This window comes from Urocitellus parryii, chromosome 10 (genome assembly GCF_045843805.1).
Source record: "Urocitellus parryii isolate mUroPar1 chromosome 10, mUroPar1.hap1, whole genome shotgun sequence".
Lineage (NCBI taxonomy): Eukaryota > Metazoa > Chordata > Mammalia > Rodentia > Sciuridae > Urocitellus > Urocitellus parryii.
Genome location: NC_135540.1, coordinates 80,740,678 through 81,831,149, shown reverse-complemented (window position 1 = coordinate 81,831,149; position 1,090,472 = coordinate 80,740,678). Strand labels below are relative to the sequence as shown.

The 1,090,472-nt window shown below is 35.9% G+C and overlaps 5 protein-coding genes and 1 pseudogene across 8 annotated transcripts; 4 read left to right on the top strand and 2 right to left on the bottom strand.

The window, feature by feature from the left end:
- Positions 1–114,310: 114,310 nt before the first annotated feature.
- Positions 114,311–117,723, top strand: Prdm8 (PR/SET domain 8). Its single transcript, XM_077803591.1, has 3 exons — positions 114,311–114,529; positions 115,491–115,722; positions 116,096–117,723. The coding sequence occupies exons 1-3, from the start codon at positions 114,311–114,313 to the stop codon at positions 117,721–117,723; spliced, it is 2,079 nt and encodes a 692-aa protein (XP_077659717.1).
- Positions 117,724–176,216: 58,493 nt separating this feature from the next.
- On the top strand, positions 176,217–195,140 carry Fgf5 (fibroblast growth factor 5). The gene is made up of 3 exons (XM_077803536.1): positions 176,217–176,580; positions 184,172–184,275; positions 194,793–195,140. Exons 1-3 carry the CDS (start codon positions 176,217–176,219, stop codon positions 195,138–195,140), a joined length of 816 nt encoding a protein of 271 aa, XP_077659662.1.
- A 46,998-nt stretch (positions 195,141–242,138) lies between these two features.
- On the top strand, positions 242,139–857,600 carry Cfap299 (cilia and flagella associated protein 299). 3 transcript variants are annotated; one of them, XM_077803586.1, is made up of 7 exons: positions 242,139–242,249; positions 257,503–257,633; positions 465,867–465,957; positions 501,830–501,880; positions 759,008–759,150; positions 841,305–841,434; positions 857,456–857,551. In XM_077803586.1, exons 1-7 carry the CDS (start codon positions 242,139–242,141, stop codon positions 857,549–857,551), a joined length of 753 nt encoding a protein of 250 aa, XP_077659712.1. The 3 variants fall into 3 exon arrangements, with proteins under 3 accessions (XP_077659712.1, XP_077659713.1, XP_077659714.1); XM_077803587.1 differs by lacking the exon at positions 501,830–501,880; XM_077803588.1 differs by lacking the exons at positions 501,830–501,880; positions 841,305–841,434 and having other exon boundaries at positions 857,456–857,600.
- Positions 808,525–823,090, bottom strand: LOC144257306 (eukaryotic translation initiation factor 5B-like; annotated as a pseudogene).
- A 69,917-nt stretch (positions 857,601–927,517) lies between the features above and the next one.
- Positions 927,518–950,884, top strand: Bmp3 (bone morphogenetic protein 3). Its single transcript, XM_077803590.1, has 3 exons — positions 927,518–927,842; positions 943,311–944,221; positions 950,693–950,884. The coding sequence occupies exons 1-3, from the start codon at positions 927,518–927,520 to the stop codon at positions 950,882–950,884; spliced, it is 1,428 nt and encodes a 475-aa protein (XP_077659716.1).
- Positions 950,885–989,987: 39,103 nt separating this feature from the next.
- Positions 989,988–1,079,189, bottom strand: Prkg2 (protein kinase cGMP-dependent 2). 2 transcript variants are annotated; one of them, XM_077803447.1, is made up of 18 exons: positions 1,078,729–1,079,189; positions 1,060,402–1,060,568; positions 1,057,164–1,057,277; positions 1,055,657–1,055,762; positions 1,052,021–1,052,084; positions 1,044,728–1,044,805; positions 1,042,807–1,042,901; positions 1,040,057–1,040,125; positions 1,035,911–1,036,009; positions 1,034,157–1,034,310; positions 1,032,169–1,032,305; positions 1,030,538–1,030,627; positions 1,028,369–1,028,510; positions 1,010,459–1,010,622; positions 1,006,148–1,006,270; positions 1,005,164–1,005,226; positions 991,793–991,859; positions 989,988–990,090 (listed from the first exon to the last, which is right to left on the bottom strand). In XM_077803447.1, exons 1-18 carry the CDS (start codon positions 1,079,187–1,079,189, stop codon positions 989,995–989,997), a joined length of 2,289 nt encoding a protein of 762 aa, XP_077659573.1. In that variant the 3' UTR covers positions 989,988–989,994. The 2 variants fall into 2 exon arrangements, with proteins under 2 accessions (XP_077659573.1, XP_077659574.1); XM_077803448.1 differs by having other exon boundaries at positions 1,034,244–1,034,310.
- Between the last annotated feature and the right edge of the window lie 11,283 nt (positions 1,079,190–1,090,472).

Here is a 1,090,472-nt window from a genome sequence, read left to right as displayed (position 1 = left end):
GCGGCTACTTGCTAAATTGGTGCAAGGGAATGTCTTTGGGGTCCCAGAGATAATAAATGAAGAGATTTCTGACTGTTGGAGCAGTTCAAATTCAGATAATAGATCCTTTCTAAAGATGGCTCCTGGCTACAGCACCCTGGGGGTTCTCCAGGAGATAAAGTAAATTCCTTTTCCAAAGTCAGGCCTCTGTGCAGTTAGATTGAAAGTCTGGAAGGATTGTGAAACTTTTCAGTAACTAGGATTACCAGACTCCATGATGATAGTTTTCTGGATGGGATTCTTCTTTACCTTTACTCCCAAGGAGGGAAGACTCCTTCTCTCCCAGGTGTTAGGATAGGGTAGGGGCAGGGACTGGGATATTTTGTTTCTCTTGCTATGCTGCTATCCAAGATCTCTTAATTTAAGCATTCTGGGGGTTTTGTTTTGGGGGGTTTTCTTTTTCCTATTGCTTTTTACTGCTCTTTCACAGTCACTTATCTCAATATGCAGCTATGCAACATTTCCTGGGAAAGTACACCCTCAGTAACAGTAGAGGGAAAAAACACAATACCTGCTGCCATCCCACCTGTGCAAGTCTTGTCAGTCACCCTTGCATCTTTTCTTGATCACACATTACTGACAAGATTGGGTGTAAGCTTCACAATGCTATGGTTCCCGACCCCACCTCTGCCTGTGAAGCACCTAGACCCACACCAGTGTCTAGTCAGAGGACAAGTACCTCAAGCCCTGTTATGGTTTAGATGTGATCTCCCTCAAAATCTCACATATGAGACTGTTGAGAGCCACAGCCGAAGGGGCCCCAGCAAACTTTCAGACTGCCAGCTGATGACTGGCTCACAGCGTCCCCAGCAACTTCTAGCTCATTGGCTCCTCTGCGGTGATGCTCACTGGGCTGTTTCCCTGCACTTTCAGACCACCAAGCTGCTCATTGGGGGGCTTTTTGGCTCCGCCCACACGACCCAGCCAATCGGCCTCAAGAGCAGGAGGATTGTGGGAAGTGGAGAGGCTTGTGGTTGTGAGAGAGTCATGTGGGAAGCTGGTGGTGGCAGTTGGGCTCTGAAGGTTTTCCTGAGGAGCTGTTTTGTTTGGCTTGTGTGGTTCTAAAAATAAAGTTCATTTCTTTTGACAAGTGGCTCCTGAATTGTGCCCAGCCAGACTGTGGCATGAGACAATGCAAGAAGGTTCAGAAGAGAAGTGATTGAATTGTGAGAGTCTTAACCCAATCAGTAAGTTAATCTCCTGAGAAGGATTAACCCCACACACTCTGCTGTCTACACCTGTCTGAACTGATAAAGGGGCCCCACTCTCACATGATCCACATAGACAGTGGGTCTCTGATTCTCAGGTAAGATGCACTGTGCCCAAACTCACTAATCACAGCATAACAAGGTACAGGGAAGATATATGAAGTAAACTCAATATTGCATAACAAACCAATATCCCATGAAACATCTTTGAGAGAAAGTCACTAAGAATGCCATCCCATAACAGTGGTAGAAACATCCATTCCACCACATGCATAAACCTTGACATAGTAACAAAAGAAATATAAAGTAAAAAGAACAGTTAATATGATACCTCCTAAAATTCAGAACTATCTTGTACCAGATTCCAAAGATATAAAAGTGGTTAAAATGCCTGATAAATAATTCAAAAGAATAATTTTTAAAAATCTCAGTAAAGTCCAAGAAAATACAGATAAAGTTAAATGAAATTAGAAAGACAATGAAGAATCTGAACAAAAAATTCAGCAGAGAAAGAAACCTTGAAAAAAAAATCAGAAATCTTTCAAATAAAGAGTTCTATAAATCAAATTTTAAAAATTAGTTAAACCAGGCATGGTGGCACACACCTGTAATCCCAGCCACTCAGGCTGAGGCAGGAGGATCACGAATTCAATGTCAGACTCAACAACTTAGCAAGACACTAAGCAACTTAAGGAGATCCTATCTCAATATAAAATGTAAAACGGGCTGAGGGGGTGGCTCAGTGGTTGAGTGCCTCTGAATTCAATCCCTGGTACAAAAAACTAAAAGAAAAAAGAAAAAAAATCAGTTGAAATTCTCAACAACAAACTAGATCAAGCCAACTAAAAGGATAAAGAATATCAGAACATAAAGACCTATCTTTCATAATATCATATTCAGACCAAAAGAAATTTTAAAGAAGAAAGATTGGAGGGCACTTTTCTTTGGGACATCACTAAAAGATAAAATGTGCCCACTATTGGCATATCTGAAGAGCAAGAAATAAAAGTTAAGGGTATAGAAAATCTATTCAATAAAATAATAGCAAAAACTTCCTTACTCCTGGGAAAGACCTGGACATTCAGGTACAGGAGGATTATAGAATCCCAAATAGATCTGACCAGAAAAAATCCAGACTACATTTGATAATCAATGTGTCAAAAGCATGAAATAAAGAAAGACTTTTAAAATTTGCAAGTTCTAAGTCATATTTAAGGGCAAACTAATTAGACTAATAGTAGATTTCTCAGGATAAATCCAATGGGTTAGTGCAAGAAATGGTGCATTTCAAATCCTGAAAGAAAATACATGCCAACCAAGATTACCATACCCACCAAGTTACCCTTCAGAAGTAAAAAAGAAATAAATACTATCTAAGATAAAGAAAATCTGAGAGTATTTGACTGCCAGACCAGCCTTACAAGAGATACTTAAGGTAGTCCTACACCCAGAAGTAGAAAAATGATAATTGCCATCATGATAGCATATGAAAGCATTAATCCCACTAGAAGAGTTGGTGCACAAAAGACAAATAGAAAATAATTTAACAGCAACATTTCTATACCCCAATAATGAATTTTCTGAGAAAGAAATCAGAAAACAAACTCATTCACAATCGACACACCCACCCACACACACACACACACACACACAACACCTAGGAAAAAAAGTTAAGCAAGGAAGTGAAAGATTTCAACAATAAAAATTACAAAACACTGAAAAAGAAAACTGAAGAAGATAGTAAAAATTAGCTAGGCTTCCCATGTTCATGGATAAGAAGAACTAACGTTGTTAAAATGTCCATACTACTAAGAGTGATCTCCAGATTCAATGCAATCTCCATCAAAATACCAATGACATTCTTCACAGAAGCAGGAAAAAAAAATTCTAAAGTTCATATGGAATCACAAATAGCTAAAACAATCCTGAACAAAAATAACAAAGCTGAAGGCATCACAATACTAGATTTCAAGACATACTACAGAGCCATAGTAAAAAAATACAGCATGATATTGGCATAAAAACAGACAAATGCACCAGTGGAACAAAACAGAAAACCAAAAAGAAACCCAAGATCTAAGAAACCCAAAACATACATTGGAAAAAGGACAGCCTCTTTAATAAATGGTGCTGGGAATACCGGATATCCACATACATAAAATTGAAACTTGACATCTATCTCTCATCCTGTGCAAGAAATCAGCTCAGAATGGATTGAACACCTTAATCCTAAAACTCTGAAACTACCCAAGGAAAATACAGGGCAATCATTTCAAGATATTGGTACAAGCAATGTTTTTCTCCAAAAGCACTGGAAACAAAAGCAAAAAAGAGAAATGAGATTACATCAAAATAAAAAGCTTCTGTACAGCAAAAGAGAAAACTTACAGAATGGGAGAAAATATTTTGTAATTATTCATCTGATAGAGTGTTAACATCTGGAATACATAAAGAACCCAAAAGATTTAACAAAAAAATATCCAATTTAAAAAATGAGTAAATGATTTGAATAGACTTTTCCAAAAAGAATAAAAACAAATTAATGGTAAATACTTGAAAAAAATGTTCAATATCATCAGTAATAAGAGAAGTGCAAATCAAATTTACAATGAGATGCCATCTCACTCCAGTTAGAATGGCTACCATATATATTTTTTAAAAAAAAAAACTAAAACTAACAAAGCTGTAAAGGATGTGAATAAAAATAGGTCCTACTACACTGTTGGTGGGAATGTAAATTAGTACAGCCACTATGGAAAACAGTAAAGCAGATCCTCAAAAAACTAAAACTAGAATGACAATATGATCCAGCTATCTCACTCCTAGGTCTGTATCCAAAAGAAATGAAGTCAGCAAACAAAAGAAATACCTGCATATCCAGATTTATTGTGGCACTATTCACAATAGTTAAGATATTGTTATGACTAAGATCTGAAATATCTCCTCCAAAACTCATGCATTCAAAGCATGGTCCCCAATGTAGCAAGGCTCAGATGTGAGATGGGACTTTTAAGTAGTGATTGGATCATGAGAGGTCTGAGACCATTAGTGGATTAATCCAATTAGTTCATCATGTGAGTTAATTCATTGATAGTTGATTGGACTGCTAGGAGGTGGGACTCAGTTGGAGAAAGTGGGTCAAGTTTTCCTCATAAAGAGAAAACAATCTTATTTTTTTAAAAAAAACTCAGGCTGTGGTTGTGGCTCAGAGGTAGAATGCTCACATACCATGTGTGAGGCACTGGGTTAGATCCTCAGCACCACATAAAAATAAAATAAAGATATTGCATCAACCTATAATTTAAAAAATAAATATTATATATATATGTACACAATCACATAAGGTGTAGTGGTGCACACCTGCAATCCCAGTGACACAGAATGACACAGGAGGATTCCAAGTTTGAAGCCAGCCTAAGCAATTTAGTGAAACTCTCAGAAACTTAATGAGATCCCATCTCAAAATTTAAAAGAGGGCAGGGGGCAGAGGATATAGCTCAATGGTAAAGCACCCCTAGGTTCAGTCCCCAGTGTTAAAAAAATCACACTAATATAGGCATGATGTGCTTAATTTACTACCATTCTTTCTATTCCTTTCCTGAATAATCAACAGTATTTGTGTTTGCATTAATCCCAAAGAATAAATATCTAATGGCAGAAAGCCAGCCCATTGCCTGGGGAGGTTTAGGGTCAGATATTTTTTGGCCATGTGGGATCAAAGGTCTGTAGTTAAGGAGAGGAATTGTTGGCTATCGCTAAATTTCAAAGCTATTTTATGGCACCTAACTCATTCTCTTTTCTACTTTGAATTTTGTAGGTGATAAAAGCATTTAATAAAGGGATAGATGATATATCAATACTAAACCTGAATAGAAGAGTGTGTTTTGTATTGTTCTTTTATGATATACATGATAGTAGAATATATTTTGATATATCATACATACATAGAGTACAATTTCCCATTCTTCTAGTTGCACATGATGGAGAATTACATTGGTAGTGTATTCAGATATTAACCTAAGAAAGTAATGTCCAATTCATTCTACTATCTTTCCTATTCTCATTCCCACTCCCTTCCCTTCATCCCCTTTGTCTAATCCAAAGTATTTCTATTCTCCCCTATCTACCCCCTTATTGTGAGTTAGCATTTGCATATCAGAGAGGATATTCAGTCTTTGGTTTGGGGGGATTGACTTATTTCACTTAGCAAGGTAGTCTCTACATCCATTACATCCATTCACCAGCAAATGACATAATTTCATGTCTCTATGGCTGAGCTAAATATTCCATTGTGTATATATACCTAATTTTCTTTATTCATTCATCTGTTGAAGGACACCTAGGCTAATTCCACAGTTTAGCTATTGTGATTTGAGCTGCTGTGAACATTGATGTGGCCATGTCGCTATAGTATGCTGACTTTAAGTCCTTTGGGCATAAACCAAGGAGTGGGATAACTGCATCAAATGGTGGTTCAATTCCAAGTTTATTGAGAAATCTTCATACTGCTTTCCAGAGTGGTTGCATGAATTTGCAGACCCACCAGCAATGCACGAGTGTGCCCTTTTCCCACATCCTCATCAACATTTATTGTTGCTTGTATTCTTTTTTTTTTCCCCTCGGTACTGGGGATTGAACTCAGAGGCACTTGACCACTGATCCACACCCCCAGCTCTATTTTCTATTTTATTTAGAGACGGGGTCTCACTGAGTTGCTTAGTGTCTTGCTTTTACTGAGACTGGCTTTGAACTCTCCATCCTCTTGCCTCAGCCTCCTGAGCCACTGGGATGACAGTGAGATTACAGGAGGGCGCCTGTGTGTCCAGCCTAATTGCTTGTATTCTTGATTGTTGCCATTCTGATGGGAGTGACATGAAATCTCAGTGGAGATTTAATTTGCATTTCTATGATTGCTAAGGATGTTGAAACTTTTTTTTGTATACTTGTTGATCAGTCATATTTCTTCTTCTGTGAAGTGCACATTCAGTTCCTTTGCCCATGTATTGATTGGGTTTTTTTTTTTTAATATAGTGCACCAGGATCAGGTGGGGTTCATCCCAGGGATGCCAGGTTTATTCAACATATGGAAATCAATAAACATAATTCATCACATCTATAGTCTTGAAGACAAGAATCATATGATAATCTCAATAGGTGCAGAAAAAGCATTTCACAAAATCCTGCATCCATTCATGTTCAAAACATTAGAAAAACTAGGATAGCAGGAACATACCTCAACATTGTAAAAGCTAACTATGGTATGCCCCAGGCCAATATCATTCTAAGTGGAGAAAAAATAAAAGCATTCCCTCTAAAAGATGAAACAAGACAAGGATGCCCTCTTTCACCACTTCTTTTTAACATAGTTCTTGAAACTCTAGACAGAGAAATCAGAAGAGAGAAATTAAAGGGAGACAAATAGGAAAAGGAAAACTCATACTATCACTATTTGCTGATGATATGATTCTATATTTAGAAGACCCAAAAACTCCACCAGAAAACTTATAAATGTCATAAATGAATTCAACAAAGTATCAGGATATAAAATTAACACACATAAATCAATTGCATTCCTATGTATCAGTGATGAATCAACTGAAAGAGAAATTAAGAAAACTATCCCATTACAGTAGCAAAAAAAAATCAAATATTTGGGAATCAATCTAACAAAAGAGATGAAAGGCTTCTACAATGAAAACTACAGAACACTAAAGATAGAAATTGAAGAAGACTTTAAAAGATGGAAAATTCCTGGATAGGCAGAATTAATATTGTCCAAATGGCCTTACTACCAAAAATGCTATACAGATTTAATGCAACGCCTACTAAAATTCCAATGACATTCTTCATAGAAATAGAAAAAGCAGTCATGAAATTCATTTAGAAATATAAGAGACCCAAAATAGCCAAAGCAATGCTTAGCAAGAAAAGTGAAGCAGGAGGCATCACAATACCAGACTTTAAATTATACTTCAGAGCTATACTAACAAAAACAGCACGAAATTGGCACCAAAACAGACCTGTAAACCAACAGAAGAGAAGGCAGAGAAAAACCCACATAAATACAGTTATCTCATACTAGACAAAGGCACCAAAAACGTATATTGGAAAAAAGGTAACCTCTTCAACAAATGGTGTTGGTAAAACTGGAAATCCATATATAGCAAAATGAAATTAAACTCCTCTCTCTCACCCTGCACAAAACTCTATTCTAAGTGGATCAAAGACTTAGGCACTGGAACAGAGACCCTGCACCTAAATAGAAGAAAAAGTATGCCCAAGTCTACACCATGTCAGCTAAGGATCTGACTTCCTTAACAAGATTCCTCAAGCACAAGAAGTAAAATCAAGATTCAACAAATGGGATGGTATCAAACTAAAAAGCTTCTTCACAGCAAAGGAAACAATCAAGAATGTGATGTGAGAGCCTAGAAAATGGGAGAAAAATCTTTGCCACCTACAACTCAGATAGAGAATTAATCTCCGGTATATATAAAGAACTCAAAAAACTTAACACCAAAAAAAAAAAAAAAGATGGAATGCTTCAGAAAAAAAGAACATCCTATATAGAATGCTTTTGTATGGTCTCCAACCCTAAGCTCATGGGAAATTTGCTTAAAAAAAATTCAGTGAGATACTGTGGCCATATTTTTCAGTAAACTTGTTCTTTGTTACTCCATGTAACTCTTCATTCTTTTCTTATTTAATATGCATGAGGCCTTATTTCAACTAAATAAAATAGGAATTTAAAAATACAACAGTATAAAAATTTTCTATGAACTTTTTTTTTAAGTAGACACATTAGAGGACTGAAGACTGGGTTGTCTGTACATTATCAAATAATAACCCAAATAAAAATATGCTTCCAGACATGTACAGATGGCTGTTTTATAATCACTGAAACTTAAGAAACGATGAAATATGGCTGGCCTTTAGGTTTCCTGGATGAAGTCTATTACAGAATAATTTAGCATCTGAGGATCCAGAGGATGTATAACAAGTGTTATCACCAAAATAATGTTGGATAAAGTCTTCAGCCAAGCAGAAGTAAGAAAGCAGCCTGGGGCCTTGGGAACCTTCTGTCTGGACTGTGGCACCGTTATCTGCCACAGTATCTAGTCTGTACAGAAACCTTATTTTAATTTCACTTGGGATCCATATGTTTCTGCTGACCTTTCCTTGCAGAGATGACTCTTTTCCCACATTTTGCTATTTTCTGCTTTCTAAGCATGTGGATTTTTTTTTAATTCTTTTGGTTTTGTTGAAGTGACATTTCACTAGCTAAGACAAACAAAGCTTCTAACATAAGGGTAGTGATTAAAAGAGTTTGATATCATCTTAAATGTGCCCACAACATCATAAAGAACACCACAGACTGTGCATTCTATATTCTGACACTAGCACCTATGCTGCTCATTGCCATATTTGTTTAATCCAATAGATTAATCATTTTTAGCTTTGTTCTTATCAAAATGTAGTCAAGTTCATCTTAGTCAATTATTGGAGGTTTTTAAAATGTACTTCTAAGTATATTAGAAAACCATATGGATACATTACTCACTTTTAATCCCTGCAGAAATTGAGTTTTCAGATTTTTCATATAAAATATGTAATAGTCATCAAGAAGGCATTCCTGGAATGTGATATAAGAGAAGGCTTTAACCCAACCACTTGTATTGAAATATAGCTGAAGAATAAGTATCAGCAGATGGTCTGCATGAAGCCGAAGAACAGATTTCTGTCAGTGCAGCTTCAGCATCACCCAGGGATAAAGGTGTCTCACCCAGCTGACCTGGGCATTCTGGCTGGTTGGTGAGGACAGCTTTAGAGTGTGCTGAGGGACATTGTGTGCCATAATTGGATGATATCAGCCATTAAGTTCATCCCATAACTGTGTTCTGATTGCATTCCTACTAACCAATTTTAATTTCCCTGGAAACTTTTTAAATTTGTCTTTTACAGTGGAGACAATGTATAAAGTAGGTGATGTCAGTATTTTCGTTGACTTGGCACTTAGACTTCTCACTGAGAATGAACAAAACAGTCTCGCACTGATCATGAGAATAGTCACCTATAACCAAGCTACCATCTCTGCCTTGCTTCTGTAGCTATGCCAATGCTGAGGAGACTTTCATTGTTTCCTTTTCTCTCTGTTTTGTTTGTTTGTTTGTTTTGTGGTATCAGGGATCAAATCCAGGGCCTTCATATCCTAGGCAAGCACCTTCCACCTAGCCACATCCCCAGCTCTTTCTTCCTTTCCTTTCTGCCACTCTTCCTCATTTCTTACTCCTAACAAAACCGAATGTCAAATGTAATCCTACCATTTTTCAGAACAATTATGAAAACCATATGGAAGAACACATGTGAATGTGCTTTCATTAAATATAACAATCATGTAATTTTATAATCAAACCTAGTATCTAGCTAAGGCATTACACATTGTTAGGTACCCAGTGAATGCTTTGGATTTATTTATATGATTTCTTGTTTCATAGAGGAGTTAAAGTGAGACTACAAAAGATTATTTAGTAAATGTATGTCTTCTCTCTCCCTAGAATTGGCATGCTTTCTTTTGAGTTGTTTCCTTTGACTTAAAGGACATATATATAACTGTGTTTTAGAAACTTTACTGCACCTCCTTCTCACTCACCTCCCCTTCTGTCTTTGTGCTGTGAATGTGTGTATCTGCTAAAAGCCAAATGTTTATTCCTCGCCTTGATCCAAGTTGATTTTATTTCCCAATCATTCTAAAAGTATTAACATATTAGGTGTTGGAATGCAGCTCAGTGGTCGGGCAATTGACTGGCATGTGCAAGACTGTGGTTTCAAACTTCAGCACAAGGAAAAAAAGAAGGAAAAGGAGAGGAGAGGAGGAGAATAAGAAGAGGAGGGAAGAAAGGCAAAAGAAAAGAAGGAAGAAAGGAAAGTTTTGCCATAGTCATCAAAAGTGTTCCTTAAGCTGTATTGACTACTATACTGTGTTAGCCTCTGTTCTGCTGTTATAACAAATACCTAAGATAATAAACTCATGAAGAAAAAACGTTTATCTTCGCTTACAATTTTGAAGTTTCCAGTCCATGGTCAGGTAGGCTACTGCTTTTAGACTTCTGGTGGTAGAAGGAACACACCATGGCAGGAGCATTTGGCAGAGCAAAATGACTCATCACATGAAAGGAAATAAAAGAGAAGTAAAGGAAGGGGCTGGATCCACTATCCCCTCCAAGGGCATGCTCCCAATGACCTCAAGACCTCCTACTAGGCTCTATCTCTTAAAGGTTTCACCACTTCCCATAGCACCACATGGGGACCAGGCCTTTGCTACATGGCACCTTCAGGGGCTCCTTAAGATTCAAACTATAAACCAGGCATGGTGTTGCATGCCTGTAATTCCAGTCATTTGGGAAGCTGAAGCAGGAGGATCACAAGTTCAAAGTCAGCATCGGCAACTTAGCAAGGCACTAAGCAATTTAGTGAGACACTGTGTCAAAATAAAAAAAAAATAATAACAATAATAATAAATAAAAAGGGCTGGTGATGTTGCTCAGTGGTTAAGTAACCCTGAGTTCAATCCCTGGTATCAAAAAAAAAAATCGAAACTATAGCATATACTAAGTACCTAAATACATTATCTCATTTAATAATAAAAATAACCTTAAGCCCAAAGACTTTGGGGACTTTTGAAGATGAACTGTATATACTTTACACTGTGAGATGGACATGAGGATGTAGATGTGCTTGATTTCTCCAGGAATAGGACTTTTTGGGTTCAAGCATAAACTCCAGGCTTTTGCTTGAGAAGGAGAATAAGGAGGAATTGGAATTCTTCCTTATAACACTATCCTGCTTTTGACCTGCTTTCACACCTTCAGAAGCACTCCATTCTCTCAATTCCTGAGCATTTCTAAAGCTCAGCAGTTTTATTAAGTTTATTGGTTGCTGAAGGTTTCAGCTTTCCTAGATCTGCTAAGAAAGTTACCATTTATCCATCTGCTTGACAGCTTCCAAAATTATCAGTTGTTCCCAAAATGTACTGGAATGTTAAGTAAATAATTGAGAGGTGAGGTCTTACACTTTGAATTAGCAAGCCAGATCAACTGATAAGAACACACTTGCTCACAGTCTTCTCAATATGCTGGCCCTCTTCAAAGCTATTTAGGGAATGAGACTGTTGGTTGAGAAAAGAAGTTACAGATTATCCCATTTCCACATAAATCTATAGTTAAATAACTTCAAGGTAAAACCTTGAAAACCTATTATAGTTAAAAAACTTCAAGGAAATTACAGTTTATCCTATTTCCACATAAATCTATAGTTAAATAACTTCAAGGGAAAACCACCTTTAGAACTACTCTCCCATCACATTAATCTACATAGAACCTTAACTTGCTCTGACAAACCATCTTCTGTCTCCCTGGCTCATATGTTGTTTGTAAGTATACTCCCGTGCCAGGCCCATAATTGGTGCTCAGTAAATGTTTATTGAAAGAATGAGCACAAGATATATCCCTCAGTGAGAGGCTTAGTTCAGTTCAACAAGAAAAATCAAAGTTTATTTTCATTGCTATTTTTAAATACAGCTGTGTTGCACCAATATTGGCACAACAATTATAAAGAACAGCAACAAAATCCTCGTGAGAAATTACCTTGTACTTCTTTTTCACAAGTATCACAAAATATGAATCTTTCTTAAGATAGTCTATCTAAAACTACTGTCTCAGTTCACTTGGTTACTATAACAGAATATCATAGACATAACAATTCCAGTCCACCCTGTGACTATCCATTCCTGTTTTTAGTATGCATCTACAATTAGAGGCCCCCTTGGATGAGAAGATGTATATGTATATTTGGGGAAGCAGTGGAGGGAAGACAGGTGGAATTTGGTCTTCAGTGTCATCTGTCCTTGTGGCATGTGCCAACCAGCTTAAGTCTGCCAGGGGTAAGTGGTGGAAGGTAAATTTATGAGGAAGGACTGTGGGAACGGAAAAGCTTGATTAATCTCTCAAAAATATGAGCCTGCATTTTCTAATTGGAAACTTATATTCAAGTTTTCATTTGATCAAATCCTGACCCAAACTTCTTTTCTCTGTCTTTTCACAAGCTCTCTGTTCCCCCTTCCGGTATCCCCTGGGGGCTTACTTTGCCTGGCCCAGGCTGTTTGTTTGTGTCTCACAGTTGTCTTGCTGCCAATAGGGTGGGATGACCAGGCTGAGCCAAGCATCCAGATAATGTCATTCCTGGCAGGAAGAGAGATTTGCAACAGTAACACACATTGCGACTTCCTCACATTCCGGACACTCCCAGGAATCATGTGGGGCCCACTTATACAAAATTGGCTCTCTGCTTCATTCATCTGGCAGCCAAGACCCATAAACTCAACCTGGTTTCCAGCAACAGTGGTGGTAACATCAATATCAGAACTGTTTTGTTCCATTCTACAAATGTAAACATTTTGCTTTTATTTGCTTTGACAAGTACTCCTGCAAGCAGTGTTTCTGGAGACCATTCCAACCATAATTTTTACTGAGAATCTAACTTTTTATGAATCATAATAATAACAACTGACATATAGTAAGCACTTTTCTGGGCTTAGGCTAAACATTCTACATGCAGTGTCACTGTAAATCCTCATTACAAACTTATCTCCATTTTACCAAATAGGAATAGGATTAGAGAAAGTAGATGTATTACTTGGCTAAGGTTGCATAAGGTATTTAATAATAAAGTTGCACAAGTTATTTTTATATTATTTATAATTTTCTTCTGCTGGCTCTTGGATATGTAGTGTAATGGAAATGTACATTTATTTATCCTCATGTTATGAAAAAAAACAGCCTGATATAATTGAACCACCACAAAATCAACCACTAAACAGCTGTGAGAACTTAATAGATGAATTGCTTAATGTCTCATAATCATAAAAGTTCTTGCAAAATAAAAGGACTGGACTTAAGAAACGTGCAAGTTATTTCCAGCTAGAAAATTCTGTTACTTCAGTTATGGAACTCAAATTGCCAATACTCCTTTTCTGAACTAACAGTTCTGAAGCTCTTGAAAAAGAAAACGGTACCAGGAAATTAAAAATTAATTAGAAACCTATCATTACAGACACAGGCCAAAGTTTGACATTTCTAAGAGAGAAGTAATCCTACTCTCTCAATTGTTTATATCACATAACACTAGTTGAAAATAACCATAAGAGAAGTTTTATAACATAAGGGAATTTTTATCTTAAATACTTCTCCATCTTTCTTTCTTTATACTTATTATTCTCTGCTCTCATCTTAAATTCAATTTACTTCTCAAAGTTTTTTTTCTGATTTCCTCTGGAGGAAGATAAAAGCATCTGGTATGCATTCAATATATTACTCTATTTATTTCTTTCCTAATAAAGATTTTTTTATCATTTATTATAGTTTATTATGAATTGACTCTTCTCCCAATGATTCCAACTGAGATTCTATTTCTTTTTCTTCCTAGCACCTTCAAACAGTTCCTGGAACATGATAATTGCTCAATAAATGTTGACTTAAGTATTCTCTAATCGAGTTTCCTTGATTTACATTTAAAATCTGGACCCCTAGACACACAATGTTAAACACCCAGTAAAGAGTTCTTTCTAACACACAACACCTCAAACATTGAAGTGTTATGTTGTATATTTTCAGAGTAACTTTAAGTAGAGCTAAGGATGATAATAATTATAAGATACAAATATGATAAGGGGCATGGAGTTTAAAATAGTCTTGCCCTAGTTAAATGCAAGCAGAAAAAAAATTGCTGACTGATTGTGAGATGGATATGATCAAAGAAGTTGCTGACTGTTGCTCAGTTTTTAAATTAAATCACAGCTGTGAGCCAAAAGGACATAATATAGGTGTTTATTCCCAGGACATAGGGAAAAAAAAGAAAGAAAGAAAAGAAAAAGAAAGAAAGAAAGAAAGAAAAAATGAGGGAAAACTTAATTATCACCCGGATAAAGAAAGAGAAAATATAAAACTTTTTACATCTGGTTGATAGATGGATACAAATGATTTGTAAACACACATGACACCACACACAACTATGTAAGTATTTTAGAAATATCCACAGTTGTATAGGTGCTTCATACAAAAAATATTCTGTCTAAATAAAATCTAAAGCTATAAAATTATCATTGAATGAGTCTTCAGAACAGCATGGCTCTGAGTCAAACATGGTATGCATGATTTTATTCTCAAATGATTCTGACTCCTTGGATCATTTTGAGTCCTTAACTTCCCAAACTCTTCGGCAGGCATAATAAAAGAATCCACTGATCCATTTATTGACATGAAGTCATGATTAGCTCGCCTGAAAACTGAAGAGAGAAGAAGCCTGGAGTTGAATTGAGGAAGTAAGACAGATACCAAGGGGAAGAGTTCAAGAAAGCAGAAATGGGTCTTCAACATAGGGGGCCACCAAACGGCCCAATTCTTCTGCTTTACCTTGGATGCTGTAATTTAGCAACCATGCAGCCCCAAGAGTCCATAAGGATATAGCATGAGAACAAAAGCCAATTCTCTAAGGATATCAAAATGAAAACAGGAAATGGGGTCTCTCTTATATATTCTTAGAAGAGATTCTTATCATTCATTATGGTTTACATAACAAAAGAATTCATTGAAAAGAAGTGATATCATACTGTGAAGTTAAACTATGTAAAGTCCACTAAAACATTATAGCACCTTGCACAGGCATCCCACTTACAATCTAGCATTCACATATATGTAAAGTTAATAGCATACAATTGACAACTACCAATAATCTATATTAATAATTTCTATATTAATGAAAGTCAGGATGGAGGCTATGATCAAAGGAGATTTCTCATCTGTTTCTTTTTTAGACTCCCTTCTCTTTCCTCATGTGCAAATCATTGACAAGTTGCCTCTTTCTAATGCTTTTGGAAAGAAAATGAACATACTTACTATCAAATTATTTGGTTATGACAATGTATCCCACACCACTCTCAAGATACACATGTCCCAAGGATATATCATCAAAAGTCAACATCAAAAGCACATAGTTCATATTCAAATAGAAAAAAAAAATATGCCTTCCACATTGGATATTTCCCTTATAAATATTTAGAATAGTATCAAATATTTTATCTATTGTGATTTACATGTTAGTCAAACCTATAATCCTAAAAATAGTACACATGGGCACATTCATAAGCAAAACAGTGCTTTGAAAATGGAGAAGATGCATGTTTTTATTAGATTGAATTTTTAATGTAAAATATGCATCATTTTAAAATACATTGTAGTTTCAATGATGTAAAATACAACATCAAAACCAAAAAAAAAAAAAAAAAGATCTTTAGATCATTTTAAGAAAAGGGAGTCCAACAAAATCATTATGACTAAAAGTAAAAGAACACCTCAACCACTGCTTTTGTAAAGGACTTTTTAATCTTTAATAAGTTACAGATATGTGCATAACCACTTCTCACCTAATTTGACTTTCTGTGTTTATCAATCTCAAACCCTGAGTGGATTCCCTCTCTGACTTCTCTCTTTTTGTCTGCTTTGCCTTACCCACAGCTGGGTTTGCCGTAACATTTTTTTTTTCTTTTTTTGTTGGAAAACATACCAAAGAGTATAATGGAAAAATACTGCTTCCATCTCATTGCCATTTTATAAAACTCTCAGGTTCCCAGACTTTCCTCTATACATCTCTTAAAGAAAGAGAAATCCTTAGAATACAAGTGATCATTCCTTCACCAGGAGTATGGATGGGAAGAAATAATAACCCAAGGGAGAAAAAGTGATAAAAAACAACTGCTTATAGTGGTGTTTGGAGAAAATTATGTAAATATTTATGCAAAGACAGCTTTGCAGAACACATCGAGCTGCATCAGAACTGCTCCTGCCAGTGTGCACAGGCAGCCTCACAGTTGGATCAACAGCCTGAAAAGCAGATGTGCCAATTTCCTGTATTTGATTATGATGATTCCTAATTATGCCAAAGCTGTGGCAATGTCCTTCCCTAGAATGACTCTTAATTTTGTTTTGCTAAACCACACACGCAACCTGTTTTGGACGTGTAATTCATTGTCATGTTAAGTCTATGAAATACTCATTTGTTTGCTTAATAGTTTTGAGGACAATGGCTCACATGGATGCTGTTTTCTTTTTTAATTTGATATTCTCAAGCACACAGGGGAAAAAAAGAAAGAAAATACACACAGTGATATTGCCATGCTGTCTGACGTCCGTGAGACATAGGTTTTCCTACCACTGTCTACAAATGGAAAGAATACAGTTAAATCGATTCTCTTGAAAGGCCCACTTTCTTGTTTTACATGTGTTTACATTTACAGTCTCATTAACCAAAAGCTCGTCACCATTTATGATTAATTATAGGCTGCAAGCTATAGAACATCTATAAGACCCACATTGGATGTTAAAATTGACAAAATATTTCATGATTTGGGTACTTTTACCTTAACTGTATGATAGCTAGATCAGGGGAAGCAAAATCGGATGGACTCAATACAGTTATAAACCTCCATATAAATCTTGCACACGCCTGAAAGAGAATGTTCTAACCAGAACTTTAACTGATACCCTCTGCATCCCTTCAGACCCACTACTGAAACTCATATTTGCTTTACAATTTAAAATGTGCCTCTCACTTATAATTCCTCATTTTTACTGCACAGTCATCCTAGGAGACAAATGTTGTTATTTTCCTCATGTAGAGATATAGAAATGAATATAAAGATGCTAAATTACATGCTGAAATAAAGCAGAAGAACCAGGACTTGAACTCCAACCTATCCATAAATCAACAATTATTTATTAAGTACCTATTTATTAAGTAGGCTTGATCTTTATGAAAAATAACGACATAGGTCAAGCTTGAGTTTGACCCCTCCAAGCATCAACTCTTTTTTATTTATTTTTTTATTTAATTGGACACATTTATGGAGTACATTGTCATAATTCAATACTTACATACAGGATATAATGAAGAAATCAGGGTAGCTAACATTTCCCTCTTCTTAAACATTGATCTGATTAAGAGATAATAATTGTACTTATTTATGCAGTACCATCTCCAGCTTTTGACATACTGTAACTATGTCTCTTCCTTCCTGGCTTCCTGCTGCTCTTCATATGAGGAACCAAGACAGGCCCTTCTACCTCACCAAGTGACCCATGCTCTAGCTCTGTCTCTCTAGTCTTTTTTCTAATCCCAGCTACTCTGCCTATTCACAAGCTAACACATAGTGAGCTTCCCTCACTATGGAAAATGTCGAGGACTTCATTGTGACTTGAAAATATTGTAAGCTTCACAAGGGAAGACTCTTTGCTTATTTCCCCCATTCTTAAATTTTTAGCACAACCTCAAATATAGGCCTGTAGATATGGTAGGCTGAGTAAATGTTTCCTACATCAATTTAGTTGTTCATCTTAAACTCAAAAAACAGGTACCTACTTGTCTTCATTTGGATCTCTAAAAAGCAGAGCCTGAGATAAGGACTTAATTGAGGTGGTTTAGATGGAAGATGATCTCTGGAAGAAGGAATGAAAAAGCGTGAGGAGAAGAAAAGGCCTATATAAAGTATCATAATCTAGGGTGCTGATGTAGCTAATAGGAGCTCAACTCCCCATCAGTTCTTAGCAGTGTGCATCACCACATCCTGAAGCACAGGAGACTGGAGAATTGATGTGTGAGATCCCTGACTGAGGCTCCCCTTGGAGGTACAAACACCTCCACACTTTCAAGAAGCCCACAAGTAGGTTCCCATAGCTTTCTAGAAAGACCCGAGGAAGAAAGCAGAAAGACATAGGGCAGTGAATGCTATTAACATGAGATAAGCCCAAACTTACATGGTAGCAACAGCTGAAGTTAGAGGTAGGCGAAGAGAATGTGACAAAAACCAATGATATCAACTCCACCATCACAAAGAAAATCAAGAGATATTAGTGTTTTGATCCTTCTAATTACTAAACATCCTTGCCAGCATTTGAGGTTGTCAGTGTTCCAGATTTGGGGCACTCTGATAGGTGTGTAATGGTATCTCAGTGTTCTTTTCATTCACATTTCCCTGATGACATGTGATGTGGAGCATCTGTTCCTATGCTTATGTGCCATCTGCATCTTTTCTTTGGTGATATGTCTGTTAAGGTGTTCGGCCTATTTTTCAAATTTTCCTGATTTCTTATTGATGTTTTAAGAGTTATTTGTATATTTTGGATAATAGTCCTTTATTAGATATGCCTTTTACAAATCCCAGTCTGTGGTTTTTCCATTCACATTTTTGATGGTGTCTTTTTCAGGGCAGAATTTTTTTTTTTTTTAAGAGCATCTCAGCTTTTCAATTCTTCCTTTTCATGGGTCATCCCTTTGGTATTGTATTTTTTAAAAGTTACTGTCATATCAAGGACATCTATGTTTTCTCCCATGTTATCTTATAGGAGTTTGCAGTTTTTTGAGTTTTACATTTCAGTCTGGGATCCACTTTGAGTCAATTTTTTACAAAGGGTGTGTGAAGTATGTCTGGATTCATTTTTTTTTTACATGTAGATATTCAGTTATGTTAACACTTTGTGTTGAATAGCTTCATATTCATTTTCCTTCCCCCATAACCTCTTTTTTGGGGGGCAATATTTGGGGAAGAAAGGAAAGGTCCAAGATGGATACAAGTCATTCTTTATGAGGTATAAAGATCTAGGTAGAGGAAAATGGGAAATGATAGTGAATAAACCACACCATCAATTCTTTTGGAAAAAATGAATTCCCAAAAAAAATATTTAAAAAACCCATGGCAATAATAAAAATTTTTAAATGATTTATAAAGAAAATGGGGTATTATGGAAGTAGTTCATTGGAAACATTTGTCCAGTCTTTTTGAATTGGACAAAAATAAAGACATATATTATGTAGAAACATGATGGTAAGGTAATCAGAAAAGCCTATTTCCTAGACATGTATTGAATTAGTTCACTTTTCTCCATCTTGGTCCAAACCACCATAATCTCTCATCTGGAAAATTAAATAGCTTCTTGATTTCTCCCTTTCTATTCTTGGCAGTTTTTAAAGCTCATTTAACATGGCAGTTAGATTAATTTTATAAGCCACAAACCTAATAATGTCACTCCCTTGCCTAAAACTCTTCAGTGGTTTCTTATTCCATTTGGAATGAAATCCACATCCTTGATGTGATGGCACTGCCCACAACCCCAACCACATCTTGGGCCACTCTCTCTTATATTTTATGCTCTGGTCATATTGGCCTCCTTCCCACTTTTCCCCTCCTCAAGATCTTTGAACATGATACCAAGCAATTCTTTCTGAAATATGCTTTGCCCCTGCCCACCCTCACCTGGTTAATTCTTAAATATCACTCAGAAATAGACTCCACTCCACAAATCTTCATCAAGTCTATGCAGTTTGAATTCTGTGAGAATCAGATGTGGAAGTGAAGTTAGTAGTCCAGTTGTTTGTTTGTTTAGGAGACAGCATATGTGCAGAAGTCAAGGAAGCAGGACCAGTCAGGGCCATCTTCAGATCATGATGCTGACTTGACCAAGACTCTGCCAACCCAATCAAGAGACTAGAACAAAGATTGCCCATTAGAGTATCCTCAATTATACAGCAATGGCCAGGTCCTTGTACTACTGCCTTTCTCAATCATTATCTGTAGTCCATCTATTTAAAGCTAAAGGTAACCATGTAGCCAATTGCCTTGACCATGAGCAGCGAGTTCTTTCTAAGATGATCTGAGGAGCTCATCTTCTTGTCTAGCACAATATCTCACTCTCTTCTCCTTAAAGTTGCTTTCCCTTCATTTCTCTATAATTTTAAACTCCTTCTTATGTGCATTTGTCTGTTCAATTGTTACCTCCTCCTTCAGATAGCAAACTCCATGAGAGTAGGGTTATATTTAATTTTCTACTCACCATATTTCCAGAACCTAGCACAATGGTTGACACATTCCAAGAGCACACATGTTGAAGAATGAGTGAATGAATATTGTTGACTCTTTAGGATATCTCACCTTTAGGTTATTTGTAATTGGAATCCTGAACAGTCAACATATTCAAACCACCCCATATAATCCAAGCCTCTGCAAGGATTCAGAGAATTCTGTTGTCTCTGCCAGAGCCACTGCTTTTTTCAATGGATAAGCCTTAGTCTGGAGTGTCAAGTTTAAATTCTGACTCTTCTGCTCTGACCCACCTTGTTTCCACAGCCAGCATAACATATTGCCTTTCACCTTTACTCTGCTGGGCCTTTGGGAATAAAGGTCTTAATCCTTTGCACTGAGTAAAGCCATGGAGATCTAACTTAGGTGGAAGTCATGGTGACATCATAACAATATCCATTACCAGCTACTGTTTACCACACCCTAAAGTCTAGGTTTTCTTCTCTCTTGATTTTTGAAACTTATATTTTTAACATCTTTTCTTTCCAAACAATGCCTCAGAATTCTGTTATATTTCACTGGGTCATTTTGCCTACTCTCCAGCTAAGAAATTGTCCTGACCCTTAGCTCACAGTCCTCATTCAGGCATTGAAAATACATGTCCATAAAGTAGAAGGGAGGGGTGACAGCCATTAGGGCTGTTAAAATATTACAATTTTAATGTCTCAATAAAAATATTACAATTTTAATGTTGGGAAATTTTGACATAGCTAATCTCTGACCTAGGCTTAACTTCATAAAATTCATATGCACAATAGAAAAAGCAAAACCTTCCTCTACTTATTAAAACAATTTCTTTAAAACTAATCTTGTTCTGTTACATTCTCTTCCTTTTTTGTTTTCAAACAAGTTTGGGGAGAGGTCCAGATCATTTAGATGATAGTTGTTAAATGGCAAGTAAAAGTTTGGAGATCCAAGATATGGTCAGTTGATGCCTTGACAGAGGGATGGCCTCACCTCGAATGATTATTAGGAAGGTTTCTTCAATCTCCTCAGTCAGGTGGTTGAAGAGAGGATCTCTGGTTCAAACCTGGCTCTGTCATGGACTAGCTGCACCATGCTGAGACTGATTGACTTCTTGATGCCTACTTTTCACAGACAAAGAGATAAAACAAAAGCATCCACCTACAGGGCATTCATGAGGATTTAATAAGATAGTATATGCCAATTGTCTACAAACATTTTGGCACAGAAAAGAATACTCAAGACATGATTTTATCAATTATTGTTATCTTTAAAAGCATATTTTTTTGTTCAATTGTCATTATTTCTCCTCTTCTTTTCCTTTCTACTCATGCTAACTCTCTCATTTTTTTCTCAGAGCTCTTCCATGAGCAGGAAATAGAAGGTCCTTATTTATTCATACCTTCCCTGAGACATTAGTCATTTATTGACAGTGAGAGGTGACATTGCAAAGAGGCTGGGCTGTGGGGCTTTGGAGGCTGATGGCTCTGTCATATCTTTGTTGTGTGTTCCTTGGCAGGATATGAAACTTCTTAGTTTTCATAGGTAAAAAATGCAGGTAATATTTGTGTCTGCTTCATGGGGTTATCATGAAGAGAAAGTATATAAAGTACCTGGTGTATAGATGTTCTGAGTGAATATTAGCTGTGGAGATTTTTGTTTGTTTGTTTTTTGTTATTTTAAAACAGGGAAGAGAATTGCTAACAAACGTCTGGCATAAATAGGAAAGCTGTTTGGAGGCAGATGGACTCTCTGTGTCATGACTACATCAAACCTCCAAGGTGCCCTGTCTTTTGAAGACCTTGCTTTAATGACTCTCCCAGTAGCCAACTGTCTTTCAATGGGTTTTTTTGTTTTTGTTTTTCCTTCGTTCATGGGAAATTTTCCCCAGGTTGCCAGTCAGTGAGTCACTTCTTACTCCCAGTTTTGTTCACATTTTTAACCTCCTGACAGTTGGTGAATCACCTCTCTAGTCTGCCTTATCATTTGCTTCCCTGCCCCCAGTTTCCCCTAAAGAAACAAAACAGGGAAGAGAAAGACATCTGTGACCAAAATACTGAATACCCATGGAAACTCAATACCTTAAGTTCCTTTGGATAAAGCCTTAATGCAAATGCCAATAAAATAATTTTTCTCATTTCTTCCAATGTTAGAACTTATAATTCTAAACCGGTGCTCTTCTTCAAAGTCTCTAATTAAAAACTTGGATACAGCCTGGCATGGTGGTAGCACATGCCTGTAACCCCAGCCATTTGAAAGGCTGAGGCCAGAGGGTCACAAGCTTAAGGCCAATCTGAAGGTCTGGAGATACAGTCCAGTGGTAGAACACTCCTAGATTAAATCTCCAGTAACAGGAAAACAACAACAAAGAGAAAAAAAAAAAAACCACCACCTTGGGTACAAACACTCAGGTCTGTTAATGAGACATTTTCCACATTGAGAAGACATTTGGAAAAAGTAACCCTAAACAGAAGAGGTAGGTGAAGAGAAAACCAGAGAGAAAAAGAAGGTGAGGATGAAAAGCAAGGGATACCAGTAAAAAGAAGGAAAAGGGATAGAGATAGCATAGTTTAGAAAGAGGAAGAAACAGAAAGGATTTGAGGAGACTGATGAAAAAAGAAAAACAAAAAAATAAAGACTAAAGAAAATGGAATAGTGTTTAGAATACTGATTGGAGAGAGAGAGTGATACAGCTCACGTTACGGCTTTACCATGCACTATGTAACCTAGAGAAAGGTAGTTCCTCAGTCTCCTCATCTTCAAAATCAGAGTAATAATATTACCTACTGCACAAGGTTGTTGAGTTGAGTGAGGTAATGCATACAAAGCACTTTGAACCATTTCTGGAACATAAGTGCTCAATGAGTGTAGCTATAGTCATTATTAGCTGGAATATTTCTTCTTAAAATTGGGGTAATTTTAAAATTTATTGCCTTCTTTCAATTATCAGTATTTACAGTTTCTGCCAATTCCTGAATATATACAGATCCAATAATTAGAAAAAAAAATTCTTACTAAAGATTTCCAATAGATTTGTCAGTGATACTGAATGTTACTATCTCACTAAGAATGTGCTAAAGAAAATTCAGCTAAACAAGTTTTTTAACAACTTGCACAAATGTGCTGCAAACACCCAGAGGGGGAAAAACTGAAATGCATTTTGTACTGGATGTAGTGTATCTATTTTAGAATATCTAGGTACCATCCAAGAGGCAGGACCTACCGTTTTAAATACTGGTGTCTAAAAGAGAAGCCTGTGCCTTAAATGTGTTTTCCTACATTTCACAGGGAGCTCACCCCACATCTCAGCATGTGTGTGTGACTGTCTCAGCTACCTGATGGTAAACAAAGTGGATAACTACTCCTGACTATTGAACCAACAAAAAAGTTCTAATCAAAAGGATCTTCTCATCAGATGTTCACATATTCAAAAGTTTACCGCATCCCATAATGTGTTGACATGTTTACGGTGATTCGCTAAGAGGCAGGAGAGACTTTCTTCCACTTAACAGGAGGCTTTTACAATCAGGCTCCTGGAGGGTTTTAGCAGTTCAAGCAGGTGAGTGACAGACGTGATTACAATCCACAAGAAATGGAAGCTAGATCGTCTGCATCTTCTCTTCCCACCCCTCCCCTATAAAAATATCTCACATTAAACTGACAAAATAATAAACTTCAGAAAATACTCACAGCTCAGTGACACTCACATATTCAAGCTGTTATTAACAACTAGTCAGACACCTAATATTGCCTTGCTTCGTGTGACTTGAAGACTGATGATCCTTTCCACCATCATCTGATACTGTCGTTTTATAACAGAGCAGGACAGAAGAAGAAAAGACATGAACTGCAGTTTAGAGGCCTTGGTTAACCAGTAGTCATGGATTTGCCAATGATAAATGAAAATAATGGTCTTACATATGAGTAGTATTTTCCAGGAATTTTTCACATGCATGACCTCTTCAATTTTCTCCATGATCTTAAGGACATTTAATCTCTAAGATTTAAGTTCTATGAAATAAACTAGAGCTTACATTCTTGATGCTAACAACGAAGATACTAAAAGCTTGTGGAAAAATATTTGTGGCAAAATACATAGACTTTGGCAAGCCTGGTAACTGCATTACCTTTGTTATTGTGTCTTTATTTTCCTTCTCTTTCCCTAAGGAGTAGGAAGCTTTCAGGCAACAAGAGTCACCTTTGTTAAAACACAGCTATTTTGTTTTTCTCTATATGATTTTCTCTTGGTTCTCAAGTTTATTCTAATGGAAAATTTGATCTTGCTAATTCAAGGTATCTCAGTCAGATCTAGATATACCTCATTTTCTCCAGTTCTAAAACTCCGTTATGATGTTCTTTTTCCTTTTCTCATCTCCCTAAGGATAATCCAGATTCTGGGAGGCTCAGTCTCTGGTACCAGTCAGGCCACAGTTCTATATGAAGTATGTAATTGTTCATCTGTAATGGTCAATGCTGAGTGTTTTGTTCACTTGACCTTGTGGTACCATCTGTCTCTTGATACCTGTCCTCACCTGAAGGCCATATCCCATCATGGTCTGCAGTACCCAATAGTGTAAATCACTAAACCTCCTTTGGGATTCCAGGCCTACATTTAACTCTTGCTGCTAGGGTGCATGAGGGTTTGAGAGTCTTTCCTTATATCTGTTCAGAAACCTCCTACTGTGATAGTCTGTCTCCAGCTCAGCCATGATGAAGGGCTTAGGACTTCTCTGCGGTTGAAATGAAGCTGGCATGGAGCTCCACCATGGCTCCATCAGCTCAGGGACCCCCAGCACTTAAACAGGCTTTCCTTTGCCCTCTCACCGGGGTTTAGATGCCAAGGAATGGAGGAAAGACCCTTTCTGGCATCCACTAATGTCCAGTCAGTCCCTCTCAGATTTTTTTCTTCCTATAAACTGATCAGATTTTCATGTCTTTTAAGTGACAAAAAAAAGCCCTGATTGTAAATCATCTTGCATTTTTGCCAACTCTATAACTGATAGGATAAATCACATATTCTGCACCCTCTTTATGCTCAAAACCCAACTTTTAAAATTTCAAGAAGAAACTATAGTCTTTCAAAAAAGCTCAGACAAATAAAAACACTGACTTTTGAATTACTTATGGTTTCTGGTTCAGATTAGTAATAGTCTCCTTAGTCTCTCTTAGAATTAGTAATATATAATGGTTAGACACTTGGTCTCAAGAGCAGGAATACTTAGATTCAAATATTTTACCAATTATCTGACATTACTTGTATCAATCTCTCTGTAGTATATTTTTTCATCTAGAAAGATAGGTAGAACAAAGGTTCCTGCCTCAAAGGGTTCCTGTGATTAAATAAATTAAGCCCTTAGAACAGTGTCTGGCATTTAGTAAGCAGTTATCTTTACTGTTAAAGTGCATCTGGCAAAAATCATAAACACTTATCTTTACCATTAAAATTCTTATTACTTAAGATCTAAAATATCAATAATTTGACTTAGGTCCTATTAGGTTCTCTTGTGTTTCTTATATTAAGGCAGTAATCTCAGCCTACTTAAAGAAACATTCAAGCATATTATCCAGCTGTAATGAATAAAATCAAGTACCTTTTTAACCAAAATTATATACCACTTAGATATGCAGAACATAATTCATGTTGTTTTATGGATAAGATGGACCCAGTAATAGAGAACAGGCTTCACTTTTTTCAAATGTACCTAGATTTATCTACATTTACATTCTGTGAATCTAAAAGAATTCATCTCAAAGCTCAATCTACTCCATGAGGTCTTCTCTGATTAATACCTTGTACCTTCCTGTAGATTTCTAATACCCTTCTACCACATGTCCAAATTAAAAAAAAAAAAAAAAGACCATGATCTCTCTTCTTTGAATTCCTCACAACTGTTTCTATCCCTTATGTGGTACTTAACTTATTGCATATTGCATAATTATGATCTTTTTATTTGTGTATTCTTCCCAACTGGATTATTTACCCCCATTGCTTTTTTTTTCTTATAATGTCTACTGTAATATTTCATAATAAGGAGATTATAAATAAATGCAATTGAATTCAATTTAGAAAACCATCTCTCAGAGAGGTAGCTAAGTTGCAGAGAAAAGATTGTTAAGAAATGCTGGATGAGATAAATGTAATGTAGCATCTTGGTTAACAGCATCTACATCAGGTAAAACTGCAACAGGTTTAAATCATAGTCCCAGATAGTTATGGGGATTAAAGATGTGTGCAAAGTGCTTAGCACAGCATCTGGCACAAAGTTACTCCTAATTAATTGCAGCTACTAAGTCTAGGGAGGTGATGCAAAATATCTTGCATGAACCTCAGAATTCCAGCTAAATTCTGATTTAAATTGAGTAGAAGTTTAGAAGCTGTGATAGGCTAAAAAATGGCCAATCTAGATACCTATGTCCTAATTTCCAAAACTTGTGACTATTACCTTATATGTAAAAATGGACTCTATAGATAGGATTAAGATAAGGATCTTGACATAAGAGATGCTATTTTTAGATCAGAAAAGTCCCCCAAAACTTGTGTATTGACAGCTTGGTCCCTGAAGTAGCTGTGTACAGTGGTGAGGTTTGGGGAAGTGATTAGGTGAGAAGGGCTCTGACCTCATCAATGAATTAATGCATTGATAAATTTATAATTTAATGGGCTATTGGGGGTGGAAACTTGAGGAGTTGATGCCTAGTTGGAGGAAGTAGGTCATAGGGGACATGACCTTAAAGGGGATATTGGAACCCTGCGCCCTTCTTTTTTCTTTCTGCTTCCTAGCCATCATGAGGTGAGCAGCCTTGTTCTGCCATTTGCTCCCCACCATTTGCCTTGCTATGGGCCCATAGCAATGGAGCCAAGTGCCCATGGACTAAAACCTCTGGACCCATGGACCAAAATAAGTCTTTTCTCCTTTTAAGTTGTTTTTTCTCAAATATTTTGTCATGAAGATAGAAAGGTGACTAACAAAAGAGACTTTCTTGGATTAAGCATATAATCATAGGGGTCTCAGGTAATCATAAGAAGGAGGTAGGAGAGGAAAGAGACAATAGGCAATATAAAGTCAGAAGCAACTAATTGTGATCATGAACCAAGGGATAAGGGCAGCCATTAGAAACTGAAAAAGGTAAGATTTGTCCCTCATAGACTCCATAGAAACCAGACCTTATCGACACCTTGAATTCAGCCTCAGAAGACTCCTTTTGTATTTCTGACCTCCAGATGATAAGTGTGTATTATTTTAAACCACTGAATGTATAGTAGTTTGTGTAGTGATGTTAATACAGAGGACATAAAACAAAAATCAGGATATAACTACTTCAAAAAATGATTTGGGAATTTATTATAAACTCACATTTACTACATGACCAAACAATTGCATTCCTAAGTACGTCCCCAGGAAAAATGGAGTTTTGTATTAAAGTATTCATAGTAGTTTTATTCATAATAACTCAAAATTTGTAACAACATATATGTCCAATAGATAAATGAACAAACAGAATTTTATATATTGGAATACAAAAACATAGCAATAGAAAGAAGCTATGATGTAATAACATGGACATACCACAAAATATTATGCTAGCTGAAGTCAGGAACAAAAATGTACACATTGTGTCATTCCATTTTACAAGTTCTAAAAAAGACAAAATTAATCTATCCTGACAGAAACCAGGTTAGTGATTACCTAGAAATATGAAAACTTTGGTTTTAGGGAGCAAAATATAGGATAAAGGAAACATTTTACATTTTAATTATGGTACTAAATATGTGCAAATATAACAAAACTCGTTAAATTGTCCTGGCATTATTAAAGATCTTAAAGATGTTGAGGACAGAAGCCTACACTAGACTCTTAAATTCATGTGAAATCCAAATTTTCCACCTATTTCCAGAAAGCAGTACTGGGAAATTGTATGAACAAATATTTATTTGTATAATTGAAAATCTTAAAATGCTATTCCAAATATAGAAAACTTAAAGAATTGATTTTTTTTATTTTTTAGGGTATCCTTTAAGGGGGACATGTTGTCCCTCTGAGTAAGCCATATGATTTAAATTGAACCACATTAAATTACCCTCTGTGTAGGTAAAAAAAAATCACATATCAGCAATTCTATATGATTAGAAATAGTGAAAAATCAATTTTCAACTAGTTCCAAGTATTTAAACATAAATGATTTACTCTTACAAAGTAAAAAAATTAATATATCATTGAATGAAAATTCTTTTCCTATGTATGTGAATATCCTTTTCCAATGTACACTTTAAAATTTAGAGTAAAATTATTGTTATTATTTTATTCCATCAATTGAATTTCAAAGAGAGTATATATTTTTAAAGTATTTTTACATACAAAATGCTGTCGGTTTAAAACACCCTGCATATATTTACATTCTAAATCAGTGTCACTTTCATCATATGTTACCATAGTAGAGTGTTTCTTCTGTAGTGAATTTTAAAAAAGAGCAAAAACAGGGTATTCTTAAGCAAGCAGACTTTGACAAGCTGCTCTGCACAGCTTAAGTGCATGTTTTTGATTAATTCAGGTATCTATAATTATCTAAAAAGCAATCTAGATATAACCAATTTCAATCCAATTCAGGTCATTCCTTCAATCTTCATGCCGCTAGTTACCGGTTAAAATGATGGTTTGGGCATGTTTAGAAACCACTGCTTCTCTGTGGACTGGGATAACTGATGAGGGCCTACTATAAAAAATAAAATTAAAAGGTCAAAGCATCTACCTATTCTATTTCTATTTGGTGGTAGCAGCTGTAATTGATCTGGGGAAAAGAAAGTCCTGGAGGCAACCTATAACACTTATGTTTCTTTCTTGGTTCATCTCAATTGGGTTAAAAATAAAGGCATTTAGATGGACTATTTTAGCCCTTATGGAAGTATGCATACTGAAGGCATAGTCCTAGAAATCTTGTTTCTTTGGCTAGAAGGGACTTTAATTAAGTTTGGATTCAGAAAAGGAAAGATAATTCTGTAAAAGAAGAATACATAGCAATTTTTCTTATTAAGATGAGAGATTTGGGGCCTGGAAGAAGTGCTTCATAAATCCTATTTTTAATTATGAAATAATACCTAAATTATTGAAAATAAAGCAAAAAGAGATAGTTCTACCACCATAACAGTAGTTTTCTACTTCCCAGGTTTTTAGAAAGTATCAAAAACACATTCTTTGTATTCTTTTTTTTTATATTTTTTTATTAATTGTTGATGAACCTTTATTTTATTTACTTATTTATATGTGGTGCTGGTAACTGAACTCAGTGCCTCACACATGCTAGGGAAGCACTCTACCACTGAGCCCAGCTCCACATTCTTTCTATTCTTAAAATAATAAAGTAATATAGATTAAAATGGGGTTGGGGCCCAGCGGTAGAGCGCTCTCTCTAGCATGTGCAAGGTGCTGGGTTCAATTCTCAACACCACATAAAAATAAATAAATAAAATAAAGATATCGTGTCCAACTATAACTAAATTTTAAAAAAACACATTAAAATGTCATTAATGTTTTGTTCTTAATATTTTCAGAAAATATGTTCTCCTTTTTTGAATTGTAGAACATATTTCATAGAATTTTCAAAATGATTCGTGTCAAAGCAATAAATACCTTTCTCCTATCAGACTACAGCAGTTCTATTTGTTCCCAAGATCTAATTGTCCTTCCTTTCTGAGTGGGTCCAATCTTCAGAATCCACTAAAATTGCAAATTAGCAAAGAAGATAATTCTTAAGCATGGTTTTATACTTTTGCTGGCATAGCCACGTCTACATAAACTCCAGTGACTGAAAATAACTGTATTTGGGGGTAGGAAGACATATTTTAAATACCTTCTTTTTGAGATGAAAATAAAACTCCCTTGTTTGTTTCTCCTTCGACAGTCCTACTTTTAACCTTCTGTTTGTCAGATGGTGGAACTGAATATCCTTAACATGAATGTGGTACCTGGGTAGGATAGTATGAGTCATAACAGGAAGAAAAATAGGAATGTATTTTCTCTATATTTTTTTAAAGTATGCTTTTTATTTTCTCCTCATTTGTCTGACTCTGAGGCAATGAATACTGATTATAAAAGACACATTGGTGCACCCAACTTCAGTCCGTTTTATCCATCTGGGTAGAGAAAGTTTGACAGGCGTGCGTGGGTGTGCATGTGTGTTGTGAGAATGTATAAGCAGGAACACAGGCTTGAGAGAGCGAGAAAGTGAGAGCGAGAAAATGGACTGTGAAAATGTAAGTCTACCCCAAATCCTGATTAACAAGTCTGTTATTATCTTAACTCATTTTGTAATCAGGGCACACGGGCATCATTTTTTCAAGGAAGCTTTCTCTGATTAGAAATGCAGAACCAATAGAACCGAGGGCTATTATCTGAAATGCTTCCCTCGACCTTGTCTTCAGATGTCTGTCAGTGAGGACAGATACAATTGGTAAGCTCTCAAGTGGAATAACTAAAGGAAAATATAGGAGGTTAAAGTGGTCCCCACAGTAATGGAGACAGACAAACCCAGACCTGCAAACTTCCTATTACCAATTTGCCTGTAGGCCTCAATACCTTAAACTAGACCTACTTTCATTAATTTGGCTTTGTTGTTTGTCCTCCTAAACTACCATTGTTGGCTCTGTTTTAGTTTTGTTCTTGGATTTATCTTTCATCTTCCATTCTTTTAATTTCTCATTCTTTTCTTCTTGAATTCCTGTTATCATTTATATCAGCTACTGCAACTTCTCTTATTTTCTTCTTTTTATCTATTTTAGGATTTATTTTCCTCTATAAATGTGCATTTCTTAAAACCTTATGATTAATGAGTAATTTAATTCTTTTAGTGAAGTAGATTGTACTGCCAGATCCTAGTTGGATTAATTTTCTTCTCATTTAGGGAAAGAGCACTGATCTAATTAGCCTGTGAAGATGTTCATGGAGAAGATGGCACATGTCAACAATTGACCCAGCGTAGTGATAGCATGGGTGATATTTACAAAATTCTTCTTACTGATATTCTTTAATTTTCACAACTAATTATTATTTATGTTCTATTTATGAAGAAAGAAACACGACTTAGAATAAATTAAGCCCGTTGCTCAAGGTCACACAGCAAATGGAAGAACAGAACAGAAGCTCAGGTCAACTGATTACAAAGATCATTATCTTTTTAATATGTAACCTTGGGCAGAGAAGAATATCTTAAAAGTAAAAGCCTATCTTAAAACTATACAGGATTTTTATGAAATATAAGCTTGAATTTAATGTCTTTACTTTGGAAAGCTTATGTAAACTAAGTCTGATTCCTATCAGTCTCCTTTAGATTAGATGTTGGCTAATTTTGTAAATTAGTGTCTGTTTTTGTAAAAAAAAAAAAAAGTTTTATTGAGATAAACAGCCACACCTAGTTACTTATGTATTCTATCTGGCTGCTTTCACACTGTGATGGCAGAGCTATGTAGTTATAACAGGGATCATAGATTGCTGAAAGCTGAAAATATTTATTATTTGGATCAACCTTGCATCATCCTTGCCTTAAATAATTTTTTGGGGGGGTGGGGGGGCGGTGGGGGCAATTGTCCATCCTTAAACATCCACTGAGACTAGATTGTAACTAGAAAAGTATAATTTCCTTAGAAGTGAACTGTGTCTGTGCATGGTTACCAAATTAAACATTTTCAGTTTATTTTTTAATAACATTACATTCCAGTCACTCTCTGGTTGGCAGATTCTACTCCAGGTATTTATTATTGAAAATCAGTACTACTGACATAATTCAATTGTGGTTCAATACTTTTAAACACATAAACTCAAATTATAAAAAAATTTCTGAGTTTCCAGGTTGTTCTCAGCAGGGCTTTTGCTGATATTGGCTAGTCTCCCCTAGACAAGAATTAATTGATTTGCTTAAGAAAGAAAAATATTGAGAAATGTTTCTGTGTTTTGCAGAGATTAAATCTGTTGGATGTTCACTGCCTTGTCTCAATAGTCACTAAACAATATGATGTGACAGATGTTTGAGAAACTTCATGTTCTAATTATACATCTCCATTTTTAACTTCTCAACTAATGAGAGTATTGGTCTCATAGAGTTGTTTGTTTTTTACCTATCTCTAATGAAAACCAAAGGATAAGTAATAAGAGTGCACATATAATATATATTTTATTCATCGATACGATGGTTTGAATGTATTCCCCACAAAGTTCATGTATTGGAAACTCAGTCTCCAATGCAAAAAGGTTGGGAGATGAGAACTTTCAAGAGATGATGAGGTCATGAGGCACGGCCCTCATCAAGATTCATGTCCTAATCTCAGCAGCAGTTTGGTTATCTCAAAAGCAGACTTGTGATAAAAGCAAGTTCAGCTCCCTCTTGCTTGCTGCCTCTTGTCTCTCCACCTTCTGTCATGAGATGACACAGTAAAAAGACCTTGCCAGATGCTGGTACCTTGATATTCTGGCCTCCTGAACTATGAAAAGCAAGCTTCTCTCTTATAAATTAGTCTGTGGTATTCTGTTGTAGCAATACAAAATGGACTAAGACAACTGATATTCAGTACCAAAGGCTAAAAGTAAATGTACAAACATTATTTTCCCCTTAAATAAAAATTTAAATACAGAATTCATAAAATTTTCTGGAAATTCTACTTTCAGGAACTATCCGTCTAAAAAATGAATTTCATAATGCCACTCTATGCCACATTAAAATTTCCTTTTGTTTTGTCTTTGTTTTACTTTTTTAAAAATAATTTCTTAGTTTTGTATACAAAACAAAATCTTCATTGCTTTTGAAGGCTTGAGTTCTATTTCTTCTCAACCTTTGTCATTCCATATTGGACTTTAAATCTTCTTAGTCTAAATGTATGTATGTGGCAATATTGCCATTTTTCTTGGTTGTTTCAGATTTTTTACTCTTCATTTTCATTGTGTTTTTTTGTACATTACAATTACATATAATAGTGGAATTCAGTGGGCCATATTCATACACACATATAGCATAATTATTGACTATAATGATCAGTCTATAATTATACCATGATTTTCTTCTGTTTCTTTCTTTTTTCTTTCTTTCTTTTTTTTTTTTTTTGTAGTTCTAGATGGACAGAAGGCCTTTATTTTATTTTTATGTGGTGCTGAGGATCGAACCCAATGCCTCATGCATGCTTGGCAAGTGCTTTGCACTGAGCTACAGCTCCAAAATTCTGTTTCTATTTTGCTTCCTGATGATTTGTCAGAATTTCATCAGCATTGAATGTATGCAGCATTCTCCTCAGAGAAGAGTCCACAATGATCCCTGAATTGTAATGAAGAGTGTTGTAGTCAATTTTTTCACTGCTGTGATCACAAGACCTGACAAGAACAGTCAGAGTAGGAAGTTTATCTGGGGGGTCTCACTGTTTCAGAGGGCTCAGTCCATAGACAGCCAACTTCATTGCTCTAAGAAAAACACCATGGCAAAGCGTGTAACAAAGGAAAACAACTCAGGACATTACAATCAGGAAGTAGAAAGCACCCCTCACCATGGACAAAATGTAAACCCCTAGAGCATGCCCTGGGCAACCTACCTCCTCCAGCCACACCTACCTGCCTACAGTTACCACCGAGTTACTTCCTATCAATGGATTAATGCAGAGTTTAGGTTAAGATTCTCATAACTCAATCATTTCACTTCTAAACTTTCTTGCATTTTCTCATGAATGAGCTTCTTAGGCACACTTCATGTCTACACCATACCAGATAGTTCCAAGTCCATTACACTACAGGTATAGTTTGGATTATTTTCCTTCTAAATGCATTGGCTCACAATCTTATCTTTGTCCTTCTAAGGCTCATTTTTTTTCCCATTAATGCAGTTCCATGAGGTCTTCCTACAGTCTATCTCCATCAGATTGGCATTTCTTCAGCCAAAAATCTTAGCATCATTGGCAAACTTCGGAGTTTGATTGTGACCACTTTCTTTTCCACATAGTTAATAAGATCAGCCTCTGAAACAATCCCTGATACTAAATAATTGGATAGATCACTAAAATAAAACAATTTATGAACAATAATTAAATCTTACATTTTTATGTCCATGCCTAAGAGTTTTGAATCAAATTTGGAAAAGAGATGAATTAATTTGGTTGTTGTAGAAGGTAAAGCAATAGTTAAATGGACCCTTGAATATTCAGTGAGTGTAGGGAACTACTATCATTCTTAACAAAAGGCAAAGAATAAATATCTCTACAGGGTGAATTTGAGATTCCTCTTGAAAAATTCCCTTACTTAGAAGCCACTTCCAGGATAGACCTTGTATGTGCTATTGTCCTTTAATACTAAGGACCAATTATGAACAAGTCTTTCACTTCATATCCATGAGTGTGACAGAGAATAAACTAAAAGTTTCTCTTCAGCTTCTACCATTTTATGACCTAGGCTTTCACACTTAGCTTCCTTCTTAGGGTTTCCACTCAAAGTCAGTGTACTACAAAGGAAATCTTGACTGGATCAGTAAAAAGTACAGACACAGATGTACAGATATGTTAGACAGTTCTGAAATTTGAAAGATGCCCAGTAATTTAACTTTGCTTTGTGAAAAAGCAAACAATTATTAAGCCATAGAGGTCAACAGGTAAAGCAATTATTAATTGTGTGAATGTAGCAAGTGGTTGTTCTCTTTTTTCTGGATAATACTTGTAGCAGATGTTTTTTGAGGCCTAAGCCACATCTTCTCAGTTCCTCTTGGGTTTCAGCTGCAGCTGTGGGATAAATCCTGTGCCAGCTGCAGGCATCCCCACACCCCTCAAGCTTCTGCTCTAACACCCCATCTTTCTTTATTCTGTTTCCACAAAGAGCAATCCAGTCAACTCTCCCAAAGACAACCCTCCTCAAGTTGAGGAGAATCAGTAGCAAATGACTGGACTCTTGGCCTTCCAGTGTCCTAGTACTTTGGTGGGGAGGATCATTCTGAGTGCATTCTATTTAGTTTCTAAGAGAGTCAGCATATGTAGTGGCACAGCAATGAATTTCATGTGTATATACCAACTCACTAACACAATTTATTGACTTTCTATGCTTCCTTGTTTCACCTTCCTCCTTTCTAGCCAACTTAAGGGAGAAAGGATTTATTTTGGCTGTTTTAGAGGTTTTAGTCCATAATCAGCTGGCTCCATTGCTCTGGTCCCGAGGTGAGGCAGGGATGAGACAAAGCAAACCTGTTTACCTGATGGCAGGACATGGAGGGAGAGAGAGAGGAAGGAGTCAAGGACAAGATACAGTCCTCAAGAGCACCCCCACAAGGACCCACTCTCTTCAACTAGGTCCCACTTCCTATGTTTCACCACCTCCCAAGAGTTCACTCAAATTATTAATCCATCAACAAATTAATCCACTGAGGAGGTTAGAACCCTCATGACCCAGTCATTTCCTAAAAGCTCCACATCTGAAAATTTCTCCATTAGGGACCAAGCCTTCAACACATGAAACTTTGGGGAACATTCCAGATCCAAAAATAACATCAGGCATTCTATTTTACTACTTGAAAAAAAAATGGCAAATTATAGTAACAGTATTTAGCAATGGTAACTATGGGCATCATGAATGCTATTAACAAATATGATAGAGAATTTTTGCTCATGAAGAATGATTTGATGAGGAAGTAAAATCATGGAAGAATGAGGAAAAGCACATCATATTTCTATGAACGTTGTGGAAATTTAAACCAGTGTGGTAAAAAAAAAAATGCAAACTCTAACTCTAGATGTGAATTTTGTGGAAGAGGAACTGTATTCCTGAAAAGAAGTCACATAACATTATAATTGTCATTTCTAACTGTATTCAAAACATAAAAGTATGTCAGTAAATTTTCTTTATATGATATAAAGGTAGAGCAATGTTAGGGTTGAAATAATAAATAACATCTTCCCTTCATAACCTCATATTGGACTAATTAAGAGGAAAACAGGAAGCTGAGCATGGTGGCACACGCATATAATCCCAGCGGCTGGGAGGCTAAGACAGGAGGATTGTGAGTTTGTCAAAGCCAGCCTCAGCAAAAGCAATACACTAAGCAACTCAGTGAGACCCTGTCTCTAAATAAAATACAAAATAGGGGTGGGGTAGGGGTGTGTGTGTCTCAGTGGTTGAGTGCCTCTGAATTCATTCCCTGGCATCAAAAGAAAACAAAGGGGGCGGATTAAAGAGACAGATACAAACACTGGCTACTGGTTACGGGTTAGACTGGCTTACAGGCCAGGACCTTTCTCATGCTTGTTCATTCAGTCACAGGAAACAATGTCCTCTCCCCCCACCACCAGGCATTCCTGAGTGGAGGGCCTCTTCCCGAAAAACATAAAAGAGGAGAAGCCAACCTGTGTGTCTGCGTGTACTTTTTCTGCATGGCTAGATCCCAAGAAAAATCAAAGTTGAGAGGACTGTAATATACCTGCCCAGTTTCTCCTTCCAAACTCCATGATCAAATATAACTCTTCACTCTGTAGGAAAGGAATACGGACATGGAGACCATAAATGTTACACTAGTTAAACATACTATGTGGAATGAGACTCAGGACTGGGGAAAAACAAGACACATATGTACTCCCAACAGATTGAGCACAAGTTGCTGAACACAAGTTGCTGAGGATCTGTCATCATCTGAAATATCACAGTCTCCTACAACTCTTGCCATTTTCTGCTTCTAGTTTCTATTAGATAATCAAATATTTGTTTGTTAAGGTGCATTTGAGAATGACATGACTAGATTCCAAAATAAGTACAGACCATTATTATCTATTTAAAATGTACTCAAGAATCAATTATTCTGAATTCTTTCATTCATATTAGAGTTCTTGTGCACAGGGAAGCCAGCTGAGAAATACAAGGATGCTGGAAGGCAACCGTCAACCAATAAGAAAGAATCATGAAATAAAAGCTTTGGCTTCTTCTACTTTGGACAGAAAAGTTCAAGTGCATTCTACATCAGTCTGCAAAGGATCTCCAGTGGGTTTGAGTTCAGTCACCCATAGCAGTAATCAGTTCAAAAATACAATCAATATAAGAAACTCACCAGTGGGCTGGGGCTGGGGCTCAGCGGTAGAGCACTTGCCTAGCATGTGTGAGGCACTGGGTTCGCTTCTCAGCACCACATATAAATAAAGTCCATTGACAATTAAAAATATTTTTTTTAAAAAAAGAAACTCACCTTTGACTTTTGTTTGTTTGTTTTAATGCTGGGGATTGAAACCAGAGTGCTTTACCACTGACCTCCATCCCAAGCCCCATTTATTTTTTGTTTTTGAGACAGGGTCTCACTAACTTTCTTAAGGACCTCACAAGGTGGCTAAGGTTGGCCTCAAATTTGCAATCCTCCAGCCTCAGTGTCCAAGACTACAGGCATGTGCCACCAGGCCCATTTCACCATTGATTTTTAACCAGTATTTAATATTATCTAGTTTCAATAGTTGCTATTAAAAGATAATCCAGTGTCACGTTTTTCTGTCTTCCTCTCTCTCTCTCTCTCTCTCTCTCTCTCTCTCACACACACACACACACACACACACACACACACGTACACACATACACAGGAAAGTCATTAGAAATCAATCTAATGACTTTACAAGTTACAAGAGGCCTGGACAGTTTAGATGCATTTAAAATTTTAGAAGTCCCTCATAGTTAATAGCCAATGTTGATAGACTCTTTAATGTGCAAGAAGCTTTAGTGTGTCAAGAATATTATCCCTAATGCCTAATTTATTTACCTAATAAAATCATTAAATATATAATAGTACTTCAAGCATTAAAAGTTAACATTCCTATAAATATCTACACTGTACCTCATAATTAAGAAATCAATATTTCTCCAAACATTTGAACATTGACTACAAACTTATTTATTTGAATTACCCTACAATTCAATTTAAATCACAAACCTGCTATCTCATAATCTAATGTTCTAAAGCTTTAAACTCTTTAAGTAGTAGGACAAACACGTGGATTAAATGATAATAATATGAATTTATTATTGCACTTTCAGTGAAATCAGTTAAATTTTTCTGGAATTTAAAACCATATATTTATATTCTTTTTTTATTAACTTCCTTCATAACCTGTGGCATGTTCTTATTCTTTTATATGAGTTACAGTGAGTTTAGCATAGGTATCTTCCTAGCAACAACCTTCATAGTCAAAAATGAAAAAGTTTCATTTCTAGTTTAGGAGATAGATTATGGATTATCTGGCACAGATTCCTGATTGGGATGTGTGACAAAGATGTACCTGCACTTTATTTTCTCAACAATCATTATTGATGTATTATTATTATTACTTCTGCTTAAAAAATTATTCTGAAACAATAGCTTAAAACAAAACTATCCATTACCTCATCACTTCTATGGGTCAGAATCTGGGCACTGCTCATTCCGAGGCTCAGGGCTTCTCTCAAGATGACATTCAGAGATGCAAATCAAAACCACTCTAAGATTTAATCTGACTCCAGTCAGAATGGCAGCTATTATGCATACAAACAACAATAAATGTTGGCGAGGATGTGGGGGAAAAGGTGCACTCAGCTGGTGGGACTGCAAATTGGTGCAGCCAATATGGAAAGCAGTATGGAGATTTCTTGTAAAATTGGGACTAGAACCACCATTTAACCCAGCTATCTCACTCCTCAGTCTATACCCAAAGGATTTAAAAACAGCATACTACAGGGATACAGCCACATCAGTGTTCATAGCTGCACAATTCACAATAGCTAAACTGTGGAACCAACCTAGATGCCCTTTGATAGATGAATGGATAAAAAAATATATAGCATGTATACATAATGGAATATTACTCAGCAATAAAAGAAAATAAAATCATGGTATTTGCAGGTAAATGAATGGAGTTAGAGAAGATAATGCCTAGTGAAGTTAGCCAATCCCAAAAAACCAAATGCCGAATGTTTTCTTTGCTAAAAGAAGGCTGATTCATAGTGGGATATGGAGAGGGAGCATGGGAGGAATAGACAAACTCTAGATAGGGCAGGGGTATTGGAGGGGAAGGGAGGGGCCTGGGGTAATTAATGATGGTGGAATATGATGGACATCATTGTCCAAAGTACATGTATGAAGACACAAATTGGTGTGAATATATTATGTATACATCCAGAGATATGAAAAATTGTGCTCTGTATATATAATAAGAATTGTAATGCATTCTGCTGTCATATATAAATTAAAAAAATTTTAAATGTTTTTGAGGAAAAAAAACAAAAGATGACATTCAGAGATAAGCCATTTACAAGGCTCAACTGAATGAGTTTCCAAGCTTATTCATTTGGCTGTGTGCAAAATTCAATTCCTCCTGGGCATTTCTTCACTTCCTGTTGACTAGAACTACCCTCAGTTCCTTGTTGCTTGGGCTTCTCCATAGCGCAGCTCACAACATGGCAGTTGGCTCCACCAGAGCAAAAGAACCAACAAAGCTCAAGAGACAGTCAAGGATGACTGTGGTGCAGATGACGGGCAATCACCCATACTGATCAGTGCTTTTGGTATTTATCTACTTTTTCATGAGCCTTTTGTTTTAGTCACTCTTCTCTGTGTTACTCCTCTATATTTAACCAGAGAGAAACAAACAAACATACAAACAAAAACTATAACTTGTCAAGTTCATATGCACAAGAGAAGGAGCAAAACTTTGTCTATTTATTAGAAGAATTTCTTTAAAAGTAATCCTATTCTATTATATGCTCTTCCTTTATTATGTTCAAACTTTTCACACTTGTAAATTTTTTCTCTTTGATGTGTCATTCTGAATTCATGGACTTTCACACATTCAGTTATGTCAAATTAACAACAATTATCATTGTTTTAATGCTCAAATTTTCATAACTTGAACAGTTGATCTTTCCTTAGATGGGTCCTTTATCTTTTCAGGTCTTTCCTCAACACTGTCAAAAACATCTTTCCTCTCTTGTTGAAAACTGCATGTTTCAGATCTATTGCTTTAAATCTTAACTTTTTCCTGCTTTAAAACAATGAAACCATTACCCTCTAATAAGTCATGATTCTCTTTAGTGGAAAACGGTATATCAGGAAGGGGAAAAAAACCCTCTGGGTATTAGGAGTACACATATTTGCACTGTTGTAAGAGAGTGCTAATATTTGCTAAATTGCAGAAAAAGATATGGAATAAGTTTTTCTTCTTAAGGTCAAGTTTGATTTTTCTAATCTAACATTATATTTAGCATTCTGTTGTTTGTCCTATGTATTTAAAAAATTTACAAACTACTAACAATTTTTACTACTCAAAATGCAAATCTGGTGAGTAAGATTCACAGTATGTAGTTTCCCAACAAGGAAGTAAAGAACTTCCTGAATTAGTCCAAGCAACTCACGTCAACCGAACCCTAAAACTCACTTCAAGTTAATAACCATTATTGAGCAATCTTCTTACTCACCCTCTCAGTTTCTCATAATGTTGAGTATTCATTCCTGTGACTTCTTTTTCTCTGTGATTTAACAGCTTCTCAGTGATCGACTATGCAAAGTCTTTGCACTTATTCAAATAGAACTGCTTTTAAGTGAAGAAAGAAAGGTCTATATGGAACTTCTGCAACACCATGAACAAATGTTAATATTGGAAAGTATACCACCAACTCCAAATCTTCTCCTAAATATAGACAAATATTCCAATTTTCATAACTTTACCATCTCCTTCAACAACCACCCTTCCATCCATTACTACTTCTGTACTTGAAAAGGTGACCATTATTATATTTACAGAAACTAAAATAAAATACACATGCACACAATGAAGGTAATTTTTTTACTGGTACATAATAATTACACAGAATACTGGACTTCATTATGGTATTTTCATGCGTATAGCATAATCTGATCAATTTCAATCTCTAATTTTTTTACATGCTTTCTGCAGCAAACATTGCTGTTTGATTGAGCTAATATTCCCCTCTGTCCCACTCCTTTCTTGCTGTCTCCAATTATAGCAGGTAAGAAACTAAGTTCTCACTTGAATGGTCAACAATGCAATTACCATGTGACTATTCCAAGGAATGGGATAGGAGCTGTTAAATCTACCTGCAATTTAATCCTTATGTCACAGTATTCTTCTAGAGAAACCCAAACTAAGACAGCATTGGGAGGAGTAATTCTTATAATACTATAGCAACCCAATGTCTTACCACTGGTGAACTGAGTCAGACTACAAGGGGAAGAGGATAAACAGCATATACAACATCTCTCAGATTTGAGAGACAGAAGGACTGTAAAGATAATAAGACCTGGGAGGTATTTGGGTGTTGTGCAATTGATATGATAAAGGAAGAAAATTGAAAAGTCAGATCAAGCAACCACCAACTCAGAAAAGAATGAGAAAGTAATTGGTCTGTGATGTCAGTATTTAAAGAGATCCTAAGCACAGGACAGACTGTGTTAAAACCAGTATATGTGGTATTTACTATTTTCCACTAACTCTCTTTCATTAAATGGTTTATTTAGAGTCTTATCATTACTTTGTTTCTCCAAAGCTGAGACCACAATTTTGAAGAATCAGTAATATTACAGAGTAAACTCATCACAGGTCATGAGTGCATCTAAATGGTGCCAGGAGTAGACTGTGGCAGACGCTGTTGATGCTCCAGCCATATCCCCTCAGCCCTGACCATCTGTTCATGCCAGCCTGGCTCCCCACTGAAGCACCTTCATCTCTTTGCCTGATGGCTTTCTCTGGTCACTAAAGTCTGCTCTGCCTCTACACAGAATAGACAGGGAGTTCTTGAAAACAAATGCCTTACAAGATCAACCCTCAACCAAGGACCACTGGGCATGGTATATAAACAGTCCATCTCCCTCCTACTTTGGGCAGGATAACCCCAAGGCTTTGGCTCTACTCCATTTCATTCCACATTACAAGTTACTCGATAATACACTGTTTATTGGTTTTCTTCCCTTTCATTTCTCACTTCCCCACTCTTCCACTAGCATTTCCACAGATTCTTTCCCAGATATGCTATTTGTATTCAAGTGTTCGTTTGTGGGGAGGAATGCACATTCAGCTCTATAAGTAAGCAGAAAAGGAAACACAAGATTTCTTCCCTTTCATATTTAGGATTCTGGAAGATCACCTCAGTTTCACATCACAACCAAGGATGTCTGATGATATTAACATTTATCATATGTTCTTTAGACACAAAGCCAATAAGATATTTAGATATCCTCATGTGGAAATGCGTCAAAAACCAAAAGGCTGGCTAGGAATGATAAATGAGGTGACATCATTATTGAAGCTGCTGAGGATCAGCAGTAATGCCAAGATTTAAAGTGGGGCCAGTTCTGTAAGTGGAGGATCACTGTGCCCTGGCCATGCCAAGAGACCCAGACACACATTTTATCAGATGCAGATTTTTGCAGGTGATTCCAGAAGGCTGCCTAGTGGTTATGAGGGACAAAAGAACTTACCCAGAATCCAAGAAGAACTTAAAGCCTCATGAAGCTCAACCTTCATTTCTCCCAGAACCATGAAGACAGGTGTGTTTCCTTGACCCCAGATGTCATCTTTCAAGTAGGATAGGAGAAAAGGAGTCCTCCAATAGCTGAACTTCGAAATATCTGAAAGCTTATGTAAAGTTAAATTCTTTTAAATCAGAAGAGACTGTGATAATTTTAACTGGCAAGTTTAAATTCTGCCACAACACAGCTTACATCATCCAGCCAAAGGGGCTCAAGAAGTCTTAAGTGAATGTCACTACATAGAGATTTAATATCTTCAAAGAATATCTGAATCAACACTTCCCCTCACTTGTTTAGGGAAAATGTTTTTGATATATAATGTTTATAAAATGCAGCCCTAGCAACATCACAAAGGATACATGTATATTTGCACTTTCCTGATTCGTAGAGAAAGAGAAAGGCAAATGTGTTGGCACTGCAGGCTGCACAGACAGGAGAGCTAGTGGGATGCAGTCAGCAGCATTGACCTGAGACAAGGAACAAGGTGAGGCCACAGGCTGGAAGATTCTGGGCCTCAGGGAACCTGAAAGAAGGCCAAATAGCAAATAATAACCTTCCTTGTCCCATCACCTTCTCTCTAGAAACTCTTGACCCCCTACTCACTCCTCCATTGTCTGTCCAGTCTTCTCTTAACCATTCAGCCACTCTGAACCAAAATGCTATTAAGAAAGATTATCCCACATCAAGGGAATCTCTTTCTACTTTACACCTAAAGAAATCTGTTCAGAAGAAAGAAGTATTTGCATATTAAAATCTTCTTTTTGAACTATGAAATGGGTCCTAACACAGAAACTGGAGAAAGAGAAATATCGAGATCTCAGAGGTTTCTTACTCACACAAATGTTAGCCTGAGCTCCAAATCCACTTTGATAATAAACAAAATACCTTCAAGCATGACTACACAGAATGCTTTTCAAGGTGCTATGTAGAAAAGGGTGCAGTTACTAGAAATCTAAAATGGAAAAGATAATACCACATACAAAATTTTCTTTACTGACTCAATCTAATAATTAGCAAGGGGGAAGGTAAAAGTGAGGATTAGATCTTCCGTATGGCTGGGAAGTAGAGGAAATGATGAAGATAAGGGAATCAGGGGTGTCACTAAGCATGCTGTCAATGAGGGCAGCAAAATAAAGTAATTAAAGCCCAGGTTTGCTACCAGATGGGCTTGGATTTTAATCCTGGCTCTGCCACCTGTTACCTGTGTGATCTTAGCAACTTATTTAACCTTTCTGAGAATTAACTAAATGTTGTGCAGATCAACTGAGATTATATAAAATCTCAGGAACATCAAAGATGCCCAATAAATATTAATCTTCTCACCCCATTCAAACCTACTTCCCACCTCTAGGAGAGAGAGGAGTGGAACCTAAGGTAAATAAGACTGAACTTACAGAAAAAAAGAAAAGGTAGAGATTCAAGGAAGTGCAGAAAGAACAAAATACTTTTTGGAAGATTCCTTGGTTTTCTAGCACATGTATTCAAATAACTCAGAGTAATTTCCATGTCTAGGCTGAGCAGCCAAATATTTATATCAGCTTGACACCTACTAGCCAGCTGCAGCCTCCTCAAGAGCCTTTGGAGTCCACCTAAGATCAAGTCCAATCTGGAAAATCAGCTAAAATGATTACTCACAGGCCTTTTCCCAGAGGCTCTGATTCAAAACGTCCTACTTCATTTTCACAAAGGAAGCTATCATTTTGAGACAAATAAGTGTTTCCTCTCCATTTATCACTCCTATTGTTAAGTTTTCTTGTTTCTCTTCTGTTCAGTCAAAAACACCATTACCTTGGGACAAAAAAGAAGAACAAGAATCTAATGATGAGTTTTCAATAGACCTTTAAATTCCACAGAGCCCATAGTTTTAATGGAGTTGGGGGGACTTATTTTGAACTGAAAAAAAACAAAGATTATACCATAAACAATAGATTTGGGAAAGGGACAAATAATGCCTCATTCCCCTTCTACCCTGTTCCCAAGATGCGATGCCCAACTGAAGGAAAGGAAGTGTTGCAGAAGGAGAGTAGAATTAGGTGTGAATATGGAATTCTTGACTAGCAAAGATCAAGAAGCTTCAAGGACCGTTTAGACTAAACTCCTGATGATGTAGAACCATTACAAAAGACAATACCTGGGTCTTAGATTCAACCTCCTAAAATGAGAGTGAAGTAGAACTCTGAATAAATTTAAAGCTACAATGACAAAATAATCCATAAATTCCTGGACTTAACTAAATGTCTGTAGATTCATTTTTCTGTCATCAATTGGGAACAATGGATCTAGGCAGAAATTAAATCCAATCATGTGAAAGCTTTATAAAAGTTATCTCTCTATGTACCTTGGATGCAGGTGGCCAGCAAACCACACTAAGAAATGTTGTATACTCTACTGAGTAGTTCTAGATCTTCCCCTATTCAGACCTTGAGCATCTCTTGTAAAAATGAAATAATAATAATAATAATAATAATAATAATGATAATAATAATAATATTCACTATACAAAGTTAGGGTAAAGATTTAATAAAGTAGAATACTATGCATATATTAAAAATAATATTGTATGCAGTGGTATGCAACTGTAAATCCAGTGATTCTGAAGGCTGAGGCTGGAGGATTGCAAAGCCAGCCTCAGAAACTTAGCAAGACTCTTAGCAAGACTTTGTCTCAAAATAAAAACATAAAAAGGATCAGGGTTGTACCTTAGTGATAAAATTCCCCTGGGCTCAATCCCCAATCAAATGTGCATCATGTTAGTAATGGGACTAAATTATTTCTACATCAACAAAAAAATTAATAATAATATTATAGACTTCAAATTCTGACCAAGTTAAATAAACTGGATTTATCCTCTCACTTTAAACAACTACAAACATGAATAAATATATGAAGAAACAATGTTCAAACATGGGACAACAGGCAGAGCAGGACTGTGACCTACGAGAGATGGAAAACAAACCAGTTGAGACCTACACTTGCAAAAGCTTACTGCTTGGAGACAGTTTCCTGTCACCAGGAGAGGAAGGAAGAACCCTAACATAGACCATCTTATAACTTTCTTGAGGAGATACAGATTGGAATTCAAAGCAGCTGTAATACAGAGGGCTAAGTAATGAAAAGAAAGAAGCTCCATAGAGAACATCATAGGTGTGTTGATTAATCCTATTGAGTCTTTGGCTGAACACTGATTTATAAATATATAAGGAGAAAGTGTGTAGAATTAGGGAATAGTACACCAAAAAGGAATCAGCAAAATAATTCTAGACTCATAGAAGGCTGGAAATAGTTTGTCCTCCCACCAGCTATGGTGGAAAGAGCTGAAAATACATGATCATCAAACATCTCAAATGTGCATCATGTTAGTATTGGGACTAAATTATTCCTACACCAAAGGGTTCTCTACACCTACAAAGCTTAAAACTGTGAAAGGTTGCAACTAATTAACTGTTCCTAGACAAAATCCAGCACTACTTAAAACAGTAAGTCAAAATCTATAAGTCAACAACATAAATTCACAATATATGATATCTGATAAAATTTATAAGGCATACCCTTAAACAAGAAAATGTGAACATAGCCATGAAAAAATCATACTTTAGAAATATATGCAGAAAGGCATAAAGATAAAACTAGCAGAAAAGGATGTTCAAACAGTTCATGTAAAAGAGTCCATATATTTAAAAGAGTGGAGGAACACATAACCATGATAAAAAGAAAAGTGGAAAATATATTTTTTAAAATATACTTCCAGAGATGAAAAAGTACTAAATCTGAAATGAAAAAGGAAATAAATAAAATATGGTCAACAAAAACTAGTTGTTGGAGAAGAAAGTATTAGTGAACTTGAAGAAGACAAAACAATATAAAATTCTGAAAATGTTAAAAAAAAATAAAGGAACAATATACTGAAAGACAACTGAGAAGAACCTCAGTACTCCGGTCTAACACAGAAGTGATTAGAGATTGAGAAAGAAATAAGGGAGTAGAGAAATAAAACAATTTGAAAAAATAACATAAAATCCTCAAATTAGATGAAAATTCTTAAGTCCAAATATCCAACTAACTCAATGACCCAAAATAGGACAAACTTGAGGAAATTCATGGCAAGGCACATAAAAACCAAATTACTGAAATGATTGTTTTAATTGGTACAAAAAAATTGTTTGATCAATTCAACACCCCTTTAAGAAAAAGCTTTCAATAATCCACAAATAGAGACATCAGCCTGAAAAGAATATCTATGAAAAACCTATCACCAAGGTCACATTTACTGTGGATTTAGAATAAAATAAAAAAGAACATCTCAGCACTCTTTCCTCAACATTGTCCTGATGATCTTAGCCTGTAATCTAAGGCAACAAAAATCAATAAAATCATGTGGTTTGGAAAGGAAAAGAATTTTTAAGTTTCTTTTTTTCATAGAGGATACATAGCTCATATAGGAAATTTCAAGGAATCTACAGAAAATCTACTAGTACTGCCAAGTGAACTGAGAGAGGCAAAGTCACAGGATTCAAGGTTAATAGACAAATATCAATTCTATTTCTATATTCTAGCAACAAAAATTTTTAGAAATTGAAATTTTAAAAAATATATTATTTACATTCACATCCAGAAATAAGAAATACTCAGAGTTAGATCTGATCAAAACAATATGTAAACCAGGCATGGAGGTGCATGCCTGTAATCCCAGCAGCTCGGGAGGTTGAGACCAAAGGATGACAAGTTCAAAGCCAACCTTAGCAATAGCAAGGCGCTGAGCAACTAAGTGAGACCCTGACTCTAAGTAAAATACAAAATAGGGCTAGGGATATGGCTAAGTGGTTGAATGCCCCTGAATTTAAAAATTTAAACCCTGGCACGCACACACACACACACACACACACACACACACACAAATATATATATTTGTGTGTGTGTGTGTGTGTGTTTAATACACAGAAAACACAAAACATTTCTTAATGTTCAATACTTAAATAATTGACGGGAGGCGAACCTGCAACCCACGGGCGGACTGGTCAGGCCCAGCAACCAGTCAAGTGACAGAGCAGCTACACGCGCCTGCGGGGAACGCGGACCGGACCCACTAGGACAGGTCCGGCGGCCGGCTGAGGGGCAGGCCCATCCTCTCCCCCAGTGTCTGCAAGGTAGGCGGGACTGTGAACACGGGCAGATCGGGCCCAGCGGCCTGCTGAGGGACGGAACCGGCCCCTCCCTCAGTGCCTGCAAGCTAGGGGAACCTGCGACCCATCGGGAGGTTAGGCCCAGCAACCTGCGGAGTGACACAGGTGCCCCTGGCGCCTGCTGGGTAGGCGGACCTTTGACCGACCAGCAAAGCAGACCTAGGGCCTGCCAGCATGGTAGACGGATCACACTAATTGGAGGAGGATCACAGCCACTACCTGCCCTGCAAGGGTGATTTTTCAACTATACAAGAGCAATATAAATAAATAGAGGGAAAATATCAAAGACACAACAATTTCACCAAGCAGAAAGAAACGACAGCAGTATGAAACGACAAGGAAAGAAAGGACCACAGGCAATGCAGGTCAACTCAACTTTAGAAGAGGTAATAGCTGCAACAGATGGAATGTCAGATAGAGAGCTCAGGACATACATGCTTCAGATGATCTGGAGTCTCAAGGAAGACATGAGACAGCAAAATCAGACAATGAAAGATCACATTGACAAACAAATCCAGGAAGTAAAAGATCAATTTCACAGGGAGATAGAGGTAATAAAAAACAAACAAATAGAAATCCTAGAAATGCAGGAAACAATAAACCAACTTAAAAACTCAATTGAGAATACTACCAGCAGAGTGGATCACTTAGAAGATAGAACATCAGACAATGAAGACAGAGTATTTCAACTTGAAAAGAACATAGACAGCTCAGCAAGTCTACTAAGAAACCATGAGCAGAACATTCAAGAACTATGGGATAATATCAAAAGACCAAACTTAAGAGTCATTGGGATACAGGAAGGCACAGAGCTCCAAACCAAAGGATTAAGCAATCTATTCAGTGAAATAATACAAGAAAATTTCCCAGACTTGAAGAATGAGACAGAATCCCAAATCCTAGAAGCCTACAGGACGCCGAATGTGCAAAATCATAAGAGATCCACACCTAGACACATTATAATGAAGATGTCCAACATACAGAATAAGGAGAGAATTTTAAAAGCTACAAGAGAAAGGAAGCAGATTACATTTAGGGGTAAACCAATCAGGATAACAGCTGATCTCTCAACACAGACTCTAAAAGCTAGAAGATCCTGGAATAACATATTTCAAACGCTAAAAGAAAATGGGTTCCAACCAAGAATCGTGTATCCCGAGAAATTAAGCTTCAGGATGGAAGATGAAATTAAAACATTCCACGACAAACAAAAGTTAAAAGAATTTGCAGCTAGAAAACAAGCTCTTCAAAAAATCCTTGGCAAAACACTACAGGAAGAGGAAATGGAAAACAACAATGAAAACCATCAGTGGGAGGTAGGATAGTAAAGGGGGGAAAATAATCAAAGAGGAAAACAAATCAGGTTTAATAGCATTAATAAACAAACTATGGCTGGAAGAACAAACCATATCTCAATAATAACCCTAAATGTTAATGGCTTAAACTCACCAATTAAGAGACACAGGCTAGTTGAATGGATCACAAAACAAGACCCAACAATATGCTGCCTGCAGGAGACGCATTTGATAGGAAAAGATATACATAGACTGAAGGTGAAAGGTTGGGAAAAATCATATCACTCATATGGACTGCGGAAACAAGCAGGAGTGTCCATACTCATATCAAATAAAATAGATTTCAAGCCAAAGTTAATCAAAAGGGATAAAGAGGGACACTACATACTGCTCAAGGGAACCATACACCAACAATACATAACAATCATAAATATATATGCCCCAAACAACGGGGCTGCTATGTTCATCAAGCAAACTCTTCTCAAGTTCAAGAATCTAATAGACCACCATACAATAATCATGGGAGACTTTAACACACCTCTCTCACCACTGGACAGATCTTCCAAACAAAAGTTGAATAAGGAAACTATAGAACTCAATAATACAATTAACAACCTAGACTTAATTGACATATATAGAATATACCACCCAACATCAAGCAGCTACACTTTTTTCTCAGCAGCACATGGATCCTTCTCAAAAATAGATCATATATTATGTCACAGGGAAACTCTTAGTCAATATAAAGGAGTAGAGATAATACCATGCATCTTATCTGATCACAATGGAATGAAACTGAAAATCAACGATAAAAGAAGGAAGGAAAAATCATGCATCACTTGGAGAATGAACAATAGGTTACTGAATGATCAATGGGTTTTAGAAGACATCAAGGAGGAAATTTAAAAATTCTTAGAGTTAAATGAAAACACAGACACAACATATCGGAATCTATGGGACACATTGAAAGCAGTTCTAAGAGGAAAATTCATTGCTTGGAGTGCATTCCTTAAAAAAAGAAAAAAACAACAAATAAATGATCTCATACTTCATCTCAAAATCCTAGAAAAAGAAGAGCAAAACAACAGCAAAAGAAGTAGAAGGCAAGAAATAATTAAAATCAGAGCTGAAATTAATGAAATCGAAACAAAAGAAACAATTGAAAAAATTGACACAACTAAAAGTTGGTTCTTTGAAAAAATAAATAAAATTGACAGACCCTTAGCCATGCTAACGAAGAGAAGAAGAGAGGGAACTCAAATTACAAGCACATGGGATGAAAGAGGCAATATCACAACAGACACTTCGGAAATACAGAAGATAATCAGAAATTATTTTGAATCCTTATACTCCAATAAAATAGAAGATAGTGAAGGCATTGATAAATTTCTTAAGTCATATAATCTGCCCAGATTGAGTCAGGAGGATATAGACAACCTAAACAGACCAATATCAATTGAGGATATAGAAGAAACCATCAAAAGATTACCATCTAAGAAAAGCCCAGGACTGGACGGGTATACAGCAGAGTTTTACAAAACCTTTAAAGAGGAACTAATACCAATACTTTTCAAGCTATTTCAGGAAATAGAAAAAGAGGGAGAACTACCAAATTCATTCTAGGAGGCTAACATCACCCTGATTCTGAAACCAGACAAAGACACTTCAAAGAAAGAAAACTACAGACCAATATCTCTAAGGAACCTAGATGCAAAAATCCTCAATAAAATTCTGGCGAATCGGATACAAAAACATATCAAAAAAATTGTGCACCATGATCAAGTAGGATTCATCCCTGGGATGCAAGGATGTTTCAATATACGTAAATCAATAAATATTATTCACCACATCAATAGACTTAAAGATAAGAACCATATGATCATCTCGATAGATGCAGAAAAAGCATTCAACAAAGTACAGCATCCCTTTATGTTCAAAACTCTTGAAAAACTAGGGATAACAGGAACATACCTCAACATTGTAAAAGCAATTTATGCTAAGCCTCAGGCTAGCATCATTCTGAATGGAGAAAAATTGAAGGCATTCCCTCTAAGATCTGGAACAAGACAGGGATGCCCTCTTTCACCACTTCTGTTCAACATAGTCCTCGAAACACTGGCCAGAGCAATTAGACAGATGAAAGAAATTAAAGGCATAAAAATAGGAAAAGAAGAACTTAAATTATCACTATTTGCAGATGACATGATTCTATACCTAGCAGACCCAAAAAGGTCTACAAAGAAACTATTAGAGATAATAAATGAATTCAGCAAAGTGGCAGGTTATAAAATCAACACACATAAATCAAAGGCATTCCTGTATATCAGTGACAAATCCTCTTAAATGGAAAGGAGGACAATCACACCGTTCACAATATCCTCAAAAAGAATAAAATACTTGGGAATCAACCTAACAAAAGAGGTGAAAGACTTATACAATGAAAACTACAGAACCCTAAAAAGAGAAATTGAAGAAGACCTTAGAAGATGGAAAAACATACCCTGTTCATGGATAGGCAGAACTAACATCATCAAAATGGCGATATTACCAAAAGTTCTCTATAGGTTTAATGCAATGCCAATCAAAATCCCAACGGCATTTCTTGTAGAAATGGAGAAAGCAATCATGAAATTCATATGGAAGAATAAAAGACCCAGAATAGCAAAGACAATACTAAGCAGGAAGTGTGAATCAGGTGGTATAGCGATTCCAGATCTCAAACTATACTACAGAGCAATAGTAACAAAAACAGCATGGTACTGGTACCAAAACAGGCGGGTGGACCAATGGTACAGAATAGAGGACACAGAAACCAACCCACAAAACTACAACTTTCTTATATTTGATAAAGGGGCTAAAAGCATGCAATGGAGGAAGGATAGCATCTTCAACAAATGGTGCTGGGAAAACTGGAAATCCATATGCAACAAAATGAATCTGAATCCCTTTCTCTCGCCAAGCACAAAAGTTAACTCAAAATGGATCAAGGAGCTTGATATCAAATCAGAGACATGGCATCTGATAGAAGAAAAAGTTGGCTACGACCTACATGCTGTGGGGTCGGGCTCCAAATTCCTCAATAGGACACCCATAGCACAAGAGTTAACATCTAGAATCAACAAATGGGACTTACTCAAACTAAAAAGTTTTTTCTCAGCAAAAGAAACAATAAGAGAGGTAAATAGGGAGCCTACATCATGGGAACAAATCTTTACTCCTCACACTTCAGATAGAGCCCTAATATCCAGAATATATAAAGAACTCAGAAAATTAGACAATAAGATAACAAGTAACCCAATCAACAAATGGGCCAAGGACTTGAATAGACACTTCTCAGAGGAGGACATACAATCAATCAATAAGTACATGAAAAAATGCTCACCATCACTAGCAGTCAGAGAAATGCAAATCAAAACCACCCTAAGAAACCATCTCACTCCAGTAAGATTGGCAGCCATTATGAAGTCGAACAACAATAAGTGCTGGCGAGGTTGTTGGCAAAAGGGTACACTTGTACATTGTTGGTGGGACTGCAAATTGGTGCAGCCAATTTGGAAAGCGGTATGGAGATTTCTTGCAAAGCTGGGAATGGAACCACCATTTGACCCAGCCATTCCCCTTCTCGGTCTATTCCCTAAAGACCTAAAAAGAGCATGCTACAGGGACACTGCTACATAGATGTTCATAGCAGCACAATTCACAATAGCAAGACTGTGGAATCAACCTAGATGCCCTTCAATAGACGAATGGATAAAAAAAATGTGGCATTTATACACAATGGAGTATTACTCTGCAGTAAAAAATGACAAAATCATAGAATTTGGTGGGAAATGGATGGCATTAGAGCAGATTATGCTAAGCGAAGCTAGCCAAGCCCTAAAAAACTAATGCCAAATGTCTCCTTTGATATAAGGAGAGTAACTAAGAACAGACTAGGGAAGAAGAGCACGAGAGGAAGACCAACATTAAACAAGGATGAGAGGTGGGAGGGAAAGGGAGAGAGAAGGGAAATTGCATGGAAATGGAAGGAGACCCTCAGGGTTATACAAAATTACATACAAGAGGAAGTGAGGGGAAAGGGAAAAACAGTACAAGGGGGAGGAATGAATTACAGTAGTGGGGGTAGAGAGAGAAGATGGGAGGGGAGGGGAGGGGGGATAGTAGAGGATAGGAAAGGCAGCAGAATACAACAGACATGAGTATATCAATATGTAAAGCAATGAAGTGTAACTGATGTGATTCTGCAAGCTGTATACAGGGTAAAATGGGAGTTCATAACCCGCTTGAATCAAAATGTGAAATATGATATGTCAAGAACTATGTAATGTTTTGAACAACCAACATTAAAAAAAATAAATAAAAAATAATAATAATTGACGGGATATATCTTAATTGTGGACTAGACATTTAAGTAATGTTCATTTGTCAATTCTTCACAAATTGATCTATGTATATAATTCAAACTCAACAAATGTCCTAGCAGTCTTCTCTGTTTAAATTGATCATTTCTATTCTAATATTTATGTGACCATACAAAGGACTTAGAATAACCCCCCCAAAAAAATAATTTAAAGCTAGCAATTCTTTCAAAATCATAACCAACTTCAAAATTCTATATAAAATTATACTAATACAGGGGTAATGGTAAAGATATAGATCAGTTAAACACAACAGAGCTCAGAAATACAAACAAAAATATTAAGTTCACAATACTAAAGCAGTAATTCTCAAAAGAAATTATTTTGCATCCCCCCAACCCCCCCAAAGAACATTTGCAAATGTCTGGAGACAATTTGGTTGGTTGAAATGGGGAGGTACTATTGTCACTTAATGGCTAAAAGCCAGAGATGCTGCTGACCATCCTACAATACACAGAATAGCTCCCCACAAAAAAAGAATTACATGACCCAAAGTATACATAGTAGGGAGACTGGGAAACACTGAGCTAAGGCAGTTTAATGGGTAGAAGATAGCCTTTTTAACAAGTATAGCTAAAACCATTAAAAATTTACATACAAAAAAAAGAATCTTGACCTATTCATCTTTTGGGGGGGTGGTGTACCAGAGATTGAATGAACCAAGGGTACTTAACCACTGAGTCACATCCTCTGTCTAATTTTTCATTTTTTTTTTTTTATTTTGAGATAGGGCCAACTAAGTTGCTTAGGACCTCACTAAGTTGCTGAGTCTGTCTTTGAATTTGGGATCCTCCTGGCTCCACCTGCTATCTGCTAGAATCACAGGCATTCGACACTGTGCCCAGCCTATTCATCTTAATGAATACAAAAATTAACTTGAAATGAATTTTTGACTGAAATATAAGAACAAAAACTATAAAACTTCTGAAACCTGTGATAGCTGTATTAGGCAGATTTAGTAGAGACACAAAAAGTACAATTAAAAATGATTACTCTAGGGGCTGGAGCTGGAGCTCAGTGGCAAAGCGCTCAACTAGGCCCTGGGTTCGATCCTCAGCACCACATAGAAACAAATAAATAAATAAAGATATTGTGCGCAACTAAAAAATAAATATACATTAAAAAAAATAATTACTCTAGCCTGCTGCAGTAGCACATGCCTGTAATCCCAGCAGTTTGGAAAGCTGAGGCAGGAGGATTGGAAGTTCAAAATCAGCCTCAGCAGTGTAGTGAGGCATTCAGCAACTCAGCAAGACCCTGTCTCTAAATATAATATTTTAAAAAGGGCTGGGGATATGGTTCAGTGGTTAATCCCCCTGGATTCAAACCTTGATACCAAAAAATAATTTTTTTTAATCAATTACTCAAACATCAATATTAAGACACTCATTTTTGTGTTTATTTGTTTGTTTATTTTAGGTGCCCGGGATTGAACACAAGGGTGCTTAGCCACATCCCTACCCCTTTTTATGTTTTATTTTTAGACATGCTCCTGCTAAGTTGCTTAAGCCCTAGCTAAATTGCTGAGGCTGGCTTTGAACTTGGAATCCTCCTACTCCTCTTCCCTAGCTGCCACCATGTGCCACCATGCCCTGTTTAAAACTCTTTGGACACTATTGTATATGAATATGAGTTAAAAGTTCCTTCAGCCACATTCCCTCCTTGAGAATGAAGTGACAAAAAGCTGAAAAAATATGTCAGATAAATGGAACCATAGATGTTGCCTCAGGTGTTACTTCTAAATTTATCATTTCATAAACAAAAAATTTTTTGATGTTTTAAGCCAATTTAAAATGTTCTGTTTCTTGCAACCACAGTCTTCCTAATCAAAGCAGGTATAAACCAAAATGTTAGCAGTTCTTTGTAGTGATAGGATAACCAATGGTTTCTAGTTTTCTTTTTGTGGTTTATTGATGTACATTTTCTGCAATAATGGTGATGACAGCTGACATTTATTAATCTTTCACTCTGAGAAATGCACACTTTACATATATAACCTCATTTTAGTCCTCTCAACCAGTCTATGATATAAATGTTATTATGTTCCCCATTTTAAGATGAGGAAACCAGGCATCAGTAAGTACCTTGTAAAGAAAAAGAATAATCTGCCCGAGCAAATAGCTAAAGAAGAATTAATTCCATACAATTTTACCACAGATCCTGTTCTCTTAATAATAATACAAAGCAGTAAATATAAATTCTCTTATAATACAAAAGCACTATTTTAAAAATTATAAATGCATGCTCGAATATTAAGAAATTCTGGAATGCATAAACTGAACAATGCTCAGTTCCAGGTACCAGCATTTCTGATCAAGTCAGTACCAATGGGGAGTTATGTGTTTCCTGGATTAGAATGATGAACACATGATGAACAATCACTAAAAAGAACTTTCAATCCTTGTCAGAAGTTTCTCTCCCAGATCCTTACCAAGTCTTATGGAGCAGTCTCTCCCTTTGCTACACAGACTTCCTTTTTACCATTTGCTTCTAAACAAAATTCAAAAACTCAGTATTGATCTATATATGCTCTTAACTAAAAAAAAAAAAGCTACATTTTTCAAAAACCATTTTATTTCTTTTTGACATTCAAAGGTAAAATTGAACCAAAGCATATTCACTACCAGTCATGAAATTTCTGAAAATATCCCATTGAATTGGAAAGTTTGAGACAAAAGTTTCCCCTTAAGAATACATCTCATAAGTAGGGTCTCTTTCTATCAGCTAAGATGTAGCTCTTATAACAGATAAACTTAAAATCTCAATGACTAACTGTTGAGAGCCACAGCCCAAGGGGCCCCAGCAAACTTTCAGACTGCCAGCTGATGATTGGCTCACAGCAGCCCCAGCAACTTCTAGCTCATTGGCTCCTCTGTGGTGATGCTCATTGGGCTGTTTCCCTGCCCTTTCAGACTACGGAGCTGCTCATTGGGGGACTTTTTTGGCTCTGTCCATGCGACCCAGCCAATCGGCCTCAAGAGCAGGAGGATTGTGGGAGGTGGAGAGGCTTGTGGTTTTGGGAGAGGCTTGTGGGAAGCCGGTGGTGGCAGTTGGGCTCTGAGGGTTTTTCCTGAGGAGCTGTTTTGTTTGGCGTGTGTGGTTCTAAAAATAAAGTTTGTTTCTTTTGACAAGTGACTCCTGATTGTGCCCAGCCAGACTGTGGCAACTAACACAAACTAAGTTTATTTCCAATTCAAATAAAATCCATTCAGGTCAGACAGGACTTTCTTCATGTAATCAGGCTGATAGAGTTTCAGCAATCTTCCAATGATGACACCATTAATAATCGTAGGCCATGACATATAGCCAGCAACCAGCAAAGACAAAGAGTAGCAGATAATATAAAATGATTTTATGGTCTAGAAAAAGAAATAATATTTATCACTTCTATGTACTGTCCTTTGGGCAAAACTCAATCCCATGTGTCCACCATGATAATGGGACAACTGAGAAATGGTAGCCTATGGATGAACAGCTGCTTCTCAGCAACAGCAACCAAGGAAAGTATATGGGTCAGTCATAAACACCAAACTCATGATAGATTATCCAACAGGAATTAAATACAAGCAATTATTTAGAAGGAGTGAGAAGAGCTGGGAAAAAAAAAGGTTAAGAATAGGCAATTCTGAGAATAGCAACCACACAAAAGTGCAAGTACTTCTACACCCCTGAAGCTGAAGGAACAAAGGAAGGAAGCAGTGTTGTTGATGTCCAGGAGGCAGAGCTCTCTGTAAAAGCTGGAAACTTGGTTAATCTGTCCAATACATGCTGCAAGTCCTTGAGACTCACCCAAAGAAAATAGAGAACAGCAGAACTATCTTAGCTTTCCTTCTTGCCACCTTCCATTCCCTGCTTACAGCCTGTGCTTCCCCTTGGTCAAGTTTAGCTATAAATCGGTTGGTAAGAAATGAGCCCCCTGCATTGTAGATCATAGTAGCAACAAAGAAATAAATAATCAACACTAAAAGGAGCATGCATCTTTAGTGACTTTTAAGTCACATTACTTATATGAAGTAAACAGACAACATTCTGATAGACTTAGTAAATAAAGAATCTTTCCTATCACAGTAGAAGGAGAATACAGTGAAACATCTATATAACCAGTGATACCCCAAATCACTCAAAGAACGAGTAGCCCTTTTCTAAGTGTAACAAAAGCAGATGTAGACTTGTGATTAAGCTAAGGAATATCAAATTTCAAGACCTCTTACTTACATGAGAGGTCCAAGTACCATTGGAAGGTATAGAAAATATATATATATATATATATATATATATATATATATTGACATATTTTTGTTAAATTTGTGAAAAGAAGATATTTTAAATACTTCTGCATCTTTTCACTCCAAACCTTCCATAAAATTTCCCTGGTTGATAGTGTCCATAAAGTTTTTGAAATCTGACTAAGAGAAAGTTGAACAAGGATAGATTTAGTTTGGCTTTTGTAAGATTTATTAATGTTCAGAGTCACTGCCGGGTTTAATAAATTACTAACCCTCCCCTTGTATGCTTTACCATTAATACCACACCCCAGTGTGCTGACTTGAGATCGCAACGTGAAAGCCCAGATCAGTAAATGAGAATGCCCTGCAGTATTTGGCACCACAAGTAGAAGAATAGCAGAAGAAAAATAAGAGCAAAAGATGTTGACTAAGAAGTTAGTCTGTGGAAATATCCACTACACATCAGCTATGTAATACCAGAAACAGAGGAGTAACAAACTAAACTCATCAATAAACTAAATAAAATTATCCTCATTGACATATGTATTCAACAATGAAATTCATACAATTATAAATTCACCATATCTCTTTTTTATTTTTTATTTTATTTTTTTTTGATTTTAATTTAAAGCATATGTCTTAGGATTCTTCAGACTGCTTTTTTTTTTTAATTTTAAAGAAGCAAGAATATATATATTACATTTACATGAAACCAGTGTATTAATATTCATTGCAAAAGAAGCCTTATTGCAGAATATTATGATTAAAAATGTTCTTTAAATTTAACATACATAGTGTATTGTTTTTTTTTTGTTTTGTTTTGTTTTTGTTTTTTTATTTTATTTTTTTTTATTGGTCATTCATAACACTATATGGTTCTTAATACATCATATTACACGGTTTGATTCAAGTGGATTATGAACTCCCGCTTTTACCCTATATACAGATTGCTGTATCACACCAGTTTCCCTTCCATTAATTGACATATTGCCTTTCTAGTGTCTGATGTATTCTGCTGTCTGTCCTATTCTCTACTGTCCCCCCTCCCCTCCCCTCCCCTCCCCTCCCCTTTTCTCTCTCTACCCCTTCTACTGTACATCCTTTCTTCCATTTGTATTATCTTGTCTTACCCCTCCTTTCCTCTTATATGACATTTTGTATAACCCTGAGGATCGCCTTCCATTTCCATGCAATTTCCCTTCTCACTCCCTTTCCCTCCCACCTCTTATCCCTGTTTAATGTAAATCTTCTTCTCAAGCTCTTCGTCCCTACCCTGTCCTTGTTTACTCCCCTTATATCAAAGGAGTCATTTGGTATTTGTTTTTTAAAGATTGACTAGCTTCACTTAGCATAATCTGCTCTAATGCCATCCATTTCCCTCCAAACTCTATGATTTTGTCATTTTTTAATGCAGAATAATACTCCATAGTATATAAATGCCACATTTTTTTTATCCATTCATCTATTGAAGGGCATCTAGGCTGGTTCCACAGTCTTGCTATTGTGAATTGAGCTGCTATGAACATCGATGTAGCAGTGTCCCTGTAGCATGCTCTTGTTAGGGCTTTAGGGAATAGACCGAGAAGGGGAATAGCTGGGTCGAATGGCGGTTCCATTCCCAGCTTTCCGAGAAATCTCCATACTGCTTTCCAAATTGGCTGCACCAATTTGCAGTCCCACGAGCAATGAACAAGAGTGCCCTTTTCCCCGCATCCTCTCCAGCACTTACTGTTGTTTGACTTCCTAATGGCTGCCAGTCTTACTGGAGTGAGATGGTATCTTAGGGTAGTTTTGATTTGCATTTCTCTGACTGCTAGTGATGGTGAGCATTTTTTCATGTACTTGTTGATTGATTGTATGTCCTCCTCTGAGAAGTATCTGTGCAGGTCCTTGGCCCATTTATTGATTGGGTTATTTGTTATCTTATTGTCTAATTTTTTGAGTTCTTTGTATATTCTGGTAATTAGGGCTCTATCTGAAGTGTGTGGAGTAAAGATTTGTTCCCAGGATGTAGGCTCCCTGTTTATCTCTCTTATTGTTTCTTTTGCTGAGAAAAAACTTTTTAGTTTGAGTAAGTCCCATTTGTTGATTCTGTTTGTTAACTCTAGCGCTATGGGTGTCCTATTGAGGAATTTGGAGCCCGATCCCACAGCGTGCAGATCATAACCAACTTTTTCTTCTATCAGATGCCATGTCTCTGGTTTAATATCAAGCTCCTTGATCCATTTTGAGTTAACTTTTGTGCATGGCGAGAGATAGGGATTCAGATTCATTTTGGTGCAAATGGATTTCCAGTTTTCCCAGCACCATTTGTTGAAGATGCTATCCTTCCTCCATTGCATGCTTTTAGCCCCTTTATCAAAAATAAGATAGTTGTAGTTTTGTGGATTGGTTACTGTGTCCTCTATTCTGTACCATTGGTCCACCCGCCTGTTTTGGTACCAGTACCATGCTGTTTTAGTTACTATTGCTCTGTAGTATAGTTTGAAGTCTGGTATCGCTATACCGCCTGATTCACACTTCCTGCTTAGTATTGTTTTTGCTATTCTGGGTCTTTTATTATTCCATATGAATTTCATGATTCTTTTATCGATTTCTACAAGATATGCTGTTGGGATTTTGATTGGCATTGCATTGAACTTATATAGGACTTTTGGTAATATCGCCATTTTGATGATGTTGGTTCTGCCTATCCATGAGCAGGGTATATTTTTCCATCTTCTAAGGTCTTCTTCTATGTCTTTCTTTAGGGTTCTGTAATTTTCATTGTATAAATCTTTCACCTCTTTAGTTAGGCTGATTCCCAAGTATTTTATTTTTTGGGGGGATATTGTGAATGGAGTAGTTGTCCTCATTTCCGTTTCAGAGGATTTGTCGCTGATATACAGGAATGCCTTTGATTTATGCGTGTTGATCTTATATCCTGCCACTTTGCTGAATTCATTTATTAGCTCTAATAGCTTCTTTGTAGACCCTTTTGGGTCTGCTAGGTATAGGATCATATCATCTGCAAATAGTGATAATTTAAGTTCTTCTTTTCCTATTTTTATGCCTTTAATTTCTTTCGTCTGCCTAATTGCTCTGGCCAGTGTCTCGAGGACTATGTTGAACAGAAGTGGTGAGAGAGGGCATCCCTGTCTTGTACCAGATCTTAGAGGGAATGCCTTCAATTTTTCTCCATTCAGAATGATGCTGGCCTGTGGCTTATCATAGATTGCTTTTACAATGTTGAGGTATGATCCAGTTATCCCTAATTTTTCCAGAGTTTTGAACATAAAGGGATGCTGTACTTTGTCGAATGCTTTTTCTGCATCTATCGAGATGAACATATGGTTCTTAATTTTAAGTCTATTGATGTGGTGGATAACATTTATTGATTTCCGTATATTGAACCAACCTTGCATACCAGGGATGAATCCTACTTGATCATGGTGTATAATTTTTTTGATATGTATTTGAATCCGATTCGCCAGAATTTTATTGAGGATTTTTGCATCAAGGTTCATTAGAGATATTGGTCTGTAGTTTTCTTTCTTTGAAGTATCTTTGTCTGGTTTCGGAATCAGGGTGATGTTGGCCTCGTAGAATGAATTTGGAAGTTCTCCCTCTTTTTCTATTTCCTGAAATAGCTTGAAAAGTATTGGTGTTAGTTCCTCTTTAAAGGTTTTGTAAAACTCTGCTGTATACCCATCCGGTCCTGGGCTTTTCTTAGTTGGTAGTCTTTTGATGGTTTCTTCTATTTCCTCTATTGTTATTGGTCTGTTTAGGTTGTCTATATCCTCCTGGCTCAATCTGGGCAGATCATAAGACTCAAGGAATTTATCTATGCCTTCACTATCTTCTATTTTATTGGAGTATAAGGATTCAAAGTAATTTCTGATTATCTTCTGTATTTCTGAAGTGTCTGTTGTGATATTGCCTTTTTCATCCCGTATGCTAGTAATTTGGGTTCTCTCTCTTCTTCTCTTCGTTAGTATGGCTAAGGGTCTGTCAATTTTATTTATTTTTTCAAAGAACCAGCTTTTAGTTTTGTCAATTTTTTCAATAGTTCTTTTGTTTCAATTTCATTAATTTCAGCTCTGATTTTAATTATTTCTTGCCTTCTACTTCTTTTGCTGTTGTTTTGCTCTTCTTTTTCTAGGATTTTGAGATGAAGTATGAGATCATTTATTTGTTGGTTTTTTCTTTTTTTGAGGAATGAACTCCAAGCAATGAATTTTCCTCTTAGAACTGCTTTCAATGTGTCCCATAGATTCCGATATGTTGTGTCTGTGTTTTCATTTAACTCTAGGAATTTTTTAATTTCCTCCTTGATGTCTTCTAAAACCCATTGATCACTCAGCAACCTGTTGTTCATTCTCCAGGTGATGCTTGATTTTTCCTTTCTTCTTTTATCATTGATTTTCAGTTTCATTCCATTATGATCAGATAAGATGCATGGTATTATCTCTACCCCTTTGTATTGTCTAAGAGTTGCCCTGTGACATAGTATATGGTCTATTTTTGAGAAGGTTCCATGTGCTGCTGAGAAAAAAGTGTAGCTACTTGAAGTTGGGTGGTATAGTCTATATATGTCAATTAAGTCTAGGTTGTTAATTGTGTTATTGAGTTCTATAGTTTCCTTATTTAACTTTTGTTTGGAAGATCTGTCCAGTGGTGAGAGAGGTGTGTTGAAGTCTCCCATGATTATTGTATGGTGGTCTATTAGACTCTTGAACTTGAGAAGAGTTTGCTTGATGAACACGGCTGCACCATTATTTGGGGCATATATATTTATGATTGTTATGTCTTGTTGGTGTATGGTTCCCTTGAGCAGTATGAAGTGTCCTTCTTTATCCCTTTTGATTGTCTTTGGCTTGAAATCTATTTTATTAGATATGAGTATGGACACTCCTGCTTGTTTCCGCGGTCCATATGAGTGATATGCTTTTTCCCAACCTTTCACCTTCAGTCTATGTATATCTTTTCCTATCAAATGCGTCTCCTGTAGACAGCATATTGTTGGGTCTTGTTTTGTGATCCATTCTACTAGCCTGTGTCTCTTAATTGGTGAGTTTAAGCCATTAACATTTAGGGTTATTATTGAGATGTGGTTTGTTCTTCTATCCATATTTGTTTATTGATGTTACTAAACCTGATTTGTTATCCTCTTTGACTACTTTCCCCCCTTTACTGTCCTACCTCCCATTGTTGGTTATCAATGTTATTTTCCATTTCCTCTTCCTGTAATGTTTTGCCAAGGATTTTTTGAAGAGATGGTTTTCTAGCTGCGAATTCTTTTAACTTTTGTTTATCGTGGAAGGTTTTAATTTCATCTTCTAACCAGAAGCTTAATTTCGCCGGATACACGATTCTTGGTTGGAGCCCATTGTCTTTCAGTGTTTGAAATATGTTATTCCAGGATCTTCTAGCTTTCAGAGTCTGTGTTGAGAGATCAGCTGTTATCCTGATTGGTTTACCCCTAAATGAAATCTGCTTTCTTTCTCCTGCAGCTTTGAAAATTCTCTCCTTATTCTGTATGTTGGACATCTTCATTATAATGTGTCTAGGTGTGGATCTCTTATGATTTTGCACATTCGGCGTCCTGTAGGCTTCTAGGATTTGGGATTCTGTCTCAATCTTCAATTCTGGGAAGTTTTCTCATATTATTTCACTGAATAGACTGTTTATTCCTTTGGCATGGAGCTCTGTGCCTTCCTGTATCCCAATGACTCTTAAATTTGGTCTTTTGATATTGTCCCATAATTCTTGGATGTTCTGCTCATGGTTTCTTAGCAGACTTGCTGAGCTGTCTATGTTCTTTTCCAGCTGAAATACTTTGTCTTCATTGTCTGATGTTCTCTCTTCTAAGTGATCTACTCTGCTGGTAGTATTCTCAATTGAGTTTTTAAGTTGGTTTATTGTTTCCTGCATTTCTAGAATTTCTATTTGTTTGTTTTTTATTACTTCTATCTCCCTGTGAAATTGATCTTTTACTTCCTGGATTTGTTTGTCAATGTGATCTTTCATTGTCTGATTTTGCTGTCTCATGTCTTCCTTGAGACTCCAGATCATCTGAAGCATATATATCCTGAACTCTTTATCTGATATTCCATCTGTTGCAGCTATTACCTCTTCTAAAGTTGAGTTGACCTGCATTGCTTGTGGTCCTTTCTTTCCTTGTCTTTTCATACTGCTCGCATTTCTTTCTGCTTGGTGCAACTGTTGTGTTTTTGAAATTTACCCCCTATTTGTTTATGTTGCTCTTGTATAGTTGGAAAGTCTCCCTTGCAGGGTGGGTAGTGGCTGTGCTCCTCCTCTAATTATGGTGGTCTGTCTATCACGCTGATCGGTCACAGGTCTGCCCCCCCTGCGGGCACAGGAGGCGGCTTTGCTCTGCCCCCACTCCAATTGTGGTAACGTAACTACCACGCCCTGGGGTCGTAGGTCCTGATCTGGATGTGGGTGGCGGCTCTGCTGGGTCCCCACTCCAATTGGTGTGACGAGTCTACCACGCTGGCATACCTCTAGGCCGGTGGGTCACAGTTCTGCACAGCCCCCACTCCCAATGGGAGTACCTGACTACCTCTCCAACGGGTCGCTGGGCCCCCTCCGGACCCGGGCGGCGACCCTGCTCCGCCCCCACTCCAACCAGTGTGACGCAACTGCCTCGGTGTTACGTGTCCACCACTCTGGCAAGCTACTTGGCCTGTCTTGCCAGTGGGCCGCAGGTCTGCCTGCCCGCTCTGCACAGCCCCTACTCCAAATGAGGTTACTTGGCTACCGCTTCGCGGGGTCGCTGGTCCTATTCTAGGCGTGGGCGGCTACTCTCTTCAGACCCAGCTGCGTTTGGGGTGTCATGCTACCACGCCGGCGGGTCACTTGGCCTGCTCTGGGTGCAGGTGGAAGCTCCACTCTGCCCCCACAGCACCCAACAGGACCCTGACTGAGAAGCAGACACCGCTGGTTCCCTAGCCTTGGGTCAAAGCAGCTTTGGTAGCCAGAACCCCGCCTCTCCTATCTCGATACACTCTCCGCTGGGAGCTGGCTCCAGTGAGCGACCCCCACGGGTTCCCTAGCCCCAGGCCAAAACTGTTCCGGGAGTCAGAACCCAGTCGCCCCTAGCTCAGCGCACGCTCCACTTGGAGCTGGCCTCCACCGGCAGTCTCCGCAGTTTCCTCAGACCTGGGCCAGGTTAGCCCCGGGAACCAGAATCCAGCTGCTCAGTGCCCGGTACACGCCTTGCCAGGCATGAGCCTCTAGGAGTATTCTCCACAAGATCCCCAGTCCCGAGCCTGAGCAAGAAATCTGTCTGCTAGACGCAGGCAACTACCAGCCTGAAATCACCTGTTCCGTCGCTGGATGAGCTGAGATCAATAGAACATGGGGATGATTACATCATCTCTCCGAAATGGCGGCTGCTGTCCTCCTCTGTGGTCCGACCGGTGTCTGGAACCCAACTGGACCGCTTCTCTCCTTTGTCTCAAAGCTGGAACTCAGCACTAAGCGCTGCCAAACCGCTAGAGGCAGTTCACAGACTCAGGCCTGCGGAGCCTGGTCTGGCCGCCTCCGAGCCGGCTGGGGGTGGGGTGGGGTGGTAGGAATGTGGATCCTATGGCTGGACCGCCGGAGGCCGTTCACAGACTCAAGCCTGTGGGGCCCAGTCTGGCCGCCGCCCGTGGTTGGCCGGCGGGGTTGTGTCCCTGGTCCGCTTTGCTCCGAACTGGCTGGGGGTGGGGTGGGGTGTTAGGAGTGTGGATCCTAACACCAAGCCGCTAGAGTCAGTTCAGGGACTCAGGCCTGCGGGGCCCAGTAGGATCCTATGTTCGCTGCAGTTCAGCGGCGGCCAGCGGGATTGTGTCCCTGATCTGCGTTGCACCGAGCCGGCTGGGGGTGGGGTGGTAGGAATGTGGATCCTATCGCTGGACCGCCAGAGGCCGTTCACAGACTCAAGCCTGCGGGGCCCAGTCTGGCCGCCGCCCGTGGCCGGCCGGCGGGGTTGTGTCCCTGGTCCGCTTTGCTCCGAACTGGCTGGGGGTGGGGTGGGGTGTTAGGAGTGTGGATCCTAGCACCAAGCCGCTAGAGTCAGTTCACAGACTCAGGCCTGCGGGGCCCAGTAGGTTCCTATGTTCGCTGCAGTTCAGCGGTGGCCGGCGGGATTGTGTCCCTGATCCGCGTTGCGGAGATTCACTCACCTGGGACCAACTGACCCCTCCCACAGACTTACTAGTTATCGGCAGGTCTCCTTTCAGTGGAAAATTGTTAGAAGTTCCTCAGCATGTCCCATGCAAGTGTATTTATGTGTCTCTCTGATCCCGTTACTGCGGAGGTATAGAAAATGCTGCCTGCTCGCCGGCCGCCATGTTGGATCTACCTCTTTTTTATTTTTAATTAAATTGTACTTCATAGAATGTGTAGAAATTCATGTATTTGAGAGGCAAAAATCTGTAGCAGTACTGCAGATAGCAAGTACGGCTATGTGGAATTAGAGATTAATATTTATGCACCTACTTGCTAGTAATAAAAATCAAATTTCAGCTCTGGGGCTGTAGCTCAGTGGTAGAGCACTTGCCTAGCATGTGTGAGGCATTGGGTTCCATTTTCAGCATCACATATAAATAAATAAAATAAAGGTCCATCAACAATTAGAAAAAAAATATTTTTTAAAAAAATTTCAATCAGTTATGCAAAAGAAAATTCTATTCTCTTTATTTAAAGTGACCCCACATTATTTTTGTCATAAAAGAGACAAAGTGTTAACACAAAAAAAGAAAATAATATATGTCAGCTATTGCTTTTAAAAATCATATTATTTATATTTTCCTGTATTTTGTGATTTTTGTGATATTTGTCAATTTTTCAATTTTTTGGTTTTGCAATCTCCTCTCTCCTTCTAAATAAATATTCACTATTGCACCTATTTTTCTATTCATTTTATATGCTTTTTCTTAATGAAGATTTCTAAAATCTAAAAGCTTCAGACATATTTACTGGATCCTTCCCAAACACAAATTTTAGGGTCTATTTCAAATAATGTCTATTGTGTGCAATTGAAATGTGAAGCACGTTAGGAGATAGTTAAATATATTAATGTAACATTATGTATGCTTCCTTCCAACAGAATAGTTCTGAATTATCAATGAGATCTTTCATGGGAAAGCACTCTGAAAAGTAATAAGTGCTCTATCAATACAAACTACTGTCTTGATTATCCTTTTAAATACAAGCATCTGGAGCTCTCAACATTTGTTTGGGAACTATTTAGTGATCTTCCACTAAGTGCATGGCACTCCTGGGGTGTAGAGGGTATGAAGAGGAAGCACATTCACACTTGCCCTCAGGGAGTTCACAGTCTCACTTGAGAAAAATGTACTGAATATAAAATTAAGAGAAAATTCCCTGTTAGTAAATTTCAATGTTGTTTTTATTACAATCTACATTTTAAAGTGGAGATGGTAATCACACACACACACACACACACACACACAAAAGAGAAGGTTTCACAGAGAACAATACTTATATATACTACATGCTATACTTATTTATAGTTTTCTCTTATATTTAATTTTATTTTTTAAATTCTGATTTTATTACCTCCTAATAAATTTAATTGATTTTATTACCTCCTAATGGATCACACTTTACCATTTGAAAAATACTGTTCTATATGATTGTCTTGTTCTATGGGTTCTAGACTTAAAAATCCACAAACATAAATTGAACAAAAATCCCCACTAGTTGTAACAAAATTTTAACTCTATTGAGTAAATTGAAATCCTAACAGACCCCTTTTTCCAATTATTCATATATATGTATGTTTATGTATATATGTATGTATACGTATATATATTAAATTATCTCAAAGACATCAGCTGTCTTCCTATACACACACATAAACATTCACACACCTTCATTTTCTGTGTCTATATGTTAATTTTGATTGCTTTTTCTCAGTGACAACTGTAGAGAAAGCTCCCTGCAGAGAATCATAGGAGTCGGAGTGAAAGGGTTATTTTAGGGGTTCTTTACCATCCAAGAATTGCACTAAGCCACAAGAGCTTTCTGACAGGACTTGGCAAGCTTTGCATTATAGTCAAGATTGTTTATTCTGTTGGCAAATTTGTCATAAAAAGGTTTGGCTCTTTTCTAAAGTATTTGTGAATATGTGTGCACATATATGTGTATGTATGTATTTATAAATATTCTACAGAATATATAGATATAGATAGATACATAGAGATACTTTTAAAAATCTTTACTGGTAACATGTGTGCCTGAGTTTTTATGCATATGTCATTATAATTATAAATAATTATTTACTTAGAAAATGCATCACAGTGATGGAATAGTGCTAAAATCCTCCTTCCTCACCATAGAATTTCTCTATATTTAAAATGAGCTCCCCATTAATTCTACATGTCTCAGAATATGATGATATACAAGAATAGGAGCAGTCATAGTGGGAAAGAGAAAATATGTTTCAAAATTCAAGAGTATTAATAACTTCCTACTCTCATTGATGAACAAATGTTGTACTCAATTCATTTCTCTCTTGCAACTGAAGAAGAATTGATGCTCTTGCCTTTCTTAATATTTTTCTCTTGACCAGAATTCACCAGGAGATTCTCTCCTTTGGCCATTTCAAGAATGAACATAATCAGGCTGGAATAAGAACCTCATCAAGCAACTTTGGGGCATCTAGAACATGCCACTGGTGTATTCCTTGGAGTGGTGCACAGTACAATGTGATTAAGTTAGTTGATTTTCAACTCCTGGCTGGTTTAACTCTGTCACAGTGGCATATAGACAAGTTTGGTAGGCATTTAGTGAGGTGAGGATCTGAAGATAAAAGGAATGGGGGGATAAGAGAGAAATTCAGAATTACAAGTATATGCTAACCAGTTACCATTTGGAAATGAGCCCAATTTTTGCTTTTAAGCAAATTTGTGCTTTGCATTTATTAGCTGAAAGAGCACAAATATTGGATCACCAATAATTTTCTTGTTCTTTTAATTAATAATGAAATTTAGTAACTGCAATTCTCTGTCTCCAAAATCTCCAATTTTTACTTCATCTTACAGGATCATATTTACTGCAACCCATCTTTTCCATAAATGCCAAATTTGTATGCCCTCCTCTTTCTAATATGACTCAAGCCTTTTTTTTTTATTGGTCGTTCATAACATTACATAGTTCTTAATACATCATATTACACGGTTGATTCACGTGGATTATGAACTCCCGCTTTTACCCCGTATACAAATTGCTGTATCACATCAGTTTCCCTTCCATTGATTGACATATTGCCTTTCTAGTGTCTGATGTATTCTGCTGTCTGTCCCATTCTCTACTATCCCCCCTCCCCTCCCCTCCCCTCCCCTTTTCTCTCTCTACCCTTTCTACTGTAAATCATTTCTTCCATTTGTATTATCTTGTCTTGCCCCTCCTTTCCTCTTATATGACATTTTGTATAACCCTGAGGATCGCCTTCCATTTCCATGCAATTTCCCTTCTCACTCCCTTTCCCTCCCACCTCTCATCCCTGTTTAATGTAAATCTTCTTCTCAAGCTCTTCATCCCTACCCTGTCCTTGTTTACTCCCCTTATATCAAAGGAGTCATTTGGTATTTGTTTTTTAAAGATTGACTAGTTTCACTTAGCATAATCTGCTCTAATGCCATCCATTTCCCTCCAAATTCTATGATTTTGTCATTTTTTAATACAGAGTAATACTCCATAGTATATAAATGCCACATTTTTTTTATCCATTCATCTATTGAAGGGCATCTAGGCTGGTTCCACAGTCTTGCTATCGTGAATTGAGCTGCTATGAACATCGATGTAGCAGTGTCCCTGTAGCATGCTCTTGTTAGGGCTTTAGGGAATAGACCGAGAAGGGGAATAGCTGGGTCAAATGGTGGTTCCATTCCCAGCTTTCCAAAAAATCTCCATACTGCTTTCCAAATTGGCTGCACCAATTTGCAGTCCCACCAGCAATGAACAAGAGTGCACTTTTCCCCTCATCCTCTCCAGCACTTATTGTTGTTTGACTTCCTAATGGCTGCCAATCTTACTGGAGTGAGATGGTATCTTAGGGTAGTTTTGATTTGCATTTCTCTGACTGCTAGCGATGGTGAGCATTTTTTCATGTACTTGTTGATTGATTGTATGTCCTCCTCTGAGAAGTGTCTGTTCAGGTCCTTGGACCATTTATTGATTGGGTTATTTGTTATTGTCTAATTTTTTGAGTTCTTTGTATATTCTGGTTATTAGGGCTCTATCTGAAGTGTGTGGAGTAAAGATTTGTTCCCAGGATGTAGGCTCCCTGTTTATCTCTCTTATTGTTTCTTTTGCTGAGAAAAAACTTTTTAGTTTGAGTAAGTCCCATTTGTTGATTCTATTTGTTAACTCTAATGCTATGGGTGTCCTATTGAGGAATTTGGAGCCCGATCCCACAGCGTGTAGATCATAACCAACTTTTTCTTCTATCAGATGCCATGTCTCTGATTTAATATCAAGCTCCTTGATCCATTTTGAGTTAACTTTTGTGCACGGCGAGAGATAGGGATTCAGATTCATTTTGGTGCAAATGGATTTCCAGTTTTCCCAGCACCATTTGTTGAAGATGCTATCCTTCCTCCATTGCATGCTTTTAGCCCCTTTATCAAAAATAAGATAGTTGTAGTTTTGTGGATTGGTTACTGTGTCCTCTATTCTGTACCATTTGTCCACCCGCCTGTTTTGGTACCAGTACCATGCTGTTTTTGTTACTATTGCTCTGTAGTATAGTTTGAAGTCTGGTATCGCTATACCGCCTGATTCACACTTCCTGCTTAGTATTGTTTTTGGATTCTGGGTCTTTTATTATTCCATATGAATTTCATGATTCTTTTATCGATTTCTACAAGATATGCTGTTGGGATTTTGATTGGCATTGCATTGAACTTATATAGGACTTTTGGTAATATCGCCATTTTGATGATGTTAGATCTGCCTATCCATGAGCAGGGTATATTTTTCCATCTTCTAAGGTCTTCTTCTATGTCTTTCTTTAGGGTTCTGTAATTTTCATTGTATAAATCTTTCACCTCTTTTGTTAGGTTGATTCCCAAGTATTTTATTTTTGGGGGGGATATTGTGAATGGAGTAGTTGTCCTCATTTCCGTTTCAGAGGATTTGTCGCTGATATACAGGAATGCCTTTGATTTATGCGTGTTGATCTTATAACCTACCACTTTGCTGAATTCATTTATTAGCTCTAATAGCTTCTTTGTAGACCCTTTTGGGTCTGCTAGGTATAGAATCATATCATCTGCAAATAGTGATAATTTAAGTTCTTCTTTTCCTATTTTTATGCCTTTAATTTCTTTCGTCTGCCTAATTGCTCTGGCCAGTGTTTCGAGGACTATGTTGAACAGAAGTGGTGAGAGAGGGCATCCCTGTCTTGTACCAGATCTTAGAGGGAATGCCCTCAATTTTTCTCCATTAAGAATGATGCTGGCCTGTGGCTTATCATAGATTGCTTTTACAATGTTGAGGTATGATCCAGTTATCCCTAATTTTTCTAGAGTTTTGAACATAAAGGGATGCTGTACTTTGTTAAAAGCTTTTTCTGCATCTATCGAGATGATCACATGGTTCTTATTTTTAAGTCTATTGATGTGGTGGATAACATTTATTGATTTCCGTATATTGAACCAACCTTGCATACCAGGGATGAATCCTACTTGATCATGGTGTATAATTTTTTTGATATGTATTTGAATCCGATTCGCCAGAATTTTATTGAGGATTTTTGCATCAAGGTTCATTAGAGATATTGGTCTGTAGTTTTCTTTCTTTGAAGTGTCTTTGTCTGGTTTCGGAATCAGGGTGATGTTGGCCTTGTAGAACGAATTTGGAAGTTCTCCCTCTCTTTCTATTTCCTGAAATAGCTTGAAAAGTATTGGTGTTAGTTCCTCTTTAAAGGTTTTGTAAAACTCTGCTGTATACCCATCCGGTCCTGGGCTTTTCTTAGTTGGTAGTCTTTTGATGGTTTCTTCTATTTCCTCAATTGATATTGGTCTGTTTAGGTTGTCTATATCCTCCTGGCTCAATCTGGGCAGATCATAAGACTCAAGGAATTTATCTATGCCTTCACTATCTTCTATTTTATTGGAGTATAAGGATTCAAAGTAATTTCTGATTATCTTCTGTATTTCTGAAGTGTCTGTTGTGATATTGCCTTTTTCATCCTGTATGCTAGTAATTTGGGTTCTCTCTCTTCTTCTCTTCGTTAGCATGGCTAAGGGTCTGTCAATTTTATTTATTTTTTCAAAGAACCAACTTTTAGTTTTGTCAATTTTTTCAATTGTTTATTTTGTTTCAATTTCATTAATTTCAGCTCTGATTTTAATTATTTCTTGCCTTCTACTTCTTTTGCTGTTGTTTTGCTCTTCTTTTTTTTTTTTTTTTTTTTTAAAGAGAGAGTGAGAGAGGAGAGAGAGAGAGAGAGAGAGAGAGAGAGAGAATTTTTTAATATTTATTTTTTTAGTTCTCGGCGGACACAACATCTTTGTTGGTATGTGGTGCTGAGGATCGAACCCGGGCCGCACGCATGCCAGGCGAGCGCGCTACCGCTGAGCCACATCTCCAGCCCCTGTTTTGCTCTTCTTTTTCTAGGATTTTGAGATGAAGTATGAGATCATTTATTTGTTGGTTTTTTTCTTTTTTTGAGGAATGAACTCCAAGCAATGAATTTTCCTCTTAGAACTGCTTTCAATGTGTCCCATAGATTCCGATATGTTGTGTCTGTGTTTTCATTTAACTCTAGGAATTTTTTAATTTCCTCCTTGATGTCTTCTAAAACCCATTGATCACTCAGCAACCTATTGTTCATTCTCCAGGTGATGTTTGATTTTTCCTTTCTTCTTTTATCATTGATTTTCAGTTTCATTCCATTATGATCAGATAAGATGCATGGTATTATCTCTACCCCTTTGTATTGTCTAAGAGTTGCCCTGTGACATAGTATATGGTCTATTTTTGAGAAGGTTCCATGTGCTGCTGAGAAAAAAGTGTAGCTACTTGATGTTGGGTGGTATAGTCTATATATATCAATTAAGTCTAGGTTGTTAATTGTGTTATTGAGTTCTATAGTTTCCTTATTTAACTTTTGTTTGGAAGATCTGTCCAGTGGTGAGAGAGGTGTGTTGAAGTCTCCCATGATTATTGTATGGTGGTCTATTAGACTCTTGAACTTGAGAAGAGTTTGCTTGATGAACACAGCTGCACCATTATTTGGGGCATATATATTTATGATTGTTATGTCTTGTTGGTGTATGGTTCCCTTGAGCAGTATGAAGTTTCCTTCTTTGTCCCTTTTGATTAGCTTTGGCTTGAAATCTATTTTATTAGATATGAGTATGGACACTCCTGCTTGTTTCCGCAGTCCATATGAGTGATATGATTTTTCCCAACCTTTCACCTTCAGTCTATGTATATCTTTTCCTATCAAATGCGTCTCCTGTAGACAGCATATTGTTGGGTCTTGTTTTTTGATCCATTCTACTAGCCTGTGTCTCTTAATTGGTGAGTTTAAGCCATTAACATTTTGGGTTATTATTGAGATATGGTTTGTTCTTCTATCCATATTTGTTTATTGATGTTACTAAACCTGATTTGTTATCCTCTTTGACTATTTTCCCCCCTTTACTGTCCTACCTCCCATTGTTGGTTTTCAATGTTATTTTCCATTTCCTCTTCCTGTAATGTTTTGCCAAGGATTTTTTGAAGAGATGGTTTTCTAGCTGCAAATTCTTTTAACTTTTGTTTATCGTGGAAGGTTTTAATTTCATCTTCTAACCTGAAGCTTAATTTCGCTGGATACAAGATTCTTGGTTGGAATCCATTTTCTTTAAGCGTTTGAAATATGTTATTCCAGGATCTTCTAGCTTTTAGAGTCTGTGTTGAGAGATCAGCTGTTATTCTGATTGGTTTACCCCTAAATGTAATCTGCTTCCTTTCTCTTGTAGCTTTTAAAATTCTCTCCTTATTCTGTATGTTGGACATCTTCATTATAATGTGTCTAGGTGTGGATCTCTTATGATTTTGCACATTCGGCGTCCTGTAGGCTTCTAGGATTTGGGATTCTGTCTCATTCTTCAAGTCTGGGAAGTTTTCTTGTATTATTTCACTGAATAGATTGCTTAATCCTTTGGTTTGGAGCTCTGTGCCTTCCTGTATCCCAATGACTCTTAAGTTTGGTCTTTTGATATTATCCCATAGCTCTTGAATGTTCTGCTCATGGTTTCTTAGTAGACTTGCTGAGCTATCTATGTTCTTTTCAAGTTGAAATACTCTGTCTTCATTGTCTGATGTTCTATCTTCTAAGTGATCCACTCTGCTGGTAGTATTCTTAATTGAGTTTTTAAGTTGGTTTATTGTTTCCTGCATTTCTAGGATTTCTATTTGTTTGTTTTTTATTACCTCTATCTCCCTGTGAAATTGATCTTTTACTTCCTGGATTTGTTTGTCAATGTGATCTTTCATTGTCTGATTTTGCTGTCTTATGTCTTCCTTGAGACTCCAGATCATCTGAAGCATGTATGTCCTGAGCTCTCTATCTGACATTCCATCTGTTGCAGCTATTACCTCTTCTAAAGTTGAGTTGACCTGCATTGCCTGTGGTCCTTTCTTTCCTTGTCGTTTCATACTGCTGGCGTTTCTTTCTGCTTGGTGAAATTGTTGTGTCTTTGATATTTTCCCCCTCTATTTATTTATATTGCTCTTGTATAGTTGAAAAATCACCCTTGCAGGGCAGGTAGTGGCTGTGATCCTCCTCCAATTAGTGTGATCTGTCTACCATGCTGTCAGGCCCTAGGTCTGCTTTGCTGGTCGGTCAAAGGTCCACCTACCCAGCAGGCGCCAGGGGCACCTGTGTCACTCCATAGGTTGTTGGGCCTAACCTCCCGATGGGTTGCAGGTTGGCCTAGCTTGCAGGCACTGGGGGAGGGGCCGGTTCCGCCCCTCAGCAGGCTTTGGACCCGCTCTGCTGGTGTTCACAGTCCCCTGCCTACCTGCAGACACTGGGGGAGGGGACGGGCCTAGCCCTCAGCCGTCCGCCAGACCTGTCCTTGTGGGTCCGGTCTGCGTTCCCCACCGGCGGGTGTAGCTGCTGTCACTTGGCTGGTTGCTGCTCCTGACCCGCCCGCCCGTGGCTTGCAGGTTCGCCTCGCTTGCAGGCACTACTCAAGCCTTTTAAGACCACTAAACACTGTGTCCTTTGACTGCAGTGTCTATTTTCCCTTTCCAATCTGACATCTGTCAAGATCAAGGGTGGATAATTCTTCTGTGAAGCCTTCTCTGACAAACACAAATAGAGTGAATTGCTTTATCTCATACCATGAATAACTCTTACCTAGTTTTTTTTTTTTTTTTGGTCTTTCTCTTTTTCCTCCTCTATGCTGTATCATATTTATATTCTATTTTCTGTGCCTTTTATGGAAATTGATTCTGGGGTGTTAATAGGTTAATCAATTTATTAATCCATTAATCAATGTGACTGTCCTGGATTCTTGACTGTTCTTGGGAGCCCTATTTTATTCTGTCATTTCAGAACTTCCAAAATATATTTATTAGAAGTTGATGAGTATAGTTTGCACTTCTTTGAAGTCTGTCTTCAAAGGTATTGGGGTCACATCTCATATCCATTGGTAATGAATCTGTCTTGATAGTGATTATATCTCGAGTATGTCTTCATTATTTTGGTTCCTTCTAAATCAGAGACAAGTTATTTTGAAAATTTACACTGCTACTCTTCTTTTATGTATGACTAAAGAACTTCTTTAGTAGAACAGATAATCTAACCGGATCCAAGTCAATAATAAAATCAGAATAGAAATTTATTGCTGTTTCTATTGCATCTGAGGATGCTTTCCTCTCTAAACCAGACATTTGTTTGAAGATGAAAAAAATAATAATTTTTAGTGGTCCCTAAATCAGCATTATTTCCATAAGTGGGGCCCAATGGTAGAGGATTGCTCATTCTTTTTTTGGTGGGATGGGGGAATTACTGGGGGTTGAATTGGGGGGCAATCGACAACTGAGTCACATCCCCAGTCCTATTTTGTATTTTTTTATTTAGAGACAGGGTCTCACTGAGGTGCTTAGCACCTCGCTTTTTGCTGAGGCTGGCATTGAACTTGAGATCCTCCTGAGCCACTGGGATTACAGGCATGCACCACTGCACCCTGCAAGGATTGCTCATCTTTAATTGCTGGATGTTTGAAGTTTTGTTAGATCTATCATACCCGAAATAAGAGAAATTATTGTTATATGTATTTTTTTTCAGGAACATTTGGAGCTGTTTTACCCATGCTGCAACTCAATTGTAACTTCTTTTTGTCTTGCTGGAATTCAGAGATATTTTTTCTCTATTTCATATGTGGATCTAAACAAATCAAAATGCTAATAAAACATAATTGCTAAGCCAAAGAAAATTGTAAATAGATTTTATTCACTTTTTTCCTTTTAATTCAGTGATAGAACTTTACAGAAAAGAGCTCAGTAACCTAGGCCATCTTAAGAAAAATAAAATTTATCAGTCTTACCTGTAGCCATGGGAAGAAAAAATTATTATTACGTGGTAGCAGTCCAGAGATCTCATAATTTAACTCCATCTATTAGACAGTCCAAGTCCTCAAGTGTCCCAAGGAATCAATCCTTCCAGACAGTTTTCACTCACAGGTAAGAAGAAGTTTGTCCCCCAACTCCAGTGACTGACAACACGACTATAGTGGGCAATTTGAATAGCAGCTCTAATGAAAGTTCTGTTATCTTATACTAGAGCTCCCTAATTTTTTTAAATCATAATTCAGTTTATCCTCCCAACCTTCTCTTAATGTCTTTAGTATCTGTTCTAGGTCATATCTTGGATCTCAGAATAAACCTGGAAAAAGTTTTCTGACCCTGCAGAACACATTCCCATTTCCCTTCCCAGTGCTCTCAAATGATCATTGCTGCTACCTAGGAGAGTTATTAAGTTGTGTATTAGCTGAAAAATATTTCAATGATCTCAGAAAGAAATGAATGCCTAGACTGAGGCAGTGACAGTAGAATTGAAAAGTTCACATTTGAGAAACTCTTCAAGATTACAATCAAGATAATTTGGTAACCATTGGTGTGAAGGAAAGGAAAGAAGCTAGTTAGCAGAAATGAAAGTCAGACTGCTCTGGTAGTTACAGTACCTGGAAAAGAAAAGGTGCATCAGGGAGATGAATCCATTAAACGGCTAAGGAAAACCAAATGGGATGTTCTTACAGTACCTGGAAAAGAAAAGGTGCATCAGGGAGATGAATCCATTAAACGGCTAAGGAAAACCAAATGGGATGTTCTTACAGTACCTGGAAAAGAAAAGGTGCATCAGGGAGATGAATCCATTAAACGGCTAAGGAAAACCAAATGGGATGTTCTTACAGTAGCCCATTTTCAACATATAAAAAATGGCAATTTTATTTGATTCAATCAAAAAGAATTAAACCAAAAGGGAGTAGTTATCATTGACCATCTCATCGGTACATTCACAATTTTCCATTTCCCAGGATTCCACCTAGGTTTTTGTGCACACAGAAAAATACTCAGTGATAAGTAGTACAAGGTCTCTAAACTACCAGGAAATCTAAAAATGCTTCCTTTTTAATAATAATAATGCTAGATAAGTATACTTTTACAAAGATTATGGCATATTATCCTCACAGTAATATCCCCATGGAAGATATTATCCTCATCCTACATATGGAAACAAGCTCAAAGAGGTTCAACGGCTTGTGATGACATGTGGAAAATAAATGACCTCTTAGTACAGCAGCGAGGTTGCTGCCTGGTGTGGACTGCCCGTCCATGAAACAGAAAGAGAAGCTTAGCTCTCTTGCCCTTCAGCTGTGTCCAACTCATCAGGAAAATAAATAAATGAATAGGGTCCATTTTTATTCTCTGGATTGTGATTATCTCAACATTGTGTATATGTGTATACAGGTTTGAATCCTTAAATCCTTAGAGCTATTAAAATTGTTACTATTTCCCTTTTCAAAGCAGTTTTTCCCACACACCTGTTCTTACATTACATCCTATAAACTTCAGTGTTGGGAAGACCCCTGGACAGCCTGACAGTGAAGTCACTTTTCTTGTTCTTCTACCTAAATTTGTATTTCCTGGTGTTACCTGCTTTTGCCTTAAGACAGTCATCTAGAGAACATGCCCAGTACATTTTCTTTGTTTCACAGAAGAAGCTGGCAGAAGAGTTTGGATTTTAATTTGAAAAAATAAATAGATGCCCTTGAGAAAGGATGAATGAATATATTCCCCTAAGCCTCTTTCATTAATATGAGCCTCATGAAACAGAGTTCAGGAGTGAGATTCAAGGTTAGAGGTAGAAGACCACACAAACTTGGAGAAGCCTTAAAATATAAGAGAGGAAAATGTGGTTTATTAGTTATACTAGTTACAGAATGAACAGCATATTGTATGTGCTGTGTTAGAGGTATGTTATGAATAACAAAAGCCCTGGAGCATTTACATATTTGTTTTCAGCAATCCTGGCAGTTGGATTTCACCATTCTATGCCTCTTTGCCAGAATCACTAAACACTGGTACATATGGCATCTGAAGTACCATATGCCATAGAAAATGTTAGCTGATGCCTATACTTCTATATTATATTTTTATTTCAGATTTTTGCAGTTTGAACAAAGAATAGTAGAAAAAACAAAATATTGGACAAGCAGTAAACAGTAAAGTGAAAAAAAATGCCTTCAGAGAAAGCAAATAAAGGAAATGAATCTACCATGAGTTAACATGGCTATATGATAATGAATCAGATATGAGAAGTAATTGTTTTGCATAAACAAATTTACATAGCCTTTCATTCTATTATTTTGGATCTTACACTGCAACATGAAGAGTAGAGGTTGACATATTTTCATACTTTATTTTTTTGACATTTCTTGCTAAAATCATAGTCTTCTTTTGATTGAAGCTAATTAGCAAGAGGGCTCTAATCAGCAACATCCAAAATGCAGGGTAAAAACAGAAGAATGCAAGTATCAGGATTGGTTTTTGCAATACTTATTCAAGTTTTTAACCAAGATTTTCAGTTAACATCTAAGTTTTTTGTTTTTGTTTTTCCTAATAAGCAGTAAGACTCTAAAATTATAAATTGACATGATTAAATAGTTAGCCTTCTCAAAACAAGAAAACAAGCAAAACATCCCAGTCCAATTTTTTTCCCCAATAAGAAAAACATCAAAATAACTGGATAGGTCTGGTATGTAACAGGTCACCCCAATGGGATTGACTTGGTGAATATGTTAATCTCAGCAAAAAAAAAAAAAGGCTTATTCACAATTTTCCAAATGCAGTTTATTTTTTTTAAATGGTGTCCAAAACCGGACACCACTACTTAGCCTAAATCTGGATGGTGGCTGGGAATAGGTAAGTAAACCAACACTGTGGAAATCAATAATGTGTTAGGACAACTGACTCTGTGGTTGAATGAGTAAGCCTAGACAAAATAGGAGAGGAAGAAACATATCTATGTAATACAAACACATTGTCATATTCCATCTTAAAATCATCTAACCCTATTAATAGATCTAAAGTTCACTTTTGTAGAGCTTTATAGATTTAAAAGCATGTTCAAAGTCTTCCTCACATAAAATAAACAATTCTATAAGTTGGACATTAATGATTTCCCAAGTCACAGAGGACAAAACTAGCTCAGAAAGGTTGCCTTTTTGTCCTTATGTCCTACCCATATATCCAAATTGCATTACCCGATTAAAGTAATCCTGCCACAAACTGGAGATTAAAAACAATACAAGTATCAATTTCCCAATGAGTATCTGTTGCCAAAATTGTATATGAGGCACAATCTGAAGTTTTTCCTAAGAATTTGCTGCTCACAGGTGCTATCAAGAAGGCTGGGTAACTTAGGGCTATATTTTCCCTGCCTCATTCATTCCAGAACCAAGAATCCCAGGCTCCCAAAGGTTCACAAATAAACCAAGTGTATGTCAGTGCTCCTCCATAATGCTGGTGTTATCCTCCCTATCAAAATTCTAAACCTAAAGAATAACAAGGTAGATGCATTTCTTTCCTATGGGGTACCATAAAAATTATCTCAAACTTTGTAGCTGAAAACACCAGAAATAAGTTATCTCATAATTCTGAACACCAAAAGTCCAAAACCAAAGTGCTGTCTCCCTAAAGGTCCTAGTGGAGAGTCCTTCCCTACTTCTCCCTGGTGGCTCCATGTGTTCCTTGGCTTGTGGCTGCATAACTCCACCGTGCCTTTGTCTTTCTGAAGCTTTCTCCTCAACTTACTATGTGCCACTCGTGTGTGTGTGTGTGTGTGTGTGTGTGCCTGTGTGTTTTAGAACACTTATCATTGATTTTAGTGTCTGTTCACACAATCCAGGCTGATCTCATCTTGAAATCCTTAATTTAGTTGCATCAGCAAATATCCTTTTTCCAAATCAGGTAACACAGGTTCTAGAGATTAAGATGTGAAAATACCTTTTAAGGGTAGCACCCTCAACCCACTACAGTCCATCCTCTGCCCCTCCCCAAATTCATCAGTTACACATGTAAAATGCATCCACACCATCCCAATGTTTCCCAAAGTCTCAACGCATTATAGCATGGACTCTAGGTACAAAGACTTAATTAAATTCATCAGCTCTAAAGTCCCAAGTTCATCATCTAAATCAGGCATGGGCTAGACTCTGGGTTTGATACCTTTGGGGACAAAATTGTTCCCCATAAGTGGACATACAAATTAAGAAAACAAATTATCTGCTTCTAAAATACAGTGAATACAATGGGGATAAAATATAAACATTAGATATGACAGGATAGAAGGGAATAAAGGAGTCACCAATTCCAAGTAAGTTTGAAATGCATAAAGGAAAATTCCATTAGGTTTCAAGGCCTGTGAATAACATTCTATCTTAAGATTGTGCCATCTGAGAATGTAGTAGCCCAAAGCCTCTACCCCAGCTGCAGGGGCTCCACTTTGGAGACATTGTTGCTTATTCTTAAAAGAATGACACTTTCAATTTCCTGCCAGTATAATTTTGGAAACTCAATTTTTTTCTCTCATGTTCTTCTTTCTCCTTCCCTTTTTGTTTAAACTAATAGAATCTCTGCTGATACAACATTATTTAAAAAAACTTGTCTCTCACATATGTCACAAGGGGCCATGGCATTAGATAAGAAAGTAAGTCCCTCACAGATCTTTCCTGGATTACCTCATCTCTGTTCCTGGTATCTTCTGAGATGAAAAGTGGATCCATATGTTACATGCCTAATTGTTTCAGCAAAAGTTTATCCAGCTATACCCTTGGGTTTCTCTCCAGAGAACAGTCTCTAATAGTGAATCTTCTCATTTTAGCATGATTTACCATCTGGATAAGCCAAGATAGGCCTCTCAAATCATCAAGCTCTGATTCATTTTTGCTTACCAGTTCCTTCCTTAAATTATTACCTTCTCACTGAATTTTACCAAGCAGAAAGGAAAAATCAGACCACACCTTCAATGCTTTACCTGGAAATCTCTGAAGCTACATATCCATTTTTGTCACTTTTTCTGTTTTCCCCACTACTGAAAAATATAATTCAGTCCAGCTTTCTTTCATTACATAAGAATTCCGGTTATATGTAAAATTCCTCCAGTGTCCAATAACATGTTCATCACACCTTTCTGCTCATAGTCTCTTCAAGTCAACAGGGTTTTTCTATTACATACTCAGATTTCTTCCAGCCTTTACTTGGGTAAAGGTACCCACGTGTCACAAAATTAACCACAGGTGGCCTCTATCTACTGTCCTTAAGTTGTTTACTTCATAGCAGGTTAAGATCCATTCATTAAAAAGCCTGAGAGCTCCAAACTAATATTTTAACATACCCAATTGTTTTAAATATACTATAAATGAGCAGATTTTTACCTATTTAGAGGCTGCCTGCTTTGTAGAGCCCATCATCTTTGCACAAAACATCTGCTAGCCACAGAAAAGATAAACTCCACACCTGTGAAGACCCCAAACTGCTGCTGCCTTCTAGAATCCTCTGACTTGGAGAAACCTCCATTGGACAGCTGAGGGACATCACCTAAACACGCACGTTTCCTCTCCCAAGCTCTCTGCCTCAAGACTTCCCTTGCCCTCCTCTCTTTCTGAGTGGAGTTCCCCCACACCACAACCTCTGAACAGGGTTATGCCGGGGAAACACTTCCACTACTAAGCAAATATGTCCCAGTGGAGTCCTACACTGCATGTGCTACTGCCATCTCATGGTCATAACTTTTCCTTGATTGGCCCCTAAATACCTCCAGCCCCTTCCAAGTAGTGATAAGGATGGTGTAGCCACATCCATATTTTTAGGGGCTTGTTATGATAGTTCTCCGCTCTCCTGTACTATAACCTTATCCTTTTAAACATGTCATATAAATAAAATAAAACTATATAACTTTTTTAGATAATCTTTTTACACTCTGCTTAATGCCTTTGAAATTCACACTTTTGTTTTGTATTATCTCATTAGTTCATTCCTTTTTCTTACACTTGATCTTAGCCAAAAGGCCGAGAAGCGATCATTCCTTTTTCTTGCTGAGTAGTATTCCATTGTATATATTTATCAAATGTATCACCTATCAAAGATAAATTGGTTGTATTCAGTTTAGGGCAATTATGATTAGAACTATGAATATTGGTGATAAGATTTTGTGAATATGTAGTATTACTCTAGGGTAAGTACCCGAAATATGGTTATAAAGTATATACTTAACTTTATTCTAATAATAATGCCAAATTATCCCATAGTGGATAAACCATTTCACATTCCCACCAGCAAAGTGTGAGAGTTGCAATTCCTCTGCATCCTCATCAGCACTTAGTATTTTCAGTATCTTTAATTTTAACTACTTTGCATTGAAAATCATTGTGGTTTTAATTTTCGTATTCATAAAGACTAAAGATGTTGAACATTATTTCATGTGCTTCTTTGGCAAACATACATCCTTATAGTAAGAATCTGCTCAAATTATTTACCCACATCATAATTGAGCTCTTAATTTGCTTACTGTTGAGTTTTGAGAGTTCTTTTTCTATTTTAGTTACAAGTCCTGTGTTAAATATGAAACTGGCAAATATTTTCTTCTGGCTTGTCTTTTCATCCTGTCACCAGTGTCCTATGGCTTAGAAGTAAGTTTTAATTTTTTGTAAAATTCCATTTATCACTTTTCAGTGAATCGTTCTTTTGGTGTCATGTCTGAGAACCCTTTGACATCTTGCCTGAACTCAGGTCATGAAGATTTGCTCCTACATTTCCTTCTGAAAGTCTTACTTTAAGTTTTACATTTAAATTTGTGATTTATTTTGTTACTGCTGGTATAAAATGTGAACTTTACTGTCTTGTTTTGTTTGCATCTGGATGTCCAACGGTCCAATAACACTTACTGAAAAAATCACTAATTTTTCTCCATTTAATTATTTCATAACTTTGTCAAGAATCAAATGGCTATATTTTTATTGATCTATTTCTGGAATTTCTATCCTTTCTTCCAAACTGCTGTAGACTGTTTTATGAGTTTATCTGTTTGCCAGTATCAAACAATCTTGAACATAATAGTTTTATAGTAGGACTGGAAGTGAGGTGCTACTAACTCTCTAAGTTTATTTTTCTTTTTCAAGATTTTAATAGCTATTCTAGTTCATTTGCCTTTTGATATAAATTTGGGAATCATCTTTTCTATGTTTACAAAAATGCTAAATTTTCATTATAATTGTATTAAATCTTTGAACTAATTTGGGAAGAACTGACAACTTTCTTTTATTGGATATTGTAATCCATAAACAAAGAGTATCTCTTCATTATGTAAATCTTTTTTTGATTTTCTTTGTCAGCATTTTGTAGTTTGCATTGCATAGATACTGCAATGTGGTTAGGTTTATTCTTTGATATTCATCTTTTTTGTTGGGAGCTTTTCTAATTTTTTAAACAAAATTTTGATATCAAATTATTCATTGCTAGAATGAAGAATAATTATTGTTTTGTGTGTTGATCTTGTGAATCTGTGTTCACTGACTTTCTTTCACTCATGTTTCTCCTTGGATTTTAAAAATAAGCTCCTGAGAATGTTTTATATTGGAAATCCTGTCATCTTTGAATAAGCAGAGTTTATTTTCTCCTTTCCACCCTGTAAACATTGTATTCATTTTTATTGATTTATTGCAATTGATAGGGCTTCCAGGATGATGCTCAATAATAATGAGTGAGAGTGAAATTTTTGCTTTTTTCTAGTCATAAGGAAGAAACTCAGTTTATCATCAGTAAGTACAATGTAGCTGCAGATTGTAGATGTTCTTAATTAGGTCAAAGAAGTTACCCTCTATTCCAAGTTTGCTAGACATTTTTATCAAGAAAGCAAAATGAAATTGGACCTTTACCTCACCTCATATATATAAAAATCAACTCAAAAAGGTCTAAGAGCTTAAAAGTAAGTCTTAGTAAAACTACCAAGAGAAAACATAGGAAAAGATCTTGACATTGATCTCAACAAAGATTTTTGAATATGAACCTAAAAACACAGACAGAGAAAGCAAAAATAGACAAATGGGATCCTGTCAAACTAAAAAGGTTCTGCATAACAAAGGAAATAGTCAACAACCTGAAGAGATAACCTATGAAATGGGAAAAAAATTGCAAATCATACATCGGATAAAGGGTTAATATCCAGAATATATAAGGAACTCAAATTAACTGAATAACAAGAAAACAAATAACCCTATTAAAACGAACACAGGATCTGTATAGATATTTTTCAAAAGACATTCAAACAGCCAACTGTTACATGAAAAAGTACTTAACATAATCATCATGGAAATGGAAATTAAAATCACAACATCACCTCACATCTGTTAGACGGTTTTTATCAAGAAGATAAGAAAAAAAGTTTTGCATGGTTGAAAATGTGAAGAAAAGGAAACACTTGTACACTGTTGGTAGGTATGTAAATTAGTACAGTAATCATGGAAAACAATATGGAGTTCTGTTAAAAAGTGTAAAATAGAACTACCATATGTTCCAGCAATTCCACTTTTGAATATATATCCAAAGGGAAAGAACTCAGTTCATGGAAGGAATCTTTGTACTTCCACTTTGATTGCAGCATTATTTACAATAACTAATATATGGAATCAGTCTAAGTGTCTGTCAACAGATGAATGGATAAAGAAAATGGGCTACATATACATAATAGAATACTACTCTATTATGAAGGAAATTCTGACATTTCCAACAACATGGATGAGCCTGGAGAACCTTGTGCTAAGTGAAATAAACCAAACACAAACAGACAATACTGCCTGATCGTATTTACATATGGAAATTAAAAGGATAAACTAAAAGGAATACTTGTTACCAAGGGTTGGTTAGGGATAGAGGAGATATAGAGCACTGTTAGTCAAAGCGAATTCGTTCACTTAGAAGCAAGCATAAATTCTGCTATCTATTATCCAGCAAGGTGAGCATAGTTAGCAAAAGTATACTTTGTATTTCAATTTTCGATACAAATTCTGTTTTTAAATATTCTTGTCACAAAGATAATTATGTGATGTTACGTATATATTAATTAACTTTATTAATCATTGCACAACGTATACATTTATCAAACATTGTGTCATACTCCATAAATAAATATAATAAAAAATTAAATAATATATTTGAATTTTGTTAAATGCCATTTCAAAATCAACTGATGTGGGGTTTTTTTTGTGTGTGTGTGTGTGCATCAGTAATTTATTTTTGTTTTGATTAATACTATATTAGATTAAATGTTTTTTTAACTTGTTCTTTTTAGATATGCATAACAGTATAGAGTGTGTTTTGACACATTGTACATATACTTATTTTAAGTAGGATCCCATTCTTTTTAAAATATTTTTTAGTTGTAATTGGACACAATACCTTTATTTTATTTATTTATTTTTATGTGGCACTGAGGATCCAACCTAGCACCTCACACATGCTAGGCAAGCACTCTACCGCTGAGCCCCAGCCCCAGCCCCTAGGATTGTGATTATATATGATGTGGTGTTTCTGTGATGGTGCATTCATACATGAACATAAGAAAGTTATATCTGATTTATTCGACTGTCTTTCCAATTTCTACACCCCTCCCCATGTGGGGTTTTTCTTCTTTAGAATGTTAATATTATCTGTTACAAACTAATTTCCAAATTAACTCATTCCTTGCATAAACTCTATTTCTCTTAGTTTTTTCATTTTATGTTGTCCTAGATTCAATTTATTAATATTTTTCTGGGGACTTTGTATCCACATCCATGAAAGATGTTTGTTTGTGGGATTTTTTTTTGGTATTTCTCTGAATTTCATATATGACCTCATAACATGAATTAAGAAATATCTCCTTCCCTTCTAATTTATGAGAGAAATAGTATAGAATTGGTATTATTTTTTAAAAAACATTTAGTAGAATTCACCAATAAGGCCATATCAACATAGAGATTTCTTTTTCAGAAAGTTGTTGATTTTTAACTGTGAATTCATTTTTTGTCTTCTTTCTTTTCATTTTTAAGTCTTGCTAGAAGTTTGCCAATTTTATGAATCCTTTAAAAGAACCAGATTGTGTTTTCATTGATTTTCTTTATTACATTTATTTTTCCATTTACTTGATTTTTATTCTTATCTTTAGTGTTTCTTCTGTTTCTTGTAGGTTTATTTTTCCTTTTTTTTTTCCTAGTCTAAGATGGAAACTTAGACTGTTGATTTGAGATCTTCCATCTTATTTAATATAAGCATCCCAATGTTATTAATTTCCAACTAAGCATTGTCTTCATAGCATTCAAAACTTTTATGTATTTTTATTTTCCTTCATTTCAAAACTGTTTTTAACTTCTCTTGAGATCTCCTCTTTGACACATGATATTTAGACACATATTGTTTAACTTGTAAATAGAGATTTTCCTGCGAAATTGCCAGTATTTTTTCTTGTTTAATATCTACTGTGGTTAGAGAGTATAATCCATATTTTTTGAGTATGTTGAATTTGTTAGTTTTGTTTTAGGTTCCTGGATAGGATGTATCTAGGTAAGTGTTCCGTGAGCAACTGGAAAGACTACAAAATCTGTTGTTGTTTGGTGGAGATTTTACTCTTTTATATTCTTGTTAATTTTCCGTCCACGTGTTCTCCTATTACTGAGAGGAGTAATTGTAACTCCAATTACTTTTGTATAATAATCTATTTCTCCTTTTACTTCTGTCAGTTTTTGTTTTCTTTAATTTAAAGGCTATCATTAGGTGCATATAGATTTAAGATGGTTATGTCACAGTGATACTTTGACACCATTATTATTATACACTGATCTTTTTATGCCTGGTATTTTTTAAACTATAAAGTCTATGTCTGCTATTAAAAGAAAAAAATCTATTGCTTTCTTAGGTATCCATTTTTTATCTTTCTATTATTAATATTTCTCTATCATTACATATGAAATTACTGACTTTTAGACACCATAAATTTGATTTGTAGTGTTTTTTCCATTAATGCATCCTGACCTTTTGTCTTTTCTATTGGTATTTGTAGAACCTTTGAACATAATATAATCATTATGTTTTCACTTGGAGCTAATTTTTTATAGCACATCTAGTTTTTGTTCTTCTTTTTTTCCCTGTCCTCACTTACTGAGTATTTTTAAAATATTTTTAGTATGCCAGATCATATAGTAAGCATTCACTTTTTGAGGAACACATCCTTGTTTCCACCTGTTACTGCCTTCTTTCTTACAATCATATTGGAATTTTGAAATGGTATCTCATGATTTTGACTCATCCATTTTTTTACCACTTACCTGTATAGTTTTTAGTTGATTTCTCTAGAGATTATAAGATAACTTGTGAACTTTGCAGTCTACTTAGAATTAATATTTCACCACTTTATAGGATAGATATGTTATCATCATGTGTGTCTTCACTCTCTCTACATTGAAAACCCCATCAGAAAATACATCTTTACTTTCATTGTTTCAGTTTGTAATAAAATAAACATAACATAAAATTTAACATTTCAGCTTTTTAAAAAATTCTGTGTGGTTCATTGGCATTAAGTACATTCACGTTGTTAGGCAAACTTCACAATTATCTATCCCTGGAACTTTTTCATCACCTCAAATTGAAACTCTGTACCCATTAAACCATATCTCTCTTCCTCTTCCTCTTCCTCTTCCTCTTCCTCTTCCTCTTCCTCCACTACTCTACTATTCTAAGTCAAATAAGTAGAGTTGCACAATATTTGTCCTTCTGTGTCTGGCTTACTTCCCTCTGCACAAAGTTTCAAGGTTCATCTTTTTGCAGCATGTGTCAGTACATCATTGCTTTTATCTGGCTACATATTTTTTCATAATATGAATATAAGATATGCTGTTTATCCATTCATCAGTTGATGGATGCCTGGGTTATTTCCACAGTTTAGCAATTGTGAATAGTGCTGCAATGAACATATTTGTATAAGTTTTTGTGTGGATATATCTTTTTAATTCTCTTGAATATACATCTTAAGACTGGAATTGCTGAACCATATGGCAACTCTGTTTAGCTTTTAAAGAACTGCCATGTCCTTGTCAATATTTGTTATGACCATCTTTTTTATTCTAACCATCCTAGCATGCATGAAGTGTTATCTCATTGTGGTTTTGACTTGCATTTCCCTAACAACCAATGATATAGAGCATCTTCTCATGTGCCTACAGATCATTTTGCTATCTTCTTTAAAAAACTGTTCAAATCCCTTGCTTACTATTTGAGTATTTTTTATTATTATTATTATTATAGAGTAGTACAAGATATGTATCTAGAGTATATGATTTGAAAATTCTTGACTTATCTTTTTTTCTTTGTTGCTCATGATTTGGGTGTCATGTCATATAATCTTTTGCTAAATCTGAAGTCATAAAGATTCTACCCCTGTATTTACACCTAATAATGTTACAGTTTTTAGTTCTTTTGATCCATTTTGTATTAACTTCTGTATGTGGTGTGATGCAAGGGTCTAACCTCATTCTTTATGTATTTAGAAATATGTGGTTATGGGGGGTAGGGTTGTTTCACAGTGGTAGAGCGCTTGCCTAGCATGTGTGAGGCACTGCGTTCGATCCCCAGCACCATGTAAACAAATTAAATAAAGAAAATAAAGGTATTATGTCCATCTACAACTAAAAAACATCAAAAAAAGAGAAAAGAACAAAAAAGAAATATGTGTTTATGGTTTGGATCTTTGTCTATTTAGTTATGGAGAAGACTATTCCTTCTTCATTGTATGGTCTGGAAACCCTTGTGGAAAATAAGTTAACTAGAGATTGGTGGGATTATTGTGTAATTTTCAATCTTATTGCATTGTGTTAAGGAATGAGTTGTGTCCCCTGCTTCCCCGAATACATATGTTGAAGTCCTAACTTCCAATAAGACTATGTTTGGAGACAGAGCTTTTAAGAAGGTAATTAAGGTTAAATGAAGCCATAAAGGGGAGAATCTAATCTAATAGGATTTGTGTCCTTAGAAAAATAGTAAGAGACACCAGGAATACATGCATGCATAGAAAAAGAAGGCTTGAGTAAGGACACAGTGAGAAGACAGCAATCTGATACACACACACACACACACACACACACACACACACACACACACACCAGGGAAGCCACTAAAACTCTATTAGAACTAGTAACTGAATTCAACAGTTTGCAGGACACAAAATCACTATGCAAGAGAGTCTGCACCAAGGGAGGGGGCAAGGGAGTAGGAAGGATGGTGGAACAAGTTAGACATCATTACCCTAAGTACATGTATGAAGACACAAATGGTGTGAAAATACTTTGTGTACAACCAGTGACTTGAAAAAATGTGCTCTATATGTATGAGATGAATTGCATTCTGCCATCATGTATTACAAATCAGAATAAATAAATAAATAAATATTTAAAAAAAGAGAGTCTGCACCAGAAATAATCCTTGATGGCACTTTTATCTACCAGCCTCCAGAACTGTAATAAAATATATTTCTGTTGTTTAAGCCATCAGTCTAAAATATTCTGTTATGGCAACTGAGCAGACTAATACACATTAATGTACATCTATCATGCCAGTGCCACTCTGCCTTGATTACTATTGCTTTTTAGTAAGTCTTGAAATCAAGACTGTAAGTCCTACTAATTTATTCTTTTTCAGGTTTGTTTTCTGGATCCCTTGAAATTCTGAATGAATTTTAGAATTAGCTATCAATTTCTACAAAAATGTCAACTTTTATTTTAATGTTAATTGTACTGAATCTGTAGATTAGGCGGAGGCATATTTGCAGCTAAACAAAATTAAGTCCCACGATCCATGAACATGGAATGGTTTTCCATTTATTTCATCTTCTGTGATTTCTTTCAACAATGATTTGTAGTTTGCAGAGTATACATTTTGAACTTATCAAATTTTTCCTATTTGATTCTTTTTGATGCTATTATAAATGGAATTATTTTCTGAATTTCAGTGTCAGATTGTTTATTGCAGGTTCATAGAAGTAAGACTTATTCTTTCATAGTGATTTTGTGTCCTTCAAATTGTTGAATTTAGTTATTAGTTCCGATAGTTTTCGTGGCTTCTCTGGGTTTTCTATATACAAGATTGTGTCTTCTGCAAATACTGATAGCTTAACCTCTTTCTTGCCAATCTCAAAGACTTTTGTTCCTATTTTGTACCACTTTTGTATCACTTCAAGCAAAAACAGCACAAGTGGACATCTTTGCATTGTTCCTGATTGGCAGGAAAGCATCTGGATTTCATCATGGAGTTTGATGATGATCAAGCCTTCAACATATGTCCTTTATGGGACTTCTAAGATCCAAATCATAACCATGTTATTTCTAGGAATATGCCCATTTTATCTAAATTATCTAATTTGCTGGCACACAATTATTTAGAGTTTTTCTTCGTAATCTTTTTCATTTTTATAAAGTCACTGGTATTGTCTTTTCTTTCATGTCTGTTTCTAGAAATTTGAGATTTCATTTTTTTTCCTTAGTCAAATATGCTGAAGATTTATCAGTTTTGTGGATCTTTTCAACAACCAGGGTTTTGTTTCATTAATGTATTTATTTTCTATTTTATTATTTTCTGTTCTAATCTTTACTATCTCCTTTCCACTTGTTATCTAATTAGCTTATAGCACTGTTCAAATCTGCCGTTTTCCTGTTGATCTTCTACCTAGTTTTTCTATCCAATATTCAAATTGGAATATTGAATGCTCCAAAAATTACTGGTGAATTATTTATTTCTTCCCTCATTTCTATAATTTTTTGCTTCTCATAATATGGTGGTCAAGTATAGATACATATATATATTTATAATTGCTATATCTTCCTAAAGGATTGACCCTTTTGTTATTTTTAAGTTTCCCTCTTTTTCTCTCTAAATACATTTGTTATTGTTGTGTTAAAGACTATGATGCTTTTTCTTGTGGTTGCTGGTTAATTTTTCTCCCTTTTACTTTCAAACTGTCTCTCTTTTAGACAGCATATAGTTAGGTCACTTTTTTGAACCCAGCCTGAAAATCTTTGCATTTTTACATTTTTAATTTATTCTCACATGAAGTTTTTATTGCTTGCCTTTATCCAATATATGGGTCATATTTTCCTTTTCCTTTGCATACTTCATAATTTTTTGCTGGAAATTGGATGTATTAGATAATACATCATAGCAGTTCTGGGAACTTCTTCCTCCCTTCCTCAGTCTTGTTTTTCATTGTCTTCTTGTTTATTTCTTACTTATTTGGACTGTTGGTCATTTTAATGAAGTTCATTGCCCACTCCCTCCCCATCTCTCTCACACAGCATGAGAAACACACTAACCTGTCCAAACCCAAAGAGAATGGATTAAGAACCAAGGCATAGCAACAAACAAGGTTTTACTTAAAGATTGGTGTCTTGCAAGATTGAGGGGAGCAGGCACCCCCAGATTGGATACAACCAGCATTTTATCCCCTAGAGCACAAGCCCCCTCCCCCACACTCCATTCCTCATTGGCTGAGTACTATGGGGTGCACAATCTTCCTGAATGTTTCACTGTCTTCTATTGGATTATTTAAAGGAAGGTACCTTTAGTTGTCCTCACCTCCCTTTGTTCTCTAGTGGTGGGACAGTGTCCTTGGATTAAGTGCCTTTTGGCATGAATAGTTTATCTCTGTTGGTGAGGTGAAAGGAGGGGGTCTTCTTTCTCCCCTCTTGTTTGTCAAGGGGCTGTGAAGTTTTACACTTGGTGTTAATTGCTTGTAACTTTTCATTCAGCTGCCTTTCTTACATCCCAAATAGTTTTACGTTTAAAGCTAAATACTGTATTTTGAAAATGGATCACTGAATTTTCTATTTCTCATAATAATGGTAAGCCTCTAATACTCTCTGATCAGGCAGGTACAGTTTTGAGTCTATGCTGCAGTTCCCTTGGGATGACAGTAATACTAGTGGGATTCTCTTCCAACCTTCCCCTGCCTACATACAGCTGTTAATCTCCATTAGTTTCTGGCCTATGAGTCTATTGTTTTTAACAGTACCCTGGAGCACAAATTCCTCCACAGTCTAATTCAATCAAATTGTCTCTCTTTGGAGGAAATACTTTCTGAGGTCAGTGCTGATGTTTGTGTTAACCCTGGGAGGGCTCTTCCCACCTGTTTATTCCCAGAGTCACACCTACAAACTAGCAAACCTACCACCTAGGCTGTATCTTCCTGCAATTCCCCAATCTTCTCTCAATTGCCTCTCATCATAGTCTTTATGATTCTGGAGAGTGCACCTGAGTTTAAACTTATGTACATTTGACTTCAAATAACGTCAGCTGTTTTGGAGGAGATTCGGAGTTATGTGCTTCAAGGCCTGATTTTTCCCCCATATAACATTTCTAAGCCAGAGCTCTAGAGCTGGGGGCAGAGACAATAACAAACGTTTTTCCAAGTGACACCTAACTAGGAGTTGAGTGCTTCATGGGCAAGGTGGGAGAAGGGTGTGGAGGGCAGAAGCCTGCAGTCCTCTTAGCTTTCTTCTCCTCTCATGGAATCTTCATTTCAAGGGCCAAGGGAAGGGATATCAGGGACCCAGTATTCTCACTATTGCACACCCACGACAGATTCTCTCATTCTTGTCTATCCAGGCAGCTGGGGGCAGGATGAGAAAAGCTGAAGCCCTGCTCCTCCTGCACTGAAAGCCCTCTAGCTAAGACCAAGGGATAAAAATAGCTGAGATCTTGGCAGCAGCAATCTGGGGTACAGTATTGGCCTTGCTGACCTAGGAATAGCAAGGAAGGGAGTGGTCTTGGTACAAATATCACAGACTCCCCTTTCTTATCAAATGTTCATAGATTTCCTTGAACAGATACTTCTTCATTTGCCATTTGCCCTTAGGACCATTTATTTCCAGGTGATTTCAATGGTTGCTCCTTTGGATGTGATTTTTCACTAGTGCTCCCCACGCTGTCTTTCCAAAAGACACTTATATTCATTAATTACATGTGGAATTTCCAGGAGAACAAATCTTTGCTTTTCACTTCTTGTGATTAATTTTTCTGTACTTCCTTTGTTTGTTTCCATTAAAACAATGACTGCCAACCTTATACAAGTTCTTTCCAATTTTCAACTCCAAGTTCCTAGAAGATTCAGAAATGAGGCTTTTGCACAAACATCTAGAGCGAACATTCAAGACTCTGACATTGGCTATAATTTTTTATACCTTTATTTTTATGTGGTGCCTGGAATCAAACCCAGTGCCCCACATGTGCCAGGTGAGTGCTCTACCATGGAGCAGAGCCATAACCCCATCCCCAACTGGCTATAATTTTTATCTAAGGTTTCAGGAAAGAGAACATGCTTCTCCACCACCGCCCTTTTCCATCATTTTGCCTTTGGATTAGTTTTAGATTCAAGAGGAAAAGATAGGAATGGCGAAGTTGAAAAGAGGAAAAGTTTTTACAATATGAAGTCCTCACAGGCTCTGAACTTAAGGGAAGCCATTGGCAGGACTTCCTGTTGCTGTGGGCTCGATTTGTTATGAGGTAGTCATCTTTTGCTGAAGCCTGTCTAGCTTCCTTGAAAATAACAGTCAGCAAGTGACTAACCATGCACAGCAAGACTGGTTGTGACACAGGAAGCCACAAAATGATGAGAGACCTGGGTATGCCCAAAGGAAGGAAGTCAATAAGGGCGTGCCCCAAAATTCTTCCAGGTCTTGGCTTAGGAAGCCTTGTAAGACTTCTGGAAATCTTTCATGAGAGCTAATAGAAAACAGTTCAGCCTAAAGGCTCTTTAAAACTTTGGATGCTTAAGTTTACAAAGCCCATTAAATTTGAACTTCCAATTGGAATTGTATACAAAAGAAACATTTGTAGGAGGCATTTTCAGAGAATTTTATTTGTGGATAATAATAGTATTGTGCTGGTTAGTCTTCATTTGTCTGTTCAAGATCCATTCTCCATCCTCCTGTGCCAGGCTCTGTCTTCCCCAGAAGCTGACCAATGCAGATTCACTGCATGCCCCATCACCTTGCTATTCAGTTTCTAGTTGGGTTTGGACAGTTGTTTCCAACATTAACATGAAATTGGAGCATGTGAGAAAATAAAGATATTCCCTGATCCTTCCTTGCTATACCACTCCCTCTCTGACAGTAGCTGTGTCTCTATATATTCTCACTGGGGTCCTCCTTCAAGGTCCTGGTCCTTACCAAACTCTAGAAATACTAATTACTATATTAAGAGCTTCTTGCTATGCTAGTTTCTGTGTGCCTCACTAGTCCATTTTCTATATAACAAAGTACTTGATACTGGTAAATTTTTAAGGGAAAGAGGTTTGATTTAGCTCCTGGTTCTTAAGGCTGAGAAAATCCAAGAGCAGGGTGCTGACACCTGGCTAGGGCCTGAAACTGCGTTGTAACATGGTGGAAAAACAGAAAGGCAAGCAGGCCTGAACAGGAGAGGAGCAAGAGAGGCTTGGCCTGCTGTATAACAATACACTCTGGTGAGTTTGAGCCCATTCCCCTAAAGTAGCATTCATGAATGTGGTGTCCCACCCCCCCACCCCACCCCCACTTATCTAACAACTTTGAAAAGGTCCTATCACCTCTCAATACCATTAGATTAGGAATTAAATTTCTACAGGAGTTTCAGATGGGACACACAATAGCACTCACCATCTCATTTGTTCTCATAACCCTGCTATGCTTTGTAAGTAGTATCAGTATGCTGCAGGAGGGCTGAATTCTGTTTCCTGCTGGGTTTCTGGGAGTTAGCATATTTTAAAATCTTCAATGTGTGTCATAATCTTGAAAACCCATGATAACTCTTCAAGGCATTAACATTACTAACCCATTTTACAGATGAAGAAAATGTTTTAAACAAGTAAAATACCCAAAGTCACATACCTAGTGACACAGAATTGGAATTGAACTCAAGTATTTCTAACAAGAGCTGTTTTCTTTATTTCATTTAAGTTTTTTCTAACAACTTTTATTTATATTTTATTGCAAAGATTAATTTTATTTAAATATAAGTCAATTTTTTAGCTTTTTAATGAATGTATTGATTAAGCCCAAGTCCTTATTTTGAAATACAATTTGATGAAATTCATGATATCTAAATTCAAGGGGCTGGGATTGTGACTCTGTGGTAGAGTGCTCGCCTAGCATGCATGAGGTACTGGGTTCCTTCCTCAGAACCACATAAATGTAAAATATTGTGTCCACCTAAAACTGAAAACTAAATATTTTTTAAAAATAAATTCAAGTACAGTAACCCTTTAATGACTATAAGGAAAAACACAAGACTTAATTTAAAAAAAAATAACTTTGAGACTTTTACTTGTAATAAAGCTTGATAATCAACTCTTGTTTTGTGCAAACATTAATTTTCCTTTCCCTTCAGATTTTTTTTTTTTTTATAAATACCATTGGTTGTAACCCAACAACCCTTCCCAGTCCTCCCTATCCTTTTACACTTTCAAGGCTACTTTGAAGGTAGCAATGGCCAGATGACTCAGGTCCTGCTAATGAAAAGTGAAAGTATCCCTTTTGCTGATAAAAGATAACAATCACAGCTCTTTGTCCCATCCCTTTCTTTATGCTTAAAACTATGATGTGATGCCTGGAATCATTGCAGTTTTACTGTGACATATTCAAAGTGGTTAGATAAATGTAAAGGTTACTAGGTAGCAAACAAATATATAGGATGCTCGTTAAATTTGAATTTCAGGTAAATTATGAATAAATTTGTAGCATATGCCCCAAATATTTTATAGCATATATTTAAAATGCATAATTTTATATATAATACACACATGCCTATACGGTTATATTATGACCATGAGCCAATGCATTCAAAGTTACTAAATATGTAAAATAAAAAGCTGTTAGCTTATATTCAACTTATATATTGAGTCCCACAAATTCTAAAAAGTGAGTTTTGTTGCTGTTGTTTTATTAAATATTGAATGGATAAAAAGAATATATATAACGGGTATGGCAAAAGGAAAGCAATACACCAATGCCAGTTTAATCACCACTCAGTCTAAGATAACCTCTAGCCTAGATTCTGAATTTAATTTTCCTTTGCCTTTTAAACAATGTGTTTGTTTGTTTTTTCATCTTCATCACCTTTGAATGGCTAGGAACTGAAAAAAGGTGTTTTCCTTTTCAAGTACAGTAAAGATAACCCAGCATCCTCCTCTCCAAACATAAATTACATGTCCAAGAGAATGCTGCAAAGTGTTCAAAACAGGTAGGCACTTTTTATCTTGGTCATCCGAAAGCTATGACAACCGTAGAGGTGTTGATCTTTTCAGAGTCCTGTAGGTTTCTAAGAGACAAACCAAGGAGAGAGAGAAGAAAGTCTTGCAGCTAGGGGGTTTGGAGTTGGCTTTCAGAGAAACAACCTCAACTTCCGGATATCTAAAGGGTTCCCCTGCCTTCCTAGGAAGGCAGACCCCTGCCCAAGCCTCCCTCCTGAGATCCTCCATATGCTTTCTTGCTAAATGACTCTTCACTCCGTTATCTCCTCACGGGATACATCTGTTGGGTGTTTCGCATCCTCAGCTCTCCGCTTTCATCTTTTTCATATCTCAACACATTGTTTCCTCCAGTCCGGGTGCCAGAGTGGAAGGGAGCCATCCCGCCCGACCGCGCTCTGGGATTGGCAGCGAATGAATGATTGGCAGCGGGCATCTCTGTCAGAGCTTTGGCATGCCGCAGAGTAGAAGCCCCGTGCTAATGAATGCCATCTACACCTACCAGATGTGCCACTGGGTGACATGCCAGATCTTTTACATAATGCCATTCTGCCGGACATGAGACAGCTGGGGGTGGGGGTGTCTCTTAATGCCTTCGGGTAAGAGTGAGTCTGCCTCTTCTGTGATTCATTCATTCATTCATTCATTCATTCATTCATTCATTGTACTCAGATCACTCGCCACTGTCCATATGCCCAACCAGCTCTCCTTACACCTAGGAGGATGTCTCCCTCAGAGATAGCATAGAAACTGGAGTCCCTGAGTTCCCAAAGCATCTCCCCTAGCCTCCTCCACACTCTTCCACGAGTTTGCTCCCCACCCCCACCCAGACTCAAGAAAGGAATTTGTTTAAAAGGTTAAAGAAATAAAAACACTGAAAGGACCTGAAATTGAAGGAGGGGTAGATAGATACCACACTTCCCATCTCCCCCCACCCCACCCATTACTCTCTTCTTCCAAGCTAACCTGCTGCCCACACCCCACTCCCTTTGGCAGCATCCCTTGTTCTTTCTTTTTCCACAGTCCACTGGAAACTGGACAGTATTTATCCCCAAGGGTGATATTCTGTCAGTGCCTGTCCCACGTCCTGGCTGAAGTAGTTTTCTTAGGTTGGAGGTGTCCAAAAATCCTTGCCGTTTGGAAAGGAATGTTTCCTGGAGTGGGATGGACAAGGTGGGAGGAAAGGGAAATGAGAAAACCGCTTCTGACCGACCAGGCGTGCTTGCGCCTGTAGGAGTGTTTCGGTTCTCCTCTCCCAGCGAGATCGCCAATCCCAGAAAGAGATTAGCTGGGGACCCGGGGGAGGATGCCAAGCTGGTCTCCCGCACTTTCTCTCAACCTGGGAGTTGGGGCTCTCCAGGAATCCGGGGCCCTTGCGAGAGGCAGGCCTCTGCTCCTCCTCCGCAGGGGCCATACCCCTCACACACGCCCTCCCACGACACACACGCCATCAATCTAGCCTATAGGCGCCGCTCCCACGCGCACACCCCTGCCCCTCGCACGAGGGGGCCCTGTCGCCAGGCCCCTTCCCTGGCACTCCCACCCCCGCCCGCTGCTGAGGCTCCAGATGGCGGCTTCTTGCGCTCGGCTCGCGGGCCCCCAGACGCCGCCCGGCAGCAGCCGGCGGTCGCTCCCTCCCTCCCAGCTGCTGCCGCGAAGAGCCGGACCGCTTTGCAAGGCAGACGGGCTCCTCCGCAAGCGCGCATTGGGGAGGGAGTGTGGCCGCGGGTGGCGCGGGGATGCCGAGGGACCCGCGGGAGCTTCGCTCTGGGTAAAGGAGCCCTGCGGCCGCAGGTAAGGAAGCCGCAGAGAGCTGCTCAGGGAATAGATGGGGAAGCCTGACACTGGGGAATACCCCCACCTACCCCCACTGTCTCCCTTGTCCTTTTTTTCCCCAGTCCCAACCACTGAGCCAGGGTCAATTGCTGGACCAGAGCACCCACGCGACAGCAGGGAGCGGCTTCGCGGAAGCCAGAAGGGGGCGCCCAGCACCCCAAAACCCGGGCAGGAGGCGGCCTCTGCCTGGGCGTCCCGCCCAGCCCAGCCGAAGGCTGCTTGGATCGGAAAGGTGCCCCCTTCTGCCTGAGAGCAGTAATGCCTACCGCCAGCCACGACCACCTACTTGCCCATTTTTCTCCTCTCATCTCACTGCTCGCACTACCACCCTCGCGCTCGCTCTTTTTCAGAGTCTCTCTCTCTCTCTCTCTCTCTCCTCTCCTCTCCTCTCCTCTCCTCTCCTCTCCTCTCCTCTCCTCTCCTCTCCCTACCCTCATTCTTTCCTGGTTTTCTTCCTTCTCTCCGATTCCCTCCTTGTATATTGTGTTTCCCCCTTGGGTTCATACACCGATTCTGTGAGGTTTTATGTGCCCCTAAAAGGTGGCGTGGAGGTCATGTGTTTCAGGCTCCTCTCCCTAGGTGCCTCCCTGGGTGGCCCCGAAAGCAGCCCTGAGGAAGGCAACTATTGGAGGTTGACGTCATTCTGTTCCAGGGATAGGAGACAGCAACAGTTTGCTATGTGAGTGAGTGATATGTTGGGGTGCGGCGCTTCCCCCAAAATACAGATCTATGGTCCCCCTTATTGGACGGATGCATGAAGTTCAATAGCTTGGTACTCAGCCCTTACCTCCCATCAAAGTCAGGACACACGAGGGTATCCCTTTACACACATCCCAAAAGACCTAAGGTCAGCCTCCCCTATAGTCCTTAGTTTTCCTCCGAAGCAGCTACTCTCGGGGTTGGGAAGATGAAGAAAGGGACACTAAAAGGTTCCTCATATCTCCGCACGCATCTGACGCTGCCTCTAATCTGCCAGCGTGCTGTCGCGTGCCCACTGTGCCCTCAGACAGGCTCCTGCTACGCGGCTATGGGGCTTTAGACCCCGCCAGCACGTTCCATAAGCTCCCAGAATAAATCCCCTCGGAAACATTAATCACAAGGACCAGAGGATGCAAAATGTGTGCCTGTGCGGTGTCAGCCTTTTAATCCCAAACGTAATTCTGGAAAGCAGCATCAGACAAGGGCTCTATTAATCCCTTACAGGAGTCAATGCCATCACTGACCTACTAGACTTGTTTTCCTGCAATTTCACAGAGTTAGCCTCTGTTAGAGGAAAGTGACAGGACAGGAGGAAACAGTGAGGAAACTCCTGGTACATTCGCTTAATAATAGAGTAGGGCACTCCTTACATGGCTTGGGCTCCTTAGTCAAATTCGTGCGGTCGCGGGCGCTACTGCAGAGGTGGGGAGATTAGCTGGGCGTTAGACGCTGAGTGGGGTTGAGAGCAGAGTTGGAAAGGCGTTTTCTCCCTGTTCTAAGGCTTGGGACTGTCCCTTTGGGATGATGTTAGGGCCAGAGGAGAGGCTCACCCGCAACACCGATGAATCAGTTTGCCATCCCCCCTCCCCGACCTGTTCCTCGCACTTGAGATTTCACTATCATGTCATTCAATTAATCATATTTCGCTTCTCCCATTTTATTCAAAACCGTCTTCCAGTTCCCTCATAATCGTAATTTGCGCCATTGCCTTTTATCTTTGATTAATTAAGAAGCTGAAAATGATAATGGAGGGTCGGGCCAATAAATTAGCTTTAGGAACAGACAGACCGACGCCCAGAGCTGCCGCGTGGGTGGGCACTGCCCTACCAGGCTGGGGTGAGGGTGGGGGTGGGGTCCCCCGCCGGCCGCAGCACAGGGAGGGGTGAAGGATGAGGCGGGCCTTGCGAACTCAGTGGAGATACCCGCACTGAAGTAAATCCCAAAGGCGCAAGTAAAGACCTCTCTATGCACCAAGTGGAAGGATTGTTGGGATGCTTAGCTTTTCCGGTTTGAGTCTAGAAATAAAAAGAATTGGGGCGGGGTTGAGGGTACTCTTGTTTATTTTCAAAAAGGCCTCGCTATACTAAGTGGATGATTAGGTTTAAAGTGTGGGCCTTTACAAGGATTTGGATCCTTTTCCACCCCCAGATCTAGTAAGTTAGATTTATTTATTTATTTATTTATTTATTTATTTATTTATTCATTCATTTTCTCCCTCCTCTACTTGCCTACTGGTTTGAAAGAGGGAGGAAGGAAAGGAGGAAAAGAGGGAGAATGTGTTTGAGAGATCCTAAGATCACATCAGTGGCCAAAGAGGAAAGCCCAATGGCGGGGCGGTTCAGGGGTTCCTCTTTTCTCCCTCCATGAAATCGATCATGCCTCCAGACGGCTGAAGGAGAGCACTTTGCCACTCTTCACAGCTTCCCTCCAGCCTCTTTAGCTTTCAATTGAAAACCAATTAAAGGTTTCTATAAATCTGTTAGAGCCCCTTTTATCTGGGGACCCCTGATGCATGCGATATTGCCCTTTAGATGCCTCTTCCGTGTTTTGTTTTACAATTGTTGTATCAATATAATGCGGCCTTTCTTTTCCTGTCTCTATAGATACAGATACACAAGGAAAACCAAAGCTATTCAGGCTCCTCATTTGTCCAGCAGCCTAACAGTGGTGCCCTTTCTGTGCGGCTGCTTTCCCTGCTTCAGGAGCAGCAGTTATGGTAGAAGCAGATGGCTACTGATTGGGGGAGCTTTGTGGCTCTAATGCTGAATACTTTATGGAAAAGGACTTTATCATGCTTCGTTGGGCAGAGGAACAAGGGGATGAGATTTATGGCCAGGAAAAATAAATCTTTTTCCAAGTTGTGGCTCCTTCTCACCAGTGTCTCCTTTGCCCTGGGGGTCAAACGCTGAGGAATTGGTTTTTATTTTATTTTATTCTTCTTTCTGTAACAGCACATTTTAGTCAGGGTCTGAAGGTAGAGCAGACTAAAAGCCAGAAGTTTTTAGAACAGCCTCGGTGGTTGTTGCATCAGCATTCTCTGCCCTCAGGAAAAGAGCAGAAGGGTATGGTCTTAAATGCTCTTTGGGGCCATATTTTCCTGGACCTCTTGTTAGTTGCTGGGTAAAACATCGTCATCCATTATCCTATTATCAGTAAAGGGGAAAAAGGATGTTAAATGCTCCTATTCAAAAAATTAGAGGAGGATACTGATGCTGAAGGAGAGGGGAAATGATGGGGCATATGGTGAAGCAGGCATGCTTCCCACTCTGAAAGCTGGGACCTCTGAGATGATTGAGGGATGCTTGTGAGCCTAACATGCTGAACCCCAAATTGAATTTTCAACTTATGGAGGATATACAAAATCCAACCCTCTGTTGGAGGCCTAATCTCCCCCAAGATATGTCCATATCTTTTCCTCTCACCTGAGTTTCACTTCTCTTGTGTGAAGGTGTGCTCTGTCTACTGCTGAGATGTGTCTCTTCTCCATACACCCCTTCTCCTGCCCTCAGAACCTGTCCCCTTGAGGTCTTCCTCTCCCAGAGGCCATAATGTCATACAGAAGAGTTCCTAGCAGAGAGACCCACATGCCTACTGGCAGCTTGGCACCAAGAGGTGGCAGCCAATTCCAACTCTGGCTTTCCCTTCCCACTCCAGACTCCTTGTCTCCTTGATTTTTGAAATGCCATTTTCAATCAAGAAACATTTGCTGAGCACCTTCCTATTCCAAGCCCCTCTCCCCTGACTTTCCAATTCTTTTACCTTGCCCCTAGAAACTGAAGAGGAAACGCCAGGTTGACAGCTTCCCAAAAGGTCACCTAGTTTTCTGCCACAAAGAGCTTCCTCCCAACTCTTCAAACACTACCACCTCAAATTCCAACATGCACCTTTGTATCTTGTTTCTCTCTAAAGAAGAGAAAAGGTGTAACAGGGGAGATAAGCCTTAAAAAATAAAAGGCAGGCATTCAGGGGCTTTAAATGACTAACTTTGGGCTCTTCCTATGTGCTAGGCCAAATGCTGTGCCAGCCTTATAGCACTTCAGTCTTCTAATGACCATTTGACTTAAGTGCTACTATCATCACAAAGCCCTCTGCTTCACAGGAAAAGCAGTCCAGAGATGCTAACTAGAGTAAGTCACCCAGCTGGCACCTGAATCAAGGATTACTCCTGCAATATTCACTCTATGAGTTAGATGCTTTTACTAAGGACTTTACAAAAGAAGAAAACAAGTTCGGAGGGGTAAGTGATTAACTCAAAAGACTCACAGCTTGTAGACTTCAGACCCGGAGTTCAAATGTTAACTGTTCAGAACCCCAAATTTCGCGTTCTAATATTACTGCTTCTTGGATCCTTTACTGGGAACCCACATCAGACAGTTTGTGACCGGGTCACGGGGCAGGGCTGGAGATTTCACGGAGTCTGAGAATGGGGCGTGGGGGCTAAAGCAACTGGTCTGTTCCGGGCTGCGCCTGCACAGAAAAAGCGTGGGATTGGAAGACGCGGCTCTGCCAGGCTCACGGGACTCTACTAGTCTAGGTCCGTGGATTCTGCTGCAGTGTTGCCAGTGTGGCCCGCGAGCTGGCGCGGGGAGCGGAGCCTGAGAGCGGCCTTGCGAAAAAGTAGCCCTACTCGGGATTGAGTGAGAACCACGTGGCTGGTGAGCTAGGCCCCACTGCGGTCCCCTGCAGGTCCCCCTGTGTAGGGGAGGGCCGGAGCCGCCCACCCGGACCACAGGCCCGCTCCTTTGTGAGCTTCTGTTCTGAACAGCATCTTTCGCAGTCCCTGACTTTTGGCCACTGAGCTTGAGTTAACCAAGGTGGCGTTCACAAATTTTTCATTCCACAAAGTCGCCCTGCATCAGACCTTGCCATCCTGAGTTTCCAAAGCTGCAAATCGGGCACCTCAAGGAGGCCTAAAGAAAGGACTCTAGAATGGGCATTGGGGGTATGTTTGGGGAGAGAAGCCCTACCTCTATCTGCCAGGCCAGACCTTCAGAGCAAATTGGTTGCTCTTTCTTTAAGCCAGTGTGGGGTGGAGCGAGGCGCAAGATAATGGCTAACTGCTTATTGGAACTTTGAGGTCTTTCAGAGGTAGTAGAGATCCTGAACAGATTCCACCTGCCTACTTATCCACTAGTACCTCGATCCGATCTCCTAGCAACAAGGAGAACTCCTCAGCCTTCATTCGGTGAAGCTTTAAAAAGCTTCAATAAGCTTCCCCAATTTTCTAGTGGAAAAAAAAAAAAGTAAAGAAGTGAAGGCAGTGAAGGTCTCTGTGCTTGCTAAATTGCAACTCAGCCCTCACAATAACTTTATGAAATGGTTTCCTTTATTGCCTTCAGTCCACATGTACAGCATACGTCAGTTAATTTCCCGATAGGGGGTCTCCAGTCTAACCCAGGCAGTCCGGTTCCCTTGGTGGGGTTGTGGGGTGGCCTGCCGGAGCCTGAGTTGCTGGTCCTTTGGTCAGTACCCTAGACTTCTAACCAAGGAGAATGTTCGTTAACAAAGGTATTGAGGCCTCCCCGGGATGTACAAGACTGAAATGAAAGTAACCCTGGCTCTTGGAAGTAATCCCTTACCATCTGCTCAGCAACTGGCTTTCCAAAACGCTCTCGCCCTGGTTGCCTTACTGAGTCCTCACTGCGATGCTGGAGGCAGCGCTTGCCAACCTTAGTTCAACTGGAGGGAAACCAAGGCTGAGCTAGGTCACCCGCAGCCTAGCTAATAAGAGTCGGGACCAGGGACTAACGCTCTGCGAGAGGGACGTGGGTGACCAACCGTGGAAAGTCATGGGCAGGGGCAGGTAAAGGGTAGTATTGGGGTGAAAGGCATTGCTGTTCTCTCAGACCCTGCCCTAGGAACGTCTTTCTTCGCGAAAAGTGATCGCCAAGGGGAGGCAAGTGTTGGCACCCTAAGGAAGAGATTAGAGAGTGTGGGAAACACGGCTGGCCCTTGGGGACTGAACTTCCTTCTTGCTTTGCATCTGGAATGCACTGCTTGCACCTCGTGGCCTTCACCTGCCTTGAGTTCACGGTTTGCCCAGTCTCTTTCTGTAAGGTGAGCCCCACAGCTGATGGGGGCTAGTCCAGCCTGGGTCACATTCCAAATCAGTGCTCTGCATTCTTGGACAAATGAACGCCAATGTAGTGGAAGTGATGTGTGCCCTTCAAGGTACTGCCAGATGCCTTGTCTCTCTTAGAGAGACCTGTTTGCCTACTTTGAAGCCCGGCATTTGGCCATGCATTCTTAGTTCTGTCGCAGGGCATTTTACTGAGACATAGGCACCATGGAATTCAGGCATCAGAAATTGCCCAGTCTAGCAGTTCTTGTCTTGCTACCCAAACTTTGGGCTCCACTCAGCTGTTAGGGGTCTTGGAGACAGAGCAGTTAATTCAGTCCCCCAGACAAGAAGTGGAACCCGCTGCACTCTGAGAGCAGTCGCTTTTTCTCTGGGATATTTTCACAAGTTCAGGGGAACTCCAGCCTCTTATCTGGAAAGATTAATTTCCTAAGGCCTAGGTAAACTCTAGATTATGCTTGAGGGGTATCTGTTCATACACACATAAGGTGTTAGTAAAATTATACTCAATGTATTCTTTATACTCTATCCACTTGCCTTTCCAGGACCCATTGCTCTACCATGTTACTTCACACAAACTAGTTTCTCAAAACCATCTCACATGAAAACAGGAGCACTAGCTAGTTTTTGAACATGCAGCCAAGGAAAATTACAGTCCTGAAATTTCTTTTTCTTTAGAACTACCTTTGACAATATTTACCTCTAGATGTCTTAAACACAGACATGCTCATGTGAACACACAAGACTATATCTTCTCAAGTACAATGCTATTTGTATTTAAATTGAGTTCTAGGCCTAGAAAATATCAATATCCTGGTCACTATATTTAGTGTGTTTATTCTTAGGAATTTATGAAGGATTTATTTGAAAATTCTGGATAGTATTCATTTTTAAATCATAGGTTTTTCTTAAAATATTAGAGATTATGAATGATATCTTAGTTATGTTATTATATATTATATTATATACAACAGTGTGGTAAGTAGCTTTTCACTCAAGTTCAAGAGAACAAATATAAGTTTTGATCCTTCCTGTCAATTAGTTCCTCCCCTTGGTAATGTACGTCCAGTATTGTTTATAGACTTTATGATGTTACTATTGTTTGTGACAAGATCTTTGAATTCTTTAGAAGACTACTTCTCCAAGTATTAGCAATGAAAAAAGACTCACACTGGTAGTTTTAAGTGCTTTTGAAAAATCTGATGAAATAAAGTAAAAAATTTGTAAGTCAAACCATGAAAGTACAGCATGGAGATAATTATTCTCATCAGGACAGCACTTTGGAGTATTCAAGCAAGGCAAGAAGAGTCCTATCAACTTCAGATGGCAAAGGAGACTCTATAGGGTTGGAGGTTCAATCCACTCTCAGCTTTTCTAATCCTCCTGTATGTCCATCTCCAATTCTTATGGCCCTATGCTTTCCCATTCAGTGTCATACCTTGAACACAGGAATCTGATAAAGCTGGCATTTCAACTGATACTGTACTAGACAACCCCAGAATTTAAATTTAAGTTAGATTTTAAGCATTCTCAGCACTGATTTTAGGGTCTGTCAGCCCTGATGCATAATAAATAAGATATTCTTTAAGAATAAAAAAAAAAGAAAAATCTGATGAAAGCAGTAGGCTTTCTATATAATGTTTAGGAAGAGATTCTCTACTGATGCTAACTTATGAAATACCCACAATTCATTTGAATTGAAATTATGAAAAATGGTCTTCATTCAAATAGATTAATTGGCATTATAAACAGGGAAGCAATTTGGGTGTCTGGATATTTACAAAGCAATGTAAATTATCATAGTTGTGGTTACTAGTTCATATCACTTTCTGTCTCCTCAGGTCTCAGGGAAGTACGGCATGAGTACATCCAAGCCCAAAAGGCCTGAGCATGTGTTCCCTTTGCCTAGACCCCTTCCCCAGGAGAGCAAAGCTTTCTGCCCTCTCATTGCCAGCAACCTGATTTCTCACAGTCAAAGTGCACAACTTAGAAGGCCAGTTGGAATATAATGCTAGGGAAGAGTCTGCCCAGGAAGTACACACTGCCTGTAAATAAATCAGTGCCTCCCTTATTAACTCAGGAATTATACCAAACCTAAATTGGAGAAGAAAAGGGATGAAACTCAAGTGCTGAATTTGGGGATAATGTTCTTTCTTCCTGGTTGAGTGAAGAAATTTAATGTATAGCCTCTCATGTTGGTGTCATTCCCAAGGCCTATGGTCAGTCTTCTCAAAAATCTCATTTGATATTTCTAGACACCCACAGGATCCCTTTGTATGGAAAACCTGGACCAGAGAGTGAGGAGGCTTGATGTGACTGATTGACAGACTGACTGACTGACCCACTATGAGACTATGACTTGGCTCTATTTCCTCCCCATAACCCTATTCTGAGATCTGCTCAATGTCTGTGGTGTCTGAGTCTGAGAAGAGTTTTTGAATGTGTGAGACTGACAGAAAACCAGCTGTTCCTTGCTATATCTCTAGACATTTATCTTAGGGAGGGGCATAACAGCTAGGATACTCTAGCAGATCAAGATATTTGATTTGGTTCCGAAATCACACATAGATGAGCATGAGGCATTGATTTCAGATCTGTAGTAGATCACTTTAGTTTGTTAGCTCTTCTGAAAGTCATACACTGAAGCCATTGAGCCAGTTGACTACAAGTCAGATCCAGTAGAATTTAACAGGAGAGGGCAACACAAAACTTGCAATGATGAACTCCAAAAGAAGTGTAAATGGAATTATCATTCCTCACAGAGAAAGATTTTAAACTTGAGAAAGGGAGATTTTTAATCATGATGATAATACTAGTGGTATCATCATCAGCATTAAAACAGTAGTGTTTATTGAGAAGCAGACAAAAGTGAATCCAGAATCATGATTTCTACAGTCAGAATTGAAGATCTTCTTCAAGGCTACAGAATTATCCACTCCTGAGTCTCTGGCTTTCTCAGGACCAGCCTGGGTAACATCCACTCATTTATCACCCAGTGAACCAACCCAAATACTTGGTGTAATGACCAGACCTAAACAGAGCTTGTCATGTATACTTATAAAAATATAGGGTGCCCCCCTCATTCCCTATAAGCCCTTCTGCAGTTCAGCAGCAGCTCTTCTTTACTCATCAAGATATAATAAAGAAATAATCAGATTAAGATTCTCTCTCTCTCTCTCTCTCTCTCTCTCTCTCTCTCTCTCTCTCTCTCTCTCTTTTGTGTGTGGTGCTGGGGATTGAACCCAAGGCCTTGTGCATGCAAGGCAAGCTATATCCCCAGCTCCCCTCTTTCCCTTCTTAAACTCCCAATTATCATTCTCCTGACAAAAGGCAAAAGAAATTAGTTAACAATCCTCTGAACAACACTTTTGGCACAAGACTGGTGGTTTTTCCCTACCCACCAAACCATTATTTCTGTTTCTCCTTCATGTACAAGTAATCAGTCAAGTTTATCCCTTAGAAAGTTCCTTATTCTGGATGTCAGGGTTGGTAATACAATACTTCTCCATGAAGTTCCATTCTCTGTCTCCCACAACTCCCAATAGCCCCATGCACAGACCTCTCTGTGGGAAATTAATAAACTTAGGGAAGAGCTGCCACCGTCTGCTTCATCTGCTTCATTGGCATCCTCTTGTCTTCAAGTGCAATTTTCTTTTCACTATGAATTGCCACACTTTTGACAAGCAAACCTTTGCTGGTATATTGCTTTGGAAAAATAATTAGAAGGGATGAACTGGGACCTGGAATAGGAAAACAATGTGTTTTCATTCTTATAGGATAACAATCTTCAAAGTAAGATTATTTGCAGGGTTATTTTTACTTGTTTCCTATTGCAGAAGTTAAGATATTTTCTGGACCCTGGAAGAGAAAGAGCATTCTTCTTCTGATATTCACTGAGAATCAGATTTCCTTTCTCACTCATTCTCCACCCTCTCACTTAGGTCATAAAAGGCATCACTTCAGAATCATTCATCAACTTCTCTCCAGACTTCTCTTCCCAACAACACTGCAGTTGTCTACATGTGTATTTTTACCATGATTACAAGAAGTCTTGCTAAAGCAGAATAAGGTGAGCATACTCTTCATTGTCATTCTTCTAACCAGTTAATTGGAAATAAAATCCCAGGGAAAAGAGCTCCAAATGTATGCATAAACCCATCATTCCGTGTCAATTACATAAAACTATTGACTGAGGTATATTTTTATAGTACTGTCTGAGACTGAATAAATTCCTCAACCCTTCATTTAGTATCACTGTATTCCAGTAAGTGATTTCAAAGTAGTTTATGCACCATTCTAACCTGTTCTAACCTGTGAAGTTCTAGAGAAATAAAAATAATTTGTGATTTTTTTAAATCTACTATTAATGATTGTCATTTACACCATTTATATTACCATGTAAAATGTGTACTACTTAAAATACTGGAAAACTCTCCAAGCATGAATTTCTTACCCATATTTGATTTTTATTGCTGTTGTTAAGTTAGTCATTTGGTCCATAAAACAAAGAGTTGGTTGGATCCATATAATGTGAGGATTTTTTTAAAAAGCAGGAGAAGGAATCTAATTTAGGCAAAAAAAAAAAAAAAGAAAGAAAGAAAGAAAGAAAGAGAAAAAGAAAGAAAGAGAAAAAGAAAAAGAAACTGAGATGAAACATCTGAAGGCCAGATTCTCAATAAACCTCTCCTTTCTCTGATGTATACAATTGTAGTCCTTTTCTAGCTTGAGATTTAAAGGTCAAGTTTACCCACCCCCATTTTAAGTACCAGAAACACTCTTTGTATTATACAAACTGGAGACAAGGTCTCATATGTAAAAGAGACATAGTATAAAGTAGAAAGGAGAAATTCTCTGTACTTAAGAAAAAAAGCAAGGCACAAGAAAAATGTCTTCCATTTAGAGCTTCTTTTCTAAATGCCCATCTTCTGGAGTGGATGCTTTTACATTTACTGTGTGTGATAGGATTACAAAAGTGGCTTGCATGGACAGATGACTTTTTTTCTGAAAAAGACAAACTGTGTGTTTTCTAAAGAATAGCTAAAACAGGCACAAAGAAGTGTTCTATTCCTCAGATTAATGGAATTAAATTCCTGAACACCACCCTCACACCACCCCAGCACACGCTGTATCTTGCTGTGATTTCTGCAGGACTGCACTTCTGTTTTGGCTACTTTTGAGTCTTAACTTGCTGTCCTTTTTCTCCTGTTCTTTCTTTTTCTTCTCTTCTCTCATTTCACTTAAGAATCTTGCCATTATTCTTCAGTCTTGAGTGTTTTTTCCCCAGATGTTTGAAGCAATCTTTTCAACATTTGTAACTCTCCCACCGGTCCTTTAAAGAAATGATTGGGATGGAGAGAGGACAGTTGAATATGAGACATGATGGAGCAGCCATCAAGATAACTAAATACAGCTGCAGATTTTCATATGCAGACATGCTAGCCTTCATTGTACTGAGCCTCTGTTATTAGGGGTCACTCAGGCAAACTACTTAAAACTGCATATATTTGCATAAGAGAAATGACACCTTAAGATGAAAAAAAAAAAAAACCCTGCAGTTCTAGAAGCTTTCTTTGAACAATCAGTAGCTAACCTGCAAGTGAAGGGAAAATTCTGCCCTTTCTCCCATATATGGAGATTTTTGTAGCCCTTTCCTTATTGGGTCCCACCTTAATCTAGGTAGAGGCTCTGTCTGATCTGAAGGACTGCAAACTTGTGTGGGGTGCTGACCAGGTAAGATAAACTGGGAGAAGAGACCCTATGGAAATGAACTCATTGGGAAATTACCCTACATTTCACTTCTGCTTTGCAAGATCCTTCCATCTCCTGCCTCCATGGAGGGCAGGCGCCTGCAAGGAAAGACATTCAATGCCTTGTTGACCCCTGGGTTATAGGGAGAGGTCTCAGAGCTGTGAATGGATCCAACTAACACAGTAAGAGGCTTTTTGCCAACCCCTATTATACTCACCTTATTTCAACCCTGGGGGTGGGAGCCTGACCGAGATTGTCTCCTCTTCAAATCGTGGTTCTGCCTCTTGCCCTTTAGCCGGCTACACAATCCGATTTATCCTAAAGCTGACAGATTGCCCACTTCAATGTAGTGATAGTGTGGGTGGGAATTGAGGGATCAGCTATACCACCCAAAGGTCTTTCTTCCCTTAGGAGTAGAGAGCTGAACAGTGAAAAGGAGCCCCGAAGGCCCCTGCGAAATTGTCAACTTTCAGGCTGTTAAAGACCTCAAGTCATTAACATCAGCTGCTGCACTAAAGGGTAAGTGGAGCCTCTAAGTAGCTTAGAGCACAAACGAGGCTCCGGAGACGGCCTGGGCAACTCCATCCACTCCTCCATCACCGACTGGACGTGAAAAAGCTCTTTGGAGTCCATCTCGGTAATAATTTTTACTCTAAATCATTCCCACACCGACGTCTTACAGTACTGGCTACTCCCACTATGGGACCCCTCGGGGACTACTCAGAACCCATAACACAGAGGGTGTAAATGCAGAAACATCTTGTCCGGTAACTTGGGCTCTTCCCTTGAATGTCCTCCCGTCCCTGCCCAGGTACCAGTGTACTGGGACCCGAAGACCAGTATAAGTACCCTTTGGAGGTCTGGCGACAACTCCACTTTATCCCCTTACCCATCTCCTGGGCCACGGGAAGCTTAAGCCAAGTTTTCACCCAAGTACGGCCCCTTCCAATTTTGCGGGGGAGGGATTAGTAGTGTGAGCACTTGTAAAGACAGCTCCCACCCCACCCCCACCCCCATTTTATCACCCCCCCCCCCCCAGGCAATAGTTTCGCAAATCAGCGGCAGCTCAGTGGCCCAGAATCCCTCCTGAATAATCCCACAACTCTCCCTGGTCCACAGAACTCAAACTCTGGAAATACATGCGCGGGGTCCACGCACATGCTACATGTCCAGCTCTCTGACCTAGGTCCTCCAAACTCCCAGCAAAACGGAAAAAGCCCGTCTACAGTCTTTTGGATACCTTTCTTTCCGATCCTGAAACTGATTTCCCCCTCCTAGCAGTACCAGAGGGCCCAAGCTTTTAGGTAGAGTTGGACCGGCCGCTCTTGAAGAAGCGTTGCCACTCGGGAAGGTGCTCTGGATTCTTGAGGCACGGGGCAGACTCGGGAGAAGGCTTCCAGCAGGCCAGGGAGAAGGCTTCCAGGCAGGCGGCGCCGGAGGGAGCGCCCAGCCCAGCAAAGAGTTAAAGGGAGGGGACGTGGGCTGTCACGCGTCATTGGGCAGATTATGTGCAGCAAACAAAAAGTGTGTGTCTGCGTGCCAGTCAGTCACTGCATCGGGTCCATCTGTACAACTCTCTCCGTTTCTCTCTCTCTCTCTCTCTCTCTCTCTCTCTCTCTCTCTCTCTCTCTCTTACCCTCCCCTCATCTTTCTCTCCCCATCTCTCCATCTCTCCTCTCTTTAGGAAGAGCCTACAAGACAGCAACACCAACACCTCTTGACATGGAAATACACTGATACAATAGGCAAAAAGAAACACTCGATTGCATCTTCCCGGTCCAGGTGGCCTTATTTGGGCGATTAGATTCTGACCTTATTCCTGGTAAGTCTATTTACATTGATGTGGGAGGGGGATGGGAGAAGGCAGGTTTGGTGGGAAGAGTGGAAATTTTTGTCCTCTTCTCCTGGTTTTCTAGAAGAGCAGGGGAAAATGATTATTAAGGGGATCTCTACTGCCAATAAGATTATACAAAAGGAGGAGCTGTTGGGGAGCACTTTGCCCGAGAAGCAAGGGACTGGGCAGAGCGCAGCAGCCAGACAATGCCTGCCTAGAGGGGAGGGCGAGCGACCGGCAGCAGCGACCAGCTTTCAGCTAGTCCCGTCGGCTCTGGGGAGGATCCCCCTGGTGGATGAGAACCCTGGGCCTAGAGCAGGACGCAGAGCTGTGAGAGGTTGGGTCGCAAAGGCGACTGCGCGCGGGTTAGCGAGCCCAGGCTCTTGCCCACGGGTTATTGTGACCGGCTTGAGGCTCGTGGCGGCTGCGGTGGCTAAGCTGACGGCTATTAGCGCGGCATAGCGAGGACCTTTTCACCGTATTGTTAGGTAGAACTGCATTTTAATGACTGCGTCCCTTCTGTTGCCCGAAGTGGCGGGCGACCTCCAGGCACAATGAAACGCTTGTGTGAAAGAGACTTTTAAAAGAAGAGAAAAATTAGAACATAAAACGCTAAACTAGAGGAAATTGAGAAAGGGAAAATAGGATTCGCTTGAAAAGATGATAAGTCCTTTTTAAAAAAATGCATTTTAATTTGCAATTGGACATGAGGAAGGCTACCTCGTGTGGGCTTAAAAATGCACAGGGATAAATTGTGTAGCACAATAAAATTTGTACTTTATGGGTATTTTCTTTATTTCTGCTGTCTGGTAGATACAGACCAGCACTTGTCATTTGGGGAATACGGGAAAAGGCTGACCAAAGTTTTAGGCTCCGCTAGCTGAAAAGGAAGACGATGAAAAAGACACTACTTTGTCATCACATTTGAAAGACTAATTGGTTAATAGACATTAAGATAAAAATAGACTTTGCTAATATTATTACCTAATGTATAGCTTTGCAGGAAAAGAATGAGGTCTACTCTTTCCCGCTACTTAAATTATACAAAATATAAAGAGATCATTGCCAAGGGTGGGGAAAAACTACCTTTAGATTAGGAGAAAACCAACTTGGAGAAATATTTTGATTAGTCATAAAGAGCAAACAATGCAGCTACTTCAGAATTAGTCTAAAATTTTTAAATATCTGGAGTTTTTTTTTTTTTTCTTTTAAGTGATAAGCCTTGTAGGGGGTGTCCAGTGACAGAGGAAGGGAAATGTCCCTTTATGACAGCTTAATAGAGAACCTTCCATTGGGGCTTTACTTTCTAAACTGCTGCGGATTAAACAGCTGGAGAGCCCACTGAGGACTATTCAAGCAGGGCTGCCCCCTCTTGCCCAAACAGGGTCGTATCTGGGGAAAAAAGAATTCACCAGTCATTACACACGGTATTTCAGACAGGGGACACCTCAGACTTGCCCTGTACCTCCTCACTTCATGGGCCACAGGAAACTCAATACACCCTCTTGTATAACAAGGTAACTGGGATTCACCCTCATCCATAAATAAGCATGTCGAGAAAAAAAATAATTACCTCTGCTTGCTGCTTTTAATTAAAGCCTCGGAGGGACAGTGTTGGATTATGGTAATGAGCAGACATACGTCCCTTCTTGTAGGCTGCAGAGAAAGGTTAGCTGACACGGAATTAGTGGCCCTGACACTCCACTTGAAATCCATTCGCCATGCTCCGCTGTCTCTGCCTGCTTGCTAATGCTGCTTCCCTCTTTGGAAGAAAAGGAAAAAAACAGCTCTTAGACACTCAGTTCAATATATAGAAAGATAAGATCTTTTCTTCAAGGGTTAAGTTTCTTTCACTTAAGAAATTTGATATAGGTTGGTTTTAAAAAATGTTTTTCTTTCCTTATCTTCACCCCAAACTCCATCTATTGCCAAAGTACTGCACAAATAAATGATCTAGTCTTTCCTAGCTCTTTCTTTTCTTTTCTGAATCTCCTATCATTCTGATTATTAAATTTAAGAAGAAGAAGAAGAGGAAACTACTTCTTAGTTGGCATTTTTTATATATGCCAGATTAATCTGCTTTATTTTAAACATATGAGCTAGGAAAAAAAATCAGGCAAGTACAAGAAAAAATCTGTCTAGTAGTGGAAGTGCTCTGCCTGGGTTCAAAGCAGGAAAAGCAATAATGTATCTCACTTCCCTATCTTGTGTATCTTTCTCTAGTGATGGAGGATTCAGGCATCCAGCGGGGCATCTGGGATGGAGATGCCAAGGCTGTCCAACAATGTCTGACAGATATTTTTACCAGCGTTTATACAACCTGCGACATCCCTGAGAATGCTATATTCGGTCCCTGTGTTCTGAGCCATACTTCCCTGTATGACAGCATAGCTTTCATAGCTCTCAAGTCCACTGATAAGAGAACAGTACCTTATATCTTTCGGGTAAGTCTCCATTGGTACTGTGTAGGTGTATGAGGATAAAGTCCTATTGAAAATGGATTCTTAGTCATTTTAATGACAAGTAGAGACAGGTTTTAAATGTAGAAAATGCAATAATGCAAGCAATATTGGTTTACACACCTAAAATTAGAGAAGAAAAATTAAACTCAAATTGTTGTCAACTGCTTTTCTGGAATACATGACAAAATTTGATAGGGAATGCTAGAAATGTCTGAATCAGTATCTCAGTTCTGGGTTTTCCTCTTGATGAATGTGACTTCCTAAACTCTCTGGGAGATTTCACTGGGACTGAAGCTATTTGCATACTAAGTACTTTCTGTGAGTACTTTTACTTTCCAACCTAGGAGGCCTCCCCATCTCTTAAGTATTACATTCTTTTGATAACATTAGCTAGTGACCAGAGTTTGTATTTAGGTAAAAATGTTAATTGTTTTGACAGCATAGCATCAGTCCATATGTTTGAATTTGATCAGGCCTCTCACTTCCTATTCTGCCTTTACAAAGAAAAGCCATTAATTGTCCATGCCAAAATTAGGAAGATGAGTGCCACAGAATAATTTCTAAGATCTAAGTTTGCCTTTTACTTCCCCAAACAAAATTCTCCAGATTTTAGTAATGTAAGATAATTTGGAAATAAATTCTGAAGAGAGGAACACTAATTCATATTGTAAAAAGGAATTTCCTCATCTAGTATTCAACCAATATGTGGAAATGATCACTTAAATAATCTATATGATTGATGTAAAATTTCAAAGGATGGTTTTCCTGTCTACTGGTTAAAAACATAGGCATGTATTCCAACTTAGTCAAGTTTTGGAAGCTTGGTCTCAGATGATTCTTTGGAAAAGACATAGGAAATTATCCTAGTTTCTCTGGTTTCTTTCTCTTATTGGGTATCCTTCTCCCCTCCCTCTTGTCTTCTTTCTTCTATTTTGAACTGTAGGTAGACACTTCAGCGGCAAATGGTTCCTCAGAAGGTCTCATGTGGCTGCGGCTGGTCCAATCAGCCAGAGATAAAGAAGAACAGAACCTTGAAGCCTATATAAAAAACGGACAGCTGTTTTACCGCTCTCTCCGCAGGATTGCCAAAGATGAGGAATTACTAGTTTGGTACGGGAAAGAACTGACTGAGTTACTCTTACTCTGCCCCTCTAGATCCCACAACAAAATGAATGGTAGGTTGGTTTTGCGACCTGCATGAGGGCCCCTCGCTAGCTGGGGAGAGGTGCTGGGAACAGCGGGGTCTCACCCGGGCGCCTTGGTGCGCCCTTTCTACCTTTGCGACTCTTACCGGGAGCTTCTGAGGGGTAGTACAGAATGAAACTGGGACAGACAGGCGAGGATAGGTAGGGGCACACGTGTTTGATTACTGTACTCCCCCAAAGCAGGAAGCAAAGTTAGTTAAGGTCAGATGGTGTATTCTTTTTCTCGGGCACTCAGACCCTGAAAGATAAAAGTGGATTTGTGAAGGGGATGATGGCAAAGTGGCCTGCGAGAGATGCTGAGTAATCATGTGCTGTGCGTGTGTGGTGTTTGCTCACTAAGCAGGGTCGTCCCCTTACACATGCCTGGAATGCAGCCAACGTTTCCAGTTTGAGTTCCCCTACGTAGCGCATCTGCGTTTCCGCTGCCCCAAGAGACTTCACAGCGCTGATCTGAGTCCCCACGACGAACAAAGCGGCGGTGTGGGCACCAAAGACCACGGGGGCGGAGGAGGCGGTAAAGACCACCACCAGCAGCAGCAACAGGAGACGCCATTGGGTCCGGGTCCCAAATTCTGCAAGGCTGGCCCCATCCATCATTACCCGGCCCCCTCTCCGGACAGCAGCAACCCACCCGCCGCCGCCGGCGGCAGCAGCGCAAAGCCATCCACAGACTTTCACAACCTGGCCCGGGAACTGGAAAATTCCCGGGGAGGCAGCAGCTGCTCCCCGGCCCAAAGTCTCAGCAGCAGCAGCAGCAGCAGCAGCAGCGGCAGTGCAGGCCACCAGGAGGCGGAGCTGAGTCCCGACGGCATCGCCACCGGCGTCTGCAAAGGGAAGAGGAAATTCCCGGAGGAGGCTGTGGAGGGCGGCGGAGGCGGTGGGGCCGGGTTGGTGGGGGGCCGGGCGCGCTTCGCCGAGCGGCCCCTGCCAGCCTCCAAGGAGGATTTGGTCTGCACGCCGCAGCAGTACCGCGCTTCTGGCAGCTACTTCAGCCTGGAAGAAAACGGCCGCCTCTTCGCGCCACCCAGCCCCGAGACCGGCGAGGCGAAGCGCAGCGCCTTCGTGGAGGTGAAGAAGGCTGGCCGCGGGGCCGGCCTGCAGGAGGAGGCGACTGTGGATGGTGGGAGCACCACTGCCGAGGATCACGACGCAGGTGGTGGCGGTGGCTCTTCCACGCCAGCGGCTGCGTCTCCGGCAGGCGCGGAGAAGCTGCTGGCCCCGCGGCCTGGGGGCCCGTTGCCCAGCAGGCTGGAGGGCGGTAGTCCCGCGCGGGGCAGCGCCTTCACTTCGGTGCCACAGCTGGGCGCCTCCGGAGGCAACGGCGCAGGGGGCGGCGCTGGGTCAGCAGGTTCAGGTAGTGCGGGCGGTGGCCAGGGCGCAGCATCCGACGAACGCAAAAGCGCCTTCTCGCAGCCGGCGCGCTCCTTCTCACAGCTGTCCCCGCTGGTGCTGGGCCAGAAGTTGGGCGCGCTCGAGCCCTGCCATCCCGGCGATGGCGTGGGTCCCACCAGACTCTACCCGGCCGCTGCTGACCCTCTGGCAGTGAAGCTCCAGGGGGCCGCGGACCTGAACGGAGGTTGCGGGGCCCTGCAGAGTGGCGGTGGCAGCCTGCCCAAGCAGAGCCCCTTCCTCTATGCCACAGCCTTCTGGCCCAAGAGCTCGGCGGCGGCTGCAGCTGCGGCTGCCGCGGCCGCTGGGCCCCTGCAATTGCAGCTGCCGTCGGCGCTCACACTGCTGCCGCCCTCCTTCACCTCGCTGTGTCTGCCCGCGCAGAACTGGTGCGCCAAGTGCAACGCCTCTTTCCGCATGACCTCCGACCTAGTGTACCACATGAGGTCGCACCACAAAAAGGAGTATGCGATGGAGCCCTTGGTGAAGCGGCGGCGGGAGGAGAAACTCAAGTGCCCCATTTGCAATGAGTCCTTCAGGGAGCGCCACCACCTGTCTAGGCACATGACCTCGCACAATTGACACGGAAAGGACCTCAGCTTTCCCGGCGCTGGCTAGCAGTCTAGCCACCTGCGGGAGTACACGCGAGGACATCCACCACTTCCTTGTGCCCCCAAACACTGCACCAACATACAAGGGCACACACAAACGTGCCCCAACCCCAGGAGCCTTCTTATTCAGTGTTTACCCGAGACACACCACACACACACACACACACACACACACACACACACACACATGATGGTGGATTTTTGATGGAGGGGTTTTTCTTTTGAATGCACGCATTTTCACTTTCCCAAAAACAAAAGTACATTTTAAAAAATGTCATATATTGCAACATATTGATGCATTTGTCATACGTTTCTACTTAAATTATTAAGCACTTACGGTTTAGATGTAATAATTATATGTAAGGGCAAAATTTATTTTATATATAAAGTAATGGAGGAGGATGAAATGCTTTCTGCATTTCTTGATGACAGCTTGTGTTCTTACAAAAGTAAACAAAATGCATAAAAAGGGGGTCACCATTCAATTTAAGTTTCCAGGGGAAAGTGCATGTATCATGAAATGATTATGGGCTTCAATGAAGAATGTCATCAATTATGTAAATATGTATTTCCTTTTAATACAAAGTGTAATTTTGTGCCAGTGAAATGAAGTCTGAATAGTTATGTGTTTCTTTTATCCCTGAAAAGATTTATTAAACTTTATAGTTTATCCGGGTATGTTGGATGCTTTGACAATAAATGACTATTTTCTTCAAAGCAACTATTTGGAAAGTTTTTAACATTCTTTAGTAGTTAAGTACTATGCTTTTGAATAAATGCCATTTATTTTCATTGACTGAAAAGAGGGAAAGAGGTAGCAGAAGAGAGGGATAATAGCCTTTTCCCATTTGAATTTATTTATTTTAAGTCGAGTCTAAAAGAAGATGAGTTATGATTATCACTTGGGAAATATTTAGCTGCAAAGTTTTGGGCTTCTTGAGCAAAGAACTCATTTAGACAAAATGCCCTATGCAACTAACCTGTCACTGGGATGTCTGCATTCTTTTCATGGCAGGGTAAAGAGCATCTTTATAAATGCTGGGAGATAATTTTCAGATCTGTATGTGGGAAAACAGATGAAAGGCCCACTTTAGGTTCTAGTAGTGATTCCTACGTGGAAGAGTATGGTATATTCCAAAACCCTTCAATCCTTTGTTATCTATTAAGAGGCCCTGGTAGAGAGTTTCTCAAGAAATCACGATGAAAAGATACTGGTTTGAGTCCATGTATTGCAGGACCCAGTTTTCCTTCTAAAGACTTCACCATCCACACAGCTTATGGAAACAACAAGCAAACAAAAAACTGGTCCTGAAACATTCTCATACAGAAGAAATGATAACACTCCTCCTTTTCCTGTATGAAAAGTTCCTCTGCACTCTTATGCTGACAATATTCTTAGTTAAATGGAAACGTATTTGTGTGAGTGGTATATCCAGTAACTATTAGACACAAAACCAAATGAACAATGATCCCTTAGGTCTTTCTTATGGTAGTTTGCTCATAATCTATTGGCATCTCCAAAGACTCTATGTATGTTCTAGAAATAGTGCACTGCTTTAGCTGTCATAGGTGCCAGCTCTCCTATTTTTCCCCTCCTTATTTCACATCCTGCCTACCTCCCCCTATGTCTGAGAGACATTTTTGAAAAAGTCTGAATCCAGAAATTACACAAGGTCCCTACAGACTTTTCAATAGCTTTTCCTTAAAGTATTTTAAAACCTTCATTTTCTTAACGCCACCACAAAACAAGTTATGATTTAGAGTAAGGGGCAGGTAGAGATGAGGTGTGGGGCATAGATATATATTTACAGGGTGTTTGACCATCTTGGTTAAAAAGCATTGGCTTCCTTGGGATCATCCAAATACATTTTTTGGGGTGCTATGTTTCTTTGAGTCCTGCTTTCACTTTTCCTAATCAACAGTTTGATGATCTGTTACATTCATTCCCATCAAGGTGTGGTGAGAAGAACAGTTCTATTTCTATCTCTTGACTAGTGTGACCCTGCATCTTGGTTGACACATCATATGATCTCCCCCAGCTTGGTTCTCTCACCTATAAAATGAGTGAGGTATGTTCTATGATCTTTAAATTACTTTTAGCCCTGAAGAATTGTTTTTTTTTTCTAATAAGCTAACCAATTGAACCTAAAGGGAGCTTTCTAAAGAAAGACCAAGATTGGTCGTGAAGAAAATTGGATGACAAGAAGTGAGAAAAATATCTGAAGATGAACGAAAAATGGGCCTCAAGAGAGTCATAAATCATAATACCCAACAGGCAGACTACATTGTCCACACTATCAGGTCTCTGGAGCAAAAAAATCCATTAAAAACAAAGAAGCGTGTGCTGTCCTGCCTGGGGCCTAACTTTCAAAAAACCTGGAAATCCTTTTTCTTTTCCATCTGGCTCTTCTGGAATCTCTTTCAGCAAGGCAATTTCATTATCTGCTAGGAATTCAGATAGGAATGAAATGGGTTCTGGACAAAGGTAGACAAATATTGCTTTTTGTCAAGGATTTCCTCATGGTCTGGAATCACGTTTTCTGAAGGATGAATGAATGCAGACACTCAGAGCAGCCCCTGTGTTTTCTTTTGTGTGGTTCTTCACAGGCTCATGTTCTAGAACCAGCTGGACTTCTTCTTTAGTGTCTCCTGATTTTCCTTCCCTCAGCTCCTCACTTGTAGTCTTTCTCTTAATCCCTTCTGGAGCACTTTGTTCCTTCCCATCGTTTAATCATACAACCAGAAAGGATGCAGAGCTTTGGCTAAGCTATTGCCCAGGAGATCCTGGTAGGTGTGTTCCTGGCAGACACTTTAGGGCTTGGTAGGTGTGCTGCTCAATCGGCCCACAAGACCATTTTAGTGGGAAGTAGGGGTAAAGGTTTTCCAAGACTAGTTTTTCCTTTAGCCAAGGCAAACTCAGAAATGTTTTATTTTAATGCTGCATTTTCAAGCCTTCAGATGTATAGTAATCCTCTCCTCTATTTCGACCTTCTCAGAAGGAAGTTTCTCGTATTTTATGATCCCGCCTATCTTGGGAGTTCGTTGGGGTCACTGGCTGCAGCTGTGAAGGTAAATGTCTTCACACAGCTGCTGGAGAAGCAAGGTTACAGGGTCATGTAGGCGTGGAGTCAAGCTAATCCCAAAAGTCCGCGCCAGGTGGCCCGAGCATGAAGTGCCAGAACCGCGGGTCCTAAAGCCAGCCAATTGCATCACCCGCATTATTGTGTCCCAATCAGTGGAAGAATACCTAGGATTGACCCGGCGCTTAGAATCTGCGAACTCCAGGTGTACAGTCAAGCAGATTCCTAGTTCTTCTCTTCATTTGTCTGTGCTTCTCTGAGGCGTTCGTGGGCAGAGTCATTAGTATTTTCCAGGATGTGCTTGCGGGGTACAGCTTATGCCCACAGGCCTGCGAAAACCAGAGGGTCTGGGAAGGGACGTACAGACATTTCTGAGTTCGCCGGCACTGGAGAGACAAATCCATTTCCCCATGAGAAAGTTCTCAAGGACCCAGCAACGCATTCCTAGATTCCGTGGTGCGACAATATCCAGAGCCTAGAGGTTGCAGTCGCAGCCCAGCCGCTAAGACTAGTTGCAAGTGCGTGTGGCCCAGGGTTGACACTGCGAAGGGGCAGAAAATCCCGCCCGAGTTCGATGATGTGGGGCTCCCAGCTCCGGCCCTCCCGAACCACGTGGCTTGTTCCCTATTAAAATTCCTTGCCCGCAGCATGTTTCTTTGGGTGCCCTGCCCGATGAACGTGACCTCCAAGGGGGAAATCTTGAACAACCAGGACCAGAAACACCCAGAAAAAGGGGCCAGGAAATGCCATCTCCCCCAGTTACACCCCCACACACACTCCCCCCCCCCCCGCCCCGCTCTTCCTAGTGCTGGAGTCCGTGAGCAGCCTTGCTTCAGGGGTCCAGCGCTTTTCTTCTGTCTCCCAAGTCTCAGTCTGTCCGGACTCTCCCAACCCCACGCCCTGCCAGCCCGAGCCGTGCTGCAGGCTCAGGTGGAGAAGAACACCCGGCCAGCGTCAATCCTGGAGCCCCAGCACAGACGCTGCCCGAGCGCCTGCACTGCAAATGCAATGTTAGCATCCACCAAGAGGTTTTAGGTTTTCTCTTTCTTCTTGTTCGAGAACCAGCTAGGCGTCTTCTCTAGTATCTCCTGGAGTTTTTTCTTCCCTCAGCTCCTTGTTTGTAGTCTTTCTGTCTCTTAATTCCTTCTGGAACACTTTGTTCCTTCCCGTCGTTTAATAAGTCCCCTTGGTGACTCTCCACTATCCAGACAACTGACTTATATGGTGACTACACCTGCCTAGCAGGAGATACATTGTCATTTTGTCATTTACCGGGCATTAAGGACTACTGCAGCACCCTGATACTAGAAGAGATGGGCAAATGCCAGCCACCCCCAAACACACACACACACACACACACACACACACAAACACACACACACACACAAACGTCCCTCCCTATTAGCTTAGAAATTCCCCCAAATTCCTTAGGGAACAAGGTGAAACAGATGGTATAGAAAACTGAGAACTGAGCCTGAACAAGAAGTGACCTGGAAACAGGTCAAGAAGTTGAGCCACTTCCCTTTCCTTCTCAGAAAGCATTTTAGTTGATAGGAGTGTCCTGTGGCCCCAAAGTTGAGAAAGAAACACATGGTGGGCCTGCAGAATGCCCCTGGCTGCGTAACCTAGGTAGGTGCTGGGCTGGGATGGGGAAGTTCTTTGTAACTCTACTTCACAGATCATATTCCTAAAGTAACTTCTCCTTTTCCCACTTTAGATTGGATATTTGGGACTTTATTTTTTAAATACACGTTTATTTTATTACTTTATTTTTTTTATGTGGTGCTGAGGACAGAACCCAGGGCCTCGAATGTGCTAGGCCACCACTTTACCACTGAGCCACAATCCCAGCCTCCACTCCCACCCCCAGACTAAAGAAACACATTTATTCTCCAGGACTAGATGAAGAAACTGAAGAAAACTTCTTTTTATTTTGGGATCTCTAAGGTTAGAGGACTGATACAGGTGTCCTACTAGCCTGTTTGTGCTAATTATTAGTCACTTTTCCCTTTTCAAGGCGTGTATGTGTTTGTGTGTACTAGAATATTTATGCAAGTCTGTGCATGTCCATATATAAAAAATCTGTGTATGATACACACACTCAAGCACATAACTGGAAAGCTTTATCCTAAGTGCTTTTCCTATGTTGACTTCGTTTAATTCTCATAACTTACTTGAAAGGATGGTTACTAGGGATCTCACTCCATCATGTTTTAGCATTGTGTGGTTAGTATGACTGTCACCCTAGTACAGAAAGGTAAGAAAATAACAAAGTGCAATGGAAAGTTTATTGGCTCTTAAGTAAGAAGATGTGCTCCAAATTTTGTGGCTTTCTAGTTCTTTTTTGTTTTGTTTTTGTTGTTTGTTTCCTTTACTTGAACATGTGAATAATATCACCTGTGGACTTATGGCCTAGCAGTGTCCTGAAAAGCAAATAAAGTTATATGTACAGAATATTTCATATTATTATACAAGGTTGACTTCCCTCTTGGTGAAAGTGATATGATTTTGGTCTCAACTTATCTTTCTCAGGTGGTCAGGATGCTCTAGTGCTGCCATAAGAAATTTTGTGGCCTGGTTTTCTTTAATGATCTTTGCTGGCTTTTAACTATAGCTGGTTCAATTTTGTGTATGTGTATGTAGCTTCTTGAGAATTCTCCCAGTGTTTAAAACTTTCATGAGGATCACTGAAAAATACTTCAGTCATAAAATTAAACAAGTCTATAGATATGTGTGTGTGTGTGTGTGTGTGTGTGTAAATGTGTGTAGTAGTGGTTGTTTTGAAGTGCTGAGGATTGAACACAGGGCCTCATGCATACTAGGCAAGCCCTGTACCCCTAATCTATACCCTCAATCCTATATGTAGTTTTAACCTGCTTAGCTGTAATAATCCTAAATTATAAGTACAGCTGCGTTTCCAGTGCTTAAAAATTATAAAAGAGTGTGATGCCAAAATAAAAAGGCCCCAAATAAGAGTCTTCCCTATAATATGCCCTGCTGCAGAAGGGATGATCAACAAAGAATAGTAACTCATTTCTCAAACAGCACCATGGTACCTTGCTTAGAAAGCTATGCTGTGATCAGTGGTTGACGATGACAGTGTTCCCTCTGCAGATCATGGTGATCCATGGTTAATACTCATCACTGGTTAATATCATCCAAAGGGACTTCTGACTTTAACTAAAGCACTGTAATGTTTTATAATAAACTTTGAACTACAGTGCACTGTTTTATCATAAGTATCTCTATATTACTCTTCTAAAGTAGAAATTTGAGGAATGTATATTACATCTTCTTCTCCTTCCCAAATTATTTAGGAAAAAAAATTAGGGGGGAATATAAGATCCTTTGTAAGTGGAGAAACAGCATGCACACCTAAAAAGAATGAGATTTGTCAGGAAAAAAAAATCATGGGATAAAAGTAAGTATTACTTCTTTGTCCCCTCACTTCTCTTTCCAGAAATGTCCAGCCAGCTATTCTGAATTCTTCCCAACCCCCTTTTGCATTTTCTCCAGAGAAAGACATCACTGTGGCTTTTAAGAGAGAGATGCAGAAATGACTTCTTACCTTTGGTCAAGATCTCTGTACACAACTGCTTCCAGAATTTTTTACAAAAACACATTTCATAACTTTTTTTCCTGCCAAACAAATGAATTAAGATGTTTTCCCCTCTGGCAAGATTTTCATTGGGACTTTGAGAAAGACAAACATAGCCAAACAGCCACACTCAGCCCAGAAGTCCATGTAAGTCATACAATTAGAAAAATCTTAGTATCCATAAAACTCATTTCTTCTCTAGGATCAAGGGTTCAGCATAGCAGCCAAATAAAGTTAGAAGAAAGAAAATAAAGGGAATATTAGGGCAGGGTCTCTCCTAGAAAGATAAAAGCATTCTAGAAGGGGTAATTAACTTTTCCATTAAATGCTTTCAGAGAGAGTGCAAGTTAAACTATTTGCTTTAGGACGGCCTGTAGAGATAAACAGTGAATGTCAAGAAGCTTATCTTCAGGAACTCATTTCTACTTTTAGGCATTCTTAGATCATCCTTAGTCCTTTCCCCTCTAGCAAAGAGGTAGAATCCAAAATCCTCACCTGTGTGAATAAATAAAAATGTTTGAATTTACATGAAGATAATTTTTCCTTCATTGCTTTTTTTTTTTTTTTGGTCTTAATTTCTAATTTTGGAACAGTTTAACTAAAAATGAAGCATTGGTATGCAGAATTACTTCTCCACCCTAGGTGATAATGCCTAAAACTGCTTCCAAATTAGAAGCCCTTGATTTGGGGGCTGTGGTTTATTAAGCTTCCAAACATGTCTAAACTTAAAACCAGGAGAGATGTTTAGAAAACTTAGCCTTCAAAAATCTAATTCCATGCTTCATGGAGATAATAGCAGGGTAAAACAAGTCTCATCAAGCTATATGATTGCCAGCAGCTCAGATCTGAATTTCTTAAATCCTTTAAATATTCAAAATACATTTATTTATAATGACTCAGAAATAAAGACTTGGGGTTTCATATATCTATTTGTCAGCATAAATATAAATATCTTACTTTTTTTCTTCTCTGGAAAAAGGGCCTCCCTTTGAACACTTTTCAGAAAAGAAATTTAAAGTGCAATATGTACAGTTTCTAAGCCCCTCTCACACTAGCTTTTTACAACAGCCTGCTCGAGAGCTCAGGAGTATAGTCAACTGGAAAATCAAATGAGGATGCTGATAGAGGGAACCTTTGATAATGACTTCAAGTGCTTATTGACTCAATAAGGAAAAGACTCAAAAAGGAGATAATTTTCCCCAAGACTCTCATTCTCAGAAATTTTTATTTGAGTAAGAGCTATTAGCTCACAAAGGAAAGAAAAAGTAATCATATGTATAAGACATTATAGAGATTCTAGAGGAAGAGACTCCCCCTCCCCCCCCCCCCCCCCCCCCCCCCCGCCACCCAAATCACCGGGATAGCTATTACAAATGCAGATTCCTAAAGGTACCATCAGAATTTGAGGACTCAGAATCTTGCATTTCCAGCACTCCTCCCTAGGCTATTCTGGAGTAGGTGGTTCTTGATGCACACTTTGAGAAACACTGAGTGGTTAGAATTAGACTTAAAATGTAGGAGTTTATCAGAAATTAAGGATAAGTTGAACTATATGCTATAAATATAGATGGGGGGTACTGGTGATTGAACCCAGGGGTACTTTGTCACTGAGCCACATCGCCAGTCCTTTTTATTTTTAAAGACAGGGTCTCACTAAGTTACTTAGGACCTCACTAAGTTGCTGAGGCTGACCTCAGACTTTTGGTGCTCCTCTTGAGTTGCTGGGATTCCAGGTGTGTGCCACCACTGCCCACTTGGATTCATTTTAAAAATCTTCGGTGATGTTCTATCTTTGCTTTAGATTGACTTTCACATTTTACCCTTCCTTTCCCACTGAAGTCTGAGTCATTACTATGAATAATAAAAATTGTAAATATATGAGAAAGCCCCTATTTAAAGAAAGTTTTAAACTACATCTTTATGGGAAAATTTTAAACCATTCATGTATCATTACCCTCTTAGGAATTTCCTTTTTATCACTGGGTTTTGATACATGATCCTTTCTAAAATTATCTAAAAATTATTTGTATGCATTGTTTATGACCTTCACCAATCCAGGCTTTGATTCCAAGCTTCCAGGAGCCATGTTTCCCAGCCCATGGTTTTTGGATGGCTAATAGCAGCAGAATAAGAAATGTCTTGAGCTCCAGTTTGCTCTCAGCACCAGGCCACCAGTTAACCACTTCTGCTTCTCTGTCAGCTGTGATTCCTGCACAGAGGCTGCCACTCTGTGATGATGAGTGGTTCTAAGTCTTTGTTGATTCAGAAGCCATCAACATCTGCTGCAGAAGCTCCTAGTGCCAGGGAAGCAAGTCTCTATTCACTTCATGTACTCAAGGCTTTATTGCAGTCTCCTTCCATGAAGGACTCAGGCCTGAGTCTGGGGAGGGAGGGCCAGAAGAACCAAGCAACACTGAGGCTAATGCAATACAGCCTGCACAATTCCCATCAATTCCGAGTAATGTTGCCCGTTACTTTCTAACACTATAGGCCCCTGAAATGCATCTTTTATATCAACAGAGCTATGATAATCCTGCCACCCTAGGCTTCTGGTTATGTCAGAACACGCCTAAATGAAAAGATAGGTGCAATCTAATACTGGGATCATAGCTGTGAGTTCATTTTAAAGTCCCCACAGTTCTTTATAAGCATAGAGAATTCTGAAAAAAGAACAAATGAAGTCACATCAGATGTCAGGAGATCTAATATCCAGTCTCATTGTGCCTCTACCATTTACTACTTGTGTGACCTTAAAAGAACTAACTTCTCTAAGCTTCAGATTTCTCACCTGTAAAATAAGAACATGAGATCAGAGCGTCTCAGGTTTCCGGGTTCATAACAACTACTAGCAAGCTAGATAAATGTGTTTTTTTTTTTTTCTCTTTTTTGGAGATTCAGATATAAGAATGACATTGGCTGGGGTATTGGTATTTAGATTTTAGTAAATGCTCTGGGTGATACTCTAACCATGTTTAAGAAATCTTTCTATCAATGGTTCTCTATTTAATCTTGTATTAGGAACACACAGAAAGTTAAAAAAAAAAAGTACTTTGGTTCCACTGAAAATAAACACATAAGACTCTCTGGGAGTGAGGCTAGGGCCTTGGTATATTTCAAAAGTTCTTTTCTGCAGCAAGGGTTGAGAATGGATTAATAATCTCTAAGAAGTTTCCTAATCTTTCGAAGTCCAATTTTTAACCTAGGTTTTAGACCATAGTACCTCAGTTTATAAATAGGAGGTGTGTTGTATATGCAGATTTATTAATTGCTTTGAGCTAAATTGTGTCCCCTCCCTAAATTTGTCTCTAGTGGTCCTAATTTCTAGAACCTTGGATTATGACTCATTTGGAGATAGGGCCTTTGAGGTGATTACTATAAAATGAGGTCCTTGAAGTAAGTCTTAATTCAATATGACTAATGTCCTTACAAGATAGGTAAATTAGGACACAACTAACACAGACAAAGAGGTGAATAGAATACAGAGGTGCAAGAATACAGTGAGAAGAATACAGTGGGATTCACTCACCTGTGAGTCCAGGAGAGAGGCCTCAGGAGAAAGTGAACCTGCCAACACTTTGCCAACACTTTAAACTTCTAGCCTCCAGAACTGGGAGAAAATACATTTCTTTTGTTTAAACTACACCATTTATGCTTTTTTGTTGTAGCAGCTCTAGCAAACTTTTTTTGTTATAGCAGCTCTAGCAAAGTCAAATAGTTTACTGAAACTCATTGGACTTTAAAGAAAATAATGTTCATTTTATTCAGAAACAACATATTTCTAAATATGAACACAAAAAAGAAAAATAAATAAACTATACAAAAATAAAGAATGTGATTTAATAGGGCTCCCCCTGCCACAAGTCATACTAAAAACATGCTGTGGAAATAAGTAAATCATTTTCAAATATTATGGCTTTTTCTTATTTATTTATTTTCTATTATTTTGTGGTACAGGAAATTGAACCTAGGGGCATTATACCACTGAACTACGTCCCCAGCCCTATTTATATTTTATTATGAGACAAGGTCTCACTAAGTTGAAGAGACTAGCCTTGAATTTACCATCCTCCTTTCTCAGATCCTCAAGTCTCTGGGGTTACGGGCATGAGCCACAATACCTGGCTTATTATGACCTATTTTTAAGTAATAGTACTAAAGAAGAGCAGGCCTAAGAAATTTTTGGTGAGTTTTGTTACCAATGATAATAACAAATCTAATTTCAACTAAAACAATCACTATCAATTTTTTAATATAATCACCTAAGATTTAACATAAATTTTAATTATGAGCATACATGAAGAATTAATTATTTTAGTTTTGATACTGGGTTTTATAAGATATTTCTATTCCCAGGCCTCATATATCCCTAATTTCCAATGTCCCTTTGTTAAGATTTTCTTAATCTTAATTTTTAATTTTGGTCTACTCAGGGAAAAAATACTAAATAGGTCTTTTCATCATACCCTCAGGAAAAATCATTGATTGCAAAGAAAAAGATATATTGCCACCTAGTGGAAAATACGCAGAATCTTCTGGTTGTAATTCAAGTTTTAAACCACAAAATGGGTAGAGCAAAAAAATGTTTTAAATGGTTTTTGATTGTAAACAATGATGCTTTGTTGATTAAAGGATGTGGTCCACATTTAACTTCTCTGTCACCGTTGACTTTTGAGTAATTTATTTAACAAATTTTTTAACCTCAGATGCATGTGCTACTGCTACATGTTGAGTGATAAAGTCAAACATAGTATTTCTCAAAGACATTTAGCTAAAATTACAAAGTAATTTATAGGGAAATTCAAAAAGTGTTTACCACCCACAGAAGGTAAATAGTATAGTAAACAGCCACTATAAATATAGTTGACTGAGCTTGGGCAAGTCACATCTCTGGACATATTTCCTCATCTGAAAAAATAATGTTTGACCGAATCATTTATATTTGCAGTTTTAATATGATTAGATAATATATTTATACTATATGCTTACATTTTTAAGCTCAAGATCTTTTTTAGTAATTAGGTGAGTACCTAGACTTGGTTTAGCAACTAGTGTTGATGAGTTAATATGTGTATATCTTTGGAATAACATTTCAGCACAGAACTAAAAGCAGCTTATTAATGGGAAGGAAGTTCATATCTATTTATTTGGTTGCCAGGTTTCCAGCGGTTTTTTTCCATAAGAGTAAGGTGACCTGGCTAATTTTAACTTCGGCAATTACATTCTGTCCAGCTAAGTTATCGTTGCAACTTCTATTTGGATATAGCATCCTTTATTGTTTCCTGTCCTAAAGTTTTAGGAAGTTGTTATTAACTGATTTACTGTTCCTGACCTTTAACAAGCAAGGAGGGTGATACTAACTCCTTGGTAATTCTATAAGAGCCTTTCTTACCGTAGTTCAAGGAAGGAAAAGAGAATTTAAAAATACTTCCCTTTTAGTAGTCCTTGGTATGTCCCAAGAATGTCACAATCCTTAATTAGTTAACAATACTATGTGGATGCCCTCTGAGAGGTCTTATTTCAGATGATGTAACACTGGAAGCTTAAGTTATCAAATTGTTTTGGATCAAATTGTTGGATAAAATATCCCTTGTACATCAAGATAGAATTATCACTACAAGGCTTCCCTTTCAAACAGGAGAGACTTAGTGTGAAAATAAGAACAAATCTATGGGAAATAAGAATGTATGCTAAATTAGCAGAAGTCATGAAATACTAAAGATAGTTAGTTGGATACAATCACTTAAGTTCTAAATAATTTGTGAGAACCTGCATATTGCATGACCATTAATAAAATAGGGACATGAAAAAGACTGATGTTCTACTATTTTTGATAACTTACTTCCCCTTTCTTCTATCCAATTACCATGAAACTGAGGGGTGAGTGAGGGAGGGAATAAAGGAGGGAAGAAAGAGAAAAAAAAGTCAGGAGGAGGAGGACAAAGAAAAAGAGAGAGAAAAATGGTAAATTTTCTAGATATTATTCACTTTGAATAAAGTCCGGAAATATTTCTTCTGAAAAAGAAGACAGAAAGGGTCTCACTTTTTCCTGTAAACTATTTTTGTGTGTTCTTTTAGTAATAATTGATTCTTAGGTGCATGTCTATAGTATTTATTGCCTGTTTTACCTATTCTTTCTTCAAACTGACAGAATACCAGAAAAAAGTTAAGTTCCAAATATAAGGCTAAAAACTACCTACCAGCCTTCTTAGAATGTCTGTTTCTCCCCTATTGCGTTATATATATCTTAGTTTTAGGTGGATACAATATCTCTATTTTATTTTTATGTGGTGCTGAAAATTGAACCCAGTGTCTCAGGCAAGCACTCTAACACTTGAACCACAAACCCAGCCCTCCTCTATTATGTTTTCTTTGCAAATACGTTAGCAACCATATTCACCTAGTTTCAGAGGTTGAAGTTTTAGTTTACAATGTTAAATTTTCTCTATTTTATCAGCTTCTATGGTTGCTTCATATCACTTTCATTATCAATGTCACCAGCCAATTACATATTGTCTAATTTCTCAATTAGGCAGGTAGCTTCAGCAATAAAACATGGCAGAGGGATACTACATGCCTGAAACAACAGTTGGAGGTGACAAGGACAAATTAAAGGTCATGACACATGTCATTAGGGAAACAATTTCTATAGGTTTGAAAAAAACAACCTCTCAGATTGATCTATGACTTAAATTTCAACATGATTTAATATATCTGTTCCTTGAACAGATACATCTGTCAACTGATTACCATTATTATTCTCCTAAGATGGCATTTCCCTCTGCATTGTAGCAGAGCGGTACTCAATAAACACAATGAGGAGATGATGCCTATCCAGTAACCTTCCATCACAACATTCTGTCTTAAAGAAGACATGTTAAATGCAGATCCCTGCAATGGATGCTTGAAAAGGTAACTTTGTTTTGACTGTATTATTTATTTTTCTTTTTATTATCCACATTTGTTTGATAAGCATTTCAAGGAAGCTGCACTTAGAAAGTTAAAGGTGGTTTTCATAATAAATGAGAAAAGATTTCTAAAGTCATAAATGTTCAATTCCAGGCGTTTTCTATGGCTTAATAGAAGTTTTAGTATAATGAAGCACTTCGAAATGCTGCAGGCACTCGGAATTTGGAAAACATTAAGATGGAAAAATGTTGGGGAAACATCCACAAACTGACACTGGTTCTTTCTGTTAAAATATTGGTCTGTTTAGGTATAAAATGTTTTCTTAACCTTCATTTCTATTGTAGTCAATTGTACATACGCATGATAATAAGCTTATTTATATTCAACCAAACATTCATTTGGCAAGCAGCCTAGAATATTCTAGTGTTCTAAGAGTCAAACAAATGCCTCAGAGATTCAAAGTCTTTGTTTCTTTTTCAATATTGCAACGCATAACAATTCTTTGTCCTCTTGTTGCTGCATTCTATAAAGTATAGTAATTGGCAAGTAATACAAGCTACCTCGTTGATTTCCATATCTACCTTGAAGGTAGAGATTTCACTTGGGAATTAGACCTGATATCTTTAATAACTTTGTGTACTTGAGTGGATATATTTGACTTATAGATAGCTGGAAAAAAGTCACAAGTCATAGTGTTGATTTAATTTAATTTAAATTTTTTTTAGTACATTGGGATAAAACTTTAGTCAGAGTTCCAAATTATTGGTTAAGCAGTTAATGAGAATGACTATTCAGTTACTGAGATTCCTGATACTTAAGGAGGAACCATGACCTTCCTTTCTTGCCCTGCTAGCCTATGTTAGGAGGCAGAGTAGAAGCAGGTACTGGAGACAGATCCTGGCACTACCACTCAGTGGTTCTGTTTTGCTACAATGTGTACTACTGGCAAGTCCCTTTACTTTTCTGAGTCTCCTTTTGCTCCCCTGTAACCTGGAATATTAGAAACCATATATGATTGGAGATAAACTATGGAAGTTTAAGTCACATTGTAGGCACTAGATATATTAAAAATTATTATTTTCACAATCCCCCTTTGCAGGGTTTTGTGAATTTTCCATTACCTGCATACTTTTCAAATTTAGAGGTAAAAACACTTTTCTTCCAGTTGTAAATGAAGAGAGGCATTTCTGGTGTTCTCACTATACAAGAAAGAGGCTGCTGCTGGAAAACTGTGAAAAATGTTCAAGGATACACACTGTTCTTTTTCTTGAGAATGGTAGATGGGAAATTAACTAAGACAAAGTCTTCTCTGAACCTGAACTCTTCCACCGCTGCCCCCCCCCCCCAGTAGATTCTTTATCCTCCCTAAACATCTTGGGTAAAGATCCTGGTTTGGAGGCTCAGTACTCCCTAGCTCCCTTCCCTGGTGGTCTGTTGGAGCCCAGGAATGCTGGCCTTTAGGGCACAAGGCCAGACCTGTTTGCTCACTCATGCTTGGAGCGAGCAGCATGGGAGGTCCTGATAAGCTGGCTACTTACTTACGGGTGTAAGATGCTTTCTGAACATTTGTGTACAGTGGTAAGACAAGTTGTCAAATGGCCCTTGAGAAGTCTGTATCCTAAAAAAAAATTATTAATAATAAAAGCATGAATTTTATTAGCATATTACCCTATGAAAGCCCTAAAATGATTCTTTATAAAATATTTTTAAAAGTCTATGTGGCTTTGGAAATTAATCACCCAATCCTTTAAAATCGCCCTTCAGATTTCCTCTTTTCTAAATTACCAAGGTGCTAGAAGAATCTCAACCAAAGAAGCTGTTTATAATAATGAAAAACTCATGGCATAAAAGGGAGTGGAGTATAAGAAAAAATAAATCACAGAGGAGAGGGGAATGTTCTATGTCTGTTTAATTCAGTCTTAGCCTGAATGAAGTTTTAAAGGACATGTGAAAAGCAGACAAAAATAGCACTAAGCTTGCCCCCATCCCACGTTCATACTTCCCTAGATAGAGTGGTGTTGAACTAGCAGCTGAAGTTTCATTAGTCCTATAAAGGCTTTGTATTAGTTTGGGGAAGACCTGTAGGAGTTTGGCTTCTAAAAATTCCTTAACTCAACAAAACTACTGATGGGACAATTTTCCTGGGTTAGAAAAAAGTAAGCCTATCAGAGTATTTTCCTATGCCCTTTGGAACGTGTGCAGCATTTGTAGGCTTGCAAAGAAACAGTTTCTGAATACATTTCCCTTTTTATTCAATAGATTTCATCTTAGAATTTTTTTTAACCTTTGGGGAAAAGCAACTATCCTTTTAAAAGACAGTATTCTTTATGGTTTCTTTCAGAAAAATTAGACTTTTAACTTGGTGAGAGTGTCTTCTACTTCCACTATTTCATTATACAGCCATAAATCAACATCTTGTTTACCATGTTTACTTTTTAAATGAATTTCTTTCACCACTTGAAGTCAGAAAACAAATGGTGCTGGGTCAAGGCACTAGTTCACCAGGGGATCTGGGCCACTGCCAGAAATTAGCCTTATTTTATTTTATTTTTATTTTTTTTTTTTTTATTGGTCGTTCATAACATTACATAGTTCTTAGAAACCATCGTGTTCTGTCTGGTCAATTTTGGAAAGGTGTGCTCTAGACCAGCTATGTGGGAGGTAAAAGAAATGAAGCATCAGTCGGAGCAAATGCATGTGCTGATGAGAAGCCCATCATTCATTTCTCATGAATCAAAATTGTATCTGTCATAGGTTGACTAGGCATGCACTTTTGACCAATAAACACCATGTTATGTGTGAAAAGTTCTTATTAAAGTTCACCTTGTCTTAAAAATTAGATTACCTCAAGAGGATTTGTGAAATCATTTTGAAATAATGATTTTTAAATATTGAAAACCAGCAAAATAAATGTTACTGTGTTTTTTTAATGTTATACATATTCTATGCCCTTGTTGATTTATATTTATAATTTAAAAACTTTTTTTTTTCCCAAAGTGAAAAGAACCAACTTTATGAGCGAAGCTAAGAGCCCACTAGAGGTCACTTTCTCAACTTATTTCCCTTAATAACTGGAAAATTCGGCTTTGATTCTTGTCACTGAATCTTTCTTACATGTCCTGTTGGATTTAGCATTCATGTTAGAACTTTTGTTTCCTCCCAGAAAAAAAACTTCTGCTGTTTCTCCAAACTACTCTCAATTATTCCCTCGTATCACATATTCTTATTTTTCAAGTACAACTTCTGTAGTGACTTTTTAAAATGATTCTTGTGTATATTTCTGATTATTAAAATGCTATTATTTGAATGTAAAATGTGTCTATTTCCTAAAGTTGTAATGAACTTTATAATGCTGTGTTAGCATAAAAGAAAATGTACAGCCTTCTTAATTTCTGCCTCATGTAACAAATACCAGTGGTGCTGCAAAATAGTCAACATCAACACCTGTTGAAATGAATCTCTGCAATTCATCATTCTTGATTTAATTTCCCTAGTGACCCATCAAACTACTTTATAAACTACTTAAAAAAATGTTACCCTAGGATGTGAATGCCTGATGTACTTGATTGGACTGAAGGGCTTCTTATTATTTTTTTCTTAAACTTGGACTTGATATGTTCACAAGCTGTTATTAATTGTTAGTTTCACTCCTTGAGTATAAAAATTAGCATGACAACATAATTTTGTGTGTTTTCTATTAGGCCATTAGGCATAAGATTACAATTCCCTGGCTTCTTAAATGCCCATTATATCTGTCCTATATCCATAACCATATTGATCTTAAAACATTTTCTTAGCTACCTCTTAAAATTCAACTAAAATCAGCAATCTTTTAAACTCAGAAATAGTTTAATATCTCATTTTCCTACAAGTGGAAGCATTCATAAGAGAATCACATGCAGAAATTTATTTTTCCTTCCAAAAAATGTCTGTATCTTTATGTTATTTATCTACTGCTCACCTAAATGTCCTATATCATATCAACAAAATTTCTATCATTTTTGGAAAGATGTTATTGAAAGAAATATTTAATTTTGTATCTGAAAATAAATAAGAGAGTTAAAATATCAGGTGTGCTTTAAACTATTATACATATAATATCTAACTTTAACAGTATTACTTGTTATAATTATTTTCAGATAAAATACTGAAGTATATAGTCTCTGCTTTCTACTAGCCCTAACCTCCATATCTTCCCAAAGGTAATTCTATTTGTATATTCTCCCAGATCTTTTGACAAATGTTTATATTCAAATGTATATATATCTCAAATATATGCCATACTATTTTGTTGTTTTATATACACTTGAGTTTTAAATAAATGTTATATAACACTGAACAAGTTCTTCCTTGTGCTTAATTTTTTATTCAATAATTGATGTTGGAGATATTTACATGATGTTGCTCTCAAATCTCTCTCCTTTTAACTACATATAGTGTCACTGAGAAGGAACACACCCACAATTTACTCATTTTACTTGTGAACAACATTCAGTTTGTTTCTGTCTTTCCCCTTCTACAGTGTAGCTGTCTACACATCCTTGTGTGCATCGTCCAGCATCACTGTACAGGAGCACTGAGATAGGATTGCTAGAACATAGAGAAGAGGCACTTAACATCCTAACAGAAGCCAGCTACAGCTCCCAGAGTGGTGCACAATGTCTTCTCCATCAGAAATGGTTGAAGAGTACCAGATTCCTACACCCTTGCCAGCATTCACTCTCAAACTTCACATTTATTGTCATTTCTGTGGCACCTCATATTGAAACTTTTCTAGTTATTAGTACTAGTTAGAGTCATCATCTTTTCCTACATTTAATAGTTGTATTTTCTGTTCTGTGGATTGCTTATTCATATTTCCCCATTTTTTTCTATTGTACCATTTTCTTTTTCTTAATCTCTAGTTTTAAAATAATTGGAATACAAATTCTTGTTTGCTACACTCATGTAAATATATTTTCCAGTCCACCTTTTGATTTTTCACTTTGGTCATGATTTCTCTGCTCTAAAGAAGTTGTTATTTTAATGCTGCTGAATTTATCAATTCTTCCTCTTATGAATTTGCTTTTAGTGTTTTGCTTCAGAAGACCGTCTCTATTCTCAAAACAAAATATATGTTTTTTTTTATTTCCTTGTAGTTAAAAATAGTTTTATTGTTATTTTTATTGCTTAGATCTCCATATTTTCTAAGGATTATTTTCATGTGTGATACATGCATCTAATTTCATTCTTTTTTCCAAATGGATAACAAATATCCTTGACATTGATGAATAGGCCATATTTCTTACGGATTTAAAATTTTACTTTTATTATAATGGGAATTTTCTTATGTTCACAGGGTTCCTTTTGGGTATATTTTATTTTTATAAATGTATACAATTTTCTACATTTAATTTATTATTATTATTTTTATTACTACTACTATCATTATTATTCAGGTATCCCTGTGTAATACTATATTTTCAAAATTAGTACATATTTTGCTAACTGGTAGATCCAGCACTTTCTTCTGAATTTTTGTCAAAATCTTTTCCATGGAATCAGCAATTCTACTGAAGGTATAAATTGCACTGAATTCACATATTAATCGGGAAAAGGTGGCATAGATAGTCTCTCACCAATAAATATAGTATATCTTAGAAGTTATATGTCATAAACATTCTTCAGTTAACTTTTTTTTCCTAATAGACTGGTGTTTTTTTTTTTTTTAAATCCAGTCCTGCTGTGTAAGTCATATTACTGTGAATGGAATCTTTTATCCTTTTTCCATTTCTGATTATTGCTGGGGTAAAGAAAGCCATAGATGTTTTTATTTATTTATATATTTTTGCCTTTTATTATGGTGCTGGGGATTGAACCCATGGCCTTCTATATGCAAGGCAAGCACCTCTACCAACTGAGCTATATCCCCAGCCCCCCATAGATGTTTTTAAAAATGATATTTTATATGTCTACCTGAAAGGATTAATTTCAAGTATTAATTTTGAGAGCTTGTCAGGTGATCCTCTTGGACAGTTTTTATTTCAATGATCATATCATCACCAAATAATGATACTTTTGTTTCTTCCTAAAATATGAAATTCTTGATTATTTTTCTGGTTTACTGCATGAATAGATCTTAAAAGTGTTGAGTAGAAGGATTATTGGACTTCCTGTCTTTTATTGACTTTAATGAAAAAATTTTAATCTCATTATTATGATTTCACTGAAGCTTTTTTTTTTTTGACAGCCACCCTTTATTAAGTTAGGGAACACTGTGTTAATTTTAAATTTACTTATAACAATAAAATATCATTCTTGTCAAACAGGATAATTACTATTTTGAAAGTGTTGAGCTATAATGGATTATTTTGTTACTCAGTACTCCAAATAAATTACACACAACATAAATTATTCTGTTAGACATGTAATGTGAGTGAAGCTGGGGCTAATCCTCAAAAATATTCAGAGGAGATAAAACAACAAACCTGTAGATCCTCTCTTAATTGAAATTCAATTTTGTAAGACCACTTGTCAGTGAAAACCGTTGCTAGAAATATAAAGGATATATCACTGTTGTTACTAAAATACCAAATAAAGTATACTTCCAAATAAATACTTCAAGTTTTTCTAAGAAAAGCAGTGTTTAAAACTTACCAACTAGTTTATTAAAAATTCAACTAAATATGCTGCCCAATATTGATATTTCTATAATGAATTCTTATAAAAAATAACAATATAGGGAGTGTGTGGTTCATTCAACAAACATTTAAAAAATGATTATTTTGTGCTAAGCACAGAAAACAGGTACTGAAGGTTGGAGGGAAGGTATGAGTCTGAAAAGGTAAGAAATTCATTCAGTGGTCATTGCCCTATTCTAGAAGTAGACACAGACATTTGTTTTACCAACTGGAAAAATCCTAACCAGGTTAAGTTCAGTGCCTCACTTATTGCATATCAGTACATACGTATACAACCAAACAAGTCTGGGAAAAAATACACAATCATGCTGACTGGTTTCACTTTAATTTTAGGTGCTCTGATCTCCGGCGGTCTAAGTGCTGTCTTGCAATCCTGTTTTACTTCTGCTATTTGAATTCATACGTACATTGTCTCACACAAACTATCTGCATCTGTGCTCACCTATCCTGCCTTGTAGCTGTTCCTTTTGATGAATAATCTATACAACTATCTGATGATAAACTCTCTAGTGGGTCTCATTCTCTTTTATCTATTCATGTACTTGCTACTGAAATTGTTCTATTGCTCTCTAATCATCAGATTTTCTTCCATTCCTAGATCATTCTCTTCAATAAACAAAAATGTGTCAATATATCTCTTAAAAAATTCTCTCTTAGTCCATATTCCTTTTTAATCTCCACCTCATACTTCTGCTCTCTTACAACAAAGCTCCTTGAAATACTAGTTTTTGCTCTTCCTCTTCTCACATGATTTCTTGACTCCAGTCCATAAGGCTTTCTTCCACACCACTTCCCTGACACAGCTCTTGGCAAGGACACTAACAAACACCACATTGCAAAATCCAATGGTTATTTCTCAGTTTTTAATTAACTTAAACTATTGACACTGTTTATATACTACTTTTTTCATGAGACATTTTCTTCTTTTTTTTTCTATTAATAAATAATTGTTTTTCTTTGATTTTTCAGTACAAATTAACAAATCTATGTATTAAAACCTTTCAGCTGCTTCCGTAGTTTAAATCCCCAGCAGAGTATGGGTGCTCATCATGAGTGGCTCTTGGAAGGTCATTTATAAGCTGCAATTCCTCTTCCATTAAAGAAAGCATCTCTCGTGAAGTGTTTTCTTCATTTGCCTTCTGGAACGCCCATCTCTGAGAACTCCCCTGCCTTCACTGGTTGCAGCTTTTCAGTTTCCTTTATTCTTTCTTTTTATCTCCCTTTAACTTTGAAATGTTCCAGGGCTCAGTCCTTACACCACTTTCTCATCTAGTTCTATTTCCACTTTCTAATCTAGTTCTATACATTGAAACATCATTCACAGACTGGTAACTCACAGATGGTTAAACCAGCTTGGACCAATGTCCTAAAGTCCAGATACATCTACGTCCAACTCTTATTTGACATCTTACTTGGTTGTGTCATAGACAATTAAAAATTTACATGACCTAGACACAGTTATAGTTCTATTAAATCTTTTAAAATATACAAGTTCCCTTTTACTTTTTCCCTTACGATTAATTCATGAAGAAACTGGAAAATTTGTCTTATAAAATATCTGACATTCTATATTCTCCTTATTGCATTACTGTGGTATCAATAAATCATGGCTAATAAAACACCATTATTTTCTGTAATCTGGCAGTTAGATCTCTAGGGACTTGATAAGAATTTTTCATAGGTGGTATTGTGAACACCCCTGAGTGTGGTTGTCTCCTTTAAGAATAACAGTGATATCTATGGTCACTGTTGTGACCCACTATTTCCTTAGATGTTAAAAAAATGGTTATAGCTCTTATTCTAATATTTCTTCTTCTTCTTCAGTTAGCTGGAATATTTCTATCTATTCTGCATTTACTCCAAGGTGTAGAGCTTGAGTCAAAGGTGTAAATGCAGAAAATTTATAGATAGTTGTTCTGGGAAACAGGATTGGGAAGAATTAAAAAAGGAAGAAGAAAAAGTCAATACAATGGTGTGTTGAATTGCTCACCCACTGTAGGCAATTAAGATTACAATAACACTGGGATTTCCTGAGTAGCTGGGTATAATGTGCTTCACAAATTTTTTTTTGTCAAGCACAGGACAGGCAAATCTGTCCCCTAGTTCAGGTCTCTCACTAGCTCATTGCTGATCCATGGAGTATTAACTGCTTTCCATTTCTAGGGCGTATACTCAATGTACTGAATAAGTTTCATCGAGTGGTCCACACTAAAATGACTGAAGCCCCTCAGAGCAGAAAGAATAAGACACTCTGGGCACAGTGGCACACACCTGTACTCACAATGGTTCAGAAGGCCGAGGCAGGAGGATCACAAGTTTGAGGGCAGCCTCAGCAACTTATCGAGGCCCTAAGCAATTTAGTCAGAACCTGTCGCAAAATTAAAAAAAAATTGAGGGGGGAAAAGGATGGGGATATGTCCCAGTGGTTAAGCACCCCTGGGTTCAATCCCTAATACAAAAAAAAAAAAAAAAAAGGAAGAAAGAGTCAAGAATGAGTTCTGTGTTTGGCTGGAGCAATGTGTTTTCAGGTTATAGCTGCTTGGTGCAATCCTAAGTAATGGCTAGAAAGACAATACAGTAAGAGGTTATGAGGCAGTACGAAAAAATTATACAAAAAGGAAATTTTCCTATTTGATCACCTGAAGGTACAACGAAAGTACCTTCAGGTGCTTTCAAAATAACGAGTTGTTTCATTAACCTTTAAAGATGATTCAGGTGTGTTAGCCTGTGTGTGTGTGTGTGTGTGTGTGTGTGTATACGCACTTTTAAATATATATATATATATATATATATATATATATATATATATATTTTAACGTATCACAATGAATTGTTAATATAAGCATATTTGATAGATAAAACATTTTGACAGCTAGCCAGGCTGGTTACCTACCTGAGCTGGGTTCACAAGAGCTGGCTACATCAATAACTCAGAAAACAGGGAAGGAAGCACACAACACACAGAAATAATTTTTGCTTGCAGGAATCAGGGCCGGCTCTCTATCTTCAGGGTCCATTGGAGAGACAGAGAGAGAGAGAGAGAGAGAGAGAGAGAGAGAGAGAGAGAGAGAGAGAGAATATGCCTGAAACCCTATCTATTGAAGGGAAGACACTCAAGAAAGTTCCACCCAAATGAGTCAAGAGATAGGGCTTCATGGGGTTGTAGCCCAGTCTCATTGGGTGACACCCACTCCCAGAATTTCACTCCCCTGCCAAGCAGAGGTGAGGTCCACCTGCTTTCGGCAGCAGCAGAAGCCAGTTCCACACCTCCGTCACTCAAGGCTAAGGGTGCTCAGCTCCTGTGTGGCAGCTCCTGTTTGTCATGGCCCCAGACAAAACATCATGTTTTTATAATTTCTATTGATGAGATATTGCTATAAATTTGACTAATGATCACTTCTTCAAGTGGGCTCCTGAGTCTTTGATGGTCTTTGATAGCTGCCTTACACTCAGGTTTAACGAGAGAGCAGAATTTCTGCTCTAGACCTGGGATCAGCCAGATCTCTAAGAAGCACAAGTTCTTCTAATAAGGGTATTTAGAGATTACTTTTTGGCTACTAGCTATGGATATGTTTTGAAGGCAGAAGCAATAGGACTGGCTGTGGAGCACAAATGAAAAGAATTGTAATAAGATGTTTGGTTTGTTCAGCTAGAGAATTTGAATCTCCAAGTGAGATGGGAAAGGCTGCAGGCCATGCAGGTCTAGGAAGTGAAGCTGGAACTAGATGGGGACATGGTGAGTTTGCAATTCTATTAGAAACTTAAATGTGAATATGTAATTGGATGTAGGAACCTGGATCAAATTCCTGGGCATATGTATAGTATTGAGAATCATGAAAATGTTTTAGCTCATTAACAAAGAAAATATAATTAGAGGAGAGAGAAAGACCAGTGATTGAGTTCCCACCCCACACAGTTCTTACTCAAAAATAAGAGGTTGGTGAAAGGAGTTGGAACCAGAAAAAAAGGGCCCAGAGGGAGTGTTTCCTAGCAGAGCAATGTAATATTCTAGAGGGTAGATGAGGAAAGTGCTTCACCTTGGAGGTGGTGACTAATTGTGTTAAGTGTTACAACAAGGGAGGGTGCTGTGGTGCATATCTTTAATCCCAGGGGCTCAGGAAGCTGAGGCAGGAGGAATGTTCAGAGCCAGCCTCAGCAAAAGCGAGGAGCTAAGCAACTCAGTGAGACCCTGTCTGTAAATAAAATACAAAATAAGCCTGGGGATGTAGCTCAGTGCTCGAGTGCCCCTGAGTTTAAACCCCAGTACCCTCCACCAAAACAAAAAAAGTGTTGCAGAAGAGGCAAGAAAGATCAGAACTTGAGAATTGTGTGCTATTTTTAGCAACTTGACATCAGTAGTGATCTTAAAAGAAGTGGTATGTTGGGAATAAGCATAAAACTGGATCGTGTATATGTATGACCATTCTATTTCAGTGATTCATTTATCTATGCATGGGCTTGTACTGCAGAGTCTTAAATACTATAACTTAATAATAAATCTTATTATCTAATAAAGCAATTTCCTCCTCCTCACTTTTCAGAGCATCTCGACTATTCTTGGTCCTTTACTGAACTATAAATACTTGTATAAAAATGGTTGGATTTCAGAGCAAGATATAGAAAGTCAGTTGTACTCTTATATACCACATACTGCAGGCAAGAGTCAGAAAATGTAATTAACAAAAACACATTTTTACAAATATCAAATATCTGTGAATAAAAAATTGTGCAAGACCTTTAAGAGAAAAAAAATATCAAAATGTATTGAGAGTGGGGCTGGAGTAGTGGCTCCGTGGTAGAATGCTTGCCTGGCATGTGTGAGGCCCTGAGTTCAATCCTCAGCACAGCATATAAATAAACAAACAAACAAATAAGTAAAATAAAAGTATTGTGTCCATTTATGAATCAAAAAAAATTTTTTTTAAAGTTTGTGACTCAATGGTTTTAAAAAACGTATTAAGAAATGTAAGAGAAAAATAAATGAAGAAATACACCATGCTAATACAACAGAAGATTCACTATTATAAAGAAGTCCATTATTCTCACCATATTATAACATTATTAGTGAAGAAGACTGAGGGAGAGCCTTAGGGAACATTTGCACTTGGGAGTGGGAAGAAGCGGGCAAGTTGAAATACAACTCCTACATGATGCAAAGAGTATTTTACTAAGAGTGCCATGGGAGAATATGTTGGCAAACAAGGCTGGAGAACATTTGGAGGGCCGGATAACTACTATAACCTGGTAATACCAAGGCTGGATTAAAAAATAATATTTAAATTTGGAGGTCATCGCTGTGTTTTTAGAGGTACAAGGAGAGGTATAAATGGGAACCTGAGAAGGGGAGATGGTGGAGTCAAAAGATGGAAGAAAGAAAGGACCACAGAGGTGCTAGTTTAAGGTCAATTGATTTTTTAGGTAAAGGTATTTCTAGAATGGGCGATCTTAGGTTAATATTTAAACAGAGAAAGAACATAAAATAATAGAGACTATTTCATGACCACAAGAAAATAATACAATAGAATGTCTACCCAAATTGTTTTTTTCTGAAAGCTGTCAGAAATACCAAATTTCACTTCATTTCTGTAAACCAATAGAAACTTTATAGTTTCTAGAAGCCTCATAATTTCAAATGTAACTATAAGCTTTGTAATTTTGTTGATTTTCCATGATTTTTTTAAATTGAAATGATCCTTTTAGATTTCAAATTTCTTCCTCACACACAGCAAGCTGGTTTGTTTAAGTAGCATTGACCTATATTATGAGTGAAGAACTAAAAAATATTTGCCTTTCATAATTTTAAACATTTAACTATCATAAACTGGGAGTAAACTAAGGCTGTTTGACTTAGCCATAAATAACTATGATGTTGCCAGTATTCCCAGTTGTGTTGCTGTGGACACGAGGAATGAGTGAGTCAAAGGATATGTATGTGCAACATCACTTAATCATCCTTGCTAATTTGGCACACCTGAATATTCTGAATGTCAACTGGTCAGGATTGGGCCACAGGATATATAGCTGGGGTAGGAATGAGCAAGCAGAAATAACTATCAGAGTGTGTAATACAAGAAATATAAAACTTGGATGTTTGTTCCTGGTTTGACTTGAGGATTTAGGCAAGAAGTTCTCTCTGTCTTAATTTTTCATGAAGAAATTATGGCTATCTTAAAAATGAGAGTTTAGGGCTGGGGATATAGCTCAGTTGGTAGATGGCTTGCCTCAAATGAACAAGACACAGGATTCAATCCCGAGCACCACAAAACACAAATAACAACAACAACAACAAAGATAGTTTAACTTTTTAGTTATATTTTTTGCTGAGAATATGATTCAAAAACTAGAAGGAAACCCAGTTGCCAGCATGCTAAGGCAATCAGTCTGGGAAATTCACATAATAAATTTGGGCTGGTTTAGAAAGGGCTGATTTTAGAAATATAAAAGGAATTGGTTTAATTTTAGAAAAGAGTTACCACTTACACTCATACATTGCTGGTGGGACTGCATATTAGTGCAGCCAATGTGGAAAGCAGTATGGAGATTCCTTGAAAAACTGGGACTGGAATCACCATTTGACTCAGCTATCCCTCTCCTGGGTCTGTACTCAAAGGACTTAGAGTATGGTCTGCATCAGCACCCAAAACCTATGTTTAAAATTCTACATTTTACTAACAGCATGGCTTCAGAAAATTCATTCAACCTCCAAGTTTATTTTTCTTCATTTTTATTTTCTTTTATTATTTTTTCTTTTTCTTTATTTTTAAAATGACAGTTATGTGCATACTCCATGGGCTTGTTATGGGATGTTAAAGGAATAAAATGAAAAGTATTTAGCAAGAGTGTTTTACACCATAGGTAGGTTTTTCTATTCCCTGTTTACTTCTTCCTTAGACTTCTTCTTGAGAATTTTATTCACAGAAGTGGTTCTGCAGAAAATGAAGCAGCTCATTTTTGCATCCCAATTCCTTCACCTTTGAGGTATCAATGACTTTTTCTGTAATATTATGAAAATCTGTGTAGTTCTGTAATTAAGCCATTTACATATGCTTAGTGTGGATTTAATTACACTTTCTTTTGAGCTTGAAGGATTATCTATCTACAGATAGATGATCGAGTCATTTTACAGTGAGAAAATTTAACAGTCAGAAAATGTAAATAATTTCCCCCAATGCACATGGTTACAGGGCTGGGACTCAATCCCTCTTCCTGAAGTCAAGTCCACTGTCTTCTTTTTGCATTTTCAATTGTCAAAGGACCAGCTGTATTGTTATGTTAACAGAACTTGAGGCCCCAGTAAAAATGTGTGGAAGGGGATTTGGGTTCCAGTTGGGAGGTGGTATATACATACATCTTGAACAGATCTGGTTACATAATTTACAAGGTCTAGTGCAAGAGGGAGTGTTCAAAATTCAGGATGAGTGCTACTAAAGGTGATCAAATTAAGGTTTTTCTTTTTCTTTTCCCTTGCTTCTCCCTCTCAATGTGTCATGCTGCTTTTACATTAACTATTTTTTAAATTAAATTATTTATTTATTCTAATTTGGTATACATGATGGCAGAATGCATTTTATTTCTTATTACACATATAGAGCACAATTTATTAAGTCACTGATTGTACACAAAGTATTTTCACACCATTCGTGTCTTCTTACATGTACTTAGGGTAATGATGTCTAACTCATTCCACCATCATTCCTACCCCCTTGGCCCCTCCCTTTCCATCCCTTTTACATTAACTATTTAATGCTGTTTTAACTAAAGAAAAATTAAAGTTTTAAATTATTATTATATATTTTACTGTTTGTCTTCACATCATACAAAAAAATGCTAGTTTTAGCCATAAATGTAAGAGCATTTAACTAGTTTATAGAATCATTGAAATAGCACAATTATCTTTTCTACCTGGTACATATTTTGCCCTTACAAGAACAGTGGAAATCTCACAAAATTAACCTTTATTGAGACACACAAATTTCAATATCATCTTCTTTTTGCTTACTAATAAGTAAGGAAAGAAAGGGAAAGGAACTGTAAGTTGTTCTATCTTTCCCTTTTCTTCCATGTCTTAAACTTTCAGTTTAAGTGATTGGCAGACCCAGGAAAGTAGCTCAGTACCATTGCCCTCTTTCTGCACTCAAAGCAAGTTATGATTCCACCTGAAAGCATGGCCTCCCATGTCTGTCAGGAAGTCAGGAATCCCCCCTCCACATTTATTCAGTTTTAGAAAAAGGAAACTGACCTTCTTTGACTTTGAGTCTCACTGAATTCCTACACCTTGTGTGTCCACTAGAATTCTATGCTCCTGAGGCATCACAAACACTACATATGAAGGGGCAGCCACTAACAGTGAAAGATGCTTACATTGCACAGGTCTCCGTTGCTCACTCATATGCTCCATGTCCCATCAGAATTCATTTCCAAAGCATGATTTGATGATAAAAATTATTGAGAATTTCAAGATAGCAACAGCAGAACATTAAACTGAACATGGGATCTTTCCAAATCTAGGACCCTATGAACTGCACAGGTTGTATGTCTATGAAACCCTACTTCAGATGCTCCTGAAATCAGTCAGGCAGATACCTGGCTTTCCTATGCAGTGGGACAAAGCTATCTGGCTTCCCTTCTTCCCTCTTTTCTTCAAGAAGCTTTTATCCAAAGAAACTTTCTTCATATCTTATACTCATCTTCCACAGAGTTTCTGCTGCATGCTAACCTTTTATGTTTTATTTTATCTTTAGGATCATTATTTACTAGTCATAAATTATCTGAAGCCCCCTCTTTACTGAACTTGTCCATCTTTTCATAATCATTTAATAGTATTGAATATTATAACAATATTCTTGTTTTGCCTATTTTTAATGTTTTTCCTGAAATGTGTCTTACAAATACAGGCTTCATCTATACAATTTTTTTTCTCATAAGTAAACCTAATAAATTTCAATGTTGGAAGAACAATTGCAATAAATACTTTGCATCTTGGAAGTTTGGTCAACATTCCTTGTTTCTTCTCTTTAAATATTTGTAGTGTCTTCTAAATGTGTCTTTCCTCTCTAAATATGCAAGAATGCATTGTTTTTCTTTAGATGTATTTTATCACTTACTATTCCTGTTTACTTAAATTATCAGTAATGCACATTTATGGTGACTCTGATTTCAGGAAAATATTAATAATAATGGAGCTTAAATTATCTTAAGGTCTCATAGTTATCAGAACATTTCACATACATTTTCTCACTTGATCTTCATGGTGGCCTTAATAATGACCCACAAATTTTTTTTTCAGTCTTCAAATCAATAAATAAGGCCTAAATAGCATATTAACACATTTATTTCTTTCATCCTAAGGTTTAAAGTTTTATAAGAACTTCTTTGGAAATTATACATTGCCTTCCCACCTCTAACAGGCTTTTGTGGGCAACAAATAAAATAGTTATTTTGGGTTCACTATAGCCAGTTAGGTTGGTAGCATACTTCACTCGGTCACAGTCTATAATCACAATTGAATGCCTTTAAAACAAACGATTTCTTCCTTAATGCATGTTTAATTTTCCCTGTGTTATTTCCTCAGTTAAATAGAGAGCACAGTAAAAGAGGAGGCAGAGTAAATTAGGCCTTGCCCATTCATTAAGGCCTCTGGGTTAAGTGGAATTTAGCATTTTACAGTTGCAAAACATAGGTACAAAAAAAATCCTAAAACTAAACTCAAGCCACCCATTTCCTTGAAAATATTTCACATATTATGTTTCTCCAAATTTTAAATTATATATTCTCTTTCTTATATCAGAATTTTTTGCAAACTATTCTTTGTTACTATGATAACATCCAAAAAAAATTTGGAGAACTGCTCAACTTTAACAAATCAATGTTTCTCATTACCGTGCAACACAGTAGAATCCTAAACATGGTCCTATCCTTACTTTATCACCTGTTTTAAATTTATTAGAAAGTATTTTTATGTAATGCATTATATTTACAATTACATGACACCAAACATAATGTATAAATATCCCTTTGCAATTATATTTAAAGTAATTTGACAGATTCTCTTGCCTATCTGTTCCTAAGGAAGTTTTAACAAAGATTTAACTGCTTGCTGTCTTCTTTAAATTTTATTCCGATGACCTATTTCTATTTTGAATTCAGATTCTTTTCCTTTGCTAGCTTTCCATGCTTCCATGGACACGTCCATACTTGGAATACCTTTTCACACTCATACTTCCTCTCTCTGTGGTTTCACTTTCCTTCCTTTTCCTTTCAGGTGTTCAGTTTCTCTATTCTCAGGTTCTTCCATACCCCCTCCTCCCTGTCCCTTCTTTCTAGTTGGTATAGCTGCTAGGAAGACATCAGATTCCAAAAAGGGGAACAAGAAGGCATATTCATATCTATACTTTATGGCTGTTCTTCTGCTGTTCTCCTTCAGTCTCCAGGCCATTCCCTAAGCCACCACTTTTCCACCTCCACAAAACTCCACCTTCCTCTCTGGCTGCTAATTCCTTTTCTAGTATAGTCTATTTCTTCTTCCTTTCATAATTTATTGTAACTACAACTGGAATTACTGCAATCAATACTTACTTTCCCTTGTCCTTTATATGATGGTCACCATGTTACAGTTTTAGGGATAAAAAGATACAATTATTGTTAAAAAGAAACATGAGACACTGAAGTCACTGGGTAAGGGTCCTGCTGACAGTTACTATCGCAGCCTAGGGTGGAGACTGGCAACCACCTTCCCAAACAGTTCTAGGACCCATACTTCTTGAATATTAAGCCTCATTATGGTGGACCCTGACTTGCCACTGTCAAAATCTACACTAGAAGGGAGTACCCTGTTTTTGGCATGAAAATAATATTATATAAGAATAATCTGAATTTATAGTAGAAGAAATAGAATTTTTCTTCTCTCTTGTTCATTATTTGTGGATATTGTCAATGTCTTAAAAAGTATATCTACTGAGCATTAAAAAAATCCTTGAGGATATATATTCTTGATTCAATTCACACATAGAAAAAAACACTTACACTTTATTCTCCAGGGCTCCCATGAAAATGATCCACAAGAAACATCCACAGTCTGGCATCAGGAATTATTCACTCAAAGCCAGAAGAACTGAAGGCATGCATGGTCTTCAAGTGGCTGATGTGCTATTCAATGACATAGCAACTAAATAAATAATTACATTTATTTCCTGAGGATGTCAATTGGATCAAAAGCAGAATATTTTTTACTGCTATAAAGAAAGTAAGGAGCCAGGTAGCACCTGTAATCCCAGCTACTATGGATGGAGAGTTTGAGGCCAGCCTGGGCAACATAGCAAAACCTGGTGGAAATCTTCCGCCAAATTATACATTTTCTTCTTTATTCAGATTATATCCTTATTCTATGGCTCAGCTACATCAGGTGAAAGGGGGATGTTCTCTGTCCTTCAGTCCTGGCTTGATATTTTAACTAGAACTTAAATTTATTAAATCTTCAGCAACAGGGGTCCTCAACTAGGGATGATATCGTTCCCCAGGAGACACTTTCCAGAACTGGGATACATTTTTTGACGTCACCATGTGGGGTGATGTGCTGCTAGGCAGATACCAGAGATGCTGCTAAATAAACATCCTACAATACACAGGACAGTTCTCCATGACAAAAATCATTCCTTCCCAAGTTTCAAAAGTGCTGAGGACAAGAAACCCTGGGCCATCAAGACAGTAGCCTGATTTACAAAGCTAACCTTAATTGCCCCTGCTGCTGAATCCTGTTTTGCATGTCAGAAGCCAAACATTACTTCCTTCTTTCTCTTCATGTTTTCTGTCAAATATTTGTCATCCTTTCCTTCCCAGACAGTTGGATATTGGGAGCAAGCTTGATGAAGGTCATTTATCAGAAAGATGAAAGAGAAATCTATGTTTCCAATTTTTAAAATTTGATTTTTGTTAGAAGTTAGAAGTATTTTTTACCATGAATAGTCATAAATTACTTTCTAATATGATTGAGTAATAGTTTGAGCTATTAATTTAAATTATTTTATCTTTGTATTGCCTTTCCCCTGATCTCCGGCCAAGTAGGTGGCTGATTATACTTCACTGAGCTAGAGGACTAAATACATACCATACAATATGCAAACACTTGGGAGAGCTCAGAGGATTTGGATAAAGATAAAATAATACAGTGAATTCTCAGGTACTGTTATGGTTTGGGTCTGGAATCTCTCCCCTAATGGCCCAAGTGTTGAAGGTTTTTTTTTTTTTTTTTTTTAACTGCCCTTTTTCATCCTTTTCCACTGCTGCAACCAAGAGACCCGACAAGAACAATTTTAGGGGAGGAAAAGTTTATTTGGGGGCTCATGGATTCAGAGGTCTCTGTTCATACCCAGCCCACTCCATTCCTTGAGCACAGCAGGTGAGAAGGCACGTCATGGCAGAAGAGTGTGGCAGGGAAAGCAGCTGGGAACGTGGTGCCAGAGAGCAGACCGAGAATCCACTCCCCAGATACAAAATAAATATCCCAAAGGCACACCCCCAGAGACTTGCCTCCTCCAGCCACACTCTACCTGCCTATAATTACCACCCAGTTAATCCCTAACAGGGGATTAATTCACTGATTTGGTTAAGGCTTTAATAGCCCAATCATTTCACCTCTAAACCTTCTTGTATTGTTTCATACTGTAGAAGTTGGGCCTAGTCTGAGGAAGTAGGTCATTAGCTGTGCTCCTTGGAAAGGTATATCTTGCTATGGCTCCTTCTTCTAGTTCTCCCTCTCCCCTGCCCCCTGCTCCTTGGCTATCATGAAGTGAGCAGCTTTCATCTGCTGCACCCTTCTGCCATGGTGTTTCTGTCTTGGAGCCAGCCAACCAAGGATTGAAATCTCTGAAACTGAGCCCAAATGGATCTTTTCTCCTTTGAGTTGTTTTTCTAAAGTATTTTGTCACAGCAGCAGAAAGTTGAGGACACAGGTAATAACAGGGTATCTAGAGACTCAAGGGCAGAAGTAGATCCCTCCCTCCCAGAGATTAAAAAGACAGCCTTCAATTTTGTAGGAGAGGGCAATCTGCAGACAGATATATGAGAATAAAGATATCTCGGAGCTGAGAGGCACTGGTTGTATTAGAACTTAGAGGAAAATGTCTAGTGAATCCATATGCAGAAGCAGAACACACATAGTTTAATAATCTCAAAGGGAAGCAATGGTCATTCTGTTGGTATGTTATGTTAATGAAGAGCTAATAACCAAGGTCTCCTAGCTTACTCTGACCTTGCTCTAAATATGGTGCCAGGAATGGAGAGCCCAATAAAAATGTTAATATTTTGCCAAGCTGATATGTTAGTAACTAAGGGATATAAATTCAATGGTTGCATAAAATTTTAAAAATTACTTTTCTTGCACTTGTGAAGTTAGATATTCATATTCATTATGAGAGGGTGGTACTTCAATCCTCACTACTGAACAGTGTTTAGGAAAAAACTGCTCTTCAAGACCATTTACAATCTCAACTCCACACAATCTAATGCAGCATTTTTCAAACATGCTCAGTATGGTCTATTAGTGGGTTGTGAAATCAAAATAGTAAGTCACAACATTTTAAAAAGAACAGTGCAGATAATAAAAAGAAAGAATACACAGAATACATCACACATGGTTAGCTTAAGCATTAACTTGGTAAAAGTGTGTGCCAATGCTGCATAAAATGTACTCAATACAGAATGCTTTAAAGACACTGTTCCAAGACAACATTCAGACATATCCCATCGTGCCCTACATTCCAGCCTACTGCATCATCATAGGAAAACTCTCATCTCTATACAACTCCATACACTCCTTCATCTCACCTACTATTCTCTTTCTTCTTCGTAAATACTTCCTACAGTGCCATCTGGAGCTCACATTGTACCGGGAGGAAATTCCATTATATCTTCAACTGCATTTTAAAATGCTCCTTTCATCTTCCTGTTCTAACTCAATCTTCACTCTCCTCTGAAGACTTGCTTCCTCTATAGCTCTCTCAAGTCACAGCTGTTACTCTCATGCTCCTTGTGCTGTTTGGGCCAGAACTAGAGTAAGTGTTCCTCCAGATCATTGCCCTTCACTTCTTCCTAACACCCCCAGCTTTGCTGCTCATGATCAGATCACACATCTTGCTGCCCTCCTTGTTGGAGATACCTACAGATGCCCATTTCTCCAGATCTCTTGAAGATATTATCTCCTGGTTCACCCCTCCATGTTATTTCTCTCCTTTCTCTTATTAATTATTTCCACATCCATATTATATATCTTTCAATATCCTTGCCCCTCAGTTACTTGATCTCTTTTCCTCTGATGAGCTTCTACTCCATTCACAAACAGTCTTAATGCCTTAACCACACCAATTGGTTTTGCTTTAAATACATTACCAGTATCTTTAGTACTCTCTGATGACCAAACTATACTCCCCTAGATGGCTCTCCGGGGTGCTGCTTCTCTCTGCTCCAATCTCCAATGCATTCTTTCCTCTTCCCACTCTCAGATGCAACAGAATCCATTGGAAGTAATTCCACACAACATTCCCAGAATCCCATCTTTAAGATTGACTGTATCTATAATCATTTACTCTGTCTTTCCTCCTGAACAAGAAGATGAAACACCTGTCCATTTATCTAAGACCAGGTCCTACACAAATGGTTCTCAACCAGGAGTGGTTTTGACAAAGTCAAGGACAATTTTTGTTGTCACAACTTAACTGTGCAGAAGCGGGTGCTTCTGGCTCCTGATGCATAGAAGCCCTGGGTGTAGCTAAACACACTACAGTATGCAGGACACTCCCCACAACAAAGAATTGATGCCTATAGTACTGAGGTTGAGAAGCCCTGCCCCATACTGGTACTCCGAATCCCCCTTTCATCATCTCTTCCTATCTCTTCCACATCAATTTTTTTCCTTACTGTATCATTCCTATTCTGATACAGGCATACTGCTAATATCTCCAATTAAAAAAAAATCTTTGTTCTTGTCCCTACAGTCCCTTCTCACCACCTTCCTGTTTCTCTGATTCCCTTAAACAACAATATTTACAAATGAGGGTGAGTTTTCTGCTCTAAATACCTCTAAATCTTTTTTTTTCTCTCTCTCAAGTTCATTGCAATCAAATTTTCTTTCTCACCATTCACAACAGTAGAGTATTGTGTCAAATTTAATGGCCAATTCTTAGTTGCCATCTGATTTGACTACCAGCATCTAATATAATTTATCCCTTTTTGCCTCTTGAAATAATTATTTCCCTTGATTTCTGGCCACCTTTCTTTCACTTTTGCTTCTACCTCACTGGCTGGTGATTTTCAGTGCCATTTGCTTTCATTTTATTCATAGCTTAACTTTGAAGTCTTTAGATCTCTTTTCAATTTACACTAGTTTACCTGAGTGACCTCTTCTAGTCTCATAGCTTTAAATTTCATTTCTATGCTGATGTATTTCTGCATTTTTATCCCTAGAACCAATTTCTCTTTAACTCCAGACTTTTTGTAATAATACTTATTCAACATTTTTTCACATGGTCATCTAATAGGTAGACAAAATAGGACTGCCCATTTTTTTCCCAGACCCACTCTTCCAGCAGTCTTTCCTATTTAAATTAGAGAGATATTCATTCTGTCAGTTGCTTAGCTCAAAAAACTGGGTGCTATTTCTAGCTTCCTCTGTTTCCCTTGTATCCATTCTATCCATCATCTATTTCTTGTGATTTATAATCAAAATGTATCCAGCGCCCAACATCTTCACTTCCCTATAATGCAGATATAATAGCCTAAACCACATCATTTCAGAAATTCTAGCTTGGACACCTGTGTTCCTCACAATTGAAGTCTATTCTTTATCCAAGAGTGATTCTTTTGAAAATTAAACCAGACCACATTGTTAGAGTCTGTAAACAAGTCAGGATGGCACCTGGCAAATGTTAGAGTCTGTAAACAAGTCAGGATGGCACCTGACAAATGTTAGAGTCTGTAAACAAGTCTGGATGGCGCCTGGCATTTTTGCCAGAGGGAGTGGTTTGTGAAGTAACGACAGCGAGCCATTAAGTGTGGAGATTCCTTATTGGTTGACTGCTGTATCTAGTTTATGCTAATTAAGATAAGCTGTATGTAACGTATAAATACCTCTGTTGTCCTACAATAAACGGCTCCCGCTCCTGCTGTATCAATCTACAAAAGTTGCTGTCACCCCCGGGGTTAGTTTGCTGTAGCCGGACTGCGGCACCACATAAGTTTGCTCAGACCCCTTCAATGATTTCCCTTATCTCTCAGAATAAAATCTGCAATCTTGCCATCATCATTAAGGTCACACATCATAAGCATCCACTTCACTTTGACCTCTTCTCTGAAAATTCTCTCTCACGCTATTCAATCACATTGGCCTCTTGTTCTTCCTGGATCACACCGAGCATTTTCTCTCCAGAACATTCTGCACAGCTTGCTTCCCCCATTTTCATGTCTCTGTCCAATGGCAACTTACCAAAAAGTCCTCCTTTCATCACTCCATATAAAGTAGTAACTTTCTGTCTTCCTGCCTGATATCTCTTTCTACTTATTATGTTCGTATTTTATTTTTTAGTGTTTATTTATCATTTGCTTCCTTTCATTGGAATGAAAGTTACATAAAGGTCAGGGTTCTTTCACTGTTGTTTATTATCATATTACTAGAACCCAGAATAGCATCTAGTGCAAAGCAAACACCAAAAGTAAATATTTTAAAAAATGAATAAATTAGTTTTGCCTTAACCACACATTTACATTCTAAAACATCATCTTTGAAATTATCATTAAGTATACCACAAAATATAATCTGTATCATAAGGTACATACTGTAATATATTGAAATCCAACTCTGCTTTGCAAGTCAACTCTCCCCTGAGCAGCATTGACATTTTTGGAATACTATCCTCCTAGAGGAATACCTCCTGTACGAGACAATTTGTCAAGGCAAACATGATAAAATATTGATGGAATGCTATCACATTGAATTAAAATGTCTTCACACCATAGTGTCAAGGCAGTATCAAAATCCAGCATACAGCAGTCCTCGGTGACTCACTGTCTTTTAGAACTTATGCAGCAATCTGGCATCAGTAAATATTTACTCTATTGAATCATATGAGAGAAGAATTTTACAATCATCCTTAATTAGCCATCTTGGTATAGGGTCTTAACATGGCTATAGAGCTGCTAAAATCAGGCTTTAACAAGATGTGCAATCTCTGATTCACAGCCTAAGAACTCTGGGTTTTCAGATTATATGCCTCCTCATGTAATGCTCCTCTCCGATTGTTGTTCTTGAGTTAAAAAAAGAAAAGCATCCACAATAAATGAAAAATAAATATCACTAAGGTTCATTTCTCTCTGCTTTCTCCTCCCCATGGTGGCTGTCGCCTATCAACTGCCTTCTGGCAGTTAAGCTCTGGGCAACTCTCAGGTCTGCTGGAGTTCCGCAGGCTTCCCTGTCATCATGGTGTGATCCTCCCAAGCCACTTTGGGGCTGCAGGCCACCACTTCCACTCTCATCACGTTCCCTGTTTGTGCGTGTTCAGGGGGGACCTGTCATCCTGCTATGACAGTCTGTTCTGCCTTGCTCTTCTGTCCCTGTCCCACCATCTCTGTAATTTCTCTGCAATCAGTAGTTCCTGAACTCTGGTTCCGACAGCTTGCCAACAGCACACTCGGTGCCCTTGTCATCTCTAGCCTATCACACCTGCTGCTGCCACCTGTTCCGGTACCTTGCCAACATCTCCCCCACTGCCTTCAGTGCTGGCCATGCTCCTTCAGGAGGAGGAAGGACTTTTTTCTTTTTTTTTTTTTTTCCTAATCAGTGGCTGCTGCTGGACAGTGACACAACTAAATAGTGACATCTGGGAAATATCAAGTCATCTGTCCTTGAGATGGTGTATTTCTCTCATTGTTGCCAAGACATTTAACCACAAATTCTGGAGTCTGTGTGTGGTATTTTCTGTTCTAAGAATATTTTCTACTCCTGGATTTCTAAGATGTAACCCCTCCCCCAATAAATTCTAACCCTTAGTTAAAACTACTTCAGTAAGTGTTTAAAAATATTTAAAGATTGCTCCTTTGATTCTCCCATAAAAATTTAGTTATTGGGAAAAAGAGAGAGGTATGTGCTAGACAAACATTTTGTTCCAGGATCACTGACATTAGCAATGATCAGAGAAATAAGTATAAAACAAAAAGTCCTGTTCTATTTACTTGCAGGTCTGAAACAAACATTGAGGTTTTAAAGTGAATATTAAATTAGTAAATTATCTGTAAAATATAATGAACTAGGATATTGGTAAGAAAACCATACACTCCTGGATGAATGGTATGTTCCATAATATTGCTTTTCTCTAACATGTCAAAGAGGTACTGGGGAGAGAGAAGAGGAGAGAGAAAGAGGGAAAATCAGAAACTAAATTTGAAAATAATATGAATTCTTACTTATATCAATAAAAACTAAAATAAGATCATTTCAAAAGGGACCCCCTTCTGCATAATAGATTAATAAAGACCCAAAGGTTAATGGAAATCAAAACTTATGAATGTGCTATATAAGCAATAAGTTATTATGCAAATATGAGGATTATTTTTAGGAAGGTTGTTTCCACACTTTTTGTTTTTGGTGGTGGTGGTGGGGATTGAACCCAGGACCTCATATATGCTAGAAAAATGTCCTACCACTGAGCTACATCCCCAGAAGGAAGGTTATTTCCAAAGCATAGCTTCCAGAAACAGTAAACTCACCTCTTCTTAAGGCAATGTGCTCCATTTATGAGTAGCTCTAATTGCTAGAAAAAGAATACTAAGCAAAAGGCTACTTTCATTTATATTAATTCTAAGTTTTATATGACAAAGGAGTCTCATTTCTTTCACAAATCTCTATTTAAGTAGTTGAAAACCCTTTATAAAGTTGTAGACTTCCGAATTGCCATGTTCCTGTAGAAGAATCGAGAGTTTCATGCATCGCTGGAGGAGTCTGTACAGTACTGCAAAGCTTTTTGAAAATTGATCTGGCAGTTCACATTGAAATAAAAAATACACATGATCTTTGACTCAGTTATCTTAGTTTGAGGAACTTATGTCAAAAACAAATTTATTGGTATGTTTGAAGGTTTATTAGTGCATCAAAAGTAAAGGGTAAAAAAAGGAAAGAACTTGAATAACTATGAAAGAATATGCATTTATTGTATGTTATTCTATGTACCAGAATTCTTTTTTTTTTACAAAGAAAATATTTAAGAAAAGTAATTAGATACATATTAACCTAGTTCAACAGGGCTATCCTTAGTATATTTTTATGTGAGGAAAGCACAATTTGTGTGTTATTTGATACTATTTCTTAAACTTAACAAAAATGACACAAATATTTATGGGGGGGTAGATGTTTGTCAAAACATAGAAAAAGGCATCAAAAAATATGAAACATATTACAGACTGTTAACACTAATTATATTTTTAAAATATATACTTATTTTGTTTGAATGATTTCATTTCCTTATTTATTTATTTTTTATTCTAATTTGTTATATATTCAGCAGAATGCATTACAATTCATATTACACATATAGAGCACAATTTTTCATATCTCTGGTTGTATACACAGAATATTCACACCATTTGTGTCCTCATACATGTACTTAGGGTAATGATGTCCATCTCATTTCACCATTTTTTCTACCCCCATGCCCCCTCCTTTTCCCTCCCAGTCCTCTGCCCTATCTAGAGTTCTCTAATCCTCTCATGCTCCCCTCCCAACCCCCTAATGAATTAGCCTCCTTATATCAGAGAAAACTGAATGCTTTCATTTCTTTAAAGTTAAATTTTGAATACCTAAAACATGGCATGTATTTTTAAGTGTAAGCTCAATCTATGATGTTTTATGACTATGTAACATTATAGTTGCCTCAAAGATTTCTTTTGGTTTGAAAATTATGTGCTTATTTTCCCAGTCACGATGACATATTTACACCTAAGGGACCCTTGATTTATTTATTTCATATATAAATCATTCAGGATCTTGTCAATAGTTGTTCAGTTTTAATAGCTTTATGGCACTAAGGTCTCTGTCACTTTTGAAGTACACACTTTTATATTTGAGTTAAAATTAGGAGTTTATCCAAGCAAATGTTGTCAAACAAAGTTAACTCTAAAAACAGGTATAACCCCCCAGTTCTTCTGTTTTCTGTGATAAACTTGCTCAGATATTTCAACAATTCAATAATACTCTCAGATATTTTATAGCATGTTGGTTGTCATTCTGTAGTTCTATTATAAGATGTGTTATTCTTTGAAATATTTATACCTTTTAAAAAAAGAAATATCCAATATTGTAGAAATATTGTCTTTATTGATGTTTATATTGAGAGTGTGGTAAGTATGTATTGTGGTGTATTTGCAAATATTTCTACCCAAAATTTATTAGATCCTCTATATCTATATTGTATTCGAGCAGCTTAATGTTTCTTCACATAAATGCAGGACTTTTCCATTATCCTTTATGAATTTAGTTACTTTCACCATGTTACAATAAAAAAAGGAACTGTATTTTACATGTCGATTAGTTACACCTATACAAAAAATATACCTACTTGTTGAAATAAATAAATCAGAACAAAATGATTCACTGTGAGTAAGGTTATGTATTAGAACCACAGGAGTCGGGGCTGGGGATGTGGCTCAAGCGGTAGCGCACTCGCCTGGCATGTGTGCGGCCCGGGTTCGATCCTCAGCACCACATACCAACAAAGATGTTGTGTCCGCCGAGAACTAAAAAAAAAAAAAAAAAAAAAAAAAAAAAAAAAAAAGAACCACAGGAGTAAGGTTATGTATTAGAACCACAGGTAATTTGTTCTGCCCTCCTTTTGGTGGTTTCCTAATTTTCTTAAATGATATTTTAATGATAAATTAAATATCATATTATTTGCAATAAAATTTTTAAATGACCTTTATCTTGTTTGTTTCAACAAACTATTCTCAACTTACTTCTTCTTTGGTCTGCAATAGGTGTCAATGAATAATGCCAACTATCTTTTTGAGCTTTGGATCACTCAGAAATACTGTCAGTATGGCACCAAGCAATTAATGAAGCGATTGCTGAGCTGAAGTGATGAGCAATGTAAAGCCAAGCACAGAGACATATATTTGTGTTCTATCTTGGATACAAATGTATTATGAAAAACCTTGGTTAACAGCTCATTGCACTCAAGTTTCAACCCACAGACTCTCTGAAAACCCTTGACACCTACTTTAGAATTCCTGGACATCAGTGGGAGTCACTTCACTTTAAGGAGTGTCTTCTCTCAAGAGGGAAACATGCAATAAACACATAATTACCAGACAGTGTGACAGTGTGGCAGATGGTGGAGTGGCACATACCCAAACTAGGAAGACAGAAAGACTAGAAAATGCTTCTGGGAGAAACAGACAACCAGTAGAAATCCTGAAAGAAGAGAAAGAGTGGAGAGGCAAAGGGGTCTGAGAAAGGTGTAAGCAAAGGGAGCAAGTAGAGGAAGTGAGACAGGAAGTGCCCTGGAATTTAGGATAGCATGCAGAGCTCATTATGAAAGAAACAATGAGACTGCACAGATAAGCAAGGACCAGCTTGTGAATGGCTCTTCATTTTAACTGGAAGAAGTGCTGGACTCTATCCTGAAGACCCTGGGAAATCACTGAAAGACTTTAAGTAGAGAAATGACACAATCAGATCTGTAATTTGATATCTCTGCTTTTTGTCGACCTGACAAGAGCAACTTAGAGGAGGGAAAGTTGGCTCCCAGATTCAGAAGTCTCAGTCTGTAGATGGCCAACTCCATAGCTTTGGGCCCGAGGTGAGGTAGAACATCAGGGCAAAAGGCCGTGGTGGAGGAAAGCAGCTCAGAACATGAGAACCAGGAAAGAGAGAACTCTGCTCACCTGGGACAAAACATAAGCCCCAAAGGCTCACTACCAGTGGCCTTATTGCTCCAATCATACCCTACTGCCTACAATTATCACCCAAGTGGTCTATACCAGTGGATTAATCCACTGCTTAGATCACACCTCTCATAATGGAATCATTCCACTTCTGAACATTTGTGAAGTGCCTCATACATGAGTTTTTGGGGGACTTCTCTCTCACAATGGTACACTTTTTTTTTTCTTTCCAGTGCTGGAGATTGAACCTAAACTAGGCAAGCACTCTATCAACTGAGTCACATCCCCCAGCTAGGACATCTCATATCTAAATCATAACACCCTGATAACACTGTGGCAAAAGACTGTTCTTTCTGTCACTTGTGGGTTTTTTGTTTGTTTGTTTGTTTGTTTTTTACCCCTTGAGGTGCTGGGGATTGAACCCATGGCCTTAGGTGTATGAGGCAAGCACTCTACCAACTGAGCTATATTCCCAGCTCTCTGTCACTCATTTTTGGTTGTCATTATTACTGGGCCCTTTGTACTATTTTACTGTTTAAGTCTGAGACCTTAAGAAAGTTTAATAGACAGAAATTTAATATTTTCTTTCTCAGATTCTTTGTGACTGTAAATAGCTCTAGTTTCTTTTTCAGAGTCTTCTGTCCCTTTTGACTTTCTCAATCTAGTTGCTTTGAATAATTGAATCTTCTCCACCTTTATTTCATCAAATACAAAATAGTATTCTTTAAATAGAATGTGAAAGAACATAATAAAAAGTATTTTGACTAGGCCCAGTCTTGCCAGTCTAAGAGAGGTTTGCTCTTGTAACAAATAGGTGGGTTTTTCTTGCTTTCTTTTTAATTTTTAAAATACCTCTAGGAACCCATCCTGTCCAGGTGACATATCCTGTTTGTTGCACAGTGTCAGAAATGTGATTGAAATCTGAAAAAAAATTTCCAAAGGCTAAAAGAAATCCTCCAGAATAGAAAGCTATTTGTGTCTTGAAAGAAGTAAAAGCGTTCAGCTTGAATCAAAATTCCTTTCTTAAAGAGAAAAAAAATGACAAGTTTGAAAGATGACATGAGAATTGATCTACTCCTGTAAGTTAGGGTACTCTTCCTCTATGTATGACAAAGAATGCTGTGATCATGCTTCCTTATATGAATGTTTACACAAGCACCACGACCCCATCTCCTGGATATTATTTTCTCCTATACTTTGTTTCTCCCAGTTGTATACTTACTCTCCATTGTCTTTTTTTCAGAAATAACTTTTCCCTATGGATTTTAACCTGTTTATCCACTTCAAAGACTTGTTAATTTGACTTAAATTTAAAGAGTATTATTGGAAACTTGATAATTGAAAACACATCAATTTATGGATTTTGATTAAAAAAAACACAACTTTAAAGAAAACATGTAAAAAAATCTAGAATAATCGCATGTTGATGCTGGAGTACTAAAACATACTCTATCATTTAATGTAGTTTGATTGAAGCAGGTTAAAATATTGCAATAAAGCCCAAGATTGAGTACTCTTAAATTACTTTTTCTTGTTGATCCGACATTTATGATATCTGTTCAGTTTTTTCTATGTACATTAGTGATCATCTAATGTAATCATCCTTATGGACTTTACATTTTACATGAAAAAGACAAGTAACTTACCTGATTAAATGATTAATAACTGACAGAGCCAGAACCATTCATTCATTTACTCACCCATGCAGTAGATGCTTTCTCTGTGCATTTTCTACTGCAAGAATCATGCTGAGTGTGGGGAATTTGATTCATTAGGGACCAAAAGTAGGCAGAGTTCTCCATTCCCATGAAGTTCTTCCTAGGCCATGGAAGAACTACTGTATATCCCGTGATGACATAAGAAAGGGAACTTGGGAAAAGCAAGAATTCCTAGTATGTAAAATCTTGAGCAGTAATGTGGTCCTCCCCACTAGCCTGAAAGTATAAAAGAAGTTAGCCTACTCTTTTGGGTCCTCTTACCTGGTGGATTCTTTGAAAATTGGAGTAAGCCTGCATACTTTGCATGCACAAGTCTGAGGAATTAGGAAGCACCTGTACTCTCTGGCCACCTCTTGTGGTACAGCCCCTTTGCTCTCTTTGCTTGCTGGTTCTGTAGTAAAGTGAAGACAAACTTTGTGAGTGCCAGGCTTGGGTTCATGCAAGTTTTGAAACTCAGATCCACTTTGTGGACCAGCCTCGTTTAGAGCTTATTGTCCAATAGAAACTACCATGAATTGTAGCTCACAATGGAGTCTTGCCCTGGGCAGAGTGAGACTGGCATCAGGTCTTGTGTCATTTGTTGTTTGGGAAATAAGCTAAAAAAAAAAAAAAAAAAGCTTCCACATTTAACTTCCTTATGTACTGCATAAATCAGACTGGCAATTTTTGTTTGGACACACTGACTCTTACTTCACATAGCTTTTGTCTAATCATTAGAGATATGTTGGTATGTTATGGCTAAGAATTTAATTAAAAAATTGGGCTTATTTTAATCTAGTGTCTGAGAAAAAAAATGTTGAAACAAGTGTGGGTTTTGGGAAAGACACACAGACCAATCACACACTCAACTTTTTCTTAGCATAGGCAGTGTGGAGACAAATTAGCCAATAAAAAGTTTTGTAGAAAAAATACTATATAGATACCATTGTGGTAAGTAGAGACACATTAAAAAGAGTGAAATACTTTGAAAGCCAATCATGATTTAGGGTGGGAGATAAGTTGGGGAAAGTTCTTTTGAGAAAGCAGATTTTAAGCTGAGATATTAGAAAAATAAATAAGTAAAAGAGAATTTGTGGGGAGTGGAAGATTCATTTTAGAAGACAGAAATGCAGGGATCATTCCTCTAATATTTTCCCTAGTGTTTTATGTTCTCCACTTAAAGGATGAAATTTTATTCACTTATTCATTTAAAAGTTGCATTACGTCTTTCCCAGGGCCAACTAAAACCAAATTAAAATTTTTAATAAGTTACATGACCATGCATTCGGTCAAAATTCAAATAAATACATCAAAAAGAATGAATTTTACTGTATGTAAATTTAAAAAATACAAATTAAGTATATCATTGACTACTGTTGTCCAGTTGCTCTTTCAACTTCGAGTTGAAAAGTAACAGGTAATGTGTAAGTGCCACGGGATTATGTGTGCTTCCGGGAAACTCGAATCTTTCCCTGGTGAATGGACTGTTTGCTCCTGTTTTTGTTTGTCTGATTGTTTTATGTTTCTAACTCAAGAATATGGCTTTAATATATAGACTGGCTAGGGAAATGCCCAGAAGAAAAATGTGTTTTGTGATATACTGATTTGACAAATGGGGTGTCACTTCATGACAGGTGCCTTTGTTATCTAGCAGAGATATGACTGCACTCACTGGAAGAACACATGATATAGGTGTCTGGATGTCATCGCTCCAGCAACAAGAAGACATGAGAGATCATTATTTCATAACCTGTTAAAACTCATGTACTATTGTTGTTAAATTGGAGGACTGTCATGTCTCTGCATGTCATCTGATGGCATTCTCTCTGGTATTTATGACAAAAGAAATCATTTGTGATTTTCACTACTTAGTTTAAATACATTTTCTTTACTTTTTAAAGAAGAAATCTGACTTAGAGAAGTCAATTTTGATGTATTTGTTATCTTGAATATGAAACTTCCTCTCCTCTAAAATGATTTCTTGCAAAATCTATTAGTTGGGTAAAGGAACTGAATTTTGGTGGGCAATGATATTAAGACTTACATTGTGCCAGGAATGGACAATACTGATTCATTTATGTGCATTAACTTCTTAATAATGAAACAGCATAATGAGGCAGAAGTTATTGCTGTCTCCATTTTACAAATGAGGCAATCATGGCTCAGAGAGGTTAATAATAAATGTGGCCCAGATTGCAGAGCCTAGAATTTAGAGACAACGTTGCCTCTTAGAGGGTTGTATGCTGTATGTTCTCATGTCAGGTGTGCTGGTGGAGAGGGACCAGACTGGGTAGCTCACCCAAGCAGCTTCTAATGCTGATGCTTAGTTATAATACTGATTTCTTCCTGTTAGATGTGTCAGTTCATATTAAGATCTCAGAATTTCTGGTTCCCAGTATTTACATAGACAGCAGCTTCCTGTGATCCCTTTTAAGAAGCTATAACCAAAGAGTCCCCTGAGTTTGTTAAGTATCTTGCTTTCAGTGGTAATATATTATCTACAAAACAATTGCAAAGGGACAGTGCAAAAGTTTTCCACTCCTTATTAATAAATAAAAGGGCAATAAAGATTCTTAATAATAATTTCAAATGTTAGTAACAAGCCAATGACAAAGTTTAACCTTGAAATGAACAATTACTTTATGATTATTTTTTGTCTTTAAACACATTGACCTTTTAAACTATTTTCTTTAATGTGATCAAAACTTTCACTAATGTGACCTGGTCCTGTTGTGCATCTTTCTCCAAACAAATCAAACACCAAACACAATGCAAACCACATTATAGACCAAACAATCCAATGAGAGGCCCTAAAAGACTTTTTAAAAACTTTATTAATTAATCATATGTGAGGGCAACTTTTAAAGTTTTAAGTTAGTTTCTTGGTTCTTCTAAGAACAAGACAGGTGAAAATGAGTTATAGTTCGCTCTTTTCTAGCAACACACCCTCTGTTGATGTAGGCAGACAACAGAGGTTGTCTGTTTTATTTTAAGACACATAGCTTTAACTATCATGACACAAGCATGGTTACTACAAAGATATTATGACATGGAAACCTGAAGCAAAGTCATTTTCTTTTAAAGAGTGGACAAGTTATCTCCCTAGATCCACAGGCCCTGCAAATTGCTGCACCTGCTGAAGGCCTGAGAGTGAGAAAAGATGATACACCAGTGATTCTTGCTGCCTTTATATAGTACAAACATGATCACTATCTGAAGATGGTTCAAAATACAGATGGGTTTCTATGCTTCATTGACCTTCCTTTCCTTTAGTGCTGTTCTTCAGAATAAGGCAGATATGTCTCCAGCATTCTGTAAACCATCAATGTTCACTACAATTGTCTTTCAGCTGCTTAAATACCTGGAGATGCATAATCCAACATTGTAAAAAGCTACTGGACTAAACTCTTCCTGACACAAATTATGGCATAAAAGATCATTAATTTTATTTGTTTTACTGTCTGCATTTCTTTAAGGCAAAATGAACTGATTAAAATTTTTATACAAAATACATGTATGAAGATGTGAGGAAAAAAAAAGAACAGCATTACCCTAGATTAGATAGAGAGAAGTGATGGGAGGGGACGGAAGGGGGTGGGGAGATAGGAAGGATAGTAGAAAGAAACAGACATTATTATTACTGTGTGTATATATGTGACCGCATGACCAATGTGATTCTGCAACCTGCATACTCAGAAAAATGAGAAATTATATCCCATCTGATTCAAATGTATGATATGTCAAGATCATTGTACTGTCATGTGTAACTAAGTAAAACAAATAAAAATAAATAAAATACTTTTATACTTGTACACTAGTTAGACTTTTTATATAATGGGAAAATACATGATTTTTACATAATTAATAGTAAAATTACATTTGTGTAATTATTTTACATTCACAGTAACACCTGTGCTAGCTTTCTTCTAAAAGCAAAGGACATCAGAAGAGAACCTATTACCCTCATTTTTATAGATGTAAGGATAAGGCTTTGAGGTTTGACAGAGGTGCACGTGCATAAACATGCTTGCATATTTATACGAGGAAGTGGTCTGTAGAATTCGAATTCATGCTCAGGGGTTTTTATTAGGATATCTTTTCCACTGTTACCCTCTGCTGTGTTTAAAAACTAAATTTTGAATGAAGCAGTGTGGGCTTCTACTCTGCTGATTTTAAAGAGATCACGAATATTGTTTTCTTTTGAAAGAGTCAGCTACAATCCTATCACACAGTCCCTATCTTCTGGCTCCAAATTCCTCTCTGTGCATGTCATTACTATGAAATTTACACAGGAAGTAGGGTTTCATGGGCTAAGTGGTGTTTGGTATGAATGCCCAAGAACAAGAGCGAACACCTCTCGCCCCACCTGCCCTTTCCTTCCTGGGTTCCTCTCAAATTTGCCTTCTCCATTTACAGGGTAGAAAGAGTCAGACAGTTATAAAGGAACTTAACAAAAACAGAGAGGAATCAAATCAGCATCTCTGGGGCAGTTTCACACATTCAAAAATTATAGTGTGCAATAATATTTAGATTTATCATTTCATCAAAATGCCATTTCTCCCTATTTCAATTTGCTTGAAGTTTCATAGAGTATACACTGAGGTACCTGGGAAGTGGATGTTTTGGCCATGAGCCTGAAATGATATATCTCAAGCTGGGGAAGAGACTCTTCATTATCAAGTTCATTTATTCACTCAACAAATCATTGGGAACCAGCAATGTATGGAGCTGAATCACTGCAGCAGTTTGGTAAATACTGTGAACAGAGGAAAGATTCTTACTCCCATTGAGTTTAAATGCTGGTGGAGTAAAACAGACAACAGTGCTCACAATACAGAACTATATCCTATAGTAGGTTAGGAGTTAATAAAGTGCACTGAAGTTGCAAGAGTATTGCTCCTCAAGCTGAGTCTGAACCTCAGCTCCACCACTTCCTATTTCTGTGACTTTAATAAGTTACTTTACCTCTCTGTGCCTCATTTTCAAATGATCTGAAAGCAACAATAGTGCCTATTTCCTATTTCTTTCTTTTTTTAAAGGGAATTCTAGATTTATTTATTTATTTATTTATTTTTTAAATTGATTTTTTATTTATATGTGACAGCAGGATGCATTACAATTCATATTACACACATAGAGCACAATTTTTCATGTCTCTGGTTGTATACAAAGTATATTCACTCCAATTCATGTCTTCATACATGTACTTTGGATAATGATGTCCATCACATTCCTCCATCATTTCTAACCCCATGCCCCCTCTCTTCCCCTCCCACCCCTCTGCTCTATCTAGAGTTCGTCTTTTCCTCCCATGCTCCCTCTCCCTACCCCACTATGAACTAGCCTCCTTATATCAGAGAAAACATTTGGCATTTGGTATTTCTTATCGGCTGGATATTCACCCATAAAAGTGTTCATATCTGTTAAAGAGCATTAAATAAACTCATACCTGGCCTGAATTCCTGGTTTGCAATAGGGGCTCTGTAACTATTGATTAAAAAAATAATCATTGCAGAAAAATAATTTTTTAAAAATGTAGCATGGATATAAGGATTTGTAAGGATTGTATTGAAGGTGTAGTTCTATAGAGCATGCTCGGGTGACATTTGAGAAGAAAGCGTTTGAATGGAGACTTAAAGGAGGTGAAGAAGTCAGTCAAATATATTGAGGAAGAGCAGAGGAAGTGGCCTCTGTGAACACTGGAGATGAGTGTGGCTGCTGAGCTGGAAGAACGGCAGGGAAGCCAGCATGGCTTGGAGGGAGTGAGTCTGAGACCAGGTAGGGGCTTGAAGGTCACTGGGAAAATTCTCGCTTTTATTTTGAGTGAAATGAGAAGTGATGGATGATTTTAAGGAGTGGTATAAACGGACTTTTATCTTTTAAAAAAGATGATTCTGACTGCTGTGTTGAGAATAAATTGTAAGAGGCCAAGGCCAAAAGCAAGGAGATATGTAATTGCAGTTACCCACATGAGAGGTGAGGGTGTCTTAAACCCGAGTGATTTCAGTGGAGATGGTAAAAAAGGGTCTGTATCCTGGATATATTTGGAAGATAAAGCCGAAAGGAGTTCCTCATGAATTGCATATAGGAGTACAGAAAAAAGAAAATCGAGGATGAGTCCAAGATTAAAAGTTCCCTTAATAATTTCTCCTCTCTGTTCTTCTTCCTGCTAATATTTATTTTCCTCATCCATCCCCATTTCCCATCTGCCTCCAATGCTAAGAGTATCCCCAAACAGGAAAAATCATAATATCAGGAAGGGAGAATGGTACTATGAGAGATAATGGTGCAGAAGAGAGCAGCAGCATCCATCCTGAGGAAGAAGGCAGGCTGGCAGGTCCTCCCACAGAGTACCATGAGAGCAGTTCCAACTGGAAAGAGATACAGATGGATCCTTATGGTACCCAGCTCAGTGGGTAATCTTTCACAAGATAAGGCAGGTTCCAGAAGTTTCCCTGAGTGTGTATGAATTTCTATATATCATGAGCCTGGGGAATAACAGGTTAGGGTAACTAAAAATAATTGGTGGTGCTAAAATCTATCTTTGAAAAAAAAATATGAGCTTCTTATTTTTGCTCTTTATCCTTCCCAAGACTATTTTTCCATTTTGTTCTCTTCCTTCTCCATATGTGGGTATAAGCCATATCCAAATATCTAAGCTGTCAAAGAAAAACTAATTACTTCAGGAATTGATTCTGACTTTTCCAGTGAGGTCTACTAAACTGAATCTACCTGTCTCTATGCAGTGCCATTACCACCAATGCACTTGAATGGTTATTTTCTGAAATTATCATATGGAAATATACTTCTTTATCTCATTTTTTATGTCAGCATTTCTTTGCTTCCTCTCCTTTTTCTTGTGCCCTCTCCTCCACTCATATCTGTTAAACTACTGTTTCTTTTAAAAAACAATTTTCCTGGAATCTGACCACATTTATTCACTCATTAACAGATGTTGCAGCCCCAGGCTGCATTTCTCTGGAGTAGGCAGAGGAAGGAGAACGGATTCATCGACATCTTCTGTCAGAAGTCAGTAAGCTGTCATTTGTCCCTCCTGGGCCCTAGGCAGGTGCTCTTCCTTTCTTCTGACAATGGCAAAGGTTCCCAAGACCCGGATGACAGCCCCTATGTCAGAACTTAGTGGCTCCACTGACAGGTGTTTCTCTGTATAACCAGACAACAGGTGTTTGCCCAGCACAGCCTGCCAAAAACCAGGGATCTGGAGTAGAAAACAAAGCCCGTTTACAAAAATGATTACTGTAATTAAGAGCTATGGAAATGCAAACATTGAAAATACAAACACACAAGCACACATTCTGGAATCCTCTGGCCCCTTGATTGAGAAAATGACAGACAACAAATCAGCTAGCACTGCAACATAACTTTTCAAGGTTAAACTTCTCACTTCTTTTGGGGAGATATTTAAATAACTATTAAGCATCTTTTGAAGCCATTCCTAATAAAGATCTTCATCAAGGATTTGCATAATTGTGCATTAGGAAATTATAATGCAGCACATGCTGAAAAAGATTGCCTTTGAGGATCCTATGGTTTATTTGAGACCATATACATCCATGAGAAACAATTTAGCAACTAAGCAATAATCATATCACAATACTACATTCGTTGATGACCCTATGATTGTGTCTCATGGCGTGCCTCTGTGGCTGTCTGCAGGAAATCACTTCATTTACAACCAAAAAAAGTCTTAATTATATGTTGCATGTTTCTCAATCCTTCCCTTAAGGATTGCACAGGAGCTTCAAGAGTAGGGCAGGTAGCAAGATGATTTGCATTAGGTAATTCTTCCTTAAAAAAAAAAAAATCTGGAAATGTGTACTATCCCCACCCATGTTTAAATCAAGAGCTAAGTGAAGTTCTTCATGTTGCTCTGATCTGAGTCAGTTACTGGAGTTAAAAACAAATATAGGAAGTCATAAACTTTATCCACATTATTTTCAGATTATGTATATAAGATCAAAATAAGTTACATGTGTTAGGTCCCTGTGTTTATTTTGTGTGTATTTGTGTGGGAGTAGGAGTGGTGGCATTTTGGAAAAGTTCAATTCTAGTTGCTACATACTATGATTTATCAAACATTTTTGTATTACTACTGAATGAACAGTCCAAGATATTTTTGAGCTAATTGTGAAAGGGGAAAAATTGAAAGAATCAAAAAGGACTGTTCACAGATTATTCTCTTCCTAGAGGCCACAGTAAGGCATGCTTTCTTTTTTTTTTATTTCTTTTCTTAAGGATATTCATACCCTATTTGAATCAAATGTATGATATGTCAAGATCCAAATGTATGATATGTCAAGATCATCGTATTATCTTGAGCGACTAATAAAAATAAATAAATAAAGGAATTTGCAGTAAAAAAAAAAAAGAACATTTGGTTTAGCCAAAAACACTTTTTTGACTTCCCAGAAAATGTATACAAGGAATATACCTCTAGAATGTGACATCTATACTTTCCTTGGGGGAGGCGGGGGTTGGGAAGCTAAACCAAAGCAAATATTAATGTGCTGTTGTTGAAGACATTTTTCAAGTTTTGTGCATTCCCTGACCTAACAGTTGCATCTCCAAGTTTTGGTTCTTCCATTTTAACACTGTTTAACACTGAAGAAAAATAAGTACCTTGCCATGGGAAAAAATAAAACATGGTTTGTGTGTACAGGCTCTCAGACTGTCTGAGTAGTCAGCTTTGATCAAATTATTTTCTGAACAAATGGCTTTTGAATGGGTTGGTGAATAGAGAGTACATGTACTACTATTTCAGCAGCTTCCTATCTGTTTATTGCTGGTACCAGTCTTGGTCTCGCTTCTGTTTTCTTCCCGCCTTTCCTATTTGGCATAAAACTGATGCCTAGAGGAGGACATTGTGTTTCCTTTCTCCTTATCCTCCACCCACATTTTTCTTGAATGAATGCCTGCTTGCTTGCTTATAGCCTGTCTCTCTGGATACAAACCAAACATCCAGATGCTAAAGCAATTTGATTAATAGACCCTCTCCTCTTCTTTTTTCTCCTTCTTGTTACCTCCCAATGCACTCTGTTTATAGGGTATTAGGACTGACATACAGCATTTCTCATATACCCAGAATACTCATATTCATATTATTAGAAACAGACTATGCCAGTGGCAAAACCTATTACAAAAGGTAGAGTGGGCTCTGGGGGAGGACTGGTGGCATGATCTTGATCATGACTTTTGCACCTCTGTGTAACAAGCACAGGGAGCTCTATCTTCTATGGTTGGCTGTGTCGTCAGTAGGCTAGTTGGAAAGCACAGGAGCTGAGATTTCGGGGGACAAATAATTGATTTCATTGAATTCATTCAGGTCATAAAGATCTCTTTTTGCAAAAAATAGCAAAGGCTATTTTATTTTCTGACTCCACAGATGTAGAAGAGAGAAATTACTGGTGGCTATTTCCAAATAGCTCCCTCTTCAGGGGAAAGTAATAGAACCTGGAGAAAGTGAAAGAGTCCTAAGCTCAGGATGTGCCCTTTTAACCACACCATAATCACCTGCATGTGTCCTCTCCTGCCCCTCTTAGTCTGATTTCTTTTCACACAGCAGGCCCTTCCCACCCTTCCCACCCTCTCAACCTGCTCAGCCTGCTCCGTTAGCCACAGGCTATTTGCTCTTGTAGTTGCTGCCAACTGGGCTGGTGGAATGCCAGGCCTGGAGGAAGTAGAGGGTCCTGGCACGAGCATGGACTGTGCATCCCACAGGTCAGCTCCTGCTCCTCCCACAAGGCTACAGGTTTTTGTCTTAGGCAGCTCAGGTTGCTGTAACAAGAACGCCATAGATTGGGTGCTTAAAAAAACAGATGGATACCTCACGGTTCTGGAGGCTGGCAAGCCTGAGACAAGGCACTAGCACAGACAGGCTCTGATGAGAGTCTTCTTTCTGATTTCCTCCCATGGAGTGGGGGAGGGGTGGGCGAAGCCAGCTCTTTCCTATCTCTTCTTATAAGACATTAATTTCATTATGAGGACTCCACACTTTTGACCTAATCACCTCCCAAACTTGTATCTCTACATACCATCACACAGGAGACTGGAGTTTCAACACGGTTTTTGGAAAACACAACATGTATTCCATAACAACCTCCATTAAAAGTGGTATGACATTAGAGGTCACTGTGGGTCTGCCAGGTACCTGGTTAGCAAAAGGTGGTACATATTGTGACCTGGGCACGGCCTCCCATATGGTAGAAAGGTGGCAGGGAAGGAAATGGAAGGCCACAGAGTCCTTTAAAACTAGGTTTGAAGCAGCTTGTTCAGAACATTCTGAAAACCTCTGGGCTTTTGCTTACTTGGATCAAAGGAAGAAAACCAGGTCTTGCCTTACAACTGTACAACATGACAAACCTTGAGATAGACAAATCTCATAGTGATTGTATCTCCAGGAGCAAAGAGGCCTGATTGAGGCTTTCAAGCAGAAGCCTATGCAAGATCCACCGGACAGGGCAGCAGCCTGCTTCACAGGCTGCAGAGTCTCCCAGGATTGGCTTCACTATACAGGGTTGCCATTCCTACCCGAGAATGGACCTCTTGGCTTCCTCTTGATCTCAGCATGATGTACTATAGGATGTAGAAGCCCTGGCCTGACCTTCAGAGCCCTGGTTTAAGCTTAAGTCCAAAGGAAGGTTGTAGAGAGTGAGCTTGTCCTTTAGGTGAAGGGAAGCATGGGCACTGACTCCCTGACACTGACCTCTCTCTTCTTAGGTTTTTAGGTTCCAGCCTGAGGATATGGCAATTCTGTCTTCCTTTGAGTTGATTCCTGTTGCTAGTGACCCCATCACTGTTGTAGCTACAGAAAAGGTAAGGGGAATTCATGGCTATGTTTTTCTCACAGAATTAGGAAAGGCCTTATAGGGAGGAAAAAGCTCAGATGCTGGGGTCTAGGAAAGATGAACCTGAGGTGGTGGGGCTAGGGAATGTGAAGCCAGGGTGTCACGTAGCTGACACAGGTGAGCCCTAGGGGATGAAACTGTGGACGTTAAACCTGAGATAATAGGGGCCAAACTGACTTGAGCACAGAGGCTGGTGCCTAGAAGACAGGTGAAACCCATTATTCTCTCTGTTAGTTTGGGGATAGCCTGTTAGGTGTGATGTGTGCACACTTGTCTTTGAGAATCTTTAGCTTCACCTCTGCAGCTAGCAAGGAGCAAACATGTACCTTCTCCGTGACCTTTCTCCCCGGGCTGGCAGAGTGGGAACCAGGAAACAGCGCTGAGCACTTGCCCTATGGGTGTGAATCCTATAAGTCTTGTGGACATTGACCAGGCTCTGCGACTTGTAAATGGACTACCCGAATGTCCCCAGTAGGGGGCTTTGAATGATTTCCCTTTCGGAAAGTCACCAAAGAAAATGTGGCACAGGTTTGCGCTCTCTTGGGTGGAACTTACGGGAGTAAAGCCTGGAAAAGACGAGACAGTGAAATAAGATCGCCCACACACATACCCCACTACAGACTGGCTGTGAATGCAGGTTGGGCGGAGACTAGCTACAGAAGTTAGGCAGGTTGCAGGCCAGAAGTGAAAGCTCGGGAATGCAGGGGCGACTGCTTCCTATCTCAGCGGAGCTGTAGAAGGAGGGGATGGGCAGCTCAGATCACCAACAGGCACGCTGTTGTCTTCTCATTTCCACTATTCAGCTTTTGCAGGGCTTTTATATGACTCCAATTCATGTTCTTCCTGTTCATCCTCTTGCTATAACAAGAGTAAGATATGCAAAACCCATCGGACTAACTTGCTTACTTATTTCTTGGGACGAATCAGATAAATTAGAGCAGTGATTTACAAACGTTTGCATTACACTCACAGTAAGAAATTTTGAAAGTTGAATGGCATTCATTCTACCTGCTTATGGACATGATGAGGTTCACTTCTAAGCATATGTGGAAGAATTGAGTGTTTAAGTCTGGTTTGCCAAATTTAATCCCTGCCCACAACTGCTACCCCTTCCCATCCGCTGCTCCTCTTCTTACATCCTGGGTTCCAGAGAGCGTATCTTTCACCTTTCATACTGAGGTAGACTACAGCCTCAGTAGGTGTCTTGACCTTCCTGGGTTATGAGACAAGGTCTTTGTTTTTGTTTTCCGTGCTGGAGATGGAACCTAGGAACTTGGCAAGCTATACTTCCAGCTCCAGACAAGAATTTGCTCCTACAGACAGCAGAATACATCAGACACTAGAAAGGCAATATGTCAATCAATGGAAGGGTAACTGATGTGATACAGCAATTTGTATACGGGGTAAAAGCGGGAGTTCATAATCCACTTGAATCAAACCGTGTAATATGATGTATTAAGAACTATGTAATGTTATGAACGACCAATAAAAAAAAAAAAAAAAAGAATTTGCTCCTAAACTTGGCTTTTGCAGGGTAACAGACTGATACAAAGACTGCTGTTTCAGTGCAGGTGAGGTTCAAGAAGCTAAGAGAAAGGAGAAAAGAGAAGAGATCAATCAGCTCTGGAAACCAGGACCCCCCAGAGTTCTCTTGTCCCACTATTCCACTCTACTTTTAGAGAAGGGATTGATCCAGTATTTGGGACAGAAACTCATTCAGCAGGAGGAAGGGGAGAAACAAGAGACCAAATTTACTCTGGAAAATCTTTGCCACTTTAGGCAAGTGCAGTAGACTGTGACATAGGAGGGGACTTAGTGATGGCTCTCAGAAGCACTAACATGCCTTAAACCTTGATAACTTTATCACAGACACAAGGGCATCATTTTAGAATGCATAGCACCCAAGTCTGGCATCCTATGATCTATCCTTCATCCTGGAAAGAGTCACTTCAGTCAAGTGGACCATCCTCAGGGATCATATTACTGTTCTCAGTTCACTTTAGGTTTGCCTTGAAGGATCTACCTACAGTGGTTAAGCCAGAAACATACAGCTTGCACTTGAAACAGTAGTAAGAATGTTCAGCCTTGGACAGAATTTATAATAGCATGCGAGGGGTACTGTACCCCATGTTATGTACCTATGTATGTGATGTGCCCGTTCTTCCCCACAGTGGCTTCCCTGTGGTCTGTTTTGCAGCTTCCTTGATATTAAGTACTCTGAACATGGAAAATTTCCAATTCTTAAAAAATCTACATATGTTTGATATGCTTTTCATTATTGAGACAGGAAATCTTAAGTGGATGCTCAATAATGGATAAGGCCATATCTTAGCATCAACCTTGGCTTATGCGAATTGACATTATCGGTCAGTATCACAGCCTTTTCATTAAAATGATCAATGAATAATGTATCAACTTAGTTTAAAGCTTCAGATATATTTTCAGACAGAAATATTCCAAGAATGCAAGTCAGGTATATTTCTCAGATAAATAAAAGTCGGGGCATTGCGTACAGGGAAATTCCCTGTTCTCAGGTTTCCTGAGGTTGAAATCCAGCGCCCGCGTCATTAATCATTCATTGGGGTCGGTCCTTCAGTCAATGGCAGCTCTGAGTAAGCTGAAGCAAGCCTTTAGTTAATCCTTCCTGCCAAGAGAATCTTGGGGCGAGAGAGGACAACTGGGCAGCCAGTCACTTGTATTGGTGCCCAAATCCAACACCCCTACCCTGGGTCTGAGGGCTCGCCCTCGCGAGCGCGTGTGTAACAGCACAACTACCCATCAGAACACAGTCCCAGAAGTAAAAACAAATTAAGCATAATGTTCAGCTGCGATCAAGAGTTTGTAACCGGAAAGCAGCTCAAGTCCTAGCTTAATGATCCAGGGTGGCTTTTCAAATGCTGAATCAACCCATTCCTTAGCTCTTTAATGAATTAGTAACCAGAATTTTCTCCCAACCGCGCCACACTAAAAGCCTTTCCAAGTTGTGCTGCGAATCCCTGTTGGGTTCCCGCGGAAATCACTTGAAGCTGTCCGAAGGGTCCCCGGGGGAGGGGCAATCTATGGGGGTCTGCTAGGCAAAGGCGAGAAACCTGAAATTCGGGTTGCGGGTAGGCAAGAGTGTCTTGCTGGGACCCGAGTGCGCTAGAGACGTGGAAGAGGACGAAAACCCATTTCCACGTTTCGACCCTTGGCTCCCGTCGATATCCCCGAAGGACTCAACTGCTGGCGCGAAGCTGAATCCTGCGCGGCATTGGCCCCAGTTGCGGGGGGGGGGGGGTGGTGGTGGCTGTGAGGCGCGTGAGAACTGCTGGGGTTCTCGGCCCTGGTGTGGGCGCACCCAGCGTCCGGGGTGCAGCTTCTCTCAGCCCGGCTTCTCCTCCCACTCACTCTCTCCCGTCTCCTCCCTCCTTCAACCCCCCGCCCCCGGGACGGCTAGGCTCCCTCCCGGCACCGGCCAGTGAGTACACAAAGCGGCGGGTGAGGGGAAGCTTCGCAGGCGTGCACAGAGCAGTGAGATCACTGGCGTTATAAATATCCCGGTGCCAGCGCCGAGATCCGCTCCGGTGGCCTCTCTCTCTCCCCCACTCCCTCTCTCTTCCCCGAGGCTATGTCCACCCGGTGCGGCGAGGGGGGCAGCGCCAGAGGCACGCAGCCGCGCGGGGGCTACAGAGCCCAGGAGCAACCCAACAAGATGCACTTAGGACCCCCGCGACTGGAAGAATGAGCTTGTCCTTCCTCTTCCTCCTCTTCCTCAGCCACCTGATCCTCAGCGCTTGGGCTCACGGGGAGAAGCATCTTGCCCCCAAAGGGCAATCCGGACCCGCTGCCACTGATAGGAACCCGGGAGACTCCGGCAGCCGCCAGAGCACTAGTGGCACGACATCTTCCAGGTCTTTTCCTGCCTCTTCTTCCTCCCCCGCGGCTTCTCTGGGCAACCAAGGAAGCGGCTTGGAGCAGAGCAGTTTCCAGTGGAGCCCCTCGGGGCGCCGGACTGGCAGTCTCTACTGCAGAGTGGGCATTGGTTTTCATCTGCAGATCTACCCGGATGGCAAAGTCAATGGCTCCCACGAAGCCAATATGTTAAGTAAGTTGCTTGATCGCCTACAGCACATGTCCTAGGCAGGCTATGGGAGGTTCCAGAGGGACAGCCAGTATTCTTTGGGCTAAAGGAGCACCTTCTGGAGCCCCATCGCCTGGGACGCAGCTGGTCCTGAGAACAGCCGGGCGGGTTGGGTGTACGTGCATCTACAAGGCACATTCATACGCACTCCTCTCCTGGGCTGGGCATGAGGAATGGCGATTCCTGAGGTGAAGGTTACCCAGAGACGGGTGCCCAGACAGGCACCTTGTTTCCAGGATGCTGGGCCCCCAAGATGATCCTCCGGCCATGCCTTCATAAAATCCCCCCAAATTTCTTACTTTTCCGTGTTCAATTTCTCTTTACTTTCTGCTTATGAACTATGTTGGTATTTTTCATTAGGCATCAAAGTGCATTCCTTTTCCCTGTACATAGCTGAATTTCATTTTTTTTTTACAGGAATCAAATCTCAAATACTTCCCTTCTCCAACCATAACCATAAATCCCGAATTAATATAGTATATGTTTATATTGCACATATGTATATACATAGGTACCTGTATATGTGCATAGAAATATATATGGAAAGAGGCAGGGGGAGGGCAGAGATTTTGCCTGAAGAAGGCGGCTATCTGGAAAACTGGACACGTTTGGAGAGGGAGATGTGATGGACATTGCAAGTATTAACTCCAGTGATGTTTAACAGTTTCGTGTCTTGGGACCATGACAATATCTCTTTAGAAGTGCGGACATCCTTGGTCTTGAAGGACAATTAGAGGAAAGTATTTTAAAAGAAACAGAGAGGTTCCATTTGTTGTGGGTACGAATTGTGCAGGATTTTTTTAAAAATCAAGTTCTTAATTTTCTTTATGAGTTTTTTTCATTAGCATTTTCTTTCTTCCTTCTTTCTTATCTATTCTTCCCTTCCACTTCATCTGAGTTTCCAGACCATCACAGCCACTCCACGTATTCCCCTCCCTGCTTCTAGGCAACTAAGAGGTGATTTGGGGCTGTGCGGGGTAGGGGGGGGGGTGGATTAGAGCAATCCTCTGCGAGGCTTTTCCATGGTTGGTTCCAATCGCTTTTCCAGAAGGGGTTTGTTCAGCAGATAAATCCATTACCGTGGCCTCTGAGATATGCAGGAAGAGCTGAAAAGTGACCAGGAGATAGCGCTGCCTAGTCACCTGGAGTCAGTCGGTTACTCTCAGGTGTATCTGACTTGTTCTGCCTCAGACCTAAGACCCCACAGGCCAGTAGACTCCTCAGGCTGTGGAGGAGCGCAAGCTTCTCAACCGGGCTGACAATCTGGAAGGGGCCTGTGTAGCAGGATTGGAAGCGCACACATCGGCGGGTGGCTGGTTGAAAAGCCTCCTCCGGTGGGTTTTAGAGGGCCTGGTGTAAAACCTGGAGGTTTACTCCAGGACAGGAGCGGTTCCACGCTTGACTCCTGAGCCTCTTTAATCTTTTGGGGTGGACTCCAGCTGACTGCAGGGCACGTGGTGAGATGTCTGGAGCACCTAGTCCAGAGGGCTCTACCCACACACCTCAGGGAATCCAGCACGCTTCTCAGAGGAGCCTATGTTCATATTTTAGAGATCATTTTACTCTGATCAAATAACTTCCACTTTTGGTGATAAAGGGCACTGTCTGTTGGGGTGAAGAGCAAATTTTCTGAAATTTCAGGGGCAGCCGGAGTTATACCTGTTTTAGTATTTTTATTTATCCTTTTCATTTGGTCCAATTTGACTGTTTCATCAGACATCAGAGCTTATTCTCCACTTCCAGCAATCTTCCCTCCTCTTATTTATTTATTTTTTTAAACAGGAAAACTTTCTGTATTCCATTCTTCTTTCAGGTTATCCAGAAAATCAGCATCAACAGGATAATCTTTGTGTGCTCAAGGGAAGACCTCCCCACCCCCCAAATTAGTAGGCAGTAAGCAATAAATTGGAGCCAGGGAGCTTAAAAAAAATGTGTCTAGGGTGGATTTTGGTGTGCTAGGGATCTCTGAGAGTAATATTCATTCCCTAGATAATCACCCTATTCTCCTCAGAGACAAGACAGGAGTCAAAGATTTTTTGCAGTTTAGGCCTTGCTAGTAGAGGAAAGTTGTGGGAAGAGAAATGAGAACAGATCAACAAAGGTAAGAAATCACCACTACCTGTAGTTTCCAAGGTATAATTCATTTTAAAATCCATGTCAAAAGTTACCTACAAAAGAGCAGGAATGTTTACTAAACAGTGCCTAAATAAAACTTTAGATAACAATTCCTAATTTATGCCAGTTTTAAACAGTCTTTCACAGTTTTAATCTATATCTTTCATATGACTTAGTTTCATTCACTTATTCATTCATTTATGCGCCCAATATAGTATGCCTACCTCACTAAGCAGGATATTTTGGTTACTTATGTGCAGTTTTGTTTTTATTGTTTTGTTTTGCCTTCCATAGATTCTTCTCACAGAGAAAAGCACAACTTATACATTCATGTCCTAGTGATTGGCTGCTTTGTCATGGCAGGAATGTTAATCCTACTTTGTAAAATTTGCTACCATTGTTCAACTAAGAAAGTATATAGGATGTCTCATGTTTTGTAGAATGGCAGGTAATTTGGAAATTTAAAGTGGGTCTCTGCCCTTACATAGCTGTGAAAGAGAAACAGCATCTTGCTAACTGCTGTTGATCATTTACCTCTTTGAAGGTAGGCACTTGGTGGTTTCCTGATATTTATGTAAACTCAGGTGGTTGGTCCTGAACTATTGTTTAGAACATAGGAAGAAACATTTGTCTAAGTCTCATAAGAGAGACTAAGCTGGGTCAAGGGCATATGGGGTACATCACTTTTCTTTATCATCTAATTCTATTGTCTGTGAGTTGGCAGTGACAGAAAAACATATTCTTTTTGCTATAAACCAGTTACTTCAGAAAAAGGACAAAGTTTTAACATGAAACTTCATTTAACTGATTCTTTTAAATATAATAAGATTTGTTAGATGGAACATATGTTTCACAATTTTCATTTGATAATGAATACTTTTGCAAATTGTAAATATTTCCTAGTTTAACTATCAGAAGCACTCTGTGGTCATAGATTTTGAAACATAATTTCTTTAGATGTATCAATTAATACAGTCTTAGTTTCTCTTATAAGATGAAAATTCCAAGTTTTGAAGACAGGAAGTGGAATCAAACTTACTGTATAGAAACATTATTATAAGGAAATAATGGGAAAAGATGAAGAAACACAAGACAAATGATAAGATGATGCAACCATTACACAGAAACACAAGGTTTGCTTTAATTTATATGTTTTCAAATTTAGTTTTAATACAGTGCTTCTGTTGACTTCTCCTAGGTCACTGAAGAATCAATACAGAAAGGAAAAGTTTAAAGCTGGAGCCACACAAAACCAAAGCAATCACATAAAATATGAAAATTATAATAACATATTTTGACTAATTGAACCCTCAATTTTACTGACTTTTTAAAAAATCTGAATTTACTATCAATTTTGGTGTTATGTAGAGTCATACAAACTAGAGGGTCAGTCAAGCCTAGATAAACCAGAATCTATATTATCTGTGCAGAAAAACTCAAGTAGAGATTTTGTTACAAATTTAATCAATAAAGACTACTAAATTGAATATTTCAAGATTCACATTGATAACTTTGCACAAAATATCTGTTGCTGTATGGATACAAGTAGAGAAACTTCAGTTTTAAATATTTTTCCTTGGGAATTTTCTGATGGATTGTTGAAAGCTTCTGAATACATGGGTTGAGATACCTAAGTTTTTCTATATTTATTCATCAACTCTAATACTTGTATCTGCTCAATAGAGCACTATTATATTAAAAAATCTATAGAGGACTAAGTTTAAAAACCTATATAGGTGCTTTCTTATTGAAGTAAACTTACTTCTTTAGGAATAACTATCCCTGTAGGTAAGTGGATTAAACTGTGAGCATCACCTGAGAGATACCAAGAAATTCTTGCTTCCTTCAACCTGGATGTCAACCATGAAATTCTACCAAGAGAGACTATCTCCTTCTTTTAAGCATTGCCCTCTTCTTTTAATATACTTAAATAGGAACATCATAGTATAAAAATATAAAATAACACACCATCTACTAATACTTTAATTGAGATAATTTATATTGAGCATCTCCCCACACCATAGGAGTGGGCTACAATAACAGAAGAGTGAGTACTAAAACATGTGCCCCTCCATGAGCACAAAGGGAGTTCTATCAAAAGAAAAAGAGAGGTAGCCAGTGGTCAAAGAAGACAATTCAATGTAGCAGACATTCATTGACTATCTGTGATCTGTGACACAAGCTTTGTTTCCCACAATTTTGTGTAAGGATAAAGTTTTGGCATCCATAAGTTTCCATCAAATTTATGATCACAAACTCCCAATGACAAGGGTCTGGAAATCACTGAAATATTTTTTTAAAAGGTCAATGTTAGAGAAATGTTTCCTGGGATTTACCTACATGTGATTTAATGCAGATGGCTATAAAATATGTAGAATTCTTTAGTAAGTTACTGAGATTTGGCATAGTAAAATAGATAAAATAGGCCTGTGACCTCTTGGGGTAGGGGAGCAAGAATTTAAGATGTATGTGATGCCTGTAGAATTTGTTCCAGTGTTCAAGAAAATAAGGCATTGTAAACTCACTGCTGACATTAATGTGGAAATTTTAATCTTAATATGTCCCCAACGTTAGTCCTTAATTACACTGAAATTTAAAAGTTCAAAACCGAAGTTGCCTGTTTGAAAAACAATTCTTTCATCTAATTTCATCTTTTCTCTTTCCTTTCTTCTTCATTATATTGAATAGAATGGTATATGTGAAGGTGAAAATATAATTTTCTTTTTTTAAAATATTATTTTAGTTGTGGATGGATACAATATCTTTATTTTATTTATTTATTTTTATGTGGTGCTGAGGATTGAACCCAGTGCCTCACACATACGAGGTAAGCGCTCTACCATTGAGCCACAGCCCTCACCCCTAAATATAATTTTCTTAAAATCATAAAATCTTTCCATTCTTATGTAACACCTCATTTTGTAAGAAAATAAACTGTGCAATATGTAATAAAATAATAAATTTCACAAATTTATCTTCCCCATATTTAAAATTCATTGCATTGCAAAATGTGCATAACATGCATACAGAATGTATTCTGTGTTGAGATACAAGTTAAATGAGTCAAAATGGATCTTTCTTAAATAATAGAATATACTAGCTGTCAGAAAGCAATAATTTACTTAGGCAAAGCAGTGGTATTTTTATTCAGTAAATATTTATAAAGTTCTTTTATCTCAACATCTTTAAAGTTAGGCTTCAAACTCATATTGTACTGAAAATTTTATCTTTAATACTAACATACATTTGTTATTAATATACAATCAGTTTGCATTTAACAAACCAGGTAATGTCACAGAGAATGGAATCAAGAACATCTAACACTCCAAAACCTTGAGTAAATTGGGAGAAACACAACCAAGTCTCTTTCTCTAGCAACTCCAAATTGTCTCTTTTGTATTTATCACCCTACATATTTGATTTCTCATGTTTTTCCTTTCTTGTTTTATTTGAACATAGTACTCACAAGCAGGTCCCCAACAATAACTAATGCATTAATGATGTTTTTTAATATCATTCTGTAATTCTGATAGAAATAAAACTTTATATGATGTGTTTCAGTTACATTTTAGTAATAATATTATTAAAACATATTGCATCTCTGTAATTTAACTCTGTAAAGTTAAAAATACTACTTTTGCACTACATGTTTACTAAAGCAGTGTATATATTTATGTATACTGCTATCTACGTAGTGTATTTACTTTTATCAAGCATTTTCTGTGCTTTGCTACTATTCAATAAATTGACAATGTTTCTAAACCTTTGAGTATGTAGTTCAGTCCAATAGTTTTTATAGAAAAATCTATTATAAATAGATGAAAACATTTTGAAGGAAAGAATGTATGGGAAAAAAGTTTCTTTAATGGTTTCTTTCTAAAAGCAAAAGTACTTCCTTCAAAACAGTTTTGTGTTTTTCTATTTGTATATATTAAAAGAAACACTAATACATCAGCAGCTTCAGTTTTTCTGAGCTGTGTTTTATTTCCTTTGGTCTAAAAATGTTTATAACAAAAATAGTTTTTCAGGTATTCCCTTTTCCTGATGAGCTTTCTAATCAAATATTTTAAAGAAACCAAATTGAATAAATAAGCAGCAGTATTTATTACAGTTAGAGGTGCTCAGCTTCCAATGTGCAATGTATTTGCTCAATATTTTTTTTCATATGAATGTGCTTATTTTCCTTCTTATAAATTCAATAATTTTACATGTACTTCAAGTACTCCAGAGAAAGACTGCTATTGCAAGAAATCAGGTAAACTTTTCTACTGAGCAGAGTTTTATGGTTATCCTAAATAAATATGTATGCTTGGAACAGTACAGACTGGAGTGTTGAGGTGTTGTTTCCTCTCGTCTTCCTTGCTTCATTCTTTTTTTTCTTTTTCCTTTGTTCTTCTCTAGGATAGATCTTTTTCTAGCTCTAGTGGACTATATCATTTCAGTCTTTTTTGTTTCTCTGAAATTTGATGTAGGTAACCAATAAAAACATTATGTTTTTCTCATCTCTGTAATACATTATATGTGAGTTTATGATAAACAGGTAGCCTTTTCAATTGTATGCAGATTATAGGTTTCATCTTTTGAAAATACTCTGTGAACTGTGATGAGCAATTCTTTTGACTCAGTGAGTGTGGACTTAGAAAGTATTGTAGCAGAGAGAGTGACACTGACTTGATAATGCTAGATATGAAATACAAAATATAAATAATAATGTAATAAAATATCTCATTAATTTCTTTCAGGAAATGATTCAAGTACAAGATGTTTAAAAACATAGTCCATAAAACATGTGTTAAGCCAATGTTATTCATAACGTTTTCAGTATCTTGTTATGTGTAGTCTTTAAATGAGCTACTTGCTAAATAATTGAATACTGTATATATTTATTTACACTCAAATTGCGATGATCAGAGAAGAAGGATTTATTTTTTTATAAATATTGTTTTCCAGGCTTTCCAACGGTTTATATTAATTTTGAGAGCACTCTATGACTTTAATGTTAAAAACAGCATGTTATCTTTGATGGAAAAATAATGGATGGGAATTATTTTTTAAAATATTTACCAAACGTGCCTTTCTGATTCTTTTAGAACCTGAAAAGATTCTATTGCCAAACATAGTCTACTAAAAGCAGTTTTCATTTGAAAAAAAAAAAGGATTACTGATGATGCAAAATCAGATTTTTTGAATCTCGAAATTAATTATTTAAACGAATACTTGAATGATAGCTGTTTTTTCCATATTTTTATTGGTGCATGATAATCATAAACTAGCTGTTTTTTTCAACAAAGTGAATGTCACAAAAATAAGAATGTTAAATACTAAATTCCTTTTTTTAACAACAGTAATAAAGAATGGCAAGAATCTATGTAGAAATTTAATTCTTCGCAGTGATATATAGAAGAGTCTGTGTTTTATTTTGGGATTTCTGTCATCCTAGGTATTTTGGAAATATTTGCTGTGTCTCAGGGGATTGTAGGAATACGAGGAGTTTTCAGCAACAAATTTTTAGCGATGTCAAAAAAAGGAAAACTCCATGCAAGTGTAAGTAGAACCACTTTATACTTGTTCAAGGTGTTATGGAGATTTTACATTTGTAACAAAGAATCAATTGATCTTCCAAATTGGTAGAAAAGATAAATGCCTTGCTTAGAGAATTTGTTTTTGGTAAAATTCTACGTACATAAAACCAAGAGAATTCTATGTGGGTTTCTAAGCATTTACTATTTTTTTGACTTGAAAAGGTATTAGAGTCTATAAAAAGTTTTCAAGGTGAATGTATTTGCAAATAACTTTTTCAAAGTGGTTGCCATCTTTTATTTCTTAGAAGGGCCCAAATGTGGAGCAGTATTACAATACTGCACAACATTTAAAATTTTCATGTTTGTGGAGATGGTGTATGTTCAGTAAATGAATTTCTTGTTTAATTTTAAAAACTATTTACAATGTTAAAAAATCGAATCTAAGTAGCATAACATATTTTCACATTAACAAGCAAGAAGGGAAGAAGCCGGTAATAAGAAGTCTTTAAACTTCCATGAAAATTTTTTATTTGATGAATTTGAGGAGTTTTTCCCCTGTATTTTGTCACATCAAATATAATGACTTCTTAATGCTATCAAGACTAATTTTGCACTTTAAAAATTGCTTCACATCACTTACAAGGTTTGGCATCAATTTATAAATTATTTATTTTTTTGCTTTGTTATTAAAACACCCTTCACATGGGAAATATTAAAACATTTTAAAGGTAATAAAATACATGTAGCTTAGCTTTCCCACTCTGATTCTGTTTATTTATATTACTATGTACACATGGCACTTAAAAATGATTTATGTTTTCTCTGTGGTATACTAACTTTCTTCACATTAAATAATTTAAAAAATTATTCTTTGAAATTAGTTCTTTAGCTTATATTCTTTTTAATTCTTAATAAATGAATTGTTGAAATATTACCTTTCCTATTTTCAAAGTGTATGGAACTTTTAGTTGAATGCAGCTAATTGAAAGTTACTATTTATTATTTTTATTTTATGTAGACTTTTGAGAGTTGCACTTTGTTAAATGTGTAAGACCTTTATAATTTTTCTTTCCTTTAGATAAAGGTGATTTGTTAATAATTTTGAAGGATTCTCTAGAGTTGGAGCAATTTCTATAGTCACTTCAGGATTAAATGAGATAATACATATAAAGTACTTAGAACAGTGTTTGTATATTGGTATTATTGTGTTGAATAAACACTACCTATTAGTATATGTAATAAAATAAAAGTAGTATAAATATAATAAACTACTAGAATCTCAGTTTATTAAGATACATAGAAAACCCCTTTGTTTTAAACTTTTTAATAATTAATTGCAAGAATTATAAAATTATTTGCCTATTTTATATTCTGAACTCATTATTATGCTCTAGCAAGCTATAATATAGTATTTATAAAATAATTGTTCTGATGGAGCAATTAAAAATCTTTGATTTTTTTATTTATGTATTTTAAGGGACAAAATTCTGCATTACTGTGGAAAAAGACAAACATTTCATTTTATTAAAAAATAACATTTGATTTTTTAAAATCCACATACATATTTTGAAAATAATGATTAAATGCCTCAGGACAGAGTAACTTTTCCCCAGACTACTTTAAGGTTGTAAAAGATTGAAACACCTTCAAAATCTAAGCATCAGAATAATGTATGATGTACATAAGGAAATTTTCTCTCATTGGTTTGTTGGTTATGCATGAAAATTTTAACTTTGAAAACATTCTGATTTATGCACATTTATACATGCAAAAAATAGATTCAACTTGGACCAGCTTAAGGATAATTGCCACAGAAAGCAAAGTATTATAAATGGATGCCAATTAGAAAGGTCAAACTGAGAGGTTAGGATACATGATTCCTCTGTCAAATGCAAGTAACAAATTTCTAGAAATTTGACCCAAATGTCTAAGGATGACTGGTGGAAATAATGCAGATAATGCAAAAACAGCATCTGTTATTCTTTTTCATCTTGGCAGGCTAAAGTTATTTCATGGAATAATGACTTTTAAACAGTACAAAGCAAGTCTTGCTCTTGTCACTCACTGAAGCTCTTTGATATAAAAGTCATTCTGATGACTTTGAGCTGAATTGTAGATAAAAAAATTAAGCCCTGTGATTATGTGGATTCTTTTAAAACCAATTGTTCAATCCCACTTTCTCTTATCTGAGCTTTTATTAGCACTTTCTCTCTATATGGAAACCTAATTAAATTATAAAGTGATTTATTTTTAAAGAAGTTGAATTCAGAAATAGCATTAATCCTAGCAATTATCACTTTTATGCCCAGCTTTCCTGTATTCAGCTTCTAGGTAAACATGTTTTAAAAATTGTTTTCATAACTTAAATATGATTATTTGATGGAGTTTTGATTTTTATAAAATCACACCGTCATCCTAAAGGCCAACAACTCATACTTTTAGGATTAGAAGTATAATTTGTGAGTTACTTTAAACTAATAATTGTGCAGAAGTATTTTAAGAGTTACCTTTAAATTTCTATCCACAAAGTAAATGTAAAGAATAAGTGTAGAAATGTAAAATATTCATTTAATCCTGGGGAAAGTAGTCCCCCACTGCACTGGGAAATATTCATGGATAGTTGTAGGTTTTCAACTTGGTTTTTATAGTAACAGAGTATTAAAAATTAGTTACCAGGCAGGGATAATGGACTTTCAGAGTCCTGTAAAAGCTCTTTCACTCACATTATCTCATTAGATAATGAGGTGAGGAAAGAACCTGAGATGTTAAATTATTTTCCTAAGGTCACACAGTTAACAAGTTATTAAACCAGAACTATATCCTCTTACAAAGTTCTGTCTCTTTTTAAAACACTGTAGTGCTTGGAATATAAAAGTTAGCTTGAAATAAGACATGGCATTTTGGAACCAATTGCATTGTTTTCATGTATTTACAAGGATTAGTAAGTGCATGGCTTAATAAAATTTTCACATAACCTATAACAAATGAATACTTTGGCATATCCTTGGAATATTTATAGTATTTTTAAAATACCTAAACAAGTGAATAATTTTGGATATGTAAAGTTGCACATTTCCTTCTAGCGCTCTCTCTTTCTGATTCCAAACACTTTTATTGTACTCACTCCCCTCCATCCCTGCCCCCTTTACATCTATCTTCCAGAGAGGAAGAGATGTGTCTGCCACAGAACCTATCAGAGACTTTTACAAATGTCGGTTATCCAATGTGATGATGTGTGGCTTAGGGGAACCCTCTCCGTTTGAACTTTCAAAACAGAAAAGATCAGTTTTGTCCACAGAAATCTTTTAGTAAGTGCTTCATCTATCATCAGTGGACCCAAAGATGTCCAATTGAAATAGCCCAGAGTGAGTAGATTTAGGCAACATGGATGTGGATTTCATTTTTATGCTGAGTTTTTAAATTCTGTAAGAGAAATTTCATTTGAACTTTAGTTGTTGTAAATACGCTGGGCTCGCTGTTCTTTCGAGTCTCTCATTCACATCTAACTTTCCTTAAAACTTTTGGTTTACTCTAAATATACAACACAGTCAAATTCCTACCATGCAGGTTTTTTCAGCATTCTTTACAGGATGAAGGTGTATGGTCTTCACCTTGTCAAAATGCGTCAGGAGTCATGGCGAGTAGGAGGAGATAATTGCTTCCCAGAGAGCCATGAGGGTTAGTCAGAGCCCTTGCTGTGGCCTCTGCTCTTTGTCTCAACACTTTCTTATGCTGAGGCACTTTCTGAGTCTGAGTGTCATTCTCTGTTTCTGCTGTCCCTCAGGTTTGGGATATTTACCGAAAGACCCCTTAGAGAGTCTTTCTAGATTCTTCTGAGAATGTGGTTAGATCACCAAGGCTGAACCCTGCTCCACTCTTACTGTGTCCTTGTGCTTATTCTTTCTATTGTTGGCTTTATCAACCAATAATGGTAGGAAAATTACAGTAGCAATCTATGGGATGATTAAGTGAAATGAGATAATACATATAGAATGCTGAGAGTAGTGCTGGACAAGTGTTCAGGGCTTAAAAGTTTAAATGGATCTTCCTGGCAGCTGGTGGACGATCTTCAGTCTCTTTCTTTCGGATTTTGAGGTCAGTTATTTAGAGAAGACCCCAGTCCTATTTGTCATGGAAGTTATTCCCCTTGTATCTAGACTTTTTGTGCACACAGTGAATCCTTATCTATCTACTGAGTTTTCCTTTTTCCAAGGAACCTAATTTGAAAGCAAATTCCCCAGTTTCTGCTCTTAAAAGGTGAGGATTTCCTAGGGTCATAATCTTGTAATTCTTAGTGTCCATCTTTTCTCCCCCACCCCTGGCCCCTGCCAAAATGAAATCCTATGAAAGGTGGTTATTATGTATTCTTTAGCATTTTCGTAAATTATGTGTGATAGCTCACTGTCTATTGGGGGAAAACATGTCAGCTTATTTTAAAGATCCAGAGAGAAGCATGTGTTGGAATTATTTTTGTTTCGTAGGGTTTTAGGGGATCATGTTTGGAAGGAAAGCTAATTGCAGAGTTTACGAAACAGGCATGGAATGTATGCTTGATCAGCCCTGAGCAAGGACTAGAACATCCTCCTTTCCTGGTTTCAGAGGGTGCCAGCTGGCTTGCTAGGATGAGAATCTGGGCTGGACTTCCTGTGCTGGGGGCAGAGTGAGGAGGAGTCAGCAGCCCCTAAAGTTGGGCACATTCACTGGAAGGGGAAATGGAGGCTTGAGCAATACTTATCTTCATCCTTAAAAAAATAACCTAATAAGCTTCTCTCTTCCAGTCAAGACCATGAGCTTTATCAAGACCTTTGCCTGTGGGCTGGGGTTGTAGCTCAGTGATAGAACACTTGTCTCATATGCATGAGGCACTGGGTTCAATCCTCAGCAACACATAAAATAAATAAACTAAAAAAATAAAGATATTGTGTCCATCTACAACTAAATGTGGGTATATACATATATACACATATGTGTGTATGTGTGTGTGTGTGTGTATATCTTCGTTTCCTTTAAATTTGCCCTGTGTAAGTCTGGCAAGAGAGCCTACTTTACTGAGGAAGTTTGCCTAAAGCAAGGGATGGTGTTACATTTCTCTGATGGTTTGGGAAATGGCACTTGTTATTTATCATTGTTTTAACATGAAACAACTTCAGAGCCAATAAGATCCCATAAAAGCTGGGGTGACAACCTTGGTTTGAATAGTGTTATAAAAAGAGGTTTAGTCTAGGAATTAAAAGATGAAACCTAATTCACAGGCCCAATCTGACACTGGATAAATGTGGACTTTAAGTGAACTGTTTTCTCTGACTGACAATCACATAATAGTATTTTAATAGTCATGAATTATTAGAAGAGGTAAGTAATACAGGTAAGCCGTGAGACACACAGTAGCCTTCAATAGCCGGGTTTATAGAGCTATTAAAGACATCAGGAAGAAAGGTCCCATCTTCTACCATGTTTCTCTTGATGTGGTCCTTACCTCACCTGCGTCAAAATCAGCTTGGATGCTGGTTGACCATAAAAGCCCAGGCTCTCACCTCACACTTACTAAAACATAGTGTCTGGAGATAACTCTAGGATCTGCATTTTGAACTGGATTCTTTAATAATTTTAGTAATTCACGAAGTTCAGAAGGAAGATCCTGTGGTTGGTATTCCTCATTGTATTACTATATTGGTTGTGATTAAAACCAGGTCTATATTTCTTTGGCTAATAGGAAGAACTGAGATATAGAATGGGTAGATGTCTAATGTCAAGCAGGAATTATGGCCTTGCTCTGGAGATATCATGGTAGGATAGGGCTACAACTGACCCATGTGGGGCTTAGGTGGTTAAGAGTGAAAAGCAGCCCTCAGGGTGCAAAACCCTCAGAGCAAAACCATACAAAATGGAGTGGGCTTTGGGTACCTGTTCAGGGCAACCTCATTGGTGGGGTTAGGGATAGAAATCAAGGAGCAATGAATGTAAATATAAAAACCAGAACTAGTAATGCATGCTGCAAGAAAACTTTGCTTAGAGAACAATGATCATTTTTATTGCACTCTATAATAACATTTGAATTGGTAAATGATGTTAGTTCTTAACACTTTAATTATTTAGATTTAGCTGATTATTTCTTCATTTTATAAGTTCTTTCAAGAGAAAGAGACAAATCAAAAGAAAAAAATAGTGAAATAGAAAACTTCACAGTCTATGACTTATACAGGCATTAATGCAAATTCACTCCTATCTCCATACCACTTTCATATACTTCCTGTTTACTTCTATAGTTGCACATAAATAAGAATTGGCATTTGCAGAGCCTCAATTCATTCATTGTAAGATTCTCAATCATCATAGAACATGGTATTTACTAAGGAACAAAACTATATTAAGGCTTTAGGGAGTTTTTTTAAAACAATGTTGTTTTAGAGAGATTTTCTACTTGGATTAATTGATCCTCTGTTTAATTCCAATTTTGTAGAACTAGTCTTTTCTGAAATATCCTAGGTAATCTTAAATTTTGCTTTCTTTAAAATGAATTTGAACTTTTAAAAAAACATTAATTGTTTAAAATATGTTCTTCATTGTGAAGAGATAAGTAGAATCAAGAAAGTGATTCTTAGTTTGGACACAGTGGTACATGACTGTAATCCCAAAGGTGGAAGCCAGAGGATCACAAGTTTGAGGCCAGCTTTAGCAACAGTGTGATCCTGTGTCAAAGTAAAAATTAGAAAGGGCTGGAGATGTAGGTAGAGCACCCCTGGGGGTTCAATCCCCAGTAGCACCAAAAGAAAAAAGAAAAAAAAGGAAAAGACAGTATCTTCTGATGAAAAAGTTCTTGTTTCCCTTAGCAGTGTGCTTCCCTACCTTGAAGTAATTTGGTTATTCCAGGAAACATAGTTTAATGTGTTTAAGTTTTATTTGTTTTGATAATTTGGAGTATAGGAAACTACCTAAAATTCATTGATTTCAACATTTTGTTTTAATTTTATAAGCATGGCTTGTTGAAGGTAATTTGAGAGATGAAGGAAAAATTAAAGACAAAATACAGATCATTTAAATCATCAAAGAACCTGGGAAGGACCATACCTCTATAAAGATAGAAACCACCATAGTGCTTAGGTGTTACATAGTCAATAAATATCTATTATATTTATTATTAAAACTTATTCAAATTATATTTGAAATAAAGCTAGTTTTTTGTTTTTTGTTTTAAACAAACATTCTAATGATTGTTTCTGTTGTAGTGGCTGATGGTAGTAGGGCAGTGAAATGATGGGAGTTGTGGTTTCAGTAGCTTATTTGAAATTTGATCACCTCCCTACTTTACATCTTAACTACAGAAAAAGTCTGTATGCCATCCTTATTTTTCTATGGAAATAATGCATCTCTATTATTTTAAAGTGTATGGTTTATTAAAGAAATTTATAAAAGTCAAAGGACAATTTAAATATGAGAAGTAGCCTGGAAATTTTATTATGCAAAATTATCTAGTGGTAAATGTATATATTTTAATACTTACACCTAATACCTATGCTTTTTGGTGATCTTTGCAATAAAGATGCTCCTGGCATGACATTACATGCAAAGATGTACTGCTGAGGGTCACAATCTTATTGGAGCAAGACTGCAAATGCTGACAAGAACAGTCAATCCTTCAAGAAGAAACTAGATCTCCTGGTGAAAAAAAAAAATAGCTGAAGTATTTTTCTCAAATGGTTCTGTTCTGTCAGAGCTGGAAGACTTTTTCAGACAAAACATTAAATTAGAAGCCAATTAAGAAAGCCAAAACAGTCTGACTGCTTTACTCTTGTTTTCATGTAGGCTTTGGGGTGCCTGAAGGGCTGTGAGTGTGTGGGTCCTTAGCACTATGAATATATCTCTACTCTGTGGGACAATTAGATAACCCTTGAAAAATTGATAGTCTGACCAGCCAACTCCTAAAAAGGCTCCTTCTAAGAAAGAACTTAAAAATAACAATCTTGAGGAAAAAAGGAGAATATTTTTTAGATAGAGCAATTTTAATGGGTGGGGTAGCTAAATTTTTCACTATTCTGAGACACTTTAAGATGGAATTGACATTTTTTGAAGATATGTGATGGTGTGTGTGTGTGTGTGTGTGTGTGTGTGTGTGTGTGTGACCATCAGCCACATTAACTGAAAAATTACATGTTCTTTAACATAAGGATAAACAAGGTTAAATAATGTAATACCTTTAAAAATCTGTCAACATTGGATAAAGCAATTACTGTTATTTTTATAAAACAGAGGTAAAAGTCAAGTTATAATGTTGTATATATACATAGTACATAATATAATGCATTATCTATACATATTCAAAAAAGTTATACAGCTATCTTTTAAGAAAAACTCTCCACCTCCGTCCCTTTAACCACTAAGCTATGGGCCCAGCCCTTGTTCTCTTTTTAACGAAATGCTCTTTGCCTTTCTAAAATGCTTGTCCTGTTATGGAGCCAGAAATATTCCAGATGGCTACAATTTTTATTTTAAAATAAAACTTTAAGATTATCTAATTAAATGGAAGAGACGTTTTAAGAGCTAAGCAGCAGCTATAGACAGATACATATATTTAACTTGTAAGAAGATCTTTTAAATAAAAAATGAGAACAATAACTATGATTTCTAAAGTGACATCATCATTGCACTCTTGGCCTAGGCATAGGCTAGTGTGGTGTAAGGCAGAAAGAGAGAAATGCCACACGTTGAGGTGGTTCTTTTAACACACCTGCTCCTAGCCTGCTGGAGATCAAATCCAGGACATTGACCAGAAGACTTGGGGAAGACCTAGGTATATAGCTTCATAGCCCCGAAATAAGGAGCTGTATTGCACTTAAATGTAAATAACTCTGGTGAAGTATTGTACATAAGATAAATGTGCTGTTGTAAATGCCCTGATCCAGGTTGTCTTCTGTAATTGTCAGTACAAGTCCAAAAGTCCATGGGTACTTCAACGGTGTGTCTAGTAAATTGCTTTGCATTATCCGGACTTTTGGGTTATGGTGTTATGATCTACATTGCAAAGTTTGACATTACTAGAAAAAGCAAGAGCAAAGGACACTTTTTTTCCAGCATAGAACATCTTGCCTGAAATAGAAATGCACGGCTTTTAGTGTTTTTATATATGGGGGACAAAATATTTGGTATTTCTAACCCCAGTATTCTATGCCATGGAGCTCCATGAACCATAAAATGTAGGAATTTAGACTGGTAGACACACTCTTAATTCCTTGAAGGTTATGGACTCTTGAGTTTGATGAAAGGTAAAGATCCCTTTCCTACTAAAATATTTCTATTTTCACAGTAACCCTGTGGGGTAAGGCTTGTGGACAAGGGACCTAAGGCTAGGAGCTCCAGTGGCAGAATTGGTATTTGGTAGCATGTCTGGCCCTACGCTCACACTCTTTCCCCTACCATACTCCTTCCAACCCTAGTTCAGCAAACCAGGCCCTTTCTGGTCTGGTATTGATCTACTTTGTCATCCTTGTCTGTTGTTTTTTCCCTCAAGCCTCCCACACGGAAGTCACCAAACTGCTTAATAGGTATTCAAACTGTGACGCTGACCCTTGAACATACTGTTCCTGCTCCCGGGAAATTCTTTCTCATTTCACCTGCCTCCGTGACATCGGCTCAAATGTCAGCTTTTCAGGAAGACTTTCTGCCCTCTTCCCTTCACCTCTGCCCTCTTAGATGCCTTTCCTCTAAGTTGTCATTGTAACCTCTGAAGACTTTCTACTCATAATTCCACTTATTAAGCTGCACCATGATGATGTCTGTCTGTTTGCTTTTCCACTATTGTGTGAACATTTCAAGGTCAGAGTGTGTGTGTGTGAGAGAGAGAGAGAGAGATATAGCTAAGGTGTTAATACTGACTCCAGTATGTTTTTCTTTCTACACTCTCTCGTATCACATGTTTAAAGCTATATTTTTCCGAAAGATCTCTTAACACATGCAATATTAATAGGGCCATATGCTACTCCTCTCTCAGCAGCATGAATTACACTGATAACATTGAAAATGGATGCTTGTTTCAAAGGAACAGTTTGACCCCATTTCTCCAAACACAAATTTATGTTTTACTAGGCAATTGTTTCTTAGTAGTATAGTTCTATTTATTTTCTTGGTGACCTAGAGGGGGGAAAATCCTATCTACAGATTTTTATCTATATGATTTTAAAAAAATCAACTATAAATGTCAAAGTTTTATTTAAATAGTAACAATGTTTTAATATATTAGGAGTTCTTAATGTTTAAATGAGGAGTTCAAATTATCATTAGAATACATATATTAACATTGTGTCACCAAGTACATTGTGAACAGAAATCATAGTTACAAAGATGAAAAAAGAAGAAATATGTAAATAAAAGCAGGAATTTTAAAGCAACTTAAAAAGAAGCAAATATGTTTTTATAAAAGGGAATAAAGTAGGAGAGCGAGGGATCAATAGAATTCTTGGTTTTTCTTTTGTTGGTCTGAGACATCATATTTCATTACATGCTGAAAATATTACAAGTTAAATTTTCTCTTTTTCCCCCATTTAGGCCAAATTTACAGATGACTGCAAGTTCAGGGAGCGATTTCAAGAAAACAGCTATAATACCTATGCTTCGGCAACCCACAGAACTGAAAGGACAGGGCGGGAGTGGTACGTGGCCCTGAATAAACGAGGGAAAGCTAAACGGGGTTGCAGTCCTCGGGTCAAACCCCAACACATCTCCACCCACTTTCTACCAAGATTCAAGCAGTCTGAGCAGCCGGAACTTTCTTTCACTGTTACTGTTCCTGAAAAGAAAAAGCCACCTACCCCTGTCAAGCCAAAGGTTCCACTCTCTACACCTCGCAAAAGTCCCAAGACAGTGAAATACAGACTCAAGTTTCGCTTTGGATAACTCTGATCTAGGCCTTGCCAGAAAGCATTCTTTTCCCTCAGGAGATTCTACAGGTGTCTTTGGAGCTCTGGAGAAAAACCTTCAGTCACAGCTTCGGCTGGACTCACTCTGTATGGAAAGTCAGGTCATTTGTTTCAGTTTGAAGCAAATACGTTTTTTTGATAGAAATGGAACTGGAATTCTTTGTACTTGTAGGAGGAGCACAGCACTTCCGTTCAGAAAGCCTTTTGCTTTATACTTAGGGGATATTTAGAATTCCACATTTTCAGCAAGTCAAATAGCCTGGACTATGTATTTTTCTGACTTTTACAGCTCAACCTGAAAGAACATACATGATACATTTTTTTTTATTTTTGGTTTCCAAAGAATATTTTGATGCAGATAAAATATTTTATTAACTTTTATTTTTGTTTTTTTAAATTACCTCTGCATTGTTCATATTTTCTTACTTTTGTTATTTTAACTAATATGACATAAGCAATCGTTTTAATACTGTTTATGAATTATAAATGTGTTTAGAGCTTATTTGTAACGTGGATTTCTTTTGCAATTTTCTATTCACTGCACTATTTTTATTTTATTTTTATTTTTTAGCCATACCTCAGTTAATGTAAATTTAGTTTGATGTTTTAAAATGTTTAAATTCTCTTCCACAGCATCAAAGGCTCAGCTTGGATTTATGTGTATGTGTGTGTAAATTTATGACATTATGTGAAAACTTACCCCTTTAACGGCTGGTTAGAAATTAAGGAGGAAAAAAAAAGAGTATTTTAATGAAACTAACAGTTGTAGGTAAGGAAAAGAATTAGAGGTAAAAGTACTCTAAGTTTGTAGCATTTATTGAGATCTAATTCTGTCTTGCCTTTGCTTCTCCTATTATCTTACCCCCTGCCCTCATTCTGGAACAGCTGAAGGAATACATTTTATTCTGTCCATCAAGCATACACTATGAAATTGGAGTGCTTAAAAATACTTCTGTGACCCAATGCAATGTTTGTTGTATAGATCCACAGGGAGTAACCACTTAGAGGGAAACGATGGAGTACTGAAGGAGATGAATCGCTGAACAGTTATCCATGTCAAGTCTGGTTGTCAAAAAATGTTCTTATTATTCAGTCAAACATGCTTTGAGCTTTGTATCCTAAAAGTAATCATTCCAGTGAATAGATCTGCCATTTTACAAGGAAATTTTATGATACATATATATATAGATAGTTATAGTATGTATATCTATCTATCTATCTATATATATATCTGACATACATATATAGATACATATACATTATATGTATATATATATATATATATATATCTGATATAAATAGATATTTAATCTCATCTTGTGATATGGGAGACCTGGGAATTTGATGAGTTGAAATGGCACTTCATTCTCAACCCAAATACTGAATGCTGAATATAAATCGCAGAAAATATAACTCATGAAATTTATTTTCTTGGATAATCATTTTTATTGAGTTCTATAAAATACAAATGTCCATCTTACATTTGGAAATGTTGTAATAAAAAAAGAATAGCTAATGGTTAGAAACATGTCTTTCATAGTAAGAGCCAAATAGTTCATAGAAAGTTGGTAGTGTGCACTGAAGTATGTTTACAGAATATTGATAAGACTGGGGGTATAGTTAGTGATAGAGTGCTTGCTTGCCTACCGTTAACAAGGCCTTGGGTTTGTTTCCCAGTATGCACATCATAATCATAATAATGTTAAACTTATTTTCCTAAAACAAATTTCAGCTTATTATGGTGCATAAATAGGGTGAACTTACCAATATTGAATTTAGTACCATACACACAGATTGCCTTATTTATGTGTATATTATATGTAGCATATGAAAATCTACCCATGAATTAAAACATCATGCATGTACTTTTACATATACTTTAATCACTTATTATAAAGCCAACAATCTGTTTATTGCTCCTTGTTTTAATGCATGATTTTTTAAAATAGAAAATTAAAAGCTACAAAAATTTTAATTAGTTTAGACTTTAGAATACCCCTAAGTTAAATAATGTTTTGCAAATAAAGATATGCCCAACTGCTTTTCAAGTGGCATATCATCTTAGGCATGCAGTATAAAGCTCTAAATACTATTCTAGTTTACTTTATTCTGTGGTTAAATTTTGTACACTGAATATCAAATTCTTACTTAGGATGCATGGAGAATTTAGATTGTAAAACAGGAGACTTGTAAACATGTTTAAATGAGCAAGGAAAAGATAATTATAATGATGATTAAGAGCAAACTAAATTAAACTAATGCATGCATAAGGCTAAATGATATTCACAGTTTACATTAAGTTAAAAAAATATTAGCTTATCTGGTCCTCCTTGTTTGATTTGATTAGCATCTGAGGGTTAAAATAGGCTACCAAATATATATTATGCAAGTGAGGACTAAGTAATTTTAAAATTTAAAGCCAGACTAAAGTTTAAAAAAATAAATTACACTTAAGTTTACTGGTCATATTCAATTATATTTAATTAATACTCAGTGAAGCATAAAGTCACCTAAATTAATTAATTAAATGAACTCATGCACAGGTAGCATGTACAAATATAATGCCTTACATAACTTTCTAAAAGTTCATGGTTATGTGGTTTTTGATGATTTTTAAGTAACTAGATCTAACCAAACTCAAATAAAGTTTTAGTCAATATGTTAATATAAAAATATCAATGAATTTTACACTAATATTTAAGAACCTAATTTGTTTCAAAGACAGATGACAAACATTTTCAGACTGATATTTCAGATTTATTAATTATATTATATATAATTTTTAATTTAAGATGTTCTTTATCAGGAACATCTATAGAGATAAACAGAGGTTTCCAATGTAAGAACACTGTGGATTTTACTTTCTTCTAAAGAAACTAATTTGTGAGTATGGTATATATAAAATTATCTGAGTTCTTTTAGCTTAGTTATAGTAATCTAGCAGTTTGATCTAATAAGGAATACAGGCCAAAGTTATTTCCACATGCTATGTGTGTATATAAATATATATTAATAAATATATAAATGTATACACTATGTTAAATAAACATATAAGATAAGTATGTATATGTTTATATATGTATGTATATATTTATAAAACATAACTTATTGCCACATAATGTATATGTATATAAAGGTATATATACATATATATTATAAATACATTTATAAAACACTATAAATTACATAGGTAAATCTACCATAAAATTGATTTTAAAAGACTGATAAATACATTTATAAAACACTATAAATTACATAGGTAAATCTACCATAAAATTGATTTTAAAAGACTGAATGATTTTCTTACCATTAATATTTCTCTTTTTTTTAAAGAGAGAGAGAGAGAGAGAGAGAGAGAGAGAGAGAGAGAGAGAGGGAGAGAATTTTTTAATATTTATTTTTTAGTTTTCAGTGGACACAACATCTTTATTTTATTTTTATGTGGTGCTGAGGATCAAACCCAGCACCCTGTGCATGCCAGGCGAGCATGCTACCACTTGAGCCACATCCCCAGCCCACCATTAATATTTCTACCTTTCAAAAGGAGGAAAAGACAAAGCCACGACTTTAATAATAAAATGAAAGTATGGCACTGACCAAAAACTCAAATTCTGGCATGATTTTTATAGTTGCAACAAATTGTCTATAGGCTAATTTTAATAATAAAAAGAATGCTGTAGACATAGCTGCAATGGGAAGCAAATAAAAATGACTTATCAATGGAATTATAGACCTCCTTTAAGATTTACTTGCAGCATCTAAATTCTTATCATGTAAATATTTATTTATTTATTTATTTATTTTTAATTGGTTGTTCAAAACATTACAAAGCTCATGATATATCATCTTTCATACATTTGACTCAATTGGGTTATGAACTCCCATTTTTACCCCAAATACAAATTGCAGAATCATATCGGTTACACACTCACATTTTTACATAACGGCATATTAGTGACTGTTGTATTCTGCTATTGATTTTTAAGTCAATGATTTTTTAAAACAAGTTTTAAAACACAGGAACTTTTAGATAAATGAATATTGCTCACTTATTTCAGTTGTACTGGCCAGTTTCTGAAATAAGGTTTTCATGTGATGAATCATTCACAGAGAAAAAAGTTACCTTATTTGTCACACTCTTTGTTCTATTTGAAAGTCTCAGGAGAGAGAAGCCATCAAAGTCAGTAGAGGCCTTTCACAACCAAGAATCACACAAAGCATGAGATCAGTCAAGTGAGCTATGAGTCATCAAACAGCATTTAAGCAATTTTAAGTTTAAAAAATGCATATGTATCTTAGTTAGAAATCAAGGGCTCATATATTTTTAATTTAATAAATTATATATATTTTCTGTCTTGACTCTGCCATAGATATCACAAGTCACTCTCTAGCCCTAATTTTGGACTCTATCATTTGATCTCTAGCATCATTTCCAGTTTTACCATCAGTTATTGAGTTTTAATATATTGACAGTTATTAATGTCCAAAATAGGGACAAGGTTCTTCCCCAGATGAAACTAATATTCTATGTCCAGATGAAACCGGACAACCACATGAAATAAGCTTCCAATGAGTAATACAGGTATTTTAAAAAGATGTTTGTCTTAGTTAGAATGACAACAGGATCAGAGCCAGGATCCAGCTCAGTGGTTGAGCATTTACTTAGCACAATGTGCGGACTTGAACCCCAGCAAAGAAATAACTGAGTAAGTGTAAGGTTGGATCAAATTGAGATCAATCCTGAGCATAGCATTTTATAAAGGACATCACAAATTTGAATTAATCCAGAAAGAGTATTTGAATTAATCCAGAAAGAGTCAGCAGAGTATCGCTGCATGTAACAAATAGATCTAGAACCTTAATTAAACATGTACTTTTTGAACACCTCTTTTGTGATTAAAATTCTAGAAGCCTTCCAGAAATTTATGAAGAATTATGATAAATTTCTTTTTGATACCACTCCTCCAAATAAGGATAATTCATGACACAACTTTCTATTGCCTTTCTCTTACATTCCTAATAATTCAGAAAAGTTTTTTCTTTTTCTTAATCTTTTTTTGGGGGGTGGGGGGTGAAGGGGGGTACCAGGAATTGAACTCAGGAGCACTCAACCAGTGAGCCACATCCCCAGCCCTATTTTATATTTTATTTAGAGACAGTGTCTCACTGAGTTGCTTAGGACCTTGCAGTTGCTGAGGCTGGAGTTGAACTGGCCATCCTCCTGTCTCAGCCCCATGAGCCACTAGGATTGCAGGCATGTGCCACTGCACCTGGCTCCGAAAGTTTTTTCTTTTTTTAAGACCCTGCCAGGCACAAGGCACACAACTAGTGAGGCATCTTTTATTTGCTTGATATTTGCTCAGTATGTTCTTTATAATGTTTACATTAATGTACTCTCATATTTTGAATTTCTGGAGGGAGTATATCCACTTAAAAATTGCCGTTTGCCCAACCTAATATCAGGATTACCCATGCTCTTAATTGATAGCCCTTTTGAATTATGTGTCCCTCTGATTTAAACACTTTCTAGAGGCTATTGGTTATTCCACTTGTTCATAGAATTTAGTGTATGCTTATATTTCTATGTCCCTGGTGTACTTCAGTTGCTCAAAAATGCTTTTAGGATGGATATAACTGCTGAATAAGATTTATTTGATGAATATGACAGATGACAGGAAGAGAATTTCATGTTAGGCATGAGATAGCTCCTACCATAAGAATATCCACTGCCCCTCTCATTATACTTGGATTTCTTAAACACAAATTCTGAGTTCAAACCAAAAAATATGAGACACTTGCAAGCTGCATTTATGTATCAGTAAATTAGTCATCTTATAATACTCAGATTTCATTGGCAGTCATAAAAATAGGTTACTATGCAAATCCTTATGGTTTTGCTATTTGTAGGCCAAACAAGTAGTCCAGTGGGATGTCAGTAGGTGTCAGTGGGAGAGTGAAGACATTTCTTTTTGGTAATTTATTTCTAGATGTGTTTTTTTCCCTTTTCTCAGATAAACTCTCTCAGGGAAGATGGACTTTTTCTGTACCCTACAGAGAGATTAGTGAATGTATAATCACACTGTGACAGGTCCCGTTCCAATGTGTTTCTCATTAAATTCTCTGTCGTCCCCTCTGTGGGAAACTGGAAAATTTATCAGATTTTCATATGGGGAGGTGAATTTCTGCTGAGGAGGCAAGACAATGTCTTTTACTCTCCAGAGAGCAATTATGGCTGTGCTTCCAACAGCAGTACTTCATTTTATGATAGGGTCGTCTTTGTAGGATGTGTGCATTCCATAGCCTGTTTCCATACTCTGACCCAAGTTATATATTTACATTTCTAAAAGTTTGCTAGTTGTCCTACATTTGCCTCAGTAGAATGCCCCTGAGAGTACGTGTATCTGTAGACTAGCATATTAAATGTATAAGGAGAATATACAATGACTACCATAGCAGTCCCCATCCTAAAAGAGCATTTGAGAAAATGAGTTTAAATTTTGGAAAGGAAAAGAAGCATAAAAGTAGCAGGCTCTCAGTCAATTCTTTTCCTTTTTTTTTTTTGCATAAAAGATCATTAAAAAGGGCTGAGAGCATGTTTCTGTTTAAATAGTGAAAGAACAATATTTATCACAATGACTATTATAAAATCCTTCTGAGGCCTGGATTTCCTGCAAAAGATGATTAGGAGGGAAAGTCGTGCTCATTTAAGTTCTGACATTAGTTGTTTTGCTGTGTATAAAATTGGGTCAGTCTGAGATCGTTTGTTTCCACCTTAGAAATCACGTTGTCTAGGATTCTTGGCCTTTCCTGACTGGAGAACAAGAGAGTAAATGAGAGAAATACATACATCCCACCTTGCTGGTGCAGTGCACAGAAAACAAGATTTATCTATTAGTCCAAGGAGTCTAATGTTTAATGATGTGAAATCAACTGGGTCTAGCAAAACTCTGAGGTCCCAAGGAGTCAACTTAAACTAAAAGAATAATGATTTCTTGGTCACTAGTAATACATGACAAAAAACTACTAATACATTTCTAATAAACATATTCAGTTCATTTAGCTCCTTATGCCTGGCATTGTGCTAGGGTTCTGGGATTAGAATTAAATATAATACCACCCCCTACACACACATACTACCCTCAGTCCTGGGAATTGAACCCAGGGCTTCAGGCATGCTACACAAGTGCTTTACCACTGAGCTACATCCCCAGCCTTTTTAATTCTATTTTGAGATAGCGTCTCACTAAGTTGCTCAAACAGTCCTCAAACTTGAGATCCTCTTGCCTCAGCCTCCTGGGACACTGGGATTATAGATATGTGTTTCTACACCTTGCTATCATATCTGTTTTGAGGGAAATTTATAATCTTGCTTATATTATCAAGCCAGTGAATCATATCATTGAATGTTACATCCAGTTCTCAGTAGGTCAAAATGACACTTATTCTTGTCAAAGAAATTTATTATGTTAGGACACTGTTTACCATAATAGACCCTAAAAATTATGTTGTAGGTTACTTTACATATATTGGTACTAATTCACAAGTTCCTTTGGTGCTCCCTTTGGGAATTTATAGTATGTTTTCCATGCTTATTGACATACAGGGTGTTGTCAAGTGTTCAAGATTTTTTCCCCTGTGTTCATTTAAAGATAACTAAGGATCCATCAGAGTATAGGAAAATCGTATGTAGGTTTTTAAAGGAGACCTCAAACCATCTGTTATAAACAACATTGACCTGTTAGCTAGAAATGGTAAATCAATGACCATAGGATTTCTCAGAAACTGGAAAAACTGACCTGTGCTTTCCAGACTCTGATTTATTTTCCAAAACAAGGATGCCTATAGCACAGAAACAGTGAATTTAAAAAATCAAGGCATGAATGTGGCCCTGTGTCTGACTTAACTTTTCAGCTCTTTTTTTACCTGATTGCTGAAAGCAAGAAAATTTTTAACAATTTAGAACATTTTTTTTTAATAAAACATCACCTCTCAGTGTTGGTCTTAAACAAAGGATTAGATTTCAGACTCCCTTTGAGAACAGCTGCTGCTCTTTGGACTGGTAGGATTAGTGCAAAGCAATTCTCCCCCAGGACGTTTGAGGGGCTGGCAAATGTTGCTGTGTCTACCTTGCATGTTAGAGGCACCCTTGCAGTGCTTTCAGCCAGCGTTCCTGTAACTTTGGCCTACAGTCAATAAATATTTCACGTCTCTTTCCCTGAGGGTGTGCTCAGAGGACCACCCTGCAAGTGTCTGCCTCTGTGGTCACAGCTTCAGGCTGTGGGCGTAAAGGTGGGTGTGGAGCCAGAGGCAGGATGTGCGGGCAGGATCTAGTGTGGTTAAAATTCGGGATCACTGGTCTGGCTTTAGGGAATCTGGAGCCTACTTCATGTCAACACTCATTCTGGGTAGAGAAGCATGTCCACCAGAGGATTATCATCAAGCATCAGCGTGACTCACTCAAGGGTTAATGCAAGGAAACATTCATAAGAGGTGAGGTTGCAGGGTGAGAGAAAAATAGAGGCCTCTTGTACTTCTCACCAGGCAGTGCTGAATGTCTTCTTCCCTTTAGGAAGGAGATTCTCAAAGTTTCCAAAAGCTTTCAAAAGGGCTCCAAGTGACCCCTTTCTTTTTAACTCTTTAAAACATGTCATTGAAAACAAGTCATGATTCATCCATCAAAACAATAATGCATTAAATGAACATCTAAGGAACTGAATGATTCAGGGACTGGTCAAGAATCTAATTGTCTAGTAAAGAAACTCAGAGGCTGAGGAGAATAGAGCCAGTTTTGTATCACTTAAGAAAATAAGAGGAAAAATGAAAATCATGTCTCATATTGATTTGGGGGCCTCGTATCAGCTCCCCACCATTCTCAAAAAGGGCAGATTTAGCTGTTGTCAATTATAGTTTGGATGGCTTCCTTATTTATTCCCTGTTTGTTTTCCATAGACATGGGTTGAATCCTTATTATATGTCAAATACAGAATTAAATATTGAATACACAGAGATAAATGAGACATGACTTCTTCCCTCAAGAAGCTTAAGGAACATGGACAATGATACAAGTAAGCTCTATTCTATAGTGGAGGGGTTGGGATTTATAGACAGTAAAACTAGTATTAGTAACTTGACTACTATAATTATGACTACTTTACATTTGGACTGTCCTTTAAAGTTTGGCACTTTTAGGTTTCTGAATATAGATAGCATCTCTTATTTAATTAGATGTAGAAGTAAGTCATCTGAGAGGAAGTGGATAGTTTTTAAGGTGTTGGCACTCAAACCTGAGATACTTTGGAGCTTGGTCCAAATTCCCTCTTCAAAGTGTGACACTCCATCCCCACTTGCTGAAAACACAGCTACTGAAGGTTGTGCTTCTTCTTCTTGGGGAATTGCTGTGGGTACGTTTACACCCACACCACAGGCAATGAGGTCATTGGCTGATTCAGAGATACAGTGGCCTGGCTTTATGATCACACTTTTCAATAAATATGAAGGACTATCCCAGCTTTAAACTCCACTAGGAGAAGCCAAGATCTCCCTTGCAACCATGCAAAATCACCTTCCTCCTCTGCCCTGTCCTTTTCCCTTCCTTATGGGTAGTGACACAGGTAGACTCCAATACTCCCGTTTAAATTTGAACACCAGATAAATGATTAATAATTTTACAGCCTAAGCATATTCTAAATATTGCATAAGCAGCCTCTATTTTTATTTGCTGAGTCTGACAACCCTTGTTATAAGTATCACTCTTCAGAGTACTCCCCAGAAAACCTCACTGGGCTACTTTCAGCCTCATGTTTCTAGGGAATCTGTTCATATAGGCATCATATGGTCAGTGAAAACAAGGGGCTACCCTGGACTGACAACTTCAAGCAGAGTAAGAAAAGGACCCTATATTTATATTTGGAGGGGGGACATGGTTCAACATTCTTGTGAGCATAGAGAATTTTTACGCAACATCAAATTTAAAAATTCAGTGGCTACAACAAACTGTAAAATACAATGCTATCTATCCAAAGCAAGATTTTGAAGCATTAACTCCTTGTCCCATCTCCCCAAACAATAGGTGGAAATATGTGTTCATATTGGCACACATGGAGTTTATTTTCCTCAAATATACAAGGCATGTCACCAATCTGTGACTTATTGCCAATGTTTCTGAAAATCTCTGAAAACGTGACTCACTCTGTCCTTCATGAAACACAACTTTTACTTGTTTTCCAAAAAAAGGCCCATGCCTTTCAGCTACCGGCTCCTTCCTTATCTGTTTGGCTAATGCCTCTTCTACCTGACCTCTAACCCTGGGACCCCAGGGTTCAGTTTTTGCTGCTTTTCTATTCACTCCCTAGACTCACTTCCCTGTGATCACATCTTCACTTTAAATACCACGTGTGGGCTGATGACTCCCATGTTCAAATCTCTAGTTTCAGCCTCTCCCTGTGCTCCAGGTCCACATCATCAACTGCCTGCTCTGAACTGCTGCTTAGATGTCTAACGGGAATCTCAAACCTAGCATGTCTCTATCTCAACTCTTGTTCCCAAACTGGTTAAGCTTCCAGCCTTCAGCAGTTGAATAAACAGCATAATGATTTATTCAGCCACTTGAGCCAAACATCTAGGAATCATCCTTGCGTCTTCTCTTTTTCTCATAACCCTCATCCAATCTACCACAACTCCCAAAATAAAGTCTGAGTCTTATCACTTCTCTCTCTCAGTACTGTAACCTTAGTCCAAATCACCCTCATCTTTAGCTTGGTCTATTTAAATAGCTTCCCTTATTCTCATTGTGGTGAATTTTACAGAGAATTCAGAATGAAATTCTGAAAAGACAAATCTCATCATTTTCCTGCTTAGAACCCTTAAGTGGCTTGCCCACTGGAATGGATCTGATTCTTTCCTCATTCTTCTGTTAACATCTCCTACTCTCTGCAGCCTCAGGAACTCTGTTCTACCTTTCCTGGTTCTTCACCAACTGCTCAGAGAAGCCTTCTCTGGTAAGGGTCTGAAGTGTCTTTTCCATATTTTCATCAGAGCCTTTTTTGTGCTTCCTAATCAATCTTACATACTTCTGTGTTCACTGGTTCCCCCAGGGCAGGGCATGTAAATGGTCTGTTTCCCCCCAATAAAATGGACAAACTTTGTTTGCCTGATTAACTACAGTATCTCTGGTGCATGCCACAAAGAAGACACCCCAAAGTTTTTGATTGAAAGAATGAGAACACTCAGTCTGGTTACAACACTTTTTTGACAACACTAATGTCTTCCAACACATTTGATAAACTAGGGAGCAGTTTGAGTGTAATGTGAATTTTGTGTTGGCTTATATGCAATTTCATCTGTGAGAAACACTATTTCTGCTGGACTGAGCTGTCTATGAATTCACAGAATACAAACACACACCTCCCAGGATCAGTGAGCCACAGTTGACTGCACCTGGTGTTATAACTTCCCACCTGCTTTCAGGTAACTCTCCTTTAGCCATGTTATGGGGTGAATTTTGTCTCCCTCTAAAATTCATATGTTGAAGCCCTAACCCCCAATGTAACTGTATTTGGAGATACAGGCTTTACAGATGTAATTAAGGTTAAATGATGTCATAAGACTGTCCAACAGTCCCTAAAAGTGGAGGAAGAGACACCAGAGCTCTTTTTATGCCCATGTGCAGAAGAAAGGCAAAGGAAAGACAAAGCCAGTTTGCAGACCAAGAAGAGAACCTTATCAGAAACCGCCTCTGCTGGCAAGTTGATCTGGGACTTCCAGTCACCAGAACTGTGAGAGAAGAAACTAGATGCTTAACCCACCCAGATGGTGGAATTTTGTTATGGCAGCTCAAACGGGCGAATGAAAAACAATTGAGAACATCTCACAGGCGACAGCCCTGTTTCCAGCGCCACCCTGGACTTGTGGCCCAACACCTTCCCACCTTTTAATTTTCCCCTCTTTCAATCTATTTGAATCTTTCTATTCTCTGCTCTCTCACTCTCTTTTCCCCTATAATAAAAAGTTTTAATCTCCCTTCTATGTTTTCTTCTCTTCATCTTTTACCCAGAATACACTAAAGCTTAAATGCAAGCAAACTTCAGCCCTTTTTAAAGGCAAGACCTCATACTTACCATACTATTCATATATTTCTTAACCATTTAACATGTGCGAAACTGTGCTGGTATTTTTGTTGGGTTCCAATCCTTTTTATCTGAATGTTATTCGATTAACCTAATTTCCCCATGGGTCCCATAGCTTTTATTAAGCAATTTTACATACAGTAGTGACATTTAGAAATGAGTGTATTGGGCTATAGCAGAAATGACTGCTATGTTCTTTTATTCTTACAAAAATTCAGTGAGCTAGATTTATTCTTATTTTATAGATGAAGCAGAAGATTGAAGTATTAGGTATAAGCCACCATGTGTTCCTTACTGCGCCAAATATACTTCTGTGGTGCATCTTCTGATGTTAATTCTTATTTTTAAATGCTACCAGTTTTAATCTGATCATACTCAAAGTAAATTTCTCTTTGTGTTATATTTACCTTGGCAAAAGGAAATGAAGATAAGTCTTATATCACTTAGGTCTAAAGTCTATGATTAACAATACATTCTAGATTGAATTTTTAAATGATATATCATTGTTACTGGGCTCAATAAGTTGAGTTGACAATTGCTTGTTGCATGCCTCATTTTATTTTTAGGTCATATATACATTAATTATTAAATAATATCAGTTGCAAGTCACATAGGTCAGCAGCATTTTAAAATAAAGTCCATTAATATATAAATAACCATTTTAAATATAACTTTAAGAAGCCATACATTTTTTATCAGATACTATTTATCAAATTTACTATATACAGATATTTAAAAATGATGACTTATTCTTCATGTATATTTGTGTCACCTCGTTGGTCATATAAGTTCTATAAAGGGGAGCCATTTCAATGCCCTCTCTATATTGGCGAAAGCTAACTGGCAAATAGAAGTCTGTATCTGGACTTAGCCTGGCTATGAATTAGCTGGAAGGCCTTAGAAATCTTATTGGGATTTAGCCTCATAACTTGTAAAATTCCCCAGCAATGTGATCTGGGTCTGCGGTTTCCCCTTCAGCCAGTTTCCAAATTGTATGCATGTAGGGATACAAAGAGTTCTCCAAGGTGTGGATGAACTCTATGCTCCCCCACCATAACTCTGCTGTGGCTGCAGGCTCCCTTCAGAAAGACCCTATGGATAGACATGAATAAGGGAAAGCCTTCTCTTATAATACCCAGACCCTGAATGTTCTGCAGTCAGAAAAGGTCTATTTAACAATTACAGATTACTACTACTGAGGGGAAGGGTCGGATGCCAATAAAACATGGCTACTGTGATCAATGTAGTTAAATGAATGGTTGAGAAGATCAACAAACACTTCATCTCTTCTGCTAGTGTACATTAGTTCTCAAAGGTGTTTTAACATCATTCCAAATGATGTCCAGGTGGGGACAACCAATGATTCCCTCTTAGAGGTAACCAAAGCCTTTCATTGTTCTTACTAAATTTAACATTTGGCTCAACTTGACTCTCCTAAGATAGATCGTTCTTCCTAGTGTGGCTCCCATTAATTTCTGATACAGAAGCTCAGTTCTCTTCTAAAACTCTTTCTTTCTCAGAGAGAATTCTTTCCAAATGAAAAGAAGGGAGAGGGGAAAAAATATAATAGTTATAAATATGACAAAAACCAAGGCAAAGACATAAAGACGCACACAATGAAGATGGAAGTTGAACTAAATTGCTGCTAAGGCACTATCCCAATCTTAGCTTTTAAAAGAACACATAAAATGTACTCCCTAGGTCATAAACATGTTGATTGACCAGCTGCTACCTTAATTATAAGTCATTTGATCAAGAGCATATTGAAGTGGAATACCATAGTAATAGCACTTAGAACCTTAACAATGTGCTTCAATATTTTGGTGATATGCCACACATTCAATAATAAGGTACTCATTTATTCAGAAAGTTTATGATCTTGTCTCTCAGGGGTTTGATAAGACTTATTTCCCACATATCTTGAGGAGGAGAAATGAGAACACCATCATCAATAACAACCAAACAAGCAGATTTCTGAGTTCTACAAAAGATGATTTGTTTTGTCTTCAAAATACCATCAATGGCAAAAGAAAGGGCACTGGAAAAATGACGTGTATTTTTAGCAGAAGTTATGACCACTCATATGATTCAGTGTAAAATGTGTCACTTCTACATAATAGGCTCATACTCCCTATTGTGCTAATTGAACTATGTACTTTTGATGCATTCCCTATTCATGTTGAAGCGTGGGGAACAAATGATACAAGTCAACAGTCATGGCAATTGGACACACTGGATATCTTTCTTCTTTGACTCTGAGTCAGTCTCCTCAGTGGATTACTAAACACATTCCAGAAATCTCATAAGTTACTACTGGTCTAAAAATGGATATAATTAACCATGAGTAAACCTACCGCAGTGCTTGATGTAATCTTTAAGCTAATTAACACAAGCTATTTACAACAGACTTATTCCACATTTCTAAAGGTTGCACATACCTTACTACAAGTTCATAGACATTGCCATTACTGCTCCCCAACATATTTGGACAAAGACAGGAGATAGCTGCATTGTAACAGATCTGGAGGAATAACTATGTTAACTGTGATCAGAGCCAGCCCAAGATGTGGGAATCCTAGATGAAGTTCATTATTTTAAGGATTCACCAGTATATACCTCTGGGTGTGGCCTTGCTATGATCTGGAGCAATCCGATGCCTGAGATCTGATTGCTGCAACTCAGTTGTTTTTATTGCTACACTACCAGCTGCTTTCCTTGGTGGAGAGAGAGATGATTCATTCCTAAAATTCTCCTTCTCTTCAGGTCTGACAATGCTATTAAATTCTAGAAAATAAGGCTCCTTTTTTCCCTGTCTCCTAACGTGCTCCTAGCTCAAACACTATTTTCCATGGGAAAACCTTTAATTCTCTGAGGACTTACTAAAAGACACATGGGTCAGGGTAGAACATTTTTGCAAAATTTGTAATCTTTTCATTCATGTTCAATCAAAATTTCTTTTCTTTATTTTTTGTTTCATTCCTTATTTTATAGCTAAAATACATGCTATTCTTTATGTTTGATAGTTTTTGAAATCCAACAATGATATGGATCAATCTTAATACTTTTTTCTTTTTAGTGCATTATAGCTGTACGTAATAGTTTGGTTCATTTTGACATAATCATACATGCCTGGAATTGAATTTACTCCATTTTATTCCTGTCAACCAGTATTTTTTGTGGGCCAGATACTGTGCCTCCACTCACTTTGACCTCATCTCGTCAATCTTCACAACTACTGCACGTATATAGTAATTTCCCCTTTTTTAGGATGAGGAAACTGAGGCATTGTATAAACCTCACAGGATTGCAAGGCAGAGCTGAGAGTCAAACTCAGCTTAAAAACTTAGCCAGACTAAGTTTTAATTTCTACATTGTGTTAATCCTTGAAACTATATTACATAGTTCAAAACATAATTTTTCCCTCTTTTTTTTGAGACAGCTATGGGGGTGCTTTAGGGTTTAGAAAAGAAAACTAAATGGTCAGATGTAAATTTGGTTTGCTGAGCCTAGACATGGAAAATGAATGGTTTGCGCACTAGCATATATGAGACATGCACCCAGCACGGAGGAATAATGATTAAATGAGAGGCTGGAAATGGGTTATAGACATTAAAGTCGATCTGCTTTAGTTCCCCTGTGCTTCCAAAGGTGCCTACTGATGTTTTGGTACATTGATTCATTTTAATTCATTCTGATTTTTGAAAAATAACAGAATTTTCTTTCCAAAGTTATACCTAGAGCTATGCCTAGATGTGTTTTCATATCACAGAATAAAATTACCTTTTTTTTTTCTTTTGACATCAAAGATCCAGAAAATAAATTACAGGAATCAATCACCACAAAACCCAAGACCCAAATACTATCTTTGAGATACCTTGGCCTCATTATAATTTGACCTGATCTTATTTAGGAGTAGTTGAGAATATTTCCCTTTTTCTTAGCTGTCAAGATTCAGTTGATACATCACAGATCCCTAAAGCTATGTAGGGAACTCTCCCCTTAATTCCATCAGCTTCATTTCTAAGCATCTGTAATAGTCACGGCTGGGTTCAGTGAGAGTTCTGCTTGCTCTGAGCGTGAGATCATGCCCTAAGTAATTACAGTGAGCGTGCAGTGAAAATATGTGGTGAATATAATGTCAGGAAATCATGCAAATTTTATTATCGTCAGTGAAGTGGTGGCTGGTGGAGAACTTGTCAGTATTTGCAACTTGAAGCCTAATTACCTTGATTTACTTGTAGTACCATTCATAACCTTGCTGCCGTGCTGTTCCTGACAGCACTTCAGCATTTTACAAGAAAGGAATAATGCCATGTAAATAATTTAGAAACAATAAATCATTTAGAGTGGCTTTAAACCAAAACCTAATGCAGTAGCTGGCTGAGTACTTGCTGCACTTGACAGGTAGCTGGCATGCAGACTTCATCCATGTCTAAGAGGTATTTACTCTTAAAATCCACAAATCCCAAACAGGCAGATAGGGAAAAAAAGAGACCGAAAGCCTCTTCTGACTTGACTAGAACTTTTGTCCTTTTTTAGGTGACATAGAAAATAAGGAAATTAAAATCTACATAGGAAACTTCTACTTCAAACACAGAATTGCTGAGTTATGCTAGGTAAATGACTAATTAAGGCTGATTCTCCAAGCAAAGCTGACTGAATGTTGGAGGGGTACTTAACATGCCTGGGGCGGCACCCCTATCTTCAGCCACCCCCACAGAGCTGGAGGGAAAAACCTGAAAGGTGGGGAGTAGGATGAAGGCACCAGGCTGACAGTCACCAACACTCGGAGGGCAACAACTCTTCTCTCTGGTCAGTTCTATTCACACAGAGCAGATAATGAAAAGCAAAAACTCAGCAGAAAAAGCTTCTACTTAAGGAAAAAAAGGTAGGATGGCTTCCATTATGCCGGAGGGAGAGCTGGGGCTGCCAGCTGCTTTTGGACAATTGCGTTCCTACTGGGTGCCAAGCATGTCATTATCTCTTTTAATCCTCACAACAATTCTCTGAGGTAGGTATGATTATCCCCTTTTATAGATAAGGACAAAACCTGAGTTAGATTAAGTAATTTGCCTGAGATCACCAGCTAGGAAGTGACTATCAGGATTAAGTCTGAATCTGTCTGACTCAGGCTTCTCCTGCTGTATTCCCTTCCCCCTACAGAAATGAGTTCTTCCTTAACTTTATCTACCAATTCACTTACATTTTGAGGTAATACCAGAAACATTTAGAATAGTGGAACTCCTGTGGTGAAAGAGATCCTAAAGTCACAGTCAGGCTGTGTCTGAAAACCCCACCTCCACCTCCCTGAAGGAATCTCCTGGCTTATTCTGCCTGGACAAGCCCATGGTAGGGTATTTGTACATGTGCAGCGTGCCTGATACAGGGGCCAGTTCCATGTCTTCTTGGGCATTGTTCCCATCCCCTAGGGTTATTCTCTTCCCCCAAGTTCCCAGTCAGCTTGCTTCCCTTACTGTGTACTTCTCATTCAGGAAAGATTTCACCAGCTCAGTTAAAAATCCAGTGTCTGTTTATTTTTTCCTTCGGAAACATCAACATTTGAATACGTCCTTTCTTAGAACAGTGATTCTCAAACTCTGGTCTGCTAAGAATCATCAGGAGGGCTTGAGAGAACACAGATCACTGTCTTGTGAATTAAAAATTCACAGTGTAATTCTTTGACTCACGGTAGGAATTCAGTAAATGTTAGTTCCCTTTTTACTGTAAATCTCGAATGTTCCAAGTACTTTCCTGATTGTAGCTTATCCTGGTGTTTCCCCAACTTTGGGCTTCAGTTTCCATTTTCCAGCTGCTAGCAGTTCCCTTGAATTAATGAATTCAGAAAGAAGAAAGTCAGGGGTTGTTTTTACCCATTTATTTATTCCGTGTGAAGAAGCAAAACATAACGTGCTTGTGCCCACCCATGTGCATATAGCACAGCGAAAAGATACTGTAGTGTAAAAATAGTGGTGTTACATATGTAGAAAATAGTATGCCTTTAGAAAATCATTCATTTCAAATGCATTTGAGATATTTTGAGGAAAAGACGTTTATTCTCAAGCAACTAAGAGCAAATGGCAGAGTCTAACCAGTATGGTCTGAGAGCTTATTGATGTTTTGATAGGTGGGTCCATTTGCTGGAGTTTGGGCACCAACGAGGAGGGAAGTATACAGGGTTTGGGAGTGTTAGTTATCAGAGTCTTGCCTTCCATTGGAAAAAATCATTATGGAAGAAGGAACCTGGTGAGCTTTTATCAAATGTTCAGAGTTCTCAAATTGCCATACCCGAATCAGCAGCTGTAGCACCTGGGATCTTGTCAGAAATGCAAATTCTCTGGTCTCATCCCAGGTTTACTGAATCAGAACGTTTGGGCAGCAGGCCCAGAAATCTGTTTTAGCAAGTCCACCAGTGGATTCTGATGAACAGAAAAGTTGGAGAATCTGAGCTCAGAGTAACTTTTACAGAAAGTATCAAAAAGGTTAGAAAGGGCATTGACTTAAGACTTTAGCTGTAACTCTACCACCCCCAGTAGAGTCTTTTATAAGAACATTTAAACAAGCAGAAGGGCAAAAAGAAAACTCCAAACAACTTTCTTCTGGAAAGTGGTAACACTTGACCTTAACTGCACAGTAGAATCACATGGAGATGCTTTTAAAAACACCATTCTGGTGAGTTTCTTTTTCTTTTCTTTTTAACTACAATAGTAAATATAGGTATGCAACACTTAACAACACGGATACTGTTGGTTCTGAAAAACGTGTCATTCGACAATTTTGTCAATATGTGAACATCATAGAGTATACTCACACAAACCTAGACTGGAGAGCCCACTACACACCCAGACTATATGGTATGTGTGTGTGCACGTGTGTGTGCCTGTACATGTGTTTGAGAGAGAGACACTTGTTGCTTTTAGGGCCATGATGAGCAAGTCAGCATGAGATTAAATCAAGCTAAAGAGAAAGAAAATGACTCCACCAAGAGATGAAATAAATAGAATATGTGTGAGGCTGCAGTTAGCATCACACGGCAGGCTGCTTTATGGAGAACTTATAAGTAGGAGTATATTCTAAAATGAGAATAAGATTCTAGTAAACACATAAAACAGGAACAGTTGTTTAGTACCATTCTCCAGTGCCATGCACTGTACACAATGGTATATACTCTACCTTTATACAAGTGGCAGTGCCATATGTTTGTTTACCCCAGCACTCATAAACATGAGTTATGTGTTGTGCTTTGACTTTACTATGATGTCACCAGGTGACAGGAGCATTGTAGCTTCATCATGACCTTAGAGTACCACCATTGTATATTTGGTCTGTTGCTGACCAGAATGTTAATCATGTGACACATCACTGTACCATTCCAGGCCACCTCCTAGAAATTCTTTTACTGTTCTGAGATGGAATTGTAAATAAAGTAGAATTGCCCACAGGTTTCCATGTATGTAGGAGTTCCTCAACTGACTTTAATGTGACCTGGGCTGAGAATCACTGTTGTAGGGACTTAAGGCTTGGAATACCATAAAATTTAAACTACCATAAAAAAATGATGTTTCCTTAAAGCACAATTTAATTAAGTACTAGATGACCACAGCTTCTATTCAGCAGGGTAATCAGAGCTCCTGTCACAATGAGGGGACCCTTCAGACTACAAGGCCACTGCCATTGCTCCTAGTAGGACCTAGTATAGACTTGATAGGGCTTTTGGGCCCACACATAAGTAGAGATGGCCATCCTACAACCAAGCCCAGTATCCCCATTTGCTACTCTTCTCTGTGTGAAGGGAAACCAGTAAAGTGCAGGGAAGAGCTTTGGTTTCAGTGAGGAAATCGACATTGAAGTACTTTCCTTGCCATTAATAAGCCATTATTGGGTCTTTAAATTTAAATGCTTCTGCACCTGTTTCCTCATCTATACCGCCCAGTAAACTTCCTTTAGCTCTGAATTAAAAGCTGCACACCTAGATTTTTTTTTGTTTCATGCAAAGTGACCATTTTTTGTATATATTTTATTATGAGATCACATAGTCAATTGCACCACAAATCTTGATCCTTGAGCCTCATTCCTTTAGCCTTTTCATTTATTATAGTTAACCTACCACTTTTCAATAAATTAAGACTGATGTTCTAAGGGAAATGCAGACATTGCCAGAATTATGTCCAAATGTGAACCGAGAGGATCCACTTTATGTCTTCCAATTGTAAAAATCATAAAAGAGGAGAAACCCATTAAGTTACCTCTAAAATCAAGTTTTTGTGAAAGCAGTGGAATTGCCCACAGAAAGCAAGACTCTGTTCAAGTTGCATTTTGAGACTACTGTTAGAGTGCTTGCATTTTATTTCATGACTCTTTTTTATTGTGAAGCAAACTTAGAAGCAGAGACTGGGAGGAGCTTGACAGCAGCACATTCCTTTCCTCTCATAAATGATGCTCCAGATAGTATGTGATTCTGAAAGGTACCATATGAAGCGTATCACACAATTATTACACTCCATTCATCATGGTTCGTTTCAACTGCTGGGTTTGGAAGGATCAGATTCTAAATGGAGTACTTAGGAAGGAGACAGATATAGCCTCTATCTTTATTATCCCTCTATCTCTCTTGTGTTTCATGTTGTAAATATTCCTTCTGCCGCAGCATAAAAGATCTTTTTCTTTTTCCATCTTTCTCTTCCCCTTCCTTCTTTAATATATTTCCAACCATTAAACTAAAACTCATTTTGGAGTTTCTTGTAAACTCTTATTTTTGTTGAAGCACAGATCAATCAACAAATGCCCATTTTCATTCACGTGGTTTGGATGAACTTTGATACACACACACATATCTATATCTATATTATCTATCTATCTATCTATCTATCTATCTATCTATATATATATGCTTATATACATATGTGGATGTACCATGTACGTATTTGCAGCCTCCTTAGTAAACCGTTTTCTTCTCTTTAACTAAAAGATGGCCATGGAGGTAATCACATGACCCACTACTAGAGGGAGAACTGAAAAGTACTGCACCAGAGGAAAGAAAGACTGCATTACATAAAGATGCACACAACCTTCTATTAAGCATGAGATAATAACTATTTTCAGGGAAGACAGAAATTTATTTTCTGGATATCAAAAAAATTACATAGTTGGCAGATGAGAGGAAAAATGGTATTACAATTTAGTAAGCAGAACCTACATTACACTGATCTCATTTAGACCTTTGCGGCTTGTAAATAATATTTTTTTCTGTTATAACAGTTATTTAAAACAACATATTGAGCCTGAGTGTGGTGGTGCACACTTGTAATCCCAGCATTTTGGGAGGTTGAGGCAATAGGATCTTAAGTTTGAGGCTAGTCTGGGCAACTCTGTAAAAGCTTTTTTAAAAAAGAGAAAAGCTCTGGTGATATAGCTCAGGGGTAAAATGCCTCTGGTTCTAACCTCAGTACCTCAAAATAAATACTGAAACATCTAAATTTACAAATATAGCTTTAACTTGTTATACTACTTAGGGTTAAATCAAGAGTAAAAAGTCATATTTCTCTCCATAAAATATTAATATAATTAGAGCAAAATTATCTCAACTCAATAACTAGCAACAATTTTTTAAAACATTTGTCTTATCTTTTTCAATTTACATCTCATGTATATTTACAACACATTACATGAAATATATGATACATATATTGCTTATACATTGACATTTTATGTTTGTAAAGGAAGACCACCTTTCCTGGCGATGACCTAAGACAGAATTTAGTAACAAAAGAAGATCCTAAGTGGATGAGTTACAATATTGGGACAATCCATGTGAAAAGGCAGCTGTATTCCTTTCCTTAAAAAACAACTAACGAAATCTAAAAGTAATAAACACCTCTACAAATTTTATTGAGAATTTAATGAAGTGATGATTGCTTTTATCAAAAAAAGAGAGATGTAAACTGCATATCAAGTTCTCCAACTATGAGTTTTGAAGGACTTCAAATAAAATAGAATTTAACAAACAGTTACTTTGATGAAATAATTTGTGTGGTATTTATGGAACTTGGGAAATTGGATACCTAAGAGACTCTCACAATCTATTTTATGTCCACTGATCATCACTAATTCTCCTGTGTGCCTTTCTTCCATTATATCTAGTTAACAGAACTTTCAAGCTGAAAAAAAAGAAAAGATGAATTGATCAATAGATCAGTGGGCAGAGGGTTGGGAAATATTTTAGCACATTTCTCCCCACTCCCTGAGTGAGTCTTCATACCTTTTAAAGTTAATCCTATTAATACAAAGTTATTTGGGTCCACATCCCAACTTTATATATTCATTTATAAATTATATGTAAATACCACCATAGCAATATGTAATTATCAGAAAAATATATTAGAACAATGTACAACATTTCATATTGCCTTACAGCATGTCTAAGGGCATATTTCCCTTGTGATAGTCAGCTTTGTAATCTACCTACTCTTCTTTCATCAGGAGATGTAAGTCTTGATCACTGACCACTTTTTGAATTCTTACTGTGTCCTAGTTACTATGCTAGATGATAAATTAAGTAGGATTGTCATATGTCATTTTGTGTGTGCCAAGTGCCTCTGAAAAAGACACAGCCTAGACATAATAGCAGCTGTTAAATTAATGTGGGCATATGGTTCAATGTAGGCTGTTTATTATCTTCTTGTCCTCCATCCAGAGAGTACCATCTTCCTAGAAGTAAAGGGGGAAATAAACCAAATGCTATGTTAGAAAAGATTGAAGATCATATATATGTATAGAGACACACATATATACACACATACATATGTGTGTGCAGATATATTTATATAATAATTAAAGTGTTTCATTGATATCACTAGTAGGTATTGTCAATGGAAAATGAGGCAATTATAGTATAATCCTATTAGATTTCAATTATAATTAAAATTAATGAGAACAATATATATATATATATATATATATATATATATATATAAATTATCAGTTAATATTTTCAGGTAAGTAGAATTCAGAATTTACTTGAGAACTTATTATGTACCAAGCACTATGCTCAATTTTGTATGTTCAGTTTCTCATTTAACCTCTAAAACATATTCTAAGTTAGGTACTTTTATTTTCCCAGTTTACAAAAAAGATAACAGACTCGGGAAATTTTGTGCTTTGCCCAGTATGACACAGCTGTAGAATTGTAGATCTAACATTTAAATCCAGATCATCCCAGTTAATAGGTTTGGAAGTCATTGATTTTCCTAACTGTACTAATATGAATGTTGCAGTGCTTCATTGAGATTAAAATCATTGAGATTAAAATCAGAAGTATTTAAGTACCATTTAACTGGGCATGTTAGGATAAGTCACTTGCAAAAAAAAATTCTTGTGGTTTGCCTTATTATGAATTAATGATAACTTAGGCTATCAACTCTGCCAAATTTTAATATACATTCAATAACTGTTTTTATAACAGTTAAAAAGTTAGTCTTAAAAATATGCATGAGTGGGTAACTCTTAAAAATATGAAATGCCAGGCTAGAAGACTGGCTTCATTTTTCCCATGATTCCACACATTTCCTTTATAGTAGCACATACTGCCAACTGTCTAGAAAGAGAGCTAAAGCTGTATCATTGACTAATCCATTTATTTTGGTGAAAGGCTCAACATTTTCCTAAGAGTAGCACCTCTTTTGGTCTCTTTTTGTCTTCCTTTCTTCGTCAGTGATAAAACCCGGTAAAAGAGACAATATTTTGACAGAGAAACTTAATGGCCATACTCCATGTAGCATGCCCTGGGTTCTGGAGGCTATGGTCTGAGGTCAAGAGGTTGCCCCTGCACTCAGTCCCCTCTGTGGTAAAACACTAGCCCGTCAGCTGAGCTGCTTAATGAATGCCTCAGAAACACAACTCCAATGCAGTCAACCATATGTGGTTGATAGATGGATGTTGGATAGAAACAAAAAGATATGTCGAAATCTTCATGGTGCTCCCAGAATCATTATATAATTATTGACTAATTTTTTATTACTTTGCTATCAGACTTACACCAGATGCTGGTAATGTTTTTTAAATTTTGTTTTAAATTTAATGTGTTACAAAGTGATTTTGAGAGCAGTTTTCTATGTAGAGGAGAAAAGTAGCCATACATGGCAAGTATTTACATTCTATGCTGTGGGCACATATACATTAAGGATTTGATTGGTCTTTGAAGACAGATGTTCTATGGTATTATTTACATAACTACAAACTTTCTGCCATCGGGATGTCACAATGCTTTTCTGTACTTTGCCATGTAAAATGATCTTATAAAGAAATTTGTCTTATTTTATCGAATCAAAGACTACTGACTCTATGATTTGTTAGATAATATACTTTTAAACATCGTAAGCAGAAAAGTAGCATTTTCACTGTGGGAAAGTAAAGTAGAAATAATTGTGAAAGCAATTTATATTAAAGAACAGAAAACAAAAAGAAGGGAGAAAAGGCATGCTTTGTCATAGGTAATCAGATAATAATAAAAATTAGATTTTCATAAAGATGAAAAAAATCCGGATAAATGTTTTAACTTCTCACATCTGAATATCATACACTTAACTGTTTCATTTAAAGCTAGAGTCTTATAAATTATTGTTTTTTTAAAAGCATTACTAAGAAGTAAAGCTCTCTCTATTTGAGATGATTTGGTTGTACAGCTGGACAATCCTAAGGAACCCAAGGAAAAACTATTAGAACAACAACTACAGCAGATTGTGGCATGCAAAATCAAACTATAAATCAATCCTATTTCTACACACTTGCAACAAATAGTCCAAAAAACATTGAGAAAGTCTCATTCAGAATAACATCACAGTGAATAAATGCTTTCTTTGTTAAAGGAAGCACAAAATTAATACTTGGAAAACTACACATTGTTGAGAGAAAGTAAATATTTGTATATATAAAAAATATATCCTGTGCTTATGGATACGAAGACTTAATCTTTTTAAAATGACAAGTATTGTTTGTATTGTTAAAATTGATGTAGAGATTCAACACCATTCCTACCAGCAGCCCAGCTGGCTTTTTAATAGGTATGAATGGTAAAATGCATAGAGATGGAGACATATGGACCAGCCAAAGCAATTTCTAAGTAGAACAAAGTAGGAGGACTAGTGCTCCCCAATTTCCAAACTTAATACAAAACAATAATAATCACGACAATGTGGTACTGGCATAGATATACAGAATAACCTTCAGAGTTTAGAACAAACCCATATGATGTGACCAGCTGATTTCCAATAAGAATATCAAAACCATTGAAAGACGAGAGAAATCTTTTTAATAAATAGTTCTAGGATAACTGGAAAGCCACAGGAAAAAGAAAGCAGCTTTGTACCCCACATGAAAATTAACTCAGAATTTATCAAGGAATTAAGTATAAAAGATAAAACTATACAACTCTTAGAAGAAAACACAAAGGTAAGTCTTCATGACCTCAGATTTGTCAATGGTTTCCTAGATACATTACCAAAAGTATTAACATCAGAAAAAAAAATATAGGTTAAATGGATTTGATCAAAATTTAAAATTTTGTGCTTCAGATGATACTGTCAAAGAAATCAAAAGATGACACTCAGAATGAGAAAAATTATTAGAAAACCATATATCCAATAAGGAGAGTATTTCTAGAATATAGAAAAACTTCTACAATTCAATAATAAAATAACCCAGGTAAAAATGGACAAAGGCTATTAAGACATATTTCTCAAAAAAAAGACATACTAACAGACATACAAAACAAATCTAATATTTTTTACCTTTTTTGAGGGGTTGTACAAAATTGATTATATTAATTGATTGCCTAAGTCTGTGAATGCACTAAAAGCATTATACATTGAAATTATATAAAATTGGAATTATACATTCCAAATTTGTGAATTGCATAAATGTGCATTATATTTTAATAAAGCTATTGCCAGTAAAAGTATTTTTTTCTGTGCAAAGGTTGCACACTTTTTTAAAAAAATAAATTTATTTTTTATGTTGCACACTTTTAATTTCAATTATCCAACCCTTTCATCATGTGGTTTCCAGTTACACCTGAGCAAAGTTGGGTGCAATTGTAGACTATATTTTGAAGAGAACTGAACTGTATTTGGCTGGGTGAATAAATATCCAGTAAACTTCCAAAATCCAGATTCGTGTAAACTTGATTTGCCACTTATAAGTATTGTGAAATGAATGGTTGAAAAGGTCGAGAGATGTGAAATAGAATAAATTCTCTAGACTTTTTTTCTTTTTAAAACAGGTACACTCTTGCCCGAGAAACAGTTGGTATAACCCTTAGATCTGTTTTTTGGTTGTTGATATCTCAATAGAAAATGCTATTTTCACAAAGTGTTTTCTTGCCAGTGAATTATACATTTACAACCTATTCTTCTTATCTACCTATGAAAATAATTGTAGGGCATCATACCAGAATCCTGAAGAGCTGGCGTGAGAGCCAATTCTGCTTGCTTCTTGTTTCTCTTTTGCCTCTGAGCCTTTCTACTTACATCTGAAAAATGTATTAGTCACAGTGGTTTGGATTCTGTTTTCCTAAAGCTGTTGCACTTCTGAACTAAAATTTTCCTGCTCTTTGCCATCTTTCACCCTGTGATTTTCCAGACCTAAAATGTCAAAGTACCAGGCAGATGGAATTACATTTGGAGCACTGGTTTGGTAGGGAATGATTCTATGCTTTCAGCAGCTCTGCAGTTCTATTATTTAGGGGAAAAAAAATGAGCTTTTAATAAAAGATTCATTGAATCCAGTTCCTGATCTCAATTAACTACTGTATTTAGATAAAATATTTGATAGTATAAAATAAAATCAGCATAGACCATTTGCTAAGGTGTCTAGATAGTTTTAATATTCCAGATTATTTAGCTATTTTTTAGAGGAGAAAGATTTTAGGTGCACTTACATATACTTTAGTACCTTTTTATTTGGTACAGGGGTGCATCTGGGCTAAAGTGGCTGAAATACTTCCTCTGACCCTGTTTAAGCAAAAGGTAAGGTGTCTAGATAGTTTTAATATTCCAGATTATTTAGCTATTTTTTAGAGGAGAAAGATTTTAGGTGCACTTACACATACTTTAGTACCTTTTTATTTGGTACAGGGGTGCATCTGGGCTAAAGTGGCTGAAATACTTCCTCTGACCCTGTTTAAGCAAAAGGTAAGAATGACTTCCTGTTTGCCAGGGTTTTGTGCCCAAGCAATATTAAGCAAGGACATTATGTATGCCCATTAAAAGAACTAGCATTGTAGTTATCTTAACTAGAAATGCACAGAGACACATTCCTGTGATTGGCAGTTCATTCTTTGGGCTTTTCCCACTCCTTTCACAGACTGAATTGTGGACCCACATGACCTACATGAATTATGTCTCCATATATTACTGAACATGCTTAGGGAAAATGTACAATAAGTAATGGAAAAGCAACTGGTCAAGAATCCTTCTGGCTTCTGCCTCTGCCTCTTCCACTAGCTCTGACCTTGAATACTAGTTCCTTCATTTGACAAATATTTTTAAGCACATACCAAATGCGAGCTATTGTCCAGAGATCTAAACTCATTTTATCCCAGTTTCCTCATCTGTAAAGTGAAACATGAATGAGGCTCTAAACATGACTGTTTGGCTATGATCCACAGAACAGAGGTTAACACATTCGACTGACCTTTCTCCAAAGAAATCAAAATTTTCAACCATATTTGCATCTTTCAGTACAATCCTTTCTTAATGAGATATCCCATTTTTGTAAGCAGTGTGGTGTTAATAGAGTCTCATAACATCTTAAACTAAATCTGAAATAATTTTGAGCATGAAAATTGTGTGGGTGAGTATAGCACTATACAAGGTCACCAACTGAGTTCTGACATTGGGCAATTTATCATATGGTGTCATGATTCTAAAATGGCTGGGAAATTCATTCTCATTTAATAAAAGGTAGATGAGTTATTTTGGTAGTTTTGAAAGATGGTTATATTTGATCCCCCCTACTCTACTACATTTCTCCCCCTTTTGAAGATAAAACAAACAACAACAACAACAACAACAAAAAAAACACATGCAGATGAGGAACAGTGTGTTGGTAGCCCAGTAATCAATGGCTACAACCACATGTTGTGATGTGATTGAAATGTAGGAATGTTCTTGTTGTAGATACAGACAAATCATGGTGATATGAACAATTTTATAAAGTGCTCTTCAACATCGGTTGTGGGTACTGTGACCTTGTCAATGTGTTTCTTCACTGTGTGGGAGATAGAGATGAGGAGTAACTCTGGCCCCTCCTTCCCCTGTCCTGTCCTTCCCAATGAGAGGAGTTCACATGGCCAAAGGACCTGTCCTCCTCGGTCCAGATCTTTCTCTACTAGCTTTTGAGAACACAAGGTTCCAAAGTTCTCTGTCAACAGTGCCTCTATGAGGCTGCAAGTGTATGAACTCTGCCTGAGGGGTGCTCAGGACAAGGTTGGAAAAGGGAGAGTGAGCTCTAAGCCAGGCAAATATTGAGGACGATCAGGAAGTAGATATTAACTATGTCATGCGAACGTCCTCCTATCATGTATGTTTCCATGATTGCCCCCTCTGTTCTGCAAGGAGCATGGATACTTATTTCAGAGCAATTTAACTGTAAACCCAAGGCAAAATGGTTTAAGTAAAAAATGGTAAAAGTGTTTGAGATCACACTTTGGTCTTTTGTGTCTTCCTTTATACATTCTTCACTCTTGTTGGAATTTTCTTCTTAATACCCTAAACAATCATACCATATTCTCATGTTTGCCCTTGATTGCTCTTAGTCCCTGACTACAACAGGTTTTCTCACCTGGACTGTGCTCTGTAGTTGGATTCTTTTCTTCTTACTCCGAATCACCCTGGATTCCATTTGTTCCAGGAAATGCTATACTGTTACAAGTGGTTTGATCAATTAACTAAATGAAGCTTTGATGATCTATTTACTAATTCATTTGTTCTTTCTTGTAGGCAATTAAAGGCTTAATCTTGTTTAAATCCAAGTTGCTAATAAGTCATTTAGCAGGAGAATAGCCTCTACAGTAAAGAAGAAACTCAGAATATCCTAGCTTTTAGGGAGAAGAATTATCTGGTAAGATCTGCTTGATACTGTCCCTTTGTGTCTGCTTGGGTTTTTCTCATTTCAATTACAGTTGTCATTGTTTCTGCTACCATCACCCCTGAGAGTGTATGATCCTTTCCTCTTAGCAAGGAAGCCAAAATTTTAAAATGTTTTTTTCCCCACCTAAACACTAAAGTAGAATACAAGGGAGGTAAACAGGTTACAAGAAGCACAAAATCTTTGCTTACCAAGTACTGTCTGTTTTGCTGTCATCCAATTGTTGAAATCTTAAGATACCTTGAATTTTCAGTAATCATGTAAGAAAACAATTATTTCAGTGGGAGAAGGTGGGAGTGGGGGCCAGAAGGGTTCAGATTCAAAACAACAAAGTTATTTTAAGAAGCAACACTAATGATCCTTGGCTGGAATTTCAGGTAAGCTGGCGGGGGAGTTTTTGGCTGGCAGGCCTGATGCCCTTCAAACCATAGCACATTATGCCTCTTTCACCTGTGGGAAAAGCTAATCCTGCAGGGCATCCTGGACAGAGAAGCAGCAACTGGATCCTGCTTTTGGGCAGGGGAGACTCAGGCAGGAGCGCCACCCACAGGAAGTTGGGCTAAATGCATTACTCAGAAAAAGTTAAGCAATATACAGTACAGAAGAAAAAATACATCCCTAGGCCAGAAGTAACAGTCAAGGTCATAGCTGGGAAGGGAGAGTACAACATGGTGCAAAACACCAATTTCAGACCGTAAATGTAAGAATTACAGAATTTATCAGGAATAGAAAGGTTGAAAACTGGCTGGACCACATTGTATAGATCAGGCCAGTTGGTTCTGGACCAGGATCCTGAACAGCATGACTGAAAGGTGGCTGCTTTGGAATATTTTGGGTGCAGACCTATTGAATCAAGAACCACATGACTTCAAAGAAAAAGCAGTTAACATGATCTCTGTTTTGTGTAGCTAATTTCTTCCAGTTAACTTCACTGTTTAACTGTAACTTGAAGGAAGCTATAATTCATTATCACAGTTTCTCAATAAAGATACAAAGGGGTTATAGAATTTGCCCTGGTTCCCAACTAAATAAATGTAAGAACTAAAATTAGGCCTTGATTTTCTAAAATCTAAATGCACACTATTTATCTATTAAATGTTTGCTTCTCGAAAAAATTGTCTTGAATATTTTTTTCTTGACCTAAACAAAAGATTTAATTACTTTTATTTCTGTTAGTATCCAGAGACCTACATAAAAGTCACATTAGCTTAGAAAAGCAATTAATTAACATTAACACGTGGAGGAACAAATTAGTTATGTAATCACATATAATATAATGGTCAATAAATTATATAGGCCTATAATGGAAAGTGTGCAAATATTTTTAAAAAATCATTCTTCATTCTTGAATAATTATATAGCTCAAATTTCTAGAAATCAGTAGTTTAAGTTTATTTTTAAATTATATTTTAAGTTTGTTTTAAATTAACAAGTAAATTTTCCCCTGTGTATCAGTAATTGTTTGAAACCTTTAAGTGATTTAGGTTGATTGGAATGATTATCACTAGTCAGTTGTTCTTGATAGCTTCTATTGCAACAATGCTTCAAGGTGAGTACCAAATTTTTAACTGAAGTAAAGGGTGATATTATTAAACTACATTTTAAAAAAATCCCCAAACTGGCTTTATACTACATATGCTCTTTCTGGAATATATAATCTACAGGGAAACATTATGAAAGGACATGAGGTAAATAACTGTTTTGCTTTCCAGAATGGTTCTCATGAAAGGCTCTCAAAGCACTCTGCAATCAATTTTTATTATCGGCCTTTTACAAAAACCCTCAAAGTTCAATAATTAGCTCATAAAACCAAATAGTAAAAGGAAAGGGGAAAAATTAAGAAGCATGATACATTATACATGGTATCATAAACAGAGGCCTAATTCATCATTACTAATGCATTTAGTTATTGATAAACTTGCATTCAGAATCACATTTTAAAACTTCAGTTTTAATTTTTTTTTTCAGACTCACTAATAGCTAATTCAGTTGTGTGGCTGCTATCATCTCATTCTGTCTCAGTGTTCAATCATGGAAATTCAGGAACACTAACACTGATATGCCTTGGGAGAAAGCCAGTTTTGAACAAATGAGAAAATCTGGGAGTAGTTACAATTAAAAAAGAAGAAGAAGAAGAAAAGGATGTGGGTTAGCAATTATATATTGGAATATTCACATGACAGTAGATGTTTTAATGGATGTGGAAAAGGGCCCATTTTGGGGAAAAGGTAAAAAAAAATGTAAAAACAAAAGTGTTAATGAAATAGTGACAGTAAAGGAAACAATTGGGCATTATTTAACATTGTCACATAGGTACAAATTTATTTAAAATAACGTGTCATGTCCATTAAAATAAATTTTAGTCAAAGTACTTACTGTTGAAACATAGTGATAACAAGAAATACTCACTCTTGGTCTTCGTTTTGGGTATAATTTCTGTTTTATTGCCTAGAATAAGAACCCCCTAGGTTCTTTTCTTCAGTCCTTAAGGTTTCAGTTCCTGACAGGCTTTGATAGAGGTCGTGGGGTCAGTGCTAGTAGGCCTAAATCAGGGTGGACATGTTGGATACTTTCTGGCTGCACAAAATCCAATTGTTGACTATCTTCATGTGAATGGCACACTCTTTCAGCAATGAAGCTTCACACACAGACTGGGAAGTATGTCTGACACTAACTTCAGACATGCCTCCAAAGGCTATGTCCTCTACTGTGTTAAATAAGGAACTTCTTTTCTTTTTCCTTCCCTCCCTCCCTTTTTTTCCTTTCCGACCTCCCTCTGCCCTCCATCTCTCTCTCTCTCTCTCTCTCTCTCTCTCTCTCTCTCTCTCTGTTCTGGGAATTGAACTCTACCTCTGAACCACATCCCCAGTCTTTTATTTTTTATTTTGAGACAGGGTACAGCCAAAATGCCCAGCCTGCCCTCAAACTTGTTATCTTCCTTCTTTAGCTTCCCAGGTAGCTGGAATTATAGGTGTGTGACACCTTGCTCAGTTCAATGAGGAATTTCTTTTTTTTCTTTAATTTTCTACATTTTTTATTGGTGCCTTAAGTTGTACATAATGGTGGAATTTATTGTTACATATTTGTGCATGCACACCATATAATAATATAATTTCTTTAATATAAATAACTCCCCCATATTTCCTCCTCTCTCCCTAACCCTGGACTGTTTCCTCTATTCTACTAATCCCTCTGATTTTCATGAGATTTAATCCCCTCTTCCTTTCTTTTCCTCTAGCTTCCATATGTGAGTAAGAAATACAACCCTTGACCTTCTGAGTTTGGTTTATTTTGCTTAACATAATGGTCTCAAGTTCCAACCATTTTTCCTGCAAATGACAGCATTTCATTTTTCTTTCTGGTTGAATAAAACTCCATTGTGTATATATACCACATTTTCTTTATCCATTCATCCACTGATGGATACCTAGGCTGGTTCCACAGTTTGGCTATTGTGAACTATGCTGCTATAAACATGAGTATGCATGCACCAATATATTCAGTGGTTAATCCAAATTGTCAACTTAGTAAATGATTAAAGACTTCTGGTTTTCTCTGTGAGGATATTTCTAGGAATGATTGGCATGTGGGACAGCAAACTGTAGCAGAGATCCACCTTAAGTGCTTCTGTTGGTTCTGCTCCTCCTGAGAATCTTGACTCATACACTATAGTATGCTAACTTTAATTCTGTAGGATAAATCCTGAGGAGTAGTATAGCCACATCATTTGTTTCCATTCCTAGTCTTTTGAGGAACCTCCATACTGATTCCCATAGTAGTTGTACAAATTTAGAATCCTACCAACATGTAAAAGTGTTATTTTTTCTCCACATCCTCCCTCTTCAGCATTTATTATTTTTGTATTCTTGATGGCTGTCATTCTGAATGGAATGAGAAGAAATCTCAATGAGGAATTTCACAGTGGCCTTGTCCTTTGATAGACATCAAGCACTAATCCTGCAGCAAAGAGACTGCATGTGACCAGGACCCTTTTAGATTTGACAATTGTCCTTCTTTTCTTCTCCTCTCCTCTCCTCTCCTCTCCTCTCCTCTCCTCTCCTCTCCTCTCCTCTCCTCTCCTCTCCTCTCCTCTCTTCTCTTCTCTTCTCTTCTCTCTCTCTCTCTCTCTCTCTCTCTCTCTCTCTTTCTCTCTTTCCATTTCTCTTATTCCCCTATTTTTCTATCTTTTTGAGTGACAGAATGGTTATTGAAATCAATATTTTTGTGTTAATTTGGTTAATGTCAAACACATCATTTTGGCTTATGAACTTATAAAAGCTTTTCATTTTTATCCACAAATACATTCTAAGGTATCATCAGTTTGTTTGGTGTTAAGATTTTTTAACTAGTGTTACCATTAGTCATGTCTGAATTTTCCTAAAAATAATATCCATTTTATCTGTTTTTGCATTTGAAAATTAAGCTGAAGATGTTAAATATTTTTTTTTCTTGCAATGACTACTATTAATGACCTTCTAAGGTAATATTTGAAAGGCCTTCTCTATTTTGATAAAGTAACATCTTTGGTCCAAATTAACCTCTTAAATTCCTCTGCCACATTGTTTCTCAGAAGTCATACCATGTTGCTGGAAAATTTAATTACCCTTTTTATGTGACTGGCTGCCCATCTGGACATATATTGTTGAGGAATGCTTTAATAATGCTATCCCTGACAGTCAGAGTATAGAAAATAGCCCTATTTCCCAAGCCTATGTGGATGCAGAAGAGAGTATCTTCTTACATTATCTTGTAGGGCCCTCCACCTTAAATGGAGATGTTTCAAAAAGTAAAAGAAAGTCAGCTGCAGTCTCAAAATTGTGAGAAGTGGGAGACAAAGATTGATGTGATAATTCTCTAGACTCCTACCTATAGGCTAAAATCTATTCAAGCAATTTTACAGGGTAGTTTTCTTCAAAAATGATCATTCTATTTATCTCTAGTATTTCCATTCCTATTTATTTTAATTAACTGCATATAAAGATGTCCCTTATGAAACTCTCATTAGCAGATCTTGGGAGGTTATTCATTCTCTCATTAGTTTTTCTTATCTTCCATCTTATCAAGATAATGTGTCCCTGTATTCCTGAATAATGTCCCTTGAACTGTATACTTGCATTTATTTTTGTATCTCTGTGGTAATGTAGAGTGTGTGTGTGTGTGTGTGTGTGTGTGTGTGTCCTATGATGTAGGAGTGTAATGGATAATTTGAATTGTCAACTTGAATGGATTAAGAGATACCAAAGATTAATGGGCTTCTGGGTGTGTCAGTGAGGGTGTGTCTAAGAATGATTGGCATGTGGGATAGTGAATTGAAGTGGAGACCTTCCCTAAACATGGGCAGCACCACCCAATAGGCTAGAGGCTTGGATGGATTTAAAGTTGGAAGAACAAGGAAGCAGCAGCAGGTCCAAGCTCTATTCTTCTTACTTGCTGCTGCAATCACCTAAGGATATCAGACTCTTGCTCCTTCACTCTTCCAAAGTGGACTTGACCATATTCTCCAGGGAGTTTCCAGAATCCTTTAGTCCTGGGGTAGCATCATTGATCCCTCTTGTTCTGAGGTGTCAGGATCTTGGACTACACAGCATCTTGGACTACATAGCTACTGGTTCCTCCAGTTCTTCAGCCTGCAGACAGCCACTGTGGACTGTCCAGCTTCTGGTTGTATAAACCAATCTAATAAATTTCCTTTTTATAATACTTCCTGTTGATTCTAGATAACCTCTAGATAACCTTAATACAAAGAGCCTTGTCTGTCTATATCAAATCCTTGAGAAGTTTGAAAAAACAAGAAAATGAAGGAGGTAAATGGGGGAAAGGGTGATAGGAAAGACTAGGAAGTAAAGTTTCAACTATGGATTCACAGATGAGATGCATGGATTCATCATGCATTCTAATGAGCTGGGCCATAGTGTTTACTGTTATATGATGCTTGCCAAGTACTTGGGAGTAGAAGAGATGATAACAAGCCACTCAAGATTCTTCTATCAGGATGACCAATCACAATAGAAAGCACTTTCAAAATACAGCTAGCCTAGCCTGTGGTCCCTTCTGACTACTTTCTGTAGTTTTTCTGAGGAACTAAGTGCTCTCTTATGGGTTTCAGTGGATTCAGTGAGGCCCATTGGAAAAGAATGCATGTGTGCTCAGTGTTTGGTTTCAATCACATTCTCTTTGATTTTAAATTCCTTTTCTTAGCCTTTTACAAATATTAAATGATTAATTTAATAAAATTGTGATTTTTATGAAACTTTCATTATTTGTATCATCAAATCTTTACTGAGTACCTACCTAGTAGGCTCCAGGCATTGTTACTCATGCTGAGAATATAGTGGTAAAGTCTGGGAAGACAATATCTTTCCTACACAGAATATATGTTACAAAAATAAACATAAAAATGTGTAAATGATTAGTACTAGTCATAGAATCAGATAATGCGATCTGATGAACTTGGTTACTTTGGACTGGGAATTTAGTATATGCCTTGATGTATATCTGATAATCTGATCAGAATGGTGAAAAGGATCTGATTGTGCAATAACTGGGGAGAGGAGGAAAAGATGACCTTCTGGATCAAGGGAACATGCCAGAGCATAATAGATTTGGGGAACAGAAAGAAAACTGGAGTGGCTATCAAGTAATGAGGGATTGATAGAGACGGAAGTAAGATATAAGACCAGAAAAATGGCAGAGGGATATCTAGTGCTCTGTACACATCTGGGAAAAGGGTTTTACATGTATTTTTTCATAAGTTTAATGGAAATTATTGAGGGCTTTTAAGCAGGGGTGGGACATCATCTGATGTTCCCTGACTCCCACCCTCATACTGAGGATTGAACCTAGGAGCACTTTACCACTGAGCTACAACTCCAGACCTTTTAATTTTGAGACAGTTCTCACTGAATTGTCAAAATTGGCCTCAAACTTGTGATCCTCAGACTCCTGAGTAGCTGGGATTACAGGCATGTGCCACTGAACCCAGCCTGCTATGCATTTTTAAACAAAATCTTCTACTATATGGAATCTAGACTAAGAAAGAAATCAAAAAGGAAAGAAAAGAGGTCACTTAAAAAGCTATTATACTTTTCCAGGAAATACTGATGTTGGCTTGCATTATGATGAAAGTATTGAAGTGGTGAAGCTGAAAAGAAATTAATAGATTAGAAATTATATATATTGGCAGTATACACAGTTAAACTTGCTTATAGATTAGATGTTGGGTGTAGGACAAAAGAATCAAGTTAACTTCTAAATTCTTGACCTGAACAACGGTGTGAATGGTGTTGCTCTTTGTTGAGATGAGGGATTGGGGTGTGTACATAAGTCAGTATGTTTGGCCATGTTAACTCTGAGATGCCTAATAGATATTCAAGTAGAAATGTCAGGTAACAGATGTATGAGTCTGCAATTTTGGCAAGAGATCAAGATTAGTGATACACATATGAGAGTCTCTAATACAGAGAAATTATTTAAAGCCATGGGATTGGATAAGATAACTTATAAATAGAAGAGATAGGGGCCCAATATTAAGCTCTAGAATATCCAAATGTGTGGAGTTTTAACCAAGATGGTAGAATTCACAAGGTATACTAAGAAGAAATGGGCAGTGTGGTATGAGTGCAGAGCTATGGAAGTTAAGATGAGAAAGTACTTCACAACTGACAGAGCAGTCAGCTGGGAGAGGTCAAGTATGTTAGAAGCAGAGCACATCCTCAGATCTGACTGCAAGGAAGAAAATGGTGACCTTGAAGAGAGCAGTCTTAGCTAAGTGGTGGGGAAGAAGTCTGGAGAAATCTCAGGAGAGGTGAAGGAATACTGATGGTAATTATAGACTAGCATTTCAAGTAGATTTTTTCCCCCTGAACAAAAAGGTCAGTAACTGAAAATATGAAGGAACTGGCTTCTTTTAAAGATCTGGGATCTTATAAACTGTTTATATACTGTCAGGGATGACTCACAGACTGAGAGAAATGAACTAAGCCAGGAAGAAAGTGCCTAATGGCAGGATGAAGATTTTGAGGGTATGAGAGGGGATGGTATCCAGAGCATTAAAAGATAAGGCTAGCATTTCATAGGAGCAGTGTATCCACCATAAAGGAAAAGAAGGCAGGGGGCATTATCACAGGTATGGTAAGGGGTAGATTGGTTTGTGGGAGGATGGCTGGTATGTCTGGATTTCATGTGGGCAAAATTATCGCATAGGAATAACTGTAGATAAGGATGTATTGGGTAGATAGAAAGCAGTGTAGAGTGGTGTGGATGGTGGTGTAGAGGAAGGGGAAAGGAAGGCAACTATTTTAAAGAGGTGTAAAGATGTGTGGGATGGTTAATCTAACTGGACTGAGAGATGCCTAAGAAATTAGTAAAGCACACTTCTGGGTGTGTCTGTGAAGGTATTTTCAAAAACAATTTGTATGTGGATCAGTGAATTCAGGAGGAAGACCCAACCAAATGGGTGCCTGGGTGGCACCATCCAATAGACTTGGGGCCCAAATGGAACAAAAAGTGAAGAAGAAGGAAGCCTACCCATATGTGCAAGTTGGATTCTTGAGCAGGTGCATTTTTTTTTTTTTTTTTTGCTGCTTCCATCACCTGTGGACATCAGACTCCAGCTTCTTCCTCCTTCCAATGAGGACTCACACCTGTGACTCTTTGGGGACCTTCCAGGACTTTAGCCTTTGACTGGGGTGGCATCATTGTTCTTCTTGTTCTGAGGCTCCAGCTTCTTGGACTGAGTAGCTACTGATTCTCTGGCTGTCCAGCCTGGGACAGCCACTGTGGAACTATCCAGCCTCTGATTTTGTAAACTAACCAAATAAATCTCCTTTTATAATTATATATACGTTCTGTTCTGTTGGTTCTATTCCTCCAGAGAACCCTGGCTAATGCAATGTGAAACAAACATCTTTGAAATAAGAAAGCAAGCACACTAAAAGAGTATAGCAGTATTCCCAAGCATGTAGAGATTTGTGGTCCTGAAACACTTCAGTAAAATTCAGTGCTTTCTTTCAGCAAAGCACACTATAGAAGAACAATCGCACTTTGTTCCTTTCTTCTGAGACATTTTCTTTACAAAAAAAAAAAAAAAAACCCAAAACTAGGCACTTGGTGAATGTATAATTTAGAAGATTGTCACAGATTTCTGAAATTAGATGTGACATCAGAAACTACGCAGTCTTCTATATTTCTTACTGATTTCTTGAAAATACATCATTCTTATATTTCCTAGTAATCTATCTTTCACACATAGAATCAGTTTTCTCACATACATTCCATTCTGAACACCATATGTAGTTTATGTCATAGTTCTTATAAATTTTTATTTATTTCAGTTAGTTGCCAATTTGTTCCCCCACACCTGCTTAGGCCATTTTCTTTTCCTTTGTTCAACCAACTACTAGTATTAGCCCTCTTTCTTACATCCCTAAATTGGAATATCCCTGAAGATAAGAAGGTGTTGTTTTTCCTGTCACTCTTCACTCTCAGGGCCTGGCATGGTGCATGACTCTGGTGACTTTAAATGATTGAAGTGAATACATTTGGCCTTTGCTTTATGTTGAAGTCAGGTTTTCTTTTTTTTTTTTCTACTGTGACTTAAAGACCTCAGAAAAACACTTTTAAGGAGGAAAAGTTTATTTGAGGGCTCACAGTTTTAGTGGTCTCAGTCCATAGATAGTTGGCTCCATTCCTTGAGGTTGGAGGTGAGACTGAATATCATGGTGGAAGAGTATGGTAGAGGGAAGCAGCTCACATGATAATCAGTAAGAAGAGAGAGAGAGAGGGAGACTCCATTCACCAGATAAAAACATAGATATTAAAAATATAAATAACCCCAAAGGCATACTCACAATGATCCACCTCCTCCAGCCATACCCTATCTGCCTTCAGTTACCATTCAGCTAATTTTTATCAGGGAATTTATTCACTGATTGGATTAAGGCTCTTATAACCCAATCATTTCTCTTCTAAACATTCGTGCATTGTCTCATACAGGAGCTTTTGGGGGACACCTCACATCAAAACTATAACACTTAGGTAAGTTAGAGTCAGTAAGGAAAGATAGATCCAAAACACCTTTATTGTTATCAGTTCTTCTGCAGTTAGAGAGTTTCTGTCGTCCTGGAGAAGTAGAGCTGAGTCTTGTGAGTGGAATCCGCTCTTAATGGAATTGGCACCACTTCCTGTAATGAGGCTTTTAGAAGTCTAGTGGTCTTATTTTTTCCCCTTTCTGTATTGGATTAGTTGTTACTGGGGTTAGATTATTACCATGGCTGCAATAGTACTTGAGTACCTGATGAGCTCTGACATTATACTCAGGAGCCAAAAAGAAGATGCTAGTCTAAAATAGATCAAGCCTCTCCTCTTAGGAATTCTATAGAGGTCACTGTGTATTTTAGAGGGTCTAAATATACTCCTCAGAGAGGCATCCTCTTTCCACCTTGTCTCTGGGGTTTAAAGATGTCACTTTTTATTTTCTCCTGAAACTTCATCTGAATTTCCTTTTCACCCTCAAGACAGTGCCTCATTATTTGAGTTAAGTACCAGCAAGTTCTCATAAAAACCAAACACACCATTGTATTTCTTATTTTGAGCAGGCAAAAGTTTGAAATGAAAATCTGATCCTTGCTTAAGGGTAAAATGTATACTCAACTTGAAATTGGTCTCTTGTCTATAAAATTCCTGCCCCTAAGTTTTTTTGAATCCATCTCCCCTGCAGTTATTCTCAGACTCCCCTTCCTCTGTCTTCTGACCTAAGAGTGTTTGTGCCTCCTCTCCAGCCATTTATTGCTGTTGAGAACATTTTTTAAGCTACAGTTGTGATGATTTCTTTCCCCAAGCAAGTCCTTTGACTCTCTTTTGTGGGGGAAAATATAGTGAAATCTTCTTAAATGGGCAGACTGTAGCATGGTCTGCTTCTGATTTACCATTTCATTTTTCTTCCTTTTGCACACACCATGCACTATCATCAAATTTACCCAATCACTCCTCCTTGAACATCTTTTTTTTTTGGACCTTGAAACTTGAGTGCATGTGATTTTTTTTATAAGGGCATTTATTCATAGTCCTAGTTGCCCTTTTCCATACTTCAAGCTTAGCACAAAGGCCATGTCACCCTTTAAATTTTCCTTGATTCCCTCCAGTTGGAAGTATTTTTTACTTCTCTGAATTTTTAAAAAAATTTAATATTTATTTTTTAGTTTTCTGCGGACACAACATCTTTATTTGTATGTGGTGCTGAGAATCGAACCCAGCACCCCATGCACACCAGGCGAGCACGCCACTGCTTGAGCCACATCCCCAGCCCATCTGAATTTTTTAATTGTATTTATTTTGAAGTCAGGTAATATAATGTCTCCTGCATTGTTCCTTTTGCTCAACATTTCTCTGAATGTGCAAGCACTTCAAAAATAGCTGTCTTGTCTTATAACACTGGTAATATTAAGTACCTTTTCAAAACTTAGGAGCTAAAATTCAGATTGTTAATCTTTATGTTCCCCACACTGAGTATAGAATCTTTTACCTAGTAGTCTCTAAGACAGATGAATAAAACCTATAAGAAAACTTTCCTTTAGCAAAAATTTTGAGGAACCATGTCAGATGCTAGGAACATAGTGACGAAGAGTGTTGATCTAGTCTTTGCTTTCATGGACATAGATTCTAATGAGTGTAGCTATTTTAAATATTTTATTATACACAAGATATTAATGACAAATAGTGGATGTGTGGGTTATCAAAAGCACTCATATATATATGTATGTGTATACACATATACTAACTTCTATGTCTCCCTCTTCCTCTCTCTACTTCTATGTATAATAGGGAACTAATAGGTGAACAGAAAAAATATGTACTGTGAAAGAATATTCTCGATAGAGGGAACTGCATGACAGCATTTTTGAGATCTGGTTACAAAAATAGGTGGCTTCTCTGGAAACTGAAAGGCATCTGGTGAGACCAGAAAGTACTAGATGAAAGCCAAAATGCAGAAGGTCATGAAAACCATGTTATAAACCAAATCAAACCAAACCAAACCAAATTAAATAATACTTTATCCTAAGGGAAATAGAAAGCCAACGAAGGGTTCTAAGAGGGACAAGATAAGATCATATTAGTATTTTTTAAGCAATCATTCTGACATCATCATGAAGAGTGGGCTGAAGAGAGGGCCAAAGAGATAACAGGAAACCAGAAAAGATGCTGTTCTTGGAGTTAAGGTATCAGAATTTAGTTCAGGCCAGAAAACAATGTCAATGAGTTTGGAAAGAAATTAAAGCCTTCAAAAGATGTACTTGGGTGAGCAAAATATAGGTCTTATATTTCAGCCATGAGGGAGAGACAAGGATCAAGACTGCCTTGGAGGTTTATTTCATGAACCATTGAGAGGAGAGGAGCCAGGATGTTGAAGGAGGGAAGACTGGGAGAGGAAAACTGCAGGCTAATATGTCTTATACATCAAAGTGTGTCTGCTAGGCAGTTGGTTTGACACTTAGGAGAGTGGCCTGGCTAGTTACAGATCAGGGAACCATATGCACATAGGATCTAAGTAAAGCAATGGATGTGAGTTCTTCAAGTAAGGAGAATGAAGAGCAGAAAAGGACCTAGGCTAAGAAAGAACACTGAGATTCTCCAAGTTTTGAAAAGCATGGTAAGGGGAAGAGAATCCAGAAAGAAAACCAAGAAGAGACAGTTAATGGAATACCAACCAACCTCAGGGAAAATAATTTGCTGCAAGTCAGAGAGAATTTTGAAGAGAGTAGTCACTTGGGTCAAATGCTGTTGAGTGTCAAGTATTATGCGGACAGAAAAATGGCTAAGCTGTTATGGCAAAGACATCCAAAGTGATTTTGGCAAAAGTGATTTCAGTGGCCAGAGTGTATGGAACCAATAGAAATGAGTTGAGCAGGAAGTGAGGACGGTGATCATAGATAACTCTTTTTAGAAGCTTTGTTGTGAAGTGCTGGGGAGCACATAGCCTACAGTTGTTCTTGGATTTATTAGCTTGCTTGCTTATTTATTTATTTAAACAGGAAAGGAGCTAGAGGAGAGAAACGGGGGTGTGGGGTGGTGCGGGGCAGAGAGGAGATGAATAACAACATGTGAGAGAGAAGATAATCAAAATGAGGAATTCTGAGAAGGAAGGAGGAGATAGAGTCAGTGTGGAGTGAAGGTATAGGAGGACATAAATCCTTCTTTTGAACACAAGGGGGAAGCAAAATGTTGGTAGGACAGTGAGTAAGCTTATATGTTGGAGAGCAGGAAATTCACCTCTGGTAACTTTTACTTTTTTTTGGAGTAGGAGTAAAGTTTATCTGCTTTGAGACAGGAGAGTATAAGATCAAAGAGAGAAGAGAAACTACTGTAGAAAATAAGAGAAAAGGCATAGATTGTAGGAAGTGCTGAGCATCCTCTGGACATTGGCAGCTCTGTGTTAATCATGGTGGCTATCTATTCACTTGTGATGTTTTCTAAGTGTTTGGCCACTCAGGGGAGTGGTATTTTAGGGTCCAGTCTGATTTCCAGGTACACAAAGAAATTGAGGGAATTTTTAGTAAGGTTGTTAGGAGTGCCTCACAGAACCACTGAAATTTTCTCTTTTACAAAGACCGGGTTGTGGCAATCATACCCATCATCTAGCCCAAAGCACAGTATTTGTTCACTACTACTACTACTACTACTACTACTCTTCTTCTTCTTCTTCTTCTTCTTCTTCTTCTTCTTCTTCTTCTTCTTCTTCTTCTTCTTCTTCTTCTTCTTCTTCTTCTTCTTCTTCTTCTTTCTCTTCCTCTTCCTCTTCTTATTCTCCTCCCCCTCCTCCTTCTTTTTCTTCTTCAGCTGCTGACACCTGTCAACTTCACTCCTTGGAGCAATTCCATCTTAAATTGTATTTCTTCTGGTCTCTTCCTTTCACTAAGTCAAGGAAGGAGAAAATTTATGAATTATGACATTTGAATGCACTGTGTCTTCATCAGTGAGAAGCAGTGGAACCAGAACTCCAGCATATTAGGATAACTGAGACTGTGTGGAAGCCCAGTGATCTCATCACAAGAAAGAGCTTAAGTAAATTCAGTGTCATCATTATTACAAAGTGCTAAGGATCTCTCCTTGACTCAGGATTAAGCAATAGCCCTCTGCAATCATGGACACTTCATAAGCAGTTGGGTAACATTAGACATGAATCTCTTATCTTACTGCAGTGAGCATATGTTTTTCTTTCCTATAATATGGTAATGTAGTAAGTCCCTGGTAATAGAGCCTCAAGTTCTTACTCAGAAGGTTTAGCATCTTATTTACATAATAAGCAAGGAATTCTCCTTCATATCATGTCAACATATTAATGTATGTTTTTGTCACTTTATCAACTATCATATGATATTGCTAAATACTTAGGAATAGAAATACAGAGCTTAATTTGAAATTATTTTATGTCTTTCCACCAGGTAAGTATTTACCAAAGCCTGTTTATTTCAAAGAGATACTTGTGCTTTGTTTTGCCTATGATCTTTATTTTTACATTGTGCCTTTTAAAAAAACTCAGTAACTAAGCTAAATATGGCATATATTTTGTTATTTCTTCCATAGCATATGTTTTCTCTCTCTCACATCTTGGGGTTTTGTTGTGAATATACATGATCTTTGCTTGTCTCTTGGCAAAGATTAGAATATCTGGGATTGGTGCTAAATTCCAGGATTCAATATTTTAAGATCTTGGACTTGAAGTAGGAATGCATGCTATCCAAAATAAAGTATTTTCTGATCATAACAAAAGCCTCAGAATAGGAAAGAGAGAATTGTTGTGGCTCATTAATTTCTTTGTTGTCACTCTTCCATGTAATTTCTTAGGCACAGGTCTGAAAGTGTTTTTTAATTTAAATCAATAGTTTTAAAAAAAGACAATTGTGTTAGACTTTCTATAATTCTAGCCTTCCTGTGTAGCACAAGGCTAAATTTATAATTTTTTTTCTTTCAATATTGTGAAGATGATTTGCTGGAAGATGTCATTGGACTCATTGACTGAAAATATTTTCGTAATTGTTTAAATGTAGGTGCTTTAGGGATTACTCCAACAAAGAGCTTTTGACCATGTGGTTAATTTAATTAGGTTTCCCTGAAAATTCACAATCAAAATGGATCATATTAGATGGATGGATCTTACTAGAAGGATGTATAGATAAATAATGACCTTGCATTTTATTAATATAGAGATATGATCTTGGAATCAAAGTGCTACAGATTTCTGAACTCAAACATCCCCTAGATGCTTTGCTGTGTCTTGAAAGTGATGAAATCTTGATGTAGGAGGACTTCAGAACAGGAGGCTTGAGCTCTATTCAGTAGTATGCACTCAGCAACCAAAGTCATTTTCCTTGGGTCCTCTCTTGCTCAAGGACATGGCTGCTGCATTTTGTATCTCCTCAACCTACCACTCAAAGTTTTGCTTCCTGTTCCCCCTCTCTCTAGTGGGCTTCCTTCCCTCTGCTGTCCTTGCTGGCCTCACACAACTGTGAAGACCATTGACTGCTTTGTCCTTTATAGAATCTGATCTTTCTTACCTGCCCAACTCCAAACACGCCATTCCTTTTGTTCTTTATGTTTGAATCAATCCATCATCCCGGTCACAAGGCAACTTGTCTTTTTATGTAAGAAATAAACAGGCTGGGTGTGGTGGTGAATACCTGTAATCCCAGTGGCTCTGGAGGCTAAAGAAGGAGGATCGCAAGTTCAAAGACAGCCTCAGCAATGGTGAGGTACTAAGCAACTCAGTGAGACCTTGTCTTTAAATAAAATACAAAAAATGGGACTAGGAATGTGGTTCAGTGGTTGAGTGATCCTGAGTTCAATCCCCAGTATCCTGGCCCCACCTGCACCACCCCACCCCCCAAAAAAAATCCCTGCTTCTGTAATTAGTTCTATGGGGCTCTTCAAAACCTCTCTGTACCTCTGCCTTTTCTTTTTGTGAAACTGGAAATAATGGATTGTGTGTGTGTGTGTGTGTGTGTGTGTGTGTGTGTTGTCTTTAGAACTTTGATGACTTTAGCTAAGTCATTTAAATTCATTCTGCTTCTATTTTGAGAAAAATACTAGTGTTATATCCCCAGTGAGTGTATCATGAAGATTAAATGAGATAATGCATATAAAATGTCTTAAACAGGGCTGCCACATTGATAAGGTTGTATAAAATATTTTTGGACTAAAGGAAATATTTATATTCTCTGTACATAAGTGGCTGGATCTTTTTAAAGCTTTTCCTTGTGCTCAGTTCACTCAGAATATAAATCTTTTAGGAAGGACTTATAGAACCCTCTAGATAATAGAGAATAATGAAAACTTTGTCATCCATTAGAATCTTTTAAGGAACATGGATTTCATCTCCATTCTTGGCTTTTCAAAGTTCTATATCTTTTCAGATATGAGATGCTATCAAATTGTTGGTGGTTGTTGCTGTTAATGTAAATACCAGCTAAGTACAATGATTTTTGACACTTAGTGCCCGGCATGCAGTGAGCCTGGCACGCAGTGAGCACTCAACAAATATTGTTGTTACTATTTTTATTACAGCTGTTGTGTTATGTGTGATGTTTCTCTTTCCCCAAATTTAATGATTAAAATGCACTTAAAAATAAGGTACCAAATACCTTTTAAAACATTTTAGGATACAATTATTAACTAAAGGTCAGTAATATTATAGAGATCCTTGTGTCTGTGTCACTTAAAATTTACACTTTCATAGACATCTTGATATTTGAGATGAACTTTTAAAATTGTATAAGCTAACCAAAAGTGAAATAACCTTCTGAGATTTTTTACTAAAATATTTTTTAGCACATCTGTGAACATTTTCTAAATCAATTACATAAATATTTAGAAAGAAAATTCTATGTGTTAAATTCTCAAGAATAATTTGAAAAACATTAAAAACCATAATAAGTTCTGAAAAAGTTTTGACAGCTACTTGTTGGATTCCTTTATATTTATATTTTAAAAATGAAAAACTTTATTCTAAAGGAAAAAAGAAAATCTTGAGTAAAACCCTTGACCTTTTAAGTTTCCACAGGTATTTATTAAAAAAAGGCCGGTTCTGCAGAGCAAGGTTTTTCATTGTGTGCTTATTGAAATTTACAGTAAAAAAACTAAAATGTATTAAGTTGGGGCTCAAAGATATTATTGCTAAGATTCCTTCATTTGGGAAATTCGTAAATGGGTCTTTGCACTCGATATTGATAACTGAGATTTGAGTTACAATTAAAAAAAAAAATAATTCAAAAAGGTCATTAATGTGGCCTTGGTCACAAGACCATTTTCCTAGACTTTTGAGATACTCTTCCTCCTTGAAAAATACTTTTATATTTTTGTACTGCTTAAGGTGGTTTTAGACTATGATTGGAAGAATTTATTCATAACGATTTGTATAAACATCCTGGCAGCGTCATACTCTCTAACTTGGCTTGTCATTTGCATCTCTCCCCTTGTTCCACATTTCCCCAAGGTGTGAGTCAGTGGACTGATACCGCCCCTGAATTTGGAGTGGGTAATTTAACATAGTTCCCAGGAGTTAGGCGGGAACCTGAAACCCAGTAGTAAAACATGGGGGCGGGATGAACGCTCAGAGCTCAACCCCCCTCCAACTGATTGGATGGGGCCAAGTGGGTGGAACTTCCAGATCCTGCCCTCGAGATTCTGTCGCTAGGGACGCTTTGGCCAAGGCAACCGCGATGGATCAGGACGAGGCGTTGATGGCCGTGGACAATATTGTCACTCAGTTCAACACTTACGAAGATTTCCTAGACTCGCAGATCACTACCGTGGACTTGTACTACCTGGAGGTAAGGGCAGCGGCGCGGCAGAGTCCGCCGCCTTCGCGTCCCTAGGTCCCTCGGCGATCGGACGCGTCGTGGGGTGTTCGCCCCCTGGCGGTGGACCGCGCAAACGTCAGGCTCGGCGGCCGCGGGGTAGCCGCGGAGAACACCTGCCGAGGTGAGTCACAGATCCTGCCTGCCCTGCAGTGCCCTGTCCTGGCGGAACTTGGGCCTCTGGAGTCACCCAGCGCAGAGACTCGCGCGTGCACGTACGCATGCAGGGGACTCTTGAATTTCTGCATCTCGGCTTTCTGCCTCCTCCTGACCCAGTCCCGTTCCAAAGTTACTTTGAGAAAGGTGGGTTGCCGAGTGTTTTAACTCAGAACAACGTTTCGCTTTCCTTTGTTAAAGGAGCAGAAGACAGTATGTTTCCAGGACAACTGGCAACACCAACCTATTGCATTTGATATTATTTTGGGTGTTTGGGTCCTTGAAACACCTGCTCCCCGTCTTACAGTCATCCCTACTAATCGCTGGTAGTTGTGCCGGTATATTCCTGTCTCTGTGTTATACAGTTGATAATCGCGATTAATGCTGATAGTAAAAATGCCAGGGGAAAAAAAGTGCGAAGCCGGACTTAATGGGTTACACTCTTCTGCCCAGCATCCCATCCACTCCCGCTAAAGGGAGGGTGGTGCAGGATACAGTTCCTGTCCCGAGCGAAGAAAACCCGGATGGGCGGGAAAATCATGGGCTGCACTAGGTCTTGTGAAGCTGGGAGGTGGCCAGTGAGTTCCTCAAACCCTAATCTATTCCTAGCCAGTCTTCCCCAACCCAACAGATTAAACGGGTAGTAAGGGGATTCGGCTGTCCTGGAAGTGATGCAGAACCGCCACCTCCCAATTAATGGCAGAGAGAACAAGCGCCACTATGTGGCGCCAAAGCACATCAAGTCTGGAAAAAACTTGACCCCTGTAACCAACTCTCCACATTTCTAATCTGGAATAAGGTAATTTTGCGCATTGAAATTTTTGGACTCTCCAATTCGGATGGGTGGAGTTTCACTTAAATGTGGACTACAGATTTGAAAAGTGCTTATCCTTCAAAACACATTCATTTGGTAGATATGAAAATAATTTTAAGGGAACAGAAACATCTAATTCTAGTACCTGTGCCCCGAACAAGTTGTGGGACACCTTGAACAAGTGATTTGTTCTTCCTGAAATTGTCTGTTTTAAAAATAAATGTAGGTGGGATTTCCAACACAACTCTTGGATTCATCAACAACTTTAAAATATTTTATATAGATAATATTTTAAAGTCTTGAAAGTCAGTTTTATGCCTTGCATCTGAGACACTGAAATGAAGGGCAAAAGAAATGCTTCTAAACAACGTCTGAATTCAAATTTTTGAATGTTTAAATAAACAAAAGTGAAATGTACACAATAATCAACTTGATAGAAAAAATCATCTTTGTAGCATGTGTGGAACATTACTACACTTAAGCCTACTATCATTGAGAAATGTTTCAGTGTTTTTTTTTTAAACTGTTACAGTTTTTCATGAGAGCAAGAAACTAAAAATATTGTTATTTGGAGGGGAGAAATTAATACTTTGTGTTTCATCAGTCAGAACTTTAAAAGTCTCCAAAATGGAGGATGGTAACTTGATTTGAGGAGAATGATAAATTTATTTTTGAGTTGGTATTGGTTAGTCATATGCTTATTGTACTTTTATAAAAAGCGAGATGAAGATTTAGTTGAACAGTGATACTAAGGCAGGAATATATGTATTAATTACAACTTTTAAAGTGCTATTAGCTCTATTTAAATTCTCAAATACTTTTTGTGGATGCAAGTTAATTGCCTTCTTAGAACACACAGAAACAAGTGGACTCCTCAGAATTCCTTCAACTGTATGGCGAGCATGTGTCATGAGTTATGGATTATGCTTTGTGAGGTAATCCTTGTCTCCCTCCCTCGTCAGCAATTGACTTTGGTTTAATGGGACAATTTTGAAAAACAATTTTTTTAAAAAAATCAACAAATGAAATTATATGTACTTATCATGTACAACGTGTTGTTCTGAACTATGTAGATGTCATAAAATAGCTAGAGCTAATTAACAAGTATTACCTCACATAATTATTATTTTTTGTGATTAAAGCACTTAAAATCAACTTTCTTAGCATTTTTCAAGAATACAGTTAGTACTATCTACTCCTTTATTGAGTAGTATATTCTCCCATTGCCAAATTTTCAGTTAGTTGCCATAAAAATTAGTAGCAATGATTCATTTAAAATTGCCATGTTATCTGTGCTGGATCCTGTGTCTGTGTTCCTGACAGCTGATGTTGGTGGACATTAATCAGGCCCTTTGGCTTTAGGTAGGTTTCAGACAGCAGGAGATACCAGTAGGAGATCAGAGGCTGGGTGAGAGTGGTTAGAGGATTTATTCCCTGCCACCTCCCTATTGGCTGTGGTTTGGAATTGGCTGCATTCCTTATGTTTGGCCAGCCTCTCATTCCATCAGCTCCAGCACTCTTTCCAGGGTCTGGCAGCACTCCCCTGTTCTAGATATTGCTTCCTCTCCCATCTTCTTTTTTGCCTAGTGGTGTTAATGGCTTCCCACTGTTGCTAACCCAAGGATGCTTTCTCAGTCCATGCTGATTTTTATGAATTCTGTTCATCTTTTTGTAAATAAATTCTTTTATTTTTTAAAATTTTCCCCTTTCAGTTTGCCAGCTCTTTGCTGCTGTGAACCTGACCTCTTTGTAATCATTTAACTTCTCAGACAATGATAAGTATACAAATACACTTATCATTGTGAATATAATAAGTACTATGTGTTTTTTTTTTAGCGAGAGATAGAATTTTTTAAATATTTATTTTTTTTAGTTTTTGGTGGACACAACACCTTTATTTTATTTTTATGTGGTGCTGAGGATCGAACCCAGTGCTCCGCGCATGCCAGGCGAGCGTGCTACTGCTTGGGCCACATCCTCAGCCCCAAGTACTATGTTTTTAATATGATACTTGGTCAGAAAAAAATCAGGGGGAAAATACAGACTGACACAGGTTGATTATGTGATGAGCTGGAGGATGGGAAAGGAGGTTCAGGAGGATAAAAGAAGCTCTTTATTTAATGCAGACCACGCTTTGCTTATTTTACTAGATAGCAATAAAACATTCAAAGAACTTTATCACAATATCAGCAATTAGGCTTATCTTTGCTAACCCAAATAACAATATTTGTTCTGGAAATTACTATTATCTAACCCAATTAAACTAATCCCTTAAATCAATATACAAATAGTTGAAAAGCTTTGGCAAAATTATTATATTACAATTTTCCAAGTTCTTTCTTGGTAATCTTTCCATTTGACTAAACATAGTCCCTTCATTTCAGTGGCTGCCTCTGACCACTGGAAAAATATTAGTCCTAGGTGAATTTCTTTTCTCAGGTAAGGGATTCAGGGATGTTATAGAATTATTTTAAAATTTCCCAGACAATTGGTTTCCACTCATGATTAAATCATTTACTGTTTTAGTTAAAGCATTATCTTTTAATTATTTAGAAAATAAAATCTTTTGTATATAACCTTAAAATTATTTAGCAGATATTGATTAGGCAAAACTCTAAGGAAAATACAGTAACATAATTTATCATGATTATATGATAAGTCAAACTAACAATCATCCATTGTATTTTTCCATTTTTATTGCACCAAAATACTGTTCCCTATGAAAAATCTTAATTCATATATATTTAGAATCATGTACAGTCTTTTGTTTATCCACTGGGGAAAAACTGGGATTTACATTAGCTTCTCTCAATTTAAGAGAAATCTTAAATTTTTCCTTCAGTAAGTTCATAGCAGTACTTTCCTCTGTGTAAAAATATCTAATTTCCTCATGCATATGAGTTCTTTTGATTAGAGGCGAAGTAACCAAGAATACTGTATTCTTAATACTTCTAAAACCTTATCATAATGGTAAAGTTAAAATATGAAGAACCTGATGACCTCCTCAGTGTCTCAGTTTGTATCGCAAACAGTTCCCTAACATCTATATTCTGTGTATTTACAGCAAGTTCTATTCAACTTTTATTTACATTGACTTCAGAAGCTACAGGTAGGATGAGTGGAAGTAGGAAGGATTCACAAGTAGAGTATGCAGAGTGAGACAAGAATGGGGCTTATGACAAAATGTGGAAGAACAACTATTATTTGAGGCATGAACATGGAAATGGCATGCACAAAGGAGAAGGAGAAGGAGGGGGTCAGAAAAGTGGGAGAAAATCAAGGAGAACAGGATGATCCAGAAGCCAAGAGCAGTTGGAGAGCAAAATTTACACAAAAATAAGGGAGTGTTAGTCCTGAGAATCTGAACATAAAGGCAGATGGAAACAACCCTCCACAGCTATAACAACTGGAAGGCATCAGCATCCATGCAGGAGAAAAGCCAAACCAAACAATGGGAATCTAAAGGGTCCCAAACCAAGAAAGCTGCTAAAAGGACAATAAGGATTCAGTGGAAGGACAGTGGTACAGTTTGAGAAGAGCAGCTGACTCTGAAGGGGCTTTGGCCATTCCATCAATAGATGAGTGCAGAGTTTGCCAGATGCATATAAACAAGATGGATAGTCTGCTGCCCTGGGAGCTTTTGAAACTACCTCCCCTTTTGGTTGGTGCTCTACAGTGCTGAAGGGCTGCTAGAAGTGGAATCAATATTGAGAAGGATACGGATAGTAGAAAACTTGAAAGAGGAGGCTGAAGTAAAAGTGAGATAATAAAAGAATTTTAAAAAGAAAAGAAAATATCAGAAAGCAAGTGCCATATTTTGAAGGAATATATTGAAACAAAATGAAAGCAAAGTTCTGTGAGCCATATCTTCTGAAAGTTCAGTGAAACTGGAAATGATCTATAAAGAAGCATTGAGGTCAAAGCTCATTTAAAATTACTGTGAGAATGAGAAGCAGAATAACATCCTCTAGACAAAAGAAGCAGATCATAAAGACCCGTGTACAAAGCTGTGACTTTTATTTCAAATCAAACTAAAGGCATTGAGAAAATGATATACGTAGAAAAACTTCAAAAGTAATGTGACAATTCAGGAAAGAATTAGGAGCCAAAGGAAGTCTTTAGAAGTGAAAACTAAACTAAAAGAAACTGAAGAATTGATAAACCCCACAGGAGATATCATAAGGAAATAGAAGGTGGAAAGGAGGAAATTTTAAAAATATTAAAAATATGAAGAAAGAGATAAAGGATTTAAGCAAAACTAATAATTATTGAAGACAGAAGATCATGTACCTGTTAATAGATGTCCTTGAAGAAGTACTTCAAATTTGAGCAAGGAAATAGAACAATATGAAAAGTATAATTCAAGAAAAACATTTTGAAATGAACAATGTAAGAGATTTAAAAACTACACCTTGGGGGCTGGGATTGTAGCTCAGTGGTAGAGCGCTTGCCTAGCACATGTGAAGCACTGGGTTTGATCCTCAGTGCCACATTAAAATAAATTAATTAATTAATAAATAAAACGAAGTTACTTAAAAAAATCTCTACATTGTCTTAACACTTAGTATCTGACAATTTTAACCCAGAACGACCAATGCCAAGACACATATTCTAGTAAAATTATTTGAACTACATAGAAAAAAAGTCATGTAGATATCTAGGTATAACTAGCAAGTGACTTATAAGGCAAGGCAAATGAAATAATCAGACTTTTAACTAGCAAAGGTTTTATACCCATGCAAATTGTAATCACTTGTTTAAGATACTCAAGGAAAGAAAATGTGACTAAGGGATTTTATGTCCAGCAAACCTGACTTTCAGCTATGAAGGAAATAAATTGTTATCAATATGTGAGAACTCAGTTTGATCATGGGTTCTTGTTAGGTAATGTGAATGAGCTTCAGACAACCAGTCTGACTAAGAGGTACCAACATAAGGACTGGTAACATTGAGCATTCACAACTGCTAATGTTACACAAAGGGACACATTGGAGATTTTAGTGCATGAAGGAATAAAACACCATTAACAAATTTTCTAAAGACATCAGAACTAAATCCAATCTTGTCCTTGTGTCCAGTTGCTAATTTTCAAGACATTTAGCAAGACTGAGAAACACACTGACCTGTACTATGAGTAGGAATTCAGCAAAACCCAGAGGGTGGGAAACACTACTGAAGGAACTGTACAGTTCTTCACTGGCTAGGAAATGAATAGGAACAGTGAGAGAGGCAAATTAAAACAAATATTTATGAATATAATGTGGAAAAATCAAATTAATCAAATTAACATAACTATTACCTCAAATATTTTTATGGTGACATTTGAAATTTTGTCTTAATAACTTTGAATTGTATAATATATTGTGTACTGTATTCACCCACTATAAAATATATCTTAAAAAATATTTGCTTCTGTCTAATTCAAGCTTTGTACTCTTTGACAACCATCTCCTTACTCTCTCCTCCATCCCAGGCCTCCCAGCTTCTGGTAACCATCATTCTCTTTTTTTCTGAGAGTCTGGCTTTAAATTCCACATGGAAGAGTAAACAAATGATACTTGTCTTTCTGTGCATGGCTTATTTCATTTAGCATGATGTTCATCAGTTCTTCCATGCTGTTACAAATGACAAGGTTTTTCTTGTACAGGTGAGTAGTATTCCGTTGTGTATATATACCACATATTTTTATTCGTTCTTTGATAAATGCTTAGGTGGTGGATTCCCTAACCTGGATATTATGAATACCAGCAATGAACATTTGAATGTAGACCTCTCTTTGACATAGTGATTTCAAATCTTTCGATTAAATAAGAAGAAGTTGAATAGCTGGATCATACAGTGGCTCAAGTTTTAGTATTTTGAGGAACCTCTGTGTAGTTTTCTCATAATGGCTACACTAAATTCATTCCAACCAAGTAAGTGGAGGTATACATTTTTGCACATCCTTGGCAGCATATATCTTTTGTTATTTTTATAATAGTAATTCTGACAGATGTGAGGCGATATCTCATTGTGTTTTCAGTTTCCATTTCCATAATGATTAGATCTTGTAAGTGGGAATTTGTTGCTTTAATATTCCTTTTCACCTTTTCTTTTACTGGTTCCCATAGTTTTTGATATGTTGTGTTTCCATTTGGTCTAGAGTAGAATCCAAGTCCAGTGTTTTATTATTTATTTTCTGTGTGGATGAACTGTTCATTATTGAAGAGGGGGTATTTAAGTCTGCTACTTTTATTTTATTGCAATCTAACTTTCCTTTAAAAACTTTTAATATTTGCTTTATATACTTAGGTGCTTCAATATATATATATAATATATAGTACTTATACTTATGATTATTATATCTGCCTGATGAATTGATCCCTTTATATCATGCTCCTTTTTTCTCATTTTATAGTTTTTGACTTAAAGCTGTTTTTCTTTTTTCATATACAGAAGAAAAGCTACTCTTGCTCTCTTTTAGTTTTCAGTTGCATGGCATATCTTTCCTAGCTAGTTGTATTTCTTAGCCAGTTGGTAATTCATCAGTTGGACAATGTTTTGCGAGAGGCTCTTTGGTTAGATGGAATAGCTGATCTGGATGGTTGGGAACAGCTGCCATGTTCAGTAGAAATACAAGGTTGTGGTTTGTCTTTCTTCTTATATAGGTCCTTGTGATGGGCTTTGGGGCTTGCCTGATCACTACTTAAACTCCTGGGTGTTGCAGATGTAACCCTTACTCTTTGCTGAAATTTGCTATGGCTTGTGTCTGTCTTTCTGAATTTACCTTGGGATACAGTCTAAGCCTGGTTTAGAGACTAGTTATCCAAGGATTTAAGCCAGGTAAACTTACCATCACTTCTGGGAGTGACCAGCCCAGTCTCACATGTTGATTGTGCTATTAGCCTACCACTGTGAACTATATGCTGCTTACTGTGGGCTCATACTCAAGCCATATCAATCTCACAGAACTTGCATATTGATTCAGAAAAAGATAACACAAAGTAGAAAACAAAAGACTAATTTTACTTATGAACTGAATGAAAAAATTTAAAATGAATTCAGAAATGTATTGTATTAGTCAGCTTTTTGTCATTGTGATCAAAATACCTGACAAGAACAAGGAGCAAAGATTTATTTTGGCTCATTGTTTCAGAGGTCTCAGTCCATGGTTGGTTGGCTCCAAGGCAGAAGCATCATGGTGGAAAGGTGTGGTGGAGGAAAGCTGATCAGCTCTTGGTAGCAAGGAGGAAAGAAGGGAAGGAGGGAGGGAGAAAGAAGGAGGTGGGGGGGGGATAAAAAGAAAAAAAGGGGGGAAGGGGCTAGGGAGAAGATGAAGCATTCCAGCATATGACCTCAATGACCTACTTCCTCAAACTTCCCACCTCCCAGTAGTCCATTCAGCTATGAATGGATTAATTCACTTGTATTCTTCTTGACTTCTGACCAGTGCAATTTAAGGGAAGTGCTATAAATATTTGGAAGAAGTCAGACTGTTGTTTATAAAAAGTAATATGATTATCTACAGTGAAAATGCAAGAAAAATTAGCTGAAGTCCTATAATAACAAATAAATGAATTTAGTAAAGAAATCTAGGATTGAGCTAAAACAACTCAGCAATAAACAATGTAATAAAAATAAAAGACATAAGCTAAACAAAAATGAACAGAGCCTCAGGCATATGGGCTAATATCAGACGCTAATAATATGCATGCAAACAGAGTCCAAAAGGAACAGAGGGAAGGATGGAATAAAATATACTTGAAAGATGATGCCCAAAAGATCTCCAAGCTTTATGAAAAATAAAAACCAAGTTTATTGAATTCCAGGCAAAATAAGCACAAAGAAAACCACATCAAGAAATATCTTAATAAAATCATGAAAACCAGTGATAAAATCTTAAAAGTAACCAAAATAAAATGACACATTATAGAAAAAAATAAAGACAGAAATTACTGGACACTTCTCAAAAACACTGCAAATCGTAAGACGACAGAATGGCATCTTGGAAGTACTAAAAGACTAAGAAAGAAAGGAAAGAGAAAGAAAGAGATAAAGAGGTCAACCTAGAACATTATACCTCAGCAAAAAAAGTAAAAATTAAGATGAGATAAATAGTTTCAAAACAAAAGCCAGGGAAATTTATTATTTTAAGTCTATACTACAAGGAACATTAAAGTTCTTCAGGTGGAAGGAATAGCATCTATTAACAGGAAACTTGGATCTATACAAAGGAATGAAAAGCATTGGAAAGGCTAAAGGTGAATAAAAATGTTTTATTTCTTAATTTTAAATTTCTTTTGAGATTATTAACTATTTAAAGAAAAAATAATGACGTATTCTGTGGCTTATCATATGGACGTAAAATACTCTCCATATCTGCAGGATCTGCCATCCACAGATTCAACCAATAATGGATTGAAAATATTCAAAAGCATTTAATCTGTATTGAATTTGCAAGGCTTTTTCTTTTTTCTCCTTTTCTCTTCTTCTTTTTTTGGTTCTGGAAATTGAACCTGGGCCTCATATATGCTAAACAGCACACATTCTATCCCCCAGCATCAGACCTTTTTTAAAAAAATCATTATTCCCTGAACGTTACAGTATAATGACTATTTACAGAGCATTTACATTTTATTAATATTATAAGAAAACTAGAGATAAGTTAGGGTACATGGGAAGATATGTGTATATGCAATACTACGCCATTTTACGTAAGGAACTTGAGCAACATGGATTTTGATATTTGCAAGGGGTCCTGGAACCAATCTATCATGGATACCAAAGGATAACTGTGTGAGACAACAATAGCATGTAGGATGGGAGAGGGTAATGTTGTAGTGGGTTCTTATATATGTAATGGTATAATATTATTGAAGGTAGAATGCAATATGCTAATAATTCCTATTGTAAATTTTAGAGCAGTTACTGAAAAATAAAACAGACATAACGAATAATCCCATAATGGAGATACATGGAATACTTAAAGAAAAGACTCATTCCAGTAGAAAGACCTCCTCCTCAAATCAAAGCAAATAAAGCCAATAAAAAAATAACAAAGTAAGTAGGTAAAGACCCATCCACACTGGAAATTAAAGTAAATGTGATTCAAAGGCTCAGTTAGAAGACAGAGGTTATGAGAATAGCTAAAAGTTTCAGATCTATATATGCTGCACCCTTTAAAGGTAAACAACACAATTTAATATAAACATCTTGATAGATTAAATAGATTCAAAGTAAAAGGATAGAAAAATATGTTCTATAAAAATACATATTAAAAGAAACTTGGAATGACAGTGCTTTAGTGTAATGTGCTTCACTACAGATCTTCAAAATGCATAAAGCAAAATTGGTTAAGAATGAAAAGAAATAGTTATATCCCCAATTGTAACTGGAGGTGTCAGTGTTCCTTTTTTTGGTAATTGATCAGACCAAACTAGAAGATAGAAAATCTGCAGTGACATGAAAGCCTGGAGAGGACTAGCAATTGCCTTGATTCAATTAGCATTTATAGACTAGTACACATAAAATCAACAGAATGCATATTCTTTTCAAATACACATGGGGCCTATACTGTGTCATAAAACAAAAGAAATATATTTTAAAATATTGAAATCATAAGTCTGTTCTCTAATAACATAATGAAAAATAGAAATCAATTATAGAAATAAACCTGGAAAATTTTCAGATATTTGGGTGTTAAGCATTTAGTTATAAATAATTCATGATCAAAGAAGAGATTACAAAAAGAAAAATAGGAGAGATTTTCATTTGAATAAAATGGAAATGAAATGTATTAGGTTTGTTGGATATACCTTAAGGAGTTCTAGTGAAGACTTTAGAGATTGAAAAACTTACAGTGAAAAAGAAGAAAAATCTAATAATGTTCTTAGTGTCTACTTTGACAGGCTAGAAAAAAGGGTAAATTAAGCCCAAATAAATAAATAGAAGAAAAAACAGCAGAAATCAATGAAATGGAAAGGAAAAAATAATGAGATGATCAAAGACATAAAAAGTTGCTTCACTGACTATCAATAAAATTGACAAAACTTCTAACTAGACTGATTAGATGACTATTCATCTAAAACATTCACCTTTTCCAAAGTCATACCTTTTCTTAGGGCAGTTCTTATCTAAATTACTGTTTATTATGAGGTTATAAAGGTCTGGTTTGGTCACCTTACATCAATTTAGGAAAACTCTGCAGGGCCAGCCCATCTCCAGAGCTGCTGAGGCCTTGCTGTGAATCATCCCACTGCCCAATCCTGCTTCTTTCAACCTCACAGAATGGCAAATTCCAAGAAACTCTCCAGTAGACCTTTTGCATATAAATCTACATTCCCAAATCTGTTTTCTAGAGAACCTACCTCCAACAGGTTTATTCAAAAAATGTTATATATATTTTTTAATAGCAGGATGCCTGCTGTTTCAAATTATCTAGATTTCCACAATCAATATAAAATGCTAGTTGAATATGTCTTGTTTTCTAACACTCTCTGACCTTGCTGAGTCAAGAGGTTCCTCATAAAAAGCTCAGGGAAGGTAAGACTTGAAATATGTTAAGACAGTGTTGTGGTAGAGTGTTATCCATGGGCAGGTAGAGCAGTATCTGTATTACATTTGTAATAGATGAGAGAGCAGAGAGACCAGTCAATACAGTGGGACCAGAATCCAGAAACAGACCTTCATGTATTTGAGATGTAAGTACACAAAAATGTATAATTTCAAGTTAGCAGAGAAAGGAAGCAGTCTTCAACAATTAATGTCACAGCTGTCTTTTCTAGAATAAAGAAATTTGAATAAAAATAGAAGCATCAGGCACCACAATATATTTCAAATGCTCTAAACATCTAGGTATAAACACAAAGCTGTATAAAGTTACAGGAAAACATTGACCTAGAAAAAATATTTGCAGATATTTTGCATGCATTTAGTTAATACGTTTAATATATGTCCAAAGTAGTTACAAATTAAGAATAAATGACCAAAGGGTTCATTTAACAATTCAAAACAGATAATTCAAATAGAAGAAATATACATGACCAATAACATCTGTAAGAACATATGGTGAACCTCACTGGTAATTAAAGCAATACAAAATCAAAATGAAGATTCAATCATTTTAACTGTCAGATGAAGGCAAGGAGCTAAAGCCACAGTAGTGAACTACACACAATACTTGTGCACATAGAGTCTATGAAATGTGTATTAGCTGAAATTTTATTTTATTGTTATTGAATGAAAAGGTGTTCAAGATGCATTATTAAATGTCAAATCAGTAGGCCATGAGAATTTTTGCACAGCACGATTTTGTTCAAAGAAATCTAGCATAACCAATACATACATTAAGAGGAAGGATTGAAAGATGATACCCCAAGATGTCAGTGATCATCTCTGGAAAGATAATGGATGACATATCAATGTGTGATATGTTTGTGGTATTGAAACTAGAGTTTTGAGATAAAAAAAACTCCATTTTTTTTTTTGCTTTTGTTGGCAGGTGGGGTCTGTGTAAGGCTGCAGGCCTCTGCAGCCAAGAGGTGTTGCAGCTCTTAATGGCAGGCCATGCCCTCCCGTGTTGCAGCAGACCCCAGCAGTTCACCCTCACTGTCTCATGAATTGGAAGAATGAAACCCACAGACCAGGATGAGTGAATATAAGAGTGGGATTCATTGAAGAATAGAAATGGGAACAGACTTTTGCAGTGCAAGAGGGGTCAACATGCCAGTTCAGGAATTGTCTGAGTATGCTAGTCCAGGAACTTACATGGACTTGGGTCACTGCAATTTACATGGACTTGGGTCCAAATTTATGCTAATTAGAGTTTGGAAATGTACTAATGCTATTGGCAACTCCAGAGTCTCAACTTCATTCTTCAGGTCTGCCCCACTTCCATTTTCTCACCTTGGATCACAAAGTAGGAGGTTGAGGTTATGGGCTGGTCTCTTTCTGCAGGATGTGGGCTGCAGTGCTGTGTGGATTGGGCTTCCCCAGCAGGTAACCATACCATGCCCAGGCCTAGCCGCTAAAGGGTGACAGGCACTCCCAGATCCTTAGGACTGCCACATCTACATGGCCATCACTGGTGCTTGCCCAGAGAGCTCCAACCCACTAGGGCTGACATTCTGCTGTTCCACCAATCCACTGCTGCTTCTTGGAAGGGAACAGTAAGTCAGCTGTGGGCTTGGTGGCCAGAGAGCTGTGTCAGTATGCCTTAGAGTTTTCTACAATAATCTTATTACTTTCATAAAAAGGGCAAGATAGAATGAAACCAATAGCACCCATTTTGTTTCGAGGTGGGTGGCTGGCAATTAGCATTCTGTCATAGATTTTGTTTTTCTGAATCCCAGGACAGAAAGTGGAGAAAGAATGTACTGAATTTTAAAACTTTCAATGAACCTTCTGATTTTATCTTCTGTTTCAAGTAAATCCACCTTATAAGAGGCAGAAAATTCTTCTTGATACTGGTTATAGGGGAACTGTTGGCATTAAATGAGACTTTCTTCGTACTCCTAGAAGACATTATTTTGAGGGTTGGGGAAAAAAGTTGGGTTAGAATTTTCAAGTCAAGATTCACTTTTAAACCAAATTTCACCCCTTTCCCAAAGGAGCATATCCCTGGGATAATCTTAAGCATTGTGCTTCTTTTGAGCTGGTAGTTTTGCTTTTGACTAGCTTGCAAGAAGTGTTGTCATGGTGGAGGGATGCATAGTGATTCAACCAGTTAGAGCATGATAATGGTGTACAAAGCCACCAAGGCTGACTTTCTGCCTGTTTTCTCAATATATTTTTGCCCATTTGTTAGCAGGGATTAATTCTTCTGGTTACAAAACAATCCAAATGAGTTTGTGTGATCCAGGTAAGGCACATAAGGATATCAAATTTATTTCAGCTACACAATAAATACAGCAACTTTAATGGTCTCTATTACAGAAACTTTTATATTGAATTTGAGGAATTTATATTCCCATGGAAGAATCCTACAGTATTGATGAACTGAATCCTTTCTATAAGCTTATTAGTAAAATATTTAAGAAAATTTAAAAAATTAATTCAAATAAAGAAAACCATTCACTTTTGTAAAGCAAAACCCAATCTGCATTGTGTTTTCTGTTGAAGGTTAGTTCCACTAGGTGGAGGCATTTGCTCAGTTTTGTGGTTCACACTAACACATATTGCATATTAAGCAGAATATTTCAGAAACAAGCCAAAAGGTCTGGTGGTTTGCATTGTAATAGCTTGGCAATGTACACACATTGCTACGTGGATGCTCATAAAGCAAAGTAGCTGGTTTCTAGTATCTATTTTTTTGGGTTTTGTTTAACAGTTATAACCTGAAAAAAGCCATTATAGGTTGAATACAATTGTAAACCAAGCCTCTTAAGTGTCTCATTTATTTGTTAGACACTTTATGCATTCAATAGTGATATATTAATAAAAGGTCTATGTTCTGCTTTAATTATTATTTTAAATATATTTTATTTAAGATGATGATGAGTATTAGATAAATATTTTTTATATATAATGCTTTATGGCAGTAACTTCATGTAAAATGATACCTCTTCAAATAATAGGAAAACAAATATTCTCTTTGAATATGCCATACAAGTGACAAAAATATATGAGATAATTCTTCAAGTAACTGAAATATAAAAGGCCTAAAAATATTATGGGGAAAAATTTTTCTTTTCAACTTGAAGCTTTTTGTGGTTATCTTCTTGGGTGTCTACTTTACTGTTTTTATTGTTACCAACATTATATGGAAACAATATCTTTATAGTTAAGTAGGAAATTCATCTGTTCCTCTTTAGCTGTATTTGAAATTATAATATTCTGTCATCAGTTAATTGACTTCAAGGAAGTAAGTCTGAAAAATTGAATGTTGTGAAAACAACCCTATTCTCTTTTTGTGCAATTGATTTTTAGTCTTCTATGAGCACTATTGTTTCTAATTTTATTGTTTTAAAGATACTGTATTAATTGTCTACTGTTGGTCTCATAAATTGATTAAAGACCTACAGACTTTTGTCTTCCAACCCTTTAAAGAAAATTTAGTGGTTAACATTGTTTCATGTTTTTTAGTCTCATATACATGGTCAAGGGCAGACGGAATCAGATGTGTATAAATGCATTGTTAGAAAGCTAGCTTTTCATATCTAATAGCTGTGTCTCATTTTAAGACAAAACATTTAATTTGTCATTTAAAACAACTCCTTGGTATATCCTGGAGAAAATATCTCACTTGCTCACATATCTATTAATTGATTTTCTCCTTAGGATGAAAGCCTGGCCCGACAGTTGGTGGAGCTTGGCTACCGAGGGACTGGAGAGATAATTAAAAGGGCAGATTTTGAAGCAAGGAAGGCAGCTATAGAGATTGCAAGGCTGGCTGAAAGAACTCAGAAAAAGTAAGTGCTCATTTCCAAATCCAGATTTTGTTATATTCTAGAGTCTCTGGAAAAATCCCTCCTCTCCTTTTTTTTTTTTTTTTTCCTTTTGGCTTTACTGTAATTCAGAAAAGTTGGCTGGAGCAGGTTAAACTTGGAATGCCCTAAAGCATGTGTTTTGCAGATCAGGAACTGGAGGAGCTGTAACTTCTTGCAATAAAGTTACATGCAACTTTGAGCTAGTAATTTAAGAAATATAAATACCAAAATGTGATCATCATACCAATAAAGTCCTGTTAAAAAGTAACTCAATATTATTGGTTTTATGCTTGTATATACTAAAAATATAGGTGACTTTTGCCTTAGCACTGTTTGTACTTTTGAGGCCTGTAAACATTGACATCATTTATATTCCAATATTTTTCTAAATATTGATTCTTTTACCTATATTAATAATAGTCTTGTTAATGTGACTAATAAAAAGTTATAATAAACATGACTCTAATAACATACATTAAGTATATAATGAATGAGAGGTATTCCTAATGTGAACTACACCAGACTGGTAAAACAAGTTCAAGAAGACTTGACAAGGTGATCATCTATTTGAACTATTAAATTGTTAATGTTGAAATGGATACTTATGTAGATATCATTATATTAGTCTTAGAAAGCATCTTTAAAAGTACCTGGTAATTATAACTAGAAATGTCCCCTTTACTCATTATAAATGATAACATTTGATGGATGTGAATTGGTCCTGGGAATGTGGAATTTGAAGTATTTCAGTGATTATTGTGTTTCAGAACCATAGACTATTGTAATTTAGCATACTGACATTTGAGAATGTATTAGTTTTCTATTGCTGCCATAACAATCACTACAAAGTTAGTGGCTTAAAATGACGCAAATTTATTTATTCCCAGTTCTATACATACACTATGGTTTAGCTGGATCTTCTCTTCAGTATTTCACAAGACTGAAATCTGCTGTCAGCTGGACTGAGTTCTTGTCTGGAGGCTCTGAGACTGACCTGTTTTCACACTTATCCAGAGGGTAGGCCAAGTTCAGTTTCTTGTAGTGGTAGGGCTGAGGTCCCCATTTCCTTACCAGCTGTGGTTCTGGTTGTCATTTGAGGGCTGATCTTTGTTCCTAGGGGCTGCCCACATTCCTTCTCATGCTTTCCATCTCCCCTTCCTCTTCAGCAATAGTGGGTTTAAGACTCTCTTACCCTTAAGATATCTTCAGGTTCCCCATTGGAAGCATCTTTAAGGGATCATGTACTGGACCCATTAAAATGATTCAGAATTATCTCTCCATTTTAAGGTTTAAGACTTTCATTAAATCTTTTGGCATATAATCTAACATACTCTTTAGTTCTTAGGATTGGGGAATGGATATCCTTAAAGGAGCATTCTGCTTATCACAGGAAATTTATATAAAACTTCAATAACTTATTGAACATAGTTACTCTTTTATTCTTAACAAAATTATACAAATTATATGGGTATAATTATATGTCTCATATGAAAAACAGAGGTAGTTCTATTTTTCTGTGAGGATCAATACATGCCTGTCAGGAATAGAAATGCAAAGATTTTTGTGTGATTTTGTCTGGAATTTATGCATATTCATATATGATTCTATAAGAGATATAACCAGTTTAAATCAAGAGTAGTCAGTCATATTTAAATTATAAGTTCTATCCTTGTCATAAGTCCATTTTGTGTTTAAGGATCAAAGTGGGTATTTCTTCTATGTGATGGTCTTTTTAACTGGCCAGAGCTGGAAGTCATCAGGCTACTTAAGTGCCAGTCATGGGAGGCTAATCCTTACCCAGTGCTTCTAGGATCGGAAGGCTCTTTCATCTGCAGATCTTCTCTGGCTGCCTTTGCAATGGGATGGGTCCCATATGTTGCTTTTTTCTGCTGTGGGAGTCATTTGCTATTCTTTGTCAAGTGTTGTTGACAGCATGGCCAGCAGAGGGTGTCCTAGAGCCAAGTATGTCCTGTGCTTATATTCATTGGAGGATAACTGAAAATATGCGTGGGTATCTGACTATATGTGTATTGATACCAACTTAGAAACACTTTATTCTACTCCCAGATTACCTTCCATTAACTGCATATGATAAACTTCAAGTAGATCACAATCTTTTCTTAATCACAGAGCACACATTTCAAGAAGTGCTAGTATCCAGAAGTATGTTCCTTCCAGCAGCTTTATAAGAGAATCTGGAGGGAGGAAAGCTAACAATACTGGAGGGAGATATTTTAATGAGTGGAGGTCTCAGAAGAAGACAAAAAGTAAAAAAAGTTAGGTTTTATTCTATTATTCACATAGTGCATTGGGATTATGCTAGTAGGTTGTGAGGATATAATAGAACATGATTCTGCCCTAAGAAGTTTGAGTGCTGGATAAGTAAGGGAAATTATATTGTAGGTGGGAATGGGAAATGGAAAACAGTTTTGCAGTTATTCAAAAAGTTAAAAAAGAGTTACCATATGACCCAGCAATTTCAAAAATGTACATAAGAATTCACCTAAGAATGTACCAAAGGGTTCACTTAAGTACTCAAACCTGAGTGTTCATAGCAGCATTATTCATAGGAGCAAAAATGTGAAAACATCTCAGAAGCGCATCAACTGACAGATGGATAAAAAGCCTGGTATATAAATATAACGGAATCATAAAAGGCATGAAGTAGTGTTATATGCTATACTGTGTATAAACTTTGAAAACAGTAGGTTAAGTGAAAGGAGCTAGATTTCATTTATATAAAATGTCCTAAGGAGGTAAATTCATAAATGCAAGTAGTTTCATGGTTACCAAGGGTGGGAAGTAAGGGGGTTAGAATGATGCTATTGTATATGGGGTTTCTTTGGGGGGTGATAAAATATGTAATTAGATATTATTGATGATTGTTTAACTTTGTAAATATACTAAAAACCATTGAATTGTATACCTCAAAAGGGCAAATTTTATATTATGTTATTTATATTTCAATAAAAAAGTCAATTACAACAGAAGATAAGAAATGCAATCATATGTACTATGACAGCACCCTGAAGTAACACTAAGTCAGGGTTTAGGGAGGATGTTGAAGAATAGGGAAAGCTTTTCCTAAGGTACAACTGCTAAAGTGAACTCATAGGATGAAAGATAATCAGGTAAAGAAGGATGTTTTTTATTAGCAAATCACTATGCCTCGATTTGCTAATAAAAAACAACTCTTTACAAATCCTGGTTTCTGTCTTAATTTGTAATCCCTTTGCTAAGGCATTTCCTCCCTGAAAGCAGTACTGTTAGAGAGCACTCATTTCAACATTTGTTGGGTGATGTTGTTATTGGTAGTATGGGGTGGGGATGCTTTGAAGTTCCACTATTATGTGAACATATCTCATTTCTTCTCTACTTAGATTCATGCTATCTTTTTCTATTAATCACAAGACAGAAACTACCAAGTGTGGAAAGACGAATGGTAGTTGTTTAGTTGAGGCCCTTTTGCCAGGTCAGAGTTATTCTCTGTCCCAGGGGCTGGCTAAGGTAGCTGTCAAGCAGAAGCTTCAGAGAATTTCCATTTGCAGTGAGAAGTTCAGCTGATCTCTATAATGCAGAAGAGATGGACCTTGACAGCTACACCAGCTGAATATTGGTAATATAATAAAATTACAAATATTCTTCTAATTTGTAATTTCAACTGTGTCATCCCTCAGGCGGTACACTTTTCTGGGTGAACTTGTAAGACCATCAGTGTTCTCACTTGAAGTCAGTTTATCTTATTAGGAAATGAATTCATCCCTCTTAGAATTATCTCTGGGATAATGATCATATTTTACTAAAGTATGACATCCGAAACAGATGGTAGGAATATGTGGTAGTCCTGATAAGGTCCTAATTAAACTGGAAGGCTATTGCCATCTTCTCAGAAGACTTTATGATTAACCTTTGGGATTTACTGTAAGAAATACCCTTATATAAATTTTGAATTCAAATATGCAGGGATCTGTGTGATCTTTTGTACTGAATGAAGAGGATCTGTATGGTTATTTAGTGTAAGGTTCTTGTGCCCTTTATCCTAGGGGATCCTAGTAAATGTAAAAGCTGGACAAGTCCCCAGACTTTCTGGTAGTATTCAATCTAATCAATTTATCATCTGTTAACTTGCACTTTCTGGTATGATTTGTATTTTATTCCCTCCATTTGGAAATGGAAATGGAAATACCTATTAATTGACAAAATGTTCTTTTTATTTTATGGAGATGAAGTTGGAAAAAAGGTCAAAATGGGTTTCATGTAATATGGCTTTATCCCATCTAGTAGTTTTATCTTTGCTTAATGGTTTTATAATAAAAAACAACCACATACTTAAGAATTAAATGAGAAATTTTATATAAGTGTTCTGTGAAATGATTTCAATTTTTTGCTTAGTTTTGGATATCAGATTTCTTAAAAGTTGTATGTTAAAAGTTATTCTCTTTTAAAATCCAGATGATGCAGTTGTGATTTGTTGCAGATTAACATCTCCAGGAAGGTGACAGTAAGAGTGAAAAGTGCACAAGTTTTGCTTTGCCCCCCCAAATCTTAGGTTGTATCTGCTCTCTTGTGGGAGTGCACATGTCTTATAGAGCCATATACCATTCATCTCTTGTTCTTCCTTTCCAAGCTAGGTGACAGCACTGATGGAATTAATCATTGTGAAGTTCTGTGGGGTGTCCATTATAATGGGACAGGAGAGTTATACAGCCCTGAGGATGACTGCTAGTGAATATTATGCTCTCTTTTGTGTGGATTCAAACTGATTTTGACAATTTCTGATTGGGATAGGAAAGAAGTTATGTACCAAATCAAGAGCCACATCACATCTACTGGAAGCCACATAAATCTGTTCTTTCAAGTGGTGCTGCAGCTGCAATCAGGACTACATGAGCTTGGGGAAGTCTACAGTCATTCTCCAGAACTCAGTAGGGGGATTGTGTCAATGGCCAAGCATGACAATCTGAATTAGACATTCAGGTCAGTGATGCCTGAGTGATCCTTGGACATCGAGGTCCTACTACAATGGGCTAACCCTTGGCCAGGAGTCCATTTGTTATCTGATCCCTTATGTGTTGTTTGGGCTTTCTGTATCCTGCTTGTTCATTTTGGACATTACTTCGTGATGAAAGTTGTAATGGATTTATCTATTTTGTTTTATCTATTTTGATTTATGTATTTTGATGTTAGATGCATCTACTTTATGATTTTATTTCTTTTTAAAATAAAATGGACTTCTATACCATTGTTTTATAAAATCTTTATTATCATTGCTTTATGAAACCTTTATTCCTGGTAAAATTTCTTTTACTGAAATTTACTTTTTCTTTGATAGCCCCTCAACTTTTAAAGAGTCTTCATATATTTTTCCCCATCATTTTTACTTCTAATTTACCTATTCTTATATGCTTAGAATGGATTTCTTATGGATGGTATATATTTGAATCTTGCTTTTAAACATTTAATATGCCTATCCTTGTCTTTAATGGTATATTTAGGCCATTTATCTGTATTTTTGCAATCACAGATGTGTTTGGATTTAAATCTACCATCTTTCTAGCTGTTTTCTATTTGTCAAATCTGGTCTTTGTTTCTTTATTCCTCTTGTCTTCTTTTGAATTTAGACTTTAAAAAGACATGTTAATAATAATCTTCAACAATAACTTATGATTTATACATTTACAAACTTTTTGTTAGTGGTTATTTTTTTAAATTGGTGATTGCTAAAGAGTTTATAAACATTCATCTTTAACTTAAATATAACAGTCTATTTTCAAATAATATTAACCTCTTCATGAATTTAAGAATCTTACTATAGTTCCAGTTATTCTTCCCACATTTTGTACTGTCTTGCCACCTTTTTAAAAAAATTCTAAATATTTATAAATCCTGTAAGACATTCTTAGTACTTTCACAAAAGACAGTTATTTTAAAAGTAATTAAAAATAAAAAATTATAATCCTAATTTTTCCCCATCCCTGATAAGTTCCAATTTCTTTGTGTGGATCTTTTATTTGGTATTGTATTCCTTTTAAATGTGTGTGTGTGTGTGTGTGTGTGTGTGTGTGTGTGTGTATGAACTGATCTTCTAGTAATGAATTTTCTCACCTACAACTTGTCTATAAGAGTATTTTGCTTTAAATTTTGAAAGTTGATTTGCTGGATCTTGAGCTGAGGTTCCAGCAATCCCTGAATACCTGTGTCTTGGTAGTGGGGATGGGCATCTCTCACTCTTTGTTCTTGCTCTGGTCTGTCTCTTGTCGGTTCTATGGTTGAAATTCAATGTTTGATAGATTGTTTTCTTAATTTTTGTTCTAGAAGTTGCCATTTTCTGCTGTGTGAGCTTTATCAAGATGATTGTCTTCTAAGCTTTCATTTAAAAGGATAAATCATTTCTACTTCATGGATTTGTGGGGAGTTAAGTACCACAAGTGAGCTCTGTTACTCTAGGCAATATAAAGTATAGTTTAATTAGCTTGCTATTTCTAAGAAGTATGTTCCAATCTCTCATTAAATTCCCATATCTGATTAAGTAAGCATGAGTATTGTCAGTGGAGATTCTTTTTTTGTATCTAAGTTCTTTCTATTTTATTTATTATTTATTAGATGTAACTTACTTTATTAGAGTTATAACTCTTTTCAATAAATGTTAATGTGTACTTGTTACTGAAAAAGTATTTCAAATGCAACCTTTTCCTAATAAGATATATGCACAGCTATACTGGATGAACTCTTGACTCATTGAGAGCTTTTCCCATGTAATTAAAGGTAGGACTACATTAAAAATAGTTCAGATATAAGTATATCTGATTCCCCAAATCATATGACAGTTAATGTTCATTATTAACTAGTTGGATTTTGTAACACCACTGAGAACACACCCTGAATTTCTTCCCTTTTCCCTCCTTTCTCCCTTGTTTTCACTCTTTTCTTTTTAATTTTTTTTGTTCTCTCTGTTCTTTGTCTCTCTTCCTCCCTTCCTCCCTCCTTCTTTCTCTTTCTCTTTACACACACACACACACACACACACACACACACACGTGCATGCACACAAAACCTGTATGTATTTAACAACAAGAAGTGATTGTTAATGATATTTGATAATGTTGATATTTTCCTTGAAAATATCTATCCATGCATCTATCCTCTATCCAGCAAAAAGCAATTTTATATCATATTTCCTTTGCTGAGTACTTATTTGAACATGTTCATCTATGCAGTTAATTCTAATTCAAGAGACCAAGTGTATACATGACCTACATAATAGTTGACACATTGTCACCATAATCACATGTAGTTTTAGGTCTTAGTCTTTTTTTTTTTTTAATTTTGATACAGGAGCTCATTAAGTAGCCCAGGCTGGCCTCCCTGCTGAGTAGCTGGGATTACAAGCAAGCATCAACATTCCCAACTTCAGATTTTAGCCTGTTCTAGATTAGAATAAACTTAAAGAGAAAATAACATAGATGAAATTAAAAAAAGATGATAGTTCTGCTAACAATTAATCAAAGCACAAATAAAATTCAGGTTTTTGAAAAGTTATGCCATTTTCTTCAGAATATTACTTAGGTTCTGCCTTTCAATTTTATTCTTAATTTAGTTCTCTACCTAAATTTTGTTTATTCATTAAATAGTTATTCATAATCCCTTCATAGGCAAATTTGAGGATCTCTTCTCAAATTCACCCCATATGCCTGACCTCTGCTGCTGTCTTTAATAGCAATGAGGGGTCATCTACTTCTTAAAATGTTCCCTTCTTTGCATTTATATTAACTTATAACTTCTCATTTGTCTTCCACACTTGAAGATGTCTGCCATCTTTTCTGTAACTTCTCTCTTCTTACTAACTTGAATCACCCACAAAGGATGAATTTTTGGTTTTTGTACTGCTTGTGTATTCTACTACTACTTTCATATCCTGCCCACTTTTATGTTTTCAGTTAACCTGGGTGAAGAAGCAAGCTTGACTGCTCTTCTGGATTTCCAACGCCATGTCTGTTATTTATTGCTATTTGTCAAACAGTAACAAAATACCTTAAAAAAATTCTCATTATTGTCCTTTTACTGAATTTTGCTTCTCAGACAAAAATGCTGATTTTTGTGCTGGCAATACCTTTTTTTTTTAAAAAAAAAAATCTAACTTAAATTTTTTAAAAAATTTGCTTGTTTTTAGTTTTGCATGACAGAATGCATTGTGATATATCATACATACATGGAGTATAACTTTACATTTTTGTAGTTGTACGTAATATGGAGTTATACTGGTTATGTATTCATATATGAACATAAGAAATTTATGTCCAATTAATTCTACTGTCTTTCCCATTCCCATATCCCCTCCCTTCCCTTCATTCCCCTTTGTCTAAGCCAGTGAATTTCTATTCTTCCCTCCCTGATACTTATTGTGAGTTAGCATCTGCATATCAGAGAGAACATTCGGCCTCTGTTTTTTGGGATTGGTTTATTTCAAATTTAGCATAATAGTCTTGGATTACATCCATTTACTGGCAAATGCCATAATTTCATTCTTCTTTATGGCTATGTAATATTCTATCATGTATATGTACCACATTTTCTTTATCCATTCATCTATTGGTTTCATAACTTAGATACTATGAATTGAGCTGCTATGAACATTGATGTGGCTGTGTCACTATAGTTTGCTGATTTTAAGTCCTTTGGGTATATGCTGAGGACTGGGATAAATGGGTTAAATTGTGGTTCCATTCTAAGTTATCTGAGGAATTTTCATACTGCTTTGCATAGTGATTGGACCAATTTGCAGTTCCACCAGTAATGTATGAGTGTACCTTTTCCCCCACATTCTCCTCAACATTTATTGTTACTTGTTATTCATGATTGTTGCCATTCTGATTGGAGTGAAATGGAATCTCAGTGTAGTTTTAATTTGTATTTCTCTAATTGCTAGAGATGTTGAACATGTTTTTATATATTTGTTGACTGATTGTATTTCTTATTCTGTGAAGTGTCTGTTTAGTTCCTTTGCCCATTTATTTATTGGGTTATTTGTTTATTTTGATGTTAAGTTTTTTGAGTTCTTTATATTTCTCGAGTATTAATGCTCTATCTGAGGTACACGTAGCAAAGATTTTCTCCCATTCTGTAGGCTCTCTCTTCATGTTCCATCCACATATACAGTGAATAATGTTTAAATTAGGTTAATTATATCTATCTCCTCAAACATTTATCATTTTCTTATGTGTAAGAAATTCTAAATCCTTTCTTCTAGTTTTTATTTTAAAATACACAGTACATTATTGGTATCTGTCATAGTACTTTTTTTGCATAACGTTAATATTTGAAAACCAATCTTTTTAAAATTGCCTGGCATTGAATTAGTAATGTTTCATTCATTACCTGTGAATGAAACTGCCAAATTATACTGTTGGTGCTACAAAATTAATTTTGTGTGCACTTTTAACTACTGTGATCTCCTAGGAGCTGGGGTGAGTTTAAAAGAAATGTGCTGGCTGTAGAACCCATTTTCAGAGATGAGAGGAAAAATATCTATATAGTGATCAAGCAGGGTAAAAAGTTTCACACATGACTTAGAAGATGTGAATGGAGGGAGGAAAGGATATTGTTTAGAAAAATTAGCACATGAACCAAAAACTTTGAAGGCTTTATTATATTTGTTTCAGGAAGCAAAGTCAATGCCAGGGCCCCGACTCCCTTCTTAAATAAGTACCACAGGCACATAGAATTGAGTCAGAACGATAACCATGAGTCCTACTGAGCGTCTCTTTGAACTATAAAATTAAAAGTTTTTTCCTTCCATAGCCCTCATTTTCTTATTTATTTAAGTCAATGAGTGAAAAATTGTGTATTTATAGTATACAATGTAATATTTTGTATAATATATAATGTTTGCATAAAATATGTGCACATTGTGTAATATTTACATATTTACATATTGTGTAATATCACATATTAGTCACTTTACATTCTTGTCTTTTGTGATGAGAACATTTACTTTTTATTTTTAGCAATTTTGAGTTTTCAATACATCATTATTAACTGAATTCACTTTGCTGTATAACAGATCTTCAAACCTTATCTCTCCTAACTGAATTTTTTACCTTTGACTAGAAGCTTCCCATTTTCTCTCCTACTTCAGCCCCTGGCAACCATTTCCTTCCTTCCATTTTTAATTAATTTCTTTGATATATACCTACTTTAAAATATTTAACTTAGTTACTTTGCTTGCTTTATTTCACACATTTATTTAAATATATGCTTTTTTAGAAAAAAATTTGATTAAAATTTTACATAAAATTTATGTGAATTTTATTATATATTACATTTCTTATAATTTTTCCGTAGATTCTGGTGGGGGATAGTTTTGATTGTTTTGTTCAAGATTGCTTTATTTGGATCATTTTGTGGTTCTATATGAAGTTTAAGATTGTGTCTGTATTTCTGTGAAAAATGCCATTGGAATTTTTAGAGGAACTGCACTGAATCTGTAGATCACTTGAAATGGTCTGGATATTTTGAGAGTATTAATTCTTCCAATCCATGAACATTTGGTATCTTCCCATTTACTTGTGTCTTCCCCAATCTTTCACTAATATTTTATAGTTTTTAGTATATAGATATTTTACTCACTTGGTAAAATTTGTTACCAAGTTTTAAAAAAAATATAGTAAATGGGATTTTAAAAATTTTGGATAATTTATTGTTAGTCTATACAAATACAATTGATTTTTATGTATTGATTTTTGTATCCTGAAAATTTAATGATTTTTTTTATTCTAAGCATTTCTTGATGGAATTTTTAGTTTTTTTTAATGTGGAAAATAATGTCTGTAAACAGATAATTTTCTTCTTCAGATAGATTCAAATGTCTTTTATTTCTTTTTCTTGACTAACTCTTCTATATTGAAAATATTTAGCAAGGAGGGCAATTCTGGTCTTATTCTTGATATTAAAAGGAAGCAATCATCATTGAATATGATGTTAATTGTGGACTTATCACATATGTTCTTTATTATATGCGATATATTCTATATCTAATTTGTTGAGAGCTTTTTATCAGAAAAAGATTTAAAAATATTTTCCAAGGATCATGCCTTAAAGTAGAAACCTTCAGTTTATGTTTGATTGATACTAGTTAAAAGGTTTTGGTATTAGATAAAAGATTTTGATATTAGATAAAAGATTTTATAAAAGAAATGTAGTGATTTAAATAAACCTGGGGCAAATAACTTCTTGCTGTTTTTACCAATTTGAATAAAGTTCTAAAACTAAATTTAAGACCATCAAAACCCCTTCATTGTTATTGTCATTGAATTAATCTTTTGTCACTATAGATAGATGTTGTTCACAATCTAATGATTCCTTTAACTCTGTTACTCTATTCATTGCACTAATACAGCATAGTGAATGAAATATGATTGAGCCTCAAGAACCTAAAACATTTTTTTATATTCTACACAAACACACACACACACACACACACACACACACACAATGTGTTTCTATTTTATCTTTCCTTCTTTTAAAATGTTTAGAGTCACTACTTATGGAAAACAAGTAAATAGAGTAGCAGAAGTCTTCCACCACACAACACACTCCTCTCAAATTTGTCAACATTTTCAATACGCTTAGTTGATGAATTATTTTTCTTGTTCGTTTTTATTTTTATTTAGTGGGAATGTTCTTTAAAATGTAAACACATATTTGTCATAAGGATGGAAAAACCCCATTATTATAGTACTTTGCTTCATTTAGAGTTAGAGATGGTAATTTTCAGTACTCAATGTGTAATATGGAGAGCATCAGAGATGGATCAACAGGATTTCTTCTAGTTTTTTATGAGTGAAATCAGCACAATATAACCTTATACATCCCTGTTTTGCCTGAAACAAAAATTTGTAAACATTCATTGAGAAAATAGTATGTGTGTAATATATATTTTACATTTATAACATTCAGTAATTGAATTTTAAAAATCATGTAAGCATTATCCTAGGATCAGCATTATTTTTTATGATGGGTAGTATGTAATTAATTCTTTTTAGTATACCTAAACCACCTGCTAGTAGAATTATTCTAACCAAGATGATTATATTCAACCTAATTAGTATGATTTCTTTTAAATTTTGTTTATGATGTTAAAAGAATGTGAGGTATATCCCTGAAATGAATTAACATTACAGAAATGCTAGACATTGAAAATTGAATTTTAATCCCTATTTTGTTGGATTATTTTTATCAACTTGCAAATTTTATGACTTTTTCAATTTATACTTTATTTATATATTTTTCTTTATGTGCTATTTACTTTATAATGTATACATTTCTTTATGTGTCTGTTAATACATAAGTAATTGGTTACAATAACTTTAGTGAGTGTGAAATTCAGACATCAGAATGATGTGGGTGTTTTGTGAATGACTTAATAACAAATAGTAACATTATAACTATCATTTGCTGATATATGTCAGGAACTGGAGAGTGCTGTACATGTTGTAACTTGTTCAATACTCATAGCCATCTTGGTGCATGTAAGTACTGTCTCCATTTCATAGATGGGGAAACTGAGCACATAGAGTTTGTAACTAATTTATACAACTCTAAGAGGCAGAAGCAAGAAGAGAACTCAAGCAGTGGTATTAAAGTCTGGGTTCTTAACAACTATATTCTCTTACCTCGTGTAAGAAAATATGGTTTTCGATGCTATATCTTCCAAATGTAGAGTCTTCCTTAGACATTATTTAATTTATTCTTAATTATTTAAGTCATCGGATCAAACCAATATTCAGGTACTTCCTGACAATATTGGTTTTGGAAAGGGTACCATGAAATTCTATTTATCAGAATCCAAGTAGCCTATTTAATTTACTTTAAAAAGCAGATTGGGCAATGGAGCTTTTTGATGACTAAACATTCATGTCCTTAATATGTTTACTTTAACACAATATTAAATCAATTTTGAAAAGGTGCAGGTGTGTTTGGGGAGCTTTTCTCTCTAAGTAGTGAATTTGTAACATTAGCAAAAATGTTTTTGCACCTGGATTTGGATAGTGATAACAAACTTTCTTGGTCTAAGACTAAATTGGGACTACCATTTAATTTTTTTCTGTAATTTAAAAATACTTGAATTCTAAACAGTGTTGGAAAATCCCACAAAAATAAATAAATAAAAGTTGTTTACATAGGTGCTGCAAAACATTTCTTTTTAATAGAGATTGTTACTATTTACAAGTTAAAGATTTTTAATGAAAGATACTAGAGTATAGTAAATAATTTGTGGATTCCAAGGCTATTATAAATAGGTATAAAATGATTCTGTTGTTTTGAATCCTTGTCCTCTTTCCTCCTTCAGTATTAACTGATCTTTCTGATTTTTCTCCTTTGTGAACATGAAGGTTGTTCCTAACTTAGATTCTTAGCATTGGCTATTCTTTCTGCTTGGAAAGTTCTTCTGCTGACCATCATTCTATAGCTGGCTCCTTCTTGTTATTCTGATCCTAGTCTACTTGTCACTTCTCAGTAGAGGTGTCCCCAGACTGCCCATCTAAACTAGTCAACCAAACATTTGCTAATTGTTCTATTTTATTTTTCTAAGAGGTCTCATTACCTGTTGTATTTTTGTTTATATCAATATATTTAATGTTTTCTCCTTTAATACCGGTGAACTATATATATGGGCAGTTATCTGTATTTTCTCTTGCTCATCACTGTCTCATCAGTCAGTCATAATGCCTGGTAAATATTAAGTTGTCAATTTCTAGTTGAATAAATGGCATTTTAAGTCAGGCTTGAGATGTTAGTTGCTGCTTATATTATGAACAATGTAGCAGTAAGATGAGCTGTCATTCTGTTTGTAGCATGAATGTTTATCCAGTGTCAGTTATAGGTGTCTAGTTTGGTACTCATGGCCTGGCCCAAGAAGTGGGTGATTTAACTCATGCAGTTTGAATCAATGTTATTTCAGAGTCACAGTGCAAAAATCTACACCTAATATATCTTTCAAAAACTTCATTTCTATTGTGTAATTATGTATTAGGGAAATTGCTCCTGAGATTCCTGGGTGAATGATTATGTAACAAATGTATATATTTTATGGATAAGTAGGTATGCATATGTGTGTGTGTGTGTGTGTGTGTGTGTGTGTATAAAATTAGGGCTATTTTTGCAATCACAATTTAACCAATATCCTCAGTTCTGTGCTCATCATCCTCTTGCTTGTCTTTTCATATAATTTCATTGTGTGTATATATATATAATATATATATATATATATATATTCCCTAAGAGTATATTTTCAATTTTAATTGTTTTCATTTCACAAAGAATATTGATAGGCATCATCTTTTTTATCTTTTATTTATTTATTATTATTAGTTATACATGACAGTAGAATGTACTTTGACACATCATATATAGATGGAGTATAATTTCTAATTCTTCTGGTTGTACATGATATAGAATCCCACTGCTCATATAGTTATATATGTACATAGGGTAATAATGTGTGATTCATTCTACTAACCTTCCCACCCCCATACCCCCTACCCTCCCTCCACTTTCCTCTATCTAATCTAAAGTAACTCTATTCTTCCCTAGCCCTCCCCATTATTGTGAATTAGTATCTGCACATCAGAGAAAACATTCGGCCTTTGGTGTTTTGGGTTTGCCTTGTTCTACTCAGCATGATATTCTCCATCTCCATCCATTTACTGGCAGATGTCGTAATTTTATTCTTCTTTAAGACTAAGTAATGTTCCATCACACACACACACACACACACACACACACACACATACACACACACACACATATATATATATATATATATTTATCTTACATTTTCTTTATCCATTCATGTGTTGAAACGCACTAGGTTGGTTCCATAGTTAAGCTATTGCGAGTTGAGTTGCTATAAACATTGATGTGGCAGCATCACTGTAATGTGCTGATTTAAGTCCTTTGGGTATAAACTAAGGAGTGAGAGAGTTGTGTCAAAGGTGGTTTCATTCCAAGTTTTCTGAGGAACCTCCATACTGCTTTTCATAATGGTTGCCCCAATTTGCATTCCCACCAACAATCTATGAGTGTGTAATATTTTATTAGTAAGAATCATTCATGCTGTATATGCTGCTAGAGTTCATTTGTTTTTGTTGTCTGCATAGCATTCTATTGAATGTATCACCATGGAGTCTCACACATTCTTGATGTGTAAAAGGGTTTGGATTGCTTATAGGTTTTGCTGTGGTGAAGAGAACTGCTGTGAACATGTCTCCTAATGCATAGAAGCTTTCTCTTAGGCATGTATTATACACTGGATATGTCAGTTGTGGGGTTTATGAATGTTTAAGCTTACCTCACAGTAGCTAAAGCAGGTTTTATCCTACTACTAATTAACAAATATTAATAAAGTATCTTTCAACTCTACATCCTATTCAAAACTTGTCATAATTTGTTTTATTTTTGCCACATAACTATTTTAAAAGGAGTTTCTCACTGTAATACTGATTTATGTTCTATATTCTCTAAAGATACTGAATTGAAATTTCTTTGTTTATTTGACATTTGTGTTTCTCTTTTATGAAAAGCCTGTTCATGTCTTTTGCCCATTTTTTTCTTACTGGGTTATTTATGCTTTTCATATTTATTTGTAGGAAACAGTATGCTTAGTGTATATTATTGTAAATTTAAATATAAAACTCCAATCAGATTTAAAAATCTGGAACCCAACATTTTCACAAACTTATTGATTTAACTTTTAATTTGTTTTGTTGTTCTTTGTTTATAAGACACTCCTACAGAGTTTGTTAGATTATATCATCCTTGAAGTAGAAGTAGATGAATTTTTATGTACAAATCATGAAAAAAATCATGGTTTTTTGTATGCCATCAAGATGTAAATGTGGATGGTTATTTCATGGATTGCATGAATTTTGATTTTGTTTTCACAGCTTTTCTACTTTAGCTTTTATATAAGGTAGAAAATGTTCTGAAGCAGCTTGCTTCTATATTTGGTCCTTACTGACAGGAATTATTTGAAGAACCTGAAATCTGATATGAGCCTTGGAGAAAGGTACCACAAGATGATAGCATACATGATTATAAAGCAAAGAGGCTTAGAAAGAGCAATATATTTTTGGAAAAAAGGGCAAGTACACCACTTGGAATGTTTTATCAAGAGAGGGATACAGAAGTGAAAAGTAATCCTTCTGCTTTATTTGGCATTATTGCTGTGTTCGATTTCGGTCTTTGCATCTGGCAAAGAATATGGAGACTCTGGAGCACGTCCAGCGAAGATCAGCAAAAGTGATGTAAGGAATGGGGACTTGGTCCTAAGAGAGGGCTCAGTGGGATCAGGACTGTTTAACTTGGAGGAGGGAAGACTAAGGGGTGATTTAACTGTCTTCAAGTATTTGAAAGGTTATTATATGGAAGATGCAGAACAGATGTTCTTTACTTTCACAGGAGACCAAATAAAAGGAAATACTTTTAAATTGTAGCAAGAGAAAAAGTTGAGTTGAACATAAAGATGGACATAAGTAGAAAGAAGGGATTAAGCATTGAGACAGGTAACCAAGGTATTTGGGGGAAGTTCAGTCCTTAGAGATCTTTAAAACTAGGAATAGATAGCCATCTGCCTTGGATGATTTAAGCATTCTCCCACCTCAGTACAGGGGGCTACCCTATGTCTCCTTCTGAAACTCTTCCAATTCTGAGATTCTATGCATGTTTTTTTCTCTCTTGTGGAGTTATCTGAAAGACAGGCACATATATCCAAGGATAGCAAGGATAGAAGCTAGAATTCAGCAGAGGCAGAGATCAAAGGGCTGCCTGGTGTTTTTGAGGGTGTCTCTGATTTCCTTTTAACTCTATAGGTCTTAGTGATTGGATCTGAGAGGAGAAAGTGTTTCTTGCCTGTCTATCTGTATATGTGGCCCGTTCCACTGATCTTTATAGATCTGTAATGATAATGTCGTGAATTATAATAGGTACTTTTCTATTGAAGATCAGACATTGCATTAAATTATCTCACTTTATAATTGGGAGGTGGTATATTTTCCATGTTCTCAGATGAAAAACTGAAACTTAGGAGAATTTAGTTAGTAAGTCATTCAACAGGTTAATGCAGAATTCAAACTTTGGCCTGCCTGTTTCTTTTTCCTATTCTAGGGAAAAGTTGTACACACTTAAAAGCATCCTCTATCGATATTGGCAGCTTTTGTAAATATTAGGAATTAGAATGAGGTCCAAAAAGTAATAAGCTACATTAGGAGAACATAAAGAAATATGTGCTGAATGAATGAGGACTAAAATTAAAGTTTGAGTTTAAGTTTGGTAATGTATTATGATATATGTATCATAATTAAGTTGCTCCCTCAACCAAAGCAGCACTGTATATAACCAAGGATATTTATTTCCTTTGGCTAATTTACCCATACTTGCAATAATTGAATTGTGATCTCTCGAATCAAAAGTTTTACAATTCAGGTAATCTCTGGAGTTTGAGCATGTAGGCTTCCAGAGGTATGAACAATATGGGATATTGAAAACTTCCATGGTTAAGTTAGACCCAAAAGGATGATATATCTATTTTAGAGAAAACTTAAAGAAATTTAACAATTCATATGTATATCTTGGTACTTCATTCACTGATCTTTAACTGTTCTTACTCATTACTTCATTTCTTTTTATCACTGCCTAAGGTTTATTTAGAGTTAGATTAATCTGAGTCTTTGCATTTCAAGTAAAAAATATTTCTGGGAAAAATCCAGATGGATAAAAGGAATATGAACAATATAATTTAAATTGAAAACTAGCAATTGACATTCTATAACATTTATCTTGCTTTTTAAAAAGTGTTATCTCTTTTATTTATTTGTTCAATAAATAACTTTTGAAATCCCGGGACTATTAATTATGTACCCTTGATTTTGGGATAGTAAAAATGTGAATTTTTCATTTTTGTTACTATTTTGTTATGATATCAAAGTCTGATTCTTGGAAAACTTATGAGACAAATAGACATTAAGAGCCCTTGAATATTATTTTCTCAAATAAGTTTTCTCTTTACTCAAAATTCCTATTTTGCATTTCATAATTTAGGCTTCGAGACAATAGTTACATGCATGTGTTACTCCTTTCTCAGAACTGTAAGCTCTTTAATGAAAGGCTCTGTTTCTTACTTAACTTCATATGCCATATGTTCATGTCATAGTAATAGATAACATTACTCTCAGTACCTCCAGAGGTCATCTTCTAAGATGTTTCTCTACAGGGACTTCCTTTTTTGCTCCAAATCCTTATAATCATTCTGTGAACTGAGGATTTTATTAGTCCCCTTGCATAGAATAATAAACTGAGTCATAGAAGGGTTAAGTGTGGATAACTCAGCTAGTAAATGGAATAGGATTTATATCCAGGCAACTTAGTGATTGATCATACATTATCTTGCATAGTATTTTACCTCTCTGTTTGTGGCCACTTGCCTGTGCAAAATCTCATAAGGGTCATTTCAACTGTTCTATGCTTCTATACATATTTCTGGTCCACAGTCTGAATCAATGTATAGTTCTTAATTTTTTGCTCATTAAACATTATGCATAAAAGCTTTACAATTCAAATAAGTATAATTTTAGTACAAACTACTACTAAATGAATGATTTTCAGAACACATTTTGGCATATGAAGTTAAGTAAGAAACAGTGCCTTTCATTAAAGAGCTTACAGTTCTGAGAGAGGAGTAACACATGCATTCAACTAAATATATCTCAAAGCAGAATGTACTAACTGGTAAGAGAGAAACATAAACAACATACTCCAGAAACACAGAGGAGGGAGAGATTCTTTCTCACTTGGCAAGTGGAGGGCCATGGACTTTGCCTCAGGGAGAAGGAGATGAAGGATTTGTAGGAAGCAGGATAACTATGAGACATGTGGGCATAGATATTGTGCAGTTTGGAAAAAGGGACATTCTTTCCAGTAGCTTCAGTTTGTGGAGGCTTCTGAGGAATGCAGTAACATGATGTGTCTCATTTAATGGGTGGACTATGAACACCAGGAATGACACTTTGAAACGTATCTATCCACTTTTCTGTTCTGTCACCAACTCTCTGGTTAAAGTAATATCAGTTCCTAGGGATGGAGATATCTTCCTTAATGGCTGTACATTTTTTGGCTTCAAGAAGATTTAGAATATAGCATAAAAGTGTTCAATACTCAGAATTATGGCATTCATATTTGTGTTAAGGAAGGCTTTGTTTATATTTATTTTATATGCTTCAAAGAAGTAAAGATTTTGGCCATTTGGAATGGCAGTATAGTAACTTAAAAATGTGCAGTTGAGTAATTGATTTCAACTTTTGATTTTCAATATAAATGTTTCTAAGTTTATATCTTGTATTGGAACATTGGAAAGAAGATCTTAAATAAGTTTTATCAGCATGATTTAATAGGATAGAGAAGAACATAGTTTGAATCTGAATAAACTTCTTTGCACCTCAAAGCCACCTGGGCAATGACAAATACAGTATGGGTAAAAGTTTAATTGGAGTGAGTTTAAGAGAGAATGGGAGGAGTAGAATTGTACAGACCTAGACATTGATGTCATTACATGGGTGTTGACTGTGGTGCTGACTGTGACCTTTAGGTGATTGAGAAGGACCAGAGTGGAAGATGATAACAATACCATGTGAATTCACCTGTGGCACCTTTTAGGGTGGGAACTAGGCACTGGAGGTATTTACAGCTCTGGAGAGAGGGGTAGCTTTCATGAATGTGGTTACTTACCTTTAATGAAACTCTGCTTTTACCTACAGTCTTTTAAAGCTGACAATTATTCTATATTAGAAAAAAAGGAAGGAAAATCTGACAGTGAAATTACCAAGAAAATGGAGGAACTGTGGATAATGGATTATTACTGATTCCAGATGAAAGAAAGAGAATCCATTTTATATCTGAGTCTCATGAGACACCAGAGCCGAGGAACTCAGAATCAGAAATAAAGTTGACTTTCTCCTTCTCTCCAGAGCCTCAGGGTCACTCCTTTCTGCCCTTGTCTGCATGTCTGTGTCATTCCTTCCTGTCTTTTGCTGTAAACCTGCTTCTCTATTTCTCAGTGTTTATGCCATAAAGTGATTCTTGCAGTCTTATATGTCTGTCTGAGCACTCAGAAACTGATAAAAGTGGTGAGTCATAATTGCACATTTCTAGGAGAAAAAAAATATGACTGACCCAAGTCCAGACTCTTCTGACGAAGAGGGCAGGGTCATCTTAACAAGCACACATATCATCCCTGAAATGGACACACAATTGTCTTCTTGGAGAGGGGTGTGAGGGGCATGCAGGAAGTGGGTGGGCATCTCTGGTGTAGCGGGACATGTCTGGAAAATGCAACTAGAGAAGAATATGATTCCAAATCCAATCTTTAAATAGAAAACAGTTTAAACTTTTTTTTTTTTTTTTTTTTTTTTTTACCCAGAACATCAAAGGATTTTTTACACAGTTCTAGCTTTTCATCAAGTTTAAGAAATAAAATGAAGCTCAGTAATTAGGTCAGTGATTTTCAAAGCTTTTCCTTTTGTTCCTTCAACAGAATCTTTTTTTTTTTTTTCCAAATGAAATTTCACATGTAACTTTGCAAGATAAAACAGATGTGGGTGAAATGCAGTGGTTAAAGTATTGTCATGGGCCCGGAACCTATACTGCTCATCCTCCAAAGGATATGTATTATATTTCATAGGCTCCATTTTCCACTTCTGTTTCTAACACCTCTGCACCCACAGCATCCATATGAAACTACACTTGTGTTTCCTTAGGGGACTTTTATCTTTCATGACATATTCAGCAATTTGTACTCTTATTTTTGGCACATATATTTTATGTGAGAGTTTTGTGCATATGTGTGTTAAGTACCATGAAGGACAGGGACTTTGATTTTTGGTTCAGCACTATGACCCTGCCTATCCACTGCCTGAAACAGGCGCTGAAGGAGTAGTGTATTGAGTGAATTGGGATAAGTACAGAGACAGCAACATGTCACACCTTTAAAAAGATTCTCCTAACCAAAGTCTAGTGGTTGTCCAACAAACATTTGGTGAATTGAATCAACTTAAAAATGAAAATGTGACCTTTATCAATAACTTGATAATATTAGAGTTGTGGCTGAGGCATCTAATGAAAACTTGGCAGTCTTTGTAGATTAGCTAATATATGATTCAGGCCTGAGAAATTATTTGTGAGCTTAGAAGCTGCTAATAATAATAATAATTCTTTTTGATTCTGAGTTTTCCCACAAATAAACCTATGTTGCAAATGAGATCGAGTAAAAATTACTCTTGTAAACATTTACCATTTGCATAAAAATTAACTGCCTCTTGTATAGTGGATTATTAATTTGTGCATGATTCTATCTCAGGATATTTAGTCTAAGTGAAATGAATTGAATTTTGTTTTTCACATTTTAAAAAATTGCTAACATAGCTTTATTTTATAAAATCATTAATTTTGACATGAGAAATACTGTTTCACTTTTCAACATATCATTGTGAAAAGTTTAAGCATGTTAATGCCATAGATGTTTGTTACATTTACTATGATTTAATTAGTAGATAAAAATTCAATGAAAATTCAAACATCATAAATGGAGATTTGTAAAATAATTTTGAACATAAATGAACTAAAATTCCCAAGTAAAGGTTAGACTTCTTAGGATGCATTGTATTATAGGAATATTTCTCCACTGATAAGATTTGTAGCAGGTAAGTCTGGCCCTTTAAATCTCATAAAAATTGTGAAAAGCTAATTTCAAAAACCTGAAGTACTATTAGGTGGTTTTTAGGTTGAAATTGGCTAGTTTGTTTTATTTAATTTTTTATAGAGTTCATTGCAGAACTATACTGAGCAGTAGAGTGAGTTAGGTATTATACTCTATAGGCAGGATTGAGTCATGCAATTTCTGGAGAAATAGACAATAAGAAAGCAAATAGAAGGAACTGCTTTTTGAAAAGCATCCTTTCATGGAAAAGTTTTTGAAAGTAAGTACAAATTATAAGTATAAATGCAAGTAAACCAGTTGATAACTATCCTCTTTAAACCCTGGCACCTCAGGGTTGTTAAAAAGTAGGATTATATTGGAAAAAAATCTTGATTTTAGCATGTATTTATGATGGTTCCCTTGACATTGTACTTTTGTTATGTAACAAACTTGTTATGAATTCATGTCCTGATTATGATTTACCTATTGTATATTTTATATATTTTTTAGATTATTTCATTTAATTTTTGGTAGGTTTTGACAGTGAACCTATTGTCTTTACTTTGAAGTTTATAATTTAGAACATAGCTGAAAATGTGTTAAAAGCAAACATAGATAATATAGACTCTTATCTTGGTGTAAAAAGTAGGCCTACTTATTTGTTTGAGCTTGTATATCTATATATTTCTTCTCATGAGGAATAAAATCAACAAGTTTTTCTGACATTTCAAGATCTTTTTTTCTTTCTCTTTTTCTTTTCTTTTCTTTTTCTTTCTTTTTTTTTTTTTTTTGGTACCAGGGATTGAACATAGAGGTGCCTAACCACTGAGTCACATCCCCAGCCCTTTTTATGTTTTTTATTTTGAGATAATCTTGCCAAGTTGCGTAAGGCCTAAGTTGCTGAGGCTGGTGTCTAACTTGTGATCCTCCTGCCTCAGCATTCTGAGTTTTGGGGAGTACAGGCATGCTCCTCCATACCCAACTCAAAATCTTTCCATGAACTTAATCTATACCAGTTACTGATTTTAGTCAAATGAGGACATCTCTGAAAAAGATGCTAGTATAATGAGCAAGCCAGATAATAAATGGATATTCTATGAATTGCATCTTTGTATTATAACTATTGACTTGAAGATGCATTTATGTTTCTTTGCATGTAAATGTTGGAGCCTGGGGATTTGGGAAGGCCCATGACATTGTTATTCTGAAAATGAAGGCGCTAGGGCAGGAGGTCTACCACAGCAGCTCACCATGAGTAAAATAGTCCCATATGTGGTCATGAGAACAAACATGAGTGCTCTGACATGCTTGTGGTGGCTCTTTCCTGGAAGTGCTTACTCAAATGTCTTCTCAGTTTCTGATTTGAGGATAATTAGCCATTTTTACTGTGACAGAAGAATTAGCTCCAAGACAATTGTTTCACCGTGGAGTGTCAGTTTGAAATACAGTCATATTTCCTATTCCAGTACATTTAGGAGTATTTCAGTGCTTTTTACTTGAGATTCAGGGTGACACATTGTGCTTTGAGTAGGTTTTGGGAGGGAGTGGTTGAGATGTGCTCCACCAGTCTGTGGCTCCCCGGGCCCAGCTCTGCCCTTCAATTTTATATCCTATTCTGTTCCTACTGAAACACAGCTAAGGTTTTGCTGCACAGTAGTTCCAAACCCTTTAACAGTCCCCCCAACTTCCCCATCTAGGGCTTTAGTCCACTGTTCCCATTTATCTCCCCATGGCTCCCCTTCCTATTTACTTTCACCAAAGCCAACTGCTCACTGTGCCTCATGAAGGCCTTTAGCTGCCCTGCTTCTTACCTTTTCTTGCTCCTTTGCTTGTTCATTCATGGAATAACAATATATTTGGGCCTACTCTGTGCCAGACACTACTTCATTCTCTTCACCAAGAATAACCCCTTTTTATAAAAAAATGTTCTTATTCTTATGTATTATCTTATTCTTCATGCATAGCCAGGCTGGAATACTTTGAGAAGCCTTCCTTGATGGACCTGATAGCCTTACTACTCTATTCTTCTTCTGGGATCTCATGACATATTACCACATGATCTGTATTTTTCATAAGATGAGTCACATTCTGCTTTGCATTATTATTACTCATGCAAGGCTTTTAGTGCATTTATTAGGTCATAGTCTCCTTGAGAACATAGACTGTGTTAAAATTCCTCTGCTTTCCCCATAATACCCAGTATGCTACTTTGCAGGTATTCATAAACGCTTGTGAAATAAATAAGTAAAATCAGTTTAGTGCAGGCTGATTTCTATGGTGAGAAATTAGGAAACCAATGAGTTTACTTTATGATGTTTTGTGGTCTTTGTACAGAAGCTTTCTAAATAATTAGCGCTTAATTGCCTATCTTGTAGTCCCATGAATTTTTATTTCCCTCTGGTTTTTCCTTATTTAAAATGTTTAGATAAAAGGAAAGAATAAGGACAAATACAAGAGAACATAATTTAATGTAGATCAAATCAGTTTTTGAACTTGAGTTATCCAGACATCTTGGAAGTGGCTGAGACGGAGGGATAGGATAGAAGAGATAAGGACAGGCATGAAGGAAACAAGTGGGACAACACAAGAGTGGCCACAATTTAAAGTCCAGATCTAAAAGTCACTTTCACACACTTGGATCACAAAGAGCACTATTAAATAAATTATTAGGCCTTATCTACACATGCACCATATAGTTTAATTTCACAAAAAGCATATGGTTTTTTAAAATCCACAAAGCAGAATGCATCAAAAGCAGGGAAGAGAAATTGATCCTGTCCTGGTAATGGTCAACATGTCAGAAAATGACCCCTTTCCTGTGAATGGTCAGCATGTCCAGTTTTGAACATAAAGGAGAATTAAAGATACCCTTTTAGATCCTGCCTCTGAATTATTATATTTTACATGTATATATATATATGCCTAGCTAAGATGTACCATTCCTCTCCAATGTCTGTATCCTACCCTTTCAGAGTATATGCTTTTTTTTTTCTTTCAATTAAGTCAGTCTAGGTCTCATTTTGACCCTTCTTTAAATTCCTTTCTGAGGTGATGTCTGGGATCCTCTAGGCCTGAGTGGAAGTCTACCTCCCTTTTGGGGGACCTCTTTAGAAGCCCTGTTGCAGTGAAATCACCAGTGCTGTGCTTTGGAGCAGCACCTGGCTGAGATCTGAGCTATGTGGGTTTCAGTCCTATGTCTCCAGCTGGAGGAGCTCTCTAACCTTCTACTGTGCTCAGGGAGCCAAATAGATTTCCCCAGGACTAGTACTGGAACCTGTGGGGTGGCCTCTGCTCACAGAAGGGACATATATACAGGGGTCATTATGCTGAGCATATTCTGGCTGGCACAGTATTTCTTTCCTGAATCTTGCACAAGATTGGTCCACCAGAGTGGTGTTGATGCACTGATTATGACTGACTTATCTACCATTGTAGAGGGAAATGAGGGTCAGGATACTGAGACTGGGAAGCAACACATTATTAGAGGTGCCATGACCCAGAGGAATAATTCCCAAAGTCTGAGTCCCGAACACAGAAGGGCTTTTACTTCTATATAAGCAAGTTTGAGATAATCAAGAAATGGAGTTGGTACAATTTTATTAGAGGGTGCATTTTACATTCCTTATATGGGTACAAACTTGTCAACAGTCGAGGGATTCTTAGCTCATACAGCTTAGGGGCTTTTAATGCACTCAGCCTAAAGGGGGATTATTTTTTCCCTGCTACTTTGTTTACTGCTTCTGCTACTGTGGCTATCTTGTTACAGGTACCTGTTAACTGCTGCAGGCCTCTAAGGTTAAATGTCAACAAGCAGAGCTGCTGTGTGTTAGCATGCAAAACTACAGTCTGTCAGCTCTTAAAACTGCTAAAATTTCCATTCTGTTCTACAATGCCATAGGACCAATAGATGAATGCAGGGTTCTGGGAGATGGAACCTTGAGTTTAAGCTGCTTGTAGGAATCACATTATTGCCCATGTGTTCCAATGGTAGAGCTCTCTCTAGTCTACTGCACCAGAGAGATAGGTTATGTCCCCATGCTGGCAGACAGGGAAGCCATCCACCCTTCTGCAGGTGGTCACATCCCAGGCCCTTTGAGAACTTTAGAGACAGTGGCTCTGTAACATCATTGGGCCCTCCTTATTAATATTCTCTCTTACCCCTAATCTATGTGGATGCATGTCCTCTCAGTCAGTTTTAAGTCATATTATAAGAGAGATATATCTTTCTCAAATGGAACTCTTTCTCTGACCCAGCTCATCTCATTAACTTCCATTTTTGGTGGTGTGTCAAGGGCAGTGTTGTAGTTTCTAATTCACGATAAGGCAGGGGGCACTAGAGAAGAACAGCATTATCTTAGATTAGGTAGAGGGAAGTGAAAGGAGGGGATAGGAAAGATAGTAGAATGAAACAGATATTATTTTGTGTATATGTGTGACTGCATGACCAATATGATTCTACAACATGTATACTCAGAAAAATGAGAAATTATATCCCATCTATGTATGATATTCCAAAATGCATAAATGCTTTCTACTGTCATGTATAACTAATTAAAACAAATTAAAAATTAATAAAAAATAGAAAGAGATCATATCCTAGGAATCCAATGATTATGAACTGAGGAGTTCAAGAGACATTGTTGGAAGATGTTTGTTCTATGTTATAAAATTTCAAAAGGTACATTTTAGCATAACCAAAAAAGGGGAATTATCATTCATAGTTTCCTGCATGTTCTGAATAAGACTTGCTTTTGTGGTCATCATTAATAAAGTACAGTGTTATCTCTTGATAGTCACTGGCAGCCAGGACAGTATCAGGGATGAAGCAGCTTCCTAAGGAAGGATGTAACTGGCATGAAAAAGTTAGCATTGAAGAATAACAGAGGCAAAAAGATGTATATTATATGAATGGAAATGGAGGATATAATGCTAAGTGAAATTAGCCAGACACAGAAGAACTGTAGACTCTCTAATGTATGGAAACTTGAAAAAATGAAAAGGGGAAAAAAAGTAGAACTGAAAGTCTAAGTGTAATAATTGGGAAGGGTGCAGGGTAAAGGGAGCAAGGATAGAAGAAGGGTATGTGGACATAATTAATGATCAGTGAACCATATTTATATATGTGTGTGTATGGAAATATCATTGTGTACCCCATTAATTTGCATAATCCATATGTATTAATAATAATAAAAAAGATTTATATTGTTTCAGTATAAACAAATTTCAATTTTGTTCTTGGAACAAACAATTTCAAGTTCTAAGCCGTGAAATTACAAGTAACAACAGTTTTGCTACCTTTTCCTTGCTGAGAGTGAGAATTAATTAGGAACAGCACATAACAATAAAGGACATGAAAAGACAGTTCCTAGACTCATTCTGTTAAAGATGGTAGGCACCAAGATATTAGGAGGAATCTTCACATTCACCAGTTAAGCAACTTAAAAAAATACTTAATTACCTGTTCTCTATTCATTTTATTAAATTGTCATCAATAATTAGACATCATGTATTATGGATTTTTAGTTCATTGTTAAATCAAATTGTTTATATGTACAGGGGTCCTGCACACTCTAGTGAGCTGAGTCAGAACCAGCCCACAGCCCAAGGCTAGTCCAGAAGTAATGGTGTCCATCTCTTTCAGGAGGCCATTCAGTGCTTATCTACTTGTGGAGGGATGCCATCTTTTTTAATGATCTGAGAATTTATAAGCCCTACCCAGGTTGTGGCCATTTCAATGGTTTGAATGTCTCGACCTCAAAAAGTGTGTGAGGGAAACATAATTTTCAAAGCAATGGTGTTGGCAGCTAAGGCCTAATGAAAGCCGATTGTGTCATGATGGGGAGGGGTTTCTTATAGGATGAACTTTTGTCTCTCTCTTATCCTGTGTTTGCTCTTCCACATAGCAAGAAGGCCCTTGTCATCTGCAGGCACCTTGATCTTGGACTTCCTAGCTTTTGTAACTGTGAGCTCCAATACATTTTTATTTATTATAAATTACCCCATGTCAGGTATTCTTTTAAAGTAGAACAAAAAATTAAGATAGCCATGGACACCTAAAGAGTGACAGAAGAAATGTCCTTTTCTCTGTGTAGAAGTAAAAAAGCAAAACAAAAACAAAGCAAAACCAAAGAAATAAAAAAGTAAATTAAATTCTATAACAAAGTCCATATAGAAAATGAGATTAAATTAAGCTAATTAACAGGAAGATAGCATTTATATAGCATAAAAATTTTATTTTAATATTTTCATGTGTGATAATTGTATTATGTGTGTGTGTACATACATGTGGTCAAGATTGGAGCTGTTGGTGATAAATTAAAAATAATAAGATAATACAACAATTACTAATAGGGCATTATGTAAAATTGTGGATGTGTAACCGACGTGATTCTGCAATCTGCATTTGGGGTAAAATTGGGAGTTCATAACCCACTTCAATCTAATGTATGAAATATGATATGTCAAGAGCTTTGTAATGTTGTGAACAACCAATAAAAAAAATAAAATACAAAAAAAAATAATAAGATATGTGGAATTGCCTTTAAAATACTTGAGTGCTAGGTAAGAATGTGAGATGATTGATAAGATTGTTGGAATATTCATAATTGTGGACACTGGGTGGTGTGTAATTGGTAAACAATATACTACTCCCCTTGTATATTAAATTTATAAATTAAAAAAAATGATGCAAGCAAGTCAGTTGACATATAATACTCTAAGGCCTATCAGGCACAGGGAATCCTTACTGAATCAATTTGCCTGTCCTTCTTCTCCTCTCCTGAATTCTCCTCTCTCTCTGTATGGCTGGACACCTGGTGGTTAGCACGCTTTTTGGTAGTGACTGGATTGTATGTGTTGCTAATTAGTATGTCTGTTTATTAGTCATTTTCTTTATCTTTTCCTAGGCTTACACTGTAATCTCTACATGATTCTTTTTTCATATTGTATGCTCAGCACAATATCTTACTGTCAATAAATATGTGTGTAATGTACAATAGATGTTTAGCACACACTTGTTGAATTGAAAGCCATTACTACAAAGCAAAGTGACATGGAGCAAATTCTTTGCTTTTGCTCCTGGTAACTATTATGCTATTGGGGCTGGTAAAAAATATTTCCCCCTTATGTAACACACATAAGTACACATGAATTTCTAAGAACACAAGTAGCTTTGGGGATGTCTCTGTTAGATGAAGGATTATTCTCCCTTTTTCTTGGGGAAGGTGTGAGTTGGGCTTCTGTGAAGATAGTGTTTAGTGTTGTTTTCTTGTTTCATTGTCTCTGCCCCTAGGTTGGTTCACTTGGAATCTTTGTAAATGCAGGTGTATAAATAGAATTGTTTTCCTTTAAAGGGAACCTTGCCCTTAGCAAGCCTCAAAACAGTTGTGCTCTGCACCTGCAGCAATAAAATCTGAGAGAGATAATGTGCTGAATTTTAATCACTTGTTGCCTTGTTACATATTCACTGTTTTAAAAACACTTCCTTTATTGTGGAGTTGTTAGTGAAAGGGCGGTGATGCCATTTAAGCCCCTGAATGGCTCAGGGAGTGATTTTACACTGGGGAACGATTATGGTCTTGTGTAAAAATAGCAGAATCTTAGGTTAAAGTAAGAAAGTCTGGTAAACAAGCTCGATGAAAGCTGATCTCTCCAGAAATGCTTTAGACGTGTGTGTCTGTGAGTCTAAATTTGTGGATGAAATTGGGTTTTTGCTCAAGTACATAAAGGAAGGGATCATTTAGTCAACAACTATGTATATTAAAAATTTGGTCACATCATTATAGTTCATTAAATTTATGAAGAAATATAGCTTGATGGAGGTCTCAGAGCTTTTAGCTTTTTTTTTTTAATTTAATTTTTCAGAAACACAAGCCTGACATTTAACATGCTTACCATTTCTACATTTATTTACCTGGACATGGTCATTACTTAAATAATTATCAATATAATATTTATAATATACATACTATATTATATAATATTATATATTATATTTAGTATAATTATTAATATAACATTGTTACTATTATAATTAATAGAGATAGAGATTATATCAGTTTTTTTAATATTTTAGTGCATTAAACATAATAGGAGGTTCATTTTAACATATTCAATAAATGCATATAACATTTTAGTACCCAGCACTACTTCCTTTCTCAGTTAATTTTTAAGGGAATTATGAAAATGATAAAAGATGTTATATTTATTAGTTATTGACTTTTATTATATAGGTTCACATATTATTGCATTATATTTTGCTGTGATTTCTAGAAGGCTGTCGATACAGTCTTTATGTTGGGACATGGGTCTTCTAACAGTTTCTAAAAAAAAAAAAAGATAAAAGAGTGTCTGCTCTTCTTCATCCTCAGGAAAAAAAGTGAATCTAAAAGCTAGACTGTAGATTAAGGTTACACAATGGGTTAGAATTTTCAGAGATTCAGTATAGCATACTTGGGATTTCCCAACTTTGCCAAATCATAAAGATCTGGTGGGCCAGATTGGTTTCTTGGTTCCCCTCAGCCCCACTGAATCAGAGTCTGTAAGCTTAAGAAGTGCTTCAGGTGATTCCTAAGTTCAAGCAAATTCAACAATCACTGGGTAGTGGTTAAGACCAGGTGTTTCAGACCAGAATATTGATGTATAGTCTTGTTTTCATCACTTCTCAATAAGGTTCTGTGGTGGGGAAAGTTTGACAGGTGTAGGCCTCAGTTTTCTAGTACAAAATGGTGAAACCTATTCAGGAGCTGAGTGGCTTAAAGGAGATGAAAGACGGTCAAGTATTTTATATAATACCTGGAGCAAGGTAAACATTCAATCAATATTAGCTATTCTTTAGTATTAGTGTAAATTTTAATACACATTCAAATAAATTTTAAATTATAAAAGTCACTAGTTTAAATAGATTGGATATTACTTAATGTGGAAATCAAATGAAGGAACATGCTATCTTTCAGCTTTATGATGTTAATTCAGTCTTTTGGGAGCTTTTTCCTGAAGAAAAGTCCTATTTATACCACATATACTTCAGCATTTAGAAAATTAATTTTTTAAATGGAATAGCATTGCAATGTGATTTTAAAAATATCATCAATAAGTTACTTTAAATACTTATACATAAAAGTGTGTGTTATTTATGTGTAAATTAGTTTTAATTTACTCCTTGGGTATGTTAACATTTAAAATGATTAAACAGGAATCCATAGTCTAGGGAAAGTTGGCATTTGGAAGAGAGACACTTATCTGCATGTGAAGTTTATCAATTACTGTAAATAACATGAAACATAATTTATTATTGATGCAACTAGGATTTTCAAGACTTGTGAAATGGGTAGAAATTATATTGGCACTACCACTTTTGCATTGTTGGAGTAGAAAAATTAAAAGCACTAGGCAGCTTAATCCTTTTAGGTAACACAGATATAGAAACTTCACTTCTTTATTCTACCCCTTATAGCAGGTGCCATTGCTTGATTCAGTTTGGCTCTTGGTTCAGCTAATTCTGCCTCCAGAAAGCTGTTTTTGTCTCCAGATCTTTTAGTATATGAGAAATTTGGTGAAGAATCCAAGGGCAAGTGAGAATTTCACCAAGTTTTCAGAATCAAGTTTGTGCTGTTGAGGAGGAAATACTAACTTTCTTCACCCATCTTTATGTTTCCTAGGTTCATGACTGAGGTACCTATAATAAAAGACATATTAACAAGAGAAAAGCATAAAAATATACTCAATGTAAGTTTTATGTGAATCAGGAGCCTTCAAAATTGAAGACTCAAAAAAAGGGTGAACTTGTGTATTTTCATGCTTAGTTTTGATGAAGAGGTGGATGGATAATGGTGAGGTACGACAGGACACAGAGAAGTCTGATTTAATGGTAATTAATTGGCTGGAGTGGGGAGGTGCTTAGCAAGGACTGTATACTAATGGTAGGACATTTACACGCATTCAATCATTAGTGGCTACTTAGAAAGATCTTGAGGGACCAGTTTATTTCTATTTTTGAAACCTTGTTTCACCATAAGTTTTCAGACTCTTTGGTCAAAATCTTATGGAGGTTAGTACTTCTTTTTTTTCAGTGTTCGGTTATCATATTTGGTGGTATGTTCAAATGGGTTCCCTCAATGACAGAAGCCAAATGTATGTATCCCACCTCAAGTTTTTTTTTGATAGCTTGAGATAGAACACGGCAGGACTATTCACAAGTTGAAACTGTCAAGTGGTACACTCTTCCCCAGCCCCACCCTAGCTGATGGTTAAATATGTACTGGTGTACCTCTGTACATTTTTTTTCTGGGAATGTCTTCTTTTTTCATGGTCTAGTATCTATTCTTTTGACCCTTTGGTTTAAAAAAAATATTTAGAATAGCACCCTCACAGAAGACAAAAGTTGGCAAATACTTAAAATGCATATACGCTTCTTATCTTCTGGGAACCCAGTACACTGTTGGAAAAAGTTACAGCCTGTGGAATACCATGCACAAGCTGTAAGTAAAAGCATGGAGCTGATCTTGGCCTTTACCAGAAGAGGCTGAGACAAAACTCAGAGTTGAAACCCAGATAGAACTGAGACGGGTGATGGACTGACCATAGAAACTAAGTTCCCCATGTTTATTTCCACAAGCATCTCTTAATTTTCTGTTGATTATAAAGGCTGGTAATATCTCTTCTATTTTTATATAACAACATAATTTGACCAATATCATTCCCCTCTAGTTCCTCTTTTCCTATTTCCTTCTTCACCCTGCTCTCTTTCCTCTACTGATCTCCCTTCCATCTTCATGAGATCTCATGCTACTATGTTTCTTGTCTTTTTTCTTCTCTACTTTGCCTACATGAGAGAAAACATGACCCTGTATTTTCTTGAGTTTGGTTTATTTCACTTAACATAATGTTCTCAAGTTTCATCCATTTTCCTGAAAATGACACAATTTAATTCTACTTTATGGATGAAAAAAACTCCATTGTGTATACATACCTCATTTTCTTTATCCATTCATCCATTGATGGACACCTAGGCTGGTTCCATAGTTTGGCTATCGTGAATTGCGCTGCTCTAAACATGGATATGTTAGTATTGCTATAGTATACTGACATTAATTCTTTAGGATAAATACTAAGGAGCAGTATACCTGAGTCACACAGTTGTTCCCTGACTAGTCTTTTGAGGAACTTCCATACTGATTTCCATAGTGGTTGAAGTAATTTACAATTTCACTAACCATGTAAAAGTGTCCCTTTTTCTCCACATCCTCTGTAGCATTTATTTATCATATTTGTATTCTTGATGGCTACCATTCTAACTGGAATGAGATGAAATCTAAGTGTAATTTTAATTTGCATTTCACTTGTTGCTAATAATGTTAAAATACTTTTTTTTACATTTGTTGGTCATTTCTTCTTTTGAGAAGTTTCTGTTTAGTTCATTTGCCAATTTATTAATTGGATTATTATTATTTTTTGCTGTAAAGTTTTTGGAGTTCTTTATATATTTTGGATTCTATTTCTCTGTCAGAAGAGCAGTCTCTCATTCTGTGGGTTCTCCCTTCACATTCTTGTTTTTTTTGTTGTTGTTGTTATGCAGAAGCTTTTAAATTTGATGACATCCTATTGATTAACTCTTGGTATTATTTCCTGAGTTTTAGGAGTCCTATTTAGAAAGTCTTTGGTTGCACCAATATGTAGCAGTGTTGACTCTTCATTTTATCCTAGGAGTTGCATATCTTGTCTAATTGTTAGGTTTTTCTTTTTTTTAATCAATTGTTAGGTTTTGAGTTGGCTTTTCTGCAGGGTCAGAGATAAGGATCTACTCTCATTTTCCTATATATAGATAACCAGTTTTACACACATCATTTGTTAAAAATGGCTGTCTTTTCTCCAGTGTAGTTTTTGCTATCTTTTTTAAGGATCAGATGACAGTATTTCTGTGGGTTTGTCTGTGTCTTCTATTTTATAACATTGGTCTATGTGTCTTTTTTAATGTCAGTACTGTGCAGTTTTTGTTACTATAGCTCTGTGGTATAATTTTAAATCAGGTATTGTGATACCTCCAGCATTGCTTTTTGGGATTAGAATTGCATTGGCTCTTTTAGATCTTTTATTATTTTAACACTGTTTTTTTCTAGTTTGTGAAGAATATCATTAATATTTTGATGGGAATGTCACCAATCCATGAATATGGGAGGTCTTACCACCTTCTTTTGTCTTCTTCAATGTTCTATGGTTTCCGTTGTAGAGGTCTTTCACCTTCTTGGTTAGATTTATTTCTAGACTTTTTTTTTTGAGGATATTGTGAATGGAATTGTTTTCCAGATTCATTTCTCAGAGGATTCATTATTGGTGTACAGGAAAGCTATTGATTTTTGTATGTTAATTTTATAACCTGCTGTATTGCCAAATTTGTTTCTTAGCTCTAGCAGTCTTTTAGTGGCACTTTTAGATCTTTAAGTATAGAATTATATCATTTGCAAACAATGATGATTTCTAGTAGTATATTGAATAGGAATGGTGAGAATGAACATTCTTGTCACATTCCAGATTTTAAAGGAAATGCTTTCAGGTTTTTCCTATTCACCATGTTGATTCATGGCTTCGGTTTTCTTGTACACAGCCTTTATGATATTGAGGCAAGTTCCTTCTGCCCTTAATTTCTTCAGCATTTTTATCATAAGTGGATGCTGAATTTTGTGAAAGGATTTCTCTACATTTATTGAAATAACTGCATGATTTTTATTCTTAATTCTATATGTGTGGTGAATTGCATTTATTGATTTGCATGTATTAAACTATCCTTGCTATGCAGGATAGAACCAACTTGGTCATAATATGTAAATCTTCTCAATATGTTATTGAATATAATTTGCTAATATTTTATTAAGTACTTTTGCATCTTATGTTCATCAGGTTTATAGTTTTCTTTCCTTGATGTGTCCTTATCTGATATGAGGTGATACTGGCTTCATAGAATGAAATCATTAATGTTCCACCACTTTGTATTTCATGGAATAATTTGAGGAGCATTGGTATTTGTTGTTCTCTAAAGGACTGGTGGATTACAGTCAAGAATTCATTTGGTCATGGGTTTTCTTTGTTGGAAGGCTTTATGTTACTCTTTCTATCTCATTACTAGTTATTGGTCTATTTAGGTTTTGTATGTCCTCTTGATTCAACTTTGGCAGGATGTGTGTGTCCAGAAATGTACCCATTTCTTTTTTTTCTGATTAATTAGAGTATAAGCTTCAAGAATCCGCAATAATCCTTTAGATTTCTGTAGTGATTTCTTTTTTTTTTCACATGTAATTTTATTAATTTGGGTCTCCTTTCTTTTTATTTTTGTTAGTTTGGCTTGTTTATCTTTTCAAAGAACCAACTTTTTATTTCTTTGATCTTTTGTATTATTATTTTATTTTCAATTTCATTGATTTTTGTTTCTAATCTTAATTATTTTCTTCCTTCTACTGGTTTTAGAATTGGTTTGCTCTTCTTTTTCCAGGGCCTTAAAATGCATTATTAAGTTGTTTATCTGGATTCTTTCTGGTTTTCTTATGTAGGCACTCATAGCTATAAACTTTCCTCTTAGAACTGCCTTCATAATCATTCAGAGGTTCTGGTATGTTGTATCATTATTCTTGTAGGATTCTAAGAATTTTTAAATTTCTCCCTTGATTTCTTCTATTGCTCTTTCATTATTCAAAAGTGTATTGTACAATCTCCATGTGTTTATATAGTTTCTATAGGGATTTTTTGTGTTGATTTCTACTTTATTTTCATTATAATCAGATGAGATGCAAGGGATTATATATCTTTGTATTTGTTAGGAGGAACTTTGTGGTCTATTTCACAAAATGTTCTATGAACTTTTGAGGAGAAAGTATATTCAACTGTTGTTGGTTGAAATATTCTATAGATATCTGTTAAGTTCATTTGATTTATAACATTTTTTATGTGTATAGAGTTTTTACTAAGTTTGGATGACCTATCTATTTATAAAGAATCTGTGTTGAAATCATCCAGTATTATTTTATTCAATTCTATTTGCATATTTAATTAGAATAGCATTTGTTTTATGTAATTAGGTGTACCAATATTTGGCACATACATAGTTACTATTGTTATGTCTTCTTGTTGGGTTGTTCCCCTTAGTAGTATACAGTGACCTTCTTTGTTTTTTTTCTGGATGATTTTGACATGAAATCTGCTTTGTTGATTGTGAGAGTAGCTACTCCTGCTTGTACTGGGGCTTCACTCACATGGTATAAAACTTTCTATCCTTTCATTTTTAGCCTGTGACTATTGATGCCTGTGGTGAGTCTCCTGAGAACAACATGTAGTTGGGTCTTGTTTTTTAATTCATTCTGCCAGTGTATGTGATTTAATTGGAGAGTTGAGACCACTTATATATTGAGATGTTTATTAATTCCTGCCATCTTGATTTATTTCTAATGTTTAATTTGGTTCCAATTCTCATTTGTTTAGCTACTCTTCAAAATGACATATGTCCATTCATGAGCTCTGGGGTTTGTTTTTGATTTCTTCTTATGTGAAGTACTTTTCTAAGTATTTTCTGCAGTCTGACTTAGTAGTAAGGAATATTTTTAGTGTCTGCTTATCTTGGAAGGTTTTTTATTTCTTCTTTCATTCTGAAGGATAGCTTTGTGAGGTATAGCAAACCTGTTGACAGTTATTTTCTTTCATGGCTTGGAACACATAATTCAAAGGCCACTTCCAAGATTTTAGAGTTTGTGCTGAGAAATTAGAAGTAATTCTGTTCTGAATGCCTCCTGTATCTGAATATCCATCTGATTTTCAAGATTTGGTAAATTTTCTCTTATTACTTCCCTGAAGAAGTTATCCATGCCATTAGGCAGCATCTCACAACCTTCTTCAATCCCAGTGATCCCTTAATGTGTCCTCTTAGTGTTTTCCCAGAGTTCTTGTATATTCTGGTCATCCTTGCTTATTTTCTTTAACACCATCTAAATGGTTAAGGCTGGCCACTTTGTCTTCCAGCACTGAGATTATGTCTTCAGCATGGCTTACTCTCTTATAGAACTTTTGAACTGAACATTTTGTTTAATTTATTGGGTCTTTCATTTCCATGATTTCTATTTGGTTCATTTTCAGTGTCTCTCTCCTTATTGAATTTGTCATTCATATCCCATACTGACTTACTTAATTCATTTACTTGTTTTTCTATGTTCTCTTGAAATTCATTGATCATTTTAATAATCATTATTTTGAAATTTTTATCAGACATTTCATTCACTTTAGTATCTTTGGGATCAGTTACATATGAATTATGAACTTCACGATGTGTTATCTTGTTTTTTTCATAGTTTTTGTATTACCCTGTTGGGTTTCATTTATCTGAGATAAATTTCTCTTCCACTTTTACATGTGGTCTTTTTTAGGGAACAGTCTTCTCTTGCCAATATGTCTTTAATTGGTCTAGATTGAGACCCATCATAGGGATAGTATTCACAGCCTTTGTGTTAATTCTGTTTTTATTGTAGAAGGGGGTTCTGTGAGCTCCCCCTCCCCCAGCCATTTCTCTTTGGGACCTGGTCATTAGTTCTGAATTTTTAATCTCTTCTGTTTTCTGTATTTAAGTATTGCTGATGAGCCTGTTTAATTTCTATGTGGAGTAAGTTGTGCTGTTGATTAGTTGGGCTTAGTTCAGCAGCAGAGTCTCTGACCTGTGAATTGCAGTGTCCCTGTGGATTCCCAGCACCTCAGAGAAAAGTGGGGGTGGGGGAATAATAGGAACAACCTAAGCAAAAAATATACTGTATGAAAATAAATATCCAGTCACTATTCTGACATCTATATCACCAATTACCACAAAGATAGAAATGGTGGGGCCAGGAGTTGCCAACAGCAAAAGCAATAAATAGCCATGAACTAGATCTGATATTAATAGTAGGTGTCGACTATGCTATTCAGAATACTAACAACCGCATAAATCATGGGGGAAGGAGGTATATAAACAAATTGTTCTAAAATATGGTAAAAATATAGTTCATTAAGAAGATAAAGTTTAGTCAGCTGGGTGCAGTGGCTAACACCTATAATCCCAGTGGCTTGGGAGACTGAGGTGGGAGAATCCTGAGTTCAAAGCCAGCCTCAGCAAAAGTGAAGTGCTAAGCAACTTGGTGAGACCCTGTCTCTAAACAAAAAATGCAAAATAGGGCTGGGGATGTGGCTCAGTGGTTGAGTGCCCCTGAGTTCAATCCCTGGCACCAGAAATAAACAAACAAGCAAAACAACAACAACAACGAACCAACCAAACAACAAACAAAAAAATCAGTTTAGAATGTTCAAGATGTGAACAGAGAGGACACGGAAGAGATGGCTCTAAAGGAGGAGGAAAAAATAGAAAAAACAAAGTGAAGGGAAAGAGAAAGATAGAAAAAGAGACTTTGGCTGTCATAGAACACAAAAAGAGAAAACAAGAAACAATGGAAACAAAACAAAATCCCTAATCCTCAAAAGACAAGAAAAAGTAACAATCATATAAAAATGAGAAAAGAACACACACATACACAAAAGGAAAAATTATTTTTACTGGAAGATGAAAGAGTTGTCTCCCATGAGGTGGTCAAAGCTGTTGACAAGGATGGATGGCCACTACCTGTGCCTGACTGTCCTTCTTTCTCTTTCTTCTTGGGCTTTGTACTGACAGAGATCAAGGGCTGTGATTTACTAACCCATTCCTCATTTTGTGTTGCTTCCAACACTGACATCATCAGTGGCCTAAATCAAGTTGTTTGAAATGAATCTCAATTTCCTTTTTCACAAGTATTAGGTAGAATAGGATGGGAAGAACTGGTGATTGAAATTTTGTCTGGAGACACCAGATTGATGCACTGTCAGGATGGGCCTGCAACAGAGTTCTAAAAGGGGAGTTCTGGTGGTTGGGGCTAGGTTCATAAGTGTGATACCATCTAGGTTTCATACCACCTTAGTGTGGAGTCTGCTCTGAAGAAATTAGATCAACACACCCCTAAGGCCAGGCAGATGATGATCTCAGCTGGGGGCCTGGATCTCACTAGTCTCCCAAGAATTCTACTCAGTGGGCAGGACAGCCAATCCCCCATGGATCTCACACACTCTGCTATCACAAATATGGCCTTCCCAGGCTTATTCCTTGAGTATATTCACACCTGTCTGTTCAGTTTCCTGACCCTCTTCAGCTGATCCTCAAAGGGAAAGCAACTTGTACCTCCTTGGTATTTTTGACTTGAATCCCTCTGGGTGCAATCTTCTTTGTGCCTATTTCACTCACATTCTGCTAAATACACTCTAGGGCACATGGTAGGTGTTGCTAGGACAATATGGCAATATTTGCTGTGATCCTCAGGTTCCCACAGCAGTACCCTGCAGCATGGCCTCCTCAAGGTGGCTCCCACCTAAGCTCTCTGCTTGCCAGTTGAGAAATACAGAACATGTTCCAGACACCAGTTTATTATACAGCCTCTGGATCATGTAAGTTCAGACTGCTCTTCTGATCTACAGGGTTTTGTGTGCTAAATTTATTGTTTTTCTCTGTCTATATTTTTCCTCCCAACTATGGAAATCCAGAGCTGCTGCCAGTGCTGCCACAACTAGCGTGGCTTCAGTGTACTCTTTCTTGTTCATTGCTCTATGTACCTGGATTTCTGAGTTTCTAAGAGACTCTGAGTATTTGATGTTGAATTTCAGTGAATGCTCTTTCACCCACTTCTTTGGGAACCAGTATTCCTGCTGCTTGAATCCAGAGTCATGGATCAACTAGAAATGAGACCTTCTTCTAATTCACTATCTTGAATTTTCTCCTGTATATCCTTTTCTTGGACATCTTTTCATGTCTTCTGCTCAGTTGTCAATTGGATTTTCCCCCCCACTCTTGAGAGTATTTATTTATTTTTGTAGAGGGGATTAAACCTAGGAGAGCTTAACTACTGAGCTGCATTCCTAGCCAAACGCCCCCCATCCCCCCGCTTTTTTTTTTTTTTTAATTTTGAGAAAGTGTCTTGCTAAGTTGCTGAGGCCTTGCTAAGTTGCTGAGGCTGACTTTGCATTTGTGATCCTCCTGCCTCAGCTGGGATTACAGGCATGTGCCTCCATGCTAGGTACTCTTGAGAGTTTTGAGAGTTCTTTGTATAGTCTAGATAAATCAGTCTGTTATGAATCATGATTTATAAATATTTTCTCCTGGGCTGTAGCTTGTCCTTTTATGATTATAATGTGATCTTTTTCAGAGCCAAAGTTTTAAATTTTGACAAGTTCCAATTTATTATTTTTCCTCTTATGAATTATGCTTTTACTGTCAAGTCTAAGAACACTAGAAATCCTAGATTTCCAAGTTTTTGTCTTCTTTTCCTAAAAATTTTATAGTTTTACCTTTGTATTATAATCTGTGATCCATTTTGCTCGAATACTTTTATAATAAGTGAAGCTTAGGTCACCTTTCCTTTTTTCTTTCTTTTTGTTCATGGACCTCTAATTATCTAGCACAAAGCTTACTTTTTTTTCTTCTTTGAATTGCATGTGCACTTTTGTCCAAAATGAAGTGGACATATTTGTGTTGTTCCATATCTTGGTCTGTATTCCATTCCATGGACTTATGTGTACTTTCTTCCAACAGTATCACACAGTCTTTAAAAAAATTTTTTATTAGAGCTTTGTGGTAATTCATAGTAGTTGGATTCATCCTGACATACTCATTCATAGATAGAAATCATTTTCAGTTCATGATTCCTTCTTCTCCCTCTCCTTTTCCCCACCCATCCTTCCCCCATCTTCTCCTTTCTCTAGTCTACTGGACTTCCTTTCTGTCATCTATTAATTTTTGTTTCATTGGATCCTTATGCAATCTTATCCTTCCCTCTCCCTTTTCTTTATTTTACTCTAGCTTTCACATATGATACAAAACATTTGACTTTTGAGTTTCTGAGTTTGGCAAATATCACTTAGCATGATGTTCTCCATTTTCACCCATTTCCTGGCAAATGTCATGATTTCATTCATTTTAATGACTCAGTAGAACTCCATTGTGTGTGTGTCACAATTTCTTAATCCATTCATCTATTGATGGACATCTGTGTTGCTTTCATAATTTAGCTATTGTAAATTGTGCTGCTATAAACATCAATATGGCTGTGTTGCTAAACTATGCTGATTTTAGAACTTCTAGGAAAATACCCAAGAGTGGGATAGCTGGATCATATGGTGTTTCCATCCCTAGTTTTTTGAAGAATCTCCAAACTACTTTCTAGAGTAGTACCACATGGTATTGATGATTCCTTTCACTTTCTTTTAAAAAATGGTTATACTTTTTATATTGCCTTTGCCTTATAAGTTTTAGAATAATGTTGTATATATCTACAAGTACCTTGGTAGGATTTTGATAAAATTGTGTAAAATCCGTATATCTATTTGATGGAAATTGACATCTTTAATATGCTGAGTCTTCCAGTCTATACTATGATACATATCTCTTTCATTTAGATTTTTGATTTTTCTTCAGTGCTATGTAGTTTTCAGAATACAAGTTTTAAGGATCTTTGACTAGATTTACATTAATTTTACTTTGAGCATTATTAAGTGCTATTGTGCTTCATTGCACTAATTAGATCCTCCATCACTAAATTAAACAAGAGTGGTTAGAGTGGTTGGAGAGTACCCCTGCCTCCTTCCTGATCTTTGGAGAAAAGTGTTGAGTCTTTTATCAGCAAGGATGCTGTTAGCTGTAGATTTTTAGATTACTCTTTATCAAGGAAGTTTCTCTGTATTCCTATGTTTTTGAGGGCTTGATATTAGAAAAGGGTGTTGAAATTCTTTTTTTTTTTTTTTTTTTTTGGTACCTGGGATTGAACTCAGGGGCACTTGCCACTGAGCCACATCTCAGCCCTCTTTTGTATTTTATTTAAAGACAGGGTCTCACTGAATTGCTAGTGCCTTGATACTGATGAGGCTGGTTTTGAACTTGTAATCCACCTGCTTCAGTCTCAGTCTCCCAAGCTGCTGGGATTACAAGTATTCACTACTGTGCCCAGGGGGTATTGAATTTTTGTCCTTGATTTGCAACATGAATTGACATGATCATATAGTTTTTTTCCCTGTAGTTTGTTAACATGGTATATTACTTGTTTGGCTTTTGAATATTGGCCCATCCTTGCATCCCTAGAATAAACTCCACTTGGTTATAGTGTACTTTTAAAAATATGTTTTAGAATTCCATTTGCATTTTTTTGTATTTAAGCATACCTTTTTGCATGGCTTTTTAAGTGATATACATGATATCTTATGGTAATGTAGTGATGTAATCAGTTTTCCAATTTAAAGTGTAGAAGTGTTTTCTCCCCTTGTATCGTTTTATTTTCCTTTGGTTATAATGTGATTGTCTTAAATTTATTCCTCTATATACATTTAGAAACACACCATATTAAAACTTTTGCTTAAATCATCATATATCCATGTGCTTTTTATGTTTTCCTGTTTAATCTGGCTTCACTACTGCTAAACTACCCCACTTCATCCTTATAAAGTATAAGTCAGATATAAAAAGTTATAAATGATATAATACCCATACACAGAGGAGGACTCAATAAATATAAAATCATTACCATTCTCAATAGGGCTGGGGTAGGGGGAATAGAGTCAAGTTCAATGAGGAGGAGAGCAATATTTAAAATCCTATCAATTGTTTTTCACCAAGTTTCTTATTTTGTTGAGGTTATGAGATGGAAGAGAGTCTTCTTCTTCTTTTTTTTTTTTTTTTTTTTTTTTTTTTGGTTAAAAGACCTTTCCCCACTTATTCAAAGAGGGGAAAAATTTATTCCAACAACAAACATGACATTCTAAAACGTTAGTTTCTGTTTTTTCAATAATTTCACCTTTCTTTTAGGGCTGCATGCAAATACACATAATCTGGGAAAATTAGGGGAAAATGTCCTCATCAGGCAAAGAATTGCAAAAATGGACCCATTTCTCATAGCTGTATATGTAGATTGGATTTTTTAAACTTCTCAGCAGAGCCTGTTTCTGCTGGGCTCAAATTGCCTCACTATTATCTGGGACCCTGTCTTGCTCCTCTTATTTCTTGAAGGTAATTAATTCAGAGGTAACATTAATGGTGTATCAATATGAAAAAATATTTTTGTTAATGGTGTATCAATATGAAAAATATTTTTTGTTAAAAGACCTTTCTAAGGAATCTACTCAGATATAATTTTTACTTCATACAGATATCTAGGTGTCTTTCAAGAGGGACAAAAATGTATATTTTCATTCAAAATTGAATATTAATTAAAGCAGTCATATCTCTTGTCACATCCTCACAAGTACAATAATTTCCAACTACAGTTGATGTTTGGTCAAAATAAGTCAAGGAAATGCTACAGGCTCTGTCCCTTTTTTATATATATTTAGATAGCAACGACTCCAAAAAGTTGTATATTAAATACCTGTTTAATTTTGTTTACTTCAACATTTCCCAAGCTTATTTAACCATGCAGTTCCTTTTTACAAACATTTTATTTCACTCAGCATATCACCAACTAACAACTTTCAGAATATTAATACTTAATAAAAACCAATATCTAATGCTTAGAATTTGTATGAAAAGGCAGGGAAAAACACTATCTTTGTTATTAGATATTTAATAATAGGTTTAGGCTTTATTTTTCTTTACTGTTTCAGATTTTCAATGTGTCAGTTTTTATCTATTAATATTGTTTTTTAAGTGGTCAAATTAAATTGCTACTATGTTTCACATATTAGATGTTGTAAAAAGAAATAATAAGAACCAGGAGATGATTTTAAGGAATAACTCTTAATTTGAACTGTTTCATTTCTTAGGAGATAAGTAAAAAGTGAACTTGTCAGACAGCAATCCATTGCAGGAACCAATGCCCATCGAATGTAACAAGACTCAAAGGGATGAGTTTTGAGCAGAGTTTGTGGAGTGGTTCTACATCTTTCCCAGGCCCCTATATTTCTTCTGGCATCAATTTGGATGCTATATCTTCTTTCTGTTATTATAATTCTTCTCATTCAATGACTGTCCTTTTCTTTCTAGTTTAATTCTGAATTCTATAAAGGTTCTGCATTAATTCTGTTACTACTGGTATCCATCCAATATCTTCTGATAAGCCCATTGTAAAGTGAAAACAGGCAGTGGGTATTCTTTATCTGTATCACATAGAGTGATATGGGCAGAATTTAGACATAGCATGTAATGAGAATTATTTAAGGAATCAACTTGTGAGTGGGAGGCTGTGACTGGGGTGCAGAATCTGAATCCTAGATCTTAGTGGCATCGTGCTTTAACCTGACAAATTAATTACTCTAGGGAAATAATGCATAAATATAGTAACATGTGAAGAAAATGTTTTCTTGGGAGAAAAATGAAATATAATTATAGTAAAAATATTTCAGCAAAAACAGCATTCTTTGCAAGTGAAATCATGAGTAGAGGTAAACTAATATTTCCCGAATTATTGACACTCTATACACAATGTGTGTGTTTTTCTTGGCTGCAAACTTTTTTTCCACTAAATCAGATTCATTCTGTTTGGCAAGATTTTCAGAAAGAGCATGAGGTTATTTGTGGGATGAGTGTTTGACAAGTTCATACAATGTACAGTTCAGAGTTCAAAGTTGAAATCACAGTGCTGTTTTTCTTGACGAAGCGCTCTCTGGCAAATCGCCTAGGAAAATTCTGGTAGGTTTCCATATATTCCACCCTATATTCAACTAATATTATCAGTCATCAACTGGGACCAACTAGTTTCTCTAGAGTTATTTATCTGAATAAGATGACTTTGAGTTTTGTTTAAACAATATAGGCACATAATTAAAAGTATGTACTATTTTGTCTAAATAGATGGAGAGAATACATTTTAGACTTTTATTTTTGAGATTATGAAATATATTAGAAAATTATATTATTTGTAAATTGTAGGAATACGTATATGTCAGTAGAAAATCTAATCAGGAACTTCACAGATATATTTCTGCTTGAACTTCATTTAATGACATGCTTCTCTTGCATTCTTACTGGGCCATCAACGTTCTTCCCTAGTAATTTATTTTGCTTGGTATGGTGTTGAAATTTTATATAATTTTGAACTATAAACACAGCTTTATTGAAATTTTATACAACATTTGGACAGTGTAGACTCAGATTGGTTTTTATGGCATGATCATAAAATCTGAGTTTAAGAATGTGAGCATGCTATGAAATATTGAGAAATATGATTCTTGTGGAGTTCTTTAACACTTTTTAAATAGAGCTAAATATTCCTTTTTGAAAGAAGTTGATTTGAGATTAAAAATTATAATTTGTAGTTTGTCATTGTAAGTTTTTGTAAAATGGCTATGTTTGTAAATGTGCAGGGCTAGGTATAATAATGTGGATGCACACAACATTAAGAATGCATTTTTTTTGTTTTATTTCCAAGTTTTCTATATATTGAAAATTCTGAGTATATTCGAATTTGTGCCATCTAGAACATGATGTTTTATAGCAATTTTCTACATTTTTTATCTATCAATATTTATAAGCATTTAACCATTATAAAATATTTTCCATCTTATTTTAGATTTCTATGTCTGTATTCATAAATTCATTCATTTATAAATATATTTTAATTGACATGAATTATACAGCAGGAATTGTTCTAGTCCTTGAGAATTCATCAATGGCTAAGACCAAAACCAAACCAAACAAAACAAAATTGCTGCAATAGAGTTTACAATGAGATTGAAGACAATAAACAAAACAAGTCCAGTGGTCAAATCTTAGTTCTCATCTTATTTGATTCACCAGAAGCACTTGATATAGCTGATATTTTTTCTAACTTGCAACCCTTTTTTCCACTTAGCTTTGAGATTTTCCCAGGTTTTCTTCTTGAGCTGTTCATTCTCAGTGTCCTTTGCTGGTTCCTCTTGGTCTTCCCAGCTGCCTGATATTGAATCACTCAGTGGTTCAGTTCTTGAACTTCTCCTGCTTGTCTTCATGGCATCCTTGATGATTTAGATCACAAAAATATATAATAATTATGTATTTATTAGCATGACTTTAAATACACTAAGAACTGCCTACTTGCTAGTCTCCACTTGACCTCTCTGATCTCCAGACTCTTTACAATAGTTTACTCCATATATATATATATCTCTTCTTGACTCTTGAGTACATATGAACTCCTGAGAGTCTCTCCCAAATATGTTTATCCTGCAGGTTTTCTGTTTAAGTGACTGGAAATCCCAGCTACACATCTAGGAATCATTCCCTTCTTTTTCTCTCCCTACACGTGCCTAATTCATTGCCTTTGGACCTCATTAGCTCTTGTTTTCTGGACTCTAGCCATTCTAGCCTCTGTACTGTTCCTCTAGCACTTTAGATATTGTCTAGCCTCAGAGACTTTTGTCTGGAATTCTTTTCTCCCAGATAATGTCATGATGGCTTACTCCTCAAATCCTAAAGGTTTGTTTCTCAATTCATGTCAGTGGGACCTTCCCTGACCAATTCATTTAAAAACTTCATTGCCCATCCTTGACAGTAGCTGCCTCTTCCTCTTCTGTATAATTCCAGAAGTTTTTCTTTATTGTATTTATCCCTAAAATACTATATATTGTTCTTATTTGTAGTTCTTGGTAGATCCTATCCCATTAGAATGGGAGTTTATGGGCAAGAATTTTTATCTGCTTTTTTCAGGATTTGGAATAGTATCTAGCATGCAGTCTGTTCTCAAGGGAATGTGGGGCTCCAGTAGCAAAGGAGCCACATTTCTGTAGGGTCTTCCAACCTGCCTTCTACCAGCCTTCTTTGCTTCACTCTCTGCCTGACTCCCTTACTCCATTTCCCTTACTCCATTTCTCCATTTCTGTCTTCCTCCCCTTTTTCTTAATTCTTCTTCCTCCTCCTGATCCTCCTCCTCCTCTTCCCATTCCCTTTGGCCCTTCCCCTTTCTTCTTCTTTTATCTTTCAGGACAGGCTTGGAGAAGTTGAGTTAGGGACAGTTCTCTAGTTCCACCTATCTGTTTGGATTGGCAACCATGTAGTTATGTGGAAGAGTTGTGTCTAGTCTCCCGGAGGTGTTGGCTGCCTGGGGCATCTAGAGTCCCTGCCTATTGATCCCACTATTTGAATTCTGTTCCTGGCTCAGGAATGCCATTGATATGTAGCTCTGAAGTCACTCTATTTTGAGAGTGGCTTGTTCTTGTAGTGAGTGTCTGAGCTGCTGTAAACCAGCATGATTTCTGATAGCTCTCCTCTACATCCTGTGATACTGTGCTCTATTCACAGGACAGTTTATTGTTCTTTATGCTAATACATTTTGAACTGTAAGATGATAGGACCATTTCCTGAATATTAAGGCAAAGAACAGTGATTAGTTTACACACACACACACACAACTACTTTTTGAATGAATGCTATATCCGAATCTCACGTATATATACGAATATCTGAGATAAAATACAAATAAAAACTATTTTATGTTGATAAAATGTTGGAAGTCAGCACTTAGTTCTTCCTTTTTTTTGCTTTATTTATTCTCTTTCTAAAAGAAAGTCTGTATTTTTTGGTACAAGATTTCTAGTTCTTATACAACTTATTCCCTGTTTTTTAGTATACTTTTGGGCATGTTGAGAGGGACTTGGAGTTGAAAGTAGGGGAATAAGTGTTCTTAGGTTGACATTTTTCCCGGAATATTTTCATCGGTATTTTTAAAGAAAATAATACTTCCCACCTTATTTACTCATCCTGTTTTCTAGATAGAGCACTGAATGTCTTTTTCTACTCTGAAGGAACAAAAACATACCCTCATCAAGGGGACTTTAAGGAAGTAATTCTTGATGTGGCATAGCAAGTATAAAGCAGTTGTTTTCTCACACCCATTATCCTATATCTTGTTCATCTGTTAATTCTGAAATAGGCAAAGCTAAGAGGGACAAAAAAGACTAATAGTAACTAAAAGTTGTGGGATTTCTCCTAAGGAGTTACATCTTGGAAGCAATGAATGTACCATGTACTTGAGAAATTAAAACAAGCACTTTACATGTATGCATAGATGATTCATCTTTCATATGTAAAGTGCTTGTTTTATTCTTCTTAATGTATTTACAGCCTTATAAATAATATATCTCAGCATCTATAGCTACATGTTTCTGAAAATTATCTGATGATGGATAATTTCTGCTTTTCATAATAAAAAGAAAAGAGAAATATAGAAAACTGAGAGAATACTGTACCTTAAAAAAGTAATGCTCCTTGGCCTGGGGGTGTAGCTCAGTGGTAGAGCTCTTGCCTTGCACATGTGAGGCACTGGGTTCGATCCCCAGCACCACATAAAAATAAATAAATAAAATAAAGATATTATATCCATCTACAACTAAAAAAAAATTAAAAAATAATTCCCCAAGTTCTGCTTTTCTCAAACTATAAATGAATCATTTTATTCAAATAAAAGCATAAATGACTTTGATGGTTATAGTCAAATAGTTCATGTGTTTGTCATTAATTTAAATTACTTGAAAAAATATTCCAACTAAGCAAATAATTACATGCCACAATTTCACATAACATGTAATTTTTCACTAAAATATTAAATAAAGAGTATTTGGTTACCAAGTTATTATGATATAAAGATTATATAAATAAATACCAATTAATTAATTTACTTCTGGAGTAAGTTTCTTATTCAATCAAGTTAAAAATGGAATGGTTAATTTTTGTATTTAACTTAAATTAAATACTTCTTAAAATATATTTCATAATTTGGAAAGACTTTATTTTCTGTAGTAACTTTGGGAATTTTGTTGAAAAAATTTCTTTCTTAGAAGTCTCTGTTTCATCTTTTATTGTAGTAAATAACATTAATTGTACAAATTAGTGGAATTTACTGCAATATTTTCATATGTATTAACATCATACATTCATCATGCCCATCTACTCTTTTTCTACCCTGACTTTTCCTACTTTCTCCCCTCTACCTAATACCCTTTCCACTCTCTAGTAATCCTTCCTTTACTTTGAGATAGTTTATTTTTATTTTTATTTTTTTTAGGTTTCCACATATGAGAAAGAACATATGATACTGTCTTTCTCTGTCTGAATGATTTTGCTTAACATTATCTTTTTTAGTTCAAACCACTTTGGTGCAAATGACAGAATTTTATTCTTTTTAATGGCGTAATAATATTCTATTCTGTATATGTAACATTTTCTTTATCTATTCATTTGTTGGCTTACACTTAGACTGATTCCATATCTTAGCTATTGTGAATCAGAGTCCCAATAAACATGGGCATGCAATATCTTTTTTGTATGCTGACTTCATTTCCAGTCAGTATATATACTCAGGAATGGGGTATCTGGGTCATATATAGATTTATTTTTAATTTTTTGAGGAAGTTGATGGTAGCTGTATTAACTTATATTCTTATCAAGAATGCATAATAGATTTTTTACCTCCCCTTCTTCCGGTGAAGAATGTTACTTTTCATTTTATTAATTATAACTAGTGTGAAGTGGTATCTTTTTATTTTGATTTGCATTTCTCTAATAGCTAATGATATTGATCATTTTTTCATGTATTTATTGAGTGTTTTCTTCTTTGTAAAAGTATCTATTCAGAAAATATATTCATATTTGAGTTGGATTATTGTTTTTTTGTGGGTAAGGTTTTCCGAGTTCTTTATATATGAATATTAGCCTCCTGTCAGATGAGTACCAGGCAAATATTTTACCCCATTCTGTTGGTTGTCTCTTCATTCTGTTGATTATTTCCTTTGCTGTATCGATGCTTTTTAGTTTGATGTATTCCCATTTGTCAATTTTGTTTTCACTTTCTGCATTTTTGGAGTTTGATGCACAAAATAATTGCCTGGACCCATATATAATAGTAGTTTCAGTTCTTTCAGTTTTATGTTATAGTCTTTGATTCATTTTGAGTTAGGTTTGTACAAGGATAATTTGACTTCCTCCTTCCAATTTGTATGACTATATATTTTTTCTTTTGCCTAATTACTCTGGCCAAAATTTCTAGTACAATATTTAATAAAGGAAGTGAGAGTAGATGCCTTGGTCTTGGTCCTGATCTTTGAGGAAATGCTTTTAGTTTTCCCATTTGATATGATGTTGGCTTTGGGTTTGTCAGATATATAATTTATTATGTGGAAATATGATTCTTCTATACTGAATTTGTTCAGGTATGAACGAATGTTGAATTTTATCAAGAAATTTTTGGCATCTGTTGAGGTGATCATATGATATTTATCCTTCTATTATTGTGATATATTTTGTTTATTATTTGCACATGTTTTATTATCTGTACATGCTAGGAATGAAACCAACTGATCATAGTATACTTATAGTCCTTTGATATATACTATGCTATTGAATTCAATTTGCAAGTATTTTCTTGAGGATTTTTACATCTGTGTTTGTCAGGGATCTTGGTCTATCGTTTTCTTTTTCTTCTTTTCTTGGTTGTGTTTTTGTCAGGTTTTATTAACAGGTTAATTCTGTCTTCATAGAATGAGTCTGGAGGCATTTCCTCCCTTTCAATTCTGTGGAACAGGTTGAGAAGCATTGGTGGTACTTCTTTAAAAGTAGTAACATTTCGTAGTGAAGCTATGTCTTGGATTTTTTTTGTATAAAATCTTTATTTTTACAACATTCAAATTAAAAGCACAGACAGAAATTTGATAACGTTATAATACTGTTGATGCCCTAGGTCTAGGATGACATTTATCTAGGCAAAGCACTTTTGTAGTCCTAGGAAGGATAGCTGTGCCATGGATATTTTTTGGGGAGACTCTTTATTACTGATCATTGCTTGCTATTGGTCTACTCTGTTTTTCAATATTTTCTTGGTTCAACTTTGCTAGCTCATAAGTGTTCAGATATTTGCCCTTTTCATCTTGCTTTCTCAAATAATCTCTATGGATCCTTTGATCAGTTGTAATGTCTCCTTTTTCACCTCTAATTTTATCTATTTGGGACTTTTATTCTTTTTGGTTAGTCTAGCTGAATGTTTGTCAATTTTATCTTTTCCAAGAATCAATTGTTTAATTTCTTGAATTTTTAAAGATTGTTTTTCTAGACTATGTCATTTATCTCTGCTCTGATACTTATTATTTCTTCCAATTTTGGTTGCAATTTCTTCTTGCTTTTTTATTATGTTTTCATTAGTGCATTGTAATTATACATAATAGCAGGGTTCATTATAATGCATTCATATGTACACATAACGTCATTTGCTCCATTTTATTTCCCAGTACTTCTCCTTTTCTTTTACTCCTCCCTCCCCTGATACCCATCATCTACTGGTCCTCCTTCTATTTATCATCTTTTAATTGGTACATTATAATTATACATAAAGGTGGGATTTGTTGTGATATATTCCTTCTTGAATGTAGCATGTTTCGGTCAATTTCATTTTTCAGTTTCTTCCCCATCCCTTCCCTCCTCCTTGATCCTCTTCCTCTACTCTACTGTTGTTCTTTTTATTTTCATGAGATTCCCCTTTTTAAAATTCATTTTTTTCCTATAGCTTCTGAATATGAGAGAAAACATTCATATCTTAACTTTCTGAGTCTGGCTTATTTCACTTAGCATGATGTTCTCCAATTTCATCCATTTACAAGCAAATAACACAACATCTTTTTTCTTTATAGCTGAGTAGAACTCCATTATGCATGTATGCCACATTTTCTTAATTCATTCATCTGTTGATGGATATCTAGGCTGGTTCCAGAAATTGGCTATTGTGAATTCATTATGCTTTTTATAAACATTGGAGTACATATAGTTCTATAGTATGCTGATTTCAGTTCTTTTGGATAAATACCAGCAAATGGAATAACTAGGTCATACGGTGGCTTAATTTCTAGTCTTTTTGAGGAATCTTTGTACTGGTTTCCATAGTGGTTATACTTTTGTGGTCTTGCCATCAATTTATAAGCTTTCTTTCTCCCCACATCCTTACCAGAATATATTATTTATATTCTTGATCATGACTATTCTAGCTGGGTGAAATGAGTTCTCTGTATAGTTTTAATTTGCATTTCCCTGTTTGCTAAGGATGTTGACCATTTTAAAAAATATTTGTTGGCCACCTGAATTTCTTCTTTTGAGAAATGTCTGTTTAGTTCATTTCCCCCATTTATTGATTAGGATATTTGATTTCATTGATGTTGTGTTTTGAGTTCTTTATACATTCTAAATATTAATAATCTGTCAAAAGAGTAGCTGGCAAAGATTTTTCTCCCATTCCATACTCACTGTTTATTGTTTCCTTTGCTATATAGAAGTTTTAAAATTTGATGTAATCACATTTCTTGATTCTGGGTTTTATTTTTTGATTGTTAGAGGTCTTATTAAGGAAGTTAATGCCTGCATCTATATGTTGGAGTGTTGATCCTATGTTTTCATTTATCAGTTGTAAAGGTTCTGGTCTTTCTTTTCTAAGGTGGCTCTCTGACATCATGTGTGTGTGTGTGTGTGTGTGTGTGTGTGTGTGTGTGTGAGTGTATATATGAATTTTTTTTTTAATGTAGGCCCGCATGGCTATAAACTTCCCTCTTAGTACTGTTTTTGTTGTAGCCCACAGGTTTTGGTATTTTGTGTTTCCATTTCATTTGTTTCAAGGAATTTTAAAATTTCCTATTTGACTTCCTCAGTTACCCACTGTTCATTCAAAAATGTGTGATTTGGTCTTCATCAGTTTAAATGATTTCTAAAGTTTCTCTTAATATCTATTTCTAATTTTGATCCATGTGAGAAGAAAAGACAGACAATATGATTTCAGTTTTATGAATTTTTGAAGACTTGCTTTCTAGGCCTGATATGTTTATTTCCAAAGAAAGCTCCATGTGTTAGTGAAAAGAATGCATATTATACAGCTATTGCATTAAATGATCTCTAAATATCTGATAAATCCATTTGATCTATAGTGTGTTTAATGTTGATGCTTCTTTGTTGAGATTTCTTCTGGGGGGTGGGTCTAAGTTATCTATGCGTTGGTGAGAATAGGGTATTGAAATCCCAAACTATCTTTTGGAGTCTATCTTTCCCTGTAGGTCTACTAGTGATTATTTTATAAACTTGGATGCTCTGAATTAGGTACATATAAAATTTTAGTCATTATTCTTTCATGATGATTCAGTCCCTTTATCATTATATTGTAACCATTTTGTTGATTCTTATTTGCCATATTTCAGTACTTGTTTTCAGATTCTATTTGTTAGAATACTATTTTCCATATTTTCCTTTCAATTTTTGTGTGTTCTCATAAGTCACCTGAATTTCACACATGCAACATATTGTTGGGTTTAGTTTTTTAATCCATCTAGAAGTCTTTATATTTAACTGGAGAATTTCGACCATTTATATTCACAGTTATTAATGAGAAGCATGGACTCATGTGTGTCATTTAAAAAATTTTTCTTCTGGTTGTTTTGAATATTCTTTTTTGGATTCTTCCTTTCTCATTCATCTTCATTAATTGGTGGTTTATTGATTGATAATGTTTGATTCTTTTTTATTTCTTACTTGTGTATCTGTTTTTCTAGTGGGATTTACACTTTCACATACTATCATGACAGTAGTTATCTTTGCTTCACTTCTGGTTATAACATTCCCTTAACCTTCTTTTGTAAGACTAGTCTGATTATTCTGAATTCCCTTGGTTTTTCCTTATCTATCTTGGAAGGTCTTTATTTCTTTTTAATTTGAGAGGATAGCCTTCTGGATATGGTAATATTGCTTAGCAGTTATTTTCTTTTGGGTCTTGAGAGACAGCATTTCATGACTTCCAGGTTTACAGGGCTTCTACTGAGAAATCTGTTGTTAGTTTAATAGGGAAACACTTTAATGAGACTTGATGTTTTTCTCTTGCAGATTTTAAAATTATTTCTTTGTCCCAAACTGTTGACAGTTTGATAATCCTGTGTAATGGTGGGGATCTGTTCTGGTCATGTCTCTTTGGGGTCCATAGGCCTCCTGTATCTGGATGTTCAAGTCTTTCCCAAGCCAAGGGAAGTTTCCTGCTAGATTTTTCTATGCTCTTAACCTTTAATTTTTCCTCTTTAGGTTGGTTGATGATGGGGATGTTTGATCTGCTAATGGAGTCTCAAAGATCTTGTTTGTTTTCTTCATTCTTTTTTATTTTAAAAATTTCTGAATGTGATATTTCCAGGGATTTGCTTTCAAGCTCCAATATCCTTTCTTCTACTGTTGGTGAGATTTTCAACTGAGTTTTTTTTTTTTTAAATATAACACAGCTCTTCATTTCCAAAATTTTTGATTGTTTTTCAAAACCTGTCCTTGCTGAATTTCTCATTTTTACCCACATTGTCTTCCTAATATGCCTGTTTATCTGTATTATCTTGTAATTGGTAGAATTTTTAAAAATAATCATTCTTTTGAATTCTTTATTTCATCTACTTGGGTATCTTTGGAACCTGTTGTTAGAGAGTTATAAACTTTGGGAGGTGTCACATTACCTTTATTTTTTTCTTTTTTTTTTGGTTCTCTTGTTGATATTTGTGCATCTGGTGAAAAGGATATCTCTACCTCTTTTATGGATAACCCTTTTAACAAGGAGCTTTCTTTTAAAGTTGTGTGTTGAGGTTGTTATGCAATGTTGAGTTTATTTCCAACTAGGCACCATGCTGTAATCTTCCTATAGCTTCTTTGGCTGTGGCTAGTGAATTTGAGCACAATGTGTCCTGTTTTGGAGTTAAATAACACAATCTTTCCCATTGTCTTTGTGGCTTATGCAAGAGTAGGGATACATTAGCAGTTCAGGCAGGTGTGTATAGGTAGCAGTGTATCTCTGTGTGGATTATGTTTTTATTATTATTTTTTTGTGTGTGGTTAATTTTACAATCAGAGTGTTCATCAGTATCAAGTGATAGGTTTCTTTAGATTCTATTGATATTGGCTCTGTTACTTGTAAGACCTCTGTAGTGGCTGCTCCAGCAGTAATTAGGGGAATGAAGTATTTGTTCTCTGATTAGACACTAGTATCGGTTCAAGTAGACAGAGCAGTAATCATCGCACCCCTTCTGTGATGGCACTTATACCCAGTTTTGTGAGCAGTGCATGCTCAGACAAGACTAGGGGTGACCAATGCAGGGGGTCCACGTAGGTGCAGAGTTAGCAAAGGTTGTGTTATTCATCCGTGCTGCTATTGTGAGTATGCCTGCTCAGGAGTGGGATCTCAGACCACCCACCAGGTATGTATACCTGGGAATAACATGACAGCTGGGAGATTTTATTCTTCATCATTCTTTTAGTGGCAGTGCCCACCAGTGATCAAACTGGAGCGGGTCTTGGCTGGAGTGGGGTAAAATTCAGAAGCTTTCGGAGAGCAGAATGCACTCACTGTTGGGCAAAGTTTCTGAACCTTTTTAAGTTGCGTGCTTCAGGTGCAGGGCTATAGTCAGGGCTCCAGAGCATTGCTCAAAAGTGCCCCAGCATGGTTCTGTGGGAGCAGGGGAAACTGGGTTTCTTTCTTCAACATTTTGGCAACAAATGCCCTTGCACAGAGCTGGGAGAGGGATGGTGGGAACTGTGGGTAACCTCCCTTAGTCCTGGCATTCATACAAAACCACACACCACTGGACACAGCCCTGGTCTTAGAGGCCAGGCTTCGCCATCCCTAGTTCTTGTGGATAACTGCCTCTGTTTCTCTCTGGGTTGAAACACCCATTCCCCTTGTGTACCATTCTCAGCAGGTTTGCGTCAGAGTCACTCCACTTAGCCAAGTCTGGCCTGTGAGCCATCTGCTGAGCCAGTGCAGTGGAATGTCTGTGGGGCCCCAGAGTCAGGGCTTTCTGTCCCCTCAAGCAGTCTGAATTCAGACATTAGGTCCCCTCTTGATATGGCTCCTGGCTGTAACACCCAGGGGCATTGTTAGGAGATAAGTTAATTCCTTTCCAAAAGCTAGTCTACTAGGTAGATTTCAGGTCTCCTATCTATTCAGGCTGTAAGCTTATAAGGGCTATGAAACTTTCTAGTAGCCCAGGTTGTTAGTATCTGCACTGATACTTTTTTACCTTTACCTCTGTTGGATGTTAAACCCCCTCTCCCTAAGGGGATATTTTGTTTCTCTTGCTCTGCTGATGTCTCAAGTTTCACAAGGTTTTTATTGCTCTACTATTGAATTCCAGTGTTCTCCATGGTCACTCACCTAAATATGCTGCTATACACCCATTGTTTGATTTTTGTGACAACTAAGTACCTCTATACTGCTATCTTGTCCACCAAAAATTTCTTTATTAGATTTATTACTTTTGTTAGCTGAACCCAGTGCTTAAGCTTCCCAGTATCAATAGTAAGGTAAAATGATGTTGCTGACCTCTTCTGTCATTAGACCATAGATTATAATTTACTTTTTAAATATCTTTTATGTATAGCACATGTACGATCTCATAACAAGTGTTCAATAAATATTTGTTAATTGATCAGTTCATTCATTCTTTTATCAACAACTCTTTGTCAAATGTCTATTATGTGTAGAACTTAATGCAAAAGTTAAACTGTAAATTTACTTTTATTTATCCCCAGAATTTTATTTTGAATATTATATCTTGCAAAAGTCCCATAAAAATCACTAGAGTACAGTTATTTTTAAGAAATGCCCTAGTCAACTCAGTACTTGTTCTTGTTACAAATATTGGTTCACAGAAAATCATGTTAGATCCAAACAAATGTTTCTCCTTCGAAGGTTGTAGCAAAAACTACTTTTAGTTCCCTAATAATCTATTTCTCCCTTCTCCAATAATGAAAGGACTGTTGTTTTGTAGCAAGACATGTGGCTACAGAATAAAGGCTGCATTTTATAAATTTCCTTTCAGATGATTTCTGCAGCTTCCAGACATGTCTTCAAAGGGAGAAAGGGTCAGCTGTTCTGTTGACCTTTTCCTCATCCTACTGCTTTGAAAGGTGTGGTGATAAGTTCTCTTGCACATGTACACAAGAGCTATGTCTTAGAGATGACAGCGCTGCACAGTAAAGCCTGAGTCTCCATAACAGCTCTGGACCACCTTCAGACTATAATGAGGAGAGGCTAAATCTCTGTTTTATTTATGTGTTATATTTGAATCTCTATTGCACATTCCAGACATACACCCTAAGATGGAATTTTGTGCCAAAAGTAGAGCACATAAAGAGACGTAAAGAGACATAACCTAGACATGTGGCACATTATGTTTAGCATTTGGGAAACAGAAGGAAGAAACACAAATATTGGAGGCTAAACCATGATTAATTCTTAAGGATGGTGAGACAAAGTATAGGTATAATCTAGCTTGAAATATCTCAGAAGAAAGAGTGCATACCAATTGAGACCATGACATTAGGGGAAGTCATAAAAGAGTTGCAAATCTTGATGTGTATTGACTGCTTCTTGCTCATCCACAAAATCCTATGATAAAGATGAACTCAGACTAGAGTTAAACAGTATTCAAGCAAAGGAGGAGAGGGAAACACTTCTGCTAAGAAAGTTTTTGTGCTGGGTTAGCAAAATGATTGCAGTGGGAGTCCTATAATTTGAGGCTTTTTAGGGTTGAAAAAGTCAACTCCTTCTGTATTTCAAACCAAAGCAATAGCAATTGGTGGCTTCAAATCCACTACCTCAGTAGGAGATAAGCTTGATGCTCTGACAGATTTGGGAGCCAGACCAGAGGCAAAATCAAATTAAGGGTATTGCTTTACCACTCAAACAAAATGGTTCAGAGAGCCTGGATGTAGCTTCTTTCCAAAGAAGGACTGAATGAAGCACATAGGGTAATAAGGAAAAGCAAGCATCTTTAGGCTTAAAAAATTTATCTAGATTAGATCTTTGGCCATCGTTACTTACATATGGAACTAATCCAAGACAAATTGCCTGGAAGCTTACTAAGTTTTTGAGGGAATTGTGTGGATAAAGAACAACAACATGGCCTGCAAAAGCCTGTAATTGTTCAACCTCTAAGGAAATCCTTGGGTTGCCAAACCATAGATCAGCAAGAAGCAGGCTACAACAACATTTCAGTTTCCAAGAAGAGTAATCTCTGTGATGCCTACTTGATTTATGACAATGGAGGACAAAAGATAGGAAAGCACGTTGCAGAAGGTAGATGCAAGGGCTTTGGGAAAGAACAGTCATTTCTTCAGGGTTTCTAGAAAGGCCTAAACAAGGGATTTACTCCATGGTTGGATTAAGTAATACTGTGATCCCCACCTAGTGGGAGTGAATTACTGCCATGACCCAGTGACTGCTGTGTGTTTCCCAATTCCCCTTTGCTGGTGAGGGGCAGTTTAGACTGCCATATTTAGTTTCTTCATAAGCCTTCAGTGTTGAGTATATTAGAGACAGATAAACTTATATTTTAGTTTATAGATTGCTAAACCAGAGTCTCCATATCTATCCTAATGCAAGAGACTACATATCACTAGAAATGAGGGACTTTTATCTGGATGCAGTATCAATTGGACCTCTCCCTTGTGGAGGTGATAGATATGCTCTTCATTAGGTTTTGCATGAATATTTGGGGTGCCACATGGATAAATGGTAACAAAGCTTGTTAGTCCTAATCCAATTTCCCTTTTTTCTTGTTTTCATAGTGAGATGGCTCCTGATTTTTAGCTATGTAGAAGACTGCCAAAAATAAAACAAGTTTTCTTACCTCCCTTGAAGTTGGTTGTGGTCACACGACTTACAATATTTGGCTGTTGAGATGTGAGGAAACTTGGCAGGTGTGAAATCTAGGGAAGTTGGTTGTTCTGCTGCTCTTCCTCCACATTATTCTTTTTGGAACATAAGTAAGGGTTTTAAGTTATCATGGAAAACAAAGTAAAGTTGATTTGGGGTGGGGTGGGGAGGAGGGTAGAGCAACAAAACGGTAGTAGCTTTTGTTCTTGGGTAACTTTTATAGCAGAGCCGCCATACTAGTCTTGTGTTGCCAACCTCTAGAATGTGGCATAAAGAAGTAAGCTTTTATCAGAATCGAAAGGATTGACAGTTTAAGTCTCGTATCAGATAGCTAGTGCTGTATAACACACTACATTAAAATCTCAGTTGTGTACAAAAGTATTTATTTCCTGCTCATGATTTTATGGGTTGCTTCAAATAACTCTGTTTCATGTTCATACAATCTGGTAATTTCTGTTCCATATCTCTTACATTCTCCAGAAACTATAGGGCTAGCCAGAGTGAGTATATTACTTGAAATTAACAGTTATGATAGCTAGATAAATGACTGTGTTGAACTGTCCTGCATAGGTGTTATAAATGTAGCTGAATGTTGTCTATGTGAAAGAGGGGGTGAGGTTTCTAAGGCATTACATTGAGTGGAATCAATTGACTACATCACTGCTAGTATTGGTGTATATATACAGACTCCTGTCATTTTGCCATCTATCTTTCTAGAACTATCAAAGATCTGCGATTTCACTCCACTTTCACACTGATAAGTTAGCCTGCCATAATTTAGTGGATGCTGGCAGGAGATCAAGATTCCTGGATTAGAGTTGAAGAGCAATTTATTATTGACCAAAAAGCCAGCAGCAAGAGTATCACATCTTTTGCATCTGTTCTGTGAACCACAGTTTCCAAAAGAGAACACAATGAGGGAAAGTAACCCCTGTGAACTCAGTGAGTTGCATTACAGAAGAGAAGTCCTGAGGGTCAGAGAGCCCCTGATTGTTTCTAATGGCCAGTAAGCAAGCATGCACCTGTTCCAAGGTTATAAGCAAACCTACCTTTTACACTACAGATAGATACTACATCTTCCAAAGCTATTCACTATCTAAACATCCTTGAAAGGATATTCTAGAACAAAAGACAGTATCTCTGGTAGCAACAGGTGTGGAAATGCAAGAGATGAAAGGGATGATTGTTTCTCAGACGACTCTTGCCAAAGTAATTTCTGACATCCTAATGATTACTCCTATGGACACTTTGACTACTTACCTAACTAGGCCCCTCTGCAATTTACAATGCTACTGTCATTCTACCCTTCCTGGTTACCCTAATTACACCACTTTCTCTACATTTCCCTCTTTGACCTTTTATTCATTCTTTCTTTGATTCATCAAAAATGTTTTGAGGTCTTGGTTTGTTCCAGGTAGTCCTATAGGCACTGAGAAGTGAAAGAATAGAAGAAATATCTTTGCTTTCAGGAAGCTTGCAATCTAGCTGGGGAAATTGGATAATAAACAAGAAAAATAAGTAAAAATGATGTGTAATTTATTAGGTGGTGGTGTGTGATAAGGAGACAATTAATACAGGTAAAAGGAATAGGGAGATTAGTGTGAGGTGCAATTTGAGAGTAAAGACCATGCTGAGAAGGAAACATTTGAATAAAAATCTGATAAGAATGAATAAGCCAGGAAACTATTTCTGAATTGAAATGTTACTTTTGCCATAAAATAAATTCCCATCTGGATTAGGTTTTATTTTTTACTGTCTTTTCCATTTGTCTGTTTGTCATTTTTTTAAATCCATTAACACACTGATTTAATTTTAGCATCTTCTCTTTTTAGAAATCCTTACATTTTCCTTCTTATTTTTTAAATTGGTATTTACAATGCTTGTTCACATTTTTAATATTGTCTAGGTCTTTTAATTTATATTGTATTTGATAGAAAAATTGGCAAGTGTATGACATATTAAGTCATTTTATACAAGAATGTGATGTGTCTACAAATTTATTTACTATTTATTTTCTTCAATAAGTATTTAAAATATGGTAATGTATCTTTTTTATTATTGGGTTTACAATTAGACCTTTTTAAATTGCTGTTTTAAGTGGATTTTTTTTTGGAATTTTCTTTTGTAATTACTCAATGGTGTTTAGAAAAGCGACTTGATTTATATATTAACTTTATAATTTACTACTATTATTTTTATATACCCTCTATAAAATTAATCTTGAGGTTCTTTTGATTATGCCTACTGATATCTTATAAATGCAAACTTCTTTCTTTGACTAGATTCTTATCCTCTCTAGTAGGGCTTAGTGACTGTAGTTCTAGTAGTTGCCACCTTGATTTCATATTTCACATCATCCTCTCACCCTACCCTTTCCTCCTCTTTCCTGTTTGGTATTCTACATTTTTTCCAGTTTAATTTTTCTATAGTACCAGTCATACCAAGACCTTCCTCTAATACAGTTGAGTATGACACTGGATTACAGGGATGAGTTCTAGCTCCTCAGCATGTCACACAGGTCTTTGTATGTTCTAATGTTTATGCACCTGTGCATCCTCTCCTGCTGCCTGTCTTCCTTCTCTTTGGGTAGCAACAACCCTGCACTCTGTAGAGTGGGTCCATATCTGTCTTATGTATCTTGTAGCTCTGTCAATGGGCTTTTTTTTTTGTTTGTTTGTTTGGATTTCCCCATTTTGTGGCAATCCTATAGACTCTAATTTTCTCCAGTCAAATGAAGTGGTTTTCTTCTGGACAGCTTCTTTATTTACTGTTAGTGCCTCTGATGTTAGTCAGATTTTCATTGCTGCGACCAAAATACCTGAAACAGACAACTTGGAAAGGTGAAAGGTTTATTTTGGCTCACAATTCCAGAAATTTTGGTCCATAGTCAGCTGGCTCTTTACTCTGGATGTGAGATGAGGCATAACAATGTGGCAAAGGGTAGCTGCTAAGCTCTTGGCAATTAGGAAAAGCAGGGGAGGGGGCAAGGGAGGGAGAGAGAGAATGCTAATGAGTGAACCCGGGTTAAGTTATGGTCCCCACAGGGTTCAGCCATGCCCCATCTGCCTACATTTACCACCTAGTAGTCCATTCAAATTACTAATTCACTAATGTAGTCAGACTCCTCATGAGCCAGTCATTTGCTAAAAATCCCACATCTGGACATTCTGCCTTCAACACATGAACTTTTGGAGGACATTCCAGATTCAAACCGTATTAGCTCTTTTATTATACTTTTATCAGCAACTGTGGTGTCTGGTGGTGAAAGAGTCAGAACATCTTGGGGGCTATATTATTGATTGCTTATAGTATTATAAGCATTACTTATAGCATTTAAGAATGTTTAGTTCCTTCTATTTATCTGATTACAAACTCTAATAATCATTCTGTTAATATAGTAAGTTTGGAAAGTTTTATGGAAGTGTTGAAAATTAATGATATATTTGGTTGGGTTTATCTTTGAGATACTATTTAATATAATACTATTTAATCATAGATATACATTTGTATCTTATATAAACATGATATTTAATGTTAAACATCAAAAGCTTAACATTTAATGTTTAAGATAGTTTTGGATATAGGTAACTTGGAAAAGTTCTTTACTCTTCCTTTGCTAAGAGATCTAGGTACTGCCTCTGAAAAAATCACCATCCCGAGTACCTCAGACTGGGAGAACAACGAGTTTTCTGCTGCATATAGATTTTGTGGCATTGAACATAAGAGTGAATGTCTCTGGATTCACTGTCAGAAAGTAACATACTTAATTTCAGCTTCACAAATAATTTTTTAGGGTTCAAATTGTAGGGTTTCAAAATATTCTGAAAAAAATAATGATATGTAGATTGTAGAAATTTATAAAACATGTTTCTAAATGAGAGTGTTTGGGCTCTCGATGATGAGGCAGTTATAAACCTGGGGGAGACACTATATACTCTAAGCCATTATTAAATCTCCTGTCTCCCCAGGGGCAGAACTCAATAGTATCAGGCAAAATAGTGTACTTATTTCTTGGAGGATTAGGTGAAGATAAGAAATTATGCATCTTCCTCTGGTGCATTCTACAAATTATACCAAATCCTTTGGCAGATGGTCGTATATTCAAATAGGGCCAAGATATACCACCTGGCTTCTTATTTCATTTTTATTTTTAGGCAAGTATTGAATGATGACATGGAAATTCTGTCCCTCACTTTTCCACCTCAATCTAATTATTATTTGAATCCTGACATTTATAAGTGAAGTTATTGTTTTTGTAGAAACAAATGAACTCTTAAGTTTTTCTTAATATTTATTTTTTCTCCAAATTTTCATATTGAAGTTATGTGTTAATTTTATTGTTATTAATAATCCATTTTTAGTTACTGTTAAGTACAATGATTGACTTGTTAATTATTTGAGTTTTCATTTTAGCTTTCCTTATTTCTTTATTGGCTATTAATAAAAAATAAAATTATTCACATCTGATTCTTCATAGAATTTCATAGTTTCTTTATATAGATGTTTAAAAGATTTAAAAATAAAAACTGAACATAATTGAACAATTTTATTAAAGGAGAGTACATGCCTTAATGGATTCAGAAAATTATTTAAAAAATCATTTATGATGCTATGTTTACCTTTTCTGAATTTAAATAATTCCAGTGAAGTTGAATAAAATAAGGTGTTAATAGTTTCTATTTTTCTTACTATATAATTAATTTTTGAATTTTCTATGTGTCTTGTTTTCTGTTATTTCTAAGAATGCCAAACCTAAAAACAAAAAAAACAAGCAATTAATTTTCTGAAGCACAAAAGGCACATGATCTCCTTAAGTATTTTATATTTGATTTACTAATTTTAAGTATTTTTCTCGCCATAATGTGTATAATTTCTTTCTCAAAGCTAGAAAATTATCTGATTCACAAAGTGAAATATCTTGTTACTCACTAATTGAATAACATAATGGGAAATAACTCAAATATTTTTGTTTGCATCATGCCCAATTATTTTTCTCTTTTTCTAGATAAATGGCTCATTTTTCTGAAAAGAATATGTAGTAAAAGCAGTAGAGCCAAATAAACTATGTTGGCACATATTTTTTAAAAGCATAGTTTAAAGATCACTTACCACAATTCATGATTCTAGAAGCAGGATTAATGAATAAGGCTGCAGAGCAGGGGTGACTTCATATAACTATGAAATGTTAATTGTACAGTCTGTATAGAAACTTACAAATTCTGCATATGAGAGAAAAGAAGGAAAGAGAATAAAAAATAGAAAAGCTTCCCTTTCCAAATAATAATAATAATAACAACAACAACAACAACAACAACAATAATATCGGTAAATGTGCTAACACTTATGCCAAATATAAAAGAAACAACATGAACCCAGATTTGTATATGAAAAATGATTTTACTGCAGATGAATGATTCCACAGAGGTTTAATTATGCTTGCTTAGTATTACAGTACTTAAAATTCTAAGAAAAATGCTTAAAATAATTTCATGTTTTTTCAAAAGAAGTTCCAAATTGAATTAGAAAAAATAAAATACTCAAAGTGGTAAAGAATACTTGAAGCAAATAAAATACTAAGGAAACATTGAGTATCTTTGTGTACTGATAATACTGATAGGTTGCAGGAAAGTGTACAAGACTTATATCAAGAGTTTTTTTTAAACCCTGGAATCCAGAAATGTTACTTTTCCGAATGGGGAGACGTTTGCATATGTGTTCATTCATAGGTCCATATTCCACATTAAAAATATTATAAAATGGTGAATATAATAATAAGTCATGCTGTTAAAATAATATTTTCAACTTTTTTTCAAAGAACTATGATCATAACACTACTTCATAATGCAGTACATTGATTGCCCAAGTAGAATTCTGCAAGAGTTTGCAAAATAATTGATTAATAGCATGTGCGTGTGCACGTGTGTGGGGAAGGGATGGAGGGAGGGAGGTCTGGTTTCATACTTTGCATGTTTGCATATTTTTAGAACAGATTGTTAATTGACTTTCAAAACAGAACATTTGATATTTTTTTCAGCTTCTGAGGAGCTTAATTAAGATGCATTAACGTGTACTAATAGAGTAGTAAAGAAATGAGACCAACAGTGTCTCACCCGTCAGGATTTTTTTTAAGCTATTGTTAACATTTGAATTCTAAATAATTAAGAGTAGCAAAGCAACATTTGTGTAGGACTGAGGATAATCTTTAGTAATTTCAAATCTTGAAGGTTCAAAATTAGCATTACCACAAGAATGTTCACTATTTCTCACAGAAAAAGAAGGAAGAAATTTTTAATTTTAAGATTGATTGTATCCTTAAAATACAATTTAAACAAAGCATTATCTGCCTCTCATATTTCTATAAGAAAGCCATTTACATTTACTAAAACTTTTACATCCACAGAAGAAGTTTCATATTTCTTAAAAGTTTTAAAAATAAATTTTCAGAAAGTCTCATTCAATATTACAATCTTACCTATTATTGTAATCATAAAATATAAAGAAAATGCCACAATATTTTTTTCACCAAGTACCATATAGATGCTCCCAAATTCACTTTTTTTTAAATTATTTTTTCAGTCATAAAAAAAAAATATTAGGAACCAGTTTTTTTTTTTTTTTTTTTTTTTTGCAGTTCATCAGGGAAGAGTAGTGAATTAGTAGCTGTTACCATGACAAGAGCTGAAACAAAAGCAGCACCTTTGAAAAGACAGTGGAGAAGGCAGTGTTTTCTAACTGTTTAAATTGTCTGTCAAGGGTGCTCTATAACACTCTATAATACTTTATTCTTTAGCTCAGTGTTAAAACACTCACCTTGCGTGTAGGAGGCCCAGAGTTCAATCTCCAGCACTGGGGCCGGGTGGAGGGGGGCGGTTGTAGGAATTCTTTTCTCTCTCTTACTTTTTATTATTAACAAATATAACAATGACCATTCTTATGGTGCCAATTTCGAACTTTCAGGTATGTGAAATGACTAAAATCTTTCCTCTAGCCTACTAAACAAATTATGTAATTTCCATCAGAATAAAAACCAAACGTGGTCAATCTGAAACAAAAATAAGGAAGATGACTGTTCTTAGTGGGAAATTGAAAAGCCTTGTGGATTTCAATATATTTTTCTAGCACTGGAGAGGAACAATGAGAGTGTTACTAGGTGAACCAGCAGCTGGAAGAGGGAGCGGGCTCTCAGCAGACTGCTCAACTCATCCAGCCCATGGTACCTGTCCTGTGAGTAGGAGTTGTATTATTTGGCTAGAATTGTCATAACAAAATACCACAAGTTGGGTGGCTTAAACCACAGACATGTATTTCCTCAGAGCTCTGGAGGTGGAAGGCAAAGATGAGGATATCTGCAGGGTTGGATTCTTCTGAAGCCACTCTTCCTGGCTTGATCTCGTCTACCTCCTTGCTCAGTCCTCACACGGTCTTTCCTCAGTGTACATTCATCCTGTCTGTCTCTGTGTGTACAAATTGCCTCTTGTTATAAGGATTGGATTAGGTGATTAATTATTTCTTCAAAGGTTCTATATTCAAGTAGAGTCAGATTTGGGGGTTAAGACTTCAACAAATGAATTTTGGGAAGGTACAGTGCAGTTTATAATGAGGGCCAACACAGCAATTGAGTACATTATAAGAACTCACTTAAAAATATTTTAATTCAGTTTGTTTTTCAGTATAGGAGTGACTTTCTTATTCAGTACTGATAAATATGACATAGTTCTGACTGATACATGATCAATATGGTATTACCTACCAAAATACTTTCATTGTAAACTTTTTTAATGCTAAAGTTTTTTTAAACAATCTTTTGACAACATTATAGATTCATTTCCTTTTCTCTTTTGATGATATTTTACACACTTGAAGGAAAGAAGTTTCAGTAATAGATGGTTTAGATTAGCTTGGTCTCCTCCTTACCTTCTTCGCCTATTACTGTAAACAAACTAAGCTATTGATGAGATGGAACCTAATTTAAGACTGGCTACAATGCTCTGATAATGATCCAGTGAGTGACTAGAACCCATCATGTGTAATTTCTGTGCCTGCTACTTGTAAGGTTTTTCTTGGGAAATGGGCTTTTGCAACATCCTGCAATGACAACTCAGACCTATGTTAGGGTTGTTACTTCTCCTACCAGCAGGGAGACTCTCGTTGAGTTCAGAACAGTTGATGGGGTTAAAATGGATAAAGCCACCAGAAGAACTACAAAGGGTAATTTCCAGAAGACCTCAGTAGATCTTTGCCTCAGAGGAACAGTATCCTGGTAGTGAATGCTTTATGGGGCCTTTGCCTGGCTCTGTCTTTCAGTCAATTACATCATCCTGTTGGAACCAACAGGCTCTCAGTTATTCATTTCATTTCCTACTTGTTCATCTTGATACCCACCCACAGAATAAATTATAGGACATGTAAGTCCAAATTAGTTTCTTCTGGCTACTGCCATTTCTGGGAAAGAAGGGAGGATAAAATTACTTTTAGAATTTCTTCTGAGAATTTATTGGTCTCTTAGGTTTGTAAAGGCCATGAGTATCCTATATGGAACTAGCTAAGTTATGTTAACATGCTGCTATTTGGGTAAAGACTTTTGTAAAATAAACCAACAATCAGATACACTTTACATGATAGAAATTTAATGCCTTTTGGAGCTAAAGCCACTATTGTTAATATTGCTAACATTAAAGGGGCCATCAAACCAATCTGGGTGAGAAAAATGTGGTACAACAATAAGTTTGAGAAATAATGTAATTAAATTATTATATTTTACTTGATTACTTTTTAAGCAGTAGAAATTGTGGGGGTAGATTATGGGATTTGTTTGAAGGGATATAACACATTTCCCCAAATGAAAACATCTGTTCGCATTGGTGTTTTCCATTAGTCATCTTCAGAGATGTTAATTTAACTTAAAACAATTCACACTACTCTGTCGATGATTAATTTCAAAATGATGTTTGCATTATTAGTTGAAGTCAGAGACACCATGAGAAATGGGAGTAAAAACAGATGGCCACGATGATGCATGTGGTACTTTGAATGTTTACATTAAAGCAGCCCCTAGTGTCTGCACAGAGATTTAGAGCAGAGCAGAAACTAAAACTGGCACAAGTTATTAACATGCCTGACTTGAAGAGTCAACATAAACCATGACTAAGTCTCAAAGAAACTATAATCTTATCAAGTTTCATGTGATTGACATAACATGCATTCACCTGTTATTCTACAGGGATATAGAATAGATAGTCCCTTTTCTTTACTTAAGGAAAGATTTGAAACTTGATAAAACTATAAGGAGAGATCATGCTTTTGTTCACCAAAACTTGCATATTACCAACATTGCTGTTTTTGATAGGCAACAGAATTTTCTCTCAGCATTCAGGTGGTTAGACATTTAAATTCCATTAACAGTGCTCAAACTATGAGATGTTTGATTTCTTTAATTTCTTCTTAAATTTTAGTATGAATATATTTTGTCTTATAAATCTTAATTCATTTTAGTCTGTAGTGTGGCTCAGTAATCTAAATTTTAACAAGTTTTCCACGTGCTTCAATTAAACAATAAACATAATTTTCATGCACCACACCCCAAATTATTTTTAGTTTGAGATGACACACTAATCACATGGTATTATGCCCTTCACCATCTCAGACCCTCAGTGAAAAGGGTTAAAGATGTAAGCACACCAGCTGGGTGTGGTGGTGCAGCCTGTAATCCCAGCAATTCAGAAGGCTGAGGCATAAAAATTTAAACAATTTACTAAGGCCCTCAGCAACTAGTCAGACCCTATCTCAAAAAATAAACAAGGCTGGGGATATAGCCTAATAGTAAAGTGTCCTGGGTCCAGTTCCCCAAATCAAAATATATAAATATATAAACACACACATGCAAGTATGTACACACACACACACACACCCCACCTAAGAAATAACAGCAGGTGTCTGCTAGTAGTTGAAAATTTTCAACAATTTTATGGCAGACAGAAAGCAATTTGGAGAGAGAGTTTGGAGGAAGCAGAAGAAGAGGGGTCCAGGAACTAGGAGGGAGTTCATCTGTCTGCTGGATTTTGAAGAGGCTCATGACTTTTAGGGATGCAGGTCTGATAGGAGTGAAAAGTGAATTGGAAAGAAAGGGAATTAGTTAGAAATTTATAGATGGAATGCATAATAATTGGATGCTTCCATAATGGATATGGTTGGTCTACCAGGGAGCCTCAACTCAGGCAAAATATCAGCATCTTCAGAAATATGTCACTGTTTGGATTCAACATAAGAGACTGGTATTGGAGTTGGTATCCAAGCAAATTACTTACCTTCTGGAATATAGGAGCATAAGGGCCAGATTACCATACACACACACACACACACACACACACACACAAATCCCACTAGCACCACTGCCTGCACAAATAGGTTTTTATTGCCTGATTCCTAAATGTAAAAAGATAACCAAGGTTTAGCAAACATTTGAGGAAACTTGAAACAGAAGAAAGAAAAACTAAGATATTCATGTGAAAATGCCTATAAAAGCAATACAAAGGTACAAATGAAAATAATAGTTCTTCAGATTATATGAGAATTGAAGTGAACCTTCTCTCTCCTTCTTTATACTTTTATGCATGATTCAGTATTCTTAAAAGCAAGGATATAATGCTATGTAAAAGCAATACTTGGAGAGCAACAATGAGATTTAGCAAAAAGGTGCAATAAGAAATTTCAAAAGTGGACTAGCAAAGTTGAAGATAATTTCTGGAGAGTAGGAAAAGAAAAAAAATGGTGATGAATGATCTGTTACATTTTGTCATATGTAGTCCCAGGGACTAAGTATCTCTTTGAAATGCTTTTTAATTTTTAAAGTTAATATTTTCAGATGTAAATTTGGCAGCCAGAAGTATATAGTATTCAGTGACTCATACACAAGTGAATCATGCTTTATCCATTCATTATCTGGTATTCATTAGTACCCACTACATATCCATTATTACCCTAAGCATCAAAGAATATAGTAGTGATCACAACATAAAAATCATTGTACCCACAGAGTTTATTTATTTATTTTGGCAGTGCTGGGGATTGAGCCTAGGGCTTTATACATGCTGGACAGGTGCTCTACTACTGATCTATATCCCCATCCTGTCAACAGAGTTTGTTTTAGTTGAGGAAGGTAGACAAGGAGTTAATAAAAATATATAATATGATAGATGATCGTAGGTTCTTTAGAGAAAAAATTAAGCAGGCCAGAAGACTGGTACTAGAGATGGAGTTGTTTATTAAAAGGATAAGAAAGAAAAGTCTCATTTACAAGATAACATTTGAGCAAAAAACTGAAGAAACTGAGGTAGTAAGTCATGAGGCTATGTAGGGAAAGGTGCTTTCATGCAGAGGAAGAAACAAGAGCAAGCACCATGAAGTAGTGGCAAAGAGGGTGTGCTTGGGGCATAGCACCGAGGGGCCAGTGTTGCCCTAGAGGAGTGACTTAAAGCAAAAGAGGTTAGAGACATAAAAGGAGTAGGAAAGGCACAGAACATTGCTTCCATTTTTGATATATGAAGCTATTGGAGAGCTTTGCTCAGAAACGTGACAAGATCTGAAATAAAAAGGATCTTTCTCTGGATGAAATAAGAATGGTTTGTAGCAGGAATAAGAATGGAAGCACAGATAGCAATTATTTAATAAGCCAATTAAAAGATGATGCCACTTTGATGGATGATAATAGTGGGGATGCTTAGGAATGTCTGGGTATATTTTGAAAATAAAGGAAAAAGAGAATTCTGATGTTGGGGATCAGGTATAAGAAAGAGAATGACTCAAGGATGACTTCAGGTGTTTTGACCAAGTATCTCTAAGGATGAAATAGTCATTCATTTAGAGAGACTGTGAGAGGTGCATATACAGAGAGTTTGAATCTGGAGTTTGCATTTTAGATATACCAAATTTTGTGATGCTGCTACAGTTTGAACATTGTTTGAGTGTGTTCCCCCAAAGGTTTGGTATTGGAATCTTTGTCCTCAAAGTGATGATGTTGAAAGGGTAGTGGAACTTTTAAAAGGAGGGGCTTATTGCAAAGTAATTAGGCCACTGGGGATGGTGCCTTTAGAAGGGATTAAGATAGTTTTTCATAGTTCCCATCAAAATGAGTAATTATTAAAAAGGAAACCTGATGGCATCCCACTCTCTTGACTTTCTATTCCACCATGTGATCTCTTCTGTATACTTTCCCACCATGACATCATCCATTATGAGGCCCTCATTAGAGCAGGAAATATTCTTTCCTTTAAAATATTCTTTGAGTTTATAGAGCTATTAGTACTTCATTTATTATAAATATGTTAATATAATAAGAAAATATTATATACTAACTTAATCTACTTATAAAGTAAGTTAATTTGTTAAGATAATACTTGTTCTTCCCCCTATATTTCTTGAATTTGGACTTTCAGCCTCCAAAACTGAGCTAAGTATATCTCTTTTCTTCATAAATTGCTCAGCCTTAGATATTTTGTTAGAGCAATGGATAACAGACCAAGAGAGATACCACATACAGATCCAAATGGAGATGGAGAGAATAGCTGAATATCCATGTTGGAGTTTGGTGAAGAGGTCTGGTTTGGAGATATTAATTTGTGAGTCATGCAAGTATAGTGGTATTTGAAATCATGTGAATGGACAAGATAGAGAAGACTTCCAGAGAATACGCCCTGTAACACATAGGTCTGGTTGATGAAGAAGACCTAATTAGCAAAGACAGAGAAGGGTTAGTTAGATCAAAGAAGTGTGGCATTCTGGATAACAAGAAAGCATTTTGAGGACCAGAGAAGTAATCAGTCATTCAATCAGAAAATTGATGGATGTTTTCATCTTCAAATAGGTAGTGGTAATGTTCTTATTATTTTATGAAACTATGAGACCATGTAAAAATTGAAGAGTTATACCAAAATGTAGCCACTTCAAATAAAACTTTGAAGTCAGAAGAATAGAAATAAATTGTTCAGTTAAGTAGTTAATTGAAAGGCAAGGATTGCAATATTTGATGATCCACAGGCAGTGTTTTCCTCTCCAGCAACAACAAGTTATATGGGAAACAGAGTAACTTTGTTATTAGCCTATGTCCCGATAACATATCTGAAACCTGAAATCACCTTTGGGGCATTTTAGAAAGTTGTTTTTGCTAATTTCCCTGATCTGGAAAAAAAAAGTCAAAGAGGCTGCCATGTTGATGGTATTTGGACACAAATTCTTTTGCATTTTCACATATGTGCAAAATTAAATGGGGTGACAGATGTTTTATCCACTAAATTCTTTGACTTGGATGGTTTGGCAGAGCAGCAGGAAGTAGTCTTTCTTTTAATATACTCTTTGAGTACTTAGAGTGTGATTAGTATTTAATTTATTATAAATATATTAATAATTATAATACAATATTATATACTAAGTTAATCTACTTATAATGTAAGTTAATTTATTAAAACAGTACTTGGGTTTTTTTCTCCCTACATTTCCTTTTTATCTCAATCTCTTGGGTAGTTTGGTTCTTTGCATTTATTTACCACATCTATTTTCTTATGGTTTCTGCTTGTAATCCTGAAGGGGACTCCAAGAGTACAACCTTTGAAATTAAGGGGAGAGAACAGATTTTTCTTCCCAAATCAATAGAATCGTTAAATCTGTATAGCAAGGAGTCCATCCATGCTCCAGAGCAGCACCTTGTATAGTGGACTAAGGAAGGCTGAGCTGTAACTGTGGAGGGTCCCCTCAAAACACAGATTCTGTTCCTCACCTGTGCTACAGGACAGCACTCAGCTTCCAGGGCCCTTGTGATGAGTGGCAACAAATGCCAACTTTTTTTTTTTAGCCTTCAGGAGGTGCTGGAAAAAAATATATATATATAAATTCTATTTGGTACCATCATACCTCTCAATATTGCCATTCATTTCTAAGCTACTGTTCAAACTCAAGATTTCATAGTCATAATTGCTCTCCTGAATCAACACGATTTTGCTGGTTATTTACTACCCTGTGGATCATTTTCAGATGTCCTCCATACCTTCTTATAGCCATGTTCTGCTTTAACACTTATTTACCATAGAATATTCCACGCAACTCCTTTGCCCTAACTAAAACTAGTGCCCTCCCCTACCCCCGCTAAGAGCAGGAGTTTTCTAGCAACCATCTACAATAGATTATTTATTCATACCATTTTCACATAGTTTGAAGTTACCTATTGATTTTTCTGGAGGATTACGCCTGTATCTTCCAGTAAAAATTCTTATTATATCTTGAGACTTATTCCTAATGTCATTTCAGTCCTTCTGTGGATATCAATCCCTCTCTTCTGTTTGTCAAGGACATTGGTACCAGGCTCCCAGTTTTACTTGTCCCTTGAAGTGCTGTCATCCTTCCTCATATTTCCTGGGGGCTCATACAAGCCTAAAAGTTCCTATTTCCTAGACATTTTATACTCTGGTAACCTGCTGTGGCTACATTCTAGACTCTCCCATTCCTAGATTTCCTCTGTGTTTGAACTCCAAAATTCTACCTCTGGACACATCTCTAACATTTCTAGCTTTCTTACTCCTACTTTGCAACTTTATCTTCACTTCCCTAGCTGCTTTTACTTCAAGTCTCTCTTTACCCTTCTAAAGTAACTTCATGTTCTATAATTTAAATCTTTATTTTCCCGTGTTTGCTCTCCCCTCCCTTCATCTTCTTTCCTCCTTATATGTTTTCCTCTCTCTTCTTCTCTCCCTTCTTGTTTCATTTGTTTATTCGTCAATTTATTCATTCAGTTTGCTTGTTTTGTTTGCTTAACCTAACTTCTTGACAGCTTCTGATGTCAGAATCTGGCTAGTTGATTTTTTCCTCCTCTTTTAGGCATGCAGTTAGGTTTTGACATTTGTCATGGTCTGGCCTGTGTGCTGGGATGAGAACTGACCTGTGCCATCAACCCCTGGCATGACCCTCTACCTGCCCCCATCTACCAGCTGGATGATAACACCCACTGTATCCTTGAAAGTAAACATGTCTGTGTCATTCATCATGTCCACTTTATCTCCATTCTGTCAAATAACCAATTTCCTTCCTTCTTGAGGCTAATAACTCCACTTGGATCCTAATTTCACTTACTTGGAAACTTTGGTTCATCTGGTATATTCAATAGTAGAGGATCAGTCATGATCATTTAATCCATCCTTGGATCCTCAGTAACACAGTACATGATACATAGTTGGTGTTCAAAACAGTTTTCTTAAAAGAAAACAAATGCATTTTAAACATCTTCCTCTCTACTATTAGTATCCCTTCCGTGTATAAATTTTGCCCCTATTTAAAAAAAATGAAGTAAATAAACCTTCTTCAACCTTTAAATTCCTCCATACCCTGCTTGCTTCCTTTGCTGATCATGAACAATCTGAGTACTTGATATGCACTCTATTCCTCTGTCCATTGTAGCCAGACTTCTGTCCCCATTGCCCTACTCTCTACTCTTACAAATACTTTGTAGTTCTTGAAGAAATAAATCCACACTCTTCAGGTCATTCTGTTACTGCTGTTGACCGGTGATGAGTCCTTGCTTCCCCAATGTTGAAGAATAGCAGCAGAGAAGCATGCCAAGGCAAGGTCAGAGTGGAAAGTAGAGGCTTTATTAAAGGACAGCAGAAAAGACTTCTCCCTGAGGAAGAAGGGGACCCAAGAGATGGAATCTGTGGGAGTGCAGTTGTTTCCCCATTTTATAGTTCCTTCAGTGGTGGAATGTAGGTGGGAAGGCCTGAAGAGTGGGGCACAGGTGGGCCAAAGAAGTAATCTGGGCCAGAAGGACTTTTGAGTCAGTGTCTTCAAGTTTGCTGGGAGCTGTTTCATTAACATTTCTTTGGGATGGGCTCTGGGCCTTGAGGACATTAACATTCCATGAGTTGTCCTGCTTTTCCCGGACTTGATTCACATTCCAAGAGTTGTTCTGATTTTCCCGGAATTCTCTCAATATGGCTTCCATTTTCGATTTTACTCGATATTAGACCCGATTTACCTAACTACACTGACTACCTATCTTTAAATATGGCTTCAATTCTCTACTGAATTTTACACTGCTGTCATTGCCTGCCCTCACCCAACATGTTTATCTGATACATAGTTCTGGTTTTCTTATCTCCTGTCCCTGTCCAAATCCCACCAAGTTATCTGTTAATTGCTGTAGTACCTGCTTGCTATCTTCTCTCTTTATAGACTAAGTGATCTCAGCCTACCCTTGCTTTCCCAATTTACAGCAGCCCCAACCTCTTCCCTTTTCAGATTCCTTTACCCATCTACTCATTGACTGTCTCTTACAGGATAATCCATAGATGCTTCAAACTCAACATGTCCCAAAGTGGACTCATCGGTCTTTCACCCAACAAGACCTTCTCTTCCTGTTTTCCTCTCAATGAACAGCAGAGTCCTAATAATGACACATATGGGAAATTTGGGGTGGGGATTAAAAAGAATAAGCTATTTCAGTCTATAGCATTGGAGAATGAAGTAGTAAATTTCCCTAAATTTGATCCCTCAGGACAACAGAGCAGGACTAGGGAAATACCTGAGCAAAACAAGAAGTAGCATAGGAACTATGAACATCAGCTTGTTTTGAGGTTGTAGATCTTTGGAAGAAATTACCTGTGCCCTCAAAATAGTGAGTATTATAGGAACCAATTTTAACACTTACCTTTGGCAACTATGATTCTGAATAATTTAAATAATTTTAAAGTCTTGTTAACATAAGACTTGAGACTAATATAAAACAAAGGAAAAGGAACATCTTCAGCCTGAACACTCAGAAGAAAAGCAAATTTCTGAAAATTATCTTTAGCAAATGGCTATTATAAACACACCATCATGGCAATGAGTCAGTTTGGACTTACTACTACAAACTTATTTGAGGAAGAATATAAGATGTCACCAAATGAACCTCTTTGAAGAATTGTATGAATAAAAGCAAATGAACTTAAAGTAGTTAAAATATAAATATTTGGTGATAAATCTAAATACTTTTAGTTTTTCTTATGTGTATTAGTCTACTTGGACTGTCATAAGAAAACACAACAGTCTGCTTTACTTTAACAACAAAAATGTATTTTGTAGCTCTATTGGGTAGCAGTCTAAGGCCAAGATTTGGTCAGGGTTGGTTTCTGGTGCAATCTCTCTTTCTGGCTTGTAGATGGCTCTAAATCCTCACATGGTCTCTTTTTTTTTTTTTTCTCATGATGACACTGTTCCTGCCAGTTTAGAGATCTACCCTTATGACCTCAATTAACCATAATTTCCTTCTTAAAGGCCATATCTCTAAATAAAGTCACATTCGGGGTTAAGGCTTCAGCATACAAACTTTGGGGACTACAGTTCTGTCCATAACTTTATTCTAAACAGAGAAGAGGTACATTGATGTGATGTCTTGCTGTCTGTTTAATATTAGTCTATGCATAGCCTCATGTGCACAAACATTAAGGCTCTGCCAATTGGGCCTGGTCTTCATTATCCACACATATCTGCAACATCTCATTTTTAAAGTTAAAACTGATTTTAAACTAGAGATGCATAAAAATTTCTATGTTCAGCCAAAATTGTGTTATTTTTTGGCTGCATTTGACAAAATAATAAGAAAACTAATTTTGACTTTATTTTGTAAAACAAAAAACTGCACACTCCAATCAAGAACTTCTATGCCAAGTTTAAGCCTGGAACAAGTGATGAGACTGAATTGTAACTCCCTAAAAATGAGGATCCCTGTGCCATCAGTTGCTTGCTGTATTATATACTTATGTCACTGGTACTGAAGCTGCAGGCAAGACACGGAAACTGCATGCTGTATTTTCCCTGCATTTCACTTTTTTGAGCATTCACTAAGAAAAAGAGAGATTTTTACCTGAAAGTGAAAAAAGGTGGCATTCATTGGCCATTCAAAACATTGAAAAGCTAACTGTTTCAGCTATGGTGTATGATGAAGAACTTTTAAAACAATGAGTGTCTTTCAATTTTCCAGTATTTGAAACTTCACTCCTAACATTTCAGAGCTTTACACATGGCCTATATCCTCCAGGATTCCAAACTTCAAAGACTTAAAAAATAAACTGCAAACTAGCAAAGTTTTGGTTTTTGTTTTACTTCTGTTATTTTTCTAACCTTTCCTTTAAAACACACTCTTTCTTGCACTTGCCATTTGTAGATAGTTAGTAGTATTAAAATAATTCATTTTTAATAAATTCTAAATGTGTTAAGCTCTCTATGTGTTGGACCAAATGACATGCAAACTGTAAACTCCAGAAAGTTTATAGCTTCTTCTACCTTGTCATAATATTTTGACATCTTCTAGTGAGCTTCATATTAAAAAGGTACCTGGAAAATTATTAATAGAAAAGTAAGAATCCTGTGAACTTCAGAGACTACTTCTGTGGCTTTTACTTTTTCAGTTATTTAATTTGCTACTCTGGCAAGATAAAATAGCCATTTTCCTCTCTTCTGTGGTAAGCATAATTATTAATAGAATGGTATTAAAATGTGAAATTAAAATATCTTCCTACAGCTAAATTTTCTTAAAGGTATGGATCACACTTTATTTACAATTAATAGAAGACTAAAAGTTGTAATTCTTTAGTCTATATGGAATATAATTCTTATATGTAGACCCTAAATGACACAGATTATTTTGTTAAATTACTACCTTTTTGTTGTATGTATTGGACATTATTTTCCAGCTGATGAAAATCAAGAAAAGAGAAAAAGTAAAATTTAACATGATATCCTAATTTAATAATCTAAATAAAATTGATAACTCTATTCAAAGTTTAAAAAATAAATCAAATAAACACCTCTAACTAGAGATACAGACTAAGTTGACAAGAGAGGGGCACCATGAAAGGGTTAAATTTTGGCCCTTCTGAGGAGAGGTAGTAGAGGTTTGCAGAAGCAAAGATTCCAAAATGCACCACAGATGCTGGAAGCAAACAGCAGTTATGCCTGGAGAGAAGAGGGAAAGAACCAGTGGTTCCAACCTTCTGTATCCTTCACTGGCCTTCCATGTCTTCCGCTTTCTAAAATCTGTGCTTGTATTATGAGAAAATCAATAGATTCCTGCCCTCCCCATTTCATCCCTACTACTTTGTGCCTCTGAAAATGGAAGAAGGAAAATCCAGAGAACAAACAGCGATGCAAAAAGAAACCAAACCAAGTAAACATGCAAACATAAGGAATCACAGCCTTCCAACATGCTTTGGGCCTTTCCTCAATATTTTAACCCTTTTTTGGAATGTTCTTCTTTTGAACATACTTAAGCTGGACTTCTGAAGTAGGCAGTCCTAAAGAAAACAAAAAAGGAATGCCTCAGGAATAAACACTTCCTATGATTAATATTCTCAACCTTGAGAATTGCGGCTGGGCAGCTCCAGCTTGTATTTCACCACACAGGGACAAATGTGACCCCTTTTCATTCAGCAGCCATAATTTCTGGGAGGAAACCAATCCTCTCAGAGGTCTATAGAGTGCAGCAGTTTCCGGGTTTTGAGATTTCTGGTTGCAATTTTAAATTTTAAATAAGTGTATGAGGACAAGTGAAAAATATTCAGAGTCCCTTGAAAAATTATTTTCTGATCATTTAAAGTGCATATGAGTTAATGACTGACGAAAAAAATAGTTTTCAGGTAGTTTGCCCATTGGTTGGCATCTATTTAAATGTAAAATACACAAAGTATAAGTTAGACTTTTGAACCAAGGTCTTTCTAGAACTTTTCTGTGAAAAGAAATAACAAGCACAAGTAATAGAAATAATACCATAAATACTCATTGTTACATTCCTTTAAACAGAAGGAACTAAATTTTTCTTTTTTGTGCTGGAAATTGAATCTAGGGGCACTTAACCACTGATTTACATTACCAGCTCTTCTTAAATTTTTTTTTATTCTGATATAGGCCTCACTGCTACATTGCTGAGGCTGGCCTAAAACTTACAATCCCTCCCTGTCCCCCAAATTTCTGGGATTACAGAATTTTCAGGTTTTAAAAATTTTATGTGAATTGCTTATAAATGCTTGAATAAAGGTAGCATGTGAAGGTTTCTCTAAAGCTTTTATTTTTTAAAAAGAAATATCTAAAATAGATAAAAAGTATTTAAAGCCTTATTTCAAAATATGTAACCTGAGAGCTCAGTTTTGAGGCAATCTCAGGCCTTTATCAGTTACAAAGAAGTGATGACTCTTTATTTTACATAGCAAGGTTCTAGAGTCAGCTTTTTAGCTGAAGGCTATGGAGAAGGTGTTAGACACTATGTTCTTCTTTAGTGATATATTCAAAAGAAATTTGTGAAAACATGAAAATTATGTATTAGTATACATATAATATGATAACAAATATATAGAAATATAATATATAGAAAGATGCTAGCTAGGTTTTGATGTTAGGAAAGAACATCATTTAGTATATTATCTATGGGTCATCCTTGAATAGGTCAGTTGACAAATTCCCTTTATGAGTTCAATACCAGAAAAAATGTCCTGTAGCTCAAGAAATATATGCCCTTATTCATCTTAGACAACAAGAATTATATAATTGATCATATTTTCATTTTTGCTTTGGGTTCTAGGAGTCCAGGGGCCAAATTTGACCTTACATAGATTATGTAAGTCTTGTATATTTGTTACTTTTCTTGATTCTTAATATGGGCTCATTTTTTTATTTAATAATTATTTTTTAGGTGAAGATGGACACAATACAATGCCCTTATTTTTATGTGGTGCTGAGGATCGAACCCTGGTCCCACCCGTGCTAGGAGAGCACTCTACCTCTGAGCCACAATCCCAGCCCTTCTTGATTCTTTCATTTTAAAAAAGCCTTATTTTTATAAGTCCCCAATAAGTTATCTCACACTATCTTTTCTTTTTTTCCCTAGCTAAAAAAAATTTTAAAAGGAAGATGAAAAAAAGCTAGGAATATCATTTGATTTAACAAGAGAACTTTGGTTACTAATACCTGTATTGGGAAGATCTCCCACTGAAGGAATGCCTGTGTCCTCTTCATGGTCATTAGCTTTCCCAGTCTCTACTTCTTCTCAGCATAGTGAAAAGCACTTTCCTAATGCCACAGACTATGCACTAGACAGTATCTCCGAACATCAAGAACAAGTTAGTCACTTTGTACATGTTACTAAAGCCTTATGTTCAGTTCCCTCATTTCTTGAATGGACTGTGAAGACTAAGTAAGATAAGTTAATGATGTAAGGGTAATGATGCTTGATAAAAAACCATGCATCAAGCAATTTTAAGCTCCTGTATAAAAAGATGATCATATAGATACTAAGTTGAGTACATAAATTAATGAATTCTCAGTTTACCTTCTCTTTTCCTTCCTAGTGTAATATTTGACTATATTGGCTTTCAAAATACAATTTAGGACAATATTTTAATAAGTCAAATTCATTTTGTTCTAAAGACCATAGCATTAATTAATGTGGCTATCACTTTAATGTGTTTGCTTTTAAAGACCTAAGGTAAATATATTTGTTGTATGTCTCATTACTGAGTCACTTGGTGCCATTTAATGGCTCATGCTTGTTCCTATTTTCTTCAACTGAGTTGTCTCAATTTTATGAGATTGTGTTGACTTGAATTTTGTCACTTATTTTTGAGTCAGGACAATTGGTACAGCATGTTTTTGATGAAATGCTAGGATGTATTTAAAGCATTGTTATCCAAGGGCCATCTTTCATCTAGCAGAACATTGCCTCCCTCAAGAGAAATGTTTCAAACAAGCAATGGGATAAAGTTGGGGAAACATTTTAGCAGAAAAAGTAATTGCAAATATCTTTATTTATATTTTATAACTAGTCAATTATATAATCAAAAATTTGGAAACCACATCCAATGAACTAAAATTCTAAATGAAATAAGCTTATACTAATATTGAAGTGGTAACAATGATAGTAATAATTATTTTGCACGATTCTCAGGAACTGTACTAGGCATTTTTTGTGTATTCTGTCATTTAGTCTTGAAGACAAAATAGGAGAGATAGCATATTATTCCCATTTTACAAGGAAGAATTGATGCTTGAGATTTTTATGTAGTTTATAACCTCTATAGTAGTGAGTTGTTTAGCTAAAATATGAACCCCAGCTGTATTTATAACCATTGGTTATTTGTACACTATTTTAACACTACTTTTGATAATAGATAAATCAGAAAGCTCAACTTAGCCGCATCAACATAAATTATTAAACCAACCCAAAACAACTCCCAGAAAAGCAAACCACTAAAAATGAAAACCAAAAAAGCCTCCTAAGCCCAAACTTTTTAATGAATGTTGTTCTTAATGAATTTATTGATAATGTACAGTGTATTTGTTGTATATTATACCTTCAAATAGCACCACTATGCCATTTAACAGACTTTGGCAGAGAAAATCCTCTAGCGGAATTAATTGCATGGAACCATAAAAAGAATCCTTGCTAAATGCCAGCAAATGAGGTGGTAATAACTTCAGACTACTTTGCTTAGCAGGGTTTCAAAGGGGGATAAAAATCTACTTTCAAATCTCTGGATTTTTCAGTATAAAACAGTGATATGAGGTTCAGGTGCGCCTCATGAACCAGTTAGGTTGAGGATGTATTAACACCTGAAATAAAGATGTAACAATTTTACTGAAATAAGACATTTTCAAAACCGAGCATTTAGACTCCACAGCATAACCACCAATGTTCCTACAGCCCTTGCCCTCCTTCCCACACACCTGTGTTGACTTTGAGGCCCTGGCAGCACCTGACCCGCAGCCATCCTTCACTCACAGCTTTCCGTATGCTTTCAACCATGGCGAGCCACAGTGCCCTGCGCTTTCACTAGCGAGCACTGTTCCAGTGTTGACTTAGCAGTCCGAAGCTTGGAATTTAATAGAAATCACTTTGTTGAATCTTACTCATTTTAGAAGTTACACAGACATTTCCTTAAATCCTAAACTGGAATCAATTATGTCTTGCAAATACTGTTGAACTTTAAAAAATGGGAGCAGAAAAGGGAATTTTCATGTAACCTTTTGCTTTTGCATGGGCTTGGGATGTTTTCCCCATTTTCATCTCTTGGATTTAAAATTAATTACTTGTTACCTAAAGTAGATAGCAAGAGGAAAGTGAAGTGATAGCTTTTTGATACTTCTTAGGTTTCAAAGTTGAATGTATTACTCTAGAAGTATTCTATAAAACACATTGCAATGACAGTTAAAGATTTGAGATCTACCTTTTTTTTAGAGAGAGAGAGAGAGAGAGAGAGAGAGAGAGAGAATTTAATATTTATTTTTCAGTTTTTGGTGGACACAACATCTTTATTTTATTTTTATTTGGTGCTGAGGATCGAACCCAGCGCCCCACGCATTCCAGGCGAAAGCGTCACCACTTGAGCTACATCCCCAGCCCCAAGAGATCTACCTTTTTAATGAAAAAATTGATGTATATTAATCTTTTCCTGAAAAATTACACTGTCCCTTCCAGAACTCAATAGATGAATAGTGGAGTGCATTGGCCTCTTTATTTTATAGGAAATAATGGGTACTGTGACTATTTTCAAGTACAGTGAATGTGAATGAAATTATTGATACTCAATTCACCTAATTCATGAAAATTGATTATGATTTATTTAGTGCCAGCTGTGCAGCAGATACATTGTAAACAAAATAATCAGCCTTTGCCCTCAATGAGCTTAAAATTTATTAGGTGTTAGAGACAAGCAAATAGACCTTTATAACAAGATACAAATGCAGGAAAGAAGTGCAGGGTACCATGTATACATACAGGAGGGACCCAGACTCCCAGTGTTCAGAGTCTAGGAAAGCCTCGGCAGAGGAAGACATGGCCAGGTGGCTGAGACTTTATAGATGAGGAGGGGTCAGTGAGGTTATGGTCAGGAATAAGACTATTAAGAATAGTCTTAATAGTCTGCAAAAGGCATACCATGTATGAATTCTCAAAGCCAATAACTTATTTCCTTGAGACAAACTGAGTAAAATGAGTCATTAATCCTTCTCAAGGGGTTTTAAAGTTTAATTTTAACATTTATGTTTTTTGACACATTTAAATGATCTTATTTTCTAAAACAAACAAACAAAGAAAACAAACTCTAATGTGTAACTTTTCTAAGGAGGTGAACTATCCCTCATGGAGTATAGCTTTGATTTAGAGATTCTGTATTCATTTTTTTTAGAATAACAGAAAAAGTATAACTTAATAAAAAATTAGAATTTGTTTTTGTCAACAAAGTACCAAAAACAAGTTGATTATAAACTATGGTTCATTAAAATTCAACATTATTTTGCTATTTAAAAATTTCTATTAAAAGCTTTTGGTATCAAACAATTATTTTTCTACTTAAAATAGTTTGACTACTTAAAAACCATGACTGTAAAACTGAAATTTATATAATTTACTTGTTGAATCATGACACGACTGTCTGTAGTTCCTTGAATTCCATGTTATCAGCATTCTCATTAGGCAAAAGAACACATTGAATAAAAAGAATAATGTATTTATTTGCACACTAATTTTAAACATGTATAATTGTGACTTTTTATATATAAATATACATATATAATCATATGTAAACTTCTTGATTTGTGAGTCTGTTTAAAGAGCTGAGAAGGGAGATACCAATATAACAAATTATGTACCTTACTTAAAAAATTGAAATAGAATGGCTGTAATTATAATCTGACTTTTCTGCCTAAAAATATCCTGGGTTGACAGTAAATTAAAGTCAGTTTCTGAACACTTGAAGGTTAATAAGATGTTAAATCATTCCCATTTTTGTCAATTAAAAGCAAAACTTGTAAATTCAGTTTTCTTCTTTGACATGAGGGTAAGATGGGGAATACAAGGCTACAAAATGGACTTTTATACAATTTCCCACATTTTGATGCCCATATACTATGGTAAATATTTAGATATGATTATATATGGCAGGATATAGGATATAGATCAGGTTAGAAAAATTTTGTAGGATACAAAGAAGAATCCAACCAAATTGTATAAATCAATGTAAGTTTGAGATGTAGTATTCACAGTGATAAAAAGGGAGAATAAAGAATATATTTATAAATTGACTATTAATCATTTCGTTTGGCAGTGTTGTGGGTGAATGGAACTACCCATGGGGTTTATATTCTAGCTAGGAAGATGGACAGTAGGCAAGTAAACAATCAACTCAAAATGCAGCTTTGGTCCACAATGGGTTCCATTAAGACCATGAAGTGTCTGGGTGACTTGTGGTCATGCAGATTATTTTGCACAGGGTATTCAAAGAAAGCCCCAGGAGAGGCTTGATGGCTGAGAAACTGAGCCTTAGAGAGATTTAGGAGAGTGTAGATGGAGGAAACGACTTTAAAGCAACATGAGAGCTGCATGTTTGGGGAGTAATGAGAAGTCTGTGTGTCTGGCTGGAGCAGAGGAAATCAGGAGCAGCAGCCAGGAAGGTATACAGGTGCCCGCGCAGGTCCACTAGACCTAAAGACCACTAAGGGCTTTGGGAAATGCTCAACTGAAAAGTGTTTAAAGTAGGGAAGTTCATATGAACACATTCCATTTAAAAAGATCCCTCTGGCTGTGTTATGGAGTGCAAATACAAGAGGGAAATAGAAGCAGGCCAATCAGGTAAAAGGGAGTGCCCTGGCCCTTGGCAAGAAATAATAGCAACTAGGATGAGGGAAGTGGTGGAGGATATGCTGTTTGACAGCATTAGTAATAACACTTTGAAAATAAAATAGCAGGAGACGCTGATGAATGAGATATGTACAGTGAACAGCACTATCAGCTGAGACAACCAAGTTATTTTTGGTCTGAGCACCCAAGTAATTGTACTGCCATCAAAGGAGCTGGGAAGAGGAGAAAAAAGAGGGATGGGCTGGCTATTCTGAGGCTTGTGGTGGGGGATTAGGAATGTGTCAACACTGAGATGTTTTCTGTCATGTAAGTGAAGATGTTAGTTCAGCTGTTGATGTGTGAGTTTGGAACGTAAGACCAAGTCAGAGCTACAGTTGGCTATTCAGAAGCAAACACATTTCACCACTGAATATTTGGTGCATAGAGCTATGGAAAGCAAAGACAGCCAAGGACTGAGCCTGAGAACACTCTAAAATTTAAAGACCAGGAGAGTATAATGATCTAGCAAAGGGACTAAGAGAGAGAGTCAAGGAGGCAGAGTGAAAGTCAGGAGAATGTAATGTCCTAGAGGCCAGTAAAAAAAAAAAGATGTTGCTAAACTTGTAGTGGTTTCTACTGAGGCTAAGAAGTCTGTTCCTTTAAGGGAACTAATTATACAAACAAAGAAGACTCTGGAGTAATGGTGCTACCCCACTTCAACCTCTCAGTGTCAATGGCAAGAGCAAAGAAGGAGTGTTTTGATTCTCCAAGTTCCTAGAAGGACTCTTCTAAATCCATTCACTTGTTCCCTTCCCACTCGTATCTTCATGACCACCTCCTGCCCTAATAGGGTTTCCGCTTTCACATTGGGTCCAGTGATGGGGGCCTGCAAAGAACTGATAATAGATTAATAGGAGAAAAGACAATGTTTATAAATGCGTTAGGTACACAGGAGTAGTCTGTGATGAGTAATTTAATAGCTTTACATAAAAGGTTACACATTAAATTTAATGCGATGGGGAGGGCTTGGGTTTCATGGAAAGGTATGAAAGTTTCTGTTGGGCCTTTTGATGCCAATGGGATGTGCGGTCTATCTTCATGGCAGTCACAGGAAACTCCGGGAGAGGACGTAATGGCAACTGTATTTTCTGGAGGCTTTGTTTGAAGAAGATTTCTTTCTCCATGTTTTTTTTTTTTTTTTTTTTAGCTCAAATATTTATTCTTTAAAACAATCCCTATACTAATTTGGGAGGTCTCCACAATAGCACCATAATGAATTTCATTGTGTTCTTTATCAATGTTTGTATTTATATAGAATCTTAGGGTTTCAGGATTCTTATCTCTTGGAATTTCAATTCACTTGTGTATCTGCTGTTCTGATCCTTTTTCCACCTCTTTGCAATTCTGATCTCCTCCACTGTGCACTCTGGAGCTGTCCTCTGGATATTCCCTTCATTATCTGCTGGTTCTTCTTTGCGCACACTTACTGCCCAGCAGTCATCTGGTGTGTGGTAGATTTCACTGGGCCTACTTTTTTTTCCAGACAAATTTTCTCCCTTTTCTTAGTCTTCCTGCTTTGAAAGTCATGTCTTCAGAGTAAAACATCCATCACCTCTGCTTCTTGATGTTATCTGGAGACTTTAGAAAGGGCTCTGGATCTCCATATTCATGGAGATGAGTCTTCCAGTTTGATCACGAAATTCCTGGACTGCCTTTTCTCCAGTACGCTTGTCTCTCAGCCAGCCTCACTCATGCCACAGTCACACCCCAGATCTTGAATTCCTAATATTGTATACTCAATTCCAGACATCCTAGCTTCTCACCACTTCCACTGACCTTTCTTTAGCTCTTCCTCTACTTCTTTAGATTTATTCTTTGACTCCCATGAGACCATAACCCATGGTTACTACCACCACTTTAATCAGGGTCTCCATTTCCCCATTGACTCCCTACCTAGTTAAGATTTCATGCCCCATCATTATAATTCTTCGGTTGCAGCCATTATCAACACACTTCCTCCTAGTGTTTGCTTTTTTATTGTTGCCTGGCAACCCCCCTAGCTCTCCTCTTCTACACCTGAACATGTCTGGAGAAAACCCAGCAAGAGTAACTGGTCTCACTTTGAGCTCTTGACCACTAAACTGTGTGCTGCTTCAGCCCTGCCTCCTTTCCCTCATGTATTTACTTTCTTTCCTATTGTTCAAACCACTGGTCTTTACACATTGTTGTAGTTACTCCCTCAAAGTGTTTTGAAAAAACTATGGATCCTTTCATATATTTTTCAAGTTTACATCTAATGTTTTTCACCATAATTTAAACAGCTTTAAAGGATGTTACACCTGGTACATTGTATGCCACCTTTGAAAATGTATCCACTGGGAGCTAAAATCACAGATGTTGTCCACTGTTGCTTGTTTAAAACCAGACAAGCTACTTTATAACATGTTCCTTCTTTACTTCCATTTACTCCACAGAATTTTATTCAAATGTAAATATTTTGTGCTTGATAACCTTTCATTTATCACCCTACCATACTAATCTATAATAAAATTAGAGACAGAAAAGAAAAATTATTTTTTCCATGAGCATAAATCTCTAACAGTTAAAACAGTTAATGAATCATCATTGCAATTATGTTTCTTAAGCAATTGATCAAATAGAAAATTTGTTAAATATTATGAAAAAAGAATATTAAACCTAAATAAAAAAAATGCAGGACATTCATTCAAAAAGTGCCTGACTTAATTTTTCCATCCTAAATAGGCATGTTGTACCCAATGAAAGCATTTTGTTTCTGAATGCAACCTAGTTGGTATGAGTTGATCCTATTTCCTTATGTGTTCCTTACAGGAAAGTTTAATGCCTTGTCTTAATAAAAAAATGAAGTTTAATATACTTTTCTTTGAAAGACATTGTTATAGTGGAGTGCTGTGTTGATTTGGGGGAGTCACAAATTTCACAGAATTCCACCTTGACAAGGAAATCTGAAGCAATAACATTAGATCAGTCTAAATCTTTAGAGTGGCTTCTGATTCATGGAGTAGGTAATATTAATAAGACTTGTAGTCGTGATGTCAAATGTAATCATCACAATTTAAGATGATTACAGATATTTTAAAAAGATAGAATTCCAGAAGAATGATCAAATGGGTATAAATTGTGATTTATATGGAACAAAAATGGCCAGACTTTGGTCTGTTTAGTCTAACAAAGTGAAAAAGAAAAGATGATATAACAACTTTATAATGCCAAACAGAGTACCTTAGTGCATTTACTTCATTGAGCTGGATTACATAGAGTTGTGGTTATGTTTGCCAGTTTATCTGTTCTTTATTGAAAGAGAAAGGGGGAATCAAAGAAATAAGATACAAAGGAATTAAAGTACAAATATATGGATTTTGAGAAATTGTAAACAAATTGTTTAAGAATTAGAAATATATATATGTATATACATATATATATATATTTATATATAAAACTTGGATATGTTTTCTATTTCAAGGCTTTTAAAGTATTTTCTCCATGTGGTAGTAACTTTTATGGGATGTAAGAATTCCATGGCCAAATGATGGTAAAAAATGCTGGATTAATGAAAATCAGACTGATTTTATTATTGCAAGATTTTTCAGATGATTTAATACGTTAACATGCATAAGAAAACCAGACAAGATTTTTCTGAGGAATACACTGGGAAAAAAAAAAAACACCAAGTTAGACTGTCACTGATTGATCTGCACTTGTTAGGTAAAATGAAGAAACATTTATGGTCAAAGTGTGAACATTGGCAAAATAATGGTACAGTAGTGAATTATTCGTTATGAAACTGGTTTGTTTTAAATGATAGGGAACATTGTGGAGAATCCATTCATTAAATAAATGCAAACAAGATTTTTAAATTTTAAGTAATTATGTAGACTCCTTTAGCATAATAAATTTGTTTAGTTCAAGAAATTAGCCTTATTCTTGGAGTTTGAGATGGGAAAATAATCTTTATATTGTTACTAAATGGACACCTGGAACATTAGCACATTTTGGGAAGCCTTAAGAGACCAAGTGACAAAAAACTTACAACCTATTGCCATAAAATCAAAACACATGTTCTGATTTACACAGGCCAAGTATCTGCTAATGGTTATATCCATTTTTTAATAGTTATACCCAACTGTAGCAACTTAATATGGACCTGGGAAATACCTAGTTAATATACTCTTTTTTCTCATGTACTAGGGCGTGTTCCTTAAAAATAAGTTAATGCAAAATTTTTTTCTTTGAAAGTTGTTCTAAAGCTTCCTTATGGGTTACATAGTACTCTAAGAATTTTTATGTAAAGTTGTCTAAGTGTAAATTGTGAAGATTCTGCTGGTTATTGTTTCTAGTGTTAAAAGGTACACTGAGGCACAATGAAATTTTAAAAGAGTTTATTTGAGCAAACAGCAACTCATGAATTGGGAAGCTCCAAATCAGAAGTGGTTCAGGAGGTTCATCAAAAGGGTACAAATGGGAGTCTTATTAATAGGAAGAACACTGAAATAAAGCAAAGCAGACATTTGACTGGTTGCAGTTATAGAATTGACTGATTTGGCCTATCATGTAGGAAAGTCCCTAGTTACTTAAGGTAGTTGGTTGCTTTTGATTGGTTGAACTTAAGTTCTGTTTTTCTCTATTATAAGCATTATAACAAATAGCCTAAGTTAAGTTTTGCTTACCTTTATAATTTGTTAGGTTAAAGTTATTTCAATACCTAATTGACTTTGTTTTATTCAGATATTTTTCAGCTCTGGTCTCCATTTTAATTTAAAAACTAGATAAAATGTTTCCATTCTGAAGAGTGACATTTTCTCACATATATGTATAATCTAGCAAAATGAATTTCAAATGACAGTATAAGTATTAAACTAAAATTCTGGTGCTGGGTTTATTCTGATTGTTTATAGCTCAACTCAGTTTTTAAAAGTTTGCAATATAAAATACACATTGATAATAAAATATTTTAAAAATCATTCTGTATTAATTTAGCTCACAAGTAATCTCAGTGGGCCAAGTAATATTATTAAGGATAAACCGATGTCCAAAAAGGTGATCTTTATTCCTGGAAAATTATCAAAAATCCCAACAGGCATATTTTTAGACTTTTCTCTCTTTAAGACACATAAACAGAAATGACATGTTATAAGATGAAGATGTCATTATATACAGTAGCTGGGAAAGCATAGTCATAATTATTTTTTAGAAGGGCAATGCCAGTAAGTCCTGCTCTGTGGATTTAAGGTTTTACTTGTAAAGAATTGTAAAGTCCAAATAAGAGTGCTAGTATTTCATTGAAAATGAGGATGATATTGTGAAGTTCATAGCTAGTAGTTTTTGGAATATTACCCTATGTCATGGTTTGGATCCTAAATGTCCCTCCCAAAACTCATATGTTGAAGGTCTGATCCCCAGCTGAGGGTGCTATATTGGGAGGTGGTGGAAACTTCAGGAGGTATAACCTAGATGGAGGAAGTAGGTGAATGGGAGTATGCCCTTGAAGGAGTTATTGGGACTACAATCCTGTCTGTCTCTCTCCTCCTTCCTGAACACCAGGAGGTGAGCAACTTTTCTTTGCCATACACTCTCCAGCATGATTCTAACTCACCACAAGCCCAAAGCACTTGGTCAAGTGAACATGAACTGAAACCTCTGAAACTATAGGCCCAAATAAATCTTTCTTTCTTTAAGTTGATTATCTTAGGGAAGGAAAGTTGACTAATACGTGCTACAAAACAAAATACTTTGCTACAATGATCAACTGCCTCTAGTTAAACTCCTTTAAACTCATAGCAAATAATATTTTAAGATTTATTTATATGTGTGTGATTTTTAAACTTAGCATGCCTGAAACTCATTGCCAAATATTTTACTCAACTTAGCTAATGGCATATTTTTAAACTCTGTTGAAAGAGTAAATTCATCTATTTCCAGGATTTTCAAATAACATATGAAGTATTTTGTTGACATGAAATTATTTTAGTGAGAATTTGGATTACTGATTCTAGCCTCTGAATGCTGATAAAAATTTAAAACTGGAAAGGAATGTGGAGACCTTGTCTTTACTTTCCTCATTTTATAGTTTGAGTAAACTGTGAATGACCCTAAAGGTTTAAAAGTGACTTGTTTAAAAATTACATACTATATAAGTGGCAAAGCTAAATATAAAATAAAGGTGTCCATACTTCTAAACTTGAAAATAGAAAATGATTTTGATATCCACCTTTTTGGACATCAGTTTATCTTTAATAATGGCACTTGGCCCCCTTAGATTACTTATGAGCTAAATTAGTACAGAATTTTAAAAATATTTTATGATCAATATGTGTTTTATATTGCAAACTTTTAAAAACTGAGCTGAGCTATAAATAATCACAACAAACTCAGCAGCAAAACTTTAGTTTAATACTTATACTGCCATTTGATATTCATTTTGCCAGATCATTCATATATATATATATATATATATATATATATATATATATGAAAATGTCACTCTTTGGACTATAATAAATTATCATACATTTATTATTATTAATTATTGTATATTTATTAACAGTTAATATATGATGATAATATATATGATAGCAATGCAGCCATGTGTTTTTCTCCATGTTTATACTGTGCATCTAAGAATTTTCCAGTGTAAGCCTGGTTTATATTTAGGACTGGATACATGCCTAACTGTTGATATCAAACACTTAATTTTGATATCCCATTTCAAGAAGTGGAGAGACAAGAGAGGTTTGTTCCTGGCATATATGGAATTTGAAGATAAAGGGATGCACATGTTTTGAGTTTTTATATGCAAAAGAATTACTATCTAAAACTGTAGTAATAAAAGAAGCAGAGGAGCTAGAAGATCTTATAAAATGGCTCCATAACTGCACAGGTGGCAACTCTATCTGGGAATATAGAATTCAAGGAAATGTGTTCATTATGCTTGGAATTCTTTTACCAGAAGTGTGCACTAGATCAATAAGAAAGTACACATTAAACTCTTTGCAGTGCTATCAGTATGGCTCTTACCACCTTTTTTGCTTTTCTTTCACCATGAGTAGGTATTAGAGGTTGAGAGTAAATTTATAGTGAAATATCACAAATTATCACTTTTGTCTAATGATATTTCTATCATTTATTTAATTATATCACCAATAAAGTATTCTTTTTGGAATGATTAAAATACCATTCAAGATTAGACTTCTCCCAAGAAATGTCTTAAGTCAAACAAGAAATTAGAAAGTTTCAGCACATACACTTAATAAAATGTCTTGGCATGCAGGCAATAGTGACATATATGTTTTTTAAACTGTTCAAGTTACAAAAATAAGGAGCAAGGCGGAAGAGAAAAAGATGAATCAGTTTTCCCTGGACCAAAGTTAGAAAAGGTAGCAATACTACATGTTTTCAATAATCTAACAACATTTGCTCACATTTTACACGAAGGCACTGTGTGTCCAGTCTTTTACTAATTTACTTTTGTCCTCACAACAATTTTGTAAAGTAGTATTGCTGTATTTTTTCCAAAAACAAACTCAAAGAAACAGTTATTAAATGACAAATATAAAATTTAAATTGGGTCTCTTGCTGAACACTTTGTTTTTAACAAACTTTGCTAAATATTGTTAATTTCAGTTACTCTGTGACTATAATGCTCTATTACAATGAATAATTAGAGAGATCATATATAAAAAAATTATTTTTACTAAAAAGCCCCAAATCATATTCATTGAAGATACTAAAAAGACAGCATCATCAATGAATATGTTTTATAAAAGTAATTTAAAAGTAGTATGTGGGTATAAGTGAAGTAAATAACATATTATGTAGTCACAGTCATTTTTACCTTGTAAATTTACCTTTCTCAGAAAAAAATTATGTAACACATTTTAATTTTTCATTATAAATGGAATTTTGTTATAGAAAAAAATTAGATGAGAAAAATTACTACAGATGTCAGTATCAACTAATGCAATCAGTATAGACAATACTCTCATTTTTTTGTGCATATATTTTTATATATCTTTCATAGAGGACAATAAACACTTTTCTTGTGAATTGTTGAGAGCCACAGCTGAAGGAGCCCCAGCAAACTTCCAGCTGCCAGCTGATTGGCTCCTCTTCCGTGATGCTCATTGGGCTGTTTCCCTGCCCTTTCAGACCATGTAGCTGCTCACTGGGGGACTCTTTTGGCTCCGCCCATGCAACCCAGCCAATTGGCCTCAAGAGCAGGAGGAGTGGGGGCGGGGGTTGAGAGGCTTGTGGGAAGCTGGTGGTGGCAGTTGGGCTCTGAGGGAATTCCTGAAGAGCTCTTGTGGTGTGGTGTGTATGTTCTAAAAATAAAGTTCGTTTCTGCTTGGTAAGTGGCTTGTGAATTGTGCCCAGCCAGACTGCGGCAGTGAATATTATACAAATTGTATCTCAGGATAAAAATGGACCCTGGTGATGAAAGAACATTCTTTACAGAAAAATTCCATCTAAAATTTATAGAAGGAATAACAACACTATCAAATCACATTTGCAATGTTATTGAAATAATTGAATTAGTCATTATCATCAATGAATGCTAAAACCATTAAGAGAAGGCCTGTAATGGAAGGACCAGGTTGTTGTACCAGGTAGGCTTAGCATCATTAAGGAGATGACTAGGCACCAGATGTCTCCTGAGGCTGTATGTATCTAATAGCACCACCTATAAAATAATGTTGCTAAGAAGTTGAATCTGACCCTGACAAGACCTTTATCTATAACTATAGTTTTCATGATATATGGGTGATAAAAGAATAATTTGAACTCTGAATGAGGAAGCAATCAGAAAAATCCAGGATGGGAGATATTTTCAAGACAATCAACACAATTTCTCCAACAAGTTAAAGGCATTGGTAGCTAGCTAGGTGGGAAGGGAATTATTCTTGATTAAAGAATTTAAAAAGCTAAATTAAATGTATGGACTTTTATGATGCCAACTTTAACAAACCAAACACAAAAAACATTTTTGAGGATAATTGGATGTGGACTTAATATTAAATGATATTAATGAAGTTTTGTTAAAGTTTTAGGTATAATCATAATTATGTAGCAATATCTTTTCTGTGATATCTATAGAAATATGGTAAATGACATGGAGGGGGTTTGGTTTAAAATTAATAAAAATTTAAAAAGGAAAGAAAAAAAGGGATAGATCAAGCATATACGGGAAATGTTGAACCAAATTTTAGTCTTTATCCTTTCAATTTCATTTATTGTAATTAATTTTTATTCTCTGCAAAATGCCTTAGATAATGACTCTAAATTAAATTTCATGATGAAGCATTGTAGCCCTTTTATTGTTCTAATCTAGTCACCAAGTTCTAACCTAAGCATATTAGTGACCATTAAGTTTTGTTTGTTTAATCTTACATAATATTTAAATACTTGGTGTCTCTAAGCCATCCATGGAAATGGGAACAATGTACAAGTTTCCTCAATAGAAAGGCACTGAGTACCCCTCTATCATTGTTTGCTAGAGGAAGTCTTCAAATTCCAATGACTTCCATACTCATAGGGCCCATGGGCCAAATTCTACCAGTGTTATCTAGGTCATGCTTGTGAGATGCAAATTCCAAAGAAGCAGGGTTTCTCCTTCAGCCCTTGCTCACCAAGTTGGGATACAGGGTTCAGGTTTGACTGCTGGAGGAAGAAATCATGGCTCTAAAGTAATAGGACAGTAAATTGATTTGTCTTTGGTTGACTAAAATGAAAGTTATGCCCTCAGCTTTTTTCTCTTAAGAAAAAGGCATTGATTGGATTGATCTGTATGGATATAGTGCAATAATGGGGGGAAATATTGTCTTCTTTTGCTCTGCCAGGTTTCCTGTGTTTCTCTGCAGACAAGTGTCCCAGGCCTTAGTCACTGTGTTTGTCTCTGTGTGATCATACCCCACCAGAAGTTTGGAAAAGGTTTTGGCTGCCTAGAGACATGAAAACAGATGAATGGGGCTGGGGATGTGGCTCAGCGGTAGCGCGCCCGCCTGGCATGTGTGCGGCCCGGGTTCGATCCTCAGCACCACATACCAACAAAGATGTTGTGTCTGCCAAGAACTAAAAATAAATATTAAAAAAATTCTCTCTCTCTCCTCTCTCACTCTCTCTTTAAAAAAAAAAAAACAAAAACAGATGAATGGTTCTGCCTGGGCAGCTCTAATACTTATCTTAGTCTCATTTTGTATAGTCTCTGTAGGGGGCAGCATTGATCCATTGGTCCATTAAAAATCCTACTGCAATTAGTTCATTGGTCCTTAATGGCTGGGGCTCTCATTAGTTGGGCTTAGTTTTTGCACAGTGTCCCAGGTGGTGTGAGATAAGATGTTAGGCATGCATGGAGGTGGAGGCAGGGCTCAAAGTGGGAGGAAGTTGTGTATTGGGAGCCATACAGTTTGTCTGAGTAGTGCAAGGTTCACAACCTCTTCTACTCCTGAAGACCACTGTGAATTTAATGGAAATCAAGGCCAATATGTTGTATTTAAAATACCTTAACAATTAAATTAAAAACTGACTGAAACTTATTAACGCTTTAACCTTTACAAAACTTGCAATAAAATACTTAGCTTCCCATAATAAGAATTTCCATAGTATAGTTTAATATACTCCTTTTCTAATGAGAAATCCCTTAAGTCTTTGAATTGCTTTCTTTAATTTGCTGAAATATATAAAATTGCAAAATGGGTCTTACTTCCCAAGTATATAAATCTATTTTACTTTTCTTTTATTTATTTATTTATTTATTTATTTATTTTTTATTGGTTGTTCAAAACCTTACACGGCTCTTGACATATCATATTTCAGACATTAGTTTCAAGTGAGTTATGAACTCCCATTTTTACCCCAAATACAGATTGCAGAATCACATCAGTTACACATTCACCTTTTTACATAATGCCCTATTAGTAACTGTTGTATTCTGTTACCTTTCCTATCCTCTACTATCCCCCCTCCCCTCCCCTCCCATCTTCTCTCTCTATCCCATCTACTGTAATTCATTTCTCTCCTTGTTTTTTCTTCCAATTCCCCTCACAACCTCTTTTATGTAGTTTTTTTTAACAATGAGGGTCTCTTTCCATTTCCATGCAATTCCCCTTTTCTCTCTCTTTCCCTCCCATCTCGTGTCTCTGTTTAATATCAGTCTTTTCTTCCTGCTCTTTCTCCCTGCTCTATTCTTAGTTGCTCTCATTATATCAAAGAAGACATTTGGTATTTGTTTTTTAGGGATTGTCTGGCTTCACTAAGCATAATCTGCTCTAGTGCCATCCATTTCCCTGCAAATTCCATGAATTTGTCATTTTTTAGAGCTGCGTAATACTCCATGGTGTATAACTGCCACATTTTTTAATCCATTCATCCATTGAAGGGCATCTGGGTTGGTTCCACAGTCTAGCTATTGTGAATTGTGCTGCTATGAACATCGATGTGGCAGTATCCCTGTAGTACGCTCTCTTAAGGTCTTCAGGGAATAGACCAAGAAGGGCAATAACTGGGTCAAATGGTGGTTCTATTCCCAGCTTTCCCAGGAATCTCCATACTGCTTTCCAAATTGGCTGAACCAATTTGCAGTCCCACCAGCAATGTACAAGAGTACCCTTTTCCCCACATCCTCTCCAGCACTTGTTATTGTTTGACTTCCTGATGGCTGCCAATCTTACTGGAGGGAGATGGTATCTTAGGGTAGTTTTGATTTGCATTTCTCTGACTGCTAGCGATGGTGAGCATTTTTTCATGTATTTGTTGATTGATTGTATGTCCTCCTCTGAGAAGTGTCTGTTCAGGTCCTTGGCCCTTTTGTTGATTGGGGTATTTGTTGTCTTATTGTCTAATTTTTTGAGTTCTTTGTATACTCTGGATATTAAGGCTCTGTCTGAAGTGTGAGGAGTAAAAATTTGTTCCCATGATGTAGGCTCCCGATTTACTTCTCTTATTGTTTCTCTTGCTGTGAAAAAACTTTTTAGTTTAAGTAAGTCCCATTTGTTGATTCTTGCTGTTAACTCTTGTGCTATAGGCGTCCTTTTAAGGAATTTGGAGCCTGATCCCACAATATGTAGATCGTAGCCAACTTTTTCTTCTATCATAAGCAGAGTCTCTGATTTGATATCTAGGTCCTTGATCCATTTTGAGCTCACTTTTGTGCATGGTGAGAGGAGGGGATTCAGTTTCATTTTGTTGCATATGGATTTCCAGTTTTCCCAACACCATTTGTTGAAGATGCTATCCTTCCTCCATTGCATGCTTTTAGCCCCTTTATCAAATATAAGATAGTTGTAACTTTGTGGATTAGTCTCTGTATCCTCTATTCTGTACCATTGGTCCACCCGCCTGTTTTGGTACCAGTACCATGCTGTTTTTGCTACTATTGCTCTGTAGTATAGTTTGAAATCTGGTATTGCTATACCACCTGATTCACACTTCCTGCTCAGAATTGCTTTTGCTATTCTGGGTCTTTTATTTCTCCATATGAATTTCATGATTGCTTTATCTATTTCTACAAGCAATGCCATTGGGATTTTGATTGGCATTGCATTAAACCTATAGAGGACTTTTGGTAATATTGCCATTTTGATGATGTTAGTTCTGCCTATCCATGAACAGGGTATATCTTTCCATCTTCTAAGATCTTCTTCTACTTCTCTTTTTAGGGTTCTGTAGTTTTCATTGTATAAATCTTTCACCTCTTTTGTTAGGTTGATTCCCAAGTATTTTATTTTTTTTTTGAGGATATTGTGAATGGAGTGTTTTTCCTCACTTCCGTTTCAGAAGTTTTGTCACTGATATACAGAAATGCCTTTGATTTGTGCGTGTTGATTTTATAACCTGCCAATTTGCTGAATTCATTTATTAGTTCTAGTAGTTTTTTTGTAGACTCTTTTGGGTCTTCTATGTATAGAATCATGTCATCTGCAAATAATGATAATTTAAGTTCATCTTTTCCAATTTTTATGCCTTTAATTTCTTTCGTTTGTCTAATTGCTCTGGCCAGTGTTTCGAGAACTATATTGAATAGAAGTGGTGATAAAGGGCATCCCTGTCTTGTTCCAGATTTTAGAAGGAATGCCTCCAATTTTTCTCTGTTCAGAACGATGTTAGCCTGTGGCTTAGCATAGATAGCTTTCACAATATCAAGGTAAGTTCCTGTTATCCCTAGTTTTTCTAATGTTTTGAACATAAAGGGATGCTGTACTTTGTCGAATGCTTTTTCTGCGTCTATCGAGATGATCATATGGTTCTTATCTTTAAGTCTATTGATATGGTGAATAACATTTATTGATTTCTGTATATTGAACCATCCCTGCATCCCAGGGATGAATCCTACTTGATCATAGTGCACAATTTTTTTGATGTGTCTTTGTATCCGATTCGCCAGAATTTTATTGAGGATTTTTGCATCTAGGTTCATCAGAGATATTGGTCTGTAGTTTTCTTTCTTTGAAGTGTCTTTGTCTGGTTTCGGAATCAATGTGATGTTGGCCTCATAGAATGAATTTGGAAGAACTCCCTCTTTTTCTATTTCCTGAAATAACTTGAAAAGTATTGGTATTAATTCTTCTTTAAAGGTTTTGTAAAACTCCGCTGTATACCCATCCGGTACTGGGCTTTTCTTGGTTGTTAGTCTTTTGATTACTTCTTCAATTTCATCCATTGATATTGGTCTGTTCAAATCGTGTGTGTCCTCCTGACTCAGTCTGGGCAAGTCATATGTCTTAAGAAATTTATCGATGTCTTCACTATCTTCTATTTTATTGGAATATAGGTTTTCAAAATAATTTCTAATTATCTTCTGTATTTCTGTGGCGTCTGTTGTGATATTGCCTTTTTCATCCCTTATGTTAGTAATTTGAGTTCTCTCTCTTCTTCTCTTCGTTAGCATGGCTAAGGGTCTGTCAATCTTGTTTATTTTTTCAAAGAACCAACTTTTAGTTTTGTTAATTTTTTCAATAGTTTCTTTTGTTTCAATTTCATTGATTTCCGCTCTGATTTTAATTATTTCTTGCTTTCTGCTGCATTTACTATTGTTTTGCTCTTCCTTTTCTAGGGCTTTGAGATGAAGTGTGAGCTCATTTATTTGTTGGTTTTTCCTTTTTTTGAGGAATGACCTCCAGGCGATGAATTTCCCTCTTAAAACTGCTTTCATTGTGTCCCATAGATTCCGATATGTTGTGTCTGAATTTTCATTTATCTCTAAGAATTTTTTGATTTCCTCCTTTATGTCTTCTGTAACCCCTTGATCATTCAGTAACATATTGTTCATTTTCCATGTGATATTGGATTTTCCCTTCCTTCTTTTATCATTAATTTCCAGTTTCAATCCATTATGATCAGATAAAATGCATGGTATAATCTCCACCCCTTTATATTTATTGAGGGTTGCCCTATGGCATAATATATGGTCTATTTTTGAGAAGGATCCATGTGCTGCTGAGAAAAAAGTATATCCATTCGATGATGGTTGGTATATTCTATATATGTCAGTTAAGTCTAGGTTATTGATTGTGGTATTGAGTTCTATAGTTTCTTTATTCAACTTTTGCTTGGAGGTTCTGTCCAATGGTGAGAGAGGTGTGTTGAAGTCACCCATAATTATTGTGTTGTGATCTATTTGATTCTTGAACTTGAGGAGAATTTGTTTTATGTATTTCGCAGCACCGTTATTTGGTGCATAAATATTGATAATTGTTATATCTTGTTGTTTAATGGTTCCTTTTAACAGTATATAATGTCCTTTCTTATCCCTTTGGATTAACTTAGTCTTGAAGTCGATTTTATTCGATATGAGGATGGCCACACCTGCTTGCTTGCGCGGACCGTGTGCGTGGTATATTTTTTCCCAACCTTTCACCTTCAGCCTGTGTATGTCTTTTCCAGTCAGGTGTGTCTCCTGGAGGCAGCATATTGTTGGATTTGTTTTTTTAATCCATGTTACCAGCCTATGTCGCTTTATTGGAGTGTTTAAACCATTAATGTTTAGAGTTACTATTGATATATGGTTTGTACTTCCAGCCATGTTTGATTATTTATCTCTTTTTTTTTTTTTAAAGAGAGAGTGAGAGAGGAGAGAGAGAGAGAGAATTTTTAACATTTATTTTTTAGTTCTCGGCGGACACATCTTTGTTTGTATGTGGTGCTGAGGATCGAACCCGGGTCGCACGCATGCCAGGCGAGCGCGCTACCGCTGAGCCACATCTCCAGCCCCTCTCTTTTTTTTTTTTTAATATTTCGTTTGTTTCTCCATGATTACCTTTCCCTGCTCCGTCTGTCTTTACTGAGGTACTTCCCACTGTTGGCTTTGGTTATTGTTTTCCATTTCTTCCTCGTGAAGTGTTTTGCTCAAGATGCTTTGCAACGCTGGTTTTCTGGCTGCAAATTCTTTTAGTTTTTGTTTATCGTGAAAGATTTTTATTTCGTTGTCGTATCTGAAGCTTAATTTTGCTGGGTACAGAATTCTTGGTTGGCATCCGTTGTCTTTCAGTGTTTGAAATACGTTGTTCCAGTATCTTCTCGCTTTCAGCGTCTGAGTTGAAAAGTCCGTTGTTAACCTTATTGGTTTACCCCTGAATGTAATCTTATCTCTTTTCTCTCGCAGCTTTTAATATTTTCTCTTTGTTCTGTATATTGGATATCTTCATAACAATGTGTCTTGGCGTTGGTCTACTGTGATTTTGTATGCTCGGTGTCCTGTATGCATCTACAATTTGTATATCTGTTTCCTTTTTTTATTTCTGGAAAGTTTTCTGCAATTATTTCATCTAGTAGATTACTCATTCCCCTGGTTTGAATCTCTATCCCTTCCTCTATCCCAATGACTCTTAAATTTGGTTTTTTTATATTATCACATATCTCTTGTAGGTTTCTCTCGTGATTTTTAACCAGCCTATCTGAGTTGGCTAGACTCTTTTCCAGATGATATATTTTGTCTTCATTATCTGACGTTCTGGCTTCTACTTGCTCCACTCTATTAATGATACTCTCATTTGAGTTTTTAATTTGGTTTATAATTTCCCTCATTTCTAAGATCATTGTTTGATTCTTTTTTATAGTCTCTATCTCCTGATAAAGATGCTTAACTTCTTCTTTTATCTGTTTATGTAATTCCTTCTCAATGTGTTCTTTCGCTGCTTGAATTTGCTGTCTCGTATCCTCTTTAAGGTTCCGTTCCATCTGTCTCAGGTGATCCATGAGTTCTTTATATGACCATTTTTCTGGTGACTCTATATCCTCCTGAATATTTAGGCTGCCCTGCATTGTTTGCACTCCTTTTCTTCCTTGCTTTTTCATGCTGTTCATATTGTTTCTTGTTCTGTTTGACTGCTGAGTTACTGTTTACTCCTATAAATTTATTTGATGCTTGGGAGGAAAGGTATTAGAAGGGATGGGAAGAAGTCACTAAAGAGAATGAGAGTAAGCAGGTAGAATTCAAGGAAGGGGGAATAAGAAAATTGAAAAGAAATGTAAAGGCAGGAGAAAAGAAGGAAAGAACAAAATAGAAAATTTAAAAGAATTAAAAAAAATAATAATAGTAGAAATGAAAAATGAAATTAAAAAAAATAGAATAAAATAAAATAAGATGGATTAAAAAAACATTTAAAAGGACAGCAAAAAAAAAAAAATTATAAATGTAGTCCTAGAGTTCGATTAACTGCTCTTCCAGTAGATGGAGCTATGCCTACCGGGCCAAGTCTCTCCTCTCAGTAGGCGGGAGTCAATCACTGTGCAGCAGTTCTTCCTCCCGGACTGGGCGAGTCTCCACTCCTGCTGTGGGCGGGGCCTTTCCCAGAGCTGGTCAGAGGTCGTTTGCAGCACTGGGCTGGCAGGTGGGGGGTGGTCGTCTGTAGCTCCAAACCACCAGAGGAGGTTCACAGAGTCGGGCCGGCCAGTGCCGAGCAGGCAGCGCCCGCTCCCCCACTCACTGCAAGGTTGCAGGCAGCGGCTGTTTGGTGCCAGCCGGCTACAGTTCACAAAGCTGCGGCGGGCGTGGGCCCTGGCAGGCAGTGCCCGTTCCTAACTTTGCTGTAGCGTGTGGGCGGCGGCAGTTCACAGAGCCGGGTGGCGGGGACCCAGGCGGTCAATGTCTGCTCCTATGTTCGCTGTGACGTGTGGACTGCAACCACTCGGCAGCGGCCGGTGGTGGATCATGGAGCCTGGCCGGTGTGGGCCCAGGCAGGCCGCGCCCGCTCCTAAGCTCGGTGCACCCTGTGGGCCGCTCGTCTGGCAGCGGCCATCAGCGGTTCACAGAGCCAGGCCGGTGTGGGCCCAGGCAGGCCCGCCCGCTCCTAAGATTGCTGCTACGTGTGAGCAGCGGCTGGCTGCGGTTCACAGAACCAGGCAGCAGGGGCCCAGGTGGTCAATGTCTGCTCCTACGTTCGCTGCAACTTGTGGGCTGTAGCCACCCGGCAGTGGCCGTTGGTGGATCACGGAGCCGGGCCTGTGTGGGCCCAGGCAGGCCCGCCCGCTCCTAAGATTGCTGCTACGTGTGAGCAGCGGCTGGCTGCGGTTCACAGAACTGGGCGGCGGGGGCCCAGGTGGTCAATGTCTGCTCCTACGTTCGTTGCAGCCACCCGGCAGCGGCCGGTGGTGGATCACGGAGCCGGGCCGGTGTGGGCCCAGGCAGGCCACTCCCGCTCCTAAGCTTGGTGCACCGTGTGGGCCGCTCGTCTGGCAGCGGCCAGCAGCGGTTCACAGAGCCAGGCCGGTGTGGGCCCAGGCAGGCCCGCCCGCTCCTTAGATTGTTGCTACGTGTGAGCAGCGGCTGGCTGCGGTTCACAGAACCTGGCAGCGGGGGCCCAGGTGGTCAATGTCTGCTCCTACGTTCGCTGCAGCCACCCGGCAGCGGCCGGTGGTGGATCACGGAGCCGGGCCGGTGTGGGCCCAGGCAGGCCACGCCCGCTCCTAAGATTGCTGCTACGAGTGAGCAGCAGCCATTTGGCGGCTGCTGGAGGGGCTGTGCCCCTGCTCTGCGTTGCCGAGATTCAGTAGTCTGTGACAAGCAGACACCTCCAATTAAACTTACTAGTTCCCGGTAGGTCTCCTTTCAGTGGAATTTTGCTTGAAGTTTCTCAGCCTGACGCCTGTGGGTGTATTAATGAGTCTCTCTGATCCCCTTACCACGGACACATTGAATGTGCTGCCTCTTCGCCGGCGGCCATGTTCTTCCTCCCCCTATTTTACTTTTCTAGAAGTATTTTTAATTAAGAATTATGATATTTGCAAGATTTTAGTTAAATATGGAGACTCCCAGTTTTGACTAGTTAGTAAGACTAAGGAACATCAATCTTCAGTTATCTTGCACCATATTTTTGTTTGATTCTTCACAGTTGGCAGTTGGAAAGAAAAGAGAAGGGAGATGAATTCTCATCTATAATGTTCTCGGGTACCTTTTCATTTGATTCTAGAAGGAAGAGAGGGATTCTAATTTAAGCCCTTTTCAGCTAAACATCTTGGTTATTAGCATCAACAAGGATGATACAGAATAGAGCAGGCTTAGAGGTTGAGGGAAATCAAACTGTCTGCCTAGCAGAATTGATAAAATGTGCAAGTATGGAAGCTCAGGACATAAAATGCAAATTTTGATATTTCATTTATAATTAATACTCATAGGCTTTTCCTACATTGCAGTTATCAAGATGCTATAATCATATATTTAGGTCTTTAAAATCCTTGATGGAAGAGATATAGCCAGTAGGGAGCCATATTCTGTTTATAATTCATCCATGGGAATTGAGCTAGATGGTAATGCCATGATGGCTCAATACCTTGTCTGTTTTCTATGATTATGATGGAAAATGTTATAACACATAGCTATATACCTCCAATCTCATACATGTCAATTTTTAAAATGACATGACCACAATAGGCTTGACATCAAATATTAAAAACTTTGGACAAAATAGTAATATAATTTTGGTACATATAAAAAAAAAACAATAATTTTGAATAAACATACTGTTGTCTATAGAATATAAACAAATATATAAACAAATATATAAACAAATATGTGAAGAGCACTCTTAAGAATATTAATATGTGAAGAGCACTCTTAAGAATATTAAAACAGAGTGCCTGCAAGCGAGGCGAACCTGCAAGCCACGGGCGGGCGGGTCAGGCCCAGCAACCAGCCAAGTGACAGCAGATACACGCGCCTGCAGGGATCGCGGCCGGGACCCACTAGGACAGGTCCGGTGGACAGCTGAGGGCAAGGCCCGTCCCCTCCCCCAGTGTCTGCAGGTAGGCGGGGGACTGTGAACAACAGCAGAGCGGCCCCAAAGCCTGCTGAGGGGCGGAACCGGCCCCTCCCCCAGTGCCTGCAAGCGAGGCAAACCTGCAAGCCACGGGCAGGCGGGTCAGGCCCAGCAACCAGCCAAGTGACAGCAGATACACGCGCCTGCAGGGATCGCGGCTCGGACCCACTAGGACAGGTCCGGCGGACGGCTGAGGGCTAGGCCCGTCCCCTCCCCCAGTGTCTGCAGGTAGGCGGGGGACTGTGAACAACAGCAGAGCGGGGCCCAAAGCCTGCTGAGGGGCGGAACCGGCCCCTCCCCCAGTGCCTGCAAGCGAGGCGAACCTGCAAGCCACGGGCGGGCGGGTCAGGCTCAGCAACCAGCCAAGAGACAGCAGATACACGCGCCTGCGGGGAACGCAGACCGGACCCACTAGGACAGGTCCGGTGGACAGCTGAGGGCTAGGCCCGTCCCCTCCCCCAGTGTCTGCAGGTAGGCGGGGGACTGTGAACAACAGCAGAGCGGCCCCAAAGCCTGCTGAGGGGCGGAACCGGCCCCTCCCCCAGTGCCTGCAAGCGAGGCGAACCTGCAAGCCACGGGTGGGCGGGTCAGGCCCAGCAACTAGCCAAGAGACAGCAGATACACGCGCCTGCGGGGAACGCAGACCGGACCCACTATGACAGGTCCGGTGGACAGCTGAGGGCAAGGCCCGTCCCCTCCCCCAGTGTCTGCAGGTAGGCGGGGGACTGTGAACAACAGCAGAGCGGGCCCAAAGCCTGCTGAGGGGCGGAACCGGCCCCTCCCCCAGAGCCTGCAAACGAGGCGAACCTGCAACCCATCGGGAGGTTAGGCCCAGCAACCTACGGAGTGACACAGGTGCCCCTGGCGCCTGCTGAGTAGGTGGACCTTTGACCAACCAGCAAAGCAGACCTAGGGCCTGCCAGCATGGTAGATGGTTCACACTAATTGGAGGAGGATCACAACCACTACCTGCCCTGCAAGAGTGATTTTCCAACTATACAAGAGCAATATAAATAAATAGAGGGAAAATATCAAAGACACAACAATTTCACCAAGCAGAAAAAAACGCCAGCAGCATGAAACGACAAGGAAAGAAAGGACCACAGGCAATGCAGGTCAACTCAACTTTAGAAGAGGTAATAGCTGCAACAGATGGAATGTCAGATAGAGAGCTCAAGACATACATGCTTCAGATGATCTGGAGTCTCAAGGAAGACATGAGACAGCAAAATCAGACAATGAAAGATCACATTGACAAACAAATCCAGGAAGTAAAAGATCAATTTCACAGGGAGATAGAGGTAATAAAAAACAAACAAATAGAAATACTAGAAATGCAGGAAACAATAAACCAACTTAAAAACTCAATTGAGAATACTACCAGCAGAGTGGATCACTTAGAAGATAGATCATCAGACAATGAAGACAGAGTATTTCAAGTTGAAAAGAACATAGATAGCTCAGCAAGTCTACTAAGAAACCATGAGCAGCACATTCAAGAGCTATGGGATAATATCAAAAGACCAAACTTAAGAGTCATTGGGATACAGGAAGGCACAGAGCTCCAAACCAAAGGATTAAGCAATCTATTCAGTGAAATAATACAAGAAAACTTCCCAGACTTGAAGAATGAGACAGAATCCCAAATCCTAGAAGCCTACAGGACGCCGAATGTGCAAAATCATAAGAGATCCACACCTAGACACATTATAATGAAGATGTCCAACATACAGAATAAGGAGAGAATTTTAAAAGCTACAAGGGAAAGGAAGCAGATTACATTTAGGGGTAAACCAATCAGGATAACAGCTGATCTCTCAACACAGACTCTAAAAGCTAGAAGATCCTGGAATAACATATTTCAAACGCTTAAAGAAAATGGATTCCAACCAAGAATCGTGTATCCGGCGAAATTAAGCTTCAGGTTAGAAGATGAAATTAAAACCTTCCATGATAAACAAAAGTTAAAAGAATTCGCAGCTAGAAAACCATCTCTTCAAAAAATCCTTGGCAAAACATTACAGGAAGAGGAAATGGAAAATAACATTGATAACCAACAATGGGAGGTTGGACAGTAAAGGGGGGAAAGTAGTCAAAGAGGATAACAAATCAGGTTTAGTAACATCAATAAACAAATATGGATAGAAGAACAAACCATATCTCAATAATAACCCTAAATGTTAATGGCTTAAACTCACCAATTAAGAGACACAGGCTAGTAGAATGGATCACAAAACAAGACCCAACAATATGCTGTCTACAGGAGACGCATTTGATAGGAAAAGATGTACACAGACTGAAGGTGAAAGGTTGGGAAAAATCATATCACTCATATGGACCACGGAAACAAGCAGGAGTGTCCATACTCATATCTAATAAAATAGATTTCAAGCCAAAGCTAATCAAAAGGGATAAAGAAGGACACTTCATACTGCTCAAGGGAACCATACACCAACAAGACATAACAATCATAAATATATATGCCCCAAATAATGGTGCAGCCGTGTTCATCAAGCAAACTCTTCTCAAGTTCAAGAGTCTAATAGACCACCATACAATAATCATGGGAGACTTCAACACACCTCTCTCACCACTGGACAGATCTTCCAAACAAAAGTTAAATAAGGAAACTATAGAACTCAATAACACAATTAACAACCTAGACTTAATTGACATATATAGACTATACCACCCAACATCAAGTTGCTACACTTTTTTCTCAGCAGCACATGGAACCTTCTCAAAAATAGACCATATACTATGTCACAGGGCAACTCTTAGACAATACAAAGAGGTAGAGATAATACCATGCATCTTGTCTGATCATAATGGAATGAAACTGAAAATCAATGATAAAAGAAGAAAGGAAAAATCAAGCATCACCTGGAGAATGAACAATAGGTTGCTGAGTGATCAATGGGTATTAGAAGACATCAAGGAGGAAATTAAAAAATTCCTAGAGTTAAATGAAAACACAGACACAACATATCGGAATCTTTGGGACACATTGAAAGCAGTTCTAAGAGGAAAATTCATTGCTTGGAGTTCATTCCTCAAAAAAAGAAAAAACCAACAAATAAATGATCTCATACTTCATCTCAAAATCCTAGAAAAAGAAGAGCAAAACAACAGCAAAAGAAGTAGAAGGCAAGAAATAATTAAAATCAGAGCTGAAATTAATGAAATTGAAACAAAAGAAACAATTGAAAAAATTGACAAAACTAAAAGCTGGTTCTTTGAAAAAATAAATAAAATTGACAGACCCTTAGCCATGCTAACGAAGAGAAGAAGAGAGAGAACCCAAATTACTAGCATACGGGATGAAAAAGGCAATATCACAACAGACACTTCAGAAATACAGAAGATAATCAGAAATTACTTTGAATCCTTATACTCCAATAAAATAGAAGATAGTGAAGGCATAGATAAATTCCTTGAGTCTTATGATCTGCCCAGATTGAGCCAGGAGGATATAGACAACCTAAACAGACCAATAACAATAGAGGAAATAGAAGAAACCATCAAAAGACTACCAACTAAGAAAAGCCCAGGACCGGATGGGTATACAGCAGAGTTTTACAAAACCTTTAAAGAGGAACTAACACCAATACTTTTCAAGCTATTTCAGGAAATAGAAAAAGAAGGAGAACTTCCAAATTCATTCTACGAGGCCAACATCACCCTGATTCCGAAACCAGACAAAGACGCTTCAAAGAAAGAAAACTACAGACCAATATCTCTAATGAACCTTGATGCAAAAATCCTCAATAAAATTCTGGCGAATCGGATTCAAATACATATCAAAAAAATTATACACCATGATCAAGTAGGATTCATCCCTGGTATGCAAGGTTGGTTCAATATACGGAAATCAATAAATGTTATCCACCACATCAATAGACTTAAAAATAAGAACCATATGATCATCTCGATAGATGCAGAAAAAGCTTTCGACAAAGTACAGCATCCCTTTATGTTCAAAACTCTAGAAATATTAGGGATAACTGGATCATACCTCAACATTGTAAAAGCAATCTATGATAAGCCACAGGCCAGCATCATTCTGAATGGAGAAAAATTGAAGGCATTCCCTCTAAGATCTGGTACAAGACAGGGATGCCCTCTCTCACCACTTCTGTTCAACATAGTCCTCGAAACACTGGCCAGAGCAATTAGGCAGAGGAAAGTAATTAAAGGCATAAAAATAGGAAAAGAAGAACTTAAATTATCACTATTTGCAGATGATATGATTCTATACCTAGCAGACCCAAAAGGGTCTACAAAGAAGCTATTAGAGCTAATAAATGAATTCAGCAAAGTGGCAGGATATAAGATCAACACGCATAAATCAAAGGCATTCCTGTATATGAGCGACAAATCCTCTGAAACGGAAATGAGGACAACTACTCCATTCACAATATCCCCCCAAAAAATAAAATACTTGGGAATCAACCTAACAAAAGAGGTGAAAGATTTATACAATGAAAATTACAGAACCCTAAAGAAAGACATAGAAGAAGACCTTAGAAGATGGAAAAATATACCCTGCTCATGGATAGGCAGAACTAACATCATCAAAATGGCGATATTACCAAAAGTCCTATATAAGTTCAATGCAATGCCAATCAAAATCCCAACAGCGTATCTTGTAGAAATAGATAAAAGAATCATGAAATTCATATGGAATAATAAAAGACCCAGAATAGCAAAAACAATACTAAGCAGGAAGTGTGAATCAGGCGGTATAGCGATACCAGACTTCAAACTATACTACAGAGCAATAGTAACAAAAACAGCATGGTACTGGTACCAAAACAGGCAGGTGGACCAATGGTACAGAATTGAGGACACAGTAACCAATCCACAAAACTACAACTATCTTATTTTTGATAAAGGGGCTAAAAGCATGCAATGGAGGAAGGATAGCATCTTCAACAAATGGTGCTGGGAAAACTGGAAATCCATTTGCACCAAAATGAATCTGAATCCCTATCTCTCGCCGTGCACAAAAGTTAACTCAAAATGGATCAAGGAGCTTGATATTAAATCAGAGACATGGCATCTGATAGAAGAAAAAGTTGGCTACGACCTACATGCTGTGGGGTCGGGCTCCAAATTCCTCAATAGGACACCCATAGCGCTAGAGTTAACAAATAGAATCAACAAATGGGACTTACTCAAACTAAAAAGTTTTTTCTCAGCAAAAGAAACAATAAGAGAGATAAACAGGGAGCCTACATCCTGGGAACAAATCTTTACTCCACACACTTCAGATAGAGCCCTAATAACCAGAATATACAAAGAACTCAAAAAATTAGACAATAAGATAACAAATAACCCAATCAATAAATGGGCCAAGGACCTGAACAGACACTTCTCAGAGGAGGACATACAATCAATCAACAAGTACATGAAAAAATGCTCACCATCGCTAGCAGTCAGAGAAATGCAAATCAAAACCACCCTAAGATACCATCTCACTCCAGTAAGACTGGCAGCCATTAGGAAGTCAAACAACAATAAGTGCTGGAGAGGATGTGGGGAAAAGGGCACTCTTGTTCATTGCTGGTGGGACTGCAAATTGGTGCAGCCAATTTGGAAAGCGGTATGGAGATTTTTTGGAAAGCTGGGAATGGAACCACCATTTGACCCAGCTATTCCCCTTCTCGGTCTATTCCCTAAAGCCCTAACAAGAGCATGCTACAGGGACACTGCTACATCGATGTTCATAGCAGCTCAATTCACGATAGCAAGACTGTGGAACCAGCCTAGATGCCCTTCAATAGATGAATGGATAAAAAAAATGTGGCATTTATATACTATGGAGTATTATTCTGCATTAAAAAATGACAAAATCATAGAATTTGGAGGAAAATGGATGGCATTAGAGCAGATTATGCTAAGTGAAGCTAGTCAATCTTTAAAAAACAAATACCAAATGACTCCTTTGATATAAGGGGAGTAAACAAGGACAGGGTAGGGACGAAGAGCTTGAGAAGAAGATTTACATTAAACAGGGATGAGAGGTGGGAGGGAAAGGGAGTGAGAAGGGAAATTGCATGGAAATGGAAGGCGATCCTCAGGGTTATACAAAATGTCATATAAGAGGAAAGGAGGGGCAAGACAAGATGATACAAATGGAAGAAATGATTTACAGTAGAAGGGGTAGAGAAAGAAAAGGGGAGGGGAGGGGAGGGGAGGGGAAGGGAGGGGAGGGGGGATAGTAGAGAATAGGACAGACAGCAGAATACATCAGACACTAGAAAGGCAATATGTCAAGCAATGGAAGGGAAACTGATATGATACAGCAATTTGTATATGGGGTAAAAGGGGGAGTTCATAATCCACGTGAATCAAACTGTGTAATATGATGTATTAAGAACTATGTAATGTTATGAACGACCAATAAAAAAAAAATTATTCAACTTAAAAAAAAAAAAAGAAAACTAAAATAAATAAATAAATAAATAAATAATAAAAAATAAAGATATTTTTCCTGTGTGACAGAAAAAAAAAGAATATTAAAACATATTAAACATTTGTAGGTATAAGTAGTAAACTGGACACAATTGCAACAACCCCTGCAGAATAATACAAGAGACTGGATGGATGAGTCCTGATTTTGAAAACAAAATTCCCATTCAAGGGTACTGGAATATTGTCTCAGAGAATTAGGATAGACTGTGATTGCAATTGAGATGTTGTAAGCATCACCAGTTCTTCATAAGTGTTTATTGATTGTGCTTTACCATGTACCAGCCTCTGTGCTAGGTAAGAAACAGAGCAACAAACCAACTGTGTGGTAACCACTCTTTTTAAAAAAAAAAAATTTGAGTTGTCAGTGGACCTTTTTTGTTTATTTATATGCAGTGCTGAGAATTAAACCCAGTGCCTGACAGATGCTAGGCAAGTGCTCTGCTGCTGAGTCACAACCCCAACCCCATGGCAACTACTCTTAATAAACTGAATATATGATATTTTCTCTGAGGGAAATACCCTGTAGAAAGCAAGATGTTCAGCTTGGAATCTGGAGTTGGATGATGACATAATGTCATTTCTCATCACTGTTTGGAGGGGTGGGTGCTATGAGGCCCCATGCTGTTTGCTGCCCTCTTCTGGGGCTTCCAGACAAAAGATCTTCTGCCTTAAGCGTTTATGTAGGTTTTTATTTATGGTTGCCATATTTCTTGTCCTTAAAGAGCAATGAGATTTATTTAGATTGAAAGAAAGGGTCAGCTGGAGCCAATATTCTTCTGTCCTCCCAGGTTTCTTTTCTACTTTTTCCATATTCTTCCTGGAGATAGACGTATTATCTTCCTGCTAGGTGGAAGATGTAAACCTTAATTCTTCAACAAGGTTATTCTAAAGGTACTTTTTCTATTAAAAAAAAAAAAGAATTTCACACTACTGCTCCTTGATCATTGCTTGATGTTGATAAGCACTGAAGTCGGCACTTTTCTCCATTTGCCCACCAAGTAGTTCATCTTAGCAGTTTGACTTGTGGCAGCATAGAAATTCAGAGTACATTGCTGGATGAAATTTCAACTTTGGTGTGTGTCACAAGAAGGCAGGAGATACTATGGAAGACAAGGAGCACAGATGTAGAAAGCAAATACAATCCCTCATTTAGCTTGGCTATGTCACAAATGTCATGGGGACATTTATCTAGTGAAAGAAGTACAGGAGGCAAGGTTACAGATAAAGAAGGACTTTTCTTCGGACTACTGGCCTTTTCTTTATTGCTGGTGTGAGGAATCAGGGTTCATTTTTCTGCTCTTGTACCTACCTGATACATTAGTGCTTTAATGTAATAAATTTCAAAATTAAGTTCTGACTACTCTACCATAGCACTCAAACTTTCCTGTCTACTTTGCAAATATATCCTATAGGTACAATCTAATTATAGCTTTCTTTTTATTGACATTTAAGTTTATTTAGTTATCTGCTTTTGTTTTAATCCATGGCCAGGGAAGCAAACTTCTGATTTTTGCTTATTGCTAGAATTTCCTGGTTAAAGAAGCAAGATTATTACTTGCTGATGCAAATTTATTAGTTTACTTGGCAGTTGTAATTCCCATAACAAATTTGCTGTCTGGTTTTACATCCTTCTCTTGGGGGTTTGGTTAACAGAAATTAGTATCCCTTGTGCTTGATCACCTGTGACAACCTGCTGGATTAAGTAGAAGATGCTGCAGACCTGAGCATCTATCTAATTGCAACTTGACTTTGTGTATATCTACATGTTGTTGCTCTTGTGTACTACCACATTCTGTTGTGCAGAGCTGTCTTCTTGAATGCCAAGTCCTTAGTGTGTTTTAATATTTCATGTAGCTTGACCTCCCTTCTTCCTGTTTCTAGATGCTGCTTTGCTGTAGCATTATTTTAGTTTTAGTTATGTCACTATGGTGGAAAAATTGACTGAACATACAAAAATAATCAATTTAAGCTGTTATTTAGTGTGCATATAATACATGCCTATTCTTGTCTGTCTGATTGGGCACCTGACATTGATTTACAAGTCACACCTACATTTGCTTCTACTTTCTTAGCTTCCTTAGAGTGTAACACCTATGGTTCTAGAAAACACCACTGTCTATACCCAGCAGAATTCCTGGATGGAAACAGATGTTAGATACTGAGTAATTGCTGAACCAATGGGGTACACATTCTATTATTATTATTCCATATATAGTATAATTTATAGATTCTAAGAATTTCCTACTTACATTTTTTGCATTTATTAAACTTTTATAGATATTAGGGTGGTTTTTTTTGCTAAAATTGACATTTAAAAAAATCAAATATATTTGTTCTATAATACTGCATTTTTAAATCCAATACATTAAAAGTGATTATGCATAAGATTGCAACCATCACAATTATCTAGTAGTTCAGAAAATGATTCTCCACAGGAATTATTGCCATTTCAAAGACAAAATCTTATCTATAATTTTTATTATATAAATTTAGTTTTCCTAGTATTTTTTTAAAGAGGATTTTTCTTGGTTAATTTGTCTTATTTGCCTCTCCATTTTGGGAAAGGCAAATTATTAATTTTAAAAGTACACAAGTAGCTTGTCAATCTCCTGGCAAGTGTTAAATTTAGCATTTTACGATTTTACCAAGAGTGAAAGTATTCTGACATGTAATGCTTTGTTTAATATTTTGTCTAATATGGATGTAATTTAGCTATGAATCAAAAATATTTAACTTTAATAAAAATAATTATTATATGCTTTTCAGGGAAGACCATGTGTTTTATGTAATGATTGTTTTAATGAGCAAAAATTTATAAAAATCCTAAGGATAGTTTCATGGTTTAAAACCAGAATTAGTGTAGATGGTATGCCAGGTTTTCTGTAAGTTTAAAATGTTCATAAAATAAAAGTAGTAAATTAGGGTTAGAATTCTGAATCCCATTTGATAAAAAATTTAATAAGTTTTGTTCCATTTTTTTAAAAAGGGAACAATTTTCTAGAAAACGTGTTATGTAAGAGGAATATATATACCTTTGTGTACAAATACAGTAGTTAAAAAGTCAGAAATAGTGGCTCAGTGGTAGAGTGCTTGCTTAACATGCATGAGGGACTGAGTTTGATCCCCGGCACTACATAAAAAAATAAACAAAATAAAGATATTGTGTCCATTTACAACTAAAAAATAATAGTAAATAGGAAGCAAGGTAACAGCTATTTTTTTTCTCTCCAACTAAGGAAATGCTTTGTTGGTGGTTCAAACATGATATTATACAACTCATATATTTGTATAGTAAATTTAGGAAACTTTTAATTTCTGTTCATTCTCACCAAATTTCATAGATTAAGGTCTTTGTTTTTTTTTATTTTTTGAGCAGCACAATACACTTTATTATTATTATTTTTTATTAGTTGCTCAAGACAATACAATGATCTTGACATATTATACATTTGATTGAAATAGGGTATGAATTCTCATTTTTCCACGTGTACAAATTGCAGGATCACATTGGTTACATGTGTATACATACAGTAATCCTAGTGTCAGTTGTATTCTGCTCCCCTCCCTATACCTCCTTCCCCTCCCCTCCCATCACTATTCTCTACCCATTCTACTGTGACACTTATCTCCAAGAAGAATTAATGATGAGGATTTTTCTGAAAAATAAGTACATCATGATTCATTAGGATAAGCTAGTTCTTTGGGGACCCAGGGAAAATAATTGTTAAAGGCAGAGGATCATTTTTGTAGGGGGAAGTAGAAGGATTTCGAGAGTGTGTGTTTAGGAGCCAAAGAGAAGTACAGCTTGGTTTAGTATGATATCTTTTTTTCTTTAATAATGCTAGAATGTTTGAATTTAGATTTTCCATGGCTTATGGATCTTTGTTTTAAAGTGTAGGTTTTACTATTACACAGGTATAGTGAGGTGCAAAGACCAGGAAACAATTGCATTGAGTAGATAATTTGTTACTTTCAGTTCCTATTTGGAGGGGGCCTCTTTGGCATGTCCCAAAGCATCACTGTGGTCAGGAGATGGAGGAAAGGAGGGGGCCTTTTTGTCATGTTCCAAAGCATCACCATGGTCAGGAGATGGAGGAAAGGGAAGACAAGGGCAAAGCCTTTATTGTACTTCCACAGTAAAGACAAAACAAGGCAGGGGAAGCAGGACTGGAATTAGCTAGTTTGAAAAATTTCATTAGGCTATAGGGTGATTAGGAGAGGGGATAGTGGCCTGGAATGTGAGAGCTAAGTAAGAATCCCCCAAACGGGCAATAACCATAATTTCATTCTGCTTTATGGCTGATTAGAATTCATATATATATATATATCACAGTTTCTTAATCCATTCATCTACTGATGGTCACCTGTATTGATTCCATAATTTGGTTATTGTGAATTGTGCTGTTGCAAAGTGGAGGGATGGGAAGGGAAGACAATGAGGAATGGATTATTTAAAAATTCATGTTATGTGCATATATAACTATACCACAGGGAATTTCATTACTATGTATAAGTAAAAATAACCAATCAAATATAAATAAATGGACAAGTGAAATAAAGTCTAGCAGAGGAGAAGAATGAGAACAGGGAAGGGGAGGGAGAAGGAGAGAGAAGGAAAAGGAGTGGACCATGAAATGAAATTGAATTCCATGCATGCCTGAGTTTGTTGGGATTAACCCAAATACTAGGTATAACTATAAAGCTCTAGTAAGAAAACATTTTTAAAAAGAAAGGAAGAAAGAAAGAAAGAAAGCATTAGGAGGAATCTGGGTTTTGAACTGGCTGGTTTGCACATAAAAGGGTACTTCCAGATGAAGATTTTACTATCTCTCATAACTGGCTGATCCTACGAGGATCAGACTTCCCAGTGTCAGCCAGGCCCCAGCTGTCAAAATATCAGAACCAAAAGACTTGCTCAAAACAGTCTTTCACCAGCAGATATGATATTTGTAATTATCTTTTCTAATTGTACACGTATGTATTCCCACGGTTTTAAAACCACAAATGTGCTAATGACTCTGAAGTTTGTATCCTGCTCTTGCCTATCTCTGAGCTGGAGTCTGAATCTCTGTCCTTGTATACTGCAAAATCTATATACATCATATTTCCCAAGGTAACAGATTGGTTGAGTCCTGCCCCAATTCTTCATCTAAATCTCTTCCTCTTCCTCTTTTTCCCAATTCAGTGAATGCCATCAGCATGTCCCTAGATCACAACCCTCAAGATCAACCTACCAACAAGATCTATAGCTTCTACCTTCAAAATGTATCTCAAGCTGTTCCTATTGCCCCCAACTCCACGGTCCTAGACCACCTCACCATCAAAGTACCCTAACCGCTCCCATTTTTTGTTTTCCTGTAGTCCTTCACATAACAGGTAGTACGTGTGTATTTAAAATACATATCTAATGAAATAACTTCCTTGCTTAAAACCTTTGTTTGATTTCCTTTATATGTAGAGTAAAAACTCCTTGCATGCTGCTTTGTCCTGACATGATCTGACAGTAGCCCAGTCTTCCAGCTGTCTCACAGCACTTGAAGCTTACTTGTGGCCCTCTGGCCACCCTCCCTTCCCATCCATACTTCACATGTCAGGTGCTTTGTCATTTTACCTGCCTTGCCTTTCCTTCTTCTTGGACTGTTCTGCCGCATGTCCAACAGGTATGGCTCCTTATTCTTCAGGACTTGGCTCAAAGGTCAGTGAAGCTTAGCAGTCTTCTTTGTCCATTCAAACTAACTAAGCACCCTCTTCTTTTTAACTTTTTGCCAGTTATGTTTATTGACTTTAAAAAAGGCACAGTAGTTATTCATATATTTTGTTAGAGCTTCCACTCCATTGTAATAAATCTCTAAAGGAAAGTTCTGGGACCTGGTTGCTCTGTCTCTCTCTTACTCTAATGCCACTTCTATGTTTTAGTGATGAGACCATAACAAATCCTCCATGTTTGTGGAATTAAGGACTATATTAATGTATGTGGTAAAAACTTGGAAAGTCTAAATGGTCATATATGGCAGGGGAGAGTGTTAATAACAGTAGATCTGACTCCAAGCCCAGCCCCTTTTCCATTATAGTCTAAAGAGAGAACTGTGTCCATTTCACTGCATATGTTTTAAAAGAAAACAATTCCAGTTTATATTATAAATTTTATTTCATTCTGTTAAAGAATATATAGATAGGCTAAAGTTTATAGATTCGGTATCAATCTACAGCATTAAAATTCAGTTATTAACTTATGTTTTATAATGAAGGTAGCAAGAGAAAGAAAAAAAACTATTTAATTTGGCTGAAACTCTCATTTCCTTCCTGAAATGTATACCTGCATGGCTTACTTTTCTAGCAAAAAAGGATCCACAGCAAGAACACATTTTGCCTATATATTTAAAATAACATTTTAGGAAATCATATAAAGAATGATTTAGCACCTAATCTTGGTCATTGTGAAAATTTTCATGTGGGTTAAAAAATGAATTATAGTTATTCATTTTTCTCTTTATTTAGAAAAAAGTCCCCATTTTCTACTCAAGTAATTTTACAGTTCATACCAACTAGTTTGTTGAGAGTTTCTCAAACTAGTTGTGAAAGTTTTGTTAATTAACAAGTGCCTTCTATAATTATTTTGATTTAATTTTCTTACTTGACTTTGATAAGTAAGACATTTGAAATAAAATAGAAATATGCTACTTTTAAAGGATAGATTATTCAGTAAAATAAAGTCAATACTATTCTAAAAGTAACTTTTTATATAAATGACATATATTTCTTTATAAAACAGCAAAAATTATATTGTCTACCAGCAGGATTTTTTATTTTTATTTTTTGTAGTTGTAGATGGACAGAATACCTTTATTTTATTTGTTTGTTTTTATGTAGTGCTGAGGATTGAACCCAGTGCCTCATGCATGCAGGCAAGTGCTCTGCCACTGAGCTATAGCACCAGCCCTCTACCAGTGTTTTTGATATTTTGATATATTCCTTACCTCTGAATTCTTCTATATATATTAATCTATATTTTATATAATATTTAAAATTTGGATAACATCATATATTCCATTTTGAACCTTTTTTAACCTGATAGTGTATTATAGACTATGTTATAAGTCATTGAACATTTTATGACAACAGAATTTTAAAATTTATATGTTTTTATGAATGTATGAAAATATAAATATTTATGTTTATGCTTTAATATGTTTATGTTTAATGCATACTAGTTGGATACCATGGAATAGTATACATACACATATAATATATGCATTGGGTAATGTTTGAATATCTCTCCCCAGATATTTATCATTTCATTATGATGAAAACTCTCAGACTCCTTTTTTTCTAGCTTTTTGAAATGCATGGTATGTTATTGTTACCTAAGACACCCTACTATGCAGAAATTCTTGCTACTATCTAACTGTAACTTAGTACCTCTTGATTAATCTTTCCCTATACTTTCCCAGTCTCCTACTCTCTCTGGCCTGTGGGATAGACCTTTCTACTCTCAACTTCTATGGAATCAACTACTTAAGATTCCACATGAGTGATATCATGTGGTACCAGTCTTTCCTTGGCTGTTTATTTTACTTAACACAATGGTCTCCAGTTTTATCATACCATTGCAGATGACAAGATTTCATTTATTTTTTATGGCTGTCTAGTGTTACATTGTGTATAAGTCCCATTTCTTTATGCATTTATTGATTGATGGACACTTAGATTGTTTCCACATCTTGGCTATTGTGAATAATGTTGCAACAAACATGTATGTAATTTTTATATGGCACATCATAATTTGGCTGCACCATATTCATTTGAAGAATTTTATTGTACTGTATGTTTTACTAGGCATATTATTCTAATAGTATGATAATATGATTTAAATTGAATGTTCTTTCTATAGTATTGTTATTATTTACCATGTAATAATTTAACATTGAATCTAATGTTTCTGACATTTCTACATTGCTGAACATATTGCTACTATTTAATTCATTTACCTTTTTAAATCCTTTATCTTTTTGCATTTTGATTTATGTATGTATCTTATTAATAATAAGTGCTCGGATTTTTCTATATTTATCCAAGTGGAAAGTCTTTAATAATTAAGAGGGAAAACTTAATGCGTTTTAAACATTTTTTGTTTAATTTCTATTAAAGTATGTAGGACCATTGTATGTGGGGATTTAGGTACAGTAACTACTTCTGCCATTTTAGTTCTATCTCCTCTTAAAGTCTCTCCCCATAAACATTAAAAACAATACTCTCTGATTGAAACATCTATTCTGGAGTATGTTGGCAAAATGTGTCTTGTATCTTTCCACTAAACTTTGTCATTTTATATCTTACATTTTACTTATATAAAATAAATATTAATAGCTAACAGTTCCAAGGAATTTAGAAACCTGCTTATTTTATTGACTTCATCTATTGTTTGTTTAAATGAGACGCTTTGCATTTTTGTTTCAAAATAGTTATTTTTTGGATTGAAATGCTCAGCTAAACATCCATCTGCATGCTTAGCCTACCATAGTTGGAGGTTTTCATCTTAACTAAACCTGCCTGACCAGCATCACTAGTGACTTCTGGCTAATCAATACATTAATAATTTAATTTTGCTATCATAACTATTCTCTCTTGTGATGTCAATGAGGGATTCCCAAAAGATGATGGGAACCCATGAGAAAATGATGTCCTGATGAGTAAGTAGCCTTGGAGTGGCCTCCCTAGTGGCCTCTCCACTGCATGGAAAACAGCTTCACTCTTCTTCCCTTCTGACTTATTAGATTCTTCTTGGGAGAGCTCATTTGAAAGCTGTTTCCTAATTTTTCACATACAACAGCCTGATGTCTTTCATTAAAATAAAATCCTTAAGTTTAAATCTGTGCAGGCTGTGCTGTATTAATAAAATTAGGCTGTACCAAACCATCTTATTTTAAATTGCAATAACTCCACCAGCTCAGTGTACTCAGTCTTCTCATTTGTTGGACTAACCTGTTATTTTGTTGAAACTGCTGTCAAAGCAATGGTAGATTTATTCTAGAATGGTTTAATATTTGTGGTATTTGGCAGTGTATTCAATAAGTGTTTAATTGCATCTGATGGAAATACAGTTCCATCTGTCTCACACGTGCTTTCTACTCAAAGCATGGCACCAGTGCAAGTCTGTTTCCGATGCTCATAAATAAGATACCAACAAACCCACAATATTGGTACAGACTGTTCTGGATGGGTTCTAAAATGTTAACCACAGGAAGTGATTTTAGTTCTTTTTTTAAAACCTTTCTTTTCCTCTCCATCAGCCGCCTACGTGCTCAATGTGGCACTTTAGATTTCCTGGATCCTTAAAGTACTCAAAATTACTGGAATAACCAAATGGAAGGTTATCTTATTTACTTAAACAAAATGTAGACAAGTAACTGCTAAGTGACAGTCATCTAAGTCTAAGATTATTCTGATTGCTTAGTGGGTTAAAATCCACTGAAGCTTTTTAAAACGTGCTGTCCTGGGACATACAGATCAATGCATGATGATGAACATTTCTGATCATTTGAAAAATAGTTTGAGCCCCTGTAATTCTAGCTTACCTTATCACTGCTCTTGGTTATTTCTATTTACAATATGAATTTGTGCTTATGGAGGTTTAAATTATTTTAAATGGTTGGGAACAAAAGTATCAATAATCAATTAGTGCAATCTGCTTAATGGTGGAATCATTTTTTTAACAGGTGCTTGCTTCTATAATTAAAATAATATGTTATCTATGAATTTGATTTATAAATAAATCTGCAAACTTATATGAATGCATTTTTATATATAGGTATTTATGTTTTGGTAAACTTTTATGATCTATAAATTCATATTTTATATGGAAATATATTAATTTATTAAAATGAATGAAAATTTAAGAAAATATTCATGTTACCTTGGATAGGGCTCTAAGAATTTTATGAACAATTTGAATTTTTCTCATCTTTAAACAGAAAAAAGTGCCTATAGTGTTTAAAGGTGTCACTGTTTTTTTCTTTTTTATACCATAGTAGAGAAAATGAAACACATTAAGTACAGTACTTCAGAAGGTGTTATTCTTCAGGATGAATTTTAATTATTATTTTATTTTTATTATTATTTATTATTTTAATTATGATGATTATTTTGGCATTTCTGACATTTTCAGTATCTTGTTTCTGCTCTACTCTATTCAGCTGCCTTATATTTTACCACAAGGTCAATAATTTGAAATTCTTGAATGTTTTGGGTGGTCCATTGTTAATTATTCTTGATCATTGCTTTTATAAAATGCTGTGATGGAATCTTTTTCTCACTTTTTTTCATAATATAAAATGCTTAATCCTTGATGAATATGTGTAGTACTACATCTCTATTATAGTCAAGACCATTGTGGGGTCAGAATCAAATTTTACCAATATTTGCAACTTATTTGGAGGTTTTCATGAGTATCAGCCTAGCAGGTGATTTGGTAAATAAAGTAAGGGGGAAATAAAATATTGTGTTTTGTACTTTAGTAATATGAGATAAAAATCATTGAGGCAAATGATTTTTAAAAAATATTTATTGTTTAGTTATAGGTTTACACAATATATTTTATTTTTATGTGGTGCTGAGGATTGAATATGGTGCCTCACTCATGGTAGGAAAACGCTCTACCTCTGAGCCACAACCCCAGCCCTGAGTCTAATGATTGTTATCTCATTCTAATTGCAACTCAATTTTAAAGCTGATGATTTAAGATTTGTACCACCTACCAACTTTATTATTTTTATTTATTTATATATTTTTGGTAGCAGGAATTGAACCCAAAGATGCTTAACCACTAAGCCACATTACCAGACTTTTACTTTTTAATTTTTTTTGTTTTAACTTTTAAGCAGGTCTCACTTAGTTGCTTAGGACCTTGCTAAATTGCTGAGGCTGGCTTTGAACCTTCAATTCTCCTATCTCAGCCTTCTGAGTTGCTGGGAATATAGGCATGCATGCATCACCAATTTTAATAGGAAGTTAAATTTGCAAACTTCCTTTTTCTAGGCAGAAATAGGCAAATAGGAGATACTGAATAAAATGCTCATTTGCTGAGAATTTTATCTGTTGCACAATTGATAGAACTTTAGTGGGCAGCACAAACTTGGGTGATGAATTGGACAATAGAGGGGAAAAGCTGGACAGGTTAAAATTACAGGGCATGTGAGAAGCTGTGCAGTCAGACATCTTTCTGTAGGATTTTGAAATAACTAATCAGAGTCTTCACAGAAAATGTAAGGAATCAGGTGGAACTGGTAAATGGGTCTGTTCTCCTTTAGTGTCTGAACAAACACTCAGCTCTGATTCCTTCCAGATACTCTTAAGGCTACTTTTATACATTTCTTTAAGATGTAGTCTGTGTTTGCTCCTTCTATTTTCCATCCTTAAATAATTCCCATTATTTCATTGGAGTTATTCTGAAAAAAACCAAGTCCAATGCTGATCTTCTCTTAATGCAGCATGGTCTCTGCTCAGCATTGATCTAAATGACTAACACCTCCTCTAGTTTATCTATGTTCTTGCCTACTATTACACACCTCTTCCTTGGTTTTTCTTCTGCTTTCAGGAATCCTTTTTGACTATTTCCTCAAATCTTCTCCTAACCTTACTATGATGGTATTCTATTGGTCTCTCACTTCTTTGTCTTCCTCTTTGCTTTTCTCGTTTATGCCTGTGGATTTGATTACTGCATATCTAACTCTGTTCTTGACTCATAGATTTACCCGGGAAACATAATTACAAGCTGCAGTAGGTATAAGAATAATACTCCAGAGGAGCTATAGAAAAAAATGATTTTTAAAACGAAAAAGAGACTCTGACCTAGCGGGTGAGAGAAGTAGTTAGGGAAGGCTTCCCAGAGGAACTGTATGAGGTGGAATGTGAAGGTCGTGGTAGAAAATGTCTTGGAGAGGTAGAGGAGCAAGCATGATTCTTGCATATTTTTCTGAAACTAAACTTTTCAGACTTCATTCTAATAGTACCGCTACCTGATCAAAACCCTGTAGTGCTACCTCATCGTCTACAAGATAAAGTTAAAACCCTTTAACGTAGGACTCAAAACCCTTCACAGCTTGGCCTCCAGTTATTTTTTGTGATTTCTAGCATTCCTTCTGATCTAGTGGTTGGTCCCTAAATATAAGGGCACATTTAATATCAATTTGTTTTCTGTGGTTCTCACTGTCTGGATTGACCTCCTCCTTCCACATTTTTTCCTGGTGAGCATCTCTTACTCATTCAAAGCCCAATAAATTGTTATTGTGCCTTTGCAAGTTTCCTATCCAGTGGGTTTCCATAGAACTTTTTACATGACTTTATTATGTTCTTGCTGTTCTCATCATACTGGTCCTAAGAGCAATGGTTCTGAATACAGAGACCCCTAGCATTAGGAACATGATTTCTCTGTTTATTACCTGTGTGATCTTGAAGGAGTTAATGAGAGTACTTCCTGGCTGACATATAGTATGTGATTTCTTAGTTGTTGCTATAAATTTTATATTATAAATTTTCTACCACTTTTAGGCTACAAGCCCCTCAAGGGTAGATGTTGTGTTATTCACCTTTTTGCTCTCCCCACAAAGAAGATGAAAAAAATAGATACTTTTTAGATTGATTTGAAAGGGACACCACAATATTAAAGTTGAAGCTTCAATTTGCTAATGCATCATAACCATACATTCATTCAACAAATAATTTGTTGTGTGTCTACTCTGTGCCAGGTACAGTGCTAGGAACTAGGAGGTGACTTTTTGAGCAAAGAAACATGATCCATACCTGTGTGAGCTTTATAATACAGTGGAAAAATAAGATACTAATTAAACAATCATGGAAGTAGATGCATAATTTAAACTGTGTCCATTGCTGTAAGGGGGTGGTATATGGAATTATCATGGGGAGGTTGCCTTGGTTTGGGAGGTTATGAATGCCTTCTGTAGGCAGGTGACTGCGGTGAGGTGGGGTGATTGAGTAGACATTAACTTGGTGTTAGATCCTGGCAAGCATGAGGGAAAGATGCCAACAACATGGCTGGGGCAGAGAGGGCAGGGAGATCCAGGTAGGAGATGGGGCTGCCCAGGTTGGTCTTCCTAGAAGAGGACTATGTTTTATATTTATGAATAATGGGAAACTAATAATAATGGGGGAAAAATAGAAGATATCATACAGGTTATATTATGGTTCCATGAAAAGCTGGTATTTCTGTCCTGGAATATATGTCCAGAGAAAGCCTTAACAACACACCAAGGAGATGCTTGCCAGTATGGTAAAGGGGCTTTCCTGCCTAGCATTTTTACTTTAATTTTATACTTTACTTTTTATTTATTTGTTCTTTCCTTAAATTTTAATTTCTACTCAAAGTTTGCTTAAAATCTTCCCATAAGAAGTTTTTTTTCTTTGGAAGAATGGAAGGAATTTTAAAAAAAATCCCTTTGGAAGAATGAAACAAAACTTCCCTTAAAAAATATGTACTACATTAAGATATTTTAGTTTTCTTTTATGAAGATGTCAGTTTCTAAGAGTTGAGGGAGTTTGTGGAAAATGAGGGACAAGAAAGAGTGGATGTGAGTGATTATGTGACATTTATTTATTTATTTATTTTTAGCAAAGTCAGGGATACATGGGCTGAGAAGAGGATGGAATGTGGTTGCCAAAGCCTAAGACGCACAGGAGTGTGAGAGAGAGAGATAAAGAAAGAAGATATATATGAGAAGGGGATAAAAATGCAAGCAATCGTCTCCACATTTTTGCATGGGGCAGTAATAGATTAGTACTTATGATGTACTTTGATTTCTTTCATACTATTTGAGGAATACTGAACTGTACTGGTGAGTTATATGTGTAGTTCTTCTCTGACTAGAGGAATTAACTTGGTACATTATAAAGAACATTATAAAGAAATGTTCTTTCCTCGTTAATTTATTTGTGTCAGTGCTAATTGATATATGGCATGGTGTTCTATTATTATAAAGCAATGGCATAAAATTTCATCACCTGCCAGTACCATTGTATTTGTTTTGGCAGAGACCAGGAATGATACAAAAAGTTCTTAAAAGTAACAGTTGAGTTGAGGTGGCACATGTCCATAATCCCAGTGTCTCTGGAGGCTGAGGCAGGAGGATTGGAAGTTCAAAGTCAGCTTCAGCAATTTAGTGAGGCCCTAAGCAACTCAGTGAGACCCTGTCTCTAAATAAAATACAAAAATAGGGCTGCGGATGTGGCTCAGTAGTCAAGTGCCCCTGAGTCCAATCACTGGTACCAAAAAAGTAATAGTTGAAAGATAACTATTTCTATAAAAACTTAGAAATCATTTTATAAAATGTGAATATTGTTTTGAATAATGACCAAAGTAGGTTCCATTGCTTTCTTTTTTCCAGTCAAGGATCTTGCATACTAAGCAATGCTAGAAGGAAACCTAGCCTCAGCAACTTAGCAAGGCCCTAAACAACTTAGCAAGACTGTCTCAAAAAAAAAAAAAAAACATAAGCATATGTAATTATATATATCAATGGAAAATAGCTCTGTTTTAATGTTCAATCTTAGAGAGATTTTATCCAAAGGGATAATGTATATACTATATAAAGAAAAAGATTATTATTTTTTGCCTCAACAGGAAATCCTATGGACTTTATCTTTTTATTCTTAATAAAAATCTGGTAATTTCTGCTTGTAGTTTAACTTAAATGTACTTAGTTTATACATTTTTTTACCCTTATATCAATGTGGAGATGACATTTATATGTAAGTGATAACAGTTACATTTTAACCTCTTCCAACTTTAAATATGAAACATTGTCATTCATTCAAGCCCAGCATGATGGCACACACCTATAATCCCAGCGGCTCAGAAGGCTGAGGCAGGAGGATCGAAAATTCAAAGCTAGCCTCAGCAACTTAGCAAGGCCCTAAACAACTTAGCAAGAATCTATCTCAAAAAAAAAAAAGGTACCTGACAATACAAAAAATGAATGAATAAATAAATAAACCACTGCCATTCATAAATCTGTAGACTGAGTTATGATGAATAGGTATATTTTAACATCAGCTGTCATTTTAAGAAGTTACTGCTATACTAAATCCAGACGAAGCTCTTTGAAACAGATAACTAAATAGGAAATTCTTGGATGTGGAAAATCTTATTTTTCCATATTCATGTGGTAATAATTGGAATCAGTGGGAGCTGTGTACATGCAAAAATAATAACACTAGTTGAGATAGTGTGTTTGTCAGAAGAGAAATCTCATTGAGGTTAGACTAGCTAAATAAGTCTGGTTTACTGTTTCTAAGAAATGCTTTGAAGGAAATTTGTATTTTCAATCTTCTTTAGTTTCCATTCTGTGATTTTGTAGGAAAAGGAAAACTTGGGTGAATTTTTATTTCTCAGTTATTCAAATCAGTTGTCAATATATTGACCAGCATGTTGTAAAGAATCTAAATTGATGTAAATTTCTAAACTGTGAGGTAGGCAATATTTTCTATTGTTCTCCTGCATTTTCTTTATTGTGCTTCAAAAGCTCTTCTCTACTTCTAATCTCACATAAATATTCTTTATCCTTGTCACATAAACTTTAGCTCTCAGTTGTTTCAGAAGCAAATTTAATGGGACAAGAGAATGAACATAGGTAAATATGAATTGTTGTCAATGTAGAATTGGTTGTTAATTCCATGGAATTTCAGTGGAATATAAATAAAGAAAAGAAAAGCTGGTCATGGTTGATCCATGGTGATTAAACTAATTCTATGAACTAAAGCCTGTCTAACAATATTTTTAATCTTTACATGATAAAATTATACATGCTAGGGTTATTTGCATTTTAGTTGAGAACTGAATTTACTTCATTGTAAAATGAATCCACTGCTTAATCATTTAAAACCCAACTTCAGATAATTTTATTATTTGAAGCTCTGGAGATGCTGATTCTCCTGTTTCTTATGTCTGTCCACACTCTGTCATGAAAATTTTCTTCATATTTATAGCAAGCGTGGATGTGTTTGAATGTGGGTGGTCGGGGAGGGGAGCTGTCATAATGCCACAGAAACCTGAAGACATGGGTAGTGGTGAAATTTCAGAGAACCTTTGGGCAGTTGTGATGAAAATTGCATTCTTTGGGGCATCACATGGTCTTTTTACTCCATGTACTCCTAAGGTAGGTCTTGCAGTTCTTGCTAATACTTATTTTAAAATATTATTAGCCTTTAGAATTACATCCTATAAAAAGAATTTGGGGGACTTTTCAATATAATACATTCAATGCTGCATTAATTTTATAATACTAACTTTAGAATTGCTTTCTTAACTCATTTACAAATAATCTTTTGGGAGGCTCAATTCTAATTGAAATCTAATCTATCACCAAATCATATTGATTCTACCTCACAAAGAGATGTTAAATCCACTGGCATCTTTTGGTTTTCACTGCCTCTACCCTGGTCTAATCTCTTTTCCAGTTTCTAAAATAACTTCAGCCTCCCACCTGGCCTGAGTGCTTTTACCTCTGTTCCCCCTTCTCTGCAAGCCCTGCGCTCTTATATTCAAACATAGTATGGCTGCAAACACCACACCTTGGAAACCTTGGTGACAGGCTGTTAGGTGCCAGAATCTCTACTCATTGGGAATTGATATTATTTCCTTCACTTGAAAGTAATAAATAATAATTGATTTCCATATAAAGACACATGGCACTTAAAATAACAGACATGTCCTTATACTATACACTATAATTATTCAGACCCAAAATAACCTTAATTATACTACCTAGATATGTTTTTAAAATTAGTCTCAGCTGCTATACAAGAATAATCCATAATTGAGACCTTAAAAATTATGTCATGTCTACTGTACCCTAGGAAAAAAATAAAATGAAAAAAAAACCCTATATTTAGATTGTACCAAAAAGGTGTTATTTCTTTCTAAAGGAGTTAGTATGAATTTGATGTTTTTTTCCCCTACTGATTTATTTATCTTCTGAAATTTGTTGCACTTTTGCTTTTTAAATTTAAATATCCAAACTGACTAGTGTGCTGTAAATTGTTTCACAGGAAAGGCTGTGAAATGATACTCTTCTATCAGTATCAGAATGACATAGTTATTTTTCTGTGATACAGAAAAAATAGAAAGATGATTTATTTTTCTGATTACAGCCAATTTTATGGAATGGATGGACTCATCTAAATGATTTTTCTATTTTCTCTTCAATAAAATAATAAACTCAATAAGAAGAACTGAGTTGTATTAATCTTATAATGCCTCTATCCTGCTATCAAGTGGTTCTTAAGACTCTCCTTATATTTTTAAATACAATCAGTCCAACTGACCACCTAAAGTAAATTTACTAGAAGATGGATACTGTGATACATGTGCATGAATTCACACACAAGTGCATGTGTGAAAGAAAACACGAGTCAAGGAGATAAAGAAGACCAAGATTGATGTGGGTTAGACATCTCCTGTATTCTTTCTTCTGTCATTACATTTCAAGATTTCTTGTTATAAAGCTACAACTTTCTTGTTATAAAGCTGTAACATTTCTTATACTTGTTAACTCACCACATTATAGCTGGACATGATCTATACATGATCTATATATGATCTATACTAAGGAGTGGGGCCTTGCACTCCAAGGTTGTGGTTTATATTCCTAGATTTTTCAGACAATTTCAATATCTTACACACTGAAGCCTACCAAATACTTGGTCTCTTCTCTTCCAATTATATAATTTACCTCATTCCCAATGTCACAAGCCTGATATTATTAGTAACTTCAACCCATCTATAATCTCAGTTTCCAGGAGACCAATCTCTAACCACTGTATATCTTCATTGCACTTCCTTCATCATATCAATTCCCAAGAGCCTTCAAACTTACCAGGATGCATACTCCCCTTATTTTTTTTTTACTCTCTATTCACTTTTTATTTTACATTTCACTCATGTTTTCTATTCCCAATTATCCAACTAAGATTCCATGATCTGTCATCACAATCATTCATTTATAGATTCCCTTGCCCCTTTCTCATTCTTTTATATCACCTGGAAAAATCCAAGGCTTGGTAAAACCCAATTCTCAGTGTACTATGTGTCTGTACTTGTGATGCTGGATATGTCTGGAAAAAATAATACAAGCTATGCCAGAACTCACTACAAACCCATGATCACTAACTAGGGTATCTTCCATTCCCCTAGTTCTTTTGTTCTCTCAGTCTGCTGGATGCGTTTGCATATCTTCTGCATTCTGTTCAAAACAGTACCACCCTAACATCCTTCCGCTAGGCTGATGACCCTTCTTCCCATCTTATTCCAAAGATTGAAGCAATCTGAATAGAAATTATAAAAATTTCTATCCACTCACATAAATTTTTACCTATATGCTTTGGCTGTCTTCCTTCATTTGTCAGTTATCTGATTACTTCAATTAGAGCTGATCTCTCCTCCAGTAAACTCAATCCCATCCCTTCTTGCTAACTCAAGAACATTGCTTCAGACCACTTATCTTCTTTCAGCATAAACTTTTCTCTCATTATTAAGTCATTCAGATCAGCAGAAAAACATGCTATTTATTTTCTCATCTTATAAATCCCTATCTTGAGACCATATTTTACACTAGATATCTCATTTCTCTCTTCCCCTTCAGAGCAAAATTACTCGAGATGTTCATGCTTTCTGTGTCCAAATTCTCTCCCATTATTTCTCACTTAAAATTATATTCAAATTTATTGATCAGCACTATGTAGTCCCAAATATCTATTTTATTCTTTTGTAATTTCTTACACTGGCAAGTTTTATCCAATTCGGTCATTAAATGAATGAAAATGTTTTGGTTTCTGTTGTCTTAAAAACACAGGCACTAAAGAAAGTCCCTCTTTACTAAGTTCTCAATGAAATTTACTTAAAATGATGTTTTACTTTATTTTTATTCATGAGGCATTTTGGAGCTATTTGGGGAGAAAGAAAATTACCATTTTATCCTAGAGTTGATTATGTTTTTTTTTTTTGAGCAAATTAAGTAGTTTATTAGCAATGCTTTCTGGGATGGTATAAATGCAGGATGTTCTGAGTAGAAACATACACCATTGCTTTTTATATCAAAAAGTTGCAATACTGTCATTACTGAATCTCATTGTAATGAAACTTATTTCTTTCCAATTTCTCTTCTGTGATTCCTCTTGTTGAGGTCACCATTAATCTCCATGTTGCCAAGCTCATTGTTTGAACCTGAGTCTTATCCCAATTGGTATGATCACTTTATTTTTCTTGAAACAACTATGGCTTAGCTTCCAAGATTCTTCCAGGAGACCACAGTTTCTGTACTACTTCACTGATCACTTCTCCTCTTTCTTAATGACTGGTTGCTTTTGATATTTCATGATTATAAATGCTAGGATATTCCAGGGTTAAGACTTTTACCTCTTCATATACAATTACATGTTCAAATCTCTAATTTTATGTCTTCAATGGAGTCTTCTCCTCTAAATCCAGACTTTTAAACTTAAATACCTACTGGACAGCTCCATTTAAATGTCTCCTAGGCAACTCAGATTACCATGTCCAATACTGACCTTCTGACCTCCCATTCTACCACCAAGCCGCCTTCTCCCACAGCTTTTCCTTATCAAGAAGTAGAAAATTCATCCAGTTTCTGAGAAAACAAAAATAATAAAAAATCTTGATTATTCCTTTCTTTCTCATTACACATAAATCTTTTGGCAAATAATGTAGGACCTAATTCTAAAATAGTCATTACTCATACCTCCACTGTTACCTCCCTGGTACAGACACCTCCATAATGTAGGTCTGGTTATATTAAACCTCCTAGCTGGTTGAACTGCTTATTTACCCTTCCTGCTCCCCTATTACATTTTTTTTCATCTCCACAGCCAGATTGATTGTATTAAGTCAGATTAGTTCAACTTTCTACTCAAAACTTCTAACACATTTCCTTCTCCTTCACTTGATAGCCAAAATACCCACAGTGGCTTATGAGGCCCTTCCCAAACTAGTTTCTCAACAACTCTCTGGCTTTACCTTTTGTTTTGGTCAGCTTTTTTCCATTGCTGCACTCAAAAGACCTCATAACAATATTACAGGAGGAAGTTTATTTGGCACTCTTGGTTTTGAAGGTCTCAGTCCATAGATGATCAACTCCATTGCTTTGTACTGGAGGTGAGGCAGAACATCATGGTGGAGGGGTGTGGCAGAAGAAAGAAGCTCAGAACATGACAATCAAGAAGCAGAGAGAGACTGATCCATTGACCCGGGGCAAAATATAAACCCCAAAGGCATGACCCCAGTGACCTACCTCTTCTAACTAGAACCTACCTGCCCACAGTTGCCACTCAGTTAATATATTCAGTTGGATTAATGCACTGATCAGGTTAATGCTCTCCTAATCCAATCATTTCGTCTCTAAACTTTCTCGAACTTTTGGGGAACACCTCATATCCAAATCATAACACCTTTTAACTAGTCTCTCTGCAGCAATGCTGACCTTGGTCATGCCAGGTAAGATGTCCAAGAATTGGATTCTTGCTATTCTGGCTGCCTGAAACATTCTTCATCCAAAAGATGCCCTTTCTGATAAATATCAGCCTTACTACCTTTATATCTTTGCTCAGATAGTACTCTCTTAGTGAGACTAATCTTGACTACTTTATCATTCTGCAGTGCTTGCTAGAACATTTATTACCTCCCAACATATATTACTTGATTGTATATTCTTGGTCAAAAGTACACTCTTGAGGACAGAAACTTTAGTGAACTCTTCCCCCTATTCATTTGTATGGATTACAGCAGTTAAGTATTGAAGGAATGACTGAAACAAAATATAAATGGTCTCTATCTTCATCCTGTTAACTTTTAGTCATTCTTCAGGTTTCACTCTATACCACACTTCCTTCAGGAAGATTGCCTCTCTTTCCCCTTCAAAAAGAATAAATTAGCTTCACTTCTTAGCTGCATTCATTGCATTTTATGCTAATCCATATTTTGACTTTATCTTCCTTTCTAGTTTTATATGTGCCCTCATGAAGGGAGGGTGGCAAAGACCAGGCATTTACCATTGTACCGGTAGAACCTGCATCATAACAGGCACTTAAATGAATATTTATTGCATAACTGAAAACACAAATGTTCTCTGTTAGAGTTCTACTAGCATCACAGAAGTCGGAATGTCTGTCATTCATTCAGTATTTTCCTGAGGATTGTCTTCATGGAAACCTAAGATTTGTCTGGTGCTACCAAAGCTCTTCTTTGAAAAGCCCCTCTTTTTTATAACAGTATTCTAGGTCCCTTTGAATTAAATTTAAAAATACATTTAACCATCTTGGCAACTTGATTATAATCAATTAATTATTCAGTATTTCTAATAATATTCTTATTTATTTAATTATTTTTCAAACCATAATCTCTGTACTTCAGAGAATTAAGAATTGTTTGCCCATTGTCAGATTGAAATCCTAGATAAAATACAACTTCAATTCTTGAATATTCACTTACTTTCATATATTTTCTTTGGAAGTAATAAGTCAAGTATATTGCTTTGAATGAATCTACATTCTTATAATACTTCCCAACTAACTACTGGATTAATGAAGAATTTATATGTAATTATAAAAATGAAGTGCTGACTATCCTTATGTTTAAAAAAGTAAAAATTGATTTTCATTTTATCTGAAGATATATGTAGCAGAATATCATTCTAACATGGCCCATTGTTTTATACTTTTGCTTATTTAAAAAGTCTCATAATATCTCCAAATAGTCTCCATACACAAAAAACTGTTGGAAATTTATTACCTAGAATATGAATATCAGTTATATATTGTCACCACTGCATATATCATTCAGAACTTAAACTTTTTAATGAAATATCAACATTTTAAAACCAATAAATCTGCACTGGCATTTTTGGAAAGCACTTTAGAAAGTATCTTTTTTTTCTTCCCACGTTTTAAAATTGGTGCATCATAGTTGTATATAACAGCAGAATTTGTTGTTATATCTTTGTACATGTATATGATACAACAATATAATTTGGTCATCATCCCTTTCTAGCATTTCACCTCTCTCCCCTCCTTCCATCTCCTGGTTAGAAAGTGTCTTTTTTACCTACTTTCATATATTTATTTAAGGAGTAAAAGTACATATTATATATTAGGAAGATATTCATAAAAAATTTTATAAACAATGTTTAACTGTTTACCACCATTTTGGCTGATAAATAAACACAAATAGAACCATCATTGCTTGGGAAGGTTGCATGTAGGAAGTGTCATTTTATACTTTTATTCTAATTATATAGTGGACATCAAAAAATTAATACAAGAATAGTTTTTTTAAAAATGTATAAATATTCAAGTTATATCAACATGAGTAACTTTAGACTCAACAATATTATGTTAAAATGTGCATAAATAGCTGTGCTCACATAATGTTGGCACATTAGCTTGTAAGCCTTACAGGTATGGTGGGTATATTTTAAAAGTACATCCGTTTCCTTTCCAAGAAATCTTTATAGTCTGTGATCCACACACTCTTTAAGATACTGGGATAGTCTGTCTTCATTGATTTAGAGAAGACAGTACTCAGAAAAACAGCAAGGAAAAGCAAGAGAGTTCTTTGACTTGGGAGGGTTATGGATGGGCATGACAAGAAAGAAAGTAAAATAAGTGATGAAGGCTTTGACACAGTCATAAGAGAAAAGTTCCCATCTATTATGCACAGAAATACAATAGATAAAGGCCACACCCAGAGATTTCTAGGCTTTCAGACCCAACACTGAGTAATTCCCAAGTTCATGGTTAATTGCCTTCTCCCCTCAATGTTTATAGGTTTATTCTGGAACATAGTTCTCCAGACACCCAAATATGCCAAGTGACAGGCTGCCAACAGAGTAATATGGGACATACTTAAGAGCCTTTTAAGACTTAGAAACATACTTCCAGAGCTGAAGCTCAGCTCTAGAAGTCTAGCCTTTCCTACATCTAAATCCTAACATAATTTCCTCCCCCCAGATGTTTCCATGCTAATCTTAATGACTAATAAAGAGAATGAGGGAAGATGTTTAAAGCATAGGATATAGAATAGTTGGACATAGATGCCTAAGTACAGCTGGTGTCAATTAAATAAAAAATTTGAACATACATTATAAATATATGAAATACATGAAATTGTTTAATTTTGGATTTAAACACCTTATAAAATATTGGCACTCCATATTTTATTAGCTTACAACATACTAAAAATATATTGTTAAATCTCTAATTTATGTGTAAGTATTTTAGAAAAGACTTGAGTATATATAGTGGAATTAAATGCATTTATCGATGGCTGTGCTCTACATATAGAGGAAACAAAGTTTTAAGATGTGTTTGCTTTTAAGTGAAGTTGGCCAAAAGTAAAAGCTGAATAAATACCAAAATCTTTTGTCATCTTCATGTGTGAATGTGGTATGTCATCAAGAATATATCATCATATGCACTCCTAGTAGTTTTCCTTATTCAAGTTTTGAATCTTGACCTTTGAGTGTGAATACTGGATCTCTAAATTGTGCTGTTATAAAATTACAGTTTCTGGAACATAGTAATGAGCAGCAGAATTTATCAGACTGTAAATAATTTGAAGGATATTCTTCATTAGGGATATATATTATTTATACTTTTACTTGTTCACATAGAATTGGCCATTACAGAAGTTATTGTTAGCTAGTCAACAAAAGAAAATGGACATACATTTCAAAGATATTGAACATTTTGCTTCATTGAGATGAATGTTAAGGCATCTGATTTGCTTAGAAAATACCATGGATTTATCACAAAACTGATTCCTTGAATATTTCTGCCTTGCTGCTAGAGTTTTTTTTTTTTCCTCAAATATAGCTTTGCTTACAGATTTCTCACCATTAGGTCAATGTCTTGGCAAGCCATTGTTAGGTTTTACCAAGCCTCATTGTAGAAGGCCACATGTTCAATTTCATGCTCTCTCACCATTTTAAACTTCTGGATTATTTTGAACACAATGCTCCACATTTTCTTTTTGTGCTGGGTTCCACAAATTATCTGAGAAGTCTTCTCTAGCTGCCCCCAGATAAAATTTGTTCTTTCTTTCTTATTCATGTTTCTTACAATATCTGTCTAAATTACAATACCAAATTATACAAGTTAATTATCACCTATCTTCTTTACCAGATGTTGCAGGGGATGCTCTTGATACCCATCTAGATCTCTTTTATCATCAGTTTACCCTCTTCTAGGTGCTCTGAGTACTGGCTGCTCATGGCCGACTACTGGTCTTCTCTAGAGAATTGTGCTGTTGCAGAGATACAAACAGTAGACCCTTTGCCTCAAGATGGGGCCATTGTGTGGCGCTGTTCATGTCTCAGCATGCCCTGTGGTCTCCATGGGATGACACTGAGGTAGACTGTGGCTGAGATCACATCCTTGCCTTGCTTTATCCTCTCACCTATTCCACTTCTCTCAATGACTTCCCCTCTGAGTATTCTCTCACTAGTATACATGTACCTAATCCCTACCCCAGACTCTGCCTCTAAATGCTCCTGCTTAAGCCAGTCATGAATTTCCACAGGCAGAATGTCTAATTCACTTTTGCCTCTTCAACATGGCTATGTTCTGAATGTTTGTGTTCCCCCAAAATTAAAAATATGAATTTTGAAATCCTCACCCCCAAGGTAATGAATCCTATTAGGAGGTAAGGTCTTTGGGTTTTGATTAGGCCATGTAGACACAGTTTCATGAATAGGATTAGTACTCTTATAAAAGAGACCCCAAGGAAACCCCATCGTGAAGTGACATTGAAAAGATGTCACCTAAAAACCACAAAGTAGGTCCTCATTGGACACAGAATCTGTTAGTACCTTGATCTTAGACTTCTGAGGCCCCCAAACTGTAAGTAGTTTCTATTATTTATAAGCTACTACTAGGTTATGATACTTTGTAAATCAGCCTAAGATTGAAACAAGCACCTAAACAGTTCTTGGTACATTGTAGTTGTCCCATAATGTTTTATAAAAGGCCTTTCTAGTATGATTTCAGGGTTTGAATGGTAACTTTCTCTTAGTTTATTATTATTCAAGATATATTTTTGGGGGGAATAAATTTTTCTTATTTCATAGATACACACTTTTTAAAGAAATTATTCTTATTTGTTATACATGACAGCAGAATGCATTTCAATCCATAGTACACATACAGAGCACAATTTTTTTCATATCTCTCGTTGTACACAAAGCGGAGTCACACCATTTGTGTCTTCATACAGGTACTTAGGGTAATGATGTCCCTCTCATTCCACCATCTTTTCTACCCCTGTGCCCTTTCCCTTCCCCTCCCACACCCTTACCCTATCTAAAATTCCTCCATTCCTCCCATGCTGCTTGCCCTCGTCACCATTATGGATCAGCATCCTCATGTCAGAGAAAACATTCGGCATTTGTTTTTTTGGGATTGGCTAACTTCACTTAGCATAATATTCTCTAACTCCATCCATTTACCTGTAAATGCCATGATTTTATTCTCTTTTAATGCTGAGTAATATTCCATTGTGTATATATATACTTTTTTAATCCTTTCATCTATTGAAGGGCATCTAGGTTGGCTACACAGTTTAGCTATTGTGAATTGTGCTTCTCTAAACATTGATGTGGCTGTGTCCCTGTAGTATGCTGTTTTTAAGTCCTTTGGGTATAAACCGAGGAGTGGGATAGCAGAGTCAAATGGTGGTTCCATTCCCAGTTTTCCAAGGAATCTCCATACTGCCTTCCATATTGGTTGTACCAATTTGCAGTCCCACCAGCAAAATATGAGTGTGACTTTCCCCCCACATTCTCACCAACACTTATTGTTGTTTGTAGTCTTAATAACTGCCATTCTGACTGGCATAAGATGAAATCTTAGAACAGTTTTGATTTGAATTTCTCTAATTGCTAGAGATATTAACAGAATCAACTTCTGAGAAGTGTCTGTTCAGTTCCTTGGCCCATTTATTAATTGGGTTACTTGATTTTTTGGTGTTAAGATTTTTGAGTTCTTCATATAACCTAGAGATTGGTGCTCTGTCAGATGTGTGTGCGGTAAAAATTTCCTCCCATTCTGTAGGCTCTCTATTCACCTCACTGATAGTTTCTTTTGCTGAGAAGCTTTTTAGTTTGAATTCATACCATTTATTGATTCTTGATTTTATTTCTTGTGCTATAGAAGTCTTGTTAGGAAGTTGAGGTCTAATCTGACATGCTGAAGATTTGGGTCTACTTTTTCTTCTATTAGGTGTAATGTCTCTGGTTTAATTCTAGGTCCTTGATCCCTTGAGTTGAGTTTTGTACATGGTGAGAGATAGAGGTTTAATTTCATTTTGCTACATATGGATTTCCAGTTTTCCCAGCACCATTTGTTCAAGAAGCTATCTTTTTTCCAATACATGTTTTGGGCACCTTTGTCTAATATGAGATAATTGTATTTATGTGGGTTTGTCTCTGTGTCCTCTATTCTGTACCATTGGTCTACAAGTCAGTTTTGGTGCCAATACCATGCTGTTTTTGTTATTATTGCTCTGTAGTATAGTTTAAGGTCTGGTATAGTGATGCCACCTGTTTCTCTCTTCTTGCTAAGGATTGCTTTGGTTATTCCAAGTTTCTTATTTTTTTTTTCAGGTGAATTTCATGACTGCTTTTTCTATTTCTATGAAAAATGTCATTGGGATCTTGATTGGAATTGCATTAAATCTGTATAGTGCTTTTGATAGTGTGGTCATTTTGACAGTACTAATTCTATCTATCCAAGAACAAGGGAGATCTTTCCATTTTCTAGAGTCTTCTTTCATTTCTTTCTTTAACATTCTGTAGTTTTCATTGTAGAGGTCATTCACCTCTTTCATTAAGTTGATTCTCAAGTATTTAATTTTTTTGAGGCTATTGTAAATGCATTAGTTTTCCTAATTTCTCTTTCAGAGGATTTGTACTGAGAGAAAGACAGAAATGCCTTTGATTTATGGGTGTTGAATTTATATCCTGCTAGTTTGATGAATTCATTTATTAGTTCTAGAAGTTTTCTGGTGGAATTTTTTTTGGATCCTTTAGGTATAGTATCATATCATTAGAAAATAGTGATAGTTTGAGTTCTTCTTTTCCTATCAGTATTCCTTTAATTTCTTTTGTCTGTCTAATTACTCTGGCTGGTGTTTCAGGAACTATGTTAAATAGAAGTGGTGAAAGAGGGCAACCCTGTCTTGTTCCAGTTTTTAGAGGGAATGCTTTCAATTTTTCTACATTTAGGATGATGTTGGCCTGGGACTTAGCATAGATAACTTTTACAATGTTGAGATATGTCCCTGTTATCATAGTATTTCTAGAACTCATTGGGGTGCGGTATTTGTTAAATATTTTTTCTGCATCTATTGAGATGATCATATGATTCTTATCTTTTAGTCTATTGATGTGATGAAGTATATTCTTTGACTTCTATATGTTGGGCCAACCTTACATCATTGGTATAAACCTCACTTGATTACAGTGCACTATCTTTTTGATATGGTTTTGTATTTGATTTGCCAGAATTTTATTGAGAATCTTTGCATCTTTGTTCATTAGAGATATTGGTCTGAAGTTTTCTTTCTTTGATATGTATTTGTCTGGTTTTGGAATCAGGGTGATATTGGCCTCATAGAATGAATTTGGAAATGTTCCCTCTTTTTTATTTCATGAAATAATTTGAGGAATATTGGTATTAGTTCTTCTTTGAGGGTCTTGTAGAACTCAGCTGTGTATCCATCTGGTTCTGGGCATTTCTTGGTTGATAGGTTTCTGGTGGCATCTTCTATTTCATTGCTGGAAATTGATCTGTTTAACTTATGTATATCATCCTGATTCAGTTTGGGCAAATCATATGACTCTAGAAATTTGTTGATGCCTTTAATATTTGTATTTTATTATAGTACAAATTTTCAAAATAATTTTTAAGTATCTTCTGTATTTCTATAGCATCTGTTGTGATTTCCTTTTCTATCATGGATGTTAGTAATTTGAATTTTCTCTCCCTTTATCTTCATTAGCATGGCTAAGGGTCTATCAATTTTATTTATTTTTTGAAAGAACCAACATTTTGTTTTTTCAGTTGTTTCTTTTGTTTCAATTTCATTGATTTCAGCTCTGATTTTAATTATTTCCTGTCTTCCACTGCTTTTGCTGTTTTGATTTTTTCTTATTTTTCTAGGGCTTTCAAATGTAATGTTAGGTCATGTATTTGTTGACTGTTTCTTCTTTTAATGAATGAACTTTAAGCAATGAACTTTCCTCTTAGTACTGCCTCCATAGTGTCACAGAGATTATGATATGTTGCATCAGAGTGTAATAATTTACCTCTAAGAATTTTTAAATCTCCTCTTTGATGTCTTTTACAAACTACTGTTCATTAAATAGCATATTATTTAGTGTCCAGATGTTGGAGTAGCTTCTATGTTTTATTATATAATTAATTTCATAATTTTATTCCATTATGATTTGATAGAATGGAAGTTAGTATCTCTACTTTTTTGTATTTGTTTAGAGTTGCTTTGTGGCATAATATATTGTCTATTTTAGACAAGGATCCATGTGCTGCTGAGAAGAAAATGAACTCACTTGTTGATGGATGAAATATTCTCTATATATCTGTTAAGTCTATGTAATTGATTATATTGAGCTCTACAGTTTCTTTTTTTTAAAAAAACTTTGGTTTGGAAGATCTCTCCAGTGGTGAAAGAGGTGTGTTAAAGTCACCCATAATTATTGTGTTGTGGTCTCTTTGACTCTTGAACTTGAGAAGAGTTTGATGAATGTAGATGCTCCATTGTTTGGGGCATATATATTTATGATTGTTAAGTCACTTATAGTTGATGTCTACAGTTCCCTTAAGCAGTATGAAATGTCCTTCTTTATCCCTCTTGATTACCTCTGGCTTCAAGTCTACTTTATTTGATATGAGGATGGACACCCTGCTTGTTTCCACAATCCATGTGAATGGTATGTTTTTCCCCAGCGTTTCACCTTTAGTTTGTGGATATCTTTTCCTATGAGATGAGTCTCTTGAAGGTAGCATATTGTTGGTTCTTTTTCTTTTAATCCAATCTGCCAGTCTATGTCTTTTGATTGGTGAGTTTAGGCCATTAACATTCAGGATTATTATTGAGACATGATTTGTATTCCCAGTCATTTTTGTTTATTTTTGGTATTTAACATGACTTGGTTTCTCCTCAGATTAGATTTTCCTTTAGTGTAACACCTTCTTCTACTTATTTTCATCATTGTTTTTTTAAATTTCCTCCTCATGGAATATTTTGCTGAGGATGTTCTGTAGTTCAGGCTTTCTAGTTGTAAATTCTTTTATCTTTTGTTTATCTTGGAAGATTTTTATTTCATCATCAAATTTAAAGCTTAGTTTTGCTGGATATAAGATTCTTGTTTGGCATCCATTTTCATTCAGAGGTTGGTATATGTTGTTGCAGGATCTTCTAGCTTTTAGGGTCTGGGTTGAAAAATCTGCAGATATCCTAATTGATTTCTCCCTATGTAAAATCTGATCCTTTTGTCTTGTGGCTTTCAAAATTCTCTTCTTATTTTTTATGTTAGGTGTTTTCGTTATAATGTGCCTTGGTGTGGATATGTTATCATTTTGTATATTTAGTGTCCTATAAGCCTCTTATATTTGATTTTCCAACTCATTCTTCATGTTTGGAAAATTTTCTGATATTATTTTATTAAATTGATTGTTCATTCCTCCGGTTTGTAACTCTGTGCCTTCCTCTACCCAATAATTCTTAAATTTTGTCTTTTTATGTTATCCCATAATTCTTGCATGTTCTTCTCATGATTTCTTACCATCTTCACTGTGTGGTCAACATTCTTTTCAAGATTATATATTTTGTCTTCATTGTCTGAAGTCTTGTCTTGCAAGTGGTCTATTCTTTTGGTGATGCTTTCTATTGAGCTTTTAATTTGGTTTAGTTTTTCTTTCATTTCAAGGATTTCTTTTTTTTCATAACCTCTGTCTCCTTATTGAAGTAATCTTTTGCTTCCTGTATTTGCTTGTGTAGCTCTTTATCGAAATCATCTTTTGCTGCCTGTATTTGCTTTCTTTTATCATCCTTTAATTCACAGAATATTTTAATTATGTACATCCTTAACTCCTTCTCTGTCATTTCTTCTATTGTGCTGTACATGGATTCTAATAATGTAATATTCTAATAATGTAATATCTTTCCTCTCTTGTTTTTTTTTTTTCTTGCAGTTTGTGTGTCTTCCCTTCTAGCAGTGTGGATCCAAGGCATTACCACTTTTACCCTATAGGCTTACAGTGTCCCTGCAGGTTTTCAGTACCTCTCCTTTATGGGGGAGAACAATATGAACAGGTCACAATACAAACAATAAACAACCTTAAACCAAATAGCTGCCATTAAGACATTTATGGATTTGTCACAATATGCAGAAATGGTAAGCTCAATTATTATCTACAATACAAACAGCAGGTTTGCAAAAGGGTCTACAGTTTCTTATGGTGGACAACGAACTGGTGGTGAGGTGTAGCATGAGTTGTTGAGCAGGTAGGAGGTGAGGATATGGAGTTTTTAGATCTTAGAAAGCATGAAATAGGAATCTAAAGAAGTTGGTTTGTAGCAGGAGAAGAGACAGAAAGTGATTTTTTTGGAGACAAGTAAGTGGGAAGATAGTACAAAAATTGAACAAACATACATATTAAGAAAAATTAAAAATGTAGAAATAGGAGATAAAAGAATATACAACACAACTATAATATACTATTCAGAAATCCCAGTCCTCAGTACCCTAATTCATGAAAAGTACTTGGTTTAAAAAATGTTGGGGATGTGAGGGTGGGAGAAGAGAAAAAGAGAAAAGAGTAGAAAAAATCTTGAAAAAAAGTATAAGGATTGTTTTTGTTGGAAATCAATATCTTTCCTGCTTCCCTTCTCATCCAATAGGTAGAGTTGTCTGTTGATTGCTGGTATCTCCACCCTCAGGATGGTCAAGATTATTTGGGTGGGAGGGTTGGTCTTGGAGTCAGAGTTCCTGGAGGTTAGGTATAGCACTTGCCAGTCCCTGATGGGAGATTGCACTCCAAGGATCTCCTGTGGGATCTGCTCCTTTAATGTGGGCACCTAATGTTATCTCCTTATATTGCCTGTAGACCTCACAATTCCTGGTCTCTAGTTTTATCTCTAAACTTTATCTCACTCACCCCATCCCTTTCTACTTCCCAACCAGGAACCTTTCTCTCCAGAGGGCTGTGCTCTGGTAACTTTGCACCTGTAGGGGAGAGCTATTTTGTATTGGGCAGTTCAGGGCCAGGCTTTGCAAACCAAGGACTGGTAGTGTAGCTGCAAGCACTATGCCAGGTTAGTGGCTGCCAAAGACTTTAGGCACCTTGATTTTGCATCCAAGCCCCAGTCTGTGTCCCAAGTTGGGAGTTGGCCCAACTAAAGATGGTGACAAAGGTGTCCCAAGATAATGGAGGCTGCTTTCATGGATGGGGTGTCAGTTTGGGTAGGGCCGGTTGGTGGCGATGGGGAGCATGTTCAGAGATGCAGCTCTGTGGTGTGCAGTGTTGTGGCTGTGGCTGTCTTCAGACCCTGTGCAGTGTCTGCTGGCACAGGCTACCATGTTTATGGGACTATGGAAGTGGTTGCAGTGTCCCAAGATGGAGGTGGCCAGAGGAGACTCACATTGGTAGATAGGGGTCCACAGGGGATGGCAGCTGGAGGTTCTGTGTTTGGGTAGTGGCCGGGTATCCTGTGTGGGAGCACCGGCCAGGAGTCCTGCGTGGGTGCTGGTGCTGGTGGTCCTGCTCAGGCACCTGGAGGTCCTGCATGGGTGAGTGGCTGGGAGTCCTGTGCTGACGCTGAGGCCTGGAGACCTGCATAGGCACAGGGAGCCATGATTCCTGTGCTGGAGAAGCTGTTGAGATCCTCTAATCACTGGCAGAGAAACAATATTCCCACTACTTGAATTCCAGGTCATGGAGCAACACGGAATGCAGCCTCCTTCTAGCCCAACATCATGGATCCCCTGATGCACACTTTTCTTTAGCTTCCTAGTATGCTCTTTCTAGGCAGAGCCTCAGCTGTGGATTATCTCTGTCTCCTTTCTTGGACTTAAAAATGGTAAAAGAAAAACTCCTGGAGTCTGTGGAAGCAAGAATAAACAAAGATTAGAAATATGGGTACATATGATGGGCTATTCTTTTCCTCATACGTTTTATTAATCATATTTTGATAATAAAATATTTGATAGACAATAATATATTTTTTATAAGGTATTATATTTTTATACCTTTATTTATTTATTTATTTTTATGTGGTGCTGAGGATCGAGCCCAGGCCTCACAAATACTAGGTAAATGTTCTACCACTGAGCTATAACCACAGCCACGACAATACTATTTTAAAGTGAAGAAAATGGAGGGACTTAAAATGGAAGAGAGGTTTCCATCCTTTACTACAAGTGGTAAAAACGTTGATACCAGTAAATCAGTAAACTAAGTCATATATGTATATTGTGATACCCAGAGCAACACTACAAATATTATGCAAAGAGACACACTGAATAGCACTATAACTAAGTCAAGCTAAATCCTAAAATATGTGTAAGTAGGAAAAGATAAACAGAGAAATGAGATTCAAGGGAAACAAATGAAATAAAATGTTGGACTTCAGTTCTAAAATATCAATAATACCTCACATATATCAATCAAAAAATATTTAGAATGGATAAAGAATCATGACCCAACTGCATGCTTCCTACAAGAAATTCAATACAAATCCAACAATCAGTGTAGGTTGAAATTAAAAGGATGGAAAAAGTTATGCATGAAAACATTAATTTAAAAAATCAGGAGTGATTATATCAATAGCTGATAAAGTAGACATTAGGACTAAAAAGATTACTAAAGTTAAAGAGGAACATATTGATAAAAGGATCAATCTACAAGGAAGACATAATCATCCTAAATGTGTACATAGCAAACAATAAAGCTTCAAAAGGAGATATATATTTTCTGATAGAGATGAAAGGAACAAAATAAACAAAACTACAATTAAATTTGCTGACTTTGCACCTTCTCTCAGCAACTGATAGAACTACTAGACATAAAATCAAGTTAAAGAAGTCTGAACAACAAACCCAAAGAAATAGTATATAAACACTCACCCCATAAACAAAAGAATAAAATCATTTTAATCAGTACCTGCAACATAAAAAAATCTTATCAAACTTAAAATTGAAATCATTGGTACAGTGTTCTCTGACCATAATATAACCCAACCAGAAATCAATGACAGATAACAGAAACATCTTTAAGCATGTGCAAATTAAACAAGATTCTTCTAAATGTCATATTCCAAAGAGGAAAACTAAAAGGAAATTAAATAATAAACAGAGTTGAATGAAAATAACATACAGCTTCCAAACATGGGATACTGCTAGAGCACTGGTAAGAGCATTAAATGGCTCCACTAGAAATCAGGTGAGGTCCTTTTATTTATTTTTTAAAGGATTTTTAGAAGTTATTAACACATACTAATTGTGCATATTAGGGGAATTCATTGTGATACTTTCATATGTGCATAGGTTGCACAATAACAGTCCAAGTATAAGAACAAGGGAAGAGGTGGAGGGAATAGCAGCTGATAGAATCAGTGTTTGGGCTTCCTCAGTGGCAGCTGCTATTTTGAGGGGGAGGAGTTATGGGTTCAGGGAAGTGTTTTATTTTGCTTTTCAAGTTCCTTTTTTAAAAATACATATTCAGAGTATATATTAATAGGATTAATTATGATTTTCCATACATATATAGAGAGTTCATTGATAATTTTCAACTTCAATCCCATCCTTCCCCCAGTACCCCTTCCAGTCTCTAGTAATCATATTCTATTTTCAGGCTGACTTTTTTCTTTTTTGAAGACTATGTAACACTTGACTTTCTGTGTTGGGCTTATATTATTTAACATTAGACCCTCCAGTTCCATCCATTTTGCTGCAGTATTTAATTCTTCTTTAAGACTGAGTAATATTCTGTTTGTTTATATATCATATTTCCTTTAGTGATTCATCTGTTAACGTGTACCTAGGCTGAATTCCATATCTTAACTATTGTGACAATAGCTTCAATGAATATGAGCATGGAGGCATTTCTTTTGTATGTTAACTTCATTTCTTTTGGGAATATATATCTAGGAGTGGGATAGCTGGATCATGATAAGTTCTATTTTTAATCTTTTTGAGAAACTTACATAACTGTTCTCCATAGTGGCTCACCAACAGAGTATGAGTTCCTTTTTTCCCCCTAAATGTTCAACATAATTAGCAATTCAGGAAATGTAAATCAAAACTATCCTGAGATTTCATCTCACTCTAGTCAGAATGGCAGCCATCAAGAATACAAACAATAATAAACACTGGGGAGAATGTGGATAAAAGGGAACAAACACATTTATACTGTTGGTGGGGCTGTAAATTACTACAACTACTATGGAAATCAGTATGGAGGTTCTCAAGAGCCTAAGAATGGAACCACCATATGACCTAGCAATACCATTCCTTAGTATTTATCCTAGAGTGCTTCATGCATACTCATGTTTATAGCAGCTCAAGTCACAATAGCCAAACTATGGAGCCAGCCTAGGTGTCCATCAGCAGGTAAATGAATAATTAAATGTGGGGTAAATACACAATAGAGTTTTATTCAGCCATAAATAAAAATGAAATGATGTCATTTGTGGGAAAAATGGATGGAACTTGAGACCATTTATATTAAATCGAACTCAGAAGGTCAGGGTCACATGTTTTCTTTCATATGTGGAAGATAGAGAGGAAAAAGGAAAAGAAAGGTAGGGGAGATCTCATGAAAAATAAAGGGAGATCAGTAGAATAGAAGAAAGTATCCAGGGGTGAGGAGGAGAGGAGAGAATGGGGAAACATAACAGAATGATATTGGCCAAATTATATTATTATATTGTGTACATGTACAAATGTATAAAAACAAATTCCACCATTATGTACAAGTATAATGTACCAATAAAACTATAGATTTTAAAGACTTCCTTTTCTCTCTACATCCTCATCAGCATTGTTATTCAATAAAAATATCTTCAATGACATGCCAGAAAAAATTCAAAGAATAATATTTAATTCAAAATTTAAATATTTTCTTTAGTCTTATTTGATATATGGTATAGTACTAATGTTTAATTTATTGTTTGTCTATAAATTTTTATTATGGAATTGGATAGTGGCAGTTTTATTATATTTCTATTTGTATGGCTAGTTCTAAGGTATGGAATATATTGATTTTTTAATTATAAAATCCTTTGATGAAATGGGGCTGTTGATGTTCTTAGAATGTAAATGCATGTGTCTGTGCTGAGGGGAGAATGTTCAGCTCTTTTTTAGTACTGTTACGAGGAAGATTTTTTTTTTTTGAGAATTTACATGGGTCTTTATTTAATTAAGCCTAAGAACCACTATTTAGTAGAAGATGGAATAGAATAGAACTTGGCACAGAATAGAACAATCTAGGGTAGCCTTTAACCTTTCCCCTTTCAATTTTGCTTATGAAAATGTGTGCATTTTTTTTAAAAGGTGTGCATATCTTTAATCACTGTTTGTAGTCTTGATATAAGGAACACCTCATTGCACACATTGTAAAATCCAATATCAAGGAAAACAGGTGAAATCATAACTTAACAGGACCATTTATGATCTATAGGATTGAAATAATTTATCCATATTTTAAAGTGTTTCATATGTTAAAGTTTTTTTGTAATTTTTTTTGTGAAGGGTATAGGTACATGCATGAGTGTTTCATGGTTCTTTTTCCATTCCCATACCTCCTGGTGAATATTCTTTTTTCTTATTTATTTATTTTAATTGACACATAAAATTTGTACATAATTTTGGGATAACATAATGTTTTGATATACGTATACAAGAATCATTGGGATCTTAAAATAAGATTAATATGTGTCTGTTCAAAATAGGAAGTTTTTCAACATGGTATTGGTGAAATTTGATAATAAATCTGTAGAAACAAAATCTTACAAATCAAGATTTGCAAAGTGAATAGCACTCCAATTATGTGTCCTTTTTAATATGCACAATATTAGTTACAAAACTGCATGAGTGGAAACACTTTCTGCTAGCCACCTGACCTGTTTGGTATTGCCTTAGAAAAATGGGCATACAACACTTTGTTCAGATGGATAAGCAATAAACTCCCATCCTATGACATCATTTTAACCAGTTAATGAGAATAAATTTGATATTTCTCTACAGAAGAATTTAGTTGGATTCAATAGGTGTTTTTATTAATACTTTGGTCTAATTTTTTTTTTGAGTAATGGAAATTGAACCCAGAGGCACTTTACCACTGAGCTATGTCCCAAGCAATTTTTATTTTTTATTTGAGAGTCTCATGACATTTCTTAGAGCTTTACTAAGTTGATGAAGCTTGTCTCAAACTTTTGATCCTCCTCAGTCTCCCCCTGGTCTGATTTTTAATGTTCCTATCTTTTGGGGAAGCAATACAATGTGTTGGTCAAGAGAGTGGATGTTCTAGTTGCACTATCTGGCTACAAGTTCTACCGTTTCTACTTATCTGTATGTAATCTAGGGCAATCTATTTAATCTTTTTTTGCTTTTATATGTGTTTAAAGCACCTACCTACCTACCACATGAAGTAATTATAAAGATGCACTATGTGAGTACTTTTGAAAAGATGAGAATGAGGAAATAGGAAGCATTAAATATTTGTGGATGATTGTTTCTATGGACATGAAATGCAAGAGATGCACATAGAATCAGACTTTTTGAGGGCAGAGTAGCTGTATTTAATGCTTACTAGTAAGCGAAATTTACTGGAATGTAGAAAATGAATACATACTTTAGTTCAGCTAATCTTTTTGGTTTAATTATAAAATATTAAAATATTCAAAATTCCTTTTTCATATTTTTCTACCAAAATAGATATGATTTTTATTTTAAAATTAGTCCTTAGTTACTGATGATGAAGGTGATGGCGTTGGATATAATGAAGTTGGCCATTATCCAACACTTAGCATGTGCTTCTTTTCCTTGAACATTATTAAAGACCAGAATCTTCAAACAAACTATATTATGGCATTTTCTAAAGCTACTGACCCCATGCCTATCACATGGCCCAAAGGTTGACTAAAGAATCTTTATATCTTTTAATGATATGTTCAATAGCTATAGTTAAACCAAGCATAAAATAACAGGTCCTCTTCTCTTTAAAGTTATATTAACCCAGGTATTATGCCAATGTTACTTTCCCTTAGGATAATTATAGAAATCACCACACACCAAGGCTAAGATTTCATATGAGATTCTGAGAGATTCATGGAGGTCTAAAATTTGATTTTTTTTTTTTTTGTATTGAGGACTGAACTCAGGGGTGCTTACCCACTGAGCCACATTCCAGCCCTTTTCATTTTTATTTTGAGACAGGGTCCTGCTGAGTTACTTAGGGTCTTGTTAATTTGCTGAGTCTGGCTTTGAACTTGGCGATCTTCCTGCCTCAGCCTCCCAAGCCACTGGGATTACAGGTGTACACCACCCTGCCAGTCTAAAATTTGATTTTTTTTAAAATTTCAGGCTTTGGAAATTATCAATACACTTCTATGAATTTTTTTAAAAAGAATCCTCCTCTCCTACAATTGAGTTTTCAGTACTGGACATATTAAGTTGTTCACCTCCAAATTCCAAAAATTAGATTTCTGTTAAATCAGATTGAAATAAATATTAAGTGCAACCTTGAAGGAGAAAAATAATAAAATATTATTTTCACCAATTTCACTTAGAAAAAATATATACTTTTACATATATATCATGAAACTTATCACATGGATTATGTATAAGACATCCAAGTAAAGAAATTAACATATTTTTTCATCAAGTCTTTCAGAAGTGAAGCAGTGAAGGAAAACAGTGAGATGTGAAGTGCAGGAGTCAAACTGCCTGGATTTAAATATCCTTTCTACAGTTCCCAGCTGTGGCCTTTGTGTAAATTGCTCCACTGCTCTACCTCTCTATTTTCATCTCAAACGTGATGCTCATATAACTCCCTGATAGAGTTTTTATAAGGATTAAGTGAACTATGATACTTAGAAAGATGCCTAGTACTTAGCAACCACTCAATACATGCTCACTATTTTTATTGTTATTATTCAGTAATTTAGTAATGAACTCTTCATACCAAATCCAAAATAAAAACTTTCCCATTGTGATTTCTACTTTGGAGTAATTAATATTATAAGAAAATTTCCACAATTTGTTGCCCTTTTATTCTTGTTTTCTACATTTATTGCATTATTTAAAAACAGGGAATTTGAAATATTTTGTAATCCATACAATTTTTAGACTTGGTCATTTTATATCAGGCAGAATGTCTATTAGTAAAAATAACTTTGTAAACATCCAATTTACTTCATTATGCTTCTCATAAATATATCTTGGAAGACTGAACTTGTAAACAGGAACCAGATGCTATGAATCTTTAACATGTAGCTTCAAAGTCATTGCACAAGGAGAACAGATTTTCTAAACTAAATACAGTCACAAATATTTAGCTCCCCAGAACTACTGTAATGGCAAGATACATTATGTAGGAAGCCTAGAAAGAAGGCCAAATTCACATTTGAACATAATTCTAATATTTAAATCCATGCCCAAAGCTAGCTTGTGAAAATAAAATGCAATACTGGTTGGTTTTTAGTGCATTCCCAGCACTACAAAATGTTTTTATTTAAAAAATCAAATGCTTAAATGAAAGTAACATACTTAATGTAATTAAGATTTTTAGTAGATGCACTCAGGGAGCATTTGAAGTTATAGTTTATAAAGTTCAAAGTTGAAAATACAACTGTAGACATAAAGGCTAACTGGTTGTAAGTGTCTGCATTCTCATCTCTTGCCCAGTATTCACACCTGTCAGATATCAATGGTCAAGAGCCCAGGCACAAGGGCTGGACTTCCTGTATTCAAATCCTAGTTCCTCTACTTGCCAACTGGGTGAAGTGGATTTGTGGAAATTTATTTACTCTCTCTATGCCTCAGTTTCAAAATCTGTGGAACAAATTGAACCCGGGATGCTTAACTACTGAGCCACATTCCTAGCCCTTTTTATTTTTTTAAATTTTGAGACAGGGTCTAGTTCCAACTTCGTAGAGTATATGTGAAGATTAGAGTCTCTCTCACACACACACAAACACAAACAAGCATGCATGTCTAAAGTATCTGCATGCCTAAAGCATCTCCATAGCCCCATACTCTGCCTTCTAACCTTATTCTCATTCTTGCCTCTAGAAACTCTAGTTTCTGCCCAGCAATTGATACTAATATCTAATTTCAGCTGATATTGTAAAGATAATGCTTTAAGGTGCCCACAGGGGCCCTGTCTAGTACTTTCTTTGTATCTGCCCTATCACAAAGGAGCAAAATAATAACTTCTTCCTCTTTGGACCCATCTTTCCCTTGCCATCAGTTCAAGACTTCTCCTTTTTAAGTAATCATCTTGTAAAACTGTGACTCATTAGTAGCTTTACTTTTTTTTAATCTTAAAATTATTTATTGTTAAATTATATTAAATTTATTTTAAATTTATATTATTTATATTAAATTTATTTGAACTTTATATTAAATTATATTACATTTATTATTATAATATTAAAATTGTTTTTAAAATAGTTTTTTAAAAATTTCTTACATACATGATAATAGTGGAATGCATTACAATCATAATTATCCACTCACAACATCATTTTTTGTAACTCTGTATATAAAGTATGTTCTCTCCAAATTATGCCATTATATATGAGCTCTATTATTATTATTATTTTTGCATTACAATTCTCAACATACTTATATACAATCAAAGATATGATAAATTGTGATATAAAGGTGTATTAAGTAGCTTTACTTTTTACTCCCTTCCTTTGATGAAAAGAACCTTCACTGGGATAGTGCATTGGAATTGTGCATTTTGATTGGGATTAGTGGATTTGGGATTAGTGGATTTGTGTAGATGTAGAGGTGATGACACCTTCTTGGAGTGGGGAAGATCATAAAGAATAATAGATAACTGCACTGCTAATATTTAGTGAAAATAAGTGTCATTTAAAAATAAGAAAAAAATGTGGAGACTAAGATAGGTAGATATCAGTGTTTTTTATTTAGTGTCACTGTCTCACACATAGTATTGCTCTTTATCTTAACAGCTCCTAAGGTACTACCTTAGCATACTTAGTATACTCTCGTGTATTAGAATAATTTTTTGAAAGGAAAGCTTGAGAACAGAGCTCTTGTGCCTTTTGTTTTCCCATTTTATTTCCAGGGCCTGTAATAGGCTAGGTGCCAATAGTGTTGTGTTATTACAGTGAAATTCCTGAGGCAACTTACTTTATAAAGAAAAAAGTTTGCCAGGTGTGGTGGCTCATGCTGTAATCCCAGTGGTATGGAGGCTGAGGCAGGAGGATCCTGAGTTCAAAGTTAGCCTCAGCAAAAGCGAGGTGCTAAGCCACTCAGTGAGACCCTGTCTTAAAGGTAAAATACAAAATAGGGCTAGGGATGTGGCTCAGTGGCTGAGTGCCCCTGAGTTCAATCTCTGATACCAAATAAGAAAATAAAAGGTTTATTTAGCTCACAGTTTTGAGGTTCAACATCCAAAATTAGGTAGGGGGTAGGAGTGAGTATTGTTCTTACCTCAGTTTATAGTAATTGATAGCAATTGTAGGAATGTGTCACAGAGAGTAGTGACTTCTCAAATTGGATCAGAGAGAGAATGAGATCAGTTTTTGACAGTCTGCTATGAAGCCATACCCCCAGTGACCTAAAGATATCCCACTAAGATTTCCTCCTAAAAGTTCTACCACCTCCCAGTAGGGCGACCCTGGAAATCAAGCCTTCAGTCATGGGCTTTGGGGGCAACCCGACAAAACCATAGCAGTGCCTAGGAAATTCATGGTGAATAAAATAAATAGAAATGGGTCTATTTCATTTTTGTTTCTTTTTTTTTGGATATTTTGCTTCAGCAGGTGTGTTTTTAAATAATACTTTCATTGAGGCCTTTTTCAATGAGAATCCATAATGCAGAGAGCACTTCCCCAAACCTCCTCCAACACAGCTCTGCATTCTCAACAGTACTGATTTAGACTTGTGCCCTGGTTGCAGTTACAGTATTCCTGGGCCAGCAAACAGCCCGAAGGGAATTCATTAATGATGTTAGCACAACTATACACAAGTGCAAAATCAGGACAATACAAATGTGCTTTAACATCTCACAGAGAGGTTGTCATTGGCCTTCTCTGGGATAGCTAGGTCCAATAAATGCCTCCGAAGAGCACTTTGAACTTAACCTCACAACAAGAGCCATTTTGGGGGCAAGTAGTGTGCCACAGTCTGGCTGGGCACAATTCAGGTGCCACTTATCAAGTAGAAATGAACTTTATTTTTAGAACACACACACCACACCACAGGAGCTCTTCAGGAATTCCCTCAGAGCTCAACTGCCACCACCGGCTTCCCCCAAGCCTCTCAACCGGACCCCTCCTCCTCCTCCTGCTCTTGAGGCTGATTGGCTGGGTCTTGTTGGAGGAGCCAAAAAAAAAGTCCCCCAATGAGCAGCTCCATGGTCTGAAAGGGCGGGGAAACAGCCCAATGAGCATCACTGCAGAGGAGCCAATCAGCCGGCAGCTGGAAGTTTGCTGGGCGCATTGTGAGCCAATCATCAGCGGGCAGCTGGAAGTTTGCTGGCAGCTGGAAGTTTGCTGGCAGCTGGAAGTTTGCTGGGGCCCCTTCGGCTGTGGCTCTCAACAGTAGTGGACCTATAATATTAAAATACATCATTTTAAGCAGCAATTGTTTGTAATATAAACTCCTGATAAATACCTTTGGTCAATTCTCAACTAATATATTTAGTAACTTACTGTCTAGCTGCAGAGAAATCACATTGGAGCTCTTGAGTCAAAAGTATCTCTGGCTGCCAAGATCAAGGAAGTGTAATAAAGCCTATTAGATGATTAAGTGATAATAATAGTGGCGGGGGGGAAAAGCTTTGTACTTCCTTCTGTAAGTTTAACTTTAATTACATATAGTTCTGTATTTGGCATTTTTGTAATTTCCCTATTTCTTTCTTTGTATCTATCTTTCTCCACATAAATGATTAATGATGAAGATTCAAATAAATTTTATAATAACATGTTTTTAATTAAAGCCCACAATAAATAGTAGGTCAAGAATATTTCTAATTATAATCTAAATTGAGTTCTAGTTTTAATATTGCTCAATTTTCATTTAAAGACAAATGTTATGTTCTTATATCCCATGATATTAAGGAGATCATCTGCATGTGGCTTGGTTTGGATAATTTGAGTTTGTCAGTTGTCCCAGTATAATAATTCATAACACTTTTTTATTCTCAAAAAGGTTGTGCTTTGGTTGATATATACCTATACTACCTCATAGAGGGAATTTGCATATGAAGTATTGTTAGACCCTAAGAAACTCTGGATGCTATGACCCACACAGTTTTAAAAACTGTGTCCACTCAAAGCAAGTGCAATTTCTTCTGGCTTGTGATTCTTAGTAATTTATTTTATAATGTATTCCTCCAAATATTTTCCAGTTCAATTTTTTTCAAGTTAAAAAAAAAGTATCCTGCTGCTCTAGCGTATTTTATTTAAGTAGTCTAAAATGCAAGCCCACTTTTTTTCTCTCATGTATTTCGGTGCTTTAAATGTTTTAATTTGCACAATACTCAAGAGTTTGGGTTATTTCAATACAGATATTTTGGAGGCTAAGTCTCTGTTAGATAATCTCATCCCCAAGTAAACTCTGAAAAATTGTTCCCTAAAGTAGCACAATCTCTGTTATTCATTAGGTACTTATAGATATATTTAATGAGTGAATGTATAGCAATAAGTGATCTTCTTAAGTGCTTAGAGATTAATTTGAATATTATAAGTTAACAGTATTTTTTAGTCTTTCAAACAATGATAATGATAAACTTTTACTCAGGGAATCTCTTATCATTGGCCATATGTATGAGATGAGATAAAATATACATATAAACAAAAAATTAATTAAGCTAATCATGTAAAATATTAGCTGAGAAATCTAAATTCATATATGTTTAAACATGAAGGAGGAAAAGAAGGTTAAGTACCAGGAGATAACGGGAATTCTTGAATGGTATTCTGATGAATTTCTATTATAGAATTGCTATTGAAATTCTGTTATTATTTTTGAGTTCCTCAGAAATGTTCTTCCCATGTTCTGATGCAAATTCCTTTCCCAGTCAGACAGATGGTATGTGATTTCAGTGTAATATCCTTAAAAACAAAAACAAAAACATAGAGATAGGGAGAGATAGGGACAATGGTAGGCCATGAACTTTTCAGACAGTAATTTGAAACCAAAGTTTGAGAGCTACCTTTTAAGAGATGGGCTTTGCTCTTTGATCACATTATTAATCTTTCAGGAATTTAATAACACCTAAGCCAATTTTATTTTTTAAGAGGTAGTCAATAATTGCAATAAACTTTAAATGTCCATAATCTGACAATAGATAAAGAGAAAGCCAAGAATAGACTGGGTTAGACTTTAAAAGTCTTTAGTTCTTCAAGTCAATAGGAAGAGAATTATTGGTATAAAAATAGGGAGATACAGGTACATAACCAATTTGTAACTGGCAAGCCATTACCAAATTAAAATGATTAAAGCTCAATAGTCCCTTGATCTAACAATTGCATCACATCAAAGACTTAAGGTTTATAGCTTCTTGTCATTACTAACCTCATGGTCCCACCTTTCTCAATCCTTTCTATTTGTCCTACCTACCTCTTTGAATATATTCTAGTTATTAGAAAGAGTATCATTTTATCTCCTTTAGAAAAAAAAATCTAATGGGGATAAAAGTGACCACTTCAAAGTTCAATAAGTATCTCATGATATTTCTGGATTAAGCAAGAAAAAAAAGATTTAATATCTCAAATTATTGTATTAAAGCCTAATTTGTCTTATTTCTACACTTAATTTGATGAGAAAAGTTTTCTTAGTGTAAAGTGCGCAAAATAGTAATGATTCTCATCAACCCACCTAGAACTATTCTATTGTAATAGAAAAGATAAAAAAAAAATTGGTACCATGAGCTCCTTTGCTTAAGTTTCTTTTGATGTAATAGTCAAACATCAAAAACAGTATGCTGAACTTAAATCTTTTTTTTTTTTTAAAGAAAGAGTGAAAGAGTGAGAGAGGAGAGAGAGAGAGAGAGAGAGAGAGAGACAGAATTTTTCAATATTTTTTAGTTCTCGGCGGACACAACATCTTTGTTGGTATGTGGTGCTGAGGATCGAACCCGGGCCCCACGCATGCCAGGCGAGCGCGCTACCGCTTGAGCCACATCCCCAGCCCCTGAACTTTAATCTTATTCTACAGAAAAGCACAATGGCTAAATTTCTTTAGAATTATTTATTTATTTATTTTGGTTCTGAGGATAAACCTGTGGGCACTTTACCACTGAGCCACATCTCTATTCCTTTTTAATTTTTCTTTTTTCTTTCTTTTTTTTTTTTCTCAATTTTGAGACAGATCCTAAGCTGCTTAGGGCCTTTCTAAGTGGCTGAGGATGGCTTTGAGCTTGCAATCCTCCTGCTCCAGCCTCCTGAGCCACTGGGATTACTGGAATCATTTAACTTAATACTTACAGAGATATTTTTAAATCAGACAGCAGTTGTTGCTATGTCGCCAAAACTACTTTCCCATTGAACTGGATTTCTTGAGCTATGCAGGTGACTGCTTGAAGGAAAACATCCAGAAATATATCTGTGCATAGAACCATTAAAACATTAAATTAATTAAAAGCAGAGATTGTTCTTGAAATAAATGGTCCTCTGTACTCTATTGTTGAAGAAATTACAGCACTATTATCCCTGTTGTTCATCTTAATTGGTTTATTTCCCAAAATGATTGCTGTATTCTCCATTTCATTTGGTCTGTATAGGTTAAGTCTTTATTTAAAAAAAAAAAGAAAGAAAGAAAAAAAAGAAAGAAAATTAGCAAAAACTTAGCAGGATTCAGAATACTATGCCTAAATTTTGAAAAGTTTGCATATTTCTGTATACTTTTTTAAAAAAATCAGAACCTAAACTTCTATTTAGTTTATGTGTCAACAATGAAGACAGATCTTTAAGTTTATTTCTGTTTAACTTTGTTCTTGGAGTTAAAAGAAAATATGATGTCACAGGACAGTAGGAAAATAGGCTATGATTCAGAAATTATATGAATGATTTCTGTGCCTCATGGAATTACAGACATGAATAAAACTGCCTTTTTGTGGAAGGGAATACTATGGACGGAATGTTTGGGTCTCTAAAATTTATGTATTGATATCTAATCTCCAACGTGATCATATTTGGGAGGTGATTAGGTCACCAGAGCAGAACTCAGTGAGATTAGTGTCTTTTTACAAGAGGCCCAAGGGGCTTATTTGTCCTCCTACCATGTGAAGATGCCACAGGAAGGTGATGATTGGAGCAAAGAGCAAACCTTCATCAGACACCCCAAATCTGTTGGCACTTTAATCCTCTAGATGTGAGGATCTAGAGGCATCGCTGATGATTTAGAACAATGATATACACTCATTCACTTGCTAGTTATTTGTTAGAGAACATAGGTTTGAACTGGGGCAAGGACATAGGGACAATAGTGAAGCTTTTCAGAATGCAGGTCAGTTTACTTTTCATTAAAAAAAAAACAAGTTTTTTTGTTGTTGTGAGAGGGAGGAAAGTTCTGAAGATCTTGGTCAGATGAGAGGAATGATAGAACAATATGCAGATATGAATTCACGGAAGAGAAAATGACTGCGTAAGCACAGATTGGTGAGCAGGGAAAGGTAACAGCATGTGTGAAGCACACCAACTTTGCATCAAGGTGTTTCCCTGCCTGGTAAGTGAATATACGGCCTTCAGATGACTTGAAGTTGGTCACCCATGGCCTGTGTTGACACTGGAGCTAGGACCTCAAGAAGTAAGTAATATTTAAAGAAGAAGCCTGTGAGCGTATGACAGGCAGAAAGAAAAGCACGCGTGAACACACACAAACCCAGAAGTTCTGGGCAAGTGAACAGCATGCCAAAATGTGAAGTACCCAGGGAGTGATGGGACACGTGGGTGGGAGCTAGACCAGAAGTCCTGCTCAGAGAGGTGTCAATAATTTCATCGATACTGGTGTTGATAAAATAATCTACTTTATCCTCATTTCTGTAACTACATTGCCTAGCATAGTTACTGGCACACAGAAAGCACTCAATTAATATTTGTTGAACAAATATAAGTTCAGTGACACAAAGCTTTGAAGAATAATTGACATGTTTGAATTGGAATTAAAAAATATGACAATAGCCTGGAATGGGCCCCAAACAATGAGATACAATTCTAGAAAATCTTAGATTTTAAGTTCAGAAAGTCAGCCACCTAAGTGCAGAATGGAGATTGTGGTCTGGTGGTGAGTCAGGTTTACCAGCAGTCCAGTACTAGGAAATGTAGGGATTTTAATTGACATAGCCAGATATGTGTCAACACCATCACCTAATTATTAAAATCTTGGACACATAAATGTATGTTACATACTGTAAGTCACAAAAGCAAAGAGGTTAAGAGCCCTGTAGCCTTTACAATTCAGGCTCCACTTGGAGCCTAATTTTGAGTTAGTTCTGAGCACAGAATTTCATCTGTGAAGTGCTGCTCTAAGAAGAGACCATGCAGAGGGGAATTGTGACTTCTTATTCACTGCTTAGCACTAGTGAGAGCTTTGATTACAGGTTCACAAAGTGACTCTAAGAAAGTGTGTTCCACTAGGATTTCTCCCATTGTTTTGTCAGAACTTCATTGAGTGAGTGCTGGGCCAGGACAGAGAACATATAGAGGAAAGGCTTTGTATGTCTCACTGCCTCCCCCATCTCCATTTGAGGCAAATAATAATTTGAGGTCTCGCTGGAGAGTTGGCAACACATATTTGAGACAGCCTGGAAAAAAGCAGGTGATTACTTTTAAAGCTCTTCATTTAGTTTTTAAATTTTTAATTTATTTTTTAATTTTAGTTTTTTTTCATTTAAAAACTCTGTATTGAGTGCCTAATATATTATTTCATTGAAGTATGTATCACCAAAAAAAAAAAAAAGAAAGAAAGAAACCTGCCTAAAATGGTGTTCTGGGAGAGGTGTTCTTATACTCCTTTATCTCCCCTGAGCACAAAATATTGACTGTACCAGCTAGGTGGGGTATATCCAATAGTAGTGTGCTAGAGTTCACCCGGTCCTGCTCTTGATCAGCATTCTTTCTGTGATAACTTTCTCTGACGAAATAGGGAGGGTTAAACTTTACCTTCATTCCTGGAAGAATCCACTTCTCATTAAAGAGTTTTTGTCCTTAAAGTCTCCTCCTTCACCTTCAACATGGAAATGTCAATGCATTTCACAAGAATCATCAGTGAATATTCTCCGTAGACAGTAGTAGTTCAGCTGTTCTACATCTTCACCAAATTATGCCCCAAAGGCATACACGTTCTGAAGGTACTGAGGTCTTCCTGCATCTGAGAAGATTTACAGAATACAAGGTGATCCTTGCCTGATGTAGTAGCCTCTGTTTTGAAATATATTAGGCCTATATAGCTTCTTATGGATGCTTTTGTCAACATTGCGTATAGGATTGAAAAGAAGTGATACTCTGTGATGTTGTTACATAAAGAACAAAGGTATTGGAGAAGGGCAGTTAAATGGGCCCAGTGACCTCGGGTATTGAAGAAGAGAATAGCTGCTTCTTTTCCCCCTCACTTTCATCACCCCTAACATCTTCCTGTTTGGTCCTGATCCAAAGCTCCACCCACACTTTAGATGAACACTGTTCTTGGTATCTGATAGATAATCAATATTCTTGGTTTTTAGCGTAGCTATATTTTTTCTTTTTGTAGTGTCTTATTCTCATGAGTTAATGGGAAAAGCTAGATCTGAAGGTGCTAGATAAATTTTAATCTTACCCTGGTACCTCTTAGATCTTTCATGTCTGGTTCTAGTTCTTAGAATTCTTGGAGCCATTCTTTGAGTTCAGTAGACCTTCTCATTTAGATTTGCAAACTCAATCTTTTTACTGGATCTTTCCCTAAAACATACTTATGCCTGTTTGTTTGAAAAGGAAAAGGCAACATGCTTTCCTGTGTCTCCCTCTAGCTCTTTCTGTTTTGGTGCCTCACCATGTGTTAGACACCAAGGAGAAATGGTTAGAGCCTCCTTTACAACAAGGCACTTATTCTCCATTTGCCAGGAGATATTGGCTGTTGTAGCCTCACAGTTGAATTCCTCTCCAGGAATTGCCCTTTTAGAAAGAAGCTGCTGGCTCAAGGTGAACCCTCACCTCCCAGCCTCTGCTCACACCCCTTGGGCAGCCCACATTCAATAACTGATGCCAGGACAGGACATCCATGTCTGGACTCTTAGCCTCAAATTGGACGACTCTGAAGAGCTGCACCAGCTCTGAGACCTCTGTCACTTTGCATCAGTTACACCTTCCCTTTGCCCAGTTCTGTTGTGCCCAGCAAGACTCCCAAGAAAAGTCTCAGAAGTTCAAAGTCTGATTCTTAGAGAGTTCAGCCTCTCTTGACAACATTCCTTTTTGTGAAGAGGGAAATCTCCACTTTCTTGTTTTCTGCTGATTGCCATTAAGTTCTGCTTTTCCTGCCACTTCAGTCCCTCATGCCCTACACTAGAGCCAGTTTAGCTACTTGTCACACCAGAATCATGAGGAGCTTCTCACGATTCCCACACCTTATCCTGCTCTTTTTCCTTCCGCTCTGAAATGCCATATCTCCCTGTGTTGTGGAGACGTTCTCAATATATTTCAAGACCCAGTTCACAAATTGCTACTGATATGGTTTGAATGTCCCTTCAAAACTCATGTTAAAATTTTACAGCATTAAGAAGTCAGACCTTGGAGAGGTGATTAGAACACAAGGTCTTTGTTCTCATGAATGGACTGATGCTATTATTGAGGGAGTGTATTCATTATTAAAGGTTGGTTTGGTTCTTTCCTCCTTCTCGCTTGTTCTTACACCTTTTTTTTTTACAGAAAGAGAAAGAGAGAGAGAGAGAGAGAGAGAGAATTTTTTAAATATTTATTTTTCAGTTTTTTTGGTAGACATAACATCTTTGTTTGTATGTGATGCTGAGGATCGAACCCGGGTCACACGCGTGCCAGGTGAGCGTGCCACCGCCTGAGCCACATCCCCATTCCAACTCTCTTAGACCTTCTACCATGGAATTATAGCAAGAGGACCTTCACCAGATGTCAGCCTCTTGATCTTATTCCAAATCTTTTCATATGAGTATATACAATGGCCTTTTGGATATCATCACCATCTTCACTTGAATTCATTAAAAATAATATATGTTTACTGAACAATTATAGTGTGCCAGGACCAGTTCTGATAGGAATAACTATCAAGGATTTTTTTTTCATAAATTTTACATGCCACAGGGGGCTATAAACAATTAACAAATGAATATATGTATAATATAATTTCAGGCAGTGATTAGTATTGTAAAGAAAGATGAGGATGCCTAAATGGCTAGAGAGGATCAAGATGATATTCCAGGTAGTTTTGTCAGGGAAGCTGCTTCTGCTAAAGTGGCATCTAGTAGTGAGATATGCAGATGGCAGGTACAGAGTGTCCCGGGCAACAGGTATATGTACAGTATAGAGTCCTGAGATGGGAACATCCTTGGCTTTTCTCAGTATGGGCAGGGAGAAGAAAAAGGAGATGTAGTTAGATAGCTGATCTAAGGGTCAGGACTGAGGGTGGGAAGAATAAACTTAGAGGCCATATTAAACACTTCAGATTTTCTTCAGTGTGAAATAGGTGGTCATTGGAGGGTATTGAGCCAAGCAGTAACACATTCTATCTTCAACTTAAGAGGATTACTCTGGTGGCTACATTGAAAAATCAATTGTAAAAAGGAGAAAATACAAGGAGGCAAATTAGAAGATGTTTGTGATAATCCTAGAGGAAGATGGAGGTGGCTTGCAGTAGGGTAAAAGCAGAGGAAAGGTGGGAAGTGATGACATCAGATCCTCCATATTCTCTGAAGTTCTAACCAATAGGATTTTGTCATGGATTGGATGAGGGAAGCCTGGGTTTGGCCTTGAATATCCTACAGTAATCTCAAAGTTGGTATATCCTGAAAGAAATGAATTCTTTTCTCTCCATATTCAACTTTCCCTTCAGTATTTAAATTTCAGTGAATATCATCATCATTCACTCAGGGCAACTCCCTTACTCTTACAATTCTGTCCTTTCTGGGAATGCCCAAACAATTCCTGGGTCCTCCCATTTTCCCCACCTTAACAATCCCAGATGCATTTACTTCTACCCACTCACTGTATCATTCAAGACATTGGACCATCTTGATCTTACAGCTTCTTTCCATTTCAACTTATTTTCTGAAGCAATCTTCCCCAAATTCAGTCATGTCTAGACCCTCTGTGACCTTTTCTTTTTTTTTTTCCCCTGTTGAGTCCTTGAAGGTCTAAACCACCACTTGCACCCGTGCCAGCACCATGTTCTCTTAGGTCCACTCTTTTCCCTGTGCTGTTTCCTCTGTCTCAGAGGCTCCCTTCCAATCCTTTCCTGGTAATAAATATGACTCATCTTTCAGATCTCAGTTTAGTCATATAAACAGCATAAGAAACCTTCCCTGGTTCATTTTTAGAATACACTAGATCATTAAGACAGTTATATCTTTATTTTAGTATTAGAATACATGCCATAGTATGGATTTTTAAAAACTACTCAATCCTATTGGGTGATGTGTTGTGTTATTTTCTTTGAATTTGTGCCGATGGTTGGCTGGAGCTCACTAATGTGAATTAATTATTGCTTCAGCAATAATTAGTAGTCCTCTGAGTGACTACCATAATACACATTTTTTTTCTCTGTTAGTAAGGAATTGTTTAAAGAGCTATTTGGGAACAGATGTGCATAATTTTTTTTTCACTTCTGTATGTGTGTGTGTGTGTGTGTGTGTGTGTGTAATTCGTAAGATACAAAACTTTCTCACATAGTCAGGTGAAATGATTTTAAAGATACTTTAAAATAATGAGTACTGTCTTGTCAACAGTTGTGCCAAGGCAATGGGGGATAGGTTGCTGACAGGTCAAAGAAAATGCCTGGAGGTGGCATGCAATACATGTGACTTATTGGGGAGAGCTTACAAGAGATCAGTGACTGCTTCCTGAAGAAATGAGTTTCACTAGGCTGAACATATAGCTCCTGTGTCCCTCAACAGTGCTATGCCAAACTGGGCCTCCTAGTGTTTTGTCCAGTGACTACAGGCTGCCAAGTGAGACATTATTTTCATGGTGTCCTCAGTTCCATCCCCATGTTACTCAGAAGGGTTTTACATGTTCGACTGCAGAAGCAGTGACATAGTCAGCATTAGCTCACTTGTATGACCTGCATTCCAAGGAGAAGGTGGGTTTCCACAGACAACACTAACTTGCCTTAGTGCCCAGTGTGCGTGAGAGAAGGAGTGTCTTTCAAGATAATAGATACCTGGGTTTTTCAGCTCAGGCTTGCTCTCACTGTTCCCTTAACCTGGCTAGGTTTTGGATTCCAGAAAAGGGGTAACTCAGGGACATGGTGTTTTACTATTCCAACTTTTCTTTAGGGGATAGTATGAGTACCTTCCTTACAAGATGATATTTCCTGGACTATAAATCTATAAATTACAAAAATCTTAGGCAAAAGAAAAAGAAAGGCAAATGAAATTTATTTCATTATGCCATACCCATTTCTTTTCCTTACTTTTTGTACCAGGGATTGAACCCAGAGGTGCTTAACCACTCAGCCACATTCCCAGCCCTTTTATGTATTTTATTCAGAGAGAGGATCTCGCTTAGTTGCTGAGGCTAGCTTCTTTGAACTCATCATCTTTCTGCCTCAGCCTCCAGAGCCACTGGGATTACAGGCATGTGCCACTGCATGCGGCTCTTTTTTTTTTTTTATAAACTATATGACTTTTCCTCTTTTTATTTAAATAGTGATGTCCATCAAGCCATTTAGCAGATAGTTATTATGCCCTCCATGCCTGAAAATAGGGCAGACCCAAGGATTCATCAGTTAATAAAAAGTGGAGGTTACTCCTTGGAAAGGAAAGAGAGAGAAGCTAAGTAATGATTGACATATTGTGTGTTAGCTGATGATAAGTACAGTGAAATGAGGGGTAGGAGAAGGAGTGCTGGGGAAGAGGCCGGTATGCCTGTACTTTATAAAGCCATCAGGAACTGCCTAACTGGAATGCTGACACCTAGGAAGAGATGAAAGGGCATTAAAGAAGAAAGTGGGAGCAGATTTAGGGGAGAAAGTGCTCCAGGCAGAGCCGAAGCAGAGTGGGAGCTTGTGCAAAGGCATTAAGGTGAAATGCGCTTCAAGGAGTGGCTAGATTGGGAACCGAGAGTTGGTCAGAAGTAAGATTCAAGCCCTGTGGTGTCGGGGTTTATGATGGCACAACTCAGGTGGGATCTCCCCTCTCAGAATACAAACTTCAAGTTTTGTTTAGGAGAAAAAAAAAAAAAAATATATATATATATATATATATATATATATATATATATATATTTATATATATATATACACACACACACATATATACACACATATATGTATATATATACACACACACACATATATATATATATATATATATATACACACATATACATATATATAAAACTCTTTTAGGTGGTTTTAAGCAAAGACAGAAATAACTTTATCATTTAAAAGTTTGGCTGTAGCTGTTGTGTTGAAAGGCCAAGGAGGAAGGGGGAATATCAGTTAAGAGCCATTGCATAATCCAGACAAGAGATGAAGATGACCCATGACATGAGGAGAGTGGAAATAGCAAGACATAACCAGATTTCAGACATTTTCAGGGTAGCTCTCAAAAATTCCCCATGTATTAGATGTGAAATGTAGATGAAAGAAATCATGCATTACCTAAAATTTCTGCCTTTGTGCTTCAAGCAATTATACATTTACCTGTACATTATTTTATAAGTGTCTTTCAGATGTGTAGAATACAACTAAAACACTTTTTCAAGTGTGAAACAGAATGCTTGTTCATTCTACTAGTTTCCAATATTTTAGCTTGTACCTCAAAATTTTGTTTTTAACTGTCACTTTAAAGCACTAGATGCCACCTAAAGCTGGTACTATTTTTCAATTTAGAATTATTTTAAATTTAAATTATGGTCTTCTGTCCTCTTTTAAACAAAACAGAGCACTGGGTGTGGTGGTGCATTCCTGTAATCCCAGTGACTCTTGAGGATGAGTTAGGAGGATTGCAAGTTCGAGACCATCCTCAGCTATTTACTGAGGCCTTAAGCAAGTCAGTGACCCTGTCTCAAACTAAAAAATTTAAAAAGGGCTGGGGATGTGGCTCAATGGTTAAGTAGCCCTGGGTTTAATCACCAGTACAAAAAAAAAAAAAAAGAAATTCAGAACACAAAAACTACTGAGATTATCCTACAGTATGAAAAGCAATTGATAGTGACTTCTTCTTTTATGTCCTTTCCCCCTTTCTTCATTACAAATAGATGTCTGATTTGGTTCAAGGTGACAATGTTCCCAGTCAAAAATACCTTCCTAACCTCCTTTGCTAGTAGATGTGAGTATGTGGTCCATCTTTGACTGGTAAGACACAGGAGGAACTCACTGTTGGAGCTCCTGGAAAGACTTTTTAAAAGACTGATGACATGTTGCTTCTCCCATTAGCTTTTCCTCCTCTTCTTACTTAGACTCAGGCCATGGGGAAGCAGAAGCCATCTTCAGATCTCAAGTGGGTATTTATTATTTTGGTGAACTGGCTTTTGGGGATACTTTATTATATCTTAACACTTTTCCTATTTTTAAATAAGAGAAATTAGCATAGAGAATAATGCAATATTTTTCTGTATACTTTATGCTAAGTGTGGGAAAAATTGTCAAAAGGAAACATGGGTATTAAAAAGTGGGAATTAATCCATTATAAAGCTCTGGACTTCCCTCTGCCCCCATTTTTTTAAAATATTCTAGCACGTAGAATCAGAAAACCACATATATCTTGCTTTGTTCACTTCTCCATAGTGTTAGGTAGAGTAAGGATTTTCTCTTGCTGTTCTTTAATCCATCATGGGGGCCTGAGCTAGTTGGCTTATGCAGCTAAATTTAGTTTTCTCATTTGTAAACTTAAATTGTCATTTTCTCATTAATCTGTGACTATGAAATGACCTGCTACAGGTAAGTTACATAAATCTCAAAAAACCTTATAACCTATTTCTGATACAAGGTAAGTACCAATTACATGTTAATAGCTATTATTTTTGTTATTGTTACTATTTTTACTAATACTCATAGAGCTATGTGTTAGTCATTAGAGTAACACAGTGAAATAGGTTACAATTAATTTGAGTTGCACATATCATTTATCAAATATAAAAATCCACAGAGCTAAAAACAACCAAAGATCTGGTTTAGTTCCACTGGGGGTGGCTGCCCAGGGCATACAAAGGACCTCCTACAAGGAGAAAGCTTGGTGAATACCTAAGATGTTTTCCTTACCTTTCTATTCTAGTTACTTTGATGTCCATAGGCCAAGCATCTCAATACTAACAAATATCTTAATAAGTTTTTTGTTCTTTTGTCTATATCCCATTTGACCATGTCTACATATACTATGGTTTATTGAATTCCTTGAAAATATTGTCTCCCTTCGAAAAGCTTTTCACCTGCCCTGCTGTAATCTGAGTTGAGCAATCCCACATGCATGTCTGCAGAACAGGATTTAAGAACCCATTAGAAATATTAAATCCAGAGGCAAGCACAGGTGCAGGACTTCTGGCTTCAATTTCATTTGCATAATAGTAGCTGGGTAATTGAAGCTGTCAGTGGTTATCTGGCTAAACACAAAAGATAAAAACACTGCATTCTAGGTAGTTGTCAAAATCTGTCTACCTTTTACTTTTGAAGAAGTTGAATGAATGTTGTTAACATTTATTGGTATACACAGGTGTGGAATTCTAAGATTCTCCTTTATAAATTCTTTTACTGGAATGCCCCAGTTTCTTCTTTATTTTTTACTAGTCTAGCTAGAAAAAAGGTTTTTGTCCCTAAATCCCCCTCCTTTTTTTTTTTCTTTTCAGGGTAGGTTCCTTTTGCAATTTAATTATAGAAGACCCTTAACTGTTGACAAAACAAAGCCACTTTGCTTCCTGCCTCAGGGAAACTTTTTAAAAAGTTAGGAAAGTATCCTACAAACTAAGTATCTAACATCCAGGCATTTCCCACAGTCTTAACATTTGAAACAAACATTTTTTTTTAAAGGCCTTATAACAACAATTTACCAAAATATATTAGAAGCCTTCTAATGCAATGAAGTTTACATCATGTGCACACATGCTTCATCACTGAGCCTGAAGGCTTTCACAGTAAAATGTATAAGCCATATACATTTGAATGCTCAAGTGTCCTATAAAAGGATACGTGAAAAGGTCTTAGGACCTAGGAATATGTTCTGGATTTCTTAAGTAAGAAATAAAAACAATAGGTTGCTTGAAATTATGTACATATAATGGGAATATAAGTGAATGCATGTAAATATTGATTGGATCCCATACTGGTCTTGGAAGAATTGGAAGGCAAATACTATAGTCACTGGAACAGGCATCTGCCATGGGTAAAGGAGAGGACACCAACATTCTCAATGCTATTTATTTAAACTTTCTTTTTTTTTTCCTTTTCTTTCTTTTTTCTTTTTTCTTTTTTTTTGCAAAAAGTAGTCTAAGTAATTATTTCCAGGAGGTGAGATTAAAAGGAATTTTATTATTCTTATTTTTATTTATTTCTGATTTTTCAACTGTTGAGAAAATGAATTTTTCATTTTTGCAATACTGAAAAAGATGAATAATATACTTTTTAAGACTCTTAAAAACATAAATTATCAACCAATTAAGCAGTAAATTTATTATACAAACAAAAATTTGCTATTATTCTTTTGTTAAGGTTTACAAAATTCAGATAATGTTTCTAACATTTCTATACAAAGCTATTTCATTCCATCTAGCTTTTGGTAATTCTCTGGTCTTTGTTGTTTCATGCAGTTAAGTGTAATACTCAATCCTGATAATTATTGATAGTCATAATAAGTTTTATAATTTGAAATAAAAAATCATACATTTTTTTTGGTACCAGGGACTGAAACCAGGAGTACTTAACCACTGAACCACTTCCACAGCCCTTTTTATTTTTTATTTTGAGACAGGGTCCAACTAAATTAATTAGGGCCTTGATAAATTGCTGAGGCTGGCTTTGAACTTGTAATCCCCTACTTGAGCTGCTGGGATTACAAGCATCCACACTAGGCCCAGTTTACCTTAAGATTTTGATAATTCTTTTAAAGTTTAATAAATTTACTTTTTTTGTGTTTATCTACACAAATAAAACTAGCATATAAGGAGTTCAATATAAAAATTAGAATTTTAATTTTGTACTTTTGTGTCTGTAATATAAAGACATTTTCTTATTTCACAGAGTAAATCATAGGCTCATGTGATAATAAAGACATTTTTCTTTAGGAGCAAAGTAATAAAACAAAAAATATTTTGAGTTACCCTGAAAAATTTATGAAAATTGACATCTTCTCTCTTACTTTTTAAAAATATTAAGACTGATTGAAACCATTGGTCATTAAGAATAATCAGAGATGAACTGATAAGACTATTAAGGAGTCTTTAAAATTCCTGATTCATCATGTTTCTGAACAATAATAGCTATAGGATTAAAAAACAACTATCACCCAATCCTGTTCCTGTCCTGTATAAGACAATGGGATGGAATTTTCTGACAGAGGGGAAACTCAAAGCTTACTCCCTTTGCTTGTGAGTTGGTTCTGTTAAGGAGAAACATCTTCAAGTTGTATAGGGCAAAGCACCCAACATAAAAATATAAAAAGAGAAAGAAATATTTGTTATTTCCTGTTTCTCAGCCCCAACAATTTGCATGTCAGGAAGTTGAACAGATGATCATGCTCTTTCCAGAGCCATCTCTAAGAACGGAAAAATACCAGGAAACCTGGAAGGAGACCCTTCCCCATTATTTCCAATGTAAAAAGAAAGCACTTTTAGAAACTCTAGATTAAAGAATTTCTTGTCAGTCCCTTGCCATGTTATGGAATGGATCAACAGCTGACAAGTGGACATTTGGTGATGGAAACATTACACTAGAAGACGTAGAAATAAAAACTAAGGTGGCTGTAGCATGGTCAAGAGAGAATTTCTCCAAATATTCCATTTAAGAGCCTGCAGTTCTAGAGAAAATTTCCTCAATTTTTAACATACAGATAAAGAATGCTGTTCAGAAAGCATGTCCCTGTAAGACTACTCAGAAGACTGAGGCAGGAGGGTTGCAAGTTCCAGGACAGCCTGGGCATCTTAGCAAGACCATGTCTATAGATAGACAAACAAACAGTTGTGCATGCCTGATGATATCTGCTAACTGTGAACTGCATAGGCAGTCTCTATTTGTGTACTTCTTATCCCTGGGTGATGTTGGCTGGGAGGAAAATTGGCTTGATATAAGGAATAGATATAGAAGGTAGTTGGTGGTATATGGAATTGAGATTGGTTAGAGTGTTTGTGATATAATTTTCATACTCCTGCTAGAGCTGACTCACAGGAGAGACTTAAAAAATTTGGTGTTAGTTGAGCCTTGTTATTAATGGATGCTGAGTACACAAATTCAAAGTCTGAGACAACATAAGTCTGAATCCTTTCCCAAAGTAAAGGACAGAGATCATTCTTCCAGCTTCTCTTTCTGTGAGACCACAGGCCTGTGACTTTGGATTGATTAATAGGTGTATTTGTAGGAGATTTAGATTTATGGGGCTCCACAGTAAGGAATGCATTCATACTGGGTACACTTCTTTTAGTGAACAGAGCATCTAGCTGGGGCCAGCAGGAGAGAATCTTCTGAAATTTAATTTTAGTCTTTTTGGTATAAACTGTGGAGTCTATAAAAGCTGGGATGTCTTAGCTGAGTACAACGGCAATGATATTTTCACCAACCAACTAATTCTCTGATTGAGCATTTTCCAAGGCTGCAGCTTCTGAGTTTGGCTTGTGGCCTTCTTGGAATTTCAGGGAGCTCCCTAAGATGTTTCCATAATTCCATTTATGCTTTATCTATACAGAGCAGATTCTGTTGGCTGCAACTAAGAACAGTGAGACCTGTAGTGTATTTCTAGGATTTGAATTTTTCCTAATTTTATTTTAATAAATAGAGGACACTAATCCAAATAGCTGAAAATATTTTTAAACTATTTCAAGTATGAATTTCAATGGAATGTTCATGATTTGAGGCATAAGTAGCTACAGTATTACATGATGAAATGGAGGAATTGTAAGTAGGTTAAATAATATGTTGCAAAGTTTTATAATTTTGGTTAACCCCCCCCCCAATAAGGACAGAACAGTAGGCAAATTACCTTATAAAGTACAATTATAACTGTAGTTTCATGACTCTTGATAATGTAAAGTGATTTGAACGATAATGACCCTGTATATGGAGTAACTTTAGCTAGAAACCAAAACAAAGTCTGTGTGTAGAGAAAGATGAGACAGAGTTGGTGATTATGCATCAGGCGTTCTGGCACATCTCTACATATGGAAAACAAGTTCAAAACTTCTCATTCATATAAGAAGGATAAAATGTGTATTTTCTCCATCTGTAGGTTTTATTTTCATGATTTAAAGCAAATATTGTATTCTTTGAAATGTAGAAGTAATAAAGAGCTCTTAATGTACCACAAATGACACCAAGTAATTTTTTTATGCCATATAATAAACCTTTGGAATGACTAGAAGGGCACTATCCAATAAATTCTTTCAGCTTTTGCAACACTCTCATCTGTTCTTTTGATGGGGATTTTTTCTTGATAATTATCAGAGCTTCTAACCACATAGAAAGAAGCAGATGACTCAGTTCTGATTTCTGTGTCCTAATCAGATTAAAACCTCGCTACAATAGAGAAACTTGCTTTCCCTAAGACATTAAATGATACCGTTTGCTTTTACCCAGAAATATAATGGAGATACTATTTTATAAGAGTTAGACATATTATGAATGTAAAATAAATGTTTCATATGACAGTAAAGATAATTGTGAAAAATAGTGTACATGCATTTTTCCCAACTTTCCTTAGCATTGTAGCAATATAATTTCTCTGTATATGAGTACTTTGTATAAACATGGTTAAGTTTGTTTGAACTGTTTCCATGTTGCTTCATTGTGGTTGGTAATTATGACCAATATAAGGACTAAGCATTTCTTCAAAGAGAGAAATGGGTTATTTCAAAGTTGTAAATGTGTCAAAAATGTACATGTATATGTATGTATGTATAAGTGTATATATATGTATATATGTGTATCTATATTTTTCTTCTGAGTAGTATATGTTAGTTTAGACAAGTGTAGACTATTTTGATGTAGTATTATATAGCACTTTCTTTTTCTTTTTCTTTTTTTTTTTTTTTTTTTGGTATTGGGAATTAAACTCAGAGACACTCAACCACTGAGCCACATCCCCAGCCCTATTTCGTATTTTTTTAGAGACAGGGTCTCACTGAGTTGCTTAGTGCCTCGCCATTGCTGAGGCTGGCTTTGAACTTGCAATTGACTTGCCTCAGCCTCCTGAGCCACTGGATTTACAGGGGTGTGCTACTGTGCCCAGCTATATAGCATTTTATGTAGGTTTATTTGATACTTGCTGTATCTCAACATTTGCCAAACTTTCCTTTAATGATCTGTTTAATGTTCTGTCTTTCCCACAGCATTTATAATTCTTCAAGGATAGGGCCTACATACTATCACATTTCTACCTTTAGTTCTTACTACAATATCTGATGCATTAAGTGTTTCATATAATAATTCATATAGTGCACATTCATTGAAGCACTCTGCTACTCATTGGGTATGCAGACAGAGTTAAGCAAAAGAGATAAAATTTGTGCTCTTACTGGATTTAACTTAGGATAGTAGACACTTGATAACAAAATACAAAAATAAATATTTCAGGGCATCAAGAAAAACAAAAAGACACTATTGGAATTTATGGGAACCCTAACAAAATGTGGTATGAATTTCAGGTTGCTTGCCTGTTATGCTGATAATAGGCCACTACTGAGCCATGGGAACAGACATGGGAAACAAGGACAGAAGGCATATTCATGAGCAAAATAAGAAAACCCCATTGTAAGACACAAGAACTAGGCTCTAAAAATATCCATTTATATAACTATAGAAACTTCATACTTGAGAAGCTTAAGGTCAGTTAATGCAGTGGCTTTTTATCTTATCCCAGTGAGTTCTGCAGAGGCTCTACCATCTCTTCTTCCCCCAATGTGTTTGTGTGAGCTAGGGCTCTGATGGATGATTCGCCTAACTGGTTCTCCCTGTAAGTTTATTGTCTTCTGAACTAGAACTTTAGTGTTAATCTGCTGAGTTTTTCAGCTAATTGTCTTTCACTGAAATTGTAAGTTGGTATACTACTAACCCTAAATTAGAATGGAGATTAGTGAGAGCTTTGAGGACATGACATTTAAGCACAAATTACAGATAAGCAGGAATTAAGAAGTTGATGATGATGATGATGATGATGGTGGTGATGATGATGATATGCAGGACTTAGGGATATAATAAAAATGATGATGATGATAATAGAAAAGTAGCAGGAAGAATTAGGGAGACAAAAATAATGATAATGGTTATAATGATGATGAAAGAAAGACAGAAAGAAAAAGACTAAAAAAGAAAAGTTCCAGGGAGCTTCAGCAAGGAAATAGCTTGTCTGGAGACCTGAGGTAGGGGAAAACATCACAAATGTCAACAACTACATAATGACAAAGCCTTAGGACATGTTTGGGATTTTTGTATTTTATTCTAAGTACTATGGGAGACAATTGGCTAATGAGTTTAAATAATATCTCTCTCTCTCTCTCTCTCTCTCTCTCTCTCTCTCTCTCTCTCTCTCTCTCTCTCTCTCCCTCTCTTAGTGTACTTTGTTTTGATGAAAAAAGCTGATTGGGAGAGTAAAATTGGAGACACCAGCTAAGAGTCTGTTGTAATCTTTAATATAAATGATGACGGTGGTTTGGGTTTTGGATAGTGGCAAAAGAGAGGAAATTGAATGGATTCTTGGTATGTTATAGAGGGAGGCTGTGGGATTTGGTGCAGAGTGAGCAAGAAGACCACATTAATTAAACTCTTGAAATATTTGTGATGGTGTTTCCAAAATGTGTACTACAGCATACTTGTTAAATGTATTCATAGATGTTTGGTGAAATCACAAAAAGTGATTTTGTGGTCAGATAAATTTTAGAAACATTGGATTTCAGTAAAGTTGGAGTTTCTTACTATGAATTTCAGTGGTTTTAATATACTACTATGTAGTGTGGAACTGCAGTAATTACAGAAATGTTTTTGTTTTTGATGAAGTTCTTGTAGGCTTACTTTTTTTAACATACTTTGTGATTTACTGCTTAAAGAAGTAAATGAGTTCCCATAGAAAATATATATTTGTTCATATTAAATTTTGTATTTGAATGAATTCATTATTTAGTTGATTGTTATATATCCTAGGAATTGAGAAATTATTTTGAAAAACAGAAGCATTTAATTTTGATAAAGAATGTAAATATAAATTTGGTGAAGAACTTTTAAATATATTTGAATATTACAAAATTTGCTGTCTCATTGCTACAAAGTTAAAGTAAAATATGAAATTTTTCTGTATAAATTATTCCTTGTCAAATATTTCCTTGTTCATTTACACTCCATAAATGTTACAAGTTCATTATCTATTACTGCTATATTATGCTGAATTTATCTATGAATTGCCTTTATAATTTTAATATATTATTATTACTGTATATGATCATAGGGATTTAAAAATTGAGATTACCTGAAATTTCATGATATAGTTTGAATCTTCCCATTGCTATAGATTTTATTTTCCTATAATAGTAATCACTTGTGGAGCATGTGTGACATATAAAATTATGAATAAGACATGGTAATAGTGTCATATCTAGCACACCTTTAGTCAGCATTAGTATTTGTTGATTGATATTACATGTAGGCTATCATCTTGTATTTTAATTGAATCAGCTATATTTTTAGTCACCATATCCAACTCTTCAACCTCTCTTTCTTACATTCACATGTGCCTTTATTTACATATATTTGGCTGATATCAGAGAAGTAGATTATACATTTGGAGACATTAACCAAATATCATCTTAATGCTCAAATATCTTAGATCTTTAGTTGGGCACCAACATCTCCTTGTTTAAATGTCTTAAAAATAAATTGTTTTATTTGCTACTATTCCTTGGTTGAATTGAAAATAATGTTACAGCTTGATCCTGATACCTCTTCTTTTAATCTCCCACCTTTTCCTCTTAGTGTTAATGTTTTTTCTAACACAACTTCCCATATGATTCAGGGAAGAGCTAAGTATGTAACTTGGAATTTTTTCTTAATCTCTGAACACATGCAGATACACACTTCTAATCATGAAATGCAAAGGTTACAAATTACCTCCTTCTATATTTTTCTGAACTGTGCCATTACCACCAGGAGAGCCTCTCAGTTACATTTTTTTCCCCTTTTGTGGAAGTAGTAGGTTTTACAAACTTACAAAAAGCTGATAAAGAAACTTTAAAAGCTATATTGTTAATGCTGGCTAAGTGACATGGGCCATGCTGCTGGTAGCTCAGTTCACTGTTTGAAACATTCATGCCAATATTTGGTCAGGTGTGGACTTTCCTGTAAGCCAAAACCCTGATAACCATGGAAACAGTTCAACTGAAGTATAGGAGCAACAATAATATTTTCAAAAAATCATTGGTTCTGTGGAGTTTCAAATATCATATAGTATGTATAGTTTTTACAATTACTTGTTCATTTTATTAACAATAAAATATGCAGTAATTATTAAGATCCTTACAAAGGCATTTCATGTATATCAGATTATGTAAGTCACAATCAAATTTTTATAGTAGATTTTTCAGCTGACAGCATGCCAACAGTGTCAGAAAGACTAACAGCCCATGCTTTAAAAAAAAAAATGACTTCCTAATCTAATTGTTTCTTTTAAAGGACACCACATTTCAAAAAGTTCTTTAATTGGGAAACAAAATACCTGATATATAAAGTATACTAAATAAAATATATTTATTATAACAAATACATTGTTAGTCTTCATTCATATATATACTAAGTCCAGATATCAATTAACTCAACTACAAATACAAGTATAATAGTACCATGGTACTATCAAAACTAAATGTTTTTTTTTTCTTGGATTGGATTTTAGTTTTACACATAAAAATTTATTTGTACAATTCTTCCAATATTAAAATTAAGATTTCCTCACATGATGAATACTTGTTTTTTTTTACATAAGTAACCCACCTACTGACAGTTCTAAAGAAGCTAAATTAATTAATTTATGTAAGATAAAAAAATAATTCTGTACCTTTTAAGGAAATATTTCATTACAAATAGTCAAAAGAATAGAATCTACATTTTTTCTATAGTGCAAAATATTGCTGGTGGGACTGCAAATTGGTTCAGCCAATTTGGAAAGCAGTATGGAGATTCCTGGGAAAGCTGGGAATGGAACCACCATTTGACCCAGTTATTGCCCTTCTTGGTCTATTCCCTGAAGACCTTAAGAGAGCGTACTACAGGGATACTGCCACATCGATGTTCACAGCAGCACAATTCACAATAGCTAGACTGTGGAACCAACCCAGATGCCCTTCAATGGATGAATGGATTAAAAAATGTGGCAGTTATACACCATGGAGTATTACGCAGCACTAAAAAAGACAAAATCATGGAATTTGCAGGGAAATGGATGGCACTAGAGCAGATTATGCTTAGTGAAGCCAGCCAATCCCTAAAAAACAAATACCAAATGTCTTCTTTGATATAATGAGAGCAACTAAGAATAGAGCAGGGAGGAAGAGCAGGAAGAAAAGATTGATATTAAACAGAGACACGAGATGGGAGGGAAAGAGAGAGAAAAGGGGAATTGCATGGAAATGGAAAGAGACCCTCATTGTTATAAAAAACTACATAAAAGAGGTTGTGAGGGGAATTGGAAGGAAAAACAAGGAGAGAAATGAATTACAGTAGATGGGATAGAAAGAGAAGATGGGGTGGGGGAGGGGGATAGTAGAGGATAGGAAAGATAGCAGAATACAACAGTTACTAGTATGGCATTATGTAAAAAGGTGAATGTGTAACCGATGTGATTCTGCAATCTGTATTTGGGGTAAAAATGGGAGTTCATAACTCACTTGAAACTAATGTTTGAAATATGATATGTCAAGAGCTTTGTAAGGTTTTGAACAACCAATAAAAAAAAATTTAAACTTCGTTAATGTAAGGACACCTCTATAATTGTGACACTAACCATTAGTGGCTTTTTTTGTATATTAGATGCAATCATATTCTACAAGTATACAAGCCTTTAAAATGTAAAGCTTGAGAGAACATTTTTTCAAGGTGGTGTTCTCCAAACTAAAATTGCCTATAGCAGTAGTCTCCTTCAAATTTTTATATAGAAATAACAACTTTGGTTGGTGTCTATTTATGTCATTTAATGTTTTGTAACTGGGTAAAGGAAACCTGTTATCAATAAGATTTATATAGGGCTGGGGTTGTGGCTCAGTGGTAGCATGCTCACACTGGATTTGATCCTCAGCCCCACATAAAAATAAAAATAAAGGAATGTGTCCATCTACAACTAAAAATAAATAAATAAATAAATAAATAAATAAATACCATCAATTAATGAAGAATATTGAATGGCACTGATTTAAATGGGAAATTTGGCACTATTTAACAAAGGCTGCCATATACAACTGACGCCATACACACTTGCTTGTGAAATTGGGAAAAATGTAAATAGATACTGCTTTTACTGAAGTAAAGAGTGCCCTCAAATGGAAATGAAAAAGAAAAATATCCTTTCCCTGGTCCTGAGCTGTTAAATGTTTTCATAGCACAGATGTAATTGTGCCACCAACCCTGAGCCAGCCAGGTGAAATTCTCAACTGGAACAGCATAGGCCATAATGCTTTTTATGGGAAGTGAGTGGTTTATTTTATTATCTAATATGTCTCTAAAGTATTTGAATGGTTCAGAATATTACAAAGGAAACTGTAGAAAGGAAAAGAATTATGGGAAAAGGAAAATATTTCTGCTAGTGTGAAAGCTAACTTTACATAGATTTTCAACAAGAGTTTACTACCATATGCAGTATTTTTATTCCTAAAGTATATGTGAATGAATAGCTTGTTATGAATGATGGGCAAATTTATGAAATGAAAGACAAAATGGAATGTTACTTTCCATTTTCTCTTTTTCACACGTGAAAAGAATGTTTCATATCTATCCATAAAGAAAAAGGTTTAGAATTTTTTTTTCACTGAAAAGAAATTTCATTATATATTTTTAAAATAACTAGCTGTTCTCGTTATGTGTTTCTTCAACATGTACCACAGCTTTCAGTGCCTTTTATTTTGCTTACCAATCTGTGGGTCAGGACTTGAGAAAGGACTTGACTATGAGCTCTGGCCTCTGCTCAATTGCTATCACCTGCCGGGCTGGCACTGGAGGTCCACTTCCAAGCTGACTTCTTCATTCAGTTGTGGGACCTCATTACTCTCACTAATAATTGGTCATCTTCTCTGCAAGGGAAGCTCCTTCTCCAGGGTTTGGGCTTGTTATGGCATTATGGTCGCAGTGAAGTTGATTTTCTCACAAAGTTTGTCCCAATAGGGAATAAGCACAGTATTTCACTGTATTCTATTGTTCAAAGTAATCAAATTCAAGAGAGGAGGGATGGCACACAGTTCTACACTGAAACAATGTTTGTTGTAGCAAATAACAGGAAACCCAAATAACCATCAGTAGTAAAGTGATTGAACTATGATATATTCCTATAATGAAGTACTATGAAACTAAAACAAGGAATGAAATATCCCTTACTTATTAGGCATACTCCTCTGAATAAAATGTTAAGTTAAAAGGTTAAAACAAATATATATATATATATTACTATTATTTAAATACATATAAAGCTTCCAGTTAGAGGATGAATATTAAAATAATAACAGTGGTTTAAAAAACAACATAATTTTAATCCTTTTGTAAAAAAATGATGGTCTGTATAGAAAAGGGAAAATAGAATTAAGGTGGAGTCAACCAGGGAATCTGCAAATTATATGTGTTAGCTTTCCATTACTATGAAGAAATACCTGAGGCTGTCGGTATAGGAAAGGGACCAAGGGGAGGGAGGGCAGGAGGGAAAGAGAAAATACTGGGGAATGATATCAGTCAAATTATATTGTAATGTTGTGTGCATGCACAAACATGTAATTATAGATCCCACCATTTTGTTTGACTCTAATGCATCAATAAAATAATATCGGAAAAAACACCTGAGATAAATAACATATAGGGAGAAAAGGTTTATTTTGACTTGCAGTTTCAGATGTTTCACTGTTAGGGTTAGGGTTAAGGTTAGGATCAGCTGCCTCTGTTTTGGGCCTGTAGCCCAGAGCCCCATGCTAGGTAACATATTGGGGGGTTGGGGTGGGAGAAGCCACTTACCTCATGGCATCCAGGAAGCAAAAAGGTACAAAGGGCTGGGGTTCCTATATCTTTTTCAAGGGCAAGTCTTCCATGATTTAACTTCCTTCCTCTAAGCCACACTTCATAAAGGTCTCACCCCTCTCAAAATTGCTAGCCTGGCAATCAACTCTATCACATGGGCCTTGGGGAGACATTCAAGATCCAAACCTTAATAGGTTTCTCTAAATCTTCTCTCAATTGTAGACACTTAACTTTAAAATGCCATAGATATTTTTAAATTTGTTTTATAAATAACCAAATGAACTTAATTTGTATTGAGGTCATATTTCAGCTGCTATACCTTGCATCTCAAATGTCCCTCAAAGGCCCACGTGCTGAAGGCTTAATTCCTTGCCTGTGGAATTACTGGGAGGTGATGGAACATTTAGAAGGTAGAGCCTAGTGGAAGGAAGTTAAGTCACTGAGGATGTTCCCTTGAAAGGATTAAAAAAAGAACTTTTCCAAGTGAAAGGATGTTAAAACACTGTCATATAACTGTATATCCCCAGTAGCATATACACTGCAGATAAAAAATCTGTAAAAAGTCTCAATTTTTTTCCAATAAGCATATTCTTGATGATATTACTGGCAACTTTATTTTGAGACTGTGTGATAAATGGTGTTTGTAAATCTCAGGATTTTTTATATGGATGAAAGAAGATTGGGCCGTCTGAGAATACATCTTATGTAGGGATTGATATTGATTCAGGGGTCACTTCATATACTGTTTGAAACCCATGGTGCAGTTCCACATAAGCAGACCCATTTTGGGGAACCAAAGCTCTTTATTGACAGACCTTTGCTCAAGGACTTCTATATGACTTCTTGAATCTTTCATAGCAATCTAGGATGCTTCGATCTCCCTTTTCTTCTCCTTGCCCCTCTCTCCCTTTTCCTCTCCCTTTCTTTTTCTAATGCTGCTCCATTGTTTTTCTTTCTCTTTATTACTTGGGGTCAGATTTATATCCTAGGACTGTAGATTTTTAAGTGTTAACACAGGGATGTATAAAAAAGGCATCATGAAACAAATCTTTCTAATAATCTTCTTCAAGTATCTTTCTCTCCAAAATTCTACACTGAAATCCCTCTTCTTTCACATAGTCCCTTCCCTCCTCCATATATTCCTTTGCTCTGAATATTCTGGTGCCCACTCTTCCAGATGCATGGAAGCTCCTACTATCTTACTTAGTTTTTGAGAAATGCAGTAGAGGCTTCCAATTTGACTGCTTATCTCTGGTGATGAGTTGAAACCTGGAATTACATTGTATCATATTCTCCATCTCCTTATATAGCTATTTCAATATTAGAGAAATACACAAAGACCACACATATGTAGCATAAGACCTTCAGTTTTCTAGTGCCTTATTTGCTCAAAGTGCTTGCATGACCAGTCTCAGTGTTCTATAGAATAACAGGATGGGTTTCCACAGGTAGAGGGTCTGGAGGGAGGCATACCATACAAGTGCTTGTTTCTTTATTGCTGCTTTCATTGGCTTTACCTATATAAATACAACCAGAAGGTCACAAAGTAAATTCTAAGTTAGGTTAAAAGATATATCTGCCTACCCAAAGAAAATAAAAGTGAAGTTATATTTCAGTGTGTTTTAGGAATAGAATCAAACACATTCGTAGACAAATAACATTTTATCCTAAGCAATGTTTTTCTTCTCCAAAGTGTGAGAACATCTTAACCTACCATATTTAAGTATTAACTATATATACTTGCCAAATGTACAAAAAAAGGAGGCGTTCAGAGACACTTTTCTCACACAGAAGCCAACCCATTTTGTCTCCTAGAAGAAAAGAAAAGCTGTTATCCAAGAGGAGTGGAGTTTGACCAATTTAAGACACTATAGATATTAGGACTCCCACTTGAGTCTTTCTCAACATAGAAAATGAAAAGAAACAGCTGTCTAGTGTACATGTTAGTACTTCTCAGCTTGCTCTTGTGTGTTTCTGATGGTCTAAAATTTTCTCAGAGATGCCAGTACCTTTTCCGTACATTTGATCATTTAAAAACTCTCTTACACAGCAAAGGATGGGGGAAGTGCTGCCATTTTTCTTCTCAATGGAAATGTGATCCTCATTACCAATAAACAAATCACATTTCTCAAATAATTTTCTTTTCTGAGAGTTATTGGCATAAAAATTGATGACCTTCTAGAAATTCCATGACTACATCACCTGTTATGCTTTGGATGTGATGTTCCCCAAAATCTCAGATATGAGACAATGCACAGGTTTGGAGGAACAATGATTGGGTTATAGCCTTACCCTAATCCATAAATTAATCTCTAATGCATTTGAGTGGTAACTGGAGGTGTGGGGGTGGTGTGGCTGAGGAAGTGGTTTGGGGGTATATATTTATATGTGGCAAGTGGAAACCTCTCTCTGCTCTCTGATCATGATGTGAGCTGTTTGCCTCTGCCTCACTCTCCTGCCATGATGTTCAGCCTCCCTTCGGCCCCAAGGAAAGGAGTTGGCTTCTGTGGACTAAGACCTCTGAAACCGTGACCCCTCAGATAAACTTTTCCTCCTTTACAATTGTGTAACCGATGTGATTCTGCAATCTGTATACAGGGTAAAAATGGGAGTTCATAACCCACTTGAATCAAATGTATGAAATATGTCAAGAGCTATGTAATGTTTTTTTTTTTTTTTTTTTTTTTTTTAAATAATAATAAATAAATTTTTTTTTTATTTATTTATTTTTATTGGTCGTTCATAACATTACATAGTTCTTAATACATCATATTACACGGTTTGATTCAAGTGGATTATGAACTCCCGCTTTTACCCCGTATACAAATTGCTGTATCACATCAGTTACCCTTCCATTGATTGACATATTGCCTTTCTAGTGTCTGATGTATTCTACTGTCTGTCCTATTGTCTACTATCCCCCCTCCCCTCCCCTCCCCTCCCCTTTTCTCTCTCTACCCCTTCTACTGTAAATCATGTCTTCCATTTGTATTCTCTTGACTTACCCCTCCTTACCTCTTATATGACATTTTGTATAACCCTGAGGATCGCCTTCCATTTCCATGCAATTTCCCTTCTCACTCCCTTTCCCTCCCACCTCTCATCCCTGTTTACTGTAAATATTCTTCTCAAGCTCTTCGTCCCTACCCTGTCCTTGTTTACATCCCTTATATCAAAGGAGTCATTTGGTATTTGTTTTTTAAAGATTGACTAGCTTCACTTAGCATAATCTGCTCTAATGCCATCCATTTCCCTCCAAATTCTATAATTTTGTCATTTTTTAATGCAGAGTAATACTCCATAGTGTATAAATGCCACATTTTTTTTATCCATTCATCTATTGAAGGGCATCTAGGCTGGTTCCACAGTCTTGCTATCGTGAATTGAGCTGCTATGAACATCGATGTAGCAGTGTCCCTGTAGCATGCTCTTGTTAGGGCTTTAGGGAATAGACCGAGAAGGGGAATAGCTGGGTCAAATGGTGGTTCCATTCCCAGCTTTCCGAGAAATCTCCATACTGCTTTCCAAATTGGCTGCACCAATTTGCAGTCCCACCAGCAATGAACAAGAGTGCCCTTTTCCCCGCATCCTCTCCAGCACTTATTGTTGTTTGACTTCATAATGGCTGCCAGTCTTACTGGAGTGAGATGGTATCTTAGGGTAGTTTTGATTTGCATTTCTCTGACTGCTAGCGATGGTGAGCATTTTTTCATGTACTTGTTGATTGATTGTATGTCCTCCTCTGAGAAGTGTCTGTTCAGGTCCTTGGCCCATTTATTGATTGGGTTATTTGTTATCTTATTGTCTAATTATTTGAGTTCTTTGTATATTCTGGTTATTAGGGCTCTATCTGAAGTGTGTGGAGTAAAGATTTGTTCCCAGGATGTAGGCTCCCTATTTATCTCTCTTATTGTTTCTTTTGCTGAGAAAAAACTTTTTAGTTTGAGTAAGTCCCATTTGTTGATTCTATTTGTTAACTCTAGCGCTATGGGTGTCCTATTGAGGAATTTGGAGCCCGATCCCACAGCGTGTAGATCATAACCAACTTTTTCTTCTATCAGATGCCGTGTCTCTGATTTAATATCAAGCTCCTTGATCCATTTTGAGTTAACTTTTGTGCACGGCGAGAGATAGGGATTCAGATTCATTTTGGTGCAAATGGATTTCCAGTTTTCCCAGCACCATTTGTTGAAGATGCTATCCTTCCTCCATTGCATGCTTTTAGCCCCTTTATCAAAAATAAGATAGTTGTAGTTTTGTGGATTGGTTACTGTGTCCTCTATTCTGTACCATTGGTCCACCCGCCTGTTTTGGTACCAGTACCATGCTGTTTTTGTTACTATTGCTCTGTAGTATAGCTTGAAGTCTGGTATCGCTATACCGCCTGATTCACACTTCCTGCTTAGTATTGTTTTTGCTATTCTGGGTCTTTTATTATTCCATATGAATTTCATGATTCTTTTATCTATTTCTACAAGATATGCTGTTGGGATTTTGATTGGCATTGCATTGAACTTATAGAGAACTTTTGGTAATATCGCCATTTTGATGATGTTAGTTCTGCCTATCCATGAGCAGGGTATGTTTTTCCATCTTCTAAGGTCTTCTTCTATGTCTTTCTTTAGGGTTCTGTAATTTTCATTGTACAAATCTTTCACCTCTTTAGTTAGGTTGATTCCCAAGTATTTTATTTTTTGGGGGGATATTGTGAATGGAGTAGTTGTCCTCATTTCCGTTTCAGAGGATTTGTCGCTCATATACAGGAACGCCTTTGATTTATGCGTGTTGATCTTATATCCTGCCACTTTGCTGAATTCATTTATTAGCTCTAATAGCTTCTTTGTAGACCCTTTTGGGTCTGCTAGGTATAGAATCATATCATCTGCAAATAGTGATAATTTAAGTTCTTCTTTTCCTATTTTTATGCCTTTAATTTCTTTTGACTGTCTAATTGCTCTGGCCAGTGTTTCGAGGACTATGTTGAACAGAAGTGGTGAGAGAGGGCATCCCTGTCTTGTACCAGATCTTAGAGGGAATGCCTTCAATTTTTCTCCATTCAGAATGATGCTGGCCTGTGGCTTATCATAGATTGCTTTTACAATGTTGAGGTATGATCCTGTTATCCCTAATTTTTCTAGCGTTTTGAACATAAAGGGATGCTGTACTTTGTCGAATGCTTTTTCTACATCTATTGAGATGATCATATGGTTCTTATTTTTAAGTCTATTGATGTGGTGAATAACATTAATTGATTTCCGTATATTAAACCAGCCTTGCATCCCAGGGATGAATCCTACTTGATCATGATGTATAATTTTTTTGATATGTATTTGAATCCGATTCGCCAGAATTTTATTGAGGATTTTTGCGTCAAGGTTCATTAGAGATATTGGTCTGTAGTTTTCCTTCTTTGATGTGTCTTTGTCTGGTTTCGGAATCAGGGTGATGTTGGCGTCGTAGAATGAATTTGGAAGTTCTCCCTCTTTTTCTATTTCCTGAAATAGCTTGAAAAGTATTGGTGTTAGTTCCTCTTTAAAGGTTTTGTAAAACTCTGCTGTATACCCATCCGGTCCTGGGCTTTTCTTAGTTGGTAGTCTTTTGATGGTTTCTTCTATTTCCTCTATTGTTATTGGTCTGTTTAGGTTGTCTATATCCTCCTGGCTCAATCTGGGCAGATCATAGGACTCAAGGAATTTATCTATGCCTTCACTATCTTCTATTTTATTGGAGTATAAGGATTCAAAGTAATTTCTGATTATCTTCTGTATTTCTGAAGTGTCTGTTGTGATATTGCCTTTTTCATCCCGTATGCTAGTAATTTGGGTTCTCTCTCTTCTTCTCTTCGTTAGCATGGCTAAGGGTCTGTCAATTTTATTTATTTTTTCAAAGAACCAGCTTTTAGTTTTGTCAATTTTTTCAATTGTTTCTTTTGTTTCAATTTCATTAATTTCAGCTCTGATTTTAATTATTTCTTGCCTTCTACTTCTTTTGCTGTTGTTTTGCTCTTCTTTTTCTAGGATTTTGAGATGAAGTATGAGATCATTTATTTGTTGGTTTTTTCTTTTTTTGAGGAATGAACTCCAAGCAATGAATTTTCCTCTTAGAACTGCTTTCAATGTGTCCCATAGATTCCGATATGTTGTGTCTGTGTTTTCATTTAACTCTAGGAATTTTTTAATTTCCTCCTTGATGTCTTCTAAAACCCATTGATCACTCAGCAACCTATTGTTCATTCTCCAGGTGATGCTTGCTTTTTCCTTTCTTCTTTTATCATTGATTTTCAGTTTCATTCCATTATGATCAGATAAGATGCATGGTATTATCTCTACCCCTTTGTATTGTCTAAGAGTTGCCCTGTGACATAGTATATGGTCTATTTTTGAGAAGGTTCCATGTGCTGCTGAGAAAAAAGTGTAGCTACTTAATGTTGGGTGGTATAGTCTATATATGTCAATTAAGTCTAGGTTGTTAATTGTGTTATTGAGTTCTATAGTTTCCTTATTTAACTTTTGTTTGGAAGATCTGTCCAGTGGTGAGAGAGGTGTGTTGAAGTCTCCCATGATTATTGTATGTTGGTCTATTAGACTCTTGAACTTGAGAAGAGTTTGCTTGATGAATACAGCTGCACCATTGTTTGGGGCATATATATTTATGATTGTTATGTCTTGTTGGTGTATGGTTCCCTTGAGCAGTATGAAGTGTCCTTCTATATCCCTTTTGATTAGCTTTGGCTTGAAATCTATTTTATTAGATATGAGTATGGACACTTGTTTCCGCGGTCCATATGAGTGATATGATTTTTCCCAACCTTTCACCTTCAGTCTATGTATATCTTTTCCTATCAAATGCGTCTCCTGTAGACAGCATATTGTTGGGTCTTGTTTTTTGATCCATTCTACTAGCCTGTGTCTCTTAATTGGTGAGTTTAAGCCATTAACATTTAGGGTTATTATTGAGATATGGTTTGTTCTTCTATCCATATTTGTTTATTGATGTTACTAAACCTGATTTGTTATCCTCTATGACTACTTTCCCCCCTTTACTGTCCTACCTCCCATTGTTGGTTTTCAATGTTGTTTTCCATTTCCTCTTCCTGTAATGTTTTGCCAAGGATTTTTTGAAGAGATGGTTTTCTAGCTGCGAATTCTTTTAACTTTTGTTTATTGTGGAAGGTTTTAATTTCATCTTCTAACCTGAAGCTTAATTTCGCCGGATACACGATTCTTGGTTGGAGCCCATTGTCTTTCAGTGTTTGAAATATGTTATTCCAGGATCTTCTAGCTTTCAGAGTCTGTGTTGAGAGATCAGCTGTTATCCTGATTGGTTTACCCCTAAATGTAATCTGCTTTCTTTCTCTTGCAGCTTTTAAAATTCTCTCCTTATTCTGTATGTTGGACATCTTCATTATAATGTGTCTAGGTGTGGATCTCTTATGATTTTGCACATTCGGCGTCCTGTAGGCTTCTAGGATTTGGGATTCTGTCTCAATCTTCAATTCTGGGAAGTTTTCTCGTATTATTTCACTGAATAGACTGTTTATTCCTTTGGAATGGAGCTCTGTGCCTTCCTGTATCCCAATGACTCTTAAATTTGGTCTTTTGATATTGTCCCATAATTCTTGGATGTTCTGCTCATGGTTTCTTAGCAGACTTGCTGAGCTGTCTATGTTCTTTTCCAGTTGAAATACTTTGTCTTCATTGTCTGATGTTCTCTCTTCTAAGTGATCTACTCTGCTGGTAGTATTCTCAATTGAGTTTTTAAGTTGGTTTATTGTTTCCTGCATTTCTAGAATTTCAATTTGTTTGTTTTTTATTACCTCTATCTCCCTGTGAAATTGATCTTTGACTTCCTGGATTTGTTTGTCAATGTGATCTTTCATTGTCTGATTTTGCTGTCTCATGTCTTCCTTGAGACTCCAGATCATCTGAAGCATATATATCCTGAACTCTTTATCTGATATTCCATCTGTTGCAGCTATTACCTCTTCTAAAGTTGAGTTGACCTGCATTGCTTGTGGTCCTTTCTTTCCTTGTCTTTTCATACTGCCCGCGTTTCTTTCTGCTTGGTGCAACTGTTGTGTTTTGAAATTTACCCCCTATTTATTTATGTTGCTCTTGTATACTTGAAAAGTCTCCCTTGCAGGTGCGGGCGGCGGCTGTGCCCCTACTCCAATTGGGGTGACGTGTCTATCACGCTGGCGGCTCTCTGGGCCTGTTCCGGGAGTGGAAGGCGGCTCTGCTCTGTCCCTATTCCAATTGGGGTGTCGTGACTACAATGCTGGCAGATCGCTGGGCCTCTTCCGGGCGTGGGCGGTGGGCTTGGCTGGCGGGATTCCACCTAATGGCAGTCCCTAACCTCCCTGCTTGCTAATTAATGGCTTCTCTGAGGCGCCACGCCTTCTGTAGCTGCGGGGCAGGCCGCGGGAATCAGTTGGCCTGGAACTCCGGGGTCCTGCTGCTGGCTGTTTTGATGTTACAAGCTGTTGGAGAGTGGTGGTGTATTCTTCAGCTTTCCCGGATGGTGGCCACTGACTGCCTGGATGGAGTGTCCGCTGTTTTGATGTTGCACTCTGAAGGAGAGTGGCGGTGTATCCTTCAGCTTTCCCGGATGGTGGCCGCTGACTGCCTCGGTGGAGTGTCCGCTGTGGGGGATGGGACTGTACCGCTTTCTTCCCCTTCTGAGAACCCGAGCTCGGCCCAAGGGTCAGTGTGGGCTTGGCTGGTGGGATTCCACCTAATGGCCTTCCCTAACCTCCCTGCTTGCCAATTAATGGCTTCACTGAGGCGCCACACCTTCTGTAGCCGCAGGGCAGGCCACGCGAATCAGTTGGCCTGGCTCTCCGGGCCCTGTTGCAGGCTGCTGGGATCCCTGGCACTCTATCACTTTGATATTTTCTGCTTGCCCCTCCCCCAGCGTTGGCTAGCCAGGTTTCCTTTTGGCTGCTACTGGGAGGAGGGGTTGGAGGTCAGGTGTCTCTGGTTTCCCCCTAGCCTGTATGGAGGCTCAGCTTGATACTCCCTCTCCCGGCAAGCCTAGGAGAGATTTTATGCGAATTCCCGCTGTCTGGGGGGTGAGCTAAATGACACCGACCTGTTTTGATGTCGCACTCTGAAGGAGAGTGGCGGTGTATCCTTCAGCTTTCCCGGATGGTGGCCGCTGACTGGCTCGGCGGAGTGTCCGCTGTGGGGGATGGGACTGTACCGCTTCCTTCCCCTTCTGAGAACCCGTGCTCGGCCCAAGGGTCCGTGTGGGCTTGGCTGGTGGGATTCCACCTAATGGCCTTCCCTAACCTCCCTGCTTGCCAATTAATGGCTTCACTGAGGCGCCACGCCTTCTGTAGCCGCAGGGCAGGCCACGCGAATCAGTTGGCCTGGCTCTCCGGGCCCTGCTGCAGGCTGCTGGGATCCCTGGCACTCTATCACTTTGATTTTTTCTGCTTGCCCCTCCCCCAGCGCTGGCTAGCCAGGTTTCCTTTTGGCTGCTACTGGGAGGAGGGGTTGGAGGTCAGGTGTCTCTGGTTTCCCCCTAGCCTGTATGGAGGCTCAGCTTGATACTCCCTCTCCCGGCAAGCCTAGGAGAGATTTTATGCGAATTCCCGCTGTCTGGGGGGTGAGCTGAATGACACCGACCTGTTTTGATGTCGCACTCTGAAGGAGAGTGGCGGTGTATCCTTCAGCTTTCCCGGATGGTGGCCGCTGACTGGCTCGGCGGAGTGTCCGCTGTGGGGGATGGGACTGTACCGCTTCCTTCCCCTTCTGAGAACCCGTGCTCGGCCCAAGGGTCCGTGTGGGCTTGGCTGGTGGGATTCCACCTAATGGCCTTCCCTAACCTCCCTGCTTGCCAATTAATGGCTTCACTGAGGCGCCACGCCTTCTGTAGCCGCAGGGCAGGCCACGCGAATCAGTTGGCCTGGCTCTCCGGGCCCTGTTGCAGGCTGCTGGGATCCCTGGCACTCTATCACTTTGATTTTTTCTGCTTGCCCCTCCCCCAGCGCTGGCTAGCCAGGTTTCCTTTTGGCTGCTACTGGGAGGAGGGGTTGGAGGTCAGGTGTCTCTGGTTTCCCCCTAGCCTGTATGGAGGCTCAGCTTGATACACCCTCTCCCGGCAAGCCTAGGAGAGATTTTATGCGAATTCCCGCTGTCTGGGGGGTGAGCTAAATGACACCGACCTGTTTTGATGTCGCACTCTGAAGGAGAGTGGCGGTGTATCCTTCAGCTTTCCCGGATGGTGGCCGCTGACTGGCTCGGCGGAGTGTCCGCTGTGGGGGATGGGACTGTACCGCTTCCTTCCCCTTCTGAGAACCCGTGCTAGGCCCAAGGGTACGTGTGGGCTTGGCTGGTGGGATTCCACCTAATGGCCTTCCCTAACCTCCCTGCTTGCCAATTAATGGCTTCACTGAGGCGCCACGCCTTCTGTAGCCGCAGGGCAGGCCACGCGAATCAGTTGGCCTGGCTCTCCGGGCCCTGCTGCAGGCTGCTGGGATCCCTGGCACTCTATCACTTTGATTTTTTCTGCTTGCCCCTCCCCCAGCGCTGGCTAGCCAGGTTTCCTTTTGGCTGCTACTGGGAGGAGGGGTTGGAGGTCAGGTGTCTCTGGTTTCCCCCTAGCCTGTATGGAGGCTCAGCTTGATACTCCCTCTCCCGGCAAGCCTAGGAGAGATTTTATGCGAATTCCCGCTGTCTGGGGGGTGAGCTGAATGACACCGACCTGTTTTGATGTCGCACTCTGAAGGAGAGTGGCGGTGTATCCTTCAGCTTTCCCGGATGGTGGCCGCTGACTGGCTCGGCGGAGTGTCCGCTGTGGGGGATGGGACTGTACCGCTTCCTTCCCCTTCTGAGAACCCGTGCTCGGCCCAAGGGTCCGTGTGGGCTTGGCTGGTGGGATTCCACCTAATGGCCTTCCCTAACCTCCCTGCTTGCCAATTAATGGCTTCACTGAGGCGCCACGCCTTCTGTAGCCGCAGGGCAGGCCACGCGAATCAGTTGGCCTGGCTCTCCGGGCCCTGTTGCAGGCTGCTGGGATCCCTGGCACTCTATCACTTTGATTTTTTCTGCTTGCCCCTCCCCCAGCGCTGGCTAGCCAGGTTTCCTTTTGGCTGCTACTGGGAGGAGGGGTTGGAGGTCAGGTGTCTCTGGTTTCCCCCTAGCCTGTATGGAGGCTCAGCTTGATACACCCTCTCCCGGCAAGCCTAGGAGAGATTTTATGCGAATTCCCGCTGTCTGGGGGGTGAGCTAAATGACACCGACCTGTTTTGATGTCGCACTCTGAAGGAGAGTGGCGGTGTATCCTTCAGCTTTCCCGGATGGTGGCCGCTGACTGGCTCGGCGGAGTGTCCGCTGTGGGGGATGGGACTGTACCGCTTCCTTCCCCTTCTGAGAACCCGTGCTAGGCCCAAGGGTCCGTGTGGGCTTGGCTGGTGGGATTCCACCTAATGGCCTTCCCTAACCTCCCTGCTTGCCAATTAATGGCTTCACTGAGGCGCCACGCCTTCTGTAGCCGCAGGGCAGGCCACGCGAATCAGTTGGCCTGGCTCTCCGGGCCCTGTTGCAGGCTGCTGGGATCCCTGGCACTCTATCACTTTGATATTTTCTGCTTGCCCCTCCCCCAGCGTTGGCTAGCCAGGTTTCCTTTTGGCTGCTACTGGGAGGAGGGGTTGGAGGTCAGGTGTCTCTGGTTTCCCCCTAGCCTGTATGGAGGCTCAGCTTGATACTCCCTCTCCCGGCAAGCCTAGGAGAGATTTTATGCGAATTCCCGCTGTCTGGGGGGTGAGCTAAATGACACCGACCTGTTTTGATGTCGCACTCTGAAGGAGAGTGGCGGTGTATCCTTCAGCTTTCCCGGATGGTGGCCGCTGACTGGCTCGGCGGAGTGTCCGCTGTGGGGGATGGGACTGTACCGCTTCCTTCCCCTTCTGAGAACCCGTGCTAGGCCCAAGGGTACGTGTGGGCTTGGCTGGTGGGATTCCACCTAATGGCCTTCCCTAACCTCCCTGCTTGCCAATTAATGGCTTCACTGAGGCGCCACGCCTTCTGTAGCCGCAGGGCAGGCCACGCGAATCAGTTGGCCTGGCTCTCCGGGCCCTGCTGCAGGCTGCTGGGATCCCTGGCACTCTATCACTTTGATTTTTTCTGCTTGCCCCTCCCCCATCGCTGGCTAGCCAGGTTTCCTTTTGGCTGCTACTGGGAGGAGGGGTTGGAGGTCAGGTGTCTCTGGTTTCCCCCTAGCCTGTATGGAGGCTCAGCTTGATACTCCCTCTCCCGGCAAGCCTAGGAGAGATTTTATGCGAATTCCCGCTGTCTGGGGGGTGAGCTGAATGACACCGACCTGTTTTGATGTCGCACTCTGAAGGAGAGTGGCGGTGTATCCTTCAGCTTTCCCGGATGGTGGCCGCTGACTGGCTCGGCGGAGTGTCCGCTGTGGGGGATGGGACTGTACCGCTTCCTTCCCCTTCTGAGAACCCGTGCTCGGCCCAAGGGTCCGTGTGGGCTTGGCTGGTGGGATTCCACCTAATGGCCTTCCCTAACCTCCCTGCTTGCCAATTAATGGCTTCACTGAGGCGCCACACCTTCTGTAGCCGCAGGGCAGGCCACGCGAATCAGTTGGCCTGGCTCTCCGGGCCCTGTTGCAGGCTGCTGGGATCCCTGGCACTCTATCACTTTGATATTTTCTGCTTGCCCCTCCCCCAGCGTTGGCTAGCCAGGTTTCCTTTTGGCTGCTACTGGGAGGAGGGGTTGGAGGTCAGGTGTCTCTGGTTTCCCCCTAGCCTGTATGGAGGCTCAGCTTGATACTCCCTCTCCCGGCAAGCCTAGGAGAGATTTTATGCGAATTCCCGCTGTCTGGGGGGTGAGCTAAATGACACCGACCTGTTTTGATGTCGCACTCTGAAGGAGAGTGGCGGTGTATCCTTCAGCTTTCCCGGATGGTGGCCGCTGACTGGCTCGGCGGAGTGTCCGCTGTGGGGGATGGGACTGTACCGCTTCCTTCCCCTTCTGAGAACCCGTGCTCGGCCCAAGGGTCCGTGTGGGCTTGGCTGGTGGGATTCCACCTAATGGCCTTCCCTAACCTCCCTGCTTGCCAATTAATGGCTTCACTGAGGCGCCACGCCTTCTGTAGCCGCAGGGCAGGCCACGCGAATCAGTTGGCCTGGCTCTCCGGGCCCTGCTGCAGGCTGCTGGGATCCCTGGCACTCTATCACTTTGATTTTTTCTGCTTGCCCCTCCCCCAGCGCTGGCTAGCCAGGTTTCCTTTTGGCTGCTACTGGGAGGAGGGGTTGGAGGTCAGGTGTCTCTGGTTTCCCCCTAGCCTGTATGGAGGCTCAGCTTGATACTCCCTCTCCCGGCAAGCCTAGGAGAGATTTTATGCGAATTCCCGCTGTCTGGGGGGTGAGCTGAATGACACCGACCTGTTTTGATGTCGCACTCTGAAGGAGAGTGGCGGTGTATCCTTCAGCTTTCCCGGATGGTGGCCGCTGACTGGCTCGGCGGAGTGTCCGCTGTGGGGGATGGGACTGTACCGCTTCCTTCCCCTTCTGAGAACCCGTGCTCGGCCCAAGGGTCCGTGTGGGCTTGGCTGGTGGGATTCCACCTAATGGCCTTCCCTAACCTCCCTGCTTGCCAATTAATGGCTTCACTGAGGCGCCACGCCTTCTGTAGCCGCAGGGCAGGCCACGCGAATCAGTTGGCCTGGCTCTCCGGGCCCTGTTGCAGGCTGCTGGGATCCCTGGCACTCTATCACTTTGATATTTTCTGCTTGCCCCTCCCCCAGCGTTGGCTAGCCAGGTTTCCTTTTGGCTGCTACTGGGAGGAGGGGTTGGAGGTCAGGTGTCTCTGGTTTCCCCCTAGCCTGTATGGAGGCTCAGCTTGATACTCCCTCTCCCGGCAAGCCTAGGAGAGATTTTATGCGAATTCCCGCTGTCTGGGGGGTGAGCTAAATGACACCGACCTGTTTTGATGTCGCACTCTGAAGGAGAGTGGCGGTGTATCCTTCAGCTTTCCCGGATGGTGGCCGCTGACTGGCTCGGCGGAGTGTCCGCTGTGGGGGATGGGACTGTACCGCTTCCTTCCCCTTCTGAGAACCTGTGCTCGGCCCAAGGGTCCGTGTGGGCTTGGCTGGTGGGATTCCACCTAATGGCCTTCCCTAACCTCCCTGCTTGCCAATTAATGGCTTCACTGAGGCGCCACGCCTTCTGTAGCCGCAGGGCAGGCCACGCGAATCAGTTGGCCTGGCTCTCCGGGCCCTGCTGCAGGCTGCTGGGATCCCTGGCACTCTATCACTTTGATTTTTTCTGCTTGCCCCTCCCCCAGCGCTGGCTAGCCAGGTTTCCTTTTGGCTGCTACTGGGAGGAGGGGTTGGAGGTCAGGTGTCTCTGGTTTCCCCCTAGCCTGTATGGAGGCTCAGCTTGATACACCCTCTCCCGGCAAGCCTAGGAGAGATTTTATGCGAATTCCCGCTGTCTGGGGGGTGAGCTAAATGACACCGACCTGTTTTGATGTCGCACTCTGAAGGAGAGTGGCGGTGTATCCTTCAGCTTTCCTGGATGGTGGCCGCTGACTGGCTCGGCGGAGTGTCCGCTGTGGGGGATGGGACTGTACCGCTTCCTTCCCCTTCTGAGAACCCGTGCTCGGCCCAAGGGTCCGTGTGGGCTTGGCTGGTGGGATTCCACCTAATGGCCTTCCCTAACCTCCCTGCTTGCCAATTAATGGCTTCACTGAGGCGCCACGCCTTCTGTAGCCGCAGGGCAGGCCACGCGAATCAGTTGGCCTGGCTCTCCGGGCCCTGTTGCAGGCTGCTGGGATCCCTGGCACTCTATCACTTTGATATTTTCTGCTTGCCCCTCCCCCAGCGTTGGCTAGCCAGGTTTCCTTTTGGCTGCTACTGGGAGGAGGGGTTGGAGGTCAGGTGTCTCTGGTTTCCCCCTAGCCTGTATGGAGGCTCAGCTTGATACTCCCTCTCCCGGCAAGCCTAGGAGAGATTTTATGCGAATTCCCGCTGTCTGGGGGGTGAGCTAAATGACACCGACCTGTTTTGATGTCGCACTCTGAAGGAGAGTGGCGGTGTATCCTTCAGCTTTCCCGGATGGTGGCCGCTGACTGGCTCGGCGGAGTGTCCGCTGTGGGGGATGGGACTGTACCGCTTCCTTCCCCTTCTGAGAACCCGTGCTAGGCCCAAGGGTCCGTGTGGGCTTGGCTGGTGGGATTCCACCTAATGGCCTTCCCTAACCTCCCTGCTTGCCAATTAATGGCTTCACTGAGGCGCCACGCCTTCTGTAGCCGCAGGGCAGGCCACGCGAATCAGTTGGCCTGGCTCTCCGGGCCCTGCTGCAGGCTGCTGGGATCCCTGGCACTCTATCACTTTGATTTTTTCTGCTTGCCCCTCCCCCAGCGCTGGCTAGCCAGGTTTCCTTTTGGCTGCTACTGGGAGGAGGGGTTGGAGGTCAGGTGTCTCTGGTTTCCCCCTAGCCTGTATGGAGGCTCAGCTTGATACACCCTCTCCCGGCAAGCCTAGGAGAGATTTTATGCGAATTCCCGCTGTCTGGGGGGTGAGCTGAATGACACCGACCTGTTTTGATGTCGCACTCTGAAGGAGAGTGGCGGTGTATCCTTCAGCTTTCCCGGATGGTGGCCGCTGACTGGCTCGGCGGAGTGTCCGCTGTGGGGGATGGGACTGTACCGCTTCCTTCCCCTTCTGAGAACCTGTGCTCGGCCCAAGGGTCCGTGTGGGCTTGGCTGGTGGGATTCCACCTAATGGCCTTCCCTAACCTCCCTGCTTGCCAATTAATGGCTTCACTGAGGCGCCACGCCTTCTGTAGCCGCAGGGCAGGCCACGCGAATCAGTTGGCCTGGCTCTCCGGGCCCTGCTGCAGGCTGCTGGGATCCCTGGCACTCTATCACTTTGATTTTTTCTGCTTGCCCCTCCCCCAGCGCTGGCTAGCCAGGTTTCCTTTTGGCTGCTACTGGGAGGAGGGGTTGGAGGTCAGGTGTCTCTGGTTTCCCCCTAGCCTGTATGGAGGCTCAGCTTGATACACCCTCTCCCGGCAAGCCTAGGAGAGATTTTATGCGAATTCCCGCTGTCTGGGGGGTGAGCTAAATGACACCGACCTGTTTTGATGTCGCACTCTGAAGGAGAGTGGCGGTGTATCCTTCAGCTTTCCTGGATGGTGGCCGCTGACTGGCTCGGCGGAGTGTCCGCTGTGGGGGATGGGACTGTACCGCTTCCTTCCCCTTCTGAGAACCCGTGCTCGGCCCAAGGGTCCGTGTGGGCTTGGCTGGTGGGATTCCACCTAATGGCCTTCCCTAACCTCCCTGCTTGCCAATTAATGGCTTCACTGAGGCGCCACGCCTTCTGTAGCCGCAGGGCAGGCCACGCGAATCAGTTGGCCTGGCTCTCCGGGCCCTGTTGCAGGCTGCTGGGATCCCTGGCACTCTATCACTTTGATATTTTCTGCTTGCCCCTCCCCCAGCGTTGGCTAGCCAGGTTTCCTTTTGGCTGCTACTGGGAGGAGGGGTTGGAGGTCAGGTGTCTCTGGTTTCCCCCTAGCCTGTATGGAGGCTCAGCTTGATACTCCCTCTCCCGGCAAGCCTAGGAGAGATTTTATGCGAATTCCCGCTGTCTGGGGGGTGAGCTAAATGACACCGACCTGTTTTGATGTCGCACTCTGAAGGAGAGTGGCGGTGTATCCTTCAGCTTTCCCGGATGGTGGCCGCTGACTGGCTCGGCGGAGTGTCCGCTGTGGGGGATGGGACTGTACCGCTTCCTTCCCCTTCTGAGAACCCGTGCTAGGCCCAAGGGTCCGTGTGGGCTTGGCTGGTGGGATTCCACCTAATGGCCTTCCCTAACCTCCCTGCTTGCCAATTAATGGCTTCACTGAGGCGCCACGCCTTCTGTAGCCGCAGGGCAGGCCACGCGAATCAGTTGGCCTGGCTCTCCGGGCCCTGCTGCAGGCTGCTGGGATCCCTGGCACTCTATCACTTTGATTTTTTCTGCTTGCCCCTCCCCCAGCGCTGGCTAGCCAGGTTTCCTTTTGGCTGCTACTGGGAGGAGGGGTTGGAGGTCAGGTGTCTCTGGTTTCCCCCTAGCCTGTATGGAGGCTCAGCTTGATACACCCTCTCCCGGCAAGCCTAGGAGAGATTTTATGCGAATTCCCGCTGTCTGGGGGGTGAGCTAAATGACACCGACCTGTTTTGATGTCGCACTCTGAAGGAGAGTGGCGGTGTATCCTTCAGCTTTCCTGGATGGTGGCCGCTGACTGGCTCGGCGGAGTGTCCGCTGTGGGGGATGGGACTGTACCGCTTCCTTCCCCTTCTGAGAACCCGTGCTCGGCCCAAGGGTCCGTGTGGGCTTGGCTGGTGGGATTCCACCTAATGGCCTTCCCTAACCTCCCTGCTTGCCAATTAATGGCTTCACTGAGGCGCCACGCCTTCTGTAGCCGCAGGGCAGGCCACGCGAATCAGTTGGCCTGGCTCTCCGGGCCCTGTTGCAGGCTGCTGGGATCCCTGGCACTCTATCACTTTGATATTTTCTGCTTGCCCCTCCCCCAGCGTTGGCTAGCCAGGTTTCCTTTTGGCTGCTACTGGGAGGAGGGGTTGGAGGTCAGGTGTCTCTGGTTTCCCCCTAGCCTGTATGGAGGCTCAGCTTGATACTCCCTCTCCCGGCAAGCCTAGGAGAGATTTTATGCGAATTCCCGCTGTCTGGGGGGTGAGCTAAATGACACCGACCTGTTTTGATGTCGCACTCTGAAGGAGAGTGGCGGTGTATCCTTCAGCTTTCCCGGATGGTGGCCGCTGACTGGCTCGGCGGAGTGTCCGCTGTGGGGGATGGGACTGTACCGCTTCCTTCCCCTTCTGAGAACCCGTGCTAGGCCCAAGGGTCCGTGTGGGCTTGGCTGGTGGGATTCCACCTAATGGCCTTCCCTAACCTCCCTGCTTGCCAATTAATGGCTTCACTGAGGCGCCACGCCTTCTGTAGCCGCAGGGCAGGCCACGCGAATCAGTTGGCCTGGCTCTCCGGGCCCTGCTGCAGGCTGCTGGGATCCCTGGCACTCTATCACTTTGATTTTTTCTGCTTGCCCCTCCCCCAGCGCTGGCTAGCCAGGTTTCCTTTTGGCTGCTACTGGGAGGAGGGGTTGGAGGTCAGGTGTCTCTGGTTTCCCCCTAGCCTGTATGGAGGCTCAGCTTGATACACCCTCTCCCGGCAAGCCTAGGAGAGATTTTATGCGAATTCCCGCTGTCTGGGGGGTGAGCTGAATGACACCGACCTGTTTTGATGTCGCACTCTGAAGGAGAGTGGCGGTGTATCCTTCAGCTTTCCCGGATGGTGGCCGCTGACTGGCTAGGCGGAGTGTCCGCTGTGGGGGATGGGACTGTACCGCTTCCTTCCCCTTCTGAGAACCTGTGCTCGGCCCAAGGGTCCGTGTGGGCTTGGCTGGTGGGATTCCACCTAATGGCCTTCCCTAACCTCCCTGCTTGCCAATTAATGGCTTCACTGAGGCGCCACGCCTTCTGTAGCCGCAGGGCAGGCCACGCGAATCAGTTGGCCTGGCTCTCCGGGCCCTGCTGCAGGCTGCTGGGATCCCTGGCACTCTATCACTTTGATTTTTTCTGCTTGCCCCTCCCCCAGCGCTGGCTAGCCAGGTTTCCTTTTGGCTGCTACTGGGAGGAGGGGTTGGAGGTCAGGTGTCTCTGGTTTCCCCCTAGCCTGTATGGAGGCTCAGCTTGATACACCCTCTCCCGGCAAGCCTAGGAGAGATTTTATGCGAATTCCCGCTGTCTGGGGGGTGAGCTAAATGACACCGACCTGTTTTGATGTCGCACTCTGAAGGAGAGTGGCGGTGTATCCTTCAGCTTTCCTGGATGGTGGCCGCTGACTGGCTCGGCGGAGTGTCCGCTGTGGGGGATGGGACTGTACCGCTTCCTTCCCCTTCTGAGAACCCGTGCTCGGCCCAAGGGTCCGTGTGGGCTTGGCTGGTGGGATTCCACCTAATGGCCTTCCCTAACCTCCCTGCTTGCCAATTAATGGCTTCACTGAGGCGCCACGCCTTCTGTAGCCGCAGGGCAGGCCACGCGAATCAGTTGGCCTGGCTCTCCGGGCCCTGTTGCAGGCTGCTGGGATCCCTGGCACTCTATCACTTTGATATTTTCTGCTTGCCCCTCCCCCAGCGTTGGCTAGCCAGGTTTCCTTTTGGCTGCTACTGGGAGGAGGGGTTGGAGGTCAGGTGTCTCTGGTTTCCCCCTAGCCTGTATGGAGGCTCAGCTTGATACTCCCTCTCCCGGCAAGCCTAGGAGAGATTTTATGCGAATTCCCGCTGTCTGGGGGGTGAGCTAAATGACACCGACCTGTTTTGATGTCGCACTCTGAAGGAGAGTGGCGGTGTATCCTTCAGCTTTCCCGGATGGTGGCCGCTGACTGGCTCGGCGGAGTGTCCGCTGTGGGGGATGGGACTGTACCGCTTCCTTCCCCTTCTGAGAACCCGTGCTAGGCCCAAGGGTCCGTGTGGGCTTGGCTGGTGGGATTCCACCTAATGGCCTTCCCTAACCTCCCTGCTTGCCAATTAATGGCTTCACTGAGGCGCCACGCCTTCTGTAGCCGCAGGGCAGGCCACGCGAATCAGTTGGCCTGGCTCTCCGGGCCCTGCTGCAGGCTGCTGGGATCCCTGGCACTCTATCACTTTGATTTTTTCTGCTTGCCCCTCCCCCAGCGCTGGCTAGCCAGGTTTCCTTTTGGCTGCTACTGGGAGGAGGGGTTGGAGGTCAGGTGTCTCTGGTTTCCCCCTAGCCTGTATGGAGGCTCAGCTTGATACACCCTCTCCCGGCAAGCCTAGGAGAGATTTTATGCGAATTCCCGCTGTCTGGGGGGTGAGCTGAATGACACCGACCTGTTTTGATGTCGCACTCTGAAGGAGAGTGGCGGTGTATCCTTCAGCTTTCCCGGATGGTGGCCGCTGACTGGCTCGGCGGAGTGTCCGCTGTGGGGGATGGGACTGTACCGCTTCCTTCCCCTTCTGAGAACCTGTGCTCGGCCCAAGGGTCCGTGTGGGCTTGGCTGGTGGGATTCCACCTAATGGCCTTCCCTAACCTCCCTGCTTGCCAATTAATGGCTTCACTGAGGCGCCACGCCTTCTGTAGCCGCAGGGCAGGCCACGCGAATCAGTTGGCCTGGCTCTCCGGGCCCTGCTGCAGGCTGCTGGGATCCCTGGCACTCTATCACTTTGATTTTTTCTGCTTGCCCCTCCCCCAGCGCTGGCTAGCCAGGTTTCCTTTTGGCTGCTACTGGGAGGAGGGGTTGGAGGTCAGGTGTCTCTGGTTTCCCCCTAGCCTGTATGGAGGCTCAGCTTGATACACCCTCTCCCGGCAAGCCTAGGAGAGATTTTATGCGAATTCCCGCTGTCTGGGGGGTGAGCTAAATGACACCGACCTGTTTTGATGTCGCACTCTGAAGGAGAGTGGCGGTGTATCCTTCAGCTTTCCCGGATGGTGGCCGCTGACTGGCTCGGCGGAGTGTCCGCTGTGGGGGATGGGACTGTACCGCTTCCTTCCCCTTCTGAGAACCCGTGCTCGGCCCAAGGGTCCGTGTGGGCTTGGCTGGTGGGATTCCACCTAATGGCCTTCCCTAACCTCCCTGCTTGCCAATTAATGGCTTCACTGAGGCGCCACGCCTTCTGTAGCCGCAGGGCAGGCCACGCGAATCAGTTGGCCTGGCTCTCCGGGCCCTGTTGCAGGCTGCTGGGATCCCTGGCACTCTATCACTTTGATATTTTCTGCTTGCCCCTCCCCCAGCGTTGGCTAGCCAGGTTTCCTTTTGGCTGCTACTGGGAGGAGGGGTTGGAGGTCAGGTGTCTCTGGTTTCCCCCTAGCCTGTATGGAGGCTCAGCTTGATACTCCCTCTCCCGGCAAGCCTAGGAGAGATTTTATGCGAATTCCCGCTGTCTGGGGGGTGAGCTAAATGACACTGACCTGTTTTGATGTCGCACTCTGAAGGAGAGTGGCGGTGTATCCTTCAGCTTTCCCGGATGGTGGCCGCTGACTGGCTCGGCGGAGTGTCCGCTGTGGGGGATGGGACTGTACCGCTTCCTTCCCCTTCTGAGAACCCGTGCTCCGCCCAAGGGTCCGTGTGGGCTTGGCTGGTGGGATTCCACCTAATGGCCTTCCCTAACCTCCCTGCTTGCCAATTAATGGCTTCACTGAGGCGCCACGCCTTCTGTAGCCGCAGGGCAGGCCACGCGAATCAGTTGGCCTGGCTCTCCGGGCCCTGCTGCAGGCTGCTGGGATCCCTGGCACTCTATCACTTTGATTTTTTCTGCTTGCCCCTCCCCCAGCGCTGGCTAGCCAGGTTTCCTTTTGGCTGCTACTGGGAGGAGGGGTTGGAGGTCAGGTGTCTCTGGTTTCCCCCTAGCCTGTATGGAGGCTCAGCTTGATACTCCCTCTCCTGGCAAGCCTAGGAGATATTTTATGCGAATTCCCGCTGTCTGGGGGGTGAGCTGAATGACACCGACCTGTTTTGATGTCGCACTCTGAAGGAGAGTGGCGGTGTATCCTTCAGCTTTCCCGGATGGTGGCCGCTGACTGGCTCGGCGGAGTGTCCGCTGTGGGGGATGGGACTGTACCGCTTCCTTCCCCTTCTGAGAACCCGTGCTCGGCCCAAGGGTCCGTGTGGGCTTGGCTGGTGGGATTCCACCTAATGGCCTTCCCTAACCTCCCTGCTTGCCAATTAATGGCTTCACTGAGGCGCCACGCCTTCTGTAGCCGCAGGGCAGGCCACGCGAATCAGTTGGCCTGGCTCTCCGGGCCCTGCTGCAGGCTGCTGGGATCCCTGGCACTCTATCACTTTGATTTTTTCTGCTTGCCCCCCTATGTAATGTTTTGAACAACTAATAATAAAAAATTGTTTTGGTCAGATCTCTTAGTTACAGCACTGGAATAGCTGACTAAAACATGACGTTTAAGGAGTATTGTTTTAATGAAGTTAAAAGAAAATGAAAAGCCATCAAGAATAGTTTATAAGAAAAGACAGGAGACTCAAAAAGCATAGGTAGTATTTAGTTCTACAATTCTCCCACAGTACCTGTAGATCTTTAAAAAACAATCTCTCTGAGATTAAAGATAGAATATCCTGTTGAATTGATGCTCAGAAGACTTGAACATGTTCACTGATTGCATTTATTTCCCTTGTATACCATTTTGGCTTAAAAATGCTCTTTCAGCCTAATCTTCTGTACTTAGCATATGCATTTTTCTATATATGTATATGGGAAAAAAAGCCATTTGAAGTCCAGGAAACTGATGCTGGATTATACATCAAGAGTTTAGATTGTAAAATATGAACAATATACATTATAGCATTTTAAAAGTTTATTTGTTTTCTAATGCAACATAAACCAGAGTCCATTGAAATGTACTATACATTATTATTAAGTCAATGAAGGTTTCAATTTTAAAATGTAATTGTTTTTGTATAAATATAAAATTATTTTTTGCTAACTGTACAATTTAAAACTTTTGAGAGAAAGATGTTGGTATGTAAAATTAAATAGAACTACACAAAAATAGATTATTTTCAAAAAGTTAAGATAATTGAGTATGTTATTTTTATCAACTGATATGATGCAAACAAACACCCTATTAGAAATATCTGCATAATTCAAATTATTGCACATTTTGATGGTCTGGAAGATGTCAATATTACATTGGAGCTTATTATAATAAGCATATTATCTATTGATTATTATTTATTAAACAGCATTTATTTATTAAATATTAAATGCTTTATGATTATTGTTTAATAAATTGAGAAATATCAAAATTTTATATCATTGTTCTCCTGATTAATGTCAGAAAAAAATCACAGCCAGAATTTTGTAAATTAAATCAATTTTCCATTCACATCCAAGAAAACTAAAATGAAAATAATAGCAACCATAACAAAAAATAATTCAGGAACTAAATTGCTTACATAGAGATATGATATTCAAAGGCTTCCTAAACGTTTATTGTGGTGATCATATTGTTTTTCTACTTTAAATAATGATGTGGTGGAGTATATTAGTTGATCATTGGCTTTTATAATATATGTGGTGATAGCAAAAACCATTAGCATTTATTGAGACTTTATTGTAGATTAAGTGAGTATATAAGGTATTCACTTTACCTGATTTCCTTTGGGCAGAGAAGGAGAAAGGAAGGATGGCAAGAGAGAAAGGATTTATGGGAACACGATTTTGAATCTAATCTAAAGGTCTATGAGGGAAGGGGGAAGAAGGACCTTCTGGACTAAAGGGTGAGGGCTGTCAAAGACACGCAGCTGTTCCATGAGTATAGTGCACCATGAAAGGAGACTGATGGTGAATCAAGAAATAAGGTTCTGGTCCCAAAGACTCTGTGTACTGCATATTCAACAAGGAAACTGGAAGGCAGGAGCAGATGGAGGGTGGGCCATGACCTTGTTGATGGCCATGTTCCTCTGCTGATGGCCATAGTACCTACCAGGAAGCCAATCAACATTGTGTGTTTGATAGCACCACTTCCCTTCCCTTGCCTTTTTAGGTCTGGGGTAAGTAAGAGCTTACTATGTCTAATTCCTCCATGTTGTGACCACCCCTCATGAACCTTCGTAGTCCTTTTGATATCTTTCTTTATAATCCCTCTTCCCTTAAGCCCTTTGAGTGTTCAGTTTGTTTTCTAATGAATTGTGAACGGAATCTAGACAAAGAGAAATGTTTTATCGTTCTCATTGTCTACAGTGAGAACTGAATATAGACAATAAGAAATAAGGTCTCAGAGAATACTATATCTTTTTGGCTTTGATATACAGGAAGATTGCATATAGTTGGCCATTTATGTTATAAAGGTATACTAATAAATTTCTTTAAAAATACTCTAGTAAACACTGATTAGTTTTTTGCTTTTGTTATTATTATCTGAGAACAGAAAAAGTTTTGAGAAATTTAAACTTATTCTCATGTTTGGTAGAAATCTGGTGATTTGTGAGTGGTGACTGCTGAGAAAACTAAAATCTGCACATCAAATAAAAGAGAACAGATGGGTGGGAATTAAAATTGTAATTATTTCTTGGTATCCCTTGGTGCTAGGATGCCACATAGATATGAAAATCTGTGGATGCTCTAGTCCTTTATATATGGTATGTTATTTGCATATTATCTAAGTACATCTTTAGGTGTTCTATAAGTCATTCATAGATTACTTATAATACCTAATACAATCTAAATATTATGTAAATAGTTGTTGTACTGTTTTTTTAACGAAATAATAAGAGTCCATACATATTTAGAACATATGCGATTTTTGGGCTGACTGTACTAGTAATAACCATGGGAGAGTTTAGCACAAGTGTGTGATGCAAAATAAGACACAAATTCTATGTTATTCTATATACTGATATACAGAATATATCAACTCCTTAAAATCCATAGGATATACATAAGTCAATAGAAAATGGACAAAAAATTAGAATGGGCATTTCACTTGAGAGGAAATTTATATGGCCAAATATCATATTAAAATAATCAGGAAAATGCAAATTAAAAGTACTACAAAGATACTAGTATACTGTACACACTAGTTTGCTTAAATTTAAATTCTAAAATACCATATGTTGGCAATGATGTGGCATAAAGGAGCTTTTATGCTCTGGTAGTGGGAATTTAAATTGATTCAGTGATTTTGAAAACAATTTGGCATTATTTTGTAAATTTTAAGTTATAAATAATCCTATGACACACCCATTCTATTGCTTGTCGTTTATCTCAGAGAAATCTATACTCAGGATACATGTCCAGGAAATTCTTTGAGCATGTTCATAATAGAACCAAATGGGAAACAACTGAGGTCGATAATAATAAAAAGGATAAGTAGTTACATATTCACACAGGAGAATTCAATCAAAATGAGGTATAGCTACATGGATCAATTATATGGAACACGAAAATATTTATGAAAGACATATTATAATTATGGACTTTTTAATTCCATTTATGGAAAGCTTAAAAACCAGCCTAATTAAACTATATTGTTTAGAGATACATACTTAATTGATAAAAGGAAGTAATTACTGCACCTATTGGAGACTGAGGTAGAGAAAAAGCATGGGAGTGAGCGCCACAAATGTTGGGAAGTGTTGCCTATGGAGGAGGAGGAGTTGGGAAGATGGAGTTGTGAACAGGGAAGAGTGAAGAGGACTCCTGGGGTGTAGTCAGTCATTGTTCTCTTTCTTGATGTAGGTGAATAGGGATTGATTTGTAATAATTTATTAGCCTCTATAATTAAGTGGTATCCTGCTTTGGTATATGTTTTGCTTATATTTTACAAAGGTTAAATCATCAGAATATTATTATTTTAACATAATTTCAGATTTAAGATAAGGAACAGGAAGTTTTTCTCCATGCTATTTGAGATACATCTTTATGTCCTGTTTCATTTGGGTCCTTTTGTGCTTATCTGACTTAAAATTGTTTGCACCTTGTGAAAAAGAGCTAGATAGGAACAAACAGCTAACTTCAGTAACTTAATCCTGCATGTGTCAGGAGGTGAAAATATGCTAATTACCTCGCATGGTGAAAGAAAACCTGACGTAGTTCCAAGTTGTACAAAAAACATTATTAGGTGAGCAAGTTGGAATTTGGCAAACAAATACATAAAATGTAGAAAATTAATTCTGAAAGAAGAAATAGCATGCTTTGGAATGGGGTGTATTCCCTCAAAATTCATATGTTAAAACCCCAGCCACCACTTATGATGGAATTTGGAGATGAGGCTTTTAGGAAGTGATTAGGTTTAGATGAGGCCATGCATATGGGGCCTTCCTAATGGGGATTAGTTCTCTTCTAAGGGACACCAGAGTTTAATTTTCTTTCTCTGCCAAGTGAGGTCACAGTAAGAAGGTGGCAGCCTGACAGCCTAGCAAGGACCCTTATCAGTACCCAGCCATTATGGTGCCCTGATCTCAGACTTATGGTCTCTAGAACTGTGATAAAATAACTATGTTGTTTGTACCATCTAATGTATGGTATTTTTGCTATGGCAACCCTAAATGACTACTAAAGAGCAAATACATAAAAATTAATAGAAGGAATTTGAAGATTTACCTGTATTAGAGTTACTTATGAAACATTTTATTTGAGGGAAATAAGAATTTTTCTCTTCTAAATGAAGAACAAAGTAAAAAGGTATGTTTTATTGGAGAAAATAGACATAAAGATCATCACTTTGTTAGAGAACATCAAAATGCAGTAAAAACACATCTCCCATACTTAATTCTCAAATGATTTGTCTAAAATTCTACACATTGTGGTAAATAAATTCACATTTTTAACAAATTTTCAAATTATTTTCCATCTGGGCCTCTAAAAATCAAATTTAAAGTATTTGAGACCATACAAATAGAACTGCATGTTGTAGTCTCTAAGTCTACTTATCCATGGGAAAAAAGCTATTTCTCAAAAATAATATAATGGAATTTTTACAGTACACTTCTCTACTTATCATTTTAAAATTTATTTAACATTTTTTTTCAAAATAAGTATACAAAACATCATTTTAAGGAAATAAAGCATACTGAGGTTGCATTACCTATTTAAACAAGTGCTAACGAGTTGAATATAAATTCTAGAAATATGAAATGTAGTCTATGTCAGAGTTCATTGGTTTAAAAACAATGAAAACTACCTCTGAACAGAGTTGTTGACCAGAATTCCAGTTTCGACGAGAATGATGGTTGTGGCTGATTACCTTTCCTCAGATGGCTCAAGGTGAAGGCTGCATGCCTCACTCCCGCCCCATACCCCTGCTAAGTCAAGTTTCTTTACCCCAGTGAATTCTCTTTGTTTTCATAATTTTAAAATATTATGACACAAATACAACACTTTAATAATATGTTGAGAGACTTCAGAATAAAGAATGATTACTTAGAATCAGTAAGATCCAGGTTAAATATTGAATACCAGCTGATTATGGTCATATTACTTTGCCTTACTGAATCTTTATTTCTAAAGTGAAAATGAACACATTCCCCTTTAGGACTCAATTTGAAGATAAATAAAAATGTTTGCAAATACCTAACATGGAGAATAGTACAAAGATAGTGTCCAATAGCTAAAAAGTATTCCTATTAAAATTAATCCCAGATTTAAGGTAGTGATTATTGGAAACTGCTTATTAGAACAGAGCCTAGTGATTTTTCAAACCTTATTTATTAGAACACTCCCAATTATTCATTTAAAATTTTAAGACAACTAATATAAGTCACAAATATTTATTGAAACAACTTATTTTTAAGTAAATTCTTAAATAACTCTTGAAAATAAGTTTCTACTTTAACAGCTTTCCAGAACTTTTCTCTTTTATTTTCTATTCTCAAGTGTTAATCTAATAATGTGAATAGGTGTGATAGAATCCAGAAACAATATACTTAAATCATAAAATCGGTAGCCTAATTGTTGAGGATTAAGACTATATTTAGTCATTCATGTTGGATTATATAAATACCGGTAGTTAGTGATTAAACACAGTGGATAAAAATTAACTCATTCATGTAACTTTTATCCCATTTTGAAAGTATAGTTGAGTATAAACAATAAAGATGGGGTATTTGCCTTTATAAAACTTATAAGCATAAGGAGGCTAAGATTTTGTAAGAGTCCTACTTCACTTCTTGAGGAAGTAACTCCTTTTGTAATATTTACTTAAGCAAGGTTTCTCAGGTCACTGGCTGTTAAATAAACCTAGTTAAATAAGAGTAATGCGTGTTGAAGATTTAAGAATCCCTTACCACACACTACCTTAACTTTCCTTCTTTCCTGCTGAGAAGTTTCAGGTTCTCAGATATAGTGTGGTGTAAGAATGATTATTTATGTAACTTTTTTCCTCTGCCGCAAATAGCTTTGGAGCCAGACCCTTACCCTGCCTGTTCTCAATTTATTTGATAAAAATAACTTCTGTCGTCTTTATAGAGTTTATAGGAAACAACGTATGTGTGTGCACATAAGACATAATAGAAAGGAACAGTATGATCTTATGTATTACCAGTATGATATTCACATTTCTTAGACTTGTTACACATTAATAGTGTTAGGTAGTTGCTAATACTGTATGATCACTTTAAATCCCAGGTTTTCTAGCAGGAGACTTAAAGATGATTTAACCCGCCATGACACCCAGGTTCAGAAAACTGTAGTGTCTCAAACCAATGAAAGATGGGTAGGAACTACAGACAAATGTCCCTTATTATAGTTCAGTTTAATTTTAATTATTTCTTGCTTCCATGTAAAAAGTTTAACCTCTGTTTAAAAAGTAATGTATTACTTTCAAAAGTAGTAATTTTCTAAGAAACCTGAGAATATTACAAATAAGGAAAAAGGCCAATTTGATCACTAGACCAATCACACAATAGTATCTTTTTCAGAAGGGTGAATGAATTTCATATGGTGAATTATCTATTTAAATTTGGTTTGGCTAAAAACAGTAAGAAATTACAGTGACTCAAATGAAATATAAATTCTTTTCCATCTCATATTGAAGAATTCTAGAAAGTATCAGTCAAGTCAAGGCTGTGTTGTTGTCCTAAGTTATCAGGGACCTTGCTTCTTTCTCTTGTTTTTCCATAAAAATAGACTCCAATTGAAGTCCAAGATTACAGTTGGCACTATGATCATGTTGTAATCTAGCCACATTAGTACCTATTCCCTTTTAGGTACACTTCCTAGAAGTTGCACATCATTTTCAACTGGATTCCATTGTGCAATAGTTAGTCACATGGACAGCTAGCTGCAGAAAGGCTATGAAATGTGTTATTTATTCCAGACAGTTATATATATGCTCAGGTAAATACTGAGGCGTCCATTTTAATGGAAGAAGGAAAGGAAGAACAGTGTCTGCCATAGTAAGTGTCCAGGAGTAAGTAGCAACAGTTCTACTGCCTAATAACTCTTTGGTTTTTTTTTTTTTTTTTTTTTTGGTCTTGCCCAAGTATCTGCTGAAAACCTCCACCTTTAGCAACAAAGCTTGACCTAGCAGAATATTGGCATTGCTTCCCTGTTAGCAAATGATATCTAGGTATCAGTTCATCTGGCATTTCATTCCTGGAATACATGGAGATAATTTTTATCTTTGTTTACACTCTTATAGATATTTATAAATATAAATAGGAAAGAGAGCAACAATTGAAGAAAACTTGTAAAATATGTAGTAAAGTGAACAGCTCTCTCTATAATAGTATATGTCATCTTATGAGTATACAAATATATATGTGAAACCTGTAGAAATAACCTTGAGGAACGTATGCAAAACTAGTAATGACTGTTACTTTTTATGTCATGAAACTGAGGTTGGTGATCAAATTGGACTTTATCTGTGAATGTCTAAAAATTTCCAATAAAACAGGGTATGTTGGGGAGGTGATAGAAATAGGGAGTAGGCTTATCACATGGAAACTCAGGAACTCTGGACTTGCTTAACTGGCTAGCCATTATCAAATTATGGGTTTTGGTTATGAGCAAGAGAAACAAATTCTAATCAACTAAATAAACAAGGGAACTTATTGGAAGAGCACTGATTATCATAGATTCAAAGACAAAGTTGAATAGGCCATAGTATTTTTAACAAATAACTCATTGTAATTGTAAACCACTGAGATATTTTTGGGCCTTTAGTAATTCTCTGTTGAAACTTCATAGAGAATTTCCAACATGCTGTGGTTTTAAACAAACCTTAGGCAGGAAATTAGGTGGGAATTGACCAAATGATTAGAAATTTATCCCATGAGCAATGGAGAAATAATACACATTTCTGACTGAGCACTTGAGAAAATGAATTTCATATTTTAGAGGTTTAGTGTTAAAGCATTGTTTAGGATATGTTATAATGAGGAAGAATCACTTTTAGAAAAAAACAATGGCTTAAAAAATTCTCAAAAATATCTGTTTTTTTTTACTAGTACTAATTAGCAGTTGTTTTTCATGTTTATTTAGGTGTTTGGATTGTTGGTTGGTATTGCTATTACATGCCAAGGAGCATAAAATTAGAGAAGCAAACACAGACAAGTTAGGATCAGTTTAAAGGATTATATTTCTGGATCATCAGTAGCTTCCATATTATACCTGCTTATATTGATTTAATGAAACCCGATAGCAATTGGTCTTTAATATTTCACCAAAAGCAATCACCAGGTCCAGCTGACCTCTTAAACACTTCTCAATCTATCCTTTCCTCCCTGCCTAAAACTTTGAATGAACTCCCTAATAAATCACTCCAGTGTTGCTCTCCTGCAGCTCCATCTCTCATAGCTGCTGAATATTCTTCCATAGCACAAAATTGACTATCTTCTTTTCTTGCATAAACCCTTTGTGGTTTAGCATCTTCTGGAAGACAAGTCCAAGCTCTGTCAGTAGCATGCAGGCCTGAAAGACATCACAGTCCAGAAGGTATAGAAATGAGTTCCAGGACCAGACTGCCTGGGTTGGAACTCAGATTCTGCTCCTACTAGCTGTGTGGCCTTATTAAATATCTATAACAGTATATCTAGAAAATGTCAGCTTTCATTAATAATATGTGGTTTCTCCCTCACTTCCTGCATTAACTTTCTGTTTTGCCATTACCTAAGGTTGCCTTCCAATTTTACATCTGTATTCTTTTGTACATATCATTCCTTTGTAGTTACTGATACCTTTACCCTGATTCCAGAATGGCTAAGACTGTCTCATCTTTTAACATTTTATTTAAAGATAATTGTTTTAAAATTTAAGAACAGGTGACTTTTCCTTGAGTAGGAAAATGCTTTGTCCATATCTCTGTTAATAAAGTTATTACATAATATGCTATCATGTTTACACATTGGCTTACCTCTATGAGACCACAGGAAACTTGAGAGAAGGAACTGTGCCTTTTTATCATTGTGCCCAAGTATAGTCCCTGGTGCATGAAAGGCATGTAATGAAGTTTATCAAATATATAGAAAATTGCTATATGAAGACAAGATTTTTCTTTCTCTTCATGATGTGGTTCAATGCTGCTTGAGATCTTTGTGATAAGTTCCCTTTAAAATTTATTTCTCTTGAAATCTTAATGCTTCCTTTTATCTGACAGATATCTCAATCTAGTTTTCTTTCTTGTCTTGTTTGCATGTCTCTACTTAGAGATAAAATTAATTCCTCTAGCTGCACCCATTCAAGTTTCCTTAAATTAATAAATAAACTGTACTTAAGTTACAGACAATTTAAAATTTTTGTGGAAAGTAAGGAGTATTAAAATGTGGATGCTTCATGGTCATGGTATGATCAAAAATAAAATGGGCAAGCAAATGAAAATAATGTATCTTGCATGAGTATTGGTATAGGTATGTGTATTTTTTGTAGACTTGATTCCATTTATTTTCATATAAAGTCTATGTAACTATATGAAATTAAATAGAGGGATCTAGTAGACCATAAATAATGTATGCGTGTGATTTATATAAGAAAATTGTCACATGGAAAAAAGAAGCATGATGATTGGCTCCAGAATGTGTTAAATGTATTTTTTAATCTAACATGTTATAACAGAAGATATTCTTTTTACAGAACACTAACAAGTGCTGGAAAAGACCTGAAAGATAATTTTTTGAAGGCCCTGGCAGTGAGAGAAGAAGACAATCGCAACGGGAAAGTGAGCGTGAGTACATTTTAGCCCAGAGCTTAGAATGTATATGCTGAAGGCATTGTTAATATCAGCACATAACTTTTAATATCCTCCCTAAAAGGCCATTCGTGAATGATAACACGACTATTATTTATATACTATAGGAACATAGGTAGTCTTTCTTTTTATTCCCATTTGCATCTGTATTACTAACCAAATGGTGAAAAATAATAGGATTCCAAATATCTGTAGCAGAGAAAATGTGTATACTTGGCAGACTGGTTGTCATCTCCAACTTTGTGTTAGCCTTGGTTTGAAACAGTCTCTCTTCAGCCCAGCCTCCTTCTACACCCTTCAACTTACACTACCCACTGGAGCCTCCAGTGTTGGTGTAGATATGTGTATTTTTTGTAGACTTGATTCATATCTATACTCAACTCCTCCTGTGTGCCTGACTTTATGGGACCTCTAGAAGATAGTAGTATTGGCTGCCTCATAGGACTGCTTTGATAGATGTGATAGAAAACATATAATGGAAGGACATAATTCTGAATCATTAAAGAGAACATGCTTTTGCTTTTTTAAAATGTGCACTAGATTAAATATATTAAAATTTCCTGTATTTGGAATAATACTGGTGATAATAATCTTCACAAGTCTTGAGATATTCCAAATAAAATTTAATAAAAGAGACAACAAATACTATTGAAAGAGTAACTGACTGACTTACAGAAACATAATCAGAAATAGTATGATGAAAAATTTACAGCCACAGAAAAGTATGTGTACAAGGAAGTCTATTTTACCAATGTTTTCTCAATAAAAATTGGGATTTGCCTCACTATCAGGTCTGTTAAAAATTCCATATGTAGACAAAGTCTTCAAAGTACGAGAGAGAGAGAGAGAGAGAGAGAGAGAGAGAGAGAGAGAGAGAGAGAGAGAAAGAGATTAACTATGGTTAGATAATTGAATATAATGAGTCCAGACTTGATATAGGGAAAATTTTATTGGAGGAAATAGGATGAAGAGATTTTAAAAAGGTGTGGGTATAGATAAAGGCAAAGACTACACTGGAGGTCTTGTAAATCATAACAAGAAAGTTAGGAGTTTATATGATTCTTATTAGAAAGCAGCAAGAAAAGTGGAAGAAAGGCAGAAAAATGTGATGCCACAGGGTTCCATATTAAGGACTTTCAAAAAGAAGCAAATGATTCTTAGTGCTCAAGCAAGATAAGAAATTAGGAAGATAAGCTCTTGTGTTCAGCTCCTTATAGATTGGTTTTATAAGAAAAATATGCAACAAGAACAAATTTCATGCATATTAAATGTGGAAATCAGATTCTATACGATTGAAAACAATGGCGTACACTTGGACAGTAGAATCAGCAAGTACAGTTTGAGACTCTGAACCTGTGTGTTTTAAACCACAATGGTATATGCTTCCTCTCAGAATGTCTTCTTTAATCTGGCTTTCCCACTCATATCTCCTCTGACAGTACACCACCCACCCTTCAACTCAGACTGGAAGCACACTTCTTATCTTAGGTTCTTTACTTTTTCCTACCTAAGTTGAATGATCTACTAAGTTCTCAAAATATAAGCCAAGTCCACTCATGTATCACCATTTCAACCATCATTTATCTTGACTCAAACCACCCTTATATCTTAAGTAGTATCTTAATAATTACAAAACCAGCAAGCTTCTAAATGATATGCTTATGTAGTTTGTTGTTTGATGCATTTGTTTTCTAATCATTCAATTACATATTTCTTGTGCACCTGCCCAGTCTTGAAGTGGTTCTAGTCACTGGAATACTGGAGTGTTGCAGCATTAATGATTATAAAGAGCTTATATTTCAGAGAGGGAAGATAGAAAATTTATAAGACAAAATCAATGGCTATAATTAATTTCAGTTTTGGATAGATACTATGCAGAAACATTAGAAAATGGAATTAAAGAGAGGTTGACTAGAGAGTGGTTTGTTGCTTTACCAACTGTGAATAGGAAAACCATTTTGAGGATGGGACATCTGTTGGGACTTGAATGAAATAAAGAATTTAGCTGCAATTATGGGACAGATACCCCAAAGAGATAAGCTTTGGAGAATAAAAGACATCCCAGGAAGAAGGATCAGCAAATGAAGAGTAGTCATGGCATATTTAAGAGATGGCAAGAAGACCAGAATGCCTAGGATGCAGTTAATGAAAAGATTCACACAAAGACATGATCCCAGAAATGAATTTAGCAGCCAGATCATATAGATTTGCTTTATTTATATATATATAATATATATATTATATATAATATATATATAATATATATATATATATATTCTTTTGTTATTGGAATAGAAACTTCACTGGGTAATCTGAATCAGTGAAGTGACCTGATATGGTTGAAATTTTAGAAAGGCTTATATCACTGCTGTTGTGTGGAATGAAGATGTGGGAAGTCATTCCAGAACAGAGGCAAAGAGATAACTTGGTGGTGGTGGTGGTGGGGGGGCGGTTCTTGTAGTAAACCAGCAAGAAATAAAACTCTCAAACATAGTAGGGAAATTGACATGGAGTGAAGTTACTTAGTCATGTCTGTGTTTTAAAGGCAGAATAAATGAGATTTACTTAAGGATTGGGTATGGAATAGCACAGAAAGAGTACATTAAGATAACTTCTAGGGCTTAAGTGGGTAGATGTGGCACCATTTACTTTAATGGGAACTCTTAAGAAATGCATGATGTCAGAAATCAATAATGAAAAGGTCCTCTTTTTTTCTGTATTAATTTCATGATGCCTATTAGATAGGTATCCAAGTAGAGAAGTTGATTGGTTACACATGTTGATTTGGAACTTAGGGGGGAAGTCTTAGCTAGACTTATTAATCTGAAAATTATTAACAACTTAGTGATATATAAAGTCATGGACCCATAAGAGTTTGCTAGGCAGGATGTATAGGTAAAAAGCAAGAATTTATTTTTTACATGACTTTAGCATGCTTGAACATTTAGAAATCTGAAATTTATGGAAGAGCCATCAAAAATTCTGAGACGTAGCAAGTTGGAGAAAAAAATTAAGTATGAACAATACTATAAACATGAGAAGAAAAAAATTCCAAGAAGAGAGTGCTCATCCTATCAATTATTGGTATTAGGTTAAGTAAAATAATGTATTAGTTACTCAGGGCTACCATGACAAAGCGCTACAAATTGGGTTGATTAGCTTTATCATCATGCTTCTGGAGGCCAGAAATCTGAGGAATCTAGTAGAGACAGTTCCATACTTTTCTCCTAGTTTCTGGTGCTGTCAACAAGCCTTGACATTCTTTAGTTTGCAGCTACCTTATTCTGATCTCTGCTTCTGGAATCACATGACATTCTCTGTGTGCAATGTGTGTGTGTGTGTGTGTGTGTGTGTGTGTGTGTGTATGTGTGTTTACTCTCTTTTAAAAAAACAGTCACATTGGATTAGTACTCAGCCTAATTGAATATGTCTTAATCTTTATTTCATCTTTAACTTTGTCCCATCTAAAAAGACACTGTTTCCAAAAAAGGTTTCATTCATAAATGCCAGGACTTGAGACCTGAATGTATCTTTTTGAGGGACAGGATTCAACCCACAATAGATAATTTTAAAAACAGCCACTATTTTTGGCTACATAAATGCTACTGTTTACTTTGGTGAGAACTTTTTCAGTGGAGAGGTGTGGCAAATATTTCACTAGAGTTGATTGAGAAAAGAAAAATGTAAAGATAAGAAGAAATGACTGTTTTTGAAGATTGTTTTTAGTGAAGTGTAGCTTAGACTTTGACAGCTCTTTTGGGTCTAGAGTCAAGGGGGTTTTATTTTGTTGTGTTCTAGGACGGGTAAGGTTAACTAACCTAGGTTTCATATTGATGGGAATAATCCAACAGAGAGAGGCATATTGATGGTGTAGGGGACAAAGGAATGATTGCTGCAGAAAATTTCTTAAAAATGACTTCTTTGGGGGGCATGATATTAAGAGCATAGTTACTCTTTTAATTATAACAAAAATAAAGGCAAAAATTATAAACATGTCTATCAAGTAGGTGGATTTGGATGTGGAAAGATGGGCTAGCTCTGCTTTGAATGGGTCTATTTCCAATGCATTGTTGGTCAAAATTATCTTTATTAAATAATTATTGTTTGTTTTCTAGAAAGTCTCCCCAATTTAACTTTTATTGAGTATGCTAACTAGATAACTTTTAATGTTAGTTGGATAGTTATCAATTTGGAAATAGGAATCTTGTCAAGAGTTATAGCTTACTGACTGAAAAAATTATGGTCATTGATTTGGGTCTTTAAATTTGCAATATTATTACACTTGGTAGTATATATGCTATTTTATCAAGGTGGTATTTAACACTTATTTTTCAATTTTCTTATCTTGTCTTAGAATGAACCCCAAATAGTTTTATAGCAAATTATTTACAATAGAATGTTTTAGATAGATTTAATTGTTAGGATTATAAACTTATTCAAAAGGCATTTATTAGCTGGGCATGATGGTGCATGCCTGTAATCCCAGCAACTCAGTAGGCTGAGGCAGGAGGATTGCAAGTTTAAAGCCAGCCTCAGCAAAAGTGACATTCTAAAGCAACTCAGTGAGACCCTGTCTTTAAATAAGATGCAAAATAAGGTTGGGGATGTAGTTCAATGGTTGAGTGCCCCTGAGTTCAATTCCCAGTACCTAGCCCCCAGAAAAAAAGCCATTTATTAAATGAATATATTTTATTGAAAGTACACACCAGAAAATTTATATGATTTAGAATTGACTTAGCTGACCTGCATGACCTAATAAGTGCTTGAAGTCCAATTGGGTACAATCTTCTTTAAATGCTGCTAAAAATATTAGAAGATTTCATTTGCTCTCTTATACTCACAACTTTTTATTTTTAAGGTTAGTGATCTTAGCTTTCAAATGTTACTTACTGTAATTGATTCTTGTCCTGGTTGACATGTTTTTCTCTTTGGTCAAATAATTTCAAAATTGATTGAGTAATTTTCTCCATGTAGGTCTTGAATTGACTCTGTTATTGAACTTGTAGCTCTAGAAACAGCACTCTTCTCTGTCCTCATCCCTATGGGCTCCCCACTCCAATGCTTTCAATACCCAAATTTTGGTATTAGTTACTTAGTATGTACATCATATTCCACAAACCTTTTACTTGGATATGTAATCTCAAGGTTATGTCCTGGAAGGGAACAGGGCTTTAGGAACATTAACAGTTCATGTAACTACCTTCTAGTCCAAGAAAAAATTATCAAAAATTATACTTTCTTTAAAGTTTTTAGTGGTTCACTCATTTAGATACTATTAGCATATTTATGGTTTGCATAAATCATTTTTTAAAAAAGCTTGTGTGTGTATATATATATATATTTATGCATATATATATATATATATATATATATATATATATATGTGTGTGTGTGTGTGTGTGCATTTGTTGGAGCTGGGGATTATACCCAGGGCCTTGTGCATGCTAGGCAAACACTCTACCAACTGAGTTATATTAAGACAATTAATCTGATTTAATTACAGAGTCAATATAATCTTAAGAATGCCTTATAAATTCATATATATGTGTGTGTATGATATGTGTGTATATGTCATGTGTGCATATACACATATATATATATATATATATACATATAAATACACATGCTTCTTTCTATACATCTGTTATAAAATACTCTTAGATTACTGTAGTCTTACATGAATTTAGTTTAGACAAAATGTTTGTGTAATTAATGTACAACTGTGCTTAAAAGGATTTTTTTAATGTGTAGTGCTTCAAATGACAGGCACAAGGGTACGTGTTTTCCTTGTAATGTAGTTATTTGTGAGCCATTCATGTTTGAAAATGTTTCTACCTTATGGCTCATGTATTTCAGATTTAAAAATTCTTAAAAGACTAAAGTGACTTATTTCCAGTCTCCTGATTTACAAGCATATTTATTGTTTACTGAGAAAGTGTAGTTTTCTTACTGTCCATGTTATTGAATTTTTAACTTCTTCCATCACATTGAGGCAGTTTTTACAAAGTGTATACTTGTGTCTCATGCTTGGGGAAGCATGTTAAATAGGTCTGGATCTAGCTATCAAAGAACTCACCTTATGTGAGGTAGATGACAGTGATGCAGATGCACATGATAATTCATAGAGACCAGAACACACTACATCAATGTAAGAGATATTATAAAATATTTTTCTTAGAAAAATCAATGAAATAGTGAAGAAAGGAGATTTATTTCTTTTAACTTCCAGAAATGTTTTAATAGAAATGATAGAATTACAGAAGATTCTTTAATGAAGATGTATATCTTCAGAGTATCTGATAGAGGTTTAGATGTTACATTTGAACAAAGAAAACATGAGGTAGAAATTAAAAATGTAAATGAATTATTCTGAGATAATAATTTCAATTTTATTTCTAGACTTATCTGAGATGTTTGCATAGTTGATAAATTTGTTTTCTCTCTTACTTTGCTGTTCATAACAAAATTATCTTCTAGCTTTCTTACTCTCTTCTGAATTTTGATCTCAGTGTCTTTCTTGTGCTAAACATCTTCTACCTCTACTTGACCTGAGTTTCTTCCAGTCAACCCATTTTTTCTATAGTGAATTATCCAACTCAGGAAATCACTGACAATATTCTTCTTGATACCAAAACAGAGGCCTAGATTTTGCTGTTCTTCTGTCAATGAATTAGTTTATTTAATTAGCCATTAATCAAATAGTGACAATTGACTCTATACTAGTCATTCTACTAGCTTCTGGGGATACAATCCATGGCAAGTGCCTATAGGGCTTAGAGGTTCTTTGAGAAGAAAATGAACAATCAAGTAAACATGTAAATAAAAGTAAAATTACAATTGTGACAGGTGCTATGAAAGCAACCAACAGTTTCTGATTATAAATGGGTATGGGGTGGTATGGTCAGATATAAGTATGCCTTCAGTATAGTGAACAGATGAAAGAGGATAAAGCAGATGCCATCAGTTGCATTGTGAGATCAGATAATATATAAGATGGTAGATGGGAATCAAGAAGGTGAAATGGAAGACAAAGAGAAGAGAGCTGATTTGAGAGTTATTAGTAGCCATGACTAACTCTGGTCTTTACTGCTGGATAGATGGCACTGTATCTCTTTGAAATATGATGCACTGAAGGATCAGGAATTGGACACATGATTGGAGCTCATGTATTTGATTGTGGAGTTATTGAGTTTGAGTTGTCTTTGATAACAGAAAGTTTAAGTATTTGAGATGATAGATATGAACAGAAAGTTTAAGTATTTGAGATGATAGATATGCTAATTAGCCTGATTTGATCATTCTCCAATGTATACATGTATTGAAATAACATATTGTACTCATGAAATACATAATTATTTTTAGTCAATTAAAATAAAATGAAATAGTTACTTCATCAAAAATAAAATGCTGAGTTGTCAAGTAGTTAGCTAGTTAAAAGATCCCCTGAATCCTAAGGTTTATCCCCACTTTGTTATTACATCACAAACTAAAGGTTAATGTATAGCTCAACCAATTTCCTTCTTCCATTTTTCAGTTCTCATATCCACTTAGCAACCAAGCCTATTTAGCTCTACTTTGTAACTATCTCTCAAATAAATATTGGAGGCGGAGTCCAGGAAGCCATAAAGATGAGCAATACTCAGATCTAAGGAGTCTGTTGATGTACTCAATAGTATGAACAATGTTATGAAGACAATGGGTATCCTTGAAAGTATTTAGACAAATGGTTGATGTGATTGAACATGCTTTTTAAGAAATATTCTTTTACAAATCTCTAGAGATGAAGAAAGAGATGTGAGACAGGGAAGTCAACTGAGAGGTTATTGTTAGCAGTTCAGACAATAGGTAATGAAAGGAGGAGAATATACAAATTACAGAATATGATGAGAAAAAGATGGATTTGAGTAGTATATTAGGAAATAAAATCTGCAAACCATGTGCTTCTTTGTTGTTGTTTGTTTGTTTTGGTGCTCGTGATTGAACCCAGGATCTCACACATGTTGAGCATGTGCTTTTCCATTGGGTAGTTACACTTCCATCCCCAAGTGCTTTGTTTTGATGTAGAAAATAGAAAGAATTGTGAAATTGTGTGTTTCTATTTGGGGCATGGAGTCAATAGAGACTGAGGAGCCAATGATAATTTTAATAATGGGAAGAGAAGTATGATACTGACTTTAGAGGATTTGGTATAGTTTAGCAGTTAAAAAACATAGAAGTTGGCAGTAGGTAGCAAGAGACTCAAATTTCAGATTCCTCAGTACTACAAATCTTTTTTTCTTGCTAATTTGTCTTTTATTGGCTCTTTATAGTTTTGCATAACAGTAGAATCCATTTTGAGATAATTATAAAAGCATAGAATATATCTTGTTCTAATTCAGTCCTTAGTACCTCTCCTTTCCCTTTTCTCCCCCACCTCCTGCTCCCTTCTCCTTATTGAGCTTTCTGTCATTTACCTGTAGTTATTTTTTTTTAAATGAATTTCTTTTGGTAGTACTGAGTTGAGACTCAATGTGGTATATTCATATATGTACATAGGAAAGTTATGTCAGATTCATTCTGCTGTCTTTCAATTTCTCATCCTCTCTCCCTTCCCTTCTTTCCCTGTTGTCTACGCAACTGAACTTCTATTTCTCCTTTAGCCCATCCCCCAGTTTTTGTGGGTTAGCTTCCACATATAGGAGAAAACATTTGACCTTTGGTTTTATTGGATTGGCTTAATTCATTTAGCATGATTTTACAAATCTGTGAATTAGGTAGGTCCTGTTTTCTAAGGCACAGTGACCTCTTCTGTAATCTGGGGTCTCAAAGAGTACCTCATCTTAACTTTTTTAAAAAATTATTTAGTTGTAAATGGACACAATATCTTTTTATGTATTTATTTATTTTTTTATGTGGTGATGAAGATCAAACCTGGTGTCTCACACGTGTGAGGCAAGTGATTTCTAATGTAGGTTTATAACTGTTAAAGATAAAATTGTGAATAAAATAGGTATAGAAAATATGCAATACTTTTACAGATAGTTTTCAAGGAAGCATTAAGTAGGGTTGAATTTCTATTTAGAAATGATGGTTGAAATGGTTCTTTGAGACAATCAGTTGCTTATGGATTCTATTAGAGGTATAAAATTGTTAGTTATTATCAAGATATCATGGAAATCAGTATTTTGGAGTATTTTAAGTTACTAAAATAGAAATAAACCCAAATCACAGAAAGTTTCGAGTACTCTCTGACTGTAAAAATTTTTCTTTCAGTAAATAAATAAAATTTGGAGATATACTCACAAAAAGTTGGGGAAAACTGATGCTCATGTTTTCAGTTTACAACTTATGCACAAATAAATAGGCAATTACATAAATAATAAGAATGTTTTTTAAGAATGCATTATGAAGTGCTTATTCATGTGGTAGGAGACTTCAGTCATTTTATTAATGTTCTGCTCTGTGCAAACCACTTTTATAGTTGTCATGAATAAATACGGATAAGACACGGGCCCTTCCTACAGTGTTTCTAATGTAATGCTATTAAGTAAGACTCTAAAGTGTCTAAGTCATGAGAGGTATGGATGTTATTTTTCAGATGGCAGTAAACTAAGAATTTTTGATTTGTTGTACGGAAAGAACAAAAATAAAGCATTTCTGACCTAATCAGAGACTCATGAGGATTATCATGAAAGATCACATGCTGTTCTGGGTAGGACCTGTTGACACTTATTTTCCCACTGAATGTTGACATTGTAAACAGTAACATAGCTGACTAACTTTGGTTTTGAAATATGCATTATTGAAACTGGTATAAAAACACTGCTTACAACTTTTCCTTCAGAATCATTCAAAGAAACCACTATACCTGAGTCAGGAAAACTATGAATTAGGCTATTCCTAATATACCCATTTCCTGTGTTGAAATCTCTATGAAACATAAGATTGTGTTGTATATGCCCAATAACATTGTGCTGACATGATCTTTTCCCTCCTTGATATATTCCAACTTCTATAAAATGTTCCCCTTCAAGAAAATGAGGGTATTATACTGATGTTTATTTCCTTTTTAATGGAACCCACACTTGTCCACTCATAAACCTGCATGGAAATTATATGACTCATAAAATCTTACCTTCATCTGAAACATATTACATCAGTGTGTGGAAAATAAAGTGCATATCAATTTCCATTTCATTAGAAAAAGTATAGTTTAATAGATATTTAATTTTTAAATTTCCTGGATAAAAATATGATACATGGAGAGCAAAACATAAAGGAAAGAGCAGAGGCTAGGGAACAATATTATCTGAGTTTGATTCTTGGATTTGCCACTTATTACAAACTAAATACATATTCTTCAACTTTATTCAGTGTGAGTTTCTCCACCAATGGTGGGGGACTAATTTTCATAGTCCTGAGATATTTCTACAGTATGATTAAATAATATGCAAAGCACACATATGCCTGACAATTAGTAGGTATTTAATAAATTATAAATACCATGTGCTGTTAGGTCAAGTTCCCTGGAAGCAGACCCTAGGATACAAATTTAGTGCAAGTGAGTTTTGGGAAATTTCTCTCAGGTGAAACCTGTAAAGGCATAAGGAAAGCATGGTACTACAGAGAATAAAGCTAGGTAGAGATGTGATTTTAGTGGAGATCGTCTCAGTCTGGTCATACATAAAGCTTGGGAGTATAAACTGTCTCACATTTTGTTTTGCTTTAAGGCAAGTGGAATATGTGTGTATATACTCCCACTTTCTCTCTCCATCAATCATCAGACATCACAGAGGGGGAGGTGGAAGTAGTACAGAACCTTTTTGAAGAAGGGTGCAGGTAAGAACTATCAGCTATGAACACCTGCAAGGTCTGGAGCTGAGTGCATGGGAAAGATTATCTAGGAAGGATAATACCAACATCTGCAGAGAGCTACATTACCACTTGTGTGTGTGCGTATTTCTACATTTGAGTTGTTTCTCTCCCTCATGTATATATGTACATAAATACATAAATAACAGAGATATATGTATATATAGGCACACACATATATAAAACATATAAATATATACACACAATATATACATAAATACACACAATATGTACATATATATACACACACATACAGAAAGAGAGATGTATGAATGTCTATCTTTGTTCTTCTAAATATTTAAGAAAAGGAACATGACAATGAGAACAATAATTTAGTGGAAAAGATTTACAGTATAAGAATAAAAAAATTAATACAATACTATTAATATGAGATAAAGTAGAATTTAAGGCAAAGATTAAGATAAACAATACATAAAATAAACAATTCATCAAGAAAATATAGAATGATGTCATTTTATGCACCAAATAACTAGTTTTGAAGCACATATAAACACAATTTTACAGACTTGCAAGTACAAATGAATAAATCCACAGTCAATGAAAGTTTTAAACATAATTTTTGGAAATGAATAGATTTATCAGTTAAAACACTGTTTTCAAGTTGAAGAGTCAAATTGACCACAACACAATAATCATGGGTAACTTTAACACATCTCTCTCACCACTGGATAGATTTTCCAAACAAAAGTTGAATAAAGAAAATATAGAGCTCAATAACACAATTAATAACTTAGACTTAACTGACCTACATAGAATATTTCAACCGGCATCAAGCAGATACACCTTTTTCTTAGCAGCACATGGATACTTTTCTAAAATAAACCATATACTATGCCACAAATCAACTCTTAGCAAATACAAAAAAGTAGAGATACTACCATGTATTTTATCAGATCATAATGGAATGAAATTGGAAATCAACAACAAAATAAAAAATAAAAATTTATGCATCACATGGAGACTGAACAATATGCCATTGAATGAACAATGGGTTACAGAAGACATCAAGGATGAGATTAAATAATTCTTAGAGGTAAATGAGAACACAGACACAACATATTGAAATCTCTGGGACACTATGAAAGTAGTACTAAGAGGAAAATTCATTGCATGGAGTTCATTCCTTAAATGAAGAAAAAGTCAACAAATAAATGACCTCACACTACATCTCAAAGTCCTATAAAAAGAAGAACAAATCAGCAGCAAAAGCAGTAGAAGGCAAGAAATAATTAAAATTAGAGCGGAAATCAATGAAATCAAAACAAAAGACACAATTGAAAAAAATTGACATAACTAAAAGTTGGTTCTTTGAAAAAATAAATAAAATTGACAGACCCTTAGCCATGCTAATGAAGAGAAGGAGAGAGAGACCTCAAATTACAAGCATATGTGATGAAAAAGGCAATATCACAACAGACACTACAGAAATACAGAAGATAATTAGAAATTATTTTGAAACCTTATACTCCAATAAAATAAAGACACTGAAGGCATCAACAAATTTCTTAAGTCATATGATCTACCCAGATTGATACAGGAAGATACAACTTAAACAGACAAATATCAAGTGAGGAAATAGAAGAAGCCATCAAAAGATTACCAACGAAGAAAAGCTCAAGACTGGATGGATACACAGCCGAGTTCTACAAGACCTTTAAAGAAGAACTAATACCAATACTCTTCAATTTATTTCAGGAAATAGAAAAAGAGGGAGGACTTCCAAACTCATTCTATGAGGACAATATCACCCCACCCTGATTCCAAAACCAGACAAAGAAAGTTCAAAGAAAGAAAACTTCAGACCAATATCTCTAATGAACAAAAATGCAGAAATTCTCAATAAAATTCTGAAAAACTGAATACAAAAATATATCAAAAAGATTATATACCATGATTAAGTGGGATACATCCCAGGGATGCAAGGTTGGTTCACATACAGAAATCAATAAATGTAATACATCACATCAATAGACTTAAAGATAAGAATCATATGATCATCTCGATAGATGCAGAAAAAGCATTTGACAAAATATAGTACTCCTTTATGTTCAAAACACTAGAAAAACTAGGAATAACAGTAACATATCTCAACACCGTAAAGGCTATCTATGCTAAGCTTCAGGCCAACATCATTCTAAATGGAGAAAAATTGAAGGCATTCCCTCTAAAGTCTGGAACAAGACAGGGATCCCTTTTTCACCACTTCTATTTAACATAGTTCTTGAAATACTGGCCAGAGCAATTAGACAAACAAAAGAAATTAAAGGGGTATGTATAGGAAAAGAAGAACTTAAATTAGCTCTATTTGGTGATGATATGATTCTATAACTAGAAAACCCAAAAAACTCTACCAGAAAACTTCTAGAACTAGTAAATGAATTCAGCAAAGTAGCAGAATATAAAATCAACACCCATAAATCAAAGGCATTTCTCTATATCCGTGACAAATCCTCTGAGAAGAAAATGAGGAAAACTACCCCATTCACAATATCCTCAAAAACAAAAACAAAAACAAAAAAACTTGGGAATCAACTTAACAAAAGAGGTTAAAGATCTATACAATGAAAACCACAGAACCCTAAAGAGAGAATTCAAAGGAGACCTTAGAAGATGGAAGGATCTACCTTGCTCTTGGATAGGCAGAATTAATACTACCAAAAGCACTGAACAAATTTAATGCAATTCCAATCAAAATCCCAATTGCATTCTTCATAGAAATAGAAAAAGCAATCATGAAATTCATCTGGAAAAATAAAGGATCCAGAATAGCTAAAGAAATCCTAAGTAGGAAGAGTGAAGCAGATGGTATCACTATACCAGACCTTAAACTATACTACAAAACAATAGTAACAAAAACAGCATGGTATTGGCACCAAAATAGGCCAGTAGACCAATGGTACAGAATAGAGGACACAGAGACTAACCCACAAAGTTACAGTGATCTTATATTAGACAAAGGTGCCAAAAACATGCACTGGAGAAAAGATGGCCTCTTCAACAAATGGTGCTGGAAAAGCTGGAAATCCATACGCAACAAAATGAAATTAAATCCCAATCTCTCACCATGTGCAAAACTCAAATCAAAATGGATCAAGGACTTAGGAATACAACCAGTGACCCTGCGCCTAATAGAAGAAAAAATAGGTCCTAATCTCTATCATGTGGGATTAGGCCCCAACTTCCTTAATAAGACTCATAAATGGGATGGGCTCAAACTAAAAAAGTTTCTTCTCAGAAAAAAAAAACATAACAATCTGTGAGGTGAACAGAGAGCCTACATCTTGGGAGCAAATCTTTATCCCTCACATATCAGATAGAGCACTAGTAATCTCTAGGATATATTAAGAACACAAAAAGTTAAATGCCAAATAGACAAATAACCCAATTAATAAATGGGCCAAGGACCTGAACAGACAATTCTCAGAAGAGGATATACAATCAATTACCAAATACATGAAAAAACGTTCATCATCTCTAGCAATTAGAGAAATGCAAATCAATACCACTCTAAGATTTCATCTCACTCCAGTCAGAATGGCAGCTATTATGAAGACAAACAACAAAACTTGTTGGTGAGGATGTGGGGAAAAGATATACTCATACATTGCTGGTGGGACTACAAATTGGTGCAGCCAATATGGAAAACAGTATGGAGATTTCTTGGAAAATTGGGAATGGAACCACCATTAGACCCAGTTATCCCTCGTCTCGGTCTATACCCAAAGGACCTAAAAATAGCATACTACAGGGACACAGCCACATCAATGTTTATAGCAGCACAGTTCACAATAGCTAAACTGTGGAACCAACCTAGATGCCCTTCAATGGGTGAATAGATTTTAAAAAATGTGGCATGTATACACAATGGAATATTACTCAGCAGTAAAAGAGAATAAAATCATGGCATTTTCAGGTAATACTTTTAACTAAAAATAATTTATATTAAGAATTTATAAAGAATTCCTACAGTGCCAGGTGTAGGAGGCTGAGGCAGGATGATCACAAGTTCCAAGCTAGCCTCAGCAATTTAGCAAGGCCCTAAGAAACTCAGAGAGACCCTGTCTCTACATAAAACTTTTAAAAAGGGCTGGGGATGTGGTGAAGTGGTAAAGTACCCTTGGGCTCAATCCCTGGAACAACAACAAAAAAAGGAATTTCTACAAGTTAGAAAAAACAATAGAGCAGACCAACCCATCAACAAGTGTACAGATATACAGAAAATAACAGACAATTCAGAGACAGGGTAGCCAAACATGTTAATGAATAGAAAAAAATTTCTCAACTGCACTAATAATCCAAAATTAAAATTAAATGAGTTTTATTTTACATCCATAGATGAACAAAAATTAAAAAGACTGAAAACAAATCTAGCTGATATGTGCAGAAGGAAAAAATGATGTTCATTGTCGTCAGGAGAGTACATTGTAAGGCACACGTGTTTTAAGAGCAGTGTAATAGCACCTAGTAAATAGAAAATGTGGTTAATCTTTAAACTAGGAGATATATATCTAGAAGAAACAGGCATATACATGAGGAGATACAAGTATGTTATTGTAGCATTGCTTATAATAATGGTAGATCCCATTCATAATCATGGGAACAACCCCCATTCATGCATTGAGGAGTTATTATGCAATATTAATGTGAAAACAACTAGAAGTATTCTTTATATAAAATGGTATCATCTTGAAAATATATTAAGTGAAGTTATCCAATCCCCAGAAAACAAATGCCAAATGTTTTCTCTGATATAAGGAGGCTGATTCATAGTGAGATAGGGAGGGGGGGCATGGGAGGAATAGATGAACTCTAGATAGGGAAGAGAGGAGGGAGGGAAAGGGAGGAGGCAGGGGATTATCAAGGATGGTGGAATGTGATTGACATCATTATCCAAAGTACATGTATGAAGACACGAATTGGGTGTCAACCTACTTTATATACAAACAGAGATATGAAAAATTGTGGTATATATTGTAATAAGAATTGTAATGCAAAAAAACAAGTAGATGTATGAAGACATGAAATGGCATGAACATACTTTATACAAAGATATGAAAAATTGTGCTCTATATGTGTAATAAGAATTGTAATGCATTCTGCTGTCATGTATTTAATAAAAAAAAAGGAAAGGAAAATACGTTAAGTTAAAAGAAAAAAAAATCATTTTGGAATAATGTGTGAAGAATAATCACCAGTCTTTGACAAGTTCTGGCCCATTCCATTTCAGTTTCTATTCCTAGATTGCATTAATAACTGTATCAAGTTAGTATAATGAGTGTGATCATTAAAGGAACTAATTGAAGTAAAGTGCTTAGAAAACTGTTTGGAATATGGTAATGCTTAATAGTCAATACCACTGAAATATTTACATAAAATTTAAAAGTATACAAAATGTTTATGGATACACTCATATTCTTTTTTAAAATCTTTTATTAGTTGCTCAAAACATTACAATGATCTTGACATATCACACATTTGATTCAAATGGGGTATGTAATCTTATTTTTCCACGTGTACAGATTGCAGGATCACATTGGTTATACGGCCACATTTATACATAGGGCCATACTAGTGCCTATTGTATTCTGCTACCCTTCCTATCCCTGTCTCCCCTCCCCTCCCCTCCCATCACCTCTTTCTAGACAATCTACTGTGAAACGTTTCTCTCTTTTTTCTTCCCCCCACATCATCTTATATGTAATTTTGCATAACAATGAGGGCCTCCTACCATCTTTCATGCAATTCCCCTTTTCTCTTCCATTCCTGCATACCTCTTGTCCCTATTGGTAATCTTCTTCTCATGCTCTTCCTCCCTGCTCTGTTTTGAGTCCCCCCCCCTTATATCAAAGAAGACATTCTGCATTTGTTTTTTAGGGATTGGCTAGCTTCACTTAGCATAATCTGCTCTAATGCCATCCATTTTCCTGCAAATGCCATGATTTTGTTATTTTTTAGTGCGGAATAATACACTTTGGAATATACACTGGGATAATACACTTTGGCTTTAGGAGAGCAGTTGATTACACTGTGTGAACTAGGAAGAGGGAAAGGGAAAGAAAAAAATCACAGAACATTATGTTTTAATTCTTTGAAATTCACAATGCCAATATGGGAGATTGTTAAGATTGAAGTAAGCTACTTAGATGGATACTGGCTACATGAGTATTAATTATGTTATATTTAACTGTGTTAATATTATTATATTGTTTATATTAATTATGTTAATATTTGTTATTATATTGTTTATAATTTTTCATGTTTAAAATATTTCAGAGCCATAAGTGAAGGAAAAAAACAGTACTTTTGAAAAAAATTAAATGAACAATTACTAATAAATTCATTATATCTAGTAAAATTTTATAAAGAAATAAACAAAAAACGAAGGCAAGAGGTCAAACCATGGGGTAACAGCTCACAATTCTTTTTTCTCTGTGAGTAGAACTCAGGTCCAGAAGAGGGCCTCTGATGGTGGTGGGTATTTCATCTAACTGTCCACCCCAATGACCAATTCATATTGGGCCAATAGGATTATCTCTGATGGGAAGCAGCACTAGAAACTGAGAGCCATAGAGCCACAGGAGTAATTGACACTAACCTCTTTGTGGCCTTTGAATCTAGGAGTGGTAGGGCCATTCCAATAAATCCTTCATTTTATTTAAATCAGATTCCAATTCTTGGTTTACAGCTTAGGAAACTTGAACTACTACCTTAAATTGGTGAAGTTTACCTCTAACAGAGAGATGATAGTTATCAGAATTCTTTGTTGAGAACAGATTATTAACAGTTTCATCCAGTAAAAAGCTCCAAAGACTTTGGTGCTTCTAAAAAGCTATTACTTTCTCCAAAACCAATTCTGTATACTCTTTTCATTAATTGATACAAATACTAATTAATAACTATTGGAAAATTGCTACAAATTTTGGGAAAATGCAATGCAAACTGGATGGGGTTCTTAAAAAATTAGTGAACGTGCTAATTGCTATGATGTATGTAGACTTTTTAAAAATAACTTTTATGTTAATGAAATTACAAAAGCTGCTACTCTATGTAACTGAGGAAATATTATACATTGTTCAGGTTTTGGACATGTGGAATGAGGGCCAAATAAATCCAGGGGGCTATTATATTTATTTTTTCAATCCATAAATAGTAGAAAAAACTTCTGAGTGATCATTGTTAAATATCATGGTTTTCAAATTATGAATGATACAAAATAATCAATGGGAAAAGCAAAGAAATTCCTGATGTGTGAAATGGACCTTATAAGGAAGATCCTAGTGAAAAATCATCTCTCAGGAAAGATGTGTACTGCTAATAATAAAGTTAACCATCTGAGCAATAGGTAGGATATAACTATAATTACTCTTAAAATGTATGAAAATTATCACTCAGTCTAACCTATAACATGATGATGAATTATCAGTCTAGTCTATAACGATGAAAAAATTGAAGCTGTAATACTAGGCAGTTCTAATTGAATGTGCTATTAGGAGAAAATTGTATTACATCATGTTCCAAAGCTCTTTTCTTCTCATTTTCCAGGTGGATATATAATTTGATACTTTAAGATTAGCATGTATAATATTCTCAGAATGGTCTGTATTATAAACAGAAACTCAGTCATTTTGACATCTCCTTCCCATCTTCACTTTAGTAATCTTGAATTTCTAAAGCACTCTTGACAATCCACATTTTGAGGTCCTACCCTTGTTTATTTACATGCTTTCACTAAAAAGGGAACACAGTTGAGCCTTCGTTCTTTTGCGCCACTCCTGAGTCCTGTGGTAAGGATGGATTGTTCAGGTGGCTCTTCACAAGGTTGCGGCCCTTTAGATGAGAAAAACAGTGCTTCTGTTGACGGGAGCTCTTCTTCAGTCCAGTTCTAGATGCCTCATCATTGCTGGTCTCTGTGTTTACCCATCTGTGGTACAGAGGCAAAAAGGAGTATAACGCACCTAGGATTTTATTACAGTTAAGAGAACAAAAGTGCCCCTTGAGTGTGAAGGGGGTCTTTTTTGCCTTTTTATTCTGTTTCATTTCTTGAGAGATGGGAGTGGGGTGATCTCAGAAAAGTTAGTTTAATTGTTTAATTGTCTTTTCCCGCCCCAGAAATCTTTACTCCTTTTCATTCTTAGTTGACCAAGTTAGGGCCTTTGCAATGTCAATAATTACAGTTATAACTAAGGTAGCTGTCTTTTATTAAATGTATAGGCATTATAATTTTCCAAATTTATTGGAATAATTTATCCATAGTATTCTTTATTATTTAAATGTATGTAGCTTCCATGATGATATCCACAGTCTCATTCCTGATAATCTGTTTTTCTTGAGTAGTCTGGCTAGAGATTTATCAATTTTATTTATCTTGCCTAAGAACCAGTTATTGGCTTATTGACTTTGCCTATTGATTTGAAATAATTTACTTCACTAATGACTGCTTCTTTGTTATCCTTTCCTTCTGCTTACTTTGGGTTTCATTTTTTTTTTTTTAATTTTAAGCTTTTTAGGTAAAGGATCAGACCATTAGTTTGAGATCTTTCTTTTTTTCTAATATTGTTGTTACTGTGCTAAACATTTCCCTCTGGGCACTGCTTTTGCTCATCAAGTATTTTGATAGGAATTGTCTTCATTTTCACATAGTTCAAATTGCTTTCCAGTTTATTTCTGATTTCCTTCTAATGTATGAATTATATAAAAGTTATTCAATTTCTGTGTTTGTGTATGTTCCAACTTTTAAGATTTCCCCAATTTCTCTGAGATTGCAGCCTATTAATTTCAATTATCCACTCCTGCTCTTTCTTTACTGCCATAATCTTATCATTTATCTTAGAATGAAGCTGAGCCAGCATATAACTATTCCTTTCTTTATTTATCTTTTCCAAAATATACGTTATGTTAGAAATGTGAGGAATCTTACTTCATATGCCATTTTGTTCTTATACCACTTATTTATTTGATGTTCTTTCACCTCTGTATTGTGTTCTTCCCTGGTCTCTAAGGAGGCTAGGGTTTTGGTTTTGCCTTGTTTATTTTTAAAGTTTCTTCTGTAACATGGATCAATTCTTTGTCTTCAAAGGTAAATTTTTTCTTTTCATACATTTTTATTCATATAATATTGTAAAATTTCTCTTCAAATATGTAGTGATCCTTGTTGATTCCTTTACATTTAAGAAAAAGGTACTATAAAATTGACAATGATCTCTGTGTAGCTAATTCAGGTCAATTAGTTTTGATGGATAAGTTTAACATTTATCTATGACTGGTCAGAAACTTGCTGTTAGGCAGAAACACTATTAAATATGAGGGCCTTGCTTTTCAGCACCAAGTCCCAAGCTATTTGCTCTATTCTTAGGGACTTTACTCAGTTTCTTTAGATATTCTTCTTCAGTTCTAGCTTGGTTGTTTGAGAGGCATGACTACTTGGCTATTGATAATTCTGCATATGAGGGTTTTATGGTTTAGATATGAGGTGTCCCCCAAAAGTTTACATGTGAGACAATAAAGAAAGTTTAGAGTTGAAATGATTGGGTTATGAGAGCTTTAACCTAATACATGCATTAATCCTCTGATTGGAATTAATGGGGTGGTAACTGTAGGCAGGCAGGGTGTGGCTGAAGGAGGTGGGTTGTTGGGAACATGTCTTTCAGGTATATGTTTTGTGAGCTGAGCTGAGTCTCTCTTTCTGCTTCCTGGTGCCATGTTCCAGCTACTTTTTTCCACCACACCCTTCTACCATGATGCTGTGCCTTACCTCAGGCACAAAGCAATGCAGTTGGCCACTGAGGACTGAGACCTCTGAAACTGTGATTGGCAAATAAACCTTTTCTCTTCTAAAATTTTTCTTGTCAGTTCTTTTGGTCACAACAATGAAAAAGCTGACTAACACAGAGGGCAAAACACATTTTAAATTAACTCTATCTTGGCCCCATTTCACACTCCTTATCTTCCAAATCACTGAATTCCTGAATTCTAAGCTTCTCTGAGGCTGTTTATAAGACTGCTTTCCTTCCAGGAAAAGGAATCTTCTTTTCTTCCTCCATGAAGTAAGCCCAACTGCTTCCCTTTTATTAGTGATATTGGAAATTGGCATGTCCAAAATATTTTATGCATTTGTTGCTTTGCAGTTGGTGCTCCTTGATGGTAACAAGATTACTGTTGATCTAAATACTTTGTATCTTAATGGACTGTGATAAAAAGTAATAAAGTAAAATGACATTTATTTGAGAACTACTATCTATTGTATAATTTTACAAGTTGCTGTTATTTGGGGAGTTTCTGTGGACCAAACAGATGAAGTTGTCCTTGTAAGGATGCTGCACACCACTTTGACATCTGTAATCAGGCATGCACTATTTATCAGGTTATCTAGCAAGGGAAATTGTGCACATATTTTCTTGTGTGTTTTTGAGGTGTTAGAGTGCTCCAAGATTCTTGGGAAAATATTTGGGGAGGAAGAACATCCAGTTCCAAAATACTTTCTCCTTTGGGGGAAGTGGAGTTGGCATTGAATCCATAGCAGGCTACTCTGACCCTTGGTAATGGTCTCTGTCATACCAATAGGTCTTTTGTAACTCTCCTGAATGAAACAGAATTAAGAAAATGAAAGATCACACCCCCTATTATCATACTTTTGCAGCCAGAGGAGGTAAAGAAGGATTGTCAAGGAGGGAGATAGAAAGAAAGAAAGGAAAGGAAAAATGAAAAGAGGGACAGATACATGTTGATTATAATTTCATCCTGAACCATAATATCTTAGAAATGAAGGGAGCAGAGTTTATCTTCTTCAGCCTCTTTTCCATTATGGGAATCCCTTTTTCAACTTCTCTGAGAGCCATACAGCCTCTGCTTAAATAGTTTAAATATTTTCATTGACAGGTAGCTAATTTCTTTGAAGGTTGTTATTTCTATTTCAACAAGTTTTAATAATTGGGGTGTAAGGGAGGGAAATCTACCCTCTTTTAGATACTGGTCTTTTGAAGCACTTTTGAAGTGCTGCCCCACTGTGATTTTTCTTGATAACTTTCACTTTTTCTTTTAAATTTCTTGGCTTTTTTAGATGAAAATTTTAAGTTCCTTCAATCACTATGTAACTTTTTGTCATTCTGAATATTCCTATTTGATACTCCCTAAATTTTCCCTTAATAAACTTCTCTTTTAAATTGAAGAACAGCATCCACATGAAAGTATACGACCTGTAACTGTGCTGTTCTGTAAATAATAATAAAAAAATGAACAAGCGTTTGATCACTACCAAGAATGAGGAAAAGAATATTATTGACACCAAATAACCCCATGTATTCCCTTTTAGTTTATCTCTCCTACCCCTCCAAATAATCACTATTATGATTTCCAACATCATAGCAGAGTTCTGACACTTTTGAAATGTTATATAAACAGGACCATATTGTCTTATTTCAGTAAATATTTTGTGAGAACCACCATGTTTTTGTATGATGTTGTAGTTTGTATTATTTTCTTTCTGTGATTTTGCAGTGCATGATAATATAATTTATTTTACTTATTTATTTATAGTACTACTATCTGTTTTACTATTACAGATAATTGGTTATTTACAATTTTGGGCTGCTATGAATAATGGTTCTTTAAGTATTGTATTAGTTACTATCTTGTTGCTGTGATCAAAACACATGGTAAGAACAATTTAGGGGATAAAAAGTTGTTTGGGTATTACGGTTTCAGAGGTTCAGTCCATAGTCTGCTGACTTCTTCACCCTGATCCTGAAATGAGGCAGAACATCATGGCAGGAGTGCATGAAGGAGTAAAGTTGATCACTCATGGTAGCCGAGAAGCAGAGAGAAAGGGGAGATAGGGACAAGATATAGTCTTAGCTCACACTCTCAGTGACCTACTGCCTCCAGCCACACTCTACCTGCCTACAATTACTACCCACTAGTCCTTCCAAATTATGAATCCATCAAAAGGATTAATTTACTGATGAGGGTATAGCTCTCCTAATCTAACCATTTCACCTCTAAACATGTATTGCCTGAATTTTCAGGGGACATTTTTAGATCTAAGCCATTATAAGCACTTTTTATGTGTTTTTGTGTATATACATATATGGCTTTTTAATGAGTATAACCTACACATGAAATTATTAGGATATATATAGATATATATTTAGGATATTTGTATGTATGTGTGTATATGTGTGTGTGTATTTCAGTTTAGTACATAATAGGAAAATGCTTTCCAAAATGATTGTTCTAGTTTAAATTTTCAACAACTAAGAATCCCTACTATTTCACAGCTGGGTTAATATTTGGTATTTTAATTTAAATTTTACTCACTCTAATAAGTGTGTAATATTATATAAGTATTTAAATTTTCCCTTTTCTGATAATTTATGAAGTCTTCCATGTGTTTATTGAGATGACCTCTTCTGAGACAACTATTCAAGCTTCTTGTCCAATTTTCTCTGTTTCTTTTGTCTCTTTCTTGTTTATTTAAGGCATTTTTATTAATATTTTGGATAAAAAGTCTTTGTTATCTATAGGTACTGTGAATATCTTCTCCAACTCTCTAGTTTGTCTTTTGGCTCTCTTAATGAAAGTTTCTAATTTTAATGTTACCCAATTTATTTTTCCTTTTATAGATAGAACTTATCTAGTCTGTTAAAGGTATTCTTGTTATACCAAAGTCACAAATGTATTTTTGTTACCTTCTAGAAGTTTTATTACTTACAATAAATGTTTATTTTCCCTGAGATTACTGTTTTGCATATAGTGTAAAGTAGGGCTCAAGTTATATTGAGATATGTATTGTATATCCTAGCAAACATGTCAAGCCCCCAAATCTTCTATTTAAAATTAGAAGTATAGGTTGAAGTTAAACATTTGGAAGTTTTCAGTGTACAATGCTATTTAAAGCTATGAGGCTGGATATTATGCTAAAGGAATGAATACAGATTGAGAACAGTCCTGAGAACAAAGTCCTGGAGCACTCCAACATAACACCTCAAGGTGCACTTTGTACACAGCATGCTAGGGTATAGAATGGTGTACTGTTATGAAGCACAGAGTCTGTAGCTTCTTACAGTCTGCATACTGCTTTCAGTGATGTAGCCCTGATTGTATTTATTGGTTGTGTTGACTCTTGCCACAGTCAAATCACAGTATAGACTTAAGTAAATATTATAGTAAATCAGAAAGTAAGAGGTAACTAAGATATCATCTCCCTCCAGTCAGCATGGCAGCTATTATGAAGACAAACAACAATAACTGTTGGTGAGGATGTGGGGGAAAAGGTACACTAATACATTGCTGGTGGACTGCAAACTGGTGCAGCCAATTTGGAAAGCAGTATGGAGATTTCTTGGAAAACTGGGCAGGGAACCACCATTTGACTCAGCTATTTCTCTCCTCGGACTATATATACCCAAAGGACTTAAAAAACAGCACACTACAGGGACACAGCCACATCAATGTTTATAGCAGCACAATTCACAATAGCTAAACTGTGGAGCCAAACTAGATGTCCTTCAGTGGATGAATGGATAAAAAATGTGGCTATATACACAATGGAATTTTACTCAGCATTGAAAAAGAACAAAACCATGGCATTTGTAGGTAAATGGATGGCGTTGGAGAAGATAATGCTAAGTCAGCCAATTTCCCCCAAAACAAATACCAAATGTTTTCTCTGTTATAGGGAGTTTGACTCATACTGGGATAGGGAGGGAGAGCATGGGAGGAATAGATGAATTCAAGATAGGGAAGAGGGGTGGGAGGTATAGGGAGGGGGTAGGGGAGTAACAAGGATGGTGGAATATGATGGTCATCATTATACAAAGTACACTTATGAAGACTTGAATTTGATGTCAACATATTTTATATACAAACAGAAATACAAAAAGCATGGAATTTATGTGTATTAAGAATTGTAATGCAAAAAAGATAACATTACCTTATATTAGGCAGAGGGAAGTGAAAGGAAGAAAAGGCAGGGGATGTGGGGATAAGAAAAAAAGTAGAATGATCAGACATTATTACTGTGTATATATATGTATGTATATGTATATATATATATATATATATATATATGTGTGTGTGTGTGTGTGTGTGTGTGTGACTGTATGACCAATGTGATTCTACAAAATGAAAAATGAGAAATTATATCATATGTATGTATGGTAAAAAAAATAAGAGTTAAAAATATGAGTAGTTACTAAACCATGTCCTTCATTCTATACTAGTGGAATTGACAGTTTGAATACAAAATACAGCAATTCATGCTTTTTTTTGAACCTTTTATTGTGTTTTCATGTTATTGTAGAATTCAAAATAATTAAAGCAACATAACAGCTTACTCCATCTGTATAGTCAACATTAGAATAATCAATAAGCAAGTGACTGTGACAAATATTAGATACTGCAGAATGATACTTTAAAATCTTAATATGTGAGACCTCTTCCTTCTTTAGCTGTTAGTGTCCCAATCTTAAATTTTGCATAAGCAAAGCTGTTCAATTGTACCTAATTATCATCTAGAAAATATATCTTCATGTTTCTAGTAAAGAAATCATAAGGGAAGCCATTTTTTCTCTGAATTTCCATTCATATTGTCTTTTGATGGTATAACTAATTCTGGAAATTTGGACATATTCTTGTCAGGGGAATTTACTTCCAAGATTGATTTATTTTACATTTGTGTAAAAGAATATCCACAAGGTGGTATGATGCATTACCACATTGTCACACTTTGGCCTCTAGCTATCTCTAACTCTAAAAAGTAAAAGCTTTGAATAGAGTAGTTTTTATTTAGCCACATTCAAGAAGAAAGTCCCTAAGTGTATATTCACTTCAATTGCAAGACTTATGAAGTACCTATTTTAGGCAATAAACTATTTTAATGTTATAAGGGCATAAAATGAATTATTTGTCCCTGCCTTCATATGTTATATCTAATCTCTAAGTCTATTTTTATATTACTTTGGAATCTACAACTTCATAATCTTCTTTATTTTCTACACAATTTATTCCTAGATTATATCCTGTGATTGCATGATTTCTTATAACATCTCCCTTGTCTGTTGCAAGATGCTCTTCTAACTTACTAGTAATGACAGTTTGACTCCTTACACTGATATTCCTAATATTTATATCCTGTGACTTGTTTTTTGATTCTCTACTGTTATATATAAGAATGGTAGTGATAGGTAAGTTAAACCATGTAGTTAGTGATCCAGTGGGTCTAGAAAATTAGTTCCCTCATCTCTAATTCTATTGTGTTTTTTTTAAACCTAGTCCATAAAATCTGAGTTCCATATTGCAGTGGTATCAAATTTAAGGACCCATATTAGCAATAAGTGAAGATTCAAAGGTGTCTTAGGTATGCCTCGTGATTATGATTATGTTTTATCAAATCTGTGTTATAGCTCTCATGTCAAAATTTTCATATAAAATGAAGTTGTACTGCTCCTGATCTTTCAGGCTACTACTGTTACACTCTCAGGAAGCCTTCAATGTCTGAAAATTTTGTTTAGGTTGTAAGGGTTCATTTATTCCTGAAATATTTACAGTAGTGTTTTCATAAGACATGTGACCAAATCATAATATGTGCCTTTAGCAATAAAGCCATGAAGGTTGTTCATTATCAGTAGGAAACTTGGAAGTAATAAAAAATTGTGGTTTAACATCACACAGAAAGCTAAAGTTTACCAGATCTCAAAGGGAAAAATCAGTAATTCATGAATAATAAATAGAGAAAATATTATTTAAAGGTAGGTTGTCTGAATACCAATGACATCAGTTACATACATATGATCCACACCTATATATAGCAGATTACGAAATTCAAACTAACCTTGGCTACTGTATGAGGGCAATATTTTTGGAAGTATGAGCTGTACTGAAACAGTTTCTGCAATATATTAGGCACAAATATGCTCTCCTTCCATGTTAGGCATACAGAATTTTTTCCCACCTGTTTATTTTTCTTTAAACAAACATATTATCTGATACAACTAGTCCAAAGAAAATTTTCTCTTCCTCCACATTAATGAACTCCCCTCTTATCCTTTTGCTAAATTCTGTAGTTTCTGATGTAGTTCAGGATCTTATATTATATCCATGTCACTTTTGGGAATCACTTCAGTGGTATAGTGCCTTGAAATATTTTAAAACATTTAATCAGTTTCTGTTTAAGTCAGTTTTGTCCTTTGATGGTGTAAATTTATTTTCTGAATACAAATGTTTTATAATATAGATTGGATTCCCTGTCCAGTCGTGAGATTTTAAAGGAAAAACAAATTTTGTCTTATGGTCTTTTTTAGCTTTAAAAAGTGGAAAATTTAAGAATGTTTTATCAAATCTGTATTATAGTTCTCATGACAATTATTGCTTACCCTGGTTATTTAGTTTTATTCATTGAATAAGTCATATTTGTTTTTATGGGATTGGACTACTCCTAAAGGAATGGTTCTGTAGATTCCCAAATAAAAAGTTTTCTGATGTTTGGATATAGAATTTTTCTATGGTAAAAATAGTTATCTCTGGAGTCCAATTGAGTAGTTGAACTGTAATACTAGCTGTAAGTAGCACTTTGAGAAAATTGTCTACCCTTACTGTGCCTCAGTTTAATCACCTGCAGAATGGGAGTGATAGTGACACCCAGTCCATAATTTATGAAGTACTTTAAGCGAAATAGGAAAGGTGGTTTGCTTAGTATGGTGTCTGTACATGTTGGATGTGTAACAAGTATTAGTTCTTATATACAAGATTATTATATAATGTAGCAACTTTCCCAGATGGCTGATAAAAAGAATCACTGGGGAAAACAAAACTTTAAAAGTTCTATTTCTCTTAGTTTACAGATAATGAAATTGAGACTTAAAGAAAACAATGGTTTATCATATTCATCTTAATTATCTCAGAATATAAATAAGGCAAATTAAGCTTCTAATCTCATCATTATATCATTTGATATTATTTAAAGTGGAACATTTTTAGTACTATGACTTATTTTTCTGTAAATGTTAAGTTTAACTGACTTGTATGCTTCTTAATTTTTTTATTTCATGGATTTTGTTTGCACACACCATGTTTTGTTCATTTTGAAATAAAAATAGGATTGATAATAAACATTGATGATACCTGAGGGCTTAGTTATAACTTTTCTGTGCCCCCACTTAAATTTGGAACTCATTAATAGAAGATCATAAAAATACAGAAGGAGAAAATGACATTAACTCTCAAACACATAAATCTATAAGGCTCAGGGTGTAAGATAATGGGCTTGCCATCGCCCTTCTTTTCCCTTGTCTAGACTCTGGGACAGCCTAAAGGAAAATTTCTTGTGTAGCATGGGTGTTTTCCTAGGATCACAACACCTCATGCTTGCGGCTTTTACCTGATTAGCTCCACCAATATACAAGAAGCATGGACTACTGCCGTGTCTTTTTCTATGGAGAGTAGTTAGGATAGTACAATGCAATAAAAAAGACACCAGTTTCCAAGTAAATGAAAATTAGGAGAAGGCAGAGGTGAAACCTGAGATGCATGCTTGCTGAAGTCAAACCACTTGGAATCACAGCAGTTGTGTAAGATTATGATAATCCTAGAGGCTATAGCCTAAGACGAAACAGCAAAATTTAGAAAAATAAGTAAACATGGAATGAATCCAAAGTATCAATAGTGGACGAAGATGTAATTTTTTTTCCAGAGTTCAAGACAATTAATTGAAACATCATTATAACTACTAAGAAATTTCTTTGAAATTAGACACTAAATCTTTGCCTTATGCTAAAGAATAATTTCAGGATAAAAATTTAGATATAGAAATTAATCAGTCCTTAGTTAGGTTGATGAGAGACAAATCCAGATGGTCCTGCTGGATAATCTCTTTCCTTCTCTTGGTTGCTGAGTACAAAGCTTGCTCAGCAGATCTAAGTTAATTTAGCAGAAGGACAGTCACCCGGGCCCAGAGGCCCATTTTCTAACAAGCCTGTCTTCTGAGTTGGAGTTATCATGTGCTATATATCACATAGACTCCTTTTCTCCTTGGGTTGTAAATATGTTGGACTTTACTGACTCAAAAGCCCTCTTTGTTAGAATGTTGGCCATAGACAGGTAATGAGAGGGGAGGGATGGGAATGATATGAACTTCACTGTTTCTCTGCGTCAGTTTTCTTTTGAGTGTCTCTATCCTACATCTGTACTGTGCTTGATGCTATATAAAAATGAAAAGTATAAGCAAGTGTTCATATATTTTTAGGATAAAGATCTCCAAGTGTGACCCCTAAGCTAAAAATGGTGAAGGCAAAGTATTATAGATGTGATCAAATTAGACTCTGGTATGTTAAAAGTTCCTGTAAGCAAAATGAGAGAATCCAAAAAGTCAAATGTGAAAATCGTATTAGCATAGTTTACGCATAGATTTTAAAAAGACATCTCCTTTAATAGAAAAACAAGCAGAGGAATGTATGGGCCCAAATGCTCAGTGATCACTTTTAAAATCTATGATGTAAAATATGTCAATTAAAATAATTCTTAGATTTTTTTTTCTTCTCAAGTTGGGAAAATAGTAGCTATCATTGGTTTGAGGGAGGTGATCACTTGATCACTTGATACTATTAGTGGGAGCATTTTGGTAATATGTGTCAGAAATTAGAAAATGTGTATATGGTTTAGCCATTTATAGGAATTTTTTATAAGAAAATACAAATATATTTAAATACTTAGGTATGAGAATATTTTGTACATTGTTTTTAAATTTAGAAAAAATAATAGTAATATAGATCTTAGTAGCACATTATTATTTAAGTAGTGAATTATTCATTAGTAATATGGAATATTATGAATCTTTTAATAAGGTTTCAGAAACATATGGATGAATAATGTTGTCAATATATAACTTAAGAATAAAAATTTATATTTCTTTTGTTATACATGAAGACTATTACAAAAGGCTCCTTTTCTCATAAGGGAAGACAATCTTAGGATTATTTCTGGGTGATGGAATTATGGGGCTTTAATTTATTTTTCTGAATTTCTTGTTTTTCCCCTAAATTTAACATATTTTATTTCATGTAGTCACAAAAACAAAATGTGTACTTAAAAAACAAACAGGAGTATAAAATTACATATTGGATTGATATTTTGAGGTTTTAATCTCAGAATTTTTATTTGTTGGATCTATTATCCTTACAACTACTGGATTTAATTCCTTCAAGAGTTTGCTCAAATCTAAAGAAAAACTTGAGTACTCATAAAACACTGTCTTAAAAGAACTTATATTTCAAAGGCTTATCTTACGGCTTGGATCTAGAATGTCTTCCAAATTCTCTTATATTTAGAGGTGGGCTTTTCAGGAAGAGATTGGATCATGAGGGCTCTGGCCTCATCAGTGGATTAATCCATTGATGTCTGGGTGCACTGCTGGGTGGTGGGAACTAATTGGAGGAAGAAGGACAATGTGGGAATACCCTGGAAGTGGTTTATTTTCTCCTTGGCCCTTCTTCCTACTCACCTCCTCAATTGCCATGATCTGAACAGCTTTCTTCCACAAGGTACTTCCCACACATTGTTTCTGCTTTGGAGCCAGAGGTCCATGGACTGGTACCTCTGATACCTTAAGCCAAAAGAAATATTTTCTGGTAAGCATGTTCCAGTCAGGTGTTTGTTGCAATAACAAAAAGTTGACTGCACAGCTGTGTTTGGGGGTGGAGATATCTTTTGAATGTCAGAAGTTTGAGAGACTGAGGGCATCTGTGCAAAATAATAAGGTTGGGAGAATGCAAGTTGATGCTTTTTTTTTTTTCCTGCTCAATACTACAATAGTAGTTGGATTAACTTGGAAGTAAAAGAATTGGAAATTTTTGTTCATTTGTTGTTGTTTTTTTTCTTTAAACCTGAGACACTAGAAAATTTTGGTTCAGTGTCTCATTTTGTAGTCAAACCTTGACATGTTAGCACATCAAGACAACCTAAACTCAACACATGTTTTAGGAAATCTCAGAGCAGAGGGATCTTTACCCACCTTCCAAATTGTATCCTGGATTGGATTATAGGGTCCAAAGAAAAGCTTTGAGTTCAGCATGGTGCCTGGTTGGTAGATATGAATAGATAGACGGGGGTGCCTGGGTAGGTGGCTCCCAAAATCAAGGTCACCTAGGCAGACATAAAGAGGTCTTAAGTTCATGATTTGGAAGAGAATTGGTAACTGGAAAGCAAAGTGGGATAACCATACTTCAAGGTAAATGCGAGGACAAAAAAATCAAACACCAGTATGAATATAACAAAAGTAGGAATTGGACATCCCAACAGCAGTATAGATAGGTATCAATGACTTTGGATTTGACACTTGTCCCAGAGGCCAGTGTGATACCAGAAAGAAAAATTGAACCCTGCAATGATGAAAAGGAGAATGAGGAGGAAAATTCTGAACTGTTCAGATATTTTCTTCAAAGAAAGTATGTTTAAGCTAGAAAAGTAAAAAGTAACTGAGTTTATTTTACATTGGCAAGATAGCATGTTTTGCCACCCAAGGGAAGTTAAGTTCACTTATAGAGAAAAATTTTAAAAGCTACAGTTTTCATGCCTAAGTTATGTAAAATATATACTTCAATTAAAAGAAAAACTATTATTTGTAATTGTACTTGAGGTCTTGTTGAAATAGTTTATTCTGATTTTAGAAAGTGGGAGTTGGATTATTTTCACTGGAGCAATGCTTCTGTGCAGATATATTTTCTTTTGAACATTTGCTTTTCAACCAGATGCTTGGTAGGACTGTCTATGACCTTATTTTCCAAAAGTAAAAAGTAGCCTAATGGGAGGAGAAGGAAAATACCAAAATGATTTTCCTAAAGTGTTTCATAATAATCATTTTTCCTTAAACATAAAAGAAATTGCACTAATACATCTTACTCTAAATACAGACTGGAAAACTGAAAACCTGGATTATATGGCCAAGAGGAAATGACATTATGAAATGCTCCTTCTGACTTTACTACATCCATTTAAATAAAAGAAATAGGAATAAATGTTAGGAATGTGTTTTCAAGAATGAGCTTTTAGTTTGTGGTATTTTATTCTGGCTTCTAAGCATAACCTGCAAATAAAATAAAAAGAAGATATTTGTTTTTATAAAAACAAAAACAGTTTATGTGTCAACTACTGATGTTGTCAACATCATTCTGCCAGCTTCCTGCACCATTTTTTTCTTTTAATCTTTCCATTTAGAAACAATTTTAAACTATATGAAAGATAAACATGTAATACAAAGAACACCTATATATTCCTTACCTGGATTCACCTATCATTATTGCCACCTATCACTTTGAATGATGCCTAGAGATTTTTTAAAAAAATATACTGAGTACTTTAATAAAATTAGTCAAGCTACAATTTTGTGTGTGTTTATGGGCAGCATGTCTGGTACACACAGTTTTTAGGGAAATATAGCCTTTTCCATGCCACGGGAATCCTCTTAGGACAATAGGGTCTAAATTGCTTTACTTTTGTATTCCTGTGAGGGGCCACTTTCTTGTGAGAAGAGTCAGTGAAGCTCCTAACTATTCCAGTGAATGACTGACTGACTGAATGAATGAATATACTACAAAACAAATAAATCTTAACAACAGGTATAAATTTAAAAGTGAAAGCCTCATTCTTTAATCTTTGTTGTCCTTTTCTTGGATAAATGGCATTTAATAAATCTTTCCAGAAATATTCTAAGTATGTGCAGTATACAAAGACATGTACCCATCACTATACTAATCAGTACTGAGTAACAGAAGTACAAATAACTCTATTAAATTAGAAATATAAATTTAGATATACATTTCCATATTTTACCAGTGTATATAACAGCTTCTATAGCTTGTTATTTTCATGTAGCAATGTACCTGAATTATTTTATAATATTATTTTTCATATAGAAGTGCTTCAGTCTTTTAGAAAGTTGAATAATATTTTGTTGTATAAATATACCATAATTTTAAATGATAAGCATTTAATTTCTCCTTTTAATTTTTGCTCTTATAAAAGTATGAAGCTTAGATTTACAAAGATCTTCTCTATCTTCCTTTCAATTGAGATTTTTTGTCTGTAAAATTAATTTCCTAAAGCTTTTTGCATTTAGATTGTAATTATGATTTTAAAATACTTTTGGCAATTACATAAATTTGTTAAGTCAGTTTTTTTTAATTGAAATTTTTGTCTCTTGACACATAGAAGGAAAGAAGTGGGGGGAAAATAGAAGACAGGTGTGCTAGTTCTTTTTATGTTGCTGTAATCAAAATACCTGACAAGAACCAGTTAGAGGCAAAAAAAAAAAAAAAAAAAAAAAAAAAAACCTCATGGTTTCAGAGGTTCATTCCATGGTCAGCTGCCTCCATTTATTGGACTTGAGGTGAGGCAGAACATCGTGGCAGAAGGGCATAGTGGAGGAAAGCAGTTCAGCTCATAGTGGCCAGGAAACAAAAAGAGAAAGGAAAGAGCTAGTGGGACAAGATATTATCCTCAAGGGCATTACCCTCAGAATCCTACTTCCTCCAACCATGTCCCATATGCTTATAGTTTCCAACCAGTGTAGCCCTTTCAAATTATTAATTCATTAAATGAATTAATCCACTAATCATTTCACCTCTGAACATTTCTGCATTGTCCATCACATGAGCTTCTTGGGGGATACTCATACCCAAACCTAACAATGGGAATAAAGTCAGGCAAATTTTGGGGGGAGGAAATGGTTTCTTTATACAAGTGAAGGTGACAGGAACCTTCTGGTAAAGATCATGATTGCCTTTATTTACCAATATCCAGTTGTGAATTTTTTATGTCTTTCAGAAGGCCAGCTTAAATGTTACTTACTTGGGAAGAATATAACAACTAGAATATAATTTTTATTGTATGGTCCTGTAGTATCCTAAAGTTTTCATCATTTTTTCAATAATAGTCTCTTAGACAAAACCCAAGAAGGTCTATAAAGATAGAGACCTTGTCTGTCTTGTTAGTTAATGTATCCTCTACTTCATAAAGATGTCAATGTGTGCAGAATTTATTTAAAGCAAACTAAAGGACCCCTCAGCACCCAAAACAAAAACAACAGACAGACAAACAAGAAAAAAACACCAAGTCAAAAAAGTAAAAATGAAAGAGGAGAAAAAGAAACTGAGAAAGAGACAAACTTGGAAGGGGAAGGAAGGGAGGGGGGAGGAGAGAAGGGAGAAAGATGAATGGTGTTAGGGTTTAGTGTTATAGACATTAAACAAGTTTGCAAAAATGGATTAGGGGAAAAGGGCACTCTTGTTCATTGCTGGTGGGACTGCAAATTGGTGCAGCCAATTTGGAAAGCAGTATGGAGATTTCTCGGAAAGCTGGGAATGGAACCACCATTTGACCCAGCTATTCCCCTTCTCGGTCTATTCCCTAAAGCCCTAACAAGAGCATGCTACAGGGACACTGCTACATCGATGTTCATAGCAGCTCAATTCACGATAGCAAGACTGAGGAACCAGCCTAGATGCCCTTCAATAGATGAATGGATAAAAAAAATGTGGCATTTATACACTATGGAGTATTACTCTGCATTAAAAAATGACAAAATTATAGAATTTGGAGGGAAATGGATGGCATTAGAGCAGATTATGCTAAGTGAAGCTAGTCAATCTTTAAAAAACAAATACCAAATGACTCCTTTGATATAAGGGGTGTAAACAAGGACAGGGTAGGGACGAAGAGCTTGAGAAGAATATTTACAGTAAACAGGGATGAGAGGTGGGAGGGAATGGGAGTGAGAAGGGAAATTGCATGGAAATGGAAGGCGATCCTCAGGGTTATACAAAATGTCATATAAGAGGTAAGGAGGGGTAAGTCAAGAGAATACAAATGGAAGACATGATTTACAGTAGAAGGGGTAGAGAGAGAAAAGGGGAGGGGAGGGGAGGGGAGGGGAGGGGAGGGGGGATAGTAGAGAATAGGACAGACAGCAGAATACATCAGACACTAGAAAGGCAATATGTCAATCAATGGAAGGGTAACTGATGTGATACAGCAATTTGTATATGGGGTAAAAGCGGGAGTTCATAATCCACTTGAATCAAACCGTGTAATATGATGTATTAAGAACTATGTAATGTTATGAACGACCAATAAAAAAAAATGGATTATAGAAAACAATTGAAATCACTCAGATATGAAAATTTTAGTATTTCAGAGTGTGTGACTCTATAATCAGGTAACTATTGTGTCATTTTCTAGAAAGTTGAAGGAGTTGATGATAGGCTGATAGCTTGGCTTCTGGCTGCTGGGTAAAAGCATTGGGAGGGCCTGGATCTGGTAAGAATTTTTTTTTTTTGAGGGTTTATTTCATGATTTAAGTTGTACAAAGAGAACGGTATCATGTTAGGAGTAAATAAATACTTGCTTTCTATTCCCTAATGCTGTGAAAATAGAAATTTAATTATAATCATGATTCTTTCACAGTGGGGCCAGCTTGGAAAGTGGGTTAACTTGAAGCCTGTAACATGAAGTAACTACTTCTTATTATATTTATGAAGTAGGCTTGCTTATTTTTATTTTAGATTAAAATATAATACAATGGACATACAAAGAATTTCCTAGCTAAAATTTATTTTTCCTTTTTTGTGTATTGTAATATATGAAGATATTCACTTTGGACATATTGTCTTAATTAAGTGTCACCAAACTTAAATAATTAGGAAAGTGATGTTTAAATGTATAAGTTTCATGTTTTATCTGTTTCACTCCTTTTGGATCAAGTTTTCACCAACTTTGGAAAGTATGTTCATGGAAGAAAATTACCTGAAATTCTAACAATAAAATTTTGCCAGGTTTTTGTTTATTTTACTTATCAGTAGTCTCATACTTATCAATATTCCAGATTGACAATTGATTCTCATAGTACTAGAGGTAGGATCCAAGTTATACTTAGGAGGATTTATTAATATATGGAACATACCTCACTTGGATTTCCTCTCTTAATTCATTGAAACTAAATCAACAGAAGCTCCATGCTGCTCATAGCTTGAAGAAGCAACTGGCAGCAAGTATTGCTCATGGAAAAGTTTCCTTTACAAGCTAGGAAAACATTTTGGCTTCATCCTACACATATACTCTGCTCCAAGGTCTATTGCTACTGTTTTCCGAATTACTCACTGGTTTGACGAATGGTAGTAACAAGTAGTGCTTTTATTGCAATGTACAGATGTTGATATATTCCATGATTTTCTTGGAGTAAATGGAAGTCTTTCATGTTGAAAAAACTCATTTTGGAAGTAATAGAAGAACCTAGATTTCCACTTTTAAAAAATCCATACATGTCCTGCAGTTTTATTCTTGTTTTTCAAAGAAAGTTTGTTTAAAGAACCTGTCCTCCTTGGCATTGATAGAAAGCAGATGTTACCAGCAGGATGAAGCCAGGAGGCTTAATGAAAATAATAGAGTTAGAAATAGAATAATCATGTTGAAGGTCAGAAATAGATAAGAATCCTTGTATAAAACTTAGTAAGGCTTGGGGGCCTGTGTGTGTGTGTGTGTGTGTGTGTGTGTGTGTGTGTGTGTGTATAGGCACATTCAAAGAGAAAGGATGAAGAAAAGGAGATGAAAGAGGGAAACATTAGATGACAGTGTTTCATCATGAAGACCAATTTTACAAATGGTTTGAAATTACCTGCATTTACACTTAGTTAATTGAGTGTTTGTGGTTCCCATAGTGCATGGGACTTTTAGAGTTTATAACCCAGTATAAAGAATGTGTGTATGAATTCCTTGGAAAAGTTTCCAAGGTTTTTAGTATATATATATATATATGCTATTTGAATTTCTTATTATATTCAGAAATAGAATATTTTTTAAAAAATAAGTTTTCACTATATCAAATATTGTGACTGAATAAATAGGACTCTTGCCTTGTTCATATTTCATATTTAAAGTGAAATCTACATAATATTTGTAGTTATTTATGAGCTCTTCTATGTGTTATTATTTAGTTATGTTAAGTAATTTTGATAATTATGTCATATTGTTCATGCAAATATTTTTAAGGTCAGGAAAATATGTGGTGAGAGAAGGAAGCTATTTAGGAAATACAGGGAGACTATATTGTATAAAAGTGTTGCAAAATTTGGTCTGTAGGGCTTATTTATTAAAGTACAAAGATTATTTAGACATTTTTCTTGATGTTGGGTTAGAACAACAGAATATTGCTTTAAGATTATGAGAGTTTCAATTAATACAGAGTAACAAATGCTAATGGCATTTTTATTTCTGTAATGGACTGAAGTAATAATGGAATATGTCATGATTTTTTCATGGTATGTTCAATAATTACAACTTTTCCTAATTTTTGTTAGTATGACATTTGTAGAATTTCCTATAATTGCTATTTTATGTATAGTTATATATTTTGGTAGTTTTCCAGTACTAGCTGTCATATCTATATGCATGTTTGTATGCTAGATTCTATATCCTATGAGTTTCTGTCTTCATATCACTGTGCTTATTAGTAGATTTGTGTGGTAAAGTAATAATTGTACTTAAATAGTCTATAAATAACCCTCAATATGGTACAGTGAAAAGATGGCAAAAATTCTACACTGTGTTTGAACAAACCAAATGTAATTCTGTCTGAGCACCATTCCACCTGTAGGAAACTTCTTAAGACTTTTCAAAAAGCTGAATAATGCTCATTAGTATATATAGATTTTTCATACAATTTACATGCTTACTTTACCTTCATATTCTGTGAACTAGTTTTGACTAACTTATAAATTGAAAAGATTCCAATTCCCCTTTGTATCTTTCTTTGATCATATTAAAAACTAATTTAACAGAAGTGTTAATGAAAACAAATGGCCCTCTGAGGTGCAGAGGGACATGAGTGAGTCTGCCTTCCGTTCACAGAAGACATTACACTGATTCCCCTGGAGCGAATACCACTGAACTCACCAGCACACCCCACCCCCTGCCAATCCACTACCTGGACTTAGAACTGAAGTGTTGAAAATGTTCACCTGAAAGAAAAAGAAAGTAGATTCTAAAATGGTATGCAAACTTAGTGCCTACAAGAAATAGCCATTTCTCGTTTTTTTACCTTCGGTTTTATCTGTGTCCTTCCTGTGACATTCATTGTATTCTTCCTGATATTACAGTAATTCACATTTAAATCTGTTCCCTTTTGTATTTTCAACTTTCTTAAATTCAATTTCTTCACCCAACAACTTAAAAAAAATAGTACAAAACATATGTTGGTTTAGTTCACATAATTTAAGAACTTTTATTTTAAGTTTCTATGCAACTGGATTTGAAGCTATCATGTCCACAGGGACCTTATTTTCAAGACTATAAAAATCTACAAAAGCCTCTTTCTAAATCCTAAGGTTCATGTTTAGTGATAATAATAAAGGCTTTTATATACAGATCACTATCTCAAATCTTGTTATTAGCCCAGAAACTTGCTGGCAGGATGGTTTCATCAGTCACGGTTAGGTTGCACTGGGTGGCCTGTAACCATTATGTCATTATCATTTGGGGGATGAGCTGGTCACTGTTTGTAGTTTCACCAAGTTGTTCTATCAGCTCTCCAGAAGTAAATGCAAATAAACGGGTTCCAAACCCCTCCAGAGCACACTGTAAATCTTTGTAACTCCATGGCCAAATGGTAAACCGCAGGACCACATGACTCAATTCCCTTGAGACAGTCGTGTTTTTCCTGTCAGACTTTTCTTCCCTCATTCATCAGCTGGAGGCTTTCATCTCCTTTTAAAGTCATGGCCTTTCAAGTAGGGGTGAAATTACACCTGTCAGTAATAAATGTTCCCAGTGCTCTGTGTCATTCTGTCATTTCACAAAAGAAATTAGAAGTAAGCCTCGCCTCTACCGTATGCAGTTAGCAACACTTTTTTCCCCCTTTTCCATAGTATTTTGAAATACCTTCCAGTTATGTAATTGTTGTGCAGATTTTTAAAATATTCAATAAATCAGGGACCTATAGCTACTGTGTGCGGTATATGTTGTTATATTCAATAACTACATTAAACTTATTTGACAGAAAGATTTGGCTGTATACACAATCTGCAGTGGAAATCTAAATGTGCCCCTTAGCACACTTGTTCTGTTTATTTTTTCTACGTTACACTCTGATAACTTTGTGGTTGCCCATAACACCATACAGCAGGTGCACCTGTGCAGCCACCATCTTATTTACATAGAGAACAAAGTTAATGTTTTATTAAATCCAGGCCACACCTGGGTTGGAACAGTAGTAGGAAGCTGGGTTCAAATCAGAATTGCCACTTGCTTTTTAGCCTGATATTTGAACTACATTGAGCAAATTCTCTCGAGTTCTCTTGAAAGTTTTGAGAACTTGGTTTTTTAATTCTTCACTAACCAAAGGATGAAAAGGGAACTGGAAGACTGAGTTCATTATCTGTAGATCTCACCATTAGCCATGCTAGGTTTTGACTTAAGAAACAAGACTAACTGAATTGTGTCATTACCACCTGCACCATATACTGTCCCAAGGCATAGAATTATCAAATATAAATGTATTGGCTTGATATTCCGAAGTGTGAGGGCAAATGTTTTGATTAATGTCCTAAAACTGAATTTAATGAATGTGTGTGTATCTCACAAATCACTCATGATGGTTATATTTTAAAACTTGTTTATGTTCCTCAAAAAAATTATGTGCTGATTGTTTTTAGATTGGTGAAACAGCTGCTAATACATGAAAACAATTAACCACACACAATTTTATTAGCAGAAACTTATGTTATTTTTTCCAGAATGCAAATGAAGTACATAATTTCTCTATTTGTATATTGTTGCATACTCTGTCTTCCCCGTTCTGCTTTCTTTTAAGAAATAAAATAGCACAATAAATTTTAAAACAGCTCAAAACTTAGAAGAATGAATTAACCCAGCTTGTTACTAAAGAATTTATTTCAAAAACACTTTGCTGATTTAATTTCCTCTAGAAATGATTACATATACTATCATTATAATTTGATGATAAAAACCTGCTGTGTCTATTTCAAGCCTAATTAACCAGTATTCTAAGTTAAGAATCACCTTCATCCATAAACAAGGCTGAAAAATGAATTGCTATTATTAAATACTATGTTTTGTGAAAGCTCTATATAAATAATTTGAGAACAGAATTATCCCTATTGTGTGCCCAAATTATCTTTATATTAAATAATTGTCTGGTTCAAATTAAAGTTTTCCAATAATACTGCCATTTAAGTAGAAGTTTAGTTTAACACTCTCATCTAAGCACGAAATGCCTTTGAAAGTGCCTAGCTCGCAGCCTTGAGCTTTCATTGAAGGTTTTCTTCCATTTAGCACATGGTTCTTAACGTTTTTTATTCATCTTCAAAAAAATAAGACATATCACTCTAAGAGAATCAAGTGCAGTAGTGAAAAAAGAAAGGCTAAGAGCCCGAGAAAAAAGGAAAATGTCCCATGCTGTGCTGGACTATTGTGGTCTTGCACAGTGTTGACAGCCCTGGATGAGGGGCATTCCTCACTCCATAGAGAGCCAAGGTGAGGAGATCTGCCCTTTCTCCTAGGCCAGTGAGTGGCAGGGTAGGTTATTGACTCAAGGTATTTCAACTGAGCAGTGTCTTCAGGGCTGATGTCAGTCTAGCATATTCTGTCAGAACAAAATTAGAGAATTCACTGGAGAAAGGTGTACAGAGCTTTGACACTTGAAGTTATTGACATTGTATATTTTGTGGAACCTCTCATTTTCTAAGGATTATGAATACATTACTAAATTTTTAATTATTCTCCAAATCATTTAATTCAATATGATGTAACACCTATGATATCTTAAATATATTTAAAAAAATAACACTTCAACCAACTCAATCCATTATAAGCAGAAAGTACGTTTCTTTCATTTGCTCTCCAAACTTGGGTCCTATACATAGTGTCAATCAAAATAAAAAGAAACACTTGTTTCTTCCCTGCCTCATCTCCTTCTCCAAAATTTCAGCTGATTTTATGTTCAACTGATATGCTTACATACCATGAAGCAGTGTTTTTTAAAGTATAGTCACTATGTTGCTTTCGTAGAAAACTGCTATCTTGGAAAGTCTGGAATTGGAGGGTTAGGCTCAGTAAATATTGGGAACCACTGCCTTTTAGGTCAACCTCACTTCCCTTTCCATATGAATATGGCAGTGCTCCACCATTTGTCTGTACCTGCACAAAGTATTGCTAGGTCCAAACAATGTTAACTCAGACAAACATGATTGGGAAAACACATCTTTCTGCAACTTATAACTTGATGGCTCTCAACTGTTCTTCCTATACCTCTGCACTGAAAAGCAGACAGGCAGATGCTTAATTTCTTCTCTCAAATTTCTGTGTTATTGTTGTGTTTCAAAACAAAGAGAAAATGTTTTCCTGACAGAAATTGTCGTAAGAGGTGCACTTGTGAGACTAATAATGACTTGTTCCCACAGTGAGATATTGAATAGAGATGACAGTCCCTGCCAGTGGTGAGGCATCAACTCTAAATTAAGGCATTTCTTTTGAAAAGGAGACATTATAGTACCTCTAATAGACATCACAGGTACTGTAATTAGAGAAAATGGCTCTGATTTGAGGTGGGTAATGAGGAAGAACCCTGACCACGTACTCTGCTGTAGTATCATGTGTGTGTCCTTGGAAGCCTAGCTGCCTGCTAAAAGGTGAGGGGGCAAAGTTCATGTATTTGTCCAAAGGAGAAATGAGACCTGGGGCAGTGGTCTTTCCCTCCTCTTCCCTTCCCCTTTCCCACCCTCCTTCCTTTTTACCCTCCCTCCTTCTTTTATTCCTTCCCTCCCTTTTTCCTTCCTTCCAACTGAAAGATTAAATACTAACAATTGCTGGCAATGTGGCTCTTTCTAAATGTGGTTTCAAGTTTTAAATTTCAAAGAGTTAGGCCAATTTATTAAGTTTTTTTTTTAAACATTGCTTACACATGCTGTTAAAATGTTGTTTGAAGTTGAAATGTTTTGAAATAGTATCTGATCAGAAGGAAAAAACATGATTTTAATGTCAACATATGGGAGACACCTTTGGTTATATTAGTACCAAAACATTATGAATCAGTATAGTTAATTATAGCCCCAGGTTGTCTAGTACTTAAGTACATCTACTTAAGTGATGTACTTAAGTATTTATCAATTGATTATATTTAATACCAAATTATGGATTTTTAAGTGACAAAGAGTATTAATTCACATTTTAACAATCTACCATATTTGAAAAACTCCTTATTACATTAACTCTTTCTTGCTCTCCATGCAGCTGCTAAATTTTGAGTAGTACCACACATGAACATATTAGTGGTTCCCAGTAGTACTGGAAACATTACAGATATGTTAGTATTCACTAATCTGAGAAAACTAGTTTACTAGACTTTGGGAACTCTGATTTGAACTTAGGGAACTGTAAACAGAGAGGAGAATTTAGAAATTGCTGGCTCTCTACTGATCAAATATTGTTCATTGGCTAGGTAAACAGTGATATGGGAGCAAACTTGTACAAATGCAAAGTAAATAACAATTTGTGTACTTTTTCTAATAATTCTATCTATTTAAAACAAATGTTATAGGTATTGGAACTTAAACTTATTTACAGAGTAAAGCTTTAAGAATATTTTGTTACCCAATGGTAGTGTGTCTATATTGGATTAGAAAACTCATACTACTGATTCATGCTAAGGTAGGCATGCATCTTGATACTTCTGGCAACAGTATTTCAGAGGGACTTTATGTCTTTCTTGGTTTACTCAGCAACTTCTGCAAAACATTTAGGAGATATTTAGCCACTTCTAAAAAAAAAACTACATCATTTTTCAGATTGTGGAATACAGTGGGTTTCTGGACCCTGGTGAAATACCACCTTCAAAATTTAGTATCTTAGGGGTTACCCTCAGCTTCATTCCTTCAGCTTTTAGGGAACTGGTAATGAGCCTTAATTACCCTCTTCTTTGTTACTATCCTTCTTTAAGAGGGGAACTCTTTAATTTCACTGATTAATACAACCTTAGATGTCTAAGAATTAAACTTCACTTAAAATTATAACAAATTATTGTATCATGTCCTATTTTCACTTAAATTTTCACTTGAGTGGCCTCTCAATATAACTGTTAAATGTTAGTTATCTGTGTATTCTGGAGCCTAGGATTAGAACTGTGACCCCAGACCTTCTGTCTGCACCAGAACATACAAAATAGATGCTTATTGAAGATGAGTGTATAAACTATGAATGCTAATACTTAATATAATACAAGGACTGCAAAGGACTATAAATAATACAGATTTCTAAATATTTTGTTTTAAATAACATGCATAATACACATATATAAATTTTTAAATATAATATCCCTGAGATGAAAGGACCATAGAGATAGTATAGTTCCAACTTTATTTTATAGATGAAAATCCACAAGCTGATTAAGAAAAGTGACTTTCCCAAAGTCTTCTTTTTTTTTAGAGAGGAGAGAGAGAGAGAGAATTTTTTTAATATTTATTTTTTAGTTTTTGGCGGACACAACATCTTTGTTTGTATGTGGTGCTGAGGATTGAACCTGGGCCGCACGCATGCCAGGCGAGCGCGCTACTGCTTGCGCCACATCCCCAGCCCCTTTCCTAAAGTCTTAATGTGAGTTAACTGCTAATTTGAGGCAGCCAGGACTCCTGAAACCCAGACAAAACTTGTCCCACTTTACCACATACTCTCCTGGGGGCCCTAAGAATGTATGTTTAAGTTTATACTCATGGCACTTCTCAAATTGTGTGAGATGCTAATGGCACATTGTACCAGTCAGAACAATAATTCAAATATTTCAATGAATAAGTACATACAACTATATTGAGAAAAAAGTAGAAAATAGAATATATTTAAGAGAGATAGAATTATATATGCATGAATATGTATGCTTAATAAGTTAACAGGGCTGGCAAAGATGCATAGATGTATTGTGTATGGAAGAATACCTGATGTTTTAGTCAGTTTTTTCACTGCTGTGATCAAAAGACCCAACAAGAACAATTTTAGATGAGGAAAATTTTGTTTTGGGCTCATGGTTTCAGAGATCTCAGTCCGTAGATGCTTGATTTCATTCCACATGGCCTGAGGTAAGGCAGGACATTATGGTGTGAGGGTTTGGCTGAGGAAAGCAGGACATGAAACCAGAAAGCAGAGAGAGGGACAGGTAGACACTCCCCACACCACAGACAAAATATAAATCCCAAGAGCAGGCTCCCATCAATCCAGTTCCACCAGACACACCCTACCTGCCTACAGTTACCACTCAGTTAATCCCCATCAGTAGTCTAATGCACTGATCAGGTTAAGGCTTTCATAACCCAATCATTTAAATCATAACCCAACTTTATACTTTTTACAATGTCTCACACATGAGCTTTTGGGGGACACCTCATATCTAAATCACAATACCTGAACATAACATTTTGGAAAGTTATAAATGTCTATGCAAACTAAAATGCACATAGATCCAGCAGTTCTACTCTTTGAAACTGTAGAATGGAATTGTGTAAAAAAAAGTGTTAAGCCACTCTTTGTGGTAGTAAAAAGGAAAAGACAATAGAGAAAGGCTAGGTGGCTCATCATTTATGGAATGATATTTTCTAAAAAATGGTACTATGAATAATCAGATCATTGGAGACACAAAACTGGAGGTTAGTACTGAATTGGAAGGATTTGGGAGTGTATCTACCTTTCATTGATTACACAGTCTCTATGAAGTAGGTTATCTTTGCCTTGACTTGCTCAAAATTATGATAGATAATTTCATTAATTGAAGAATCTCCCTTCCTCTTTTAGCCTAAGTTTTCCATAGGCATGGCTACCGACCCCAGCTTTCTTTCCATGAGATGTTTTATGGTCTGCTATAAATCTAGCTTTTTGTTCTTCTGTAGAGCAAGGATGAATGATTTGCAGTGAACTCATTAAACAATTAATCTGGTTCATGGTATGCCATTGTCTACTTTCATAAGATCATTCAGATGGTTCAAGAGGTCTCTGGCCCAAAGGCAAACGTCCTTCTCAAATACTGTTAATACTGTACTGCAGTAAAGTTATTTCAAACATCTATAAAGAATGACAGACATAAATTACCCCCTAATTAAAAGCATGTTTATTAGTTTTTCTTAGTTCATTATAATTATGCATGATAGTGGGATTCATTGTGACATGGACTTAGCATAATTTGATTGATTTTATTCCATAATTACTCCCCTTTCTCTCCTCTCCTCCCTTCCACTTAGTCCCCTTCCTGTGTTCTACTGTTATCCCTTCTATTTTTTGTGAAATCACCTCCACCTTTTTATTTCTTTTTTTGTCTCTAGCTTCAACATATGAGAGAAAACATTTGAGTTTGACTTTGTGAATCTGGCTTATTTTACTTAGGATGATGTTCTCCACTTCCATCCATTTACCAGCAAGTGACATGATTTCCTTCTTCTCAAAAGCTGAGTAGAATTCCATGTGCATGTATACCACATTTTCTTTACCATTCATCTGATGACATACATCTAGGCTGGTTCCATCACTTAGCTATTGCAGATTGTGTTGCTATAAATATCTAATCCTACATAAAAATCAATTCAAAGTGGATCAAAGACCTAGGAATTAGACCCAAAATTGCAACTGCTAGAAGAAAGCATAGGGTCAACATTCCAACATTATTGGCACAAATATTGACTTCCTTAATATGACTCCTAAAACTCAAGAAATAAAACCAAGAATAAGTAAATAGGATGGAATTGAATTTAAAAAGCTTCTTCACTGCAAAGAAAACAAGTCTGAAGAGACAGCCTATAGAATGGGATAAAATCTTTGCCAGCTAATCTTCTGACAATGGATTACTCTTCCGATTATATAAAGAACTTAAAAAAAACTTAACGTCAAAAAAAAAAGAATAAAGAGAAGAAAATAAAAACTACAACAACCACCCAAATCATTAAATGAGCAAATGAACTAAATAGATATTTCTCAAAATAAGAAATGCAAATGACTAACAAATATATGAAAAAAAATGTTTTACATCCTTAGCTCTCATGAAAATGCAAATTGAAACTACACTGAGATTTCATTTATTCCAGTTAGAATGCAACAGTTAAGAATACAAATAATAAATACTTGGATGAATGTAGGGAAAAAGGAAGATTTAAGCATTGTAGGTGGAACTGGAAATTAGTACAACCACTATGGAAATCCATATAGAGATTCTTCGATAGACTAGGGTTGGAACCACCATATGACCCAGGTATTTCACTCCTTGATGTTTATCCGAAAGAACTGAAATCCTCATACTATATTGACATCTGCATTCCAATGTTTGTAATAGCAATTCACAATAGCCATATAATTTAAACAGAGACACACATTACCTACATAAATGTCCCCATCATAATGATAAGTGAAACCATGGGAATGAAACATCTGTAGCTCCACATAGATGGAAGAACTGAGGGTTAACAAGCATGTCCTTCATGCCATAATTAAAATGTAGGCTAAGCACATTGACAAGTTACTTGCTTGTATGACCAGAATGTTAAATAGAGGGGAATGTTATTTGAAATCGTTTTTTCTTCTCTTTTGGCACATCTGAATCTATTCAATAACTGCAATTTAAAGATCTGCTCAAAACATTTAAAAACCATGTAGGCTCATTTTCATACTTTCAAAAATGAGCATGTAGACATTAACCCAAAGCAATTATGGAAGGAAAATAATATTCAATGTTTGAGAAATAAAAAAATGATAGTCTATATATGCATAGATGGTCTTCAAAGTTGATAAACAAAGATTGTGTATAAAGCATCTCACATACAATGATAATGTATGAAGTATCTCATTATGGCTGAGAATGAAGCTGGAAGGAATAAACTTTAATGTGAGTAATTTGATAGTAATATTATCCTTTCAAGTTTTTGATCAAGCATTCTTCTACTCAGTAATGTGCCATGAATACAAAAAAAATTGACAACTTTTACTGGGTCAGGGAAGAGATATATAAAAATAAATTAGAGAGAAAATGATATAAAGTAAAACTCAATGAATTCTTAGAAAAAAATGGATACTAATCAAAATCATATAAAAGTTACATAATAAATGTTGAGGCAGAAGACAAGGAGTTTTCTCTGAAGTATCTGTGGTCTAGCCAGCCACATGAACTCTAATTATTTCCATGATTTTTATTACTATTTAACTAAATGATGCATTAAATCAATTTCTTCCCAATGCAAATGAGGATAGGTGGCTAATGACAAATGGATTTTTACTTAGTGTAATAAGAGAAGAGTATATTATACAAAAATGAACTTAATTATGAAAGCTCAGAAGGCTCTACTTCATAATAGTATAAATGAAATGACAAAGATTTTGTTTTAAGCCCATGTGAAAACCATACTAAAAATGATTCAATAAATAATAGAAGAAGTGTGACATCTATATGTGTAATATTTATTACTTAAGTAACCTTTAGTTACCTGTTATTTTTTTTAAGTAATTTAGGCATCAGACAATTTTAAGAAGTTCAAGATTTTATTTTATGTTATTAATGGTATTGTTGTTTGAGCATGTGAAAATAGAAGCAAGAATGAAAGGAGTTATCTCTACAGAATTAAAATAAAACTAGAAACAGTTTACTCCCAAAGTAAATATTTGGGAAAGATAATCACCTTTAGTTCAAACTTGATTCTGATAGGTTCGGAATGAATCATATTTCAAAACCATTGAATCAAAAAGCCACAAGGTGGCAGTGGCCTGATCAAGGTAGAGTCATCATGGAGGGTACTGAAGGACCATCTCTTTAGAATTTATCTTCTATTTCCATCTGACTTTTTAATAATTAAACTTCCTATGTGAGATGTGGAATTTTCAGAATACACTTAGTGTTGGAAAACATGAAATAATTCATTTCTGTGATTTTTATTACTTTTTTCGACACTACAAGAAGGAAAGAAGAAAAGACACATTTCATGAATATTAAGTATTAGTCACCTTATTAGATGTTTTGTGTGTGTGTGTGTGTGTGTATAAAGTATGAATCTAGAACATAGTTAAATTATCAGACCATATTTAATGCTCTTGAAAGACTGAATTCAGTAGTGTAGTTGTCCTCATCTCCAAACATGGTGCAGTCAATGAAGAGGTACTTACTAAGTACCTATTAGCACTCCCTTAGTCTCCAGACACCTCTTGCTGGTTAAGACAGTTGATTTGTTTACCTGTCTGAAATATCTGTACACACTTGTATTTTATGTCTAGCTATATATTGTGCCTAATACAATAATTTATATTCTGTCTTTCTTCATGGTAATGGGCTAATTTGAGATTGAATTTGTCACCATGCTATTTAATTGTTCACTTTCCAGTATGAAACTAACTAAATAATCTTTAATATTATTGTTTTTTAGTTTCCATGAAAATGTTGATGTATTAATGACATATACCAGCAATAATCAATGGTATTGACAGAACAAGATGACAGAGTTGTGTCAACACTTTTCAAATATGTGATATAAAATATAAGGCATCATTTTGTCCTTAGTTAGACTGAGTACTAGATATTTTCATGAGTTACATGCATAGAACACGATAAAAAATATTAGCCCACCTATCAGCACATACTTGATTTAACATCTTCATACATAGCACAGCATTCAGTGCTGTGTGCAGTGAATTTATGAACACCAGAATCTTTATGGTTGAGTGTATGCTATATCTTTGTTTATTGATACACTAAGAGCAATAGTATAACACCTAACTCTGCTTGAATAGTTAATCAGTGAATGATTCCAGAGACAAATGAGAAGGGAAAGAAAAGGGTAGGTTATAGGGATGGCATGGTCATGAAAGGTGTTGTTTGACTTTCAGGGATCATCACCAGATTTCTGGGAAGGCTTTGTGATTGAAAGCCACTATGACTTTCTACAAAACTGTTTGTAAAACAGTTTTGAAATGATTTTCACGAATCTTTATATTTTATATTTTTTGTTCTATAATGGGGTGAACTTAAGCTACTTTCTCATTGTTTCAGAGTGATGGCTTGATTCTCAGTGCCATTTGGGGAGATTCCATTCAGTCTCTTTGTTCCTGTCATCATTCTCAGTACTTAATTTAATTAGTTCTTTGAGGTCATCTTTAATAAACTTTATACTGAATGACAGTTTCTCCTTCTTCTTTTGTTTGTTTAAATCTGTTCTATGTGGGAAGTCACTGGAGCTTTGGAATAAGGTAGATCTGCTTTCTAATTCTGGCCTACTCATTTTCTACCTATATGATTCTCAGCAACTGAACCTCTAGAAACTCAGTCCATAAAATTAGATAAATGACACCTGCCTTTGGGGAATTGGTTTACAATGAAAGAATTAACAAAAGTACACAGAGTTCTGGGCAGATGGTGACTGGTTAGTCCACTAAAGTTGTTATTTCTGTGACTGCTACGTCTTAGTTCTGCCACTTTCTTAACAACTCTTTTTTTATAATCACCAACTTATTGACCTTTAGCAAAGTCACAACATCTTTTATTAATGATCTCTAGTGGGGTACTTGTAGTAGATGCTTGTCTTTAATTATTACCTTAAATATTTGGTCTGCCATTAAAAAAATGAAATTTTAAAAAGGATTTAGTTACAGATGAGAAACCACACAATTTAATCTAAGACGATTCAACTGTTCTCATCTGAAGATAATTTCTTGCCTTTTTCTCAATGGGTAGGCTTGTACTATTGAAAACTTTGAGTAGTTACTTTATGAAAACTTAGGAATGACTGCATATTGGATCCTTTAAAAATTGTCTTTGGACTCCCTGTATAAAAAGTTCAACTAATAGTTAAATACAAACTTAACTGTCTTCCTTAAATTGTTCTTTATCTAGGATCAACATTTTACTTTTTTCTCAAGTTTGTAGAGTATATTTAAAACATTCTTCCCTTTCTTAGCTCTCTGTCTAGACATAAGGTCCCATTTTGATTTGATATATGCATTTTAGCTACTGGGTTGGAGGAGGAATATACTACTGGGTTTGAATATGGATTATCACCAACATTAAGTACCTGCTGTATGAAGACACTGTTCTATACATTGAAGGTTCATGGATGAGTGAAACAAGACTCTCTGGAAAGAAGCAGTCATATAAATCTATTTTTGTTTATAAAATTATTTATAAGTAATAAGTATGATAAATACCTCAACAAATAATACAGCATAATAACTCCTTCAACTGAACTGTTATTCAAGTGCTGGAAATACAGAAAAAGATCTTTAGCCTGCTTATTAAAGAAAGGAAGATTTTTCCAGTCCACTGGAGAGGTAAGGGTTGCTGAGAAGGTGTATTTTAGAAAAAATAAAATATTTCTGGTAGAAGAACCAGGAGAAAGAAAGACTTGTAGTAATAGAATGACATTCTCTTACTGTGCTGGCAGAGTTTTGGCTGGCAGAGAAGGCACTTAAGTTTCAGCAGAACAAGCTGAGATTGTAGTTAAGGATAAATCATAAAGGTTTTTGATGCTATGCTTAGGAAGTCAGATTTTTTCCTATAAGCATTGGGAACTATTAGATTCTTTATTGCAAAGATCTTCCATGATTACATTTTTAAAATAATACTTATTCTGGTCATGGAAGAAAAGAAACCAGTAAGAAGAGACTAACTGGACAACTGTTGCAATAATTCAGATGAAAGAGAATGTGAAATGAATTAAGAAAAGGGAAATAGCAACAAAAAGAAATTGTACTAGTCCATACATAGTTTCACCTATGTGGAAACCTTATTTTCCCTTCCAGATCAACCTAGAATGAGTATGGCCACATTATGGCCTTGAGAGCTGAATTGGGGCATCCCCAGCTAGATAAGGTTGATTAACATTCTGTTGCCAATTTCAGTATGTAAAAATGTTCTTCCTTGGATAAATACATGTATACAGGCATCATTTCTAAAACCACCTTGTAAAACAATTTGTTAATATCATGGCCATCATAATTTTTCTCAGCAATGTGTTTCTAATAGTGACCTAGTATTTGTGGTTGGGATAGCACAATGAATTTATATTTAAAGGACCACCTGAGCTCCAATCAATGGCAGTAAAACATAAAATTGAAGAAAACCTAAAAGATACAACTGGAGTCATAATCAAATTCTGTATCTCTAAAGACCAGACAACAAAGCTGTGAGGTTACAAAGCTAAAACCTCCTAGAGTAAAGCTGTTTAATAATGTGGTGTTTAAAAAAAAATGTATGTGCCAAAATAAAATCAACCAAACAACAGCCTATTTAATACATGGGCAAAATAACTAAATAGACATCTCTCAAAAGAAGCACAAATTGTCAATAACTATATGAAAAACATACAACATCTTTAACTATCAGGAAAATACAGATCAAAACTGCACAGAGATTACATCTTATTTCAGTCGGAATGACAGTGATCAAGCATACAAATAATAATAAATTCCGGCTAGGATGCTGGGAAGAACAGAAGCTTATATGTTGTGCTTGTGAATGTAAAGTAGTATACCCACTCTGGAAATCAGTATGGAATTTTCTCAAAAATCCAAAAATGTAATAAGTACTACATGATCCAACTATACTTTCTTTATCCATAAGAATTAATCACAGTATACTTTATATATGTTCAGACCTGTGTTGATAGCAGCACGATTCACAATAGCCAAGTTGTGGACCCAGCCTAGGTGTCTGTCAGTGGATGAATTGATAAAGAAAATGTGGAACTATATATACACTGGAGCTTTATCCAGCTATAAACAAGAATAAAATTATGTCATTGCAAGAAATTGAATGGAATTGGAGAGCATCATGTTAAGTGAAATATGCCAGAGTCAGAAAGGTAAGTGTTCTATGTCTTCTCTCTTATGTGGAAGTTAGAGGAAAATTTTAAAAAAGGTATGTCACGAAAGCAGAAGAGAGACCATTAGGGTAGAGGAGGACACCAGGTGATGGAGAAGGTGGAGGGCAAAAGGAGGTATTGGGGAGTAAAATGGTAAAATTATGTTATATGTATATACAGATATACCACAATAGAATCCATTCTTTAGTATAGTTATTATGCAGCAATATATTTTTTAAAGTTCTATACAGCACTGTAACTAGAGTTAATACACTTACTACTTCAGCTCTAGGATGGGAATGACTCTTGCCCAATCCATTACTTCTCAAGAAATGTTAGAATTTTTCTGTGATCCTAGGATTGAGAATTTGGAGGACACTGTGGGACAAAGTAGACAAGAGAACCAATATATCCTTTTTTTTTTTTTTTGGTGATGCTGGGGATTGAACTCAGGGCCTTGTGTATACAAGGCAAGCACTCTACCAACTGCACTATATCCCCAGCCCCCCAACCAACATATCATATTTTTAAAATTGGAAACTTAGTTAAATTGTCCCTTGGCTCAATGACAGAATCTGTTATCACTGATGTCACCATTAAGAAGGGAAATATTTTTCATGGTTCGTATCTGGAGTTGATTCATGAGGAGACTAAGTAGAAGCAACTAAAATACAGAAGAACAAAATAAGGGAAGGATGGGAAAAGGGAGGTTTCTTTACTCAAATAAAATCGGAAGCTATAATTCTCATGTACATGATCAAACTAATTGATGTTAAGAAAGATGACCCATAAATTGGGCAGCATGCACAAGGATGCATCAAATATAAAATTAACTTTTAGGGAATAGTCTGATAACATATTCATGAATAAAGAAGATAAATTATAGAGAAAAAATACAGAAAAATAATAACAGCCTAAATAGAGTCAAGGAAAGAGGTGGGTGAAGCAAGATGGTAAAGTAGGACTCTCCACCAAACATCCTCCCACAAAAAAGTCAATTTGAATAATTGCCCACACTTGGAAAGGCCTTCAAAAAGAGCTAAAATCAATCAATCAATCAATCAATCAAACTAGGTGAGAGTTCACAGTACCTAGTTGTAGTGCAAGAAAAAGAAAAGGTACATAAAAGAAGGTAGAAATTATTATCCACATCAATACCAGGCAGCATGATGTAGCTAAAGATATTGCCCTTCTGGGAAAGAGCAAAATGAGCATAGAACTTTGCCTTGGATTCCAAAGCTGGCCCCACTACAATGAAAACCAGACCCAGGCAGATCCTCCCATTGTCCCAATATACCAAATTTGTATTTGTAGAATGACCCCCTAGAGGGAGGCACTTGGCCCCATGCTTCTGGCTTATGTGGCAGAGTCCGTTCTTGAACTGTTATCACTACTGGTCAGTCAGTAACCCTGAACTCCAGAGAACCTTTAATAGCAGGCAGCCCTTTGTGGCCTTGGGCTTCTGGCCTGCACCAGCACTGCACTGGCTGCACCTGTTTCAGGATTTGGGCAGCACTCTAGCATTGTACTAACCAGAGCAGGCTCAGACTTCTAACATGCCTCAGTGCTGCACCAGTGTTCTCCTGGACAAAGAAATTCTGCCAAGACTCCTGTAACAATCTAGCTCTTTAAGTGTGCTAATATTGACACATAACCACAGGGATCAAGAACAAACAGAGAATATGACATCATCAAAGGGAAAATTAAAGAGTTAGTTACCATGTCTAAAGAAATAGAGCTGTATGAATGAGTCGATGACCAATTCAGAATAATTGTTTTCAGAAAGCTCAATGAAATGAAAAGAAACAAACATCAGAACAACAATAGAAAAATGATAAAAGCAATATGGGACCAGAATAATAAATTTAATAGAGATTCAAGTAATTAAAAAAAAAACATCCTGGGGTGGGGTTGTGGCTCAGTGGTAGCGTGCTCGCCTAGCATACGTGAGGCACTGGGTTTGATCCTCAGCACCACATAAAAATACAGACAATGAACATCAACAACTAAAAAAAAAAACATTATTAAAAAAACATCCTGAGCTGAAAAAATTTAATAAGTAACTAAAAGGGAAGAATGTAATAGAATCAACAGCACAAAAAAGAATTTGTGAATGTAATGACAGGTTACTTGAAAATATGTATTTGGAGCAGAAAAAAATAAAAATAGATTAACAAATAATGAAGAAAATTTTCAGGATTATAGGACAGCAACCAAAGAGCAAATGTTTGAGTCATAGGAATGCCAAAAAGAGAAGAGAAAGATAAATTGGTAGAAAACTTAAAGAAATAGTAGTAGAAAGCATTCCAGACTCTAGAAATATGTAAATTTCCAGGTACAAGAAGTTCAAAGGTCTTCACTCAGATGTCATCCAAATAATGCTACTCTAAGAAATAAAGACAAAGGGTGGACCCAGAAAGCAGTAAGAGAAAAGGAGCAAATAACACAAAGATTTCAATATAATTAGTTGCAGACTTCTTAGCAAGTATATAAGAGGGTTGATAAATTCAAAGTATTGAAAGAAGAAGAAGAAGAAGAGGAGGAGGAGGAGGAGGAGGAGGAGGAGGAGGAGGAGGAGGAGGTTTTGAGGACTGAAATGAGATAGACTTTTTCAGACAAAACTAATAAAGTTCATCACCATCACAGCTTTCTTACAAAAAATGCTAAAGGGACTTGATTGATTTGAAAGAAAAGGATGCTTATGAGTAATAGCATCTAGAAGTCTATTAAAAAGTAGGTAAAAGTAGGTACATTGTCAAATTGAGGCTTCTCTAATTCTGTTGCTATAGTATGTAAATAACTAGTATCTCCAGTGTTAAGGTTAGAAGAGAAACAACTATCAAAATAATTGCTACACTAATAAGCAAAATAAAAAAAATATGTAAATTGGGATACCAAAAATTAAAAATACTGTAGTAGTGAAATAAAAGTAGGGATTATGTTTGCAAAGTTAAGTTGTTATTAGCTTAAAATATCATATTTAACAATGAAATATTTTTGTAAGCTTTGTGGTAACCACAAAACTCAATAATATATACACACACACAAATATTAAAAAAATAAAAAGTCAAGTATACCCAGAGAAATCACTTAGCCACACAGGAAGACAGCAAGAGAGAAAAAAAGAAGCAAAGGATCTATAAGCAACTAGAAACAACAAAATGGTACTGTTACTTTTAATCTATCAATAATTACCTTGAATGTAAATGGATAAATTTTCCAATAAAATAACAGAGTAGCTGAATAATTAAAAAAAACTAAAACTAAACTGAACAATATGTTGACTAAAAGAGTTACTTAATAAAGGACATACACAGACTAGAAATAAAGACATGGCAAAAAAGATATTTTCTTCAAAAATTTCCAAAAAGAGAAGGGATGTGACTATTCTTATAAGAAATTCAACAGACTTTAAGTTGAAAAGTAAAAAAAATAAAAAGAGAGAGACAAGAAGGTAACTGTATAATAATAAAAGATTAATAGATCTGAAGTGAGTGATGAATTGTAATAAAACAATGTAGGAAACTTTAACACCTCATTTTCAGAAATGGTCCAGATCATCCAAATAGAATTCAATAAGGAGACATTGGACCTAAATTACACTCTATATCAAATGGACTGAACATTCCAACTAACTATAATAGGACACACACTTTTCTGAATTGAGAATGGACCACTAGAAAAAAATTCCAAAACTACATCCCTATATCTCTGATCAACATAAATGCAAAAGTTATCAATGGTATTATCAAGTTGAATTTAGAAGCATATTAAAAAATATCACTCAAGATGATCAAATGGCTTCCTCTGAAGAATAGAAGGATGGTTCAACATAGTCAGCAAGTATGATATATCACATTAACAGAAGGAAGGGTAAGAACCACAGGATCATTTGAATAGATGTAGAAAAGGCATTTTACAAAATTCGTCAACTCATCATAAAATCTCTCAAAAAATTAGGTATGAAGGGAATTAACTTGAACATGCAGAAAACCATATATGCAATAACACATAGTTAACATCTACTAAAGAGGGAAACATTGAAAGCTTTTATTCTGATATCCAGAATAAATCAAGTATACCTACTCTTGTCATACCTATTCAACTTAGTACTGGAATTCTAGTCAGAGTTATTAGATGAGTGAAATAAAAAGCATTCAAATTGAAAAGGAAGAAGTTAACCTTTTTGTTAACCTGTCCCTTTTTGCGTCTTATATAAAATCCCAAATATTCTGCCAAAAGAATTGTTAGAACAAATAAATAAATTCAGTAAAATTTCAGAATAAAAACCATCATGACTCAGTGAGAGAGAGTGCTTTCCTAGTATGCACAAGACTCTGGATTTGACCTCTAGTACTGCAAGAAAAATAAAATAAAATCAGCAGCATTTTCATACACTACTAGTGACCTGTCTGGGAAAAAAATCAAGAAAATTATCCCATTTACAATAGAATAAAAAATAAAAACTTTCAAAGAAATTTAACTATGGAAGTAATAGCTCTCTGCATTAAAAACTATGAAACATTATGAATAAAATTGATGAAGATATAAATAAATGAAGAGATACCCCATTTTCATGGGTTAAAAGAATCAATGGTGTTTAAAAAATCAAATGTCTATACTACCTAAAATAGTGTACAGATTCAACACAATCTCTATCAAAAAGCAAATCATTCTTCACAAAGATGGGGGGAAAAACGTAAAATTCATCTGTAACCACAAAGACCCTGAATAGCAAAACAATTTTTTTTTCAAAAAGGACACAACTTGCTCAGCATGGTGGTCCATACATATAATCCCAGCTATTCAAGAGAGTGAGGCAGGAGGATTACACATTTAAGGCCAGCCTCGACAACTTAATTAAACCCTGTCTCAAGATTAAAAAAAAAAAATTAAAAAAAAAGAAAAAGAAAAAGTGAAGAAAGAAGTGCTGTGCCCCTAGGTTCAATTCTCAGTATTGGAAAAAGAGTAAACTGATATTCATCATACTACCTGATTTCAAAATATGCTACAAAGTTATAGTAAATAACCAAACATCATCGTACTGGCATTAAAAGCCCTTTAAAGGTCTCTATGCTAAAATTTCGGTCACCAGACTATGGCACTACCAGGAAGTGGTGGAACCTTTAGGAGATGGGGCCAAGAGGAAGAAGGTTAGGTCATTGAAAAAAGACCTTGAAGGAGATTTTAAGTCCTGAAATCCTTACCTTCTCTGTCTTTGCCTCCCAACTACCATGAGGTGAAAAGTTTTCCTATGCCATATGCTTTTATTATGATGTATCGCCACACCCCAAGTCCAAAGGGCAGAGAGAAAAGTGACCATGAACTCAAACCTCTGAAACTATAAATCAAAATAAAACTTTTCTCCTTTTATATGCTTTTGTTAGTGCATTAGAGTTACACATAAGTGGCATTAATTTGGACACAATCATACACAGATGGAATTTATTTTGGTATTTGAATTATGTACTGTAACTTTGTAGTATATTTTGAATCAGGTAGTATGATGCATATGGGTTTACTCTTTTTCCAATACTGGGAATTGAACTTGGGTGCATCTCACTGTTGAGCTACATTCCCAGCATTTCTCAGTGCTTCCTCTTTCCCTATTTTTCTTCCTCTACTCCACTGATCCTCCTTTTTTCTTCTTCTTTCTTTTTGGTACCAAGGATTGAACCCAGGGGAAACTTAACCACTGAGTCATATCCCCAGCCCATTTCATTTTTATTTTGAGACAGGATCTCACTGATTTGCTGAGGCTGCCTTGAACTTGTGATCCCACTGTCTTGGCCCCTGAGCCACTGGAATTACAGGCATACCCCACCATGCCTATCTTCTTCTTTCTGTTCATCTATTTATTTGTTTTATTGGTATTTTATACATATACATATAAATGGAAATCACTGTGTTATATTTCTGTATGTATACAGCAAAATTTTGTCAAATTCATGTTGCATTTTCTCTCTTTTCCTGTCCCTTCTGCATCCTCCTCACTCTCCTTTTTGTACTTTACTGATCCTCCCTTTACTTTGCTTAGATCCATGCCATCCCATTTCTCTTTCTTTGCTCTAGCTTTTGCATATGAGAGAAAACATTTAGCGATTGACTTTCTGAGTTTGACTTATTTCATTTACTGTGATATTCTCTAATTCCTTTCATTAATCAGCAAATGCCATAATTTCATTTTTCTTTATGTCTGAGTAAAAATGCAAATCAAAACTACTCTAAAATTTCATCTCACTCCAGTCAGAATGGCAGCTATCAAGAATACAAACAACAATAAGTGTTGGCGAGGATGTGGGGAAAAATGCACACTCATACATTGCTGGTAGGATTGCAAATTGGTGCAACCAATATGGAAAACAGTATGCAGATTACTTGGAAAACTTGAAATGGAAACACCATTTAACCCAGCTATCCCACTCCTCAGTCTATATCCAAAGGGTTTAAAAACAGCATACTACAGGGACACAGCCACATCATTGTGTATAGCAGCACAATTCACAATAGCTAAATTGTAGAACCAACCCAGATGCCCTTTAGTAGATGAGTGTATAGGGAAACTTTGGTATATATACACAATGGAACATTACTCAGCAATAAAATAGAATAAAATCATGGCATTTGCAGGTAAATGGATGGAGTTAGAGAACACAATGCCAAGTGAAGTGAGCCAATCCCCCAAAAAACAAAGACTAAATGTTTTCTTTGATATGAGGATGCTTACTCATAATTGTGATGTGGGGGGGAGCATGGGAGGAATGGAGGAACTTTAGATAGGGCAAAGGGTAGGGAGGGGAAGGGAGGGGGCAAAGGGGTATTAATGATGGTGGAATGAGTTAGACATCATTACCCTAAGTACATGTATGAAGACATGAATGGTGTGCAAATACTTTATGTACAATCAGTGACTTGAAAAGTTCTGCTGTATATGTGTAATATGAAATGAATTGCATTCTGCCATCATGTATAACAAATTAGAATAAATAAATAATTTAATAAAAAATAAGAAAAACTCCTTTGTGTATAGATACCATATTTTCCTTATCCACTCATCTGCTGATGGGCACCTGGAATAGTTCTATAATTTGGCTATTGTGTATTGCATTGCTATAAACATTGATGTGCCTGTATTATGTAATATGCCCATTGTAGTTCTTTTACATAAATAATGAGGAGTAGGAGACCTGGGTCTATGGTGGTTCTATACCTAGTCTTTTGAAGAATCTCCATAGTATTTTCTAGTGTGGTTGTGCTAATATTTAGTCCCACCAATAATGTATGAGTTCCCCCCGCACACATGTTCTCACCAGATTGATTATTTGTATATTACTTGTACTCCTTTTTTAAAATTCATTTTGGTACCAGGGATTGAACTCTTAATTACTAAGCCACATTCCCAGCCATTTTTATTTATTTTATTTTATTTGTTTTGTTTTGAGACAGGATCTCACTAGATTGCTTAGGTCCTCACTAAATTACTGAGACTGACCTCAAACTTGTGATCCTCCTGCCTCAGCCTCTTGAGTCACTAGAATTATAGAATACAAACAACAATAAGGGTTGGCGAGGATGGGGGGAAAATGCACACTCATACATTGCTGGTGGGACTGCAAATTGGTGCAACCAATAAAAAAAGCAGTATGCAGATTCCCTGGAAAACTTGAAATGGAACCACCATTTAACCCAGCTATCCCACTCCTCAGTCTATATCCACAGGGCTTTAAAACAGCACATGCACCATTGCTTCCGTAATTATTTGTATTCTAGATGATTGCCATTCTAAAAGTAGTGTAATGGAATCTCCATGCAGCTTTGATTTTTGTTTCCCTAACTGCAGAGATGTTGAAAATTTTTTCATATATTTGTCGGCTCTTTGTATTTCTTATTTTGAGAAATATCTGTTCAGTTCTTCTACCAATTTATTAACTGGGTTATTTTATTTTATTTTTTGGCGTTAAGTATTTCTTTAAGTTCTGGATATATTCTGGATATTAACTCCCTGTTGGTGGGGTAGCTAAGAAAGATTTTCTCACATTCTGTAGGCTCTCTCTTTACATTGTAAGTCATTTTCTTTGCTGTGAATAAACTTTCTAATTTGATTATAATACCACTTATTGATTCTTGGGTTTATTTCTTGAGCTTTAGAGGTCTTGTTGAGGAAGTCAGTATCAGCACTAATATGTTGAAGTATTTAATCTATGGTTTCTTTTAGCAGTTGCAAAGTTTCTGGTCTAATTCCTATGTCTCTTATCCTCTTTGATTGACTTTCATGCAGGATGAGAGTTAGGAATCTAGTTTCATTCTCCACATATGGATATACAGTTTTTCCTGCACCATTTGTTAAAAAGGCTATCATTTCTCCAACATATATTTTTGGCACCTTTGTCAATTATCAAATGACTATAACTGTGGGGATTTGTCTTTGTATGTTCTGTTCTATTCTTATTGGTCTTCATGTGTATTTTGATGTCAACACCATTTTGTTTTTGTTATGATAATGCTGTAGTATAATTCTACACCAATTTTTTTGATGCCTCCATCATCACTCTTCTTGCTCAGGATTGCTTTGGCTGTTTGGGTCTTTTATTTATGTATTTTAGAACTTTTTATAATTCTGTGAAGAATGTCATTGGTACTTTGATGTGGATTGCATGCTTTTGGTAATATGACTATTTTAACAATATTAATTCAGGAATTTTGGAAGTCTTTTAATCATCTAAGTTTTTCCTCAATTTCTTTAGTGTTCTCTAGTTTTCATTGTACAGGATTTTCATTCCCTGGTTAGATTTGTTCCCAAATATTTTAATCTTATTTTTGAATAAGATAGTTTTCCTGATTTCTTTCACAGCCGAGTCACTATTAGAATATAGAAAAGCTATTGATTTATGAATGTTGGTCTTGTTTCCTACTAATTGCTGAATTTTTTTATCAGTGTAGAAATTTTCTGGTGAAGGTTTTTTAGTTTTCCAAATATATGATAATGTCATCAACTAAAAGAGATAACTTGACTTCTTCTTTCCCTATTTGTAACCCTTAATTTATTTATCTTGCATGATTTTTCTGTCTAGAGTTTTAAGAACTCTATCAAATAAGAGTGGTTTTCTGCATCTATTGAGATGATCATATTATTATTGTTACTAATTTATTTGTGTGGTGTATTACACTTGTTGATTTGTGTATATTGGTCCAATCAACCAAACTTGCATCCTTCAGATAAAACCCATTTGATCATGGAATACAATCTTAATATATTGTTGATTACAATTTGATAATATTTTTATTTAAGGATTTTTACATCTATGTTCATTAGAGATTTTGGTCTGAAGGTTTCTTTCCTGATGTTTCTTTGTTTTTGGTTTTAAAGTTATACTGGCTTCATAAAATGTATTTGGGATTGTTCTCTCCCTTTCTATTACATAGTGTATAATTTGAGGAGGCCTGGCATTAGTTCTTTAATGGTCTGGTAAAATTCAGCTGAGAATCCATCGGATCCTGGGCTTTTCTTTATTTTATTTTATTTTTAATTGCTGCCTAAAATTCATTGCTTGGTATTGGTGTGTTTAGGTTTTTTTATATCTTCCTGGCTCAATTTAGGCAGGTCATATGTATCTAGAAATTTGTCATTGCCTTCTAGTTTTTCGGTTTATTGGTGTATAAATTTTCAAAATACTTTCAAATGAACCCCTGGATTTCAGAATTGTCTGTGGTGATATCTCCTTTTTTATCTTGAATTTTGTTCATTTGGGCCTTCCCTCTCTTTGTTTTGGTTAGTATGGGTTTATCAATATTGTTTATCCCTTCAAAGAACCGACTCCTTCTTGTATTGATCCTTTGTGTTTTTATGTTCAATTTTATTAATTTTTGCTCTTTTCTCAGTTATTTCATATCTTCTTCTGATTTTGGAATTAGTTTGTTCTTCCTTTTTTAGTGCCTTGAAGTGGAATATTATATTATTTATTTGGGATCTCTCTGTTTTCTGGTGTGTATGTGTGTGTGTGTGTGTGTGTGTGCGCGCGCGCGCTTGTGCGCGCGTTTGTGTAGGCACTTGGTGCTATAAACTTTCCTCTTAGTTCTGCTTTAATGCTTTCCCAGAGAATTTGCTACATTGTATTTTTGTTCTCATTTGTTTGTTAGAATTTCTGTATTTCTTCTGGGAGCCATTACTAATTTAAAACATTATTGTTCAATCTCCATATGCTTATATGGTTTCTTTAATTTTTCTTGCTATTTATTTCTAATTTAATTTCATTGTGACTTGATGATACATGGTGTTATAAAAGTTTTTCTTTTGTATTTTCTAAGACTTACATTGTAAACTAGAGTAAGGTCTATTTTCTAAAAGATTCCATGAATTGCAGAGAAGAAAGTGAATTGAGCTGCGTTTGCATGAAATCTTCTGTTCATGTCTGTTAGATCCATTTGATTTGTAGTATTATTCAGGTCAGAAATATCTTTATTGACTATACAGATGACTGTCTGTAAGTGAAAGTGGTGTGCTGAAATCACCCAGGATTATTGCATCAAGGTCTGTCTGAAATTTAATATCAAAAAGGATTTTTTCTAATGTAATTAGGTATACTGATATTTGGAGCATATATATTTATTATCATTATACATCCTTGTTGGATTGTTTCCTTTATCAATATGTAGTGAGTTTCTTTTTCTCTTCTGATTAATTTTTACTTGTAATCTACTTAGTCAGATATGAAAATAAATATTTATGCCTGTTTGGGGACTCCAGTTGCTATAGAAATACACACACACACACACACACACACACACTGCCTGTGGGTGTTTTTGTCTATGAGATGTGTTGCATAGAGCATATTGATGGATCTTGTTTTTTTAATACATTCTCCCAACCAATGTGTTTTATTGGGGGAGTTGAGACCATTTATATTCAGTATTATCTTGAAAATATTCTTTCCTACCATCTTGATTTGTTTTCTATATTTAATTAAAACTTAATTTTCATTTAATTAGTTGATCTTCTAGAGAGTTTCCTCCAAATTGCATGTTTTAGAATTTGTTTTTGAGTTTTCTTCTGTGTGTAGTGTTTCTTTGAGTGTTTTTTGTAGTGCTGACTTAGTGGTCAGGAATTCTTTTTAGTGTATCCATATCACGAATTCAGTATGTGTTTGTCCATTTAATTTCTGTTTGGGAAAACTTTTTGTTATAATTTAACTGAAAAGATTCTTAAAGCCTTTATTTTGTTTTTCTATATTCTCTTTATCCCAGTGACTCCCAAATTTGATCTCTTGATAGTCTTTTATTTTCTCTTATTGAAGGCTGAGTATTCAAGTTTATTTACCCTGTCTTCAAAGCCCAATTTCCATTTTCAAGGCCCAAATTTATATTTTCTATGTAACTTAATCTGTTGATTATATTTTCAAGTGAATTTTAATTTATTTCATTGTGACTTTCATTTTTATTTGTTTGGATTGGTTTCTTTTCAGTATTTCTTTTTCTTTATTGACATGTCCATTACCTCTTTAATTCCTTTCCTTAGATATTTTTGTATCTCACTGAACATTTTAATGATAAGTTTTTTATTGTGTTTTTTGGAACTTCATAATTTTTCATATCTGTGTGTTCCTTTGTTCAGGAGGTTGTAAATTTGGGAGGGAGTTTCATTTGCCTATTTCCTCATGTCTTCAGAGGTCTTGGACTTCCATGTTGATTAAGATGGATTATTCTTTTTTTATTCATGTTCCCTTTGGTGTATAGTTGTCACTTTTGTTCTCATAATTTCTCTCTGGTTTTGATGTATGGTGAACAGATATCCAGGGGTGGGAACTGAGGTGCCTTACTAGCTGTTCCTACTCACAGAGTCTGATCCCTGATCTGGGATTTTTGTCTCTCTCATTCTGTGTGTTGAAATATTTTTGGAGCTTGAATGGGGCTGGTTTGTGTGAGAAGTGAGGTTTGTAGTTGTTTGACTGAATTGTGAGTATAGTTCAATAAGCAGAATCACTACCCTGTAAACTTGTAGTGTTCCAATCATCTTAGAAAAAGGGGAAGGGTAAGGAGTGGCAATAAAGCTAGCAACCAATGTAGAGCCTTAAAATAAATGTTCAGTGCCTGATGTTAAATATGTAAGATGAATTGCCACCCGAAGACAAAAAATGGTGAGATTAGCTGTTATCATCAGCACCAATAAAAAATAGCTGTGAACTAGATCAGACATTACACAGTGGGTATCAACCATGTGATTCACTGTATCAATAGCCACAACAACATGAGTGAAGTGAAAATATATAAACTTAATAGTTATTTCTCATAGTGGACTTACAGTTCTTTCAGCATGAGAAAAATAAGAAAGTAAGAGACATTTAAAAAGTGAAGAGGAGAATCAGGAGAGAGAGCTAGCAGATGATGGCTATAAAGATGAAGGAGTGAAAAATAACTAAAAGCAATAAAATAAGTGGAGAAAGAGGAAGAAAGAACAAGATTTTTTTTTTTTGCCATTTTAGAGGGGGAAGAAAGTGAATAAGGAATTAAAAGAAAAAGAAAACAAAGGTACTAACAAACAAACAAAATTAAACCAAATGAAACCCACATAACATCTTACTCCACCAAAGCCTAAACTAGGCTATATAATAAAGAGATAAAGAAAAGACAATTAAAATGAAAGAAAAATTGTATGAATGTATTATTTATACATACATTACATATAATAAATACATAGTATAATAATGTTATGATTTGTTATTATATATGTATGTAAAAATATATGTATTCTCAAACCTCTCAGTGTAGTAAGAACAGGTGTGGGCATGCACCCGCAAACGCATGCACACACACACACACACACACACACACACACACACACACTCAATCATACAGAATGGAAGAGTAAAAATAAAATAAAATTTAAATTTAAAAAAGGGGCAAAAATAGGAAAAAATTCCTAATGATAAATAAAGCATTTGTGTTTGCTGAGGTGGTCAAAAGCAAAGATGGCAAAGATGGATGTTGATTGCTTATGCTGCTGTTCTGTCATTCTTTGCACTTCTTTTTGGGCTCTGTATCTCTTTAATGGCTGCCCCCAACCAGCATGGGTGGCTGAACTAAAGTCACTCATGTGAACTTGGGATGATGCAAAATAAAATGCAGACACGAAATACCTTTGCACAATCTTCAGGGTGGGCTTTCCCCAGCTCCCAGCCTTAAGCTCCCCAAAAAGGAGAGCAAGAGAGGGTCAGGAGAGGCTGGTGAGAGAGAGAGAGTAAGCACATTCAGAAGTGGGCTTTTATTTGGGGGGATGCTGTTAGAAAATTCTACCCCCAAAAGGCAGAAGGGATAGGATTACAAGGGAACAGTGAGTGTAACTCAACCTTAGGGGTATGCCTACACCCGAAGCCACACCTTGCTATCTGAACTGGGACAAGCCCCAAGTCACTTTGAAATGTAGTAATTGGTCAAAGCCCCCTGCATCAAGACTTGAAGATGTGTTCATTCAGGGGGGCTTCCTACATTAAATCAAGGGTAGAAGTTGTTCAATTGAGTTATTTGTTTTCCTCATCAAGGTGCCAGCCTTGTAGCCAGGAGCCAAAACTGGTTGTAGTAGTGCTCAGTTTCCCATCTGACAGTATAGGATGGGATAGAGTGGAGAGTACCAACAATTGGTACACTTTCATAGTGGAGCTGATGCAGAATTCTGAATGGAAGTTTCAGCAGCAGGGGTCTAGTGCTGGCTTTACTTTGTACCTTTGTCAGAAGGTATTTGAAATTAGGTTCACACTGCCTATTGCTGGTCAGATGCCAATCTCTTCTGGATGTCTGGGTCTCAGAGACCTCACCAAAACTTCACTCTTAGACTCTTCTTATCTAACCCTCTATATGTCTCTGTATTCCACCTCCATGGATGTGAATTATCCAGGATCAGACTGGGAATGCAGAAGCACCTGTCTGACCAGTTTCCGGTCTCATCCCAAATGCTCCTAAGTTTTCCTCCTTAACTCTGCTCATAGGTCAAGTGATTCTGTAACTTTTCAATCATCAACTTGTCCCATTCTATCTGACTCCATTAAGATCAGCCTCCCTCCCTCTCTATCCCAAAATTTGCTGTGCTTTCCTCTCTGTGCTCTCCCTGCCCTCTGCACTGGCACTGGCACTGCTACCACCATGCAAGTTGATGCATCTCTAGTGTGTTATTTCTTATTTTATGTTCAAAGCTTCTGACTTTCTGTGTCTCTATGATTGTTTCACTGCCCAATATGGAATTTCAGTGAATTCCCTCAGTTGCCCATATTGCTGGGTTCAGCACTACTCCTGTTGCTTGAACCTTGACTTGAATAGCAATTGAAGAGTACACCCTTCCTCTAATCCATTATCCCCCCCCAAACCCCTTTTCTCTTTTTTCATGGTTTATCTCAGATATTTGACACAGTGACATTAATCTATCATGAAAAGAGAAAAAAAAAAACACAAAACTGGGAAAGGGCAACCTCTTCAATAAATGTTATTGAGAAGATTGGATATCCACCTGAGGAAGGATCAGATTGAATCCTTATATCATGTCATACACAAAAATCAACCCAAAATGGATTAAAGACCCCGAAACATGAAATTAATGGAAGAAAACATGGAGAAAAACTTCATGACATTGGCCTGAGTGGTCACATTTAAGCAATTACATAAATTTACTATTATACATAATGCAATTATCTCTGGATGGCTATTTTATTTTAAGAGCTTATTCATAGATTTATCATTTTTGGTGCCCTTAAAACTCACATCTCATAAAATAGTTTACTTCATGTAATATTTGAAGAAGACCTTAGAAGATCAAAAGATCTCCCATGTTCTTGGATAGGCAGAATTAGTATTATCAAAATGGCGATACTGCCAAAAGTGCCAAACAGAGTTAATGCAATTCCTATTAAAAGTCCAATGATGTTCTTCATAGAAATAGAAAAAGCAATCATGAAATTTATTTGAAAAAATAAAATGCCCAGAATAGCCAAAGCTATCCTTAACAAGAAAAGTGAAGTAGGAAGAATCATAATACCAGAACTGAAATTATACTACAGAGCCATAGTGACAAGAATAGCACAGTATTGGAACCAAAACAGACAAGAAGAATAGTGGTACAGAATAGAAGACACTGAGACAAACCCACATAAATATAGTGACACTAGACAAAGGTGCCATAAACATACATTGGAGAAAAGGTAGTCTCTTCAACAAATGGTGCTGGCAAAACTGGAAATCCATATATAGCAAAATAAAATTAAACCCATATCTTTCGCCCTGCACAAAACTCAACTCAAAGTGAACCAAGGACCTCGGCATTGAACCAGAGACCCTGCACCTAGTTGAAGATCATGTAAAGGTGACATCATGGAAAATAATGTTGTGTGGGAGAGAATTACAGAAAGAAAAAATGAATAAAAATAGTGATAGCTACAATACTATGAAGGAAATAATGATCAACAATAATAGTGTGTGAGAAGCAGAGTAGTTTATACATATACACATAATAAATATGTGCATTTATTACTTCTCATACATATAAAAAGCATCTTATGATGATAAGATGCTTTTTCTCAAGTTTTTGTGCAAGTATTCAACATTTAAACATAATAGAACTCAGAGAAAATATATTTTCCAAGAGAAATAGATGTATGACAAGACAGGTTTCTTATGGGGTAATATAAGTGGATCATTAAAATGTACTAAAAAATAAAACACATTGCATCTCCTAATTTGAATTTTTGAGCTTCTAAAAGCATTTTTGAGATTTTCATTTTTTGAGCACATCATTATGAATATCTACTATCATTTAATTGTAGTTTACTACAGTTTTGGTTGACAGATTTCAATTAATGAATGCCAGCTAAAGTAGAATTTGCTACAACTTAATATGTGGAATATCCTTTGTCTAGCCCGAGATGAAGGAAACACAAATAGTGAAATAAAATTAATGTTCTGTTTCACTGAGGTCATTACAAATCATTTTGTATGCTGTCTCTCAGAGGAATTCAATACAGATCTAATTAATAATCCAAAAATTGTACTTTTCTTAGTACATGCATTCGTAGCTTAATCTCACTTAGTAAAGTGATGTGACTTTATATGTAATCTTATCTATAACTTAAAACTATAAAGTAGTAGACGAATTTAGTGCATGTTTAGAACATTTTCATTTATAATGGTTTGGATCTCTTAGTTCCAGCTTAACTTGTGCTTAACATAAGTAGAATGGAACTGAAAACAGCAGGAACAGAGATGGTTGTATGCAGCATTTTCATGAGAAAGACACCCACAGAATCATAAGGTTCTGGAATGAAATCTCCCTCCTGTAAATTAAAGATGTGGAATCTGCTTTTTTTCTTCTTCCCTTTTCTTTTTTTTACAAATTGCCATAATAATGTATCACCAATTTCAGATTCCCCTTTTTAAAGCAAAAATGAATTTTAATTTTTTTATGAGCTAGGATTTTATTTTCTTTCCATTTTTTGGTTTATTATAATTATGTATAATGGTAGGATTTGTTGTTACATGTTTGTTCATGCACACGATATAACAAATAACAATATATTTGGCCAACATTCCTCTTTCCCTTTTCTCCTCCCTCACTCTGGTCTCTTTCCTTTACTCAACTAATCTCTCTTCTATTTTCATGAGCATTTTCAGTGTCCTTAATTCCTTAACTCCTTGCCTAAATAAATGATGAAGAAAATAGACTTATTTTTTAAAATTTTGTGAAAATATAACATTTGTTAAACTCTAATATAAATTCTTCAAAGCAAAATTGAGCATGTTTAATATGATAGTACAATGTCTTCTTGACTGTGACTTATTCTTGAAATTAATAAGAACAAGATGTAAAGATGAAATCAGCAGCTTATTTCATTATTTTATGTGCCCACTTCCCTTTCCACAGCAGCCCTGATATTCCTCCCAGGTATTACAACAGTGATTTGCTAGGAAACAATTTTTATGACCTGTATTAGTATGGAAAGTAGCAGCAGTCATTAGTTAGTTAGTGGTATTCTAAAAGTTATGGGCCCCCTCTTATTCAACTTTCTTACCTTAGGCAACTGCACAGAATTTGATCTTAGATCTTTTGTTAAATATATTCTGCTGATAATTGGGTAGTTTCACATTCTGATAGGAATAGAAGTAATCTGTTTCCTAGAAGAAACTTCACATAAATTCACTAATAACCAGAGGAAATGTACCATGAAATGCAAATTTTGTCAGTGTTTTTGCTCAGATAATAGGAATTCCATGTTATTCCCAAAGGACAAACCTTTGGAGATTTACAACAGTGGTCACTAATATATCTTTGAAAGTTTAAAAAATAAAGACTCATATTTTTCCTGAAAATTCATTCTCTCTTTGGAGGTACAGACAGAAATTAGAAAGAAAAGGAACATCTGCCTAGCTGGGCAGATCAGCAGCTTTAACCTTCAAATATCCTTGACCTTCATATGGTGTTAGACTCAGAGCCAGCTCATCCTTAAAGGCCTTCTTTCTAACATTAGAAGTTCATCTAGAAGTGAATGGAGCAGTTCACTCATAACCATTCAGAAATTTTATTGAATGGCTTTCCAAAGTAAAGCAATAAAAATATTTTGCAAACAGGAAATTTTAAGATTATAAAAAAATTCCCCAAGTTATAGCATTTAGCTTTGTAGGTGTTTGCAAATAGGCAAAGGTATGCTTAGGTTACTATAGAATTATAAGAATTTTATAGCATTCACATAGACCAACCTCCTTCAAATTACAAATGAGGAAGCTCAGACAGGTTAAGAGACATGCCCAAAGTGACATAGGTGGTTAGAAAAGGTTATTCTAAATCAACTTGTCATAGCATTCTGTATTTATGATTTGTACAGTCCCACTTATGGAATGGAAGAGAATAAAAACGAACAAAACAACTGTCCATGAGAGAAATTCAGTCTTCTGTTTGTATAGAAAATATTTTTTTGGAGCACAACCATGTACACTCATTTGCCCATGGTCTGTGGCTACTTTTGTTAGATGGCAAAGTTACCTAATTATGACAGAAATTGGAAAGCACACAAAGGCTTAAAATATTTGCTGGTGCATTATAGAAATCTTGCTCACCCTGGTATAGAGAATGAAGGTGTATTTGAAAATAATAGGAAAATGGAACTTTTTTAAAAAAGTGTTTTTGAATGTACCTATCAAAAAATAGCTTGAAACTTCACTCTGAATCTTCAAACAAAACTAAGATTAATCCCATCTATGGATACTGTCCATGGTTCTGTCCTGAATTGCTTTTATTAATTTCTTAATGATAAGGAATAGAAGGCCTGTTCTGTTATCTTTAGTGAAGTTAAAATGTTGTTATGAATGATCAGTGAATGGATATGGCTAAAACTCCCTAAACTGTATTCCAAAAAATATAAACGGAAAATGAGAAAAAGTGCCATATCAGCAAGGTATCATAGGTATAACATAAGGTACAGTAAAAAGGGGAAGTGATGGACATGTATTTTTTTTTCTTATGAAATGCCCTTATTTTGGAAAGAAATGGTTGTCAGTGCCTGTGCATTTCCTTGGCAGATTATACCATGCTGCACAATGGCAGTATTTGTCTTTGGTCTGTGGACCTAAGACATCCACTATCAAGGGGATTTTTTTCTGTACAGGTAATAATAAGGTGGTCAGTCATGCAACCAAAAGATCAAGTTCAAGGTTAAAATTAAAGAGGAATTCCCAGCACTATAACATTTCATTTTATATAAAGCTTTCCAGCAGCTAGCCTCGTTTACTTGTCACAGGCACCCAGATGAGAACACAAGGTTGACATGAGCCATACAAGCAAGCCAGTCAGTCTCATTCCATAGAAAAGGAGCTAACAGAAACACTAGAACAAGTCCATTAGATCACTAAAAAAAACCCAAGAGATAGGAGTGATTAACAGAAGTATAATACCTCCATCATGTCTTTTAAAAAACAACATGTCCAAGCAGTATTTCAACTAGTGGTCATGTGCTTATCTCTAGCTCTTCACTGGAAAAGCCACTTTAAAAAATTTAGTTGTAGATGGACACAATACCTTCATTTTATTTATTTATTTGTATGTGGTGCTAAGTAAGGATCGAACACAGTGCCTCACGTGTGCTGGGCAAGTGCTCTAACCCCAGCCCTGATATAGCCACTTTTAATGTTAGTATAATCTTTGTATTTCTTCTGTCACACAAAATTGACTATATTACAATATTTCATTGAAAATATCATGCTTGATTTCTAGTAATAAGATGAATTCTGTTGTAGTTAACTTGCTACTTGTATTTAAGTGTGAAGAAACTTGGTGGCTACAGGGAATTTTCAAGTGTCCAGAGTTCAAGGAAAGCCACATCACCAAATCCTCTTTCCTTGACAAGCAAAAAAAAAAAAAAAAAAAAAAAAAAAACTGGGACTGAGTCTCATGGCCAAAGTCACACAGCAAAGTAAGAGCAAGGCTGGTAGGCCAGAAACAAAAGACTTCATCTTCCTTTTGTGGGCTGCTTGGGTAGTGCCAGCCTTACTGCACTACTTGGAAAACTTCAGTTTTAATCAACTTTTTCACTGCTGTGACTAAAGAATCTGACCAGAACAATTTTAGTAGAGGAAAAGTTTATTTAAGGGCTCATGGTTTCAGAGCTCTTATTCTATAGAAGGCCAGTTCTGCTCCTTGGGGCTGAGGTGAGGCAGAACATCATGGTGGAAGAGTATGGCAGAGGAAAGCGGCTCAAATGGTCAATAGGAAGCAGAGAGAGAGAGAGAGAGAGAGAGAGAGAGAGAGAGAGAGAGAGAGAGAGAGAGAGACTCCATTCTCCAGATACAAAATACATACCCCATAGCCACACCCACAATGAACCATTTCCTCCAGCCACCTGCCTCCAGTTACCACTCAGTTAATCCCACCAGGGATTAATTCACTGATTAGTTCAAGGCTATAACCCAATCATTTCTCCTGGAAACCTTCTTGCATTGTCTCACACATGAGCTTTTGGAATACACCCCACATCCATACCATAACAACTTCTATTCAGTTTTACTGTCATTGTGTGGAAGGAAATTAGTTTATGTCAAGAGCTCCAACTTGAAAATATCTCCTTCAGCACTTAAGGCTTATGATGAATTTTATTTATTTGGGCTTTTGTGATACTCTATGACATTTGAAGCCTATTTAGTTGTTCTTGTAGGGTCTAGTCATAGATCCACATATGGGAATGTAAAGCTTGACATGAAATATATAAACAAATAAGGTAGCTTTATTTCTGAAAAAAAAAGTTTTCTGACTCAGAAACATTAGGACAAGCCTATTGGATTATTTAAAACACTGATTCTAAGAGTTGGGTCATGCTTCCTGAGAATGTAAGGACCAAGACTACAGTTCTCAGTTTACTGGTTGGATCAAGTCCAGAATTTCTAGATTACCAAAATGATCACATTTCCCAGTGGGAAATAATAGCATTCCCCTTTGATTCCTATTAAATTTGAAGTACAACAGTGATGCCAGAGTGATTCACTGTAGATGCATGCAGACATACTTGTATTCAGTAAATAATTTAGAATGCTTATTATATATCGAGTTGCCTATTTGGGCTGCCATAACAAAACACCATAGATTGGTCAGCTAAAACAAAAGAAATTTATTTTCTCATAGTTCTGGAGGATGGATGGAAGTCCAAGATCAGGATACCAGACGGGAGATTTCTAGTGAGGGTTCTCTTCTTGGCTTTTAGATTACTACCTTGTAACTATGTCTTCATATGAGTGGAAGAGAGTCCAAACACAAGAGCAAGTTTTCTGGTATCACTTATAAGGTCACTAATCCCATCAGTAGAGTTCCACCTCCTAAAATCCTCAAATACCATCATATTGAAGGTTGACGCTGCTACTTAGGAATTTTGTATTCAGTCCATAGCCCAAGTACTATATCAGGCACAAGGAATATTAAGGATTATCAGTAAGACAGAAACAGTTCCTGTGGCAGGGAAGACACATTTAACAACAAAGAACTATGATGCAGTGTAAAATGTGCCAATAATGATTAAAATGCAAATGTTCCCAGGAGTTTAGAAGGCCATAGCATCTGTTCTTCATCTCACGGTGAAGATTAAATTCGGGTGTACTCAGGGCACAAAGATGTTTTTGACGTGAAAACAACATAGATAAGGTAGGGATTATGAACATTCACAGGACTATTTAATTTGTGAGGATCCCAGTGCAAAATGAAAATGGAGAGTTCTGTGTTCTAAAATTATTCACACGTTTAGCCAGTGATGGAAAAGCATTAAGCCAAGTATGTGCAAATTGACAAATACGGCATGGATTATGGTTTGACTGTGTCCTCCAGGGGTTCATGTGTTGGAACGTTGGTCCTGAGTATGGCAATGTGAAGAGGATACAGGACATTTAAAAGGTGAATTCTAGTGAGTTGTCATTAGATCATAAGGGACATAGCCCTTGGAGGGTTAGTTCTCTGTTAGTTCTCAGGAGAGTGAATTGTTATAAAAAGGGAAACTTCTTCTTTGGCTTCTTGTCTCACTATGTAACCTCTCCCTCTCACACACTTTCGCTTCCACCATCATATCATGTACCATTAAGTCCTCACCAGAGCTGGTGCCATGCCCTTAAGCTTCCAGAACTGTGAGATAAATAAACCTCTTTTCTCGGTAAGTTTCTAGCCTCCTTATTTTATTACAGTAGTGGACAACAAGTGAACACAGTCTGATCTGCTTATATGAGGTACATACAATGGTTAAGTTCCATAGAGACAGAAAGTAGAGTGGTGGTTACCAGGAACTGAGGAAGACAATGAGGAATTCTTGTTTAATGGGTATGGACATTCAACTAGGGAAAATGAAAATGTTCTGGAGATAGATGGTGGTGATGGTTGCACAACAATATGAGTGTACTTTATTCCACTGAACTGTACACTTAAAATGGTAATTTGGTGATATGTATATGCATCACAACAAAAATAAATAAGTGAACCAAGTACAATGGCATATTTGAGTTCAGCATAGTATACTATAAGGCTCCTCAGAAGTCTATTAAGCCTGCTATGATTTACAGAAATCTAGATGTTTCATCAATAGAGCTGACTAGATTACTGGAAACTAGCTTATGGGTGTGTCAGGACTGGCAGGAGATGCAAACTCAAATAGTAGACATAGACCGGGTATATCCAGGTGATAGCATTGCTTGCCTACCCAAATCAAAGAGGTTCACTCTTCTTTCCACTTAATAAGCCACCTGTTTTATTCACATATATTCTTTGGGGGCAAAGTAACCCTGTCTCCAGCTCAGAACACAATACTGATTAGTATTTGAAAACAGAACAATGCTTATTAGAGTATTCCCACTGCCAGGGGTTGGTTCAACAGCAGCTCCAAATAACTCTCGTATGTTTTCTCCATAGAATGCTGGGAAATTCATAAAACCATGTTCCAGGATTAGTCCTGGGAATTTCATAATTCCCCTAAAGTAAACTCCAGTAGTGACACTAGCTATCACCTATAATATTCATTATATTTATTGAAATGTAGTCTGTTTTTTTCTATGCATATTTTCTCGTGAATTATTATTTCCCTCCTGTGTGCACAAGTGCTTATATTCTGTGTCTGAAAAGGTTACTCAAGATAAATTAGTGTCCCCCTGTGTATAGAAAATGACAACATCTGTAATTTATCACTGGAGAACATCATCAAATACTTTGCTCTACAAAATCCAGATGAAAATATTTTACATTTCAGTGTAAGTGTTAGAGTGATATGCAAATAAATATGCTGTTTCCATTAATTAATTTTTCTGGATAATTGTATCACTAAAAAATTTAGTATCTGCTAAATATGATATCAGATGATTTGCATATGTTTGAATAATTTTATTATATAGACTAGTGTATTACTTCTTTTTATTGAATCACGAAAGATTATTTTTATAATTCAATCTTTCTATCTATGCAGGAAAAGAATCATACTATCTATATTTCCAAAGTCATTTCTGTGAAATTAATATATTTATCATAGCATTTAGACATAAAAATTAAGTATAACCATTTCACTACCTAAGTCACACAGTTTTCTTTTAAATCCAATTAAAAATGGCAATTGGGTGGAAATTGCACTACCTTTTGTTCTACTTATCAAGTTAGAAATTTAATTTTAAAGTGTATTTTAGACAAAGGTATTGTGTGAGATGCAGTACAGAAATTAATCATTAATAAGAAATCTACCTGCAACTTAGATTACATTCAAGAGCTCAAACAGTAGAGAGCACATCTATGAATGTGGTCTGAAAGGACATTACATAGCTATAGAGTAGATGGCATTCACATATGACTGAGATGAACAGGTGCACTTTCCTAAAATGGTGGCACATGAGAGAAGCAAGTAGAGTTGGGATAGTCCGTTATAACTGAAGTCAAGCAAAGTAAAATTCAGTAAGTGCTTAATGAGAAGGTCATTCTGGGTTGAGAGGACTCTGTAAAATCAATGACAGTGCTAGATGAATGCATGTAGCTACTTCAGGAAAAAAGGGATGGTTCAGTTTTGTGGATGTTTAGGGGAAACTATATAAAGCTAATGGGGAAGGGATGCTCTGCTTTTAATTCAGCCTTGAAGTTCAGACTGAGAAGTTTACATCAATAACACTATAAGATTATGACGTTTAGATATAACTTTTATAAATTGGAAAATAATTTTCTCAGTGTTCTGTTTGGGAGAGACTCATCTATTAACAGTGTAAAGAAGAGTTTGAGCTATGAAAAAAATGGAGGCCAAGGGATTCAATAGAGGGGATATGTTAAACATGAAACCTTATAGGAATCAGTGACAAGTCTGTCAGGACTTGTCTAAATCTGTAGGATTTAGGTATGTTTACAAATATCCTGTTGGTCAAGAAAATGAATGATGTTCTTTCTAATTTTAACTAGGAAAATGTGGAGAATTTTTTTATGTGTGTGTGTGTGTGTGTGTGAGAGAGAGAGAGAGAGAGAGAGAATATATTTAATTGCTTAGGTATTTTATAACTTGTAGTAGAGACTCTTGTGATCAATATTGCCATAATTACCAATATCTATCTTGATAATTAGTGAGACATCAGTAGTGTTATTATCATACTGTAGATGTTCATGGTCTAGTAGATGCCAGATCATAATCCAAATGCTGGGATATTAAGCAGTTAACAAAACCCCAAAACAATAGCCATCTTACCCTGAAGCTTTTATTTTCATGGTGGTGGGTGGGTGCAGAAACAGCAAAGGACACTGAATAAGTAACTAATGAATTAGAAGGAAAAGAGATGTTAAGCTGAAAGAGAAGTTATTAAAATATAAATTTTATTTAGATCTATATATCTCTAGGGATCTTCAATTTGTTTTCATCAAGTGTGAAGGCCAGTTACAAAGTAATGTACTTATGGTGATCTTCAACCTTATAAAAACAAACAAAATATGTGCTTTGTGTGATTTTGTATATCATGCTATTACTATGAAAAATCATTAAAAGAAACATACTAGGTTATTAGCATTGGTTATTTTTTGAAGGGTGAGTGAAATCATCATGGGAGGATCAAGAGCTTTATTTTTATAGATATTCTCACTGCTTGCTGAAAAGAATGTTTTTTAAACTAAAAACTAAGTACATATAGATCTAGAACCTCTGTGATCAATCAATGCCCTTTTTAAAATAACAAAATCAATATGGTGGAACCCAGATTTAGTTATCCCATTGGTGATTTTTCTCATAGAAAATAAAATTCTCTATTGACTCTGTGCATATATTGAGCTTTTCTTACTATTGTTGTCTTCTTCTTATATCCTAGTGGAATTTCAGATCCATTAGTATTTGGAGTGGAGATCATAGTATTTGTCTTTGTAATTCTATGATGGCAAATTCAGATGATCAGAATGTTTAGAGATTTCCAATTCCTGTTCCTTGAGTAGATTTTGCACCGTATTTGGAAAACTTTTACGCCAGGGACAGCTGCTTTCTCTGTAATGTTCTATGTGAGACCCTGGGCTCATTGCCTAACTTCACAGGGCAATATTCCTCAGTGAAAAGAATTAATTTAAAAATTACTAATTCATTACAAAAATATGAGAAGAATGATGTTAAATATAAGTTATTTTAAATTTCTACTTTTGCTGATTTTTAGCAGCATTTGTAGCTTTTCTTCATACCCTTCTTTAGTTTCCATGATGCATATTCTACCTCAGAAATCTTGCCCACATCCCTGTCTTCCAGCACAGATTTTCTCCCTGAGTATCAAAGAACCTATTTTGCAGATCCTCTTTGTTAGATCAGACCACTTTGGACATTTCTCAAACTAAACTCCTGATCTTTTCTATTACTATTATTAAGTGTTTTGCCTCCTAACTGATCCACCTACCTTCTATTCTATACCCACCTGCCCCCAACCCACTCCAGTCTTTGGAGTGTAATCAGATTAGTCTTTACGAGGTTGCTGTGTGTGTGTGTGTGTGTGTGTGTGTGTGTGTGTGTGTGTGTGTGTATTTCTCATCGCTCTTAAAATAATATGGTCACAAAGGGGCTCTAAATTCTGTCTCTAATTTTCTTGTTCTCTGTGTTCTAGCTATTGACCTTCATTTAATACATGTCTTTACAAAGAACCCTAATGTCTCTGGAATTTTGCATGTATAATTCATTATGGTTTGGATCAGTAATGTCTTCTGAAAGCTTTTGTTGAAAACATGATCCCCAATGCAGCAAGGTTTAGAGATGGTGTTTTAGGAAATGATTGGATTATAAGAGATGTGACCTCATTGGTGGATTAATCCATTTGATGGATTGATAATTTGAATGGATTGCTACTGGGTGGTAACTGGAGGCAGGTGGGGATGTGGCTTTAGGAAGTAAGTCACTGAAGACATGCTCTTGGAATTTTATCTTGTCCCCAATTCCTCTTTGCTTCCCATCTGCTGTGAGTTGAGCCATGATGTTCTGCTTCAACTCGGGCTCAGAGCAATGGAACCCACCAACTGTGGACTGAAACTTAGGAAACCATAAACCCCAAATTAACTTTTCCTCCTCTAAGTTGTTCTTGTCAGGTATTTTGGTCATAGCAATGAAAAACCAACACATAGCTTCTACTTTGGGGGATGTTTTATCTCATAATCTGTACCTGGTTAATTTCTATTCCATCTTGAAATATTAGTTCAAGCATTATTTTCTCAGGAAAACCTTTCTGGATGTTTCAGACTAGGCAACTTTCTGTTAAGTTCTCATTACACCATATACCTCTCCTTAGTTATTGCAATAAATAAAAGTTAAAATTTCTTTTTATGGCCCTATTTTATAGCAGGATTCACAACTGCTTTTGAATTTTTAGTGTCTTTAGTAAAGCATGTTAGGATTTCAATAAGCATTTGGTCAAAAGTGCATTAAGAGATAAGCTTTCATAAAAATTCAAAAGTTTATCAATATTCTTTTATTAATTTATAATTTTATATCATTAATGTTAAAAACTAATGCACATTTAAATATTATATCTGTTGCATAATAAGTGTAAAAATAAATGGATATTTGACCTTCCTTGTTTAAAATTGAAGCTATTGTTAAATATTGGTATGTATACTTGACACAAACTCCCTCTTAATTCCTTATCTTGCTTTCTGTTACCTGGGAATTTATTCTCAGGTTACCGTTAGTCATTTTATTTTATATTTTATACTTTCAAGAATTGTCTTTATATGCTATTACATAAATGCTCTTTTATGTTTGGAGAGATTATCACTGCAAAAATTAATTATTTGAACAGATATACAGGGACATGATATAAAATTCAAAATAATTAGCCAAACATTAACTCCCTTATCTCTTGCCTGAGAGAGAAAAGCTCCACATATCTCTTCAAAGCTGATAACTTTTACATATGAATGAATCCTTATGAAAATTGTCCATTCGCTTTCAAGTTATACTATCGTAGTCAGTTTGGACTGGTGTAACAGACAGGATACTATAAACTTGGTGGCCTAAAGAGCAAGCATTTATTTCTTAGCCTGTCATCTAGAGGCTATGAATGTGACATCAGAGTACCAGCATGGTCTGGTTCTTAGTGGCCTTTCACCTGGTTTAAAAACATCCAGCTTCTTGATGTGTGTCTTCATGGTAGAGAGAGAAAAATTTAGCTTCTTATAAGAATACTAGTAGTATTTTAGGGACACTGCCCTCATGATCTAATTACCTCCCTAAGACCCCACTTCCAGGAATCATAACATGAGTACTTCAATACATGAATTTCAGGGGAACATAAATACTTAGTCCATAGCGTATATAAAACATATACACACATGCATATATACATTTGTATTCATTTTGAGCACAAATAATGCCTTATATATTACAGGCAGTATTCCATATTTCCTATGAGATGTTGAAAGACTTTTTACTGAAGTATAAAATACAATACAGAAAAATATACAAAATTGTAACCAGCTTTCAAATTAAAGCACATAGTACAATGCCAACTTCTGAATATAGCCTTAAAGCACTGTTTTTAGCTATTTTAATACTTACATGCTATTCAGTATTTGAAAAGGTTTATGGGACATCATGAAATGCCAAGTTTATTTGATACACTTTTCCAATTTCACAAATGATAATTTATTAAGATTTCCAGGAGCAAATATTTTAAGCAATTCTCAGAATTAATTTTGGATTCAATATTTATCAAATTCTCTGGGTGAATTTTTATGCATCTCATTTCAGAAAGAAAAGACATTAGTTTTTAGCTGACACAGCAAACAGTAGGAAACATTGAAACATTGAAAAATGTTATACCCAGATGTTTGGGACTCTGTTTGGGGGGTTTTGTTCTTCACGGGGTTTAATTTGGGAATGGAGAATGAAGTTTAGAAGAGTTCATATTTATTATATGGCATTTTGATGTCCTTAGCCACTAAGAGGGTATAATAACTCTATGTATGATAAACATAAATTAAAGAAAACAACTATAATAGCAGTAGGTCATTTAACTACTTATTTTCTGTGTGTGTAAATCTACATTGCATATATATGTGTATATATGTGTGTGTGATTTGTATTTGTTTATGTATATGTATATGTGTCTCTATGCATATATATGTACACACATATGTGTATGTATATGCATATATATATGTATTTTTACATATGTGTGTGTATATTTTTATATCTTTATCTTTGACCCATTTTTTTTTTTTTGTACGGGGGATTGAACTCAGGGGCATTTAACCACTGAGCCACATCCCTAGCTCTTTTTTGTATTTTATTTAGAGACAGGGTCTCACTGAGTTGCTTAGTGTCTCACTGTTGCAGATGCTGGCTTTGAACTTGAGATCCTCCTGTCCCAGGCTTCCAAGCGGCTGAGATGACAGATGTGCTCCCATGCCTGGCATCTATGACCCACTCTGATCTTCGCCCAGTTTTTTATAGACAATATTAGTTTTCTATTGCTGCCGTAACAAATTACTAAAAAATTCAGTGGCCTTAAAACAATTAAAATTAATTATCTTACAATTTTTGAGGCAGGAAGCATAAAATAGGTCTCAGTGGGATAGAATTAAGCTGTTGTCGGAGTGGCATTCTTTGTGGAGTAGAATCTGTCTTGTCTTTTCTGCTTCCTCTAGGCCTTCTACACTCCTTGTCTTCTGACCCCTGTAGCAGTGTTATGTTGGTCTTTCTCATGCTACCATTGCAGATTCCTCCTCTTCTTCCTTTCACCTAAAAGTTCCCCTATGATTACACGAGGCCCACCTGCACAATCAGGATAATCTTCCTCTCTCTCAATGCATTAACAAACTTAATTCCACCTACAACCTTAATTCCCCTTTACCATGTAACCTAACATCTAGTCTGAGTCTTAAGATTGGGACATATTTGGGGGCCATTATTCTAATACACAATTTTACCCTAGGAAATGTATGTAAATCACACACACACACACACACACACACACACACACAATAAAGGAGGTAAAGTTTAGATGCCAAATATTTTTAAAATATTTAGAGAAAAGATGAGAACAACTATGAGATGAGTGGCAAAGGATCAGAGATACCCCTTGTTTTGATGTGTTAAGTTTTCAACCAAAATCACACTCATAAGATGTGTTTATAAGGATGTGCAAATAAAGTAGATGAAGAGAGAAAATAAATTACTTACTAGAGCAAGTTACTGTTCATTCCTGTATATGTCCATTCTGTGGCATGGACTCTGTGCCACAGCTGTGCAGATGGAAGCTTTAGCAGTATGGTACTAGACACCCGATCCTGCCTTAAAAAATCTCCCTTTTGGGGGCAAACTACCATCTAGAAAATGAAAAATTCTATTCTTTGTCTAAGGCTCTATGATTTTTATGGTATATACAATGCAAGAATCATTTTACTAGGAAAAGTGCCACACTGTATCATAAAGGTAGTATGACTTGTATTTTGCCATGAAAGTTGATGAAATATCCTTATTCAAATAGGTGATGCTGAGAACATCGAGAAGAGGTTTGACTTCATATACTACAAGTAACTGCCTAGACTTATGATCAATTTAAAGTAAATTATATTAAATGACTTTATTATATGTACTCTTATGTCACTTTTGCATCAATCCTTCAGGAGAAATGCTATAGAATTTAGAATTTAGTGTTTGCATTGCATGCCCTCTAATTTATAGGATATGAAATAATTAGGAAAAAAGGAAGTACTGACAGAAATATAAATAGTTAGAAAGACTTCCTATCACATGGATTATTTTTGAGTTGGGGAGAGATGTTTGGCTTCTGTTATGTGGTGCTCCTTCTCTTACTTGGTGTATTTTCCAAAGTCTTTATGACTTGGAAGGTCAAGTGCTGGTTGTGTGTTTTCTTATAAACAAGTAAAATTGGGGCAAGTGCTTGGTAGACATAGCTCCAAAGCATTTTTGCTTAGAACCTGTGTTTTCACCATGACTAAATTTCTCCCAGTTTGAAATATTTGAAATTAAGCTTGATCTCAAAACACATGTTTCTTTCTACTCTTCCGCTTTCAGGACTTAGTTTTTAACACACCAGCCACTGAAAAGGCAGCATCCTTTCCTAAATGTGGTCGTATCTTTGAACCACAAGTCAATGAAAATGGATGATCTTAGCTGCCAAACCACAACAGTGCCTCCAGTGTCTGTAATCTGGCTTTGAGCTGGTGCAAATGCATGTGTTTTGCATCTGTGTTCGAGAGGTTAGCCTTGACATTCCTTCATCCCATGCAATATTTGTTAAATAAAAGAAAAAGAAAGGAGCAGACATGCTTCACCCAGATGTGATATTTAGTCAGCCTGGAAATTCTTTCACCATGGCTTTACTGTCACCAAACAATATCTACACGGCTAGTCTCCTGTGTCCAATTTAAATTGATGATTGCTGGTGACTTATTATCCTAATTTCTAATCAGTTAATTACAATAGACATACTGTGCAGAACAAGAGTACTACGATTTATTCCAATAGAAGCTTTATGCTCTGTTTCATGTTTACAAATTCTTTAATTCTCTTGCATGAGCCACTTCAATTTATAAGTCTTTAAAAGTTTGGGAAAAAATCCAAATCATCTTTCAAGTTTTATGAGAAAACAAAGTCATGTGTCACAGCTTCAGCACATTCACTTCTGCAGAATAGTGCACTGATTCTTATTCAGAATGAACTGTCTTCTTTCAGTCCAATATGCTAGATAACATGGAAAATCTTGACATTGTTTTTGTTCTTTCCACTTTCCTTTTTCTCTCTTTTCTCCTGCCATGTCTCTCTTCCCTTTATTCTTTTCCTTTCTCCTCCTAAGACATAAATCATATCTAGTTGTGCTAATGAAGTGACACAACTGAAGAATGGATCAATAATTCATATTTATAACATATATCAGTTTGATACTGATGATATTTTTTGTACTGCAGAGGGCTAGTTTCCTCTGAAAACTGGCTCATGATGCCCATAGTATGATGGGTGCCCACATTATGATGGGTGCCCACTGCATGATGGGTCCTCACACCCAGTGGGGTACTTGTTTGCTGCCCATGTGCCCCTCTGGTTGTGTTGTATGCCAATCAATAGCTATTAGTGTTTGTTTTCAAACTTGTTTATGTTAGATTTTCTTATTATTTATTATTAAATTAAATCTAATATTTTATGGCTTATGTATTTGGATCAAATATAATGAAGCAAATATAATGAAATGTGAGAACACAAGAAAATGTTTCTAAGAAAAGTCAAAAGTTTTGGTTAAAATTGTGGTAATATTAGGTGGAGAAAAACAATTATAAGGAAAAGAATTATAAAAATCTAGATGATTTCCATAACCAAGTTATTTCTAAAGTATCTTTTAGTTCCTGTTATACTTTAGAGAACCAATAGTAAAATTTATTCATGATGTTTTGGAATGTAGTTTGTGTACGAAAGGTAAGACCAGTAGCCTCTTGGTTAGACATAGTTTTAAAATGGTAACTATGAGGACGTGTAGGTTTTACATAAAAAATTACGTTTGCAACCTGCCCTTTACTGTTCCTTTGACAAATTGACTGGTCACAGTCCAATTGTGCCATATTAAAAGGCCGTACACCATAATTCAACTTTGACAGTTCCTTCTACTCCTTTTTCATGCTGTTAGGGCAATGAAACTAAAAAATATTGATATTGAAAGACAGGGTATTAAAAAATATCTCACTATTTGTGATCTCTCACCATTTTTCATTGTTTAAGCCATGATTTTTTGTTATTGTGTGACCTTAAAAAAAAAAAAAAAACAGTTCAGACATAAGAAAATGATACAGCTGTTAGGAAGGAAATGATTCCTCAGATCACCTCAGTTCAAATGTCTTTCGAAACAGCCTCATTATTTTCCCTGATTAATTACAAGATAAGTTAAAATTATAAATGCAAATTTAACCAAGAAATTCTAAAGCATATTTGAATATATTTAGCATCTGTGAAATTTTCATCTGGAAATTGTTTAGTTGTTCAAAAATGTTTTAAATGCTCTATTTTAAATTGTACAAAAATGATTAAGACTTCCCTTGGGCTTACAGGAAACAACATTAAGGATGACATCACATTGACACAAAGGAGGTTAGGCATGATGAGCTTACTTCTCACCAAGGCGATAAAGGAAACTTCACCTAAAAAGTGTGAAGAAAGCAGCTTTCTGGCAGAGAGCTAGAGATAAAGGAAACTGGATGGTCACAAGGCAACACAAGAAGAGCAGAAGGTATTATAGTGGGCAGAAGCTCTTGGTCAGGTGAGGGAGGGAGTTGCCTGAAGGCCAATGCATTGGAATTTTTAAGAAAGTTGGATTTTTTTTAAAGCACTGATGATCATCAGTCTAGAAATGATAGCAATTATTCATTTATTAACATCTGTCAAGAGGCATATAAAGTGCTCTGAGAAAACTGAAACAAGAACTAATTCTGTATAACAGGAAGTTTCTTCATAGACAAGATGACTTGACTCTTCCTTTTCATTTGAAGGATGCATGTTTGGGCTGAGACATCAATACTGAAATGATGCAATAAAAAATAATTTGTGAACTCAGTAAAATAGTTTTCTTTCATCAAGTCAGTAAAATAGTTTTCTGATAATTTCTATTAATTTTAAAAAGTAAATTATAAATTTGTGGAATTTAAATTAAAACATGTTCATTGCTTTCTACTTTATAGTCCCATTCCCTTATTTTCAGAAATTCCATCATTAAATTGATAACTTGACTCATTTAAAGTAAAACATAAATAAACTTTTAGATAAAAAATGGAATCATTATTCCTATGTAAAATGAAAGGCAAATAAATTTTATTTATTTTACGTTATTTAAAAACAAAATGTTTGCTAAAATTGCATCATTATTTAAAGGATACTGGAATGGTGGCACATGCCTGTAATACCAGTGGCTTGGGAGACTGAGGCAGGAGGATCACAAGTTCAAAGCCAGCCTCAGCAACAGCAAGGCACTAAGCAACTAATTGAGACCGTAACTCTAAATAAAATTTAAAAATAGGGCTGGGGATGTGGCTCAGTGTTTGAGTGCCCTGAGTACAATCCCTGGTACACCTCCCTGCCCCCCCCCATAAAAAGGACACTAATATAGCATTTTCAAATATTTTTGAAATATTTAAAAATTGTCATCATATGTTTCAGTTTCCTGTGCATTTAAGAAAAGTTTCTTCTTTAGGTATTACGGGGTTCCCTCCATAAATCACTGAAGAATATGTTCTTTTCAAAATGGATTTCTCTTATACATGATTAATTAGAAAAAGAAGTACAATATTATCAATTTTTAATGCTATATTAGCTTTCAGTTAATTGAGAGTTAGCCTGCTTGTAACTAAGCAAAATAACAACAAAATAGTAACATAATACAGAACTACTTTATAGTATATGTATGATGTGTGAAAATATAAATAATGTTTATAAATAAAATAATTCAAAAGCATGTTAGGAAGGTCATCAATGTTTGAAAAAATTTGCAGAATTTAATAGTCTTATATTGAGAACTTTAATTAGATATATTAGGTTATTTTTAAATAACAATTTTAAATTAATATATAACCTAAAACAAAACAAATACTTTTTATCCTACAGAAATGCTTGGTAGAATATACCTTTTATATATGCATAAAACTATGTAAACTACTTTTTTTTTGCTTTTTTTCTTCTAAAAATTGCATTGATATAATATTGTTTCTTCAGATTTTTATTTAACATATCTCTTTGAATCTTTAAACATTCTAAATAATTTCCCAGGAAAATGGTCCTAATGATGTACACAAATGTCACCTTACTGATGAATCTTTATTTAGTCAATCATCTGTAGTTGGCATTTATATAGTTTGTATTGTCTCTAACATAACTATGGAATAAACTACCTGGTACCTCCACGTCTGTACTCATGTCTTAGAACTACAGAGAGGATATAAGCAGTAGGCATCTTAAGCCTTTTAATTAATAGTGTGAAATAGTTTTCTAATCCATATGCTACTTTCTCCCAATCCTCCCATCCTGGGTGGAATCATTGTCTTATTTTTGTTTGTTTGTTTTTTATTCTTTGTAGTTGTCTTCTCGGGAAGATCATTTCCTTGAGATAGAGACTTTTTTTTTTTGTTGTTGTTGTTTTGTATTTTTTGGTAAATCATGTATTAATGAACTTCGTCAATTTATAGAGGTGTCATTGTCATTTAGGTTGTAGATATTTTTCTTCTCTTATCAGTTGCTTTGAAGTTTTGTTAATAATTTTGAAGTGAAAATATTTATAATTTGATGAGTCAAATGTAACAATCTCACTACCCTCTCTAGGCTGTTAGTTGTGCATCTACATGTGAGAGTGTGTGTGTGTGTGTGTGTGTGTGTGTGTGTGTGTGTGTGTGTATGTGGTGCTATAGTAAATGGGTACAGAAAAGCACACAGGAAAACTGTAAAAACATTAATCCACCATACATTATATATATATATATATATATATATATATATATATATATATATTTTGAATATATAAAAAGTATATCCTACCATATATAAAAGGTATATCCTACCAAAGCTAAAGAGTCTGTGTGATCAGTCTAAAAGTTTATAAGTTTTAGGATTCACTTAAGTTGCAAGAGTGAGGCCTTGAAAATATTGTGGGGGCATATGAATTCTCCCCAAAAGGAAGATATTGCTTTTACAGCCAGAAACCAGCACATAACCTGCTCAAAATCAATGTATGTGGATAATTTTAAATATACAGAAGAGAGAATTCCCAGGACGATGAAAAGCTGCATTTATGCTAGAAGATTAAAAAAATACTACAATGATTCTCAAAACACTGAAGGCAAATTAGGTTATGATTGTTAACAACAAAATTTTTATCTGATGAGAACTTCAAGCTCGTGCCAGTAAATGCTTCCCATTGAAGTGACACTGTACATTTTAGATGAGGAAACACTGTTAATGAATGTAGAACCTCAGTGTGGCTGAAAATATTTCAGTAGTTTCTCTGCATGAGGTAAAATTTCACCACATTGAATAATTTAATTTTATAAAATATATTTCTATACTAGGAAAAGCTATAAATAAAAGAAGAGATGAAAAGCATAAATTTTATAATAGTGGTTACTTGAGGGAGAGAAGGAGGTGGGTATAATAAGGGAGGGCAAATACGGATCAAGAACAGGACGGGGAATATTTAAGTGGCTGTTGGTTACTCTGGGCCTTTTTGTAGTACTGCATATGTTTATGCATAGCCTTTGTTTGAATAAGATATTTAAATGTTTTAATAATTGATTCCAAAAAGTACAAAATACTTAACAATGAATACAATAATGATTAATACATACTGAATATATCCTATAAACCCAGGTACTCCCCTCAAGTCCTGGATGCTTTTCTTTGGTTGTGTCCTCACAGCCTATGAACCTCCTACCCTTCTTGTGTCTTTGTTATGCTGCTACTGCTCTCTCACTTCAGTTATTTTGTTGTCCAGAATTTTCTCTGCAGAAACCCCTAAGTAAGTTTTTTCTGAGCAGTATACAAATGAGCTTCTAGACCTGGCTCCCTTCCGATGCAGAATTGACTTCCTGTGCCTTATTGCCATTCTCAGGTTCATGCCCCATGTTTTGCAAATGGAGAACCATTGAGTTCAATAAACTAATCTACAAACATTTTTAATAATAGAGCCTTTTCTTCCCTTTATCTCATATGTCAATGGCCTCTAAAGTCGATGCCTCCTACATTCTCTGGCTATTTGAAAGTATGAATTGCTGTTCAATTTCCATCCCAAGTCTTTTTCTCAGCACCATACTTCCATACTCAACTGCATGTGCACTTATATATAAGCATATATAGAATTGAATTCATAATTACTTACAACTATCTCTAGTCTCCTTTTCTTGTCCCCAGCTGTGGCAAATGGCAGACTACTAGCCAGTGGTGCAGTTAAGACACATAGGAGTTACCCTAAAGCCATCCCCTCCATACTTCTTCATTTTTAGTGATGGTGCATTTGTCATTATCCGTTTCCTTCCTCCATTCTCTCTGTTGTAGCTTAGAACCTCAAAATTGACCCAGCTAGATTACTTATGTAGGAAACAATAACAAATGGTCTCCTTACTGATCTGTCATGTTTCCTACTCAATTTATTCTTGACAGACAGGATACTGTCTCACTTTGATCTATTGATGCCAACCTCCTGTTCAAAAATCAGAGTTTCCTCAGTGTCCTCAACAGTAGCTTTCAAAGCATATACCTTAGACATTGGACACGATGAGCAAGTGTAATGCATGAAGAAAGTATGAACACATCTATTCATATTGTTTGAATGTAACTCAATTACACAACTCTTTATATATTGCAAGAATGGTATTCATGATGATATCAAGAACGACTTATTTTTATTTTAAAATGAATTTCAGATACGTAAATGAATGATTAAGCACACAACCATAAGCATGTCCACATATAAACTCCCTATATTGTTCTGGTTTATTAACTTGTTTAATTCTATGTTTATTGTTCTAATTACTGTCTTTTAAGAAAATAGATATTTTTATGTATTCTAAGTATTCCCTGAAGTATTCCAAGATACCCATTTCCTAGTCTCTTAGTCGGATCCCAAATGGAAGATTTTTATAAATGACATTAAGTATGAGGTATTTTACTATAAAAACTATAGTAAAAAATAACTAATTTATTACCTGTATCTATTTACAAATAATGACTTGGGAATTTGTACATTACACAGAATTAATGAAGATAGTCAAGTTCTTCAATGAAACTGACTTTTGTGTAACAAGTGTTAATTAAATTATTGGTAATTTGTCACTTGTATATTCCAGTACTCTAACTTTTTGCTAAGTGGATTCTCTACAATGATGGCTAGGAAGAAAGGATTTACTATACACTAAAGATAAACTGAAAAAATACTATATTCCATTGGCACCTCATACAAACTTACCAAAATATCAATTTTAGAAACAAATATTCTGGAATCACAGCCATAAATCTACTTTATGTGTTTTAAGCTTGAACCTATAAAAGCTAGAAAGATACTGGGCAGACAGAATTGGTTTAACTGGATCCTGCAGCTGTCTTAGCTTCACTAATATTTTGTTCTTAAAGAAAAAAATAGAAGCCAATCCCCTCATCTTTCAAAGGGCATGGGATATTTTTTTTTCCTTTTAATAATGGTTCCAGATATGATTCTCAATTTATTTTCCTAAAATGTTTGGAACAGTTAGTAGACACTTCAGCTTGAAGACACAGCTGTTCAGATGATCAGGCACAAAAGAAGCCCAACAATATTCTCAAAGTGAAATTGAAATCATAATTATGTGAGCGTTAGCTACTGGAATTATAAACATGAATCCCCGAGAGGAAAACTGGAAAGCCGCCAGCTTCCTTTTATAAACCCATTCACATATATCACAAAGGAACTTAACACTTTGTCACCCTCCTCCCCTTATTGGGATGCAAACCCTCTCCCTGCTCTTTGAAGAGCTTCTCTTGCTTCTTATAGTTGAAGGTGGATGTCTGGTAGCTGCAAGTTGTTTAATGATTTCCTCTCATCTGCCCATAATGAGCAGCTGCACAAATTGTTCAACATCATTTTAAATATGCATAGACCAATGCTCAACTCAGATTAAAAGAAAAAAAAATGTAATTTTCATCTTCCAGTCTGTGTCTGTGTTTGTACTGAAGTTTTAAGACTTTGAAAAAATTGATACAGAACAAATTATTGTTGCAGTTTGTTGCTAAGTAAATTATTAGAGACCTTTGAGATGTATTTTAAGCTATTTCCTGAATACCTTGGAAATTTCTAGCAACCTCTGACAAAAGCTAGAGAAATTTGTCTCCTTTAAATTTTCTTTTAAAATTCTATTTAATCTCTTATGGTTATCACTCCAAATTATTATTTCTGTTTTTGAATGCTGATGGTAGTCATTTGGTCTTATCAAAGCTATGTGAAATAATATGCGACTTTCCTTATTTTCCTTGTATTTAGGACAATGCTAAAATTTAGTAACTTTTCATTAACTTTCCCTTTTTCCTTCCTTTCTTTTTATTTTAATTGTCTGCATTTCTTCACAAACCTCTTTGCTCTTCTCTGTCCAGAATGAACAAGTGAACCTCCTCTCAGACCTTCAAGTTACTATCCTGCTGTTTATTTTAGTTTGATTGATCATAGACCTTTATTTTGGTCCTCTTCACTCATTCAACCACCTGTGCAAAGCAATTGCTTTATCTGTGCCCCAACAGCAGCAGCTTCTTCCAGTTCTGAAGTAAAAGACATGCACACAAAGCAGAAGACCTTGAAGAGAAAAGCTAACAGATGAGTTCTCTGCTTACTCCACCTTAGGCAAGAGCATAAATCTGTGCAAAGAGTGTTCAAAACTGAGGCCTTCAGAGAGAACTGAGCTGAAGGACGCAGGTAAAGGCTCTCAAAACTGCCTGCCCAGCAATCAATCCAAAGTACCTTCCAGAAAAGCAGATTCATCCTCAGCTTCTAAGGCATTATCTAGATCTCTCCTCTGGGGAGTTTTCTTTTGTTGAATACAGTAGTAGTAGGCAACTTTTATAGTGTCTCCACAAACAGTTTTTCCCATTCTTAGGCATATTCTGCCCAGAACCTCCTTTACCTCTCTCCAAATCCATCCTTAAGAGGCCCTGAAGACCCGCCCTTTGTTATTTCTATTTATTGGCAAAGAACCACCCATTTAAATGTGCTTTTGTTTTCCTCTCACTCCTTCCTTCCAAAATGTGGCAGCTACTCTAAACCTAATGGCAGTAGATGTTTGTTTGTTATGTTATGCCTGGAGATTGCCGCCATAAGGTGGAGAATAAGGGAGGAATCCTCTATGTCATCTCATTTGCAGTCAGAAGTCAACCCTCAATTTTAAAATTTGCCTGTGATGGTTTCTGATACATTAGAGGGATTTCTCTATCATTTAAGACTATGCCTATGTGGCTTTAGCTATTTTCTCTTTTACTGTCAAATCTTTCTAATGTAGATATTTTCAACCATCTAGTGCCTCCTTACTCCTCTTTATTATCTGCAGTCTCTTGGCAGTGAGAGTCGACCTTTGGATCAGATCTTTATTTCCTTCCAAATGATACATCAGTCAGCACTTCAGCCCAGATCTTAGAGCATTCTTTACATATTTTCATGTCAATATCTTCTCCTCCATAGCCACTGACATGTCACATTTGCTTATTCTTCAATAGAGATAATATCTTGAAAAATAAAAATGAGTATTTATTTGCTGCCTTTCTGAGTACATGAGACAAAAGTCTCACTCTTTTATAAAGATGGTTCCTGGAGGATTAGGAAAACACCAAGAGGAAAAGAATAATATTCTGATATTCTACATGGAACTTTCACAGTAAAAAATTGAAACACGAATTTTGAGGAGAGTTTCTAAATTCCTTGTTTCCATTTAGCATAGTTAAGACTCTGTCCTGGAAAACTCAATCATACAGTTTCTCCCATAGCACACTGCTCTGTTGCTCAGGCTTATCTGTGAAGTAAAACTCAGAAGGAAGATTATTATATAAAGCATATGAAATAGAAGGCTGTTTCAGGGGACTGTTGAAATAGGATGTATACAGAAGGAAGGAACCTTACAATCGGGGTCATGTTTTGAACTCTCTCTCTTATGCTGGGCCAGTGCTGAGGAGGGTGTGAGCTGGCTTTGGAAGAATCTGAGGGATAATAAGTAAGTGGATGGCAAGCAAAGGAGACTTCAACTCTGTTCTGAGGGTACTTTGTTCCAGGGTTATCCCTACACCAGCCCAAGGTGGAGACATCAAAGAAAACATGATCTTGACTCTGGTTAGTAAGAGTATCTCAGATGCAAATTCCCTGGCTTTCCTCAGTTCTGTCCTGTGAAGAGGCTACAAACCTAGTCAGGAATCTAGAAAGAGGGTGGGTGGGATGTGTAGCATAGAGCCATGCCAATACTGGTTCTGAGACTAAGAATTGTAGTCAGGGAGGTCTGGCGGGGGGGATATTAAAACAACCAGTGTAGTCAGAGAAAGCACCATACATAATGTTATTCTGTACAACAAACAGCACTACTTTTATTATTTATATTTCATTTCCTGTGGCCTTGCCTCTAGTAAGTTATATTCTCCCATATGTGTCCTAGCCTTATCCCTACAAATATAATCATAATATTTCTAAACCATTCTACTGCCTCACTGAAGCAGTTTCTAACTACCTTGACCAAAAATTAAATTTATTTTTTAAACTATAATAGTGTTCTGGTATTTTCATTTATTCTCTTTTTTACTTTTTCACTAGAATTATTTATTTACATGAGGATATTTACTGTCCTATTTTTTTTATTTTTTAAAAAACTTTTAATTTATTATAATCAGTTATACATGAGGGCAGAATGCTCTTCAATTCATTATACATAAATGGAGCACAATATTTCACTCTTCTGGTTGTATAAGAAGTAGGATCACAGCATTTGTGCAATCATACATGTACTAAGGTAATGAAGTCCACCTCATTGTACTGTTTTTCTTATCCTTATGCTCCCTCCTGTATTCTTCCTCCCCTTTGCCCAATCCACAGTTGCTCCACTCATCATACTCCCCACCAATCTATATTATTAGCATCCACTTATCAGAGAAAAAATTTGGCCTTCAGTTTTTGGGGATTGGCTTACTTTGCTTAGCAATATATTATCCAACTCTATCCATTTACTGCAAATGCCATAATTTTATTCCATTTTATTGCTGAGTAATATTCCATTGTGTATATATACCACATTTTCTTTATCTATTCATATACTGTAGGGCAGCTAGGTTGGTTCCACAGTTTAGCTATTGTGAGTTGTGCTGCTATAAATATTGAAGTGGCTACGTCACTGTATTATTCTATTTTTTAAGTCCTTTGGGCATAGACCAGGGAGTGGGATAGTTGGGTCAAATGGTGGTTTCATTTCAAGTTTTTTAAGGAATCTCCATACTGCTTTCCATATTGGTTGCACCAATTTGCAGTCCCAACAGCAGTTAAGTGTGCCTTTTTCCCCACAGCCTCGCCAACACTTGTTGTTGTTTGTATTCTTAATAACTGTCATTTTTACTGGAGTGAGATGATATCTTAGAGTAGTTTTGATTTGAATTTCTCTAATTACTAGAGATGTTGAAAATTTTTTCATATATTTGTTGATTGATTGTATATCAACTTCTGAGAAGTGTCTGTTCAGTTCGTTGGCCCGTTTATTGATTGGGTTATTCGTTTTTTTGGTGTTCAGATTTTTGAGTTCTTATATATCCTAGAGATTGGTGCTCTGTCTGCTGTGTGTATGGTGAAAATTTCCTCCCATTTTGTAGGCTCTCTATTCACCTCACAGATTGTTTCTTTTGATGAGAAGAAGCTTTTTAGTTTGAATCCATCCCATTTATTGATTTTTTATTTTATTTATTTCATTATAGGGGTATTTTTAAGGAAGTTGGGACCTAATCTGACATGGTGAAGATTTGGGCCAAATGTTACAAGCTACTGAATCATGCATGGATAACAGAAGACATCACGGAGGAGATAAAAAAAAATTCTTAGAGATAAAAGAGAACTCTGATATAACATATCAGGGGGTTTCCCCCTATGTATAATCTGAATTTTTTTTCTCTTGTAGCTTTTAACATTTTGTCCTGATTCTGTATGCTAGGCATTTTCATTATAATGTTCTTCAGTGTAGATCTGTTGTAATTTTGTACATTTGGCGTCCTGTAACCCTCTTGTATTTGATTTTCCAATTCATTCTTCATGTTTGGGAAATTTTCTGATATTATTTTATTGAGGAGATTGTGCATTACTTTGGTTTGTGTCTCTGTGCCTCCCTCTATCCCAATAACTTAGATTTGGTCTTTTGATGTTATCCCATAAGTTTTGGAGGTTCTGTTCATGGTTTCTTACCATCTTACTGTGTGGTCAACTTTATTTTCCATATTATATATTTTGTCTTCATTGTCTGAGGTTCTGTCTTCCAAGTGGTCTGGTCTGTTGGTGATACTTTCTATTGAATTTTTTATTTGGTTTATTGTTTCTTTCATTTCATTTTAGGACTTCTCTTTCTTTTTTTTCTATATCATTCTTGAAGTAAACTTTTGTTACCTGTATTTGCTCTCTTATCTCTTTGTTGGAGTGATCAATTGTTTCCTGTATTTGCTCTCTTATGTCATCATTTGGTTTGTAGTTAATTTTAGTTAGGTACATTTTGAACTCCTTCTGTAACATTTCTTCTACTGAGCTGTCAAGGAATTCTATTATTGTATCATCTGAATTTGTTTGGGGCACTTTCTTCCCTTGTCTTTTCATGCTTTCCATGTGTCTTCCCCCTCTAGCAGTGCAGATCCCACATATTACAGTTTCTATTCTATAATCTTAATGTGTCCCTGCAGGTTTCTGGTGTCTCGTCTTTACAGGAGAGATCAATATTAACAGCTCCCAATGCAAATGATATACAGCTTTAATCCAAGTAATTCCTGTTTAGACACCGTTTTGTCAAAACAAACAGAAATGATGTGTTCAATTATTATCTGTGATATAAATAGTAGGTTTGCAAAAGGGTCTACAGTTTCTACTAGTGGACAAAGACAGAAGCAGGGTAGGGGTGTAGGGTGTGATGTTTATGAGGTAGGAGGTGAGAATATGGAGGTATTAGATCATAGGCAGAGTGAAAGATGAATCAAAAGCAGTTGGCTGTTAACAGGAGAAAAGAGAGAAAGAGGTGACCTTGTGTAAGGGTCTCTACTGCCTCTGCAACAAAATAGCAGCTATTAGCATACCTAGCAGAGATACCTCTGATATAAGAGGCCTGTAGGGACCTTGGTGATGGTCTTCTGGGTTGTTGTCCCTAGATGGAAGTGGCCACTTCCCTAGATTTCCTAAGATGGAAGTGGTGGCGGTAGTGTCAAACCTATAAGTACCTTGGTGCTGAGCTGCCAGTTTTCCACCAGTGTCCCAAGATGGAAGCTGTCATAACTGAAGATGATGGTGTCCACAGAGGAGGGGTAACCCAAGATGGCAGTGGAGATGTCCCAAGATGAAAACAATCACTTTAAGAGATGGACCTGAAAGGGCAGGCAGTAGATGGCTTTGGGCAGCCTGGTCAGAGATGTAGTGCTGTGGGCTGTGGTGTGTGGTGCTGCTGGGGACGGCTGCCTCCATGCCCTGTCAGTTTTCCCAAGGGTGATGATACCATATGGGGAGGGATATGGTGATGGCTGTAATGTCCCAAGATGGAGGAAGGCTGGGTGGAGCCACATGTTGGGAAGCCACAGCTCAGTCCTCTGCTCTGTGCAATGATTGGTCCTGGGCCTAAGCCTGGACACTGGTGCCAGTGGGCAGATCTGTGGGCCAGTGCTTGGCCTGCCTAGGCCTGGGGCTCTTATTTTTTTTCTTTAAAAATAGTGTATGGGGGCTGGGGATGTGGCTTAAGTGGTAGCGCGCTCACCTGGCAAGTGTGGGGCACTGGGTTCAATCTTCAGCACCACATAAAGATGTTGTGTCTGCCGAAAACTAAAAAATAAATATTTTTTTAAAAAGTTCTCTCTCTCTCTCTCTCTCTCTCTCTCTCTCTCTCTCTTAAAAAATTATAAAAAAATATTGTATGGTTTATATTTCTGTAGTTGTTTGTGGGTTTTATTTTCAAATTTTATAAATTTGAATATTTTGAGGGAATGAATAGTTTCAATTAAGGATTATTGAAATATGAATGTAATTATGAACCCCAGTTTTTTAATTCTGGTAAAATGTAGATAATTTTTGCTACTTTAAACAGTTTCAGTTGTACAGTTTAGTGGTACTCAGTACATTCATATCTGTGTGGTTCTAACATCCATCCCTTTCATCATCTTGATCCAAAGCTCTTTACCACTAAATAATAATTTTTTATCCCTCAATGATTAGCCATGATCCCTGAGAACCACCATTCTACATTTTGCCTGTATGAGTTTGACTAGGTACCTTATATAAAGTGGAATCATATTCCTTTTTCTTTTGTAATTGGCTTATTTAGTTTAACATATTCAAGGTTTATCTATGTTGTGGCATATGCCAACCTTTAATTCCTTTTTGAGCCTGAATAACATTCCATCCTATGTGTATACCACATTTTGTTTACATGTGTATTGGTCACTGGATGCTTGAGTTACTTCTACCAATTGACTGTTGTGAATGTGCTGTTATGAGCACAGGTGACAAATATTTGTTTGAATCCCTGCTCAAGGTAATTTGGGATACATGCCCAGGTGGAATTGCTGCATTATATGATAATTACTTTTTGGAGGAATTGCCATATGTTTACTTTTTGGAGGAATTGCCATACCTTTTTTCACAGTGACTGCACTATTTTATATTTTCGGTAACAATACATAAGTGTTCAAATTTTTACACATCCTCTGCAACACTTATTAGTTTCTGTTTTGGCTTTTGTTTTATGTTCTTGGTAGTAACCATCCTAATGGGTTTAAACAGCTATTTTCATTTTATATTTTCCTAGTTATTACTGATGCTGAGCATCTTTTAATTACTTATTGGCATTTTCTGTATCTTACTTCAAAAAATGTCTATTCAAGTCCATAGCCTATTTCTTTATTGAATTGTTTAGTTTTGATGTTGTTTTGATATTGATGAGATGTAGTTATTTGGTTATATTTTCTGGATATTAATCCTTTATTTATATTTGTAAATATGTTTTCTTTTTTCGTGAATTGGCTTTTCAATTTATTGATAATGTCCTTTTGTTAACAAAATTTTTAGTTTTTGATAAACTCTAATTTATCTCTTTTTCTTTTGTTGCCTATGCTTTTGTCATTATATAGAATAAATCATTACCAAACTCAGTGTCATCAGTCTTTTTCCCTGTATTTTTCTCTAAGAGCTTAATAGTTTTGCTATTGTGATTAGCTCTTTGATCTATTTTCAGCTCACTTTCACTTATAGTTTGGATCCAACTTCATTTTGTTACACATGGATATCCAGTTTTACCAACACCATTTGTTGAAAACACTATCCTCTACCCCACTGAATGATCTTGGTGCCCTTGCAAAAATTTGACCACATGCGAGGTGCAGAACACACCTGTAATCCCAGATGCTTGGGAGGCTGAGGCAGGAAGATTTTAAGTTCAAAACCAGCCTCAGCTACTTAGTGAAGCCCTAATCAACTTAAGGATACCCAGTCTCTAAATGAAAAATGAGATGGGCTGGGGATGTGGCTCAGTAGTTAAGCACCCCTGAGTTCAATCCCCAGTACCAAAAAAAAAAAAAAAAAAAAGGAAAAAGAAAAAAAATTTTGACCACATAAATGAGGGTTTATTTCTTAGCCTTCTCTTCTATTTCATCTGTTTATGCCTGTCATTATGCAATTACCATACTGCTTTAATTAATGTAGCTTTATGGTTTGAAATCTGGAGCAGATTAAACCTCCAATTTTCTTCCTTTTCTACATTGTTTTAGCTATTCTTTTGGTTCCTTGAGATTCCATGTGAATTTTAGTTATTAATCACATTTTTTTGTTCTCTCCTTTTTCAGCCACAAAAGGGCCATAAGAATAAAATCAGTTGTTATTTCAACTTTTTTTTAGGACAGGAGGAAATCACATTTAAAAATATTCAAAAACAACTGAACTGTTAAAATACAATAATACAGTGGTGTGCAGTGGAAGCAACCTTAGCATATCAGTAGTGAAGTTAGGAAACCCGGATTCTAACTTCTAGCTGTATTATTAGCTAGCTATTTAAAACTTCTGAGCCTCAATTTCCTCATTTTTACAGTGGATATTGACTATTATATGATTTGTCCTAACTCTAACATTTTATGAAAAATATAATTCATGGCAACTCAGTATGATAGCATTTTAATTCCCTTCCCATATTTGATTATGAAAAATACATGTCTCTCTATTAAACATGGATTATATGTATCTCTTACTGTGGCCACGGAAATCTCAACTGTGGCATCTGTATACGCATTTGCTTGTGAATGTTTCATCCACCCAGAGATCCATGAGATAGAGTGTTAACAAAAGACAAAAGACATGTTGGATTCAGGGATGCAAACAGAAGCAGTCAGGAAAAAAAGAGAATCCTCACCCATGAGATTTATAACTTTAGAATGAAAAATAAAACTATCAAGAATCAAACATGAAGCTTATAATAGAACAGGGACCAAGTAGTTGGGTAGTTGTTACTACCCAATTATTAAAATGGCTTGCTTCTTATTCTATAATTCTTCTGTTATTGATGTCCCTAACAGGATGGTAAATAAAATTAAAACCGTTGTCTCAGAATTTGACTGAAGACTAGACACTGAAGAAGATAGTCAAAAAGCATTCCTACCCACTACAGGGTGATACTAGATAATAGAATTTATGAAGGAAGTGAACAAATTCTTCCTTCCTCTAGGGAATTCTCTCTTCTATAGCCTGCTAAGAAAAGATAAGAAACTTATTGGTAAGATATACTGAGGAAATTGTGGGATTAAAGAGAGCTTTGTTTTTTTCTCTTTTCCTTTGGGTGGGAAGCTAACTGGAGTGATCCATGAAGATGTAGTCAGGAGATAGTGGTCATGATTCCATTTGGTGGAATAAAAATACATCAATTCTGGTGAGTTCAGACTTCAAGTGAAAGACTTGAAGACTTCCTTTTCCTCTTAGTAATGCATGTATGCTTACTGGCACAAGGAGAACCCTATACTACTAATAATAGATGACATTAAATCCTATGAGCCTGACACTTTTCTAAGCCCTTTATACATCTTAAACTGTTGTTATCTACTTGGAAGTTACAATTCCAAGTATACCAATAGGACCTTCAGATGGTTAGTAACTTGCTCAGAGTCCCAAAGATACATATGGTCCATGATTTTTACCTTTATGTCATACATTGTATACTTAAAGACAGAAACTGAACTGAAATAGCAAAAATTGAAATTATTAAGGAATTTATCGATGCATTCATTCTATTTTATTGGAGTATAAGGCTTCAAAATAATTTCTAATTATATTCTGTATTTCTGTAGTGTCTGTTGTGATATTGCCTTTTTCATTTGAGTTCTCTCTCTCCTTCTCTTCATTAACGTGGCTAAGGGTCTGTCAATTTTATTTATTTTTTCAAAGAACCAACTTTTAGTTTTGTCAATTTTTTCAATTGTTTCTTTTGTTCCCATTTTATTGATTTCAGCCCTGATTTTAATTATTTCTTGCCTTCTATTGCTTTTGTTGCTGATTTGTTCTTCTTTTTCTAGGGCTTTGAGATGTAGTGTGAGATCAGTTATTTGTTGACCTTTTCTTCTTTTAAGTCATATGATATTCCCAGATTGAGTCAGGAAAATATACACAACTTAAACAGACCAATATCAAATGAAGAAGTCATCAAAAGACTACCAACCAAGAAAACCCCAGGACCAGATGCATATACAGCCGAGTTTTACAAGACCTTTGAAGAAAAACTAATACCAATACTCTTCAATTTATTTCAGGAAATAGAAAAAGAAGGAGTACTTCCAAACTCATTCTGTGAGGCCAATATCACCCTGATTCCAAAACCAGGCAAAGACATTTCATAGAAAGAAAACTTCAGACCAATATCTCCAATGAACACAGATACAAAAATCCTCAATAAAATTCTGGCAAATAGAATACAAAAACATATCAAAAAATTGTACACCATGATCAAGTGGGATTCATCCCAGGGATGCAAGGTTGGTTCAACATATGGAAATCAATAAATGTAATTCATTGCATCAATAGACTTAAAATATAAGAATCATACGATCACTTCGATAGATGCATATAAAGCATTTGGCAAAATACAGCACCCCTTTATGTTCAAAACACTAGAAAAACCAGGGATAACAGGAACATATCTCAACATTGTAAAGGCTACTTATTGCTAAGCCTCACGACAACAACATTCTAAACGGAGAAAAATTGAAGGCATTCCCTCTAAAATCTGGAATAAGACAGGGATGCCCTCTCTCACCACTTCTATTCAACATAGTTCTAATTGTTCTTGCCAGAGCAATTAGACAAACAAAAGAAATTAAAGGAATAAGTATAGGAAAAGAAGAACTTGAACTAGCACTATTTGCTGATGATATGATTCTAAACCTAGAAGACCCTAAAAACTCCACCAGAAAACTTCTAGAATAGTAAATGAATTCAGCAAAGTAGCAGGATATAAAATCAACACCCATAAATTAAAGGCATTTCTGTATATCAGTGACAAATTCTCTGAGAAGAAAATGAGGAAAACTACCCCATTCACGATAGCCTAAAAAAAAAAAAAAAAAAAAACGATACTTGGGAATTAACTTAACAAAAGAGGTGAAGGAGCTATACAATGAAAACTACAGAACCCTAAAGAGAGAAATCAAAGGAGACCTTAGAAGCTGGAAAGATCTACCTTGCTTTTGGATAGGCAGAATTAGTATTATCAAAATGTCCATACTACCAAAATCACTATACAGGTTTAATGCAATTACAATCAAAATACCAATGGCATTCCTCATAGAAATAGAAAAAGCAATCAAGTATCTAGTAATTAAACCAGAGACCCTTTGTCTAATAGAAGAAAAAGTAGGCCCTAATCTCTATCATGTGGGATTAGGCCCCAAGTTCCTTAATAAGACTCCTATAGCACAAGAATTAAAACCAAGAATCAACAAATGGGATGGATTCAAACTAAAAAGTTTTTTTCTCAGCAAAAGAAATAATCTGTGAGGTGAACAGGGAGCCTACATCCCGAGAGCAAATTTTTAGCCCTCACACATCAGTTAGAGCACTAATCTCTAGGGTATATAAAGAACTCAACAAGCTAAGCACTAAAAAACAAATAATCCATTAATAAATGGGCCAAGGACCTGAACGGACACTCCTCAGAAGAGGATATACAATTAATCAACAAATATATGAAAAAATGCTTATCATTTCTAGCAATCAGAGAAATGCAAATCAAAACTACTCTAAGATATCATCTCACTCCAGTCAGAATGTCAGCTATGATGAAGACAAGCAACAAGTGTTGGTGAGGATGTGGGGAAAAAGGTACACTCATACACTGCTGGTGGGACTGAAAATTGATGCAGCCAATTTGGAAAGCAGTATGGAGATTCCTTAGAAAACTTGGAATGGAACCATCATTTGACCCAGCTATTCCTCTTCTCGGACTATACCCAAAGGATTTAAAAACAGCATACTACAGAGACACAGCCACATAAATGTTTATAGAAGCACAACTTATAATAGCTAAACTGTGGAGCCAACCTAGATGTCCCTCAGTGGATGAATGGATTAAAAAATGTGGCATTTATACACAATGGAATATTACACAGCACTAAAAAGAACAAAATTATGGCATTTGCAGGTAAATGGATGGCATTAGGGAAGATAATGCTAAGTGAAGCTATCCAATCTCAAAAAAACAAATGCCAAATGTTTTCTCTGATATAAGGGGGGGGGTGACTCAGAGTGGGGAGGGAGGGAGAGCTTGGGAAGATTAAATTAATTCTAGATAGGGAAGAGGGATGGGAGGGAAAGGGACGGGGAAGGGGATTAACAAAGATGGTGGAATGTGATGGTCATCCTTATACAAAATACATATATAAATATTTGAATTTGAGGCCAACATGTTACCTTATATACAAACAGAGATATGAAAAAGTGTGGTATATATATATATATATATATATATGTATTAAGAATTGTAAAGCAAAAAAAAGAGTACATGTATGATGCTATAAGTTGGCATGAGCATACTGTATGTACAGAGATAGGAAAAATTGTGCTCTATATGTGTGATAAGGATTGTAATGCAAAAAATAAAATAAATTGAAATTATTAGGACACTGTAAAGTGGGCATACTTGTGATGCGGTGAATGGGTCTCTGAAGAGTATAGAGGCATATTTTATGAACGAAAATGTTTTGGACACTGTTCATAACCTAAGGAGAGCTGGGTTGCAGCATCACAGTAGAATGGTGTCCCATGATGTGCTAAGCCCTGGGTTCAGTCCTTAACATTGCACTTGAAGCATTGGGTGGAAACTACTTCCCAACTAATTGATCCTTTGTTCTGTTACAAGTATCTGGTTGGATCTTAATGAATTTATTTATCTATTTATTTTTACCTTTATTATTATTTTAATATTATATGTAAAAGCAGAATGCATTAGAATTCATATTACACATATAGAGCACAATTTTTCATATCTCTGGTTGTATACAAAGTATGTTCACACCAATTTGTATCTTCATATATGTACTTTGAATAATGATGTCCATCACATTTCACCATAATTTCTAACCCCATGCCCCTCCCTCCCCTCCCACTCCTCTACCCTACCTAGAGTTTGTCTATTCCTCCCATTCTCCCCCCTCCCTACTCCACTTATAATCAGCCTCCTTCTATCAGAGAAAACATTTAGCATTTTTATTTTTTGAATTGGCTAACTTTACTTGGCATTAGCTTCTCCAAATTCATCCATTTACTAGCACATACCATGATTTTACTCTCTTTTATTGGAGAGTAATATTCCATTGTGTATATATGCCACATTTTTTTATCCATTCATCTACTGAAGGGCATCCAGCTTGGTTCCACAGTTTTGCTATTGTGAATTGTGCTGCTATAAACATTGATGTGGCTATATCCCTGTAGTATGCTGTTTTTAAGTCCTTTGGGTATAGACCAAGAAGAGAGACAGCTGGGTCAAATGGTGGTTCCATTCCCAGTTTTCCAAGGAACCTCCATACTGCTTTCCATATAGGATACATCAATTTGCAGTTCTTTCAGCAGGATATGAGCGTGCCTTTTCCCCCACATCCTTGTCAATACTTACTATTGTTTGTCTTCATAATAGCTGCCATTCTGACTACATTATTTTCTGTGGTGATGCTTCCAATTAAACTTTTAATTTGGTTTATTGTTTCTTTCATTTAAAGGATTTCTGTTTAGTTTTTTTTATAACCTCTATCTCCCCATTGAAGTGATCTTTTGCTTCCTGTATTTGTTTATGTAGCTCCTTGTCGAGATGATCTTTTGCTGCCTGTATTTGCTCTCTTATATCACCCTTCAATTCATAGAACATTTTAATCATGTGAATCCTGAACTCCTATTTTGTAATTCCTTTTGCTGTGATTGCCATGGATTCTTATAATGTGGTGTATTGATTTGTTTGAGGCACTTTCTTCCCTTGTCTTTTCATGTTGCCTGTGTGTCTTTGTTTCTAGTTCTGTGGGTCCAGGGTGTTATTGTTTTTACCCTATGGGTTTGTAGGGCTCCTGTACGGTTCCAATACCTCTCCTTTGTGGGGAAGGACAATATTAACAGATCTCAATATCAACAATATACCACCTATGAACAATTCATTGCTATTAATACATTTACAGTTTGGTCACAACATACAGAAATGTTGAATTCAATTATTATCTATAGTATAATCAGTAGGTTGCTAAAAGTGTATACTGTTTCTGATGGTGGACAATGAACTGGGGTTGAGGCATAGGATGATATGCTAAAGAGATAGGATGTGAGGATATAGAGTTAATATCTTAGGAAGTGCAAAAGAGAAATCTAATGAATAGGGTTTAGTAGCAAGAGAAGAAACAAGAAGTAATTTAGGGTAGACAAGTATGTGGGAAGACAGTAGAGTATATAAAACAAAAACACATATGTATTCAGAAAATAAATGATGTTAAAATAGTAAAAATTGGAGGGGAAAAGAAAAATAAAAGGAAAAAAGAAAGAAAACAGGGGAACCTGCAACCCACGGGGGGGTCAGGTCCAGCAACCTGCTGAGTGAGAGAACAGCTACGCGCGCCTGCAGGGAACGCGGACAGGACCCACAAGTAGGACAGGGCCGGCGGCTTGCTGAAGGGCAGGCCCGTCCCCTCCCCCAGTGTCTGCAAGGTAGGCGGGACCCTGACCACCGGCGGATGGCCCCAGCGGCCTGCTGAGGGGTGGAACCGGCCCCTCCCCCAGTGCCTGCAAGCTAGGCGAACCTGCAACCCACGGGCGGGTCAGGTCCAGCAACCTGCTGAGTGAGAGAACAGCTACGCGCGCCTGCAGGGAACGCGGTCAGGACCCACAAGTAGGACAGGGCCGGCGGCTTGCTGAAGGACAGGCCCGTCCCCTCCCCTCCCCCAGTGTCTGCAAGGTAGGCGGGGCTGTGACCACTGGCAGATCGGGCCGAATGGCCTACTGAGGGGTGGAACCAGCCCCTCCCCCAGTGCCTGCAAGCTAAGCGAACCTTCGACCCATTGGGAGGTCAGGCCCAGCAACCTGAGGAGTGACAGAGGTGCCCCTCGTGCCTGCTGGGTAGGCGGACCTTTGACCGACCAGCAGAGCAGACCTAGGGCCTGCCAGCGTAACAGACGGATCACACAAAATGGAGGAGGATCACAGCCACTACCTGCCCTGCAAGGTGATCTTTCAACCATACAAGAACAATATAAATAAATAGAGGGAAAATTTCAAAAACACAACAGTTTCACCAAGCAGAAAGAAACGCCAGCAGTATGAAAAGACAAGGAAAGAAAGGACCACAGGCAATGCAGGTCAACTCAACTTTAGAAGAGGTAATAGGTGCAACAGATGGAATGTCAGATAGAGAGGTCAGGATATACATGCTTCAGATGATCTGGAGTCTCAAGGAAGACATGAGACAGCAAAATCAGATAATGAAAGACCACATTGACAAACAAATCCAGGAAGTAAAAGATCAATTTCACCGGGAGATAGAGGTAATAAAAAACAAACAAATAGAAATCCTAGAAATGCAGGAAACAATAAACCAACTTAAAAACTCAATTGAGAAAACTACCAGCAGAGTAGATCACCTAGAAGAGAGAACATCAGACAATGAAGACAAAGTATTTCAACTGGAAAAGAACATAGACAGCTCAGCAAGTCTGCTAAGAAACCATGAGCAGAACATCCAAGAATTATGGGACAATATCAAAAGACCAAATTTAAGAGTCATTGGGATACAGGAAGGCACAGAGCTCCATACCAAAGGAATAAACAGTCTATTCAGTGAAATAATACGAGAAAACTTCCCAGACTTGAAGAATGAGACAGAATCCCAAATCCTAGAAGCCTACAGGACGCCGAATGTGCGAAATCATAAGAGATCCACACCTAGACACATTATAATAAAGATGTCCAACATACAGAATAAGGAGAGAATTTTAAAAGCTGCAAGAGAAAGAAAGCAGATTACATTTAGGGGTAAACCAATCAGGATAACAGCTGATCTCTCAACACAGACTCTGAAAGCTAGAAGATCCTGGAATAACATATTTCAAACACTGAAAGAAAATGGGTTCCAACCAAGAATCGTGTATCCGGCGAAATTAAGCTTCAGGATAGAAGATGAAATTAAAACCTTCCACGATAAACAAAAGTTAAAAGAATTCGCAGCTAGAAAACCATCTCTTCAAAAAATCCTTGGCAAAACATTACAGGAAGAGGAAATGGAAAATAACATTGAAAACCAACAATGGGATGTAGGACAGTAAAGGGGGGAAAGTAGTCAAAGAGGATAACAAATCAGGTTTAGTAACATCAATAAACAAATATGGATAGAAGAACAAACCATATCTCAATAATAACCCTAAATGTTAATGGCTTAAACTCACCAATTAAGAGACACAGGCTAGTAGAATGGATCACAAAACAAGACCCAAAAATATGCTGCCTACAGGAGACGCATCTGTTAGGAAAAGATATTCATAGACTGATGGTGAAAGGTTGGGAAAAATCATACCACTCATATGGACTGCAGAAACAAGCAGGAGTGTCCATACTCATATCCATTAAAATAGATTTCAAGCCAAAGTTAATCAAAAGGGATAAAGAAGGACACTTCATACTGCTCAAGGGAACCATACACCAACAAGACATAACAATCATAAATATATATGCCCCAAATAATGGTGCAGCTGTGTTCATCAAGCAAACTCTTCTCAAGTTCAAGAGTCTAATAGACCACCATACAATAATCATGGGAGACTTCAACTCACCTCTCTCACCACTCGACAGATCTACCAAACAAAAGTTAAATAAGGAAACTATAGAACTCAACAACACAATCAACAACCTAGACTTAATTGACATATATAGACTATACCACCCAACATCAAGTAGTTACACTTTTTTCTCAGCAGCACATGGAACCTTCTCAAAAATAGACCATATATTATGTCACAGGGCAACTCTTAGACAATATAAAAGGGTAGAGATAATACCATGCATCTTATCTGATCATAATGGAATGAAACTGAAAATCAATGATAAAAGAAGGAAGGAAAAATCAAGCATCACTTGGAGAATGAACAATAGGTTGCTGAATGATCAATGGGTTTTAGAAGACATCAAGGAGGAAATTAAAAACTTCCTAGAGTCAAATGAAAACACAGACACAACATATCGGAATCTATGGGACACATTGAAAGCAGTTCTAAGAGGAAAATTCATTGCTTGGAGTTCATTCCTCAAAAAAAGAAAAAACCAACAAATAAATGATCTCATACTTCATCTCAAAATCCTAGAAAAAGAAGAGCAAAACAATAGCAAAAGAAGTAGAAGGCAAGAAATAATTAAAATTAGAGCTGAAATTAATGAAATTGAAACAAAAGAAACAATTGAAAAAATCGACAAAACTAAAAGTTGGTTCTTTGAAAAAATAAATAAAATTGACAGACCCTTAGCCATGCTAATGAAGAGAAGAAGAGAGAGAACCCAAATTACTAGCATACGGGATGAAAAAGGCAATATCACAACAGACATTTCAGAAATACAGAAGATAATTAGAAATTATTTTGAATCCTTATACTCCAATAAAATAGAAGATAGTGAAGACATAGATAAATTCCTTAAGTCTTATGATCTGCCCAGATTGAGTCAGGAGGATATAGACAACCTAAACAGACCAATAACAATAGAGGAAATAGAAGAAACCATCAAAAGATTACCAACTAAGAAAAGCCCAGGACCGGATGGGTATACAGCAGAGTTTTACAAAACCTTTAAAGAGGAACTAACACCAATACTTTTCAAGCTATTTCAGGAAATAGAAAAAGAGGGAGAACTTCCAAATTCATTCTACAAAGCCAACATCACCCTGATTCCGAAACCAGACAAAGACACTTCAAAGAAAGAAAACTACAGACCAATATCTCTAATGAACCTTGACGCAAAAATCCTCAATAAAATTCTGGCGAATCGGATTCAAATACATATCAAAAAAATTATACACCATGATCAAGTAGGATTCATCCATGGGATGCAAGGCTGGTTCAATATACAGAAATCAATTAATGTTATTCACCACATCAATAGACTTAAAAATAAGAACCATATGATCATCTCGATAGATGCAGAAAAAGCATTCGACAAAGTACAGCATCCCTTTATGTTCAAAACTCTAGAAAAATTAGGGATAACTGGATCATACCTCAACATTGTAAAAGCAATCTATGATAAGCCACAGGCCAGCATCATTCTGAATGGAGAAAAATTGAAGTCATTCCCTCTAAGATCTGGTACAAGACAGGGATGCCCTCTCTCACCACTTCTGTTCAACATAGTCCTCGAAACACTGGCCAGAGCAATTAGACAGACGAAAGAAATTAAAGGCATAAAAATAGGAAAAGAAGAACTTAAATTATCACTATTTGCAGATTATATGATTCTATACCTAGCAGACCCAAAAGGGTCTACAAAGAAGCTATTAGAGCTAATAAATGAATTCAGCAAAGTGGCAGGATATAAGATCAACACGCATAAATCAAAGGCATTCCTGTATATCAGCGACAAACCCTCTGAAACGGAAATGAGGACAACTACTCCATTCACAATATCCCCCCAAAAAATAAAATACTTGGGAATCAACCTAACAAAAGAGGTGAAAGATTTATACAATGAAAATTACAGAACCTTAAAGAAAGATATAGAAGAAGACCTTGGAAGATGGAAAAATATACCCTGCTCATGGATAGGCAGAACTAACATCATCAAAATGGCGATATTACCAAAAGTTCTCTATAAGTTCAATGCAATGCCAATCAAAATCCCAACAGCATTTCTTGTAGAAATAGATAAAAGAATCATGAAATTCATATGGAATAATAAAAGACCCAGAATAGCAAAAACAATACTAAGCAGGAAGTGTGAATCAGGCGGTATAGCGATACCAGACTTCAAACTATACTACAGAGCAATAGTAACAAAAACAGCATGGTACTGGTACCAAAACAGGCGGGTGGACCAATGGTACAGAATAGAGGACACAGTAACCAATCCACAAAACTACAACTATCTTATATTTGATAAATGGGCTAAAAGCATGCAATGGAGGAAGGATAGCATCTTCAACAAATGGTGCTGTGAAAACTGGAAATCCATCTGCATCAAAATGAATCTGAATCCCTATCTCTCGCCATGCACAAAAGTTAACTCAAAATGGATCAAGGAGCTTGATATTAAATCAGAGACACGGCATCTGATAGAAGAAAAAGTTGGCTATGATCTACTTACTGTGGGATCAGGCTCCAAATTCCTAAATAGGACACCCATAGCGCAAGAGTTAACAACTAGAATCAACAAATGGGACTTACTCAAACTAAAAAGTTTTTTCTCAGCAAAAGAAACAATAAGAGAGATAAACAGGGAGCCTACATCCCAAATCTTTACTCCACACACTTCAGATAGAGCCCTAATAACCAGAATATATAAAGAACTCAAAAAATTAGACAATAAGATAACAAATAACCCAATCAATAAATGGGCAAAGGACCTGAACAGACACTTCTCAGAGGAGGACATACAATCAATCAATAAGTACATGAAAAAATGCTCACCATCGCTAGCAGTCAGAGAAATGCAAATCAAAACCACCCTAAGATACCATCTCACTCCAGTAAGATTGGCAGCCATTACGAAGTCAAACAACAATAAGTGCTGGAGAGGATGCGGGGATAAGGGCACTCTTATTCATTGCTGGTGAGACTGCAAATTGGTGCAGCCAATTTGGAAAGCAGTATGGAGATTTCTTGGAAAGCTGGGAATGGAACCACCATTTGACCCAGCTATTCCCCTTCTTGGTCTATTCCCTAAAGCCCTAACAAGAGCATGCTACAGGGACACTGCTACATCGATGTTCATAGCAGCACAATTCACGATAGCAAGATTGTGGAATCAGCCTAGATGCCCTTCAATAGATGAATGGATAAAAAAATGTGGCATTTATACACAATGGAGTATTACTCTGCATTAAAAAATGACAAAATCATAGAATTTGGAGGGAAATGGATGGCATTAGAGCAGATTATGCTAAGTGAAGCTAGTCAATCTTTAAAAAACAAATACCAAATGACTCCTTTGATATAAGGGGAGGAAACAAGGACAGGGTAGGGACGAAGAGCTTGAGACGAAGATTTACATTAACAGCGTTGAGAGGTGGGAGGGAAAGGAAGTGAGAAGGGAAATCGCATGGTAATGGAAGGCGATCCTCAGGGTTATACAAAATGACATATAAGAGGAAAGGAGGGGTAAGACAAGATAATACAAATGGAAGAAATGATTTACAGTAGAAGGGGTAGAGAGAGAAAAGGGGAGGGGAGGGGAGGGGAGGGGAGGGGGGATAGTAGAGAATAGGACAGACAGCAGAATACATCAGACACTAGAAAGGCAATATGTCAATCAATGGAAGGGTAACTGATGTGATACAGCAATCTGTATATGGGGTAAAATTGGGAGTTCATAACCCACTTGAATCAAACTGTGAAATATGATGTATTAAGAACTATGTAATGTTTTGAATGACCAACAATAAAAAGAAGAAAAAAGGGCATATACAACACACTTATAATATATTATTCAGATGTTTCCATCCTCAAATCCTAATTCATGCAAAGTTCTTGGTTTCACATATGTTAGGGATGTGAGGGCAGGAGGATAGAGGGGGAGTAGAAAATTAGAAAAAAAAAATTCTCAACGTCAGACACCAGGACTGTTGATAGTTTTAGAGATTAGTATCTTTCCCCCTTCCCTTCTCATCCAATAGGTGGGGTTGTCTGTTGTTAGCTGGTATCTCTGCCCTCAGGATGGTGAAGGTTACCAGGGTGGGAAGGCTGGTCCTGGAGCAGAGTGCCTGGAAGTAAGGTGTGGCACCCACCAGTCCCTGCAGGGAGACTGTACCTCAAGGGTCTCTTTTTGGGTCTGCTCATATGACTTGAGTGCCAAATCCTCTTTCTATCTTGCCTAAAAAATTTTTAGTGTCTGGTCTCTGTTAGTCTCCAAACTTTTGCTCTGTTTCCCACTCCCTTAGCAGTTCCCAATTGAGGGACCTCTCTCACCAGGGCTTCTGTTAGCAGCACCCTGGTCGCGCTGTGCCTGTCCCACTGAAAGCTGTTTTGTGTTAAGAAGCTACTATGCTGGGTTACCATTGCTTAGGAGAGGGGCAGCTGGAAACCAGGTACCTGGCCAGCTGGAGTTTCTATCTGGGAGCTGCCCCCACCAAATATGGCTAGGAAAGTGACCCAAGATGGAGGCAGTCTGCCTCCAGTGCCAGGGTGTTGGGTGAGGGGGGAGCTGGGCGATGGCATTGTGGGATGTGTTCAGAAACGATCTCTGTGACATTCAGTACTGCGGCTTTGGCTGCCTTCAGAGCCTTGATATGCCCCACGTGCAGTTAGATTACCGTGTAGGGGTCTATGATAGTAGCTTTGAAGTTGAGTCACAAGATTGAGGCGACTGGAGAAGCCCCTCATTGGTAGATGGGGGTCCACAGGGGAGTGGTGGCCAGAGTTCCTGTGAGTAGGTAGCAGCTGAATATCCTGCATGGGAGTGGAGCGGAATTTGGTAGTTCTGCAGCAGTGCTGATAGGGGATTCCACTGAGGCACTTGCCCTATGTGGGCTAGTATTTCAGGAGTTGGGTGTCAGGAGTCAGGAGTCCTGCTGGAATGCTGAGGCCCGAGCTCTTCATGGGGGCACAGTGCTGGTAATTTCTGCACAACAGCAGCTGTATAGGGGTCCCATATCACTTTCAGAGAAGCAGTAATTCCCCTGGTTGAGACCAGGGTCATGGAGCAACACAGAATGCTGTCTCCCTCTGGCCCGCCATCTTGGATTCCCTCTCAATGAATTTATTTTATTATGAAGTTATAAATACTATTGGTGGGACTAAAAATGTTTATTGCTGTTTAGTATTTCAACTTCTTGAATTTTGAGTGGAGACACTATTGGAATGCAGCAAAAAAAGGAAATGGAACCCTGTTTCCTAGACATTTTCCTACAACATCCTAACAGCCATCAGAGAAAATCCTAAAAAGTGCTCTTAATCCCCATCCAAAACGTTTACTTTTAAAACTTTTTATATTGAAATTAAACTTATTTTTAACTGATGTAAGAACATAAAATTTTTACAAATTAGTTGTGTAACATGGTGTTTTGATATGGCATGCATTGTATGATGTCTACATCAGATTAAACATATCTATCTCTTCAGACATTTATCATTTTTTATGGTTAAAAACTTCTAAAATTTTTTCTTGTAGCTTTTTGAAATGTACACTGTGTTATTGTTATCTGTAGTTTCCATTGTGTGGGATAACATACTAGGAATTCTTGCTCCTATCTAACAACAATTTAGTACCCATTGATCAACCTTTCCTCATCTCCTCTGCCCTCAACTCTTCCCAACCTCTTCCAATCACCATTCTACTCCTTCTGTGAGATCAACTTATTTAAATTCCATGTGAGTGAGATCATGAGTTACTTGTCGCTCTGTACCTGGCTTACTTAAAATAATGATCTCCATTTCTACCCATGGTTTTGCAAATGACAGTATTTCATTCACTTTTTTTTTTTAATGGTGAAATAGCATACCATGGATTATATGTTCCATTTTTTTTCTTTTTCATTCATCACTGGATGAAAACAGGTTGTTCCTATTTCTTGGCTATTGTGAATAGTACTGCAATAACCATAGGAATGCAGATGTCTCTTTGGCATGATTTCATTTCCTTTGACTAGTTACCCAGTAGTGGGGTTCCTGGATCATATCATTTTTAGGTTTTTCATGAACCTCCATACTGTTTCCTACAATGACTGTACTACATGACATTTCCATCTGTAGTATATATACAAGTTTTCCCTTTTATCCATGTCCTGGCCAGAACTTTTTATCTTCAGTCTTTTTCACAGTAGCCATTCTTACTGGAGTGAGGTGATATCTGCTTGTGGTTTTGACATGCATTTACCAAATGGTTAGTAACACTGAAAATTTTTTCATATACCCATTAGCCATTTGTGTTTCTTCTTTTGAGAATTGACTAGTTAAAAGTGGTCTATTGACCACTTTTTAGTTGGATCATTTGTTTTTTGATTTTGGGTTTTTCTTTTTTTTATTGAGATTTTGGAGCTTCTTAGATATTTTGAGTATTAACCCACAACCAATGTATACCATACAAATATTCTAGAGGTTGTCCCTTCACTCTGTTGATTGTTTCCCTGGCTATGTAGAAGCTTTTTAGTTTGATATAATCTCATTTCTATATTTTTACTTCTGTTGTCTGTACGTTTGGGGTCTTGTCCAAAAAAAATACTTGCCTATTTATTCCAATAGACTACAGCACTTCCTGTATGTTTTCTGCTTATAGTTTCAATTTCATGTCTTTCATTGAAGTATTCAATCTATTTTTAGATTATTTTTGTAACTGTTGATAAGGAGGGGTCTAGATTCATGCTTTTGTGTGTGGATATCCCATTTTCCAACAGTATTTATTGAAAACATTGTCATTTCTCCTATGTGTGTTAAATGTGACAATTCAGGATTTTTATGGGTCAATATAAATTTTAGAGCTGTTTTTTTCTAGTTCTCTGAAGAATATTTTTGGTATTTTAATAGGGGATGCTTTGAGTCTATAGATTGCTTTGAGTAGGATGGACATTTTAATAATATTGATTCTTCCAGTCTGTGACCATGGATATCTTTCCATTTTTTGTTAATGTCTTCTCATTTTTTTCATGACTATTTTGTAGCTTTAATTATAGAGATTTTCCATCTTTTTGGTTAAGTTTATTTCTAGCTATTTTATTTGTTTGAAGATACTGTAAATTGAATTGCTTTCATGAATTTTATTTCAGATAATTTGCTATTGGCATATTGCAACACTACTAACTTTTGTGTGTAGATTTATACTATAATTTTCCTGAATTTATTTATTAGTTCTAATAGGTGTTTTTGATAAAGTATTTCAGGTTTTTCTTATATAAGATCATGTCATCTCCAAATGACATCTCCAAATGACAGTTTGACTTATGTTTGTAATTTGGATGTTCTTTATTTCCTTCTCTTGCCCAATTGCTGTAGCTAGTACTTCCAGAACCATATTGGGTAAAGATATGAATGCAGCCATCTTTGTTTTGTTCTAGATCTTAAAGAGAAAACTTTCAGCTTTTTTCCATTCAATGTAAGGTTACGTGTTGGCTTATTATAAATTCTTTTATTTATAATGCCCCTTCTATACCTAATTTGTTCATAATTTTTTATGAGTTAGTATTGGATTTTATCAGAAGCCTTTTCTGTATGTATTGAGATGATCATGTGGTTTTGTTCATTATCACATTGATGTGGTACACTATGTTTATTGACTTATGTATATTGAACCATCCTTATACTGCTGGAATGGATTCCACTTGATCATGGTGAATTATTCTTTTAAATTTTCTGTTACAAAGATTCAGAAACAAAGAGAATTCATTTTGATCTAAAACAAAGGACTTAAAAATGAATTTAAGCTGAGTGAAAAATTTACTTGTTCAAATTGTTAATATCTTTGTTTACTCCAATACATGAAGGATATTTTCGGAAATTAAATACACATCATCTATTTAAAAAGCTTTCTTTCTTCAGTTTCCTGATTTTCTTCTCGACCAACTGCAAGGGAAATGAGAAGAAATGAGTATTATCACTTTTATATTCCAGTAATCCTCAATGTCCTTAAAGCACTCTAAAATTATCTTTAACTTCATTTTACTTTGACTTATGAGCTTAATAAGTGAAAGTCTCAAATTTCCCTTGAAATGTAGTGGTTTTGATCACCTCATTATAGGTTCTTTTCATGTAATAGGTGAATAAAACATGTAGGTAGAGTTATAAATGACTGCATGGAAGGGTGGATTTTGAAGAACTGCACAGACAATCTAGGTTGATTGTCTGCTTTTAGATTTCTGTTCTTGATAAAAGTTAATATGTATAAAATAGTCAAGGAATCAGCCTTTTGCAATAATAACATTTTAATAGGTGTTAGTTTCCATTCAAACAAAAGTAAAGGACTTTGTGGTACAGAGGAGTTAGCAGGAAGAATCAGGAAAGCTCAATTATGAAGAATGGCCAATTTGTAGTTTTCCCAAGACTAACCCTGACATGAAGTTTGCAATTTTTTTAGGAGAAAAAGTTTATTTATGGCTCACAAGTTTCATAGGTTTCAGTCCATAGACATCCAGCTCCATTCCTCAGGGCTGGAGGTGAGGTAGAACATGATGGCAGAAGAGCATGGTGGAGGAGAGCAGTTCAGGACTTGACAATCAAGAAACAGAGAAAAAAAGAGGAGGTAGTTTTCATTCAATGAGTATCTATTCAAGGCCTCAATACAAGATTTTTCATAAAAAATAAATTGCTAATCATAGGAGGCATTATCAGATTCCTCAAAATGTGGAAAATATTGAAAATATTTTGTCAATAATATATATGAGCTTTAAGCACTGGAATAAGGCATTCCCTTGCCTGACTTATATGTACTGAAATTTAATTTCATTAAGTTGGCGTAAAAGTACATATTCACTCACCCATTGTTTGTTTCTTTGAGTTGAACACCAAGATCTATTATGAAGATACACAAAATATTATCAAAGGTCTTTTGAGTTCTTCCTCAGTTTAAATTATTTAATTTAGATCATAATCATACATTATTAGTAATATATAAATTTATTGAGCACTTTCTGTGAACCAGTTTTGTGCTAAGAATATTGACCATTTTGTCTCTGGAATTCTCCTAACAACCTTGTGATTTAGCTATCATTATCATTCCCATTTTACATATGAAAAAAATCAGGCACAGGAATCTCAAGTAATGGTCCCCAAAGCAGCGTAGTTATTGGGACATAGATGATTAATCTCAATTCAAAGCCCATGTTTACACTCTCCAAATTTTTGCCCCTTTTTTCTCCGGAAAGGATTTGAAATATTACCAACATTTCATATTCTTAATAGTAATATAATTTTAATGATTAGAAGAGAACCAGTGTTTCCTATAGAACAGCGCATAGCATTTGTTGTTGTGTTTTACTTTGTTAGTTTGTAATGAAGTCACAATGAGATTTTTGGTAGATTTCAATTATAAACATAATGCTGTAGACATAATGCTATTGTTAGGTTCTTGTATCTCAATTCACTTTTTGATAGATTTTAATTATTCTCTCCATTATGTATTAATAAAATTAGTGGCTGAAATTATCAAGCCCTTCCTAAATGCTAACAGTGCATTCTGTATGTGTTGCACATTTGTTCTTTGTAACAGCCTAACTATTGCTTCTATCACATAGATGGAGGACAGAGACTTATAAGGTTAACTCTCTTTCCTGAAGGTCATGTTTTCACTGTTTTTTTTAGTTGGGTATGTTTTCCAACCCCTTAATTTTGATCAAAGGCATGGTGTTATGTTCTTAGATTTTGTTGTTCGAATTTCACATCATGTTTCTGATATGTTGGAATCCTTCCAGTCTTGTTTCTGTAATCCCACATTACATTCTGTAATGTCTTCCTACCTCATGAAACCTGCCATTAGACAGTACCTGAAGAGCATTATCAAAATTTTCATTAAGAATGTTGATCAGATTGGTACCAAGCCCGGAGCTCTGAGGTCCTTTGCCAGAAAGCTTCCCCTATGCCGTGAGTTCATCATTCAGCATCCCGTGATAGAAGCCGATTTATGGGCTGTGAATTACCTCTCATTTAGTCTATTTTTTCTTCATCTGGTCTACAGATTTTTGTCAAATCCTTTTTCTATCACCTCTATCACATACATAACATGAGAATAGTTTCACTATCCTATAGACTGGAGGGATGATGGTAGTAGGAAGGGGAGAGCTCTGCAGAATGCAATGTAAGTGTGAAGCCCCTATAAACTATAGATTGACAAGGCTAGAAATATCTACAAAGATCTCTTAATATTTTCTCTTCTATACATGGATTAATATTTTCATTCAATTTTTAAATCTCTATAGGTATTCTTGCTTCTTGGTAACAAAATATAATGACTAATCATTAAATTTTCAGGAAGGCAAAGACCCTACATATGTTTCCTTCAGTTATTTGATCTAATACATTCTTATTTTGTTACTTCCAATGGATCTTTATTTGGGAATATTGATATTTACTTAATAACAAAACTTACATGAATACCTAGAAAATCTCTACTTTCTTTCACTAACCTATTAAAGGTCTATCAACATAGAATTTAGTGTAATATCTCTTGAAACACATTTACATTTACATTTTTAGCTAAAGATAATGAGTCCCATATGTTTGCAATTTAATTGCTTAAAGTAAGTATTTTAGAGTCTTTTTATAATGCCAGTTTTGGAAAATAGAAATAGCACCTGTGTTGGCAACCAGTAACATTATATCACGCTTTAACTGTGCACAGTTTTTGCGTTTCTGAAGATATGACTGAATTGAGATATAATGAAATTCTGAGATTTATTGAGCATGTACTGTTTACAATATATATTATTCATAGCAGATGCTCGATAAATATTTGCTTAAATTGCTTTAGTGTTATGGAAATCTAGTGCATTTGCATTTCTATATTGTAAAACTTTCTTTTTGAAGTTTCAAGGAGTATACATTAGTTCTGATATCTTCATGTTGGTCAGGGAAAAACTTTTTAAATAACTTAGTATTTCATAGAATTCAAAAGTGTTTTTAAATTTCACATTCTAAACTGACATCCCAGTTATTTCAAGGATTGTCTTTCATGACAGCTACACACCAGCCTCGCTTATTGTGTTTGCCCAGTTCCAAATCTTTACTAAATCAGTTCTGTCTTATTTGTTCTACAGCTGCTTAATCAGGATTTAAGTTTCCAGGTGTACACAACCATTATTTCTTGTTTGGAAGCATCTTAAATGTTCAGTATGTTTGTTTGATTTTTTTTTCTGTTATTCACACTGAAATGTCTACTTTTAAAACTTTTCTACCAATTACATGATGGTTTAATTCATTAGAATCATGAAGTCACTATGTTATCTTAGCTAGACTGTTTCTAACTGAAATATGTTTCCTTGTTGATAAAAGTTTAGCCATTATTTATTAGAAATACTAATATTTAATATCATAAAATTGTATGAATAAATAAATTAAATCTTTCCTATATTCTCTTATGCCTGTTTACAAATCTATTTCTCTGTTCATTAATCCCAGGTACTTTAAACACATGTGGATATATATTACGTTAGTCCCAATTTAAAGGACAGCAACTTTATTAAATAAATAGAAATAGTTAAAAAGTGATGTTGAAATAATCAATATAATTATATTTCCCTGCATTATTTTGTGTAATTAATTAGAATTTTAAATATATTAGAAAATCTTCTAAAATTTGGATCAAGATGTTGCTTTATGAAGGCAACAAACAAGAAACTTAATCCTAAAGTCAGAATTTAATATTCTATGCAATGCCATCTTCTTTTTAAAATTTTTAGAACAGTGTCACTTGGGTTGGCCCCACACATTCACCTAACATTTCTTTGAAGTGTTCATCACTTGTTCTAAGAAACTCATATTCAATAAATACATTTTTAGATCTTTATTAAATTTGGGTTACTAGTTTCTCAGGTTTGGTTTGAGATCTCTGAGGGAAAAAAATCCAGGGCTTCAACATTAGCTACCCACTGCATAATGTCTGCTTTCAAAACAATGAGCAGGGAAATCTGACCCTATGCTTGGGGATTGAAATCTTGCCAACTGCACTGAAGTGTTACATTCATTATGTCATACCACACACATCTGATAAGGGAAGACATAATGCTGTTGGATAGGTTCTTGTATACAAAAACTCCATAGGTCAAGTAAAGAGCTGTTTTTCATTTAATAACTGAACTATGCAGGTGCTAATTTGGACCATATGCAGGACAATGCAGCAATATGTTACTCCACAGTGGAATGGCGTGTGTGTGTGTGTGTGTGTGTGTGTTTGGTATTAAGTGAAAGTTTTTGATTAATTAAGTTTCCTATGCTCTGGTTAATTTAAGCCATAGAATTCAATTGACATAACTTCATAAAAAAATGAAGTTTGCAGAAAACTGTCATAATGCTGAATTTTTTCCTGTTTCTTCTCTTCACACACCCTGACTTTTTGAAGCTCCCCATGGACCAGTTCATTTGAGAGAAACATATTGGACACTGGGAAAGTCCAAATTAGAACTGAGGCAGCAATTGACTCCCTCATTAAATATGCCTGCCATGGGATCTACATAGTGTGTCTGGCAGAAGTAATACCAAATGATTCAAGTTCTTAATATTTTTCATCTTCTTGTGGGAACTAAGTTGAAAAAAGGACCCCAGAGGTAACATGCTAAGAACCGTTTTCACAATTTAATTGCAAATTTGCACTAACCAACCAAATGTAGCCTACATGTTAAGATATTTAAATCCCTGGCAACTTGGATGAAAGTTTCATTTTCATGCTGTCAGAATCAAACCAAGAGAATGTTTTAGATTACTGCCTATCTAGCAAAATGCACATTTCACAACCTTCTACTCTTTAGTGATTGGTTTGCTTCTTTTTTGTGCTTTTCTTTTGCCTTCTTTTTAAGGCTACATTGTTACAAATATTGTTCTTTGACTTCTTAAAAAATCTTGAGAATTAAATAATCTTAAATTCATTATAGTCACACAAATGTATGTGAGGAAAACATTTTGGCATCTAATTAGACATAGAAACAGTGACCCAGCTCTCATTGCTTTGTGTTTTCTATTGAGCAACTATGAGATACCATACAGTGGCAGTGGCAGGACATGGATGCAACTCCTAATTCCAAGGAGCACACAGGTTCGGAAAGAATATAAGTATTAATCATAGCATTAACTATGAAGATGGCCTTTCTTGAACTCAGACTTCTATTGTGGCATGAAGCATCTACCCTAAAACAAATGAAAATATAAACAAATTCTCTCTGATTTCCAGCCTCCAGTTCAGCAATTTGGAGACGTGTGCTGGGTATAATGCTTTTGTTACATTTCTGGCTGAAACTAAACAAATAAAGTTCTTTATACACTTATTCCTATATTGCTATAGCTTTTGAATTAGACTTATCCCTCAAACATATTCATAATTAACAGTTTTATAAATCCCAATAAAACATATTTTGTAAAAGTCATGCTTTTCTTTAGAAAAGTCTTTTATATCTAAAAAAGAACCTGATCCCCCAACCAGACCATCAGGTCATTTTACCATCTGGCCCACCCTACGCGTCACCTCTCTCCTGCTCTTCAATGTGAGTCTCCGTTCAATCGAGAAGGTCCCATCACTAGACTATTACATCATTTTTCCTGAGCTTGCTTAATTTCATTTCTATTGGATGCACTTTTCCCTCTTTTCTGCTTATTAAAGCTCCATATTTCTTATTTTCAAACTATAGCAATACCACGAAGTATCTCCTTAACATCCAAACTTTTGAAGTTATTTATTATAGAATCTCAAAACTTTGTACTTAAAAACAGCATTGTAAATGATCTATTTTAATATATCCTTATTTTATATGAAAAATGAGACACATGGAAGACAAAAGTACTAGCCTGCTATTGCAGAATATATGGACGTTACACAAGGGGATTTATGCTGAGGTAGGTGGACATTACTGTTTTATATCCTTTGAGATTAGGTTTTGAGTCTTATATCCATTACCTAACAAGCATGTAGTGGGTACTCTGTAAATAATACAAAGATGATATCCTGATAAGATTGACATTAGAACTTGGTGACCATTTTTAGTTATTTGGAGTCTATCCTAAACATAAAGTATTAGCTCCTGTCATTAGAAACTTTGAAAAAAAAAAGTAACTTGTAGAATTAGTCAATTTAGCAGATTATTGCCCTTATGTCTGCCATAAAAAGCTAATTTAGTCATTGAAGAAATCAGCCCTTATAATTGTTTTGCTATTGTTTATAAACCAAAACTATAAAAACTGTGTCTATGAAAATTATTTTGGGTAAAATTGCCACTGACCTTTAAAGTTTTAGTGTTTTGGGTTTACCACTCCATATTGGAAATACAGCACTTGAGTTCTGAAAGTCACATGTGCAGTACATTCTTTGGAATCTTCTTTGTTTGATCACTGCTGAACAACATGCAAAGCTTTGTATTTTTTCACCTGAATAAATAGTGCCCTGCATTTCACCCTTTGAGGTCAATATATATGTCTCACAGGACAGGCGTTCTTCAGCTCTTTCCCTGCTGATTCTAATGAAAAGCACAAAGCTCAGCACTCATGCCACCTGATCCAGAGTTTTTTCACTCTGGCTTTGCAAAGCCAGCTCTTGGTCACCAGTTTCTTTACATGTAGTATTGTTTTCTAGTTATAAGGAACAGTTTATATTACATTCATCTCTCAACTTTGCTTACCAATATAGTTGTAGAGTGGTTGCCCTACCAAATACTCTGAATATTTAAATTTCAATTCAATATATAATAACAGGTATACAGAAGAGCCACCAATATCTGCATGGTGTTTGTGAATACAAATATTATTTAACAAAATAAAATGGCCTTTAATTCCCTTAATTCTCATTTGTCTATAGTGCTCGTTCAAATATTTCACCTTTCAGTAGAAATTATGATATCTATTTATCTTAAAAGGTCAATTGTAGGGATGAAGCATGTTTAGTATTTCAGGTTTTTTACAACATGAATTAAGGTGTAATTTGTTTTGAATGTGTTATGGATTTGACACTTTGTAAAAACTACTGTGATTTATTTGTATAGGACAAATACTTTATAAATGTGAGAGTTCAAAGCAGAAATAAAAGCTTCATTTGCATATCTTATATAAGTCTCTATAACTTGACTTTTTGTTAGATTTAGAAGCCAGATTTTTTAGGCTGAACTTATTCCATTGGTTACCAGATCATTAGAGTTTTCCAGAAAACCCTGTATACACTGAAATATCTGGAAATATCTCATGGTATCATCATTAAAACAAACTAAGTATATTGAAAGCCAAGATAAAACAAATGTGCAGATGGTTTCCATACCTGAGCACAGGATGGTGTTTCTATACCAGTTTCACACCTCATCATTCATTCAGGGAGTCAATATGTTGTTAAATACTAGCAAGAGTAGACTATTTTTTTAAAATTCTAGATATGTTGGAAAATCTATTTTTTAGTTATCTAATACCAGTAGATTCTTGGCATCCTTTCCAAGTAGTCTAGTGATTATCTATGCACTGCTAGAACTGTCTTATTTCATTTTGCACACCCCCCAGTCTCTTCCTACTTATTCCAAGGAAAACTTCCATCCTCAGTGATACCTTCATTAACACAGATGTGACAAAGCTGTGTTCTATCATATGCTCACTTTTTTTTAAAAAAAAAGTAAATGTGGCCCAAATGGACCTGCACAAATATTATACTTCCCAATCACCACATCTCCAATTGATCGTCTCCTATTGTATAGTTAGAATTGACTATGAGAAATCAAACAATGGATAGTATCATGCTACACAAAATAAGCCCATCCCCCAAAAAACCAAAGGCCAAATGTTTTCTCTGATATACAGATGCTAATTCACAATAAGGAGGGAAGGGGGCTAGAGAAGAATAGAGGTGCTTTGGATCAGGCAGAGGGAAAGGAGGATGTTTGGGCTTAGTAATGATAGTAGAACGAATAAGATATTATTACCCTATGTACATATATGATTATATGACTGATATGATTCTACATCATGTACAACCAGAAGAACCAGAAGTTATACTTCATATATGTATGATATGTCAAAATATATTCTATTGTCATATATAAGTAATTAGAACAAATTTAAAAAGAAAGAAAAAATTAAATCAACCAATAGAACTAGTAATATGCTCTACTGTATTAGAAAAACATAACAGAATAATTCAGGGTGACATGAGGAAAAACTTTTTACTTTGATACCTATATTAAAATAATGTTTTCTTAAATGCTACAAAAGTTTAGGCATAGACAAAAGTCTCATATATGTAGAATTTTTTAAGGGGAATAATTTAATCCAGTGTGCCTTAAATATACTAATTTCAAAGATTCACTTGTTCAGACAATATATGGGAAGAGAAGTTTTATTTATGAAGAATAGGGGTAGTCTTTCTACACCATGCAAGAGGCAAACACCCTGATAAAAGTGCACATGGAATTAAATACCAGGATAAGAGGTAGAAAAATTAGTAAAGTAGCATAAGATCTGTATAAGTAGAGAATCTATGAACTTCATCACTTTGACTTGATAATTTTTTCTGAATAATTATTATCTTGTATGTTCTACATGCTAGGTATGTATATATATATATATATATATATATATATATATATATATATATATAGCAGTGAATATAGTAGACCCTTAGGACATAGAGCAGTGAGTGAAACAGTTTTTCATCCTAAATAATTTGCATTCTATTCAGGGAAATTAATAATTAATACATAAATAAAAATTAACTTGATAAGTTCATGTAGTAAATTCAAAAGGGAATTAAAATCAGGTATGTGATAAAGCACAAAGGGAAACGTTTTTTTTCTTCCTGACATTTTGTATTGGTGCATGATAGTTGTACATAATGATGGGATTTGTTGTTACATATTCATATGTGCACACAGTTTTAAGAATATAATTTGACCAGTCACACTCCCCAGCACTTCTCCCTTCTTTTCCCCCTCCCACTCCTCACTCCTTGGCCCCTTTCCTTTGCTGATCTCCCTTTTATTTTCATGAGTTCCACTCCCACCTTTCTTTTCTTTTTTTTTTCCTTTCTAGCTTCTGCAAATGAGAGATAATTCAAATTACTTCATTTAACAAGATGGTCTCTAGTTCCATCCGTTTTCATACAAATAATAATTTCATTTTCATTATGACTGAGTAAAATTCCATATGTCTATATACCACATTTTTTTAATCTATTGATTGACACCTAGATTGATTCCATAGTTTGGCTACTATGAATTGTGTGGCTATAAGCATAAGTATGCATGTATTAATGTAGTATGATGACTTTAATTCCTCATGATAAACACCAAGTAGTGGTATTATTTTATTTTTTAGAGACAATCCTAATTGTTTCCTTTGTTGTGCAGAAGCTTTTTATTTGATGCCATCCCATTTATTTTTTGTTTTAAATTTTTATTTATTTGTGTTTTTAGTTATATATGACAGTAGAATGTATTTTATTTACCATACATTTTGACTTATCATACATACATTCCATTTCTCCTTTTTAATCTCTAATTTTATTTTAGCTGGGTTATATGGTATTTTCCATGCCTACTCTTTAGAAGAACCTCCATACTTATTTCTTTTTGAAGGCAGTTGTACTAACTTACAATCTTACCAACTGAGTAAAAGTGTTCCTTTTCCTCCACATCCTCACCAGTATTTATTATTATTTGTATTCTTGGTAACTGCCATTCTAATTGGTATGAGCTGGAAATCTCAGTGTAGTTTTAATTTACATTTCCCCAAGTAATAATGATGTTGAACATTTTTTCGTGTACTTATTGACCATTTGTATTTCTTCTTTTGAGAAGTGGCTACTTAATTTATTTGCCCATTTATTAATTGGGTTATTTGATGTTTTAAGTGTAAAGATTTTTTAACTCTTTATATAGTCTAAATAATAATCCTTTTAGTATCTAGACTCTATATAGAGTTAAAAAATTCTTCACACTTAAAAAAATAAAAGATTTTCTCCCATTCTGTAGGTTCTCTCTTCACATTCCTAATTGTTTTCTTTGCTGTGCAGAAGGTGTTTAACTTGATGTCATCCCATTTATTAACTCTTGTCATTATTTCCTGAGCTTTTTAGGGGTCCTATTGAGAAAGTCATTGCCTGTTCCCACATGCTGGAGTGTTGACCCTGTGTTTTCTTGTAGGAGTTGCATAGATTCTTGTCTAATTCCTAGGTCTTTGATCCATTTTGAGTTGACTTTTGTAAAGTGTGAGATAAGGGTCTAGATTCATTCTTCTACTTATGAATAATCAGTTTTCCTAGTACCATTGGTTAAAAGGATTATCTAATTAAAACAAATTTTAAAAATTACAAAAAAAACCCGAAGATTAATTTCCAGTGTATTTTTTGGTATCTTTGTCAAGGGTCAGATGATTGTATCTGTGTGGCTTTGTCTGTGTCTTCTATACAGTATCATTGGTCTGTATGTCAGTGTTTGTCGGGGTTTTTAGCCCCCACCTCCTCCTGATCGGAGGGAGAAGTGGGGAAAGCACACCCCCAACCAGGATGAGCCAAGAGAGGTAAGGTCGGCTGGCGGCCCACACCCAGTCCTCCTTCACCCAAGGGCAATCAGATGCGCCAGGGAGAAGAGTTGAAGCAGGATCTCGTTTAATGAGGAAGTACACACAGCTTCTATACTGCACAGGAGCCAATCAGAATAAAAGTCAGAGGGGTGAAGCAAGTTCACGTGTACACCCATCCCATAGTCTGTAAGGGAAGGCAGGAGCTGTCCAAGAGGGCGGAAGAGTCCCAAACCTATCCTGGAGGTGGTCCACCTTTTCCATCACCACCCACAGCACCGCCTCTGGGCTGATCCCCAGGATCCATCCCAGCCACCTGTGTGGCCCCAAGACCAGGAAGTGGGCAGTCATGCCCTACATGTGTTTATGTAAGTATAATACATGTTTTATTACTATAACTTGGTAGTATAATTTGAAGTGAGGTATTGTGATGCCTCCAGCTTTGCTTTTTCACTTGCTTTGGCTATTCAAGGTCTCTTATTCTTCCAAATGAATTTTAGGTCTGTTTTTTCCTGTTCTGTGAAGAATGTAATTGGTATTTTGATGGGGATTATATTGAATCTGTGTTGGCAGTATGGCCATTTCAACAATATTAATTCTGCCTATCTATGAACATGGGAGATTTTTTTCATCTTCTGAAATCTTCTTTAATTTCTTTCTTCAATGTTCTATAGTTTATGTTATATAGGTCTTTCACCTCCTTAGTTAGATTTATTCCTAGATATTTTACTTTTTAAGGCTATACTAAATGGAATTGTTTTTTAATTGCTTTCATCACAGATTCATTGTTCATATATAGGAAAGCAATTGATTTTTGCATGCTGATTTTGCATCTACTATTTTGCCAAATTTGTTTATTAATTCTGTCCTTTGGTGGATTTTTTTGGATCTAGGTATAGGATGCATATGATCATATTATCTGCAAATAGTGATAATTTGACTTCTTTCTTCCCTGTTTTGATCCCATTTATTTCTTTCTCTTACCTAATTGTTCTGGATAGAATTTCTAGCACTATCTTAAACCACATTTAGGTCATAAATATTTATTATATATCTTCTTATTGGATTGTTCCTTTTAACAACATGAGGTGAACTTCTTTGTCTCTTCTGATTAATTTTGGTGTGAAATCATCTTAGTCAGATATGAGAATAGCTACTTCTGCTTGTTTGGGGGCTCCATTTGCATGGTATATCAATTTCTATTCTTTCATTTTCAATCTTCGACAGTTTTATCTGTATGGTTGGGTCTTATATCAATTATTCTGCTAGACTATGTCATTTAATTGTAGAGTTGAGACTATTAATGTTCAATGTAATTATAGACAAATGTTTACTATTTCCTGCCATTTTATTTATTGTGTTTAATTTGGTCCTATCTCATTTGCTTAGCTGCTCTTCCAATGAGATTTGTTCTTTTGTGAGGACTGAAGTTTATTTTTTTATTTATTTGTTCTTTTTAGTTATATATGACAGTAGAATGTATTTTGATTTATCATACATACATGGAGTATAACTTTCCAATCTTGTGGTTGTACATGATGTGGGTTTATATTGGTCATGCATTCATATATGAACATAGGAAAGTTATATCTAATTAATTTCTACTGTCTTTCCCATTCCTATCCCTCCTTCCTTCCCCCATGCTTTCCTGTCCAATCAGTGAACCTCTACTTCTCACTCCCTACCACATATTTTAAGTCAGCATCCATATATTACAGAGAACATTCAGCCTTTGTTTTTCTGTGATTGGCTTATTTTACTTAGCATGATAGTCTCTGGTTCCATGCATTTATGGGCAAATGCCATAATTTCATTCTTCTTTATGGTTGAGTAATATTCAATTTTGTATATGTACCTTAGTTTCTTTATCCATTCATCTGCCGAAGGGCAGCTAGGTTGGTTCCATAGCTTAACTATTGTGAATTGAGTTGCTATGAACATTGATGCAGTAGTATCAATATAGTATGCAGATTTTAAATCCTTTGGGTACATGCCAAGGAGTGGTATGACTGGGTCAAATAGTGGTTCCACTCCAAGTTTTCTGCAGAATCTCCACACTGCTTTCCAGAGTGGTTGCATCAAATTGCAGTCCCACTAGAAATGTATGAATGTACCTTTCTCCCCACTCAAGTTCCTTTTTTATTTCTTCTTGTGCAGTATTTCTTTAAGTTCTATAGTTCCAGGTTAGTTGTCATGAATTTTTTCAATCTGTGCTTATCTTGAAAGTTGTTTATTTCATCTTTGATTTTGAATGATAGCTTTGCTGGGTATAATAGTTTTGGTTAATGATTATTTTCTTTTAGGATTTTGAACACATTTTTCCTACCCATCCTGGTTTGTAGACTTTGTGTTGACAAATCAGAAGTGATTCTGACTGGCTTGCCTCTAAATGTTATCTGATGTTTTCCTTTTGAGACTTTTAAAATTCTACCTTTGTTTTGTATATTAGGCATTTTAATTTTTGTGTTATAAAGAGGTTCTTTTTTATCTTGTTTACATGCCTCTTGTATCTGGAGGTCTTAAAATTTTTCTGTTATCATTTTCCTGAAGAGTTTTGCCATTCTATTAGCCTACCTCTCACAGCCCTCCTCAATTTCAATGGTTCTTAAATTTGGTCTCTTTATGTAGGCCCAGAGTTCTTTTATATTCTGATTATGGTTACTTTTTTCCCCCTTTAATACTGTGTAAATATTCAAGGTTGGCCACTTTGTCATTCAACTCTGAGAGTCTGTCTTCAGCATGGTCTATTCTATCAGAAACTTTCAACTGAATAATTTATTTGATTTATTGTGTCTTTAATTTCTAAGATATCTGTTTGGTTTTTTTTCCAATATTTCAATCTCCTTATTGAATTTCTCATTCATAGTCTGTCCTGACTTCCTTAAGTCAGTCGTTTTCATGTGTTCTCTTAGAATTCATTGATCATTTTTATAATAATTCTTTTTAATTCTTTATCTGATATTTCATGCACTTCAATATTTTGGGGGTCATTTGTTGGTGAATTATGAACTTTAGGTGATGTTGTTTAGCTTTTTTCATATTTTTCATATTTTGTGTAGTTTTTTATGCATCTGTTGGAAGGGATTTCTCTTCTACTCTCATGTGTGAGCCTTTTAAAGGCATAGTCTTTACTTTTTAAAGTGTTCTAGGGTGATCTAGATTGAGACCCCCCTCATAGGTGTGATATTTACAAGCTTTGTGCTATTTCTGGTTTTGCTGTAACAATGGATGCCCATATGTGGGATTTGGGGGCCTATCCCTAGCCATTTCTACTTGGGGCCTGGTTGTGAATCTGTTTTTGTCTTTTCTTTGTATTAAAGTATAGCTGAAGATTGAGTGTGATTAATTTGTGTGTTGAGTAAGTTGTGCTATATCTTGTTTGAATTTAGTTCAGAAGCAGAGTTTCTGCTCTGTGAACTTGCAGTGTCCCTGTAGATTGATGGCACCTCATAGAATAAGGGGAAAGAATAGCAACAAACAAGGCAAATAATATATAGCAGTAAACTAAATACCTGGTTCCGAATTGTAACATCCACAATGTTAATTTCCACACACAAAAAAATAGAAATGGTAGGTGGCTAGCAATTGCGAACAGCAAAAACAATATGAAACCCTGAACTATATTTGACATTAAAGCAAACAACAGGTGTCAACTATATCATCCACAGCAGTTATAATTGTAACAGTATTAATGGTGGGGGAAGAAGTTACATAAACCAATTAGTGCTAAAAGATGGTAATATTATAGTTCATTAAAAGAAAAGAAAATATGATAGGAAAGTAGAACAGAGTTTATTATTTTAAAAAGTGAACAGAGAGTGCAGAAGAAATGTAGCATGTGATGGTTATAAGAAACAGGAGAAAAAAATGAAGTAACAAAGTAAAGAGAGTAAAAGAGAACAATAGGATTTGGCTGATAGTAGGAGAAGAAAGGAGAGAAAGAGAAGCAGACAAATGAAAACAATTCAAAACAACAAAAAAATACACTCATCAAAACTACTAATCCTTGGGGCTGGGGTTGTGGCTCAGCGGTAGAATGCTCGTCTAGCACGTGTGAGGCCCTGGATTCAATCCTCAGCACCACATAAGAATGAAATACAGATAATGTGTTCAACTACAACTAAAAAATAATAAATATTTAAAAATATCTTTTAAAAAATTACTAATCCTCAAAAGACAAAGTAAGGAAAAACAACTACATTTAAAAATGCTGAAAATGAGAAAAAAGAAATGTCTATAAGCAAATCAACAGAAAAATCACATAAACAAAAAAAGGAAGAGTGAGTGAGTGAGTGAGAGAGAGAGAAAGTTTCTTAATGAAAATGGTAGAGTTATTTCTACTGAGGTGGTAGAAATTGTCAGCAAGAATAGATTGTCACTGTCTATGCCCAACTGTCTTTCTTTTTGTTTCTTCTTGAGCTACTGAGAGCAAAAGCAAGGGCTAAAGGTTGTTAACCCCTTCCTATTTCTGTGTTGCTCACCAAGCTGACAGTTGGAGTGTCCTAAGACAAAGCTGATTCAAATAAGTTTCCACTTCTCTTCTCACCAGTATGAGGTAGGCTGGGATGGGAAGTGCTGTCAGTTGGAATTTTGTCAGCACAGACCAGATGGATGCACTCGCAGGGTGGAGCCACTGAAGAGTTCCATGAATGGACTTCTGGGAGAAGGGGTTTAGGTCTAATCAGGCCCCAGAGGCTTGGCTGGTTTGTTTCTGCTCCTGGGAGATTAAATCAACACAACCTGATCTCTTCTGGGAGTCTGGCTTTCAGCACTCTCCCTAGGATTCTACTAATGTGGTGGGGGAGCCAATTCTTCATCCATGAACACAGCTGTACCAGGCTTCCCAGGCTTACCTGAGTGTATTTTCACCTACCTGTTTAGATTCCTTATCTGCTTCAACTGCTCATGTGAGCTGCCAAACTCAAGGGAGGGAGCAAATTGGTCAACCCTTTGCTTTTTGGTATTTAATACCTCTAGGTAAAATATGCTCTGTGCCTATTTCTCTCTCATTTGGTGAAGCACACCCTAGGCCAGGCAGTGGATGCTTGCTGGGACAGTATGGCAGGGTTTGCTCTGATCTCCTAGCTCTCGGCAGCCAATTTGGAAACATGCACCGGGGCCCAGTGAAGTCTCTGGATCAGCTTAGGGCAGACTGCGTTTCTGATCTCAAGTTTTTCTGTACTAAGTCTGTCCATTTTGTTTCTCTCTGTGTTCTTCCTTCCTGTAGTAAACCAGCACCACTACACCTGCCATTGCTGTAACTGGCTCAGCAACCATGTAGTCTTTCTTCTTTGTTTAATATACGTAAATTTCTGAGTCTCTAAGACCCTCTGATTGTTCAATTTTTTTGTTTTGTTTTGTTTGGGTACCAGGAAAAGGGCACTTAACTACTAACCACATCCTCAGTCCCATTTTGTATTTTATTTAGAGACAGGGTCTCACTGAGTTATTTAGCCACCTCACTGTTGCTGAAGCTGGCATTGAACTCACGATTCTCTTGCCTCAGCCTCCCAACCCACTGAGATTACAGGCATGTGTTTATTGTGCCCAGCTTGATTGTCCAGTTTTGAGTTTTAATGATATTATTTCACCCACCTCACAGAGAAGCAATATTATTGATGACTGAATACCAAGCCATGGAGTGGCTAGGATTGTGGCTAATCACCATCTTGATTTTCCTCAGGAAACTTTAAACAATGGTTATAGAATGTTTATCTGAAGAGGTGGCATTTGAAGTGAGGTCTGATTAGGTAGATGTGCAATATGAAGAAACGATGAAAGTGGTCTAAGTGTAAAGATATTGAAGCATCGGTGATGAATTAATGTGTGTGTAGGATACTAAGAAGTGCCTTGTGCTTGAACCTTGGTGAGCACCAGATAGTATGAGATGAAATTCAGGAAGTAGCCAGGGACAAATCAGATGTGATCCTTGCATACAGATAAGCAATTTGGATTATATTCTGTTGTTAGCAGAAAAATGAATGGCAGTATAGGGCTGACACATTCATACAGATTTGAATCAAAGCAGCTAAATCTTTATTAGAAAGCCATTTTATTTTTTATTATTTTTAAAATTCTAATTAGTTATACCTGACAGTAGAATGCATTTCACACATTTTACATAAATGGAGTATAACTTCTCATTCTTCTGGTTGTATGTGGTATAGAATCATACCAGTTGTGTAATCATACATGAATATAGGGTAATTATGACTAATTCATTCTGTCATTTCTTATAGAACTTACATCTAGTCATCAAAGAAATTATCTGAAACAGTTCATTCATAATTGAAGTATCTGTTTAAATGAGGTATAGAAGAAGATAAATTCCTTTAAAGGATGCTATAAGGTCTGGAGATAATTTCAGAAGCAAATATGTTTGTATGATCATTCTTTTTGGTTTCTTTTCATATCCTTGAAATTCTTAATATGAAACTTTATTGACTCACCTCTCCTGTCCTATATAAAAAGGTGAAAGAGCCACAAATACCTTCATCTCCCTACAAAACAAAGCAAGAATAGAAAAAGAGTGAATGAAGTGAGAAATCAGTATGTCCTGACTTTTGGTCTTGGTGGTCCACACATACAAATTTAGGCTAAGCCTCAGCAGGTGATGTGTTGGGGACCACTCCTATGATGGATCATGACCATCTCAATTTTGTTGAATACTGGATGGATGATGACCTTCTCATAATTTTGTCATGGTAAAAGGTAATAGTGATCATTACAATTAAATTGTCTATCTAATTGACTGGCAATAAACAAGGGAGAACTTGTGGATGCCACCACCGCACTTTCACTTTGGCCCTCCAATTTTCGGTGAGGTAACATGGCATACGGCAATGTATCCCAAGACGTATTCATTTAAAGTAACACTCAGAAAAGTTGGTGGTGATATGAGGATGAACTTTCTACTTGGATATACTTATTTTTCATATCATGAAAAAATAAGTAAAAGATCAAAACAAGGATTTAGTAGATACCCATGTTCTACGATGTCAAAACCAATCTATCTATACTAAAATACTACCTGATAAAACAGAAAATTGCCAGTATCATAGCTGATTGATGAAAAATGAGGAATGCTAGCATTGACCTAATATATACTTTGAAATTAAAATTCTTACTCCCTAATATTTTATCTATGTGATTGTGGTAGACACTATTTCTTATCAAATGGGCAATGTGTATAAATTTTAGCACATTATGAGAAATAAATAGTCTGATTCATTCAAGTATATCATAAATTTATATTCTATAATAAATACTACAGTTTAAGTTACTACCACTCTTTTTTTAAAGAGAGAGTGAGAGAGGAGAGAGAGAGAGAGAAAGAGAATTTTTTTTTAATATTTATTTTTTAGTTCTCGGCGGACACAACATCTTTGTTGGTATGTGGTGCTGAGTATCGAACCCGGGCCGCACGCATGCCAGGAGAGCGCGCTACCACTTGAGCCACATCCCCAGCCCCACCACTCTTTTCTGTTATAGTGGCTCCTGGAAGAAAATAATCTTGTCTTTTTTACCATTACATCCCCAGAATCTAACCCAGTATCTTAAGAGTCAGTGAACATTTTTGAATAAATAAAAAGATTTATGAATAAATAAATGTATTTACTACATTTCAGTCTCTTAGAAAAATTAAATTTGTTTTCCATTCTTATTTAATCCAGTGCAGTAAATATGTATAGGTGCCTTATGTGTACTAAGCACTACTTTGGGTTAGGTAACATTACCTTTAAAGATTTTACAATATGCTGTAAAATATTTCCAACACAGATAAGGGTTAATAAAAGAGTAATCAGGAAATACATCTGGAAAATTGCCAAATGTTTAATATTTCTGGCATAATTTGAATGTTCTCTGCCCCCATAAGCTTGATGATACCAAAAATTTCTCTTAACAGTAATATTCAAATTTTGTTGCCTCTTCCTCCTTCACAGTTAAATGCTTAGAGCTCCTAGACTTTCTAACTGATACATCCCATGACAACTTAGTTGTGTCTGAAACATGTTTATTTAAAAAATTTAAAATCCTGTTCTAAACAGGTTCTGCATCTATTGGGTATGCAGGCTTCTCTGCTGGGCTGTGGGTGGTCTGTAACTCTCACTCAACACTACTTGCCATAACAGATACCATGTTATCTGGTGTTGCCTCTCCAGACTCCACAATTTCCCATCAGCTGCCACATTTCTTCCAGATGCATGAGGCACAGTTACTATTCCAAAAGGCAGTACTAGAGACACTCTGAATTCTCCTAGTGCCCAATCTGCGACAAATAGGAAAAGGAAAGCGAACTATCTCTGTTGTAGTTACACTTCATTAGAGAGTCTCAAGAAGTATTGCTAGATAATCAATTCAAGAGGAAAGTTTCAGAGATAGTCAGTGTGCTGTGTTTGAAATAACTTCTCCACTCTTCAAAACTAGGACAAATTCATTTGTTATACTGAGAGCCTCACTGGCTACTCAAATCCCGTGTTTCCAAATTTTACTCCATTGTGTCATATCTGAAACTCACTTTGACTTCTAAGGTACTATTTTAGAATTTGGCCAGTTCTTGATTGTTTGGGGCCTTAGGTTGGAATTATCTCAGAAACTTCTTAATTCTTCTGGTTAAGAGACCCTATTAGGTTGTCACACATGCCTGAAGTTTAGCCCTGGACAAAGCCTAGACTTAGTTTGGGATCCTGATTGTCCTGTAATATTATATATGGGTAGAAAAGTGACCATCTTTTGCTTTGAAGAGAGGCATGACAACTTAGTTGTGTCTGAGATTAGTTAAGTACTGTGTGAACCATGTTTATAAACAATAAAAATTTTAAAAGTCCTGTTCTAAACAGGTTCTGCATCTATTGGGCATGAAGGCTCCTCTGCTGGGCTCCTCACCACTCACTCAACATGTTCTACTGTGTTCTGAAGCTAAAGTTTCTATCAGAAAATAATTGAGAATCAGTGAAAGCAGAAAACTAATTCATAATAAATAATTAATATTGATTAATATTGGATCTTTCCTTTTCTTTTTTTGCTGGGGGGGGGAGTCAGGATTAGGAAGGATATATTGGAAAGAATTAGAAGCAAAGAGTATAGCCATTATATAGGTGAGAAAAAGAAGATCTGAAGAGATCTATTTAATAGGAAAATAAGGAATTAAAATGAGCAGAAGTTGGTAGTAACCCAATAAAAGAAGCGAAGGAAATTTAGAAGGTAAAGACAACATCCATCTTTCCACCTATCATGCTGAATTCTACAAAATAATATAATGAAGTAACTAAATGTGTAGCTCCAAAGGCATAAAACATGAGCATACTTATTAAAGTATTTGACCTGGAATAAGTTACTTATGCTTGTTTTTCATTAGATAATATAACAGTAATTACTTTGGGGATTTTTTTTCTGTCAACATCAATTTAGTATGTGTAAATTCTGAGAATATTGTCTGGCATATAAGAAATATTTAGTAAGTTTTAGTAATTATTGTAATTGTTTGTAATTAATATGATAATACCTATTATTTTAATATTATAAATGGGATGATGGTGCTGCCACTAACTAGTATAGTCAATAGAAGAGGCAAACCAAATTTGAAAGCTAAGGTGATATTTCAACTTTAGACTCATTGGTCTGAGGTGCCAGTCATATATTTCAGGTAGTAGTATACGATAGGATAGACCTGGAACTCAAGTGATACCCTAGCTAGGAGAAAGTGAATATGTAAATTTTCCTTCTAAAAGAGTTGGTTAAGAAGTGGAATCTCCCATTCATACAAGAATAAGTGATGAAGAATGTGGTGACAGAATGTTTAGCTTATTAAAACAACAACAACAACAACAAACTGTTGTTGAAAAGGCAAATGGATATGTCAATATATTTTTTAAATTTTTTAAATAAAAATGGGATAGATTTGATATTTAAAGACTAAGTTTATACAAAGCCACAAGAAGGTAAGTCAAGAATGAAAAAACAAAAGTCATAATGAAAGATAATATATATGATCGTTTTACTTAGTATAATAGAGGTAAGGGAACTGGTGGATGAAAGAGGGGAGAGAAATAAGGGGAAGTACTAGAGTCTGAATTAGGGCAAATTATATTTCATGCTTGTATAATTATGTCAAAATGAATCCTATTATAATGTATAACTAAAATAAACTTTAAAAATTAATGATTAGTAATAGAAAAGAATATACATTTGTGTATCAGCCACTGTTCAATGCACTTACACGTATTTTTTTTCTGAAGCCTCAGAACTAAAGCAGATGGGTCCTATAAGAGGAAACATGGGGTGTGAGAAGCTAAGCTATAGCGGGTGGCCTTGATTTCAGTACTGCCTGGTATTCAATTTCCTGCCTTTAAGCAAAGTACTCTTTATCCTCTCATACTTGAAATAAAAGGATAAAGGATTAATATCCCAAAAATATTAGTAGGAGCTAGAATTGAGTGAATAAGTATAAAAATAAAGAGGATCAGATAGTTGAGTATATGTTTATGAATCTTTAGAGTTGGATTAAGAGAAAAGATAATAAGTAAAAAGACAATATCTGTTAAAAGATAATAAGTTAGTGATTTCTCTGAAAAAAGAAATGTTATGATTTTTATGAAACAAGTTTAGTTATCTTATTGCCGTTTCAAAAATACCTGAATGTGTATGTTCTCTTAAGAAAGTGCTTAGATTCTTTAAGCAGGAAAGACCTGAAAGTGATATTTAAAAGTAATAATCTTAGACGTGAATACACTTCTCCACACTGGTTCTAGGCAGGAAATATAGTAAGATTTATTCGTGTCTCTATTCTTTTTTCCACCACAGTTTAAGTGTGGTTAGTGGGGTAATTGTAAGCAGAAACCACCTTCTTGCAGCAATGTTGGTGGGCTTTAAAGTCCTGTGCACTAATCATTTTACCCTGTTGTTTTTTAAGTATGCACTATTTTTCTGGGATGGGGGCAGCTATTGATTCATTCCAGGCTTATAGAGCAAAATGTGTGCTTCTACTTTTTTATAGGCAAATGAAATAGAACAATTATAAACAGTGAACTTGCCAAGGTGATACTACTAATCAGCTTGTTTAAACAACCCCCAAGGCATGTGCCAAATATCTGCCATCTTGCAAAGGAACAGTTTATGTTCTTTCTATGTGGCCAGATTTTGTCCCCCAGAGGGTTGATACTGTGAGACAGGAATTCAATTTTTATGTGGTTAGGAATGATATTAAGTCCTGGACATGCTGCCAGAATGTATTTTTCCAAACAGGTGGGAAAATGAGGTGGGGTGGAAAAACTACCATGATGCTGGAAAGATGCATAAATAGGTTTATTTTTATAATATTCCTTAAAAATCTCAGCATTTTTTGTGAATTCTGATGAATTTCAAGATTAGGAGGTTCTCATTTTCATCTTTGTGTCTCCTTTTGCTTAACTCAATAGAAGATATATTTCAATGTTTGTAACTTTTTTTTCCATATACTCTTTTTACCTGAGTTTCATGAATCCATATTTGGTTTAGTCAGGGTTTTTTGTTCTTCTGTTGGAAAGGCATTTATCACTTAAGAAAACTTATGGCACAGAACATTTCTCTTGGAAACATTGAAGAAATAAATTGTTCCTCTACTTTTATACATAGTGCTGAGCTTTCTCTTAAGTGGAATATGGAGATAAATACCTTACCAAATGTCTGAAATGTTGGCATCACTGCAGAGTAATCTGCATGTCTGTAGTGGAGATTAAGTCATTCTAAAAAACTGTACTCTGATAAGATCATACAAATATTTTTATTTATTCCTTTTAAAGTTATTACTATTTGGGTAAATTCTGGACTTTTATTGCATTTTTTTCCTGTCCATCTTGTCTCACACCATCAACTATGTCAAACAATGGATCCCTGCAAACATTTTTCATTTCATATTTTTAAAGAAAACAAATGGAGTCTCAATAACGTTTGCTTATATTAAATATTTCATCCTAGTTAATTGATAGCAAAACTTAAAATATTTTATCATGTTAACAAATAAGTCTCAGAAAAACTCGGAATTATTCCAGTTGAGTCTGTATTTTGATTCATGGAGTATTTCTGTAGTCATCTTGGAAAAAGTGACATACTGGAAGAAAAAATGCTGAACTTTCTGGGAAGATACCATGGAAATATACTGTGTTAATGCCATCGTTCATAGTTAGATTGGCCTCCAGCTCTTCATATATTCAGCTCTTTCCTATTTGAATCTATTTCACCTTCCATGATCCTTCTTGAGCCTAGTAAGATCAGAGGGGGAATCTCCACCTGATCTTAACATAGGCATAGAATATGTCCATTTAATAAAGCAGTTTCTAAAGTCTCACTTGCTAAACGTTAACCCCAATGAATAGGTACAGAATTCCTGTTCATCACACTGAAATCCTTCTGCCCAACATACTGTCTTGGTTTGGACCTGGATCTGCTGACTTACTGATCCTGTAACTAATACTCTTGTTACTTCAGAGGAAAAGTCAGTGTCTGAAAGGCCAATAAAAAGAATGATCTACCTTGCCCTGTGTATCTCCGTAAAAACAATGAAGTACTAATATAGCCTTTAGATCCTAGAAATGGAATTGATTATCAGAATGTCTTTAGTTCTGTGTGGAATAATGGCATCTGTCTTGGTCCATTTTCTGTTGCTATAATAATACACCTGAGACTGGATAACATAGAAAGGAAACAAGTTTATTTATCTCATGATTCATGATTTGGAGGCTGGAAGCCCAAAACTTGGAGCTGGCATCTGCTTTACTTCTGGCAAGGGTCTTATGCTGTGTCATAGCATGGTGGAAAAGTGGAAGGTAAGTAGGAGCATGTGGAAGAGACAAAACACATGGTATGGGCTTGCTTTATAACAGCCTGATGTTGTGGTAACTAATCCAATCCCAGGAGAGTTGTGTAATCCCTCTTAATAACCTGATCACTTCTTAAAGGCCTTGCCTCCAAATTGCCACAACAGCAACCAAAGTTCAACTTGAGTTTCCTTGGGTACAAAGCACATTCAGTCTATAGGAGCATCTTTCTTGTACCCAAGGAAAAGGTAGTTTGGGCTTAGATTAAACTCTGGAAAGGAAGCCCTACAAACAAAGATGAAATATCTATAGAAACTTTAGAAATACCTACGTAGATATCTCTGTCTCTGCCTTTCATTTCTCTGTTCTCATTCCCTCAGGTCTCTGACATCTGTGGGGAGATTATAATTATCTCCTGCAGACCATTTGTCTCTCTGTCATGCTCAGTCCATAACTAATCTTGGCCCTTATCTACAATCCAGAAAAAAATAATTGAGTCTTTGTTTAGTTATTACAGAGTATTGCCATATGCTGTCTAATCTGACACCAAGTAAATTAACCCATGCTCACGTGTTACTGGGGAAAATTATAACATTTTTTCCCTTTGGTCACTTTTCATAAGTTGTGGCATTTTTATGAAAGTATTTTTTGTCTTTATTGTCAGTACAGTGTGTATTCACTGTACTTAAGGCTTAGGATAGGTTGTACATATACATTGAAGCTTTTGGTGCCCTAGGGAAAGCCCGATGATGTCACAGTAAGAGCATGGGCCTGGTATTCATGGCCAGGCAGAGCCTGCTTCTTCCACTGACAATCCATATAGCCTTTGTCCAAACCCTTGATTTCTCTGGGCCATCTTTCCTATTTACAAATTAAATAGTTAATAAAGCCTAAAGAAAAATGTCAGGACATAGTAAGCAATTGAAAAATATCAGATATTCAGTCCTTATACTTAGTAAGCCGTTGATAAATGTCACATTTTCAATTCTGGTACATAGTTACGCACATATCATGTCAGCCATGAACTTACTTTAACAGGCAGTGGAAATGTCATTACACATTATAACTCTATGACTTTTCACAGGAAAAGTAACAAATGTATATATTTACCTCCTAAAAGAGCACATCTGCTTTTAAAGTTGAATTTGTGGCTCAAAAAGTTCCCTATTTTAGGGGGCTGGAGGTGCAGTTCAGTGTCAGTAGTAGAGTGCTTGCCTAGCATGCTACAATGCCCTCAGTTAAATCACCAGTTCCAGGAGAAAAAAAAATAAAATGAAAAAAAGAAAGAACAGAAAAGAAAAGGAAAGTTCTCTGTATTTCAAGCAACCTTGAGAATGAAGCATTTCTCAAGAAGCCCATAAGAACTCTTGTACATGTTGTTGGGCAGTTATTTCCCATGCGTTTAACCTAGAGTATTCTTTACTAATGGCTCATCTACGTATTCAGATTTCTCTCCAGTGTCTGTCCCATGGAATATGAAATGTAACATGAAATTTTCAGTTCTGATATTGGCAAATAAAGTTTTGAAGTATGTCACAATGTGATGGAGACATTGATCACTAGATTTGGTCTAAATGAAGAAGAGTATAATAACAAAGGGACAAGATAAAGAAAATATTAGGAAATTGAACTGAGAAGAATAGCTGAGTTCCTTTCCTTACTCATTTTCCTAAATTCAAATTGCGTTTTGCTCATATTTTAGTAGTTTTGGAGATTGTAAGGTATTTATTTTCTTAAAACTAACTTCAATGAATCCACTGAAAATGGTATGCAAATCTTGACCTGAAGGCCCTGTATACCATCATTATATTCTACTTGTCCAGCCCTTCCTCCCATTCTTCCCCAGAAAGAACAGAGTTCTACCAACTAGCAAGAATACTTTCATCCAATCATGTCCTTTATACCATCTTGCCTTTTACTCTTCTATTTCTATGATAGTCTTTAGCCCATCTTCAACTTAAAATATCCAGCACATAATATAAAAAATCTAGATTAAGACAAAATAGGATTCCAGTGATAGGAGAAGCAAAGGAAGCAGAAAGTGTATATTATTCTTTTTAAATTTTTATTAGGAGAGAGGAGGAGAAAGATGGGATGGCATTAAGAAGCACTGAGAAAGGTTTCTTAGATGTGTGTGGGGCACGCGCGCACGTGCACACACACACACACACACACACACACACATTTGTCCTTATGGGTATGTGGAATTTTGCTTTAGACTGAAAAAGAGAAATTCCAGCAAGAAAGAGAAGATTTATATGCTGGGGAAGAAAATAGGAAGCTAGATAGAGTAAACCTGGAGGAAGTGGAAATTAACAGAATCCAAGTAAGGATATTAACAGAACCAAAAATAAGGATGGAGGACTATCTGATGTCCACCTAACATGTAATAAGGCTTGAAAGACAGTGGAATATTATTCATTTGCTAGGGGAAGTAAGGAGGAACTTATGGATGAAGATAAAGATAAGTGAAAGGTCCCAATGGCTCTAGAGGCTGAGGCAGGAAGATCTAGAATTCAAAGCCAGCCTCAGCAATAAGCAAGGTGCTAATTAGCAACTCAGTGAGACCCTGTCTCTAAATACAATGCAAAATAAGACTAGGATGTGACTCAGTGATCAAGTGCCCCTGAGTTCAATCCCTGGTCCTCCCCCCAACCACCAAAAAAAAAAAATAGGTAGGTGAAAGGTGAAGAATTTGAGCAAACACAAAAAATGGCCTATATCTTCTTGGTACATAACTACTGAAAATGAGAAATACAGGGTTGGAGAAATACAGAGGAATGGAAAAGTTCTGGAAGAGCTATCATAGGAAACAGGATAGGTTGTGAGCTGAATTTAAGGAATGCAGAGTTAAAAGTGAAAACCTACTTGAGATTAGATACATAGAGGAATGATGCAAGTTAAATGTAAAGAATCTCATATTTTGTTAATTTCTAAGAATAAGACATGATGCTGTACAGTTACATTTTATGGTTAGGTTCATGATAGATATAGCAGATAATGGACATAATTATATGTCAGTGTTATTGCTGGCAAAAGATCAAACATTCCTGAAATTGCAGAAGCTGCATTTCTTTCTTCAAGCCTTTAATTATAATAAAATGGATAAATATTGGTTGCTAAAGTAATCTAATGTTATACCAGCCCTGACTGCTTTAGATAAAACTATATCTGCAGATATAGAAAGTAATTCTGGAGGTTTCAGTTCATTCTAATTCATTATGTTCTTGAAAATGTTCTTATCCATGATTTTATATCATGGAAATTTTCAGTTAAGAACTGAGCATATAAGTTAAATAGTAATTTTTTACCAGCTTAGATGTATTGATAGAAATTGGATAAAGCTCACCCAGGTTTTGTAGGGGCAGAAGAGCATGGGACTGTTTATTATTTCTAGGCTTTTCTCCGGGCTCAAGTTAATACTGATGATAGCAATAAAGTTAGGAGTAGTGCTGGCGTTGGAGGGATTAGATGCTAGTAATTTTATCTTAGAAGAAAGATAAAAAACACAACCTCCTCTTTGTCTATATTCCCAATTAAACTAAATAAAATACTAGGAAACATTGAAATAAACTGGCTCCAACATTTATAATTGCTTATACAACTAGAAACTTAATTATTGCTCACAATCACCTCGCCCTCAGACAATTTTAGATTAGTGGGGAATACTTTTTTCTGTTTGATCATTCAGAGACCCAGGTTAATAGAATCTCCATCACTTGCATTATGCTTTCCAAGATTGTGTAGTTGTTTCCTTTCAATAAGAGAATGAGGAAGATCATAGAGTTGACATATAGAAAGTTTAATGGACTAGCTTGAAAGTGTTGCACTTCTTATGCTAATGTTCCATTGTCCAGAACCCTAACATATAGCCAGATCTAATCTAATTATAAGGAAAACTGGGAATGCAATATAGTTGCATGCCCAGAAAAAGAGGGAAAAGCGTTTGGAACAACTCTCTTCCCTAACCCCAGATGTACTGTTGGCTAAGAGGTGTGGCAATAGCACATGGCAGATGGATCCAATAAGAAAAGCTGGCTCTGGTCAACCCATATCTCTACATATTGGTTGTGAGCAATTTATTGGTTTCCTTCTAGTTATTCTTTGAATTATTTTTTTGAATTAAGAAATCAGCAATTAACCTAGTTATCCAACAATCAGAGTCTGTTGGGTATGATTAGAATTCACCAACACAATGCTATTACAATAAATGACCCTTCTGATGCTAATGAAGCAACATGGAAAATTTTTGGTATTAATACAGAACAGTTTTATTCCTGGTATTATTGGTCACAGTAAAAATAATGAGTGCACCTTGACTAGGAAGCATGGGAATACTGATTTGTTAAGGTTGATCATATTTTGAATGTTTATTATCATTAAAAATACTTTGCAACTGTGGAATATTATTTATGGAATATATAAAAATTTGTTTATCTAAAGTCGGAGTACAAGTTTCTCATATTTTCAAGGGAATATGTTAAGGTATGGCAATGTGTGAATTATCTTTTCATGGCTGCTAGCAAATGTTCAAAATTAAGATTTTAGGGCTGGGGATGTGGCTCAAGTGGTAGCGCGCTCGCCTGGCATGCATGCGGCCCAGGGTTCGATCCTCAGCACCACATACAAACAAAGATGTTGTGCCCGCCGAAAACTAAAAAATAAATATTTAAAAATTCTCTCTCACTCACTCTCTCTCTGACTCTCACTCTCTTTCTTTTTTAAAAAAAAAGGATTTTACTTTGTTTATAATCCTAATTCAAATGTGGGTCCTCATAAGCAAGTATAGCCAAATGCATTCTTTTAAAAATTGTCATCTTTATTGGCCTTTGTTGCTCTATACTCTGTGCTATGGCTTAAGTGAATGTTGTTTATTTTTTCTTGTATTTTAAAATTTTAATTCAAGCAAATGAAGGTATTCCAAAACACTGTATCATCTAAAGAGTAAATGAAAATCATTTATATTAATTCTGGCCTTAGCAGTTAGCAAGGGCTTTAAAGGTTCAAATAATAATGGTATCACCAAAGGAAAGGTTTTGGGGAGGAAAACAAAAATTTAAGTCAGTTTTAAAATTATTATCCTTTTCAAGTATTTTAGAACACACAAACTCAGTAATGATACACATCAAAACATGGAATTATAACTTACATGATGTATGGATAAATTTTCAAAAATTTTAGAGATACATAAAATTGTTTCCTACTGAGAAACAGAAGACTGTAGTGTATGTGTGTGTGTGTGTGTGTGTGTGTGTGTGTATTTGGCATGTAAACATGTAAAACTGAATTTTCCAGTTTTCCCTTTGTCCTAGTAGAAAAGTTTTGGAGTGATATTTTGTTGAAAGTGTTTATTCTAGTCAGTTTTGATACTCTACAGATAATTATACACATAATTATACCCATATGGCTCCTCTGGTTTTATGCTTGAGAATGAAACATTGAATTGATAATTTATAATCCCTACCAAAATACCTCTATCTTGAGGATGTTGCTCTTGAGGTTTATCATACACAAGAATTAACTGGCTAGTTGATTAAAAGTTTAGATTTTTAATGAAATAAATTTGGAGGGAAGCATAAATATATATTTTCTAATAAGCATCACTCCCCACAAATTGCTTGATCCAGACCCATGGATCACACATCAAGAAATGCTGCTTTAAGGAGCACAAAAGCAATATTTCTCTGTTGGACTTTTTATCATCTTACATCATGGCTTATGAAAAATGGTGTCTCTGAAACTAATAATTTGTGTCACTTCAGATTCATATTTAATATAAATTGTATAGTGATGCATGGAGACCTTGATCAATACCCCAGGTTTTTTTGTTGTTGTTCGTTTTTATTTTTATTTTGTTAATCATGAAACATGTAAACTTTAAAACAAGAGCTGGAAACTGGGGCTTACTCCCTATTTTCATAGAGCCCTTTATCTAAGAATAGTCTTTTCATTTTGAAATTGTTGACTGACTAAAAATCAAAAGAATAATTTATCATGACATGTGAGAATTGTATTCATATTTCAGTGTCCATAAAGTTCTTTTAGAACATGCCCATGCTTATCTGTTTATGTATTGTCTCTGGCTGTTTATACTCTACAAAGACAAAGCTAAAAAATCACCCCAGAGACTGTATATGGTTTTCTTATTATTTCTCATTTCTGTTCGGTGCACTACCAATAAAAGTGATACTTATGTAATCCAACAATATTTCAAGTGCTACATATATAGTTATAATATGATATAGGCAAAGCATTATACAATGGAATTAGTATTATTAAAATAATACAACAGATTTCAACACTGATATCTTTAATTAAGCACTCATTATAATATTCCCAACTCATAAGAAAGGAATAGTCAAGAAATTTTTGAAAATTTAAGGTGGAATACTCATTATATCAGAATTTCTTCATAAAAATAAAAAATGAAAATGATTCAGTCAAAGTTTCTCAGTCACTCATTTGTTAGTCAACCAAGTAAATTATTTGCTGATGTTAAATTAGTTGGATCACGGTTAATAGTGGGGAATCAAGAATATCTGTCCAGGGAAAATAAACTTGTTTATAATAATTCTTCTTTTCATATAAACAATTGCTCAAGAATTGAGGTTGTTGAGAATAACATCAATAGTTAATTGAAAATATATGCAAGGGATTTAGAGTGCTCCCCATGGATCTTGATTAATAGTAGATATTGCAAATACTGCTAAGGTATTTATTTGAGTAGTCAATCTTGAGTGTAAAGTAACTGAAGAATCATTCCATATAAACAGTCATCGTGAAAGTACTATAGGCAAGAAATTTAAAGTTGAGAGAGTACAACCTGAAGTGATATCAGCTAAGATGTTACAACTGATGGTGTGGAAACTACCCATAGAGAAAGAAAGGAATTGGTTGTAAAAACCTATGAAGCATGTGGAAATGGAAAGGTATTGAAAGTATTATAAATCACTGGGAATTTTGTAAAAATCTGATTTAGTCTATTGGGTTTTGTTGGACCAGTAGTGTCAATGATGATCTTCCTTCACTCTTGAGGCCTTAACCTTGTCAATTCTATGATTTGATTTTCATTTTCTCAGAAACAGAATATCTCTAGTAACCTTACATTTTGGAAGTTCTATGGATTAATGGTGGTCATGCTTTATTATAATTCTTTTTTTTTTTTTAACTCAGGTCCGAGACTGGAATTTTTCCAAACCATAAGAACAACCCTCAACCACTAGTTGAAATATTCCAGCTTTGCCTCAGACTTGATACCTGAATGTACAAGCAAAGTAGTGAAATTTCTACTGCAGTAAAGTCTTTTTTAACAGCTTATATCATTTGTATTAAATATTTTACTTTTCTATTATTCTATAACAAATTACCACAAATGTGACAGCTTAAAACATTCATTTATTAGCTCACAGTTCTGTACAGTGCAATCAAGGTGTCAGCCAAGCTGAATTCTCTTTTGGAGGCTCTGGGGGGAAATCCACTTCCAAGATTGTTCTTGTAATTGGTAGAATTCAATTTGTTTCAAAACCAAAGACCATGATTTTCTTACTGATTGTTAGAGCTCAAAGATAGCTTCTAATTTTTTTTCCATATTTCTTCCACATGGTCCTCCTCAGCCTCAAGCCAGAAACAAATGTATTAGTTCTTTCCTAGAATTGGAATCTATGATTTCTATCATCTTTGGCCTCTAGATCAAATTTAAAAGCCTTAGTTGGTGAGACTTAATCATAAGAATAAAATTCATCCTATTCACAGTACTAGGGATTATACAGGGTATGCACATCTGTTTTATGCATTTTCTATGACTGTTTATGCACTACAATCACAAAACTAAGAAGTCACCACAGAAGTTGTATGTGGTGCTCTCATCACTTAGATCATGAAAATGAGGAAGTGGAAAGTCAACTCAGTATTGTGCCTTCCATACACAAGTAATATTAAGGTGCTTTATGAACTTCCTGAGCTGTCAACATATAAAATGAAAAGAGATTGCCATTTCTACACAAGCTTGCAGTGGTCATATTTTCTGAACCCACTACAAATCCAATTGTGGTTTTCAGGCTTCAGTGCAAGTATAAAGGAAATTTCCATACATAAAAAGTTCATTTAGTTGTGTAACTGAGAAGCTACAAATAAGAAGGGAAAGAGAGATTATTCTTAAAGTGGGCATTGAACGCTTCAAAAGGAAATTAGATTTATTCTAAATGAGAAGATAAGTTCTCTAGCTGTGATCTTACCATTTCAAATGTAGGCAGTTTGAAAAAAATTTTATGCTAAAAAATCAATAAAATTATTCTTAGGAGTTAAAAAAGGTAAGTCATTAAAGAATTTTAGATATGGGATGATGTCCTGAGTTAATGTTTGAGAGGATCTTAATTACATCATTATCACCCGCTGTGGTCCACTCCTTTACCCAGTTGTCTAAGTGTTTTCTTCATTCCCTAAATATTCCATGCCAAAATCTGCATTCCATGCCTGTACATACATATACATTTTGTTCCTACCTAAAAGATTCAGACATCCCCCTTCTTTCTTCAGTTTTCCCCTAATATCACCCAAGATCCAACTTTAAGGCTCTGAAAACTTCCTAATCTCTTCACAGATTTAGTCACTCCTCTCCAGCAGTTTTCTTATAATTTTGGTATAACTATATTCCATTCTGTACATCAGATGTTTGCATTAGTCTCCAATAACTTGAACATAAAATTTCTAAATATAAACTGAGTCATATTCATTTTTATATTTCTGGATTCTTTCACACTGTGTATGGGCACATAGTAGCTATTCAGAAAATGTCATCAGAATAAAGAAAAATCAAATATTTTATTTCCTAATATTATATTTAGTTATTATTACTTTTTAATAATAAACTAAGGTGACTGGTTGATTTATAAAAATGAATCACTGTTGCAAGCAAAATAATTTAAATATTTTTGGCTAAAACAAAAAAGTATAAGAGCTTGGATTCTGTTCTAGTCAGCTTTTTCACTGCTGTGGCCAAAAGACCTTACAAGAACGATTAGAGGAGGAAAAGTTTATTTGGGGGCTCTTGGTTTCAGAGGTCTCAGTCCTTAGACAGTTGGCTCCATTTCTCATGGCCCAAGGTGAGGCAGAACATCATGGTAGAAGGGTATGGCAGAGGAAAGCAGCTGGGGCCTAGACCACCAAGAAGTAGAGAGCTCTGTTCAACAAGGACAAAATAGATACCCCAAAGACACACCCCCAGAAACCCACCTTCTCTAGCCACATCCTACCCTGCCTACAGTTACTACCTAGTTACTGCATACAGTTACTACAGTTACTACATTGATATTCCACAAGGCTATCAGGGATTAATGCCCTGATTAGGTTGAGGTTTGTATAACCCAGTCATTTCATATCTAAACTTTATTGCATTTTGTTACACATGAGCTTTTGGGGGACACCTAATGGCTAAACAATATCAGATTCCAATGATCAATTCCAATGTAGATTACTTTTAGAAAAAAAAAACATCAAAACAGTCCTGCAATTATGCTTTAAATGAGGAGATGTTTCATGAAGTTCAATGACTGGGGATATTGTCATATATTTATTTTATAATATAAACATTAGAAAAATGGGGGGCATGATAAAATTAAGTTCTCTATTAAACCGAGAGTCCTAAGACTTGAGTTATACGGGTTTCTTTTGATGCCCATAGTTGTTAAATACAAATTCTGTCCTGTAACACACAACACTTGCCTATTTCTAGTGTCTTTGTGTGTATATATGTGTGTATGTGTGTGTGTTTCTGGGCACTGGGTTTTGTGCATGCAAGGGAAGAAATCTACCATATAGCTACATTCCCACTCCTTTCCTCAAGTGCTTTAAGAGAAAACCCATTTTCCTCTTCACCTATCAGTTGCATTTACTTTAAGTAACTTCCACATTCATATCAATGATACTCTGAATGTTCCTATCTCCATTTTTTTTCCTGCTTTGATCTTCTAAGATCTCCAGTCACCATACGGCATTTACATGCAAGGCTGTTCCCATATCACTTAAGAACTTCCTATCTCCAGTAGTACCAAATTCTTACAACTATTAGCTCCTATATTTTCAGCTTTTCCACATGGTTAGTCATTAATCATGGTTGCCTTTGCCATTACAGCTTTGTTTTTCCTGCTTTCTGTATTGTGTCATCAGCCTCATTTTGAACTAACTTGTTTTCTTCATTTAACCACATGATTAATCAGCCATTTAGGCAATGCTCTCAATTTGCAAGCCAGGTATCCATCATATCTTTCTATTTCAGTAGTCTTGATATTCACCAATAATCTTCTTTCAGCACTTTCACATTGAGATTGCTTCTACTTTAGACCATGCCTTATATTACATTGGCATTTGGCTTTTAAAGTTGTTTACCACAAAGGGTGTAAAAAAAACTCAGCATTACTATAGCTCAATGGCTCACCACCTCTAGGATTTGTTTCTTTCATAATGCTCCTTAATTCCCATTCTTCTGGTCATAGGCATAGAGAAAAAATTCTAGAGTCCCACAAGTTTCATTCAACTTTTTGCCTTTCATGTGGGCAGTAATTCTGTTATTTCTGACTTTGATTATTTTAAAACTTCAATGTGTGATTCATACATGTGGCTAAATTATAACTATCTGTGTAGCAAACACAAAATTGGATTAAATGAGTATTCTACTCTAGTTCAAGAAAATAACATTACACATGTAGCCATTTGCCACGGTAACTCTAGCTGTGATCAAATTAAATGATTTTTCAAGGCAGGAAAATTCAGGAATCTGATGAGGAACTTTCTAAAGGTCACTCACACAAATCAGAAAATTTTTGGTTATTATTATCTATGAAGGGCAGGTAATTAAGGCTTGAAACAATTGGTTCCAAATCAGGAAATCTGGAACCAGTATCAGTAGCAGTAAGGAATATGGTAACTTCAGTAGCTTCTTACCAGCAAATCCAACTTTTGGCATATTTTTCAGTTAAGTTGTTTCATTTGTGATTTCGTAATTTGACTATTTGATGGATAAAAAAAGTTTCCCTCTTAGATGCCAATCAGTTCTCCCTTTTTGAGCTTCCTAGAAAGAAAGAACTAATTGATCCGTTCTTTTTATGTTCTTACATTTTTGTTTCTTTGTAGACCACCTAGATAAGAACCCAATTCTAGAAAGAAACAGAGACATTCTTTTTTCTTCTACTCTTTATGCAAATGTCCAGATCCATTCAGCTTTAGTAAGTGTAGGTAAAATTGAGTTCAACATTCCACATGATACCTGGCATTTTCTTTATTAGATTCAATGTACTGTTTACAGTTTAAATTATACTCTTCATAGAAATATTCAATTGGGAAAGACTGTTGGTTGGTATTTTTCTTATATGTTGAGAGTCTATTTTAAATTAATGTTAAAATATTTATGAAAAAATGCCTGTTATGTTAATATTTTAATATACTGAAGATGCATACATATGGACCTATCCAAACAGCTTCCTTTCAATAGACAGAGTCACTTGGGCAGTACTCAAAGTTGTTATACTATAAGTTCTCTCTGCTTATGGTCACACACAAATAAGCAATGCAAATTATAATACAGCTATTAAAAACAAAAAAATATTTAAGGCTGCCACATCATGAGAAAAATGCCCTTTGATTTAAACTTTTAGTTACCAATATGCAAAAGTGTAACATTAAATACCAAATATATATATATATATATATATATATATATATAAACTATATATCAGTTTACAAATGCAGGGAAAAACAAGTTTAATATAGGTGATCAGGATATTATTAGTTTGCTATCAAATCCATAGAATGTCAGCCTTAAAACTATGAAAGTGACATAAAGTAGATATCAGATCTGGTTTTACTATTACAAACACTATGGTCATTAACACTGCTACCTTTTTTCAATAGTTGGAGAAAGTGTACTAAATAAAAATGAGCCAAATTAATGTAAAAACTAAGATATATGTCTAAAAGCAAATTTTTAAAATTTAGATATCAGTTGGTAAAGAGGAAAAAACATCCCATTTTTAAAAATTTTTCAAAGTTTAACTTTTTTATTCTTCCACATGTTTTACATTTGTGAAAGGATGTGGCTCCTTTGAAAGACATTTGGCTCATATCCTTTCTCTTGTATAAGAGTAAATGGAAGCAAATGATTCTGTTGTAAAGTGCAAAGATAAAAGTTTGCCAAGGTTGCAATCAAGTATAAATCTCTAATATATATAAGTAACCTGGATTAAATATCAGGCTTGTCAGAATTTCCTCATATAAATCACTGTTTCTATGGTTCAGAACATGTATTGTGCAAGTTTCATCCCAAGTTAAATAGCTACTGCAACCTAAATGGATCAGTGCTTCACCTGCTTTGTAGTATTGCAGATGATAGGGAACCTGATTCAGGAAAGGCCCATTGTATTCTGTCATCTGTAAGCTAAATAAGATACAACATAAACACAGACCAGGTCTTGGGGTCAGCAGGCACAAGTTTTCACTGCTTGGTTGAATAAGATGTGGGTACATTGCTTCAATATTATAGAAGCAACATATCTGAGAAAGAAAAGAAGAAAGATAGTGGTTTGGAGCCAGTGTATACTGGCTCCTCTAATTTCCTTTAAAATTTTTTTACCCTAGTAGAACTTTGGTTTGAGTGATATGAACATATTTCAAGAGGTGAAATATGTTCATAGGCTTTTGAGGCATTTTCATGTCTGAGAGTTATGGGAAGCCACTTGATACCCATATAGCTCAGTTTTCCCATCTGTAGAGTGGTAATAATGCTTCCATCAATGTCCTCTAACACAAAGTTAATATATGAAAAGTCCCTATTACAATTATAAGAATATAATGAATGTTAGCAACTTACACAGGGCATTTTACCTCTGCTATTCTTGGTGTTTATAGCTGTACATATGCAATATATGTCACATACCTGATTGATTTCTCATTACATCTCTGCTACACAGTACAAGTTAATGACTGTTAAGTACAAATGAAGTTTATCTGAATGCCAACTGGAGATACTGATATAAGACAATGCAAATGATAAATCAAGGTTGAATTCGATAAGGCAGTAATGACAGAGGACTATCTGAAAAAGAACTGGTAGGATCAGAAATTGAGGATTTAAAGAGGGAAGAAAGGTCTATAACTGGCTGTCTCCAGGCTAGAACAATCAGAAACGTGAGCTAGGGGAGCATTTCATCTGAACCTCATTATTTGAGGCCCAAAGTGAAGGATGGTGAAAGCGTTTGGTTTTTCATAGGCCACGATGGTTGAGGATAATAGATTAAGCTTGGTCCAAGGAAAGCAAAGTGCAGAAACCAGAAAAGAAAGTTAGATTTCGTAGGGATTCCAGAAAGAGACAAATTTGGGGTTGAAATAAAAAAAAAGAAAGCTCAAATAAACATACTAGAGAAGCAGACTCTGATTTCAATGCTACCACCAAGCTGCTGGGTGATTAGGATAAGTAACTACTGCCCTCAACATTTGCTTTCCTTCTTTTAAAATAAGTATGCTGGGATATCAAGCATCACAGATTGATGGCCTAGGACAAATTCAAATTCAAATAACAATAACTAAAGCAAGCAAGCATTTTTGCTTCTTCTTTTTTTAAACTATGGTTTTGAAAGATTTTGAATTTAAAAGCATTAAAGAGAAGCATATATCCTCTAATTCTTCCAGGGACCCTTTTTCTCTTCCCCTCACTTCCTTGCTTGACTCTTTTGTTTTTAATAACTGATTTCTTTTTACATTTTTAATGTTATTTGTTCTTCTTACATATGTACAACAGTAGAGTGTATTTCAACACATTATAAACCCATGAAGTATAAATTATTCTAATTAGGATCCCATTATTGTGGCTGCACATGATGTGAAGATTACTTCTCTACCTCTCTTTCAATTATTGTTTTTTTCACACTAAATTACATCCATCTGCATATCAGTCTATAAATACTGACTAAGCAATAATACTGGGTAATTATTTAGCCACAGTCATGTACCTGGGACCTCACAGTCATATCTCTAACCTTCAGCACAACTTTACAGGGTAGGTAGACCTAAACCCAAGGCCAAAGTTCTTCTCATTATACCATGCTACCTTTTGCTGTTGCTTACTATTGTAATTTTTTTGTTAATTATGGGTGCACAAAGGTAAATATTTAGTTGTCTGGGAGATAGTCTCATCCAGAGTGCAATATTTTACTGGAAAACTTATTACCTTTTATCAAAATTAAGCCATTTCAAGATTGGACTTTCTGAGTAAGCTTAAAACATACTTCACCCATTATGGAACACCAGTTTTATAAATTGACTTTACTCTTTTAAAATAGACTAAAGTGTGCAATGGGAGTATCATTCCAAGGTTTAAAATTGCATTTTTTTTTTGCCTGTGTGACTAAAATGAAGCATCCTTTGTGGTTAAATTTCAATTTTAGTGATAATAAGGCAATAGTTACCTGGTTTAAAATATACAACCAAGTGCATATTTATTCCCGAAAGTTTAATTAATCCAAGCTTCTGGTGGGTTTATATATGCTAAGGTTGTGGTTATGGGGTAAGCTGATTAAAGACTAATGGTATAAATCCCTGACAATGTGCCTCATTATGTGTTTAAGGCATTTGGTTCCTTCCCTACAGCCCTACACTCCTTACAGCCACCCCTTTCCAACATCTGCTTCTTATGTACTGAGTGACAATTTAGCATATTGAGAGAAAAAAAAAGTTGTACAACTATTCACGTTACAAAGCCAATATGGCTGGGGTAAAATAGAAAAGTTTTAAAATAGGTTTAAAATACATAAGTCTGCTTCAAGTTTCAACAAAAACCAGATAAGTACTAATTCCAGAATCTAGGTTATATATAATATCATAAAGTATGACAAAGACCAACTAACAAGGGCAAATTTAGTTCCTCAGACACTAGCTTGACCATGTAGTGGTAACTGAATGAAAAAAATAAAAATCTCGTTTTGACTTCAACAACTTAAATGTGTAAGTCTATAATGCTGACTAATTGTATAATCCATGCTTAATACTTAAATTATTTCTTCAGTAACATGAGTAAACTTTCAAATCAACAAATAAATGCTTTAAATGGATATAAAGACTTTTTAAAAAATCAGTACAGAAACAATTTAGTATGATTTCTTCCTCTACAATGAGTTGATTAATTCACTACCGTCAATGAAACTTGTATACAAAAATGATCAGTTGACGTTTAGATTTAACCCAAATTGTACTGTAAGTACAGCCATAATTGTAAAGACTGATTTTCACAACCTGAGAAATATGGTACTTCAAACCTACAAATTGAAAATTTATTTTCCAACATTTCCTTAAGTCTCTGTAAAAGCATGCCCTCTAAGACCAGCTAGAGGGGTATTCTTTCATCCACTTGTTCATTGAGAGCTTGCTCTGTGACAAGCAGTATGATGGATGGTAGGGGACAGTGATGAACAAATTATTGAGCTGAGTGACTAGGAGAGGGTAGTAGAATTGACAATTTAAGGATATTTAGGCACTAACCCTATAGACAGGATATGAGAGTGCATTTAGTAGAGCAGAGAGGTTGGACACATATGTGGAAGTGCAAGAACTTATAAAGGACTGCAAGTATGTTGGTGTTCATGGATGATAAAGTGTAATGAGGAAGGGGAAAGAGGCCAGAGAGTGAATGCTTTGATATAAGACTCTAAACTGGATCAGGCCCTGTAGGGGGCCATTTAAGACTGCCACAGGCAACAATGTCTGATCTTGCAAACTATCAGACTTTAGGGCAAGAGACCATCCAAGAAATGATAGTCTGAACTGTACTGTTCTTATTCCATCATATTCCACAAGAAGTAGTTTTCTATAATGTGGGAAGAATTTGAGGCTATCAGAGGAATCCCAAAAAGTCAACTACAGTAGCAACTACAGAAACATTAGTAGCCACATCAGTAGCAACCAGAATTTATGGAGTACTTGTTATGCACCAGGCATTCTGCCAAGCATTTTACACGTTCCAGTGAAATTCAGGCTATGACTTTGTGAGTTAGGTTCTCTTCTTATCCCTATGTTTAGAGAAGGTTACACAACTAAGCAATAGGTGAGTTGAGACTCAAAGCCAGATATTTTTAGAGCTATGACCTTAACTACTATGCTATGAATTGAGTTTTAAAAATTTAAAACTTTAAGTTCACATAAAACAATAAAGGGAGATGACTATAGAAAAAATAGAATACAAATTGAATAAATTTCTTTCCTAAAAGAATCAAAGTAATGGACTTAGTGTCTGCTTTTGCCTGTGCTTCATGGCAGCATGTGCCCTCCTTCTTTATAGTGATTTTGATGAGTGCTTCAATCCCAAAGAAGAAGTCTGCTTATCCCCAGGTACAAGTAAAACACTCAGCAGACCCCTTTAAATTGATGACATGGAGTATATTTTCAGCACCTCTTGCCTCTTCACCCTTATTTATTATTGCATCCTATAATGATTAATTCAAACCATCAACTTGATTGAATTAAGAGATGCCACAGTGGTTTGTGGGTGTGTCACTGAGGGTGTGTCTAAGAATGATTGGCATGTAGAATAGCAAACTGAAGTGGAGACCCTCCCTAAGTGTGGGCAGCACAATACAATATGTTGGAGACTTGGATGGATTAAAAAAAGAACAAGAAAGCAGCAGCAGATGCAAGCCCCATTCTTCATGAATGGGTTCTTGATTGCTGCTGGGATCACCTGAGGATATGAGACTCTTCTTCACACTTCCAAAGCAGACTCTGCCAGTGATTCTTCAGGGAGTTCCTAGAAGCCTTGGTCTCAGACTGGAGTAACATCGCTTATCACTCTTGTTCTGAGGCTTCAGCATCTTGAACTGTGTAGCTACTTGTTCGTCCGGCTCTGCAGACAACCACTATGGACTATCCAGATTCTGGTTGTGTAAGCCAATCTAATAGAGTCCCTTTTTATAATCATACCTCCTGTTGATTCTGTTTCTCTAGAGAATCCTGACTAATACACATCCTATCTTTCTCTCCCCTCCCATTTATCTGTAATCTAATGCTATCTCCTGCCTCTTGGTGCAAATGTTATCTGACAATTCAAATAGCAATGTTTGTTGATGGAGCAATAAATATCACTCCTAGGGGACTGTTTTAATATGAAGGGGGGGGGGTGGATGGAATAAAGAGGCAAAGAGAGAAAGGGGTTCCAAAGTACTTGAAAAGGACTGCCTCCTGAAAGGACTAATGTTAGTTTTTTAATAGGCACGTGCTATGATGAATTTAAACATTCAAATCACACAGTAAAAAGTTTTAATTCACATTCTGTCCTTTCAAGTTTATCAAGAAGATACAAGGCACTAGTATTTTCACTTTGCAGATGAGGAACTTGAGACTTAGAAAACTTAGATAATGTAATGCCTGAGAGCAAGTGAATGTCAATAGTATGTATCAGCTGACTTTCTTTGTGATTGGACTTCTCTGGGTAAAGGATGAAGTACCCATCTAGATTCAAGGGCAGTTATAGTTCTTGGTACTAAGCATATGGTTTTATCTATAGCATCACCATGAGCTTTGGTTAATGTGAGTCAATTCCTGAGAGCAATTCCACTTCTGTAATGCTCACAAATAAAATTTATCATTCTGAAAGATCTGGAGTAATGTTCTCCTTTAACACTGTTTGGCAATAGTCCACTTTTTCTTATATTATAACCTTTCTGAGCTATGTGCTACTTCCCTCTGGACATGTTTAGAACTTGTTTAGAGAGTAATATTGTAATCATCCCAGAACTTGGAAGGGAGGTAGAGCTTTGAGAAAGCAGGATTTCTCATTACCTCCAGAACAAGCCATGTAGGAAAATTGGGTCAGTTTGGAATTCTACTGATCATGCTTCCTACATTGACTATTTTGTACATTATCTCAAGGAAAAATATCAATTCTGACAGATTACAATTTCTTATAATTGCATTTAATCAAAGAGTTTATTTTAAAGCTGCCTAGAGTTCTTACTGCACATTCCACAGGGCTGACTCTTGGCAAAGTTAGGAGTACCGATAGTCTTACTAAAACCTCATAATTTTCCAGGTAGTTCCCTGTCTTACCCAATAAATCTCCGTTTCTCTTCTCAAAAGTTATTAGACTTCCTGGGCAGTGTACCAAGTTGGGCAGATGTTTTGAAGATGTTCTGATCAATCCATATTAGGACATAGGTGTTTGAAGTTCACTACATAAACATACTGGTTCTGAAACTTGGCTGTGTGATTTGGGTGGAACACAGTAAAGAAACACAAAGAGTTTTGCTGCCTCTATATGACCCAACCTTGTTTAATAAAAGGGGGGAATAAAAACAAGTTGGCTTACCTCAGATATTTTGATCTCTCTGCAAATCCTGGCATTGCTTAGGTCTGTTTGCTGCTGATATAACAGATTAAGCAATTCTTCCCACAAAAGCATTTGTTTTGTGTTTTGTAATGGCATCAATAATTTTTCTTGTTTCTGATGTGGAAATAGTCAACTTTTTAATTTTCTCAGGGTTGTCATAAATATTGCACTTCTAAAAGACCAAAATGTGTTTACAGTTTGTATTGTCAAAGAAATATATTCCATTGCTCATCAGTTTGGTGAAAATTATGGTATTGCTTTTCAGAAACAAAAAAAAATCTATTTAAAAAATAAGTGAGAACTGGTTTAAAATATATAAAATGTGCATATTTTCTTTAAATAGTCTCCTTTAAATATTGACTATTTGAGTAAAACATAAACTATAGCATTGCTCCTGTCAATTTGATGGAGCTTTGCTAATTTTAAGAAGCTTTGAGTTGATAATTATAATTTTCTTGATGAAAGTTTCAAATTAGAGGTTTAAATGCTAATATAAGCTTTGTATAAGAATGCAAGTCTGATATTGTTTGCATCAAGCCTAAATTTGTACCCATTTAATGGTAACCATGACACAGTAAACTTTCAGTGTAAGCATTTAAAAAAAAAATTCTGGTAACCTGATTTGATTTTCATTATATTAGAAGCTGAAAATAACCATGTAAACTTACTAGGATAATGTTGATAAGTCAAAATGAATGCAGGGGTTGTTACCCTGCAATTTATCAAGTCTCAGATGCAAATAAAGAAGAGAAAAATGTTTTCCCAGTCAAATTGGAACAGGACAAGAAAATAGAGACAATTGTATAAATAATTCCTTTAAACCTTAGCTGTATTAAGAGAATGTGATGGCTATATGGGCATCTTATTTGTTTATTTGACCCCAAGGGAGATACAAGGCACCAACCAGTATTTCTACTTCACAAATGAGGAAATTGAGACTTAGAAAACTTAGATAATGTAATGCATAATAATAAGTGAATGTCAATAGACACAGCTTTTACTTCTAATATATGCTATAAAAAAGTTAGATTGAACTTCAGTTGAGTTCATTGATGATACATGACGACTTACTTACAACCATGCAAAAACACTGGGAACACAATCAAACCACTGTGTCTTACCCCCGGACTATAAGCTTACATCCTGTCTGTATATGCATTCTGGTTCTTCCACTGACAGCTGGATAGCAGTTTTAGTTGTAGCTTTTGTAGTCTATTTCCTTATTTACCAGGAAAAAAAAAAAAACAAGCATCCTGCTCCATAAATGTCTGCATGTTTGAATGAAGTTACATGATAAAGCATCCAGCTCTTAGCCTGCTACATGGCTGGTTCTCCACAAACTGGCTTAATTATATCTGAATATGTGTACATTCATCATGTATCTACAGATTATATCCTACCTAGTTCCAAAGCTATGCCCAGCTGGAAGGTCTCTTGAGTGTACATGGTGATTTTCAGTGATAGAGAGGTTGTCTTGGAGTTGCAAAACATATTTTCTCACTCTACCCAGTATCTCTGGAGGAATGTGTTTGCATGTTCTCTGGTGTCTACTTCAGACCCAGATTCTAGTGCTCTCTTTGGCCCTACATTTAAACTTGTGCATCTATTGGGGGAATTTAGGCATTTACCCATTCAGTTAATAAATATTTATTCAATAACCAATATTGTAGCCAAACAGTCCATCTGTGCTGGGGTTATGGAAATGAATAAGACACACAAGTCTCTTCTTTTTATGGAGTTTATAATACATGGAGAATAAATAGAACTAAAATAATCATGACAACCCATGATAAATACTATGACAAGGAAAATTGGAGTGGGAGAACAGGACCACTTTGAGGAGTATCTAACCCAGCCTAAGGGGGAATGGCCTAATTTTGGAAGTGAGCATGTATGAGCAGAAAACTGAAGGATGAGTTGAGTTAGACTGTTTTAAAATAAGAGAACCAGAATGTCTGGCAATGATTTTCTCCTGTTTAGTTCCAGCTTCTCCCATGACATTTGAGATATACAAAGTCATATTTGAATGCTTTGTTGTGACCACTCTCTGTTACTGGAAATAAATTCAGACCAGCAGAAATCACATATGACTGTTCTTTCTTTCCAACTACTGGTAGACAAAACATTTGAAGCCCCGTTTTTCCCCAAAATGTATGTTAGAAACACCTTTGAATTATTTATGTCTCAGGATAATTGCTTAATAAGAAAAAAAATGTCTGTCTTTACATGAAAACAAATTAATTGTCATGAAAACAAGAACTACTGTATGTCTAATGCCTATAATATCTCAGTGACTTTTTAAAATATTCATTAGTTTTTTTAAAGATTTTTTATTGATACATAATAATTGTACATATTGATGGTGTCTCATTAGCTTTAATCTTATCAATATGCCAATAAGGTTGATATTTTTAGCACTATTTTGTAACAGTTAAACATGAGCTGAAGTGAAATTAGTCTAATTATCATTTTATTCTATTAATCATAAAATTATACTTTCATGAAATACTAGATATTGCGTGTGCTTGAAACAGTGGACTTTCTGCTTTTCACAAACACCTTTTCATTCCTAATTACTGTACCTTCATGACTATTTTTCACTTTACAGTTACAGTTGCATATTAATTTTATTGTATCTGTTACTTTTGTCTGGATTTTCCTGTAATTTTATACTTGCTAATAGTAATGCCTTACTAATTGTTGAAGCCAAAGTCTTTGTGTTCAGAAAAAGGTAAAAAAGAACAGGACAGATGAGAATGGTACACTTTCTTCTTTGCAGTGGTCAGCCGTCAGTTTTCTGGGTGTGTTGCACAAGGAGTTTGAAACATATGGAACATTGTGCTTAAAAATATGGAAACAAAACCATGATGATTCCAACACAAGTTAACAAGGGAAAAAACAACAAGAGATTACATGCTTTCTCTGGGACAACAACTATGTCTTCAACGTGGTATCTATGGTATCCAATTATGTTCAATAAATTTTCAGAGAATTGAAGAATATAAAAATGGGAAATAATGGGTCTCTTCAATAAGGAATGTGCTTAACACCATTATTTTCATCAGTGTAAACATATGGGAGTAGTGTCTCTAAAGTATTTTTGAACAGTGTTCAAGTGGAAATAATGAATGGCAGGGGGAGTTTAAGGAGTTTAATGAAAGTAAGGAGAGAAAGTTTGAAAAGCGCTGGAGATAAAGAAAACAATAAAAACTATACTTAAAAACATATAAATATTTTAAAGATTTATTCCATATTTAGTAAAAAAAAAGTATTTTATGGGACTCAAAGTATTGTTAAAATATATTGTTCAATCACAAGGCAATACATTTGAAAATGCTAGACCAAAAAGTTTCTTCCACCTTTAGTTAAAAAAATTAACTCTCAAAATAAAAGGGAAAAACAAATTAATATTACAGAATTTCTAACCAGAAATGATAATAAAAATCCTATGTATCAGGACCAATGGCATATAGTTAAACAGTAGTCAGAAGAAAATTCAAAGCACTAAAAACACTTATCATTAGAATGAAAGAATAAAAATTAATGAATTAAGTGCTACTGCTGTCTCAGTGTGTGGATGGAGAAGAGAGTAGAGAAGTAGGTGAAGCAGGCAGCCTCTTATAGTTTAAGAATAGAGGATTTTCACATCTGACCAAGGTGAAGTAACAGGAACCAAAATAATCTCTCACTAAACAATTACAGAATTAGACAAAACATTGAAAGAATTGTTGTTTTAATAAGCTTTTATGTTGCTATGACTAAAGGACCCAACCAGCACAATTATAGAAGAGAAAAGGTTTGTTTGAGGGTCCACAGTTTCAGAGGTCTTAGTCTACAGAAGGCTGTCTCCATTCCTTGGGGCTCCAGGTGAGGCAGAACATCATTGCGGAAGAGTGTGGCAGAGGGAAGCAGCTCACATCATGTTGATCAAGAAGCAAAGACAAAGATTTCCTCAGAAACAAATATATACCCTATACCCACACCCCCAATGAATCACTTCCTCCTGCCACAAGCTACCTGTCTCCAGTTACCACTCAGTTAATACCATTAGAGATCAATCCACTGCTTAGTTAAGGTTACACCCAATCATTTCTCCTCTAAGTCTTCTTCTATTGTCTCACATGTGAACTTTTGGGGGATCACATCCAAACCATAACAGTTGTCATGCATTAGACATCAAACAACTAAGGCAGTGGTCCCTGGGAGGTAAGAAACAAAGGGCATGTGCCCTGCAGTTGCCCTAGAGTACTGCTTGGACAAAGTTTTTAGTATTCTTTAAAGGAGGGGGAAACCAAGGAGAGCTCAGAAGTCTCCTTGGGTTGAGGAGGCAGAGCTAGTGGTTTGGGGAGGTCAGGGCAGCAATGTTCACTGGGAAGTAACTGGAGAAAAGTGAGCTGCACAGTCAGAGAAAATCAGAGATGTGTAGAGGGTCAAGAATTGAACTGAGTATCAAAGATATGTGTGAGCAATTCACCTGCAGCAGCACAGAATGAATTACTTAAAAGAATGAGAAGGAATAATCTTTAAAGCCAACACAGGGTCACAAACTGGCATGGCAAATCACATAAGTCATAGAGCGTCAGTAGAGCTCTCCCAGAGGTTTTGCCTCAGAAGTGGACAAAATTGACCCTACACTAAAGGTTGCCCTGGCCCTAACCTAACACACCTTAAAAGAAGTTCTGAATAGATAAAATGATTCCAAGTAATTTGACCATGTCAAGAATAAAGATCTCACAAATATCTAGGAATAAAAAATATCCAGCAAATTTTTAGAAATTACCAGGAATAAAATGAAACAGGAGAATGCTCCCCGCCATAATAGACTCTATTGAATGAGAAGATAAGTCAACCAAACAAAGCCAATTTAGAATTGATATAGATTAGGAAATTAATCATCAGTGATATGAGATAGTTATCAATTCCTGTGTTCAAGAAGTTGGATGCAAGACTGCACATGAAAAAAGAAAGAGTTGGAAGATGTTTTGAAAATGACACAAATGGAATTTCTAGTGATAAAACTTTCTAAGAAATGAAAAATATACTGGATACTTTTAACCTAATTACCTTGCTAAGGTCCCATTTCCAAAAACAATAATATTCCAAGGTTTTGGGGATTAGAAATGGAACATTTGAATATTGAGGAAATTCATCAAAATCAAGTTGCTTAAAACCAGTGATAAATGGAAAATCTTAATGGCAACCATAAGGGTAGGGGCAGATACATTATGTGGAGAAAAACATAGATAAAAAAAGTTGGGAAATTTCTAATATAAGTGAGGAGACTGTCAACCTAGAATTCTTTCTCACAAAATTATCCTTTAAGAAACAAAGGCAAAAATCAAGATTTTGTCAAACATAAAATAGCTAAAATAATTCATTACCATCATACCTTGTTAAAGAGATTGTTAAAGAGGTCATTCAAGCAGATATATTTAAGATATAATGGACTATGCAAAGCAAAATTAATGACTTACTGACATATATTGACAGTATCATAAAGTAAAATTCCATAAATTGTAGTTTATCACAACTAAGAATGTCTATTCCTCGTAAGGTACTATTAGTAGAGTACAAATTCAAGGCACACAAACACACACACCACATAAAAAAAAAAGAAAAGAAAAGAAAATTAGGCTGGGAAAACTTCTAAAGCATAAATTTGATAAAAGGACTTATACCCAGAATGTATTTTTTAGAAGCCTTTGAGACTCAATGATCAAAAAGCAAGCCATCTAATAATAAAGTAGACAAAAGATTTTAACTGTTTATCAAAGAAGATATACAGATGGCAAACAGACACTTGAAAAGTTGTTCAATGTCACTTGTCATTAGGTAATGCAAATTAAAATCATGAAAAGATACCACTACATACTTTTTTAAGAGAGAGAGAGAGAGAGAGAGAGAGAGAGAGAGAGAGAGAGAGACAAAGAGAGAGAGGGAGGGAATTTTAATATTTATTTTTTAGTTTTCGGTGGAAACAACATCTTTGTTTGTATGTGGTGCTGAGGATCGAACCCGGACTGCACGAATGCCAGGTGAGCACGCTGCCGCTTGAGTCACATCATCAGCCCACCACTACATAATTATTATATTGTAAATAAATAAACAAGACTGATCCTACCACTTGTTGGCAAGGATTTTGATAAAATGTAATTCTCTATACTGCTGGTATGAATGTAAAATGGTACAATCACTTTGGTGAAATTTTCTCGACAGTTTCTTAAAAGGTTAAATGTACACCTAATGTATTGCCCATCTATTCTACTCCTCCTGTTACCCTATACAAAAGAAAATATATTCTTATACAAAGATTTATACATGAATACTGTTGGAGCATTATTTGTTAACAGCCCCAGACTAGAAACAACCCAAATGTCCATCAGTGGAATAAAGGATGAAAAATAGTGGAATACCACTTTGCAAAAAAAAAGAAATGAACTATTAATACATGTTACAATGTGGATGAATCTCAAAATGATTATTCTCCGTGAAAGAAGCCAGATTAACAATCTATTGATAATTCCATTTAGACAAAACTCCAAAAAATGTAAATTATAGTGAAAGAAATGTAATCTGTGGTTGTCCCAGGATGAGAAGTTGAAGAGAACTGGAAAGAAGATATTGCAAATGAGAACAAGAAAGCTTTTTGAGTAATGGATACATTCATTATTTTTACTGTTGTGATGGTCTTATGAGTATGTATACAAGTAGAACCTAAACTATACATTTTAAATGAGGACATTTTATTGTATGTCAGTTATGCTTATTCAAACTATAAAATAAAATGAACAGATAAAATACAGAGACCAAAAATTTTTTAAAAACCCACAAATACAAAAAAAGAAAAATAAAACAAATTATGTAAAAAACAATGAAGTAAACTCAGGAAAGAAATTGTTAAACATAAAAGAAGAGATCAATAGGCAATAGAAAATTATCTGTGTAACTAATAATTTAAAAACATGTTATTAAAAAAATAACAAAGTAGACAAACTGTCAATTAATTTCATCAGAAGAAGAAGAAAAAGAAGAGGAAGAAGAAGAGAAGAAACACTATACAAAATAAAAAGTGATAAAATAACCACTAAAACATGTAAATAATATGTTTGCATAATAAATTCCAGAAAATATAATACTATTCTTAATTTTTGCTTCATTGGTTTCAATTCCAGTGACTTTCAAAAGTCTTCATTTGAAATATGACAGCAAAAACTGTCACTAAAATCCAGGCATGGTGGCACACAACTGAAATCCCAGAAATTCAGGAGGCTAAAGCAGGAAGATAACATGTTCAAGTTCAGCCTCAGCAATTCAGCAAGGCCCTCAGCAACTTGGCAAGACCCTGGCTCAAAATAAAAAGTAATTTTAAAAAAGGGCTGGGGATATTTCTCAATGGATAAGTACTCATGGTTTTAATCCCCAGTAACAAAACGACAAAAAAAAATCACTAAAATACCTTTACTATGAAATTTGCCATAAATTTATACTAAATTTTGGAAAATTTCACAATATTCCAGTATTTAATAATAAATTTGGTGTGGAGGGCAGTAATCTTAAGACAAGGAACAAAGCAGGAATAAGTTTTTACTTACAAATAAATGCTTATAGCTGAGTATTATGTCAGAAACAAACTATAACTGGGGTTTCTTCAGATAAACTTCTGTGTAGAATTCAGTGTTTATTAAAGGACAAATGGATTTTTCAATGTACCAATTTGACACGTGCATATACATCATTATAACTTAACAGTAGCTGCAGCAACTGTTAAGAATTAAATACACCAAAACTTCTTATGGGTAAAAACGTTCTACCACTGACATTGTTCAGAATTGTCGGCTCATGATATCAGTACAAAACAGATCTCATCAAGTTTTTTTTTATTATTTTTAAAAATTATCCACATACAGTACATCCCCTTATTGCTTCTATCCACAGACAACTAATCTCATTGTCCTCCACCCTTGACATATGATGACCTTCAATTACTTTACTTTTCCTATTGGATATTTATTCTTTCTCTTTTTTTCCTAATTCTCAAAAGTTTGCCTTGTTCTCTGAGTATTCCTTTTTAGTACTGTTGAGAGCCACAGCCCAGTCAGAATGATGCCTGGCATTTGCCAGAGTGAATGGTTGTAAGGTGATGCCAGCGTACCATGGAGATGATGATTTGAGTTAATCTATATATAATTGATGTGATGCTGGATTGATTGTATTGTATATTTGACCTTTACTGTAGGGCTATAGGGCAGCTCTTATTGCCTCAGGCACCCACTACTTTGGAGTTCCGATGAGTTCTCCCAGGGTTCGGAGAGATTGGACAGAGCTCGGTGGAGGGAATGTGGTCCCGTGTGGTGTGTGTACTGTCAGTGAGAGTTGGGGAATAAAGAGTTGCTGTTTGAATCTACAAGGCTTTGTGGCGGCTCGGTTATTTGTGCCCAGCCAGGCTGCAGCATTTGGTGGCCCATACGGGGAACTCCTGAAGCTTGGAGGTAAGTGAAATTGCTTGCCCCTGAGGAAGAGCGAGAGAATGGGTGACCACTTCAAAAAACAATGTGTTCTTGTTTTGATTTATTTTGTTTTTATTTCAAGTTGCCTGTCCCTAGAACTTTCTCAGGCAAACTGGGGAAAATGGTTGGCTCAAGGTTTGAAGTTGTTTGCCCCTGATATAGAGATAGAAATAGACCATGAACATACATTTCAAGAAATTAGGAAAATTGATACAATGCATTTTTGTTCCGTTTTGGTTTCATTCTGTTTCGGTTTTGTTTTGTGTTATCTTTATAGTAGAAAGATGGGATCAGAAATTAGTAAAAAACAAACTGAAAGAGTGTTAAGTAAATTGTTAGAGATTCAAACTATGATAGAAAACATGGTAGATCAAGCAAAAGAGAAGGTCTCTCCAGCTATTCAGACAGAGGAAAAAAATATACAGGAAGAAAGCTCAAAGGAGAAACAGCTATTAGGGAAAAAGTTACAACAGGAGGCTACTACTAACACCTTTCTATCACCAGGGGGCGTAAGTGTCCAACCAACAGCTCCACCTATGGAGCCCCCAACCCCCGTAGTTGATAGATGGGATCCTGAGACAGGACATCAAAGATTGGCATGCCCTGTACTTGAGCAGACAGAAGGGCAGCGAATTCACTGTGCTTTAGATTTCAAAACAGTGAAGCAGTTAAAGGAGACTGTAACAACCTATGGTCCCCAAGCACCCTTCACTGTAAGCATGGTCGAATCTATTACCAACTTGGACATGACGCCAGCAGATTGGGCTAGCATGTGTAAATCTGTGCTAAATGGAGGGCAATATTTGTTATGGAAGGTTGCCAAAGAGGAATTTTGCACTTAGACGGCTAGGCAAAATGCAGCAGCCGGTTACCCTCAAAGAAATCTAGATATGTTGTTAGGAAAAGGACCTTATGAGGGTCAATGGCAACAAATTGAATATGATCCTGCTGTATATTCACAAATTGCTACAGATGCATTTAGGGCATGGAAGACTTTACAAGGACATGGAGATTTATAAGGTCAATTATCTAAGATAATACAAGGAGCTAATGAACCTTACGCTGAATTTGTAGATAGGCTTATTCAAAGAGCTACCATAGTTTTGGGGGACACAGAACAAGCAATGATATTAATTAAACAGCTAGCCTTTGAGCAAGCAAAGAGATGGTGCAAGGAGGCCATTAGACCATGGAAACATAGTAGAGACATTAATGAACAAGGGCAAGTCTTGGCAGCTGCAGTAAAACAGGCTTTAGATGCCAGGCCGAAAACATGCTATAATTGTGAACAAACAGGACATTTTAAAAGGAGTTGCCCCACAGGAGGAGGGTTTAACAAAGCTAGGTATCAAAGGAGTAGAATACCGGGTATTTGCCCACAATGCCATAGAGGGAGACATTGGGCTAATGAATGCCGTTCTCAAACCACCATAGAGGGTACTCCATTATCAAAAAACGGACAAGGACCAGGTGTTTACCCACAATATTGTGGAGAAAAGCATCAGGCTCCATTGCCAAAAAACAGACAGGGGGGCCCAATGCTCCGGGGCCCATGACCACAAATATACAGGACACTGGAGGAACCCTGCGACACCATCAGGGTAGTGCCCAGGACACATTGTCCATTAGATCTCTCATCAGACAAACCAGAGGGAGGGCAGGGTTGGACATCTGTGCCTCCACCAGAGCAGTCCTAACTCCAGAGATGGGAGTTCAAATCATTCCCACAGGAGTAAAAGGACCTCTTCCCCAAGGAACAGTAGGTTTATTATTGGGACGCAGCTCTTCTACTCTAAAATGACTTATAAGTCCTGGGGTAATTGATCCCGATTATGAAGGTGAAATAAAAATTATAGCTAGTTCTCCAAGAGGTATATGAGTAATTTCACCAGGAGAGAGAATAGCACACATATTTATAATACCCACCCTGCATGATAAATTTTCCAGTAGTAGTATAGAAAGAGGTCCCAGGGGATTAGGCTCCACAGGTGTAGATTGGGCTATGCTGTCTTTAAATTTAGATTCTCGCCCAATGCTAAAACTAAATATTCAAGGATATGAATTCAATGGGCTACTGGACACAGGTGCAGACCTTAGCATCATCTCTCGTCAAGAATGGCCGAAACATTGGCCATTACAACAGGCCACTCAAACGTTTCGAAGCCTAGGAGTGGCAACTAATCCCCATAGAAGTGCAATGGTATTAGATTGGAAGGATCCTGAAGGATGTGAAGGAACTATACAGCCATATATATTGGATCATCTTCCTATAAATTTATGGGGATGAGATGTCCTAGATCAATTAGGTTTGATATTAACAAATAACATCAATCCAAATGTGCCCACTATTAGGGCTAGACAAAGTTTTAGGAAAGAAAAAAGATTAAAAGAACAAGAACAAGGTATAGCAGAACCAATTCATAGATCAAGGAATAGATAAACATGGATTGGGTTTTGAGAAGGGGTCACTGAGACAATAAAAATTACTTAGAAATCAGAAAGACCAGTATGGGTTCCTCAGTGGCCCCTGACTAAAGAAAAGATACAAGCAGCCCATGGCCTGGTCAAACAACAATTAGCAGAGGGACATATACAACCTTCCGTATCTCCCCATAATACTCCCATTTTTGTCATTAAAAAGAAATCTGGTAAATGGAGATTATTGCAAGATTTAAGAGCCATTAATAATGAGATGGTTATAATGGGACCTGCTCAATCTCGGACTCCTCAATTGTCTGCTTTGCCAAAAACCTGGCATGTTTTAGCTATAGATATTAAAGATTGTTTTTTTCAATTCCAATTCATCCTGAGGATAGTCCACATTTTGCATTTACTATCCCTGCACTGAATCATGAAGGTCCTGATCAGAGATATGAATGGAAAGTACTTCCTCAAGGGATGGCTAACAGCCCAACTATGTGTCAAATTTATGTTAACAAAGCAATCCAGCCACTTAGAAATCAAAATCCTGAACTACAAATATTTCACTATACAGATGATGTATTGTTAGGACACAAAGATAAAAACACATTGCTAGAATGTTATGCCACACTTACAAACTTATTAAAAAATTATAATCTAGAGATAGCAATATATAAAGTACAATTAAATTTTCAAATTAATTATTTAGGAGTTATATTATCCTCAACCATGGTCCGTCCACCAAAAATTCAAATACGAGTAGATCAACTCAAATCACTTAATGACTTTCAAAAGCTATTAGGAGACACAAATTGGATAAGGCCTTATCTAGGCATACCAACAGGAGAGTTGGGACTTTTATTTGATATCCTAAAAGGTCCATCAGATCCAAATTCACCCCGAATGTTAACGCCTGAAGCAAGAAAGGCATTAAAAATTATTGAAACATATATGGAAAATATGCATTTGGATAGAATTGATATAAGTTTGCCTTTATTATTTATTCTAATACCAACAAAAAATATTCCTACAGGAGTATTTTGGCAAGAAGGCCCATTATTGTGGATACATTTATCTTATCTCTGAACACTATTCTTACTAGGTATCCTGAGGCTGTAGGACAATTAATACTCAAAGGAATAAGCGCAGCAAAGGGAGTGTTTGGAATTTCTCCCAATAAAATTATTACTCCATATACTATGGATCAAATTGATGAGTTAGCTAATGAGCTAAATACTTGGGCAATAATCATGTGTAAATCTAATGTTTCATTTGATAACCACTTACCATTTAATCCTTTATTGTCTTTTTGGTCTTCGCATCCTGTAGTTTTTCCAAAAATGACAAGAAAAACACCTATCATGAATGCTCCAAATATATTCACTGATGGGTCAAATAATGGTACAGCAGCAATAGTTACCCCTGATCAAACTTTTACATTTTTAGTACCCAAACAATTAGCTCAAAAGGTAGAGCTTAATGCAGTATTACAAGCTTTTGTGATGTTTAAAGATTCTGTATTTAATTTATTTTCTGATAGTCAGTATATAGTTAATGCTATAGTATCCCTGGAAGATGCTGATAGGATTTCCCCTTCCTCTACTGTTTTCTCTTTGTTTCCCACTATACAAAGTCTAATCTGGGACAGAAAAGATCCATTCTTTACAGGACATATCAGAGCACATACAGGATTGCCTGGAGCCCTTAGTTTGGGCAATGATTTAGCAGATAAAACTACACATGACATACATATTTTCTCTACACTAGAAGAAGCTACAAATTTTCATAAAAGGTTCCATGTCAATGTTAATACTTTACAAAAGCGTTTTAAAATAACTAAGGAACAAGCTAGACAAATAATAAAACAATGTCAAAATTGTGTGACCTTTTTACCACAAGTTAATCTTGGAGTCAATCCTAATGGACTGATACCTAATCATATTTGGCAGATGGATGTCACACACTTGCCAGAATTTGGAAAATTAAAATATTTGCATGTTACAGTTGATACTTCTTCCGGATTTTTGATGGGCTCCCTTCATGCCAGAGAAAAAAACTAAAGATATTATAGCTCATTGCTTACAAAATTTTGCCACTGTGGGCATTCCAAAACAGTTAAAAACAGATAATACCCCTGGCTATACCTCTACCTATTTTAAACAATTTTGCTCATCATTTGGCATTACTCATATAACAGGAATTCCATACAATCCAAAGGGACAAGGCATAGTTGAAAGAGCTCATCAAACTATTAAAATGTACTTTTTAAAGCAAAAAGAGGGAATTGGGAAGGGGTATATATCCCCCAAAGATAAACTTAAAATAACCCTTTTTACTCTAAACTTTTAAAATTTGGATTAATCAGGGCTTAGTGCTTCAGAAAGGCATATGTATCCAAAAAATGTACATAGCCTAAGGTACTTTGCAAGGATATTTTAATAGGACAATGGAAAGGTCCTGACCCAGTGATTGTCTGAAGTCGGGGTTCTGTTTGTGTGTTTCCACGGGGAAGACAGCAGCCGATTTGGATTCCAGAGAGACTAACCAAAGTGGTTTCTACAGACCAAAAAGAAGATGATTTAACTCAAATCCATAACAGCTGATATCCAGAGCTTTAGCTTGGCTATTCTTATATCTGCAACAGTGATTCTCCCACACCTGGAAGCTAATGAATAAAGAACACCATTAAGGCCTATTTCAAATGTAAAAAAACCTTGAAGCTGGCTTGTGGGATACCTTCAGACCCATGTACAAGTTACAGGAAGCAGGATGGGATATCAAAAGAAGAGTCAAACCTAGGTGGTAACCAGGATGCTTTTTTTTCAATATCTATTTTATTATTGCCTTTTCCCACATCATAAAGTTCTTTTGGGGGGCTCATACAGACGTAGGTTAATGTTTTTCTGATCAGTTCTATTTTTTGATTGTGGAGTTTAAACATTGCAGTGGAGATTTCACCTGAAAAAAGCTACAAGGCCTTTACTATTATGTTATGTGTTGTATGTATTGTGTTATGTGTGCACACTTCTGTTTTGTGTTGTATGTCTGTATGTGTGTATGTCATATATCATATATGAGGAGCGCTCATGAAAAAATGGATCCAAATATTTTTTTATTCATGTGATTTATATGGTTTAATCTAAATTAGTTAAGCAGCTGTTGAGCATTGTTTTTAAAGGTGGTTAACAGATGTGTTTGTTTACTTTCACCTTTCCTTTTCATTATATTTAATAATTCTATTCAGGATAATGTAAATTGTTCAGAAAATTGTTTTCTTAGTGCCTGCTGAAATGTTACATAATTTCTCTTTAGCCATCATTGCCAGAATTCCTATCTTCATCCCAGTGCCTGTAAAGACAAAAATAAAACTAAACTACAGCTTCTTCGATAGCTATCACAGTAAACTGTATAAACTGATGCATCAATGAATAATAACTCAACAAGTGATGCTCAATCAAGGAGTTGATTTACTTTGGGAGGAAATGGACATATTGATGGATTCCTCTGCTTTGAACTGCTTGCAGAACTTGCCTGGACTATGTAGCACTTGTATGCATTGTGAACTATCTGTTGGTGCAGCAAATTGTGGTAGTGCTGGGGCATCTTTGCTAATGGTGTCATCAGTGGTACAATTTTTCCAAAAAGAGCCTTCATTTGGCTTGGTGTCGTGGCATTTTACATTCTCCTCCCTTCTGCTTGTGATAGTCTAAAATTTGGGGGCCAACAGAGGTGAGGCAAAGAACCTCACCCCCCCACTGGCACCAAGGCCAAATTTGGGGGCCAACAGAGGTGAGGCAAAGAACCTCACCCCCCCACTAGCACCAAGGCCAAATTTAGGGGCCAACAGAGGTGAGGCAAAGAACCTCACCCCCCACTGGTGCAAAGGCCAAATTTGGGGGCCAACAGAGGTGAGGCAAAGAACCTCACCCCCCCACTGGTGCAAAGGCCAAAATTGGGGGCCAACAGAGGTGAGGCAAAGAACCTCACCCCCCCACTGGTGCAAAGGCATATCTACAGTATGGCTGCATGCTGGGCCGGTGGTCAGTGACGGGTAAGATCCAATTGCAGTGGTACCAACCTAAGACAGGAGGCTGACGTCTTGAGGTCAGTTCATCCGAGGACGGGTAAGGACCATATGTAGATTAGGACAACCTAAGACAGGCACGGTCCCTAAGCCACATGCTCTTGTTTAATTAAACAGAAGAGGGGAGATGTTGAGAGCCACAACCCAGTCAGAATGATGCCTGGCATTTGCCAGAGGGAATGGTTGTAAGGTGAAGCCAGGGAACCATTGAGATGATGATTTGAGTTGAGCTATATATAATTGCTGTGATGCTGGATTGATTATATTGTATATTTGACCTTTACTGTCGGGCTATAGGGTGGCTCTTACTGCCTCAGGCACCTGCTACTTTGGAGTTCCTGTGAGTAATCCCAGGGTTCGGAGAGATTGGATGGAGCTAGGTGGAGGGAGTGTGGTCCCCTGTGGTGTTTGTAGTGTCATTGAGAGTTGGGGAATAAAGAGTTGCTTTTTGAATCTACAAGGCTTTGTGGCAGCTCAGTTATTTGTGCCCAGCCAGGCTGCGGCATAGTACCATGTATGAACTACTTTCTCTTAACCTTTTGAGGTTATGACTTTTAATTTTATATGTTTGGGGAGAGTTCCCTTTCTTTCTTCATGGAATATATTTCCTCTTTTTTTATATTTGTCTTTTCTGTTTGGCTTTTTTATCATCTTTATTTCATATTAGAAACTTCCCTCCCATATCTGAAGATACTTAGTTGTTTATATTTAAGTGAAGGCGCAAACAAGCAGTACAGAAAATCTCTAACCCTTTGGTTACCTTTCTAAGGGTAGATCTCACTATGGGGGTATTGCCTGGAGAAGCATGTAGTTCTTTAGGGAACCTCACAACAAAATCAGATTCTTATTCCTCAGAGGTCAGTGTCATCAACAAGAATTCTAATCTTCTGCCCACCAGAGGTGTGAAAACGAAAGCAGGTATAGACCTCAATGTCAATCTCATGGAAAAAGGGATTGGGATTTCTATTTACACGTCCCAGTTTGTTGGCTTTCACTTCATGACCCTGTTTTCAATATGCCCTCTGGTTCTTATGCTGGATTGAAATCTAAGTCCTAAAGACCCTGTATGCTTTGATTTCTTCAAATATTTACAGTGCTAGGGAAGAGAAGGATACTCTCCTGGCTGCCAATGCTGGGGAACAGAAGGAAGGTCATTCTAACTCGTCTTCATACAGATTTTCACATCAGTTTTGAAATTTCAGCCACCACCCACTGGCACCTTCATGCACCTGCTACCTCTAGTTTTCTCTCTACTCTAAACAAGACACTGGGTTTTTTTTTTTTTTAATTTTCCCTGCTCTGTTAAATAATGCTCAGGATCCAAGCATTAATTTAATGTTTAATGTCATCTATGACTTTATGGATTTTTCTCTCATTTCATCCCTTGTTCTCATTGCCTGTACAAGTTTATACCCTGTTTAATCCCTTGACTGTTATTTCTTCAGACTTCCCAGAGGGATTAGAAGCAAATGGGTGTGTCCAATATGTCATATTTAACCAAAAGCTTCAACTCTAACGCCTATGACACTATAGAATAATAACATTACAATTTATATATTAAAGATGCCTGTAATTTTCAAGGATTTGGATTTTTTTTTTTTGGTCCTTTTTAAGTCAAGTACACTATTAGGTGATCACTGACATTTGGTTAATTTAGTCTGTGTTAAATGAAAAAAAAAAAAGAAAATATCTCTTAAAAGAGCCCCATGTTTATTTTTTACATGTACATATTTAAAATATACTTAAAAATAAAACACACATTTTTACAACCTGTGTTCAGAATCAAATGAATAACCATCAAATAATGAGAATGGAAAGAAAAGGAAAAACAAACTATCCAAAAGGGATGAAGTTTTTTTCCACACTTCGCGGGTGCTGAAATGTGTTATGAGCTATCTTTCTTTGTAATGCTCTTGGCATTTCACATACATAGCAGATCAACACCAGCATATGTTCTTTCCCTAATTTTCCATTTCTTCACTAACTTAAACATTGTGGGGACTGGCTGTATTACTCACCAGTGGTGGAATAAAGTAGTTGGCTTGCAACTGATTTAAATTAAATCTGATATTTCAAAGATACGAGTCATGTTTTTACAGTATTACCACAATACCCATGAGGTATTATATAATCAGTTGGAAACAGGTATGTGTTTATCAATTGGCCTTTTCTCATCCAGGAATACTTTTTCATGATTAGTATTACTTTTTAGTACACTAATTTAGTTCAGAAAAATATCTTAAAAGGTTTTTTTGTTTGTTTTTTGGTTTTTTTTTTACTTTTCACACCCCACCTCCAATGTTTCAGCAAAAATAAAGTTTAAAAGTAAATAAAATAGATCATGAGTTGGAGTAATATTCAGCATATTCCAAGATAACATTTACATATTTTAAGAAAATATTTCCTTTCAATATGAAAGAACGTCTATGTATCCTTTCTAGGAAAAATATTTTTATTTCAACTAGCTAGTAAAATATGACAGAGCCCAGAATTGCAGGCCATTTAATGAAGGTATCCTACATGTTCCTGGTTTCCTTCTGGAACATTTGTTTTTAATGCTTTACCACTTATATTTTAAAATAGCTAAAATGCCTTCATAGAAATATTAACTAGCCTATATTTCATTTTACTCCTCCCAAAGTATGAAGAGAATAAAATGCGAACTGTATTGAACTATGTGCTATAAATACATGCTGTTGCTATTAGGGCAACAAATGGCTGAAAATCCATGTAAGGGTGGTTTAAGAGTAATGGACTCTTAAGTAAGACTGATGACTTCCCATCTTGATCCTACACTTATTGTCTGTGGAGCCATGAGCCTTGGGTTTCTCATTTTAATAATGATTCTGCATATGAATATTAAATAAACAGTGTTAAGAAAGATAACCCCTATATAAAGCATAAAATGTCATTGCCTTATAAGAACCCAATAAATTATATCTATTAACTATTATCATTATAATAACCTATCATGATTGTTATTATTACTCATGTATTTCATTTGAAGGTGTTGCCCAAATGTATTCTATCATTAGATTTGGGATAGAAACCCTAAGTTGGAATTTCTGACCTTGATCTTCCATAGACAATCAAAATATTTCATATAAATAAAATAGAGTCTAGGAAACAAATAGGATCTATTTGATAAAGTCTGATAGGAAATTCTTCATATACCTATGAAGTGATAGGAACATTAATATTTGCAAATAGAATATTTATAAGCTTATTAATAGTATTTATGTATTAAAATTAACAAATTTCCAAATTTATTTATCACTTTAATTTTATAACCAAAGAAAACCTAACAGCAATTATATATTAATGAATAATAGAAACAGAATTTCTACATCTGAAATTGTGAACTTCAAGGGTTTTTCTCCAAAACATATTACAATTTAGAAATAATAACGATTAAATTTCCTGGCTGGGTTTGGAAAGAATATGGCATGCAACATTTCTGTTTCCAAAACTGAATAAATAATGTTTCCACTTATATGATTTGTTGCAAAATAGCCTTTTAAAAATCCTCTTAGGTTTCAAAACCTGTAGGATATGCTTTGTTCTAATATTAGAACTTTGAACTTTCATCTCAAGTCCAAAAAATTTTGCTTTAACATTTTTTCCAAAGACAAAAGAAAATAGACAAAAAATTCTGTGGAGAACAACAACAATGCCAGCAACAACAAAACAGACTGAGGAATATTACTATGGTTTCTATTTTCTTTAAAACAACAACCACAACAATAACAACAACAAAACTTTCTTCTAGTAGTATAATTTATTTTATTCTTTGTTAAAATTTGGACCTTTTATTTCTGAACACTTCAGAGCTAAAATCCCTTATTTTCTACTTCTTACTATCTTTTCTTTCAAAGTTTTATTTTTTCCATATTCTCAATTGATCCTATCAACTAAACTAGGAACCTGAGCACTAACTTAAAAACCACCTTCTTGGGCTGGGATGTAGCTTCAGTGGCAAAGCACTTGTCTTGCATGTGTGAAGCTCCAGGTTTGATACTCAGTTCCAAAAAGAAAAGGCAAAAAAAAAAAAAAAAAGGCTTTTTCCATACACTCTTTTCAACCACCAAGTCCCACAGATTTTCTTTTTTGAATATCTCAGTTCTATTCCCTAACTATGTTGCCTGCCTTTATCTTAATTCCTACACAATCTCCCTAGTGAGGACATGAGGCCACAGTTACCTTTGCCACATATTCCTTCAACCTAGTCTCTCTCCAATTGCTGTTAAAGTGTTTTTTAGAAAATGTAACCTCTTTCAGAAATCACATGTTACCCACAGTATAATCTAAGCTCCGTAGTGTGAGAGATGAAGCCTATCTCCATAATTTGTGCCCAACTGCCCAGTGACTTGCTTTGCCCTTTGCACCAAAACTGTTACCAGTTTTTAAGATATAATGCCTGAAAGCTCCCCATAACCTGCATTCAACAAAAAGAGGTTGACTTCTTTCTCCTATGATCCAATAAAGGGAATTTGATTAACCAAGATTATATTTCTTAGAGGAAAAGTAAAACTGAATGATTACTGTTGATTATTTATCTTCTTCAGTGGTGAAGTTGATATTTACAAAAAATTAAAATGCAAATTGTTTGTGCACTTTCTCCTAAGTTAATGTCTATAGCTTGGGGTTTGCTGTGAAACTTTCATAGTTTTCCCAGCAATCTGAAGAGTTGAAGCCACTGGTTTGCTTTCATAGGAAGAAGCATACTTGAACCTCTCTGAAAGCTTTGGCTTATGGCATTGCCAGCTAAATGACACCCTAACCTGTGCCCAGAAATAAATTCATACCTGTTTGTAGTAGACTGTCTCTTAGATGGCCCCTAAAGATTCTTGTCTCCAACTATTCATATACATACTATAATTCCCTCCCCTCAGGTTGGCGTTTGTGAATCTTTTTTTGAATAGATATATAGCAGTAATAGCAATATTTCACTTTTGAGATTGGATTATAAAAAGACTGTGGTTTCCTCTTTGGGTGGCATCTCTTAGTTCACTCACTCTAGGAGAAGCACTCTGTCATGTTGTAAGCAGCCTTGGTAACAGACCTATTTCAGATAGCTTAGAAGTGGATCCTTTGGTCCCAATCAAACACAGTGAGGAATCTTGAGTCAGAGGCAACAGTTAAGCCAGGCACAGATTCTTGACTCCCAGAATCTGTAAGATAATGGATGTCTGTTGTTTTAAACTTCTAAAGCACAAGAAAATTTGGAGCTATAAATAGCTAATACATTGTTCTTTACAACCATCCAGCCCCTTGCAATGTGCTTGCTGATGGCCATAGTTTCATTGTACTGCTAAAATTCTGAATACTTAGAAATTTCTGAATGTGGCATGCTGCTTCATTTCTTCCTTCCTCTTCACATGCCTCTTTCTCCTGCTCTACCTTCATTTTCACTGTCGATAAAACTCCTGGAGATGGTTAACTTTCAGAGATAGTACCTCCTCAGTATTTGGTCCTACTGTTATTTTGGTCACCTGGTATTACACTGCGATTATTTGAGAGAGAGAATTACTTATGAATTCCCTATGCCTGTTTTCTCTGAGTATATGTTTAAAAGATGATGCTTTTCCTCATGGACAATATAAGGAAAAACCTTTATGAAAGCAGTCAGTGCCTGGTTTATTTATTTATTTTTCTTACTTTTGAAAACTTTAACGTGGGGTGGGGGAGTGGGGAGTGTGAGAGGAGGCACATATTGAAACTGGTAAAAGGTGGTTCCATATTGCTAAAATAAATGTTAACTTAGATATGTGGGTAAACAAAAACAGGCATGGGAAAATCACCAGATCTTCTGCATTTAAAAAAATGCCCGCTGGCAGTTTTTCCTCAAACCCCCACTGACAATAAAAGAGAAGGCATGCATGCGGAAATGCACCATAATGGCTTGTAAAATAACTTTCAAATTACACTGGAGTCAAGCACTCTGGTTTCTATCAGGCCCACTGGCCATTACCAAGCTTTAATGGGTGCAGGTGCAGTTGTTTCTTAACATGTTTTTGTTTTCACTTAATCCCCTTATCTCTGGCAGTTACCAATGCAACTCCATCTGCTTGCTCTCCCTCATCCTCTCACTCATTTAGTAATGCCATGAAAAACTCACTGTGCCACAGAGAAGCAAATTCCCTGATTTCCTACAACCAAACAGTGAATGACCTTATGTTTTTAAGGTCATAAGATTTATGGCCAGGTTGGTTTTCTGCAGCTATTCTTGATTTTATTCATAATATCCCGATTATTACATGTTTGTTTCCTAACTACTGAATTCTAGAAAAATCCCTAATTTAAAAAATAAAATTCTTATCAACCCTCAACATGGTCCCTGGTTGATTTATTTTTATAAATAAGTCATTTTATCATGTGTTTGATCAGATAGAGTCATTACTTGCCTTTTTATTAAAAGTTTCTCTAAACTTTTGCCTTTATTATAGGATATTTCTTCCTAAAAATGCTGTGCAAAGACTTCCCTGTATTAAAAAAAAAAAAAGCAATATTGTGTATTTTGAGTGTAGACACTCTAAGCAGGAAGAAGACCAATCTGATTGGAAATGTTTCAGAAAGGGTGGAATATTTGAAGGAAATGGTTCAATTTCATGGTTTTCCCCTCATACATTTTGCTGTTTACTTGGAGAAAAGCCATAGATACTCTGGGAGTTGGCTTTGATAATCATACACCTTCCACTTTTGCTCAGTTTCAGATGCATAGAACAACTGCTCTTCCATTGCACATTAACCTTGCTTCCTAGCTTTTTTTTATTTTTAAGAAGGTTTTTCTTTTTTAAAAATTTTTATTTTATTTATTTATTTTTATGTGGTGCTGAGGATCAAACCCAGTGCCTCACACGTGATAGGCAAGTACTCTACTACTGAGCCACAACCCCAGCCCTTCCCCAGGTTTTTAATAAATAATAAAGCTCCTTCTTTCTAACTGAGGTGTAGAAGATAGTGATGTTGCATGCAAGGCTTAGTTAAAATGAATGTGAGCTTCCATCTACTTAGTAAATAATCAGCAATTAGAAAAATTTTGAGCTTTAATTTTTACTGTTCCAATTCAACTTTTTAAAGCCGAGAAACAGTTCTCCCTAATGGGCTTTATCTTTTTCTTTTTTCCCTGAACAATCCTTCTTACTTCAAGATCAATCAGTATCCTGCAGGAAGGTCTTCCTTAATGCCCTGCCATGGAAACCCACACTGAGGACTTATCATATTGCACTGTTATTTTCTACTTTTTTTTTCTGTGTCACTCTAGGTTTTGAGCTCATTCTTTACGTGTGCCCTATGCTAGAAATGCTTGTTATTTAATAGACCCACACAATTGTTATTTAGAAAAAAAGCAAGAATACTCCAGTATCAATTTTTCACCATTCGCCTAGAGCCTTGAAAAAAAATTTAGCAAACTTTTCTAACTCCTATGAGCATGAACTTTATTAAAATGCTTTGTATCATCAAAATCCCCAGAAATATACATGTATTAGTCAACATTAATTATGACTCACGAATAGTATAACTGTTGATGCTCATCATCTGGATGTGGCTATAATTTTGAGACAACATTACAGTAAATTCTGCCTTCAATAATTCTGAAGTGTATCTACCATATTGAACTAAAACTGAAAAATCGATGAATGTGTATTAAATGTGTCTTAAAAATCATGGGGGCACATCAATGAACTTTCAGTGAAGTATTAAATTACTCTTTCAATTTTTGCCACTTTTAATAATGTGTATATTGTTTCAACAACATAGGATGATAAACAAAGGGCCAAGAGTATCTAGGTTTCATTCTTCTAGAGAAAATAAGGCAGTACCCATTGGAAGGCATTATATTTATTTATTCACATTTATAGTAGAAATAATTAGTGGGTTTCTAGTAAATCTAGGTGTTACTCTAGTATTAAGCTGTAGTAGAATATAAATTCCCTACCCTAAGGGAGTTTACAGTCTAGTAGTGGAGCTGTACCACACACAGATCTATCATAGATGATGGACACATAGACAAACAGGATAATGTGGGCCTTCGATAAGTGCTAAGAAGAAAATTAAGGGGACAGAGAATGGGTGAATTCTTTAGTAAGTAATAAATAGAATTTTTTATGAGAATGATGATAATCAAGATCTGATTTTTTTTCTACAAATAAGATGGTTTTAAAGATTTTAGATAATAATTAGAAGATTAGCTCTGGATAATCAGGGAAGCCAAAGTTCAAAAGTCAAATGTTGTCCTTAATTCAATTTGATGTGTTAGCCCCAACAGCTTGTGTTTGAAAGCTCAAAACAATATGAATTCATGTCTGAAGTAGAGGCAGTGATACATATTATGGCAATTTATCTTGGTACTTCATGCAAGAAAAGGGGATTCAGATGTATATGTGAACAATATTATTTGTGGAAATAAAAGGTTAGATGTTATTTTGAAAAAAAAATTCTACTAGAAAGTGTCATATCAGTTGACTTGGTTGCTCTAACTACTTTTGTAGTTGACTCAACCTGATTGTTTAATATTCATCTTATAGGTAACTGAAAGTTATAAAAATATAGAAATATACAAAATACCTTTAAGTTGTATACGATTATATTTCTTGAATATAAAGGTTCAAGCTATATTTCAATCATGATTTTGTTTAGCAATAATTTAAAGTAATTTGTTACTTTTACTACTAGGAGCCAGCTTTAAGCAGTTGTGTTTCTTCCTCAAGTTCCGGGAGCTGGTTAAGTTAGACAAGAATTTTGTTCTTTTCATCAGTAGATAAGAGATGGGTTTGAGAAGACTTGTTGCTCTTAACAGTAAACCAAACTGTTTAACTTCTATTTTATGAGATTTTGATTAAAAACACACAAATAGTAAATCTTAGTTTGGGGAAGTACATGTTTAGATAGATCAGAGAATTTTCATTTCTTCATTATAAAGAAAATCTAAATTATTGCCCATAGTCTCATTTGTAATTAAAAATAACTATTAAGCATTTAAGTTCATGAATCCGTCTGATTTCAGTAAGTATACATTGTCATTGGTGGTGATTCAGGATGCTTCTTTCCACATTAAAGATGCTCACTTTGGTTTTTACCTCTTTGCATTTCTTCCTCTTACACTATAGCCTGACAGGTTGAGGCTCTGGTGACGATCTAAGGCTAGCACAAAAACATTCAGCAAAATATTTGACTTAAAGATCTCAGTCTGTAAAAAAGAAACTTACATAAACATAAACATACCATGGCAGTTTTATCTAATATTGTGGCTTGCTTTTGACCTCTGATAAAATAGGAAATAATTTTATAATGGTCATTAGTACATGTGGGTAAATGAGCATACATATCAAGTAATATTAAATTGAATCTCAATCCATTATATCTGATGATTTGGTTTTCAAAAACTAGTTTCTTATAGACTCTGAGTAAGATTGTAAAAAGAGACTACTATTTAGCTGTTCAGCAGTATTTCAGAATGAGTAGAATTGAAATCTATAAAATATGACTTCATTTGCTACATGTCAGAAGCTATAAAAGTAAATATATCTAAAGGTCTTTCATGCCTACATGCATAACACAAGTGGTCTTTTTCATCATTTATAGAAAATATGATCATTGCCAGATTGTAAATATGGATTCAGACTGTTCCTTGGGAGATTTAGTTCAGTCTGTTTGCAACTCTTTACAGATGTGAGTGTTCCACAAAGATAAAATTTATTTTTTATAAAAACTAAAGATGAGATTATTTCATTTATCTCTAAAAACACATGATAATGATATTGTTGTAATTCATGTTAGAAGAATTGAATATTCATAATTTTCTGTAAAAACGATGGAGGAGAAAAGTGGGGGGAGGAAATAAAATGGATGTTTCTTTGTTACATTAACTTGTCTCATTTTAAAGACAGTGATAAAGACCTTAGCAGATGTGCTATTACTGCTTTGCCCCCTTGCATTGGTTTCCTAGGAAGGACTGAAGGACAGTGTGCCTTCATCACAGGTCCTGATTGTGAGCCATGCTGTGCTCTGTATCAGTTTATGACTCTCTTCCAGCCAAATCTGAAGTGTTTACTGTGGTTCACAAGGAGTGGATGGGGGCTGAATAATAGGTGGCTAGACACCTATCTCCACTTTTGAACAATTTCATGTACATTTTACTAATATGAGTCAGGTCTGAAATTTTGCATGTGAAAGGGCACCTGATTCTATGCATGTGAGCCTCTGCTCTTCCTCACTTTTTATGACTTTCTGATGAAAATAATGGTATAAGTTGTACAAAAGCATGACTAGATTGACCAGCAACCTGAAACAGAACAAGTACCAAGTGTCAATTAAGTTGTAGGTTGGAATATTGCAATGGATATGGTGCACTAAACAAAGTTGCATGCATTTCTTCTAAATCTTCAGCAAAAATATTGTTTTCAATTGGAGAATTTTCTTTGGTAGAACTTATTCAGTAAAATTGAACTGCCCAGTAGTGTTTGCTTTACTTTTTAAATAAACTTTTTTTTTAGACTAAGCTTTGATGTACAAAAAATGTGTGAGATAGTACAGAGTACACACATACCACATCCCCAGTTGATATTACTAGTATCTTAATGATAGACTGATACATTTTTCAGAATTAATTTTCCAAAACTGGATCACAATTACCAACTGAAGTTCATACTTTATTCACATTCCCTAAGCTTTTACCTGTAACTATTTTTCTCTCCTAGGATCTTACATAGCATCCCTTTTTACATTTAGTTATCAGGCCTCCTTAGACTTCTCTTGCCTGTCTTGGACTCTCAGATTATCCTTGCTTTTGAAGAAGTTGACAGTGTTGAAGAGAATCAATCAGGTGTCCTAATTGTTCAGCATTTTCATTTGTTAGATGTGTTTCTTAAGATAAGAAATCTCCCAAGAAATTCAATTTCTATCCCAATTTTCTACAGTCTTTCCACTATTCCTTCTGAGTTTAGAAAATCAGGGTGTAAAGACACCAACGTACGAGTAATTTCAGATCTGGAGCTTTCCCACATGTAAAAATGAGGAATTTTATGCAAAGTAAAGAGGCCTATGCTTGAGTCGAGATTCACCACTTCTCAGATTAGGGGACTTGAGCAAAAATTAATCTCCTAGAACCCATTTACTTATAAGTTCCACCTTAGATGTATTATAAAGATTAAAAGAAATGAAGCAATCCCACCACATGTACATCCTCAAGAATGGGATCCTAATTAGAATAAGATCTATCCTATGCTTGTATAATTATATCAAAATGAATTCTACTGTCACATATAACTAAAAACAATGAATTCAAGCAAACTAGATTTCTGATATAGTTTCTTTATGTAAGCTATAATAAATAGTCGGTTTAAAAAATATTATTAGATACTATATTTAAAGAACATTTTACAGAGTGGTCCTTAATAGAAACTTATTAAAATGAATAATTCAAGAATCAAGCCTATTTAAGTTATGAAAATATTGAATTTTGGAATATATATTATCCTAAGAGATGTAACATTTCGCATATGATTTCATTAGAATTACACCATTTCTCTGAGTAAATAATCTTTTCCCTGAATAAATAATCTTTTTACAGTGCTCAGTCCTACTTTGTTTTTCATTGAATTGAGAGGTTGGCATCAGGTTGATATGATTTCCTTTAGTAGTAGAGATGATTTTGCTCCTTGGTGGTTGATCATCCTTGAGCAACTGATGATTAAAATTACATTCATAGTCAAACAATAGTTAATTCTGTAGTGAAAATAATCAGCATTGGAATGGACAGCTGTTTTCACAGACTTGTATTCAAGTAGATAGTGAAAATAGCAAAGAGCAAGTATGCACTCTTAATTGTAATGCACTTTTCAGTGAGCCAGTGAAGAGTAACCTAATCAAGCCCATTCAAAGCTAGTGCTTGCAATATAGACCATTATAAAAACTAACTAGAAACTAGGAAATGGTCTTTTGCGTATGACAAGCTAGATAAGATTGAGTGATCATGATAATAAGGAATGGCCTTTTTATACATAGCTTTAAAGAAACCAGAATAGGTTCAATGGAAATTGGGCTCTGAGCCCAAGAAGAATTAGGCAGGAAGCCTAAAGGAAATTTAATGTTCTTTGCTTCTCCTTTCTGCTTTCTATTTAATTTGGTTTTGGAAGAAGTCTCTATTTGTGAGACAATTTCAGGTTTATCTGAAGCAGGTGGATGATGGTTTTAAGTTTACTGAGATGAAGAATGGAGAAGGATGGGAGAAAAACATGAGGGCACCACTGGTAAATATCAGATCGGCCATGGAAATCATTGCAGATATCTGTAATGTACAGAGATTTATAACTTTGGCCTGAGTGAGCTGGAAAATGGATTTTTTCATAGTTTAGTTAATGTGCCCTGCCTTACTACATTAGGATTATAATGATCTCAAAATAGAACTAATAGTTTAATTCACTAGACATTTCTATTGAAGAACATACATTAACAAAAATATATCTTCCTACAAGGAGGACTTATTTCATGTTGCTGTAAGCCCAGACTTATTTTCAACACCATGAATATAAACACTGGTATAATGATCTGTAAATTCAAATGGGAATAAATATTTATTGAAAGGGGTAGAGAAGAAGTAACTAAATAAATGCATTCAGTAAGAATAAAAATTTATTTGCCCAAGCAATATATTTAAGTAGTTTATAAATGTAGACTATAGATAAAATAGCCTTCATGATTCTGCTAAACAAAATATCAGAAAATCTCAGAAATGGAACCCTAAAATTTCACACAAAATATCTTTCTCTTTTTTTTAAATATTTTTTTTAGTTGTCGATGGACCTTTATTTATTTATTGATACATGGTGCTGAGAATGGAACCCAGTTCCTCACACATGCCAGGCAAGTGTTCTGCCACTGAGCCCCAGCCCCAGCCCCACCTCACACACAATATCTTTCTTTTTTGTTGTTGTTGCTTCATAACATTAATAAGCTTTATTTTTATAGTAATTTTTAGGTCCACAGCAAAATTAAGCAGAAAATACAGTTCCCAAATATCTCCTGTTCCCTGCCTTCACAATCCTCCATTATTTTTTTTGATTCTTTTTTTTATTGTTAGTTGTTCAAAATATTACAAAGCTCTTGACATATCATATTTCATACATTTGATTCAAGCAGATTATCTTTCTAAGAAATTTACAAATAAACTTTTTCCGTGTCTCTTCAGTTTTTCAGTCAATATAAATACTAGCCTGAGAATGTTTAATTTTTACTAAAATTGCTGAAATTTTAAGCAAAAGGGCATACCAATGCCAAACACTAAAATGGGCTCAAAGGTAAATAGGTTAAAACAATTGGCAGTAATTTCTGAATTCAGCAATTATTGAAATTTGTGAATAGGATATGAACAGATAATGCAAAATACCCAGCTCCAGGGACTGGGGATGTAATTTTTTTTTAATGGAAGCAATCCCACAGAATAAAAACAACAAAACAAGGTATGCAATTCATATAGTAATTAATCAAATGGAGCTTTTAAAATATTTTTTAGTAGTCAATGGACCTTTATTTTTATTTTTTTATATGTGGTGCTAAGAGTCAAACCCAGTGCCTCATACATGCTAGGCAAACTCTCTACCATTGTGCTAAGACCTCAGCCCACCAAATGGTGCTTCTTATATTCAAATGAGTTGATTATATAATTCAGATATAAGGATTGTATTCTCACATGTTAGGAATATTAAATATATAATTTAAATTTTAAATGAAAAAAAAAAGAAAGCATGACCAGAATCCTGAGTTTCTTGCTTAGAGTGGAATTTATTTTGAACAAGCATTTTCATATCTACACCATCTATGAGTTGGAATTGTTTTATCTACGCATTTTCATTTGGAGCCTCTACCAAGTTCAATTAATTTGCATTAATTTTCAAATAAGAATGCTTAGAACTGTAAAGTACCATGAAAAGCAAGTATAATTAATCTATCTGTTGAAGGAGCATACTCCTCCCAAGCTATTAAAGTTCAACATAGCCTCAAATGTGAATATATTTCTGGATTATACAGTTATAAGAAATATGGACTCATTTGCTGTTCAATTTGTTGCTTTGTGAGAACAAAACATCATTAAAATTAATAACTTCTAAAGTTCTCCATATAGCTTATATTTCTAAATACACTTTACAAAGGTAGAATAACAAAAGACCTGAATGAATGAATGAATGAATACTCTTGAATCTGAACTTTTATTTGGAGGTGGGGTTCTGGGGATTGGACCACATGAAACTAGAAGGCTTCAAAAAATAATCAATGAGTGAATAAAGAGAATAACAGCCTTGTGTTCAGAAACCAACTAGCTTACAGATGGGTCTATTCTTGGTTTTCACCCAGATGCCCTGACATCAGAATATCCATGGACAATATCCCAGGCATCCAGCTGTGGTTCCTTAAAACAGTCTTCATATATGCATTGCCAAGACTATAGCTCTAAACCAAGTTCATTATTTCACTACTAATCAAATTACTTTAATAAGGAGCAGTCACATTGAAATATAAAAGCAGGTTTTGGGACTTTGAGCACTTCACACACTGCAGCATACCTTCTCTGCTGTGCAGCTATTAGCTAAGGGTCTTCTGGTTTTACACCTTAGAGGGTTATCAATGATTTCAGGGAGTTGTGCTTTAGAACTCTCTATGTAGTAGTTATATATTTACCACATTGATGGGATAATAAAGATTTGTCACAATGAATGGAATTTCTGGTTTTTAACTTGTTTGGATGCCTAGAATCCAATCTCCAAAGCAAAGACTACAAATGACTATGATAGTGTTTCTCTCTTTCCTTTGTCCACATCTCCTTGATGTAACCTTTATTATGATACTCTCCAGATTGCCACAGGCTGCAGCTGGAATTTGTCATAGGATAGCAACCAGCAGCTATTAACCTATCAGAGTTGATTTTGTTTCATACTTCACATTGCTTAAGAGATGCCTGGTCCACTCTGACAGAAATGTCACCTCCTTAAAATTATTTCTGATTTAGATGGTGGGGGGATGGCAAACCTTAATTTCAGTGAGTTTGATTGACATATATAAAAATAAGAGTTCTTACAAAATATGATTTAAAACTAGGAAGAACTTTTGCAAGAGAAAGTTTAGGATAGAGAAAGAATAGACAAATACCAGTTATTTCCCTTTTTGACTATTATAAATAATGCCACATGAGCAATCTTTGGTGATGGACCTGTGCATTCATTTCTACATGGAACATAACCAGGAGAATTGCTAACTAATGTGTTTTGGTTGGCTTCATATTTAGTAGAAAATATTACAGAACATCCCCATTGTAATTTTATTTATTTATTTTTATGTGGTGCTGAGTATTGAACCCAGTGCCTTGCACCTGATAGGTGAGCGCTCTACTGCTGAGCCACAACCCCAGCCCCATCCATTGTAATTTTAACAGTTTATATGGTCCTATAAGTTACGTGAGATTTCCAGTTGTTCATCACTTCACCAAAACTTAGGATTGTGGGACTCTTTTGATCATTCTGGTGAGTTTGTAGAAGTACCTTATATTAGTATTAAGGTGTAGTTCACTGATTTCTGAAGGGATTGACCTATTTTTCCCCCACAGTTACTTACCACTTTGCTATCTCTTTTGTGAAGTTTGTTTTAACAATCTCACATTTTTTAAATTAAATTGCCTTTGCATGTTGATTTGGTTTTCTGTCAGTTACATGCATTATAGGTACCATCTGTCTCTCATTGTATAGCTTGCCTTTACATGTCTTTCATGATATTTTAACGAACTAAAAGCTCTCAGTATAAATGCCAATTTGTGTGTGTGTGTGTGTGTGCACATGTGCATACATATATGTATGTGTATATAAGTGTATACACACACACACACACACATATATATATATACATATATATATATATATATATATACACACACGTATCAGCACACATGCACACACACACAGGGAAGGGGCAGGGAATGGTTCTGAAAGCTATTTTTACTTTCTCTTTCTTGGAGATCTTTTGGGCAGCTATGGATAGCAATAAGAATAATTTTGGCCCTGCTTTTTTTTTTAATGTTGTTTACATTCTTATCTTCTCTAATGGCTTGGTACTGGTATACCTATCACACAATTGACTTACTTGTAGTTACTGTTTCTTAATGTTTACATGATTTTCTTGCTATTTCTCAGTATCTTTTGTCAGATTCTATAATGTGCAGTCTGAAGTGCTGAGTTCATAGAGCTTTATTTCCCAGAATTTTTTTCTCACTGTTTACTAATGCTCAGGTGTTGTTATTTCATATTCATGGCTTTTGTTATCATCTGTATGCTGAAAGAATTGCATATTTATATCTTCAGATCAAAATGTTTTCTGAATTTCTGCTGTTAGACCCATCTGGGTAATCAATATTTTTATCTGGGTGTCTCACAGTGAACATGTCCAAAAATGAACACATGAGGTCTTTTCAACTCTTCAGTGTTCTCCGATAAATCATATCAACCCGCATCCTCTAGCCCAGACTCTGGTGAACTACCACCTTCATTACCATCACTCACTGATGAAGTCACACTAATGCTACCTTTCTACTTGTAAATTTCTTTCTCTGTTCAAGCCTCCAGCAAGTCATAGATAGATTGCACCCACAGCCCTCTAACTAGTCTTCTTACAGTGATTCCCCAACTCCATATCTTTCTTGAATTGAAGTATTATTAATATTTAATAATATTACTATTAATAATGGAAACATTAACTCAACACTCCTGTGCTTAATCCCCTTTCATGATTTCCCATGTCTTAGGGTACTAAAAACCTCCCTACTCTCTAAAGAGAATTGAATAATCGAGCATGACTTGATCCTGGCAGTCTGCACTCTCTAGACAAACGTGCCCTCTCTACAAGAATATGAACTGTGAGGAGGTACTGATTTTCTTTGCTGTCACCTAGTAGTGGTTCTGTACATTTCTATTGAATGGCTAGAATGTATCATGATATTTCTTCTACTTGCCATTGACACTGGGATATCATTCTTTTGTCAGTGTTGGTGGTGGTGATTTCAGATGCTTACTTCCACACTGTTGTTTAGGAATTCTGTCACATTCATTTCATGTCCTCTATTTATTCCATGAGTCTCTCTGGGGAGCTCTTCTTATCAATATTCACTCCAGCATTTCTGTCCCTATTTGCTTACAGGCCTCGGCTGTCTTTGCCTTCTTGGAGAGATGTTATCTTCTCATCCTTTGACCATGTGTTCAGCCTGTATCTTCTTTATTACACTGAAACAATGGACAGGGTTATTTATTTTCTTTTAACAAAAACTTTGTAGTCCAGTATTAAAAATAGTCTTCTGTCCATACACAAAACAACCATATGAATACCATAGCTCTTCCTATTTAACTTAAATGATCTAATTTAGAACATTCCCTGCCTCTGCAGAATGTGATAGTTTTTTTTCTTATTTATTTCACCATCACTACTTTATAGGCAACACTTATGCACGTATATATATGTAGAGAAATATATTTCTGTATGTACACAAACATGAATTTATTTTATGCCTTGTTAAAGAGAACATTCATCTATTTATTTTAATGTATTTATTGAATAGTTAGAGAATCCTGATTAATATTCCTACATGCTATCAAAGGCCTGGGAGTTAGTGCTGAATATTAAGTTTAAAGCTTTGAAACCTATAGTCTGAATTTGAATATTTATTATACTACATATTAGCTTCTCAAACTACTTGACTCTCTTTTATGTAGTTTTAGTTTCTCTTGTTTTTCTTAGTGTTTTTTTTTTTTTTTTTTTGTGAGAGTGTGTGTGTGTGTGTGGTTGTGGTGTTAGAGATTGAACCCAGGGCCTTGTGCATGTGAGGAAAGCACTCTACCAACTGAGCTATATCCCCAGCCTATTTTCTTAGTTTTTTAAAATATTTCTGTATGTAACATAAAAATAAAAATATTTCACTGTATAGGGCTATTGTGAGGATTAAGAGAAAGAATATTTATCATAGTACCTTGTACTTAACAAGTAATTACTAAACATAGGAATTACTAAAGTAAAATTTGGGAAGGTAAATCTTTTATTTGAAACCATTGCTTATACTTTAAGTATATTTTCAAATATAACATATACCACTAACTCATTTTTTCTAGCATATAATTTTAATATTCTAAAAATAAATTACATAAAACATGATTCAAACTGAAAAAGGTATATTATAAAGAAAATCTTTCTACCACTCACTGGAAAGTCTTTCTACCACTCCTATAGAATTTTCTATTTATTTATTTATTTATTTATTTTTGTTGGGCTGAGGATCTAACCCTGATTTTTCTCCGTGCTAGGCAAGTAAGCAAGCACTCTACCACTGAACCATAACCCCTTCTCTGAAAATATTAATATTTTAAATGGTAGCATTTTAATGTATTTCTAACATATTTGACGTATCTAGTTCATAAACTAATGTGTTACATATCTAAATGGTAAAAAGACTCTATTTGTGTTGTTTTTAGTCCTTGTAGCATTCTGACTTTATTATAATCAGTATGTTTATATGTGAAATAATTCCATTTTCAAACTTATTACATAAGTGATAACAATTAATTCTGTGAATGAGAATCATAAATCTTGTATAATAGGAATATACCTGTGGCTTTATGGTCTTAGAACCCAGCCATAATTTTTCAATACCAGTGAAAGCTCACCTGTACATCAGATAAGAAAACACAGTGGCCATTAATTATATTCTTTCTTTTATTATCTTATTGGCTTGGAACCGTTAGTGTTATTTGCAGGACAGGCTTTGGGTTTGATTTAAGTCATGTTGAAAGCTGCAGCCCATGTGTGAATTACTTTGGCAATAAGCAGGGTTTGATCTTGTAGCAAAGACATCAGAAACAAAACGTGCTTTGGATTATGTAAGCCTCTGCTTAAACTATTCTTTAAGAAAGAAAAAAGTCATAAAGCATGTTTCAAGTTAATACCATGTTCAAAGTTTCAGAATTTGGTGTGCCTTTTATTTGTCAACTTGTAATAAAGACTTGAGAGATGAGGTGAGGGGAAGAGAAACATGGGAATTCTCAGGCAGCATGGCAAATTTTCACATATAACCATATATCAGGTAGCATGCCTTCAGTGTCACAAAAGTTGAAGAAAGGAACTTTTTTTTAATAGAAAGGATCATCTTTCTAATTTCCTTGTCATTTTATGATTTATTAATTGATAATTTTATCTTAATATTTATTACTTTCATTTTCCCAAAATATTTCATTACTTTCTCTACTCAGTCTTCTCTAAATATAAGAACTTCTTTTCACAAATTTTTTATTTATTAAAAAGTTTGAGAGGGCTGGGGTTGTAGCCTAGTGGTAGAGCACTTGCCTAGCATGTGTGAGGCACTGGTTCAATTCTCAGCCCCACATATAAATAAATAAAAATAATAAGGTCCATTGACAACTAAAAAAATATTTTTTAAAAAGTTTGAGAGATAAAACAATGAGAGATGGCAACAAGAAGGAGGAGGAGAGGAAGAAGTATATAAAGAATGAATAAAAAAGAAAGGGGAGGAAGAACAAGAGAAAGAAGAGGTGATTAGCATCCTATGTACTATATTGTCATAACAAACTACCACATACTCTCACATATGAATTTGAGGGGTCAATGGAGACAAAATTTAGCCCACACATGTACTCTGATAGAGATTTGAGCAACTCAGAATACAAAAAGAATGGAACATTCCTTCCATTCCAGTCCAGAAAATCTGGGAGAGATTGATGGTAGAAAGAATATAATGTTAAGTTTATGTAAGTGTCATCACATAATGATAAGCTGAATTTTAGGGCTATGAGCAATTTAAATCACTATTTAATATATTGAATATATTAATGTCTTATGTATGGGTAAGATTAATTTTGGGACAGTAAGCTACGCATAATACCTGCCTACATTGCTATTTATGCAGGAGTAATATTAAAACAGGCCAAGACCTCTGCATTAACTCATTAATGCAGAGGGCACAAAGAAATATTTTGTACTAAAGATTGTTTTACTTATAAGCATGTACATGAACTGTTTCCCAAAATTGCTTCCAAACGTATGTATCCTAGTATGTTTCCCAAATAGTTTTAAATCTTTGATATTGTTTTGGAATAAGAACTTGAAATACAAGAATTAGGTACTAAGGCTTAGTTTAAAGTGAAAGAAGAGTTTTCATTTTGTTTTAGTTTTAAAACTTAGCTGGGAAGTGAAAAGTTATGATAAGGAAGTATTCTGATTTATGTTATTTCATTTTGTTAATTATTGACATGTTATTATTTTTAAAGAAATGCTATTATATTCTAACAAAGTATAATCACACTAGTTTAAGTTCAGCCTGAATTTCTAATATTTGTAGTTATATCTATACCTATAAATGAATCATTCTGTTTGCTACAATGATTACTGCTATTTTTTTCTGTTAATTAATTTATCATGTCTCTGTAAAATTGGATACTAAGAATAATTTCAGGAAATGAATTTGTCATCAGGAGGCAAAAGCCATTCCAAATATTTTAAATTTAAAAAAAATCCAAATTATACAATGTAATATGCTTTTTAAATAAGATAAGACTGTGATTTATATAGATCCTATGCTGATGATGATAAAGTTGAAGATTAGGACAAGAAAAGTGATGATAAAGAAGAAGATGAAGAAGAAAAATGAGGAGGAGGAGGAGGAGGAGGAGGAGGAGGAGGAGGAGAAGAAGTTGTTGTTATAAATTCATTAACCAAAATAGGTAATTAAGAATTGCCTTTGGTACGTATTTATCCTTTATGGTCCAAAGGAACCAGGGAACTCAAAACATTTTAAATTTCAACATCTCTGGTACCTGGCTCTCTAACATCTATGTTTTCCTTTTCATCAAAATATATTATCTGTCCCTCAGTTCTGTTACACTACCATGATAATAATTCTTGTCCAATTTAAACCAATATATTATTAAGATGAAATATCTATGAGTGATATCAATTTTAGGCAAAATGGTAGCCCCTCAAGGTAAGTATATCTAAATCACATTATTTCCCCAAATTTGCCTTTTTTCTCACAGAATTTATATATGAATTTAGCTTATTCTTTTTATTTAAATAGTAATAATTAAGATAATCTAATTAATCTGTGACCTATTAAGTGATTATCTCTCTATATAAATTTAGAAAATATTTTTAAATTTCACATTTACATATATGTGTTTATGTGTGTATTTATATACATACACACACATATAGATATAGATATAGATATAGATATATGCTACAATATAGATTAGAAATAGATGATCCATGGATAGCTTTTCTGTGCTTATGGCAGTTAAATACACAGTTGTTAGTTTTTACAGTGCTTACTTAAATATTCTACTAAATAGGGAAACATATACAAGTCTAAGTTTGTCATCCTATCACAAAGTGAGTATATGCAAGTAAGTAACTCCAAGGTAAAGAAATAGAACATTCCTGCATCACAGGGGCACTCCTTTTACTCTTCCATTTGTTCCTTATTCCTCTTCCCCAAGGCAAACCAGTACCCTGACTTCTAACTTCATAGATTAGTTTTTCCTGTCATTGAACGTTTTATAAATAAACCATATAGTATATTTTCTTTGTTTGATTTGTCTTGCTTAAAATTACCGTGGCATTCATTCATGTTATGGGTTGTAAGTTTCTTCATTTTCATATTTGAATATGTCTCACGTTGTATTCCCCAATAGCAAAACCCGACACAAAAATTTTTATTAAAATGATTTTATCATTCCTTACAAAATCTCAGGGGGGAAAATGGTAGGTAAGTATGAGAGTGGGATTAGGAAAGTTGGAGGACAAGCCAGGGCACAACAGAAATCTGGGTTCCCAGGAAAAGTACTTGCCCAATCTAATAGGGGATATCTAGACAGGGTGCAGCTTGCACTTCATTGGCATCTGGATCCAGCATTGAGGGGCTACAGAGCTTACCCTCTTACCCTAGTCACTCTTTGGTTAAAGGTTACCCAAAGGAAGATACATTTTCAGGCTCTTCTGGCTTTCTGAGTATGTGGTAAATTATGTTTCACAAACCTTAAGACATCCTTTGATAGAGATGGAAGCATTGCCTGGTGAAAACAAAAATAAACTGATGAAGATGGCAGAGGGATCCCATAGGATATGGGTGGAGCACTGAAAAATCTGTTACAAATAACATATATCATCATTCATTTATTCATTACACTGTTGACAGGCATTTGGGTTGGTTTCTAGCTTTAGGCTATCATGAATAATGTTGTTATGAGCATCCTTTCTTGTCTTTTGCATTTATTTCACTAGAAAATAAACATAGCAGTGGAATTGCTGGATCATTTGTTGTTAGTTTCTTATTGAGTAGAAAATACTAACTCTTCCTCACTAAAAATGGCGAGACTTCCAGTTCCTCAATATTCTCATAAAAATTTGAGGTTGTGAATTTGCAGAGATGATTAACCGTGGCATTAATTTGATTTCCCTGATTTCTGATGGGGTTGAACGTATTTTTCACATGTTTTGTTGATCATTTGGAAAGCCTCCTTTGTGAATTCATGTTTCAGCGATGTCTGATTTTTTAAATTGGGTTTCCTTTTTCTAATGGATTTGTAAAAGTTCTTTCCGTAGTTTAGGCTTGAGCCCTCTATCAGTTATATTGTGTAGTAGGAAGAGTCATGGCCTCCTAAATATAAGACCTCCCTACATTTGTGAAGTCCTCCTAAAGATATCAGATACTAGTCCCTTGATGCTCTTAATGTTACTTCACATAATATTTTGCTGATGTGATTAAACTGAACATTTTAAGATGAAGACATTGTCCTGGATTATACAGGCAGAGTTTAAATGCAATCACGTACTATTGTAAGAGGGAAGCAGAGGAAGATTTGGCACAGATACAACAGATAAAGATGATAAGGAGCTAAAGCCTGGTTGATGCAGTTAGCAGAAGCTAAAGAGGCAAGGAACAGATTCTCCCCTAGGGCCTGCTGACACTTTGGTTCTGACAGTTTGATTTCAGACCTCTGGCATTAAGAACTGTGAGGGAATATTGTGTTGTTTTCATTCACCAGGGTTGTGGTAATCAGTTAAGAAATTAATATAAGTGGATTGAACATATCATCTCTATTTTTGTGTTTTCTTTCTCTGAATGAGGTCTTATGCACAGATCTCTCAATAGGAATGTAGCCCATTTTATCAAATTTTTCTTATGGTGTTTCTTCCCATGTTTGAGAGATGTTTTCCTGTCCAAAGGACATGAAGATGTTCTTCCATGTTATCTTATTTTACCTTTTAAATCTATGTCTATCAACTGCTTAGAATGGTGTTATATTTGTCATATGAGATACGGAGGTCAGGTTTTAATATTTTCCTGTGTGGATATTTTTTTGATTCAGGACTATTTTTAAATCAACTGTTTCCTTCCCCTCTGCACTCTAGAGACATCTTTTTCTTGGGGGTGAGGAGGAGGTTTACTGGGAATTGAACTCAACCGCTGAGCCACATCCCCAGCCGTATTTTGTATTATTATTTTTTTTAAATTTAGAGATAGGGTCTCACTGACTTGCTTAGCACCTTGCCATTGCTGAGACTGGTTTTGAATTCACTCCACATTTTCCTGCCTCAGCCTCCCCAGCTGCTGGAATTACAGGCATGCACAACTGCTCCTGGCTCCAGAGGCCTCTTGATGATTACTGAATACTCCAGACTCTTGGCTCTTCTCTGTCCCACACTTGTATTTGTCCTTGCAGAAACACACCTGTCTGAATGGACTTAGCCTTATAATAAGTCTTGATATTCAGCAATATTTCCCACCTTGATTCTCAAGATTGTCTTGGTGATTTGATTTTTGTATTTCCATAACTGTTTTGCAATCATTTAATCAATCAATTTTTACAAAAATAAGCTGATAGGGTTTTATTTACTCTTTACAACAGTTTGCAGAGAATTGCTGCCAGTGAAAAATAATATTGTCACTTAATAAATATGATTTTTCTTCCATTTATTTAGAACTTAGTTCATCAAGATGATGTTCTAAAATTTTCATTAGACTGACTTCTATTTGAATTGATTTTATAAATTGCAACTTGAAATTGTCAGTTTCTTAATTTTCTATAGTTCATTTTAAAAAAAAAGAAAATTAGTAGATTTTTAAAATATTAATTTCCTATCAAGCCAAATAGGCTAAAGATAATTTACTTTATTAACCTAAACTTTTGCATGTTGTTTGAACATAATAATATCATTAACAAATAAACCAAACTCATAAATGATATCTTTCCCTTCTTTTCTTCCTTCCTTATTTCATTGATGAGATTTTTCACTGCAGTTTGAAATAGAAGTGCTAATATTGGACATTGATTTCTTCCTGTATCAAAAGGAAAAAATTATATTTTACAATTAAAAATAACAATTTGCTTGGTTTATTGAAACTATCTGATTCAGAACTGTCTGATTCAGAATTTTGTTGAAAAAAAGATTAATAAAATTATTTATGGAACAAAAAATAATAATTTCTTGTAATATATTGGGTAGAATGTTTTTCTAATGTCTTCCTATACTTATTGAAAGTGCTTATTTATTTAGATTTAAATCATCCATCTCATTCAGAATTCGGTATTTACCCCAGATGTCATACCCTCTGTTCCTTTTTTACTGTATTTCTCATATTTTTTGTATTTAGTATTAATTTATTTCTTCCTTTTAAAAATATTTCCTTCTAATCCTAATTTATTGAGATTTTTTAAAATCACAAATTTACATATACTTTGTTTTGGATATTATTTTAGATGATCATTTTCTTTTCGTCCCTTTATTTTGTTAATGTATAAAATTGCATCAACTGCTTTTTTAATATTAGGAAACCTAGTTTTGATTTGCATTTCTCTAATTGCTGGACATGTTGAACATTTTTTTCATACATTTGTTGATTGATTATATATCTTCTTCTGAGAAGTGTATGTTCAATTCCTTGGCCCATTTATTGTTTGGGTTATTTGTTTTTTTTTTTTTTTTTTTTTGGTGTCTAGCTTTTTGAATTCTTTATATACTAGAGTGATTAGTCTCTATTTGATGTGTGAGGGGTAAAGATTTTCTCCCAAGATGTAGACTTTCTATTCACCTCACAGATTGTTTCTTTTGCTGAGAAGAAACTTTTTAGTTTGAGTCCATCCCATTTACTGATTCTTGATTTTAATTCTTATGCCACAGGAAGGAGTCTTATTAAGGAAGTTGGTACCTAATCCCACATGATGGAGATTAGGGCCTACTTTTCCTTCTATTTGATGCAGGGTCTCTGGTTATATTCCTAAGTCCTTGATCCATTTTGAGTTGAGTTTTGTGCATGGTGAGAGATAGGGGTTTAATTACATTTTGTGGCATATGGATTTCCAGTTTTCCCAGGACATGAAGATGTTCTTCCATGTTATCTTATTTTACCTTTTGAATCTATGTCTATCAACTGCTTAGAATGGTGTTATATTTGTCATATGAGATACGGAGGTCAGGTTTTAATATTTTCCTATGTGGATATTCTTTTGATTCAGGACTATTTTTAAATCAACTGTTTCTTTCGGTTGAAGAGGCTATCATTTCTCCAATGTATGTTCTTGGAATCTTTGTATAATATAAGATAATTGCAGTTTTGTAGGTTAGTCTCTGTGTCCTCTTCCTGTACCATTGGTCTACCAGTCTGTTTTGGTGCCAATACCATGCTGTTTTTGTTACTATTGCTCTGTATTATGGTTTAAGGTCTGGTATAGTGATGCCACCTGCTTCACTCTTTCTGCTAAGGATTGCTTTAGCTATTCTGGGTCTCTTATTTTTCCAGATGAATTTCATGATTGCTTTTTCTATTTCTATGAAGAATGTCATTGGAATTTTGATCAGATTGCATTAAATCTGTATAGTGCTTTTGGAAGTATGGTCATTTTGATAATATTAATTCTGCCTATCCAAGAGCAAGGTAGATCTTTCCATCTTCTAAGGTCTTCTTTGATTTCTTTCTTTAGGGTTCTGTAATTTTCTTTCGCCTCTTCATTAAGTTGATCCACAAGTTTTTTTTTTTTTTTTTGAGGCTATTGAAAATGGGGTAGATTTCCTCATTTCCCTTTCTGAGGATTTGTCACTGATATACAGAAATGCCTTTGATTTATGGGTGTTGATTTTATATACTGGTACTTTCCCTGAATTCATTTACTAGTTCTAGAAGTTTTCTGGTGGAACTTTCAGGATCTTCCAGGTATAGAATCATATCATCAGCAAATAGTGCCAATTTGAGTTCTTCTTTTCCTATATGTATCCCTTTAATTTCTTCCATCTGCCTAATTGCTCTGGCCAGTGTTTCAAGAACTATGTTAAATAGAAGTGGTGAAAGTGGGCATCCCTGTCCTGTTCCAGTTTTTAGAGGGAATGCCTTCAGTTTTTCTCCATTTAGAATTATGTTGGCCTGGAGTTTAGTATAGATAACCTTTATGATGTTGAGATATGTTCCTGTTATTCCTAGTTTTTTAGTTTTTTGAACATGAGCGATGCTACATTTTGTTGAATGCATTTTCTGCATTTATTGAGATGATCTATGGTTCTTATCTTTAAGTCTGTTGATGTGAAGAATTACATTTATTGATTTCCATATGTTGAACCAACCTTGCATCCCTGGGATGAATCCCACTTGACATGGTGCACAATCTTTTTGATATATTTTTGTGTTCGATTTCCCAGAATTGTATTGATAATTTTTGCATCTATGTTCCTTAGAGATATTGGTCTGAAGTACTTTTTTGATGTGTCTTTGCCTGGTTTTGGAATCAGGGTGATATTGGCCTCATAGAATGATTTTGGAAGTACTCCCTCTTTTTCTATTTCCTGAAATAAATTGAATTATTGATATTAGTTCTTCTTTATAGGTCTTGTAGAACTCGGCTGTGTGTATAGCTGGTCCTGGGCTTTTCTTGGTTGGTAGGCTTCTAATGGTGTCTTCTATTTCATCACTTGAAATTTATCTGTTTAAATTGTGTGTATCATTCTGATTCAATTTGGGAAAATCATGACTCTTGAAATTTTTCAACACCTTCAATAATTTCTATTTTATTGAAGTACAAGTTTTCAAAATAATTTGTAATTATCTTCTGTATTTCTGTATTGTCTGTTATGATACTTACTTTTTCATCATGTATGTTAGTAATTTGAGTTTTCTCTCTCCTTCTCTTCATTAGCATGGCTAAGAGTTTGTCAGTTTTATTTATTTATCCATCTTTTCTACCCATAGGCCCCCCCCTCAATTTTTTCAGTTGTTTCTTTTGTTTCAATTTCATTGATTTCAGCTCTGATTTTAATATTTCCTGTCTTCTACTGCTTTTGGTGTTGATTTGTTCTTCTTTTTTTAGGGCTTTGAAAGATTTCATCTCACTCCAATCAGAATGGCAGCCTTTAAGAATACATACAACAACAAATGTTGGCGAGGATATGGGGAAAAATGCACATTCATAAATTGCTCCTAGGACTGCAAATTGGTGCAGCCACTATGGAAAGAAACATGGAGAATCCTTGGAAAACTGGGAATGAAACCACCATTTGGCCCAGATTTCCCACCCCTAGGTCTTTATCCAAAGGAGTTAGAACAGCATGCTATAGGGACACAGCCACATCAATGTTTACAGCAGCACAATTCACAATAGCTAATCTGTGAAACCAACCTAGATGCCCTTCAGTAGATGAACGGATAAAGAAAATGTGGTATTTATACACAACGGAATATTATTCAGCATTGAAAGAAAATGAATTCATGGTATTTACAGGTAAATGGATGGAGCTGGAGTATATAATGCTAAGTGAAATTAGCCAATCCCCAAAACCCAAATGCTGAATGATTTCTCTGATTTAAGGATGCTGATTCAGAATATGCTGTTGTGGGGGGGAGGAGGATGGGATGATTAAATGAACTCTAGATAGGGCAAAGGGAAAAAGGAAAGAAAGGGGAAGGGAGGGGGATCCTAAGGGTAGCAAAGATGGAGGAATTCGATGATCATCATTACCCTAAGTACATGTATGAAGACACAAAGGATGTGACTGTACTTTGTGTACAATTAGATATATGAAAAATCGTGCTCTATATGTGTAATATGAATTTTAATGCATTCAGTTGTTATATATAACAAATTAAATTTTAAAAATTGAGAAAAATTAATTTAATAAAAATAAAAACATTTTTAAAAAGTAAAAATAAAAAAAAAACAATTAAGACATCTAACCTGCTAATCTCGTATTATTCTTTTGTATATTAATATATTTTTGTCAATATTTTTGACATTAATATATGCAGCTATATTTGCATATGTTCATATAAGATAGTCTTATAGAACTCTTTTAATATTCTTTCATATTTTGGCATCAAGATTGTCTCAGCCTCATAAGAAAAATTTGGTTATTATTTTCTCCTTTCTATATTCTAGAATAGTTTATGCAAGATTGGCATGATTTTTTTCCTTAAATGATTAATGAAAAGTTTATTTATGAAACTATTTGATTCAGAATTTTGTTGAAGCAAGATTAACAAAATTATTTATGGAACCAAAAAATTAATTTCTTATATTAGGTAGAATGTTTTTCTCAAAATTTTATATCTTTACAAATTTTTTTATTTATTCACATAAACTTAATTATAATATTTTATGATCTGTTTGAAGTCTGTGTGGTTTGAAGCAATGTTCCCTTTTCTATTCCTTCTGTTGGGTATATGCTTTCACTCTTTTTCTCCCAGTGATTAGTATTACCAGGGCACATTTTCATTATTATTATCAAAAATTCAAATTTGTCTCTGATATTTCTCTTATTGGCTTTTATCTTTTTTGTTTCCTTCATTATATTTTTCTTCATTTAGTTTTCTGTTGTTTTTCTTTCTGAGATAAATACTTACAGATCATTGATTTTCATTTTTTTTTTGTATTTTAATATATATACTTCAGTCTGTTTAGTTGTATCTCAAAGTTTATATATATATATATATATATATATATATACACACACACACACACACACATATATATGTGTGTGTGTGTGTATATACTTGTGTGTGTATATATGTATATATTTTATTGTTATTTCCATTTTACTTCCATTTTGTCCTATGAGAAATTTAGAATTCATTTTTAATTTCAAACAAATGCAAATTATCTTGTTACTGATTTCTTTTTTTAAATATGTTTATTTGTTCTAATAAGTTATACATGACAGCAGAATGCTATTCGATTCGATTCATTGTACCCACATAGAGCACAATTTTTTACTTTTCTGGTTGTACCCAAAGTAGGGTCACACCATTTGTGTAATTACACATGTATCTAGGATAATGATGTCCATCTCATTTCACCACCCTTCCTACCCCCGTGTCCCCTTTCCCCCTCCCCTTTGCCTCATCCAAAGTTTCTACACTTATCCAAGGCTCCCTACTCCCATTATGGATTAGCATCCATTTATCAGATAAAACATTCAGCCCTTGGTTTTTTGGGACTGGCTTGTTTCACTTAACATGATATTCTGAAACTCCATCCATTTACATGCAAATGCCATGAATTTTTCTCTTTTATTCCTGAGTAATATTCCAGTGTGTGTATATAACCCTAACCCTAACTGCTTAGTATACTCTGAGTTTCTCTGTGATTTAGTGTTTGGTACTAGTTTGGGACAATTTTCAGCCACTAACTTGTCAAATATTTCCTCTAATATAATTTTATTCTCTTATCCTTTTGAATTTCCTGTTACTTGTTAGACTTTTGGATAAGGGCTTGCATCTCTTGGATACTCCATTGTTTCATTTTCCCCTTTGTTTTTTCAGTAGGGACATTTGTATTGATTGTCTTCAAAGGTGCCATTTGAAAACACTTTTTAATCTCTGTTTCTGTATTTGTTTGTTTTCTTTCTAGTATTTTCACTTGACTCTTGTGCTTTTACTTCTGCTGAAGCCTCGGCATGTTTCCCTCTTTTCCATTTCAGAGTTTAACATGGTAGTCAGAGTCATGTTAAATCCACTATTAGATAATTCCAACACCGCTGTCATATTTCAGTCTAGTTCTGTTGATTGCTTTGCCTTCAGTCCACTTGATTGCTTTTTTTGTTGTTCTTTTGTATGACTTATGGTTTTATTTATTTAGTTAGTTAGTTTTTGCTTTTGTTAAGAGCTTAACAGTTTGCATAGAAATACAGAAGTAAGCAGATTTTATGTTTGGAAATGGGCATGTCTTTCCTTCTATAGCTTTTCATAATAGGGAGTTATCATCAGTCCACCATATTCTTCAAATTCCTTAATATTAGGGTGTTTTTAGGGTAGGGGCTGGTTTCCTAGAGGTTTTATCTCTTTCTTTGCTCCACACTCAGCTTTCGGTCTTCCCTTTGCACTGTGCTTTAGAATGTCTTTCAGCAAGCCCTTGTTTCTGTCTCCAAAGTAGGAACACAGCTGTTGATACTTGCTGACCTCTGTGGAACAGTCATTTTGGTTTACTGATTAAGCCTTAGTCTTAGGCAAGCCTTGTCAGTGACAACTGAAGGAGGACTGTCTCAGTGACCCTGCCCCAGCTCAATTGGACCTGGGCACAGGGGCATTCTTCTTCCTCTCCCAGGGCAGTATGGGTGTGGTGTTTTGTAGTTCACTTCCCTTAATTGCAATCATGTTAGTTTGCCACTTTATTTCCTGTAATCTGGCAGTTAGATCTTTAGAGACTTCATCCACACCACTACCTAAGAAATACTCGGATTCTAAGATGCCTAAGCATCCTAATGTTTGTTGTCCTTATCTCACCAATTTAAGCTCCCCTCTCATATTCTTCTCTCCATGGAAATAGTGACAGGAAGGATCTGATCAGGTTTTGTGCCTTTTCTTCAGTGACAACTCTTAAACTCCAACAGGCCTGCACTTTATGGGAGGCTTTCTCAGGGTGCCTATTGGTCTTTTTTGCAAGAGGAAGCTGAGAGCAGGTAGGAATTTCCCTAGGATCTGTTTTTCTCAAGTATTTTTTACTCTCTTGATTTCCCCATGTCTAGCCTTCAGCAATTTGTTAAAATGTTCACTGAATTCTTCTTTCAGGAGTTCATCAGTATCTGCTCCAGGTAAGGAGGTGCTTGCTTCTGTCTTTGGAGATGTTTGTCTTTCCTTAGATTTCATGTTATTTAATTTGTTGGTAACTTCAACTCTCTAAAGTTCCAGGAAACTGGTATATTTGCAGATTGTTTAAAATGTTGTTGTTGTAAGGGTGAGAAAAAATGCTGTTTTCAGCTTTCTATCTCCTATCTGGAAATGAATATTAATTTTAAAGTCATTAGTTGTCAATATGAAACAAAGATCCTAGAAATCTAGGGTTTAGTAGAAGAGCAGTCTGAGGATTTCCTAGGCCAATAATAATCAAAGAAGATTGAATAAAGTCTATAACAGTCCACAAATTAAGAGGTAAATAAATAAATGGTGTCATTATTTTCCTATGATTTTTTTTCTGGTTATTTTATAGAAAGAACCTAAATGTAATATTATTGGATCTGCTGTTTAAGAAACATGAGTAAAACCAAGAGGCATGGGGCTAAACCTAAAAATTGGCTCCTTTGGAGTCAGAGCTAACAAAAGAAAATAAACAAACAAAAATCATGAAGAAAAGATGTTAAACAACTCTTTGTAAAACATTAAAATTTAGTGCCTCTTCCCATTTTGTTTAATTTTGAAACCATTTTTCAATGTTCTCTCCATTCAAATCATGGCAAAATATTCGGAGAGTGAAATTAGGGGATCATAAATCATGTAGAACAAACGCTTAGAAGAAAGCTCAGAAGACTCTTCCATTCAACTATTAAGCACTCTTTACCCTGTAAGGCAATAAGTGGATAATGACAGTGGCAGTTCAACTGGACAGTGTGTGGAAAACCAACAAAATCCAATTAATGGTGAATTCTAGTTTTGTCAATGCTTCAGAAATAATTGCTCATTTTCTGAGCTCTAATTTTTGTGTTAAGAGTAGATCGGTTTTCATTAGGATGCTCTGACCAGAGAAACATCCACTTAATTAATTTTACTAGCAAGTATTTTTATACTTTTACATGAATAAATAAAATTGACTCCGACAAAGACAGTTCTGTTCCTTTCTTTTAGTGCTTTCGGTAACAAAAGCTCTTCATGGTTTTAGGGAAGTCCCACCATCCTGACCACAGTCTCTCTGAGAGATCTGAGAATTGCAATATGTAGACTCTGCTTTCTCTGCATACAAGAAAACATCAGTTACCCAGTTCTTGAATATGAATGGGAATGTATTACCCTGTTGGACCCCTCATTTTTCATCCAAGTTCAATCTTTTCAAAGGCATCAGTAGGCCTCTGCTTTTCATTTTAGGTAGTTTCAATATAGAATGGTGGGGTTGATGTTGTGGCTGTGTGGCAGAGTGCTCACCTAGCATGCATGAGGTACTGGGTTCAATCCTGAGCACCACATAAATGTAAAATAAAGATATTGTGTCCACCTAAAAATCTAAAAAAAAAATTAAAAAATATATAGAATGGTGCTTATCTTTAAACAATTGTAACAGGTCTCCAACAGAAAAATCAAGTAGTATGGCAGATTAAACTCCATTGGGTTATTAATTTTAAAAATTCTGCACCCCAAGTTTTTCCATCTTTTTCTGTGGAGGAAGTATGGTTCAGATATTGACTGGTTGTCTTTATATAGTGTTGCTACATCTGTTTTTCGTTACAAAAACATATCATGGTTTATTCTCTAAGTCTGAGCATAAGTTTAGCCTAATTAGTTTTCTATGTCTGACCACCATTTATAAGATCAAAATTGTTATTCAACAACTGATATTAGCTGATAGCTCTTCAGTCCCTTGGGCCAGGGTATGGCAAACTGGAGCTCTCAAACCAAATCCAAACCATGAGCTAAGAATGGTTTTTAAAATTTTTAATGTTTAAAAAATGCAGACAGTATTTCATGACACATGAAAATTATCTGACATTCAAATTTCACTCTAAATAAAGTTTTATTGGAACACATCCACACTCATCTTTTTGTGAACACATCCACACTGCTTTCATGCTACAGTGGCAGAGTTGAGTAGTTGCCCCAGAACTATATGGCCCAGAAAGCCTGAAATATTTACTATTGGCTCACTTACAAAAAAAAAAAAAGTTACTGATTCCTGCCATCTGTAAAATATCTAGATAAGGATCAGAAAAATTTCAAGGGAAGACTATTGCATTAAATAGTGAATGATGCAAAGGGGTAGATGTTGACATCATTATCACAGAACTCAAGGCTTCCTAAAATGTGTAGGACATTCAGGAATGGATTTGACATTTGTGATTACTTGCAGCTAAAATTGATACCTCCCCCAACATGTATCGTGGTTTGCATTTTAACCATTCATGTGAAGAAAAATTTAACAATAAGAATGATTACTCAAAATACATAGAAATCAATACTACTTTTCTATAATCACAACCTATCAAAGTTTGATTTTTTTTTCCTGCTAAGTCAGCTTTTAGGGTCTCTCTTCTTTGTCTCACATAGAAGTAATAAAGAATCATTTAAAAAGAAAAAGCAAAATGAGGATTAAAATGTGAGATATTGGTAACTACTAAAGTTTAATTGTTACAGTGTTTAATGATCAAATAATTCATATCCAAAGTAAAAAGTAATTTCTTCATAGTTTTTCTCATTACTTTGAGCAATTGAATTCCTAAGCGATGAGAATATCAATTTTCAAAAAAACTTATATTATCTTTATTTATATTTATTTACTAAAAATATTTGATAAGAGCTAACTTATTTATACCAAATTCATGTTCCTTTATCATGTTGCTTTCCATATGACAAAAGAATGCTTCTGTCTTCAAGGGTTTTATAGCTTTTTATCTGAGCTAAGATTTCACTACTAAGTTTGTTAATCTAGTACCAGTCATTAAGCCAGTTAATGTGGACATCGTTTCATTATTTCACAAAATCAGGTTTTTTTTATTTAATTAGCATTGGTTGGATTAAATTGAGGCTTCCTTATAGATCTATGTTCTATAATATATTTATAATATAAACGATAGAAGATACTAAGGAACGTCTAAGTGATATCAGTTTATGGACCTAAATGATACTAGGACATATGAACATTTTCCTTCCTAAAGTAGCTTTTAATTTGATAGCAAAAATTCATATCTGTCAGGTAAATATGATAATTTTCTAGGACTAGCAGAGAGTTTTATATGTCAAAGATTACCAAAAAGCAGAGGTAAATTTTATTGAATATGCATAAAACCAAGGCAAATTTTATAAGCCAAAAAGAATTCCTCTAAATATTAAAATAGGCCAAAAGTATTAATGATTTTTTATACTATCCTAGGCAGTTAATCTTAAGATCAATTCTGGAAAAGAAATAGTGGGACTTGCCAAAACTATTTTGAAATATACTTTTATATTATTTTTATCTGAAAATATATCATGAACACAAAATAAAACTTGGTTTCTGTAATTATTAACACCTAAATTGTGAATTCCATTCACATTTCCTATCAATATTAAGAATTATGAAAAAAGGGCTGGGGATGTGGCTCAATGATAGCATGCCTGCCTAGCTAGTACAAAACCAAATTAATAGCATTGACTGTCATATGTGTGACAGCTTTGACACCACCATTATTTTATTGCTTTGTAGAATTATTCCACTGTTATAATTGTTATTGTTAGAGCATAGAATGGAGTTTAGAGTAAACGAACAAACTGAAATGATTTGATGTCCATTTTATAAACATTTAAAAAATAGAAATAATGATTTTGTGTGACTTTTTACTGAATTTACTTAGTAACCTAATTAATTCCTGGGCAAATTTTCCACACCTTTTCACTTAATATGGACCTAACTCTCCTCAAACTTTGTTTTGTTTTGTTTTTACCTCTAGATACCATCACAGCAATATTTTATTTGGGATTATGCTGTACAAGAGTGTGTTTACAGCTCCAGGCAGTCTCTTTACAAGTCTAGGAAGTGTGTCCAAGGTCAGAGAAAAGTTTCCATTTAGCTTACTCTGATTTAGTCATTTTTGTGATTTTTTAAAACTTTTTAAGGATAGGTTGTCTTTAAATTTCCAAAGAGGTTCAACATTTTTTTTCCTGCAATGAAAATTTAATAGGAAATCAACTTTGAAGTCTAGCATCTTTTACTTCACTTAAAAATTAAACAATGTTGGGCTGGGGATGTGGCTCAAGCGGTAGTGCGCTAGCCTGGCATGCGTGCGGCCTGGGTTCGGTCCTCAGCACCACATACAAACAAAGATGTTGTGTTTGCTGATAACTAAAAAATAAATATTAAAATTCTCTCTCTCTCTTTCTTTAAAAAAAAATTAAACAATTTATGAAATGCTGTGAAAGAAATAGTGATTGTTGCTACTGTATCAGAGTCTGATAAGAAATGCAGAGGGCTGTGATAGATTTTTTTATAGGAGTAAAACCATACATAATTGCTGAAGAAGCTGAGGAATTTGATACCTGGAAGGAAGAAGAACTGAACCTAGAGCAAGGGAGAGTAAGGCCCCACCAGCACTGCAGAATCTTTTCTACCATACCTAACCATAATAAATATTCAAAGTATGATGATGACTGCCTAATTTTTCATTTCCAAATTTGGTGTGAATTTCCCTTATGTCTAACTTTAACCAGAAACTATAGAAGAAAGTAGATCCTGAGAAATACGGTTTCAGTTTAGCCCACATGATATAATATAAAACTACCCTCGTACTATATTTAAAATAATTGATATATTCATTCATTAACTCTGCCACTCATAAAATCTTACAACTCATAAGGCTCCTCACTATTTGTTGAAAGTAAAATTATAAACACAAATGTCCATTCTTCTAAAAGTTCAGATATTTTAGGGGCAAAAAAATGTAAGGAATATTTTAATAGATTGATTTTTTTTTTAAGTATAGCAAGAAGCCTAGGTAAAATTGAGAGAATAGCTGAAGCCCTTCCAATAAGTTCATCAGAAAGCCCCCTCTAAGAAATGAGACATTAAGCTGATACCAGATGATGGGTAAGAAGTAATGGATGGGGAGTGATGGGTAAGAAGTAATGGATGGGGAGGGAAACCAGGGAAGGAAAGTTTTGTGCAAATTGTGCAGAACTGAAAGACAACATGGTGTATAGAAGAACTGAAAAACATTGAGTAGAACCAGAATTCTGAGCCTCCAGGAGGATATGGGAAACCTTAGGTTACCATATTACTGGTTCTTTTATATTATGATAAATATAGATAATTTCCAAGATCCAATCCCCCATACTTATCGTGAGTAATTCAGTCATCTGAGCATTATCATTTTAGAAGTTCCTCTGAGCCTGAGGGTATTCTAACAGGTATTATTGTCTCACAACAGATGTTTTAGAAATAATTAAGTCTGACAGAAGCTGTATCTTATTTTAAAATCTCAATCTAAGTTTGTCTAAAAGCATAACATAAACAAGAACATGTGTTTAACCAAACTTTTTTTCTCCTGCTATCGTTCTTTACTTCTGGGTGGTCGCCATTGCTGTATTTGTTTTTATACAAAAGAAAATACAGGAGGACTCTCCTGTAAACTAAGACAGAATGGAATTTTACTTAGCATTAGACTGGTAAAGAAACCACAGTCATGCATTACTTCCTGTGGTTATTATTAGCATGAACAATCTCTGGGTATAGTGATCTGCTGCATCCTTCACAACTGAAAATTGATGTATTTGTATGGAAAGGCGAAAGTAAGGGCTTTATCTTAGAGTGAAATATTCAAGCTGAAAACACTAAAATGTTTATGCAGTAGATGACTGAAAATGTGTATAGCATAAAAGCAAGTGCTTTCCTCTACATCTCTAACAATTACCTGTACAAGTGGAAATTTTTCATTATCGAAATAATAAATATAAAATAATTAGGAAAGTAAATAATAACTAAACAAAAATCAATATACAGTTGTGAAATAATTTACTAAGACCCAATCAAATATTTCATGGGAACTTTGTGTGGTAGAAAATGGCATTTGATATTTGATTTAACTACTAACTAGTTAGTCTAAGAAAATATTAGGAGAATGTAAGTGAGTGGGTCTTTATAAACAAAGTATATTATAACTATACAAATACCAAATCAACATGATTCTGGGACAGAAGAAGACAAGCAGGTTAATGGTATGAAAATTCAGGAACACAATTCAGTTTTTGAGTATTTTGTGTTCATGTATGTGTGTACTTGGGATTCAAACATAATAAAAATATACATTTAAGTCAATGGGTAAATGAGTAAATATTTCATTGCTGGATTAATTATTCATAACGCTAGATTTTAACTTAGTATGCAATATAATTAGAGATGCATATGTTGCCTTTTATACAATATTGATAACTTCAGGTTAACTTTTAAAAATTTAAAATACATATCCTTTCCCATATGTCAATGGACTACGATAATATGAAATATTTCCACATTTATGTAGAAATGATTCAGTGGGGGGTATCCAACAACCAATAAATTCAACTTTTGACAAATCACTGGAAAGAAAGATATCCTAAATAAATAATGTATTCACATTTTGCCTGGAACATCCCTGTTGTCAAGTATAATAATACTTCCAAAAGCATCTTGGTTAGATAACTCCAATAATTGTAAACAGGAACTAGAAGCTTGTGAATATTAATGCACCTGGAGTCAAGGGTGGTAGGAAAAGAGTTTGTAATTTTGATGTCAGTAAGTTAGTGCATAAGTTTAATGCTTGTCTGGGACAGGATATGAGGCCCAGAGCATACCAGAGAAGAGTTGGGATCTTTCAAGTCTGCAGGTGTTGAATCAACTGCAGCTAGATCCCCCTTCAGGTATCAAGGATTTATGATCACAATCATTGGGCATGTGACTGCTAACAATTCTTTGCTGTCAGCCTGGTATGGAATATACTCAGCTGAAGAGAATTAGTCACACCTTTTCCCAGAATAACCAGCATCCAAGGACTAATTGACACAGGGGCATAAAGGTCCTTCCTTGGTTCTTTAATAGGCCTTTCAATTCAAGCTCCTTTACTCTCTTTACTATAACCTACTAATTAAAACCAACCAACCAACAAAAAAATAAGCAAACTGGCATGAAAGTCGTAATTTTGTGAGTGCCAATAATGTGCTACATTATTGAAATTCTACCTAATCTCATCAAATTTTACTTTACAATTTGCAATGAAACCATTTAAGAAATTTCAGTAGAATGTCAAGTAGTTAAAATGGAGTGTGTGTGTGCTGGAGTGTGTGTGTGCGTGTGTGTGTGTGTGTGTGCTGAAAGAGTAAATTTCAGTTGCAAACAGATATGAAACATGTTGTATTTCTCCAACATGGAATAATGTCATAAAGCCAATAGGTGATTTAGTATGGTTTCAAATATTTCATTGTGTCCTCCTTATGACTGTCATCACTTATTGCTGTATTATTGGATGACTTTCTTTCTTTTGAGGAACTTAAGCTGATTTTTTTCTCCTTATTTATCAAACACAATTCTCCTTTATTAAAATAGAATATTTGTTCTCAGTAGTTAATTTTCACGCTCTTTTAATTGCCCCATATACATCTTTGCCAAGGAATTTAATATTAATGTTGATATTTTAAACACCAATGCTAGAATTTCTAGTAGAACACAATATTTCTGTTTGTACACAGGTTGTTTGCCTTGGATAAAAAAATACATCTGTGTTTCAATTTTACAAGCAAAAGAATTTTAATAAGTAAGGTCATCAACATTATTGGCACCCATTTTCTTCCCTTCAGGAAGAATGAATCATCACTAAGCAAACATTAATAATAACACCTAAACTTCTAAACACAGCTTTTCAAAAGCACAGAGGGTTTCACAGATGTTCCCAAGAAGTTGCATGATACATCTGAGAGGTAGGATGGCATCAACTAATAGTTACTTGTATCCGTTTACCCTTTTGATTATAAAAGTCTCATTCTAAAGTCAATAAGATAGAGATTGTTCAACAGCAGGGGAAAAATAAGTGGAAATATGAAAAATCAAATGCATCAAGCAGGTATTAAATTTATGTATCTCATATATAAATCTGTATATTTATATATACCTAAAGCATTTGATTTTTAAGTGAACTTTATAAATTGTTTCATACTGCATCAATACTAGCATAAAATTGGTAGTAGTATTAAAGACAGATTCAGGTTTAAAACATGGGAATACATTTATTTTTAACCATGCTTAAGGAGGTCCAATATTTATCCATGACAAAGAACTATAATATCATTTTTTTTGGTCACAGGAAATTAAAAGTGTCGTACTAATTGAATGCATTGTTTATAATTCTTTTAGCGTTATGCATTTCAATCCAATACATATTAATTATGTACAAGGCATTTTGTTAGATTCTGTGGTGAAAGGTCCAGGTCACAGATACAAAGAGAAATCAAGCTGTTTTAAAACAGTCTTCAATTTCAGGAGAATACAGACATGCAAACAGTCTGTTGGATGAAGTGTGCCTTAAGAGAGCTACGGATAGCACATGCTGTGGTAGCTTGGAGGATGCACAGATTGATGCTATCTGTGAGGATTCAAGAAAAGCCTTATGCAGAAGGAGACTTTTGAAGTTTTGATCCATGAGATGCAACATTGCTTTTCTAAGTGGAAACTAGGTAGGGGAGTGGAGCAGATTAGATTAGGTTAAATCTTGGAGAGATACTGACACATTCAATTGAAAGAAAATTTAGGTTTTTAAACTTTTCTTATGAATGATATGTAGATTTTATTAAGTTCTTACTAGTTTCCTGACACTTTACTTCAGGTTTAATAAGAATTATTTCATTTACTACATTATTATGGTATGATAGAGGTATTATCATCTTTTTTTACTGAGGCATATCAAGTCTGTTACAACTTTGACTAAATGTGATATGGCTTATTCGAGGCTATATTAGTTTTATGTTGCTATATAATAAATTAACAAATTTAATGTCTTAGAGCGATGCCTTTTCACTTATCTCACAGTTCTGAAGGTCAGAAGAACATATGTGGGATTTAGCACCATCCCCTTCTCAGGGCATCACCAAACTGAAATCAAGGCTGTCATTCTTAATTCTAGATGTATATATATTGTTTGCATGACTCATTCTGTGTGGCTGTGACTAAAATCCTTGCCTTCTTGCTAGCTATTGGCTTGAGACCAAACTTAGCAACTAGAGGCTACTCACAGTTCTGTGCCATCTAACCCCCATGGATAGTTCTCCATGTAGAAGCTTGCTTTCTTCCAGGCCTGCAAGAACTGATCCCTCTGACTTCTAAATCCCTCCACAGACTGCTTCAACAATATCAGTATAATATAACATAATCACTGAGTGACTCCCATCATCATTTGACATAAAATTTAACCATGAGCAACTATTACATCATATTTGCAGTTCTACGCACACTCAAAAAAAGGCCATATCATACAGCCTATATACTGGTTGCAGAAATCTTGAAACCTTTCTCAGAATTCAGCTGAGTGTGGTCTAACCTTCCTAATTCAGTCTCATTCCTTTATGGGCTCAGCCATTGCTCAAAATCCAGTCATCGAAATCAGGTCTAGATGAGGTTCCTTATATGTTATTGATATATACAACTCCTGAGGCTCAATCTCTCTCTGTTGGTGGACCAGTCAATGTAGCAACAAATTACCCATAGGAATTCCATAAAATGAGAGTGAAACAGGCTGAGGACGATAGCCGTCACATTCTGGTTCATAAAAGAGCAAGTGGAAGGTAAAAGAGAATGACTAATCCAAAGCAGTTCTGCAATCCAGCTCCACAAATGGGAGTTTCTTGACTCATGTGTAAGGCCTGGGAATAATTTCTGTGGCTCTCGGTTTCATCCTCTAGTCTCTTGGTTTCACCTTCTGAGTCATTCTTCCTTTTTATGAAAAATAGCATAGTTTTGAAGTTAAGTAGTTTCTCAGCTGTTTCTTGCCTACTATAGTTTGGATCTTAAGTGGATCCTGGTGGCCCAGGTGTTGAAGACTTGTTTCTTGAGGTTGCATTCTTGGGGGGTGGACCTTTAAGAGGTGGGATCTGTTGAAGATGTTTGGTCATTGGAGTCATGTCCTTCAAAGGGACTGTGGAACTTTGGTCTTACTCCTTTATTCCCTGGTATCCCAGCAATGAGTGGCTTTGCTCTGCTGAATACTCTCTGCAATGATATGCTGATCCTTCATAGGCCCAAAAGCAACAAACCTCCAAAACCGTGAGCCAAAATAAACCTTTTATCTTTATAAATAAGTTGATTATCTCAGGAGTTTGTGATAGTAACAGAAAGCTAACACAGTGCCAGTAGAACTAACATAGTGCAAGAGGTCTGGCAACCTCTTTTCATATGTACTTTCTCTTTCCCTTTCAAGTTTACAGTATTTTTGTTGATATAATTTTCTCAAGGGTTTTGTGGGCCTTCTGTGATTTTCCACAGCATTTATTAGACAAAAGGCACATCCCCAGATTTTTCACAATAATGGCTTCTTTATTTTTAGTTTAGAGGCCCTCTGGTTTGAGAAGAACTGTGAGGCAACTCCATCTCTTGAATTTGTCTTTGCACGACTAAATACTGACAGTTTATTATAAGCAGTACTTATCTTGGAAATCTCAATGCTATATCCAGGTTCATCAATTAAAAACCATGCTTTCTACATAACCAGACAACTTTGCTAAGCATTCTGCCATTACCTAAACAAGGGCTCCTCTATACTTTTAAGAATAAACAAGGTCCATATAAAAACGAATTACTATTTCTGCACTACCAAACATCCTTTTCAGGAATGTGTATCCTTTCACGGTTTAAAAAAAAAAAATCTGCTAATGTAAACATATACCAATATGTGTATACCTAAAGTTTACTCTCTCATTTCTTTCAAAAACATGTTTCTTTGAAATCAAAGTGTCATCCAGCCACCCACTCATTTGGAAGATCATCTAAGAAATAATTGCTTCCAACCTCCCTCAGGTTGTTCACCAAAGTCAGTTCTGTGGGTTGCAGGAGTTAGGTCCCCATGGTCTTGCTGTTTGTCAGATGGAGACCATTCTCAGCTGCTGAGGGCTACATTTAGGTCTTTGTCACATGGGCCCCACTATGGGCCCTTTTATGCTTGCCTTCTTTCTGACTTCAAGCTTACCTGTCTTGTCTTGTTTTGTTTTGATACTAGGGATTGAAACCAGGGACTCTTTATGACTGAGTTACATCCTCAGCCCTTTTTAATGCTAGTTTTGCATACTACTGAGCATCTTCTCAGATTATATTTTCAGTTAGAAATCTATTCAACTACTAATAAATGGAAGGTAAGAGCATCAGGGTTTTTGATATAGTATGGGGCATACATGTTCCCTCTATAATTGCTCAAGCATGTTAAATACATGCCTTCCATCCTATACTGTAAGGTGGCTTCTCCAGCACCAGCCATAATTCCAGCTAACAGACAAAGGAAAGGACAGAGGGCACAGATATTTCTACCAAACAGAAAGACTAGAAGTTGTAAGTGTTGCTTCTACCCACATCCCCTTTTTATAGAGTTTATTCAAATGTCCATTCCTAGCTGCAAAAGAGTCTAAGAAATTTAGTTTTTGCTCAACAATAACAGACACAGCTAACATTATTATTATTATATATAAAAAAGGGAAAATGGAGATGAGAGGATCACTAGTCCCAACTACCACATGTTAGGCAACTGCTTTCCAAAGATTTTGGGCCAGTACTTCAGATTATGATGAACATTTTTGACCTATCCTTTCTGGTTGATGAGAGGCAAGCAAATAAAAGTTCAGGAGTATCACACAGGATATGAAAATCCAAAGTTTTATTGGCTTGGGGCAGAGAAATACCTTTAAAGTACTAGCCAAGTAAGCAGATGGTAAAGATCAGTAGTCAATAAGAGATTAGTGGATATCCTTTGTGGTACAAAGGGCAGGATAAACATCAGTGCATACCGGAGTAGAGTGACAAATGTGTTTCCAGGAAAAAAAAATAAAGTATGGTGCAGGTATCTGACCATTTTATGGGCTAAGAAGAAAAAGAGATATGACTGACCATATAGAACATGAGAACATAACTACATGGGGTCAATTGGGAGTTTCATTTGACTTAGCTCTGATTCAGGTTGTGGTCCCATTTCAGGGAACACATCAGAAGATACTAAATAGAAGAGTGAAGCTAGGCAAGTCATGAAACTAAACTCTCACATAAAATTAGATTAACTTTTGCCTATACTCATTTGAGAAAGCACAAGTTAACATGCTTTAACACATTGTATTATTGTCATTAGTATGAGATTAATGATTTAACCACAGAGTCAACCTGGGAGTGATAAAGATCGTAAGCAGATATCATTAAATATCCAAAGAATTGTGGCCTGGATATATTGTAAGAATTTAAAAGAAATGCAGAGCATTATGAAGCAAGGACTAGATTAGTTGTGATGTAGTAAGTGCTAAACTAAGGCTAAATTGTCTGGGTTATGGGCTATTGATGCAAATCCCAGCTACTTTCTTTTGAATTCCTGAAAGTGAGATAAATACTATTAGCCCATCCCACTTGGAGGGGTTGGACTGAAAGCCATAGTATAGTGACTAGAGACAGAGGCTCACGTTATGCCTTAGTATTGAGGTAAAAGTCCACCTGCTATCTGCTGTCCATTCTTCATCTTTCATTCTGTAGAGATGGTAGTCTCAATTTTATTTTCCTTGTTGGATAATTTTCTTTTAAACTCTCCGGTATTATTAGAATTGCATGTGTGGATAATAAAGTGTCAATTATAATCATAAGCCCCAAATCTAGAAATAGAAATTTTTCTTTGTAATAACTTGGAAAAATCAGTTTCATTAGATAGTTTAAATATTTTAATAAAGGAATTAGAAAATATTAGAGTATTCAGACAGTATTTATTTGAAATTAAATGTGCAGTTGAATAATTTTTAGATTTTGAGATCAAAAGTTATAAAATAATTTTTCATGTTATTAGACTCAAATATCACTAAAATAACTTAATTACCCCAGCAAATTGCCTATTCAAACTAATTAAATTACTTTCAAAGAAGTAGTTTATTGAATTACTTCCAAAGAAAATTAATATATTAAATTTATCAATGAGATGTAGATGATTGAAAGTGGGTTTGAAAAATTTAATTAATTTTGTAAATAGTAGAAATTAATAAATTTTAGTTTGTTTATATTAGGATGAATACACATTAGTCAAAATATCCTTTGAGAGAAATTGCTAAAAAGTACCCAATTTATGAAAAGAATAAGGAAGAAAGTGTAAGATAACTTAAAATTTAAACTTAAAACCTTAAGTGAAATAGGCCTGTGCAGTTATAACATTATTAATATTAATTTTAAAATTCCAAATAGCTATAAATTTTTTCCTAGCACATAAATTACTCATAGAATTACCAAAATTATCCTTTTAGTTCAAACATAATGATACTTTATATTAAAATAAATTAATATCAATTAAAATATATTAAAAATAAACAACCTTTCTGCACTTCAAAAGTGGTGTGTGTTCACATACACTTTCTTCTTTGCATATATGAATATGTATACATACATGTTTACATACTTCAAGTTTATTTTATATCCTTTCAAAAACACACTTTTTTAAAAAGATCTTAATCAGTCATAAAAGGATTAGAAATGACTAATAAATACACAAGAATGTTCAGGCTCACCTTCAATTAAATACATATATATTAAGATAATGCATAATTTTCATAAGTCAATTTGGCAATCATTTAATCAACACTTGGTAAAATTAGTGACATGAAATGAATGCTTGCTTACATGAATGATACCACAGAAACCCTGTAGACTCTCGGAATCCACAAAGGCAATGTGCACTTAATCATATATGATATCCCATGTCCTTGCTCTGGTGATTCTGTTTTTAAATACTTGTGAAAATGGATATTAATCAGACATACTTACAAAATTTTAAAATTTGTAATAAATTAAGAAAGGACTCAGTTAAAAAATGGTATTTACATTGGGTAAAAATAACCACTAAAAACTTTTTTCAAAGACTAATGACATGGGAATATGTATATCACAAAACTAATTTATATGTATGCTACATATATAAACCTATATAAATATGCTTCTATTTAAAATAAGTACCTAACATAGAGATATATTTGTAAGGCATAAAAAAAGACAAGAAAGTATTATGACATAATTGTAATATCTCATCATAATAAAATTACTAACTCAAGTATTTTTTCTTATGCTTCTCTTAAATCCAGGTGTACTTCAATGAGCAAGTATTATGTTAAGTATCACAATTTTTTTAAAAAAATAAACTATATTAAATAATGTATATTTAATTTTATATACTTAGTGCATTCACTAATTTATGACCAGGCTTCTTCCATAAGTAATGTACCGTATTTATTTTCTTGGCAGTTGGTTTAGTTGATGTATTTTTTTTTAGATTACATAACTAATCAGTTTGAGTAGTGAAATGAGAATACTCTTCAAATTTCTGTCAAGTTTTCTGTGCCCTGAACTACCCTGTAAAATGAGAAATAACTTGAAAATAACTAAAAGAAGAACCAGAACACAAAAGTAGGGGAAAAAACTCAGTTCAGATTGTTTGTCAAAGGCTTAGAATCTTAGGCTTGTGAGAATTTTGGAGAACATTTTTGAAAAACTAGCCATCCAAATAAAATATGTTTGTCTGGGATGCAAATTCATAAACAAAATGGTTGTATAAAGTGAGAAAGGCATGAGTCTTTGTTTGCTTCGATATTATTTTTAACACATTGAAATATTCCAGTAACTGATTTGAATTGCAATTTGGGAACCAACTGAGTCAACAAAATAAATATGACAATTTGATGCCATCTGAGGATATTGGCATTTTATAAAAGAAATTGTCTTGTAGAGCAGATGGTGTTTCTGGCTCAGTTTGCATCTCTTTTTCTCCCTTCCCCCCACCCCCCCTGGATGTAGATTTTTGCCCTCAGATTCAAAGTAGTCTCTTGCCAATTCTAACACCATGGCAATAATTAAAAGGTGGCATGGATGAAGTGCTTCAAGGTAATAGAAGCTTTCACAACTCTTTAGGATACAGGGAAATACTTGTACAGATGATCAGAAGTAGGAAGATACAAATATATCATGCTAACTTGGCAGTTTTTTCAATCCTTTTAGAACCATTGCCAGAAGTTCATGGAGCATTGCTCCTATTTGCCCTATGGTGGCATGCCATAGTAGTTGACCAGCCTCACCTTGAATGCTTCTTGCATCAGAGAACGCTCAATCTCTTGTGGGTTCTTCACTTGGGGTCATAGATTCAAAAGAAGACCCAAGTGAGTTTCAGGGATTAAATAATACCCTGAAATTATATGCAAATTTTTGGATGTCAAGGTTAAGGTCCATATGTTAATCAGATTCTCAAAAAGCTTATATAACTTCAAAAGAATTAATCACTGCATAGGGAGCTAATTCCATTTCTAAGAGCTCAGAAAATTGAAAAGTCAGATACAAAATGGTAGTACAATAATAGCTTATACTTCTCTATTCTCCAACCCCCTCTGGGAAGACAGAAAATAGATCTAGTCACTCGACTTAATTATAATTGTCTAAATGAAAAAAGTCATTCACCTTCTTCTTTTGAAGTTCTCCGCTTCTCTAAGCACTCCCTTTTTCTTAAGTGTTCCTTCTTGATGACAGGGAGTCCTCTCTCTTACATATACATTCTAATTTGATAATTTACTGTTTAAAAGGTCGTTCTCAGATTGTAGTTTCCAGGAGTGATTGAAATCATACCAAAAAAGGACTAATCTTTCCCCTTTCTCTATATTAATCTTATATTAATAGAGAAACATCTACTTTTTGGAGAAAGGCATAGCAAATGTTTATCTTCTTTAAATGTTGTTTCTTTACATGTTAAGATACAATTTTGTTAAAATTGCATGAAGTATAATGACATTTTGAGTCTCCCATTTTTTCCCTACCCTGACACTGGATTTACTCTTTTCTATCTAGGTCACTTAATTGTGTGACTTCACCTCCATCGAAGCACTCCTGTGCTGACTTTGACTTTTCATTCAGACTAGGCCAGGTCACCTGAGTGCTGCACTTATTACCAAGCCCCCAAATTTCTCAGCCTGTCACAGAGAAATAAAACTGTAACAAGGTTTTATTTAAATAAAACTATAAAACACTCATGTTCAAATCTTAGTTTTATCACTGAATACATGTATGATTTTGGTCAGTTTAGTAAAAATCTTGAAGGAAGAAGAATTATCTCAAAATGCTTATTAACCAAATGCCATGTTGGAACCTTGTTTATGTCCTAATTTTAACAAACTCACTTGAAAAAGACATGTTTGAAACAAATAAGAGACATTTAATATAATAGTTGTATATTGGATATTTATATAAAGGACCATTCATTACCTCTTAAAGACATGTCCTACCAATATACAGACACTGCTATGATATTTATGATTTCCTATAATATAGTTCAATGGAAGTATAACTACATGGATAGGTAAAGCAATTTTTTTTTGAGATACCAGATATTAAATCAGAGGTGCTTAACCACTGAGCCACATCTCCAGCCTGTTTTTATTTATTTTGAGACAAGGTCTTATTGAATCACTTAGGGCCTCACTAAATTGCCCAATCTGGCTTTGAACTTGTGATCCTACCTCAAGCTCCCAAGCCACTGATGTTAGTGATTTTTGAAGCTCGTCAATGATTATAGGAATTCTATTGTGCTATGATATCCACCATTATATTTTTAAAATATTTCTATGATACAAAAGCCAAAATTTAAAAAAAAATCTTATTTAGTTCTTGGAGTTAAAGAAAATTGGCTTGTATTTCAATAAAAAAGTCATATCTGCAGAACTTTATTATACCTAAATCCTAGGTATTTTCTCAGAGACATGAAAAGTCAAAACTTAATTTTAGCTTCTAAAGTTTCCATATCCTTAAATAGGGGGTCAGGGATCAATTTTTAAAAAATTTTCTTTTTCTTTCTAGTTTGTACTCTAGGAACTTATTCAAGACTTTCTAACTGGAGTGCAACAGATATTTAGAAATAATTTTCATAAACCATGCTTTTGTGTTGTACCAATTTGAATCTCCATTGTACCCCAGAGATCCCTTGTGTGAATGAGAAAGAAAACCAAAAAACAAAAACCACACATTCCTTTGGTGGAGGCTTTACCTGAGAATCCTTGTGCAACCTGGCTATTATTGAATCTTTTCTTTATTTGCCAGAATCCACTCCCAGTTAAGCTGATTTTTTTCTTCTTTTATAGATAGTAACTAATTTAGCATCCTCTCCTTCTTCACAAGCACTGTTTGTGCAAGCTAGTTTAAGGTCCTGAGGACATGACTTTTCTCTCCAAATCACATGCATCTTCCCCTTATATAAACCAGTGACCTATAAATGAAACCATTTTCTCCACAGATTTATAAATTGGTAGAGAACAACACACACCTCTTTACAATTAAACTTTGTATTCAGAAATAATTGCAAATTCACATGCAGTTTTAAGAAAAAATACCTTTCCCTAATTTTCCCATCTTGCAAGACTGTAGCATAACACCACAACCAGCATTTTAACATTGATACAGTCCATCAATCTTATTTAGATTTCCTCAGTTTTGTACTCATTAATGTACTTAGTTCTAGGTCCTAGTCATGTACCAAGGGCCTTAAAATAGTTTGCACCAACAATGTTTATGAAGAAGGAGCAGATACTAAATTATTAACTATTCATAAACAAAGAAAAATTCAGCTTAACCTCTATATAGGTTAACCTACAACCTCTACATAGGTTAATCCACACAGTATTAAAACCTGTGTGATTTTGTACAGATACTATGTCTTAATTATTATTACAAAATAATAACTAGTAGTTAATATTTAAAATATATCCAACAGTGTTCTAAGCATTTCACATATATTAACTCATTTGATACTCAGATCATTGAAGTGGTAGACACTATTTAGTATCTCATTTTACTATGAAAAGTCTGAGTTACAGAGTGGTTCATGACCTTACTCCTGCATCATCAAGCAAACTGGTCATCCAGTGAAACTTGAATTAGGCAGTCTGATTCATAGTCTATTCCTTTAATCTCTGCATTGTAATCTCTGACAAAGGACTTCAGTTTTCAGTTCTTTCACATCCTTTTTTCTTTTCTTAGCTGTAAGTGGACACAATACCTTTATTTACTTGTTTGTTTGTTTCTTTGTTTGTTATTTGGTGCTCATGTTCAAGCCCAGTGTCTCACACATGCTAGGCAAGCACTCTACAACTGAGCTACAACTGCAGCCCTATTACTATACATATAGATAGTAATATGATTACAGTATGAAACATGTCTTCCATGTCTTCTTAATAGGCACTAACTGAGAACTTTTTAAATCAAAACCTCTATTCAGCATGTTATCTAGTTTTGCTGGAGAAAAGTTATTTCTGTGGCCCTGAGTTTAGCTCATAACTCGATAAATCCTTAACTTGCTATATAGCCTACTTTATTGTGGTTTGAGGATTAAATGAGACCCAGGTTAAGTCAACTGTCTAGCACAGCATTAGAGAGATAATACTGAAAGTCATTTGCCTTCTTTTCCCTCTTGTCATCTATTATTACTTCACCATTTCACCACAGGTAGCTCCAGACCCCTGTTTAAAATAAAATTTATTATATATATTTAAGGAGTATGAGACACATATAGATAGTAATATGATTACTGTGTGAAACAAATAAACATATCTATCACTTCATACATTAATCCATTATTGAAATTTGTGGCAAGAGCAGCTAAAACTCTCTTCAGCAAAAATCCCATGTACGATATTAATTTGAGTCCTCATGTATATTAGATCTCTAGATTTATCCCATATATATATGGTACTCTGTACCCTTTAACCTCTCCGTTTCCTCTTCTTCACTACTCCTACTGCTGGTAATTAGTTTTATTCTCTCTCTCTCTCTGTACTTGGGGCTTTAAAAAATTCTACATATAAGTGAGACCATACAATATTTTGTTTCTGCTTCTGGCTTACTTCATTTAACATCACGGATCTTTGTTTTCCAGTTCATCCCTATTGTGGCATATGGCAGTGAAACCAGAGTTCCTCCACTTTTGCTGGCAGTTGAGGTTTGCATCATTGGCAGGTCTCTGTAGCCAAAACATGTTGTAATTCTTAATGGTGGGTTCTGCCCTCCAGTGTTACAGCAGACCCCAGCAGCTCACCACCAACTTCTTCCCAGGTTCTTGTTTTATGATTTAAAAAAAATATATCAACCATAGGTATGTTCAATTCAAGGGATCATTTATAAAAAAAAGAAAGAAGAAAATCCACAGGCGAGGAAGAGTGAGTACAAAAGAGTAAGATTTATTCGTGTGGGGGAAAAAGAAACAGAGCTCTTGCAAGGCAAGAGGGGACCCAATAAGGATCCCCACTTGAGTGTGGTTGGCTAGGGGTTTATATAGCACATGGGTCAATGCTATTGTTCCAAATTTATGTTATCAGTATTTTGAAAAATGCAGACATTCTTGGCTAAAATTTGTGCTAATCAGGTTTTTAAAATGCTTTTGGTTAACCCTTGAGTCTAAACTTCCATTGAGTTCTACTCTACTTCCCTTTTATCACCACTTGCCTGCAATCCCAGCTTCCCCAGAAGTTGAGGTCTGTGGATGGTAGATGTTTGGGGTTCTGGGCTATGGTGTTATGTGGAATAGGCATCCAGACTGGACAGGGCAAGGCTGTCTCAGTGTGAGGCCTGGCCTGGCTTGTCAGAATCTCCTGGTGGCCTGTGATCACCTCCTACACTCTAGTGCCCCTTACATGCGTGGATTAGTGTGCTGGTTATGCGTTTTAGCAGCCTGGGAGCCATGTCTGCAGGACTCTCTCTCATCAGGGTTTTCTCTTTGATGAGGCTGAATTATAATTTTGAGTCTGTTTTCCCCACAATTTCTTCACTCATTCATATGTTGATAGACACATTGATTATTTCCACATCTTTACTATTGTAAATAATACTGAAATAAACAGTGGTGAAGATATCTTTACAAGGTGGTAATTTTATCTCCTACGCAGAAAAATGGATTGCTGGATCATGCAGTAGTTCTGTTTTTTTAATTAGAAATCTCCATACTTATTTCCATAATGGCTGCACCAATTTACATTCCCAGTAACAGTGTTCAGTGGTTTCCTTTTCTCTCTCACTAACACTTATCTCTCATCTTTCCATAATAGTCATCCTAAGAGATAAGAAGTGGATCTCATTGTGAGTTTGATGTGTATCTCCCTAGGTATTAATACTGCTGACCACTTGTCATATACCTATGGGCCATTTTTATGTCTTCTTTGGAAAAATGTTTATTTAGGACCTTTACCCATTATTTGATTGGGTAGTTGAGACAACTATTTTGTCACTATGACAAAGTGATCTGACAAGAACAACATAATGGAGGAAAATTTTATTTTGGCTCACAGTTTCAAAGGTTCAGTTCCTGGTAGAGAACTTCATAGCTCTGGGCCTCTGATGGGACAGAACATCATGGCAGAAGGTCATGGCCGAGGTCAAAGCAGCTCAGATGATAGCAACCAAGAAGCAGAAAAAGGGCTCTGATCACCAGGGAACACAATGTAAACCCCAAAGTCACATCTTCAGTGACTTACTTACTCTAGTTTCAACCTTCCTGCCCACAGTTATTACCCAGTTATTTGGTATCAGTGAATTAATCTACTGATTAGGGTCCAGCTCTCATACTCTAATCATTTCACCTCTGAATATTTCCTGCATTGTTTTGCACATGAGCTTTGGGAGGATACCTCATATATAGACCCAAAACATTGTTTTTTATTAATGCCATTGAATTGTATGAGTTATATATGAATTTTGTACATCAATCTTTATAAGATACATTGTTTGCAAACATTTTCCCCCTTCTATACCTTGCCTTTTCATTTTGTTATTTCCTTCCTTTGCTATGTCAAACCCTTTTAGTTAAGTTTGTTTATTTATTTATTTACTGTGCTTTTATAGCCCAAGCTTTTGATGTTTTTAATTTTGGCCAAAAACTCATTGCCAAGGCTAATATCAAGAAACTTTTCCTGAATATGTTTTTCTAAGAATTCTATGATATCTGGTCTTTTATCCCTATTGATCAGATTTTTAAAATATGGTATAAGGGTCCTTTTTTATACTTTTGCATGTGGAAATCCAGTTTCCCAGGGCCATATTGAGGAGACTATAGCTATATTTTCATGGATATTGGTCTATGGATTTCTAATCTTTTACCCTTACCAATGATATTCCATTTCACCACTTGAGCTAAGGTGTTTCTTTTTTCTTTTTTTCTCTGTACTGGGTATTGAACCCTGGGTACTTTACCACTAAGCTATATCCCAGCCCTTTTATTTATTTATTTATTTTTTGAGAAAGTTGCATAGGACTTCACTAGGTTGCTGAAGCTGGCATGGAACCATCAATCCTCCTGTCTCAGCCTCCCGAGTTGCTGAGATCACAGACTTGTACTACCATAATGTGTTTTCTTATCCATCAATTCTACAATTATTCTCACCAAGCATTGTAGGATCTATCATTGCCTTTCCATTTTCACAGCTATAATTTCATCCCACATTCTAATCACCTCTGGCAACTCCATGCTGGGTTCATGCATTAAATACCCAAAGCATTTATTAAATAGAAATTGTGAAAATTTGAAATTGTGAGTTCTTGTGTAGACAAATTTTTATTTAACAATGAAACCGAAATGTTCTATAGAGAATTAGAATTATTAGACTACCTGGAGGGCAAGAGTTCAGAATACAAGTTCTGATTTATGAGGCATAATTATAGAGCTGTTTATTGAAGCCATATGAATGGATATTTTTCCCCTAGTGAGTAGTGGACTTAACATTTTCCACAGAGTGTAACTATTTTTAAAAAATGGAAATGAGTTTATAATTACTTTCATCAATATAAGAAAGTACCTTGCTTCAAAATACAGTTAAAGTAATTCAGTGCATTAAAATAACATTTTTGAGGTACCCTTCTTGAGTCTGGCAATAAAATTTTATGTTCAGGGCCAAATAGAACAAAATAAAAAATATTATAAAGTCTTTCTTTAAAAAAAATTAAGATCAGAAAGGGCCTCCACATATTTTCTAAAAGTCTTGCAATTTGGAATTTCTATTGTCTTTGGCTCCTGCCTAACTGGTAAACTAGTTACTCTAAATTTTTACATACTTGTGATAGATGCATAACTAGTAAAATAGATCCTGTATTTCATGGGCTACAGTTTATACAGAAAGAACTGTGATACTCCAGGCTGTCTTCATGCCATGGTTGGAAAAGGATAACCTTAATACAATTAAGTTGTAGTTTAGTGTGGAAAGGAGATATTAAAACCAATGAAAACACTACTGACCAATTACTTTGGCTATTTGAGGTAGCAGATCCAACAGATTAAAAAGTGGTGATTTAAAGCACAGTATGTACACACAATAGCCCAAGAGGGTTTGACTTTCAGATTAATGAAGCTATAAAGATAAATTGCCACCTACATGCTTTCTTGCTTTTCAAATATGAAATACTTTAAAAACTGAAGTCTAATTATGGACTATAGTTCTCCTGTGAACATTAATAAAAGTTTGACCAAACCTAAATTATGCTTTCCACAACCTTTTTAAAGTCAAATGAAAAAAAAACAAACCTCAACCAATTATAGTAACAGTGCTGTGTAGGAGGTTTGCAAATATATGATACATTTTGACAGCTGTTTTTTACTGGAATTCTATCAAGACAATCACTAAAATATTTTGGAGGGCTTACAATGAGAGAATGCTAAATTTGTACTTGTGCCTTGGCCACTGGAGGCCCCAGAGTTTTAAAGGTTTTTCTAGTTGTTACAATGCTACCAATTCTTGAAGTCAGCAACATTCTGGAGCCCAGATTCCTGTGACTGATGCAAAATACTTTCTTGAAATATAATCTTTCACTGTTCAAAATGTTTATACCATTTATACAACAAAATTTGTCCTTCTGACATACTTGATCAATAACATAGAAAAATAAGATGTTCAAAGATCATCACTATAAAAATGGATTCAATGATTAGAAAATAATGTTCCCGATTTTAAACAACAGAGTGCTATCAAGATACAGGAAATTATGAATGGAAATGTAGCGTGCTGATCCTTGACTCTGTCATTTTCAAGACCAGTTAGGTGTAGTACATGTATACTATCCATATGTATATATCTACATTGTTGATCTCAATTTCCCTTTTAATGGTGTTGGTTATTATTGTATGTTTTGTATATGTTTACTTTTTTTAAAATTGGAATAAAGTTAAATCTTACTTAAAATTACCTCTTCTCATTCTTCCACCCATCTTCTTACTTTGCTTTACTCTAATTTAGTCACCTTTCATTAAATTTGTCATAGCCCACTTGGGTCCCAAAGCGTCTAAGAAGCATTGGAGTAAAAAGAAGGCGTCCTTCTTTTTATCTTGTTATTTCTTGGCATCCTTGGACAAAAAAGCATCTCCCCCAACTACCTTAGAGCATCCTCAGGAAGCCCAAGGAAACTGTGGATAATCACTGTGATGTGGCTAGCAGGAAGCCCAGATTTGCAGAAAAATCAATTTCAGGCCATTTTCTTAGTAATTATTTCCAATTATTTGTTACAGCCCTTATGCTAAGCACTTTATAAAACAAGTCCTAATCTATTAAAACTTTAGCTCCAGCCTTATTTCGGTTTATCCATTATCATTTCCAGATTCTGGTCTTCACTCTGTAGAAATACCCAACATATAGAACTCTTCCCTCTCTGCTTCTGTTAAAATTGTCCCTTCTACCTGAAAAAAAAAAAAAAAAAAAACACATAAACCCTCTCTAAGGCAGCTTAAGTGTCATTTCCTCCAAGAAGTCCTTTCCCACTTTGTCAAGAAAAGTTATGTGTTTCCTTCCAACTCCTCTCTCTTTAGGGTACTGGTTCTCAAATTTCACTGTGCACCAAAATCACCCAGAGGGCTTATTAGAACACAGGTTCCTGGGATCCACAACTTGAATTTCTGATTCAGTGGTTCTGGCATGGGGCTTGAGAGTCTCTGTTCCTAGAAGATTCCTAAGGATGCAGATGCTGCTAATTTGGAGATTACACTTAAAGGACCACCATTCTGTATTTTAATTAAATGAAAAAAAATTAAACAATGTAGTTTCCCAAACACAATAGTGAACACTTGGAAGGCAAAGAACTTGGTCTTAACTGTCTTTAAGTGTACCTTTAGTACCTGACCATAGTTCCTGTGAATATAGTCAGTGAACAGTCAGTACTGGAAAATAAAAGCTTACATACAGGCTTAGGGGATAGGTAAAAATAGATGTATAGTCTTAATATATTAGTAACTAGCTGAACTAATGGTTAGATAACTTGTGCAACTGATTTTATCTGATGAGCCTGTGGTTTCCTCATCTTCATCTGGGGATTACAAAGTAGTGACCACATCATGTCTCACTGTATTGAGAATAATAAACTAAATATATATATATATATATATATATATATATATATATATATATATGTATTTGGTTAGTCCTCCTATGGGGTATGTGTGTGTGCATGTATACACACGACCGTGTAGTAATAACCTCGTTGGCCAGCACCTCTTAAATTTAGTGATACCTTATTAGAATTATAGATAAATTTTATTGAAAAAAATTTCTCTCTTGCATTTTCTAATCATATTAAGTGCACAGTTTACACTGGCCACCTTTTATGGGTGGAGGCCAGAACAATCAGGAGGAAGAGAAAAGTGGTTATGTAGGGCGGACAAGAGGACACATTATAGGTCTCTGAAACACAATTTCTGTGGTAGCTGGAAAGTTCTTGTTTATTAAAAGTGGTTTTAGGTTAGACAGTATGTTCTTGGATTTTCAAAGCTTTCGCTTTCATTGGAATGGGTAAGCCTTTACATTAAGTGTGGTCGGCTTAACATAAACATCTAATACTTTCTTCGTCTCCTGTATCTGCCTTCTTTGGCACATTGCCAAGTCACTTGAGGGTTGCTGAAGTACAGTTTTTGAATAATGATTAACATGTAGCATGAGGTTATTTTTCCATCTGGAGATTTTACATATGGGCAAACTAAAATATGAGGGCTTCTGGTTATGAAAAGTCTTCAATTCCTGGAAATGTAGGTGAATAGCTATTGTCTTCCTAAACATATATAGCTGGCTCTGTGTTTATTCATATTGGATGGGGAATAAGGTGCTTCAGTCTATGAGGTCATAGACTGATGGCCATTGAGGCCATCACAGTCCTGAAAAGTGAGCATACTCCTATGCTAGAGAGACTTAAACAACAAAAAGAAACTGACAGAAGATTTTGGTGAAGGACTAGGAAAGAAATAACATGAAGTATAAAAGGGACTAATTTTGATTGGAACCTAACATTTTCTACTTACTTTAGACAACCTCATTAATATTGGCAAAGTTAATAGCAGTAAAAATTATCTTGTATACAATTGCTAGAAACTGATTTTATTAATCTGATAAATCATTCTGTCCCAACCATCCATATAGATAGATGCTCAGTTACTTTCATCATCTGTAAATGAAAAAAATTAAACATTATTGAAATGTACACTGCTTCAGGCTCTTTGACATACATATTGTTCGCATGGCTTATTTTTATCACTACTATGAACAAACAGAAATACCAAATAATAGAGATTTACCCAAGAAAATAATCCTAAGGAAGCAGAGTTCAGACTAATCTCGACTACAGATCTAGAGTGGACAACATCTCACTTATCAAGCATGAAGATCTATTAACCTGTTAATATATTTAAGCTGCCTTCAGAACTGGAAGAAATAACTTTTTTAATAAGCCACAAAGTCTATGGTACATTTTCATAGCATCCTGAACTAAGAGAAATCATCAGCAGCAGAATACTCTGGATACACTAAGGAGAGTTATTTGGTAAAGGTATCATGAATATTATGTGTGACCAAAAAACATTTACTTAATGATGGAATTAGAAATATTTCACATAAAATCCTAAATAGAAATGTGAGTCAGCTTTGTATGCTGTGACCAAAATACTCAAGAAAAACAATTTGGCAGAAAAGTTTGTTTTGGCTCAGGGTCCCACAGGTTTATTTCATGGTCAGCCGAATCCATTACTCTGGGTCTGAGGTGAGGCAGAACATCACAGTGGAAGAGCATGGAAAAGAAGATGCTGCTCCATCCATGGTAACCAGGAAGCAGAGAGAGAAAGGGGAAAGGCCACAGGGAAGATGAACCTTTTCTGGGCATGTCCCCAGTGACCCACCTCCTCCAGCCATGCTCCACCTGCCTACAGATGCCCCCCAAACAGTCCATTCAAACTAGGACAGACTAATTAGGTTTCAACTCTCACGATCCAGTCATTTTCCCCCTGAATATTCCTGGATTAACATGGGAGCTTTGGGATGTCACCTCATATCCAAACCATAACAAGCAGAAATGATTTCCATGTTATAATTCAAATGGGGATTTTGAATATGTGCTCATCTATGAACATCAAACTGAGGCTTTGCTATTTTCCAGTTATTTAACACCATACATTTCCTTCCCACTCCCCATCCTAAAGAAAAAAGCCCAAAAAACAACAAAAACAAAAAAACTTCAAGTTTTCTATGACTAGATCTTAAATAGCCTGAAAGACACATAAACCTAATTTTAAGTTGAATGTTCTGTTTGCAGACTTCATTGTTATTATTCTACAGAAAAAAAGTAAACATGATTTAACAAGTCTCCTTTTTGTGAAATTAAAAGATAAAAATCTCCTATTATGAATGGAAGTCTAAGGGGAAAATATTTAAATATGTGGTCTTTGAGGTCAGACAGAATAGATTTAAATCCTAGCTCTCTTATTTTTTGGCTGGGTCATCTTGGGAAAATATTTAATTTTGACCCTCAATCAAAATGATATCAGTGGGGATAATTAGACCTACTTTTAAGGCTAGTAATAAGGATTAAATCAATCCACAAAATGTATTTAGTCTCCTTCTTATACACAGGAGGCCCTTAATAATATGTATTAGCAATTACAGTAATTATTGCATTATAGGACATTCCAGGGAATTAATTATGTTGATAAGATAGAAGAAAACCATTCATGCATGTTAAAGAACCTAACATTGAAATCTGAGAAAGAGTATATCATTGGCAAAGAAGGAGTAGACTTTATTACACTTTTGAATTAAACTCCTAAGCCATAAGTAATAAACTACATAAATGAATACAAAAACAGCTCCCAGATATAATGAAAAGTTTAAACAACCTCTGGAGAAGGTAGAAATGCATTAGAACTCAAAACATTGTGTGAAATCATGATGTTGACATTTGATGCTGTCATTGTAATGATTGCACATTTAAGGCTGGTTTCCTTCAAGTGTTATTCTTTCAGTGATCATAGGTTCGAGAGAGTACTGATAGACAAATGATAAAAATTAAGTAAACTATACTTGAAATTTCATTTCTTTATATTTGGGCATCAACAAAACCTGTGCTGGGAAATGTTTGTTCAGTATTTAACCCTTCCATAGCACAATGGGTTAAATTTGAATTTTGCAGGATCAATATATCAAATCAATGTACAACTTTCTTTTGCAAAATAAGCCAAGTGTTTAAGATAAGAATGTTTCAAATATTCAAATTAAAATGATGAATAGGACAATCACATTTAGTCAATTTTTAGATTTATTCATTTGGAAGGTGTAAGTCATATTTTGAAAAATACAGTGTTCTATGCTTTATGCTAATTTATGAATCCCTACTTTAACAACAACAACAAAAAATGGCTAAAGAGAAAAAAAGCATGTTAGACTAAGTCCAACTAAAAGTTTAATCACCTAAAGTTTTGTGTATCTTTCTCTATAGTAGAGGGATTAGTCCTTCCAGAATGCTTTTGTAAAAGTAGAAATGTAGTACATAAATTTGTTTATATGTAACTATGGGGCATATTTCTTGTACAATAGCAACCAAAAATAATTTTGAGCTTCAAATATCATCTTCATCATGCTATGTGAATAACGGTATTTGAAACTATAGTTTTTGATAACTTTTTACCTATAATTGGTTATCTATGCCCCAAAGAAAGCATTGTGAACTGAAATGTAAGAGTGACACAAATAAAATAATGAATTCTTCTGGTTGATGGTCAGCAGAAGAAATCAGGACGGGTGAGTCATTCATGTTCCATCATACCCTGCAGGTTGTTTGTAAATCCTTGTCAACTTCTGTATTTATAGACTTAACCAGAAAGAAAGACAAAAGACAGAAAAACCAGACTGTTGATAAATTTGGAATAGGAAAACCTACCTACAAAGACAGGTGCTTTGAGTTTTCCCAAGAATAGGTTAAGTAAAATCTCAAGTTTGTTTTACCCAAGGCATTCTGTTTTTTCCATGTTCAAGTTCCTATTAAAGTTCAGTAGAAATATAATCCTTTGTTTTTTAATTCATTAACTTATTCAGGACACTAATGTTTTGCAAGCACTTTTTGATGACAGAGAAACATCTATTTTGTTTTGTTTTTGGTCTCTTGAAGGCCATTTATTTTGGTTGTTGAAAGAGGAAGTCACAAATTAGCATGAAGCACAAAACACTCTATATTTTCAAAACATAATTTAAACCTTTAAAATGAATTTCTCTGAAAATTGTCTATATGTGATTGTTGCTGTAATTTTAATTTAAAAAATTAAATATGCATAGCTCAAACACCTGGCTTAATTTACAAAAGAAAGCCTCCATGCAAGGATTATAGAGATGGAAAGAGGAAGTAATAACTAGTTTTTTAATATATTTTTGAGAGCAATGGGACAGAAGTTTTAGAACACTCTGGCTTATTCATTTTATGGCCTGGTTTTACTCAAAATACATATTTTTAGAATCAAGTAAATGCTTTGAGTTGTGGTATATGTGATTCCTTATTGTTTATTTTTCACTTGTTATTTTCATTCTATCATATTTCATCTTAAAAGAATAACAGAATTATGTGTTCTCCAATCCATGCCTTTAATGATTTCTTTATTAGCTGCCATGATCTGTTTCATTAGAGGTCATCCAGAGCATGCTAGACATTCCCTCCGCCATCTTAGAAGCTCCCAGATGCATATCACTCTTTCTGCCATCCAAAATAGTCTTTAATATTTGAAACCTTCACATAGAAGACATGCTGGGAAAACTATAAGTATTTGAAATAAGCCCCATCATGACTTCTTTTCATTTTATTTTATTTCCCTAAGTACAATCTGAAAATGATTGTTCTTTCCCTTAGCCATTCTATAGTTTAAGCATTCAGTGTCCATTTAATTATTTGAATTTCCTAAGTTCAGAAAAATAGTATAATTAAAAACTACAATATGTAAGAAACTGAATTCTATAATTATGGTACATACTTGTATTAATTTAAATCATTTCTTCATACTAATATTTTTCACTAACCTTAGAATGTGGAAACATCTGTATTTTATTGACAAAAAAGTTATATGGCAAGAGAGCTGAAATAAAGTATATATTTTGAAAAGAAGTATAAATGGTATGCAACAGAATAAATAGGGATTCAATTCAACCTATTTTATATTCTGCATGTTAGAATTTAAATAAAGTTTTCAAATTCACATATCTAAGCAGTGATAGACACACAATTTATATCAAATCTATTTGACTCAAAATCCCATTTAAATTTTTTTATTCTTCAAATATTTATTAAGTACATCTAGAGTCTATGGGGAAATTCACAGCCTGTTATGGGATATAAGTGTATACCTATAATTATAATTCACTAAGGAAAATTGTTGATATATGTATAAACAATTTTCCTTAGTGAATTATAATCATATATATATATATATATATATATATATATATATATGATTATATCAACATCATGAGTTAAAGAAAACAACAAGAGGGAGTGGGTCAATGATGTCTGCCATGGACCAGAGAAATAGTCACAAAGAAAACAATTGAAATCAGGATTTTGCCTTGGGAATTAAAAATTGAAAAGATGTCCCTCAAAGAAACCAAGGTGTTTAGAAGTCTGAATGTGTACAAGAGCTTCCCAGCCTGAACTGCATAGCAGATACCAGACAGGTTCTCTCAAGCTGGACCATAGGTTCATCCAAAGCCCAGTTAAGAGGCTGAAGAAGTAGATGAAATCTAAAGCAAGAGAAAAACTGCATCTTTTTTTCTACAGTCAGCCCCATCCTGTGGAAATATAAGGCCAGTTACTTATGCAGTTTTAAATTGTCTAGTAGCCATAGTAGAAAAAAACAGTAAAATTAATTTTAGTAACATTTAGCATATAGAATACAATATACTACATTCATAAACAATAACATAAAATATATTTTTAATTCAATATTTTTAAAATATTACATTTTTTCCAATTTTTATTGAGGTAAAATACACATAGCATAAACTTGCCATCTTAGCTATTTTTAAGTATTTGTAATGCTATAAAAAATACCACTTATTGGGTGATTTATAAAGAGGAGAAACTTTGGATGATTTATAAAGAGGAGAAATTAATTTCTTATAGTTATTGAAGCTGGGCATTCCAAGGTCAAGGCACCAGCATTTGGTGTCTGGTGAGGGCTGTCTTACTGTATCCTCATACAGTGGAAAGGATGGAAAGGCAAAAATAGCAGCAGGGTGTCTTCCCACACAATGGAAGGATAGCAGGATAAAAGGGCCAAACCCTGTGTGAAGCTTATTTTACAGAACTTTTAATCTCACTGAGGAACAAGGTGGCCTCATGACCTACCTATAACCTTCTAAAGCCCTACCTCTTAACACTACTGTTTAGACCATAGCAAGTGGACTTAAATACATTCATATTTTTATGCAACCATTACCGTCATCCACCTTCACAACTAACTTAATGTAAAACTGCAATTCTATATTCAGCAATAATTGCTCATTCTTTTCTCCCTTAGCCAATGGCAATCGCTGTTCTACTTACCTTCTCTCTGATTTTCAATCCTCTACACACCTTATATAGAATATTTGTCTTTTTTGTGACAGGCTTATTTTGCTTACCAGTAATGTCCTCAGAGTCCACCCATGTTGTAGCATATGTCAGAATTTTCCACCTTTTTAATCCATTGTATGGATATATCATATTTTGCTTATTTATTCATTCTTCGATGATACTTGAGTTACTTCTACCTATTTTTTATTATGAATAATGGTAGTTTAAACATGGGTGTACAAAGACCTCTTAAGACCATATTTTCCATAATTAATGTCCTTCTTTGTCTCATATCAAGAATTTTTTATTTAGAGTCCATTGTGTCTGATATTTCTACAACTATCCCTGCTCTTTTAGTTACTATTGGCATAAAATATCTCCTTCCTTTCACAGTTAATTTATTTGTGCTTTTTATCTAAAAGGAATATCTTTAGAAAGCAGTTAGAGCATTGTTTTATCTATTCTACCAATCTCTATATTTTGATTGGAGAGTTTAATTCATTTACATTGAGTGACAAAGAGTACTTATTTATATAATTTTTCTATTTGGTTTTGTATATATGGCTTTTCTAGATTTATGCCTTCCATTTTCTACATTATTGTCTCTAAAATTATTTTTAAATGATAAAGAACTACAAACCAAAATTAACAATAATTCTGGCTTTTAGACTAATATTTTTAATGCATTTGTCTCTTAAATCACATGGAATACAAAATAGAGTTATAAAACATTCTTTACAATAATATTAGTCTTTGTTATAGCCCATGTATTTTACCTTTATTGAGAGCTTTATTTCTTTACAAAATTTCAAATCCCTTCCTAACATCCTTTTGTTTGACCAGGCAGAATTCTCTTCAACATTTCTTGCAAGCCATACCCCATGGTAATCTCACTGCTTTTGTTTATCTAGAAATGTCTTAATTTATCCCTCACTGTTGAAGGACAGTTTTTCTAGACTTAAGATAGTTGATATCTTAAGATAGTTTTTCTAGACTTAAGATATCTTAGATGATAGGTTGTTTTTTCTTTTATCTCTTTGAATATACTGGCCCACTGCCTTGTGGAATCCAAAATTTCTCATGAAAAATTTGCTTACTGTCTTATTGAGCATCCTTTATACGATACAAGTTGTTTTTCCAGCTTTTAAGATTCCCTCTGCCTTTGTTTTAAGATATATGATTAATATGTGTCTTGATATATATCTCTTTGAGTTCAACTTACTTCAAATTCTTGAGGTTCTTGAATGTTTATATTGATGTCTGTCATAAAATTTTTGAGTTTGCAGCCATTATTTCCCTTTTTCTGTTTATTTTTCTTATCATCTTAATACTTTCCTTGTTTTTTTTTTTAATGTGGCTGTGTCCCTGTAACTTTCCTTGTTTTGTTTTTTAAATACACGACAGCAGTGGAAAGCATTACAATTCTTATTACATATATAGGGCAACAGCTAAACTGCAGAGCCGACCAACCTTGATGTCCTTCAGTGGATGAATGGATAAAAAAATGTGATATATCTATATCTATATCTATATCTATATCTATATATATATACACACAATGGAATTTTGCTCCACATTAAAAAAGAACAAAACCATGACATTTGCAGGTAAATGGATGGCACTGGAGAAGATAATGCTAAGTAAAGTCAGCCAATCTTCCAAAAACAAATGCCAAATGTTTTATCTGATATAAGGAGATTGACTCATAGTGGGGTAGGGAGGGAGAGCATGGGAGGAGTAGATGAATTCTAGATAGGGAAGAGGGATGGGAGGGAAAGGGAGTGGGCAGGGGATTAACAAGGATGGTAGAATGTTATAGACATCATTATCCAAAGTACATGTATGAAGACTTGAATTGAGTGTCAACATACTTTATATACAAACAGATATGAAAAATTGTGGTATATATGTGTATTAAGAATTTAATGCAGAAAAACCAAGTACCTGTATAAAGGCATAAATTGGTGTGAACATACTTTATATACAGAAATATGAAAAAAACGAAGCTCTTATTTCCTTGAATCATCTCTGCCGCCTTTTGTTTCTTTCCTCCTTTTGACATTCCTGCAATATATAAATTGGAACGCTTGATGGTGCCTCAAAGGTCTCTTAAGCTCTGTTCACTTTTCTTAATCTTTTTTCTTTTCCTCAGAGTTGATAATTTTGATTTTCTTGTCTTCAAGTACACTGAATCTTTTTTTGTTTACATATATCTTTGAATCCCTCTAATGCATTTATTATTGCAGTCATATTTTTCTGCTGTCGAATTTGATTTTGGTTCTTTTTTAGTTTTTTTTCCCTCTCTTAACTGATATTTACATCTTATTAAGGCCTTTTCTTTGCTAACTGCACATCTTTAGTTCTCTGAGCATCTTTGAGAGTTATTCTAAAGATCTTATCCAGCAGATCTGGCTCCAAGTCTCTTTTATTGACAGTTTCTGCTGATTTGTTCTGTTTTCCTTCTAGTGTTCCATACTTTTCTGTTTCTTTGTATTCATTGTGATGCTGTTGTTGAAAACCTGACCTTTGAATCTACCACTGTATTAACTCTGGAAATTAGGATTTTTCCCCTTCCTTAGGGTTTGCTGTTTTTATTATTGTTTGATTTTATTGTTTTGGCTTCTTTTTATTGTTATCTCTGTGTCAATGATCAGTTTGAGATATAAACTCCAAGTCTTCTTATATTTTTTTGTATCTTTCCCTTTTCTCTATGTATACACAGTCACTTTCTAATTCTTCCCAAATATGCAGTTGCTTTAAAATGTCCAAGTCCTTCTTATCTGGCTCACAAAAAGGGGAAAAGAGAAAAATGAAAGGGAAAAGAGGATGAGTACTAGCCCTTTAAGTCTCCTGAAATTCAGATAAGCAGGTGGGGTAACAACAAGGACCACCCACCTCTTTGTCTGGACCTGTGATCAAAACCAGCAATCAGTGTCAGAGCACAGTTTCCTAACATTTGTAGGATAATATCCTCTTTGCCCACTCTGGTTGTGTTGAATTGCAAACAGGTTACATTAGGAATATATGCATAGTTGACTGGCTGGCCAGGTTAGAGCTGGCAATTGGTAACTGTTACTGTGCTAAGAGCTGAAATTCTTCACATGGTAAATTCTAGCCTTAAATAGACTCTAGAATTCCAAAATAGTTATGACAATGGATTCTACCAGTGAAATTTTTTCTAGTGGGAATTTTATGATGCTTCTTGCTCTGCCACCTCCTCAGAATCTTCTCAAAAATGTCATAATTTTAACATATAATTAAAATAAGAATTATTAATGACATGTTTTGTATTTTTCATATCAGGTTGTCAACAATACATGTGTGTTTTATGTTTATAGCACACCATAAATAGGACTAGTCATATAATCAAGTACTCAGTAGCCACATGGAGTTAGTGGCTACCATATTGATTCTACTAAAGATGTGAAAATATACTTTAAGCAAGGCAATGGTAGGACCCATTTTGTGTCACTGTGATGGCAGTTTGAAAGATGAAATGAAAATGAGTAGTTTGGGGTGAATAAACTGGCTGAGAGGCTATTGAAGTAGTCCACGGAATGATGAGAAGGGTTTGCACTTAAGTGGTTATTGTGGACAAGCCATTGAGACATGGTAGAGCTGAACGGACATTACTGGCCAATATGAAGTGTTTATGAGGTAGTAGGAGGTCCCAGGAATCATGTCTGCTTTTAGAAAGGCAAGTTCATGGTTGACTGTCTAAAGAACCCAAACTTGAAATTTAAAGGTAGGAGAATTAGATTTTATTGGACTTCTCTAGGAGTGAAATAGAGATATTCATGGTTAAATATGTGAATATGGAACAAGCAATAGTGCAGCAAATTAAAGAGAGTCATTAATGAAAGGTGATATGAGAAACCTTGGGAATAAATAATATCATTCACGAAAGATACATAAAGTGAGATGAAATGAGGATTGGGAATGGTCCTCATAGAACATCAACATTAGGTGAACAGAGCAAGAGAGCCAAATGAGTAGACCATCACAGGGTTAAGTAGGAGAGTGGGCAGCCCCAAATTCTCAGTTTCAGTTAGTAGCATCTCCATTAACCAGTTCCCCAAAGAAGAAGTTTGAGAGGCATCTCCAACTTCCTTTTCAATCACTTCCCACATTTATTTTCATCAAGTCCTGGATGTTCTGCCTTTAAAACTCATCATAACTCCTTTCTCTTTCCCAGGTTCCATTGCTTTAGTCCAGGCCTCTTCACTGCTCACTGGGAAACTGAGTGATCCTGCTTCTTCTCTGGACTCACTTCAGGGTTCCTTCCACATTGCTGCCAAAGCAGTCTCTTCCCTGCCTTCATCCCTATCTCTTCTTTTATAATTCCCCTCTAGTCTGTTCACTCTAAACAACTGAAGCTGCCTATGTAACCTCAGACAGGTTGAAGGACTTCATGCTTCCTTATCTACAATAGGCTGCTTCTTCCATCTGAAGATCTTCCCTTTCACTCATTCATTTGTTCAATAATATCTATTAAACATTTACGATCGCCAGGGAATAAGTTAAGTATTAGAAAATTCAAAGCCCAGCAGAGGAACACAAATAAATGTAGTAAGTGCAAAGATGTTTCTTTGTATCTATAGCATTTGTACCAGGCTAGGTATAGAAAATTTGCTGAACTTTTTCTTTTTTTTTTCTTTTATACTTTCCAGTCTATTAGTGGGATAAGTAGTAATTTTAAGGGAATATTTTTAGAGTAATAGTATATACCACTTTTTCAAATTATTTATTTGTTCTAATTAGGTATATTTGACAGAATGCATTTCAATTCATTGTACACAAATGGAGTATAACTTTTCATTTTTCTGGTTTTGTAAGATGTAGAGTCACACCATATGTACAGTCATACATGTACCTAGGTAATGATGTCCATGTCATTCCACCATCTTTCCTGCCCCCATGCTCCCTCCTTTCTCCTCCCTCCCCTTTGCCCAGACTTTCTCCATTCCTCCCATGCCCCCCTCCCATTATGGATCAGCATTCACCTAACAGAGAGAGCATTTGGCATTGGGTTTTGGGGGATTGGCTTACTTTGCTTAGCATGATATTCTCCAACTCCATCCATTTGCCTGAAAATGCCATAATTTTATTCTCTTTTAATGCTGAATAATATCCCATTGTGTATATGTACCACAGTTTCTTTATCTATTCATCTATTGAAGGGTTGGTTCCAGTTTAGTTATTGTGAATTGTGCTGCTAAAAACATTTATGTGGCTGCATCACTATAGTATGCTAATTTTAAGTCCTTTGGATAAAGACCTAGGAGTGGGATAGCTAGCTGGGTCAAATGGTGGTTTCATTCCAAGTTTTCTAAGGAATATCCATACTGCTTTCCAGAGTGGTTGAACCAATTTGCAGTGCCACCAGCAATTAGTATACACCATTTAGTGAGTATAAAAGAGGCAATAAATATTGTCAGTATATTAGCAAATGTGTTGAACTTTTAAAAAATTACTTTATTTTTGCCATATAATTACATGGACTTATGTTGGGTTTGTGAAATTTTCTCATAGGTGGTATATAAATTTATCATGTAATCATTGCTTGCTTCATTCTCATCCACTCTAGATATTACTTCTGCTGATTTTTCCCCTCTTATATGTTCATTATCTTTCTTCAGTGGCACAACTTCTCTCTAGAAAATTACATTTGAATAATAGTATCTTGGAGTTCCATTAAATTGCAGGTGACCTTGGCAAATTAAATATAGACAAAATTATAGGAGATATGAGTGTAAAGTAATTATAGCTGTCATGTTAGAGGGGTTATTGTATTATCACTTCATCTGACACCAATCCCATTGTTACATTTTATGAATAAGAGAACTAGGCACTAGGCGACAGGACTGTCCATTTTTTTGCTTATTGAAATTCCCATTTATTGACAACATAGGCATAAAATAGGTACAATATTTAGTGTGTATACATGTATATATATAATATTAGGATATATACATATATATGAAATAAGTTTTGAAAATTGAATTTTAAAGAAAATATTTGAGAGGTATAAAAGTAATGTTTTTAAATTTTAAGTATTCTGAGAGTAGAATCCTTCTTGTCACACATTCTTTAATAGAAAGAAACCACAGATTTTCAGAGGAAAGTGAAATAATGAGGATCATTCCACTGAATTATATGCTTCATGAATGTAGGAACTGATTTTTCTTCATTCAAAAAATAAACAACTTTTGAAATTAAAGCCAAAACATATTTAGAAAATAAAATAGCAACTAACTTTTTTAATACCTATTCAGGGAATAGTAGTAATGATAAAACTCTGGTAGAACAGAGATATATGATAAATTCGGAATTAAGAATCCTATAATACACTATGGCAGAATTCTACTGAGTAAAATAATAATGAGTTGGATATGAGAAGAATGTATTAAAAAGCCACTCAATAGCAACTAAGAGACAATCTGAACTCAGTGCTTTCTATACATCTTTAAATTAAGTAAATAATATTCATGCTAATTGGTTTCATAATTAGAAAATTGCAAATGTATGTCTACCATTCATTGATAAGCATGGCACATATGTTGTCATTTATCCTTAAGTCCCAATGGAGAGATTTAATTCCTCATATTATTCATCTGTTAACAATCTTCAGAAGAAGGCATTTAGGTTGCTTTTCTAAATTCATGTTACTAAACATCAATCTATTAGATATTTAATAAGCACCTATTTTGTGACAGATCCTGTGCTAGGATCTATATTTATAAGGCATCCTGGAGGAATGTGATAATCAAATACAGAACCAAACTATAAATAGGAAACAAGTCTATAAGGAATTTGCAAAGAGATTCATTTGGCAAATATTTTTTAACTCAGACCTTGAGCAGTCACTGTTATCAAGATATATCACAAAAGATGCATTATGTATTATTTAGCTTTTTCACTGCTGTGACTAAGAGACCCAACCAGAACAACTGTAAAGGAGGAAAAGTTTATTTAAGGGCTTATGGTTTCAGAATCTCAGTCCATATATACCAAGCTTATTCCCCAGGGGTCCTGGGTGAGGTAGAATATCATGGAGAAAAAGTGCTGCAGAGGATAGCAGGTCACATGATGATCAAGAAGCAGAGAGAGAGGTCTTACTTGTCAAATACAATTATATACACCAAAGCCACAACCCAATTCGCACCTCCCCCAGCCACACCCTACCACTTCAATTACTACTCAGCTAATTTACTGATTGGGTTAAGACACTTAACCAATCTAAACCCAGTCATTTCTCCTCTGAACCTTCTTGCATTGTCTCACATGTGAGCTATTAGAGGACACCTCACATCCAAATCATAACACATTACGAACAAACCCAGCAAAAATTATTATCCTGGTGAGTTATCCTTCAGTCCCATTGTACCTTCTATGAAGACATCATTAATCCCAGTGATTTAGTACTAAGAGTCAATGAACATATCAAAGTGTTTAGGGTGGACCTTGAAGGATGAACTAGAATTTGCTGGGTCATCCAGGAGTTGCTGGACATCACCATGGAAATGGCAGCCTTTCTAAAAGCATTGAAGTAGTGGTGCGCCACAGTACCTGCTTACACACAACACTCCTTTCCTCTTAGATGGTAAGAAATTGAAGAATTCTAAATTCGGTTAGATGGTACACAGTCCATACTCTAGGATGTATCTTGTTAATGTTAACCATCTGAAGATGTTAGTTTTTCTGTTAATAATTAGAAGAGCAGAGGCCCAATTATTTTATGCATGCTTTGAAAATGAGAAAGAATTACCTTTAGACTAATTCATGAGGTGAATTAGTGTCTATTGAAGGATGGTGATTTATAAAGTTGAAGCAAATGCTACTTCTTTTAGAAGCAAATTATCTACCTGCAATGGGTTCTGCACTTTGAAGATGATTTCTTTTCTTTCAAATACATAAACTTATTTGGAAAGAAAGGTAATTTTAAGAAAGGGGTAAATGAGTACAATATATTTTGACACTCCTTTTCATCTAATAAAGACAAATACTTCAAATATGTTATTTTTTAAAAGGAAAGTATATGTTGCAAATGTGCAACCACCTCATGAATCAACACATAGGAATAAATCATAATTCTTAGGGTTATTTTGTATGAAAAATTAATATATCTTCCAGGTATGAAATAATTAACATATTGCACTATGCAACACCTTACACATTTTTTACTCTGTTTTACCACAAAGAAGCAGCAGAAAATGATTAGAAACTATTCAAGGGCATTTATTTAATGATTTAAAAAGTTCATTGACAAAAAGCAATATGTAAAAATGTGCCGATTTTTAATAGATAAGCTTTAGTAAGAAAATATACTCTTCAAACTTTTCCTTCAGTAAAGATCCTGGCACCTTTCAACTCTAAGTCATGGCATGGTGTCCAAGAAAAATGCTACTTTTTTTCTCTAACTGGCTTTTGAAAAAGAGCTTTCACATTGAATAAACATGATGAAAAGCATTCATATAAAACATTTGTGATAGTAGTTTACTACATTCCCCTGACTGATGACATTTTTCACCCATTTTAAAATTCTCTTACTAGGGAGCCTCAGTTCATTAATAATCTGTAGTTAAAATAAAAACATGATGGTGAACAAAGATGGCAGTCAGACTCTGTGACCTCCCAGAAGGCAGGGTTTGGCTTCAGGTCTTAGATACCTTGAATATCATTACCTTTTCCTTTGTAACATTCTTCCAGTCTCACAAGCAGTTAGGGCCCAATGCTTCTCCCAGGCTTCTCCAGCCTTCACCTGCCCACTCAGCCCTTCACATACTGTCCCAAGCATGCTTAGATCACTCATGTGCAGCCTAAAGCCCAGAGGCCAGAGTATAGTCTAGAATTTCAGTTCTGAATAAGAGACTAGAAAGCTGCCTTTATGTTCCTCCTTTTCAAACATTGAAATATCAAATTTCACATATTCATAAACTTCATGACTAAAAAGACACTCATCAACATTTCCTTTTCAATAACTACAATATCGAAGTTACTCCCGAGTTGTCTTTTAAGTGGAAGTCAGGTTATATGTACTATTTCAGGTTATATGTACTACTTTTTCATGCAAATAATCTTCAAATTTCTGTAATAATAAACACAATTACTCTTGTAATCAGGAAAAATAATAAAACTATTTTCATTTTGAAAGAAAACAAATGAAAATAAATAGCAACAATCCATTTCAAAGTATATATAATGGACTAGGGTAGGAAGGTGTAACAGGACCTAATTAATTACAAAGATTTATTACTAAAATTTTTAAAGTAACTGCATGCTGGTGTCACAAATAGAGAAAACTAAGAAGAAAATCCACCCACAGACTATGAGCAACTTAAAAACAGTTAGTGTTAGTAAGGGAAACAAAGGGGGAAATTGCATTTTCTTTCATGAGATAGAACTTTTAAAAATGTTATACATAAGTTAAAGAATTTCCTGTGTAAACATTCAGAAGTCCATAAAATTAATATTTTTTTTTAAATTTTGATTCCAAAACAATAAACCCTGAGTTAAACCAATTAATTTATCTGTTAAAGTTTTCTAGGATATATATGTTGATTATGACAAAACCATATCTGTTCAGAATTCTTTTTGTTACTAATCAGACTTCTATTTGAAGGAGGAATTTGGCATTCATGGATGACAATATGCTGCTACCCTGGCTGACCTCTGTGAGAACATTTGCATGCAGTAACAGTATTAGTCTAACCTGAAATATCAAACACAGTGTGTGACATAGGTCTATATTTTCAGTTATTTTCCAATAGAATAGGAGCTATGTTCCTATATTTCAACATAATGAAATGTTGAACTTAATTTTATATTCAAATATAACATCCAAAATGCTCTAAAATAACATTCTAAATTTTGATGTGCAGGGAATTTACTGAATTGATCAAATAGAGGTCTTTGATTTCAGTATATGTTACATGGTCAGCCATAAAGCATTTGCATGGAGTATATATAGTGATCTTTTCTGCCTTTTCATAAAGTAAGCATTTCAAACGTTTCTAACCTGCTACTCCATGTGCTGCACATGTTAGACATTAACTAATGTGATTTTTCAAGCATCTCTTACATGTGACACATTTAGGACTAAATGCTTTCGAGGGTCTTGATTCTGAGAGCCGTAATTATAGGTTACAGCCTATTCTCCCTTTTTATTTGTGGTTCAGTTTTAATGTGGTCATGGTACATAGTCACATGATTTACAATCAGATGAACTAACCACTGACTTATGCCTCACATAAGCATTATAAATTCATATGCATACCTTCCAGATGCAAGGAAAATGCAGAGACCTTTTCATAATGGATTATTCAGACCATTTTGAATAGGGAGAAACCAGTCCAAAGCAAAAACAGCTTTTACATATGGCATCCATTGCTGTAACATTATTTTGCAGAAAATACTCAGATGAAGCAAAGATGTCCTTGACAAAGAAAAAAAAAGCCAACAAACTATTTATAGCGGTAGCTGTCAAATTTAGAGTAAACCTTTTGCCTCTAACCACATTTGCTGCAGAATTCTTGCTAATTGCAGGCTACTCCTGCTTTGCATGGAGACATCTGTACTGTGGCACACCCTATAATTATACGGGAAGGGATCACTCATGATTTGGTTGATAGTGTATTATAGCTAAATCCTTTGGGTGGGAACAGGAGAATTGCATTGTTTTAATCTAGGGGACAGATAGGAAAATTGGAAAATTGTCCTAGGAAGTAAAATTGTCCACACAATAAACCATGGAAGTGTTCTATGGTAACACTTCAAACTCTTTCCTGTTTAGAAAGATCTTTAAAAAATGAAAAAGAAATGGAAAGAGGGAAGAAGGATCTCACACAGGCAGGATTAATCCCTCAAGCACTTGTTTGAGATGAGTCATAATCACCACTACCCTACAGTAGGCTGTCCTGATGATTTGTGGAAATAACATTCTAGTTCAAAGGTCTAACAGACTGCATCAAAATCTCCTTCTTCAGTCAATCCTAACATTAGGATTGGCTCAATCTTCCCTAGCCAGTTCCCACTGTGCTATGCATATACTCAAAATTTTCAGTGACTCTTTACAGAATATGAACCAGCTCCCCTCAATTAACTTTCAAAAACATCCCAAACTGTTGCCACCTTCTCTTCTCCCTGTATCCCTTCCTATTGTGCTGCATCAATAATGTTTGGAATTGCCCCTGGCCTTCTGAGTTCTGATTGTTTGGGTTTTAGGTCCAATGCGTCAATTACAAGATAAATGATTGGGGCTAAGCATCTTCATAACTCCAAGGCTTGATACTTTCACCTATGAAGTGGGACTTATCACAGCATCCACATGTTAGGGTTTTTGGAGAAATTTTAATATAATAACACACATAAAACACTTATAACAGTGTCTGACTCTCACTGTAGTTTTCACATTTTTTTAATTACCTACCCTTCCCTGAAGGAATTTAATCAGAGTTCTCTGCCTAGGTGAGCATTATCCTACCCATCTGCAGTGGGTTAAATAGTGCCCCCATCCCCACATTTCCTGTTGGTGCTAAACCTCAGAATGCAGCCTTATTTGGAAACAGGATCGTTGCACATGTGATGAATTAAGAAACTTGAGATGAAATTATCTTGGGTCTACAGCAGGTCCTAAATCCACTAACTGTTACCCTTCTAAGAAGAAGAGAGAATGAGAGTCAAGAGACAATGAGGGAGGGGGGATAGTAGAGAATAGGACAGACAGCAGAATACATCAGACACTAGAAAGGCAATATGTCAATCAATGGAAGGGTAACTGATGTGATACAGCAATTTGTATACGGGGTAAAAGCGGGAGTTCATAATCCACTTGAATCAAACCGTGTAATATGATGTATTAAGAACTATGTAATGTTATGAACGACCAATAAACCCCCCCCCCAAAAAAAAAAGAGACAATGACAACGTGAAGCTGGAAGCAGAGATTGCCATGTCACATCTACAAACCACGGAATGCCAAAGCTTTCCAGCAACCAGAATATGGGAGAAAAGCATGGAAAAATTTCTCATGTAATCTCCTGGAGACAACTAGCCCTACCACTTTATTTCAGGCTATTGGCCTCCAGAACTATGAGACAACACATTTCTGTTGTTGTTTTAAAACACCCAATTTGTGTTCACTTGTCATTGCAGCCTCAGGAAGCTAATATATAAGCATCATCCTATCCATCTTTCAAAACTCATTTCAGTTCCCACCTGTGTAGTGAAACCTTCATGATTAAATCATTTCAGCCTGAAACAAATGCTCCATGATCTGAACCTTCACTGAAATGTGCCAGTTGCCCTTCTTGTCCTGTTGCACATGGACATATGTCTTATCTCCACTGCAAGAATATATTCTTTGTATGTATGTAACCTCATAACCTTTTTATACTCTACAATGACTTCAGTACTAAAATGATAATTGATTTCACCTAAACCACTTCTGAACTTTAGAAATAATGTGATTCTTTATATTTTTACAGAACTCTAAAAAAATGTCATAAAAACAAGTTACTTAAGTTGCAGTACTCTTTAACCAAGATATTTCTAATATGCAAATTAAATTATATATTTTAAATGACAATACTTTCTTTGTGATCTCGTTTCAGTGACACCTAGAAGCATATGTATCTAATATCCATTGCAAAAATATGTTCCCCAAACAAAAGCACATGTTATATATAATATGTGAGCATCATAATGTAGCCATCCCTTAAAACGTGATTTAGTTGTATAAACTGTGATCAGCTGTGGTAATAATTTGCTTCTCACATTAGGTTTTCATTTATTAGATGAAAATGTTTCCATGCTTCAAAGCCTGTCACCTGAATTTCCCACTTACTTAATATGGCAGGTGTATTGGTGAATGTTTCACTTAGTTGTTAATAATTAATGCTTTGAGGATGGTGGCCAAGGATGTAGGTTTGATCTCTGATGGTCTGGTTAATTTTACTCTGTTTCGTAGCTACAGACCGTCCCTTTTACCACAGCTGGCTGACTCAGATATCTGTGGTCACTCAGAGAAGTGACCTTTCAGTACTGGGTCAGATGTGTCTATTCTGCATCCAAAGGCCAGTGAGTCAAGATGCTGCATGGCCAGAGAGTTAGTTGTAAAGGACTTCAAAGACTGAAGATAAGGCATCTTATGCTTGAGGCTTTGGAGATTAATCTTGGTGTAAACTGATGGCCCAGAGCCACAAATGGATGGAAAGGAGAGCAGATGAAAGAAGTTTAGTGAAACACACATGGGGAGGAATTCAGAAGGAAACCGGGAATAGTACAAATTTGGAATTAAATGAGAACATTAGGAAGGTGATAAATGTACTAAAATATAATATAGGAAGAGATGTGAGCTTTAGGAAGGATTCAAAATAAAGGGAAGCTAAAATACAAAAGGATCATGTAAGAAGGAATTAAAATAGCAGCCACCAAGTTTCAATAGTAGAAGATGAGATCTTTTATTGAGACAGAGAGAAATGTATTCACACATGATAAATTTCAAAAACTTAAGTTTGTGAAAATAGTGAAGAGTATATGTCTGATTGGTGCCCACTAAGGTAAGGTGACCAGTGAGTCACAATTGTAATGCTCTGTCTTACAGTTGGCTTGAAGTTTCATCAGCTCTGATGTGCCAGAGATTCCTTGGCAGACACAGTCCCCATCTCTCATGAGACCTCAGTGTGGGTGGGCACACTTCACTATTGCACTATTAAAGTACAGGGGGACAAATGTTTCAGTAGGAGTTTGTATGTGGAGGATTAACATTCTAAGAAAGTCCCCTCCCTCATCCTGGGATTGTATAAGAAAAGCTTCTCAGATGAAATGCCATTTAAAATGAAGAAGGAATCTCTAAAAACAGTGGAAGCACTGGATATGCCATTAGAAATATCTGTCATTAATTCCATTTATTTGTTTCAGAAGTATTTATTGAACAATCTGTTATTTTCAAGGCCATTGAAAACCTTTCCAACTTTATAATCTAACCTGGCCCTTGAAGTCGAGTGTAGACAACAAGTGTGGCCAAATTAGCACGAATTGCTTTCCAGCTGATAAGAATGTTCAAATGGATTGGCTAAATAGGAAATAACTTTACTTGATCATAATTTTCATACATGATTTTCAGATTACTTGGTCCCAAAGCATGGCTAAAATACAATTGAGATTGCTACATTACTTATTTGCAGTACATGTTGATTTCATATCTCACATTTTGAGTCTAATGATATTACTAAATATAGATAGGCATATTATTGAAGTCCGTGGACATTTCTGTAAGAGAAATACCAAGTTGAGAAGCAATATTCTATCACTCAACAGTTGGATTTATGAAAGGCAAATTTCTAAGAACAAAGGAATTTTTCTGGAACTTAGACATTCTTAAATCTCTATTATATTCTATAAGGAATTTTTGCTAAAATCAAGCAGAATTGTATAAAGGAAATTAAACAATGGGTCAAAGTAATTTCCTAATTCCCTATATTTATTTACTGAAAGGACATCTTTTTCTGTCAACCCATATATAATGATTAGAGGTAGATATATTTTCAACTTAGGAAGGTTTTAGTGCTTATGAATAAGAAGTACATCTCATCAACTGTATCTTACTGAATAAGAGAGAACTTATCTAATAGAAGCCTTTGATTTAATTCATATGGAATGCATAAGTTTAGAAAATTAGTTCATTTAAATATCTAGTTTTTTAGGAAAAAATATATGTGAGTAGCAATAATAATTACAAGACAAACCAAAATAATGCCATTCAATTATTGGCAAAAGTTTAAATGTAGACTTGATACCAAATCTCAATGTAGTCAAAAACTTGATATGATTTCCTACCAAAAAAGGAAAATAGAAATCTCAGCAAATTTTTAAGGACTGTTTTAAAAGTCCTTAGCTTATTGTGAAACCAGATTGATCAATTTATCTGAATTTATTATTGTTGCTAAGAGAGGCTACATTGGATTTTTTTTCTTTTTTTTTTTTTATTGGTCGTTCATAACATTACATAGTTCTTAATACATCATATTACACTGTTTGATTCAAGTGGATTATGAACTCCCGCTTTTACCCCGTATACAAATTGCTGTATCACATCAGTTTCCCTTCCATTGATTGACATATTGCCTTTCTAGATTCTGATGTATTCTGCTGTCTGTCCTATTCTCTACTATCCCCCCTCCCCTCCCCTCCCCTCCCCTTTTCTCTCTCTACCCCTTCTACTGTAAATCATTTCTTCCATTTGTATTAACTTGTCTTACCCCTCCTTTCCTCTTATATGACATTTTGTATAACCCTGAGGATCGCCTTCTTTACCAACTAATAACTTATGTTTTAAAAAGTTAGTGTACCTATTCAATCTACTCTAACCTGCTCTGATTATTTATGTTAGCTAATCCTCAAAAGTATTGGAATGTTTTATTTAGCACAATAGATTTTCTTTTTATGTTTCTGTCATTGCTCTTTCCCAAAACTCTGAGAAGAACATGACTTCTTAAAGCTTTGGAAAGTGTGTTTGAACAGGTTGAACTCTATTACACTTCATCACTTCCCTCCAAAAGTGGGCTAATTACATCCTTTCCCTTTAAAATATTTGTTGAGATGTTCACACGTGTTACTCAGCAACCCCAAAACTTGTTAAAAGCATGTGCCTATTTTTATGCTCTGGAAGTGTACATGATGCTAGCAATTGGTATCAAAGACAGATGGACATGAATGTCAATGTGTCATTAGTAAGACCATAAGAAAGGCACTTTTTCCATGTTTTTAGTGGATTTTGAAGGCCTTCAGATAGTTTCAATAAAAGAGAAATACTTGAGCCAGAACACACATTCCAACAGAAAAGTATGTAAGAAATCAACTCCCCAGTGAATTTGGTGTTCATATGATTCTTTTTTTTAAGATATTTTGTAATTTGGGAGTAATTTGAATGTCTCTGACTAATTTGCACTCCAAGTATGTGATTTAAAATACTTCCTTGGAGCATTTCTCAAAATTGGTTATTTTTACTTGCATTCAGCTATTAATTTAAAATAAAAGTTAAAAAACTTGGTTTTCTTTCTCAACAAATTAAACAGTTTGGCTGGGAGGAACTCCCAAGTGAATATTAACACTAGAAAAATAAACACAGCAAAGCCTGAGGTAACCTCTTATCTCTGTCAGAAGAGTCAAGGGACAAAAAGAATTAAGGAACAAAATTTGCTCCCAGGATAAAATCTGTGTTTAGAATTCTGACCCGTGATATCAGGGCAGTGCCTAAAGGGATCTAAAATCCAGAAGACATCTTCTGGCGATACATTCTACACATGCACACCAAGAAGCATCATATGAAGTTGGCCAATACAACTAGCCATACATTCACCAAAGGCAAAGTGGACTTATCAAGTCCAAATATGAACAAATAACCCAATGGTGTAAAACACCTGATGAAAACCTAAAGCCAAAATGAAGAACCAAGCAAGCAAGCAAAAAATAAACAACTAAAAAGAGTTAATGGCAAAAGTAAAGAAATATTTCAAAGTTAGCATTTAATATACTTAAGAATAGAGATGATATTACATCTGTAAAGTAAAGTTAGGCAACTGTAAAAAAGAAATAGAGGGCTGGGGTTATAGCTCAGTGGTAGAGCACTTGCCTTGCACTTGTGAGGCACTGGGTTCAATCCTCAACACCACATAAAAATAAATAAAAGAAATAAAGATATTGTGTCCATCTTAAAAAAAATCTTTAAAAAAAGAGAAATAGAAATTTTTAATACTAAAAATATGATGTAGCAAGTGCTCAAGATATACTGTTTTACCCAACTCTGTTCCAACTCCTTTGTGGCAGAGAAAGGAAATCTGCATTTCGTCTACTACTTGGGTTATGTGTGGGACCTAGCCAGTTTTTTCAAAGGAGATGTAGGATGTGTGATTTGGAAGGCAGAAGTGAATGCACTGAGATGGAGGCCACACTCAAGCAACTTTTATTGAGCCTATTGGCAAGTTCAACCAAGGAGGCATTTGGCTCTCTGTGGTAGCTTTAGAAGTCGTAGTGAATGTACTATAGCTTCATAGGCATTCAGAAGAAGCCCCTGACATCTGTTTATTGGTACATGTCAGGACTGAGGCTGTATGGTCTTGTAGTCAACAGGGGATGTAGAGGTACCTTATCCTCAGATTGTGGCTGAGGCAGGTGGACCTGGAGACAACAGCCCTGGTAGAAGATTCTGCAAAGTGGCAGAAGCAGTGGCCAGTTATATCATGTTTCCTAGTCTTTCCAGATGTAGCGTACCCTTCCCAACTTTCAGATGATTTTTCAAACATACAGTTCCATCTAACAAAGAATATTTTTTAATAAACTAGCCAAACTACAACTGATTCTGATTGATGTATAGTTAATTAAATAATATGACTCTATACCCAGAATGGAGGTAAAGAGCAAACTAGATACATTTGAAGATTGAAGTAATGGACTGGAAGTTCAAACTGTATCTACAGTGCAGCACAAAAAGACATGAAGATGGAAAATGTGAGAGAAAAACTGAAGCCTGAAAGATAAATTTATAAGTAGACTTTGAGTACCCCTCATCCAAAATGCTTGGGACTAGAAATGTTTTTGATTTTTGATGTTTTGGATTTGGGAATATAATATTTGCATATATATAATTTAATATTTGGGAGATGGGATGCTAATTGAAACACAAAACTCACTTTGTTTCATGTACACCATGTATACACAGCCTGAAGTTAATTTTATACAATAGTAGTATATTTTTGTTGTATCTACATTTTCACTGTGACTTTAGATCAGGTGTGGGATTTTCCATATGCATTATCTTGTTGGGACTCAAGAATTTTCAGATTTTAGAGTATTTTGGATTTCAGACTTTCAGATTAGGGATGCTCAACCTGTACTATCATTTTACAATAGGAATTCTGCAGGATGGAGCTGAGAAAATGCAAAGGAAGAATTAAAGAGAGAAAATAAATTTCCCAAATTAAAAGTTAAATATATGCATGTACATACATATGTGTATATGCATATATGTATTTGCATATTCATATCATATACATATATACATATACATATATATTCTCCAAAGTAAGGTTAAAATTCTAAGTGAATTAGAAGTTTAAAATGTTGGTGATATTTTCCTAAAAACAAAATTGTCACACTTCTCAACAACATCATTAGATGTTAGGAAATAATGGTCAAGTTACCTTCCATATTTTAATAAAAATAACTTAGAACATAGAATTCTAGATTTCTAGATTCAGACAAACTAACATGAAAGTATGAAAAAAAGATAATTTTCAGAGTCAACTTTCAGAACGTCACTAACTATAAACTCTTCCTATTATTATTATTTTCATTTACTATAATTAGAAGGGTGTATACTAGTAATATGAAATAAACTCAAGGAAGACAAAGATTGAATACAGTTAGAGTTATGAGACAAGGAAGGACTTAAACTTAATATGTGGCATTGAATGATGTGCTCTTCATTTAAAAATTAATAAGATGGAAGGAAAAATGAGGTATTAGACATTAGTAATAAAAGAAAATATGAATTAATTATATTTGTCTATAAAATACATACGATTTTCATCAATTTGTTATGATTATAACTGTAGAACACTGAAATATTCTCCAATGAAAACATGAAAGTGAAATAAAGCAAGTGATAGAATAATATGTAAATTATTACCATACATACTGGTAAGGGACTAGAAATATAAACTCTAATTTTTTTATTTTTAACAATGTTTTCATCCATGATAGGATTTGAGCTTGGTTTGGGAGTAGGGATAGAGAAATGCAATGAATATTTGTTTTGCAATTAAGTATTTTTTAACAATAATAGCAGCATTAAAAATAAGAATGATTTGGCTGTTTTTCAAAGATGATTCTATCAATCAAAATATTTTGAACCCAGAAAATTATTATACATATAATCATGATACTCCTGTTTGAGAAATCGCCTTTATAAAGAAACTTTTAAAAATTAATGTGTTCAAAGAGTACCTCAAAATTTGAGCATAAGATTAAAAAGCAAACTACCTTCTTTATAGGAAAAGCTCATGTAAAGCAAATGGAAAATTTTTCCAAAATCAGTTTACTCTGGCAGGTCACTTATAAATGGGTGTGGTTGAGATTCTTCCAAATCTGGAACCAACATGTAAACTATCATAGATATAAATTAAATGTTACATATAATGTCTATATGTGTATATATAATATATACTGACATATATAATATATATATATATATAAATGTTGTATATCTAATGTTTCTATACTCTGAGTCTAGAAATTTTTTGAGAAAAAAATAATTTATAGTGTTTCTTTGGAAATAAAGAAAAATAAATTTAATATAGACATGGTAGAATGGAGCTACCTCAATTTGAAAGCAGTATCTTTTAACACCATTACTTTGGTCCTGACGTAATACAAGCCAAGAAACTTTCTGGTATTTAGTTTGTTTCACAAGGATAGTTTTCCAACATAGGAGAGAATATATTGGTCAGCCAGGACAGATGTTATGGTCCTCATGACAGCTATATTTCTCAGTGAAAATTAATACATTAGAGTTAGGATGCATGTCACTCTGTAGAGATCTGTGTTGATGTGACTTCATTCCTATTCATCTCATCTGTAATTCCTTTTCACTGATAAATGCAAGATGAGTATCAGACTCTAGACCCTTAATGACACTTTCAAGATACAATAATTCTCATCTGAAAACCAACAGGATTGCGAGTGTTACAGTTCCCCCACTTAATGCTTTAAGAATTAGGAACATTCACTCCTCCAAATACGAGCACTCATTTCCACCCCATGAATTGCTTTCAGACAAAAGAAACTGCTTTGTCCCTGGTTCCACCCTCTCTCTGGGAGCTTCCTATGTCTCACTGGTCCATTCTGGAGAGCAGAGAACAGAGTAAGGCCCTCTTCAAACCCAGGTCTGCAAAGACCCTAGTGCATTGTTTTCTGATCCAAAGAAGAACTCAGAGGACTTCTACAGTTTGGATATTTTATTTTTCATGTGCTCCTCTGTGGCAGTAAGGACAGAATGAAGGGCTCTACCCTGCCTACAAGCAGGGTGAATATACAAGATAGGTTACATGCCTAATATGCAAGTATTTTCAGATGTTTTTTGAGTACATTCTTTTACCTTACGATCAAGGTCACTCTGCTTTTATCCTCACATAATGATTGGAGACAAGGGAAATGGGTGACCATTTTCCCTCTCTATTTCCTTCCTTATCACATTCTTCAGTGTCCTACTTATCTCACTGCCTAGAACAACAAACTTTCCTGGCACTGACTAGTGTTTACCCCAAGAGGCCCATCCCCTTTACCTCAACTAGAACATCTCCAAAGACCATCCACCTCCAAAGCACCCAAGAGAAATAGTGGAGGAGTCAATTGCAACTGCTTTGCAGTTCAATAGCTCTATCTGGCTAGTCCTATTTCCCTTACTTTTCACAAGTATTGATTTCTAGAACATATCCCCCCAAATTTCCTCCATGTAAATATTCATCTAGAATGTGCTTACTGGGAAATCCTACATAAGACAGCTTGTCTTCTTAGTCTCTTGCTCATTCCAAGGTCAATAATGTTTAGTTTACCTTCTTTGCTTTTTTCCTTCCTATAAATAGTATTTCCATTTGAAAGTAACTTTTTTACAAAAGTAAAAAAAAGTAGTAAATGTTTATAATAAAGTGAAAAAATAAAAAGACAAAAAGATCTTTAAAAATAAATAGATACATAAATACGGTACTATGGACATTTTTCATACATAATTATTTTATTGCAAAAATAAAATAATGTGATAGAAATGCTTCATAACCTGTATTTTACCTCTGTAAATGATATATCCTTACATTACTTTGAATTGCTACATAATGTTTCAGTGAAGCAAGGCATTATATATTTACTTATGGACTTTTGGTTTAAAAACTCTGTTATTAAAATGATTCTGCAGAAAGTGTACTTGTACACATTTACAAATTAGTAATGATGCATGATAATTTTCTTAGGCAGTCTTTCTCAGTATGATATTTATTCCTAGAGCAAAAGTCATTCTCAAATTTGAGATTCTTATGGCTCAATTTTCCTCTAAAAAGACTGCACTAACTTTCCAGCCAAACATCTTTGAGATTGCTTGGACCACATCTTTTATTAAAGCAGTTTAAGCCATGAAAACATCTTCTTTTTAAGTTGTATTTTTTCATAACAAGGAAGATTGAATGCTTTTCATGTTCATTTAATATTTATGAATTTTCTTTGATGAGCTACCTATCCATTTGCTGGCCCATTTTCTCTATTAGGTTAAATCTAGTTTTTGTATTAAACTGAAGAGTTGCATATTAAACTATAATACATAGTAATATCAACATACAAACTGATAAGTAGTAATATATTTGACATGAAAGTTCATATTCCATGTTTTGTAAATATTGATATATAAATTAAATTAATTGGTTTTATAATATAGTATGAAAATATTAAAATTATAATACAAATGTAACCTTAACATCATCTTCTAAAACCTAAAATACAAATTTGATCCCTTGGTATTTTTTTATATAATTCCATTAGACTAGAAGCCTCAAAAAACCTGTATTTTGAAAAACCAGCAATCATTTTCATTTAGGATAAATCTGGCATGTAGCATGAAATTACAATTATTTTTGCTAAAAACCATTTGTGTACATAGGTTAAATACTTATAAATTGTGAAACTGTGTTGTTTAGGGAATGATGATAAAGCAAAGTAAAGTCTATACATGTTCAATTTTTTCCAGTATTTTTAATCTACAGTTGATTGCAATTATGGGTGTGGAACCTATGGATATGCAAGACTGACTCTATTTTCTTCTAGTGTTTTTAATTTCTCTTTATTTTTGGTCTTTTCTTTTTGTTTGATTCCAAAGCATGCCAGATTTTTTTAAGAGTGTCTCTTGAATAAACTGTCCTTTTACTCCTTCTTTGAAACTCTGTTTTATATATTCTTGGGCCTATTTTATTGTATTCCATTCTGTTTCTCTATCTGACAAAATCTTTGCTATTATTAGACTAGTAAGTTATTATATTTATAGTTATCTTCTCTTGCTTCATTTAGCACATCATTAAAAATTTTTACGCTATTTCAAGGAATTGATTTATCAAATATCCTTTACCCATCAAAAAATAAAAAAGAATCTAGATGTATAATAATTTGCTGAAATTGGAAAAAGCAAATTAAAGTGAGTTATCAAACCATATTTAGGGTAACTTGATAACAGCTAGATATAAGGCATTAAGAAAAGTTGTCATATTAAATTGTCATTTTGAGCCATGTAAACATTCTCTTTACTTCAAAGTGATTTTAGAGTTCTCCAAGCAGAGTTCTCAAGCATGGAAAGAATCAGAAACACCTAACTTACTTTAGCACATTCAGGAAAGGTCAGCTAAGAATATTTTTCTCCAAGGGAATGGCACATAAGGGAAAAGAAAACACTTCCACTTCACAGTGTTATGAGCTGGGTTTGAAAAGTCTGTGCATTAATTTCAAATGGCCTGGATAACTACTTGGGAGGATTGATGGACATATGCAATGTAAGGAAAACTGGAGGGATGCAATATTTTTTAAAATTAGATATATGAGGAAATAATGGTATATGAAAATGATTGTATGGCAAGAGAAGATTGAAATTGATAAAACTGGAATAATCAAACTACAGCTAAGAGAAACAGGCATGTGAAATGCGTGAGAACTTCAAGCAGGGACGATATACCCTGTCATAACAACCTCATCATAAAAGTATGCACTCAAGGCCAGGCTTAGTCAGGTGAGTGCAGGTGACTGAGGAGTTCCCACGAGGAGTGTGAAGACATTAAATCAACTGGTGGGTTTGAAGATAGTTGAGAGATGGACCACAGACAAAATTGCTACTAATGAGCTAAGCATATCCATAGGGACTAAGTCTTCAGATCAAATGAACCAGGTGAGTGATCAGTATTAACTTGATTTCTTAACAAGTAAAAGAGAAAAAAATAGCTAATTGATATAGAAGAAGAATTTATATATAACTTATGAAAAGGGCAAGTAGAGAATCAATAGAATTATCCCTTGCTAGGCTAGGCTACAAAAATGATCTCTATGAACACTGATTTTAGTTCATTTCCATTTCTCTAAACCTAAAAGATCTATGGGAAAATATCCCAATTCATTAAGGAGGAAAAAGAGCTTTTAGCTTCCACAGTACCATGAAAGTCTTAATATAACTGGCAAGAGCAAATACAAGGATGTTATCAGCAGTCTGCTTCTACTTAAAGAGATTTTCAAAAAGGCTCCATTCTCCTGGTTAGTGAAAGCCTCAGGAGCAGCGTCCATAAGATTAACTGCAAATTTCCAGCCAAAGTTCTTGAGAACCAGCTGAATACTTATGGAAAACTGAGAGCTCTTTCTTTCGTCATCATCTTTTTGTGTGTGCATGTGTTTTTGTTGTTTTTATATTTGGTTTCCAGAGGCTTAAAAGTGATAAGAGAACTACAAATGAAAATGGTTCTATCACATTAGCCAAAAGAAATATTAGTAATATAAGAATCCTTGAAACAAATATTGCTTTATTTGACTTTCAAATGCACTTTTAATATCATCTGGAGTTACATATTAGTGAATTTATATTTTAAGAAGTATATACAAGTATATGACTACCATCTTACACTTGTAATGGTATAATGACACATTATTATTTACTCACATATCTCTCTAATAAAGACTAAGTCTTTATACATTTGTTCTTTCACTCGCCCAATTCTTATTTATTATTATCACTCAACAATTATCTAGCCTGAATTTGAATTTCTAGCCTGTGGAGGACAAGTTTCACACACAGGAACTACAAGAGAGAAAAATGAAACAATAAAAATCTCTGCTTTAGGAAAGTTAAAGAGATGAGACAAAAGCTAGAGGTTACTGACAACAGAATCAGACCAGAAGTAAAGGATGGACATTAGAAGTTTGCAACTACAGATTGAAGAACAGACTTTAGATAGTGGATGCTAATTGTGTTGGAGGAATAGTAAGAAGGCCAGCATTGCAGGAGGAGGACGAGGGCAGGGTGCCAAAGCATTTGAGGCTGGAGAGGGAGTCAAGAGCAGTATCATACAGCCACGCATGACTGTAGCAGTTTTATGCAGAGGAGCAGCTATATAGTCTAACCAGTTTCAAAAGGTTTCTCTCATGGCTGCTGGTATGGTAGTTGAGCAGAGAATGGGTTGGAAGGGCAGAATTTTTCTTTTTGTCCCTTCTGTCTGGCCTACATGTTTTCAGCTTATATGAATGGTTCAATAAATGCTTATTAAGTATATAAGTGATCAATGAAGACATTTTATGATAGATTACAGGTTTTAAGAATATAATAAATAGCAACTTCTCAAATTGCATAAGCTGCCATTTTGCATAATATAGATCATCATGCAGATAGAAAAATTTTAAACACTAAGAAACAGTTAAAAGTTTCTCAGATTAATAATCCTGAACCCCATCCAACTTACCAGATCCCTTTAAGTGTAGTAAACAGGGTTCAAAATAATATTAGGGTAGCTGTTGGGGAGAATGTCAGTGATGATCCCAGAACTGGTTTATCATAAAATTATTGTGCTAAGAAACTTCTATAAACTAACACTTTCTTCCCCCCCAAAAAAATTGTTTTTGAATACTGCAATTAAGATATTAAACTTGCTCTACACTTTAGTATGAGTGAGCCTACTAAGTAATCCAGTGTCCTTTCTGCGTGTTAGTGGTGTTTGGAAATTCATTACAGAGGGATCTTGATTTAAAAAGAAAAAAAAAAAAGCCTTTCATTCTTCTTCTTGAGTCACTGAAAATGTAAGCTGAGAAGGAAAAGTTTTCAATTTTAAGAGGTGTTTGTTTCGTTTTATTCAATTATGAGTAATAGATTTGAAAAGCAAAATAGTTCAGAATCAAGCAAATCATTCCTAACTTCTTTAATAGTAAACCCTCACCTCTTTCATTTTTTGGAAAACACATTATACAAACAAGCTTCTGCAGAAGAAAGCAGAAGATGTGTTCTGGTGAAAGTGAAAAAGTGGCACACCTGCTTCCAGCGGGGGCCCCCTTCACAGTCTCACATGGCCTGACCATGTGAAGCTTTGGCCAAGTCAAACAAGTAGCAATTTTAAAGTAGCACCTAAAGAGGAACTTGGGCAGAGTTTGCCAGCAAAACCCCAGACCCTAAAAGTTCCTGCTGTACAGGCTGTATTTTCATTTCCTTGACCCATTTGCAGAGAGTTGTTACTGATGGCCAGCTCAGCCTCCCTGTACACAGCACACGAATAATAAACACAGGCCAGCTGACACCCTGAGACACCTGCAGAACATTCACAGTGCAGGATTGTTCACCCAGGGGGAAACATTTTGACTGGGGCTGGATGGGTAGCCATCCATTGGCTCAGTACACACACAGGCGTGCGCACACACACGCACACAAACACACACACACCTGAAAGAAGTTTACCAAGGACCCTCCTGAGGGCCTGCTGTGCTGCCAAGAGAGCTAATAGAAAAGAACCGCGGACTGTGGGAGCCATGTGTGAAAAGGCCTCTGTATGCAGTCATCCCTTGTAGCCCAAGCACTTGGACTTGCTGAAATTAATTTTGCAAAAGTTTGGTAGAAACTGCATGCAAGCCTTTCTACAAAAAACTTCAAGGCATTGCGCTTATTACTTCAGTTTCTTAGGCTCCAACTTCTTATTTATTCATAAATTACATATTTGCCAATGAAAATACTTAGTTGAAGGTCTGATCAAGCAGGTGCATTCAGGTAACCTGAAAAGCCTTCACTAACATTTGAAAACTTTTCAGAACTGGGTTTCTTGGAATTGACAACAAAGATCTTGTTTTACTCTGAATTCAAGTTTGAAATATTTTTCTAAATAGTTCAGAAAATATGATTTAAATTTGTAATGGATCAATGGGAATATATAGAATAACATTCACTATGTAATGAAAGTAACTTATTTCAAATATATTCAGATACAATAATTAAAATCTCTAAGGAGCTAAATTTAAAATGTTCAGTAAATTCAGTGTTCTTGATTCATGTTTCTTCATGACAGGAGAAATAAAAGAAAGTTGATTTTATAACTTCACAATTTGAAAGACCTAAGATTAATTCCCTTACTGCAGTATTTTTGAACTGGATAAGATCTATCAGTATGCATAAGCATAGAAAAATATTGAAACCAAAAATGCAACATGACATAATCAAGGACCACATGAGGTTGGGACAGAGTGAGCATAGAAACTTAATTTCAAGTCTTTAATACAATGCACTCTTTCTAGAATATTGTATAGTCCGATTTTCAATGATAGAGCAATCTTATGTAAGAAAATTGAGGAATTGATCCACAGTAGGCACAATCTCTAAAATTATGACTTAGAGATTCTAACATATTTAAATTGGTTTTGGTTTTGCCTCATTTTTTTTCTCATTAGCAAAGTTCAACTTTCTGATGGAATTAAAAATCACTTACATCAAGTTTTAGGTATAGTCCAAACCATCCTTGGACAAGCAAGAACACACCAGCTGTGGTTTAAGCAGCAGTGCAGCTGGAGAAAGTATGTGAGCAAGATCCAAAGCTGGAGAAAAGCCAGTTTGCCTTAAAGAATTCCACCTGGACCTACTTAGCACCTTCCTTGCCTTAACCTAAACACATGCCCTTGGCCTCCTCAGGGACAGGAATGCAACCTGGAGAGAGCAAGAGGCTTAGGACAGAGTCAGGGTTGGCAAGATTGTTCCAGGCACTTCTATTTCCTCTCTCACCCTAGTTTGGCCCTCCGTTTGTCTCTCTTTTTGCTCCAACAGAATATTGAAACTCAGGGCTAAGAGTCGTGTCATATAGAGATAAATCAGAAAAGAGAGCATTTCCCCCAGGTTGTCTTTTTATTATTTTGATGAAATAAATCCAAGAGATGCACTGGAAATTTTCTTTCATTGCACGTAACCAGAACAGTAAATAACTGGATTACTTCAATTTCTTTGAAGGTACAATGGTTCAGCTATTAAAAACCATGTTCACATTCTTCCACATACTTGTCCTTAATTAAAGACACCATTGTTCTAAATCCAGAAGCTATACAGATATTATAGTTTTTTTTTTAGAAGCATCTTCAGGAACTTCATTATGGTTTCATTCATTTATCCATTCAACAAATACTAATTATTGTCATACCATATCTTGTGTCTGGTATTGGGCTGAGTACTCTGCCTAGATTATATCATCTAAGCATTGCAGTTATGCATAAAGTAAGTACTATCATTATCTACATTTTCTAAAGAAATTAAAGTTCACAGAGTTTAAAGAATTAGCCCAGCTAAGTCATTTCTATATGTTATTGGATTTATGTTGATGTATATTTAAATAGAGTGGTGTAACTTTAGGAGGTTAGATGTAATCCCCACTGTAACCACAAACAAAATAGTTGCAAAACATACACCCACAAAAAGAAATGGGAATAAAAACATTTAATTACAAAAATCTAGCAAAGTACAAAAGGCAGTAATATAACAAATGAGGGATAAAAATGCTAGAAGGTGTTAAAAGGAAAATAGCAACTGACAAAAGTTAGTCCCTGCCTTCCACTAATAACCAAGTAGAAATAGACTAAATACTCCAATCAAAAGATACATACTAGCTAAATAAAAAAACTCTCACATTAAATCAGAAAAAAAATATAGGGACAGGAAAGAAAGACATTACTTATTAATAAAATGTTCAATATAGTAAGGAGATATAATAATTTTTACCTACCAAAAAACAGAACATCAAAATATGAAGCCAAAATTGACAGAATCAAAAGGAAAACTAAATAGTTCTACAGTAATAATTGGAAACCTTTACACCTAATTATTCCAGTAATGGATAGGATAACCAGAGAGGAGATGAGTAAAGAAACAGAGGATTCGAACAACAAAATAAACCACCTTAAAGCCAATAGGCATTTATAAGAACACTGTTGCCAAAAACAACAGAAAAAACATACTTACCTAGTGCACATAGGACATTCTCTAGCGTAGACCACACGGGAGGCTGCAAATTGAGTCTCAAGTGGATTTAAAAAGATAAAAATCACACAAAATATTTTCCCCAACCACAATGCCATGAAATTAGAAATCAGTGTTTATAGCAGCACAATTCACAAGAGCTAAGCTATGGAGCCAGACTGGGTGCCCTTCAACATATGATTGGATAAAGAAAATGTGGTCATATACACAGCACAATATTACTCAGTCATAAAGAAGAATCTGACAGAAATTTCCCATGTACATATATCAATACACCAAAGTGAATTTCACCATCATTTTACGTGGAGAAATAATCCACAAGAAATTAATTTAAAAATTCTTCTGTAATTTCTTCTGTAAATGGCAGAAGGATCAAAAGAAGGAAGGGACCAGGGAGTGAGGAGAGGGAAGGGGATGGAGAGGTTCTGGGGACAGAATTAGAACAAGATATAGTCCATGTTTTTATAATTATGACAAAATGGATTCTACTGTCATGTATAACTAAAAAGAATATATGGAAACTAGAAAATTCTCAGCAAATTTGTGGACATTAAGAAAAACTTTTTTAAACAACCAATGGGTAAATGAAGAAAATTTAGAAAATAATTACAGACATATAAAAATAAAAACATAGCATCTCAAGACATGAAACACAGAGAATGTACTAAAAAGGAAATTTAGACCTGTAAATGCTTACATTAGAAAAAGAAAGAGCCCAACTTAAAAACCTAATGTTACAGCTTGAGGAAGAAAAAAATGAACAAACTAAACCTAGAGGTAGCACAGGAAAGAAAATAATAAATATTACAGCAGGATGAAATGGAGAATAGCAAAACAATAGAGAAAATTGGTAAAAAGAAAAGTGGTTATTTAAAAAGATCTGCAAAGTTGGCAATCTTTTATCTAGATTAACTAAGAAAAAATAGAAGTCTCAAATTATTAACATCCAAAATGAAAGTGGGGATATTACTACCAATTTTATAGCAGTTAAAAGTATTATGAGATTACTAAAAAAATTATATGCTAGTAATTTGGATTGTCACATGAAATAGATTAGGCCCTAGGAACACAGAATCTACAAAAACTGAATCATGAACTAAAAGACTAGTGAAGAGATTGAAAATATAATAAAAAAATCATAATAAGGAAATGTCTTGGATCTTATGCATTCACTGGATAATTCTACCAAACATTTCAAAAAGAGCTAATATTAATCTATCTCAAAATTTTCCCAAAAAATTTTAAGAGGAAGGAACACTTCCAAACACATTTTACAGGGCCAGTATTACCCTGAAATAAAAACCAGGCAAAGACAATCCAAGAAAAGTCCAGTCACATATCCCTTTGAACATTGATACAAATATTCTCAGCGTTCTTAGATCACATATAGTGATCTGAATTAACAGTACATTATATATCATGACCAAGTAAGATTTATTCCTAGAATGCAAACATGATTCAAAATACAAAAAATTATTAATATTATACACCATATTAACAGAATGAAGGGGAAACATTATGTAATGTTCTCAATTGATGCAGAAAGGGTATGTGACAAAATTCAACCCTTTTCCATGATGAAAATACTTAGCAAACAAGGAATAGAAAGAAAAGTATCACTGAAGAAATAATTAAATCTTTTCTTCTAAGATCTAGACACCCAGTTTCATTACTTCTATCTAATATCATAGTGGAAGTGTTGGCAGAGCAATTAGGCAAGATAAAGAAATTAAACAAAAAAAGTAGAGAAAAGAAAAATTGGATTTCTGGAAAACTAAAACTGCAAAATCGAGGGCATTATGAAGAGTGAGAAGGCAATTCACAGACTAGGAGAAAATAATTGTAAATCATATATTTGATAAGAAATCAATATTCAGAATATACAGTGAATTCCTAAAACATGTAAAATTTTTGATGAAATAATTGACAAATACTTGAAGAAACAGTTTCAAAGATGTTATATGAACAGACAGACAATAGTTATATGAGAAGATCTCTCAAGGTCACCAATTATTTGAGAAATGCAACTCAAAGCCACAATGAGATAAACTCTCACCTTTTAATATTACTATCAAAGAAAATAGAAAGTAACAAGTGTGGAGAAACTGAAACCTTTCTGTACTGTTGTTAATAATGTAAATTGCATACAGGTGCTATGGAAAACAGTATGGCAGTTTCTTAAAAAAGTATTGAACCAATATTTACTAGTGTTACAGTTAAGATATGAGCTGTTCTCAAAAGCTCATGTGTGAGACAATGCAAAAAGATTTAGAGGTGAAAAGATTGGGTTATGAGACTCTTAAGCCAATCAATGAATTAATCCCTTCATAGGGATTAATATAGTGGTACCTGAAGGCAGGTAGGGTGTGGTTTGATTAGGAAGGTCATTGGGGGTTTGGCTTAAAGGTATATATTTTGTCCCTGGAGAGTAGAGTCTCTCTGCTTCCTGAGGTAATGTTCTGAGTTGCTTTCCTTCACCAAACCCTTCTGCTATGATGTTCTCCCTCACCTTGAGCTCAGAGAAATGGAGCTAGCTATCTTTAAGACCTCTGAAACTGTGAACACCCAAATAAACTTTTCCTCCTCGAAATTTGTTCTTGTCAGGTCTTTTAGGCACAGCAGTAAAAAAGCTGACTAAGATAAATAATAAGCAGTAGAATACTTATATCAAGTAGAGTTTCTCAGCATAGCTGCAAATTAGAATCACATATAGAATTTTGAAAAAGTGTACATGTTTAAATTTCACCCCATGCAGTGGGTATATGGTGAAGTATTTTTTTTCTTGAACTTCTCAGAGATAACTCTTCTGTGAGTCAACATCATATACAGTTTATGACAGTGCTTCTTAAAATAGGAATCAGGACTGATGGCATTCAGGATCCAGGAGTACTTATTAAAATGCAGATTCCAGGCCCATTTCCATGTTTCTAAATCAGAATCTCTGGGAGTGGGGCCCAGAAAATGCATTTTGATTTCCAAAAGAGTTACCTTCAATAAATTTTGACAGCTATGGTATTTATCTATATTCATATTATAAGGACAACTTAATAAAAAGCTAAGGCTTTAACCTTCCAAATGTGTAATACTGACACTCTCAATCAAGGTATATCATTTTACCATAATTTCCTGTTCCTGTTAACTGTATAAAAACATAATACTTCATTTTCACCCTTTCTCAATTAGTCATTATTGTGTGAAAGAGAGAACATAATCTTTGAATTATCAGGAACTGGTAGTTTCTAATGGTGTTCCAAACAATTTTGCATGTCAGTACCATACTATGCCATTTATTATAAATCTAGGCTATGACACATTTATAGGAGCAAGATATGCATTGCGTGACTCCAGAGGGTGACCATGTGCTGTATGATGTGCAACATAGTACCATTGCTCAGAGGCAATAGTTATATCCTAAGGGAGTTTTAAAATTCTAAACTAAGTCTTGCTTTTATCTAAGTCATGTTTGGAAAAAAAATGTCCAGTGCTGGATATGCTACATGCAAATTCATTTATTAAAGTAACTTAAAAGCTATAAATAAAAGAAAAGTAAGACATGTATGAATCAAAAATGATATCATTGATGATTTGGTTCAGGAAGAAAGTGATAAAGATTATAGCAGCTGCTCAAGAAAAATGCTTATACAATTTCTTTAAATATTAAATTTTAGCATAAATATAAAAATTCTGATTTTTTCTTCATTTGGCTTTAATTTGAAATATAAATATAAATGTGTGTTTATTTTAATCTCAACTATTTAAATAGATGATCACTAGTTTATTTGCAGAACAGTAGTGCTTTTGATCACTGAAGTTGAGTCCCAGCTTAGAGAATATGTTTTCTATTACTGTTGTGATAAAATAATAACTGGTTAAGTCAATGTTTTTATCAAACAAGGATAAAGAGAAAATTTTTTTTAAAAAAAAGGATCAGAAGAAAAATGAAGAAAAGCAAAAAAGAAGACTTAGCATTAGACTTAGCAAAAAAAAAAAGTTAAATAATTAAAGTGTCAGATAAATAGGTAAGTCTGGATTTAAAAACTAAGGCTCTCACCTGACACCTTTTGATATCCTCCTAATTGACAAAAGAAGCCCAAATTCATCCTTGTAGAAGCCAGCATACATTTAGTAACACACTCTCTGATCTATAAAAAAAATAGCATCTGAACTTTCCTGGAAATATCACTAGAATTTTACTGATAATAATTCATCTATATTCCCAAACCAGGGTTACTATAACAAACATAACACAGTACTAACAAACAGCAGAGATGCCTGAGATCATTACAGTATCAAAATGATAGATCCATTCGATATGTTTGGAAACAAATGGCCCCATCTTGTCCCAAATTTTTATAGTAAAATTATTATTCCTACATGGTCTTAGACTTCACTTGATTCCTCTGAGTGTTTTGATGCTTTAACTGGGCTTGTCCATACTTTAAACCACTGATACATTACCTTTCATGGATCAATTCAAGGAACTGGGTTGATCCACATATCCAGCCCTCCTTCTGTTGCCTTTCATCCCCTATGTAGTTGATCATGCATCCTGACCTTTTGTTCTCCTTCCTTCCATTTGTGTTTTTCCTAAATTTTCATAAATGTAAGATGACATAATTATGCAATAATAAAATTTACACATGCCTCTCTTTCATTCTTCTACAAGTGCCCCAAAACTTGATACTTAAAAGAATTTTCTTATATACAGGAAAACTTTGATGAAACTTTCATCAGAGTCTAGCTCTTACTAGATGTTTAATAAATGGTTGTTGAAAGAAGGATTAAATCAATAAGTGAATTAATGAATGTTTTAAACACTTCATTACTAGCTCATTTTTAAATACAGATGTTCCTTAGATTGTCCAACCACTATTTTACAAAGCAATGCTTTCAACTATTACTTGTACACTGGAAGCCTTCACATTTTTTATCTTCAGCTTTGAGACTTCCCATGAATTTCAAAATTTTATGTGTTTCTGTGTGCTACATTATTTTAACTGGATGTGATCCAGACATCTTGGTTTGTAAAATCATATTGTACTGTAAATCTGCACTTAATTGTGCTTTGTACAACAGCAATAAACTTAACCACAACCAAAACATAGAAGTTTCTGTATTAATGAGTCCTTTTTCACTTCCCATATTTAATTACCACCTTTTAAAAATTTTGCCTTTGAGAGCTTCTTCAAACCATGCGTTCACATTTTATTTCAAACCTCATCTTTCTTTCCACAACATCATTCACTTCTCATTCCAGCCATCTTCAAAATTATCCCAGACATTTGTCTGTAAACATAAATCTGAATATGTTTCTCCTTGGTTTTTTAGCTATGTAAAGTTCTGAAGTGTGGTCTCTTCAGTATTGTAGATTATCCATAATGCCAAACTAACATTTCAGGAGTACTCACCTCTTTTTTTCATGTGCAAGAGATTTATGTTCAACCTCACATTTAGATTTGTTTTATTCAGTAGTGCATTCACATATTTTGTAAAGCAAAATAGTCCCTCAAAGCTTATCAAGAAATATGATATTGGGACTGTGGTTGTAGTTCAATGGTAGAGCACTTGTCTAGCATGTGTGAAGCATTGGGTTCAATCCTCAGCACTACATAAAAATAGATGGACATTATACCTTCATTTTATAATGTCCATCTACAACTAAAAAAAAAAAAAAACTTTTTTTAAAAAAAGGAAATATGATATTACTTTCTTTTCTCCTCTCTAATCTTTATATCTCTCCCTCAGACCACCTCATCAAACCTTGCTACTAAACAACATATTAATACTGATAATCCTTAATATTTTTGGCTACTTCTTATTGTAGAAGATGATGATTGTTTTATCTTACCCATTTCCTGTATTTTTTTCTCTAAAACCATTCCTAAAATTTCCCTCCTCTCATCTCTCCAATAGAGCTATATTTGTTATGGTTTGAATGTAAGGCATCCCCCAAAAGCTCTTGTATTATTAATACATGAATGTTCAAAGGTAAAATGATTGTATTGTGAGAAAATGTCACCTAATCAGTCCATCCTAGTTTGGATGATAACTGTAGGCAGGTAGGTCTGGAAAACTACATTACTAGAGGCATGCCCTAGAAGGTTGTGTTTTCCCTGTGGTCCCTTCCCCTCCTTCTCTCTGCTTCATGACCTCAATAGGGGAGCAGTTTTCCTCTTCTGGGCTGTTCTCCCATGACATACTATCTCATCTTGGGCCCAGAGCAATGGAATTTGCTGTCTATGAACAGAGACCTCTGAAACTCGGAGCCCAAATAAACTCTCCCTCCTCTAAGTTGTCCTTATCGGGTATTTTGGTCATAGCAATTGTTTTAGTCAACTGTTTCACTACTGTGACTAAAAGACCCAACCAGAACAATTGTAGAGGAGGAGAAGTTTATTTGAGGGCTCACGGTTTCAGAGGCGTTAGGGCTCCAGATGAAGCAAAACATCATGGAGGAAGAAGGTGGCAGAGGGAAGCAGCTCATCTGATGCTCAAGAAGCAGAGAGAGAGGTCTCCACTTGCCAGATACAAATATATACCCCAAAGCCACACCACAGTTCCCACCTCCTCCAGCCACACCCTATCATTTTAGTTACCATGCAGTTAATCCCTATCAGGGGATTAATTCACTGATTGGGTTAAGACTCTCACAACCCAGTCATTTCTCCTCTGTATCTTCTTGCATTGTCTCACACATGAACTTTTGGAGGACAACTCATGTCCCAACCATAATAGCAATGCAAAGCTGATTAAAACACAGTTTTAGTATCTTTTAAACATTAGCTACTATTGAGCTATAGAATCAGGAAGGTCAAGGTATTTAATCTTCCTGCTATGATCATATTTCCATATGTAATTTTTGAGGTCCTTGCTGACTCAAGACCACATCCTTATGTCATTTCATATCCTCCACTTATCTTCTGGCTCCTCATTTATGGCAGGAGCACAGTTTTACGATCATAGTTTTGGAACTGAAGTAATTAAAGGTCACCAAGATAATCTTCTTCTAGGGTGTTATTTATTCTTCTAGGGTGTTATTTACTCAATTATGTTTCATCAGCATGCAGCAGAATAATACTAGTAGCACTAAAAGCTAACATTTTTTGAGTGTTTTCTTTGTGCTAGGATTCTCACTCATTTAATCGTAAGTCAAGACCTTCCATATAGGTACGTTTATTTATCTCATTTTACAGGTGAGAAAACTGAAACAAAGAAGGTTAAGTAACTGGCCTATGTGGTGAGTGTGTCAGTTATGTGGTGAGTGTGTCAGTCAGGATTCCAGGAGAAAACAATAGCAACACTTGTGTGTTTACATGGGGACTAATGGATGAGGAGTAGAGTCACCACCAGGGCTACCAGTTGTGAAACTGGCACCATCCCAGCCACAAACCTCTCCCTCACCCCATTCCTGAGAGAGTTTACCAGAATTCAAAAGGGAATGAGAGAAATGTAGAGGGTGAAGAACTTGGGGAAGAGCAGAGACCTTTGTTGTGGGGCATAGAAAACTACAGAGGATTCTATGAAGAAATGCCATGAAATCTTCTTCCTGCAGGAACTTCATACCATTCAAATCTGATGGGGGCTAAAACTCTGATATCAGATCTGTAATATAATATAATGTAATGTAATATCAGATCTGAAATAGCCTCCCTGGGTGAAAAGTAGGGTGGAGAAGGGTATAAAGGTATCTGGAGTAGCGAAACAAGGTTACTAGGAAAATACAGAGTTGATGCTCTGATTCCCACCTGGGCATTTTCTGTGAGCCTGTGATCTTACTTCCCTGCTGTGCTTGCAGGGTAGCAGGGAGGAAGGGAGGTTGTTTTTTCACCCCGGATTCCAAGAACAATGTGATTCTTCTGACCAAAGGGATTTTTCTTTCCATTCTATTATCAATATTTTTGTAGCATCCATCTTTAAGGAAGAACATGACTGGGAGAATGGGGGACAATCTTGGAACCTAAGAAGATGAGGACTGCACCATTGGACAGGCATTTTCAGCAGCAGGAAGTTAGGCATTCAGCAATTTGCAGAAGCCATTGGTTTGTATCAAAGCATTTCAGGCACAAGAAAAAAACTTTTAAAAAATTCAGAAATCAGGAAGTGTGAAAGCATGTGGTCATTCCAGAGGGATAAGAGCACCCTAAGACAAACAATAGAGGGTATGACCAAGCCAGAGTAGGATTTAATGAATTAACAAAACCAATCATTGGTTAAAACCACTTCCTCAGGGAGGGGAAACTGTAAAGTGATATCTTAACCCATTACATAGGCTTTCTAACTCATTGAATATGAAGGTGTAGTAAATTATTTATATTTTTTATTATAAGCCAGATTGTGTAAACCTTAAAAACTCCTTTCATTTGCTCCCTAAAATTCTGAGTTTAAATAATCTGTATATTTTAATACAGACACCTGAGTAGCATAGATCATACTGTTTTATAGGGACTCATTCAAGGATACTTATTGAAAGACAGTTATGTACCCAGTGCTGCCCTAGGTGATAGACATACAATATTGAAGATGTTTACAGTCTAGTGAGAGGAGGGATGAGTTCTCCTGCTGGAAGAAAGGAATGACCTTCCTCTTCTTTCTCATATGGCTATTTCTTCTTATCCTTTAAGATTTATTGTTTGGGAGAATTTTGTGGACCAGTTCCCTACTCCCCCCAAGTAGTTTTCTCATAGGATCCTTCTTTTCAGCTCTTTCCTCACACTATCACATTGTATCATATTTGTTTCTTTACTGAGTTGTTCCTCCCCCTCCCAACTAGATTTGGAATTGCTTGCAATCAGGGACTTTCCAGTCAAGCATTATATCGAAAACATAAAAGACATGCAATAATGTTTATTGATTAATTGCATAAACGAGCAACAGAAAAGACAGGATAGAGATACCTTTCTCTTACCACCTTCCTTGTGTTAACCTCAAAGTGAGTTTGAGTCATTTGCATGATTTATGGCAAGAAGTAATAATTTCTCAATACTAAATAAAAAATAATAAATTATTACTAAGTATGCCATAATTTATTGATAATCATCTAGTTAGTTTTTTTTCTATTTCTATTTCTTAATGGTTTCAGAAAAAAATTAAACTTTTTGTCCAAATACCTACATCTGCTAAGTGACCGAGTTGGAACTTTGAATATTCAAAAACTCAGCTGCTTCCTCTAATAACTCAGTTTGCATTCCAGCATGCATGGAAGAAACTCACTTTGAGGTTAACATAAGGAAGGTGGTAGAAGAAAGGTATCTCTATTCTCTGTTTTCTGTTGCTTATTTATGCATGTAATCAATGAACATTATTGCATGTCTTCTCTGTTTTAGATATGATACTTGACTGGAAAGTCCCTGATCACAAGCAATTCCAAATGATTCTAAATGAGTTCTAAATTATTGACTTGACAATGAGCTCATTCTCTGGGAAGATGTCCTTAATCCTTAACATACTAGAATTATAAAAACTCACACTGGCCCTTCTATACAATTGTGTATGGTCTAAAGGAATGACTCAAACTTTTATTTCACTTTACATCTTTCATTTCTTGGGGCTTCTACTTAGCCCTAAGTAGCGTGACTTATTTTTTTCTTGAACTCATAGAGAAAATGTTAAACTCCTTACTTTAGTTGATAGTATAAGCTTTTAAAATACTGTCATCTAATTAGATTAAGGATTGAAGGAAGTAGCTGTTTTCCCCTAACCTTAATTATATCTTTCAAATATTTAGGCTCAGGAAAAATACCTCTAAAATCATGCCATCACATCTGAATTTGCAAATAAACTTGTGATGGTTTGAGTTCAGTGGGGAGGCACACCAGGAGAACCTTGATATTATTAGAAGTGGATAGCATATTTCTTGTTTATTCACTGTTAATTCACATTATATAAGAAAACTCTCAAATGAATAATGACAAGACATGCTTTTGTAATCTTATATTAAAGCATAGCAGCATATTTACTTCAACAGTCATTATTTAATTAAGAACATTAGCATTCACATATATCATGCCTACTTCGCCACAAAATACAATATTAAGACTTAGGAATAAAGATGAATAATCAAGTTGAATGTATTAAAAGCTTAAATATAATAGTTACTATGTATATATAATACATATAATAATTTATTTTAAATTTATTACTGTCAACATCTACTGGAATATATGCTACCTGAGGTTAGGGACTATATCCTGTTTATTAGTATATCCCCAGGGTTTGAACAGTCTAGGCATTCAATAAATTGTTGAATGAATGAATAAACAAAATAACAATTAGGTAGAATTCCTGTTAAGTGCTATTTTCCTTGCTTAAGTTTTGGGGAGCTTCATTTTGAGGTACATAGAAAATCCAAACAAAAGTAGAAAGGAATAAATATAATTATGAGTAACAACATAGTAGTGAACAATTAAATAATGCACAGACAAAGCAATATGTAAAAAATTGCAGTTTGGCATGGCCTAAATGGTATAGAAGAAACTCAAAGAATTTAGAAAGGTCTTTGTGTTTTCTGAGGTCAGATATCTCCAAATGAGGCTACCTGAAAGAGAATTTCTTCCGATGGAAACTCTACGTTTACCCAAGGGTTTAATAAGTAGTTCACCTCTCCCTCCACCATCCAGAAAGAGAGGTAATGGTGCCCCATCCAGTAATCAGCAAGTGAATGGACAGAGAAGACTACAGTATTATCTGGAATGTGAAATGCATCATGACCATGTGGAGAGTTAAAGGGTTTATGTAAAGATAGCTGCTTTGTATTATTCAGCACTGAGTGGATTTCGGAGAGATATAGTTTCATTTGAAGCTATCACACTGCTAAAGGAACATTCACTCATGAGCAAGTCAGTGTTGTAGACATTGATAATAAATGGTTAATTAGACAACAGGCATATCTCAACAAACTGCTTTTCAATACAGAAACCAGAATTATAAATATGTAAACAAGTAATTGCAGACAGAGGTATGATGCTGTGAGAATAATCAAGTTGATATTAAGTGGAAGGAACCCAACAGATAGGGCATTGAATTAGTCTCTCTGAGAAGGAAATACTCTAACTGAAACTTGAGTAATAAGGCAGACGTGGAAGATATTAGAAAAGAACATTCCAGGCAGAGGGAACAGCAAGTATAATGGATCTAAGACAGGAAATAGCCTGGCCTGTTCAAGAAGTAGAAAGAAGATCAATGTGGTTAGATTATAGTGACAGCAGAGAAGGGAGTAGGGAGGGTGTAGGCCAAGGAGACTCTAAAAATGGCTTTCAGTTTTATTTAAATATGATAGGATGTCATTGAACAGCTTTATTTAACTTAAGTTTTTAACTTAATAACATCACTGAAGAAGTTGAAAGATCTTCTGGGAAAAACAGAGTGGGGCTTGAGTAGATGGAGCCATGATATAAATGAAGTAAAAAGATTGCTGAGGTGTGGATAGGGTGAAGGCTTTGCCCAACCCTTCACATTCAAAGACTCTGCAGCCAAGACGAGCAAAGTCGACATAAATTCTATGTATTCAGGTTTCAGGCAGTATGTTGGCATTAAACTTACAGTATGATCAAAAGTATGTAGTTAGATTAAATTTAGCAAGAATATTCTAGATCCTCAAAGTTTATCCAGCACCCACAACTGCACAGAAGCTAAATGAAATTTTCAGGCTACTGAATATTCAGTGTGACCTAGAGGTTCTGCTGGAAATACCTGCTGTCATAGCCTAAGGACTTAAGCTGAACCATGTGAAGGGACAGATGCTATTATATGCTCAAGGTGACCTTAAGTGTAAGAAGTACTACTGACTGAAAGACAGGCTCCATCTTTCTACCAGCCATGAAAGGTCACACTCAAATTTCAGCTATTGTCATTAAAATCTAATATTTTTTGATGATTAAACTGAATCATGTAGTGTATTAAACACTTTATATGCATTATTACACCTAATATTTACAATGAACAAGCAACACACTTATCTTCCCTACTTTGCTAATTAGAAAAGTGACTAAAGAAAGATAAGTAGTTTTCCCAAGATAAGAACTCTTTGTGACAGAGCTTGTTATGATTTAGAGATGAGTGTTCCCCAAAGCTGAAATGATCAGATTATGATAACTGTGACCTGGTCAGAGGATTAATCCATTTGATGGATTAGTAATTTGAAAGGACCACCATGTTGGCTATTAACTGTGGGCAGGTGGGGCATGGCTAGAGGAGATGGGTCACTGCGGACACAAGCTTGGGAATTATATCTTGTCCCCAGCTCCTCCTTTGTTCTTTCTGCTTCCTGGCTACTGCCCGGTGTAGGCAATGGTCCTCTGCCATGCCCTTCTGCTGTACTGCTCTGCCTCACCTTAGGCCTGGAGTGAAGGAGTCAGATGACCATTCACTGAAGCTCTGAAACCATGAGCCACAATAAACTTTTCCTCCTCTAAATAGTTCTTGTCAGGTATTCTGGTCAGAGCAATGAAAATCTAACTAATACCGAGTTGAAGTAAAAAGCCCAAATTTTCAGATTCTTGAGCCCATTTTTTTTCACCATTCTGTTTGCTACCATTCTGAAAGTGAAGAAATCCTGGAGGGGTTATCAATGAGTGATACATTAAAAAAAAAAAAAAAGAAAAAGAAAAAAAAGTGCCAATCATGAGCCAACACATAAGGTAGAACCAGCGCGTAACTTGTCCAAGTTCACCAGTCTGCAGTATCATTAGCTTATGGATATTGCCCAATAATGGGCTATAGACTCTTTTCATTTGCATATCATTTATTTTAATATCTAGCAGAAAATTCAAAGGTATCTCCCATTTCTTCCACCACCACCCCTCCTCTGCCATTTCCCTCATCATATTCCAAAGGAGAAGTGAAGACAGGTCTCAGGATATGTAACTAGCACGAGTGGTACTGGCCATTTGTTATGGTTTATATGTGAGGTATTCCCAAAAACTAACACATAAGACAATGCAAGAAAGTTTGGAGGTGAAATGATTGGATTATGAGAACCTTAACTTAATCAGTGTATTAATCCATTGAATGGATTGATTGGGTGGGAACAGCAGGCAAATATGGTATGAATTGAGGAGGTAGGTCACTGGAGGCAGCCTTTGGGATTTGTATTTTGCCCCTGGTGTATCAGAGTCTTTCTGCTTCCTGATTGTCATGTCCTGAGCTGCTTTTTTCCTCCACACCCTCCCATCATGATGTTCTGTCTCACCTGCAGCCTAGAGCAATGGAGTTGCCATCTTTGGGACTAAGACCTCTGAAACCATGAGCCCCAAATAAACTTTCCCCCCTTCTAAAATTGTTCTTGTCAGGTCTTTTGGTCATGGTGAAAAAAAAAAAAAGCTGGCTACAACACCATTCCTTCTCTTTTTCTTGCTCATACACTAAGAAAGACTGAGGGAAACAGATTAGGTTCTTTCATCTTGGTCCTACAAAAGATACTCTGGCTTGTTTTCTTAGCAAGACTTTCTTATCATTAGGCTAGTAAACAAAGATTTAGAAGAGGGTATGGGAGAAAAGGAGAGGGAGACAAGGTCCTCTCTGCCAATATGAGTGTCGTCAATCACTTAGGACAATATTTAGAACAGGCAGAAAGGTGTCATTTATGTGATTTAGCTTAGGTCAACTATGGATCTTGTAACAACAACAACAAACAAAAAAAAATGACTCATTTTTTTTTTTTTTTTTTTTTGCATTTTGCTGTGGTTTTATTCCAGAATGACAGAAATTATTCACATAGGTAAGATTAACTTTGTTTTAAAAATGACTCATTTTAAAAGAGTGCCCAGTTGTCTGAATTATTTTCTTAGCGTCTTTTTGAGGAAGATTGTTATCGTGCAGGTTTTAGTTGCTTGAGGATATAATTTTGAATCAAATATAATCTTAATACAACCTTAGATGTAACTTACACTTATCATAGTGATTTTACAATTTTATAATTATTTTGTTCCTAAAAATATTACCTGCTTATGCTATAAATTGCTGAGCCTGAGTGACTTAACTGCTTACCTGGACAGCATAACAATATATTCAGTGGTTGTATTGGAACATCACATTGGATTTTAAAATGATATTTGCACAGGGACCTTGGTATGGTTACTTCAAGCTTTAGGATTTTTAAGATCTCCAATATAGAGACTGATATTTCCTGCTAGGTAGGAGAAGTTACTGCCAGTGACTTGACCACAGAGACAAGGCAAATTGAATAGCTTGGTTTTCAGCTGAGATGCTTACCATCAAAGATGGTGCACTGATTCCCTGTGGTATGTAATATAGTGAAGTGGGTACTAGTAAGGATCTTGGTTATGCAAAACTTTATATATTTATAAAGTGTTTACCGTTATTGGGTGCTAGCTATGTGTTTAACAAGACACATTCCTGCCTGAAACATTCTCACATTCTAATATGTATTTACATATTAGATGTTGTAAGTGGTAATTTGGTGTAGTGGAAAGAAAGAGTCTGGACAGGGTAGGATCAGAAACATCAAAGTCTGCTCCCAGTTCTGCCATTATCTAGATGCAACCACAGATAAATAATTAGAGTCTCTGTGACTCAATTACCTCATTTGTAAAAGGAAGGGAGAAGGATTAATGGGACACGTGAATGGTTCTAAAAATATAACAGGCAAAACCAATTGTCTTGAGGCTGTTCTAGTTTGGTGTTTTCCAATAATTCTGGAATAACTTGTGTGCTTAATAAATATTAAATTAAAATAAAATCATCTTAATCTTCTCCTTCCTGTGCTCCTAAATCCTGAAAGATCTTTAAACCATTCAAAACTCTTATGCATTATGTTAGGAGAAAAGAAAAGTCCAAACAAACCCTAAGAGTAAGCATGAGATAAAAAGAACTGTCCTTAATCCTAGAGTCTCTAATATCCAAAACATGCAGGATGTGGTTTAAGGACAGTGTGCAAATACAGAATTGTGTTCTCAATTTTTATTAAAATAATAATAATAAATGTATGTTTATCTTTTTTATCTGTCCATGTAAAATACTTTTGTTCCTATCCCCATGATAATTAAACCACAATAACCCAGTAGCATTTCTCTTTAAGACAAATACTATCTTATCTACTTTTAATGATATTCAAAATACCAAGTCACATAAATCCTTTCTGTCTCTTCAGTCTGTTTCCCCATTTTATGCACACATTTCAAAATGTGAACATTTTTGATAGACATAACCATGAAAGTAGTAAATACTATACTTTAATAGAATAAAACATCTACCATCTAGTTCATATTTTGATTGTGGGTAACAGTAAATGTCAAATTCATGAATTTCCATGAAAACGATACTTCTTATTAATACCAACAAGGCTTATAAACTAACATAGTGACTTTATCTATTTTCCAGAATTAAGCTACTAAAATAAATAAGTCTGTGTGTAAGGGTTTTCACAAAAGTTATCTCATTTGCAACTCACAGCAATCGTTTTGCCATCTGAAAAATGGGAACAACAATGATAACTCTAATGTATCAGGCTTGAGAGGAGGCCAGGATTTTCCTTGCTGACACTGTGCAAGCAAGGAAATCAAATGAGCTGCTCTGGTATCACTGTGCAAAGCAGAGCTTGGACTCTTATTTCCTTGAAATACAATCAGAGGGAGTTTCAAACAGGAATTCCAAGGAGAATCTCTCTTAAAAACCATTTATTCTCCCTTGGGAATTCTCATCCAAAGGTAGTTTTAAAATGACCATGAGCAACAATCTGTTTTTTTGTAAGTTTACCTTATTTTTGTTTGTTTGTTTGTTTGAGCTATATTATAGCTCAGTAAGTACATAGGAAAGAACTTACTAGACTGCCCACTTTACAGATGAAAGAAACAAAGCAACAGCTTTGTTGACATGAGATGACATGGCCCCTATGAAGGTTTGAGGGAGTGGGAGGCAAATTCTGGACTCTTAGAGTTCCTTGAGATTTCCCTTTGATTATATGTCCTTTTTGTGCCTACAGTTGGCCCATGAACTCACCAGTACAAAAAACAGTATTTCCTTACCTAGACATGACAGGAGAAAAATATGTTTTCACCATTGTCAAGAACATTCTTTGCTGTTCCAGACAAGGACTTGTCATTGTCTTAGTAAATACTTCCTAATGATGTACATGATGAGGACACGCTATGATGATTGACCAATAAGAATAATTAATTACAATAGCTATCTTTAATGATATTTAAAAATAGCTGTTGTAATTAATTTAAAAAGCTAGAAAGTATAGTAAACCAAAAAGGATATGAAGCTGTACCATTTGCCACTAACCAATTCACAATTCATTTAGAGGAAAATGAGTTTCCATGGAAAAGGCAATGGATTCAAGGCAATTCACAGGCACCACCAGAACAGTCCATCCAGTAAGCAGTGTGAGGCTTTGGAAGAAGCAGCATGTTGCTATGGGCTGGGATGCTCAGGAAAGGCACATTGTAAAGGGAAACATGAATGGGTCTTTTAATTTATGGATTTGAGATAGTAGAATTGGTCAAATACCTAATTTCAGCAAATGAGGGTCACTATTTTCTCTAGCTTGTAGGAAGTACATCCAGTTAATACATTTAAAAAGGTGATGAGTCAGTAAATTTTATTTTTATTTATTTAGTTTAATACTGGGGATTGAACCCAGAGGCACTTAACCACTGAGCCACATCCCCAGCCCTTTTTATTTTTATTTATTATTTTGAGACAGGATCTCACTAAGTTGCTTAGGGCCTTGCTAAGTTTGTGAGGCTGGCCTTGAACTTGTGATCCTTCTTTCTCAGCCTCCCAAGCTGTTGGGATGACAGGCATGAGCCACCATGCCCAGCAGTAAGAGTGGAATTTAAAGAAGCATAAACAGAATTGGTGGGTAACATTACATGTCAAATTTATGACTTTCTTATGAAAATGATACTTATTATTGACATCAACAAGGCAAATAGATTATTTTTTAAAATTTTACAGAGTTAAGCCTTTATAATTTCACAAAAGTTATCTCATTTTCACATCAAATTTTAGCTTTTTTTTTCCCTTTTTAATCAGGACTGATAAAACCAATATCTCAGCTTGATAATTTTTAAAAATCAGGGCAACTTAATCATCTGTTTCAAAAGTGGATCATTTGTTTCAAAAGTGGATCAATTTTATATAGCCATAATTTTTTTATATAGCCATAATTTAGGGAAAAATAATTCCAGTATAAACACTAACAATTATGATTCTTGAAATGGTTGAAGGCCTAGAATTGTATTATATTCTACAGAGATAAAATATGTGGAAGAGTAATGCTTTAAGTGAGAACTTTTGTTTTTTTAAGCAAGTAATTTTACAAAGTAAAAGCAGTTAAAATTTAAAACAAACAATAAGGTTATTTGGTTTTCTAAGAGAAATATGAAACATTACAGATATACACCTGTAATCTCACCCACCAAAGTGGAAGTTTACAAGTTTGAGTCCAGCACCACCACTTTAGCAGAACCCTATTTTAAAATAAAATTTAAAGGACTTGGGATGTAGCTCAGTGGTAAAGCATGAGTTCAATCTTCTATATAAAAATCAAAACCAAAAACAGCTAAACCTCCTTAAAATAGGAGGCTGAGGATACAGCCCAGTGGTAGGGCACTTGCCTAAAATACCCAAGTCTCTGGCCTCAACCTACAGAAAAGAACAAAAAATTTCTAGATATCACATCTAGGATGTAGAGTCTCAAAGACAATAGCAATAGCAAATAAGGTAGGGTGAACAATGGCCCTTCATAAATGACCTGCAATCTGTGAATATATTATCTTACCTGACAAAAGGGGTTTTGCATATGTGCTTGAAGGTTGAAGACATTGAGATGCAAAGATTATCTTGGGTAATCCGGGTCAGGTCACTGTAACTGTGAGTCATTTAAAAGGAAAACCTTCCCAGTTGAGGTCAGGGAGGGAGATGTGACTGCTGAAGAAGGGTGATGCAGTGCTTTGGGAACTGCATAAAGGAAGTAACCCTGAGCCAAAGAATGTGGGAAGCCTCTAGCAGCCAGGAAAGGCAAAAACACCAGTTCCCTCCAGGAGTTTATAAGAAAGAACTCAGCCTTGATGATGCTGATTTTAGCCTGAAAAGAACCATGCATAGTGATGGGCACCTATTATAATCCCTGCTGTTTGGGAAACTGAGGCAGAAGAATTACAAGTTTGAGACCAGCCTCAGCAATCTAGTGAGACCCTCAGCAATTTAGTGATACCCTGTCTCAAAATTTTAAAAAAGATCTGGGTATGATATAGCTCAGTGGTCAAACTCCACTAGTGGGTTTAATCCCCAATACCAAAATTAAATAAAAGAGCCATGCCATATTTCTCATCTACAAAACTATAATAATAAATTGTGTTGTTTTTAAGCTGCCAATTTGGTAATAATCTGTTGCAAATAGCATAGAAAACAATACAATAATAAATTTAAATTACTTGATATAAGGAGTTATTTAAATATTAGTTATAATCAGGAATTACTTTGAAGAATTAAACAGTATATTTATAATAAATAATTTAAAATAAATAATAAATAATTAATAATTAATACTTTAGGCTTTATGCAAAGGTGCTGAACCAGTTTAAGAATTAACATAGATAATGAATTAAGAAAATAGGCCCAATTATTGAGAAAATTTTCAGTGTGAAATATGTAAAGGCACCAGAAATTGAAAAATAAATGGAGAAAAATGATCAAATGGTATCACACAGTAATATAAAATACAAAGTACTTTGTAATTGTGCTCTATTTGTGTAATAATAATTATAATGCATTCCACTGTCATATATAAATAATTTTTTTTCTGTCCTTTGAAAAAAGTACAAAAACAAAACAAAGTACTTTGTATTTATCTCCTGGCTTCCTAAAATCTATTCTCAGAAAAGGATATCCCTTAATCACCCTAAGGAATGAGGGGTATTTTATCTAAAAAGGAATTAAGTCTGGTCCATTTGATTCTTAATGCTTTTATAAAAATTACCACAGACTTGATGCCTTAAAGCAACAGAAATTTATTCTCTCAAAGTTCTAGGTGCAGGAAATCCCAAATCAAGGTGTTGGCCATACATGTTTTTAATCTCCCTTTGCCTCTCATATAAGGACACTTGGGATGGCATTTAGGGTCCCCCCAAATAATCCAAGACAATCTGTTCATTTAAAGACTCTTAATACTTACACCTGCCAAAACTTCACAATATAACTAGCACCCACAGTTTCATTTATTGTTGTTTAATTTGGGTTTTACACTAAATTATCTTTGGTTTATTAAATGTGACTAGCCCCTTCACTTGCTGAAATAGAATCCTGATTTTAATAACATCCTTAGGTGATATATGTGTACATTAAAACTGGAGAAGAACTACTCATGAAATATTTGAAGATGACTTTGTCAGCATTTGGTGAGTGAACAGATGAAGTGACTGACAGTGAAAGAAAGTAAGGAGTAAATTGGAAGGCAGAATAGTAGAACTTAACCACACTTTTCAATTGTAAAGGAATAAAGTTTTTAAGTGAAAGGAACAAAGGTTAAACTTCCAGAAAAAGAATGGCAGAGATATTTTGAGCCAGTATGTCACTGAAATCTCTGAAATTATTCTCTGTAACTGGCTACTTGTGTTGAGAGCTGCAAGTCTCTCCTTCATTGAGTTACTGATGACAAATGAGCATTCTTTCTCTGTACCAAGTCAGCATTAAAACACAGAAGAGAACACACACCTCACAAGAGAACTGTAATTCTCAAAATGCACTGCCCTAGAGCAGTAGAATCTACACATCACATAACTTACTAGCAATGCAAATTCTGGGACATCATCCCAGATTGACTAAATCAGAAGCTCTGGGGTGCGACACAGCAATCTGTTTAATAAGCCCATCAGGTGATTATTATGTAAATTGAGAGAACTACTCAGTAAAATGAAGAAATCAGAGAGAAAAAAAATAGCAAGATAAATCAAACTGAGAAGCTTTTGGAAATTGCTTTTTATGATAAACACAGTTGGTTCTGTTTTCTAACACATCAAGAAGAATAAGAAGGAAACATGATCAGTTTGTGGTATTCCATGATATTACATTTTCCTCAAGCTAGAACACCATTTCTCTCTTGCTCTTAGTAGAACAATTTCTCAAACATTATCTAAAAAAAGATGATGTTTTTATTTTCTCATTTCCAAACTCACTTTTAATCCATCACAGTTGACTTCATCATCTACTAAAAATGCTTTTTGACAATATGATCCATATTATGGATCTTATCAAAGCTTCAGCAACGTGAAACACAACTGGCTACTCTCTTTGCTTTGGTCCATGCATGCTGGAAACACCCTCAATTCCATCATTTAGCAAATATTTATCAAGAGGCTAGCATATACCAAGCACTGTGCAGGATATTGCTAATAGAGTTAGAACAAATTAAACATAAGTCCCCATTTCTGTGGACCCTACAATTAAAAAGAGGGGGAAAGGGCTTTTTAAAACAAGAAAATAAATAACAGATAGATAAAGCTGTTATGACAAAAATGAAACAGGACAAAGACAGCTTGGGGTGTGTGTGCTATTTTAGTTAGAACGATCAGGAAAGACTCCATGAAGAGTAGAATTTTAGCAGAACCTATATGAAGTGAGAGACCAAGCTTTTAAATGTCTGGGAAAGATTATTTTAGGCAGAGAAAATATCACACAAAAGGGCACAACAGCAGAAACAATTTGACCAGATCCCAATATAGTTAGAGTTAGATACAGTGAAAGTGGTAGTAATTGAGATTCAAAGGATATGCAAGGATCTGACCACGTATATTGATGGTAAAGGAATTCCTCAGTGGATTAGAATGGACAACTGTAATTCATAGGGAATCATAACACTGAAAAAGTGAGTGGTTCCCAGGTGCCAAAGGGATTATTGCATGTTTCTAGAGTATTGTGAGTTAGAAAGTACAGAGATGGATGTCAGAAAGATGAAAGACAAGATTTTGGAACCACGTAGTAACCATAAAGAACCATATAGAACCATAAAGAAAAAACATTTATTGTAGGAAATGCAGAAGAATATCACTCAATGCAAAAGCATTTGTGCCAAATAAATACCCATTTATATATACTGGTATATTTCTGAAGTCATTAGTTTTCATTAATTCATCCACCACTGTACCAATGATGTATGCTTTAGTTATTATAACTTTATTATATCTAATAATACAAGTTCTACTATTTTCCTCCTTTTCAAAATTATCTTTGCCACATCCGGCTAACGGAGCCGAGTCCGGCGAGAGACGGCGAGGTTAAGAAAAACACAGGACACCAAGGTTCTTCATCCAGGAGGAAGCGTGCGCGCTTTATTATCAAAGTTTATTCCCTTATATACCTTCTATAACTGCAGTGGAAATTTAGCCAAAACAGGGGAGGAATAACACATGCTACTCTTGGGTTACCGTGACCGTCCCTTATCAGGAAGCTCCGAGAAGGCCAAGATGTTCCCAAAAAGGCATATATGTCTGAGGCAGATAAACAGAAAACTGCAAGCCTGCATCATGACCCTGTGAGCTGGCCACTTTGACATGCAGAACAAGGAACTGGGGGCTGGGCCCCGGGGGCCAGGGAAGGCCTGCTACCAGCAATCTTGATATTCTTAACCATTTATTCTTCAAGGTATAATTTTAAGTAATCAAAAATATCCCTTTAAAGCCCGGAGAGGTGGCACATGCTTGTGATATGCTTGTAATTCCAGATATTCAGGCCTGTATCAGCAACTTAGCAAGTACCACAACAAGTTACCACAAACTTGTCTCGAAGTAAAAATTAAAAAAGGACTGGGGATGTAGCTTAGCATTAAAGTGTCTCTTGGTTCAATCCCTTATAGGAAAAAAATTACCCTGTGGTATTTTGCTTAGAATTTCAGTACATTTATTTTATGGTAACTTTTCTTCTTTTCTTCATCTATGTAGTCTCTTGGTTTAGTTTTTTTTATGTTATTTTAGGAAAAATTTTTCACAAAAAGTATTTGGAGAAATGTTATGATTTTAGTAAAAGTAAAAGGTACAGTATGAATAAAGATTATATGCATAATAGCTAATGATATATTACTACTGTAAAACCAAGCTATTATTTTTTGTATAGATATTTTGTGTTAGATCAACTTATTGAACTGTATTGTTTTCCAGTTCATTGTCTTGGATTTTCTGAATAAATTATCAGTTTACATAACAATATGATAATTTCATTTTCTATTTTCAAATATTTGTTTTTTAATTTTTTTTCATATTATTTTCATTCACTAAAACTTCCAGAAGATTTTAGATGCTAATGATGGGGCCAGATATTCTCAAGTTATTCCTGTCCTCACAGTTAATGCAAAAATGTAAAGAAACAAATAAAAAACTCATTTCTGACATTTCAACTATGGATATATCTTACAAACTGGGAGAGAAAAAAAATAATTTCTTTCAGAAATAAAATCCCCAGCTGTTGCAAAATTAAAAAGCCAGCTACATGCAAACTTCTAAGTCTTCATGATGAATTACTGTGGATTGCAAAAGTGGTTGCAATTCTCCACCTCATCCCTTATCCATGCCCCTTTCCCCAGAGGCTTGGCAGCTTCTCCCATCAAGAGAAGATCAGGTCAGTCTCCCCAGCCTCTTGAATCTGGGCTGGCTTTTGACCTGCCTTAGTCAACAGTATGGGGAAAATAGTGTGCTCTTTCTGAGCCTGAGCCTGCAAGAGGAAAGAAAGGTCTTAAAGCCTGGAAGATCCTGTGAATAGTGAAAATATATGTATCCAACTGCAATTGAATAAGAGGACATAGAATTTAAAAGTAATTACCATCATGAAAATTTCATAAAATAATTTGTTTCAGAGATATTCATAATGACAGACCTTTTGAAAAGGTAAAAAACCACTGTTGGTCCCCAGAGAACTTAGACTCCATTTGCAAAATCATCTCTCTTCTGAAAAGAAGAGAAGATTCCTTAAAATTAATGATTCATTAGAGTATTCAAATTAGAGTTTTAAAATTCTAGGAGATAAAAATTCCTTCATTTGTCTCTTTCAGAGAACACATGGGCAGTCTCAGAGGGGCAGCACAAGAATTTAGCTTTGTTCCACAGCTCTCCTTTCCCAAAATGGATGTTTCAGTTTTAGCAAAGCAACATACTGCTTAGTATGCTTTTTCTTGTTCTTGTGACTTTGGCTTTGCTGTAGTCAAAGTCCCATTTCAATGTATCAGGTTTATGTCTCCTCATTAGTATTTGGCAAGAGAAATCAGGCAACACATGTACTCAACTTATAACAAGTTTATGAATTTGTATTTTAATCCACTTCTGGGAAAAGACAAGCAGCCAAAGATCTCAATGATATATTAATGGTCTAAATTTTACTTTAATTCATCTTTTTCCAATGCACAAAATGTAATGAGGACCTAAGTACTTATTCCATAAGCTTTTTTCAGCTAACTTTGGTTCACTATTAAGGTCACAGCCGATCTCAGTAAAATTTCAGATTCTACACGCTCCATAGTGTCCTAGTCCCCACCTCTGTATCAGTAGCAATGTATCTTGCTGTTTCTCAGTTGCTTCTTCTTGTGGGGGATTTTTGTTTTGTTTCCTTTTACTTTCTTTTAGTGGTTGAACAAAAACTAGTGCTTCCTTTGTGGTTTTCTAGTAAATGTGGATCAGTATTCTTAGCTTCAAATGAATATTATCTGATTTCTTAATACTTTTGTGGTTAAACCTTAACTTGTTCTAGAGAGGATTAAAAAGACTAATCTAAGGGAAAATGCACATTTTTGAAGTCTTCTTTTATAAATATAACGTCATTTAAAAGATCCCTTTAATACGTATAGTTTTTATATGCCTCTTGGGAAATTAACTGTGCTAAAAACTGTTATTCTAATGAAAAAGACCATATATTTTATGATTTTGTTTGTATGAAAAATCCACAAAAGGCAGTCTATAGAGACAGAAAATTGATTAGTGATTGCCTGTAGGCGGGAATAAAGATTACTGCAAATGGTCATAGGGAATCTTTTTGAGGTGATGAAAATATCCTAAAACTGCATAGTGTTCCAGAACTCCATAAATTTACTAAAAATAATTTTATTGAACATTTATGCCACCTAAACTATACCTCAATCAAACTATCATTAAAAAGGACAAAAAATGTTATTAGAGAAACCTAAATGTATCTAAATTTTCTCAATTATTTGAAAACAATGTAGGGCTCTGAATAATGTAGCTCTTCATTACTGAACTAGGCTAATATAAACCTCATTCATCAAGGGCTCTCTTGACCTGTTTTGCCCATTCTGGATACCAGAATCAAGGCTTTATTGTCAATTAGGTTCATACTGTTTATATGTATGTAATAATACCTGAAAAGCACGTTTCCATTTTAATTTAAAAATACATCCAAAGTTTTAATTTAAAATGACTAAAAGAAATAATGGAACCATGTATTGCACGCTAAACATAATTGTGGCTCACCTAGGCAAAATAGAACTCTGAAAGGAGTATTCCATTTCCATATGCCTAAGGAAATGATAAAACTTATCACAGTATAAATCAATAGCACCAGAAATAGCAAAAGTTTTAAAAAGCAATAGATATACTATTTATTGTTTACCTTGTGACAAGCAAGTTAAATGCTTAGCAGAAATATATTTATTTTATTCAAATACCACTTCTAATGGCAGATGTTATTATGCCCATTTTATAATAAAGGGAATAAAATCATAAAAAACATAATTTACCTATGTCACGCAACAAGTAGTTGGCAGAGCCAGCATTTGAATCCAAGTCTGTTCATCATACACTCAGTAAGAACACAGGTGCCCCTCTCTATCAGTATATCCTTTACTCAAATTCTCAATTCTTTCAGCTCCAACATTTATAAAATGAGGATAATGATACTATCTCAATATTATAGAATTTTTAGAAGATTAAATAAATAATGAAAATAAAGATTCTAATTCTTTTCTCAGAACATTGTGGCCTCTTAATGATAGCAAGTAATATTTGTAGTAGAAATAACTGCAATTCACTTTGGAGGAAAATATATACTAAATAAGTTAACCAAGATTGTTAGCTAGCTAGCTTTATTCTAATTATCAGCCAACTCACAAAGTACAAAATAAACCAGAGAGTAAAATTTCAACCAGCCTGCCAGTTCTTTACAACTGTCACCTCTTCTGTTCCATTATTGATACTGTATTGTCACTTCTTCTAATCCCATAAGCCCATACTGTTCTTTTATAATGATGTACTTCTAAATTCAGATGTTGAGGTTTAATCTCCGAACATTCATCAGCAATTACTACACATCAATACTTCCAATCAAATTTGAAATAATTTCATGAAATATTTTGTTTATTAGGAAGATATTTCATTTTACCCAGTTATATTACTTAAGATTTCCTTCCTGTGATCAAAATACCTAACAAGAACAATTTAGAGGAAGAAAAGTTTGTTTTGAGCTCATGGTTCAGAGATTCAGTCCATGGTCGGCTGACTACATTGCTCTGGACCTAAGGTAAGGAAGGCATGCCCATCAAGGTGGAAGAGCACAGTGGAGAAAAGTTGCTCTGCTCATGTCTGCCAGTAATCAGACAGAGCATAAGTAAGAGACAAAAATAAAATCCCCAAGGGCATGCCTCTAGTGATCTGGTTTCTTCAACCATGCCCCATCTGATTACAGTTACCATCCAGTAATTCATCTAAATTATTTATCTATCACATGGATTAATCTACTAATGAGGCTATAACTCTCATACTTTAATAATTTCACATCTGAACAATTCTATATTGTAACATAAGATTTGGGAGGGGACATCTCATATCCAAACCATAGCATTCTGCCCCTGGCCCCCAAAAGCTTTTGTTCATCTCACAATGCAAAATGAATTTAGTACATCTCCAAGAGTTTCCATAATTTTAACAGTTCTAGGATTGCCCAACAGTCTAAGTCCAAAGTCTGAAGGAACTCTTGTGAACTTCTGCAAATATCAAAATCAGGTTATATACATTCAATGTACAATGACACAGTAAAAAATCCAATTTCAAAGGAAGATATAGGGACATAGAAATGAGGGATGGGACCCAAGCAAGACTTAAACCCAACTGTGTAAAAAAGTTCTGCAGCCCCATGTCTGGCATTGGGGCACATGGAGGCCAGATGTGATCAACAAAGAGCTTGGGCAGCCCTGCCTCTATGATTTTGCTGATTGTAACCCACGTGTCCTTTCTCTCAGACTGGCTCTGTCCATGGCCATTGTCTTTACTTGGCAGGCATCCCACATTACTGGTATTTCATAATTCTGAGGACCCTCATTCCAGCCTTGGCTTCCTTTTCACAACTTCACACATTGCCCTCTCAGAGGCTGTCTGCAGGGATTCTGAACTGGCCACACTTTGCTTGGCTTCCCAGGCCTTCCTTTGAAATCTCAAGGGAAGCCTCGAAGACACCTAACTCCAGCATCCAGCTTTCCTGCAAAACCAGCAACATGTAAATGGTACCATGGTCTGCCACCAGCTCATGCAGTAGTTGAACCATGCCCACAGTGGTTTCTGAGTGCCTGGGTGATGGAGTATGGTGAAATGAACCCTGGAGAAACATATTTCAAGGTGGTTCTGGTGCCATGATTCACTTCTGAAACCAAAGTCTTTCAAATTACTTTTCACTTCTACATTCTGAAGCTGTTGTGGATAGCATGGTACTGATCCCTGAAATGATCTCACTACCTCTTATCCTGTTGATCTATAAAAGGTATTTAGTATCTATTTAGTGCTGGTAATATCTTCAGAAACCATGCCTTCCTAGAACATGTACTTCTTCTCTGACCAAACTGCAAGTTTTTTTGAATCTTCTTCCCTGCCTTGTGTTCCGATTGTTCACAGTAAAACAGTTTAAAAGATGCCACAATATCCATATCACTTCCTAAATTCTGTGCTGCCTTGAAATTTCCTCATCTAGATTAATTAGTCTATCTCCTTTAAATATAGCCTCCAAGAAAGTCTCAGGACTTGGGAAAAATGTAGACAAGTTAGTTATTTGCCATAATATAACATGAAACGCCTCTAGTCCAATTCCCAATACAGTCCTCATTTTCCTATCAAACTTCATGAGCAGAGTCCTTACTATCTACAGTCCTATTGGAATTCTGGTCTTTTAACACCCTCCCCACCCTGACAACCAACAAAAATCACCCATTAAAGCTCTGCTTTCAATATTCTAAGGCTTTTCCAGCCTGCATCTCCCATTATTCCAAACTCCTCCTATGAACCAGTTCCAAAAAAGCTTCGGAACCACATGGTTAGGTTAGTCACAGCAATAACCTGGTTCCAAATTCTGCGTTAGTCAGCTTTTCATCACTATGACCAACATATCTGACACTAACAACTTAGCAGAGGAAAAGTTTATTTTAGGTTCAAAGTTTCAGGGGTTTAATCCCTGGTGGGTCAGCTCCCTTGTTATGGGCCTGAGGTGAGGCAGCACATGGTGGAAGGGTGTAGCAGACGAAGTTGCTCAGCTCATGTTAACTGGGAAGCAGAGAGCACAAGTGAGAGAAAAAAAATATAATTCCTAAGGGCATGCCTTCAGTGACCTATATCCTGGATTCACACCTTACCTAACTAGATTTACCACCCAGATAGTGCATTCAAATTGTTAATCCATCAAATGGATTAATTCACTAATGAGATTATAACGCTTATAATCTAATATCTTCAACTCTGAATATTTGCTCAACACAGAAACTTTTTCATGGGGAACACCTCATATTTAAACCATAACACCAACATTTATTTATTTCACTAAAAGTATCTTTTAAAATATACTTATACATTTGTGTTCACATTCTTGGAAAGACATGAACAAATTTATTTGCCCTGTACAAATTTGTGTGAAAAGGAATCCATGTGATTGATTATCTTTTCTTGATTTAGAATTATAAAAAAAATCACTGAAGTATCTTTGCCTATTGAAAATAAAAGAAAACAAGGTACTATGGTTTAACACCACAATTCCAATTGAGAAAGAAAGAGTATGAGATAGAAGATAAGACCCTGATAGCACCTGAATTTGAGTTAAGCAATTCCATGGAGACAAAAGGAAGGGATCATTTCGTTTCTCTATTGGGTTTAGTGAGAAACAGAAAGAAGGAAGAATATGAAAAATTGGTTAACTAAATTCTTGGGTCCAAGCCAAATTTTGGTGGTTTATTTTTTTGTTTTGCTTTGTTCTATTTATGATTGAAACTTGCTGAATTTTTCAGTAGCCTGGTCTGTCAGCAGTATCTTGGGTCCCTTGGGCCTTGCCTGCAGGGCATAGAACTTTTAAGTAGAGGAAATATATTAGAAGTTTGATTGACTTGCCCCAGGATGTATAGTGAACCTAGAGGAACTCAACATTTATACTCAGTTTGGCCTCACTTGAAATTCTCTAGCATCAGAAAACCCAAATATTCACAAAAATCACATAATAATCCCTTAACACTCAGAATTGGAGCAGAGATTGGAAATATATTTAATCAGATTTACATAGAAAGGGAGCTTTGTATACATAATAATGCAATAATGAAATTATGAATAGTGGAATGTATATAATTTTAGTTCATCAGTCATTTCATCCATAAGAACATTGAAGAGAAAAGATGTTTAGGTAGTTACCTAAGATAAACACCATGTGTTCAGGCTTGTGTTTTCAATTCTTTAAAATCTATATTAATATTATAATATGTATGCATTTATTCTCTGCATATCCTAGAAATTAATAAGAGAGAGGAATTTACCATACTGATGATGACTTTTCTATTTATCCTTGTAGTTATGTCTCTTTTGCTTTAAATACTTTGAGGTTTGGTTTTCAAAGCCTCATTCAGGTTCAGAATTGTTATATCTTTTTATGAACTTAATCTTTTATCATTCTGTAGTGAATCTTCATCTCTAGTAATGCTTTCTGCATTAAAGTACTTTTTGTCTAACATTAAAATACTGATAGCAGCTCTCTTTGAGATGGAAATTCACACTGACATCCTTTGATCATTCAACTTTCAGCTTTTTAGTGCTTTTATTTTTTTGTCATATTTCCCACTCTAATAACTTTTATTTTTAACTTAAACATTTGGTCATTAATAATTATTGTAATTACTTAATTATTTTAACTTATTCCTATCGACAGTAGCTTTCAAAGTCTACCAAAATAAAATACCACAGACTAGGTAGCTTAAGCAACATAACTTTATTTTCTCACAGTTCTAGAAACTAGAAGTTCAAGTCGATCAGGGTTTTGGCAGTTTGGTTTTCTTCTTAGGCCTCTCTCCTAAACTTCAGATGGCCCTCTTGCTGGAACTTCACATAGTGGTTTTCTCTGAGCACATGAACCCCTGCTATCTGCGTCCAAATTTTCTCTTAAGAGGACACCAGTTAGATTGGAATAGGGCCTATGCCAACAGACTCATTCTAGCTTACTCACATCTTTAAATACTCTATCTCCAAATAAAATCACGCACTGAAGTACTGGTGATTAGGTCTAAAACATATAAATTTGGTGAGGACAAAATGCATCCTATAACACTGTCAATAAATTTATTTGTCCTGCCTCTTCTATATTTTTCCCTTTTAGTTCTTATATTTCATTATGTTTTGTCAAGTGAATCTTTCTTTAATAATTGGAAGGTGATGTACATTTGATCCTCTTTGTTAATGATAGTCTTAAACGTATAGAAACATCTCTATCAGATTCTAAAGTTAATTCCTCTATGTACCCTCATTTTGAAGAATTCAAGGACAAGCAAACACATTAACCATAATTGCTCACTCCAAACATACATGACTATTTCAAAAATTTTAGACATAACTTATTGTAGAGGTAATTATTATTGTTTTATGCTGTTTAGATTTGTTTCTATTTACCTGTATACTCATAACTTTCTTCGATTTTAATTCTTTTATCTTTGATTTTCTAGCTGGAATCACTTCCTGAAATATATCTTGCAGATTTTTTTTTTTTGAGCAAGAGACTTCTGTTAGTCAAGTCTCTCACTTTTTTTTTTTTTCATTTGAAAATGTCAATATCTTGCTCACTAGAAAGATAGAAAGATGTTTTCTTAGGGAGTACAATTCTGGAATGGTTCTTATTTTCTCTGGGTACATCAAAGATATTATTTCAGTCTTTTTGTATTTCTCAGTTTTATGTTGAGTCAGTAAGTCCTATAAGCCTCTGAACCTAAAAGATTGTAATTCATGACCACAAGGTCATGAAATCCTTTCTTAAATTTTCCTTAGGTTGGGCAAATACCTGCAGGACAAAACCAACTTTAGGGTTCTACTCTTAGGGTTCCTGCTTTTTTTTTTTTTTTTTTTTACTTTGTCTTCTTGCCAGGGCATAAATGTACTTTAAAAGGATTTTTTTGTTGTTGTTGTTGTTGATTTTTTTTTCAGGTTTCATCCAAAATTTAATCCATTTTTAGTACAAAGGTAGTTTCAATATATACTTTGCCATTCTGCTGGTAGATCTCTCATTGAGAGAGGAAGAAGAATTTTTCTGTTAATGGAATTCCATTTGGAAGTATAGGGCTCATTTTCATTCTCTCTTTTCTCTCTCTCTCCTCTCATCCCCCACCCATTTCTCCCTCTATCTCTCTCTCTCTCTCATCCTTGGTGAGAAGAGGTCAAGCACCTTTAGGACTCTCATGTGGACAGCAGGGTTAGTTATTGATTTAATGGTATGAGAGTTCCAAGCAGTCTCTTTGGATTACTATTAATATAGAAATTGTGCCACAGAAACTAAAAAATAAATGGCTAAAAGCATAGGGAAATCTAAATTACTTTACCATGGAGTTATGTAGGGAAAACAAGGACTAAGAATTCAAATCTGCACAGCATTGAACACAGGGATAACAATGAATGCTAGCCACTCCTGCAAAATCTATGGAAAGTGACACATTGTTCCCTTGATCCCAGACCTGCTTCAAAAAATCCTTCTCAGCACAGTATTTCCAGTGCCCAATTCCAAACAACCAGACAGGCAAGATGAAATCTATTAGCAGAAAATTGTATCTCTATTCTGTCATTTTTCAGTGGGGATATTGTTAATAAGATGTTTCTTTAGCTGCAGTAGGAAAAAAGAACCTTTTCTGTTTTCTAACTTCACTATGGAAAAGAGGTTTGGTTTCCAAAGCTTCCTAAAGTCACCCACGTTAGTGTTTCCTACAGTTGACTGCCCAAAAGACCCAACACAAAACAACCCAGTTACTTCTGAGGAGAAAAAGGAGTCTCGTAGGTTCTTCCAGATATATAACTTTGCCATGAAATTATATAATTCATTCTAAATTTGAAAATAAATGCATTCTGAAGTTTTCCAGTTAGAATAGGGTTATTTTCCCTTTTGTTGTTGTTGGTGGTGGTGGTCTTGTTTTCTTTGAACTTGAGATAAAAAAAAAATACTGTTGATTTAAAAGAGGAAAGACTATGGTCTGACATTTCACTCCCTCATTTCCTCTTTAGGGTCTGGACTATCTACATTTCACTCCCTCATTTCCTCTTTAGGGTCTGGACTATCCCCCTTTCCCCATGGGCTCCTATTCTACTTCTTTACATGGCCTGCTTCTCTTCTCCTTCAATCTTGGTTTAACAGCTTGCCCTCTTCATGGTCTTTTCTCATTATCTAAAGTTGCCTTCATTACCAACTCAATCTGTCCCTGATCTCCTTCTTTTTCACTTAATTGCATTTATTACCTACCAGAAGTTTGCTTTCTGTTTTTATTCTCATAACAAAATATGGGCGGTCTGGACCTTGTCAGTTTTATTTATTACTCTATCTTGGCACCTATAATAGTGCCTGACATGTGGAAGGTGCTCAATGATATTTGTGAAGAAATGAATATGAATGAGAAATATTTCAGAGAATACAGCTTACTATGGAATATTGACCTATGAAGTTATTTTATAAAATGATTTTTTATTCTCATGGATATGTTTTATTCTCTGTTATACCTTGATAACAGAAAATCTATAGTATTTCAAATGGGGAAAAAATGTAGTAGTTAGAAGGACAAATCTATGACCCTGAGTTTGAATCTCAATTTTGCAATTTACTAGCTCTGAGACATTGAGCATCTCATTTTTTTTATGTAAAGAAATGACTAAAATGAAGATAATAATACTGAAGAGAAAGTAAATAAATTTATGTATTTCAAACACTTGAAATAATGTCTTCTTAGTAAAAGTATTATAATGGTATTTTGATATTGCTTTACAAAATTACTATAAATGTGCATTATGTGCATACTCAGTTAAATTTTATAAGTGTTAGGAGAAAAGAGTAGTACCTATCTGTTAACATCATTGTAAAGATGAAGCATAAAGCACTTTTGAAACAGAGCTTGGCATATATAATGCTCAGCAACTGTAGCTTTTGTTATAATATGCAGTGTACTCAAATGACTTTTATTCCTTTCCCTTTCCTTCCTCTCTCTCTCTCTCTCTCTCTCTCTCTCTCTCTCTCTCTCTCTCTCTCTCTCTCTCTCTCTCCCAGTCTGTGATCTTCATTCGTGATAAAAATTCTCATGGACAAGAAGTGTCAGGATATATTGACTACGCCCACAGACTCAAGACTCAAGATTTTGAAGTCTACTTTAATGGGAAAAGAAGACTTCTTCCAAGGCCCACAGATCTGAGGTACATTGTGTACATAATCCTTACATCTGCAGTGGCAGGGATGAAGCATTTTTCTTTTATATTCTATATTGCACTTGGAACAGTAATGTACATATATAAGGAATTTGATGACTATGAACTTTTAAAAAATTCTAAAATGGGAAATGAGCATAGATGCATTTCCCCTTTTTAATAATCTGAAAAAGATAAAACTCAGATTCAAGGTAAGTCAATTCTCAGCAACATTCATATTATACATTAAGAAGAGCCTAAAATTTTCTGGCTTCATAAGTCTCTTACCACTATGTGGGATATTCTGCCTAGAAGCCTCAAAATATGTTATCATCCCACTTTCTTGATCAATAGCCAAAGTGCAGGCCACTGACCACCTCACCCAGTTTTTCTCTTCACAGTTCTGGAGTTCCTTCACATCTAACTTTTTTTCCCCCTTGGGGGGCTGCCTGAAGGGGAAGAAAAGGAGAGGAAGATAGCAGAGAGCAGAGGAAGAGAGCAGAGAGAAAGAAAGAGAATAGAGAGTGTGAGAAAGAGAGCAGAGAGAGGAGAGAAAGAAGAGGAAGAGGGCAGCCTAACTTTCTTTTAACTGAAGGCCCTTACCCTTTCCTCTAGCTTCCTCATCCCAGGTGCCTGGACCTACTCTACACTGTCAGTCATTGACAGAATGATCATTCTTCCCTCTTCTGAATGGCACTTAAGCAAAAGCTTTTTGTTCACCTATTTCTACCTCACCATAGAACCCCAAAATAGTAGCAGCATTCTAATTTCACTCCCAGTACTGTATTCAGGTCATTGTTTGAGATTTGTATAAGTACTCCCCTCTGAGAACCCTGTGACACTCTATTTATCCTTCTTGCTATTGTCTAAAGACTCACTAACCCATCACCACTTTAATGGACTTCTCACTTTCCTTTCTAACCTAGGTGTATAGCATATTATTTAATTTCTCTCTTACAATAATCTCCACTGCCCATGTCTTTTTGTCCTTTGGCGGTGTCTATTCTACAGCATCTCAAAGCAGATTGATCTAGATCACTTCTTCACTGAACCTGTAGCTGTACCCTGGGACAGTGTTGAAGGAAAATCTTGGAAACTTTACAAAAATGTGCATGGCTGCTCCTAATAACTTACGGTTTTCAAACTCCACTGGGCACTTTGTGACACTTAAAATTTATGTTCAAAATTAAACTCATTATAGGCCATGGAACCTGCTGTGTCTTTTGTAAATCCTATCTTAGCAAATGGTGCCACCTTTAAAACTGAAAGCATCAACCCAGCATAGTATTGACATTAAAACAGACTCATAGACCAATGGAACATAATGAGAGTCCCAAAGTAAACCCACACATCTATAGACAAATTAATTTTTTCCAAAGATGCTAAAAACATGCATTGGAGAAAGGGTAGTATTTTCAATAAATTATGCTTGGAAAATTGGATAATCCAATGCAGAAGAAAAATTAAACTAGAACTTTTATCTCTTACCAGTTATAAAAATCAGCTCTAAGCAGGTTAAAGATTTAAATTTAGGACTTAAAACTATAAAAACTACTAGAAGAAAACAAAGGAAATGTGTCAGAACATTGCAGTAATCTAACAGTTTTTGAATAAGACCTCAAAAATACAGATAATCATATATCTACAAAGATTTGATATCTAACATATAGAGGGAACTTTAAAAATATAATAGCACAAAATAACTTGATTTTAAAATAGACAATATACCTAAATAGGCCCAAAAAAAGAAATACAAATGGCTAACAGGTATATGAAAAAAATATTCAACATTACTAATCATCATGGAAAAGCAAATCAAAATCACAACCAGACATCAGCCTTGGGCTGGGATTGTAACTCATTGGTAGAGCGCTTGCCTAGCATGTGTGAGGTACTGAGTTTGATCCTCAGCACCACATAAAAATAAAAAAAAATAGATAATAGTTGTGTCCATCTACAACTAAAAATATTTTAAAATATATCAATCTTACTGCAATAAGAGTGGCTGGGTTAGTGAAAGGGAAAGACTACAGTTCTTCCATTTGCACTGCCTTATATCCTCTTTAGGGACTGTACTACCTACCCACTTTTGCCCATAGGCTCCTATTCTAATTCTTAACATGCCCTGCTTCTTCTCATTTTCAATATCTTGACCTCATATCATATCTTTTCTCCTTATCTAAAGTTGCCTTCACTATCAGCAATTGATTCTGTAGGCTCTCAACATAAACAGGATGTGATGAGGATATGGAAAAGCCAACACTTGTGCACTGTTGATGGAAATGTAAATTAGTACATCCATTTTGGAAAACAGTATGGAGGTCCTTCAAAAACTTTAAAATAGAACTGCCATATGATCTAACATTACTGGATGTTTATCCTTTATCCAAAGGAAATAAGAGACATTTCACTCCAGTGTGTATTGCAGCACTCTTCAGAAGGGCAAGAGATGGAAATAACTGAAGTGTTTACCAGCCTGTGAATAGATAAAGAAAATGTATTACATATGTAGAGTACCATTCAGCCACAAATATATGAAATCTTGTCACTTATGCCAACATGCATGGAACCGGAAATCATTATGATAATTGAAATAAGCCAGGCACAGAAAGACAAGTACTGTATGCTCTCACTCATATATGCAGTCTGAAAAAATGATTTCATAGAAGGTGAGAGTAGAATGGTGGTTACTAAAGTCTGGAAAATGTTATCAATGGTACTAAGTTAGAATTAGAAATAAGAATTGTGTTGTGCAATTGCACAGTTGGGTGACTACAGATTACAGTAGTGCACTGTATATTTCAAAGCCTATATGAAAGTACTTTGAATATTTTCATCAGAAAGAAATGGTAAATAGCCAAAGAAATAGTTATAAACTTTATATATTTAAGCTTTATACAATGTATACATATCAAAATATCACATGCTATCCCACTATATGTACAATTGTACTTTATACATCAGTTAAAATAAATTTAATTCATAAAAATATATTAATGAAAGCAAAATTCAGATGTTATTCCATGCCTCTTCCTCTCCATTAACACCCTCATAATTAATAATTTATTAAAAACACTAGATTTTGTTACCTTAACAGCTTTGTTTATATTAAAAACAAACTTAAAGCATACCATTTCACTTGCAAACACTTCTGTCTTTATATCTGTTAACATTTTACAAGAAACATCATGATCTTATATAACAAAACAATTAATTAATGTCACCTTGTACCTAATTACTCTTGGTTCATATTTCATTTATTGTCTCAAATTTTTACAGTGGGTTTGACTAACCAAAATTTAAATAAGATTGTGTTTTTTATTCTATGACCTTCAACCTTTTTACAACATGTTCCCCTCCTGCTTTTTACCTCTGTGCTACTGATTTACTAGAGAAACCTTTATCCCCAAACATCTCACAATCTCAACTTGACTGATGACGCTCATGTTGTTTGCTACAATCTATTTGTATCTCCCTATTCCCCATAAACTGTACTTCCTATTGACCCAGTTTTAGATCACCTGAGGTAGCCTCAGCCTACTCATTCTGTCTTTGGGTTCCCCATCAAGTTTTGGCCAATGCTTTTAGCATTCATTAAGGAAGGCTACATAAATAATTTTATTAAGTGCTAGATAAGGGTGATTTTCTTTTTTTTATTGATTGTTCAAAACATTACAGAGCTCATGATATATCATCTTTCATACATTTGACTCAATTGGGTTTTGAACTCCCTTTTTTAAGGGTGATTTTCTAATTCTGTCACTCATCTAGCATTTTTAAACTACAATTCCTCCAGAGAGAGTAACTTTTCCTTGTCAGCTATTTCATTAATATGAAATATAATTCATATAGAAATTATTTTATAATTCATATATTAATTATTTTCCTTATGAAAAGAAATGTAAAACCAGAATCACAGAAGTATACACAGATAACATCAACTTGTTTCCCAGTGTGATTATACCAATCTGTACCAACAAGCAGTACCATGTTAATGATGTGGTTGGCCCTCATCCTTACCAACACACAGTATTAACAAATGTTTTTCTCACTATGGTGACATAATATGTATAAATGGTCTCTCATTGTGGTTTTAATTTCCATGATTACTAATCAGATTGAACATCTTTTATTGGCTATTCAGAATTCCTTTCTGTGAAGAATCTACTAAGACTTTCCCCCTCTTTTTCAGTTGGTTTATTCTTTCATTTCTTGTAAATTGCAGGAATTTGCTTTGTTTAATTTAGATGCTGATTAATCCTTTGCCTGTCATATGTATTAAAAAGTATCATCTTTCATTTCCTTTACACAGACTTTTATAATCTGAAATAAGAAGTTTTAATAGCCAGATTCATGTATTTCAGTCTTTTCCTCTATGGTTTGCACTGTTTGAACTTTATTTGGTAAATCCTCATCTTTTGGGAGGTCACAGGACACTATATCACTCTATAAACAGTGTCCTGTGACCTCCCAAAAGGAATTTTCCCCCACGTTTCAATTGCCTCAACACATATACAGGTTAATTCGGGTATTCGAATTAACCTGTATATGTGTTGAGGCAATTGAAACGTGGGGGAAAATTCCTTTATATATAGTTTCATGTTTAGTTTGATTCAGAACTAGAGAAAATATCTTAAAATTTAAAATTACATGAGTTCTCTTTCTAGTTCTTTATTTTCCAATAAGCTATTTTCTACTGTGTAGAGAGACATTTCTGTGATTAGAATCCTGCCTTTTATTTTTACTGTGGAAAATATAAATGTCAACAGAGAACTGCAACTATTTTGAGATGCAGCAGAACTTGATCATCTTCTTGTTTCAGATTCACTCTTGATGGTGTCCTTAAGGTTCAATATCTTCTTGGAATACTTGTGAGCAACTTATAAACAGATAGTGTTCTATCATTTACCAACTTTCTTCATACTCCCCTCCAATTTCATGACAGAAGTACAACAAGCATTGTTCTTACCACCTGTGAGAGGATAAAATAAAAAAGTAAACCACATGCTAAAGTTCAGGAGCAAAACTGTGATCAGTATGAACAAATCTCAAGTTCTTAGGCATTCTAAGTCATTGCAATTATGGGTTTAAACTTTTATATGTCAAGGACAAAGTGCAATATGGAATCCTTAAGCTATGTTGTGCCCTACATATAGTGGCTTACATGTTATGTGCTTTTTGAATATACATCCAAGTCCAACCTGTAACGTTCTACCTATCCCTCCAATATGATGATCAAGGGGAAATGAAAAATTTCTCTTGTCCTTTTGTTTTTTGGAGATTTTATGAAATATTCATACCCTTGACCAAAGAGTGCCCTAAATACTAAAGTTTCATGAGGTATTACCTTCAAATTTCCTTGCAGCCCTATAGACTGCTTTATTAAGATGTTAAATGTTCTAAACCCCTACAGTTAGATTATAGGCACTTATCCTGTGTTTAAGTACAATCTTAAGAAAGCATTCTGGTAACATACTGGCAGTTTCTCACCTTTAAAAAGGAAAAAAAAGAAAAAGAAAAAATAAGGAGTAAATGATCTCAGCCCTGCCTTCAAAAGATATGTTAAATGTTGCTTATTTTTAAAGTTATTAAAATGTTGCGTATTCAAATATGGTCAGTAATCATTAGAGTATCAGTCTCTTTAACAGATGCTTACTAAATTTTAAAGATAGGGAAATATTTTGGATAACAAAAGATATTGATCAAAGGAGATTTGCTACAATATAGCTTTGCAAAGTGGGGTTCATGAATTACTATCATTGACATCACCTGGAGCCCCAAAGTATTGTGGGCTCAGTCCCAATCACTGCATCAGAATTATCACATATAGCACAATCTTCAAATTTTTCCATATGTATATATGTGCTACTCCATTATACCATTATAACAAATTATCTTAGACTATATAATTTATAAACAATAGAAATTTATTACACATAGTTCTGGAGACTGGAAAGTCTAAGATTGTGGCAGGATTGTTCTCTAGTGGGGAATGGTAGGATTAGTCAGGTGGGGACTACTCTCTGCTTCCAAGATGGTGCCATATTACTGCATTCTCAAGAAGAGAGAAACACTGTGTCCTCACATGGCCAAAGGACAGGAAGGCAGAAAGCAGTCTGAGATAATTTTTTCCATTCTTTGTATGGGTACCAATGTGTTCATGAGGGCCAAGCCATCATGACTGAATCATTTCTCAAAGTCTCAACAAGAATTTGGGAGGGAATACATTTAAATCATAGCAATGTTAGCTTGAGAAGAATGCTCCAGTCTGTAAGGATAGTTACTACCCAATTATGGCTACTGAGCAATGGAAATATGGTAATCCTGAATTCAGATATTATGTAAATATAAAATATACCCCTGATTTGAAAGACTTATCATAATAATATAAAATATTATTAAGAAATTCAAATTACATATGAAAATAATATGTAGGTTATATAAGATTAATAACATACTATTAAAATTATTTTCACCTATTTATTTTTTTTTCAATACACTACTGGAGATTCAAAACTGCATATCTATAACACATTTCTGGCTCATAATTTCTGTGTCGTAAGAAACCATAAGCCAAAGATCATGTGTCAGTCATTTGGGCCAAGTCTGGCTGCAGAATGTTTTATTTTGCCTACACAATGTATTTAACTGTATCAATGTTCTAGAAAAATGAAAATTTATATAAAATGTCTTGGATGTAAAGATTTTCTTAAAAACTTAACAAGTTCTTCCCTTGCTGGTCCTACATTCTTTCATCCCAGCCATCAAGTAGAATTGAATTGCATCTGCTTTCTGGTTGAGATGTACTTTTATTTTCACCAGATTAACAGAATTGATTAACTCCTACCTAATGGCATAAGCACTATCACCTTTGATTCTCTCCTGTTCAGAATCTGTCAAGCTCTATGCATTTAAGTTTTGTGACTGTCTTGGATTCTGGAAGTCATATTTGCCATTAGCTGGGTCATGATCTCCACTGCTCAACCAATTGGGTTTAATTTCAATCCTTGGTCTCTCCCAGGTTGTTTCGTACCACTGTGGTCAGGAAGCCTAGACCAAGTCAAAGTCTGAGGTGATTATGATGACTTTATGATTATAATGAAAATCATCTGAGCATTTACTGCACACAATACACTATGCAAAATTATATCTATCTATCTATCTATCTATCTCAATATATATATATATATGCTTTCACTTACTCTTTACCACAACCATATGGGCTATGGGTTAGGGATCTTTTTTAACATTTTAACTTCCAAAGAGCCTGAATTATAGATGTGTTAATTGGTTTGACCAAAGTTTCACATAGACCCATATACACACACACACACACACAAAAAAAAAAACCTAGAAATTCAGGACAAATAAAGATCAAATGTCACAATTCTTTTTAAATCAATACTTTATTCTATTTAGGACTTTGTCATGTAAAGATATAATTTTCTCCTTTGGTCATACCATATCCCAGTCTTTGTTGGATCATATATTTCTTTTGCAGATGTGCGTCTCACTTGACAAGAACTAATTTGGGATTGTTTTCCAAAACTTCAAGCAACCCTGCTGTCCACAGTTAAGACTGGGGAATTTTGGCCATCCTGTATCCACCCTTGCCACTTCCTTCTTTCATTGAATTTGGCAAAAAACAACCCTTTGTACTTAACCAGGCTTTCATTTACAGTCACTGTGAGTAAGAATTACAGTGTCCCACAACTTTGTATGTGGAAGAGCAATGAACAGAACTAAAAGTGGCCTATAATTGTGGATTCAGTCTAAAAGTCTTTAGGGGAAAATTGGCCCTGACTTGTTGAACCTCAGTTATGTCCCAGGATGCTTTTAGAATCTATTCATATCCTCTGAACTGTGGTTCCCATAATTTTTGTAATATCTTCTTGGAATTCTTTCACAGATAAATTTAATCTTCCAATACTTAACTCATTTAAGCTTCTCTTTATATCAAACTAAACAATAAATATTATCTCTCATGGAAAACTAAAGGATATAGAATAGAAATCCCAAAAGCTGTATACAGATGGACTTCCTCCTGCCTGTCTATAAACCCCAAATATTTGAGGAGTAGCAGTTCCTCCCAAATCCTTACTAAAGTATTAGCATCATCCAGTGCTGGAATTTCATCCAGGCCCCATTAAGCTGGTTGCTTTAAAAAAAAAAAAAATTTCAGAATACTCAAATGGCAGACTCTCAAGTTGTCTAGAATGTGCTTCCTTGAAGATAATGTCTTTGGTAAACCTTAATTAGTGATCCAACACAACCTCTTGTTTATTGACAAAAACTGACTGTGGTTGAAACAGAATTTCTTCAGGGAACTCTCCCAACTTTTAAAAAATTTTGTTAAGTAGACACACCATCAATTTTACCATTTTAATCATTTTTGAGTGTGCAGTTTAGTGACATTAATTACATCTAATTTTTTATGAAATTTTTTCAACTTTTTATTATATATATTTTTTTAAGTCTTGGAAAAGCTCAAAGAACAGCATGATGAAAACCAATATGCTTACAACATAGACTAAACAATTGTTAACATTTTTCCAATTTTGCTTCAACTCTTCAGTATTCGGGAGTATGTGGATATGGGGTTTATGGATTTGTGTGGTGTGGGGTGGTATGTCCATATAGTATTTGAAAATAGCTTATAGATTTTACCCTGACTAAGGATAAGGATATTCTCTACAGCATCACCATTTTCCTACATGAGAAAATAATTGTTTCTTCTCATATTATCTAATATTCAGCTCATTTCCAAATTTTCTTAATTATTCCAAAAATGTATTTTACAAAAAATTTTATGAATCATCATCCAATCAACATATCAAATTACATTGCTTGTACCCCTTGCCTATCTTTTACTTTAAAAAGCCCCTTTCCATACTTTGCAATTTCTTTTTTTTTTTTTTTTTTTTTTTTTTTTAGTGGGGGGGATGACATTGACGTTTTTAAAGAGATTAGACCTGTTGTCTTTCAGATTGTTTTATACTGTGGACTTCTCTGGTTATTTCCTTGTGGTATCAGTTGACTTATTTCTTTTATCTTTGCATTTTACTTAAACTGGAAATAACAGTAAATGTTGAAAATGTTCAGTGTGAATATTTCTTTGAAAAAGAATTCTCCACTGACAAGTAATTACATATCAGATTATATCAGGAGGCATCTAATATCAAGTTGTCTCATTATTAGTGATGCTCAACTTAACCCTTGAGTTAAAGAGGAATTGTAGGATCATTCCTCTAAAAAGTATAGTTTCATCATATGGAAAAAAAAAATTATAGTCCCTAAAATTGTATGAACTAATTATGTAAACTTATTTATTTATCTTTCTTGTTAAAAAGTATATATTTAAAAATATTAGTAGCAAATTAATCTTGCTATCCAGTTATTTTTATTTAATTTTCTGAATTGGAAGCAATGATGGTATGTCTTATAACTTAATCCAAATAATGCTAAAGTTTATAGAGCAGAGCTAGCAGGCATCACAGACAACTTCTGGTGTGCAAAAAAAGGCAACAAAATTGCATTTGTTTATTTTTTGGAACACAGAACCATTTTTCTAGAGATGTTGGCATATCAGAAATAATTACTTTGGCAGGCCCCCAAAAATATTTCTAAATCAATTTTTCCCACAGAAAAATTAATTCCATTTTATGTATCCAGAAGAAACTTGAGGGGGTCTATTATAGTTTGCATAGGAGGTCTCCCCCCAAATCTCATGTGTGAGGCAATACAAGAAGATTTAGAGGTAAAATGATTGGGCCCTGCTAGCCTTAATCCAATCAGTGAGCTGGTCCCCCGATTGGATTAACTGGGTGGCAGCTGGAGGCGTTAGGGTGTGGCTGGAGGAGTTGGGTCATTAGGGGCATGCCTTTGGGGTATATATTTTGTAGCTGGGAAATGGAGTTTCTCTCTTTGCTTCTGATCATCACCTGACTGTTTCCGTCTGCCACACTCTTGCACCACATTGTTCTGCCTCACCTTGAACACTGAGGAGTGGAGCCAGCTATTTATGGACTGAGACTTCTGAAACCATGAGACCCCAAAAGACTTTTTCTCCTTGAAATTGTTTCTGTTGCTCAGTGGTAAAATGCCTCTGGCCCCAGTGCCAAACAAACAAACAAAAAGTTGTATATCATTTTTACTCACCGTTGATAATTATTTTTAATAATCCTGAACATAATAGTTTTGAAATTATCCTTTTTATTGATACCATAGCAATTTTGTTAAAGGATTACATTATTATACACTCTATATATTTATACTTTATCTTATAGTTTAACTCTGAATATTTTCCATTGATTCACTAAGTTTATTTTGATGACAGGAAAAAGTGTTTATTGGTTTCAGACTGTTAGATGAAAACCTATTTATAAGTGTTCTCCAGATAAAATTTCATCTCTCCACATGATGTAAACCTAGAGAATAATTAAAATTCTAGTATAATTGTGCTTTCATTGTCTGAGTTTCCCTTCAGTTTTAATATAGAAAGGATTTTCCTTCATATTATCAATTTATGTTTGGTTCCAGTTTGCTACTTAAAAGGAGCTCATTGGGCAGTAAATTAGGGACAAAGGAGCATGTACTCACTTAAACTAGGAATTCAACTGCCGAATTACTTATAAAATTAAATTTATTCTGGTTCTACTAATTTGTGAAATTGAATGATACAATATACAATCACTTTCTTTGAACAATGTATGATTTTATTTTCTAGTATTACAAAATAGTTGTCACATAAAAATTTTCAAAGCCAGAATAATAATTTGCAAAATCAAATTGTCATTATCAGTTTTGTTGTAAAGAGAACAACCAGTGACTATTTTATTCTTTACCTACCCCTGCTGTTAGGGATTAAAGTACTGAGTCTCTTAAAAGAACTAAGCAATTCCTTTCAAATATATGACCTCTCATTTTTCTCTCCAGGAACCAACTTGAGAAGAATGAAACAAAAATGTGGTTCAGTTATGGCTCAGTCTTGTCAATTTCTAGAAGCAGATTCAGGTCCTTAACATGGATTTTATACCTACTCTTAAACACATTCAACTTGAAGCACATTCAACTGTCTGCAGTTCTCCTGAGCATTTGATTTCAGGAGTGAGTAATATAATTGTTTAATTGCCTCTCACACACTAGAAGAATGACATTATTTAGTGATTAAAATGGCAGAATGACATGTATATTCAAACTCTTACAGGGAGAAAGAAAAGGCTCAGTAACATAAATATTCTTAGACATTTATATTCAGTTACCTGAAATTTTGTAAAAGCAGAGAAGAAAATTGTCACATTAGTGACGTGCATGAATCTATAAGTGTCCCACCCAATATTTTTTCCTTTTAATGTTATAAGTCTTACTTATGAATTTTTATCAAAATTTATTTTATTTTTATTTATATTTTACATAATCTTCATTTAAAGAAAGAGTGTGAACCAGATATGCCCTCCAGCAGTATAATTATGATTTATGAACACATTTTACAATCTCATAACATGTGTATGCACCACAATGCCAAAATTTAACGAAATGGAAAATGGCATTTTCTTAAGTAGTTTAGGTTCTTCAGTCATAACATAATTCAATCTTTTCTCTGTCTTCCACCCTCAAATAAGTAAAGCAGTGGACAATTCAATCTTTTTTCTATCTTCCATCTTCAAATAAGTAAAGCAAAGGACAAGTCTGAATATGAAAAGTCAGGTAATTTGAGAATGCTAACATACCATTTTAACACTTCCCATAATCTTTTTCCACTGCATTTCATGCAAGTAGAAGTATTCAAAGTCATATCTTTGGGATTTTACTTTTAAATTTTCAGTGTAAACTTGTTGCTAAAGTTTTTGAGTCTGATGCATTGTCATGAAAGTTGAGAAAATAATCATAAAGATGGAAAGAATGAAAAGGAAAGGAGAAATAGGAGGAGGGCAGGAGAACAAGGGAGCTGAAAATCTATCCAAATTGTGAAGGAAAGAAGGTAGGCAGGAATGAAAAAGAGAAAGTAGAAGAAAGGAAATGGCTCAAAGTTTATCGAAATATTTCTAAATTAGGAAACTTCAAATCTTTTCTGTATGAATACATGAATAAAGTCTGTTGAAAACCAGAAATGATATTTTGGGTGACATCAGCAAGACTGCAGAGTATGAAGTCTATATCTTGTTCCTCCAGGACCAATACAATAATATTAGTACTAAAATACCTTAGAAGAGAAATTCAGAACTCAACTAAATAGAAGCACTCAAAGGGTCACAAACTTGAGAACATTCATATTTAACTGGGTAAGAAGAGCAATTTCACTTGACTGTTCAGTTTCTCTCCAGAACCAGCTTAGCTCAGCACAGAAGATCACCTAAACATGTAATTTCCTCAGCATTGGGGAAAACAAGACTGGAGTGTGTGGCTAGCTATCTGGCTTCCTGCCTTCTCAGGGTGCCTTCCCTGGTGTTGATTCAAACTTGCTTCATATTGAGAGCTGAACAACCTGAAGAGTATGGTTTACTGAATAAAGAGGAGTAAAGAAAAGAGGAGAATATCCTATTATAGACAGTATTACTCTGCAAGTTTGGGAAAAGGTGCATAACAGAAGTTTTCCCTCCAGAGGGAGGGAAGGAAAAAAAGGGGATAAATCCCTTGTGACTCAGAGTGCACTCCATGAGCCAGGTTTCTAAGTTGACTAATACCAAGTACAGAATATCCAGAAGAGCTTACACAACAACAAAAAGAAAGGCAGGTGTCCTCGTATAGCTCACACTGCTCTATGTGAATAGTAAAAAGCATGGAACTGAGGCTTTTCCTCCTCCAAGAGGGAAGAAAAGAGGTGAAGGAAGCTTTGTTGCCAGTCTTCCAAGATACTGCCTGATGGGTTGGTACCCTGAAGTGAAATCTTTGAGTTGCCAAAGAAATCAAAATAATTATCTTAAAGATGTTCAAGAAAACATGGATAGACAACTAAAGACAATCAGAAAAGCAACACTTAGACAAAAAGTCAAACAAAATGATAAAAATTATTTTCTTTAAGAAAGATTCAAACAAAAAGTTTAAAGCTGAAGAACAGAGTTAACTGAACTAAAAACATCACTGGAGGGGCTCAAAAGCATATTTGATCAAGGTAGGAAAAAATCAGATCCTTTAAAATTGTTCAGTGAGACAAAAAAAGAATTTAAAAAGAATAAAAAGACTAAGGCAAAATGAGTCTCTACTGAGAAAACTAATATATATGCTATGGAAGTTATAGAAGAGAGAGAAAAGGGTAGAAAGCTTATTTAAAGAAATAATGACCAGAATTTCTCCAGTGTGTGAAGGAAAATAAATAGATACACAAATTCATAAAGAACAAAGGAACTAAAAAATGTTGAATTTAAAGGAATCTTCACCAGATATATTGTGATTAAATTATCAAAATCAAAGACAAAACATTTTGAAAGCAGCAAGTGAATTGTGACTCATTGTGTATAAGGAATTCCCCATAAAACTGTAAGCAGATTTCTCAGTAGGAAGCTTGCAGGCTCAGAAAGAATGGGATGACATATTCAAACAGCTGAAAGAGAAAAACTGCCAGCCAAGAATAATATACCAACAAAACATTCCTTCAGAAATGAAGCAGAGATGAAGACTTTCCCAAACAACAAAACTTGAGGAAGTTCATCACAAAACTAAACATGCCTCATTAGAAATGCTAAAAGGAATTTTCCAGGATGAAATGAATGGAAGCTAATTAGATTCATGTAAACATATAAAGTCATAAAATTGACTGTTAAAAGTATATAGTCAAATACAGAACAATACTATAATAGTGGTACATAAATCACTTTTAATTCTTATGTAAAAAGTAAAGAGAAAAAGAATTAAAATACTACTTGGGGGGCTGAGGCAGGAGGATTGCAAATTCAAGACCAACCTAAACAACTTAGCAAGACCCTGTCTCAAAAAGGGCTAAGAATGTGGCTCAATATTTAAGCACCTCAGGTTCAATCCCTGATACCAAGAAAAAAAAAAGAATTAAAATACCTAAGTACAACAATTTTAATAGATATACAAAAGTTCAAAAGTCATAAATTGTGATGTTAATGACAAAGGATGTAAGATGCAGAGAAGGAAGATAAAAGTGCTAGTTTTTCTTGTGATTAAAGTTAACTTCTTACTAGCTTGAAACAGACTATTATAATGATAAGGTGCATTTATCAGCCTCAAAGTTAACAAAAATTAAAAACCTGTAGTACATACATAAAATATAAAGAGAAAGAATCAAAATACACCAGTAAAAAATAAACCATCAAATCACAAAGAAAGCAGGAAAAGAAGAAAGGAACAAAGAAACAACAAGACTGTCCGAAAACAACAAAATGACAATAAGATATGTTTACCTTTCACTGATTATTATAAACATGAGTGAATTAAATTCCCCACTCAAAAGAATGGCTATTGGGTAAAGAAAAGCCCGACAATGATACCTATAAGAGAGTTGCTTTAGCTTTAAAAGTACAAATATGTTTAATGTGAAGTATTTTAAAGAAACTTCCATGAAAATGGTGATGAAGAAAGCAGGAATGCTTATGTTAGACAAAATATACTTCTTTAAAAATAAATTTCACAAGGGCTGGGGTTGTGGCTCAGTGGTAGAGTGCTTGCCTAACGTGTGAGATACTGGGTTCAATTTTCAGCACCACATATCAGTAAATAAAATAAAGGTCCATCAACAACTAAAAAAATATTTTAACTGTCACAAGAGATTAAAAAATGTCATCAAAGAATGACAAAGAGATCAGCTAATCAAGAGGATATAATATATATTCATGCAATATCCAAGCCCCTAAATCTATAGAGCAAATAGCAAAATACATGAAAGGAGAAAAAGACAGCAATGGAAAATTAGCAAGGGACATCAATACACCATTTGCAATGGAAAATTAGCAAGGACTTCAGTACACCATTTGCAACATGGATAGATCATCCAGACAGAAAATCAATAGGAAAACAGTAGACTTGAATACTACAGACCAAGTGGACAAAACAGACATTTATAAAACATTCCATCCAAAAGTAGTAAAATACACATTTTTCTAAAGTGCATACAAAACATTCTCCAAATTCTCCAAGAGAGATCATATGTTAGATCACAAAAATGTCTCAACAGATTTAAGAAGATTGAAATCAGATCAAATTTCTTTTCCAACCACAATAATATGAAAATAGAAAGAATTTTAGAAAACCCACAAATATGTGGAAATATGACAATTTACTCCTAAACAATCACTGGGGAAAAGAATAAATCCAAAGGGGGAATCAATAAAACATCTTGAGACACATGTAAGTGGAAACACAATATGCCAAAATTTATGGGATGCAGCAAAAGCAGTTCTAAGAGGGAAGTATATAGCAATGAACCCCTACATATTAAATAGCAGAACAGTAATAAGTTACATAGAGAAAGAAACTATCCAGTAAAACTAACTGTTTTTTTTTTATTTAACGATAAAACTGACAAACTTTAGGTAGTCTAAGAAAAAAGAACACGCAGTAAAAGTTTAAGTGACAGTGGAGCCATTATAATGAATACCATAGAAACACAAATGATCATAAGAGATTAATATGAAAAAATATATTCCAACAAGTTAGATAACTCAGAAGTGAACAAACTCTTAGAAACATAAAATCTAGCAAGTCATAAACATGAAGAAATAAGAAAATTTCAATCTATAATACACACGGAGATTGAATCAGGAATCAAAATTTTCCAACCAAGTAAAATCCAGGACCAGATGGCTTTACTGTTGAAGTCTATCAAACATTAAGAAAGAATTAATGGAAATCTCACAGCTTTTCCAAAAGTTTAAGAGGAAGGAACACTTCCAAATGCATTTTACAAGGCCAGCAATACTTTGATACCAAAGCCAGACAAGAGCATTACCAAAAAAAAAAAAAAAAAAAAAAAAGAAAACTACAGACAATTATCCCTGATGAATACACATGCAAAAATCATTAATAAACTACTAGCAATTTGATTTGGAAAACTCATCTGAAGGTGCAACATGAGCAAATGGACTTAATTGCTATGATAGTATACTTAATATGCAAATAAATAAATGCAATATGCTTCCTTCATAAAATGAAGGATTAAAATTCATTTTATCATCTCAATAAATGAAGAAACACATTTGACAAAATTTAACATCTTTTCATTGTAAAAACTCTCCCTAGCACGTTTAATTCCCAACACCACAAGAAAAAAAAAGAAGAAAACTCAAAAAATAAGGCATATAAAAAAGAATCACAACACAATAAAGACCATGTATGACAAGAACACAGCTAATATCATACTAAATGATTAAAGAACTGAAAGATTTTTCTTCAAGTTCAGAAACAAGACAAAGATACACATGCTCACTCTCTCCATTAAACATAGAACTAGAAGTCTTAGCCAGAGCAATGAGGCAAGAAAAATAAATAAAAGGCATACAAATGGCAAAGAAAAAATATAAAAGCCCCTGTTTGCAAAAAACTATGATCTTATATGCAGAAAACCCTAAACACTCCATCAAATAATGTTGGAACTAATAAAGGAATTTAATTCACTAAAATTAAAGCATACAAAATCAATTTATAAAAATTACTTGCATTTATATACACTAACAACAACTTATTTGAAAAATAAATTAGGAAATAGTCCTATTTATTTAAGCACCAAAAAATAAAATAGTTAGATATGCATTTAACCAGAGAGGTGAAAGATCTATACACAGAAAACTATAAAGCATTGATAACAGAAAGTCACATTGATAAAAGAAGTTACAGATAAATAGAAATATATCCTAGGTCCATATGATAAATTAATATTGTTAAAATGTCAATACTATTTGTGTTAGATTTTGTTAATGTAATAAATACCAGAGTTGATCAACTTATAAGGAGATAAGGTTTATTTTGACTCACAGTTTTGGAAGTTTCAGTCCATGATTGGTTGTCTGCTGTTTTGGGCCTATGGCAAAGCAGCACAGAATGGCAATAACACAACATGTACATAGTAGACCACAGCAATCACATAATGATTATGAAGTGAGAGAGGAAGAAGAGACCAAGATCCCACAATCCCCTCTGAGGTCATATCCTCAATGACCTAAAACCTCCCCACTAGCCACCAGTTTGGTTTCCACCATGTCCTTCCACAGAACTACAAAAGACTCTGAATAACCACAGTAATCTTTAATCACATTTCCTGATTGCAAAATACATTACAAAATAATTAAAACAGCATGGTATTGGCATAAGAACAGACATATAGACAAGTGGAATAGAACAGAAAGCCGAGAAATAAATTCACACATTTTATGCCAATTGTTCTTTTTTGATACAATTCCAAGAACACACAATAGAGAAGGAAAAGTTACTTCGATAAATTATGTTGGAAAAGTGAATCTATAACTGCAGAAGAAACAAATTGGATGTTTGTCTTGCAGAGTATTTAAAAATCAACTCAAAATAGATTCAAGGAATAAATAGTATGTAGGGGAAAACTTCTTTATATTCGTCCAGGCAAAGGCACAGACAACAAAAGCAAAAAATAGACAAATGGAATTGCATCAAACCAAGAGACTTTTGCACAGCAAGGGAAATAATCAACAGCATGAGGATACATCCTACAGAGTGGGTGAAAATATTTACAAGATACGTACATGAAAAGGGAATATTTAAAATATATAAGGAACCAAATCAAATGTTCTGGTAAGAAATCTTTCTACATTATTGACATGATCATTGGAATCATCATTATTGAAAATAGTATAAAGAACCCTTGAAAGTTAAAAATCTAACTGCCATGTGATCCCACAGTTCCACTTATACATACTTATCCACAAGTAATTAAACCAGAACTTCGAAACGATATCCATACTCCTTCATCCATTGCAACATTATTGATATGGGATTCTGTATATATGTGTGCAATAAAATATTATTCAGTCCTGAAAGAGAGGTAAACATTGTCATTTGGAAAAAAAATATGAACAAACTTGGAGGACATAACACTAAGTGAAATAAACCAAAGACAGGAAGTAAAATACTACATGATCTCACTGTATATGTAAAGTTTAAAAAGCCAAATTCATAGAATCAGGGAATTAAATGGTAGCTATCAGGAACTTGGGGATGGAAATGGGTGGTGTTGGTCTGAGTGCACAAAGTCTTAGTTATGCAGGATGTTTTAGTCATTTTTATGTCACTGTGATCAATATACCTAACAAGTATACCTTAGAGGAGGAAAAGTTTATTTTGGCTCATGGTTTCTGAGATTCAGTCCACAGTTGGCCAACTCCATAGCTCCGGACCCCAGGTAAGACCAAACATCAGGACAGAAGGGCATGGCAGAGGAAAGGAACTGAAGACATGGCAACAAGAAAGCAGAGAGAGCTCAGTTCACCAGGGACAAATAAAAACTCTAAAGGCCAGTTCTTCTAACCACACCCTACCTGATTACAGTTACCCCTCCCCCCCTGCTTAATACACTCAAGTGGATTAATCCAATGATTGGGTTACAGCCCTCATAATCTAATCTTTTCACTTCTGAATATTCTTGGATTGTCTCACACTTTAGCCTTTGGGAAACACCTCATATCTAAACTATAAAACAGGGTGACTAAGTTCTGAAGATTTAATAGACAGCAAGGGGATTATAGATGATGATGCTATATTGTATATATTTGTGTTTTTCTAAGAGAATAGATCTTAAGTGTTCTTACCTCAAACACGTACATACAAAATAACTTTGTGAACTGACGGATGCACTAATTGGTTCAATTGTGGTGATCATTTCATAGTGTACACTTATAGCCAAACATCATATTGTACACCTTAATATATACAATTTTGTCAATTATGCCTCAATAAAACTGAGGGGAAAAAATCATTGCTTTAGTTCCTTGTATTGACTTGTCACTTCTTTTTTTAAAATTTATTTAAATTAAGTATATATGACAGCAGAATGCATTTTGATTCATTGTACAAAACAGCAGCAGAACTATTCATTTCAGTGGTTGTACATGATATAGCATCACACCATAGGTGCAGTCATACATGTACCTAGGGTAATGATGTCCATCTCATTCTACTATCTTTCCTGCCATTATGCACCCTCCCCACTCTCCCTCCCTTTTGCCCAATCACAATTCCTTCATTTTTTCCATGTGTTCCTGTTTCCCCATTATGGATCAATATCCACTTATCAGAGAGAACATTTGGATTTTGGTTTTAGGGGATTGGCCTACTTCACTTACCATGATATTCTTCACCTCCATCTATTAACCTACAAATGCCATAATTTTGTTCTCTTTTAATGCTGAGCAATATTCCATTTTGTATGTATACCACAGTTTTTTTATCCATTCATCTATTGAGGGGCATCAGTTTGCTTTCACAATTTAGCTATTGTGAATTGAGCCATTGTGAACATTGATGTGGCTGTATTACTGTAGTATGCTGATTTTAAATCCTTTGGGTAAAGACCAAAGAGTGGGATAGCTGGGTCAAATGGTGGTTCCATTCCAAATTTTCTAAGGAGTCTCCATACTGCTTTCCAGAGTGATTGCACCAATTTGCAGTCCCACCAGCAATGTATGAGTATGCCTTTTCTCCCACATCCTCGCCAACATTTATTGTTGTCTGAATTCTTGATAACTGCCAGTCTGACTGGTGTAAGATGAAATCTTAGAATAATTTTGATTTGCATTTCTCTAATTACTAGAGATGTTGAACATTTTTTGATATATTTATTGATCAAATGTATATCTTCTGAGAAATGTCAAATGTCAAGTCAGCTCCTTAGCCCATTTATTGATTGAGTTGTTTGGTTTTGTTTGTTTGTTTGTTTTGGAGTTAATTTTTTGAGTTCTTTATATATCCTGAAGATTAGCACTCTATCTGACATGTGTGTGGCAAAAATTTGATCCCAAATTGTAGGGTCTCTCTTTACCTCATTGATTGTTTTGTTTTGTTTTGTTTTGTTTTGTTTTGCTGAGAAGAAACTTTTTAGTTTGAGTTCATCCCATTTATTAATTCTTGATTTTATTTCTTGCACTTTAGGAGTCTTGTTAAGGAAGTAAGGAAGTCCGGGCTTAATCTGACATGATGAAAATTTGGGCCTGCTTTTTCATCTATTAGGTATAGGGTCTCTGGACTAACTCCTAGGTTCTTGATCTATCTTGAGTTGAGTTTTATGCATGGTGAGAGATAGGGGTTTATTTTCACTTTGCTACATATGGATTTCCAGTTCTCCCAGCACCATTTTTTGAAGAAGCTATCTTTTCTCCAATGTATGTTTTTGGTGCCTTTGTATAGTATGAGATAACTGTATTTATCTCATGTTTGTTTGTTTCCATATCTTCTATTCTGTACCATTGATCTACATGTCTATTTTGGTGCCAATACCATGCTGTTTTGTTACTATAGCTTTGTAGTATAGTTTAAGGTCTGGTATTGTGATGCCTCCTGCTTCACCCTTCTGGCTAAGGATTGCTTTGGCTTTTCTGAGTTATTTTTTCCAAATGAATTTCATGATTGCTTTATCTGTTTCTATTGAATCTCTATAGTACTTTGGGTAGTATGGCCATTTTGATAATATTAATTTTGCTTATTCAAGAACATGGAAGATCTTTCCATCTTTGAAGGTCTTCTTCAATATCATTCCTTAGTGGTCTGTAGTTTTCATTGTAGAGGTATTTTACCTTTTTTGTTGAGTCCCAAAGTTTGTTGTTGTTATTATTTGTTTGTTTGTTTGTTTGAGGCTATTGTGAATGGAGTAGTTTTCCTATTTCATACTAGATGAAATACTGTGTCGAAGTTGTTTATTAAACTTTTTGTAGTAAAGAAAAAATCTAAAAACATTCTCATTGTTCTAGAAAGGTCAAGTTTCTTTCTTTTTTTTTTTTTAAATACATCTTTATGTTTTTCTCAAATCTAGGCTTTTTCTTCACTAGTTTTCAACTAATATACATAATTTAAAGAATGTATAGCTAGGTAATGTTTGGTGTTTTTTATAGTCAAATTTCCTTTAATACTCTCTCAGAAAATAAATATAGTGTAGCAATGATAACTTCTCCAAAGAGATTTCCGTCACCTCTTATGTGAAAGCCATATAGGATTTGCCCATAGTTTACACTTGTCTTAAGATTAGATGAGCTATTTAGCTCATCTGGGAAGCAGCTGTGCAGAACTGTGGACAGCAGTGGTAGGGAAACTACTATTAGTACACAAAGCAACAGAAAAATGGTGAAAAGGGTAAAGGGATGAGAAATTAGAATCTATTCAAACCAAAACACACTTGGATAAAAAAGAAGTTCTTTTCCTGCCAACTCAGTAAATGTTTAATCTGGCAAAAAAAAAAAAAAAACTTCTCCATCTGGTTTATGTTTAATATTGTAAATACTAATGTTTTCATTATTTTATTTTTTATGTAAATTTAGGGTCATTAACAAAAATAGAATTAAAAAACAGTGGAGATATATGTTATTTAATATTTCAAACATAGTATCTTCAAAACAAAATATTACATCCTGTTACATACACAGGCTTACTGAAAACTTTGAATAAAAACTAAAAACATTAACAACAATTACTTATATTGGTCAAATTGGAATCAATTATACATAAAATGATATATAAAATAATTGTTTTTCAAATTCTAAAGTGATTAGTGGAGTATTTGAGGATCCATGCTATACTGCGTGATTTTCATTTGAGAGGAAATGAAAAAGAAATATGATTCATTTACATTTATTTGTTTGAGGATGGTATCGTGACATCTCTGTGCAGGAATGAATCAATTTGAAATAGAATTATTTTAATTTTCCAAGAGAGCCTTCTGCTGTTCACATCAGTCACACAGCTTGAAATGTGGCTTTTTCAGTCTTCTGTTTTTTCTTTCTAGGTCTTAAAAAAAAGTCAAATCATGTATAAAGCAAGTAAATTAACAAAAAGATGATAAATACAATAAGTCAGAAGTGTACCTTCCTGAAAAGTGAAATTGAGTCATAATTTTATCTGCTTCTGCATGTAATAATAAAGATATTGATTTACGTTTTGAGTTTATAGCACATTTTAACAAGAATTTTGTCATTTAATATGCCTTCATCTAGATATTTTGCTTCACTTATTATAATGATTTAAAATAATATACTCTATTATTCTAGAAATGCTACAATAAAATATTTGCAAAGTGTTACAGAAACACAAATGAAGGTGTGATTGATCATTTGGGAGAAGTATTAGGAAAAATTCAGTTTGTCCTTGAAAATTAAGTAGGAATCTGCCCAACAGAAAAGAGGAAGGTGAAGCATTGGAAAGCTAAGCCAAAGTATGGCAGAAATGGGGAAATATTTTAGGAACCATGAGCAACTGATAACTATGCAGCAATCTCTATGCCCTAGATATATTCTAGAACCAAGCTGAAATGTAATTTAAGACACAGGAAAAGAGAATGGTAGGATATAAAAAGTATTTAACAGGGTATTTCAAAAGTTTTTAACATTACACAAGAGATCAAACCTTTCTAAAGCTTTAAGTTATGAAATTCAGTAATTATATATTAACATCCACTATGAGCTAAGCTGTGTGTCCTTGTGAATTCATCAAAGGAGAGTAAAAGGCTAACGTCTGACTATTTACATTCTGATAGACAAGACAGATACAAAAGTAATTAGATGTACTAGTCTAAGTCCTTAATTGTAGATAAGAGTCTATTGATGTTGATTTGAGCACACAAAATATTTTTAAAAGATATGAAAAGTTCACAAAATCACTGGGAAGCCTGAAGAAACTGGCTGTATATTGAGCTTTCATAATTCCGAAAGTCCCACTGAATAACTGAGCTGGTAATGAAGCTACAGTTTCTACCACAGGCAGGAAACTGCATAATCATGAAGCTTCCACCACTGTACACTGTTCAGAAACATTTTTCTGCAACAATCAGGAACCACCATTACCCCTATCTTCTGCCACTTGACAGCTCTAGAACTGTGTCTTTTCCTCACATAATCTGAGCAAAATTTTTCCTATGTCCCTCATCCTTCCCACATAATTTACTTCCAAAGTAAAGTCTTCTGTGAGAGCTTCTGATTAATGAAAATTAAATCTCAGCAGTAAGGTACACTTAGAAAACTTTAACTTTCATCTCTTTAGTACATGAAGGCACACCAGAAAGAGATTGAAATGGATATTGAGCAAAATGATCCAGGATGCCTGACAAAAGTGATGAGTGAACTGAGTGACTTAACAACTTTTAATAGGCAATTTCTGGGAAATGAACACAAAGCCAAGACTGAGGATATGTATTCAGGAGCTACTAAGGACAAAAATGATTAAGGACAGCCTCTCTGAAGATGTCAAATGAAAGTTGATTCCTAAAAAGATGAGAAGAGCTTACCAACTTCCTATGTGAAGAGCAAGGAAATATAAAGATGCCATACAGAGTCTAGTAGTTAAACAGCAGAGTCTCTAGAACAGGGTTCAACTGTCTCCATCTCCTACTTGCTTGGTGATCTTGGGCAAGTTAATCAAACTCTCTCACTTGTACTTATTTGTAAAATGAGGATATCAATAATACCTATATAGAAGGCCATGTGAGGATTATTTAAGATAATGTATGCAGAGCACTTAGAATAGTGACCAGCATATAGCATGTGCAATGAAATTGTTTTCTATTATTAATTTTTTAACATGTTAAGTTTTTGTTCTCTATAGGTATGTCTAGAGATGATAGATGGGGAAATACAAATTCAAAGTCAGTGCTTAGAGATCTGGGAAGGCATATAGCTATCTAGGGAAGGGACAAGGTAAAAGGTAAAAACAGCATAATTTGGATGTTGGGAAAAAGAAAAGAACACAGAAAATTCAATTGAGAAGTCAGATCCAGTAGTATAAAAGGAGAAGAACAATGCAATAATTTCATGTAACTGAAGAGAGGAAAGTATTGCAAAAACAAAGAAATGGCCACTTAAGTTAAGATGAGCATTAAATATGATGCCAATGACATCTGGAAACAGGAAAATCAATGGTGACCTTTGTAAGAACAGTTCAGTCAAGTGATGGAAAAATTGGGTCATGTAAACTCTATTGTAATGAGTTGAAAGGAGACTTAGGGGTGGAAAAGAACTAGAATCAGTAGAAAGTCTAGAAGTTTGAAAGAATAGAAATGAAAATGGAAGAAATTGTGTGTGTGTGTGTGTGTGTGTGTGTGTGTGTGTGTGTGTTTGAGAGAGAGAGAGAGAGAGAGAGAGAGAGAAAGCGCGTGCTAGCGCAATGTGTTGTGACATTAAATGGGAACAGTAGTCTGTTATGGAAGAGAGTTATGGGAACTAAAAAAGTCATGGAATATGAGATAAGAGCACAAAGAAAGTGGGAATGTATTCAAATCATTCCACCCCATGACATTTTAAATCAACTCATGTTTTTATTTTCTTCTAGGTTTGGTAGCTATACAATAAATATAATAGAGCTAATCAAAATCACAATGCCTTTATTTTGTCATATATTTAAAGAACCTGTAAAATAGGCCAATATGGTAAAAACAGTTTATCAGGATTAATAACTAATTAGTTCCTTTGGTTTATCAGTGAATGAATTATATATCTGCCTTCCAAGTGAATCTTTTTCTAGGATGACTGCATTCTAATCAGCTATTATTAACAAAAATTTAAAAAGAAATTGAAAAGACAATGGTTTTTTTCCCAGACAAAAGAGTAGAAAAGTCTTAGAGGAAAATGTTAGAAGTAATAGGAATCAATGTTTGATAATTCAACTTTAAATGATAGTACTCCATAGGAAAAAAACACCATTTAGTATGATTCAATAAAGAGTTGGCTAAAATAAAATAATAACAATAATAATAACAACAACAACCTAGGTTTGTGAATCTATTACATCTTATTTCTAATTCTGGTTTTTATCAACTTCAGCAAGTTCCTTGACCTCTATAACACAAGTTTCTACATCTTATCTAGATAACATCTACCTCAGTTTGTTATTGTGAGTCCTCAATATGGGATTACATGTAAAACAGCTAGGACAAAAGCCAACCCATAAAAAATGCTTAATATATTAAGGTACTCTTAGCCACTTTAGTAAGAATGATTATCAATAAGTTATAAAACTGAGTTTAAAAGGTAAGGTAGAATAGAAATAATTTTTATGGCAAATAAAAATGAATATTTTTATAAACTATGTATAACAAACTATATTTGAAATAAAGTAAACAAAGTACTAAAATAATTTTGGTTGTGAAGCTGAAGAGCATATAGTACAACTCACCAACATAGAAAACAACTATGCATAAATCAGAGGCCAAGATTGCTTGTTGAGATAGGATTCTCCCTTGCTCATGAAGCAAAGTGGAAAGGGGATGTGGTGGAACAGACTATACCTAGCAAACATAAAATATAGTTTCAGTTATTAAATTTATTCTTGTAGCATCTGACTAGATCTAGTAGACACACAGACACACACACACACAAACACATACGCAACTTATTTTTTCCAATTCATTACTTTATCAACAGATTTATTTCTTTAACAGATCTTAGGATCTGCTAGAAAAATTCTTTGCTTCTTTGTACAAATATTCAAGAAGCACTATAATGAGGCAATGAATATTGCCAGATATTCCTATTAAACATTCCAGTCCCTCTGAAGGTTAAAAAAAAAAAAGAAGAAGAAGTCATTTGCTCTCATGGCATCCAAAGTAGTAAATACTTTTTTCGAAATATGTTTGGCTTCCCTTTAGCAATTCTAAGATGCTTCATGACCCTTAGTCATTGCCACAGATGTATGGCAGCCTGTTTTATCAACTTGGAACTTGAAAACCAGCTGAAATTGAATTACTATGCTAATTTTCATCATATTCTACCGCCTAGAATAACAAATTTCCAGACTGCAGATTTAATAATTATTAACATTTTAATCTCTTGGCCCAGTCATTGCCAGCTATTGTTCCAATTCCTCACTTCTCTCAGATAGGGATGCCTAGTTTAGCTTGATTATGACTAGAAGCTTTTTAAGCCTAAAATTTCCAAAGAGAACTCTAATTTAATCTTCTCTTGAAGTTTTAGAATAGTTTTCATTTTTTCTTCTTAAGGATTGCCAATTGAATTCTTCCCCTTCCTCCAAGTGAGCCAACTAGCTCTTGGCTTAGGCTAAAGTTTGTTTCCCTATCCACTCTGATCTTGCTATTTCTAAAATTATACACTTTTGCATACACACACACATACACACACACACACACACACACACACACACACACACTTTCTCACACACCCTGAGGAATTCAATGTCAAGAGCGGCACTATTCAATAATTTAGTTATCTGAGTCAGTTGCCTCCCTCTTTCTCACTGAAGGATGCCCCGAACTCATCCTCCTTCCATGAGAAAAGTTTTAACATTTTTCCTAAAGTAGGAGAAGAAGTTAGGCAAGTAATGAAAAGGTTGGGAACAAGCTCTGTTCTAACCATCTACATGCCCATGGTATATTTGTGGCAAATGATGTCTCCTGCTTTTTAGTGTCATTCCTGTTGGGAGTCGCCTGGCTCCAAAGACTAACTTCCCCATCTCCCAAGAAGATCTGTCCAATGGTGAGGCCTGCTGGCTCACATGATCCTTACCCACCAATCAGACTAGCCCTGCTGCTCACCTGATCCTTACCCACCAATAAAAAAGCACCCCATGCCAACTGTCAAACCATCCCGGCTCTATAAATATGCAGAGCTGTTCCTCAATAAACAGGCATTTGCTCCAATGACGAGCCTTGTTCGTTCTTTCAATTCCTTCTTTCTTTCTTTTATCTTTAATCTAATTTAGGGATTCTGTAGTTCATACTATATTATTAATCTGTAGTAATGAAGAATTGGTTGTAAGATATTGTTTCAAGACAACATTTTTAAAAATAAATTCTGACTTCTAGAAGCAATTTTTGAAGAAGTCATAAACTACTTTGTACCTCCAATTTGGTTTTCTCACTCTTTACATCAGAAAATAAATTATTCCTAAGGGACAAAACAGTATATATAGGACATTATGTTAGTGTTTTATTGAATTGTACACATGTTGTAAATGTATAACTATTATAAACATGCTTTGATGAACATCTATTCATCTATTTAAGTATAATTTCTTAAAAAGTGTTACAGTATAACTAGATCATTATAATTTAGTAGATTATTAGAAATCCTGAATTAAAGGTAACAAGCCTTTTAAGTGAACTTATTGATAAAAGCAAAACAGGATAACTAAATCTTTGGTGAGATTTTCAAAACTTCCATCCTTTTTGGATAGGAAATGTTGACAACACATCTTTCGTTTTGATGCTTGTTGCCTACACTGGGCCACCCTGACCTCAGAAAGCAGACTGTATCTGTATACAAAAAGATAAGGGATAAGAAGTGTTTTGTGTTGTTCATCTCCATTTCATTAGTCTGCAGGAATCTCAGAAGAGAATTTTTGCTACTATTCCAGGAAAGAGCCTAAAACTTCAGAGAATTGGAGACTGTAAAAGGGAAAGGCTTAACCTCTATTATCCTTATGGGTACATTTGTTGTTCTTTCTGTTATATAAAAAAATATTGAAATCAAATCTAAAGAAATTTTTCATACGAAATTATTTTTATGATAGCATTATTTTTGTTATAATTATAAATATACTTTACCTTTATTGAAGCAATGAGAAAGTATACAAAAGTATTCTTAAATCAAGCTACATTTGGCCTGAGGAAGGCTCCAGTCATGTCCTTACATAATTAACTGCAACCTAACTTAGTACAGAAACTGAAAACCTGACTTGAAATTTGCCTTGGTAATAAATAGGTGAGTGTCAACCAATCACAGAAGTTGCACTTCAGTCAATCACAGCCAGCCAACTATTCAGACTATGGTAAGAAGGCAAATATAGAGCTGTAACTAATCCAGCTGTTTCTGTACCTCACTTCCCTTTTCTGCATGTCACTTCCTTTCTCTGGCTAGAAATATAAACTGCACAAGTGGTGGGGCGGATGCAGCATTCTGAATCATTTCCAGTCCAGACTGCTGCTCAATTCAAGAATGCAACTAAGATCTGCAAAACTAGATTTGTTGTAACTTTGTCTTTTAATGGTATAAAAGAAATTAAAATCACCTATGATTTTACTATTATTATTTGGACTTCTTACTTTTCTTCTAGTATTCATTTATGTGTAGAGCTATATATTTAGCAATATCAAAATTGATTTTGATATAGGTGAATATATAGATACTAATATAGCTTTCCTTCAATATTTGAATCATACTGTCATATAAAATTCTTTTTTTTTTCAAAAAAGTCCTTCAAATATATATCTAAAAAAGTAGCTTTAAGTCAGTTCAATGAAATCCACTAAATAATTTTGATTAGCTATAACATATGCAATAATATCATACATAGTTATTGGTCTCAAGATTTTTATTCTTTATTTATATAAAGAATTATATCTGGGATTGGTGGCACATGCCTGTAATCCCAGTGACTTGGGAGGCTGACGCAGGAAGATCACAAGTTCAAAGCCAACTTAGCAAGGCCTTAAGCAACTTAGTGAGACCCTGTCTCAAAATAAAACATAAAAATAGGCTGGGGATGGGGCTCAGTGGTTAGGTGCCCCTGGTTTCAATCCCTGGCACTAAAATCAAAGCAAAAAATAGTACATCAGTTAAAAAAAATTATAAAAAAAATAAAATTAAATTCACACTTGATAAGGAACATAGAAAGTTTTTCTAAAGTTTTACAAAACTCAGACATTTAGTTTAAAAAATGTATCATTAGATTGTTTATTTGAGAATAAACTTCAAACACATAATTTTTAAATACTTCTCATAATGTTCCTGTATGCATGGGCTCTATTTAAAGCTGTAAATGGTGAAATTAGTTGATTATCTATGGATTTTAAGTAAAATTTAGGTTTACCTATTGCAAATGTATTACATTTGGAAATGTTACATTCATTGCTCTTTACCTAGAGGCATGGATCTCAATATTGATATTAGTCCTCACATTGATCCTATTGACGAGATGAATACTTTTGGTGTGAGGAATAATAGATCCTAGCAAAATTTCATAAAAATCTGAGTGAACTCAGATTAAGAATAGTTTCTTCTTAGAAATTTGGAGCACAGATTAGCAAGATAATGGGTGAGGCCTCCTGCTTATAATGAAGACCTGCCTCTCTTCACCCTGAGATCTTTGTTAAATTGGCAGGTGAGGACCTTGTGCTTGGGACGTTGAACACTTCTTCAGAAAGACTACAGTGAGTAATTTTATTTTATTTTCTTAATACTCTGGCAAAATCAAAGTCCTTTTAAATTTTTCCTTGAAGTATTCTTCATTGGGGTTTGATTTTCCTCACAATTAGTGGGGTTAGTTCATGAAGGATTGATACAAGTGTTTGGTCTTGAAAACAGGGACAAGGAAGCTGTTCAGCATGCTTGCCATAGGCCTCAGGTCTTTGCTCTAGGAGAAGGCATCCTTGGTATTTCCCCAGGGTCTCCCCTAACTTCAGAGAGAAATGTGGGGGGAAAGTCAAGTGTTGGAAAGCAACCATGCTTACATCTTAGTGAGAAGATATGAATTTTCTGAAGTTCAGTGAAACTGTATTGCCGTTCAGGAAGCCTCCAGATGTCTGACCTAAGCAGCAAATGAGTGTTCTAAACCTTGTCACAGTCTATAAAAGCATATGTATAATGTGAGGGAAAATGTATTGTATTTTAGAAGATGAATAAAAGGTGGGTTTGCATTAGGATGATCTTATCTTCAAATGTTCAATCTTACAGTATTGAAAAGCATTTATGAAATAGCAATGAAATGTTAAGTGACAAAAGTTTATAACAAAAACCATCTAAATTGTATAACAATAAAACACTTTTTAAAGTACATTGGAATTTCACCCCCTCACATTTTTAACACTATTTAAATATTTACATTTACATTTGCTATTTATATTTATTGAGTTTGGGGGAAAACTACATACAAAAGCTTAAACTAACAGAATACTCTTCAGTTGCAATGAAAATACTATCCTTTATTTGACTGCCAACTTACTATTTCAACCATTTGATTATTTCATTTCATCCAATTCAATACATTTAAATCTGGTTCATTTGGCAAAAACAAACAAAAACTGTTAGTTTACACTCAAGGGTGAGTTTGACCATTAATATGGACAGTCATGTGATTGCTGCTTCTGAACTGAGACAGCAAGATTGATTCTCACTGTTCCTTCTTATCATTAAAATACATTATAACCAGAAAACATATCTTTTAAAAAAGAATGTAATTCCAAACATTTGCATGTGCCCAGCAATAATATTCTTAGTGCTCAAAGAAAATCTTCTGAACATATTTTACTAGGAATTTCCCTCACCTAGAATGATGTACTAAAAGCATTGAGTCCACCAAAATAAACCTGCCAGAAAGCTTAAAGGACTCCCTACCTCCCCTTGTTGCTGCAAAGGAGAAACAATCATTAGTTCCCACTTGCTTTCCATGCAGAGTTTTGTTGTGACAGAGAGCTTGCCCTTGCAATTTTTGATTGTGCTTTTCATCTTAAATTTTCAGACAAATGCAAAATGATTTCAAACCTTGTTCAGGAAGCCTAAAATGTCTTGATTTTTGATATCTGAATTTTAAATTCTTCTGCTAGTCTCTCAGTGGTCCAAAATATTCACTAAGTCAGCAAGCATGTAGTGAACTGTAGTGATGCAGTTGAATGCTCAAGCATTCCTTCCATTGTATTTAGGCAAACTCACATTTGAAGACATTTTTCTGACATAAATACAAATTAGTTTATAATTTGACTTCAGATAGTGGTGGAGAAATCTTGTGAGTTCCATTTAACAGAGCTGCAAAAATAGCCACAAAATACAAAGTCAATAACACTTCATTTATCTTGCTGATAGAATGTTCCATAGAGTTTAAATTTTAAAAACCTTTTTTTTTTTTTACTTCAGGTTTGTTCTCTCCCCTTCCTTGTTTAATATTTGCAGAATATGAATTCAACATGACATTCCTACCTTCTTAAGTAACAAAGTTTGGAAAAAATTACTGGAGGGGTGATCCAAAATAGTTTTGCTCACATGCCAAAATTTTACTCTTCCATACTCTGTTTTGGTGATGCACCTGCCCCTACACATTAGTGTCACCAGAAGGAAAGCATGTCCTTCAGCTGCTGCTTCTCATTACATCTCCACATCAAAATGTTCTTTGGAAGTAAGTGTGTGCACCAAATTGCCTAGTTAGTATTTATGCACCGGGCCTCAGGTAATATGTCTAAGGTTGCTCAATGGTCAATACACAGAAGTATAAATATTTGCTCAAGCAGATTGCAAGATTATTCACTTTACCTTTATGTGTTAATCACTTCTCTCATCATTCCATACCTTTTGTGCTTGATATATATCAAAAACATAACTCTGGATTTAATCCAAACATTTGGAAAAACATTTTAGACACACACAACTTCCTATGAGCATGTACTCACAAACACACACTCACACACACCTCTGCCTTATTTCCACTTGATTTGAACCCCCAGGTAATGAGAGTCATATGTTTGGCTTGAGTGTCCAGGCTGAGAGTATGCCTCCAAACCTCTAGGAATTCTGTACCATGGTCCATTCTTTGTAATATACAAGATACACAAGTTTGTTAAATCTGACAATTCACTGAAAGCTTACAAATACAAAACCTGTAGTCACTCACTTAAAACAAATCTCTATGGTAGTGGACATGAATTTGAATTTAGATCTGTCATATTGACTGCCTTTATTTTTTCCACTAATTGACTACTTACAATTAACTGTATTTAGTTTGGTCTTCCCCAGACTTTAATAAAAAGAAGTTCATTCTTTTCTAAAAAAAGCTTATCCAGAGATTTGTTGTAAGATTTAATTTATGGCTTTGGCACTAGATTAAAATTTGTAATTTCACTATAATAATGTGTTTAATAAAATAATAAATTAACTATTCTAAACAGATATGAGAAATCAACCTATTATGTAATTGTCAAGTGATTCCAGAGGGATAAGATATAAATTTTAAAACATTTAGTAATATGTCATGTAAAAACATTTAAACTATAAATTTTATTTGCAATGTGTATGCCTTGTAGTTCTAAATTTTTCATTCTGAGACAGTTTTTTAATCCTTACTTTTCTTAAACTTCAAATGGAAAAAGGATTTATATAACTTAAAAATGCTTATTCTCTTAAAAAATAAAATATTTTAACAGTCCAATATCACAAATGAAATTTCTATGTACATGAGGTCATAAGGTCAATTGAACATAAGGTCTATGTAATGTCTGGAAAACAGTATGCTTAAGATTCTATTTATTTTCAGTATTTTTCTGAAACAAACTTAAGACAAAAGTTTTTTTAAAATGATTATATGTAGTCAAAGAATTGAACCATTAGAAAAATCTGTTAATATTGACTAGCTGTATTTTAGTAACAATTGCTTGAATTAATTCATGCTTTAAAAAATTCACAAGTGGATAATTACATCGGAGTGCAGTACACAAGAAAATGTTTCAGAATAACAGAATATATTTTATCCCCAAAAGCTCTCTTAGCAGAGAAGATTAGCACACCAAAGTTTACTTCTAAACTTTACTACAGAATTGATAGTCTGTTTAATATAAATAATAGACTTTTTAAAAACAGGTCATTGTCATCATTGTCTATTCCATAAGTAGATTGGTCTGGGATACATAAAATTGAGTTCTCAAAAAGGCTGTTCTGTTCTCCCCAGTATTCAGTACAGATTATTGGAAGTGTTTCCAAAGCAAAAATCCATTTAGATAATTTATTAGATATTCAAAAATACGCTGCTTTACTAAACTTAGTTTCTAATATTTGGCTTTCATTTATTGACTAATTCCAAATTTACTATTTTATTCTTCAAATAAGTGTATTTATATTTTGTATACTGAAAGCTTTTACAGTTGAGTGCTTCAAAGTATTTAAACAAAATAAAACAACAGAGACATGTTCTCATGTCTCTGAGGTGCTTGCTCTATTGTTTTGAAGCTTTTAAAATTTTGTTTTGTTTTTATATGTGTTCTTTTTTCTATTGTAACCATTCTCTTTTCTCTTTTTTCATACTTTTTTTTTCTCATGCACTCCTTCCATTGTATTTAGGCAAACTCACATTTGATGACATTTTTCTGACATAAATACAAATCAGTTTAGAAGAATTTTTACCCCAAAAGTACAGGTAAATGTATTGATTTAACAAGAACAATACTCAAAACATTTTCTTGTTCAAATGTATTACTAACGCAAGTTTATGATAGATTTGGAACTGGGTATCTACTCCAGATGCAGGTTTTTCTGTATTTTTTTAACATTTATTTGTATGTATTCTAAAAGGAAATTTAAATTGAGTGCATTCATCATCCAAATTGATGTCAGGCTTAGGTTATTAGGAAAAAATCTGGCTGCAATAAAATTCTGGTCAATTCCATAAATCTCACAATGACTTTCATGTCATACTAAAGTACATCACATCGACCTCTAAAACCATACTACATACCAAAGAAAGAAAAACAGAATTGCTTCTGTCAGCATCAGCACAATGCTCTGGGAAATACTTTCTGCAAAGAAAAATAATTTACAAAAAGGAAGAGACACTTGTTTTACATTCAAGAAATGTGTGTCTGTTTGCTTGTTTTTTTTTTCATACCATCAAAAACTGTCTTAGTCTTTAACCATATAACAGACATAGAACTCAGTTTCAAAATTAATAGTCTCCACCACTATGTCTGAAATCATCCAAAAGAAGAAATATATATTCTAGTTTTCTTTACTTGAAGAATGATATCCTTGTGATACTAAGTCAACATTATTTAATAGCATCATTTTTTAGAAAGAAAATATTAAGCATTCAACCCCTTAAATGAAATATTTGATTTACTGGGAAAGTTGAGTATTTTATGGGCTTTTCAATCTATCAGACAAAATCTAACAAATGAAATAATAATCACATGCTAGTGTCTAAGAGAAATCTAGGTGCAAGGGAAAATGCAAAATAAATGTAAAATATGGATGGTGTTTCTTCCAGTTCTTAAAGAATTTCCACCAATCAACACTTAGGCTACTGTTAGAGAACACTTAAGTGTTCAATTATTACCATATCCCTGTCTTCACACATTGCACCAGGAGCGTAAACAAGAGATTCACAGACAAAACAAGCAAGGAAGATTCAGCCCTAATGTACAGTTAGGATGGACCTCTGGGCCACCATATTGGTATATCCATTGGAGGCGTCCAGTGGAAGAGCCAGCTGGCACAGCAGAACAATGGTGATGAACACCTTTCAGAAAGATAGACTTGGTCACCTGTGGCTGTTGCATCCCTCACCATAATGAGGTCTTCAGAGAAGCTGGAATACTATAGAACTGAATAGGCTGCAACTGGAATAAAGGAAAGAGTTGACACTGGATTACATATGCAGCTTAAGCCCAAACATTAGCAATTACCCTGAGTTGTAAACCTACAGTCCTAAGTTTCACATAACTGACAATGGCTCCAAATCAACATTTTTCCCAATTTTAATGGTACAAACTCACATAACCCTATAGGGTAAATACTGTAACAGTCATTGGGAGCACAAATACTGATCATGTCACTCTTCTAGAACATGAGCCAAATCTCAGGCTATAGGATAGCTCCAGTGGCTGAGTTCTGAGCTCCTTCAGTTTTCTAGTGAACCCAGGAATTAGAAGAGGGTAAACAAGCACACTGAAAGGAAACACAGGATAAGAGAGGTCTTTGTCCAATCTGATTTCCCATCCAAAGAGCACTGTTTGCCCCCATTTAGTCTCCACCACTACGTACCATTGTAAGGCTATGTAGAAAAGTTTTAGGAATGAACCCCCAAAACATAGGCTCCCTGAGATGTAAGTCTTGCTTCTCTGGACCTACAGGCAGTATTTTAAAGAAAAAAAAAAGGAGCTGGAGCTAAGCTTTGAAAGATAAAGGATCCAGATAAGAGGAGGCCTTGATAGTAAGAAGAAGGGAAAAGTTGGAAGGCCCAAGGCTGTGATCCCAAATAAGAAAGAAGGAAGTAAACATTACATAGGAGAAGCAGGGAGGATACTAGCTAGTCACTACTTGAAGATGAGCCGGGGAACTATAGTACATACTCTGGAGTGGCTCATTAATTTTTGGTTCCAACTTCCATTTAACATGGAGTCTTAGCTTACGAAACACTCGAGACTCAAACCACTCAGATTCCATCACAGCTAGGATTCTGACTGAGAAATAGATTTCCCTGCTTCAATTTGGAAGGTCTTGATAGTGAGGCAGGCTGGCAGTGTCTAGTTTGGGGGTCCAGACGATAGCTGACAGGGTAGACTTGAGCTGGCATCATAGACTCAGCTTCCAGGTTGGCAGGAGGCTTCCTGATTTTGATAAACTCTGAGTGGTTCGGACACCTATGTTGAAGAAGGGGTTTCCCTTATTTGGTTTGCAGTTACTCTCTTTGTTTTCTTTTAATCTGATTATTTTGAAGTACAATCTGCATATAAACTTCCTGATTTTGAGCTAGGTAACCCATGAATTTTGGCAAACATCCACAGTAATGCAAATATCACCATTCAAACTCTAGAACATTTTCATCACCCTGCAAAAGCAGACTACTATCGTGTGGCTTTTTATTGAATTTTGTATACAGGGAATTAAACAATATGAACTCTGTGGTATGGATCCTTTCACTTAGATCCATGCTCTTGAGATTCATCCATGTCATTGCATGTATTAATAATTTATTCTTTTAAAAAAATTCTTGTAGGGCTGGGGTTGTGGCTCAGTGGCAGAGCGCTTGCCTACCATGCATGAGGCACTGGGTTCAATCCTCAGCACCACATAAAAATAAACAAAATAAAAGCATTCTGTCCATCTATAACTACAAAAATTTTTTAAAAAAATTCTTGTAGTTATAGATGAATAGCATGCCTTTATTTTGTTTGTTTATTTTTATGTGGTGCTAAGGATCAAACCCAGTTCATCATATGTGCTAGGCAAGTGCTTTGCCACTGAGCCACAACCGTAGCATCTAATTTATTCCTTTTGATTGCTGAGTAGTATTCTATTATATAGCTATGCCATAATCTGATTATTAATTCACCGGTTGATGAACATTTGAGCTCTTCACATTTTACAAATATTAAAATAAAGTGGTCAAGAAAGGACACAAGTTTTGTGTAGATGTTACAGTTTGGATTTGGAATGTCCACAAAGGCTCTTGTATTGAAGGCTTGTTCCAAGCTTCTGAAGCTATTGGGAAAGTTTGGAAAAATGAGGAGGTGTGGGGCCTGGTTGGAGCAGGTGGGTCACTGGGGGAATTCCCCGGAAGGTATATTTTATCCCTGGCCCTTGCCCTCCCCCTGCTTCCCCAACAGGAGTTTCTGCTTCACCACAGGCCTAAAAAAATGATGGGGCCAAGCAACCATGTACTGATACCTCTGAAACCATGAGCTAAAATAAGTTTTTCTCTGACTTTGACTTTCTGACTCTGATAAAGGTTAAGTGGTTCTGAAATCCATAGTTACAGAAGGGGTTTCCTAATTTGGCATGCAGTCTCTCTCTCTCTCTCTCTCTCTCTCTCTCTCTCTCTCTCTCTCTTTCTCCTTCTTCTTCTTCTTCTTCTTCTTCTTCTTCTTCTTCTTCTTCTTCTTCTTCTTCTTTCTCTCTCTCTCTCTCTCTCTCTCTCTCTCTCTCTCTCTCTCTCTCTCTCTCTTGAGTTGTTTTTATCAAATATTTTGTTCCAGCAATGGGAAGCGGACTCACACAGTGGACCCAAGTTTTCATTTTTCTTGGATAAATACCTGTCATTAGGCTTGCTTGCCCATGTTCAACACTATAAGCTACCACCAAACTACTTAATGATTCTGTAACTTCCCACTTCCTTTCTCTCTACATTCTTGACAACATTAGTGTTGTCTTGAATGTTACCTATTGTATTGTGTGTGTAGTGTCAAATTTCTTACCCTCACCCCAACACTGTTAATATTTTGGGCAAGATAATTTTTGTGCTGAGCATTGTTGGATGTTTAATAGCATCTATGTCCTCTGCCCACTGCATGCCAGGAATATTGCTCCAGTTTTAACATTCAAAACTGACTCCTGACATTGCCAAAGTCCCCTGAAGGCAACTACTCCCCACCCCAGTTATCGCTATAACTTGGATTTACATTTTCCTAAGATAAATAGCAGTATTCACCTTTGCATGAGTTTCTATATAGGCTCTAGGAGTTTTCTTTCTGCCTCAATAATTTGTATCTTTCAAGGAACTAGTCAGCTTCATCTAAATTGTCTTAATGTATTAAAATAAAATTGTTCAATTTTTTACCTCATTATCCCCTTTACCATTTGTAGGAAACATAGTGATGTTTTCCCTTTAGTTCCTGATATGAAAAATTTAGGCTTTCTTTATTTCTTTCTTGTTCAGCCTAGCCAGAGAGAGGTTCATCAGGTTTATTAGGCTTTGTTTCCAAAGAATTTTCTCTATTGTTTTTCTGGCCTCAGTGTTATTGGATTCCTATCTATTTTATTATTTCCTTTATGTTTTATCTTCTTCTTTGATTTGGGTCCATTTTTCTCTTTCTAATAGAAGGATCTATCACTATAATTTCCTCTAAACACAACTTTGGATTCATCTTACAAATTTTTATTTATTATTTTTACTTTCATTCATTGCAAATATTTATAAATGCCTTTGTAATATTTTGCTTTGACCCATGAGTTACTTGAAAGTTTTTAGAAATTTTTCTCAATCATTTTCATTTCTAATCGTCATTTCATTTGCACTGGGCATAGAATTCTAGGTTGGCAATTTTTTTCTTTACGTAATTGAAAGAGATCACTCCATTTTCTCTAGCTTACATAGTTTCTGATAGGTATTTTCTATCATTTTAACATTATTTTCCTCTGGTTTTTAAGATTTTTTTTTTCTTTTTTGCAACTGATTTTCCACAATTTGGTGTATTTGAGGCCTGGTTGTTTTATTGTTTTTGTTTGTTGGTTGGTTTTGTTTAGTTTTAATGTTTGCTCTAGTTGGGTTTAATAGACCTTCTTACAACAAAGTTTTAGATCTTTGTTTCTTTCAGTTTTCCCCCTAAACCTCCTCCCTGTCATTCAAATGTTCCCTTCCTCTCCCTCACTTTGTAGAATCCCATTCATACATATTTTTTTATTGTTTCCATTGCTATGATTGAGCTTACTCATTTTTTCCTTCTGCAATTTTTAATCTGTGCATAATCCCATTAAGTGTAGTTCTTATTTCACTTACGTTTTCCTTTCAAATTTCAATTGTCATTTTTAATATGCTCTTTTCCTCCATGAACATATTTGAGCATATCTATAAGGCAGACTTGGAAATGACAAAGATGATGAGACTCATAGTCAGGTGTTAAACAACCAGTATGTATTTTACAGATTTCCACTAATTCACATTCTTCCAGTTACAGATCATATGTTCCTCTTTCTTTGTTTGGGTAGTACATTGATTGGATGCTAGGCATTGTAAATTTTACATTTTTGGTACCAGATATTTCTGTATCTTTTAAAGAATGTTTTACTTTGTCTTAAAATGTAATTAAGATTATCGGGAATATGATTGCTCTGCCACTTGTTTTAAGATATGTTTGGTCAGGTTCAGAACACACAGTCTAGGTTTAGGTTGCTCCTATTAACTTTCCCTGTAACCTATCATGAGATTTCTCTGCACTCTGGTGTGTGGAAAATTAATCTGTTTCCAACACTGTAAAACTGCTGGTAATTCTTCCTTTGATATTTTCAATAAATTCTTTATTTCATCAATATAGCCAGAGTATATTCCAGAAAAATGATAAATGAAAGGGGAATAGTAGTTGCTATTTACATTACAGTTACATGCATAGGAGAATATAAATTATAAAAGACATTGAAAGTCAGGCCAAACTACCAAATTTCTATTTGATTCAAAACTATTCATTTCTTAGGAGGTGATACAGTACACAAGGATTAAGATCTGGGGTGAAGTATTAGAGTTCCATGTATTAAAGAAAAGAAACTCTAGATATAAGGAGATAAATTAGGAAATCGGTTCAATAATCTAGAAGCAATCAGTAGGGTTGAGCACAGAGCTGTAGAAAAAGGAAAAAAATGGTCAATATGAGCAAAAATATTTGAAAAGAAGAAATTATTTGGAAGGAAGAATATGATGACAAACTGGAGAAAATGATTTTAGGAATGGAAAGGGACGAGTCAAAGATGACTCCAAGATTTCAAGCGAGGGTGATACTAAAAGCAATGGGTGAGGAAAACAGGTTTAAATGGGAGAAGATGAGTAAGCTCTGGACCTGTGTTTTATGATGAAAGCAGCACATCCAAGTATCAGTGTCCTGCAGGCCATCAAAATCTCATGCTATCTTTCACAGATAATAGATCTGGGCATGGGAAATGAATCTGGAAAAAAGGTCAGTCAATAGGGAAAATTTTAGAGGCTTTTCAAATACATTGCAGTTCAAAATTCTATTTTCATGTCCATCTTACTTGAGTAAGAGAATATCTAATACTATTTTCTCTATTTTAGATATTTGAGTGCCTTTTGGTTTCTAGATTTGAAAAGGAATTAGAAATATCATAATAATGCAAGGGAAGCTTGTGCAATTACTTACACAAGTATTGGAAGCCTCACATAAAATGTTGTGTTTGAGGGAACTCCAGCCCATATTCTTTACCAGAATCTTGGCTAACCTTCAGATAAACAAGCCTCCAATAGTCACCACCAGCAGTTGCCAGGCTAATGCTTTCATTTCCTTTCCATGGCACATTTCCCAAAGAATCTGAGCTTTTTGTGTTTTGATGAAAAATTTTATACAGCAGAAATAGGCTCTCGAAACACAACAGATTGATATTTTGTTCATTTTGTGATGCAGACAACTGACAAGATACATTGCATAATTGTCTATTCTCCACAAACAATTTTCCTAGGTTAGCAAACCATTTAGTGCTGCTTCAGACATGAACTGTAACATTCTGGGACATGTTAGAGATCACCTAGCTGTTTTATTTTGCAGATGTAGAGAGTACTGTTATGAAACAAAATAGTAATCTATCCAGATCATTGACATACTTATAACTAGAACTAAATCTCGTAAAACTCTGCTCAACGTTACTTGAAATTCCATTACTCTACTCCTTTGTGAACACTTTTTAAAAAAAAAATCCTCTTAATATAGAAAGGTACCAGTCAAGCACAATTCCCTTGGTTTATTCAACTTAAGTGTCAGTATCTTCAGTCGTCCTGGTTTCTGTTACACTCCCAAAGCAGCTGGTTAACCCTGGGTAATCTCCAATTGGCCTTCAAAGATTCAGTTGATTTCATAACACATCTAAAACAAGCATTTGCTTATATGTTTTTTGTTACTATATGAGATAAACTTCTGGTTTCCATGGCTATGAATAAATAACAAAGTAAAATATGCCCCAACCTAAATGGTGGGAAAGTTAACAAATAAATACATCCTGATTCATGAATAATCATATCTGTCATATCCTTGTAGCCTTCAACATACAAATTGCAGAAATTTGCAAGCTGGCTTTTAGAAATGTTTATTTTATTTTCCTAACAAGCTTATTTGTGTCTTTTAGGTAGGCTTTTGATAGTATTACTTCTATGATGTGTGTGTGTGTGTGTGTGTGTGTGTGTGTGCATGCACGTGCGCAAGCATGCATGCATATATGTGCTAGTGTACATTTTAAGGGTAAACTGATGATTACTTTTTTTATAATACTGTTTTATGTATAAAATCTTTTGTAAGTTCTAATATTTGTTTTCAATAATATCTTTTTCTTCAACCCCAATGGTGAAAGGGAACTTCCCTACCCCTATCCACACACAGGTTGCACAAGTAGAGGAATACTGGGGAGGACAGGAGGAAAGGTCCATGGAACCCTACACTACTGTTTGGGCTGCTTTGGCAGCTACTGTGTCAAAGGAAGTTCTGGGTTCACGGAAAAGTTTTTGTTTTGTCTCAGTTTCAATTTTCTTTTTTATTAATCTGTATTAAATGTACATATTATATGAATTCACAGTGAAATTTCCCTACAATATTGCATGCACTGATCATATCCATCACCCTTTCTCCAACCTTACCCTTCTTCTCCCCTCCAGCACCCTATGAATAACACCAAGAACACTATTCTACTTTCACTTCAGCTTATATTTAGTTTCCTCATATGAGGGAAACATGAGATACTTGTCTTTTCTTTGTCTAGCTTATTGTGCTTAACATAATGTCCTCCAGGTCCATCCATTTTGCTTCAGATAACAGGATTTTATTTTTCTTTATGCATGAATAATTCTCCACTGTGCATACATATGTATAATATATGAATATATATAATAAGTATATATACATGTATTATATACTATATTTTTTTATCCATTCATCTATTAATGGACATTTAGACTGATTCCATATCTTAGTTATCATGGATACTTCTGCAATTAACATGGGCATACAGCTATCTCTTACAAAAGAGTTCTGAGTTCATTTCCTTTGATATATACTCAGGAGTAGTATAGCTATATCACATTATAATCCTATTTTTAATTTTTAAAAATATTTTTAGTTTAGAGAGACAACAATACCCTTATTTTATATATATATATATATATATATATATATATATATATATATATATATATATATATTTAGTTATTTATTATGTGGTGCTGAGGATCAAACCCAGTGCTTCATACATGCTGGGCAAGTGCTCTGCCACTGAGCTAAAGCCCCAGCCCCCTCTAATTTTATTGAGGAACTTCCATACTATTTACAGGGTTCATCTGTTAGGAAGCTGAAAATAAACAATCTATAGAATGTGATAGTGGCTGAGATATCCTGAAGCATCAAGAGATCCTATCAATAAGGAGAATAAAGGGAGAGATCCCCTATCTCCCACCCCAAACAGCATTTTTAACTGCTGTTTTTCAGCGTTATAGGAAAACAAAAAACAAACAAATAAACAAACAAACAAAAACAGTAATTGTCTATATTTTCCACAATTTGGTACTGAACCCACAACCCTGAGAACCTGAATTTATTTTCTTCCTACTATTTCCATAAATATGCATTTAGCTCTTCCAAAATACTAGCTCTAAACAAGGCTACAAGTTGAGCAAATTATAAAACAGAATATTTCTAGTTAGAATGGTTTCCAGATTCCACAATTCAGGTTATAATCCAATGTATTATATTGGTATTTTAACCTCCATATGTTTTAATAACCATGTTGAATTACCATGCAACCCTCTAATTCAACTTATTGGACAAATGTGGTACATGAAGTTCAAGAATTTAGCCTCTGGTCACAATCATGTCTAAGGCAGAAATGCAGTCATCTGCACATTATAATTCCAGTTGATGGAATTTTCTATTATAGTTTCAGGCTATTACAATGTTTTCCATTTTCAATGTTAGTATGAAATCCTCAGGTAAAGTTGAATTATCCTTTGCTTAAACTAAAATAGCCTTTTTATGTCCAAACTACATAAGAAACTGTTTTTCGTCTAAGTCCATGACTCACAAATTCAATATGTTTGGATCACTTTCTTATGAGGTGAATATCATTTTATACTGTTTTGATCCAAACTTATCTGGTTCACATAGAATCAGGACATCAAGTTCATTTGAGTAAAATTTATTAAGTGTCTTTTAATTCCAAGTTTACATTAGAGTACTACTATTACAAGAATCAACATACAGATGAAATTAAGAGGAGCTGTAATTCTTTTTATATGCACTCTAACACTTCAGTTGTTAAAAGTTGAATATATACATCAAATCATTTGCAGAGGCAGGGTTTTAGGGTGCCTAGCATATAAGGGCTTGCTTGGATACCAGATCCAGCTACACAGTATGATGTCAATCATATTTTCTTATAATCCACTAAGAGAATAAAATCATGGCATTTACAGGTAGATGGATGGAGTTAGAGAAGATAATGCTAAGTGAAGATAGCCAATTACAAATAACCAAATGCTGAATGTTTTCTTTGATATAAGGAGGCTGATTCATAGTTGGATAGACAGAGGGAGCATGGGGGGAATAGATGAACTCTAGATAGGGCAGAGGGGTGGGAGAGGAAGGGAGGGGTTGGAGGGGAATGGCATGGGGTTATTAATGATGGTGGAACATGATGATCATTATTATCCAAAGTACATGTATGAAGACATGAATTAGTGTGAATATACTTTGTATACAACCAGAGATATGAAAAATTGTGCTCTGTATGTGTAAAAAGAATTGTAATGCATTCCACTATCATATATAAAAAGTAATCCACTAAGTATTATCTGATCTTTTTTAAAAATTCTGAATAAAAATTCAGACTTATAGAACTTCCTTTATGCAAAATACTACTCTTGTATGGTATATTCTTTCCACTCCCACCAAATCATCTTCACTGAAAGTTATTTCTATCCTATTCTGTTACTTTCAAACCTAGAGTGCCAGATATAAATAACCTGGTCAAAATGCCTTCCTGACAGATAGTCACAATGATGGTTAGTCTCTACCCATCAGACCAACGTGGACCAGCAGATCCTCACTTTGAATGCAACCCAAACTCACCTCCTTTTCTTCTATTGAACATGCTAGGTCTATTTAAGACCAAAGCATTTCTTAACTGAACCAAATGGAACATTGAGCCATAGCTAAGCAGAGCAGTGGGGGTGAGGGAGTGTAGGGTTTGGGTCAGGTTCTAGGGTCTGCATACCTAACCTGCTTCATTGTACCATGGAAGGGGCAGAGACTCATCACTTAGGCCCACATAGGAGGGCCACCACAGATTCTACAGGTGTCTTCAAAGGGCATGTCATATGACTTTTATCCTCTTTTTTCCTGATTTTAGCCTCATCCTGCTTTCCTTCCCATCACACATTTTTCTTTTAGCTCTTTTCTATGTGCTATTCCCTAGCTGGCCTATCCTAATATATCACCTTTTACTACAAAATAATGACAGTTCAACCTCCACCTGCTTTTTGTTGTTTATATAATGCCCAGAAGTCCTCTGAATGTAATGACTGGCTGCTGCAGCGCAAAAGGATGAGCTCTGGTCTCAGTTTCTACTCCTTTTGAAGTACATTAGGAGACTTAGAAAGAGTGGTTTGAGATGTAGTCAAGGTAAAGTGGGGATATCTATTCTTGGCTGTGGTTGATTTTTTAAGAGCAACTGAAATTAAATCAAATTTGCCACTAGAAATATCATTTTCCCATTAAGGGTTACTCAATCTTGTCCTTATGAAAGACACACATTACTATATTAACCTGACTTTTATTCTATTCTTTATGAACTAAGAACCATTTTCTTATTTGTTAAAGCTATATGTATCCTCTTCAAGTCTAAATTGCCATGACCAAGTATCCTCCACAGTAATTGACAAAGACAAGCACCAAGTAGGATTATCACATTCTTTACCTCCAAGAGGTTTGGGGAAACCATTCAGTGTATCCTCCCACACATTATTAATTTATGTTCTAAACTTCTATTATGATCCTACTATGTTTCAAGCACAGTATTAAGTGATTTAAAAAATGATGAATAAGACAATTCCTTTGGTCAAAGAGCACATTGTTTTGGAGAAAGGCAGACTTAAAACAATTATTAAATGATTGGGAAATACAAGGAGATAGATATGTTTCCAAATATAGAGGAGAATGTAGAAGGAATTAGTGCTAGAGGAAAAGGCAGCCTTCCTAGAGGAGATCCTGCAAAGCTAATTCTTAAAGAATACATAGACATTTCCAGACAAAAGAAGGGGAAATTGCTCTTAGGCATAGAGGATAGCATGAATGAGGCATAAACCTGAAAGACAGCAGGGTACATAAAAGAGAAACTATTGGAAACTCAGGTTGTTTCAGCATAAACCTCAGACCAGGACCAATAGGACATGAAGGGCCATGTAAACCAAATTAAGAAGCTTGGAATTTATGCTATAGGTGATGGTGAGTCATTGAAAGGGATTTGTACCAGGGAGAACCACAGTTAAACCTCAGCAACAGCCCTGGAGTCTGCATGGAAGATGAATTGAGTACATACAGGGCAGTGGGTAAGGAGACAGACAAGCTACTGCTGAGTGCCTGGATTAAGGGAAGCGTGGAAGACAGATATAAAAAGGGGCCCAATGTGAAAAAAATTGAGAGATGAAAATTGGCATATGTACTTGCTGAGAGAAAATGGTTAAGGAGGGGGAAAAGCTAAGCATGATTCTAAGTCTAAAATGTTTCTCGATAAAGAGATGTACCAATACATGTAAGGCTGAAAATACAGGTGACTAATTCAGGACATGTTGAATTTAAAATGGAATGTCTATAATGCAGTACATTACAGTACATTACAGTACAATGCAGTTAGGGAAGGATAAGTGGATGTAGAATTTATTTGCATGTAAGTAATAATAATGACAAAACTAAACAATTACAAAAGGGTATTTTCTAAGGAGGTTGTTATTTATATTTGAACTAATATTGTTCCTTAAAGGATTGGCAGCTTTCCTTACTGATTTTGAGGATGATTATTGATATTATCTTGTATGTATGTGAATCACACCTATTTTTTAAAATGTGCAACTGGCAGATACACTTAAACTTTTACTTACAAATTAAAATATATAAAGGTAAAGAGATATGTACAATTTTTCATTATGTTATAGCTAAGAAGTATGATTTTTAAATATTGCTCTTAAATGTAAAACAATAGCTCACTGTTTACAGATGGATTTCTGTTAATTCTTACTCTCCCAAATAAAAACTAAAGGATACTATGTTTCTCAAAATCATCTCCAATTTATACACCAAGCTTTTTCATATAATCTTACAAAGCATATCAAATACTTAAAGCCAAAGAAAATACTGAAAGACAACTACTTAAAGCCAAAAGAAAGCCCCATATTTTATTTATCAAATTGAGATATATTTATATTTATATTTATATGTAATAATAAGGGATTTTCTGTTTCTTCTGGTTAAAAATCTATCGTTCTGTATTTAAAAATAGCAAATCATCATCAGGGAAAATATGCTAACTAAGAAAGAGGACAAATTATAAAAAAAGAGGACATTTAAATTACTCCTAAGCTCCCAACTAAAAATTTTAAGTATTATAAATATTAAAATGTTATGAATATACAAAATGAATATAAGTATTTTAGATTTTGAAATACCATAAATAATATAGACATAATCTATAGGAATATATAATTTGTATGTGTATATATATATATATATATATATATATATATATACAAATATTTACACACACACACACACACACACACACACACATCTAGAGAGAAAGAGACAGGCATCAACTATTGGACAAAATTGTGTCTAACAGGTCAGTAACTGGAGGTCAAATGTATGTTATATAGTCAGTAGTTTGCAGCTGCTTGCTGCAAAAATATTTATCTTTAAGTAATCTGCTCTGGGGGACAATTACTAGTACCAGGAGGTCTTCCTGACTATTCCTTCAAAGGATTTCACCAGCTAACACAATGCTGCAGTCTGGCTGGGCACAAAATCACGAGCCACTCACAGCCTTGTAGATTCAAACAGCAATTCTTTATTCCCGAACTCTCACTGGCACTCTATACGCACGTTCTGGGAGAATCCACACTTCCACTGGGCTCTGCATCCCAAAATACTCTCTGAATCCCAAGAGAACTCAAGGGGAACTCAAGGAGCTGGCAGGCGCCTCAGGCAGCAGGAATACGCCCTATTCCCAGCGGGATACACCTTAAACCTGGAACCACCCTAAACCCTGATCCTCCCTAAACCCTGATCTGCCCTAAACCCTGATCTGCTCTAAACCCGGATCCGCCCTGGTCCTTGAGCAAGGTCACTTTTCATGCAATGTCACTGCAAATGACCTGGGTCCAAGGCAAGCCCATTTTCACAATGGAGAGTCCTCCCTCTAAGCAACATGGGGTAGGCTGACAAGGAAATTGCCATGCGTCATTCCTACTTGGCTTGGCAACACAAGAGTTCACCAACAGCCAGTCAGCAAAGAAGTTACTGATACTCTCAGACTCCACTTTGTTGAGTTCGAGTTGAATCCAACTGAGTTCTTAGCTGTAAACCTCTCACTACAACTACATTACCTATTCTTGCAAACTGTCAACTCTTTAAAAAATTGATAGATGTTAATTATACAAAATAATGTGTTTAATTTTAACATATTTAGACATACATAAAATTTGATCAATTTTACTTTTTGATACTTCTTACCTTCTCCTCCTCCTTCCCTTTAATCCCCTTACTCTGCCCTAATGGTCTCCCTACTACTTATTTTGCATCTTTATTTTTCCTCTAGCTTATACATATGAGAGAAAACATAGACATTTATCTTTTTGAGCCTGACTTCTTTTGGTTAATGTAATGCTCTCCAGTTTTATTCACTTTCCTGCATATGACATAATTTCTTATATCTTTGTAGCTGAATAAAACTCCACTGTGTATATATATCATATTTTCATTATGCCTTTATCTGTTGACAGAAACCTAGACTGATTCCATAACTTGGCTATTGTGAACTGCTAAGCATGGGTATGCATGTATCTATAAAGTATGCTGATTTTAATTCTTTTGGATAGGTACCAAAAGGTAGTATAGCTGGATCATATAGTAATTCAACTTTTAGTGTTATGAAGAAACTCCATACTGATTTCTAAGGCAACTTGACTAAACTACATTCCCACCAACAGTGTATAAGAGTTGTTTTCCTACATCCTCTGTTGTTTGGATTCTTGATGATTGCCATTCTGACTGGGGTGAGAAAAAATCTTGGTTTCCTTTTAATTTGTATTTTCTTGATGGCTAAAGATGTTTAACATTTCTTCATATGATTATTGGCCATTTTTACTTCCTCTTTTGAGAAGTGTCCATTTAGTTCATTTGACCATTTATTGAATGGGTTTTGTGGTTTGTTTTTGTTATTGAGGTTTTGTATGTTTGTTTGTTTGCTTGTTTTTGTCCTTTATGTATCCTGGATATTAATTCTCCTTCAGAAAAGTAGCTGGCAAAGGTTTTTTATATATAATATATAATTTATGTGTAAAATATAATAATATAATAATATACTGTCTCTTCAAATCCACGATTGTTTTTATCATTAGAAGATAGAAAGACCTCCCATGTTCATGGATAGGCAGAATGAATAGTGTTAAAATGGCAATACTACCAAAAGCAATCTAAGTACCAATGACATTCTTCACAGAACTAGAAAAAACAATCCTGAAGTTTACTTGAGAGAACAAAAGACCAAGAATAGCCAAAGTAAATCCTGAGCAAAAAAAGCAATGCTGGAAGGCTCATAATACCCAATTTCAAATTATACCATAGGGCAACAATAATAAAAACAGCATAAAAACAGACAAGTGGAAAAGATTAGAAAACACAAAGACAAATGTATACAGCTATGATAATCTGATTCTTAACAAGCTGCCAAAAACATATATTAAAGAAAAGCCAATCTCTTTAATAAAAAGTGCTAAGTACAATGGATATTCATATGTAGGAGAATGAAGCTAGATCTTTCTCTTACACTACACAAAATCCATCTAAAGTTGATCAAAGTCCTAGGTACAGAAACTTTGCAACTACTAGAAGAAAACACCCCAACATATAGGCAGAGGCAACAAATTCCTCAACAGAACTCCTGTAGCTCAGGAAATAATACCAAGAACTAATAACTTATATGGTATTAACCTTTCACTTTGTCCTTTCATTAGTTTCTCATTATTATCTCTTTATATATAATTGCAGATAGATAATATGCTACTCTAAGGGCCAAAAGGGCAAATTTCAAGAAATTATTTACCTATCTTCTCTGTGATCTTACTATAAAGAAAAGTTGCCTCAAATGTGACTGGCAAATAATCAACTATATATGGACATAAATATATCAATTTGCTGTCTTATTGTACATATACAACTCTGCATCTAAATCTCTGCCAGGGAGATATAGGTTTGGCCTTGGGAACTATCCATGGCTCTCCCAGGGCAATAGATTGTTCAATGCACTATCTCTGCTCTGCTAGGAAGATCCCTCATAGTAGCTCTGGAGATGGGCTTAACCCATTAGGAACTGAACAGCACACCTTTAACCTTTTTTGATGAAGAACATTCTATGGAAGGCCTTTGATGTTTCCCAATATAAATAAAGCAGGTGTGAGCTCCATCTTGCCAGAGTCTAGAAGCTCAATCTATCCAATTGGCTTGCCTATTCTGTCCCTGCTTTTGAAACCACTTTCTGTTTTCTATGGGGTTTTTTGCTGTTTTATTCTCTTAGCTTTTATTTCTCAGTCCATTCCACAGAGTGAAACCCCATTCCCATCACCATAGGCAGGACCCGGCATCTGAACAGGGACTTCATTTTCTTTATAAGCCACCAGGAGAGGTAAACCAAGTAGAACAGAATAGAAGACACAAAGACAAATGTATACAGCTACGATAATGTTTTCTCCAGATCTTTTCCAAGAATCTTTACCCACTGAACGTCTTCTACTTCTTTATGCTTTCCATGCTGGTTCTTCATTCACAAATCATACTATTAAAAAAAGTTGCCTCAAATGTGACTGGCAAATAACCAAATATATATATATATATATATATATATATATATATATATATATATATATATAAATATATCTATTTTGCTGTCTTATTGTACATATACAACTCTTCATCTTATTATATTGCAAACACTATCTTTTCTCTGAAAATTATTTTCTTACATATTTTTTATTTCCTCTTATTAATTATACATGACAATAGAATGCATTTTGATACATCACATGTAAATGGAGGATAATTTCTTATGTGAAGTCATCTATTAATTACATGAGGATCTTCTCTCAGCATGGAAGCCAGGGGGTTACCTTCATAGGAGAGAATAATGGGAGTCCTCGAATCTGAGTGACAATAGGCCCTTCTACTCCAGGAACAATGATGTGTCTCCTTCCTTCAGATGCCCATTGATCAATATGACATCAAGAGTGGTTCCCATTCCTGAGAGAGCTTTAACCTCCATCACCTGTGCTCTCAGCTCCTTATAGTGTGCCAGTCTTTTACTCAACATGGTCTGAGTTAACTCCACAAGAAGGTAGATCAGACTTCCCATGCAATCACCAGTATGTGCGGGGAGGAAGGTACCAAAGACACAAAAGAGCAGGGATCTTTATTCTTATAAAACAAAGCAGCATTCAAACCCTGCTGTGAAAATTCTACAATAATAGCTTTTGTTCTTTCCTCAAACTCATCTTTTTATTCTTTTTCAGCTTCTTTAATGTAGCAGCCACATCAGAGTCAGGTGTCTTTTTACAATCATATATTGTGCATTATTAAGTGCAACAATGAAGGTACATGTTTTAGGTTTCAGAAGGTTGATAGATTCAATTGTCTGAGGCTCCAAACCATGTATAATATCAACAACTAAAATGGCAATTTCACAAGGAGAGCTTCCTCTGTTTCTCAGATTACTGAATTCCCAGGTGTATCAATAATTAGCATTCCTGGAATCCAAACATTCTGTCAAAATTTTTAATCATCTTAGTTTCACGGGAACATTTGTTGCCCTGATTTGCATGTGATGCCACCTGCTTCACCATCTTGGATGTGTGTGTGGTGGAGCTTATCTAGAATTTTTGTCTTTTCTGTGTCCACATGTCCAAGTACACAGATAAAAGGGGCTCTTAGTTTTTCTGTATTTACATTTTTACTATGTTCAAGACACCATTTCTCAATTCTTTTTTTCTTTGTCATACGCCCTTTTTTTCTTTAGTTCCATCATCATCAGAGTCTGAGCTCATTTCTTTTCTTTAATTGATTTTTTGAAAAAATAAAATAAATGACAGCAGAATGCTCATTTCTTTACTTGGCTTTTTATCTAATGTTTTCCCTGAGTCTTTCTCATCTGACATCTTTTCATCTTCCTTATCTCTTTCACTGCCTTCACATTCTGCTTCCTCCTCTTTTTCCTCTTCACTCTCCTCCTCCTCCTCCTCCTCCTCCTTCTCCTCCTCCTCTTCATCTTCTTCCTCTCCCTCCTTCTCTTTAAGGTTTTCTTTTACTTCTATTTGAACCATGTTTCCTTCTTTTTTTCTCTCTCCTCATCACTGGAGAGAGAATCATCCAATCCACCATCCTCAGTTTCCTCTTCTTATTCTGGTTCAACAGAGGATGCTGTCTCTTCTTTTTCTTGGATTTCTTGTTCTAAAACTTCTACAATAGCCCTTAATTCCATTGGTTCAGACACTTCTTTATTTTCTAGTTGCTGTGGTGTTTTCTTCTTATTTTACCTTCAAAAATTGACCTTTTCTTTGGAAAAGAATCTTTTGATGGCACTTTCACACCTGAGCTTGTAGAAGTTTAAGGGTAGCTTCAGCTTTGAGTCTGGCTTCTCTCTGGGATTTAGTTAAAAGCTTCCTTTCTTTTTTTAAATGTTCTTTTGTTTTTTCCTTTCTCATTTTTCTTGTTCCAATCACTCCTCTTCTTTACACTTCACTTCTAGTTCTTCCAGTCCTTTTATGCATTCCTCCCTCCTCTGCCATCTTCTGTCTTTCTTCTTTTTCTGTAAGCTTAGCCAGAGCTTCTTACATAGCTCTTTTTTTTTTTTTTTTTTTTTTAGAGAGAGTGAGAGAGGAGAGAGAGAGAGAGAGAGAGAGGATTTTTTTTTAATATTTATTTTTTTTTAGTTCTCAGCGGACACAACATCTTTGTTGGTATGTGGTGCTGAGGATCGAACCCGGGCCGCGTGCATGCCAGGCGAGCGAGCTACCGCTTGAGCCACATCCCCAGCCCTTACATAGCTCTTTAACAGTTGTTTTGCTATGTCCTTTTTCTTCTCTTTCTCTTTTTCTTCCTTTTCTGCTTTCTTATCTTTTTTTCTCCTATAATTTTAAAACATAAGAGGATTAAAGTTCTTACCCATGTCCCCTGTGGGTGGAGGGAATGGGGTTCCCCTGGGTGGAATGGGCTGGCTGAGAAATAAAATTTAAGGGAAATAAAACTGCAGCCCCCTCCCATAGAACACAGAAAGTAGTTTCAAAAACAGCGGCAGGACAGGCAAGCTGTTCCGATAGATTGAGCTTCTAGATCTGGCAAAATGGAGCCTCTGCCTGCTTTATTTATATTGGGAAACATCAAAGACCTTCCATAGAATGTTCTCCACCAAAACGTTTAAAGGTGGACTGTCCAGTTTCCAATGGGTTATGCCCACCTCCAGAGCTACTATAAGAGAGCATCCTAGCAGAGCCAAGAAAAAGGTCAATCTATTGGGCAATCTATTGCCATGGGTGAGCCATGCATAGGTCCCAAGGCCAAACCTAAATCTCCCTGGCTTCCATGCTGAGAGAAGATCCTCATGTAATTTATGGGTGGCTTCCCTCAATTTCTCATTATACTCTTTGTACATGATGTAGAGTTACTCAGGTTGTGTAATCCTATATGCACATAGAGTAACAATATCTGATCCATTCTACTATCTGTTCTAACTCCATACCTTCTCCTCTCCCTTTACTCCCCTCTGTGGAATTGAAAATACCTCTATTATTCCCAAGTCCCCCTCCCCTTATTGTAAATGATTATCCACATATCAGAGAAAATGTTTAGCCTTTGAATTTTTGGGATTTGCTTATTTCACTTAGCATGCTATTCTCCAGCTTCATCTATTTACCAGCAAATGCCTTAAGTTAATTCTTATTTAAGGCTAAATAATATTCCATTGTTTATATATACACCACATTTTCTTTATCCATTCGTCTGTGGAAGGGCACCTAGATTGGTTTCATAGTTTAGCTATTGTGGTTTGAGGTGCTATAAACATAGAATTGGCTGTGTCACTGTAGTATGCTGATTTCAAGTCCTCTGGGTATAAACTGACGAGTGGGATAACTGAGTCAAGTGGTGTTTTCATTCCAAGTTTTCTGAGAAATCTTCATACTGCTTACCATAGTGGTTGCACCAATTTTCAGCCCCATCCCCAATGTATGAGTGTACCTTTTTCCCCACATTCTCACCAACATTTATTGTTGCTTGTATTCTTGATAATTGCTATTCTGACTGGAGTGAGATAAAATCACAGTGTAGTTTTGATTTGGATATCTCTAATTGCTAGAGATGTTAAACATTTATTCATATGTTGTTGATTGATTATATTTCTTCTGTGAATTGTCTGTTTATTTCCTTAAACCATTTATTGATTGGGTTGCTTTTGGTGTTAAGTTTTTTTTAGTTCTTTATATATCCTGGAGATGAACCCTCTATCTGAGGTACAAGTGGTAAAGATTTTCTCCTATTCTGTCAGCTCTCTCTTCCTATTATTAATTCTTAACTTTTTAAATTTCATCTCATTTATTCTTGATTTTAATTCTTATGCTTTAGGGATCTTGTTAAGGAAGTCAGTTCCTAAGCTAACATGGTGAAGATTTGGGCCTACTTTTTCTTCTAGTAGGTGCAGGGTCTCTGGTCTAGTATCTATGTCCTTGATCTGATTTTAGTTAAGTTTTGTGCAGGGTGAGAGATAGGCATTCAATTTCATTCAACTTCATATGGATTTCTAGTTTTCCCAGCACCGTTAGTTAAAGAGGCTATTTTTTCTCCAATGTATGTTTATGGCACCTTTGTCTAATATGAGATAACTGGATTTATATGGGTTTGTCTCTATATCTTCTATTCTAAACATTGGTCTTCATGTCTGTGTTGTTGCCAATACCATTATATTTTTGTTATTATGGTTCTATAGTATAATTTAAGGTCTGGTATTATGATGCCTCCTGCTTAACTTTTCTTGCTAAGTATTTGGCTATTCAGGGTCTCTTCTTTTTCCAAATGAATTTCAAGATTGACTTTCTATTTCTATGAATAATGTCATTGGAATTTTAATAGGGATTGCATTAAATCAACACTTTCGATAGTATGGCCATTTTGACACTATTAATTCTGCCTATCCAAGAGCATGGGAGAGCTTTCCATCTTCTAAGGTCTTCTATTTCTTTCTTTAATGTTCTGTAGTTTTCATTGTAGAGGTCTTTCACCTCTTTTGTTTGATTGATTCACAATTTATTTTTGAGGCTATTGTGAATAGAGCAGTTTTCCTAATTTCTCTTTTAGTTCATTCATCACTGATATATAGAGCACATTTGATTAAATTTTGTAACCTGCTACTTTCCTGAATTCATTTGTTAGTTCTAGGAGTTTTCTGGTGGAATGTTTTTAAGTCTTCAAAATATAGAATCATGTTGTCACCCAATAATGATAGTTTGAGGAGTTCTTTTCCTATACATATTACTTTAATTACTTTCATCTCTTTGAATGCTCTGGCAAGAGTTTCAAGGGCAAATTTGAATAAATGTGGTGAATAAGGACATCCTTGTCTTATTCCAGTTCTTACAGGGAATTATTCAATTTTTTTTTTATTTAGAATGATATTGTCCATGTATTTAGCATATGTAGCTTTTATATGTTGAGGTATGTTCCTACTATTCTTAGTTTTTTCTAGTGTTCTGAGTAAGAAGCGGTACTGTATTTTGTCAACTACTTTTTCTGCATCTATTCAGATGATCATTCGATTCTTGCCTTTAAGTCTATTTAATTTATACATTCATTGATTTTTTTGTATGTTGAACCAATATACAAAAATCTCCAGGATAAACCCCACTTGATCATAGTGGACTATCTTTTTAACATGTTTTTGCATGCAATTTGCCAGAATTTTATTGAGAATTTTAGCATCTATGTTCATCAGGAATATTGATTTGAAGTTTTCTTTCCTTGATATGTCTTTATCTGATTTTTGGTATCAGAGTCATACTAGCTTCATAGAATGAGTTTGGAAGGGTTCCTTCTTTTTCAATTTCATGGAGTAATGTGAGGAGTATTGGTGTTAATTCTTTGAAAGTCTTGTAGAAGTCTGTTACGAATTCGTCTGGTCCTGGAGTTTTCTTAATTGGTAGGCTTTTTAGGGCATGTTCTATTTATTGTTTGAAATTGATCTGTTTAAATGTGTATGTCCTCCTGATTCAGTTTGGATAGTCATATGTCTCAAGAAATCTGTGGATGTCTTCAAGATTTTCTATTGTAGTATAAATTTTTAAAATAGTTTCTGGTTATCTTCAGTATTTCATTAGTATCCATTGTGATATTTCCTTTTTCATTATGAATTATAATAATTTGAGTTTTTGTTCTCCTTCTCTTCATTAGTGTGGCTAAGAGTTTATTAATTTTATTTATTTATTTAAAGAACCAACTTTTTAATTTGTCAATTTTTTAAATTGTTTCTTTTGTTTTAATTTAATTAATTTCAGCTCTGATTTTAATTATTTCCTGTCTTCTACTGCATTTGGTGTTGATTTGTTCTTCTTTTTTCTAGGGCATTGAGATGTAATGTTAGATAATTTATTCATTGACTTTCTATTATTTTAATGAAGGAGCTTAATGCACTTTTCCTGTCAGCACTGCCTTCATAGCATCCCAGAGATATTGATATATTGTATCACTATTCTCATTTACTTCTAGGTATTTTTTAATTTAGTCCCTTATTTCTTATGCTATCCATTCGTCATTAAATACTGTATTATTTAGTCTCCCGGTATTAATGTAGCTTCTATTTTTTATTCTATAAATGATTTCTAATCTGGTAGAATGCAGGATATATTATGTCTATATTTTTATTTTTATCTGCTAAGAGTTGCTTTGTAGCATAAGATAAAGTGTATTTTAAAGAAGGATCCATGTGCTGCTAAGAAGAAATTATATATATTTGTTGATGGATGAAATATTCTTTATAGGTCTGTTTTCTTCTATAGTTTTTTTGTTTAGTTTTTATTTTGAGGATCCATCCAGTAGGTAAGAGAGGTATATTAAAGTCACCCATTATTATTGTGTGTGGTCTATTTGGTTCTTGAAATTCAGAAGGGTTTGTTTGCTATACCTAGATACTCCATTGTTTGGGGCATAAATATGATTGTTATGTCTTGCTGTTATATAATTCCCACAACAAGTATAAAAAGTTCTTCTTTGTCCTTTCTGATTAACTTTGGCTTGAAGTCCACTTTATCTGTTACGAGGATAGAAACCCCTGCTTGTTTATGTGATTCATGTGGATGACATGTTTTTTCCCATACTTGTACCTTTAGTCTGTGGATGTCTTTGCCTATGAGGTGAGTCTTTAGGGGAGAGCATATTATTGGGTCTTGTTTTTTAATCCAATATGCTAATTTATGTCTTTTGATTGATCAGTTTAGGCCATTAATGTTCAAGATTATTATTGAGATATGATTTGTATTGCTTGTTGTTTTGGCTTATTTCTTCTGGTTTTTAATTTGAATCAGTTTCTCCTTTGATAGATTATTCCTTTTGTGAGTTTCTCCCTTTGCTGGTTTTCACCTTTTTAATTTTTTTTCCATTTGATCTTTGTGGAAAATTTTGTAGACTATGTTCTATAGAGCAGTCTTTCTAGCTGTGAATTATTTTAATGTTTGTTTGTCATGGAAGGCTTTTATTTCATCTTCAAATCTGAACCTTAATTTTGCTAGGCATATTATTCTCAGCTGTATCCATTTTCTTTCATAGCTTGATATACATTATTCCAAGGCCTCCTAGCTTTGAGGCTCTGGGTTGAGAAATCAGTTAAAATCTAGATTGGTTTCTATCTAAATGTTACCTATTGTTTTTCTCTGGTATCCTTTAAATTTTTTTCTTTATTCTGTATATTAGACATGTTCATTATAATGTGCCTTGGTGTGGGTGGGTCTGTCATATTGCCTCTTGTATTTAATTTTCCATTTTGTTCTTTAGGTTTGGGCAGTTTTATGATATTATTTCTTTTAAAAGATTGTGTATTCCTTTTGTTTGTATCTCTGTACATACATCTGTCCTGATCAATCTTAAATTTGGTCTTTTCATGTTATCCCATAATTCTTGGAAGTTCTGTTCATGGTTTCTTACTATCTTCTCTGTGTGGTCAACTTTATTTTCAAGATTTTATATATATATATATATATATATATATATATATATATATATATACACACACATTTCACCTTCATTGCCTGAGGTTCTATCTTCCAGTGGTCTAGTCTGTTGGTGATACTTTCCATTGAAATTTTAATTTGATTTGTTGATTACTTCAGTTTGAAGATTTATTCTTGATTCCTTTTTAGAATTGAAGTGATCTCTTACTTCCTAAATTTTATCCCTGATTTCACTCTTTTCTCCATTCTTTACCTCACAGATCAATTTAACTATGTAGTTCTAAACTCCTTTTCTGACATTTCTTCTACTGTGCTGTCATTGTTACTATATTTTGGCACATATTGGTTTGTTTGGGGTGATTTATTCACCTGTTTATTCATGTTGTTTTTGCATGTACCCATCTAGCATTGTGGATCTGAGGCAGCAGTTTCTACCCTTCAGACTTATAATGTCTCTGAAGTTTTCTAGCATCCTCCACTTAAGGGGGAGACAAATAATAACAGCAACTAATGCAAACAGTATACAGCCTTAAACCAAATAGCCCTTTCTTTGACATCTACAGTTTTGTTGCAATAAATAGAAATGATGTGTTTAGATATTTTCTACAAGAAAAACACTAAGTTTGCAAAAAGGTTTACAATTTTAGATGGTGGACAAAGAGAGAACAGGAGTGATTCAGAATGTGATGCCCATAAGGAAAGAGGAGAAAAAATTACAGGAAGAATGAAGAGTGAAAGAGGGAATAATTAAGGTTGACTACCAGGAGAAGAAAGAGAAAGAGAAGGGATACAAATATGGAAGAGAAATATATATATATATATATATATATATATATATATATACACACACACATACACACACATATATATACACACACACATATATATGTATATAATATATAATGAAATTTTTTAAAAGTAAAAATATATTGAAAAAGGTATGAATAAAAGAATGAAAAACAAAACTGAAATATACTACTCAGACATCTCAATCCTCAATAAACTGATGCATGAAAAATAGTTGCTTTCAAAAATAGTGGAAATGTGAGAAAAAAAAAGAGAAAAAAACTCAATTAAAAATTGAACAATTGTTTCTGCTCATGCTCAAGTTTCTCAGCTTCCCATCTCAGTAGCCACGTGGGGCCATCAGCTGCTCTGCACAGGGTGGATCAAGGCCAGGCCTGCAGGCGGCCATGAAGCTGCACACTGGACTGAGTGGTCCAGTGGCTAAGTAGCTGTGGGGCAATTGGGGACCTAGCCACATCAGGGACTAGCTATTTCCCCACAAGTATATCAAGGTTGAATCATTTGAAGTCAATGTGGGCCAGTCAATAAGCTATGAGACCTGGGCAGGGTTGGGTGCCAGGTAGGAATTGGAGAATGGGTACTGGGGAGCAGGAAAGCCCTATTGAGTGGTGAACCGATTCTGGATCTACCAGGACACAGAGACCCGTGGATGACACACTGTGGGGTGAGAGAGCTGGAAACCAGGCTGGTGCTGGGACACAGCAAGTGCTATCCCAAGGTATGCCCTGGGAAGGGCAGAGGACTGACTGGCTGGGTGAGCTGAGGGAAAAATGCCCTCACACCCTCTTCCAGCTTTCTGACTCTGACCCACTGTAACCAGTCCCATCAGCCCCTGTCAGCCTCTGGGTTCTTGGAGCTGGGAAAAGCCCAGCTCTCTTCAGCCTCTCTAACCTGTGTTCCCACAGTGAAATGCAAACGCATGGATCTAGGTTTCCACTTTCCTTAGGCTCTGCCACCTGTAATCCCAAGATGGCTTCTGGATCACTGACCAGTAGAGAGAGAGAGAGAGAGAGAGAGAGAGAGAGAGAGAGAGAGATATCTCCGATTAATGAGCTGAACAGTCTCTGGTTATCCTAGGGCAGACTGCCTTCCAGGATCATGAATTCTCACTCTAAACCTCAGGGAGATGTGTTATTCTTGCTGTTTGAGTCATGGCTACTGGTAGCTAAGAGAAATGCTGCCTCATGCTAATCCACCATCTTGAGAATCTCTATAAAAATTCTTTATGAATATCAGTTACCATAACTGTGAGTATACTGCTACTCTTTTTTTCTGGGGAGTGGGTACCATGGATTGAACTCAGGGGCACTCAACCACTGAAACCACATCGCTAGCTCTATTTTGTATTTTAGTTAGAGACAGGGTCTCCCTGAGTTTCTTAGCACCTCACATTTGCTATGGCTGGCTTTGAACTCATGATCTTTCTGCCTCAGCCTTCTCAGCCACTGGGATTACAGGAGTGTACCACCACACTTGGCACCACTACTCTTTAGTTAGACAATTCTCTATTGTCAAACATTATTTCAAAATTATTTCAGTTCTCTCAATGGCTTTATCCTCCAATGGTTGAAGTATCAGAACTCTTGAAAAATATGAATCTCATTTGGACCCTGAGTTAGTCAAAACATCTATAAAAAAGAAATATATGAAATAGTTGTGGAAAATTTGAATAATAAATGGGAATTGATGATACTGAGGAATTACTGTAATTTTAAAATATGATAATAAAACTACAGATATATTCTTTTTAAAGTGCTATCTTTCAGAGAACCATATTGAAGTTTTATCAGATGAAACTTTATGGGTGTTTGGAATTGGAATTTGCTTTAAAATAATCTCATTGGTGAGAGGAGTTTGTAGGAGGAAAGAGATGAAAGTGATGGGTCATTTGTGAGTAATATTTTAAGTCGATGATGAGTACCCAGGGAAGCATTATTCTGTTCTTTCTACTTAGGGATATGTTTGAAATATTTCACATTACATTTTTTAAAATTTACAAAATATTTCTAGTGTACTTTCTAGGTTTCATCATCATTATTAAGTTTTAATGTGCTGAAAAATATCTTACGAGCTCCTCAAGTGTGAAACAATGAATTTTTAAATACAAGTTATTTTATGCAACTATACTGAGCTTTACAATTTAACTTCCATTGGGGTGGCTCATGCTTTGTCACACTAACAGTTACTTTTTGTACCCACAAAATAGGTTGTCAAGTATGTGGTTGGAGGAGTCAGACACCTCTGCAATTTCCACTCAAAAATAACTTCCCTTAAAGTGATAGAGCATAAATACCTCTGTAACTATAGAAGCCTATATAATTGGCAAACAAAAGAGAAGGCAGATTATTTTGTACTAATGTATAAGTGTTTAATAATGTCCAAATCTGAGTTCTGAGTGAGGAAGGAGGTGACTAAAGAAAAAAGAATATGAAAACAGAAAAAAAAAGCAAAAAAGGAGGCAATGATGAAGATAAATGTCAAGTTATATCACTATTTGCAATCTCATAGCACCAGAAGAAAAATGTATTATTAATTAGAATAATAGCAACAAACATCAGAAATGGCCAAGCAACAGGTACTGCAGTAAACTGTAGGAATAGCCAAATTGAGCTCATAGACAGTTGAGAAGACAGAATAGTAAATCATTGATTATAGAACCTTAGTTTCTATAGTAGAATATCTATTCATCCAAGACACTGGCTATAAGTTTTGTTGATTGAGAGTTGTACATTACCACAGAGGAGGTACTGTGTCATATGAGAGTTTAAGTATGAGAAGAATTTACCAGGACAAAAAAAAAAAAAAAAAAAACATAGAGAGGACAGTTCAGGTCAGTCAAAGAAAACAGTATGTCCACAGGTAGGGAAGCATCACAGAGCCTAGAATGGTATATTTAAAATAATGAACATGGTAGAAAAAGTTAAAGAGTTGAGAGTATACTGGATGACTAGGAAGTCAAATTCCGGGTTTCAAGAAGTTTGTGTGTTAAGCTATTGAGTATGTTCAGAAAGCCTTTGGTTTGGGGAAAGTATTTTGAGCATGGATATAGTGTATTATGTGATATTATTGAAGATAAGTGTAATTTGAGTGGGGTTAAAGAGGAGAGGTAATGCTGACCAAATGTGACAGAGGAGTGAAGACTGATCACAAAGCTGTTTTATTAATTCAGGTAAGAATAAGCATGCAAAGAAGCATTTGGAAAGAAGGATATAGATATAAGAGATTAAAGAGATAGTCTACGAGACTTGATCTGGCAAGATGTAGGGTAAAGAAAAGGGAAAAGCCTAAGATGACTCAGATTTCTAGAATGGATGATAGTGGATATTTGGATCATTTGCTTCTGACTCATATTCATCAAATTATGACTCACAAACATGATAAGACTTTGCTTCTCCCTGTTTCGCTATGAAAAATGCAAAAAAGGAAGAAGAAAAATCAGTTGCAAAGGAAGAGATTGTGGAGCACTGTAGGATAGTGAAGAGTTTCAATATAGGAATTTATGGAGTGAAATATAAGGCAGTGGTTTTACTAATAAGAACATTAAAAAAGTATTATGTAAATGAAGAAGTCCTTAAAAAGGAGATGTGTCAGATGTGAAAGACTAGCTGGATGAGCTCCTATAACTCCTTCTGTTGAATATTGGCCCCCCTTGATTCTTACTACAACACCACAGTAGGCTATTACAAACAGCTACTTCCAGTTTAATTCTGGTCCAGACTGAACCAGTATGTATTTCCTTGATTTATCTCTTATAGTTCAGGTAGGCATTTTTAAAAGATAGTTTTTCATATCTTGTACAGAAGTACAAAAATGTCCACTGAAAAGTCAAAGGCTCTGAATATGTTAGCTTCTCTTTTTGCCTAAGGTTGTTTTTCTTACTGTGTGGAAATTCTCACTACTTTAGCTTGTGTTGTTCCAGTGTTGTTTTTCGTTATTTCTCCTAGATTACATTATGATTATAACTTACACTCCTGATTCCCCAACCTTGAGAACAAAATGAGGTCACATTCCTTTCAATATTCAAAATAGATTCTGAGCCTCCAGACCATCCCAGCATCCCAACTATCCTAAAACATTAATTTCCTCTTCAACATGCTCCCTTAAGGTATCTTAAAGTTCCTACTATGTCTAACATTAGGTTTCTATCACTGAGTAACACATTACCACAACTTTAGCAACCTGGAATAACACCATTTTTCATGTCCCAGTTCTGCATGTCAGAAGTCCGGCATGGTTGGGCTGGGTTCTCAGTTCAAGGTCTCACAAGGCTGAAATCGAAGTGTTGGCAGAGCTGAAATTCCTTCTGGACACTTTGGGAAAGAATTCACTCCCAAGCTCATTTAGATTGTTGGCAGAATTCAGTTCCTTTTGAATATGTGATTGTAGTCTCCATGGCCCCTCCATCTTAAAACTATCAACAACATACTGACTTCTTCTCAAGGTTTTCAATTTCCCTGACTTCTCTCTTCCTCATTTGCTTTCAAAACCACAGATGATTATATTATGTCCAGAGTATTTTCCCTATTTTGAGGTCAAACAACTAGTAATGTTGGTTACGTCTTGAAAGTCCTTTTTGTTCAGGAACATAGCATATTCACAGGTGTAATATCATGGGGTAGATATTACGGGAAATATTTTGAATTCTTCTTGTCATGTCTATCCATCACTACCACCAAAATTTGCAAAACTTCAGCCCACTTAAGAAAGGTGCTGTACCACTAACTTGGTAAAATCTCTCCAGATATAGCAGTAGTATAGGAAGTTTCTATGCTCCAATAACATTCCCTATCATACCTCCAAACTGCCTAAACCTCATGTCAAATACTCATTTATAGCTAATTGCACATCTTCCAGTTTTCACAAAGTTTATACCTCCAAGCATAATTATAGTATCTGAGCCTGGAAAAGTGGCTGGTCTCCCTTAAAACATACCTATAATACCCCAAGTTTTTCTTCCTGACTCCCCTTCCTTATCTCTAGGACCCAGAAAATACCTTGGTGTCCTCTCTCAGTATACAAACTTCTTATAAGGAAAATCCTCATCACAGTCATGAGTAGAAAATTGTAATTCTAGCAAAGCCTAGAATTTAAACATTAGATGCAAAAGGAAAGTATGGTGATTCCAATGCAGAATTTGTGACTTCATGTAGAAACATCAGTAAACCTAAATAGCATTTCAATCTTCATGATGTAAAAGTGAGGGATGAGGGTGCTGGTGCAATAGGCTCAAAATATTATCAAAGTTGCAAAATATGAATTGCCAAGAACTTCCAGGATAGAGAGAATATGTTAAATCAAAGTATGTTTGTTATTTTTAGAGAACATAATTTTAGTCTTATAATTCTGATAGAAGCAGCAAAAATCACTTATCTATAAAATCTCCTTAGCCTAAGATAAATACACCTTAACCCCTAGGAGGACAGTTATCAATAATGGCCACCAAATTTTGGTCTTCATTTTCTCATTCCTTTTTTTTTTTTTGTATTTGACAATGGTTATCTCCTCATTATTTTTCTTCTACTTTTTATTCCTTTTGGTTGTCATGGTAACTGTGATATTCAACTCTTCTCCTACACTTGAGTGTCTCTGTCTCCCTCTTAGGTTCTTACATATATTCTCAGGGGCTGTTTACAGTCCACACCAAATCAGTAGAGAAATGGTCAGTCAAGCTTAAGAAATATTCCCCTTCATAAAAACTAAAGGCATGAAAACACTCCAAATGGTGGTGCCACTATCCATCCAACTTCTCAAACTAGGAACATAAGAGTCATTTGTAGCACTTCTCACTAATGACTTATTTAATTGTGTATTCCCTTAAAATATGTCTTTTTCTCCATGTCCATAACATATAATCTCTTTTAAGTCTAGCCTTGATTACTGAAAGAGATTATGAACTTGTCCCTGGGATTCTCACACTCTCCATCCACAGCCCCTTAAATCCATTCCCCACCACTGCCGGGATGGGATGGTCCTTCCGAATTGCCAGTCTAGCCAGGCCACTTTCCTGTTGACAATCATCATATATTCCCATTGACTGCAGTTTAGCGATCACATGTTTGTTATGGTTGAACAAGGGCTTCTGTGACATGTTCTCAGGGTGTACCTCTAGTTTCATATCCTAGTGCTTGCTTTCACTTTCTGTTCCATTGATAAGGAATTGTCAGCCACTCCATCCCTAGAATTCTCCATTCAGTTGTTGAAAGATTCCCCATGCTATATTATTGAAAAGAGAATTTATCCATCCTTGATCCCATTTTTTTCCCTGGCCAGGTTCTACTACTTTCTTAAGATCCAGTTGTAGTACCATTCCTGTCAGGAAGCTATCCTTTGTCTTTCTCCTCCTCCAGTCTGGGTAAAGTTTCCCTCCTCTGTCTTCCTGTACTTTTTGGTTTATTAGTTTTCTATTAGTGAATTCATAAGGCAGGGACTGTATGTCATTACTCATTCTATTTCAAACACCTAAAATTGTTCCCTGGGCATATAATATATCCTCCCTATTAATGTTAAGTGGAGAGAGAGAGAGACAGAGACAGATATAAAGAGAATGAATGGCTGTGACTTCACAGGCACTTTTCTCAGCTCCTTGTCTGCTGTAAGCCATGTGGCCTCTAGAAGTGCTTTCCTCTTGGTCTGCTGGCAGAAATAGAACAAAAGAGTTGCCTTGGAGCCAGAAAACCTCCAGAGAGCCTTATTTACCCTAACTTCTAAGATGGCCTAGTTTAGTAAGAGAAGGGGAGGGAAATGGTGTCAGGTGTAAGAAGTACTCCATTCAATCTAGAAAACTGGAGGAATTGCCATGAAGGATGTTGTGTGTCTGGAGATGGCCTAGACTAGATCAGCGGTTCTGTCCATTGTCTCGCTCAGGCAACAGTCCTGGCACTTTCATAAACAACTGTTCCTGCAAGAATCATTCCACATCCATAACATGATAAGGATCAGTACAAGGGAAGATGGGGCTCTGGAACAAGGAGACTGACCAGGAAGCTTATTTCAATTGCCACTCTGGCTTAGCATGGAAATCTATGTACAGTTGTAACATCCCCTATCCAAAACACACATCTACCCCTGTCCTGATAGATCCAAGCAAAGCTCAGAGGTTTCCAGCCTTGCTGTAAGCAATGTGGTAAATTAGGCATGGTTGTCAAGAGAATCGCCCTTATACTCCCTTAGATAAAAATAACCTTTTATTAGTTTTTGCTTTTTTAACTGTAAAGGATGATTGGCTGAAAAATCTTCTCTTTGGAGTTTAATCCTTGCCATCCTCTCTGTATGGTTTGCATTGAGACGACAATCTTCACTGCTTCTGTGGGATTGCAGAACTTTGGGCTTCGCATGAGAAACCTGACTGATGGTAATAAGGTAATAATTGAGAAAGACCAGTAATGAAAAAAAATTATCATAAAATCATAGACTGAATATTCTGTTACTTCAACTTTCTCTAGAATACATAGAATATTCTTCACTTGCAATTTTCTCTTCTATAAAATAATAGCCACATACCTGCATGCCCTGCCATTCTCCTTTGTTTTTTAGACATTATAGTATAAAAGTCATCCTTGTAAATGATAATGTACTACATTAATGTAAAGTAACATTAGTAGCAATTGTTATAACAATATCAAGAGACTGAGATTAAGGTATGGCCATCTGTGACATCCACACCCATTTCTTCCCCCACTCCACCCCCATTTTGCTCTGAGAAGAGGCTTCCTATTCTTTCTGACCACAAATAGCCACATAACTCAACTGCTACAGGACTAGTCAGTAGCATTCTCACTTGACTTTAGGTTCTTACTCCCTCATTTGCAACTGGGAAGCAATCCAGGATATTTCCAATTACTTTTCAATTGCAAAATTAGAAGGAGATTTATGTTATCATAAATCTATCTCTATATGTCTACAATGGGGAACTCTGGAATGGGTATGTCTGTTATTATTGCTCACTCTTCCTCCATTGCTTAGGGCTACTACTCATTGGGTTACAGTATTCTTTATCTCTAAGGTCCTGCAATTAGTCAAGTGTCCCAGATGTTATATAGTTCATTCACCTCTCCTTCATTGTCTTCTACAACCACCCATCTACCTGACACCACATTTTTGGTTCAGAGCACAAGATATGGTAAATAAACCAGACAGGTGCCCATCTGCCCTTTTACCCAGGTGAGAATTTGGGGTGATACCCAGCAAGCAATGAAATCTTCCTTCAATTTATCTGCCTTTAAATGATAGGAAAGCTGGCTCCACCTCCCTCCCTTTGTTTCCTTCACTCTAAGCCCATTTCTTTAAAGGTAAGATATACCTAAAGTTTCTTCACTTTAGTAGAAGACAATTAAAACCACATTTCACACTTAATTCTCAATCCATGCTGATTCACCTTCTTCTTCATCCCCCCTTGTCTACTCTCATAATGGCTAACATTGATGTATGTACATTTTCCAGTTCTTATTGAACCTTTTATTATTTTTTCTATCTAAAATGCTTGGTCCTGCAGCTTTCCATAAGAAAAATCCCATGAGAAATAATTTTACAAAAACACACACTATTTTTAACCCCTATGTGCCAAGAGTACCAGCCACAAATATCTATTGTGTAATTTTTTGCTTTATTATAATCTTGGTTCAAATTTTTGCTCCCAATATATAGATTATTGAGTTCCTCAAAGGTAAGAAGTGTTTCCTTTCATCATTGTATACCCAGGACCATTACTGTCATAGAATACATGTTTAGAATTGGATTGAATTAAACTAAATGATGCTTCTGAGACTGTCTGTCACTAGTACTCTTTATGTTCATAATTATTTTTCTAACATTTACAGTGGATTTTTTCAACAGTGATCTATATTTTACCAACTGCCATATGCATTTATTAAACAGCTGATTGAAATTACAGATACAATATATATCCTTGAATAGGAGCCAAGTTAACTAACATAAAACCCTAAACTTTCAATTTCACATTCTTACCAACCAAAATAACTGATCACATATATTTTTACACGCAATATGATATTTCATGAAAACCTTTATTATAGAATATTTTACTGCTCTGATATTATTTGAAAAATAGAAAAAATAGCAGAAATGTTTATTATTCTAGATTAAATTTCATGTCTCTGTACCACAATTACAATTCCATGTAATATGATTTTTCCACAGCAATAAAATAAAATAAAAAAGATCAACCATAAGAAAACATGTTTTAGTATTTTTAAAACATCACTATCATAGTTTTGGCAAATCTATGGCTAAACTTTGGAAGCATTTTACACAAACATTGGATAAATCAACTCTAAATCAGCAAAGTTTAAATGGTTTATAGGTGTGGAGACCACACATCTCAATGCTGTCTGGACAGTCCAGGTTAACTCTTGCTGTCTTGGCGTAGCCATTAATAGTAGCCCCTATCTTTCTCAAAATGATCCTAGTTTGGAAAATAGAATGATAAGGCCCTCCTGCTTATATACTATCCCTAGAGAGGGAAAAAAATGAGACAGTAATGTTTCATATTTAAATATTGTTATGATACACAATGTACAGCCATGAAATATATGTATATATTGTGAAATGATCACTACAGTCAAGTTAATTAACATACTCATCTCTTCACATAATTACTTCTTTTCCATTCTTCCTCTCTTCTCCCTGTATCCCATGGTCAAAACCCACATGGTCATGGTAAATTATTCTTTGCATTTGCTATTCAATTTAGTTTGCTAGTTTTTTCTTGAAGAATTTTGCATATGAGTCCAGCAGGGATATTGGCCAGCAACTTTTTTTTTTGTGAAGTCCTTGTCTGGGTTGGTATAAGAATGAAGCAGGTCTCATAAAATTAACTTGGAAGTGTTCTATTCACTCTTTTGGAAGATTTCACAAAATATTAATGTTAATTTTTCTTTAAGTATTTGGAAGAATTCACCAGTGAATCCATATGTTTTGGGCTTTTATCTGTTGGTTTTTTTAATTACTGATTTAATTTTCTCATTCTTTATTAGTCTGTTTCCATTTTCTCTCTTCATGATTCTATCTTGACAAATTGTATGTTCCTAGGGATTTTTCTATTTCTTCTATGTTATTCAATTTGTTGGCATAAAATTGTTTGTAATATCCTCATGATTCTTGGTATTTCTATAATGTCATTATTAATGTCTCCTTTTAATAGTTTATTTATTTGAGTATCTTTCTTTTCTTCTTTGTCTAGCTAAATGTTTGTTAGATTTATCTTTTCAGAAAACTCTGTTTCATTGATCTTTTCTATTGTTTGTCTAATATCTAGGTGAGAATTTTTGTCATTTTACTAATTGTTTAGTAACTGTTTTGTAATTTCTTTGCTCTTTTATCTCTTGATGTTTTCTTTGTTGCTTTTGTCACTTTTTTGTAGTGCTGATGTTAGCAGTCTCACTATTTACATCAGCTTATAATTTGTATCCATTAACAAAATTTTGTTTTCATCTGTGCATGTCTGTTAAAGGTGTTTTCTTTGCAACCACCATGAGGCTTAAATAAACATCTCATAGATTAAAAAAAAAAATCCTGTTTTAAACTTCTAAAAACTTAAGCTTATTAACATACAAAGATTTTCTTCTCCCCCATTTGATGTCATTTATGTCAGTATTAATATATTTTTATAATTTGTATTCATTAACAGATTATTACAGCTATAGTTATTTTTAATACTTTTGTCTTTTAACTTTTGCGACTGCTCTAAAAGTGGTTTTCACACCATTACAGTATTAAGAGTATTCTGAAAGTATTTAACTTTACCATTAAAAAAAATGAACTCCCTCATCTTTTGTCTGGGAAAGTTTTTTTTTCTTCATTTAAATTAATGTGTTACAAATAAAAGTGGCATTTGTTGTTACATATTCATACATGCACACATTATAATAATATAATTTGGTCAGTACCATTCGCCTGTATGTCCCCTTTCCCTTTCCTCTTCTCTCCTCCTGGTCTCTCTTCCTTAAATATACTAGTCTCTCTTATGTTTTCATGAGATCCCTTGCACCTTCTTTTCCATTAATTTTCTCTCTAGCTTCCATATTTGAGAGAAAACACATGAAGTTTGACTTTCTGAGTTTTGCTGATTTCATTTAACAAAATGTATTCAAGTTCCATCCACTTTCGTGCAAATGAAACAATTTGATTCATTTTTATGACGGAATAAAACTCCATCATGTGTATATGCCAAATATCCTTTATTCATTCATCTATTGATAGATATCTAAGTTGGTTCCAAAATTTGGCTATTGAAATTGTACTACTATAATATGGGTATACATGTATTGCTGTAGTATGCTGATTTTAATTTTTAGGATAAATTCCAAGGAACATCATAGCTGGGTCATATGGCAATTCCATTTCTAGTTTTCTGAGGAACCTCTATACTGATTTTCATAGTGGTTGTACTGATTTACAATCCCAGTTGTTTAAAAGTATTCCTTTTTCCTGCATCCTCTCCATCACTGATTCTTGTTTATATTTTTGTTGGCTACCATTCTAACTGGAATGAGATAAAATGTCAGTGTAGTTTTGATTTGCACTTTCTTAATTGATAAAAATGTTGAATTTTTTTATATATTTGGTTGCCATTTGTATTTTTTCTTTTGAGAAGTACCTGTTTATTTGCCCATTTATTGTTTTTGTTGTTTTGGATTTGGTGGTGAATTTTTTGAGTTCTTTATAATATTTAAATAACAATGCTCTGTCAGAAAAGTAGCTTGCAAAGATTTTCTCCCATTCTGTGAAATCTTTCTTCATGCTCTTTTAGTTTCTTTGCAGTGGAGAATCTTATTAATTTGGTGCCATCCATCTATTAATTCTTATATTATTTCCTGAGCTTTCAATTATCTCCCACATTTTTGATGGGCAGCTGTGCAAAGGAAGTATTATTGGTTATCTTTTCCTTTTTTTCCCCAGCTGTTCAAATGTATCATCTCACTCTCTCCTGGCTTATAAGATTTCTCTTGATAAATCCACTGGTAGTCTTATTATGGAGTATGGGGCAGGGTCCTTTTACAATGAATTACATTTCTCTCTTGATGCTTACAAAATTCTCTCTTTGTCTTTGACTTTTGACAGTTTGGTTATGACATGTCTTGTAGAAGATGAATTGATATTCAGAATATTTTGATTTATTTGAGTCTCATGAATCTGAGTATTCCTTTCTCTTCTCAGATTTGGGAAATTTTACTTCATTCTTTCTTTTAAAAAGCCATGTGTCCTTTCCTCGTTCTCTGTTCCTTCTAGAACTACCATAATAGAGATATTATTTCTATTATTTCTATTATTTCTATTATTTCATTTTACAGCATCCCAAAAATCACACAGGATTTTTCTTTTAGTTTCTTTGTGTTTGTTTTCTGACTAGATAATTTTAAATGATCTGTCTTTAAGGTTATCTATTCTTTCTTCTGATTGAGTCAACTATTGTAATTCTGTGCTGAATTTTTCAGTTCAGTAATTGCAGTCTTCAGCTTCAGCATTTCTTCCCCCTCTTTTCCTTTCTTCCTTTCTTTATTCCTTTCTATCTTGTGGATTGAACCCAGGGCACTTTTTCCTAATCTACATCTCCAGTTCTTTTTACATTTTATTTTGAGGTAACATTTCACTAAGTTGCTGAAGTTCTTGCTAAACTGCCCAGACTGGCCTCGAACTTGCAGTCCTCTTGCCTCAACTTCTTGTATTTCTGGGATTAGAATTATGTTTCACCATACTTGACTGGTTTTATTTTTTCCTTATGTTTTCCTCTTTCTTAAAAAGGAAATTTAAATGTTAAATTTTTCATTGTGTTTAATTATTCTTCTTCTGATTTTATTCAGCTGTAAATCTATGTTTTCTTATAGTTTACTAGAATTTCTTTACGGTAATTATTTTGAATTATTTTCCAGGCAATTTACAGTTCACAATTGAGGTGGGGGGTGGTCAACCATTTGAGCTTTATTTCTTTTTTTTTTAATGATGCTATGTTTTTTTTTAACTTGTTATGTTCCCCGAAATTTGGCATTGCTGTTTTTTAATTGGAATAGTCCTATTTCTCAGTCTTTACTATCATCATTAAAGAATATTATTAGTCATCCCAACTAGAGATTTTAAAGGTCACTTAGTTCTTTTCTACGGGTGCACCCAACCCAGTCTCCTTCTCTCAGAGAGTGAGGTAGATGTATTAAGATTGTATGTTTTCTTTTGATGTGGCTAAATTAGGACAGGTATTGTGTACCTGCCATTTTTCCCCCATAGTAATGCCTTGGGGTGTTCAAGGTCAATTTACCGTTTTCTAATCTTAAAAAGTTGAACTTCCTACTGATATCCACATGCTGTCTGTGGGTATTTGCTTGACCCCCAGGAGATGCTTACACATGCCATCTTGAGGGTACACATAAAATGCTGAGGGCTCAGGTCAGCACATTGAGTGATCCTTAGGTAAGGTTTTCCATGGGGTTTGTGGGTAGCCCTCTTGGTGGATGGAGTTCATAAGCCAGTTAATAAAAATCTATGTCTAGTTTTTGAGATCTGCCTGATGATTTCTGTGAACCTCAATATTTTTTTTCCTTGCTTCCATACCCAAGCATCCACTCACCCCACTCAATTTAGTCATGCAGATACCCTCAGTGATCTGGAATAGACAGGACTAAAATGAACCTTGTGGGCAAGCCAATCTTTCATTCAGCTCTCACTTTCCCCCAGTAGGAAAAGTCATGGATCAAAATAGTCTCTCTTGGGACTCAGCTATGCTACCTTGGGACAGGAATAATGTGGGTGAAATAAAATAGTTCTTTCCTTCTTCAATGTATTTGTCTTCTTTTTTTTTTCTTGAAAAGAGTACTGGAATCTCTTACCAGTTAAATATTTTGGTTTTATTTTTATAATTATATGAAAGTTTTGAATACAGTAAATTATGTATAACATTATAATAATGTGAAATATAATAATACACAGACTTGTATACTATGAAGTATTGGTTCAAGTATATAAAACCCCCAAATATCTCCATTATTAGTAGAGATTGAAATCAAAACTTTCTAATCATTGTAAACTGTAGATTATATTTGTGTGAGAAATTTCTTAGTGATAGCTTTAATTTCAGTGATGTGTTTTCTGTGATGTCAAATTTGAGGTTCATGGGTTATTTACTTTTTCTCTATGTTAAACATGCTGGAGATTGAAATTGTGAAATCATTTTTATTGTTCTATATTCACCCCTAAGAACTCAGCTTTCCTTTAGATATATTTTAGATGCAAATCTTTAAAATCTTTGATAACATTATCCATTTTGTGCTTTCATGACTCTCATAATTATATCATTTTCAACACACATGAAGAAAGCTGTTAAGCAAAATTAGAGCACAGAAGGTATTCTGGACAGTCCAAAGCTCTGCTGCCCTTGATGTCATCAAAACATCTTTCCTAGTGTCAGGAATTACCATATAAAAGAGATGGCAAACAGGTAATTGTTTCCAAGAACATGCATGAAGTCCCCTTATCACTCAATAAACAAGATTTCATACATAGTTTTCTTATGACACTTTATTTGCAGAAATTGTTTATAAGTACCTTTTATACCTATTCACTATAAAGCCTAATTCCTAAGTTATTTATCATAGAAAATCAATGGAAAATTATTCTCTTATTCCAAAAACCTTAAATTATTTCATCAATGGTTTATCATGCATTATTATATCTATTACAGGTATAAATGGTATCCAGAATAGATATTTCCACTACAGGAGTGAAGTTTTTGCAAATATTTTCAAGATGTAAAAATAAATATGAACTATGTGTGAGAGTTAAATACAATAAGTATGGAAAAACTCAAATCAAAGATGCTTTTATTATCAAAGCATTTCATATTGTAAAGAAACTTTGTTCAACCTTTAAAATTTAAACAAGAGAAAAATGAAACCATTACATTAGGATTTCAGTATTCTAAGTCCCAGATAGAAGTTCTAGATAATTTCTCTTACTTTCTTTTTAAAATAATTTTTCTTGCTGCTTCTTTATTTTAATCCTATAATAACTAAGAATAATATAATCAATTGGATTAGGTAGGCACATATCATTCATTTAGTTGATAAACATTCGTAGTTAGTTATTGATATAGAGAGTATAGCAAGGATAATAATAGGTGTGAAAAAATTAGTTTTTGTTATGTTGAGCCTGAGGTGTCCATGGTTCATGCTGCTAAGTATACTTGAGAAGGTGAAATGGAAAAGCTGCTCAGTTGAGAATGGAGCAGGAGGATGGGGAAGTAAACATAGGGTATATGGATTTAATTGTAGTGCATTAGAAAGAATGTATTAGTTTAGAGAGAATCTGGGTTAGAGATTTTTTTAAATCTTCTCTTTTTTATTCTTGTCTTTCCCTTTGTTGTTCTTCTCTAGCCTTCCTTTTCTTTGTTTAGTTGAGGTCATTTACATGTTTTCTGGTGGGGGGCAGAATGATTGATATGAGTGATTATATAAGAGAAAATTTGGATAATGATTTGAAGTAAGTAAAGAAACACTATAAATAGTGCACATCTGTAATCCCAGGTATTTGGGAGACTAAGGCAGGAGAATCACAAGTTCAAAGTTAGCCCCAGATACTTAGTGAGACCCTAAGCAACTTAGAAAGATCCTGTTTCACAGTTAAATTTTTTTTTAAAAGGGCCAGGGATAGACTCAGTTGTTAAGAATCCCTGGATTCAATCCCAGGTCCCCCCACTTCACAAAAAAAGGAAGCAAGAAGAGAAGAAATTTGGAACCCATTTAAAGAAGATTTTTATCTTGGAAAAGAAGAAGGGATCCAAACCTTTGAATTGAGTGGAAGGGTACAGAAGATATTTTTAATATTAAATAAATTTCTTAATAATAGGATGGGATATTGGTCATGTTTCTAGTTAAAGTCCCTTTTTTCTTAAGTGTGAAAGAAAAAGTGAAGCCATCTTCTGAGAGAGAGTAAGGAGGAAAATGAAGAAATAAGAGACATGAATAATGTAATGGGTGGTAGAGAGAGATGACTAGAGAAATGTAGACATTTGATCTGCAATGGGTATTTTTCAATGTCTGCATTTTGTGAATCAGGGATAAATAAGATATAAGGAAATGGTTGTGAATTATAGGAGCAAAAGAATGAGCCTAAGAGCCTAGAGTCCCACAAAAGTCAAAACAGTAATGTAGGTAAACTAACAAAAAATAATAATTATTCTGCCAATGAAAATTAATCATAGAAAACAGATACAAAGAGCATTTGTTTTAGATTCTAAAATATGTTTGAGATGCTGTTCTAGTAATATTAACTATATGTATTTGAAAATTTTAATTAATCTCTCCAAGCTTCAGTTCCTTTATCTATGTAGAAGAAATAGTAATAAAAGTGAAATGCTCTTATTAAAATTAAATTATTCTACACATATGAAGAAATGCATAGGAATGTTGCATATTAGCTATATCTACTCATATAATTTTCTATAAAGTATTTTTACAGATATTATCTCTTGAGAGTCCTAATTTCCATGCCTTTTCATTTTCATACCATAAAAGCATACTCAAGAATAGTTCATCTTAAAAAAAAAACTCTGTTCCTTAACTTTTATATTCTTCTCAAGTATTAGGCTAGTTTTCTTATTTTCTTCACAGGCAAGTTTTTAAAAGAACTATTTTTATTTAGTAATCTTTTTTATCTTCCCTTTAATTCTCTATTACATGAATTTTTCTCCTACCATACCATTGCAACTGATTTCTCTTTAATAAATAATCCTCCAAGTGCCAATTTTGTTGGCACTGTTCATATCTCACCTAGTAGATAAATTGTCACTGTTGTATGGCTTCATACATTTCTTCTTCTTTTTTATTTATTTATTTCCTATTTCTGCAGAGCAATGAGCTACATCCCCATTCTATCTTCTGTCCTTGAAGTTTGCTTTCTTGACATACTCTCGTTTCTTTGGTTTTTGTGACAAAATAAGTGTCTCCTGATTCTTTCTGATTTCAGATTATTTTATCATTTCATGTTATTTCTTTTCACTTTCTTCTGCTGATTCCTTGTCCTTCCTTGTAAAGTTGGTGTTTCCAAATTTTGTCATTTCCATTGGGTTCTTTGGCCATGGCGGCCACCTCTTCAAATTTAAGTGTGTTAATATATCAGGATCCACTATTTCATCCTAGAAAACACTCTACAGCTTCACAAATTCATCCATTATCTATTTATATAATTAATATGCATTCATCATCTACAATGTGACAGGCATGAACTAGGAAATCTTGGAAATGAAACAATAAACAACACAAGCCAAGATCCTGATTTCATTTTCATGGATGTTTCACAGGGATTTCAAGTTCAACATATCCCAAATTGAACCATCTGACACCTTTTGCAAATCTCTTCCTTCTCCTGTATTTTATATCCTAGTAAATCATTCCATCTACTCAGGAATCCAAAACATCAACCTTAGAGTAATCCTAGACTCTTGTCCTTACCTCTCACATAACCACTAACTCCTTCCATTCCACTGCTTTAGTGTCTTTTCAAATCCAGTACCTCATCTTCATCCATAAGAATACTTCAGGATTACCTCTGCCATTGTAAGTTTTTCTCACTCTCAGAATAATTCTCTGTTGCTTCCAAATTTATCTTTCTAAAACTATATTTTTATCAAATTAACACCTTTCTTTGGTGGATCCCTATCTTCTAGGAATAAGTCCAACCATTGTTTCATTTCATACAAAGTCCATGGAGATATGTTTGCCCTCTACAGTCATCTTCCCTAAAGTGCCTTCCATGATCCAATTAAACTGAATATTCACATTTTCACAAAAGTGTCATACTATTTTAGTTTCCATGCCTTCTCCCTGCTTATCTTCTTCACGTATTAATTATCAAGACTTACCATAGCTTCACTGTAAAGTCTTCCCAGGTCCTTACTTTGGGTCCCGGTAGTACTTGCTTTTTTACCTTTCCTGAACAGAATTCACATATAATTGATATATGTCTTCTGTCATTTGATATTGAACAAGAACTCTATCTCATTTGTTTTCTACTGTCTTTTCCCCCATCTATTCATAGTTTTTATGTTTCCCTTTGTTTAACTAAATATTAGACATGAACAAGGTACAAGATTTTCAGAGGTTGGAATTTAATTGAAAGTATAAATGCTCTATTTAAATATTGTACAAATAATCAATTGAAGGTTGATTAAATTATTCACACTTTAACCCAAGACAAAGATAAATACAAGCATGCAGATGGATACTGAGATGATATAGCAGAGTAATCAGAGACAACTCACATTCCCAGGAATTTTCTCTGGATCTCACTTCAAGAAACACTATGTTTGAGTGTTGTATCCCAAGAAAATATTTTATTTCAGAAATATATAATTTCAGACCTAACTGGATTATACTAGGTATTAATTAAATATTTATTTGATTAAAAATTTCATGAAACCCAAATGTCTGGAGTCATCTCTAATTTCTCTATCTCCCTCACCTTTAACATCTTATCATTTACTCTTTTTATCCCCATCCACCAAAAATAAACCAAGAAATATGATTCCAACTATCTAAAGTGCTACAGATTTTTTGACTTCTTATCCCAGATTTTATAAAAATGTCAACTTAAATTGGCTATCTGGAAAAAAAAAAGTGTTATGGTTTGGATGTGAGGTGTCCCCTAAAGCTCATGTGTGAGACAGTGCAAGAAGGTTTAGAGGAGTAATGATTGAGTTATGAGAGTCTTAACCCAATCAGTGAATTAATTCCCTGATAGGATTTTAACTGAGTGGTAACTGAAGTGGTAGCTTGTGACTAGAGGAGGTGGGACTTTGGGGTGTATATTTTGCATCTGGAGAATAGAAACTCTCTCTGCTTTCTGATCACCAAGTGAGCTGCTACTCTCTGCCACACTCTTCTGCCATGATGTTCTGCCTCACCTCAAGCCCAGAGAAATGGAACCAGCCTTCTATGGACTAAGACCTCTGAAATTGTGATGCCTCAAATAAACTTTTCCTCCCTTAAAATTGTTCTAGTCAGATATTTCAGCCATATCAGTAAAAAAGCTGACAAAAACAAAAAGTATCAGGTATAGAGATAAGAATAAAACTGACATGGTATTGAAAAAAATTTTTTTTTTAATTTTCACCAAAATCCATCAAATGAATAATCAATAAAACTTGAAAATTCACTCAGTATAATTTAATGCCTTATTCTTTACCTTAACCTCATACTTTGGATCTTACAATGGTTTTTTATTCTAGTTTATTCCTCAATTCAATATGATATGAAAATTTTAGGAGACTCATTTTGAGAATGAGGACACCACATTTCTATCAATAGTACCACTATTATTATTGATTTACTAGTTGAGTACTTAAGAAACCAGAGGATCAATTGGGGAATAAAATGGTGGGAACTAATGAAAAAGTTTTCTTTCAAAATAAATGCTTATATAGGAAAAATGTTTCTTAATTCATCATCTTGAAAATATGATAAATATATACTTTATAATATCAATCAGTCACTTATTACTCCTAAGAATAATCTAAAATAAATAAATCTTCCAAATTTATTAAATCATTTAACTATGTGTTGATCATTTATTCTGCTAAGTACTATTTTTGACACTGATGTTTCAATATCTTAACAATAAAAATTCATTTGATTGGTGGATTATATATTTATTCTAAATTTCTTCAGAATAAAATTAGCAGGTAAGACTAGATGAATATTGTTCACAAGGTTCATAATATAAATTATGATGTAATATTAAACATTCTAGAACTCTAGAATAAATTCATCTATTTAGCACTGTTATATATAAATGGAATACAATAAACCTAGAAACATGTACTATCATTTTTAAAATAGTCTATATTTAAAGAAGCATCACGAATCATTATATATGGGAGGAATTAGTTGACAATGCAGAAACCATTAATGGTCCACATTTATGTTGTGGCCCTAGAGTATGTATAATTTCCTTTTTTTTTTCAGGCAACTTAGATGTCATAGTAATTAAACAAGTATCTTCTCAGTGAGCTCAACTCTCATCCTCATTTCAGAATGACTCTAAATTTCTTCTTTTAATTTTTTAATATTTATTTTTTAGTTTTCGGTGGACACAATATCTTTTGTTTGTATGTGGTGCTGAGGATCGAACCCGGGCCGCACGCATTCCAGGCCAGCGCACTACCGCTTGAGCCACATCTCCAGCCCGACTCTAAATTTCTTCCAACCTTGTCATCTCCTTTTCAGATCGCTGAAAGAACAGAAAATATAAATCTTCAATGGGTCCAGGATAAAAGTTGCAAATATCATTCCTGCTCATGGTCCATCAGCTAAATTTTTATTACCTGGCTACAGGGCAAGGAATACTTGAATTGTATTCTGAAGATCTAGTTATCAGTTTTCATCATTAGTGGATGAAACTTAGGTAGCCACATCAAATAGTATGCAGGAGAAAAACTAGCATGTGTACTTGACAGAGCAGACTTTGGAGTCCTGCAAAAAAAAGTTAGAATCCAAGTGACACCATTTCCCTATTAATGCAGCATGTATAAAATGTTTAGTTTTATACCTACTCCATGGAATTGGTGACAAGATTAAATGAGGTAGATGATTCAATAGGCTCACAATAGGACCCAGCACATTGTAATTGCTAAATAATTACTAGTTGGTTGGCTTTATTAAATACAAATAATTGTTAGTTATTGAGACTGGTACATGAAATGAAGCCTGTTTATCATCCCTGTATAGGACAACAAAAGCGTCAATAAAAAAATTTCTTCTTCAAAAATGCCATATGCTATACAAATTGATATATATATGATTTGTGATGCTTCTTTAATTATAGACTGTTTTAAAAATGATAGTATTGGTTTCTAGGCTACCTGTATTCTGTTTATATTAATATCAGTGCTAAATTGATTAACCTTTCCTAGCATTCTAGAATATTTAATATTAGATTTTAATATATGTGTATCTTAAATATAAATGTATATAATATAGATATGCAATATATGTGTGTATATATATTATGTTTACATTTATATGTATATTATATAGTATATGTTTATATATAGTATATATAAAATATATACATACACTATATAACATATACTATATATGTTATATAGTATATGCTTATATACATATAAATGTGTGTATTACACAGCACATGGTAATTGTTAAATAATCATTAGTTGGCTTTACTAAATAAATATAATTGTTAGTTATTAAGACTGGCACATGGGCTGGGGTTGTGGCTCAGTGGTAGAGTGCTTGGCTAGCACGTGCGAGGCACTGGGTTCACTCCTCAGCACCACATAAAAATTAATTAATTAATTAAAGGTATTACTACAACTAAAAAATAAATATTTTTTAAAAAAAGACTGGCACATGTAATGAAGCCTGTTCCTCATTGTTCTAGTCATATCTTTCAGTCACAACAGTGAAAAAGCTGCAAAAACAAAAAGTGACAGGTATAGAGATAGGAATAAAACTGACAAGGTATTTTAAAAAAAAGAAAACAACTTTTGTATAAAATTAAAGAATATGTATTAAATGTATATATCTATATGTATATAATGTGTATACAAATGTATAAATGTCTATATTTGTATATAATTTGTATATATGTGTATATATACAAATACATTTATGTTTATATTTATATATATATTTATATATACATTTGTATAAGTGTATATACATATATGTGTGTGTGTGTGTGTGTGTATACACATCCTTGCTTTCTTACACATATATGGAGAGAGCAATTTTTATTAAAATCCACCTGGATTTCCATAAGGCTTTCAGTCCAAGAGCTGAGCAACAAGATAGAAATGTATGATATAAACCATGCCACTTGAGCTATGACTAAAGCATTTTGCTGGAATTATCCATATTTACATATCTTGTAAACAATTACCTAGACATATATATCAAGTTGAAAATCACACCATGTCCCCTCTTCCAATTTAACAATCTCCTAACTGAACAGTTATTAAAATAGCAGCCAAACTATCTTCTTTCTTATCGATTAAACTGAATTAGAAAACCCACCTTGAATAGATGCAGAGTCAAATTAGCTAAAAATTCTTTCACCACTGATTTGAATTTACCATCAGAACCACAGGACCTTCAGCTCCTTTTCTCCAATGCTCATCCTTGCTTTCTTACAGAGGACTGACTAATCAGAAAGAGATGGTTGGAAAAGCAATTTTTCATATTGGTGCCATAGAAAGGATAGTGGGGAAAGAGAGCAAATAGTTCTTACTATAATCCCCCATGCCAGTGACTTAAATATATGATTTATATAATCATGTGAATATTGAAAAATATGGTGGTAAGCATATTACATTTTCATGTAATAACACAAAAGTGTTAATATTGATGCTTCAAAAAACAATATAATTCAAAGTGAGTCTAATAAATGAAATCCTTTCTTTCAAAAGGTGAAAAAGAAGTAATAGAGGGTAAATCAACTCAGAAACAGGATCAGGTAAAACTGATTAAAAATAAATATGACAAATATCTGAAAGGTAGATTGGTCTATAAGGTATACATGGGTTATCTCTGTGACTGTTATTTTAAATCAATATAATATTAGAAATGTTACTTATCAAAACTTTTTCTATTATTCATATTATAAGAATATATTAAATAATACATTTATTATTAAGTTAGTAAAATGCTCTCTATTAACCTTCAGAAACTATTTTCACAATTTTTAAGTTCTTCAATAAGTACATGAGTTAGTTAACAACTAGTTTTGATAAGTAACAGTTCAAACATGTACTTGTGTCATTTGGTTCCCTCCTAGATTTTGGAGATCTTGCATAAGTTCCTCTTTCATTGTCTTTAGTTTTTTAACTAGATCTTGTTTTTCACAGAGTTCAATCATAAATGACCATTGGCTTTCTATCTCCCCCAAATTATCTTTATGTGCTTTTATTTTTGCATAATAAATCTTATATTTTATCATGTGCTCCTGAAAATCTTCTTGGGAGATTTTGATATCAAACTTAAGCTTCGTATTGTTGGTATATAAGGACTTGTTTTGAGATTCTAGGTTTCCACATTGAAGTCTGGAATTCTCTATGGCAGCATCCTCCTGATAAATTTGCCTCTCCGTTACTTTAGTTTCTGCAGAGACAGCTGCTATTTGTTTTTTAAGCTTATGAGTTCATTCTGTAATATAGTTCAACATTATCATTATTAATTCATGATATTTAGCATTTAGAGAAAAGTAATTGTTTTGATCCATAATGCATGTAGGAAAATCACTTAACATAAAAAAAGATTTATGAGATATAGAAAAAAACTGATGCATAATAGAAGGAAATATGTAATAATGTAACAATTACTTTCTAAGAAAGATCCCAGAGTTATATGTTTCTTACTTTTTAATGTTCATCTAATTCTAAATGTTAAAATTTCATCATTTTGTTTTAACATTTTACGTGTAAAAATACTTAAAATCGTTTAATAATATATTTAAAGAATATAAAAAAAGAAATGTTACTAAGAATAAGATATTTTTAAAAAGTACATTGATGATTCTACTAATTCAAATGACAGCATTGTATTCAGTTTTGACAAGTAAGTACAAAACAACATGTGGAAAAATAGGAAGTTTCCATAGAAGATTTTTTTTTATAAAGGAAAAATGCTACACAGAAATGTAGAATAATTGAAAGAGCACATGTATGCTTTGAAACACTGAGATTTCAGATTTGGATTGAAATATTATCCACATGATATATAAGTTGGGAGACCTTAACCTTGCTGGTTGACCTGGCTTCATCTCCTTACCTTGTCTGTGAAATGAGCAATTTCACAGGGCTGTTGTGTTACAATACATCACATCATGTCTGCCCTATGATAACCACTCAAACATATATAGTTCTCCTGCTCCCTGGGAAACATATTGAAAAAGAAATTCTGAAGGAAGAAATTCATTTGAAATGATTTCAAATGAAAAGAAGTGACTTAGCCTGCTTTTCCTTCCAGCAAACAGTTTCTTTCTACCCTGACAAGTCTACAGTGGAACAAATAACCTTAAATTGCATCAATTTTCTTTTTGACTTCCTGAGAATTTAATACTGGAATAGGTCCTAGATCTTAGTGTCCAAACCAGGAAATCATGCAAAATCATTATAAATATATCTAATCTCTTCTGTAAGAATTTGAATCTCAGATGTGTTCTACATGGTTGTACATACCGTCCTTATCCCTTTATCCTGACACCAAACTATCCAAAATATTCTCTGAAATACACTTGTTAATGTATTACACATCTTAACTCCTAATAAATGTTTATTTTTGTAGTTTTTACAACTGGGACAGTCATACTGCTGTTTGTAACTCCACTCCCAATTATCAAGTGATTGCTGACAATCCAGAAGGCTTACTTTTCAAATATAAAAGAGACAGAAAAATTCTCAACGTGGACCCAAAGGTAATTCTGATTTACATTTATATATCTCTTTAGATTTTATTGTATTTTTATTATAATTCAAAAATCTATTACATATTTGACACCCTGGAGTATTTTTAGATCAGAAACAAAATCTCCTTTGAAACATAGAGCTTATACTCTCTTTTATTTTTAAAAAAAAAAAAACCTCCAAAGTTTAATAAATGATCAGAAATTAATAAGAAAGAATTTGTGGGGAATCTACCTACACCTTAAGAGTAGGAACAGTTCATGTCTTGCAGCAGGATTAGATTAGGGAGCCAATGGTCATTGTATCTGTTTAATCTGGAGATGTCTGGTCACTTTTTGCTCTTAGTGGGGAGGTGAGTTATTTAGGGAAGAGGGACTCTCACTTCACAATTGTACCCTACATTCTAATATCTCTCAGTATATGTAACTAATACTGAAAATAAATATGCCATTAGTATATTTCTAAGTGTTAACTTATTATTATTTTAATATGTGACCCAAGATATTTTGAATTTATTTAGGGAAATATATTTACATTTTACATATTTTCAAAGACTGCAATTCTATCAGAACTTTGTATCATGACCTGTCATATATCTAGGGATGAAAAGTTGAATCATTATGTGCTTGGTTTGTTTATGTGTTTGGGGGTTTTCTTAACTTTTGAAAAATATACTATTCACTTTCAAATGACAAGATCAGTCTAAAATCCAGACAGGAAAATATTCCTTTTAAAGTGAAGAGAATAAGAATTTTGTGATATACACAGGATAGAGGCAAAGATGTTCCAAAGGAAAGGGGGATTTGGGTTCTCAAATCTTTTTCCAAAGCTTTTAGAGATTCAAATTTAAAAAAATAATAATAAAAATCTTTGTTTCATATCCTCTTAGTACAATTCCTGGCACATAGAATGTGCTCAATAACTGAGTCCAAAGAGTGAATGAAATTCTATAGCAAGAAATAGGTTATTGTCTACAATTCAACAGATTACTGCTGCAGATTCAGCTGCAAGTATCATAAATCCCAAGATAGTCATTTAAACATGTTAGAAGCTTCTTTCTCTCCCATATGGGAATCTAGATAGTAGCATCCAAGGTTGGGATGGCAGATCCAAGGTCATCTGGATCAGGGTGGCCTTCATTCTCAGAAGCCAAATAGATTTCCAGCCAAAACAACCACATTCCAAAAGGAACACACAGGGCAAGGCAAGAAGATGCAAAAGACATGCCCTTCCTGCCTTTTAAGCTTTCCCCAAAAGCTACCACACAAACATTTTCATGTTCCATTGCATGAGCTTAGCCATATGGCCATGTCCAGTGATATGCATGATTGAGAAGTATAACCTTTCTTCAGGTAGTCATGCAGCCAGCTAAAAAGCAGGAGTTCTGGAACGGGAAGGGAAAAGGTTTGGATGGACGACTAGCAGCTGCCAACCCAATGCTATCTCCTTTGAAAGAACACACATCATTTTCAGTCTCAGGTTTCTCATTGGTAAAATAAAGTCCTAAATCAGGAAATCTCCCTGATCACATTTATTATGAATCAATGAATACCAAAAAAGTTTATCAATACACCTTCTCTCTAGTAGTACCTCTTTGCTTATGGGTTTAAATCTGTGATCAGTTGGGGCAAGTACAGAAAACTTAATAAATAGCATTCACAAATTAGTTTCCTTTTTAAAGCTAAACCAAATACAATAAGAAGTTTAAAATTATTAGTTGCCTCATTAAGGCGTGTGAAACAGCTTTGAATCCGTTTTGAATGACATCATATTTACTCTACTTTAGGCTCAATTTTAACTAATGGCATATGTGAAGCATGTATGTCCTGAATAGTAATTTTTGTGAACTGTGGGGAACCATTACTAAATAATAACTATTACTTGAGTATGATTCAAGTAATTTAATTAAAATGATCGCTTTCAAAATAATCATGACGTCTCAAAGGTTATGTTAACAATGACTAAAATGTAACATTTCCTCTTTTTTCTGGAAGAAAGTAAGTTGAATTTGAAGGAAAATGTTTCTAAATCTTAGAGAAGAAACAAGGTTTTTGTTAATGAGTAACAAGAGTAAACAATTATTCAGTCAGACACCTGAGGCTATTTGGATATTTTTTAAAAAATTGTATTCATGATAGTTTTTAAATTTTACTTTAATTTTGTTACTTTTGAAAATAAAAATTAAAGACAGCCTTTCTGGAAAGAAATTCTAGTCTCAGCATTAGAAAACATATTTTTAGGCCTTAACTTACTACTATTAATTGTTTGCATGGCTTTGATAAGTTCACTTCACATTCATGGGTTTTTAAAAAATGTTCACAACTGTAAGATAAGGATTCATTTATTTGTTTGTTTCTTTCATTGGTTTGGTTTTTGGCTTTTCTGGTTTCTGGAGTCCTTCTAATGTACCAGGCTCAATTTTCAAAGATTTAGTCTCAGATGAGCCCTGAAGTACATACTTTAACATGAAATTATTGTGATTTTGCTACAAATTGTCTATGAACTGCAACTTAAGGTTACCTTCTCCATAAGAAGACAATAACTTTCAGAAATCTGGCACTCTGTTCTCAAATATAAGTAAACTAACATTTCTCGATTTTAACTTTTGTGGACTAAATATAAAATTAGCATATGCTTTTCTCACATAAGTTCTTATTTACCCTCTTCAAAGATCTCTGATTGTTTTTTGAATTTTTTGCATCCAACACATTTTTTATGGACCTATTGGAAAAAGAAATAATCTCAAATGTCTATTTTTAAATAACTGCAAGTGTGAAGAATTACATTTCTATACTCATTTTAAAAAATAATTTTGCCAAAAATTCTTCCTAAAACAAACATCTTCTTATAACTCCAACCATTGGAGTACTGTAAAATATAATGAGAACAATACAACCCAACCCTCCTTTTCTTTTTCTTCAAGTGTTCCCTTTGAAGATTTTATGTTTAAAATTAAAGAGGTCAAGATAAATGAAAGGTGGAAATAATGGTAAACAGGATGTGTCTCCTTTGTACAATTCAGATGCAGACTCCTTAATTCTGAAGTGTAGTTCCCATGAAACAGTTGTTTGTGAATGATAACAGTGGAAAAAAGAAAATTCTGCAGGTCTTAGAACAAGTAATATGAGTTCATTGGTTAAGAAATTCCAAATGCAATAAGAGTTTGGTTGCATTGAAAAACAGGACCACTGGTTTTAACTTCCCTGCAGCTGTAGAACATCTGGAACAAATAAGACAAGTTTCTATTTTTGAGTGAAGAATGCTTGTCTGAGTGATTCACACCCACCAAAATGTTTCCAGTGTATTATCTTTAGAGGGACTGAGTGGGAGCACTTCACACTCACTCCCATCTAGTATCTGGACTAATGGAAAAAATATCATTTCTCTTTTACTTTAAGGAAATATTAATCATGGGAGAGTCTGAGTCTAATCATGACATAGGTGCTCTTAAACTGGCATGTTCTACTAATAAGGCAAGAGAAAGAGAGATTATGTACAAGAGTTAAAATAGGAAACAAAAATCTTTCTTAATTACATCAGCTTTTCTTCTCTTCCCACTTCCACTCACTAAAATGGAAAAGGGCCATGAGAGCCCATAAAACTTGGAAAAATACTTTGTTAATAAGTATTTAAAACTATTCATTGAATAAATGATTCTCTCCCAAAGCAAATAATATTGTTAATAACAATAATGTCACACCAATCAAAAGTTGAGTGGATTACATTACTAGTGTTTCACTAGCAGTGAGACCAAAAATATACGTGAACATCCCATTCTAAATAGATCCAAATAAGTAAGAAAAAAAAATTGCCAGAAATTATCAGTGGAAAGAGGTTTTGTAGAGGTTATAGAGAAATCTTTATTTTGGTCTATGCTTTCATGTCTTCCTGTGTGGTCCCGAGAATTTGTAATTTAAATTGTCTCAATGAAAGTATTAAATTTAAACATTCATTTATGTATGAACAGACTCAGACAGTTCAAGTGACCTGCTCAAGGTCACATAGGTAATTATTAGTGAATATAACAATGAAGCTTAAAGTTAAATATTATGAGACACCATGGAGGGAGACAAAGACAAGCAAAATTTCAACTCTAGCGCTTTAACTGCTTTTAGGTCTGGTTCTGTGTTTTTGTTTTGTTTTAGAGAAATAGGCATATATAAACATACAGCAGTATACTGTAGAAAGTGATAATTGTTTTAAAAAAAGAGGAATAGTTTGGGAATTCAGTGGAAGAGGGATGACTTTTGACCTGGAGCAGGAGCTAGTGAAGAGGAATAGTGAGGAGTAGCATTGGGAAATATGTTAGGAGGAGGTAATTTGACTGGGAACAAAGGATGATCAGGAATCCATACATAGAAAGAGGTAGTTAGTACCAGAAATGAAATCTATTAGCCAAGGTTCTTGAGAGTAAAACAGAAAAAGAAAATAGTTCAAGTTGGCTGTTGCATTGACTTGGAGGAATGAAGTGGGAATTAAGTGTGGAGAAGTCATGAAAAGCCTTGAGTCCAGGATGATAGGGTTCTTGGAATAGAGTAGATAAGAAAGGGCCAAAGCTCTTGTACAGGGAAACAGCAGGATGAAAGGCATATTTTAAGGTGATTAAAGGGTTCAGAATAAGTAGGAAAAACTGAAGAAGGTGAGCACAATAACAATAATTCAGGTGAAGTACAAGGAGAATAAGAACTAGGTAGGGATCCTGATATAATTAGCAGATTTTAATTTGATGGTTCCAGTATTCTAACTACCTGATAGATAAAGACAAAACTTAGAGAATATATATATATGCATCTGGACAAGATCTCACTTCACCCCAGAAAAAGAAAGATGTTCTAGAGCACATCTGGAATATAGTTGTTTGAAAAATGGTTGATAACAAGCAAACCAACCCAAAAAACATGTTTAACGATCTCAGAGATGTGCAGTCTCTGTTAAATGGAGAATATTGGTGAAATGAAAAACACTTTTATAGAATAAACCTTTCTGGATGCATTTTGAGTGTCAGGAAGCTTGGAAACCATGTGCAATACAAATTATGTGCTGACTTAGTAAGATGTATTTCTGTTTTCTTTATGTATCAGTGCCCCTGACTGTCCAGAGGAGCCCAGACTCCTCCTTTTGAAAATTGTTCACAAGCACTCATCCATAACAAAGAGCTACTTTACAACACAAGCTGTCTTGACAAGGGCTCTTCATCAACCTCCAGCTCACCATGGCTTGCTTGATCAGGAGCAACTCCTGTCAAGTCAGTAAAGCATTTCCTTGTCCTCCCTTCAACTCACCCTGGCCACTCAGGAGAATCCAGGCTCCACCACCCCTGGAAAGTCAAAACTGAACCCATCTATGGTGAAGCACAGGAATCTATATTTTTAAATCTCCCCAGCTGATCCTAAAGATTAGCTGAATTTGATATCCAACTGCTTTACACAGTAACATTTTATTAGCTATTGCTTCACCTCACTGTATGCATGTAAAGGAATCAAACTTCATTCCTTTAAAATGAGTTTTACTTCAACCAGTTTAATTTTAATTCATTTAAATTGCACTTTTCTGGGACTGCACAAAGAACTAGAAAGTATAGACTATATACCAAAGACTTCTGGGCAATGTCTACAGGAATACTACTGCACTAGATGTGGTATTCCTGTAGACATTGTCCAGAAGTCTTTGGATCAATTTAGGGGAAGAGGAGGTAGGCAGTGGTACCCCATCTTACTATCACTGCATCCTCAAAAATCATTTTGTGAAGTACAATTGTCCAAAGGCTCAAATGAAACTATATACGGATAAAAACTTTTAAAGCATTAACTGTGCCAAGTTGGGCAGGGATTCTTTCTGGTTTTACCATTGTATTGCCAATGCTCACACCATACTAGTACTTGGTAGGGTGTTCAATAAACATCTGAGCAATGAATATATTGAATATTAAATATTTGCTAAGGAAGTAAATAGTAGGGTCCAAAATAATCATGGAAAATTTGAGATTAATGTATTTTAAGAAATCAGGCACTAGAAACATATGTAAAACTAAAGCTACTTTTAGATAAACCAGACCAAAATAATTGACTCTGGTGCCTTGTTTTCTCTTTGGTAGGTGAATTAAACCTCGGGGTTCTTCGCTGAACCTTGAAATACTGACCCTGGATATCCAGGCAATGCGTTAGGTGTATGAATGAATGAGAATAGCAATTATTTTATTATTTTTAAAATAAATGTGTACATGTTATTGTATATTGTGCAGATACTAAAAACAAATATGCCAAATTTCACTTTATTTTTCTATGAGCAGAAGACTATTTAAGTAAACCAATTGAATAAATTCAACCCATAAAAGAACTGTTTGGTTTTCCTTTTTTTTTTTTCCTTTATTTGGGAGGAAGATTTCAATAGCACCTTCTTATACCTCCTCTCTTCTTTGTTCCTTCCTCTCCAACAATTCCCACCCAAGCACTTGCTGCTATTAGAAGGGAGGGTGTTAATGGCCTTCTTCATTCTGCCTGTCTCTGAGCTCATTGACTATAGTCTTCATTTCCCTTACCACCCAGACCTTAAAATCTCAACCTGTGACAGCTTTGAAATTGCTGTTCTCAAAATGGAAGCCTATTAAACAGATGGTTCAAGTTTAATTTCTTATAGCTCCACCCCCAGTGAAAGTCCTCAGTTTTATAGTTTGGGGGAGGTTTTTCTGCAGGGGACATGTAGAGTTCCTTTTTGAACACTAAAAAGAAAAGGAACACTCTAAATAACCTAGTTTCAGCAAGGCTATGGTTTCTGCAACATCTTTGGGAATACCTCCTAAAACTCCAGTGCAAAACTGGACTGACAACGCAGGGCCAGTGGGGCAGGGGACACTCGCTAAATCACCAACACTACTTTTTTGGCTCTTGGATTTTCCTTGGAGGCCTCTTGTAAACGTTGCTTTTTAACTGTGGCACAGTCACAGTTATTAAGTAAAACTGAAGTTTTGCCAACTTTCTGGTTTTGCTGCCCAAATTAGTAAATGTTTGCTTGATTATAGCCCTAAAACACCCACATACTAAGTAGCTTTTAAACATTTTTTCCTCTGGGCAATCACCTGGTATATCTGAACTGAAAGTCCACCACATATAAATTAAGTATTTACTCAACTAACTACTGCTAAAATCAATGACCTTAAGGAATACATTAAAAATTATATAATAGAGCTTGGCTTTTATGAATTAAAACTCCTAAAATTTAAATGCCATGTCCTCCTCTTGACCTGGAAAACTGATTTTAATTTTATACGCAGTATTTATGGAACAACCCCTGGAGATAAGCACATTGCTGTTAAGAGTCCAATGTATGAACTTATATATGAAGTATAGCAAAAGAAAAGTGAGCTGCAGAAAAGAAAAAGATTAAATATATGATTTTGAATTATTACCTATATTGTAATGTTAAATAGTAAGAGAGTATTCATGATAACCCTTACTGTGAGTCATACATATGCCATATGATATACATGACAAAGAAAAATTACTGTTTCAGCTTCTGATTATGAAGATAGCCTAATAAAACACAATGCAATGAGTAGGAGGAAAAACGTGACCCAGGGAAATGAGGAGGGAGGGGTTTGCTCACTTTTTCACACAATGTATTACCAACAGCAAAGGAATGTGGAAAAGAGTGGAAAGTCAGTTTCCTGGTAGATAAAATGATGGAGTACAAACAAAGTAAATGTTTCCTCCATGATCACAAATCCTGGCACCAGAAAGAAGCAGGCACCAGAAAACACATAAGCCATGCACAGTTCTTGCAGGTGCAAGGTCTCAGTTAAGGATATTTCTAATTCAAAAAGAGAGCATGAATTCTGGGACTGAACAAGTAGTCAGCTCCCATGACTCCTTCTCAACCATTCACCCTGGGAAATGCTTACAATTTCCAAGGCATTAAAACCCCAAAGCAAGATTAGAGATGTTGAAGTTTATTAGAATATGTAATACAACAGCATGAAGCGTGATTGAGGCCATTAGCGAGGAAGAAAATCCTTATTTTGACAACATCTAAGCAGTCGCTGCTGGCTAATAACAAATGAAACTAACAAAGAATTGGCAGCCTCAACTTGGTAGCTCAAAAAACTACCTCTCAACTTCATGAGATTGCTCCAAAGGATAGGTTCTTAACCTTTTGGGAAACAAAATTTACTTTAAAACCTGACGAGTTCCATAGATTTATCTGAAACACACATACACACAAGCAGATTTGGCTGAATACAGAGTAATAGACTAATATTTTAGGATACTCAAACCTGCCTAAGTCCCTTAATCAGACCCACTCCCTCCAATACCTGAAAGGGCTGGAAGAACTCCAGGACATCTTGGAAGGGGTTCAGGGATGCCACTATGGCTCAGGCAGGGAAAAATCTTTAGAGAGGGCAAAATTTAAAACAAATGAGAGTTTCAGAGGCTTTTTTTCAGCTCTGTAATTGGAGAAAATTATTTAACCCTGTTACCTGTTAACTGTTACCTGTTACCTGTTAACCTGTTAACTGTTACCTCAGTTTTCTTATCTGTAAAAAAATAAAAATCTATTAAGATTAAGTGAGCATGTGTAAAATGCCTGCTACTACTGAGTAAGTGCTTAATGGATGAATGTTGCCTCCTGATGGTGCATTACATTATAAACATGGAAGTTCTAGAAGTATAATAAATTTTCACTGCAAAAGTTAAAAACTGAAAATATATGTCCATGATTGGGCAATGGTTAACTAAATTATGATACATCCACAAAAGGAAATTTTATAGTATTGTAATAGGGGAAGAAATGTCTCAGAGGAAGGGTTGAAGGAGTTCCCAGAGGGAAGGGGAAACTCAACACAGAAGGGTAGGGTTCTTGGTATATGACAGAGAGGAATTTTAGTATGTGCCAGTCAGAGACATGGACATATTTCTGTTAAGGAAAGCAGAGGCACATTCAATGGAGAATGTGGGCTGCCTTTAGAAGGAGAAACAGAAATCCATTGGTGTGGGGTGTTAATATTTAGAAGGTGCTGCCCCTTGCAGGTAAGGATCAAGGGCACGGACCAAGGGTGTGGGCTAGTTCACTCAGGAGTTGCAGCCTTTCATAGGCATTTTTACATTTCAGTGGTTTTTGATCTCTACCTTTGAGATTCAGTATATCTTCCTCTTTTCTGTATCTTCAAATTCCTATCTTAGGATGTAGTAGTTGAAAACATCAAAGCTCTAATTACTGTCAAGGATGTACTATTGGGAATAGACAGATGTTCAGGATACATTATTAAGCGAAAAACAGCAAATTGTCAAGCAGTATAGGTAACATTCGATTCTATGTGTTAGTCATAATTTTACATAAGAATGTCCTATTTATGAACATTAAGATTGGTTTCTGTTTTCCATCAACTAACAAGCGATCCTCTACAACCAAGTTTAACTAACAAGTCTCTACAACCAAATTTCTGCTCAACCCTCCTTAAGACAGAATTATGGCATGGAAATTGTTTAGTGAAATAATGTATACTTTTGGGGACTACAGTTGTGGCTCAGCTGTAGAGCGCTCACCTAGCACATGAGAGGTCCTAAGTTCAATCCTCAGCACCACATAAAAAAAAATATATAAAATAAAGGTATTGTGTCTGACTACAACAAAAAATAAATTAAAAGAAAAATATTTAAAAATGTATACTTTGTAAAGCTTTAGAAAGATGCTGTCAAATTGTGTTATAATTAGACCATATCAATTTACAATTATCCCCGAACTGTTTAAGACTCCCTATTCATCATGCTCTATTTATTTTACATCCTTTTAAAACTGTTAATTTTGCAGTCCAAATTTATTTAGAGTCATTTTATTTGCATTTTTGCTGTTATTGGAAATGAACATTTCTTTCTTATGAATGTGAGCATATTGTATTTTTATTCTGTAATTGTTACTTCCTTCTGACCACTTATAAGTTCTTAGTGGGCTTTTAAAATATTATTGTTGTTATTTTGTGTGTATGGTGGTAGGGATCGAACCCAAGTCCTTGCACATGCTAGGCAAGTGTTCTACCATTGAGCTACATCCCCAACCCCATAATATTAAGTATTCTAAGCATGTACAATTACATTCTGGTAAAAAACGATGATAGCTTCTTACTGAATTTATGCAAATTACTAAATGGCCATTGAGGGTGAGGAGACTTACTAAGCATTTCTGGCTCTTAGAGGGATAAAAGAGAATAATTTATGAGAATAAATGAGAAGCATTTTTAAATGATTCCTTTTAGTTAATAAAAGTAGAATCCAGAGCTGGAATTGTAGCTCAGTGGTAGAACACTTGCCTAGCATGTGTGAGACTCTGGGTTTGATTCTTAGCACCACATATAAATGAGTAAAATAGAGGTATATATATATATATATATATATATATATATATATATATATATATATATATTTTTTTTTTAAAGTAGAATCTACTAGATTTCTATGGGTTGCAGTATTAAGAAAAGTTGTTCTTATATATCCAAAGACAGAACAGGAAATAACATTAATAGTATTCTAGGCAAATAACCACAAGAAGATTTTTCTCATCAGTCATTCAGTCATACTACAATGAATTTCTGCTGCTCTGAATCCTGTGATAGTCACCATATACCACTCTTTTCTTTAACCTGAAAAGGTTCCTGGAAATCTTGACTCATCCATGAAGCAGTCTGTAAGCTGTCTAACAACTCTGAGTTCAGCATTTAAGTGTCAATATTTAAAGTATCTGGTAGAGTCCTTTTCCACAAAATTCTAAGGCTGTATCTCCTTATCAAAGACAGAAGTTCTGTCCAATAACCTATGAAAGACTTTAGGGAAGCATCAGAGTAAAATACTTCTATCTGTAGATGATGGGGACTCAAAATGACTATGGTTGAATTACTGCTGACAATTTTTAAACCCCCACTGTCAGGTCGGGGTTCATAATAATAATGCAGCAGGCAAGGAAGTTTAGTTCTTTCTGTGGTACATAAAACAAAGATAATAAAGCCACTACAAAGAAAAATCAGACCAAACATCTCTAAGGAAAATTATTAAATCTATTTTAGAAGAAATCTATGAATTACATATCTGAATCAAAATTAACTTAATTAAAAATAATTTTAATTTAAGAAAAAAAAATCTTGAAATGTGACATTTAATAATCCTGAGCCATAATTGTTAATGCCAAGAATACCAAGAAATTTGAAAAGTCAAAAGAAAAAAGTCAACATTTGTATGTTTAAAGCAGCCAAAGTCATAACTAATAACATTGCATTATTATTATCTAATATCAGACAAAGCACCTCTAGAACTATAATAAACAGAGTTATTCCTAAGAGTTGCAATGCTTTCCCTGAGAGCAAAATCATATAGGACACTAAGAGAAATTTCAAAATTCCAAGGAGTTCCCATAAAGCTTACAAAACTTCTAATATATTTATGTCAATAGCATTATAACTGTACAGATTTACATAGATAAGTTCAGCATCTCTTTTTAAATTTTTTTTAAAACACTTCCTGAGGAATTCTACAAATAAATCTAAGTACTTTCAGCACTTCTTTTCAAAAGTAAAAGACTCAATCTTTGTGACTTTTTTTCACCAGGGGCCTCTGAGAACTTTTAAGTATAAAAGACATCCTGAAAGTTTAATTTCTTTTATAGTTAGGATCCAATTATGGAACTGCAGAAATCAGAAGGTAAAAAAACAAAAACAAAAACAAAAAATTGTCTGAATGTATTTGGAAACTTGAATAATATAAGTCTAGAGTGCCAGGGAAATACTGTGTTAAATATTTAAACTCTTTTTGTGTGTGTTTTGTTGTAGGTATTGAACCCAGGGATGCTCTATAACTGAGCTGCATTCCCAGTGCTTTATATTTTTTATTCTGAGATTGGATCTTTCTAGGTTGTTAAGGATCTAAGTTGTCTATACTCACCTCAAACATGATCTTCCTATCTTGCCTCAGCTTCCTGAGTTTCTGGGACTACAGGCATGCATCCCTGTGCCTGGCTATTTAAACATTTTAAGCAATAAAATATTTTAAAAATAAACATAGAAGTTAATATGTTTGTAAAGAGCCTGAGCTCTTTATAGTTAAGAAATCTAGTTTGTTGGGTTTTTTTATGATTTTTCTTTTTCTTAAATAATCAAGGATGCAAAAAAATTCAACTACAAAGCACAAAAAAATTATTCTTGTAAGACCAAATCTTTGCTGTTTAGATAGATAACATAGGGAGTTTTTTAAAGTCTTTTATTTAATAGACAAAGAAAAGAAATCAGTAAGCCAAGAAAGCAAGCTCATCAGATTGGGCCAACATTTTGTTTGTGGTGTGTAGCGCTGGGAATTGAACCTAGGACCTCAGGCATAAAATTGGACCAACTTTACTAAAATTTTAGTACTTTACAGCTTCTTCTCAGACTCCAGTATTATATACCAAGTCAAGTAAAATGTCCTTCCAAAATTTACCCTTCATTTCACCTTTTCATATCACAGATATTCTTACTGACACCATGACTACACACAAAAAAATTACATTGATACTTAACATGTTATTCTGTTAACAGTTCAATGAATTCAGCATCTCTATGATCAAATAAGTCAGTAAATATTCTTAAATTTCTCAATTTCAACTTCTAATATGGTATATTGATAGTTGTCACCCACATACCTTAAAGTTTCTTGGGGTCCACAATAAGTCCCAAGATTTTACAGGTATTCTAAGATGGTAGGAAAAGCCAGAAAACCATTTTTTTCTTTCTGTCTTTCTCCTTATCCCTTCTTCCACTATTATATACCAAAGTATATTAGCATTCCACTATTATACACTACTATGCAACAGCCGCTATAAGGCGAATCTGTATTGTCTTTGAGATGTAAAACACACATATTATGAGTCTATTCCTATTATTCCTAGCATGGCCTCAATTATTCATACTAATAGTGACTTTTAACCAAAGTAACTTCCATTTCATAGAGAAAGCTGGAGGTAGAGAATTTAGAACTATTTTTCCACACACATTTTATCAGACTAGCAAATTTTATATTGCAACTTTCTATATCCACACACATAACTTTTTTAAGTAGACAAAATGACATTTTCATTAACAGAACCCAAAGACAAGCATTTTTCATATCATTTGAAAAAAATATATATAAACTCAAAATTATACCTAATAGGTATAAAATTTCCAGTAGACTTAGTTAGAAATTATCTAGATATCAAATAAGTTTTCATTATATAATTCAATGTAATATCAGTTTAATGTTTTATGTTACATAAAGATATTGGGAAGGATATTCAAGCTGACATACTTAAAAAGGTAAAACATAATTATAGTCAAAATAAAATGGTCAGAATAATGATTTGATTTAGTTGAACAAATTTACATTTCTCATTATCTTTAATTTTATATGTGAGTAAAGTTGACTTGATGAGCATACCTGCATAGTTTTAAGAAAAATAAAACCTTGTGGAATAAAATGTTGCTCATTTTATGTTATACCCAACACTGATGAACCAGCAAAGGCAGCTTTTTTTATTAATACAAAATTACCACCTTGGTCTTGAATTGAAAATTGAACTTAAATTTTCAAAATTCTGAGTTTCTATAAGAATAACTTTTAAGTATTGCACACTTAAAAATATTATAATCTTAATTCCCTCATTTTCTAAGAATTTTATGGGTATTTGATTTATAAAATAAATTATTTATATCAGAACTTTCTTATATGGCAATCACAAAAGGGTTTCTATGAGAAATTTTTTAACCAAATTTATTATACTCCAGAGATAGGAAAATATTGTGCATTCACACTAAAAAAAATAAAGGTTTTCCTAAATTACAATATTTTACATACAGAGACACAAAAACAGCTAATAACTTCAGGTCTCAACATTATCCACAGATCAAAAAGAAACACATACACAGAATCACCAATTCATATGTCAAAGAATTATTCTTTTTTTCAATAGGCACAGCATTTTTAACTTATGTTTAAAATATATAAGTACACAAATAATGAAAATAAAATACTAAAAAACTAGATTATTTATTTTCTGTCTTCCAACAGGGAATAAATCTCTATTATCCATTTACAGAAATCACAAAAATTAGACCATAAAACCAAATTCGGAATCACTGCTGTTACTAGTGGGGAATAATTTATCAATTGTAAAAGTTTAAAAGACAAAATCAAAACAAAAAATAGTAGGAAAACATAGAAAGAAATAGAGGATCTGCAAAGTTTACACTCAATTGCTACTGAAAATTTACCTCTGGAGGTTCGGAAAAGACATGCCATGGTGGAAGAGGCCGGTGAGGTACCTCATTACCCTACCACAGGAATACTTAGCTATCAGAAGAACCCACTAGGCATCAGCAGGAGACACTCCAAAATGTTTACAAGATAATTTTCTAAAAACAGCATAATTGTAACTCTTCTACAGGTACAACATGAATATATTTTAAAAAATCATTTAATTAATCATAGAAGGAACCAAAAGATATTACAACCAGTTCAAAGGAGAATTAGAAGAGTAGAAAACATGTACATATAAGGGATAAGGAAAATTGAAGTCAAACAGTTGCAAAACAGGTCCTTATAAAGGGCAATAATTATTTGCATCTCACTGGGCACAATTAATTTGCATCTTAGACAAGAATATAATATTTTTTTTACTATTATCAGTTTTGTACAAGTGAAAGAACTGTAATAAAGCTTGAAAATTCAAGATTGAAGAAGTATGAGGACATCACTTGTATTGTAATAATTACGTGATAATTTAAAAAAACTTATAAAATAACACAAGAAATGAATCATCTCCTCAGGCTCATTGTCATGGGATTCATGTTGTCCAGGCACATAAACATATTAAGCACTTACATTCATTTTATGATCATGTCACGAAATATTTCAGATTTTATTTGCTTATTCAGCACTTGCATTAGTGCAGCATTTCCTATGCCCATCCTCCTACTTGAAATCCCTTGTCAATATCCATTGATTTGGGGAGACAGCACTACCAGCAGTGCCACATGGCAACATGTTTGGTCCAATGAATAGCATTAGATTGAGTGAGTGAGTCAAGAAACTCATTCTTTTTGTTGTACCCATTTTAATGACTATAGTTTTCATGACTGTTTAATTGTTTTGAGCTATATATTGTGTAGCTCAAAATTTCCAAAATATAATTTTTCAACTGGTATAAGAAATTAAAAATTATGTGGGAAAAACAATACCAAGGTTTCTCTCTAGCTCCAGTTCTAAATTTCCTACCATTTATTTCTACAATAGAAGAGACAACAAGTAACATAATATTTTCATTATTAAATTCAGGAAAGGTTCAATGGCTTGTATTTTTCCAATTATCATATCATGCAACTCTTTTAGAGGATTTTTTCCCCTCTGTAAGAATTAATTTCACCTACACTTCTCTCTTCTCTTTATCAATACCACATTACCAAATAGTTATTTCCATAGGAGCTCCCTAGGAGCTAATTATATTGTAAATTTGATTGACAATGCCAAATAAAGATAAAGAGACCAAACTTTTTTTGTAGATTACAATTTGAATGGGGGAGGGAAGCAGATAAATGGCTTTTAAGATAAGAAAGCAGTTCTTCATGAAACTCACCATGGACAGGTCTACCATTCCACATTTGAGAGATTTTTTATTTCACAAAATGAAGATTAAGATAGCATTGTTTTTGAATTATAGTCCTAAAATCATATATTTGTAAAACCCCTCACTAGAATTTCTGCAGAGTTAATAACTCACAGGTTTCAACAGAATCTAGGCCATCATGAGCCTGAGACACTGCTCTGATCCAGGTATTCTTGGTAATGTCACAACCCTGGGCCACAAAGCTCCTCATAGGAATCATCACTGCTCTTGAGAAAGAGTCAGGGGAGGAAACATGGAAATGTCTCCATGGAAACAGCCTTTTTAGTTCTGTCTTCTGCAATCTTGAAGCAAAAAGACAATTCACTTACTGCCACTTATTTTATTGATTGAACTAACAGTGTAATTTGTTGTGTATTTTAGGCTCAACCAGGTGACAACTCCACTAGAATCCCCATCCAGACAGATCTCTACATACAAGCGATCATTTTCGACCACATTTCCAGAAGGAAGACTTAAGCACCAACTTCTTAGGTGGTTTCCTAATTGTTTGGTAAATTTAAATTGATCCTGTAATCAGAAGCAAATTAGAATCAGATAAATTATTCTTGGTCCTGATCCTTAGAATAATAAAAGTTAATATAGAAATTAGAAAACTGTCATCTTGCCTGTCTTTGAATTGTACAGATAGCCTCTTGATGTGATTTGGGGTTTTTCCTTTTCTTTCTTTTTTTCCCCCTTGAACACTGAGGCGGATTGCAACAGTTCATGAAAGAAAATCTTGTTGCCACTTCAAAGATACATTAATTGGTGACATATTGTGTAGCTCAAATTTTCCAAAACAAAAATGTTCCAGGTCCCATTATTGCCAAATCTAGTAGACCAAACATGATGCCGTGTGGCACTGCTGGCGGTGCTGTCTCCCCAAATCAATGGCTAGTGATAAGGGATTTCAAGTAGGAGGACGGTTCTAGGAAATGCTGCACTAATGCAAGTGCTGAATGAGCAAATAAAATCTGAAATATTCCATGACATGATCATAAAATGAATGAAAGTGTTTAATATGTTTATGCGCCTGGACAACACGAATCCCAGGACAATGAAGCTGAGGAGGTGAAATCTAAAGGAAACCAGAGGATTTTAGAGAAATGACAGCATCACAATGGAAATGAACATATTTTCCTAATGTGCCTTTCACATAGCTTTCGTGAAGAAAAGATACTATGCAGAGGCCACTTTTTAATTAAAATTAATATTTGGATCTTCTTCCCACTCAGTTCTCTTTTATTTCTAAACAGCTTATTCCTGAGGCAATTAGATAGGGCTAAATAACGTGGGAGTCTGTTTGGTGTGTGGCAATGGGAGAGTCCCAGACAGTGTCCGTTCAAATGAGGTGAGAAGGGTGTATCCATGGGGGAAGCTGTAGAATGGCACAAGATGTCAGATCCCAAGCAGTGTGAGTGGAGTACAGCTTAAATTGCAATTGCATGTGTTTGATATCATAATTTTCAATATATACAATGGATTATGTGTGTGCATGTGCACACCTCACCTGCATGCTATCATGCCCACTGAGAGAGCCCAGCAGCAGCAACAGCCCAGGATCAGTGTCTTAGTTTCTCAGAAGCATTTTCCATTAAAAATAAGCAAGATCCTTGGGAAAACAACTGATTCCAGGTTCATGGAAGAGAAAATTCAAGAGTCTGGAACAGACTTTTCCAGAAAGCAAAGAAGTACTCATCAAATAAGGAAGGTTTATTAAAAAGACACAGAACCCAGTTTGGAGGAGCTCCCACTGGCCAAATCAGGGATAGTGGGCATCAAAGCAACAATAACAGCAAGAATCAAATAGGAATCCAGAATCCATACTGTTGCATACACATGAATAAATAGAACATTGATGAGGAAGCGGATATTTACCTCTCCACAAACACTTATTGATTCTAAAGGGATCAAGAGAAATGGCTAGCAAATACCACTTACAGGAAGTGATGAAGAATATTGTCAGTAATGAGGCAAACTGAATCTGTGCCCTACCAAATAAGATTTATGACTGAATCAAGATTAGTCAAATATCACATCTTAAGTTGGACTAGCAAGGCTTCTCTCATGCAAAGGAGAAACACAGCAAAGTTGCATGAGGGGCTGGGGATGTGGCTCAAGCGGTAGCGCGCTCGCCTGGCATGTGTGCGACCCGGGTTCGATCCTCAGCACCACATACCAACAAAGATGTTGTGTCTGCCAAGAACTAAAAAATAAATATTAAAAAAATTCTCTCTCTCTCTCTCTCTCTCTCTCTCTCTCTCTCTCTCTCTCCTCTCTCACTCTCTCTTTAAAAAAAAAAAAGTTGCATGAGGCTCCGAATGTAATCAGATGAAATCAGACAAACCCAAATCCAGGGACATTATACAAAATAACTGGTCTGTAATCTTTAATAGTGTCAAAATGGTGAAATTGAAAGACTGAGAGACCATCCAGACCAAAGAATAGACACATGACAACCAATTATAGCACATAATTCCAAGTTGAATCCATATCCTGCAAAGGGCATTTGGGGACAACTGGTAAAAGTCAAATGGTTTCTGAAGATTAGATGGTAGTAAAGCAAAAATGTTTACTTTATGATTTTGGTGATTATGTTGTGATTATAAAACAGAATGTTGTTGATTAGAGGAATTATTCCAAAGCATCTAAGAGTCAAAGGGTATCGTATCAGCTGATTATTTATAAACAACTCAAGGAAAAAAGGTCTTTGTGTTATAATTGCAACTTCTAAGCCTGAGATTGTTTTATGATAAAATAAATACTTTAATTATTAAATTTAGAAATTCAGAACCCTAATTCCCTTTATTTTAAGCACAATGTATTTATTTATTGCATTTATTTATAGATTTGACTACATTTCTGGTTTATAAATTTACAAAATTTCAACTTAAAATCATGTCTGAATGAATTCAAATATCACACTTTAAATAATATATCAATGCTTACCTATTAGAGTCTATAGTTTCTATAGATTCCATATTCTATAAATTCTATAGACTATTCTATAGATTCTATAGACTCTAATAATACATCAGTGCTTATCTAATGGAATCTATTAGACTGTCTAATTGATAAGCATTGATATAAATATACCAGCTTCTCTTTTTTAAAATTTATTTGTTTATTTTTATGTGGTGCTGAGGATCGAACCCAGTACCTCATATGTGCAAGACAAGAGCTCTGCCACTGAGCCAAAATCCTAGCCCACCAGCTTCTCTTAAACACAACTATTTTAAAATAGGCATTTGTAATATTTAAAATGCTTAATATATTCTTAGATTATTCCTATATTTAATGCCAAGATTTGAAACACTAAAAAAAATTATATCACCACCAGTGAAATTTTATCTTCTGAACTATACTTACAAAGAGTAAATGCTGATTGGAGATTTGAGTTGGATTATGGGATGCATTAGTCAGTTTGAGCTACATAGTAAAAACTACAGACAGAAATTTAACAACAGAAATGTCTCATCATTCTGGAGGCTGAAACTCTATCAAGATGTTGGCAAGTTTGGGTTCTTCTGGGGCTTCTCTCCTTGTCTTGCACCTTCTCTCTGTGTCCTCATGTTTTTTTTCTCTATGCATGCATGTACCAGTGTCTCTGTGCACAGAAAATGAGTCAGATTGAATTAGGGCCCATCATAATTTTCATTCAATTTCTGTTTAAAGGTTCCTATGTCCAACATATGAACCCACATGCTTCAAAATATGAATTTGGTTGGACATAATTTAGTCTTTAACATGGGATGTGGACTAGTAACAGCCAGGACATTTTCTTATGATTAAACCATCTCAGCCAACACCAATCCAAATCTAGACCTTGGAGGATTCTAACATCATGCCTCTAAAATTGGAATTGGCTTGCTGTCCAGATGCCCTGGATTCAAGTTTCAGATTTTAATTTTCTTACCTAACTTCAGTTTGCAGCATCTATACAGGATGAATGATACTCAGTGACTCTATGCACAGCTTCATACTAATTCTGAATTGTTTCACATTCTATCTGTAGGTTCACAACTCTTATGAATATTTAAATGACATCTGATTGTGTTGAGCATATTGCTCAAGTTTTGCCTTGCCCTGTTGTCACAGTTCTAAGATCACACTAATGAAACTACTGAGACTCGGAAATCCCCTTCATAGAAGTTCATTAAAATGACTTCCTTCCAATAAAGCAGAGATATCAATTAGCAAACTGTTACCTGAGAGTACAGGTAAACGAAGAAAGTAATTTACTTGAGGCTGGTGGTGGAATGCAGGGCTCAGGAGAGGGGATATGTGAAAATCAGCAAAAAGAATAGTGGGCCAAAGACACAAGACCAAAACTGAGCTAGCCAACTAAAGGGAAATGAAACGAGAAACTGGGCAATGCAGTAGAGTAAAGAGCATTGAGAACCAGACTATTTGGCAAACTGAAGTTGGTAACTGTCCAAATCACTTTATCTCTCCAGACTTTGGCTCCTAAAGATCCCTTCAAAATCCAAAAATTCTATGATTTCTCCTTGCTGTTTTTCTAAACTAATTATAGACTCAGCTGAAGAGAACAGTCTTGCAAGTTAAGTATAATTTCCTCCAAGTGGTAGTTTAGGTATATTACTCAGGATTCTGGTTAAGTGAGACAGAAAGCTAGTGTGAATCTCTATCCTAAGAACATGAGAATGTCTCCCAGAACAAAAAGAAAGGAATAGGTCTGTATCCAGGAATAATATAAGAAAAACTTGAACAACCTTAGAAACCCATTTCTAACTCACTACTCAGTTCCTCTCTGCCATCATTTTCTTTCAACAAACCAGCATCTGTGTTTCTCCAGACCTTGTCTTATGATAGAAAATATGGTTTCAATTGTTCTAGAGTTTCATATTCTCTGTCTCTGTGTCTCCTCCTCCCTCTCCCCTAATTTTCTTCCTCACTCCCCCTTCTTTATCCTGAATCCCAGAGAACAGACACTTCAAAACAGGAGGCCAGCCCCCATTAAAATTTAAAATCTAATATGGCTAGGCTATGCTATTTTGGACTGGAATTATATTTCCCATAATTACAGCAGTCCTGATAACCTTGTGGATGAATAGGCATCTTCAGAAATGTGGGCGATTCTGTCACAAAACAATGGAGCTTGGAAGTGGTACAGGGGAGGGCTGAAAGAAGATGCCTGGCTCAGGCCCCACATCTCTGAAGCAGCGACTCTTTCTTCCTCTTTTCACTGGTGGTAACAATAGAATAAAGGTAATGTGACTAGATAAGGTGTCTCTTTTTGTGTCTTGTTTATAACACAACTTTCTAAGGGCAAGTGTATGGTAAAAATCACCTGATATATGACTAGCCTCTTCAATGGCATCACATCTTCCAGAATAATATGATTTAAATAATAGATACTAGCTATTGATTATTTTAATCCCAAGGAAATTAAAAGCAAATATCTACTTATTTATGGGGATCCATCATGAGTGAGTTACTCTTCCTAGGGCACAATAATGAATAAATCCTTCCCTCAATAAATTCACCAGCTCATAATTTTATAAAAGCGAAGCACTCTTGTGTTTTTATTGGTATTGGCTGCTGCTGCTGCTATGGTGGAGTAAATTCCATCCCCCACCCCAATTACAGATGTAAAAAGAGTGTTGTACATCGTATATTATTATAGTTGAATTTGAATATTGTATTGTACTTGTTCTCATTACCAAACCATAGATTCATAGGATTCCAGATGATACCCTAAGATTTTATAAATATACATTGTACGTGGTGACAATTTTTTACTCCCCCTTTCCTCTGATGATGCCTGATTTCCATATCTTATTACATTATCCAAGACTTTGCAGAACCATATTCAATCATGATGATGATGCTGGTTATTGGGAATACCACCAAGAAAGTATTTCCCAAAGCATGCTCTGTGGAGTGCTAGTCTTTTTAAAGTATCTGCCAAGAAAAAAAAATCACATATTTAAGCAGAAAGAGGAATGTACTGCAATCCAAAGAGCTGATAACTGAGACTTGAGAAAGAAAGAATACAGAAGAATTCTGGAAGCCTCTCTGTCAAGTGCTGCCAAGTAACTGACCTCCAACTACTCTGTGGTTTCTCCCTCAATCCCACATTTCAAATTCTCAAGAGAGGAAATCTGATTGCCTACACTGTGGTTAAATATCCATTCCTGGATCAATCAACAATGGTCAGGAGCAGATGGTAGACATAATACCTGAAGGCTCATCTTCATGTCTCAGGGGTTGGTGTTTCTAGGCCTGTCTTCAAGGAATTTTTATTAGTTGGGGTGACAACCAAGCATAGCCTGTGTAAAATCTCTTGAAATCGATATTGTGCATCACACCTTGCAAAATACCATTAACTATGATACTGAGTCTTGATTTATATTTTTATTTGGGGGAAAATATACTTCTGTTTCATTTCTTTTGGGCAAAATGTCCATGTTTTCCTCAAAATGAAGTTGTGCCAATGAATTGAAACTATTATAAATAAAATTAAGCTATATGATATTCTATGTATGTGAATTTGGGTATGCATTTCAAGTAACAATGCTTCTTAAATGATTTCTTCAAAAATTTATCAATTGGGCTGCTCATCAATGATTTGAGATTTTTGAAATTCTATTTATGGGAGTACTTTCTACATATGTAGTTTTTTCTCCTCCTCCTCCTCCTCCTCCTCCTCCTCCTCCTCCTTCTTCTTTGCCAATAAAACTTTGACACCAGATTTTGAATATTGAATTTCGGTCATTTTATATAAACTTTATTTTTTAGAGCAGAGAGCTCCCATATACCTCTTGTCCCACTGATTCCTCTATTGTTAACATCTAACATTAATGTGGTATATTTGATACAATTGATAAAGCAATATTGAAAAATTATTAACTGAAGTTCATAGTTTACATTAGAGATAATTCTGTGTTATTCAGTTCTATGGATTTTAGCAAATTAGTACTGTTTTGTAATTCAACTATCAACTCAATAGTTTTACTGCCCTAAAAATTCTTTGCTTGCCTACTCATTCCAACCCCTCTATCTGCTTAAACCTCTGGCAACCACTGATCTTTTTATTGACTGTAGTTTTGCCTTTTTCAGAATATAAGACGGTTAAAATTATATAGTACATGGCCTCTGCAGACTGACTACTTTCACTTACCAATGCATTTAAGTTTGCTTGCTCCCTGATGTTTCAAGGCCTGATAGCTCATCTCTTTTTTCTTTAATCGCTTAATAATATTTTTTGTATGGATTAGATGCTCTGTTTACCATTTACTTATTAAAGGACATCCTGTTTGTTTCCAGGTTTGATCATTATGAATATAATTGCTCTAACCATCCATGTACAGGATTTTGTAAGGACATGAATTTTCAACTTGTTTGGGTAAATACCAAGAACCATGCTTGCTGGATCATATGGTAAGAAAGTACCCAACTGTCTCAGAAAGTGATTGTACCATTTCCTGATCCCACCAGCAAAGAATGTGAGTTCCTTTTGCTCCACATCCTGGTCAGCATTTAGTGTTGTTGGTGTTTTGAATTTGAGCCCTCCAAATAAGTGGGTAGCGATATCTCACTGTTGTTTTATTTTGCAATGTACTAAAGACATATGACATTGAGCATGTTTGCCTAGGCTTATTTGCTATCTGTAAATCTTTCTTGGTGAAGAATCTATTTATATCTTTCACCTACTTTAATTGGGTTATTTGTTTTTGAGTTTTAAAAGATGCTTTGTATATTTTCAATATAATTGTTTTAAACAAATATGTGTTTTACAAACATGTTCCCCAGTAGGTGACTTGTCTTTTCCTTCTCTTAAAGTATATAGCTTTTCAAATGCTATATTTAACAAATTTCTTTAGAAAAATTAATATTAATTGGCTTTTTCCATATCCCAGAAGATTTATGTAGAATTCGAATTATCTATTTTTTTAAGTTTGACATAATTCTCAACAGTAAAGCCATATTGCTCTAAAGCTTTTCAAAGAAAAACTTTTACTTGTTGTTTGAATGAAATCCATGCTTTTAATTAATTTTTTATCAGAAAAATAATCTACTTCATTGAAATTTTCTAACATATTTCATAAAATAGTACATAATATATTTTGTAATGTATTTTGTCTATACTTTTTGTGATCAGTTTTCTAATTCCTCTTTTTAGTTGGAAACAATATCTTTATTTTATTTTATGTGGCTGAGGATTGAACCCAGCTCCCCACACATGCTAGGCAAGCGCTCTACCGCTGTGCCACAGTCCCATCCCTTCTAATTCCTCTTTTTAAAATTTGTGTCGTATCTTCTTCATAATTTACTTATAAGAGATTTGGCTTTAAAGGGTTTACTATTACATTTTTCAATTGTGATTTGATTTTTTAAAAATTTATTCTTATTTTTATTCCTCATCATCTCATTCTTCATTCCTTTTTTGGGTGTGTTTTGTTATTTTATCCGAACTCTATGAGTTGAGATTAGTAATTATTTTCATTTCTCCTTTTTTAAAATAATAAAACCATTTAACACGAATCTTTCCTTCCTTTACAGCTTTATCTACAATCAACAAATTTGGGGAATTATTGTTCTCATTTTTTCTATCTTATAAACTTTCCATACCTGTAGATTTCTGTTTATCTAGCCTAAGATTTCTGGTGTAGGTTTTTTTTTTAATTTTCAAAGAATCCTAATTAGTTTTATCTAATCAAATGCACATAATTTCTAGTTTTATTGCATTGTAGTCAAATGGTCTGGCATTTACACTTTCTAATTGTGGGATTTTTTTGATATTTTCTTTGTAACATAATATACAACTAGATTTTAATTTTTAATTTAAAACTTTTCACAGAGGGTTGAAAGAAAACTGAATATTGTATATTTTAATGTGTTTAAACATTATTAGTATATTATCCAAGTCCTTTTGTATATTCTTTTATGAATATATACTTACATATACATTTATCTATGCACATATTTTGGCCCATCAAAGATTACTAGAGATATGGAAGAATTTTCTACAAAACAGTCTTTTTTAGTCCTAGTAAGGGTTGGAGTTTTAACTCAGTGGTAGAGTACTTGCCTAACCCAGGGTTTAATCCCCAGCATAGCAAAATAAATAAATAAGTAATATCCTGGTAAGCATAACAATTTTTGCTTGATCGATTTTGAAGCTCTTCTTTTGTTATTCTTAGTGGTCATTTGCAGCATGGATTGCACTTCCACTAAATAAAAAGAACCTTAAGTTTCCAATTTTTAAATTTCAATTTTTCCCCACCCTCTGACATTTAAAATACTAACCTACTTTATTTCTGTCTTTATTTTTCTGCTAAGTGAGTACCTATCTTATTGTCCCTCCCAATTTTTTTAAACATTTATTAACTTATCTAGAGATACAGTCCTGGGTTTTTGTTATTTTAGTATATTTTCTATTGAAATTTAAAATCCAATTTGTAGCAATATTTATGGTAGTTTTACTGTGATCTAGTTTTAAGGTGCTTATATATCACTTCCATCCTTTTATCCTTTTATGCTGTGAATTTCCTATTCTTCAATTTTATCAAGTAATTTATTTTCTTTTTAACCAAAATTGCTTTTATATTTTCATGGCAAATCATCCAAACAGTTGAAAAATAGGAAATTGAAAGCAGAGTCCCCATCCTCCCAGGCCAAGAATCAGAGGAGGTGAATGAATTTCTCAAAGCCAGCATTTTAGGCAATAGTCTCAGGGTACCTGCTCCAGTGTGATCCCTGGAGGTCTCACTTTACCCCAAACCTGTCCTGCTTTCTCAGAGTCAATTGTACCTTTATTAACAATGTTTGTATTTCAGTCCAAAATGATAACTTTTAACATTCTTTAGTATTTTTGTTATGATTTGCATAAGTATATTTTTTATCTATTTGTGATATATTTTCATATGAGGAATGGTGCAGAGATTTCATATATTTTTTCACAAATAGCTATTCATTTCTTCCCAAGTCACTTTTCAAACTACACACTTTTTTTTCATTTGTGATCTCATATTTATCATGTGTCATTTTCCTTAGTTTATTTCCAGTGTCTTTATCATTGTTTGTTGCTCAGTCACCACCAAGTGCTTTAATCTTTTTTTTCCTTTTAGTAGGTTTTGATATCTTTTCTGGCAAGATCATGTTCATTGCAGTTTATTACCATTCACACAATGATTTTTTTTTTAGAGAGAGAGAAAATTTTTTAAAATTTATTTTTTAGTTTTCGGTAGACATGACATCTTTATTTTTATTTGTATGTGGTGCTGAGGATCGAACCCAGTGCCCCGCTCATGCCAAGCGAGCGCGCCACTACTTGAGCCACATCCCCAGCCCCACAATGATATTTTTATATTGATGTTTTTATATTTTCTTTAACATTTTTAACTTCCACAATAGAATAAAAATATTCAATAGGCAATCATGGTAAGCATTTAGAATAATATCTGCCATATAGTATGTATTCAATCAATTTTAGCTTCTTAAATAAATTAGGTCTGAAATAAAGTCTATCTAGACATTGTGTGTGCTACCAGAGAAGCTGGTGAAATTTCCATTGTTCCCACTCCTCTTCCCTTGGATTCCTTGAATTCTCTTTTTATATCTATTCCTCAACCACAGCTGTTTTGCAACTGTCCTTAGAAATCATTTATATTACTGCAACTCTTCTTAGCTGAGGTAGGATTTTCTCCTCTGCCCATGATGGATATAAGGAAAGTTGTATTCCACCAAGCACTTTAACCCAAGAATATTGGCCAAGAATATTGGAACTCCTGAGGTACATGTACCATGACAAGGAACCCCTCCTCCTCTTGTCATTATTTTAGGGGGAGGGGTAGAATGGTGCCACACATGTCCAAGAGCAATACTTTTTAAATTGCATTCTTCAGGTATGCTTAAGAATTAGGGTCCATCTCAAATGGTAATGGGAAGAAGAGCTAGTGGAATGCCAAGACTCCAGAACAGATAGGTCTCCTTTACGTTTCAAGAAATACTTCATTTGGACAAAAGATAATATTGTTTTTAAAATGAAGAAGGGAGGAAAGGAGGGAAAGACAGAGAGACTCTTGTCCAGCTCTCTGGTTAGTATAGACCAGAGTTACTCAACATCACATAATTGATATTTTGAGCTGGATAATTCTTTGTTGTATAGGAAGGATGTCCTGTGTATTGTAGGATATTCAGCAATATCTCCAGTCTTTAACCACCAGCAGCAAAAAAAAAAAAATGTCTACTGACACGACCAAAAATTCCTGGTTGGCAAAATTTAACCAGTTCAGAATTCCAGTATAGATTAGCCTATAATAGTGGATGCAGAAACCACCTCCAGATCTTTCTTAAGTTGTCAAGTTTGCTTTTAGTACTACAACAAATTAGTTTTCTCAATCTATTTTGTCAGTCTTTACTTAACTAAGGTTTCCTGTAGAGTCTTTTAAATTTACTATTTTAAAACATATCTAAAGAGCTAGGAAGAGCTGCATCTTCCTAGTGTCATAACATTTATAACCAGTCTCCTTGAAGATTATAAATTGCAAGTTATACAGGCACAATAATATAGAATTTCGTATTAGTTAGGAGGACCACCAACACAGCAATTTCTTCTTGGGGTATTTCAGCCTCTAGCAGCCCAGCAAAACTTGTGTAAGAAGTCAACACTTGATAACTGATGTTAATCTCCAGTCAGTCTTTGGATTGCTTTCACTTATTTCTACTTAGTCAACTTAGATCCTTGGCTTCTCTTATTTATTATTTTCTCTATTTTTACACTTTGGAAAATGGATCAATAGATAATGCCAGATTACAAGTCTTCCTTTGGCTCTCCCAATCCTTGTCACAGGCGATTCATATTTTAATAGTACCTAATTTAAAGACCACAAGAGTCAGTTTTCAAGGAACAGTAATGTTTAATTTAATGTAAAAATGACTTGTAAGAAAAAAAATTAAAAGACCAGTATTAGAACAGTTTCCTCTTCTGAGAAATAATAATAATTTCCTTCTTAAGAAATATTAATATTTAGTAACATGCTGTGTTTATTTCTTTCAGGAAATCAAATAAATAGCTATTTATTAATTTGTGTAACAAGTAATATTTAAAATTACAAAACAATGCCTTCTTTTTCTTGGATGTTTATTCATTCTGTAGCTGGCACGAAATAATGTAGAAAACATGCACTTACCATGCAAGCTTACAAACACATGTTAAAGATTTAGGGTCAGTGAATTTGCAAACCTAATTTTTTAGTTTATAATTTTCCAATTATTTTAAAATCATCACTATTTCTTTCAAATTATCATCATTAGAACAATTTGCTGTTAATGAGAAATTCCAATGAGGTCCTAAAGTTATATAAAAGGAATAGTTAAGGAAGCTGAAGACTTAAAAAATCAGACACACAGGAGACAATAAAAACCTTCAAGAGGCTCTTGGAAATCTAAGTGATAAAACTTATGATTAGGAATTTGTGCAAATAAAGATAAATTTTCCAAACGCTTTTGCAACCATTCTTGCTGACTATGACCCTGCCCAGCCATACCATTCATACAAAGTATTATACAAAGTATGACACAAAGATAACTATTAGAATAGGAAAGACAGCAGAATTAATTGAACATTACTCTCCTACATTCATACATGAATACACAACCAGCATAACTCCACATTATGTATGACCATGAGAATATGTAAAATTGCATTCTATTGTCATGTAAAAGAAAAATTTAAAAAAATAAAAGATACTATGAATTTAAATGGAAAAACAAAGACTTGATTCTCTACTGCAGAGATGTCAACATATCCCAGAACTCTTCACTAACCTTAGAAGACCCGAGTTTGTCTTCCAATTTTTCTATCCCCTGCAATTTGCTTTAGTTCTTTAAGGCATCTGGCCCTCATTTCTTTAGCTGTGCAATGCTAACATGTCAAAATTCTTTGACTGTCATCAAACACGTTATAGAATACTATGGAGGGCCTCTCACTCATTATGAGTTTTAAGACTAGTTTGTGAGCTTTCTGCCAACTGTCTCCTGATACAGTCACCATGTACCTAATAGCATCTAAAGGCCTGCTTTGAAACTGTCCTATACCTGAAAGAATGAATGTTCACTACTGTATTAGCTTTTTTCGCTGCTGTGACTAAAAGATCCGAGCAGAACAATTGTAGAGGAGGAAAGGTTTATTTGAAGGCTCATGGTTTCAGAGGTCTCAGTCCATAGAAGGCTGGCTCCATTTCACAGGGCTTGAGGTGAGGCAGAACGTCATGGAGGAAGAGTATGGAAGAGGGAAGCAGCTCACATAATGATCAAAAAGCAGAGATAAAGGGCTTCATTTGCCAGATATAAATATATACCCCAAAATCACACCCCAATTCCCACCTCCTCCAGCCATACCCTATCACTTCAGTTACCACTCAGTTAATCCCACTGGAGATTAATTCACTGAGTAGGTTAAGGGTATAACCCAATCATTTCTCCTCCAAACCTTCTTGCATTGTTTCACACGTGAGCTTTTGGGGGATCCCTCACATCCAAACTATAACAACTACCCAAGTATTTATTCACTATTCACTAAACAAACACTAAACACCTTTACCTGACACACAGGAAATCCCCTAAGACCTGGGACTAGAGTAGTAAACACTGTAGTCATATTTCCTGGTGCTTAGGATCTTACCCTTCCCATGAGGAACACAGACAACAGACCAACAACCAATAGCATTGTCCTACACATTGTTTTAAACTGCTTCTTAAAACAGAGAGATAACTCTAGTACAGTGTAAAGATCAATAATTTTAGACTCAGAATCTGCATTGTGTACCAATTAAATCACATTTTAGTTGGATTATTTTAATTAAATTGTAATTTAATTTTCTTACCCTCAGTTTCCCCACATGAATATAGGGATCCTAATATTCATCGTGGTTAGAATTAACTGACATAATGCCTAAAGTTACTCCTTGTAACCAAATATTGAAAAGAGAGGAAAATATTTATAAAGTTAGTGTTACATTTTTAAATAGTACATTCTTTTTCTAGCATTAATATGTCTACTAATTGTTCTTTTGATGGTTACTGAACAATTTTTTTTTTTTGGTGGTGGTAAAACCCGGGAACGAACCATAAAAAATTTTAAAACACCTAATAGTGCAGAATTCTTCCTATAAAACATAACCTGATGTTTTGTTAACGTCAGTGCAACATCATTAGTTAGTGGCAGAACAACTCAGGCAAAGGGCCAGGAAAGAGGTGGCTCAGCCCCCAAATTAAATGCAGATGATTCTGTGTCAACTGTTAATATTTTTGAGAAGTAAATCTTAATACTTTGATGTTAGCCTGAAATAACAATCCTTGTTATTTTGGACTGTTATTTTTAAATAAATATAACCATGTTTTTAAAATGCCAAAGAAATCTACTAAACAAAATGAAGTGTAGGGGGAAATGTTAAATGCCAAGTCCTACTTTTACATTTCAATATAAACACTTACAATATAAAATGATTATATATTATAAGTTAGAATTAAAAATGGGGCTACCAGTTTTGCCCCATTAATTGTATTGATTTGATAAGATACAACAGGTTTCTGTATTTTTATAACAACAATTATGCAAGGATGTTTTATCTAAGTTGATAAACCATTTGGAGCAGATTTAATCCTTGGACACAGGTATCAATATATCTTTACAATAATATTTCTAGGCTTCAAACTGTCTCCCAAGATTCAGATGCATGTTTCAACTGCCTGTTGAATTTTTTTTGTCTAACTCATTGGCACATCAATTTCAACAAACTGAAAATGAATTTGCAATTTTTCTTTCCAACTCTTGTCCTTGTCCTGACACTCCTATTTCTATTCGTATCAATTTTCAATATACAGAAACTTTCACTTAGTTTCTTATTCCTTTATATCACCAACCTTGCATTAACCCCCTATTTACATTCTCACTATCTCTGCCCCCGCTCAATTCTATACTGCCTATTAATTTGACCAGATCAGAAGCCACAACATTAGTTGCTCAAGACACATCTCCACCTAATTTCCATCTATCTACATTGTGGAAGGCAGAATAATGGCCCCCAAGATCTCCCAGTCCTAACCACCAAAACCTATGTTTGTCACTGTGATGGCAAAAGATATGCTTATGATTAAGAATCTTGAAATGAGGTGGTTAGGGAATATTCGAGTGGGCTCAACCTAATCATAATTTCTTAAAATTGGAGAACCTTTCCTCATATGATCAAAGAGAAATGTAAATAAAAACCCAAAGAAAATCAGAAAATTGCAACATTGCTGGCTTTAAAAATGGAGGAAGGTGATCATTAAACAAGGAATGTAGACAGCCTCTAGTACTAGAAAATTCAAGGAAACAGATCCTCCTCCACAGCCTCCAAAAAGGAACACAACCCTGCTGTCACTTTGATTTTAGTCCAATGAGCCCTCCATCAGACTCTGACTTACAAAATTACACGACAATAAATTTATGTTGTTTTAGGATACTAAAGTATGTGACAACTTTTATAGCAGTAGAATAATATCCATGTGCATTTTGGTTCATCAGTTTAAGAATAGAACTGATCAACTCTACTCACTTATTCAACAAGATTCTTCACATGGCCCTTTCTTTACCTACCAAGTACAATTCAAATGGCTCAACTTTACACACAAAGGCCTTTATAATTTTATTGCAGATATCTTCCTGTTTCTCTTCACCGTTATGCACCGAAGATATGTATATAGTCACTCCCTAAATTGGCCTTTCACTTTCTGGGCATTGTGCATTTGAACATCTCTTGCATAACATGCTTTTAACATACACACGTGTTGAAATTTATGTTGTCCTTCTAAGTTTGAAACTCATTACTACCTCCTGCAGTGGTCTTCTCTGATTTCTCTAGCTGAAAGTGAAATGTCTTTCTCTAATGTGCTTTCTTAACCATTGTTTATGTCTCTTAATTTTGTTTATCTTCTTCTACCTTATTTATGCAGAGATACTGCTTTAATCTTATTAAATCCAGGAGATTTTCACTACATAGAATCTTGATTTTCATCTCTAGAGTGTCAAGTTCCCATCACACATTAAATAAATGATCCAGGATTTTCTTTGTTGGACAAAAAAAGGACAGTAAAATAATGAATCAACCAGTAACTGTACAAAACTTATTCATCTGTGACATTCCCTGTGGGTCATCTTTAAAAACACCTGGTATAGCATATCATCTCTGCTTTAGATGGAACACTTTGGATTTTTAAACACTAATTTTATTAAACTGTCTTAATGATGCTAAAGAGTAAATATCATATTGTCATCTTAGAAGACAGTCATGATGAAAATCTGATACAATTATAGCATTTAGGTAGCTCTATAACATACTGTGCAATGAACATTGTAAATAATCTTTAGATTACAAACATTCTTTTAGTCAGAACAGTTTTTCTGTGTTGATATTGTTCCTTTAAGGATGTTCTAACATTTCTCCATTCTCTCATTATTATCTTTGGTTATTTTTCCATATTTTTAAACCGATTATTTTGCTTTCCCTGAACGGTATTTTGTCAGAACCCTAGATGGAGGATGGAGTGGGGAAAACCTGCCTAACATAGGGACGACAGGGCAATGTTTTTTTTCCAGAAATGGTAACCACACAAAAGATCTCAGAAAGTCCTCCTGGGCTTTAGGATTTTTAGGAATTGCAATTTATATGGGCTGAAGTGGGAATCATATAAAAAGAAGAGATACAGAAACTGCCTCAGTTTTTTGTTTGTTTGTTTGTTTGTTTGTTTGCTTGTGTTCGTTTTTGGTACTAGAGATTAAACCAAAGGGTACTTAACCCCTGAGCCACATCCTCAGCCCTTTTTAAAATTTTTTTTAATTTTGAGACAGGGTCTCGCTAACTTGCTTAGAGCCTTGCTAAATTGCTGAAGCTAGCCTTTAACTGGCAATCCTCCTGTCTCAGCCTCCCAAGTTGCTGGCATTATAGGCAGGCTCCATCAGGCCTGGCTGCCTCAGTATTTGTAGAAAAGAGAACCTCCTACTTGATTTCCAAAATGTTTTTATTATTCCTTCATAACACTGACCCTGCTTCTAAACTGGCACTGTTGGAAAGTGGCACTGAAATGAAAAAGAAAATAACTGATGTTGGAACATAAGAAGAGTAGTGATTAAATTCTATTGGAGAGACCATATATTAAATAGCCATTCAGCTGGGCACTAAACTAGGAATTATGGATACAGAATTGATTATATTTGGCCTTGTCTGCAAGAAGCTTAAGAACTAAGCCAATTCATAGTTCATCAATTCATCAAGGGGTTAATTGGCTTTCAACAATTAGTTTTCAGTTATTTAACTTTTGGCATATTGACCTGCCTTTGAGAACTTCTAAAAATTTCTTAGAGCTGAGAATAAAATAGTAGAAATAAATAATTAAACTATTTTAATGAAGTGGAATAAATAATATGGCAGAATGAATGAGTATAGAAACTAAAAGATTATTTGGAAGGCTTTCCGTATCTGAGTTAAGTCCTGAAAAAGGAGTAGAAAATAACAGGAAAAAAGGACACATTTAACAGTGAAATATCAGAAAGAGACAGGACGTGGCTGAGGAACTGTAAGTCAGTCAGGCTTGCTGGAACAAAATGTCTGGAGTTGGGTCTGAATGGTGAGACTCAAAGAAGGAGAGGAAAAGACAAGATCACAGGAGGTCTGTGCATTCTGCCCAAGCATTTGCATTTTGTTTTGAAAAACAAACAGAAAAAGTTGAAATATCAACAGCATTTAGAGGAAATGAAAGAAAGAGCAGTTTAGTTTTCAGGTTAGATTATAAGGAGGCAGAAAAAGAAAGACAGAAAGCTGGTGGGCTTAGGGACAGCACAAAGAGGTGATTAGATTGTGCAACGTAATGAATAATTAGACTGCAGAGATGAGCGACTGGGGTTTTAAGGAGGCAATGCAATAATACATGCAAGAAATCACCAGACAGGGACAGAGATGGAGAAAGAAGAAAACAAGTGTGAGAAATATTTTCGAAGCAGGATTAACGTGATTTAGAGACCTATTGGCCATAGAGAAGGAAGAGATTACAGATGAACTAGTGCTCCCTAGCCTGGAAAAACTGGGAAGTGATGATGGCATTCAACAATAGCAAACCTCGTGAAAGTGGAACAGAGTTAATTGTGGAGGAAGCGGGATGGAATTTGGTTTCTATTATGTTACTTGTACATATTAGCTCAGAATCTTCCTGGAATAGCTTAGATATATCTGAGGACTAAAAATTTATAAGCGGTATTGCACTTAAACTAACCTCTATGATTTTCCCCAAACATATAATTAACATGTAATGTAAAACTCAGGAAAGAGACTTTTATATCACCTTTGGAGTGGTTTCTATTTATATTTAGTTGACGGAAGGAAAAGATATGCAAGCACTGCTTTGAATATTGTTGAATGCTCTGTCCTCTGATACAAAATTTGAAGAAAATGATGCTTAAAGAGGTCATGTAATGTACAGGTTGAGTCAATTCTGAGCACATCCAGAGCCCAAACCTTAACTTTGAAAATTATTTTCTCTCCACGACTAAGGTCACAGACCATCACACAGGGTGTGTAAAACAAAACTTCATTTCTGAAATCTTATTTGGCATCTGGTTTTCTGAGCCTTGTGTGGTGTTTTGCCAATAAAAAATAGAAAAGGCAATTTGTTTGAACCTGCCAGTCAGTTTATCCAAACACTTATAATAGGTCAATAATATTTTCCTTGATGGAAAAAATACACATAGTAAATTAACTCCAGGAGGCCAAAGTTAAGTTTTCTTATAATGAAATTAAGAACCTGAACACATTCCAATAATGTCTGTCCTGGTGGGAAGTATAAGAATCAATAATTCTACAGCATCTGCATATTCCACTGAATATGTTTCATTGACCCCTATATTAAAGGGATCTGTGGATTCTTTATTATATGGGTATATTTGGGGCAGCATAATGCTAGATTGGGAATTTTTTTTAAACTCCTTTTATTTGGACACAGTATCTTTATTTATTTATTTGTAATGTGATGCTGAGGATCAAATCCAGTGCCTCGTGCATGCGTTCGAGGTAAGCACTCTACCACTGAGCTACAACCCCAGCCCATACACTAGGAATTTGAAAGAGAAGGTATGAGAATAACAGGATCAGCTGGTTGGAATTTGGCAGTAAAGCAGAAAGAGAAGGTGGTATGTGGAAATAAAGTAGAAGGTAACCATCATCTGATTTATTTCTGCATATGAAAAAACAAAGAACTTCTGTATCCAAAAGAAGGATATATATATAAATAATACTTTAGTCCCACAGAGATTACATGGGCCAAACTCTAAGAAAAATTTCTCACTGCCTCAAGTTTTTGGAGATGGGCCTTTATGATATATTGAAAATCAAAGCTATTGACTAAATCACTCAAGCCAGTCATGTGCCATAAAAGCACAGATCCCAGCCATTTTCCTAAGCAGTGCCTCAAAATGGCAATAAAGGAAAATAGCATTAGGAACTGTACTCGACTAAATGAGTCAGGGCAAGTTCAGTGCACTAAAGCCAGAAAGGACATGCTGTCATCTATGACACCTTGCTCTGTCAAACCCTGCTGTCATTCTCTTTGTTAGCAGAAGTGATAATTCTTAAATGTACAGGGAAATACCCCAAAACAAATTAGCACCAAGAGCAAAAACTTGTTCCCCACCAAAAACTATATAATATGTGTAGACCAATCAAATGTCATCTTCTTTACAGTATGATTCATGTCTTTTCTTGAGATTGTTGAGAAGTATGGAAGATTTTGAAATATGAGAATGAAATTTTCTTGCAAATTACAAAGAAAATCTCAGAAAACATCAATTTTATTGGACTTCAAGCCCTCTAATTTCCAAAACAGGTTAGGATTGAAGATAATCATGTCTTCTCTTGAGTAGCTGATACACTTATTTAAACAAAGCATTATAAAATAAAATCATTTCTATAATATTATGTATATCTTCATTTGCATTTTTTTCTGTAGGCAGTTTCTAAGGAGTTTGCATAGTACACTATTTCTAGATAACCTATTGTATTCATTGAAAGTCAGCAATGAAGAAATGTAGGCAGGTGGCTGTGGAGAGATATGCTTAGGGATTATATTAATATCCATGGATCCTAAATTTTATTTCCTAAGCTATAGGTGTCCTATTCAGGACTTGTTGCCTATAACTGTATGTTGAAAAGTTTCCCCTACATTTTCTTCTAGTAGTTGCAAAGTTTCCGTGTTATACCAAGATCTCTGATCAGTATTAAGTTGAATTTTGTGCAGGGTAAGACATTGGGATCAAGTTTTATTCTGCTACATATGCACATTCAGTTTTCAAGCACCATTTGTTAAGAAGGCTGACTTTGATGTACATTTTTGGCACCTCTGTCAAATGACTCTTTGTGGACTTGTCTCTGTGTCATCTATTCTATTTCACTGATCTTGGTTTATATGCTGGTATCATGCTCTTTTTGTTACTATGGCTCTGTAACAATTTGAAATTGGGTACACTCATGACTCCAGCTTTGCTTTTGTTTTATGTTTAGTATTGCTTTGGTGATTCTGGTGTTTTGTTCTTTCATATGAATTTTAGAATTGTTTTTTCTAGTTGTGTGAAGAATATTATTGGTGTTTTGATGAAGATTGCATTGAATCTGCAGATTCCTTTTAGTAATATGGCCATTTTATTAAGATCAATTCTGTCTTTCCATGAACATGGGAAGTCTTTCTATCTTTTTGTGTCTTCAGTTTATTTTTTCAGTGTTCTGTCATTTTTTCTAAAGAGGTCTTTCACCTCCATGTTTAGCTTTATTCATGGGTATTTCATTTTATATTTTATTGTATGATTTCATATATGAAGCATTCTTTTTTATATTTTATATTGGTATATTATAATTATACTTAATTATTCATTAACTGTTTTCCTGATTTCTTTCTTTGTGGATTCATTATTGGTGCCTGGAAAAGCTATTGATTTGTGGATGTTGCTTTTGTATCCTGCCACTTTTCTGATTTTACTTAACTGCTCTAAAAGTCTCTGGTGTAGTTTTCAGGGCCTTCTAAATGAAAGAGTATATCACCTGCAAATAGGAATAGTTTGACTTCCTTTTTACTTGTGTTTCTATTGTTTTCTTCTTTTGCTTAATTGCTCTAAAATTTTAAGGGCTAAATTGAACATCCTTGTCTCTTTCTTTATTTTGGAGAAATTGCTTTTATTGGTTCTGGAAAAATTACTTTTCCCATACAGTATGATGTTGGCTTGGGATTATCATATAGCCTTTTCATATTAAGTTCCTCCTATCACTAGTTTCTTTAAGGTTTTCATAATGAAGAAATGTGGAATTTTGTCAAAATGCTTTTTTCTACATCCACTGAGATAATCCTGTAGTTTTCTTCATTTGATCTATTTTATATTTATACATGTTGAACTATTTTTGCATCTCTATGAAACCAAATTGATCATAGTTTATGATCTTTTAAATGTATTGTTGAATTCAGTTTGCAAGTATTCTATTAAGGACATTTGCATGAATGTTCTTTGAGGATATTAGCATGTATTTTTCTTGATGTGTCCTTGTCATATTTTGAAATTGGGATAATGCGGACTTTGTAGAATGAATTTGGAAGCATTCCTTGTTTTCTATTTCATGGAATTATTTGAAGAGCATTGGTATAAGTTCTTCCTTAAAGAATTTGCAAAATTCACTTACAACTCTTTCTGATCCTGGGTTTTTCTTTGTTTATGGGCTTTTTGTTACTTTTTTAATCTTGTTGCTTGTTATTGGTCTGCTTAAGTTTTCTATATTCTGATTCAATTTCATCAGGTTATACAGGTCTAGAAATTTATCCATTTCTTCTGGATTTTTTAATTTGTTGGAAACTGTTTCCAAAATAATCCCCAATGATCTTCTGGATTTCAATGTTGTCTATTGTAATATCTCTTTTTTCATCTCTAATTTTATTAATTTATGTCTCAGTTTCTTTTGGTTAATTTGGCTAAGGATTTTTCAATTTTGTTTATCTTTACAAAGAATCAACTCTTTATTTCATTTATCTTTGGTAATGTGGCCATTTTATTAAGATCTTTTGTTCTTTTATTTACTATTTAGTTAATTTCAGCTCTGATTTTTATTCTTCCCTTCTATTGGTTTTGGACTTGGTTTATTCTTACTTTCTTAAGACCTTGTTATGCATCATTAGGTTATTTATTTTGAACTTCTCTGATTTTTTAGGTAAACACTTCCCTCTTAGAATTGCCTTTGCTATATCCCACAGATTCTGATATGTTGTGTTTCAATTCTTGTATGAACCTAAGAATTTCTTTATTTCTCCCCCTTTTCTTTAATGATCCACTATCTAAAAGTGTGTAGGAAGGGCTGGGATTGTGGCCTAGTGGCAGAGCACTTGCCTCGCATGGGTAAGGCACTGAGTTCAATCCTTAGCACCATATAAAAATAAATAAATAAAATAAAGATATTGTGTCCATGTATAACTAAAATACATATTTTTAAAACTGTGTAGGGAGGGTTGAGAGGGGAAGTATAGAAGTTCATTGGATTAGACAAATGTGAATGAAGGTAAAGGAGGAGGGATGGGAATAGGAAAGACAGTAGAATGAATCAGACATAACTCTTCTGTGCTCATATATGAATATATGACCAGTGTAATTCCACAGTATGTACAACCACAAGAATGGGATCCAAATTGGAATGGGTTTCACTTCATGTGTGTATAATATGTCAAAATAGACCCTACTGTTGTGTATATCTAAAAACAACACATAAAAAATAAATAAATAAAAGTGTGTTGTTCAATTCCATGTGTTTGTATAGTGTGCCAAGTTTTTCTTACTGATGATTTCTAGTTTTATTCCACTAGCATTCAGTAAGTTGCAAGGAATTATTTCAAGTTGTTTGTTTGTTTTGCTAATACTTGCTTAGTATCCTAATATATGATATATTTTGGAGAAAGTTCCAAGAACAGTTGAAAAGAAAGTGTATTCAACTCTTATTGTATGAAATATTCTGTAGATTTCTCTCATGTCCATTTTATCTAAAGTATAGCTCAACTCTAATAACTTTGTTGATTGAAGGGGGTCTGTGAGAGTGGCATACTGAACCCACTATTATTATATTGGGGCCTATTTATTCCTTATATCATGGAATGTTTTCTATATGTTTTCTAATGTTTTGGGAACATCAAGAATCAGGGCATATTTATTTACAATTGTTATATTTTCTTGTGAATTGTTCTCTCTACCAATATGTACTGGCTTTCTTTGTCTCTTCTGATTAATTCTGTCTTGAACTCTGCTCTTTAAGATATGAAAATAGCTACTCCTGAATGCTTTCAGATTCCATGTGCATTTGTTTTTCCATCCTTTCACTTTCAATCTGTGAATTTCTTTTTTTTTTTAAAGAGAGAGTGAGAGGAGAGAGAGAGAGAGAGAGAGAGAGAGAGAGAGAGAGAGAGAGAATTTTTAATAATATTTATTTTTTAGTTCTCGGCAGACACAACATCTTTGTTGGTATGTGGTGCTGAGGATCGAACCCGGGCTGCACGCATGCCAGGCGAGCGCGCTACCACTTGAGCCACATCCCCAGCCCCTCAATCTGTGAATTTCTTTGACAGTAAGGTATGTTTCTTATAGACAACATATACTTGGATCTTGTTTTTTAACTGAAGTCTTCCAGTCTGTCTTTTAATTGGAGAATTAAGACCATTTGTATTCAGTGTTAATATAGATAGATTGATTGATCAATAGATAGATAGACCAACCTATATAGATAAATAGATCTATATAGATAGATAAATATATATTCCTGTCATTTGTTTTATTTTTAAATTTTGATTTATTCATAATCCTTATTTGTTTATATACTTTCCTAATGAGATTTATTCTTTCCCATAGTTACTTTAATCTTGTTCTTCTGTGTACAGGATTAAGTATTGTATGTAATTGTATCAACTATTGTATGTAATTCTGGCTTAGTGCATATGAATTATTTCAGTTCATTTTATCTTGGATAGTTTTATTTCTTCTATTCTAAAGGACAACTTTGATATAAATAATAATGTTGGTAGTTATTATGTTGGTAGTATTTTCTGTTGTTTATTCTTTTCTTTCAGGGCTCAAAATTCATAATTCTATACCATCCTGGCCTTTAGAATTTCTCTTAAGATTTTTTTTTCTGTTGGGTTTCCCTTTATAGCTGACTTGATGTTTCACTCATAGCTTTTAAAATACCTTTTGTTGTTCTGAATTGTTTGCATTTTAATAATAATTTTTCATAGAGAAAGCTTTTCTGGTTCTGTCTGGAGTTTTAAATATCTGCAGTACCTACATGTCCATTTCATTCCCAAAATTAGGGAAAATTTCTGCTATTATTTCATTAAATAAGTTTTCTATGCCATTGTATCTCCACTTCTTTCTCAAGACCTATGAGTCTCAAATTTGAATTTGATCTTATAATGTTGTCACAGAGCCCTTGTATGTCCTTTACATGGTTTCTTTTTTTTCTTTGCTATTGTCTGAGTGTTCTAGTTCATTTACTTTGTCTTTGAGTCCTGATATTCTTTCTTTTGCTTGACCTAGTCTATTATGTGTCTCTCCACTGAATGTTTTCATTTGTCTCACTGAGTTTTTCCTTTCCAAGATTCCTGTTTAGTTCTTTTTCAGAATCTTTGTCTGTTTACTGAAATGCTCTTTCATATGCTATCTTTCTTAGTTCTTTTAATTCATTTTTAATTTTGATAATTTTTAAAATTCTTTGTCATTTCATCCACTTTGATATCTATTAGTTCAGTTATTGGGGAGTTATGAATTTTAGAGGTATCTTATTAACTTGTTTTTTCATGTTTCCTGTGTGTCTTTATTGAAATTTGTGCATCTGTTGGGATGGATATTTTCACTGTTAAAAGAGGGATTTTTTTAGTGAGTTACTTTCTCTTTACAATGTGCACCAGACTAGGGGTATATCTTAGCATCAGAGCACCCAATGAGCACCCAATAAAGTGCTATGTTCCATCACTATCACCACCCTAAGAGAACAGAATAACCAAAATTATCAGTGACAACTTGAAAGCCAACCTATAATAAAATATAATGACAACTTATTGAACAAGTTCTTAAAACTTCACTTACTAAAAAGAAGATGAGTAATAATATAGAATAGGCTAAAAATGGGCAATAAGGAATGTTAGATTAATATTAAATTCTATAGACCATAAAAAATAGTGACAGAAGAAAAGGCAAAAGAAAGAGAAAGGCGAGGAAAGAGAGAGGTAAAAAAAAATGAGAACTGGAAGAAAGAATAGAAGAGAGTAGATAAAATAAGAAATAAAAATTGAATGTAGAATAAACCCAATTAAATTAATTTTAAATAAGGAAGAAAAGAAAAAAACAATGTTTTATAAAGGCATGCAATAAGAAATAATGAGAGGAATTAAAATAAACCAACACAGAAAACAATATCATTGGAATAAAAAAATGACACCAAGGTTTTTAAGGTAGAGGGACTTTTCTGGCATTTTTCAGATGTGACATGTGCCAGGTGTTGATGTGGGACACTTTGATGCAGCTGTCCTCTCAAGGTCTGGGTGTTGAGAAGTGAAAAAGTTGATTGACATTGCACAGAGGTGGAGCATTGTGTATTTACTTTTTCCCACACCTAGATCAGCTGCTGAAGAGGAGGGTGTGTGTGGTAGATAAAGAAAGACCAAAAACAAAGGAGGTGGAGGAAGAGAATGGGAGGAGGATGGGAAGAGGAGAATAAGAAGGAGGACAACAGGAAGAAGCAGCAGCAGCAAGTGGAACTCCTGAGCTGTCTTCACTGTCTTCATACCCCCACCCCCAACTCTGAGGCTCACTTCTGCAGATTTTTTTACCACTGTGTTGGCCCCTGCACTGGGGTTTCTCTGGTGAGATGGAGGAGATGTCCTCTTTGGCGTAAGGGCAGTTGCTTTGCATGTTCAAGAGCCACAGAGCACAACCTGCCTTTCTCCAAGCTGTTAAGGTGGCTCTGTGAGCTCTGCTATCAGCCCAGGAACTGGAAAGCCTCCTGTTTGTGCAGAGGTGACAGTGCTTAAGAGTTCTTTGCCTGGTGGGCGGAACACTCCCTGATATGGGTAATGGGTGTATGTGCACCCAGGAGACCTCACTGCATGAGGATGGGGGTAAGCACCAAGCTGCAAGGCACTAAAATGCACCTGCCCTACTGTGCTCCCACCCTCTGTCAGTTCCCACCATCTGTCAGACAGAAATCTCAACAGGGAATTCACTGGACACATTATTCTGAAGGCTTGCTTCAAAGGCTTTCCCCATGACAATATTTGCTGCTATCTCCAGAGGAAATGAAGATGTGGAATGTGTGCTTCTCAAAGCTGTCAGCTTAAGCATGACCCTCACAAAACGATGTCCTGCCATAACTTGCCACTCACTCACCAGCCCACATGCAGTTTCGGTATCAACTAAGTTCAGTGTGCAGGCTAGCTGTGGGCTTGGAGAGTTGGAATGAGAGAAAAGAACATTACTAGCCTCTTCTATAGTCTCCTCTCTTGATGTTATAGTCCTCTTTTCCTGATTAGTAGCTGCCATCTCTGTCTTTCCAGAATGCAGCTGAGAGGAGGAGAGGAAGTTAGAGAAAAATCACAGTTTTAGTTTCTGTTGCAGTTGTGATCTGGCAGGTTGCCCCTGATTTGGGGAATGTAAACTCCCTATACTCCTTTTCCTGTGGGTCTCTTTTGAGGTCAGAGTTCCCAGACCCAGGCTGCCTCAACTACTGGTCCCTGACCACTTCTCTGGATGACTGCTTAAATCATTTTCTCAGCCTTAAGACTCAGAGGACCCAGCCTTCTGCTGAGGTTGCATGGCCTCTGCAGGTCATCTTCTTAAATGAGATCCTTTTTAAATGATCCCTCCCACTTCCCCTACATTTGCCTTCACCCTCCATCTTCTCCCTCAGAAATCAGCCACTTGCAGCCCACACTATCTGGTGTCTCTCAGAACCAACCTGCCCTTGACTTTCAGAGCATGAGTCAGCTACTGCTCCCTGTGCCCTCCAGACTATAAGGACACAGAAATCTCTAATTCTATCTCTCAGGGCCTCTCTTCCACTTGTACTAATTGTAAAAGAATCCCCCAAGTTTCTCACACTGAGAAAAGGAGTTCATAAAGCATAAAATATCTTCTCTAAAATTGTCTTTCCCAAAATTGTCTTTTCTTTTAGCCTGGGGACAAGTTGTGGTCCAGCAGGGATACACAAGCTTCATGGAACGTACATATACCCTACGTAGACAGTCTAATCTCTTGCTTTATAATATGGAGAGCTGTTGGTACCCATCTTATTATTCTAGATTTTGGTGACTTAATGGGAATTCTAAGATAATAAGAATATTACATTTAACATATTACATATGTATCTATAAGTATGTTTGAATTTATATATAAAATGTCTTGAGCAACACACACATAAAAACACACATAAAATCTCTGGAGGAAAGTATTTGGGAGATATATGTGCTTTTTTTACTTTACAGTTTTCTATAGCATTTTTTTAGTTATAGATGGTCACAATACCTTTATTTTATTTTATTTTATTCATTTATTTATTTATTTTTATGTGGTGCTGAGGATCTAACCCAGTGCCTCACACGTTAGGTGAGTGCTCTACCACTGAGCCACAACCCCAGCCCCAGCATATATTTTTATACTATGAATGTATTACTTAAAAGAAAAAACAAACAATGGCTCTGATATTCACTCAAGTTTGGGAACCACTGTCTGAGGATCAAAGAATTTTCAACAAGACACTCTTATCTTGTTCAAAGCACTCATTACAACTTGTAACAGTTTCATTATTCAGGTGTATCTTTACTGGCTGCTTCACTGTTAAAGAATAAGATATATCCCTAACATTAAACATTTATTAAATGTTCTTTGTTGATGCAAAAGTAAGAAACAGAAAAATAGAAGCTAATAAAGGTGGTGACCAATAGGAGGAGGGCATAGCATAAAGGGAAATTGGAACAACACTTTAAAATGTATATCTGTTGTTTTATCTGGGAATTTGGACAATGTATTACATTGTAGAGTTTTTTTTAAAAAATGAGAAAACTAAAATACAAGGAAAAAGTTTCCATTACATTTGACTTAGTGATATACACACACATACATGTATAAAATTTTATAAACTTTTTGTATGTTTGAATATTTTACAATTTGGAATTTCTAAAACTATACATGAAATAATAGTTCAAGAAACATTTTCTGTGCTTCCAGAACAACAGCACGTCTATTCTACCCTTGTGACTCAGACTGACATCAATCAGTAGGCATGTCTTAATCTATAAAAAGAAGACAGTCATAAATACATATACCTTAATAATTACGAAATAACATGTATTAAATGTCTTATAAAATATAACATGATGGAGGTATTAACTTTTTTTTTCTTTTCAGTCCAAATTCCTTAGAGGACCATACTTTATTCTTTCTTGTTTGTTTGTTCATTTGGTGGTTTTTTTTTTTTTTTTGAGGGGGGGTATTTGTTTAGATACCAGGGATTGAACCAGGGGCACTTAACCATTGAGCCACATCCACAGCCTCTTTTTATTTTATGTTTTATTTTAAGACAGGTTCTTGCCAAGTTGTTAGGGTTGCTGAGGCTTTCCTTGATCTAGGAATCCACCTTCCTCAGCCTCCTGAGTCTCTGGGATTACAAGCACGTGTCACAGTGCTCAGCCTTTATTCTTTATTGTGTATGGTCCAACTTATGGCTCAGAACCTGGCTGGGAGACTCTTCATTTTTTGGATATATAAGGTTTTTCAAATTGACAATACAAAAATAACCTTCACATTGGAAGAAGTGACTAGGCAATGTGGCCACGGCTTTGGTTCTTCTGAGGCTCACATTCTCACGGGAATGGCTGTCAATCAGGAAGGCTATCACTTCAGCAGCCTCCAGGGACACTGCCCTTCCTTCAGCCATGTGGCCTCAGTGTATATCCATGTCTTCCCTTATTGCATTTGGACTGGTTGGTAACAAACCAACCCATTAAACTAGGTATTTACTAAATACCTAGAGATGGCATTATTAATCTGTAAAATAGCAAAGAGAAGGAAAGAAGTAAAAGGAGGAGGGTGTGTGTGGTAGATAAAGAAAGACCAAAAACAAACAAAAAAAAAACAAAACAAAATAAAATAAAACAAAACAAAAAACCAGGCTAACTTTTATACACTATATAAAAGAAAAATACACTAGACCAAATTCTATTGTTTACAAATGGTTACTGTTATCTCTTAGCAGATCCCAGATCCTTTCCCAGCTTAGGCATTGTTCTACCTCCATTTAGCAGGCTCCATGTTCTCACACACAACCAGAAGATGCCCTCTGAAAGATGTTCTAACAACTCAAATGCATATAAAAGAAGACATACTCTTACACACATGGTCACACATATAACCAACTGTTTTGTAATCCGAATTTAACATAATTTAAAGACTAGGAACATTTCTGGACTATTCATCAGATAGAGTAGGACTGGTATTTTAAAAAAGAATTCAAGGAATGCTAAACTTTGGGAAAACAAAATTATTCATTTGAATTTGATATTCATAGCATGATCTGTATTAAACATTTTTTTCAAAGAAATCAATGCAAGCTATTTGAATAGTTGCATTTTGTGATTTTTTTTTTTGTGGTCTAAAAACAGGTGCCCATTTTCCAGCTTAAATAAAATTTAAATACAAGGGAGAAGGATAAGCCCTTTTTTTTTCCCCCGGGGTTCTATAAAGTTCAAATATTTCTTAGAAGTTATAACAAAATTCAATTAAAGAAACTGTTTTTGTCCCCAGAGAGCTATTTTTTCTTCTCTATTTTCTTATTTAATTACCTAATATTTTAATAGAGGTGGTCCTGAAACTCAGGAAATGAAACAAGATAGAAAAGATGCACAAAGGCTCTGAGGTATAAATGACCTCGGGCACAGATCAAAAAACATTAGAGCCATTATTATTATAGGAGAATGAAACAGGGGCTTCATAATCAAATTAGCGAAAAAGAAATAAACTTCCCATTGCCAAACATATTCAGTATTATGAAATGAACCCACTTTCTAATACGAGTCTATAATGAATTATGTCCAATTATGTAATTTCAAAACTCTACCATAAAGAAACAGAGATGAATGATCATTCAGAAAAAATTCCAGAACTCAATAAAAAGAAATGTGTCCTCTTTACTCATTAAAATAACTCAATATGCATTACGATTTTTTAAAATTACAGCTTTATAATACAGTTACATGTACTAGTTGGGTTGCATTACAATTCGAATAGTACAAATATTGAATCAATCTGAATGGCCAGTCCTTAAGAATTTTTTTTTGTTTGTTTGTTTTTTGTTTTGTTGGTAACAGGGATTGGACACAATGGCACTTAACCACTGAGCCATGTCCCCAGGCATTTTTATTTTTTATTTTGAAATAGGGACTCACTAGGTTGCTTACAGCCTCTCTAAATTGCTGAGGCTGGCTTTGAACCTGCAATCCTCCTGCCTCAGCCTCTCTTGAGTCAATGAGATTATAGGCATGTGCTACCACGCCCGACAAAGATCTATTTTTTATTCATTTTCAAGCAAACAGTCCTGGTTCAGGATTCCTTGAATGTAGAATAGATATGGGCAAAAATCTAGGCATACAAGCAGTCTGAGATTTTATACGATTCCCTATTTATTTATGTTCTAAAAATGTCAAATAAGCACATATTATATGCCAACCTCAATGGTATGAAAGATATAACCACCTCTATGCAAACTGCTTAATAATACAGGAAATGATTAAACAAGTAACTATAATATAATGCAATAGATACAATAATTGGAGACATACAGTGTTCTGTGAAGGCATAGGACAGAAGCAACTAAACATGTCCTAGGGTCTGTGAGTATGGAACGGATTCCAAAATGCTCTTGAAGTGGATATGACTCTTTCCCCATCTTTCTTGCCATTTTTTCTCTACTTTTTATTTATTTAGTTTAGTTTCATAACATTGAACCTCCTTAAAGATATATGTTATAGTTGTTGAGGATTTTATTTGTTATTTTGGGATATACATGACAGTAGAGTATATTCTAGACATATTATACATAAATGGAGTATAACTTCCCATTCTTGTGGTTGTACATGATGTAGAGCTACACAGGTCATGTATTCATATATGAATATGGAAAAGGTATGGCTGATTCATTCTACTGTCTTTCCTATTCATTCCCCATCCCTTCCCTTCATTCCCCTTTGTCTAATCCAATGAACTTTTATTCTTCCCTCCCTTTCCCCATTGTTGTGTGTCAGCATCCTCATATCAGAGAGAATTTTCGACCTTCAGTTTGTTGGGATTGGCTTATTCAACTTAGCATGATAGTCTCTATTTCCATCTATTTACCAGAAAATGCCTTAATTTATTCTTCTTTATGGCTGGGTAATATTTCATTGTGTAAATATATACCACATTTTCTTTACCCATTCATCTGTTGAAGGGCATCTAATGTGGTTCCATAGCTTAGCTATTGTGAATTGAGCTGCTATGAGTGTTGATGTGGCTGTGTAACTATAGTATGCTGACTTTAAGTCCTTTGGGTATATAGAGAGGAGTGGGATAACTAGGTCAAAAAGTGGTTCTATTCCAAGTTTTCTGAGGAATCTTGAAAATGCTACTTTCCAAAGTGGTTGTACCAATTTTCAGTCCTACCAGAAATGTATGAGTATACTTTTCCCCCACAACTTTGCCAACACTTATTATTGCTTGTATTTTTATAGTTGTTACTCTGATTGGAAGGAGATGAAATCTCAGTGTAGTTTTAATTTGCATTTTTCTAATTGCTAGAGATGTCAAACATTTTTTTTTCATATATTTGTTGACTGATCAAATTTCTTCTTGTGTGAAGTGCTTGTCCAGTTCCTTTGCCTATTTATTAATTGGGTTTTTTTGTTTGTTTGTTTTTGTTTTGGTGTTAAATTTTTTGTGCTCTTTATTTATGGTAATTAATGTTGCAAGGTCTCTAGTTCCATCTATTTACCAAAAAAATGTCTTAATTTATTCTTCTTTATGGCTGGGTAAAGGTAGCAAAGATTCTCTCCCATTCTGTAGGCTCTCTCTTCACATTATGGATTGTTTCCTTTGCTGTGAAGAAGCTTATTAGTTTGATAAAGTCACATTTATTGATTTTTATTTTATTTCTTGCATTTTAGGAGTCTTGTTGAGGAATTCAGTTCCTAAGCCAATATAATGGTGATTTGGGCCTTCTTTTTCTTTTAGTAGGCACAGGGTCTCTGATCTAATGCCTAGGCCCTGATCCACTTTGAGTTGAGTTTTGTGCAGGGTGAGAGATAGGGGTTCAGTTTCATTCTACTTCATATGAATTTCCAGTTTTCCCAGGCCCATTTGTTGAAGAAGGTATCTTTTATCCAATGTATGTTCATAGAACCTTTGTCTAGTATGAGATAACTGGATTTATGTGGGTTTGTGTCTGTGTCTTATATTATGTTCTGTTGGTCTTCACGTCTGTTTTGGTGAAATACCATACTATTTTTGTTACTGTGGTTCTGTAGTATAAATTAGGGTCTAGTATTGAGATGCTTCCTGCTTTACTCTTCTTGCTAAGGATTGCTTTGGCTATTCTGGTTCCTCTTATTCTTTTATTTTTTTCCAAATGAATTTTATGACTACTCTTTTTATTTCTATGAAGAACATCACTGGAATTTTAATAGGAATTGCATTAAATCTTACAGTATTTTTGGTAGTATGGCCACATTGGCAATATCAATTCTGCCTATCCAAAAGTATGAGAGATTTTTCCATCTTCTAAGGTCTTCTTCAATTTCCTTCCTTAGTGTTCTGTAGTTTTCATTGTAGAGGTGTTTCACCTCTTTTGTTAGATTGATTCCCAAATACTTTATACTTTATTTTTCTTTCTTTTTTTTTTATTGGTCGTTCATAACATTACATAGTTCTTAATACATCATATTACACGGTTTGATTCAAGTGGATTATGAACTCCCGCTTTTACCCCATATACAAATTGCTGTATCACATCAGTTACCCTTCCATTGATTGACATATTGCCTTTCTAGTGTCTGATGTATTCTGCTGTCTGTCCTATTGTCTACTATCCCCCCTCCCCTCCCCTCCCCTCCCCTCCCCTTTTCTCTCTCTACCCCTTCTACTGTAAATCATTTCTTCCATTTGTATTCTCTTGTCTTACCCCTCCTTTCCACTTATATGACATTTTGTATAACCCTGAGGATCGCCTTCCATTTCCATGCAATTTCCCTTCTCACTCCCTTTCCCTCCCACCTCTCATCCCTGTCCCTACCTGTCCTTGTTTACACCCCTTATATCAAAGGAGTCATTTGGTATTTGTTTTTTAAAGATTGACTAGCTTCACTTAGCATAATCTGCTCTAATGCCATCCATTTCCCTCCAAATTCTATGATTTTGTCATTTTTTAATGCAGAGTAATACTCCATAGTGTATAAATGCCACATTTTTTTTATCCATTCATCTATTGAAGGGCATCTAGGCTGGTTCCACAGTCTTGCTATCGTGAATTGAGCTGCTATGAACATCGATGTAGCAGTGTCCCTGTAGCATGCTCTTGTTAGGTCTTTTGGGAATAGACCGAGAAGGGGAATAGCTGGGTCAAATGGTGGTTCCATTCCCAGCTTTCCGAGAAATCTCCATACTGCTTTCCAAATTGGCTGCACCAATTTGCAGTCCCACCAGCAATGAACAAGAGTGCCCTTTTCCCCGCATCCTCTCCAGCACTTATTGTTGTTTGACTTCCTAATGGCTGCCAGTCTTACTGGAGTGAGATGGTATCTTAGGGTAGTTTTGATTTGCATTTCTCTGAATGCTAGCGATGGTGAGCATTTTTTCATGTACTTGTTGATTGATTGTATGTCCTCCTCTGAGAAGTGTCTGTTCAGGTCCTTGGCCCATTTATTGATTGGGTTATTTGTTATCTTATTGTCTAATTTTTTGAGTTCTTTGTATATTCTGGTTATTAGGGCTCTATCTGAAGTGTGTGGAGTAAAGATTTGTTCCCAGGATATAGGCTCCCTGTTTATCTCTCTTATTGTTTCTTTTGCTGAGAAAAAACTTTTTAGTTTGAGTAAGTCCCATTTGTTGATTCTATTTGTTAACTCTAGCGCTATGGGTGTCCTATTGAGGAATTTGGAGCCCGATCCCACAGCGTGTAGATCATAACCAACTTTTTCTTCTATCAGATGCCGTGTCTCTGATTTAATATCAAGCTCCTTGATCCATTTTGAGTTAACTTTTGTGCACGGCGAGAGATAGGGATTCAGATTCATTTTGGTGCAAATGGATTTCCAGTTTTCCCAGCACCATTTGTTGAAGATGCTATCCTTCCTCCATTGCATGCTTTTAGCCCCTTTATCAAATATAAGATAGTTGTAGTTTTGTGGATTGGTTACTGTGTCCTCTATTCTGTACCATTGGTCCACCCGCCTGTTTTGGTACCAGTACCATGCTGTTTTTGTTACTATTGCTCTGTAGTATAGTTTGAAGTCTGGTATCGCTATACCGCCTGATTCACACTTCCTGCTTAGTATTGTTTTTACTATTCTGGGTCTTTTATTATTCCATATGAATTTCATGATTCTTTTATCTATTTCTACAAGATATGCTGTTGGGATTTTGATTGGCATTGCATTGAACTTTTAGAGAACTTTTGGTAATATCGCCATTTTGATGATGTTAGTTCTGCCTATCCATGAGCAGGGTATGTTTTTCCATCTTCTAAGGTCTTCTTCTATGTCTTTCTTTAGGGTTCTTTAATTTTCATTGTATAAATCTTTCACCTCTTTTGTTAGGTTGATTCCCAAATATTTTATTTTTGGGGGGGATATTGTGAATGGAGTAGTTGTCCTCATTTCCGTTTCAGAGGATTTGTCGCTGATATACAGGAATGCCTTTGATTTATGCGTGTTGATCTTATATCCTGCCACTTTGCTGAATTCATTTATTAGCTCTAATAGCTTCTTTGTAGACCCTTTTGGGTCTGCTAGGTATAGAATCATATCATCTGCAAATAGTGATAATTTAAGTTCTTCTTTTCCTATTTTTATGCCTTTAATTTCTTTTGACTGTCTAATTGCTCTGGCCAGTGTTTCGAGGACTATGTTGAACAGAAGTGGTGAGAGAGGGCATCCCTGTCTTGTACCAGATCTTAGAGGGAATGCCTTCAATTTTTCTCCATTCAGAATGATGCTGGCCTGTGGCTTATCATAGATTGCTTTTACAATGTTGAGGTATGATCCTGTTATCCCTAATTTTTCTAGCGTTTTGAACATAAAGGGATGCTGTACTTTGTCGAATGCTTTTTCTGCATCTATTGAGATGATCATATGGTTCTTATTTTTAAGTCTATTGATGTGGTGAATAACATTTATTGATTTCGTATATTAAACCAGCCTTGCATCCCAGGGATGAATCCTACTTGATCATGATGTATAATTTTTTTGATATGTATTTGAATCCGATTCGCCAGAATTTTATTGAGGATTTTTGCGTCAAGGTTCATTAGAGATATTGGTCTGTAGTTTTCCTTCTTTGATGTGTCTTTGTCTGGTTTCGGAATCAGGGTGATGTTGGCCTCGTAGAATGAATTTGGAAGTTCTCCCTCTTTTTCTATTTCCTGAAATAGCTTGAAAAGTATTGGTGTTAGTTCCTCTTTAAAGGTTTTGTAAAACTCTGCTGTATACCCATCCGGTCCTGGGCTTTTCTTAGTTGGTAGTCTTTTGATGGTTTCTTCTATTTCCTCTATTGTTATTGGTCTGTTTAGGTTGTCTATATCCTCCTGGCTCAATCTGGGCAGATCATAGGACTCAAGGAATTTATCTATGCCTTCACTATCTTCTATTTTATTGGAGTATAAGGATTCAAAGTAATTTCTGATTATCTTCTGAATTTCTGAAGTGTCTGTTGTGATATTGCCTTTTTCATCCCGTATGCTAGTAATTTGGGTTCTCTCTCTTCTTCTCTTCGTTAGCATGGCTAAGGGTCTGTCAATTTTATTTATTTTTTCAAAGAACCAGCTTTTAGTTTTGTCAATTTTTTCAATTGTTTCTTTTGTTTCAATTTCATTAATTTCAGCTCTGATTTTAATTATTTCTTGCCTTCTACTTCTTTTGCTGTTGTTTTGCTCTTCTTTTTCTAGGATTTTGAGATGAAGTATGAGATCATTTATTTGTTGGTTTTTTCTTTTTTTGAGGAATGAACTCCAAGCAATGAATTTTCCTCTTAGAACTGCTTTCAATGTGTCCCATAGATTCCGATATGTTGTGTCTGTGTTTTCATTTAACTCTAGGATTTTTTTAATTTCCTCCTTGATGTCTTCTAAAACCCATTGATCACTCAGCAACCTATTGTTCATTCTCCAGGTGATGCTTGATTTTTCCTTTCTTCTTTTATCATTGATTTTCAGTTTCATTCCATTATGATCATATAAGATGCATGGTATTATCTCTACCCCTTTGTATTGTCTAAGAGTTGCCCTGTGACATAGTATATGGTCTATTTTTGAGAAGGTTCCATGTGCTGCTGAGAAAAAAGTGTAGCTACTTGATGTTGGGTGGTATAGTCTATATATGTCAATTAAGTCTAGGTGGTTAATTGTGTTATTGAGTTCTATAGTTTCCTTATTTAACTTTTGTTTGGAAGATCTGTCCAGTGGTGAGAGAGGTGTGTTGAAGTCTCCCATGATTATTGTATGTTGGTCTATTAGACTCTTGAACTTGAGAAGAGTTTGCTTGATGAACACAGCTGCACCATTATTTGGGGCATATATATTTATGATTGTTATGTCTTGTTGGTGTATGGTTCCCTTGAGTAGTATGAAGTGTCCTTCTATATCCCTTTTGATTAGCTTTGGCTTGAAATCTATTTTATTAGATATGAGTATGGACACTCCTGCTTGTTTCCGCGGTCCATATGAGTGATATGATTTTTCCCAACCTTTCACCTTCAGTCTATGTATATCTTTTCCTATCAAATGCGTCTCCTGTAGACAGCATATTGTTGGGTCTTGTTTTTTGATCCATTCTACTAGCCTGTGTCTCTTAATTGGTGAGTTTAAGCCATTAACATTTAGGGTTATTATTGAGATATGGTTTGTTCTTCTATCCATATTTGTTTATTGATGTTACTAAACCTGATTTGTTATCCTCTTTGACTACTTTCCCCCCTTTACTGTCCTACCTCCCATTGTTGGTTTTCAATGTTATTTTCCATTTCCTCTTCCTGTAATGTTTTGCCAAGGATTTTTTGAAGAGAAGGTTTTCTAGCTGCGAATTCTTTTAACTTTTGTGTATTGTGGAAGGTTTTAATTTCATCTTCTAACCTGAAGCTTAATTTCGCCGGATACACGATTCTTGGTTGGAGCCCATTGTCTTTCAGTGTTTGAAATATGTTATTCCAGGATCTTCTAGCTTTCAGAGTCTGTGTTGAGAGATCAGCTGTTATCCTGATTGGTTTACCCCTAAATGTAATCTGCTTTCTTTCTCTTGCAGCTTTTAAAATTCTCTCCTTATTCTGTATGTTGGACATCTTCATTATAATGTGTCTAGGTGTGGATCTCTTATGATTTTGCACATTCGGCGTCCTGTAGGCTTCTAGGATTTGGGATTCTGTCTCAATCTTCAATTCTGGGAAGTTTTCTCGTATTATTTCACTGAATAGACTGTTTATTCCTTTGGAATGGAGCTCTGTGCCTTCCTGTATCCCAATGACTCTTAAATTTGGTCTTTTGATATTGTCCCATAATTCTTGGATGTTCTGCTCATGGTTTCTTAGCAGACTTGCTGAGCTGTCTATGTTCTTTTCCAGTTGAAATACTTTGTCTTCATTGTCTGATGTTCTCTCTTCTAAGTGATCTACTCTGCTGGTAGTATTCTCAATTGAGTTTTTAAGTTGGTTTATTGTTTCCTGCATTTCTAGAATTTCTATTTGTTTGTTTTTTATTACCTCTATCTCCCTGTGAAATTGATCTTTTACTTCCTGGATTTGTTTGTCAATGTGATCTTTCATTGTCTGATTTTGCTGTCTCATGTCTTCCTTGAGACTCCAGATCATCTGAAGCATATATATCCTGAACTCTTTATCTGATATTCCATCTGTTGCAGCTATTACCTCTTCTAAAGTTGAGTTGACCTGCATTGCTTGTGGTCCTTTCTTTCCTTGTCTTTTCATACTGCTCGCGTTTCTTTCTGCTTGGTGCAACTGTTATGTTTTGAAATTTACCCCCTATTTATTTATGTTGCTCTTGTATACTTGAAAAGTCTCCCTTGCAGGTGCAGGCGGCGGCTGTGCCCCTACTCCAATTGGGGTGACGTGTCTACCACGCTGGCGGCTCTCTGGGCCTGTTCCGGGAGTGGAAGGCGGCTCTGCTCTGTCCCTATTCCAATTGGGGTGTCGTGACTACAATGCTGGCAGGTCGCTGGGCCTGTTCCGGGCGTGGGCGGTGGGCTTGGCTGGCGGGATTCCACCTAATGGCAGTCCCTAACCTCCCTGCTTGCTAATTAATGGCTTCTCTGAGGCGCCACGCCTTCTGTAGCTGCGGGGCAAGCCGCGCGAATCAGTTGGCCTGGATCTCCGAGGCCCTGCTGCAGGCTGCTGGGATCCCTGGCACTCTATCACTTTGATTTTTTCTGCTTGCCCCTCCCCCAGCGCTGGCTAGCCAGGTTTCGTTTTGGCTGCTACTGGGAGGAGGGGTTGGAGGTCCGGTGTCTCTAGTTTCCCCCTAGTCTTTATGGAGGCTCAGCTTGATACTCCCTCTCCCGGCAAGCCTAGGAGAGATTTTATGCGAATTCCCGCTGTCTGGGGGGTGAGCTGAATGACACCGACCTGTTTTGATGTTGCACTCTGAAGGAGAGTGGCGGTGTATCCTTCAGCTTTCCCGGATGGTGGCCGCTGACTGCCTCGGTAGAGTGTCCGCTGTGGGGGATGGGACTGTACCACTTCCTTCCCCTTCTGAGATCCCGTGCTCGGCCCAAGGGTCCGTGTGGGCTTGGCTGGTGGGATTCCACCTAATGGCCTTCCCTAACCTCCCTGCTTGCTAATTAATGGCTTCACTGAGGCGCCACGCCTTCTGTAGCCGCAGGGCAGGCCACGCGAATCAGTTGGCCTGGATCTCTGGGGCCCTGCTGCAGGCTGCTGGGATCCCTGGCACTCTATCACTTTGATTTTTTCTGCTTGCCCCTCCCCCAGCGCTGGCTAGCCAGGTTTCGTTTTGGCTGCTACTGGGAGGAGGGGTTGGAGGTCCGGTGTCTCTAGTTTCCCCCTAGTCTTTATGGAGGCTCAGCTTGATACTCCCTCTCCCGGCAAGCCTAGGAGAGATTTTATGCGAATTCCCGCTGTCTGGGGGGTGAGCTGAATGACACCGACCTGTTTTGATGTTGCACTCTGAAGGAGAGTGGCGGTGTATCCTTCAGCTTTCCCAGATGGTGGCCGCTGACTCTACTTTATTTTTCTTGAGGAAATTGTGAATGGGGTAATTTTCTTAATTTCTCTTGCAGTGGCTTCATCACTGATGTACAGGAAGATATTTGATTCATGGGTGTTAATTTTATATTCTGCTACTTTGCTGAATTCATTTATTAGTTCTAGAAGTTTTCTGGTGAAGTTTTTGGTCTTCTAAATATAGAATCATGTTGTCAGCAAATAGGGATGATTTTCCTTCTTTTCCTATTAGTTTCTCTTTAATTCCTTTCTTCTGTCTAATTACTCTGGCTAGAGTTTCAAGCACCATGCCGAATTCAAGTTTTTCCTCTACTTTTGTCTTTTCTCTGTGTCATCTCTTATTCCAAATATCTATATTTTCTTTTCCTTTCCAGCCTAATTCTTTCACTATTTCCAGAGTTAGAATCAATATATGATTTGAGAAGCAGTCATCTTTGTCACTAAGACTGACTTAATTCATATCCACATTCATTTTTTCAAAAACCACCTTTTCTATTGCCTTATGAAGTACTGACCTTGTAGTCTAAAGACCTACATTCAATTCCTGATTTAGCTGGGGACACGTATGTAATAACTGTGTTACTGAAGACAAATAGCCTTTTAGTCATGTCTTTTTCATTTTCGCAATGAAGCAATCTTGCAGAGATATTGCATGGAGAAATGTAAGATGGTGTACAAATGTAGACTTGGTCAAATAGAATAGAATATTCTTATCAAAGGAATGAAGGAACAAAAACCATATCTAGTTTGCCTCACTTGGAAGGTGTTTAGGAGCCTTTACCTTGAAATACATAAAAAAAACCCACTATGCTGTAATTACACCATATCCAAAGTGAATGAAAATGCACTTTTTAGATACATGGACAATAATATTCAGTACTTTGTTTGATTTTTAATATTTTTAGTAAAATGTAAATATCTAAACTCTATTTAAAAGATAGAATTTGGAAAAATACTTTTTCAATGACTGTATGTCTAGCATATACCCTACTCTTTCCACTTATATAGCTTTTTAATGGTAGAATAAGAACTTCTTACCTTGGGGGTCCTGGAAGCAGGTTGGCTGACATTTAAATGTGGCCCAGGAAAGCTCTTTTAAGCATGGAGTGGATTTATTTAGTATTTAAAAATACTCAGACATGGATTTACTGATAATTACCTAAATTTTTATTTTTTTATTTCAGAGCTCAACACTACTGAAGCATTCTGCTCTTTATTTTCCATCATATACAACTATAATATCACCTTGCCCACAGAAAGCTCAAAGGAAAAATGATCTAACAAGAGTGAATTTCCATGTTCCTTTGCATTTAGGCCCTTCAACGAGGACCTAAAGTGATAATCCAATCTTGTCTAATAGAATTTCCAGACAGTGAGTCACCTTTTAGTACAAACTTTTGGAAGAGTGTATTTTAAATTATAAATGGATTTTTCTTTGTTTTTGTTGTTTTACAAAAGGATCTTATCTGTTTTCTTTTTAAATAATTTATATTTCCCTTTCTGTGGGCAAGGTGATGTTCAATTCAAGGCATTTCAGAGAAATGGTCTACTTCTGTTTTTGATTATTGACTGATTTGTTCACTCTGAACAAATGCCTATTGAGGAACTGGTCTATGATAGCTTCTATTTATTTATTTATTTACTTAAGGCATAGGATATTGAACCCAGGAACACTAAGCCATAGCCCCAGCCTTTTTTACTTGGATACAGGGTCCTACTAAGTTGCTGAGGCTGACCTCAAACTTGAGATCCTCCTGCCTCAGCCTTCTGAGTCTCTGGGACGACAGGTGTGGGCTACTGCATCTGGCTTGCCAGGTACCCTTTAAAATGTCATTTCACATGTCCTCATAACACACTGTGAGGTACATATTAATTCCTATTTTAAAGATAAAGATATTTGGACAAAGGCAAACTAAGTAAGATTCTGTTGATAACAATGAAGCTTTCTGTCATCCTTAACTTCATGGAATTAGTTTGCTCATCTAAGCACATTGGGCAGTAAATGTCAAAACCTGTTTTTCAGTGACACTCTCTTCATTGTGGAAAGGTACTGTGGACCTCACCATGTCATGGCTGAGGATGCATAATTAGATTCCCACATTTTACTGCCAGTGTTATATTAGAACCAAAGAGTGAGAACAGCAATCAACTTTCCTGGGACTAGAGAATTTGCCACCTAGTGGTAAGGCTTAGCAAAAATTTTGGAGTCCATTGTTTATTTGGACAATGTAACTGACTTTAAATTGTACTGCTCTGAGCTTTTTGTGGGGTCCCAGCTTTGCTCACCACTTCCAATGATCGGAGGAGACACATTCTCATGATGAAGAGTTACTAGGCTGAGTTTCTAGGGAGGACAAGAAACCACTGTGGCTTTCCCTTCCTTGAGGAAAGGGCAAAAGGGCACTATCGGTCAAATGCTGCTGCCTTCTGGGGAAGACATAATGCTCTGTGTGACAAAACCATGCAGGCACAGCCTGCAGAGAGACACTGCAAGGGGGAGTAGACTAAATTAGGATTTAGAGGCTTTTGAATGCATGAAATCCCTGCCTTTTTGTTTCCCTGGCTTTCAAAAGGGGTATTGGCAAATGCGTCTTGGCATCCTACATTTTTAACTTAAAAAAAAAAATGTAAATTTCAGTATGTCTCACCAAGTGACAAATGTAAAGTGTTTTGGAATTTTCAGAGGCGCACAGCAGTTTGCCAAAAATTCAAAAGTTGGAGTTTGAAAAATCATGAGACTTTAATTAAATCACCAGGCAAGAAGCATATCATTTCTACGTTTTTGTGTAAATATATAGTTTTTTTCATTGTCTGTTACAACCTGGTTCTGCCACTGAAACTTTCATAATATTGAGAATTGGAGTCGGGATGGGATTTTATTTTAGAGTGGGAATGAACCAGTCTCTCGTTCTCTGATTTAAAAAAAAAGCAAGCGGTTGATTGCTCCATGCGGGTCTGTGAGGCAGATGGGAACTCCTGAAGCACACCAGGCAACTGCTCTTCAGCAAGGAAAACAAAAACCCAGGTGCAGAATGTGTCGGAACAGTGCAGATGGGCCTTCAAGGGTGTCCACTGTTTACAGGAAAAAGGAACACAGCTCTCATCATTGAGTGACCACTCTTCCCAGGGATCCATTTCCCCCAGCTGGTCTCAAGCAGAATATCCCCTCCAAAGGCCCAAGTAGCAGCTGTCAATGACCTCTGCCCCTTCAAAGGGAGAGGCTGGGTGGCTGTTTTCACCGGGTCAAGATGTGCTAATTACTTAAATCTGGAGAATCAGAGTGTGTATACTACAGCAGTATTTCTATAGCCCATGTGACTCCTGCAATCTTTCTTCTCATCCTTAAATCCTTTTAAGGAAAACAGTTTACATCTGCTTCTACAGTTTGCTGGCATCTTTTCCATCCAGTTGTATGTTATCAGCTCCCAGTTGTACGTGAGACATGCACATATTGTAGGAAGAAAAATCAACAATAGAAAGTGGAGATTTTGAAAAGGAAAAGAGTCCCTCTGGAGATCTGCTCTATGCCAGGGGCTTGGCACCAGGCATATACAGGATGGCTTCATTTGACCTTCCTGATTCCTAGAAGAGAACATCCTTATGCATAGTGGCCAGGCATGGATCTCGCTCCAAAGTCATTTTTTACACTGCCGGACTATTCTTCCCAACACGTATCTCTGATTATTTCATGCTCCAGTGCCCTTCCCTTGTCTAGTAAATGAAGTAAACACTCCTCTGTGGGCCTTTCTAGATGTCGTCTCAGCCTGACCTTCCAACTGTCTCTCCAACTCCTCACTGAGACTGACCTCTCCAGCTGTAGCCCAGATTTCTGCCCTCTGTCATGCAATTAAAGCTTCACCGACCCATCGATCTAACCCTTTACTCTTGTCCTTCTCACGAGGCTATCCAACTATATTTCACAGATCAGCACAAAGGTCATCTCCTTCATAAAACTATTTTTCCACTTTTAATAATGTATTAAACTTGTTATAGTTCTTACTTTAAACTTGAAATTCTTACCACAGTTCATTTAAGATATTGAACTATCTATTCACATTGAAAAGCTCATCAAAATTCTTTGTGATAATATCTTCATAGGACACTACATTGGACATGGTGTCATGAAAATTTAAGAAAAGAGACACTTTTGGACAGTACTGAAGGAGAGAGAGAAACAGAAGAATACGGAGTCAGAAAAAATAAGCATGGAGATTACAATATGAAATTGAGTTTCCAAGTAAATATCTAGTGTTGTTCTGTTTTTATCTAGAAGAATATGGACATCAAAAGTTTTTAGATACATATATTCTGTAGGAATGGTTGAGGTGCGGACAAATAGATATTGCATCCCTACAAATGATAGAATCCTTTTTATAATCTCATTTCATCCATAAGCAGAGATGAAATAATAAAAGTTTAATAATAGCCTCTCTGGGAGAAAATAAAAGCCATGATTTGTAGTACTTACCAATTTCTATAGAATTTTTTATCTACTAATATTTCAATTTTAAGCTACTCTTGTGGCATCTCTAATAATGGAGTTAGAGGACACATATGCACCTGCCTCTCATAAGCAGGGGCCAGGCCCCTCAAGCACACTACTATGACAGCCAATTATTATCTCCATTCCACAGATGAAGAAAGAGTAATGTGTAAGATCACACAGTAGAGGTATGGAAGAGATATGCTGTTGGTCTGATATATGAGATTACAAATCCCACTACTTTTTGCTAGAGAACACTCTCTGGACTGCATCAGCAAGTTATTGAATTGGGGAAAATGAGCATATGCATCCCTCAATCCCTTTGTTTCTACCAAGAGTAGAGAAACAACACAAGACCCACATGATACACAGATCCTCAATAAAAGACTCCAACAGGAGAGAAATCTTTAGTAGTATATAGTGATGATTCTCAAAAACACATAGAGAGAACACAAGAATTGTTTGCCTTTTTACATGATCTTTCCTCTACTTACCTTAGCCCCTCACTTTTATAGAAACTCACATTTTTCCTTTGTCCATTAATCTAGTCATGCAACAGATTTCTGCCTGGTCTTCTGTATTCCCCATTCCCCACCCTCTCTGTGCCTCAAATTCCCTCTGTCCCTCCTTTTCTTTTTTCCTTCTTTACTTTCATTCTTCCTTCCCTTCTTGCTTGATTCCTTCTTCTAGTGTTATTTTATTTATTTATTTATTAAGGTCATAGAATGATAACTTTTCCAATGTTACACATCAAACAATTCATCCTGAACTTTCAGGGAAGTAGTTTGCTTACATAGCATATTAAACAGTGGTCAGAGTCAGGATCTGTTAATGGAATGTATACAAGTGAGTTGTGAGAGCCAAACAGATTTACCCAGAAGCATAGAAAACAATCCCATTAAAAGTTTGGAATAAAAAATTGATTTCTGGGATACCAAGCTGTATTTTGATTCCCTTTGGTTCATACAAATCAATATTAAGCAGCAAATTTTTAGGCATGTAATTCAGACCCCAATGTCTTACAGAAGAAGAAAATAAGTACTATAAGCAATTGACAAGGTTTATTCCCTCTTATTCCCATAATGAATTTGCCTGATACACAATTTAACACTAAAATGACTCTCTAACTTAGCCTTTATAATAACAAGGACTAATTCTGACAGTTGTCATTGTAAATCATGAGAAATAGAAAACAACTCATGGGGGAAAAAATAAAAACAGCCCTTCCAGTTAAATCAAATGAGGCTTTTAAAAAGTCACATACTCAAGAGTCATTTTGCAACCCTTAGCTTTGGGCCTAAAGTATTCCCAGGGGGAGAATTGGCCTCCTCTCCCACCCAGCACCCTCTTCACATCCCCCATTTGTCAAGCCATTTGTCAGCACGCGGCAATACCCAACATGCCTGGACTCTGTCAGGTTCTCATCTGGAAAGCAAAGCAAAGCTGTCTGGAGTCCCTCGAACAGCTGATTCCTGTACAATGAACAGAGCCTACATGAGACTCACCACTCCTGAACCATGCTTGTGTTACAGAATGCTGAGTAGCCGTGACACCTCCATCTAGAGTCCTGTTTTGGAAAAGGAGTGACAGAATAGTCAAGAAACAGGAACGGACACCTGGCTCTGAGTACCTCCAGGGCTCTGTTTCTTCATCTTTATGTTAGACAGGATTTGGACCAAATGGTCTTCAGGTCATTTGCACCCCAACCTCTCTATAACACAAAGAAGCCCTCAGCAGGCTGTGATTTACTTTCTGAAGTGCATAGTTCGGATGTAAGGATTCAAAAAGCCAAAGTATGTCAGCTTTTGAGTCATTTTCCCTAAATAGGAAAAAGTGTGATGTACCCATCCATGTGTGCTCTGGAATTTTGCTTGGTCTTCTTAGAAATTCAAAACAAGGGAGAGATGCAAGGGAGAAGGGACTTGACATCCATTGAGCATACGCTATGGCTTAGATGCTTTAAGTAAATACCCAGGAAAGGTAGAGTCTCCAAAGAAGCCACTATCTATGCATTCACAGCTTTGAGTATTTTCATTTGTGTTTCCCTTGTCTTGGAGATGAACAGGCTCAGACAGCCTGCCTCATGGCTGATTAGATAATAACTGCCACACCTGAAAGACACTTTTCTTGACATTGTTGAATTTTAAGCAGAGCATCATTACTTCCATCTTGTGAGATAAGGAAACTGAAGTTTGGAAATGTTTAACTTGCCCAAACTAATGCAGGTTTTATGAAGAGGCAGAGCTTGGTTTTTAACCCTGGTCTCTCTAATTACAAAACTTATCTGCCCCAATATTTCAGTATTTAGTGTAGTCCAAAGAATACCTGCATTAGAATCACTGCTGTTGTTCTTAGACCCCAGAGCAGACCTTCCTAATCTTTATCTCTCTCTCTCTCTCTCTCTCTCTCTCTCTCTCTCTCTCTCTCTCTCTGTGTGTGTGTGTGTGTGTGTGTGTGTGTAATGAGAGAAGAGGAAACAGAATCTAGATTTTTTAAAAAAATAGTGATTTTTTTACATATTCAAATTTGAGAACTTCTGCAAATATTATATTGTCTGTTTAAGTAAATGATATAAATCCGAAATACATATAGAAAGAATTGTAGAAAGAAATATAGATACCCAAAACATTGTATTTCTCAGGTTGAATAGCCTGTCAATTTCTTCCCCAAGACATGAGAAACAGCTCCTCTCAGAAGCAGACATGGAGAGCAAGCATGGAGCAAGTGGAAAAGGTTTTAGATTAATGAAGACCTGTCATCATGTATGTTTCCACAGTGGGCTGAAATCTGGCAAGGGAACCAGTTTGCACAGTGCACTGTAACTGGCCAGGTCTGAGTTTACACTTATAAATTCTTGCTCTTTGTCTCCTCTGGCTGTCCCCAATCTCCCATTGGTACACTTTTAATCAGTCACGGGTGCAATAATATTGACTAGGTTATTGTTCTTGTTTTTTGCTTCTGAAAAGTTCAGCTTTGATACTTCAATTAGAGTGAGACCTGCTTCTGATCACCTCCACTAACTGCACACCTGCAGACTATTTCTTCAGCAGAGGGTAGTTTTATAGATAATGACAACAGCTAGCACTTAGATACATCTTGTGCCAGATTCTAAGAACTTGATTTCTGTTATATGTATTGATCTTTGCAACAGCCCTATGAAAGAAATTTTGTTCCTTGCCCTTGTTTTACAGGTGCAGAAACCAAGGCAAAAGGAGATTACATAAGCATCTGGGGTCTAATAGCCCAAGGCTGTGGAGCTGGGATCTGAACATGTGCAGTTGATCCTGGGCCATGCTCTTAGCTGCCCTGCTTTACTGCCCCTAGGAATACTTTTGTGCTTATTTTTGCCAGTTTTATTCTTTGGTGGTGAGAAATTTACCTTTACATTAAAAAAAGACTATGAATCTAACAAAGGTTCAATGGACTCCATGTTATATTTTGTCACATACACACATAGAATGACTTGAAAAAACAAAATTATTTCTCAATATCCTCTTGTCATATTTGCATAAGCATATACCATCCCTCGTTCAGTGGTTATTTTAAAATTACATGATGCAAATTCTAGACACAAAATCACTGGGAATGCAAACCCGAGTGGAATAGGCGTCTATAAATATATCTCTTCTCTCTTCTGGTTACCTCACCCACCTGATGTTTGCATGGAGATTTTTATTGATAAATAATTTCGAATCATGAGACCTTTAATTAACTTAATATTATAATTAGCATTTTATAATATTACTTTTACCATATTGCTGCCAATGCTGAAGATGGCTTCCATGCTAAACTATGTTCCAATAGGATTTATTATTATTATTATTATCATCATTATCATTTTTATTGGAGTATCTATTTATTTTGCTGAAAAATAAAACTTATACATGTTTATGGTATACAACATAATATTAAGCTAATTTTACTTGTGAAATGTACTTTTCAGCTAATTCCTTTGGAGATCCATGGCATTGAGGGAGGGTGAGGAAAGGATGGTCTGCAAGTGATAACAGGCCAAACCCAAGCTTTGCTTCTTTGTGCTTCTCCTCCTTTGGGTGAAAACTTTACTCACCCAGCAGCCTGAAATGTCCCCACAGGGTACTAACCAAGATTGCTGCTGGGTCCCTTTCAGATAGAGAGACACAGTGGCTTGAATTTTCCAAAGACATCATTTAGGAAGATGTGGTCTTGGAGTTTGGAATTAGACAATGTTTCTTCTTGAAATGGTTGCCTTATCTCAATAAACAAATTAGGTGCAAGAATTTCTCTCCTTCCCACATGCATCTTGGCTTTGATTGTATATTTGGTTGCTGAATGGTGGTCCAGTCTATACTATTTCATTTTGGAGAAAATTCTGAGCAACTTATGTTAATTGAACTAGAAAAATATAGTATAATGTTGCATCAAACCTAAATTAACATTTTATAAGAGAAATGAGAACAATATTGGATTTCCTGGTCTATTGAGTAAGTTAGCATTCATTCAATTCATATGTCACCAGGAAATCAAATATGACAACAAAATTTTAAAAAATTAAATGGTTGTATTATAAATAAATTATGAGCTGGGCACCAATAGTCCTTAAAAAAGAATATCACATCAAAAAATCTTTCATTCTAGAGGAGTGTGTTAGTCCATTCTGGCCATTAGAACAACATATCTTAAATTGGGTAACTTACAGATAGTGAAAATTTATTCCTCAGAACTCTGGAGACGGGAAGTCCAAGATCAAGGTACTAGCAGATTTGGTGTCTGATAAAGACTCCCTGATTCATAGATGGCACTTTGCTGCTGTATCATCACATGGCAGAAAGGTCCAGGAAGCTTCCTTCAACCTCTTTTCATAAGAGTGGAGCTCTCATAGCTTAGTCATTTCCCAAACAGTCCATCCTCTTAATCCTGTCACCCTGGGGGATTAGGTCCAATGTGAATTTTAGAGGAACACAACAATTCTGACTATATGAAGAAGGAATATCAAACATACGTCTTATACATAGGTCTTCGGCTATCACCTTAAAAGGCATGAATAAATACAAAATTTCCAAGATATTCAGACAACTCTCATTTTCTCTTTACCTCAAGAAATTATTGAATGTCTTTTATGTGCCATATAGAATACATTTCTGTTTATCAAAATGTGTGTCCTAAGTTTTTGTTTGAAAAATATGATCAGAATAATTACTTCTACCATTAATGAGCTTCCTGAGCGTGGCCTTTCAATATATATCTGATAGAATTCAGACTTGAAGGCACAACTTTCAGGAGTTCATGTTTCTAAGACCCAATTGTTTTCCACCTTACTAGTTAAGTGAAAGAGTGGATATAATTTAATCCCACTGAGCCTTAATTAATACCCATCTGCAAAATGGGTATTAATAATACCTGCTCCATTAGGTTGTTAAAATAAAATTCAGTAAGATCGTAAATGTAAAGTTCTTAGAATAATCCTCATTATGTACTAACTGTGCAACACAAGTTAATTCATTTTAACTATTTTATCTAAGCTAACTATTAATCTATCTAGTAGACCATTGGATGAAGTCTTTACAAAGATATTGCCATTTTACCTCAAAAATTATATTGGAGGTCAATAGGTATAGCTCAGTGTTAGAGCCTATGTTTAGGATACTCAAGACCCTGAGTTCAATCCCCAGCACCACACACACACACACACACACACACACACACACACACAGTTAGACTCTATTGAATAGGAAGGATATTCACTTTGTACTAGCGCTATGGATTTGTTGGTATAATTTAACCCATTTCTACAAAATTGCTTCATTGTTTACCTTATTTTTAGTTTATAATATATCACTATCATGTGTTGTTTAAGAACCTTTGCAATGTGAGAAAACATTCCTGCCCATGCCCTAGGCAATGCCAAAATTTTCTTTCCTTAATTGCTCATAAAGGAAAATCCCTCAAGATGGCGATATCACATCTTCATCATTATATGTCTCTGTATGTATTAAAATGAATGGAACAGTCTATTATACTAGGACCAAATTATTTCAGGGCTCACATCAAAGACATATTGGTTTTCTAGGCTCTATTTTGGTTTGTCTATTATTAAATATTGGTACCTTCTCATAAGAATCAGATGTTTTGGCTGTCTATTGGGGAGTTATGTATAAAAATATCCTATCCCAAGTATAAGACAGGGCACATACACATTTTATTCTACAACATCTTATTAGACTTTAAGAATTCTGATTCTTAAGTGAATATATATGAAATTTTTCTGGTTTTGATACAAGGTGTTCCCCAAATGCCTGTGTTTCTATAGAACTATTCAGAGGTGAATGATTGAACCATGAGAGCTGTACTCTACCCATCCCATCCTGTTTGAATGAACTGGGTGGTACCTGTAGGTAGGTGGGGCATGGCTGGCTGGAGAGGGTGGGTTCCTGAGGGTGTGTTGTATAACAGAGCAGCTTCCCTGTGGTTCCTTCCTCTCTTTCCCTCTCTCAGCTTCCTGTCCTGCCATGAGCTGAGCAGCTTTCCTCCTCTCTGCCCTTTTCCCATGATGTGCTTGCTGCCTATCTTGGACCCAGAGCAATGGAGTCTGCCATCTGTGAACTGAGACATCTGAAACTCTGAGCCTCAACCCTGACTCAAACAGAAATGTATGTGAGCAGTAGAATCTGAGAGGAACAAAGAATCCACTCATTCTTGAAAAAGAAAAATATAGTTACAAAATATAGTTATAAAGCCCCTGATTCTTGTAGAAAACTAGTTCTCACTTATCCACAAGGGAAAAATAGATGACTTAACATGTGAGAATCAACTCACAGAACTGAAGTAGCCAATGCATTAAAAAGTAGAAAAAGAAAGGTTTATTAAAACACAAATAGAACAACTTTAGACCATCTAACACAAGCATAGCCCAGTCATGCAATCAACACTAAAAGCCTCATTCATGGAAGGGATTCAGAAAATTTTAGCTTAGATGAATGAACAAATGAATGAGCTTGCTCCTGTTCTGCCAGAGGATGGAATCTGCAGAGTAATTTGTGAGGTGTCTATTTTGTTGCTTTGTCTGTTTGTTCACTTGCAGAATGGCAGTCCTTTAAGAAAGTCAGTTTCTTCTTTAGAAAAATGATTATAAATTAATATAATTTAATAATCCTCCCTGGGTTATAACTGTCAAATGAGAGTATTCAGAAATTTGTAAATGATATACAAAAATTAGGCTATTTTTGTTTCACTTTATTTCCTTGAGAAAAATAAGCAGCTGATGGGTTTCCCCAGCTGTCTCTCTCTCAATCTACTTGTACAAAGCCCAAGGTGTGGGATGAAGCTAGGGGTAGAATGGAAAAGGGAGGTATGAGCTTTGCCCCACGAGAAGGAACTGGAGAGTCCTGGGTCACCTATCTCTGTGATGGGGACATTCTCTCAGAGGGTTTGTCTGGAGAAGGTATGAGTAAGAGCAAGGAGTCTCCCAGCTTCCTTCCGAAAGTCAAGCACTGAGTGGTTTATGTGAGACAGAGTCTGGAGAGGCCCCAGGGGAAAAGGTGAGAAACTTCAGTTGAAGAACAGTCATCACAAGTTCAAAGTGTGAAAAGCACAAGCCACCAAGCATGGCTGCTTTACCTTCACTTGCATTCACAGCTCCCAATGTGTGAGAGACTAGAGGATTTTGTGGGGGTGGGGAGGCAGAAAACAAAGGGAACCAGAATTTCCTAGGTTAACTATTCATTATACGTGGGTGGTATTTTTTAAACATATCCAGGAATAGCTATTGAAATGCAAATGTGTATTTACCACCATGAGGGAGATGTTGTTTAAAAATATATAGACAATACCCAGAGCTGGAAATTGCCCCCTGGGCCAAGGGCAGATGTTGGGCAAGAGCACAAACATGCAGGGAGGACAAGAAGAAGAGAAGAACCAGTAATAAAAAGACCAGAAAGAAGCAGAAAAAGGCCAGCATGGAGGTCCCTAGAGAGCTGATTAAAAATTCACAGCTGAGCCCAGCCTTTGTCACCATCCAGGAAAGAACTCTCAAGATTTAACAGTTGGAGCAGACAGACTAGTGAGGCCGCTTCCCAGTAAAAGCGAAAGTGGTAAAGCTGATCCCTGCTGCTGTGGTGTAAAATAATGCTGCACCTGCTGAGATAAGGGCCAGATAGTCCCTTGCCTTGCAATAAAAGCTGGATTGTAAATGACACAGCCATGGGGCAGAAGAGCAATAATGCTAGAGATGCAGCAGAGGACAGCCATGCGGAATGAGGTCACATTTGCTGGGGAGATTTCCCACTCACCTGTTCTACCCACTGAATGAAGGTAAATGAAGCTGAAGACTTAACTATCAATGGGCCTGGACAAAAATGAGCAAAAGCCAAGTAATCACACCTCCTATCCGTTCATGGCTTCCTCCATTCCCAAGGTACTCAGGAATATGAATAAAAACATCGAGAAAAGCTTATAAACTTAGACACAATCATCATCAATGAACTCTTGCTATTTCTGGAAAGTTTAATATATAAAGGCAAAATGCTAAGGAAACTTGAGCATATGTAGGTTGGATGGAAAGAAGATATACATCTAAGTTCACAATGCCATGCTTCCTAGAGATCCCTTTGTATGTGAGTCCATGTACATTAATAGGAAGTATCACAGAACCACATCTCACTTAGAAATCCAAGTTCAATGAAAGTTCAACATCAGTTTTCCTAGTTGATTTGCTGAACCCCAAATGATGTGTAAGTGCTTACTGATGTACCCAATGCCACATTGGGTCCTGAGTTTAGAGCAGTAAGCAAAGATGGACAGAACATCAGCTACGGGCAACTTATGGCAAAAGAGCTTTCATGAGCCTCCCCAAAATGTCTTACCATGAAGTGCCCAGGCCTTTTATCCTTAATGAGATGAACAATGAGAGGCCATTAAATGTGGTTTTCTCAGAAGACAGTTGCAATCAATTTGTACTGCAGAAAGATGAATGCATTAGCTGTTTCCAAACGAGATGGATGGGAGAGAAAATCAAGAATTTGAAAGGTTTGGAAACTGTTTCCTGAGAAAGCTGCATTAGCATAGTTATGAGGACAAAGAGATGTGGGTTAGAGGTGCTGTCAATGAGAATAAAGTAAACAAACAAAAAAGATCTTTGCCTTAAGAACTGACAAGAGTAGTAAATAGTAAGGGAAAGAGGAAGGACATAGTGCAAATGCTGGGATTAGTTTGGAAAGTTCATGTGACAGAAAATGACTCCCTAATCTGGGTGTGGTGGTGCACTCCTGTAATTCCAGGAATTTGGGAGGCTGAGGCAGGAGGATCAAAAGTTTGAGACCAGTCTCAGCAATTTAGCAAGGCCTTAAGCAACTTAGTGAGAGCCTGTCTCAAAATAAAAATAAAAAGGGTTGGGGATGTGGCTCAGTGGTAAACCACCTGTAGGTTCAATCCTCGGTACCAAAAAAATAAAAAAATAAAAAAGACTCCCTAGTATTAATAACCTAATCATTCTAAAAACCAAGAAATTAGTAAATTCATCAAGTTTTCCTCAAACCAGTGATATGTCTGATAAAAATATGCCAGAATGTTCACAGATAAATGTCAAGGCACGGAGGTCAAAGTGGGGCTTAGACTTTAATGGTACTTTAATTCATCAGTAAGATCATTAATGTCTACATATGCTGTATTAGAGCTGATGGTCTGTTTTACAATTGGTGGAAGATATCTTTATCAGCGTGATAGACACCTGGCTATAGTTAAATACACACACTAAACTGGGAACCCGCACACATTCATTCTTTCATTCATTCAACAAGTTTTCTTGAACACCCTCTATGGGCTAGGCATTGTTCATAACCCTGTGGGGGAGAGAGAGAAGGTAACAATGTCTGTGATAAGAGTGAAAAACAAGACAAAACTGTGTATTGAGAATGCTACCAGGAAGCCAGGCAGGCTTTTCTGGGCTAGAGAAACTTGGGGAGAAGTCAAAACCAAACTCAGTCTCAAGGGTTGAGCAGGAGGAGTCTGCCACACAAAGCTGCTGAGGACCTTTCCCAAGAGGGACTAACTAGTCATCAGCCGTTAAATCCCACTGGATTGGGCCTGGGTTGTGGCTCAGTGGTAGAGCACTTGCCTAGCATGTGTGAGGCCCTGGGTTTGATCCTCAGCACCACATAAAAATAAATAAATAAAGGTATTGTGTCCAACTAAAAAATAAATATTAAAAAAAAAAGAACCCACTGGATTGGCATTTCAATGTTGTAATTTGAAGCCAATCTTGCAAATCTTAAACTGAAACTTTCTTTTTAGTTTTGTTTTTTTTCAGAAAAGGATAATTAATCTGGATAGTTCTGAAAAACAAAAACCATCTACAATTTAGCTTCTACTTTGTGCCAAGTATATTATCTTAATTCTCACCCTTAGGAGATAGAGCCAATTCTACTTTAGTTACTTTCTACCATAAACACTGAATTAGTGAATACTAAATCATTGATCCTCAGGAGAGACAGGATTAGGTTTCCAGGAGTCTCTGGTCAAGCAATCAATATACAACCTTGTTTTATGTGTGTTGCTATTTAAATACCTTATCTAATATACATTGCCAGTTCATTCATGTTGAACTTAAATGCCAACAGCCCTCTAAGTCATGACTGGATGAAGCTTGCCTAACACAGGCAGCCTCTCCAAAAGGCACATCACAGTTTTCTGGAAACTAGACTTCAAGCATGGGGGCTGTTTTAAGTAGCAAATGCATCAACAAAAGCACAAAAAATGTGAAAACCATGGCACTTAATAGACTGTGAAAGGGACAGCTGTTTATAGTGTGAGATCTGAAACAGTGGCCTTGTCAGCCTCAGCTGGGAATGCACACATCAGCAAACTCACATTTTCCACCCTCTGTGCATGAAAACAAATGGCAGCAAGAGGGTCCCGGGATACAAATACATTTTAGCAAGTAGGTAAATTTACAAATATGGAACCTGTGAGGAATAAGGTTTGTGGTTGTAGTTATTCTTACCATTATTTCTTAGGGAAATAGAGACTTCCAAGAGCTTACATAATTTACCCAAAGACATCCAGCTGGGAAGGCACTTTCTCAATAATTACTCAAATATAGTCTTATCTAAGGATTTTTTTTTTAAAAGAGAGAGTGACAGAGGAGAAAGAGAGAATTTTTAAAATTTATTTTTTAGTTTTTGGCGGACACAACATCTTTGTTTGTATGTGGTGCTGAGGATCGAACCCGGGCTGAACGCATGCCAGGCGAGCTCGCTACCGATTGAGCTACATCCCCAGCCCTCATCTAAGGATTTTAATCTTAATTCATTATTCCAAATTGTGTGATAGAAGGATTAGGTACATAGGTTCTGGAATCTGAATGGCTGGGTTCTAATGCCAACTCTACCATTTACTAGCTGTTTAACTTTGAAATATCAGTTAACCCCTCCAAACTGATTATCTGACTGATAAAAGGAAGACAATAGCAATCACCACATAATTGAGTGAATCTGATGTTTAAATAAATAATGCTTGTAAATTGACCAGCACAGTTTTTAGTATATGAAAGTGTGCAGAGTCAATGTTAACTACTTAAATTCCCTCTTGTCCTCTCTGTAGCCTCCACACACTGAGGACCCACAGAATCAAACACAGAACCAGGAACACCGTATTGTATGTACTCCCAGACAATGTTATGAAAAGATATAGTCCAGAGGTGTGTTGATCGAACAATACATAGTTCCAGTTATGCAAGATGACTAAATCCAGAAGATCTAGTATATAGTATATAGTATACAAGGTATACTAGTTAAGAATACCTTATCTAAACCTTAAATTTTGTTAAGAGAATAGGTCTTAAAATGTTGGATGCTATAGCATACATCTGTAATCCTAGCAACTTGGAAGGATAAGGCAGGAGGCTCGCAAGTTCAAGGCCAGCCTCAGCAACTTAGAGAGACTATCAATGGTTTAGTGAAAACTTGTCTCAAAATAAAATATAAAAAGTACTGGGTATGTAGCTTATGGTAAAGCATTTCTGGGTTCAACCCCCAGCATAAAAGAAGGGGTTGGGGTTGTAGCTCAGTGGTAGAGCACTTGCCTAGCACATGTGATGCACTGAGTTCCATCTGCAGCACCACAGGAAAATAAATAAATAAAATAAAGGTATTATGTTCATCTACAACTATTTAAAAAGCAAAAGAGAAAAGAAGGAGAGAAGGGAGGAAGAAAAGGGGAAAAACTTGTAGAGGTTTTGATTAAATTTATGGCATTGCCTTTGGGAACAGTTTCACAGATGTATATTTATCCTTACATCAAAATGTATACATAAAATATGTGCATGTAACTTCTTATATATTAATCATACATCAATAAAAATAATATTGAATGGTAGGTTACAATTGTACTGTTTGGGTAGTACAATTTCTTTTTTTTAAAAAAAAGAAAATTGCTATGGGTCAATTCTATAAAAATAATCTAAACACATTTTTCACTTTATGTGAACATTTGTTTTGTAAAGACACAATAAATATTTAATAAATTTGGAAATAAAAATATTTTTAAAGATTTTAAAACACAGTTTTTAAGAGAAGTAACTGAGGCTCATGTAAATTTAATACCTTTCTGAGTTTCTCTAAGGAATTAAGAGAAAATTCCAAATTTGAATTTAACACTTTAACACCAGCAGGTATACTCTTAATGGCCCCTCCACCCCAACTGCTCTTGGGTTCATCATTGCAGGTCCTGTATTTAACAGTGATGATATACATAGTAGTATAAAATGCAGTCCTCTTTTCACCTTGTACCATTATATATAGTTTCAGATGAATCAGAACCCTCTTATTAAAACTGCAGTTATTTGAGCAACTAATGTACTATTCACAATTTTATGTCTAATTTATAAACAAAGCTCATCTTCAAATCTTGTATCCTTTAAAATACACTAAGAATATCCATATTTGTCTTAGATTTCTTATTGAAATATATTGTTTCCATTACTTTCTCAAGATTGTCATGTCATAGACATCAAAACTTTCAAGAGGCATTAAAGAAAGTCTCCTAAATTGAATGGTTAATTTTATGTGTCAATCTGGCTACGCTATGGAGCCCAGTTGTTTCATCAAACACTAATCTAGATATTGCTCTAAAGGGGTTTGTGTATGTGAGTGACATTTACAATCAGTTGTCTTTAAGCAGAGACAAAACATAGGTGGCTCTCATCTAATCAGCTGAAGATCTTGAGAGCAAAGACTGAGATTTTCAGAGGAAGAAGAAATTATGTTTCAAAACTGCAATATAAAAATCCTTTTTGAGTTTTCTCACATCATGTCGGCCTGTCCTAAAATCCCAGACTTGCCAGCCCCATAGTCTCATGAGCCAAATTCTTAAAATAAATCTCTTGGGACCTCTCTCCATATATATATACACACACACACACACATACATTGAGTATCTTTTATCTGAAGTATCTGTTTGGTTATAGGGTCCCCCCCCCAAAAAAAAATCTTCTGTGTTGATGAAGAAATATCCATTCAGGTGAAATGATAGGATTGTGAGAGCTGTAACCTAATAAGTCCATCCTACTTTGGATGGGCTGTTAGGCAGTTGGGGTATATCTGGAGGAGGTTGGTCACTGAGAGATACTCCCTGAAGGGTTGGTTCCTCTTCCATGTAGCACCTCTCTCTCTCTCTCTCTCTCTCTCTCTCTCTCTCTCTCTCTCTCTCTCTCTCTCTCTCTCTCTCTCCTTCCTGGCTGCCATGAGGTGAGCTGCTTTCCTCTGCCATATCCTTCAGCCATGATGTTCAGCCTCACCTCAGGCCAGAGCAATGGAGGTGGCTGACATAGGACTGAAAGCGTCAGCCTAAAATAAACTTTTCCTCTTCTAAGTTGTCCTTTGCAGGTATTTTGGTCCTAGCAACAAAAAGCTGACTAATAAAGGTTTTTTTTTGGGGGGGGGTTGTTTTTTTTTTTTTTTTTGTAATCCTGACATTGATTTTACTGGTTGAGTATCCCGAATATGAAGATCCAATATCTGAAATGTCCATTTTGAGAGCAAAGACTGAGATTCTAAAAAGAAGAAGGAATTATGTTTCAAACCTGCAATATAGAAAATTTTTGAGAGCCGTGTTTGCACTCGAAAAGTTTTGGATTTTGGAACATTTTGGACTTCTGACTTTCAGATTAAGGATACACCATCTCCCCCACACACACCCCGTGTGTGTGTGTGTGTGTGTGTGTGTGTGTGTCCTAGTAGTTTTAATTCCCTAGAAAAACCCAGCTAAAATAGTGACCAACCATTCTGGTTTGCTCAGGACAGAGAAGTTGTGCAGAATATGCTAAGACCAAGATAGTGCCCAGCTAATCAAGACAAGTTGGTCACACTATATTAAAGTAGTTCTTTGTGCAGCAAATTTCCTGGTGAAACGTAACACAATGAGTGTTGCAAAGATTTTCATCATTCTTCCAAGTATTTATGGCACAAGTTATCCAGCCAATCAGAAGTGAAAGAAAACAACCTGGCAATGCACTGGAGAGAGAGCAAGAGAGAAAGAATTACATAGAGAAACTAAGGCTTAGGGAAATTTAGATAATTAAAACTAAGTACTTATCTCAAGTAGGAGATAATTAAATTAAGAATATTGCAATGAGATAAGGGCAAATCCAGGGTTTTGCTCTGATACCTAAGCTCATTTTCTTATATACAAAGCATACATTAAATCATGAACATTCATTTTTATAAAGCAGCAAATCAGAGGAGCTAATTTCCAATTTAAATATGGAGTCTAAATGTAAGGACAACCCTAATCAGATAGGCTTGGTCAAGGAGGTATTAAGTACTCAACTCAACATATAGTTAATAGTATGTAACACTGAATTAAAGGATTACATAAATGAATTGAATTTTGAGCCAGATTTTGAAAACTCAAAGAATAAAAATTAGAGGGGAAAATGAAGAAAAGTATTTCAGGGACTAAATTATTTATTTATGCATTAAGCAACTTTACTTCACAGCTGCTATGTCCCTCTAACTCTTTATGCCATAGAATCTACACCTCAAGAGGGGCTATTACTGGCAAACAGATTAGACAAATGTATTGAATTCATGGAAAAATAGAAATGGAAATGGAAATTGATGGAGTGGATTGGTAGAAGCTCCTGAATTCTGGACTGAGGAATTCAAAGATCGAATGTGAGTCTCTGGAGAATCACTATAGATTCTTGGACAAGTATCAAGTAAAAAGCCACCATTGGCTATTCTAGTTCTGCTTCTGTGTGTGGAAAGAGACAGGGGCCACATAGCAATAAGAGTTTTAAACCAGCATGAATATGAGTATGTCCTGCCACTGAAGAGTAAGATAATAGTAATATCTACAGAAACAAAAGAAGACCTTTCCATATTTTCACAGGATTAAAAAAAAATACCCACACTGACTTTGATCGGGGCTTGGCTACACATTCGGATATTATTCTCAGATAAGAAATACCATAAAACACCTGTGTTAGGTAATAAAATCTAACAACATCTTCATTATATCAGGACCTAATCTATATTTATCAATATTTAGTAGTTCTTCTACTATGGCTTAGTAAATGTATACAAATAGCCCCACCTCTCTATAGAACTAGAGATAAGTACTTTTACATAACATCACTATTATGATGCTACCTATATCACATTTATAGTCCCGTAATCAAACCAATAATAATACTTTGTACTTATGAACTGCCTCACACTAAAAATCTCAAGTGTTTTATAGACCATAAATTCTCCCAACACCCTTCACGAGATAAAGAATAATTATGCTCTCCAATTAACAGGTAAACTAGAAACTAGCATAGCTGAAGGACTTGTCCAAGGCCACTGAGGTAAGACAGAGTCCACTTGTTCTGCATACTTAGGCAGGGCTGACCCTGGACAAAATAGTAAAGTAAGCAATTCTTGATACTGGGTACCGTTTCTCCTTCCCCTTTCATTCTCTGCCCACTTTGGCAACACTCCTAAGTTTCCCTTAAGGTGTTAACTGATACCAGTTGATAATGCTCAAGGTGTTAGCCTTCCCAGGGATATCTACATTTTATTAGGGGGCTCTTGAAGCCTGGCAGAATGTCAAGAGTCAAAGAAAGAAGCTCTTTGAGTTGCTGATGAAAAGATTGCTCCCATCTCATTACTCACCAAGTGCACTACCCACAGGTGGTACACTCTGCACTCTGCCTCCCTGGAGACCATCCCCAGGGAGAAAGTTCCTCTCCTACTATGTCAGTCAGAACACTGAGGTTTTGCTTTGTTTAAGGACAGAGGTGGAAAGAAAGGATTCACCTTTGTGCCCAGAACTTTCTGATAACAGGCCAGGACTGGTTCTATCAGAGCCATCTTCATATTAGGAGGCAAGGTCCCTAACATTCTGCTCCTCCATTCTTTGAGCCCATTAGTGTTTGTAAGGGAGCTGTGTTCCCAACATTTGCTGGGAATACAATCCAAACACTGCCACCAGGTGGGATTTCTTTCACCTAGCAGGACAGATATTTTCTACAGCTTTTCAGAGGAGATCAACAACATTGAAAATCTCTTCCTACCTGAGTGGGGAGAAACGGAAAGATTTGAAACCACCAGGAAGATGCCTGGCTGCAAACTGCTCTTTGTTGGGACTTGTATCTGATTTCCTGAATTAATTTCAATTAGCAAGTCTATGTATGATTCAAGGGAAGCGTAGGAAGTCACGGCTTGAGGTGTGCTACAGATCACTTTCCTGTCTTTTATGACATGAGTCACTCAAGAGATTTCAAGAAGACAATCACACTTGCATCGTGAACAAGCGCTGAATTTAGGAAGAAAAATACTGAAAACATTTTGTAACCCATAATTTCATTACTAAAAGAAAAGCCCTGCTGCCTTTTTGTTAAAAGGAAAATAAATTTCTGCTCTCAACATGATAGAGTAGGGCCAGGTTAATTTACAATTAAAGGGTGAGGGGACTCTCTTCATCTTCCTGTCATCTTAGGTGACAGAATTAGGGTCTCACTAACTGCACCTCACTCTTTAAAGCGTATTTACAGATTACCTACTGTAGGCAAAGAGCTCTTTGGGCCCATGCATGACTCTTGCTCTTAAGAAGCTGTGCTCCACATAGAGATGCAAATGTTCTCAAATGCCTATTTGTATTGTCATTTTCCTGTTGCGTGTTGGTACATCAAATCCTAATGGTCTGGAGTCATGTAGAAAGGCTTCGTGATCAAATGAAATCTAAAGTTTACTGATCTGGAAAAGATTAACATGTTGGTTTGGGTTTGTGTCATATTACCAAGAAACTTGCTCTAGAGTGTTTTAAGACAAGGACAACTTCCATAGGACTGCAAGATGTTCCTTGGGGTTATTCTTTGTCAATGCCTCAGAACTCAAAAATACACACTGAACTCGCTATACGGGTAAACATCAATCTCTTTCTATTTGCACTTCTTTCAAAATATGCAATTCAATTTAAAAAATATTGCGCACTTAGTGTAAATTTGGGATTACAAAAGCAAAGAAGCCATAACCCTGAATCTTGCCTACTTCAGGGTCTGTTAGCTTCCATTCCATTTTAATTCCTGTCTGGTCAAATCCTACTCGGCTCCCCCAGCACTATCCAGACACTGCAGCTCTGTTTACAGCTCAGCAATAGTTACCAGGATTGACAACATGGATACTTGAAATATTTATGTAGCATTTATGCAATCACTCTTCATTGCCCAGTAAAAGAACTGGTTTGCAGGACTGGCTCCTTGCCAGAGTAATCTTGATCTTAATTTTATAAGGCAAGAATTAACCCCAGAGTTCAAAAATTGAAAAACAGGGTGGAGGAGTTGTTGGTAGGTGATCATTTGTGGTCAAAGAAAGCTGTTTGCTTTTCCATGGGCAGATATCCAGGGGCAGTTTAAAACGACTTCCCTCAAGGAAGAAAAGCTAGAAAAACACCTGGAAACCCTGAAGCAAAAGTAAAGAATAAAATTAGTCCCCAGTGGTGATATTTATCATTTCTACACTCCCATCTGTCCGTATTTTTAAAGCATTCGTCACCATGCCTAACCAACTTTAATTGATCCTGTTAAGGCTTTACATGGGTCATCTGATTTCCAGCTCCACCTGAAAATTTGCAGGGTGAAAAGGCAGATGCTTGCAATGATGCAATGAATCCCTTCTGATGAATGGATCTCTGAGTGGCCAAGGTGACAAATGAGATCCACCTCCCTCAAGGGACTTTCAGCTCCAGGCAGTGGAGGGTCAGTAACTTCTCTCCACAGCCCCAATGCCTATGACCTTCATTTAGATTTGTGTTTGATAGGAAAAAAGAGGGACAAGAAAAGAAAATGTTAGAAGTTTAGGAGAGACACAGAGTGGACCTGAAATCAGGAAGAGGGAGAAGTTAAAAAGGAGGCTGTGTACTTCGGCGTTACCAACTCTTCCTTACCTGTGGGTCTTCCCTGCATGATAACTCAAGAAATGAACACAGAAATATAACGGAAGTGTTCATTAAATTGTGTGAGGCACAATTGCCAGAACATGAAATATTTAAGTGTTATGCTCTTAGAAATTCAATTCAGGAAATAATCATCAAAGGGATTAGATGGAAGAAGGTGGGCTTTAAGAAGAAAAGACTTTTTCAAAGTAGTAACTTTTCCCAAATGGCAAGAATCAGATTCTAAACTGGGCTCAGTGGCATATAATCCTAATGACTATGGAGGCTGAGGCAGGAAGATGGTAAGTTCAAGGCCAGCACTGGCAACTTAGTGAGACCTTGCCTTAAATGAAAAATAGAAAGGGCTGGGCCTGTAGCTTGGTGGTAAAGCACTCTGGGTTTGATCCCCAGCACTACAAAAAGAATACATAAATTTTAAAAAGTCAGACTTAAATAACTACTGTGTACAGCAATGGCTGATAAGACCCAATGAGAATAATCTGGAAATTTGATAGTAAAAAGAAGGTCTTTTGAAGGCCAGAGTATTTAAACACAACTGCCAAGAAAAAAAATGGCACCTGTAAGAACTAAAGGAGGAAAACCGACTTGAAAGGTGAGAAGAGCTCCACAGAGCAGAGACTGTCAGCTTCACGAGGGAAAGAACACGAAGAGCACCTGAGGAGCCCCTCCAAGTCTCAACCAATTAATGAGTTAACAGACAGTGAGAGGAAAACTGTCAAGATGAGCTGTCCTGCTGGGCATGGGGCTGGGAAGGCTGAGGCAGGAGGATCTCGAGTTCAAAGCCAGCCTCAACAAAAGCAGGCGCTAAGCAACTCAGGGAGACCCTGTCTCTAAATAAAATACAAAATAGGGCTAGTGCTATGGCTCAGTGGTCAAGTGCCCCTGAGTTCAATCCCTGGTATTAAATAAAAGATGAGCTAAACACCCGTCACATGCTGTGATTCAAGTATGACTCCAGGCATTCCACAAAGGGAAAAAGATATATATATATATATAACTTAGAAATAAAATATCACACACAAACACACACATTATTTGTAGAGGGAGCATAGTGGTAAATTCTCATAGCACCATTATCAGTAGAAAATTTTAGTAAAAGTGGAATTAATTAATGCATGACCAGATATGTTAATTAGTCATAAAAACTTAGTGTTCGAACTGTTCTGATTTGTTAATTATGAAAATATAAAATAGCATACAAAGACCATAATATAATAGCATATACTCCCCTCATTAAATAATTTATTTTAATTGCAGAGAAAAAAATAGAAATACTGCATGATTATAAAGATATAATCAACACAGAAATATTCTACACCCAAGGCAGAGAAAAAAGAGGGAGTGGAAGCTATATCCTAAGATGCTAATTGTGGTTTTGTTTGAGTCTTGTGACTATGGGTGATACAAAAATATATAAAACACAGTTTCTGCCCTCAAGGAACTGACTAATTCTTATTCCTTATTATATTTGTTTAGTCATCATTAATTTTCATATCATTAAAATTTTAAGGAACATCTTCGTTGAAAAACAGTTGAAGCAAATTTTTAAAAACAGGAAATAAGAAAATGCTGAATCAATTTATTTTATTCCATAGGATTCTCAATATATTTTTTTATTTTATTTATATAGAGAAATGGGATTTGGGACAGGATATATCTGATGTAACACCCCTTTAGCTCACCACTATTCAATTGGATTCAGCTCAGCAAATATTTATTAAGTAGGCAATGATATATAAGGAAATTTGGGGAAGGCGGTGAGAGGAAAAGTTGAACAACAATAGTTGTCTTGAGGGTCTTTGCATCAGAACAGAAATAAATTAATGTAGTGATACTTCTGCCTCTCCCAAACCTCAGTCTATGCTTCAGATTTTTGTCCTATTTTCCTTCATGGATCAGAGAGCGAATAACACCAAACCTTTGGCTAAAACCCTCTGAGCAGGTTGTTCTTTTCAACTGCTATTCCTGTTTCTGGAACATTTCTCTTCCAGACCTTCTTATGTCTTTCTTTCAAATCATGGGACTAGGAATCAGTCAGAGAAAGGACAGAGGAAAAGTGTCTGGGGAAGAAAAAATCAGAGAGGGCTGGCCACTCCTCCGCAGGTGGCTATTTTTCTATTGCTGCTAAGCCTGAGGGAGCTGGGGTTTATTAAGGCAGCAGTTAGCTCTTTATAAAAGTAAACAAAAACAACATATAACAGAATCTCTTAAGTAATATAAGTAATAAATGCTGCAACACAATAAAGGATTAAGCATTCATAATCCATTGGACTTATGAGGTATCACTTATGGAAAAGGTAGCATTTGCAGATGAGTATTAAGGAGGATAAACCAGGCAAAGAAAAAATGGTAGTGAAGGAAACCAGACCATGTAGTATGGCTGGAACATTGCAATATGAGGGAAAAGAGAGCTGGACACCAAAATATTAGCTTGAGGCAAGTATGAAAGGATACAGGTATTGAACTGAGGTCTTGTTTTAATTTTTTTTTTAATTTAGTTAGTAATGAATGGCTACTTGTCTTCTTTGGGGGAAAAGTTTATAGCAGGAATGGACAAAGTTCTAGGAGAATAAACTTAGCAACCCCATACATGACTACTATGGTAGATAGGATTCTAAAAGGACTCCTGCTAACCCAGAATCTTGTACAATCCCCTCCATTCTGAGTGTGGGAAAAAGCTGAAGGAATGAGTGGATATCACTGGAGTGATTAGCTTTACATTGTCTAGCAAAGCCGACTTTAAAAAAAATAAAAAAGGAAAGTTTTCCTTCATGAGCCTAACCTTAGGTAAGGTTTTTAAAAGGACAGGGGCTCTTTCTGGAGAAAGAGATAGAAAGTATTACATTCAATGTGCAAAACATTCTTCATTGCTACTTGAAGATGGAAGGGCTCACATGGCAGAAATGATAGGTGGTTTCTAGTAGCCAATAACAGGCCTCAGCTAGCAGCCACCAAGACAATGAGACCTCAGGTCTAGGACTGTAAGGAACTGCTAAAACTGAAATGAGTTTGGAAGAGGATTTCTACCCAGAGCCTTTGGATAAGACCACTGCTTTGCCAACTACTTGGCTATGAGCCAAGAACTCAGTTGAGCCCACCTGGATGGTTGACCTGCAAGACTGTGGAAAAACACATGGGTGTTGTTGTAGGCCTCTAAGATTGTGGTGATTTGTTATGTGGCAACAGAAATCAAATACAGTTGGTGGGGGAGGAACTAGAAGCCACTTAGATTATGAAACTAACCTAGATTAAAACAAATTAGTACCTCAATAAAAAAGTTACCATAAAAATAAAGAGGTCAGAAGGGAAAAATACCAAAGAAACATCCTTTGTGTGACAGCAATGGATTCCAGATGGAGGCCAGAGGAAAGAGGGTGAATATGAGTCTAAGACAGGAACCTGGAGGGCTGAAAGGATAATGGTGTCATTTATAAAAGCTTGGAAACCCAGAATAAGACTGGGAAGTAGGGATAATCAGTTTTATTTCAAATGCTCTGAATTTATGATATCAACAGCATGTCCACAAACTCATTAAAATGAAGGAGCTGCAATTCTGTAAAGAAGTTAAAGTTAGAAATGTCATTTGTCACCGGGCACTGTGGCAAATGCCTGCAATCCCAGTGACTCAGGAGGCTGAGGCAGGAGGATCATGAGTTCAAAGCCAGCCTCAGCAACTTAGTGAGGCACTTAGCAATTCAGTGAGACCCTGTCTCTAAAAATAGTACAAAAAAAAAGAGGGGGGCTGGGGATGTGGCTCAGTGGTTAAGTGCCCCTAGGCTCAGTTCCTAGTACCAAAGAAAGAAAGGACAATTGTCACATTTCTGATAACCAATTAACTGAAAAAATATGTGAAAAGAAAGATTGGTAGAAATTGGAAGAGGATCCCCAAAGAAAGACGACGCCCACTTCTGTGGATAATACCCTTCCTCTGTGTGGAATATCTGATCTGCAACAGTCTCGGGAAATCACCTGCTTAAAACTATTACCCCTCAGTTCAAGTATTATCTCTTCCATACAGCTTCCCTGCTCTGATTAGCAGACAAAATTGCTCAGCCAGAAAAAGTTATATTAAGATTTCTTAAGTTAATTAAGAAGATGTTCCTATATCCCCAGTAGGCTTAAGTTCAGAGGAAGGGACCAAATGATTCCACCTCTACATTCTCAATACTAAATTAAATGTCAAGAGCACAATAGTTACTAAATATTTATTGAATGAATGAAACAAACACAGCAGTAGTGAAATAGATAAGAAGGAACCAGAGCCCCCACAACTACTAATTCAGGCTTACATGAATATTCAATAGTAATTAAAGGAAAGGTGTTCTTGGCATTTCTATAAGTTTTTTTAAAAATATTTTTATTGGCAAGTTATAATTATATATAACAGTAGGTTTCATTGTGATATATTATCACCTGTACATAAGTAGAATTTGGTCTCATTTGTGAGAAGATTTTAGACAATGAATGTAAATCATGGAAATAAAGATACAGAGTATTCACAGAAACATATACACAGAAGATTTCGCTGACAAAAGTAGAGCTCAACTTAACAGAATCCAGTAAAATCCTAAATTTGTGTTTGCTGTTGTTTTCAACTCATGTCTGTTCAATTTTTCTTGTGTTTAGGAAAAGAGAGTGAGGTATGTCCTATGGTTTAATATCTGTCTGTAACAGTAGCACTAATATAAAATAGGAAAGTTCTATTATTAAAACATTAAAGCAACTTTAATTCATTAATCAGATGTCTTGGAGAAATTAGATACAAGACACTTGTACTACTAATACCTTAATCTTACTCTTTCTGAAAAGCTGCACTTTTCAGGGATCCTGAGCATCAAAAAAATCTGATGTTCAGCCAGAATTTTGAATCCTATGATTTATTTACTTATTCATTGATTGCTTTAGGGAGGAGGCTTCTAAGTATTCCAGCATTCGGAAACCATTTAATCCATCCAGATCTAAGACTCTGTGTGCTTCTCTCTTAAAGTATCTCAACTGGCATCTCCAGGTGTTCTGACAGACTAGAGACTGGATTTTTGATTTTTTTTCCTAGTTCAATTTGCTTTCAATTCAATTCCCCAAAAGGTCACTCAGACAGGTGTGAATGGGTAGGTTTATTCATCATTGCTGGTCATGCTGCTGCTGGCTTCACCCATTTCAACCATTGCTCCATCTTCCTGGGTGTATTAGTTGCAAACGTGCCATTTTAGGTTTAGGATTTGGCTCCTAAAAGCAATCTTCAGTTAACTGGTTTCCACATCCAGACTCTTTATACCATCTTGCAGTTACAGCTGAGAGTTCTGCTAGAGATTATTCTACATGCTTAATATCGCCTCATTACTTTGCTTATTCTGAATGTAATGTCTGGTCACTAAAATTGATGTTTGCTTTAGAAAAAAAAAAAACTGACACACAATTCTCTCAGGTCTCCACTATCTCTCTTTAAGTCTTTGCAATGCTGGAGGCACTGTGCTAATGAGAAAGTAAAGGTACTGAGAAAGGACTATACAGAACTACAAGAGATGAAGGTGGGCACTCAGGATGCACAGTTGTCTGCAGCCCCACAACACAGCTTCCTACAAACAAAGAATTATGTTGAGAACAGAGTGACAAATGTCGCAAAATAAATATACACAGGAGTTTAAGGGAGGCAAGTCTCAGGGACACTTTCAAGGGGAATAGGATGAATTTTTGACAAGGATGGTTAGGGCTGTGGGAGACCCAGAATTACATATTGAAAGGTCAGAGGTGACCACCTCAACAGCAGGAGCAGAGAAGAATCTTCTCGATTTGTCATTCTCCCAGGGCAGAGTATAAAGATGTGAGAAACATTAGGGAAGGCAGCTCACAGAATTGAGAGAGCAGAAAGGGGAGGGAACACAACCAAAGATTCACAGGGAAAAATCAAAGAGGGAGTGAGTTTCCAGGGCCTATTGAATTTCGCAATTAGGTCTTCATTATTAATCACAAAAGCTATTATGTTCTCTATGCCAGGCAAAGATCACCCACATGATCCCATTGAATCCTCTCAAACACACTTGAAGCATGTGTTATTATCTGCAGAACAGTTCCTGGGGTGGCTAAGGGCAAAATCCAAACCACAGGGGGATGAGAAGTGACTGAGTGGGGAGAATATAGTCTGCATTTGGGATAAATTTGGGATAAAAAGGGATTGAGTCCCTAGTAAAGGCTAGTCAGTGTGCCAGTCACTTTAACATTGCTTTCTAATGTCATCCAAACAAAACTCTGAAAGGAATGTGCTGTTATTCACCATTAAAGAAGAAACAGAGATTCTGGAAGCTCAAGGTAACCCTTGAGCCTATCTTCTTTTCAATAAAATTCAAGGCCCCACAGAGGGAGCAGGGAGTTGCAAGAGACATGGAGAGTTTACTTCATTAGCCAGGAACAGGGACAAGAACATAATATCCACCAGTTGTACTTTTAAACTTTAATTTAAATGCTAGTTTCATTATTGATACTGTGGTGACTAAGGGTCTGAGCCCAGAAGTCAGACTCCCTGATTTTAGAGCTCATCTATGCTACACTGTGTATCATTTTGCCTTAGTTTTTTAGTCTGTAAAACGGGGTTTGTCATGAAAATTCTTTGAAAATAGTACACATGGAACATTTTTTTTAAAAAGCGCCTAGGTTATGATTCATGTGGGGTAAAACGCTGGGTAGTAGTTTAATCTCCATTTATAGCCCAGAAAAATAGAGAATTAGCAAGGATATCAAAGCTAGCAACTCCAGGAACCTGCTTGCACTCTGGGATCTTCCAGAAGCCCTGAGCGTCACCACCACCGCCCAATTCTGCAGGGAAACCTCTCCAGGGAGTATAGGGGAGTGAGGGTGGGTGAATTAGCATGTTTGTAGCATGAAATAGGCTCTCACTGATTTTTTTTTTTTTTTTTTTTGCAGCGGGAGAGGGGAGCTATGATGAGAAGCTCTCAGGATGACAGGTAGCTATGGCCAAGAGGCACAGGTGCAGGGTCCATAGCTTCAGACACAGGAAGCCCAGGAAAGGAAATGAGAATAGAATTCACATCGCGATTTTGTTTGGAGTCAGAAGATTAAAAACCCAGGAAGAAACTCTTTTATTTTCCTCTGCCTTCTTGCTAGCGGGAATGTGGCCACTGTTCTCCAAGAGATTAAAAAAAAAAAAAAAAAAAAAGTCCCTCCTACTTTTGCTTCCTCTACCTTCTCCCTCCTCTCCCTAGGCACCCCCACCCTACTTCCTCTTCTCTCCCTCCCCCTGCTGGTTCACTGGTTACTTCCCTCCTCACTTCTCTCCTGGCTACTGCCAGGTCCGAGTGCCTACTAGGGCTAAGGAGAGGGCGAAATTGGCAGCGAACTGAACAGATCAGTCAGAGGAAGAAGGAGCGAAGTTAGAGAGTCAAGAGTCTCTCTCTCTCTCTCTCTCTCTCTCTCTCTCTCTCTCTCTCTCTCTCTCTCTCTCTCTCACACACACACACACACACACACACACACACACCACGCACTTACACTCAAAACTCAGACTGGCGGTTCCGCGGCTCCTCCAGTCCCTGGAAAAGGCGAGCTAGTGAGCGCCCTCCAGAACCCTGCTCTCACCCCAGCTCCGGCACGCGCTGAAGGCAGCTCTAACCCGCGTCCCCAGCGCAGCCGCTTCGGCAGGGTGTTCCCGAAAATAAAGTGGGGAGGGAGGGTAGAGGCAGCTCCTGAAAACACTCGGGCCACACACGCGGCGACCTACAGCTCTTCCCCAGCGTTGGATTGGAGACAACGCCTGCAGCGCCCTTCGCGGGTGAGATCCGCATCGCTGCCCCAGAAGAGCCCACCTGCGGGTTCGCGCTCAATCAGCGCAGAAAGTGGGGCTTGTCGCTGTCCGGTTCCAGCTCTGCCCTGGGCTCCCAGTGCCCTTACCGCAGCGGCTTAGAAGTTCAAGCCTTGTCGCCGGCCCCTCGCGCCTTGGGAGTGTTCCCGTGCGATACACCGAGCGGACGCGCGGCACCCGGACCTCGCCATGGCTGGGGCGCGCATCCTGCTCTATCTGTGGCTGGGCTTCTTCGGCGTGAGCCTAGTGCAGGGAGAGAGACCGAAACAACATTTGCCTGAGCTCCACCAAGCTATGCCAGGAGACCGCACGGCAGGTGGTGGCCCTGGCCCAGAGCTGCAGCCTCTTGACAAGGTGTCGGAGCATATGCTGCGGCTCTATGACAGGTACAGCGACAGTGGCAGAGTGGAGGCAGCACGGATGCCAAGCTCCCGACAACGAAGCTCGCAGCCCCGGCGCCCTCAGCCCTTGCGCGAAGGCAACACAGTTCGAAGCTTTCGTGCGGGAGCAGCAGGTGAGTGCTCAAGGGGAGCCCCCTTCCTGCTGTCACTCGCTCTTTGGCTTTCTCCCAGGACCCCCCACAGCTCCTTGTCAGCCCTTGTCTCCCTAGTGCTACCTAGGGACCTTTCCCCGCCCTTCGTAGCTGCCCTCTGTGTCCCTTGCCCTGTCACACTCTGCATTTCTCCAGCTGCGATCCAGATAAGCCCAGTTTTATAATCCCAAGTGAGTGGGAGTCCAGAGAAGAGCTCAGAGCAATAGAGAGGGTTGGGGGCGACATTTTATGCTCAGCTTAGCCCTCCTGCTCAGGGTGCCTGGAGTACTTCTAGGGGACCTTATCCCAATGATTCCTAAATTGGTCAGCGGAAATTCCCTTGGGCTAGGCTCGACCTGTGTTTACCCTGAAGCAGATGCCATTTTATGCCAGCCCAAAGGGCTCCAGAGAGTAAAGCGCACTTGAACTAGATGCCTTCCCCTCGCCTTTTAGGTTTTCGCTTCTCCAGATCTTGCACCCACCGGCTCTTAACTCCTCACGCCCTCTGTGTTACTATATTTGACACTTTCTACTTGATAGTCCCTACGTGGCAAACACCCAAATAAAACCAGGTGCTTGAGTGTATACATTACTTAAAACCCATCTGGGCAAATAGGAGTTGTACCATCCACCCTGGGAGGAGTTGGGGGCTGGGGGTGGAGCAGCTGCGGATCCTAAACATCTCTTGGAATCTGCCCACGAGAATCTGCTCATCCCATTTTTCAACGCAGATCACTGCAGACTGAAATTCATGGCTTAACAAGGTTTCTTCCCTTAGCCCCTGTGGTGAAGTGAATAACTTAGATGCTAACAGTCTTCTCCTCTTGTGCTAATGGCTTGAGGGAAAGTTTCCAAACCCTATTTATATGCTTTGAGGATGCACTAGGATTTTTCCTTCCTTACATTCATGATAAAGAAAACGTGAATGCAAAGCCTTCTTTAGTGAAGCATCAAAGAATCTTCAAGAAAGGAAACTATGCCTCAGTGCTCTGAGACATTTCCCCCAACTTTGATATGTAGGACTCCTGGAAAAAAAAAAAAAAAAAAAGGAAAAACTAACACATCCATCAAGGAAAGTCCAAGGTTGAAACTGTGAATAAACTCTAGAGCTCAAAGGCATGATGACATTTACAATAAATGTGAATTATGCTTTATAATGCAGAAGTCTTTAGCTAGAGGCTGAACTGAACCAGGTTTTACTTTCTTCTTAGAACCATAAGCATGACCTGTAAGGGGCTCACTTCCACTAGGGAAACAGAAACCTGCCCTGCATTATCCACAACACCCCAGATCCTTGAGGAAGCTGTCTTGACAGTGAATGATGGGTTTACTTTAGTGAATCTCTGGGGGCAGAGCTGAATGAAGGAGCAGTGTGGAAGTAACAAGGATTAGAAGGAAGTCTGGTGGGCAAGGCAGGAGGCAATACTGCAGATACTCAAGTAACTCTTATGTTGATATTTGTTTTCTTTGTTATAAGCCCAGGGAATAACTGAGGCACTGGAGAGACAAACAATAATTTTTTTTGTATTGACAAGTTTCATTTTTAGTATAAACCACAAGTTTGGAGGTAGAATTTGAGTTTGTTTCATTCACACACATTGTATAGTTTTGTTGTTGTTATTGTTGCTATAGACTGGGTGAACTATGTGTAAGGATTTGAATAACTCAGGCACAGTATACTTTGGGGCTTCAATTCATTCTGCACATTATAATTTTAGTGTCCCTTATCAGCCCCACTGTGGTCTTCTAGCATCAAATGATAAACTCTGATGCAGAGGCCAGACATTCCCTTGAAATGATGAATTGAAGCTTGAAGCATATATACAAGGCTGTGTGCCCTGATAAGAAAGGTAATCCCTTTAGCATCCTAGAGACTGTCTTAATGACTTATTCATCAAATGTAGACATTGGTTTGTGTGGAAGCTTAAGTGTCATGTTACCTGGTTGGAGACTCCTTGAGAGGTGGTTCATGTTGGACCCCTTCCAAGAGTGTTTAGTTACTAACACACTGAAAAGACTTTATTATAAGGCAGTCCTGGCTGTAATGAGGCAGGACTCCAGAAAAGTGCTAAGGTTTTCATGTGTGTCCCTCTCGCTTCATCCATATCAGCGTTTTCATGACACCCTTCACCTTGTGACCTGTGTTCTGATGTGGGTGAAAGATGCTGTCTGCATTAATAAATTAGATATGTTTCTCAGTTCAAAGTGTTTCACAACATATGGGCTTCTCTGTACCAAAGATGTTCCAGATTTTAATGGAAAGTCAGGTGGTGTGCTGTGTACACGGAGTGGCTGCTGATCCGGCAGACTTTCCAAGTGCTTATTCAGGCTGAGTTATAGCCTTAGAGACCTATTTGCTCTTTGGAACATACCTGATTAAAATTATTTATTGTTCTAAACCTAGAATATCTTTGGTTGAAATTTAGCTGCTGTGGTCTCCCTCTGATTACTTTCTACTTAAACCATTACTTGATGGTGGGTGGCATCCATCCTAAATACACTTTCTGCTAACCCCTGTTCTCCTCCCTCAACTCAAGGCAGCTGGTGTGCCAAAACCGTAAGTTTGGAGCACTTATAAGCCTTTTTTGTGACGTGTAAGAGTTTACATAAAGAGAGGTTTTATCTTTCCCTTTGTAAAAGTTGATTTACAAAATTATTGATGGCAGAGACATTTGGCCTGATAAAACACATCATCTTGAAGGAGGACAGAAGGATATGAAATTCGCCTGTTTTAATCTTGATTTAAGTTTGTTCTTGGCTTTTACATGATGTTTTTTTTTTCTATCATGATCATTCAAGATAGATAATTTATATTACTTACTTTATCTTTATTCCCATAGTAACTTAATTTCATTTTTCTTGATCATAAAAGTAACCTCTTTAGGAAAACCAATTAAAGCACATATGTTCTTATTAGGAAACTATCACCATCTATGACATACAAGTACAAAAAGACTACATTTGAGTGGTTATGCATTGTCATTTTTTAAATCACACATATTTCATGAATAAAAGAGAATGATATTGAAGTAACCCAGACCCACAAGTGAATATTTTTCTTCAATGAGGAAAGAAAGATTCTTTTCTACTAGAAGCAAAAACTTTAAAAATGAAGAATCAAGATTTTTGACATGTTTCTGAAATGCAAGGTGAAAATATAAGAATTTGGAAAAATAGTATATGATAAAAGGATCATCACACAATAGGAGCTGTGTCTGTATAATATATGGACCAAGGAAAGCATCATATCTTTTAATGATAAGCAACTATAATTATTTTATTAGAATATACTTACCTTGAAATGCCTAGCACCTAGAAATGAGGCTTGAAACTAAGAGTACTTTATCTGTTGTTTTTTATTTAAAGGACAATAGTACATGTGGAGGAATTGGATATGCAGCTGCTTTGAATTACACACCACTTTGAATACATGATAGCCTTTAATGAAGTTTTTACTGTAATAGGCAAGACAGCTTTATAATATCTGACATTTAAAAATCCATAATACCATGAATTCTTGATTATCCATGCTCGATGGAAAGGAGAAAGAGAATGAATCGCATAAAAAATAATTCAAATTTAGCTTTGTAGTACAGTTAGACACACTTGGAGAAACCAAGAGACCATGAAGGTCAATGAAAAATAAAAACCATAAGCAGATAATTCATTCAGGCAAATAATTCACTCAATATTTGTATAATAAAATATATGCATAATTAAAAATGAATTAAGATGTTTACATACATTTTACCTAAGCAGTACAAGTTCACAAGTAATTGACTGAATGAGTTCAGATTTTAAAATAATTAAATAGGCACCTACATGCCCAATCTACTTCTAACTATTTTGGTATGGTAGAATTTTGTTTTTGGAAGAGTCATTGAAGGAAACAAGTTCACCTGCTTCCATGGAAGCATAAATGGGCATCATGATATATTTGCTAGACAATTTTCAAACATACTGAGCTCATCAAAAAATCTGTTATTTCTATTGACCTGATCTAATTTTCTAGGAGAAAATTTCACAAAAAGAGGTCCCTGGAAGATCTTAACAGGTGCTACATAAAATTGGATTCCATGGTCAAAAAATTTGGAAGAAGGGATCTGTTTTCTTTGCTGTGGGACCTTTCAGTGCCTTTAGATGCTAATGAGGCTCCTTAAGAGGGGCACACTTTTTGGAGAGAGGATAATTTATTCTTCTCTACAGGAATTTTGGAGAATTTTAGTACTAAGATTGCTAGTTGGGAAAATACTGGTTTAAAACCTTCCTAATTTAGGGCTAGGTTTGTGGCTCAGTGGGAGAGCATTTGCCTAGCATGTGTGAGGCACTGGGTTTGATCCTCAGGACCACATAAAAATAAATAAATAAAACCTTCCTAATTTAGCAAGAAAGAAGATATGCCAAGTTCAGTGACTACTATGAATGAAACTGGTCTTCATTCTCATTTCCCATTCAGTACCTATCTCATGATACATATGTATATTGTTAGTTTTTGAACTTGGTTATAATTGACATTTTACCATCTTCCTGCTTTATGGTGAAAATCTCTCTGAATATAATTTTAGAGTCTCTCTGTCACCAAATTTTATCTTCCCTGTCTCTTTATGAACTTTTATTTATTGTCTTCTTCTACATGATTAAGTACCTATTTTTTGTTTGTTTGTTTTAAAGCTATTTTATTTGCAGAAAAATACACTGGGAGATTTGTTAATGTTTTACCATCATTAATACCTATATGAAAGACACATTTGCTCAAGACATCCATCAACTCCCTTATATAATTTTCTGAACTAGCTGTATTTAATAGATAAAATAAAATTATACCCCTCAAGAATCCTCATAAAACCTTTTGAAAAACTTGGCATATATGTTCTATTGACTAGTCAGGATTTTTGTGCTACAATATAAGACAGAAATTTTCTCCCCAAATTTAGATGGTTTTCTCATTTGTTAAATTTGCATATCCTACTGAGCAAGGGGGTACACACCTGTAATCCCAATGACTGGGAAGGCTGAATCAGGAGGATCCCAAATTCAAGGCTACCTTCAGCAACTTAGTGAGACCCTGTCTCAAAACAAAAAAATAAAAAATGTTGGGAATGTATCTCAATAGTAAAGTGCCCTTCAGTTCAATCCATAGTACCAAAAGAAAGAAAAAGAAAAAAAATTGCATATCCTAGTAATCAGTATTTTTTTTTTTTTTGTACCAGGGATTGAACTCAGGGGGCACTTGGCCATTGAGCCACATCCCCATCCCTATTTTGTATCTTATTTAGAGACAGAGGTTCATTGAGTTGCTTAGCACCTCACCATTGCTGAGGCTTTTGATCCTCCTGTCTCAGCCTCTGGAGCTGCTGGGATTATAGGCATGTGTCACTGCACCGGCTGTAATTAGTAATCTTAATAATTTTATTTTGGTGGTAGTAGTGGAAAGAAATTGGCATCACAAATAGTATAAGATAGAGCTTTCCCTATGTCAATTTTCAGTTGAGTCAATTTTTATGATAATGTCATGAATCCTTGAAAATAGAACTTTTAAATGGAAATATCTACATAGTGATATAAAAACTTGGCATATATGTTATATATGGCATATATGTTATATATATAGTGATATATGCATCAGTTGATGCATGCTAAAGTTGGATAATGCCAACTTTGGGCTGTAATAAGTGATGACAGTATTACCCCAAACTTCTCAGACATATTTAGCAACCGATAAAATTGCTAGTCTATTCACATGTTAGTAGGAATTGTGTCTTGGCATAATGGCATATAAAGCTGTAGATAAAGTGCCCTGGTAACACACACTTTCAGTGGTGATATTTTTAAAGGCAAGGATTTCTCTTTATCTAAAAACATCTGCATGTAGGTCATAAAGTGAAATTACCTTGGTGTGTTTATTGACTTCTTCAGTGATCTCCTTTACAGATCTATTTTCTTTTGTTAACAGAAGCACAGTAAATGCCTTGATTATATTTGGGAACACTATAAATGAAAGTGTTGAGCAAAATGATCTCACTTTACTAAAAAAGGTACTGTCAAATATGCCTTCTATGTAATAATTACATCCAATAACTTCAGAAATATGAGGTTCTTTGTCCAGCCTTTCATTGTATAATTAAAGCAGCTGAGGTCTAACACACTCTTATTTACTTTTCCTTTGATTTTTAAAAAATTTAATTGCATGAAATTAATCCTAAAGACTATATTGAGTGATTGTTGTGGGTAGATATAGGTTAAGATGAATGGTTTTCAAGTTTAAAAAAAGATCATTAGAGTTTATTTTTTTGTTACCTAAGGCTGAGCATTGGGAGATTTAAATTCTGATCCTAGCTAAACTGCTGTAATAAAGTCCTTGATTATTGCTATTATCAGCCTCTTCATCTAGGTGGGTTAAATCATACCTACTGTGTCTCTTATAGAACAATGGTGAAACCCATTGGAGAAAGTTAATAGAAAGATACATCAAAAGTTTAAAAACCGGGCTGGGGCTGGGGCTCAGGGACAGAGCACTTGCCTCACACATTAGATCCTCAGCACCACATGAAAATAAATAAACAAAATAAAGATTTTTTTAAAAAAAAGTTAAAAAACCCTAAACAAGATATTCTTAATATTTTGAGAGATTGTCTTCCTCTAGCTTCCCGTAAAGCCTGAAACACATCTCAAATGCTGATACTATATGTTTGTGTGCAGTGATAATGTAAATATAAAGAGATGGTAGTCATCTTGTAAAACAATCTATGATTGTCCCATCCTTCAACAAGTTATTATCCGGACCCCAGGGATGGAGTGGGGCAGAGTTGTACTCTTTTGCAGAGATTTCATGAAGTTATTTAGTATCATAATATGGTCCCTGAATCTGCAACATCAAAATCACCTGGAATCTTGTTAGAAATTTTCCAGCCCACACCAAAATTCTGAGTTAAATCTGGAGTAGGGCTCAGCAATCTGTGTTTTAAAAAGCCAGCAGAGTGATTCTGATCCATGTCTGAGAAACACTGCTTTAAGCTTCTATCCCTAGAGTCTTGAGTATTTTGCATCATAACCCATATTCGAAATCTAGGATTGATTAGCGTGCTATTCCTGGCCCTCAGTGGGAGTCTCCTTGGACAAATGGTTTATTAACTTACGTAATGGTAAGCTTCTTTTGTTTTGCAAGGTATATTGCTGCCTTTATGACAGTTTTTGCCCTGGAGAAGGCTTCAAAGTATGTTAATCAAGACTGCTTGCCCTTTACTCACAGCTGCAGAGAGTTTGTGACCTAATAGATTTGCTAGAAGACTGATGTGAGCAGGGGCCTCCAAACAAAGTCCTTGGAGGGCAGGAAGTCTATCTCATTTCATGGTCACATTCTGAAGACCTGGCATAGTTTGACATGCAGCTTGAACTCAGTTGAGTTGAATTCAATGTTCAGAGATGAAATAAGAAGAGATAGTCGAAAAGCTGTCAGGTAATGTGTCCTTTAAGAAACAAACTTGTCTTGAAAGAATTTCCCCTGAGGCATATTATCGCTTATATATAAATGGAGATCTTATTTTACTTTATATACAACTGATCTAATAATTCTTCATCTCTAATTAACTGGAAGGAAACAGCTGAAGAAAGGCTTTTGCCAACTTAAGGAACTTGAACCTACTTGAAAATTTTTTCATTATGGTGTTAAACTTTTGAATCTGATAAGTTTGCACAGTTGTTCATTCAACAAACAAACATACACACCTATTTCAGGAGGTAAATACTCCAGACCGTGTGAAGGACTAGGAGTTCAAAGATTTATAGGACATAAGTCTGCCCTCCAAGAGCTCACAGTCTAGGAATGCCCCTGGGCGGAGGCTAAGAGCAGATAAACTGATTAATGAACATTTGACTATTCTAGAAAAACATACATTATATCATTTTTGGCCATGTTTTTACTTTGGACATAGAAAGTGGTTGTTTGGAGTTCTCATAAAACTTAGACATTTTGATTCAGACTCTGCAAGAAAAATAAAATTTTGTGACCTTTTCGTCTGCCTCTTCCTGAAAGTGGAAGGTAGCAGAGAGAAACTGCAGCCCCAGCTAAGAAATCCAGAGCAAATATTCAGCCAGTGGCAGCGGGTGTAGAGTATATATAACCTCTTCCTAGGTACCCCTGGCAGTTCTGGCCGCTGAACTTTGTTTGGACAAAGGAGTTGTGGGGGAGGGGTAGTAAGGAACTGTTCTTAGCTACATATTTTCTGTATGACTAAAATGTTTTCCCTGCTTCCTGGGGATTTAGCTAATCATCAAGATTTCATTTAATCTATTTGCTTTAAAATCAGACTTTACATAGAAAGCTTTCCATTGTATGTTCTAATTCCCTTTGAATTCATTCTGTGTGGGCCAGCACGAAGGTGAACTTCCCCTCACCACTCCCTGGACACTGCCTTCCTTTGCTACTCTTGGAGAGGGGCTGAACTGCTGCATAGCATGGCCAGTCTTGAGTCCCCAGGTCAGATCCCAGCTGCTTAAGCTGAATCCTTGCCCTTGTCAGGTGCAGGTGCTTTGTTTTCAGATAAAAACAGAAATAAATCTTCTACCTTTAAACAGTCAAACTCCTTACATAAATCGACATAGATAGACAATGACCTGCATCCTCCCTGAAATCAATTGTAACCAGCTGACTCACTTCTGTGGTCCTTCATTTTTTGCGTTTCTGTAATGCATAGGTTGAACTAAATCTGTTTGTTCATAAAAGAAGCATTTATTGAATATTGCTTAAGGGTCAGGACCTACTGGGGGAGCTAGAGAATCTAATGTAAAACAGGGAACTCATCTTTAAGGTGTTTTTATGATTTTAGAAAGGAGCAACACCAAATTAAAATAATAGAGGCAGGGTCCCAATCAAGAGAGTGGATTGTCAAGACCACCCTGCCTTGGGAGGTGGTGCCTTTGCTTTACCTTAACAAACAAATCCTGATTATCAAGTTGGAAAGGGGTAGGAAAAAGTTTTCCACAGAGAAGTGGCAGGGTCAGAGTCCCAACAAGCAAGAGGGAGGGTTGGCTTGTTCAGAAACTCACCTGACTTCCAATCTCCCTTTCTCAGATATTATGATTCTGAAAATTCAGAATGTAAGATTATAATGCCAATGGCAAATCTTAACTAGATTGCAATAGATATCTTCCCAGCAAGAAAATTGGGCTTGTTGGAGTGCCAGCAAACAGTTAGAAAATAGCACCACCTATTGGTAGCTATATTTTGGCATCATAAATTTGTCTTGGGGAAGAGCTGGGAACAAAGCCCCATGTTACATGCAAAGGAGCTGAGAGATTCTGTGGCTCACTTTTCACACTCCATCCTACCATAAGAGAATCCTCCTGTGATAGTCAGGACTTTTTCCCAGTCTTACCAAGTTGAGTCAAACAATCAAAAGTCATGACTTACATTGACCTGGATTTGTCCTCCTTTCAATTGCCACCTTTAGATTTATTCTTATCTTTGACACTGGAAAGAAAAACCCTGCTTTCTGTGAAGTCCCTTCAATAATTCACAATAATTTTTATGTCTTTGCTAAACTGTTTCATCCCAGGTCATCTATTCTTATTTATTCAACTCAAACTTATGAAAGAGTTTCTAGACCTCTCAACATCTTGATTACTTTCCTAGTTGTTTTTGACATATCAGAAACCAGTTAAGATGAAAACACCCAGAATTGGGCATGCTACTCTAGATATTTTTAGATTTGAATAGCATATAATTAGTATTATCTTGTATTAAAAATTTGAGGCTATCCATAGCCTAAAAATATTTCATAAGCTATTTTTGGTAACATCAAGCAGCCCATCTTTCTCATATTATTATTACCAGTATCATTATTATCAGTTTTTTCTTATTAATCAGAAAAAATACCTGGTGTTTTATTCAATGATTCCAAATAGATAATTATCTGAATACTTCAAATGAATTAAAAAAGTGAACATTAAGGCATTTTTCTTTCACTGGTATTTAAACTTAATTATTGGTGTGCATAGATAAATCTTTGCAATAACTCATGGGGGAAGAGAGAGAACTCTAATGCAAAATTCCCATTATTAAGTACAGGAAGATGCTTATTTAAAAGCTAAATTGATATAGAAATCTAAATATATATATATATATATATATATATATATATATATATATATATATATATAATGCCTGAAAGCCATTGAATAGATATTATTGTCATGTGTTTCTATTTCAGAGAGGCATTTATCTCATTCTTAATTATTGCTCATACCCAACTTGCTAAATTCCATGCAGCTGTCTTAATGGTGTATTTGTCCATTGTAAATGTTCATTAAATAGTTATTTGGTTTCTTTGAGGGAAGACCATTGACTTGCACAGAAATTAAATAACTTAAGATCTGAGAAAACAGAAAGTAAGCATTGGTCAAAGAAAGAATGCTTTATAGAAGGGTGGCTACTTCAAGCTTACTTTTGAAAAGAAACAGGAAGGAGAGTAGGGATTTAGAATAGGCAGAAAGAGAACTTTCCTTGATTTGAGTACAAATGACAAGAGCAAGGACATCAAGTGCTGGGTATAACTTAACTCACCTTTGGTTAGAAGCTAGATGTGAATTAGCCATTTCTTGTCTGAATTTGGCTGGCTTAGTTGTTTGCTAGAATTTCATGTAACTAGGTTAATTTTAAGCATTCTTATAATTTATATTTAAAATGTTTCCAATATTCCTTGTGGAAAAGCCTCCAGATCTTTAGCTGCTGTAACAGCAGCTGTGACACTGCTGCAACATGTTCCTTCCTTCCTACTCCTCCCAACATTCCCTTCTGCCTTCATCTTTAAAGTGTGGTTCAAAGGGCACCTTTTTCCCAAGTGTCCCTCTGTCCCCTATCTTGACAAAGTTAAGTGCTTCCTCTTCTGTTCCAAGATCCTTAACACCTTGGACAGCTAGTGTTAAAGTGGCAGAGCTACCTGCACATTGCTCACGATCCTCTTTCTCACCAGTGTGCGTGAATAGGAACATCTATTTGTGAAATCCTATGATCTAGCCCCAGCTCTAGCACCTGGTAGGTGTTCAGCTCATGTTTGTTAAAGTAAATCATTTATTTTGCTTTGGTGTCTGTTCATGGCTGGTTGTAGTATGTTTATGTGTGTAATACACAAATAATACAGTGGAAACTATGTACATAATCTCTGTGTTATAAGGCCCTTTTAGCTCTAGAATAGAGCAGTTTGTTGGTCTTAGACTTTCGGTTGCAGATTGAAATGATTAACTGCAGCTGGAGGGAAATTTTTAAAGTAATCACCAAGATTATCTTTATCTAATATGTCCTTCATAAAGAAAGAATGTTGCATTTCAAGAAAGGAATCTTTTGCCCAATTTACTGTTTTATTTGCTTATTCGTGTTGAGCAAAATCCTTATTCTTTACTGCCTTTGGAAATACAAGCTTTAAAAAATTTCCTTTTGGGCCATTACTATAAAACCAGTGGTTATTCTAGACCACCACCATCCAATAGAGATTTAATAGGAGCCACAAATGTAAGCCACATATATAATTTTAAAAGTTTAGTAGCTACATTTAAAAATGCAAAAAGTAACAAAAGCAATTAATTTTAATAATAAAGTACATTTAACCCAATATTATCATTTAATCAAATATTATCATTTTAACACATACTCAATATAAAATATATTTCTGAAATACTGTACATTTATTTTTTTAGCAAATCTTTGAAACTCAGTGTTCATTTTACATGTATACAGCACACCTCACTTTGAACTGGAGTAGGTGGTCACTATCATACTGGACAGTGCAGTTCTAGCATTTAAGGAAGCTTTCCTTAAATGTGGACTTTACCTGCATCCATTCAATTAATCCTCACAACTACTCTACAGTTGATACTACTGGGCTCATTTTATAGAGGAGCAGATTGGGATTTGTGCACATTTGTATTTTGCCTGAGAACAAAATACATTTGTTTGTATTTGTAATTTGTCTGAGAACCCCGATTGAGTGTAGTGGAATAGGCACTGGGTCACAGGGCTTAAACTTTAAAATCATGGCCTGAACTGAAATGGGAGTGGTAGGACCAGGTGGTGTGACAGATTCTGAGAATTTTCATGAGAAGATATTGAAGATTAGACACAGGGGTGGAGGCTGACCAAGAGTAGGTAACAAGGTGATGGGAAACTAGTCTGAAATAAGGAAATGTTTTGAAGCAAAATGTGGGGGAAAGGAGCAGGATTAGTTTACCCAGTGAGACTCTGCCACCCCTGTCCCTCGGAGTTCATTCATTCACTGCCAGTAAGTTTGGCAGCTGTTCTATTGCCACATACTTAGAACAGAGTGACTTCTCTTCTTCCATTTTAAACTTCCCTCTGCTACACAAAGTTTGGGTAAGAGTATATGCTATGGTGACTGGGATGAATTAAGGTCAGAGTCTCTGAACAACTCCAATGCCATGGCTTTGTTATAAAGGTCTGCAAAATATTATCCTGGTGTCATGGATAATACAAATGTGCACAAATGGCAGTTTCCTTCTTTTGCTTCACACAATGTTAAAAATGAGTAAAATGTGTTTCCCATTGCACTTCCTCTGTGCTTGGGGACTCAGTGAACTCATTTTAAGTTTCCACATCTTTATAAAAATGTTTTGTTTTTACAGAAACATGTTTTTGATCAAGAACATAATTTCATGATTGCGTGTGTTTCTGAAACAAGTATGTATATGGAACAAGTGCATGAAGGAAAGCCTGGGTTTTGGTGGCCAGTCCCAGGACTGGGCATTCTTTAACCTCAGCTTTACCAATAACTTGTTAGATGATCTCACGAGAAAGAGCCGTGTTCTGCCTTGACAAATCTGTCTCCTTCTCTCTACTATCTCTTATTCTGGATATGAAGAACTAGAAGTTCAAGTAAACAATTTCAATCTTTTTGTTGTTGTTGTTGTGGAGCTATATAGAAATTTAACTTCAAGATTCATGTAGTATCAGATTTCAGACAAACTACACAAGAAATAAAATTAAAAACATTTTTGAATGGGTGGCTCATTTTCTAATATATTTCTGAATATTAAGTTATTTCTCCCTGCCTACCCAACACATATCCTGCACCCTACATTTTGTGAGGCAGGTGGGAGATACAATCCCCGAGATACTGTGAATAGTGGCATTAATTACACTGACAATTTACATTTAAGAAATGCCTAACTGTCCCTCTCCTTGGTCTATACCCAAAGTACTTAAAAACAGCATACTACAGGGACACAGCCACATCCATGTTTATAGCAGCATAATTCACAATAGCTAAACTGTGGAGCCAATCTAGATACCCTTTAATAGATGAGTGGATAAAGAAACTGTGGCATATATACACAATGAAATATTACTCAACAATAAAAGAAAAGAAAATCATGGCATTTGCACATAAATGGATGAAGTTAGAGAAGATAATGCTAAGTGAAGTTAGCCAATTCCAAAAAAACAAATGATGAATGTTTTCTTTGATATAAGGAGACTGATTCATAGTGGGATAGGGAGAGGGAGCATGGGAAGAATAGACAAATAGATAGAGCAGAGGAGTTGGAGGGGAAGGAAGGGGGCATGGGGTAATTAATGATGGTGGAATGTGATAATCATTACTATCCAAAGTACAGGTATAAAGACACGAATTGGTGTGAATATACTATGTATACAACCAGAGATATGAAAAATTGTGCTCTATACGTGTAATAAGAATTGGAATGCATTCTGCTGTCATATATAAATAAAAAAGAAGAAGAAATGCTTAACTAGATCCTTATTGAAATGCTTTAAACTTATCTCATTTAATTTTGATGACATGGGAGGTAGAAATTATCTCCATTTTATGAATGAGAACAATAGCTCCCCCAGTTAATTAAGTGCCAGCACTTAAGTCAAGGTGAGTCTAATTCTAAACCTGTGCTTGTATCTAGTAGGGTCTGGGTGCCTCAGATAGGAGGCTATTACAGTATTTTGTCAAAGTTATATGTGCAGATCTATATCATCTCTAGAATGCTCAGCTCTGCCCCACCCCACCCCTGCACTAAGTTTACTATGGTGTTATAATTTTCACACATTTATGGTGCTTCAGTAAAGGAAATAACGAATCAAAAAAGTGGCTATTTTTTGCTTTAAACTTTTTTCTGGCTTTTAAAATTACTCCTGGTGACTCCCCACCCCTATTAGAAACCCTCAAAAGCAAGAGTTTACATAAATTTTTGGTTTGTATTTTTTTTAATTGAAGTAAAATTCACAAAAATAGGAAATTAACTTTCTAAGAGAACAATGAAGTGGCAATTGATACCTTTGCAGTGTTGTGCGACAACCAGCCCCATCTAGTTCCAAAACATTTCTATAATTCTAAACTCCATAAGGAGTTTCTCCTCATTTGGTCCTTCCTCTGGTCCCTGGCAAACACCAACCACTATGGTCTCTATGAACTTAACTATTCTGAATATATCACATAAATGAAACAATACAATTTGTGAACTTTTGCATCTCTAGTTTATTTCATTTAGCATAATGTTTCATGGTCTATTTACATTGTGAATGTATTGGTATTCATTCTCTTTCATAACAGTAACATTCTATCTTTTAGAAATGCCACACTTTGCTTATCTGTCCACTGACCATCTATTGAGCTGTTACCACCTTTTGGTCATTGTGATAGTGCTGCTATAAACAAATACTCATTTGAGTGTCTATCTTCAGTTTTGGAGGCATATGTCTAGGAGTAGAATTGCTGGATCATATGGTAATTCCATGTTTAATGTTTGGGGACCTATTGAATTGTTTTCCACAACAACTGAACCATTTTACCTCCCTACTGACAAAATGAAAGAGTTGCAATTTTTCCACATCCTCTCTGATTCTCTGGTGTTTTGGGGTTGGTTTGTTATAGCCATACTCGTATGTCTCAACTAGTACATTGTGGTTTTGATTTCTAGTACCCTAATGACTAATGTTTTTGAGTATCTTTTTATGTGCCTGTTGGCCATTTGTATATCTTCTTTGGAGAGCAAAAAGACTTTTGCTCATGTTTTATTAGTTTATACATAGTTATAACTGTTGTTGAGTTATAGCTGTCACTTATGTACTAGGTTCTGGATATTAGATTTGTCAGATATATGGTTAACATTCTGAAGATTGTCTTCTCACTTTCTTGACTATGTCCCTTGATGCAAAAGTTACTAATTTCAATGAATTTCACTTTATCTGATTTATAAATTTATTTTATTGATATATCTATGTGTTTTCTTTTATTGTTCACATTTGAATGTCATATCTAAGAATTCACTGTCAAATCCAAGTTCATGAAGAATTACTCCTCTATTTTCATCGGAGAATTTTATGGCTTTTATCTCATATATTTAGGGTACTGATTTATTTTGAGTCAAAATTTTTCACATGGTTGAGGTCTTATTTACTTCTATTTACTCTTTGTCTTTTTTGCTTCCTAGGAGACCTTAAAAGCAAAGGACTGCATATTTTTAATCTGACTTCCCTAACCAAGTCTGAAAACATTTTGTCTGCCACACTGTATTTCTATATTGGAGAGCTGGTAAACATCAGTTGGAATTGTCCAGTGTCCCCAAGATGCTCACATCATGCTCAGAGAAAACACATTCAGATAGAACTCTCTGCGTGGAGCCTCCAAGCTAATCTAAACCAAAGCCAACTCCTGGGTCATCTGTCAGTAGATATAGCCAAACCTCATCGAGATACCATGTCTTGGCTCTCTAAAGATATCACTCAGCTCTTGAAGAAGGCCAAGGAAAACGAGGACTTCCTCATAGGATTTAACATGACCCCCAAAGCGCAGCAACCGCCAAAAAGGATGGTTCCTTTTCTGGAGCCTTATATCTTGGTGTATGCCAACGATGTTGCCATTTCTGAGCCAGAAAGTGTGGTGTCAAGCTTACAGGGACATTGGAATTTCCCCAATGGAGCTGTTCCCAAACTGGATAGCCACATCAGAGCTGCTCTTTCTATGGAACGAAGGAAGAAACGCTCTACGGGTATCTTGTTGCCTCTGCAGAACAATGAGCTTCCTGGGGCAGAGTATCAGTACCAGGAGGAAGGGGTATGGGAAGAAAGGAAGCCTTACAAGACCCTTCAGACTCAGCCGCCTGAGAAGAATAAGAACAAGAAGAAACAGAGAAAAGGACCTCACCAGAAGAGTCAGACGCTCCAGTTTGATGAGCAGACCTTGAAGAAGGCAAGAAGAAAGCAGTGGGTTGAACCTCGGAATTGTGCCAAGAGATACCTTAAAGTGGACTTTGCAGATATTGGCTGGAGTGAATGGATTATCTCCCCCAAGTCTTTTGATGCTTATTATTGCTCCGGAGCCTGCCAGTTCCCCATGCCAAAGGTAGCCATTGTTTTAGCCCTGTTCTTTCTATTTCTGCAGAGTAGAAAGCCACACTAAGTTGAATGTGCATGTTGTGTCAGTGCATGTTTTCATTTACAGAATCCATCTGGACCCTGATTTACTACATTCTAAAGTGCAATAGGTAATATGGTTATGCTTGTTTTTTCTTTAATGGTGTTAAAGTAATATGAGGTCAAAATGAATATGAAGAATATGAAAAAATGTATGCATAAAATATGCCTTTTGTGTTGCTTCTAAACATGGTGCATATTCAACTAGTTATCTATACCTGTCTATGATAAGCAAACCCCAGGTGGTAGAAGACTGGTCTTTGAGGGATGTTCAGGGAATGGAATGCATAGAGATGGTGGGAGCAAAAGGACAAGCTAATGGGATTGATGCCCTGATGCAGAACATTTTTTTTTTTTTGATAAGTAGTTACTCATGAGAAGAGTTGTCCCCACAGAGGTTAAGATCAGGGTTTGGCTAGGTAAACTGGCCTCATTAGATCTTCCAGATGTTTATTTCATTTGCTTCTCTGCTAAATGTCAAAAAAGAAGGCAAAATAGAATATGACGACTCTGTAAACGTCTTCCAAGACCCATTTTAACCTCTCAGAAATTACCTGACTCTTCCAAACTCAATTAGGACTGTGTTTTATCATATCACTACTGAGTATTATGACAAATATATTTTCAGAAGTCTCTCCAACACTCACCTCTTTTTGCACAGCAAGTCCAAGTGACAGTTCTCTTTCAATGTATGGTATAAATAGTAAAATAGAGAGGGGCCCTCCAGCCTTCGGTTCAGCTTGTTGCCATGCTTTCATTCTTAGCTTCAGACAATCTGAATCTATTAAACAATGAGAGGTGACCCAAGGAATAGAATTCAGAGAAAAAAGTGGATTTTTAAAAATACTTGAATCAATTTTTGTTATTGTTTGATAATGGGGACAGAAGATCCTTCACCTCAAAGAGTGACTGATTTCTGTTTATAAATCTTTATGATTAGCATTTTTATGTTTCTAGTCCTGTGATCACTGGGTACTATGCACATAAAAACAAAGGTGCTAACGGACATCCTGTTTTTCTTGTTAGGATATCTCAGAAAGATAAGCTTTTCACATTTTCTAAGACCTTATGTTTCCCAAGGATTTTGAATGATATCAAGTTTTGTAAACTCAATACAAAGTAAGGATTTTCTACATTTACAGTGATAAAAAGAGCCTTATCTTGTCTAAAGATTCATGGAGTACATTTTGCTGATGAAACAAAAACTCATTCACCAGAGATGACACTTAGAAACACAATAAAGATGACACATGTCGCAAACAGAGAAGAATCATTTACCATACGGCTTGCCTTGTGGCATCCAGAGGCAAGAATGGATTCCTCTACTGTTAGGTTCAGGAAGACTGATTTTAGATAGGCTGAGGGTTTTCTAAACTCTCTCTCTCACCCTCATAAACAGGTCACTTGGGTAACCTGGAAAAGAAGTTTTTTTTCCCTCCCTCCTGACTCCAGGAAGGTTCCAGAAAGCCATACGAATGTTGAGATGTTCTTTTTGGTTTGCTTTTCATTCCCTAACTCTGGAGAAGGGTCTTAGCCTCCAGCCTTCCACCACTGCTCCTCACTTGTGTCTCTCTCTTCTGTTGGTGCCACCTGCTTTTACTCATCCTAAATCTGGTATTGCTCCAGAAGAGCTTCACCATGGTCCTCAGTGATCTAAAGAATAATAATTTAAAAGCTAATAAGGGATTAGTTACAAAAAGGATAAATTTAAGGAAAGAAGTATGTTAACATAGCAGAATAATTAAATATGCATGCTTAATCATAAGGGCTTCTTAAACCTTACTTTGTCTGCAAACTGCCTGGGTTTTTTTTAAATATGTAGGCTCTGATCCAGTGGGTTTGGGGCTGGAGTCCATGATTATGCACATCTAACAAGCTTCAGCATGATACTAATGCTGCTGATTCACAAATTGTACTTGGAGTAGTGACATTGATAATCAAATGCTTTTGGCTTGAATCTTGATTCTACCATTTACCAACTATGGTTCTTTAGATAAATTACTCAAACTCTCTACATGTTAGTTTACCATCTTGAAAATGGGTAAAAATAGTAATAATAGGACCTCATAACAAAAATGAGATGGGGGAAATGAGATAGTAGAGCAACTTGCATGCAGTAGGTGCTCAATAAGTATTTGCTGTTATTGTTGTTATCATTAATGGCCATTGCAGAGTCTGAGGAGAACAGAAAATTAAGTGTGGGGGTGCTGAAGAAAGACTATGTAGGGAAAGGGAGCAAGAAAATAAAAGTTGTAAAGCAAGAAAAAGTTCTGTATTTCTAGTTCCTTTACAAATATCACAAGATTGAAAATAGGATTCTCCCTGTGGGTTTAACAGCCTGTGAGCTCTTCCAGTGAGGTGCCTTTGGAGAGTAATAGAATGAGGAGAGCATCCATTGCAGCAACTGGACTCATCATAATATTTGTCGAAACTTGGAATGGCATCAGAGCTCCAGGGAGACATAACAGGGATAAGCATGGAGCTTTCTCTCTGAGCTTGATATTTCTTTTTGCCAAGTGGAGAGTGAAGGTTTGGCCGTTACAAAGAGTTCTCTATCTCTCGTCACCTTGTGTGGATATGCTTAACTTTTAAAGCTTTCTAGTGGTTTCCTTTAAGTCTTCCAATGGTACAGTAACCAAGGGATGGGAAACATAAAGCTGAAGGAAGGGCAAGGGGCAAGTATGTCCCTTGTCAGCATAGTGTCGAATATGGCAACCAGAGACAACTACTTAAATAGAAACGCAGCCTGACCAGCTGAACAAAAATGAGGGTCTGCAACTAGGTCAGCATGACACGTGCAGTAATGGAGGCACCAAAGAATCTTCAGACTTTAGATATTCATTTTGCCCCAGAGAAAAGTTCTCCCAGGCCAGACTGCTCAGCTGCTCTCCTGTTTTGGGCCTCCTGAGCAAAAGCCCGCTCTATATGGCAGGTCTCGTCTTCTGCTAAAGTCGACAACCTGCTCCATAATTCAGAACAGCTGTGCTCTGCCTTTCCCAAATTCCAGGCTTTGCCCTTTCACTGATTCCAATTAGATAGTTTCTGGGCCCTCACACCCATGTGGGCTGGACTGGAAGTGTGGGGAGCAAAGCCTCAAGGTCTGGGTCGGGAATGAAGGCTCCTAGCCGATGACATACTCTCCCCTGCTAATGTATTTGTAATCAAATTCAACTTGAGGACATCACACACAGCTTGGCAGGTGCAGGCCTGACCACTGTAGATTTCATTCACAGACAGAGCAGTTTGGATTTTTCCGATTTGTAGCCCTTATAGGCAATCTGTTCTCCCAGAGAGAGAGAGAGAGAGAGAGACTGTTGGAATTCTGCCATGAGATGAAAAATACCCACATAGCCAAAGCCAAGTTCTTTGCCTCCCTCACCACCTTAGCAGAGATGGAAAACAGAAATTTTAAATGAAAATGGTTGAGCCATTGTTGCTGACAGAGCTCCAAGAAACGAACAAGGATTAGAGGGATGAAGTTACTTTTGCAAGGAATTATGCAAAAACTAAGAATAGCAAAGACAGAACTAGGCAGTAAATAATCCAAATAGGTTGCACCAAATATTCCATATGAAAAAAAATTCACATTAATTAGTTCAAAACCATACATCCTCAATGAATTGCCTGAATTTTCCAATTCTAATGTCTGGTCATGAATATAAACACTAAAAACATTGAATTGTGATGTACTGTGTTTCCTAAGCAAAAAATTATCTGAACTGATGTTGAAGACATGTTTCAACCTCATTTAAAAGAGAGGCTGGTGATGGTAAGAGAATAGGCTGGCATTTATGGCTGAAACATTTCTCAATCTCAGTAAATATGAGTCATGAGTAACACAGTTTGAACTCAGAAACAAACCCAAAACTGTGAACAGGCAATATGCTTCACCCCAGAAAATTACAGCATGGATCATTTGTGCATGACATAATTATTCCTGGTAAGGGGAGCTTGATCAGAGGATTCCATAGTGAGAAAAAAGGGGAAACTCCCTAGTAATCTGAGAGGTTCCTGATAAGAAAACACCAACCCACCATTCAAAGGCTTGTGCTGAATTCCCGCGAGCTCACTAGAGACTACTCATACCCTCATAGTTTCTGACTCCATCATTTATGAGTTGGAGGTTAAGGGGGGAAAAAGGATAGGAATTTTCCTAGGAAACACCCATGAATATTTTCCATATCTCAGGCAGAACCTTTCATTTTTGGTGTTGAATTTTTTTTCCCACAAAAATAGGTAAAATGAAGGGTATGCTGTTTTCTGTAAGTATTTCATCTATTTACCAAATATTTCTTCAGTGTCAAGAGTATACAGTGTTCTAGGCATAGAGGACAGCAATGTGCAGCATATTTATTGCCCAAGGGCTGATCTAATTAAATAGAACAACTTTGTATGAAATATAAATATTGAATCATTAGACATTAACAATAATAGAATTATGTTAGAAAATCTGGCTTTAAAAATCTTTTGGGGGTTCATGACAAGTTTTTTGGATGATTGAGTTCTTCAGAATAACTTTAAATCAATAGAGAAAATTGTATGTCTGCAAAAGTTCTTTTTAGAAATTACTGATACTGCTAAGATAACAAACAAAGCCTATTGACATCCATGGTTCAATGCTCCTTGCAATTTGGGTGAGGTTCACATATTTTATTGATGATGTAGGGCACCCAAAATGCAAAGTAGAACAGCATGGACTTTTTTTTTCTTTTTTCACTTAAGGGGTGAAACCCTGTTTTGCAATCAATCCAAGCTAGTGAATTGAAACTTGACTTCTCTTTTTAACTTATACATAAAGTCCCTCGAAAGTAAGAGTAAAATTAAAACTAATTTTTAAGTTATTTATATTTATTCACAATAAGTTGAAGTCAAATGTATGGACTCTTTTTTTTACAGTGAAATTTAAAAGTGCAATGAGACAAATAAAAATTTCCCTTTATCTGCCAAAAGGAATCCTTTCCCACCCCCGACAATATGCTGATTTTCTGTATTATTTTCTTCTCCTTTGACTTTTATGCAACTTGTGCCAGTTTCCCATGTTGGAGTTAGGAGTTTGAATTTAAAATCCCAATTCTTTGTGGCAGGGGTGCCTCTAAGCCATAAGAAATACTGCTCAAAATGTTGAAATTAGAGTGAGAGTTTTGACTTAAATCCTATTCCTGACTTGAAGGCTGGCAAATTACCAGATTTCTCTCCCCTCCCCCTTCTCTCTTTGTGTGTGTGTGTGTGTGTGTGTGTGTGTGTGTGTTGGTGGGGATCAAACCCAGGGCCTCACACATGCTATGCAAGCACAAGCATTCTACCCCTGAGCCTCATTCCTAGCCCCCAAATTTCTGTTTTTAAATATGATTGAAACAAAACCAGTTTCACCCACCCAAAGGAGACCATGGGGGAAAAGTGCTGTTGAAAAGCATCTCTTATGGAGGTCTTCTGGCCATTCTGCAGGACCTAACACTCTGGGCTAGCAAAACTGACTCCTCCCTTCAATGCTTTGAGTTAGAGCAGAGCTGTATGGGGCTTTCTAAATAAAACCACATGTTTCACATGGAAGGTAATGATCCCATTTGGATTTTCCTGGGGAAGAGATTTAACCCAGGCTTCCTTGGTCAAATGTCTGACATCCATGGGATAACCTTAGACCCTCTAGTTTATTCCCACAGGACAAGATCTACTCCTAAAAACACCACTCTACCAAGTCTAAACCCATGGAGCAACAGTGACCCCCAGTGGCCAATGGAGTGGTCTTTTTTAACCTCAATTTGCACTTCTGAAAGTTGAATAATTACATTAATGAAACAGTCACCATCCAATTCATTTTCCTGGCAACTAGTAAAGTAATCAATGCTCCTCTGTCCCACTTAGTTTTTTTTTTGGCAACAATGCATAAACATCACTATAGTAGTGGCATTAAGGCACCTCTGTTAAATAGGGTATTTTTTAGGGTTCTTCATGATTAATGTAGGGTCAAGAACAATAATAAAAACTTTTTTTAATTGCAAACCTATTGTTGAAAACATCACTAATATATCAATTCCATGGTTGGGGATTAAGTTCTTTGCAGTTAAGTGATTCCTGCTGAAAGAATGGGCTTAAATTCTTACCACTTATAAGCTATTTGACTTCAGACAGGTCATTTAAGCTTTTTGAGTCTGCCAAATGTAAGAAACAGTGTTTTTGTTATAAGGATTAGAGGTGGTCTGTATAAAATGCCTGGAACATAGCAGGTTCTCAAGCAAATGACTATCACTTCGGGGCCATGGGGAGCCAAGGTTGGGCTGATGTACACTATGTCAGGATTTTACAAAATTGTTGAAACAAATTCATTATATAGGCATTTTGTGTGATGAGGAGTAGAATAACCATTCCACCTAACGTGTGTTCTCTCATTTATTTTCTCTAGTCTTTGAAACCATCAAATCACGCTACCATCCAGAGCATAGTGAGAGCTGTGGGGGTTGTCCCTGGGATTCCTGAGCCTTGCTGTGTGCCAGAAAAGATGTCCTCGCTCAGCATTTTATTCTTCGATGAAAATAAGAATGTAGTGCTTAAGGTATATCCTAACATGACAGTAGAGTCTTGTGCTTGCAGATAACCTGGCAAAGAACTCATTTGAATGCTTCATTCAATCATTAGTTTATTTTTATGGACTTTTTTTTTTTGCACTGCCAATGCATTTTGTTCCAAAAGATTGTTTTATAGTCAAAAGAGAATGAGCAAATAGATTGAAGATTTCTACCATGCAGAACTGGACTGCATTTGTTCCTGAATGTAACTGAAAATAAATTTGTAGTAAATATGGACACATATTTCTTTCTTTTGAAAAAAAAATCACATGAGGAAGAGTATCAAACTGTTTTTAGAACTGTTAAAGAACACGCTGATTTATTTTTGTAAGGGGATTTAAAAATAGAATGGAGAAACAGCAGTAGCTTATCATTTATCTCTACTCATTCTAACAACTTAGGGGAAACAGAGTAATTTCATATTTTTAAGTAGGCTTGTTGCCTTAGATTTCTGAAAAAACCTAACATGTGCTAAATATCCCAGTCAATGTTAATGTTTATATTAGAAGTTCCTCATTTGTTTACCCTTGTTTTCTTTACACAAGTCACTGTGTGCATTGAAGTGAGGGTATGCTGAGTATGTGTGTGTGTGTGTGTGTGTGTGTGTGTGTGTGTGTACATGTGCCTGGGTCTGTGTCCTCTATAGGTAGTGTACTTAATATGACTCTGTAACTCAGTCTACACAGGATTCCTTGTTTTTCAGTTTCATGTTCTGGCAAGCACCATTTTAGTATGAGAAATTTACCAAAATGGTAGAACAATTCAAGAGCCTGTACAGAGTTGCCATTGGATCCTCCATTATATTGGAAATACTGCTATTTTCAGTTTTCTGCCTTCCAGAAAAGGGAGTCAGCAGCTCAGTTTTTAAAAAATCCCAGATGCAACTCATCTTTTGCCCTTCTTTCTTATATGTCTTTTCTAAAATGAATTTTATAGTCCTTCCTGCTAGATGCTGTGGTGTACACCAGTAATCCCAGACACTCAGGAGGGTGGCTGAGGCAGGAGGATGGCAGGCTTGAGGCCAGTCTGGGCAACTTAGTGAGACCCTGTCTCAAAAAGAGAAAAAGAAACTCCCTGTAAAACACAACAACAGCAACAATTCTTCCTGAGGCCATTGGAATTTTACTTGCTTGATATTGCCTTGCCTTCCTGTGGAATTTCCCATAGACATTGACCATCAACACTCTCACCTTGGTTGAATATCATTCATCAACCACATCTGGATCAAGGGCACCTTTTTCACACAGATTTGGGCTTTTGCCTCAGTCGTGGAATCTACACTTTAGCAAAGCTCACCAAGTTTATCCACCAGGAAAAGGAGTTAAATGTAGATACTATTTGGTTTTTGTTTCATTTCCATTTATCATACATACCTTATCTCATTTTTGCCCTAGAAAATTGTTTTATAAATCTTTCCCTTGCTATGTTTGCTCGAGATACAAGAAGCCATTTCAGGCTGTAGATGGTTGTTAGTGTTTTATCTGTGGTTAGTCCTTGTCTTAATTGAGTATTACCTGGTGAATAGAAATAACTCGTCTGTTTTGGAAGCTGTGCAGGATCAGAAGCCATGGAATTTTGCTGTGTCTCTGCCTGTAGCTATCTATGGTGGTTCAGTCATCTAATAAATATTTATTGAGCTTCTATCTATTTTGTGGAAGGTTCGAGTTAACTGTGTGTCTTGTGTCCTCCCTGGTAACATGAAGAGACTGACCACTTGAGCTGGAAGTCCTTTTGGCACTGAACGTTTGGGTTTTTATTATAAGCTATTCCGTACACGTCTTCCTTGAGGGGACTATAGTGATGGATGTGAAAACACTGCAAGTATCTCTGTGCATCAGCCAGATGCAGGAACATCCCCACCCTTCAGTGTTGGTAAACCAGTGTGGCATTCTCTGTAGTCTAAGTGGCATTTTATTGGAAACCTATTAAAAGGATATGAAGAGAAGCTCTTTGCCACTTTAGAAATATACAAAAGCTGGTGTGGGTGTGTGTTGACTCTGAATGAGATATAACAGGTCTAAAAAATGAATGAAGTTGTGGTGTCTAAGTAACCCTGTTTCCTCTAGTTCACTTCCTTGTTGTTGTTGTTGTTGTTGTTGTTCTGGTACCATAAAGTTAAAGATTCAAACCAAGATGTGGGATGAAATTACTTTCTAAAAATTGTTCTTATCACTGGGTGCGATGGTGCACAGCTGTAATCCCAGTGGATCAGGAGCCTGAGGCAAGAGGATCTCAACTTCAAAGTCAACCTCAGCAACTTAGCAAGATGCTGTCTAATATATATATATATATATATATATATATATATATATATATATATGAAATGGGCTGAGAATGTGGCTCAGTGGTTAAGTGCCCCTGGGTTCAATCCTCAGTACCTCTCACCACCCCCCAAAGAAATATTCCTATACATTTGAATGCCAAATTTTAAAGACAGAAATGAACCAGAGTGTCGCTGCCATATATATCCTGGTCATACTGTCTTTTGACAAAGAAAATTTCTTGTTCCTTGGTATATTTGATTAAATTCTTAACAGTTTTTCTTAGAGATGCATTGATGAAAAAGGCTGGCAATTTTTAGTATCACTTCTCAGCCTCATATACAAATTAAAGTCTGTTGCTTTTCTTAATGTGAATCAATGCGTATTTAATATAGATTAAATACCACCAAATGGCAAAAAAATACTTTAAGTAATAAAAATTTCTAAGTACCAACTAATTACAATTTATTTTAAGTAGCAATTGATATGATGATACTACTACCTAATGAAAGATCTTGGAAAGTCTCTTAGCAATGGAAAGAGATTTCACTGGTAACTTTTTCCCAGGTGACTTTATAGCCATCATTCAACCTCTATTGTATTAAGGACATATTATGCTAACTATGGAAAAAGTTTTATTCCAAAAGAATAAAGAAAGATTGTTGGGTGTCGTGGAACACACCTGTAATCCCAGCAACTCAGGAGGCCGCAGCATGAGGATTGCAAGTTCAAAGCCAGCCTCAGCAAAAGCGAGGCGCTAAACAATTCAGTGAGACTCTACCTCTAAATAAAATACAAATAGGGCTGGGGATGTGGCTCAGTGGTTGAGTGACCCTGAGTTCAATCCCCTGTATCAAAAAAAAAAAAAAAAAAAAAAGAAAGAAAGAAAGAAAAAATTGGCATGGATGAGAAGAGAAATTACATTTACAAAATGCCATGTCCTAAAATTCATGCATCTCTCTCTCTTTCCCTCTTTTCCTTCTTCCCTTCAGCCCTTCCACTCTCAACCTTTCCCTAGCCATTCTGCAGTGTGGGAACCCACCCCACACACATATAAACACCGTCATTTTATAAAGGAGTTCTTTTTTCAATAACTGTTCTCTGGAATTCCAATTAAGGGACAGCTAATGTTGATTAGTATTTTAAGAATATTTTATTGTAACCTATGTAAATAACATACAATTTACAGAATTGGGGTTGTATAACTTAAACTGGAAGATTGGATTCCTCAGATCTCAGGACTACAGTATTCCAGGTTAATTTTTATATTCACCTAGCTATATATTAACTGTGGATCATTTATTCAGTAAGATAAATTTTTACCTAATATTTCTGTATGACTCCTTGCCCATTTAATATTTTCATAGATAATCATATGTGAGTAATACTATCATCAGTCATCTTATAATTTTTAAGATATAACTATACTATTCCGTTTAATCTTGCTACTTTCACTTTTCTCTGTGCTAACAATGTCTGGACATTGGCTTCTCGTTGAATCAAGGTTGGGTTAGAGAATAGCTTCAGCACACTTAATGTATAAGATTAAATAAGTGATTAAATAAGAAATCTTGGGTAAGTCTGACTTCTCTGTATAACTTTTCTTCCTCTGAGAGCTGTATTTTAATGTAGTTAGTAAGTGATAAAATAATCCCCTTTTTCTGAAAACCAAGCCTTCCCGTCAGCTTTCCAAACTAGTTTCTGTAAATGTTTTAGATGAGAAATGCTTGTACAGTAAATGGCAATTAAAAAAAAATATATATATATATTATATATGTATATGGAAAAACTTTAAAGATGCTTTTAATTTATTTAATGACTGTTGCCTTCCTATAATGGTTATAATTTTCATCATTAGAAAATGAGAAAAAAATCTTTTTTTACTATAGTTCCTAGATGCAACATGAAATTTGGTTCTTTAGTCAAATCCATTTAAAGGGTGTATTGCAGTGAAACTGTGAAGGACACTTCACTACTGATGTGCTAAGCTTTGCTGAATTTGTATCACTTTTCTCCAGTAATGAAGAGCTTTTCATTATATCATATGGAAATAAAAATTGCTTAACTGAATATTTCTCCTTTTCTTTCTCTGAGAATGACTATTTCTTACATGGTTTAGACTGTGCTACATTTGAAAAGGGGTCATTTGCTTAGGCACAGAGTTGAACCTTTTGAGATAGTATCATGAATGGGGCCTGGTAGCTTACTACCAACATACATGATTAGCTCTGTGGAATAATACTGATATATACCCATAACGAGAAATATCTTATGTCTTTCTAATTTGAGAAATGAAACTTGAATTGTTTCATATTTTCTTTTCTTTTGTTACCTACAAATCCCACATTTTGTACTTGGAGATTTGGGGTTTTAAAGTTTTGTGGTTTTTTTCTGGATGTTGGACCCACTTGTTTAACAATAATTTTATTCCATCAGTGTTTATTACCATGTCCTGTCCATTTTAGACTAAGGATCTAAATGTCACTAATATGATCACTGAGCTATTTTTCAGGCTATCAATTTCTCTTTAAGGAAAAGAGGAACAGAGGTTTAAAAGTAAAATATGCTTTTGTATTATTTTAATGTGTTAATCTATCTCTATCAAACTGTGGTGTATCATAACTTTTCAAAACTACAAGACATTTTTGAAAAATTATTTTGAGCAAATTCCTTAACCTCTCATGGCTTCAATTATTTCATGTATAAAATGAGGCAATGAAATTCTTGCCTCATATGGTCCTTACAAGATTGAATGAGATAACACACTTGCATAACTTAGCCAAATGCCCAAAACAGAATGACAACTTTGTTAATAATAATCCTTCCTTTTATTATCATTACTATCTTATCTAGTGTGTCCATTCTCCAAGTGAGGAAATGCAGACCTGTGCTGATAGACATCTGTTTGGATGTCTATACCCATCATGCCCCCTTCAGAAACTGGTCTCCCCCCAACCACAACAGGAAAGGGTTGACACATAACAAAGATGGGCACCTGACAGAAGCTGGACCAGTAATGGTGAAGTTAGGAGGTTATTTAGCAGCAGGGATGGTGATGGAAGCCCTGTTTTTCACTAGGCACATTGAACAGTTTGAAGCCAGTTGTAAACTGAAGAATGAATTGGGTATAGATAAAGCTTTGGCCTTGCAGATAAAAGAGAGTAGCTGCCTTCTTTCATGATGATATTCCAGTTTTTTTATATTGTCTCATAAATTCTGCTTCCCACCCTTGGATTACATTAGTTATTCATAAAACAAAGTATCCACTCTTACTAAAATTGGTTTGAAACAATGTTCATAATTTGCAACCAAACAAATAAACACACACACACACACACACACACCCATACACACACACACACACACACACACACACACGCCCTCAATTGAACTGCTAAGTATGTACAGTGCTATAGGATGACCTACCAAAAAATTGGTATTGGAACCCTTTGAAACATTATGGATACAGCATGATCTTTGAGGTCTTGAGTTTGAGTCATGACTTTGTTGGTTACCACCAGAGTGATGTGTGCCTTTGAGCAATATTGATGAGATCTTCATTTTATTAGGGTGGTCAATTCTGTAATGAATGAATACTTCCGAAAGAGTCACTGTTGCAATAAGTGCCTTATTTTCCATGCCAGAGGATTTCCCTGGAATATCTCTTGGGATTGGTCTCTATAGCTATTAGAAAGCATGGTGCAGCTCAAGGTTGAGATCTCTTTGCATCCACATCACTCTAGAAGTTATTTAGTATTAACAAACATTTTCCACATTGTACAAACATCTACTTTTGTTGATGAAAATGAGCTTGATGATATAAAGCATCAAAAGCTAAACTGTCCACAGTCTCAGAAAATGGAGTTAGCTGTTTATAATTAAAAATAAGTAAGTATTGACCAATGAAATGAAAACATACAACAGGAAAAGGCACAATTTTGTAAAATTATATACTTAGATCCATAGCACTCAAAATTTATGAATGTGAGTTTTTACCTGCTGCTCTTTTGAACACACACACACACACACAAGCATGCACGACTTATGGTATGATCTTTAAAATTAAGTTTGAGTTATAGTTGTTTTTCAGTTGCATTTGGTACAACCCCCAGATACCAGCCAATGCTAAGTTCTAGGCTTGTGTACTTTTCTAAGATCTTTTGCCTCCTGGCATTCATTATTTTCACTTGGTGATCTTCAAAATCACCTCTTGCTCTAGCATATCAGAATCTGTGATCCAAACATCCATATTAGATCACAATTCACAACTCACTTTTGTTCTGATCACCTTAGGGGATTAGGATCATCTTAGGGGAAGAAAACAACAACATTCATCATGATACAAGGGAAAGTGATAAGAACTGGAGAGAGGTCCAGGAGAATTGATCATCTTTCCTCAGTCTAGAAGGAGATTGTAGGTTCTATCTCACTTCTATCAAGAGATTGTGAGACTCTTCTACCATTCATACCCCTATTTAAAACATTCATCCACTCATTTTAGTTGTGAAAATACTTTAAAAATATCTGAATTTTACCTATTATTAATTCGAGAGTATATTATGGGAGTTAGAGACTTAGGCTTGTAGCCAAACAATTTGCATTTGAGTTCAAACCCTGTTGTTTATGAGTTGTGCAACCTTGGGCAAATTATTGAATCTCTCTCTGTTTCCCTGTCCTGTCCTCACGTGTAAAATGTGAACAAAACACAGAAACTGCCCTATAGTCTTGTGAGGGTTACTTGAGTTATCACACATGAAACATGTTGCTGTTCATGGCACAAAGTAAATGTTCTATAAAGTTAGCTATTTAATTCATGCAATGAACTTATATTCTGGGAATGTCTTCACTGGACTCTGAGTAGTGGTAAGCATTATGCTCATGTTACTGATCCAAGAGAAAAACTGACCCATCCTAGGTCAGAGCCATGCTAGGTTTGTCTGGCTGGAGTTCAGTGGTAGATTTGCCTTGATTGACCTATTCATTTCCATTTTCTCTCAGATGCCTCTGCTTAAAGAAAGTCATCAGAGAGAACATTCTCTCGGATATGTGGATGCTGATAGAAGTTCACTGGATTAGATAAAGGGGAATGAAGGAAAGGGAGGGATGGGAATGGGAAAAACAGTAGAATGAATCGGCCATAACTTCCCCAAATTCATACATGAATACACGACGAGTGTAACTCCACAGCATATATAACCACAAGAATGGGGTAAAAATTGGAATATAACATGTCAAAATACACTCTACTATCATGTATATCTAAAAGAACAATTTTTGTTTTTAAAAAAAGAAAATTATCACAGTTATTATCTCGTCTTCCCTCAGAGTTCTCAGACGCTTTTGAAAATAGCAAGTATCAGAGATGGAGAAAAAGTGATCTTGAATAATGGCAATGTTCGATTGGTGTTTGGATCTGAGGCTTTCCTCCTGAGTTGAACTTCCCTGATAATTTTTAGGATGACTTCGGATGGTAGAGAAGGCTGTACTAGTTAGCTCACTTCTTGGAAGATGGAAAAATATGTTTTTGAATACAAAGTTCTGAAAAGGGGAAAGCCAAAGAAGGGCTATCCTGTGTATTCTCAGTTGCCATTTCCTAATGTCCTTAATCAGGAAAAAGGACACAGAATGTTGCTCCAATACTGTTTCCTCCTAAAGAGTGCAGGGGACTCTTGTTCCTGTCTGGGAAGACTAGAAGTAGGTTATTACTAAGATCCTCCTCTTTGCCCCTTGCTACAGGTTGGGGGTCCAAAGGCTCATGTGTGGGAAGCCTGGTCCCCAGCATGTGTGGTTACAGTGGGAGGAGGAAGGACCCTTGAGAGGCAAAGCCTCACACAAGGGGATTAGTCATTGAGGATGTTGCCTGAGGAAGGGATTAAGGTAGTGCTCCAGGGAGCCTTGTTAATTACCTTATGAGGAGATTATTATTAAAAGCAAGACTGGCCCCTCCTTGCTCTCTGACTTATTTCTCCCCATGTGATCTCTCTTGCATGCATTCTTACCAAAATGCCATCTGCCATGATGTGATGCAACCAGGAGGTATCTTGCCAGAGCCAGCACCATGTAATTTGGATTTCAAACCTCCAAAACTGTGAACTGAATAAAGCTCTTATGTTTATACATTATCCAGCTTTGGTTATTTTGTTTTAGCAATGGAAAATGGATTCATAACACTCCCTGTAATCCTGCCATAGGGGAAATACTGATCTTCCCTATATCTCATTAAGATTGCAGACCCCCACAGACCAAGAATACAGGTACCATAATTTTAAATCTCATCATGCCGCCTTGAGAAATGTGGATCAGTGGAGGAATGAGCCATTTCCACTCATCACTAACAGGATCATTGCTTCTTCTTCCATAAGGAAGAGCTGTGAAAGAAGACAAAGGAAGCATCTTCTACTTAATCTCGTAGTGAATAGGGTGGAAGTTGAGCACTCTTTATGGAACAGGGAGGAATGGGGTAAAACCGATTTTGATAACATATATTGCTTTTTATTTTAAAGTGGACACTTATTATGAACCCCCAAAGAGCAAACACTATGAGTAATCATTTTGGGTAGTTGCTGTTTCTGTTTTATTTTGTTTTTGTTCCCTAAGAATTCTCTTCCCCTTCTACTTTTCCTATTTTATCCAAGCCCATCAGAAAATGTGGGAAGAAAATCCATCATTAGTTTTCCTCAAGTCCAAATCCTATATTGTCTGGGGTTTTGAGCTACTGTCTGTAAAGAAACAAACTCAGTTCAAGAGATCAGAGGCTGTTGATAATGCACTAGGTCAGAATGTGAACCTTTACTTTTCCCTCTCTGGTCAATGTTGTCAATTTTAATTGGTGACAACTTGGGTTTAGTCCACATTTTTTCTGAGGCACTAAAAAAAATGCCCTGAAGATAATAAGTACTCCAGTCTCCAGAAAATTTAAGTCAGTGAGTAGCAGGTATTTTTATCCCTCAGGTTTTCTTCCTCCCAGATCCCTCCACTCCACACACAATCAGGGGATGGGGAGGGAGAGAAAGAGGGGGCAGAGAGATAGAGATAGATAGATAGGGAGCAGAGAGATAGAGATAGAGAGAGAGAGAGAGAGAGAGAGAGAGAGAGAGAGAGAGAGAGCAAGAGAGAGCACTCTGCCAACAGCATCACTGAAGTGTGATGCAAGTGTGATCATGATCTAGCCCCTTGCTCAGAATATCAGCCAACTACATTGCCAGACTTAGCACACTGGCAAACTGCCATGAGGTTACAGTCAAAATCACCCCCTACCTCATGGGGGCTCAGGCCAGATGGAAATGCAGTGGTCTAGAGGAGAGGCGTTTATGTCCAAGAACCATGGGACAGAGCTTTCCCCAAAATGGACTTACTTAGGAGAAATAGTTTGGTGTTTATAAAACTTTGGTCCTGCTTTCTGGAGATTTCCCATCACTTTAAACACTTACATATAGACACATGAATAAATATGGATTTTTAAAAAATGGGTCCAGTGTATGTAGTTTCATGAAATCATTTGTTAGAAATGGAAGAATTTAATGATACAATATCAACATTTTGGCAACTGAAACAATCACATAGACAAATATTGGATGGAAGCTGGAGTCTATATGCTGCTGTCAATAGCAAGAATAAGAACACTCAGATCTGCGGGTGATTTTTGGATGGTTTTATAATGCAGAGGTAGATGGCATGCCTGGCTGCAGGTGGTGGAGTGCATCAAGAAGTAGCTAGGCTCTTTGGGGCTGCGCTTTCTATTGCCTTTGGTTGGAAGCTCACCTAACATTTCTAAGAGATAGCAACATATAGCAAAGAGAGATTTCAGATTTAGAGGACTATTAGAGCATTTTGAAGTTAGTTGCTTCAAATGTCACAGTGGTTTCCAGTTCCTCTTTCAAGGTGTCATAGTGGATGTTTTTAAATTCTATCCCACTCCAACTACAGAACTGAGATATAGAACTGATTCATCATCGGATGCAATATTTCTGACTAGTATATGGCAGAGTCCTCCACTGCATCCTAATTTTGAACACTCTGTTGGGCACATAAGAAATGATCTCATGCCTTAAGAAGAAAGAAGTCACCCAAATATGAGTACATATATTGATTTAAATAAAAAAGCAAATTTCATTTAAATTAAAAATCCTAAAGAGTCTTAAACTTTGTTAATCTTTCTCATGCAGCTTTCTGAAATAAAATTTGAGTTTGAGAGAAATCTCATTAACCTCTAGTGTGGTTATCAGACACATAAGGACAATGGTCTACAAATGAGTTAGAATATAGAGAAAAAACACGGTAAATGGATAAAGGAAACTACCACCCATTTGTATCAGTCAGTTTCCTGTTACTATAATAAAATAGCTGAAATGATTAACTTAAAAGAGAAAAGGGTTATTTTGGCTCACAGTTCTGGGGGTTCCAGTCCAAGACCGAGTAGATTCATTGCTTTAGGTCTCTGACAAAGTACATCACATTGGAAGTGTCTGATGAAGCAAACTCTTAACCACATGAGCCAAGAAACAGAAGCAATGGAAAGAGGAAGAGACTGGGGGTCCCTTCAGGGGCCTGCCCCTAATGACTAAGTACCTTTCACTAGGCCATATCACCCCATAGTGCCACTTTGGGGACAAAGGCTTTAACACATAGGCCTTTGAGGGGCACTTGTCCAAATCACAGCACCACTGAAGATTTATTTATTGAAAAGATTTCTTTGTTTATTGAATTTATGAAAAAATGACAGGCCCAAATCCTATACTTTTTTTTTTTTTGGACCAGAGATTAAACTCTTGTTGCTTAACCACTGAGCAACATTCCCAACCCTTTTGATTTTTTATTTTGAGACAGGGCCTCACTAAGTTGTTTAGGGCCTCCCTATATTGCTGAGGCTGACTTTGAACATGCAATCCTCTTGCCTCAGCCTCCCAAGTCTCTGGGATCATAGATGTGGGCCACTGGGCCCAACCCAAAGTCTTGTACTTTTACAACTAATGTCAAATATTTATTTTGACTGAAAATTTCTTACTAAAGAAAAAAAAAAAGAAAAGAAAAATATCTGTTTAAACCACTGAGAATTTGAAGATTGTTACCATGACCACCACCCGAGACAAGAGATCCTGAATAGTAATTTATTCATGAGGGGACATGAATAGCAGTGGCTGAAAGTAGAGGAATGCTAAATAAGTAGTTCTTTAGTAGTTTGAATGACAGAGAGCTTGAACTTTACTTTTGACCTAGCATTTAAATATTTAGCATCTGATAATGTTAATAACTCAGAAAAATTCCCTCAGTGGACAAAAACATTGGAAGGGTTTGAATCTAAGCTCTGTACTAATACCATAGCCACTAGCCACATGTGACTATTTAACTACAAATTAGTTATAAGAAATAAAATAAAAATTCAGTTCCTCAGTGCAACTAACCACACATTTCAAGTGCTCAATAGCACATGTGACACATAAATACCTTTACCGGATTGCACAGATATAAAAGATTTCCATTGCTACGGAGAGTTTTGGACAGCACTGACCTAAGGGGTAAGCAGGAAGAAGTTTCCCTTTGACTCTTTGCAAAACATGTTTTCTTTATCTGAATCAGTTACACTCTACGAAAGGGAGATCCTTGGCCAGTATGTGACCCCTAAAAGATGATAAAAGTCTCAGCATCTTTCTGGCAGACTAAAAATTGAAAAACTATTACAGATTTATAACCCATACTTTTTGAGATTATGTTAATCACTCTCTGATGTATAAGCTGCCTCAGGTCATTTCTTCTGGCACTGGGACCAGTTTTTACTCAACTGTGGTTTATAATACAGATGTTCATGACCATTCAAACACAGCTGTGCTGCTCATTCCAGCATTACATGATGAAGAAAACTCCCAACACGTCTTTCCTTTGATTCTAAACAACTTATTATGATGACACTAAATCTGCCTGTAGTTATTACTAATTCACCCACATGGGTACACTTTTGCAAGAAACTGATCTTTTGCTCTTTATGAACATCTAGAATATGTGTAGATGGACAAATAGGGAGACAGACAGATAAAGCAAAAGAAGATAAAGAAGATAGCATAGCAAGTTAACTAAACAGCATCAAATCATCTTGCTGTTTTTCATCAGCAGTTATTTCAACTTCTTTTCATAACTCACTTCAATAATTCTTCTACAGGCAAATGACTTAACACATCAAAGACATTAGTTAAAATCATGTAAAATGTTGTAGAAGAAAGTCATAATATTATATGGTAGCATTATTTAAATTATAGCACACATTTATATCATATAAAAAGATAAAATGTTCCTCCAAATTTCTCTTCAGCCTCCCCTTATTAGAAATAGATAAGTGGCTATCAAAATAATTAATAAACATTTAAAAATAACTAGGTCAGGAAGGTAGCTATTTCCTAGGCTAAAATAGAAAACTGTGGGTATAAACTAGTCAAAAGCAGTCAGTTTTTGACTCTCCAGCTGCTTCTCCATGTGAAGCTGGGTGTCTGCCCAGGAAATCCACAGTTTTCAGGGGGAAGTCTTCAGTCTCCATAGCCAGGAGAATATTTTTGCTGTTTTTTCCCCACCCCTTTCCCTGAAGGACTCATGACTCTTTAAACCCTTTAAAAAGAGTTCTTTAGCTTTACAAGGTGCAAACATTTTTGTCAACTGACTGGAATTGTTAATGTGTCTGACACTTAGAATGGGACTCACAGATCATGAAATGTATCTTGGTAATCAAAGTGTGTAGAAAGCTCTTAGATTTCTTTTCTTGGTATTCCATCTACAGAGATGAATGGAAAAATGAAAATGAGAACTGAATCATTCATTGTTGCTTCCAACACAGTTTTGAGTGAAAATTTAATAAAGTAAGGGTTTTGAAATTGAAATTGTGAGCAATGATATGTGATCAGGAAGAAGATAACATAATTACTTGTAGATACATAGTGTTGAAGTTGAGAAATGTTCATAAATTCTGTTTGAGTACATGAGAGCCTTCTAAAGAAAGTTAAGTGTTCTAAGCACTCACTATAAGATTCTCCTAAAGTGCAGAATGAGTTGGTGTGATTATCTTTGTTCCGTTTCTTTCTCCCTTGAGTCATCCCATTATCTCATTCCCAAGTGGTGTGGGACACACAGACGTGCCTGTGCCTTTGTGAGACACACACACACACACACACACACACACACACACACAGCTACAGAAAGCTTTTCACCAAATACATTCCCCATACCCGACAAATCTACACTCAATTCCCTTCAATCACTTGGATGCACCTGCATTCTGTTTTTCTGGTGAAGAAAGAGAGAGTGGAAACTTTTGGAAACTATCAAACTCCTCTTAAATCAACCAGGTAAATGAGTTACACATGGCTCTTAGTGTTCACAGGAACTCCCAAATAATATGGCAAGGTACAAATGCAATTCACAGTAATGAATGGAAACATAATAATAATCCATAGTTTATTCCAAGCTTTGTGAATCTTTTGGTTGTGAAAATACTTTGTGCATCATAAAATACTATGCAATTTTTGATTCGCATTGCTTTCTACATATTGTATCTATCAATTCACTCTCAATTCCCAATAATCCAAATCGAAAAAATCTTCCTTGTTTACTGGTTGTAAATAAGAATGATAATGGTATTCTTATTTGATAGAGGTTTTGTACATAATAAAAACAAAAAACAATCACAAAATTCTAAAACCTTAAGATAACCTCAGATATGAGTAATGATGTTAATAATAGCTTTCATTTATTGAGCAATAGACAATACCAACATTTAGTTTCATCATTAGAGCATCAGAATCTGAGACTTGGAGATGCTAACCAACTTTTTCAAGATTTAACAGTTAATAAAAATTGTATTCAAACTCCAAGCCTTCCAAACCCAAAGCTAATAGCATAGCCACTATAATTTATAGACTTAATGCTCATACATTATGGTGATGATTAAAATGTGTGATGCCATACTGTTATAAGGTACTATTATCATTCTCATTCCATAGCTATAGAAAATAAGAGCAAAAAAAGGTGAAATTTCTAAATTTACATAGAAAGTTAAAATGCTCTTCCCATTTATTATTTTTCTTTACTGCATAAATAAGCCTGTCTTCTTCTTGTGCTCAAGGGGCTCATTGCCTAGTAGATCACATATTTGACTGACCAGCAAAGCAGAGTGATTCTATAGCACAACAAGAAAGCCAGGTAAGGTATCCTACTTCCTCAGAAATTCCCAGGACCTGATGTGGACAGCAGCAATCAACAACCTTTATTCTTTTTTTTTTTAAATATGTTTACTGGCTCATTATAATTATGCATAAAATGGGATTCATTGTGATATATTCATACATATAGCACAAATTGCTCTATTTTATTCTCCTGGACATCCCCTTTCTCTCCCTCCTCCCTCCTCTGATGCCCTTTCTCTACGGTGGTGGTTTCACTTCTAATTTCATGAGGCCCCTTTTGTTTCTTCTCTCTAGCTTCCTCATATGAGAGAATGACCCTTGACTTTTGGAGGCTGTCTTGTCTCAGCACAAAATTCTCCAATTCCATCCATTTTCCTGTAGATGGCATAATGTTATTCTTAATGGTTGATAAAACTCTACCGTGTCTATATACCACATTTTCTTTCTCTCTTCATCTGTTGACTGACACCTAGGTTGGTTCCATAGCTTGGCTATTGTGAATAGACAGCAACTTCTATTCTTGACCCAATAGGCAGCAGAGATGATTGTTGCTGCCTTAGGCTGACCACCGGAGTGCAATTATCCAATGGCTAGAAAGCTGGGCTCACTGCCAGGAACCACACAGAAAGCACAGGGGCCATTTCCTGGCAGCTGAAACTAATAGTTTCAGGGCATCTACTCATGAGTTCACTAAACATTTATTGACCATGTACAATATGTTAGGCACCAGGGATGTAAATAACATACCATGGGGACTCCATCATGCAAATAATAGCAATGCAACATATGTACACAATGGTTATGTGCTCAGGGAATTGTCAGATTCTCCAAACCCATGAACCCTAAACAAATCATCCATATTCAGAACTACTAATGATACACTAACCATTGTAAACGTACACTTGAAGATATCACATTAAGAACCTTGTCAGCAGAATGATCATCCATCTTAATTTTCTGAGGGTCACTTACAGATTACATTTTGCTTTGACATAACTGAAGCAATGCCTTTTCACTGTCAAAAGTTATCTTGTTTGTTTTATAAGTTATTTGGTCAGCCAACTTATGACTAATGGAGGCTAATACCTGCTCTGCTTTGATATTCAGGAAAAGGCTGAATTTTCATTTCTGGAACACTGACTATATGCTAGGCATTATACTTATGTCACCTCATCCTTTACCAGAATTTAATAAAATGGTATTATCCCTGCTCCATAGATAAGAAAATTGAAATTTTAGAGAGTTCATTTACTTGCCCAACTAAAATCACATAGTGCTGACGGCAACACTAGGGTTCAAGCACAAGTCGGTGTGGCTCTCCTGGAAAGGCAGAGAGAGTGAGTTTAACAACAATATTAAAGAATAGAAAAAAAAAAACTGTCCACAGAGAAGCTGAGGTTAATATGCTAATTCTAGGGGGGACACAATCAGGACCTGGACTACAAGTGTAATCACAGGAGGTCCCTGGACTTCACTGAGCCCTTCATCCTGTATTTCTCAGTCATTCCCACACTCTCCTTGTCTAGGTCTAACTATTGCTAACCATTTCTTCAACTCTCACACTTGACCACAGCATATACAGGCTCCTAGCAGGCTGACTGATAGCCGAAGGGATATGTCCTGACCATATAAGCTCTCTGTTGGCCTATTCCTTTGAGAGAGGGTCTTGGTTTCTTTATAAGTTTCCTTTCTAACTTCTCCCACACGAAGACTTAATATAGTGCTTACGGGGTATGAAAAGACAGTTTGTCACCAGTGAGATAGAACTTTTATGGTCTGTGAAAAGAAGCCTCTCTTTTGTTAGTCCCTTTATTTACCTCTACAGTACTATAAACTGAAGCAGGAAATTAAATTTTAAGATTAGGAAACATCATGGGGAATGTAGTTAAGAGATTGTCATGGGAATGTGCCCTACTTGCTCAGGCTTTCCCATCCTCAATAAAAATTGCTTAATCGGTTTATCTGCCAGTAAAATAATTTATCATAAGCATTGGAAATGTAGACCACAGGAAAAGGTACAAAATTAAAGTGAAAATTACCTTTAATTTCAGCACATAAACACCAGTAATGTTTCAATTTGTATTCTTGTGTATATTCTTCCATGTTAACTCACATGTACACATAGTTTACTATTTTAATAAAACTATGGTATATAGGACATGTTCTTTTGTAAGGTATTTTATCTGTAACATATTATAAATATTTAAATGACTATCTATATAAATAGACAATACGCCATAGTTGCTCATCTGGTAGTTCCTTTTAAGCTTTCTGAGAAATCAGAGTCTAATTCATATTTCCAAGCTTTGCTTCAGATGGATTACATATATATATATATATATATCCCCTTCATTGGTGTCTAAGAGCTCATTTTCTACATGGCCCATTGAATACTAGTAACTATAATCAAACTTTTTAAACTTTGCTGCTTTAGTCATAATTTTGAAATGTATGGCTATTTACAGTTAGATTTAGTGAATTGAATAATTAATAGTAATTAATATTGATTTAATTAATTAAGAGTTGATTTAATTGGTGTGATTGCTAGTAAATGTATTTGTTACATATTTTTGGTTATCTCTAGTTTCTTTTTTATTTTTTTGCCACTAAGGAGTTGGTATATTTGTTGCTCATTTAAAAAAATTCTTTAAACATTAATAATATGAAACTTATGTTTGTCAGTCATGTTGCATATACTTTCCCCAAATGGTTGTCTATCTTATTGATTATGGGTTCTATTTCATTGGATATTTATCTACACATTTATATGTATACATACGCACATGGAAGGAAGAGATACAGATATAGCTATGGATGGATAAGACATATTTGTGACATCGCTTCATTCCTACCATCCAGAAGTAACTATCTAATCCTCAGTTTTCTGTATGTAAATCTATTGTGGCTTCTGATTATGAAATTTAGCACTTTCTCTAATATACTTTAGGTGTTTACACTAAAATTTTATCCCTTCCTTTGAACTTGAAAATCTTGGAGCCCCACAAAGCACCCAGCCTAGCGCCTGGCAGGTATTAAGTGATTGTCAGGAGGAAAGCTTTGTGTCCCATCCTCTCAACTCAGTGAGGAGGAAACTGTCCCATCAAGGTGAAGTCCCAAGGACCTGCTCAAAGTCACATAGCAGAGACAGTCCTCCTGACACTCTCCCCAGTACTCTTTTCACTATCCTCCCTTGATTTCAATAACAAGAAAACGCACCACACACAACAATCTCTGAGCCTGACTTAATTGAGCAAAAGCGCTCCAGCCTGCCAAGGGCTCAGCCCCAACAGTCCTGGCCAAAGGGAGGAATCAGAGAGCTCCTGATATGGAAGGTCCCCGAAGCTCTGCATTGGGTGTTTTATTTAATCACCCTCAGATTCTCTGACAGCACCCACCTATTAAGAATGGTCCCAGTCTATTTGCTTTGGTTTAGTTTTCAGCCAAGCAGCCAGACCCCTGTTTGCTACCATGACCACTAGAGGGAGTCCAGCTCTTAGCCTGAACAGAGGCAAGCTGGCGGGTTTATTACATCCTGACTGTGGCATGGACCCCAAGGCCCTGGGACGAAGCAGAGTGTGGCCCCATTACTGTGTGGGTACACTGCTTAGTCCTCTCCGTGGGTACAATTCCAGAAAGGAGATCAGGAAACCAAGAACACTGTGTTTCTCTTTGTCATGACATAATTATTCATTTGTGAGACACTTCAGTGGAATTTTTTAAACTTGCTTTTAGATGTTCATTGAACCTGTCTTTCTTCATTATCTATTGTTCTACAAAGAAAGAGCATTCTGTACAACCCTATCCTCAGTCGGATATTTCAGCCTGAAAAAGATTCTGAGCTACCACATTTGCCTCAGGAGAGATATTGCTGCACTCAAATAGGAAACATCAAAACATAGTTTCATTTTTTAATTTAATCTAGAGGATTAAATGCCAAATGGATCTAGAATGGAATTTCACTTCATTTTATGTTCAGCTAAAATGTTTTTCAATAAAGAAGATTCAAGATACATTTTGTCACATTATTTAGTGTTCCGTTTATTTTCACAGAGGACACAGCAAATTTACCAATTGCTGTCTTTTTCTATGCTTTGAATGTTTCTTAAATTCACACTATTTGTAACAAACCCATCTAATACAGAACTATCTGATGTATAGATATACACTTGCTTTCTCTCTTTAAAACCAGTAAAGAAACAGAGGAAGAGATTCGTGTATTCTATAAACATATAAATGCAACTTCACAATTCTCCTAAAGAGCTTAATAAAGGGATAATTAGTTCACAGCAAAGAGAAAAACCCATGAAAAGCCATCAGACATAAACACACGTGAAATGTGACTGAAAAATGAGATCAAACTAGAAATAGCAATTATAGCCCTGAGCAGTCATGCTTTTTCAAATTCAAGATTATTCTGCTTCACTTGTAAAAAAAAAAATGTATTTCCTAAGCTTCACCAAGAGGCTCCCCATTAGTCACGTTAACCAAATCCTCATTTGAAATAGAGAAAATATCATTTTCCACATTTATAACATGTCTAAATATTATCCCCACCAAAGAGCTCAAGTTCATAACAAATGTTATAAGGCTCACTTGAATCAACCCTCACCTAGCTTCACTGGAGAATGATTGAGACATTTAAGACAGGCTTAGAAAAATGGCCAATCTTTTAACAAGTTTGTAAGTGTGACCTGCAAAACAGAATAAGGTCTCAGGTTAAAAGGAAAGTCCCCTGGAGATATCTTGGACATTTAACAATATATATGATGTTGTAACCTACCTCTTTATGTTTCCTTTTAGCATATTTAGTTCAGGTAGAAAAATGATCTAATACATTTGTTTTCTCTCTTCCTAATTCCCTAGTAAACACTAAAATTCTCAGGCAACAATGTATGAAGAGAGAGTGGACCTTGTAGCCAAAAGTAAACATTAGTCCTATGGAAAACTGTTAATGGTCTCTTATAAAAATTTAAACTAATAATCCCTCAATTTTCTATAATTGGGGTACTTCTGGATACCCCATTTATTAGTATTCCATTACATTCATAAAATGGGATTTTGCATATTGTACAACTGAATTGAATATGCACTTTAACACACTAATTTAAACATTTTTAAGGTTTGTTTTAGGTTAGATCTTTGATTTTAAAAAAAAGCAATCAAAGCCTAAAGAGAGATTATTTGTGAAATCTACAAATCGGATCTATACTCTAAATTCTAAGGTTATTGCATGAGAAGACAAAATCTGTTCATTTTTAAATTTTAAGAAAATGAAGTTATAACAACCAAAATTTAATTTAACATATGGGTATCATAGGCATGAGGCTGTCTGCTGGAAAAGCATATGGCACTCCAGAATCAGAAGATCGAGGGTTTAATGAAGTTTTATGAACACCAAGTGAAGCTGTTAACTCTTTTGAATTTGGTTACCACATCTGTAATCCATGCATTCATTTATTCATCCAAGAGATATTTGCTGAGCACCTATGATATACCAAACATTATTCTAGACACTGGAGATACCACAATTTGTCCTCACCAAAATTATATTCTACCGACAGGAGACAGAAAATAAACAAAATAAATAAAATGTCTATCATATTAGAGATAAACATTATGGGATATAGTAACATGAGGAAGAGTGGTGGAGTACCAGGACACTTACAATTCTAAATAGGGTCATCCGGAAAAAAACACTCTATGATGGTGAGCTTAAGTCAAAACCCAAAGAAGGTAAATTTCTGGAGGTAAATACTAAGTTCCTGACAGAGATCCTGAGGTGAAAGCATACCTGTTTAAGATCAAGGAGGGCCATGTAGTTAGAATGGAGAGAGAGAGAGAGAGAGAGAGAGAGAGAGAGAGAGAGAGAGAGAGAGAGAGAGAGAGAGAGAGAGAGAGGATGTGGTGAAACCAGGGAGGGAACAAAAATGGAGAGAAGCCTATTGCTTTATACTTAATGAATGATTTTGGATTTTTCTTAGGATTTTGTGGAAGGAAGTGACATTTTCTGGTCTATATTTAACAGGATTGCTTAGTCCTGAGACTTATTCTTAGTAGTGAGAATAGATGGAAAGGGAAAAGAAGTAGAAAGCAACCAGGTGACAATTTCAATAAGGCAGGAAGAACTTAATGATGGCTTAAACGTGAGGTAACAATACAGGTCCCATCTACGTCTCAAATCAAATTTCATATTTCAAGTAAGAATGATTTGAAAGTTGTACATTTCTTCACAAGACGACAGTAATTTCAGGTTTTGTTTTTAAAATATTTGACTGTTCTTAAGCATATGCTATTCCAGATCAATGTTAGAAACAATTTGTCAAATTTATTTAAAAACTATCTAGCTTCCATAGTAAATAAAATTTTCCAGGATGGATCTTATGTTTTATTATTTTAAAATGACCTATCAATATGATTTTCCATTAATCTAATTATCTTATAAATGACATTAGTATATATTTAAATAGTGTAAGGTTGAAGTTACCTGGTCATGGCAAACATACATATGGCAAAAACATTTAGCTTTGGATTTAATTTGTTGTTATCTTATTTAATCATGTATGTGTCATTTGCATAAATAAAATTGGTATAGTTTTTTGTTATGTTATACTAGGGTATCTAGTTTACACTAGCTGTAGAGAGTGAATTGGGAAATATTTTGGGGAGTATATAAGAGGAGTTTGTTTCATAGGGATTATCTGGACTAACTGCCTTGTAGAGATGGGCAGTTAGCATTCCACTTCAGCTAATTTAGATATTTTTCCTCTATATGAGTTGAGATTTTAGTGATTTACATGCTCTTGGAAATTATCTTTTTAGTCTGGACTTGTAACTTGTTTTCTCATTTAAATTATTCTAACTCTGTAATGACTACAATTTTTTTCTAGTACCTTTTATTTATGTTTTGTTTTCTTTCTACTTGATTTGCCTTACATAATTTTTCTCTCATGATTGTTTTTATTTTTTTAAATCAGTTTCTGTTTGAAGTAAGAGTTCTTTTATTTCTTTAGGTTATGTCTTATTCAATAAAATATTTTCTCCCAATTCTTTGTATTTTCTAGCATCTTGAGTTAAGTAAATATGAAGTTCATTTATTTAAAAAATATTCTAGTGTTTTAATAAATGCACATAAGTATAACTGTTTTCCTCTAAATACTATTTGACTAAATATGGGTTTTTAAAATGTATTTCTCATGTTCTTGTCTATTTCTATCATGAAATTTTACTTTGTAAACTTATGTTTAAAACTTGGAGTCTAAAATTTGCATAATTGGGCATATAATATATTTTTTGTGTTGTTTTTCCTGTTAAAATACAATCATTGAAAAGAAATTACCTAATTTCCTATTGAAGAGCTTTTGGGGACTATTCTATTATTGGTTCTAGTTTTATTTCATTGTGTGCTTTTTTCCCCCCTAGTACTTTTGAGAACTCTAAGTACTTCTCTGATGAATAAAAAAAAATGCTTTATAGAAAATTTAACATAAAATGTTTACTTTGGATGAGGTACTTTTCAGAAAAAATGTATTTAGACAAAATGTCTTTGTCCTATTAAATTTGTGTTTGGGAAAAAATGTTCTAACAGAAATACAAGAAAAAAATGGAAATCTGAGCTGGAGGCAAGGAGAAAAACCTTAATAGGTAAGTAATTGATGCAAGAGATATTGGTTAGTGGAAGAGATACAATGAAGATATTAAGGTGTTTTGCTTGTTTGCTTGTTTTATTTTAGACATTACATTTTGAACTGAGCTTGTAGTAACTAGAAAATTCAGTTGAGTACATTCAGAGACCTCTGGTCTGGAGGTTGGGAATTTGGAGCTACAGTTATACGGGCAATGCAAAAAATAAAATAGGAAGTGAAGTCATTTGTGAGAGGTGATGTGCCAAAGGCCTTGAGAGGTGTAGTGGAGTTCATAGAACAATTGTGAAAAATGAAGAGAGAGAGACACACACACACACATTGAACTAAAGATGTTGAAAACCCAGCTAGGTTTGAAATATGAGCTGTCAATAATTTGCATATAGTGTGTTTTTCTCTGGAGCACATGGCTGCCCACATATAAGATTTGAGTACACAACTACACTGTTACAACTCTAGGATTCTGCTGTGTTGGTACAGAAGAAAATTAAAATGATAAATGTGATAAATGTAAAACAAAAAATGAGTGTAAGTGAATAATCAAGTTATGGGGGAAAAAGTGAAACCAAGAGAGATTGATGGACTGGTGATTCAAAGGGGTTAATGGATAAAAATAATAAAGTTAAAGAAATAAGTAGAAAATAAGTCTTTGAACTCCAGATTTAAATTCAACCTACAATGAACACTCCATTTATTTTTCACAACAACTTCAACATGACACATGTATGACTAAATCTTCTCTTTCCCCCAAATCTGCTTCTCTTTCTGTTCCTTATATTAGGGAACTGTGCGTGTTGCTCCCAAGGGTCCAAGTCAGAGACCTGAGCCATTCCTGGATTTCCTCCTATGCTGTTATCCTGTATCCAATCCATGTTCAAGTTCTAGTAATGTTATATAATATACAGAATCTTTTCATTTAGCTTCCATCTCCATACACAAATATTTATGGAACCACAGAAAGAGGAAAATTCAGTAGCCTTGAGGAAAGGGAAATCTTAAGCACTCTTTTTTTTTTTTTTTTTTTTGGTAACAGGGATTGAACTCAGGTGCATTCAACTACTGAGTCACTTCCCCAGCCCTATTTTGTATTTTATATAGAGACAAGGCACTGAGTTACTTAGTGCCTCGCTGCTGGCTTTGAACTTGCAATCTTCCTGTCTCAGCCTCCTGAGCCATTGGGATTACAGCCATGAGTGACCATGCCTGGTCTTAAGCGCTCTTTTGAATGACTTCTAACACTAACCTACTCTTCTTCAATGAATCACCCCTGTATTTATATCTTTATGTGGGCTACTTGGCCTTATAGACCACGGAGACTGAGTTTGGTAGCTCTTTGGCTTTCCCACAGAAGTAGGAAGAGGAACAGAATTTGGGGGATGAAAACTGAGGAAACATGTTTTAGACATGTTTAGCAATATGTGCAAAAACATCTAATATATTAGAAGTTGAAAATATGAATGCCCAGAATTTGATTAAACAGTAACAGTGGAGGTAAACTTTAATGTGGTTATTAAAAATGAAAGACAAGGGGCTGGGTTGTGTCTCAGTGGTAGAGTGCTTGCCTAGCATGTGTGAGGTATTGGGTTTTGTTCTCAGCATCACATATAAATAAGTAAAAATAAAGTTTTATCAACAACTAAAAAAATATTTAAAAAAATGAAAGATGAGTCAACTCCTGCAAAGGATAGAGGAAAGTGTAAATAGAGTAAAATGAACCAGTATTTATTTCATAAGCATAAGCCATCCTCCCTGCCTAAAGTAACATCCTTGGAGAGGCTGCATACTTACTCCAAGATTTTGTCATTTCTCTAGCTTATAAGAAAACATATTTTTTCTTGCCAGGCGTGGTGGCGCACGCCTGTAATCCCAGAGGCTTGGGAGGCTGAGGCAGGAGGATCACCAGTTCAAAGCCAGCCTCAGCAAGGGTGAGGTACTAAGCAACTCAGTCAGACCCTGTCTCTAAATAAAATACAAAATAGGGCTGGGAGTGTGGCTCAGTAGTCAGGGTCCCCTGAGTTCAATCCTGGTACCCACTCTCACCTCCTGCAAAAAAATCTTGTTCATTTATTTTCATACTTGCTCACCATGAAGGCATCCCGAAGGAGCAAAAACATCAATACAACCCTATGTGAAAATTGGAAGATGACTTTGATGGTTCAACCTTGCTGAAAATAAGCAGAATTAAATTTCAGTTGAAAAGGTGTAGTTAATCAATGAGGACTCTGCAAGCCTCACTGGCTTCTGTGTACTCGATCTATTTCATAAAAGGGAGATATTAGTGACTGCTGTATAAGAAAGACATGATGTAACCCGCAACTGAAGAAAATTGTTAGAGTAGCTGCAGAAAACAGCTGGTATCACTTAACTATTTTAAATAGTAACCCCTTATTAGTTATATCGTTGAGATATTTTTTCCCAATCTGTTGATTGTTTACTTGTTGGGCAGAAGCTTTGTAGTTTGCTGTTGCCTCCCTTGTTGATTTTTTTTTGTTGTTGTTGTTGCCTGTGTTTTGGTGTCAAATCCAAGAAATCATTGCCAAGGTCAACATTACAGAAACAGAAACAATAATCCTAAAATTCACATGAAACTAGCAAAGACCTAAACAGTTAAAGTAATCTTGAAAAAGAAGAAAAGCTGGAGGTAACACATGTCCTGATTATAGATGTATTACTAAGCTACAATAAGTAAACAGTATAGTACTGAAATAAAGCCAGACATTTTAACCAATGGAACAGAATAGAGATCCCAGAAATAAAGGCTTGTTTTCCTCTAGGAGTTTTATGGCTTCAGGTCTTATGTTGAAACCCTTAATCCATTTGAATGTTTTTTGTGTTTGAAATAAGTAAAAAAACTTCATATTTTTTTGCATGTACATATCCAGTTTTTCCAACACAATTTATTGAAGAGTCTATCTTTCCCGATTGTACATTGTTAGAACCCTTACTGAGTATCAGTTGCTTTTTTAGATACGAATTGAATTTATTTCTTGGCTCTCTACTCTGTTCTATTGGTCAATCTGTCTTTTTTATGTGGCAGCAATAATGTTGTACTTATTGCAGTTTTGTAACATATTTGAAAGTAGGCAGTGTGTTTCTTCTAGTCTTTCTTCTTTGTTAAGATTACTTTATTCAATTCTTTTGTAGTTTCACATAAATATTCAGGATAATTGTTTTCTATTTCTATAAAAAAAAACACTGTTAATTTGTTAGGGACTGCACTAATTATGTAAAGTGCTTCAGAAAATATGGACATTTTAACAATATATCTTGCCATTCAGGGACATGGGACATCTTGCCGTTCATTTGTCTTTTTCATTTTTTTCATCAATGTTTTATACTTTTCTGTGCTTAAATCTTTCAGTTCCTTAGTTAAATTTATTCCAAATATTTTACCCTTTTTGATGTTATTGAAAATGATTGTTTTCTTAATTTCTTTTTTGAATAGTTTGCTTTAATGTATAAAAATAAAAATACTTTTTATATTCTGATTTTTTTAAATTTATTTTTTAAATACATGACAATAGTGGAATGCATTACACTCATTATTACCCATATACAGCACAATTTTAATATATAAAGTATGTTCATGCCAACTTATGCCATTATACATGTACTCTTTTTTTGCATTACAATTCTTAATACACATATATCCTGATTTTATATACAGCAACTTTGCTGAATTTGTTCATTCTAATAGATCTTTTTCTGTTTTTATGAGGTCTCCAGGGTTTTCTAAATATAAGTTCATGTCATCTGCAAACAGATATAATTTCACTTCTTCCTTTTCAATTTGGATGCTGTTTATTTATTATTCTCACCTAAATGCTCTGGCTGGACTTCTAATACTATATTGAATTGAAGTGGTATGAATGAGCTTTTTATGTTGTTCCTGATCTTAGAGCAAAACGTTTTGGTTTTTTACTACTGAGTATAATATAAGCTGCAGGCTTGTCATTTGAGTCCTTTATTATATTTAGATAAATTCCTTCTATTTTTTCATCACTCTCCAGGGGTGTTGAATTGTATCAAATTCTTTTATTCATCTGTTGAGATGATCATGTGATTTTCATCCCTTGTTCTATGGACATGGTGTTTCATAATAATTAACTTTTGTGTGGGTTGATCCATCCTTGCATCCATCCTAGCATTATACATCATTGTATAGTGCTAAGGGATGGAAAAAGGTTAAAAACTTCAGGATTTCTTCAGATATTAAGTGCTATGTGGCCATGGTGTATGGTCTTTTAATGTGCTGCTGATTTTGATTGTTAGTATTTTGAAGATTTTTGCATTTATGTTCAGCAAAGTATTGGCCTCTAGTTGTCTTTTTCTTGTGGTATGCTTGGTTTTTACAACAGGGTAATGCTGGACTCACAAAACTAGTTTGGAAGTACTCCCTCTTCTACAATTTTTTAGGAAGAGCTTGAAAAAGACTAGTATTAATTCTTCTTTAAAGGCTTGGTAGCATCACTAGTGAAGCCATTTGGTTCTGGGCTTTCCTTGTTGGGAGGTTTTGATTACCGATTCAATCTCCTTTTCATTATTGATCTGCTCAAATTTTCTATTCCCTCGTGATTCAATCTTGGTAAGTTGTATAATTCTAGTAATTTATCCATTTTTCTTGGTTATCAAGTTGTTGATGCATAGTTATTTACAATGATCTCTTAATTTCTATGGCATGTTGCATCATCTGATTTTTCATTTCTGATTTTTGCTATTCGAATCCTACAACTTAATAGAAAATAACACTAATAACCCATTGAATAAATTATTAAGGACTTGAATAGTCATTTCTTCAAAGAAGATATACAAATGGCCAAGAGGTATATGAAAAAGGTTCTATATCACTAATCACCAGGAAATGGAAATCAAAACCTCAATGAGAAAACACCTCAAACCTGCTAGGATGGCTATTGCAAATAAAATAAAATCACAAGTGTGAAGATATGGAGAAATATGAACCTTGGTATACTGTTGATGGGAATACAAAATGGTTCAATTTCTCTGGAAAACAGTACAAAAATTCCTCAAAAATTAAAAATAGAATTACCATAGGATCCAGAAATCTCTTTTCCAGGTATACATGGAGAGGAATTAAAACCTGAGATATCTGCATTCATGTTATTGTGAATTATTCACAGTAATAAAGATATGGAAACAACCTCAATGTCTGTCAGTGGATAAAGAAAATGTGGTGTGTACAGTCAGTGGAATATTACTCAACCTTATAAGTGAAGAAAATATTGCCATATGTGACAACAGGTGCCAACCTGTTGAAGATATTATGCTAAGTGAAATAAGTCAGTCACAGAAGGACATATACCGCATGATTCTACTCATATTACTCATAGATCCATATTCTATGAATTTGACTTATAGAAACAAAGAACATAATGATGGTTACTTTAGCCTGGGCCGACAGGGGAAGGGGTTGCTGTTTAATGGCTATAAAGTTTCAGTTATGCAAAGTGAGTAAGTTCTAGATATCTGCTACACAACATTGTGCTCATAGCTAACAACACCATTACCCACTTAAAAATTTAGGAGGGTAGATCTCCTGTTCTACCCTCTACATAACCTTACCACACACACAAAAAAAAAAAAAAAAAAAAAGGAAAGAAAGAAAGAAAAGAAAAATTGCTCATTACCAAAATGTTTATTGCAGAAATTTTGGCTAATTTAGAAAAAATATAATGAAGGGAGTAGACATTGAAAATAACCTATATTTCTGCCACTCAGAGGTCAACATTCACTGCTATGTTCTTTTTTTTTTCTCTTTTTACACAAATATATTTAAAATATCTGAAGAAATCCTAAAGTTTTTAACATTTTCCCTTCCTTTAGCATTATACAATGATTCTTTTTACGTGATATCCAATATTCCTCCATAATATAAAACATGTCCTGAAACAATGCCAAGTCATGAATACATAATTCAAAATCACAGAAGCTTGGGAAACAATTATAATGAATAAATTCTTGGTATTTTATTTCAGTCGCTCTATGGGTCATTGTATGTGTAAGTAATCAAAAATGTTTGTTAAATGAATGTCAGACTTCAATGAAAAACATAATAGACTAGGGGCTGGAGTTGTGGCTCAGTGGTAAAGCACTTGCCCAGTGCATGCGAAGCCCTGGGTTTGATCCTCAGCACCACATAAAAATAACTAACTAACTAACTAACTAACTAAATAAATAAATAAATAAAACAAAGGTCTTGTGTCCAACTAAAATTTAAAAATAAATATTTTAAAAAATAATAATAATAGACTAAATAACATACAAGTTGGTGTCCCCAACTCTAGGTTTGTTCAAATGAAAACTTAAAAAGTAGCAGAAATTGAATTTGACCTAAAGAGAGATAAAAAGCTAGGTTTAAGACACTCCCATGCTGGTCACACTCTATCATTTGAAACTTTTATAACATTACTTGTAGATAATATAAATACTTTGGCTGACAATCTGGTACAATGCTTATTGGCATTTTTTTTTTAACCATGGCTGATACTTCTGATTCATTAATTCATGAAAGGCAAGGACTTTTTTTATGTAGTGTTGATCCAGAAAATAGGTAATACAACAATGAGAATTTAAAATTCTTGCCCCCACCATAAATGGCCATAGGTAATGACATTACCCATTCTCAGCATCAACAGTGAATATAGCACACACAGTATGTCTTGTAAAACATTAGTTCAATAATTTTGGAGTGTGTTAGTTTGTTTTTCCTCCTGGGTCAAGTCTCCTCATATGTTAACAGGTAGAAACAATAACTGCACAAGTCTGAAGTGAGGTAAGACATGTAAAGCACTTGGCAAAGGCTGCCTGCCAAGTAAGTGCTTAAAAGCAGAATTTACTTTTTTTTTTTTTTTTCTTAACCTCATGCAGTTGAAATTACCGATATCTGGCAACTCTAACTGAAAATAGATGAAACCACAGTCTGCAAACTGTTATTAGAAGAGAAAAGGGTATTTTATACACACACAAAGACACACATATTATACACACATATACACCCATACATATATTTGTGCATGTGTATATGTCGTGGATATACATATACATAAAATTACTCACCTAGACTCTTGAGATCCCTAAGAATCACCCTTGATTTTATCCTCTCTTTCTTTCATTTTCAATCCTATTTCCTCTCTCTCCAAACACAGCCCCCATCTAATCCTTACACTTTGTCAATGACCCAGGCTGAGCCTGCCCCCATCGGTTTTCCCCTGGATTAAGTAACTCAACTGCTTGCTAACTGGTTTGCCTGTTTCCTTTATTCCCTGATCTGTGCACCAAAGTAGAGCCACCAGAGTAATCATTTGAAAATATAAATCAGATCAAGTTCCTCTGCTCCAAAAGGAAAAAAAAAATCAAATGTCTTCATATTTTATTTAGGATAAAAACCAGACTCTTTACTGTGGCCTTCAAGACTCTCACAGTCAGGACCTGTTGACTTTTCTGAGCTCTCACTATTCTAGAAACTTAAAAGACTGCTTTTTCTTCCTGCAACATGCCAAATTCATTAATGCCCTGCTGCTTTTGCATTTGATTTCTCTGCCTGGACAACTTTTCCTAGACCGTCTCAAGCCTGTTTCCTTCTCAATATTCAGGTCTCAGCTCAAATGTCACCTTCTTGGGAAGGCATTTCCTTACCATTTATTCAAAGTGGTTCACTGCTCCTTGGCCATGCTCTGCCTTAAGATCCCGTTTAATTGCATTACAGCATTTATCACTGTGATGAAAGTCTCTGGTTTATTTATTTTTGCAAAAGAGAAATAATTCTCCTTAAGTCATTAATATGATCTTGTTTTTTTCTCTCTGAGAGTAAATCTTGGTTCTTTTCCAGATCATCTACCTGCCAGCAAGGATGAATTGCAGTGCGGTTGCCCTGAGAAAGCTTTAGGTGATATTAAGCTTTTGAAATTCAAAGGCCAAGCTTTGATCCCGAGAAAGTATTATCTAAATTCCTGTAGCTCCTCATTTAGCTTTTAGATGATCAGGCTTTTCTGGAAAATACCACAGAGTTTTAGGTTTGGAAGGGAAGTCCTGACAGAACAGAAAGAGAAGAAACTTCCCTTTCAAGGAGCTGTGGGAAGAAACAGTGAGGGAAAGAAATAACCTCTTTCCCATTTTGTGGCTCCTCAGAAGCTTTCCTGGAGCAGACAGCAGCATAGTAACCTTGGGTCCCTGCACAACTGGGCAGTAGGAAGTCTTGAGCTGTAGTTATCCTAACTCCCCTTGTCTCCTATGTCGTGAAACAGAACTTGTACTCTGAGGTTCTGGTAGGAGATGATCAAAGGAGATTACCTTAGTAGGGAGCAGGAGGTTTAGGATTGGGTTGTGCAAAGCAAATCTTAGCTAGAGATGAAAAGGACCATAGTCAAATCTTAAATGTCTCTAGTGCCAGCAAAATCCAAGGGGAATCTGAGCCATTGAGAACAGCCTTAGGCCCTGTCCCAACCAGAGAGCATACGATGGGCTTCTCCAACCATAGACATTGACTAAATAAAAACATGGGCCAAAAAGCAACCAAGTAGACATCTTGCCTTAGAGCCTGGATACTTCCTGCATCTCGGGAAGGAATATAATTGGAAGAAATGTTAAATGAGAGCCTAAGCATTTTTATCTAAGAAGGACTAGAAATGTCATAGTTCTCACACTTTGAGGTTAATCAGACCCACCTGCATTGGCAATAAAGCCCACAGAAACCCAGGCTTTTCCAAGCGGGATGGGGCCTGGACTTCTATGTGTTTATCAACTTCCCTGAAAAACTTTGATACCCACCAAAATTTGAGAAGCTCTTTCCTGGAGGAAATGATTAAAGTATTTGATTGGATCAACTTTAAACTGGTTGAGGCTTTTAACTCTCTCTCTTCCCTATCCCCCACTAACTAGGAGGTGGAAGCTCAAAGGAGAATGAGATAAGCTACAGAAACTATTTGTGTTAATCAACTCTGAATCTCTGTGACCAAAAAACCTGATAAGAACAACTTAGAGTTGGAAAAGTTATTTTGCCTCATTGTTTTGGGTGTTTAGTTCATGATCAGCCAAGTCCATCATTGTGGGACCACAGTAAGGCAGAACATCATGGCAGAAAAACACAGTGGAGGAGCACTGCTGACCTCATGGTGTCCAGAAAGGAGAGAGACAGAGAGAAATGGGGGAGGGAGAAAGAAGGGGGGAGGGGAGGGAGAGAGAAGAGGGGAAAGGAAGGAGGGAGGGAGAAAGAAGGGGGGAGGGGAGGGAGAGAGAAGAGGGGAAAGGAAGGAGGGAGGGAGAAAGAAGGGGGGAGGGGAGGGAGAGAGAAGAGGGGAAAGGAAGGAGGGAGGGATGGGGAGGGGAGAGAGAGTGTGTGGGGGAGACAGAGAGTGGGGAGAGAGAGAGAGAGATTGGGAAAGGGGCCATAGGGAAGATGCACCCTTCCAGGGCACACTCCCTAGTGACCTTCTTCCAGCCAGGCCCCACTGGCCTATAGTTTCCACCCAATGGGTCCAAGCTAGAATGAACTCATCAGATTATAACTTTCACAGTCCAAATATTCACCTCTGAATATTCCTGCATTAACACAGGAGCTTTGGGTGGATACCTCATATCAAACCCTAACACTATTCAATTTTTTTCTATGCACACATTTTATGTTGAGTTAACCTTCTTTTGTTTAACGATTTGCTATAAATCTCTGACAATTAGAATATATGCCTTATAGTGGATGCATATTTTAGTTACTGCTAAGCACCAGCATCTGAAATTGTGCCTGACAATTTGTACAGAGTAGTTGCACAAATATTAGTTGAGAGACTAAGTCAGTTAATTAATTAACTAATTTATTCACATGTATTCAGTAGAGAGAATTTGATATCAGGAGTTACTTTGCCTAGGGATGAGGGAGAAGGTGGAGAAACTAGGCATAGGAAATCTGGCAGAAGCAAAACTAATTATTTTTTTTTAAAAAAACACAACCTAAAGTACCCGAAGAAGCAAATCATCTGCTGCTATCAAGTGGAAGACTTAATTTGCATTCTTACATGTAAAGAGAGTCATCAGAAATTCTATAAAAATTTAACTCAAAGATTCAAGTAAATGTGCTTACTGCTGTAGCAGCCTGGGAGAGATTATAGCAGTCGGATGCCTATGAACAGATTTGATATAATGAAATTTACAAATGTTCAACATTCCTTTTATTTTTCCCCAATGATCTTTCTGATAGTGAGGCTACTCCTCCGATTCAAATTTATTTTTTAATATAATTTTTTTAGTTGTAGATGGACACAGTACCTTTATTTTATTTGTTTATTTTTATGTGGTGCTGGGGATTGAACCCAGTGCCTCATGCATGCTAGGCAAGTGTGCTACCATTGAGCCACAACCCCGGACCTCAAATTCATTTTTTAAAGGAGGTTTCATTCTTCACTGCAAAATACAAATTCAATGCATAAAACTTAGAAAAATAGAGATAAAAAAGTATTCATGATCAGAGTACACGGAGATAATCACTGTTAACACATTTTTCTAAAAAATATGAGTATATAGTAGCACTATTGTTTTTGTCTCTCTGCTATATTGTAGAACCTGAAACAAGGGCTGGAACATAAATGCTCAAGTAATAATTATTGAGTGAATCAATTAAGACATGCATTGTGTATTTTTCTTCACATTCATCATTTGAATAAGAGGTTCCCCTTATTCTTTTTGGTCCCACGTCCCCCACCCCTCGCCAAAGAAAAAAACATATTTAAAATATTTTTTTACTTACTTTCTTTAGCTTTGACTCATGGATCTAATTTTTAGGTATTTCTTGGCATACTTTAATATTTTGACTATCCTTCCTAAATGTAAAACTGAACACAAGACATTAAAAGGGCTGTCTAAGCAAAATACAGATGAGGGCAATGTTCCAGATCATGCATTTTATGGTCCATTTACAATCTGAGGATCTCCTTGAATTTTAAATAGCAGGATTAGAGATTTGGCTCCTAGTCAACTCGTGTTCCAGGGTGACACCTAGCTTTCTCCCACCTACTTAGAATGGAAGTCCCATTTGCTGTGCTTGGGCTCCAGAGCTGGTGAATTGCCAGTGTTCTTTCTTTATCACATCATATTTTCTTCTCCTTTCCCCCCTGAATGCATGTCTGCTTCTTCCCTCACTGAGGAAGTTTATACTTACCAAAACAAATTTCATGTTACTTTTCACTGTACATCTTCAATTTAACAACCAACAATTACATTTTTTAAAATATTGGTTTTATGACCTTCCACAGTTGAAAATGCCTCTGATCTAATTCAGCTTAGAGCTTACCTGTAAATCACCTGAGACGAATTATTATTGCAACTTTCTATTGAGCTATGTGGCTTGAGCCCTAAATACATTTTGATAAATATTGGGTAGAAAGAGAAAAGGCAAATCTTATTAATTAAAAATACAAACTAAATAACTACATAAGAATCATTATGCGTTATGAATTTCAAAACGGAGCAAATTTGTACTGTGTTAATTTAACTAAGCCAGATGTTTCCCACAATTCCCTTCTCAGTTTATTTATTTGTTTATTTTATTTATGTTTTAACTTTATTTATATAAATTTTTTTAGTTGTAGATGGACGCAATACCTTTATTTTATTTGTTTATTTTTATGTGTGCTGGGGATCAAACCCAGTGCCTCACACATGCTAGGCAAGTGCTTTACCACTGAGCTGCAACTCTAGCCCCTCTCAGTAGTTTTTGAGCAAAGCCTTTTCATGAAGATTTCTACATAAGATTTGTAAGGCAGAGATGTGAAAAACAGCTACACTGTAATGATTTTGTACTACTGGGTGTACTACCACTGTGCTACATACCCAGCCCTTTTTGTTAATATTATATTTTATTTTGAGGCAGGGTCTTGCTAAGTTGCTGAAGCCAACCTTCAATTGCTAAGTTGCTAAAGCTGGGCTCCAATTTGTCATCTTCCTGCCTCAACCTCTGGGGTAGAGTCCCTGGGATTACAGGTATGCACCCCTGTGCTCTGCAAAAGTAGCTGTATTTGTGCTCTGGTGGTAGCTCATCCACATTGTTGCTGATCTGGGGGTTCCCCTAGTTGGTGGAGAGCAACAGCCAGACCTATGGCTCTTCTAGCTCCAGCCAAATTGCTCCTTTAGCATCTTCAAATCCTAAATCAGGCATATGTGAAAGTACCCCAGCTTATCTTGAAGGTCACCTATATGATTAATGTTGGCAAACCTGAAAGACAAATGTATATGCCAGTTTGAACTGATAGGTTCTGATCTCTCCCCATAGACCAGTGTTGCCTTAAGAATACAATCTTTCTCTTATGTCTACTTTGTTCTTGTTTCCCCAAACTTTATGTTCTTCTTTCCTTAACAACTTAGTAGGAAGGACAGAAACAGTGACTTTGTAACCTATTTTGGGAAGTGACAGCCCACCACTTTTGTTGTATTCTTCTTGTTGGAAGAGAGTCATGAGATTCAGCTATCACTCAAGGGAGGGAGACTATAAAGAGCATGGATACCATAAGCAGGGATCATTAGAAGTCAACTTTGAAGCTGTCTACCACATCCTCCCAAAAAGATCTTTGAAGCTTAAGTAAGTGCTATGCAGACCTTCTCTTTAAAAAAATTAACAGAACTTCTAAGAATCTTAGAATTTTCTCACAGTATTTTTAATAGAAAAGATTTGTGTCTGTGACTTATAACTAATGGAGTAGATTAGGAATTCATTCATGGGAAACTCACAAAATTTTTTAAAGAAAATGAATTGGTGTGGAATAGAGACACAGGGACAGGCAAACCTGAAAGAAGCATTTCTATCATCCAATTTTTATAGGCAGGAGAATGACTAGGAAGTCTACTCTGTTGCAAATACTTGCTATATCTTATGGAAAAGAAAGAACAGTTCAGAAGGTGGAATCAAGACTCTGGGTGATGGAACCAGGGCTGTGAGAACAATCCACAGTGGGCAGGGATTTGCCTCAAACAGAGACATGGTAACATATGTCAGGCCAGATTTCAGAATTATGACAGATTGGTGGCTGCTTTGTGACTCCCTTTACCAGGCTCTGAATGCAAGTTATCTGTTGTAATTATCCCTTACTCCTTTCACCAATCTTGGGAGTGGTGGGGCAGTTGAGTTGCTTACTTATTTCATAGGCTTTCAGACCTAAAGGGATATATCCAAGGAATGACACCCAAGGAGCATCATTCACATATGAATTGGATGGATGCTTTTATGGAGACCCTTGGGATGAAATGAAATTTGTTTTTGAAGATCATAGGAATGTAAACAATGTGTGGCTAAGAAAGTGGACTGTGGCAGTTTTAACACTTGCTTGTAAGTTCTTTGACATACTCTTCACTAAGAAGTCCAGTCTATGTTCCCTCCTCTGTAATCTGGGTTGATTTATGTTTCCCCCCATAGAGCAAGGGAGAAGTGATGTTATGTGACCTTTAGATGACACAGGGTAATTCCTATGGGATACCACTTCTGCTTTGTTGGTTTGAACATTTGCTCTTGGAGCCCCATGCTGCCACAAAAGGAGTCTGACTATTCTAAGGAGGCCATGATGTGAAGTTCAAGCCATGGAGAGGACATGTGATGGCAACCAGGTTACAGTCCTAGTCATTGAGTTCGGTAACTATGTACCCGAACATGCCTTTGGATTGTTCTAGCTCCCAGTCTTTGAATCACATTCCCTCCCTGCTTTTCCGTCTTTCAATGTGATGCCCCAGGTGTTGTGGTACAGTGTGTCAAACCATCCTTGCTTTTTACTGTCCAAATCCTGACCCAAAGAATTTTGGAAAATAAGAAACTAAGTATTGGGATTGTTTGAGGTGTAGTCATAGTATCTGGGGCTAAGCCAAGCAAAAACATCACAGCTAAACTGTGAATGAAATGAATCTGAGGCCAAAATTTAGCTTTGGAGCAGTCAATAGGCAGTGTGTTTGTAATTTTTTTGGACCTTATGTAAATGAGATAATGAATGTAAGTGCTCCTATTACCATGCCTACTAATATAAAGTATTTATTCTAGTGCCAAAAGAAATACATGTGTAGATACACTTCTAAATGATCACTATCAGTGATCTGCTAGTAATAATCTTCTGGTCCAATGTTCCAAAACTTTAAAAGTATATTTTCAAATTATATATGAATAAAGATGTGGTTTATTGTTCAAAGTCATGCAAATCTGGGCAGAGCTGGAATTCAAACCTAGATTTTTTTTTTTACTCTAAGTTTTATTTTTCATTACTATATTCTCCTCCTCCCAGACATTTTAATGTCTAGAGAAAAGATTAAGAAACTCCAATTATGAAAAGTTGCTCCCATTGAAGAAGTGTCAGAATGAAAAGTTAACCTTACACCCTAGAAAAGAGAGATAAGGGATGATTTAGTGGTTAGGAATATGATGAATTTATATATGGAGATAAGTTTCTGTATTTCCCTGTGTGTGCATGTATCTTTAATTTATAAAAAAATAAAATTTAGATCAGCTTAACAAAGCATTTCATTTTGGTGAGGATTAAGCCTTCATTTTATACACTAAGGTTTGATAACCATCTTTACTTCAAAGAAAAAGCAAGGACAGATATGGGATTTAATCAGTACAATTTTGCATACAGACATCAATGATGCACAAGGTTCAGGACTAACTGGTTATTAAGGCCCCTTTAATTTTCACAGAGATAGTAACCATAGTTCCCATCAATGCAACATTGATTATTTCACAGATACCTGGCAAAGGACTCTCTACATACTTTTTTTTAATCCTCAAAGCAAGCTTCTAGAGTAAATATTACTTTGCCTTTTTTCTACAAGTGAGAAAGCTAGTACTAAAAAAAGTAAATCATTTTCCCAAGGTCACCCAGCTAGGAAATAGTGGAGTTGGAATTATAGGATGGTTCAATCTCTCACGTCCTCATCTTTATAAAGTACTCTAAAGAAAACACAATAAAATCACATGTGGGAATTACATATGATATGACCAATCACAGGAAAAATAAACCTGTAGTAGTCTTACAGGTTTTTATCTCTCTATACGTAGGGTTTTTTAAGTTACAACCATTTGATCTCCTTTTGAGAATATCATTGCTATTATAACTGTACAGTTTTAACATCCATCCAATACATAAATTTTCTACCTGTATATGTTGGTAATTTTAAAATATATACATGGAAAAACATATAGTACATACAAACCAAATGCAAATAAAAATATTTTAAAAACTTTAGAAATTCTTTAAGCAGGTTATGTTAATCCTATTAAAAATGGTTTTTCTATGTACAATACATAATCTTTAAAAATACTACTCCAGGAAACAAAAACTCTTTGGTTCAGCAAAAGGACTGTAAGTGTGGAAATCTGATTTGTTAAGGATGCACTTTCTTGGATTGGGCCTCACTTATCGGGTTAAAGTCTTCAGGAAACATATAACTGACTTTCTCTGGATGATGAAATAGGTGTGCAGAACAGGTGGAGGTTGCATTTCACATAGACTATTATAATATAAAAATATAACCAGAAGCTTGAATAATGCTGGAATTTGGATATCATTTGTAAAAGAAAAAAAATTACAGAGAAAGCTCTGCTTCCCATCCATTTTGGAAAGAGGAAATAAAGTGATCATGGTCAATCCCTATAAACATTCACTTACTAGTGATGTTCTTAGGTACTAGTATCCAACAATATTGAAAATGTTCTATTCATTATTTGGAAGATTGCCAGGAGGAGGCAGGAAGAGGCCAGATGCTAGGTGTTTATTCATTTCATTTTGCTTTGTTTTTGCAGTACTGGGGATACTCTACCACTGAGCTACATCCCTAGGTTCATTGTTATTTTATTTTGAGACACATTTTTTTAAATTGGTGGAGACAGGGTCTTGCTAAGTTGTGGAGACTGGCCTCAAACTTGCAATCCTCCTGCCTCAGCCTCACAAGTCACTGGTGTTACAGGCAGGAGCCACTGCAACCAGTAGTAGGTATTCTTTTACTTCTAAAATCCTGTGACTTCTTCAATGGCATGTAATTATAAACACATCCAGGACTCAAATCTCTTTAAAAAGAGTCATTAACTCCTCAGAGATTGCAAAGCATCAACATTTGCTAATAGGCTTCTCATTAAAAATTAATGGTAGCCACTCTATCCCTTTTTGGTTTATTAATAGCAACACTGACAGAATTGACCAAAATAGCTCAGAGTTTCAAAGAGTCCATAACTTTACCTATTGGAATTTATTCTCCTTTATCTCTAACAGGGAGGAAAAGCTTTCATGATTTCATTTTAATATATTTTCTACTTTGGTCGTGAAAACATTTTAGCAGATAAAACCTTTCTAAAGGTCCTCATTTAACCATAAATTATAACCACTTTTAGCAGAGTTTTTGAAAATCTCTGAGATATCATTCATAGCTGGTCACAGGAGAAAGAAAAATAGTTTTGCTTTGTTTAATTTTTCTAAGTTTCTCAATAGAATATAATGGATAAATTGACTTATTTACTTTATGGAGTATCACTCTCTAATACTCACACAGTTTCCAGACTAGTTTCAGAAGCATATTTGTGTATTTCTAGGCTGAAAGAAGTCAAGAACTATTGATTACCAAGATTTCTACATAACAGCTTTTAAGATGCCACCATGCCTATGTAGAGTTGTTGAGTGCTGGGGAAATCTTCCAAAATTTACTCAGATTCTTCCTCTTACTTGCAGAACTTAGTTGCTCAAGGGCAAGGCCCTTGTTAAGCCCTTATTATGACTCAAAAGAGAAGAGTATGACTGGGAGGCAGCACTAGATTTCAGAGAAAACTATGCTACTTCAACAAAAATGGTTTGATTGTGGAAAAGGGGCAGGGGATGGCCTTCAACATTTGACACAAGCATAGAATGGAATACATGAATAATTCACAGCATCTAAATGAGACATTATCATTCAGAACCACATCCATACCACTCTCCTCCACCTCCTGCACAGGGATTTCTTTTCCCTAATGGTCTTCCAAAAGATACTGTAATATAATAATCATTGTCAGATTTTTGATCCTTATTGTCCTCTTCCATATAGGCAATAATCATCCTGTCTTCTGTTAGAAGTCCTTATCCCAGCCGGACAGCTCATCTGGAGGCACTCCCTTTTCAGGAGGATACTTGTCAAAGTAGCTGTGATCGATGGGTCCACTGAGCTAATATAGAAAGTTTTAAGACAAAGGTGAGAATGATGTTGATTAAGCATGCTATTGCACCCAGGCCATCTTTTTTTTTCTACCTGAACACTGATTCAATGCCACAATCACTTGTAAAGAACACATTAAGAAAACAGGGGCCAAATATTATCATTGAGTCACAGTCTCAGCTTACTGAGATTTTTTCTTAAGAAGCAAATGATCAGTAGTCAGTGGCTTACATTCATTAGTTGCTACTTGGCATGAGGAATTACTTTCTAAAGAAAAAGTAACAGGAATAATACCTATGATTTTATCAAATTGAAAAATATTTTAAAAGCAAATATGTAAAAGTCAAAGTTTGTCAGAGCCTTTCTTCTTCTTAAGTTTTTTACCAATCTTGAATTTTTTTTGAGAGAGAGAGAGAGAGAGAGAGAGAGAGAGAGAGAATTTTTTAATATTTATTTTTATTTTTTAGTTTTCGGCGGACACAACATCTTTGTTTGTATGTGGTGTTGAGGATTGAACCCGGGCCGCATGCATGCCAGGCGAGCGCGCTACCACTTAAGCCACATCCCCAGCCCAATCTTGAATTTTTATATGGTTAATTCATCCCTATCAGGTATCCATAATGCCAAAATGACAATTAAAAATATTAGTGATCCTGTTGAAAGAATAAAATGTCTCTGGCACTAAATTAGTTTGCAAATCAGGTAGTTTCTAATTCTTTTCTTTCAAACAAATTATACAGTGCCCAATTGATGAATCAGTTTAAAATATCATTAAAAATATAGTTAATGATCATCATAATGTGTTGGAGCTTGGGGGCAAGGTGGGGGAATCATTCATTGGCTTGTGGTACACTTTTTGGACAGTACAGTCCTAGAGGAAGCAGAACATCAGCTGACTTGGGTGGAAGAAAGACTTTTCCAGGTTAATGCCCTGTTATCTTTTTGCTAGTGTTGTCTCTGAAACAACTGTGAAAGGCTATATCTCTCTTTGCACATTTGCAGACTGATTATTAAATTGTCATGTAAGTTTTCATAGTTGTGGAGAATGCAATTTTTAGTATGTTGTAAATATTGTCATTTTCAGATAAAATGTTATTTTTACTTTATGCCTTCAAACAAGTCTACTGTACTTTAGTGATCACTGAAGTTTGATAAACCATTTTTAAAAGTCAGAAATATTACATCACTTTTCTCCCTCCATTTCCATTTTCCTATAAAATTCATCTTAATATAATTTTTTTGCTGTTAAACTTAATTATTTATCTTTCTTTATCGTTAAGTGCTTTAAATTTTAATATATTTTTTTAAATTTCTGTGACAACAGAAATTTCTGTGATAGCACAAACACTTCTTCTGGATTCCATTATAATTACATTTTTAATGGTATGCATCAGTACCAGATGATATAAATAGAATACAAAATTTTAAAGGTAACTATTAAAGAAATGATATGCCATCTGTTAGCCTGATGAACATCGAGTACCTTGGGACTTGGGTGGCACTGACATGTAAACAGTTCCTGAGAGGACAGCTAATGCTGGTCAAATAGGAAAGAGTAGTTAGTCCCTCAGATCAAAATTACTGTCAAAAAACCACCTAGACTGTTATGTATCCATGTGCATGTGTGTGCATGACTTTGCACACCCACTCCTAAAATCTGTTCACAAAAATAAATCCTCAGAAAAAAATAAGTAGTATAGTAAACACCATACCTCTCTTCGTAAGGGTGAGGGGAGATTCCGTGCTTTCAGTCCTTCCCAATTAAAACCATTTAACCACCTGAGAAATGAGAAGGGGGATATTACTTGTCAATTCCTTTTGTTTCCAGCTATCTGTCTGCAACAGGGCAGTTACAAGCTGCCAGAGGAAAATCATGCACCATGCTGGTAGTTTGATCTGGCTAAATTAAATATATGTGGGAATGTAATGCAACCCAAGTATCATCCAGATTTCCCTTTATACTCTTTCCAAATTTCCAGAATCGTCCCATTCTCATCCTCCAGATGTCCTTGCTTCTTATTTCAGTGAGAAAACTGAAGCAAAAAAAAAAAAAACCAAAACCACACACACACACACACACACACACACACACACACATACAGACACACAAAACCTTTCCACAATGCCCACCAGATTCTGTGTTACCTTTTTTCCTATACCATGAAATAACTGCCTTTGCTTCTAGCTAAGCTCAATGATTCCATTATATACTTGATCTCATTGACTCTTCTCTGTTCAACGACATACTAGACATACTCCTGCAATTCTCCTCTGTCCTGAGTCTTCTCTGTAAGATCATCAAACATTTTATTTCCTAGAACACAACATCCTCCCCTGACCTCAGTTCACCTCCAACTCCCATCCCATTCCTTTCCTTACATTAGAGGAAAACCCCTGGAAAGAGTAATTCAATTACCCTCTCTACCTATTTTCTCCTGACCACACCAGAATCTGGTTTCATTCCCTATACTCCATTGAATCACCTAGATTCTCAGTTTTCCTCTTACTTGATCTACTAGTAGACTTTGCAATTATTCATCAGACTCAAACCATGACTCTTTTCACTTGGCTTCCAGAACACTGCATCCAAACTTTCCTTCTTCCTTCTTGAGCACTTTCCCTCCTCTTCCACTGTTTTCTTCCTGAAGCTGGTGAGCTCCAGGACTCAGTCCTTGGACCTTTGCTCTTTGCAAATATTCTCACTTCCCAGATAATCCCAACCAGTCTCATGGCTTTAAATGGCACATATATATTGGCTACTCCCAAATTTCTATTGTCAGCAAAGACTTTACCTCCCTGTTCCTTTAATAAACTATCATCTACAACTGCTATTTATCACTCCTATCCAGATATCAAATAAGCATCTAACACAGATAAGAACCAAATTTGGTGTTTTAGTCAGTTTTTTTTTCATTTCTGTGACCTAAAGACCTGACAAGAACAGTTTTAGAGAAGGAAAAGTTCATTTGGTGCCCACGGCTTTAGAAGTCTCAGTCCATAGACACCCAACTCCATGGGCCTGAGAAGAAGCAGAACATCATGGTAGAAGTTTGTAGATGATAGGACATGACAATTAGGAAGCAAAGAGACCAATCCACTTACCAAAAACAAAATACATACCCCAAAGACATGCCTCCAGTGACCTACCTCCTCTAGCCACATCCACCTGCCTACAGTTACCACCCAGTTAATCCATTCAACTGGATTAATGCACTGACGGCTTTAAGGCTTTCATTACCCAACCATTTCACCTCTAAACTTTCTTGCATTATCTCATACATGAGATTTTGGGGGGCACCTTATATCTAAACCGTAACACTGGGCTCCAAATTTTCTCCACCAAACTTGCCTCAATGCTTTCAGTGGCTCAAGTCAAAGACACTGGGGTTATTCTTTCTCACATCCTATCTATGTTCATTAGCAGATATGGTTAGTGCTACCTTGCAAATATATCGGTATTAGGACTATGATCTATCCTCCAAACCTGCACTATACTAGAATGGATGAAGCTCTGCTTTTGTCCTTAGAAAACAACCCAGCAGCAAGAGAGATCATTTTTTAACACGTCAGGTCACCTCATGTCTTTGCTCAAAATTCTTCAGTGTCTTCTGTCCTACTTGAAAGGCGGTCTTTATCATGTCTTTATTGTCGTCCACAGGAACTTTGAAAATCACCTTTTCCACCACTGCCCTTCCACTATATTACTGCTGTCCTACTTTTCTCTTATCTTCCTCCTCCTCATTTATCTCCCTATCATTCTTCCAATAAGTTAGTGATACTTTCACTTTTTAAGACCTCTACATGCAATGCTGGATTATTTTTTCTCCAGATTCCCACATGGCTCATTCCCTCAGTATCTTCAGATATTTTCTCATCTTCTCAGTGAAAACTTCTTTGTCTACCCAGTCTAAAACTGCATCCCTTCTCACTCCTCCCCAATCAACACTTATTTTCTTTCTCTGCTTTTTGTTCCCTCTTTAGCATTTACTAGTATCTGATAAACCACTTGACTTAGTTATTTTAATTTCTCTATCCTCCACTAGTACATGCAACCCATGAGGTCAGGAGTTTTCATTATTTCCTTTCCTTTTGTGCACCTAATATTTGAGGTAGTGCTTGAGACAAAATAGGGGCTCAATAAGCATTTATTGAATAACTGCAAGAGAAGTACTATTTTATATTATAACACCACACTCTCAGGGTGGTGATATTCCTAGTGACATGTATCTGAAAAGCTCTAAGAACTTTTCTAAGGAAAGAACATTTCTAAGGAAATGTTTTATAATCATCTATGAAAATAAGGGGTTAAGCTGACGTCTAGAAAAAAGCTCTTTCATTTATTGCTTATGTTTTGCTAATCTAAAAAGTGTTCTGGTCTCTAGCTTACATGCCAAGCTTGGTGGACTAGAAATGTAACACCATAAGTCTGAGGCTCTTGCTTTTCTTGAACACAATCTGTTGTTATCTCTCAGGATCTTACAAAGAACATGGAAGAATATTATTCTATATTCACTGATGTTTTCTACTGGGACCCTGAGGTCAGTGTAACTAGCCAACAAATATTTATGGAGAGCCAACTTGGTTCCTTTTTTTGGCATCAAAAAGGACCAAGACCCTACTTTTATAATGCTTCTATTTTTGTGAGAGGTGACAGACAAAAACAAAACAATATAAATCCTTAAACAAATTTTAGATTCTAATAAGTACTAGGATGCTAAAAGAGAATACAATGGTACATGTGTAACAGTGGTCCACTTTATGGTCCCCTTGCTGCTCTTCCACTGCAGAGAATTTTTTAAATGGACATGTTTCCTTCTCTTCCTCTCTCCCTGCTGTTCCCTAGTCTCTCCCCTTCCCTAATCTCTGGGGCAACAGGGTTACCTTTCTTCCCCATCCTAGACAGAGTTGATTTGTCCTTGGGTACACACTCACCAAAGGAATGAAGTAATCCAGACTTTGGGAATGGTACCAGAAGATGTCAGAAATGATGTCTCCCAAATTAACAAGTGAAGTATAACTCCAACAGAGAACATGTGGAATGTAGCCTTTGAATCACCTCTTTAAAAGCCCCCTGCTCCTGCTAATGGGCAGAATCACAGACTTAGGGACAGGAGTCCCCTGCATTTCACCTTTGCTGGCAAAGCAATAAACCTTCTATTTCCCTTTTCTCAAAACCTATGTCCTTATTTCAGATTGGCATCAGGGACAAGGACTGAGCTTTTATCAACAAATTTGGCCACCCAGATGGGACCTGAGAGCAGCTACCACTACAGCTTTCTTGGTCAGGCCTGCCTCTCCAAGGAACCCCACTTCCATGCTGAGGAGTCATGGTGCTGGTGAACTTGTTGAGAGTCAACTTCAGGAGAGTTAGGAGACTGGTGAGTTTGCCTTGGGTTGAACAGAGGAGCCATTCCTGTGAGTAAAGGGAGGGACCAGAGGAATGTCCCACAGTTGCCAAAGCTCCTTTTGCTTCAGGCAACTCCCATCTTCTCTCCCTAAACTGTACAGGTTGCTCTATTATGGTCTACTTTGAGAAGAAGGAAACTGAACTCAGGATAGCATCAACAACTTTGGCCATTTGGTAAGTCTTCTGCTGTGCATGCTGAGCCCCCTGATTCTATATACTTGGTTCCTCTTTGTGGGAACATCTGGTCCCTCCTTCTGGGGACATTTGTGGCACCACTGATGTAGGAGTCACAGTTAAAATGGACTCTAGAACCTAGGGATATGTACTCCCTTCGGATCTGTTCTAGGTTCTCATCTGTTTCTTGGCCTAGGGATTGAGAGTCCCCTTTGCTTATCTGTTTTATTTGTATTGCCTCTTTTAAGACTTGGCCAGTACCACATTGATTCTATGGGTAATCTCTTGGGAAAGATCTTGGCTGGTCAATTTCAAGGTTCCCATCTATCGGCCATGGTTTTGGGGCTCCTCTCTGTGTTTCTTTATTGTACAATCTTGCAACTGGAGTTGGTCTGTCAGAGGTAAAGTGAGTTGAAGAAAGGACCACCAATAGGTAAAAGTCTATGATAATGTTTTATTGTAATGATCTGGCTTTTGAATAGCTTTATGGATTATTATACAATCTTGCAGTTGAAGTTGGTCTGTCAAAAGTAAAGTAAGTGGAAGAAATTTGTATGTGTGGGTCTGTCTATTTTAAAGGTTCCATTCTGTCAGCCCTGGTTTCGGTGATCCTTTTTTCTGTCTGATTTTTTGGTCTATTACTGGCCCTTTAAGACAGGAGCCATGCTGCATTGATCTTACCTGTAATCTCTTGAGTAGAGAGATCTTGTCTGAATGGGCCACCTCCAGGTATAAGACTAAGAGAAAAACAGTATACTGGCCCTTTAATGGTTTTTCTGGATTATTATACAATCTTGACTTTGTAGTTTGTCTGTCAGGGATAAAGTATATGAAAGAGATTCTGTATGTACAGGCATTTATGCAGTTGCACAATAAGGGGTCTGAGCCATCAGGAACTAAGTTGAAGGTGTCCAAAGGCACTGCTTCTGGTGTGCAAGGAGAGCAAGGCACCAGAAAAAGGGTTTTAAAAAGATTTAAATCTTTGACACCCAGTGCTGGCACTCCCCACACTGTTTCTCAGGCATAGATCATCTCATGTGGTCAAGGACACTAGCCCTAATCTGAGGGAAAAAATCCCATGAAAGCTGCCTGAGCTGTAGAAAAATGTCCAAAGAGAAACTGCCCTTCCTTTCAGCCCCATTTTGCCCATGGGAGGTAAAGGCTGCTGGCCACAAAAAAAATGTGGCAGTAGATTCCAGCACTGTCAGTTTATGACCTAGGGACAGGACTAGTCTCCTCTTTTAAAATCTAACAGAACACCCCATTTGGACAGAGGATATTCATCACTGGGGCAGAGAAATTCTTTCTATAATAGTAGCCCATCAAACTAAAATGGCTGGGGAGACTGGCAGAATAAATAACTGCACCCAGATAAGAAAAAGACATAAACGAAGGCAAACCTGTGTTTTGAAGGCATCCTCTGCAAAGAGATCTTCAAGGAAGACTAAAGAAAAGGATGCATTGCATATCAATATGCCTAGTGTAGGAAAAATGTCCCAAAGGATCCTCTGGGTACAACTGACAGTGGGGAACTCACTAAAAGTTGATGACACTGTGATAATGATAACAGAGACAGGTCAGACTCAAAAGAATCCCGTGTTCCAACCTTTTAAATACAACCTATGTGGAAAAAGATTAAGCCTGTTTTTTAGTTGGTTTTTTCTTTTAGTATACACTGGACTGTCCACCTCCCAGGATAAAATTTGTTGTATAAATTGAATGCACAGATAACATTCATAAGGTATGTGTATGGTTTAGATGTGGTATCCCCCCCAAAGCTCAAGTTTTAGACAAGGTAACAAGGTTCAGAAATGATTAGTTTGTAAGAGTCTTAACTCAATCAGTGAATTAATCCCCTGATAGGGATTAATTGAGTGGTAACTGCAGTGGTAGGGTGTGGCTGGAGGAGGTGGGAATTGAGGAGTGGCTTTGGGTATATATTTCTGTCTGCCTAGTAGAGTCTCCTTCTCTACTTTCTGATCACAATGTGAGCTGCTTCCCTCTGCCACACATTTCTTCCATGATGTCCTGTCTCACCTCAAGCCCCAAAGAATGGAGCCAGCCTTCTATGGACTAAGACCTCTGAAACTGTGAGCCCTCAAATAAACTTTTCCTCCTCTACAATTGTTTTGGTCAGATCTTTTAGTCACAGCAACAAAAAAAAATTGACTAAAATAGTCCATTTCAGAATATGAATTTAAGGGAGGGTCCAAAACTAGAAAAGATAAAAGAAAGTTATAGGTATGGAAATGTATTTTAGTATGAAAAATTAGAAGGTAAAAGAAATGTTTCTGGATGAGAAAGTATTTTGTCTGATAGGTAAAGTAATATTTTTGTGCTAAAGTCCAAGATGAAAGAAAAACTAAGGATATAAAGTAGTGGTGAATGTTTTAGTAAGTCGAAGAAGATTTGCGAAAGGTAAATCTTAAAATATTTATGTTTGTGTTTAATTGGCTATAATTGGTACAAAGTTATTTAAACTTTAATGTACTGATATGAAGCAAAATCTGAAACACTGATTTGTTCTTATCTATTGAGATAATTTTCTTGCATTTGTTAGGTTTTATTACTTGGAGAAATTAAGTCTTAAAGGAATTAGGGTCTGTACCTATTTTAAATTCTTAAATGATTACTTTGTAACTGGTTTAACAAAAAACTGTTATTTAGATTATAACACTATTGTTGACACTCAAAACTGACTAGGTATATGTAAGGATCTGAGAACTATATCTGTCTGAGTGGCAATGTAAAAGTTTATAAAATGAAAGTTTATATAAGTTTACAGGCAAGATAACCAATAAGTGCTCTCTTTTATACATTGTATTTGACATAGAAGGGCCACACTGTCATTTGAAGACCTGTCTTATATCTGTTTGCTTCAATCAAGTCAGTTTCTGATTCATTAACACTATTTCCTAAATGTATAAGAGATTTAAAACTATCTTTTGATTTTTGTTAACCCATGCAGACTGTAATTATTGTTACTGTCCACTCTGGATTCTATGTTGTACTTTAAACTTGGTTAAATGTAAAACTTAGGAGAGCACTTTGCCGATTTGGTGTTATCCAAACTAAAATAATCTGTAGCAAAATCTTGGATTTGTATCCAAAAGTCTTGGATTTGGTTGGTATTTATTCATGTCATTTGATGTTCTATAGCTGGATAAAATAACCTATTGTCAATAAGTTTTAAATATATAGAATTTTGTGTTACTCTTCACACTGAAATTGGAATTTAAATACAGTTTTGGAAGGTAACAAGGAGAACCTGATCTATTTAAAAGTGGCAGTGTAAAACATGGAAGCATTCTGCCATTCTTTCCACAAAAAGAAAGTTAAAAGCTCTCTCAGCCTTTCTTTGATTCATGTTTCAGATGTAAAGTTGTATTGTGTTATTTGTGAAGAGCTCTCCCTTACCTGAGATAAGGCTCTCCTCCCACCTTAGTCCATGTTGGAATGGCTCCAAAATCGGCTAGATTTCAGCTCATTTAAAGTTGTGTTCAAAAGATTGAAGTTTGTTGTAAAGATTACTGTGATGTCAAACAGGGATATAATATTTAACTAAGTAAAGGTTCAAGATTATAAAAGTCTTTTCTTGGTTCATAGCTTTACACAAACTGAATATGTTTTTCTCTTTGTTAATTTCACTTTGTATTTTCCTTGTAAACTTTATAACTGTTACCTGTTAGTGTTTTGCATAGGTACTGCTTCTTAAAACAAAAATCAAAATCAAAAAATCTGAGTTAATTTGAGAAGATAAACCATCAGGATAGATAGTATATAATGATGACTTCCAGTACTAATATTAACCCTAATCAAATGAAAGAAGTCTATGTAAAATTATAGATATTGAACTTATAACCTGTTACTCCCTCTTTAAGACTGGTGAAACTGCTGGAGATGTGGCTCAGCGGTAGCGCGCTCGCCTGGCATGCGTGCGGCCCGGGTTCGATCCTCAGCACCACATACCAACAAAGATGTTGTGTCCGCCGAGAACTAAAAAATAAGACTGGTGAAACTGGCTTTCTGGATGTTTAAAACCCAAAACTTGAAGACCAAAGTCAAGGAAGTAAAAGGGCCAAGGCAAAAACAGCTAATATTTTGGCCCTTGCCCTCTAAGGTCAGCTAGAATGCAGAGAATGATGGGACCTCTCTGGGCCCTGCAACTCTGGTGAGTCACCTGATCTGCTGATTAGGGAGATGGACAGGACCCTAGAGCACAGGAAGCCAACTAGTGCACGTTCTGCAAAGAGGAGAGTCACTGGAAAGGGAACTGTTCCTGGTGCTTCCAAGAGAAGCCACATATGGTCAGCAGGACCCTGACTTATCCTGGCAGGTGGCACCACGAGTAGAGGAAAGCTAAAGGAGCCAGGAGGCTTCACACATGTCCCCAAGTGTGATCTCTGAGGAATCTCAGCTGACTCTTAATTGTAGATAGGAACAAAGTTAGTTTTGACCAACTTGGTCTTAAACACCTGGCAGGAGAGTCTATACTAAAAGCACAGTCCTACATGGACATTTAAAAGCAAAAACAATGTTTTGTTTTTTTTAAAATGCAACTTAAGATGTATACTTATGTCAGCTCTACCAAAAGTAAGTAAATCTGGAGGCTATAAAGGAAGGGTTCTTGTGTGACAGTGCCTAATAATAATGATTACAAGAGTCACAAAGTTGTCCTGAGTTAATTTGAGTCTGATTTCATAGACTCACAAATCTTCCTAACCTCCTACATTGATGAACATGATCTGCTTTTCACTGATAAGACTGTGATACCATCCTCATGGTTTTCAGAGACTGGCTGAAATACTAAGTATTTTTGTGCTAATTATTTACAAAAAAGTAATACTTTGCTGTATTGTTTATTGTTGTCTTAGCATGATCTCTGCCTTATGTCCAGTTACCTGCCATCTGCCACTGTGGAACTCCACTCCTCTGATGCTGAATGCCCTTAACTGTCCACAGCCGACCTGATACAGAATAAGTACTTTGGGTTACTTCCCCCAACTTTGCCCCCTTTCAGCAGGAAGCAGTTTGGAGATGTGCTTGCCCATTTTTCCACAGAAATGGAATGTAGAAATTGACAGTGGGGAAATGTAACATGCTTTGAATAAAACCCTTGTTGCTCTGCCACTGCAGAGCATTTTTAAAATGGACATTTCTTTCACTTCCTCTCTCCCTGCTCCTCCCTAATCTCTCCCCTTCCCTAATATCAGGGGCAACAGGTTACCTTTCTTCCCCCCCTCCTAGACAGAGTTAATCTGTCCTTGGGTACACACTCACCATAGGAATGAAGTAATCCAGACTTTGGGATGGTACCAGAAGGTGTCAGAAATGACTGTCTCCAAAATGAACAAATGAAGTATAACTCCAACAGAGAACACATGGAATGGAATGTAGCCTTTGAATCATCTCTTTAAAAGTCCCCTGTCCCCTGTTCCTGCTGATGGGCAGAATCACAGACTTTGGGACAGAAGTCCCCTGTGTTTCTCCTTTACTAACAAAGCAATAAAACTTCTTTTTCAGTTTTTTCAGAACCATATCCTTATTTTGGATTGGCACTGGGGACAAGGACGGAGCTTTCAGCAACAAATGATGGCTGGAAAGGGAATAATAGGAGGAGTGGATTTTAGCTGGGGTGGTATTTAAAAAGCATTATTAGAATTAAGGCCAGAATGAAGAGAAGGGTGAAGAGGCCACAAGAACATCTGTGGCAAGGGCCTTCCAGATGGAAGAAAGTGGCAGGAATGAACTGAAATATGGTGAGAGCAAACTAAAAAAAGAAAAAAAAAGGTATTGAGAAATAACCAGAGGCCAGATCATATTAGTGTGTTTTAGGGCACAATAAGAAATTGATTTTTCAGTGTGATGAGAAGCCATTACAAAGTTCTAAGAAAATGATGCAATCGATTTTTCAAAAGACAATTCTGGCTACGTGGGGAATAACCACAGGGGACCAGGTTGGTCAGGTGGTGATGGTGTGGTGGGGTGAGATAGAAGGCAAGGTGATACTTAGGAGGCTGTCACATTCTTCTATCAGCCAAGTCAGTGCTTCTACCTTTCTCAGTCTCTGTAACCCAGAGTTGATTCTGGTTCAGTCCTTGACTACATTTCCTAATCCAAGCCTAAGTTTAGCAAAAGAGTAGGAACTAAAAACAGAGAGGGCAAGTGCTAGTACATTCCATTTCAGATGCCATTCCTAAACCAAAGTGCCATTTTAGTAGAAGCTGCTGGAACTCTAGCCAAAGATTGAGTTTCAGGCAGCAGCACCAGGAGTTCCATCGCCCTCCGCTGCCCTGCAATTCTGACAGAAACCACAGTTCTCTCCTGGATCCACCCATCACTGCTTCCCACAGACAGAGGCTCCATTTTTAGAGATTTCTGGGTACATAGTTCTGTAGATTGTTTTCTTTTGCCACCAAATACAGTAACAATACATTTAACATATTTTAATTCTCTCTACCCAGAAGTATTCCACAAACATTAATAAAAATCATTACCATTATTCTACTCAGACTGTATCATTACCATTACTCAATCAAAGAGACTGTATGTTTTTTACAGAGTACTTGCTACAATTTGACTTATGGTAATGTTTACTTAACATGAGTGGCCATTCACTTCATACTTGGCCTTTTGATATTAACCACATTTTAAGTAATGCAAATGCCAGCATGTACTCATGGGTGAAAAACATTCACCAAGGAAATATTGGCATTAACAGCACATAAATTGTTTCTTTGTTTTCAGAAGGCTTGTAGAAGCTATTCTTAAAAGTAAAACAATGTTTAAAGTACTTGAAACAAATTATTCCTCTTCTTATCAGAAAAAAAAATTTAATAGTACCCTACAAGTCTATTATTCCTCTTTTAAAAATAGGTGTTGGGAGATGTGATTGATGCCTCGTTTATAAGTTAGCTCATAAATATGGGAAAGAGGAGCTCTATAATAAATTTTTAGGAAAAGATAGTTAAACACAGAATGAATAAATCCATATAACAATATTCCATGTTTAACTCTATTGTGTTTAAATGAAATGCTTACATGAATAGGTCTCTAAAAGCACTGAAGCTTTTACTTTAGAGAGGGGGGAAAACCTAATGCCAGACTTTGGGTTTTTTTTCCCCTTAATATTCTAAGAATATGATGGGGAGTAAAGCTATATACCTTGGAGACTTGGGGAAGGTTGAAAAACACTTCTGTTTGGTGAAAAATATGGAGGTCTTCCCCCCCACCAAACTTTCATTAAAAACAGCATGAAAACAGAAATATAGAATGAAATCATGGTTTTGAGCTCTCTGATCTCACCAGAAGGCACTGTGTAAGCCTGGTGTATCTTTTTAGTCAACTCTTTTCTACACATTATACTCTGACTTCTTCACATCTACCCACAGCAAAGACCACCTTGCCTCTTAGGAAAAAGAGGCAAATTATTCCCCACAGGGAATGAAATTCAGAATTCTTTATTAAGATGCCCAGGGGAGGAAGTTCTTTACCATCAACTTCCATGTGCATCCAATCACAATTTGGCAGCTACATTTAAATGGACTTGGGGAAGTAAGTAAAAGATAGAGCTGCAGGCGGTTAACAATTATATCATTTCTGGTTCTCAATTACCCCAGAGCCAAACCTGAAAACGTTTTAATGAGAGAAAGGGAGAAAATATATTGAAAGAATCATTTTAATTGACGGGACACTTGTTTCTGCCATGTGAATGGTGTGTTGATGTGTCATTTTATAATGAGAAAAGAAACTGTGAGAATAGCATGGAATGCAGGGAGAAGATAAATTGGAATCTAAGATTAAATAATGAGCTTTACAACTGGAGGCAATCCAAAGGACTAGAAAGAACATTAAAATACTACAAGCATTTTGATGTCTATAAAATCCGCAGATTTATCTGTCTTATTTCTCTCTTTCTGCTTTTTCTCCTTCCCCTCTTTCCTCCTTAAGGCAGAGCTTGATATGAGTTTACAATGTTGAATACATGGCTTTATTTCAAGTAAGTTCATGAATACATAGAGCAGGGCTGGCAGCTTGGGGATTTTTTTTTAAGCTGTACTGCTTACTGTTTAGGAAAATGAATAGTGTTTCTATTTATCGGTAGCCACGTCTCTCCTTTTATTTTTACACTGTTTTGATGTGTCCCCAGCTCTTCAGTGAAAATTTCTATAGAAGGCTGGGGGTGTAGCTCAGTAGGGGAGTGTGTGCTTCGCATGCACAAGGCCCTGGGTTCGATCCCCAGCATGAAAAGAAGAAAAGAAAAAGAAAGGAAAATCCACAGAGTAATAAATTATTGAGAGTCGTTTTCATTTCTAACAGCGACCACATCAGTGGATCCAAAGGTTTTCAATTAATGAAATTCTCAAAATTATTTTAGTACTATCAATGTTTTTTTATAAGTGATATTTTCTATCTGTAAATAATAAGCAAAGTAAAAACATCTTGAAGATTGCAGGACACAGCCAGGTACTGACGGAATAAACAGAAATCCTCCAGGTTTGAAGGGCCACATTTGAATATTTAATCAAATCAGAGAGGATGTCTTAAGGAAGTTATCAGTGGAGCTGAAGACCATTTTTAGAAACTCATAGAACTGAAAAATCTAACTGCATGTTAAATTACAGCACAAAGAGAACTCAATGCTTGAAGTTCTGTATAAATCTATGTTCTTCACTAAAATAAATAAAATTAACATGAGACTTGAGAATTTGGAGAAATATGCTAAAGAAAATTATATTTAATCATATTAAAACTGAAAGAGAATAAGATGAAATATTATGAAGTTACATATTAATAAGCCCATTATAACCTGAAAATATCCTAAATTAAAATATACCTACCTTACTGAACATTATAGCTTAACAACACAGTCCCTTAAGGAGTATTGGTTGTTTGCCCCCATGATCATGTGGCTGTCCAGGAGCTGTGCCTGGCAGCTGCAAGAAATCACTAAAGAGTATATTATACCACATATCTGTAACCCCAGAAAAGATCAAAATTCAAAATTTGAAAATATAGCTTCTACAGACTGTGTATTACTTTGCAGGATCATAAAGTTAAAACATCATAAGTTGGTGCTATTTTACTACCTACTTAGCTAACACTTTCTCCTGAATATTGACAGTAATGATTATAGTCTATTTTATTTAAAAAGTCAGTGTTGAAAACAGAACTTAATTTCCTTATAGAATCCAAGTTCATCATACAAAGCAATGAAAATAGTGAATAAAAAGCTAAGTTTCTATGACCTGAAGATGTGATTTTGTTACTTGTTTTATAACTTCATCTATTCTCAATATGAATTTCCAACAGTATAAAAATCTCCTTGAGATTGATTGCATTGACCACACCCAAAACAAAGGAGAAAAAACAAAACAAAACCACTCACACACACACACACACACACACACACACACACACACATAGGAAAAATGGAAAATCTACATAATATAGAAATTCCCACAATTTCTATATTATTCTGGGCAAAAAAGTAACTACTGACCTGTGTTTCTTAATGTCATTGATTCCATTCTTCAGATTTCCCAGTCTTTCTGTTGGATTTTGCCTGAAAGCATAATTTTTTAAAAAAGAGAATTTACAGTAATGATACTTGAGTGAGTCTCATTCATTCATTCATTCAGCAGTATCCATCAAGTTCCTACTGTAGGTCAGACACCTGGGTTTAGGGAGATGAAAAAGACGTGGCCCTCCTGGAAGAGGCACAGTTGAACTAGTTAGGAATGTATTTGTATGAATTCTTTAACGGAGCTATAAATAAATACTTAGTAAGTACTATCTTGCCAACTCAACTGAGAAAACCAGGGAAAGCTTCAGAGAATCATTTACATCTAAGCTGGAATCTTCTTAGAAACAGGCAGGAATTCCTGCTGGCCACCACAGCTAGGTTTCATGTTCTAAATTTACTAAATTTTAATGATTCAAAAAAAGTTCAAGTGCACAAAACAAAAAGAAAGAAAGAAAGTAGCAACAAAGTGTAACTTAACCAAAAAAAGCTGGAAACCTTCTATTTCTGATAAATGATTTTAGTATTAAGTAGAAAAAAAAACGGGTAATTTAAAGTAAGATCAGAAGAATGCCTTTTAAAAATTAAAAGTTAAAAAAAAAGGCATCAACACTACAAATTTTCTCTCAAAACAACCAGGTTATAAATAAATAATTTTATTTTTAATCCAAGGTTTGTGATTCTATTTTGCCCTATAACAGATGAAGATGATTCCTGAAGATAATCTGTGAAATTTGGATCTTTTAAAAGTATACATTGCTACTGGATTCTACAACACATGAGGTAAACTCAAAACTTCTAACTTAGTTTTCATAACAGAAAAAAAAAACAACTTTCTTTAAATGTAATTAGCAACATTTTTAAAAAGTAAGTGTATACCTAATTTAAAAATGTGTAAGGAGAGAACCTGAAAGCCTTCACACTTAATCCAAAACAAGGGGTTATACTTATGGTCACTCTCACCTGCAAAGCCTGCGAATTAAATCTTCAGGTCTTCTTGTTATCTTTCTGGGAAAATCCATTTTTTCAATTCCTTTGAGAATCAAATTGTAGGTCATCATTTGATCAACCCCAGAAAAGGGTGGGCTAGGGAAAATCCAAAATAGGACACACTAAGACCAGAGTCCAGGGCTTCTTTTTTCTTTCTCTCTTAAGTTTTTCTTCCCTCCCTCCCTTCTTTCCTTCCTTCCCTCCTCTCTCTCTATCTCTCTTCCCCTGTCCCCCTAGTTATTTTCTAGCACATATTTGGATATGTGCTAGAAAATCATTTCACTAATTTCACATCATTTAAATCACACACACACACACACACACACACACACAGGTAATCTGTCAATTAATGATGATCCTTAAAAAAAAAAAAGAAAAGAAAACCTAAAGGAAAAGAGAGAGATGATACTTTTTTTTTTTAAAGAGTGAATAGGAAAAGCCTCTCTCCTGAGCTGAAATATGAGTAAAGAGAGGAAGTGGATGAGCTACACTGTAATCTGTGGGCAGAAGGCTCTAAGACAGGAAGAACAAAGATCGTGTGTCGGGAGTAGGCCTGTGTGTTCTGGAGGTGTGAGGTGGGCAGTGTGGCTGGTGGCGTGAGTCAACAGCTAAGGAATCCAAGAGATGAAAGCAACATCATGTAGATCCACTGGGCTATGGTAAGGATCTGGAAATGTATATATTTGGTAATTTAATGAAGAAATTAGCTTTCTTCAATGCATGGAGAATAAACTATGATGGAGTTTGGGTGGAGTCAATAAGAAGGCCTGCTATCCTGGCAGAGGACAATGGTATTGAAGGTGTGAGACCTGATTGGATTCTGGATCTATCTTGACTGAAAAATAAACTGAGTGTCTGTGGCCACTCCAAAATTCATATGTTGAAACCCTAATTAAGAGGTGATGATAGTTGGAGGTGGGGCCCATGGAAGTAGTTAAATCATAATGGTGGAGCCTTCACAAATGAGATTAGTGCCCTTCTAAGAGGAGGACAGAATGCTGGCTGGCCATCTTTTCACCATATCAGGATCAAAGGAGAAATTGGAAATCTATACCCAGGAAGAGAGTCCTTATTAGAATTCTGTCATGTTGGCATGCTGATCTGGTACTTTAGACCTCTAAAACAATAAGAAATGCATTTTTTTCTGTTTAAGCCACCCAGTTTATGGTGTCTTGTTCTAACAGCCTGAACTAAGACAGGTGGTAAAGACAATAAGATTTGCTAATATGAAGGTAGTGAGTAGGAGGAAAAGAAGGATTCAAGAATGATGCTGAAGTGTTTTGGTTTAAATGTCTATAAAATGGAACTATGATCACTAAAAGAAGAAAGGCTGTGGTGGTGATTGGTAATTTGGAACTGAAATGCACTCCCAAAGGCCTGTGTGTTAAAGAATTAGTTGTCGGCCTGTAGTGCAACTGGAAGGTGGTGGAAACTCTAAAAGGTGGAGCATTGGAGGCATGCTCTTGGAAGGGATATTGAAATGCTGGTCTCTTCTTTCTTAGCTTACTAGAACCCATGACGTGAATAGGCCTCCTTAGCTACATGTACCTGCCATGATGTACTGTGTCACCATAGGCCAAAAGCAACAGGTCCAAATGTGCCTAAATTGAAGCCTCTGAAAACCTGAGCCAAAATAATCTTTTCTTCCTTGTAAGATGTTTATTCAAGTATTTTGTCATAGCAATGGAAAACTGACTAACACAGTGAGGGTGTAGAGCAAGTTATGAGGAAGGGAATCAAAGGTTAAATTTTGAACATCCACATGGAGATGCTAAGCAGGCAGTTGGATTTATGAGTCTAGTATTCAGGAAAGAAGTTAGGGATGAAAGTATGATTTGTGGTCATCAGATAGCATTTATGGCCATGGAACGTGATGATGTCACATAGGGAGTGGTAGATAAAAGAGAGGTTGAGGGCTAAAAAGGTCCAATGTTGAGATGTTGGAAAGATTGGAGGGGTCCAGCCACAGAGACTGAGAAGAAGCCACCAGTGTGGGATAAGGAGAAAGAGGAAGGTCCTAGAATCCTTGTGCAAGAAATATTTCAAGGAAAGTTACAGCTGAGATGAGTAAAAAAACAATTGAGAATTGATCACTGACATTAGATAACATTTCATAGTCCACTTTGCTCTTAAAAAATAATTTCATGTATATTCTGTTATGCCATTTAATTTTTTTAAATTAAAGATGATTTCTGCTACTCTGCTGTATTTTAGCCATGCTGGAGAACTTTTGATACTGAGAGTTCCCCACCCTTGGTAATAAACTTGAAACAAAGGTGGTATACCAGGTTTTTTTTTTTTTAACAATCTAGGTTTCACTTGTAAAGAGAAGGAGACAGAAAACAAAAAACCATTGGTAAGATATTTTAAACACACACACACACACACACACACACACACAAACACACAGAGAGAGATACATACATTTACAACTACATTATTTTGTTTTGTCTTATTCTTCAGATGTTTTCTTTTTCACTTACCTCCTGCCTCTCTAGAGTTCAGGGCATTTAAAATTTACTTTTCTCCTGCCCTACCCTAAAAACGTTTGCAAAAATAATTCCCCAACTTCTTCATGACAGTTCATGGCCACTTAAGCAGTTCCAAGGTGGTGGGATTTCCCGCCTTCCTTGTTTTCTCACTTTATTTCCCTATTTCTTGTAACAATTTATTCTAATTGATGAAGATTGAAATGTGTATCTCCAGTCACCTACAGGTACCATCTTGTATCTCTCAGAAATACAGCTGAAACATCTAAGATGGTGAAAAAAACTCTTGATATAAAATTCCTAATGCCCCAAACCTTAAACAGTGTTCTTCTCTGAATGACTCCCTGGAAAATTTCCCTTCTTTCCTTCAGAATTGTAAGCAATGAATATTTGAAAATGATAACTGATAATATAAAACCATCTTTCATATCTGTTTGCCCAGTATGTTCAAAGAAAATGCTGAATGTAGACACAGGTAAGCTAATATTGAAACTTATAGTACAAAAAGTTCAAGAAGGGCTGCAGGGATAGCTCAGTGGTAGAGCAGTGGTCCAAAAGCACAGGAAAAAAAAAATCAAGAAGGTTCTGTGATTCCACTAAGCTCTCTTTCTCAAGTAAGTGCTTGAGACTTCTATCCCACCCCCAATAGACCTACCCCAGTATTTCTTAAATTATTCCATATGTGAATCCTCTCTGAAATTAAGATTGAGAAATATTTGGTTATAAATTGTTATAAGGATAATACAATCAGTTAATGAGAAAGGAGGTAGAAAACTGAATTTGAATTCTGTGTGTGTCCACATGTTACATCTAAATCGATACAATGCCACATGTGTGACAAAAATTGCACCTCATTTAGAACCAGAAGACTTGAGATTAAATTACGGATCTTCAGCAGGTAGCTTTCTCACTTGGTTTTCTAATCTATAAAAATTCAAATCATAAAATAATCATAATAAAACTTGAATCATAAAATAATAATAAAAATTCCTGCCTTATCTTCCATACCAATTTATGAAGACTAAACTAGATAATGCTTACATAAGTGCTTTGTAAACTGTGAAGCATTTTACAAATGTGAGCAAACATCACATAGATTCTATGATGTATGTGCGTGTGCATGTGTCTGTACGTGTGTATGTGTGTTAAATATTTGGGACCCTGAATTCATTAATATAGTATTTTAATCTCTTTGGAAATTACAATGCAATTTTAACTGCTAAATCCCCTGATGCGTCTTGTCTGTGTTCATTAACACCTCTAGAAAGGAGTTGGCAAGAGGATGAAATTTAAATCCTGCAGTATGGCTTTCTCTTAGCATTTCTTGTTAATGATATGTTGGGAAGATGGAAGAATATGGCTAAGTTTAGTTTGTTTGATCAATGAATTTAATTGAATTAGGAAAATAGCTTCTTAACAAAATTTAAAAAGAGGAAATTATAACATCACTCAAAACTTTCATTAAAAACATTCATTCCTTCTTTTAGTCTAATGCTGGATCACCAAAGAAAGCCTTCCCATATTTAATGTTATTTTCAATAAGGTACCTTGACATTTTAGGTAAAACATAGCAATTCTATACTCCTTTCTTTCAACTTCCTGAATCTTTTCTGGCATGCTATAAGCTTACAACCTCACTGTATTTGAAACAATATAAAGAGAAAAAGGCAACATACTTAATAAAGATATTTCATAAATATTTTAAACTCCTGAATTATAAATTTTTATCATTAGTGAGTTACTCTGGCATTTCTCTAAAAAAGTGTCTAAATAAAACTGGAAGATATACACTTACTTTCCTGTTAGGAGCTCATACACTAGAATTCCCAGGGACCAAAAGTCCACACTAAAGTCATGCCCTTTGTTGAGAATGACCTCAGGAGCTACATATTCTGGAGTCCCACAGAATGTCCACGTTTTCTGTCCAGAACCTATTTTTTTAGCAAATCCAAAGTCAACCTGGAAAGGAATCAAAGAAAATGTCAGAGGTTATAAAACTTATGCTCTTCTTTAAGTCTGCCAGTTACTTCCTAAATCTTTCTATACTCCCACCCTTTCCTATGCGCACACATGCACACACACACACACCACACACATAGTCTCTGTCTCTTCTCTCTCTGTGTTACATATTTCTTTGCAGGATCAGATATAAATCTAGTTGCACACACCTCTACTCTCTTCACCCTTAGAAGATAATTCAATTTTGGTAATATGCTCCCAACAAGCAGTACCAAAAGCAAATTTCAATATGATAGTTGTATTCAGTGGGAAGAAATGAGAAAGGGGAAGTGATACAACCCTGGGTGCAGAAAGCTCCATCATGGAAATACAAACAGTTGGAGGAATAGGGTTGGAGAGAGATTACTGGGCCATGACTCTGAGAACGTCCCTGAGAGGGAAGGAGGAACTCTCCCAGGGTAAAGAATCAACATCCCCTTCTCTGTCTTCTCAAAATGGGCTCTCCCACCTCTCTTAGCTTCTGCTCAATGAACTCTGTGCACAGAATAGACAGGGAACAAAGCTGGAGCTGTAGAGGCCCTGTCACTGAATTGAGGTAGTGTAAGTAACTGAAACCAAACCCGCCCTGTACAACAAACAGTTGGTTAGACCTGTGTAGGGGTATTTAGCACATATTTGTCATCTCAAATATATACAGATACTATTTTAACAAAACCATGTTCCAGTTCCCTCAAGTAAACAGTCACAGAAATTGTTCCTGGACTGTAACATGCACATTTTAACAACTTCATTACACATGGATGATCTCAACAATATGGCAATAATCTTGTCTAAAGAATTAAATAAACAAAGTTAGCATATCAAAATCAGCCTTCACCTAAAAAAGTGTAAGCCACTGAGTTATAAAATCCATGCCCCATTACTTATTCAAATATTTAAAATCTTTATTTTACCTTAAATTTCTTAGAAAGTTACCATCTTACACACGCTTTGTTATTATCCCACAATAGCAAGAATTTCCTTACTGGGAAAAGGGAATCTACATAACATAATTCAAAGTAGGCTTTTACTGTTTTCTTTCATCCACACAGAACAGTTCACAAAGATTATATGTAGGAGATAACTGGGGATATGATAGAATTAAAACTTGTAACCAGCTGAGATCAGCACATCTACTTACTCCTCAGAGAAGAAACCAATATGAAAATTGTAGCTAATTTTATAAAGACTGAAATTTAAGAGATAAGAAAGCAACATTTATAGCTGCATTTGTATGCACAAATAGGTGGAAATATATTTTATTGGTTTATAACTGCTTCTCAACTCATTTTTTAATTGCATTTAATTTCCCTTTAGATTCTGCTTAAGAAAAGTTTTCATCACTCTAAACTTAAAAATAAATTTTTTATGATCTAAACAAAAAGTATGTATGTGATTTCTTTTATAAAAAAAAAGAATGACTGAATACTTAATAACTATTTAAAAGAAGTTTTCTGGCTCCAAGGTGGTATATTTTAAATTGCTGGTTCTGCTCTTATCATATTTGCATATTGAGCCATAGGTGGTAATCACTACATAATTTTTTTAGGATTTATGAACTCATCACTTTCTTTATCTTCTTAAATCATATCAACTTTGGTTTAATTCATTTGGTGAGAAGAAAATGACATTCAGACCTACCCAAAGTTACATGCCTAATAGAGAAGACTACATCTTCTGTCAAATTCTGTATGTTTTCTATAAAAATCAAGCTCCCTCTGTCTCACACCACCATGGATTCTAAAACAAGCCTCCACCTTTTCTTTACCCCATCCCATCTGGGTAATGAAAAGTAAGTTACTTAATTTTTTTTTGTTTAATAAACATTCATTGAGCATTACCATATACCAAGTACCAGGATAAAGAAAGAGTTCTGGCAGAGTTTATATTGAGAAAAAGAGAAAGAAAACAAGCTTATAAGTATAATGCCATAATGATCATAGAATGTCAGATGGTGACATATGCTATAAAGAAACATACAGCAGAATTAGGCACAGAGAGCAATATGAATTGTATCTGAAATAAGGTGACCAAGAAAAAAACACACTAAGGAGAAAGCATTTGAGCAGGTTTGAGTAGAAATCTGAGTGGAATTAGAGAGAGTTCTGTAAATAGTGATTCTGTCAGGAGGAAAGCTCTGAGATGGGAATGTGCATTGGTAAGTTCAAGGCCTGGGAAGAAGGCCAGTGTGGCTGGGTCATAATGTGGGAGAGGGAGAGATGCAGGAAGTGAGGGCAGATTCTGGAGTGGGTTTGTAAGCCACAGAAAGAACTTTGTATTTTTCTTCTAAGAGTTACTGTAGGATTAAGGGAAAGATGTATGATGCTATGGCCTGACTTATATCTTAAAGGGATCATTCTAAGAAATAAGAAAATAGACCCCTGTTATTTTTTTTTTCCCTTCACATTCTACTAGCAAAAGTAGGCTTTCAAGAAGGATCTCTAGAGAACCAGACTGCAGATTCTCCTTGTCTCTATTAAATTTCTATTATTAAACATGGCTTAAATTAAGCTAAAAGCTTACAATCATTAAGGATCCAAAGACTTTAATAAATGAGAAGGTTTTAAGATACTTCCAAATCTGTAGCCATGACTGAATCATTGAGAAACAGAAAAATTAGCACTGTGGCTTGCTGGAGCTGGGTCCAACAAGTATGAGCTTTTTCCCAGAAGTTTCGCTCTAGGTCAGAAAATCTGTCAGATATTGGTTCTCTCAGTCACATAAATATGGACACAAAATGACCAGTCTAATTAAGCCAGATGATTCATGGAGACATAACATTCCAAAATAATATTTATGTGGCATTTTTAGGGAACTTTTTTTTTTTTTTACCCAAGTCTAGACAAGGGTAAAATGGAATCTGTTCATCCAGTCTGCCAACAACCAAAGTTGATTCAATGTCCTTCAGATACGTGTGTCCATCCTCCAAATAGGAAACAATAGGTGATTTCCATCAAGTTAGAGAGAGGCTAAGGTATGTGTGGATGAACCTTTCATAACAATGGCCTGTTCTTTATGGGGTATGGAGATTCAGCTGAAATGCTCAGAGTATTTAGTAGAAGGTGGGCAAAAAAGGGATGATTTGCATGCACAAAGGCAAACTGGAAAAATTCTTTGAGGCTCTTTGAAGATTTCCTTGAATCACAGAACCAATTCCTCTCTTATAAGGATCTCTAACACTGCTTATATTCCACCATTACATCCTTAGTAGGAGTACCATCTAATTGGGTGTGAGTAAATCTAGCTCCTTAAGAAAAGACATTGTATCTATTCATTTTGTACCTTACAGCATTTGTAACAGATTTTCAACTGGTGTTTAGTGAGAAAAAAAATGAAGAGATAACTGCTCATATGGGTTTCAATAAGATATAATAAGCATGAGGTCTAGAAAGATTTCAATAAGATATAATAAGCATGAGGTCTAGGAAGGTTTCAATAAGATATAATAAGCATGAGGTCTAAGAAGGTCATGGGTACTTGTATGAGCTGAGACTTGAACCAGGCTCTAAGGGAACCTTGTACAGATAAATTGATGATGAGGTAGAAGGTATTTAAAGGAGAAGCAGTAGCCCATGTTAAGCACACTGATGGGAAAAACTGTCACTAAGTACAGCTAATAATTTCTTGGCAACAGAATATTGTTGGAGCTGATGATTATTTTTAAGTTAGGAAATACTATCTCTCTCTCTCTCTCTCTCTCTCTCTATATATATATATATATATATATATATATATAGAGAGAGAGAGAGAGAGAGAGAGAGAGAAACTAAAAAGAGAAAGATAGCAAGTATATATACTTTATATACATAAAGTCTATTTATAAAACAATGTGACATGTATACAAGCTATAAAGCATGAGAATAAAACCCCCTGTACCACCCACCAGTTAAATAACTAGAGGAAAGCCAACATGGAAGGTCCACGTGCTTCTCCTAGGGAGTCCTTTTGCCCAATGGGCAAGAGGTCATCATTCCCCTGACATCTACACTTATCACTTGCTTGCATTCATTTCTAATTTTGCCCCATATCTAATATACCTAAGTATGACAAAACTTTTATATTTTAAACTTTAGGTAGATCTTATCTATTTTGGGGCAAATTGCATTTTTTATCATTCAAATTTATATCTGTGAATTTAATCCATCCTGAAGTCCATTTTCACTGCTGTATCCTAACCACCATTTAATTAACACACTATGATTTTTATCCATTCTACTGTTGGTGGACATCTGTGCTATTTCCAACTACATGCCACTCCAAAATTCTTCTACTGATATTGTTTTCCATGTTATCTAATACATATGTATAAGACAGTAGAGATGCTGGGTCAAAGATGTGATGGCATTTTCAAATTTATTAGATATTGCCAACTACATTCTCCAGAGGGATTATATTATATTGCTACTCTCTCTACCAGAAGTGTATAAAAATTCTAATTGCCCTACATCCTCACAATGATTTAATAATATAAACATTTCCCTTTTTGCCATCTGTGAGTACAAAATCACTGTGGTTTTAACTTGTATTTCCTCCTTTAGTAATTGGTTTGAGCTATAGCATTATAATTAGCTTTCATATCTGAGGGAGCAATTTCCTTCCATCCTGTTCTCTTTGTCTTCAAAAATGTCTTACTATTCTTGGCCCTTGGGTGTTCTTCATAAATTTTAGAACCAGCTTGCCAAACTTTCAGGAAAAGCTCTGCTGGGATTTCCACTGGAAGTGTATCAAATCTGTGGATCAACTTGAAGAGTACTGATATCTTTAGGATGTTCAGTCTGTCTGTTTTGAAATATAGTGCATCCTTCTGAGTTAGGTAAATAATGCTAGTTGCTGCACTAAATATATCCAAGAAGGTATAAAAGCTTAAACTCTATAGTAATGTACTTCTTTCTCACATTCTGGGTTTTCCTGAGGAATGAGTAGATCTTCACTAACAGTGATTTAGGGAGACAGGCTCCCACCATCTCAGGGCTCTGCTAACTTCAAATCAGCTATGTTTGTTGGCAACAAGCCAGAAAGAGTACAGAGACCCACTGCATAGAAATTTTACAGGCCCGGTGTGTGAGTAGTACACATCACTTTTGCTAATATGTGCCACATGGTCACAACTACCTAGAAAAAGGGCTGAAATGGATTGTCTAGCTCTGTGCCCAGAAGAGAGAATGAGCAACATTAATTATTAATTTAAGTCTTATATAATATCTTTTAAATATGATTTTTCTAATTTTCTCAGTAAAATTGTTGCCATTTTTGCTAGTCTTGGTTATGTTTTTTTCATAAATGGCATTTTTTCCTCTATCAACTATTTTTCTGATTTTTAAATAACACTGTTTTGTATTTTTAAAATATTCTGTTTTTGTATTAATAATTTTACATGCTGCAACCCACATTAAAAACTCTCTAATTAATTCTAACATTATTTTTCACTTTGGATTTCTATATAATTAATTTTTATCAACTAGTAGATTTTGTCCTTTGGTTTTCCATCTGTCTTTTAAGTTTATCTCTATCTTAGTTCAATGGTAAATAAAATATTGAATTGGGGTGCATAGATCACTGATTTCAAGAGAATACTTCAAGTGTTTAATCATGATGTACAGTGCTTGCTCTAAATTTTGTTAGGTATATTTCATTTGATTCATTAAATTTCTTTTTATTTTTAGTTAGCTAAGAGATTTTATTATAACTGAACATATCAAAATTTTCTCTGCGACTATGAAGTGATTATATAATAGATTTTCTACTTTAATCTATTATGGTGGTGGTTTACTTTAACAGAGCTTTTAAAAAGTTTTTAAGACTTTTAGAACAATCAGTGAGATTAAGAGGAATGATGCATAGATTTCTTATGTACTTCTTACTAACACAAACACATACAGTCTTTCAATAGTCAACATACCCCATCTGAGTGGTACATTTGACACATCACCCAAAGTCCATACTTTCCATTCAACTAACATATGATTTCATGTGTCAATCATTATATATCATATAAGTATTTTTACTGCCCCCAAAAATATGTTGTGTTCATTTCTCTCCCACACCCCACAACTTGGCCACCACTGGTCTTTTCACTGTCTCCAGTAGTTTTGCTTTTCACAAAATGTGACACATTTGAAATAAAACACTATGTGGCCTTTCCAGATTGGACTTTCTTTCACTTTGTAATATACATTTAAGGTTCCTCCATGTGTTGTCATGGTTTTGATAGTTCATTGCCTTTTAGCATTGAATAAAATTCCATTGTCTGGATTCAGCCATCTACCCATTTGCCTACTGAAGGACATCTTGCAAGATTTAGCAATTCTGAATTAAACTGCCACGAACACTTGCAAGAAGATGTTGAAGTGAACATCGGTTTTCAACTCCTTTGGGGAAATATCAAGGATTGGGATTTCTAAATGATATAGTTGATGTATATTTAACTTTGTTAAGAAACCAGAAAACCATCCACCAAAGTGTGTGTGCTGTTTGCATTTCTGCCATGGCTCCACATCCTCACCAGCACTTAGTGTTGTCAGTGTTCCAGATGTAACCACTCTAGAAGGTGAGAAGTGTTGTTTTGCTGTTTTAATGTTTAAACCCCTAATGATTTAGATTGTACACATCTTTTCATGTGCTTGTTTGCCATCTATATATCTCCTGAGGTGAGATGTCTGTGCAGGTATTTTGCCCATTATTTAATAAAGTTCTTGATTTTCTTCTTCTTATTTTAAATGTACTTTATACATTTCAATAATAGTCCTTTACTGTATGTTTTTTTAAAAGTATTTTCTCCTACTTCTAAGGCTTGTTTTTTCCTTCTCTTGACATTTTCTTTCACAGAGCAAGTTTTTAATTTAAATGAAGTGTAGCTAACCAATGATTTCTCTCATAGGCCATGGCCTTTGATATGTCTTAAAAGTCATCACCATACACGAAGCCAACTAGTTATTCTCTCATATTATTTTCTAGGAGTTTTATGGCTTTGGGTCTTATATTTATGTCTATGATCCATTTTGAGTTAACCTTTGTGAAGGGAGTAGAAGGGTACAGGGTCTGCCTAGATTCCTTTTTTGAATGTGGATATACAGCTACTCCAGCACATTTGTTGAAAAGACTGACTCTGCTTTATGTATGCCTTTGCTCCTTTGCCAAAGATCAGTTGACTCTGTCTAAGTGGATCTATGTCTGGGCCATCAGTTCTGTTCCATTGCTCTCTTTGTCTACTCCTCCATCAATATCTCACTGTCTTATTCACTGCAGCTACATCAGGTACTGTCAGCCCTCTGACATTTTTCTTCAATGTTGTGTTGATATTCTGGGTCTTTGCCTCCCCATATAAACTTTAGAATCAGTTTGTCACTATCCATCAGGTAACTTGATGCGATTCTCATTAGGATTGCTGTGAATCTCAGATCAAGTTGGGAAGAACTGGCACTGTGAAAAATACAGAGTATTCCTATTCATGAACAATCCTAAATAGCTCTCCATATATTTAGGACAGCTAAATTTCCTTTCAGCAGGGTTTGTTATTTAGCTTATATAGATTATTTATACATTTTCTTATGTTTACACCCAAATATTTCATTTCAGGAGTGCTAATGTAAATATTATGGTGTTTTTATTTTAAATTCCACTTGTTCACTGTTAGTATCTAGGAAAGCAATTGAGTTTTGTATATGAACCTTATATTCTGTGACCTTGCTGTAATTGCTTACTGATTCCAAGAGATTTTTTTGTTGTTGTTCATTCTTTCAGATTTTCTACATGGATGATCATATTGTCTGTGAATAGAGAAATTTTTATTTCTTTCTTCCCAGTCTGCTTATCTTCTATTCGCTTCTCTTGTTACATTAACTAGGCCTTCCAGTAGGATGTTGAAAAGGAGGGATGAGAAGAGACATCTGTATTTTTTTCTGATCATAGAAGAAAGGCTTCTAGTTGCTCATCATTCAGTATTATGTTAGAAGTAGGGTTTTTGTAGATATTTGTTATATTGAGTTGAGGAAATCCCTCTTTTTTCCTAGTTTACTGAGAGATTTTTTTAACAAATCTGTATGGTGATAGTTTGTCTAATGCTTTTTCTATACTTATTGATATGATTGTGTGGTTTTTATTTTATCCTGTTGATGTGATGGATTAAACTGATTGATTTTCAAATGTTGAACCAAACCTTGCATTCCTAGGGTAAAGTTAATTTTACTTTAGTATTTAATTCTTTTTATACATTGTTGAATTCAATTTGCGAATATTTTGTTGTGGACTTCTACAGCTATGTTTAGGAGAGATCTTCCCTCTAGTTTTCTTTTCCTATAAAACCTTTGTCTGCTTTTGATGTTAGGGCAATAGATCCCATTATTACATATAATTATAATCCACTAATAAGAAATAATGAATTAGGGAGAATTCCCTCTGCTTTATCTTCTGAAAGGCACTATAGAGAATTGGTATAATTTCTTCTTCAAATGTTGACTGGAATTCACCAGTACACCCATCTGAGCCTGATATTTTCTCATTTGAAAGATTATTGATTATTTATTCAATTTCTTTAATAGATATAAACCTCTTCAGATTGTTTTATTTCTTCTTTGTTTTTTAAGAGAGTTTATCATTCAAAGAATTAGTTAACTACATCCAGGTTATCAAATTTGTGGAAATATAGCTATTCATAGTAGTCCTTTATTATCCTTTTAATATACATGAATTCTGTCATTGTACCCCTCTTTCATTTCTGATTTAGTAATCTGTTCCTTCCCCCCACATCTCTCTCTTTTCTTAGTATTACAGCTAGAGATGTACTGGTTTTATTGATCTTTTCAAAGAATTAGCTGTTGGTTTCATTGACTTTCTTTGTCCATTTCTTGTTACTGATTTCAATAATTTCTGCACAAATTATTAGTTATTGTCTTCTCTTACTTTGAATTTCACTTGATTTTTTCCTAGTTTCCTAAAGTAGGAGCAAAGATGATTATTTTGGATCCTAATATATCACTCAATGCTAGAGACTTCTCTATCAACTCTGCTCTGGTTGCATTCCAGAAATTTTGATAAACGGTGTTTTCATTTTCATTTAGTTCAAAATATTTTAAAATTTCTGTTGATATTTCTATTATACCCATGTATTGTTTTTTAGTGTATTGCTTAGTCTCCATGTGTTTGGGGATTTTCCAGTTATCTTTCTGTTATGGATCTCTAGGTTCCTTCCATGTGCTGTAAGCAGACATGGTAATGTCTACATTCAGGTATCCAAATGATGCTAAACCACTTCACAGGTATGCTAACAAAATAATCCTAATTACTCTCCACCCTTGTGTGGATTACTGCTTTCATTCTTTTCACTTATGTATAGAGGCATAATATGCTCTGCACTTCCTGAACACGTAAGTGGTGACTGACATTAATTTAGACAAATTCTCAGTCATTGCTCTTTCAAATATTGCTTCTGTTCCTTTTGTGCTCTGTCTTCTCATTCTGTTCCCATTCTATTGTGCTTGCGTTCTCCCTTCTGTAGTTGTTCCACAGTCCTTGGATATATAATTTATATATTTATTATATTATGTAATATATATATATAATTTTTTTGCCCAGTCTTTTTTTTCTCTCCTGTTTTTAAGTTTTGGAAATTTCTTTTTATATATCTTTAAACTTAGAGATTTTTAAATTAACTTTGTCAAGTCTACTATTGCACCCATCAAAACTATTTTTGCCCCTGTGATATCTACTGGGAGAATCTAGTGCAGCTCCTGGAGGACTCACAAAAGTGTGCCCTTCTGCCCATGTCTAGACCTTCCGCAGTTGCTGGAGTTTAGAACTCTGCAGAGCAACTCATCGGTTACTGTTAAGGTTTCCCTGTGTAGCACATGGAGGTTTCCCCTGGAGAGTCCTTGCTCCTGTGACCTGCCACTCTCTGTATTCCCATGTCTCTCCCTCCAGAAGTGGAAGCATTGGTTTTCCCTGGGTTCTCCCCTCTCTCTTACAGATCCAGGAAGAGTTGTTCTTTCAGTCTGTTCAGCTCTTTCCTCAGGAGGTGAGAGTGGCAACATCAAGCTCCTTACGTGTAGAACTGGCCCAATGGCTTTGTGTTTCCTGAGATGTATCCAACCTTGTATGATGAATTGTTATGAATCTGTATTCACAGCATCAGTCAGTTTGTTAATATTCTGCTCCTGATTTATGCTCTGAATTCATGAGTAAGACTCTATATTAATTTGTCATTTTTAGGAGATTTCTTTGGAGAATTAAGTTCATATTAACTAGCCCCATAAAATAAGAGTTATCCCTTACTATTTTTGGAACGATATCCATAATTTTAACATTAAAGGTCTTTGAAGTGACTGCTTTTTCAAAGGTACAAGATCACTCAGATTTTCTACTTCTTTTTGTTTGGTTAGGCATTTTGTACATCTTTTCCATTTAACCTAAGATTTCCTATGTAGTACTTTCTGGTCCACATAAAACTCTGCTTTAAGTAATTATGTTCATTCATAAAAGTATTTATTTTATAGCCTTTTTTATGAATAGCATTCACACAGATTTTTTAATTTTAATCTACCTTTTTCAGAAAACCAGCTTTGGCTGTGTCTATTCCTTTTTATTTTCTGTTTTACTAATTCATGCTCTTTATTTTGTTCCTTTCTTTGTTTTTATATTATATCTTTTTCTTATCTTCTTAAGTTGGATATTTAGCTCACTGATTCCCATCCCTCTCCATCCCCTTACCCCCAAGGACCGAGGATGAAACCCAGGTCTTGTGTGTGCTGGGCAAGTACTCTGCTACGGAGATAAATCCTCAACCCCAAGCTCATTGATTTTTAACCGTTCTTATTTCCTAGCTGAAATGGTTGAGGTTTTAAATATAATTCTAGCTGTTGCAGCCCATATATGTTGATATATAGTATACTCTCTCAGGCGTCATTTTTAAATATTCATTAAAGTTTTCTTCACTGCTTGTTGAGTCATTCCACATTATCTTTAAAATTCCACCAAGACAAGTTCGATTGTTGTTAGTGGCTTCTTCCTGTTTGTTGTTATTGAGTTCTACTTTAAATACACTGAGATCAGTTTACAAGAACTACTTGTGCCTACTTTGAGAGTGAGGGAAGGGCTGCCTCCTTGGTCCCTCCTTCATTCTTACATGCTAAACAATCTGCTCAGTCCAGCAGCAAACTCTCTTAGTTGTTGTTATGGGGCTATTACTAGAAGGAAGAAGATAGATCATAAAAATGAGCAATGATATCAATATTTAATATGCTTTATACTATACTTTCTTATGTAATAATATTCAATATAAGTAAAATTAATCTGCTCTATTAGTGCACCCTGTGCAAAAGCATCTTTGCATTTTGGCTGAGGGGCATTATACACAGCAGTTAATTCCACAGTCACATCAAATGTTCACTGGTGAGTGACAGCTGAGATTTATTTGATTACTATGAAGTTGGCTCCTGAATAACTGCAAGAGGGTTACATACTCTGCCTGGACTGAGAACAAGGCAAGTCTTCTTTAAACATTTTATGTACTGTCCTACATCTTAATGCTGTTCTTGATTCATTCATTCTAGCCAGAATAAGGACTCAAAAGTGTTATTGCCTTTATCAGCTCTCCTTGGCCTGGAAAGTGGAGAAAGGTGATTTAAGAAATGATAGGACAGGAGGTGAAAGATGATGATGTGAGAGTATTCAGGTCCTACAGTTCTTTAATTCTTAATCTACACCCCTGCAGTTTCTGATGAAGACAGCTTGGTCCCAGAGGGGATTCATTTAGGAATAAACCAACCAATCTCAATCATGACTTGGGCAGAAAGAGTGGAATAAGGTCTTCAGCCCTCCCCATAAGCCCATTGTCTGTAATTATCACAAAAGGGTACACTTCTACAGCCTTCTAGAGACACAATTCCAACATCCAGGTTTTTCTCTTATTTAGGAAAAGTTTGCCCCAAGCTTTTCCTGTTTTATCACTGATGGAAAAAAAAATATATTTCCATTAGGCCTCTCACCCCCTCCTACACACTGCAGGAAACTGAAGAAGGAGGAAAATGCTACTTGTAAGAGTTAATAGAATGAGACTAAGGTACTCTCAGAAGGCATCTTTCATCCTTAAAGACATTTCTGTCCAAGGCTGGACTGCCCAGGGTCCATCACCCAGATGGCATTACTGCTGTGTTGTCACCAGGTACCCCACCATCCATCCCTACAGAAGCCCCCTCAGGAACTCTCAGCTCAGCTCTGCTGGGCTTTCAGCTAACAGACAGTGCCTGTTTCTGCTATTTGCTAAAACTTGCTTAATGACCCAGTAGAAAATCAAGTTTTGTTCAAGTGTATTCTTCACCTACTGATGAGTGACAGCTGAGTCACTCATTGAATTGAATATTTTACAAGCCCTATTAGATTAAATTTATTAATTTTGTTATATACTTTTTTTATAGCTTAAGTGACTTAATGTCTAAATATTCAAGCAATTTCTGAGACAGGCATATTAAAAAGTCTACAATTATTCACATTTCTTTATTCTGCCAAATTCTGCTGTTTATTTTTTGAAATATTTTATTAGGTATATAAAAGACTGGAATATTTATATCATTTTGCTGAAAGGGGCCTTTCATTATCATAACGTTACACCTTTATCTCTAGGAACACACCTTCCCTGATATTAATATGATGAAACCTGTAATATCTTTTCCTATCCTAATTTCAACCTTTCTGCATCCTCCTATTTTAGGTGTCTCTCTTAGAATCACCATCAAGCTGATCTTTATTTTATAAATCTATCTGACAATCATTTTTATCTGGAGAGTTAAGTGCATTTACATACATTAGATTTCTTCCTACTTTATTAATTTGTGCTTTCTCTGTTTTCTTGATTTATTTCTTCTTTGTTGCCTTCTATTAAAATGACATTTTTCTCCTTTTGCTTCAATTTCAATTACTCTCACATTCTGTTTATATGATACTGGTTTTCAGGTATTTAGTATTTTATCATTTTAATAGTATACATTACAAAGATTATTAATTTACATCATAATTTTTAAATGAAGTGACGTGTTTACCATTTCTCTATGGCCGTCTCTCCTTGTGGCATCCCAGAGCCTTCATGAGGGATCATTTTTCTGCCCCTCTAAGCATAACTTTTGTATGTAGGAGTAAACATCTTTGAACTTTGTTTTCTGGGCTTACAAATTAGGTCTTTAGTTATTTCACTTAAAATGTGTAAGATATTGTACTACTTTATGACTTCTATTATTACTAGTGAGATTTCTGCTGAAAGTCCGATTTTTATTCCTTTGTTCCTTTCAGTTTACATAAACTTCCCTTTCTTTTTGATGACTTTTAAGATGCTGTCTGTTTTAGTTCTATCCTTTTACTACTACAGTAGCCAGCATCCAAGGGCACCCCAGTGAGCCACTTCCCCTTGTGTTGAGTGGTATGCCCATCCACAACAGACCAACAGAATACAGTGGAAGTGCTGGTAGATGACCTCGAGAGTAGGTTTTCAAGGCAGGTAGCAGTTCCTCGGTGTTTGGAAGACTTACTCTGACAGAAACCAGCTGCCATGCCATGAGAACATCCAACCAGTCCTGTGAAGAGGCCTGTTGGAGAATGAAGGCTTCCAGCCAACATCCAGCACCAACTTGCCAGCCATATGAATGAGTTACACTGGGACTGATCCTCCAGCCCTAGCAGATGTGCAAGCCTCCAGGTGATGGCAGCCCCAGCCAACATCTAACCAAGACTCCCTGAGAGACCTGGAGTCAGAATCACCTAGCTAAACATTTCCAAATTCCCAAACTGCAGAAACTGTGAGATTGTAAAAGGCTATTGCTGTGTTGAGTCATTAAGTTTTGAAGTGACTTATTATGCAAAACAAGAGCTTCAAGAAATATGATCTGGAATTTGGACTCCTTTACCTGATTGTTGTCTTTTTATGATTTCTGGAAAAATCTCAGTCATGGTTTATTGAAATATTGCTTTCCCCTCATTCTCTATATTATTTTTGTCTGGGAGTACAATTAAACTTTTAAAGAAACTTTTCCAAGTTTCTTCATTCCTCTTTCTTTTATTTCTATTATGTCTCTATGCTACATTCTATATAAATCACTTTTTCTTTCATTTCCCTGATTTTTCTGTTTGTGTTAATCATCTACTATTTAACCTTTCCATGACATTTTCCAAATTGAATACAATTGACAGGTAATAAAATGCACACATCTTTGGTATACAATTCATGCAGATTATACTCATATAACCACAGCCCACCATATATATGTTCAGGATACAGGCATTCCCATTATCTCAGAAAATTTCTTCATGCTTTTCCCCAATCAAATACTCCTCCCACAGATATCTATTATATTGCTTTCTAACACATACTATACAACTCTTATAAATGTAATCATGTATGTGTGCAGCTTCTTTTATTAACATAGTTTTTAAAATTCATTCATGTTATTGCCTACAGAAATTCACTCCTTTTTTATCACTAAACTGAATTCTGTTGCTGAAGGTACGACTGTATGTAAATACATACAATTGATGATGGATATGTGAGCTATTTCTTGTTTGGGGCCTATTAGGAATAAGGTTATTATGGGCATTGATTCCCAATATATCTGAAGCTCTGATTTCAGTTTTCCTGGGTAAATATTAAGAAGTGGAATATTCTGTCATAGAATAGGTATGTTTGGCTCCATGAGAAACTAACTATTCTTTAAAATGATTTCAGTTTTTATCCCCATCAGAAGTGTAGGGGACCATCCTTACCAACACTTGATATTGTCAATCTTTTTAATTATAACAATTCTTCTAGGTGTGAAGTGTATTTCTTTGTGGTTTTAATTTATATTTATTTACTTGAAAATTAGTGATATGGCTAAGTGATCATGTTCATACTTTCCTTTGTAAAGTGTTTCTTCAAGGTTCATGACCATTTTTTAAATACAGTAGCTCAAGTTTTTATTATTTACTTGTAGATGTTCTTTATGTATTCTGGCTGTGAGCCTTTTGTCAATTAAATATATATTGAAAATATTTTCTTCTAGTTTATGACATGATAATCCATTTTCTTGGCCATGTATTTTCACAATCATAAATTTTTAATGTTTTTTTTTTTACTCTTTTTTGGGAGGGGAACCAGAGACTGAACCTGGGGCCCTTAACCACTGAGTCACATCCCCAGTCCTTTTTACATTTATTTTGAGATAGGGTCTTGCAAATTACTTATGTCCTTGCTAAGTTTGTTAAGGCTGATTTCAAACTTGTGATCCTCCTGCCTCAGCCTCACAACTTGGTGGGATTACAGGCATGCGCCACTGCACCCAGCTAGAAATTTTTAATTTTAATGAAATTCAATTCATCTTTTTTTCTTTTAAGATTAATATTATTAATATTATTTGTGTTCTAGGAAATCTCGGCTTATCCCAAGTTTTGAAAATACATATTATGTTTACTTTCTAAATGGTTTATAGGTTAATGAACAATCTTGAAATAATTTCTACATATAATAAGAGGTACAATCAGGTCATTTTCTTTTCCTTTCTTTCTTTCTTTCTTTTTTTTTTTTTTGCTATTAAGGCTATACAGTTGTCTCAGCAATGCCTTCTGAAGACACTAGCATATCCTCTTTTGCTGACTGTCTGTGTCTATCTCTGGACATTATTTTACTAGACTGAGTTGTCTGTCTATCTTTATACCAGTACCACAGTGTTTTGATTACTACAGCTTTATATTTATAGTAAGTCTTCATATCAGATAATATAAATTCTTCAATTTTATTATTTTACAAATTAGTTATTGACACTTCTAAACATTCTGAATTTTCATGGGAATTTCAGAAAAAACTCCATTTCTGAAAGCTGGTTTCTCAGATTTCTGAGCCACATCCCCAGTCCTATTTTGTATTTTTTTTTTTTTTTTTTTTTTTTTTTTTAGAGACAGGGTCTCACTGAGTTGCTTAGCGCCTCACTTTTGCTGAGCTTGGCTTTGAACTCTCTGTCCTCCTGCCTCAGCCTCCTGAGCTCCTGGGATTATAGGCTTGTGCACCAAGTCTGGCTATAAATTGTTTAACTGTGGATCTCACCTAGTGTGTTGCCCCTTTTCAAGGTCTGATTATCTACTTTTTATTGGTCTCCAATGCCTTTATACATATTTATATGCATAATTAATCTCACCAAGAGGACAGTGCAGTGCAAACTATTCAACCATTAATGAAAATTTCCATTGTACATTTAATTTCAATTATTATACTCTTAATTTATTATTAGATGCTTTACTTGTTAGTTTTTTTTTCCCAAAACCTGTTGGATATTTTTTGAAAACATCTGCTCCTCACTCATTTTTTATCCCACTATATCAATATATAGCTAGAAATGGAAACATTCAACATTTGCTCTTTATCCTCTGCAGGCTTTAGTTCTTACTCTTTGTTTAGGTCATTGGCAAATGAATTAACAGAATGGACACAATGGTGAACAGACTCATTATTATAAATACTGATTATGCTACCAACTTTTGTTGAAAAACAGCTCTGAGAAGGACAAGAGCCTTCAAGCCCTGTGATGGTTTTACTTCTAGGATACTCCAAAGCTTTTCCTTAAAGAGCTGTAGGAGACACAACCAATGAAGGAATCACAAATATGAATGATTGAAGCCTTGTGTTAGTATCTCACCAGCTCTCAAAGCTGTCTTTCATGGATAAAATAAAGCCTGACTAGATCAAAATATCTCTTGGAAGTCAGCCAAATATCACATGAAAGGGCTTCTCTTTTCCTCCTTTACCATGGGGAGAGATGGTGTAGCCATCACACATAACAAAGTTAATTCCTATGGCTAAATTTCACAACTATAATGTGTTGGTGATAAAGCCTGTCTCACAAATTGTTAACAGATTAATTGTCAAAGATTAGCATAGTATCTTTACACATATAACTACTCAGTAAATAATATTATTATTTCCTTATATAAAAGGTCTCGGTGAGTAACTTTTGATATCTTTGTTAATATTCAGAGATGGTTTGAATGTCTTTGAGAGACTCTCAAGACCTAGAAAACTTCAGCCTTCGGTCCCCACCCTGTGGGGTTTCCTCCTTAGGTCCAAAGTGCCTTGGCTTCTCCTCAGTTACCACCACCCAGTTGTGTTGTACTTTCTCACTGAAAGCAGCTTCACTTTTCTTTTATTCTTTACTATAACATATAAGGAAGTTCCTGTTAGACATCAATTGGCCACAAAGATGGACAGCAAGGGAGTCTCTGTCCTCAGAAGCCTGTAGTCTAACAGGATTTCAATCCTGATTGCCCATTAGAATTGCCTGGAAAGATTTCAAAATGACTACCAACAGTTAGGTTTATCTTCTCTCCTTATATAGACAGCAGGTATCCTGGGGCAGAAGTGATATACTCTCTTCTTTCATTATTTCTTATAGCCAGTCCTTATATGAATCAATTAAAACCTAGTCAAATTATTTAAAAAATGCTAATAAAATACAATGTTAAGGGCATTCTATTACGAGAATCTTCAGTAGGAGTCATAAATATGGTTGAACATTAAATTCACAGGACAAAGAGAATGTACTCATAACAGTGTTCCCAGTACTAAGTGTGCCAACTTCAAAGGCCATATCCCCCATAGTGAAAATAATAGCTGTACCAAAATTAAAAAGAAAATTGCAACTGTAACACAACTTTGTTCTGGAAATATCTTATGTGACACTATAAATGAAAGAACTTATCTTACCAATTTCAGGTAACCCTCAGCATCTAGAATCAAGTTTTCTGGCTTCAGGTCTCTGTAGATAATACCTAGTCGATGCAGGTAATCAAATGCCTCTGTCACACAAGCGACACAGAATTTGGAGGTGGCTTCGTCAAAGCTGCCTCTGTAATGAAATAATTTTCATTCTCAGTGTCCTGGACACATGTCCTTTCTACTGTTCTAGGTCTCAATTATTATATTAGTACAAATATGTAATATAAATATTTTGTGTCAATATCAAAATGTATTTTATACTGTCCATAAAATTGGGATGTTTACTGGTGATAAAGAAATTGAGAAGGTTACTTGAGGCAAACTAAACAACTTCCCTAAAGTTAAAATATCTTTATCCAAGCACTTGTTTCTGATAATCACACATGAACATATAAAATAGAAAACCAAGGAAACAAAGAGTTCTTCAGATGTCTGTGGAACACTCTGGAGAAAATGCGACTCTCTCAGTGGAGAGCTTAAAAGAGACTTCAGCAATTTATTGCTTGACTAAAGAATGGCTCAAGTGGTCACTTTAATTTCCTGTGGGTACAGCATACAATACTAGCCCAGGTAGAAAGGGGCCATAACTTTTCTTGTTTGATGTCTCTTGATCTTTTAGTAGAGTTGCCTTGTACCAGCATAGTGAGAAGCATTATTATACTCTGAATCTTTTTAAACATGGTGGTGATTCACCCCATAGTATATCAGAAGACTATGGCTTTGGGGTGAGAGAAATGGATTTAATTCCTGTTTCCTTTGCTCACTATACCTTGAGCAAGTTGTTTAACTGTTCTAAGCCACAGAATCCATGCAGTAAAATGGGCTTACTCCTTAATTAGCAACGTTGTTTTTAGGATTGAGCATGGTACTTAACAGGTTGTAGGAACTCTCTTTCATAAGTAGATTTAGATTTTATATATATATATATATGTATACATATATATACATATATATATATATTTCACTGTTGAAGCAAAGACTAATGTTTTTGCAGTAGCATCATTAAAGTTCCCTTATCCTTCCGGGTTTTCCCCAATCCATCCAACAATATATGTTCCAAGGTCAGCGATTCTCAGTCATGAATGTACACTAGAATTGTCTAACAAGCATGAAAAAAAATTTACTGGATATCATCCCAGATGAAATGAAATCATAACATCTGGCATTATGGCCCAGCATTTTTCTTCATAAAAGTTCCCCCTTATGATTGTAAGCATAGCCAGGGTTGGGGTCCACTGTCCCAGGTAAGGCTGTCAGAATGTCTGCTGGGCAGTAACCTCCAGAATCTAATGCCAGCCTACCTTTACATTTTCTTTCACTACCCTTATTTCCTACTCAAATTCTGCTCATTAACTATAAGGAGACCTAGTACCAAGTCAACTTTTCTGCTTTGTATTTTCCTGTTGCTCTGGCTTTCCAAGGTTTTGTCATCTTTAGAGTTTAATTCAAAACCTTCCTCTGTCATCATGCATTTCTCTCCCTCCCCTCCTCTGAGCTGACTGTCTACAAAACTCACTTGCTATTTAATTACAATTTGCCAAACATCTTTGTTACTATTTAGTGTTCATATTTATGAAACGTTTTAAAAATCATATAATTTCCCCAAAGGAACTCTTGATGTGCCTGGAAAAAAAGGTTCATACTTTTTATTCTTTATGATAGAAACTCTATATATCATCTAGAAAAGTTCCATACTGTCTGTTGTGGAGTCTTCTACAGAGGTGGTGCTTAGTATGTATCTGTGGTTTGAGTGCATGAAAACCACTTCTTTAGTAAAATTGAACCTTTGTTGACATCTTACAATGCTTTTCTGTGAGGTCTTAACGACACCCTACGAGGCCCCATTTCTTTAAGTTTGGGAATCAGAAACATCTGAGTTAATGCCCTGATTCTTCCCTGTACTCACCATGAGACCTTGGATAGTTCTCCGTCTCTGGGATTCTTTACTGCCTAAAACTGACTATGTCACAGGGTGCATATGACATGACTGCAATGTCAGCTAATAGACTATTCCTACTGTACTTTATCAAGCAATAATATTTTCTTATAATAATTTCCAAATCATTTCCTCTGTGCCTCTTTAAATGTTCCTAAATCCAACATCCTGTAGACTGACATGAGTAAAGAAAGCTCTTGCTTATAATGCTTGTTCATTACCTGTCTCTTAATATACTCCATAGCTCCCCACCTAAGCAGGCCTCCAGAAGCATGTACACATATTTATTGTCCTTAAAAGTACGATATAATCTGCAAAGACAGATAAAAACATGGTTATGATTAGAAATATGGCTTTTAAAGCTCTTTAAAGTCGTCTAAGACTATCTTCAATAACATTTTGAATGATTGACCCTCATCTCCATACAAATATCCTGCAGCTACACTGGGCTTCTCGCCAAAGCTTCTTTCATCTTTCCTACTGCTGTGCTTTTGCTCATGGATCCCTTTACTCAGACTGCTTTCCCTCTGCCCACAGAGGAAATGTCTTCCATTTCACTGTAAAAGTTTTATCTACTCTGCAAGACTATACCTCTTTAAAAAGCAGCTCATTATTCTGCCTACATAGCAAAGCAATTCAGAGAGTGAGCTCAACCAAGAGGCTCAGGCTCAAATCCCAGATCAGACACATATTAGTTATGTAGTCTCAGATCTCTGTTTTTCATTGAAAAAAAATATATATGTATATATGTATATATGTATATATACATATATATAGTGAGAGATTATATATTCATTTGATTATATATTATTTGTATATATTGTTGATTATAAATATTTACTGAAAATTATTCATATTTATTTGATCCTCCTAAAGGACCAGTGAAGGAAATGTTGTGATTCTCCTCACTTCCTCTTCCTATATTTTTGGCTTAGAAGAGTGACTGGTGCATGTTAATATCTCACTATACAAATGTTGTCATTTATATTTATTCTTAGTATATTATTATTGCCCTATTATTTGCCAGGTACATCACAAATATCTAGAAATGCAAAACTTAATACAACTTAATCCATTCCCTAAAGTTGGCCATCATAGGTCATTAGTGAAATATTAATTTTAAAGGGGCATTCTGGGAGCATAATAAAAGGTAATTGGATGATATTTGTTAGTATTACCTGAGTTCAGACTTAATTTTTAGCCTTGCAAAAATGGGTCTAGGGATATGGATAAACAGAAAGATCTTCTCAGGGTATTTGATCAAAAAGTACAAATTCTCTTCATTATACGGACACTGTCTATCACCCAGAAATCATAAAAACTACAGTTTGGGGCATTTAGAGAAAATATAAATTCACTTAATATCACTAACCCATGAATTCACAAGTAAAGAGAGCTATGACCTAGAATAATTTTAAATTCCCCTTGAAACACTGAGGATAGCTACAGAAAAAAGAATAACTATCAGAAAATGATATGCCTTTGGCACATAGGCATTCGAGGGCCAGGATATGTTCTCCTTTGGTAACTTCCATGTGCTCCATGTGCCCTTCCTACAGAAATTCAACATCAGAACACCCTCTGAGGGGTTTCTTAGAGCGTCTTGATTCCCCCAAATTCTACAATAGGTCTGGATAAAATAATCAGTTCAAGTTATTCTGCAATAATTTTGTATTCACACACACAAACAACATGCTTTTGTAGGAATAAAAACAAGTGGAAACTCTGATCCAAGATTTCATTGGCTAATCCAGAGTAGAGTCTCCTCTTCTTCTTTCTGTCCTCTTACACAGAAACATTCAAAAGAAGAGCCTAAAACTTCCAAGTCCTGGGAGACCAAAGGCTCACTTACTTCACAATGAATGGAGAACACAGCTCTTCCAGAATCCTCTTCTCTGAGTAGATGTGCTCCTGTTGCTTAGTGTCAACTATGTGCTTTTTCCTTATACACTTCATAGCAAAAGCAACATTCTCATTTTTTACTTTAACCTATGTAATAAAAGGAAAAATCCTCAACATTGACTTAGTAGGAACAATTTGCCATATCTGTTTAAAACATGATAATTAGTGAGAGTTAAACCTGTTTCACATTTAAAGAGAATGGAAGCTTTTAGCCACTTAGGTCTCTAGGATTCAGTTTCATCACAATTTCTCAAGTAGTTCATACATCTGATTCTAAAATTTTGTATTACAGTAAGAAAACATATGGTTAAAAGTCTTAATCTTTAGAAATCAAATGTTTTTGATTATGTAACAGAAAAAACCTGGACCAACATGGCCAAAAATTTCTATTTCTTAATATTTACTTCTTTGATTTTCCAAGAAAAACAAATTAAATCATGTTCTATATTTGCACCATTCAGTACAGTAGTTAGTAATCACATGAGGTTATTTAAATTTAAATTAATTAAAATTTAAATTTCAGTTCTTCAGTTGCAGTAGCCTCATTTCAAAAGTTCAACGCCACATACACCTACTGGCTACCTGAGTGGATGGCACAGATATATGACGTTTCCATCATCATAGAAATGTCTATTGGAAAGTGACACTCTAGGTATAAAAATCAATCTTTTCCCTTAAGAGGAAAGTAAATTTTAAAATAAACATTTTTCCTGGTAGGTTTAACACTTCATAAATGGTCTATTCTGGACAAGTAACGAGGTTATACAGAAATGGCTTCCTCCCATATTTTATCATGTTTACCATTGGTACTGCCTATAACTTTTAAATCAGGGAGAAATACTGCTTCAATAATTGTTATCTGAGGAAACAGATCTCAGCATTGCTAATTTAATCCTTTTGCCATGATCTTTGGTGGAAAATACACTACAGATGGATATTGCCCTTGTCTCTTCATATGACATAAGAGACATCATGAATATTCTTCCTCTATTTAGAAACCATTTTCCCCTCTCATTCGTCAGAGATGAGGTATGAACTGAGGGTGAAGTGTGTTATCCAGGGTCCCTGGCAGGATTTCAGATCTGTTCATGCCCAGGGCCAACTGGCAGACAGAGACATCATCAGCACAGTACCCAGACGTCAATACACAGTACATTGTTAAAATTCTGATGGGCTTGGTAATTGCCAAGGGCTCAGAATCATATGTAACCAAAAAGGTCACAGATTTCCATTCTACAGTTTCCTCAGAATACCAGATCTGTTGTTATTCTACAACTTGGAGGATGATTATTAAGCACAGAGAGGTGGTGATATGGAAGACACAACTGAAATCAGGCTGTAAGTTTCCAGCTGTTTGTTCAGCACTGCAGAAGGCTGCTCTTCAAACATCATTTTGCATTCGTCTTATTTCCTTTTTTTTCTGATGGAAAATTTGGGGCAACCCAAAAATAGGGTAATGAAAGCCAAATACAGACACGGTAGTGGAGTTGTCTAAGGGATCTAACCATAATATTAAAGATCTCATTTCAATAGCATTTCTGTAGGACACATTCTTCTCTTCCTTTGTGTATAGAGAGCTCATGTGTTGTGGTTATATATATCTATATATACATATTTTGCCATTAGGAAATAGTTTTTACATTTTACAGCCTTTGGGAATGTTTACTTAGTACATTCTCCAATAATTACCATCAAGAACAAATTCACTAAAGGATCTGATGTAAGAAGCTGGAAATAACAGCTCATTACTACAAGTTACTAACACAGACCTGCCACTATACCATATGCAGATTCAAAATTTTACTTTCTCAATTTCAGCTCAAAACAAAATTTAAGATAGCAATAATAATTCATATGATCCTCCGAGATAAGCTGGAATATAAAACAAAAAAAAAGTCAACAGGCTTCTCTCAGATGCTTGAAACGTAAACCCCTTACAAGCTCAACTCTTCCGAACCCACCAACGCCCAGTGTTGCAATAATCTCAAGGTTCTGGAAGGGGGATGATGAGGAAAATCTGGCCACCTTCTCCTTCAGCTGAATCATCTCCAGTGAGAGTGCTTTGGACAGCTTCCAGTTAGACATGGACCGCCTGAACAAAAGAAGTGAAACTTTACACACATACCCTTAGTCAGGCAGGCACCATGCCTCTCATAAATTCCATTCTTAAATAGCCTTACAACTGCCGGCAACACTGCCTATAGTTGCCTCAAAGCCTATCTCAACTTTGATAGGATCAGATTCAGGTACATCTGGGAAGAAAAACAATGGAATATACAAACCAAAAACCCTTATATGCACAAAACAAGAAATAGACAAAAATAGAATTGAATCATCAAGGTAAAATTGATGCATTTTAGCCAGACATAGTGTCACTTGCCTGCAATCCCCGTGATTAGGGAGACTGAGGCAGGAAGATCTCAAGTTACAGGCCAGCCTCAGCAACTTAATGAGACCCTGTCTCATTAAAAAGTAAAAAAAAAAAAAAAAAAAAGAAAAAAGAAAAAAAGAAAGAAAAGAAAATTGGGGAAGTGGCTCAGTGGTTCAATCCCCCAATTCAGTTCCCAGTACCAAAAAAAATAAATAAAAGTGAATAGCATTTAAAACATAATATTAAAGATCTCATTTCTATAGCATTTCTATAAAACTATTAACAACCCAGAAAAGGAGTGAATAGCAGGCAATAAAACCAGAGAGCCATTCTCTTTGTTGCACATATAGGACAATGCCACACTGAGGATCTTGGCCATAGTTTGCTCCTTTTCTCAGATATTGAAGTTTTCCATGGCTTACCCAGAAAAATTGATTTTTGAAATGTGAAAAGTACATTTCTCACTTTATGTCTTAAGAATTGTGGAAACAACCATTTTATGCCTCAATTAAGACTTACTGCTCTGAGTTATACATTCATAAACTGTTAGTACAATAGGCCTTTGGTGTAAAAACTGAAAATGCATTCCTTGCAAAAACAAAAAAATCTTGTTAGGTACTGATTGAATGCTCTAATTTAACTCAACTTCAGCCTTCTAGAAATTTTGAATATACAGTTTCAATAGCACTATCTACTGCACATATGCTTAAGCTTTCACTCAAAAAAATGTTTCAAGGGGTGGAGGTACAGCTCAATGGTAGAGAGCTTGCCTAGCATGCATGAGGCCCTGGGTTCAATCCCCAACACAGCAAAAAATAAACAAAGAAACATAAGAAGTGTTTTAGCAAAAAACAAATCATTTAAAGATGTAGATTTTCTATCAAATTATATTAATTCATCCCAATTACTATATCCCTATTACCCAACTCCTCCTCCATACATATAATTATCTAGACAATAGCTCCCTTATGTTTTGAAAAATTTAAACTATGACCCTACTCTTTACCTGTAATCTAGTATAAATGTTCTTTTGAGATGTTACCATTGTAAAGAATTCCCTTTACCAGGAAATTTCTCCCTAAAATTTCTATTCATTATGCTAAAAAAGCTGCTGACTATTCAGAGACTTAACTAATCATCATTCTAGTGACATTCTAGTATCTTGTTTGTGGAAGACTTATTAAAAAGAGCTCTCCAGAAGTTTCTAGTGAAGGCACATTAACTGTTTACTGTGTAGGCAATGGAGCTCCCATGCCTTCTTCTTTATCTACTGACTTCCCAACCAGTCAGATCTCTCTTGGGAGGATGTTCCCCCACTTACTTGGCATGTCTTTTCTCATCATCACGGTTCAGGTTAGCCACATACCCTTCCAGGTATTTTTGGAGTTCTTCAAATGTCCCAACAGTTTGATTGAATGTTCTGAATAACATAAAATAAAATAGAATAAAATAAAGCAAAATAGTACCAAAGTAACTTGACATTCTTCTTAAACTCATACAAGAATATGTATATAGTTACCCATGGAGTCAATTGTTTTTCAATAATTTATGGAATATTAACATTGCTGTAACATGTGGCCTAGTTACTGAAAGCTCTATAATTGAGCTTCTGAGTTCATGCAAGCTAAAGAGGCTACCAGTGAGAAGAGACGGCATTTCTATTGTTTTCTGCTTTGCAGTTCTAGTATGCCAACAAGTAGTTTTTCATTTGTTTTAAGACAGTGGAGAAGAAACAGCTTACATGATCTGCTTATTGAATCAATAGCTTATAGGGGTTACAGATTTTAATACTTTTGCTTAATTAAGTAACAATTTTAAAATCCAAGGCAAAATTTATCTGTTCTTTGTCTCTGATAGTTCTCCCCATTTCACATTCCTTCATAATTTCTTTTTACCTGAATTTCATAGTTCTCTGTCTGAGGCTCATCTGGTTGACCTCACTCATCCTTCATAGACCACAGCCTTGTCCTGTGCCTGACCTAATCTCCCTGTCCCAGTCCACAGTCTTTAGAAATTCTTACATACTCCACTGTCCGTGAGAAAAATGAATCCCCTTCCTCACGAGAGAAAGGATAGTTTTGTTGAATGTCCTTCCAAAGCTTCCTATGCCGTATCTAACAATCTGCCTTGATTTGTGATTATTAGGATAGAGACCCCACTTTTACCATTATGGTATCATTTTAAGTGTCTGGTACACAATAGAATTAAAATAATAAAAATGGGCCTCAACATACCTAAAACTAATAAACCAGTAACACCTCAATAATACAGTGTCACAACTTAATGCCTCTATACACATTTTGCTGACAGCCAATCAATATTTCCATTTGTCAATATGTGTTACACACTGGAATGGGTATTTTTCATCTCTCCCCTCAGATGTACTCCCCACTCTCTTCTACCCTTTACTATAAACTGACCTTTGATGATGTACAGTAATGGGACAAAAAAATAATATTACTATGGAATTTCTAACTTCCTTAATCATTGAAATTTTCAAACAAAAAGGGAATGTTAAGAATCTGACATAACTTTCTTCCTTTCTTTCCTTCCTTCCTTCCTTCTTTCTTTCTTTCTTTCTTTTTCTTTTTGTGGTGCTGGGGATTGAACTCAGGGGCCTATGTTTGGAGGCAAGTACTCTACCATTTGAACTATATCCCCAGTCCTCTGACATAACTTTCCTATGTGAATATATGAATACAGCATAGTGACTCTCACCATCATGTACATCCATAAGACTGGGGTCTTAATTAGAATAAGATATATTTTATGCTTGTACAATTATATCAAAATGGACTCTACTGTCATATATAAAGAACCAATAAAAAGGAAATATTTCTTGTACTTTGTTTTCCTTTAATTTACTCTTCCTTTACCAATTTTTTGCTTGCCACTAGACTATTGTTATAAACAAATCTTATTTTTTTCATGTTGTGACACTGGGGTCATGGGTTCCTAGAGGTTCTTTCCTAACTAATCTTAAACCACTCTTTCAAGAGCTGCAACATTATAGCTGTAACTTTCAAACAGCCTGTACTCATTCAGCTGTTACAGTAACTAACCAACTCCTTTGGGATTTATCTCAAAAATTAACGATGGTGGTGTCACCATACACCTTCCATTTGTTAAAAGATCTTAAAGCAGGATTATTTCACGGTTTATCACACTTTAAAAACAGGAAAACCTCAAATTCAAATTCTTCTTGCTCTATAATCATTCTAAGCATGTATTAAAACCGTGGACTAGGAAGGAAAGAATAAGAATCCATAGGCTTTCCATGCCTGCATCTCATTGCAAGGATGATGCCCTCTATTGAGCCACCATCTGGTGAGCACTTCCCACATGCCAAGGACTACATCAGATGCTGGAACTGCAGCAGCAATGCAGTTACATGTTTCTGTATTCGTGAAGCTTACAAAAGAGCAGCAAGAGATGGTAAATAAAACAAAGTGTGAATAATGGTATGATTTGGGTAAAAACAGTTTACTATGGGAGCATTGTGGGGTCATAATCTACTCCGAATCATAGCTAAGATGATCCTAACATTTATTATCCAAACTGAAATACTTTCCAGAATGAAATCAGATACCAATAATAAATATGTTGGGATAACCCTAACTGTCCCAAGAAAACCAGGTTATAGGTGAAACTAGCAATACCAGATAGTCAACATCTCTCACCCACAGAGTAAATCCATGTAATTTTTTAACTTTCATTATGCCAAGTGTATGTTATAGACTCTCAATGATATATATGCAAAGTAAACATCCTAAAATTATAATCTTGCAAGTAATTTGTAAAGTATATAAGGTCAATGCATGTTTTTCATGGATTAAAAGATATTACATACATGTGTGGTACATGTGATTATAATGAAGGAAAGAAGTCCTTCCTTTCTATCAAATTTTGTTGTGCTAACATTTTAGAGGATTTATTCCATACAGCTATTGCTATTCAGCACATGCACATATTTTTAAGGAACTCAAACAAAACAATGTATTATTAGGACAATATACCAAATCATTTTCCGTTTAAGAGTTGGCATTCAAAGAGTGCTATCTGAACACACTTTTTACTTCCTAGCTGTCTGCCTTTGCTCTGGAGTTTTAATTCAGCTGGGGTGAATTTTAAATTTCTTCTTTGCTAAGAAAAATCCTATTATTTCTTTATGCTCCATTTCCATATTTAAAAAAAATAAAATAAATTCTTAACCATTTGACTGCATAGGGACTGCTTTTCTTTCTGGGCAGGTGCTATGAGAGCCAAATGTGCTGGAGAAAGAAAGTTGAGATGAATCTGGAAACCTGGGCAGTAACCCCTGCTCAGTCACAGATGGCATTGTTGGTACAATTCTTTAACCTACTTTGGATTTGCTTTTCTTATCTGTAAGGGAAAGAATTGAAATAATTCCATGTGAATTATAATCACTATTTAGACATGTTAATATTATTGTAGTCAATACTTGGCTTTAGAGGTGCCCCAAATGTTTTGCAACAATTTTATATTTGGAATTTTCTTAAAAATAATGTGGAGATGTCACAGAGTGGTGAAGAGTACAGATAAGATATGAATTGATAACTGTTGAACTTGAATTGTAGAGTTCTGATGCCATTTTATTTTTTAATGTTTGAAACTTTCCATGATAAAAAGGTTTCTAAACATTCTTAAGTTCTTCCCAGCTCTACATTTTTATGATTCTATGTTCAATAAATGCTGTATTCAGTCAGAAGTTGACTATATGCCTCTTGTAAATTTACTGTTTTTTGTTAATATTTCATGTGAGTCTGACCTATTTCTTTGACTACACAATGACTTTATTTGGATAATGATCTAGCTCTGTTATATTAGAATTTCCTTTAGTGTATCTTGAAATTAATCAGTAAATATTTAAATGGTTAATGAGAGATCCAAGATGCCAGGATAAAGTATGATTTGAAGTGAGTGAAACAAAATAAAACTTATTCTGAAAAATAACCTAAGATATTTAGACATCAATATTGATACACATTGCTTACAAATGACTAAAATTTGTTTGGAAATATAAATAGCTAATGATTATTTTATACATTGAGAGAGGATTTATTCAAAACTGTTTTTGACTGCTAAAGGCATTTTAGAAATAAATTACAAAATTGTTCACTATGTTGTATGGAAAACATCCATAAGAACACTAATAAACTTATTTCTCTGGGAGATGCAGAATTTAAATCAGTCAATTGCTGATATTTATGTACAAACTCTGCACACAAAATATTTAGCCTGCCAGCATCTGCCACTGCCACAGACACATTCAGATCAGAAGGCCCTGTTCCTTCTCATGAATTTTAATAGAATGTACTTGCAGCTGAGGACTGGCTAGCATTTCCGAGTGGTGATGAATGAGAAAACAGATCCGCCCTGGGAGTAAGGGAAGGCCAAGTCTTCAAAGGTGGCAGGAGTCTGCCTTCTCGAACATGAGGATACTCACTCTCGATCTATAACCAGGCAAGCGACATCATTTTCTTCAGCAATAATGTTAGCTGACCTGACATCATCACTGCAGACAAAAGCAGGAGAGTCAGTTTCCACTGCAGTTAGAAATTAAAACCACAAATTTGATTAGGAAATCTGCTACTTTGTATGAAAGCATCTTCCCAATACTATACTTTTGAAAAAAACATTTTAATTTATACTCAACCCCCTTCCAAAAGAAAAACCACAAGAATTTAAAATTTATCCCAATAAAGGTCATCTACACAAGGAATGCAGAGGAGAAGATAATTGCACTGAGAATGTAGAGGAATTGCTGACTGCAAGTGCATGTGGAATATCATTCTGAGCTTTGTGATAGCTAAACTAAAAGAGCTCTCCCCTGATCAAAGAAGACTAATTAATAAGGAAGCAAAACAGAAATGAACTGATCAAAGAAACTTATTGGGAAAACCATCAAAAATAAAACCCTAGGAAATTGTTTTCAGTATCAGATCATCCAGTTAATTAAATACTAAAATACTTTTCATTTTATAGAATGAAAATGTGTATTTCTACATTAAAATCCATTAAAATCTCTGAAATCAATTTATATATGAAATCAATGATGAGTCATAGGATAATTAGCAGTATTGTGTTTCTTAATGGTGCATAATAGAGTGGTAATACCTTACAATCAATATCTTAGATATGATGAGTAGTCATATATGACCTGATGGTAAGTTTAATTTTCTAATGAATATCAACTTGTTAAGCATCAGGCAAATATTCTTTAGAGACTTATTTATATTACTTTCCTCCCTCTATTTGTTATAAATTAAAGAAAATGAAAACAGGTTCTCCCACTTGGAACCCAGTGCTCAGAGATTTATAAGATGTCCTACCAGTAGCAGCAAATGGTAGAATACCATTACTAGGACTGCTCCAGTCAACTTCATCAAATATAGTATTGTACAAATCTCCTTCACCTTTCTTAGTGGTAGGACACAGAAAACTTGGGCAGCCCCTCTCTACCATTCCAAAGAAGTGCCCTCTGCCTAGCTGATATCCAAAGACATTCTGACATATCTTCCAGTCCCACCAAGATCCCTTTATAGGATCTTTGTAAGAAGACATCAGTAAAGACACTTGAGTTTCATGAACTTTGGAGTCAAAGGCAGGACAGTTTCTGCTCAACTTGTATGAATGAGATTTAGACAGAGATAGGGACAGAGATAAAGAGAGATGATGGAGATAGAGATAGAGGTAGTGAAGACAGAGACAGAGGTAGTAGAGACAGAGCCAGGAAGATATAGAAACAGAACAGACACAGACACGAACTTGGATTGTGGACCAGCTATTGGATCTCTGAGTTCAGAGAAAGAGATATCGTGTTCCTTTCACACGGTGGTGTCATTATTGTCACTGAGAATATTCTCTGCAAACACTTTACAAATATTAATGTTCATAAACACTCATATTTCTTTCATAGTAGTGTGTAAGTGTCATGGATTTATATTTGCATCTGAAATTCTGAAAGAACTTCTGGGACTTTTAAATGTCAACTTGTGGAAATATACAGAATAAAAGGAAATTTGAGTCAGTCAGCAGCAACCCACAAAAATGTTATAATATTTGTCTCCACTTTCCTTCCCATTGGTTTTAACTTTATGCTTTCAAATACCTTGGGAAGTTGTGAGTCGATAGTAAACATAAATTCCCATATTGTCCATAGGAAAACACTATAATTGGCTGGCTACAACATATAGCATAAATCACTGCAGGTCCTACAAAATTAGATGATACATTTCCTTTCAAGAACTATTTTGTCTCCACACTACATTTATAAAGGCCTTTGAACTTTCAAGCTTTAAGCTATTTTGCTTAGAAGTATGAGAAAAAATAGCCTGTAAATGTTGAAAACAAATATATTGAAGTCTTTGATAATGATATTACATTATGATAATGCACAAAAGAAAGATAATTTTCCTATTAGTGAATCAAGTTCATTACCAGCAAGAAAATGGGAAATAAAAAATTTAGCCTAGCTTTAAATTCTACTTTTAAGTTGCTTACATAATAGCTATAACCTAATTTATTAAGCTTTAATACTTGGGTTTTCTTTTTAAAAAATCTTCATGATGAGATTTATCTTCAGGTAATCTCTGAATATCTTCCTTTGTTCTGTAATTATGTAAAATCTGTCATACAAATCAGTAGAACTGGGGCTTTATAAACCAAAATTAAGAAGGTAAATGAACAGAATTACTATTGCATTCCTTCAAGCACCAATATGAAATAAAAGCATTAAGTCATAACATAAATTTTAAGTGATTTCCCAGTAATTCCAAATATTCACTTAAAAACATGTAATTCCAAAACATCATGTTGCCCAAATTTTGAGATTTTATGAAGTTATTTAAATTTAGGAAAATATATTTCTTCAGTCATGAGGTTTTATGTAGGAAGTACGTAGTGTCCAAGTCATTTGATTAACCATTAAAAATATTTTTCTATAAATCATATCAAGAGTAAACCAACTTATGTCTCAAAGACTGAAGGTTCAGGTAGAAATCTCAAATGCACTATTTTGAATTGCTCAAAGACTTGCAAAATGAGCTGATTATTTTAGAAGGCAATTTAACATTTTTGTTTAATTCCTGAATATCTGTTGCCATTAATTTGGTGGCTCAATCGGACAACTTCAAATGACTAGTTTCACATAGAAAACATTTTATTTAGCTATGGCATATAGATTCATGGGCTCACCTGATCAGAGCTTTTTCACCAAAGTATTCTCCTTTCTGCAGTGTTTTAATCAGCTGTGGTTGATCGTGGCCCTCAGTACTCTGAGTGACTTTAACCTAAATAATGTTAATCGATTAAAAAGGAGGGGGAGAATCAGACACATATCCATTCAAGCAAACCCTCCAGACCTAGATAAACTTGATAAATGAGGGGAAAAAGGGTAAGATTTTCCTTTAATTTTACAGTAGTAAGACAATTAACTACACTCAGATCATTTTGATGGATATGAGTGATACTGTGGTTTAACATAAAGGACTACCCTCTGAAAGAAGAAGATTTTCCACTTAAACCCTACCTCCTAAAGTTAATTTTTAAAAGTGAATCTAGTGATTCCTTCCAAGACATTCTCAAAGGAAATAATAATGGTCCTGTGGGAAATTTTGTTATTTCCAGAAAGCTTAAAAAGAATTGACAAATTAATCAAGAATAATTAATCAAGAATAAAGTTGAGGACTGAGAATGTAGCTCAATGGTAGATCACTTGCCTAACATGCATGAGGCTCTGGGTTCAATCCCCAGTACCACCAAAACAAACAACAACAACAACAAAAACAAACAAAAAACGAATAAGGTTGAATATCAGGAGTCCTAAGTCAGGTGACCACAGATTTGCCAAATCCCATGTACCTACTAAAACTGGATACAAAATGTGGGTTGGACATGGTTCACAGCTTCTGTGGGCATCTCCAAGTGAACCCATGGCCCAGGAAACTGTAAAAACCCTCTAGCACAGCCAAACCAAACTTTAATATTTCATATCTGTGGCTAGAATTATTTTAATTCAACACAGTAATAAATGTTGTTTCATGCTGATTAGAATTTTTGATTGACACTCATATATGTTACAATGAATTAAAAAAATCAAAAATAATGATAGTAAGTACAACATGTTAAATAGCAAGAATTCTTTCATAGCATAGGTCCAAGTAGGGGAGAAGTAGTTAAGATGTGGTTCTCACTGTTGACGAAAAAGACGTTCGAAACTATTTTGTTCATGTTTTTTCTTCACTGGGGGCCCAGTTCAAAGTTCACCCACAAACCAGTTAACAAAAGGCAGTGCCCGATTCTCTCTTTCATGGAAGAGGCAACATACACAAAATATCTGACAGACACAGGGGCTCAAGAGATTTGATTCCTTCAGTATTTCATAAATGCTTTTTGTCTCTGACAAACCTTAAGAGTCAACATAGGAACAACTGACAACATTTTATCTATTCATAGTTAGGTAAAGAAAAAGACCTATTTTATATGTAATATATAAATAAAATTATATAAATATTATAAATCAACAATACAAAATTATAAAATATATAAAGATAAATTTAAATTCACAATTATATAAATAAAAAAGTAAATAAAAATAAAATTTTCATCAGTATCTAAGTCAATTTCAGCTACTGCGTACAAATTTAAGTTCCAAGCTTATTGGTTCTATAGTTTAATGCCTGACCACTGCCACCCCCAGCTGCTGAGCTCATTCCCCTCCACTTGCCACCTGTCACATCTGTTAGAAAAATGTTCTAGCCCTGTTCTTGGACCCTGGAGCTGACTGAGAATCACATACTCATAGCTAGAAATAACCTCAGAAACCATCCAGCTACTGTACACCAGGAATCAAGGTCCAAAGAAAGTCAAGTGACCTGCATAAGGTCACTAAAAGGAGACTATCTCACCTGGAACCCATCACAAGTTTCCTGTGGCACCCACCCTCAAACCCAGCCCTCAGGTAGACCCCAGAAGATTCTTTTGGAGGAAGCTCCGAATGCAGAATGCATTCAATGTAGAGACTATCTTATGCTGCAGTACAGAATATTGCTGCATTTATGGCAAAATGATTAATTTTTTAAAAATTTATTTTAAGTAAGCTTTAATTAATATTTACCTTTCCTTTTGCCAAAATGAAAAAGGTACTCCCTTCCTCGCCCTCTCTAATGATGTAATCGCCTTTGTCGTAGTATTCCTATTGGGATGAGAAAGAAAGAGGATGTGAGGTCCAACAGAAAGGTACAACTGAAGACACAGGGAAACAGGACTCTTTGGGTTTCTGAAATGAGTCTCCACACCTGTTTCTTTAAATTTTGGTCTACCGTATCTGTTTTTCTTACATCGCCATCATAAATGGTACAAGAGGTGACTTTTACTTTACTTTTGCACTTGTATGTTTTATTTCACAGAAAAAATTCACCTGGAATACTGAATTTCAGGTATGGAGACCTCGACACGAAGAGATGCAAAAGCAGGGCAGCGATCTCTATGCACTGGTGCACTTTCACCTACATAATCTAAATACAAACCGCACAGTGATGGGTAACAGTCTGAAAACGAGGTCCAGGATTTAGAAAAGAGCAAACAATCACATAATAAGTTGAAAGTATCACCCTTAATGGGTATTAGGAATATCAACCTCAATTTCTAATTTCCTGGAGAGCAACAACTGCTTGGACGATTGCACATACACACTAAATCGCTCTGTTATACATATTACTTCCAAAGATTCATCATCATAAAAGGTCATAAAGATACTGGAATTTTTTACACATAAATTCTATTTTTAAATGTAGTTCCATCTTCATGAAATCTCAAATGACCACCTACTTCTTTTTATGTATGAATGCTTCCTTTATTTATAGATGATTGTGTGATCGGAGAATTATTGGGTAGGGAAAAGTAATTTATCCACCTGTCAGACCAAAAGAGCAATTCAGTACCCGAGAAAACAAAAGATGGATTAAACTGTCTGCCTCTATATTGCTTTAATTGGATCTTGTCTGGAAATCATACAACTAAAATGTATCTCTTAATTATTTATACAAACAGAAATGGGATTGTTTAATTTTTAAAAAAGATATAATTAACACATAATAGCTCGCTGTCTCTTTTTTCTTTTAGACTTGAAAATAATTTCAAACTAAACAACTTCTGTGTTTGTTTCTGGTCATTTACTCTAAAACTCAACTTACATGTATGGAATAAACATTACTAAATATCTATTATTACTGTTAAATATTATTTATTAATTGTAATATTTATAAATATCAATATTTATTAATACTGTTTAATATTAATAAACATACCTTTTATTTTCATAGCACAATGTACATCTTACAAGACATTTCAACATTTCATAGAAAGAAGCATGATATTTTAGGGTAGAAAAGTATTTTGAAGCCACACAGATCTAGACTCAAATCCTAGTTCTACCCTGAATTTTACTTTCATCAATCCATAAAATTATAATAAGAACATTTACCTTCAAAGATTTAAAAAAGTACGTTAGTTTTCTGCTACTGTGGAAACAAATGACCACAAATTTAGTGGCTTAGAATGATACCCTTTCATTATCTTAGGTTCTGTGGGTCAGAAAGTCCAGCCACAGCATAGTTCAGAAATGACATAAAATCAAAGTGTCTGTAGAGTTGTGTTCCTTTCTGGATGCCGAGGGCGAGGGGAGGAATTGGCTTTCATGCTCATTCTGGTCACTGTCAGAATTCATTTTGGGGATGTGGTCTCCATTTCCTCACTGGCTATCTGTGGAAGCTACCCTTACCTCCTGGACACCTCTGTTGTCCCCCTGCCTGGGGCCCCTACATCTCAGAACCAGCAATGGCAGGTCCAGTTCTTACCCCAGAAATCTTTCAGATTTCCACTTCTGCTTTTAGTCAGAGAAATTCTCTGATTTCTGGGGGCTCATAGAATTATATTCACCCCACCTCGCCCATCCAGGGTAATCTCCTATTTTAAAGCCCCCAACCTTGAGTACATGTGTAAAGTCTCTTTTGCCAGATAATGTGACATACTTACACATTTCAGGGATTGGAGTCTGGATATTGGGGGAACCATTCTGCCTACCATAATAAGCCAATGAAAGACAATGTTTTCTGAGGTACCAAAATAATCTTAAACATGGCAAATGCTTTATTAGTAATTGCCATGTTAAGGAAGAGGAGGATAATGTTTGCTTAGTTAGTATTATCTTCTGGACCTCAGTCTCCTTGTCTGTAAATTAATATTGCACATCTACCATAGGTACATAGTGTAGCTAAAAGATCTGGTGGAACGTTTGGTACAGAACAGGCACCTGGTGACTGTTAATTCCCATAAAGAGAGTGCAAGGTGGTCATCAGAGTCTTCCACAGGAATATATGGTTATCCAGATAAATTATATTCCTGCTGTTAGTTGCAGCCATATAATTAACTTCTATCTAAAAGAATCAAAACAGAGGTGATGTGTACCTTTTTTCCAAAAAGGTCTAAGAACCCTTTCATGTATGTATCTTCCTACTTTCCCCCAGTTTTAATGGTATAGCCCAGAAGGACTTTGTAGTCATGAGCCTGGGTTCCTGAATTACTTTGTGGAGTCAACAGGGCCATCTTCCCTAGACTGTCAAATGAACAGGAGGCAGAATTGTATTTATCCATCTGTCAGACCAAAATTTTTGTATGATTAATGATTAATGATGATGGAAACCATAGTGTGACTATTCCCCCTGCCATTTTCTAAATTTCTTTGCATCAGTTTACTTACTCTAACTCTTCATTCTTCCTCATTTTATATTTATCCCAAATATTCACTGTAGACAAGCTTAAATTTAAAATGGCAATGACTATGACCCTTTTGGATGACCTCATTCCCACAGTCCTGCTGTCTTTATCTAACTAATGTTCAGTTCTCTTTAATAAAACTGCTGGAGTCATGTTTTATATTCTCATTTCTAATAGTCTGCCCTTCAGTCTCTCTTGTCCACATCCCAATCTCAGTCTCCATTGCCCACATGGAGCAGAAGAACATGGAGAATTTTTGAGGTGCTGCTAGGCTTTTCTTCTATTATTATAAAGCTTTTGGTACATATAGAGGTGCAGCTTTAATTCCTGTCAACTAGGTAAGTTTGAAGGTGAAAAGCTTGAAAGGATACCTGAGATAGAGCTTCATTGTTTCTTAAGGGACAAATTTCCTCGTGGTATTTTTCCCAGGGATGATTCTTTGTCACCCCAGACCATGGGAGGAAGATAAATAATACCTCCCAGTGTATTGACAGTAACTTCATAGATCAGAAAAGGCTGTGGAAATAGGTCAGACCAAAAATATACAGTGGTAAGTACTGACTGTGATGCCGGACTGCCCAGTGTTTGCCAACCAGGGAGAGTAGCCAGTCAAGCCAGGGTGGTCACCAAGACCAAAAAAGAGAAACGCAAACAGTGTGGTTATTGTCCTTGTGGTTACACTGCAGAGGGGTCCCTCAGAGGACCAAGAAGCCATAGACCCTGACCTGTAGAGCAAAGTTTTCAAGCATTTTTTATTCTTACCTTCAGTAAGAAATATATTTTACATATACACTCAATACACACATAAGAGCATGAACACATACATTTATATGAAACTAAAGCATGGTTTTCAAAATGATACTTACTACTCTGATTTTTTTAATGGTCCCACTAAATTGATTTCATGACCTAGCAATGATTCGTGACCCACAGTCTGAATAAGATGTTTTAAAAGAAGATGTCAAGAAGCCTGGAGAGTAGGTACTTAGTGTAGGGAAAAAAATCAATTAATTTCAGGATAAAATAATAGGTAGAGATCACAAGAAAACTATACAAATAGCAACAGCTAAAGGTGGAAAGATTTTATTTTTGCTGTACATAAAATGCTTATACTATGATAATCTAGCAAAAGTCTAAATACAGTGCCCATAAAAATACTATATAAAACCAGAAGAAACTCAAAGGTGATGGAAAAAGAAGCATTTTAGACTTCCTTAGAGTATATAGTTTATAGCTAGAAATCTCATTACAATTAAGTATTGACGATTTACAACAAAATGTAGTATACACACACACATGCACACATACACACGCACACACACACGCACACACCCTCGGTGCCTCAGTTCTCTACTTCTCAAATTTATTTAAAAAACTGCTTACAGTTGTTTGAGTATAAGTAGTTTAAACAAACTTGGGTACATAGAGAATTAGTAATTTTTTCCAAATACAATAGTTACAATCTTAGAAATATTAAAGGAGATACACCTAGATCAGCTGGACCCTATCAACCATTCAGCATTAATTTGTCACCCGGTTTGTTATTGCCAAGGAACTACATCCTACAAAATAAAAACCAGCAGAAATTATTTCTATTTGAGCAAGTCAACTACATAGAATTCAGTAATATAAACAATGAAAGAGCCCATAGAGATGTGGTCCACAACCCTCTTGTTTTGTAATGAGAGGACACTATAGCTAGAAATCTCATTACATATGTTCATTACGATTAATGGACAGCTGGTAGTGACAGAGAAAGGTCCACAAACTCTGGTCTCCACACTTTGGACTGGTGAACTTTGTACAACTCCCAGCAGCCCCACCTTTAACTCACTAGTCCATAAACTGGCAAAATCCACAATGATCTCAGCTTTCTCATGACTCAGGATATAATCCTTAAAATGAGGACAACTGTCTGGCTTATCCAACTGTTATTAGGAACTTTAAGAAAGAAAGGCTAAATTTTGAAAAAAAAGATTAAAAATGGAAAATTCCTATATGAAGTGGCGGACTGGGGAAATTTGAATACATGTATTCTAGTCATAAACATATATGTGTTTCTCAAACTTTAGTAAGCATAAGTATCCCAACATTAAAAGTTAAAAATGTGAATTTTGGGGCCTCTATCAAAGTTGCTGATTCAGTAAGTGAAGGATGTTACCCGGGAACCTGCCTTTTAACTTTCAAAGGGCCCCCCAAGTCTGAAGAAGGAAGGATAAGAACATTCCACACTACTCTAAATCCACTCACCCCCTCTCAACTGTGACTTTGTGAAAGATGTCAGAGTGGCGGTGCACAAGGCCACTAGGTCAAATACCAGAGCTCTGTAACAATCAGTGAGGTGACCTCATGATTCATCATGGGGCTTGTAACTCAGCACAGTCAATCCCATGCTTCTGGACTGATCTGTGAGTGGGAAGAGAAACCCCTTCCTCTCCTATATTGTTCTGCATAATGGCAGGGGGAGTAGTCACACTATGGTTTCCAGCATCATTAATTATTAATCTCCATCCAAATCTGTATCATGCTTTATGACTTCACTATCTTAAGCACCTCAGTGAGTGTGTTATTGTTATTCCCACTCATTCCCCCATGAGAACATGCAAAAAGGCTTAATGACAATGTCTGCCTCCAGAACCAAATGATCTGAGTGACTTAAGCTAGAGTCAGAAATGCTATTGGAGCACTGCACAACGGGGGCCATTGGGTCTAGAAACTCAATAGTGTTCAACAGTCTACATCTTAAACATGTCAGGCCAACTGCTTCTTTATGGGAAGTTCTGATACCCACCCCCATGTCCACCCAACACCCTCCCAAACACATACACATGGGGATAAAAACTCCCTTTATCAACTCCTAAACAGCATGACAGATTCTATTTTCTCAAGGATTATGGAACCAGTTTGTGGTACAGCTGGTCCTAGAACTCAGCAGGCGCTCTGTCATAACTTGGGTGCATTAGGAATAGATCATTGTCGGACCATGTGGACGGGTCATTAGTCCAAGCTATGCTGGTAAGGTATGTGCTTTTCTGAGAGCTAAAGAGATTCCATTACTCCCTTGTTCATTGCTTTTGCATCTGAGAATTTTCACACATTACAGAGACACATTTGTTTGCCAGGTAATGAATAAAGAGCCTTTTATAAAACGTGCTGTTTTCTGCAAATGCTTAGATATGGTAAAGCTTTTCTAAGGTGTTTTAAAAGATGAGACTCAAACATGAATTGTGTGCTAATTAATACTGGATTTGAGTCCCCATCTATATGTTCTGTAGCTATTGCCTGTGGCTGTTTTAAATATGTCTAATTTACCATTTAATTTTAATGATACTAAATTTTCATATTTGCTGTCAGCATGGAATTCCCCTCTGGTGAATCTACTCTATTAGTTTTATATTAAAAACAGATTTCCTTGGTTAACAAAAAAATATAGGGTCTCTCTAGCTTAAAAAAATCCTCAGAAATTGGGATGAATTATTAATTTGTAACATCTGTGATTGGTTTATGTTACTTTGGGGAAATCCCAAGAGATGCAGAATAAGCAGTCTTCTTGAAAATGACTTCATATCTGACCCCCATGGGGACACAAGGCCAGGCATTGTGTCATCACGGTCTGTCCCAGATAAACTGCTGGATGGGTTCCATGAATTGTAAATGGAAACATTACTGGTGTCACTTACACTTAAGGATGAAATGGCCCCTACTCCCTTCTCAACAGATATTATTTTACATTGCATATTGTGATTGACAGAGGCATGAATCTGTCAACAATCAGCCTTGTAGGGCTTTTTTATATTCCTCCCACTGAGAACAGCTCTATTAAAGCTTACAGTCTACATGTGACTTCTTTGCCATTCCCTACCTCCTTTAAATTCCATAAAATCCACTTTAGTTTCAATGAAATTGACCCCCAAGAAAGTTAGAGAGGTTATTTGCTTTGAATTTTAATCTCTGAAATCCGAAGAGGTTTTCATAAGATGCATATCATTAGCATCCAAGGTATGTGTCATTGAAGTATTATTCACGAAAAGACGTGAAGAGTCTTGGACTGGAACCAACCATCTGGGTGATGCCTAAAATGAGTTTTGAATACATTCCAAAATGCCGTTTTCCTCCAGACACTAATATAGGTAAAGTGCTTCTTGAGTACAGTTTCTTAAAATGTATTTTCCTGGCCTAGAGTGTTCAAGTATAGAATGTTTCATAGTCTGATTCAGAGGCTTGTCACCAGAAGCACCAACATGCCCTTTCTGTGCTCCATTTCCTAATTATGCCTCACTGACTCCTTTCTACTATGAAAACTCTGTAAGGGATTGTCATGTTAATTGCAGAAAAATCAAATGCCTCTTGAGTAAGGCAGATTAGTTTTATAAAATATACTAAAAAGATTAAAATATGTAAATCAAATTTCACTTTACACATGCAAATCCAATTTCCTTTTATACATTTCAAAAGAATCTAACTCTTCCCCAGCCTCTTATTTCAGCATGAGTTAGCCTAAGTTTTCACAATAGAAAAATGTTTCTGGTCTCTACAGAATAGTGATCTACTGTCTTTTCCTTTTTATTCATTTATAGTGCTAATAACACAACCAGATTCTAAACTCTAATGAAATGTACTTTAAATGTCTTACCACTTCCAAACAGTCAATGATCTTGGTCAGTTTATCTTCTGGTAAATTCTTCAGCAAGGATACACTTCAAAATCAAAAGAAATCTTTCCTTAATAATAAATATCTTTCTGAGTTTAATTATAAATATACAAATATACATTATATAGATTCTAAAGTTTTTATATTTATTTAAAAATTGTAATGCACTCTAGTTTTCCAAGGTAAACCTTTAAATAACAGAAAACACATAAATAACAGAATTTTATACACATTAGAAATTATATAATATGATATGTATAATTTCATAAGTAAATAAATAAAAATAGTAATATCAAGGGGAAAAATCACATTCTAACAGAGGAAAAATCACTTGACTGTCGTTGTTGGTTTTCAAAGTGAATAGCATCTATAAATGTGTTCCTCTCCATATCTCAGTATCTTTTCTATTAGTTTGGGTAAGGAGTTCTCCTTCCAGTGGAGGATCAGATTTTCATCCAAAACCTTGTGATTAAATAAAGACTGAATTCAGGGGAATATGGGAATTAACATTGAAATGACCTTTGATTATTAGTCATACTGTGTTGTCCTTTCAAAAATCAATGGTAGCCAGAGGCATGTAATAGGAACATTGTTACAGATAACAATATAGAGAGAAGTAGAATGCTGAAAACTATTATTTTAAAATATCAGAAATTTCAGTATGATTAATCGATCAACATGATTCAATTGTTCTCTTAAATTTCACTTTTATTTTACCCATTTTAATTCAGGACTGTTAATATAATTCCTATAAGAAAAATAAATTATTCTTACCATCTAAAATGTGACACCCCTACAGGAAAAAAATAATGCCACTCCAAAAAATGCACAATTGGATCTGAGTTTGTAAAGGCAGAGAGCTCTAGACTGACTTTTTGCACACATGCACCAGGAAGCACAGGCCAAGACACAAGTATAAGAAGGTTTGCACCTGAATCCTTTGTAATTGCAAAACACTGAAGAAACCGCAGTGGAGAAGAGACATTTACACAGTGTTAGAGCCAAGTAATAAAACTCTACAATAGGAGAAATGAATCTTAGTGAAAACTTGAGTTGCAACAATAATACCCTTTTCATAAAGTTCAAGCCATAGGCAAAACTATTAAAAAACAAAACAAAAACAAAGATACGATCACTAAACTTTCAAATGCAGATTACTTTCAAGGAGAGGGGATTCAGGAGGAAATGACATAAAGAGGCACATGAGAAATTCAAGGATGCTGCTAATTTTCTTTTCCTTATATTGGGCAATAGTTTCCTGGACATTTATTCTGCTATAATTTCTAAAATTTTAATGGATATATAAAAACATAAAAATTTTACAAATTTATGGGTACTCTGTGATATTTCTGTACATGTATATACATTTTACAATGTTTAAGTTGGGGAAAATATTTATCTTCTCATTTATTATTTATTTATGGTTAAAAACATTCAAAATCCCTTCTTCTAGCTTTCTGAAATACTTATTACATTCTCATTATGTATAGTCAGCCTACTGTGCAACAGCACATCATAACTTCTTGCTTCTATCTACCTATACCTTAGTACCCACTGATCCGCCTCTCCCTATCCCTCCCTTCTCCTACCCTCTCTAGTCTCCAGAAACCACCATTCTACTCTCAACTTTATGAGATGAACTCTTAAGTCCACACATGAGTGAGATCATGTAGTTCTTGTTTTTCTATTTCACTTAACATAATGATCCTCATTTCCAGCCATGTTGTCACAAATGACAGAATTTCATCTTTTTTCATGGCTACATGGCACATGTGTACCACATTTTTTTAATGTGTACATTGGTTGGTGTACACTTAGGTGCTTCAGTGAACATGGGAATGCAGATGTCTCTTTGACAAAGTTATTTCATTTCCTATGACTATATACCCAGTCATCAGATGGCTAGTGTCATAATATTTTGTAATTTACATAAGGACCACATATCTTACATATCACAGACTTTATAATAAAAATGGAAATGAAAAAAGAAAGAGCTCACTGTACATTATGAAACAAAGAAAAATATATTTTGCTAGTTTGTCTCCCTATTGATGAAATGATAAAAGGATAAACAAAACTTGTCTTTGATTAACACATACTTAGTATGAAAGTTTAACTTCTGGTCCAAACTGGGATCTATAACATTAGTAAGTCTGTCACCTTAGGGGCATGGTGAGGAAATGGATATGAGGGGAAATATTAGTATGTCTATGAGGCAGGCATCAGGTTTATCTTATTTACCATCTGAGTTTACAATATTTTCTACCTGGAAATAAATTGAAAGAATGAATGAAGTATCAAAAGGAAGGAAAGAAAGAAGGAATGTATCTTAGTACATTATCTAAGCTCCTTCCACTAGGAACATACTGGACTTGGGGGAGAATTAACTGCTCTGCATGTAGTGGTTTAGGTTTTATCTCAGATGTTTAAACATAACCTTTGGGCACTAGTTATTTATGTATCCTTTATTGGCTCTTGCATAAGTGCAGCTTATTAGCTTTAAATGCTGACCTGTGTCACTCCGTTGTTGGACTGGAGATCACCTATATTCACGGAGATCCCACAAAATGATGACTAAGCACTGGCTGGCTATCAGATAAGGCACCTGCTTGTCATTATTGCCCCTCTGCCAGGAGCCATTACTTCCCTTGAAAGGGTCAATCACTACAATTCTATATGAGAACTGATACTTGCAATGTCCTACTGATTAACAATGTGTTCCTTCAGGATTTATTGAGCTCTCAATATATGCTAGGCACTATACAGCCCCCAAATCACTGACTTCAAAGGCATATAATGCAAGATGAAATCACTATGCTGTACTTCAGAAGAACTTAGAATTTATTTTTGGAAACTATGCAATGCATTATTAACACTTATAAGTAACATTTCATTACAGAATGTACTACAGATTCAGAGACTATCAAAACTCTCACAAATGATACAAAAGTAGTTTAAGAAACTTAGATTTTCAAAAACTTTATCTAATTTGGAACTGGCTTTTTAAATTACATAAATATTTGTTTTTCTGTAAATTCATGCATTCAAGTAAGTCATTGAGGTACAGAATATTTCACAAAATGATTTATGTTTCAAGGATTCATGTCATCACGACAAGTACAGTAATGTTTTTGGCAAGTTAATTACCTACAAATAATTTAATAATTTGGAAGACAGTGTGGCTATGTGAATAAAAAAAAGAATGTCTAATTTAAAGCAAGGATAGTAAATTAAATTAATTTTAATATTATTCTAAGCAAAGCAATATTAGAAGGGATATCTTTTTGCTAGCCTCTTTCAAATTTCATATATCTTTCAAAGTCTAGTGAACACTCTGTTGAATATTTTAGGATTTTTTTGTACATTTTTCTATAGTATACACTATGGTTCCATGAATACAAGGGAAAAATTAGCAAGAGAAATAAATCAATACACAAAGCTAATGGGAATTAAATGTAATACTTTTTACTGATACTAGCATTTATTGCAAGGAAATACTTTTGCTCCTTGGTTTAATAATGTGGAAAATGGGAGAAACTATATTAAAATAAATATTCTGATAAAACAGTCATATCCACACTATGGTTACATCACTGGCTCCCAATGTATTATTCTTACCTTCTGAGGAAGTTTCTGTACTGTTCATCTCTAGCTTGAGCTGTCCTCCTCATTATATTCTGGAAAACCTCTCGATCTAATGCCCATGTTTTAACATTGGTAATGGCTTTAGAAAAATGGAGAAAATAACAAAACATTATTTAGCATCACATCAAGAAAACTTTCCAGAATGTTAATAGGGTGAATTTGCATTTCTTGGAAAATGCATTATTTAAACATGCAAATGGAAGGAAGAATCAAAATAAATACTAATTTTATAAATAATTTTGGCTCTGAAGTGTACCATGATTTGGAATTGGAAGATTTGCTTTCTAATTATCTTTCGGTTAGGATGATATTCAAATGAGTTTGCAATTTCCAGTTATACACTCCCTCATCAGGACACATGTTAGAGAAGGCCAGTCAACCTGTGGCCAACCTAGAGATTGAAAAATTCACAAGCAGGTAAATTGTAGTTAAGGATTTCTGTGTGTATGTGTATGTTTCTTGTGTGTCTTTTTATGTTGTTTAGATCTCGTTGCCACAAAAAGCCTATATATTTCAAGGATCTCTGTAGTTATTCACATAAAATGCTTATGAATAATTTTTAAAGAAGTTACAAAAGACAGTTTTTACAAAAAAACAGTTTTAATAGGAAAGATATTAAAGGCAGGCATAAGATCCCAAAAAGAAGTAGAGTAGAAGTAACAGCTTTAAAAATAATTTAAATGAAATTACAATTGTAGGATTAAAAAAAATAGAGTAATGAGAACCTACAAAATAGATCAGGAACTAAAGATCCACTTTATCAAACTTTACAGTGAATTATAATTATCATGATATTCTTCCTAAAAATACAGATTCCTGAGCCTCGTGACCAGAAATTCTTCTTCATATTTGGAGTGGAGCCCCAGAGTCTGCATTTTCATTAAATATCTCAGCATGTTAATATATGTAACCCAGTCTCAAACACTGAGATACACCACATCTAAATAATTTTGAAGAAAATCCAAGATTGCATGAATAAAATCAGTAAAAATAAAATCAGTAGAACTACTTAAACAAATCCTAAAAGTAATTCATGCAAACTCTCATTTCTTTAATTCACATCCTTTGTGATACTTACATTTTTTTTCATTTGATTAATTTTTTCATTTAATTAATTTGGTTTGATTAATTTTTCTGATCAGAACCTTATGGAAACTAAAGAACAAACATTCTGAATGGGCTAGTGATAGATGTCTACGTAGTAAAAGGTGAAATGGCAATTTTTAAAATGTTGGAATCATTTAGTTTAAAGCCATTTTTAAATTGTATACACAGGTACCTGAGAGAAAAGTTCTTTTAACTTGAATTGTTTAGAGAAATGCTTCCATATAAATCCTATCATAGGCATAGCATTTCTATGAATAAGAGCATATAGGGAAAACTAAAAGACAAAGGTTGGACCAAGATGCAAACCTGACTTAACAAGATAATCTTCTAGCACCACGCAAGAATTCAAAGACATCATTTCATCTCCTGTTACCTTTCACAGAGGCAGTCCTGGTACAGTTGTATAAAATGGCTAGTTCCCCAAATGTGGTCCACAGAGGGATGGATGACAGCAATTTCTCTCCTTGGAACACCTCGAGTCGACCCTCTATCAAGTAGAATTTAAGACAGATACAAATAATAAAAATCAATCTGTATTTTGTAAATGAAACAACAACCAAATATATGAAAATCGCCCAGGTGAGATATCTTATTATTCTCATTGTAATACAGTGGTTAAAAATACAGCTGAAACCAGCACTGCCACTCACCTTGAAAAAGGTACCCTTTCTGTCTGAAATTCCTTATCAATAATGGGGGTATTAATAATATTTCCCATTATTAACAATGGGGAAATATTCATGCTATATTCTACAAAGGGGGATTTTTAATTATCAAATTAAGTTACTAGGCCAGATAATAATTTCACATATTTGTCATGAGAATAAGTTAATATCAAGAAGGAACATAGAATGATGGGTAGCACATAAGAAATGCTACATCAGCCATTACTAATATTGATTGCTATCACTCTAACAAAACTCCTTCCCTGAAGTGGTGAATGACGAGTGTTTTCTTTAAAGTTTATTCTACCTTACGCAAATTGTAGTACATGAAATAATTGATCTCTTATTAGGAATCCAACCATCATGGTGTTGAAAACACAGAACAGCTGTTCACAGTGACAGAAGGACGATGTGTCATACCTGACAAGCACTTGTCTTGCAGTCAGACTGCCTGGCTCTGAGTCCTGGCTCTACTAACTACTGGCTGTGTGTCCTTGGACAAGTTGCTTCATGGTCCTCCCTGTTATCTAACCTTTCCTGCATTTAAATGTAATAACTATTAATCACGGAAGCAAGTCACTAGCAAGAGTGTTTGGCACAGCACGTGTCTGTACTTAGGCAAAGATGAAAGGAAGGGAGAGGCAAAACTAAGATATTCACAATTCTTTTACTCTGGCAGCTCTCATCTCCTTCCTCTTCACATGAAATCTTATCTAACCAAACTCATAAGCCAAAAATACCCAAATTCTTAAAGGGTAATGTCCCTTCCCTTAAAGTATTAGTTTCTTTCTCCTAAGTTACCACTGTGTAGATCTGGGTCATCTCCTGTCCATCCTTTCATTCAACAAATCTGATCTGAGTACCTTCATTGTTCCAGGAACTGTTTCAGATGCCACAGCAACAAAGTGGACAAAAGAGACAGAGATTCTTATTCTGATAAAACTTATAATTCATAAGAAAAACAAAAAGCAATCTCTGTTTTGGTTCAAAATCCCACAGATTAGACATGCAATGTAATAATTTCCCATTACAGCTAATTCTATTCTATCAAAGCCACTTAGTGGTACTGTCCAGTTGATATTACAGATATTAGTGCATTTTAAGGCTTTTCCCTAATTGGTTATGGTTCATGGGACCTGAGTAATGCTGAAGAATTAAACAGAATACCGAATTTCTAAGTTAATATGCTTGTACTATTTGCTATTCATGCTATATTCTACAAAGGAGGATTTTTAATTATCAAATTAATTTACTCAACCAGATAATTAAACCAGGCAAATCATTCTTTAGATGACAGCATAATTAATTCAAATAAAAAACCATCCAATTTCCATTTCCATGTGTACTATATCTCTGATCTCAATAGCAACATAGATGCTGACGTCTGTTCAACCTCTTCCCTCCCCAAGTTTTTCATCAGAGTTAACTGGCAAGGAACAAGATGGGCTGATATGAGTTTCTCATGCTCTCCTAGCAAGTTCCACAAATATTTGTTACTTAATGACCTATCTTCTCTTCCCAGAATTTTCTAGTGTGGCTAAAACAGATGTAAAATGCCCAAGAGAAAAGTTGCATGAGAGAAAAACTGCTCCAGATCACCTATCCTATAAAGCTGAAGGCTGTTTTAGATATACTGGGTTAAATAAATTATTCAAATTTAAAAATTATGGGCTGGGGTTGTGGCTCAGCGGTGGAGCGCTCGCCTAGCATGTGCAAGACCCTGGGTTCGATCCTCAGCACCACATATAAATAAAATAAAGGTATTGTGTCCAACTACAACTTAGAAAGTAAGTAAATATTTTTAAAAATTAAAAAATTTAAAAAATAAACACTAACTAAATTAAGGCTATAATGCACTAGTTGAATAGAATTATTACTTGGGAATGACCATATGACTTTAAAGCTGCCTATAAAAATATATGGCAAATAATACACAAATAACTATAAAAGTAGCATGTTTAAAGAATCAAAGTATATGAAAATGATCTTTTGTACATTATAAATAGACTATTAGATTGTTTAGAAAGGCACCTTGTATCCCACACCTAAGGCCCCAAGGAAATACAAATAAAGGCAACTGCTTAGCTTATCAAGAACTTCCAACATAAAATAGATCACAGCATATCTCAATTTACCACACCATCTGGGTAAACCAATTTAACTTTCTTTCCTAGGCTTGGGGCAATTCAGAATTTAACAAGGCATCCAATAACCATAATCCCTGCTCAGATAATTTCTCGCTTCTATATCTAAAATTTTTTTGAGTAGTCCTTATATAACTTTCTAGCATGTATGCATGTTCAAGTGATCATAGATAAAGGAAGCCATTTAATTAGTTCTAAAAACACCAGTTGTTACTGTAAGGCACTCTACAGATTTGTCTGTTGGTTAAATGTACCTAAATTATCCTTTGAAATCATTGGTATATAGCCAAAATCATTTCCAAAACCACGATATTTTTTCCTGGTATAATTATCTAAAACTAAACATAAGCAGCTGTATTTTGAATGGAAGCACTTTTTTTTTGCAGGTGGCACTGTAATTAAAAATATGTTTCATAAGTTAGATTGCCTAAATTTGCATTTTGCCTTCACCACTTATGAGCTGTGTGGCCTTGGATAACTTACTTAACCTCCTGGGACATATTCTCTGTTAGTAACATAAAGATAACAGCACTTGCATTATAGGGTTGGTAAGAAAATGAAACACGACCTCCCAACTGAGTGTTGAATAGAATATCAGATATATAGAAAGAATTCAGTAAATATTAACTATTGCCATCACAATGATTAGATTAACAATGTTGCATTTCATGAACTCTATTAGATTTCTACAAATAGAGAAACTGGTTTTGTACTTTTATAAATGTTTGCAAAAAAAAAATCACAAGACAATAAGCAAAACATTTGTTATAGGATAACTGAAAAAAAAATCTGCAAAACCCACCTGCCAGCACAAATATATGGTTTCCTGGTTCTCCTTGCTTAATAATGTAACTGCCTTGCTGGTAGTTTCTCCCATACATGCATTCCACCATGTCTTTGATCTGCTGAGGATCCAGTCTCTTCAGGAACTGGTTTTTATTAAGGGCATCTGTAATGAGCTTCTTCTCACTGGTGTAATGGGAAAGAATTGTTAGTTGCAATTAATTATTTTTTTGATTAATTAAAACCAAGCTTTACTATCTAGATTTAATTCATTCAGATTCTCAATATCACTACCAATATACTTAAAACTTTTCCTGCAAGAACACAAATAATTTTAGCCCCACCAAATATCTCATCCTTACGATTCCTAATACCTTACATGTAAAACTCTTCAAAATTATTTCCCATATTTTTTCTGGTAGTTATTATTACACGAATTTTAATATTATTCTTAGTTCTATCACCACACATGTAGCATCTCTCAATAACCCTACCAAAAGGCACACAATTTTCAGATGAAAATTGAGTCTGGTGAATATGAAGAAGTTGTGTTAAGGGACTACAATACAGTATTCATTCTTTGTTATATGCATACGGCTTTATTTATATCTTATTTAATCCTCACAAATATCCTATGAGGTAAATGCTATTTCTGTTTTATAGAGAAGTGAACTAAGAGGTAAAAATCAACTTATTCCTTGGATGTTTTAAATCTAAATCTGTGATGAAGTCTATGCTGTTTCTATTCCACCCACTGCCTCTTCTCAGGAGGAGAATTGGCTCCTGTGAGGCTCTTTAGATTTTATCAGACATAGAGGGTAATGGTGAAAATCTTTACCTCCTTAGATTCCACCCTAAGTATGTCTAGACTGAACCTATATTTGCAATGTCACACCCTAGTCATTGCCCAAATTCAAGTCTTGCTTGGTCATTCTAGAACACTCTGCTTTCTATTGAGGGGAAAAGGTAGCTTAAAATAGCAATTATCATCAGTTTGAAATCTTTTAACCCACATACATACTTTATTTGTAGATATCACATAATTATTGAACTAGAAGGAAAAATGCTTTAGAAACTTTCAGAATCTTTGCACAATGTACTTACTATCTAATTTTCTAAATAGCTTTTTTTTTAAAAAAAAAAATTTCATCCAAATGCTTTGAACACTAGATTTACTGTTTGAAAACTTGTGATCTTTTTCTGAGTTCTTCAACATAAGGTAAGACTTCATGGCATTAGTCACTGTCTTCAGATCCCACCAGCGACCATTTGGTTACATGCAGGAAACAGAAAGAGGTCTCATATGTAGACTGTCCTTCTTCCCCACAGTGACCCAATCATCCTCAGAGCCATCCAAGCTCATTGAAGATCTTGAGAACTTCCTTTCCATGTAAAAAACCAACAAATGTTGTTGATTTCCTGAACAAAGTATCACCAGTCTCCATTTCATTTTTTATCTTCAAAGATGACCCCATAGTCCAAAACCAAATCCCAGGTCTAGAGAAATGTAACACCTTTATCTGGGTTTTCAGTGTCTATCCTCTTTTCCTTACAGTTCCTCTTGTACTATATTATCAGATGGATCTTCCTAGAAAAAAAATGGCCAACAAATTTCATTCTCATTTCACCCTAGTCCCATTTTTCTTTTATCCACTAAAGCAACAGTTCACTCAATTAAAAGATACTGGGTGAAAACTTTTGCTAGATCATCTTCTTGGTGCAAGTGGTAGAATTTTGATCAATATCAAAAAATAAAAAGCTCATGCTTCTGTGGCCTTTTCATGATAGTATATGATATTCCAGTCACATATTTCCTTGATGCCCACACATTCCAATTTCCCAAAGTATGTTCCAAGAAACACTGCTTTATTATATGGGAAAGTGTGCTGAGTTTAAGCAGTTTTAGAAACAAGCACGCTTAAAAAAAATCAAGTAAGTCTAGCAGTAAAGAAATATGCTTAAAACAACATTTCCCAAACCTTGGTGTCTTTTTTAACTTCTTCATTTTGTTTAACTTCTGTTAACATTCCATGGAGGTACCATGAAATACCATTTCTTCCAGAGAAGAAAATATACATATCCCATGATCTAGTATTCACCATTTCCCATACCATTCCTCCACTCTACCCATCTAGTACCAATAGTGCCCAAAACAAATGCTTTCTATAGGAGGCTGGTATCCTGTCTTCTAAGACTGCCAACTTTACCTTAAGGCTTGGAGCATGTCTTCTCTTCTAATTTGATTTGATTTCTTCTCCCCTTAAACAAAACAAAAGCTGGCATTCAAGCCACATGATGAAGGAGGGGTCCTGATCAACACCTAAGATTTCAGGTGAGACAATGAAGGGCTACAACTTAGGGGTAAGGACTAGCCAAACCGGACTCATCAAAACAGTCTAGCACCAAACTGTAAACCAAGTACCGAAAACCAAAACCCTATTTTGTTTACAATAATTTTCCCCAGGCCCATTGCCTGCCAGAAGCAAAGGTAAATCTTCTCTGCAAGAAGCTCACAAAAATCTCAAATTTCCTCTATAGTTCTTCCCTGAGGAATATCTGACATGACATCAGAAATTACCAAGCAGACCAAAAGATCCAATGTCTAAAGACCAGGAGGAAAAACAATAGGTAGAATTAGATCCAGAGTAGATAACATATTGAACTTATTAGGAACAGACTTCAATATAACTATAACCAGTATGTTTAAGAAAATCAAGGACAAAATGAAGAATGTGAACAGGAAACATGAGTTTTTTTAAAAGATCAAGTGGAAATTCTAAAACTAAAAAAAAAATAGTATCTAGTGCTGAGAACTCAATAAATGGCTTTAAAATCTAATAAAATAAAGGTAGAAAGAGTTAGAAACTAAATATGTACAGGCACAATAATATAACTATAAGGCAAACTGGAGAGAATACAAAATGGAAATAAAGCAACCTCCCTCCCCCCCAAAAAAGTAAGAGACATAGGAGGCACGACAGAGTAATTAAATGTGTATAATCTGGGCCCCTGACACTAAGGAAATAATTGGGATAAAACAACATAGTAGGGGATCATATTCAAGAATTTCCTTAAATCAGTGAAAAGACAAACCACAGACAAGATGTACTATAAACTCCAAACAAAATAAATACAATTAAACCATATCTAGGCCCACCATATTGCTGAAAACAAAACACAAAAAGAAAACTCAAAAAAGCAACAAGAAATGAAGAGACACATTGCCTTCAAATGACCACCAATAAATCTACCTTAAGAAATAACAGAAGCTAGAACACAACAGAATATCTTCAAAGTGTTTCATAGAGTCTATTTCAAAATCTTTACCAAGTGAAAAAAGCCTTCAGAAATGAAAGCAAAATGTAGACATTTTAAAAAATGTTTTTGCATTGACAATAGATTTGTAAGAGTGGAGAGCACCAGATAGAAGGAATATGATCCCAGATGAAAACTGGCAAAAGAAAAAGCGGTGGAAAAAGGAAGTATGTGGGTAACTAAAGGCAGCCTGTCTTTATGGAAGAGCAATTACAATAAGTTGTGGAGTCTAAAATGTATGATAAATAAATGAATGAAAATAGCAAAAACTGCAGGAGAGGGAGACAATAAGTGGAGTTAACATAACAGAAGGTCCAGGAATTGATAAAGGTACTAATCTATATGAGAACTTTAATAGAGTAATGATGCAAATAATTTAAAGTAATAATGTAATATTAGTCAAAGAATGCTTAACTATAAAGCCAAAAAATAGATACAATAGAAAAATATATGCTTAACCCAAGAAAATGGCAACAAAGTAGAGGAAAAGAAATGGAAGAAGTGTGACAAATAAATAATAAAGAGTAAGATAATAGATTTAAACAATTATTTTATATTTGTGTTAAATATGAGCTGACTAAATTGAATAAGATTGTCCAACTGACAAAATAAAACAAAAAATACACACCAAATGAATATTAATTAAAAGAGAAGTGCTTTAAAGATACTAGTATAGAAAACTTGAAAGTAAGAAATGGAAAAAGATATATTAAGCACTGACTAAAGAGAATTTTTTTTTTTTGCTACAGGAAGGTAGACCTTAATGAAAAATTAAACTTCTAGAAATAGTAATATTTCATATTGATAGCACCAGGAATATGCAAATATTCTATCTATATACCTAGTTAGCTATATAAAGCAAAGTTGACAAAAGTAAAAGAACTTGATTAATCTTCCACAATAATTTTGGGAAATTTTAATATCTCCACGTAACTAGAAATAAGCAGACATTGGAAACTAGATGACCTAAATAACTGATTATCAAATTTTACTTAATTTCCTGATCCAATTGATATTTTTTAAGTCTATATTTAATATATTTGAAATATGTACTCTTTTCAAGTGTATATACACCTCCATGAAAATTGACCATACTGTGATCCATAAAGAACCATAAAGTTTCAATGAATTTCTTAAGATCAAAATAATGTGGAATATATTCTTTGAATATAGTAGAATGAGTTAGAAAAAATAACAAAAAATATAAAATTCTCAATTTTTTATGATTGAACAATACATTTCTAAAGACCCCACTGATCAAAATTAAATCACCAGGTAAATCAAATAATGTTTTGAAATAAAGAGTAGTAAACTATAATATATCAAAACATATAAAATGTAATTAAAATGATGCTTAGAAATTTTTAGTATTAAGTAGATATAACAGAAAGGGAAAATGTTATAAATAAAATTACCTAACTGTTCCTCTTATAAAGTTAGAAAATGGCAAATGACACTGAGAAGAAGGAGAAAGAGGGGGCAAATAACAAAAAAGATGCACAGAATGATAAAATAAGGAATAATACAATGAAGAAAATCCACACAGTACTAAAATAGTTTCTATGAAAAGATTAATAAAACTGATAAATTCTTGGCAAGATGGGGGAGAGGAAAGAATATGATTACTTATACTGGAAATGAGAAGACATTACTGTAGATATTACAGAAGTGAAAAAATGAATGAATAATATCAACAACTATTTTGAGAATTCAGATGATATGAAAAAATTCCCTAGAAAAATACAAAATAATAAATAGAATTCAAGAAGAAATAGGAAATCTGATTGACAATAAACAAATTAAATTAAAATGAAACTACTCCAAGAAGGGATTCTAGATCCAGAGAACTTTACCATTAAATTTTCTAGGCATTTAATGAAAAATAATACTAATATTACATAATCTTTTCAAGAAAACAAAAAAGAAGGATTTTTCTCAACTCATGCTATAGTGCCCGAATGGCCTGATAATAAAAAACCAAATTAACAGAAAGAAAACTGAAAGTTAATTCCCTAAAAACATAAATACAAAAGCAAAAATCAAGAAAAAGTATGTAAAATAAATATTTTAGGTCAGAATGAAAATCAATGAATGAAATTAACCACATGAAAAGAATAAAAAAGAAAACAATAGCATATTTAATTAGATGCAGAAGTAGTTGATAAAATTAAATACCTGCAATCATTTTTAAATTTAAAAAATTATAGCTGATAAGAATAGAGGGAAATCTTATCTGATAAAACATCTATAAAACAAACAGAAAACATTAAATTACATCGTGAAACACTGAAAGCACCAGATATTAGAAATGGACTATTTCCATTCCACTCTGAATTGGAAGTCTGATCAAATTTAATTAGGTAAGGAAAAAAAAGAAACAAAAAGAAGAAAAACTATCAAATATGCAAACATAGGAAAGAAGAAATAAAATAAAACTGCCATTCATTCAAAAAGACATGGCGGTCATGCATGTGAAAAACTCAAAAGAATGTATAGATAAGTTATCAAAATCAATAAGTGACAGCAACCATATCACTGGATAAAAAAGTCAATATATAAACTTAATTACATTTATATATTCAAATCTGCATCAAACAATTAAAAATAAAAACTGTAAATGACATAACTTAAAATAAAATAAAAAGATCCACTATGTAGGATTACATCTAACAAAGATGTATTAGACCTCTACACAGAAAAGCACAAAACAGAGAAATAAAAGGAAACCTAAATAAATGGAGGAATATACCATGGATGTGGATAAAAAGATACAAAAAATTAATGTTGCTTAAAACCAAGAATCAATAAATGGGATGGAATCAAACTAAAAAGTTTCTTCTCAGCAAAAGAAACAATCTGTGAGGTGAAAGACGAGTCTACATCCTGGGAGCAAATTTTAACCCCTCACATATCAGACAGAACACTAATCTTTTTTTGCCAGAGTCTGAAGAGTAGATCCTCTATATTTTTATTAAAATAAAGTTCAAAAATATTAACAAAGTAGTCTAGAGCAATAATAATACAGCTAGTAGCAGCCTTTGAGGTGGGTAATGGGTAGAGTTTGGAAGGGGGATGGAGACTTCTGAGATTCTGGTAATGTATTTCTTGATGGGGGTTACATGGATGTACTCATTTTATTATTGATACACTTCAACAAAATATTTTTTAAATTGTATGGCTTGGGAGTAAAAAAATCCCAGGCTCAAATCTCAGTTCTGCTACTTCCTAGCTTCATGATCATGAACAAGTGTCTTAACCATTCTGAATCCCAGATTTCTCATCTATGACTTGGGCACAGTTATTATACCTACTTCACAGGAATATTAAGCACTTGAACTTAGAAAATGTTGCACTAAATACTTATTATATGCTAATAGTATTAAGTATAATGATAATAGTATTAAGTAGTTGGCACTGGAAGTAGTTGTAGGATTTTTTTTCTGGGGGAAAGAATGGGACATGAAAAGTTTTGGAAATCACAGAGCAACAAAGAGGCACTTCCCAAGACCCTCTACTCAAAGTTCCTCCAGTAGAGCTGGATTTCAAATTCATACCCATCAGAGGCAATATCAGTAATCCTGTCTTAGTCCTTTTATTACTCCCAACTTACATAATCAACATTCCTTCAAGCAATAAATTCCCATCCTAAGTTGATTTCAGAAAGTTTCTGATGTCAAAGTTCACTTCTAGTTCCTGTAGTGTGAGGCTCTCAATCTTTGTTTTCCATCCGGTATCTTACCAGTCTCGGTTCTCTGTTTCTGTCACGTAAAACCATGTTATCTTGCAACCTTCTTTGCATAAGTCTCAGTGCAAAGCTGGGGGCCAGGAGACTCTGCCTTCTTTCATATCTATCAAGAATTTCTTGTGAGCCAAGGGCATGTAGCAGCTTTACTTGTATGGTATTTCATAGCTTGATTATACGTAAAAGTATAAAGCACAGGATAACATGTATTTGTTATATATAGGCACACGTTCTGGAGCTGGAATGCCTGGGTTTGAGTCCAAGTTCTGTCACATACTAACATGGAACCTAGGGCTAGTCACTTAACTTCTAAGTCTTCCAGTTATAAAACAATAATACACATAGTCCACAGGTCACAGGAGTTTAAGGAGTATTAAAATAGTTAACAATATAAAGCACTAAAGACAGCACCTAGAACATAAAATACACTACCTAAGGGTTAGCTATTACTGATTAATCAGAAAGTCACCAGAAACTTGAGAACAGTGTCAGAACAGCTGTAAAAACTCTATTCTCTCTACTTAAAACCTCTCTTCATCAAGGGAGATCCTTTGAAATGTGGGTAAAACTCCTAACAATTTAGTCCCTCTGCTTTGTTCAGTCTCCTGTGCTCAGTACTCCCAGGCCCACTGAACTACAACTGTCCCCAAACATGCCAGCCTACCTTGTCACCCTGCAGTCTACTCCTCCCTCAAAACAGCTCAAGATTTTCTCTTTTATGGAGGTTTCCCTGATCCTGCCATTTAAAAAGTATTCCCTTCTTCCTTCCAACGCCAGTCTTTTAGAATATTAATCACACAAAACTGAAATAAAGTTTAATTTCCTGAAGAAATTCTGATCTTCAACTCTGGATGTGACTATGCTTTCTGCATCTTCTTATTACCTAAGAAGATGAACATCTAGAACTGTACCTGGCACACATTAGGAACTTAACAAAACCAAGAAAGCTGAAGGACATTCAAATTCTCTCTCTTTGTTTAAATATACTCGGTAAATGGACAAGAATCTGAGCCAAAATGTCAATCACCTGATAAATAAGGAATAGATGATAAACAGGCAAAGTATCATCTCTTTACTTCTTATCCTCCCTCCAATAAAATTTTCTGAGTGATAAACCAACAAAAAAATACCTAATGAAAGCAAAGATTTGTAAATGAAGAAACTAGCATGAGAAAGATGAGGTCATTCTGTGGATAATCAGAAAATAGGCATGACTTACTCCTGTCAATTCTTTTACCTGTTGCCCATGTGATCAAGCACAGTTGTAATGCAATCATGTTTGCTGTTACTTCATGCTCACAACAAATATCTCTCTCTCTCTTTCTTAAGATTGTGCAGATAATCCTATTCCCATGAGCATCAAAGAACAGGGTTTGATAATGAAATGTTGAAAACAACCAAAAGTTACAAGGAAATTAATCTGACACACTCAAATGATATGCATAATCATCATTGTGTGGCATGGCAACTTGGTATAAATGGAAAATCATTCCTTTAAGTGTAAGTAATTAGTACTGGTCTTAGATCATCAAACGAAATATTTTGAGAATCAGCTGCAGGGAGGGCTGTTCCTATGACACAAGGGTCCTCAATGGTGGTTTTATAAATCCATACACCTGGGCTCTCACCTCAAACCAATTTAACCAAACTCCCTAGGGGAATATTGTTTAGCCAGACTCCCTAGGCATCAGTATTGTTTAATATTCCCCTGGTGATTATTTATTAAGAAATATAGCTGTAAACAAGAAAACACAAGGGAATTTGAAGTTGTCCCTTCTATTTCCACAGCACTGAACTGGGAAAATGCTTTAACTGATGACTCACTAAGAACTCAATCAATTAATACTAAGTAACAATAACTGATTAACAACAATTAATGTTTGTCACAGGATTTTGACATAGCCTATTCTCCTTTGGAATATGACAAATAAGTACAAAAAAATGAGTAAATCCTTATTCTCCTCTTCTTCTTCTCAGCATCCTAATGTAAATCCTGAAACATGGCTGGGTATTTGGGAATACACTGTCAAGTCATTCCTAAAACTCTGGACATTTTTTCAAAATTTCCTGATGAAATGTATGTATCTAAAATATACAGTTTATTTTTGATTGAACAGCTCAGTAACATTAAGTATATTCTAATTATTCCATAACTAACACCACGAGCCATCTGTACTTATTTATTAAACACTAACTCTGTTACCTCCCTGCTTCTTGCCACTGGTAACCTCCAGTCCTTTTTGAGTCTGGCTTATTTCACTTTATATAACATCTTCAAGGCTCTTTTATGTTGTATATGGGTCAGAACTTCCTTTTTAAGGCTGGGTAATATCTCATTGTATGCACATACTGCATTTTGTTTCTCCCTTCATCTGTTGGTGAATATTGGGTGGCTTCCATCTTTATCTATTGTGAAGAATGATGCGAAATACACAGATGTTCAAGTCCATGTGCATGGACTTTTCACACCACTACAGCCAGCATTCTCAACCAAGGAATCTCACTTCAAGGAAGCCAAAGAGCCTTGTACGGTGTGCTGAATTCCAAGATGGCCCCAGGTGCTCTATGCCTGTAGTCATATCCTTGTATATCCTCTTCACCTTGAGTGGGGACAGAGCCGGTGACATGGTCCTCATCAACAAAGTGTAGCAACAGTGATGGGAGGGCCACCCCAAGGACAATACCTGTCTTAGCCAAATATCAAGCAGCTCCCCAGCTGGTCTTGATGAAGGAAGTTGCCCTGTGTTGAGAGGGCTTGGGGGAGAAATTCTGGGCAGCCCTAGGAGCTGAGAGTCGCCCCAGCTGATAGCTAAAGAAATGGGGACTGCTCTCCTACAACCACAGGAACTTAATTCTGCCAACAATAACAGAAGCTAGGAAGAGGACCTGTTCCTCTAGAAAGTTCTGGAAAGTAACACAGCCAGCCAAACCCTTGACTTGCAGCTTTGTGAGACTAAGCAGGTGAACTAAATAAGGCATACCTGGACTCCCAATCCACAGACACTCTGAGATAGTGGGTGTCCATTGTTTCAGCTGCTAATCATGTGGTAATTTATTACCCAGCAATAAAAAATTATTATATCTGGATTTCCCTGAGTTTCTATTCCCAGGAAGTTTAAATAATGCCTTGTTCTGCTCACTTTCATTTCCTCTTCTCATCTGGAGAGAGGGGACTCAAAGCTCCAGCTTTTTATTTCCCTCATATTTTCTAGAGTTTGATCTGTAAATCTCAAAAGGACCATCAAAGCTGCTGCTTGAAATTTACCAATCAAAATTGATTTGGTATAGCAACTACAACAACAAAAATCACTCTGGAAAGATTAAATGGAGTTAGTGGGTGCTTGATCACTCCTGCTTTAGTATAAATTATGTATATAAAATATCCCCTGGTCATCTACTCCTGGGTATAGATCTCACAAAAATATTTAAAAAATAGAAACTGTCAAGACTGTGCTGAAAAAACTTGAACTAACAAGTACTTCAAAGACAAATTAATTTGGAGTAAAACTTTAAAGTAACGCAACCAGTTTAGTTAAAAGAATAATTGTAAGAAATGTATCTTCCACAATGAGGGTCTTTAGATCCTCCCAAAAGGGTCTAAAAACGTGAAAGGTTTTATCCTAATCTTCAGATCTTTTCCCCTTTGTGAGAATTTCATTGTAGTTTGAACCCTAGAAAAAGTCAGATGACAGGGGCTGAGCTGACTTATGGAAAGAAGGGAGGTTCTCATAACTGCAGAGCTTATGAGCAGGCAAAGGCCAGGGCCCTGCTTCCTTCTGACCTGACTGCAAGGAGAATAAAGACTGCTGTCTTCTCAACTCAACTATTTCTGTTATGGTATTTTCTGGGTGTCTAGCAATGAAATAGGCAGTATCTGGACTAGCATGGAAGGTTTTTGAATAAAAAATTGGGTCAGAAAAGAGGAGCCCATCTCAGAGGACACTTAGAAGATACAAATGAGGAGAGCTGGCAGCTCCTGCCCTGGCCTCCAAGACAGTGGTACGAAGCCAGCACTGCTCAATTCCAAACTTCCATGGAGCCAAGCAGATCCACAAACTATTGTTAATATCCTAAAAGTTAAGAAGATAGCAAGCAAAATAAAGTGAGTATCAGTTTCAGAGTTGCTCTGATGCTGAGAATGGGGGAAGATTAGAAAGGAAAAAAAACAAAAGTATAAATGAAAAAAATGAGACAAGGAATACAAAGGGAAGAAGTGGAAAAAAGATAAGATTAAAAAATGAGCCTGCTGAATTCGATATTTGGTAAATGTTGACCTGAATGTGTTAATCTGAAGGAGTAAAGGGAACCTTGGACTTTCTAGCTAGTAGTTGAAGTTATAGGGTTAAAAATTGCTATGGGTTTTCTGCAGCATAAAAATAGCATAAAGTGTCCTCTTAGGAATGCAGACCACAGGGAGAAATGAACTTCTGACTATTCATAACAGGGAGGTATCAGTCCTGAGTGTTTTCTGAGGCTTCCTTAAACATATTTCCTAACACCTAGTGACAGACTGGAAGTTTTGAGGAGCAAAGGGCAGATATAAACAAAGCACAGCATCTGGTTTAGAGAGGGCAGAGGTGGGCAGGCTGAGTGTGTCCTTTGACTCCTTGAGAGAAGAAAGGGCAGAGGCAGGAATTGAGAGGGGCCAGCTGCCAGCACTTGCAAAGGCTGCCAAAGCTTAATGGACCACATTTAGATGACAAGGAAGGTGCCACTCAACTGTAGCCACCTTGTTAATTTCTCCCTACTTTTGATTTCTCCCTTTCTTTGAAGTTTAACAGCAACTCTCACCCACCCAACCCCGACTGCACAACCCCAAGGGCATGCATTCACACTGGAGGCTCCGCAGTCTGGATATGTGTGCACTGTGGTAGGGAACACACACTGGACATCAGGCAGACAGACTGGAAACCGGGTTCCACAAACTGTCCACATTACAACCTTCAGCACATTGATGAATGACTCCCTTTGGGTAAGACGGAAAAGTAACACCACCTCATTCCACAAGTCTAAAGCCCCAGGAGATGATGGATGGGAAACAACCAATGTCTAATAATTAGTTGATAACTTAGCTTTCTCATCCCATCCCTCCACAGCTAGTTCAGTTCTGGATGCCTCTACACACATTATTGCTATATAGCATAACTGCTTGTTTTCAAACATCTATCTTTCACAAGACATATCACTTAGCTGCCTTCACCCATAGCTTCTAGCTATTAGATTACCACAAGATTGGACTTTTTTCTTCTTTCATTCTTTATACAGAGAGCTTCATTTTCTTTTTCCTTTTTTAAAAACTCAGATTAAGCCAGGCACAGTGGCTAACACCTGTAATCCCAAGTGACTCGGGAGGCTGAGGCAGGATGATTGCCAGTTCAGGGTCAGTCGTGGTAACTTAGTGAGACCCTTAGCAACTTAATAAGACCCTGTCTCACTAAAGAGAAAAAGAAAAGAAAAAAAGATTGGGGATGTAGCTCAGTGGGAAAGTGCCCCTGGGTTTAATCCCCAGTACCCATAAATAAATAAATAAACAAATGGATGAATACATAAATAAAAACTTAGGTTAAGGTTGTAATATTTATAAGTACATGCACCAATTTTTTGACTATTCAATAAGTCTGTACATATTCTCTTAAAAATCTTTCTATCAAAACAAGATATAGAACTTTTCATACAGCAACATGTAAGTTACTAATTCATAGGCAACAAATCCTAGAGCTTCCCCCCAGCAAAATTTCCCTCAACTTGCAAACTGAGACCATAGCGGCACTTCTGGAAGCACAATTTTCAGGGAAAAATAACAATTGTAGGCAGTTGTTTCTAAGCACAGCACTTTTTTAAAATCTGTTTCTAATTACATATTTAATTTTTTGTGCCAAGTCTTTCCCACTAAAATGTGAAAAGTCCTCCTCTAATTTTCATCTCTGAAAAATTATATAGGACTGGTTAGAGTAGAACCTGATAGCAGGTTTTCAGGTTTTGAATTCTGGTTCCAAAATTAAAACCTGTGTAACCTTAAACAAGTTATGTAATTCAACATGTCTCAGTTTTCTCATATATAAAAGGGGACAATGGAGCTGGGGCTGGGGCTCAGTGGCAGAGCACTTGCCTATCATAGGTGAGGCACTAGGTTCGATCCTGAACAGCACATATAAAAATAAACAAATAAAACAAGGGCATGCTGATCATCTACAACTACAAAAGAAAAAAAAATTAAGGGGGGTGATATCTATCTATCTTATAGGTTTATCATGAGATTTATATGACTCAATATCTGTGAGGCATTCAGAATGTGCTAGCACAGATTAGCGATGTATAAATGTTGTTTCTTTCCATAGAAACTTTCTTATTTAATAAAGGAAACACATTTCTCCAATGCACTATCGATTCCTCAGCGCTGCTTTAGAAAACGAGCACAAATAATAACAACATACTCTCCCTCACTCCTTTTCCACATCTTATTTAAATGTGTGACTCACTTGCATTTTCCACTTTTACCTATCTTGCTCCTGGGGCGGGAATGACAAATACAACTAATTGTCCTTCCTAAAACTGGAGCCAACATCTGAAGTCAGATGGCAAGTCTTTGTTTTATCTTTCCTTTTCATGAAAGAACAATAGTTTCAAATGATAGTTTAAGCATTCTTAGCAAAAAAAAAAAAAAAAACAGTCATACAGCTACTTGCCAGATGTCTCTGATTAATTTTCCTGTGTTCCACCAGACATTCAGCATGAGCCTGTAATTTTGCTCTGCCAGTGCTGAAGTTTGCTAAACGATGTCTCTACATAAACAGAAAACTTAATTTCAGTAAAAGGTCTGACCTCTGGATGTTTGATTGTCTCCATGCTCAAGGCAGGTTGGAGATGGACAGAAAAACTATCTGCTCTTCTCTCTGTCCTTCTTTACCACTGATATCCAGTCTTCAGCCTTAAGAAGCACTATACATGATATATATGTAACCTTCCATATACACCACAGTTTGGGCCATCAGATAGATCAAATCATTCTCAAAGTCCTTTCCTCTCAGTCAGAGCTCTGAGGATGCAGCTCTTAGTGACAACTATGCAATGGGCAAGCTCAGCTCAGCTCCACATGGAAGATGCAGGAAGCACCATTGTTCTTATTACCAGTCAACTGGGTATATCATCAAAAAGTAGACTGGTGCCCAAACTGGTCTGACTAGAGGCCTTTTTTTTTTTTTTTTTTTTTTTCATTTTGCGGGCAGATCTGAAAACACTAGAGCAGGACTGCAGAGAAGAAGAACTGGTTTCAAAATCAAGAGTCTTATATTCCAATCCTGGCTCTACCACCTTTCACGGTGTATTCTATAACTCCCCTGCACCTGTTTCTGCAATCTCCAGGAGGGTAGCATGAAATAATGTTTAATTTTCTTCTAGTTCTAAAGTCTTCTGATGTTCCCCTTATTACATTTAAATCAGAGATCAGAATATTTGCTAGTACTCTGACTTGTCATGTGATTTTATAATAATGCAAAAACGCTGAGAGCCTATAATAGAAACAGGCTACATGTCTGCACAGCTATATGCTTTTGAAGATCTAAAATGGTCCACAGGCACAAGGCCAAGTCACTACAAAAGGTTATGAAGATTCCAGTGCAGCTTCCCAGCAATTCCATTTAGGGCCCACCTCAATCTAAGAGTCATATTCTTATTTTCTGTGGCTTCATAAAAATTCACACTGGTCTTACTTTGTCTATAAAGTATACCCAAACTGCACTAGATCATAATTCTCATTTCACGCCACAGCAGTTGCCATCTAAACCATATAGTCTAGAATTGCAATATCTAGTTCATCAGTCATGAGACATATGGGTATTTAATTTTCCAATGAATTAAAATTAAAAATCCAGTCCCCTAGTTATAGCAGCCAAATTTTTAATTACCTAGTAGCCAAATTTGGGTTTTGGCTACCATCTTGTTGAATGAATACAGATTACAGAAAATTTCTGTCACTGCAGAAGTTTCAACTGCACAGCACTGAACTACTTTAGAACCAGATCCTAAAAAGTGAACCTGAGAATTTTGTGAGACAATTGCCCAGATTCCCCAGTACCATTAGAATACCATTATTGTTTCTCTATATAAAGAACAGAGGTACAAGTACACAGTTTAAGTTATGCCCTTGGACACTAACTACCTACTTGATGGGTATCCGACAACAAAGCTGGGATGAGCTGGGGGCAGCCCTGAAGCTGAAGCATGTTACTCATCATTCACAATACATCTGATCACAGGAGACTCGGAAAACCACACACTGATGTTCATGAGTTAGTTTCTTGTAAAGAAGATTCAGATTACTGAATCTGAATCCTCAAACTTGGAATCTGTCATTCTATCAAATTGTGTACTCTGCCATCTACCAGGGCTTATATTGCATAAAAGAGATATTAAAAATACTGTTGATTGTGGGAGACTTGATAGTCTCCCCTCAGTTTCTTGCTCTGTGATACTTACTAGAGACATTCATTCCTTTTGACAAAATTACTGAAACTCCATCCAATGGCTTTCTGTTCCATGTGAAGGGTAAATTTTATCCAAAATGTAGTTGATACATATGTAGTAGGAACAAGATTTAATCTTAGATTCAGCTAGTAAAGTTTATAAAAAGTTTGACAAATAAATCATGAGAACTAAGAATAAACAGAGAAGTCATTTTGACTGAGGTTCTTAAATTCTCTAATATCTAGCAAGCCCTGCTTGATAGAGTAGCCAAACCAATACATAATGTGCATAATCCTTTTAGCGGTGGAAGATGCTCCCATCTTGTTAATGCTCTAACTTCTAGAAAATTGTTCCTTACAAAATTTTGATATATTGCATAAAAGAGATATTAAAAATATTCAAGGTTGACATTTGTTTTTTCTTCCGAATTAGAACTTCTTGGAAATGAAAAAGAAATTGTTAGAAATGAAAAACGAAAAAAAAAATAAGTCTCTGAATTGATGAAATTGGCTGTGTTTAAGCAATTATTTCAGAGAGACATAGTTATACTTTTTTCAAGGGAAAGTGTGGTACATATCAGTCAATGAGAAAAGAGTGACTCCATATTCTGTTTTTTAATATAGAAGCACAAGGCTCTGAGAAAGCAGATGAAACGTTTTAGGGCATGAATGATCTAGTCTGCTCTTTTTTAGGACCAATCATTAAGAAACAAATTAGTTCATTTCCTCATTCTGACCTCAACATAGACTGGTACCCACGTGGTCTGCCTTTAGGGTGAGAACAGTCATTGATAATCCTTATTCAGAAGCTATAATGTCTTTCCTGTGTCCCTCACTAGACAGAAGAAAAGAAATGCAGTTTGTCTCAGAAATTGACAGCATGTAATTACTGATTTTCTTTGCCTGGTTATAAAAGAGCTAATAAAGAAATTCAAAGAAATATGCTTATCTCAGATTATTTAGCACCAAGAAAATGGTATTTTGTCTCAAAATAAGCATAACTCTTTGAACAAAGTAATTGAACAAAATCTTCATTCAAGAGGAGAAATCTAGTGGCCTATGTAAGGATAGGGTCAAAGAAGATGAATTGCTACTAAACTCTCTGACACACTGTCCTACATATGAAAGCATATTGCTAGTCATAATATATTTATGTACATATGTAGCATAATGAATAATATACAATATTAATATAAGTTCAAATGTCTCTGATATATCAAAAAGTAACACTGGATGCTGTTCAAGTTTGAAAAACAAGTGCAATTTTGTGACAGCTAAAATTTCTGAGTTCATAGCATTAAAACAAGTATTACTTTTAAAGGAGAGTAGATAAGATCTTTCTAAACCAATTAATAATAAAACATTTGGCTTAATAAAACTTTCCTGAAACCTAATATTAATCATATTTTTTCAGCCATAGAATATTATGATTAATAATCCAGTATGACTAGTTTCCTTAACAAATATTTATCAATAATTTCATATATGCCACCAACTGCTGTCAACAAATTGATGAGTTAAACCCCCCTTTGTAATTTTGTTGTCAAAATAAATCTTTCATTTGCTTAGGTTGAATGTTTTATTCTGATTTATATTACTTGTGTCTATGAATAAATTAAAATTTGATTTAATTTCACAGCTCTTGCATTTTGCCACAGTGATCCAGGCTCAGCCACAGCAATAGTAAAGCAAAAGATCTCATTTCAGTTAGTAAATATTTACTTATTTAAAAACCATGCAAAAGGAGAATCCTAACTCATATTTGTAATCAATCTTTCCTGGTCAGGAAAATAAAACTTAAGCCAGAAAAATATACACATGCATATACATATTCATATACACACAAAATTGTTGCGATATTTATATGTTCTTTTAAAATTTCTAATTTTTGCTCCAAACATAAATGATAAAGAAATAAAAATGCTAATCACCTTTAATTGACCAGTAAGTGCTGTGTACATGTGTTTACATATCACACTGTACCTCATAAATATGCACAATTATGTTAACTAAAAAATTTTTAAAGAGAAAAAAATTCTAACTTTTAAAATGCATTCTAGCTTTTAATTGTTCCCTCTTCCTAAAATGTTCTTTCCACTTAGTCTCTACTTGGTTGGTTTTGACCTCTTTATATTTCAGCTCAAGGTCACCACCTCAACCAGGCCTTCATCACAATTCTGCTCCTCTTTCCTGCTTCCTTTCTTTCCCCCTCACCCTCAACACAACCCATTATACTGCTGGTTTCCATCACAACATTAACCCAATTAATAATTATACATCTCTTATTTGTTTCTGGGTATACAATCTCCCCCACAAAAAAAGGATCTGGGAATATTTATTTTAAGCAATCAACACAGTGGCTGGCAGAGAACAGTGCTCAACATAAATGGTATAGCGAATGAATGAAGTCAGCCTCCTTTTAACTACTCAGAAGTGGTTTTTGCTATACATATTCATATTTTATTGTGATTTGTGTACATTTTTAGGTCTACTCTAAAAGAAAAGAAGTATAGACTTCCTAAACCTACCTCCTCACTCCTCCAGGGATTGTAAGATAATGGAAAGGGCTTTTAGTAAACTCAGCAACTCATTATGTCTGCATTTATGTCTATACACCTCAAAGTCCACATAAAGTGCAATTTTTGCTTTAAAGAAATGTTCTACTTAATGAGAGATACTTTTGTAAAACAAAACCATTTGGGAATCCCCTCTAGCCCCACATCTGAGAGTTTACATGCTCTTCACCATTCAAAAGCCTTCATAGTTATCACTCTGGTCCTTCTTAACATTAAGGCCATCTGAATTAAAACGGCATGGAACTTCTTACCTGGAGTCCTTTCTGACTCTCGCTTTCTCAAAGGAAAACTCAGGGGGCTTGTTGAGGTCATAGGTTCGGGTTGTTGGCTCCGCAGACACCCCGGCCTTTGCTCCCCTTCTGCTATGGAGAGAGACCAATCCCGAGGTCTTCCGGTGGACCTCAAGAGGCACTTTATCCACAGAGGCCTGGAGTGGGCTTCCTCCCTGCATATGCACCACATCCTGAAGCTTGTTCAGCTGGATGCACTTGTTCTGGAGCTCCTCCGTGAGCTCAGCAATGGCCACGGTCTGTCTCGACAGCTGTTCCCGCAGCTCCTTCAAATGGTACTCCCGCTCTTGAATCTCAGCATCCTTCCTCCTCAGCTCTCTCTCCAGCTCCGTCACCTTGCTCCGCAGGGCATCAGTGCTGAGGTTCCCAGTGTGGCCATCTGGATGCTTGGAATGTTTGGGTTTCACTGAACCATTTCCCATGTTGCTCAGGGACCTGAGACGAGGAGGCACAGAATCAGGAACAACCAAGTGAGGTTTCATTTTCCAACAGTCCCCACCACCCCTCTCATTCTGTTTCATAAATAGAAACACACAGCATTCATCATCGTTCAATGAGCAACAAATGTCTCCATGCATCCAGAAGCGAAGCTAGTGATAGTTTCCTTTATCCCTGCATGAAGAGAAGCTGGCATTTGGGTTCACTCTTCCCCTTTCCTTTGCAAGCACAAATATGGCACCTAAGCACTCTGTTGTTCTCTTTGGGCATTCTCTGGATAGCTGTCAAAAGCATCCCAACAATATTGCTATTTGGATGTTAGCACAGCAAAGATTCAAAGAAGCAGCCACAGAGTCAGAGGCTTGGGAATGTCACAACTCTCCAGCTCCCTGCATGGCTACAGTAAGAAGGCTTGCCCAAATTTAGAATACAGCACATCTATTCCTCCCATGCTCCCCACATCCACATTATCAATCAGCATCTTTATATCAGAAACAAACATTCAGCATTTGGGTTTTGGGAATTGGCTTACTTCACTTAGCATTATATTATTCAACTCTATCCATTTACCTGCAAATGCCATGATTTTATTCTCTTTTAATGCTGAGTAATATTCCATTGTGCATATATACCACATTTTCTTTATTCATTCATGTAATAAGGGTATCTATGTTAAAGGGGAGGGAGGGGAAGGAAGGGGGGCGTAGGGATAGATAAGACCATGGAACGAGAAGGACATTATTACCCTAAGTTCATGTATGAAAACATGAATGGTGTGACTCTACTTTGTGTACAACCAGAGATACGAAAATTTGTGTTTTATTTGTATAATTGCATCCTGTTGTCATATATAACAAATTATAATACATAAAGTTAAAAAAAAAGAATACAACACATCTGCATTCCTCACAAGGTGGAGGTTTTATTAGTGACACTGGCACACACCTGTAATCCCAGCAATTCAAAGCCAGCCTCAGCAAGGTAGCGAGGACCTAAGCAACTCAGTGAAACCCTATCTCTAAAAAAAATACAAGAAATGGCTGGGAATATGGATTAGTGGTTAAGTGCCCCTGGGTTCAATCCTCAATACAAAATAATAATAATAATAATAATAATACTGCTGCTCATTGTTAACAACTTCTGGGTTGTGGTCCTTAGAAGGAAACAGAGGCATGAGGATTCCTCCATATCTTTTACTTTCTGCCCTAAAGTTAGGTTGTCCAAAAAATGATGACCTATGGTGCCAGGTTCTCTCCTTCTCCCACTAAGAATATGCTCAGTGTAAACCCCAAAGCAATCACTAATCCAGTGAGTCTCAGTATGTGATTAGGAAGATCAGGGGTTATGAGGGATGATTTTAATTGATTGAGAATTTTTTTTAGTTCAGTAACTATGTATTTATTTTAACATTTATTAGAAATATAAACTATTGGCATTACAAATTTATATTACTTCAGTGGAGGCTAAATTTATTATTTTAGGTTTACTGAGCCAATTCAATGAAAATAAAAATAAATCATCTGTAGGTAATAAGCACATATGAACAAAATCAAAAAGTATAACTCAAATAGATGAAGTTTAGGAAATAATGCTCTGAAGAATTGCCATAGGGTTAGACCTTTTTAGGTACCTGGTCAAACTTCATACTTTTGTACAATTTTTGATAGCCATAATCTGCAATTTTCGATAGCCATAACCAGGAAGCATTGTAACACTTATAAACAAAGCCTGAATTACTGTTGGTTATCTAAAATAAGGAAACAGATTATAGCAGCACAATTCACAATAGGAACCAACCTAGATGTCCTTCAGCAGATGAATGGATAAAGAGAATGTGGTATATATACACAATGGAATATTATTCAGCATTAAAAGAGAATAAAATCATGGCATTTGCAGATAAATGGATGGAGCTGGAGAATATAATGCTAAGTGAAATTAGCCAATCCCAAAAAAACAAATGCTGAATTATTTCTCTGATAAGGGCCCTGGTTCATAATATGTTGTGGGGAGCTGGGGCCGTGGGGTGAGAGGATTAAATGAACTCTAGATAGGGCAAAGGGGAAAAGGGGAGGGAGAGAAAGGAAAGGGGCATAGGGGTAGGAAAGACAATGGAATGCGATGGTCATCATTACCCTAAGTACAGGTATGAAGACATGAAGGATGTGACTCTACTTTGTGTACAACCAGAGATATGAAAAATTGTGCTCTATATGTGTAATGTGAATTGTAATCCATTATGTTGTCATATAAAACAAATTAAGATTAAAAGAATGATTTAAAAAAGAGAGCCAAAAAATGAGACAATTTTTGTCCCTCATAGAATCTGGGTTCCCAGTAGTCATTGAAATACATTAACTTTCAAAGAATTGCCTCAATATGTTGTAGAGAGGTGACAGGTTCAACCTTTATGTTTTTGTTCACTTGGCAGCATTTACTATTCTTATATATTAAAAATATATATATAAAGGTTGAGGAAGCTGGAATTCAAAAGAAGGGGCCCTGAAAACAGTTAAATCTTGAATAAGCAATCAGAAGATGTGAGGCTGGGACATGAGAATAAACTTAAATGAGATTCTAAATACAGACATATAAAAGGTGCTCTCAAAGGTATCTTAAATTAACATTTGCACAAATTTTGAACATGCAGCAGTGAAGCATCTTTTAGACAGTTTTTTTTTTCGTTCATGGACAAGCATTCTTTGGCCAAGGAGGAATACGAAGACAAAGGAAATTCTGTATAAAAAAATGAAAGCCAGCATAAACACATTTACATGTAATACTAAACTAACAACTCATTCTTCATTCATGGCACAATTGTTTACTAAGATCTAACTAAGTGTCATGTTTGGGGGCATATCCTTTTATGGATTTACAGTCAAACTTGACAGAGAAAACAATTTTAGCATTCTAAATATGAAACAGCTTAGAATCATTTTTTCTCTATGAATAACATTTTTAAAAAATCTATGCCAATCCAATAACTTTACAAACATGAAACACAATTAGGTAGAGGGTGTTAAATTCTCCCCAAACACCAACTATTCTCTGGTTTTAATGAAGTCAGTTTGGAGGCTGTACAAATCTTTCAAGCTATTTAGAATTTCAAAGAGGGGTGAAATGAGAGTAGCTAACTCATCTTTCAAGTCACTAATTTGAGATAAGTAAATTACTAAGTGGCTCAATACTAGTCTGAGTTCTTATTTAGTTTACCTGTTTAAATTCTGTTGCCCCTGAAGCCAAGGTTTCAAGTCTCTGGCTTCATAAAATCTAATTAGATTCATTCTGTTTCCTATATCAGTCACTCAGATAACATATTTCTCAAATATGGATTGCTAGCCACAAGGTGAATTGAACATCAGGATGTTGCTTCATCAATCTAGCAACTACAGGTTATTAAAATCATTCTTACATTCAGAAGGCAATACATGATGTAACAAGAAATGGCTTTAGAGATGAAAATCCAAATTTAACATGAGCAATACAATCAGGCTACTCAAGGTTCAAAAAACTCTGCCCTCTCCCAATAGAAATACATTACTTGGAATCTCTGATTTAGTCTTATTTTCTATAAAATGCATACACTTGAATACATCTCATAGAGTTATTATGAAGATTGCATTTGTAAAGTCTCTGATGCAATTTCTGACATCTAGTAGACATGAGGAAAAGAGAAGCTCTCTTAATACTATGGGACCAGAGGCAGGCGTTAATGTCCTGGTTTGAGAAGAGCCCAGGGTGATCATTTCCAGGTGGGGCAGAAGTCTAGTAAACAAGATGCCTTCCACGCAAAAAATCATTAATGATTCAAATATCACTTTGGGAGAAGAGGAATTTGACTCTGGCTGGATTGCATCTTCCACTGAGAAAAGATGCCATTCGATATCAACAGCCTAGGTAACAAGCCCCATCAAAACATGGAGTCTAAAAACCATTGTAAATGACAAGCCTGTTCCAGAACTTCAAGGACTCCTTGGGCTTTGCATTCTTTCATGGAACAACCCCTAGTTATTTTCTTATAGTGCTGTGAACTTCTTAAATCAAAAGATCCACCTAATTATCTTTTTCTTTTTTTTTTATGGTACCGGAGAATTGAACCCAGGAGCACTTAACAGCTGAACCAAATCCCCAATACTTTTTATTTGGGGACACTGTCTTGCTAAGTTGAACAACGCTATCCTCCTGCCTCAGCCTCCAGAGTCACTGGGCTTACAGGCATGCACCACTGCACCCAGTCCTACTTAATTATCTTTGAAGGTAACAAAGAAACCTGGTTCACTGGGAAAGGAGTATTCTTCTGAAAACAGAAATGAGAAAGGGGAATTGGGTGAGTAGTGACACATAGCCTGAACAGAGCAAAACCATAGTTTTGTGAAATTTTATTGTCACATTAATTTTCTCATCATTTAGCAAACGCAATCCACCAAATGGTACGAGGAGACACCCAAGGAAAGTGATAGCTCCTGAGAAGGCCCTTGCCCTCCCATTTATGCCTGGCAGTAGATAGGGGAGGAACTGGGCTTCCATGTCTGTTTTTACCTCTAGCACTAAAGTAGTTTGAAACCCAAATCCTGGCTCTGATCTAAATAATATCTGTTTCTTTCTCTACCCATCTGGAGTCTGACATAAATACACTCATATGCACACACTGGTTTATGTATGCATCTAACTACTTGTTTATCTGTAAATATGGGAGTTGGTCTAGTGCTGACTAAGTCTATGGAGCCATCGCTCCAGTGCAAGCACTTTCACTTGGTTTTTCTATGCACTGGGGCAAGGTACTGGGCTTCAAGCCAGTCACAGAAGAGAGACACACAGATAGTTGCACATACAGATAAAATAATGTTGCAAATCATTTAGGGTTGTTTGGGGGTTAAATGAGATAGACCACAATAAGAATTTAGCACAACAATATCTGGCATACAGTACTTGTTTAATTAATATTGGACACTGTTATTATTACTAACATGATTTACCCTTCAAAATAATGCATCTTAGTAGAAAAACATATTGATAAAAAAATGTACTACATCAACACAATTTCATAGGAGAACAAAGTCAAAGAACTGACTCTACCTAACTTTTTTTTTTTTGGTGGGGGGGCTTGCAAGGGTGGGTACTGAGGATTGAACTCAGGGGCACTCAACCACTGAGCCATATCCCTAGCCGTATTTTACATTCTATTTAGAGACAGAGTCTCACTGAGTTGCTTAGCACCTCACTTTTGCTGAGGCTGGCTTTGAAAGCATGATCCTCCTGTCTCAGCCTCCCCGGCCGCTTAATGAGCCACTACCTAACTTGGATACTTAGTATAAGCTACGATAGTCAAAAACAGTATGAAAAGTGAAAGTGGCTGTGAATGGTCTGGTGAAGCAGGTAAATAGATTCAATCAAACAGAACAGAAGGCCCAGAAAGAGACTCAAAGAATACAGTTACCTGACAAAGAAGCAAAAGCAAATCAGTGGAGAAAAATGGATAGTCTTTAAGAAATTACACTCGAAAAACTAGACATTTATACCCGCCCCCCCTCAAATAAAAAGTCTAGAGAAAGGCTTTACCTCTTTTACAAAAATTTGGTCAAAGTGGATCATAGACCTAAACATAAGACACAATAAAAAGCCTAGAAGACATAGTCCAAAATCTAGATGAGCTTGGGTTTGGTGATGACTTTTTAGGTAAAAATCTAAAAGAACAATCCAGGAAAGGAGAAGTTAATAATTTGGAATTTATTAAAATTAAAAATTTCTCTTCTGCAAAAAAAGAAGAATTAAGATAAAACAAGAAACTACAGACTGGAAGAAAGCACTTACAAAACACCTACCTAATATAGGAGAAATTCTTAACACTCTACAATTAAAACTCAAACAACTCAACTGAAAAAAAAAAATGGGCAAAATATCTGAGCAGACACTTCACCAAAGATTCCCAGATGGCAAATAAGCATATGAAAAGATGCTCAACATCATATGTCATGAAGAAATTTGAAAATTAAATGAACAATAAGATACTACTATACACAGATTAGGATGGTTATAATCCCAAACACCAACAACATCAACTGCTGGCAAAGATAGGCAGCAGCAGAAACTCATTCACTGCTGGTGGGAAAGTAAAACGATACAGCCACTTTGGAAGACAAGATGGCAGCTGCTTACAAAGCCAATCCTACTTCTGGTTTTTATCCAACTGATAATAAATGTATGTCTTCACCAAAACCCGCACATGAATGTTTATAGCTGTTTCATTCATAATTGCTGAAACTTGGAAGCAATCACGACCTTAGTTTGGGTTAAGGAATAAACAAATGGTAGTATAGCCATACGGTAGGATATTATACAATAATACAAAGTATATCCATGAGAAGCCATGGAGGAACTTTAAATGCCTTACTGGACATTTTTAAAAACAAATCTTAAAAACCTACATATAGTATGATTCCAACTATATGGCATTCTGGGAAATGCAAAACTTATAAGCAGTAAAAACATGAGAAGTTGCCAAAAGGCTGAGAGAGGGAAAAAGAGATGAGTAGATGGAACAAAAATGCATGTTCAGGACAGTGAAACTGTTTTGTGTAACACTGTGATGGTAAATATATGTCATTACATTCTTGTCAAAACTCCATGGAGTGCAATACAAGGAAAAAACCGGAATATAAGCTATGCACTTTAGTTAATAGTAATGTGTCAATATTGGTTCACCAATCGTAACAAATATAACACATTGTTACAAGATGTTAAGAACAGGGGAAGCCAGTGGAGGGGGAATATAGGAACTCTGTGTACTTTTCAGCAATATTTTTTTTTATAAAACTAAGACTGCTTTAAAATAGAAAGTCTATTAATTAAAAAAAGAACATGTACTAAAAAATGAGTGCAAGAAAGCTGATGGCACATTCAGGGAACAGGATAAAATGCATGATGGGTGGAAGGAAAGTGATGAGTAATGAATCTAAAAAAGCAAGATACTGGAGGGAGACACTAAAACTTCATATGCCATGTTACGGGATGTGGATTTTAATGTTAAGCCAAGTTTTTTTTCAAGTTATATGGTCATATCTGTCCTGTAAAAAGATAATTTTCTTGGAAATAATTATGGAATGGAGTGAAATGAGCCTAGAGGAAATAAGACAGACTATAAGGCCATTGCACCAATCAAGGAAGAGGTGATAAGTACCAGACTAAGGCCGGTTCAGAGTCCCAACCCTATTCTAATGACTTGGTCAGCTTGACTGGGGAAAAAAAGTAGCATCTCCATGGTAATCAGAAGGATGTCGTAAAGTTATGGCTACACGTAATTGCAACTTCTTTTTGATACATCATGAAGGAGAAAAGATCCTCCTTTATGATATGGGCCGTTTAGCTTGAAATGAGAGGAGTGGATTATACTGTCTTTCTAAATAAAATTCTAAGCATATATGAAACTAATGCATATCAGTGTGGTGTTACCATTAACTTGTCTCACCATAGTTCTTTTAGAAAATAATTAACCATCATTGAACATATAAATTCGTGCCTCAAAATTGAAGTGAAAACAGAGTTGCCCTTGTAAGAAACATCTAAACTCTTTATCAATGCAACAATTAAAATCCTCTGTCCATATGACTTGTGACTATTGACTTGAGGCTAAGTTTTGAACCTGCTGTTTGTTTCATCTGTCCACAGTATCCTGCGGAGAAAAATTTTCTCTTGGAACACAATCATATGAGCTTATTGTACCAAAGTTTCATCTACCCCCAACATTATCTTTGAAGTATCCCTCCTCCTAGCAGAATGTGCACAGTGAATTTTATGAATGTCACATATCCTATATTTTGACTGCCAAATTTGGTAGCATTCCATTCAGTTATTTTGGGGAGCTACATGGACAGATAAATAGGAAACACACAGAAATACAGTTCCATAGGAGCGGGTCAGAGATGATAGATCATAGAATTTAAGTGATGATAGGAATAAAGAGAAGAAAGTTTTGCAAGGTCATATGTGGCATCTGGGTAAGAGGTTATAGCATTAACCAAAATGAGGTACAGTCTTGAGGAATATGATTCTAGTTTAATTTGGGCAATTCTCAGTTTCAGGGACCTGTGGAAATTTAAGGTAGAAAAAAGTTTAATAAGCAGTAATAGAGACAAGCTGGGCACAGTGGCACTCACCTATAATCCCAGAGGGTTGGAAGGCTGACACAGGATTGCAAGTTCAAGGCTAGTCTCAGCAAAAGGGAGGCTCTAAGCAACTCAGTGAGACCCTGTCTCTAAAAAAATACAAAACAGGGCTGTTGATATAGCTCAGTGGTTGAGTGCCCCTGAGTTCAATCCCTGGGACCCTAAATAAATAAATAAATAAATAGACACTAGAAAAAAATTTAAAATGGAGAAACTAAAATTATGTAGCAATTGACACATGTAAAAGGTGAAGTTGACAAAGTGCTTCAACTTTGGAGACTGGTAATGAAGAGAGAAAGAGTGTATAAGTCTATATGAGGTTGGGAAAAAACTAAAGATATGTGAGAAGTAGCTCTTGTTTTCATTAAAGTGAGAAAGGATTAGAGAATTTAATATGCAAAGAAGAGGATAGGAGGAACACTGCAGGGTTGAGTCTCAATGTCATAAATAAATGGGTGTGCACGTAAGGGAAGACCAAATAATTCCAATGTTTTGATCTTGGAAATGTTGAAGGAAGGCAGCACTTTCCACTCTACACTTTTCACTCATTCAAACATGACAAACATGACATGGAGAGCACATCTGTGAGCATGCCATCATGACACTGACTACAGGAAGGAGAATGAACACACTTTATGGAGCCACTAATGGATCTGCATTTATAGAATGTTGAATTTTAGATGCCTGTGGGTTGTCAAGGTGGGAATGTCTACCAAGATACAAAGATGAAAGTCAAGGTAAGAGACTGTTCCACAGAAGTAAGACTTGAAGTCCTATTAGCAGATGAGATCACCCAGGGGAAAGAGAAAGGAAGGCCTCTACTGCTGTATCTGAACATATTAGGAACACCTATGAATATTATTTGTGGGAGAGAAAGAGTGAGGATAGAAACTATTACAAAGGACCACAGAGACAGCTGATGCTGGGTAGGGACTTCAAGATGGTTCATGGATAGAAATTAGAGTATGTATAAGCCCAGGATAATAAACCACTGAAATTAGAGAAAATTAAAACATAGGAGAAGAAGGGATAACTGACAGAAATAATCCAAAGGAAACCAGATATTATAGGATTACAGGACTTTCGAAATATCGAGGCAACACATGCCTTCACTGTTATGTGAATTCTCATTGGTCTCACTTCTATTGACTTCAGGGTGTCAGAGATCAACATTTCATGTAAAAGGGGAACATTCCTGCCAGGCTCAGTGGTGCATGCCTGTAATCCCAGGGTCTAGGGAGGCTGAGGCAAGTTCAAAGCCAACCTCAGAAACTTAACAAGGCCCTATGCAATTTTGACCCTGTTTCAAAATTAAAAAAAAAAATTAAAAGGGCTAGGGATGTGACTCAGTGGTTAAGTGCCCCTAGATTCAAACCCTAATACAAAAAAAAAAAAAAAAAAGTGGGGAGAAGGCAGGGGAGAAACGCAATACAGTTCCGGGGCATCATCTTTGAATGTCACTTATTCTTAGTTACACAGCATTCCAATAGAGAGGACAGTCTCTAATTTTCTAAAGAGAATTCTCCACTATATCAGCTCATACCCTCCTGTGCAAAACTAAACAGGAATACTGGCAACAGCTGCTGCATGTTATGTGGGATGATCGCCTTCTCCATGAGTTAAATAGAAACTTGCAAAGAGAAGAGACAATTCCTAAGGAACAGTATGTATGGGGGTGTGGCGGGGAGCAGGTGTATGCTGCTCTCTTCCTTTATTTAAGAAAAAAAAAAATGCCCCTAGGAACAACATGATGATCAGGAAACCGAGGCATCTGTCTGGCTTCATCCTTTCTGCCTAACTACTCCTCCTGCCTTGTTTCTTTGTATTCTCAACTCTGGACCCAACCTGCTATGCATTTGCACAATGGCTCTTCTCATACTTGCACCCATTTCTCTTCCCCAAAACGGCTGATTTCTTATTTTCTTCTGTTTGTTCTTGTTTCTTCTTCATCAGGAAATACAGAGATGTGCAAGTGCCTCAGGGTGCCCAGAGTGACACAGGACACCCACACAAGTTTACAAGGACTTGGAAAAAAGTCCTTGCCTGAGTGCTGGTCTCCTAAGAGGGACCAAGAGCTCAGGAAAGCAAAGCACCCTGACAACATCGTCAAGCCATCAGGCCCAAACAGCAGCGAAGGCTGTTATTGCCACACCGAGATCCACACCGAGATCCTCACCGAGGTGCCACACCGAAGGACCGCTGCCACACCGAGCGAACACAACGCGTGCACACGTCCACACGCAGTCAGCACGAGCATGAGACCGGCTGGGTGGGGAACGAGGCGCGCACCGCGCAGCGCACTCACAGCATGCACACGCGTATCTCCCCACAAGTGCCGGTGCCCAAACCCCCCCAGCCCTCGAACCTCACCAGACAGCCGGGTAACTTTCCAGGTGCGCAGCTTGTCACCTCTGTGTGGCTGACCCTGCGTCTTGGCGTCCTCTCCCACGCCGCCCTCCCCAGCCGCTTGCGGCGCCCGAGCCGAGCGCAGGTCAGCTCAGCCAGCACGGGCGGTGCGCACCCTGCGCAAGGAGGGCACAGGGCCGCGGGCGCCGCCGCTCGGACTGCGTGTGAGCCGGGGACGCGGCGAGCGCGCGGCGGGCAAGAGCTGCGGCGGCGTCGGTGCTGCCGCCCAGCTCCTCTGCGGGGGCCGGTGCAGAGGCGGCGCGCGGGGGGAGGAGGGGGAGGAAGCGCGAGAGGAGGGACGCAGGAGGGCGGGGGTCAGTCGGGGCTGTTGCGCTGAGCCGCAGGGAGCCGGCTTCCCCAAAGGTGGGGTCATCGGCGCGCGCGCCCGCACCAGCCCGAACCTTTACTCGCTAGACAAGCCAGTGGAAACCACCGCAGTCCGCACTTTATACCCCGTAGCATCCAGCCAGGCAACTTAAGTAGGGCGATAACATCGTGGTTGTAGCATATTTCTGTTATTATTATTTCTATTTCAAGTGTGTGGGACGAGGGGAGAGGAAAGTTCGGGGGGGAGGGGGTTCATCTCTTCTTCCCTCCCTATCCTCCATCCCTCCAGTCTGTTTCTGCAGGCTCCCCCTATCATGCCTTCCCTCCCAGAGCGCAAACTGGCGCACGCATCTTGGACCTGTTCTCTTTGGT

Coding starts and splice junctions, on each gene's coding strand:
- Bmp3 (XM_077803590.1), top strand. CDS start 927,518: ATGGCTGGGGCGCGCATCCTGCTCTATCTGTGGCTGGGCTTCTTCGGC. Junction 927,843..943,310: donor CTTTCGTGCGGGAGCAGCAG/GTGAGTGCTCAA, acceptor TTTGCTTCCTAG/GAGACCTTAAAAGCAAAGGA. Junction 944,222..950,692: donor GCCAGTTCCCCATGCCAAAG/GTAGCCATTGTT, acceptor TATTTTCTCTAG/TCTTTGAAACCATCAAATCA.
- Fgf5 (XM_077803536.1), top strand. CDS start 176,217: ATGAGCTTGTCCTTCCTCTTCCTCCTCTTCCTCAGCCACCTGATCCTC. Junction 176,581..184,171: donor CCACGAAGCCAATATGTTAA/GTAAGTTGCTTG, acceptor CTGTCATCCTAG/GTATTTTGGAAATATTTGCT. Junction 184,276..194,792: donor AAGGAAAACTCCATGCAAGT/GTAAGTAGAACC, acceptor TCCCCCATTTAG/GCCAAATTTACAGATGACTG.
- Prdm8 (XM_077803591.1), top strand. CDS start 114,311: ATGGAGGATTCAGGCATCCAGCGGGGCATCTGGGATGGAGATGCCAAG. Junction 114,530..115,490: donor CAGTACCTTATATCTTTCGG/GTAAGTCTCCAT, acceptor TTTGAACTGTAG/GTAGACACTTCAGCGGCAAA. Junction 115,723..116,095: donor ATCCCACAACAAAATGAATG/GTAGGTTGGTTT, acceptor CTCACTAAGCAG/GGTCGTCCCCTTACACATGC.
- Prkg2 (XM_077803447.1), bottom strand. CDS start 1,079,189: ATGGGAAATGGTTCAGTGAAACCCAAACATTCCAAGCATCCAGATGGC. Junction 1,034,311..1,035,910: donor GATGAGAAAAGACATGCCAA/GTAAGTGGGGGA, acceptor TCTTTTGTTCAG/GCGGTCCATGTCTAACTGGA. Junction 1,028,511..1,030,537: donor TGGAGTATATTAAGAGACAG/GTAATGAACAAG, acceptor ATTTCATTACAG/AGGCAGCTTTGACGAAGCCA.
- Cfap299 (XM_077803586.1), top strand. CDS start 242,139: ATGGATCAGGACGAGGCGTTGATGGCCGTGGACAATATTGTCACTCAG. Junction 242,250..257,502: donor TGGACTTGTACTACCTGGAG/GTAAGGGCAGCG, acceptor TTTTCTCCTTAG/GATGAAAGCCTGGCCCGACA. Junction 759,151..841,304: donor CCAAGGCCCACAGATCTGAG/GTACATTGTGTA, acceptor TTATTTTTGTAG/TTTTTACAACTGGGACAGTC.